This window comes from Schistocerca cancellata, chromosome 1, assembly GCF_023864275.1.
Source record: "Schistocerca cancellata isolate TAMUIC-IGC-003103 chromosome 1, iqSchCanc2.1, whole genome shotgun sequence".
NCBI lineage: Eukaryota > Metazoa > Arthropoda > Insecta > Orthoptera > Acrididae > Schistocerca > Schistocerca cancellata.
Genome location: NC_064626.1, coordinates 474048338 through 475096245, shown reverse-complemented (window position 1 = coordinate 475096245; position 1047908 = coordinate 474048338). Strand labels below are relative to the sequence as shown.

Here is a 1047908-nt window from a genome sequence, read left to right as displayed (position 1 = left end):
CTGGTACAGAGCTAAGTGAATGGTCTGAATCAGAGGCTCAGATGGTTCTGTGACTGTGAAAGCTGCAGATTCCTCAACTTGTGCTATAGGGTACGGGTTTTAGGTTCCGCTGAATAGGTCAGGAGTCCATTACACGCAGGAGGTGGCTACACAGGTAGCAGGGGCTGTGTGGAGTGGACTGGGCAGTTTTTTGAGTTAATGGGTCTCGGGGAAACACAAAAAGGGCTTCTTTCTCAAAGGGCTTCTTTCTCAGATTGAACACAGGAAGAATGAAGATCCAGGAACCATCGGTATAACACTTGTAAACTGTTGTAGCTGCATTGGGAAAGTACCAGAGCTCCAAGTGTTAATAGAAATCACTAATATTCAAATCATTATAGACACTGAAAGCTGGCTAAAGCCAGATACAAGTTCAGCCAAAATTTTTGTGAAGGACCTAATGGTGTTGAGAAAGGATATGCTAAACTCAGTTGGTGATGGATGTTTGTTGTTGTTAGAAATAGTTTCCCTTGTAATGAAATTGAAGTAGATAGTTCCTGTGAGTTAGTATGGGTCGAGATCATGCTTGGCAACTGGAATAAAATAATAATTGGATCCTTTTACTGACTTTCCAACTGAGGTGATACAATTGCTGAAAGGCTCAAAGAAAACTCGAGTACAATTTCAAACATGTACCAACCCATAGCTACAATTATAGTTGGTGGTGACTTCAATTTACCCTTGATATGTTAGCAAAAATACATGTTTAAATCCAGAGGAATGAACAAAACATTGTCTGAAATTGTGTGAAATGCATGCTCTAAAAATTATTTCGAACAATTAGTTCATGAGCCCACGTGAATAGTAAAACACACTTGACCTCTTAGCAACAGCATCAAAACAGATACAGGGATTAGTGAACACAGGGTTGTTGTAGCAAGACTGAATGCTGTATTTCCCAAATCCACCAAAAATCAATAAAAAGTTGAGAGGCACTCTCCACTCCTTCCAAATTAACAATGTACCTCTAAGTGTAGACCAGATCTTGCTTGAATTCAAAGAAATAGTATCAGCAGCAATTGAGAAATTTATACCAAATAAATGAACAAATGATGAAGCTGAACTCCCTTGGTACACAAAAGTAACAGAACACAATTGCAGAAACAACAAAAAAAGCATGCTAAATTCAAACGAACACAAAATCTTGAAGACTGGTGATCTTCTATAGAAACTTGAAACCTGGCATGGACTTCAAAGTGAGATGCTTATAACAGTCTCTGCAATAAAACTTTGTCTCAAAATCTGGCAGAAAATCCAAATCTGGTCATATGTGAAGTATGCTAGTGGCAAGAGAATCAATTCCTTCCCTGTGCAATAGCAATTGAAGTACCGAGGAGATTAGACCTCCTCGGGAAATACTATCGATGACAGTGCTACTAAAGCAGAGTTACTAAAGACAGCATTTCAAAATTCCTTTACCAAATAAGACAAATATTCCGGAATTTGAATGAAGAACAGCTGCCAACATGAGTAACTTAGAAGTAGATAACCTCAGAGTTGTCAAGCAATTTAAATCATTTAATAGAAGGTTGTTGTAGTTGTTGTGGTCTTCAGTCCTGAGACTGGTTTGATGCAGCTCTCCATGCTACTCTATCCTGTGCAAGCTTCTTCATCTCCCAGTACCTACTGCAACCTACATCCTTCTGAATCTGCTTAGTGTATTCATCTCTTGGTCTCCCTCTACGATTTTTACCCTCCACGCTGCCCTCCAATACTAAATTGGTGATCCCTTGATGCCTCAGAGCATGTCCTACCAACCGATCCCTTCTTCTGGTCAAGTTGTCCCACAGACTTCTCTTCTCCCCAATCCTATTCAATACCTACTCATTAGTTATGTGATCTACCCATCTAATCTTCAGCATTCTTCTGTAGCACCACATTTCGAAAGCTTCTATTCTCTTCTGGTCCAAACTATTTATCGTCCGTGTTTCACTTCCATACATGGCTACACTCCATACAAATACTTTCAGAAATGACTTCCTGACACTTAAATCTATACTCGATGTTAACAAATTTCTCTTCTTCAGAAATGCTTTCCTTGCCATTGCCAGTCTACATTTTATATCCTCTCTACTTCGACCATCATCAGTTATTTTGCTCCCCAAATAGCAAAACTCCTTTACTACTTTAAGTGTCTCATTTCCTAATCTAATTCCCTCAGCATCACCCGACTTAATTCGACTACATTCCATTATCCTCGTTTTGCTTTTGTTGATGTTCATCTTCTATCCTCCTTTCAAGACACTGTCCATTCCATTCAACTGCTCTTCCAAGTCCTTTGCTGTCTCTGACAGAATGACAATGTCATCGGCGAACCTTAAAGTTTTTATTTCTTCTCCATGGATTTTAATACGTACTCCGAATTTTTCTTTTGTTTCCTTTACTGCTTGCTCAATATACAGATTGAATAACATCAGGGAGAGGCTACAACCCTGTCTTACTCCCTTCCGAACCACTGCTTCCCTTTCATGTCCCTCGACTCTTATAACTGCCATCTGGTTTCTGTACAAATTGTAAATAGCCTTTCGCTCCCTGTATTTTACCCCTGCCACCTTTAGAATTTGAAAGAGAGTATTCTAGTCAACATTGTCAAAAGCTTTCTCTAAGTCTACAAATGCTAGAAACGTAGGTTTGCCTTTCCTTAATCTTTCTTCTAAGATAAGTTGTAAGGTCAGTATTGCCTCACGTGTTCCAGTGTTTCTACGGAATCCAAACTGATCTTCCCCGAGGTCGGCTTCTACTAGTTTTTCCATTCGTCTGTAAAGAATTCATGTTAGTATTTTGCAGCTGTGGCTTATTAAACTGATTGTTCGGTAATTTTCACATCTGTCAACACCTGCTTTCTTTGGGATTGGAATTATTATATTCTTCTTGAAGTCTGAGGGTATTTCGCCTGTTTCATACATCTTGCTCACCAGATGGTAGAGTTTTGACAGGACTGGCTCTCCCATAGCCGTCAGTAGTTCCAATGGAATGTTGTCTACTCTGGGGGCCTTGTTCTGACTCAGGTCTTTCAGTGCTCTGTCAAACTCTTCACGCAGTATCGTATCTCCCATTTCATCTTCATCTACATCCTCTTCCATTTCCATAATATTGTCCTGAAGTACATTGCCCTTGTATAGACCCTCTATATACTCCTTCCACCTTTCTGCTTTCCCTTCTTTGCTTAGAACTGGGTTTCCATCTGAGCACTTGATGTTCATACAAGTGGTTCTCTTATCTCCAAAGGTCTCTTTAATTTTCCCGTAGGCAGTATCTATCTTACCCCTAGTGAGATAAGGCTCTACATCCTTACATTTGCCCTCTAGCCATCCCTGCTTAGCCATTTTGCACTTCCTGTCGCTCTCATTTTTGAGACGTTTGTATTCCTTTTTGCCTGCTTCATTTACTGCATTTTTATATTTTTTCCTTTCATCAATTAAATTCAATATTTCTTCTGTTACCCAAGGATTTCTTCTAGCCCTCGCCTTTTTACCTACTTGATCCTCTGCTGCCTTCACTGCTTCATCCCTCAGAGCTACCCATTCTTTTTCTACTGTATTTCTTTCCCCCATTCCTGTCAATTGTTCCCTTATGCTCTCCCTGAAACTCTGTACAACCTCTGGTTCTTTCAGTTTATTCAGGTCCCATCTCCTTAAATTCCCACCTTTTTGCAGTTTCTTCAGTTTTAATCTACAGGTCATAACCAATAGATTGTGGTCAGAGTCCACATCTGCACCTGGAAATGTCTTACAATTTAAAACCAGGTTCCTAAATCTCTGTCTTACAATTATATAATCTATCTGCTACCTTTTAGTATCTCCAGGGTTCTTCCATGTATACAACCTTCTTTCATGATTCTTAAACCAAGTGTTAGCTATGATTATGTTGTGCTCTGTGCAAAATTCTACCAGGCAGCTTCCTCTTTCATTTCTTAGCCCCAATCCATATTCACCTACTATGTTTCCTTCTCTCCTTTTTCCTACACTCGAATTCCAGTCACCCATGACTATTAAATTTTCATCTCCCTTCACTATCTGAATAATTTTTATTATTTCATCATACATTTCTTCAATTTCTTCGTCATCTGCAGAGCTAGTTGGCATATAAACTTGTACTACTGTAGTAGGTGTGGGCTTTGTATCTGTCTTGGCCACAATAATGCGTTCACTGTGCTGTTTGTAGTAGCTTACCCGCATTCCTATTTTCCTATTCATTATTAAACCTACTCCTGCATTACCCCTACTTGATTTTGTGTTTATAACCCTGTAGTCACCTGACCAGAAGTCTTGTTCCTCCTGCCACCGAACTTCACTAATTCCCACTATATCTAACTTTAACCTATCCATTACCCTTTTTAAATTTTCTAACCTACCTGCCCGATTAAGGGATCTGACATTCCACACTCCGATCCGTAGAACGCCAGTTTTCTTTCTCCTGATAACGACATCCTCTTGAGTAGTCCCCGCCCGGAGATCCAAATGGGGGACTATTTTACCTCCGGAATATTTTACCCGAGAGGACGCCATCGTCATTTAACCATACAGTAAAGCTGCATGCCCTCGGGAAAACTTACGGCTGTAGTTTCCCCTTGCTTTCAGCCGTCCGCAGTACCAGCACAGCAAGGCCATTTTGGTTATTGTTACAAGGCCAGATCAGTCAATCATCCAGACTGTAGCCCCTGCAACTACGGAAAAGGCTGCTGCCCCTCTTCAGGAACCACACGTTTGTCTGGCCTCTCAACAGATACCCCTCCATTGTGGTTGTACCTACAGTACGGCTATCTGTATTGCTGAGGCACGCAAGCCTCCCCACCAACGGCAAGGTCCATGGTTCATGTGTGGGGGGGGGGGGGGGGGGTTAATAGAAGGATGAAATGATAATTAAATCAAGACCCTAAGCTGTTGACAGGCATTGATATATGTCAACGGGAACAGTTGAAAATGTGTGCCCCGACCTGGGATCTCCTGCTTACATGGTAGATGCTCTGTCCATCTGAGCCACCGAGGGCACAGAGGATAGTGTGACTGCAGGGATTTATCCCTTGCATGCTCCCGTGAGACCTATATTCCCACCTTAATGTTCACACACTGCCCAGCCCATTACACTCATTACTCGCAGCAGACAATCTTACCGAGTCCTGTAAGAATTCGGTCAATGTGCGAGCATCTAGCACAGAAGAAGGTCAATGGCCGGTTAGCCTTAACTATATGAAGATGAGCTATATGAAGATAATCAGATATAATAAAAGGAAGTCTTCTAGTTCAAACTGTAAACCAATTAGGTTCTTTTCAGAGTATGCTGATGCAATAGCTCCATACTTAACAATTATATAGAACTGCTCACTCTATAAAAGATCCATATCCAAAGACTGCAAAGTTGGACAGGTCACACAAATATTCTAGAAAGCCAATAGGAGCAATCCACTAAATTATAGGTCCACATCATCAACATTGATATGCATTAGGATTTTATAACATCTATTGTGTTCAAACATTATGATTACCTCAGAGAGAACAATCTATTCTCACACAGTCAGTATTGGTTTAGAAAACATCATTCTTGTGAAACACAACTAACTCTTTACTTGCATGAAGTGTTGAGTGTTATTGACATAAGATTTCAAACTGATTCCCTATTTCTAGATTTCCAGAAGGCTTTTGACACTACTTCACAAGGACCTTATAGTCAAAATCCGTGCTTACAGAATATAGTCTCAGTTATGTGATTGGATTCACAATTTCCTGTCAGAGAGGTCACAGTTTGTAGTAACTGACAGAAAGTTATCGAGCAAAACAGACGTGATTGCTGGCATGCACCAAAGTAGTGTTATAGGCCCTCTGCTGTCCCTTAATTTTATAAATGATTTAGGAGACAATCTGAGCATTCATCTTGGATTGTTTGCAGATGAGCCTATTGACATAGGATTTCAAATTGATTCCGTATTTCTAGATTGCCAGAAGGCTTTTGACAATGTACTTCACCTTATGGAATATCATCTCAGTTGTGTGATTAGATTCAATTTCCATCAGAGGTCACAGTTTGTACTAACTAACAGAAAGTCATCAAGTAAAATAGAAGTGATTCCTGGCATTTCCCAAAGTAGTGTTTTAGGCCCTCTGCTGTTCCTTATGTTTATAAACAATTTAGGACACAATCTGAGTTGCCGTCTTGGGTTGTTTGCAGATGATACTCTTGTTTGTTGTCTAGCAGAGTCATTAGAAGATCAAAACAAATTGCAAAACAATTTAGAAAGGAAATCTGTATGTTGTGAAAATTGGCAATTGACCCTAAATAATGAAAAGTGTAAAGTCAGCTGCATGACTGCTAAAAGGCATCCGTTAAACTTCGGTTACATGTAAATCAGTCAAACCTAAAGCATATAAATTCAAATAAATACCTAGGAATTAAAATTACAAACAACTTAGATTGGAAAGAACACACAGAAAATGTTATGGGGAAGGAGAACCAAAGACTGTGCTTTATTACAAGGTGTACAACTTTGCTTCCACCATTTTTCTCCAACATTTGAGGCTTTAATGAAAGAAATTGGTTACACATGTATCATTCAAAGCATTTTCCATCATTGGCCACTACTTTCTCCCATCTTTTGGGCAGTATACAATGAAAAAATTGTTCATCTTTTGAAGCGACCCACAAATCAATCCAATTTGTGACTTCTTCATGAGATAGGAAGTGTTGGTTAGCCAGACCATGCGCCACTGATCTAAACAGGTGATAATCAGAGGGAGCAATGTCTTGAGAATATGGCTGGTGGGGTAGGAATTCTCATTTTAATGTTTCTAAGTACATTTTGACCTCATTTGCAATGTGGAGTCAAGCATTGTCATGCTGCAAAATCATTTTATTGTGCCTCTTGCTGTATTGCAGCCATTTGTCTTTTAATGCTCTGCTCAAATGCATTAATTGCATTTGATAACGAGCACCTGTGATTGTTTCACTTGGTTTTAACATCTCATAGTACACGAGGCCAAGCTGGTCCCGCCAAATGCACAGTGGGATCTTGGAGCCGTGAATATTCAGTTTGGCCGCCGACATGAAAGCATGACCGGGATATCCCAATGATTTTTTGCACTTAGGGTTATCATAATGAACCCAATTTTTTGTTCCTGATCACAATGCAATGCAGAAATCCCTTCCGTTGTTGCCTCTGAAGCAACTGTTAACATACACAAAAACATCGTTCAGTCTCTTGGTTTCAGCTTGCATGGGACCCAAGTTCCTCCTTTCTGAATCATGCCCGTAGCCTTGGGACATTTTGAAATGGCTTGCTGTGTCACTGAAACTAATTGTGCCAATTCTACTTGAGTTTGACGTGAGTCTTTACTCAGCAATGTCCAATTCTGCATCTTTGAAAACATTCTCTCTTCCACCACTATGCCCATCTATGATGTTTAAATCACCGTTTTTGAAGCGTTGAAACCGCTCGCAACACGTTCTTTCGCTAATAGCATCCTTACCATACATACTTGAGGGCATTCAATGAGACTCAGCTGCTGTTTTCTTCATATTGAAACAAAACAATAACACCTCCTGCAAATGACGAGAATTAGGCTCGTAAACTGACATTTTCAATCAAGAACAACTTTGTGATGCAGACAAAAATCGACTAATGTTTGATAAGATTATGTTGACCAAGGTCCATGCTAACTGCATGAGGTCTGTGATCTGTGGAAGCAAAGTTGTACACCTTATAGCAGAACACTTAGCAGATGCAACAGATCTACTATAGGGACTGCATACCCTATGCTTGACCATCCTCTTTTGGAGTACTGCTGTGCGGTGTGGGAGCCTTGCCAGATAGGACTAACAGAGCACATTGAGAAAGGTCAAAGAAGAACAGCACATTTTGTGTTATTGAGAAACAGGGGAGCGAGTTTCACTGCTGTGATACAGGACTTGAGATGGACATAATTAAAACAAAGGCATTTTTCATTGCAGGGTAATCTTCTCAATTTCAATGACCAACTTTCTCCTTCAAATGCAAAAATATTTTGTCAATGACAACCTAAGTAGGCAGAAATGATCATCATAATAAAATAAGGGAAATCATAGCTCATCCAGAAAGGCATAGATTCCTAATTTTTTCCACGTGTTGTTCGAGATTGGAATAATAGAGAATTATTGTGCAGGTGGTTCAATGAAACCTCTGCCAGCCATTTAAGTGTGATTTGTAGAGTATCCATGTAGATTAATAAGTAGATGAGCTGATTTCATCAGTTTCTCCCGTGGGCCCTTTGCAAGTACCACAACCCAATATATTTATGATATAATCAAGACACATGAAATAGGACAGTGGAAAGGGGACAGACCCAGACATGGACATGGATGTTTTAATTTCAGTAAATGTTGAAAAGCTCAGTTCAAACAGTATGCAGTTGAAAATGATACCACAAATAACATGTTAACTGCCACCTGCTTATTGACAACCAAATGTATCCAAAGGCACTTTTGAAAAATTTTGATGGCAATATTCTGCCTGCTTTCAAATCTGCCTGTTCCCCTTTTAAGCCTAGCCCTAAATTATTTGGAAGATGTTTCAAATACATTAATGGATCACAAATCCAGTCAAAATCTTCACCATTCTCTCCAAAAATTTTTTTGAAATTCTGCTGCAAGAGTAGTCAATGTTAAGTCAAACAAATCTTATTATCATTAGTAAGGGGCCATACAGTTGGGTACATCTCACTCAATCCATTTTCAGTTGTCTGTACCCACAAATTTAACTTATTAATAAATCCTAGAATAATATCCATACTAGTCAGAATTTCTACTTTGCATTTTTCTGTTCATTTCATTAAAGTGTAGAAAAATGTTGGAAAGATATGCCAACTGAGATACTTATGCATCATTTGCAATAAATCTGCCTACTCATGCCTCTCAATAGCCAAAAAAATTGAAGTACGTACCTAAGTTCGAAAATTTTTGTTAACACTATACGTCAAGATATGTAGCAGAAGTGTAATATTCAATGATCCCATTTCTTGACACAAAAGATTAAGAATCTGCATATTTAGGAGCCATGGATGAAGTTCACGGCTTTTACTACTTCATCCATCATAATTTTAGAGGAAACGGCAAAAACTTATAAGGGAAATTCCCCATCAGCCCACCCCCCTCCCCAGATTTAGTAATAAGATGGCCCAGTGGATACCCATCAAAAACTGAACACAGATCAAGCATGAAAACAGGAAGAAAGTGTATTGAACTGTGAAAGAAGAAGCAAAATAGAAACAGTGAAGGACCAAGTTCAAGATATGCAACATTGAGCGAATTTATATAGCCAGGGCAGCATGGTTGTGTAGTCACGGTGTTGGTCTGTAGAGCAGGAGATCCCTGTTCAGATCTCCCTCATGCCCAGCTTTTTTTTCCTTTTTCTCTTTTCTTTTCTTCTTGTTCTCTCTCTCTCTCTCTCTCTCTCTCTCTCTCTCTCTCTCTCTAGAAACCGATGAACTGTTCATCTGGTTATTGATGTGTCTGTTTTCCTTCTGTAGTCTTGGAAATTGTGATATTATACACTGGTTACAGAATATGAGAAATGTGGTCAAAATATATTAACGTCGCAAGTAAATGTAATTAGTGAGAGTAGGTGACATGTCGCAGGGACCTCTCAAAGAAATCAAAATAACCAATAAATGGGCATGAATATGCTACAACAAAGGAATTCAAGAGCCAAAACTTTCAAATCAGAATGCAAGAGTCATAATATGTGATACTTGTTTAGAGCCAATAAGAGGTACATATGGCTGGAGGTTCCTTCCTTACACCTTTCTGTTGCAAACGGACATTACATGATGACACAGATACAAATTTGAATTTTCAGCCTTTATGATAAGTTAGGCTGCCTGTATTTTTTGCAAAATGTGTACTGGTATATTCATGGGCTTCACTTGTCTTTCATTTTACTCCAACTACTGACAAAAATAATTCACATCTTTACTTAACAACGGGGAATGTTTTATAGACAAATATCATTTCAGTAACCATAGCAGCATTACTGAGTTTTTTTACCACATACAACACACTTTGGGATTGGACATGTTTTGCCACCATACCAGAAAAACACTCAAAATCAGTGATTACCACTATATTGCTTTTGAAGTACCCTGTATTTCTTTTTTCGGGCTTGATGGTTTCACTACTCGTACTCGAGGATGGACCACTTTGTACAATGAGCTTATTTGTATAAAAATAATTTAATAACACTGTAACAGAAAATACTGGTGTAACAATCACAATATTCACAGTGCTGCAGAGCACAACTGTGATAAACTGAACTGAAATACGGTACTCAAACACTGGAAAGTCCAGGCTGGAATGTTAACAATATTGTTGAATTGAAATGCAGCATTCTTGTCTGACAAAATGTGGGTCTTTTGGCAGGGAATGAAAAGAGCAATAAAGTTTAAGAAGTGGCTATAAACTGGAACAAACATCAAACCAAGGCAATAAAAATAATAAAAGAGGGACATTTTTGCTAATCCCTGGAATTTTAAGGACAAGCATGTACATCCACCTCCACACAAAATGTGTGGTTTTACAGAGTACTCTCTCTCTCTAGCAGCATCACATTCTTACTTACAATAAAAAAAATAAATAAAAGCACAGTATGTCTAAAATCAAAATCCCTTAATTTCCTACAATAATATGTAAATGTTCATGTCAAACCCTTCACTCTGTGGCAGCACACCAGTATACCATGCCACACTTGTTGTGAAACACTGTAACACAATACTCTTGCAGATATTTCTGTGGGTGTTGGGCCAGACTTCGTAATGACACAAGTACTTAAGGCCAGCACCAAACAGCAACAGTTAGTTCATTGCTTTTGTAGATACTAAAACTTCAAAGTAAGCAGAACTAAGTTCGTTGTTTAACTTTTCCACATGCTTGTGTCATTTCGGTTTATGATCAATCTGGATAGTTAGAAACTACATGTGTGGAGCCTCATCTGACGTGCGCCCATTGATCTCTACTTCTGTTACCTGCAACAATACCAGAGAAGGAAAGTTGCTACTCACCATATAGCAGAGATGCTGAGTCTCGATAGGCACAACAAAAAGATTCTCACAATTATAGCTTTCAGCCACTAAGCCCTTTGTCAGCAGTAGGCACACATACACACATGCAAACACACACACACACACACACACACACACACACACACACACACAATGCAAACGCAACTTGCACACACGTCTGCAGTCTCTGCGTGTAGTTTCAGCTCTCTGAGACTGCAGACGTGTGTGCAAGTTGCATTTGTGGGAGTGTATGTGTGTGTGTGTGTGTGTGTATGTGTGTGTGTGTGTGTGTGTGTGTGTGTGTGTGTGTGTGTGTATGCGTGTGTGTATATGTGTGTCTACTGCTGACAAAGGCCTTAATCGCCGAAAGCTATAATTGTGTGAATCTTTTTACTGTGCCTATCGCGACTCAGCATCTCCGCTATATGGTGAGTAGCAACTTTCCTTCTCTGGTATTGTTACATCCCATCTGGGATTTTTCTTCTGTTACAAGCAAGTCATTTTTATTTCTTTGGAACTGCACAATATAAACTTTTGCAAGATGGTTAAGCTGCTTGCTTGAACCAGTCATAGACCTGTTCCATTATTCTCTTGGCTGTGTAGTGTACTAGTGTCATCAACAAAATTTGACTAGCAAATCTGCAAACATCACTGTTTTTGTATCCAGTACCCTGGTAAATTACTTATGTAGGTTAAGAACAGGAGTCGGCCAAGCACCAAATCTTGCTGGACACCACATTTAATATTTCTGTACTCTCAATGTGGTTTTATTCCTATGGTGTCATTTGTGGCTGTGACATTTTGCTTTCTGTGTTAAAAATGATCTCATCCATGCATGGGAATGCCATTAATGCCCCATATATTGAATTTCTCTGCATAATTTTATGATCTGCACACCTGAAGCCCTTGGCATGATCAAGTAATTTGCCAAGATGGTAATGTTTTCTTGTTTAGCTCCACCAGAACTGATTTTATGGGATCACATATTGTTTTCTACATAATCATGGTTCATAGCATTGCAGTCACCATTTCTGACATTTCTTTCAGTACAGGCAGGAAGAGGATTGGCAGTAATACATAAAGTGACTGAATTCATATAGTTAAAGTACTATATTGCTAAATATGTTGACCACCTTTATTATAGCAGCTGTACAGAGGAATATTATGGAAGTAACAATTCAGTGAATGCAGTAATCCTATTCAGTGGATGCAACAATCCTATCTCCTAGGTTTATGTGCATGTTTCATAGTCTACATCTACATCTACATCTACATCTACATCCATACTCTGCAAGCCACCTGACGGTGTGTGACGGAGGGTACCTTGAGTACCTCTATGGGTTCAGCTTTCTATTCCAGTCTCGTATTGTTCGTGGAAAGAAGGATTGTCGGTATGCCTCTGTGTGGGCTCTAATCTCTCTGATTTTATCCTCATGGTCTCTTCACGAGATATAAGTAGGAGGGAGCAATATACTGCTTGACTCCTTGGTGAAGGTACGTTCTCGAAACTTCAACAAAAGCCCATACCGAGCTACTGAGCGACTCTCCTGCAGTCTTCCACTGAAGTTTATATATCATCTCCGTAACACTTTCGCGATTACTAAATGATCCTGTAACCAAGCGCGCTGTTCTCCATTGGATCTTCTCTATCTCTTCTATCAACCCTATCTGGTATGGATCCCACACTGCTGAGCAGTATTCAAGCAGTGGGCGAACAAGCGTACTGTAACCTACTTCCTTTGTTTTTGGATTGCATTTCCTTAGGATTCTTCCAATGACTCTCAGTCTGGCATCTGCTTTACCGAGGATCGACTTTATATGACCATTCCATTTTAAATCACTCCTAATGCGTACTCCCAGATAATTTATGGCATTAACTGTTTCCAGTTGCTGACCTGCTATATTGTAGCTAAATGATAAGGGATCTTTCTTTCTATGTATTTGCAGCACATTACACTTGTCTACATTGAGATTCAATTGCCATTCCCTGCACTATGCGTCAATTCGCTGCAGATCCTCCTGCATTTCAATACAATTTTCCATTGTTACAACCTCCCGATATACCACAGCATCATCTGCAAAAATCCTCAGTGAACTTTTGGTGTCATCCACAAGGTCATTTATGTATATTGTGAATAGCAACAGTCCTACGACACTGCCCTGCGGCACACCTGAAATCACTCTTAATTCGGAAGACTTCTCTCCATTGAGAATGACATGCTGCATTCTGTTATCTAGGAACTCTTCAATCCAATCACACAATTGGTCTGATAGTCCATATGCTCTTACTTTGTTCATTAAATGACTGTGGGTAACTGTATCGAATGCCTTGCGGAAGTCAAGAAACATGGCATCTACCTGGGAACCCATGTCTATGGCCCTCTGAGTCTCATGGACGAATAGCTCGAGCTGGGTTTCACATGATTGTCTTTTTCGAAACCCATGCTGATTCCTACAGAGTAGATTTCTAGTCTCCAGAAAAGTCATTATACTCTAACATAATACGTGTTCCAAAATTCTACAACTGATCGACGTTAGAGATATAGGTCTATAGTTCTGCACATCTGTTTGACATCCTTTCTTGAAAATGGGGATGACCTATGCCCTTTTCCAATCCTTTGGAATACTATGCTCTTTTAGAGACCTACGGTACACCACTTCAAGAAGGGGGGCAAGTTCCTTCGCATACTCTGTGTAAAATCGAACTGGTATCCCACCAGGTCCAGCGGCCTTTCCTCTTTTGAGCGATTTTAATTGTTTCTCTATCCCTCTGTCATCTATTTCGATATCTTGTCTTGTAAACCAGGCTCTTCTCATGACCCCAGTGGGACAACAGCTTAAAATATCAAAGGGACACCTTGATCAATCCATTGTTGACCACTTTAAACTATATATTAAATAAATATAAATACTGTGAACAAAATTGTGAAAGAACTAAGCCAAATGTAAACCACATTAGCATAATAATTGTGAAAAGCACATCTCCCATGAGCTCTGGAAGAACTTATTTAATAATCTTGTAAGCATTTCAGTTCACATGTTTGGAAAATGTAATTATTCTAACAAGGTATTGTATACAAAATGTAGGGGAGGGAAAGGATCCACCTTGGTACAACAAACATTTTAGGAAGTTGCTGAGAAAGCAGAGAATTTTGCACAGTCATTTTAAACGTAGTCACTGCCCCACTGACAATCAGAAATTACATATAATGAAAGCAGCTGTCAAAAGGTCAATGAGAGATTACTTTAATGAATTTGAAAGCAATATTTTATCTGCAGATTCTAAAAATAACCCTCAAAAATTTTGGTCATACATAAAATCTATGAATGCTACAAATAATTCAGTACCTTCTTATGCTGACAGTACGGGTAATGTAATGGTTGATGATAAACAGAAGGCTGAAATTCTAAACCTAACTTTCAAAAACTTGTTTATGGTAGAGGACTGCAGCACCATTCCCCCTTTCAATTATCGAACAAACGTAAGGATGGCTGACATGGTGGTTAGTGTATCTGGGATTGTAAAACAGTTAAGATCCTTAGACGCCAGGAAGGCATCTGCCCCAGACGGTATCCCCATAAGATTATATGTTGACTATGCTACAAATATAGCACCATTCTTATCCATCATCTATCAGAGGTCGTTGGAACAGTGGAAAGTTCCACAGGACTGGAAGAAGGCCCAGGTCATAGCAATCTATAAAAAGGGTAGAAAATCGGATGCACATAATGACCAGTCAATTTCACTGACATCGATTTGTTGTAGAACATGGAACACATTTTGTGTTCAGACATAATGAGCTTTCTAGACTCTGAGAAGCTTATCTGCAGAAACCAGCATGGTTTTAGGAAACAGTGGTCAAGCGAGACACAGCTGGCCCTCTTTGTGCATGATATGCAACAGGCTCTAGATACCGGCTCTCAGGTTGATGCCATATTTCTCAACTTTCGAAAGGTGTTCGACTTAGTTCTGCACTGTCGCTTGCTCCAAAAACTGTGCACTTATGGTCTATCCAATATATGTGGTTGGATAGAAAGTTTTCTAACAGACAGAGAGCAGTATGTTGTCCTGAATGGGGTGACTTCAGCAGAAACAAGCGTTACATCAGGTGTGCCCCAGGGCAGTGTAATAGGTCTGTTGCTGTTTACGATTTACATAAATGATCTGGTTCAGGGTATTGACAGCAGCATTAGACTGTTTGCCAATGATACTGTAGTCTACAGGAAAGTAGTATCACATGAAAGTTGAGAACTAATCAATGAGGATTTGCAGAAAATAAACGTATGGTGTAATGACTGGCAGCTATCTCTCAATATTACTAAGTGTAACCTACTGTGTGTAACAAGGCAAAAATCCCCATTAATGTACGAGTACAAAATAAATGGCCCAGTCTTTAGAAGCAGTAACATCCGTCAAGCATATGGGTCTGACTATTCGAAATGATCTCAAATGGAAGAATGATCAGGTTACACAAGTAACGGGCAAGGCGAACTCTAGACTGTGGTTTATTGGTAGAATCCTGAAGTGATGCAGCCCTTCAACAATGGAAATTGCTTACAATATGTTAGTTTGTCCAGTCTTAGAGTACTGTTTGTCTGTATGGGACCCTTACCAGTTGGGTCTGATTCAAGAGATTGAGGAGGTCCAAAGAAGAGCAGCAAGATTCATGACTGGCACATTTAGCCATCGTGAGAGCATTACAAATCTCATAGAAAGTTTGAAGTGGGACACACTTGCAGACAGACAACGCGCTAAACGGAAGGGGCTGCTCACTAAATTCCGAAATCCGAACTTTGCCGAGGATGTAGAGCGTATATTATTACCACCAACTTTCAAATCATGCAATGATCACCATTCAAAGATAAGGGAAATTAGAGCTCATACTGAGGTGTTCAGACAGTCATTTTTTCCTCGCGCAATCTGTGAGTGGAACAGAGGGGGCAAAATATGACTTTTGGGTGAATTGTGCCCTCTGCCACACACCGCTTGGTGGCTAGCGGAGTATATATGTAGATGTAGATGTAGATATACCATAGTTTTCTGATATCAAACAAATTAGCAAAAATCTTGAACAACTTCAGAAAGCTTGTGTTTCATATTTGCTTTAGTTTAAGTAAAAGAGTGTCCTAGCTTTTGAACAGACTATCTTTTATTAGATATGAGGGCTGATTTATCAATATGGTAGTGATGATTTCTCATGTGCCATATGAAGAAAAGAAGGGAGATTAGGGTTTAACATTTCGTTGCAAACAAAATCATAAGAGACAGAGTGAAATTTTAGATTGGGGATGGATGGGAAAAGAAATAGCTGTGTCTTTTCAAAGGAACTGTCCTGGCATTTGCCTTAAATAATTTGTGGAAACCATGGAAACCTATGTTTGGATGGTTGCATGAGGGTGTGAACCAATGTCCTCCCGATTGCAAGTCCACTGAATTAACTACAGTACCACTTTGCTCTTTGTACCATATGAAGAAAGTTATGGAGAAGATAAAGGTTACTTCTCTGATAATTTGGAGTGAACATACAGAAGCATTAAGTGTAGGCTGCCCAGATTTGATGTGTCCAACAACCTTTTCCTTATGAACATAGTGCACATTTACACCTGGTTACAACCTGACAGGAACACAAGGAACTAATTAGATCATGTGATAGTTCAATGTAGGAAGTAGTACAGTGTGCACAAAATTAACACATGCACAGCTTTCTGTTCAAAACTAATTAAGTAGTGATAATTATTAGCACTTTGTATCTATATAAGTAAATGTTGTATATGTGTTTTTGTAAGCAGTGTGTTATAGTGACAAAGATCCATATACTAGTGTCAGTTACGGTCAGCAATAACATTACTGGACATTTGAAGTTTTATGGAACAGACATATAACACTACAAGACACCTACATTGTGCAGCAGTTACTTTCTATGCATTGCAAAGGGAATGTCAAGTCTGTAGGTAAATGAGAGCTTGGGAAACAGCGGCAGACTAGTAACAAGGAGAAATTCTGTACCATTCTAAACAGTTAAGTTCAAAGGCATGGAAATAACAGAGTAGCCATTGATTGAACAAAAATGAAAATAGTCATGTTGCCATAGGCACTGAGAATAAAGTCAAGAGAGAAAACACACTAAGGTCAAATAAAAGCAAAGTCTACTTCAACAGCTCCCATGGTGGAAGGTATGCCATACTGCAAAAACTAGTTATATTTTGTTGGTTGTAAGCTGACATTTATTGATTCACAGACATTGATACATTTCATGGCAAGAACCCTTCTGTAAGACCCATTTCTGTCGTGAGTGGGTAGTGATCCTGATCAACTAAATACTAAAGATTCTATGGAGAAAGCCAAAGTCTGAGAGCATTAAAACTTAAACTGCTTTATCCAAGCCCAGTCTTCATGCCTCCAGTGCCAGTGACAATGTGTATGAAAGAAGCTAACATTGCATATATTTTTCACAATTTTCTTAGTAAATGCTAGCGATGGGTAACATGATATCACTTGTGGAGCTCTAAGCAGTTTTTTAGATTACTGATGGTTACTCAGTGGGACTCAGGTACTTTGTATTGTTCCGTAGTGTCTGAAAGTTTGTAAGTGTGTGCTACATGGCGAGGAAACAGAACATATTCTCATGGAAACAGGTAATGAGAGAGTTTTCTCTTTCTTCACCTAAAACTGAGGATACTGCCTCTTGATTCTTGCCCTTTGACATCTCTGAGGCCAGAACCCTGCTTTTTTTCATTGCATACCTTGACAATGATAATGAAGATGAGGATGCTGTGGCCAGTGAAGAAAGGCAAGTTCATCCACAAGTTTTCATGGTACAGGGGGAAGGAGGTGATTCCCTGGGTTTATGATTTTGATACAACATATTCAGGTGTAACTCTTACACTTCCAGAAAACCTAGTGCATTACAAGTTTTTCTGACATTATTCATAGAGGAATTAGTATTAATTATTGTAGACATGAATAATAGTTACTATACTGTTCAGTGTTTGAAGACCTGGAAAGAAATGTGTGTAGCAGAAATGTATTTTTTCCTGACAGCGACTCTTCTCATGGCACGAACTAAAAGACTCACACAGTTCATGACAGGTGTGTGGAACATTGCCGTCATAGGTGACTACAACAACCAGAAAAACCGGCAGTAGCAGAACACTGCTTAAATGAGGGACACAGTATGAAATTTGATAAAACTGCAGTAATTGCCAACATTTCCAGTTTTTGGAACAGTGTCTATAAAGAGGCAATTGAAATTAGGTTGGAAGATAATTTAGTAAACAGAGACAATGGGTTTCCTCTTAGCAGGATGTGGAATCCTGTATTATCTCGCATTAAAATTGAACGTTCTTCGGTGAGGCCCTGAGTGTGATATGTCGTTGCTAGCAGTGTTCTACTAAGGGCGGCGCCACCTCCCTGTCTTGGAGGGCAGCAACCATAATGGGCAGTGCATGCACCGTGTACTGCACGATGACCTATATAGGACGTCGATTTGCAGCCTGGCATCAGTTCTCAGCGGGACTCATCAGCAGAAGCAGCATTCTCCTGAAGATGGCGACCAGCTCGATCGCCAAAATATCGAGTCAAGTTGATTTTAGGATCCGGCAGCAAACCCGAAGAGACTTTCAAAACTTATTACACTGGGAAAGCCTATGTAGTAACATAAAAGACTGAAATGTTTTGAATAATGGTCAAATGATTATCTCCTCAAAACTCTGATTACTGATCTCATTGAAGGTGGTTATTGTTACTCCAAATGCTGCATGTTTTAAGTAACAGTGTTCCTGTTGAGGAACAAGAACAGGCTGTACAAAGTAAGATTCGTTGTTTCCAAATGAAAGTGAAGTTCAGAACAGCACTCACTCCATTTTGAAAAGACTGTATTGTTGAAAGTTGTCTATTACTCATGAGACTCTTTGCTTTTCAAACAGTAAATTATATGTAAAATACATCATTTCAGCATAAAAATGTATGTTCTGTGCGACTGTGAAATGGTTTTTATAATTGACATTTTAGTTTATACTGGAGCAATTTGTGACACAGTAGTCAGTGAAGACTATTTGGGAATTACTGGAAATATTGTGCCAACACTTTTGGAACCTTATATGGAACGAGGCACATGCTATGCCATATGTGGACATTTGGTACACAAGTCCATCTCTCTTCCACAACTGGTACTTGCAATGAAGAGGAACAAATGCTGCAGTTACAATTCACATGAACAGGAAAGGTATGTCAAAACTTGAAACCAAACTGCAAAGGGGAGAGGTGAAATTTAGGTCAACAGACAGTGATTGTTCTTTAGTGGCATGACAAAAGTGATGCACATTATATATAAGGGGCAGTCAAATGAAAACCAAACGCCAACCACAACACAACCATGGAATAATTTTTTTCACAAGTAATCTCCACATACATTAGGATATTTATCCCACTGGGAGGTGAGGTGATCGATTCCTGTTTCATAGAATGTGGTTAGCCGCTGATGGATCCAACACCGTATGCAGTCTTGCACTTCCTCGTCTGACTGCAAGCGACGTCCGTGCATGTCTTTCTTCAGCTTGTCAAAGATTTGAAAATCATATGACAAAAAAATTGGGCTGTAAGAGGATGCTGCAGTGCTTCCCAACCAATTCGCTGAAGCAGAGTCTTTGTTCGATTGGATTGGTGGTGTGGTGGCGGACATTATGGTGCAACAGGATGACTCCATCAGACAGCATTCCTGGGTGTTTTGACTTTATTGCACGGTCCAGTTTCTGCAAAGTGTCTTGCAAGAACTGTGCATTGATAGTATCTCCACGCTTGAGGAACTCAATGAGTGGAGGGCACCTGAAGTTGAAGGAGGTCATCGTGACCTCACTGGATTTCTGTGGCAGGGAAGATTGGGATGTTTCCACCGTTGGTTTCGCCATTTGCCCTTATGCTGTCAGACGGAATCATCTTGTTGCATGACAACGCTCATCCTCATACTGCCGATCGGATGAAGGCAATATTCTCCTGGATCTTTCACTATGTGGTTTTCACACCTTTGCCAGCGTGAAAAAAGACGTGTGTGGACGTCAGTTTCAGTTGGTAGGGGAAGTGCAAGGATGGGTGCAGTGTTGGATCTGCCAGTGGCTGACCACACCCTAAAAAACAGGAACTGATCATCCTGCCTCCCATTGGGATATGTATCTTAACATGTGTGGTGATTGCTTTTGAATGGAACCATCGCATGGTCCTATTGTGGCGTTGTTCAGTTTTCATTTGACTGCCCCTCATATGCTGATGACGTGCAATATGGCTGAAATGAAATCAGCTGGGAAAATCGACCGCCAAGCTAATACTGAAAAATTCAAACCAACGTGTGTGTTGAATTACGAGTTTGTGGGTGCAGTGGACCAATGCAACATGGTACTTAGCTCAATGAAATGTGTTCGTAATATACCAAGGTAGTACAAAAAACTCTTTTCCCTACTTAGACATGTGCGTGCTGAATTCCCATGTTGGTTTCAAAATTCACACTGGACTATCCAATCACCGATTTGCTTCTCGGCGTCATTCGTGATATTTTACAGACGTGAGACAAGGAAAGCATCACGAGATCTTCCATCAGAAAAGGAAAATCCATTGCGGGTTCGAGAAAGGCACTTTCCTAGCACCGTTGAATCGTCAGTAAAAGAACACAGACCTTTTTGTAGATCCAGTAAAAACAAAAAAACCCTAAAGGAATCGATTACTGCTGTAAACAGTGTGATTGGGAACTGTGTATTGTGCCTTGTATCGAAAACTTCACACAGACATACACAAAAACTTTCTGAACTATTCTTCTTTGTAATGTCATCTACTTTTAGGAATTTCAACGATAAAGGGTATTATAGCCCACTTAATTTTGAATATTCATTGGTGTTAATAAATATGAAGAAGCCTGTGACGACACCTGCTTAGCGCAGCAGCACTGCAGTGCTCAAGACCTTATTGTGCCCAGCACGACGGCCGGCCAGAGTGGCCGAGCGGTTCTAGGCGCTTCAGTCTGGAACCGCGCGACCGCTACGGCCGCAGGTTCGAATCCTGCCTCGGGCATGGATGTGTGTGATGTCCTTACGTTAGTTAGGTTTAAGTAGTTCTAAGTTCTAGGGGACTGATGACCTCAGCTGTTAAGTCCTATAGTGCTCAGAGCCATTTTTGAACCAGCACGACGCGCTCTGCTGCGTAGTACGGCCCACACTGTTGCGGTGCACTCAGCAGTGAAAGGGTTATGTAGAATAACAGTCTATAGAATGTTTCAGGTGAAGTCCATGGTACAAACAAGTTGACAAGTCCATGGTACAAACAAGTTGACAGCAAGACAAGCACGCTGGTAAGTATCCAAAATACTAAACATCCACAACAGCAACTGCTATTCAGTCGTGGCCTTATATGATGATGTCTGAAAGGAACTCTGCTTAGCACATGCAGAGATGGCCGTGATAGTGGTGGTAGCATCATAGTCGGCCAAGGCTCCCTCTCAGTGGTATCTGTTTTGTAATGGTACAGATATTGATAATGCGACAGTGTACCAAATCGTACTTTTCACATCTCTGCTGGCACCTACCCATTGCCTTTGTGGACGCCAAGTAGGCCTACTTTGGATACTGTGAACGAACGGCATTAAAAAGGGCAATGGGTAACTCAAGCGAGAACGTGAATAGTGTGTGTGTTCATGTACACTGAGTGGACTTCAGATCAATCCAGCGACCATTTCATAAATTCAAGACGTATTAAGCCCGGTGTCAATCATAAACTTTTTAATTTAAAGATCCCTTTTAATTGTAGTGTATTGATTGAGTTAGTTACAGTGAAGAGTGGCAGTAGCAATTTGAGAGGAATCGTATCACATAGGCACACAATTATGAAGTTATAGAGATATGTGTGCCTCAGGAGTAAGTTATCTGTAATGCTATCTACAAATAGTCTGATGCTGAAACAATATGACAGCAAACAGCAGGTCAACAGTGTTACTGAACCAAAGAAAAGCTTAACAAAACTGTCATATGACCAGGCAATTTACAATCTTCACCTCTACCAGCATATCTGATTCAGTATGGTTATCAGTAATACTGTGAGACACTAAATCCCACGTCCTTACAAAAGGCACATACGGCCAGAAGTGTCCTGGATGGAGGTGGCTCTGGCAGGTGATAAGAGAAGGGAAGGAGGTAATGTTTTAATGTTCTGTCAGCGACAAGATCATTAAAGATTGAACAAAAGCTCGGATTGGGAAAAGATGATCAAAAAAATCAGTTGTATCTTATTCAAAAGAACCAACTCGGCATTTATCTTACATGATTTATGAGAATTGCAGCAATCCTACATTTGAATGGTCAAAAGGTAATCGGAAAGATCACAGTCCTGAATGCAAGTCCAGTGTCTTAACCATAGTGCCATCTTGCTCGATGGAATTAACAGAATCGATACATGGATGCCAATTACTGGAGCATTATCCTGATGTTTGGTGTCCATATTCATGGAAATGTTGGCAGGGTAGCAACATTGCTCTGCTGTCAGGCCCTGTAGGATGGAAATCCCAAAGAGTATGCCAGAAAGTCCTTCTGTGAAAGTCCAGTTATAAAAGCCTTCCATAGGATGCGGTGCCTGTGGTTGTGAAGCTCTTGGCCCAACATTGTTTATGATGCCTATTAGTGCCTCAGAGTTTTGTTCATGGTATTTTCCTTGGTGCTCTTGTTGTCCTGCAGCAGGTGATAGTGACCGTTGGTAGGACCACTGTGGCCAGATTTGGTCCTGGTGGTGCGCTTTCTGGCGGCTGCTAGTTGTCCTGTAGTTTTGTAGCAAGGTTGATCCTTGGTGCAGCCCTGGTTGATTGATAAGTTGCGATGGATGTCAGCGATTATCATGTGTGATTTATGATAAGGTTCACTTAGTTTCGCCTTGCGTGTTCTTGCTGAATCTACTGCTGAAATTTCAATTTGTTGTTGCAGGTGGCTATGTGGTGTGTTTTCTAACTCAGATGGGTGAGCTGATTTTATTACTCCTTCCAATCCGCCTGCTTAGCTGGGTGATAGAGTGCTTGCCTCCCATGCACTGGGCCCGGGTTCGATTTCCGGCCGGGTCGGAGATTTTCTCCACTCGTGGTCTGGTGTTGTGTTGTTCTCACCAGTTCATCCTCATCATCGGCCACAAGTCGCCCACTGTGGCGCCGAATGAAATAAGACTTGCACTTGGCGGCCGAACCCGAATAGGACATCCCGGCCAACAATGCCATACGATCATTTCATTTCATTACTCTTTTCAAATGATAGTTCTGTTAACTTTAACACCTCCTATTGTACTCCTTGCGGTTCCTATGGATGCAATACGTAGAGGGCTGCAATGAATTCCTATATCCCTTACTTAATACTGGTTCTTAAAGCTCTGCTGCAGTTATTAGGATTTCTCGCTATAGTTTGCACTCTTACAATTCATCTGGGCGGCTCCAGAAAGGGTGTAAGACAAGGGTGCAGGCTTTTGCTCCTACTGTTCAAGCTATACACCGAAGAAGCAATGAAAGAAGTAAAACAAATGTTCAAGAGTGGGACTACAATTCAGGGTGAGAGAACATCAGTAAGATTCGCTGATGACATTGCTATCCTCAGTAAAAGTAACAAGTAACGAAGAATTACAGGAGGTGTGGAATGAAATGAACGAATGAAAGAGTACAGAATTTGGACTGAGAATCAGCTGAAGAAAGACGAAAGTGATGAGAGGAAGAAATGAGATTAACATAAAAATTTGGCCATGAAGCTCATGAAAGTTAAGAATTTCTGATACCACGGAATCAAAATAGCACATGACGAACGAGGGTAGGAGGACGTAAAAAGCAGATTAGTAAGGGAAAAGCGCACTCGTCTCTCAAAAAGAATTCTATTAATATGAAGCGCATGCTTCAGTCTGAGGAATAAATTTTGTGAGAACGTACGTATCAAGTACAGCATTATATGGTAGTGAATCACGGACTGTGAGAAAATCAGAAAGAAGAGAATCGATGTGTTTGAGATGGGTATAGAAGGATGTTGAAAATTAGGTGGACTGATAAGATAAAGAATGAGGAGGTTCTCCACAAAATCAGCGTAGAAAGCAACACTGACTAAAAGGGACACAATAATAGGACAAATGTTAAGACATTAGGGAATTTGTTGGTATTAGAGGGATCTGTGGAAGGTGAAACCTCTGGCGGGAGGCAAAGATTGCAATATATCCAGCAACTACTTGAGGGCTTAGGGTAAAGAAAACCCCCAGAAAATTGCCTAAAATCTGACTCAAAGGAGTTGTCAATAGGCCCTACTGTACTCAGGAGTTCAAATTTGTTAAGGTAGCGCCTAACCATTCTAGACGACAATCTGTTTTGTGCATGTGATTATCACTCCCGCCCGGGCCATCTGAACATAAAACGTCAAAAAGGTTGCTCAGAAGAGATGTATCGTCTGGCAATCGTTTCAAAACAGTTTGTTAAGGAAACATTAAATCATAATCATGGAAAGTAATTGGGTATTTGAGAACGAGTACGGCTGGCGGCAAGTGTAAAGCTACGGTATTTCTATATGTATTGCACCCTACTTGTTTACAGTGAAACGCGACGTTGGCATTATTGTTCGAGATATTATTTCACATTCAAAACGCAGATCCGCATCAACATTTCTGGAACTGATATTTCGCTTGGTCCTTGAGCACGTTGCGTTGTTTGTTCATACATTTTGTTCTGAAATAAAAGTTCAGTTTCATTGTACGTTAGCTTGGTCAGATTATAAAAATGCACGTGTTGTCACATCCTGCTCGGATCAAGGAAAAAAGGCAGAATTACCAAGTGCAATCTGATCATTACGAACCCGTGAATTGACAAGCAGTGGAATATTTATGGTATAAAAATACGTTAATTTAAATGCCATGAGGTATGTCATTCTTGTATTTAAAATAAAAATCGTAACTGAAAATTAAGCTTGGTGAATAGCTGACAGAAGAATTTAGAAGAAACGGCGTCATCGACATCTATACAAACGCGACTGCAAACTGTAACATCATTCACCAAAGATAGACACCCTTCCCAAATCCTAAAAATATCAAACTACTTAAACTAAAACAAATGAAAATCACATAGTACTCATACAACGCGGTCTATTTCTTAATGCAGCGTTCGCATAGTAGAGTCTAAGTAAGATACTGTGAACTGTATCAACAGAACATGGAGACACAACCCGTTCGAGACATTACTTCGATATTAAGCAGAGAGAACTTAAACAAGGCTGTAAGTGATATATTGTTGCCCTGTAGCTTGCAAACAGCAGACGACAGTGCCATTAAAATGAAGGTCTCTGTTTCAGATTGCCAACATATTAGCTTTTATGGAGAAAGATCTGGAGGAGACGCTAGAGGACCTCGAGGATGACATTGACGAGTCATATACACTGACGAAGAACAGCATTATATGGACTGAAGTGAATCAAATATCGCGCAGCTACACCAAGCAGGAGAGGAAAATGAAATCCAAGTTCAAACTGTGAGTACCGTTTGGATCTTCTCACAATCGCCAAATAAATATTCCAATAGAGATCACAGTTACAGATGAAGTTTTGTAATATCTTTGGTTAAATCGTCTCCATTACAAAATGTCATATTCATACGATGGGTTTGGGACAGATATTTACCGGTACATACATTTTTCTCCATGGAACGGTGTGAGAGAATTTAGAGCTGCGGCCCAGGATGGTAAGTTACACGAAAAGAAAAGAACAAAATACAGCTGAAGGTGCAGCCTTAAGTTGGTAGTTGGTTTAAAGGGGGAGGGACCAAACTGCTTGGTCATCTGTCCCACAGAGTTCAGTCCAGGAATGATTGCAGATCAACAAAAATTTTAAATAAGCCTCCGAAAGTTAGCGAAACGTTGAATTAAACATTTCATCAAAGAAGATAAATTCGTTTTCACTTCTTTTGTACAGTTGGTTTAAGGTCCAAAATTTTGAATGTACATATAATTGTGCTGGAGTATCTCAAAGTGTTTGTGCGATGTTGTTGCTGTATTTTCATGATAAGCCCTGTATCAGCAGCAGAAAATGCTAGACATGTGAAAAACATTTGCATAGATGAGCTGTTTAGAGCTATGCATTCATACAAAGAGTACTAGGAAAGTTTTGCAATACAGCTTTCTTTATTTAATTTTTTCAAAGTAATTTTCGCTACATTGAATACACCTCTCCATCTTCTGAAACCGGTCCCTAAACCAGATCTTCCAAGTTTCTGTAGGGAGTAAGGCACACTCATAGTCCCAAGCCCCCCGCCCTTATCACTTGAAAACTGAACTCCTATCAGCTTCATTTTCACACGCAGGAACAGTGCAAAGTCACATGGAGCAAGGGCTGGACTGCACGGAGTGTGCTCAAAAAGTTTCAATCCTGTATGCCGCAAATATTCGGTGCATGCTTTGGTGTGGTGAACTGGAGCGTTGTCGTGATGGAGGAACCAAGTGTCCATTCTTGACTTTAGTAGCACATTCTTCAATGATTAGATGACTGTGGCCTGGCACTGCTCAGTGTACCACTTAGCTGTGACTGTCTCCTGTGTGTCCAAAGCAGCACGCTCCACAATTCCACTCGATTTAAAAAAAAAAAAAAAAAAAAAAAAAAAAAAAAAAAAAAAAAAAAAAACAGCTATTATTTTTTTCTTTGCTGATCGGGATTTTCTGGCAGTTACGCGTCTATCGTCATCTTCAAAGACGCAAAGGTTATTTTGAGTCTGGGTGGCGAGCACCAAAGTAGTATAAATTACTCTTGTAGTAACTTTCACCCCTTTAGTCTGAACTACTTCAGTAAATTACTTCTGTAGTAATATGCTCTTTTAGTAACTGTTGGAGAGCTCAATTTCTGTTTACTTCTTTAGTACTGATGCCTTTTTACTAAAGAAGTAAGCCATTCCTGCACACTGCTGGCACATGCGTTATGTTCTCTCTCGAAGAATAGTGCCTATTGATTGTCGGCAGACATTATTGCGTCACCTTTTGCGTAATTTATGTTCATTGATATAATTTTAGAAGCCAGAAAGGATTATTAAATTGAATTATTGTAATTGGAAAATCAAAATGCTATTGTACTAATTAATGACAAGATCTGTGTGTTATGAAAAAGAAACGTGCCATTAATGGATGCATCTATTGTTAACACCGCCATCTATAGCAAATAATACCCGTTGTTGGATGGTGAAACGTATTAATTTAAACGCCAGTTTGAGTTATAAGCTAGCAGCAACATGAAGGTAGCCAACAAACGTTCAAAAAACATACCAGAAAATGAAAAGGGCGGTTTGCTGAAATAATGAAAAAGTACATAACTACTTTTGAATCTAAAAAGCATGATGTCAACATGCTAAAAAGGAAAAAGGATGCTTGTAAAAAAATACACGTTGAATGCAACGCAGAAGCTCTTACATAAAGGTCACAAGAGCAACTAAAGGTAATTTGGAAGGACATGAAAGTAAAAACAAAGCAAATGCAAGCTAAGGGAAATCGAAAACAATTTCAAACTGGCGGTGGAGTAGGTGAGACCAAGATCGACGATATAAGCCAAATGGTTGTTGATATGATTCCACAAGTTTTCGAGAGGATAGCTGGGATTAACAACAACGACACACCTGAAGATAATGTGATACTTTCAATCAACTTCGATGATGATAACTGCTCTGAAGGTAGCAATGAAACTGCTGAAGGTGGAACTTTATCCCATAGTCATGAACCTCTGCTTGCTTTCTCTGGTCGGAGCTTGTCAGAAGATGCGCCCAGCAAAAGAGAAAGAGAACATAGGTTTGTAGTGAAGAACGGAGAGTTGTTGAAAAAAAGCAGACGAGCTTCATTCCTTAAAAATGCGTTTAATACGAGAGGAATACAATGCAAAAATATTATTAATAGGAAGACAAAGAGAAATCATGGAAGAAAACCATAACCTCAAAGTGGAAATCATGAGTAAGTTCAAGAACGTAATGGGACAAACTTCAGCTTCCAGTTCTTCAGCCAATCTGCTCGAGAAATATGGTGTTTTTGAATGAATAAGAAAATATTCATATGCATAAAACATCTTCTATTTCCTTGATATTTTTTGAAATGGTTAATATGTCCTTGTTTCTTGTATGGCATAATATTTGTGTTTATCATTTCAGCATTGGTACTAATTTTTGTTAATACCATATTTTAATATGTATCTGAATTTGTTATATTATAAAAGAAGTTGTTTTAGAAATAATCGAAACATTGTATGACTTTGCATACTTAATTAAGAAATAAAATCAGAATGGTAATTTCCTAGAAAAAACATAGCTATAAAATTACACATAAATAAAATAAGTAAATTTTCACTGCAGTAGTGAAAATCCGGTGGCTTTCATTTAAGAAGGATAGGTCTTTACACAAACTTCTAATTTTACTAGCAAACTAGGTACGGTTTCAATTAAAGTAACGAAGTATAATAGATGGTTGGTTGGTTGGTTGGTTGTTTGGGGAAGGAGACCAGACAGCGTGGTCATCGGTCTCATCGGATTAGGGAAGGATGGGGAAGGAAGTCGGCCGTGCCCTTTCAGAGGAACCATCCCGGCATTTGCCTGGAGTGATTTAGGGAAATCACGGAAAACCTAAATCAGGATGGCCGGACGCGGGATTGAACCGTCGTCCTCCCGAATGCGAGTCCAGTGTCTAACCACTGCGCCACCTCGCTCGGTGAAGTATAATAGATCTTCTGACAGCTTGACCTGCAACATATGCTTCTGGCTGAAATGCATATTGTTCGATGTCATTCACCTCCACCGCATCAGGGTGAAACACACCTCTAACTTCTATTCCAGAGTTTTCTAGACCTGTAGCAGCCAACTAATATTCCCACACTTGTTTGGTTTAAATGGCATTGCTTTCGTGAGAATTTGGAAACGTTTCTCCCAAACACAGAATGCTCACTCTATTACACATCTGGTAACAATATGGGCTACTGTAGCGCTGTTCGGCTTCTGTGTGAGCTCGGAACACAGGCATCATAAGATGTTTGAAGAGAGCATATCCACTATCTCCAACAAGCAACCCATCATATTGTCCATTTCAAAATTCTGCAGCAACTCTACTATTGTCCCAAATGCGTGTATCATGCATGGAACCCGACCAATGGCTTACCACGTTCAAAATCTTCATATTGGCATCACAGATCATTTGTGTATTGATAGAAAAGAAATTCTTGCGATTTCGTGTAGTTGTGCTTGTGCTCTGGTCGGACAAAGTACCGGTATATGTGCACAATCTATGGCCCCTATGACATTTTGGAATCCACCAGTTCGATAGAATTCCCTTTTGTTCTTTGACATATTTTCTTGGCTGTGACATGGACACATACAGTGGCTTTAGGGCAGTTAAACTGTTTATCATACCATTAAAAGCTTTTCAAGCACTAGTAGGATGGATATTAATGGGACCCCTGATACGATTTGATAGGTACCTGTGCGAAAGATTCGCAGTCCACAGAGAAGTTGCAGCCTAGGAGACTAAGCACAGTTCCTGACAGAATTATGGTGCAGTAATGGCTTGTTGTGACTGTAGAAACTTTTAATTTTTATTCTTGCTTTTGTGACCATAATAAGAGTCCAGGCTTCATAGGCAAACAGCCAGCCGACATTAAGAAATAGTCCTCCAGGACATAGGGACAAGATAAGCGGCGGAGGCTGCCAAGTATGGCTTGTTGATCAAATAACTTAGTGTTTGACTTCCTGCCAGAGGAAGCAGCACGAAACAAACTTGCGCAGTGGAAGACGCAAACACCAGGGCGATAATACAGCAAGAGAGAGTGTCAGTCACATGCAGAAAAGACTCGTGTGGAACCAAATTAAATTGTGTGCAGCTGGAAACGAAAGTGTCGTGTGGAACCGAAGGCATTCTTGCGCAAGCCGACCAATTAGAAACGAGAGTGTCGTGTGGAACCATAGGCATTCTTGTGCAATCCGATCACTTAGAAATGAAAGGGTCATGTAAAACAGTTTGGAGATTCCGCAGCGAGACGCCAGCGGGGCTGAGTAGGCCCGTAGCAGCCGATACAGCTGATCTACATCTACATCTACATTTATACTCCGCAAGCCACCCAACGGTGTGTGGCGGAGAGCACTTTACGTGCCACTGTCATTACCTCCCTTTCCTGTTCCAGTCGCGTATGGTTCGCGGGAAGAACGACTGTCTGAAAGCCTCTGTGCGCGCTCTAATCTCTCTAATTTTACATTCGTGATCTCCTCGGGAGGTATAAGTAGGGGGAAGCAATATATTCGATACCTCATCCAGAAACGCACCCTCTCGAAACCTGGCGAGCAAGCTACACCGCGAAGCAGAGCGCCTCTCTTGCAGAGTCCGCCACTTGAGTTTGTTAAACATCTGCGTAACGCTATCACGGTTACCAAATAAACCTGTGACGAAACGCGCCGCTCTTCTTTGAATCTTCTCTATCTCCTCCGTCAACCCGATCTGGTACGGATCCCACACTGATGAGCAATACTCAAGTATAGGTCGAACGAGTGTTTTGTAAGCCACCTCCTTTGTTGATGGACTACATTTTCTAAGGACTCTCCCAATGAATCTCAACCTGGTACCCGCCTTACCAACAATTAATTTTATATGATCATTCCACTTCAAATCGTTCCGCACGCATACTCCCAGATATTTTACAGAAGTAACTGCTACCAGTGTTTGTTCCGCTATCATATAATCATACAATAAAGGATCCTTCTTTCTATGTATTCGCAATACATTACATTTGTCTATGTTAAGGGTCAGTTGCCACTCCCTGCACCAAGTGCCTATCCGCTGCAGATCTTCCTGCATTTCGCTACAATTTTCTAATGCTGCAACTTCTCTGTATACTACAGCATCATCCGCGAAAAGCCGCATGGAACTTCCGACACTATCTACTAGGTCATTTATATATATTGTGAAAAGCAATGGTCCCATAACACTCCCCTGTGGCACACCAGAGGTTACTTTAACGTCTGTAGACGTCTCTCCGTTGATAACAACATGCTGCGTTCTGTTTGCTAAAAACTCTTCAATCCAGCCACACAGCTGGTCTGATATTCCGTAGGCTCTTACTTTGTTTATCAGGCGACAGTGCGGAACTGTATCGAACGCCTTCCGGAAGTCAAGAAAAATAGCATCTACCTGGGAGCCTGTATCTAATATTTTCTGGGTCTCATGTACAAATAAAGCGAGTTGGGTCTCACACGATCGCTGTTTCCGGAATCCATGTTGATTCCTACATAGTAGATTCTGAGTTTCCAAAAACGACATGATATTCGAGCAAAAAACATGTTCTAAAATTCTACAACAGATCGACGTCAGAGATATAGGTCTATAGTTTTGCGCATCTGCTCGACGACCCTTCTTGAAGACTGGGACTACCTGTGCTCTTTTCCAATCATTTGGAACCTTCCGTTCCTCTAGAGACTTGCGGTACACGGCTGTTAGAAGGGGGGCAAGTTCTTTCGCGTACTCTGTGTAGAATCGAATTGGTATCCCGTCAGGTCCAGTGGACTTTCCTCTGTTGAGTGATTCCAGTTGCTTTTCTATTCCTTGGACATTTATTTCGATGTCAGCCATTTTTTCGTTTGTGCGAGGATTTAGAGAAGGAACTGCAGTGCGGTCTTCCTCTGTGAAACAGCTTTGGAAAAAGGTGTTTAGTATTTCAGCTTTACGCTTGTCATCCTCTGTTTCAATGCCATCATCATCCCGGAGTGTCTGGATATGCTGTTTCGAGCCACTTACTGATTTAACGTAAGACCAGAACTTCCTAGGATTTTCTGTCAAGTCGGTACATAGAATTTTACTTTCGAATTCACCGAACGCTTCACGCATAGCCCTCCTTACGCTAACTTTGACATCGTTTAGCTTCTGTTTGTCTGAGAGGTTTTGGCTGCGTTTAAACTTGCAGTGAAGCTCTCTTTGCTTTCGCAGTAGCTTCCTAACTTTGTTGTTGTACCACGGTGGGTTTTTCCCGTCCCTCACAGTTTTACTCGGCACGTACCTGTCTAAAACGCATTTTACGATTGCCTTGAACTTTTTCCATAAACACTCAACATTGTCAGTGTCGGAACAGAAATTTTCGTTTTGATCTGTTAGGTAGTCTGAAATCTGCCTTCTATTACTCTTGCTAAACAGATAAACCTTCCGCCCTTTTTTTATATTCCTATTAACTTCCAAATTCAGGGATGCTGCAACGGCCTTATGATCACTGATTCCCTGTTCTGCACTTACAGAGTCGAAAAGTTCGGGTCTGTTTGTTACCAGTAGGTCCAAGATGTTATCTCCACGAGTCGGTTCTCTGTTTAATTGCTCGAGGTAATTTTCGGATAGTGCACTCAGTATAATGTCACTCGATGCTCTGTCCCTACCACCCGTCCTAAACATCTGAGTGTCCCAGTCTATATCTGGTAAATTGAAATCTCCACCTAAGACTATAACATGCTGAGAAAATTTATGTGAAATGTATTCCAAATTTTCTCTCAGTTGTTCTGCCACTAATGCTGCTGAGTCGGGGGGTCGGTAAAAGGAGCCAATTATTAACCTAGCTCGGTTGTTGAGTGTAACCTCCACCCATAATAATTCACAGGAACTATCCACTTCTACTTCACTACAGGATAAACTACTACTAACAGCGACGAACACTCCACCACCGGTTGCATGCAATCTATCCTTTCTAAACACCGTCTGTACCTTTGTAAAAATTTCGGCAGAATTTATCTCTGGCTTCAGCCAGCTTTCTGTACCTATAACGATTTCAGCTTCAGTGCTTTCTATCAGCGCTTGAAGTTCCGGTACTTTACCAACGCAGCTTCGACAGTTTACAACTACAATACCGATTGCTGCTTGGTCCCCGCATGTTCTGACTTTGCCCCGCACCCGTTGAGGCTGTTGCCCTTTCTGTACTTGCCCGAGGCCATCTAACCTAAAAAACCGCCCAGCCCACGCCACACAACCCCTGCTACCCGTGTAGCCGCTTGTTGCGTGTAGTGGACTCCTGACCTATCCAGCGGAACCCGAAACCCCACCACCCTATGGCGCAAGTCGAGGAATCTGCAGCCCACAAGGTCGCAGAACCGTCTCAGCCTCTGATTCAGACCCTCCACTCGGCTCTGTACCAAAGGTCCGCAGTCAGTCCTGTCGACGATGCTGCAGATGGTGAGCTCTGCTTTCATCCCGTTAGCGAGACTGGCAGTCTTCACCAAATCAGATAGCCGCCGGAAGCCAGAGAGGATTTCCTCCGATCCATAGCGACACACATCATTGGTGCCGACATGAGCGACCACCTGCAGATGGGTGCACCCTGTACCCTTCATGGCATCCGGAAGGACCCTTTCCACATCTGGAATGACTCCCCCCGGTATGCACACGGAGTGCACTTTGGTCTTCTTCCCCTCCCTTGCTGCCATATCCCTAAGGGGCCCCATTACGCGCCTGACGTTGGAGCTCCCAACTACCAGTAAGCCCACCCTCTGCGACCGCCCGGATCTTGCAGACTGAGGGGCAACCTCTGGAACAGGACAGGCAGCCATGTCAGGCCGAAGATCAGTATCAGCCTGAGTATCAGCCAGAGACAGAGCCTGAAACCGGTTCGTCAGACAAACTGGAGAGGCCTTCCGTTCAGCCCTCCGGAATGTCTTTCGCCCCCTGCCACACCTTGAGACGACCTCCCACTCTACCACAGGTGAGGGATCAGCCTCAATGCGGGCAGTATCCCGGGCAACCACAGTCGTAGCCCGATCGGGGGATGCGTGGGACGAGCTGGCCGTCCCCGACAAACTCCCATCCGGACCCCCACAGTGATGCCCATTGGCAACAGCCTCAAGCTGTGTGACCGAAGCCAACACTGCCTGAAGCTGGGAGCGAAGGGATGCCAACTCAGCCTGCATCCGAACACAGCAGTTGCAGTCCCTATCCATGCTAAAAACTTGTGCAAAGAACGTCTGAACTAATCTACACAGAGCGCAAACAAATCGACACAAAATTTAAACGGTTATTAAAATACGAGATTGCCTAGTAAATGGAGTAACTTGTGCACTGCTGACACACTGCTCGGCGGCGGAAGGAGACTACGCGAATTTACACTATTCAGGTACTAAAACGCGATGCTACAACTCTCAAATACTATAATACGCACGAAATTTATGAATTTAACAATGCAAGTACCAAAAACACGCAAATAAATTAAGAATTAAACTATGTAACAAATGAGTGAGCTAGGAGTATACGAGTTGCTGCTGCAGCTGCTTATCCAACGGCGGCAGGGAGCACACTGACTGTGACCAACCGACACTGGCCGTTCAAAACAAAAACATAAGACAGACGACTACGCGAATTTACACTATTCAGGTACTAAAACGCGATGCTACAACTCTCAAATACTATAATACGCACGAAATTTATGATTTAAACAATGCAAGTAACAAAAACACGCAAAGAAATTAAGAATTAAACTATGTAACAAATGAATGAGCTAGGAGTATACGAGTTGCTGCTGCAGCTGCTTATCCAACGGCGGCAGGGAGCACACTGACTTCAACTGTGAGAAGACTGTGATAGACTCTGGTGGACAATCAGGAACTGCAGGTCAAGTAGGATTTTTAGAGTTCCATTGGAATAGTGTTGAACAGAGGCTGTCAGTCTTTGTCTCAATTACTTAGAGAGATTTCAGTGCTAACCAAGAACAAGTGATTGCTTTGTACTTGTTTCTTATATGTATCGGCAATTAGCTTTGAAGTAGCAAGTCCGAATAAATAGACTGAGTCTTACTAAGGGGTTTATGGTCCAACACCTCACATAAGTATATGTGAGAATAAACTTGATAGAAACTAACCAATCTTTTCTGCCTATTGCAATTCTGTAACCTATTTTCAGGAAACTTATTTGCTTCAAACCAAGGAGATTCTCTCTCTCTCATCTCCGATATAAAGGTTGACAGCAACTAACCCACTGTCGTTAACGTCCCGATTGCACTACACAGTTCGCACGTACTTCATTCTGGTATAGTGACGCTGTGCCGGGACGCGACAGGCTCCAGCATACCGAGCAGCAACTCAAAAGATTCCTTACATATCCCAAACTGCTCTTTGAAATCACTGTCGCTATACATCACAAATGGATCTCTTCTCTCCATTACAACCCTCGTTTTTGGGATGTTCACCTCTTCATCCATCTCCATATATTCTTCGTAGTCCAGGTAATCCATAGAATTCGAAACACAAAACACAGAACTCAAAGATCGCACGTTTACTCTCTTACTTTACTCCTGCTACTGCCTAGGAATAAATTTTGGCCTTATTTCCCCCTTAAGTTACTAACGCAGTAGCGTACTCTTCAATGGTGCTCTCCACCAGTAATACTTCGGAAGAAAATGAAAACTTTACTCCCGGAGTAACGTACTCCTTTGGTTCAGTACTATTGACTGGAAGTCGCCGATTTCCTTCCCTCTTAGTAACTTACTGCTGTGAGTTAACGACCATTTCGCTCTCATTTAAGTATATGGTCGAAAGAGACAGCCTTCTAAGAATTGTGAAACGAATCCTGTCGTCCAGGATCATGTGTCGCAAAGAGCACAGATTCGCTACGAGATGGGGAAATTCACAGGCGTCTTTTGTGCTTAATGAGCCAGGCTGCCGCGCGGAGGGACGTGTGGTTTGGGGCGCCATGTCAGGGACTGCGCGGCCCCTCCCGCCGGAGGTTCAAGTCCTCTCTTGGGCATGGATGTGTGTGTTGTTCTTAGCATAAGTTACTTTAAGTTAGTTTAAGTAGTGTGTAAGTCTAGGGACCGATGACCTCAGCAATTTAGTCCCTTAGGAATTCACACACATTTGAGCATTTGAGGCCAGGCTGATCAGGCCTAAGCGCTGTAGTGTGCGAATGAGACAGACGAGAACCTACGTCGTAGGGAATCCTGTAGGAGCTGTTTGTGCCCAGGGAGGCGTAGCAGTGTTAAATATGGTGGACCGAAGATCTTCCATAAAGGGAAACACTTATGAAAACTATTTAATTCTGAAGGAATTCAGGGAGTGAAGCCACAGTAATTTTAATCTGCCATCTTTTTTAAATTTTCGTGGTGATCACAATAAAACCTGAATATTGATCATATCTATAATAGATTAGGATTTACTGTTAAAGTGAAATTAACAAGTTTTGTAACAAAGACCTGAACTCTTTGATCGATCTTAACGATCGACATTTCATATAAAAGTGCATCATTAAAATGACAAATGTCGTAAATATCAACTCTGTAACTTTATTTGTTTAAAAGATATAGTAAATTTAAATCATCAGTATTTTCAGTTAAGCATCAAATCATCATTTCTTCCACACAAAACACATTGAACGATGACAACTTGACACCTTATTGTATATCATTAGGTAATAGAATATTTGTTGCAAAGTTTATTGCATAATGGTTACTTTTGTTCTTTATTTATTTATCAGAAAGCACACTGATGCAAGGCTACTGGCCGTGACATTAAAAATTAAGAAGGAAATTGTATTGGTTTTATGTAAAAGAATTTATCGTTTATTATATAATGGATATTATTGTTAGTTTATTTAGAACGTGAAAGTGGTCAAGCCTTGATTATTTAAATACGTTGAAACGTAAAATAATGTAGAATAAGATGTAGTCAATCAGACGGATGGCTTCAGGGAAAGGAACTGCATTAGTCAGTTGAGCGATGAAGCTCGGCACGCGGGATACGCGGCCGGAGACGGTCAGAGGGACAGTGCTGGTGCAGACACGAAAGCGAACAGTTCGGCTTGAGTAGTGATGGCCTAAACTGCGATTTTTCAATATCAATTATTTCTGTGAATGCTACTTTTCAGTACCTGTTATTCTTAACTGTGTTCTGTCGCAGTTAATAATCGCAGTTAACGAATCCAGGTCTTGTACTCATCCGCACTCTACCGCTGCTATTTCTGCGATTCCTGCGACTTCTGCTACTTCTACGATTTCTGTGACTTCTGCGACTCCTGCGATTTATCCCCGTATGAAAAAGTTACACTTGTGCACACAGAAAATTGCATCTCAACAAAACTGTCATTAGTAAGTATGTTTTCCGTTGTTCTTGTTTAATTTTGTATTAAAGAAACAATTGTGAAAATAGTAATAGTGTAATTAATATGTAAGTATCCATACGGACCGTAATAGTTCGTGTTTAGAAAACGAATTCTAACGTATTGTTATGTTCACTGGTATCTGAACTACATTTCAGTCACTCAGTATAGCGATAATTCAAAATATCATTGTCAACATATCTGGATAAGTTGCCACTTTATCTTTAGACTGTCTTCGTCAGACGAGAGGTTAGTTTCTAAGTGTTTCAATGAATTTCATTACTTAAGTGAGATCGTTCTTGCAAATGTGAAACATCCCCCACTGAGTGGCTTTCATTAAAAGAAATATTAGCAATACTGCTCTGTCAATTACATTGCTTGTAATTAGTGACAACAAAAATGTTTAATAATCCTTGTGATTTTGCAGATGCTGTTCCAACTCTGATCACTGGTTGCTGTACGTATATATCCACATCAAGGCTCTTGAGAGAGAATCGTGAAGATTCAAGACAACTCTTACAGGATTTGCAGTTTAAAAGTACCATAATTATGAAATAAGTGTGCATAATGAGTGATTGAACTATGTTTAATTGAAGTTATACGATTTTAAAGGAATGATAAATAAATGTTAAATACAGTAAGTGAATAATGAAAATCTACCGCTGTTTCTGGCCAACCATAACTGGTGCTGAATGTGCATGTCATCATATAATATGCGCACACAGTACATCGATCTCGTGAGGCACAAGGTTCGTATAATGAAGTACAAACGTCGGCAAACAGATGGCACTAGGCAAAGAATGTTAACTGTGCTTTTTAGTTGCTACTAGCGACCTTTAGTCGCGACTTGTCACTGAATTCGCAGTTCGACTCAATAGCGAATAGCAGAGAAAGAGCGTTGTCCGAACTTTGGCCAACAGATGGCACTGTTGACTGCGCTTTTTAGTTGCTACTTGCGATATTAGTCGCGACTTGTCACAGAAATCTCAGTTGGACTTGATACCGAATCGCAGAGAAAGAGCATAGTACGAACTATGATGATGGCACTGTTATCTGCGCTTTTTAATTGCTACTTGCGACTTCTGGCCGCGACTTGTCACTGAAATCACAGTTAGACTAAATAGTGTGACACAGTGATAAAGTGTAGTACGAACGTTGGCCAACAGATGGCACTGTTAATTGCGCTGTTTAGTTGCAACTTGCGACCTCTAGCCGCAACTTGTCACTGAAATCGCAGTTTATTCCATAGCATGACACCAGGTTTACAGAAAGCAGTACGAGATTCGGCCGACAGTGGCAGATGGCGTTGAATGTGAAATGCTACTTGCGATTGAAATCACAATTAGATTCTGTAAAGTTGTTATTGTGATATCTGTGCCTTCTCAATCACAGTGATTTCTAACAGATATGCGATTTCCTGCCCACCACTAGGCTGAAAGACACTAAAGTGGACAGTTATGGTCTAGACACCAAAGGGTACAGTGCTGGTAGAGATGTGAAAGCGGACGGTCAGTCTTTAGGTAGCTAAGAAGTGAAACGACTTAGAAAATTTCGCGTTGTGTGGTATCGTGGAACTCAGTCTCTGAGTGGTGAGAGCTGCGCACCTAGTGTGAGCTCTAACTTTTCGCACAGATAACGAGGTGGAGTACTGGACTTGTATTTTGCAATGATATTGTGAACGATCGAACTCTGTCAAAGGGATATGCACTTGTGTATAACTAACTCTAAATACGACCACGTTCGCTATTAGTTTGCTTTGTGAATAAATATTATTCTACCCAAATCGCAACTGTGTGGCCTACATCATTTATGGGTCGTTAATTTAGCTCCCGATGATATTATTATTACTGTTATTATATGTTATATTAGCTTTGTATGTTTCATAGAATTTCGCAAATTTGTTATCAACCAGACAATTTAACCAAAAGATCACAAGTGTCTAATTTAGGGTATGTAATGTGACACGTGTGGTTCAACCCCTAGACAAGTTTTAGCCAAGACATGTCGCCGAAGAGGAACTGCATGTGAGCCCGAACATCCTTGGGATGTTGGCACGCATCTTCAATGCTGCTCTCTACTGCGGAAGTAAATGAAAAATTTACTCCTGGAGTAATTTACTCCTTTAGTTCAGTAATATTGACTGGAAGTTGCCGATTTCCTACTCTCTTAGTAACTTATTACTTTAGTTTCACTTACTCCTGGTTGGTGCTCGCCACCATTGGTCAGCATGTCATAATAGCACATCCAAGTCCCGTCACCTGTCACTATGTTATATACAGACTGAGACTGTCCCTTAGAAAACTTCCTTAAGATTTCCTGGCACCAAGTCAAACGTCATGTCATCTGCTCTTCCATCAGTCTATGCAGCAACCAGAGAAAACAAAGCCGGCCATTGTGGCACTTCAGTCCGGAACCGCGCTGCTGCTACGATCGCAGGTTCGAATCCTGCCGTGGACATGGATGAGTGTGATGTCCTTAGGTTAGTTAGGTTTAAGTAGTTCTAAGTCTGCGGGACTGATGACATTGGATGTAAAGTCCCATAGTGCTAAGAGCCATTTGAACCACTTGAGAAAACAAAGATTCTTTACTTGCAAATGATCATGCAGAATCGAGCGTATTGCTGGTGGATTTAGCCCTAAGGTATCCTCTATCTGCTTATACATCACTTGCCTGTCTTAGTCTAGTATTATCCTTACAGCATCAATGTTTTCCTCTGTAACTGATGATTGTGGCCTTTCCATCCTCTCGGCGTCCTCCAGAGTGAAATTTTCTCTTTGTAGTTCTCTGTACCACCTGAATGTAGGTGACCACGATGTCATAGTAAGCACTTTGAACTAAACCTCCTAGTGAACGACTGCGTCTACAGACATGGCGCAGCGGGTACAATGCTGCGTTCAGTGGCTAAAATGCAGGTATGAAGTATTCCCAGAATACAGCGACAATCAGCCTCTTGCGACTTACAGTTACGTCTTATTGCAAGACTTTCCTAGTAGTCTTTGCACATCGCGATAACGACGCACAGGCAAACAGCGTAATCGACACAGGGCTTAAATTGTGTGACGGTCAGGATTCACTCCTTGGAGTGCACTGCATGGAGTTGTAGGAGTATGCTTACGATTTATACTTTATGTAAGTGTAATTCTAGTAATCCGCCAAGATAAACCTCATGGCTATAAATATATGCTACTATGGCGCAAAGCATTTGCACTGTATCGGAATCTACACACCAACCAAAGTACGGTAATAGTAGTCAGATATGTATTTCTGCTTCCAAATTAATCTGAAGACAGAATTGGCCCAGTTTGACCCTTCTATATTGCTGACTTTGAACCGTCATGTAATGGAGCTGTGGCATTTCTTTTATTGGACGACGGGGATGAGTGTGTGTGTGTGTGTGGGGGGGGGGGGGGGGTTCTGTTTCGTGCATGTCATTGTTTTATTCCAATTTTTGGTTTATTCTTTTAAAGCTGATTGTTAGTTTTTTCGTTGGAAGATATTTTACAGTTTGTTTTTCTTTATGTTTGCGTCTCGGTCTCTCTTTCGTTGCATAATTTGTGTATGGTATGTCTGATATTCTGTTTTGTTAAACTCGATTTTATTGCGTAAGTCATTATTTTTATAGTTCGCAACAGGAGGTGATAGTGTCAGCTATATTTTTATGATTCCTGGGTTTTTGTTGTTTTGTGTTGTACAGGTATACGTAGTTAATGCTACGCTTAATAATTTCCGCGATTTTGTCTTTCTGTATTGGTATTGTGCGTTTCAGTTGAGCCTTTTAAATAACCTTGATTTGGGCTGCAGAGGTGAAGCCACGTTTTCGATGCCGTCATGTTTTGATTGGTGCTCCTCTTGGCTTTTTGTGTTTGTGGCGGTTTTGGACATTCTGTATTAATGGTATTGTCTTCTTCACTTGGGCTAAAGAGGTCAAGTGATGTTTTCAATATTGGTTCATTCCCTCGATTTTTGGATATCTGCATTGTACTTCTGCATTGGTATCGGTTTTTGGTATTCTTTATTGACATTGGGCTTTTCAGTTGAGCTTTAGGTCAAGTGAAGTTTTCGATGCTGTGTTTCGTGAGTTTTTACAATCTTTGGCTATCTGTATTGTCATTGGGCTTTGTCTTCGTTCTGGCTGATAATGTTTTAATGTGCACAAAACCTGCCCCATTAACGAGTAAATTCTTGTCGTTTGCCACGACTGCTGGCGAGATGAAAACTGACCTTGTGAAATTTAAAATCACTTGAGGCTTCGACATACTAACTGCTGCACAAGAGTCTATGTACCACCATTTGTTAGTTGTGACTGGCGTCGTTAAGAATGTCTTATATCTCATTGCTTTGGCGGCACAGATTGTTTGCTTGTGTTTTCTACTGCGCCGGTTCTTCGATATGAGTCTAATTAGTTGCAGTTGTAAAATATCGGTTGTTTTCTTTTTCATTTGCTTGAAAGGCTGCGTCATTAAAACGCGAATTGCATCACGTATCATCCTTTACTTCCCCTTTTGTATCAATCTTTTTATGCAATGTCCTATCATTAATGCTGGAGTTCTCTAAACTTATTATCATTGATCTGGAATCGTTAGGCAGTTTGCCCAAGAAAATACATTCTACCCACTCGTCTTTCACTTCGAAATTAACATTATCCAGTTACTGCGAGGTTGAAATCATTTTCGACAGATATACTTCCGAACGGTTCTTCATGGTAGTTATTAAGAGAGTTATCAGCGATTTTATTCTTCGTCTATGCACTTTATTAACTTCTCCCGTGCCTCCTTTGCAGTTGAAATATTCTGTAGATGCACATACATAGAAAGATCAAGCGGCAATATTATTTTACCTCCCGCACATTGGGAGTATCTTTGTCCCTTTGGCTGAAAGAATGAAGATGGAAAAAACAGACCCCTCGCCCGTCATGCATTGCCACAATTGTTCATGTTTCGAATAAGTTTTTATAGAAATCTGGTATATTGGCAATCTTCTCTTCCCATTAGTTTCTGGACTAATGGCAACGAATTAGCACTGAACGAAATCATAATGTTGGCATTCCATATTTGTGTCTTGGTGTGACCTTTCTGACGTAAGAGAGAAAGAGAAAGGAAGAGAGAGAGAGAGAGAGAGAGAAAGAGAGAGAGAGAGAGAGAGAGAGAGTTTTCTTTGTTTCAAATAAACCACTGTTTTGCATAATACTGTCGAACTATGTGTACTGGGCCCACAACCCGTACTTTATTCCTTCCATAAAATACAGTTACAAGAGAAATAAGATTGGAGGTTAACGTTCCATCTGCATTTTTTTAGAACACGCGCGCGAAGAATACGCAGCCGCGGCAATCACGCTTGCGCAATGATTTGCAATTGCGGAACACTATCTGAATACAGGACATCGCATGATTTACGAAAAACGGAAGTTTTATCCCTGGCATCATCTTTCTGGGATTGCGTCAATAAGGAAGCAATATATATCCGTACAACCGATAATCTCATCAACAGGGAGCATAGCCTGGAACGCTGCATTGGCTGCTGTTAAATCACGACGCGAAAATCAAGATTTTACAATAACAGACCCGTCATAACATTGTTCTAGTACGGTTTTTAGTAAGTAAAGTCTGGCCAGACTGTTAGTAAACACAGCGTACAGCACACGCGCACGATAGCTGCTCTGCGATTTTCGGCAGTGGGCGTTTGAATATGGTACCATCTATATGCAAATCATTGCGATTGCGTGATTTCTGCGTCCACGCATTCTTCGTGCGCGTGTTCTAGAAAGGGGGCCTCGACGTGCCAATATCGTCAGTCGTACCTAGCCACCAGCAAGGTTGAACCACCTAAAGATGTCGGACAGTTGCTCCGAGGAAATACTATGGACTGCACAAAGTGATCCGGCGGCAAACCCGTGAAGACTACTTACTATATATGAGCGAGGTTTCTACGGCTGCTGCCGCCTCTTGCATACCAATCTTCATCGTTCACGGTCATTCCAGACCCCTTCATTAAGACTTCTAAAGAAAATGGTTTATCTTCACACAGAACGAATGTTGCACGAAATATAAGTCAAATGATCTTTTCAATACTGCGTTTCCGTTAGTTACCGCTATTTTCGGTTATGTATATTGGTATCGCAATGGCAAAACCAGGATGGAATATTATGAAAAGGAAAGTTGCTACTTACGATATAGCGGAGATGCTGAGTCGCAGATAGGCATAACAATAAGACTGTCACAATCTAAGACTTCAGACGACAGGGCCTTTCTCTAAAGTAGACCACACACACACACACACACACACACACACACACACACACACACACACACACACATTAAAATTTGTTGGAAGTCACTCATTATGAAACACTCAATAGTAGTGGAACAAAGCTGCTAAGAGCCCAAATAATTTATTCAAAATGGTGGTGGTCCCCCCCCCAGCGCACATGACATCATGCACCCCTCTTCACCCTCTGAAAATATCGAGAAAAGGTCAATTGGGCTACCTCCACCAACCTAACTTCCCTTCCCCTTCCCCCACCCATCCACGACATCACCTTGGAAATGGTGGGAAAACATCAATAGTGCTAACCTAACTCGTGGAAATGTTGGGAAACGGTAATTCCATGAGCCTTTAAGGCAGGGTATTATGTTTGTTTATTTTTTATAGCTCAACTGGGGTACCTCCAGTAACCTAACTGGGAGACGTATTCGTTCACCTTGACCTGCAGGGACTGACTGAGCTAGTTCATGCAGCGTCCACCAGAGGGCGCTGTTTGTGTCCCCCCTCCTCCCTCACTCCCCACTCTCCTACCCCACTTCTACCGCCCCCCCCTCACTCTTCCACTTGTGTAGAAGCTTCAGGCTGTGCTGAACTCCACAATAACACAATATAAACCTTTGCGAGGTGTTTAATGGAAGATATGTTGTTGTCAGACAAGGAGGAGTTTAAAAGCTGTATCACCTGTAAACATGCAGTTGAGGACTATGCCCATGGCTCCCTGCATGTGGGTTAGAAGGCAAAGGTAATGGTGGAGTGTAAGAAGAACACGTTTCATCAAATAATGATAATGCAGCTGGATGGGTTAAAGTAGCATTTCGCAGTTCATGCTGATAGAAGCTTGCACTGGAACTGCTACCAAGAGTTAATTTATTGCCCCCCTTCGGATAATCCATTCTTCTGAGAAACCACCTCACCCCTTCCCCTACCCCTCCTCCTTCGCCATTCATCTCGAAAAAGAGATACTTATTCAGTTCAGAACCACTTTTCCCCCTGCTGGGAAATCCCTCAGCCCTCCCCTCCTCCACTTCACCCCTCCCCTTTCCCACCTGCAAATTGGCAGGAAAAAACTCGGTGCTGGAGAGGAAGGACCTCATGACACAAAATTCAAATCAGTGTCAACAATATATTGTTGCATATTCTTTATTTAATCAGTTTGTCGGAGACAAGGCTCCTCCCTGGTGGGAAATAACTCAATTGCAGTACCTCCACCCTAATGACAGCACCTCGCATTCTATCGGTGTGCAGCTAGGTCAAAATCCTTACTGCACTGATCCCATGATCTATCTATTGCCCGGGAATACTGAGGCACATCTGACTGATTACTTGCACATTTGGTGGGAAATATCTCATGACATTGATTGACTGTGCAGAATTTTGCAATTTGTGATAAAAATACTCGTCATATATCTGAGATCTTGTATACACTGATGTGATTACATAAGCACCCTGCTCCACCACCAAAAGCCATATCCAGTGAAAAAAACCTTCTGATGGCATGTTCACAACAACCGCCATGCCAGGAGCTGCATCCATGCTGGGCACCTCGTGTATTCCTGTGTGCGTAGCTCAGGAGAGAGACCTGCACACAGAACTGACGTACGTGGCATGCGGATTACAAGTTGCGCTAATCCCCGAACAAAGAGTCAGGTGAAGGCAACCCTTTTCGTTGTTGTGCTGACAGGTAAGATGAGGTAAGAAGCATTGGCTTTCTGTTGCCACAAACATCAGGTGTGATGTCGTTTAAGATGATAAAACTGCTACCTTTTACATCAAAGGAAAAAAGAGAATGTAGTTTTTTTGTGATGCATGCACTATGTAGCTTTCTGGAGGTGCATAGCACCCACTGTTCACATCTGATTTTCGTTAGGAAATTATGCTATGCTTGCATAAGTGGCAGGAATTTCGAGAGAATTAGGAGGGGTTCGTGACTTGCCTGGGAGTATTGGTTCTTCCAGCTCTGGCAAACGGCAACTATCGTGCAGAAAGGTATGTACCGTAAATATAAGACGTGAGGGCCTTTTAATTGTAATTATGCCCTTTATTCCTCAACGAATATGAGATAACAGCGACGTGGCGGGATGGTTTTGCTACTGGCAAGGTAGGCCCTGCGAAATGATACCCCTGTAGTGTGAGTGTGGACATACCGTAATTTTTCGGACGCTATAAACTATAAATAATAATCACGCTACTTATCGGGAATGTTACGCTGTTGGAACATAAAGTTACTGTGGTTAGTATTTCTACATATTATCAGATGTATGTGTGAAGTGATAAAAAAATATATATATTATTTCTAGCTGTAAGCTGGGAACAGATTTGACATGGTGAGTTGTGATTTCAAGGCATTGACGCATTGACGGGTATATCTGACCAGAGGGAGTGATAGATTCATTTCGTAAACAGCTGCTCAATATAGCAATGATAGGGTTCAGATGGATCTGCTACAGTTAAAAACAGGGCCTGCAATGCAACTGCCACGTCATGGATGTCCAGAACTTCCTCTCATCGGCTCCCCTAAGCTGATTCTCACATGTTCTTTGTCGCATTATCAACTGTGATGTCTTTCCAACCATTTAGTCTGTGGGAGCGCAGTTGATTATTACATAGTGTGCTTTACAACACATGACTGAGAGAATCTTGGCGGGATGCAGTTCTTTCCAGGATTGAAAATACCTGCAGTCTGTTCTCGAATCTGATTGGCTGGAAGACCTAAATGTCAAATAATTTCCTAGAGCTCAGGACAATCGAGACAGTAGCCGCTGTGAGCGTGGACATACATAAGTTTTTCGGATGCTCCACACATATCACACATATAAACGATAATTGCACTGCTTTTCTGAAATGTGTATGTACTGGAGTGTAAAGTTACTGTGGCCAGTTTCCTGACATGTACATGGAAAATTATGTGGGTGGGACTATGTCCAGTCATAAGGGAGGTATAGAGTTGTCATTGAAAATTGCTATTTCAATGCATCAGCAGCCGTAATGGGTATGATAAATTTTAAATAGAAAATCAAAAGGAGAATATAGATTTCCATGGGACATTGATATTTCCAGCGCCACAGTCATCATGCGGATGTATTTCTGATACTTTTCTCAGTGTCGATTGTCACCAGATTGGTGCTGCAGTCACAATATTTAGTTGTAATTAACCAGTAAATATGTTGCTGATTTCTTAGACCGACTCTGATTGATATCTGGGTGCAAGACAGAGGTAGTCAGTGGCTGAAATGAATGGATATTTCTGGCTTAAGGTGCGAGCCAACTCTGAGTCTCCTGAAGTGGGCATGGCGTGTTGACTTAACTGTGAGAGAGTGAATACCGAACTGTTACTCAGTATCTACTTCTATCTACAGCTACATCTATACTCCGCAAACCATTATGAGGTGCATGGCAGAGGGTACATTTCATTGTACCAGTTATAAGCGTTTCTTCCTGTACCATTCAGGTATAGAGTGTGGAAAGAATGATTCTTTGAAAGCTTCTGTGCTTGCAGTAATTGTTCTAATCTTATTCTCACAATTCCTATGTGAGCCATACATAGGAGGTTGTGACGTATTCCTACAATAAAAATTGAAAGCTGGTTCTTGAAACGTTGTTAATAGACTTTCTCAGGATAGTTTTCGTCCATCTTCGAGAGTCCGCCAATTCAGTTCCCTCAGTATGTCTGTGACACTCTCCCACGGATTAAACAAACCAGCGACAATTTGTGCTGCCTTTCTCTGTATACATTCAATATCCCCTGTTGGTCCTATCTGGTATGGGTCCCGCACACTTGAGCAATATTCTAGTACTGGTTGCACAAGTGATCTGTAAGCAATCTCCTTTGTAGACTGATTGCACTTCCGCAGTATTCTACCAATAAACCGAAGTCTGCCACCTCCTTTACCCACGGCTGAACCTATGTGATCATTCCATTTCATATCCCCACAAATTGTTACATCCAGTTATTTGTATGAGTTGGCCGATTCCATCAGCGTCTTACTGATATTGGAGTTATAGGATACTACGTTTTTTCGTTTGGCAAGTGCAAAATTCTACATTTGTGAACATTTAGAGCAAGTTTCGAATCTCTGCACCAAGTTGAATTCTGGGTTTTTCTGTGTAAAGGAACATTTGAAAAGAGAGTTAAGCAAATCAGTTTTTGCTTTGCTACCGTCATTTTCAGTTTCTGTCTCTTTCGCTACCGATTTGACACTAACTTTGGTGACATTAACACCTTTCACACACGACCAGAATTTCTTCGTGTTCTGTGAAAGACCAATTGACGATATTCTGCTACAGTAGTCACTGAAGGCATCATGCATTGCTCTCTAGACAGCCAAACGTGTTTCATTCAGTATCTCTGTATCTATAGCCCTACACTTTGTTTTACACATATGCAGTAATCTCTATTTCTTTAGAAGGTTCATTACAGTGATTGTACGCAATGTGTTGGGCATGCCTCGCGATCACGTGTGTTGCGAGTGTTGTCCGATTTTTGGGTGGAAATTTGAGAAGATTCAATACGGCGAGTGGTTGCACTGGATTACGCTGATTATTCCCCCTGTAAATTGACCGGTTGACTGCTCGGCGATCGCGGAAACAGCCTCCCCAGCCTCTGAGTATCTGGTACGGCTGGAAATGTGCACGCAAGTGCCGCCATTACAGATGCGTGTGCCCACCTCTCCCGACCAGCGTGTACGTGAAGACACGATGTCATAGCCAGCGGCGCTGCGGCTCTCTGGCAGTCGGTGGACGGTTCATGATTTTGCAGTCGTGAGTGGGCGCGTTTGGACGGTTCTTTTCCCTAGATATGTCTAGTGGGAAGGTGCTTGTGTTATATAACATCGGTGCATATAACACACACAGGCATATTTTGTGCAACGATCTATTTGTGGCGGAAAATCCACAGAACAAATCTACATTTGCATAACAACAGAAGCCCTATGTCAGTTGTACCGATTTCTTCTCTGAAGACTTCCATCAGCAATCACAACAGGGATGACAGCGGATGCAGTCAATACATCTGCAATTGCCAGTCTGCATATCATCTTAATATAACTCCAAAAATGATTAAGTAAATGAAAAATTACGATAGTGAATGCAAAATTACACTGAAAATTTAAATTTAAAACTTATAATTAAAACATTCTCGGAAGTCTTGTAATGCTCAAGCTCAATATCTCGCCAGTATCAATATTGATAACAGGTAAAATTGTCTAGATTCTCGGTTCCTGGGGAAGATGAACTATCTAAATACATTAAGTTTCTGCGGAAACATCACAGTCTGAGATCTACTAGTATTTGTCTGGGTTTTCTTTTTCTTTTTAAGATGGGTATTTTTTCGGTGTCTGTAATCGTCTGTACCTATGATTTAATTACTTTTAATGTCCACCCCCTTAGCTGAGCGATCGGCACATCTGACTGCTATGCAGCAGACCTGGATTTGATTCCCAGCTGTGTGGGAGATTTTCTCCACTCGGGAACTGGGTCTTGTGTTGTCCTCATCACCATCAACATGAAAGTCGCCCAGTGTGTCGTCAGCTGAAAAGACTTGCAACTCCGCACCTGAACTACTTCCTGTGGGGACTCAGGACCATCGAATCCACTGAACATTTCGTATGACTTTAAATTATTTCAGAGTACATTTAGTTTGGCTTTATTGTTTTGTTTCTTAACTACCAATTTTTAAGTTAATTATACATTTAGCACAGTTTCCCGATGGCAGTCAGTTGAGTACTTCTCGCAGATAATCCTTTTACCTAGTTTATTTTGAGCTCTTGTTAGCCAACAGTGATTAATTTCAAACAATGTTGCATGTATCAATTTTTGCAAATCTCTTTGTTCTCACTAACAATTCGACTGGTAATTATAATGGATCACAATCGCAGTCTTGCTCTTTCTCAAGCTAAAGTTATAAAACCCTCTTCACATATCTCCAACTGAACCCAAACAGAAGAGTTTCAGAGAGAGGACATCAGGCAATGAACACAAAACTTCTGTGCGTTCAAGTAGTGATTCATCACAAAGCAGTAATGATAATGGCCAACCAAAGCTTTCTTCCAACCACAACAATGCTGTAACTTGCGGCCCGCAATTATTGGTACTAGTCGTAAAAGGAGAGTAAGAAGCGAGTAAAATGTTACAATTAGTATAATTGAAAATATAAAATTTGTTTTTATATTATTTGCGATTATTTCTCGTCTAATCTACATTTATATAAAATTTATTTTTGTATTATTTATATCATTTTTTTCATAATTGTTTTGCAGATGCTACCGTACAAAATCTGAAAGAAGAGGTGATATTGGTCACCAAGAGAGTGTTGTTGTGGTCTTCAGTCCAGAGACTGATTTGCTGCAGCTCTCCATGCTACTCTATCCTGTGCAAGCCTCTTCATCTCCGATAACTACTGCAACCTAATCCTTCTGAATCTGCTTAGTGTATTCATCTCGTGGTCTCCCCCTACGATTTTTACACCCCATGCTTCCCTCCAGTACTAAACTGGTGATCCCTTGATGCCTTAGAATGTGTCCTACCAACCGATCCCTTCTTCTAGTCAAGTTGTGCACAAATTCTTCTTCTCCTCGTTTCTGTTCAGTATCTCCTCATTAGTTACTTGATCTACCCACCTAATCTTCAGCATTCTTCTGTAGCACCACATTTCGAAAGCTCCTGTTCTCTTCTTGTCCAAACTATTTATAGCCCATGTTTCACTTCCATACATGGCTGCACTCCATACAAATACTTTCAAAAAAGACTACCTGACACTTAAATCTATAGTTGATGTTAATTTCTCTTTTTCATAAACCTTTCCTTGCCATAGCCGGTCTACATTTTGTATCCTCCCTACTTCGACAATCAGTTATTTTGCTTCCCTAGTAGCGAAACTCATCTACTGCTTTAAGTGTCTCATTTCCTAATCTAATTCCTTCAGCATCACCTGATTTAATTCGACTTCATTCCATTATCCTCGGTTTGCTTTTGTTGATGTTCATCTCATGTCCTTCTTTCAAGACACTGTCCATTCCGTTCGACTACTTTCCCAGTTTGTTTGCTATCTCTGACAAAATTAGAATGTCACCGGCAAACAGACTTTTTATTTCTTCTCCCTGGACTTTAATCCCTATTCCAAATTTTTCTTTTGTTTCTTTTACCACTTACTAAATGTACGGATTGAATAACATCGGGAATAGGCAACAATCCTGTCTCACTCCCTTCTCTACCACAGCTTCCCTTTCCTGCCCCTCAATTCTTATAACTGCCATCTGGTTTCTCTACAAATTGTAACTATCCTTTCGCTCCCTGTGTTTTACCTCTGCCACCTCCAGAATTTGAAAGAGAGTATTCCAGTCAACATTATCGAAAGCTTTCTCTAAAAGTGCTAGAAACGTCGGTTTGCCCTTCCTTCACCTATCTTCTAAGATAAGTCGTAGGGTCAGTATTGCCTTGCGTGTTCCATTTCTACGGAATCCAAACTGCTGTTCCCCGAGGTCGGCTTCTACCAGTTTTTCCATGCGTCTGTAAAGAATTCGCGTTAATATTTTGCAGCCTTGACTTATTAAACTGATAGTTCGGTAATTTTCACACCTGTCAGCACTAGCTTTCTTTGGGATTGGAATTATTATACTCTTCTTGAGGGTATTTCGCCTGTGTCATACATCTTGCTCACCAGATGATAGAGTTTTGTCATGGCTGACTTTCCCAAGGCTCTTTGTAGTCTAATGGAATGTTGTCTTCTCCTGGGACCTTATGTCGACTTAGGTCTTTCAGTGCTCTGTCAAATTCTTTACGCTACCATATCTCCCATTTCAACTTCATCTACGTCCTGTTCCATTTCCATAACATTGCTCTCATGTACATCACCCTTGCACAGACCCTTAAACACTCCTTCCACGTTTTTGCTATCCCTTCTTTGCTCAGGACCTGTTTTCATCTGAGCTCTTGATATTCATACAAGTGGTTCTCTTTTGTCGAAAAGTCCTTTCAATTTTCCTGTAGGCAGTAACTATCTTATATGCGTCTACATCCTTATATTTTTCCTCTTGACATCCCTGCTTAGATATTTTGCACCTTCCGTTGACTTCATTTCTGAGACGTTTGTATTCCTTTTCACGCTTCATTTACGGCATTTTTATATTTTCTCCTTTCATCAGTTACATGCAATATCTCTTCTGTTACCCATTGATTTCTACTAGCCTTCGTCTTTTTACGTAGTTGATCCTTTGCTGCCTTCACTATTTCATATCTCAAAGTTACACATTCTTCTTTTACTTTATTTCTTTACCCCGTTCTTGTCAGTCGTTCTCTAATGCTTCTCTGAAGCTCTCTACAACCTCTTGTACTTAAAATTTATCCAGGTCCCATCTCCTGAAATTCCTACCTTTTTGCAGTTTCTTCAGTTTTAGTCTACAGTTTCTAACCGACAAATTGTGGTCAGAGTCTACATCTATCCCTGGAAATGTTTTACAATTTAAAACCTGGTTCCTAAACCTCTGTCTTACCATTATATAATCTGTCTGAAACCTTCCAGTGTTTCCAGGCCTCTTCCACGTTGTTAGTTACGATTAAGTTATGTTCTGTGCCAAATTCTACCATGCGGCTTCCTCTTTCATTCCTTACTCCCAGTCCATATTCACCTACTACTTTTCCTTCTCTTCCTTTTCCTACTATCGAATTCCAATCCCCTATGACTATTAAATTTTTGTCTCCCTTAACTATCCAAATAATTTCCTTTATTGCATCATATGTTTCTTCAATCTCTTCATCGTCTGCGGAGCTAGTTGGCATACAAACTTGTTCTACTGTGGTAGGTGTGGGCTTCATGTCTGTCTTGGCTACAATAATGCGTTCACTGTGCTGATTGTAATAGCTTATGCACGTTTCTACTTTTGATTAATTATTAAACCTACTCTTGGATTACCCCTATTGATTTCGTATTTATAAGCCTGTATTCACCTGATCAGAAGTCCATTATATCTAACTTTCACCTACTCATTTCCGTTTTTAAATTTTTTAACCTACCTGCCCGATTAAGGGATCTGACATTCCTCGCTCCGAACCGTAATAAGCCAGTTTTGTTTCTACTAATAGCTATGCCCTTCTGAATAGTCCCTGCACCATGATGTGAATGGTATATGTTATGACTATTTTACACAAGAGGAAGTCATTATCATCGAAGCATACAGTAGAGCCACATGCCCTCATGAAAAATTACGACTGTAGCATCCCCTTGCTTTCAGCCATTCACAGTACCAGCACAGCAAGGTTATTTTGGTTGATGTTACAAGTCCAGATCAATCAATCATCTAGACAGTTGCTCTTTCACTTCTGAAAAGGCTGCTGCCCCTCTTCAGGAACCACATATTTGTCTGAGCTGTCACCAAAGACCCCTGCATTGTGACTGTACCTATGGTACAGCTATCTCTATCGTGAGGCATGTTAGTCTCCCCACCAGCGGCAAGGTCCATGGTTCAGGGGGGGTGGGGGTGACAGGGGGAGGCACTAAGAATTTAGGACTGCTGAAACAGCATTGACACACATCGAACCTACAAACTTTCCAGGAAGGAAGAGTCAGCAAAATGTTATTTGAGAGACTGCTAAAGCTACTGGTCCTGCAGTGTATCATTAGGGGGCAACCTCCATTACTGCATTTCAACCATTGCTTAGTGAAAATACCTCGTACCTGGTGAGAAAATGCACTGAAACAGAAGCACATATTCTATTCGATGATAATTTGTGGAACTTGAGTTTTGAATTTGGACGAGCTGGAAGCGTTATTAGACATGAAAAAAGTAATATTAAAGATAGTAAATACACTACTGGCCATTAAAATTGGTAAACCATCAAGATGACGTGCTACAGACGCGAAATTTAACCGACAGGAAGATGATACTCCCATATGCAAATGATGAGCTTTTCAGAGCATTCACACAAGGTTGGCGCCGGTGGCGACAGTAGTGGGACAAGGTTCGCGTCACCCCACTCTCCATTCTTGCCAAATTTATTCAAGATGGCGGCGATGACGTCATCCAAGATGGCGGCATGTAGTCTTGGCAACATCGCATGACATCATCCAAGATGGCGGATTTTGGCGGGAGAATAGTCCAATTGTGCTACGTCCACTAACCTAACCTCAAGAAAAAATGGCGGGAATTTTGAATTTTGGTGGGAAAATAGTCCAATTGTGCTACGTCCACTAACCTACGCCTCCAGAAGAAAAAATGGCGGGAAGTTTGAATTCCAACATGCATGCAAAGACCGTACTTGTCTTTTTATTATTATTGATTATCATTCATTAACATTCATTATAATTTTTTATTATCATTCATTGTCATTTATTATTATTGTTATTATTATTTATTATAGGCCTACATCCACTAGAAAATTGCGCCAATAACAAATTCCAACACGATAATATCTCGAAAACTGTACTTCTATGTATTATTATCATTTATTATTTATTCAAGATGTACGATTTTCTCGGCGAGAAAGCCATTTTCCTTACATCCATAACAAAAATCTATCACAAGTTCAAATCTCAACACCATAATTGATCACACGTACGAACTTTCTCCCTCACTTATCTTTTTTCACTGGTAGCCTATCATAATCGCATGAAATAATAAACTGCTCTTATAGTAACGTAAGTCACGTCCTTTGATTTTGCAGGGGGGAAGGGACTGAAGACTTTATTTCAAGCAGTACGGTCATCACTTGTTCTCCAACACAGTCAGCACACACGTCTTTGATATCGCAGTGCAGTCACCATGACGTCCGCGCTCCAACTGAATTAGTTCAAATCCTCGCCACCCCCTGGCCAGCGTGCGGAGACACTGCCTATGCCTGTCACGTGAGGCGGCCGGCCACTAACGCGGGGGGCGAGCCCAGCGATCGCTCCCACGTCGTAAACATGTTTTCGCTGGACACGCTGGAACTTGTCGAGTTTGACGTCACAGAGACCCCTTGTCCGCTCACCACGTGTATTCGTCGCTCCGCACGTTTCCCGCCAAAATTGTCTGCCTCGGAACTGAATCTCACAACGGTCGACCGTTCGCTGCCACACTCTTGGCGCCACATTCAAACCTGTCGATGCCGACCGCTCATCGTACACCACGTGTCCCTGTTCGAGCGAGAACGCAGTGCTACTCTTTTGGCGGCAAAGTTTGCTCGACTGTGGAATCCGCCATGACTACATAACAGCACGTTTGGACCGCACTACAACGCCCGCTAATAGACTCACTCTCGCACGCACGTAATAACTGTACAATCGCTGCGCCGCCGCCCCGCTTACGTCACACACCAGCCATACACGCGACGGACACAGCTTTCTGTAAATACCAGGAAAATGTCTCTTTATTTCAGACATTACAGTCATGCAGGTGTGTCCCAACTGACTTCTCCATGCTCACACAGCGAAACTACAGAGCGCAGCTGACGTACGTGAGGCCGGCTGCACCCGGTCCATCGGCAGCTCCCTGGCCGGCTGACGTTAAGCGACCAGCGGTGCCCACGCACGCCCACGGGCAGCGCGCCAGGTAGGTGGCGAGTGGCGCCTAACGGTCCCGCCACAAACGGTCAACCGCGCTAGCCTCAGAGTCCGACTACGTAAACATCTTTCCGCGCCCGCGAGCACTTAACGCTGGACAGGAGGGAACCTGTCGACCGCGAGCCGGACAAAGGATACGTTTGGCGCCAGAGTTTGACCGACAGTGGAGTCCACCATGACCGTATATTAGCGCGTTTCCTCATCGCAAGAATGCTCGCTAATTCACTCTCACCACCCCACTATATTAAATAATTCAATTTACAATTTCATATACGTATGCAAACGTGTTCAACTCCCTAATTTCAACCACTTTTCGAGGACCAGACCGCCACGTCCTCCTCCTAGGAACCAGCGCCAAGTTTGAAATCTGCCAGTAAACAAAGCTCACTTGCGCTTCCGCCACCAACCTAAGAAAATTGTTTCAAACTAAGCCACATGCACTCAACCTCTTCCTACACGTTTCTGGTAAACGGACTCACCCTGCACTAGGTCCATGGACCGAGGAACGAATTTACTTTATTTAGGAATGGAGTATATGTATCACACCAACATGTCCCACATCATACAAACCTGCAAGACACTCCTACATAACTCATTTATAATTTTCTAGACACACGCTTGCTAATTGTAAACAGTTAAAAATAACTCATAGCACAGTCTACAGACATGTGAACCGCTCGTAAATAATGCAAAACATTTACCTCCAAATAGCCAAACAACTGCTAATTTTCGGAAATAACTTCGTGCATAGGCTGATGGAAGGAAGAACGAGTGTACTTTATTTATTTGCGACATATCTTTTTGAAACTTTTACTTCTCATATGTTTCGATATGTAAGGCTGACATAAGGCAGTTTCTGAACTCCAGTAGTGCACTACACTTGGCAACACAACTACACCCATCAAGATATTCATTCCAATCCAAACCTGTAACTCCTCTACAGATAAATTTGTCCAGTTATTTGTCTACTCACTCACATTCTGATCAGATTACCGTTATTGCGCAAAAACAGCTCCGACTGCGCTGTGCTGCTCGGGGAAGTAAGGAAGGGCTGCACTCTATTTATTTGGAGCCCTTTTATTTAGTCATGGAGTATATTTGTCACAAAACACCCGCACTGATCCGACTGTGGTCATCTGACACAGGCGACAAACACGTAAACAACTCCTAATTTCACCACACAATAGCAAACAGCTCTTAAATAATGCAGTACACAATATCAGCAGACGAGCTCTGTACACTTAAACTCTCCAAATAAAGCACCGCACAGTGCACAGACATGCTCGCAAAATAGTGCAACAGACGCGCCCTAACACCACCAGCTGCCAAACCGACGAAAAGTCTCTGCTCGGCCTCCCCCAAACATGACCTCAACACAGTCGCATTCGCACCTATCACCGGAGAAATTGATATCGCCTATGCGCCTTAGATTACTCTCCAAGGAAGGCCGCGCGCGAGTGCGGTCTGCGAGGAAGGGTATTCCAGAGTCTCCGGCCAAGTTCAGCTTCCGAGCGCTCGTGACAGCCGACACATTTCAAAGCTTCATGTTCTTCTCATGTATACCGCCGGCGTCTCAGGTCTGGACCTGCCTTCACGTCTATTGGCAGAATAGCTCATAGCTCGTTGACCCACTCGATTAACGCGGCCGGGAAAACATTTACTACTCGCATGCAACCGAGATGCTGACGGAAAACCAATCACTCTGATCTGCGCTGCAGGCGCGTGTAATCTTTGAGAACACTCTATTTATTTTTTCGAACAACTTATTTAACCATACAGTATATCTATCACGCTGTCACAAAACGCCAATCCCAGATGTGCCCTGGGTCATGTTGCACAGCCCACAGACACGCACCCAATCATAATTTCAGTACACACTATAGCAAACTGCTACTAAATAATACATCACACTGATGTGTAGATACGCTCAGTACTCGTAAACTATCCTAATAACGCAAAGCAGAGCCTGCAGATCCGCTCGCAAAATAACTCAGCAGACGTGCGCAGGTACCCCCACTCTGCACCCTGTCCACAGGATCGTGAAGTCACCCATCTGTCTGATTTCAGACCTCGCACAGCCCCTGCTCGGCTTCCGCAAGCGCGAGTTGGCGTGGTCAACGCACTCTTCAGCAGTCAAAGCACACACATACGTCCATCCAGGACCGCGATCCCGAGCCGCGATCACCGAACGCGGGTGAAAGTCAACTTTATATCAACGCAGCATAATTCCAAAGCGCAGCCTCCATACGCTAAACACATAGCAGCACATGTCTTTACCTCCTATGACACTGTAGCACACTGCGCATTGCTCCTCACAACACATTACACGGCCCTTTAACTAAACATAACTACACTACCCTGCTCTCGCCTCGTCACGTGACCAGCCATCAAAAAACCTTCTCAATATTATTCTTACTTTACATAATTTTTTTTTAATAATATCTAATTTACACCTCCCCCCACACCTAACCTCACACCCATCCCACCATCAACATACGCAAACAATGACCACAGTCGGATCAGTGCGGGTGTTTTGTGACAAATATACTCCATAACTAAATAAAAGGGCTCCAAATAAATAAGACAGCCCTTCCTTACTTCCCCGAGCAGCACAGCGCTGTCTGAGCTGTTTTTGCGCAATAACTGTAATCTGGTCAGAATGTGAGTGAGTAGACAAATAACAGGACAAATTTATCTGTAGAGGAGTTACGGGTCTGGATTGGAATGACTATCTTGATGGGTGTGGTTGTGTTGCCAAGTGTAGTGCACTACTGGAGTTCAGAAACTGCCTTATGCCAGCCTTACATATCGAAACATATGAGAAGTAAAAGTTTCAAAAAGATATGTCGCAAATAAAAAAAGTACACTCGTTCTTCCTTCCATCAGCCTATGCACGAAATTATTTCCGAAAATTAGCAGTTGTTTGGCTATTTGGAGGTAAATGTTTTGCATTATTTACGAGCGGTTCACATGTCTGTAGACTGTGCTATGAGTTATTTTTAACTGTTTACAATTAGCAAGCGTGTGTCTAGAAAATTATAAATGAGTTATGTAGGAGTGTCTTGCAGGTTTGTATGATGTGGGACATGTTGGTGTGATACATATACTCCATTCCTAAATAAAGTAAATTCGTTCCTCGGTCCATGGACCTAGTGCAGGGTGAGTCCGTTTACCAGAAACGTGTAGGAAGAGGTTGAGTGCATGTGGCTTAGTTTGAAACAATTTTCTTAGGTTGGTGGCGGAAGCGCAAGTGAGCTTTGTTTACTGGCAGATTTCAAACTTGGCGCTGGTTCCTAGGAGGAGGACGTGGGGATCTGGTCCTCGAAAAGTAGTTGAAATTAGGAAGTTGAATACGTTTGCATAGGTATATGAAATTGTAAATTGAATTATTTAATATAGCAGGATGGTGAGAGTGAATTAGCGAGCATTCTTGCGATGAGGAAACGCGCTAATATACGGTCATGGTGGATTCCACTGTCGGTCAAACTCTGGCGCCAAACGTATCCTTTGTCCGGCTCGCGGTCGACAGGTTCCCTCCTGTCCAGCGTTAAGTGCTCGCGGGCGCGGAAAGATGTTTACGAAGTCGGACTCTGAGGCTAGCGCGGTTGACCGTTTGTGGCGGGACCGTTAGGCGCCACTCGCCACCTACCTGGCGCGCTGCCCGTGGGCGTGCGTGGGCACCGCTGGTCGCTTAACGTCAGCCGGCCAGGGAGCTGCCGATGGACCGGGTGCAGCCGGCCTCACGTACGTCAGCTGCGCTCTGTAGTTTCGCTGTGTGAGCATGGAGAAGTCAGTTGGGACACACCTGCATGACTGTAATGTCTGAAATAAAGAGACATTTTCCTGGTATTTACAGAAAGCTGTGTCCGTCGCGTGTATGGCTGGTGTGTGACGTAAGCGGGGCGGCGGCGCAGCGATTGTACAGTTATTACGTGCGTGCGAGAGTGAGTCTATTAGCGGGCGTTGTAGTGCGGTCCAAACGTGCTGTTATGTAGTCATGGCGGATTCCACAGTCGAGCAAACTTTGCCGCCAAAAGAGTAGCACTGCGTTCTCGCTCGAACAGGGACACGTGGTGGACGGTGAGCGGTCGGTGTCGATAGGGTTGAATGTGGCGCCAAAAGTGTGACAGCGAACGGGCGATCGTTGTGTGATTCAGCTCCGAGGCAGACAATTTTGGCGGGAAACGTGCGGAGCGACGAATACACGTGGTGAGCGGACAAGGGGCCTCTGTGACGTCAAACTCGACAAGTTCCAGCGTGTCCAGCGAAAACATGTTTACGACGTGGGAGCGATCGCTGGGCTCGCCCCCCGCGTTAGTGGCCGGCCGCCTCACGTGACAGGCATAGGCAGTGTCTCCGCACGCTGGCCAGGGGGTGGCGAGGATTTGAACTAATTCAGTTGGAGCGCGGACGTCATGGTGACTGCACTGCGATATCAAATATGTGTGTGCTGACTGTGTTGGAGAACAAGTGATGACCGTACTGCTTGAAATAAAGTCTTCAGTCCCTTCCCCCCTGCAAAATCAAAGGACGTGACTTATGTTACTATAAGAGCAGATTATTTATTCACGCGATTATGATAGGCTACCAGTGAAAAAAGATAAGTGAGGGAGAAAGTTCGTACGTGTGATCAATTATGGTGTTGAGAGTTGAACTTGTGATAGATTTTTGTTATGGATGTAAAGAAAATGGCTTTCTCACCGAGAAAATCGGACATCTTGAATAAATAATAAATGATAATAATACATAGAAGTACAGTTTTCGAGATATTATCGTGTTGGAATTTGAAATTGCCGCAATTTTCTAGTGGATGTAGGCCTATAATAAATAATAATAACAATAATAATAAATGATAATAAATGATAATGAATGATAATAAATGACAATGAACGCTAATGAATGTTAATAAAGAATAATGAATAATAATAAACAAAAGTAAGGTTTTGCAGCCATTATCATGTTGGAATTTGAATTTGTAGGGAATTTTCTAGTGGAGGAAGGTCAATAATAGTAAATAATAATAAATGATAATAAATAATAATAAATTATAATGAATGTTAATGAATGATAATCAATAATAATAAAAAGACAAGTACGGTCTTTGCATGCATTATCCTGTTGGAATTCAAACTTCCCGCCATTTTTTCTTCTGGAGGTGTAGATTAGTGGACGTAACACAATTGGACTATTTTTCCACCAAAATTCAAAATTCCGGCCATTTTTTCTTGAGGTTAGGTTAGTGGACGTAGCACAATTGGACTATTCTCCCGCCAAAATCCGCCATCTTGGATGACGTCATGCGATGTTGCCAAGACTACATGCCGACATCTTGGATGACGTCATCGCCGCCATTTTGAATAAATTTGGCAACAATGGAGAGTGGGGTGACGCGAACTTTGTCCCACTACTGGCGACACTTGCAACGTGCTGACATGAGGAAAGTTTCCAACCGATTTCTCATACACAAACAGCAGTTGACTGGCGCTGCCTGATGAAACGTTGTTGTGATACCTCGTGTAAGGAGTAGAAATGCGTACCATCACGTTTCCGACTTTGATAAAGGCCGGATTGTAGCCTATCGCGATTGCAGTTTATCATATCGTGACATTGCTGCTCGCGCTGGTCGAGTTCCAATGACTGTTAGCAGAATATGGAATCGGTGGGTTCAGGAGGGTAATACGGAACGCCGTGCTGGATCCCAATGGCCTCATATCACTAGCAGTCGAGATGACAGGTATCTTATCGGCATCCGCATGGCTATAACGGATCGTGCAGCCACGTCTCGATCCCTGACTCAAGAGATGGGTACTTTTGCAAGACAACAACCATCTGCACAAACAGTTCGACGACGTTTGCAGCAACATGGACTATCAGCTTGGAGACCAATGGCTGCGGTTACCCTTGACGCTGTATCAAGGACAGGAGCACCTGCGATGGTGAACTCAACGACGAACCTGGGTGCACAATTGGCAAAACGTCAGTTTTTCGAATGAGTCCAGGTTCTGTTTACAGCATCATGATGGTCGCATCCGTGTTTGGCGACTCGGTGAACGCACGTTGGAAGCGTGTATTCATCATAGCCATACTGGGGTATCACCCAGCGTGATGGTATGGGGTGCCATTGTTTACACGTCTCGGTCACCTCTTGTTCACAATGACGGCACTTTGAACAGTGGACGTTACATTTCAGATGTGTTACGACCCTTGGCTCTACCCTTCATTAGATCCCTGCGAAACCCTACATTTCAGCAGGATAATGCACGACCGCACGTTGCAGGTCCTGTACGGGTCTTTCTGGATACAGAAAATGTTCGACTGCTGCCCTGGTCAGCACATTCTCCAGATCTCTCACCAATTGAAAACGTCTGGTCAATGGTGGCCGAGCAACTGGCTCGACACAATACGCCAGTCACTACTCTTGATGAAGTGTGGTATCGTGTTGAAGCTGCATGGGCAGCTGTACCTGTACACGCCATCCAACCTCAGTTTGACTCAATGCCCAGGTGTATCAAGGCCGTTATAACGGCCAGAGATGCTTGTTCTGGGTACTGATTTTTCGGGATCTATGCTCCCAAATTGCGTGAAAATGTAATCACATGTCAGTTGTAGTACAATATATTTGTCCAATGAATACCCGTTTATCATCTGTATTTCTTCTTGATGTAGCAATTTTAATGGCCAGTAGTGTACGAAGTATCTTAACGTTTTGTTAAAAAAGGAGTACAATGCAGTAAAATCTTCAGCAATTGATCTCCATTGGGTGTTATGGGGGAGGCACTGTCCATGGTTCATGGGTGATGAATTTGTAAAAATGTCACATAAAAAATACTTTTTTGCCATTACAAATTTAAATTGCATTCTCAGTCCGTAAATAAATCACAGGAACTACTACAGGGAATTTGATCTGATTTTCAGGAACAGGTAGAGGGACGCACGAGGAATGTTTGTGTATACAATTCATAAATATTTGTTGTTTACTGACTGAGCTGCAATGTAGTGAAGTAGCCTGCTGGTGTGAAAACGATGCCTTTGCCATCTAGCGGTCCTAGGTATAAGGCCACATGTCTATCACACCACACCAGCACTAGCATTGCACTTCCTTTACAAACTGCTCATTTGTTCTACACACAGACATTCCCTGGCAGTCTATTCTATGACATATCCAGCAGCTGTAATGTTTCACTGCAAAGTGATACTTGTAATTCACGCATTGTATGGGATGAGGTGCCGATATCCCATAAAATAATCATTCAAGCATTCCATAGAAAAATTTACATAACAACAGAAGCCCTTTGGCCAACTGTACCATCTGCTTCTCTGCAGACTTCCGACAGCAATCACAACAGGGATGACAGCAGGAGCAGCCAATAAATTGGCAAATGCCAATATGCATATCATGTTAATATAACTCCAAAAAAGATTAAATAAATGAAAAATCACAATACTGAATGCAAAACCACAATGAAATTTTAAACTTTAAACTTATAATTAAAGCATTGTTCGGAAGTGTTGGATTCTTGGGATAAATATCTCGCTAGTATCAATATCCATAACAGGCTAAAATTGTCGAGATTCTCGATTCTTGGGATAGATGAACTATCATTGTAATAGTCCGTACCTCTTATTTTATGATTTTTAATGTACACTCCCCTAGCTGAGCGGTCAGGACATCTGACTGCCATGGAGCAGGCCTGGGTTTGATTCCCGGCTGTGTGGGAGATTTTCTCCATTCGAGAACTGGGTGTTGTGTTGTGTTGTGTCATCATCAACAACATGAAATTCGCCCAATGTGGCGTCGACTGAAAGGACTTGTAACTCGGCGGCCGAACTTCCTCCAGATGAGGACTATTGCCCATCGATGCAATTGATCATTTCATATGACTTTTATTTGTTTCAGAGGAGATTTTGTGTGTGTTTATTGCTTTGTTACTTAACTTCAAATTATTAAGGTAATTATACATTTAGCACAGGTTCCCGATGGCAGTCAATTGACTATCTCTCACAGATAATCTTTTTACCTGGTTTATTTTGAGCTCTTGTTAGGCAACAATGATTAATCTAATACAATGTTACGTGTATGACTTTTGGCACGTCTCTTTGTTCTCACTAACAGTTCGACTGGTAATTATAATCGATTACAATCGCAGTTCCGCCCTTTCTCAAGCTGAAAATGTAGAACGTCTTCACATACCTCCAAACGAAGTAGAAGAGTTTCAGAGAGAGCACATCAGGCAATAGAGACAAAGCTCTTGTGCATTCAAGCAGTGCTTAATCAGAAATCAGTAATGCTAATGACTACCCAAGGCTTTCTTCCAACCACAATAATGCTGTAAATTGTTGCCTGCAAGTATTCGTACTAGTCGTAAACAGAGAGGAAGAAGTGAGTAAAATGTTACAGTTAGTGTATTTTAAAATATAAAATTTATTTTTATGTTGTTCGACTGTATAAAATGCTGAAAGGAGAGCTGATATTGGTCACCAAGAGTTTAGCAATGGTGAAACAGCGTTGACACACATAGCACCTACAAACTTTGCAGGAAAGAAGAGTCAGAAAAATGTTATTCGGGAGACTTCTGAACCTATTGGTCACGCAAGATGTATCGCAAGGGAGACAAGTCCAATGGTGCAATTCACCTGTTCGTTAGCGAAAATATGTTTTGCTGGGTGAGGTAATACATTGAAACAGAAGCACATATTCTATTTGATGATAATTTGTGGAACTTGAGTTTTGAATTTGGACGAGCTGGAAGCGTTATTACACACGAAAAAAGTAATAAAAGTAATATTCAAGACTGTAAATACGAAATATCTTTACGTTTTGTTGAAAAAGGCGTAAATTTCAGTAAAACCTTCGGCAATTGGCATCCATTGGGTGTTATGGGGGATAGTGAAAGCTGAGCGTTCTAGTGTTAAAGGTTCCAGGGTGTTGCGTTAGATGTTGTCGTTCCTACAATACCACTCCACCCAACACCTCAGAAAGTTCCAAGCATTCCGCAAAGTCTCGAACAACACAACTTTAAGCAGTCGACTCCCGATGACTCGAATAATTAAGTGTCGAGGCAGACTCAGAAAAAAGCCGAAGTAAGAGTATTCCCTACAAAAATAAATGTGATATATAGTACTGTAGTTTAAACAACACTCGTTTCTATTTCAGTTATAAAATAGTTCATTTTGTACTTTGTTTCAATTTTTATTTGATTTAACAATTGGCACTCACACTTTTTTGTTGAAGTGATAGGACAATGGAAATTATTGTATAATACTACTCAAACATCCATGGTTTGCATCATTCGGTATCAAAGGAGGTTTTTATTTCTGAGACCTAATCCAGGATCACTGCAAGCAACGGCGTTACTCTTTTTCATTATTACTTTTGTCGTCTTCAAAAGTTAACGTTGCGTCAGCAATACATTTGGAAAAACGGTCCCATATTCGTCAGTATCGAACAGGTCACGTGTATCACCATTTTTCAACAATCTTTTTAGTTCATTTTTCCATGCCGGTCGAAATGTGTCATCAGTGCTTGGACTCTCCCCAACGATTTTATAAATTTTTATAAATTTTTGCGCTCCCCAGAAGGGCCATAAATCCGCCCAATAACATCAGGGTGACGGCTCTGTAGGCTTTTCCTACGCACGAATCATATCGCAGTGATGTTTATCCTTCCTGGAATCTCTTCCCCCACTCGTGCAAACGCGTCAGAGACCTATAATGTTCACCATAAACAGCGGACATGTGACGATGATTTTCGCGTATTCTAGCACACTTAGCCACAAGAAAACAAACCACACCTCTCTGCTCGTCTTTATTTGCTTCCTTGCCCAACAACTGCGTCCACCTGTGCTGTGGCACTGCTCCATTCCCCCTCTACAGCGGTAACAGTATCGAAACGTAACAACACTGAGGTCACCTGTCTCTCAGACTTTGTGTTACTGCGGGTGTCCAGTTTTCATTTGACTGGCCCTTCTACACGTTTCCAGTCCTGGTTCATATTGACATACCAAGCCATATGGTATGCGATCGTTTTTTTTTTTTCAAATTGTCCTGTAGCTAACTAGAAAGAAGAACTGAAATGAAGTAGGAATAAATTAGTCTCCATAAACTAGTCTCCATCAGAAAATGAAACATGAATCAGTACAAGTTACACCCAATACTTAACTATATAAATTACATTTTTCTGTGTTGACTAGCATGTTCATCTCAATAAGAAACCACTTGGCTTTGGACAAGGTGACGCGCTGTTTTTAACAAGCCGTTTGTGATCGGGGGATGTGCCCTGTTTTTGGCGGAGTCCCAGAAGAACTGTTATTCTGGAAAGAACTGCAGAAAGTAAGGATTCGCAAAAAAAAAAAAAAAAAAAAAAATTATATATATATATATATATATATATATATATATATATATATATATATATATATATATATATATATATATGCAGGATGTTAAGATAACATCTTAGACGATGGAATGGAAACAGCAAGTTCAGGTCTCCTTTGAAGATCGTACGACACTGACGCTGCGCTTAGACCGACCAAAACCGAATGTTTAAGGCAATGTAAAAATGGATACCTTTGGTGAAGATAAACAATATAGAAGTGGGAATATGGAGTATGGCTGTGCTTACAGAGACGTAAATTGTTGGCCAACAACAAATACAGACAAAGAACACTTTTTGGAGTGTTAAGTCTAGCGTACTTTGTAACTGGTTAACCACCTCAGATATTAGTAGTTGAAGGAGACCAGTATCTTGTAAGGCAACGTCTTGCTGTTCAGCACTCACAATATTTATGATTCATACAGCGACGCCAGGAAAACGCAGAGAATAGAGTCGACCTCCTTGGATGTGTGTTGCAGAAAGTCACTTCTTACTTCAGTGTTCTGAAGGTCATTCTTCACTTCTAGACAACGTCTCAAGGCTCGTCGGGTAAAAGAGACTCTTATTCGGCTGAGTTGAACATAGACGCAATTTTTGGTACAGATCCATGACTGACTTTGCAGCCACTTCAGGAATCATTTGCAGTTGTGGGTATGGTGAGATCCAGCCACAATAGCGAGATTAACTGTAGAGAAAGTCGAATAATTTTTTATGATGTTGGGTACTACCTGTGTGCAGTCTGAGGACCTCTTTGTAGTCAGTGGTTCAACATGCTTTCAACTAAAGCAATAGATGCACATGCATATCCTTCTGAAGTTTTTCTATTTCTGTGACGTAACCTTCAGCAATCATGGTACGACTTCCGAAGTGTAATTGTTTTGTCCAGATACATGTTAATTTGAACCACATTCCAGATCCCTTCGCCAGGTTTGCCAAGGCATGTGGTTATTATTTTTAATTATTGTTAAATAATTTCTTTTGAGTTCGCATGGATTAAACTGCGTTGGATCCTTGGATAATTTTGTAGTCAGTACTCCTTTATCATTAATAAAATGGGGTATATCGCAGCTGCAGCATCAATCCATGCTGAGTTTGAGGAATTGTACAGCAATAATTGACGATCGTATGACACAGAAATTACATTGCGCAGATGCCTCCAGTAACGCAAGATAAGTGGATGCTTTGGTGTTCTAAGATCGGCCTATCACAATCGAAATGGTGGCGCAAAAAGTGGAAATTAGTCATGAATCGGTTTTCACATCTTGCATGACATGTGAACAAGGCTTGCCACCTCATCGCTTCTGAATCTGCTGACATCCAACAAAAAGCCTGCCTAACCGAGGCAGCAGCGGAAATGTTGCTTTTATCAAGTCAATCCAGATGACTTCTTTTACTTCTTTAGTCATCTCATCATCACGGGCGAGTGCTGGATCTAACGCAGTAACCATGAGAGACAAGAATACAGCAAGCAGCAGTAGTATGGATTCACCGTACACAAAAAAGATGAAGACATGTCACAGGGCAAGGTGATGCTGATTGTTTTTTGGACTGCCATTGTGTGGTCCTATCAGATTATGCTCCTTAGGGGCAAACCAACTGAAGGACGTACTATCTAAATCTTCTGAGTATGTTACAGGAGACTCTCAAGACGCAGCATCGTGGGAGGCCACGAAGGGGTTGTTTTTGCTCCACAAAACGACCCAGCTCGTTCTGCACAGGACACAATCATACATGTTGGTTCTTTGATGTGTAAAATTTTGTCTCACATACCCATATTCTCATGACATAGCAGTAAGGTGGCTCGACTTGGAAACGTGACACAATGGCAGGAAGGTGTTATTGTGTTTGGACGTGCTTATGGCCATACTACCAATGACGTTACCTCGACTTGTTGAACCAGTGAGGACTGTGAAACGTGTCTCAAGGAATGGTGTGCCTCTCACAGCTATGTAACAAAGTGTAAGAACAGTAGCTGTAAAAAGATCCGAACTGTAGGGACAGGAGAGGAATGTCACACCTATTCCATTACAATCGGTTTCAAACTCGACAGGAATTGCTACTGTTAGTGTCTGTAGGTCCATCTCAATTAATTTTCGACCGAACCTTGCAGGGAATTACATGTAGTGAACTTTTAAAGTCTGGTAGCTGCAAAAGGCCATTGCTCATAGCTGTACATAAAGCTGTATGTCTTCAATGGGAAAACATCTTCGAAACTGGACAGTAGTTGACTTGATGTTTTTGTAGTGATTTGACAAGTCGTTATTTTATTCTTTTATAATGATGCAAGGCGTCAAGTGCAGTAACAGCCCAATAGGACATTAACCCATAATGTGTGGAGGATGTAGTTGAGTGCTGAAGTGGGTCTGTTATGTTTTAGGGTGTTTCTCATACCGCGACTTGAGCCCACTTATTTAGGTTGCCAGGTAGATGAACCACGCACACTTATTTCAGTACTATCAGTGACAAAGAGTTGCCCTTTCTTCTACATTCCAGTCTTCCAAACTGATAACAGCTGTGTTCACAGGGATGCATACGAACATTCATATTTTGACAAACTCACGCAACCAGGAGGACCTTGACTGTCCTGCTGAAGCACCTAATCTCTTAGAAAACTTTTTAGATTACATGTCCTGACAAAAACCTGAACCACTAAAAGATGTGGTTGTATGGCAATGCAACTTCGTACAGATACACACTGTCGGTGGTTATGTAAATGATTAGAGTTGAAATTATCTGCACCAGAGTGCAGTAAGGTTGCTACCAGCTCTGGTAGGTTATATAAGTGGCGTTAACCGTATGAGATGTTGAGTCAGGTCAATCCTGCAATCGGCTCATCACGGAACTAGGCCACTGACCACACCAAAGGCTGACAACACATTGGTGTGACCTGCTGCGAGAATAATTTTCTCTGTAGCAACCTAAGGTAAACTCACTTCCACATCACAAGAGGCCAATCTTGCTGTGAGAAAAATTTTCTCTGCAGCAACATAAGGCTAATCACCTCCATAATTACCAGAGACCAATCCAGCAAATCAGGTAAAACAACACCAAACTGAGAGACTCAACATTAAAAACACTTTAATATTTAACCTGCACATATGCTGACCAAGGAATGTTCAAGAAATGAGTGACTAATGACTAGTGACTAGTCGGATGTTGAGTGGTCACTGTGAAGGAGATGGAGATGTCACATACTCACGTGAGACGGTGTTATCGACATCCGACAGAGTCTTAAAGTCTTGATGCAATAATTTACCAACAGCCGTATGTTTTGTAGAAGTTTATTTTATGAACTCCTATGTGCTACCAGTTTCGATATTACATTGATGCAATCTTCAGGCCCCACTCGTCATAGTCGTAAAATCGCTATACACGAAAGGAGCCATATAACTGGATCCGTGAATCAATCTAAAATACAAAACAGTGGGGTAAATAGTAGAGTTCCAAGAAGACGTCAACACACTATGTTTTATGCTCTACATACCAAGTCCTCTTTATGGGTCTCCATCTGGTCAGCTGGTCTAATCATGCAATATCCAGACTTGTGGGACATTCAAATGTGACAGTGCTCTGACGGATCCAGTGTTGGACTGCATAGGAATGTGAAGGCAGAACTATCCATTGCCAAAGTTCCATCGAACCATGTGTACCCACCATAAGGAAATGTGCACTAAGCGCATCGTAACCGCTTCACATCTTCATCTGCCATCAGAGAACAAGTAGCGGACTGCATGCAAGATTCTTTGTCGTCCCACACCATTGGTTGGAGGCTACCATCAGCTGGACTATGGAATTATCATGACCTGAGTAGGCTGCCGTTAATACCACTGCACAAATGGCTGCATTTGGAATGATGGTGTGATTGGGAAGGAAGGACTGCTGATGAATGGTGTCACATTGTGTTCAGAAATGAATGGCTGTTCTGCACGACCCTGGATGACCGTCGTTGGCGAGCATGGCAGTGACCTGGAGGGAGGTATCATTCTTTCAATGTTTTGGAGAGGCATAGCGATGTTAATCCTGGCGACCTGGTGTGGAGAGCTATCAGGTATGACTTTAGGTCACAACTGATAGTGACTGAGAGAAATCTGATGGCATAGCAGTACATCATAAACATCTTGCACATGTAACCTCTCAAGTGACAGTATCGTGATGCTATTTTTCAACAGGACATGATCGTCCATACATGGTATGTGTCTCTATAAACTGTCTGCATGACACTAAAATACTCTTGTAGCCAGAAAGAGCCCCAGATCTGTACCCCATAGAAGATCTAAGGGACCTGCTGGGATGTCGAATCCATCCCAGTGTCAGTATTCAGGATATCAAGTACTAGTTACAACAGTTGTGGGCCAAGTTGCCTCAGGAATGGATAGCATGGCATTATGACACCTTCCCCATCGAATTAGTGCATGCATCCAGGCCACATGGGTTGCAACGTTGTTCTGATAAATGGGCTGTTACTGGCAAGTTCTTTGTCACTTTAACTCGATTTTGTAATCACTGAAATAACATCATATACTCTTTCAGCCCCTAAAGTTTCATTTCGTTTCCTTCTCCCATTATGGGTGCTTCAGTTAATTTATCAGGCTATGTATTTGGAACAATGCGTGAAACATAGCAATCAACATCTCTCTCAATTTGGTAGCTCTAGAGAAGTGGCTCCAGCTGGATACGTGGAGAAACTCGTGGGACTTCCATACATGATCAGATCTGCAGGCATGTAACGACTTCTGGGGTATGACTAATTTTTTCTTCATTGTGCTTGTATAAAATATAGACCTGTTCTCACAAAAGCGAATGGTCACCAAGACTCAAGAAACAATGACCAGTGGGGTTATGCGATTTCATTAATCACCCAGATGCAGGTACAGAATTTTTGCCGCACCTCAGAGCTTCAACTGGTGAGCGGGAACCAGTAGTATTTCAGTTTAATTTATCAATAAGTGAAGTAAAGGGATCGGTCGAAAAGATGGTGAAATGGGTATGGTACAGAAAAGGGACAAGATAGTTGTTAGACGGCAGATGGTTTTGAATTTCAGAAAATTTATCTACGTTTAACTGCAAGACTGGAGAAAAACTCCGCCATGCTGAAGGTATGGATGAAGGTTGTTGAAAAGGCAAAGCACACACGGAAACGGCCAAGTCTGGTTTAATGCCAAGCAATGCCTTTCCAGAACCTCCCGGAACAAGGGAGCGGGCCTGCTACTGGAACAAGGGGACTCGACGACCTGCTGCCCCTGCAGTACATATAAGGGGCTCGGCGCCAAGTTCCGTACAAAGCAAAATTCCCCGTTCTTGAAGTTCAAATGACCACCAGAAAGCTAGGCTGGGTGTCTGCCGAAATCCTTCACATCGCCCCAAAGATAAGGAGCGTGGATACAGCAGAAACTCGGCCAGTTCGTGGAGAACCCAGCTCGGAGGCGAGCATGCTACCAAAGCGGGCATGCTGTGGTGGCACGCGTCGGTAACGTATGGGGTTGGTATGGAGTGGATCAAGGAAGCTGCGTTAGTCGTTCATATGATTTGCTGCACCTTGGCAAAGAAATGCATTGTTAACCGTTCCAAGTGGAAGACGTGCGCTTTTGTGCTCCATATTTTTACATTATTTTCGTGAGTGTTCATCTTTGGGAAACTGGTGGAAAAGGCGTCACGAAATCAGATAAGTGCAAAATCTGCGCAATTCCCACTTTTATTTACTTACATTTACGTATGTAAGTCGACTTCTGGTATTTCCTTTCTGCCGGCCGCGGTGGTCTAGCGGTTCTGGCGCTGCAGTCCGGAACCGCGCGACTGCTACGGTCGCAGGTTCGAGTCCTGCCTCGGGCATGGGTGTGTGTGATGTCCTTAGGTTAGTTAGGTTTAAGTAGTTCTTAGTTCTAGGGGACTTATGACCTAAGATGTTCAGTCCCATAGTTCTCAGAGCCATATTTCCTTTCTGTGCCCTGTTTCAGATAAAATAGCCTCAAACACATAGGTCCAAACACATGACGAAAAATTTGAGCACGTTTCTCATGTTGATTGTATCAAAACTCGTGCTTATGTCATGGTTAATTTATTATTCTTGTACGCTGTGTCGAGAAAAAAAACGTGCTATAGCATCAGTTATAATCAGTATTTGTGTTTTATACAATTTTAGCAGTAGTATCCCCGTTCCGAGAATTGTTCACGCCGAATTTCAGCGTATTCAATGTGAATAAACCTACATTTCGGAAATTACGAGTGGTGTTTTCCGACTCTTGCAAACGTATATTTTCGAGAATCTTTGTTACGTTACAAGTATCGTGCATAGCCTATTACGTAGTAAATCGGCCTTTATGATATACAGTTACTGTAAATAGCTATTAAGCTATGTCACATTAGTTTTTTTCTTTCGACTGGTGTGTATATTGTCTGCATTCTACGTAAATTAACGTCACTGTTGGGTTTGTTAGCGACCACAACATGAAAAACGTTTCAGAGAAACTATAAGATAAATACCAAGTTTTTCTGTTGCAATAGATATCTCTTTTTGGCTGTAAATCACTTTAGTTCTAAAATACTACTTGGAGCAATCAGTCCTGTAAATTTAAAGAGACTCAGCATGCTTAGTTTAAAGTTATATGTTTATTGTTCTGTGAAATATTGCACCAGGCACAAGGCTGCCGAACTGTGTATGCTGTTCACAGGATGAGTTAGTTACTGTTCGTAACCAGCTAGAATCACCATGACCACTGTCAAGCAATTTACAGCTGCTGCAAACGGATGTGTTGAGAGGGCTACCAGCAGTCATGTACTAGATATAGCAAAGGTGCCTCAAGTACTGTCCTCTCTTGTGCATACTTTATGTTCTGCAGGAAATAGAGAATAACCAGATACAAAATACGTTAGACTCAACACTCCAAAAAGTGTTCTATGCATCTTCTTTCACTGTCTATATTTGTTGTTGCCCAATAATTTAAGTCTCTGTAAGCACAGCCATACTCCATATTCCCACTTCTATGCTGTTTATGTTCGCCAAAAGTAGCCATTGTTACATTTCCTTAAACATTCGATTTTAGTGGATCTGAGCGAAGCGTCAATGTCGTACGATCTTCAAAGCAGCCCTGAACTTTCTGTTTCCATTCCACCGTCTAAGATATCATCTTAACATCCTGCATTTTTTTTTTGCGAATTCTGACTTTCTGCAGTTCTTTCCAGAATAGCAATTCTTCTGGGTCTCTGCCAAAAACAGCACACATCCCCAGTTCACACACGGCTAGCTAAAAACAGCCTGTGTTGTCTCCACACATCCTGGTGATGTAGTGTGTGTTGTGTGACATTGGCTGACGGGAGCCCAGGCGGCTCTTTTTCACAGCAGTGACTAGACTGACTCTAATGTGGGCCTTCACACGTGTGTAGGCGACAGTTCCATGAATACCACAGGGAGCTGATTCACTGCTGGTTTTATTGCCCTGCAGAACGTCACCTTGTCCACAGCCAAGTGCAACCTGCTTTCCAAGTGGTTTCTTATTGAGATGAACATGCTAGTCAACACAGAAAAAAGTAATGTATATAATTAAGTATTGGGTGTAACTGGTGCTGATTCATGTTTCATTTTCTGATGGATACTAGTTTATGGAGACTAATTTATTCCTACTTCATTTCAGTTCTTCTTTCTAGTTAGCTACAGGACAATTTAAAAAAAAAAAAAAACGATCGCATACCATATGGCTTGGTATGTCAATATGAACCAGGACTGGAAACGTGTAGAAGGGCCAGTCAAATGAAAACTGGACACCCGCAGTAACAAAGTCTGAGAGACAGGTGACCTCAGTGTTGTTACGTTTCGATACTGTTACCGCTGTAGAGGGGGAATGGAGCAGTGCCACAGCACAGGTGGACGCAGTTGTTGGGCAAGGAAGCAAATAAAGACGAGCAGAGAGGTGTGGTTTGTTTTCTTGTGGCTAAGTGTGCTAGAATACGCGAAATTCATCGTCACATGTCCGCTGTTTATGGTGAACATTATAGGTCTCTGACGCGTTTGCACGAGTGGGGGAAGAGATTCCAGGAAGGATAAACATCACTGCGATATGATTCGCGCCTAGGAAAAGCCTACGGAGCCGTTACCATTGATGTGATGGGACGGATTTATGGCCCTTCTGGGGAGCGCAAAGATAAGAAAATTTAGAAAATCTTTGGAGAGAGTCAAAACAGTGATGACACATTTCGATTGGCATGGGAAAATGAACTAAGAAGATTGTTGAAAAATGATGACACACGTGACCTGTTCGATACTGACGAAATGGGACCGTTTTTCCAAATGTGTTGCTGACGGAACATTAACTTTTGAAGTCGAAAAAAGTCATAATGAAAAAGAGTAACGCCGTTGCTTGCAGTGAACCTGGATGGTTCAAAATGGCTCTGAGCACTATGGGACTTAACATCTGAGGTCATCAGTCTCCTAAAACTTAGAACTACTTAAACCTAACTAACCTAAGGACATGACACACATCCATGTCCGAAGCAGGATTCGAACCTGCGACCGTAGCAGTCGCGCGGTTCCGGAGAACCTGAATGGGTCTCAGAAATAAAAACCTCTTTTGATACCGAAAGATGCAAACCATGGATGTTTGAGTAGTATTATATAATTTCCATTGTCCTATCACTTCAACAAAAAAGTGTGAGTGACAAAATGTTAAAACAAATAAAAACTGAAGCAAAGTACAAAATGAACTATTTTATAACTGAATTACTTGTTGTTATTTCCCACTTCCCTAAGGAAATAGAAACGAGTGTTGTTTAAACTACAGTACTATATATCACATTTATTTTTGCAGGGAATACTCTTACTTCGACTTTTTTCTGAGTCTGCCTTGACACTTAATTATTCGAGTCATTGGGAGTCGACTGCTTAAAGTTGTGTTGTTCGAGACTTTGCGGAATGCTTGAAACTTTCTGAGGTGTTGGGTGGAGTGATATAGTAGGAACGACAACGTCTAACGCAACACCCAGGAACGTTTAACACTAGAACGCTCAGCTTTCACTATCCCCCATAACACCCAATGGAGGCCAATTGCCGAAGGTTTTATTGAAATTTACGCCTTTTTCAACAAAACGTAAATATATTTCGTATTTACTATCTTTAATATTACTTTTATTACTTTTTTCATGTGCAATAACTCTTCCAGCTCGTCCAAATTCAAAACTCAAGCTCCACAAATTATCATCGAATAGAATATGACTTCTGTTTCAGTACATTTTCTCATCAGCTCAACATATTTCTACTAATGAATAGGTGAAGTTAACCATTGGAGTTGCCTCCCTAGCGGTACTTTTTGCATGACCAGTAGGTTCAGCAATCTCTCGAACAGCGTTTTTCTGACTCTTCTTTCCTGCAAAGATTGTAGGTGCGATATGTGTCGACGTTGTTTCAACACAGAAAAATTCTTGGTGACCAATATCAGCTCTCCTTACAGCTTTTTATACAGTAGCACAACATAAAATAAATTTTATATTTTCAGTTACACTAATTGTAGCATTTTACTCACTTCTTCCTCTCTGTTTACGACTAGTACGAATACTTGCAGGCCACAAGTTGCAGCATTACTGTGGCTGGAAGAAAGCCTTGGGTAGTCATTACGATTACTGCTTTTTGATGAATCATTGCTTGAATGCACAAGACCTTTGTGTTTATTGCCTGATGTGCTCTCTCTGAAACTCTTCTTCTCCGATTGGAGGTATGTGAGGAAGTTCTACAATTTTGGCTTGAGAAAGGGCACAACTGCGATTGTGATCCATTATAATTACCAGTCGAACAGTTAGTGAGAACAAAGAGACGTGCAAAATGTGATACACGCAACATTGTATGAGATTAATCATTGTTGGCTAACAAGAGCACAAAATAAATCAGGTAAAAAGATTATTTGTGAGAAATAGTCAATTGACTACCATTGGGAACATGAGCTAAATGTATAATTACCTTAATAATTTGTAGTTAAGAAAGAAAACAATAAACACAATCAAAATCTCCACTGAAACAAATGAAAGTCATATGAAATGATCAATGGCATCGATGGGCAATAATCGCCATCCGGAGGAAGTTCGGCCGCCGAGTTACAACTCTTTTCAGTCGACGCCGAATTGGGCGACTTTCATGATGATGACGAGGAAACACAACACCCAGTTCTCGAGTGGAGAAAATCTCCCACAGAGCCGGGAATAAAACCCAGGCCTGCTCCATGGCTGTCAGATGTCCTGACCGCTCAGCTAAGGGAGTGTACATTAAAAATCATTAAATTGATGGTATGGACTGTTACGATGATACTTCATCTATCCCAGGAATCGAGAATCTCGACTATTTTCGCCTGTTATGGATATTGATACTGGCTTCTGGTGTAATCCCTGTTGTGATTGCTGATGGTAATCTGCAGAGATCCAGATGTTACAGTTGGCCATATGGCTTCTGATGTTATAGAAATGTAGAACTGTTCTATGGAATACTTCAATGACTATTTTATAGTATATCGGCACCTCATCCCATACAATGTGTGAATTACAAGTATCACTTTGTACTGAAACATTACAGCTGCTGGATATGTCAGAATAAATGAGCTGCCCAGAATAGCACAGGGTGCATTGTTCCTAGTGATCCTTTCGCCAATGGTTTCTGCAGACGAGACTTTCAGCAGTAAAATTATTTTGCAGAGATAGCTAAATTGCACCGACAGTTAAACCCTGCAAAAGTTGTCTACAGATCATCAAATACATACAAGACTCACAATAATATTGGAAGACTGGAACATATTTACCAGTGTAGCTACAATTAATTATTATGATTGCTGCTACAGCCTGACACCAATCGATGTACAGGTAATGTCTCCTCTTGACCGCTGTGGTTCTGGAACGAATCTCAGTATCTATAGCAAACTCTCAGAAATTGCCTAGTGTCCTAGAAATACTTTACGTGCGCTTTTGTAGGAGTTTTCGTGACTTCTCGGCTTGTATGCACGGAAATTAATGCCCTAATAGAACCTGTTTACGAAAATAGCGCAGAATAACGTCGAATGCATTCTTCCTCACTCCGGTTACCCATCAAGAGTGGATGACTGCCTACCTCGTAGGGAAATATCTAGTGCCGTGAGTATATCTGTGGTCCTATCTGTCTTCGCAGTATATATATGAATGATGTAAAAGGGACGATTTTTGTATGGTGTAGGATACGAATTGTATGTTTACTACATCGACTCAGTAGGCAATGATATATTGCTGGGTTGGAGGTCGGTTTAATGTTCTAATATTCAAGATGCTGTCCTCAGTGGGAGATCAATGTAATTGACTAGGAGTCTTTCCATATTTGACGATCTGTAAGCCACTATGCAAGGTTTAATTGTCGGTGCAATATGACGATCTGTGTAAAATAGTTTTCCTTGCCTCTGAAAGTCTCATCAGCAGAAAGAGAAAGAAAAGGCGGATGGTGCTTCCACGCTGGCGACATCAGTAATCTGGCAGGTAAATTCGAAAAGAGCCAATCATAATGCCCAACTCATTCACGAGACATCCTTTGTGCTGGGGTATAGGAGTCTCTACAAAGGAGTGAGAACGTTTGCGTATGTTGAAAGCACGAAGGGTAACACATGATGGACAGGCTGTCATGTTAGGACCACGAGGAAGAATGCATTCGGCGTTATTCTGCGCTATTTTTGTAAACAGGTTCTGTTAGGACATGAATTTCCGTGCATACAAGCCGAAACATAACGAAAACTCCTACAAAAGCGCACGCTAAGTATTTCTGGGACACTATGCAATTTCCGAGACTTCGCTATAGATACTGAGATACGCCCCAGAACCACAGCTGTCAAGAGGAGACATTACCTGTACATCGATTGGTGTCAGGTTGTACCAGCAATCATAATATTTAATTGTAGTTACACTGGTAAATATATTCCAGGCTTCCAATATTTTTGTGAGTCTTGTATGTATTTGATGATCTGTAGACAACTTTTGCAGGGTTTAACTGTCGGTGCAATTTAGCGATCTGTGCAAAATAATTTTACCCCTGAAAGTCTCATCTGCAGAAACCAATGGCGCAAGGATCGCTAGGAACAATGCACCCTGTGCTATCTGAGAAGCACTGGAACATCTCCCTCGGCACTGAACCGTACCGTAGATGTGTGTCACCATGTCAGCAATAGTAAACATACATGCTGCCCAGAGACGTCTCACGTATGGGACCGGACTCTAACTGAATACCCGAAAATAGACCCATCTTTCTCACGCCGTCAGCAGTGGAGTGAAGGTGGCTCGCACTGGCATGAATCCGGCAGTGGCTCGTGGCGGCGCGCTGTCAAATAGGTCTTCGCTCCCATTCGGTCCCGTCAGCAATGGTGCTTAGTTGAACACGTATTTCGAGAGGAATTTCTCAGGTACAGGGTATGAAAGGGATGTCGCCGCCTATCTGAACAGATACCTGTGCGTCACTTAGTGGGGGCGTGCCGGTGCATCCCGACTTCTGGGAGCATGTGCGGTAGCCTGCTGTGCGTTCCAATGGACAGGAGGCGGCGTGTCTGTTGCATTATTTTGCGAGCAGGTCTGTAGGCTGTGCTATGCTTTATTTGGACAGTTAACAAGTTGATTTTGTGTCTGCAGATCAGTGTACATCATTATTTAGGAGGAGTATGCATGTCTGTACTGAAATTATTTGGGTAATTTAGGAGTTGTTTGAATGTCTGCAGAGCATTATTTAGGAGTAGTTTACAGGTCTATGTGCTGTGTGGCGTGACCCCAAGTATGACAGACCATGTGGTTTGTATCAGTGTGATAAATATACGATCTTTCAAAATCCCTCCCTAAATAAATTGTTCTAAAATAAATAAAGTACACTCCTTCCTCTCTCCAGCAGCCCAGCACAGGGAGAGTCATTTTCCCCTCCAGGCAGTCAAAAAGTTCAAATGGTTCTGAGCACTATGGGACTCAACTGCTGAGGTCATTAGTCCCCTAGAACTTAGAACTAGTTAAACCTAACTAACCTAAGGACATCACAAACAGCCATGCCCGAGGCAGGATTCGAACCTGTGACCGTAGCGGTCTTGCGGTTCCAGACTGCAGCGCCTTTAACCGCACGGCCACTTCGGCCGGCTCCAGGCAGTCATCTTCTGTTACATCACAGAAGGATGACAGTGCCCTCTGGTGACAGTATTGTGTACTAGGTCCAGACCTCGTGGTGAACACACAATTTCCCGCCGAAATCCGCCATCCTGGATAACGGTAGTTGCGTCATCGGCTGACATCATGGCTGTTGTTGTTGTTGTTGTTGTCTTCAGTCCTGAGACTGGTTTGATGCAGCTCTCCATGCTACTCTATCCTGTGCAAGCTTCTTCATCTCCCAGTACTTACTGCAACCTACATCCTTCTGAATCTGCTTAGTGTATTCATCTCTTGGTCTCCCTCTACTACACTCCTGGAAATGGAAAAAAGAACACATTGACACCGGTGTGTCAGACCAACCATACTTGCTCCGGACACTGCGAGAGGGCTGTACAAGCAATGATCACACGCACGGCACAGCGGACACACCAGGAACCGCGGTGTTGGCCGTCGAATGGCGCTAGCTGCGCAGCATTTGTGCACCGCCGCCGTCAGTGTCAGCCAGTTTGCCGTGGCATACGGAGCTCCATCGCAGTCTTTAACACTGGTAGCATGCCGCGACAGCGTGGACGTGAACCGTATGTGCAGTTGACGGACTTTGAGCGAGGGCGTATAGTGGGCATGCGGGAGGCCGGGTGGACGTACCGCCGAATTGCTCAACACCTGGGACGTGAGGTCTCCACAGTACATCGATGTTGTCGCCAGTGGTCGGCGGAAGGTGCACGTGCCCGTCGACCTGGGACCGGACCGCAGCGACACACGGATGCACGCCAAGACCGTAGGATCCTACGCAGTGCCGTAGGGGACCGCACCGCCACTTCCCAGCAAATTAGGGACACTGTTGCTCCTGGGGTATCGGCGAGGACCATTCGCAACCGTCTCCATGAAGCTGGGCTACGGTACCGCACACCGTTAGGCCGTCTTCCGCTCACGCCCCAACATCGTGCAGCCCGCCTCCAGTGGTGTCGCGACAGGCGTGAATGGAGGGACGAATGGAGACGTGTCGTCTTCAGCGATGAGAGTCGCTTCTGCCTTGGTGCCAATGATGGTCGTATGCGTGTTTGGCGCCGTGCAGGTGAGCGCCACAATCAGGACTGCATACGACCGAGGCACACAGGGCCAACACCCGGCATCATGGTGTGGGGAGCGATCTCCTACACTGGCCGTACACCACTGGTGATCGTCGAGGGGACACTGAATAGTGCACGGTACATCCAAACCGTCATCGAACCCATCGTTCTACCATTCCTAGACCGGCAAGGGAACTTGCTGTTCCAACAGGACAATGCACGTCCGCATGTATCCCGTGCCACCCAACGTGCTCTAGAAGGTGTAAGTCAACTACCCTGGCCAGCAAGATCTCCGGATCTGTCCCCCATTGAGCATGTTTGGGACTGGATGAAGCGTCGTCTCACGCGGTCTGCACGTCCAGCACGAACGCTGGTCCAACTGAGGCGCCAGGTGGAAATGGCATGGCAAGCCGTTCCACAGGACTACATCCAGCATCTCTACGATCGTCTCCATGGGAGAATAGCAGCCTGCATTGCTGCGAAAGGTGGATATATACTGTACTAGTGCCGACATTGTGCATGCTCTGTTGCCTGTGTCTATGTGCCTGTGGTTCTGTCAGTGTGATCATGTGATGTATCTGACCCCAGGAATGTGTCAATAAAGTTTCCCCTTCCTGGGACAATGAATTCACGGTGTTCTTATTTCAATTTCCAGGAGTGTATTTTTACTCTCCACACTGTCCTCCAACGCTAAATTTGTGATCCCTTGATGCCTCAGAACATGTCCTACCAACCGGCCCCTTCTTCTTGTCAAGTTGTGCCACAAACTCCTCTTCTCCCCAATTCTATTCAATACCTACTCATTAGTTATGTGATCTACCCATCTAATCTTCAGCATTCTTCTGTAGCACCACTTTTCGAAAGCTTCTAGTATTCTCTTCTTGTCTAAACTATTTATCGTCCTTGTTTCACTTCCATACATGGCTACACTCCATACAAATACTTTCAGAAACGACTTCCTGACACTTAAATCTATACTCGATGTTAACAAATTTCTCTTCTTCAGAAACGCTTTCCTTGCCATTGACAGTCTACATTTTATATCCTCTCTACTTCGACCATCATCAGTTATTTTGCTCCCCAAATAGCAAAATTCCTTTACTACTTTAAGTGTCTCATTTCCTAATCCAACTCCCTCAGCATCACCCGACTTAATTCGATTACATTCCATTATCCTTGTTTTGCTTTTCTTGATGTTCATCTTATATCCTCCTTTCAAGACACTGTCCATTCCGTTCAACTGCTCTTCCAAGTCCTTTGCTGTCTCTGACAGAATTACAATGTCATCGGCGAAACTCAACATTTTTATTTCTTCTCCATGGACTTTAATACCTACTCCGAATTTTTCTTTTGTTTCCTTTACTGCTTGCTCAGTATACAGATTGAATAACATTGGGGACAGGCTACAACCCTGTTTCACTCCCTTCCCAACCGCTGCTTCCCTTTCATGTCCCTCAACTCTTATAACTGTCATCTGGTTTCTGTGCAAATTGTAAATAGCCTTTCGCTCCCTGTATTTTACCCCTGCCACCTTTAGAATTTGAAAGAGAGTATTCCAGTCAACATTGTCCAAAGGTTTCTCTAAGTCTACAAATGCTAGAAATGTAGGTTTGCCTTTCCTTAATCTATTTTCTAATATAAGTCGTAGGGTCAGTATTGCCCCACATGTTCCAACATTTCTGCGGAACCCAAACTGATCTTCGCCGAGGTCAGCTTCTACCAGTTTTTCCATTTGTCTGTAAAGAGTTCCCGTTAGTATTTTGCAGCTGTGACTTATTAAACTGATAGTTCGGTAATTTTCACATCTGTCAACACCTGCTTTCTTTGGGATTGGAATTATTATATTCTTCTTGAAGTCTGAGGGTATTTCGCCTGTCTCATACATCTTGCTCACCAGATGGTAGAGATTTGTCAGGACTGGCTCTTCCAAGGCCGTCAGTAGTTCCAATGGAATGTTGTCTACTCCCAGGGCCTTGTTTCGACTCAGGTCTTTCAGTGCACTGTCAAACTCTTCACGCAGTATCATATCTCCCATTTCATCTTCACCTACATCCTCTTCCATTTCCATAATATTGTCCTCAAGTATATCGCCCTTGTATAGACCCTCTATATACTCCCTCCACCTTCTTGCTTTCCCTTCTTTGCTTAGAACTGGGTTTCCATCTGAGTTCTTGATATTCGTACAAGTGGCTCTCTTTTCTCCAAAGGCCTCTTTAATTTTCCTGTAGGCAGTATCTATCTTACCCCTAGTGACATAAGCCTCTACATCCTTACATTTGTCCTCTAGCCATCCCTGCTTAGCGATTTTGCACTTCCTGTCAATCTCATTTCCGAGACGTTTGTATTCCCTTTTGCCTGCTACAGTAACTGCGTTTTTATATTTTCTCCTTTCATCAATTAAATTCAATATTTCTTCTGTTACCCAAGGATTTCTAGTAGCCCTCGTCTTTTTACTTACTTGATCCTCTGCTGCCTTCACTACTTCATCCCTCAGAGCTACCCATTCTTCTTCTACTGCATTTCTTTCCCCAATTCCTATCAATTGTTCCCTTATGCTCTCCCTGAAGCTCTCTACAACCTCTGGTTTAGTCTGTTTGTCCAGGTCCCACCTCCTTAAATTCCCACCTTTTTGCAGTTTCTTCAGTTTTAATCTACAGGTCATAACCAATAGATTGTGGTCAGAGTCCACATCTGCCCCTGGAAATGTCTTACAATTTAAAACGTGGTTCCTAAATTTCTGCCTTACCATTATATTATCTATCTGATACCTGCTAGTATCTCCAGGATTCTTCCATGTACACAACCTTCTTTTATGATTCTTGAACCAAGTGTTAGCTGTGATTAAGTTATGTTCTCTGCAAAATTCTACCAGACGGCTTCCTCTTTCCTCTTTCCCCAATCCATATTCACCGACTATGTTTCCTTCTCTCCCTTTTCCTACTCTCGAATTCCAGTCACCCATGACTATTAAATTTTCGTCTCCCTTCACTACCTGAATAATTTCTTTTATCTCATCATACATTTCATCAATTTCTTCATCATCTGCAGAGCTAGTTGGCATATAAACTTGTACTACTGTAGTAGGCATGGGCTTCGTGTCTATCTTGGCCACAATAATGCGTTCACTATGCTGTTGGTAGTAGTTTACCCGCACTCCTATTTTTTTATTCATTATTAAACCTGCTCCTGTATTACCCCTGTTTGATTTTGTATTTATAACCCTGTATTCACCTGACCAGAAGTCTTGTTCCTCCTGCCACCGAACTTCGCTAATTCCCACTATATCTAACTTCAACCTATCCATTTCCCTTATTAAATTTTCTAACCTACCTGCCCGACTAAGGGCTCTGACATTCCACGCTCCGATCTGTAGAACGCCAGTTTTCTTTCTCCTGCATTACGTCCTCTTGAGTAGTCCCCGCCCAGAGATCTGAATGGGGGATTATTTTACCTCCGGAATATTTTACCCAAGAGGACACCATGATCATTTAACCATACAGTAAAGCTGCATGCCCTCGGGAAAAATTACGGCTGTAGTTTCCCCTTGCTTTCAGCCGTTCACAGTACCAGTACAGCAAGACCATTTTGGTTAGTGTTGCAAGGCCAGATCAGTCAATCATCCAGACTGTTGCCCCTGCAACTACTGAAAAGGCTGCTGCCCCTCTTCAGGAACCACACATTTCTCTGGCCTCTCAACAGTAACCCCTCCATTGTGGTTGCACCTGCAGTACGGCCATCTGTATCACTGAGGCACGCAAGCCTCCCCACCAATGGTAAGGTCCATAGTTCATGGGGGTAGGACATCATGACTGTCATCTCTAATTACATGATGGAATGGACGATAGTGCCCTCTGGTGGTGGTACTGTGTACTAGGTCAGTTGGACTCTGGACCTCGTGGCGAACACACCACATGGCTGTAGTGCTTCAGATTGTTTAAATAAAGACTGGTGCATAATTTCGACAGGTGACGATTACCAAGCATGTTTGCAGAGTCTTTTATATCGTTTATGGTTTTGACAATTTATGAGTTGATTGGCTCTCTGGACATAAATGTACTGCATTATTTACGAGTAATTTGCAGGTCTGTAGGCTGTGCAATGCATTATTTTGACAGTTTGCAATTAGCAAGCACATGTGCAGAGCATTATACATGAGTTATTTAGGAGTACTTTGCAGGTCTGTATTCTGTGTGGGGTGACCCCAAGCATGTCAGAGCTTGTGTTCTGTATCACTGTGATAAATATACTTCATCCCTAAAGAAATTGTTCCAAAATAAATAAAGTACACTCCTTCCTTTCTCCAGCACCCCGCCATTTTCCCGCCAATTCCTAGGAAGAGGTGGCGGTCGGATGAGTTAGGTTAGTGGAGGTAGCCCAACTGCCCTTTCTTTCCCACCATTTTCTTAGGTTAGTAGAGATAGCTCAAGTGGCCTTTCTTTACCACCAAAAATCATATTTCCCACCAATCCCTAGGAAGAGGTGGCGGTCGGGTGACTTAGGTTAGTGGATGTACCCCAATTGACCTATCTTCCCACCATTTGTCTTAGGTTAGTAGAGGCTGCTTTATCCTGATGGAATTTGAACTTCCCACCAGGGGGGCATGGTAGGGGGGGAGGTGTCAATTTCCCACCAAAAGCCACCATCCTGGATAATGGTACTTGTGTCATCAGCTGACGTCATGGTCGCCATCTCGGATGACATCATGCGCTGTTGCCAAGTCTACATGCTGCCATCTTAGATTACGTTATCGCTGCCATCTTGGATACATTAGCAACAATGGAGAGAGGAGTGGTAACAGCTTTGCCCCAATACTTACTTAGATTTAAGTGTTAGGAAGTCTTTTCTGAAAGTATTTGTCAGGAGCTTAGCAATGTATGGAAGTGAAACAAGGCGATAAACAGTTCAGACAAGAGGAGAATACGAGCTTTTGAAATGCGGTGCCACAGAAGAATGCTGAAGATTAGATGGGTAGACCACGCAACTAATGAGGAGGCACGGAATAGAATTGGGGAGAAGAGAAATTTGTTTCACAACCTGACTATAAGAAGGGATTGGTTGGTAGGACACATTCTGTGGCATCAGGGGATCGCAGTTTAGTACTGGGGGGAAGTGTGTGGGGTAAAAATCGTAGAGGGAGACCAAGAGATGAATACATTAAGCAGTTTCAGAAGGATGTAGGTTTCAGTAGTTACCTGGAGGTGAAGAGCCTTGCACAGAATAGAGTAGCATTTGGAGCTGCATCAAACCAGTTTTGGACTGAAGACCATGTCAAAAATTACAAATTAAGAATGTCCTGACTTTTTGTTTTATTTGTACTGTGACAGCTTGCTTCTTGGAAAATTTCACGACTCTAGATCGATGTGAAGTTTTTGACTAATGTGAAGTTTTTGAGAGTTAATTTCCATTGACCTAAAAGCCTAAAATTTTTACATCACCAAGAGATTATAGGACTTAGTACCTGACATAAATTTCAACTTGATACGTATACCCGTTCCTGAGAAAAAGGGATTTAGCTGTCAGACAGGCAGACGGATGAACAAAAAAAAAGTGTTCATATAAGCATTCCGGTTTTACCGATTGAGGTGCGGACGATTTGTTGACCTCTGCTGGTCGTTCTAGTGTCAAAGCGTTATTTGCAGTGAAAAGTTGATCACCGCAGCGTTTACTATAGTTCAATTCTTTTCTCTTGGCGGCTCGTGCACGCCCGCCCAGACAAGGGAGATTGCTGCGTTGCCAGTTGCAAATGACGCATGCACCAAGAGAAGCAGTGCCATAGTATAGTTCGCAAACTTACGCGCAGTTTATGAAGTAAAGCCACCACGGCCGCATTAACCCTTTCGCTGCTACAGAGACATGCTCCCCGCATTCTGCACTGTGCGCGATTTTGTCATCACTGCACTGCTTGCCTGTGCAGACACATGGTGTTCCGACTGCTTTGACACACTTATCATTCGATTTCACAAAAACTATTTGGCCCAAAAATTTGTTTTTTGCACATCTTCTTGACTGATACCTTCCCCCCATAAATGACTTAATTTTCTTTCGATGTTCAGCACAGTTATTGTGCAGCATTAAATGTAGTAAACCATTGCACAAAATTTTGAAGAGTTTGCAGAGGTAAAAGTCCATAGTGTATACTTTCCGTATGGTCGATTTTAGTGCCACAATATTGAGAATGAAATGTGGAAAAGATACCTAAGTTTCGTATAAAATTTACTGTATAACAATATCTCATTTACTTTAAGTACCAGATAGGTGCCGTATGTAATATTGAGAAATATTCCATCTTTCGCGACTGTAAAAAAACTTTGATTTATACCAGAGTCATTTCGCTTTTTTCTAAAACGTTCTAATTAAAACAAAGTTGGTGAAGTGCACAAAACTGAATTGTGGATGTAATAAAACATAGAAACTAAAACAATTTGTGTTTGTCACAACGGACAGCAAATACTTGCTAAAACATAGGTAGACGGAAACATTGAATATGATCCCAGAATGAGATTTTCACTCTGCAGCGGAGTGTGCGCTGATATGAAACTTCCTGGCAGATTAAAACTGTGTGCCCGACCGAGACTCGAACTCGGGACCTTTGCCTTTCGCGGGCAAGTGCTCTACCATCTGAGCTACCGAAGCACGACTCACACCCGGTACTCACAGCTTTACTTCTGCCAGTACCTCGTCTCCTACCTTCCAAACTTTACAGAAGCTCTCCTGCGAACATTGGTAGAGCACTTGCCCGCGAAAGGCAAAGGTCCCGAGTTCGAGTCTCGGTCGGGCACACAGTTTTAATCTGCCAGGAAGTTTCATATCAGCGCACACTCCGCTGCAGAGTGAAAATCTCATTCTGGAAACATCCCCCAGGCTGTGGCTAAGCCATGTCTCCGCAATATCCTTTCTTTCAGGAGTGCTAGTTCTGCAAGGTTCGCAGGAGAGCTTCTGTAAAGTTTGGAAGGTAGGAGACGAGGTACTGGCAGAAGTAAAGCTGTGAGTACCGGCCGTGAGTCGTGCTTCGGTAGCTCAGATGGTAGAGCACTTGCCCGCGAAAGGCAAAGGTCCCGAGTTCGAGTCTCGGTCGGGCACACAGTTTTAATCTGCCAGGAAGTTTCATATCAGCGCACACTCCGCTGCAGAGTGAAAATCTCATTTAATGTATGTGTGCCTTTTCATTGTTTTTAATTGCCATGAAAAGAAATATTGGAGGACAGAATTGGAAAAACTGAAAACTTACGATTATAAGTTTTTTTTTAATCTCATTTTGTTCGTTTTTGATCGTTGTATCTGCTCGGTGCGGACGTGGCAAGACACCCGTTTCAGTTCGTCATTGATCCATTAACTCAGTTTTTTTCATTACAGAGGGCAGCTAACCCTCAGACCGAACTCGCTTTTTTTTTTTAAAGACGGTACCTCTTTTTTTTTTGTTCTGTGTTGTTGGTTGTGTTTGTTCATGGCGGACGTCCGACGACATCTGTTCAGATTGTTCGTTGATCCGTTCACTCAGTTTTTTTTATTACAGAGGGTAGTGAAACCCTCTGACCAAACACGCTGAGCTACCGTGCCGGCTATACTTAAACCATTACGCTAACGCAACTCGTCGTTCAGCCGACGTCCTGGAGGAATATAAAAGATCACGCAAAATACCGACAAACGCTGTTGGTAGGACTACGAATTACTGACGTTCCGTCGAAGTACAATAGGAAATAACAATTATCGCTGTTCTTTATTGCCAAAAAGCGGTTCGTGAGAATGATACAAACACCTTTCCTTGCTATCGCCTGAATTAGGAGGCTTATTGCTTGTTTGGTTTAATTAATAGAATATGAAGCAAGTAGCATAAAGAATGCTTTTCCAAACTTTCTATAAAAGAAAGTCTGCTATCAAGACATTGCTTTTGTTCAATTACTTTATTTATGACTGAACGTTTCTAAAACTGAAGACGCTCGTCCGCGCTCCACACTGCAATCGATCTCTGGTAACGTCGTTCTCTGTTCATTTGCTGACTGTGTTTTGTGACGTCAGATGCGCAGAACGAACCTAAACTCGGCCGCCGTCGTAAATGACTCGCACTATAGCAGGAGTAGTGAGCGAGGGATGTGCGTGTTGCAGCGACGAGCAGGTGTGGCTGAACCAGGGCCGGCTGTCGCTGCTGCGCGCGCGCCACCAGATCGTGCAGCAGGTGCTGGAGGAGCCCCAGCGCCTGCTGAGGCGCGCCGTGCGCTGCGAGAGCCTGTACGGCGACCTGCTGCGCCGCCTGCTGCTGCAGGGCCTGTTGAGTGTGCGTCACTTGCCGAGAGACTGCGCGTAGCACCGGGGGGTGGGGCTGAGTCTTACTGCACGCTGGTAAGTCACGCGTGTAGTCATTATGACTGTATCACAGACGACAGGGGCCACGTATTGACTTTTGTGATCATTAGAGAGGCTAAGCTGCGGAACCGATTTTTGCAGGCGATTTAAAAGAACAGTTCATTGTATTTTCTAATGGTATATTCACAGCAATTCTGGAAGCTGTCGGTGTCTTTATTTTGTTTGCCAACTTTTGGAAAAAAGTGAGCTCTCAATGTGCTTTGTAATTGTAAATGTAGAAATTGAAGCACCATTTCACAGTGCTGCAGTCAATTGGCCAGACCGAAGTTCGTGAAACGAATGATGCAGTTTTGTTATTGTTTATGTAGTTGTTGGAGCACCACATGTGGGAATGTTTAGTATTTACTCGCATGAAACATGTACTGTCATTTCTTTGTGTGATTCAGTGGACCATAATGGAATCTTTCTGCCACAAAGGCTTGCTAAACATCAAGAATATCCCTCGGTTAGAATTTGTGAGGTATCGTAGAGGAAATTTCCAGAGGCCTGCTAAGTCACATTATGAGAAAGCAAAGGTCTTAGCGGTTGTGAACCGCGATACCCAAAATTTAATTATGGACTCAGCGCTGAAGTAACTTGCAGAAAACTGAATGAATTGAAATCGAAGAAAATCGAGGAAGAAAGTCCATATGAGCTGATAATGGAAAAAGAATGCTTGCGTTGGTTTAACTAGACAGAAATGGCTGCGTTTTTTCGTGCCAACCCAATAAATGGTGAAAACGAGTTCAGTGCGAGAGTCACGTTCCATAAACGCAAAGTGGCTATAAAACAGGAAGCACTAAATGTAATCAAGTATGCTTTGGAAATGTAGGATATACTGCAATGTTGCTGCTATTTGGATCAACAACAGCAGTAATATTCAGACCAGAGCAGCAGCTGGCGCAGCTTTTCAAGATTTCAAAACGTATCCCTCAGCTGATCCTTACGATTTGCATTGTTGAAGGCAGCCTTCTCCGTAGGAATGGAATTCTTGTGTATGGTAACATGCCAAAGTTGACAACGGCTCGAGCTGGCCTTGTTACGACACTGAATTCCGCTGCAAACCAAGTCTTGAGGAACGTCACAAACACCATAAGGAACACTTGTCAGCCCCTTCAGAAGCATGCAGAGCTGCTACAGAAACCAGAGGAAATCTGAGGAAGTTATGCAGATTCATTTGGACTGTAACTGCAGCTCTGTGTATTCTTCAAGCTGGCATGTGTGCAAGTGATCCATGTCAGTGAAGTATTTGTTATGAGTGGTGAAAGAAGAAAAATGTTGTTAAACACAGTTGTAAGACGTAGTGTATTGTTGTTATAGAAATTAACATACACGATCACTATCAAAACAATAACTGTAGTTTGTGTCACATCGTTAAACTCTGTTGTGCAATAGTGCAATTTTCTGTTTTATCATTTTGCTACAGAAAAGAGAAAGAAAGAAAGAGAGAGATAGAGAGAGAGAAATGGAATTAAATGCAGTTATACGGTGAAAGACATCTTCTGTTCGAAACTACAGAGAATCTGATTTTCGGTAAATGCGAAAATTACCACCAAGTAGCGGTGTGGTACGGAGTCCATGTTAAATTCGACCTCCAGAAATGATTCAGTTGTTAAAATTAAAGACAGAAATATCTAACGTCAAAGCACATCCTCCAAATTGTCGACCAGTTACACATTTCATATCAGTAAAACATGTAGTTTTGTTGACAATACTCATCAAAATCCTAAAAGCTTGTGGCATGACTAATGACAATGTCTGTAAGAAAAGTGATCCGCTCTAACGCATGAAACATAGATGTAGGAGGCTTAGCACCCCATGGATTATTTTTTCAGGTAGTTTAATATTTTCATCCCATTCTGCTCGAAAATAGAATTGTGTAATTCAGTATTCATTACCATTCGGAAGCTGCAATGAAAGTACTCCTGCAAATTTTAAAATGTGTTGAAAGTACTCGAATGTGTCTTTGGAGGTCAGATTCAATAATCCTTATTAATAAACTAACGTTTCTGGAACGAGTTCAGACACAATGGTGCAGTTCTTCAATGATATTTGTAATTGGCTGACAATAGGTTCAAAATGCTTCAAATGGCATGCAACTTAACTTCTGAGGTCATCAGTCGCCTAGAACTTAGAACTAATTAAACCTAATTAACCTAAGGACACCACACACATTCATGCCGGAGGCAGGATTCGAACCAGCGACAGTAGCGGTCGCTCAGCTCCAGACTGTTGCGCCTAGAACTGCACGGCCACTCCGGCCGGCGGCTGACAATAGGGAAGGTATGCTTTGGCGTTAGACATTTCAGTCTTTAGCTATAATAACTGAATCATTTCTGAAGATAATTCCTTACTTGTGTCGAGTTTAACGTGGACTCCGCATCGCGCTGCTACTTCGTGACAATTTTGGCATTAAAAAAAGTATGTAGAGTCTTAACAGGTTCTAAAACAGGGTCCCTAGATCGTATTACTGTATTGTCCGCCCCCGGGAGCTGAGTGGGGCCGGCACGGTAGCTCAGCGTGTTCGGTCAGAGCGCTGGTTGGCCTCTGTAATAAAAAAAAAAACTGAGTGAAACGATCAACAACGAACTTGAACGGATGTCATGTGACGTCCGCAACGACCAAACACAACTATCAACAACGAACAAAATGGAAAAAAAGATGGTCAGCGCGACAGAAAGTCAGTCCTAAGGGCCCGGGATCAGTTCCCAGCTGGGTCTGAGATTTCTTCCGCTCAGGGACTGGGTATTGTGTTGTCCTAATCATCATCACTTCATCCTCATCGACGCGTAAGTCACCGAAGTGGTGAAAAACCGAAACACTTGCACCCGGCGAATGGTCTACCCGAGAGGAAGCCCTAGTCACATGACATTAAAGTTTTATATCACTGTATTTAACTGACTGAGCCACTATGACGTGATCACTGACTTTCGAAATATATCATTTAAAAGGCACATTGGGAACTCGTTTTTTCCAAAAAGAAAATAAAGTCATCAATAGCTTCCAAAATTGCATTGAGTGTACCATCTGAAGATATAAACTGTTCCTTTAATTTGTTTGTAAAAAGGCTGCCGCAGGTTAGCCTCTCAAACGATCACGAAAGTCGATAAGCGGCTTTTGTCGTCTTAGATTCAGCGTGTTCACGTTATAATGACTTCACGCGTGACGGTACCGGCGTACAATAAGACCTTCGACCATAGATACTAGTAGACTGGCCTTGCTGTGCAGAAGCTATAGGGCTAGTGTGGCTCGAACATAAACCACGTGACTTTTGGCAAAGCGTGGCGGGATTTCAAATCAGCAGGCTGCCATCCTATGTTTGTATCGTATTTTCCCCACATTTCTCAATTGACTGCCAAACGCTTCCAACAAAAATTACTTTTTTATTTGCGAAAAATTATGCCAGAACTACATTTGACCTGGATTTGTTCACAGTACCATTTGTATAACCTAACAAATACATCGAACGCCACTGTGGTGGGCAGTGGGACGAAATTACTATAAACTATCAATTAAAGTAAAATGACGTTAAAATTCTTTTAAACAGTAAGAGTGGGCTCGTGTCAAAACTTTAAACATTGGATTCGCTGCGTTTTGAGCTCTAGTCACTTATAAAAGAAAATGGGATATGGGAATTATGCTAACTATAGGTGCCAAAATTGTCGACTTTAGGAGCTGGTCCATTTTAGAGTATCAATTTTAGGTGCACTTCAAAGATTCAGTTCCCACTATTTTTACAAAAGTTTAAACTATCAGTTTAAAATAAAACGTAACGTGCTACAGTTCTATTCTAATACAATATCTTACTAACTCGCAGTTATCACACACATTCTAACAACATTCGGACTTACAGGCATTGGAAGCACAGATTTCAGAAGACGAGGCATCATCTAACGAACGCCGTCTAGTGTGTGATTTACGGAGCTTAGGCCTCTTCGATTTCATATGCCCCGGAAAATCAAAAAGTGTCGGGATAGCATCACTACTTGGCCAGTTCCCTCCAGTCTTAGTCCTATAAAAACATCAGGATTAAAATTGACAGACACTGTAAATATAAATTATAAATATACATTGTAAATAATAACTAACCTATCCAAACACTTCTCCTCGAAGTGCTTCGAGCAAAGGCGCGTATGAGCAGATGGCTTAAAGTTGTTCCGTTTCAGGGCCTGTATCCACAGCTGCCTGCGGTTTTCATCCTTAGGGAAACTATGAGTAGGAACGAGAAACAGTAACCGAATTATCACAGATACTTTTCAAAATGTAATATGAGTCTGACTTTACAGGCATCACTTTCAGCACTTTAATTTGCGTGATACTCTATTTCAAGTGTAAAAAACATATAAAAGTCACTTCAGCAGATTTCAATAAACGCATCTGCACTATCATAGAAACACTTACACGTGAAATGTATTGCCATTTCCCCCGACAAAACGCTGAGTACAGCCATAAGCGCAACACGACACAACCATGTTTTGCCAACATTCACGTGACTTCAGCCCAGAGATGTTGGAGCCACGAAAATGACGTCAGGGCCAGTCTATTACGAGGGCTATCCACAAAGTACATTACGTTTCCATTTGCGTCCGTTAGGGGCGGGGCTAGCGCGGCCATCTTGGTGTCATGGCATTCCGCCGCTCAGTCGGCATCCTGCCGTGCTAGTGAGAGGTTCGTGCTGTACTCCGTTGAGTTACTGTGACAGTTTGAAATGTCAGCGTTAATTGAAAATGCCGCGAAGTGTGAAGTGCGTGCTGTAATAAGATTTCTGACTGCAAAAAACTGTACACCGATAGAAATTTATCGGCAGCTTTGTGAAGTGTATGGGGACAACATAATCACTGAAGGTGGAGTGCGTCAATGGGTCATAAAATTTAAAAATGGCCGAACTAACGTTCACAACGAAGAGCGAAGTGGAAGACCCAGCATAGTGACTGCTGAACTTGTCGAAAAAGTCGATGCCGCGGTCCGTGAAAACCGTAATTTCACAATAACGGAACTCTCTATGAGTTTTCCACAAATTTCACGAAGTTTGTTGCACGAAATCATTGCCGAAAAGCTTGGTTACCACAAGTTTTGTGCAAGATGGATACCAAAAATCTTGACAGAGATTCACAAAAATCAGCGAATGGCTGCAGCGTTAACGTTTTTGGACGCTTACGAGAAAGATGGCGACTCATTACTCGATCGCATCGTTACTGGTGACGAAACATGGTTTAAGCACGTGAACTGCGAGACAAAATTGCAGTCAATGCAGTGGGGGCACATAAATTCCCCCCAAAAACCCAAGAAATGCATGCAGGCAATGTCGGCAAGGAAGGTGATGGCGACTGTCTTTTGGGACAGAAAAGGTGTGATTTTTGTGGATTTCCTGGAAAGAGGCACTACAATAACTCTCAAAGGTATTGCCAAACTCTGCACAACCTCAGAAGAGCAGTACAAAACGAGCGCAGGGGAAGGTTGGGCTCAAAGATCTTGCTGATTCACGACAACGGCCGGGCCCATACGGCAAAAGCCACTCGTGAAGTTCTCGAATCTTTTAAGTGGGAGTTGTTTCCTCATCCGCCGTACAGTCCCGACCTGGCACCGAGCGACTTCCACTTATTCTCAGCAATGAAGAAGTGGTTGGCTATGCAGCGTTTTGATGACGACGCACAGGTTCAAGAAGAGGTAACCACGTGGTTGAAGGCGCAGGCGGCCGAATTTTACGACGAAGGAATTTCCAAGCTCGTCCATCGCTACGATAAGTGCCTTAATTTAAATGGCAACTATGTAGAAAAGTAGTATTTAAGTGTGGCTTTCATCTGTATATAATAAAAAAATTTTCCAATACTTTATTTATTTTTAATTCCAAAACGTAATGTACTTTGTGGGTAGCCCTCGTATATTTATGGTCGAAGAGTAAGACTCATCCTGTAGCACCGGAAGCAGACGGGAGCCGGCAGTAAGGAGGCATTGGTGCGCGTGCGCAGCTGCTGGAGCCCAGCGTGGTGGTGGTGGCGCGCCGGCGCGACACGCAGCTGGTGGTGGGCGCGCTGGGCCGCGTGCGCGGGCAGTACCGCGCCGCCACGGGAGCCGACGTCCAGCTGAGTGTTCGCCGTGGCATATATCTGCCCGACGACGCCATCGGCGGTGCCGTGCTCTTCGCCAGCTCCGAACTCGTCTACACGGACCTCACGCTCTCGTCGCGCCTCGCCAACGTCGTCAACTACATGCTGCCACAGGTGCGCCTTCACTTCTCTCCCGTACGGTACATTCCGATTTAAGGCCGGTTCACACTGGTCGTCAAGGTAACGGCTGGCGCCACCATCGTCGAGTAAAGATGTGTCTACACCGACGAGTTTAAATTTCGTAGAGTGGCTGACAAGGGAACCTCCCCATCGCACCCCCCTCAGATTTAGTTATAAGTTGGCACAGTGGATAGGCCTTGAAAAACTGAACACAGATCAATCGAGAAAACAGGAAGAAGTTGTGTGGAACTATAAAAAATAGCAAAATATACAAACTGAGTAGTCCATGCGCAAGATAGGCAACATCAAGGAGAATGTGAGCACAGGAAAGCCGTGGTCCCGTGGTTAGCGTGAGCAGCTGCGAAACGAGAGGTCCTTGCAAATCTTCCCTCGAGTGAAAAGTTTATTTTATTTATTTCCGCAAAGTTATGATCTGTCCGTTCATTCATTGACGTCTCTGTTCAGTGTAAAGTTTAGTGTCTGTGTTTTGCGACCGCACCGCAAAACCGTGCGATTGTTATTGAAGTCGCGAGCTATATTTGCCGGATTCATATCGCCCACGGAGTACATCTCACGTATTAATGCACTCTCGTCCAAAGTAGCGAACAGTCAACTGCCGGCCAGAGAGCCTCGTTAGCAGGAATACTCTATCTTCTATGCACTGTAGTCGACTGACGTCGTGTGTTTGATGTTTGTTTAGGTGTAGCGTCCCCATACTACGGCGCAGTTACCTCGCATCGGACGGACGAACGGACAGATAATAATTGTCTAAAAATAAAAAATTAATCTTTTCACTCGAAGGAAGACTCTGCTCACGCTAACCATGGGACCACGGCGCTCCTAAGCTCACACTATCCTTGGTGTTGCCTATCGTGCACATGGACTACTCAGTTTGTATATTTTGCTTATTTTTTCATAGTTCCACACAACTTCTTCCTGTTTTCTCGATTGATCTGTGTTCAGTTTTTCAAGGCCTATCCACTGTGCCAACTTATAACTAAATCTGAGGGGGGTGCGATGGGGAGGTTCCCTTGTGAGATACGAATTACAGCGCTCCTAGCGGCAATCGACGTTATCTCGGCCGCCCTGTTGACGGTGGTCAGCGAGTCCAGCGGCTGTCTGCGTGGAAGGCGAACTGCTTTATTTGATGAATCATTTAATTTCTCTCGGCAATTTGTTTAGCGAAATATAAATTAAATGTGTCTAAGTGTATTTAGCGTTCAGTTACACGGATCGAAGTGACAGGAGCTAACGAAGAGAAGGGCGGCAGATATGAAACAGGACAAATTGTTTCGAATTATATCGAGCTACGTTTGCTGAAATTAATTTGAAGAGAAGTACATACACGACACAAATGATCAGAGGTATCTTTTGTCCAAGGCAATCCCAACTGTCTTTCACACTCACAACCATGGCCCAGAAAGCGAACTTTCGACAATTTGGTCAGTAATAGTCTTAACGAGCCAAGTAGCACATAGTAAGTCTGTAGTTTAATAATTATACTCATTTTACATATTTTCAAACAAACAAAAGTACCGTTTTCTATTATCTACCCACAATGCATTTCGAAGTTTAGTCCATGATCTTCAGGTGGTGCCTGCTCATTTTGCATTGATTTACGTTCAGTTTGCGAGCTAGCAAGAAGTTATGGGGTGGGGGGAGGGGGGGGGGGGGGCGGGCGATGGGAAGTCAAAAATGTTGGTAGCCGTCTTGCAGTTCTATCTACTTCGAAATGTTTATCCATATTTGGACTAAAACTTTCTTATTTCTGCTAGTGTACACAGTAATCGCCGCTGCTATTGTTTTTTGAGTAAAAATAAAGCTAGCATGAACTATTTCAAGTTAGTCAATTTTAAAGGGGGGTGACACAGCATACGATGCCCTCGACTACAGATGAAACGGCGATTAGGTATTCACTTTGCCTCAAACGTGGCGGACATATAACCACTCTATCAAATTTAAACTCGCATCAACATAATATCACTTCGCTTAGTAAATGCAAGCATCCCTCATGCTTCCCAATCCCAGCAAGCCGAGAGTTCACAACTATAACTGAACGGCTTATTTCAATAGTGGTATAAGTCCACTTTTGTTCATTCTGAGATACAGAGTCCTAAAGTTAAATGAACGCTGAAAAATCTGCAGTTGAGATACCAGAAATATTCAAATATATGGCTTATTGCTAGAGATGAACCTTTCTTTCTGTTTGTTTGTGGAGCAGGAAATGACAGTTTGTGCGGACATTTGTGGTAAGCAATGTGTATCTGTTCTTGTATTGATGTAAACAGTGTAGCCAGACGAATTCATTGACGATGAAACTGCTGTAAAATCGCTGTAAACTATCAACTCTTATTCTTTGTGTGAACTTGCTGTGCACAGCTGCATGTTACTGACGACACCGAGCGACAAAAACGCGAGAAAGTATCTTTAATTTGTGAGCGACGTGGCGCAAAAACCTAGTTGGGCAGTGTACGTATGAATCTGGAGCATTACCTGTAGGCTGGGACAAAAATACATGTCACTAATGGTGATGAAATTTGCGTCTTCAGTCGCCTACGAGAAAGATATCGAAAGATGTAAGTCGCTCAACATCTACATATACATGGATACTTTGCAAATCACATTTAAGTGCCTGGCAGAGGGTTCACAATTCTCTGTCATTCCAATCTCGTATAGCGTAACACTCTCTCCCATATTTCGCGATAATACAAAACGTGCTACCTTTCTCTGAACTTTTTCGATGTCCTCCGTCAGTCCTACCTGGTAAGGATCCCACACCACGCAGCAGTATTCTAAAAGAGGACGGACAAGCGTAATGTAGGCAGCCTCCTTAGTAGGTCTGTTACATTTTCTAAGTGTCCTGCAAATAAATCGCTGTCTTTGGTTAGCCTTACCCACAACATTTTCTATGTGTTTCTTCCAATTTAAGTTGCTCGTAATTGTAATACCTAGGTATTTAGTTGAATTTACGGCTTTTAGATTAGACTGATTTATCGTGTAACCGAAGTTTAAAGAGTTCCTTTTAGCACTCATGTGGATGACGTCACACTTTTCGTTATTTAGGGTCAACTACCACTTTTCGCACTTTTCGTACACGTTCTTGTACTCAGTACAGAACAGTGAAAGTAAGGTTGTGAGATACATCCATATACAAAGAATCATAATATATTTTCAGAACTGAGAGTCTATCAATGATAGAGTTTATCAGTGGCCAAAATAAAGTTCAAAACGCTTATTCATTACAAAGTTTGTGTGATACTCTCCTGGAAAGTGAACCAACAAAGTAAATGTCGTCCAAACATTCCAAAACCATTTATTTGTTGGAGAGTATATGAGTACATACATACATACTGTATAATTTTTGCAAAGCAAGTACCAAATAACTTCTAAACCAATTGTATTTTCCTCCTTCAATAAAAGTGTCTCTTTCACTTTAAAAAAAAGTTATTCAGTGAAACTTGTTTCATCGATTTGTGTTCTGATTTCTATAAATTAAAGGCTTTTCCTTCATCTAGGCATTGTAAAACCTAAGTAATTTTTCGCTTGCTTTAGTGGAAAAAATGTCCAAGCCATCATCATGGAAAGTTTGCAACGAAAACTGAGCAAAAAAAAAAAAAAAAAAAAAAGACTAAGGAAACCCAAATGCATCAAATCCAATTAAGTTCAATAACATGAGTGTGCAGAGTGAGAGAAGGTTAACTTCTGATGTTAGCAGATAGTACCACTGTCACCCCACCAACGCCAACGTCAAGACTTCCTTCCCAAGAAATCCTGACACTAATGTGCCATTCAGTCTCATCTCATTCCCTTGCGTTGAGGGCCTGTGCGAACGCTATCATTTGAAATACATTGTAGAATGTTTTGAGCTGTTTTACGTTTGCGTCAAATGTAAATCGACCTTTAAAATACCCTGCTGACCGTAACAATCGCAGCGCCACTACTCAGTATGCAACAGACAGGGGCTATCAAACTGACATGAAGTGTACTACATGCCTGGATATTCCAATGGTTAGAATTTCACAGCACACAGTAGGAAGGTGCAGTCGTAAAGATGAGCGTGGGCCACCCAGACCCTCCAGAGTCATGACAGCTAAGCACACGGCACATACTGGTCGTCCCCTTAACGTGCACTTGGGTGCCTCAGCTGATGCTGGATGTCCCGATGCTGAGCAGCGATGTCGTAGTCAACCCTCTGAGATAGACCAGGATCTACTGTTGGCTGGATATCACCTCCCAGCATCAGCGAAACTCAATCAAGTCCCACAGCCGACACGCCACAGGTATGGCGCGCCTCATGCTAGAACTTGATGAGTTAAACAGTGGCAGGTTGCCAACCGATTTCCGTCACTATGGGTGTGTCTTGGTTTCTCTGAAACTCAAAACCCTGTCATTCTCTCTGCTTCAAGACACAAGTAGAATGGTGGCACAACTGAATGCTTTGAGCTTCTAAACCCGATTATTTGTACCTTTATAGTTATGCTTCTGACATAGTTCTACTGGATGGGGATGAAAAAGTTTGCTTAAATGCACTTTTACTGTCAGCTTTTCCTGTTAGGCCTTATTAGATCTGCAATGCATGAGTTTGTCGGTAGCATATAAGTTGCAAAATATTATCTTAATCTTGGTCACACTGTATTATCTGTTTCCTGCACTCTCCTGTTGATTAGTGTTAAAAACTCCCAGTTGCCCAAAGCGTTCTGTCATAATTTCAGCATTATGTCCAGTGACTTAATCGATTAGCATATTGGCTGGGCTGATCTCTACTACCTGGTCACACTAGAAATAAAAAAAAAATTCAATTTGCACAGTGAACTTTATATGGGTGTAGCACTACACAGGATCTCAATGGCTCCAGGCAGGAGCACCAAAGGACTGACATGTTCACATACCTTGAGTCAGGAAATGGGCTTTTTTGCTGCGAGACAAGAATACACACGCTGTGCTGCGACAGTTGGAGTAAAGCTGCGGTATGGCGGCCAATGTTGTGGCTTCCCTTGATGTGACAGCAGAAACAGGCATGACACACCCAAAAACAACACTGGACATACGAGTAGCACTGTGCTGTATTTGCTGATGGCACCCAGATCTGCAGACAGCGCCATTATGGACACATTAACTTGTAGAGGCTCTGAAGAGAAAGAATGTTGACAGATTGCATTTGTCATCATAATACAGGCCTTGGATCTGACATAATGGAATGAGATGCTGGTGGATTCTGGTTCCTTCTTCCAATATTTTGGCTAACAGCCATTACATCTCTCCGTAACATCTTTCAATGAGATTACGCTAGACTGCAAGTTGGCTATGCTGTCCTGACCTACCTAGTTACAGAGGGTGTTCGACTATTGTCCTGGCCAGCACATTTCCCAGATCTCTTACCCATTGAAAACCTCTGGTCATGGATTGCTGAGACTCTGACACACCAGCACTCTCCAGCCACTATGACTGATGAACTCTGGCTTAAAGTTGAAGCTGGATGCAATGTCATACACATATCTGTCATCAAAGTCCAATTCGACTGATTGTCAGGCCAGCTTAGGCCCATCGTTGATGACAGATGTTACAACTCTTTGTACTAAATTTCGCTCCTGTATGCCCACAAATTACCTACAAATTTAATCATATATGTTTCCTACTGTACTGTATTTCACAACCAAACTACACGAAATATTCATCCGCTCAAAACAGTTCAGAGTTTGAAATGATGTTTCATAAATTAACAGTTGCGATACGGAGAATGGGAACTTGTACTATGTCTATACACAGTTCTGCAATACAGGTGAAATAAGTTAGAGTCCTACTCTGGAGCACATGCAGATCTCTCAAAAGGTGATGTCCCTTCAGAAATTAAAGTATGGTAGCGGCCATTCACTGCCCAGACTCAATCATCCACTCATCTAAAACTACTTGATACCACAGGCGGCAGGTCTGCCTCCTTCCAGCACTCAAGCAAAAGTGCCCAGAATAGCTCCCTTGAGCTCTTCCCTCGAAAAAGTCCTAGTCTCCACTTGGCTCCCATAGTGTTCCACTACCGTCTGCTTTTCCAGTAGCTGAAGGCTATCCCCACCAAAAGCACATCATTTTACGCTCTACATACATGATCTGACACATTATGACCACTTTTCAGACTAAACTAATATGTTACAACAATACTGAAATAAAGAAATTTTATAAACATTCAATCACACTCAGACCATTCACAGTAAATATAGATATAGGTTTGTCCATATATACCTATGTTAGTATTATTGCGCAACAGTGCCCACGATAATTGACAACAAATTGTCGTTAAATTTTGTTTGAACAAGTGTTTATGCCTTCTTGACTGAAGCACCTTTTGGTTCTCTTTTCAATTGTGGTGTCTGCTAACACATGCGACTGACCACTTTTAAATTGGCACAGTTTTTTAATAGCACTTGCAATCAACATTTACATAAAATTACTGGCAAAATAGCTAACTGTTCATTAAATAAATAAACGAATATCACAACATTGAGGTGTTCAAACCGAATTCCTTTGCATTGTGTTGCTGTGGGGAATATGATGTTCTGACAAACATTTGTGTGACAAGAAAGTTATAAAAGATATCAAATTCAATATATAAATCAGAAACAGATGAGTGACTCGCAGGAATGATAGCTACTGTACAACGCTATCATCTGAGATATCACATATTGAAATTGCATGAAGTATTTAAAGCTATTAATTCAGAGATTCAATGTGTAAATGTTTATATACTATGAACTGTTAACTTCTGTAGTTTTAAAGATACTGATATACTGTTGTATCATTGGATGCACCTCATTTATCTGAGATCACCAATGTATTCAGATTTGCTTTAATACTAGACTGTGAATAATTATAGATTCTTTCAGAGCTATCGGAAGCCACCTTTCAGCATATCTGACTGCCATTTCTTGGAGCATTGTCTCCATCACAAAGGCCATGCAGCTTTGGGATTTACCCATTTGCAGCTATGCACACCTTGTCTCTGCACCTGAGCTTGCCGTGACGTCTCCTCCCACCAACTCGAACCCAGCCAAGCAAGCAAATTCTCGTCAATACCAGCCCTAAATGGACGAATAACTCGCCATATACTCACAACGTTACAGTGCAATAAGTAAAATCTCTTCACTTAGTATAATTCGTGATAAAGCCTTAATGGCCAACGATGTAGTTGGCATTTACATTGAGAGGGTACTTTCCCCCCAGCAGTATGCGAATTGTAGACGACCACTGGTGCAGTCAAGAAGAGATTTTAAGCACTTTACAGATGCATGCTGTTTCCATTTCAGGTTTCTGTAGGAGATAGAGACTTTGGAGCGGTTTTCTACAGTCATGGAGAGGGGACTTCTGTGGTGGCTGTCTGAAGACAATACTTGATGTAACAGTATCGCAACATTGAACCTTAAATGTCAGACGATAATTTACATGAGACGAGAGGTACCATGCAAAATGAAAGATTCTCGGCCAGTTATTGAAAAGACGTTGATATCAATCATATTTTTGTCTTTATTATAGTGTGCAGGTACAAGCTGCACAGCTGCATAAGATGTACGCAGAGTAAGCAGAATCTTGATGATGTGGCTGCTGGCAGAAACTGAATCTATAGAAACCGAAATATACTGATCCGTTTTGAATACTTGCAAGTTCTTACCAAATCTAGCTAGCAGGCAACAAACAACAGTTAAAGACCTTTATATTTTTACAATTTCAATATTTGAGTGCAATGTAATGTAGGTTTTATTTGTTCACAATTTGTTTATGTAATTCAGTGTGCTCGTGTTTATGCTTAGATTAAATGGTCACATTTTTTAGGAAACACATTGCCTGACAACGACGATGAAGCACCCAGAAGGAGAGGAGGAAATGAAATGAAATATAACTGGTTGAGAAGGTATCTGACTTTAATTCAATGATTGTAAAATCGGGTCAAATTTTTCAAGACCTAGGCAGCATAGGCCCACTTATCAGACTCTACAGACCCAATATTTCGATACGTTGATGGCTTTTACGTCTACTACAGGTCTTCAGATGTCAGTATTGCAGAACCCCCAACTGCAGGAAGCCATAAGGGTAACCAAACTTGCCCCTCACCAGTTCTTCCGCTTCACTGCTTGCAAAACATCCACTTCTGCCATTACCGAACAGTCCACCTACATCCAGAGTTTTATTTACGCAATGAGTTACTTAAGGCAGTAAAGACACGCCATTTTCTAATTATAGATTTCGGTGCGAAACTAACATGGCTACCTCTCATAACTAGCTTAATCAGAACTGGCAGGATAAACTAACTGCTCGTTGCTACCTCAGCAACACTTCCTGAGGCACCAATCGCTCCAACTTTCTGCGACCTTATAAAGCTCTCATACTATCCTCTATGATTATGGAAGCTTGGCCTACAGATAGGTATCCCCATTAACGCTACGACTTTTAGGCCCCGTCCATTACAGCCCCTGATACTATTAATTGAAAACATTCATTTTCAGCTCATAAACTCGTGAAGATCGACCGTATTTCATTCAGCTGGCGCCTTTCGGTCGGGTCCTGTAGACAGCCTCCTAACAGAGATGAAACTTCACACCTTACAGGTTCGATAACTCCCACTATTACTTAACTACACCGAGGTGACAAAAGTCATGGGATAGCGATTTCTACATATAGAGAGGGCGGTAGTGTCACGTACACAAGGTGTAAGAGGGCAGTGCACCATAGACAAGGTGTAAGAGGGCAGTGCATTGACGGAGCAGTCATTTGTACTCAGCTAATTTCTGTGAAAAGATTTCAGACGAGATTAACAGACTTCGAACGCGAAATGGTAGTCGGAACTTTCCATTTCGGAAATCGTCAGGCAATTAAATATTCCGAGGTCCACAGTGTCAAAGGTGTACCGAGAATACCGGATTCCAGGCGTTACCTGTCACTACGGACAACGCAGTGGCTGACGCTCGTCCAACCCAAACAACAATTGACCGGAAATGATTATAGGCGGCTACTTGGAGACAATTTAGAATCATTCATAGCCTTCATGCTCCCAAACAACAATAAAATTTTTATGGTTGGGAATGCGCCATATCACTGGACTACAACTGTTCGTGACTGGAGAACATTCTGGACAATTCGAGCTAATGATTTAGCCGCCCAGGTCACCCAGCATGAATCCCATCGAACATTCATGGGACATAATCGTGAAAATCCTTCACCGGCAACACTTTCGCAGTTATGGACGGCTATAGAGACAGCGTGGCTCATTATTTCTGCAGGGGACCTACAACGGCACTACACCGGGAAAAAACATGTCCTACGTGATATTGAGAAGTATCTCGCGAGTTTTGTCACCTCAGTATATCATCTCTGTGTATGTAGGCCCAAAGATATATTTCCCAGGTAAAAGAAGCAACCCCTACAAAACATCCTGGGTCTAGTGTCCTGATATCAGTCCATCTACAATCCATTCTCTCCGAACGGCCTGTGACCTCTTTGTAAACCTTCCACAACATATTTCTGACGGGCATCCTTTGGAGTGTACCTTGTCCTAAACATCATCTAGATCTATAGTTCAGACCGAAAGACATAACAGACCAATACATTTTGGGAAGAGTGTTTCGTTTGGTAGTGAGCACTTTTCTGAGCGTGGAAATTATCTACACAGGAGGATCAAGCACTGACGAGAAAATGGACTACAGCTTCACATACACACACAGGCGGCAACAAATAACATTCCATACTATAGAATTGTAGCCTCTTAATTGCAGAAATAGAAGCCTATATGCTGGCCCTTCGTTACATCTGCGCCTGCTCACATAGTACTTTAAAAATGTCCAGAATGTCTCAGCTGTTTGTAATCCATAGGGTACTGCTGTCCTGTACATCCGCGATACTGTGCATTCAAAACATTCATTTGCAGCACAAACAACCCATAAGGTCGATCATGTTTCTCTGGACCCCAATCAACGTCAGAAACAGAGACCAAGGAAGCTACCATAAAGGACGCCTTTTAATTAAAGACATTGGGTCCTGACTTTCAGACGACCCTATTTCAACGGCAGTTAGAGTCAACGAACACGAAGTGATGTGCTGTAGCTGCCACCAACAACCTTTGTATCATGAAAGATGTCATTACTTCCTGGATATCTTCATACACAACATAGCACTGAGAATCTACAATTCTTGGCCCACTCGGCTTTGACTATACTGGAATGACCCACAAACATATTCTTCAAGAAGGTAATCGCCTCATTGTGACTGTGGTACACTCCTAATAGGTGCGCACGTTTTAAGACAGGGCCTTGCTTTTACTGTTATAAGGCGAGTTCTAAAGATCACACATTAGTAGTAAGGTAAAGAGAAAAGGAGCAGAATTGGTTTGAGAGGGTTGCATACATTCAGGGGCAAACAAACCTACTGTTAAGTTAATTGATTTATGAAACCCTGGGTGTTGATTTATGACTCTGTCAGGATAATCTGTGCTACTGAGAAACCCCCCACCTCTCTCCCTTCCTCTTCTAGCCATTCCTCTGGGAAATATCCAACTCTCCCCCCCCCCCCCCCCTCACCGTCACTATTACAAGCGCACTTTTGATATCAAATTAATTGACTAATTAATTAAATGCATCACTTGATTACACCATCCCCTCTGGGAAATCTCCCAGGCCTCCCCTCTCATTCACCACACACCTATCTCCCCCATCAGTAAATTGGTGGGAAAAAGATTCGGTCTGTGCTGAGCTGCTGGAGAGAAAGGACATAGGGTAGTTTATTTTATTTATTTTGGGTGCCACTCTGTTGGAAAGCTCAGCGATCTAGCATATATAAATGTATTGCTGTACATCTGGTGGTCGTCCACATTTGGTGGTCGTCCACGCTAAACAATCCACTCCAGCTGTCTTACTGCTGTCCAGTAAAACTGACTGTTTCCGTGGTTTCTACTGCTTTCATGTTAACTTTATCTCCTATTCCTTTTGCTGTTATTTACTCGTTCCATGTCCGCAGCTCGTGGTCGTGCGGTAGCGTTCTCACTTCCCGCGCCCGGATTCCCGGGTTCGATTACCGGCGGGGTCAGGGATTTTCTCTGCCTCGTGATGACTGAGTGTTGTGTGTTGTCCTTAGGTTAGTTAGGTTTAAGTAGTTCTAAGTTCTAGGGGACTGATGACCATATATGTTAAGTCCCATAGTGATCAGAGCCATTTGAACCATACTCATTCCCATGTGCATGCACCTAGCAGACGTGTAAGTACTCCCTCATTCTCCCTCAATTTCTCCTCATTTTGGTGTATTTTCCCTCCATTTACACATATTTTCCTTCAATTTTCGTAATTTTACCGAGTTTATGTCACTTCTGATCATGTGATCATGACATCACTTTTCCCCACATATTTAGAAACTGCTTGTAAATGTAGCACAGTTGTCAATACCTAATGCAACTGTGCTATTTTTCTGTATGTGTATGTGTCTGTATTGGTTTCACATGGCGGGCCCCATGGCACAGGGCTGTTTCAGGAAAGGACCAGGATAGAGCTCGTAAATGGATCCACCACTTGTTATGACAGGGGTAGGGGTTAAGGGTGGATCCACCATGTATTATGGCTAGGATAGGGTTCAAAGGTGAATCCGCTTGCTATATGTCCAGGGAGGTGTCTGAAGATGGATTCATTACTGCTATGTTTGGAGTATTGTCTGGAGGCCACCAGGCGTGGATAACCACCAGATGTAGAGTAATAAATTTGAATATGCTGGATCACAAACCTGGGCATGATCCAAAACCACCATGATGGACAACCACATCGTAGATTTTTTAAGTGTCCTTAGGTGAAAAGCATTGTATTACAAGTGGCAGGGGGGAGGGGGCTGCTGTATACAGCTACAGAATTAATCGCATGTTTGGCCCTGTGCCAAACTGTTTGCCTGTTTTAAACTCTGACAAACAGTATTTACAATATGCTTCCCTGTATTCTCTATCAATCATAACCATGTGGTGTCAGCTAAGAAATACATTACAGAACAGTTGCTGCGTGGCTTTTAACAACATTCTGCTATATGTCCATTTGAGGTAACAGTGGTACTTAAAAGTAGGATGTTGGGATTGATGATTTCCTATAAAAGAGAACCATCTGCCTCGAAATTGACATAGATCTGCGTTGAAGGATGATAGAAAGTAGATGGAGAAATTGGTTGAGGGATTTTAACGAAGTATGATTTAATGGTAGACTGATGATGCATTCAAGAGATAGGGAGATTTTGCAACAGGTCATTTATGACACATTTAATCATTTTTTCCGTTGTTCTATTGGGGTGTATCAGTTATGTGGTACAGCCTATGTTTGACTTCCAGTGCCATCTCTATGTGATCAGTAACAGCGAACATCTCCATACCACAATCAGCTGCAGCTCCTCCTATCAGAGGTTCGAGTCCTCACTCAGGCATGTGTGTGTGTGTGTGTGTGTGTGTGTGTGTGTGTGTGTTGTCCCTAGCGTAAGTTAGTTTAAGTTAGGTTAAGTAGTGTGTAAGCGTAGGGACCAATGACCTTAGTAGTCTGGTCCCATAGGACCTTACCACAAATCTCCAAAATTTTCCTCAATCAGCTGAGAATTTCCAATCATGTGTGATGAATAATGTCTACCAAACAAATGGAAAACCTATTTTGGCACTGTCCTCTAGATGAACGAAGATGTATTTGAAGTATTCAATTCCCCTGCTACATCTTGGACATAAATCGAGTATTCATTTTCACAACTACAGTGATTCTAAGATAGCGACATGTGTTTGTGAGGTACTGCAATCGCTGTGTATACATTACCTTGACAGATGTTGCGTGTGGAGGAGACTGTGTTCTGTTCATGGAGTTAGAGAAGCATGACGTGTAATTTCAAATGTCACACGGCTGCTATGCATTTGTCTGTTTCCTCAAAAGATGTTGTTGTTGCATGCATTTTCCATTGATGATGATGTAGGACTAATGCGAGTGTAGATAGTTTCCAAACCATAATGGGATGTGAACAGTGGGCGCTATATACCTCTGGAAAGCTATACAGTGCATAGATCACAAATAATATTTGTTTTTTTTCCCTTTGCTGTAGAAGGCAGCAGTTTTATCATCTTAAAGTTTCTCACCATAGTGAGTGGCACAAAAACCTTGCAGGGTGAATGTATGTCATGTGCTGCAAATATATTTCCTGCATTGGAGTATTAACAGTGTTTCATTCCATGCAGCTAACATATTGGAAACAACACTGTTTCAAAATTACAATATGGTTAAATGCAGAACTGTATAGCCCTAGGAGTTTATGTTTATGTTCTAATGTGCTATGTTAATAGTTTGTTATCTCACCACAATAGTCTCAAATGTACCATGCTTGTATCTACTATACACCAATAAGAAGTGCGAAACTCCTCAGCATCCAAGCATCTAGAGAGATCATGTGTAATTGGACACGTGAGATGAATAAGTTTTGTATGGAACAGTCTTTGCAGAACGGCAATTATAGAATACTGATCTATAGCCCTTGCATCGGTCAGTTCAAGTTTGAAACATGTGTTCTATTCTTTTCGAAAGCAAAATATTGAAGTGTCTTGATCACGTGGGTGTCAGCTCGTTCTGTTCCTTCATGCGGCGTTGAATGTAGCAGGTAAAGTACCCTCCTACTTCTGCTCGATTCCAAATTAAATCGGAGACAATATTGCAGGGAGGGTTGGTGAAAGGTAGAGGAAGAGTTACGAGACGCCTAGAGAGAGGCCATCTAGAGTCTTTTCAGGGTTCTTAGCCAATAGTTTCAACGAAGGAGTAACTCATTTAGAAATACCGGGCAGAGTGCTAGATCTTTGAATTTCCGACTTTATCCTGTGAATGTGAGAATACTTTGTGACTCCCATCCACATAGGGGAGATGGCAAACCGGAATAAAATCTTACCGAATTTAAAAAAAAAAGTGTTTTGGCTAAAGAACACTAAGAGAAAGTATTCGTGTCATGTGGTATAGGCAGTGTAACAGGGTTCGCAATATGTCCACATTAATACTACCCTAGTAAAGTAATGGAGAGTGTGGATTATTAACGATTCAGAAAATGAGAACCACAGTGCACTGTTATTGGCTGACAGAGATCGACGCGATGAGACGTGTTGTTGATGTGACAATTCGTTGAGAGTGTTGTTTTGGACCTTGAGTAATTGAGTAAAATGTGTTGAAATTATGGAAAACCAGGTAAAGTTACGAAAATTGATGAAACATACATAAAATTGATGAAAATACGACGAAAAATGTGGAGTGATGAGAGTACTTACATACTCATGTGGCTGTATCAAAATCATTCCATTCTTCCAGCTGTGGGATTGACGACTGATGGTGCAAATTCTTGGCGCCCTACGGGTTCAAGTCCTGCAGAGTACCACCTTGTTCCACATTTGAATGTGCATTGTAAGTCATAATAATTAAAGACGCAGTACCCAAGGATTTGGAGGTAAGGCTGACTACCACCCAGGACACCGAAAGAGCAATCACACACTTGGGTGCAATATGCATCACCAATATGAGAAATCAATGCTCTGCGTTCTCTTCGAAAACAGAACACCGAGACATCTACCACCTCATCACTGTGGAAAAAAAAGATTAAATGCAGCTGTTTGGAAGTGATCCATAATGCCGAAAATTCTTCCAGGTTCCGTATTGAGATATCTTTCACGTTTTTGTCAATAAGAAACACCGTCCTTGTCTTTTATTTCGACTATCCTGTGTGTTGTGGGAGCTGTTTAACTTACACCACACGAAGTCCAGCTTCTTGCGAGAGCTGATGGATAGAAAGGTGTTAATGCCTGTTTAGCACTTGACACAGACCTCAAAATCATGGTAGAAAAGAAAATGTATGGCGGTGTACAAAACTATAGTTATGAAAGAACAACACAGGAGCCCTCTCTTGTGATTGATAGTCTGTAGGATATGGTCCTCCTACAGTATGTTCAACTAAACTGTACATTTGCTACAATGGATAAATACGTGTATATTTAATAGGATCACCATAAACGGTCGATGTCAACACCCAGACACTATTTGTTTTCCGTGTATCGGAAGAGAGATGCGGTCAGCAAAGTCTCTGACACAATTATACTGTCGTATTTCTAACATAGTAATCATAGGAATACGATCACGGAGATCAGAACATGTAGAGGGTGATATTTGTAGACCATCATTTGCTATAGGTGAATTGTAGGTCCTATGCTTCTGAATTTTTTGCGCAGTTCGCCTATACTATTATAGTTGTGAATTTCTTCCTATACAGTAGTGTAGATAGTTTTCTCGTTGTGATAGCTCTCTGCCTAGTCAGTGACTGGTGGAGAACTAGACGGCCTTCTAACTAACGGAACACTGATGTTGGAACAAGATGGAACTTTGAGAGAATTATCAGTGGTCTATGACTTGGCAAGGGTTATCTCCCAGTCGTGGAAATCATTAGATTCAAATGCTGTATACCGAAGAGTGGAAGATACGTGATAATACGTTACATGAGCAACACTTTGACCAAAGGGTTGTTTGTAACCTCCTCCTCACTTATCGACCTTAATGACAGTGAAAAATTAAACCGCGTGTACCTAATGGAAATTTGGGAAAAGCAATCGTCACTGAAGTTAATCTGTCGGTAAAGAGGAAGGAAAGGGTTACATCTAAATGAAAGGAAAAAGCAAATGAAACTGGTGGAAATTAATTTTGAAAAGTGGTAAAGTTAATAAAGAAAGTAAATGTGCGGCAGTTACGTTAACAATTAACTAGCGGTAATTAGATATTTGAGATTTGGGGGAAATTATGGTCGCTAGTTCTATGGACAATTACTATAGTAACTGAAAAAGAAAGGTTATTACACATACAATTAGCACTAGAAGCGTGGCAACTGAAGGTTGACACGTGTAGCGTGAAAACTGAAAGTTTGTCAGACGTAATAAATTTCGCTACACTCTGACTTAATTTAGCAAAAGAATTAATAAAACCGGAAAATTGAAAATTAATTTAGTGACTGAAATTAATAGTGAGCTTTGTTTCTGAAGCACATCGAAATTCAGTAAAATACGGTTAGTCTTGGGCTACCTCAACAATCATTTCAAATGCTACTTGAATCTACGCAATCTAGAAATAAGAGATTTAACTTTGAACTTGAATTAAATGATTCTGAACAATTAACAATAGTAAAATTTAGTACGTACCAAGCTGAGCTGCAGTCACAGGTAAGCTAAAATACGGTCACAAAACTCGCACTCTTAATTTGTGCTTGTGTAATCTAAATATTGTAGCCAGCTATGAATACCTTAAATGAACTTTGAATTTAAAGCAGTGAAATCGAATAATGTTACTTTAATGCTGGCGTTTGAATTTCAACGACACTCGGGTTCATTCCGGAAAAGGAAGGGACCCTGCTTGGTAATGCAATTGGGACAATGAGCAACAAATGTTCATGCTAAGTTGCTGTAATTATAGTTACGAAAATGGAAAAGTTTGAAAAGCTGAGGTCTGCCATACAGTTCTAAAACTTTACGTGCTACCAGTCTTCCTTGTTGGTTGATTGAAGGTTTGAAGTCGTCGATAGAGGAGGTAGCGACAGTCACTCATTGTCGGCTGTCGCTGTTGCAGAAGCTGGATGTTGGCGCGCCTTCTTCTCGACACGGTCTCCAGCCGAAACGGGCTCTTGATGTGTGCCAGCTAACGCTCCCGTCCACGACACCGAGTCAGAAACTATCATAGCAAATCGAGCGCAATTACACGCTGCCAAACCCCGAAAGCGCGGCAACTCGCGGGAGCGTCACACAACACACCTGCTCCACTGCCCTCCTCCAGCCAGACTCTCCTCTGCTTGCGCTCCATGCGGCAGAGTTCACACTACCAAAGATTCTAAACACTTTGGTTCTCCACACAACCTATCGATGTATTCGTTCGATAGCATAGTTTTCCCTAGGCAAGACCCAGCGTAAAAATACAAATAGTATTTACAAAACAAACCAATTATACATCGACATAAATGCATGTATATACAAATAGTAAAACAATTACAATATACAAAGACACAGAAACGTAATATATTCAGGTAACAAAATAAGGAAAAAAATTTATAGTACAATAGATGGAAATAGGAGGATATGCATTTCCGGCGTTACAAGGTGAAAGGTGAGCTCTGTGCTGTTTCTTGTAAGTGAGGTGACCAAACATCTTACAGCCTCTCACATATGTCTTGCGAAGTGACTGCAATGAGAAAGTTAGCACCTAATATGAAGAATTTTACCGAGAGACAATCGGCAGCAGAAGCTCCGTCGTTTTCCTCGATAAATCATAGGAATACGATAACGGAGATCAGAACATGTAGAGGGTGATATTTGTAGACCATCATTTGTTATAGATGAATTGTAGGTGTTATGCTTCACCCCGACATAGACTCACTTAGTTCAAAAAATCCTTTTTATCCAATCCAAGACAGGGATACTGCTAATCATACTCCTAGAATTTCACATGCGAAATGTAGATTTCTCCCTTTTACATGAGTTGCTATAGAAGTAAGAAGAAACTGGAGCATAAACGCATTTTCACATCGCTGAAGTAGCACTGATGAGTGTGCTAGTCTCTTCTGACCAGCGCCTGCGCGATGGTGCAATAGGCCCAGCCGGCGGGGTGGTTGCCGATCTCAGCAGTCGGCGGATGGTGAACTCTTTGCTATCATGATTGTGTATGATCCGTAGGATTTTTTTACCATATATTTTTAATGGGTACGTTGTGGTGGAGGAGTCTGCTTGTATTTTCAAACGTCAGTGCATATAAGGCCGTGAATATATTTAACCCTACGATCTATTTGTGGCGGAAATTTAATTACTTGATATGTAAAATGTTTGTGTTACTCTCAAGCGTTGGAAATACAACACCATGTTCAAACACATTTACATCTTGATAACCTGCCATTGTAACAGCTGTAACTGATCTAACGATTGCGCGAGACACTTGTTGGGTTATATATGCTTTGCTGACCGCAGTGCCGTTTTCTGCTGGTTTTCATATCTCTGTATTAGAATACGCGTGCCTATAACAGTTTCTTTGGATCTTCAGTATATTAACTCATGGGAAGTGCGGGTGGGAGGTGCAGACATGAGCTGTACCCAACTGGGGAGCTCTGTCTCCCACAAACTGATTAAATAAAGATTATGCAGCAGTATAGTATTGAGATTGATTTCAATATTATGTCGTGAGATCCGTTCAGTTCCTCAACTCAGCGATTTTTCCCACGAATTTTCTCTGGAAGGGGTAGGAAGGGAGGGGTCGACGGGTAGAGGGGGCATAGGTTTTCATGTGGCGGTGGCATTGTGCACTAGCTCAGTCGATCCCTGCATGTCTATGTGACGTTACACACAAAAATTTTCCATGACAACACCACCAATCTGCAACAGTGTAATAATGTTATTAGGACATGTAGTTGCTGGAGAAGATAATACCTGCACCTTGCAGTCCAATAGCTCAGCACATGCTAAGCATTTCGGCCAGTTCACCAGAGGGTGGGGGGGGGGGGGGGAGAGGGGAGGGGTGGGACTGAGCTTTCCAACAGAGTAGCACCCAAAATAAAGAAAATAAACTACTCTATGTCCTTCCTCTCCAGCAGCTCAGCACAGACCGAATCTTTTTCCCGCCAATTTCCTGATGGGGAACGTAGGTGTGTGGGGAATGAGAGGGGAGGCCTGGGAGATTTCCCATAGGGGATGGTGTAATCAAGTGATGCATTTAATTAATTAGTCAATTAATTTGATATCAAAAGTGCCCTTGTATTGGTGAGGGGGAAGGGTGGTGAGAGTTGGATAATACCCAGTGGATATGCCTATCTCTATGCCAAGCTTCCATAATCAATGAAGATAGTATGAGAGCTTTGTAATATCGCAGAAAGTTGGAGCGATTGGTGCCTCAGGAAGTGTTGCTGAGGTAGCAACGAGCAGGTTGTTTATCCTGACAGTTCTGATTAAGCTAGTTATGAGAGGTAGCCATGTTAGTTTCGCACCGAAGTCTATGATTAGAAAATGGCATGTCTTTACTGCCTTAAGTTACTCATTGCGTAAATAAAACTCTGGATGTAGGTGGGCTGTTCGGTAATGGTAGAAGTGGGTGTTTTGCAAGCAGTGAACCGGAAGAACTGGGTGAGGGGCAAGATTTGGTTACCCTTATGGCATCCTGCAGTTGGGGGTTCTGCAATACTGACGTCTGAAGACCTGTAGTAGACGTAAAATCCATCAACATATAGAGATTTTTGTCTGTACATCCCACGCTCTCTACAAGTCCGTTTATTGCTATTAGCGAAAGAGTTGAACTCTTAATCGATTCTTGTGGGTCTAGGTTCTCCTCTGTATGGAGAAGACTGTGAGAAGCGCATAGTTGACCACCGAAGGACCGATGGGATAAAAAACTCTGAATAGTAACGAGGAGGGCACCTCTAAAGATCCATCCTTGTAAAACAGTGAGAATATAATGCCGCCAAGCTCTATCATACGCTTTTGGGAGATCGAAAATCAGCAATGGCAATGCAGAATTGACTGTAGGTGACGGCCATTTTGATGGCGGATTCCAAGAGAAATTCGCATTTAACTTTGGTTGAAAGACTCTTGCCCTTGAGACTCTAATGAGTCGTTAGTGTATCATTCATTTAAATCACTTGCATAGAACATTTGTAGCGTAAATTGGATAGTAACTGTAGGGGCAGGCTGCGATAACACTTGCATGAAACATTTATAACATAATTGAGGTAAATGCTGCAGTTATGGGTTGGGATACCCATACTTATGGTAGGTGCGATTAGAAAAAGCATGAATGAGGCATTTTCATTCTAAGGGTAAATGATGTGACATTTCAAGTTTTGAGCAAAGAGTGGTGCTATTTGTTCAGCAATGGTGACAGGATTACATTGAATGACCCATCCTGATGGTTGGCCAGGATACTAAAGGACGACTGGTTTCCGTAAATTCCTTGTAAAAACTCCCAGCAGTTTCTTGATCTTCACTGTCCTTCTTAAGACAGGTTCTTATATTTGTTCGCTGCACTTTGTAAACTATAATTTTCTGCACTGATCACTTCGACAGGTAAGATTTATCAGACATGGTCTTTTATTTTAAAATGCATACCAGAGCACCTATATGAATTTTCTGCTTCTGTGGATCCATCATTTTAATAAAATTCTATACTGTGTTAAGAAACTCGTTACCATAGACATAGATTGGCCTAATTTTTAATGTACATTGTTTAGCTAGATTATATTACCCAATTAACTGTGGGAGACTGTCTAGTTATCTGCATGAAATTTGGTCAGATCACATTCACATAGGGTTATTCATTGTTCTGTTCAAGCGCTCTACAATATTCGTTTTAATGTAAGAGGATGTTAAGTTGTGGTTTATCCTGTACAGCTCAATTACTGTCATGAAATATCTACAATGATAAGTCAAAATATTACGACCACTACCCGTCGCAACATTGGATGCAGCTTGGTGGCGTTATGGCCACATGACGTGGTAACAAAAGTATGTAAGCAGAGCAGTCACAGACGGGGGATCACCCTAACGAAGATATGGACTCCAAATGGAAATCCGTTGACATAAGTGACTTTGACAAAGGACAGATTATTATTACGTGGAGCATGTGAACGAGTATCTAGAAAATGGTGAAGCTCGTCGAATGTTCAAATGATAATGTGTGACCATCTACGGAAAGATGTAGGACAGTGAAACTACCTAGACACTAAATGGTTGGACGTCCATGACTCATCACAAAGCGTGGGTTTCGGGGGCTTGTCTGCTCTATAAAATAGTGTAAATAGTGATGTGTGGCACCTCTGCCAAAAGAGCACAACTTTGGTGCACGCACAAGTGTTTCGGAGCACACCGTTCATTGTACATTGTTGAAAATGGAACTCCACAGCAGACCATCCCTATGTGTTCACATATTGACCCAATGACATCGTCAATTACGACTGTAGTTGGCATGGGGCCATTGGGATTCGATCATTGTTCAATGGAAACATGTTGACCCTACGGGTAAATCACATTTTTGCTACATTAGGTTGATGTTCGTCTCCATAAACGCCGCCGTCGAGGTGAATGGTGGCTGGAAATATGCAGGAGGCCACGAATGCAGGCCAGTGGGAGCAGTATTATGCTGTGGGAGACGTTCTCCACTTGCATGCCGCCTATGCTAGTAATCAAAGACACGCTGACAGCTATGAACCATCAGCACCCCTTCATGCTTGAAGTCTTCCAGAACGGCGATGGCATTTTTCAGCAGTATAAATGTCCGTGTCTCGGAGCCAGAACTGTGCTGCAGTAGTATGAGGAGTGAACTTACGTTGATGTGTCGGCGCCCAAATTCACGTGATGTAAATCCTATGGAGCCCATCTGTGTCTCTATTGGGAGCCATTATCACATACGCAAATCAGCAGCCGTTAGTGACGTGAATTACATGACATGTGAAGAGACACCTAATGCCACAAACCTCCACAAATCTGTCAACAAACTGTCGGATCCCTGATACACAGAACCAGTGATATATTTCGTTCCAAAGATGGACAGGCAAGTTATAAAGCCGGTGGTCATAATATTTTGGCTAATCATTGCATTGTAAAACTAGTCGCCATTGTCGGTTTGAAGGTTGTCAGGGCACTGATTCGTCCCTGTCTGCAGCAATTGTTCAAACAACTGCACAGCTTCCTTCCTAATTACATATAGGGCTCAGGGAAACTTGGAATACTTTACGTGTTTGCAACCATTAAAATATATTCGAAAACTTTATTCACTTGTCAGTATTTTCTCATATCAATGCAATCTGTCTGCCATAAATCATCCTGACCTTGTGTTAACACCTGTTTACGTGGAGATATTTGTCCATCAGCTTGTGGAATACTTAGACACTCTCTCTGTAATTATACGATAACGTGTCTTTCCTGAAGATCTGAAATGGTTGACAGTAAAGCATGTCATTCAAGTGAAATGTATACTGTTTGGCAGCTGTTGTCGTAGGCACTCATAGTCATTCTGTGACTTTTTTGGGGTCAACATAGTGTATATACTCCATATGTAGATTGTTCAGTCTTTTACGCTGAATATCAGTGGCGCCACCTGCACAATGTACACTGGGTAACACAGATCTAATAATATGAAACTACTGTTTGGGCCTTTTATTCGTCCATTTTGAGTATTGACTCACCTATGTGCAGCACTCATACCTAATATTTCAACATTCGTTTGTATCTTTGAACGGAATGGACAGTGTCTTTAAAGGAGGATATAAGATGAACATCAACAAAAGCAAAACGAGGATAATGGAATGTAGTCGAATTAAGTCGGGTGATGCTGAGGGAATTAGATTAGGAAATGAGACACTTAAAGCAGTAAAGGAGTTTTGCTATTTGGGGAGCAAAATAACTGATGATGGTCGAAGTAGAGAGGATATAAAATGTAGACTGGCAATGGCAAGGAAAGCGTTTCTGAAGAAGAGAAATTTGTTAACATCGGGTATAGATTTAAGTGTCAGGAAGTCGTTTCTGAAAGTATTTGTATGGAGTGTAGCCATGTATGGAAGTGAAACATGGACGATAACTACTTTGGACAAGAAGAGAATAGAAGCTTTCGAAATGTGGTGTTACAGAAGAATGCTGAAGATTAGATGGGTAGATCACATAACTAATGAGGAGGTACTGAATAGGATTGGGGAGAAGAGGAGTTTGTGGCACAACTTGACTAGAAGAAGGGATCGGTTGGTAGGACATGTTCTGAGGCATCAAGGGATCACAAATTTAGTATTGAAGGGCAGCGTGGAGGGTAAAAATTGTAGAGGGAGACCAAGAGATGAATACACTAAGCAGATTCAGAAGGATGTAGGTTGCAGTAGGTACTGTGAGATGAAGAAGCTTGCACAGTATAGAGTAGCGTGGAGAGCTGCATCAAACCAGTCTCAGGATTGAAGACCACAACAACAACAACAACAACGTTTGTATCTCTTTTGGCTTATGCTTTCTATGATTCGAAGTTTTAAGAATATTAGTTCCACTAAACCAAATATTTGTGCAAATTCCTTATCCGAAGCCTGTATTATATACTTGGTTAATGAGCAGGATGCTTTTCCAGACTTTATGGCTGATCCCATCTCACCCCCTAAGTTGCATCTATTTTGCTAACACTGTGATGGTTAATGTAATCGGTAACAATGTACCCTTCTTCTTCTCTTTATCTCCTGCCTCTGCCTGTCATGAGTGAGGGCTGCTTAATACATTCTCTTACTGTTCTAAACAAATCAGAGAGAGATTGATAGAATGATGTCTCTTGAACTCTTGCAATTTTAACAGGCGTAGTTCCCAACGAATAGTCTTACACGTCTCTATGACTTCACATTTTGTTGACATGCTGACGCATACTAAACCGACATTGTGATAGTATAGTATGCATCTTATATAGTCTTATGCACTGGTTTGTCAGTCACGTCAAACTTTGTATCTATTACACTGTTTAACCTCAGAAGAGTGTCATTGCTTTCTTCCCAAGCTTGTCTTTCTGAATTATTTACGGAGGCTTTTTTATATCTTTTAATTTTTAAAAAAATACTTGGACCTTCACATTTACCCTTTTCATAGCATGGCTCAAAACTTGCATTACTGTAGTATGGCATTTGCAAGTTCTGTTGATACTTTCAATAGAATTTTTAAGAGTTCCATTTATAGTCTCAAATGTTCCCTTAACAAATGGCTCACATGATTGGATTCTGTTAGCCAACTGTTCCACCTTAGATTTATATATCTCACCTTTCATAGTTGCTGCTTCGAAAATGCCTACTATTCCATTAATCTTGTGTTGATTGCTCCAATTTTTCTATCACTGTATAAAAGAAGATCTGGCCTGTGCAGTACTGCCTCGTGTGGATTTGTCCATTGTCCACAATATACTGACACAGTTAGTATTGATACATTATCTTTTAAATACTAACTCCTGGAAACTTCATCTGTCTCATCCATAATTCAGTTTTCTCGTTAAGCCGCACTGTATGTGATTCCAGAATCACCACATATGCAGATCGAATGTTATATCAGTTCCTACATGCACTTGGTAAATATGTTTTAAATAAATATTGTCCTGCTTGAAAGCGATAATAAGTTTTTCATTATCCCTTGTCAACTGCTTTAGCATCATGGAATATATATGGCTCAAATAAAATACAATCTTCATCTGATGACCAAAAGAAAAATACTTCCGTATTTGATCTCGGCTTTCGCTGCAATGTTGTCGAGTATTAATACACTGTTAGTTTTTACTTTTTCAGGTGCCAGGGTATCACTGCTTTTGCTGAGTAGGTTACTCCGTCAATGCCATGCACAGTCTTCTGTAATAGCCAGTATTTGTGCTGAAATAATGTTTTCGAAAATATACGCTGATAAGCCAAAACATTATGACGACTGCCCACTACGACGTTGGATACCGCCTGGTGGCGTTGCGGGCATTTGACGTGGTAACAAAAGTATGTGAGCAGAGCAGACATGGAAGGGGGATAGCCCTAGCGAAGATATGGGCTGAAAACGGGGAAATCTGTTGAACTAAACGACTTTGACAAAGGGCAGTTTATTATTACACAGATCCTGTTAACGAGTATCTCGAAAACGACGAAGCTACAGCTACAGATGAAGTTACAGAAGCTACAGCAAGAAGTAGGACAGTGAAACTACCACTAGGCGCTAAATGGTTGGACGTCCGTGACTCTTAGCAGAACGTGGGGTTTGGAGGCTTGTCTACTCTGTAAAGTAGGACCTGTGCCATCTGTGGCATCTCTGCCAAAAGAGCACAACTTTGGTGCACACACAAGTGTTTTGGAGCACACCATTCATTGTACATTGTTGAACATGAAATTCCACAGCAGACCATCCCTGTGTATTCACATGTTGACCCAATGACATCGTCAATTACGACTGTAGTTGGCATGGGGACATTGATTCGGCCATTGATCACTGGAAACATGTTGGTTCTACGGGTAAATCATATTTTTGATACATTTGGTTGATGTTCGTCTCCATAAACGCCGTCGTCGAGGTGAACGGCGGCTCGAAACATGCAGGACGCCACGGATGCAGTGGTTTGAGAAGTGAACTTACGTTGATATCTCGGTAACCAAATTCACGTGATGTAAATCCTATGGAACCTATCTGTGTCGCTATCGGGCACCACTACCACATATGCAAATCAGCAGTCGTTATTGACGTGAGGTACATGACCTGTGCATAGACACCTAATACCATAAACCTCCACAAATCTACCAACAAACTGTCGGATTCCTGAAACACAGAACCAGTGATGTATTTCGTTCCAAAGACGGAGAAACAAGCTATCAAGCAGGTGATCATAGTGTTTCGTCTGATATGCTCGAAGGATATGTTGCATGCTCAGGATGTGTTAAAAATGACATAACAACACTGGCCTTACTTCATTCAGATGGTTAAATCATTATAGCTCATATGTTACTGGGGAACAGTGATGCATTCTTCTGCTTCTGGTTTTTGGTGTCTACTATGAGGCCTTCGTAGCAGGGTGTTTCATCCACTCAGTCATGGTGAGGCCTATGTGTTTACATTAGCATACAGAGGATTTATTGGTAACATCCATGTAACTCTTACTGTTTTTTAATTAATAAACTCATATATAAAGCAGGACATGTATACATACTAACATACAAATGTAGTTCTTTGTCTACATCTGGCACAACTGGATCATACATTTCTATGTGTATTGATGCTCTGCAGAAATCGTAATGTTGTGTGCTGGTTTCTTCTAATGGATGCCGCGCGGGATCTGCCGAGCGGTCGCAGGCTCTGCAGTCATGGACTGTGCGGCTGGTCCCGGCGGAGGTTCGAGTCCTCACTCGGGCATGGGTGTATGTGTTTGTCCTTAGGATAATTTAGGTTAAGTAGTGTGTAAGCTTAGCTTATGATTATATGGTAGCGGAACAAACACTGGTGGCAGTTACTTCTGTAAAATATCTGGGAGTATGCGTGCAGAACGATTTGAAATGGAATGATCATATAAAATTAATTGTTGGTGAGGCGGGTACCAGGTTGAGATTCATTGGGAGAGTCCTTAGAAAATGTAGTCCATCAACAAAGGAGGTGGCTTACAAAACACTCGTTCGACCTATACTTGAGTAATGCTCATCAGTGTGGGATCCGTACCAGATCGGGTTGACGGAAGAGATAGAGAAGATCCAAAGAACAGCGACGCGTTTCGTCACAGTGTAATTTGGTAACCGTAATAGCGTTACGGAGATGTTTAGCAAACTCAAGTGGCAGACTCTGCAAGAGAGGCGCTCTGCATCGCGGTGTAGCTTGCTCGCCAGGTTTCGAGAGGGTGCGTTTCTGGATGTGGTATCGAATATATTGCTTCCCCCTACTTATACCTGCCGAGGAGATCACGAATGTAAAATTAGAGAGATTAGAGCGCGCACAGAGGCTTTCAGACAGTCGTTCTTCCCGCGAACCATACGCGACTGGAACAGAAAAGGGAGGTAATGACAGTGGCACGTAAAGTGCCCTCCGCCACACACCGTTGGGTGGCTTGCGGAGTATAAATGTAGATGTAGATGTAGATGTAGATGACCTTAGCAGTAAGTCCCATAAGATTTCACACACATTTGAACATTTTTTTCTAATGGATGGGGAGTTTTTCATGCTAACCCAACAAATTTCTCCACGTTTTCTCATAGAATGGGTAGACATGCAGCTGCCAACTTAGTCTACAACATAGAGCATGTTGGCCGGCTGGAGTGGCCCAGCTGTTCTAGGCGCTTCAGTCTGGAACCGCGCGACCGCTACGGTCGCAGGTTCGAATCCTGCCTCGGGCATGGATATATGTGCTGTCCTTAGGTTAGTTAGGTTTAAGTAGTTCTAAGTTGTAGGGGACTGATGGCCTCAGAAGTTAAGTCCCATAGTGTTCAGAGCCATTTGAGTCATTTGAACCATAGAGCATGTTGGATCTCGTAACTGGTGTACACTTGATTTTTAAATGTAAGTTCATGTAAATGAGTCCACTCAATCTCATTACACATTTTAATTGGTCGTCAGAAGTTCCCTGACGAAATATTATGATCACTCAGTATTTCTGAGGGTGTGCGAGTATTTCTAAGAACATGGCAGATATTTGCATTGACATGTCACATAAGTGAATCCATGCATCCAGGAATAATACGACTTTTGTATCAGTATATCTCAGAGTTTCTAAAACCCCCACCAAACAGAAGCCACAATCTGAGATATTTCCCACTCTGACCCATAGACTGCCATTGTTACTAGTCTGTAGGTCACATTAGACATTGTTAATTTCACACTGGGTGGCATCTCCTCACATGAGGGGTGTCTTGCAGCAGGTACTGGATCTATGCTTTTAGGCATGTTCACCCTTTGAGAGTTCTCATATGACTGGGTGAATTATTTATTGACCTCTGTAAATATATATAATATTAGCAGGCCGGCCGTGTTGGCCAAGCGGTTAAAGGCGCTACAGTCTGGAACCGCGCGGCCGCTACGGTCGCAGGTTCGAATCCTGCCTCGGGCATGGATGTGTGTGATGTCCTTAGGTTAGTTAGGTTTAAGTAGTTCTAAGTTCTAGGGGACTGATGACCTTAGAAGTTAAGTCCCATAGTGCTCAGAGCCATTTGAACCATTTTTATAATATTAGCAGTTGTGGACACAAGTTTAAGAAAATGTATTTTGTATCATCATCATTAAAGATGAATGCTTCAATTAAACTGAACTGTGAGGAATGACAATAAAAGGCTTCCTTTCTTAAAAAACATATGTGTGTGTAGTCATCACGTCTTAGCAATTTGATTGGATTAGTATCTGTTTATGCATCAAAAATCATACCCAATACACTATGCTGGCTACAAGTTTATGTCAACTCTTAATTCAAGTATTGGTAGTGACTACTACCACTGTTGGATGCAGTGCAACAGCAATCTCTCTTTCTCTAAGGTATGTGTTTGTGTAGATGACTGATAGCTCTTTGGGCCCATGTGTGACTGGGAGATGTGTAGGTGGGCACCTTATCTCTGCTGACTGCTAACTTTTACACATTTGGGTCATTATGGAGGTGGTTAGTTGTGGTAGTGCTTCTTATCTCTCTGTCAACAACTATCTGGGATGTATTAGCTTCTGGCAGAGATTGCCCATCAGGTTATGTACATACATGCAGTTTGCTGTAACACAACATGGCGATGACAGTGGCGATGGCGGCAGTGGTGGCACCCTGTGTGCTGGAGTGCATATGTATTAATGTGTGTCTTTGCTGTTCTCTCTCTCTCCCTCCAGTGGGCTGTGGCTATAAAACATTGAATGATAGAATGGGGAAATTAGGAACAATTTTATAGAAAGTATTATTTATTTATGTACATTTACATTGCAATCAGTCCATTCTACAATATCCTACAAATAATTGCTTTCTATAGGTCTTATGTTTGACCTGAATCATGTTCAACCCTGTATGTGTCATCACACACAAGCTATTCCGTTAGTATACTCAATTACTACAGATTTCATGCTGATGGGGTTGATAGGTGTCAACTTTGGCACTGATTGAATACATGCATTTATACATTGTTTTAAATGATTCATATTTACACCATGATTGCCTAAATAGTCTACAAAGTCATGGTATGCAGCCTTAATATGAGGACATCAGTGACGAAATCTGTCTGTCGTGATCGCTACTGCACAGTATAGTTCCCACAAATTCACAAATCTTAATTGTTTAAAGTAAATGCACGTCCCCCTTGGAGTACATTCCAGAACTACTTCTCCATCCATATTGATTGTAGATATGTTTCTTCCAGACATATGCAGTTCAGTTGGTGTGTGGGATGGATTGTACTCACTCAACTGTACTCTCAGTTCAGTCCATCATACTGCATCGGTTGTCCCATTCATATGTATACTGCACTCTAATACAAAGCTATTGCACATTCTTCACTTGAATTAATCTGGCAAAGGCGCTGTCAGGTGCCAGGCTTATGTTCACTCATTTTGATTCACGAGTGCCACATAATAGGTATTGCCAAATAGCAGAATTCTAGGAACACTTAACTAAGCTTGTTTCAACAACTGCTGTAACTGTCACGATACAAATTACTCAAACAGCACATGCGATAAATCTGATCGACTGCATGTGGGAAGTTGTGCTGCTGCAGACAGTAGTAAGTTGAACAGCTCTGTGTCCTGGTACAGCATTTCCCCTAGCACTGCATGAAGCACCCACTGAGTAGTTGAAAAGAATAACAATATGTAAGTGTAAAAACACAGAACGTTAATAATAATATTAATAATGGATGCACTATTACTTTCTCTTCTTCTTGTTCTGGTCAGATGCCAGTCTCTACTGTTGCGATTCTCTCACTATGGTGGACAGAACGTGGATGACCATGCTCAGGCAACTGAATTTATATTAACAAGGGGGCAAAGGAGGGGCAGCCTATTTCTTCTTGTCTCAGAGTGGTGCGACCTGGTCCTAGATCCATCTTTTGACTCATATTGGTACTGTGGGTGGGTGTCCTTGAATTTTAGGTCTGACCTTGACACATGCTCAGCAAGGAAGGTCTTATCCTGTCAGTGACCTTGAGACAAGAGAAATATATAGTCTCATATTGTTACTGATTCACAACTCCGAAGGTATTTTACAATTTGTACAGAAACCAGATTGCAGTGATAAGAGCAAAAGAACGCGAAAGGGGAAGCATTAATTTAGAAAGGAATGAGACAGGGTTGTAGCCTATCTTCAATGTTATTCAATCTGTACATTGAACAAGCAGTAAAGGAAAGCAAGCAGGAATTTGGAAATAGAATTAGAATTGTAACTCTTCAGGCTTTCCCGGCGAGATCTTGACATGTCGAACAATCGGGTCTACTGCCAGATGTTTGTTGCGCTCTGGCACAATATTTCGGCCACGTAACTCGTTGCCTTCTTCAGGTGCTACCTGAGACTGCCGTGTTGGACGATCTTGTCCAGCATTTATGCCCAGAGGGCGCTGGGTGCTCCCTTTGCCGTCCGCGCCCGCCTGGCGCTGCTTGTAATGTGTTGTCTCTTCCCCGGTGTTCCCTCGGACGTCCGCGCCCGACTTGGGCGCCATCTGTGGCAGCTCTCTGAGGCCTGTCCGGTGTCGGGCGTTCCGTTCGCGGTCCGCGCCCGCCAGGTGCTGCTCCTGAGGTTTTTACCCCTCCCTGGTGCTCCCACGGACGTCCGCGCCCGGCTCATGCACCATCTGTGGTCGTGGCAGTTGTCTGGGGCCGGACCCGCATGTGGCGTTCCGTTCGTGGTCCGCGCCCGCTTGGCGCTGCTCCCCAGGTGTTGGCACTTTCCTGGTGCTCCGACGGATGTCCGCGCCCGCCTAGTCCACCATCTGCAGTTGTGGCAGCTGTCTGAGGCCCGTCTCGCATCGGGGGCTTTGTTCGCGGTCCGCGCCCGCCTGGCGCTGCTTGTAAGGTGTTGTTTCTTCCCCGATGCTCCCTCGGACGTCCGCGCCCGACTTGGTCTCCATCTGTGGCAGCTCTCTGAGGTCTGTCCTTTGTGGGGCGCTCCATTCGCGGTCCGCGCCCGTCAGGCGCTGATCCTGCGGTGTTGGCACTTCCCTGGTGCTCCGACGGTCGTCCGTGCTCGGCTCGTCCATCATCTGCGGTCGTGACGGCTGTCAGAGGCCCGTCCTGCGTCGGGAGTTGCGTTGGCGGTCCGCACCCGCCTGGCACTACTCCTGCAGTGTTACTACTTCTTGAGGAGTTTGTTGGTTCATTTCGTTGAGCCCTGATAAGCTCCAGAGCCGGACTCCACGCCGAGCTGAGCTGGTAACCGCTATCTCGGTTTATTAGGTTGTCTGTGACCTTGATCTCGATGGCCTCCTTTATGACACTGTCCCAAAATCTTGGCGTCTGTGTCACAATTTTGGTGTTGTTATAGTCCATTGAGTGGCCGAGCTCCAGACAGTGCCCCGCTATGGCAGATTTTGTTGCCTGTCCGAGTCTGGTGTGCCTCTGGTGTTCTTTGCACTTGACGTCCACCGTCCTGGTTGTCTGGCCAATGTATGACTTTCCACACTGACACGGGATGTTGTAAATGCCTGGTTTACGTAGCCCCAGGTCGTCCTTCACACTCCCTAGCATGGTCCCAATTTTGGAGGGTGGACAGAAGATACTCTTTATATCATATTTTGAAAGAATTCTGCTGATCTTTGCAGAAATAGGACCAGCATATGGCAGGTATGCCACCTTCTTTGCCTCCTCTGGCTCCTCTTGTGTACCCTGTGGTTGACTGGTAGTGCGAAGTGCCCTTTGGATGTCTGTGGAGGAGTATCCATTTCTGCTGAACACCAGCTGTAGATGTTCTATCTCTGTGGCCAGACTCTCCGTATCTGACAGAGTTCGATCCCAGTGAACTAATGTTTTCAAGACTCCATTCTTCTGTGCCGGGTGGTGGCAGCTACTGGCTTGAAGGTATAAGTCAGTGTGGGTGAGCTTACGATACACACTGTGCCCCAAAGTGCCATCTGCCTTCCTCTTGACCAGGACATCCAGGAATGGGAGTTGTCCATCCTTCTCTAGCTCCATAGTAAATTTTATACTTGGGTGGCGTGAATTTAGATATTCCAAAAAGTCATCTAGCTTCTCCCTACCATGGGGCCAAATGACAAAAGTGTCCTCAACATACCTAAGAAAGCACTTTGGTTGGTAAGTGGCTGATGCAAGTGCCTCCTCTTCGTACCTTTCCATGAAAAGGTTGGCTACCACAGGTGATAAAGGGCTGCCCATTGCCACTCCTTCCGTTTGCTCATAAAATTGACCCCCATAAAGAAAATATGTTGAGGTCAGTACATGCTTGAACAGGTCGAGCAGGGCACCATCGAACTTCTCTCCAATAATATTGAGTGAATTGGTGAGGGGCACTTGTATGTTGTATGTTGGCTTAAAATGGACAGGGCCTGGAGTACAAAATACAAAGATTTAAATTAAAAAAGTATTTATTCGAATGGACTGACTAGCTGAGAAATTTTGTGAATGCATCAGATAGTGCTGTGGGCCTTAAACCATGTAAAATGAGGAGGGGTGGAGACAGTTGAAAGATCAACTCAGTATCCTAAGGTGTGTGAGCTCATGGTGCGGAAGGAGACAGATATTACAAAGTGTAAAAATTTTTCTACTACGATATACATACATCTACTGCTTCAACTAAATATTGAGTGGTATCGGTTCACGGAAGCAGGTCTCGTGCACCAGTGTACAAAATTCACCCCATGTCCTTCCAAGGTGAGTTTGGTTGACTGCTGAAAATCCAGTTTCCTGTAGGGCTCTATCAACTTTTGGATGGAATGCTATTAATTGTTTAAATTCTGTGCTCTGGTGGAAGTAGCTATTGGAATTCCGTTGGATAGTCGTTGGCTGATCAGTGAGTGTGTGTGTGGTGGGGAGGGGGGAGGGTATGAAAATGGCAAACATCACAGTTCAACATTACCCGACACTATCTTCTGGGTTCCTGTCAATCTGCGTAATTTCTATAGGTGACGTGATATACAGAGCTACACTCCTGGAAATGGAAAAAAGAACACATTGACACCGGTGTGTCAGACCCACCATACTTGCTCCGGACACTGCGAGAGGGCTGTACAAGCAATGATCACACGCACGGCACAGCGGACACACCAGGAACCGCGGTGTTGGCCGTCGAATGGCGCTAGCTGCGCAGCATTTGTGCACCGCCGCCGTCAGTGTCAGCCAGTTTGCCGTGGCATACGGAGCTCCATCGCAGTCTTTAACACTGGTAGCATGCCGCGACAGCGTGGACGTGAACCGTATGTGCAGTTGACGGACTTTGAGCGAGGGCGTATAGTGGGCATGCGGGAGGCCGGGTGGACGTACCGCCGAATTGCTCAACACGTGGGGCGTGAGGTCTCCACAGTACATCGATGTTGTCGCCAGTGGTCGGCGGAAGGTGCACGTGCCCGTCGACCTGGCACCGGACCGCAGCGACGCACGGATGCACGCCAAGACCGTAGGATCCTACGCAGTGCCGTAGGGGACCGCACCGCCACTTCCCAGCAAATTAGGGACACTGTTGCTCCTGGGGTATCGGCGAGGACCATTCGCAACCGTCTCCATGAAGCTGGGCTACGGTCCCGCACACCGTTAGGCCGTCTTCCGCTCACGCCCCAACATCGTGCAGCCCGCCTCCAGTGGTGTCGCGACAGGCGTGAAAGGAGGGACGAATGGAGACGTGTCGTCTTCAGCGATGAGAGTCGCTTCTGCCTTGGTGCCAATGATGGTCGTATGCGTGTTTGGCGCCGTGCAGGTGAGCGCCACAATCAGGACTGCATACGACCGAGGCACACAGGGCCAACACCCGGCATCATGGTGTGGGGAGCGATCTCCTACACTGGCCGTACACCACTGGTGATCGTCGAGGGGACACTGAATAGTGCACGGTACATCCAAACCGTCATCGAACCCATCGTTCTACCATTCCTAGACCGGCAAGGGAACTTGCTGTTCCAACAGGACAATGCACGTCCGCATGTATCCCGTGCCACCCAACGTGCTCTAGAAGGTGTAAGTCAACTACCCTGGCCAGCAAGATCTCCGGATCTGTCCCCCATTGAGCATGTTTGGGACTGGATGAAGCGTCGTCTCACGCGGTCTGCACGTCCAGCACGAACGCTGGTCCAACTGAGGCGCCAGGTGGAAATGGCATGGCAAGCCGTTCCACAGGACTACATCCAGCATCTCTACGATCGTCTCCATGGGAGAATAGCAGCCTGCATTGCTGCGAAAGGTGGATATACACTGTACTAGTGCCGACATTGTGCATGCTCTGTTGCCTGTGTCTATGTGCCTGTGGTTCTGTCAGTGTGATCATGTGATGTATCTGACCCCAGGAATGTGTCAATAAAGTTTCCCCTTCCTGGGACAATGAATTCACGGTGTTCTTATTTCAATTTCCAGGAGTGTATTTGAGTAAGCAGATCTGTCTTTATTTTTGGTTTCTTCTTTTCTTCCATTATATTCTCTTCTTTAAAGTGCCTTAGTTCGAACTGCGAATGTCTCGGCGTATTTCGAATCGACCATTTTTATGTCCCATTTCGAATGCTTTCATCAGCCACTTGCTGGTGTCAAGGCGTCAGGCAGTTGGTTGTTTGTGGGGTGAATATACAGTGAAAGGCAGCCTTCCTCCAAGAGTGATCTGTCGCAGAAGATACTGCTCTTCTCGGGGAAGGGAGGCTGTGGTCGTCAGGGTAGGTACAGGAGGGCGAGAACAGTTGCTTTTTCTTGATGGGACATAATTGGGAGACCATCTGAGTCTAGGTTGAGGGGAGGAAGTGAGCGATTTTTTCGTTACAGGTGGGACCCTTGTTGTTACTAGCGTGAATGCTTGCATCACCTGTACAGCATGAAACCATTCGCATTTTTTTCCGAGTATCGAAGTTCGTTACTCTATCGAAGAACTTGTACTCCTTTATCAGAGATATAGCAAGTTGTTAAGTGGCAAGAATGACCCTCGTTACATTTAGTGCAAAGTGGTAATTTTTTCAAATAATGTATTCTCGAATGTTGATCGACAACAATCTCCACAGACTGGAAAGTTCGTGTAGCGAGTCGCTTTGGTCAAAGTGCATGTATCTGAAACACCTTGTAGGAGGCAGTACGTATGGTTAGACGATCATTACTTTCATCTTTTCCAGGAGTGAGGCACCTTTGGAGGTAGGGATGATTGCTTCAATTTCCGTCCTTTTATTTTTTTGGGACTTAATTTACTCCCTGTCTTTCTAAATGGGCTCGTAATACTTAATCTGTTTGTGATGTAAGGCCACAATGAAAAAATATCCATTACACCGTGTTGAGGGTTCTCTGAGATGTAATTCTGTCTCATAGTCTACGGCACCAGGTTTGTTGTGTGAGAGTGGAGCCTGTTTGAGGATGGGGATGATGTCTTGATTAATAGAAATTTGCTTCTCATTTTATATTTTAAGATCTACTTTATCATATTTGTGTCTGAATTGCCCCACTAAGCATAATGGTTTTGATTTCAACTACGATTCGGAGTTTCTCCTGGTGTAGACCAAAAGTTGTGGTGCCATTGTTTCCCCTTCGTTCTTAAATTGATTTTCCTGCTGCAGCGTAGCCAGTCAGTCCGCCTGGGGGCTCTCCCCATGCGCAGCAGCCTGTCACAGAAATGTCTACCTGGTGTGGGTAACCATTGCACGAAATACCCGAGTCTCTGATTCTTAGGCATTCAGGGGCAACTGTCAGCTCAGATACCGACAGTGCAATGTCTGCATCGTGAAGGTACCCTAGCCCTGTGTGTATTTCACGACCTTCCACAACGTGTTGGATTCAGTATCGGAGTTAGGGCATATGCATCTTTCACAGTCACCAGATGCATCAGGTGGACCTACATATTTGGGTAGAAGCGGTCCTCATTATGTGACCTTCCCTGCACGTGCTGTACAAATAATGAAAAAATTTGATAAATGGAGGGTCAAACATGTAAAACGGACCATTTTAAATCGCTCAAACCACTGATTAGTTATTAGACATAAGCAATAGGGTAATAGGGCTCTAACACCCATTTTGATATAAAACTGATAAGCAAATTAATTAAATTGATCAATTTATTATGCCCTACCCCCTAGATGAAATCATGTCTTGTCTTCAGCTACCACATGGGTCCCAGCCCCTCCCCCTCCTCTTCCCCATCCCCAGCGGGAATATCGGATTATGGAGGGAATTTCGAATTTTTGGCGGGAATTTCAAATTTTGGTGGCCATTTCATTGTTCCAGAGCTGTGAAGACGTTCCACCGCAACCTCTCCCAAAGAAGTTGGCAGGCGGTGCCACTTCTGGGACATGAATCCTGATCCTTCTGGACAGAAAGCCCAAGTGTACTCCCCAAAAAATAGAAACTGTCCCGATGAAGGAGACGAAGGTTAGGTTAATGTAATTCATTTATTTTGATTGGGAAACTGAATTGAAGATTAAAACTTCCTGGCAGATTAAAACTGTGTGCCGAACCGAGACTCGAACTTGGGACCTTTGCCTTTCGAGGGCAAGTGCTCTACCATCGCTTCGCAGAAGCTTCTGTGAGGTTTGGAAGGTAGGAGACAAGGTACTGGCAGATGTAAAGCTGTGAGGACGAGGCGTGAGTCGTGCTTGGGTAGCTCATATGGTAGAGCACTCTGCCCGCAAAAGGCAAAGGTCCCGAGTTCGAGTGTCGGTCCGGCACACAGTTTTAATCTGCCAGGAAGTTTCATATCAGCACACACTGCAGAGTGAAAATCTCATTCTGAAGTGAAGATTGGTCCTAAGTAACTAATTAATCAGAAGATCGTTGCTAATACAACTACTATATGCATAGTGCTACACAAGGAGTGCCTAAAATTGCAATACAGCTCAAAAACTGACAATACCATACAACTGGTGTTATCCAGCCGGGAAAAAATTTCACAATACGACTTGAAACTAGTGGTAGACATACTCAAACTGGACCCTTCATCTACAAGTTGGTGGGAAAAAAGGGTGGTGTGGGAGGTACTATCTTTATTTGTTTGGTGGAATTGTGCTCAACTGATAAGATGCTCGCGCTGGACAGAGAGGAGTTTAATAAGTGTTTTACCTATAAGCAAATAGCTGAGGACTCTATCTCTAGTGAACTCATCGTGATGTCAACATCAACTCTGGCCAGCAAGATCAGCAGATTTCTCGTCAGTTGAACATGTATGGGACATGATAAAACTGGAACTCACTCGTTCTCGATTGTCGAATCACAACAAAAGGCGTAAGATACTTGGGATAATGTATCGCAGGGTGCTGTTCGGCATCCTTATGATCGTTTGCATGATAATAAACGCCTGCCTTGCCGCCAAAGGAAGGTACGCTGTGTGTTTGATGCGAGTGTTTGGGCACCCTTTCCTGTGATATGTGTGTATCATTTGGTCTGAATTTATCTTCATATACTCCTACAATAATGAACTACCTGTTATCTCGCTTGTCAATAAAATGACATTGCCCTGCAAAATTGATTCAAATGGCTCTGAACACTAAGGGACTTAACTGCTGTGGTCATCAGTCCCCTAGAACTTAGAACTACTTAAACCTAACCAACCTAAGGACATCACACACATCCATGCCCGAGGCAGGATTCGAACCTGCGACCGTAGCGGTCGCGCAGTTCCAGACTGTAGCGCGTAGAACCGCTCGGCCACTTCGGCCGGCCCATTGCCCTGTAAGGTGTTGTATATTTTTGCAGTGTTCTTCCATGCCAGCTTCCAACGATCACGTGTTTCAAGCGTGGAAAGAAATTTCTCAAGATGACGTTCGGAGGCAGTTTGCTTCCACGTCGTATCGAATAGAAACGTGTATTTGTGGCCTCATATTGATGTTGATGAGAGGATGAATTCCGACTGGAATGAAAGTTTAATCGTGTATCACTCGTTATGTAATGAATATATTCACAAGTTTTGATAAAAATCCGAACTTGTGCTTCATTTTCTAACCTTCGCCATCTGCATCGGTGTATAAACGAGCCGTAGTGTCGTCTAGATGACGTAACTGGATAGCTAAGATGCATCGAGCGCTAGGAGCACTGGCTGTTATCTCTGCCGCAGGCTACTCCGTATCAATAGCTCTTTCAGCACCCTGTATCCCAATGCAGTGTTCAGTCGGCTGTAACATGCAGCATGTGGCGTTGCTTAATTTTCTTAATGGAGGCTGCTTTGCAAATACTTGGTGTTGTTCGATGGCGCTAAAGTTGTTGCGGGTATTTCTGTGTGGACAGATCCGGAGCGAGCTGTTCGAGGCGTGGAACCTGCGGAGGCACCAGGACACGAGGGAGAGCGCTCCGCAGATCGCGTCTGTGATGCAGCTGCTCGTCCAGAACGACTCCTCAGAGTCGGAGCTCGACGACTGGCGCTGACGTCACCTGCCGCACGACGGCCACGGCGGCGCGCGTCGTCTCGACAAAGTGCGGAGCCGAGCGTGTTCAGCAACAATGCCGCTTCATCAGGCGTTAATAAATCACTTAAGATGTTTACCGAAGACAAAATTCGTCCTTAAACTACAAAAACAAATAACTTTTCGTTACGACTCCTTACGAACACTATAAAAATTGTTATGTATGCCTTGTTACAATGTGTTGCTTACAAATTGCATCAAGTATTTGGGAAAGAACGGAGATACTTTTATTTTGGTGCCAACTTTTGTACCATTTTGACGGATAGCGAAGAATTTTTGGGTACAGTGGTTTTGTACATTCGCTATGAGTGAAAGCACGCAACGGTTTACATTTGTATTTCCTTTATCCCTCGAACAGTTTTCTCATTGTGATATTGTATTGGTCACTGTACACAGAGCTTAAGCTATAAAAGATTTACTACAATTATCTAGGACCGTTCTCGCCGACTTGTACAGTTCCAAACAATCTCTTGATTCTTATCGCTATTTATACACTACTGGCCATCAAAATTGCTACACCAAGAAGAAATGCAGATGATAAACGGGTATTCATTGGACAAATATATTATACTAGAACTGACATTTGATTACATTTTCACGCAATTTGGGTGCATAGATCCTGAGAAATCAGTACCCAGAACAACCACCTCTGGCCGTAATAACGGCCTTGATACGCCTGGGCATTGAGTCAAACAGAGCTTGGATGGAGTCTACAGGTACAGCTGCCATGCACCTTCAACGCGGTACCACAGTGCATCAAGAGTAGTGACTGGCGTATTGTGACGAGCCAGTTGCTCGGCCACTATTGACGAAACGTTTTCAATTGGTGAGAGATCTGGAGAATGTGCTGGCCGGGAAGCAGTCGAGCATTTTCTGTATCCTGAAAGGCCCGTACAGGACCTGCAACATGCGGTCGTACATTATCCTGCTGAAATGTAGGATTTCGCAGGGATCGAATGAAGGGTAGAGCCACGGGTCGTAACACGTCTGAAATGTAAAGTCCACTGTTCAAAGTGCCATCAATGCGAACAAGAAGTGACCGAGAAGTGTAACCAATGGCACCACATACCATCGCGCCCGGTGATACGCCAGTATGGTGATGACGAATACACGCTTCCAATGAATGTTCACCGCTATGTCGCCAAACACGGATGCGACCATCATAATGCTGTAAACAGAACCTGGATTCATCCGAAAAAATGGCGTTTTACCATTCGTGCACCCAGGTTCGTCGTTGAGTACACGATCGCAGGCGCTCCGTCTGTGATGCAGCGTCAACGGTAACCGCAGCCATGGTCTCCGAGCTGATAGTCCATGCTGCTGCAAACGTCGTCGAACTGTTCGTGCAGATGGTTGTTGACTTGCAAACGTCCCCATCTGTTGACTCAGGGATCGAGACGTGGCTGCACGATCCGTTACAGCCATGGGGATAAGATGCCTGTCATCTCGACAGCTAGTGATTCGAGGCCTTTGGGAACCAGCACGGCGTTCCGTATTAGCCTCCTGAACCCACCGATTCCATATTCTGCTAACAGTCATTGGATCTCGACCAACGCAAGCAGCAATGTCGCGATACGATAAACCGCAATCGCGACAGCCTACAATCCGACCTTTATCAAAGTCGGAAACGTGATGGTACGTATTTCTCTTCCTTACACGAGGCATCACAGCAACGTTTCACCAGGTAATGCCCATCAACTGCTGTTTGTGTATGAGAAGTCGGTTGGAAACTTTCCTCATTTCAGTACGTTGTAGGTGTCGCCACCGGCGCCAACCTTGTGTGAATGCTGTGAAAAGCTAATCATTTGCATATCACAGCATCTTCTTCCTGTCGGTTAAATTTCGCGTCTGTAGCACGTCACCTTCGTGGTGTAGCAATTTTAATGACCAGTAGTGTAATATAAATGCGTATGATATCTGATACCATACCTCTTTGAGCACAACCTTGAAGATGTGATGAGTTTCAAGAACGTCAACAATACTCGCCCATTCTTTATTGTTCCTCAGAATTACGGTCCCTCATGAAAATTTCGTTGTGAATGTTTTACCCTTTGTCTACTTTCAAATTTATTAACGTCTCTAATAAGCTTGCGAGGTCCTTCCTTGCCAATTTCACACGTGCTTTTCGACTGCTTTAAAGACATGTTTATAAACTTTTGAACGAGATATGTCCGTTCAACAACAGAGCGTTATACAAATCGCATTAATATAATACTTTGTCCTGCGAAAGTACGGTCAGAATCTTCAGGGTCGTTCAGATAGTAATGAAAGGCTAGCGTTTTTATAGACACAAATGAATAGAAAATGAAATGCATTAGATTTATGCAAATACATGTTTTTTGTCCTTGGCATCAGCATCCAGAAGAAGCTTTTTATCGATAATAAAGAGTACCAAGGTGTTCTGGAATCATTCCAAAACTTAATCAAGGTACTCAAAAATAAATTAACAAAAAATGGTAACGAACTTTTAGAAATTTTTGACTGTGTGCGCTATGCAGATACATAATATACGAGGGTTGTCCAGAAATTAAGTTCTGATCTGTCTCGAAATGGAAATCACAGTGAAAATCAGAAACGTTTTATTTGCAACAATTAGGTACACCTTCCACCTACTTCTCTATATAGTCGCCGCTCCAGGTTTGAGTTTTGTCGTAATGTTGTATCAACTTTCCAATATCCTCGTCATAGAAAGCAGCCGTCTATGCTTTCGGCCAGTTATCTGCACTGTAGAAAACTTTTGTCTTCATAGCCAGCGATTCTTCTGAGCAGAGATGAGACTCAGGGGGAACCAATTACGGACTGTATTGTGGGTGATCAAACACTTCTCATCGGAAACGCTGCAGGAGCGTCTTCATTGCCCCTGCAGTGTGCGGCCGAGAATTGTCATGAAGAAGGAACTGCTCGACAGTTGTGTTATGTGGGCTGCATGACACAGGCGAAATCTCTAACCCGGCCCTCATACTTGGCGGGAGACGCTATTTAAGTGCTCACTGTTCACTCAAAACTAAAAAGAGCGACGCGACACGATCGATGGGTATACTAGAGACACTGCCCAACACATCTGTCCAATGCTTTATTGGATTTTCCCAGTGGCTTCCATTTCGCTACCGATCGGAACTTTCCTTCTGGACAACCCTCGTATACTAGTGTTAACGTGATTGTGATAGATACGTCTTTTCATCATTCTTGGAAATGTAATTTATGAGAAGGAAATAAATACTATTTTGGCGTTTTTAGCGACTTTAACGTTAAGGGTTTTAGAATGGTTTTCAACCCAAACTGCATTGCTTGTTAGGAACAGAGCATATTGATTTCGACGGTAGCCGAATAATAGAAAACTTACGACGGAGCTGCCCTAATGCTGTTCAAAATAGAGATCTCTCTGACGGCAGCGAACATTAGACACAGATGGTTGATGCACGGCTCTGTTTGGAATGTTGGCTCGCTAACGTCATAGATTCTAGTTGTGACATATCTGCTTTCAGCCCAGCAGCTGCAGTCTTTGACACTTTACTCAATTTTACCTAAGCGTTGAGAAGTAATGCAGATTCAAACATTACAGATTATAATGCAATAAGTAATAATAAAAAGATAAAAAGGTTGTGTTTATTCTATTTAACGAACATTAAAGGTTTTAGATTGTAATGAACTGATGATTTATTCAATAATTTCAACATGAAAATAACAAAACAGTTGCTGTAGAAACATAATTTAACCATGAAATAAAATTGCAGTAACAATAAAATGCAGTAAAGCTTGCGAGATTGCCTATTTAAAGCGGTAACTGACTAACCAATCGCTATTTTAACATCAGTGGTCTACAATAAAATAGAATACCATCCTGTTACCTAAACACAAAATTTCATCCTGGCAGAGAGCGAGGTCAATGAATGTTTCGTTATGAAACCACAAACACTCACACTCCACACACAACCTAAGATCCATAAGACCAGATAACCCATATGTCCTATAGTGAATTATATTGAGAGGTCTGCATACAGAAAAAATAAGGTATACGTACAACCAAATGATGTTGCAACGGGCAGTAGTGTTGCTAGCCCATTGGCAGATACTTTTATGAATCATATAGAGAACCAATTCTTTGAAAAATTTAACTGATACTAGTAGTAAGATTTTATATTAGAAGATGTGTGGAGACAAACTTTTGTTCTCTTCAACGACACAATAGCTGAAATTGAAAATGTGCTTTCACAATTTAACAGTGCATGTCCAAAAAACGTTTTTACGTTGGAGCTAGAAAAAACAACGATCCATTAATTTTTTAAATTTGATGACAAAGAATGATAATGGCGCCCTCAAATTCGGAATATTTCGGAAACCAACCTCCACTGACAGCATAATGCACAACAGTTCGTGCCTTCGGGAAATACATGAGAACGCCTTTTTCCACTGCATAATCAATAGAATCATTATCACAGAGTTCTGTATACTAAAGCATATTTGCAACAAACAACAGCTACAGTGCATTTAAGATAGACAAAATATATGCTACCAAATTACATAATAAAAGCAACAGAATAGACAAAAAATAACATTAACAAGAGAAGCTGATGCAGAAGAAAGGAAAGACATTGCTTCACCTTATTATGGAGCCATTTCAGACATAATAGCTGATAATTTTCGTAAAACCAATGGATCAGACATTCAACCCACAAAACAAAACCATTTACACAATGAGGTATTTATAAAATCAAGGGTGGTGAATGTGAAAATTTCTCCGTGGGGCAGACAAGAAGATATTTCTCCACCAGATTCAGAGAGAAAACGGCAAATCACCATTTACTGCACATCTAAGAAACTATAATCATAACATTAACAAAAGCGAGGAATTTTTGAAGGCCGATTGATGGACACACTAGAAGAAATTGAAATTTATAGCGCCTCAAAAGACTAACCACAATACATACTAAATGAACAAATAGACCTCAGAAATAAAAAATTTCTCAATTGTTGTAGACATTTATGCTAACGTATTATGAGTGTAAGGTTTTAGATGTGTGATGTATACAATCCGCTAAAAGTCAAAGTGTATAAAATGGAATATTAACAAGTACTGTTGATTAGTTGTTCTTTGATATGCGTATTACGTTGTTATCTCTGCCTGACGTAAACCTGTATATCAGACTCTTATAAGTATGGTATATGAATGTCTACAAACTACAAAATATGTCGTACCTACTATTAATCCCACTATAAATTGTTCTCGCTACGTCGTATTACGTTTAAAGATGACTGAAAATAGTTTATTGCCGAAATTACAATTGTAAAATAAAATTCTAACAGCTGAATGCAATATGAAATCATTTTAAAAAATTTATTGAAACTGTGGACACATATTACAAGAAAGCTGCCTTCATTTCAATTGTAATGAATACTGAGCAAGTGCTGTAACAAGATTTATCAATAAATCTAAGTTGCTGTCAGTTACGGAGTCTGTTGTATTGTTTAACGTTTTAGTATGTCGTTCAATCACTGCACTTCCCTTTGACTACACTACACAGTAGTGACGTTTTGTTATCGGCTACCAATATTGTTCATTTCCCATATGCGTCTGCCGATTTCCATGGTTCTAGCAACCATGTACTGGGTCCATATGCCGATTTGCAACCACTGTCAGGATGGGTGTGTTTTAGCTGTCGAAATGCGACTACGGCATAGTTTTCAGTAATAAGGTGCCATAGGTAATCGCAATAGACCAGGCTGTGAATGCCTTCCCCAGAGAGATCGATACTTATACAAAACAATATATTAAGTGAATTTTTACAAAAAAGACGCTTCATTAGTTGTGAGTTGGCTTCTTCATTTGTTCTACTTTATGTTGATCGTCCTTTTTTGGTGGTCCATTTAATCGAAGGTATGCTATAGTTCCAGGAGGTAGAATTGCCAATTCGACCAAGCGTACGATTACTATGGGCACACAGTTGCTCGTGCAGTGTTTCTAGGAATCTGTGTTCTTCTGACAGGTCGGATGGATTCCATTGCACCTCTTCCCGAGTAATTATCAAGTTTATTTACTTTATATTTCCTCTCGGCTTTCTCGTGTACGGGTTCGGAGTGGTGACTGAACGTTCTAACAGGGCTAATTACGCGGACACTCGTAGGTTGCAATTCCGCCACAGTTCACACTGTATGGTAGTGAAACACGGACTGTGGGAAAAACGGATCAGAAGAAAATCGAAGCATTTCAGACGTGGTGCTCTAGAAGAATGTTGAAAATTGGCTGGACTGATAAGGTATGGAATGCGGGGATTCTCGGCAGAACCGACGTGGAAAGGAATATATGGAGAAGACTGACGAGAAGAAGTGAAAATATGACAGGACATCTCTTAAGACATCACGGAATAACCAGCATGGTACTAGAGGCAACTGTAGAGGCTAAAACCCGTAGAGGAATACAGAGACTGCAATACGTCCAGCAAATAATTGAGGACATATGTTGCAAGTGGTACTCTGAGCTAAAGAAGTTGCCACAAGAGAGGAACTCGTGGCGGGCCGCATCAAACAAATCAGAAGACGGATGACTCACAAAACAAAAGACGCCCTGAAAATAGTGCACGACAGTGTATATGTCGACGGTATGCAGCATTTGTCTTTCAGCAACGATTATGTAACAACCCGCTTGTACTCAAATAAGCTACCGAGAAGGCTGCAGACAGGTCTCACTTGACCTCGCAAGTGGTTCCTAGCAACATTCCCGGAGTCTCGGGAAACAACATCTTTGCGAACAAGATTCAAAATAATATGTAATATCAAACACTTGACTTTACACAACAACAGTGAACTTTTTCACTTTAAACAACCCTTACCAAGTTCGTTTTTCAGCCAATACATCCTCGAGCTAGCTGTTAACATTAAAATCAAGCAAAAGGCTGCTGTCGAAGAATCACGTGCACTTCGGCCGATCACAACACTCGCCTCTGAAACTCGTAACTGCGGATAACAACTCTGCTTTGGCGAAAACGTTGGCTTTCAGCAGCAGCACGCGTGAGCAAAGCGAAAGCGTCGTAGGAGTAGTGACACTCTCCACAACTCAAACAGTTTAGGGCTGACTGGAAGTTATTCGTGCAGCGCCTCAAACAGCTCACCAACAGTTTATTCTGTAACTGTTCACATCTACGTTCCATTGACCCATTACAAATAATAGTGGCAGACATGTCAATTTTCCTGCAAAAATATATACGATTTTAATCAGAAGAAACAAGCATTAATAATGAGTCAAATAGTAAATGAGAAATACAAAAACTATTGTTTCTGCAGCTTTGTAACACAACAACGCAGTGTCTAACCTTGTTGTGATGTTGAGTACTGGAGTAACTTTTTATGTAATATATTTTTTCACTATTTCGTAAATAGTTTCTTATGAATGAATATGATTATGAAATTTAAATGCAATGTCTAGAAAAAATTGTATAACAACATGTAGTAAAGACGCCTTGTCTAGTCAAGGCGATTTGCTATTCTAAATAGTCAAAGAGTATATTTGTAGTAGGGAACGTTGTCGCAGGGCGCGGACGTGCGAAGTACAGTTGAGTCTGGTGCGCGCTCTTGTGGAGTAAGAGTCTGATAGGAGCGCTGGGGCCTAGTGGTTGCTAGCGGCATACAGTGCGGCGTATTGTAAGGTACCAAACTGGGAGAATCGTGTGCCATGGTCAGCAATGATGACGGTGTTAAGTGAGCACAGTGCACAGTGCAAAAAAGCATCAAGAGGAATTAATATAGAAGAAGAGCAGTGTGGATCCAGAATTATTTATTGAAAAGCAACGCTAAGAAGAGCGTGTAGCCATGCATTGTCGGCAATTATTACCTTATGCAGCACTAGCAGTCACTCACTGAAGTAAGACCGAGACCAGTTTTAATATTTAGAAGTACATCAAGGCTAGTCGGCGTAGTAGCTTAATTTTGTGAATAATCACCAACTTAACGTTAGCGCTGTGTTACAAGTGCTTAAACCTGAACAGTTATCAAGTAGGGTCCTATCTTGTCATTATAAATTAAAGCCGAGTGTTACTGTTGATGATAAAAAGACTGAAACTGCTGAGCTAATTTAATTTTGAAAGTTTGTTTAAAAAATTTAAAGTTACCAGAACATAAAAATAATAGACTGATCGTTAAAGATGATGGACTTTGTTGCTCAGCGAAATCTTCACTTAGAAACCAGTATTATATTCAGTGTTTATGAAAAAGTAATTTTAGTGAATTTTTAAGATTACTGTAGATCAGAATGTTTAATTTCTTTGTGTGATCAATAATTTCTACTCTCTTTTCCAAAATATTTAACAGTGTTATTCAAAAGTTAATCAGTAGTTAATTCATGAAAGTTATTCGCTAATAAAGATATATTGCTTAACGAAAAATATTTATTTATGAACAATAACGATAGGAGAAATATAGTAGGCATTATATTAGGCTGCGCGAAACTATTTATGATGCAAACTGAGTGCCAGACAATCAGCAATCAAGTGCATATGCTAAGCGAAATTTGCTTTGGTAATTTCACAGATTAATTTTTGAATCTGAGCTCGAGTCAGTGTTATTGTGTGCACTACCACGTGATTGTCTTGCATTCATTATTACGTAAATGATTTTCCGAATTGATTAACAACTATTCAGTATTGTTTGCTGACGCGTAAGCTGGCGGTCGTTTTCTATAACCAGTGTAATCTAAACTAAAAAATATTTAACTTTATTATCTGAAATTTCACTAACTAATTTGCAGTTTTTATCATTTTTCAAAAACGTCGCGCAATAACGATTGGGACTTTAGGAACACGCATAATACCTTATTTCAATTACCCGAAAATGTAGGTCCGTTAGAACTTGATTTGTGCAGAAATGAAACATCACATTGGCAGGATGAGGTACATTAATAAGATTTTAAATTCGCTCATGTGGATGACATTTTTCTTTTACCCCTTGTCGGTGTGTGATCACATTAAGAGAGGATCGAAATTTGCTTCTTGCGGGTGACATTTCTTGATGAGCTAACGAAATCCTCCTCCTTCCAAATTAAAATAAAACAACAAAATAATTAATTCTTTCTTGACATGTACTGAATTGCACCATCTTGTTGAGTTGTTTTAATCACTTTAATGAGTGGAAATTTTTTGGGAGAGTTTAATGTATTGCTCCTTTAATCTCTTTCGGAGCTTCGTGATGATCGGTTAGGTACAATTATAAGTCGTGTTTACACCGTGGCGTAGCCTTCCAGTTTTCAGACACCACTGTGAAGTTAGATTATTTTACTCGTTTCTTTTACGACTGCATGACCCGACACATTAAAATGAAACGAGTCAATATGCTGGTAAAATCACTGCAACAAAGTAACTTACAGACCAACTGAAACGAAACTCTATATGTCACAAGTGGTCTGCAGTAAATTTACACAAAATTCTTTCCCCATATCCACATTGCTGTTATCAGTGGAGTAGAACCTGACACTGCAACAGAGGGGGGAAGAGTCGAAACTCAGGTGCCCCCGAGACACTGAAGTTAGGAAAACGCTTCACATACACAGTGAGCCCGTATTTACCCAGTTGAATCTTCGAAGAAGCCCTGTCTTCATTAAGTCACTTAAGTAACCACTCATAGCGCCCTAATATACCAACGCAATTGTAACGTGAAACCCTTCTAATCTGGCCCCCATTGGTGTTGTTGCGAAAAACACCACATGTATAAAAATCACAAGATCATAAATTACAGAAATTCTGCTATCTGCCACTACCGTCGCTCTAACTGCTTCCGTAAACCCTGCCCAAATATCATCTCTCCTTCTAGATGCAACACTACCAACCTGCAAAATTCTGTACAATCCTCAACTGTAAGACAGAACTCCTGCAACTAAAACAGACATAACACTTTGCAAAATACCTACCAAAACTTTTTTCTTCCTCAACAACTTCCTCAACCCGCTTCCCATCACTGAAACTTCAAGTCACAAGATTCTTCAGAATTTATACTTAAATATATCGACTCATTTCAAAAGTGACTCACACTACAACAAATCTCGCTTACTGTATCTTGTGTATTCTATTTAAAATCCCAAACCACTTAATCCTGCAACCATGCTCATTTTCATGATTTCGCGGCGCAAAGACTCTTCCGTAAAATCTCGGGCGTGCAGCCGCATAAATTCAACTTCTTCTTCTAATATTTCGGCTGAATAGCCATCTTCAGAGTGATCCGAGGTGACTAACGCTCCAGCACTTGCTCCATCCTTTTAAACCCGAGAACCGAACCACTGCGTATGCGGCCAAAGATACACAAGGCGCCAGAGACGTTGATAGGCGGAAAAGAGGTGAATTTATGCGGCTGCACGCCCGAAATTTTATGGAACATGCTCATTTTATTTTCAACAGCTTCAGTATCTTAAGTACAAACCGTTTCCACGACTCCATGAATAACGCAGCATCCCTAACCTTATAACATGACTTGGTAACATTACATCATCATTTTACATAATTACCCACTTCTTATCAGGAAAAAAAATGAACCTTATTTACGCATACCCTTTCCCAGCAATAAGTCCTTATTTTTATGCAGAAAGAAACGTTCTTAAAAACTCATGGACTTACCGAACCCCTCGCTACACCGACAACACACTTTCTACGAACAGAGATCGAGTCACTGCCGCATACCGCACGAATGTCATTGTTCAGGCACAATCCGTCTACAACACTCCTACTAAGAAGCTTGTCTTTAGTTTTTCTTTTCCTCAGAAACCTTAATCGTAACCTGCGCTATATGATGTTTCAGAACGTTGTTGATAAACTTTTAAGAGGTGACAGGTCGCACACAGTGGATTATTTTTTGTTAAGGAACATGAACAACGTAACTGTGAGTAATTTCCAGGAGTGTGTGTGTTGGTAAGGGTACTCAACGCTCTGTGACCACCACGTAGCTAATTGTTCTTAGCCTTCGATGTGCATATGCGATTCTGGATCTAGCATGCACTGAGAACCAAATGAACGCACTGACATTATTATGCCTTGCCGTCAATAGGTGGGCGATAGAATAGACGATTCCTATCTCTGCGAGTACCGTTTTCCTAATAGAAGAGATCCACACCACAGAAACTTTACTGTATTTTATGACAACTTTGTCTTGAGTGTATTGAGAATGGAAGGTCTGATTTGAGAACACTGCATTTTAATGATGCCGTGATAGAAAGGTTTAGTCGTGCACCTTCAGTCAGTGCACGTTGTGTGGTACGTGTAGGCGACGTAACTGTTGCGGTAGAAATGAAATGAGCGTATGGCATCGTTGGCCGGGAGGCCCCTATTCGGGGAAGTTCGGCCGCCAAGTCCAAGTCTTATTTCAATCGACGCCACATTGGGCGACTTGAGCGCCGGTGATGAGGATGAAATGATGATGAGGACAACACAACACCCAGTCCCCGAGCGGAGAAAATCTCCAACCCAGCTGGGAATCGAACCCGGGCCCGCTTGCATGGGAGGCGAGCACGTTACCAACCAGCTAAGCAAGTGGACACTGTTGCGATACTATCCCATCAGACTGCGGAAGCACTAGGACTACCCGATACACAAGTCATCGGCCAGGACCCGTTGTATAGCCACTACATTTGTCCGAGTTAAGGGCCATTGATGTTTTCTTGCTGTATGTCAAGAGTTTAGTATGATATGGTCCCATTACCACGATGCGGCACTTTAAGTTTCCCGTGTGACATTACTCCCAAGGGCGGAAGAGCGCGACTTCTTGTGACTATTATGCAGTACCCGTCGTGTATCGCAGGTGGACATGTGCTTTTCAGGTACACACAGCAGATTTCTAATTAGCACTTAACTCGAAACTTCAGGCAATGTCTCTTGTCACTGTAGGCAATAGTGGTCGCCAATCGTTAATCATTCACCTTTAACGCTACGTTGATCGCTACAGATTATGTGCTAGATGGCAGATGGGAATGATTCAACTAAACGTAGAGTGCCAAAACATTTGTTATTGAGTTCCACTGCAAAATGAATAAACCTATTAGCAAAGGTGTTGTGACTATATACGAGTTGGACATGCACGTTCCACATTGTATACATCTGTGACACTCATTTGCCTTGTTCACAGATGAGCGACCGCTGTTGACGCGTCCTCACCCAGTCACCGCCAAACCTGGTCTTTCGTTTTCTGATTCATCATCATAGCATAGGCCCCTGTTCTCCCCCAGCCAATCAGAAGTCAGGAAAAGCAACGCTTCCTTATGAAGTGATGGACTGCGTCTGCTCTCGTGGTCCCAGATCCACCAGCGGGCGACAAGGAAATTTGATGTAACCTTATCAGGCAATATCACGTCTCTCAGCACTTTGCAATCGCTTAACTGCGAGTGCAAGCCGTTGTGCACGATACTGCCTCTTTTAGAAGCTTACTCTCAAGACAGCTAAACTGTTTTAGTACATGTATACGGGTAAGTATCCACATAAGTTACAAAGAGAACTGACCTTATTACCCGAATCAATGGCTTTCTCACGATAAGAAGCAAGACTGCGCCATACACGACAGACTTGGAAGCTCATTCCGGCGAAGGTATGAAGTATGAAACTCAGCCAATAGCAGAATATTTCAAAATCTCTTGTAAATTTATTCGTACATGGTTGTAATAAAATGTAATTTATGTAAAATTGTTGTTATCCTTGTTGTGAACTTACGGATCTCTGATGCCTTGATAGATTAAAAGTGACATCTTTCTTGACATTATTTGATACTATGAGTGAGCACCATTTCTCAGAGGTTGTTTGTGATTTCCTGGAGCACCCCAAGTAGACCAAATTTCACCATCCTATTTCTTAGAGCATCACACCTACATAGAATGATGTTACTTCACTGACTACAAAATCGATCCCAATTATCAAATAACTTGGTAGTATGAAGCCACTTATAGATATGACGTTGCACTTCCTCTGGCCTGGATGGCCTGCACTGTTTTGACTGGGATGGGTGTAGTAAAGCCATTGTATCCTCTCCTGAGATAGCCGGCCTGCAAACTGTTGTAACTAGTCCCTAATATCCTGGATACTGACACTGGGAGAGAGTTGACGTCTAAGCTGATTCCACACGTTCTATCGGTGACAGATCTGAGGATTTTCCTAGTCGCACATATAGTTTCTAGGGGCACGTGCCATGTGTGGACGAGCGTTGATTCTGCTGTTGGTAAATGCACCACGATACTCCACCAAGAGAGATAACGAAAAGGACACAGGATATCTTTGACGTACCACTGTGCCATAAGCCGTAACTTGAAGTAATCAGTCATAACCTGAAGTAATAGCCGATGGCTCTCCATACTATGACGCTTGGAGTGTTTCCAAAACAGAAAAGGAACGGGACCTCTCCCCAGGTCGCCGCTGAACTCGCCGATAGTCACGTGTGTAGTGGAGAGCCAAGGTTCATCACTCAACATAATGCGACGCTGTGCCTCCAGACCACGGCAACATTCCAAACGTAAGCCATTTGTGTTGTGTTAACAGTAGGCTGTGAACGGAACGGCAATTCCCTAGTCTGACAGCTGCTAGTCTTTGACCAATGGTGTGGGATGACGGAGAGGGTGTTGCAGGAAGTTCATTACCTGCTCTTGGATGGAAGGCTCAGATCTGAAAGGTTTACGATGTGCTTCGTGCACAACACTGCGATCCTCCATTGTGCTGGTCAGGTGTGGTCGACTGGAATATTGGCGACGTGTATGTCTATCCTTATATTTCCAAGCAATCCAACAATGGGTCACTGTCACATCCGAGTGCTCCCAAAATCTGGATATTGTACGATTCGACCAACTAGCCACATGGAGACGTACAATGAGGCCCCTTTCAAACTATGTCACATGCTGATAACGCTGTCTCACACGAGTACACAGTATCTCCGTGTTCTTCACAGTGATCAGAGGACACCAGACACTAGATACGTTTACACCCGCCACGTGATCCACACAGGTTCAGATTTTAGTGTGAGCTGTGTCAGTGTGAGTGGATCAGTGAAAAGGGGACGACAGTACTCACAGTGGAACAGTGAGAGTTCGTTATGGAAAGTTAGTTGACAACAAACTCGTGGAAACAATATGTTCAGTTATTTCCTGCGAAGCTTAATGGTATCAAAGTGCCAGCAAAGAGTGCCACGCAACGCTTACTCCGAAAATGGCGTCAGACATGATCTGTTTTGAACAAGTCAAAAAACATTCCGAAACGTGCCCGCACACCGCAAAATATGACTGTATTTCACCAGAAAATACTTCAGAGTCCAACCAAATCAAATCGACACTTGTCGCAAGAAACCAGCATATCATGTCAATCATGTGGACGAATTCCCCACCTGGACCTGCGCATGCGTCTCTACCGAGTATCTGTTGTTCACGCACTAAAACCCGCACATGCTCCTCAATACCTCCAGTTTTTGGCTATTCCGTAAGATAACAATGAATGGTTTGGACATGGATCTGTTCTTTATGCCTGATGAAGCACGGTTTCATCTGAGCAGCCAGTTTGGTCTCAGCCATAGGTGGCCATCCAGGTCACCTGACCTGTCAGCGTGCGATTACTTTGTGTGGGGAACCCTCAAGTCTAAGCTGAATCGCGATAACCCTCGTAATTTTCAAGAACTGCAGCGGATCATTTCGGCTGAGACTGCAGCATTTCAAGCAGTCCAGCTTCGATTTGCCTTCAGCAACGTGCCGACCAGGTTCCAAAAGTGCGAAGCGATGAATGGTAGTCACTTTTAACGTCTACTATAATCAGGTTACTACTGTGTTCTACAGACGATGAAGAACGGCGGTGAGCGGGAGGGGACGGAGCACCTCCCAAGTCCGACACAAGCGCTGCCTTCACTCACTGCCGAGGCCTGCAACGGGCATAGCAGCAGCAGCCAGCCAGGAACGGTCCGTGCCGTGTCAGCTGCCCTGAGCAGACTGAAGGCCGCTTACGACGTGAATCTTCGTCGGGTACGATGTCGACAGTGAGTCAAGACGACTTGTGGAAATAAGTAACAAATTCTCAACCTTCTTTCACTGCGCCTATCGGCGACATCAGGTCATCACCATCCTACCGAGGAAAACCGAGAGAGTGCCTCCCGACATAGCAATTGCCAATTCCGCCCTCCAACGGTCGCCCCTTGCAGTATGAAGTGACGATCACATTCGACATGCCTTCTAGGCGCTTCGCTGTTTTTGTCAGGCAATACAAGACATGAATCTCAGTAATATACATTGCTCTTAACAGAACGAAATCGACAGATGTAAACGTAATTTCTGCAGTAGCCAAAGGAAGTGTTAAGAGTGCCATTACTATTTACAATATGTATTTAAATGATGTAATGGATAGTGATGGAGGCTCCGATATGCTCTTCACGAACGATGCTATTGTCTACAGGAACGCCAGAAGACAATTTCGAACTGCAGAAATACCTGCAGAGACTCGATGATTGGTGCAGCGCCTGACAGTTGACCCTGAATTTAAGTAAATGCAATATTTTGCGCATAAATAGCCGAAAAAATCCATAGCTATTTCATTACGCAACTGGAGGTCAATTACTGGAAATAGTAGTAACAGTAAAATGACTGCACGAAACAAATTGTAGGAAAATCAGATCGTAGACTGATGTTCCGAGGAACAATCTGAAGGAAACGTAAGTCATTCACGGAAGGTCTAGGCTACAAAGCACTAGTTCTACTTCTAAATCTACATCTACATACATAGTCCGGAAGCCATTGTCCGACGCATGGTGGAGAGTACCTTTTACAACTACTTGTCATTTCCTTTCCTATTCTACTCGCTCATGAAGCGAGTCCTAATTTCTGAATGTGAAACTGAATTGTCTCTGTACGAGTCCTAATTTCTCTTATCTTGTCTTCGCAATCCTTATGCGAAATGTGAATTGTGGCAGTAGAATCATTCTACAGTCAGTCGCAAATGCATGTTCCTTAATTTTTCTCAACAATGTTACGAGAAAAGAATGTCGTCTTCTCTCTAGGGAATCCCATTCGAAAGCACGGAGCATTCCCATAATACTCGCGTGTTCATCGAACCTACCGGTAACAAATGTAGGAGCCCGCCTCTGAACTGCTTCGCCTTCTTCTTCTAAAAAGACCTGGTCAGGATCCCAAACACTGTAGCAGTACTCAAGAATAGATCACATTAGTATTGTATACGCGGTATTATTTATAGATGAGCTACATTTTCCTGGAATTCTCCCAGTAAACCGAATACAATTATTGGCTTTCCCTACTGCTGACCTTACGTGCTCTTTCCATTTCATACCGTTTTGCAATGTTACGCCCAGATATTTAAACGACTTGACCGTGTCAAGCAGGACACTAGTAATACTGTATCCGAACATTACAGGTTTGATATTCCTACTTTGCCGCATTAACTTACATTTTTTCACATTTAGGGCTAGCTGCCGTTCATCACACCAACTAGAATTTTTGCCTAAGTCATTTTGTTTCCTCCTACAGCCAACCATCAACGGCAATTTCCCGTACTCTGTAGCGTCAGCAGTCGCAGATTGCTGCTCAGCGTATCTCTTAGATTATCGGTGTAAATAAAGAATAACAGCCGTCCTATCTCACTTCCCTGGGGCACTCCTGACGGCAACCCTGTATCACATGATCACGCGCCGTCGAGGACAACATATAAGGATCTATTACTTAAGAAGTTTTCGTACCATTCAGATTGGGTTGATTTGGGGGAGGAGACGAAACTGCGAGGTCATCGGTCTCATCCGGTTAGGGAAGGATGGGGAAGAAAGTCGGCAGTGCCATTTCGAAGGAACCACCCTGGCATTTGCCTGAAGCGATTTAGGGAAAGCACGGAAAATCTAAATCAGGATGGCCGGACGCGGAATTCAACCGTCGTCCTCTCGAATGTCGTCCAGTGTGCTAGCCACTGCGCCACCTCGCTCGGTCCCGTTCAGATATCTGAGAGCCTATTCCGTATGCTCAGACCTTTGTTAACTGTCTGCAGTGCTTCACTGTGTCAAACTATTCCTGAATATCTATAAATAGGAATACGCAAGTCGCAAGTTGCGGCTGCCACGAATTCCTCTCCTGCACCAACCTCTTCATTTCAGAGTATCACTTGCAACCTATGTCGTCAGTTATTTCCTGAATGTGCTACAACCTTTGCCTTCCTCCACAGTGTTTGCCTTTTACAGTTCCCCATTGTACCATGTAAGTTATTGCCTGGAGTCTTCACAGGTGTTCTATCATCCTGACCCTCCTTCTTATCAGTGTTTTCCATAGATTCCTTTCCTCTGCGATTCCATACAGATCCTCCCCATTGCTTACTTTATCAGTCCACCTAATTTTCAACATTCGTCTGTAGCACCTAATCTCAAATGCTTCGATTCTCTATTGTTCCAGTTTTCCCAGTCCATGATTCACTGTGCTCCAAACGTACGTTCTCAGAAACTTCTTCCTTAAAGTAAGGCCTATGTTTGATAGTAGTAGAGTTCTCTTGGCCCGGAATGCCCCTTTTGGCAGTGCTAGTCTGCTTTTTATGTATTCCTTGTTCCGTCCGTCATGGTTATTTCGCTGTCTAGGCAGCCAAATTCCTTAACTTCATCTATTTCGTGACCATCAATCGTGGTGTTAAGTTTCTCGTTGCTCTCATTTCTGCTACTTCTCATAACTTTCGTCTTCCTTCGATTTACTCTCAGTCCATATTCTGTACTCATTAAACTGTTCATTCCATTGATTAGATCCTGTAAGTCGTCACTTTCACTGAGCATAGCCACGTCATCAAAGAATCTTATTATTCATAACCTTTCACCTTGAACTTTGATTCCACTCTTGAACCTTTTTTTATTTCCATCATTGTTTATTCGATGTATAGACTGAACAGTAGGGGCTAAAGACTACATCCCAATCACAAACCCTTGTAATTCGAGCGCTTCCTTCATGGTCTTCCACTCTTATTGTTCCCTCTTGGCTCTTGTACACGTTGTATATTACCGTCTCTTCCTATAGTTTACCCTATTTTCTTCAGAATTTCGAACATCTTGCACCGGGCAGAAAATAGTGTGAACATTTCTTGATTTTTCTTTAGTCTTGCTTACATTATCAATTGCAGCGTAAAACTTGCCTCTCTGGTGCATTTACCTTCCCTAAAGCCAAACTAATCGTCATCTAACACGTCATCAATTTTCTTTTCCTATCTTCTGTATATTATTCTTGTCAGCAGCTTGGGTGCATGAGCTGTTGACGTGATTGTGCGATAATTCTCGCACTCCTCAGCTCTTGCAGTCTTCGGAATTGTGCGGATGACATTTTCCGGAAAGTAAGATGGTACATCGCTCGGTTTATACATTCTACACAGCAATGGGAATAGTCATTTTGTTGCCACGTCCCCCAATGGTTTTAGAAATTCCAATGGAATGTTGTCTGTCCCTTCTGTATTAGTTAATTGTAAGTCTTCCAGGGCTGTTTTAAGTTCAGATTCTAATTTTAGATACTCTACCACTTCCCTGTTGGCTCCTCTTGTATCACATCATCAGATATGTCCTCCCCCTCATATTGGCCCTCAGCGTACTCTTTCCACCTATCCGCTCTCTGTTTTCCATTTAACTGTGGAATTCCCGTTGCACTCTTAATGTTATCACCCTTGCTTTAAGTTTCATTGAAGGTTGTTTTGACTTTTCTATATGCTGAGGCAGTCCTTCCGACACTCGTTACTTTTAAATTTCTTCACGTTTGTAATTCAGCCATTTCGCCTTAGCTTCTCTGCACTTCCTGTTTATTTTATTCCTAACTGACTTGTATTTCTCTGCCATTGAATGTCCTTGAACATTTTTGTACTGTCTTCTTTTATCGATCAACTGAACTATTTCTTCTGTTACCAACGGTTTCTTCGTAGTTACCTTCTTTGTGCCTACGTTTTTGTTTCCAGCTTCTGCGATTGTCCTTTTTAGAGATGTCTACTCCCCTTCAAAGGTACTGCCTACTGTGCTATTCTTTGTTGCTGTATCTATAACCTTAGAGAGCACTGCTGTACCCCGCTTTTTGCGCATTGTTTCTTCCTGACTACTCTTACACATAAGCCTACTTTTCAACACTACTAAATTGTGATCTGAGTCTATATCTGCTTCTGGGTACTCCTTACAGTTCAGTATCTGATTTAGAAATGTCTGTCTGACCATGATGAAATCTAACTGAAGTCTTCCGGAATCTCCTGGCCTTTACCAAGTATACCTTCTCCTCTTGTGAGTCTTGAATGGGGTGTTCCCTATTACCAGCTGAAATTAATTGCAAAACTCAGTTAGTCTTTCTCCTCTCTCATTCCTAGAATCAAGCCCATATTCTCCAGGAACCTTTTCTTGTACTCCTTTCTCTAGACCCGCATTACAGTCCTCATGACTATTAGATTTTCAGTATCCTCATATACTTTCTCTAGGTCTTCATCTTCAGCTTGCTACGTGGGCATGTATACCGTTGTCAGTGTTGATTTGCTGTGGATTCTGATGAGAACAACCCTATCTCTGGGTTGTTCACAGTAACATACCTTCTGTCCTACCTTTCTACTCCATAACAAATGACTACTCCCCTTATACCATTTTCTGCTGTTGTTGATATTACACTATACTCATCTGACCAGAAATCCTTGTCTTCTTTCCATTTCACTTCACTGGCTCCGCTATTTCTAGATTGAGCCTTAGCGTTTCCCTTTTCAGATTTTCTAGCTTCCCTCACACCTTCAAACTTCTGACATTCCACGCCACGACTCGTAGAAGGTTATTCTTTCGTCGGTTATTCCATCTTTTCCTCGTAGTCACCTCGCCCTTGGCAGTCCCTATAACGGAATGTTTTGCCAATGGAGAGATCATCATGATACTTTTCCAATTACACGCCACATGTTCTGTGGATACCCGTTATGTATCTTTAAGGCAGTGGTTTCCATTGCCTTCTGCATCCTCATGGCGTTGATCATTGTTGATTCGTCCACCTTTCCCACACCATGGGCAAGAGATTACTCTGAACCTCTGTCCGTTCCTTCACCCTCTTTGATAAGGCCGTTGATAGAATGAGGGTGACTTCTTGTGCCAGAAGTCTTCGGCCGCCAACGCTCATGATTTTTACTCAAAATTTAAGCAGTGGCGCGGTTCGAGTCCGCAACCGAGGACGTTTTGATTAATAATCAAAGACGCTACCTCTAGAACATGGGTGCAGGATACCTGGTGAGAAAAGGGCAAGCTGAATTTCGCACGAGCGATGTTTTCTAAAACCATGCTTATCTGTGGACAGGAGCATTTGTGTCCAAAGAAAATTTATTATTTTCGAACTCGAATATGCTCAAGAAAGTTGGTGATTGGAATTTCGTGAGAAGATTCCGTCGCAAAGAAAAACACCTTTCTTTTAATGATGTCCAGCCCAAATCCTGTATCATTTCTGTGACACTCTCTCCCATATTTCGCGATAATACAAAACGTGCTGTCTTTCTTTGAACTTTTTCGATGTACTCCGTCAGTCCTACCTGGTAAGGATCCACACCGCGCAGCAGTACTCTAAAAGAGGACGGACAGGCGTAATGTAGGCAGTCTACTTAGTAGGTCTGTTACATTTTCTAAATGTCCTGCCAATAAAACGCAGACTTTGGTTAGCCTTCACCACAAAATTTTCGAAGTTCCTTCCCATTTAAGTTGTTCGTAATTGGAATACCTAGGTATATAGTTGAATTTACGGCTTTTAGATTAGTTTGATTTATCGTGTAACCGAAGTTTAACCAGTTCCTTTTAGCACTCATGTGGATGACCTCACACTTTTCGTTATTTACGGCCAACCGCCACTTTTCGCACCATTCAGATATCTTTTCTAAATCGCTCTGCAGTTTGTTTTGATCTTCTAATGACTTTACTAGTCGATAAACGACATCGTTATCTACAAACAACGTAAGACGGCTGCTCTGATTGTCTCCAAAACCGTTTATATAGATAAGAAACAGCAAAGGGCCTATAACACTACCTTGGGGAACGCCAGAAATCACTTCTGTTTTACTCGATGACTTTCCGTCAATTACTACGAACTGTGACCTTTCTGACAGGAAATCACAGATCCAGTCATATAACTAAGACGATATTCCATAAGCATGCAATTTCACTACGAGCCGCTTGTGTGGTACAGTGTCAAAAGCATCCGGACATCCAGAAATACGGAATCGATCGGAAATCACTTGTCAATAGCACTCAACACTTCATGTGAATAAAGAGCTAGTTGTGTTAACGATGCCTTCTAAACCCATGTTGACTGTGTGTCACTAGACCGTTTTCTTCGAGGTAATTCATAATGTTCGAACACAACATATGTCCCAAAATCCTGCTGCACATCAACGTTAACGATATGGGCCTGCAATTTAATGGCTTACTCCTACTACCTTTCTTGAATATTGGTGTGACCTGTGCAACTTTCCAGTCTTTGGGTACGGATCTTTCATTGAGCGAGCGGTTGTATATGATTGTTAAGTATGAAGCTAATGCATCAGCATACTCCGAAAGAAACCTAATTGGTATACAGTCTGGACTAGAAGACCTGCTTTCATTAAGTTATTTAAGTTGATTCATTACTCCGAGGATATTTACTTCTACGTTACTCAGGTTGCCAGCTGTTTTGTTCGTCTTCTTTTGTGAAGGCATTTCGGAAGTCTGTGTTTAGTAACTCTGCTTTGGCAGCACTGTCTTCGATAGTATCTCCGTTGCTATCGCGCAGAGAAGGCATTGATTGTTTCTTGCCGCTGACATACTTCACATACGACCAGGATCTCTTTGGATTTTCTGCCAGGTTTCGAGACAAAGTTTCGTTGTGGAAACTGTTATACCCGTCTCGCATTGAAGTCCTTCTCTAAATTTCGAGCTTCTGTAAATGATCGCCAATCTCGGGAATTTTGCGTCTGTTTAAATTTGACATGTTTGTTTCGTTGTTTCTGCAACAGTGTTCTAACCCGTTTTGTGTATCAAGGAGGATCAGCTCCGTCGTTTGTTAATTTATTTGGTATAAATCTCTCAATTGCTGCCGATACTATTTCTCTGAATTTAAGCCACATCTGGTCTAAACTTATATTATTAATTTGGAATAAGTGGAGAGTGTCTCTTAGGAAGGCGTCAAGTGAATTTTTACCTGCTTTTCTGAATAGGTATATTTTTCGCTTATTTTTCGAGGATTTGGGGATTACAATATTCAATCTCGCTACGACAACCCTGTGTTCACTAATCCATGAATCGGTTTTGATGCTCGTTGTTAACTCAGGATTATTTGTTGCTAAGAGGTCAAGTGTGTTTTCACAACCGTTTACTATTCGCGTGGGCTCATGAACTAACTGCTCCAAATAATTTTCAGAGAATGCGTTTAGCACAATTTCGGATGATATTTTATGCGTACCTCCAGAATTAAACATGTATTTTCGCCAACATATCGAGGGTAAATTAAAGTCACCACCAGCTGTTATCGTATGAGTCGGGTACATGTTTGAAATCAAACTCAAGTTTTCTTTGAACCTTTCAGCAACTGTATCATCTCAATTGGGAGGTCGGTAAAAAGATTCCAATTATTATTTTATTCCGGTTGCCAACAATGACCTCTGCCCATACTAACTAACAGGAAGTATCTACTTCAATTTCGCGACAAGATAAACTACTTCTGACAGCAACAAAAACGCCACCGCCAACCGTGTTTAGCCTATTCTTTCGGAACACCGTTAGGTTCTTCGCAAAAATTTTGGCTGAGCTTATATCCGGCTATAGCCAGCTTTCAGTGCCTATAACGATTTGAGAATCAGTGCTTTCTATTAGCGCTTGGAGCTCTGGTACTTTCCAACACAACTGCGACAATTTACAACTGTTATACCAATGGTTCCTGTATCTAAGTTCTTCCTGTGTTCAGCCAGCACCCTTTGTGACTGAGGCCCTTCTTGTGGTTTTCCGAGACCCTATAACCAAAAAAACCGCCCAGTCCACGCCACACAGCCCCTTCTACCCGTGTAGCCAATGGACACCTGACCTATTCAGCGGAATCCTACGAACGTGCGCTCGAATGAGTTCTGGATAATATATTATTTTCACCACGTCGAAAAAATAAAAGGAATTAGAGCTCATACGGTAGCTTACTGATAGACATTCCCCCAACGCAGTATTCGCGAATGAAAGAATGAAGTGGGAAGACGGTAGTGGGACAAGAGGTGCCCACCACTACACACCGTAAGGCGGTTTGCCGAGTATACATGTAGATGTAGATGTTGATGCATTACCTCACAGCTACAGGACTACCATTGATATTTGTTCAAACACAATCAAATACTACTTAGGCAGCAACTATTATGTCTACCTAGAAGACGTATGTACTCAATGGGAAATCACCACTTCAATTTTCGACATACAACTGGTATTTTCTACTCTGCCACCGTGTGCCTATCCCGCATCTTGATCCTAGGATTCGGTATCTAGACAATACGTTACAGACTGTGCTTAACACACCAATTACAGTACACAAAATCCAGCAAGAATTTCATAAAAAATGCAACATGGACCCCATTCATAACTGGCGTCCCTGTCGATACTTGAAAGAATCCCTTCATTATTTACTACTAATCTTTATCGACCTGTGCAATGTGATACTTGTTAGGATAACATTATCGATGTTGTTGTTGTGGTCTTCAGTCCAGAGACTGGTTTGATGCAGCTCTCCATGCTACTCTATCTTGTGCAAGCTTCTTCATCTCCCAGTACCTATTGCAGCCTACATCCTTCTGAATCTGTTTAGTGTATTCATCTCTTGGTCTCCCTCTACGATTTTTACCCTCCACGCTGCCCTCCAATGTTAAATTGGTGATCCCTTGATGCCTCAGAATATGTCCTACCAAACGATCCCTTCTTCTAGTCAAGTTGTGCCACAAATTTCTCTTCTCCCCAATTCTATTCAATACCTCCTCATTAGTTATGTGATCTACCCATCTAATCTTCAGCATTCTTCTGTAGCACCACGTTTCGAAAGCTACTTTTCTCTTCTTGTCCAAACAATTTATCGTCCATATTTCACTTCCATACATGGCTACACTCCATAGAAATACTTTCGGAAAAGACTTCCTGACACTTACATCTGTACTCGATATTAACAAATTTTTCTTCTTCAGAAACGCTTTCCTTGCCATTGCCAGTCTACATTTTATATCCTCTCTACTTCGAACATCATCAGTTATTTTGCTCCCCAAATCGCAAAACTCATGTACTACTTTAAGCGTCTCATTTCCTAATCTAATTTCCTCAGCATTACCCGATTTAATTCGACTACATTCCATTATCTTCGTTTTGCTTTTGTTGATGTTCATCTTATATCCTCCTTTAAAGACAGTGTCCATTCCGTTCAGCTGCTTTTCCAGGTCCTTTTCTGTCTCTGACAGAATTACAGTGTCATCGGCGAACCTCAAGGTTTTTATTTCTTCTGCTTGGATTTTAATTTCTACTCCGAATTTTTCTTTTGTTCCCTTTACTGCTTGCTCAATATACAGATTGAATAACATCGGGGAGAGGCTACAACCCTGTCTCACTCCCTTCCCAACCACTGCTTCCCTCTCATGCCCCTCGATTCTTATAACTGCCATCTGGTTTCTGTACAGATTGTACGAGTAAATAGCCTTTCGCTCCCTGTATTTTACCCCTGCCACCTTCAGAATTTGAAAGAGTGTATTCCAGTCAGCATTGTCAAAAGCTTTCCCTAAGTCTACAAATGCTAGAAACGTAGGTTTGCATTCCCTTAATCTATTTTCTAAGATAAGTCGTAGGGTCAGTATTGCCTCACGTGTTCCAACATTTCTACGGAATCCAGACTGATCTTCGCCGAGGTCTGTTTCTACTAGTTTTTCCATTCGTCTGTAAAGAATTCGAGTTAGTATTTTGCAGCCGTGGCTTATTATACTGATAGTTCGGTAATTTTCACATCTGTCAACACCTGCTTTCTTTGGGATTGCAATTATTACATTCTTCTTGAAGTGTGAGAGTATTTCGCCTGTCTCACACATCTTGCTCACCAGATGGTGGGGTTTTGTCAGGGCTGGCTTTCCCAAGGCAATCAGTAGTTCTAATGGAATGTTGTCCATTCCCGGGGCCCTGTTTCGAATTAGGTTTTTCGATGCTCTGTCAAACTCTTCACGCAGTATCATATCTCCAACTTGATCTTCATCTACATCCTCTTCCCTTTCCATAATGTTGTCCTCAAGAACATCGTCCTTATCATAGTATGAAGGCTTTCACGACCGGATGACATATCTTCTGGTAAACCTTCCGGGATGTAAGGTCGTTGTCCATGAAACTCTTCAGCTCCTAACGTTTCGTCCAGAGCTGCGCTGGACATCTTCAGAGGGGTGTTTCTCCTCCGGTGAGTCCTTGTATAGACCCTCTATATACTCCTTCCACCTTTCTACGCCGAACGAAGTGGCCGAGCGGTTCTAGGCGCCACAGTCTGGAACCGCGCGACCGCTACTGTCGCAGGCTCGAATCCTGCCTCGGACATGGACGAATTTGATGTCCTTAGGTTAGTTAGGTTTAAGTAGTTCTAACTTATAGGGTACTAATGACCTCAGCATTTAAGTCCCATAGTGCTCAGAGCGAGCCTTTCTACTTTCCCCTCTTTGCTTAGAACTGGGTTTCCATCTGAGCTTTTGATATTCATGCAAGTGGTTCTCTTTTGTCCAAATGTCTCTTTAATTTTCCTATAGGCAGTATCTATGTACCCCTATTGACATACGCCTCTACATCCTTACATTTGTCCTCTAGCCAAACCTGCTTAGCCATTTTGCACTTCCTGCCGATCTCATTTTTGAGACGTTTGTATTTCTTTTTCCTGCTTCATTTACTGCGTTTTTGTATTTTCTCCTTTCATCAATTAAATTCAATATCTCTGCTGTTACCTAGGGATTTCTAGTAGCCCTCGTCTTTTTACCTACTTGATCCTCTGCTGCCTTCACTATTTCATCTCTCAGATCTACCCATTCTTCTTCTGCTTTATTTCTTTCCCCCATTATTGTCAGTCATTCCCTAATGCTCTCCCTGAAAATCTCTGCAACCTCTGGTTCTGTCAGTTTATCCAGGTCCCATCTCCTTAAATTCCCACATTTTTGCAGTTTCTTCAGTTTTAATCCACAGTTCATAACAATTTCAAACCTGGTTCCTAAACCTCTGTCTTACCATTATATAATCTATCTGGAACCTTCTAGTATCTCAGGTTTCTTCCATATATACAACCTTCTTTCATGATTCTTGAACCAAGTGTTAGCTGTGATTAAGTTATGCCTGTGCAAAATTCTACCAGGTAGCTTCCTTTTTCATTCCTTAGCCCCATTCCATATTCACCTTCTACGTTTCCTTCTCTTCCTTTTCCTGCTATCGAATTCCAGTCACCCATGACTATTAAATTTTCGTCTCCCTTCGCTATCTGAATAATTTCTTTTATGTCATCATACATTTCATCAATCTCTTCGTCATCTGCGGAGCTAGTTGGCGTATAAACTTGTCTACTGTGGTAGGCGTGGGCTTCGTATCTATCTTAGCAACAATAATGCATTCACTATCCTGTTTGTAGTAGCTTACCAGCATTCCTATTTTTTATTCTTTATTAAATCTACTCCTGCATTACCCTTATTTGATTTTGTATTTATAACCCTGTATTCACCTGGCCAGAAGTCTTGTTCCTCCTGCCACCGAACTTCACTAATTCCCACTGTATCTAACTTCAACCTATCCATTTCCATTTTTAAATTTTCTAACCTACCTGCCCGATTAAGGGATCTGACATTCCATGCTCCGATCCGTAGAACGCCAGTTTTCTTTCTCCTGATAATAACGTCCTCCTGAGTAGTCCCCGCCCGGAGGTTCGAATGGGGTACTATTTTACCTCCGGAATATTTTACCCACGAGGACGTCATCATCATTTAACCATACAGTAAAGCTGCATGCCCTCGGGAACAATTACGGCTGTAGTTTCCCCTTGCTTTCAGCAGTACCAGCACAGCAAGGCCGTTTTGGTTAGTGTTACAAGGCCAGATCAGTCAATAATCCAGACTGTTGTCCTTACAACTACTGAAAAGGCTACTGCCCCTCTTCAGGAACCACACGTTTCTGGCCTCTCAACAGATACCCCTCCGTTGTGGTTGCACCTACGGTATGGCTATCTGTATTGCTGTGGCGCGCAAGCCTCCCAACGAACGGCAAGGTCCGTGGTTCATGAGGATGTGCGGGACTAAGGACGCACTGTAACCATTTTGTAAATGCAACTTTTTATTTAGTAATGTCAAGAATATGTTTTGTTTCCCCTCTAAATTTTGATTTTAATGACTTTCTCACGTCAATGCGTCAGTTTATTAATCAGCATGATATGAAATCTAACTGGTATATAAGACATGGAATCATAGTGTGCAAAGATACACTCTCAATAAGGAAAGATACGAGTGATAATTCCCAAGATTCTCAAATTCATAGTGCTGAAAATGTTACATCAGTGCCACTAGGGCATAGTACGTTCGAAGCGCACTGCCAGACAGCATTGCTGCAAGAAAAATATGAAGAAGGACATAGAGGTGCTACTGGCTAAATGCACTTATGTCAGAAATACCGGTTATCTCCTCCCTGACTATATTTTCTCTAGTCGCAGAAATCTGAACCCTGGTCACGCATACTGTCAATTTACAGAACCATTTTAGGAAGCTGCTGGCTTATTGTCATCGATGCATTTTCTACATTTTGTTTTGTGACGTAAATGTCATCAATTGCGTCGATAAAAACGATTAAGCCTCTGTCAGGGACCTTCTCCGTTGAAGGGCTGCCGGAAGCAACTGTCAGGGACAAAGGCGCTCAGATTTCATGTCAGAAACTCATTTTTTTTTGTATACGGAATGGTATTTTACACAACAAAATCTTTCCATTTTATCCTGAAGCCAACGAACTTTCAGAAAGCTCGGTATGAACTTTCAAGCCTAGCATGAAAATGTTTGTTTAGCGGTACAATAAAGGCAGTGATTTATTGATGTTTCCTCTCAGTGCAGAGCTAGTCTGCATGATGCCAAATCTTCGGGTTAGAAACTACGTGGGAGACCGCAGCGCACTATGACGTCAGTTTTGAAACTACTCGTGCATCGGCAACCCGAGCTTCGACAACAGTCGATACAGAAATTTGAAAAAATAAATGATCCTTTACTTATTGCAATATATAAACCCGCCAAGGTAGCCGAGAGCGCTAATGCGCTGCTTCCTGGACTCGGGTAGGCGTGCCAGCCTCGGATCGAATCCGCCCCAGCGGCTTAACGACGAGGGATCGTATGATGGCCAGCCTGGATGTGGTTTTTAGGTGGTTTTCCACATCCTGCTAGGTGAATACCGGGCTAGTTCCCACATTCCACCTCAGTTACACAACTCGCAGACATTTGAAAACGTTCGCGCTATTTCATGGCTTACACTAAACGCAGACAGCTGGGGTACACTAATTCCGTCCCGTGGGGTTCAGGCACCACCATCTAGAGACTCACTCTAGGTGGTGGTCGTTCAGGGTGGCGGCAGGAAGGGAATCCGGCCACCCTCTGCAACTAACACTGCCAAATGCGTTGTAACACGGCCGACCTCGCATTGAAGCGGGAAAGAAGCTGACAGGAAAGAAAGACTTATTGTAATAAGAAAGACTTATATATGACGGTTGTATCTGTTCCCGAAAGAACAATTACCGTAGATGACGAAGCAGCTTTGCTAGAAATGAAATGATAATTAAATGGACACCCTAGCTGCAAACAGGCGATGACGTACTTCATTGCGGACATGTTGAAAGGTAAGCAAGAGATCCCGGGTTCGAGTCACGGTCGGGGCACACATCTTCAACATGTTCCCAATGAAGTACATCATCGCCTGTTTGCAGCTAGGGTGTCCATTTAATTATCATTTCAGAAAGACTTATTCCAATATATAAGTCTGGCAAGAAATCCTGGGTGTCTGGTACAGTTATACAGCAGCTTAGCAATGCAAAGTTTGGAGTAAAATATCAGGGTGTCTCAACACACAATAGGAATGAAATGTGGCTGCAATGTGCTCAGTCACGTAGAGGCAGAACTTCTTGCTTGTTCTCATTTTCAAACTCAGAACACTTCAGTGCAACCAGCTGTCTTGTGGCCCTCCAGGTACAACCAGCAGCGAGGTCGCAGCGAACCAGAGGCGCCCAGTTGGATGTGCAGGTCGAGCCCCATCCCAAAGACGAGCCTATGGAGCTAGACTGGTGCAGTGCTTAGCTGAGCTCCCGCTCACTGGGGTTTTGTGTGGGTTTTCCTCAGAAAGATGGGCAAACGCCAGGGGGAGCAATAGGTGTGCGCCCACCATATTCGCCTGTCAGCAAGCGACAAAGCATTAAACCAATGAAGCCAGTTTCATCATCCCAACCTGTGCCCCCTCCCCCGTGGCCACCCTCCCGAGACAGGGATGCTGTGTACTTAGTCACTGGTACACAGCAATATGCATCAGAGGGCGCCACCATGCAGCCATTCCAGTTGTGGTGCCATACAGAGTTCCAAAAACATGGTTCAAATGGCTTTGAGAACTATGGGACTTAACAGCTGCGGTCATCAGTCCTCTAGAACTTAGAACTACTTAAACCTAACTAACCTAAGGACATCACACACATCCATGCCCGAGGCAGGATTCGAACCTGCGAATGTAGCGGTTGCGCGGTTCCAGACTGTAGCGCCTAGAAAAGCCCGGCCACTCCGGCCGGCACAGAGTTCCAGTCTCTTGCTACACAGACGGCTCTTGTAATATGTGGCGGATTTCTACTCTCGCTGTAAGACTGCCCGCAAGTGTCATAATCATAAGCTGCTAGTGATATCAGTTGCCACTGGGGGCGCTGATATTCAGAATTACTTTCCTCTTCGCAGATGCAAGACTATTTCACCAATCGCGGGATAAATACTGACACATGACTACTCTCATCCAGTTTACACCTAGTTCCAGGTCACATTCAGCAGAGTTCATGCCGAGTCCACACGCGAGTGCCTACAGCTCTACAGTTCCAGTCGTCGACAGACAATGCCACCTTCATTCGCCACTGTAATAGTTAGCCACTACCTAAGAGTATATGTTGGACTGTTCAACACCAAGTATCCAGTGAAGTTATTAGTCTCAAACAGAACAGAGTACTGTCAAAGACAGCAGACCAGCTAAACATTTTTAGATTAAAAAGTTATTTTCAGTGTGCTAAGGTAGTCAACGTGATGGACTTTTAATACATTTCCACGCATCCATCATGCTGAAAGCTGAGTATTACTTTTGATCACAAACTTAATAAATGCTTATTATTTTACTCATTTTCTGTTGCCTATTTCATGTGTGCTTCAGAGCCCTTTAGTTGCGTAGTGTGCACAGCAGCCACCTTGCACATCACCTAAATATCTTTAGCTGGAAATTCACTTCCGGCCGGCCGGTGTGGCCGAGCGGTTCTAGGCGCTTCAGTCTGGAACCGCGCGACCGCTACGCTCGCAGGTTCGAATCCTGCCTCGGGCTTGGATGTGTGTGCTGTCCTTAGGTTAGTTAGGTTCTAAGTTCTAGGGGACTGATGACCTCAGCTGTTAAGTCCTATAGTGCTCAGAGCCATTTGAACCAGCCAATTCACTTCCTGTTATCTGTGTTGGTGGAAATTCTGGTGAATACAACAGTAAGTGCATGGGTGAAGACCCATAGATGTTAATTCATGAGGAGTGAGAGAAACAAAACTTTAAAGTAGCTACACTCAAGCTCATAAATTATGGATAATTGCAGAATGTGGTGCCACACAACGTGGAAGTACTCAAAACTGCTGCTAATAGCATAGGCACATAGGGAACACACACGAGACAGTTCTGTATGTCCACGGTTTTGGTGATAAGTTGAGAAAACCGTCCCTAAACACATGTGCTACAAAATGCCACTATTTCCTGCGCATGTACCCCGACATCAGTATGGGATATGATCACGATGCACACGTAAACAGGCCGCACAACGGGTTGGCATACTCTGAATCAGGTGGACAAGCAGCTGCTGGGGTATAGCCTCTCATTCTTGCACCAGTGCCTGTTAGAGCTCCTGAAGTGTCGTAGGGGTTTGAAGACGTGCAGCGATACGTCGACTGAGAGCATCCAAGAAATATTCGATCTCTTCTGTTTCAAGGTACTCCCCCATGATGGCAGGTCGGTGGGGCCGTGCGTTATCATCCATCAGGAGGAAGGTGGGACCTACTGCACCCCTGAAAAGGCGGACATACTGGTGCAAATTGACGTCCCGACACACCTTACCTGTTACAGTTCCTGTGTCAAAGACATGCAGGGGTGTACGTGCACCAATCGTAATCCCACTCTCCACCATCAAACCACGACCTCCATACAGGTCCCTTTCAAGGACATTAAGGGGTTGGTATCTGGTTCCTGGTTCACGGCAGATGAAAATCCGACTAGAATCACTGTTCAGACTATACCTGAACTCGTCTGTGAACATAACCTGGGACTACTGTTCCAATGACCAAGTATTGTGTTCTTGACACTCGGCTTTACGGGCTCTCCTGTGACCAAGAATCAGTGGAATGCACATTGCTTGTCTCTGGGCGAATAAACCATGTCTGTTCAGTCGTCTGTAGACTGTGTGTCTGGAGACAACTGTTCCAATGGCTGCGGTAAGGTCCCAAACAAGGCTACCTGCAGTACTCCGTGACCGTCTGCGGGCACTGATGGTGAGATATCGGTCTTCTTGTGGTGTTGTACACTGTGGACGTCCCGTGTTGTAGCGCCTGGACACGTTTCCTGTCTGCTGGAATAGTTGCCATAATCGTGAGTGTACACTTTGTGGCATACAGAGGGCCCGTGCTATGACGTGCTGTATTTGACCAGCCTCCAGTCACCCTAGTATTCTACCCCTCATAACGTTATCAATATGTGTTCTTTGAGCCATTTTCACACACAGTCACCATTAGCACGTCTGAAAACGTCTGCACACTTATTCGCTGCACCGTATTCTGACCTGCACCAACACACCTCTACGTATGTGGACTACTGCCAGCGCCACCGTGCTACGACCGCAGGTCAAATGCACTGCATGGTCGTACCCCGAGGTGATTTAAGCCCGCAAACGCTCACCAGAGCGTTGTTTCGCCATGTACCACCATTATGAGTGTAGAAGGATGCTGTGGGCGCCCACTTCATACATCGTAGCGCCTACTGGATCGGCATCCTACTTCACGTCCAATCGACACGGGATGCCTGCATCACATGGCGTATATGCACCAGGAGAACTTAGATCGTCTGTGTTGCCAACACAAATAGTTACTGACTTCCACAACACAACACCAGGTCTCCGCCAACGACCTCAAGGAACCGCACCCCGTTCGCAGAGCCTACAGAATAGCTTCACCAGAGGTCGCAGCTAGCCCAGGAACTACTTCGATATGCCAGGCACGTGATCGCAAATAGTTCCAGCAGATATATCCGCCAAACGGGCTTTATAGGGCGGCACACTTCAGGCAAAGGGCAGTACAACGCACCACTTGGAAGTATACAGAGCTGCTATCCCGACAGCCACGGCCAGACACCTCTTCTAGCTGGCTGATCTCTTGCAGATGGACTTGGTATAATCGACGAACATCTTGACATTGTAAAATTGTTATCGTGATCTCTCCCTGTGAAGAGTCGGATCTTTTCTATTATTAATTGTTATTTTGTATTTGTGACGATCCACAGTTGGGATCCAGTGTTGTTCTTTTGGGGACTGTATTATTGGTTCGTCCTGGTGAGTCCAACAAATTGTTTGCGGACTTGTGTTTTTCGTATCTCTATTCTGCTACAGCACGTACTTCAAAAGACTGAGAAATTAAGTTGTTGACCAGGTTGTTGAAGGGATATTTAATGATTTATTTATGGAAATAAAGAAATTGAGCATGTAAATTTTTGTAAAAATATGTACGTTATCGAAAGGGAAAGCAGGGAGGAGATTGGAGTCTATTTATTGTAGGAAACTCTGTTAAAGAGAGAACCTGTTGTTCAGCTGATTCTTACAGTGGGAGCAAGGGAAGTGAAAGACATTGCACTTTCACTGTTCAACGTTAACATGAATAAAACAGCAAAGGGCCCCCTAAGACCTACCCCCCTTACCTCCCCCAAGTTCAGGAAAACCCTCGTTGCCTCACACGCAAGTTTTTTGCGTACTTTAAAAATGTACCTGTCAGAAACTTCGACACACGCTCAGCTTCACAGCTGCTCTAGTGCCTGAATCAGATAACCCCATATAAGGGATGTCGAAGGGTTTGCCTAACCCTCAGGCGCTAGAGCAGCTACGAGGCTGAACGTTTGTCGAAGTTTCAGACAGGTATATTTTTAATATGTCCAATAAAGGTGCATGGGTGGCACCAAGGGTGTTGCCGAACTAGTGGGTCCTACAGGACAGACATCACACATATAATTATGTACATATACGCGCCTTGATGGCGGAATGATATCTTCTGTGAGATGCACTTACGTGTCCAAACCCTTGTGGGACTCAGCTGACCTGCTGTGAGTAGTAAATAGGGGATAATGGACTGGAGATAATACATCTGTATTATGTGGCGTATGGGAATTTGTGCTAGGCGGCAAGTATGCTCAGATGGCCAAGGTAGTGAACACAACCGTCTAGAGAAGCAGATTATCTGGGTTCGATCTGGCTCTGGAAAAAGTTTTCGTATGTCGCCCTTATGATTTATGCAATGCCCATATGCAACTAACATTTGTAAATTTATGTTTCCCTTAACCTGAGATCTGAAGACCTCTGCTGTGCAGTATGCATCAATACCCTGGAGAATCATCGGTCACATCGGCGGCGGTCTCCGGGGTAGTGCTGTTGTGTAAATGGCATTGTAATGGCGCAGACCACTAGTGTTTTGGCGAACCGGGTAGGTATCTAGCGGACGGGTGTCACCCAATGGATATTAGCAATGAGCACTAAGGAGAAAGCTGGGACTGTGTAGAACATGTGTGATTCCTTAAGTGGTGCCCTGTTCAGCTAAAATGGTCTCACGACGTGCTTGCAGGTCGCAGGCCAGATGCTGGTAGTAAAAAAAATCGTTTTACGGTGGTTGGAAAGGTGGATAAGATCTTATTTAACTCGTGAGAGTCTAAAAGTCGTCTTCGGGGAATGGAACTTTGGCTGTGTTATGTAAAGAGCCAGTCTGCTGACAATTTGTCACCAGGCTATGGAGTTTGTTGACCAGAGCACTGCAGAAGGCAGTGGGAAGAACGGTGATTGGACACTGCCAAAAGAAGAGTTTGAGTGGGGGACTGGACTCTGTTTTTTGAGGAAAGCAAGCACGCTGTTCACACTGGTTAGCATTGAAACTCTCTCCAAGAATGGAACATTGTTACTAAATTGCTAATATATTGCCAACTTGAAAAAATAAGGAGGTTGATAACAGTAAAACAAACTTTGAGGAGAGAGTGCACGTTCTGCTGAGAGGTTTCCTATTGGGAGAACAACTGACAAACTTTCTGACTGGTAGACGAATGTGTTTTGGCGGGTGTTCTGTGAACAACTGGGAGCAGAGAGTATTCTGGGAGATGACACTTGAAACAGGGTCTTGGAATCCAGACAGTTGACAGGGACACATTTGGAGACTGCAACCTACGGATGAGACTCGTATCCAGAATCTGATACGAGCTGTGAATGGCAAGACGACACAAACAGGTCACGTTGCTGTCCTAATGGTGATGGATTCGGTAAGCACCCTCCTTTGTCGGCTGAGGATTACAATGAGGTTGCAAGCATTCTGTCATCACACTTTTATGATGAAGCGTGGCGTGGCCTTCCTCATCAATGATTTACTGGAATGTGAATGTAAATATACATACTTATGTGTGTGTTCTGAGTAATTATTTACGTTTGTGGAAAATGTTTATAATGTGCTTTTTCTACCTTCTAGGTGATCTGAATACTACGTGTGAGCCGGATAATAGCATACTGTCACTGCTCTTTGACGATCAAACCACGGCTTTCCTAATGGATGATTTGTGGGATTTTTACGATCTGAATATTATATGTGAGCTGTCCCAACTATCAACCCATTGTTTTGTTCTAATTGTGGAGAATCAAATACATAAGTAGTATTATTTCTTCTTTTTCTAAAGATAATTTTACGCTTACATGCAATACTTACGAAGCGTGTTGTTTTTCTGATGCGCTTGACGAGAAAATAGCCGTTGCTCTGAAAGCTGAATTAGAAGAAACAGTATTAGAATGTATATAGACTACTGGCCATTAAAATTGCTAGACCAAAAAGAAATGCAGATGATAAACGGGTATTCATTTGACAAATATATTATACTAGAACTGACATTTGATTACATTTTCACGCAATGTGGGTGCATAGATCCTGAGAAATCAGTACCCAGAATAACCGCCTCTGGCGGTAGTAACGGCGTTGATACGCCTGGGCATTGAGTCAAACAGAGCTTTGATAGTTTGTACAGGTACAGCTGCCCATGCAGCTTCAACACGATACCACAGTTTATCAAGAGTAATGACTGGCGTATTGTGACGAGCCAGTTGCTCGGCCACCATTGACCAGACGTTTTCAAATGGTGAGAGATCTGGAGAATGTGCTAGCCAGGGCAGCAGCAGTCGAACATTTTCTGTATCCAGAAAGGCCCTTACAGGACCTGCAACATGCGGTCGTGCATTATCCTGCTGAAATGTAGGGTTTCAAAGGGATCGAATGAAGGGGAGAGCCAAGAGTCGTAACACATCTGAAATATAACGTCCACTGTTCAAAGTGCCATCAATGCGAACAAGAGGTTACCGAGACGTGTAACCAATGGCACCCCATACCATCACGCCGGGTGATACGTCAGTATGGCGATGCCGAATAAACTCTTCCAATGTGCATTCACCGCGATATTGCCAAACACGGATGCGACCACCATGATGCTGGAAACAGAACCTGGATTCATCCGAAAAAATGAAGTTTTGCCATTCGTGCACCCAGGGGTTCGTCGTTGAGTACACGATCGTAGGCGCTCCTGTATGTGATGCAGCGTCAAGGGTAACCGCAACCATGGTCTCCGAGCTGATAGTCCGTGCTGCTGCAAACGTCGTCGAACTGTTCGTGCAGATGGTTGTTGTCTTGAAAGCGTCCCCATCTGTTGACTCAGGGATCGAGACGTGGCTGCACGATCCGTTACAGCCATGCGGATAAGGTACCTGTCATCTCGACTGATAGTGATACGAGGCCGTTGGGATCCAGCACGGCGTTCCGTATTACCCTCCTGAACCCACCAATTCCATATTCTGCTCACAGTCATTGGATCTCGACCAACGCGAGCAGCAATGTCGCGATACGATAAACCGCAATCGCGACAGGCTACAATCCGACCTTTATCAAAATCGGAAATGTGATGGTACCCAGTTCTTCTCCTTACACGAGGCATCACAACATAGTTTCACCAGGCAACGCCGGTCAACTGCTGTTTGTGTATGAGAAATCGGTTTGAAACATTCCTCATGTGAGCACGTTGCAGGTGTCGCCACCGGCGCCAACCTTGTGTGAATGCTCTGAAATGCTAATCATTTGCATATCACAGCGTCTTCTTCCTGTTGGTTAAATTTCGCGTCTTTAGCACGTCATCTTCGCGGTGTAGCAATTTTAATGGCCAGTAGAGTAATATGCCGAAATATGAAGATGATCAGTTATTGGGCATACTAGCATACTGAATCTCAGCTTAAGTATCAGAAATTACTGTAACTGATGGATGCAAATGTATATTGTGTGTTGCACACACAAGATACTTATCAATCTTGCTTCTTCCTTTGCAGAAGTATTGGAACCTTAAGGACATGGGCTTGAAATCCTACGGTCAGACCTGAATATAATATCTTCACTGACTCCTCCTGCAAGTCCATTGACACCACAGCAGGATGCATCGATGATGCTTCCACTTTGGGGTGGCCCCATTGACGATGCATTCACTGATACCACACGCAGGTCCTTCCACACTGTGGCCCAGCTTGCCAACGGTGCATTCACTGTCAGTGCATCGCACAGAAATCGACAATGTTCTGGAACTAGCAGCAGAAATCCTACAGCCCGCTACGTTATCGATCATCAGCCAAATCACACAGGACTGCCTGTGCTTTTGGGGATAAGATCTTACAATCTCATACTGACTACAATAATGCAGGCTACTGAGAACGTGTGACTTTCCTCAATGTTTGACAAGCAGTTTTGAAAAGAGAGCTCCTCTAAATCATCAATGACCCACAGTATCCCGCTGTTAGGCGCAAGGTAGTTCTGTACTGTGAGCTGATGCACCCCACCAAAGAAGGCTATGATGCTGAGGAGTAAAACATCGTTAAAATTTGAAGGAAACATGGCGTGTTATCTCATGCTGTCAATTGCAGCGTGGTATTCCCAAGAGTGTCACAGTGGGCCATTTTTCCAAAGTGCAGGAAAGAGGATCAGGTATGGCACTCAGCCGTGTACTCCATCTCGATGTGTACTTGCATTTTTTTTGACACTGCTAATGGGGAGTCCAGTCTCGTCTCCCGAAAAGATATTGCTGCTAAAAAAGCATTTATTAATGTCCCGAATAGAGCTGAGGAAGATGAACACTGCTTTGCATGATCGCTTATGGTCTGAGATAGAAATTATCCGGATCATGGTCTGTATACAGATATATGTCGAGCGTCTAATGTCTGCAAGAATGATAACCTTGAAGGCATCTCATTCCCCATGAAAATCCAGGACCTATCAAAATTCAAAATCCAAATTAATCAGTTCACGTTTATGGCCTGGTTTTAGATAAGAGGAAGCCAGAAGATGAGGAAGAACACACTGCATGGAAATAAGAAAAGCATAAAGTAGTCAGATCCCACTATTTTTACAAAGTAGGCAGTCAGTATCCCAAACACGTTAATTTGCTGCTATTCTCCAAAGGTAAGTACTATCGCTATGTCTAGGTCGAGAACATGTCCTGCCCACTTTCCTCCCAGTTGTCGAACCATCATGGTATGAGGCATTTTTGCAGTAGATGCCTCAATTCTTTCACTAAGACTGAATGTCTAGGCAGGCATCTGATCAGCTGCTCAAGCGAGGAACAAGTATGTGTGGAATGCCCACTGAAGACAAAAAGTAATGAAAGTTCAAGAATTTCCTCCACCAGGAATGATGCCCTTTCATTGTACACACTGATTGTGAGTGCTCACTAGTTCCTGTGGCGCATTGTGAAGGTGATCTCACTGCCTCTCATACGACCTTCAATGAAAGAAGTGTACCATACACATGAGCATATGAAGTTTTATCTCATGAGACTGTAATCTCAATCCGATCGAATCATGTATCAGAGATAATCCTGTGAGATGGTAGCTCTCTGAACTTGAAAAATACGTTGGGAAGTTCATCGCATTTATCGCAACATCATTCTCATGACCGGCTTGCAGGAGAATGTGTCTTATTCAAGCAGGCAGTTGACTATCATAGTTGTGGGCTGCTGCTGGACAAGCAAGCGGAAATTCTACGTTGGTACCATTGACATCTAACAATACTAACTGCCATGACACACAGCCATCCTCTTTCGTAGTTTGAGGAGCTATGATGGTCATTTTCTTGCTGGGCATTTGGGCGATTTTGGCTTGAAGGATGATAAGGTCAGTGTCATACCCGACAAGGCAGTAAACTGCATTTCATTTTCCAAGCAAATCACGCCAAGGGTAACACTTTTCCTCGGTTCATTACACTTCATGCACGCGTCTCCTCAGAAACTTGCTGAGACAATGGGTCGTGGGGGCATGTGTATCACCAGAGCTGCATGTCCCGGTGATGCTAATTTCAGCTTGTGATGAAGCAGGGGCTACTTACTTAAAAATACCTGGATTCGAAGAAGAGACTTAATGAAACTAAGTTGCCCAACATAAGCACGTTCACCAGTAAAACACAGTCACCGCCATAATGGAAGCAGAGTATCAGCATGCGATAAACGTTTTACAGGAGTGCAACATCTATGATTTAGCAGAACGGACTCAATCACATGAACAATTATGTCCACCTACTTGCAGACATTCTTGAGAAATTCCAGAGTTTAGGCATGAACACGTACATTCTGAATCCTGTCTTCTATTACACTGTGTCAGGGATTTTGTGAAACACTCAAAAAGAACCCGTATCAATATTGAACTATTGACTGATATTGATATGTTGCTCCTTTTTGATCCTGGGATTCACGCAGGACTTTGCCAGTGTGTGTACATGTAAAAGGAGAGTAAAACAAGAATGAATGATTGAAGAGAAGTACATGACATCTGACGATTTGAATTACATCCTTTACTTGGATGCAAACAATCTCTACGGCACGCCACGCAAAAATCTCTCCCGTTTGGAGGGTTCTCATGTCTGTCCCAAGAGAAAATCGCCAGACTGAAGAAGCAGATTCAACATGTGGCCGCAGATTCTCGTGACGGATATGTCTTGGAGGCAGACCTGGCATATCACACACATTTGCATGGTGCTCATAGCGACATGCTGCTGTGTCCAGAGTGTCAAGTCCAACAAAAGGGTTCCGACCCCAAGCTGATGACAATGCTGGGGAATAAGCAGAGTTATATTCTGCACTACAGAGAACTCCAGTAATGTTTCAATTTGGGGATAACATTTATTGGAATCACCCACGTCATCTCCTTCAAGCTGCGTCCTTGATTGAAGGGGAAGACAAGGGCTCTTGCAATGTGTGATTTTGAAAAGGATTTTTATAAATTAATGAATAATTCTGTTTTCCGGAAAACCACGCAGCAAGTTGGTAACCACCACGAAATTATTTAGCTTACCATTGGGATAGGAGTTATGGTGCAAGAGATTACATCGACAGGCCAAATTTTAAGTGGGCTACAACTTCAATGAAGGACCAGTCACTGTGGGGATCGCTAAGGTTTCAGTGGACTTTACGAAACCTGTACATATGGGTAAATGTATTCAGAACCTCTCCGATATCACTATGAATTTGCAAAACCAAACATCAGTGATGCCAATTAACTTTATGTGTATACAGACAGTTCCATCTACTAGATACAGGCTGTGATCCAGATGAAGTAATTAGGTACAATCCTCAGGCATTCAACACGTCTGGATACACGGCTGATAATCCTTATGGCATGACACCCCAGAACTAGAAGGCTATTGGCCTGATGAAAGACGAGGTGAGAGGCTGGCGGATTGTGGAGTTTTTTGGGCTCAGATCTAATATGTGTGCATACCATATAGATGCATGAATCACCTAAAGACGGGCTAGGGGAGTGCATCATGATTCCTCGTAAGCTCTCATGATCGACGACTACAATGAGTGCCTCTGGAATGGTGCAAATGCATTTCTGCACATGATGCGTCAAGTAGTCTTTTGGTCGCAAGATCATGAGGTGCATAGTGCACTGCAGCTGAAAGCTGGCCTATCACGTCATGACAACAAATGATTCACCTGTGGAGGCGGGATCGGAATCCTCACTCTCTCACACTATTCGCTCGAGTGATTCAGTATATGGATCTGTAAACAGTTTGTGTGTGTGTGTGTGTGTGTGTGTGTGTGTGTGTGTGTGTGTGTGTGAGAGAGAGAGAGAGAGAGAGAGAGAGAGAGAGAGATTTCTTCACCTGCTGCTACTTCTGGCCCACCCGTTTCCCATATATTCATATGTTATATATACAACTGACCAAACCAACCACAAAAAATGGTTAAAAGTATAAATATTACGTAAACCATGATTAAATAAGAAACATTGTAATAAATTCTTTATTAGTTTTAGTATATATGTATCTGACAATATTAGTTTAACGGAAAAATAGATTATCTTTAAAGAACAAAAAGAATTTTCAGTGTAGTGTAAATGTCATCTTTTTAAAGTACAAAAATGATTGCACATAAAAAATTTAAGTTCGTTATTATGTTCAAGTCATCACAAAAAAATTCTCCAAACAAAACTATTTGTAGTGCTAATAAACCGTTATTTATTTTGTTACATCTTTGTAATTATTTACAAAAGAGCCTAATCCCTTCACAAACAAATACCTCTCATAGAGCTGCTGTGGCTGCATATCTTTATAACTGATGGGTAGCAGCAGACAATTTTGTACTAAAATACTATTATTTACTATATATTTGATAAACCAATAAAAAATTTGTACATTGTGTGTAGTAATTAACCATCTTTAAAATAAATCCACTGATTCTTTTTTTTCACCTGTGAACGATGATGTCAAGAACAGTCATTGTGCTGCTGTGCATCCTGGTCCTGTAGTTCTGCTGAATGCGTTGCGCTGCTGGAAGAAAACAATAACAATAACATAACTATAAACGAATATATTAATAATATTAATAATAATGGACAGAGAACTACTTACTTTTCAAATGTGTTTAGGAGCCGCTGTCTGAGTTGCCCAGTCAGGTGATGCATCTTCATGCTATACTATTGCGTTGGCGTTATTTGCTGAACAGTATTCCTGTGTATACATCTCTTGCAGGCTGGGTAACGCGAACAAACATCATACGCTCTTCCATTATCAAGTCTGTCCATTCTTGATGTAGAAAGCTGTGAAAATATTTCTCTGGTGGCTGCTTACAACATATATAGTTTGTTCAAGTCTTCTCTGCTCGATATGAGCGTCTCACCAATTGAGCGCGTGACACCCAGAGACCCGGTACTAAGAAGAAAGACCCTGATGGCTCTTCGCTGAAACGTATAGACCTCGAACGAGAGGCTCATTAATTTTCTAGCGTTTCCGTTGCGCGACAGCCTTCCATTACACATCTGAGTCTGTGGGGAGCCATCTGCACCTCGATAGGGCTCAGTCGATACAGGTCAGAGTGGCAGCCACTTACAGGCAACTTTCGCTGCTACCACTGGCATTCCAAACCTTGGCTTGTGCCTCGAGAGAAATGAAATAATAATGGAAAAATCATGTTATATTCGTACATCTAGTTCAAAGCCATTTTTCCCAACCTTTGTCTCAAATAACTGATTGATACCTTTTTCAATTCTGCTCCTCTTGCCAGGTAAATCAGCTAGTAGTCGAGGCATAAACATGTCCGCAATCCTTTAAAAATCCTTAAGGATGGTACAAGACACTGCAAAAATTGAATGATGTGGCTACGATAAACTTGGTCGTCATCATTCGCATCAAACCAACGACGTCATCAAATGTTTCCGGGTATTAAAAGCGTGTGTTGGCTTATAGCACGATACTTGAGCTGGTTTTATAAACAATCAGTGACTTAAGACATGGTCCCACACAGGCTTATACGCGGTAGGCCTGTGGCAACCCATCTAAGAATTAGAGCCAAAAAAGCACTTCTAGTTATGGACTAATTTAACCCTTTCTAGGACTCAAAAAATGTTAAAAATGTAGCGTACAACAGTATACAGGCTAAGGTTTTAGAGTAGAACTAGTCAACTGCTTCTTAGATTTGCTTTCGTAAAGGATGCTCTGTAAAGGAAGCCACACATAATCTCGTAAAAGATCTCAACAACAAAAAATTCTCTGCTGGTGTATTCTGTGGCCTCGCCAGGTGATTACTGGAAAACCGGACATATGTCACGCCGGACATTTGCCACACTTGCCCCTTCGCCAGGTATCTTGAGTAGCAATCCCTCAGGTAAGGGACGCCCTTCCTCGTACTACTTCTGTCCGCTTTCAAACCCTCGTCTCTACATCTTACTCGATACAACCAGTACGTAAGGGACCTTCTTCTTCGACATCTTGGCCAAGTACAGAGCTTCTTTTCCGAAATCGAAATATTTATAACTTTTGGGAAACAAAAGCAATACCGACGATTATGTCAGTATTGAATTAGTTCTGCCAAGTATAAATATAGATTCCTCTTTCTGTACGGTAGCTTCCTTTCACGTTTACTGACTGCGATAGAAACAGTCCATCGGCATGGGAGAAACAAGAAAGGAACGATGTAACCAGAATGTGAATGTACGCTAATCATTTCTTTTTGATCACTGCATTTGTGCCTATTTTAATTACTACAACTGCATACCCAAGCCGGCCAGAGTGGCCGAGCGGTTCTAGGCGCTACAGTCTGGAACCGCACGACCGCTACGGTCACAGGTTCGAATCCTGCCTCGGGAATGGATGTGTGTGATGTCCTTAGGTTAGTTAGGTTTAAGTAGTTCTAAGTTCTAGGGGACTGATGACCTCAGAAATTAAGTCCCATAGTGCTCAGAGCCATTTGAACCATTTTGCATACCAAAAAGACAATAGGGGAAGAATAAATGGGTATGTGAATGTTTGAAAAGAAGAACGACACACTCCATATTAATTTACTCTCTAAAAACATTAGTTAATAAAGTGTAGCGGGACAATGTTCAAAACATAACTGAAATACGTTCACTAAATAGAGATAAGAACATCTATGATTGACATGTCAGCTAAAGTCGTCTTACAATTTTAAAATGTTAGAAATAAGAAAATGAAGTAATACAGAATGCTACGCTTGTAACATACGTTGTTGTTCTACATTGTTTAGCTCTGGTATTTACAGGTTCACAGAGAAAGCATCTTAGGTTCTGGAGGGAAAAGCCGTAATTGTAATTATCTGCACTACAACAGAAACAAGAAGGACAACTTAAGGAAAAATAATGTAGGCTCACAATCGACTCTGAAGCAGATACTTCCTGTGACTTAGTATGGGCAGAGGTTATATTCGACAACCGGAATAAATTAATAACTGGCTCCTTTTACCGATCCCCTGTCCCAGATGAAACAGTTGCTGAACGGTTAAAAGAAAACTTGAGTCTCATCACAAATAGGTACCCTACTCATACAATTAAAGTTGGCAGTGACTTCAATCTACCTTCCGCATGTTGCCAAAATACATTTTCATACCCTATTGTAAATAGAAAACAACTTCCGTAATTGTTCTAAATGCTATTTTTAAAATTATTTTTAACAGTTAGTTGACGAGGCCATTCAAATTGGAAATGGTTACGAAAACACACTTGACCTCTTAGCCACAAATAATCCTGAGCATCACGACGGATACAGGGATTAGTGAACACGCAGTCGTAGCGAGGCTCACTTCCGTAACAAAGAAATTCACCAAAACTAAACGCGAAATATATCTATTTATAAAAGCAGCTAAAAATTCGGGTGACGTCTTTCTAAGAGATAGTCTCCAATCCTTCCACACTATGTAAATGAAGACCATATGTGGCGCAAGTTCAGATAAATAGTATCAACAGCACTCGAAATATTCATACCAAATAAATTAATAAGAGACGGAACTGATCCCCTATGGTACACAAGACACGACAGAAAGCTGTTGCAGGAGCACCGCAAAAGGCACGTGTAATTTAGACGAACGCAAAATCTCCAAGACTGGTGAAGTTTTACTGAGGCTCAAAATTTGGTGCGGATTTCAATGCGAGTTGCATTTAGTAGTTTCCACAACGAAACTCGCTCTGGAAATGTGGCGGAAAATCCAAAGAGATACTGGTTCCATGTTAAGTAAACCAGCGGAAAGGCTCAGTAAGTAACTTTACTGCGCGACAGCGACGGTAATGTTACTGATGACAGTGTCATTAATGTGGAGTTAGTAAATGCATTTTCCGAAATTCCTTCACCAAAGAAGACGAAGTAAATATTCCAGAATTCGAAATGAGAACAGCTGCAAACATAATTTAGAAGTAGATATCCCTGGTGTTGCAAAGCAACTGAAATTACACTGTCAGTGACCGAGGAAATGATCAAATATCTTTTCAAAAAGTCTATAATGTATAAGAAAAGTAGGTCTAATACATTTGTTTCTGATGTTCTTTAGAAACAATTAATTTTCAGTAGTAAGCTCCTTGCTTTTACTGACCTGTTTAAAGATAATCAACAATTTAGCAATAAATTTTAATTTTTAGAGGACTATATCTAAATGTACTTAAGTAGATTTACATCTACTATAAATGTTTGCAGCTAAACTTAAATAAAAAATATTTGAGGTGCCAAAATTGTCAACCTTAGGATAAGATCAATTTTGGGATGTCAATTTTAGGTGCAATTCAAAGGTTCAGTTCCCATTTTCTTTTACAAAAGCGTATACTATCAGTTTAACAAACCATGATATTTTACGTGATAGTTGCGATTCTGAAGCTTCAGAAAATAATTTTAGAACTCACAATTATGTAATAGTATGGCCATAATATTGGAAGGTAGAAAAAAGTTATCTTAACGTGACAACAATAGGGATACTTTTGTGAGGCTTGAAACACTTTTTAATTTTTACATTAACGGCTGATTCGCATCACACTTTGCACGGGCTTTGGAACGTCAAAATGGTAGATAACCATTTACCATTCTGGCTTGTGTAAAATCAGCCTAAACATGCTGAACTAATGTACACTCTATTTACAATTACAACTTAATATTAGCTCCGATAATGATGCTGCTTCAATGTTTTAATAATTTTATCTCAGTAATCTGCAAAGACTCAGTGGTTTTCATAATTTTTCATACATTATTTTTAACGTATTTTAGTCCAGTTTCTGAATATGGGCAATGGCTTTCAAGCAAGGCCTAATGTTACCAGTCTCTTCATAATTCTTTACGATTCTCTCTAGCCTGTCGTCCAGCTTCAAGTACTTCTTCTTCCTCTTCTTACCTTCAAGATTCATTTCCAGTTTCATGTGCATGCAGTTTGTGAGCTCTGCTTCCTTTTTTAAGCACTCCACCAAATAGTTGATTATAGGGTGAGGGTTTCCAATAATACTATTTATTTCGTTGTGCCAACCTTCAACAGCATTCGTCGTTCGGTGCCTTTTTCCGTAACAGTCCCACATTTCTATTGCGATATCCTCACTCTCTAGCCAGTTATCCACAAAGTAGTCAAAAAATTGAGAGAATCTTCCGTTATCAGGAGCTTCTGCTTGAATCTCAATCCATCCATTGCTTACGTCCTCCGGTTTTACAACTGCCAGCGCTGCACACATGCTGACGTGAAGTCTTAAATCCTCGTTCTAGCGGTACTCCTCAGTTAGACCTAGAACTCGAATTCTTCTCTATAAACTATTCTTCATATGGAAATAGAATCCATCTATTTCAATTGTGGGAGAAACTTGACGAATGGCCGATATCGCAGCTGCCTCAAAGTCCACCTTTACTTGTTTAGGACACCACTCAGAGACTGCTTGTTTTATCAGACGAAACAGTCGAACGTATGTGTCTTTCTTCTTATTAGGGAGCAGTGCAAATACAGTAGGAAGAATGTTTGTTTCTTTAATCGGGTCTCCTAAGTCTACGGGCACGGTGTAGATCTGTGCAAACTGCTTGCTGCATCTTTTAAATGTTCCATCCATAAAAAAATGGGAACATGTTTTTAAACTTTCTTTTCCTTTGCTTCCTCTAAAAATCATTGTTCTCACCTCCAAACTATCGTCTTCCAGAAGAAAACTACTGCCATCACCCATTTTAATAGATCTTCATGAAGATCAATTTCATAAGAGTTCTTAGGCTCTTGTTGTTTCCCCCGCTCTCGACTCCATCGACGACGCATGGTTCTCTTCATAGATTCTGAATTAGGCATCACTGCAACAAAGTCATAAACTTTATTATATAGATTTCCCATGTCATCCGCGTATATCCCCGATAACTATGTAGTTTCTTCTCGAGTCCTTCTCTTCGCCCTTTCCACTTGCTTTCTCACTTTCAGAGCCGCATCGTCAGGTGGTCCACCCCGATGTTCTAATACGTTCACCACTTCTCCGTTCCCCGAAAGCAGCTTTCCCTTGCAATGATCCGCTTTTTGGCGTAAGCATATCCACGTAACAACACGTTCTTTAGATTCTCTCTGTTTAAGATACGCGTAACCTTTGTAATGAGCAGGAGGCCTGTTCTTGCTTGTTGTAATAACGTCCAAACTGATAGTCACGTTAGGAACTTCGAAAGCAAACTGGGCGGGCGGGTGAGGAGGAGGAGGAGGAGGGGGGGGGGGGGGGCACAAGGGACCCAACCCGTCGGAGCAGGTAAAATCGTGGCAAATGTCCGGCGTGGCAACTGTCCGGACACCGATTACTGCGTGGGCCTTAAAATTCTTCTTGGAAAACTATAATGTTAAGGCATCCAGTTGCATGGGTGGAGTCTTATCTTCATTGCAGCAAGCAGACATTCATTTTGAGAAATTGCGCCACAGCAGTGAAACTAAACACAGAGTGAAGGTACATGATGATAGCAGTACAAGACGAATAGTAGCTTTTTAATATAACTGCGTAAGAAGCAGCTTTCGTTTTTTCGAAAGAACGGCTTTCCATCTAATTTTAGCAAGTTAAATTTTGGTGCTGTAAGCGCAAATAGTCTTTGATATAATGATACTTATTAATGCAGTTACTAAAATTTTCATCTGTTTGTCATTGTATAATTTGAAGCGATCGACGTTACTGAATATTCTTCTTCATGATAGAATGATTGGAACATGATGAATTGATAAATTACAAACAGATCTTTTACAGTGTCATATCAATGATGAGGTGCAACAAATTTCCCCGAAAGTACTATGACTCATTTTACATCTGGAGGAAAAGTCATAGTTGTAGCATATCAAAATAAGCAGTTCCACTCAGTTTCTCCAGTTAAGCATAACAACTCATATATTTGCCTTCGGTATTTGCCACTAGTTTTTTCATATATGTTTCAACGCTTAGTAAATGTTGTATATCCTTAAAGTACAGACATTTTTAAACACTCCGTTTTTATATTCAGTGCGGGCGAATTGTAATGTTACGGAACGCCTAATAATTTCTAATTACCCTATATTTCAAAACGAAGTGCTTAATATCGCAGTCGTACATTACAAATTGAATGATACCCTACAAGTATCAACCGAAGGTATAGTTCCCTTTGGAATTCAAGTAAAATACTGGTAAGGACTGATAACAAAAAACCGTGAAGGAATGAAAGGAAGCGTTGACATGAAAAGCGATCAGAAGCGCTCCTACCTGGTGTTGCAAACAGTGCACCACACTAGGACACCGTTTCCAGAGCCTGAGCGCATCACTAAACTAGTCTACTCATGCACGTTTCGCACTCTTAATTAAAGTCACACACCTTTCTTCTTTCAAAAGAGTGGGAAGATATGTTCAGAAGACAAACAGGATATGTTCAAATTTGCAAAATAAATTGAGCACTGGCTGTACTCTGATACTGATCAAAACGATATCTTGAGAAGAAGTTTAATTTTGCTGGGCAGGGAGGATTTCAATGTCATTTGCATGGTATGAGAACAGAGAAGCAGGTAAGAATGAGGAGAAATTTTGATAGTGGAAGTATTCTGAGTTGGGCAGCTTTTCTACACTCAAGGTAAACCATGAATTGCTTGGTTGAGTACTGGAACGTACTCTAACATGTACACTGAGATGCTAGACACAGAACTGATTAGAATGTATGAGGACCTAGGGGACGAAAGTCTAATGTTTCAACAAGATAATGCATCTGCGTATTGTCCTGCTAGAACCAAAACATGTTTTTAAGATAAAGATGTCGATGTCTTGCCCTGTTGCCCTGGTCTGTACGGAACCTGGATTTGAACTCCATAGAAAACCTTTGTGGGATATTTGGAAGGTGTGTTTATCGCAATGGAAGGCAATTTGAGGCAGTCTGTGAGCTGAAAAGCGTTATGAGAAGAGTGGGCGAAAATTTCACTGCAAGTACTACTAAACACTAGCAAAATCAACACCGAAGAGAATTTTTGAGGTAATTAGGAAGAACGGTGTTTGAACAAAGTACTAACAATGCAATAACACAACAGGAAACTGAACGCCTTTGTACACGTTTCCACCCAGGTAATGCAAAAGCCTTATTTTGTTTCTCGTGTTATGAAAGAAACTTTTTAATTCCGCCATGATTATTTAAGTCTTATATGTATCTTCTATTTTCATAGTAAATTTGATACATACATGCTTCAGACGTTGTTCTATTACTTTCCTGAAACCCTGCCTTTGTACTGATTTCACCACTGTACCGCTGAATACACCTGGAAAATCATATCATTTTACGACACACAGTTCAGGAAATGAAATGAAATGATCGTATGGCGATATAACGTAGTAGATACTGAACTGAGTGCAAACGAAACAGCAGGCCCAAGTTCACTAGAGATGCAGGTGAAATACATGTACAGATACATGAATAAATTATGCTAAATTTATGTGGAGCATAAGTGATGTGTGCATTTGTAGGAAAAGCTGTGAATGAAAAACTCCTCCCAAACCGCTGAATTCATTTCAACCAAATTTGGTACACAAATTACTTACTATCTGGAAAGAAATACTGTGTGGGTAAGAACCAACAACCTACAATTAGTGTGGGGTCATAACATGGAGAGAGAATGGGAGCAGGAAGAGACGGAAAGACAGAGAGGGGAAAGAGGAGATGACCAGAGATATGGGGGAGGAGGAAGTAGACAGAGAGAGTGGGGAGGAGGAGATGGACAGAGAGAAGGCCAGATGGCGATGGACAGATAACAGAGGGTGGAGGGGGTGGAGAGAGAGAGGTGGAGATTGGGATGGGCAGAGAGAGGGCGAGTGAGGAGATGGACTAAATGAAATGGAACAAATACATACCTGGGCGACGCTAAATACTCAGCTGGTGAAACTTAAACTGGTTGACCTACTTCACAACAGCTTCGGATCGCGTAACTTTTTTTTTTGTTATTTTTGAATGACGAAAAGATTTTTCATTGTGAGCTGCTGCACCCGGTACCGTGAGGTAAATTCTTAGTGCTGTTAATGAATTAGGAGTAAACTTCACTTGTTTCAAAATAAATTATTGAGTACGTCTTTTCCTAATTGTGCAATCGTTAAGGAAGATTGGAAACTTGAATACTTTGACTCTCAAGCACCTGGGAGGAACACACCATCTGTTTCTAAGTCGTCATTAACTCCAAGAACAGACGTACGGAGACCACCTGCAGGACTTACCTCGTGATTGCCGTTTTCATTACAACAACCTCAAGTGCAAGTAATTATACGCTGCTTTCTTGGACAGAAATATGATTATATTACACACCTAGGATGACGGTCATAAAACTGATTTCCTAAAACTTAAGAACCCGTTTCTATAAACCTGTCTTCCCTTCACGACGGTTCAAATGGCTCTGAACACTATGGAACTTAACGTCTGAGGTCATCAGTCCCCTAGAACTTAGAACTACTTAAACCTAACTAACCTAAGGACATCACACACATCCATGCCCGAGGCAAGATTCGAACCTGCGACCGAAGCAGCAGCGCGGTTCCGGACTGAAGCGCCTAGAACCGCTCGGCTATACGAAAATCACTCATTAACTGTCGATATCAGTTACGTGTCCATCTCCTTACATATAGATACATGGTCTTCCACGATCGTTATCGATTTGGAATCATATTATAGCATTAGGTAACCTCCCTTCCGACTCTTTGATACCCAAGTCCAAAGTTATACTAACAATATTATAAAAAGTAATGGACAATTCACTGCCCAAATTTATCAGACCTGTCAGTCTCTTAGGCTTGAACCTTTTCAGTGCACTTGTGTTAGAAATTCAAGACTCCGCTTCCACAATCCCTGGGTCTAAACCATATCTCAATTTTTTTTTTTCAAAATTCATATCCGTGGACACACATCTCCAGCTGCCTTTGGACAAGGAATACTAATGTATCCTAGTCATCAATAGTCCATCTTGTTCCAGTGCAACAGACTTCCCTTTGGTACAACCAGCGCATCAATAGTATTTCATCGGTATCTGGAATATCTAGATTCTTAGGCAAAATTCCCGTTGAAGGCAAAGATGCCCAAGACCTGCTAATAATTTGGATGCTCTGTTCGTAGTCCTCTAAGAAGCAACTAGAAGTACTATTGTTTCATTTCAAGAAGTGACATATTTTACGTTTTCTTTCAATTTGTGCTTGAGTAGATGTGTTGCTAATCTTTGATAAATAAACTAATTCAGTCATTGGTACCTGAATATTTTTGTGCCACTGTCAGCAGACACATCAATTTCGTTTTTGCCCACACAGCGATTCCTTCCAGACTGGAGGAGATATGTATGTCAGGTTTGGTTGAAACCTTTTCAGTGGTTTAGGAGATGTAGAACATACATACATTTTTATAGTATGTATGGATTAATACTGAACTGGATATGCGTACAACAAAAAACGTCTTGCATCACCTCGGTTCCGAGAGTTCCGGAACCTGTACAGAAAATTGGAAAAGAGATCAACATAAGATCATTTCAGTCGTTTTTATTGCTCATCAAAACCACACATTGCATGTTGTATCACCATACTGCGAGACCTTCAGAGGTAGTGGCCCAGATTGCTGTACACACCGCTATCTCTAATACCTAGTAGCACGTCCTCTTGCATTGATGCATGCCTGTATTCGTCTTAGCATACTCTCCCCAAGTTCCTCAAGGCACTGTTGGCCCAGATTGTCCCACTCCTCAACGGCGATTCGGCATAGTTCCCTCAGAGTGGTTGATGGGTCATGGCGTCCATAAACAGCACTTTTCAGTCTATCCTAGGCATGTTCGATAGGGTTCATGTCTGGAGAACATGCAGGCCAGTCTAGTTGAGCGATGTCATCATCCTGAAGGAAGTCATTCACAAGAGGTGCACGATGGGGGAGCGAATTGTCGTTCATGTAGACAAATTCCTCACCAATATGCTGCCGATATGGTTGCACTATCGGTCGGAGAATGGTATTCACGTATCGTACAGCCGTTACGGCGCCTTCCATGACCACCAGCGGCGTACGTTGGCCCCACATAATGCCAACCCATAACAGCAGGGAATCTCCACCTTGCTGCACTCGCTGGACAGACTGTCTAAGGCGTTCCGCCTGACGGGGTTGCCTCCAAACACGTCTCCGACGATTGTCTAGTTGAAGGCATATGCGACACTCATCGGTGAAGAGAACGTGATGCCAATCCTGAGCGGTCCATTCGGGATGTTGTTGGGTCGATCCGTACCATGCTGCGTGGTGTCGTGGTTGCAAAGATGGACCTCGCCATGGATGTTGGGAGTGGTAGATAGCAGTCGTCCGCTGCAGTAGTACCCATTGGGCAGCCTGACAGTTCATGTCTCTCTGTATCTCCTCCATGTCTGAACAACGTCGCTTTTGTTCACTCCGAGACGCCTGGACGCTTCCCTTGTTGAGAGCCGTTCCTGGCACAAACCTAACAATGCGGAAGCGATCGAACCACGGTATTGACCGTCTAGGCATGGTTGAACTACAGACAACACGAACCGTGTACCTCCTTCTTGATGGAATGACTGGAACTGATAGGATGTCGGATACCCCCCCCCCCCCCGGTCTAATAGTCGCTGCTCATTCATGGTTGTTTACATCTTTGGGCGGGTTTAGTGTAGTGACATCTCTGAACAGTCAAAGGGACTTGTCTGCACAATTATCCACAGTCAACGTCTATCTTCAGGAGTTCTGGGAACCAGGGTGATGCAAAACTTTTTTCATGTGTGTATAATGAAATTAGTGTCACTGACAAGAATTCTGCGAATATTAAAGCTCAGGAAGTAGATTTTTTGTACTTTTTTAAAAAAATTGCATGGCTAGTTATATTTTATAGTACTGTATATGTCACAAAAAAGAAGATTCTGTAAAATGTGCTTTTGTATAAATTGTACGACAAAACTGTTATTGCGATAAATTTTTGAATACTAGGGCTGGATTAGCTAGTGAACCATAGTTCATCATCAGCTACGAGCACCAGGATAGTGCTCGTATATAGGCGATGAAGAGGCTAGGGCCGTCTCTGCAAGTGATTCATTTAGTTTAGCTGTTAGCGGTTGCTAGGGACGGCTCGCAGTTGAGGCTGCTGCGGCTGAGCTTTGGAGGAGCAACCGGAGCGCCGCACCGCGGCAGCCGCCCTAACCACCAGCTCTTGAGCCGCCTCCGACTCGGAGGCCGCTGGCGGAGGCGGCGGAGGCGGTGGCGGTGGCGGCGGCGTCTGCGGACGGACGAGCTCCCGCCTAGGGGGCAGCCGGATAGGCGGTCGCCTGGCAGCTGCTGCAGCCACCGGCCGCTGCTGCGGGGAACACGACAGGAACGTACAAACAATCATCATATCTACTACACTCACAATGATGATGACAATGATGGTTTTCGATTTAGGGGGTTCTACAACAAGCGCCACTACTGGATATCAATAAAATTACCATGTTGAAGATTAGATGGGTAGATCATGTGACTAATGAGAAAGTAATGAATAGAACTGGGGAGAACACTTAGCCTTCTGCCGCCGAGCAGTGTGTCAGCGGTGCGCAAGTAGCAGCATTATTGTATTTACTAGGCAGTCTTGTATTTTAATAACCGTTTAAATTTTGTGTCGAATTGTTTGTGCTCTCTGTAGATTAGTTCAGACGTTCTTTGCACAACAGTATTTAGCATGGATAGGGACTGCGACTGCTGTGTTCGGATGCGACCTGAGTTGGCATCCCTTCGCTCCCAGCTTCAGGCAGTGTTGGCTTCGGTCACACAGCTTGAGGCTGTTGCCAATGGGCATCACTGTGGGGGTCCGGATGGGGGTTTGTCGGGGACGGCCAGCTCGTCCCACGCATCCCCCGATCGGACTACAGCTGTGGCTGCCCAGGATACTGCCCACATTGAGGCTGACCCCTCACACGTGGTAGAGTGGGAGGTCGTCTCGAGGTGTGGCAGGGGGCGAAAGACATTCCGGAGGGCTGAACGGAAGGCCTCTCCAGTTTGTCTGACGAATCGGTTTCAGGCTCTGTCTCCGGCTGATTCTGATCTTCGGCCGGACATGGCTGCTTGTCCTGTTCCAGAGGTTGCCCCTCAGTCTGCAAGATCCGGGCGGTCGCAGAGGGTGGGCTTACTGGTAGTTGGGAGCCCCAACGTCAGGCGCGTAATGGGGCCCCTTAGGGATATGGCTGCAAGGGAGGGGAAGAAAACCAATGTGCACTCCGTGTGCATACCAGTGGGAGTCATTCCAGATGTGGAAAGGGTTCTTCCGGATGCCATGAAAGGTACAGGGTGCAGCCATCTGCAAGTGGTCGCTCATGTCGGCACCAATGATGTGTGTCGCTATGGATCGGAGGAAATCCTCTCTGGCTTCCGGCGGCTTTCTGATTTGGTGAAGACTGGCAGTCACGCTAGCGGGATGACAGCAGAGCTCACCATCACCTCCTGAGACGCGGCAAGGTAGCAGTAGGCAAAATGCAACAGGGAATAACAATATTAATGAGGTAATAGTAAACTGCAGGAGTGTCTATAGAAAGGTCCCAGAACTGCTCTCATTAATAAACGGTCACAATGCACACATATTACTAGTGACAGAAAGTTGGCTGGAACCAGATATAAACAGTAATGAAATTCTAAACTCAGATTAGAATGTATGTCGCAGAGGCAGGCTGGACAGTGAAGGGGGAGGCGTGTTTATAGCGATAAGAAGTGCAATAGTATCGAAGGAAATTGACGGAGATCCGAAATGTGAAATAATTTTTTGTGAAGGTCACGGTTAAAGCAGGCTCTGACATGGTAATTGGATGTTTCTATAGGCCCCCTGGCTCAGCAGCTGTTGTGGCTGAGCACCTGAAGGATAATTTGGAAAATATTTCAAGTAGATTTCCCCACCATGTTACAGTTCTGGGTGGAGATTTTAATTTGCCAGATATAGACTGGGAGACTCAAACGTTCATAACGGGTGGCAGGGACAAAGAATCCAGTGAAATTTTTTTAAGTGCTTTATCTGAAAACTACCTTGAGCAGTTAAGCAGAGAACCGACTCCTGGTGATAACACATTAGAACTTCTGGTGACAAACAGATCCGAACTATTTCAAAAGGGTTGACGCGGAGCGGGGAATCAGCGTTCATAGAGCGGTTACTGCATCGATGATTTCAGCAGTAAATAGAAATATTAAAAAAGGTAGGAAGATATTTCTGTTTAGCAGAAGCGACAAAAAGCAGATTTCAGAGTACCTGACGGCTCAACACAAAAGTTTTGTCTCAAGTACAGATAGTGTTGAGGATCAGTGGACAAGGTTCAAAACCATCGTACAATATGCGTTAGATGAGTATGTGCCAAGCAAGATCATAAGAGATGGAAAAGAGCCACCATGGTACAACAACTGAGTTAGAAAACTGCTGCAGAAGCAAAGGGAACTTCACAGCAAACATAACATAGCCAAAGCCTTGCAGACAAACAAAAATTACATGAAGCGAAATGTAGTGTGATGAGGGCTATGTGAGAGGCGTTCAATGAATTCGAAAGTAAAGTTCTATGTACTGACTTGGCAGAAAATCCTAAGAAATTTTGGTCTTATGTCAAAGCGGTAGGTGGATCAAAAACAAAATGTCCAGACACTCTGTGACCAAAATGGTACTGAAACAGAGGATGACAGACTAAATGCCGAAATACTAAATGTCTTTTTCCAAAGCTGTTTCACAGAGGAAGATTGCACTGTAGTTCCTTCTCTAGATTGTCGCACAGATGACAAAATGGTAGATATCGAAATAGACGACAGAGGGATAGAGAAACAATTAAAATCGCTCAAAAGAGGAAAGGCCGCTGGACCTGATGGGATACCAGTTCGATTTTACACAGAGTACGCGAAGGAACTTGGCCCCCTTCTTGCAGCGGTGTACCGTAGGTCTCCAGAAGAGCGTAGCGTTCCAAAGGATTTGGAAAAGGGCACAGGTCATCCCCGTTTTCAGGAAGGGACTTCGAACAGATGTGCACAACTGTAGACCTATATCTCTAACGTCGATCAGTTGTAGAATTTTGGAACACGTATTATGTTCGAGTATAATGACTTTTCTGGAGACTAGAAATCTACTCCGTAGGAATCAGCATGGGTTTCGAAAAAGACGATCGTGTGAAACCCAGCTCGCGCTATTCGTCCACGAGACTCAGAGGGCCATAGACACGGGTTCCCAGGTAGATGCCGTGTTTCTTGACTTCCGCAAGGCGTTCGATACAATTCCCCACAGTCGTTTAATGAACAAAGTAAGAGCATATGGACTATCAGATCAATTGTGTGACTGGATTGAAGAGTTCCTAGATAACAGAACGCAGCATGTCATTCTCAATGGAGAGAAGTCTTCCGAAGTAAGAGTGATTTCAGGTGCGCTGCAGGGGAGTGTCGTAGGACCGTTGCTATTCACAATATACATAAATGACCTTGTGGATGACATCGGAAGTTCATTGAGGCTTTTTGCGGATGATGCTATGGTATATCGAGAGGTTGTAACAATGGAAAATTGTACTGAAATGCAGGAGGATCTGCAGCGAATTGACGCATGGTGCAGGGAATGGCAATTGAATCTCAATGTAGACAAGTGTAATGTGCTGCGAATACATAGAAAGAAAGATCCCTTACCATTTAGCTACAATATAACAGGTCAGCAACTGGAAGCAGTTAATTCCATAAATTATCTGGGAGTACGCATTAGGAGTTATTTAAAATGGAATGATCATATACAGTTGATCGTCGGTAAAGCAGATGCCAGACTGAGATTCATTGGAAGAATCCTAATGAATTGCAATCCGAAAACGAAGGAAGTAGGTTACAGTACGCTTGTTCGCCCACTGCTTGAATACTGCTCAGCAGTGTGGGATCCGTACCAGATAGGGTTGATAGAAGAGATAGAGAAGATCCAACGGAGAGCAGCGCGCTTCGTTACAGGATCATTTAGTAATCGCGAAGCGTTACGGAGATGATAGATAAACTCCAGTGGGAGACTCTGCAGGAGAGACGCTCAGTAGCTCGGCATCGGCTTTTGTTGAAGTTTCGAGAACATACCTTCACCGAGGAGTCAAGCAGTATACTGCTCCCTCCTACGTATATCTCGCGAAGAGACCATGAGGATAAAATCAGAGAGATTAGAGCCCACACAGAGGCATACCGACAATCCTTCTTTCCACGAACAATACGAGACTGGAATAGAAGGGAGAATCGATAGAGGTACTCAAGGTACCCTCCGCCACTCACCGTCAGGTGGCTTGCGGAGTATGGATGTAGATGTAGATGTAGATCGTCGACAGGAGTGACTGCGGACCTTTGGTACAGAGCCGAGTGGAGGGTCTGAATCAGAGGCTGAGACGATTCTGCGACCTTGTGGGCTCCAGATTCCTCGACTTGCGCCATAGGGTGGTGGGGTTTCGGGTTCCGCTGGATAGGCCAGGAGTTCACTACACACAGCAGGCAGCTACACGGGTAGCAGGGGTTGTGTGGCGTGGACTGGGCGGTTTTTTTAGGTTAGATGGCCTCGGGCAAGTACAGAAAGGGCAACACCCTCAAAGGGTGCGGGGCAAAGTCAGGACATGCGGCGACCAAGCAGCAATCGGTATTGTATTTGTAAACTGTCGAAGCTGCGTTGGTAAAGTACCAGAACTTCAAGCGCTGATAGAAAGCACCGAAGCTGAAATCGTTACAGGTACGGAAAGCTGGCTGAAGCCAGAGACAAATTCTGCCGAAATTTTTACAAAGGCACAGACAGTGTTTAGAAAGGATAGATTGCATGCAAACGGTGGTGGCGTGTTTGTCGCTGTTAGTAGTAGCTTATCCTGTAGTGAAGTAGAAGTGGATAGTTCCTGTGAATTATTATGGGTGGAGGTTATACTCAACAACCGAGGTAGGTTAATAATTGGCTCCTTTTACCGACTTCCCGACTCAGCAGCATTAGTGGCAGAACAACTGAGAGAAAATCTGGAATACATTTCACATAAATTTCCTCAGCATGTTATAGTCTTAGGTGGATATTTTAATTTACCAGATGTAGACTGGGACACTCAGATGTTTAGGACGAGTGGTAGGGACAGAGCATCGAGTGATATTATACTGAGTGCACTATCTGAAAATTACCTCGAGCAATTAAACAGAGAACCGACTCGTGGAGATAACATCTTGGACCTACTGATAACACACAGACCCGAACTTTTCGACTCTGTAAGCGCAGAACAGGGAATCAGTGATAATAAGGCCGTTGCAGCTTCCCTGAATATGGAAGTAAATAGGAATAGAAAAAAAGGGAGGAAGGTTTATCTGTTTAGCAAGTGTAATAGGAGGCATATTTCAGACTACCTAACAGATAAAAATGAAAATTTCTGTTCCGACACTGACAATGTTGAGCGTTTATGGAAAAAAGTTCAAGGCAATCGTAAAATGCGTTTTAGACAGTTACGTGCCGAGTAAAACTGTGAGGGACGGGAAAAACCCACCGTGGTTCAACAACAAAGTTAGGAAACTACTGCGAAAGCAAAGAGAGCTTCACTGCAAATTTCAACGCACCCAAATCCTCTCAGACAAACAGAAGCTAAACGATGTCAAAGTTAGCGTAAGGAGGGATATGCGTGAAGCTTTCAGTGAATTCGAAAGTAAAATTCTATCTACCGACTTGACAGAAAATCCTAGGAAGTTCTGGTCTTACGTTAAATCAGTAAGTGGATCGAAACAATATATCCAGACACTCTGGGATGATAATGTCATTGAAACAGAGGATGACACGCGTAAAGCTGAAATACTAAACACCTTTTTCCAAAGCTGTTTCACAGAGGAAGACCGCACTGCAGTTCCTTCTCTACATCCTCGCACGCAAGACAAAATGGCTGACATCGAAATAAGTGTCCAAGGAATAGAAAAGAAACTGAAATCACTCAACAGAGGAAAGTCCACTGGACCTGACGGGATACCAATTCGATTCTACACAGAGTACGCGAAAGAACTTGCCCCACTTCTAACAGCTATGTACCGCAAGTCTCCAGAGGAACGGAAGGTTCCAAATGATTGGAAAAGAGGACAGGTAGTTCCAGCTTTCAAGAAGGGTCGTCGAGCAGATGCGCAAAACTATAGGCCTATATCTCTGACATCGATCTGTTGTAGAATTTTAGAACATGTTTCTTGCTCGCGTATCATGTCATTTCTGGAAACCCAGAATCTACTCTGTAGGAATCAACATGGATTCCGGAAACAGCGATCGTGTGAGACCCAACTCGCTTTATTTGTTGATGAGACCCAGAAAATATTAGTTACAGGCTCCCAGGTAGATGCCATTTTCCTTGACTTCCGGAAGGCGTTCGATACAGTTCCGCACTATCGCCTGATGAACAAAGTAAGAGCCTACGGAATATCAGACCACCTGTGTGGCGGGATTGAAGAGTTTTTAGCAAACAGAACACAGCATGTTGTTATCAATGGAGAGACGTCTACAGACGTTAAAGTAACCTCTGGCGTGAAACAGGGGAGTGTATTGGGACCATTGCTTTTCACAATATATATAAATGACCTAGTAGATAGTGTCGGAAGTTCCATGCGGATTTTCGCGGATGATGCTGTAGTATACAGAGAAGTTGCAGCATTAGAAAATTGCAGCGAAATACAGGAAGATCTGCAGCGGATAGGCACTTGTTGCAGGGAGTGGCAACTGATCATTAACATAGACAAATGTAATGTATTGCGAATACATAGAAAGAAGGATCCTTTATTGTATGATTATATGATAGCGGAACAAACACTGGTAACAGTTACTTCTGTAACATATCTGGGAGTATGCGTACGGAACGATTTGAAGTGGAATGATCATATTAAATTAATTGTTGGTAAGGCGGGTGCTAGGTTGAGATTCATTGGGAGAGTCCTTAGAAAATGTAGTCCATCAACAAAGGAGGTTGCTTACAAAACACTTTTTCGACATATACTTGAGTACTGCTCATCAGTGTGGGATCCGTACCAGGTCGGGTTGACAGAGGAGATAGAGAAGATCCAAAGAAGAGCTGCGCGTTTCGTCACAGGGTTATTTGGTAAGCGTGATAGCGTTACGGCGATGTTTAGCAAACTCAAGTGGCAGACTCTGCAAGAGAGGCGCTCTGCATCGCGGTGTAGCTTGCTGTTCAGGTTTGGAGAGGGTGCGTTTCTGGATGAGGTATCGAATATGTTGCTTCCCCTACTTATACCTCCCGAGGAGATCACGAATGCTAAATTAGAGAGATTCGAGCGCGCACGTAGGCTTTCCGGTAGTCGTTCTTCACGCGTACCATAAGCGACTGGAACAGGAGAGGGAGGTAATGCAGTGGCACGTGAAGTGCCCTCCGCCACACACCGTTGGGTGGCTTGCGGAGTATAAATGTAGATGTAGGTGTTGTTACTCAGCCTCGTTAGAAGAAGAGATAGACACATTCTGAGACATCGAGGGATCAAGAATTTAGTACTGGAGAGGAAAGAGGGGTGGAGGGGCAAAATCAGAGAAGGAGACCAAGAGATGAATACAGTAAGGAGATTCAGAAGGATGTAGGTTGCAGTAGTTGTTTAGGGATGAAGTGGCCTGCACAGGATAGAGTAGCATGGAGAGCTGCAGCAAACCAGTCTTTGGACTGAAGACCACAGCCACAACAACAACAATGTACTGAAAGATAACAATTCTCACAAAGGAAATTCCGCAAGAACACGTTTATGCAGCATTATTCAGAATATTCAACTTTATATTATGGGCAGCCGTAGGCGTTGAAACTCATGGTAAGCTGAACTTGAATAAACCGCAGACATCTGTTGAGTGATGATTTATTAACGACTGGCTTCGCTGCGTTGGAGCAGCATCTTCAAGTTGTTCTACAGAGGAAAGGAAGAATCCTTGTAATCTATATATTAAAAAATTGTTTAAGGATGGCCAATAAAAGTAAACTTAGATAAAACTATTTACAGTAGAGTCACATAGGCAAGGACACGGAGACGCCACTAACGTTCATTGTCACATAATCCAACCCCACGAGGAGGGGAAGTCGTCAACAAATAATAAGCGACACAGCATCGGGGCGAATAGTGCAGAGGATGAGGCAGTACGCAAAAAGAACCGTAGTTAACGTAACACATATGGTTAAAGCGTAATACAAGGCGAATAAATGAGATACATAAGTGGAGCGTCTGTCTGAGAACTGTAACCCATTAGCCAGCCATGTCGCTATAATGGTAGAAATAAAAAAATCCTAGAAAGAGATAATTATGCAAGAATACAAATCAGGAAGCAGGACGTTAATCAAGCTGTTGAGCGTACGTGTGAATCCTTGTCCAAATTGGATGTAGATGAAGGGGTAACCATATTAAAAACGTTGAAAGGTTATAAACTTTATTTAAGACATTTACCAAAAGCTAATAAGAAATGAGAATAAACATCAGGTAACAGGGAACCCCATTCATAATGACAAATTTAGGAACCAAAAGAACAGATTAACTTGAATTTCTAAGTATACCAATACACGACATTTACATACGCTGTAGTCGTTTATCGCAAGGGCGAAGAACAGTAGGCGGTCAGCTGTATAGTAAACTGGTGGGGCATCGCCATACGACCGGAGGCGATAGTGTACGACGGAAAACCACAACAGATGAAAGGCGTGGTGGGATTTTGAATTCTGAAGGCTGGGGAGCGCCTTAACAGAACACTACATCTCTGCGAACCAAGGAATACACTGAAAACAAGATGTGACTATCATCACGATAGTTCAATGTACTAGTGGGAGTGGTACAAATACACATGCTGAGGAAATAACGTAACAAAGGTGAAGGAAAACTTCATGGGACGCAAGAAACTACTTTCCACTTTTTAAACAATCAAAATTACTTAGAATACAGCAGTGTCTTAGCGCCATTTGGTTGTTTAAAGTATACAATGGAAGTGTATTCTTACTGCAAACAACCTGAACCTCCTCGAGGAAGTTGAGAATCAGGCGTTTCTCCCGACGGTGGATAACAGACAAATTGAAGTCCAAGTTTGTGACTCTATGTTCCCTTTTTGCGAAGGCTGACTTCGAACTGGCCAAATTAATAAATCATCACTTAACAGCCGTTCATGATTTATTCAACTTCAGTTGACCATTTCTTCAGAATTTCTGTCTTTCTCGACACAAGTCTGACATTCTACACTCATTAAATCAACATATGCGTAATCTTGTTGTGTATTAAATTCCACAAACTGTTTGGAAAAACATTCTTATGACACAGTGACTCATATATGTGAATAAGTTAGCACTTAATAAAAAACAGTGACCGAGCCATTCGCTCAGACTTTAATGACTAACTCTCCCCAATATTTTAGGTAGGAGGCACGGATACTATACAAAATTTTTAACAGTTTGTGAAACTGTTGCGATTGTCAGATAGAGCGCTGGGTAGATCTCCACTAAAGATGAGGATTTTCTGTATCTCAGAACTCGAAACACATGTAGTCAAAAATTTGTTATAATAGAAGTGGTATTCCATATTGATGGATCGTACCGATGGGGGAGGAAACTGTGTGTCAGTGGGCAGTGTGCTATTAATAAAATGACGAGCATCACGTCCTTCCAGTGGCCTAGTTGGCTAGAGGTTCGTCACTGCTGAGTGAGCGCTTTTTATGTGAGCCGGCACGACATACTACTGTGGGAATTTCTGTGGTGTCGTAAGCACATCACGCACCACCAGGCAGCACCACAGGCGTCGAGAGGTCGACAACTCACTCCAGAGACGGAGTACAGCCCAGCGATTGCCGCACCAAGAAGTCACAGCTGTGGCGCCACCAGAGAGGTGATACGCGCCAGTGCGACAGCAGAAGGGCCAGTTCCTAAGTCAGCTCGACTTCCGAGAAGACCACCGTCTTCTTTTGTACTTGGCGCTACATTGTCTGCACCTAGCGAGTCCGCTACAGCACGTCTTCAGTGAACATTGTAATGGGACAAGAACTGTTTACTAACCAGTCTTAGCTTCTGGAACAGCAGCTGAACTTCAGGATCTGACGCATGAGCCGATTTGTACATCAGTAAATGTGTGTGTTCTTGTCACTAGTCATTATCAGTATTTCAATATTTTCCTCCCATAGTGTTTGCCTCAGCACACTATAAATAACTGAAGGTGGCGATGAGTAAAATCTCCTTCTGCGGTTGCATCAAAACTGCGATACAATTTCTTCTCAGACGACAGCGTCACCGGAGCACTGGCAGTCACTCTTAGTATGTTGACAGCTGTGCACCAACCCGACATGCAAGATGTCGACTCAGAGCTGCATCAACATCGATACGTGATACTACCACCAGTAGCAGCGAAATCATCACGCAAGGCGCTATACTCGTATATACACGTTCATTCAGCCGCCTGGGCAAAGACCCTGTGGCCACGGTAATTGAGGATCCATCACGTTCATTGTCTGATCGAACTTTTGTCCGCTGTTCTCGGACAGTCGCCGTTCATCGTGTGATCGAGCTGAAGACCGGGTGCTCCATGTGTTCAGGATCGTTTGGGTAACCTCTAATATGACATTTATCTATATCGTCTATTAAATATTTATTGCTTGAAATTTATTTAATCCGCTTTGGGACAATCTGGATGATGGATGTAACGCAGGCCTTGAACAATTAGGGGTATATTGCTATCAATGGTTACCTAAAGAAAAGTTGTAATAAAATCCTCGGATATTGCTATAAATATTTTATTTTGCATGCAACTTGAACCTTATCTTTTGCATTTAACTGTTATAGACACAGAAGTCATAAATATTCCTTGTTAATGAAATTTTTCAAATAAAAAACAAGGCGACTTCATTGGACCATGCAGTTTCCATTAACGCGTTCCAGTGTAATAGCTATTAAATACTACATACGAGTAAACAGGTGACAATACATTTCATTTTTTTTATTTTGCTATCAATGGTTACCTAAAGAAAAGTTGTAATAAAATCCTCGGATATTGCTATAAATATTTTATTTTGCATGCAACTTGAACCTTATCTTTTGCATTTAACTGTTATAGACACAGAAGTCATAAATATTCCTTGTTAATGAAATTTTTCAAATAAAAAACAAGGCGACTTCATTGGACCATGCAGTTTCCATTAACGCGTTCCAGTGTAATAGCTATTAAATACTACATACGAGTAAACAGGTGACAATACATTTCATTTTTTTTATTTTAGGTGTTTTTTTTGCATCTGAATCCGAGTAACATTTGCTCAAAACCAAGTTGGTCAAAAACAGAAATTCTGAGGTATAAAAAAATACATTTGACTGATTATCAAAACACTTACATGTTATTAGAAAACCTTTTTTATAAGAACTTTTTAACAATCATTCCATAACTGATACTGAAAAGATGGAGTTGTCAAGTTCTGTAGATGCTGCTATGGAATACCTCAGACCAGACATTTCAAGTAACTTCCATAATATGCATTTGACCCTCACTACCCAGCAGAAATAATGTCCATCATAAAATCTTTAAAATCAAAAACATCTCGTGGGTATGATGAAATATCAACAAAGGTAATTAAAGAATGTGATTCTGAGTTAAGTAGTACATAAAGCTATCTGTGTAACCAGTCGTTTATCAGTGGAATATTTCCTGAATGGTTAAAATATGCTGAAGTTAAGCCACTGTTTAAGAAGGGAGATAAAGAAATAGCATCAAATTTCCATCCAATTTCACTTTTGCCTGCATTCTCAAAAATTTTAGAAAAAGTAATGTACAATCGGCTTTATAACCATCTTATCTCAAATAACATACTGTCAAAGTCACAGTTCGGATTTCTAAAGGGTTCTGATATTGAGAAGGCTATCTACAGTTACAGTGTAAATGTGTTTAATTCATCAGATAAAAAAATTCCAGGCAACTGGTATATTTTGTGATCTGTCGAAGGCATTTGACTGTGTAAATCATAATATCCTTTTAAGTAAATTATAATATTATAGTGTAACAGGAAAATCTGCAACATGGTTCAAATCTTATATCTCTGGCAGGAAACAAAGGGTGTTCTTAGGAAAGAGACATGTATCAAACTATCAGGCATCATCCAACTGGGAACTAGTTACATGTGGGGTCCCACAAGGTTCCATTTTAGGGCCCTTACTTTTTCTTGTGGATATTAATGACCTTTCATCAGTAACATTACCAGATGCCAAGTTCGTTTTGTTTGCCGATGATTCAAACATTGCAATAAATAGCAAATCAAGTGTAGTCTTAGAAAGATCAGCTAATAAAATATTTGTGGACATTAATCACTGGTTCCTAGCCAATTCCTTGTCACTAAACTTTGAAAAAACACACTACATGCAGTTCAGAACTTGTAAGGGGTGTCCCACGAGTATATGCGTAACATATGATGACAAGCAGATAGATGAAGTGGACAGTGTTAAATTCTTGGGATTACAGCTTGATAATAAATTCAACTGGGAAAAGCACACCACAGAACTAATGAAGCGTCTTAACAAATCTCTATTTGCAGTGCGAATTGTGTCAGACGTAGGGAATATAAAAATGAAAAAGCTGGCATACTATGCTTACTTTCATTCCATAATGTCATATGGGATTATTTTTTGGGGTAATTCATCAAGCCAAGCTAAAGTTTTCCAGGCACAAAAACGTGCAGTAAGAGTTATATGCGATGTGAACTCAAGAACATCCTGCAGAAGCCTGTTTAGGGAACTAGGGATACTAGCTACTGCTTCCCATTATATTTATTCTTTAATAAAATTTGTCATTAAAATATATCACTTTTTCAAACCAACAGCTCAATTCATGGAATCAATACTAGAAATAAGAATAATCTTCACAAGGATTTAAAGTCACTTGGTCATGTTCAAAAAGGTGTGCATTATTCAGGAACACACATTTTCAATAACTTGCCAGCAGCCATAAAAAGCCTAACAACCAATGAAATTCAGTTTAAGAGAAGCCTAAAGGATTTATTGGTTGCCAACTTCTTCTAATCCATTGATGAATTTCTCAGTAGAACCAATTGATTTGTGTGTGTGTATATATAAGTACAATATATCTTCTGCACAATTTCAGTGCAGTAATGTGTTCATTATATATATATATATATATATATATATATATATATATATGTGTGTGTGTGTGTGTGTGTGTAAGTACAATCTAACTTCTGCACCATTTCAGTGCAGTAATGTGTTCATTGTAAATAAGTATGATAGTAGTTGTATTACACATTTATTACCTTATAAATAAATAAATAAATAAATACTTTTTTATTTTAAACTCAATGCATTAGTATTTGTAAAATTATTCTTTCATATACTGTTCATTAAAAAATGACGATCATTCCACTTGGGACCTGTGGAATGGTACATTAGCTTATTTGTTTGAGTTGTAAATATTTGTCATGTATTGTTGTTTTTCTGACATGTTCTGCATCCTGGAGGACCTCCTCACTATGGATAAATTGGAATGAAAGTAAATCTAATCTAATCTAATGGGAACCATTACTTAAATTTTGTTCATAGTGGCCTACTTAGGCCTAAGGTTAGAAAAAATTCGAATTGGTTCATTCAAACCAACTCACACTGCGTTGCTTAACAATACGTAGTCTCCCTCCATAGGACATACTTTCATGTTGTTAATGTGCCAAAACGGTGTGAATTTCTCGTACTTTCCAATGAGGGCTGTGGAAATTTAATCGCTATTACTATATTAGTACGACGCTTCTATCATTAACACTAGTCAATTGCAAGAACACGGTGCAAATCCTACCATTTTCCACTGTTGTTTTTGTGTCTTCGCGGAACAAAAGGTGACTGAGATGGCAAATCTTTGGCAAGATGGGGTACACTCAATGAGCCCGAGTATGCACCCATTGTCAATATCCGTAGAGAAATTGAGCTGGTCCATCGAAGGAGCTGGGCCTACATCAGTGGTGTCAAGGAGTTAAACGATCTGCTGCGCTGCATGTTGTAAAAAGCGAACATTTTAAGAGACCCGATCATGAAATTAACCAACAGGACCGTAAAGAGAAAGTCTGTCACTAGAAACCTAGGTGTCTTCCTGGGCGAGCGAGAAAATTATGGCGTCAAGAAATGCAGGAACATGACAAACAAAATTATTAGCCTAGTCATTTATGATTATAAACATCCAACACAAACAATAACAATGTATCGTAACGCTACGCTAACTGATATCGTGGGATACTGTGCTCGTAACACCAGCACGGGTAGTTAACAGAGCGCAGTGCGAAATACGGCGTGGTTATAATTAAACTTTTGCTGCTTGAGCCAGTGTAGACGTAAAACTATTTACCGTATGAGTGCCTAACTTACAGGAATGATGTTCAGTCTGTGTGCTGTAGGATTTGCGTTGTTATTAGTGTTAATGTCATGACCTGCCTTTAATCGCCGGTACTGGTACGGTGACACAAACATCAGTGCGTAATACAGTTGCAGACAGTCGACACTGCTCACAGCAACAGTGCTGTTGCTCTTCTCGAGTATCGAAGCATTAAAGGACTTTCCGCGCCGGTGTTGAAGAACATGATTGGGAAGTTCGAATTCCCTGGAGATTTGGTAATTGCTCCCGGGAGAGGCCGAGGGGCAATTGCGGTACAAATTGTTGAGGAAGTTGCTGTTCCCACGGCTGAGAATGCTGGACGCACTGTGCAAGCGCTTTGCAACGGCAACTGAATTTTCTATGGTCCACCATTCGGAAAGTGCTGAAAAAATTTCGTAAAATGGTAGCTGTACGAACTTCATATTTGCCACGTGAGACAGACATTCGTGTAGACTTTGCTCTTACGTTTCTCGCAAGGGCTGAAGTTGATGACATGTGGCCTTGCAACATTTTGTGGAGTGATGAAGCACACCTTACGCTCAAAGTTGTCGGGTTTGGGGGCATCACCGTCAAAGAACGTTCATGAAGTTTTGTTGCATAGTGAACGCATCACTTTGTGGGTCGCCTACACGGCATATTCATGATTCGTCCATACTGCTTTGAGGAATTGCGACCGTACGACCAAGTACATGCAGTGTGAACCATACACGATACAGTGATCTTCTTCGCCAGTATGTGATCTCTGCAGACTCGACTGTTTTGATACACGATGGAGCTTCTCCTCACACTGCTCGTGAGGTCATTCGGCTACTCCGTAACACAGTAACGGGCAATCGAATCATTGGCCCATGGTTCCAAACTGCGGGCCACCAAGACCACCAGATTTGAACCTATGTCAATTCTAGCTGCCAGATTACCTAAAGGACAGGGTTTATCAACGGGACACTGACACACTTTAGAGGTTGAAGATGAGCATACCGAGGCAGGTAGCTAATAGCCCACCTCAGATGTTTCGGGGGCAATAAAGCAATCTCTAGTGCGGTTCCAGGCTGTCGTGGCTGCTGATGGTCATCACAATGAGCAAAGTTTATAATCTGGAACGTAAACATGGTACGCAATAAGCAACAGTTACTTTCTCATGTCGAAATAAAAATGTGTTTCTTTCAATGGTCAATTCGTTAGTTCTCTTCCGAGTGTACTTAGAAATGTTTCCGCAAACTTTCATTGTCCTACGACACTCTCAAGTAGCGAAAGTTTCTCTACAGCTACTCTGTACTTCCTTGGATGACAGGAACTTTTGGCACTCTATCAGTTAAGGCGCTGTGCCCTCTCGATCTCCAGATAGCAAAAAAAAAGCGGCTGAACAAAGAACAGCATCACGAAATGAAGAATTTAATAAGAATACGCGCCACAAACAAGCAGCAAAGTCACAGTCAGATCTCCCATTTGTGGTAGAAACGGTGTGATGATGCCGAAACACCGAGGCACACCAAAGGTTTCCTCTCAAATATCAACCAGAGAATGGGAATGGGGGCACCTTAATCCTTCAAGAGGCCTGGCACACTCCTTGACTTCTCTGTCGGCACTAGCACACCTTCCTCGTTCTCACTGTCAGTAAAATTAATGATACTGACAGGGAGGTCTCGCAGCTTCCCATAAAGTCATTTTCCCCAGTCAGTCTTACCCGCTCCCTCTGCGAGGTAACAACGTGCCCTGCTTTGAACTGGAATGTGACTGTTGCTAGTAATGTGACTGAGTTAGTCCCCAGTACAGCCAGGTAATCGGTTCACTTTGGCGAGTAATACGAGCAAAAGATATTTATGTTGCAATAGCAGTCAGTGTCAACAGCGTTTTTAATGTAGTGTACTTGCCGTCTCTCCCCTGTATCAATCACGCCATTTCTCTGTCAGCATACAACAGTGTTTTCACTGTTCAGTGGTATAAAGATGGCCAGATGAGTTCCAAATTGTAAATATATGTAATAAGATTATAGGCAAAACAATTACACAGCTACAAATTTCTCATCTGGGTGGATTTTCGTTTGTCAGCTTGATGAGTAAAAATTACTGCCAAAATCTGAAAGCCTGGTTTTGATGAATATTAGGATGTATTTTCATTTGATTTTATTGAACATGTAAAACATATGAGCCTTACCCGCTGTCTGGCGGCGAGAGCGCATAGCACTGCCGAACGGAAGCCGCACGGTTGGCATGGGGAGGCTGCGGACAGAGCGGCGGTTGGCAGCCCTGCGCAGTCCAGATCGCGCACCTTTTGCAGCCACTGAGTCCGATCTGCCTCTGGTTGACTTCGGGCCTCAGGTACGCGTTGAACTGAGGGGAAGCGGCATGCTGGTCTTGTATCTGAAAGTGCCCGCAACGCTTCTGTCAATAACTCTGGGTCCAAAATTTCATTTCTTTCTTTCCGCGTATTAAAACTCACTGAATGAAAAAAAATATTAGTCACCCCATTAAAATAAGGCACGTGTCTCCTTGGAGCGCTGTAGATGAAGAACACCAATGAGGTGGCCGTGTGACTCACTAGCACTGTCATGTATTCACAGTTAAGTACTGTGTATGTACCAGTCAGCTGTGTGCATTCTGTAATGGCCTGACGTTAAACCAGCCGTAACATGTTAAAATGGAATGAAAAGATGGCAGCAGACAAAGTAACTACCAAAATACAGGGTTATTCTAAATAAACAACTTGATATAGTAATCTTTGTTAGCTGCTTGTTCTCGCTGAAGTTGAATGGACTATCTGTTTAGTATTAAGTTATCTGGCGATGGCCTAAGAAGCCAAAACCCAGTTCATAACGAACTATTAAATAAATATTATTGTGGAACATTAATACTGTGTTCTCAAGTTATTAATATGTCCATGTTCCTCCAAGAATCGACGCAATATTCCATTAATATTAGAGGAAGTGGTACAAATATGGAATACCATTTTGTTTTTCATTCATAAATTTCTCACTTTTTCACATTAAGCAAACAAAATAACTGCAGCGCCTACTTTGGGATATATTTTAATGCTTCCTATATTTTGGAATACATACTACATTAGGAACATTTCTAAATTGGGCTTAGTACAAAGGATGACATTTTTAGCACTTCAGCTTACAGGGTACAAATATGGAATACTCAATTCGTTACACGTTTGTTAAGGTTAAAACAAATAATGGAAAATCCAATAATTCATTGTCAACAAAAACACTATAAAACATAATAACACAATGGAAAAACACACGAAATATACCATTTGCAGTTATTAAAGTCCTTACTTTAAGTAATTTCACTTGCAGAAGTGACACATGTATCGTCTTTTAAGGGGTCATGCTCGTGAAAATGACCAAAAATTTGAAAACAATTTCTTGGTCTGTAGAAAAGAGCATTTCATGCTGATTTCAAAAATGTGTAGTTTATGGGCATTATCATTTTCCGTTCGTTCTAAAATTGAGGTTGAACATAATGCTGCACAAGGTCCACACCCATCTGTCAGTTTGAAGTGCGTCAGAATACGTGAAGCTTCTTCTTCTTTCTTCTTCACGGATGGATCACTTACGACCACGCGTAATCAACATTTGGTGGCCTTCCTTTTAGCCCAGTATTTCTTCATACGCAACGAATTGGCTAGTTTTCGTTGCGCTGACCATGTATGTCAGTTAGTTTTTCTCTCTCTTTCCTCAAAACCCCGTGTGTTTGTGATTTTTCTGATTTCATTTCTGTCATATATATTTGGAGACCCTAATTCTCTCAGGTCTTTTTCTATCTGTTTGTACCAGTTCGGTCTTGTAGTCTTTTTTTTTTAACAAATGTATGGATTTTGTGTGTTAACCTGTCTGAATCCATTCTTTCTAAATGCCCCATGAATTGTATTCTGCTCATGCGCATTGTGTCTGTTATTTTGGAGATATTTTTATATATTTCTGCATTGGATTTTGGATAATGCACACCATCTTTAGTTCTTGGTCCTAGGATTTCCCTCATTATTTTACTTTCATTCACTTCTAATTCCCCTTTTAGTGTTCTCTGTTGAAGATTTAGTGCCTCAGATCCATAGAGAGCATCGGGTTTAATTACTGTTGTGTTGTCGTATTTTGCAGTTCCACGAAAGACTCTTTTTGTTGTAAACGTTTTTTGTTAACTGAAACGCCATATCCATTTTCTGGACTCTTGATCTGAAAGATTTCTTTTCATTACAATTTTCTGCAATCCATTAACCTAAATATTTAAATTCTTTTACTCGAGATATGTAGTTATTACCAATTTTGTGACCAAAAGGAGCATCTTTAATGTCAGTCATAAATTTTGTTTTTTCAAATAAAATTTCTGCTCCTATTTTTCCTGCCTGCTCTTGTAATAATTCTAGCTGTTTTTGTGCATCAGTAATGTCTTGGGCGATCAGGGCCATGTCGTCAGCAAATCCTAAACAGTTTAATTCTATGCCCTTACGTTTTGGTCCCAGTTTGTGTGCTGGTGCACCTGCTTTTCTCCATTCTCGAACAACTTTTTCAAGAACGCAATTGAAGAGCACTGGGTCAGTCCATACCATCGTCGTACTCCTGTGTTTATTTCAAATTCTGCGCTCAATTCTCCCATAAATTTTACTTTGGATTTGGTCTCCGTGAGTGTTTCTTTTATGATGTTTGTTGTCTTTTGATCTAATCCAATATCTGCTAACACTTCAAAAAGGGATTCTCGGTCTACCGGTATATTGTCATATGCTTTTCTATAGTCGACAAACATGATTACATAGCTTTTGTTCGAAGTACTGTGCAAATATTTCATCGAGTTTTTCAAGTTAAGGATTTGTTCTACGTATGATCAACCTTTTCTGAATAAACTTTGGTATTCTCCTAGTTTTGAGGTTCTGCTCGGTTTAGTAGAGCTTTAGACAGAATTTTTTATGTTATTGACACTAAAGAGATTCCACAATAGTTGTTGGGGTCTGTTTACTTCCTTTTTTGTGTAGAGGATGTATGATTGCTGTCTTCCAATCTGTAGATATTTTTTCAGTTTTCCAGATTTCATCTACAATTTCTTTGGTTTTTGCTGTAAGATTTTCTCCTGCCTTTTTCCATAATTCTGCGATGATTTGGTCTTCTCCTGATGCTTTGTTATTTTTCAGTGACTGAATTATCTCTTTAAGCTCCTGTAAGTTTGGTGGCTTTGAGTCTGCAGGCTTTCCACAGTTCAGTAATTTAGAAAATTATTTTGTAAGAATTTCAGCGTTTTCGGTATGGTATGGGCAGTTTCCCCATGTTCATTTTTGAATTGGAGTGGTGGAGGAGAGTACTTTGTTAATTTTTGTTTGAATACTCTGTAGAAATTTCAGAAATTGTTTTTCTTGAAATTATCTTCAACGTCTTGCAATTTTTTGTCTTTGTGTTGTTTACGGACTGTTCGTGTTTGCTTTTATGACTAATTTCCTAGTATCTTTGAGATCTTCCAGAGTCTTTTGATTTTTGCTGCACAACCAATTTTGCCACGCCTGTTCTCTGAGATTTATCACTTGGTCACACTCATCTGTCCACCATGGGTGTTTATATGTTCTTGTTTTTGGTGCTACAGTTTCTGCTGCTTTTAAAAGTCCTGCTAGCAGTTGTTGCCAATTTAGTGGTTTTAAATTTTGTGTTTCTTCTGTAAATTGTTCATTACCATTATCTTTTGTACATCATATTTACGGTGTGGAGATTTCTTAGTAAATTTTCTTTTTCCGGTAATGACATCTAGGGAGAATTTTGTTGGGTAATTGTCAGAATGTAGGTCTAGTCCGTTAAGTACTTTACGTTTCATGATTTCTATTGTATTTATGCAGGAGATCATTACATGATGCAACTGATATTTACCTAGTGATGGATTAGGTGAAATCCAAGTTTTTTTTTTTTTGAGGCTCTTTTCTTGAAAAATGTCGATTTGAAAAATAGGGCATGGTTTTTTCAGATTTCAATGAGTCACATGCCATTCCGGTTGGTCTTTGTATGTCCTGACCACTTACCTACCCAATATCGATATTTCTTTTCTTTACCAATATGTACATTGAAATTGCCCATAAGGATTTTGACATGGTTATTTGGAATTTTTTGGAGAATGTTATCTAATTGGTTCCAGAATTCTTCTACTTTGTTTTTGTTAGTGATGTTAGTTGGTGCATGTCCATTGATTACAGTGTAAACCTTATTAGCTGATTTTATTGTCAGCGTGGAGAGCTGACCTGAGTAAGATTTGAAAGTCATGACTGAATCAAGTATTGATTTATCTACTAAAAATGCAGTTCCGAATTGTGGACAATTTGCCATGGCTCATTTTCCAGGATTTCCTTTGTATAACCTGCATCCTTCTAAATCAAAAGAATTTTCATCTGTATATCATGATTCCTGAAATATGATAATTTTGATTTTATGTTCTCTGGATTTGTCCAGAATGCTTTTTAGTTTTCCCATTTTTAAGACCATTATTTTGTTCTTCCGTTTTTTCCATCGTTAGTTACAGATCGTTAACACAGGTGTATTCTAGAAGGCACTGACTCCTGGAACCAAAGTACAGGCATGTCTAGAAGGCTATCGTTCGAATGTAAGCAAAGATCTGAGAATATACGCTTTCGGGATGTCAAACACGTGTGGTTTTGTAGTTATTGTGTGTTGTTTTGTTTCTGTGTGTGTGTGTGTGTTTCTAGTGGTACAATTGCCGAGCGTAAAAAAATTTAGCCCCAAACGAAAGTTTCGTGGCAACCAGTTCCAAACACAATCAAATAATACACATCAGTTGCTTTAAAAGTCGCCTGCAGAAACTGTGTCTACAGACAGTGCTTCTAGAAGTAAACTTTCGCTTTCTGAATGTAATAAGAACAAGGCTAGTAGTATTGTGAGCAGCAATAACGATGGAAATGTTATAGAGAACCTAAATATGCTGTCAAGACCTTTGAAGAATGCTGTGAAATGTATGTACTGCAATTGTGAAGATATTATTGACGTTTCTGAGGACATTTCAGCAAGGAAGGATCTTTCAAGTCGGTTAGTGATTGCTTGTAATTCGTGTAAGATGCACAGTGATACTAGGACATCGCCAGTAACTGATAGTCGACATTACAGTGTAAATATTCAGCTTGCTTATGCAATGCAATGTATTGGAAGGGGAAAGAGAACCACCCAGTCTTTTTGTGCAGTTGTGAATTTGCCTTCACCTCCACTGAGGTTTGACAGATACAAGAAATTGATACATAATGCTTTATGTGGTGTAAGTGAACATTCAATGAAAAGAGCAGCAGAAGAAGGAGTAGCATTGTCTGAGAATACAGACATTGAAGAAGCATTTGCTGGATCTTGGCAAAGAGAGGCCATTACTTCTCTGAACGGGGTTGTAACTGCCACATTTATTGAAACTGGTAACACACTAGATTATGAATGTCTAACAAAGCACTGCTAGGATTGTTCAAGTAAATTTATTGGCACCCATGTTTGTGTAAAGAACATTGATGGCCCACGTGGAAACATCGAAACGAAAGGAGTTCTAAACATTTTTAGAAGATCAGAGGTCAGTCGTAGTGTGAGGTAGGCAGGCTACCTTGTGGATGGAAACTGTAAAGGACACACTACTGTTGTTAATGACAGACCATATGGGGACACACTGATATAAAAGCTTGAATGTGTTGGGCATGTACAAAAAGAGTGGGAGCTCGGCTGAGAAAATTATGTGAAGACTTCAGTGGAAAAAAACTGTCAGATGGAAAACACATAGGTGGTCTAGGTTGTCTTACAAAAAGTGAAATTGATTCTTTGACTCAGTATTGTGTACCAGCAATAAGGAGAAATGTAGGAGATTTGGAGAACATGAGACGAGCTGTTTGGGCAGCATGGTTTCACAGAGTGTCAACAGATGAAACCCCACAGCATGGTTTGTGTCCAAAAAGATTCGTGGTGCAACTACTGGTTAAGCAATGCTACAGGCGTTCAATATATCCACAAGCATTCCTTACCACTTGGTGTGAAGGAGGCAATTACGTATAGGGATCTGGCAAATAAAAATCTATTTAAGAAATGTATGCATGGTATCTCTCAGAATGAAAATGAAAGCTTCAACAGCTGTATATGGGAGAGAATACCCAAAACTGTATTTGTTGGGCTGCAGTGCTGAAGTTTGGTGTAATGGCTGCAATAATAACATTCAATGATGGTGCAATTTCAAGGATCAATGTTATGAAGAAATTGAACATCCAGGCGGGAAGGAATATGGCTTCAGCTCTAACTGCTATTGATAAGCGGTGGGTAACTGAAGCAGAGACAGCTGCAGAAGCTGCTACCAAGGAGTCAAGGATAAAGAAAAGAATGAAGAGAAATCGTATGGAGGATAAGGAAACAGGAGGACAACTGGGGTATGCAGCTGGAATGTTCTATACGAGCATAGTGCTAAGTTAATAAATCTGTAAATCTTCTTTTGCGATTTACTGAAAACTTGAATTTTCATTATTCAGGTACACTGTTCTCCTCAATTACTGACGTTAAACTCACAAAAATTGGTAGAGATATTTATAATGACCTCTTCTACTTCCCTTGCCTACTATTTCCTGAAACATTTATAACATGATGATGATGTCAGTGATATTTTAGTTACATTTTTAAACATTTTTGTTGTAGTAAAATAAATTACTTGTCTTTTTCACAGATCAGCATCATGGAAGGAAATTGGAGGCATGAAACACTTATGTGAATGTTGACTATACTCTGTCTCTTTTTGCAAGCTGTGCAATCAGTGGTTCCAAAGAAAATGTTACCACAGTGAAATAGTGTTCCACAGTGAAATAGTGTTCCGTTTTTTATACTACACTCCTGGAAATGGAAAAAAGAACACATTGACACCGGTGTGTCAGACCCACCATAATTGCTCCGGACACTGCGAGAGGGCTGTACAAGCAATGATCACACGCACGGCACAGCGGACATACCAGGAACCGCGGTGTTGGCCTTCGAATGGCGCTAGCTGCGCAGCATTTGTGCATCGCCGCCGTCAGTGTCAGCCAGTTTGCCGTGGCATACGGAGCTCCATCGCAGTCTTTAACACTGGTAGCATGCCGCGACAGCGTGGACGTGAACCGTATGTGCAGTTGACAGACTTTGAGCGAGGGCGTATAGTGGGCATGCGGGAGGCCGGGTGGACGTACCGCCGAATTGCTCAACACGTGGGGCGTGAGGTCTCCACAGTACATCGATGTTGTCGCCAGTGGTCGGCGAGAGGTGCACGTGCCCGTCGACCTGGGACCGGACGGCAGCGACGCACGGATGCACGCCAAGACCGTAGGATCCTACGCAGTGCCGTAGGGGACCGCACCGCCACTTCCCAGCAAATTAGGGACACTGTTGCTCCTGGGGTATCGGCGAGGACCATTCGCAACCGTCTCCATGAAGCTGGGCTACGGTCCCGCACACCGTTAGGCCGTCTTCCGCTCACGCCCCAACATCGTGCAGCCCGCCTCCAGTGGTGTCGCGACAGGCGTGAATGGAGGGACGAATGGAGACGTGTCGTCTTCAGCGATGAGAGTCGCTTCTGCCTTGGTGGTCGTATGCGTGTTTGGCGCCGTGCAGGTGAGCGCCACAATCAGGACTGCATACGACCGAGGCAAACAGGGCCAACACCCGGCATCATGGTGTGGGGAGCGATCTCCTACACTGGCCGTACACCACTGGTGATCGTCGAGGGGACACTGAATAGTGCACGGTACATCCAAACCGTCATCGAACCCATCGTTCTACCATTCCTAGACCGGCAAGGGAACTTGCTGTTCCAACAGGACAATGCACGTCCGCATGTATCCCGTGCCACCCAACGTGCTCTGGAAGGTGTAAGTCAACTACCCTGGCCAGCAAGATCTCCGGATCTGTCCCCCATTGAGCATGTTTGGGACTGGATGAAGCGTCGTCTCACGCGGTCTGCATGTCCAGCACGAACGCTGGTCCAACTGAGGCGCCAGGTGGAAATGGCATGGCAAGCCGTTCCACAGGACTACATCCAGCATCTCTACGATCGTCTCCATGGGAGAATAGCAGCCTGCATTGCTGCGAAAGGTGGATATACACTGTACTAGTGCCGACATTGTGCATGCTCTGTTGCCTGTGTCTATGTGCCTGTGGTTCTGTCAGTGTGATCATGTGATGTATCTGACCCCAGGAATGTGTCAATAAAGTTTCCCCTTCCTGGGACAATGAATTCACGGTGTTCTTATTTCAATTTCCAGGAGTGTATTATAAATATTGTTGTCAGCACCAAAATATAATAAATAATTCAATGACTTTTTTGGAAATGCTTTGACTAATGACCCTAATTGTGTGTAAGGGTTTTGAGCTATCTCTCATTTATAGATCAGTTGCACTGTGAGACTGATGATAATGCTAAAAATGCAGCCCATTCAATGGCGTGTCCCCTTAACGTAATGTGCACATTCTGTGTGCGCCCACATTTAGCTCATCAGACACATTACTCATTCTTCTGCCTCGTTCTGCGAAAATATACCGAAGCAAAAGAGACAATTGCCATCTTCATTAGTTGGTACACTGTTGTCCAGAACGCTACTAATGGAGGACGAATCATTTCCATTCCATAACCATCATCCTCAGAATCAGATGATTCTTGGTTCCTACGCTTTTGTGGCCTCTGCTTCTTTATCTCTGGTTTTTTTGTTGCAGTCGTCCGTACTTCAAAAGATCTCTTGTATGGAGACAAGGTTAGGACTGCTAAAGGACCTACTTTTCTTCCCTTCATTCCTGCAATGGGCGATATTTGTCAAGGTGTAATTTCAGATGTAGCAGCAGATGTTCCTCCCTCGACTTCAACCTTAGCCTTTCCACTTTTACAATCCGCAACTCCTGCAGATGGTTCGTCGACTGTGTCATTAGGCAAATCCCTAGTTATTCCTCCGTTGCTGGCAATGAAATCTGCATCCGTGAAAATTGAGAGTTTAAGGGGTATATTCCTGTCACTGTAAACCCATTGACTGCTACCTCCCCTGTCTAGCACTTGAGGGTAGACCCTCCCATTCAGTTCGGCGATGTCCATGGAGACCCGACCCGCATTTTCCCTCGTCCACACGCGCATCAGCTTTCAAATGACTCACGAAAGTTCCACACAGCGCGTGCATCTTGTGGAAAGCGTGAAGGGGCAGACACAAGCTTTTGACATGGTTTCGCGTGCGAGATTTATAACATCCATATTTCTGGAGTGGCCCACTTTCTTTTCTCTAACATTTTTAATTGCTATTCACGTAGCGGACTCATCCCACTGCTTTCGAGATTGTGAAGTCATTTATTAAGCTATTCCTATATGTAAAACACGTTGTGAAAGTACGGTAGAAATATGGAATACTACGGTACAGATATGATCGGTTGGTTGATTTTGGAGGGAAGGGACCATCGGTCCCATCGTATCTGGGGAGGATGGGGAAGGAAATCGGCCGTGCCCTTTCAAAGAAACCATCCGGCCATTTGGCTGAAGCGATTTTAGGGAGAGCACAGAAAACCTAAATCAGGATGGCCGGACTCGGATTTGAACCGTCGACCTCCCGAATGCGAGTCCAATGTGCAAACCACTGCGCCACTTCGTTCGGTGGTACAAATAAGGAATACTAGCATCCATATTAGATACACAGCCCTCTTGAAATTCAGAAACGCAAATGAAAGAGAAAATTAAATTTAAATAGGCCATTTTACGGCTTAATCTATTAGCTAGACGTCTGTTAACAAAATTTGTTAACAGCTTATGTATTATGACAAGAGTGAAAATGAAAACCAGCATTCTGCAACAATTATGTCTCCTAGTAAATTCGTTAAAATGGCTTCACTCACTCGCAATGCCTGCCAACTGTAAGACGAATGCATCCCAAAGCAGTCTATAGTTGCTGAACGTAGTTTGTAAACATCTAACCAAAGCAGAGCACTTACAATGCGAGAAATCATAGTATTCCACATTAATAATGCTATTCTACATTTGCACCTCTTCCTCTACTCTCAATTAGGTACCTAATCGCGCAGAAGATTTAGTTACTTGATACAATTTATTCTCATTTCTGAAACTGAAAGAGCATCATGCATCTTTCTGCAAACGTTCCATGTGGCTTCCTCTTCTCGCACGCCAGGTATACCACCTGTGCGAGAGTTATTCGCACATGTGCCGGAGCCTGCTACCCGTGGCCGACCTTGGCCTTTCTCTCGACATGCTAGGCAACCTCTGACCACAAACTATGCTTTTATAGTATTTGCCTGTGGCGGAGCTTTGTGATACTCCGTTCCTAAGCGTCTTCTTATAACTGGCGACTGCGTTTTGTCGTACCGAAAGCAACTCTCAGCAGATCCCGCACCGCTGTATGTCTGCATTGGTAGTGCGATCACGCACTGCTTCCGCATAAAGAGCGAATGGAGTCACATCCGGAAGCGTAGGACTGAAACTTGAGGAAACGGCGAGAGGTTTGAAGAACTCCCGGATAATAATCAGTCAGCGGTTTTGAAATTATATACCATTTCATTCAGATTGCTAATTTAGAATAGCCCTGTAGTTTAAATCTCAGATGCTCCTGGTGAAGGCGGGGAGGGGGCTACATAGAAAGATTTATAGTATAAAAATCCTCTTCTGTTGCTGATAATTTTCTAAATTTATTCAACAAGTTTCACCAGATAATTATAGAAATGTAAATGTGTGGCAGTCGATCCAGTCAGTCATTGGGAATCTCACCCACGTGAAACAATTGCATGGGAGCGTAGGACCAGCAACCACAGTGCCCCCTGGTAAGCACTACAGTGAAATGACTAGTGCACACGGCCCAGAAACCAGCTGACCGCTGCGGCGGAAGCGACTGGCATAGGAGACGATGAGTTGCGGAAACGAAGTAATAGAGAGAGAAGGCCAACGGCACTGACCGATCGCCGTGTCATCCGAAAGGCGTCACTGGTTGCGGATAAGGAGTGGCATGTGGTCAGCACACCGCTCTCCCGGCCGTTGTCAGTTTTTGTAACCGGAGCCGCTACTTCTCAATCAAGTAGCTCCCAGTTTGCCTCACAAGGACTGAGTACACCCCATTTGCAAACAGCGCTCGGCAGCGCGGACGCTCCTCCACCCAAGCCCGGCAGCGCTTCCCTGAGTGATCTGATGGGAACCAGTGTTGCCACAGCGGCAAGGCCGTGGGCAGAAACAGAGAGAGGAAGGTGGGTTGTTAACCGGGCATGAAAGTGCTAGAGGTATGTTGCAGGGAACAGCATGCGCCATATAGCGCCTAACAGCTTAGCGACAGGATGTGGGTGCCCAGCAGGCGTGAATGGCCTCCGTACTGGTGTCTCTCGATTCCATATTCCTCTGACACGACGGAAGTAAAAGCCTGACCGGACTCTACACGTCTGACGCCAGGGTAATGGAGATCAGTTTGCTGGGACGATGTACACGTTAGCAGAGAACGAGTAAGCCACGGTAAATGAATGAGGAAAAGTGAGACACGGCTGAGCAAGAAATGAGAGGAATGAGGTGGAGTGCAATGTCTCCGGCCATTTTATAGCATGGGTAGTGTGTATCCACGGATAAAAGTATAATCCGCATTAAGAAGGAAGCTGCACCAACCCATTCCGGTTAGATGTCTGGGGTGGGGACGAGGATTTTCCTAACTTTAAGCTTTTCATTCCAACGTGGCGCCAATGCGAGGACAGCAGATACGCTCCTCGCTCCAGGACCGCAGTGGGCCATGAAGAAAATTTGAACAGAAACAGCTTCTCCTAACGGAGAACGAGTAGTTTTAATAAGATTGATTTTTAGTAAACACTTGATTATTCCGACATCACTATCAGATAGTCCTGTCCTTACAAAAGGCCGCCCGCTGGTGGCCGAGCGGTTCTAGGCGCTTCAGTCTGGAACCGCTCGACCGCTACGGTCGCAGTTTCGAATCCTGCCTCGGGCGTGGATATGTGTGATGTCCTTAGGCTAGTTAGGTTTAATTAGTTCTAAGTTCTAGGGGACTGATGAGCACAGATGTTAAGTCCCATAGTGCTCAGGGCCATTTTTGAACCTTACACAAGACATTGGCAGTTTCAGAATTTCGTGCATAATTAATTTACTGGGAGAGACTTGCATGCCAAGTTTATCTACAGACATACACCGCAAACCACCGTACAGTGCTTAGCAGAGGGTACCTTATGGTACTACTAGTCGTTTCCTTTCCTGTTCCACTCGCAAACAGGGCGACGGAAAAACGACTATCTATATGCCTCTGAACGAGCCCTAATCTCGCGCATCTTATATTCATGTTTCTCAGGCAAAATGTACGTTGGCGACAACAGAATCGTTCTACAGTCGGTCTCAATGCCGGTTCTCCAAATTTGGGCAATAGCGCCTTACAGAAATGGTTTCGTCTTCCCTCCAGGGATTCCCTTTTGATTTCACGAAGCATCTCCGTAGTACTTACGTGCTGATCGAACCCACCGGTAACAAAGCTAGCAGCACACCTCCGAATTGCTTCGATGTCTTCCCTTAGGCCGTGTCCTACGTGAGCGACAGCTTCAGACGACAAAACACAACCGCAGGTGTAGTTACGGAAGTGTCCTACGTGAGCGACATCTGTGTCGCTGCCTGTCTCCCGCTGCAACTGGCGACGTTTGAATCATGTCGCTGTAGCACGCGCGACACAGAGCGACAGACACGTGTCTTCTTGGCAAAGCAGCGGAGTGGACGCGACGGCAGCTATGAATTTGTTAACATCCGATTTTGAGAAAACTATTTGGTGAAAAAAATTCGATTCTTACGCAACCTATGGCTTCATATCCTTAAATGATAAAGGTCAGAATTTATTTTCATTATTCGTCATAGTTACAGTGCTGCACAAAATTGAGTACATGGCTGCACGAAATTTTTAAGAATTTGCAGAGGTAAAATCACATTATGTAGACTTTCCGTATAGTTCATTTAAGGCCATAAATTACTGCGTATGAAATGTAACCAATATATCTAAATTGTATTTAAAGTTGAGACTGGAATGATATCTCTTTTCATTCTTGAGATATTGGTTGTTATATCCACGGACGGGTCGCTCGTGGCGCGTTCGAACCTTTCCTGCGCTTCAGGAATCAAGTGGTCGTAAAAATCGTCGTATCTCATAAAAGGTTCAAGATAACGAAACGACGAATTTTGGAAATGACTATTTTAACATATGATTAACACTCGGTACGTTTTTGTAAACGCGTGCACAGAGAGAAAACAAGACTCCCTATAACTTACACCATGAGGTTCTGTCCAAATTTTCATAACCAAAGGGAGAGAAACAGGTAAATGGGGTATCAAAGTGACCCCATCATGAGGTCTAGTTTGGCATGAAAATATTAAAATGCTTGAAAGTAATGGCATGAAAATATTAAAATGCTTGAAAGTAATAAGGGTAATGAACGAAAACTTAATAAACTGAGGAACAATTGAAATATTTCACGAAAAGCTGCTGTAAATGTAGTGTCAAAAATGTCATCTGTTCAAGACCTAGCTATATTGCACATAAAAAGATACATTGGTGCGGTATTTAAATGTCAAGAAGGCCTCCTTCGAATCAAGTATATTAGGAAGGCAAACGAGGAGACAGTAAGATCTGAATAAAAGTTGAAATTAAAAATGAAAAAAATCGGTCAAATATTTCATGAAATGATTCGTGTAAAAGGAATAAGTAGATCAGAGAAATGTTCTACGTGCCTTTGAATGATGCTCGAAATCATGAACAGAAAATGGGATGCACCAAACGTTTCCCTAATATTTTTTATTTCATACTTTTAGACAAATCATTACACAAAACGTTTGACTTTCCTTTCAAAAATTTTGTAAGCTTTAATTTTACAGACTATTTAGAGTAACTGAAATGCTTGGTCTTAACACTGACTGCTGATGAATTACGTTCGCAACATCAAATATCTGTTAAATTTCATCGTTCATTGTAATTTATTAGGAATTAAATGTGTGTGATATACTGGGATAGGTGTGAAGATCAAGTTCTTTGGCAAGACCTTAAAAATATACTTAGCGATGCAGTGAAACAGTATACATAAAACTTACTGTACAGAATCGTAACTGAGTCAGCAAAAAATGTAAGAACGACTGGGAATCTAACCCAAGACCCTTTCCTCAGCCATACTTATGAACTGTATACGAAACCCCTCTACCACAGCTAACTATTGATAGTTGGTATTAATATGTGTGCTTATGTTCGTATCTAGCGTAGTTAGTCATGTAGTAGCCATTCTTCCGCATTTATTGGCTGTTAAAAATTCTTGATCATGTAAAAAAACATTCGTATTTAATTTATTGATGAGACAGACGAATGTTCCTCCGCTCATTCACGTATATTCGAAGAACTTGTCTGGTGATCTTCGTAGTTGACGATACTTATGAAATTCTCCATGGAGATTCCTCCCTTTGTAAATTTCATACACAGCATTCCTTTTCGCTTTATTTTCTTAAGTAAACCTAATTCTGTAGCTTTACTCTCCAGCCACAGTATTTTACAGGTTCAGGACGCCGTTTTATAGAAACAGCTGGTTGGCTCTAAGCAGCCATCTTGTAGCGCGACATGGTCGCTCGCACGCAGGACACCCAAGGTTTTCGCCCGATGTTGTCGCTTGTCGCTGGAGTGTCGCGTATCGAGAAGTCGCTCGCTTCTGTCGCTTACGTAGAACACGGCCTTAATCTGACGTGGTGGGGATTCCAAACACTCGAGCAGTATTCGAGAGTGGGACAGACTAGCGTTCTATACGCCGTCTCCTTAATGGATGAGCTACATTTTCCCAAAATTCTTGCAATAAAACGAAGCCGGGCGTTCGTCTTCCCTACTACAGTCCTGATGTGCTCATTCTATTTTATATTGCTGTGTAATATTCGGGCTACGTATTTAATCGAAGTGACTCTGTCAAGCTGCCACCTACTAATGCTGCATTCTAACATTACAGAACTGTCCTTCCTATACATCCGCATTAACTTGCATCTTTCCACATTTAGACCAAGCTGCCACTCATCACATCAACTAAAAATTTTGTCTAAGCCGTCTTGTATACTCCTACAATCACTCAACGATGGCAGCTTCCCGCACACCACAGCGTCATCAGCAGACAACCGTAAATTACTGCTCACTCTGTACATCAGGTCATTTATGTATACAGAGAACAAAAATGATCCCATCGCAGTTCCCTGGGGCACTCCTGACGGTACCCCTGTCTCTGACGAACACCCGCCGTCGAGGACCACGTACTGTGTCCTAGGTAGTTACTTAACATAGAGGGGTGGAAAAAATATATACAAACACCAAAACCACGACACTTTCCATGTGCAATATGGTGTAGAAAAACTGTTGGCATTCAAGGCAGCTTCCATTCGTCTCGGAATGGATAAATATAGGACCCGTATGGTTTTCAAGGGGATCTTATACCATTCTTCCGGCAAAAAGGTGGCGAAATGGAGGTGGATAGTGATCATGCACCATTCTCTCCAAAGTAGACCACAAAGTCTCAATAACGTTGAGATCTGGTGACTGTGGCGGCCACGGGACATCCGACAATTCATCCTCATGCACACGAAACCAGTCCCGGACGATGTGGGCTGTTTGAACCGGGACCCTCTCGTCTTGGAATACGGCTTCGCTATTCGAGAACCAACATTGTGCCATGGGATACAACTGATCGGCTGAAGTAGTCATATGATGCTTGGAAGTAAAGTGACCTCGCAAGTTACCACGGGGCGCATGGAATACCACTATATACCTGCGCGAATCAACACCGAACCCGCGCCCTGTTTCAATCTTGGGACATGAGCTCAAGCCAGAATCGGAAACAATGTGGAACAAGATTCATCCTACGAAATGAGTTTCCATTGCTCCATAGTCCATGTTTTAAGGCTCTGGCACCATGTTTTCCTGTTACGGGTATTCGCATCACTAATGAGTGGTTTTGGAATTTCAATCGCCCTGAAATTCCCTGCTTAAGGAGATCCCTTTGTGCTGTTTTGGTACTGACAGGATTCGCGAGTGCGACATACAGTTTTTCAGTGACTTTTGCTGCTTTCGCCCTCTTATTTTTCGCCACAATCCACTTTAGTACCACCTGCCACAATCACTCACCACACACTTTTATCCGCATTTTGACTTACATGTCTTTCCACTTTCCAGGCATACAGTGTAAGTGTTTGACACGATGCCTCTTGAAACACCATACACTTCGACTCCCTTGGTTACGGAAGCACCCACCATGCGAGCATCAACAATTTAGCCACGCTCGAATTCGCTTGGTTCCGACATAATGCACTCACAGTTACACAGAACACTGTTCTGTTCACGACGGGCACTTGCAACGTATCGAACAGGTACCGTTCGCGGTGAAATACAACAGCGCAACCTGCAGACTTGGTTAGCATCAACACATGTGCTCAAGCATGCATTTACAGTGGTATTCCCACATTTCTGTCAAACCCTTGTATGTACAATCGTCCCCTGGTTCCCGTCATTGGATTCGTGAATTCATCAGCCGTCCGAATCAGTGAGTACAGTTTAGTTATACTGATTTATAACATTCTCGACTTTGTGTGGACAGGATGGAATAGCTGAGCTGCCGTGAGAGTGAGTCACTCTGTAAAAGTCTGTAGATAAGATGTTGGCGAACTGAAAAAAATATACGGAGATACTCATTAGATTCTCATCTGATCACTGCAATTTCAAACCGAATAAAACTGTTATGGGCCCAGATGTTGTCAGCAATAATAACAATAATAATAATAATAAAATTCTGTTCGCAGTTGCATCCGCCATCAAAGAAGCAGGTCTGAAGACTGGGAGAAAGCGACAGCATATTTCATATCGCTATTCGTCTTTCTTACAAACTCCTAAGTTTCCGTTTCTATATTACACATCATAACGTTCTTGTTATGCCAGAAAAATTTAGAAGTTTCATCTGGAAACGTAATAATAGGCTTATTAGAAACCGAGCGTTCTGATTCTCGTAGTGAAAGCGAACGGGTGGCCCCTCAGCTTTTGACGTGCGAGTGGATGTACTACGAAGAAATTATCCGTGTGGGACGCAAACCAGTAGATGTGACGTTCGTCCAGAGACAAACAAATCATTGCAATTTCAGAAAAATTGCATGATCTATTCAAGAGAAACAGCTACACAAATTCAATAATTGAATAACGCATTGGTCGACCTCTGGCCCTTGTGCAAGCAGTTGTTCGGCTTGGCATTGACTGACAGAGTAGCTGGATGTGCTCCTGAGGGATAACGTGGCACGTCCTGTCCAATTGCCGCATTAGATCGTCAAAGTCCGCAGATGGTTGCAGAGCCCTGTGCATAATGCTCCAAACCTTTTCAACTGGGGAGAGATCTGGCGACCAAGGTATGGTTGTTATGGACGGGGCCCTCCAACTATCTCGAGATTTTGACGATCTAACGCGGCAACTGGACATAATTTGGCACGATCTCTCTCAGGTTGTCAATTCAAGAACAGTATCAATGAATGCAAAGCTGCATAACTGCTTGCGTAAGAGGTGGACCAACGCGTTATTGGCTCGCTCAATATGTGAAGCTCTTGCTCTTGAATAAATCCTCCAGCTTTTCTGGAATCGTAATACTTCGTTTGTCTTTACATGTGCATTACATCTAAATATTTTCGTTGCATTCGGATAATTTATTCGCGGCGGTTCTTTTTTAGTCTTAGAGTGTATTTAACTCAAATTATCTCTTGTTGGAGATGTGTGATAGAGTTCCAATTTGGAGGACATGGAAATATTATGCAGTCCTAAGATTTGCTTCGTTTAATCTATTCATTTAAACGGAGCGTCGAAAAAGTTTCTCTCTTGTCGAAAACTGGTAACGTCATCTTCATCTACATCTACATACATACTCCGCAATCCACCATACGGTGCTTGGCGGAGGGTACCTCGTACCACAATTAGCATCTTCTCTCCCTCTTCCACTCCCAAACAGAATGAGGGAAAAATGACTGCCTGTATGCCTCTGTACGAGCCCTAATGTCTCTTATCTTATCTTTGTGGTCTTTCCACGAAGTATAAGTTGGCGGCAGTAAAATCGTACAGCCTAAAATGCTAGTTCTCTAAATTTCCTCAGAAGCTGTTCACGAAAAGAACGCCTCCTTTCGTCTAGAGACTCCCACTCGAGTTCCTGAAGCATTTCCGTAACACTCGCGTGATGATCAAACCTACCAGTAACAAATCTAGCAGCCCGCCTCTGAATTGCTTCTACGTCCTCCCTCAATCCGACCTGATAGGGATCCCAAACGCTCGAGCAGTACTCAAGAATAGGTCGCACCAGCGTTCTATAAGCGGTCTCCTTTACAGATGAACCACATCTTCCCAAAATTCTACCAATGAACCGAAGACGACCATCCACCTTCCCCTGCGATTACATGCTTGTCCCACTTCATATCGCTCTGCAATGTTACGCCCAAATATTTAATCGACGTGACTGTGTCAAGCGCTACACTACTAATGGAGTATTCAAACATTACAGGATTCTTTTTCCCATTCATCTGCATTAATTTACATTTATCTATATTTAGAGTTAGCTGCCATTCTTTATACGAATCAAAAATCCTGTCCAAGTCATCTTGTATCCTCCTACGGTCACTCAACGACGCCACCTTCCCGTACACAGCAGCACCATCAGGAAACAGCCGCAAATTGCTATCCACTCTATCCAAAAGATCATTTATGTAGATAGAAAACAACAGCGGACCTACCACACTTCCCTGGGGCACTCCAGATGATACCCTCACCTCCGATAAACACTCACCATCGAGGACATCAAGAAATAGATTCTCGTGAACTTTTCGTACATCGTCACGAGAATTTGGTGACGTAACTAAAGATGAAACGAAGCATAGCACAGCTTTTCCCAAACTTTCTGATGGCACGTCCAACTCGATACGTGGAATAGTCGGAGACTCTGAGTGCGGCGAGCGGCCGCGTGCTGACCGGGCCTGGCGGCGGCCGGCGGGGGCAGCAGGTGCGGCGGCAGCCGGCAGAAGAGGCTGCAGCGCGCCGCGTCCGCGCCGCCCGCCTCGCGCCCGAAGTCCAGCAGCAGCGCCGTGCGCCGGCGCGCCCGCTCCTCCGGCGATGGCTCGTCGCACTCGTCGCTGTCGCTGCTCAGCCAGTCCTCGTCGTCCACCAGCTCCACTGGCTTCAGCCTCTGCAACCCGGACAGCCACAGGGATGTCGTCCACCGACTTGCTGACAGTATAAATATCGCGAGTGCGTCGTGGAATACACTGAGGTGAAAAAAGTCACGGGATACTTGCGAATATCGTGTCGGACCTCCGTGTGCCCGGCGTACTGCAGCGACTCGACGTGGTACGGACTCAAGTGGTTCAAATGGCTCTGAGCACTATGGGACTTAACAGCTGTCATCAGTCCCCTAGAACTTAGAAATACTTAAACCTAACTAACCTAAGGACATCACACACATCCATACCTTTCAATACCGGCTCCTTGACCAGTGTTCAAGGTTTACAGCTGAGCTTTTTGCTCTCTATCAGGATGTTCAGTATATCCGCCGCCATCGTCATTCTCCCTATGCCATCTGCTCTGATTCTTTGAGCGCCATTCAGAGCCTCCGTGACCCATATTCGGATCACCCTCTCGAGCAACGAATTCAACGGTCCCTTCAGTCGCTAGCTGATACTGCCGCTCGTGTCCTTTTTTGTGGATTCCTGGCCACGTTGGTGTGCCCGGGAACGAAGCTGCTGATGCTGTGGCCAAGGCTGCTGTCCTCCTGCCTCGGACAGCTTCCTTTTGTGTCCCATCAACTGATGTTCGTGGGGTTCTTTGTCGCTGCGTTTCATCATTGTGCGATGAGGCTTGGTCCTCTCTCCATGAAAATAAGCTTAGGCCATCAAACCGATCCCGACGGCTCGGACGACCTCCTCACGCCCTTCCCGGCGAGAGCAAGTCATTTTGGCCAGGTTGCGGATTGGGCATTGGCGATTTAGCCACCGCTACCTGTTGTCCGGTGACCCCGCCCCGCAGTGCCCCTGTGGTCATCCATTGACGGTGCACCATGTTTTATTGTCCTGTCCCCGTTTTATACACCCTCATGTTGTCCTGTGTCTACCTTCTACCTCACAGGACCTTTTAGCTGATGACGCTCGAGCAGCCGCTCGTGTCCTTCGTTTTATTACACTGACGGACTTGTCCAAAGAGATCTAACTCTTTTATTTTGTTTCTCTGCGTCCTTCTAAGTACTTTCTGATGTTGCCCTCTTGCGTTTTCCTACGCTATTAGTGCACTAACGTTTGTGACTGGGCGCTAATGACCTTAGTAGTTGAGCGCCCTAAACACAAATGAAAAAAAGAAAAAGAAGAGGAAAAAAAAGAAGGAAAGGACCTGCGACCGTAGCGGTAGCGCGGTTCCAGACTGTAGCGCCTAGAACCGCTCGGCCACCCCGGCCGGCGCATGGACTCAACGAGTCGCTGGAAGCCCCCTGCACAAATATTGAGCCGTGCTGCCTCTATAGCCGTCCGCAATAGCGAAGGTGTTGCCAGTGCAAGATTTTGTGCACGAACTGATCTCTCGATTATGACCCATAAATGTTCGATGGGATTCGTGTCGGGCGACCTGAGTGACCAAATCATTCGCTCGCATTGTCCAGAATCTTCTTCAAACCAATCACGAACAATTCTGGTCTGGTGACGTGGTGCATTGTCACCCACAAAAATTCCGTCGTCGCTTGGGAACGTCAAGTCCATGAACGGCTGTAAATTGTCTCAACGTAGCCTAACACAACCAGGACCCCGCCCATTCCACGTAAACACAACGCACACCATTACAGAACTACCACCAGCTTGCAAAATGCCTTGTTGACAACCTGGGTCCATGGCTTCGTGGGGCCTGCGTCACGCTCGAACCATTCCACCAGCCCTTACCAAATGAAATCAGGACGGTTTTCCAGAGACGCTGCAGCTGATATTGTGTTGTTACCGAGGGCACTCGTATCAGTCATCTGCTGCCGTATCTCATTAACGCTGAATTTAACTGCAATGTCCTAGTAACGGATACGTTCGTCGCACGTCCCGCATTCATTTCTACGGTTGTTTCACACAGTGTTGCTTGTCCGTTTGCGCTGACAACACTACGCAAATGCCGCTACTCTCCGTCATTACGTGAAGGCCATCGATCACTGCATTGCCATGGTGAGAGCTATTGCCGAAATTTGGTATTCTCGGTACACTCTTGCCACTTTGGATCTCGGAATATTTGAATTCCCTAACGAATTCCGAAACGGAATGTCCAATTCCAACTCGAACTACCATGCCGCTTTCAAAGTCTGTTAATTCCCATTGTGCGGCCATAATCACGTCGGAAACGCTTCACATGAATCACCTGAGTACAAATGACAGCTCCGCCAATGCACCGCCCTTTTATACCTCGTGTACGCGATACTACCGCCATCTGTATACGAGCATATCGCTATCCCATGATTTTTGTCGCCTCATTATATAAATAATGCAAGGCCACACACACAGTTACAGACAGATGTACGCTCTCACAGATATACTGTAGTGCCTGACTATTCTATGGGCACTACAGGCCGACTGAGTTGAAGGCTTATATCGGGTGAAATGGGCTACTGGATATATAAGGCAGGGAGTGTGAGGGAGGGCTGTAGAAAAAGTTGCTGACCTACGCGTGGGTATCAAGGAATTTCGAGACTAGCTCTGTAACACGCCAACTGGTGCAGCTTGTGCACGAGGATCGGCACAGGACAATCCAACCATCGCTGTCATTGCCAGTGTGTCATGTGGACCACGACAGGCATTCCTTATACGTGGTTTCAGCGAGCAGTGTGAAGCAGCCAAGTTCATCTACATCTACATCTACATGGATGCTCTGCGAATCACATTCAAGTGCCTGGCAGAGGGCTCACGGAACCACTTTCACAATTCTTTATTATTCCAATCTCGTATAACGCGCGGAAAGAATGAACACCTATATCTTTCCGTACCAGCTCTGATTTCCCTTATTTTATCGTGGTGATCGTTCCGCCCTATGTAGGTCGGTGTCAAAAAAATATTTTTGCATTCGGAGGAGAAAGTTGGTGATTGGAATTTCGTGAGAAGATTCCGTCGCAACGAAAAACGCCTTTCTTTTAATGATTTCCAACCCATATCCTGTATTATCTCTGTGACACTCTCTCCCATATTTCGCGATAATACAAAACGGGCTGCTTTTCTTTGAACTTTTTCGATGTACTCCGTCAGTCCTACCTGGTAAGGATCCCACACCGCGTACCAGTATTCTAAAAGAGGACGGACAAGCGTAGTGTAGGCAGTCTCCTTAGTAGGTCTGTTACATTTTCTAAGTGTCATTTCAATAAAACGCAGCCTTTGGTTAGCCTTCCCCACAACATTTTCTTTGTGTTCTTTCCAATTTAAGTTGTTCGTAATTGTAATACCTAGGAATTTAGTTGAATTTACGGCTTTTAGATTACACTGATTTATCGTGTAACCGAAGTTTGAGTTCCTTTTAGTAATTATATGGATGACCTCACACTTTTCGTTATTTAGGGTCAACTGCCACTTTTCGCACCATTCAGATATTTTTTCTAAATCGTTTTTCAGTTTGTTTTGATCTTCTGATGACTTTATTAGTCGACAAACGACAGCGTCATCTGCAAACAACCGAACACGGATGCTCATATTGTCTCCCAAATCGTTTATATAGATAAGGAACAGCAAAGGGCATATAACACTACCTTGGGGAACGCCTGAAATCACTTCTGTTTTACTCGATGACTTTCCGTCAATTACTACGAACTGTGACCTCTCTGACAGGAAATCGCATATACAGTCACATCACTGAGACAATATTTCATAAGCACGCAATTTCACTACGAGCCGCTTGTGTGGTACACTGTCAAAAGCCTTCCGGAAATCCAGAAACATGGAATCGATCTGAAATCCCCTATCAATAGCACTCAGCACTTCATGTGAATAAAGAGCTAGTTATGTTTCACAGGAATGATGTTTTCTAAACCCATGTTGACTGTGTGCCGATAGACCGTTTTCTTCGAGGTAATTCATTACGTTCGAACACAATATATGTCCTAAAATCCTGTAATTTAGTGGATTACTCCTACTACCTTTCTTGAATATTGGTGTGACCTGTGCAACTTTCCAGTCTTTGGGTACGGATCTTTCGTCGAGCGAACGGTTATGTATGATTGTTAAGATTGGAGCTAATGCATCAGCATACCTAATTAGTATATAGTCTGGACAAGAAGACTTTCTTTTATTAGGTGATTTAAGTTGCTTCACTACTCCGAGGATATTTACTTCTACGTTACTCATGTTGGCAGCTGTTCTCGATTCGAATTCTGGAATATTTACTTCGTCGTTTTCTGTGAAGGCATTTCGGAAGGCTGTGTTTAGTAACTCTGCTTTGGCAGCACTGTCTTCGATAGTATCTCCATTGTTATCGCGCAGAGAAGGCATTGATTGTTTCTTGCCGCTAACATACTTCACATACGACAATACTCTCTTTGGATTTTCTGCCAGGTTTCGAGACAAAGTTTCGTTGTGGAAACTGTTATAGCCGTCTCGCATTGAACACCTCGCTAAGTTTCGAGCTTCTGTAAAAGATCGCCAATAATGGGGATTTTGCGTCTGTTTAAATTTGGCATGTTTGTTTCTTGTTTCTGCAACAGTGTTCTAACCCGTTTTGTGTACCAAGGAGGATCAGCTCCGTCGTTTGTTAGTTTATTTGGTATAAACATCTTAATTGCTGCCGAAACTATTTTGTTTGAATTTAAGCCGCATCTAGTCTACACTTATATTATTAATTTGGAATAAGTGGAGATTGTCTCTCAGGAAGGCGTCAAGTGAATTTTTATCTGCTTTTCTGAATAGGTATATTTTTCGCTTATTTTTCGAGGATTTGGGGATTACAATATTCAATCTTGCTACGACAACCATGTGTTCACTAATCCCTATATCGGTTTTGATGCTGGTTATTAACTCAAGATTATTTGTTGCTAAGAGGTCAAGTGTGTTTTCACAACCGTTTACTATTCGCTTGGGCTCATGAACAAACTGCTCGAAATAATTTTCAGAGAATGCGTTTAGCACAATTTCGGATGATATTTTATGTGTACCTCCGGAATTACACATGTATTTCCGCTAACATATCGAGGGTAAATTAAAGTCACCACCAACTATTATCGTATGTGTCGGGTACGTGTTTGAAATGAAATTCAAGTTTTCTTTGAACCTTTCAGCAACTGTATCATCTGAACTGGGAGGTCGGTAAAAGGATCCAATTATTATTTTATTCCGGTTGCCAACAATGACCTCTGCCCATACTAACTAACAGGAAGTATCTGCTTCAATTTCGCGACAAGTTAAACTACTTCTAACAGCAACAAACACGCCACCGCCAACCGTGTTTAGCCATCTTTTCGGAACACCGTTAGGTTCTTCGCAAAAATTTCGGCTGAGCTTATATCCGGCTTTAGCCAGCTCTCAGTGCCTATAACGATTTGAGAATCAGTGCTTTTAGTTAGCGCTTGGAGCTCTGGTACTTTCCAACACAACTGCGACAATTTACAACTGTTATACCAATGGTTCCTGTATCTAAGTTCTTCCTGTGTTCAGCCAGCACCCTTTGTGACTGAAGCCCATCTTGTGTTTTCCCGAGATCCTCTAATTAAAAAACCGCCCAGTCCACGCCACACAGTCCCTGCTACCCGTGTAGCCGCCTCCTGCGTATAGTGGACACCTGATCTATTCAGTGGAACCCGAAACCCAACAACCCTTTGGCACAAGACGAGGAATCTGCACCCTACGCGGTCGCAGAACTGTCTGAGCCTCTGATTCAGACCCTCCACTCAACTCTGTACCAGAGGTCCGCAATCGGTCTTGTCGACTATGCTGCAAATGGTCAGCTCTGCTTTCATATTGCAACCAAGATTGGCAGCCTTTATCACTTCTGTTAGCCGCTCGAAACCAGAGAGAATCTCTTCTGATCCAAAGCAACACACATCATTGGTACCGACGTGAGCAACCACATGCAGCTGGCTGCACCCTGTGCTCTTCATGGCATCCGGGAAGACCCTTTCCACATCTGGAATAACTCCTCCCGGTATGCGCACGGAGTGCACATTCGTTCGTCCCAAAGATGGTGACCCAGGAGCAGCACCGCGTTGAAGTCTGCACAAACCTCCGTCAGAGTGCCATGGATGACACATTCTTTATCCCGGGAATCATTATGGGAGGCGAAACGTGGATGTACATGTCCGAACTAGAGACAAAACAATAGTCTTTCCAATGGAAGGTTTATCATCTCAACGGCTGAAATAGGCAAGGCAGGCCACAGGGCACCCGAATGCATGCATGCTCGTCGTATTGATCTATTTTCGTTGTGTTGTGCGTTAGGAATACTTTGCCATCTTCTCGAAGCTGAAGATTCAGCACAAAGACGTCTGTTTAGTCATCACTGCAGAGATCCAAAGCGAATCGCAGAAGGTGCTTGACACACTTCCAAAAGAAGACTTCCTGGACAGATTTCAGCAGCGGCAGAAGCACTAGGCAGGCTGCCTTGTTACTTTGAAGGTGACAGTGCCTAAACATAGATGATGTACACAAAGTTCTTTCTTCTAAAGAGAGGTAGTCTGAAAACCATTCTTTGTACTCACTTAAAGAAAATGTTCCTACCTGTTGCTAACTCTGGAGAATCAGGAATTATGACTATAAATAAAACTTTTGAGTTCTAACTGACTGATGTGTTCTTTAAAAGTTCACACACAGAAAATACAATATTATCCCTAGTAATGATAATAATAATAGAAACAACAACAACAACAATAATAATAATAATAATAATAATGATATATCCAGTGGAGGCCCTGGAAAAGAATAGGCCTTCGGTATGTTCTGCCAGTCGTAAAAGGCGACGAAAAGAACAAACCACTAATAGGGCTAACCCCCCTTTTAGTGTGATTAGTCGGTTCAGGACAGAACTAAAGAAGCCTCGGACAAGCGCCGTCATGGTCGGGGACGACGCTTGAACCCTATGCCCGCCCACAATGGTAACGACACTGCTAGCCAACTGGAAAATGATTTAAATCCAAATAGAGGTGTTTTGCAGGATATGCTACCTGCAACCACCCTAGAAGGAAAACAAAGACAGAGGATGAGATGGTCAGATGAAGTAAACCGACACCTCATGTTCTGTTATTACCGAGCAACAAACCTAGGAACCAACACAACTGGATACAGATCACAAGTATACACAACATTTATTACCAGATTACCAGAATTAAAATTTTTAAGAGAATAACGACTAGCTGATCAGATCCGTGTAATAATCAAAAATAACAGGATACTCCAGTCAGAATTAGAAAACATCAAACAACAAGTACAACAAATACTGGAACAAAATAATGTGCAATCAGAAGAAGAAGAAAATACAGTAATGGACTCAAACATCCCAGAGCAAACAAACAAACAACAACATGCATCAATTAAACAATCAGAGGAAAACGAAATCTTAAGACAGCCACCAGAACAAGCACAAATAGAACACGAAGTGACAAACATGTTAGATATAGAAGAAAAATTTCAGCTGACATATATAGAATACAAAGACACAAATACAGACATTAGACCATTCTTGCATAGACCACCAAATAACCCACAAGTCGAAACAACAATAACAACTATCAACACAATCATACACAACAAAATAAATGAAAATACAATTATGGAAGAGTTACAACTAATGGTTTATATAGGCGCACTCACTACACTAAATATACACACTAGGCAGAGATCAGAACCAACCAACACACAGAACAAACCCACAAAACCAGCATGGCAACACAGGCTACAGATCAGAATAGAAAAACTGAGAAAAGACATCGGACAGCTAACACAATTTATAAGAAATGAAATGTGAGGAAAAAAAACGAAAAAGGTTAGGTAAAATCTCACAACAAGAAGCGATAGAGAAATTAGATGAAAAGAAGCAGAAATTACAAGCATTGGCCAAACGACTTAGAAGATACAAAAAAAGTGAAAATAGAAGGAAACAAAACCAATCATTCAACACAAACCAAAAGAGATTTTACCAGACAATAGATAACATACACATTAAAATAGACAATCCACGAAACATAACAGACATGGAACACTTCTGGAGCAACATATGGTCAAACCCAGCACAACATAACAGACATGCACGGTGGATACAAGCAGAAAGAGACACATACAAGATGATACCACAAATGCCTGAAGTGGTAATTTTGCAACATGAAGTCACCAGAGCAATTAATTCTATGCACAATTGGAAAGCCCCTGGAAAAGATAAAATAGCAAATTTCTGGCTAAAGAAGTTCACCTCAACACATTCACATCTAACTAAATTATTTAACAGTTACATTGCAGACCCATACACATTCCCTGATACACTTACACATGGAATAACTTATCTGAAACCTAAAGATCAAGCAGACACAGCAAACCCAGCTAAATACCGCCCCATAACATGCCTACCAACAATATACAAAATATTAACTTCAGTCATTACACAGAAATTAATGACACATACAACACAGAACAAAATTATAAATGAAGAACAAAAAGGCTGTTGCAAAGGAGCATGAGGATGTAAAGAGCAACTGATAATAGATGCAGAGGTGAGATATCAAGCTAAAACTAAACAAAGGTCGCTACACTATGCATACATTGATTACCAAAAAGCTTTTGATAGTGTACCCCTCTCATAGTTACAACAAATATTGGAAATATACAAAGTAGATCCTAAATTGATACAGTTCCTAAACATAGTAATGAAAAACTGGAAAACCACACTTAATATCCAATCAAATTCAAATAATATCACATCACAGCCAATACAGATTAAGCGTGGAATATACCAAGGAGACTCATTACGTCCTTTCTTGTTCTGCCTTGCTCTGAACCCACTATCCAACATGCTAAATAATACAAATTATGGATACAATATTACTGGAACATACCCACACAAAATCACACATTTGCTATACATGGATGATCTAAAACTACTGGCAGCAACAAATCAACAACTCAACCAATTACTAAAGATAGCAGAAGTGTTCAGCAATGATATAAATATGGCTTTTGGAAGAGACAAATGTAAGAAAAATAGCATAGTCAAGGGAAAACACACTAAACAAGAAGATTACATATTGGATAACCACAGCGACTGCATAGAAGCGATGGAAAAAACAGATGCCTATAAATATAATGCCTATAAATATAATAGACAAAAAATAGGAATAGATAATACAAATATTAAAGAAGAACTAAAAGAAAAATATAGACAAAGACTAACAAAAATACTGAAAACAAAATTGACAGCAAGAAACAAGACAAAAGCTATAAATACTTATGTTATACCAATATTGACCTACTCATTTGGAGTAGTGAAATGGAGTAACACAGACCTAGAGGCACTCAATACACTTACACGATCACAATGCCACAAATATAGAAAACATCACATACATTCAGCAACAGAAAGATTCACATTAAGCAGAAAGGAAGGAGGAAGGGGATTTATCGACATAAAAAACCTACATTATGGACAGGTAGACAATTTAAGAAAATTCTTTCTAGAACGAGCAGAAATTAGCAAAATACACAAAGCAGTCACTCATATAAATACATCGGCTACACCATAGCAATTTCATAACCACTTCTACAACCCTTTAGATCACATAACATCAGCAGATACGAAGAAAGTAAATTGGAAAAAGAAAACACTACATGGCAAGCACCCGTATCATCTAACACAGCCTCACATCGATCAAGACGCATCCAACACATGGCTAAGAAAAGGCAATCTATACAGTGAGACGGAAGGTTGCATGATTGCAATACAGGATCAAACAATAAACACCAGATATTAAAGCAAGCATATTATTAAAGATCCCAATACCACAACAGATAAATGCAGACTTTGCAAACAACAAATAGAAGCAGTAGATCACATCACAAGTAGATGTACAATACTAGCAAATTCAGAATACCCCAGAAGACATGACAATGTAGCAAACATAATACATCAACAGCTTGCCTTATAACACAAAATTATAAAACAAACACGTTTGCACATACAAGTATGCACCACAAAATGTACTGGAGAATGATGAATAAAAATTATACTGGAACAGAACCATTATAACAGATAAAACAACACTACATAACAAACCTGACATCATACTCACCGATAAAAAGAAGAAATTAGCACACCTAATCGAAATATCCATACCCAATACAACAAATATACAAAAGAAAACAGGAGAACAAATTGAAAAATACATCCAACTGGCTGAGGAAGTCAAGGACCTGTGGCATCAGGATAAAGTAGACATTATACCAATTATACTATCAACTACAGGAGTCATACCACACAATATCCACCAGTACATCAACGCAATACAGCTACATCCAAACTTATATATACAACTACAGAAATCTGTAATTATTGATACATGTTCAATTGCCCGAAAGTTCCTAAATGCAATGTAACATATACCGTACAGTTAAAAGGAAGTCACGCTTGATCAAGGTCCGCGTCACTTTCCATTTTTGACCAGACATAACGTCTGAGAAAAGAAAGAATAATAATAATAATAATAATAATATCCCTATCAGAAACAACACCATTAACAGTTCAGAGGTGATCTCTACGGTAAATTTCAAATAGAAGGTTCTATCGCTCTGAGTTATAATAACCAAAAGTTAATTGCTCGCTACTCTCCACGCGAATTTGTATACAATTACTCTACATACGAACAGTTACTTCCGTGAAATCTAAGCGTTATAGGACGGTGTTCAGTCCTCGCGAGTTCACTTCCTGCTTTTACAGAAAACGCATTCAAGTCTGCCGAGCTCTGACGTCATCCGAGGCACACTGCACACAGGCGTTTGACTGACGCGCACAGTTTGATTCTCGGTGCGAAGTGTCTCTCTTACTGCCTCTCTGGCCGTATTTATATATGGGCGCAGCGGACTGCGAAACGAAATACTAGCTACCATCTACCCTAGGCACAGTCAGCAGCATCTAAATGGTCCCTTTCTCTTGCCCATATTCATTAACATCTCTGTTGTTTTACAATTTACAACCGTCTTAATTTTTATATAAATAAAGTTAAGTTTGCTTTAGTTACTGCAAAAGTTTTAGCTCGATTGCATTCAAACCTTGTCGGCTAGAATTTTTAGAACGAAACCGACATACACGACCTCTGAACTGCCTCTTTAAGATTCCTTGTAACCGTAGTTATTTATTATGCAGTCTGGAAACTTGATACATCTTTATTACAAAATGAACGTAATCGATTGTTGTAAGTAGAACTTTTATTACAAATACAAATGATACTTCATCTATTATGAATAAGGACGTTTTTGTTCCAATTTTGGTTTGTAGTAAGTAACTTGTAAACTAATAGAAATAGTTTATTGGTGTCACATACACAAGGTTTTTTTTCATGTAACTGAGGTTTCATACGAATTTTTATCTTTTGAGTCTAATACTTTGCGCCTTCAATGTTTCCTAATAACGCCGATTTTTCCTGTCAATATTCATTTGATCATTCTGGGACTTAACAATGTTGACATTAATATATTAAGGCATATTCTGGCCATGTTTGGAAAAGCTATTTTAATTTTACTCTTAGATTATGGTGCAATTGTTTGTATGTTTAGCAGTGACGCGTTAGTAGAAGTGAACTGCGGTAAGTCCCGGCACACACTCACTCACTTCTGTACCTCTTACAATGACAAAGCGCTTGTTTGTCCTCACTCTACTGGGATTCCTGCACAATCCTTTTTTACGTGGACATGGCGACAAACAAGACGTCCTCTCAAATGAATGGCCACTTGCAAAATGTGGCCTAGAGCGAAGTTGACTACCCAGTCTCAGAAAATTCTGCCGAGGACATGTTCGCCGTCACTAGCTGCTGCTTCACAGCGCATGGAAACCACGTTTCTCACTCCCCCCCCCCCCCCCTCTGCCCTCTCCCCACCCCACTGTCTCCACAATACCAACTTCTCTGATCTACATAAACAGAAAGAAGAAGAGAAACAGACAACGATCGTCATCAAAGAATATGCAACACATCATTCCATCCAAAAGTGCTCCTGGCCTCATTCTCCGCTAGCCCTAGTCTCACAGTCACCTCAGTGTTATGCATTGCACGAATTCTACACTTAACCCTCTTTTCCTTCTTCCCTTGTTCCAGCCATTCTCCAAGTCCACTCCCCCACGACACAGTGATCTGCCAGCAAGTTTACTAAGACCATTTTAAAATCTGATCCTAACATCTAAGACGTTCATGACACCTAAGCAGCTATAAGATTTTCCTCCAGACACCATTCCCAGCATCCTTTCTGGCTTCTGTACAACAGAATGAAATAAGAGTATTGCTCTGATTCAGTAACTCAAAAAGCATACATACAGCTCTTCCATACATTCTCATATTCCAGCGTTTCACTGTCAGGCCACAATTAAGCCATACTCCTAAAGTGGTAAGTCAGGTAAGCAAATCATTTTTAAATAACATGCTACCTCAAAAGATAATATCAGCATTGAAGTCACGCCATCTCACGCCAAATAATCCCACTATTGCGTCTGGTACATCACTGTACTATACCACGTGACTGAGGGCCTGTACTGCTCCGTTGGAGTGTCATGTCTGAGTACACTGCCGTACTATTCGATCTTGTTAACGCACTATCCTATCCCACCTGGGTATCACCTCCGGGTACAGCACTAAACCGCACCGTTCGGGTAATGTGCTGTATTGCACTGTATCTAAGACTGCAGCTAATGTGCTTTACACTCCTGTATATACGGCTGATACTCATGGGGACAATCTCCCTCCCACAGACATATTTTGTAGTTCACCTGTACATGCTTTTAATTCTAACGTGTTCAGATCTTATAATTCCAGTCGTGTATGACTGTATCTCATCTTGCCATATGGTACAGGGCACACACTAGGTGAATATAAAGGGCCTTTCAGCACATTGGTTACAAACTTTCAGGAGAGGTAGAGTACATCTAGACGATGGAAAATCACACAGCAAGATGTAAACACTTTCCTGGCGAAGTAGTGACGACACAAAACAAAAAAATGGCTCTGAGCACTATGGGACTTAACATCTATGGTCATCAGTCCCCTAGAACTTAGAACTACTTAAACCTAACTAACCTAAGGACAGCACACAACACCCAGTCATCACGAGGCAGAGAAAATCCCTGACCCCGCCGGGAATCGAACCCGGGAACCCGGGCGCGGGAAGCGAGAACGCTAGCGCACGACTACGAGCTGCGGACCACAAAACACAGTAAGGGGAATACACATACAGGGTGAGAAAACATGTGTATCATGCTTAGTACAGAAGAAACCAAGAAATAAGAAGAAAAGCAGACAACGGTCGTCATCAAAGAATGTGCTCCAAATTACGACCCAGGACCGTGATGCAGGCCCCACATCTCTGGAGCTTGGAGATCAACAGATCTCACTTGCCTTGACTATTTTCTCTGGGGACCTTTCAAGACACTGGTGTATGGGAACATTGTTAAGAGTGCTGAGGAACTCGTTGCACGCTTTAGTAGCAGCTGCAGGGTAAGTCCGGGACGGGCCTGGTATTTTCCAGAACATGAGGTCTTCCATGCGCTGTACATGTGAGGCCTGCATCAAGGTGTGGGGTCGTAATTTCGAGCACCTCCTTTGATGACGATCGTTGTCGTTTTTGATCTTATTTTTTGGTTTCTGCTGTACTAAGCGTGATACACACGTTTTCTCACCCTGCTCATGTCCTTCCTATCGTGTATGTTCTGCCGTTACTACCGTGCCAGGAAAGCGTTTCCGACTGTGCACTGTTATATAATTTTTCACCGTCTAGGTGTAATCAATCTCTCCTGAAAGTTTGTAACGGCTGAGCTGAAATACGCGGTGTATAGGATCAACCATCTATCACCGGAGGTGTTCCTATCTTGGATTCTGTTTCGTCCAATAATAAAAAGAAAGTGCCGTTCGCAGAAAAAAAAAAACTACTGAGTAAGTTCACAAGGTAATTGCTCGAGATTTTGCCTGTCGTGCCGCATGTGAACGGGAGCCTGTGATTGTAGTTGCTTCCATAGATGTATCGGAGACTTGTCCAAAATTTTGTCAACTTGACTGGATGAATACCATATAAGTCATACGTGGAGGAAATTTCATGAAAAATAATCTCTGAATAAAGACGTGTTAGGTGATGCAACTAATATTAAACTTCTGGAAACTGTGACAGTTTTCAATCTTAAAACATCAAGTGCAGCGGCATCAGAACAACTTTTGACTATGAGGGTTATCAACAACGTTCAAATGTGTAAAATTTGTTTCCTTGAAGAGACAAGTGCACTGTCTCTTCCCATGTAGATGTATTGCGGTAATCTCTTAGATTTTCCCGGAGATTCGTTGTCACGTCGTTGAGATCAGGTGTTCTACCAATAGCTCGCGTCTTTCCGACATGATATTTCGACGCCGTAACTCGACGTATTCATCAGATGTTCCCTGAGACCGGCTACGTGGCTTTTTCTCTCTTTTTCTCTTTTCATTTCCAATCCTTATGGGTATGGTCGGGCCACTCGAGAGGATCTCGCTCCGTTCGGTGTTAGGCTATGCAATTCTGTTTTGGCACTATTTATTTTGGTATGAGGAGGCCTTGTATCTCCCAATTGGGAATTTATTTGCAGGAAATTTGGGGTAGCTCCGGTATTCATCTTACGGCCTAAGGAAAACGTGCAAAACCGTGCCATAGCTGCTGGTGGTTTACCACTTTTTTGGTTGCACACTATTTTCGTGCATTATTGTCCGATCTCGTTATTCTTCTGCCTCCGAATTCTGCTCTCTTCTTGTATTGCCATAGGGACCCATTGGGTGGCCTCCTTGGGTATTCTTCTCGGTTCTAATTCTCTCCAAGAAGACTGCGTCGGAATGAAACTGCCATGTCGCTTTTTCTTCTTGAAATTTTTTTCTTCTGCAGGCGTTGTCCTCCAGCATCAGAAGCTTATTCGAGAAGTCGAGGACCTCTTCAGTCATGATGGTTTGGTCGACCATCACCAGCTGGGGTGCTCGTTTTTCAGATTCTTTGATGGTCTGGACGGCTCGGCTGGTAGCCATCCTCGGATGGAGTCTTGTTTCAGCCGTCTGGGTAGGCTGCATTTTCTGCTGGTGCGGCATAGCTTCCTCTGTTTGGGAGGATGTCGCCGTGCTGGTGTGCAGATTTCTCTGGGCTGCTCTAGATTCAGACTGAAGCCGACTTTTTTTCTTTTTGGGATTTTTGAAATTTATTTTTATTACATTTTTTCATTACAGTTATTTTATATTTCTTACTATATGGTCCACGTTTCTTTGAATATTGTTACAAGATTACAACTTACTTGGTGATTTTACAAAAATACATTAGTTTACATAAAATAATTAGAAGGTTGGTTGATTTGGGGGAAGGGGACCAAACAGCGATGTCATGTGTTCCATGGGATTAGGGAAGCATGGGGAAGGAAACCGGCTCCGCTCATTCAAATAAACCATCCCGGCGTTTGCCTGAAGAGATTTAAGGAAACCACGGAAAACCCTAATCAGGATGACCAGACGCGGGTTTGAACCGTCCTGCTCCCGAATGCGAGTCCGGTGTGCTAACCACGGCGCCACCTCGCTTGGTAACAATTAGAAAATGAAGATACACTATACAATGATATGGTTTCTTTTTACGTTTGTTGCATTTATGCACATACACATTAAAGCTATAACTTACGTTTACAATTATTCATTAAGGTTTATCAGAAATTTTGCGTTGGTAGCGAGCGAAGGGGGATGGGGGAGTGGAGCGGAGGTAGGATATTTCTGCGTGTGGGTTCAAATGGCTCTGAGCACTATGGGACTTAACTTCTGAGGTCATCAGTCCCCTAGAACTTAGAACTACTTAAACCTAATTAACCTAAGGACATCACACACATCCATGCCCGAGGCAGGATTCGAACCTGCGACCGTAGCGGTCGCGCAGTTCCCGACTGTAGCGGCTAGAGCCGCTCGGCCACTCCGGACGGCCTGGGTGTGGGATTCCCGAGTTCCTTGAGTGGGTCGTGTTCCTGTGGGATGGTAGATGTATTGTTAGTGTGTGTGTGTGTGTGTGTGTGTGTGTGTGTGTGTGTGTGTGTGGTAGCGCGCATGTGTTTGTGTGTGTGGTTGTAGATGTGGGAGTGTTTTATTCATTTGTTGTTTCATCTAGGCGTGGAGGAATGGTGGTTTTTGTCATGAGAGTGATTCCAGATTGAGAGCCAGATCTGGGTATATTTTGATGGTGTTATGGGCAACTGTGTGGGTAGGTGTCGAGCAATTGAATTCTAGCCTTCCGTTTGCTCTAAGATTTTTTGTAATTATGTCTTCCATATCTGGCCTTTTGTTTAGTATATGGCTGTCATATCTAGTTCTCAGGCTGAGTAGCCTGGTTTGGAGGGGTTCTGCTCTGGCTGTTTCACAGACTTCGCCATTGGATGTTACATATTGTAAGTTGTATATACTGTAGAGGAGTCCTCGTTCAGTGCTGAAAAGTCCTTTAGCTGTTGGTGCGTGTACGCCTCCCAGTGGGGCCGCTGCATATTCTAGGTGACGTCGTATGAAAGTTTTGTGTGTGTGTAGTGCAGTTTGTGTACCGCATCCGTCGATGCAACTTGCACCTGTCGTATTAGGACGGCGAATTTCACCATTTCCTACGAGAAGAAGCAATAGATGCCTGCTTGATGAGCGAACACACCTGAAGCCCGGAGTACGTGTGTGGGCTACCGCAGTGATCGCGACACAGCAGGAGGCGGCACTGCCGTCTGGTCAAAACAAGACTGAGATACTATTTAGTTCAGCTTCCTGAGCTGAAAGGTGTTGAATCAAGAGGTATGTCGATGGGTCAAGTAACGTTTATAGCGACATATCGTCCACCTAGATGGAACGTGATACCACGAATGTCGATAAGCTCCCCTCTATGCGCGGCAGAATACTCATAGGCGCTGAATTGAACGCGAAACTCGCCGAGTGGAACCCGCTCATTACCAGGCTTAGCCGACATCGTCTCTTGCGCGTAGCTGAGTCGCACGCTGCGATAATAGTGGGGCCTTACGACCCAACTATTTATCCACATCGAGGCCACCATGATGTCCTAGACATCGCCATCCTTTACCAGACATACGCATCCACTAGGTGTGCACTTTCGTCGGATGATGTGCCAGTTATCTTCGACCTTTACCTGGACGGAAATTCCCCAGTGAATGACCAACGACAGCCAAGGGAAATCGACTGGGATCACTTAAAAGTGCACCTGGCTGACACCTTGCTGCTATTCCTAACCGTGATGAAGCCGGCGTGGAGTAGGCGCCCACGGTATTCACGCACCTCTCGCTGTAAGCCGCTGCTGCAGCCACTGCACGGCACCCGCAACAACAGCCAGAACTCTCCCGACAGCTTCCGCCAAACATCTTGGAATTGATCATGGACAAAAACCGTAACACGGAAACCCTCGACGAATCGGCGATTAAATCGCCTTCGCCGTGAAATATAAATCGTTGTCGACCAGCACCGAAATCTGGACTGGGAAGGCAAAATAGCCAACCTTCGAATTGATGATAACGGCGCATGGCGCATCACCAGACAGTTTCTGCGGAAGAAACATCGCATTCTGCTGCTACATGTCGGGCGTGAGATTGTTTGCGACCCGGAAGCCAAGGCAATGCCTTGGCCTGCGCGTTCGCGGAGAATTTCGCACCTATCGACGACGTTGTTGATGCAACCAGATAAGGTTAGTGGAAGAGCGTTTACTTGTTTTGTTGGGAAACCTCTTTAACACTATCGCTCTCTTCGAAATATGATCGCAATCTGGTGCAGTAACAGAACCATATTGCACAATTAAAAATGACGAAACGTTAGATTTCATGCCTACATGCGAGAGACAGTGTTTTTGTTTCCCACACATAGATGAAATTAAATTTGGTTTGTTACATCATACAGCGGAATTTCTGTCGCCAACATACATCAGCTCCAGCAGTCACGTGACCACGGTGCGACGTTAGGTCCGCCCCAAGTGCTCTGCAGTTTTTTAATGTTAGTACGCAGTTGGTATAGATTGATCCCTTTCGAAAGTACTGTGGGTTTCTTACATGTGGTTCATCAGTATCTAAACAAGTTGCATTCGATATCTGAAATGAACTTAACTTAAACATTTAAAGAGATAAATGAAAGGGGATTTCACTGGTTTCCGACTAGCGTCACAACCCCGGTGCAGTGTTTTCTTTTTCTTGTTATACGAAAAGAAGGAATAGCCACCACTCTTTGATTTGTCTCTGTACTGCACCTAATCGTTTTCCGAATTTTTGTCTTAATAAATTATGCTGCGGCTTCCTGGTACGCCGATGTGAAAGTGTCCCGACAAACATCGAATTTGGAGCTACGGTATGCAGCAAACTAGCGATATACCTAACACTTTGAAATTTTTTAGGAACCAAATTCTGCCGATTCTGCTTTCTCGTTCAATGTTTTTAGTCTTTGTTCATCCTTAGGAGAACTAAGGTGTTAATCTCACACAGTTATTCACCATGTCGCAGGAACTTTATGACTACTGTAAAATAAGTACGGTTGTTTGAAAACTGTATAACATGGAGAAAGTTAGTCATATTGTCATATATAAATATTACCTGCATACAGACATTGCTCACAGTGTGTATACTTTCAGTTGATGGACTTGCGCCGCACTGACACACTACCGAATTTATTTGTCTCGTAAGAATATGGCGGTACAGTCATGATTTTATGTCTCCATTGCACTGTGTTTCTATACTTATCAAAGGTAAAGCGTCATTTACTAGTGTGATAACTACCAATACATCTTTGCGGTAATTACTTGCGAATTACTTAGTAACGTTTCCGCGTTTACTGATTTTAGATTTGTATCTGTATCAGCAACAATTCAACGACGATGTTATTACTAAATGCGTGAAAACAGAGAAAATGTGGGTAATATTAATGTTTCGCTCTTAGCGCAAAATATCAACAACAGCATCATATCAACGTCACGTGACCATTTCGGTTTGACTTTGGCAACATGCGAGTACGCTGTGCTTTATCCATAGATATTCCTACTCTGTGCTCTAAATCAACGAGAATATGACACCAGATAACACTATAACGAAATTCAATTCAAAATACCTTAGACCACAGATGGTATACACCACGCACCATGTTGTTATAGGTGTGGCTGAGTGGTCTGGAACCGCGCGACCGCTACGGTCGCAGGTTCGAATCCTGCCTCGGTAATGGATGTGTGTGATGTCCTCAGATTAGTTAGGTTTAAGTAGTTCTAAGTTCTAGGGGACTGATGACCTGAGGTGTTAAGTCCCATAGAGTTCAGAGCCATTAGAACCATTTGTTATTACACTGAAACCATCTTGATCAGGTGACGGAGTGGAATCCGTCTGCAGGCAACTTATTGAGTTCACGGTAATTTCTTTTTAGTAAGAGTTGAGTTGGTACTGGTTTTTTTTATTATTATGGTAAAGTGTTGTGGTGCAGTGATTGGGACGAAAACTATGTAAAAGGAAGTATTATTTCGTTGCACACATAAGTTTTTAAATACAGAAATTTTACTAAAACTGTTTTTAGTTCTGTGACCTATAGGCTGAAGCGAAGGAATGATGTCATTAGTGAACAGATAAGAATGATATTTTTTTCCGGATGTTTATGAATAAATGTTACGCATTTTAAGGCGGTGTTCGCTGTACTTCCGTCTCGTAAGAGTATGTGTGGAAATTTATAAAATATTAAGTACCTGGTTTTTCTTTTTCTATGTTCATGATACAAACTTCATTACTTCTTTTTACATTAAGTTCACATGTAGTAACAGTTTTCCCACTGATAAAGTATGAAAGAATGTTTATGCCCTTACCTTCAAAAGGGGAGTATTTTAAGCAAACCGACCACACAAAGTATTGCAGGAAACATTTTATACGCCTCGAAGATTTGTTTTCAGAAAGAACCCTTAACCACGTGCTGTGTCATTATCTTTTTTAGTTCTTTCTGTATTTGACACCCAAGGCAAAGAAAATAACTGGAAATCACTAATTCCAAGAAATACGCTACTAACGTCACTTGCTTCGGCACACGTAAGATCATTTATTCGTACCTTTATCGGTATGGCGTGATCAATAAAATCGAATGTCATTTGTTGAAACACGGTAACATTATACATTTCTCCTGTTTTTTATACAAATTAACTAATGCCAAACTAATGTTTTGCGTTCCAGTCCTGCGGAACGGGAGCCAAATCACGCACAGTAGAGCAAAAACTGCAATACACCGATGGACATGTAATTCCGAAGCTTGTTAAACTTATACCGAGGAATATTAGTGTTTTTAACTTTGGAACAAATTCACCTGTCGGAAACATCTCAATAATATTAAAAGATCTGCAGATATTACGTTAACTGTAGTGTAAAACATATAATACTATACAGCAGTTCACTCAGTTCTTAAAGTCAAATCTTGGTTTCAGTTAGTAATTAGAAAAACTTCGTCAGATCCACTTTGCATAGCGCGTAATGACAATGACAACTTTATTTCACCCCTCACATGAATTAATTATATACTGGTTTCAAACCGCAACACGACAGAGGTAGACGCGTAAGCAGTCTTAGCAAAATACGGGTAATTTCCAAGAATGATTGCCTATTGCAATCGCGGGATCGAAACGATACATATCGAACGTACGATCGTAAATCGATCATGCGACTCCGGTGGCGGGTGTTGTGACAAATACTTTGAGATCGTCATTTTTAACTGTAATCTGTCGTTCTCTTACTTGCTCTAAATTACATACCTCCGCGAATTGTTTGTGAGTTTCTAGGGAAACCGAGACAATTTATGTCGTTAGTGAGAGGGATGTCTTATGTTCTTGATGTTTCTTCGACGAATTCTCTCACATGAATAAATCTAATTCCATGTTTATCAAGCGTAGAAAATTGTTCGACTTTTTGTCGCAAATAAGGAGTACTACCCAAGTGAGGAAAGAAGGGACTGTGGTGGTGCGAAGTATGTAAAACTTCCTGAAAACAGTTTCGATGTTGAAATACCGTTAAAATTTCATTGCGTTGAGTGCGGAAAACGAACGAGTATCAGGATATCAGGAAGAATACATGGTTCGACTCTTCCAAATTATCCATCCAGACCACCGTAATGGACTTTCACATGACGACAACACCGACTACGAGCAATGTAAGTCGTCTCCTTTGCAATTACAAGTATTTTTTTAATACTCTTCTTTTGTCGTTGCTGCAGTGACCATTGTAAACATACTCCAACACCCGCCCTTCGAGTTGCATGATCGTTTTACGATCGCACGTTCGATATGTATCGTTTCGAACACGCGACTTCGATAGGCAATCATTCTTGGAAATTACCAAAATACGCATCAAGAAATGACGTCACAGCAGCCAACTGATATTATGGCAGTTGTCGAAGCGGACGGCTATAATCGCTAATCCGGCTTCGGCCGTACCACGTGAGCTGCATGCTCGGTTACCTCCACGTCAGTTACTCACGCCGCTGCGCGCCACTGATCCGCTGCTGACTGAGTCCAGCAACCAGGCAGATGGCGCTCGGACGCTGTAGAGGCGCGCTGCCTCCGCCACGCGCCGAGCAAAAGGCGCTATCACATCGCTCTTACGCGTGAGGTTCATCTTTTCGCCGCCTTCTCCCATCCGGAACCTGTTATATTGCAGTTCGTCGTTATTCCAAAGGGTTTACACGTAGAAATCAATCAGAGATCGTGTATGTAGTTTTCAAATGTTTCTTTAGGAAGAAAGCAGTCGACAAGTTACACCGCAGAACATACGATTTGTGAGGTGGTGGTCATGATGGTACCTAATGGCTGAGTTTAAATTACTGACAGTGAAACAAATACCAACTAATTTTATAGTATGGCGCATGATGAAGTGGTAACATTGTGAAAAATCGTTAATTTTTAATAATTATTATTGAACCTAGCGGTATTAGTACACAAGTAACGAAAATTCACAAAAAAATAGGGTCTAAAGAATACTGGAATCGGTAACTAGAATTACGCTATATAGGTCAATTCTAATTACCGATTCCACCCATTTCGTGGTACATTATGGTTCTTCCAGTAGGTGTGAGCACTGAAGTATAACAGAATTTCAGCATTTGTAATTGCTTTTTGAAGTTCTGTGGAAAAATGACTAATATTGGAATCGGTAACTAGAATTGATCTATATAGGTTAATTCTAGTTACCGATTCCAACTATTCCACGTGTCATTATTTAGACCGTTTCAACAACAAGTGTGTGCTCAACAGTGTTACAGGATCTCTACATTTGGTATTACTCTTTTCACTACTACGAAAAAAAAATTGGAGTATGTACCTACACTATGTAATAATACACTTTTTCGAAGAACTTCTGAGATCAATAAGAAATGCAGAAATCCTACAAAAACTTAGCCCACAGATTTACTGCAAAAATATCCAAAATCATAACCATCGAACAGTTGGATACAGTAACTAGAACTGTTCTCCTATATAGGTCAATTCTGGTTACCAGTTCAAACCATTCGATCGTTCACTAACTACATCGTTTTATCAGCATGTGTGTGCACTAAAATGTAGTCTAGTAGGATTTATGCACTTGTAACTGCTCTCTGAACTACTGCGAAAAAATTATTACTATTGGAATCGGTGACTAGAATTGACCTAAAAGAGCATTTCTGGTTACCGATTCCAATTTCTGTTATATCACCGCAATAGCTTTAGAGAGAAATAAAAAAATAAAGAAATACTATTACATTTCAGAGCATTCAACTCCTGCAAATATAATTTACATACGAATCATGGAACGGTTAGTTTGGTAACTGGAATTTACCTGTATAGGTTAATTCCAATTATCGATTCCAATATTCGTTCCTTTTTGTGGATTTTCGTTAGTTGTGTACTGGCTTTTCTTCTACAATTTAGCGTGTCGGTCGTTCCACATTTCATGCTGCTGTTACGTATTTATTGTCATTCATTTCATTCTCCTGTTGTTCTGTTACATTTTAGTTTCTCCCCGTCCAAAACCACAACTTTTCTGCGCTTCGCCCGCTGGAATCAATAATAAAAGTAAAATGAACTCTAGAATGAGATTTTCACTCTACAGCGGAGTGTGCGCTGATATGAAACTTCCTGGCAGATTAAAACTGTGTGCCGGACCGAGACTCGAACTCGGGACTTTTGCCTTTCGCGGGCAAGTGCTCTACCAACTGAGAGAACCTCGTCTCCTACCTTCCAAACTTTACAGAAGCTCACCTGCGAACCTTTTTAAAATGAACTCTATTTGATAATGGTATGACTTCACCATTTCGTTACTGTAATGCAATTTAAATGTTCTCTGTGCTTTTCTACACGCGGAAACTACGAGAATAATTCTTATCAGACATGAAAATCTGTTTTTAATTCTTCTTCTTATTTATTTTCGTTATCTGCAATTCGTTTAGATATAATTCATAATAAATAACTGTGTAAAATTTTGTGATTTTATCACATGCTAAATTCGTTTGATTACGAGTGTGATCCGCTGCATGCATTGACTGCCTATACGTAGCGTCTTTACCTTTGATATGACGTCATTGCTGTAAGCCGACGAATGGAATCGGACACTAGAATTTATCCCATTTTTTTCGCTGCCTTTATCCATCTGCAAGCTGTTACATCGCAGCTTGTTGTTATTTCAAAGAAATCAACCAGAGATCATGTGTAGAGTATTCAAGTGTTTATTCAGGAAGAAAGCCGTCGACAAATTACAGCTATTTTTCGCAATACATCACGACGTGTGAGATGGTGGTCATGATGGGACCTAATCGCTCAGTTTAAATTGCTGAGAGTGAAACAAATACCGTCTAATTTTATTTACGGAGCACAGGAAATTATGAACGAGCAACATGATTGGCTAATCACGCCCGACTCATGATTCGTCGTGTTTACTTCCCATCACTCATCACGCGGACCTTTGCCAACAGCATGGCGCAAAAGGAAAACCTTGACACCGTAAGTACACTTTTACCAAGAATTGCGCTAACATGACAAAAAACTGTGACTGATTATAATGTACTCATGTATCCAAGAACATATTCTTTCACCCTCTCATTATTCGTGCAAGTTAGCGAATGATATATGCACTACAGAAAAGACATAGGGCTGCGTTTTCTTGTAGTGATCGCGCAGTGTCGCCAAAACGTTCACGGAGAAAATGAAAGCCAGCAATTTGGTGTACGATCTTTAACGGGAGCGGCGCTCCAATTGTTACGCCGCGCTCCAATTGTTAGGCCGGTTCTTCCGCCTTCTTGGTGATGCGATGGAGTGAAGCTGCAATCCCTTCAAGCTGAAATGGGTTGAATCTTATAGTACTCATAGCGGGCTGCGAGACTCGTCGGCAGCCGTTTAGCTATAACGGCTCGATTCTGTAATGTTCAGATCCTCTCGACAGGCTTTTCAGCGGCGTTGTCCCATACGACCGCATTGTGTTCAAGTACGAGGCGGAGCAGCGCCTTGCACAGTATCACGCCGAGATGTGGGGCAATCTCGAGTTTGGATTTAGCACCGGGTATAAAGTGTTGAGTTTTCCATTAGCCTTTCTTTTGATGTCGCCAACATGCTGACGCGGTGTTATACACTCGTCCAACGTGCCTCCGTCGCGCTAGAAAAATGCACTGCCGACTAACATGATGGGCCAAAGGTCTCCCGGAAAGGTCGGTGAGTGAAAATGATGGACTGGGTTTTGGCAGAGTTGACTTAGCCTCCACTTGACGGCCCTGGCGGAGAGATAATCACAGCTGCTCTGTGGTCGGCGCTGGAGAAGTAATGAACCCATACTGGGAGCGAACACCGCCATATCACCTGTATACAGTGCCAACTGACCGCAGTCAATCCTGGGTGAGTCACCGCCGTTCAGCCTGTAAAGGAAAGAAACGAGAACTGATTCGTATGGTACACCTGCAAGATATGGCGTTTGGTGCACAAGCTATTTTATGCAAGATATCGTGACTTTGGAGTAGAAGAACTAGTGGTGCCAGGGCGCCATACAGAAGAAGTTGGTACACAAGTCTGTCATGCCACAGGCTGTCGAAGGCTTTGGAGATGTCCAGGAAGACGGTCCAAATGTATTCGTGCCGATCCATATCGTCAAAAACTTCCTCTAACAACCGTCGATTGATCTCATCGAAACCCGAACTGCTCTTCGGGTAGGTGGGCCTAGCTTTCGATGTGACGTCGAAGGCGATAGAGGCACATGAAAATTTCAGTAAAAATATCCGTCAGCTGGGCTATGGCTATAGTTAATGCTGCTACAAGGACAGTGTTAGAAATGCCACCCGGCTCTTCTGCCTTCTTGGTGATGAGACGATGGAGTGAAGCTGCAACCCCTTCAGCTGAAATGGGTTGAATCTCGTCGTCCTCATAGCGGGCTGCGAGACTCGCCGGCAGCCGTTTAGCTATCACGGCGATGGTACTGTCGTCCACAGAATCTTCAGTGGATCGAAAATTGGCTGGAAGTGTGTGCAGGGATGTTGACTCTCTCATCAGGATCACAAATAACTTACTGGCCATCTTGAAGTGGAGGAAGTCGTCACATGCTTCGTAGGAATCTTTTTGTTGTCTTCCAAACAGACTTATCTTCAAGTTGGATCCAGGCGACTTACTGGCCCAATCTCTGTGCTTCGAACGCCGCCTTTATTTAATTGGGAAACCGGATTAGCAGCCTCTTCATCTTAGATTGTCTCATGAGCTGTCATTGCCTGCAGGTACAGTTCTTCTCGCTAGTACTGCCAGGATGTCAGGTGGCAGCTTTGAAAGGGTTGTCTCTTGTTCTGCACGGCGGACATTGCGTGGCTGAGTTTTGCTCTCAGTGCTGCCACCGTGATGTGTTCAATGGCTGCTTCGACGCCTGCGTCAACTGGATGAGGTTCTCACGTCGCGGTTTCGGCAAGAATACTCTTGAACTGTTGTCAGTTGATGTTTTTAAGTTTTCTACCTCGGTTGGGCTCTGCAATGGTGTCTGTATCATTGCCGTAAACCGCAGTCAAGTAGTCAGGTGACAAAACCTTGCCCGTCGAAACATAAACACGCCCTCCTAAGCTCTTCATGACTACATCTTCCCCGATTTATGGATTATTGTCGTGTCATAGAGCCCCACAGTAATTGCCCCGTAGCATTCAGTTACGCAAGGTAGCCACCGGCTACTGTTGTTGCCCAGCCTGGAGTTCTAAGCGGAATGTTTGGGCTGAAATTTCCAACCAGAGAGTTTTACCGCAGTGTGATAGCAGAGCGACAATATCAGCAGCATCCAGTGCTGCCATTTGCCGCCTGTGGACTGTAGTCAAGTGTATGTGGCCCACTGAAGTACCTGCAGCAAGTCCAGTAGCATCCAGTGACGTTAACCCTGATAAGGCATCGGGAAGTGTGTGTTGATGTAGACATCAACAGTCAGTCTGTCTGTGTGGTATCGCGCGTAGTTTGGCGCCGTAACATATACGACTGGTTTGAGATGCGTTTCACACACCAGATAGTGCTGTCCTCTCTTATTGCGTGGTCCATGTCGTTTATTGAAAGTTAATGTGCGTTTTGCTGGAGCAGCAGTCTTCAGAGTAGCATTGCTTAGAGCTACAGGTCAGTGGTGAAACTAGAGATGCTGGTGAGTCGCTTCTCCTCAAGGGTCATCAAACTTGTTTCTTCGCTGACGATTCCACAGCTGGTGCCACTACAAGGCGTGGGTTTGAAACGCTGCATGTTGTTGTGTCTGTTGGTTCTTGAATGGCTCGCCTTTTAGCAGGATTTGGCGCTGGCTGCTCCATCGTATTACGCTGTCTCGCTTGCTTCAGGCAAGCTTTCTCTTCTTTGCAGGCGCCTAGGATGAGAGTCCAGCCGCGATGTTGCAGCATCCTGTGGTGCACGGTGTTTCGCTGATGGGGCTGCTACATTTGCTGGCGATGAGGCGGTGGTTGTTGTTGCCTCTGGTGCGACGGATGGGGAGCATGAGATCCCAGGACGTCTGGTGGTGGCAGGTTGCTGCTGTTGGCCTCCAGGCAGGCCGCGATTCTGAGACGATAGGCTGCTTAAATGTCGTACACCCTCGACTGCTAGCAACGAGCGGGCCGTTATAGTTAGCTTGTTCTCTTTCTTCAGTGGCCAGTCACGGCTGGGAAGGCTGTCGCTGCATTTTACGGATTTTTCAGGCATCGGGCAGCTTCTGGCGACGTGCCGAATCCCATGACAGAAAAAGCATTGTGGAGGGCCTCTTTTAGCCCTGAGATTTTCTGTAGGGGTCCTCATAGCGCCGAGTTTTGAGATATGGAAGAGCTCTCGGTCCTTCAGCATATCTTAGTAGGACATCCAGGACGGATTGCAAGTCTTGGTTAAAGCGTGGAACTTTCAGGCGAACTAGAGTTCGTGCGAAGAATTCAATCCCATCGAGGTCATCTTTAATAAAATCCGTGGGGAGGTTGTAAGGCGGTTTGCTCAGAACTATCTTCAGAAACTTCTCAGGCTGCGAAGCGTATGTGTGAAATGGCCAGTTGCTTCGCAGACGTTTCTTGTATCGCCCTGCGGAAGTCGGTGACGTTCTTCAGGTTTACTTTAGAGAGATCGTAACCATCATTTCTGACAGTGAAGTCGGCGGTCGTCCAACGCTTCAGTGAGTTGTACTGAAGCATTGGACGACTACCCTGCACTCATCTTTGAACTGTACCGTTTTGTGACGGGCTGTCTGTTTCTTGTTACGTGCTCGAGTTTCTCCTACCTAGCCGTCTGTAACGTCGCTAAGCGGTGTGAATGTGGTTTGTGTGACAGGGGGTAGACTGTACGAGAGTTTGGCTGCTCTTGTGGTGTTATTTGTCGCCAGTATAGTAAAATCATCACCCCCTATGAGAAGTCTGCGGGACCGGGAAGACTTTGTGGGTTTTCTTCTTGGTTTCTTCTTCGCATCTCTCGCTGGTGTATTACGCCCTTCATCAGTTCCCAATGTCTCATCTGTTTCTTTTTTGTTGTGTGAGATCACTTCACACTGCATCGTCTCGGTGGGTTCGATAGGAATTGGTGATAGAGCTGTAGAGGTTTCTGTCGAAAACTGAGTACCAATAAAGTCGCTGTGTTGGCTTCTTTCATCACGTGTACAACAGCAGGCGAAGGGATGATCCAGTCCGCCTCTGAGCACGCGAGCACTTTTACATGCGTGCGAGACCTCGCAGACAGATTGCGTGTTTCCGTAATCGTCTCGGAAACCCTGTTCAGAGCCTGTTGGAGCGGGAGGCCCGTCTGCTGACTCTGAAGCGGCGGAGGCGGCCGCCTCCCACTCCTTCTTCCTGCACATCACTCACTCGGATGACTATTACTATTGCGTCACCCTATCAATAGTTTCCGCTATATATTTGTTCCAAGTTGAGGAAGTGCAGGTGTTCAGATATGTAAACGATAAAAATAGTGTAGATAAAGACGTATACAATGATATTGCAATTTGAGATTACTGTTTGGCTATATTATAATTTTTCTTTAGACTGGATTGTCAGTGCTAAGTTTACTGTTTGGACACGTCTATGTCTGCCTCCATACTCTGGGAAACGTATGATAAAGGGCGCTTCCCACTGAGCCACATATTAGGGGATTCTACTCGTTCCAATGGCGTATGGAGCTCGGGAACAGTGACTGCTTAAACTTCTCTGTGCACGCTGTAATTACTGTTCTTTCACTCCGTCCAGAACCAGGGCACCAATGTTCTGGAACGGCAGAAATCGGGACAAATTGAGCTGCTAATGTTTTGTATTCGGCCACTTCCAACAATGGTGGTCTAATATTACACTACTGTAGTTGTTACAAAGTGATTGTCGAAAGTGACCTCAAAATGGCGTGTACGTGACCAGCACACGTTTTGAGCAAGTCGAACGTGACACTGACACCAGTTTCTCTGTAGGTGAGTGGACCCTCGCAAATCGCAACATCGACGTAACTTTACCACACCCTGGGTTTACAAAGTGCCAAGTTCACGCCCTGTGCTTCGAAATGTTCCATGAAGAAATTATCTACCAGTAGAGTAAGTGGACTACCGACGGCGACGCCTTGCAGCTATTCATAGAAGTCACCATTCCACGTGAAATAGCTCATGGCGAGACATGCATGCAGGAGTTCGGTGACGTCTTGTGAGAAAATGGAAGCTTTAAAAACTTGGACCAAACAACATCCTAGTCATTTTCGATGCCGTTTCTGTGTTTACCGAAGTGCCATTCAATGATTCTCTAGAATATACCAGTTCGATTGCAAGTAGGCTGTTTAGGTTTTTATGTTGGTAACGCCATGTAGCGCTTTATATGAAAATCACTGACTGTGCTGTGAGCAGTCTGTGGCTGGTTGGCGTTGTTGCAGTAGTCGCTATTGTAGTGTTGGGCAGTTGGCTGTTAACAGCGCGTAGCGTTGCGCAGTTGGAGGTGAGCCGCCAGCAGTGGTGGATGTGGGGAGAGAGATGGCGGAATTTTGAGAGCGGACGATCTGGACGTGTGTCCATCAGAAGAGTAAATTTGTAATATTGGATATCATGGACTGATATATATATTATGACTTTTGAACACTATTAAGGTAAATACATTGTTTGTTCTCTATCAAAATCTTTCATTTGCTAAGTATGCCTATCAGTAGTTAGTCCCTTCAGTAGTTATAATCTTTTATTTAGCTGGCAGTATTGGCGCTCGCTGTATTGCAGTAGTTCTAATAACGAAGATTTTTGTGAGGTAAGTGATTCATGAAAGGTATAAGTTATTGTTAGTCAGGGCCATTCTTTTGTAGGGATTTTTGAAAGTCAGATTGTGTTGCGCCAAAAAATATTGCGTGTCAGTTTAAGCACAGTCATTTATAATTTTTCTAAGGGGACGTTTCACCATTTTCCCAATTTTCCCACGAGACACCACCAACCTCTTTCATGCAAGTCTCACGACGAGCTATTGCATGTGGAATGGCAACATCTATGAACAGCTTGAATGCGTCGCCATCGTTAGTCACTTAGTCCTGTGGTGATCAGCTTCTTCATCTAACATTTCGAAGCACAGGCGCTGGACTTTGTGCCTTGTAAACCCAAGGTGTAGGACACATACGTCGACTATACCTTCGTTGTGCGGAGCTATGATGAGCAACAGCCGGCTGACTCCCTGAGACACCCGAACAGTTTCCGAGCAAAACATCAAATTTTTTCCTTGAGGTGGAAAAGGGCTAACAGCTACCCTTTCTATATGTGTTCGTTACAGCGTGTATCGAAAACAGACACACACGGACAATACCTGCACAAACTATCAAATTACTAGCCGAGCCAGAAAAGAGGCATGATTAAATACACTCGTAATGCGTGCAAGACGAACATGTGAACCACAGCACCTCAAAATTGCGACATGCAACACATGCACCGTAGCGTCAAAGAAACTGGTATAGGCATCCGTATTCAATAACAGAGATTTGTAAACAGGAATAATACGGCGCTGCGTTCGGCAACGCCTGTATAAGACAACAAGTGTCGGGTGCAGTTGTTAGATCGGTTGCAGCTGCTACAATGGCAGGTTATCAAGATTTAAGTGAGCTTGAACGTGGTGTTATAGTCGGCGCACGAACGATGGGACACAGCATTTCCGAGGTAGCGATGAAGTGGGGATTTTCCTGTTCGACCATTTCATAGTGTACCGTGAATATCAGGAATCCGGTAAACTATCAAATGTCCGACATCGCCGGAAAAAGAACCTGCAAGAACGGAACCAACGACGATCGAAGAGAATCGTTCAACACGACTGAACTGCAACTCTTCCGCAAATTGTTGCAGATTTCAATGCTGGGCCATCACCAAGTGTCAGCGTGCGAAACATTCAACGAAACATCATCGATTTGGGTTTTCGGAGCCGGAGGTCCACTCGTGTACCCTTGATGACTGCACGACACAAAGCTTTACGCTTCGCCTGGGTCCGTCAACACCGACGTTGGACTGTTGATGACTGGAAACATGTTACCTGGTCGGACGAGACTCGTTTCAAACTGTATCGAGCGGACACATGTGTAGACGTGTACAGGTATGGAGACAACCTCCTGTATCTCTGGACCCTGCATGTCAGCAGGGGACCGTTGAAGCTGGTGGAGGCTCTGTAATCGTGTGGGGCATGTGCAGTTTGAGTGATATGGGACTCCTGATACATATACATACGACTCTGACAGGTGACACGTACGTAAGTACCCTTTCTGATCATCTGCATCCATTCATGTCCATTGTGCATTCCGACGGAATGGACAATTTCAGCAGGACAATGCGACACCCCACACGTCCAGAATTCCTACAGAGTGGCTCCAGGAACACTCTTCTGAGTTTAAACTCTTCCGCTGCCCACCAAACTCCCCGGACGTGAACATTATTGACATATCTGGGATGTCTTGCAACGTGCTGTTTAGAAGAAAACTTCACGCCCCCCCCCCCCCCCCCCGTGCTCATACGGATTTATGGCCAGTCGTGGAGGATTCATGGAGTCAATTCCCTCCAACACTACTTCACACATTAGTCGAGTCCATACCACGTCGTGTTGCGGTACTTCAGCGTGTTCGCGAGGGCCCCACTCGATATTAGTCAGGGGTACCAGTTTCTTTGGCTCTTCAATGTAGAAAACGTTCTGCTGAGCAATGGGTACTTCACCAGTTACATAAATGTTACAGAAACAAACGCTCGGTGAAGTGACGTATCATAAGAATAATCGCATATTGCGCAAAGACGCAGTAAAGACTGGTTATAAACTGACAACCGGCCGGAGTGGCCGTGGGGGTCTAGGCGCTACGGTCGCAGGTTCGAATCCTGCCTCGGGCATGGATGTGTGTGATGTCCTTAGGTTAGTTAGGTTTAATTAGTTCTAAGTTCTAGGCGACTGATGACCTCAGAAGTTACGTCGCATAGAGTTATAGAGTTCCGAGCCTTTTTTTTTTTTTTTTTTCTTATAAACTGACAAAGAAGATCAAAGAATGTTTCAGATCGGCAAAGGAGGAAATGGATCCACTTGCAATGTCGGTAATATACGACATACTATGTACATGTGGAAAAGTCATGTTGGAATGATTGAACGATCAACCAACACCAAGATCACCAAACATAAACGGATTGCTCCGTGGCGGAGCAAGCGCTGTGTGAGACCGAACACATGATAAAATTCGCCGACACGGAAGTTCATGCTGAAGAGAAGAGCTACCACTAACGCTTGTTCAGGGAAACTATAGAAATCCACAGACATGACAGTAGCTTCAACAAAAAATAGGAAACCCTCATGGTGAACGGATCATGGATTCCTGTGCTGCAGCGAACGATCGTTGCAAGTAGTAGCGGTAATGACCACCGGAAAGCCCTCGGACGTTGACGCGCCTGGTACATATAATCTGCGGCAGCGAGCTCGACTCCAGTCCGTCACTAGCTATGGAGAGTGGAGCTATGACAATGCAGCCCCAGGTGCTGGCGAAACGTCAGAAAAATTATCAAACAAACATCGGCCGAAGAACCCGAGACAGAAGCCAACAGGCACTGTGTCAATATTATTATTCACTGCAGGAACTCCTGAACGCTATTGCAGCTGAAAAGTCATTAACTGACATTTATTTATAAGAAATGACATGTTTGTGATAAGCCTTTGATGCTTCATTGCCTTGAAACGGCATACTGTCATAATAAACAAGCTACACACACACACATACACACACACACACACACACACACACACACACACACACACACACACACAAAACGAAATACGACGAAATCAGTGTGGCGTCTCCAAAGCGGTAACATGAAATGATATGTTATTTTGGCATTAACTCCAAGTAAGCTGAGTGTATCACAAGCTTCTCCCTCGTCGTGTTGTGTAGTTCCAAACCAGTAAGAATCTGTGCTCATCCATTGACAAAGATGAATTAAAAAAGGGGGGGGGGGCTAGAGCGATCGCCCCTCTGAGATTTGAAACTAAATTAAAATCAAACGGTAATTCTTGTAATCTGCGCCAAAATTAAGCACGCGAATTTACAGTCTTGGTCAGTGGGTTTAGTGATTTAACTCAGTATTCCCCAAGCCACCTTACTTTGTGTGCCCGACGTAATGTACTACCTGTACCAGTGACTTGTGCTCCTCCTCCTGTTCCAACTGTGGGTACCAAATACACTCCTGGAAATGGAAAAAAGAACACATTGACACCGGTGTGTCAGACCCACCATACTTGCTCCGGACACTGCGAGAGGGCTGTACAAGCAATGATCACACGCACGGCACAGCGGACACACCAGGAACCGCGGTGTTGGCCGTCGAATGGCGCTAGCTGCGCAGCATTTGTGCACCGCCGCCGTCAGTGTCAGCCAGTTTGCCGTGGCATACGGAACTCCATCGCAGTCTTTAACACTGGTAGCATGCCGCGACAGCGTGGACGTGAACCGTATGTGCAGTTGACGGACTTTGAGCGAGGGCGTATAGTGGGCATGCGGGAGGCCGGGTGGACGTACCGCCGAATTGCTCAACACGTGGGGCGTGAGGTCTCCACAGTACATCGATGTTGTCGCCAGTGGTCGGCGGAAGGTGCACGTGCCCGTCGACCTGGGACCGGACCGCAGCGACGCACGGATGCACGCCAAGACCGTAGGATCCTACGCAGTGCCGTAGGGGACCGCACCGCCACTTCCCTGCAAATTAGGGGCACTGTTGCTCCTGGGGTATCGGCGAGGACCATTCGCAACCGTCTCCATGAAGCTGGGCTACGGTCCCGCACACCGTTAGGCCGTCTTCCGCTCACGCCCCAACATCGTGCAGCCCGCCTCCAGTGGTGTCGCGACAGGCGTGAATGGAGGGACGAATGGAGACGTGTCGTCTTCAGCGATGAGAGTCGCTTCTGCCTTGGTGCCAATGATGGTCGTATGCGTGTTTGGCGCCGTGCAGGTGAGCGCCACAATCAGGACTGCATACGACCAAGGCACACAGGGCCAACACCCGGCATCATGGTGTGGGGAGCGATCTCCTACACTGGCCGTACACCACTGGTGATCGTCGAGGGGACACTGAATAGTGCACGGTACATCCAAACCGTCATCGAACCCATCGTTCTACCATTCCTAGACCGGCAAGGGAACTTGCTGTTCCAACAGGACAATGCACGTCCGCATGTATCCCGTGCCACCCAACGTGCTCTAGAAGGTGTAAGTCAACTACCCTGGCCAGCAAGATCTCCGGATCTGTCCCCCATTGAGCATGTTTGGGACTGGATGAAGCGTCGTCTCACGCGGTCTGCACGTCCAGCACGAACGCTGGTCCAACTGAGGCGCCAGGTGGAAATGGCATGGCAAGCCGTTCCACAGGACTACATCCAGCATCTCTACGATCGTCTCCATGGGAGAATAGCAGCCTGCATTGCTGCGAAAGGTGGATATACACTGTACTAGTGCCGACATTGTGCATGCTCTGTTGCCTGTGTCTATGTGCCTGTGATTCTGTCAGTGTGATCATGTGATGTATCTGACCCCAGGAATGTGTCAATAAAGTTTCCCCTTCCTGGGACAATGAATTCACGGTGTTCTTATTTCAATTTCCAGGAGTGTATTAGCGGGGCTTCCTGATTTGCTTTACAATTATAATTTGGCAAAAACACAACTGTCAAAAAATGAAGAACTACAGTTTTAAAAGTATTTTATTCTAATTTCAGTTTATTTGTTTTTAATAAGCCTATTACCTCAGTTAATAAAAGGCTTATGAGCTTGTTGCCGTGTGTTAACAATTATATAAAAGAAGTTACTCAGGAAAATGTTGTGAATGCTACACATTTCAAGAAATTTAAGACTTTTTTGTCAAAAATAAAACACATTTTTGCTAATTTTTGATGTTTTTAAATATCAAAACAGCTTAAAACAGTAGTTTTTGAAGATTTTCTCCTTAACTTCAAGGACATACCCCTGGGTCTTCTTTCTCTTCTAGGTAATCGCCCCCACCTACTAAACTTCATTAATCCGCCTCTGTCCCTTGGCTGCTCATGTGGAAGTTGGTGCTTCCTCAGTTCTCCACTCCATCCTCCTTTTTCTCCTCCTTCTCCTACTCCTCCCCCCCTCCCCCCCGCCAACAAAATCCATGAGAATTCGTTCAGGATATTGTGAAATAACTGTACAACTGTAGTCTAATCTTGCTTTTGCGATCCCTAGGGGATCAATAAATAGGGTTAGGTTAGGTTAGTGTTGTTTAACGTCCCGTCGACAACGAGGTCATTACAGACGGAGCGCAAGCTCGGGTTAGGGAAGGATGGGGAAGGAAATCGACCGTGCCCTTTCAAAGGAACCATCCCGGCATTTGCCTGAAACGATTTAGGGAAATCACGGAAAACCTAAATCAGGATGGAATAAATAGGGAAATGAAGTATATTGCTAGATTGTTCACTTAATACTGGTTACTGAAACTTTGTAAGTGAGTCAAAAATGCCGGCCGCGGTGGCCGTTCGGTTCTGGCGCTGCAGTCCGGAACCGCGGGACTGCTACGGTCGCAGGTTCGAATCCTGCCTCGGGCGTGGGTGTATGTGATGTCCTTAGGTTAGTTAGGTTTAAGTAGTTCTAAGTTCTAGGGGACTTATGACCTAAGATGTTGAGTCCCATAGTGCTCAGAGCCATTTCAACCATTTGAGTCAAAAATGATTCAGATGGCCCTGAGCACTATGGTACTTAACATCGCAGGTCATCAGTCCCCTAGAACCTAGAACTACTTGTGGTGTCACCGCCAGACACCACACTTGCTAGGTGGTAGCCTTTAAATCGGCCGCGGTCCGCTAGTATACGTCGGACCCGCGTGTCGCCACTGTCAGTGATTGCAGACCGAGCGCCGCCACACGGCAGGTCTAGAGAGACGTCCTAGCACTCGCCCCAGTTGTACAGCCGACGTTGCTAGCTATGGTTCACTGACAAATTACGCTCTCATTTGCCGAGACGATAGTTAGCATAGCCTTCAGCTACGTCATTTGCTACGACCTAGCAAGGCGCCTTTATTCTTTGCCATTTATCTTGTGATACATGTACCGTCAAGAGAGATGTTCCCCAGTTGTGGATTAAAGTTAAGTATTCTACCAGCTACGTACCTTTTTTATTAGACTCAACTCCTACAACTGTTCCAGACCTCACGCCAGCCTGCGTGAGCTTAAACGCGTGCCTTTCGGCTACCAGTCATAGTGGATTGGCTGTCGGGCCAGTCCACTACACTACTTAAACCTAACTAAACTAAGGACATCACACACATCCATGCCCGAGGCAGGATTCGAACCTGCGACCGTAGCAGTCGCGCGGTTCCGGACTGAAGCGCCTAGAACAGCTCGACCACCGCGGCCGGCTGTGAGTGAGTCGACGTCTATTTTCAGGTACCTGCCAGTTCAGATTTTTTAGCATTTGCAGCTGCCAGAGAGCGTCAGAAAACAGGCGTTATTGTGCCTGCACGTCAATAAATATAATGTCTAGCTGCTGGAACTTTTCTCACTGCTCCAACGGTTCTCTTGAGTGCTTAGTTACTAGTCACCTGTAGAGCTAATTGTCGAACTTAAATTTATTTTTACTTCATGTTGAATTCCGTTCTTCCATACTTAAAATGCCATTTAGACAGATTTTGTATTACAGTTTTCGTACTAAGAAAACCTATGTAATAGATTTAAAATACCTCCAGAAAACCGTTAGAAAAAGTACACTCTTGTAGCAGAGCGGAACGGTGTTGCCTGTGTTGTATCTGTGTTGGCAAGTTTTACATTTGAATTCCTTGATGAAAGGGGCTATATTTGAAATGTCTGACAATTGCTAAGGAACGTAGACATTGACACATGAAACACCGTACATACAGTACATAACAGAGGTGAAGTAGTATATTTATAACAAAAAACTGTACAGATTTCACTACGTGGGAAAGCAGCATAACAGACATAGGTAACGTTCATGTTTGACACAGGTCAGACTCCCAACGTAAAGATCGATATCGCACTTTCAGCAAGGAATATGCACTCTTTGGGTACTAATGCACATTTTGCGTCTATTATTCGTGCTGGCTACCAGCCTGTTGAATAGTCCTTGGGGGATATTGTCCCATCCCTCTCTCAAGGTGGTTATCATTTCTTGCACGGTTCGGGAAGGGGTTGTTCATTGAGAAACGAAAGACATCTGGCAAGAGTATCGAAGGCATGTTCTGTAGGGTTTAGGTACACACGCCATTCCACACGTTCAATATCTTCACTTTCCTGTGTGTCCGACACCTCTGCTGTCCTGTGTGTGCAGGCACTACAGCCCATAAACAGAGAATCAGGACTTATCTCACTCCTAAAAAGACAGACGTGATCCAGAATAATCTCCCTGTATACCCCTGTGTTATAATGGTAACTCGCGCAAAGACATGCGACTGTGTTCAGTCATTGTGCATAATGCATGCCCACACCATAACGCCTAGGCCGTACCGATGACGTTCATCAACTTTCATCGGTGTGTAACGTGTTCCCCTCTCTCTCTCTCCACACTAAATGGTGGCTAGAATCACTTGACACTGAAGCAGCATTCGTCGGAAATCATCACTCTGGAGCGCTGTTGGTAACCCCAGTCAACATGTTCCGTACACCAAAGAACTCTTTATCGACGATGGCGTGGTAGAAGTGGTATGCATTTGACAGACTACCGAGCATGCAAACTAGCCAGATTTAATCGCCGCTAAATGGTTCTGGCAGAGAGACGTGTACCGCTAGTGGTTGCAAGATCTGTAGCGACATGCCTAGGAGTGAGAAGTCTGTTCCTAATGGCCACTGGGGCTACGTATCGATCCTTTTGCGATGTGGTGGTCCGTCTGAGACCAGGGGCACGCTTTCGCATAGCATTTCCACCGTCAGCGGCCTTCTATAATCGTGAGACGACACTTTTGGACACACGCATTACTGAGGCATTAGTAGTGACACTCTGACCGGCTTCGAGCCTTCCAACTGCTCGTCCAAATTGCAAGCAATCACGACATGTACAACGAGGTGACAAAAGTCATGGGATACCTCCTGATATCGTGTCGGACCTCCTTTTGCCTGGCTTAGTGCAGCAGCTCAATGTGGCATCAACTCAAGAAGTCGTTAAAGGTCCCCTACGGAATTATTGAGCCATCTGCCTCTACAGCCGTCCACAATTGTGAAAGTGTTGTCGGTGCAGGATTTTCTGCACAAACTAACAACTCGATTATGTTCCATAAATGTTCAGTGAGACTCATGTCGGACTATCTGGGTGGCCAAATCATGCGCTCGAATTGTGCAGAATGTTCTTCAAACCAATCGCGAACAATTGTAGCGTGGTGAACATGATACATTGTCATTCATAAAACTTCCTTTGTTCAATGGCTACAAATGGTCTCCAAGTAGCCGAACATAGCCTTCCAGTCAACGATCGGTTCAGTCTGACCAAAGGACCCAGTCCATTCCATGTAAACACAGCCTACACCGTAATGGAGCCACTAACAGCTTGCACAGTGACCAGTTGACGACCTGGGCCGATGGTTTCGTGGGCTCTGTGGCACACTCGAACCCTACAATCAATTCTTACCAACTGAAATCGGGACTCATCTTACCAGGCCACAGTCTTACAGTCGTGTAGGGTCCAACCGATACCGTCACGAGCCCGTGAGACCATTTGCAGTCAATGTCGCGCTGTTAGCAAAGACACTCGCGTCGTCTTCTGCTGCCATAGCCCATTAACGACAAATTTCCTAGTAACGGATACGTTCGTCGTACGTCCCACATTGATTTCTGCGGTTATTTCACACCGTGTTGCTTGCCTGTTAGCACTGACAACTCCGCGCAAACGCCGCTGCTCTCGGTCATTAAATGAAGGCAATCAGCCACTGCATTGTCAGTGGTGAGAGGTAACACTGAAATTTGGTATTCTCGGCACACTCTTGACGCTGTGGATATCGCAATACGGAATTACCTAACGATTTCCAAAATAGAATTTTCCATTCTAGCTCGAACTACCATTCCGCTTTCAAAGTCAAGTCCCCAGCTCACGTGCCGATCCAGGGTCAGGCCGACGTATTTCCCGGTTCGTGACCCTGGGATGAAGCCTCCCATGATGCGAAGCGGTACTAAATCTGTAGGAAGCATTTTTCTGGTAATGACCAGGGCTTGGCTTTCAGCCACATTCATCTTGAGTCGCCATTTGGTCTCTCAAGATCCAAGGTTATCCCATGCTTCATGCAGACGACGCCTCATTATGTGCGCACTGAGACTGCTCGAAAAGAGCGCTGTGTCGTCTGCGTGAAGCGCAAGCTCGACCCTGCAAATTTTTGGCACGTGAGACGAATATAGTGTGTACAGCAGGGGATGGAGAACAGACCCCTGCGGCACTCCCGCCCGGATTCTTCTTGCTGTGGATTTGAATCGGTCCGCTCGAACGTGGAAATTAGATAAGATTTGAGCAGTCAGACGTGTGACACCTGTGTCCCCTGTACAAGAAGCCTGTAGAGGAGGCCGTTATGCCACGCGCTGTGGAATGCCTTGGACACGTCAAGGAGTACCGCCCCAAGGTACGCTCTACGGTCCAGCGTTCTCAGTGCCTGCTCAACCAGCTTAAGGAGCTGTTGTTGGGTTGAGTGCCCCCTCCGGAAACCGAACCGCTCATCTGGAAGGAGGCGCTCATCCTTCACTTGTTTGGCGTAAAGCCTTTCGAAAGCCTTAGTAGGCTTATCGGCCTATAATTGTGCGCGAGTCTTGTATCCTTACCGGGTTTGGGAATGGCAACGACCTCTGCGTGTTTCTACACAGAAGGGAAGCTGCCAGTTCGTAAGATATTGTTAAGGATATCGCTCAGAATATGGACTGCGCTTTGCGGCATTTGGCGGATGATGGTGTTTTTCTCATCTGATCGGCATCGCCTGCTTTACGGTGGTTGAGGTGGAAGCGTTGTACTAGCAGTTCTTCCTCAGTTACTGCGTCAATGACGTCGTCCGCGTCCCAAGTTCCCAGGAGAACGCCCTTCCAACAATCTTGTCATCAGTTACGTCGTCGATAGGCGTAAAATCCTCCGCGAACGTGTCCGCCAATGCATTTTCCTTGTCTTCCGGCTCGCAAGCAATCTCATACCCGACTTGTAGCGGCAGAATGCGATGTTTCTTCCGCAGAAACTGTTTGGAACGGCTTCCTCGTGGGGAAAGGTCCACAAAATACGGTGTAGAGGCAGCGGAGGTTCCGAATCAGAGATTAAATGTCCTTTGTCATGTTGCTATGACGGATAGAAGAAAAAGGCGGTCGACAGTCCTCGCATCCTTTGCTGAAACAGCCAAATAACTCAGACGGCAAATATATATGAGAAAGTAAATGGTTAAAAAAAAGGACAATCGGTCAGGAAATCACGAACCGTCAAAGGTTGACGACAATGGCGAGGGATCACCACTTAACAAATAGCGATGGCTAAAACGACAAGGCCCAACACGCAACGTAGCTACAGTGGTCTCCTCACGGCGACAGGCCCGAAATGAGGTCGGCCAAGCCGCTGGGCGACGTTTAAGTGCCCAGAGCTTGTTCCCGTGAAGAGAAGAATATTGATGATGCCAAAGTGACACCACCTGCCGACAGAGGGCAACACGGAAATAATCCGAAGGATGGAAGAGCTAGCGGACGGAGGTAGGAGGACTATAGTCTTCGAAGCAGCGTCAGCAGCATCATTTCCCATCAGACCGACGTGACCAGGAATCTACATGAATATCACAGTGGCCAGATAGGAAAAAATCATCCTATTATTTCTTGTTTTGTACTCGTGTGAGACACTTTTCGTGATATAATTAGTTGCGTTCTACTTGTGTGAAACCATGTACCTTTTACAGCGCTGTGAGAAGTTCCTTTGGTTGCTTACCTTCAGGACGAAAAAGAACAAGGGATGAGTAGTTACGTATCACAGCCAGTCTGAATGTCTCAGTATTATTTAGTGAAAGTACAGCGAAGCGAATTAGAAGATAAAACAGAGAAACTTCATACCTCATATCGCCAAAAAACAGTACTGGCAGGAGAAAGAAGTTGGCATTGGGCGAGTTTACACAAGAGGAAAATTCATGAGATTGGTATGGAAAATCAGTTTCTAAGAGTAACGGTATTTAAAAATTTTAAAGACTGAAGTGGAAGAGTTTTCTGAGACGATCGATACAGCACTTTGGCATGCTACTCGTAAACTGGGATTCAGATACAAAAAGTTCAACAAGAAATCCGTGCTGATGGAAAACCGAATAACAGGAGAACGCAACGAGTATTTGCCGGAAATAAGGCACCCTGGATGGACTATTTATTACACAAATGATAGTTGGTATGATGCAAATCGTTCCAAAAAAAGTGTACATTGCAGGAATAAAATGCCTTATGCACTAGAAAATGTATACTACTATCGCAAAGGAGGTGTTCAAGAGTGGAAGACTGGAAGGGAAGGAGAGAGAGGTGGCGCAGTGGTTAGACACTGGACTCGCATTCGGGAGGACGACGGTTCAATCCCGCGTCTGGCCATCCTGATTTAGGTTTTCTGTGATTTCCCTAAATCGCTCCAGGTAAATGCCGGGATGGTTCCTTCGAAAAGGCACGGCCGACTTCCTTTCCAATCCATCCCTAATCCGATGAGACCGATGACCTCGCTGTCTGGTCTCCTTACCCAAACAATCCAATCCAATGCTGGAAGGGAAGGATTCAATCTCCACCCGTCTCAGGAAAAAAGGCTTATAATGTGACACATTCGGAATTGAGAAGGGTTCATGCAAAATGTCTGCTTGTGTTTTACAGAGAGAAAAGATGGGTTGAAAGCCAGACACTACGAAGATAGATTTAGGAGCATTCCTGAAAAATTACCGAAGAGATCTGCGATTGTTGTAGATCAGGTTTCGGGTTCTATTATTGAATGGAAGAAAAGCAATAACGTAGTGCTTCCATCTAGTGCCACGTCATGCAACGAAGTTGCTATAGTAGGTCTACTGTGACATGTGCGATCATACTCCTGGTCACAAGAATACCATTTGGAAAATATATTACACTCAACAGGCAAGGAAATTAAACTTCTGTGGTTGCCTGTGGCGGGCTGGAAATTCAACGCCATGGACTTATGTGGACCTGTATTAAGAATATGGATTTAAGAAAATTAAGAAAAATGATATTTTACGGTTGTGTCTCTCCACTCTGGAAAGTGCTCCCACAAGTGTCTGGAGAAATTCAGGGAGCCATGTGCACAAACTTGAAAACGGATATGCACAAAATGTCCACCATCTTGGCATTGCAATAGAACCATTGCCTGTCCAAGTAGACGACTGCAGTAGCAGTGCAGAAACCTCAGATAGCTGTGAAAGCGATGAAGGCAGGTTTTATTTCATTTATCATTCTTTTCTAAAAAATGTATTCGCGCTAGTCGATTTTCAATTCACTGTAAAAATTTATTATTTATGGTGAATCTGTAAAGGGGTACAACTAATGGGAGTGGTACTGGGGTAGACAGGGCAATTACTGCGCCGAGTTGTTAAATTATTTTTTGACTGTGTTTTATAATTACATTGGCTATCCAGTGGGGTGTCTGTTAGCCCTAGCCGCACAGGGAGAGGGACACTGTAGCGGACACTGTGGACTGTTGAAGATTGCCCTATGTTGGTAATGTTGAACGAGCAGTGAATCTAAACGCTGTTCAAGTACTGGATTTGTGGAGGCAACTTGTTGTAATTATCTTGGATTTATTTTGTATTTATAAATGTTTATCATTATACATATTCAGAGTTCTGGGCACAAATTATAATTTATTGCCGTTATTTTTGATCATTTCTTGGGCTTGAGTGTTGTAATCTTATTTAAGTGTATGTATTTAAAAAAAGAAAGAAAGGAAGAAAGAGGGATTAAATGTGCGGAACGTTCTAGTGGTGAATTATTCTTGTCCTTTGCGTAGTTACTAAGATGATCTAACACTTATAACAGTATTGGATGCTGACCCAGCTGCTGGTTGTCCGGTGTACCCCACCAGCCGGCAGCCTTTACGGTGAGAGAGGGAGCGGGAGTGGTTCAGGGCGGAGGGCAGTGCTGGCACCTCATTTGGACCGCTATTCCATGCCGGGTTGCCGTTGCGGGTCGTCCGTCACTTACGTTCTTATGCTTATTGTGACGATCTGTCCTGGGGATCTTCTGAATTTTCCATTCCTTGTTAAATTTGCCCTTGCCTGCCTTCCTCCCCCGAAATGAAGCCTCAAAATTGTGCAAATGGGAACGTTTCAAGCCATCAGACAGTTAAGTTACTAAATTTCACCCAAGTTAAATTCTATTGCAAGTTTATATATATAATGTTAACGGCCAAACTCGATTTTAGGATGAACTAGTTTCGCCTAGGTCTAACTCGTTCATCCTGTTACTGATTGGATAAAACAGTTTAGTCTAGGTCGAATCGGTTAGAATTTACATGCTTTAGGATAAACTGGTACGTCCTAGTATGAACTAATTTCACCATGTTTGTATCTTCTATCAGCTTTTCAAAGTAAACTGAATAAAGAAGTAGAAATAAAATAGTCAATATGATCCATTAAAGTTATTTATTAACTAATCAGTAATTTCACATCTATCACTAGATCAATTTACATCAGTCCATCCACAGAAATCACCTTATCTGCAATTTGCTTATTTACTTATTTTTGCAAGGTTTACTTCGGTGGCACTTAGAATTGCAGAGTACTTTGTTTTTCTTACAATTGCATTTGTTTGTTGTACAATTTTTCACGCAACTGCATTTCACGGAGCCCTGCCCTGAACCAACAGAATGATTTGTGGCTGCAGTCCTTAAAGATATTTCAATACCCTCGCCAATATTTCCCTCATCTAAAAACTTCTGAATGCAGACGTCGAAATCAGTTCTATAAAAATAAAAAAAGAAGTTAAAACAAATGTTTTTAAGAATTTATTACAAAAATTTATGGAAAATTTTAATAAAATTATAACTGAAATAATGTTTCTGAATTACGCCATGTTTGGTGCCAACTTTGTAGAGGTCCTCATCAGTCTTTTTAAGTATTACTCCAATTATGTTTCGAAGGTCACCTCTGCCTTTATCTACATCTGGAATAGGTGTAGTTACGTTGTCTCCAACGTTATCAGAGGAAGCTTTCATTATTTTAGCTTGTTTTTTTTAAATTTTCTGTCGCAATTTTTCTAACATTTTGAATGTCGCTTGTGTCAATTTTCACAATGTTATCATCACTGTCTTCGTAGTGTTCAGTATTGCTGTCATATTCGGTTGCCTTCTTTAGGTCATCTTCATCCTGAATATCATTTATGACTTCTTGAGGCAACGAGGAAGTGGAAAGTCCTACTCTAGGTTCGATTCCGAATAATGCTTTGTAAGGTGATTGTTTTATGCCAGAATTTTTCATGAATTGGACCATCTTAATCCTTCCGACCAGTTCGTCGAATTGTTGTCCTTTAACTAAGAACTTATATTTTTAATGTCTTGGCTGGCACGTTCAACAGAACCCTGACTTTGGCTGTGCCTTGGTCTTCCATGCACAATTTTCAGTTCTGACTAATGTTTTGCGAGTTCGCTTATAACATTATTGACAAATTCTCTGGCATTATCATACTGAAGAATGCACGGCGCCCCTACTGTTAGGAATATGTCACTCAAATGATAAGCCACTTCTTCAACTCTCTTTGATGTTAACACACGAAGGAGAACAAATGTTGTGAGACGGTTTTGGTAAACTAGAATGAATTTTAAATTCCTGTCCGGCTGTGTTTGGAAATCAATCAAATCGACTTGGCATCTGCTATTCATTTCCGAGTGGAGAATTGGCTTTGAAACTAGCCCTCTTTGCTTTTTTGTCTTATTTTGTTGACAAACATCACACATTGATAAATACAAGCATATTATTTCCTTCGTGATCTTGGCATGTTTTTTTGATGTCTCGGTTAACATCCTATCGCGACCACCATCACCCAAAGCTACTTGAGCTGCGTCAATCACATCATAAAGTTCATCAGCTGGAACAAAGTATTTTATATGCCCTTCATACTGTGCAATGAGGTTTATCACATCACCAATTTCCAACCAGCAAATCGTTTCAGTCTTCTTTTTTGTAATGATTTTTTTTTCAACTTTTCCGCGTCTTCTACTTGTTAAACCAAAGCCGCATATTCGTCTACCGTTAACACATTATAATGAGAAGACTTTTGTTTTCACTCTGCAAAATTTCCTCCAGAAACTTTTCTCTCCACAGCTTTTAATTGGCTTGTCTACTACAAGAAGGCTCATCCATGATGAAACGACTCACAATAATTATACTAGGATTATAATAAAATCTTTTAAACGCAACCAGTAACTTAACAAGCGCACTCGTCGATGCAAAGTACCGTTCGAAACAGAACGGTTGAAACGTCCGCTTTGAAAAATTATAAATGACTGCTTAAACTGACACACAATATTTTTAGCGCAACGCAATCTGACTTTCAATAATCGCTACAAAAGAATGGCCCTGACTAACAATAATCTGTGCCTTTCATGAATCACTTACCTCACAAATATCTTCTTTACTCGAACAACTACAATACAGCGAGCGCCAATACTGCCAGCTAAATAAAAGTTTCTAACAACTGAAGGCACTAACTACTGATAGGCATACTTAGCAAATGAAAGATTTTGTTAGAGATCAAACAATGTATTTTCCTTAATAGTGTTCAGAAGTCATCATATATATATCAGTTCATGATATCCAATAATACAAATTTACCCTTTCTGACGGACACACTTCCAGGTCGTCCGCTCTCAAAACTCAGCCATCTCTCTCCCCACATCCACCACTGCTGGCGGATCACCTCCAACTGCACAACGCTACGCACTGTTAACAGCCAACTGCCCAACACTACAATAGCAAATTCCAACAATGCAAACCAGCCACAGACTGCACACAGCACAGTCAGTGATTTTCATATAGAGCGCTACATGGCGTTACCAACATAAAAACGTAAACAGCCTACTTACATAGCCCCCATGCTCTCCACAAAAAATTTTACAAATTGTTTTGGACAGTGGCCAATAATGATTTGATAAGTTTTTTCATAATTACAATGACAAAGAAATCAAATTCACGCACTTATTGATACAATGTTGGTTAAAAGGAAAGATCTTCTCACAGTCCATAAAGACAGTCCTGATCATTCATCAAAGTAAAATTGCAGTGTTGTTTTTCTCAAAATCTGAGCAGTAAAAGAAAATGCACACGGAAGTAGTGGATTTCCATGCAGTCTTGAAGAAGTAGTGTTGTCCTTCCAATGGAAAGACAGTGCTGCCTCTTGACATGCAGACAGGTAATAGGCCACAACAGAGCAAACCCACAGCAGAGTCAGTGGAAGTTTTGAAGAATATTGGTAGGTAAGTCATCATAGAGCAGACCCACTGTAGTCCTGGTAGAGATTATGGTATTGGTGGGCCACCAGAGGTGCAGACCCACTGCAGTCCTTGTAGAGATGGTCAGCAGCCATCTGTTGCGACTGTGCAGGTGCACGATCACCATCGAAGGGTCTTGTGGACAATATAGCAAGTCCATGAACCACCACTTGTGCAATCACAAAATTTTTTTTTTGAAATGTCCTTAGAACCAGCAATGCTGTTAACCAGTCCCTTGCTGAATTATCAACACACGTGCGAGCACTAACAGTCCTCTTTTTTTAACATATTGTGCATATAGTATGACCAACAGAAACGTCTGCAGTGAAATGAAACTTAATTTGAAGAATTGGTGTCTATACAATTAAAATTTACGACATGAGAATACAATTACAAAAGTACAAAATACATCATTGAAGAACATAATAATACAGATAACATTTGTAGTAACACAGGCTTTACAAAAGAATAGAAATAATCACAAACATCAGTATTACAGGAATTATGACATAAGTAAATACATAAAAGATGAGAATAGCTTTCGAAAATAATGTCTAAACATCTTTACAAAGTAAATGACATATTATTAATGCAAATTATATTTGAGGATAACAGTATCCCTCATCATAGTGAATGTAGCTTAGTATTAGAAAAATTTTACAACATAAATCTTACTAGCTAAACACATAAAGACAGGAAAAACACAAATACACATTGCGGAATAACACAAAAGGAAAGGACAGGGTTTGTTTTACTGCAGTATTTTGCAAACAGAACTTCCTTTACTTCTTGGAGATCTCCCTTCGTTAATCATTATTCCCAAAAAGTCCTTTCTATACCTGCTTTCTATAATCTATTCATATCCTCTTCCAAAATAGTTAATGGTCACTGGTCACTACTTTTTTTTGGCCATACCATTTTCTTATAGCTTCTCAATGCATTTCTTCCAATTCATCACAACTCGTTCTCTCATACAGCCTACCCCATCTTAAGATAACTTAAATCTACTGAGCTCAGATGCATAAACTAAGGTGTGAGGCAATGCAGCAGCACAAAACAATTAACACAAACAGCAATGACAAAAAATGCAAATTGGCAAAGCAAGCAGCAGTATATCTAAATTAGCAAAGCAAATGCAACATTACAACTAATATGAGCTAATGTGCAGCAACAATAAAAATAAATCAGTAGTAAAACTGCCTTAACAGAGTAATACAAAGTGAAATTCAGTAGCATTATACCTGGCAAACAGCAGCAGCAAATGCTATAATTTATACCTAAACATGACAAAGCTCAAGCAGAAAAAATATTACAGTAAAGATAGAAAATGTCTAATAACTATGTCACATCTTGACACTAGAGTGATGCATCACCTTGACTTATTCTACGAAACAAGTTACCCAGTCATTGGCAAAAAGTATGTATGCAATTCCTGTGAAGGGAAATGTCTTTTTTTAAGTAGATCATAAAGTTATTACTTACATGGAAATCCACTACTTCCATGTGCATTTTCTTTTACTGCTCAGACTTTGAGAAAAACAACACTGCAGTTTTACTGTGATGAATTATCAGGACTGTCTTTATGGACTGTGAGAAAATCTTTCCTTTTGACCAACATTGTATCAATAAGTGTGTGCATTTGATTTCTTTGTTATTGTAATTATGAAAAAATTTATCAAATCATTATTGACCACTGCCCAAAACAATTTGCAAAATTTTTTGTGGAGAGCATGGGGGCTATATAAGTAGGCTGTTTAGGTTTTTATGTTGGTAACGCCATGTAGCGCTCTATATGAAAATCACTGACTGTGCTGTGTGCAGTCTGTGGCTGGTTTGCATTGTTGGAATTTGCTATTGTAGTGTTGGACAGTTAGCTGTGAACAGCGCATAGCGTTGCGCAGTTGGAGGTGAGCCGCCAGCAGTGGTGGATGTGGGGAGAGAGATGGCAGAATTTTAAGAACAGACGATCTGGACGTGTGTCCGCCAGAAAAAGTATATTTGTAATACTGGATATCATGAACTTTTATATATATATATATATATATATATATATATATATATATATATATATATATATATATAAAATTACTTTTGAACACTATTAAGGTAAATACATTGTTTGATCTCTATCAAAATCTTTCATTTGCTAACTATGCCTATCAGTAGTTAGTACCTTCAGTAGTTAGAATCTTTTATTTAGCTGGCAGTATTGGCGCTCGCTGTATTGCAGTAGTTTGAGTAACGAAGATTTTTGTGAGGTAAGTCAGGGCCATTCTTTTGCAGGGATTTTTGAAAGTCAGATTGCGTTGCGCTAAAAATATTGTGTGTCAGTTTAAGCACAGTCATTTACAATTTTTCTAAGGGGACGTTTCATATGTCAGTTGATCAGAATAAGTAAAGAGCGAAATGTCTGTGCACGTTCAGTTTCGTTCAGCTGTTTGGAAATCAAATAACGTAAGGGGTTTATCAGCACAGTAATTCATTAATTTTTCTAAGCGGACGTTTCATATGTTATCAGCACAGTAATTCACTAATTTTTCTAAGGGGACGTTTCACAGTGCGAGCGAAGAGCGGTTGAGAGGCACGAGAGGCGAGTCAGAGATGATTCGGGGATTCCCTGTTCGTACAGGCAGCGACATGCGTTCCAACTAGGCAAAATTAGTTAAGACCAGGACTTACCAGCTTTTTCTAAAGCGTGTAAATTCTAACTTGGATAAACTGATTCGACCTAGGCTAAACTGTTTTATCCTGTCGGTAACAGGATGAACGAATTTGACCTAGGAAAAACTAGTTTATCCTAAAGTCGGGTTTGGCCCGTAAAATCTAGGGATTGATTGATGAGAAGATACAACACAGAAAAGGTCTAATGAACTTATGTCGGGAAATGGTTGGTTTCCATGCTGGAGACCATGTATCCAATCATAAATTGTTACTGGCACTGCAGTCTAATAGGCCTACGTGCTGCATCATGCAGCCACAGTTACAGTATGTGTTGAAAATGGTTTTGGTTCAAATGGCTCACATGGCTCTGAGCACTATGGGACTTAACATCTGAGGTCATCAGTCCCCTAGAACTTAGAACTACTTAAACCTAACCAACCTAAGGACATCACACACACCCATGCCTGAAGCAGGATTCAAACCTGCGACCGTAGCGGTCGCGCGGTACCAGACTGAAGCACCTAGAACCGCTCGTGCACTCCGGCCTGCAAAATGGTTTTCCTGAGCCTCAATGCATGGGTGTATGCACCGTAGCATGTTCTGTCTCACCCGTTCACATCGGCCAGATTGCATCCGAACAGCGTCAAAGGCAGCATGAATACACTGCTCCAGAGTCTCCAAATCTGGAATGGGCTCTACATACACGAGATGGCTCCATAACCAGAAATCACATGGGTTGAGATCCGGTGAACGGGCAGGCCATGAAAATGGACCCACTTGTCAGGTCTGTCGATCAGGGAAGACACTATTGAGATGGGTGCGGACGTTAACAGCGAAGTGGGCTGGAGCACCATCATGTAGCAACCACATAGTCCTTCGAATCATCAGTGGCACTTCTTCCAGCAGGGGAGGCAAAGTTCCCTGCAAGAAATGATGATAGTTCCGGCCTGTTAGGCGACACAGAAGGAAGACCGGTCCCAAAGTTGGGTCGCCAATTATCTTGGCCCACACAACCTGGTTGCACCAAAGCTGATGAATCGTTGTCTCCATATCATGGGGGTTATGCATACTGTCCCACAGATGACTGTTACGAAAGATAAAGATACCACTCAGCATAAAGGTGGCCTCATCTGCGAATAGTATGGAATTGTGGTTGCCTGGTGAAGAAATCAGTGACAAAAGTGTTCGTGATGTGGAAAGTCTGTCGCTAATAAGCCCTGCACTCGCTGTAAGTTACAAGGGTAGTAAGAATTGTCATGGAGAATGTTCCACATGGTCCTCTGGCATACCCTGTACTGGCTCGGCATCTGCCTGGTTCTGACACAGCAATCGCCTTACAAAGTGTTGATCACATTTTCGTCCAAGTTGTAACCGCTCTTTAGAGAGTCGGTATTCAGAAACGAATGTTAGATTAAATTCTGTAATACGAAATGACCCAAGAGCCAAAAAACGGTAGTTGGTATTTCGAAGTAATAGTTAAAATTTTACAAAGAATAGATATTTGAAATAGAGTAACGCAAAGTAGTACAAATGGAATCCAATGAAGACATAACAGAGCTGCGTTTTGTTTTGAATATAATATATAAACCAATTCGCAGCATTGTTAGCTCTCTTGAGTGTTTGTTTTCAATGGTGCATGTTCGCAGTCTTCCGTGGTAGTCGGACGTTAGGGAAAATAAGCCTAATTAAATATCATTCTGATAACTGGATTAGACATCGGAGTGGTGGATAATAGATTATTTTGAGATATTGGGACAGAAAATAGTTGGACCTTATCATACTAATATCTTTTCCGATCGTTGTCAAGGCGATTTTGCTAATAAACGAGATGTGAGATATAGTGCCCGAGAAAAGACTAAATTCGTGCTGAACAGACATTGAAAGAACTAGAACTAATGATTAATACCGTGTCGTGAGAATTAAGAAGCTTAGACACTGTAAAACCAGAGACATATTTGTGATTTATCAGATATTAATGGTAAAGGAAAGTGTAATGGGAAATCATATCCTTGGTTATAGGAACGCGAAGGAATGTGGTACGGACTGACTGTTGTTATACCGAAACGATATACACTAGGATCAACTCCTCCTTCATTGATTCCCCAGCGCCATCTCTCATTAATTTAAGAAGTGAATTGTGTCAATAAAACACCATATATACGAGACTTTCATCGTGTTTTCTAAATCCCAAATATATATTCAAACTTGTGAGATCAGCTCCGCTGCCGAAGGGGGAGAACGTCGAAACGATATCTATGCAGTCGCGACGACGGTGGGTGTGCGGCCATTAAGTCTGGTGTCCAAACATTTCGGGCACGTCCTTCATGATTTCCTACTTCCTAAAACGACCCTGTCTCAGACAAACGGCGAAAGACTCTTGCAAACGTTGAATGCTGTGGTTGCTGTCGGCAGGATTGGGTCTCCTGATACAATCTTGCTGCCCGCCACCTGTTGCCATTTGCGTTTCCGTAAGTAAACACCATGTCGGCAACCAAGCATATTGTAACTGTGGCTGCATGGCACAGCGCGTCTTTAATTGTAGTCTCTGTAACAAACTATGATTGAATAAATGGTCTATAGCATGGAAACCATGCATTTCCAGAGATGAGTTCATTAGACCTTTTCTGTTCCGTATTCTCTCGTCGATCAATCCCTAGAGTTTGTACACGTTGGAAAAAAATCACTCTGTATATTTGAAATTGTTGTCACATTACAAAACGTTTAACTCTCTAAAGGCCTGCTTGCTGTCACTGTCTTTACGTTTGTTGTAGGGAGGAGGAGATTAGTGTTTAACGTCCCGTCGACAACGAGGTCATTAGAGACGGAGCACAAGCTCGGATTAGGAAAGGATGGGGAAGGAAATCAGCCGTGCCCTTTCAAAGGAACCATCCCGGCATTTGCCTGAAGTGATCTAGGGAAATCACGGAAAACCTAAATCAGGACGGCCGGACGCGGGATTGAACCGTCGTCCTCCCGAATGCGAGTCCAGTGTGCTAACCACTGCGCCACCTCGCTCGGTTTTACGTTTGTTGTATTGCTGGTAGCCACCACCGTGGCCTAGTTGTTTGAAGCGGGTCATTTACTCTCTTAAATTGTTTTGGAAGAATTGTAAAATATTATGACCTATTTCTGTTAAAGCGCTTTTCTTTACTTTTTTAAGGGAATATTTCTAAGCCTCCTGGGGCTCTGTATTGATCTTGACCTTGTTGCAATACTGAAAAATTTCAAGGAAATTTCTAAGCCTTCTGGCGCTTGGTGATTATCGATTTTTATCTTGTTGAAAAATTTTTTCAAGAGAGAATTTTAAAATGAATTCTAAAACTTCTGGCGCTCTGTGATTATTGATGTTAATCTTGTTCTAATTTTTTTAAAGCGATAAATTTCAAAACAAATTTTTAAGCCCTTCTTGTGCTCTGTGATTATAGGTTGTTGTTAACGCTTTCTGCTTCATTCCATTGTAAAGGAAAATTGTAAATGTTTTCACGAAATCAATCTAGATGTTGTCAACCACAAGTAGTGATGAAACGGGGTCTTTGCCCTTCCATGAATTCCTGCCACTGCCAATGAATGGCCATTTGAATGGTGGCTGCAGCGTGTGGCTGTTCCATTGTGTGAAAGGAGGGTGGGGAGAAAAGTTTGTCACTCACGGTTTCATTACTGAACTGTATTATTGGTTAATATTCTTATCTAATATTTGTTGTGGTTTTGTACGGGCGTATTATGGGAGATCCCAGATGCTGCCTTGGTCTGGCCTATTTAGAAAGGGACCAGCTTGGATATGAGCTTAAGTTATGGCAGTAAGAAACAAGTGACGGCGTTGCTGAGTTAACAGCAAGGTTGCGCAGGTCCTTGGACAGCCCAATTCACATTTCTTGTGACCTGTTTGGCGAGGCAGGTGCAGTGCTTTCTAGCTGTTCTACTGCTCCCAGTGAGCTTAGTCGCAGTATTGGATCAGCCGAGTCACAGGCAGATAGCGAGAGTTTAGGCTCAACTTTTGCACTGGGCAACCTTATCTCTGATTTGAGGCACCTCCCCCTTACTAAAGAGCAAGACGACACGATTACTCCATTGCGTACTCACATAAAGGATTTTCAAGTAACCGCTAGTGCGATGAGTTTAGAAAGAGACACAGAGAGGTGTGGCGACACCCAGCACTTGTCAGGTGAGGCGGGCCAGGATACTGATGTTTACCTTCCCCATAGATTGGCTGTAGAATCATTTCCTAAGTTGCCTAACCCAATTAGTAAGTTGCCTAACCCAATTAGGCATTTGTTTTCGGGCGTTTCCTATCTAGCCATTGATCAACTGTCCCAGGTTGAAGAGCTGCTACCACAGAGTTATATTCCGTTTATTATATACTTATATTGCGAGGTTCGCTGAGTATTGTACTTTCGTGTCTGGACCTTTTATTGTATTTGCTACATTGTTTTTCTTTGTTGCATGGATAATGGGATCATATCTGACGAGCCATTGCCACTGAATATTTGTAAAGACAAAACAAAAAGACGAACCATTGAAATGGTTGATGAAACCTACATTGCATACGTGGATCCAAGGTAAGACATCGCATTTTTACATTAGCAAGCTAGTCCAATCGCTTTCAGTAATTGTAGCTTGCTTAGTAGCTTTGTCAAAATTTTCCGTAACCGTAGCAGTCATTTTTGCGCAACATCGCGTATTCCAAATTATTTTTATTCATATAGTTTCTTACAACAATACAGTCATACCATTCCATAAAATGGCCGAACTGTGTCATGTGCAAACCAAAATGGCAAGCAGCCATGAATGTTAATTTTTTCACCATAAATTTTAATTCTTGCTCAGTTAAGCCAACATTGTTGATATACGAAATTAATTTCATGAATTCATTCTCAAATGATTTGAAAGATTTTTCGTGCAATATACATTAAGCGTAGTATGGTGACAACGCGTAAACAATTATCAAAATGGAACACGACAGACAACACACGCAAACCGAATGCAACTTGTACATTGGACATTACATTGACAGTGACTCCAGAGTTGATACCAATAGTAACGATCAATCAGCATTTAATTTGCCTAGTGACGGAAATTTCGTAAATAGACAGACCAATAGTCAAATAGCTAAATCCAGCTCAGAGCCCATTCTTGTCCGTGACGTCATGTCAAACAACGTAGCGGGGGCAGAGCAGTTTCAGTTGACAAACATTGCCAGCCTGTTTGACACTGTTATCAAGCAAATGACTGAAAACAAAAATCAGATGACTCAAAACAAAAAAGACACTCATTTTGCCCTTCTCTGAATAGTTGCTCTAGTATTATAAATTGACAACAACTGGCAATCATGATCAGAAAGACTGCTTAGTATTTGATTTCTCCATTATACTTGCTGAACATGATTTTATCTAAGACACTATTGTCTGTGCACCCGTCACAATTTTTTGTCACTGAAGTGCTGAAGTCAGCCACAGTCCTTAGATTTGAAGTGCTCATTACACATTAGAAATCTTTCTTATCAATCAGCTAAAAGTTTAATTCTAAAGCCACTTAGAACAATTACTGATTATTTATCTAATTTTATCAAGAGGCTTGTTTTTTTAAAAACGAAAATTAGCTTCACTGAAGAGGTGCCATGTAAATTAGTTGTTCACTTAAGGTAAGTTCCGTGACAGTTGCCTTAAAAATATGATCTACGCAATTTGTCATAACCCCTTACGTCATTGTCAGATTTAACAGCAGCTGCAAACGTCCATATATATATACACTCCTGGAAATTGAAATAAGAACACCGTGAATTCATTGTCCCAGGAAGGGGAAACTTTATTGACACATTCCTGGGGTCAGATACATCACATGATCACACTGACAGAACCACAGGCACATAGACACAGGCAACAGAGCATGCACAATGTCGGCACTAGTACAGTGTATATCCACCTTTCGCAGCAATGCAGGCTACTATTCTCCCATGGAGACGATCGTAGAGATGCTGGATGTAGTCCTGTGGAACGGCTTGCCATGCCATTTCCACCTGGCGCCTCAGTTGGACCAGCGTTCGTGCTGGACGTGCAAACCGCGTGAGACGACGCTTCATCCAGTCCCAAACATGCTCAATGGGGGACAGATCCGGAGATCTTGCTGGCCAGGGTAGTTGACTTACACCTTCTAGACCACGTTGGGTGGCACGGGATACATGCGGACGTGCATTGTCCTGTTGGAACAGCAAGTTCCCTTGCCGGTCTAGGAATGGTAGAACGATGGGTTCGATGACGGTTTGGATGTACCGTGCACTATTCAGTGTCCCCTCGACGATCACCAGTGGTGTACGGCCAGTGTAGGAGATCGCTCCCCACACCATGATGCCGGGTGTTGGCCCTGTGTACCTCGGTCGTATGCAGTCCTGATTGTGGCGCTCACCTGCACGGCGCCAAACACGCATACGACCATCATTGGCACCAAGGCAGAAGCGACTCTCATCACTGAAGACGACACGTCTCCATTCGTCCCTCCATTCACGCCTGTCGCGACACCACTGGAGGCGGGCTGCACGATGTTGGGGCGTGAGCGGAAGACGGCCTAACGGTGTGCGGGACCGTAGCCCAGCTTCATGGAGACGGTTGCGAATGGTCCTCGCCGATACCCCAGGAGCAACAGTGTCCCTAATTTGCTGGGAAGTGGCGGTGCGGTCCCCTACGGCACTGCGTAGGATCCTACGGTCTTGGCGTGCATCCGTGCGTCGCTGCGGTCCGGTCCCAGATCGACGGGCACGTGCACCTTCCGCCGACCACTGGCGACAACATCGATGTACTGTGGAGACCTCACGCCCCATGTGTTGAGCAATTCGGCGGTACGTCCACCCGGCCTCCCGCATGCCCACTATACGCCCTCGCTCAAAGTCCGTCAACTGCACATACGGTTCACATCCACGCTGTCGCGGCATGCTACCAGTGTTAAAGACTGCGATGGAGCTCCATATGCCACGGCAAACTGGCTGACACTGACGGCGGCGGTGCACAAATGCTGCGCAGCTAGCGCCATTCGACGGCCTACACCGCAGTTCCTGGTGTGTCCGCTGTGCCGTGCGTGTGATCATTGCTTGTACAGCCCTCTCGCAGTGTCCGGAGCAAGTATGGTGGGTCTGACACACCGGTGTCAATGTGTTCTTTTTTCCATTTCCAGGAGTGTATATATATATATATCATTAGCCAATTCAATCATTAGATGATGTGGCCTCTTCGAGTCGTGGATTCAGGTAGGCTTTCAGAAGTCTTCTCCAAGTGGGACGGTCTTGGGCAGTTCTCTGCCAGGTGTTACCAGCGATCTTCTTGATGTCTTTGTCCCATCTGTCTGGTGGTCTTCCTCTAGGCCTCCGGTGCTCTCTCGGACTCCACGCCAGTACTAGCTACGTCCATCTGTTGTCTTTTCTTCTTGCGACGTGGCCAGCCCACTGCCATGTCAAGGAACCTACTCTCTCTAAAATGTCATTAACCTTCGTCATAGACCGGATGTCATCTGCCCTTTTCCTGTCCTTTCTTGTATAGCCCAGCATTGATCTCTCCGTGGCTCTCTGTGCTGTCCTAAGTTTCCCTTTTGTGAATGAGTTCAGTGTCCATGTCTCGCATCCGTACGTCATCACAGGAAGAATGCATTGATCAAATACTGCTTTCTTCAGATTTACTGGCATTTTTGATCTGAATACTTTTGAATTATTTCCAAATGCTTGCCAATCAAGCTTGATGCGTCGATAGATTTCTGGTCTTATGTCTCCCATCATATTTATAATCTGTCCAAGGTAGACATATTCACTGACCTCTTCTAGTAGACTGTCCTTGACTTTCACATCTCCAGCCGGGACCCATTTGTTGGATATTACTTTTGTTTTGGAAGGGTTCATGTTCAAGCCAACCAGCTGACATTCCGATGCAAGATCTGTAACTAAGTTTTGGAGCTCTGCGAAGTCTTTGGCCAGTAAGGCAATATCATCAGCAAATCTCAAGTTGGTAAGCCTTCTTCCATTAATTCTAATTCCCTTACCTTCCCAGCTCAGCTTTGACATAGCCATTTCCAATACAGCAGAGAGATATATATATACAAAGATGATGTAACTTACCAAACGAAAGCATTGGTATGTTGATAGACACACAAACAAACACAAACACACACACAAAATTCAAGTTTTCGCAACCCACGGTTGCTTCATCAGGAAAGAGGGAAGGAGAGGGAAAGACGAAACGATGTGGGTTTTAAGGGAGAGGGTAAGGAGTCATTCCAATCCCGGGAGCATAAAAACTTACCTTGGGGGGAAAAAGGGACAGGTATACACTCGCACACACACACATATCCATCCGCACGTAACAGACACAACGTAAGTCTGGGTAAGGTTGCGAATATATGTGTGTGTGTGTGTGTGTGTGTGTGTGTGTTGAAATGCTTGCTCCTCTTGCTACCTTATTCTAGTGATGGTTGCACCTAGAGAGTGGGACAAAGCATGACTGACTGGTGGTCATGTACAGTTTGTTAGCAACATCCTAAATGACTTCTCAGGGAGTTGCAGGGAGTGGAGGAAGTGAGTTCTGCCTACTAACTCCTAGCACATTGGCAGCCATGATGGAAATTGTGGCGGGAACAAGCCATCCTTTCGGTATGCACGTGTGCTTACTGGTTTGATATGGCACATCACAACAATCACTTTATAACATCTATGGTACACATAAGCACTGTATTGTTAGCCAGATACAACACTTGTTGTGGCCTGAAGTTAACTGACTTCTAACAGCTTTAGTCAGTCAAGAACTAGATATGTTATGATCCAATAGTACTTGTTACATACATTCTTCTCAGTTTCCACACTAGAACAATGTACACTTTTCTACTGTATCTTGCAACCAATTTTCTATTATCGCATGTGATCTAAAAACTGACGCAAAATAATCACAAACACCATTATCAATTACTTTAAAGAATATGCAGCAAGCTCCAAATTTTATAACCATTATAGCCGGCTGGAATGGCCGAGCGGTTCTAGGCGCTACAGTTTGGAAACTTTCGACCACTACGGTCGCAGGTTCGAATCCTGCATCAGGCATGGATGTGTGTGATGTCCTTAAGTTAGTTAGGTTTAAGTAGTTTTAAGTTCTAGGGGACTGATGACCAAAGAAGTTAAGTCCCATAGTGCTCAGAGCCATTTTTTTTCGTAACCATTATATGAATTTGTCTTCATAAAATATTTTCTGATGAATGGTCTAGCTGTAGTAACATATACATTTTCCAAAAATTGCTTTACAATTAGATGAAATTCGGAAACTTCATCTGACTGTGTGCTATAGCCTCACTGCTTGGGATTAAAATAAGTTTTGATGGATATTGGACTTATGCAATTTTCTTCAACTATTACTAAATGATTATTATTATGCTATCATAAACTATATTAAGGAAGTAATAGCTTGACACACTACAGAAGAATGTGTCCACAGGGCAACTTACAGCTCAAGTTAAAATCTAATATGCTGAAAAGAAAAAGAGATTATATACATACTTAAATTTAATTGGAGATAGAACATTAATACTACATAATATTTTTATCTATTTGGAAGTATTGTTAATACAAACTTTTCTGTGGGGCTGTAATTTTTCTGTTCCTGGGTCCAGGCCAGCCTAAATCCAGCACTATCTATGACCTCAAATATTACATTTGTGGCACCGATGAGGTCGACACCAGTATCGATCTAAGTATCGTCCTTGAACTAAGCTAAACATTATCTTTGTGCAGTTCCGCCATCTATAGAGGTGGGCCAAACGGTTATTCTGGAGTAACCGTTATCACAGTTCCAGTTATTCTTTGATAACCGTTATCGTTAACCGTTATTAATAACTGCCAAGTTATTTTTCGCTAGCGAATACCGATAACTCCGACAGTTAAATAACGACATAGGTGGAATCCATCAGTTTAGTTATCAGTATAACTGCGAGTAGTGTGAAATAGCAGGAATGTCGTATGAATCGTGTCATAACCTTAGCTTATTAACTCCGGGTACATTTTAGTTGATGTTAGAACGATTATTGGTGTTTCATATTATATGTTTGTAGGTTATCGGTCGCTATTAGAAATATTATCTTCGCAGCTGCGACAGAAAGTACGCGGAACTTCGCCAAAGCACTGTTTAAGTAAAATGTTAACAACGTGCGTTTTTAAGTATGAAGTAATATGTAAACTGAGTACTGTAGGTTAAATTCGAAGCTTAATTTCTTGTGCTGCTCACATAATAGAATAAAGTGTACAGCCTTATATTACAACAAAAAATATACGTAATGTGACAGATTCGTTTACTCCTGTGCTGTAAAAGCTAGTCCTATTGGGGAAAGTGTGAGTACGCTAATCCAAGTTTTATGTCAGATTTGCAAACTGCTCGATTTCTCCAGCGACAGCATGTTAATAACATATGAAGACATGCAGATCGAAAAGGTTGACAGTGTTACATTTCTGGGACTACAACTCGATAATAAATTCAGTTGGGAAGGGCATACCACATTTTTTTCATTCTGTTATTTCATAAGGGAGCATATTCTGTGGTAACTTATCAAACGTAGCAAAAGTTTTTCGCATGTAAAAGCGTGTAATAAAAATCGTTTGTGGAATCAATTCAAGAACATCATGTAGGAACCTGTTCAAGGAACTTTGTATTCTAACCACTGCTTCCTAGTATATTTATTCCTTTATGAAATTTGTTACAAGTATTTCCAACCAATAGCTTAATACATAATATCAGTACTAGAAATGGGAACAGCAATCTACATAAAGACCTAAAATTACTTACCTTGGTCCAAAAGGGGTCCAATATTCAGGAACATGCATTTTCAATAAACTGCCAGCAAGTCAGCAACTATTAAAAACTTGGTTTCAGATAAGGCACGGTTTACAGTGTGTTTGAAAGACTATTTGATACAGAAGTGTCTGATTCCACCCGTCATCAATATGCCGGAAATGGCTATTTTAAGTGTGTCTATGACGTCACTACATACACATGGCAACAAACACGAAGATACATATAAATAACACAATAACATTTCCCACCAAAAATACAATCAAACCAATGGGACAACTGCGGGAAGTTGGGGGTTTTAGGGTGAGGACAAGCTAGTAAAAAAAACACACCATCATCCCAAAACACAAAATGAAGAACAAAAAGAAAAAAAAAATTACAGCATTCTGCTACACCAACAAAAATCTGCAGGAATCGGACACTTCCCTTGAACAATATAGGTCAACTATAGGTGACCATACCAAAACACCAATACCCACAACTAAAAGTACGAAAATTGGAATCAGACATTTCCCTTGACCTATATAGGTCAACCTCAGATGACGATACTAAAACTTCAACACACACAACTATGAAAATGGGAATCGGTCATTTCCGGTGACCTATATAGGTCCACCACAGCTACTGATGCCAAAAAACCAACACCTACAACTGCGAAAAATAAAACCACAATCCCAAAAGTCCACAAATCAATCATCCCTACATAAATTAAATCACATGCAATACATCATAAATACACAAAACATCACAGCTAGAAAAAAAAAATTTAATTACCACCAGTAAATTCCGGCACTGCAACCGAGATCGACAGCCCCCCCCCCCCCCACACACACAAACCAACTCATAAACACCGTGCCGTAATGACATTCACACACCACAACACCTTTACGTCGAAGCAGGCGGGTGGAATCAGACGCTTCCATCGACCCCTCCTTCCACTCTGTAGATGAATATCGTAACAGAGACTGATAGACCAGCTTAGGTAAAAATTCTGCTATATTTCAGTTTTGACAGCACTTGGTTGCAACAGTCAAGATCGGGTATTCTGTGTACGATAAATTTATTAAAAGTACGTAACTGTGTTTTATTCTGTCAGTGTACCAATTCTGTAAACATTAGTAGTTACTGTGATATATTCACATATTTTGACAATCTCCTGACAAATGATGAGGATAATAATTATTATATTCCACTGTATTATGTTATACTTTCTGACATGTTATTTATCATTCGCGATTGCCAGCGGCTATTTCCGTAGCAGTACGAAAATATTTGTTCGCTCCAGTAACTATCCTCTCTGGAAATATCACCTGGAACTACGACCTTTAACTGGAGTCACCGAGTCAGGAACGTCTAGACACACAGTTATTCCGTTACCAGCTTCCAGGTTATCTGTGGTGGTAGCCCGATAACTACCAGAGAACTAGAACTACGAGCCAATAACGATAACTGCCAGAGGAGAATACCGGTCTCTGACAGTTATTTCCATAGTCGCTCGAATTCCTAAGTAACTTTCCTTCTACTACCCGTCCAAGCTAAATTAACACGTAAGGCGGTGGCTTAAGGGAACGACCGTACTTGTTAATGCCTGTACTGCAGCTCCTATCAGCCACGGCTCGGACATTAACTTTATTTAATTGTTTATGCTAAAAGTAACGAAGGCCCACGAAATAGTACACAGTTCTTATCAACAGATGGCGCGCAGTCTCACAGTTATTCCCATGGTCTATAGAACGCCTTCCAAATGCGCAGTACGATCTTCGGTCAACAGATAGCGCGAGGCACTGTTGACACTAAACAGTTATTGAAATAACTGCCAGAATCAGAGGAACGGTTATCGCAGTAACCGTTACTTCTCAGTAACCGGTTATTTCTATCAGTTACGTTATTTTTTGCCACCTCTAGCCATCTAGTTCTTTGTAAGCCTTACTTGTGTAAAGAGGTGAATAAATGAACTCCTAATTATAAGGTGTTGTTTGGTGTAACTGACCCGAGCATCCACCTCACTGGTGACCTCGAGTTGTAACGTCTTCCGTTTTCGCCTTTTTACTGCGTCCGCGGCCTCGACGTCAGTTATTTTCGCGTGTATTACTTCAACACAACATTCGAACAATAGCTTTGGCCCAACGCCTAACGCCATGCATCGTGTTGCGGGCGATGTACACCTGCCAGGACTGCAATACGATGCCACTCGCTCGACGATTACGCCGATTTCGCCGGGCGTTTTCGAGCTTGCAACAATAAGTGAGGTTAGGAGTGTGCATGACTCTGGCTATCAGACGCCTTTGTTCCCACCACATGTGCCCTCCCTCATCGATGGTGCAGTTACCTCTTACGGATCTCTGTGCAGTGCGGGATCAATGCCAATTTCTGCAAATGCTTCGTTGGATAACCTACCACCGCCAGGACAACAGTTTGTCATGCCGCAATCTGTGCAGTACAAGGTGGATTCCTGCCACGTGGCTGGAACTGCTTTGTTCACAGGTCAACCTCCTCAGCATCTGACCACGCCCACACCTGCCTCGGTTCAGAATCAGCACATGCCTTCCTGCTTCAATACCTAGACCTGCAACAGGAACAATGGCTTGTTATCTGTGCCTGATCTCCATCTCCGTCCTATTGCTATGCCTCAGTGTTTTGTGCCACGACATTCACCTTATCCGTACACCGTTTAGAGTGGAGTGACTATGAACAGTGAACATTCACACATTCTGCCCGACGTTCGACATAATTTTCCTCACAGTGCTTCTGGACAGCCCGCACCTCTGCAGCCTCCCTGCAACACAGATGGCTCCGACTCTGATCGTTCGTCGAGTTTTCTGTGGACTGGCAAGCGTTTTCAAACTTTGAACTTTTTCTCACCTTTCGTCCCTGCGCCGGCTCCAGTCGATCTTCCGCTACTGTTCTCGGCACATCTCGGTGCCTCATCCGCATCGGTCGTCCATGACACGTCAATCCGAACACACCCGTAATGTGTCGAACTTCCGTAACCGCAATCGACACATTACGGTGTCTCACCCACGTCGGCCTTCTGCGTAGCGACGGATCGCGCTCAACTACAACGCGTCACCTTCACGCTACCACCTGACCAGCCGTCGTCGTCACATTCCCTGGAGACACACTCTCGTGGAATACTGCAGCAACAGCAGCTCGTTTCAGGCAGTGCCCCGACGAATTCAACTCAACCTGTTCTTCCAAACGTTCTACAATGCTTACCGATGCTACTGCCGTTCAATCCTGACAGGGCAACAACCTGGTTCAAAATTGTGGACGAAGTGTTCGACCATTTCAAACTCGACGAATCAACCAGATTTCTGTGACTTATCACCCACCTGCACGACCAGGAGGACTTGATTACTGACCTGTTCGACGCCCGAGACTCATCTACCCAGTACACTCTAGTCAAAAAGACAGTTCTACGTCAGCTTGCGTGCTCAACTGAGACAGCAATACGGCAAGTGCTCCACGTCGAGCAACTAGGCAATGACAAATCTTCACAACTCTGGAGACGTCTACAGGCCCTGGTCAGCGACAATCTACTCTCTGACACAGTTCTCCTCGCCATCTGGTCAGATAAACTACCTCCCCACATCCGCTTTGCTCTGGCTCAGAGATCTCCTGAACCTGTCGAGCAACGAATGACAATTACTGACAAACTACATGATGCATCACTGCTCTATTTCGCCAGCCACTGCCTACCTGGCAAGTCTCAGGTTCAGGGTCCTCCTCCCGCGGCCGGACGCGGCCAGGGCCGCACTGTACCGACTGTTCCACTCGCTCCGGGATGTAGTATACAAACAGCTGGGACGTCACCGGCTCCGCCCTCGGTCATGCCTCCTCCTGCAACCAAACCGGCTGCGGCCACTGAACCTCAACCACCGCCTCTGGCAACGAACTTTCCACAGGAAATGCAACCAAACTACCCATACTGTTACTTCTACACACGGTTTGGTGAGGCAGCACGGAACTGCAGACCACGCTGCTGCTTCCCAAACGCCAATCGCACGTAGGTCCGAGTGCTGCCTCCAGTGCACAACATGATAGGCACCCCCCAGTGCTCCATTCTGTCAGGGAATGACTGGTTAATTGTGGACGACTTTACATTAAAGACATTTCGTCAGGATACTTTTTCTAGTGGACACAGGCGCCGATGTTTCACTGCTGCCCATGTCCTTAGCATTGTCGAACATCTGCCCACATCATACTTCACAGCAAGCCGTGAATTCAACTAAACTACAATGCTTGGGTTCAACCTCACACGTCGTTTCACTCTCCGCAAACTGAAAACTCGAGTGGGCTATTTTGGTGTGCGACATTGACGAACCTATACTAGGCATTGACTTCTTGCGACACCACAAACTTTCACTGGACCTAGTGTGAAACACTGTGTTTCACCACCCATCCAAGACTCACTTCCCCTGTGCTCCGTCTAGCAGCCCATCCCGGGACACATCAGCCCGGGCTCATCTCATCCGTACATGCTTGTCTCTGTCGACGACGTTACAAGAAACCACACATAAGTGCCTTGTCGAGCTTGAATACGTCGCTCGCCTATGCAAGGAAAACTTCGAGCTCTCCCTCCGGCTCCACAAAACACAGCTCCAGCTCTCCGATTACAGACACTACAGCAAGGACAAAGCACTGTCAGTAAGTTCGCTGAATCTGCTTGCATTCCCAGCAATCAAGCTTCCGTGTGTTTACCTTCCGCTACCCCTCACAACTGTGCTATCAAGACTGCCGTAATGTGTACTCACAGATCCGCAGGGCCACACCCCCTTACGCGGTAGTGTTTGACACTCGGCGAGACACAAGTGTGCATGCGCGACGAGCGTCACGTGTTCCCGAACTGACGGCTCCTACCCCGCCCCTTGAGGGCAGCACCTCAAACAATCCGACTTCGGCTCCTGCACGCCGCCGTGCGACCGCCACTGATAACACAAACAATGCACTCGTGCCAAGCGTTTCACCCGCGACTGTGCTGCCACAGGCTGCGCCCTCGGACAATGGACTCACTAACGCTTCACGAGCTCTACTGAGCTCTCCCGAACATGGTGCCACTGCTTTGGGCCGGTGGCCATTTTGTCACGTTGACTCCTGGGACACTCCATTGCCTCGGCTCCCGACGGATCTATCGAGTGGCTCCGAACACCACGATCTCACCTTGCCTGACCCGCCCGCCACACTTTGTAAACAAACCACCTCCCGTGCCACCTGCAACATGGTCGTCACCAACGGCATGGTTCACAAACTTTGCCTCACGCCAGGCCCCCCGATCTCCAGTAAACCGCGTCGACTTTATCCCAAGCACCTCTCCGACCTTAAAAAGTAGATTTCTGAACTTCTAAGCTCTGGTGTCATTGAACCCTCTGCTAGTAGCTGGTCTACGCCCATTCATATGGCACCGAAGAAAGACGGGTCCTGGCGCATGTGCGAAGACTACCGTCGACTAAACACACGAACAATTATGGACACCTACCCTATACCCAACATTGCCGACTTTACCAGTTCCCTCGCAGGTGCGACCACGTTCTCTGTGATTGATTTCAAACGGGCCTACGACCAGATCTCCATGGCTCCTGAAGACATCGAGAAGACAACAATCACCTCCCCAATTGGGTTATTTCAGTTTCGATTCGTGCCCTTCGGTCTGAAAAACGCAACCCAGACCTGGCAACGCTTCATCAACGAAGTGCTATTCGAACTAAAATTCTGCTTTGCATATCTTGATGACATTCTTATGTTCAGCTCCTCCATCGAGGACAACATTCGTCATGTGCAAACTGTTATGAACACTCTCGCGGCCGCAGGCATCGAGACCAACCAGGAAAAATTGCAGCTACATCAACCTGCTGTCACTTTTCTTGGTTTTCAGGTTTCTGCTGACGACATTTCACCGCCCCCTGAGAAAGTACAAACAAAACTAAACCTACCCAGATCTTCGTCATTCAAAGAGCTCCAGTGCTTTCTGGGGACGGTTAATTATTATCGCCGTCATGTACCTCAGGCTGCGTAGATTCAGGCTCCACTGACGGATGCCTTGGCAGGCAGCAAGACTTCCGGAGTTTGGCCCGTTCCATGGACCCTGGCTATGACTGCCTCTTTCACTGCCCTCAAAAATCTTTTTGCCGAGGCCTGCACCATAGCGCATCCTCATCCCAATGTGCAACTTTTCATCACCACAGACGCGAGCGATACTGCCATCGGCGCTGTCCTTAGCCAGACAGTCGACGGCCAGACTTCACCTCTGCAGTTCTTCTCGCGCAAGCTCACCAATGCACAACAGAAATATTCCGCATTTGACAGGGAGTTGCTCGTGGTCTACGAAGCGATCAAGCATTTTAAGTATGACGTTTCTATGTTTTAACAGATCACAAACCCCTGGCTGCGGCCATTACAAACCCGCCAGCTGACCCGCCTCCTCGCTGCTTCAGATACATGGACTTCATATCTCAGTTCACCACCGATGTCAGACACATAAAGGGTGCTGACAATATAGTTGCTGATTTCCTTTCACGAGTCGACGCCGTTCATTCGCTGTTAGACCTCTCTGAACTGCCTAACCTCCAACCCGCCGATGAGGACACGCAGAACTTGATTTCAGAATCTACCTCTTCACTGCACTTCGTCCGCACCACCTTCCCTGGCATTTCTGGCGAGATCTGGTGCGACGACAGTATCGGCACGTTATGACCCTCATCCCAACCGTGCTCCGTCGAGCTGTCTTCAATGCACTGCATAATTTACCCCGCCCCAGTGTTCGTGCGTCTGCCTGCCTCGTAGCGGAGTCCTTTGTGTGGAGAAATGTCAACAAGGACCACTAGCAATGGGCACGCTCCTGCATCGCGTGCCAACGCTGCAAAGTACACAAGCACACTTCACCCACCCCCCCCCCCCCTGGCGCCTTTTCGATCCCTCCTGGGCGTTTCCAGCATATTCATATTGACATTGTCGGCCCTCTCACCCCCTCTAACAGCTGTAGTTATGTTCTCTCGTCTATCAACCGAACAACTTGCTGGACTGAGGCTGTCCCACCTTCCCAATATCACGGCAGAAACTGTTGCTTGAGCGTTTGTCGAGTCATGAGTATCGCGTTTCGGATGTCCAGCTATCATCACAACTGACCAGGGCAGACAATTTGAGTCGGCCCTGTTCAATGAGATTTGTAACATTTGCGGCATCCGGCGCATCCATACCACAGCATATCACACGCAAAGTAGTTGAGTGCTGGCACCACACTTTCAAGGCGGCTCCTCAGTGCCACGAATCTCTATGGACGGAGGCCCTTCCCCTTGTGCTACTCGGCATTTATGCGATCTATAAGGAAGACCTCAAAGGCACAACAGCCGAGTTCGTATACGGCCAGAACATTGTTCTCCCTGGCGAACTTGTGAGCCCTTCTGCTTCTCTCCATCAGTCTGACTTACCTTCCTTCGTGGACCGCGTCAGACACCACTTCATCATACTCCACATCCCTCTGCCCACCAGCCATTCCCACCCTAAGGTTCATGTCCCGAAATCTCTGAACAATTGTGAGTATGAAACTTCCTGGCAGATTAAAACTGTGTGCCCGACCGAGACTTGAACTTCGGACCTTTGCCCACGAAAAGCAAAGGTCCCGAGTTCGAGTCTCGGTCGGGTACACAGTTTTAATCTGCCAGGAAGTTTCATGTCAGCGCCCACTCCGCTGCAGAGTGAAAATCTCATTCTGGAAACATCCCCCAGGCTGTGGCTAAGCCATGTCTCTGCAATATCCTTTCTTTCAGGAGTGCTAGTTCTGCAAGGTTCGCAGGAGAGCTTCTGTAAAGTTTGGAAGGTAGGAGACAAGATACTGGCAGAAGTAAGGCTGTGAGACAGGGCGTGAGTCATGCTTCGGTAGCTCAGATGGTAGAGCACTTGCCCGCGAAAGGCAAAGGTCCCGATTTCGAGTCTCGGTCAGACACACAGTTTTAATCTGCCAGGAAGTTTCATCTCAGCGCCCACTCTGCTGCAGAGTGAAAATCTCATTCTGGAATTGTGAGTATGTCATGCTCCAAGATGACACTGTCTGTGCTCCCCTCCAACCTCCATATACCGGCCTGTACCGAGTTCTCCGGCGCTCAGCCAACACCTATGACATCCAGATAAAAGATTCAGCTGTTACAGTCTCTCTCAACAGACTTAAGCCTGCTCATGTCGAGCCCGCTTCTACCCCCCTTCAGGCCACGACCACGCCACTCACTGTCGTGGCTCACAACGCTCCAACCACTCCCTCCACATTGGACTTACACACTCGGTCGAGTGACTTCCGGCTCCAATCGCCGAGCTCCTCTCCGACCTCGCCCTCTGCTTTGGTCTCATGCACTCCGTCGAGTGATCATATGCTCCCCACGTTGAGCTTACCTACGATAACGCCCTCGCTGCCAGGCCCTTCTCCGGTCCCTTCGAACTCTCCCCCGTCACCTGCCTCGCCCTGTCGAGGTTTCTCACGCCCCCCCATCCTGAACGTGCCCTCTCTCGAGGTGTTTGTGCCTGTCCCCCCGCACATTATCCACGACATCTCTACAATACTACATGATGACACACTGTCCATCATGTGTTTCCCTTCATCCGGTGCTCATGAAACAACCTCCGCCATTCCCTGCCACCTGGTGAAATGTGTTGCCCTCTCGCCTGATGTCGACCTGGACATGCTTCATGTATTCGCCACGCCCACCGGAGACATCATTGTCATCGCTCCGTTCCTCCCACAAACCACCAGCCTACCTGTCGCCGCACGACCAGCACGCCCAGTACGATGCCCGGTGCGCTTCAGCGACTTCCAGGTTCGGTAGCCAGACCATCCTTCACAACATCTACCCACACAGCTCCCTGACGATGCTGTCCAAGCTGACCATGGTCCGGCTCCTTGCTGACACCATAGTCTACCCCCCCCCCCCCTGGCCTCTCAAGAGTACTCCGTAGTGCGGGGAGTGGGGGGGGGGGAGGCTATGTGGCGCCAATGAGGTCGACACCAGTATCGATCTCAGTATCGTCTTTGAACTAAGCTAAACATTATCTTTGTGCAGTTCCGCTATCCAGTTCTTTGTAAGCCTTACTTGTGTAAAGAGGTGAATAAATGAACTCCTGATTGAAAGGTGTTGTTTGGTGTAACTGAGCCGAGCATCCACCTCACATTATTTTTAACACGTCATGTTACACTGCTGGTCATTAAAATTTGAACAACAAGAAAAATAGTAAACAATTAATTTTACTTATTGTGATAATATATTACAGTACATAGCATACATGATTAAATTTGTAGGTGATCTGGGAGTATACAGGGTAGGGAACCTAGTATACAGAGCTGCCATCTCTGGAATCAACAATGGTCGAATTCTGCTGGGCACCAAGCTAAACTGATTTTGAGTGACAGATATGGGAATAATATTTCATACTGTTTTAATTCTATGCCAGATATCATTAATCATAATAGCTGGCAAATGGTGGAACACCAATCTTGTGGCAGGAGATATCTTGAACGTGTGAGAGGTCTGGAGAACATGCTGACCAGGCCAACAGTTAAACACTCTCTGCACCAAAGCATTGGAAACATGTGAGGCAACATATGATCTTGCATTATCTTCTTGAAAGATACCATTGAGAAGGGTTCAAAGATAAGGTACAGCCACTGGCCTTAACATGTCACAAATTGTACACCTGATGTCCAAGTTACTCACTATACAAATCAAAGATGATCTAGTTGTGTGTCCAGTGGCACCCCATTCTGTAATGCCATGTGTTGGGTCCATGTGACCGTGACAAATACACCAAAGAAACTGCTACATCTGCCTAATATCGTAGAGGTCTGCCCAAGTACACAGAAGTGCCACAACATGGTGTGACATGGACGTGACTAGTGTCTGAAGTAGCATTGGAGGGAATTGACACCATGAATCCTGCAAGGCTGCACATAAATTTGTAATAGTACGAGGGGGTGGAGATCTCTTCTGAACAGCACATTGCACCGCAAACCATATATGCTCAATAATGTTCATGCTTGGGGAGTCTGGTGGCTAGCAGAACTGTTTAATCTCAGAATAGTGTTCCTGGAGCCACTCTATAGCAGTTCTGGACCTGTGGGGTATCATATTGTCCTGCTGGAATTGCCCAAGTCTGTTTCAATGCACAATGGACATGAATGTATGTATGTGATCAGACAGGATGCTTACATACATGTCACCTATCAGAGTCATATCTATACATATCAGGTGATCCATATCACTCCAACTGCACCTGTCCCACACCATTGCAGAGTCTCCACCAGCTTGAACAGTCCCCTGCTGACATGGAGGATCCATGGATTCATGAGGTTGTCTCCATACCCGTACACATCCATCTGCTCGTTACAATTTGAAATGAGAGTCGTCCAACCAGGCAACATGTTTCCAGACATCAACAGTCCAATGTCAGTGTTGACAGGCCCAGGTGAGGCATAAAGCTCTGTGTTGTGCAGTCATCAAGGGTACATGAGTGGGCCTTCAGCTCTGAAAGCTGATATTGATGATGTTTCGTTGAATGGTCTGCACAGTGATACTTGTTGATGGCCCAGCATTGAAATCTGCAGCAATTTGCACAAGGTTTCCACTTCTGTCATGTGGAAAGATTCTCTTCAGTTGTAATTGGTCCTGTTCTTTCAGGATCTTTTTCTGGCCACAGTGATGTCAGAGATTTGATGTTTCAGCAAATTCCTGATATTCACAGTACATTCATGAAATGGGTTGTACGGGATAATCCCCACTTGATCACTATGTCGGAGATGCTGTGTCCCATCTCTCATGCACCAACTATAACACCACATTCAAACTCACTTAAATCTTGATAACCTGCCACTGTAGCAGTTGTAACCGATGTAAGAAATGTGCCAGACACTAGTTGTCTTATATAGGCATTGCCGACCGCAGCGCCGTACATATCTCTGTATTTGAATATGCATGCCTACACCAGTTTGTTTCATGCTTCAATGTATGATCTAGTAAAGATCATTATCATTGGAGCCTACAAACTTGAACATGTCCAATTTGATACTGTATACAGAAAAGTCACGGTGCCACTCACGTTTAGTGCTGTTATTGGGTGTAGCACAGTCACGCACCTCTTTACTGCCACATAGAGGGAAGAGGCAACAATGAGTGCTTTCCTGATGCCTGTGGTGTTCCAGACTCATTCACACTGTTCATGGGAATATTTGTCTTTCCACAAACAAGCCCATTTCCTGACTCTAGGTACATAATTGCCCACCACAACACCTACTTTGAGCCTGAGCATTTGATGACAGCTACTTTACAAGTTTCTTTCTTACATGCTTATTGTAGTGGCACAAATCTGAGGTTTAAATATTTGGCAGATAGTCATAACATAATGTAGCTGTAGTCACTGTATGTCCAATTTCCTTATCACAATTTTTAGTTAATACCATGTCTTTCAATTACTTTTGAAATGATGTATCAGGCATACATAACTGGTCACAATATGAGCCAAAATAGTTACATGATGGGAACTTTTCTTCATTCTTCGTACTTTCATTTAAGAAATTTTTGCCTGCATACTTGCGAACTGCTTTTGACACCATCTTGCAAATTTTCAAAAAACCAGTTTTAGAAATTACTTAATTTTGGATATGTTCTTTATATAAAAAGTCTTGAAAAGGTAATTGTTAAGTGCAGTTTCAAGTTCAGAGCTGAAATTTGTAAGACAGTGGAAAATTCTGGAATTTGATAAATCAGTGCCCTCCACCCCTTACATATTGAGAAGAGGAAGTGGAGGACCCTTACCCCCTCCTGGAACGGTGAATCCAGAATTTTTATTCACTGCAAAATTCTCATAAATTTCTTGAAATTATGTCTGTCATTCTCATAAACTGCACATTTAGTCTATTATGGCATTTCATTACCAAGCATGACCAGTAACACTGTGGTAATTGCAATCACTACAAAATATAGGTTTGTTTGCTTGCCAAGCTATCTGTAGCAAATGATGCCACTTTATTAAGCTCAGTAGTGATTCAGTGTCATCTTACAGTGGAGACTGATGTGAAAGTTTGCAGTATAATGCCAATCAGTCCCTAAATTTCTCTTTGTCTCTTTCTGATGCATGCCCTTATCAAGCCTCTCCACCTCTCCCCTCCTCCATCTTGCATAACTTAATCAGTACAGTACTAAATATTTCCTTTGTGAACAACAGAGAGCCTAGATCTGCTGTGGCTTACTGGAGCAGCATTACATTCTGTGTGGCAGAGTGATTGAAATAAGCACTGTAAGACAAGGCTGTGAGAATGTTAGCATTGCTGACCAGAGAAAATGGCTCATGGTCTTATCACTGATGGTTGATGGGAGCAGTGCAGTTTGCTCTGTGACTAGAGTATGTTACATCATGTATTCTTGTATGTTATTCTATTATTGTGTATATCGAGTTTCTATAAAATAAAGTGTGTTGTGTAATCTGTACCACTGTGTGTCTATCATTCGCTATTACTATTTGCTGGAGTCCATCATCAGTGACCCCCAATTACCATGTCATACCATATTTTATCAGTTTACTACTTAGACAGTTACTGTACAATAACAATGCAGCCATTATTGCTCTCTGTCGCTACGTATGTCATGCGAACTGACACTAATTTTCCTGCACCCTCATTTTACATGTCACACTATGACATGAAACGTTTGCGTGCAATACGTCAAACTCTGTTGGAATATGTAGAGTACTGACTGTCCAGTGCATCAAAGGTACTCTGCCCTCCATTGGTGCACGAGAAATGGCTCATTTTGGCATGGAAGATATAATTGCCATGTTTGGTGCTCCACAGTGTCACATCCGATGGTCGCCAATGGCCTACGCATGGACCTTCTCCCATTGCTGCCAGTTTTCTCCCTCCAAAACACAGGTTATTGAGGCAACCAAAGCCTAGATGTTGTAGCACAGTCCCATTGCTCGAGTCTTATGTTTGATAAAAAATGCTGCTACATATTCACCACCTGAAGACTATCTGAATGCAGAAGCTTAATGCTCTCTGCCTCCTGGCCCACACATCTTGGGGTGCAGACTGTGTGTGCTACTCTTCTCCATCTTTATCACGCTCTGGTTTTGTCCAGGCTAGATTATGGTTGTCAGGTTTATGGTTTGATGGCTTGGCAGCTCTTTTTACTCTGAAACTACTAGACCCTGTTCATAATTATGGGGTGTGTCTGACTATCAGCGCCTTTTGTACTAGTCCTATCAACAGTCTCCTCGCAGAAGGGAGGTATCCCTCTCTACAAATACGATGGAGCCAACTCTTGGTTTCTTATGCAACCACCATTTGATGGTTCCCTGACCACCATATGTAGCCCGTCCTCTTTGCAAACGAGGGAAGTCTCCATCCTGATACTATCCCTTGGGTGCCCATTTATTTCCTCCTACAGCATCCCCCCCCTCACCCCTGCCCCCCCCCCTCCCTTGCCGCCCCTCCATCCCTGCGCTTGGCTGATGCCTCAAAGATGATTAGGAATGACCTGTTCCAGGGTCCTAAGGTCTTTGTCGCTCCTATGATATTCCTGTGTCTTATACATTCCATTCTTGAAGTGTTCCAGGATGCTACAATCTTCCACACTGATGGCTTTAAAATGATAGATAAGGCGGGATGCTCTTTTACAGCCCCTACTGGAATGAAACGCCATTTACTGCTAGAATCATGTAATATGTTCACAGCAGAGTTGCTAGCCTTTAACAGGTCTCCCCATTTTGTTTCTTAGACCTCCTTCAACAGTGTTTTAATATGAACCAATTCAGTTAATAGTTTGCAGCTATAGTCCGATGCTACTCTTTTCACACTTTGGTCTCTGCTATCCATGACCTTGGCATGACCCCTGGCTGTGCCACCTGCTCTGTTGTCTTCCTCTGGGTCCCAAATAATGTAGGCATCCCAGGAAACGAACTGGTTGGCTGTTTGGCTACAGAAGCAGATACTTAGTCCCCATCCTCTTTCATGATTCCAGGTGCAGAATGTGGATACACATCAAACCTCTATTTGCTCAAAAGAGGAATTAAACCTGGTGGGCTACTGCTCTCAGTAATAAACTCTGCATAATCCAGGAGACTTTTGCATCTTGGCACTCTTTCTTACACTCCTCTTGGAAGGAGTCCCATGCCTTATACCGCCTATGCATTGGTCGCACTAGGTTCACCCATTGTTTCCTCTTGCATAACGAGCCACCCCCACAATGAGGCTGTAGAGCCAGACTGATGGTAGCCCATATATTGGTGCAATGTCCCCTTCTTTTGGCCTTTCATACTAAGTATAGCCTTCCAAATTCCCTGTCAACATTAACAGATGATTGACAGATAGTTGAACTGGTTCTCACTTTCCTACATGAAAGTGGTTTTTATTTTCAGTTATAAGGTTTTGCTTTGCTCTGGAGCAGGGGCAGGATGGTTGTAGTTGGTGCCTCACTTCATGTTTTCTAGGTCTGCGACCCATGACCAGTTCCCTGTGCAGAGACTGCTCTATTATCCCTCTGTTTTTCCAGTTTCAGGTTTTCAGGTTTGGCCTTTCCTTTTTGCCTTCTACTGTGCATTGTTTGATACTCTTACTTTATACTTTGACCCTTCTGACTGGATCCGCCCACTTTTTGTGGATCCTCTATCTCATCCAGGCAACTTTTGAATTGCAGGTCTGATGACCTCGCCATTTAGTCCCAGAACCCCTCTCAATCAATCAATCAATCAGTTATTTGCTTCACTGCTTATTGGAGTTCCACATGGCCATTTTCGGCAGTAGATTTGCCTTTCTAGGCTTCACCTTCAGATCCAGAAATAAAAAAAAGTCATTTCCAGTGCTAGAAATGGAAACTAAAACAGCATGAAATGTTGATCAATTACAAAAAAAGTGTCAGGCTCTAGAGATGACACCTTCTCTAGCATAAAATGGTGGTAACATGACAAAAAAGCATCACACCAAAAGAAGGAAATAATGGCCATAATGCTGTGTCAATTAATTCTGCATTTGTATATAATGAAGTAACATTTTTCAAAGTACAAGTTACAAATGCCCAAAATACCCTTTGCTTATGTATATAAATGCATGAACTCATCTGACTGTGGACTTAAACGCCAAATTTTCAACACTCCTCAGTTCTTTCAAATGCTTTGCAGGTTTCTACAAGACTCTGATGCAGTATTATTGTTGTATGTTGTATATACTAATTGTTTTAGGTGGTCCCAAAGGACTCAATTCGGGGGGAATGTTCAGAGCATGGAACTGGTTCTCCCCAATGTATAGACCTGTCATCAGTTCAATGCATCTCCAGCAGTGTGACTGAAGTATGCTTGTTTCCTCTTATTTTGAGGAACTAATCTTGTAACAAATCTGGATGAGTGCTCTGAAAAAAGTTCTTTGTGGGCAGCACCAATAAGACATGCTTTAGCTGATATTTCGTTGTTCTATATAAAACAAACAGTGCTAACTTTTCTGCTGCACAAGCAGCATGACTCTGCAATCTTTAGTGGCAGTCAGATGATGTCACAATTTCTCCATTGTGTAGTCTCCAGTAAAGAGGTTTGGCAGTTTCAGTTAGCTAAACAAGTTTTAACAACTAGGGAAATTCTTGGCTGGATTAATATACACAAGTGTACACACACAAACACACAGACACTCAAATTCACACACCCATGGTGACATTGACTGTTGATTATTGATAGCAGTTGCCTGGGGACAGTGAGGGGGTAGGTAAGGACACACAAGCTATGGAGGGGGTGGGAGGATAGTGTGAGGCAGGTGTATCAACAGATGATTCAGTGGGTGCACAACATGACTAAAGGAATTCAAAGGGTAGAGTGTAGAAGAGGTAGCGAGAGTGAGGGGGAAGGATAAGAGGCAGTGGAGGAGAGGAAGGGAAGGTGGAGATGAAGAGGAAAACAGTGAGAGAAGAGAGAAAGAGGGACGGGTGGAAAAAAGGGTGTGTGTGTGTGTGTGGAAGAGAGAGAGAGAGAAAGAGCGAGAGAGAGAGAGGGCAGTGGGGGGAGGGAGAAGAGAAAATGCCCATATGGGGGGAAGGGGAAAGAGTGGTGAGAGAAGGTAGTACACAATCTGGATGGAGAAGGAGAGGTCTCGACACAAGAGAGAAGGGAAAAGATAAGGCAGTAGGAAACAGGTTAGTTTAGGCCAGGGGGATTGCCAGGATGTAGAGATAATTCTTACCTGTTGAGTTCAGAGAAGGTAGTGCTCAAAGAAAATATCTGAATAGGTGTGATGCAGCAGTTAAGTCAATTTGTGTTGTGGTGCATAACATGTTTGACAACTGGATGGTCAAGTTTGAGGGTCATCACAGATTGGCAGTGGCCATTCATATGAACAGAAAGTTGGCTACTTGACATGTCCACATAGAATGCTGCACAGCAGTCGCAGCATAGCTGATACATAATATGGCTGCTTTTACAAATGGCCCTGCCTTTTATGGGTAGGAAATGCCAGTGACAGGAATGTGGTAGGAGATGGTGGGCGGGCATGTGAGACGGGTCTTGCACCTGGGTCAAGCACAAGAGAATGTCCTATGAGGTGCAGGATTGTGAACAGGATTGGAATAGGAATGGACAGAATATTCTGTAGGTTGGGTGGGCAACAGAACACAACTTTGGATGATGTGAGTTGGATTTTAGGTAAGATATCCCTCATTTCAGGACATGGCAAGACATAGTCAAAACTCTGGTGAAGGATGTGGTTGAGATTTTCAAGGCCAGGTTGATACAGAGTGATCAGAGGAGTGCTGGTCAGTGGCTAGTAAACAGCGTTACTGGTGTCAGAGGAGGAGACACCACAGGAGATCTTTTGATGGATGAGCTGGATAAGATACCATCTGTCAATAAATATTCTGTCAATGTCATTGGTATATTTTGACAACTCCCTCTTGCACTGCAGATGCAGCATCCATTGGGTGGTGAGGCTGTAAGAAAGAGACTTTTTGACATGGAACAAGTGACAGCTGTCAAGGTGGAGGTACTGTTGATGGTTAGTGCACTTGATATGAAAAGACATATTTATGGAGCCATCTGAGAAGTGGAGATCGGACATCTAGTTAGGTGGCTCATTGAGTTGAGATGGATAAAGTGAAGCAGATCCGGGAGTACGCAGTGAGGTTATGGAAGACAGAGGAAACCCTGTCCTTGCCATGAGTCCAGACCATAAAAATGACCTCAAGGACTCTAAACCACACAAGAGATTTTAAGTGGTGACTGGTTGGGAAGCAGTTTTCTAGATGGGTCATGAGTAAGTCATCAAAAGATGGTGCCATGTGAGTATCCATGGCAGTAGTGTGGATTTGTTTATAGATTTGACCTTAGAAAGTGAAATAATTGTGGCTCAGAATGTGGTTGGCTAGCAGAATTAGGAGGGAGTTGGTGGGCTTGGTACAAGGACATTGGGAAAGGAATTGTTCCAAGGCTGCAAGGCAAGTTTCAAGTCTGAAAATTAACCAGCTACATTATTCTAGTCTTTGAAGATGTTTCCTGCAGTACTAGATGAAGTGTTAGGTGCAGAAACATGCCCTTGACCACGCACACTGACATTGATAAAACGAATATCTTCAGTGATAGAATATCTGCATGCAGTATTGGTAACTTAACTGCAGCAAGTAAGAGATTTCTCTTGTCTGTCATTGCTGACTAGATTCTTGTTGTTTCAGTTTCAGAAAAATAATAGTGCAGATACGAATTAATTTAGAAGTATGCCATTGTGTCACATTGTCAGAAAGGGTGATCAAGGATGGGAGATCTCACTATAGTGAGGTTCATCAGAGTATGTGTAGTTAGTGAGTGGATGCACACTGGAACATTACTCCAATGCATAAAATAAGATAAATTTTCTGCCTCTGTTCCTTCCATCACACCTTCACAGTTGACTCAAATAAGTCTGAAGTGGACTACAGGAGTTGATAAATGATGTTTTTCTGCCTTGTATATGATGTTTTTTGTATATGAGGAGCAACCAATCAAGTCATATACTGTCCACCTGTGGACAAAATTGAGTTTGAAACAGTTTCCAGGAGTATTTTATGTGCTCTACATGACCCACCAATCAGATTGCATCTATCTGTATACTGTAACACCAAAAACTATGTTGAAAATGACTGTTTAAAACAAATTGCATATTGTCCGCATGACTGAATGAATCAGATGTATAATGTCCACCATTTACTTTTCAGTTTACTTTTGTTTCATTCTGGCAGTACTGTGAAGTTTAATTTTTGTCAATGCTTGCAGCTGTTCAAAGCCTTAGTCAGCATAGTTGCTTTCTGGTACTGTTTGACATTATTTTAGCAAAATCGCTACTTTTAGTACTGCACAGCAACAGTATTCTGTTATGTTTTTTGTGTACTGCATCCATTGGATGTAGAAGAGGAAAGTGTGACTGTAGGGGAGGAGCATAAAGATCATGGAACAAGAAAAAGAATGAAGAAGAAATCAAAAAGAGAAGTGGAAACTGAAATCAGGTAAATCTTCTGTTTATACCTCCTTATTAGAAAAATAGAATTTGTTTCTTTAGTATTCATCAGTAAATAATGTCACAATAAATAGCACTTTCTTATTCTTTTTGTCCTAGATATTGTGATAAAGATCCTCATTCAATGAATTTCGATCCTCCATGCCAACATAGAGAGGGTCGTTTTAATTGCTGCTCTATCCAATTAAATGTTCTGTGTAGAACCAAAAGAAATTGGTTATCTACACCAAATAAAAAACACAAAGATCAAAAAATGTTGCACCTTCTAGATGTAAGCAGTCCAAAGTGTTGGCACATTCACAAAGAAAGAGTCAAAGTAAAACCATCAGATATCACAGTGAAATATCACTTAATTTGGGGATATAATACACATTCACACTAATTTTAATTTTAATTTTTCTTCTCAATGAAATGTATCTTTGTACCAATTCTAAATAGGAAATGATCCAACAGTCTCTGTAACACTTGCAGTTATTGTTCCAACATACTAATCTAAATAAAGAACATTATTATTTCACAAAGTTAAGCAAGTAACTATCGCATGATAACATGGGTTTTTGTAAATTGCAGGGGAAATCAGGGATGAGAAAATTCCTGTACATGTTGCATTGTTTTGGAAACGCTTTGGTGTTGGATAAACAAGATAAAATACCATTGTGAAAGGAATTGTGTCTGGTAGAGGACTAAAAGATAAAAGATGGGTTGATCATAAGACTGCAATGTATGAAACTAAAAGAAAGCATGTGGTAGAATTCTTATCAAAATTGAAATCCACCGAAAGTCATTACAATAGGAACAAAATCTAAAGACTGCATCTCTCATGTGAATTAAACATAAACTAGCTTTTAGAATTATACAAAACCTCAGCAGCAACTGATCTCAAAGTTAAAAGATCATCCTTTACCATAATTTTCAACTCCTGCCAGTGGTAGATGTAATTATTGCCTCAGAACGTAGCATGAAATTCAAAGTGCTGTAGATATAAATCAAAAGAAGAAGTTAATGACTGAACTTTGTGCTCGTAGGCTGGAAGCTTGAGCTGTTCATAAATTAATGAAGCAGTCACCACATGGAAGTAAAACCTTTGCATTTGACTTGCAGCAAGTCCAGTCTCTGCCAAAACTGAGTATTGGAGAAGCATATTATGCCCAACAAATTGCATTTTATAGCTTCTATATTATGAAAAGGAAAGTTGCTACTCAACATCAAAAAGACTGTCACAATTAAAGCTTTTGGCAATGAAGGCCTTTGTTGCACACACACACACACACACACACACACACACACACACACACATGCAAATGCAACTCACACACACAACTGCACTTAGGCAACTGCAGTCATGTGCGAGAGTTTCGTTTGCATGTGTGTGTGTGTGTGTGTGTGTGTGTGTGTGTGTATGTGTGTGTGTGTGTATGTGCGTGTGGGTGTGTGTATTGTTGATGAAGGCCTTAATGGCCGAAAGCTTCAATTGTGAGCTACATGGTGAGTAACAACTTTCCTTCTCATAATATTGTTACATTCCATCCTGGATTTTCCATTTTTTGTTTTTATAGCTTCTGTGTAACAAATATTGGAACCACATACCCTGATTTCTATGTACAGAATGAAGCTGAAGCTGGAAGAGGGTCACAAGAAATTGCATCAGCCACCACAGATTTTCTTTCTGAAACATCCTTTGACTGGACTGCCACATCTGTCAGAGCCTTTTGCTGATGAGTGTGATGGCCAGAATACTATTGCATTCTGGCTACTGAAAAGTTATCCATTACATATGAAGGATTTGTGCCTGTATTTTCCAGTTTGAGGGCATTCCTTTTTACCTGCAGACAGGGTCTTTGGATGAGTTGAGAGAATACTGCACCAAATTCCAGAAATTTTGAATCCACTGGCGTATGTACACATATATAATGAAGTTGGGGAAACGGAGGTAACTTGAAAAGACTGGGAGCTAAAAGAACTGTAAAGAACTCACAAAGGAATGGAAAAAATAGATGGTATCAGTGAAGTAGAAAGAACAGTTTTGTAAAAGTCAAAACTGAAGAGTGTCAGTGATCAGGATATAACATTTGAAACAGAAATACATTATTACTTCAGTGGTCCTTCTAAATCATTCAACATTGGCAAAAAGTAGACATAAGATGTTCTCTGCTACTGAAAGACCTACACCAGCATTGCCAAACATTATAAAGGAAGAATAAAGGGAAGATGTGAAGAAACAGCTCACTTTAAGATTCAACACACAATGTAAAGAAGAAGAACAACTTAATTTTTTTTTTTCACAGGGTTTAGAGCTTCATGCAGCAGCTTCACTGCAGAATATATTGAATGTGATTGTTTACAAGAAAAACCAGGAATTGACAAAATTTAGGTAATTCTGCCTGTAGCAAATTATTGTGTTGCACAAATTTTTTTATGTAATTTAAGGCTTTGTATCATTCCTTCAAGTAAATATTAATGTTACATTGTTCTAATAATTATTTCAGGTATTAAAGTTTGTGTGAATTAATGAAGATTTAATACTAAAAATGTATCAAAATATGTAACATCATAGGTGACCGATCAAAACATAAATTCATTTTATAGCCATCCTAACCAAATTTTGATCTGTTGCAAAATGGGGTCAAATTCAATATCCCAACATGGAATTAACTGTGCAAACAGCATTATGTTCCATTGAATAGTTTAGCAAGTATCAGTTTGTAACTTTTCCTGAAAAATTTGAATCAATGGACATTATACATTTTGATTAGTTTCTCCTCAAATGATGTTGCATTAAATGGGCCTCACTACTAAACCTGAGAGTGGAGATTTGAGTGGTGTTCACTTAGACTACTAAAAACACAACAGGCATAAAGCATAGTAATAAACATATTATATATTCACAAGAGTGTTAGGAGACACCTATGATTAATGGGTATGGCTACATTATGATGTGTGAGATTCACACTTACAGCCCAGTTTACTTGCCATAGGGTCTCATATTATGTCAGAAGAAATAAAAGAAATTCTGAACAACATAAAGGTATACAGACAAATAACTGAAAATTACTTAGCTTTTCTGATAAAACCTTCTTCAGAGGAAGTATACGTTTGAATAAGGAACTGGGTAATAAAGGAAGGGGAAAAACTTAGGAGGATACATTTAAAATGAAGCAGTTTTTCATCTTTTCTAACTGCTGTCGGCCAACATCTCTTCTGTTGTGTGGGTAGGCAGCAATTCTCATTTACACATCATACATACATATCATGTATTTTTTACCATAACCTTGTGCCTTCTCTTATATTCTGTAAGCTAGCACCATTTATCCTTTGTTATATTATTTTGGTGTTTTATCTTCCTTTCTTGATATTCATCTGTACACTTCCTCTGCATCTTTTATTAGCATTATTGCCCATCTCTTTGTTCAAATAAAGCCTTTCTTTCAAATTTCTCATATCATCTATGTCTCTGTTTGGCTGGTCAGTGCCACTCTACTTTTTTTGACAAAGTGTTTGACAATACATAGACTTATTTTTCTTGCTCTTTGGAATGATATCTCTAAATACTGCAGACTGAGTAATTTTCATACTCATGAATAAAGTTTTTACAGAGCTAAACAGGAAACATAATATCATTTTTTGTGACCTGTCCAAGTACATATATGACAGGTTTGTATTTTTATGTCAGTGAAATATTTACATACAGTATTATGGAAAGAACAGATTTCTACTCATGATACAAAGGAGATACTGAGTCACAGACAGGCACAACAAAAAGACTGCTAGACATTTAAGCTTTCAGTCAAAATCTCTTCTTCCAAAGTAGAAAACACATGCATACGAACACAATCACAACTTGCACAGACATTAACATTGTGTCTAGCTGCTGTGGCCAGAGACAGTGGTCATGAGTGAGCTGTGCCTGTGTCAATGTGTGTGTGTTTTCTACTTCAGAAGAAGCCTTTTGGCCGACAGCTTGAATGCATAGCAGTCTTCTGATTGTGCCTGTCTGCAGCTGAGTGTCTCCTCTACATGATGAGTAGCAATCTATCCTTTTCATAATAATGTTGTTATTTGATCCTGAACCTTCCAGAATTGAAAAACAGCAACAAAGCAGATACAGGTGGAAATTTAAAAATGTGTTCTCTTTTCAAGCTTTTGAAATATTCTAACATTTTACCATCAGAGTAAAGGAAGCTGAATGTCCTGTGTGGTGAATCAGTTTCCCATGTTGATGTAAATGACTCAGGCAGTAAGATGGAGCTATCACAACTGTTCAAAATTGATCCATACTTGCCACCTGCACTGTAAATGGCACTGCAAGCTGTGAGAGGCCAGAACAAGCCAAATGCCCAAAAAAAGCAAGCCCCTCACAGTGATCACTGCATCACTTGGCAGGATCCTGTGGCTGACCTGCTTTGTATAAGCAGGTTGGTTGCTGGTGCTTGTTGATGCTCCATATGGTCTGCATAATACACCAGCTACTTTGTGATGACAACTGCACCTGAGACACAGACTTCTTTTGGACTGTGTAATTCTGTACTTGTTCACCATTTGTGTATCCAATAAACACAGGATAAAAAGTGCTGGCCGGCCGAAGTGGCCGTGCGGTTAAAGGCGCTGCAGTCTGGAACCGCAAGACCGCTACGGTCGCAGGTTCGAATCCTGCCTCGGGCATGGACGTTTGTGATGTCCTTAGGTTAGTTAGGTTTAACTAGTTCTAAGTTCTAGGGGACTAATGACCTCAGCAGTTGAGTCCCATAGTGCTCAGAGCCACCATAAAAAGTGTTGGTAAGTGGGAACCTCAAAACATGTCTTTGCTGTTTATTCCTCAAGATGCTCTTTGCAAAATTCTGGACACAACCTAACATATTTGCTGGAAGATCACAACTTACACTGTTCACACTCCCATTGATATAATATATTTCACCAGTGGTGGGGTTGACATGACTGATACTTACTGTGTGCATCATGAAAGTTTTATAAAGTGGCTACTCATGTCATCATATCATAGAACATGATATGTATATTATAGAAGTTGGGTGGAAGTAATTTAAGCAGTGTTTCCCTTGTTTTAGGTCATCATAACTTAAGAAAGCCATACTTTTGTAGTGGAAATCAATTTATAGATTTCAATTTCTGCATGAAAGCATGTGATAAATGGAAGATACTTTTCTTGCTTTGAAACAGTATCATTCTTTTTCATGTGTTACAAAAGCCTGATAAATTTGCATTTCATCAGACAGACCAAAATTTCTTATACACCCTCTGAGAGAGTCTGAATCAGAATGGATTTCACATTAAAGCCTAAGTTGTAAGGCAGGGAGAGAGAAAGAGAGAGAGAGAGAGAGAGAGAGAGAGAGAGAGAGAGTTAAGAAATGAAACTTTTTAGTCATGATGGTTGTTTATATTGATAATACACATATCACACCAAGTATATTCTGGTGACATTTTGGTTGTTACGTTTTGCATTATAAAGCTGAAACAATAAAGGGTTTTTTGTATATGAGCAATTTTACTTTACAAAATTAATACTTTCATAGCTAATACTGCTTAGCAAACGACAGAAATACAGTAACAGAAGTGAGTTCCACTTGTTAATTAACAAGAAATTATAATTATGCTATGTCTTGTCTTAATCACTGGAAGGATAAAATCACATTGCACTTTTGTTGTTCTTATCTCACATGCCTCTGCATAAAACTAATGTATCATGTGCACAAAAAATACTAAGTATATTAAAATACGATAAAAACTCAATTGTAAAATACACACAGAAATAAAAGATTTAAATTTGAAACAATAGAAGACTGCATGGTCCTATTTGAATAAAGGTATGTACATGCACACAGGGCAAGTTTATGGTTTTTCAACTTCTCACATTCTGAAAATTGTGCAATAGATAATGGGTGCAGTTTATCCACTATCAAACCCCTAGAACCCATGAAACACCAACTACAGGATACTTATATTTTTAAATACAGTTATAGCTCTCCAAAAATTTCTGTTGAGAAAATTTCAAACAATAACAAATTATTTATCATTATCATCTAAAAAGTCACTCATCAAGCTCTGTAGCAGTTCCACATCATAACTGCTTTGATGAAGACATTAGATGTCTCTTTTCTGTGAAACTTAACTTCAAGCATTGTGACCAAATCATTTTTCGAATGAGTATCAGATGCATATGGGATATGAGAATGAGAGTATGGAGGCTATCATTCAAACAATGGAAAACTATCTACATTGTGCTTTGTCTTTCTTTTTCCTGCAACTTGTGATGTCTGTTTGCACAAATCAGACAGATATATTGTGGAGTATGTACTAAACTGAACTCATACAGATACTTTCCTATCAGCTAGATGTAGCTAAACAAGATTTCTCACTGCTGTACAAAAATATTATTTTAAGCCCAATATAAATTTTCAGTTCCCTTTAAGTAAATTTAATAAACTGTATGAAAATGTTACTATTTCTGTGGATTCTTATATCATGGGGCAAATATTTCTGCCTGCAGAGACATATGACTTTGCAAGTGCCACTACCTATTGCATTTCTATGACCACATCACTTAAACAGTAAAATCACAGAAGAAAATAATACTGTGGTAGCACTCTCATTACTACCACTGACATCTGAAAGACAGCAAGTCTTGACACTCAATGTACATACAAAATTGGCACACAAAGGTGAAATATACATATATATTCAAACTCTATAATCTGCAAACATGTTTCAGTTACATTAGTTTCAGATGCAGGCTTGCAAAAGTCAGATGTCCTGTTACATTTGCCATTAAGTGCCACAAAACAAGTCACATTCATAATACATCTTTCATAACACACACACACGTGAGAACATGCATTATTATAACATTCAGATTACATATAATGTCTATTAATCTTATGAAGGAAAGATTTCTTGTTTTCTTGTTGAACACTTATTGTAGCTTAGAAGAACAGACAATGAGATAAATACATATTTTATTTTTAGGTGTGCAAAAATATATATACAATCATTCAGAAATACCCAATGTACTCAGCCTCATTCTATTAAATTACCTACACGCACAAACATAAATAAATATAGTCAAGAAAGGCTATACTCAAAAAAATACAATTTATTACTCTTCCAGCAGAACATAAAATTAGTTACTGAAAATTGTACATTCATGACTTCTTTTCATAACTAATGAGCAAAAAAGTGTAGAAAGACATTCACTGTGAGGAGCTTGTAGCAAAAACTGCAAGTAATCAAATAGATAAAAAGCAATTGCAAAGTAAATTACAAGAAACATTCAGTTGTTTACCGGTCAAAGAGCTCCAGTCTGTTGGCAGAGCAGAACATCAAAAGAAATTATGCATTATTTATTTGCACGCCGAACATTAAGTGTATCATTCCACTCATAAGTCCTGGTTATGAACTGACTACATCCATACAATATATATTGTTAACATGTGAATATAGAGACTGAAGATTTCTGCCAATCCACTGCCCCCCTCCCTCCCCCATCACCACCATCACTCCCCTTTTGCTGTGTCTGCCACAGTCCTTTCCCAATACATACATCCATTCCTCCTCTCACCTTCCAAGCCCCAAAGATGCTCGCAAATAAGTTTTTGATTCGAAAAACCTGTGGAGCTAACATTTACACGAGTTAACCAAAGACAGTAAGTAAAAAGTATAAATGACCAGTTCAGAATTATCTGAATCACAGTGAGTTAATTCTCAAAGGATAATAAATTTAGTAATGAAATGATACATTCAGATAATAGAGACTTATAGACACTCTCAATTATAGATGTTTATATATAAAATATAGATGCTTTTTTGCATAAAAATTGTAATTGGGTTTTAAATGCAAACCAAGTCACAGTTTTGTTGTGACATGATATTTAAATATATGATGTTCTCATGATTTTCTAAAATGTTCTCTGTTCTAGATGAAGCAACATATTCTTTCCATAACTTAGGTAAAATTTTGAGAATTATTCTTCATATGTAATCACCTTATGCAATAAATATGTATACCACAACTCCAGAGCAACAAATAAATGATTTGAATGGTTTATTATGAGGTAAGGGCACTAAAACCTTGGTGCAGAGGTTCTTTTGGTTCAATATTAGTTTCTATAACTAATGAGTACAGCCTCTCTTTAATGTGTATCTATTTATATTTGTAAGTATAAGTCACTTCGTTATTAACAGTTATAAAGTACCACTTCAGTTCAGATGATACAACTTCCATAGATACATGCATGCATCAAGTAGAAGCTCAGTAGCTAAATTAATGTGTACAATACCAACTTTGCTGGCAATAAAGTAAAGAAAAATATTTTTATTTCATAGAATGAAAATTCCAGGTGTCCATTACATTTATATACCAGTGACTATCACTGAAGACACAGAATCTTAGTTGCATGAATTTAAATATTTAATCTTAACAATTACAAGTAAAAAATTATGTTGTATACCTATTTACAATACCATTTGCTACACATGGATTAAAGTAGCAGATGAATATTACAAGTGAGAAAATATAGTTCAATGTATATTTCACATTATTCATCTCTAGTAATACTGAAATAGCTACAGAAGTGTTACAGTAAGTTCCAGAAGTTCTCAAACACTGTACACTTAAATGGGATTTGGACACATCTAAGATAAATAGAAATTAATGATAAATGATAGTGACAACGAAAAAAAATATTAAAGGAAATGATATATGGAGAAGGTGGAGGAATTTAAGTATTCTGGATGCCAAACATAAATTCCTCAAAATTTTTCTAGGCTTTCTATTACAATTAGTCTTTACTGACAGCATCAAAGTGCTATTCAGACAAAACTACTTAAAATTATACAGTTTTTCTATATACTATATGACATTCCAGAAATTTTAGTATTAAAGTATTGTTTTACTTCAAACATAGAACAAGAGGTCAAAATCATTCAATTTACTTTTTCATGATTTACAGTGACTCTGATGAGCTGCAATGGGCAGACCCTCATAATTCTCTGAAATGTTTATACAGTAAAATCAGGGTATCATCTAGAAAAACATCACTAACTCAGTGCAGTAACCTTAAAAAAATTCTTTCCCTGTACAACAGGGTATTCAATGCACATGTAGCCACAGATAACTGGAGTGGCTATGAGAACATGTTCTTCATGACAAAGAATTACACTTCTCATGTCAAAGTCCATGAATATTTTGTCAGTAACAACAAAGCTAAAACTTTGTGTTGGACAGTTGTTGATTATTCTAGCAGCAATATTTGTGATAATGACACACTAAAATACATCATTATTTCATACACTTTGAAATGTCTGTAAATCACATTGACTTCATAACCCAATAATTACCTTTCTATTCAAGTTATTTTCATTATTATACAAACTGAAACAGAGTGATGCTACATTTCATGAAATAAAATAAATATGGTAACTCATGATAGAAGATGTCGGGTGGTTCTGTTCAGAGCATTGCCTGTAAATTGGAAAACAAACTTACAGGGACTTTTGTGTATAGCATTGATACATTTTCCAAGTTCATGACTCAGCTACAATAAAAGCCATTACATAAATAGCATTAGATTTATCAAAGGGGTGTACTAGAGTAAGTATTATAATAAATTTTGGCAATTAGTGAGCAATTTATAAGTGAAACTTTGAAACCATATCAAACAATTATGGGAAAGGAAATATAATAGCATAAGTAATTAATGTCATGCAAAACTGTTTCAGATAACATACAAATGGCACACCCAAATCCTTATTTCTAAATTCCCACCAAATCAAGCCAAAAATCCTTATGAGGTAAAGCATAATAAGATACAACAGTTCAAAAAAGCCATATTGTTTGATTTCATTCAATGACATTGATTACTCACAGTGTGTCCCATGAGAAAAACTATAATTAAGATGAGATTAATATAACACAGAAGTATGAGATACTGTCAATGAGTTATACATATGTCTATAGCTTTACGTATTTGTTAGTAAGAAATTGTTATTCTTCAAGAATTTAATCCTCCCTCAGAACTCTGAACTATTTTCTCATTCTTCAAATAATAAAAGACATTTTATATAACACACTTCTTTGAACGAATGTAAACTGAATGCATTCTTTGATGATGTTGGCCTACTCAGTTGGATATAATGGGGATACACTGTAATTTGTAAACAACTTGTGGTTTATCAATATGCATTAGAGATCATGTGTCAAAAAGAAAGGTAACAAGAAACATCCAACCATACTACTTCTTCCGATTTTTTAAAAATCCAGAACCAGTCAAATTTCCTAAAAAAGGCATTTTTTAAATTATGCTGGACAAATATGGCATTTACTTCCCATAATCTAACAATTTCATGTGCAACATATTTCTTATCTGGTCCTCTACTTAGCAATTTAATTCTGTAAAAAACCTAAATCATGTTGTAGCTTAGTAATGCAAGAGGCCACAAGTAACATATGAGAGTCCAGGTATAGGCACCAAGATACTATTTCATTGCTTTAGAAACAAAAACCTTAAGTACTGAATAATAAATGTTTAAAAATGCAGCTATATAATTTAACTACAGTTAAATTATATGCTGTGATGAATTAAGCAGTCAGAACTAATAATAAAAACAGCTGAGCAACAGTGAAAATTATTAATCCCAACAGTTTTAAAACTTCCATTTAAATTCTGTTAATTTCTATGAGTGGGACTGTATCGTGAACCACAGTCATCAAGTGAAGACTGTGTGTTCTTAGTATTGTTTTTTGTAGTATTGTGTAACAGCTGTTTTGTTACTTCTGCAAAAGAATATTACAATTACATGACAATACTCAGTGAGAAGTAGTCATTGTTACTAAATGCACTTTCCCTGTGCACTTGTCACTTATTATTTTCTATCATGAGACTGCGACAGACAACATTATCAGCTCACAATCTGAAGTTTGACATGGGACTTAAAGCGTCTTTTGTGCCAGTTATAATCAGCATTAGAAAAGAAAAGTTCTGTGGTCCCCCTGTCTGAACAAACCATTCACATTATTATATTTAAATATTTGAATAATAGTCAAAAGAAATCATTATTGCATTGTAATGAATTAATACACTTCAGATGTGATATATAACTTGAGTCGAACTTTGATTTGAAAGAAAGATGTGTCATATTTCATGTTCATGGAAAAATAATTTTTCGAGCAAGAATATTATTCTTTTAGCATTCCTCTAAAAGATAAAATATCCTCAGATTAATCTGCATTAAGGTAGTTTTACACGCCAAATGATACAAGATTATTTTAATAACAGTCTATATAGTTTTGATATGTATGTTGTCCTTACTTTTCCATTTTTTTATTATACCTTTGCATATTGTTTCTGCACTTGTTACAGTGCTACCTACTGTAATACTTTGCATGTGCTTTGTAATCAATCATCATATAAAATTCATTTCATATACTCACAAAAAGCAGTAACTTCAGATACCCTAATGTACTGTACACAAGAAATGTTAAGTTCAGCCTACACTTCTTCCATAAATATATACTCAAAATGAAATGCATAAAACTTATACATATTTATTGTATATTTGCTTTCAATAATGATAATAAAACATTCAATGATGAACAGTTATGAAATAAAATTACTCTCTTCTTTACAAATTTGTCCAAAGAAATCTGGTAAGTCATACATTTTTCATGTAAAACGTAGTAAAGTGCAAAATGTACCAAAGACAAACAGGGTGCACAGACACAGAGAAAAAACGTCTGCCAGTAAAGAAAAAAAATATTTCAACGACTATGTGCTGCAAAACAAAGAAATGCATAAGCAAAATAAGTATCTACAAATTTTGCTGAATATATAACACCATATAAGGACCTGAAAATACTGCTTCACCCGTCTAAGCCTCAAAAATTGACAATATTTTGTGCATAATTTTGGTCATATGACCAGAATTTCTAGTATAAAAAATACATAGTTTCTTTTAACCAATACAAATCTGGTACATTGAGTCAAATGTCACATTGTGTAAAATATTACTTACACTGTGGTTAACATGGGGTTTAGATACTAAATTATGTGTTATATTAGCATGCTAATGCAATTCCATACAGTACAAAACACTTAGATACAATTTTTGGGAAATTCTTCACCACAATTACAAATATTACATTTCCAAATATAGGGAATGTCAATAGCAACAATGCTTAAAGTTTCTGATCTAGTCAGATACCTTCCTATCAACAAACAGGCCAGGCAAAAGGAACAAGAAAATGTGTGGAGACGCTGTCAGCCTCAGAAATGGGGAACAACCACAGATGTAATGTCATTTGAAATATAGAATAATCAAGGAGACAAACAGTGGTTAGACTGACTAATATAAAACTGCAGCAAGAAGTAAAAAGTTAACAAATTATGAGTTATAATGGGAATACATAAATTATGAAAACAAATGCTATTATTGAAAGAGCAGTCTTACATAAACTGGTATGGAGGACAAGTTCCCAGGTGACTGGCCAAGAAAAAAGATAATTGTACAAAAGGCAAGACAAAAAATGAGAAATCTTGCACCTGGGTTAAATGCCATATCCAGTTAAACAGCCATATGTAGGCATGAAAAATTCATCCATCCTGCTGCCTGAATCAATGACAGGACAAGCGCATTACCAATGTGCTACCAGCATTACTCCTGTCGAAGAACATTAATTTTATCATTAAACAAAGTTTACAAATGTTCAAAATTTTTTTTTCATTTGCTTGGAAACCTGACTGCTTGGGGCTGAGCCCAAGTGAAAATTTTAATGCATTCATCAAATTTCAGTCAGTCATATGATGATTAAGATTCAACAAGTACATGCCAACGACAGATCTGCTCTCCATGTACACCACGCATGTCATTCCAGTGAGCTAATTCCTCCTCTCCAGAGCTATTTAAACCCAAAGAAAACCATCCAATCATCTCCTTCCGCTTCATGCTGCGCTTGCTGTATACTGATACCATGAGTGTTACATCTGGCAACTGGAACAGTGCTACCTAAAAGAAGAAGAAGAGTTTTTCTGCTGCAAGGCGAACTTCCAGATAAAAGCCTTAACTTTATATACATACATTCATTTGTTTAATACAAGTAAAAGGAAAAATGCATCAATGCATTATACATTGATAAGCCTTAATGCAGACAGGCACTGTATAACAGCATTCAGTTTTGCTTAAGAGTAAACATTTCAGATTCTGATATAGATACACAGTAGCAACCAGTTGTATAGTAGAAAAGGAAATAAATTCACAGTTATACTTTATTTCCAATTTTATATATATTATCAGTTTTTAGACAGCAGTAACTTGTTCGTATGTACTTGTACGAAAACAAAATAAATGCTCTAAAGCGGAGCTTCTGCATATGGTCAGTGGAGGGCAGATCATATGATCATGCAAGCAAGTGGAGTTATTGAATGTTTTTAAATACCATTAAGTGTTTCAAGAGCCAATGGCCTTGCCGCAGTGGTAACCCCAGTTCCTGTCAGATCACCAAAGTTAAGCGCTGTCGGGCTGGCCTAGCACTTGGATGGGTGACCATCTGGTCTGGCGAGCGCTGTTGGCAATTGGCGTGCACTCAGCCCTTGTGAGGCGACAAACTGAGGATCTACTTGATCGAGAAGTAGTGGCTCCAGTCTCATAAACTGACATACAGCTGGGAGAGCTGACCACATGCCCCTCCATATCCTCATCCAGTGACGCCTATGGGCTGAGAATGACACGGCGGCGAGTAGGTAATATTGGTCCTTCTAAGGTCTGTTTGGATGGAGTTGAGTTAAGTGATACAAGAAGTATATGCCAGTTTGACTTGTCCTGATTTGTGCATCAGTCTCTGTGAGATCAACAATGGTGCTTGTCTTCAGATACATATCTGTATGCCCGTGCTGCTTGAAATCAGGATAAAAGGCATGTGAACATTCCTAGTATTAGTAGTATTAGCACTCATAACATCTGACATTTCTCTTCCAGCATGTTGGTCAGTCCTTTGGAAGAACCATCCTGTTTCCTACAGGCCCATAACACAGCCTTGTTGAATTGCAGTTAACTATATAAATTGTGATTGTTGGTGACATTCTGGCATGTTTACAATGATTACTAGCATGGTACAATGCTCATAACAACAGACAGCTCTTCCAGCAAATCAAAAACAGCTGTTACATTCTAAGCATCATGATACACAAATTTTGCTACATCTATAGCACAATGCTTTGAGTCAGTACTTTTACTAAGGGTAGATTAAAGGGAGGGAGGGGGGGGGGCAGAGGGAGCGGAGGCTAAGGGGGAGACGGCAGAGGCAGCAATTGCCCCCCCATCCCCCCAATGGGGGTTTGAACTAAACCAAGATCAAATAGTATTTGTTGTAATATGCACCAAAGTTAAGTATGCTAATCTAGTGTCTTGATCAGTGGATTTAGCCATTTCATTCAGTATTTCCCAAGTCCCCTTTCTCTATGTGCCTGAGAGAATGTACTACTTGTACCAGTAACTTGTGCTCCTATTCTGTTGTGGGGCAAATTGCTGAACAGGGCTTGTTTTTGTATGTCCACAGAGACATCATTACTAACAAAGAAAAAGTTGTAGATATGTATATTGAGGAGAGCAGAAAGAACAGAACAGATACTTTTTCTTATGTACAGATAATATTTAATATAATGACAGTCACTATTCTGTGATGTAAAAAGATTGAATAATTGGCATTTAAACACATAGATAACAATTTTGTATAAAGACTGAAAATGTGTGAATCAGATGCTAATATGCATGAAGCATGTCAAAAAGACACATCAAAAAAAGTTTTGCATCACCTCAGTTCTGAGAGTTCTGGAACCTGTACAGAAAATTGGAACATGAGATCAACATAAACATCATTTCTGCCCTTTTTATTGCTCACAAAAACCACACATTGCATGTTATACCAACATACAGCGAGACCTTCAGAGGTGGTGGTCCAGATTGCTGTACACATTGGTTCCTCTAATACCCAGTAGCACATCCTCTTGCGTTGATGCATGCCTGTATTTGTCCTGGCATACTATCCACAAGTTCATCAAGGTGCTGTTGGTCCAGATTGTCCCACTCTTCAATGGCGATTCGGTATAGATCCCTCAGAGTGGTTGGCGAATCACGTCGTCCATAAACAGCTCTTTTCAGTATATCCCAGGCATGATGAATAGGGTTCACGTCTGGAGAACATGCTGGCCACTCTAGTTGAGCAATGTCATTATCCTGAAGGAAGTCATTCAGAAGATCTGCATGATGGGGGCATGAATTGTCATCCATGAAGATGAATGCCTTGCCAATATGTTGCCGATAGGGTTGCACTATTCGTCAGAGGATGGCATTCACGTATTGTCCAGCCATTACAGCACCTTCCATGACCACCAGCACCATACGTCAGCCCCACATAATGCTACCCCAAAACAGGAAGGGAACCTCCACCTTGCTGCACTCACTGGACAGTGTGTCTAAGGCATTCAGTCTGACTGGGTTGCCTCCAAACACGTCTCTGACGATTGTCTGGTTGAACGAATATGCAACACTAATCGGTGAAGAGAATGTGATGCCAATCCTGAGTGGTCCATTCAGCATGTTGTTGGGTCCATCTGTAATGCACTGCATGGTGTCACGATTGCAAAGATGGACCTCGCCGTAACACGATGTCCTGTGGCTGCACGAAAAGCATTATTCAACATGGTGGCATTGCTGTCAGGGTTCCTACGAGTCACAATCCATACATAGTGGTCATCCACTTCAGTAGTAGCCCTTGGGCAGCCTGAGCGAGGCACATCATTGACATTTCATGTCTCTCTGTATGTCCTCCATGTCCGAACAGCATCTCTTTGGTTCACTTCGAGACGCCTGGACACTTCCCTTGTTGAGAACCCTTCCTGGCACAAAGTGACAATGTGGACATGACTGAAACACAGTATTGACCATCTAGGCATGGTTGAACTACAGACAACGTGAGCCGTATACCTCCTTCCTGGTGGAATGACTGAAACTGATTGGCTGTCGGACCCCCTCCATCAAATAGGTGCTGCTCATGCCTGGTTGTTTACATCTTTGGGTGGGTTTAGTGACATCTCTGAACCATCAAAGGGACTGTGTCTGTGATACAATGTTCACAGTCAACACCTATCTTCAGAAGCTCTGGGAACCGGGATGATGCAAAACTTTTTTGATGTGTGTATATACTGTATGTGTACAGAACTAAAATGAAAGCTATAAACATGATTGCTTTTTGTAAAAAGATCTTCTTTGTCAGATTTTAACCATCAGTGCACCAAAGAAAGACAATATTAAATTCAAAAATATGGCTTTATGTAACTGCAAGTAAGCTTTGAGCTACCGTAACAATGTAATGTCATTCTCACTGTTTACATTGTACATCTTTGGAGGTATTAGTCTCAAATACATTGTTTTGATAACCTAATGAATATGGATATTGCATTTTTGTTCCCACTACATTTGTTTGAAAACGAGTATCATTGTTGAATTGTATTGATAATAATAATAAAAAAATTGAATATCTTTCAAGACTGAAGAATTATTATTTTCAAAATGTAAGTATTTATATAATTATGAACTAAACTGGCAAAAATATAACTGTCAAGAAATTAAGAACTACGGTTTTAACAGTGTTATATCCTAATTTCAGTTTCTTTGTTTTTAATTTGCTTATTGTCTCTGTTAACAACAGGCCTATGAGGTTATTGCTGTGTGTTAGCAATTATACAAAAGACGTTACTTGGAAAAAGGTTGTGAATGCTACACAATTCAAGAAATTAAAAAAAACATTTTTTTAAATATAAAAACAAATTTTTGCAGTTGTTTGATATTGTAAGTACCAAAACAGCTTAAAACACTAGGTTTTGAAGGTTTTTCCCCCTAACTTTCAAGGGGAGGACCCCTGAGACTTCTTTCGCTTTTTGGTAGCCACCCCCGCCCATAAAATGTCATTAATCTGTTCTTGGCATTTACTGCTATCTAACAGTGCCCTATTGGAACATAGTGGTTCTCTCTTTCATCATTAGATGGGTTCATTTTTGTTTTGGACTTCTTTGTGTATTGCAAGTTTTTTGCTTCTGAAATACAAAAATATATTTTATAACACTGAAAATAATCAATTATTTATAATATAATAAAAACGGATAGATCAAAAAATCTACTCACCAAGTGGTGACAGGGTAACACACACACAAAAGAATTAAAATTTTTACAAGCTTTTCGAGCCAGTGGCTACTTCTTCTGGCAGAAGAGTTAAAGGGGAGGGAAGAGGGGTGAACCAAAAAGAACTGGAGAGGTTTAGGGAAAGGAGTACAGTTCAGAAAAGGCACCCAGAACCCCAGATCAGGGGAGATGAGAGGTGAAGAACAATCAGTCTTTCGTTCTCATCCAGTATAGTAAGTCTCCTCTGAACTGTGGTCTTGGGTGACTTTTCTCAAATGTACCCTGTTCCCTTAACCTATCCAGTCCTTTTCCTACACCCCTCTTCCTTCCTCTTCAACTCTTCTGCCAGAAGAAGGAGCCACTGGGTCTGAAAGCTTGTAAAAATTTAAATCCTTTTGTGTATGTGTGTTACTCTTCCTCTGCTTGGTGAGTAGATTTTTTATCTATCAATTTTTAAAATATATTTTATGATTGATTATATTGCTTATGGCAAATAAGGCCTGTAAAATGTGACAAAATTTTGAGAGGTGTAAGAAGCCTTATAAATTAGAAGAAAGTCTAATAAATATGGATCCGAAAGTGCATATTTCCTGAGATCCAAATACTTGTACATAGAAGGATTTCAACATTATGTCCATTCATGACACTTTTCTCATATGAGGTGCTCAGTATGTTATTCATCCATGATAATGCATCCCTATTCCCTCCAGCACAACAGATCATACATTTTTTGAAGCTGACCAAACTGGTGTTGTACATACTGATATGATTTTAAAACACAACATGGTCTTGCAGTGCTTGCATATCATTGACTGGAGTGGTGTGACCAATTCCTTAAAGTGCCCACATAACCAGAAGTCTAGGGAATTGACATCTGTGTAATGAGAATACAAAAGTATGGGACTTCACCAGCCATTGCAATATTCCTGATATGCCAGCTCAGATATTCACACCATTTACTGCTAAATTATTGGAAGTAATGATATCCGTCTTATCACTTGTGTAGCAGTAGGCTTCCATTGCTAACAACTGATTGAAAAGAGAAAAGAAAATGTACTTAACAGAACATACATACAAACAGCACAGTGTAATGGGAAACACAAGTTTTATGTAAATAGGGAAGATGCCATAATACATTTCCACAGTTGTGAGTAATTTACTACACAATAACGCACACTGACATTTGATTTGATTTATATTAATCCCAGAAATCTTGCAGTGTATTGTTCCACATGGATATGGGAAAAGTCACAATCACAATTTGTATAAATTTTATAAACCAGCTTAGTGGTTGCTTCTTCACTTGCGTACACTGTATGGCCCGCAGTGATTTTTTTTGTTTTTATTTAATCGAATTTTTATGTTGTTAGCCAACTGTGACACCATGTAAGCTTTACACACTAATTAAAGCCATATAAGCATGGTATTTACTGAACGTATTTCAGACCAAAAAGCAATTTGGAAGTTGGAGTCCAGAGTTTTTGTTAATCACGCCTTTCGCATTCTTGTGGAGTATTTCCATAGCAACTTTCATCCCCTGGCAAATATTTCTTTATATCTAACCAAGAAGGGAAATCCAATTTTCATAAATTTAACTGTAAAATTTTTTAGTGTAGGAAAATATTTTCTTAAAACTTTTCATCCGCTACTGCACTCCCTTGGGGGTTGAATTTCCAGAAACATCCAAACACGTATTTTTTTATTTCTTTTTTTTAATTTCCAACCAAGGAGTCAAATACCAACTGTCATAAATGTAGCTTTAAAAATCCTTCAGTAGTTCTTTAGCAATTATTTATTTTCAAAACATGGCTCAGTTTTTGAAAATGCTGGAACACATAATTTTATTTTCTGTCTGAGAAACCAAATACCAGTTTTTGTAGTTCTAGCTTCAAAATTCCCTTAATAGCAACATAACTTCAAAAAGCCTTTCATCCCCTATTTCAGCTTCTTATGAGTGGAATCTCAGATGATCCCTTGTCAAACAAAGTCTGCATTATATGATCTATACCCCCTCCAAACTTCAAGTTTCTATCCTCAGCAGTTTGGGTTGAGCAAATATGAGTCAGCGAATCAGTCTGACCCTATTTCACCCCCTTAGGGGCTGAATTTCCAAAAATAGTGGCGCACATGTCTTTCATCTCTAGCTGAGAAGCAAATTTTCAAAGATTTAGCTTTAAAAATGCTTTTGCAATGAAATATTTTTACAAAACGTTTCACCCCTTATGGGTTGAATTTCCAAAAACAGTCAGATGTGTGCATTATTTCTAACACAGAAGCCAAATACAAATTTTCATAGATTTAGTTTTTGACAATGCTTGCACAATGAAATATTTCCATAAGAATTTTCATCTCCCATTTCACCCCCATAGTGGCTAAATTTCCAAAAATAGTGAAACATGTATTTTTTATTTCTAACTGAGAAGCCAAATTAAAATTTTCATTGATTTAACTTTAAAAATTCTTTCATGACAAAAGATTTTATTAAAAAAATCTGATCCCCTATTTAACTCCCTTTGAGCTCAACCAAGATGTAACCATGAAGTCAAACACCAATGTTCGTACATGTAGATTACCAAGAAATTCCCTTCTTAAACAACACCTACAGGATAAGATCCACATCTTCTCCAAATTTCAAGTTTCTATACTTAGCGATTTGGGCTGGGTGATGATAAATCAATTAGTTAGTCAGCCAGCACATTTCCTTTTATACATACAGATACCTCATAATATGAGGAAACATTGGATATGAGGCAAGTTTCAATGACATTATAATAAACTCATGATAAGAAAAATAGTAGTTACGTCTGCAGAATGGAATAAATCAGCTAAAAACTGATGACATTTAAAATATTTAATTTGGTTATTCTAGTTTCATAATAAGAAAAATAACAGTAACATACCTAGAATGAACTTATCAGCTGCAGAGTTGTGATATAAAGACAATATTCAACTTGAAAATTTTAGACTGGCAGCCATAAATTCTTCTACTGTGTAGAAGCAGTTCTTCTGAAGTAATGGTTTTACTTTTGCTCTGAATCCTTCTCTATTTCCCTTTTGAACTTTGGACTAGCTTTTTGTATACAAGACTTTCCATGTGCCTTACACTCCTGTGTCCTTTGTATAGCCATGGACTAACTATAGATACATCTATCGAATGATGAGTCTGATCTTTTATGAAAGATAAAGATGGGAGGAAGGAGGTGGGGGGGGGGGGGGGTGGAAGACGTTCCTGTTGGTAAGTGCCCACTATGGTGTTGTGGATGCTTTGGAGAGCATCTAGGTACTACTGTGAGGGAGACTTTTCTTCTAGGGCAGAAAGTGAGACTCACAAAATTTTATAATTTAGAAATGCATCGTACAGTCCCCCTGTGCCCACCTTCCCCTACGAGAGGAAAATTTTAGGTTAACTGATTGCACCTTCAGGCCATCTAATGCTGGGGTGTGGATGCCTCAGCAATGAGATCATTGACAGTGGCAGAGTGTGGAGGTATCAGTCAAGTCGTGGGGGCAGGTGACAGGTGACATCCATGGTACGCGATAGCCACCATATTGGCAGTTGGGCATGGTGCCAAATTTTTGATGGGGGGAAATTAGCTGGCTGCTGCTGGTAGCCAGGGTGGTGCAGTGACAGTGGCAGTGTATGATAGCAGTGGGCAGGTAATGGGTGAGGTCCACAGCACATGCCTCCTGCTGTGTTGACAGCAGGGCAAACCGGTTCAGCGTGCATTGGAGGAAAACAAATTATCCCTGCCAGGGTGGTGAAGTGGTGATGGTAGCTTGTGACAGTGGTGGGCAGCTCCTGCATGTAATGGGTACCCTTCTCTAATATTACCTTTCTTTAACAGAATATATTGATACCAAAAATACTTTCTACCTTTTAAACAGGTTAATATTATCTCAGCTGTTTAATTAAATGAATTTCATATGATTTTGTATATGATGTATTATATTTCAGGCTAAAATGTACAAAAAATCACTTTATTACAATCGATATGTATTAACTCTGTATGTACAGTTAAAATTACTTTTCTTATGGAAATGTTTGAAATTATGAAACATCTGGCACACTTAAAACTCCTATTATTAATTGCACAATCTAATGCTAATTATTAAATTTATTTCTGGATTCATTTACAAAATAATGATATAATTTGGTGAAGATTCTTCCTTTGTCAAGGAAGTTTGTAAACTTTTTTATTTTGTAAAATCTTTGGAATATTGTTAGTACTGCAGAATGAGTTAGTAGTGGGCATGCCTTTGATGTGATTGGATGTGTTTTTTATGTTTGACAATAACAATGTAAATTTCTGTTTTAAAGTGAAGATTGTGAAGACAGTGTGACATAGAAAAATGAGATAAAATAAAAACATCATAGAAACAGAAATTACACAGCAGGCTTACTTAATCAGTTATCATGTCACATGGAACCTACAAAGTCAAAAATTTAGCCTCAAGAATCTACCCCTATATGTGCTGAACTGCAGCCAACAACGAGAAAATGAAGAGAAGCAAATAGTTATTTGTACATGTTACTCCTCTTGAAGCTTATGAAACGAATCAATTATTATGAAGAGAGTGAAAATCTACTGGTGATGTGTGGGAGGGTAAGATTACAACTGTGGATGTCATCCGGGATGATGTTTTGTCTTTTGCAGAAGAAGAAAGAACAGTGATTTGTGTCAATTGCAGTTTATATGAAATTCCAGTCACTCAAAGAAAGAAGACTGAGAGCTGCCCAACAAAGTCATATCAACAGTGACAAGATACTGCCTACATGATGGACTGGATCAATTAAGAGGATTTTACAACTATGACGAGGGATGTCACAAAGGAATGATAAGTACAAACTATTTGTGAAATTAATTATTTTTTGTGTGGACTCTTGTGATTGCTAGCAAAATGAATAGAGATGAGGATAGTAGTGATGCGGAAGTGAAAGCTGTGAGACCCAGTCAGGACATGTTTGAACTGAGTGAAAGCGTAGTCAGCAAAGAAACAGTAAAAACTAATATTTTGCAGTTAATTTTGGCAAAACTAGAGGAAGTAGCAAATTTAGTGCAGTTAACATACAGTTAACTGAAATATGGTTGGACAATGATAGCAAAGTTACTTCATTACCAGGAAAATTAAATGACCTAAAAACTTAAAACAATAGTAAAATGGACAGGGTACAGTACTAAATAGACCAGCTTAGTAATCAGGTTTCGGAGCTAAAAGTGGGTTGTCAGATGAATTAAAAAGTGTGAATGAAAAAAGTTGATACCTTGGAAAATAAATTTATTGTTTTGGAAAATGAGCTAGTAAGTGAATCGGTGAGACAATCAAAGAATGTTAATGATGTCATAGTTGATCAGAAGGCTGTAGTAGAAAAAATGGAACAGAACTTTGGTTTAGATCAAAAACTTTTAAATGCTGAAAACAATATGCAAACTAATGCAAATGTTCTACACAAAAAATTTCAACAGCTCAGGAAAATTATATTCAAAAAATCTGTATTCAAACAATGGTATTGTGTGGTACAACATTCTAATCAAAAGGTTTCCATCAGACAATTTACACCCAGTGGACTTTCTGCACCACTGTATACATAATTTTGTGTCAGGTATGAGTGATGATCAAAATATTAAACTTGTTTGGAGGTGAAGCTCTGTCTTGGGTAAATTTAAATTTAAGTCAATGGGAAACATATCAAAGTTTTGAAAAAAGTTTCTTAAATAAGTTTTGGTTAGAAGCTGACCAGGGGAGAATTAAAAGTGAATTTCTGAATGGGAATAGGGATGGTACTGTGAAAGAGTTTTGTAAGAATCAACTTAAGAAACTAACACATCTTGACAAACCATTTGACATTGATTGATGCACCAAAAAAGGAGATTACCAGAAAGGTTGCAGTGGGATTTAGTACACAGACCTGATGATGGCCTTGAAATTTTTTTACAATATGTTGACAGCCCGGATAGGGCACTAGAAAGAAGCATGTACCATAATAATTGAAATGACAGAGATCACAATGGTAATAACTACAGAAACAGAGATAACGGTAACTTCTATCAGGGTCAAAATGATAATAAGGACAGAAATTTTGAACATCAGCAAAATAGGAATAATGGGGATAACCATGGGTGATTTAATAGAAGAAACAATCATAGAGGTAATTACATGGGAAACAGCAGTCTGCCTCAGTGAAGGTCCACAGTTTTGTGGCGAGGAAATGCAACAAGCACAGGACCACCAATTTACACTTGCAATTAGACAATAATAATAGTCTTAATAATGTGGCACAGGTATCTAAAGTTGAACAGAAGGAATATCAGATTTCTCATTTATGTTTTGATCAAAAGTTTAGGGAAACTATGTTTAATAATAGTGTCGTAGGCGCTAATCACAAACCAGAATGTGAGAGTAATGCAAATTTTGATGTAGTGTGTACTAATCGTTTCTTCTCTTGGTCAGAAAACAGTGTTATTGATGTATGTAAATCAGGTGTTGACTTTATTGGATCTGAATTAGGTGGTATTTTTGATATAGATGTGAATGAGAGCTGTGAAATAAGTGAGGTTGGTAAGTCTGAGACTGATAGGTTATTGCAAATGATGTAGATGAAGTGTGTGACTATGATGAAGATGAGACCTGAGTTGTTAATGATGTTGATGAAGTACTTTTGGAAGAATAGTATGATGATGATGATGATGTTGAGTATCAGTTGTTTGTGGAGTTTAAGAGTAATGAAGTTTCACAGTTATTTGTGAATACAGGTAAGGTAAGTAATGTATGTGTTGATGTAAGTGAGAGTTATGGAATACCAGTCCAGTCAAAGCAGTTTTTCCTTAACGTCAAGCAGAGTGATGATACAAACAATAAAGGTGAGTTATCTGTAAGCCAAGTGAATAATAACAAAGATAAATGTGCATTCCGGAATAAGTTAGTTGTGGTTAGTCAAAATTTGTATCCGAATTAGTGGAATGAAGTGAAAGAAGATCTAACTAGGAAATGTAGTTTTTACAGTAATATATTTTGTGTTTCTTCTGTAATAAATGATGGAATCCATTCAGTGTGTTCAATCTTTACCTGTCAACATGAGTAAACAAAGCAATGCTATGATAACAGTAAAGTTGATAAAACCCTGTAAAAACAGTGTGGATGTAGCTTTTGACAAAATAGAAAGTGATGTTTTACATGAATTGCTAATAACAGAGATGATGACTCAGATTTTGGGTGTCCTTACATTAAGAATACGATGATCAGTGAGAAGGGAACTGTTTGATTGATACAGGTAGCCCAATTTGTGACATATTTAAACAATTTAGAGACAAGATACAGTATAGAAAGAATTTTATGGAAATGTCCATTGCACTTGTAAAGATAAGAAGAGCAACTGGTAAGCGAAGCAAGTATGTAAAATGTCTAATACTGTTAACATTTAGTACATAGGACAAGACCTATGAACATGGATACATAATGATACCTAGTCTAGAAGAAAATATACGCTACGTTTGTAGGTTTATAAGACTATAGAATTGTGTTTTTTGTTTGTCATGAATGAAGTATGTAAGATGATGTGGCTTCTAAAGTTTTGTCTTACCTATTGAGTGAGTTAAAATCTATGATATGCTATATAATTATGTTCTGTAACAGATCTGTGCTTTAGAATTTGATACATACATGTTATGAGACTAAATGAGTAGATCCTTTTGCAATTTTGAAATGGGACAATGTTCATAATTTGTACTGTAAAAAATAGGAATAGTATCTTAGTAAATCTGTGTGCATCACCTTGTTAGTTCATTTTTTTCATTGCATTTAGCTCTGATTATTAGTGTTTCATATGTGAACACTTTTTAATCGCACCTGACATAAATCCTAAATATCTATCTTTTGGCATCATTTTGTACACAACTTGGCAAACCTTATTGTTGTGACAGTGCCACGAGATTTAAAAGTGCCGCTACGTCAGTATGCGAACACGGCGATAGAGGCGCTCCGCAGCTCGGCTGAGCGCGGGAGCGCCATCTAGCTATGAACGGCGCCGGCCGCATGTCACGGCACAGCAGTTGAGTGACAGATACGGAGTTGGTAGCATGAAACCCACTATTGTTTCTACGTTTGTATATCCACGCAATTTATTAGTGATTTAAAGGTTATAACACTTTTTGGCGCCGAGGTCGGATATTTTTTTCCATCGTTGGGGAATTGTGCGTTCGTGTCTGGGCAGACATGGAACAGCTTCTGCAAGCGCTCATTGAACAACAAACACAGCTGTTGGGTGCTATTCAGGCATTGTCGATGTCGCTTACTCATCGTCTGTCTTCCTCTTCTCTGCCTCCGTTCTGTCCTTACGACGAGGCCGCTGAAGACTGGGGGATTATGAGAAGTGTTTGCGGCAACACTTCTTAGCTTTCGGCGTTGTCGACGCTCCTATGTGTAAGTCGTTATTTCTGTCATGGATTTCCCCATGGCTCTATCAGCTGCTATCTCAGTTAGCCCCTCTGCGGGAACCTGCCTCTCTGTCCTTCCAAGAAATGTGTGACTTATTGTCTAACTATTACCGAAAAAACACCCACGTCGTTGCCGCCCGCGTGGCGTTCTACCGGTGTCGTAAACAGCTCCATCAATCTTACCGGGCTTGGGCGGCGGAACTACACGGTCTGAGTAGGAAATGTCAGTTTGTCACGGACACTCATCATGAGTCTTATGCTGATTCAATGGTTAGGGATGCTATTCTATGGCTTGCTCCTGATAAAGAAGTTTGGCAACGTGCCTTACAACTGCCAAACCCGTCGTTATCGGAAGTTCTAAGCATCACTCAATCTTTTGAAGTGTCTCATGCTGCTGGTACGCAAATAGACACGTGGTGTGATGTAGGCGCTATATGGTCCACTTTCGACATGGACAATTTGCCTGTTTCCCAGGGGGCCGACGATGTGGCGGCGGTTCACTCACGTCAACAACGTCGCGTTGGGCTGCCACGCTCGCAGCGAAAACAGCAGCCACAGAAGCAGGTCCGTTCCGCACTTCCTTCTTGTCCATGTTGTTTCGTACAGCATGACAGGGCCGCGTGTCCAAAACGTTGGGCCACATGTAATTCATGTAGGAAAAAAGGCCACATTGCTTCGGTGTGTCAGTCCCCTAAAGTTCCTGTCGACGAGGACGAGGCATCGGACATGGATGTTAACTGTGTGCTTTCTCAAACAAATAAGTTGTTTGTTACTGTTCGTGTTCTGGATAAAGACATTCGCATGCAAGTGGACACTGGCTCTGCAGTAACTCTCATTAATTCTTGCACGTATTTGGAGTTGGGCTCCCCTCCCTTGTCTCCAGTTACGCAAAATCTGAGAACTTATAATAAACAGAAAATTCCTATCGTTGGCCAGTTTGATGCTTCCACTGCCTACAAGTCTGTTGTTCGGCCCCTCACGTTTTATGTGGTGGATCATGCAGGCACTGAAAATCTGTTCGGTTATGATGCTTTCCAGTTGTTTGGGTTCTCCATTGATGATGATGTGCACCTCATATCGGAAGACATTCCATATCAACAGCTGGATGCATTGTGTCCTGAATTCTCGTCCGTGTTCTCTGCTGGTCTGGGTCGTGCCAAGGATTTTGAAGCCCACATTACTCTTAAACCTACAGCTCGCCCTAAGTTTTTCCGGGCACGCCCTATTCCGATGGCGTTGTGTGCACCTGTCAAGGCTGAGATAGAGAGGTTAACAGCTTCAGGGATTCTCCTTCCTGTTACCTCCAGCGAATGGGCATCACCAATCGTGGTGGTTTCTAAACCAAACGGGAGTCTGCAATTGTGTGGCGATTTTAAAGCCACTGTCAACGCTCAGAGCGTCATTGACACTTATCCTCTTCCCCGTCCTGAGGAGTTATTTACCAAGCTCGCTGGGGGCCAGTTCTTTTCCAAACTTGACTTATCGGAGGCGTACCATCAGTTGCCATTGGATGCGTCTTCCAAGGAATTTCTCGTCATCAACACTCCTTGTGGGTTGTATCAGTATCAGTGGTTACCATTTGGTGTCACTAGCGCGCCGGCCATTTTTCAGCGGTTTTTGGAACAGCTCACGGCTTCCGTTCCTGGCTGCATCAACTACCTGGATGACATTGTTGTCACGGGGGCATCCACTGAGGGGCACCTTCGCAATTTGCGTTCATTATTTCGGGTTCTGCATTCGGCTGGGTTGAAGTGCAATCTGGACAAGTCACAGTTCTTCCAACCCTCCATTGTGTATCTTGGTTTCCATTTGTCCCGTGAGGGTATACGTCCTCTACGTCAGCACGTTGCGGCCATTACCGCTCTACCCCAGCCATCTACGGTCAAAGAACTTCAGGTGTTTCTAGGCAAGATTGCTTATTATCACAAATTCATTCCATCTGCAGCGGCGGTGGCTCATCCTCTGCATCAGCTGTTACGCAAAAACGTTCCTTTCTGTTGGTCCGACGAGTGTGAGCAGGCTTTTGTCCGCCTGAAGGCTCATTTGCAGTCGGCGCCTTGTCTTGCCACATTCCGTCCAGGTCAGCACTTGGTTCTGGCGACTGACGTGTCACAGTATGGCCTAGGGGCTGTTCTCGCCCATCGGTATGAGGAGGGGTCAGAACGACCCATCGCCTATGCTTCCAAGACTCTCAACGATGCCCAACGGTGTTACTCTCAAATCGAAAAGGAGGCGCTCGCTATCATTTATGCTCTAAAAAAGTTCAGCGTTTTTTTGTATGGTTCTAAGTTTCACCTCATCATCAACCACAAGCCGCTGGTCTCTCTGTTCAGTCCCTCGGCGTCGCTTCCAGATAAGGCAGCTCACCGCCTGCAACGTTGGGCCTTATACTTGTCTCGTTTTCACTATGAGATTCACTATCGCCCCACGGCCCAGCACGCCAACGCTGACGCATTGTCGCGTTTGCTGATGGGCCCCGACCCAGTATTCGATCGAGATGAACTACTCTGTTTTCACATTGATGAGGAAGAACGTCGTGCGGTTGAGGGTTTTCCACTTACAGGTTCGCAGGTCGCGTCGGCTACTGCATGGGACCCGGTCCTGCGTCAGGTGATCGGTTTTGTTCAACGGGGTTGGCCGGACAGGACCAAGGGCCGGGCATTGGATCCCCTTCGCAACTACCATGCCTTGCGCCTTCGTCTGTCTGTTCGTGAGGGTGTTGTTCTTCTGGCCACGGATGGCGCATCTCCACGGGTCATGGTGCCAGCTTCTCTTCGCAAATATGTTCTCAAACTATTGCATGAAGGCCATTGGGGGATTTCTCGGACTAAGTCCCTGGCCCGCAGGCATGTTTATTGGCCTGGTATCGATTCGGACATCACCCACATGGTCGCTGCTTGTGGTCTGTGTGCTCAACAACTGGCTGCACCCCGTACAATGCCCTCTCCGTGGCCTGATCCGGTGCAGCCATGGGAACGGGTGCACGCTGACTTTGCCGGCCCCTTCCTCGGCACTTATTGGCTGCTGTTGATTGACGCCTTCTCAAAGTTTCCGTTTGTTGTTCGATGTCCGTCGCCCACCACTGCGGTGACGACGCTGGCTTTGTCCAAAATCTTTGTGCTAGAAGGTCTTCCATCCACGATTGTCACGGACAACAGCCCTCAGTTCTCTTTGCAGGCCTTCCGTGATTTTTGTACTGGACAGAGGATCAAAAGCCCTTCCATCCCCAATCGAATGGGGAGGTCGAGCGCCTTGTCTGCACTTTCAAAAGCCAGATGAAAAAATTCCTTACTGACTTTTCTACCGATGACGTTCTGTTGCAATTTCTGAGTTCTTATCGCTTCACGCCTCTGGGTGATCGCAGCCCTGCTGAACTCTTGCATGGCCGCCAACCGCGCACTCTACTGCACCTGCTTCAACCTGTCAGGCCTAGTACTGTGTTCCCTAGTGCGGGAAAATACTCGGTGGGTGCTGACGTGTGGGCATGAGGGTATGGATCTCGCCCTAAATGGATTCCAGGGGTGGTCAAGGCTCTTCGCGGCCGCCGGCTTTGTGAAATATGTACGGACGACGGCATGGTGGTTCACCATTACGACCAGATGCGGCCACGAGTGGTGGCCATGCCGGTGCCACCGCCCCTTCTTTCGCCTCCACCAGCCCGAGAAGCCAGTCCTGTAGCTGCTGCCGATCTCCCGTGCGTGTCGCTGCAGCCAACGTCGCTGCCGCTTGCGAGTACGCCGGAACCGGCCCCAGTCGCGACGCCGCCTTCTCCGGGACCCATCTCGCTGGAGCACATCCCCAGGTCCATGACACCTATGGATGCTGCTCCGGAGTTTTCACCCATCATCTCGTCCAGGAGGCACATTCCACGCACAAGCTTCCGTCCTGGACATTTTCGACCATATTCTCGTGTTTCTCCGCGGGATCTTCTCGGGGTCTCCCAAGAGGCCATGGATGTCTCCGCACTGTCCGTGTCTCCAAGGAAGGGAGTGTGTTTTTTTTTTCAAGGGGGGAAAAGTGTTGTGACAGTGCCACGAGATTTAAAAGTGCCGCTACGTCAGTACGCGAACACGGCGATAGAGGCGCTCTGCAGCTCGGCTGAGCGCGGGAGCGCCACCTAGCTATGAACGGCGCCGGCCGCATGTCACGGCATGGCAGTTGAGTGATAGATACGGAGTTGGTAGCATGAAACCCACTATTGTTTCTACATTTGTATATCCACACAATTTATTAATGATCTAAAGGTTATAACACTTTTAGTCTGTTACAATATATTGTAAACACATTGTTTCCAAATTTTGTCTGGGGGATATTGTAATGGGACACCCTCTTCTAACATTACCTTTCTTTAACAGAAGTTACCAATACTAAAAATACTATCTGTCTTTTAAACAGATTAGTATTATCTCAGCTGTTAAACTAAATGAATTTTGTATGATTTTGTTTATGATGTATTACATTTCTGACTTAAATGTACAAAAAGAAATTACTTTATTACAGTCAATATGTATTAACTCTGTATGTACAGTTAAAACTACTTTCCTTTTGGAAACATTTGAAATTACTCTAATGCTAATTATTAAATTTATTTCTGTATTCATTCACAAAATAATGATACAATTTGGTGAAGATTCTTCTTTTGTCAAGAAAGTTTGTAAACTTTTTTATTTTGTAAAATCTTTGGAGTATTGTTAGTACTGCAGAATGAGTTAGTAGTGGGCATGCCTTTGATGTGATTGGATGTGTTTTTTATATTTGACAATAACAGTGTAAATTTCTGTTTTAAAGTGGAGATTGTAAAGACATGTGACATAGAAAAATGGACTAAAATAAAAAACTCATAGAAACAGAAAATACGCAGCAGGCTTACTTCCTTAGTTATCATGTCACCTGGAACCTACAAAGTAAAAAATTTCAGCCTTAAGAATCTATCCCTAGACGTGACAAACTGCAGCCAACAACGAGAAAATGAAGATAAGTAAAAATGTTATTTGTACATGTTACTTCTCTTGAAGCTTATGAAATGAATCAATTATTAAGAGAGTGAAAATCTACTGGTGATGTATGGGAGTGTAAGATCACATGCAGCACCTAGATGGGCAGGGTGTGGTGGATGATGAGCTAGGCAGTTTGCTGTGTGTGGTGGTGGGCAGTGGTTCAGGACATTCAATGCAGGATTGCATGCATCACCACACTGCTAAAAGTGCACCTGGTGAGGTATGATGTGGCTGCAGCTGCAACTCAGAAAAAAAGGTGCTGTGTGATAGAGCAGTGGGTATGGAGAGGTTTTTGGACTGCATGAGATGCTGTGATGTGACACAGTCTCACTGAATGCAGGATGTGGGGGTGGGCACTCAGGCAGGTGGGTCACAGATGTCTACACACTGTGTGGCTGGCATGTGTGAAGCAGCATGGGCCAGAGGGCACAGGGACTGGTGAGCACTACTGTTGTTGTTGCTGCCATATGCCAATGAGATGCTGGTGCAGCAGTGAGGAATGGTGTTGACTCCATGGTGTTGGAGACTATATTTACAGTTAGAAAGGGGGTTGTGGGGCTGCTGGAGGAGTGGTGTCTGTGACTCCAATGGTGGCAGCCATGAAGTGTCATGTGCTGTGTCCTTGATGTCTGACTCTGTGTGCGGAGAAGTGGGAGTAGGAAGAAAGGTGAAGGGAAGCGAGGTGAGTGTGTCTGGGCCCAGGCTTCAGCCAGTGGATCAGCAGTGTTGATGGGGGCAGTGTCAAGAGCAGCACTGTTGGTGTCAGGGGTGGCACCACTGCCGGCATCTGTGGCATCAGTGGTGGGCAGGGAGAGCTGAACTGTTGGCGGAGTACAGCTGTCATTGAGGGCAGGCATGTAAGTCAGCTCTAATCTGTAAATGGACGCAACTGAAGGGGCACCGTGGAGATGCTCAGTAAATGTTTTGTCACTAAATTGAAAAACGAGGTGAGGATATGAAAATTGTCGGCAGGCCAGGGGCTGATAGCTGCCAAAGCATAGCATCACATGAGTGTTCAACACAAGGTTGCGATACACAAAGCTCTTGTGCTTACCACGGCACTGTGGAGGTGTCAGTCATAGCCATAGAATTTAGAGAGGTGCCATTAACATTATTGCTTTCTTCATTCCTAAAGAGAGGAGCTACTTTTGGTGCCTTGAAAAGTTTAGGGAATCTGTTTTATAGCAAGGAACAGTTTATTATATCTATAAGACACATGATGGCAGATTTATTTGAGAAGATAATCAGATATGCCATCAAAATCAAACCCACATGCATGTCAGTTTGGTTTCTGTTTTATATGATCACAGATTTTGTGTGGTGTGAATGGATAAAGAAACAATCTTTTGGGAAATACCTTTAGGTCGGAACAGAAAGAGGGCACTGGAGCACCAATTTGAGGAGAAAATCTGTTGCCAGTGTTTATCAAGTCATTCTTGAATAGCTCATATATTTCTTTAGGGTCAGAGATAACACTAACCTCATTTTTTATGAATGCTATTGAGTGTGCCTTGTTTTTCTTCTCAACCATCTCACTGATAACTTCCTACCTGGCTTTAGATTTATTCTTAGAGTTGATTATAAACTGCCAGTTGTGCAGTTTCTCGGTTTCATGAATATTATGTAGATGAATAAATAGATTATTGCCCATAGTTCTGCTGTATAAAAGCAGTTGCTTTTCAGTTTTGCAAGATATTCATATTCTTAAACAGGAGAATTCTACTTACTTAATTTTTTTCAATCAGTATTGCATAGCTGTAAACCTGACTGAAAATGCTGTATCATAACAGCAGGCTACTGCAGAGTACTCATTAATTCAGCTACCTCACTGTCAACATCACAAGCACTATAAATAACTCCCACCTCTCCTCCAGTAATCTTTACGAAGCAAATGTATGAAAGTTGAAGCAAATGTATGAAAGTTGCCACAAAGTTGTTTTTGTCCACTGATGATTGCTTGTATACATGTTGATATGTTTCTGTATTGTTATCTGTTTATGGCACAGCTCTATATTCAGTATCAAACAGTCGTGTCTGGATATATCATTAACAATATAGTGTAATGTTGGTTTTGACAAGAAAGCTGTCAATAGGATAGGAACTAGTAGCTGTTTTCTTGTCAGTCTGTGATCCATGTTTTTCATATTTTAACACTTTAACACATTCACTAGTTTTTCACAAGCTGAGGACTCTTTTAAAACAACTATGTTAAGGTCACCACATAACAAAATATTAGGGCAATTTGAGATGTAGAGTTGTTTAGTTTTGTAATGAATTTTGATATGCTACCACTAGGCAGTCAGAGGAAGCATTTAAGTAAATTCATGAATATAATCTCTGCTGCTACATGTTCAAAATATTTTTTGACTTAAAACATTCAGTTTTAAGTAACAGATTACAGTTTGCACCGTTCTGGTAAGAAACAGCCAGCCATTCCCATTTTTGTCAGTTCTGCAAAAATGATTAATGCAGCGGTGCCTTGAAGGGAAATATTGACAACTTTATAATCTTTGAGACAATGCTGAGCTACACGAAGCAGATCTACAATTTATGAGTGATTTTCTAAGAGTATTTATAGGTCTAAACTTTTGTTTCTTATGCTTTGTAGATTTTGGAAGAAAACACAAAATTATAATTTCTTCATTTTGTATGAGTGCATTGCTGTTTGTTGATGTTTCTCCTGCCCACAAAACATGACAGCACAATACAACCTGAATCACACTACTAACTGTAGACTACCTAATATTCAGAACAATTGGCACCTTCTGTGACACAGAACAACTTCAAAACACTTTGTTCACTCTGTGTATTGAGTGCCAACACAATGACTGTGCTCATTTGAACAAGTGTTCAGACCTCAGAGTGTACGCATTTCTTGACCCATCTTTCTTGGATGTGTTTTTGTCATTAAATTATTACTTTCATTCCTTAAAATAATTTATGTTTTTTTTTTTCAACCTGCATATTTGGATGTAATAGCCACAGATATTTATGAAAGCTATTCCAATTTTTTCCTTAGAAGCACGGTGCTTTAGTAAGTTATGTTTCCTTGTAATTAAGTAATAATATCCAGAGATTCGTGTATTGTTATTGTTGTTAGTTTCCAAACGATGAAGTAGTTAGTAACAATATAATGTAACATCCATTCATAGTATGATCAAATTTTTCAATGAAATTAACAAAACTATTTTTACAAATCGAATCAAATTGTGATTCTGTATTATTATTTTGATGAATGTTAATATATGCACTACTTAACACATCTTTCTTCACTAACATAATACTATTTCAGACTTTTTCATTTATGTCATGTTCTGCAGTTGCTATCATAAAGTTGTTCTTTGAAATATTTGTATTCCATTATGAGGTTGTATTCTACAACCTGTCATAAAATAATAAATAAATAAATAAATCAGTAGTTTCAGCTAAGATAGCAAAAATTACTCATAGCATACATTCCTAACAATACTTAGATGTTAAGACAAACCTGGAACATGAATGTCTCTTTAAACAATGGATTAGGCTGGCCTCGTCGAATAGATGTCTTGCTCCTTGCCATCTCCTGACCAGTGCTGCTGACCAGACAAAGCTTCACAAAGGTATCAGGTGCACGTGTCATGGCCATATTTCGACAGTGACGTGGATAATTTAACAAACTGTAAAATGAAACAACATTTTTCTTATTCATCAGGAAGACTAGTAATAAAGCAAGAGTTAGATTTTATCTGCCTCTTTCAAGAGTGCCTCATGTAACTTACAAGCAACAACAGAATTAATATGTTTATGACATGCTGTACACACGACCATCATATGTAATATGATATTCAACTCCTGAAATTTTCATTTGCTGTGTATGTTGTGGATAGAAGTTTAATGCTATGACATTATTTGACTGTGACATCATCAGTGGGTTAGATAACAGCCATCTGTCAGCAAGTGTCTGTTAAAAGCCTTTTGCTGAAGTTCAGTAGCTAAGTGACAGCTCTGAACATCATGACAATTTCTTTACTGCAAATGCTCTGATTATTTTTGATCCAGTGACAGCCAATGAAGTTAATAATGAAAATCTTACAGGCTGCAATAATAATAATAATAACAAATCCTTTGACTACAGGCAGGAAATAAAGTCATTAAATGCTCATTACCTAATGGTGAAAGCATATGGAAGGCTGGAATATGCTCTCTGAAATCTTAAAGGTAGTAAGGAGGGAAAACAAGGAGTGCAGAGTTATCTGAACCAAAATGCAGTTCTAAGAGTTGAAGGACACGAAAAGGAAGCAATAGTTGAGAAGGGAACAAGACAGGGTTGTAACCTATCCCAAGTACTATCCAAAGTGTATGTTCAGGTATCAGATAACTCTAAAGGCTGCAACACTATTATGAAAAGTATGGATTACTAAACACCATACAGATGAGATGTTGAGTTCTAGAAAGGCACAATAACAAGACTGCTATACATTTAAGCTTTTGGCCAACAGGCCATCTTATGGAGTAGAAAACACACACACATTCATGCAAGCAGAACTCACACACATATGACCACTCTTCCTGGTCACTGAGGGCACTGCACCTGATGGAAGAAGCAATCCATCGGTAGTGGTGTTGAATGTTGAAGAGAAGGCTGGGGGCAGGGATGGTAGGGATTGCAAGGTAAGGGTAGTGGAGGGTGTAGGGAGCCTGCAGAGATATGTGTGTATGTGTGTGGGGGAGGGAGTGGGAGGCAGAAAAAGAGAGAAGTATAGGAGGGGAAAGTGTCTAGTGTGTGGGTTGGTGGAACTGGGGGCTGCATAGTTCTGGAATGGGAGCAGGGAAAGGGATAGGTGAATGAAGGACAAGGAATAGCGAAATTTAAGGCCAGGTGGGTTATGGGGATGTAGGCATAATTCAGAAAATCTGGTGTTGGCAGGAAAGAACCAGATGGCACAGTCTGTGAAGCAGCAAAACCATAATCTGAACCATTCAACTGCACCTAGCAGCCCTAACTTGTCCCCGCCACATCTCTGCATGCTCCTGCAAGCAGCACTACACCCTCCATTATCCCTATCCTGCCATCCCTCCCCCCTCCCTGGCCCCAGTCTCCTCCTTAACATCCCTGCCCATGGATTGCTTGTCCCATGAAGCCGGATTGCTCGCAGTCTAGAGTCAGTTGCCAGAGAGAGTGGTCATGTGTGTGTGAGTTGTGCTTCCATGAATGTATTTGTCTTTTCTATTCCAGAAGATGGTTTTTTGGCTGAAAGATTAAATGTATAGCTATCTTGTTGTTGTGTCTGCTTGTGATTCGACATTCTCCTCTGAATCTATCCTTTTCATAATACTGTCATTATTCCATCCTGGATTTTCCATTGCTTGATTAAATTTAAAGGCTATCCAGTAAAGAGACTACCTATACTATGTTTGTTCTCTGGTAGAGTTTTGTTGTGTGGTATGGGATCCTTACCAGGTGGGACTGACCCAGGACATGAAAAAAGTTCAAAGAATGGCAGCTCATTTTTTATTATCACAAAATAGGAAAGAGAATGTCACTGATATAATAAGTGAATCTGTGTGGTAATGACTGAAACAGAGGCATTCTTTGTTCTAGTGAGATCTTGTCATGAAATATCAATCTCCAACTTTCTCTCAAAATGAAAAAAAATATTTTGTTGACATCCACCAACATAGGGAGAAAGGATCATTGCAATAAAATAAGAGAAATCAGTGCTGGCAGGGAAAGATTTAAGTATTGCTTTTTCCTGCATTCTATTCGAAAGTGGAACAGTAGAGAAATAGCCTGACTATGGTTTGATGAACTTTCTGCCAGACATTTAAGTGTGAACTGAAGAGTAATCATGTAGATGTAGATGTAGAGTGTATATAAAATACAGGCTGACAGTGGCAAGAAAAGCATTTCCGAAAAAGAGAAGTTTTCTAACATCAAATATAAATTTAAGTTTTAGCAAGTCTTTCCAGAATATATTTTCCTGGAGTATAGCATTATATGACAGTGGAACCTTGATGACAACCAATTCAAACAGAAAGGGAACAGAGGCTCTTGAAAATCATGGTTACAGCGGTATGATGGAGATTAGATTGATATATCAGGCAACTAATGAGGAGATATGGAATCAAATTGGGAAAAAAGAAATTTATGACATAATTTGACTAAATGAAAGCATCAATTGATAAGGCACATCATGAAGCATAAAGGAATAGTCAGTTAGATAATGGAGGGGGTAAAAATTGTAGAGGGAGATCAAGGCTAGAGTACAGCATGCAGTTTCAAATGGATGCAGGTTGCAGTTGTTGGACAGAGCTAAGGAGGCTTGAACAAAATAGCCTAGCATCAAGCAGTGTTCCAAAGTAATCTCCAAAATGAAGCCCACTACAACAATAGGAAAGAAAACTCTCATTACAGAAATACCTGTAGAAGCAAATAAGGAAAAATTGGTATTTATTGAAGTTCATATAAGAACAGTTTAACCACAGAATCTGTAACAAAAGGAAACTAAAAGGAAGTTTTTAAGATAAACATCTGACAATACGTTCTGAAAGGAAGGATTTAACATCCCAACAATAAAGAAGTCGTTACAGACAAATGTTCAGAAACATCAAATTATCTGATTTTTTTGACTTAGTGAATGAGCAGTTGTCTAGAGGATAATTTTTTGTACACAGTAGGTTAAGCATTTACATTTTATTTCCAGATACTAATTAGTGTAAAAGGCATTCAAAGAGGTGTTTTCTGAAATCTCAAATGAGAAGAGAAATGAAAGTGGGAATTGATGAAAATAACAACAGTAGGTGGTGGGAGAAGACCATGAAAGTGTTAGCAAAATTAACATGAGATTCAGAATTAATGATTTGAATCAACCCTGTGTACATTATATCCTACATAAGAGATAATGTTTTATTACCTGGAATGAGTCATACTATATTTTACCACAGAAATGAAGCGAGAAAATCTAATAAGTTTTTCTGATATCATGTTAGGCTTCGCTAATCTACACTAACAAATGACAGTTATGATGTGATAGATGACTTCCTCATGTCCAACCTCTTGTCCACATGCTGTAGGGGATTACCTATAGGGGCAAAATACAGTGGGGACTGCCAGTGTGCCCTGAGACTGCCAAGGTAGCTATGAACATCTCACAGCATGTGAGCTAACATCCCAAAGGTGTTCAGGCTCACATGGGGCTCCTCTTCGTTGAAATGTCTTGGCTCAAACTTGTCTAGGGATTAAACTGCAAGTGTCAGAAATTAGAAATTTAAACCACAAAGTAAGAATACAAATAGTTTTGAGAGTGGAAATCATAACTACTGTCCAAGTAAATACTATGAAAGACATCCAGGAAGTTCTCAACAGAACACAAACAACAGTTTTGATAAGGGAATTGGTAAGAGGAACACATCCAATGATAAATTTCAAAGGGGTAATGGGAACGGATACTTCGTGACAGGGACACACACCAAGAACATAGATTTGAGGGACCAGCACCTGGCAAAATGAACCAGCATAAAGGGAGATCAATGAACCAAGTTTCACTGCATCTCAGGTCCGGAGATGGCAAAATAAACTGGCAATGAATAGGATGCGAGTAAACGGAAATGTGATGGGTGTTAATAAATTGGCAGAAAGGCATCAGAATATTGAACTGAAATTAGTAAGAGATGAGAATCAAACAGGTAAATTTCCAAATCATATCATAAATAAAAGGCATAATCCTAAGATAATGAAAGATAATGATAAAGATGATGATGACTATTTTTGGGCTAAATGATTTGTTTTATGAATAAGACAAAAGAATGTGTGAATGTTAATACAATGAAAGATTCTATGTGCCAAAAGGAGGCTGGGGTGGAGCTGAATTTGGTGGAGTTAGATGAGATAGAACATTCTAAAGAGGTACTAACCAGCAGTAATGATTATAGTGATGAAGGTGATGAAGTTTCAGGTGAAAGTTGTTAAGGAGGTTAATAAGTGCGGTGTAGCCTTAGTCTCATGAGCTGTTGATGAATTTGTGTATGTATTGGCAGATACTGGTGAATTATTTTTGAAGGGAGGTGGTAATGATGTTTTATGTGCTGAAGTTACGAAAGTTGAAGCTGCTGGTATTGATACTTCAGAGGAAGAAATCTGTGCATATCTTTCTACTAATGGAGGTGAACCCAAAATTCTGGATGGATCTCTGGATCTTGAATGTTTGTTTGAGAATGAATTTGGATCTGAATTTGATATGTGATCTGCAATTAATGTGGCACAGGAGCATGTAGGAGAGGATAAGGTATTATGCTCACGTTTAAATCAAAATGCAGCGGAATTTAATGGTACTGTTGATTCTGAAATTGCACAATGCTGTAGCTATAATTTATGTGATGTAATGGCAGAGGTTGGTGAAACTGTGAGTCATTTTTATATTGGTGATTTGTCAACAGAGGTAAATGAGGTTTTATGTAGTGAGTTGTATGATGTATCAGCGGCTGTTGAAAGTGCTGTTCATGAAGGTGTTTGTAATGATGTGGAAGTGAAAAGCAATGCATTATTTCATGATAATAATATTGTAGCTACTAATATCAATAATTTTAAAGGAGAATACAGTGAGTTTGATTGTAATATAAAAAGTGATATTTGGGCAGAATGGTATCTTAAGGAGAAATGTGATTTTACTGTAACTGATTTACGATGGTACAGTATAACATTATGATCATTGTTGCCTCATTTGTGGACTCGAGAGAAGTTTAAGATAGCAAGGGGTCTAGAAGGGAGAAAAATGAAATTGGGGTAAGAGAAGCATTTGATGAATAATTCTGGGACAAGTACAAAACTGAGGCATGTATCGAACAGGATTTGTGTACTCTAGACATGGAAGAGAAGGGGAAAATAGGTTAAGAAATAAGTGTATCTGTGTTTAGATTAAAAGATTATTTGGAGAGGTAATTTGCAATGTTTTATTTCAGGATTTGTTGTGGCTTGTTTGTTGTTTTGTCACATAATGATTTTTTTGGGCACAAGTTCTGTGGACTTATAAAGAGATAGTTTAGATGCACATTTGGGTGCGAGGAGGTCACAGAACTCAATTATTTGGTGAATGGTATCAAGTCAAAAATCATTGTACTATTCGCATATAAATTGAGTTTTTGGGGGTATATAAGGGATTTATTTATGTGTATGTATGTGTTAGACTTGAGTTTTTAGATGGTTTTATGTTTATTGTAATTTCAAAATTATAAATTATGGTAGAGCCAATTTGAGTGAATGGAGGTCAGAGAAATTTGGAAAATGAAAATTAATAATGCTTACCTAGGAAGACAAATGTATGTTTATCTACTTCACTGCACGAAATTAAACAAGGTCTGAGATTTGTTCATATTTGTCATTAATTTTGAGTTGAAGGGAGTTATTTAAATTAAAAGAAAATATTAATTTGCCAATGAAGTCGATTGGACATCTGTCATGAGATGCAAGTCTCTAGTGGCACTTGAATAATGTGTCAGAATCAGTGAAGAATTTATGAGTATCTTGCAAATGCTGTAAATCAATTGTTTACTGTGTAGTTTAGATCTGTTTGTATCGATTCCACTGGGGGAAATGTTCAGTGCAGATCTTGGGTGGTTTTGGAAAGTGTTTATTTTCTGGTATCTACACCCAATTCAAAACTCAAAAGATCTGTTTCCAAAAAATAATGGCAATGGAATGCAGAGCCATAAAGAAATTCACCAGTGTACTCAGCTCCAAACCTGTGGAGCGCTGCTGGAGACTTCATTGTGACAAGAAATTTCTATGAAAGTGAGTGCAGTGGTGCTGATATTTCTGTGACATTTCAGTAGACAGTCAATTTTGATAAATATATAGTTTTATTTGCCATTTAATTAATATGCCACAATTCATGATTTATGTTAGATATAAGTTTCTTTAAATATAAAGCATGCTGCATCAACACCACTGTAAATAATTACACTATTGATCAGGTGCTTAGGATAGTTATGTTATTGTATTAAGAATTTGTGTCTTTGGGTGCTACTTCATAACTTATGTGGCACAGCAACATGTTATGAAATGGAGTTGTGTGAGTTAACAAGCATTGCACTCTCATTTAAATATATGGCCGAAAGAGTCGGCCTACAGGAATTGTGAAATGAACCCTGTCATTCAGGACTGTGTGCCACAAAGGGGGCAGATTCACCACAGGGTGGGGTAACTCACAGGCAACTATTGTCTATTGAGGCCTAAGCGATGTAGTGCGCGAGTGAGACAGACGAGAACTTACAGCATTGGGAAACCTAATAGAAGGGCCAGGGAGACATATCAGTGTTAAAAAAGGCGGACCTAAGATCAGCCATAAAGGAAAACATTTATGAAAACTATTTAATTCTGTAATAATACAGAGAACAAAGCCACAGTAATTTTAATCTACCATCCTTCATAAATTTTCATAGTAATCCCAATAACACTTGAATGTTGTTCATATCTATAATAGTTTAGTATTTACTGTTAAAGTCAAATTAACAAGTTTTGTAACAAAGACCTGAATGCTTAGGTTGATTTTAATGATTGATATTTCATATACAAGCGCATGGTTAAAATGACAAATCTTGTAAATATCAACTCTGTAATGTTATTTGTCTAAAAGCTATAGTAAATTTAAATTATCAGTATTTTCAGATAAGTATCAGATCATAATTTCCTCCACACAAAACACATCGAATAATGACAGCATGACATCTCATTGAGTCATTAGGTAATAGAATATTTGTTGTAAAGTTTAGTGCATAATGGTTACTTTTGTACTTTATTTATTTATCAGAAAACACTTTGGTGCAAGGCTACTGGCCATGGCATTCAAAGCTAAGAAGGAAACTGTATTGGTTTTATGTAAAAGAATTTAACTTTTATTATGTAATGGATATTATTGTTACTTCATTTAGAATGTGAAAGTGGTCAAGCTTTGATTATTTAAATATGTTCAGCATCTGGGGAAACACGGCTGAGGGCAGGCAGAGGGACAGTTCTGGTCAAGACACCAAAGGGGACAGTTTGACTGGAGACACCAAAGGGTATAGTTTGGATTGAGACACAAAAGCAGACAGTCAGTTATTAGGCAGCTAGGTAGTGAAACGACAGAAAATTTCTAATTTTTCTATGAAGTCCAAAAATTTGTCTATTGAGTTGCCAGGACTGTGCACTAGACCCCACAGCAACTTTTCCGGTAACCACTATTTCAACATCGTAATTTCAGTAAGCACTCCCAATGGATGTTTCACATGCATTAATCTCACAAGTTCACATTTGCAAAATTCTCACATTGACCCAATCCCATATCTAAATGTAGGCCCATTCAGAAGCTCATTTTGAAGTCGCATTTGCTTCGTTTCATCTCAGAACTTGTTCAGAAAACTGCTTTCAAATATTTCATAGGTAGTGAACGTATCACTGTGTATATTTGCCCAGGATTGGGGCTCACCTTCTAAATGTCTATTCATGAATTTTATTTTTTGCCTCATTGGTCATTCCCCTTATAAAACCATTCCTGCATGCTGCTAGAAAATTTTCTGGGTGATATTTCCCATCGTCTCCAAATTTGACCATTCCTGAGTTCATCCATGCAATACTGATCACTGTAGAGGTTTGATGTACAGCTAAAGAATTCAACTCACTTTTTGTTTCATTGATTTGCTTTTTAACTTCATCATTTTCAATTTTAATGCCAGCTTCTACACTACTGGCCATTAAAATTGCTATACCAAGAAGAAATGAGATGATAAATGGGTATTCATTGGACAAATATATTATACTAGAACTGACATGTGATTACATTTTCATGCCAGTTGGGTGCATTGATCGTGAGAAATCAGTACCCAGAACAACCACCTCTGGCCCTAATAACGGCCTTGATATGCCTGGGCGAGTCAAACAGAGCTTAGAAGGTGTGTACAGGTACAGCGGCCCATGCAGCTTCAACACAATACCACAGTTCATCAAGAGTAGTGACTGGCGTATTGTGACGAGCCAGTTGCTTGTCCACCATTGATCAGACGTTTTCAATTGGTGAGAGATCTGGAGAATGTGCTGGCCAGGGCAGCAGTCAAACATTTTCTGTATCCAAGAAAGCCCTGTACAGGACCTGCAACATGTAATTGTGCATTATCCTGCTGAAATGTAGGGTTTCGCAAGGATCGAATGAAGGGTAGAGCCACGGGTCATAACACATCTGAAATGTAACATCAACTGTACAAAGTGCCATCAATGTGAACAAGAGTTGACCAAGACATGTAACCAATGGCACCCCATACCATCATGCCAGGTGATACGCTAGTATGGCGATGACAAATACATGCTTCCAATGTGCGTTCACTGCGATGTCACCAAACATGGATGCGACTATCATAATGCTGTAAACAGAACCTGGATTCATCCAAAAAAATGACGTTTTGCCATTCGTGCACCCAGGTTCATTGTTGAGTACACCACGCAGGCACTCCTGTCTGTGATGTAGCACCAAGGGTAACTGCAGCCATGGTCTCCGAGCTGATAGTCCATGCTGCTGCAAATGTTGTCAAACTGTTCGTGCAGATGGTTGTTGTCTTGCAAACATCCCCATCTGTTGACTCAGGAATCGAGACATGGCTGCACGATCTGTTACAGCCATTTGGATAAGATGCCTGTCATCTTGACTGCTAGTGATACAAGGCTGCTGGGATCCAGCACAGCGTTCCATATTACCCTCCTGAACCCACCAATTCCATGTTGGATCTCGACCAATGCAAGCAGCAATGTCGTGATACAATAAACTGCAATCACGATAGGCTACAATCTGACCTTTATCAAAGTCGGAAACTTGATGGTACATATTTCTCCTCCTTACACGAGGCATCACAACAATGTTTCACCAGGCAACGCCGGTCAACTGCTGTTTGTGTATGAGAAATTGGTTGGAAACTTTCCTTATGTCAGCACATTGTAGGTGTCGCCACTGGTGCCAACCTTGTGTGAATGCTCTGAAAAGCTAATCATTTGCATATCACAGCAGCTTGTTCCTGTCGGTTAAATTTCATGTCTGTAATATGTCATCTTCGTTGTGTAGCAATTTTAATGGCCAGTAGTGTACTTGTTCCTTTATTTTATCTACTTCTTTCCCCCTTCCCCTATTCAAATGGATAAGTTACTAATAGCCTCTGTCATTTCAGCCATTAGAGCATCTTGCCTACTCATACAATTTCTTACCTTGCCTCCCAGATCTATCTGCAACTTCTCCACCTTACCACTGAAATTCTTCTTGGCTTGATCTACCTTAGAGTCAAGTATTCCAACTTCATCAGTAATTTTTCCCATTTCATCCTGAATTGTTTTAAATTTTCCATCCTTCAATTACTCAATTCCACTAGCCATTTTACCTACTTCATCTTTCACAACCAAATCTATTTTGGATTGAAGCGAACAATTTTTTAAAATTTGCATCACCCATACCAGTTTTAACAGAATCAATTTTGGATCCCAATTCTCTTATCATTTGCATTAATTGCCACATTATGTCTCCCCTGAAGGCATCTCCCTTGCCTGATTTCGGACTGTTTGCCCTACAAAATTCACCACTGTTCACACTCTCCCGATCTGACTTCAGGCTAAGCAGCTTCCTAGTATTTTTGGACCCATGCGAACATATTAGTGACATCTATTATTGGCGACTGAACTACAGAATGATACATAATCTCACTATCAATGCAGGTATTTAGCTTTGTCGTGCTGGATCCTGCTGCCATGGTATTGCTGCCTATGTTGCAGTTGAAGCCAATGCTGAAGATCTCGTAGCCTCTGCTGTGATACTTCAACCACTGCTGCATGATGAATCGCCATTGAAGATGCCACTGCTGGCTAGAACCATATGCTTTCGATGTTGCTCTTCTTCCGCGTTACTTTTTTATCACTCCTAACCAATAATAAAACTCAGTGCACACAACTGTTGAAAAACTCGTAGCTCAGAGCCCCCACACAAACTGCCTAAACTGCCACAGACTTGGGACTCAGATCACAGAATATTGGTTACTGTGAAAATTACTATTGTAATTTCACAACTATTAAAGAAACCTAATATTCCGTCCTGAACCGATCTCACATTTAACTTTTGCTAGAGGTCCTGCCTATCGAAGTTCAGATAATACTTTTGTAAACATTTTGCAGAATTCAAATCCAATTCTAAACTTTCCAGAGTTCATATTCCACAACTAACACTTTCCAAAATACAGTCCTGTTCCAACACTTTGCAAGATTCTTATCCCTCAACAAACCCTTTTCAGATTCCTGTCCCAGGTGAGAATCCAATTGCAAGCTAACCTCCCAAAGATGTTCAGGCTCACATGTGGATCCTCTTCATCGAAATTTGCTTGGCTCAAACTCGTCTAGGGGTTGAACCGCACCTGTTACATTACACATCCTAAATTAGTTACTTGTGACCCTTTGGTTAAACTGTCTGGCTGATGGCAAGTTTGTGAGATACAAAGTTAACATAACATATAATAACAGTAATAATAATATCAGGAACTAATTAATGACCCATAAATGATATAGGCCAGACAGTTGCAATTTGGTTAGAATAATGTTTATTCAGAAAGCAAACTAACAGTGAAAGTGGTTGTATTTAGAGTTACTATTACACTCAAACACATATCCATTTGACACAGTTTGACCATTCACAATCTCATCGCAAATTATAAGTCCAATATTCCACACAATAATTTAGAGTTCACACCAAGCACACGGCTGCTCACCACTGAGAGACTATGTCCTGCGATACCAAACAATGTGTTGTTTCACTTCCTAGCTGCCTAATGACCTACTGTCCGATTTTGTGTCTCAATCCAAACTATACCCTTTGGTGTCTCCAGCTGCACTGTTCCCTTTGATGTCTCAACCAGAACTATCCCTCTGCCCATCCCCGGCCGGCTTTTCCCGCACGCCGAACATTGTTGCTCAACTGACTAGGGCAGTTCTGTTTTCCTGAAGCCATCCATCTGATAGGCTACAGTTTATGCTACATTATTTTACATTTTAACATATTTAAATAATCACAGCTTGACCACTTTCACATTCTAAATGAAGTAATAATAATATCCATTACATAATAAAAGTTAAATTCTTTTACATAAAACCAATACAGTTTCCTCCTTAGCTTTGAATGCCATGGCCAGTAGCCTTGCACCAAAGTACTTTCTGATAAATAAATAAAGTACAAAAGTAACCATTATGGGCTAAACTTTACAACAAATATCCTACTACCTAATGATTCAATGAGATGTCATGCTGTCATCATTCAATGTGTTTTGTGTTGAGGAAATGATGATCTGATGCTTACTGAAAATACTGATAATTTAAATTTGCTGCATCTGTTAAACAAATAATGTAACAGTGTTGATATTTACAAGATTTGTCATTTTAATGAAGCGCTTTTATAAGAAATGCCGATAATTAAGATTGACCTAAGTGTTCAGATTTTAGCATTCAGGTCTTTGTTACAAAACTTGTTAATTTGACTTTAACAGTAAATCCTAAACTATTATAGACACCATCAACATTCAAGTTTTATTGGGATCACCATGAAAATTTATGAAGGATGGTAGATTAAAATAAGTGTGGCTTCATTCCCTGTATTACTACAGAATTAAATAGTTTTCATAAATATTTCCCTTTATGGCCGATCTTAGGTCCCCCATATTTAACACTGCTATGTCTCCTTGACCAAAAATGCCTTCTACTGGGTTTCCCCATGACATAGGTTCTTGTCTGTCTCACTCGCACACTACATCACTTAGACCTCAATAGACATTAGACTCCTGTGAGTTTCCCCACCTCAAGGTGAATCTGCACCTTTTGCGGCACATTTTCCTGAATTACAGGGTTCATTTCACAATTCCTATAGGCTGACTCTTTCGGGCATATATTTAAATGAGAGCGCAATGCTCATTAAGTCACAAGGAACCCTGGAAACTGATAGCCAATGGGGCTATTTTGAAGTTATGAAGGGGCAGCAAGCCAGCTCATTTGCCTCCAACAATAAAAAAAGCCTCAGATCAAAACCAGTACCAGAAGTGACAAAGCCTTTTAGTAGATGTGTCGCATATGACAATTAACATGGCCCCAATGAATGACAGATTTGTCCAAACAAATATATAGGAATTGGGACTGTCAATGGTGTATCCCTAGAAAAGAATGGAACAATCCAGGAAATCACATGGACAGTGACAGAGAGGAACAATGACAGACTGTGGGAGAAAAGAGAAATTGGGAAGAGGCTCTGTTAATGACCTGCTTTGGCAGAAATGAAGAAGAAGAAAGAAGAGGGGGAGGAGAAGGAGGAGTAGGAAAAGAAGTACAGGCAGGTGGTACTCAAATCCTGCCACAGTTACACAACTCCCAAAATTTAGAAAATATTCATACACTATCATATGGTTAACAACACACATAGATAGTTTGGGGTAGAAGTATTCCTTCCTGGAAGGTAACAGAGCGGCTGCATGAAGGCATCCAGCCAGTCCTTAAATTAATCATGCCAAATCCAATAGTAACCACGCTGACTCCATGTTGTTGTGGGACAAAGTTACAAGGAAAAAAAAGAAGAAGCATTATTATGCTATGTATGAAAGGGGAGCTATTTAGACTACCAATTATTTCCTACTACATTAACAAGAATTTGAAACCACAGAATGTAATTAATAAGAACTGGTGAAACAGATACAATTATAATTTACTTGTGCTTTTCTGATGATCTCCAATTTCCAGTCTTAGTTTTGTAGAAATCCTGTCAATAATTACCATACAAATATAAAGAATCACACTGGGAACCCTAGAAAGGGATGAAAGTATTCATATAACAAATGTTGTCACAGTATATACTGTGTTTGGCTGCAGCAGAGTTACTAGAAGTGATGCAAAAAAAAAAATAGTATTACTGATGCCAAAGGAATCTCAGACAGAATGGCCAGACTTGTTTTAAAAATAAATGAAAGCTATTCCAAGTAAATCATGTAAATCAATACACCAAGAAGCTCATTTTCCAATGAGGAGGTATAAGACCTCTAGGAAGAGTCAAAAAGTTGATAAGTAACAGCAACTCTCAAAACAAGATGATAGTGAGAGGTCTGAATGCAACAGTAGGTCAAAAACTAAAGAATGAGGCATCAATGGAAACTTATATCTAATTCCATAAAAACAGAGAGCATGTGCTAACAGAATTTGGTGATAACAGTATATTTGTTCTTAATACATTATCCAGAAGAAAACAAATTAGAAAATGTATTTAGAAAGACCAAATGAAGCTAGACATGAAACTGACTACATTTTTAACACATAATTAAGGAATGATCCAGGATAAAATGCTCCTAAATGTTTTTCAAAATGAACATTAACTCATAAGATGAAGAGAAAAAATAGATGAAATGCTAAAACAGAAACAGACTTCTCTGTCATTAGGTCTGAAATGTAGAGTACGATAATTTATTTACAGTTTTGTGTTATACAAGATTTGGCTGAAAAAATCTGATTATTTAAATAGACAAACAGTATGGATTTCAGGGTCAACCACTAGACTGTTGATATCTGATCCTCCTCTCACCATTCCCACTACCCATTCATGGCTCCCAGACCTGCAGTTGGGCCGTGACCTATGTGTGTGAGACAATGTGTCTGCAGCCTGTCAAAAAAATTCGCAGTGTTTCAGAAGAGCAATAATTAATGTGAAATTTTTAGTGAAACTTGGGAAGTCCACCACACAGGTCCATTATTTATTAAGCACAGGTACAGTGATGAATGTCTTTCATTAACTCAAGTTTTTGAGAGGTTTAAGTGGTACAAAGAGGTCTGAGAAGACACACATGAGTCATGTCTAGAGCAACACTCAACATCAACAATAGATGAAGACAATGAGAATATGGAGGTTTAACCTGAAAAGACCATTGATTGAGTAATCATGTCATTGCTGATATTGTAAACATTGGCAGATTTTACATGAACATATTCAAATGAGGAAAGTGTGTTCAAAAATGGTGTGCAGGAAGCTAATGCCTGTCAAGTTTTAGTTGGCTAAACATAAGATCCACCTTACTCACCAGATCTCGCTCCATATGACTTTTTTTCTGTCCCTGAAAGCAAAATCTGCAAAAAGGAACAAGATTTGAGACAGTTGAAGGCATGGTAGAAAAATGCTGTGAACATGTTTTCAGGAGATAACTTCAAACATTGCTTTGAGCATTGGAAAATTTGCATGGAGCCATGTGGAGAGGACTATATTGAAGGTTATAAACTGAAAGTTCTGAAGAAGTAAAAATGTAGAATGTTATATCCTTAATATGGTTACTTTTTAGTCAAACATTGTATTAAAGGTGAAATTACGCAGTTAGATGAGATTTTAGAAAATAAAGGGAATGCCAGTACAAAAAAGAGCAGAGGTATTTGTGTCAACAGCAAAAAAATGTTGCAGGTATAAACATCTGCATCTGTACTCTGCAGACCATTGTGAAGTGCACAGTAGATGGTACTTCCTATTGCACTACATTATCAGGGTTTCTGCACAGTCCATTTGTGTTCTTTGTGCTACGTAATGTGAATGTAATCAACAGGACTGACACATAGAGCTAACTACTGCTCACTTGAAATAGAAATTAACTTATGTGGTTTTATATTTGTTGCTGATATTTAACAACAAAAGTTATTCCTGAAAATTGCATAAAGTAAAATTAGATGGATAAAAAATTTACTCATTGAGTGTTGGCTAGAGAAACACTGATTGTTGGCAGGCCCCAGAAATCAATCTGTCTTTGTTTGTCATTCCATCTGGTAACTTTCCCCTAACCTGGATTTCTTGGTGACTTTTTCATAACCTTTGCATTTCCTAAACTTTGCCAATTCTTTTCCTTCATCCCTCTTCCTTTCCCTTCAACCTTTCTACCAGAAGAAGGAGCCACTGACTCTGAAAGTTGACACATTTTCATAACTTTTGTGTGTGTTTTTTCATTTGTGTTTTTAGTGGATTATCCAATGCATGAAAGAAATTTTGATTGAATTTTTCTATCACTTAATTATATAGCATAGCTGTACTTACAGAAAAGCAAGGAGAGGATAGAAAAGAAAAAAAAGTTGATTTTTTGTATCTTCAAGCATATTGTGAATTACCTGAAATGACTTCCTTTGACAACTTCAACAGACAGCCGTCCAGTAGTCCCATTGTATGCTAGACCAAGGAGGAGCTCTGGGACTCCTCCATGCTGCATTGAATGTGTTGATCCTGTGCTGTCACTTCTAGCCAGGCTCAGGAGGTCTGAGGCTGACGAGTTTAGCTGTAACAAAAATGAGAAAAATTATAAATAATAAAAAAAATCAATGAGAAGCAATTGGACAGAACGTGTGAATAGTTCTGTACTCTTATAAAGTTTGTAGACAATGTAGAAAATTATCTGTTGGGAAAAAAAAACACCACACAGATCTTCTCAAGAAATGAAGTGAACACTGTTCACAGGAGAAAGCATGGCACAAGGTCCAGACAACATACAGTACCCAATATAATATTGCCTGGCAATGTAAATAAGGAAAACTCACTGCAGTTTTTTGAATAAAATATGGAACAACTGAACTGATATTTCTGATACAAGATAGTGAGAGTAGTTTTATTAAAAATAAGAAGTACAGACACCAAGTTCCAAATTGCTTTACAAAAACTCTGCTAGAAGTGCTCTTCCCTAGATCACTGACCATAAAAAAAGTCTGTGGTGGAGGTGAATGAGTAAACGTCCATAGTTCTGGCACTGGTGCAAAGGAACTGAAATGAAATACATAGTTCTACCTTCTTATGATCTAACATGTGACTATAGCAAATCATTAAAGAGAGGTGGAGACTCATGAATTTACGTTAAGGAAGGACTTCAATTCAAAGTCAGGAATTATATAATATGATTTATTTAAGTAAAGAAAAACATTGTAAATAATCACTGATAAAAATAAAAGAACAAAATCCATTAAAAAACTAATTACACTTTGTTTACTTAGGTCTCCAAAGGTAGTGTTGACATATTTTTCACAAAATTAATGGCAGTGCTAGATGAGATGTGTACTCCTAAATGATATAATTTTATTTAGAGAAACTTAAATATTAATATAATGAAAGTGGTTAAAGTCAGCAACAGGATATTCAATACACTGTACAGTTATGGTATATCACAACTGATGACTAATGAAACAAGATGAAACAAACACTTATCTTTCATTGTTGACCACATACTAACAAATGTTAACGAAAGTAATGGCTACAAACCTTGGGTTCAGACCATTTTGGTCACATTGAAAAAATTAAAATATCTGCAGCAAACCAAACAAAAGTAGTTAGTTACAGAAGCAGCAGCATATCAAAAGGTGTGAGTTTGCATTGTAAGATGGCCAACTGGACATTTTCTAAAATATTATATGGAGAAATCAGCTTTCAAGAACTGGGTAACAAAAAGTATCAGAAAATTCTCTGAAACATTCAACTTCCTCAGCTTTATCAAAGATAATGAGTGTGTGGCAGAACTGTGGTCACAGCAGACACAAATAGTACCCAGCATTCGCCAGCCCGTGTATGTAGATTTACTGTTACTCCAAATTTGGGCAATGGTGTGATGCACACTGGACCAAACGAAACAAAGCAAGTAGTCAGTGCAAGATGGATAATGCAATGCGACACACGCCTCTAATTTTTCTCACTGCAGACCATGTGGGTCGAGTTAACGTGACTCCCCACAAAAGTGTACAGAAATGCAGCCTGGGCTCTGGAAGGACTACCATGAATGGACATGCACTTGTACCACATGCCAGCAGGCCAAAGTACAGAAGCACATCCGTGCACGTGTAGGCGCCTTTACTGACGTGACACTTTCAATTTGCACATGTCCATGTGGACCTCGTTGGTCCACTCCCTCTCTTCCGAGGCAATTGGAATCTACTAACTATGATGGACCACTTCACACACCAGCCAGAGGCAATGCCCATCATGGACATCATTGCTAAGACCATTGCCATCCCCTTTGTCAACACCTGGCAACAGACTGTGGCCGCCAGTTTGAGTGTGTATTGTTCACACACATCGCCAGACTGTGTCACGTCTGATTACACAGAACCATGGCTACCACCCAGCATCAAATAGCATGGTCAAATGGCTCCTTGGGGCTCCAAAAGCCACCCTCACATGCCACAACACCACCTGGACAGACGCACTCCCACTGGTGCTGATGGTCCTGCGGGTAACGCTGAAGGAGGAGATCAACATGTTGTCTGTTGACTTCATTTATGAGCAACCTCTCGTAATCCCAGGTAGTTTTGTAGAGGAAGTACCAGCCTCCTGCTCTGTCAGAACATCTGTGCACTGACATGGACAGTCTCTGAGCCCACATAATGATGCGGCATGGCACCGGAAAAGTATTCATGCACTCCAATCTGCAGCACAGCATGCATGACATGTTGTATACCAATGTGGTACAGCCACATTTGTAGGCACCCTATTCCAGACCACACCACGTGATCACCTGTTGAGAAAAAACATTGGACACTGAGTGCAATGGGGAGCTGTTTACAGTCTCAGTTGACAATGCCAAGCTGGTCTGGGTCTTGCTGCTCCAGCAGCCAACCACTTCTTCAAAACGGTGGAAGATTTGAAAATACACTCCTGGAAATGGAAAAAAGAACACATTGACACCGGTGTGTCAGACCCACCATACTTGCTCCAGACACTGCGAGAGGGCTGTTCAAGCAATGATCACACGCACGGCACAGCGGACACACCAGGAACCGCGGTGTTGGCCGTCGAATGGCGCTAGCTGCGCAGCATTTGTGCACCGCCGCCGTCAGTGTCAGCCAGTTTGCCGTGGCATATGGAGCTCCATCGCAGTCTTTAACACTGGTAGCATGCCGTGACAGCGTGGACGTGAACCGTATGTGCAGTTGACGGACTTTGAGCGAGGGCGTATAGTGGGCATGCGGGAGGCCGGGTGGACATACCGCCGAATTGCTCAACACGTGGGGCGTGAGGTCTCCACAGTACATCGATGTTGTCGCCAGTGGTCGGCGGAATGTGCACGTGCCCGTCGACCTGGAACCGGACCGCAGCGACGCACGGATGCACGCCAAGACCGTAGGATCCTACGCAGTGCCGTAGGGGACCGCACCGCCACTTCCCAGCAAATTAGGGACACTGTTGCTCCTGGGGTATCGGCGAGGACCATTCGCAACCATCTCCATGAAGCTGGGCTACGGTCCCGCACACCGTTAGGCCGTCTTCCGTTCATGCCCCAACATCATGCAGCCCGCCTCCAGTGGTGTCGCGACAGGCGTGAATGGAGGGATGAATGGAGACGTGTCGTCTTCAGCGATGAGAGTCGCTTCTGCCTTGGTGCCAATGATGGTCGTATGCGTGTTTGGTGCCGTGCAGGTGAGCACCACAATCAGGACTGCATACGACCGAGGCACACAGGGCCAACACCCGGCATTATGATGTGGGGAGCGATCTCCTACACTGGCCGTACACCACTGGTGATCGTCGAGGGGACACTGAATAGTGCACGGTACATCCAAACTCTCATCGAACCCATCATTCTACCATTCCTAGACCGGCAAGGGAACTTGCTGTTCCAACAGGACAATGCACGTTCGCATGTATCCCGTGCCACCCAACGTGCTCTAGAAGGTGTAAGTCAACTACCCTGGCCAGCAAGATCTCCGGATCTGTCCCCCATTGAGCATGTTTGGGACTGGATGAAGCGTCGTCTCACGCAGTCTGCACGTCCAGCACGAACGCTGGTCCAACTGAGGCGCCAGGTGGAAATGGCATGGCAAGCCGTTCCACAGGACTACATCCAGCATCTCTACGATTGTCTCCATGGGAGAATAGCAGCCTGCATTGCTGCGAAAGGTGGATATACACTGTACTAGTGCCGACATTGTGTATGCTCTGTTGCCTGTGTCTATGTGCCTGTGGTTCTGTCAGTGTGATCATGTGATGTATCTGACCCCAGGAATGTGTCAATAAAGTTTCCCCTTCCTGGGACAATGAATTCACGGTGTTCTTATTTCAATTTCCAGGAGTGTAGATGGCACTCCATCCAACAGCAATAAGACAGAACCAGCACCTGTAGCCAACAAAGACACACACCTGCAGCCAGCTGTCATCGCACTGACACATACACCTCCCACCAACTTGCCCAGGAAGCTAGTACTGCCACCTGGACCATCCCCACCACAGGTCCATGGGTCTCCCCCCCCCCCCACCCACAGCTGCCAACACACTACCTCACACACACCAGCTGCCACATCTGCTTCAAACACCCGCGCTGCATCGTCAAAATGCCACATTGTTCAATACAGCAAGCATGTGCCACAGTCGCCACACATATTTAGAATCTGGTGCCCCTCTGCCTCAGTCTGCTGTAGAGACATTGTTTCCAGCTTGCTGTGCCTGTAGCCGGTATCTACAGTTACGTATGGGACACCATCTTCCATGTCAATGGCTACTTGTCTATCATAGCTCCTAGACTTGCATTCACATCCCTAGGCTTCCGCCTTGTTGGACATTGAGGCAGGATCGGAGTCCATGCCAGTTTTCATACTCAACATTCCTGTTGAGATCCAGGCATCACCCTCTGCGCCACCGGTCTTGTCTGTCACAGCTCCGGGACCGACATTCAAGTCACAGTGACACTGTACTCATGCACGTTTATACTTAAAGTGCAATATCTGTACCTCTACTGTCTCAAGCATTGAGACTGGATCAAGTGCAGCACTGTGCTTCCACAACTGAGTCCATTGGTGAACTTGTGGGGCAGTGCGACTCATGAACATTGGATTTGTCATTCTGGTTGTCATTCCGAATTATTAAAATAGTGAGCTTCATTCTACTGTAGTGCATTAGCTGTAATACAAGTGAATGCTCTGTGTCATTATTAAGCTATCAGTGGATCAGCCTTTGAAACGTCTTTCCAAGTGACTCACAGCCCCACTTCCACACTGCAAACTGCTACAGGCAATTCTTAGCCAGCACCGGTTGCCACTGCTGTCACTAGCCGACTGCGCGAGGACATGTCCACTGCATGGTCACCAGCCCCGCGTGTTTACGCCATGAGGTGCCGCCCTTCCACCACTGACTGACACCTCACTAGCATGCTCACACTGATGTCACCACACAGCATGTGAACTCTAAACACACACATGACACAGACTGATGACCACACTTTCTATTGAGCTATGGAAATCCCCTCTCCAAAGGGGGATCTGTGTGGTGGCCACTCCGCAGAAACATATGAATGGTGGAACAGCAGTCACAGCCACCAACACAAGCACACAGTGCCCAGCATTCAGCAGCCTGTGTGTGCAGATTTACCCTTAGCCAAATTTCGGCAATGGTGTGACACACACTGGCCCATATGGGACAAAGCAGGCAGTCAGTGTGAGCTGGACATGTCTCCGATCTTTCTAGCCATGGACCATGTGGGTCAATTTAATGCAACTCCCCACAAACGTGCATGTAAAGTTTTGCTCATTTGTTAATTTTGCCATGCTTTTCATACATTCGTGAAAGACATTATGCTCTATGGGTCACGTTAGAAACTGACCATTTGGAGATGCAACATTTATTTTGTGCAGTTGACATGATAGCACAAGACGCTTATCACCAGGATCAGTGATCCAGCCACACTACCAGAGCAACAGACCAGTATGGACATTAGAGATAAATGTTTGTTTGTAACATCTAGCGAAGTACGGCAAGAAAAAAGTATGTCACTGACAAAAAAACTCTTGTCAATTCCCCTCACAATCCCACCACCAAGCCTCTTCCTGACCATAGCACTTGAGTGTGGCAGTAAAGCAGGTTCACTGCACATCTATGACCATAAGTGGCAATAACACATGTTCACATGTCAAATGTGACCGAAACATATTACACTTTTTTCTCAGATACAAAAAAGCTGCAAGAACTTACTATAGAATGCAAAATGAATTCAAAGTGATAAGGCAATACAGAACCATGATGGTAACAACAAAGCAATTGTAAAGACAGTAAAACATGTAACTGGTAGCACAAAGCTGAAAAAGATAAAGAGAGAAGTTAGAAGCCGGCCGCGGTGGTCTAGCGGTTCTAGGCGCTCAGTCCGGAACCGCGGGACTGCTACGGTCGCAGGTTCGAATCCTGCCTCGGGCATGGATGTGTGTGATGTCCTTAGGTTAGTTAGGTTTAAGTAGTTCTACGTTCTAGGGGACTGATGACCTCAGATGTTAAGTCCCATAGTGTTCAGAGCCATTTTTAGAAGTTAGAAATAAGGATCGTTTAATTGAAAAGCATAAGGTTCTTCACAGCCTCATGGACAATTAATTAAGTCACATAGCAATGAAACTCAAAGCACAGTTTCCTACAATACACCATAGTTACAAATAACCATGTTGCTATCTGCTACTGAAAAGGAAATCAGTGAAAATGTGCATAGAGTTAAAACTAAAATGTTCATTTTGCCTACTAAAAGACTGCAGTATCAATACTAATGCACTTATAAAAGGAATTCTAAATGAGTCTTTCAGATCTCATTCATTCATTCATCGTGTTCTGTAGATCCCATCAGTTAGGAGGAACTTCAAGGGCATACAGTAAGATAACACAAAGATACAACAGAAATGTAAATTAACAATAATCTGTCATTGCACTGATTAATACTATTCATACTTACACCATCTATATTAAAATGAGTAAATTAGTAAGGCAGCTGCTACTCCTCAGTTTTCCTCTGTATCTGCTACTTGTAGCTTAATATTTACTTGATTAGAATGGTGTTTTTGAAAGGAAATATTTTTTACATCTATAAATGCTGAGTCCTATTTGTAATATACACTGATCAGCCAGAACATTGTGTTGACTGACCTACTATCAATATAAAACCATCCAGTGTCACCTGACAAAGAATGACTGCTAGTGATACACAGGCATGGAACCTGTAGTATCAGTGAGCACACTATCCTTGTGTGGAATGAGAAAGGTGCACAATCTATCTGCATTTGAGCGAGGGCAGATTGTGAGCATTTCCAAAACTGCACAACTTTTTGGGTGTTCAAATAGTGCTGGGGTGAGTGTCTTCAACACATGGAAAAACCAAGGTGAAACCATGTCCAGATGTCTTGAGTTTGGTGGCCACCCCCATCGGACTTCACAAGCTAGGCAGACTAGTAAAACAGGACAAGCAGTGAACTGTGGTGGAACTAACATCAGACTTTAATGCTGAGCAGAGCACAAGTGTATCTGAAAACACAGTGCACTAGACACTCTTAACTCCGCAGCCAACAACCCATGTATGTGCCAATGTTAACACCATGATATTGGCAACTCTGACTGAAATGGACACCTGACCACCAGCTCTGGACATTAGCATAGTGGTCTGATGAATTCTGATATCTTCTTCATCATTCTGATAGGAAGGTGCAAATCCATTGTCTTAAAGGGGAACAACTCCCTGACACCTGTACTGTGGGAAAGAGACAAGCTGGCAGTGGCTCCATTATGCTCTGGGGAACATTCTACATCTACATCTACATCTACATCTACATCTACATCTACATTTATACTCCGTAAGTGACCCAACGGTGTGTGGCGGAGGGCACTTTACGTGCCACTGTCATTACATCCCTTTCCTGTTGCAGTCGCGTATGGTTCGCGGGAAGAACAACTGTCTGAAAGCCTCCGTGCGCGCTCTAATCTCTCTAATTTTACATTCGTGATCTCCTCGGGAGGCATAAGTAGAGAGAAGCAATATATTCGATACCTCATCCAGAAACGCACCCTCTCGAAAACTGGCGAGCAAGCTACACCGCGATGCAGAGTGCCTCTCTTGCAGAGTCTGCCACTTGAGATTGTTAAACATCTCCGTAACGCTATCACGCTTACCAAATAACCCTGTGATGAAACGCGCTGCTCTTCTTTGGATCTTCTCTATCTCCTCCGTCAACCCGATCTGGTACGGATCCCACACTGATGAGCAATACACAAGAATAGGTCGAACGAGTGTTTTGTAAGCCACCTCCTTTGCTGATGGACTACATTTTCTAAGGACTCTCCCAATGAATCTCAACCTGGTACCTGCCTTACCGACAATTAATTTTATATGATCATTCCACTTCAAATCGTTCTGCACGCATACTCCCAGATATTTTACAGAAGTAACTGCTATCAGTGTTTGTTCCGCTATCATATAATAATAGGATAAAGGATCCTTCTTTCTATGTATTCGCAATATATTACATTTGTCTATTTTAAGGGTCAGTTGCCACTCCGTGAACCACGTGCCTATCCGCTGCAGATCTTCCTGCATTTCGCTACAATTTTCTAATGCTGCAACTTCTCTGTATACTACAGCATCATCCGTGAAAAGCCACATGGAACTTCTGACACTATCTACTAGGTCATTTATATATATTGTGAAAAGTAATGGTCCCATAACACTCCCCTGTAGCATGCCAGAGGTTACTTTAACATCTGTAGACGTCTCTCCATTGATAACAACATGCTGTGTTCTGTTTGCTAAAAACTCTTCAATCCAGCCACACAGCTGGTCTGATATTCCGTAGGCTCTTACTTTGTTTATCAGGCAACAGTGCGGAACTGTATCGAATGCCTTCCGGAAGTCAAGAAAAATAGCATCTACCTAAGAGCCTGTATCTAATATTTTCTGGGCCTCATGAACAAATAAAGTGAGTTGGGTCTCACACGATTGCTGTTTCCGGAATCCATGTTGATTCCTACATAGTAGATTCTGGGTTTCCAAAAACGACATGATACTCGAGCAAAAAACATGTTCTAAAATTCTACAACAGATCGACGTCAGAGATATAGGTCTATAGTTTTGCGCATCTGCTCGACGACCCTTCTTAAAGACTGGAACTACCTGTGCTCTTTTCCAATCATTTGGAACCTTCCGTTCCTCTAGAGACTTGCAGTACACGGCTGTTAGAAGGGAGGCAAGTTCTTTCGCGTACTCTGTGTAGAATCGAATTGGTATCCCGTCAGGTCCAGTGGACTTTCCTCTGTTGAGTGATTCCAGTTGCTTTTCTATTCCTTGGACACTTATTTCGATGTCAGCCATTTTTTCATTTGTGCGAGGATTTAGAGAAGGAACTGCAGTGCAGTCTTCCTCTGTGAAACAGCTTTGGAAAAAGGTGTTTAATATTTCAGCTTTACATGTGTCATCCTCTGTTTCAATGCCTTTATCATCCCGGAGTGTCTGGATATGCTGTTTTGAGCCACTTACTGATTTAACGTAAGACCAGAACTTCCTAGGATTTTCTGTCAAATCGGTACATAGAATTTTACTTTTGAATTCACTGAATGCTTCACACATAGCCCTCCTTACGCTAACTTTGACATCGTTTAGCTTCTGTTTGTCTGAGAGGTTTTGGCAGCGTTTAAACTTGGAGTGAAGCTCTCTTTGCTTTCGCAGTAGTTTCCTAACTTTGTTGTTGTACCACGGTGGGTTTTTCCTGTCCCTTACAGTTTTACTCGGCATGTACCTGTCTAAAACGCATTTTACGATTGCCTTGAACTTTTTCCATAAACACTCAACATTGTCAGTGTCGGAACAGAAATTTTCGTTTTGATCTGTTAGGTAGTCTGAAATCTGCCTTCTATTACTCTTGCTAAACAGATAAACCTTCCTCCCTTTTTTTATATTCCTATTAACTTCCATATTCAGGGTTGCTGCAACAGCCTTATGATCACTGATTCCCTGTTCTGCGCTTACAGAGTCGAAAAGTTCGGGTCTGTTTGTTATCAGTAGGTCCAAGATGTTATCTCCACGAGTCGGTTCTCTGTTTAATTGCTCGCGGTAATTTTCGGATAGTGCACTGGGTATAATGTCACTCGATGCTCTGTCCCTACCACCCATCCTAAACATCTGAATGTCCCAGTCTATATCTGGTAAATTGAAATCTCCACCTAAGACTATAACATGCTCAGAAAATTTATGTGAAATGTATTCCAAATTTTCTCTCAGTGCTTTTTGCCGATGACCTGATGTTATGGGGAAATTGCGAGAAGGAGGTGCAAGAGCAGTTAGATGCATGGGAGGCAACGGCAGCACAATATGGAATGCATTTCTCTGCAAAGAAAAGTGAAATAATTGTCACAACAAGGAAGACGAATAGGCCAAATGTGGATATAACTTGTGGCGGGGAAAAACTACAAGTGGTAGAGAACTTCAAGTACCTGGGAAGCGTGATTGAAAGTAAGGGGGGAAACGCAATGGAAATAAATGAAAGGTGCAGAAAAGCAGGGCAGTTCTACAAATGCATTAGGGGGCTTATTTGGAGCAAGGAGGTGCCACAGGAATCCAAGGGAATTATATACCGAACCTACTTTGTCCCCATATTGGCATACGGAAGTGAGACATGGGTAATGAACAAAAGCGACAAAAGTAGAATACAGGCAAGCGAAATGAAGTTCCAGAGGAGCAGGATGGGTGTAACAAGACGAGACAGATTGCGAAATGAGTATGTGAGGGAAAGACTAAAGGAGGAACCAGTACAGGACAGGATAGAAAAATCAAGACTGCAGTGGTATGGACACATGAAGAGAATGGATGAGGGAAGAATTCCTAAGAGGATGTTTGATCTGCAACTGGAGGGGAAGAGGCCCAGAGGAAGACCAAGAGATAGATGGGTGAAGGGAGTGAAGGAATGTGTGACGAGAAGAGGAGAGAACTGGACGAAGGTGGAAGAGGGGGAATGGTGGAAAGACAGAACATGATGGAGAGGCTTGTGTTCCCGACAGACCCAGCCAGTGGCTGGAAACTGTCCAAGATGATGATGATGTTCTGCCACTAATGCTGCTGAGTCGGGAGGTTGGTAAAAGTAGCCAATTATTAACCTAGCTCGGTTGTTGAGTGTAACCTCCACCCATAATAATTCACAGGAACTATCCACTTCTACTTCACTACAGGATAAACTACTACTAACAGCATGTGGGCATCCATGGGTCCAGTGGAGCTCGTGCAAGACACCATGAGAGCCGAGGTGTATCATACAATGGTTGCAGATTACTTACAACCCTTGATGATGATCATGCTTTCTGACAGCAGTAGCATTTTTCAACAAGATAATGTGACATGTCACAAGGCTAGAAGTGCGATGAAGTGGTTCAAGGAACACAGTGGTGAATTCCAGTTGATGTTCTGGTTCCCAGATCACCAGGTTTGAACCCAATCGAACACATCTGGTATGTGATTGACTGTGCATCAGAGCTTTCGGCCCTCCTCCCCAGGAGTTGGGGACTTCTGTGTGTAGCTGTAGTGACAACCCCCTCCAGTGACCTACCAAGGCCTGATTGCTTCCATGCCACAATATAGCACCACTTTTATTCTTCCAGAGGTGGACATACTGGCTATTGGGGGAGGGGTGGGGGGTGGGGGGTACAGTAATAATGTTCTGACTGCTCAGCATATTGTTATTTGTCATAGATCATGACAAACATTGCTACATGTCATGTAAGTAACAGAAGTTTTCATTCCCTGAATGGAGAGATGTTCAAATTATTCATAGAAAGATTTGCTAATGATGTACAGTTTTTGTCTTCTTTTGACTTGGTAGGGAATCCCAATTTATTGCTTTACATTAGATGGGAGCTTTTTGAGTTCAACGGCACCAAAACATGGGCTATCCCTATTTAGAGATGACCCATCCCACCTGGCTACCACAAAATCATGATATGTGGCACCATGGTGTCTGGGTTGTGGACTGCCAGGTATCTTGGGGTAAGGTAAGACAGGTGCCTAACCTAGCACCCACACATTGAAGAAACCTGAATGAAGGCAACTAACAGGTTGCGGGCACTCTATCCTGTGCTTAACTGGATGTCCATACTTCCACTGTGCCTAGGTGTCATCCTATACCTCACACTGGTGCGACCTGTGCTGGAACACGCCACAGTAGTGTTGTGTAACGTTGGAGCATCTAAAGAGTCTACAGGTTGTGCGGAACTGCTTGCTGAAGTTGCCCTGCTCCTGCTACTAAACAGAAGGACTAGCCACATGGCTAGTACCTCACAAGTCACCAAGAACAGCAACGAAGATGACGTCCTTTTCATGAACTGCAATGGTGTGTCAAAATGTAACAATCAACCAATCACGTGCAGTTTTATAAGTAGTACCAACATGTGATGCATGCGTATTTTTATGGCTATGGAACAATTAAATTAAGATAGTAGCGTCACAGGTTTTATACTCAAAATGTTATGTATTTTGTATAACTAATATCGACAATATTATTTTGAAATAAGATCGACTTTTCTTCATTCGTGATCAGAGATCTCTAATCACTCTTGCATTTTACTATAGGTAACCCGCATGTGTTTTGTACACATACTATTACTCTCCACCCCAAAACACCTACTTAGGGAGGAAATTTAGCTCTGTACATTTATTATTCTAGCATGTGTCACTATAATGTATGGCTGACTTTGATATCGGTTTTAGCAAAATAAGACGATTTTTTTGACAAAATAGTGCAGACAATTTCCTCTTAGATGCGGTAATAATATTGTTTACTCTGGTACAACGATCGAATGAATTTTTCTTTAGTGATTAGAGATCTGTAATCATAATCCTGTACTGTGATAGTCAACCTGCTTGTGTATAAATAACATCTGTACATACAGGATAGAGAGTGTCATGGGATACATTCTATAAAACGATGCGGCACTATCCTATATGAGGGGAAATGGTGATGAAAACAGAATAAGAGAAATCAATGCCTGTATGGAAAGATTTAGATGTTCTGTTTTTTCCATCCACACTGGTCTACATACCAGTCAGAGGACGATTTGCTTGATCGCACTGTGTTGTTTAGTTAAGAAATGTTTGGATGAGGATTATCGATAGGGTATGAAATATATGTTAGAAATTCTAATAAAAATCAGTGTATTTTGTGTCGAAATCGATGACTTTGCACCGAACGCAACACATTTTGAATAAAAATTCATTCATATAAAAGATTTTTTAATATTTCTGATAGTGTTTCAGTTACAGACAAACAAACAAAGTTTTGACGCCCACCTGGCTAGCCGCGCAGTCTAACGCGCTGCTTCCCGAGCGGGAAGGCGTGCCGGTCCACTGGGGGCCAAAACGCATGACCATGTGGAGCGGCTGCGAGGGGAGTGGACTGTTTTGACCTGCTGTGGGGTTGTGAACTACTGAGGGCTATGGCAGGACTAAGCATCTCCGTCGTTTCTAGGTCCCCGGTTCAATACTCAATACACACACAAGTTTTGACAGTTTGCTCCATACAGCGTATTACATACAACAAAACTGTAACAAACTACTCTACAGTTCTCATCCAAGTGCTTGGCATAGGTTTCAGAGATTACTTCTCGACCATTCCACTTTCGAATAGCACCTGGGGAAAAAATGTACGAAGCTTTTATTAGACACCCAAATTTTTGCATGTTAATTAATTACATCTGTTGACTTTTTCCACATATTGGAGTTCGATCTACTTGAAACCTGCTGGATACAGTCACAAATCTGACGCCAGAATCGAATTTTTTTGTTTGCTAAATGACTCAGTGTAATCAAACAAATCATTTGCTGAATAGTATACAGGTTCACATTGGGGAAAAATCTGAATCTTTCCATGTCAACTCTGGTTTTTCTTATTCTATTACACTGGTCATCTCTCTCTACATAGGAGGGCGTTCCCAAAATATTTTAGCATCTTTTACTGATTGCGATCCCATGGCAGTCTGTCCCCTGTATGTATAGATTTTATTTTTATGTGAATAGGTTGTTTATCATAATATGGAAGTATGATTACAGATTTCCGATCATAAGAAATTCATTTGATCTTTGTAACAAAGTAAACAATGACATTTCCAGGTCTAGCTTCCCTGTATTATTTTGTAAGAAAACTCGTCTTAGTTCTGCTAAAGCAATATCAGATTTATTCATACATTATAGTGACTCCTGCTAGGGTACCGTCCAACATTAACAGGTGGTTGGCTTTACCTTCTTCTTTACTTTGGTTGTTCTATACAGTTGCCTGAATGGGACGTAATGTTCACTTGGGAATGACATATCACATATAAAAATACTATGAGGCTGCTATTTTCATAAAATTTCCCACTTAAGTAACTGTTTTGGGGTGTGGAGTAACGTTGTGTGTATGAAAACACACCATGCTGCTTGTTGTAGTACACCTGTACAATTACACTGGAACCTTACAGTTTGTATGGCATTACCACAAAAGGATGCAAGCTAGCTGTCATGCGACAATGTAAGTGGGAGGGGGGCGGTAATGAACGCAGCTAAATTTCCTCCATAAGTAGGTGTTTTGGGGTGGAGAGTAGCGGTATGTGTACGACACACATGCAGGGTGCCTATTATATTATGCAAGTGTGATTACAGATCACTGAACATAAATCAAAAATTTGTTATTTATTAGTATTCAAAATGGCTCTAAGCACTATGGGACTTAACATCTAAGGTCATCAGTGCCCTATACTTAGAACTACTTAAATATAATTAACCTAAGGACATTACACACATCCACGCCCGAGGCAGGATTCGAACCTGCGACCGCAGCAGCCGCGTGTTTCCGGACTGAAGTGCCTAGAACCGCTCGGCCACCATGGCCGGCGTTTATTAGTATTAATTATTTATCAAAATACATAATATTTCAAGTACCAAATACATGTGACACTACAGTTGTAATTTACTTGTTCTATAGCCATCAAAAATACACATACGTAACATACTGGTACTACTGATAAAATCGTATTACATTATTGATTGGTCGTGGCATACCCATGAAGCAGCACCAATATAGATGATCCAGCGTTTAATGTCAGAAGTCCATGAGGCTGTTCACAGAAGATGCGGTTGCGAACAAGAAGACAGCAACAACAGAAAACGGTAGGAAATTGCAGGAAGACCTAAGATGATTGCTGATTGCTGCAGGTCCTGGGAGATGACTCCAAATGTAACCAAACATAATTTAGGGCGCAGAAATTGGCCTACAAATCCAATTCTGTACAATTACAATAGGCCTACTGATGTCAAATCACTACAAACAGAAACTAACGTAAAACACCTGAAAGCAACCATCCAGAGCAACCTAAAGTGGAATGACCACATAAAACAAAACATGAGAAATAGTAGGTGCCACGTTGAGATGCTTTGGAGAAATCCTAGGGAAACATAATCCATTTACAAAAGAAGTGGTTTACAAAACATTTGTAACTTTGGAATGTACTGTCGGAACTTGAACTTTTATCCTAGTACACTATAGTGCTTTGTGTAATAAAAAGTAGTAACATTTCATAGCAGTGTTTACTTTCGTGCTAGAGGCATTAAATAAATTATTTTTTATCACCAGCCTCTGGTCGCCGTAACTATTTAGTGGTTAACTTCAGGTTAGAACACTTTGTCTATTTACAATTATTAAGCACTCTGCCTCAGCTACTATTTTGTCTTGAAACCAGAAGGATTTATTTCGTCCATCACTATTTCAAGACTTGTTTCCAAGAAGGAATTTTAAGTTCCTTTAATTCAATAAAACTTTTTGACCACCTATGGCAGATACTTTAACTGGTAATGAAGTGTTTGTTGTTTTTCCAAATCAGTGCTTACATTTGCCCTTCTAGCCCAGGTGCATAGTGCTTTGCTTGTTCTTTCGTATCTTCCTGTGGCTTTTGTGGTTCCTGTGCCACCTTTGTACTTCTTGTCCCACAGCTGTTGGCATCATGATAGTTGTGGGTCTTTATTTTTCGCACGCAGTGAAAGTTTTGTTGTTTCTCTTCTCGCCTATGTGACTTTTGGTCTGCTTGGTACACACTAGTTTCTGTTACCAGTTTTCCGTGTTTGTGCCCAATTCATTTCCACTACATATTTTGAGATGGTGTATGTTGTGCCTGCTCCAGTGTCTAGTGCAGGGCTACCTTCTATCTACTCGTTACTGTGAGACTACTGGCAGATGCAACGCTGTCTTCTGGAACCTCTGGCGTGCATTCCATGACGTCAGAGTTGCCCTTTGGGGTTCCTGGCCTTCAGGCTGCGCCACAGTCTCAGGCACAGCATCCAATCCTGGAGTAAGCGTCTTCACAGCTCTGGAGGTACCTAGCCATTGCACGTCCATGCTCCCAGGTCCGGCATCTCTGGACACCACTGGTGCTGCACCATACTCCTGGCACACCAGACCCCATGGTCACCATTATCATGACACCACACGCCTCCTGCCTTCGTCCCCAGCGCTCCACAAGGGTCTACGACTGGACTACATCGCTACAGTTTCCTCCTCCAAACACAGCAGCTGCACAGTCTTCTACTTTGATCCTCCATGGTTCTTCCTCTGATGACTCCCAGAATGCTTCCATCATTGTGCCTCCTCTTCTCCGCCTGTTCTAGTCCGTTCCCACCTCATGAACGCACTTTCTGCTGCTTTTTGTACCTCATCCTTGCACATGTTTTAGACATTCCCTTCACATGCCTAATTCAAGCACGCAGCACCCTAATTTCTCCCAAGTGCATCTGTACACCAGAGATTTACCCCAACTGCATCCTCACACCAAACATTTGTCCCAACTGCTTCTGCACAGCAACTATTCATCCCAAGTACTTCTGCACAATACTTTGCCCTCCAAAGCGCTTCTGTACACCAAATTACTCTCCCTAGTGCTTCCACACAACACTTTCTTATCCTATGAGCTTCCATACAACATACTTTTTTCCCTGATGCTTTGGAACAACATTACATCCCTAGTGCTTTCATGTGGCCAGTTTTCCTCTCAGGTGCTCCTGCGTGGCACCTTTCGCTCCCCAGTACTTCTACACAACAATTTTTTATCCTACATAATCTCACACAACAACTTTGATTCTATGTGCTTTTGCACAAGGAAATCTCATCACTAGTGCTTCTGCACACTCAGTTTTCTACCTCATTTTCCATGTTTTTTGGCGCACTGTTTTCAGTCTATGACTTACATTATGTGGGCTCCTTACAGACTGGCTCCAGACAATCCGGTCGTTGGCAACTGCCAATGTTACCGACCACTCGAGGCCTGCCCACACCAGTCCCGCAGAAATGGGCGCTGGGTGTGCTGGTTGCTGCCAGCTAGGCTCAGCTCTCATTTACTGTCGACTACTGGGGAGGAGGGGGCGACCTCTCAGGGACTCCATGTACTGTCGACTGGGATTCTGCTTCTCTATGATCCCCGACATGGATCCCTGTCTTTCCTCCCTTTCCAGAGGGAAGGTGGTGCTGAATCACAGTACCTAGAGAGGTTTTCAAGAAGACACATCAGGACTGCCAGCTACAGTGCCCATGGAAGTGGATTTCGCAATCCCCACCTTCTTTGTAATCAGCTCGAACACAACACTGCTTGAGGTCGTTGCATGGGTGTCCAATCTCTCAGCCTGGTGACGAGGTGGGACTTTTTCAACTCTCTCTGCAACTCACACTACATCCAAGCTATGCAGGCAGCCTGCTTCCCCACAGATGAAACTCGAGGGGCTGCCGTGCTACACACGGCCATCAGCGAGCGCCCAATGCGTCAGCAGAGGTCACTGCTCGGGACCCACGGACCTCTTTTCTACGTCAGACATGTGACAAAGCAACACCGACTGTATCGTGGAGCCAAGTGCTGTACTTAGGTCGACGTGGGCGCATTAGGAGGCCAGTTCACTCTCAGTGTGCTTCCAAGCCAGACACTACATGTTCATGCATTTCTTCAATCAGGAACTCACTTTGGAGCCGCCGCGACGACAAAGCAAAGCTTCATGTTAGTGTTTCTGTGAGTGGGCTTGTATGAATTCTGGACTTTACTATGTTTTCGTCGTACTGGAAACTTAATAGTGGGCTATTCTTCGGTGACTAACTCGAACTTAGTCAGAGTTCTCAACATGTTAGCTTTGGACTGCTCTGTCGGGACGTGAATTTTTGCTAATGTGGTATTTTGTATAATAAATAGTTAGTAACATTTTGTAACAGTGTTTGCTTCCATTCTAGATGCAGTCTACCTTCGATTATATTTATCTTAATTCTTTCCTATTACTGGCCTTTGTCTGCCGTAATCATTTAGTAATTAACTTCAGTTTAGAGCACTTTATCTATTTGCAATTACTAGGTACTCTGACTCAAGTAGTGTTTTAAGTGTAACCAGAAGGATTTATTTCGTTCATGGCTACTTCAAGACTTGTTTTCAAGAAGGAAAATTAAGTTCCCTGAATTCAATAAAACTTATTCATGAGTCTTTACTTTTTGACCACTTTTGGTGGATACTTTAGTTTCAATGCCGAACGGCACGCAAATTATCATTTAGACAGTGCAAGAACTTTGAGGGGATGCTAAACAAACTCCAGTGGTAGATGCTACAAAAGAAATGTGGTGCATCACAGAGAGGTTTACTGTTCAAAAACAGAGAGAGAACGTTCTGCGACAGAGATGGGCAACATATTGCTAGCTCCCATGTACATCATGCGAAATCACCACAATGAGAAAAACTAAATAATTAGAGCTGGTATTGACGCTTTCCGAAATCATTCTTTCGACAGAGTTTCACAAATTGAATGGGGATTGGGTTAAAGGATGGATGTACCAGACAATCTGTATCGCATGCCATATGGTGGCTTGCCAGTGTTATGGATCTGATTTTCGGTACAGTCTTCACAAAGACAATATCATCATCTGGGCAAAGCTTTATGGAGTGTACAATGTTATCTATTGTAAACAGCAGAGGGTACACAAGTGCGGATTAGGTAAGGATGGGAAGCTAAATCGATTGTATCCTTCTCTAAAGAACCATCAGTCCTTTCTGGTAAGGATTTCAGAATACACAGCAATATTCTGGAGATGGTATAATGGCTCTGAGCACTATGGGACTTAACAGCTGAGGTCATCAGTCCCCTAGAACTTAGAACTACTTAAACCTAACTAACCTAAGGACATCACACACATCCATGCCCGAGGCAGGATTCGAAACTGCGACCGTAGCGGTCGCGCGGTACCAGACTGAAGCGCCTAGAACGGCTCGGCCACTCTGGCCGGCTCTGGAGACAGCTCGACACGCGCAGTGTATGCAGTCTCTTGGATTTGCTTCATCTTCAAAGTGTACTGGCAACGAAGTTCATTGTCTGACTCACCCTTCCACATGACCTAAACACTATTGTAGAGGATAATAAAAGTAGTCTGACCCACTTGTGTGCATGTACAATGTTACTTGGACCATGAAACCACTAAACAACGCATAATTGTAATTTAAACGCGAGAAGTTACTATATAATACACTGTTTAAAGGTTGTACTCCTAATGGAATGGAAGAAAACTGTGTTATGTGTACTGTACAATGATTCATTCGACCTTGGCTTCATCCTAGAGTGTCTAACCTACAATTCTTTAACCAGGGAGACATTGTCCCATCTTTGGAACGATATGTAAGTAATGAGTTTGTTTGTAAAAAAAAAAAAAAAACTGTTTCTCTATCACGAGTCACGATAATCTTTTTAAATATATTGTGTGTTCCGAATGATGGACACAGCTCATATAAATGTCAACTAGTTGGTGTCCGGTTAGTTTTTATCTGATATTCTATGCATGGTGTAGAGGACAAAGCACTCTACAAGCAACTAAGAAGGGGGGGGGGGGGAGCAATTTCATGCATGTGCACTGTCCAAGCGGCAGGAGGTACATACAACTCCTAACCGAAAACCGACATATACAGCTCCTAACCGAAAATCGACATTAAAGTAAACCATGTCGACTATCTAGTCTCAAATGGCAAGTGGAAAAAATGGAGGTCGCTTACATTAAACATCTAAACCTTCCATTACTCTTAAAGTAGCTCTGCAATGTGCTTTTGCCTCACAGGGCAATTGTTGGTCTAAGGTACGTGAGATGACAGAGGAAGGAAAGGCATCTCTGTTGTGGGGTGCTGGGTGAAATGGGTTATACTGAATGAGACAGGCATCTGTCGCGCCTGTCTTCTGTCCCACGCAAAGTGGCAGGCTAAACGCTGTATCTGGCGGCTCCAGCAGTCTCTGTGCTGTGTAGTGATAGATTCTGAAGTGTCGAAACACCCACGTAAGTGTTTTACCATTAAATAAAGCGTCCCTGCAACTCCCCTGGTCCCAATAATGTTACCTGCACACAATGTATTATCCTAATTGGATAATAAACATGAGTGACAAGGATCCTAAAGAAACATCCTTCTCCACCAACACAATAATAGTTTCCCCTAACCGGCTGATAAATTACAGTGACAAGGCAAAGGGCAAGTATCTCAGGGTAATAAATTCTAGTGATAAGGATAATAAATTGGGTAATAAACTGTGGCGATAAGAAAAAGGGTAAGAATCCTGGGATAGTAAATTATGGCTACAGGATAATAAATTTTATAGCGACAAAGATAATTAATTGGGCAAAAATTATCTGATAAAGCACTGGAAATCTGACAATGGAGGAAGCTGCATTTGTATTCCCTATCAGTAGGCTAACAGACACAATTTTATATATTACGTGTTTGATGTAGATGGGTGAGGGAGGAGTAGGTTAGGAGGGGCAAGGAGTGTGGGAGGGTGAGAGATCTGACAACAACGCAGTAGCGCTCGCACTGGCTTAGCCTTCATACTGACATCACATTACATGATTGGTTGCTTATTTCTCTCTTATAAAATACTGGCAGTTACTGAAGATTAAAGACTTCATGCACTTGCAAGATAACATGAATATTTGCTCACTACACTTTGAACCAAATCACTTTATGAGTGCCATCAAACTCGTTGCTGAAGAGAGAACTGCAACTCAGTCATGATAATAAAATAACAAAAGCAGTGAAACATAACACATAGAGGAACGAAGTTCCACAACTACTGCTGTATCAGAGCCAGAAACATCATACCAATAAACATCATAATTTTGAATGCAAACGTCTTCTGAAGATGAAGTGATTAAATACAATTATATTTGTATGGTGGAAAATCTAATGAAGTGTAAGAAAGCACAAATCATCAGACTCCGTGAAAAACTATTATGGAATGTGACAAAGTGCCTTTCATAATAGTAACATATAGTCATCGAAATATCATAGAAACAAAGGAAAAAACGCAAGCACGTATTAAAAGAATTGGATACAAAAAAGATGACCTTCGATGTATTGTGAAGACAGATCGGAATGCCATTGAAGTGAAAATGTGGGATAAGATGGAAAGATGAAAATGAGTTCGAAAATACCTATTCATGAATGAGTGGTAGTTCGCTTATTTTTATTTATGAGCTTTGGTTCTATTTGCCTTTATTACACGATCATTCACATCTCTTGGTATTTAAATAATTTTTCAGGTGTAATAATATAGTAAATATTTCATAAATGAAGTAGAAAAAGAAATAAAAACAAATATTATTCTTGCGGCGCATGCTATGTTAAGAAATGGCCGGCTTTCTCTGCTCTTGGAGCGTTAGTGTCACGCCAGCATGTCAGTGTCATGTATGTAGGACTGAGCTGCAGTCAAGATGCCCTGGTAGGGGATGGTGGCTCACCGTGAGGTTGGCACGAGGCTCCAGCGCCAGCCAGAGAACGGTTTCCAGCTCCAGGTTGACGGACGCGAAGCTGACGACGCACTCGCCGATCATGCGCTCGCGCCGCATGCGTTCGCAGCCGTACAGCCGGAAGCGTACGCCCATGCTGTTCACATCCTCTGCAAAACACACAATCAGCTGGCCACGCCTGTCTCACACTCAACCTATCAGTAATGGCGGCGAACGGGGAGCAGAAACGTGCATGAAACTACAGGCTGGCGCAAATTAAAGCAGCTGTAAGCGTAAAGGAAATGCAGTGAAACTACAGAAACGAAGAGCTGAAATGGACTCACCATTTATTTACAATGATAAATACAGTGAAAAATGCACTTATACAAAATGATGAAAGTGACCCCTTGCAACATCAATACATAGCTGTGCACATCTAAGCATATTCAGATATACACGGCATTATTCAAAAGCCACGTACAGTATTCTACACGCTCCTGTCATCCTCCCATAACTGCTGCGCAACGGTCACACAATATGGCTTAAAATCAAGACTTTTCAATCTCCGCTGGCAACTCCTCTTCCTTACATGTATCTGTTGGACCAATTTATGTGTAGACTTCTTTGGGCTCTGAATAATTCCTCGCCAAATGTCTCCGTTAACTTCTGCTGTGCGAACTGAAGGAATTCTCTGTCATTTCACATTTCACACAGATTCGTAGGTGCGCCAATTTTTATGCAGACTTTGTATTGCCCTCTTTGCTGGTAGTCCTCTGTCCGGATATTTGACTCCGAAAATTTTGTAAGTCTCCTTAATAAAACTGTTTTCACATATGCTACCATAATTTCAATTCTTTCTTCTATTGAGAAAGTCATTTTGCGGACCGCAAAGAAGAACGTATAACTGACGAAATACACTGAAATACTGATAGAAGAATGCAAACAATCAGTTATTGCAGAAAATTGTTCATTGTCGTAGCTGTTTATTTCAGAAGTCGAAATACTGCATTCGCATTCAAAGGGAAGGTGGGCTACTTCTAACTACGTCGCCCTGTTCATTGCTATCGCTGATCATACGTCATAAACTAAAAACTGTGACTCAAACGTTGACACCTTGCTATCATATGAGCTGCACTTCTTATAAGAGCCTCTGAACATGTCTTTCAGACTACCTGAAAAATTAACATTGAATGTAAAAGTCAAATGTTCAACTTCGAGGCCTTCCCCAGAAAACATTGAAACGTGTGATAACGACCAAGAGTTTCGTATTATTTGTCATAAAATAATATCTTCTTGATTTAAATAATAGAAATTGCGCCTTTTACCTATTTTTTGCTGCTTAGCACTACGCGTTTCGAGAATTTATTCTCATTTTGAAGTGAATTTGTGTGTTTGTTTACTTGAATATGTTTGGTGCTGTTGGCATGTGTAATTTTGTGCCTCTCTTGCGTCTTTTCGAAGTTACACTGCAATCGGAAAATCGGACAAAATTTTTCACAGTTTTTAAATGCTAACATTAGCGTTTGCTCTCTTCGCTGGTAGTCCTTTTCCGATTACAGTGTAACTTCGAAAAGACGCAAGACAGGCAGAAAATCATACATGCCAGCGTCACCAAACATATTCTTGTAAACTGCCTTGTGCGAGATCTCTAATTGCATTTGAAGCATGTAAATTTCCAGAAGCGCGGAGACTCATTTGTGTAGCGTCGATATGTTCTTTTCGAACCTTCACCGTCCTCCTTCGTTTAGACCGATCACTCAAATAGTTCCAGCTTGTGGGAGGAAGCCCCTGCGTGTCTGTCTCGCGGGGTAGACGCGCGGTCTAGGGCGTCATTTCACGGTTCGCGCGGCTCCCCCAGTCGGAGGTTCGAGTCCTCTCTCGGGCATGGGTGTGTGTGTGTTGTCCTTAGTGTATGTTAGTTTAAGTTAGATTAAGTAGTGTGTAAGCTTAGGGATCGATGTCTTCAGCTGTTTGGTCTCATTTGACCTTACCACAAATTTTCAAATATTGCGTGTCGATGGGAATGAAATGATGATGATAAGGACAACACAACACCCAGTCCCTAAGCACAGTAATTCTCCGACCCAGCTGGGAATCGAACCCGGGCCTTTAGGCACCACACCCGAGGCTATGGCCATGCGCTATGCAGAGTTGTGGCACGTTCTTTTTTATACGGTTTATGAAGTCAGTTGCAGTCACACGCAAGGTTAACATTGCATTAACAGTTATTTTCATTTCAAAGCCACAAACAGGTGATTACAGACGCAATGACAGTTAGCTATATGCTATAAGCATCCCTTAGAAGCACTTCCTTAAGCTTTCACCATGAAGAGAACTCAATATCGCGAATTGATGCTGTACCCAAATAAACCACATCTTTCTGTCTGAGAGTGTAAAGCTTCCAGGCAGCCCTAAAACGCTCTGACATTCGTATAATAGTTCCTTAAACCAACATAAGGATGCTTAGACCCAAATAACAGCGAAAAAATATTCCCTTATTTGCGGCTCAAAGGGCACGGCGACATTATAGCCTACGCCAAATGTGGAGGAAATATTTCGACTGCACTTCGAGCCTCCCTTAAGATCCAGCCTGTGGCTTTCAACAGGCTGTTCCAGTGCGTTTACTGCCTATAGTGTTTTATGTGCCAACATCTTGCTGGTAACTTTCAGTGTGTGGGGTCAGAAGCACTATGGACTTCTGTCCCCAAGAATATCGCTGCAAAAACAGTATCTCTGGGTCTTGGACAGCGTGTTCTGAGACGCTAAATGTTCAAGTTGTATCAGTCCAAGTAATGTGTATAAATAAACGTTGTGTATGTGAATTGGTAACGTTGACAGTCATTACACACCATGAACATCGTGTTCGTTACCCAGATCCTTCAAGCTCGTCAGACTACATAACGATGGGACAACGACAGTCGGCGCTAATGAACAATGGCGCTACCCTGCCGCCCCCGCCATTCTCGAGTGCAATATTCCAATTGATATGCATTCAGCTAGTACTAATGCTGCTCACAAGTTTCCCTATCAACGGGGTGACTCTACCGTTATTGAGGTGTCAGATATTGCCAGGTTAATTACAGGCACCAACCACAGTGACGCAACAAACGCCGAACATTCAGTGACAACAAACAAACATGCAGGTCAGTGTATTTGGTGGTCTCAGGGACAGATAGTGCCAGTTAACAGTAAATTGAACTGAATGGCATATTTCGGCAAACAGCTTGCGCTCTCATACGTCACGCGGGTGACGTCACGGCAGCCGCTCCGCGTACCACGGTACACCTCGGCCGTAACGTGACAGCCCCGCTGGCCGCAACACACCCCACACCCCAGCTCGCACCGGGTTACGCTGATGCCCGTCGCGTGCTGGTACGGACGCACGACTCGACCGTTTTACCACGACCACACAGGAACAGCTACCAGGATGCCACAACAGACGCATCGACAGCACAACGACCACAAGATGGATATAATAATTACAACCTGACTGCTACGCAGCCCGCACTGACAACGAAGGGCGTCAAGTTCGAGCCAGACATCACCGCTACGCCTACAGTGAACACCATGCCACGTGGGCCGACGATCTACCACGAATTTATCCAGCCGACGATGATTACGCGACACGCCGCCGATCCTGTGGGCACACCGCACGGATCTCCCACGCCGCGATGGCCTCCGACCGACCGTGAATTCACTCCACCTACCACGACGCGCGTTACGACCGAGGGGTGCTACACCACCCGCGCCGCGCGCTACGTTTCGTTCACCGACGCCACCACAGCAACCGCGATGGCCGCGACGCACAGTGTGCACGGTGGACACACGGACAAACACCGCCACAAAACTGTGATATCCGACAGGACTATATTTCTCCGCAGTCCACCGATGCCTCTATACGTCACTCGTGTGACGGCACAGAGATATTACACTCGCCGCGACACTCGCCACTCCACGAGCGTGACGTCACCGTCCGGTCGGCCGCGGCGCTCGCCGGACCACAGCTCCAACCGGAATAACTGACCACACCAGGTGCAACAAACAGTGGCCATACGTCATCAGGCCACCACAGTCGGTCCGAGCAACGCCATGCAACTGCTGCACGGCGACAACTCAGTGTGACTAACACAAAACGACCACACACCGTCTATGAAACTCCACCTGCCGCCCATTCACATAGACTCAGCAGATGTGTGGTTTTCTTTATGCGAGTGTATGATGAGGACAGCAGGGATTGAGGATAACCAGATCAAGTTGTTGTCCGCCGCTCGTGGTCTCGCGGTAGCGTTCTCGCTTCCCGAGCACGGGGTCCCGGGTTCGATTCCCGGCGGGGTCAGGGATTTTCACCTGCCTCGAGATGACTGGGTGTTTGTGTTGTCCTCATCATTTCATCATCATCCAGGAAAGTGGCGAAATTGGACTGAGCAAAGACTGGGTACTTGTACGGGCGCTGATAACCACGCAGTTGAGCGCCCCACAAACCAAACATCATCATCATCATCAAGTTGTTAACACTTCTCAACCATCTCGGTGAACAAGCGGATCTCGTCAGCGATCTGCTGCTAAATACTCCGACTGAGAGTCGTACGAGATGGTGTAGTCACTTAACATTACAACGTTTACCACGCACGCCGGAGCAACAACTGCACGTCGCCATAAACGAGACGACGCTGGGCAACGACACATCATCGGCGTTATGGCGCAAACTGCGCTTGAAAATTGGTAACGACCTACTACCAGACCGCGCCCTGTGGTCATTATGGTTACTCGAGCTCCCACAGCAAATACAGACAGCACTTCTAGTACATTGCGGACACGCCATTGGAAACGCGATTACAGCTGGCCGGTAGGACGGAGGCGCTCGCTCGCCACCGGACACTGATCAGTGCCAGGACACCTATCTACGGCCGCGACGCCAGCGACGGATACGGTGCACATCAGACGAGGACAGCAGCAGCGGCAGACACAGCGCAAACCCCGGGCAACCTCCTCCTTCCCCCTGCAACTACACCCCAGCCGCGACAGCTGCAGCGCCGCAACAATCACGGCGCACGGACCGAGCTCCTACAGGAAATAAACAAACAAGGGTGACGGCCAACGGCCGGGCAGCCACAACACAGCCCAGCCAAAACAAAGCGAGAAGCGGCTACTGCTGGTTTCACTCGCGATTCGGCACCAACGCACGCCGCTACCACAGCGGCAACCCAAACTACACCGGCGGAATGGCCAAGCGCACCAGCCCGCCTCCCTACAACAAGCCGGTTTTCTGCTGGAGATACCAAAGCACATAACACGCCACACACACGGACAGACGGCGCGCGACTGTTTATTTATGACCGCGGGCCACACCAGTTCCTATTGGTCGACACGGGAGCGGACATGAGCACGCTATCCCCACATCTCACCACAGGAGATTACAAGCCCTCAACCCTACAACTCCGAGAGGCAAATCATTCAATTGTACCGGTAATGCGGACAACCTCCGCGACGATCTGGCTAGATGACCACATATCACGTCCATGGACTTTATTTGTGACCGGAAAGGTGGAACCGGTGCTCGAAGCGAACTTCCTCCGTCATTACCGCCTCATCCCGGATCTCAGCAGGGCTCTGTTATTACAAGGTAATGGACTACATCCAACAGGGGGCGCCTGAGTGACAGTCCTCGGTCCACTGTAGACTCTCCCCCTCCACCGCTAGACATGGAGACCGCAGCCGCTCTGGCATTACTACGTACAAACACTGTGCGACGAACTCCACGGAATGATCACGGCCTTCGAGAACATCTGGAAAGAGAACAACAGAACATGTGAAACTTAATACTGACAAATGTCAACTGCGACAGCCTTGCGTCACGTTCGTTGGCCCCTTAGTCGACGCAACAGGCATATGGCCCAAACAGGACAAAATTGAGAAGGTTACTAACTGGTCCTCTCCCACAAATTATCAACAACTACGTAAATTTCTCGGCGTTGTCAATTTCTACCGACGACACCTACCCCATGCAGCTGAAACTCTACTTTTCATCACAGTAGCTCTACGGGGAAAAAATACATCGGGAAAGAGGAAGCTAACATGGGCAGCCGAGATGCAAACTGCATACGACAACGTTAAAGCTCAACTAGCCCACACCGTCACAGTCGTACTACCTTCACCGGATGCTATATTATCATTACATCAGACGCGAGCGACCGAATGATAGGCGCTGTATTACAGCAGGAAGTGGCAGGGATGGCAAAACCTCCCCGTTTTTTTCTTAAGGAAACTGACAGACTCTCAAAGGAAGTAGTCGACCTTTGACCGCGAACTACTGGCCATGTACGAAGTGGTACGCTACTTCCGCGACGATATTGAAGGGAAAACACTTATTATTTATACAGACCATCGACCACTATCTGACACAGTAAAGAATCCATCTGCCAACACCGCACCACGCAGCGCAGGTTTAGGTACTTGGGCCACAACAGACGTTGGCCACAGGCGCGGAGCGGTCAGTATGATTGCGGTCTACCTGTCCCGCCTAGCGGCCGTGGCCACTCAACTGGATTTCGATAACCTCGCGGACGCACATGCAACAGATACGGCCTTGGAACGATTCTTGTCAGGCGGCGACACGGGATTACACTACGACAATGCCCAGTGCCCGGAACCAACAAACTAGTTTGGTGCGACGAGTCAATGGGGAGGCAACGACCTTTCGTCCCTGCCAACTATCGCCGAACAATATTCGACTTGCTCCATAACTTAGCTCACCCCGGAGTGCGCCCCACGAGAAACTAGTTTCGGAGCGTTATGTGTGCCCGAATATGAAGAGGGATTGTGCCACATGGACACGAACGTGCATTCCTTGCCAGAAGGCGAAGACGGGACGAAACAACCAGCCGCCGTTACGGAGCTTCCCTGCCTCGAAGGGCCGTTTTTGCCACTCGCATATAGATTTAGTGGAGCCACTACCAGAATCTAACGGATTTCGTTATATCCTATCGGTCATCGACCGAACGACTCGGTGGGTGGAGGCCGCTCAGGGACATACCAGCAGAGACAACGACGAGTTCGTTCATCGACCTATGGATAGCGAGATTTGGCTGCCCTGAGTCATTAACAACCGATCAGGGCAGACAATTCGAATTGACTCTGTTCACGGAACTGTGCCGCCTCTGCAGCTGCCACCGATTGCATACCGCAGCCTACCATCCACAGTCAAACGGACTAGTGGAACGGTGGCACCGCATGTTGAAAACAGCACTGGTCTGCCACGATAACGAATGGTCAGAGGCCCTACCCTTGGTGCTTGCGGGTGTCAGAACGACCTACAAAGAGCACCTGGATGCTTCAGTAGTGGAGATCCTCCACGGCGAAGCGATTACCCGCCCGACGGAATTTGTCACACAGACAACGGACGAAGGCAACGATGATCTCCCAGACCTTGTACGACGGGTCAGAGGATGGATACGCAGCATCAGAACCCGACCGCCGTCGCACCTCACAACACCCACCGTATTTGTGCACAAAAACCTACAGACTTGCACTCACGTAATGCTGCGCTCTGACAACATCAAGCCAGCGCCGCACCCAGCCTACAGTGGACCGTACAAAGTACTAAGACGGGGATCCAACACATTCGAAATCATGCTAGCCGGAAAACCCACTACTGTGTCCGTCAATAGACTGAAGCCAGCACGGACTTTGACGGAGACACCGGAGAACAATACCGCCCCTTTGACCTCATGCCATGACACAACTCCATTTTCTGTCACAGTCAGTGTCAAGCACGTCCAGAAGATATCACAGTGTCTCTACACGACACGATGATCGTGGTACCTGCCACGTACCAAAATCGACAGGTCGGCAACAGCGCGGTGTCGCGATCATTGTACCACTCCACACCGATACAACAGTCGGTCGATACAACTGCATTGTTATCTACGCTATCCAGGGATGGCATCCTAAATGTGTCAGCCCCAGACCACAACACGGAAAACTGGACGCAGGATCAGCCTACACCCCCATCACAGGGTCACGTACAACCAACGGCGGACGATGTAATGATGACACCTCCAGCGCCACCAACACAGCCAGTACCGACGTCACGAGCAGGCAGACTGCTGCGCCGACCAAGACATCTAGACGAGAACGAGCTAGACAGCATAGCATCTCCAGAAACGACCTGCACTACACCGCAACACAACTTAAAGCACTCCATGCCCCTGGGGGGGGGGGAGGGGAGGGGGGAGGAGAGCCCTGTGGGGACACAAGCTCTTATGGACTTCCACCCCCAAGAATATCGCTGCAAAAACATTATCTCTGGACCTTGGACAGTGTGTTCTGAGACGCCAAGTGTCTAAGTTGCATCTGTCCAAATAATGTGTATAAATAAATATTGCGTATGTGAATTGGTAACGTTGACAGTCATTACACATCATGAACATTGTGTTCGTCACCCAAATCCTCCAAGCGTAAAGACTGTGCTAAGTCGCTGCAGGCACCTGGAAACAACAAAGAGTGATTCATAAAACATGCAACACATCACCAAGAGCATCCTAAACGTTGTTTCATGCGTCTCTTGCGTGGGCTGTTTATTCTATACATTTGTAGAACTGGTTTTTTTTCTTTTCTTTTCACTGCCTCCCTCTCCCTCATTCTTTCCATTTTTCCAGAAACGTGTAGATATTTCGTTGATGCGATTTTCCCTATTAAACGGCATATCAGAGAGAACTATTCGTGTTACACAATCTAACACAGGAAAAAAATATTGACTGATACATACCCGGGTTGACTCTGTGCAACAAGAAACTCTCCAGAAATTGTGGGTTTTCACCCTGGCGAATCTTGGTCTTGTGTTTTTGCTTCTTGCTAGGCAGCATGACTAGGCGAACCTGTGTGAGATAGAAGCAGTGAAACAATTAAAACGAAATGAGAATGGTTAATGCCTGAGTAATGTTTGTATCATTTTTTTACTTTGTTTACATTTTTTTATTACTCTGTGTTGCATAAGCAACGAAGCCGAGAAGTGTGTGAGATGACATCTATTTGTCCTGTTTTTACACATTTATTTTTTGATAGCTACGGATGCATCGAAGTACATGAAAGGTAGAAAAGTTACAGGAAGGTTCCACTAAGGTCTAATTATAGTTATTACACTAGTAAGAGGCACTTTATGTGTTGGTTAGTATCGAGACATAGTATTATAAAGGGTTAATATCGTAGGGATAATTTTGCAGACATGTGCTAGACGAATTGAGTAAAGTGGGAATGTGATGCGAATGAATCCGTTGAAGAAATACAAATTTCGAGCAGTTTTCACATGGAGACAAGATTTATGGACAGTATGTGTCATTACCTCCGGATCATTCACTTTTACAAACCATTCAGCTTATTTTAAAGCAGACATAACAGGAACTATAGTAGTTCACTAGTTCAGATATCCGGGAGAATTAGAGTGCCATTACTAATTAAGTCCTACAAAAAGAAACGAAGATTAAACATACGGCAACAGAAAGGAAGAACAGAAAACGAAAGAAATCGTCAGTAAAAATATTTCAGTGTGTGACATATCCGTAATTTACTGAATGTCATATCTCCAAATTACATGTTTTTTTCGGGATGCTTTCACTTTGGTGTACTAGTAAGCCATTTCGCCGTGCCGATGCACCACAATGCATTAGAACACAGATGCGGCAGTGCGAACAGGTGCATTACAAAACCTAAGAAACAGAATAATTTAAGCGCCAGACGTTTTTTGGAGGGTGGTAAGTCAGGAACTTTGTTACAAATGCTTCGGCAATTTACTGTTAAAATTGTAGTGTCGCGGAATAATAAAGAGTTGGAAACGTGGAATATTGTCAAAGTTTCGTTGCCTATGCCGAGAGCCAGAGGCAGTACGTTAGCCAAGAGGTAGGAGGGATTGCACATGTATGGAATGTGTCGTCACGCAGGAGCAATGGCCTGGTTACACACAACAGGCAAGAGAGAATTGCTTAGCACGCGGGTTTGTGTTAGACGGAGACTTTCGTAGAGTGCAAGACAAAGGTATAGCGTCAGCTGTACTGCATTTCACAACTTCGCGTAAGTCTGCCGCAACAACACGTAACTCTGTCGCAACAACACCTAAGGGGCGAGTACGACAGATGAATCAGCAGTATAAGTGGAACGAATGCGGTCATTACAAATGAGCATGACGTCAGGACGTCGCTCGTGCTTCCTGTAAGTACGCCAGCTTTGATAACAACAAGGCACTCGCAGTTAGACTTGCAGTTAGATGTGTACTGGGTCGCTGCATAGCGCTCAGCTCGGTGATCGACATGTTAATCTTTATTAAGGAGATGTTGCAGTAAGGGCGGCCCATCCAGCAACAGACGTGAGGGGACAGTCCCAGCTCTGGTCCTCTCTGCTGCCGCTGTCAATCATCAACCCAGGATTAGCAGACATCGTGGCAGACTCGCTCGCCGCCAATGCTGACAACATCAGTGAGCCGTCGTCGAGATGCGCGGGGCCTAGGCCCTGTGCATCCGCCGTCACAACCGGGTGAGCCGACGACGGTGGGGGACTGCAGCCCGTTCCGCCCGTCCACCGCGGGCGAGCCACCAGGAGGAGCAGGGAAGAAGACGGGGTGGGATAGAGTACACTCCGCACTACGAGAACGCTTCTGGTGCCGACAGCGCCGGGGACTCCAACCCGGAGCCTTCACGCGCAGCAGCTTGCTGTCCGTAGCCGAGCCGCCGCCCCGCCGGGCGCCGCCAGCCACGCGCGACCAATGTACGAGGTGCATTCAAGTTCTAAGGCCTCCGATTTTTTTTCTAATTAACTACTCACCCGAAATCGATTAAACTGGCGTGACTTCTCGACGTAATCGCCCTGCAGACGTACACATTTTTCACAACGCTGACGCCATGATTCCATGGCAGCGGCGAAGGCTTCTTTAGGAATCTGTTTTGACCACTGGAAAATCGCTGAGGCAATAGCAGCACGGCTGGTGAATGTGCGGCCACGGAGAGTGTCTTTCATTGTTGGGAAAAGCCAAAAGTAACTAGGAGCCAGGTCAGGTGAGTAGGGAGCATGAGGAATCACTTCAAAGTTGTTATCACGAAGAAACTGTTGCGTAACGTTAGCTCGATGTGCAGGTGCGTTGTCTTGGTGAAACAGCACACGCGCAGCCCTTCCCGGACGTTTTTGTTGCAGTGCAGGAAGGAATTTGTTCTTCAAAACATTTTCGTAGGATGCACCTGTTAGCGTAGTGCCCTTTGGAACGCAATGGGTAAGGATTACGCTCTCGCTGTCCCAGAACATGGACACCATCATTTTTTCAGCACTGGCGGTTACCCAAAATTTCTTTGATGGCGGTGAATCTGTGTGCTACCATTGAGCTGACTGGCGCTTTGTTTCTGGATTGAAAAATGGCATCCACGTCTCATCCATTGTCACAACCGACGAAAAGAAAGTCCCATTCATCCTGTCGTTGCGTGTCAACATTGCTTGGCAACATGCCACACGGGCAGTCATGTGGTCATCCGTCAGCATTCATGGCACCCACCTGGATGACACTTTCAGGTCGTCATGCAGGATTGTGTGCACAGAACCCACAGAAATGCCAACTCTGGAGGCGATCTGTTCAACAGTCATTCGGCGAGCCCCCAAAACAATTCTCTCCACTTTCTCAATCATGTCGTCAGACTGGCTTGTGTGAGCCCAAGGTTGTTTCGGTTTGTTTTCACACGATGTTCTGCCTTCATTAAACTGTCGCACCCATGAACGCACTTTCGACACATCCATAACTCCATCACCACATGTCTCCTTCAACTGTCGATGAATTTCAATTGGTTTCACACCACGCAAATTCAGAAAACGAATGATTGCACGCTGTTCAAGTAAGGAAAACGTCACCATTTTAAGTATTTAAAACAGTTCTCATTCTCGCCGCTGGCGGTAAAATTCCATCTGCCATACGGGGCTGCCATCTCTGGGACGTATTGACAATGAACGCGGCCTCATTTTAAAACAATGCACATGTTTCTATCTCTTTCCAGTCTGGAGAAAAAAAATCGGAGGCCTTAGAACTTGAATGCACCTCGTAAGGACATTCCTCCGCTACGTCACAGCACACGGCGCTGCGCTAGCAAGACTGCGCAGCCCGAATCTGGTGTCATCGCTACGAGTCAGCAAGGAGTCGGGGAAGGTCGTTGATATCACCAAGCCACATTGTACTCGGCAGGAATAAAGATGTTATGAGTTAATAACGTTTCTTTGGCGTTTCCGACGCTTCTACAGCCATTTCCTAGCATTCTGACAACTGGAGAGGTCACCGCTCGGCCATCCAGTCCACCGTAGGCGACCGGGACCACTGGGGTGCCTACAAAATTTTGGCAGCTATCTAATTTCGCTATCTGTGTATGGACTGGCGACCATTCGTCAGAGGTTGAAACTACTGCCTAGCCTAAAAAATCCACTTTCGCATTCCACTTGTGCACTCTGCAACTGGAGTAGCTGATTGCTCTGTGTAGTGCATCCATGACCTGTCACATGGAGTTGTACAATTCTCCACCTGATGGCGAAGGTCCAGGAATCTGCAGCCAAGACCATCACCAAACTGACGGATCCTCTGGTTGAGACCTTCCAATCGGCTCCATACCAAAGGATCTCCATCAATTACAGGTATGATACTGCAAATTGTGAGCTCTGCTTGCACCCAACGAGCCAGGCCAGCAGTTTTTACATCTCCCACCAGTGTGAACTGAGGATGGCTTCAGAACCCAAGAGACAGGCGTCATGGATGGCGACACGAGCCTCAACTTGAAGATGACAGCACCCTGCATCTTCGCTTGCTGCAGGCTGGGCCTCCTTCATATCTCAAATAAGGCCACCTGGCAGACATACTGAGCGCAAATTCGGCTTATTTCCACCCTGGGACGCTATTTCCCTAGGAGGCTAATAATGTGGCTAAAATTGGAGCTCCCATGACTAGTAAAACCCCTTGCCTCTTGCGCCTGGCTGGACTCTGCTGAAATAGCACACACTTGTCCACTCGCATGGTGAATGGGGCGAGGCCAGACGGCCAGTCCCCACATTGGCTCTCAGCCTCCAGCAATGCAGTGTTTTGACGTCCCACTAACAGTACACTGAGTGCGATGCCCATACGTCAGGTACGCTGGTAGGTTCCTCGGCAGAAGAGCCCATGGACGAAATAAGCGACACCTGAATTTGTCCCATGCAACACGCCAGTTTTTCCGCTACCTCTACACACCGAGGCAGTAGCCTCGAGATGACTGGCCGCAGTCAAGAGCGTCTCCAGCTGTTTGTGAACTGCGCCCGTCTCCTCCTATGTCTGGTCGCACACGTTTGCTATCCATCATACCACTAAAATTAGAGTGAAAACAATAGGTAAGAAACGATGAAAAGGAGCCCGCTTGTCATTTAGATAAGGATTCGCACTACCAAGACAAGCGCATGGTGCCAAAAGACACTGCCACTGCCTCTAGTTCACTCCATGCTGGCAGAAACAATCCAAAGATCTACTCTTCTGATGGTTCACGAACGGAGCCTGGCGCCTGAGTGAGCTGTCTACAACGGATGCTGACTTTCAAAACACAGCAAATGATACCGGCGATGCATACGCCGTAAATATGTACTACAAAGTTACGAAAACGCAAGACAATGCCTCTTAAATACATAAACATGCAAGAAATTTAATAATTAAACTACAGCTGAATTTGGTGTCCATAACATCAACGCGAGTTCTCTGCCATGCTCCTCACAAAACTGTGGTACGATTCTGGCCTTGTGACAGGGACAGTCTTCCAGCTGGAAGATGCCATAGTGGCCAGGGAAGACATTAAGCAGGAAGGAACGTATGTGGCTTGTAACAATGTTCAGTAGTCCACATTTGTCATGGTGCTCTTGATTTCTATCATAACTCCCATGCAATCCAAGGAGAATCTCCACCACAGCACAACACTGGTTCCACTGGCCCGCGTCCATGACTCGGTACATATTTTGAGCGTCCGTTTCGGTCCATTTCGATGTGCTGAGCCCACTGAAATCCAAACTGGGTCAATATGGCAACACGTAGCAGTCATTTGCTGAAGAGCCCTATATGTAACAATGAGCACTGAACGATGTGCTCCGAAAAAACCATTTACGCCTGCACCAGCATTGTACTCCGTCGTCATATCTCTCACACATCCCCGTCTATCCTGGTTTGAAGAGCGGGCATTTTTCTGACGTTCACGTGAACGTCCTTTTCCTGAGTGAACAATGATGGGCTCAACCCAAAGCAGCCTCTGCCCCCCGCCCAGAAGCTCACGCCGGCGTCATTCGTGGTTTACGAGAACAACCGCGAGGACTAGAGTACATATGCAGTCCGCTTGCAGCAACACCTGGCTGCAAACGACACCGAAGATGTGGACCAATGCCACGAATACTTCTTCACATGGTGTGAACCGGAAGTATAATGGTTACTTAAAAAAATCCTATTGCAACAGACCCAGTGGCACTTATTTTGTAAGAGCTAATGCACAAGTTTCTCCTTCTTCTTCGTCCTTGCCCTTTTCCCGTTTCTCTACAGGCTCGGCATTGTAGTGAATAATTTTAGCGTTGTTACTGACAGCTGGTGGCCGGATGCACTTCCTGACACAACCACTCCACCCGGGATGGAATCTGTCTGCTGTCTGCGTCTAGTGTGAATCTCATGCTTAAGTGTGAGAACGTTTTCTAAATGTTTGCTTAGCGTGTCTATGTAGCTACTAGCCCAGTATTTACCTAGCCAACAAAAGTTATTGGCCCACTGAGGATCTCCTGTTGAGAAACATCATTTGGTGTCTCATCAAAGCTGAAAACAGTCTTGTAGACTGGCATTCTGCTCCTCCTTGAATATCTTCTACGACGGTACGGCATGGCTGTGTGCTCCGTGCGGCTGCTTCGAGTCGACTGAGCATGCTGCTGCCTCAGAACAGGATGCGAACTTCCTGCCCCCACTCGCACGCCCATTCAGTAAGCGCTCCTTATCAGTGTTGCGCAACTTCCGCACATTTGATTATAGCCCCACACGGCCCTAGTAAAACTAGGGGCTGTGTGGCGCGGCCGCCTCGCTCAGCGGCTAAGTCCGCTTACCTGGTACAACTTCATTTGTTGTACAAGAGACATTAATTTTACAGCCAACAAAAGTTACTGGCCCACTGAGAATCTCCTGTTGAGAAACATCATTTGGTGTCTCATCAAAGCTGAAAACAGTCTTGTAGACTGGCATTCTGCTCCTCCTTGAATATCTTCTACGATGGTACGGCATGGCTGTGTGCTCCGTGCGGCTGCTTCGAGTCGACTGAGCATGCTGCTGCCTCAGAACAGGATGCAAACTTCCTGCCCCCACTCGCGCGCCCATTCAGTAAGCGCTCCTTATCAGTGTTGCGCAACTTCCGCACATTTGATTATAGCCCCACACGGCCCTAGTAAAACTAGGGGCCGTGTGGCGCGGCCGCCTCGTTCAGCGGCTAAGTCCGCTTCAAGGTCATGCACCTATAAGGCGACACACACACATGGCTGTGTGTGTCGCCTTATAGGTGCATGACCTTGAAGCGGACTTAGCCGCTGAGCGAGGCGGCCGCGCCACACGGCCCCTAGTTTTACTAGGGCCGTGTGGGGCTATAATCAAATGTGCGGAAGTTGCGCAACACTGATAAGGAGCGCTTACTGAATGGGCGCGCGAGTGGGGGCAGGAAGTTCGCATCCTGTTCTGAGGCAGTTACGACTGACTTAGCCGCTCGAGCGCGCCTATATATTTACTTAGACTCGTGTGGCGCTATAATCAAACACTTCCGGTGTTGCGCAATATTTTTGAATGAGATTGACGTCATAGATAAGGGACTTGTATTATTTCGTAGTTCGTCCTGCCACACAGAGTCTCTAGTATTACTAGAGACTCTGTGGCATTACATTCATTTTTAGGTTAAAGTAGGCAATTAGGGTAGATTATTATTTAACCTCAATAGATTAAAAACCTCAAACCCACCTAAAACCCCCATCGAGGGTTGCTGACTCACCAGCATTCGTTGTTCACCCGCGGATTCGATCCAGGACAAGCTTGTCCTGGATCCGCCTCCCCAAATCCAAAAAAGCGGCGCGTTAACGCTTTTTTTGTAGTTGGCAAGTGCTCTACCATCTTTCCATATCCTTAGTGCTTGAAATGAGGGGATTTTTTGTGCTTGCGGTTTGTTAGGGCCACAGTCAGCTATAGGTTGGAGGAGACAAGGTGGGCATCGGTCGAATCACGAAGCCTGGCCACGATGCTTCCACCTTCCCGCCACCATGCTGCCCTCTCACACTGCTCACAGTAATTTTACTTATTTATTTATTTCATTTTTGTGCACATATATACACAGGAAAACGAATTAAAATAAGCCCACCCATTCGGAACCATGGAAATCCCGCAAGGTAATACAGGATGGCAGGCGGGCCGAGTCCAAGGTGTAGGCGCGTCATATTTCAGTCCGAGTCGGGAGGGCACTTGCCACGCTGGGAACAGGTCAACTTAGTGGAGGCGTAGTAAAAACGCTGTTAAGATAATTGAAAAAATAAGCGCGATAAAGGGAACTGAGCGCAACTGCTGCATGTGCAGTCTGCAGGTATTGCCAAAATTCAAGGCGCGTGTGAGGAGCATATCTATATAGATATGACACACAGCAGGCGGCTACACGGGTAGCAGGGGTTGTGTGGCGTGGACTGGGCGGTTTTTTGAGGTTCGATGGCCTCGGGCAAGTACAGAAAGGGCAACAGCCTCAAAGGGTGTGGGGCAAAGTCAGGACATGCGGGGACCAAGGAGCAGTCGGTATTGTAATTGTAAACTGTCGAAGCTGCGTTGGTAAAGTACCAGAAATTCAAGCGCTGATAGAAAGCACCGAAGCTGAAATCGTTACAGGTACGGGAAGCTGGCTGAAGCCAGAGATAAATTCTGCCAAAATTTTTACAAAGGCACAGACGGTGTTTAGAAAGAATAGATTGCATGCACCCAGTGGTGGCGTCTTTGTCGCTGTTAGTAGTAGTTTATTCTGTAGTGAAGTAGAAGTGGGCCGGCCGGAGTGGCCGTGCGGTTCTAGGCGCTACAGTCTGGAGCCGAGCGACCGCTACCGTCGCAGGTTCGAATCCTGCCTCGGGCATGGATGTGTGTGATGTCCTTAGTTTAGTTAGGTTTAATTAGTTCTAAGTTCTAGGCGACTGATGACCTCAGAAGTTAAGTCGAATAGTGCTCAGAGCCATTTGAACCATTTTTGAAGTAGAAGTGAATAGTTCCTGTGAATCATTGTGGGTGGAGGTTATACTCAACAACCGAGCTAGGTTAATAATTGGCTCCTTTTACAGACCTCCCGACAGCATTAGTGGCAAAACAACTGAGAGAAAATCTGGAATACATTTCACATAAATTTCCTCAGCATGTTATAGTCTTAGGTGGAGATTTAAATTTACCAGATATAGACTGGGAGACTCAGATGTTTAGGACGGGCGGTAAGGACAGAGCATCGGGTGACATTAAACTGAGTGCACTATCCGAAAATTACCTTGAGCAATTAAAAGAGAACCGACTCGTGGAGATAACATCTTGGATCTACTGATAACAAACAGACCCGAACTTTTCGACTCTGTAAGCGCAGAACAGGGAATCAGTGATCATAAAGCTGTTGCAGCATCCCTGAATATGGAAGTAAATAGGATTATGAAAAAAACGGAGGAAGGTTTATCTGTTTAGCAAGAGTAATAGGAGGCAGATTTCAGACTACCTAACAGATCAAAACGAAAATTTCTGTTCCGACACTGACAATGATGAGTGTTTATGGAAAAAGTTCAAGGCAATCGTAAAATGCGTTTTAGACAGGTACGTGCCGAGTAAAACTGTGAGGGACGGGAAAAACCCACCGTGGTACAACAACAAAATTAGGGAACTACTGCGAAAGCAAAGAGAGCTTCACTGCAAGTTTAAACGCAGCCAAAACCTCTCAGACAAACAGAAACTAAACGATGTCAAAGTTAGCGTAAGGAGGGCTATGCGTGAAGCGTTCAGTGAATTCGAAAGTAAAATTCTATGTATCGACTAGGAAGTTCTGGTCTTACGTTAAATCAGTAAGTGGATCGAAACAGCATATCCAGACAATCTGGGATGATGATGGCATTGAAACAGAAGATGACACGCCTAAAGGTGAAATACTAAACACCTTTTTCCAAAGCTGTTTCACAGAGGAAGACCGCACTGCAGGTCCTTCTCTAAGTCACCGCACAAACGAAAAAATGGCTGACATTGAAATAAGTGTCCAAGGAATAGAAAAGCAGCTGAAATCACTCAACAGAGGAAAGTCCACTGGACCTGACGGGATACCAATTCGATTCTACACAGAGTACGCGAAACAACTTGCCCCCCTTCTAACAGCCGTGTACCGCAAGTCTCTAGAGGAACGGAAGGTTCCAAATGATTGGAAAAGAGGACAGGTAGTTCCAGTTTTCAAGAAGGGTCGTCGAGCAGATGCGCAAAACTATAGGCCTATATCTCTGACATCGAGCTGTTGTAGAATTTTAGAACATGTTTTTTGCTCCAGTATCATGTCATTTCTGGAAACCCAGAATCTACTCTGTAGGAATCAACATGGATTCAGGAAACAGCGATCGTGTGACACCCAACTCGCTTTATTTGTTCATGAGACCCAGAAAATATTAGATACAGGCTCCCAGGTAGATGCCATTTTCCTTGACTTCCGGAAGGCGTTCGATACAGTTCCGTACTGCCGCCTGATAAACAAAGTAAGAGCCTACGGAATATCAGACCAGCTGTGTGGCTGGATTGAAGAGTTTTTAGCAAACAGAACACAGCATGTTGTTCTCAATGGAGAGGCGTCTACAGACGTTAAAGTAACCTCTGGCGTGCCACAGGGGAGTGTTATGGGACCATTGCTTTTCACAATATATGTAAATGATCTAGTAGATAGTGTCGGAAGTTCCATGCGGCTTTTCGCGGATGATGCTGTAGTATACAGAGAAGGTTCAGCATTACAAAATTGCAGCGAAATGCAGGAAGATCTGGAGCGGATAGGCACGTGGTTCACGGAGTGGCAACTGACCCTTAAAATAGACAAATGTAATGTATTGCGAATACATAGAAAGAAGGATCCTTTATTGTATGACTATATGATAGCGGAACAAACACTGGTAGCAATTACTTCTGTAAAATATCTGGGAGTATGCGTACGGAACGATCTGAAGTGGAATGATCATATAAAATTAATTGTTAGTAAGGCGGGTGCCAGGTTGAGGTTCATTGGGAGAGTCCTTAGAAAATGTAGTCCATCAACAAAGGAAGTGGCTTACAAAACATTCGTTCGACCTAAACCTGAGTATTGCTCATCGGTGGGATCTGTACCAGGTCAGGTTGACAGAGGAGGTAGAGAAGACCCAAAGAAGAGCGGCTCGTTTCGTCACAGGGTTATTTGGTAAGCGTGATAGCGTTACGGAGATGTTTAGCAAACTCAAGTGGCAGACTCTGCAAGAGAGGCGCTCTGCATCGCCGTGTAGCTTGCTGTCCAGGTTTCGAGAGGGTGCGTTTCTGGATGAGGTATCGAATATGTTGCTTCCTCCTACTTATACCTCCCGAGGAGATCACGAATGTAAAATTAGAGAGATTCGAGCCCGCACGGAGGCTTTCCGGCAATCGTTCTTCCCGCAAACCATACGCGACTGGAACAGGGAAGGAAGATAATGATAGTGGCACGTAAAGTGCCCTCCGCCACACACCGTTGGGTGGCTTGCGGAGTATAAATGTAGAATGTAGATGTAGACGAAGTCCATCCTTTTATCCAGAAAACTGCCCGAGACTGTAGCAGGAAAACATTCCGCCATTGAGTAAACAAAAGACTCTGGATCAATAACATGCGGCATTTGTCGCCCTAGCAACCTGACATCCGCAACGACTACGCAGTTGAATCGGTGATCATCGTTGACATTACGACAGACGGCGCAGAAGGAAGAGTCCGCCAGTCCTATGGCATAATACCGTTTCGATCTGATGTGCGTCGGAAAGAAGTTGAGACGAATGTGCATCCAAATCACAGTGCACCCTCTACAATGGGAACTTGAGTTCTACGACGTAACAGGCGACGCCATGCCAGAAAAGGATGTAGAAATCCTTCGCCAGCAACAGGTTCGTTCGCGGGACTTCGGCGCGAGTAAACTGATTTCCACTATGAAGGTCGCGATGTGTGCAAACGCGGGTCTGATGCTACTGACCAGGACCGGCGGAGAGAGGGATACTGGCACAAGAACGGCAAGTAAATAGTGCGTAATGGAGGCCTCGACACTGCGCTATTGTTTGTGCATCGTGGCCATGTAAAGTGCTGCGCAGGGGGCGAGTGAGTGTGTGATAAGACACTTTGAAGATGGACCCATCGATATGAACCATTCTGGATGCTAGATAGGCATTCAGGTAGGCAACTCGCTGTAGAGGATTGAGGTGGCGTAGTGAGCCGTGACTGAACATCATGCGGGTTGACGAAAGTTGTCCGCCGCTGTACGGCACGTTGACGACGTAAAGGTGATCCCAAGATGGCGGACATGTTGCACACAGGGCAGGGGCGCCAGATCATCTGGGAGTAGCCCGCGACCAATAGTCAGCGCCGTGGGTTTGCGCACATTCATCACACTTCCAACCGCTCTCCCACAAACCGTGATGTCGTCGAGGATCCGTGTGACCTCCTCCCGGAAATGAACCGGCAGCAGGAGGTCAACTGCGTGTGCACGACATCTGAAGGTGTAACTGCGTAAGGAGAGTCCAGACAGCTGCGTCATCAGCAGGCTTATGAGAGGCTGCAGCGCCTGTGCACAAAGGTACATGGACAGCGGGCAACCTTGTCGGACCGACCGGTGAATCTGTATCGGGCCGGGCACACACCCATTGACCTGCACCGACGAACGTGCTCTGCTAAAGAGCAGCCGAAGAACACTGATGAACCGGGCAGGGAAGCCCATACTTTGTATAGGAAGACATGGCGCACCCTGTCAAACGCTCTGTCAAACTCTACAGCAACAATCGCCGCACGAAGTCAGCACCGCCCTGCCAGCGCAATCACGTCGTGACCGTTTTGCGTTGCTGTCTGGACGTTAGCAGTGCCACCTCGCTTAGTTTGCTCGATAGAGAGGACACGAGTTAAGAGGCGTCTACAACTCGCTGCCAACAGCCGCGCAAAGAACTTGTAATCAGTAATTAATTAGGTGAAGGTAGTGGCCGGTAGCAATTCTAGGCGTCGATTTATAGAAATTGGAAATTTGTGGTAAGGTCTTATGGGATCAAACTGCTGAGCTCATCGGTCCCTAAGGCTAGACACTACTTAATCTAACTTAAACTAACTTACGCTATGGACAACACACATGCCCATGCCCGAGGGAGGACTCGTACCTCCGACTGGAGGAGCCACACGCACCGTGAGAAGGCGCCTCAGACCGCACGGCTACCTCTCGCAGCTTCAGTTTATGAATGGGAACCATAATGCCCTCAACAAAAGCTGGAGGAATCGCAGCTGCAGACGCGATCAATTCCTTATACATCTCCACCCACCGTGTAGACATGAGACCACAAAACGTACGATAGAATTTCGTAGGGAGTCCGTCGACGCCTGGTGACTTGCACAGTGCACCACTGAAGATAGCGATAGTGACATCCTCGACGGTGAAAGGTTCCATTAACCCCCTCCTCAAGTGTGAGGGTACGTGGACCATCGACAGCGATAGGATCGTAATCCGGGATGTCCCCATCATCGGCACGGTAGTCCCGGCGATAATGTTCGACAGAGCTATCGGCTATGTCCGCTTGGCAGCTGACCCGCAACGCACGATGTCTACCAGTTCGGTGACTAAGTTTTTCCTGCGGTGTCTGCGATCGTGCACAATATGATGCATGGAGGGATCCTCCCGTCACACAACATCAGGTCTGCGGGCATGCACCACAGCCCCCTGTAGTTTCTAGCGAGTAATTGCTGGTAGCTAGGCATAATCATGCTGCGCTCGTACTTCCAGGGAACATGGCTGGCCATGAAGGTCGTGGAGGGCCCTGAAGTAGAAGTCTGTAGTGTGCCTGTGCCATGTGACCACCTCCCTCCTGGAAGTGATGAATGTGCGCCGAAGTATCGGTTTGGCGTATTTCAGCCACCAGTCCACGATGGATACGTAGGATCGGAGATGCTGTTCGCATTTTGTCCACGTCTCAGTGATACGTTGGTGACAATCAGGATCCTGCAGATGCTGGGTGTTGAGATTCCATGGTGCTCGACTCTTAAATACTTCCTACAGGGAAGGAGCAATGTACACGTGTACGCACAGTGCACAGAGAACACCAAAGGCCAGCACTCTACATCGAGCACTACATCACCAGCGTAGGGGAGACGTAAATGCGGTCTAACCGACTAGCCGAATGGCTCGTGTGAAACGTGAAGCCCTGGTCGTCTCCGAGCGATACCTACCATGCACCCCGTAGAGTTAGAACATGAACAATGAGACGCAGCTCCTGGCACGGTGTAAAATTCGGGTATTACTCTTTCCGGCCGAGTACGCAGATAAAGTCCTCTCCAAAGATAAGATGTTCATGCCGACCTAACAATAGTGGGGCAATCTCCTCCGCATAAAATCGTGCTCTTTCACGCCGATCGTCCACGACCACAAGGGGTGTAGACATTAATTACATGCGTGCATTGAATCTTAAAAGCCATACCTCTGCAGATGGGAGATACATGATGTCTTCAATCAGAATGTCTTCAAGTACAGCCGGCCGCGGTGGTCTCGCGGTTCTAGGCGCTCAGTCCGGAACCGCGCGACTGCTACGGTCGCAGGTTCGAATCCTGCCTCGGGCATGGATGTGTGTGATGTCCTTAGATTAGTTATGTTTAAGTATTTCTAAGTTCTAGGGGACTGATGACCTAAGATGTTAAGTCCCATAGTGCTCAGAGCCATTCGAACCATTTTTTTCTTCGATTACATAGACCACCACTCCACGGCCAAGGTGATCCCCATGAGAGGCATATAAGTCGTATTCTGCTATCCGGGACAGCGCTGCTAAATGCAACTCCTGTAACAGCGCAATGTCTAGTTCCGAAGCCCACATCATTTCTTTGAGAAGGTGGGTGCTGACCGGCGCTCGTACGCCGTTGACATTCAGTGTGGCGACACGTATACGTGGAGCTGTGCTCTACCACGGTGGCGGGCTGCAGGTCGCTGTTGTGAAATGCGTGGCACCCGGCAGCAGGAGCTGCTGGCGCCCCTCGCACGGGGCAGAAGCTGACATCTCTAATGGCGGAGACTCCTGTACGGGACCTGACTCCGTCGCCGTGGTATCCAGGGCTTAATTTCGGCCGGAACGCGCCGGAACGTACACGTGTATTAAATCCCAACGTAACTATAATTTGCTGCTGTGCCAGCACAAGTGAACGTGACAATGTGTCACCTACGTGATGTGACGGGCAGGAGGTACTGTGTGTGTGTGTGTGTGTGTGTGTGTACGCACGTACAGTATACCCAAGATAAGTTGAGTATCATTCCAAAGTTGTGATCGGTACATATCGCCTTTTGTTTACGACTGCCAACAATCTCAGCGATGCAGTAGCAAGGCGACGTCTCATGTTATGTGTGTCAATGAGAAATAAATAACGTACGCCGTGTTTGAATGTAAACGTCTGTATAATGTGCTTTCACGAAATCATTTTTTTCCGTCTCGTAATTTATGTCACAGCTACTAAGCAAATGTGCGTATGGAGAACGCATGACTAAAAGTTGGCAGCCTTTCGAGCCGACACTTCCCTTTGTCCACGGCACTCTTGACCTTTCAATCTTTATCTGCCCGCACCCTTGTTAGAACATGGTTGACGTTATACAGTAGAGGGGAGTCCCCACAGGGGGCAAATTTGAACTCCCAGTGGAAAACGGAGGTGTATGTGTTTGACCCGTAAGTCTGTCTGTCTGTCTGCCCCAACAGAGTTCTCAAACGAAAGTTTCAATTTTAAAGCCCTTTTTTTTTATTTGAAAGCTGGTTTAATCGGGACTGTTCTTAGCTATATTTCTGAAAGTCTGTTCAGTCGTTTCAATTTCACATGTTTCGTGAAGACCTGGGAAATCGGAATTGTACGAGACCGAGATGGAGCAGCTGTTGTTTATATTGGAACCTTGTGGTGTTATGTTCTTGATTATAAGATATTATGGTTTAAAAACCTGAATTTCAGAACAGTATTTTCTAAAAATGATTTCTCATTCTAAGTCTTATCACAAGTCTCTCTCTGTGGCCGGCGCGGTGGCGGGCGGTGGATGGGGGGGGGGGGGGGGGGGGGGGAGGGGAGAGTGGTAGAAGGGGCTGCGTTCCGGCATCTAAAAGTTTAGAAATTAAGCACTGGTGGTATCCACATGTTTAACGGCTGAGGACACCGCCAGATCGCCTGGTATCGTTCCTTCTTCGGTAGGGGCTGTGGCGTGAGAGCATGGCTGAAGTCACATCGTCAGTCACCTCGTACGCAACAGAACGAAGTAGGCTACCACTTCTCCAATTGGTAGCTGCGTTATCCGTCGCTGCAGTCATTCAGATCTGAAATGTCCCTATTTTCCACACCCAGAATAAGTACGCGGCTTCCGTCGTACATGGTTACAACCCGACATCCGCTGATGGTCAGGTAAGACGGAACACGTCTGCGCAGATCAATTGTGATCTGACGCACCCTGTTAAGAACAGGGCATGTGCGGAAGTGAGCTCAGCGTTCTGCCTTACGATCATCAACAGGGCCGTACGGCTGGAAAGCCACTATGATGTCCTCTGCAGGAACCTCGATGGCAGTTCTAAGCCTAATCCCGCATGTTCGACTTTGATCAAGCCGACGTTACCGTCAACGTGACGGAAACGATGTCCCCGTTTGGTCGCGTTCAAAATGCGCTCGCACGCAGCCTCATTGATAATTTTAACGCAAACGGTGTTGCTGAGAATAGAGAGATGAATACCCAGAAGTTCCGATGGTGGGACCTTCGCCTCCTCACGGAGGAAACGTTCCACATCTAAGGCTTTCGGTCGTGCAAATTCCGGCCGAAGGTTGAAACTTAAACTCGATTTCCTGAACTTATTTGCCGTGATATCAGTAAGTCGCAATGTAAACAAACACGAGCTCATATGCTCCGCAGACAGAAATACGGCACTACACTCCGGGCGGCCGCTAAAGCCAGACTGGCGCGTTCGACTATGCGGGTGGGTAACTAATTGCCAAGCTGAGGGGATGTTACAATCAACGTCTTCACGTGGTACTCAGTAGATTGCACTTCTTCAACCACGCCAAACAACCTGGTCAGTCTTATTTATCATGGGCTGTTGAACTTCAAGGTAACAGCGAGATTGCAAATTCAGTAAAAGTCGTACACAGGTGTTCTCATTTGGGAAGGGCTTGTACAAGAAGCACCTGACCACCAAGTCAGGTCAGAAGCAATGAAACTAGCCGTCGCTAGTTCAGATGGCACCCTAGCAACAGTACAATCCTTTGAACTGGCACAGGAGGCTAAACAGATGCAGAGTCTCACAACTGATATAGCGTTGCGAGCAAGACGCCCCAAGATCTTCATCCAACTCCACGGACTAGCGGACCATACGGGCACCAAAGGAGAGCTCTTTTTCTGCCCAGATTATTTCCAACGCCACTCTCGTAAGGAATGTCCCAACCGCCATACGTCAAGCACAAATTTCAGTTAGTGGGGCCACCTGGCATCTGTGTGTCATTTCACTAAGAGGCGAGTCCCGAGAGCTACATTGCTCATGTAAGTCGAAGCTGTTCATACAATGCAAGAGAATACGCAACAGAGGCGCCTGTGAATACATCTACAGAGATCTGTGAATCGAGTTCAAATCCAGATCGACACAGGTGCAGCAGTTACGCTGCTATCATCCGAAACCTAGGTCCAATTGAAGCCCCTCCGCTTCAATACCTTAGTGAGATTTGGCAGAACCCCATTTTCTCGCAACATACAAACAGCTCACTAGAATTCTGAGTAAGAAGACGTCCGAAAGATCTTCGGAATTGACGTTTTTATCACATTTGGGTTTGCCATAGTGGACTCAGCTCATGAGATTATCATGCCACGTCGGTAAATTGGTGAAGCCTGTGCCTTATTTCGCGACTATTTGAACAAGAATTGGGATGTGCAAAAGAAGTTTCAGCACACATGGCACTCAGAGCCGATGACCGTCCCTGATTTTTGAAAGCACAACCGATTTCATATGCACTCAGAGATCAAGTTCGACAATAACAGTTAGTAGACCGCGACGTGCTATATGGCATCCCAAACGGTTATAGTTCACAAACCAGATGAGTCCTATCGAATCTGTAGGGATTTCCAGGTTACGGTAAATGCCCAAGCCTTAAAAACCTTATAACCCAGGACGGAAGAGTTATTTCCGAGACTAACGGGGACCCATCACAATTCCAAGATCAGATTATCAGAAGCATATTTCTAGCTGCCTCTGGCTCAGGAATTACAGGAGTTCATGGCAACAAAGACGCCATTGGACTTGTACCGATACCAGAGGTCGCCATTTGGCGTGTCTAGTGCCTCAGCCAATTCAAAAGGTACGTAGAACAATTACCGTAACATTCCACAATGCTCCAGTTACCTTGATGGCATTACTGTGACAGGATCAAAGCAGTAACAGCACTTGGCAAATATGAAACGAATATACATTCGCTGCTGAAGCAAGAAGGCCAGCATTGCAATCTTCAAAAGTGTTCTTTCTTTCAGGAAGAAGTCGAGTATTTGGGCCATGTAATAGGCGAGGATGAAATGTGATCGACAGAAGCCTATCTCCAAGCCATTAGGTACCTTACAGACATAGGAATCTGAAAGAATTACAGGCAATACCGGGCAGACTTAAGTATTACAGATGCTTCATAACTCAGGCAGCAGCCACAGTAGTGCCATCTTCAAACCATCTCCGTAAGGCAGGTGTACCATTCGCTTGATCAGAAGAATGAGAAAAAGCTTCCACATACTTAAAAATGTGCCTTATGTGAGCAGCCCGCCTTGGACGTTAACTATTCTGAGACAACCCTTTGCAATGGACACATCTCAATAGGGAGTGGGTGCAGGTCTATCCCACCAAGCAGAAGATGGATCAGAATATCCAATCGCGTACAATCAAAAACATTATTGTCAGATAAATTGTAGTACTCAAAAATCGGAAAAGAGGCAGTGGCCATCATCTTCAGTGTCCAGAAGTTTCATGGGTATATATTTGGTGGTACTACCTTTGATCTTGTTGCTGACCACAAAGCACTGCTCGGTGTTTTTGCCCTAGATCAAAATATCCCCCATGAATAGCGTAGTATCTACAAATATGAGATTTTTTATTAAGCAGTTTTCGTTCTACAGCCTCCCATGTCAACGCAGACGTTCGTAACATGGATTCCAGAGTGACACGATGAGAAGTTTGATGCATCAAGACAAATCTGCTGTCAGTTGGAAGATGACAACCAGCCATGCTCACAGATTTCCCACAAACAGGGATTTCTTAGATTCCTTGAAGTTCCCGTAGTGAGGCGAGCAAGAAGAGAACAATAGCATTCCAGGAGAGAGAGAGAAACAACATTAAAACGAACTATTTAAGATGGCTTATGAGGAGGTGCCTACCTTTAGTTATCTCTGGGAAAAATCACGAAGTAGTGAAATCCATCCAATGTAAGTTGACCTAAAGGTAGATCTAATTGCCGAAGGAAACAAAATCGTTTCCGAAATTTTGCAACAGATTCTGCAGCAAAAGCGCCGGAGAGGTTTCGGACGTCTTCTCTAATCATTTACGACTCACAAAGCCCTTTCTGGATTCCACAGAATTGTCTTTATACGAATATATGGCTGCAGTGAATAAACTAACATTGCACCTCCCTCCCTACACGCTAAATATAAGTGTGATCAAAGTTGTTCTAAATAATATTAAAGGTCCATTATAAAGTGGCAGTCAAAGACGTGTACATACCTACTGAGATTCACAAGAAATGGAGCCCTTCACAAATTATGGGAAGGTGTAAATACGATCTGTCGAGTTGGTAAATCTTTTTATTGAAAATGTTTTAAGGTTCTTCTGGTACTCGTGAACAAGTAAAAAACATGGGAGTTTAACACACCACTGGCGCACAGGTCATTAGGGAGAGGACTTTAGTTGGACAAGTACGCGGAAGGCAACGAGTTGAGGCTTTTCTGGAGAAATCACGTCAGTATTCGCTTAAAGTAGCTTAGGAGAATCCAGGGAGAACTAAATCATGTTGGGGGGGGGGGGGTGTATACGAAGTAAGCTCATAAGGAATACAAGTCCATTCTTATTTTGGTCGGCTTTGGATCCGTCTGACTGAGTGGTTGACAGATGTTTATGAATTAGGCAATGCCTTCTCGCCAGTTACACTTTGTTTTAGTGGAATACACGCTTTCACTTATGATGCGGGTAACATGCCACTATGATGACTACAAAATCAGCGCTTTAGAATGCTGACTGTGTAGCTACAAGCAACTCAGTCACACAGATGATTAATGATGATACAAATAATCAATGTTTCAGACTGTTACAACTAATGAAAAAGAAGCGTTTGATACTTGTCTGCCGTATTCCTTGGGTTTGAGTCCGTAGTTACCGATACTGACCTTACTTCATACTTTCCGATCTACAAGAATACACTTTTTATCATGATGATAATGATGAGAATATAATTTATTTAGTTCTCTGCTATGGTTCGGAGAAACTACAAATTTGTCGAGATGAAGTGATAAAGTGTTATCGTGATGAAATGTAGCCCCTGGACTGGACGGTGCTGGTAGAAACGTGTGGCTCTTCAAGCTTCACTAAAGCAGCAGCTGATGCTTTGAACAGCCGCACCTCGTAGTGGACAGGATTATCAGAAATAAATGAGTCAGGCTGCATAATCATATCTGACATTCAGTGAACTCCAGAATGTTCACAATTAAGTATTCTCAGCACATCTTTCTTTGAGCCGCCGTAACCCTAGTCCACAACCAATTGCAAGATTTCTGAGCAGGTGTAGTGCGTTTTATCTACTGTGATCAAATAGTACTTAGCGCAGTGGTAGCCACTTCTTAGTTTTATTTCTTTGTGTACTTTGAACGTCTCAAAGTGTAATATGATATCAATATCTTTTTGAGGAACATTCAGGCGTTCGATTTGTTTCTGTGACACCTTTACCTTTGTAGTTTTCTGATACGAAGCACAAAGTGGTAGCAACATTAAACGTTTGATTATATACTATTTGAAATTTGGGGTAAAGGTTTCACTCTCCCATGATAATACCTTGATAACATTTCTATTATTGTGTTGTGTAGTGTAGTTAAACACAAAAATGAGGTTGCTAAGATGCTATGTATTCTCAAAATTACTATACGGAATGGAAGCGTGGACATTGAAAAAGAAGGACATGAACAGTTTAGAAGCTTTTGAAATGTGGGCATATAGAAGAATGCTTAGAATTAGTTGGGTGTCGAGGATTACTAATCAAGATGTCCTAAGAAGAATGGGAAAGGAAAAAGAATTAATTAAAACTATTAAAGTAAGGAAGCTACAATATTTAGGCCATGTTATTAGGGGAGTAAATTACAAAATATTGCAAATAATACTAGAAGGGAAAATTTGTGGGAAGAGAACGAGGGGTAGAAGACGGACATCCTGGATTGACAATTTAAAAAATTGGTACAACTGCTCAACGTCAGAACTCCTTAGATCAGCCAAATCAAGATCAGAAATTGCCATGATGACAGCCAACCTTCTTAGAGGAGACGGCACATGAAGAAGAAGACGTGTAGTTAAGATAAAGTCTTCTGTTTAAATGCAGTGCAAATAGTTTTTCATATATATACATTGTCGATTTCGACTTAGATTTTGATCTTAAAATGTGTTTCCTACTACATAGGACATAAAAGTCGCAATAATAATGGTTTTAACAAGTAACAATATGAAGATAATTAACCTAAGCCGAAACAGGTAAAGTTTATGCGGCAAAAATCATTTGAACTGTATTTAACGCAAATAAAACAATGCTGGCAGCTTATGTCTCTATGTATAGTTTTATTTTTTTTTCATCATTACGTCTGTACTTACTTGAAAGATTTTGTAGATGCTATGATGCCTCATTGTGCATCTTTTTATTTGTTGGTAGCCTTAAAAAAACTAAACGCCATTTTATTGTTGCAATACTATTATATAATTTTGTACGCGTTTCTCCTCTTCAATAAATTTTTAATAAATTTTCCTTTTCCTAACAGTGTCTATATTTTTTCTCAATTTTTTTCTCAATTTCACATAGGTTGAAAAACGCACTTCCACTTCACTTACGAAAATCTGATTTCGACACCTACTCATGTCTGTATTTTCGATTTGCTTGTTTTCCTTTTTTCTGCGCACTACTTTACTACTCCTACATAACATAAAACACTTAGCCACTCTGACAATCATTTAAGAATAATAAAATGAATCCTGTGATGATTTTGGTCGAAGTGTTTGTTTACTTGGCGTCTTTCAACCTATGCTCACATGAGAGGAAATGCAGAAACTGTCACGACGGATGAAAGAAAAACATTTATTATGCACTGAGGTGACAAACGTCATGGGATAACGACATGTACATGTACAGAGGGCGTCATTATCGCCCAAAGAAGGCATAAAGGGGCATTGGCGGAGCAGTCATTTGTACTCAAATAATTTATGTGAAACGTTTTCCCACGTGATTATAGCCGCTCGACGGGAATTAACGGAGTTTGAACGCGAATGGTAGTTGGAGCTAGACCCATTACCATGATACAATCCATCTCGGAAATCGTTAGGGAATTCAGTATTACGAGATGCACAGGATCAAGACTGTGCCGAGAGTATCAGATTGCAAAGCATTACCTCTCACCAAGGACAACGCAGTTTCCGACGGCCTTCAAACGACCAAGAGTAGCGGCGTTTGCGTGAAGTTGTGGTAAAAGACAAGTAACACTGTGTGAAATTACTACGGAAATCAATGTGGGACGTACGACGAATGTATCCGTTAGGACAGTGCTGCGAAATTTGACGTTAATGGGCTATAGCGGTAGACGACCGACGCGAGTGGCTTTGCTAACAGCACGACATCGCCTGCAGTGGCTCTCCTGGTCTCGTTACCACACCGGTTGGACGCTAGAAGACTGGAAGACCGTGACCTGGTCAGATGAGTCCCGATTTCAGCTGGTAAGGGCTGATGGAAAGTTTCTAGGGTGACGCAGATCCCACGAAGCCATGGAGTCAGGTTGTCAGCAAGACACTGTGCAATCTGGTGGTGGCTCCATAATGGTGTGGTCTGTGCTTACATAGAATGGACTATGTCCTCCGATCCAACTGGACCGATAACTGATTGGAAATGATTATGGCTAGCTACTTGGAGACCATTTGCAGTCATTCATGAACTTCATGTTTTCAAACAACGATGGAATTTTTATGGATGACAATGCGCCGTGTCACCGGACCATAATTGTTCGCGATTGGTTTGAAGAACACTCTGAACAATTCCAGCGAATTATTTGGCCAGTCAGACCTCCAGATGATTTATGGGGCATAATCGAGAGGTCAGTTCGTGCACAACACCCTGCACTGGCCTCACTTTCGCAATTATAGACGGTTATGGAGGCAGCATGGCTCAATATTTCTGCAGAGAACTTCGAACAACTTGTTGAGTCCATTCCACATGGAGTTGCTGCACTATGCAAAAGGAGATCCGACAAGATATTAGGAAGTATCGAATGCCTTATGTCACCTCAATGTATTTTCCGTTATTTCTGCTAGATACTGGCAGGAAGTCTTTCAACATATATGTGATCTTGAGGAGTAAGTTATAAGGTTAGTGTTTATGATTAAACCGTTTCATTTGGTTGCACGGCTAAAAATTTATTTGGTTATCAAAATGTACGTTGCAGTTATTTGTATTTGTGTACACTCTTTTACTCTTCGAATTTTGTTGCGGATTCGAAGCGGATAGGGGGGAAGGGTGAACAAAGAAAGTGGAATCTTTCTAAAATGACTAAATATTTTGATGTAATTCAGAACAAGATGATGCGTTGGAAGAAGGCCACAAAACAGTTTAACGTTCCCAAACAACACTTATGAGGTTGTGCAGCATGATATTTCATGCTTCCATGTACATACATCAGAGGATGCCGAAAAAATAGGCAGAGCTAGAATTTGGGATAAAAACCTGGAAGAGAACCCAGTTTGCTGTCGTCTCGCTACGGAAGCTTTTTTCTTTGCGCTTACTCGTCATGTCTTGGGAAAAACGGCCCTGTAATTAGCAGAGAGAAACAACAGTGAACACCTTTTGAAAGACGGAGTAGTTGGCGAAAAAATGGGTCACTGTTTGTCTTAAAAACCACAAAACCAAACTATCAGGAAGAAAACATGCAGGAGCATTCTACAGTAGTGCTCTTTGGCTCGGCAAAGGAAATAGCGAATCCCTATAATCTTCTGGGAGGTATTACATTATACCTGTTTTGACGCTAGGGTATATTGTCTGTGATTTAATACCTTTTTCTCATTTTCTTTAAAGCTATAGTAGCAACTACCTTTCAAATTCGCCAAGTTTTAGGTTTTTGAAAATAGTCATTTCATAGTTAGTTTGAATGGTATTTTCTAAGAGTAAAATAATGTTAATAATAACTGTTTATGGTATTTTCTAAGAGTAAAATGTAAATGGTGCGTGGTACTATGAAGTAAATATTGCAACCTCTTAAAATACAATTTTATTATTTTCTATTTTTTAAGATATGTAAAAAACTACATGGGGTCTGGTTTTGGGCACTTGTCTCTAATACTGCAGAAAGAAAAAGTCTTTACATTTTTGCAAATTGGAGTTTCCGTCGACCCCGTACTGTATAGGGGCGCAGCTGCGGCGAGACTGACCTGCGAGTGCGTGGGGCCGCCGCGGTCCCTGGCCGGGATGTCGCGCGCCTGCAGCACGCGCACCGTCATCTTGCGCATCGGCGCGTCGTACGCGAACGCCACCTCGAGGTGTCCGCACTTGGACACCAGCTGGCTCTGCTGCTCGGCCAGCGTCAGCTCCGACACGTCGAACACCTGGTCGTGGTCGTGCTCGTTCTCCTGCGGCAGCACCACGATACACTACCATCAGAAGTGCCACCTGTCCTCTGTTCACCGCCAATGTTGACCATGCAAGTCGCACAGTCTGTGGTCGTGTGGCTGAGAATGCAACACTTTTATGAAATGAGCATTCGCGAACACTGATAATTTGTGTATTGTGTCTTAAATCGGGGACCTAGAAACGACAGAGAGGCTTCGTCCCGCCGTAGCCCTCAGTGATTCACAACCTCACAGCAGGACACAGCAGTCCGCTCACCGCACCATCGCCCCACACTGAACCCAGGGTTACTGTGCATTCGGGCCCCATTGGACAGCCCCCTCCCCCCTTGGGAACGTCTCATCTCAGACGAGTGTAACCCCAAATGTTTGCTTCGTAGAGTAATAATGGTGTACGCGTACCTGGTGACAGAGTTTGTGCAGCAATCGCCAACATAGTGTAACTGAGGCAGAATAAGAGGAACCTGCCCGCATCCACCGAGGCAGATGGAAAACCACCTTAAAAACCATGCATGCACAGCGTAGCCAGCGCACCGGACTTCGACACTAACCCGCTGGGCGGATTCGTGCCAGGTAACGGTATGTCTTCCCGCTCGGCCACTGATAATTTACTCGAACATCTTCACATATTCTATATGTACAGGAAACTCGAAGATCAAAATCCTATTGTCTCTCAAATTCCATGGTGCTGCCCTGCCTGTACCAAAATGTCCCTCTCACCCCCCCCCCCCCCAAATTAAACACTCGCCATATCCTATGAAAAGGAAACTCCAACAGCCGGCCGGGGTGGCCGAGCGGTTCTAGGCGCTACAGTCTGGAACCGCGAGGCCCCTACGGTCGCAGGCTCGAATCCTGCCTCGGCCATAGATGTGTGTGATGTCCTTGGGTTAGTTAAGTTTAAGTACTTCTAAGTTCTAGGGGTCTGATGACCTCAGAAGTTAAGTCCCATAGTGCTCAGTGCCATTTTTTGAAACTTCAACAGGTTCTCTTCTTGATCAGAAATCTGCCCTGGCATCTACTTAACCTAACAGCTATAGCCCAAGTCCCGATATCCTTTTTTAGATCAAAGCCTCAATGCTCCTTCCAACGTCCTGATTGTTACAAATTCACGCCCAGTTTCCTTCTGTCGTACAGACAACTTCTCCTCATCCATCACACTCCACAGCCCAACATCACCATCCTCGTCCCTAGACGTAGCAGTCCCTTCATCCTCATTGCTCCTCACCGTTCCATAATCCTTTTCTACTATCAGTGCATTTATCGCGAGCTGATCTCGAAGGACCTGTTAGAAGCATCAACGACTAGATCTACCATCGTCATCTGAAGTCATGTAACTGTAATTTAATCTAATTATTTTAATCGTTTGAACTATCAAAAACTACATGGTTGTTTCAACGTAGTTTGAATGAAGAGCAGAAGTAAGGCTGCTACCAGTCCACCATCCACGTTGGGAAAATGAAGTGACCAATGACGAAAGAAAAGGCCATTTTGGAGAACCGTCAATAGCTCTGTTTCTTGAAACAATTAATGATTTGTTGATGAAGACATAGTCTATTAAGTTCATGGCAATGGGTTTGGAATTAGTTTAGGTTATCCAACTTCTTGAGAACTGCTGTGGAGTAGTGTCCGCCGGCACTAAGCAGCGAAATGCCCAGAGAGACAGAGGACACTGACGACCGTTCTGTCCCAGAGTTACACGTAGCAGCACTTTCAGCGCTCACAGTTCAGTGGGGAAAGACAGAGAGCCATCTGTTGAGCGGTTGTGAACCTGGATTGCTGTTTGGATTCCACTGGATAAAAGTATCACCACTGACGCTAACGAGAAACAAGTGTCAAAATGTGTGATCTCAAGTGAGTCCAAAGAATCGTCAGTGGTTACAAGGCTGCTTGTCACGCTCTGGAAGGAAACCTAAGGAGCAAGGACATTCTGCGCCAAGGGAAATTGCCAGTACGTTATGAAAGGAATTGTGACATCTGCAAGGGAGAACGCCTTTTGCCATTTGACTGTAAAATATTTGGAGGCGTATCCTAGCACGTGGTTGTTCCAGGAGAGGAAATAGCTTTACATTTCTGTGGACGCTACACAGAAACTCGGGAAAGGAGATGCACTCGTGATCTTGAAAGTGTAAGAGGTCTGGAGGAAAAAGTAGTCTTCATTTTCGTTGATGAAAAAGGTAATCTCAGACCTTGTCAAGCCAGACATGATGCTGAGGAAGTCAGGGACAAGGATGATGAAATGTGTGTTGTCCTTAGTGTACGTTAATTTAAGTTAGATTAAGTAGTGCGTAAGCTTAGGGACCAATGACCTCAGCAGTTTGGCCCCATAAAACCTTACCACAAATTTCCAATTTTTATCAGTCGACAAGCCCTGTCACAAAACACGAGAAGATGAGAAAGAACATGCACTCTCTAGGTAACCAAATATTACACGACGCTGTACATGCCGGGTATAAGCTCCGTTCCTTTTATGATCAGCTGCTTGGCCATTGGAATACGGAGACGTAACCTATTCTTCAGACTCTAGAGGAAGGTGCTGATATTTCGGCGACTGGCCGTCCCCAGTAGCAGTACCCAAAGGTGCAACACAAAACGACGGGAATAAGGGCGAAAACAGCCTTCAGTCGCTAGCAGGAAGTGTCAGGAGTATACGAGTCATTGACTGATTTCAGGAGAAGCGTGGCGGGGGAAGCAGAGGAGCCAGCGCTGCTCAGCTATTACCAGGAAGGGAACGGAAGGGCGGGACTGGCAGAAGCACAATAAATCTAAAGCTGAAAGCTTCCCCCAATGATGTTTCTTCTCATACTGCTCAACGACATGAATGAGGCGCTACACAGGGCGCGAATGGCGATAGCTTGTACAGGCTGTCATATAATTATGACAATAAATATGTGCTCAACTGAAAGTCTTATTTTTTTCATAGTTCCACACAACTTCTTCCTGTTTTCTCGATTGATCTGTGTTCAGTGTTTCAAGGCCTATCCACTGTTCCAACTTATAACTAAATCTGAAGGGGGTGCGATGGGGAGGTTCCCTTGTAAGTGACTTCTTCCTGTTACATAACTTGAAACTTCGGCTTGCTGGAAAGAAATTTTCACCAAATGAGGAGTGATAGTTGGAGTAAACGAGTATTTTGTCGATTTTGACAAAACCTATTTTTCCGATGGAACGAAAAAGCTGGAGGACAAAGTGTACATTCAAAAGAGACTATGTTGATATGCAAGGTGAGTTGTTTACGAAACAAGCATTTTTCTAAGTTTTCTTAGCACAATTATCAAGCCAATCTCGTATAAACTGAAGGAGAAAAAATCGCCACACCAAGCAAGAGTTGTTCGACATAAACGAAAGCTGCCAGGCATTTTTCCTACATCTGAAAGATGATGTCTATTCAGATTTCACGCCAGTCGCATAAGAGTGGCGCTATTGGTTGAAGTTAATCAAGAATGCCTTTAAGGCGACAAAGACGTCATCGTCGACACGCCGTTAGGATTGAACGAGTTCGTTTAACAAGGCTACGAGAATCTACATATTCCTTCTGCAGTATTGAAGAAAGACTTGGCAGGAAAGTAACCACTGTACATGATTGTTGGCAGCTGTTGTCACGAGAGTGTTTGGTCGCCAGAAGATCGGGCTCTGGACGTCCACATGACACTACCGAGAGAGAAGACCATCGTGTTCGGTGTGTGGCTCTGGCGCATCGTACTACATCTGAAGCAGCAGTTTGAGCGGCAGTTGGCATCACAGTGACACAACGAACTGTTATAAATCGGTTACTTCAAGGACAGCTCCGAGACAGAAGCCATGTAACGTGCATTCTACTGACCCCAAACCACCACCATTTGCGACTTCAGTGGTGTCAAGCGAGAGCTCGTTGGTTGGCAGGATGGAGGTCTGTTAAGTTTTCTGATAAAGCTGGAACTGCCTCAGTGCCAGTGATGGCCGTGTACTGGTTAGAAGGAGGCCAGTTGAGGGCCTGATCTGGGGTGCAATTTGGTATGACAGCAGGAGCACTCTCGTGGTTATCCCACGCGCACCCTGACTGCAAATTTGTACGCCAATCCGGTGATTCGATCTGTCGTGCTGCCACTGACAAACAGCATTCCAGGGGCTGGTTTTCAACAGGATAACACTCGCCCACATACCCTGTTGTAACCGAACATGCTCTACAGAGTGTCGATGGCCTGCTAGATCGCCAGATCTGTCTCGAATCGATCACATATGGGACATTCCCGGATGACAACACCAACTTCATCCACAAACAACTTTAACCGTCCCTGTACTGACCGTCCAAGTACAATATGCATGGAACTCCATCCCACGAATTGGCATCTGGCGTCTGTACAACACAGTGCACGCACGTTTGTATGTCTGCATTCGACATTCTGGCGGTTACACCGGCTATCGATGTACCAGGGTTTCAAATTTGCAATGATTTCTCTCGCGCTTATATTAACCTGTGGTCTTATAATGTTAATCACTTAAATATGTTACTCAGACAAATGTATTCCAGAAATGTTATTACTGTACATTAATTATCTTGTAGTGCTGCGATTTTTTTCCCGTCTGTGTATGTGTGATTTAAACAGCACAGCGTTCGGCTTAGTTGCAACACTGTGTCTGGAGGAAGCTGCCAGCGTGGGCTGCTGCCCGGGAGGCGACTCACGTCTTGGTTGACGGCGGGGTCGGGCTGCGGCTGCGGTAGGCGCCGGTAGCCGCCGTGGCGCGGGTCTCTGTGGCGCAGCTCCGCCGCGGCCGCCGCCGCCTCCTCCTCGGCGCTGGTGCTGCTGGAGGCGCTGCTGCTGACGCTGCCCGCCGGCGCGCCGCCCCCGCCGCTCCCGCCCCCGGCCGCGCCACTGCCGCTGCCGCCGGCTCCCGCGCGGCCCTTCTCCGCCAGCGACGCGGGGTCTCCGGAAGGCCCCGCACATGCCACCATCGCGCCGCCTCCGCCGCCTCCACCGCTGCCGCCAACGCCGACGCTCGAGCAACCCGCTGCCCAAAACACACACACACACACACACATATACCTATAGCGCTGTCAAGGCAATCTCTTCACTGGTACAGTGTGCTGACGTCAAGGTCAGGACGGTCCAAAAAATGCATCCCATCACACAACTATATCTTCTACATAGATGTAGGTAGAAACTTGGGTAAATTTGAGCTTGTGGACGGAAACCAAAAGTTTACCTTGGCAGTGGTTGACAGGTGCCCTTCGCGTGACTGCCAGCAGGAGTCTCCATGATCTAGTTACCTGGCTCGCTCGTTCGCTATTCATTGTGCGTCAGATGCAGATGTCTACAACACAGCAATAAAAGCCGTTTTACGTTCCCCTTTCCAACAGCTGCAATTCAGTTACAACTGTGCGGCGTTAATGTCGCTGAGAGTGCGGCGCTGTACCTCCTACAGCATGCGAAACTGACGTCTTCCAATAAACTTTACACTACCATCGTACGTCTGGTTAGTGGTCACTGTATCCGATTACGACAGTCCTTTTTTACTTCTGATTTATTGGTAGTAAAAAAAAATCAGTAAGACGCCACGGTTGCCTCATATTTTAGAGCAGACCACCACTGGCAGTATTTCTCTAACAAAAATTTTTACCCTTTGTAGTTTATTCTTCCTGTGTGCACTGATTATCAGTGTAACCGTTTCTCAGTTACGCCACCATCTACGTGCAGAAAGTAAACAATGATCCTCATTACACTGAGGTGACAGAAGTGATGGGATGACGATACGCACATATATGGATGGTGGTAGTATCGCGCGCCGGCCGGAGTGGCCGAGCGGTTCTGGGCGCTTCAGTCTGGAACCGCGCTGCTGCTACGGTCGCAGGTTCGAATCCTGCCTCGGGCATGGATGTGTGTGATCTCCTTACGTTAGTTAGGTTCAAGTAGTTTTAAGTTCTAGGGGACTGATGACCTCCGATGTTAAGTCCCATAGTGCTCAGAGCCATGTGAATCATTTTCTGGTAGTATCGCGTACACAACGTATAAGAGGCCAGTGCATTATCACTCAAGTCATTCATGTCAAAATGTACCCGACGTTATTATGGACGCACGAGAGGAATTAACAGTCTTTGAACGCCAAATGCTAGTTACAGCTAGACGCATGGGACATTCGTTCCGGAAATCGTTAGGAAATTCAATATTCCGATATCCACACTGTCAAAAATTCTCATACCAGATTTCAGGCCTTAGCTCTCATCACGGGCAGTGCAGTGGCCGACGGCCTTCACTTGAAGACCGAGAACAGCAGCGTTTGCGTAGAGTTGCCATGCTAACGACAAGCAACACTGTTTGAAATAATTGGAGAAATCTATGTGGGACGTGCGACGAACGTATCCCTTAGGACAGTGCGGCGAAATTTGGCGTAATGGGCTATTGTGGCAGACGGCTGACGCGAGTGCATTTGCTAACAGCACGGACATCGTCTGTGGCACCTGTCCCGGGCTCGTGAACATATCGGTTGGACCGTAGACGACTGGAAAACCCTGGCCTCGTCAGATGAGTCCTGACTTGAGCTAGTAAGAGCTGATGGTATGGTTCGAGTGTAGCGCAGATCCCACGAAGCCAAGGACCCATCTAGTCAATGAGACACTGTGCAAGCTGGTGGTGGCTCCATAATAGTATGGTCTGTCTCTACATTGAATGGACTGTGTCTTCTGATCCAGCTGAACCGATCATTAACTCGAAATGATTATGTTCGGCTGCCTGGAGGCCAATTGCAGCCGTTCCTGGACATCATAATCCTAAACAACGATGCGCCGTGTCACCGGGTCACAAGTATTCGTGATTGGTTTGAAGAATATTCTGGACAGTTCGAGCGAATGATTTGGCCACTCAGGTCACCCAAAATCAATCGCATCGAAGATTTATGGGACATAATCGAGATGTCAGTTCTTGCACAAAATCATGCACTCACAATACTTTCGCAGCTATAGACGGCTATAATTCCCCAGGGGACTTGCAACGACTTGTTGAATCCACGGTCCGTCAAGTTGCTGCACTACACCGGGCAAAATGAGGTCTCTCACGATATTAGGAGGTATCCCATGACCTTTCTGAGCTCAGTGTAAAAGCCAAATACCACCGACGTCGTCTCGCAGTGTGGTAGATTGTTTCAAAAAATGGTTCAAATGGCTCTGAACACTATGGGACTTAACTTCTTTGGTCATCAGTCCCCTAGAAATTAGAACTACTTAAACCTAACTAACCTAAGGACATCACACATATCCATGCCCGAGGCAGGATTCGAACCTGCGACCGTAGCGGTCGCGCGGTTCCAGACAGTAGCGCCTCGAACCGCTCGGCCACCGCGGCCGGAGATTGTTTCTTTCCGAGTAACATTAGGGATGAGGGAGTTCCTCCGTCAACGCAGTCAAACATTCTAGTGTGATTGTATCAACAAACTGGTCTCTCCTTTGGAGAAATATGTTATTCGCCAGGATGACTATGTTGACACATAAATACGTAGACATGAAAAATGAAGACGTAGATGTTAATTACGTTCGTTTTATTTAAAAAGCTTTATCCGCTTTCACATAAAAAATTCGGAGCCGTAGTTTTCCAGCACGAGCTCGTACATTTAGAATGGTTACCTGTTCTCCTAAAACAGTCACAAATTTACTGCCGAGACCAAAATTACAAGATTTGGGGCTTATGCAAGCTACGTGAGATCTGACTGCCTATCCAAGGCATTTAAACTCCTCAGTTGCTGATTCAGTTATTCAGTTAATATTACACCTATGCTACAAGCAGCTTCCCGGGAGTCTGTTTTTAATGTAGTACTCTGCAGCAGTTACTAATATCTCTAACTGGTTTTTAAATCTCCAGCAACTTTTCAAAACACCTTCGTACTTTGTTGAAAACGAGTATTCCTCCTGTGCTGTTCAGAAATTAGCGTAAGACTTGAAGATATATAAGAGGAAGTGCAACCATTGAAAGACGACGGATAGTCTCCACGCTTATCGGGCACGCAGCCATAATTGCCACTGGTAGGCAGGAGTGATATGGTTGAAATAGCATACAACGCATACGAATCGCACACAAGCATTCATCGCCAGTTCTAGTCTATTTGTATCAAACTTTGACATGGAATTATTTGGGGATGAAATTTGTGAAACTGAACATCTGACAGCATTATATGGAAGTGAAATGTAATAATGAGGAGAACACGCTGGTGCTGTGCATATTCAGGAATGAAGAGTTCGTCACGATATCTAAATCATTTATGTATTATGCAAAATATCAGAGAGCCGCCTCGCGAGGGGGAAAAAGCTTTACGAGCCCTTTTATTAACTCCTATAGAATATTTAACAAGTAGAAAGATATTAAAACCAATGTTTGAAGCATGTAATCGAATTTTCCCCCTACAGTCCACGTTCAGTTCGACTGCTTACGAATCTTGCATCCTTATTCTGAGCAATAACTTTCGAGAACCACATGAAAGTTCAGTAACGTTTAATAGACAGGCAGTGGGACGAAACCTCTTTAGCTTTATAATCAAGAACCTTTTACCGCGGCAAACTCCTGTGGAGCCGGAAAATATCAGTGGAGCCTTTCTGAAAGCGGGGACTATATTTAATAACGCCAATACGAAACTCGGTTGCGAACTTTAATGAGAATACGAAACCTCGATACCACATACATCCGATTCCTCTCGTTCCTAAACACAAGGAACCCTTTGTCGTCGCGGACTAGGTGGAAGGTCAAGAGTCAGCTGCATAGGCGACTGGCCTGTCAGTGACAGGTCGGAAATTACACGACTGACTGGCGGTCAGCGTTCGTTACATCTTGACAAAAGACTTTTTTGTGGGACCGCATCAACCGACTCGAACATTGCGTCATTATCTAGCGCACGGACGTCTTCATCAAAGTGTACCACACGCGATAGGAATTATCGTGGTGAAGACGAGCAAAATATGTGAAACCATTCACAGAAAAAAAAAGTTTTTTGAGAGGAAAACGCATGAAGTATACAATATTTACAATGGTTTTACAGAGAAATCTCGGATCTGTTAGAGCCGTTACGTATGAGCAGTATTTAGAAACGAAGGCTACCTCAAGCTGCTGGTATGAAAAGCAGCAGTGTGACTCGATACTGCAGACAAAAACTACTTTACGCCAACGAAGTAGTATGTGGAGGGAGAAGTAACTATAGAATTTCCGTACCAGTTTTGCATTATATCAGTTACATATTCCATTTTTTATAAAGTAATCGTAACTAATGATTAGACTCCAAGGGACAATTTAAAATATTGTGCTAGAAACATCATTTTGAAAACAGTCGTTAATAGGCGTTTGGTAACTGAAATCTGTCCTGATGGGTAATAATCCGCAATAAATATTTTATTTAGTAAATAACTGAAAATGTTTTGCTCCTTTATTTTTTACTATCATTGTAAATATGTAAAACGAAAAACTGTTAAACTAACGAGCGTTAACAATTCTTCATTCTTCAATATTTATTATTATTACTGTTATTATCTGTGCCATTAATACCTAAAAGGAAAAAAATGCTAAACTGTGGAGCGACGGATTATCATACAATTAGAAATAATTTCTCTATTTTTGGTCAAGTTCATAATATAATTTCTGAAAGTGATACAAGAGTAGGTCACTAAGACAAGTAACTACGGTAGGTATATCCTCAAAGCGCAAGGAATACATTGTAGCAGTAGGAAGTGTGAGGACCAAAAGGAGACGATACCGCACATTACACTCATACTTAAGATCCTGGCCTGGAATCCACAAAATATTTGAAAAGGCATCACGAGGTCGCCAAAATAAACCACCAGAAGTTTGGAAAGTGGTATCAGTTAATGAAAGACTATCCTCGATAGAACACATACATCCTCTTAGTATTGTACAGAACTTAAAAGATCAAAATCTACTGGAACTGCAGCTTCATAATCGATAAAACAATCGGTTGTAAGAGACCTGACATAATAGTGATCAATAAAGCTCAGCACGTCACTTTCACGACAGACACTGCTGTATCGTGCATCGAAACCTGGCAGATTAGGTGAAAGCCATGTGGAAATAGAAATCTGTATACATCGTCTCTGTGGTAATATCAGATGCTGTCGTTGTCCCAAAACGGACAGTGAACAGCCTACAGGACATGCAATGCATACTTCGCTATGTTGGCAGCAGTGTAAGGAAGCTGTACTGAACACTTCCAGAATACTTCGTCGGTTTCTAGGAGAACGCAGTTAACTTACTGACAGTTTGTCGTTAAAACCATTACCATTATATCAATACCTTGTAAAAAAGAGTGAGCCAATAAATAATAATAATAATTGTTATTATTATTATTATTATTATTATTTATTGTCTCACTCTTTTTACAAGGTACTGATATGATAACAGTTTGATAACGTATTGACATTAAGATAATTATGTATAATACTTTCACATTATTACTTATGTACACGCTGTGTAATTAAATGAGTTGTTCATCACATATTCACAACAGTAGCTACCACTGGAAAAGAAAGCATTGGAAATTTAGCTACAGAAATGAAAGAAACTATAATACTAATCAAATACAATAATTATTGAATTATATTACACAATTTTTAAATTTCAATTTTATTAATTAATGACTATTGAGAAACGCATCATTGGTATAGACGGTTCATGTAATTTGTACGTCTGTGCATTTTCGTTCATGAGATGAAAACAGTTTTTACAGGAACAGATATCACGCAAAGGACTGATTATTTTGACGTTTGCTAAGTAGTCTTAACTCTATCCATCGAGATCTTGATGTAAGTATGTTTTCTTAACCAAAGATGATACTTCATTATATGCACAGCGCTTTAAAAAGAAAATCAAAACTATAATGATCCTTAATGCTTGCATTGAATGTCTTTGGAAGAGTAAGTAGCAGATTTTGTATACATCAGGCCAACGATCACTTAGAGCTCGTTATGCTATGTTTATGTGTCAATGGAGATGAAATTCCACTGTTACAGAAGCTCTGCTCTTCAAATGTAGCACATGTTATACATACTTCTATGTGAAGTTTCGCTGCGAACATATCACGGATTACATCACTGTACTTCTCTTTTTACGATGTATCGAGTGAAATTAAAAGTACACCATTTCTTTAAGAAACACTTGGTTTAGTATCTTTCTGTCTGTAATTACGTGGTTATTGCAGATGGGACATTAACCCTAGTTCTCTTTGTGCCTTTTGCTTCAGTATCGCAGTGGAGGAAAAAATGACGCAAATAATAACTGCTCAGCTAAAAGTTCGTCTCTTTGTGAAAAAATTGGGGTGTTCTTGGTTACGTTTGGCACCACTAAATACAGGAATTCGTAATATTCTGAGATTAGCTAGGATTAGATCCATAGTTTGCTGCTTCCATTCATGAAGATAATCAGGAGAGTTACGGGCTTTCTTTATTGAACACTATTTGTACTCAGTGTTGGTCTCGCTTCACATTGTATAAACCAACAATGTGGTATCAAGGCGAGATGACCTATATGACAGCTTTGTAAGACCAAAAACGTTCTATCACATGTAACGTTGGCTGCCATAACTGATTCCTCGACTTGCGCCATTGAGTGGTTCGATTTCGGGTTCCAGCGAATAGGTCAGGTGTCCACTACACACAGGAGGTGGCTACACGGGTGGGTAGCAGGGGATGTGTGGCGTGGACTGGGCAGCTTTTTAGGTTAGAGGTTCTCGGGAAAACACCAAAAGGGCTTTACTCTCGAAGGGTGCAGGCCGAACACATGAATAACGTACGAGCACCAAGCGCTAATAGAAAGCATTGATCCTCAAATCATTACAGGCACTGAAAGCTGGCTAAGGCCGGAGGCAAGCTCAGCCGAAATTTTTCCGAAAAACCTAACGGTGTTCCGAAAGGATAGGCTAAACACAATTGGCGCTGGCGTGTTTGTTGCTGTTAGAAGTAGTTTATCAAGGTCGCGAAATTGAAATAGATAGTTCCCGTGGGTTAGTATATGGGCAGAGGTCACTTTTGGCAACCGGAATAAAATAATAATTGGATAATTTTACCGACCTTCCAATTCAGATGATACAACTGCCGAAAAATTCAAAGAAAACCTGAGTTCAATTTCAAACACGTTCCCGACTCATACAATTATAGTTGGTGGTGACTTTGATTTACCGTCGATATGTTGGCGAAAACACATGTTCAAATCCGGAGGTACGCATAAAACATCATTCGAAATTGTGTTAAATGGATTCTCTGAAAATTATTTCGAGCAGTTAGTTCATGAACCCAAGCGAATAGTAAATGGTTGCGAAAACACACTTGCCTTCTTAGCAAAAAATAATCCTGAGCTAATAATAAGCATCAAAACGGATACAGGGATTAGTGAACACAGGGTTGTCATAGCGAGATTGAATATTGTAAACCCCAAACCCTCCAAAAACAAATGAAAAATATACCTATTCAAAAAAGTAGACAAAAATTCACTTGACACCTTTCTGAGAGACAATCTCCACTCCTTCCAAATTAACAATATAACTGTAGACCAGATACGGCCTGAAATCAAAGAAATAGTATCGGCAGCAATTGGGAGATTTATACCACATAAATCAACAAATGACGGAGCTCACCCTCCTTGGTACACAAAAGGGTCAGAACAGTGTTGCAAAAACAACGAAAAAACATACAAAATTTAAACGGAACTCACAATCTCCAAGATTGACGATCTTTTACAAAAGCTCAAAATTTAGCAGGGACTTGAATGCGTGATGCTTATAACAGTTTCCTCAACGAATCTTTGTCTCGAAACCTGGCAGAAAAGCTAAAGAGATCTGGTCGTATGTGAAGTATGCTAGCAACAAGACACAATCAATGCCTTCTCTGCGCGATAGCAATGGAGATACTACCGAAGACAGCGCTGCCAAAGCAGAGTTACTAAACAAAGCCTTCCGAAATTCTTTCGCCAAAGAAGACGAAGTAAATATTTCAGAATTCGATTCTAGAACAGCTGCCAACGTGAATAACATATAAGTAGATATCCTCGGAATAGTGAAGCAACTTAAGTCACTTAACAAAAGTAAGTCTTCCCGTCCAGAGCGTATATTAATTAGGTTCCTTTCAGTACTCTGATACAATATCTCCGTACTTAACAATCATATATAACCGTTCGCTCGACGAAAGATCCCTGCCAAAACACTAGAAAGTTGCACAGGTCACACCAATATTCAAGAAAGGTAGTAGGAGTAATCCACAGGCCCATATCATTAACGTTGATAAGCAGCAGGATTTTGGGACATAAATTGTGTTCGAACATTATGAATTACTTCTAAGACAACGGTCTACTGATACAGAGTCAACACGGATTTAGAAAGCATCGTTCTTGGTGAACACAATTAGTTCTTTACTCACATGAAGTGTTAAGCGCTATTGACAGGGGATTTCAAATTGATTCCGTATTTCTAGATTTCCAGACTGCTTTTGACACTGTACCACACAAGCGGTTTATAGTGAAATTCCACGCTTATGGAATATCGTCTAAGTTATGTGACTGGATTCGTGATTTCCTGTCAGAGAGGTCACAGATCGTAGTAACTGACGGAAAGTGATCGAGTAAAACAGATGTGATTTCTAGCGTTCCCCAAGGTAGTGTTATAAGCCCTTTGCTGTTCCTTGTCTACGAGGGTCATTCAATAATTAAAGAGACAAATTACTCTGGAGAAAAAAGCGTTTATTTTTACAGAACAATTCTTTTTCTACTTTTCGACATAATCCCCTTGAACATTTATGCACTTGTTCCAACGGGCTACAAGCTTTTTTATTTCGGCTGCAAAGAAATATTTATCTTAATGTTTGAATCAATTTCCCCCAAAATTTTTCACGTCCTCGTTATCCTGGAACCTCTTCCCACGTAATGCCTCCTTCAGTGCACCAAACAAATGGAAATCATTAGGTGCTAAATCAGGACTGTAAGGGGGATGGGGCAGTACTTCCCAGCCAATTTTGTCGATGGTTTCACGGGTCGGTTGAGTAATATGAGGACGGACGTTGTCTTGCTGGAGAATCACACCTCTCTTTCTCTCTCTCATGGCTGGCTTCACCTTGTTTAAAAGCAAATCCAAGTAGTATTGACTGTAAATTGTACGCTGCTCTTCGAGATAATCACAAAAAAACTGGACCTTCAGCATCCCAAAACACCGTGAACATGACTTTTCCTGCTGATGCTTGGGTTTTGAATTTTTTCTTGAGAGGTGAGTTGCTGTGCTTCCACTCCACGCTTTGTCTTTTTAATTCTGGTTTATAATAGTGAACCCAAGTTCCATCACAAGTTAAAATTTTGTTGAGGAAGTATCTTCTCTTTCATAACGTTCCTTTAGCTCTGTGCACACTCTCAACCTTGTTTCCTTGGGTAGCTGCGTCAACTTCTTTGGGACCCAAGTTGCACATGTGTTGCGGTACTTCAGCTTGTTACAGATATTGTTGTGAACTGTACCAGTACTAACTTGATAAACATTAGGGTGACTCTGCACCTTCGATTAGAACAATATATAAGTGGTTTCAAAATTTTCGGAGTGTCCATATGGACACAAGTGATGCTGACGTTCTGGACGCCCTGTGGAGGTAACGACTCCAGAAATCATTGATAAAATACATGATATGGTGATGGATAACAGAAGAGTTAGTAGAGGACAGTTGCTAGTCCTCTGGGCATCTCCAATGAACGTGTACATAAAATTTTGCTTAAACATTTGGACATGAGAAAGCTATCGGGAAGATAGATTCCGTGATTGCCCATGCTTGACCAGAAACGGATTCGTGTGAAGTGTTGTAAGGATGGTTTGCAGTTGTTCAGGAAGAATCTACAGGACTTTAAGAATCGTTTCGTCACTGCGGATGAAACATGGATACATTACTATACTCCTGAGACCAAACAACAATCTGAACAATGGGTTACCAAGGGAGAATCTGTACCAAAAAAAGGCGAAGGCCATTCCTTCGGCAGGAAAGGTTATGGCAACCGTCTTTTGGGATTCGCGAAGGATAATCCGCATCGACTATCTGTAAAATGGTAAAACTATTACAGGTGCATATTATTCATCTTTATTGGACCGTTTGAAAACCGGGCTGCAAGAAAAACGCCGGCGACTGGACCGCAAAAACGTCATTTTCCATCACGACAACGCACCAGCACACACCTCTGCAGTTGTGGTCGCAAAATTAATGAAAATAGGATTCTAACTCGTTTCACATCCCCCTTATTCTCCAGACTTGGCTCCCCCGAACTACTATTTGTTCCCCAATTTGAAGAAATGGTTGGTGGGACAATGATTTTATTCAAACGAGGAGATGATTACAGGAACTGATAGCTGTTTTGCAGACTTGGACAATTCCTATTATTCGGAAGGGATCAACAAATTGGAACAGAGTTGGATGAAGTGTATAAGTCTAAAAGGAGACTATGTCGAAAAATAAAGAAAGGCTTACACCAAACACATAAGTAGTTTGTGTTTTTGCACGGACTTTTCAAACGCCCCTAATAGCACACCAGTTGCGTTAAAAATGATTTTTAACGCAACTATGTGCTACTTCTTCACATCGGCATTGTTCAGAAACAGTTGTCGGAACTGATGAACAAAAATCTAAATGACAAGATTGGTATTTTCGGTGGTCGGAGACATGTGAGGTTAAATGCTGACGTAAACTGCGCTCGGCGCTACCAACAGAGATTGCAACGTTCTTCACCACGAAATTTTGATATTACGACTGCTAGTTCGCTGGTGTTTGCAGAAATGAAAAGCAGGGAAGTCGACATGAAGTGTTCGAGACAAATCCGATACGCGACGAAACCGAACAACGGACCCATTGGACACCTTTTATTACGTCACTAACATACAGTCACCATTGAAACTTCCTGGCAGATTAAAACTGTGTGCCGGACCGAGACTCGAACTCGGGACCTTTGCCTTTCGCGGACAAGTGCTCTACCATCTGCTACCCAGGCACGACTCACGCTCCGTCCTCACAGCTTTACTTCCGGCAGTTCCTCGTCTCCTACCTTCCAAACTTCACAGAAGCTCTCCTGCGAAACTGTGAGCAATGTGGTTATCGCCAAGCGTGAACGTGCATCGTTTTCCTTTCAGTTCTTGCTCTAACGGAGATAAGCAGGCTGCTAGCTTGTTAGTGTATAAATATCTAATAACAAATCAATACTTATACATCTCTCAGACTGGAAGTTTATTTACAACGTACAGCCGATATTTCTTTTGGCCGGTACGTCGATATTTTCCCCTCGATATATCGATATAATGTTAATATTTTCAGATATATTGAGGGCCAATAATGGCATTTTTTTAAATATCGATATATTGTATTTATTTTTAAAAATATCGGCAGTGCGCTAGTAGGTAGGCCCGCAGCAGGAGGTGGGAGTGGGTGTACTCACGTGAGGAGGCGCCGTGCACCACGGAGTGGAGGCTGGCGGAGCGCTGCAGCCGCCGCAGCACGTCCTCCTCGCTGTCCGAGCTCGACTCCGGCTCCTCGTACGAGTACGCCTTCCCTGCAAAGCACAGAAACACGCACCAGCACTCTAAGTTCGCCGGACAAAATGTTAGACACCCTTCCAAAGAGCGCACTGGTCGCTTTGGAGCGCCATATTAATGACTTACCATTCTATATTCACGAAGATGCAAAGCTGCTACTTTTTGCCGATGATACAAGTATAGCTATCACACCCAACAGACAAGAATTAACTGATGGAATTGTAAACGATGTTTTTCAGAAAATCATGAAGTGATTCTCTGCAAATGGGCTCTCATTAAACTTTGACAAAACACTGTATATACTGTTCCACACAGTAAATGGAATGACCCCATTAATAAATATAGACTTCGATCAGAAATCGGTATCTAAGGTAGAATATTCAAAATTTCTAGGTGTATACATTGATGAGGGGTTGAACTGGAAAAAACACACTGAGGATCTGCTCAAACGTTTGAGTTCAGCTACTTATGCTATTAGGGTCATTGCAAATTTTGGCGATATACATCTGAGTAAATAGCTCACCACTCCAATTTTCATTCTCTGCTTTCTTATGGCGTCATATTCTGGTGTAACTCATCATTGAGTAAAAAAGTGATCATTGTACAAAAGCGTGTAATCAAAATAATTGCTGGAGCTCATCCAAGATCATCCTGCAGACACTTATTTAAAGAGCTAGAGATCTTCACTGTAGCCTCACAATATATATATGTATTCACTGATGAAATTTGTTATTAACAATCCGAACGAATTCAAAAGCAATAGCAGTGAACACGGCTACGACACTAGGAGAAAGGATGATCTCCACTGCTCAAGGTTAACTCTAACTTTGGCTCAGAAGGGGGTAAATTATGCTGCCGCAAAAGTGTTTGGTTACTTACTTAATAGCATCAAAAGTCTGACAGATAGCCATATAGCATTTAAAAGGAAATTAAAAGATTTTCTGAATGGCAACTCCTTCTACTCATTAGCTGAATTTTTTGATATAGTAAGGGGGTAATTTCTCCACCTCCCAACAAAAAAATTAAAAATATTAATTGTCATGTAGTATTTTGCGTAATGTAATATCTTGCATAGACACCTTTTATTAACCTGACACGTTCCACATCATTACGAAGTGTCGTTTTCATGATCTATGGAACAAGTACTAATCTAATCTAATCTAATCATAGATCGTGTAGAACTGGTACTACCACGCGATCACGTGACCCACCACCGATGGCGTAAGTCGCGGCAGTGAAGTGCTTTGTACACCATCCGATTTAATGTGCGTGCAAACCAGTAATTGGACATTAATATGGGGTGAGTCTGTATGCAGAAAAATTTAAGTTAATGCGGATGAGAAGGAGAAACAAACCCGTAATGTCGGCTACAGCATTAGTAGTGTCCTGCTTGACACATCACGTCGTTTTAATATCTGGGCGTAACGCATCAAAGCGATATTAAGTGGAATGAGCATGTGAGCATTGTGGTAGGAAAGGCAAATGATCGACTCCACTTTATCGGGTTAATTCTAGAAAAGTGTGCTTCATTTGTAAAGGAGACCGCATATAGGACGCTAATGCCACCTGTTCTTGAGTATGGCTCGAGTATTTGGGTACCGTACCAGGTCGGATTAAAGGAAGACATCGCAGCAATTGAGAGACACGTTGCTAGATTTGTTACAGGGAGGTTCGAACAACGCGCAAGTATTGCGCAGATGCTTCAGGAGCTCAAATCGGAATCCCTGGAGGGAAGGCGACGTTCTTTCCGAAGAACACTATTGAGAAAATTCCGAGATCCGTCACTTGAACTGATTGCAGAAACGTTCTGTTGTCTCCAGCCTACGTTGCGCGTAGGGACCACGAAGATAAGGTACGAGAAGTTAGGGCTCATACGGAGGCATGTAGATAGTCGTTTTCCCTCGTTCTGTTTGCGAGTGGAATAGGAGAGGAAATGGCTAGTAGTGGTACTGGGTACCCTCCGCCACACGCCGTGAAGTGGATTGCGGAGTATACAGGGTGGTCCATTGATCGTGACCGGGCCAAATATCTCACGAAATAAGCATCAAACGAAAAAACTACAAAGAACGGAATTCGTCTAGCTTGAAGGGGGAAACCAGATGGCGCTATGGGTGGCCCGCTAGATGGCGCCGCCGTAGGTCAAATGGATATCAACTGCGTTTTTTTTAAAAATAGGAACCCCCATTTTTATTACATATTCGTGTGGTACGTAAAGAAATATGAATGTTTTAGTTGGACCATTTTTTTCGCTTTGTGATAGATGGCGCTGTAATAGACACAAACATATGGTCTATATTATTAGACCAACAGTTGGTAACAGGTAGGTTTTTTAAATTAAAATACAGAACGTAGGTACGTTTGAACATTTTATTTCGGTTGTTCCAATGTAATACATATACCTTTGTGAACTTATCATTTCTGAGAAGGCGCATGCTATTACAGAGTGATTACCTGTAAATACCACATTAATGCAATAAATGCTCGAAATGACGTCCGTCAGCCTCAATGCATTTGGCAATACGTGTAACGACATTCCTCTCAACAGCGAGTAGTTCGCCTTCCGTAATGTTCGCATATGCATTGACAAAGCGCTGACGCATGTTGTCAGGCGTTGTCGGTGGACCACGATAGCAAATATCCTTCAACTTTCCCCACAGAAAGAAATCCGGGGACGTCAGATCCGGGAACGTGCGGGTAATGGTATGGTGCTTCGACGACCAATCCATCTGTCATGAAATACGCTATTCAATTCCGCTTCAACCGCACGCGAACTATGTGCCAGACATCCATCATGTTGGAAGTACATCGCCATTCTGTCATGCAGTGAAACATCTTGTAATAACATCGGTAGAACATTACGTAGGAAATCAGCATACATTGCACCATTTAGATTGCCATCGATAAAATCGGGGCCAATTATCCTTCCTCCCATAATGCCGCAATATACATTAACCCGCCAAGGTCGCTGATGTTCCACTTGTCGCAGCCATCGCGGATTTTCCGTTGCCCAATAGTGCATATTGTGCCGGTTTACGTTACCGCTGTTGGTGAATGACGCTTCATCGCTAACTAGCACGCGTGCAAAAAATCTGTCATTGTCCCGTAATTGCTCTTGTTCCCAGTGGCAGAACTGTACACGAGGTTCAAAGTCGTCGCCATGCAATTCCTGGTGCGTAGAAATACGGTACGGGTGCAATCGATGTTGATGTAGCATTCTCAACACCGGCGTTTTTGAGATTCTCGATTCTCGTGCAATTTGTCTGCTACTGATGTGCGGATTAGCCGCGACAGCAGCTAGAACACCTACTTGGGCATCATCATTTGTTGCAGGTCATGGTTGACATTTCACATGTGGCTGAACACTTCCTGTTTCCTTAAATAACCTAACTACCCGGCGAACAGTCCGGACACTTGGGTGATGACGTCCAGGATACCGAGCAGCATACATAGCACACGCCCGTTGGGCATTTTGATCACAATAGCCATACATCAACGCGATATCGACCTTTTCTGCAATTGGTAAACGGTCCATTTTAACACGGGTAATGTATCACGAAGCAAATACCGTCCGCACTGGCGGAATGTTACGTTATACCACGTGCTTATACGTTTGTGACTATTACAGCGCCATCTATCACAAAGCGAAAAAAGCGGTCCAACCAAAACATTCATATTTCTTTACGTACCACACGAATATGTAATAAAAAATGGGGGTTCTTATTTTAAAAAACGCAGTTGATTCCGTTTGACCTACGGCAGCGCCATCTAGCGGGCCAACCATAGCGCCATCTGGTTTCCCCCTTCAAGCTAGACGAATTTCGTTCTTTGTAATTTTTTCGTTTGATGCTTATTTCGTGAGATATTTGGCCCGGTGACTATCGATGGACCACCCTGTATATGTAGATGTAGGCGTAGACGTCTGAATGTCTGTAGAGGAATGGCAACCCATTCTTTCTCAGGAGTCTAACCCAGACAAGGCACTGATGTTGGACACTGGGATCCGGAGCGAAGTTGACATTTTAACTCATGTAAGATGTTCCACTGGGTTCGTGTCGGGATTCTGCGTTGGCCAGTCTTTTGCAGGAATCTTATTATCCACAAACCATTGCCTCACAGATGGTGCCTTATGACAGGGTGCACTGTTATGCTCATGCAAGCAATCCGAACTCTTCCTGTACTCTATGCAGCACACGATGTAGTAAAATGTGTTCATATCCCAATGCATTTACCGTTTTCTTAAGCGCAGTAAGAGAACCACACCCTAACCACGAAAAAACCCCGTACCAAGGTACCTCTGTACTTCACTGTAGGCGCTACGCATGACGGCAGGTAACGTTCTCCTGGTATACGCCAACCCAAAGCCTTCCATCGGATTGCCACAAGATATAGCGCGATTCATCATTCCAGACCACTCGTTTCGAGTAGCTTTGAGAAATGTGCCGCTTACGAAGAGCTGTTCAACGATTGTATCCCATTCTATTTACCTTCATACGCGCTGTGATTGTACCAGCTGGACTGCATGTAGCACTTTGGAACTCACAGGTGATTCCTTCCGCTAATTTCATGCGATTTTTTACAACCACCCTTCGCAATGGTCGATGGTCCTGTTCGTCAGTACGTGAGGTATCACTGGTCTTGGTTTAGATGTGGTTGTTCCTTTGCACTTGCACTCCTCGGTCACGTCAGCAACAAATGGTTGAAATGGCTCTAAGCACTATGGGACTTAACATCTGAGGTCATCAGTCCCCTAGACGTAGAACTACTTAAACCTAACTAACCTAAGGACATCACACACATCCATACCCGAGGCAGGATTCGAACCTGCGACCGTAGCAGCAGCGCGGGTCCGGATTGAAGCGCCTAGAACCGTTCGGCCACAGCGGCCGCCCGTCACCAACAGTTAACTTCGGTGGCCTTAGAAATGTAGAAATGTCCCTGATGGGTTTATTACTCAGGTGACATCCAATGACTAGTTCACATTCAAAGTCACTGACTGTGAGTTTCCTGACCAGTCTATTCTGCTTCTCTACTGACAACACAATGTGGCATCTTCCATGTATACTCGTGGGCTTGCCTCTCATGACAGCTGGAGGTCAGTCCCAGATTACATAAGGGTGTCCGGATACTTATGATCAGGTTGCATACAATTAGCGAAATGAGGTGGGTCGGCGAGGAAGCGCAACGGGTTGATATAAAGTAGCTACCGTGTTTGGACGTGCCTGCAACCGCACTGTGAATGCAGTTGGCCGATTTGTTCGTGTATCAGTGTCGACTACCCGACGTATCTACAGCGAATGGTGTATAACTCCCAGTTATGTAACAAGTCGTAAGAACAATACTAGTAAAAAAATCGTAAGCGACATGGATTAGAGACATCGGAGTATTAGGGTAAATGAGAACGTTGAAACGCTGAGGGCATCAACACAACATCTTCACGGCGTTAATGCTACTGTCATTTGTATCTGTGATCGATTTGACAAGAATGCTACAGTCGGTCTTTGGAATACAACCACACTGTATGATGTAAACTTTATTTTTTTAATATAAAAAAGGTTCCTTTGCGTATCTTGCCTGGTCCGACATAGCAGAATCTCGCTGGAGTTTTTTTGGTATTAGCTGTATCTTCAGATCTGAGTACACTACTACATGACCTAAGAAATGAAATGAAATGATCTTGTGGCATAGATGGCCGGGAGGCTCCAACCGCGAAAGTTCGGCCGCCAAGTTGCAAGTCTTATTTCAGTCGACGCCACATTGGGCGAGTTGGGCGCCAGTAATGGCGACGAAAGGATGAGGAGAACAACGTAAGACCCAGTCCTCCAGCGGAGAAAATCTACAACCCGGTCGCGAATCGAACCCGGGACCTCTGCATGGTAGGCAAACACGTTACCACTATTTAAAAAATGTCACTTTAGCTTATTTGTCACCACGGAGTACAAAATGGCGCCACGTATTACAAAACTTTTAGCAGTCCAAAACATTCAAATAAACTGTATCGTGGCCAGAATACAACTGATCAACATTAATATTCAGTTATTCATACATTACTCATTTTGTCTCAGCTACGCAGGCGAACACATAACATAGTTTATACTGTGATCGAAGACGGACAACCTTTCCTTTCAATACAACGAGGCCTCAACGCTCACTTTTCATTACTCACACACGATTTTGTGAGAAATGCTCGCCAGTCATCGAACTGGTTGTGTGATATGTACATTTTACCAATCTAATGACCTATCACGATTCTGTGTAATTTTTTTCCCTTGCAGATTCCTTGTAACTAATTTCGACGACAGTCACGCTGATACTACTGGACGGTTAAGGAAACAAATACAGCCAGACGAAGACGCCATTCTGCCCGCGATAACCCGTAGAGTCATAAATACTACAAATTGCGGCATTGGTTTTACAGTCTGGGGACGCTGTGACTGTTAAAGAAGAGAATTACTTGTACTTTTCCGACAGTCATAGCCGTCTCCAGATAGTTGCTGTGTTGAAGGACCACGTGTTGTCACCCCTGTGCGGCGACTGGATCTGAAGATAGCCATTTGAGACGGGCGAAAGCGGCCACGCGTAAAGATAACTGGGACTGTGTAGTAAAGAAAAATATTTTAAGTTTCGGGTAGCTCCTGTGAATGGCTTCAAAAGTGTGTGATCAATTATGGATGGTAATTGACCGATAATATTGTTCGAAGTGACCGTTAAAATAATTGTTTCTTTATAGACTAAGGTATATTTGCATTCCTTGTAATGTCTGATACTTATAATCTTCAGAAAGTGGGATTTTTTAGTGAACTCTCCTGTAATTTATGTTACGTACGCTGCGCAGAACTAAGGTTCTCATGTGTCTATGCACGCACCGGGAAGCGCTGTACTAAATGCCGAGTGTGCACAACGCTGCAGCATGAGGTTTGCTAGCGTGGCCACGAATGCCGCTGAGCGGGCGCGGGTCTCCACCCGTGCTGCCAACTTCGCATTGCCGCAAGCGCCTTCTCTGTACTTAGTCTTCGCTGCTGCCGAGGCTGTCGAAGCTGAAGGGTTCACGATGCCCTCGAACCTACGGCAAGTGAACGCCTGCTTTATTCGACGTTGCAGGGCCGCCTTTGTTGGAAGTACGCCTCATAAGTCTCTTACTTCGTATTCCAACACGAATAACACTTTTACTAACAAGGGAACCTCCCGTCAGATTAAAACTGTGTGCCCGACCGAGACTCGAACTCGGGAACTTTGCCTTTCGCGGGCAAGTGCTCTACCAACTGAGCTCAGTTGGTAGAGCACTTGCCCGCGAAAGGCAAAGTTCCCGAGTTCGAGTCTCGGTCGGGCACACAGTTTTAATCTGCCAGGAAGTTTCATATCAGCGCACACTCCGCTGCAGAGTGAAAATCTCATTCTGGAAACATCCCCCAGGCTGTGGCTAAGCCATGTCTCCGCAATATCCTTTCTTTCAGGAGTGCTAGTTCTGCAAGGTTCGCAGGAGAGCTTCTGTAAAGTTTGGAAGGTAGGAGACGAGGTACTGGCAGAAGTAAAAAGCTGTGAGTACCGGCCGTGAGTCGTGCTTCGGTAGCTCAGTTGGTAGAGCACTTGCCCGCGAAAGGCAAAGTTCCCGAGTTCGAGTCTCGGTCGGGCACACAGTTTTAATCTGCCAGGAAGTTTCATATCAGCGCACACTCCGCTGCAGAGTGAAAATCTCATTAAGGGAACCTCCCCATCGCACCTCCTTCAGATTTAGTTATAAGTTGGCACACTGGATAGGCCTTGAAAAACTGAACACAGGTAAATCGAGAAAACAGGAAGAAGTTGTGTGGAACTACGAAAAAATAAGTAAAATATACAAACTGAATAGTCCATGTGCAAGATAGGCAACATCAAGTATAGCGTAGGCTCTAGAGCGCCGTGGTGCCGTGGTTAGCGTGACCAGCTGCGGAACGAGAGGTCCTTGGTTCAAGTCTTCCCTCGAGTGGAAATTTTACTTTATTTATTTTCGCAAAGTTATGATCTGTACGCTCGTTCATTGACGTCTCTGTTCACTGTAATAAGTTTAGTGTCTGTGCTTTGCGACCGCACCGCAAAAGCGTGCGACCGTGCGATTAGTAGACTAAAGGACGTGTCCGCCGCTCGTGGTCTCGCGGTAGCGTTCTCGCTTCCCGAGCACGGGGTCCCGGGTTCGATTCCCGGCGGGGTCAGGGATTTTCACCTGCCTCGAGATGACTGGGTGTTTGTGTTGTCCTCATCATTTCATCATCATCCAGGAAAGTGGCGAAATTGGACTGAGCAAAGATTGGGTAATTGTACGGGCGCTGATAACCACGCAGTTGAGCGCCCCACAAACCAAACATCATCATCATCACTAAAGGACGTGCCTCTCCAATGGGAACCGAAAACATTTGATCGCAAGGTCATAGGTCAACCGATTCCTCCACAGGAAAGCACGTCTGATACATTCTATACGACACTGGTGACGGCATGTGCGTCACATGACAGGAATATGTTGTCGTCCCACCTAACTTGTACACTTGGCGAATGGGTAAAAAGATTCTTCTACCTTGGCCGATTTAGGTTTTCTTGTGGATGTGATAATCACTCCCAAAAAGTGATGAAAACATAAGAGTTTGTCACATAAACTGAAAATGAGGGATGAAACTTTTCACTCGAGGGAAGACTTGAACCAAGGACCTCTCGTTCCGCAGGTGCTCACGCTAACCACGTGACCACAGCGCTCCTTCGCTCACACTATCCTTGATGTTGCCTATCGTGCACATGGACTACTCAGTTTGTATATTTTGCTTATTTTTTCATAGTTCCGCACAACTTCTTCCTGTTTTCTCGATTGATCTGTGTTCAGTTTTTCAAGGCCTATCCACTGTGCCAACTTATAACTAAATCTGAGGGGGGTGCGATGGGGAGGTTCCCTTGTAAGCTTACTTCGTGATCTAGCTTGCTGGATTCTTTCTGTACCAAGACCGCTGATAAAACGTGGTCTGTTTCTCGCGTTTAAGCTGTCTTGCCAGACGACATTAACTCAGTACAAGTAAAACTGAAATATGTACATTTATCTGAACAACAAACAAGCTAACGTGGACCTCAGGGTGAAACTTAACGTAAACACTCTTTGACATAGCAAGACCCTAAGTATCCTGGAGGCACACTTGACCCCACCCTTTCACATAGAAAACATCTTCAAATTACTGCTGCCAATATAAAAAATCTTAACAATATTATTCAAAAATTGTGTGGAACGACATGGGGAGTTTCAGCAGCTATCTTGCGCACATCATCCATTGTGCTGGTCTTCTCAGCAGCCGAGCATTGTGCCCCGGTGTGGTTAAACAGCTGCCCTACCAAGTCGAACGACGCCCAGTTGAACCACACTATACTGTTAGTAACTGGGACAATCCGACCAATACCGAATTATTGACTTCCTCTACTGAGCAACATCTATCCGCTCGCAATCCGTAGAAGCTGGGCCTTGCTTAGGGAATACCTCAAGCTACAGGGGAATCTGCAATAATTACCCATACAGGAAGACGTACCAAGTCTACGACGAAATAGACTCCATTCAAGAAACCCACCATTATGGCAAGCAGAACAGCTGGATACCAGTAACATCGGGTTGAGAGAGCTGTGGGATCAGAACTGTCAACTTATTGAAAATCCTAAAGACCGTAAGTAGTTCCGAAAGTGTAACTGTGATACTGCTGGCACAGAACTAGACAGGAAACAATGGGTCAAACTGAACACAGCTCGCACGGGACATGGACGATGCGCCGACTGCCCCTACGAATGAGGTGCTACAGAGTTCCAGGAAGGTGACAGCGGGGCTCCGAACCAGACAGCCTAGCACATTAGGGATGAACGCCCCTAGCGTTCCTATCAGGGGAATTGGAACGACCTCATAAAAGCTGATGACACAGCTCTTATGTGGACTAGGAATTTATAAATTGACAATTAGCTTTGTATTTTCGCATTCTTGTTATGTACATATACTGTTATATACCGGTATTTTTAAAGTGAATGTGAGCCATACGAATAAATAAAATAGAAAACCTCACATATCAAAATCCTGCCCCTATTATACAGGGTGTAAATTTTAAGTTGTCAAACCAGAATAACTCGAAAAATAAGCTTCACACGAAAAAATGTTGACCAAAATAATAATTTTTTCCGCAAATTTCTACATTAGTAAAACTCTAATTCCTCTCTCTCAAAAATGTTTAAGACGTACGTAGTTTTTTATGTAGAATCTGATTCTGCAATAAAAAATGGGGGTTCCCACTTGAAATTTTAAAGTTGCCTCCCGCCCCACCCCCAGGAGGCTGGGGTGGCGGGCTACTTTTAACACCAGCAGATGTGCCCCTCTAAAATAATCAACTTTGGATTCTACACCTTTTTTCGTGTGAAGCTTATTTTTCCAGTTATTTTGGTTTGTCAACTTAAAATTTACACCCTGTACATCGCTTGGAACACAATATCTATCAGATATTATCGCACCATCACTCACCTATTCTTGCTGTATGTTGTTTGTCGACGGTCGTGTGGAAATCTCTTGACATCCCACAAGAAATGCGCTGATATCAAGAAATTATATTTTCATTGTGTTAGTACATCTTTCGCAATAGTGGAAGTCAAGTGTTGAATTGAATATTTTAACGCTTATTGGGTTTTAAAGCAGACATGTAATGTGAGTTTTGTTCAAATAGACCGACTCAAAGCATACCGTACCTGCATTTCAACAGTTATAGCCAGGTATCCACAAACATGAATTACTTATACGTGGATGTCCCCACCACCAGTTGCGCAAGTCAGCTGACGTAAGGAAACACGCAGCTTGCACACTGTCAAGCCAACCTACGTATAAGTAAGGAAAGTTAAAAGGATTTTAACTTTCTTGCACGAAACCACTGCCATTGCCTACGAACTTCAGCAACTATCGGTGGGTAGATCTGCTCTCATTCTGCATTTGTTCGTTCGAATGTACAGATGATGAATCATTTATTTACATACGTGAGCAGTTGACATGGGAAAATAATGGAATCATTCTTCGTCTAAATAAATGGAAACTTTGCAAAGTGCAATACGTATTATACTGTGAAACCAACATGTATTTTTCTGTGAAGGCAATATGTACCCAAATCATGCGACAGGTATCTCGTTCTATCATTATCAATTCCTTATAATCACTTATACGTAGCGAAGTAACACTGTATTATTTAAAGCCACGAAACGTATTAGAAAAGTGTTACACGTGAGAGCGTGGACTTGCTGAGATTCTTAGCACTGCAGAACAGTCAGTACTATAAAAGTAGTCTTTATTTCAGTGTAATGACAGTAACGTTTCCCTGTAGTCATTGAGTGTAAATGTTACAATGAAATGGAAACACAAAATTTATTTGTGCCTTTAGAAATTTAAAGCAGTTTTTTGCTCTAATTAGAAGTGTATGTGAGTAACCAACAGTGTTCGTATTGATGCAGTCACTTAGTAATGGCTTTTCTGCATACTAGTACAAAGTTTGGCTACAAAATTAAGTGCCGTTAATGAGCAAAGGAAATGTTATGTTTGCAGCATCTGTGACCTATGTAAACCTGGACTAACTTTAAAAATAAAACGAAACAGAATTATTGAGACAAAAATCTTACTTTCAGCGTGTTGTAGATAGCACCCAGTACTTCAAATAAAAATTTATTGTTATTGCTCTTTGGAATGCGTTACGTGTGTTGCATTGATGACAAAGTGTGTCTAGTAACCAGATATCGCATTGTTACTTTATTTTAGTGCCAGCTGACACTGCACCTCTCATATGAGTACGGGTAGAGGCAGAAAAGAGAATGCAAAATTTATTTTGGTCATTCGAAAATGATTTTTGAACGAAACTTCGTTCTCAGGAAATAGCTCCCTTATTATCGTGTTGCATGTTCCATAACAATTGCTAGCAGATATTCCTTTCCATAACCAACATGTATAGGACAGTTTTCTCTTCGTCAGCGTCACTATAATCTCTTTTGCTAAAAGCTCAGACCAAATTAAATTCTCAACGAATAAATTCACTTGGCGTCACCTTGAAATTCGTGGAAGTAGTTTTTCCAGCTTCGAGCAGTAGAAACGCTAACTTGCATGTGAAGATAGTGGTGCGAGGATGCACCTGTAAATATTTCATGCCATTGGTAACCCCTTTTGCTAAAAGCTCAGACCAAATTAAATTCTCAACGAATAAATTCACTTGTCGTCACCTTGAAATTCGTGGAAGTAGTTTTTCCAGCTTCGAGCAGTAGAAACGCTAACTTGCATGTGAAGATAGTGGTGCGAGGATGCACCTGTAAGTATTTCATGCCATTGGTAACCCGGCTTAAGAAATGGGTGGCTGAATTCAGCAGTATTATACTTCTCTTGAAGATTGTCCACGTTCCAGAATTGCAGTCACAGATGAAGATATCGAGAAAGTGCGAATTGTACACTACCGACCATTAAGACTGTAACGTCGTGAAAGGTGATATGCAACAAATCTTCAATTAGAATGAAGTGTACTACACGCAGTCAATAAAAAACAAAATACAGCAGTTTGGAGTTGAGTTCCAATCTTTGAATTGCACAGTAGTTTGCGTCACTGAATTTTATTATAGAGACACACAAATCCATCATTTAGTTTTATAGACGTATGAGAGAAAAAATACTTCCTGTAGAACTTCCTCAAAGGGTGGAAGACCACCTATACATGTCATAAATTAGCGTCGGTCGCTGCGTTTGTCTGTATGTGAAGGCCAATCTCGTGAACTGCTGTCGGGATTTTGATACGGTTTTCTCCAATAGGTAGACTGAGCCACGAGAAAGGTTTGTGTATAAAATTTACTACCGCTACGGCAGAGAACTCGTCTGACCGTAGACATACAGTATCACCCATGAAATAAGCGGGTGGGTCGCTAGTACAGTTGAAGTCGAGACATGACCTTAGCACGAAACACTTTGAAATATCAGTCATTGAATTACCAGGCTTTGACATCAACCATTTAGTGTACGTATCAATCACCTAGTGGTGGCATGGACACTTTTTTTAAATAAATCAACAGATGCTCCAGATAAAGCATTAATCACAAAATTTAACTTAATTTTGTGTAGAGACATAAACATACAAAATCGCAGATTCAACTATCAGTACCCTCACAGATGTCCTTAACAATTTCAGTATGTCACTGTTAATCAACAGTGCAACGGTGGCATCGGTAATTTATCATGTAACCCCAAACATGGACAGGGAAAAGTATAATGTGACTACAAAAGATCTTGGCCTCTTAGGCCACTTCTGCCAAATAATAACAGTAAAATCGGATGTGGGAGAAACACTTGAACTGTAGGACTACAAAAGACTTTTATCGTAACTCGAAATGCAGGAGTTTTCAAGAGAATTAGCTAACCAAAGTTGGACTGAAGTGTTAGAGAAACCTATACAAATACAAAATGTCCTGTATATTATTTAAACTGAACTTTGAGAAGGCATTTCTAAGGCTTGCCACGTCAGTAGGAATTCCTAATAAAAACAAAAGGACAGCAGGCATTAGACAGTCCTCCCGGAGCCTTAAGTTCCTAAGTTCCATGAAATAGAGCCACAACGAGCCAGATTTTTTGGATTACTACCGTGTTCAATAAAAGATGTATAGGAGGGTGCTGCAAAAAAAATATTTAATGACAAAATAATACGTAATGCAGAGAATAAAAGCAGAGAACTCTGGAAAAACAATAAACAGGAAATGGGGAGAAACAAACAAAAACATAACAACATACTGGTAAAGAACGGTGTAAATGTAAATAAATGATCCACATTAGCAAACTCTGTCAGTGATGATTTTTCAAATGTTTCAAAGAAATTAAATAAAAGTTCCAAAAAACAAATATACTATCTCCTTAACAAACATAATCACTGACTCATTCGAATAAGCGAACTTTCCAGATTATTAAAAGTAGGTAAGGTCTGTGCCGCGTGAGAGTGTACGTCAGGGATCTTCTCCAAAACCCCTGGATCGATTTCAACCAAATTTGGCACACAAACAATCAGTTCTCAGCTATATAAAGGTATATTCTTCGATTACTATAAGTTTTTTGATAGTACTGAGTATTAACCAAAAGATTCTATTGAATAAACTAGAATTGTTAGGAATAAGAGGCATAACTAATGACTGGTTCCAATCATACCTAGCCGATAGGGCACAAGGAGTAGAGATATTACAAACGTCAAATGAGGACAAAACCTTACTGATACGCTTGTCAAAACCAAAATACATTAATATAGGAGTTTCTCAGAGTAGCATGTTAAGACTAACACTGTTCCCCATTTACGTAAATGACTTTCCGAATAATGTTAATCATGGGGAAAAGTTTTCTTCCCTGATGACAGCAATAGAACAGTCAATGAGAAAACAGTAAATTTATACAGTGAAGAGCCAAAGAAACTGGTGCACCTGCCTAATATCGTGTAGGGCCCCCGCGAGCACGCACGACGTGCCATGTCTGAAGTGGTGCTGCAGGAAATGACACCATGAATCCTGCAGGACTGCCCATAAATCCGTAAGAGCACGAAGGGGAGAAGATGTGCTCAATAATGTTCATGTCTGATAAGTTTCGTGGCCAACGGAAGTGTTTAAACTCAGAAGAGTGTTCCTGGAGCCAGTCTGTAGCAATTCTGGTCGTTTGGGGTGTCGCATTGCCCTGTTGGAATTGCCCAAGTCCGTCGGAATGCACAATCGGCGTGAATGGATGGATACAGGTGATCATAAAGGATGCTTATATACATGTTGCCTGACAGAGTCGTATCTAGACGTATAGTGTTCCATATTACTCCAACTGCACACGCCCCACACCATTACAGAGACTCCACAGCTTGAACAGTTCATTGCTCACAGGCCATGAATTCATGAGGTTGTCTCCATGCGTGTACACGTACTCGATACGATTTGAAAGGAGACTCGTCCGACCAGGCAACATGATTCCAGTCATCAACAGTCCAATGTCGGTATTGACGGGCCCAAGGGATGCACAAGGCTTTGTGTCGTGCAGTCAACAAGGGTATACGTGTGGGCCTTCGGCTCCGAAAGCCCATATCGATAATGGTTCGCACGCTGACACTTGTTGATGGCCCGGCATTGAAATCTGCAGCAATTTGCGAAAGGCTTGTACTTCTGTCACGTTGAACGATTCGCTTCAGTCGTCGTTGGTCCCGTTCTTGCAGGATCTTTTTCCGGTTGCAGCGATGTCTGAGGTTTGATGTTTTACCGGCTTCCTGATATTCACGGTACACTCGTGAAATGGTCGTACGGCAAAATAACCGCTTCATCGCTATCTTGGGGATGCTGTGTCCCATCGCTTGTACGTCGACTGTAAAACGACCTTCAAATTCACTTAAATCTTAATAACCAACCATTGCAGCAGCAGTAATCGATCTAACAACTGCGCCAGATACTTGTTGTCTTATATACGCGTTGCCAACCGCAGTACCGTGTTCTTCCTGTTTACATATCTCTGTATTTTGATACGCATGCCTATACCAGTTTCTTTGACGCTTCAGTGTAATGAACATAAAGAAATCAACTGAGATAAATATCAGTTTCAAAAAGGAAGACGACAGTGTTAAATTAAATGCACATATTACAGATTGTATAACTAATACAAGTGGTGTGGACAAAAGTACTTGCAACAAAATGTTATCAGCATGATATTCCTTTAAAAACATCTCATTAGTGTTTAATAGCGAGTGTCTTTTACATATGTCTTTTCATATGTACACTCAGTTCTTAGCAGCAAAATTCTTTTCTGTGGAACTAATGTACAAAATATGAACACTGTTTTCAAACTTTGGTGATGGGTCATAAAACAATAGCGATAAATAGTAATAGGGCTCTTTGTAAATTTTTGTTCAAAACATTGATGATTTTAACTAAGCAATCTCATTATACTGTATATACCTATGTGTTACGTACATCAATAATAACCTTGACAGTTACTGCACAAACATTCGTTCGTGATGAGGAAACTAGATATAGACTAAACTTACATTGACAAATAGCGAATAGAAATGAAACTCAAAAGAGCATTTTCTATAAAGAAATTGTACAGTAATTTTCCCAGAGAGATTATAGGATTAGTAAACAACTTATTTAAAAAGGCAGTTAAAATATTAGTTAAGCAATACATTATATACCCTGAAGTATTACATAGACAATACATAGTAAGAGTTTGGCAGAAAATGTGCGTAAAGTAAATAATAACAATGAAACATCCCTGTCACTTGACAAAAGGCTTTTGCATTACACTCTTTTTCTTTCCTTTTTTTGGAAAAACGTTTCTTCCAAAGCTCTACAATGTATAATACTAACATCTTATCATTTGTGTGAGCTCAACAACTCACTTTTTGTAAAAGGATGCTGACTAAGTTCTTCATGCAAGCAAATGAAATCGAAACATCGTCGCTATAGTCCTGACGTCAGATGATAGCTTGCGTAATGCTGTGCAATACTGTGTGTGTACTGTGTGTAGTGTGTGCAGTGATTAGTAGTGAGAAATAATTGGAGAATGTAGCACTAGCTTCTTATATTATTAATTAACTAACTTGAAAAATGGTACTTTACATTCAGGAATGACGTAGCATTAGTTTAAACAGAGGCACCTTATGTTAGGCAGGATGCAGGCTACAGATATTCCTCTGGCCGTTCTCATTTAGATTTCCTGTGGTTCACTTAAATTACTTCAAGCAAATGCTATTATGGCTCCTATTGTAAGCTCACGACCGACTACCTGGCCCGTCTTTCTCAGACTAGATTTTTTAGTATGTAAATACGTGTATGTAACAGTTATGTCTTTATTTGTTTGTTATTAAACTATAATAATATGACATGTCCAGTGTCACAAGTGATCCACAGATGAATAAAACTAAGAGAGTTTCTCATTACGAAATCGGATTTGAAAGTTGATTGTTTGCGAGAAGACTGTGCTGTATCTAGTATAAAAAGGAGGAATGTCTCCCAGCTTATATTGGAAACCGACAATGGAAGAACCGTGGCCTATCGAGACTGTGGTTTATCGTTCCATGATCTTCCTGTTCGCGTTCGTCGAGATCCCATGAGAGTCAAGCAAATATGGAATCGATGGGTTCAGGAGAGCCACACTCAACACCATAAAGGATCTCAGCAGCCCCACATGACTTGCGCCTGAGAGGACAGACACTGTTCACTCTGTCATGCAAGATCATACAGCCAAGTCACGTATGTTAAGTGAGGAAATGAGTTTATCTGGAGCATGACAAGTATCTGCACGGATAATACGACGACGGCTCGAGCGTAAGGGACAGTCAGCAAGGCGACCATTGTGACGTCTTCCCTAGATGTAACAGCAAAGAGAGGCGTGCCGTCAATGGTGTGCCTGAAGACAACACTGTCGGGGTTATGCTTACAGCATGATAACGGTCTTCCCATGTGTGCAGGCCCCGAGGAGAGCAAACGTTACCAGATTGCATTCGTTATCGTCACACGGAACCAGCAGCTGGCGTGATGTGAGATCCCACTGGGGACAGAAGATGTTCACTTCTGGTTAGCATGGCCAGTAATTTAGACAGTAGACGTCACCTTTCTGACATGTTAAGGTCGATGATTGTGTCCTAACTTCGGGGTCTCGTGACGTTATCCTTCAACAAAATAACACAATGTCATACGTTGCTTAGGCTGTTCTGTTATGCTACTTTTACCGTGGCCAGCAAGATCTCAGATCTCTCAACCATTGAAAACGTTGAGTAATGGGTTGACCAGAGACTGAGCCACCATTCGATAGCCGCTATGACTGACGACCTCTAATGCAGAGATGAATTAATATTTAATGACATTCCCGTATCCAAGCTTAGTTCGATTCGATGCCCATCTGCATTAGTCCCCTAATTGCTTCTAGAGGTGGCAGCTTTATGTACTAAATTTCGCACCGTGAATACCCCTGAATAACCTACAAATTTCATCATGTATTTTTGCTAGTGTACTGTATACGCACAACAAGTAAAAATTCGTTATTTGCTATCCTTCTTGGTGGCACAGGTTTAATGGTCAGCATGATCAATAACAGTGGACAGAATAGCTGACTGCATAAGATATGAAGAATTAACTACGAGAATGCTATGTGTGAAGTGGGTGTCACTTTCATTGAATACTGAGGAGAACAAAATGCTACAACTAACTTCTCAATAATATTTGGTTCGTTTTAAGAAGAATGTAACTGATTTTGTGCTTCGATTTGTTACTGTGCCTGTGATATGAGCACAACTTCACGCCAAGAATGTTATCAAAGCAACTGGGGGGACCTGTAGTCCTGCATAAAAAAGGTGATGTCTGTTTAATCTTTTGGCTAAAATGTGACGATCGGTGTTTTTTTGAGCGGGTACAGAATTATTTTTGTTCATGATCTTGATACGGACAAAGCAAAAACTGTACAGTACTAAGTGAGTCATCTCGACCAAGTGGGAGAAAGAAATGCCGGGGAAGAGACCCAGATTGAAAAAAAAAAGGTCAATGGAATTAGAAAAACTGAAAGAAAATGGTTGTACGAGGGCAATCAAATCACTGAAAACGCAGTGATAAGAAAGAAGATATGAAAGCCCTCAGATACGTTGAATCCGAAATGTAATTAATATATCATGACCAATTAAACTTCGTGCTAGACCAGGATTCGAACCCGGATTTCCAGTTTTTCTGCGAACAGTCGCCTTAACCATTAGTTTGCCTGGCCTCCTGACCATGCCTAAGGGCACTCTGGGTGAACCCATCGCTTGAATCAGAAAAAGAAGAAGAAGATGATGATGACGCCAATGACAGTGTACTGAAAGTCTGTTGCTACTAAATGCTGCATGAAAGTAAACAGGGTGGGAAAAGCCTTTGAGATTGAAACTTTACAGATGGTAAGTTATTCTAAATTGAGTAGCTTTGGACAAGGAGCGAATGCCAGATATCAATATTTAATTATTTATTGACATAAACATTTTATACTCCATACCATCTTACGATAAAGTTGTAATTGCTGCCCCGTGAGGAGTCTGTTCTTGGATTCTTCAAATTGTATATTTCACACGAAAGTTGACGAATTGATGAATCTTCGTCCACACGATCGAATACAATCTCCTCAAATTATACTCTGCGAACAGTTCACTGTCGAGAACCTGGGGCAGCTTTCTGAGACTTGAACGACACAGTTTTTCATAATTATCTGCCGACGCCAATGAAGTTCTTTCAGTTACGGTGATGACTGTTGTGAAACTTTTCTGTGTTCATTCTTTCGACTTTTCAGGCAATACATTCTACTGTGCTATACATGAAGTAAGTCTATGGAAGTTCCTGCAACTAGTACTACTTCCTCTTCGAAAATAAATCATGAACTTTAAACAGTGGTGAACTCGGCCACGGATGCAACGCATTCGATAGTGTATTGTTTTCAAGGTGGCGCTGCAAACATCGATGCGGCAAGTTATCGCGTGTTGTCATACAAAAGCAATTGAAATGCTTCTGCTGTTCACATGGACTCGTTTTCTAAGCACGCATATTGTCACTCCACTGTTTTCCAAAGAGGCATATGCTTCCAGATACACTACTGTGCCTTGGCCAATTGTCGCTTCTCTCAAATAGGTGCAAGTGACATATCTTGCATGAATTAGCAACTTTGGGAAGCGTGAACCAATCATGCGAGTTGCCGCCGATTTTCGGTTGGTTGAAGAATGGTCAGATGGAAGTTGCACTCTGGCGCTGAATCTTGTTCTGTTAGGGACCACTACGAAGCCGAATTTTGTACTGAAAATTGATGGAGTGTGGCTGCGGTTTTCATCATACTGCATTACACTTGTTACGTGAGCTTACAATATGCTTTAAATTTAAGCAACGTTTATCAGTCGTATCTGACTACATTTACGTTGACGTGTTAGTTTTTCGAGATTAGCACAAAAAAACCTCTCGTGCAGTGTGCTTGTTCAAATTGCAATGGAACTTCGCCTTCCTTTGTGATCAGTTCAGAATCTCTCCAAAAGAACAGACACCATCTTCATATAGATAAGGGTTACTGACCAAAGATCTTCTTCAGTGCAGATGCACTCACATTGCCCGAACTCTTACAGGAATCGGAACACTGACTGCCGCGAGTAATGAGTATAGTGGGCAGGGGCACTACAAATGTAGTGTGTGGACAGAAAGTTGGAAGTGTGGGTCTCATAGGGAGCGTGCCAGAGATAAAACCCTGCAGTCGCACAATGCTGTGTGTCCTCGGTGGCTCAGTCGGATAGAGCGTCTGCCCATGTAAGCAGGAGATCCTAGGTTCGAGTCCTGGTAGAGGCACACATTTTCAACAGACCGCGTTGATATTTATCAACGCCTGTAAGCAGCTAAAGGTCTGAATTTCTCTGTAATTTCATTCTTTGGGAGCTGCAAGATCACCAATGGTATCTGTCCTTTCGAACATGTCCAAAAAAAAAAACATGCACCTTTTTCATATACATCTTCCGGTATGTTGAGGAAAGATATTAATATCAAGATTCACTCGAGAAATTATAAAAATCAGAAATGCAGAACACTAATGAAGGTAAAGCAAGTAAAAAATTTTTTAGAAGGAAAGAAAAAAAATAAGATTCCAAGACAGGTAGGCTTAGAGGGCCGGTGCTAAAAATGGACATAGAGAGAGGGGAAGTAGATATGGACATAGAGAGGTGAGAGGACGAGATGGACAGAGAGAAGGGGGAGAAGTATTGGATTGGATTGGACTGGATTGTTTGGAGGGGGGAGAGACCAAACAGTGAGGTCATCGGTCTCATCGGATTAGGGAAGGATGAGAAGGAAATCAGCCGTGCCCTATCAAAGGAACCATCCCGGCATTTGCCTGGAGCGATTTAGGGAAATCACAGAAAACCTAAATCAGGATGGCCGGATGCGGAATTGAACCGACGTACTCCCAAATGCGAGTCCAGTGTGCTAACCACTGCGCCACCGTTCTCGGTAAGGGGGAGAAGGTGATGGACTTAGAGAGAGGAGAGGAAGAGATAGAAACAGAGGGTGGAGGGGATGGAGGCATAGAAGGAGAAGAAATGGATGGATAGAGGAAGGGGAGGAGGAGAGTGGCAGAGGGCAGAGGAGTGGGACTGAGAGAAGGTTGAGGACGAGATGGAGAAGGGAAGTAAGGGAAGTAGGAGATACATAGAAAGAGTGGGAAGACAAGATGGATAGTGAGAGGGTGCAGGACGAGATGTAAAGAGAAATAGGAAGGTGAAGATTAACAGAGAAAGGCGAGAGGAGAAGATGGATACAGAGAGGGAGGAGGAGGAAATGGACAGAGAATCGGTAGAGGAGATGAAAAGAGAGAGGGGGTGGAGGAGATGTGTGTCTCACATAACACTGCCATCTCATTTATGTGAAAAATGTCATTGGCCAGGGATACACCTATGTGAGGGGCTCGCACAATGAGCAGGAATGTACAGTCCATAAACGTAAACATACATTACTTTCTACACAAGATTATGTTTTTTTAAACTGCACATATACGTTTTTTCTGCGGAAGACTCAGAATTAATGAAGGTAGACTTATTTTCACTGCTCTAAACTTTGTATCTACTGAAATACGTAGACTTTACATTTTACAGGAGGGCAAAAGTTCCACAGTTTCTGCCTTAATGTGCAGACCATAGGATGTCTACAGCAGGCTTCAGGATGGTGAAGGTGGCCCACATTACAACAATACAGCATTACTGCAGAAACTGTGACATCGTTTCCGTTATTTAAAGTTTAAATATTCGAAAAGGTATAAGGTTTCGAGCAGCGAAACCAAGTCTGCCATCAATAATTGTATCTCTGGTTTTCACTTCCATAGCAAAAATATACATGTGCCATTGCAAAAAACGTAACTATATGTTGAAATTGATGTTTGTTTAGCCGACCGTGGTCGCCACGCGGTTCTAGGCGCTGCAGTCCGGAACCGCGGGACTGATACGGTCGCAGGTTCGAATCCTGCCTCGGGCATGGATGTGTGTGATGTCCTTAGGTTAGTTAGGTTTAAGTGGTTCTACGTTCTAGGGGACTGATGACCTCAGCTGTTAAGTCCCATAGTGCTCAGAGCCATTTGCCATTTGATGTTTGTTTACTTTTATGGTCTGGGTCGTCCCGCCCGTTGTGTGGGTCCCTACACAGATACATCCCCGGTCTACTGCATTTTTCACTTTTCGTTTCTCTCGGAAATATGTGAGCTGGCAAAGATATGTGAGACACCCTGTTTATATTCCTTTTCGTTACGGCAAGTATGATGATCACACGAACTTCAATTCCTTTTATTGTTCTTTTCCTTCAGTTTCTTTGATCACCATTTCTCGTTTTTCTTTCCTGTTCTTTTCCCTTTCTCTCTGCTGATCTACTTCTGCCCCTCTCTCTGTCCACATCTTCCTATTCCCTCTTTCTGTTCACATCCTTCTCTCTGCTATCACTATCCATTTCCTCCTCCCATCTCTTTCTACTCAGTCCGGTCGCTCCACATCTATACTGTCTATAATGCATTCTGACTACACACACAACATGCTAGTCATGCAGGGCAGCCGAGTTGTCAGGCATTACCAACCCTTTTCAAGCCCATCCCCACACCTAAGGGTGCTGGGTGGACCTTTTTTAGAGACAGTTAGTGGCCTGTGTACCAACTTTGGTTGATACCTATCGAGTGGTTTACAAGGAGATATGGAACACACATACAAACACACATGTTTTTGTAATATATGAGATGTATATGTATTTTATGTCACACTTGTTTCCTTTTTTATTTGCAAGACTCGTTCTAATGATCTATGAAAACATTTCGGTAGTTTATAGTATTTTGTAATTTATTAGACCTTTTTTCATAAAACGCAGCGGTGTTGCATTGAATGAGTTTATGCAAGCGTAGGCTTTTGTAGTCATTGTCATAGTCAATCAAATTCTTCTGGATCTGTGACCACATGTGTAAACTTCCAACGTTTAGGCCACTAATGCAAGTGTATTTATTTATCTCCTTTTTTTGCTATCAGAAAACTTTTATTCACTACGAATGAATTTATCTTTAAAAGACAATCAGCAGGTGTAAGAGATTTATAAGCTGATTTTTCGGCTGTGTGTGTGTGTGTGTTACTCACCGAGGTGGTGGCTGGCACGTCCTGTGCGGGTGCCAAGCGGCTCGTCACAGCAAGGAAAGCCGCCCACGCCATAGAAGCACCACTTCTTGTTGAGGTACAGGAAGAACACCAGCAGCAGCACGACGAAGGCTGCCACGGCGCCCAGGAACGCCGTCGCCTCCACCGGAACTGCCGATAGAAACCGACACTACCTTTCAGAAACACTATCGTGGCGGTAGGCTAATAAGTCTACAATTGTGTGTAACTGTTTAACACAGCTACGTCAGTGAATAATCACGAGATTAAGAAATTATAGTAAGACTAAAAGTGAAACATTTAAATCAAATTTTAGTTCAATTGATCCTGGACATTTATAACCACAGTGCATGTGTTGTCATACAGCAGGTATATGGGCTGTGGCACATGTGAGCAACATTTATGGTAACAGTCAAACTCTCAATTCCCATGACCATAATAATTCAATGTGTGGTACAATCACAAGACATTATTTCATAAGTTATCACATATCAAAAAGTCTGTGCTGACGATATGTAATTATCTTCAACATAAGCAGACAAACTCCAAGCTCTGTTAATATAAATTATACTATTGACCATTAAAACTGCAACACAATGAAGCCAGTATGCAACGAACGTAAAATTGAGTTTCACTGAACTATAGCTTCGATATGAAAATGATCAGCACTGTAACACAGCTGCACAACGTAGGTGGGAGATAGCCTCGTGCACTTCGTATACAAGCAAAGATTATACGGCGGATTTCTCATTCCGAAATTGCATTTGAATGTTCGTTATTTGGGCGAAGATCATGTTATGCCTTATGTAAGAGAAACGTGGACTGTCAAGACTGCAGTTTAACGTTCTACAGTAATTACTGTGCAATGACGAGTCAAACAGAACCAATAAGCTGGGGAAGGGGGGGGGGATGCTCAAAGTCATCCAGGATGTCAATGACAAAACATGACTAGCATCCAAAACGACGGACATATTATTCACTCATCCATCCAGGATCGTACACCTACATCACGTACCTTGTCTGCAGCAAGGTAAGTAGCCACACAAACAATTCGAAACATCTGGAACCCAATGTGCTGGCAGCACAGTGACCAACGTTCCCATGACTTACCGAGCGAGGTGGCGCAGTGGTTAGCACACTGGACTCGCATTCGGGACGAAGACGGTTCAATCCCGTCTCCGGCCATCCAGATTTAGGTTTTCCGTGATTTCCCTAAATCGCTTCAGGCAAATGCCGGGATGGTTCCTTTGAAAGGGCACGGCCGATTTCCTTCCCCATCCTTCCCTCACCCGAGCTTGCGCTCCGTCTCTAATGACCTCGTTGTCGACGGGACGTTAAACACTAATATCCTCCTCCTCCCATGACTTGGCTGTGAAGAAAGCCTCGCTGAGAAAGGTATGCCCAACGACAGTGTTGGACACAAGAATGGCACCACGTTGTGCTTCCAGACGAGTTCTGTTTACAGCCTAATGACCGGCTTTCCACGAGCGAGGGCTCCGAGGAGAACGGACATTGCCATATTTGCATTCTTCATCATCATATGAGCCCAGCACATGGTGGTGTGATACAGTGTGGCACTATGAACACAACAGTATCACCTTTGGTTCCCATGGCTGGTAATTTAGATTGAAGCTGCCACATTTCTGTTGCACTAAGGCCGCTGGCTGTATTATACTTTCGAGGTCTCCAAGAAAAAATAGAAAAATAGGATAATGCAAGACTCCATTTTCCCTACTGTCGTAACAAACATGAATGCAGAGGGTTGCCAGCGCGCCCGCTGGATCTCTGATCCACTGAAAACATCTGGTCGTGGGATGCCAAGAGGTTGCCGCGCCACCAGCAGCCAGCCACTGCGACTGATGGGTATTGTTACAGAACTGAAGCAGCACTGAGTGACACACCCATATCTTTCATTAGAGGTCTGGTCGACTCGATGTCCCGCTTCGATAGAGCAATAGATGCTGCCAGACATTTTTAGCTGTCGTTAGTAATTTTGGCATGCATTATCAGGTACTTTTTGTACTGTTATGTGCACGGACAATAAGTAAAATTTCATTATTTGTCGAGATCGTATTTAATACCTGAAGTGACAGCAGTAATGTTCTTCGGACCGGCATTTGAATACATCTGGCTATTATCATCCTATTCATTATCTGGCGAAAGTACCCGGACACCCCTATATAATACGGAATTAACCTCTACACATCATTATAGGCAGACGCGCCAGTATAAAAGGCGGTACTGAATACTGTGTTGTCAGCAGCCAAACAGTAACGACACAATGGGTCGTTGAGGAGAGTTCAGTGACTTCCAATGGGGACTAGTCTTTGGATGCCATCAGTGTAAAAAATCCACGAGCGCCATTTCAACGTTTCTAAAGGCACCAAAGTTGACTGTTGGTGATGTGATTGTGAAGTGGAAACGCGAAGCAAGAAACAGTGCTAAACCAAGACCAGCAGACCTCACGTACAGATGGACAGAGACCATGAAGCAATTGGGGGGGGTGGGGGGTGGGGGGGATATCGCTTTAAACCAGTGAAGGAATCACTCGTGATTTCCAGAGTGTTGCCAGCGCTGCAACTAGCACAATGACTGTGAGTGGCGAGCTGAAAAGAATGGAGTGCCGTATAATGGTCGAGCAGCTCCTCATAAGACACACGTTTAAAAGTCAGTGCTAAGCGATTCTTGATGTGAGTTAAAGAACGACGCCACTGGACAGCGGACGATTGGAAACGAGTTATCTGGAGCGGTGAGGCACGCTATATTCTGTGGCAGTTCTATGGAACGTTATCTGCCACCATGTACAGAGCCAACGGTGAAATATGAGGAGGCGTTGTTACAGTATGGAGGTGTTTTACGGTGATTAGGGTGTGGTGTCCTTACTTCGCTCAAGAAAAGGATGAACGCGGAAAGGTATGAACACATCTTACAAAAATCGTGTACTGCGTATTGTAGAGAAAAAAAATCGGAGACGATGATTGTTTGAACCAGCACAAGAATGCGTCCTATCATAAAGCAGCATCTGTGAGGCAATTGTGGACAATAACATTCCAGAAGTGAACTTGCCTGCCCAGAGGGTCGACCTGTATCGAATGAAAAACTTTTGGGATGAGTCGATTTCGCCCCAGACCCCAGCGTTCAGCATTGCCACCCTCTCTGGTTTCAACTTTTCATGAATAATGGACTGCCATTACTCTGCAGACATTCAGACAAGTCACTGAAAGTGTCCCCAGCAGAGTTCAATTCGTCATAAACCAATGACTGGACACACGTTCTCTAATAGCTGTCCGGATGCTCCTGTTAAGACGTTAGAGTGAAATACAGATTAAATATCACTGATATACAGCGAGGAAAGTAGTGGACCCAGGGACATTGGACACACTTCACTGATTATCTTCTGTTACAACAGACGAAGGGCACTGTAATGTTCCCCAAGTGTTAGTGGATTTCGTGACTGCGTGTTTTCGAGCAGTAGCGCTGAGACGATTTTATCGCTGCTTAACAGACACTGCGATTACAATAAAACCTCTCTGTAATTTCATTATTTATGTTAAATGAACCAGGCCGGCAACTTTTTGTTCTCTCTCTGCTTGATCAGCCATTGTACGGTACGGTCGCAATAATATGTGTTACGTAGAGATTCTGTTTTCTTGTGTTCATTTTGCGTAATGACATTGTGTTTTTCATTACGACTAATCATACCTTTTTTCCTCAGCTTTTTTCATGAATTTGATAAGTAAATTTGGCTTACTTTGTCTGGGGGGTGTCTGTTGGTGAATGACCGCATATTAACGGCACCAATAAGTGTAATACGTTTGGTTTGCTTTCAAAATAGAACCTGCATCTAAAATTTCACTTATACCAAAACGAAATCCAATAGCTTTTAGGCGTAAATCACATCCCAAAATTATACTCGCCAACAGACAATACCGGTAGAGAAGCCTAGCTAAAAAATATGGTGGTAATTAAATTCGAAAATTTCAGTATTTAATTTAAAAAAATAATAATTCCAAAACAAAATAAAAATGACAAAATTTAAAAACCACCACAGCATGACGATCCCTAACTTCCTGATGTTGCAGTTTTAATGCCCAACAGTATATACATATTTAGAGAAATTAGGTGTACAGTGACAGCCATTCGGCTAAAAGTAATTCTCAGGAAATGAAACAGAAATCAGGAGTGGAGCAGGCAGAAGGTGCCTGGTGAACAGCGCTTGACTTGCCTGGCACAATGTGTGGCGTCCCGAACCGTCGGGAGTTCACCGGCGTCGCCTGCGCAGCCCCGGATACCGTACTCGCTACGCAAAACAGAACACAACCTGCATGCAAACAGAAAATAAGGGCAGCGAAACAGAACAAAAAGAAAACAAGGAGGGCCGAAACAAAAAGCCTGACGTCGGGAAGCCCGCAGTCTTTGTCACCACACAGCACTGAGCGAACGGGAACAACAAGCCCGGCTTCAGTTTTGTTTTAATCTGATATTTGGACAAAAAGTTAGTACCGATTTAAAAACGTGTGTAACAGATACGATAAATTACGAAAATCGTACAGTCAAAACTTAAATGGAAGTATGCCAGCATTGGAGTCTAACACCAGGGCAATGTTCAACAAACGTACACCATTCTTAGTTTACTCTTTCCTTAAATAAAAATAAAGTGTCAAGAATATTCGCTTTTGTATGCAAAATTAGCAGTATTCGACAGTTGGCCAGTAATAGATCAAGTAGAAAAAAAATTGCGGCTTGTTGTGTTAGCGTACATTGAATTTTCGAGATCAGAAAGTTGTTTTTCCGACTACAGCAGCACACGAATTCCATTGTTTTCCTGGTGTTTATGCGAGATGGTGGTCCCATTTTCCTGCACAATACTTCGATGACTCGTTGGCCTCCGGACAGTGAACACATCAGAAATATCGCTTTTATCCTGATGGAGACGCCAAAATATTGCTCAGATAAGTGGAACTGCCAATCCGGTGAACACCCTTAAACGTATATTTTGACGTTATATACAACAAAATCACTATAATTTAATGTACCTTTAAAAAAGTGGTATACATTCCACTCCAATCAAACTGGGAATGCCATACTAGTTTCTTTCGTTGCACGTAATTCAAATTTTAACTGTACATTATCGAATGCGAGAAATGACATCAATTGGATAAATAATATCTACTCAATTTATGTAACATCATTGAAAGATTGTTATAAGCGAAACCAGAATGATGTTTTACAATGTGTATGTCTATGCTTTTTTATCACCTTCGTCTTTCCCAATCAGTTCATCGAAATCTGTGAAAAGTTCTCGTACTAACTCTCATTCCACGTTTACGTAGAATAGAGTATATATTTTTTCGAATTCCCAATTTCTGAAAAGATAAGTATTAACGACGATTCGCTTTCCGCTCCGGTTTTTGTACAATGATCTATCCGGACGCAAGGATATGTTTCTGAAAGCCATAATCAAAAAAAGTAATAGTAAGATAAACTACCTCAAACAGACTTACCTTGCGATCAGAGGAAGCACAACCTTTCGCATAGTCTTCCATGTTTTTATTGATATCATTATTTGACAGACATGATTATAACCTTGCACATATATGATCAAGGAAAACAGAGGAACACGATGCTGACTGCGTTAAGTAACAAGTAAATGAGAAGAAAAGTTGTTTTAACGACTGCAAAGTCATTGAAGACGAAGCACAAGGTCGCCTTCGTCGAAAATGAGTCAAGAAACAACACGTGAGCTCTTCAGCCATGGATTTACTCTTTTTCCTACTGAATGCTCTCCAATATTTTAACACTGTATTCCTCACTTAACAGTTGCAATTGAGTGGGCCGAATAAAAAGTTAAATAAAAAACAATCTGATCTTTCGGCAAAGAAGCTTCTGTCCACAATGGCCATGTTCTCTAACACCTCCACATTTCTGAATATCAGCTGCTGAAGTTGAATACACTTGATTGTAGCAATATTTGCTGTTAACAATGTCAATTTTCTATGTACCGTTTCCAACCTTTAATAATTCGCTACCTTAATTTTGCTCTGCTTAGTGTGTGAATAAAGCAAATGTCAATCAGCGCAAAATAAACGCTATTTCTACCAGTCTGACACCAAAAATTGAATTACATTAAGAAAAAGGCCAACTGGCATAGAAAAGTGAATGACGACCTAGAAGAACTTGATATAAATAAACAAGAAGTTGAGGACAGAATAAAATGCTGAAAAAATTATGAAGTGGGAAAGTGTCTAAGACAAAACAGTACGAAGACGGCAGCGAAGAACACGCATAGCAGCCAAAAGGAACAAAACAGTGAAAAGATGAACATTACAATATACTTTCACATATTATTTAAAAAAGCAGTTTTATCGCATTTAGTGTATGAAATTTTTCTCCAGACGCACCAGACTCACACATAAATTAATCTAAAGATTTATTAATGTCTTAGAAACATCTAAAAATTTCGGAGGATATTTGATCCATCACAAATCATCAGATGCTACTTCAAAGGGCTTGATCGACATCTCCTAGTAAATTTGGTAAGAGATGTGAATTTAATAGCGCATTTAAATCTTAATTGTAAGAATTAAGCACCTTATCTCGACGAACCTATCGTTTCGATCTACTCTGAAATAAAATATTAAAATGTTAACTACGCTTATATGGGAGAGTGTAAAAGAAGGTGATTATGCTCTTTCTTTCTTTTTTCCCTCATAAACTGTTATTAGCCTATTAAGTTTAATAATGGCTGCGCTATTGCCAGTCTCCCATTGGAGGCTGCACAGAAGTTGAAGCAAGAACTTCATTCAACGGTTCTCCTGTCCGCCCCAGTAGCTGAGTGGTCAGCGTGACGGATTGCCGTCCTCCGGGCCCGGGTTCGATTCCCGGCTGGGTCGGAGATTTTCTCCGCTCAGGGACTGGGTGTTGTGTTGTGTTCATCTTCATTTCATCCCCATCCGGCGTGCAGGTCGCCCAATGTGGCGCCGAATGTAATAAGACCTGCGCCAAGGCGGCCGGACCTGCCCCGCGAGGGGCCTCCCGGCCAATGACGCCAAACGCTCATTTCCATTTCCAACGGTTCTCCTTGCCTTTTAGGCAAGTATAGACCATATGTTACGGCAGCTACTTCAATCACTATTTAAAATATACTGAAAACAAAAACAAAAAACATGCATTTTAGAAATAATGCTCTTGAGTTTTTGAAAGGCGAGCTGGGTAGCTCAGTATGTGTCAGACTATAAGTCGAGAGATCTGGGATCCAGTCCACATTGGTGAAAAAAAATTTCGGTCATTTACCACTCTTCTCGCCTCTGGCTATGATATTTGTGTAAGCGAATAATACTGAGTTCGACTGTGCTCCGGAATCCACATTATTACACAACTGGTCCTCCTATAACTAGCTGGGTAAGTCAGCTTAAAAGTTAGTGAAAGGCGAAGGCATACCATCTCCTTATGGCTATTCCAATGAAATGTTGCGGGGTTGAAACAAGTCTTCGGGTTGAGAACAGCTTTATCATTTCACCTTAGATTGATTTAAAAGACTTACACCTTGTAGCGTATTACACAGTACCTAATGAAACAATTTTAAAGGCACTCCGAAAGCAACAGTCTGTCAGAGATTAATACGGAAGGGGTCATGTTCCAGATGAGCAACACTCAAATCCACATCTGGCCATTCTGAAGCAGAAAAATTTAATGAATAGTATCATACAGCAACAAAAACTGGAGATCATAACAAAATATTTTCATTCGCCTTGAAAACAATATTTACTGGTCACAATACGTTTCTACGAGGTTAATAAAGCTGTTTAAACTACTATAAAGTCTTCTTTTCATTTTCTGTTAGATTGTTCTCATTTATTTCAGAATCCTCGTATGTTGGATATTTCTAGACAATACAACTGAAATGCATCATATTTACTGTATCGAATTTCATTAAACTTTCTGAAAGCGTTTCAATAGGCTTGAACTTCAACATGGGACAGTGAATAGTAGACGCGCCAGTTATTAGTTGTAAAGCACATTATCTGATTCTTAAATCGCAATGTAAATATTGTGAATGCTGTAAGTTTCGCCAACAACGAATTTAGCTGTTGATGTAATTGATTCCAGACATTCAGCCATTGTCACTGAATGAATATCTTTATTTTCCTGCAAGTCCACAAAATTTAACAGGCTTTCGGCATTGCCCACTCTTAAGCTTTGGGACATCTACATTGCAAGCTTGAAATGTGCGATGGCACTAGTGAAAAGAAACTTTTGAGAAGCTCTAAGACGTCAAAAGTAATTAAACAAAAACGTTGTACTAACTAAAATGGAACAACTAAACTTTATTTCGAAGAGGAAATAATTCAGATTCTTAATGTTTAAAAATTATGCCTGGTAGATGACACGTATTCATCCACACAATCGTCTGTTGATGTTCCCCATCATTCACTCCAACATTTTGGAGAGAGTTCTACGAAATTCATTTAAAATCCATTACTTTAATTCATCAGTTGTTCTTGGATGAATCTTTTATACAAGACTCTTCAGACATACATATTAAAACCAACGTCTGAAGAAGACTAATCGATGATCTAAAGCCGCGCGGGATTAGCCGAGCGGTCTAGGCGCTTCAGTCATGGACTGTGCGGCTGATACCGGCGGAGGTTCGAGTCCTCCTTCGGGCATGGGTGTGTGTGTGTTTGTCCTTCGGATAATTTAGGTTAAGTAGTGTGTAAGCTTAGGGACTGATGACCTTAGCAGTTAAGTCCCATAAGATTTCACACACATTTGAACATTTTTTGATGATCTAAAACAGGGAATGGGGAATGACACAGGATACTGAAACCAGGTAGCTGCTGGAACCCCCCTCCCCTTCCCCCCCCCCCCCCCCCCACACACACACAGAAAGAGAGAGAGAGAGAGAGAGAGAGAGAGAGAGGAGGGGGAGGGGGCGGGGGGAGCTATGTTGTATGCCTTGCAAGCGCTTCATTGCAATCTGAACGCTGACGATCCCGTTAAGACTACAATGCATACAGCTTCAATACTCCGTAGACTACTGACGCTTGCAGATCTTCCAGCTCGTCCTGATAGTTGCTTTTTCACAATAGACCCAGGTCGCTCACAATTTTTGAGGCGTTTATTCATCCGTTATCTCGAAGGCCATCGACCTTAACGCCCTAATTGGAAGAAACTTCGGAACTTCCTCTATGTGACTTCCAAACTGACACTGTTTTTGTTAAACGTGTTTATTGATACGCTGTTCCTTGACGAGGTTGAAGCTCAAGATCATTATTCCGCAGTGGAATCAACTAAACGAGTCAGGCACGATATATTTCAGAAATTCTCATTGTTTTGAGTGCATTTACTGCCAAATATACATCTATACTAGGGACATCGCTGTGAAGGGAGTAACAGTGGCTAATTCCAATCGCACTAATATATAATTAGGGATTCTTCCTGTTACATTCGCATATGGAGCGCAGGAAGAATGATTCTTAAAGACGTCTTTGAGTGCTGTAATTAGTCTAGCCTTCTCTTCACAGTCCGTGCAGGAAGCATACCTAGGGGGTTGTAGTACATTCCTATATTCCTCATTTAATACCGCTCCTTAAAACATTTCAAGCAACATTTCGCAACTGATGTATGTCGTTAAGTGTCTGGCAGTTCGTGTTTTTCAGCATCTCCATGGCTCTCTCCCGTAGGTCAAACAAACCTGAGACCATTCGTGCTGTCTTTCTTTGTATACGCTCAATATCCACTCTTAGTCTTGTTTGGCGTGGGTCCCATACTCTTGAGTATTACTTAAAATACGTTCAGCACAATAGTGTTTTGTAAGCAATATCGTTTCCAGACTGACTGCATTTTTCCAGTTTCTTACGAATGAAGTGAAGTTTCATTTAGACTTAGCTTACTTGATCAATCTATTTCATATTCCTAGAAATTGTTACTACCAAGTATTTGTATGAATTGAGTCATCCCAGTCGTGACATATAATATTGTCATAGTATACTACGGTTTTCATTATGTGAAGTGCACAGTTTTACTCTTCTAAACTTTTAAAGAACGTTTCCAATCTTTGCATCTCGTTGAAATCTTATCAAGATTTGACTGAATATTTGTTCAGAAGTTTTCAGACGGTATTTCATTATAGAGAGCTATACCATCTGCAAAAAAACTGAGGTTACTGTTAATAAATGTAGAAGAATAATCATTATTACAAATTACAGAATAGAGGGGGACCGTTAAAGTTGGTTCAGAATCTGGAATAAATATAATGAAGCAGTACTACATCGGAAATTTTGTCAGCTAAGGGATTGTGCACTGGTATGAATATTATCGACTCGATGCAGATTGGTGCCGATCCTAGAATCTAAATCAGGTCTCTTCCTTTCAATGGCACTGGTATACAAATGGAGCTATTTGCTCACACAACGTTGCCCGATATGAAGCTGCAGTCCGCTTCCGCTTCTCTCGGTGAGTGCTCAGTTTAGTCAGCACGAGGTATCAAGCACAGCTGGCACCTGTAGTCTTTTTTCTGATTTTTAACCTTTAATCTGTGACGTGTGATGTCCCACACCGATCGATAGTTCTAAAGTTTTACGTTGGCGCCTTGTTTTGCGTTTGCTGCCCCTCACTTCTGTCTGCCTTATGCACAAACGTCCTTGAGCATTGCTGAGGTTTCAATTTCTCTCCATCTGTTACCGAATGAGAACTGTAGCATTATTATCAGCACATGCGGTCTGCGTGACACCTGTGCGTAGCAGCGTTCGTCCAAGTGATCCAGGCTTCAATACTGTACTACAATCCTAGCTAAATGACGCAAGTGATGTTGACGAGTGTGAGGAATACTTCTGAATGGAGGTATATGATGGTAATTCAGATTCTAAAGTTTCTGGCGATGAAACGGATGAGTCTGTAGTAAGCCATGTGCATAGGAAGGTGTGTCCGCGGCTTGTGGTCTCGCGGTAGCGGTCTCGCTTCCCGCGCACCGGGGTCCCGGGTTCGATTCCCGGCGGGGTCAGGGATTTTCTCTGCCTCGATATGACTGGGTGTTATGTGTCTTTCGTCATCATTTTATCCTTATTCACTCGCAAGTCGTCGTAGTGGCGTTAAAGAACTTGTGGAGCGGCGGCCGAAGCGCCCCGCGAGGGGTCTCCCGGCCATTGATGCCATACGCTCATTATCATCATTATTTATAGTAAGGTGTAGTATGAAAAAAAAGTGTTCAAAAGGTCTTCTGATAAGTGAACTTTCGTGTTTTCTTTATAATATAATGATGCTGAGAGTATTAAATACGTGTTTTTCTTCTTCCTTACAAAACATTGCTGTTGTGGATCGTATGTAACAGATGCTTGCAATAGTGTAAAAAATGTAAAAAACGTAATACATTATCATGTATCCAGTTTTCAATGGTTCAGTTGCACCCATTCATCTTTCAGTTTGCAGTCAGTTACTTAATATTTATACTAATCCACCCAATACAAAGGTTGAAATCAATTCTCTCTTAATTTCTTTAAGTTGAATTAAAGCACGTTGTATAAAGCATACATACGCAGAGTTTCGTCAGCAAATAGTATTATTTCAGTTGCTGTTAGTCACCAAATACTGTTCTGTACGATCAGGATATCAGATATGAGATTTCTATAACTTTCAATAAATAAATAAATAAATAAATAAGTAAATAAATAAAGCAAAGAGGTCTGGCAGACCTCATGTCACAGGTTATGTCCCAATATAAATACCTCACAACTTATGGGTTAATGAACTGGAGGAATTGGAGGCAGCACTACAGAACATTGAAAAGGAAGAGTCTGTACATAGCCATAACCTAAAACTCCTCACTGATGAAGAGGGAGATCTGAATTTTAAGATTTTAGACATAACCAGTAAACTTAATGAGAAGAAGACGACTTCAGAGATGCGCAAAAATACGATAAATTTTTTGAGTAAAAAGCTAAAGTCATTAAAGCCGCAAGTTATCCCTGGTATAGAGGTCAAAGAGGGATTTAGCCTTCTTATGTCAGATGAATAATAAAGCAAAGAGGTCTGGCAGACCTCATGTCACAGGTTATGTACCAATATAAATACCTCACAAGTTACGGGTTAAGACGATTATGGTGCTTCAAATAGCTCTTTATTTTAAACAAGTTAACGTGAAACGCAATACTCTGTAGTCATTTACGAGTGGAAGAGCTCCCTCTGAGCTGGGTACTGAATGTAGACGAGGAAAAGTGCGAGAGCTGTGGAAGCCACGAGGGAGAGGCGGACGTGCGGGGCCTCCGGCGAGCAGTGGCGCCGCTGGCCGCTATCGACCGGCGCCAGCCACGCCTGCCCTGTTGCTAGGCAGCCGCTCCTCCGCCACAGCAGCCAGCAAACAACAGGCGGCAGCCGGCACATGTGCTCACACTTCCCGCTCGCACCCCTCACCAGGGACGGTGCTCTCGCGAAAGCAAAGTGCCTCTCGCGTTTGGACGTAGACCCTACAAATGCGAAGGCTTGCCTGTAAGATCTGTTGCATCTTTGAATAATAAATATTATTCATCAGTCAAGGGCCAAAATATTCGGTCGGTGCATAAATTAGCAGCGTTTTCGCCTAAGTCTAATAAACACAACAGATACACGTAAGAGACTTCAGTCGTCAATAATACACTAAAGCGCCAAAGAAACTGGTACAGGCATGCGTATTCGAATACAGAGATATGTAAACAGGCAGAATACGGCGCTGCGGTCGGCAACGCCTTTATAAGATAACAAGATTCTGGCGCAGTTGTTAGATCGGTTACTGCTGCTTCACTGGCAGGTTATCAAAATTTAAGTGCGTTTGAACGTAGTGTTACAGTCCGTGTACGGGCGATGGGACACAGCATCTCCGAGATATGAAGTGGGGATTTTCACGTATACTCATTTCACGAGTGTACCATGAATATCAGGAATCCGTTAAGACATCAAATCTCCGACCGCGCCGCGGTCGGAAAAAGATTCTGCAAGAACGGGACCAACGATGACTAAAGAGAATCGTTCAACGTGCTAGAAGTGCAATTCTTCCTCAAATTGCTGCAGATTTCAGTGCTGGGCCATCAACAAGTGTCAGCGTCCAAACCATTGAACGAAACGTCATCTATATGGGCTTTCAGACCCGAAGGCCCACTCGTGCACCCTTGATAACTGCGCGACACAAATATTTCGCCTCGCTTGGGCCCGTCAATACCGACATTGGACTGTTGATGACTGGAAATATGTTGCCTAGTCGGACGAGTCTTGTTTCCAATTGTATCGATGGATGATTGTATGATGGACGTTATGGGTATGGAGACAACCTCATGAATCCATGGACCCTGTATGTCAGCAGGGGACTGTTCAAGCTGGTGGAGACTCCGTAATGGTTTGGGACGTGTGCAGTTGGAGTGATATGGGACCCCTGATACGTCTAGATACGATTCTGACAGGTGACACGTACGTAAGCATCCTGTCTGATAATCGTGTCCATTTCGCATTCCGGGCGATTCCATCAGGACAACGCAACACCTCACACGTCTAGAATTGCCACAGAGTGGTTCCAGGAACACTCTTCAGAGTTTAAATACTTCCTCTGGCCACCAAACTCTCCAGACATGAACATTATTGAGTATATCTGGGATGACTTACAACGTGCTGTTCAGAAGAGGTCTCCATCCCCCCCCCTCCCGTTCTCATACGGATTTATGGACAGCCAGCAGCATTCATGGTGTCAATCCCCTCCAGCATTACTTCAGACATTAGTCGAGTCCATGCCAAGTCGTGTTGCGGCACTTCTGCGTGCTTACGGGGGCCCTGCATGATATTAGGCAGGTATACCGGTTTCTTTGGCTTTTCAGTGTATATTCTCCTTCACTGTTTACAACAGTCCGCCAACTCTGGAGGAACTTTTCGATTCGGCCTCTGTAGAAATTACGTACTTTTGGAGCAAAGAACTTGTCGAGCCACGTTCGGATCGCATTTTCATCTGGAAAGGAAGTCCCTTGAAGGTTGTTTGACAGAGAAGAAAAAGGTTAATGTCTGAGGACGCAAGATGAGGTAAATAAGGTGGGTGCGGAATTACTTCCCAACCTAACTCCTGTATATTTTTATTTTTATTTTTTGTCAGTCTAGCTGAATACGGACCGGTGTTATCGTGGAGTAGCATCACTTCAAGTAGCCTTCCTGGTCTTTTTTCTTGGACTGCGTCTACGTGATGTCTCAGTTGTTGACAACAAATGTCACCAGTGGTGGTTACACCTCGGGGAAATAGCTTGTAGTAAACCACGCCGTCGTTGTTCCACCAGATGCGTAGCATTGTCTTTTGTGACAGTGTACAGGTCTTTGTATGGGGAGTTGCTGCTTTGTTTGGGCTCAATCATTCATTTATTTTCATTATGTTAGCGTAAAAACACCATTTCTAGGCACCAATAACGATACAGGATAGGAATGCTCGGTGTTTTTTAAGAGCCAATTGATGACGAGTATACGGATATGCACATATACCCACCTGCTAATTATTATGATTTTGTCTTATAGAATGGGGCTCACGTACACCCGATTTTTGTACCTTTCCCAGTGCATGCAAATGTTGCACGATGATACAATGAACACAGTTCATCACATTTGCCAGTTCTCAAGTACACTGACGTGAATTATTGTGGATTAATGCGTTTAAACAACCTTCATCAAATGCCGAAAATCTTCCTGAAAGTGGCGAGTCACTAATTTCAAAACGACCCTCCTTAAAACGAGAAAACTCTTTTCTTGCAGGACTCTGTCCAATGGCGTTGTTCCCATACACGGCGCAAACGGCTGCCTCCACTGCTGTCACCCATATACTGAAATCAGTCGGTCCCCAAAATCAATATTTTAAATAAACTAACCCCTGAAATGATTAAAACAATAGTTACATGACGGAAAGGTTCCGATTTCACCACTTGGCACTCCATTTTCTAGTGTCCACAGTTACGCTCAGTATCTCCAAATGACAAAAGACAATATGTAAACTCAAGTAGCAACAGTGAACTACAAATAAAAAGTGACAATCGCTAAATAAACCTGTAGCAGCCCTAGTGCCAACATGCAAAACAAAATCGCTGCAACTTATGCACCAAGCTAATATTAGTCATCCCTTTCACTGCAGACGCCAGTTGCTTTGGAGCGTTCTAGATGGTATAGAACTCTAACTAGGAGGTCATGTGACCTCCACTGCTGACAAGGAAGTAGTGTGTATGTGCGAGTAGCTTTTATGTAGCCAGTACAGAAAGACGGGCAGGCGTCTAGACGTGACAGAATGGCCCATAACCAGTTCATGAGTGAAGCTGCCCAACAGTCTGTTAACACGGATAGTCCACTGTGTCTACAACGAACTGTGTACACCTACTATTGCAATCGTGCAACACAGACGAGCGTCTTGCCTTTTCAACGACAGTCGGTTTCAAAACATAAAGGAATGGCTGTTGCAAGTGGCTGTAGGTTCATCTCAACCAGTTTTCAAGAAAACATTATCAAGAAAACTGCACGCAATGGACTTTCCGAGTCAGATAAGTGTGTGGATAGCAACATGGGTGACTTAAGTGCGGTAGCATCTACCCTACTGGGTGGTAATGCGTGTTGTGTTGAAGCCAGAGAGTTCGGGGTCGGATGCAAAGAGAAGTGCATGTGCCGGTGATTTTTGCGTCGTGCCGAGTGAAGCTGCAGAGGATGTCGCTTTAGCTACAGGGAATGTGCGAGAAGTTCTTGATCGTTGTGTTGCAAATGCTGTGGCAGAAACGGTACAGGCACATATATCTCGACAGAAGCAGGGTGAACTGAGGAAAAGGAAGAGGAAACGAGTTCGCGGAATGGACGGTCAAGTCGACAGGGCTGTATATGTCGAAGAATGTACGCCAGAGGTTCGGAATGTAGCGCGAGCGAAAGTGGTGGGTCACAGCCTTGCAGGGCAAGCAGCTGACGTGCGCAGGGAGCTGTTTACAGCATAACCACACTCTGACGTACGCGACGAGTACGAAGTGCATGAAGTATGCAACGCGAGCTTGAATACGCACAGGAGTATTTCGCCACCAGTAACCAGCAAGTTGCTTCACTTAAGCAGGAGGACCAGGAAATCAAGCATTTCGGGGAGTATTCAGTCTAAATTGAGCGCTGCAGTGGGAGGAATAAGAGGGACTATTTGTCGAAGTGTTGTAAAAGATAGTTCCGTATGTGGTTCTCTCGTGAGCGTAGACAGTTTCGGGGATAGGTTTTCTGGGAAAGCGTAAGTCACAAGGTCAAAGTTCCGAAACTTGTTTCAAAACAAAGTGCTTAAAAAATGAGAGGAAAGACAGACAGGATGCCAAGAGGAAGAGTTTAACGGACCAGGCCTTGTATCGTTAAAGATGACATGTTAAGAATAAGTTATTAAGAAAGAAAGAATGTCATTTCTAATTTGTAAGTGTGTAACGGAGATTTGGAAGCCATATGTACATAAGCAAGGCAACAGGCCTAGCAGTGAAATATGTTTCGTATTATTTGAGATAATGAGCAAGGCAAGGGACCCTTGAGAGATGTTGTGAGATTAAGCAACACGAGGAGAGATTCCAAGATGATGATAACCATAGAAAGTGTACGAGAAATATTGTAGTATCAGAGAGAAATGTATATTTTAGACCTTACGAAGGTAAAATTGCCAGAAGCACAAAAAAGTGTTAAAGATAGACTTGTAAGCAAATAGCATATTAATGAAGGCTGGACTTAGTGTCTCCGCATGTGGGCAAGTCGCCAGTAGTCTTAGTTATAAAATTTTTACATATTTTGTACAAATATATAGCTTGGTACGCAGCTGGTTTTGAGGTTGACCAAAGGGACTGGGTCTTGCTCACAGAGAGTGTAACGCAGCGTAAGGACGATATATGGGCATATTAGAGTATGTCTCAGCTGTGTATTGCAGCAGCGCTAATAGCAGGCTAGCGCAACATGTTGTCACTGCAATAACTGAACAAGCCGAGAGGAGTATTGCTATGCCCGTTAGCTTCCTGAAATAGCGAACTCAGCAGTACTGAAGGGGATAGCGCAGCAAGCGGCATGGCCGATTTCCACGCTGACAGTGGCAGTAGTGTTTCAGTATACGTGACTGGTAGTGGCGCATAACAAGCACGATGCTGCCGCCTGTTAGAACTGATCATTTTTTTAGTGGAATTATTCTGAGTCTCGCAGCCCAACCAGGACGGCGGAGCTGTGCTGGACGAGGACACCAATTGGAGCTGCCAGTAGAAGTCGCCGGTTCGAGGTCATGGCAGGGCAACAGCTCTTCGCACTGAGTCCTTCCCTGTACTTAGTGCCACAGCGCAGCTTGATATCCCAGGTCATCTCCAGCAGCAGGGAGCGGCCGGTTGCTCCTCATGTACACCAACCGCCATTCGCCATCGCAGGAGGACGTGTGAGGGGTATCCCCTGCCGTGACACAGCCTGGTGGCGTCTGGGGCCTCAGCGGATGTAGCGTCACCGTGAAACGCCACTGCCGCGGGATCTGTACAGCTGGCTCACGTAATGAGGCCACCGGCGCGGTGGAGTACCACGTCAGCATCGTGGGGCGTGCAGACTGCCAGTCCAGCAGAATCTAACAGCCGGCCCGCCACTGGCTCGGTGTATCACGCAGCGCCGATGCGTCAATAAAAGAACTTATTACATTTTTAACTATCTTTCTCTGGAGCCTTCCGGGCTGCCACCTCGCCTCCAGTACCCACTCGCACCATTCTATCTCTTATCTGCCAAACCCTGCATTAGGGGACGCTATAATGTGATTAGGAAGATCGGAAACTGGAATGTTGAAAGAGGCCTCACCACGAGCGACCACAGCGTTATAATATTTATAGTTGACTCCTGCATAAATAAACCTAGAGATGACGTCACATCGAATAAGTTAAAGACACTGTTCGGAATAAGGAAAGGCGACTGGGATCGTCTTAGAAGTATTTTCCGCTGTCTGGACCCGTGGAAAAATTGGACAGTATGGGCACAAAAGCTGAAGAACTCGTCACCGCAGTACAAGGCTCATGTAAGGTGCAACACCAGCCCAACTGGCTAGCCGCGCGGTCTAACGCGCTGCTTCCCGAGCGGGCAGGCGTGCCGGTCCCCAGCACGAATCCACCCGGCGGAACAGTGTCGATGTCCGGAGTACCGGCCAGCCCGTAGATGGTTTTTAAAGTGGTTTTCCATCTGCCTTGGCGGGTATGGGCTGGTTCCCCTTATCCCGCCTCAGTTACACTTTGTTGGCGATTGCTGCGCATACACTGTGTCCATGTACACGCACACCTTAATTACTCAACCACGCAAACATTTGGGGTTACACTCGTCTGGCATGAGAAGTTCCTGGGGGAGGGGTCCGCTGGGGCCGAACTGCACAATAACCCTGGGTTTGGTGTGGGGCGGCGGTGGGGCAAGTGGACTGCTGTGACCTGTTGTGTGGTTGTGAACCACTGAGGGCGACAGTGGGACGAAGCCTCTCCATCGTTTCTAGGTCCCCAGTTCAATACACAATACACAAGGTGCAACACCAGTCATAAGGCAGACGGGCTAGGGCTGACAAGTACAGTGGAATGAATGCCTCCAAAGTTTGATAATAGAAGCCGGAAGGACAGGAAGATTCTACTAGGAAGGCCACACTGGAGACGAAAGATCTCACAGAGTGGACAGATACGGAGACTTAAGCAGCAGTTTAGAGACGATCTGCAGCAGGCAAGTATAGACAGTTGGAAACAATTTGTGAGATAGAACCGACATCTTGAGCCACGGGGTACGCTGTATCAAATCGTCTCTCAAAAGATAAAATCTCTGACAATGTTATCAACTCTAAAACGAGCAGACGGTCGATTAACGTTGGGGAATCTCCAAAATGAGTTGTGAAGTGAAGATTTAAAGCAAGTACATCGATATTTTGTCACACCAGTAGGCAATGTTTATGTCCTAGAATGTAACTAGTTTGAATTACAGACGTGTTTCCGTACAAGTGTAACCTCTCCGCTAAATAAAACTGGCAGTAAGACGAGCTGCTCCGAAATTTGAGTCTTATTCACTAATACATCTCGTTAATGTTAAGACCAGAGAGGGACGACAGTAGAAGTGTTGGGAAACTGATCGGTCAAGAAGGGGGGATAATATTAAGAAGTCAGCTTATTTATTTTATAGGTTAAAAGGAGGAAAGGAGAAATAGAAAAATCCAGCTAATGTAGCAGGGAGAAAGGGAATACAAACGTGTAAAAAATGATTTTGACAGGATCCGAAAAATGGCTAAACAGGAGTGGCTAGAAGACAAATGTAAAGATTTAGAAGAATATTTCACTAAGGGAAAGACAGATACCACCTTATGGAAAATTAAAGAGGCCTTTGGGGAAAAGAGAAGCAGATGTATGAATATCAAAAGCTCAGATGGAAAACCAGTACTAAGAAAAGGAGGGAAAGCTGAGAGGTTGAAGGAGTATATATAGGGTACATACAAGAGAAATGAACTTGAAGGCAATGCTATACAAATGGAAGAGGACAGAGATTAATATGAGATGGGAGACATGATACTGCGAGAAATTGACATAGCACTGAAAAACCTATTTCCAGTTCAAAAGAAAGCAGTTGCTGATAGGTGTGCAAATTACCGGACTATCAGTTTAATAAGTCGTGGCTGCAAAATACTAACACAAATTCCTCGCAGAAAAATGTAAAAGCTGGTACAAACCGACCTCGGGGAAGAGCAATTTGGATTTCGGAAAAACGTAGGAGCAAGAGAGGCAATACTGACCCTAAGACTTATCTTATAAGGTAGGTTAAGGAAGGGCAAACCTACGCTTATAGTATTTGTAGACTAAGTGGAAGCTTTTGACAATGATGACGGGAATACTATCTTTGAAATTCTGAAGGTAGCAGGGATAAAATAGGGGACCGAAAGGCTAGTTACAACTTCTAAGTAAACCAGATGGCTGTTGCAAGAGTCGAATGGCATTAAAGGGAAGCAGTGGTTGAGAAGGGATTGAGACAGGATTGTAGCCTATCCCTGATGTTATTCAGTCTGTATATTGAGCAAGCAGTAAAGGAAACAAAAGAAAAATTTGGAGTATGAATTAAAGTTCAGGGAGAAGAAATAAAAACTTTGAGGTTTGCCAATGACTTCGTAATTTTGTCAGAGCGTCCAAAGGACTTGAAAGAGCGGTTGAACGGAATGGACAGGTTCTTGAAAGGAGGACAATGGGATGTAGTCCAGTCAAATTTTTTTGGTTTCCTTTATTCCAATGCTCGACATACGAATTGAATAATCTCAGGAATAAGTTACAACCTTGTCTCAATCCATTCTCAGCCACCGTTTTTCTTTCATACCCCTCGACTATTATAATTACTGCCTGGGTTCTGTACAAGTTGTAGACAGCCTCTCTCTTCCTGTACTTCACCCTGCTTCCTTTATAGTTTCAAATAGTGTATTCCAGTCAACATTTTCAAAATCTTTCGCTTTGTCTAAAAATGCTATAAACGTAAGTTTGCTTTGCCCTAATTTATGTTCTATCAGTATTGCCTCGCGTGTTCCTAAATTTCTCCAAAGTGCAAACTGATGTTCCCCAATATCAACTTATACTAGTTTATCCATTCTTCTGTATAAAATTCGTGTTAGTACTTCGAACCCATGACTTATCAAACTGATTGTTCGGTAATATTCACACCTGTCAGTCCCTGCTTTCTTTGTAATTCTTACATTTCACTTGCCTCACACTTTTTGCATACCAGGTCATCAATTTTGTCATGGTTGGTTCTCATAAGAATATTAGTACTCCTGACTAAATGCCATCTACTCCAGGGGCCTTATTTCGGCTTAGTTCTTTCAGCATTGTGTCAAATTCTTCTAGCTGTGTAATATCTCCTGTTTGCTCTTCAACTGCGTCCTATTCTCTTTCTAAAATATTGCCTTGAAGTCCATTTTCCTTGTCCAGCCCCTCTATAAACTCCTTCCGCCATTCAGCTTCCCCTTATTTGTTTAGTACTGATTTTCTAGCTGAGTTCTTGATATTCATACAGCTGCTTCTCTTTTGTACAAAGACCTCTTTAATTTTTCCTGTAGGCGATATCTATCTTTTCTCTAGTTATGCATGTGTCTAAATTCTTTCATTTGTTCTCTAACTCTCCCTGATTATTTATTTTGCACTTCCCTTCAGTCTTACTTGTATATGTTTGTATTTCTTTTCACCTATTACATTTGCTGCGTTCTTGTATTTTCTCCTTTCATCAGTTAAATTCAGTATATCTTGACTTATGTACGGATTTCTACTAGGCCTTGTCTTTTTAGCTATTTGATCCTCTGCTGCCTTCACTATTTCACCTTTGAAAGCTACCTATTCGTCTTCTGCTATATTCCTTTCCTCCGTTTCAATCAATCATTGCCTAACTCTCTCTCTGAAACTCTCAATAGCTTCTCGTTCTTTCAATTTATGCAGGTCCCAGCTCCTTAATTTCCTATCGTTTTTCAAATTCTTAACTTTTAATTTACCATTCATAATCAATAAATTCAGGCCAGATTTCACATCTGCTGCTGGAAGTATCTTACAGTTTAAAATCTGGTTCAGAAATTTCTGCCTTACTGTTATATAATCAACATGAAACCTTCCTGTGTCTCCAAGTATCTTCCATGTATACAGCCTTCTTTCATGCTTCTTAACCAAGTGTTAGCAATGATAAAATTATCATCCATGCATAATTCTAGCAGGTATCTTCCTCTTTCATTCTTTTCCACCAGGCCATATACACCTGCTATTTTTCCTTTTCTTCCATTTCCTATTATTGAACTCCAGTTCTTCATCACAGTTCAGTTAAATTTTCCTCCCCTTTTACTATATAAATAATTTCATTTATATCATCATGCAGTTTCTCATTCTCTTCATCATTTGAGGAACTAAGCAGTATATAAACGTGTACAATTGTGGTGAGTGTCAGGTTCATTTTTATCTTGGTTACAATAATGCATTCGCTGTGCTGATCACAGTAGCTTACGTGCATTCCTATTTTCTTATTCATTATTAGACCTACTCTTGCAATACCCCTATTTTATTTTGTAATTGTAGCCATCCACTTACCTGACCAGAAGTCTTGTTCCTCCTGCCATCAAACTTCACTAACTGCCACTACATCTGACATCAACCTATCCATTTCCCTTTCTGAATTTTCTAAACTACCTGCCCGATGAAGGTATCTTACATTCCATGTGACGATCAGTAGAAAGCCAGATGTGTTTCGTCGTGAGTAGTCCCCGCCCATAGATATGAATGAAGGGCTCTTTTAACCCCAAAATATTTTACCCAAGATAATGCCATCGTTGTATAACCATACAGTAAAACTGCATCACCCCAGGAAAAATAATGGCTGTAATTTCCTCTCGCTTTCATCTGGTTGCAGTATCAGCACAGCAAGACAATTTTGATTGATATTACAAGGCCAGATCAGTCAATCATTCAGACTGTTGCTCCTGCAACTACGTAAAAGACTGCTGCCCTTCTTCAGGGATGACACATTTGTCTGGACTCTCAGAAAATACCCCTCCATTATAGTTGCATCTAAGGTTCAGATATCTATATTGCTAAGGCACTCGAAGCCAACCACAATGGCAAGATTCATGGTTCATTGGGTGTGGGGGACAAGGGGGGGGGGTAAAATTAGGTGTAATAATTGGGAATAATATTGCGTTGGATGTAATGATGTATATTGTACAATCAGTTGCCGACTGTAGAAAAAATTGTTGTTGATAGTAATACTTCGTACAAGAATGAATAACACCTGCATTTAAATTATAGGTTACAGACAATATTGGCTCTGAGCACTATGGGACCTAACATCTGAGGTCATCAGTCCCCTAGAACTTATAGAACTTAGAACTACTTAAACCTAACTAACCTAAGGACATCACACACATCCATGCCCGAGGCAGGATTCGAACCTGCGACCATAGCAGTCGCCCGGTTCCAGACTGAAGCGCCTAGAACCGCTCGGCCACTACGGCCGGCTACAGGCAATATTGTATTAAATAAATAAATAAATACTATATTTCTTAGAAGTCTTACATTCAATGTTGGAAAATCTTTTTGCTTTTGATAATTAAAGATATTCATTTCTCAGTCAATCAATAGGTTAATTTGTGTGTACCTACAGGAAACACCGCATGAGTTCACATATCTACGAGATGACTTCAAAAAGTAAGTTACACATTATTATGGCAGGCTCACTAATTTTGTTGAATACTGCGCTACAGTTAATAGTGACACAAATATGTAAATATTTTTCAGAATAGTAATCACGTCTCTCTATACAATGAGCGGCATGTTCTAGCAGTTATTCAGTTACTTGACGACATAAACCTGCTCCTTGATCACAGAGCCATTCAAGAACCATTGTCTGAATCTTCTTTGGTGGCAAATCTGTTACTGTTGGCAGTCAGTTCCTCGACTGCCTGGACACAGTCGTCTATGGTCCCTCTTGATGGCCTTCTTTGCTACTCAACATCACCCATGTCAGTTTGGCCTTGGTCAGTTGTGGGCATGATTTCACAATGGTTAGATGCAATATTGCATTTGGTCCATATATCGGCATAATTTAGCAGTGAATCACATGCAGTTTAGATGCACTACCCACAAGAATTATACTGTCCCACGTACTTCAACTGTGGAATTTGTTTCAAATTGTTGCACCATTTCATTCCCACAATTGATGCACCTGTCACCTGTACCGCAGCAGAACTGTCTCTATAGAAAACCCGTGACATGTAATCTCTTCTCACAACGCACCCCTCCTGTTGCACAACGGTATTAGGGTGTTTTTTGTGGCTGTCCCATCGCCTTTACACTGAGATGTGTAGTAGAAACGAAAATAGATTAACTGGCCACTCTATAAGTACTTCAGTCTCTCTCGTTTAGCTCTTGGGCTACTCCTGTTGTAATAATAGGAGACCAACGGAACATTACAGTTGAGTGTTGAGTACAGACCGTATTAGTGCTCAAACAGATATTGATTCCAACTCTATTCCACAGCTGGATGCATTATTTTATAAAGAAAATAGAGAAGAATGCTCTTCGAAAAACGATTTGTCTGATGCCTGTCTACTGCAGATTCTTAGATAGCCCAAACATAGAATGAAATTTTCACTCTACAGCGGAGTGTGTGCTGATATGAAACTTCCTGGCAGAATAGAACTGTGTGTCGGACCGAGACTCAAACTCAGGACCTTTGCCTTTCGCAGGCAAGTGCTCTACCAACTGAGCTACCCAAGCACGAGTCACGACCAGTCCTCACAGCCTTAATTCCGCCAGTACCTCGTCTCCTACCTTCCAAACTTCGCAGAAGCTCTCCTGCACACCTTGAAGAACTAGCACTCCTGGAAGAAAGGATACTGGCGAAATTAAAGCTGTGAGGATGGGGCGTGAGTCGTGCTTGGATAGCTCAGTTGGTAGAGCACTTGCTGGCGAAAGGCAAAGGTCCTGAGTTCGAGTCTCGGTCCGGCCCACAGTTTTAATCTGCCAGGAAGTTTCAAACCAAACATATTTTGGTATGTACTATACCAGTTTACATCTATCTGGCTCGAACATGTTATGAAAAGTATGATACCAGTTCGAAATTTTTCGAGATATCTAAACAATTATTTCTTGTGTTTCGTCACTATAGCTGTAAAAGTATGCTGTTTGGACTAGCTAGTACACCCGACATATCTGAGCGCATTTTACTGATAGAACAACCCACTCAACACAGCTGATACACACAATTTACTTAAATTGCATCACCACAGTAAGTCACACCAAGAATGGGGAATTTGGGATTGCTCCTCCCACGTCTTCCCTGCCGCTAAAAAACTTCAAAGTATTGGGTTGGTGCGTAAGTTCGTAGTGTTTACCACAGTTTTTCAAAAACAACAGATACACATAATGGAGACTTTGTTCATCAAAATGGACTTTACAACTTCGGAATGATATCGAAATTTATTGAGATAACATGCAGAATCGGCAGAGGTGTCATTTTATAGGAAATAACCTCAAGTTTCATATTAAAGTGTCAAGTGTAATTTCGGTTCGATTTAACGACCATTTTGATGCGCCAAACATCCCACCGGTAATCAATTTCTTCCCAGACTCGTTGTAGCAAATCTGGTGTAACTTGTGCAATGGCAGCGTAAATTCAGTTTTAAGGTCTGCTAAATTTGGAGTAGGGAAGGAACATTTGCACGGCCTTCAATGAAACGCTACAGAAAGAAATCCAGTTCTGTCACGTCTGAGGAGCGAAGTGGCGATGTGACTGGCCCTTCATGGCCAATCCACTGACCTGAGAAGTTATTATCGAGGAAACTTCGAACTTCCACGAGGAAATAAGGTGGTGTATCGTCTTGCTAGTAGTAAACCGTCCCGTCTTGGGCATCTTCATAGATCTGTGTAAGTAAAAAGTTTACAGGCGTATGCAGATACACAATACCAGTGACAGTTTTCTCCACGAAGAAGAAAGAGCAGTACACTTTCAATTTGATTAGGGCACAGAACACGTTAACCATGCGGCAGTCACGAACGTGATCCAGGGTTTCATTTGAATTTACACCGAACGGTTTTGCACGGTTCGTTTCATGAAACCAAAACACACAGCGAGTACGCTCCTCACTGGCGAAAGTTGCCATTTTAACTGTGGACTATGCTGGCGCTCCTGGTGACGGGATGAAGTACTGATGCACTAGATGAACGAAACTTGAGGTTTCTTACTACAAAATGGCACATCCACCGATTCTGAAAGTTATCTCAATAAATTTCTATATCATTCGAAAGTTGTAAAGTCCTTTTTGCACCACCCTGTATAATTTCCTTCACTACTTGTCAGAGACTGCTAGCTCTGGGTAACTGTTCTACTCCACGACTATAGAAATCGCGCGTTTTGAGGCGCGAGCAATGTTCGAAGCGCATTTTCATCCGGAAAGGAAGTGCCTTAAAGATTCTTCGATAGAGAGTGCAAAAGGTGAGAATCTGAGGCCGCAATATCAAGTGAATAAGGTGTGTGAGGAACGAATTCCCAACCCAACTCCTGTATAGTGTTTCTTGTCAGTCTAGCAGAATGCTCGGCAGGCGTTATCGTGGAGTAGCATCACTTCACACAGTCTTCCTGGTCGTTGTTCTTGGAATGCGTCTGCAAGACGTCTCAGTTGTTGACAATAAATGTCAGCAGTGGTGGTTACACCTTGGGGAAGTCATTTGTTGTTCACCACACCATCGTTGTTTCACCAGATGCATAACATTATCCCTTGTGGATGTGCACATGTATTTGTACAGGGAGTTGCTGCTTTGTTTGGGCTCAACCATTCCTTTCTTTTCCTTTTGTTAGCATAAGGACACCATTTCTTGTCACTAGTAACGATACAGGATAAGAATGGTTGATGTTGTTCATGAGCCAACTGATGATGAGCAAGCAGAGATGGACATATGGCCACAGCCCAGTTGTTATGGTTTTGGCTTATAGCATGTGGTACCATTACACCCGATTTTTGAACCTTCCCCATTACATGCAAATGTCGCACAATGGTGGAACGATTACAGTTTACCACTTCTGCCAGTTCTCGAGTTCACTGATGAGGTGCATTGTGGAGTAATACGTTTAAAGATCTCCACCATACTCCAAAGGTCTTACCGGATGTGTGAAGTCCCTAATGTCAAAGTGATCCTCCTTAGCGCGAGAAAATCATTTTCTTACTGTACTGTGTCCAATCGCATTATCCCCTTACACAGCACAAATGTTTCTGGCTGCCCCTGCTGCTGTCATCACTCTATTCAACACAGGAATAATTTCTCCACTTGGCACTCCATTTTCTAGTTTCCATGACACCACTCACTATCTCTAAATCACAATATGTAAACTCAGATAGCGACAATAACTACAAATGAAAAATATTGATCGTTAAATGAACCCACAACGACTGTAATACCAACACACAAAGCAAAACCACTATGGGCTTGTACATAAGCGTCATAGTTAAACCATTTTTACGAAAAAGGAGTTATTACATATAGTTTCTTGTGTGCGAAGTGGAAATCTCACAGTCCCTAAATTTGTTGCGTATGAAGGAGGTCTCATTAAATTAGACATATGCATGTTACTAGGGGTTTTGGTACAGAAAAACTAAGATTCCTACATTACTTGGCTAGATACACACCATGCAAACTTTTGCCCTTGCTTTTGGAGCCTTACATCTTGAAGTTGAGGCGCTACTGCTCCATGGAGATTCAACCTGAATCAAGGATCCGACTGCTAAAAAACCACAACGTCTGGCCCCTGCATATAAAAACTACATGCTGATAAAATGTGAGGCACTGGACATTATACATAGCCACAGAAGGAATACATTTTCTTTGTATGGAATGAAATATCATATTGTTACTAATTATAAATAAAACCTTATCGATATCAAAGCCCATTTGCCAGAAAAATCTCAAATTTGATAATGTTAAGAAGTACTTGTTAAGAAATGTAAATAAGGCAAATAATCTTGTAAACGATATTGTAGAAAGAGAAGGAGAAGTAAATGATGGTGGTATAGGAATTATGATATAGCGAGAAGTATGTGACACAACTCTGAAACACCTAAGTCAAAACAAGGCTCTTGGAGTGGATGACATTTCTTTAGAATTATTGAAAGTGGTGGAGAATGAACCACAACAAAACTATTTCATCTGTTATCCAAGGTATATGAACCATCAGTTTAGTGAGTCATGGTTCCAAAATACTGACTTGAATTCTAGAAGAACATTTTGGGTTCCAGAGAAATACCGGATGACTCTGTAATTGTGTTACAAACATTCAAAGATGATGCAGAAGGGTAAATGTATGAATCTGAGGTAAAGAATCCTAGCATGAATACGACTGACTCGAATGGTAAAATCGAAAATCTACTCAAGCGCAGCCTTAGCAGTATTCAAAATAAGGGCCTCAACTTCCAAACACTGATGATAACCTACCGAATTCCCAATAAATACTTCTTAAAAGCCTTTGATAATTTCCCCTGTTGATGGACCAGTAATGGCGCAAGTGACTTGATGTCAGAGAGACCAAAAATCCCAAGTCTACAGTGCAGCAATAATGATTTCCATGTACCTGCACAAGTTGCACAACCTGCAACATTTATTACAAGTGTTCAAAATTGCGTCCCCCACCATCTCCCTCAGTCGCATAAATCTCTGTCATAACCGATCTAGTAGATCAACAGTGTCGCAGGCAGTGAGCATTCTTGCCAGGAGATCCTCCTCAGTTTACACAGGTGTCTCATACACAAGACTTTTCATATGACCCTACAAGTGGTGGTGGTGATTAGTGGTTAACGTCCCGTCGACAACGAGGTCATTAGAGACGGAGTGCAAGCTCGGGTTACGGAAGGATGTGGAAGGAAATCGGCAGTGCCCTTTCAAAGGAACCATCTCGGCATTTGCCTGAAACGATTTAGGGAAATCACGGAAAACCTAATCAGGATGGCCGGAGACGGGATTGAACCGTCGTCCTCCCGAATGCGAGTCCAGTGAAGACCCTAGAAGAAGAAGTCAGTTATGATGAGATCAAGTGAATGTGCTGGCCATGAACCTGGACCTCCTTTGCCTATCCACTTTTCAGGGAAGGTCTGGTCCATGTGTTCACAAACCCTCAGTCCAAAGTGAGGTGGGTCTCCATCATGTTCAAACCACATAGGTATATGAATAACAGAGGGGTGTGTTCCAGGAACATGGGTACTTGTCTGTGATAAACATTGTGTACACTGATGCATTTAAGTGGGGAAGAAGAAGAAATTGGCCTAGTACTTAGCCAATGAATATGACTGCGACACATGTACTGATAATCTGTATCGATGACTCTTGACAATTGTAGCATACAGATTCTCATCAGCCCAAATATGACTATTGCGCCAAATTAGCATTCCGTCTCTGGTAAAACAGGCTGCATCCATGAAAAGCACATATTCAAGAAAGCGGGGATCGACTGTAAGGCACTGCAAGAACCATTGGCTGAAAACGACATTAGATCAGAAGTCAGCAGGAGTCAAAGCATGCACTTTCTGTGGGTGATAGAGGTGTAGCCATGATTCCATAAAACTCGCCTCGCAGTGATCTGCAAAACATTCATTTCACATGCAGCCGATCGCCTGCTGATTGTTGGAGCCTCATCCACGTGAGCAAGCACTGTGTCTTTCAATTCAGGAGACTGCATAGTTCATCATTCTTATTGGTTGTTGTACTGTAGTACCAAATGCCTTGTTTCATTTAATTGCTGGAACATTCTTGGAAATGTGATGAATGTTGGATCTGTTGTATGCAGGTATTTAGTTCCATACAACCTTTCCATTTCTCTACTGCTGCCATTTTCTTGTTGATACACAAAAATCATATCTGTGACCTCTATCACCGTGTGTGTTAGTACTTTAACTTGTAAACACAGAGTGCAGTCTGCTACAGTACAGACATTGTGCACCAGAATTACACATACCAGTACACAGTATGCCATCTGCATTGCATTAGTTGGGTTATTATCCCAACCTCTACACGTAAGTGCTCGTTGGGACTGCTAGCCTACAATCTTGGCAACAACAGTACCAGTACATGAATTCAAATGCCAGGGACATCAAAACAGCTTTCACCTTTCGAATTGCACTTTTCCTTTCTAGCGTTCCTTACTTCAGACTGATATATTTTCCATTCTCCATCATCCCTAACAGTTTGTAACTCCAACACAGAATCAACCAGTACAGTAACACTTGGTGCAATACTGACTCTATGGCTAGACTGAAGAACGACAAACCTACATTTATAGCACTTGTAGATTTAGACAAGGCTTTTGACAGTGTTGGCTGGAATACAGTCTTTGAAATTCTGAAGCTAATGGGGATAAAATACGGAGAGTGGAAGGTATCAGACTGCAATTATAAGAATTGAAGGTCATGAAACAGGAACAGTAGTTAGAAAAGTCTGACATAAAGTTTTAGCCTACCCTCATTGTTATGGTATGCAGTCTGAACATCGAGCAATCAGAAAATTAAATCAAGGAGACATTTGGAAAAGATAATTAAAGTACAGGGAGAATAAATAAAAACAATGAGGATTGATGATGAAATTAAAACTTTGTCAGAAATGCCAAAGAGCTAGGAAGATCAACTGAACAGAATGGATATCACTTTGAAAAGAGATTGTAAGATTAAGGCAAACAAAAGTAGAACAAGGGTAATTGAATGTAGTCGAATAAAATCAGGCATTGTTGAGGGAATTGGAGTAGAAAATTAAACACTAAGACTTTTGCTATTTGGGCAGCCACGTAACTGTTGATGACTGACAAAGGCAGGATATAAAATGCAGACTGGCAGTAGCAAGAAAAGCGTTTCTGAAAAACAGAAATTTGTTAACATGACTACAAATTTAAATGCTAGTAAGTCCTATATGAAGGTATTCACTCGAGTATGGCCTGATAAAGAAGTGAAATGCGGATGATAAACAGTTTAGGCATGAAGAAATTTGAAGCTTTTGAAATGTGTTGCTACAGAAGCATATTGAAGATTAGATGTATAGATCAATAAGTAATAAAATGGTACTTAACTGTACTGGAGAAAAAAAAGAAGGGATCAGTTGATAGGACACACCTTGAGGCATCAAGACATCATCAATTTTTTAATGGAAATAAGTGTGCAGGTAGAAATTGTAGAGACAGACTAGAAGGTTCATAATGGACATTGGTTGCTGTAGTTGCAGAGCAGTTAAAAGACTTGCACTGTATAAACTAGCATAAAGAGTGCTGCATCAAGTAAATCATTGAACTGAACACCACATCAACAACTACTACAGTTATAAGGTCTATATTATATCAATGTCTCAACAAATTATTGCAGGTAACAAATGTTTTAACACTGCTCCATTATGACCATTAGAAAACTCTGCAAATGAATGCCTTCACCTGCATTCTGGGAGTCCTTATTTACATACCATGGGGATCATTGCCGTGAATGCACCTTCCACATTTCCCATTTGTAGTCTGCTTTGAGTTCTCTACTACAGAAACAACAATGAAGCCTATGTAACAATTTTTTGCACTTGGAAGATTCCAACACGCATTTCCATAGACAATGATCTACAATTTATCTCTCAGCCATCTTCTGCATTTTGTATGAAGAAAATATAGATCTCTATACAAAGTTTCATTGATAGACCAATGAGAATGGTATGAGAATGATGTGAAACTCAAAAAACAACAGTGCTGTAATCGACAAGAAGGTCAACCTTTGGAGACTCCCATTACATTGTTCTTCACGTCAGACAGGTCAACACTGAGAAATTTTAATGGCAAAAATATTTCATGAATGGCCCTACATCATTACCTACATCTGATACAGTCAAGACTTCGAGCACAGGGTCATGCTCTTTATGACCCTGGTGTGTGTGTATGTGTGTGTGTGTGTGTGTGTGTGTGTGTGTGTGTGTGTGTGTTAACTTGCACAATTGGACAGACACTGAGGTACAATTCTTCATTTGTGTGGCCATATTGTCTGTAAAAGCTTTGTAATCATTGAAGGTATTTAAAAAAAACGTCTTTGTAGCTACAAATTACGAGTTTTCTTGTACACTGCCCAAAAAAGAAAAAAAAAATTAGTACACCTGGAAAGATGACATCAATTTTGATCTGATGATATCATATGCCACCTGGAGGATAGTAATTGTACTGATAATGTTTTCACAGTTCTGCCAGCAGATGCCATAGTTACCTGTGCGCCATCTGTGTCTACCATTTATTAGGGAATGCTCACAGCCAGAACATTCAGTGTGGTGTAAATTTGTCAAGCAAGCAGGCAACTATGCCCCAGAGAGGAACTTCTACAGCCAACTGAGTGAGTTTGAATGGATCAGATTGTGGCCCCACAGGTGGCGGAATGGTCATTTTGGAGAAATGCCACACCAGTTGGATGTGCTGTGTCTGACGTTCAATGATGCTGGAATCAGTGGTCACGTGAACATTCTCAAACACTTAGACAAGACTCTGGATGTCTGCACAGCACAGATGCCCACCATGATCGTCGTATTGTAAGGGTAGCAATGGTAGATCGTACAGCTACTACAGCATAGATAAGACAGCTTGTGAGCTCAGGCATGTCAACACAAACCTTTGTGAACTGGTTATTAGCAATGGGACTATGGGTTTACTCACCTCTAGCCTGTCTTATGGCACGGCATCAATATGCACTGTTCTACTGGTGCCATCAGAGGATCACTTGGAAGATAGAATGATGCACCATGGTAATCAGCAATGAAAGCAGATTCTACCTGCAAGCAAAATACGGTCGTTTGCACCTACGACGTGGACCTGGTGACATTTATCTTGTAGAGTTCATTCATCCAAGACAGACTGGCCTCACAGCATGCCTTAAATAGTCTGAGATGCAATAAGTTACAACTCTCATTCACCTTTGGTGTTTATGGAGGATATGTTAACCAGCGCTCAGTACATGCAGAATGTTATTAGACCCATTCTTTTGCCATTCTTGCAGCAGCAAAGTGATGTGTTGTTCCATCAGGATACTGTTCATCTACACTCAGCCTGTGCAACTCTGAGCCCTCTGCAACACCTACAACTACTTCCCTGGTCAGCACAATCCCCGAATTTGTCACTTATCGCGCACATGAGGGATATGATGGGACAAGAAGTAACTCATACGACTCTTCAGCCAATATTTCATACAGAAATAAGCGAACAGGTCTAGCAGGCATGGCATAAAGTATCCTAGGATATTATACATCATCTATTCAATCGAATGGATTCCAGAACCAGCGCCTGCAATGTCGCCTGTGGAGGGTATACCATGCACTAAAATGGATTTTTCAACATGGGCAACACCTGGTACCTTAGAATTGCTTATTCTACTGACCTGTAACAAATTATTTGATGTACTCCACATATACTGTTGCAACAATAAATTGTGAGTCAACTGGAAACCTCTAAAAGGGTGTATTAATAGCTTTCGGCAGTGTAGACGCGAAGACAAATTTCAAATACCTTCAAGAACAGAGATACAAGTCTGCAAACACTATTTGTCAGCTGTCATATTTCTCTCCTCAATAAAATTTCTTGTTGGCCTAGACAGTCGCTCGTTAATCGACGGCAGTTTTCACATGCTGACTGAGCTACTCAAGCACAACTCAGGACCCTTCCTCACTGCTTCCTTCTGCCACAGTGAGTCGTGCTTGGGTAGCTCAGGCGATAGAGCTCTTGCACGCGAAAGGCAAAGGTACCGAATTCAAGTCTCGGTATAGCACAGAGTTTTATCTGCCAGGAAGTTTCAGCAATTTTCTTGTTTATGGTGGGGTCAGCTGCTCTTGTATTCTCTATTAAAAAATAATAAGCAGCTGCTTTCTTATGTCGATAGCTGCAATCCTTGGTCTTAATTCTCCACAAACATGTGTGACTCCTTTACATTGCATTAAAAAAGAAAGATTAGATTAGATTAGATTAATACTAGTTCCATGGATCATGAATACGATATTTCGTAATGATGTGGAACGAGTCAAATTTTCCAAAACATGACATAATTAAGTTAATTTAACAACATACTTAAGTTAATATAACAACTCTTTCAGTTTTTTGTGTTTTTTATTTATTTATTTATTTATTTATTTATTTATTTTAATTTTTTTTAATTTATATCTAAAAATTCCTCTATGGAGTAGAAGGAGTTGTCATTCAGAAATTCTTTTAATTTCTTCTTAAATACTTGTTGGTTATCTGTCAGACTTTTGATACTATTTGGTAAGTGACCAAAGACTTTAGTGCCAGTATAATTCACCCCTTTCTGTGCCAAAGTTAGATTTAATCTTGAATAGTGAAGATCATCCTTTCTCCTAGTATTGTAGTTATGCACACTGCTATTACTTTTGAATTGGGTTTGGTTGTTGACAACAAATTTCATAAGAGAGTATATATACTGAGAAGCTACTGTGAATATCCCTAGATCCTTAAATAAATGTCTGCAGGATGATCTTGGGTGGACTCCAGCTATTATTCTGATTACACGCTTTTGTGCAATAAATACTTTATTCCTCAGTAATGAATTACCCCAAAATATGATGCCATATGAAAGCAACGAGTGAAAATAGGCGTAGTAAGCTAATTTACTAAGATGTTTATCACCAAAATTAGCAATGACCCTTATTGCATAAGTAGCTGAACTCAAACGTTTCAGCAGATCATCAATGTGTTTCTTCCAATTTAATCTCTCATCAATGGACACACCTAAAAATTTGGAATATTCTACCTTAGCTATATGCTTCTGATTAAGGTCTATATTTATTAATGGCATCATACCATTCACTGTACGGAACTGTATGTACTGTGTCTTATCAAAATTCAGTGAGAGTCCATTTACAAGGAACCACTTAGTAATTTTCTGAAAGACAGTATTGACAATTTCATCAGTTAATTCTTGTTTGTCAGGTGTGATTACTATACTTGTATCATCAGCAAAGAGAACTAACTTTGCCTCTTCATGAATATAGAATGGCAAGTCATTAATATATATTAAGAACAACAAAGGACCCAAGACTGACCCTTGTGGAACCCCGTTCTTGATAGTTCCCCAGTTTGAGGAATGTGCTGATCTTTGCATATTATGAGAACTACTTATTTCAACTTTCTGCACTCTTCCAGTTAGGTACGAATTAAACCATTTGTGCACTGTCCCACTCATGCCACAATACTTGAGCTTGTCTAGCAGAATTTCATGATTTACACAATCAAAAGCCTTTGAGAGATCACAAAAAATCCCAATGGGTGGTGTTCGGTTATTCAGATCATTCAAAATTTGATTGGTGAAAGCATATATGGCATTTTCTGTTGAAAAACCTTTCTGGAAACCAAACTGACATTTTGTTAGTACTTCATTGTTACAGATATGTGAAGCTACTCTTGAATACATTACTTTCTCAAAAATTTTGGATAAAGCTGTTAGAAGGGAGATTGGACGGTAATTGTTGACATCAGATCTATCCCCCTTTTTATGCAAAGGTATAACAATAGCATATTTCAGTCTATCAGGAAAAATGCCCTGTTCCAGAGAGCTATTACTCAGGTGGCTGAGAATCTTACTTATCTGTTGAGAACAAGCTTTTAGTATTTTGCTGGAAATGCCATCAATTCCATGTGAGTTTTTGTTTTTAAGCAAGTTTATTATTTTTCTAATTTCAGAGGGAGAAGTGGGTGAGATTTCAATTGTATCAAATTGCATAGGTATGGCCTCTTCCATTAACAGCCTAGCATCTTCTAATGAACACCTGGATCCTACTATATCCACAACATTTAGAAAATGATTATTAAAAATATTTTCAACTTCTGACTTTTTGTTCGTAAAGTTTTCATTCAATTTGATGGTAATACTGTCTTCCTGTGCTCATGGTTGACCTGTTTCTCTTTTAATAATATTCCAAATTGTTTTAATTTTATTATCAGAGTTGCTGATTTCAGACATGATACACATACTTCTGGATTTTTTAATAACTTTTCTTAATATAACACAGTAGTTTTTATAATGTTTGATAGTTTCTGGGTCACTACTCTTTCTTGCTGTCAGATACATTTCCCTTTTCCGGTTACAATATATTTTTATACCCTTAGTAAGCCATGGTTTGTTATGATGTTTCTTACGAGTATATTTAACTATTTTCTTGGGGAAGCAGTTTTCAAATGCATTTACAAAAATGTCATGAAATAAATTATATTTTAAATTTGCATCAGGTTCACGGTACACCTCATCCCAGTCTAACTGCTGTAGGCTTTCCCTGAAATTTGCAATTGTTGAATCGTTGACTGAACGTACTACTTTGGAGGACTGTTTCGTATTGCTGAATGGAGCTATGTCATATATTGTAACTAGCTGTGCACCATGATCAGAAAGACCATTCTCAACAGGCTGAGCATTTATCTGGTTAAACTTATCTTGGTCTATAAAGAAGTTATCTATCAGTGAGCTGCTATCCTTTACCACCCGAGTAGGAAAATCAATAACGGGTGTCAAATTGAAAGAACCGAGTAATACTTCAAGGTCATTTTTCCTATTACCCTCTTTCATAGAATCTACATTGAAGTCCCCACAAATAATAATTTGCTTCCCCCTGTCTGACAGATAGCACAACAAGGAGTCCAAATTTTTCAGAAATAGATGAAAATTTCTGAAAGTTACTCATGCGCAGGTCTCCCGTCCTTCCGCTACGATCTGTCTGCGCAGAAGTGTTTTGCGCAGACTATCGTGCAGACAGATCGTTGCATGTGGGCCTGCCTTCATGCATGCCGCAGCAAACATGATGTGTAGCCATCTTCGCAGTGTAACTTCCTTGGCGGCAGCGTTGAGTTTTATCTGCGCCAAAGTGATTATTATAGGTCGCTGCCCGCCGGTCGGTGAACGCGGCAAATTGTATTGAAATTAGAAGGAAGGGGGCGAAGCGCTTGGTATTGAAGAGGAGATAACTTCTGCCATGGCTTGCCAATTTTACTGTCCCAGACACTATGGCTTAACCATGAACGCAGTTAATGATTTTGTGCAACAACATTCGTTTGTGGATGTGAAACTTGTATGCAAGAACAAAAAGACTGTGTATTCCCACAAGTTAATACTGGCTTCAGCTAGCCCGTTTCTAAAGGCTGTTATTGAAGAAATGAACAATTCCGATGATATGGCTACCTTGTTTTTACCTGATTTCGATTATAATATTGTTACTCTGTTGCTGACGTTCCTCTGCGAAGGTATTATGAAACTTACATGGGAAGAACTAGGAGAATTCCGGGAGCTTTGTAATGGGCTAGGTATGAATTTCCCTGGTGCCGACGTGGTAAAGGTATTAAATGAGTCTCATTACTCGCAAACGTCGAAAGCAACTGACATCGAAGCAAACCCAATCGCAAATACAGAACGCGGAATACGTACTTCGTCTTCGCTCGTGTCTTCCAGAGAAGCTTTCCATAGTGAGTATTACCAATAATTCCATAATTACCGAACTGTCCTTTCACGACAGAAAATCAAACTTAGATGTTTTTGGCCATTTAACATTGGAGTGACACACACAATTAGCAATCATTTAAAAATGTGAGCTACTTAATTTATTAAAAAAAAATCGGAGCATAAAATGCCAACATCGCGCGCTGCAACATCTTTATAAGTCATGGACTTCAAATTCATTTTGAAAGCGCCGAAGTACTAAACTCTCGTGTATGTGTGTCTCAAGTATTTAACAAATGCTGCATGATTCGGTGATAAATTATAAGTTTGATGTGGATAACACATCGAACACAGCCTCGGTTTTCTACAGAAACACTTGTGATTTACATGTTGTATTTGGGGGTGTAGAGAATAGCACTATAGCGGCGTAAATTCTTTCCTTTTTTCATTTTCAAGGACTCTAGCTTCCCTACAACTCAACAACTGCAAATGTTTTTATTCATAGTTTGTGACAGCAATTGTTTTGATCGAGATACAGTTTTAACGTAAGCACATTTTGTTCTAATCTGTAACAGTACTATAGATAAGTACACTTTCGCTCATGAAGCAGAATGCAACAGAAAGTCTTTCATTTGTCTCGGTGGTCTTTATTTAATGGTAAGAAACCTCGAATGGGTTTCTTGTAATCTGCCAGGTTCATCTGTAGGGATGCATATGGTTTATATAATATTCCAACTGTATTGACTTGCAGTGTGTTGAAACAGCTCCAGAATAAATGCTGTGCACAGAGATATCTATGTTTATATTTAAGTGGAATTAAACCAAAGTTTCCCTGTCATTCGTATATCTTGGCCCAAATGTATATAAACAAACTTGGGGTCCAGTGATGACACATGGTTTCTAGTGCTCTATGTACTTGTTGCTACAGATTGTACTAAATAATCGTAAATTTTACTACTCTAATTTCATTCAGAGGCAGTGATAAATTATAGTTTATGCACTAGTTAATTACATTAAGAGGTCTTCAGTGTTATGTCACATACAAAACAAGAACAAAATGTCCTCTTTTTCACCCTATATTGGCAATACCAGGTTGGTACGAATCACAAATTGGTACTAACTGCAATAGTAAATTTTACAAGGGTCTATTAATCCAGAGTTATGGACCAAGCAACAAAAACATTAAAAAGTGGTGGAGTAACTATTTTATTCCTATATAAATGTATTAAACAGAGTTGAATTTCAGCTTTTTAGGGCTTGTAAATAGAACATTGAATGCAAGAAAAAAACTATACACCTGTACATTGCCAGACTGACTTTATTGGTTTTTATATTGAAAAGGGCATGCGAAGAAAAAATCGTAAAACATATTTCACTGTTGTAATATTTTTCCGTCTCGTAATGAATGATAATTTGGAGAATTCTGCTTGACATACATATTCCTACTCCATTTATAGGTGTTGCTTATAAAATCAGAGAATAATTTGACACACATGTGTAAGGTTATTTTCACTTTCATAGGTTGACTCTGTCGAGGTTAACAGGATTTCTTTTTTCTGGTAATTTTTAATGATTTACTTATGTAGTGATGGACTATATTTTTATTTATTATTCTAATATAGTTTAACATGACACAGCAACTGCAAATATTTGATCAACATTAATCTGAAAAAAAGCAATAGAAAGAAAACATATGGATAATGTTTCCTCTCTGTCTGTAGGTTTGTATTGCACTTTCCTAATTTTGACTCTGTGCTACTGCTTGAGAGACTGTTAAGTGAAATCTGTATGTTCCAGCACCAGCGAAGATACCTGATACAAGCAGTGCCTTTGCATCCATAGTACCAAAGATAGAAGACTGTGAAGACTGTCAAAATATTCAACTGACGCAGCCTGTACCTAGTAATGATATTCAAAACACAGTACAGAATCTGGATGTTAGGAATATACAGCATAGTCTTACTGACAGTGATTATTCTCAAACAGAGGAACATACACAGATGAGTTTGGAGACTAGTGAAAGTGTTATGTATTCTGATGCCACAAGTAGTGGTGGCTCTTGGAGAAAAGTGATGTGCTCACACAGTGATACTCATACAGATTTAAATGTGTGCCATGCTGAAAGTTCAGTGCGAAAATCATCACAAAGTAATGAAACATCTCGCATGCATTCCTTGCCTTCAGTGCCAATGTCTGTTGAACAAGATATTTTTCATAGCAGCAACTCTCACTTTGCTCATCAAAAATCAAGTACTCACCAAACTGTGAAACAGTCAAAAGCCACAGAACAAAGTGCATATCATCAAATAAAGAAACAGTCAAAAGCAAAAATGAAAAAACTCCATAGTGAGGCAGGTGTACAAAAGACGCATTTAACACAGATTTTGAATTCATCTTCTGTTCACAAGAAGCTGCCAGAACTACCAGGTGCCACTTCTCATAAAATAAAACTATCACCACATGTGAAAAGTAGCAGTAGACAGAGTAACTCAAAAGGCCATAGTAAAACACAATCAGTTCAAAAATCTGTACGTTCAAAGAAGAGAAAAAATAGTGAGGGAACTGGGAGGTAAGTTTTATTCAGGAGCGGATATGCACGAAAGTGTTACCTGTAACTTCCACAAAGTGAATTTTGTTAATCATGTTTTATCTCAATATTCATTGATAATTTCTTACCATTAGACATTAGCATTTTTACTTTCTACGAAATTTTGGTCATGTAGTAAAGCATGCACTCATTCAGTCAACCATTCTATTGGTTTGAGATGTACTGGATTTTTAATGCTAAAACTTATTTTATGTTGGTAATTATTCTTATCGATAGCCTTTTAATTATACTGGGATTGCAACTACAGGAATGTTGCATTGGGGACATACAGAGCACCTAATGATGGGTGTGTGTTTCGTGGCCAAAATTTCCTGTGTGTACACTCTTATGTCATTACTCGAGGTAGCCAGCTGTCTAAAATAAAGCATAGGGCACAAATACATTGCCCATTTCCATTTTGAAAAATCACATGTCCCTGAGCCTTTGCAGTGAATCTCAGATCTGATTTCCTTACTACTAGTTTTATGTGGTTATTCCACTCTTGCTGGGTATACTAGTTGTTGATTCTAAGAAGGCTTGGTGGAGGGTCAGAGTATATTTATAGCTGTTTTTGAGATACCCACAGCTTTATTAGTGAGCTAACTGACTCTGCCTTCGTTAACAGATAACACTATACTGTGTGTGGCTAAATACTTGAAAATGAAACTATATTATTAAAATTTAATACTGACAAGGGGATATCCTCTGTATGTGGCTGTAATCATAGTGCAAAGTTAACATGGAAACAGTTACGTTACAATGTCAATGTGCTAGCACGCAGTATTGAAATTTAACAACTGGAAACAAGTGAATATTGATCTGAAGTCCCAGACACAATCTTCTGACTTCTATTGAAATGGTTACGCCTATCAGCCGCCCCCACCTCCTCATCGAGTCATTTTAGAGTGAACAGTCAATATTGTGTTAAATTTTTTGTGGTTCTTACAGTTTCCAATGTTCTCCTGTCATGTAACTGAACAGTAATGTGTCTGTCTATGTTCAGCTTATTGCTTTTATTTATATAAACTTTAACTGCCAGTCCTTACAGTGTTTATCCTTTACAAGTTCACCTGCATTATGCTGTTTTTCTAACGTTGCAACATTCCTATACGCAAAAGAATTTTCTGCAAACAGCCTTATGGAGTTTCCGACACTGTACACTTTAAACTCTAGGTCTCCACATTAGTGATAGCTAATGTTCCAGTCAGAGGATGGTCATTATGTCCAGCAGTGCTGTGCCCAGTGAATCACTCTTGTCCTCATTGTCCATGTTATTGATGATTAGAATACATTTTATTTCAACACTGTAGACACGGATGTTTTTATCCACACATACAGTGCAGTGATTGTGCAGATAATGATTGTCATTATGGATATAAGGCTTAATCATCTTACTGGATTGCAGTTTCAACTTCTCTGTCTGTGCCTGGGTTTCTCAACTAGTGACAAATTGGTGCAAGAAGTTTGGTTTATCTGTTACTTTTAGCTCCTTGGTCTTGTGTTGTTATTTATGCTCACACATCTACATTGAAAATTGTTTAAGTCCTCATAACCCTTACAGTTTCCATTTCAAGCATGCATTAGTTGTAAACAGTGGATACTGACAGTGAAAGGAAACACTGGCTTTTTCCTTGTGCCCATAACTATGAAGTACATAATTTTCACCGTTTTTGTGCAACCTGAGGATTAAACAGACAGTCTCTCTGTTATTTATGAAATATGTATTGTGTGAGTATTTTCACATGTGAGATGTTTGATGGGGAAATCAAGTACTAACTAATGGATATTACCCATCCCCAGACAATGTAGCCGCATTCGCCAGTCTTATCCTTTACAGTCTAATGATTTTTTTTTTTTTCCTTCTTTTAAAGAGAAGTTGGCTGTCAACTTTTCATGTAATTTATTTTCATCAGGTCTTTTTTTTACCATTCTTGTTTTCATCTCTTATTGTTATTTTATTGTAGGCATTTTTGTTATTGTGTGTGTGTTTTAACCTTATTTGGCATGTGATCCCTGTTCATTATAAGAAAATACCACAATTTCTTTTTGTGAAAAATTATTTGGCACAAGACTCGTAAATAAATAGCAAAATATGTCCATAGGGAGACTTCATGTAGACCCTGTAACATACTGAGTCTGTAAAAATTAGGGAAGCATACAAAAGTGGATTTACATGTGATTAATTTTCAAGGGACAAAGGGAAATTTTATTAAGTGTTGGTAAGAGTGATCTTTGTGTTTTATTCAAACATAAAGATGTTTACTGGTAAATATTTTAAGTGACTGTAGTCATATATCTTGTAGCAAAGCAAGAAAGGTCTCTTGCAATGACAAAATATTTGTATTAAAAACTAAATTCCGCAAATTATAACCTGAGTTGAGGGCAGTTCCAGTATTTTTTTAAGTGTTAATTAGTGGCCACATTAATTTAAATTTGATAATGTAAACATTACTGATTTGCCAGTGACAATGGAACACTCACATTAAGATTCATGAATAGTTTAAAGCGTCTCAGATGCGTACATTCTGCATATGTAGCAGCAGAGTCTTAGGATGAATGTTATACTTGTTTCTGATAAAGGATTATTATGGAAATTTGGAAAGAAGTTTCTTTTCTTTGTGGATAAGGGAACAGGGTTCTTCACTAGATGAGATGCTCTGAACTCAGAGGACAGTGTGTTAATGAATAAATTGCAGTTATTGCAAAAGTTATTACTGCGTGTTTTACTTATCCTTTGATCCTCGGAAATTTTAAAATAGTTTTTTTTTCTCATTGACAATATGGTTGTTCATAGTACTTTCAGCAGAATATTTTTCCCCTTGTATTAAAATGTGGAGAGTATACTCATATACACCAAGCTGTTTGATGTATTACATTTAATTTCCTTACAGTGCCCCAGAGTAGGTGGAATAAATTGTAAAAAAAACTCGAGTTGATGACAATTTGTGTGAGAAGTGTGACAGTTTGTCTTGTGAAAGTTGTGTTGTATACTGTTGTGAAGAACTACAAACTATGGCGGAGGAGAAATTGTAAGAGAATAGTGTACATTCAGGTAAGAAAATTTGTCATGTGAGGTTATAGATTAGGCAACACAAATTAGTTTGGGATGAGGCAACTAATTGGAATTGGACATACATTTTTCACTACCTTAAATAAAATAAAATTAAAATTTGTAATTTTTCATGTCAATGGTTCACAACTGAAGGCTTATAGATAACAGGTATAAGTGGGTCTCCCATACAAAGCTTGTCATTTTATCACACTTTTTTTTTTCCCCCATCTTCCATGGATCATTTTTGCAACAACCCACAATAATGTGTGATGTCAGTAGATTGACAAATAATATACATTTTCTCTGGCTACATGTTTCCATTTACATTACTGATTTTTTTTTTTTTTTTTTGTTTTCAGTCTGCAACAAAATTTGCTAAATGTGCCACACTCACATTCGTAGTTGCTGTATTTACACGAGAGACAACTGCTGGAAGATGGAAACTGAACTTTGGAAATATTTTTGACTGACATGTTTAAATGTTAAGACCAGAAGCTGCTGTTCTAGGCCAGTCAAATATCGATTTCCTGATTCTTGTTTTTTTTTGACACCTGTGACCTCTGGAAATCACCTATTCTGGTTTTTATGTAGTCAGAACAGTAGGTTTTTTTTTTTACTTATATACCAAAGGTAAACATTCCCTGTCTATTATTTCTGTTTCACCTTCATTGCATAAAAATTAATTCTGTCTAAGTTATTTGAAAAATTTTAAAAACAGTATGTTACCTGACAGCCCAAGCACATTTCAAAAACATTTGTACATTTACAATGGAGCAAAAATTGATTGTAGCAAAGGAAATCCAGAATCTAGAACTACATGTCCAAGAGTCAATAATGGAGTGTTTACATGACCAACCAGATGTGGTATTGGGAAACTGGTTTATGAAATCAGGTTTGGGAACCCCCATGTTGATGTAGTGAGTATCTACTCAGAAAGTCATCAGTGGAGCAGGAGGAGTTGTCAAGTTTCGAATGTTTCGTATATTGCTCCTATTGTTGTTGCAGCTCTGTTGGGCTTAGCGTGCTTACACCAACAACACACAGCTCTGTTTGTGCTTTGAATGAGTGTAAGGTGGGACATATTAGAACATTAGCAAGCCAAGAATTTACCACTGTGAAAATCTGGAACTAATATGTCCACACTCGAAAGATTCAGCATCAGAGCTACTTGTGTTCGGCTAGTTGGTACCTTTATGTGTGTTCTTGGTGCTGGCAGCGTGAATGAGCGAGTCAGCTAGTGTGCTCATTTGTAATATGGTAAACTCTTTTTATATCACTGTCATACAAATTCAGTTGCTTGTACAGTTGTCAATTTTACTGTTACAGACATGGAAGTTTTAAGTGCTGTAAGCTAAATAAGTGTTGTTAGTGATTTAAAACTGGTTGGCATGGCCCCCTGGAGTAGTTAGTTTAGCCAGATTATGGAGATCCATAGTTTAAATCCCCATTCACTCAGTGTTAAGAATTTTGTTGCTTCCGTAGATCGCTGTGAAGGCATAGGTAGTTTCTTTAACAGGTCTTGAGTATTTGTCCATTTCAGCTGCTCTTGAAGTGAATCTCAACACTTTGTCCCTGATTTGTCATACATTTACTTGTCCTTCTGTATTGACATTTTCCCCATTCCGCTTGGAGAAGAGGTATGGAAAAATGATTGTTAGTTTCTCTTTTTGTAAGCTCCTTGTCTAATATATTCATGGATTCAATTTCAGAATCATGACAATATATTAAGATGTTGTTGCCAAATTTTACCTCACTCGATTGGTCAAGATTAGATTGATATTGGGTACAATTTTAATCAGAGGCCACCCTAAGCTGTAAGAGGTCTTTGATTGAAACTAACACAATATGTGTAGTTACTAGTGTACTGTTCTGTGCCACCAAGAAATTGTCAGTTCAGTTGCAAACCTGGCTACATACTGTTATACTAAGTCAATGATTTTTGATGGAATTAATTTTATATTTTGTAAGCCCAAAGGCACCTAATCCTGTCAACCTATGTTCCCCTGTGGCCTTTTAGGTTACTGTGTGTGAAGACCCATTTATTTTTAACATTACATGTGTGTTCAGAATCACAGTTGATTGTCACATATGATGATTGGTTCTCTGTAGGTCATTGTGTTGTTTGTGTTGTGCTCGTAGCACTGATGTACAGATTTTGCACATTCGGAATAATCATAATTTGCCTAGATGAACATAGCAAATTTTAGACATACTATTCATTATTTTTGCAGAGGAAAGCCATGTTTCCTGTAAATGAAATATTAATGATGCTCTTGAAAGTATCTGCTGTAGGAAATATGTTTCTCAGCTTTAAATGTAAGTGTGGAACAAAATAAGGAACCACACTGAAACAGTGTTCAAATCACAATCAGAGAAAGGGAAGGAATATCACCATTGAAGTAATTTTTAAGTGTAATACTCATATTGGAAGGAAGAACAATAGAAAATGAAGGTATCTTATTCGTATTTTCAGTCTTAGATAAAGGTATTGGTAATATGAGGTGCTAGAAGACATTCAAAGTACTGCACGGGTCACACGTCTACAGGCAGTGCACCTGAAATAATAATAATAATAATAATAATAAACTCCGTGGAGGCCCGGGAAAAGAATAGGCCTCCGGTATGTTCTGCCAGTCGTAAAAGGCGACTAAAAGAACGAACCACTAATAGGGCTAACCCCCCTTTTCGTGTGATTACTTGGTTCAGGACAGAACTAAAGAAGCCTCGGACAAGCGCCGTCAACAAGTGCCGTCATGGTCGGGGACTACGCTTGAACCCTATGCCCGCCTACAATGGTAACGACACTGCTAGCCAACTGGAAAATGATTTAAATCCAAATAGAGGTGTTTTGCAGGATATGCTTCCTGCAACCACTCTAGAAGGAAAACAAAGACAGAGGATGAGATGGTCAGATGAAGTTAATCGACACCTCATGTTCTGTTATTACCAAGCAACAAACCTAGGAACCAACACAACTGGATACAGATCACAAGTATACACAACATTTATTACCAGATACCCGGAATTAATTTTTTTAACAGAATGACTAGCTGATCAGATCCGTGTAATAATAAAAAATAACAGGATACCCCAGTCAGAATTAGAAAACATCAAACAAGTACAACAAATACTGGAACAAAATAATGTGCAATTAGAAGAAGAAGAAAATACAGTAATTGACTCAAACATCCCAGAGAAAACAAACAAAGAACAAAACGCGTCAATTAAACAATCAGAGGAAAACTAAATCTTAAGACAGCCACCCGAACAAGCACAAATAGAACATGAAGTGACACATATGTTAGATATAGAAGAAAAATTTCAGTTGACATATGAGGCACTGAGAGCACAAGCGGACTAACCCACACTTTTTGTGAATTTGAGGTATTGACATGTTGTGATAACAGTATACGAGTATTATGCAATGCATGTTGATCTGTTTGTTTATCTGAAGGTTTGTCTAATGTAGCAACGTAAACATTGCTGTTGCACTCAACCGCCGATAGATACCGTTGAGAGCAGGGGTGGACTATGCGTCATAGTCCATTTGTGCTCTATGCTCTCCGTCCACTGCCATTGCGCGTGACGCCGGCGAACGAAAGACTTGTGTATTTAGTGTGGAACAACGTATTGGACCAGTGACCACGTGGACATACAAACAATACTTTATGTATTGCTATTTTGTGTAATCAAGTAACGATCACTTGTAATGTTATGTGTACAACAATGTTTTACCGCCCGCCGAGTTGTGTTGAGCAATTGCTTCGCCTGTGGATACCAATGCACACGTTGACCATTACTGTAGTGTAGTTAATATTACATTGAGGGATGGATATTGTTATTACAGAGATGTCTGCGTCCGATGGGGACGTGCCGGGAGACGCGAGAGCGAGCACGGCTGCAGCAACAACTGTTCCAGAGGACGTGCCAGAGACGAACGACGATGCCGTGGTACGGAGCCGAGGAAAGAAGCGCCTTAGAAACGAAGATAAATGGCTTCGTAACGTTAGGAAAGAACGGAGAGCTCTAGGTCAAGAGTATGTAAACCGTAAGGGTAACCTTGTACCTCGAAAGGAATTGCGGAAAATCAGCGAGTGTACGTGCCGGTATGAGTGCCACAAACACATCAACGAAGAACAGCAGGAACAAGTGTTCAATGAGTTTTATAATTTAGGCAGCCACGATCTGCAGTCGGCTTTCCTGTTTACCATGATTAAAGTCGTTGATAAAGCACGGTCTTACGTAGGTCAGCAACATTCACGTAGGGAGAAGACGAGATTGTATTACTTGCTCAATTCAAATGGGTCTGAAACGAGGGTGTGCAAAAGATTCTTTCAGAATACTTTAGCCGTATCTGCTGGAAGAATCGATAGGGTACTCAAGAATAAAGGGGAAAAAGCCACCCCTCCTCGTGATGGTAGAGGTAAAGGTGAACCTGGTAATAAAACACCTCGCCACAAAGTTGATGTAGTAAAACGTTTCATAGAAAAATTCCCGGCGTATGAAAGCCATTATGCGTATCATAAAAATAACGGTAGAAAGTATTTAGGACCAGATTTAAATTTATCAGTCATGTATTCACTGTACTGTGCAGAGGAGCAAATGCCCGTTTCTCATTTTATTTTCCGCAAAATTTTTTACGAAAACTTCAATTTGTCATTTCATCCACCAGTGTCCGACTCTTGTCGAACATGTGATGCTTTGCAGGTAAAAATAACAGCTGCCGATAATGATAAGGAGAGGACGGAGTTAATTGCAGAACGTGAATTCCATCAGCAAAAAGCTGAGTATGCACGGGCAGGTTTACATAGTGATACATTGCTTAGCAAATCAGATGGTAACGTTACAGTGATAACATTTGATTTGATGAAAACTTTGCCTACACCGATCATCTCAACTGGAGTTTGCTATTACAAACGTCAGTTGTGGACATATTGCTTTGGCATCCACAATATGCACAATGATGATGTATACATGTTTCTGTGGCATGAATCCATTGCGTCGAGAGGGCCACAAGAAATTGGTTCTTGTTTGTTGTACTTCATACGCAATTTTGTCAGGACTGAAAAACTAATTATGTACTCTGATCAGTGCGGAGGCCAGAATAGAAACATAAAGGTTGCTGTACTGTGTCAATACATTGTCAACAGCTCAGAGTTCTCTGTGAAGGAAATAGACCATAAATTTTTAGTTAGCGGACACTCGTACCTGCCCTGTGATCAGGATTTTGGCTTAGTTCAGAAACGAAAAAAGTATTTTCCTACTATTTACCGTCCTAAACACTGGAATGATGTGGTAGTGAGTGCCAGAAAAAGGAATCCATTCAAGGTAATTAATATGAATGCGGAATGTTTCTTTTCAACAAAACAACTCGAAAGAAACATCACGAATCGAAAAATGTCTTCTGGCAATTGTAAAGTACAATGGTTGAACATACAGTGGCTGCGGTATGAAGCAACCAACAGATTCAAAATATTGTATAAATACTCGAACCAAAACCAAGAGCCATTTCAGGAAATTGATGTGGCCAAACGAACATCCACATGCATCAGCAATCTCGAACTGCTTTATCCTAATGGAAATGTAATTACAGAGGCAAAAAAGAAGGATCTGCTAAGTTTGCTTCCGTATGTACCTCCACTTCATCATGATTTCTACAAAACTTTACAAACGTCATCAAATGCTGTAGAAACATTGCCTGTGGGTGATTTTGAAATGTAACACAATGCGTAACATTACAGAAACCAATGTAAAATGGTACATGTAATGTGTACAATGTATACTAGTAATGAATACTATTGTCACATGCATCAGCGTACTAACGGACCTGTCATTGAGAATGTTCAACTACTTGGAGCGAAAATGGACTAAGCCACAACAAAACTGCTAATATTCTACTATATAGTACTTTTGTAATTTATCTATGTCAAAATATTGTTCAATAAAACCACAGTTACATCATATGCATGTTACAAGGCTGCAATGTATCACAAACATACATTATTTGTGGGCCCGTATTATGAGACCTGTTTCCTCCATATTGACTTCTCCGGGGTTAGTCCGCTTGTGCTCTCAGTGCCTCATATATAGAATACAAAGACACAAATACAGACATTAGACCATTCTTGCATAGACCACCAAATAACCCACAAGTCGAAACAACAACAACAACTACTATCAACACAATCATACACAACAAAATAAATGAAAATACAACTATGGAAGAGTTACAACTACTGGTTTATGTAGGAGCACTCACTACACTAAGTATACACACTAGGCAGAGATCAGAACCAACCAACACACAGAAGAAACCCACAAAACCAGCATGGCAACACAGGCTACAGATCAGAATAGAAAAACTGAGAAAAGACATCAGACAGCTAACACAATTTATAAGAAATGAAATATCAGACAAAAAACGAAAAAGGTTAGGTAAAATCTCACAACAGGAAGCAATAGAGCAATTAGATGAAAAGAAGCAGAAATTACAAGCATTGGCCAAACGACTTAGAAGATACAAAAAAAGTGAAAATAGAAGGAAACAAAACCAAACATTCAATACAAAGCAAAAGAAATTTTACCAGAGAATAGATAACACACACATTAAAATAGACAATCCACCAAACATAACAGACATGGAACACTTCTGGAGCAACATATGGTCAAACCGGGTACAACATAACAGGCATGCACGGTGGATACAAGCAGAAACAAACTCATACAAGATGATACCACAAATTCCTGAAGTGATAATTTTGCAACATGAAGTCACCCGAGCAATTAATTCTACGCACAATTGGAAAGCCCCTGGAAATGATAAAATAGCAAATTTCTGGCTAAAGAAGTTCACCTCAACACATTCACATCTAACTAAATTATTTAACAGTAACATTGCAGACCCATACACATTCCCTGATACACTTACATATGGAATAACTTATCTGAAACCTAAAGATCAAGCAGACACAGCAAACCCAGCAAAATATCGCCCCATAACATGCCTACCAACAATATACAAAATATTAACTTCAGTCATTACACAGAAATTAATGACACATACAACACAGAACAAAATTATAAATGAAGAACAAAAGGCTGTTGCAAAGGAGCACGAGGATGTAAAGACCAACTGATAACAGATGCAGAGGTGACATATCAAGCTAAAACTAAACAAAGGTCGCTACACTACGCATACATTGATTACCAAAAAGCTTTTGATAGTGTACCCCACTCATGGTTACTACAGATATTGGAAATATACAAAGTAGATCCTAAATTGATACAGTTCCTAAACATAGTAATGGAAAACCACACTTAATATCCAAACAAATTCAAATAATATCACATCACAGCCAATACAGATTAAGTGTGGAATATACCAAGGAGACTCATTACGTCCTTTCTGGTTCTGTCTTGCTCTGAACCCACTGTCCGACATGCTAAATAATACAAATTATGGATATAATATTACTGGAACATACCCACACAAAATCACACATTTGCTATACATGGATGATCTAAAACTACTGGCAGCAACCAATCAACAACTCAACCAATTACTAAAGATAACAGAAGTATTCAGCAATGATATAAATATGGCTTTTGGAACAAATGTAAGAAAAATAGCATAGTCAAGGGAAAACACACTAAACAAGAAGATTACATATTGAATAACCACAGTGACTCCATAGAAGCGATGGAAAAAACAGATGCTTATAAATATCTAGGATACAGACAAAAAATAGGAATAGATAATACAAATATTAAAGAAGAACTAAAAGAAAAATATAGACAAAGACTAACAAAAATACTGAAAACAGAATTGACAGCAAGAAACAAGACAAAAGCTATAAATACTTATGCTATACCAATATTGACCTACTCATTTTGAGTAGTGAAATGGAGTAACACAGACCTAGAAGCACTCAATATACTTACACATTCACAATGCCACAAATATAGAATACATCACATACATTCAGCAACAGAAAGATTCACATTAAGCAGAAAGGAAGGAGGAAGGGGATTCATCGACATAAAAAACCTACATTATGGACAGGTAGACAATTTAAGAAATTTCTTTCTAGAACGAGCAGAAACTAGCAAAATACACAAAGCAATCATTCATATAAATACATTGGCTACACCACTGCAATTGCATAACCACTTCTACAACCCTTTAGATCACATAACATCAACAGATATGAAGAAAGTAAATTGGAAAAAGAAAACACTACATGGTAAGCACCCGTATCATCTAACACAGCCACACATCGATCAAGACGCATCCAACACATGGCTAAGAAAGGGCAATATATACAGTGAGACGGAAGGATTCATGATTGCAATACAGGATCAAACAATAAACACCAGATATTACATGAAGCATATTATTTAAGATCCCAATACCACAACAGATAAATGCAGACTTTGCAAACAACAAATAGAAACAGTAGATCACATCACAAGTGGATGTACAATACTAACAAACACACAATACGGCAGAAGACATGACAATGTAGCAAATATAATACATCAACAACTTGCCATAAAACATAAACTAATAAAACAACACATTCCCACATACAAGTATGCACCACAAAATGTACTGGAGAATGATGAATACAAATTATACTGGAACAGAACCATTATAACAGATAAAACACCACCAGATAACAAACCTGACATCATAATCAACAATAAAAAGAAGAAATTAACACAACTAATCGAAATATCCATACCCAATACAACAAATATACAGAAGAAAACAGGAGAAAAAATTGAAAAATACATCCAACTGGCTGAGGAAGTCAAGGACATGTGGCATCAGGATAAAGTTGGCATTATACTGATTATACTATCAACTACAGGAGTCATACCAGACAATATCCACCAGTACATCAATGCAATACAGCTACATCCAAACGTATATATACAACTACAGAAATCCGTAATTATTGATACGTGTTCAATAATCCAAAAGTTCCTAAATACAATGTAACATATACCGTAAAGTTAAAAGGAAGTCACGCTTGATGAAGGTCCGCGTCACTTTCCATTTTTAACCAGACCTAAGGTCTGAGAAAAATAGAAATAATAATAATAATAATAATAATAAATCTACAATCTGATATTATTGACATCCACCTGTTGTAGAATCTTAGGACATTTCAGATGTAATGAGATGTATTGAACTAAAGATGTCCTCCATGCCATCCAGCACAGATTCCGAAAACATTGCTATGCAAAACCCGACTTGCACTTTTGTATCACGGTATCCCGAAAGCTATGGATGAAGGCAATCACCCGGAACAGTATTTCTTGACTTCTGAAAAGTGTTCGACTCATACATTGTTGCTTATTAATGAAAGTATGATCATATAGACTATGAAACAAAATTTGTGACTGGAATGAAGATTTTGTGGCAGGGAAGGCAAAACATTCTCTTTGAGGAATGTCATTGACAGGTGTAGAAATGCAGGCATGACCTGAGGAAGGATGTCCTTGCTTTTCATGTTGTATATTAATGATCCAGCACACAGTGTTAATGGTATGCTCAGAACTTTTGCAGATGCAGTTATCTGTAATGAAGTCCCGTCTGGAAAAATCTGCACAAATATGTAGTGAAATCTTGGTAGTATTTCAAAGTGGTGTGGAGATTTGCTGCTAGCTTTGAATTTTCAGAAATGTAAAATTGTGCACTTCACAAAATGCAGAAATGAAAAGTGAAAAGGATGGTTTGCTACTCACCATTTCAGTGAGATGTTAAGTGGCTGCATACCAAAAAGACTGCTAAACATGTGGGCTTTCGACCAAAAGGCTTACTTACACACACACACACACACACACACACACACACACTCTCTCTCTCTCTCTCTCTCTCTCTCTCTCTCTCTCTCTCTCTCTCTCTGCCTAATGCATGTATCTGCACCAGGAAGCCTGTGTTAGGTTTCTACCTGGACAGGAGTTACCAGAATGGCCTTTCTCACTCAGTGCTTAATATTTCTTGAATGCATTTAGAAATATTTAATTCTGATGCATAATATTTGTCATCCTCAGGGTGAACATTATTGGAGATGTAAAAATTTGTACCTGACTTTGAAGCTTCTTTGTGAATTTATGGTTGTTACGGATCTGCAGAGATATAAAGATCTTTCTTTCAATAATTCTTGATCAGATTTTTGTAACACATTCAGAAAATAACTATTGCTTTCAGATTTTTTATACTCTGAAGATCGATCAAATACATCTCTTGCTGAAACATAAAGACTGTACATCTAATGATGTAGAGGGCTTTTCAGAATCTGTGGAGAAGTTGTTACTTACTCTGACACTTAATAATTTGTCACTGGCACTCTTTAAGAGTATTATCATGCTCTCTTACTCAGCAGAACCACATTACCTTATCATTTTCTTTGTAGAATAAATAACTAGAAAAATGTGACATCACAAAAGGGAAAAGTCCTAAATACAACTTAGAGGTCAAAACAGTGAAAAACTAGTGAGTTTTGGGGGAAATACCCTAGCAAACCCTAAAATATGTCAACATCACTCAGATAACCAATGGCTGGCATATCTGTACTCGACACTAGTGCTCAGGGGTTGGCAAGGAGGCCTAAATTACGTTGTCAATACCATTGAAGGAAAATTCAGAGGCAGCACCTGGGGAGTGGCGGAGCAAGACAAATTAACTTGTTTGGCAATCAAAGGATTAACTTGTATGACAAATGAGTTACATGGAAAGTAATCACAAAATTACAGTACAGGAATAGATCTGCAAGTAGGGAAGAACAAATCTAAGATTTGAGTTTTATGGTCAATCTGGCTGAAGAAATTAAAACTTATGAGCATAGAGAAATGCAGTGGATGGCAGACTTAGCCCTTAGTTTCAATCAACAATTAGCAGAGCAAATTCCAGCCATGACTGGTTGAAAAGAGAATAGAGACTCGACAAAAAATAATAGTGATGATGACTCAGTTGTAGACATACTGGTGACATTATCTGCTGCATAGCTGGAGATGCTCAAAACCGATATCAGACGTAGACTGGTGCAAGAAAATTATACTATCTTCAACAAAAGCCCTGCCCTCTGAAAGTGTGTTTCTTAAGCACAGAATTTCATAGAAAAGGAATGTGGATTTTGGGGAAAAGAAGGCAATCAATGGTATGCAATTGGAATTTGGTTGTACAGAATTTTGTAAATATTTCAATGTACAAATACAGATTAAAATTAGTAGAAAAATAGATGATGATACAGGAATATGGAAGGGACGGTATGATAGGACACTAGCTAAGGCCAGGTGTGGATTTAAATGTTCTCTGAAGGGAAGAAAAGTCATCATTCTTTAATCTTTTTTGGCACTTGTTTCTTTCGATTAATGCATACTCTTTATGAGTGCATTCCCTAATAATAGGGTTTATTCTTGAGTTTGATTTAGTCTGACAGTTGAACTAATGCACAAGTTATGACAGTGTTGACTAACAGTACTCGAGAAACTATAATTGTATGAAATCTTCTGACTGAGCATTCTCTAACATATCTAAGTACAAAATTAATAGATTGTTCCATTCGTGCTTGGCAGAAATGTAAGGTATATCACTGAAGACGCAATGCAGTGCAGAAAATCCACTGTTTTTATTTTCAGTTGTAACACTATTTCTGTAGGTGCTTCACTAGTTACACTTTTTTTAGATTTATGTAGTTTTTCTCTGCACTAGACCAGATATCCTCCCAAAAGTTGTCATACATATTTTCTCCGGCATTTCAGCAGATATTTGCAATTTGGTTTCACAATGTATAGCTGGTGTCATCCGAGATAAATAGTGCTAGTCACATCTTTCATGCAATGCCCAGTGTTAGTGGAAAGAGTCAGTTTGTTTTCCACTACAAACAAAATTATTTTTAAAGTGAAATTTTACATGCTCTTTTGATAGAGCGGTCTCAGATTAGTATGATGTGATTCTTGTTTTATTGATGTGTATTAACAGTGACATTAAAACAGGAAGAAAAACCAGCACACCAGCATCAAATGAGCACCTCTTTAGCTTAGTGATAGCAGTCAGGACAGGCCAGTGCAATGCTATTGCTGCTGGAATACTGGCTCTTCTTCGTGTTATTAGATGTCCCTGATAATACATCTCAATAAAACAAAAATCACACTAGAGTAATTTGCGCCACTCTATTGATTGGTTACATAAAATTCCACTTTAAAAATAATGTTGTTTGTAATGAGAAGCAAACGAATGATTTCCACCAGCCATGGGCATTGCATGGAAGATGTGATGAGCTGTATTTGTTTGGGATGACTACAGCTACTCATTCCGCCGGCCATGGTGGCCGAGCGGTTCTAGGCGCTTCAGTCTGGAACCGTGTGACTGCTACGGTTGCAGGTTTGAATCCTGCCTCGGGCATGGATGTGTGTGATGTCCTTAGGTTAGTTAAGTTTAAGTAGTTCTAAGTTCTAGGGGACTTATGACCTCAGCTGTTGAGTCCCATAGTGCTCAGACCCATTTGAACCATTTTGAGCTACTCATTGCAAATATTTGCCGAAACACCAGAGAAAGTACACCTGATGACTTTTAAGCAGGACACCGTGTATAATTTGGAAATATAATAGAGTTTCATATGTTGCATCACACTAGAGTAAGGAAATACACACAGTGTTGTAATCACCATAATATCTAATGCAGAAGGCTGTAAAGCAGGGTGTCCAAACCACAGATTGCATGCAGCCCAAAGCAAGTGTTAGTGCAGCCCAATAAGTGAGCACCTATCACAAAATCAACAAAAAAGAAAAAATCCATGAAATCCCTGCTGTAAAGCATATGAAATGTATTTATCATCTCGGCTTGCTCTTCATGGTGTGGAGCAAAACACCAGAGGCATGTTTGATGGTAGGAGTATGCTTTGTTAGCTTTACTGCAAATTAGTTTCTTCACACAGAGAATTGTGCCCAAATATGTTTTGAGAACGATGAGTTTTATGAGTTCTCAGACATGTAATACTCAATGCACACAGAGTGGTACTCTGTAATACACGAATTAATGCTGTAGTATGGCAAGTGCAACATCTGAGGTACAACTGAATAACAATGCATCAGATATGAATTCCTTTCCACTACTGTCAATGTGTGCAGAACAAATAAATGTTCCTCAGTAACTATGCTGGATATGTTTATCAATCATGTATGTATCCACAAATAATCTGTCAAATGCCATAATGAAAACTTTTTCACAATGGTGCAGATGTGGAAGAGGAACATTTAATAGGCCAATAGATTCTGAATTCATCCTCTGTTCACAAGAAACTATCGAAAAAATACGTGCCTTTTTCACACAATGAAACAGTCATGTATTTTGAAAATTAACAGTACAACAAGCGAGAGACCATCAGTTCAGAAGTTTTAATCTGCGAAAAAAAAAAAAAAAAAATGCAAAAGAACAATCATATATGTTTCCTTCATAAATCAGAATGTACAAAAGTTTTCATGAAATTTCTGCAAAACAAATTGTACATAGTTACTTATCTTTTATGTGAATATACACTGATAAGGTCACTTTACCACCACATTGCAGCATTTTTCAAGTTCATTTTTATCACAGACATTAGTATTGTACATCATCGTTTCTTCCCTTTCTATTCATGTAGTTCAGTACATGAGCCTCCTTAAGATTAAAAGTTTTCTTCTCATTGCATGCTGTTTTTTCTTATAGTTGATAACGAGATTGGGGTTTCAGAACAAATGTAAATTAGTTGTACCGTTCAGTTTTTGCACTGAATAAAGATTTGCAGGGATGGGGAATGGCTAATTTTGAGATTGGTACAAATCATTAGAGACTCATTTTCAGTCCAGAAATTCCTTTTCATATAGTGTTCGGTATATTGGTGGATCCTTCAGATGTGGTGACTTGATACCTGACAGGGTGCACACCAAAACATTTTTCTTCCTTTTCCCCGTAGCCAAAACAGGGTTTTTCACAATTTTCAGTTAAAAGCGCATGGAATAGTCTGTCAGTGACTCATGGCCAGCACTTCCACTACTTTGTTAGAATGCACTGACACTACTCCGGTTTTTTTTAGCTATTTTTGACATTGGCCTTAAGTCAGCAGGCCTAAATAATTGTTTGGTAGTGTAATATTTTCTTCATGTATACTGTTACTTTGTCTGGCAGCCATATGAAGAAAATGATTGTAAACAAATTATAACCAACCCCATATTCTGAACTTTTATTTTTATGGCTCTTACGTATCTGTATGTCATTACCTTGTGGAAATTGAAGATCTGATGAATAACTGTTTAGTGCAAATATAAATGACTTAATGACTTTAATATTGATCAATGATTCCTCTTTTAACATTGTATAATTCTGCCATTATATTTGCAGTCAAATAAACTTTCTTCTTTTTATATAGTTTTATTTTTTAAAGTACATTTGTTAAGAGGACATGGACAAAGGGCATCTTCAGCAGTTTGTAAATTGTTTCAAAATCACAATTACAATATATGTGTGTACATAATAAATAGCTACCCATGCATGTGGATAATTTGAGCAGAAAATAAAAAATAGGTTGCTATAAAATTTAACATGTGCACCTAAAATCCAATTGTTCTTGAATTAAGGTCTATAGACATTATTTTGGCACCTGACCCGTACTTTTAGTAATACTTGTGAATGTAGTAAGTTATCAGCCACACTGTGGTTCATATTATTCCTTGCACTATACGTCCCCACATACGTGCTGTGAGTTTGTCAGAGGATGATTAGGACCATGCCTAATAAAACTTGGTGACTGAATTTACATCTTATCTCATTCACAATGTTGATATTTTACTTTTTTTCAAACACATGCACAACTGTGTAGCCTTTACAATGCTTAGCATTGCAAGAAGGAAAAGGGGTTCAGCAAATAGTTGCAAATCTAATCTGTATTTTTTTTTTTTTTTTTTTTAACTGTGGATCTAGATTTCAGCAACCAAATACACTCCTGGAAATTGAAATAAGAACACCGTGAATTCATTGTCCCAGGAAGGGGAAACTTTATTGACACATTCCTGGGGTCAGATACATCACATGATCACACTGACAGAACCACAGGCACATAGACACAGGCAACAGAGCATGCACAATGTCGGCACTAGTACAGTGTATATCCACCTTTTGCAGCAATGCAGGCTGCTATTCTCCCATGGAGACGATCGTAGAGATGCTGGATGTAGTCCTGTGGAACGGCTTGCCATGCCATTTCCACCTGGCGCCTCAGTTGGACCAGCGTTCGTGCTGGACGTGCAGACCGCGTGAGACGACGCTTCATCCGGTCCCAAACATGCTCAATGGGGGACAGATCCGGAGATCTTGCTGGCCAGGGTAGTTGACTTACACCTTCTAGAGCACGTTGGGTGGCACGGGATACATGCGGACGTGCATTGTCCTGTTGGAACAGCAAGTTCCCTTGCCGGTCTGGGAATGGTAGAACGATGGGTTCGATGACGGTTTGGATGTACCGTGCACTATTCAGTGTCCCCTCGACGATCACCAGTGGTGTACGGCCAGTGTAGGAGATCGCTCCCCACACCATGATGCCGGGTGTTGGCCCTGTGTGCCTCGGTCGTATGCAGTCCTGATTGTGGCGCTCACCTGCACGGCGCCAAACACGCATACGACCATCATTGGCACCAAGGCAGAAGCGACTCTTATCGCTGAAGACGACACGTCTCCATTCGTCCCTCCATTCACGCCTGTCACGACACCACTGGAGGCGGGCTGCACGATGTTGGGGCGTGAGCGGAAGACGGCCTAACGGTGTGCGGGACCGTAGCCCAGCTTCATGGAGACAGTTGCGAATGGTCCTCGCCGATACCCCAGGAGCAACAGTGTCCCTAATTTGCTGGGAAGTGACGGTGCGGTCCCCTACGGCACTGCGTAGGATCCTACGGTCTTGGCGTGCATCCGTGCGTCGCTGCGGTCCGGTCCCAGGTCGACGGGCACGTGCACCTTCTGCCGACCACTGGCGACAACATCGATGTACTGTGGAGACCTCACGCCCCACGTGTTGAGCAATTCGGCGGTACGTCCAACCGGCCTCCCGCATGCCCACTATACGCCCTCGCTCAAAGTCCGTCAACTGCACATACGGTTCACGTCCACGCTGTCGCGGCATGCTACCAGTGTTAAAGACTGCGATGGAGCTCCGTATGCCACGGCAAACTGGCTGACACTGACGGCGGTGGTGCACAAATGCTGCGCAGCTAGCGCCATTCGACGGCCAACACCGCGGTTCCTGGTGTGTCCGCTGTGCCGTGCGTGTGATCATTGCTTGTACAGCCCTCTCGCAGTGTCTGGAGCAAGTATGGTGGGTCTGACACACCGGTGTCAATGTGTTCTTTTTTCCATTTCCAGGAGTGTAGCTATCTTCATTGCAAAGAAAATAAAAAGCAATTATATGGAAATCAATACTTAAAATATGTAAATTAAAACTACATTGTACACTAGTATTGGTGAAGTTTGATAACATACCATTTAAATTGAGTCATATAGGCTTGTTAAGACTCTGACAACATTTTATTATATGACCTTAGGTCATACATGGCCAGATTCTGAGGCTGTTGTTTATAGAGAAGTACAAGCAGCCTTAGCTTACATCATACATGTAGAACAACCATCTGTTCCACTAACATGAACTCTTGTTACCAGTACAATGTGTTTTACATAAAATTGATAATAAACTTAAAAAATTAAAACCCAATAACCTTTATTAAAATTAAATAGTTTTGGCATAAAGCAAATATCGTGTTAAAAGTTTTGAGTCATTGAGTTTGTGGACAAGTGACCACATAATAAATGTGGAATAAAATTCAAAATATTGTAAGACTTTTTATAAAAATTATACATTGATAAAAGCCTAGAGTAACCGTTCATACTCGATAATTGTAATTACATTGCTTCCTATTAATGTAATATGCCCATCAATAGTAACGTAAAAACATCATTTGACTTGAAATGCATTAAAGTATATAAACTGCCTTATAGTTTAACTACCAGCATATCAATTTATACAGATTTTGATGCAATTGAAGCTAACAATGTTAATAAGCAAGATAAAAGTGAAAAATCGTAGTAACAAGATTTGTTCTCACACTGTGCATTGCCAAGTGTTGTCATATACAGAGGGGAAATTGTTAGACATGCTACGTCTCTCCTCAGTTGTGAACATCTTCTGTCCTGAAGTAGGTGGCCATTGAAAAGCTCCCAAAAAATGGTTGCTTTTCACCACCAAGGGCAGAATACTGTGTCCACTCTCAATTAGCTAGGCAGCGAAGTCAGATTTTTTTCAGCTATGTTGCGCTTATCCATGCCACATGTTCACCAAGCCCAGTTTCTAGTCTTCTTTGTGTCTGTCCCCACATAACAGGATTCACAGTGCGAACATTAATTTTATACACTCCTGATTGGTGACAAATACTCCTGTCAACACTTTTAGTTATACCCTAGGCTATTTGTAGTTGACAATGACACCATTACCTTATGTTTCCTAAAGACTGATGCTATTCTTGTACTAATCTTGCAGTAGTGTGGCAAATATATATACAGTATTTATTTTTGCTACCTTCCATCTTGTTGTATTGAGTAGTAGTTGTACAATAAATTTTATTTACATAATGTGGAGTATATTCTTTCTCTTTACCATTGTATTTAATGGTATCTAGCTCTTACTTCTTACCCAGCTTGTGAGAGTGGGTGGTGGAAAGATAGGCAACTTGCTGTAAATGTTCAGAAATGTAAAATTGTGCACTTCACAAAACAAAGAAATATCCTATCAGTGAGTCACTGCTGGAATCGGCCAAGTCATACAAATACCTGCGTGTAAAACTTTGTGGGAATATGTAATGTTATGATCACATAGCCTCTGTTGTGCGTAAAGCAGGTGATAGACATTGGTTTATTGGTAGAATACTGGGTAAGTGAAATCATTCTAAAAAAGAGATTGCTTGAAAATCACTTGTGTGACCAAGTTTAGAACATTGCTCAAGTGTGCAGGACTTATACCAAAGAGGACTAATAGGTGATAATGGGCATACACAGAGGGGGGCAGCAGGAATGGTCAGAGATGTATTTGGTCCATGTGGGGGTGTCACAGAGATACTGAAGAAACTGAAATGGCAGACTCTTGAAGGTTGACATAAACTGTCTTGAGAAAGTCCATTAACAAAGTTTCATGAACTGGCTTTAAATGAGGACTCAAGACTACAACTCCCTATGTATCGCTCATATAGGGATCATAAGGATAAGGTACAATAATTACAGCATACACCGAGGCATTGAATCAGTCATTCCTCCTGTCCTCCATACTTGAATGGAAAGGGAAGAAACCCTAATAACTGGTACAATGTGATGTACCCTCTCCCTTGCACTTCATGGTGGTTTGTGGATCATATATCTAGATATAGTGGGAGACTGAATAGGCAATTAATAGCAAAACTGAAAAAGCATTTTTATGTTGACTTGGATGGTTGGAATCATATTTTGCAATAGCATCAGTGCAAGTATTTTTCCTGAAAAATCCCTGAACTGTCTTTTTCCATTTTCATCTAAAAAAAAATAATGGAACCATTGATTTCCACTTCACATGTAAACTTGATTTTCTTATGTAAATCATTCATTAATAATGTGATTATTACTATTGACTAACAAAGCTTGTCATCACGTATCCAAAGTAGTGCAGCATCTTTTCTATTAAAGTGAGATTTTCAGTGAAAAACTTCTACAAGTTAGTTGACAAAAATATCAGCCAAAACAAGAAATAGAGCTTTCTATGTTAAGTTAATTGTTTTGAAGGTATATTTGGTAATTTAGATTTAAAATAATTAGACTTCAAGGTTAATGACAATACATGAATGAACTAATGAATTTCATATCTAGAAATCATTTCCTGACTGATTAGATTCTTCTTAAAAATTTCAATGGTGTTATTAACTGGTATATTAGTGTAAAGTTTACTAATGTTAGGACATAAATGTCATGTCTGCTGCTATTGGTATGTTGTAAATGTTACTTGCCAAATCACAACTATTTTTCTGTAAAAAACTGTGTCATTTCCTGGCATCTCTACTGAAAGGACCACCTGTTCCATCAGCAATCTGTCTTAGAATCATATGTTCTTATGGAACTTAAACTGTGCCCTAAGCATAGGTGTTTGTGGATTCATGGCCTTAAGCTGCTGTACTTCTGTTTGAAAATAGTTCTCTTTGTGTTTTTATCTTTTTATTCAGTTTTTTCCATGCTTCAGAGGCTAGGTCTGTATCGATCCTTTTAATATTATTTTCATAAAAAATATTATAGTCTTAGTTGCATATTCAGCATTTCCCACAACCACCACTGAGTTTACCATATCCACCTTCATAATGATGGCACCTTCAACAGTGATTCTGCTGCTCGTCCCATCCACAGTTGATTTTTCAATACTTCTATAATTGCAGAACATATTAGATTCATTCTTAACAATTTTGTTTACAGCTACTGCAGTCATACTTCACCCAGTCTTTGAAGTCTTTAAATAGTCAGTAGCATATTTCACATTCAAGGTAATGTATTTAATGGTTGTGCCACTAATTTTAGTATTCGCTTTATATTTCAAGTATCTGCTTAACATTACCTCCTTGTGTTCATTGAAGTTAATGTAATATAATGTGAGTACTATGATTAGTGATAGAGCTATTAAAGATGCTTTTTATATGTGAAATATACCATTGATGCTCTAGAAAGTTCAAAGATTGAGCAAAATAGGGTTGCAGTAGCTGTAAACAAAATCATTAATGTTGTTGATATTGCTGCAGTCTTCAGTCTGAAGACTGGTTTGGTGCAGCTCTCCATGCTGCTCTATCCTGGTCAAGCCTCATCATCTCCTAATAACTACTGTAACTTACATCCTTCTGAATCTGCTTACTGTATTCATCTCTTGGTCTCCCTCTATGATTTTTACCCCCCCCCCCCCCACACACACACACTCCCCTCCAATACTAAATTGGAGATCCTGTGATGTCTCAGAATGTGTCCTATCTAGCAATCCCTTCTTCTAGTCTGATTATGCCACAAATTTCTTTTCTCCCCATTCTATTCATTACTTCATCATTAATTACGTGTTCTTCCCCTTCTCCCATCTAATCTTCAGCATCCTTCTGTAGCACCACATTTCAAAAGTTTCTATTCTCTTCTTGACTAAACTGTTTGCTGTCCATGTTTCACTCCCATACATGGCTACACTCCATACAAATATGTTCGGAGAAGAATGGCCACCAACAAACTGTGACCAAGAAACAACACACCACCCTGTTGCTGACCACACTGCCCAATATGATGTCCTTCATTTCAGTGACTGCTTCACAGCCTGTGCCATCTGCATCCTTTCAACCAACACCAGTCTTTCTGTATCGTGCAGGAGGGAACTCTCCCTGCAATATATCCTACATTCCCCTAACCCTCCTGCTCTCAATCTTCATTAGCCATTGTCCTTACCCGTCTAGTCCCTTCCTACACAGCTCTCATTCCACCAAAGCAACTAATCTTTTTACTTCTCCCCATTTCCACTACCCCTCCTTTCTCCCCCACCCACCATCTAATCTCCTGATTGCACCTAGCTACCGTACTCTCCACCCCATCCCTGCAAGCTCTCAGCAGCACTTTACCATCCCCCACCCCTATGCTGCTATCCCTCGCCCTCCACATCCCAGCCCCCACCCCGTTCCCCCACCCAGTTGCCTCTCCTATAATGTGCACCTGTTCGCGGTCTGGCTCCAGCTGCCAGAGACTGTGACCATGTGCTTGTGAGACACATTTGTGTGTGTATGTGTGTGTGTGTGTGTGTGTGAGAGAGAGAGAGAGAGAGAGAGAGAGAGAGAGAGTGAGAGAGTGAGAGTGAGTGTGAGTGTGAGTTTGTGCATGCGTGCGTATATTTTTGACAGAGGGCTTGTTGACCGAAAGCTCAGAATCTCTGGTGTGTGGTGATTAGCAATGATCCTTTTCATTATATTGTTACATTCCATCCTGAATTCTGGATTTCCCTTTTTAAATTTTCGAGCCTACCTGCATGATTAAGGGATTTAACATTCCAAGCCCTGATCAGTAGAATGCCAGTTTGATTTCTCCTGATGACATCATCCTTCGGAGTTGTCTCATCCAGAGATCCGAACGGGGGACTAATTTACCTCTGAAATATTTTACCCAAGAGGATGCCGTCATTATTTAACCCTAAAGAAGAGCTGTATGCCCGTGGGAAAAATTATGGCTGTAGTTTTCCCTTGCTTTCATCTGTTTGCTGGCCATTTTGATGAATGTTACAAAGCTAGTTTGCTGTCCTGCAACTACTGAAAAGGCAACTGTCCCTCTTCAGGTACCAGAGATTTGTCAGGCCACTCAACAGATGCCCCTCCATTGTGGCTATCTTTATTGCACAGGCAGGCTAGCCGACCCACCAGTGCAAGGAATAGTGAACCTAAAATATCCTTTAATAATAACAATAATGAAGGATCTGTTGTGGATCGGATCAGCACCATGATTATGAAGGCGAACAAAGGAAACTCGGTGGTGATAGGGGGGAAAGCTGAATATATACCTATGATTAAAGCTTTATCAATGAAAATAATAATAAAAGGATCGATAGGGACCTAACCTCTGAACACAGAAAAATTGCGTGAAAAACTATTATATACCAGAGAAATTCAGCAGCTTAAGGACATGGATCCATGTACACCTACTATTAGGGCACAGGTTGTCCATAAGGAACATATGCCTGACAGTTGACAGCAGTGGTCCTTTCAGTAAAGATGCCAGGAAATATCTCACGTTTTTAAAGAAACATGTTTCACTACGATAGACAATATTCAGTCAAAAATAGTTGTGATTTGGCCAGTAACATTTATAACCTAACAGTAGCACAGACATGAAATTTGTGTCCTTAGATGTAGAAAAGTTATACCTCAATATATCAGTTAACAGAACCATTGAAATTATTAAGAAGAAACTAATCAATCTGAACAGGCTCTCTAGATATGAAATTAATTTGTTCATCAAAGTGGCTAAGCAGGAGTGACTTAGAGGAGAGATATAGGGATTTAGAAGCAAATTTCTCTAGGGGAAAGATAGTTGCCACCTACAGGAAAATTAAAGAGGCCTGTGGGAAAAAGAGAAGCCGTGTATGAACATCAAGAGCTCAGGTGGAAAACCAGACCAAGCAAAGAAGGGAAAGATGAGAGGTGGATGGAGTATATAGAGGGCCCATACGAGGGAGATGAACTTGAATGCAATATTATAGAAAGAGAAGTGTACTTAGATGAAGATGAGATCAGAGATACGATACTGCTTGAAGAAGTGTCCTGCAGCATCTGTAGTAAGCGTGTGTATCTTCGGTGTTCACGCACCTCTCAAGAACAGTCCGTGTTGACTGATCTATATATGACTTACCCCAATTTCCACAAAAAATCTGATATACATCCGCCGTACTAAGCAATAAATCATTCTTCACAGAACAGATTAAGGCTACAGTCTTCATAGGAAGCTGGTGTTTCTGAGGTACACATGTTGTGCTGTGGGACGATCGGTAAGATTGAAAAAGAACACACTTTATACGCAGACGCAGTCTAGACTCTTCTATTGCTCCCAGATGACCGGACTCTGCAGTCTTATGCTGCCATCATCTGATCTTCTGGAACTTATAAAATTGTCGTGTTACATTCACATGCAGTCAGAGCATACCAGGCACTCCCCACGTATACATGTCTTGATAAAAATGGTAAAATGCAAACAAATGATAAAAAGCACACAGTTAAAATTTTAGTGGTGCTGTGTGGCAAGCTTGTGAGAACAATGTTCGCCACCAGTTTACATGGACAATACGAAAAAGGTGAATGAGACTGGATATCATTCTTTTACCGTGTTACTCATTTGCATTTTGTGCAAGATTAATAGTATCGATACTCCTACAAAGACGCGTTTGGGTACTCTATCAAGTTTCTATGTAGATCAGCCGTTAACGCAGGCGTTGCTCAAAACATTATTTACATTTTAAAAGAAAGCGCTTCACAAAAACAGTCCAGTACACGCGACGATGGTTATTAGACGAATGTGGTGATAGTCTCATTAAATTTATTTGAATATCGGAGCGAGATGGAAAATAAATTTCGCTATTAGCCGCAACAGTTCCATTAAACGTTTGGCAGTATGTTTTTCTTGTTAAAACATCGTAGTTTACAGTTGGATATTTGCAGTTACTCTTAAACTACTGTAGCACACCACTAAGAAGCATGAAAATGTAAACGAAAAATTAATTCAATGGGCGACCGTTTACGCTATTCAATGCTCACTTCTGCGGTACTTCTAAATATTGAGAAAGTGGTCCTTCACCATTTGTTTAATGATTTGCTAGGCTAACTATACCTCGATTAGTTGGACTAAACACTACGCAGAAGCTTCACTGGTAAATGATCCACAGTTGTCCTTCGACGAAACAAAGTATCGAAGTCTTATTTGTCTGTTCACCGACGAATAGGCAGCATAATCTTGCATTTTTGCAGTATTGCTCCGAATCGTGTCTAGATACTTGCCTGGAATATACGATTGCCTGTGTTGGTGCACGTATCCATCAACTGAAAACTTACTTTGTTTAATAAACTAATGAAAAAGAATTATACAAGAAAAACGAATCGCATTTCCCTCACGCTAATGCATCTGCTCACAAAAATGCTTTGGCAGAGAGAAAACTGAAGAATCTGAAGCGTGAATTGCTGGAACGTCCACCTTATTCACTACGTCCGTGATCTTGCGGTACGAATTCGATCTCCTTACATTTCTGAAGAATTTGTGACTGGAAAATATTTTGAGCCTAATTAAGAGATTGTTGTTGTTGTGGCCTTCAGTCGTGAGACTGGTTTGATGCAGCTCTCCATGGTAATCTATCCTGTGCAAGCTCCTTCATCTCCCAGTACCTACTGCAACCTACATCCTTCTGAATCTGCTTAGTGTATTCATCTCTTGGTCTCCCTCTACGATTTTTACCCTCCACGCTGCCCTCCAATGCTAAATTTGTGATCCCTTGATGCCTCAGGACATGTCCTACCAGCCGATTCCTTATTCTAGTCAAGTTGTGCCACAAACTTCTCTTCTCCCCAATCCTATTCAACACCTCCTCATTAGTTACGTGATCTACCCACCTAATCTTCAACATTCTTCTGTAGCACCACATTTCGAAAGCTTCTAATCTCTTCTTGTCCAAACTATTTATTGTCCATGTTTCACTTCCATACATGGCTACACTCCACACAAATACTTTCAGAAACGACTTCCTGACACTTAAATCTATACTCGGTGTTAACAAATTTCTCTTGTTCAGAAATGCTTTCCTTCCCACTGCCAGTCTACATTTTATATCGTCTCTACTTCGACCATCATCAGTTATTTTGCTCCCCAAATAGCAAAACTCCTTTACCACTTTAAGTGTCTCATTTCCTAATCTAATTCCCTCAGCATCACCCGACTTAATTCGACTACATTCCATTATCTTTGTTTTGCTTTTGTTGATGTTCATCTTATGTCCTCCTTTCAAGACACTGTCCATTCCATTCAACTGCTCTTCCAAGTCCTTTGCTGTCTCTGACAGAATTACAATGTCATAGGCGAACCTCAAAGTTTTTATTTCTTCTCCCTGGATTTTAATACCTACTCCAAATTTTTCTTTTGTTTCCTTTACTGCTTGCTCAATATACAGATTGAATTACATCGGGGGAGGCTACAACCCTGTCTCACTCCCTTCCCAACCACTGCTTCCATTTCATGCCCCTCGACTCTTATAACTGCCATCTGGTTTCTGTACAAATTGTAAATAGCCTTTCGCTCCCTGTATTTTACCCCTGCCACCTTTAGAATTTGAAAGAGCATATTCCAGTCAACATTGTCAAAAGCTTTCTCTAAGTCCACAAATGCTAGAAACGTAGGTTTCCCTTTCCTTAATCTTTCTTCTAAGATAAGTCTTAAGATCAGTATTGCCTCACGTGTTCCAACATTTCTACGGAATCCAAACTGATCTTCCCCGAGGTCGGCTTCTATCAGTTTTTCCATTCCTCTGTAAATAATTCGCGTTAGTATTTTGCCGCTGTGACTTATTAAACTGATAGTTCGGTAATTTTCACATCTGTCAACACCTGCTTTCTTTGGGATTGGAATTATTGTATTCTTCTGGAAGTCTGAGGGTATTTCGCCTGTCTCGTACATCTTGCTCACCAGATGGTAGAGTTTTGTCAGGACTGGCTCTCCCAAGGCCGTCAATAGTTCTAATGGAATGTTGTCTACTCCCGGGGCCTTGTTTCGACTCAGGTCTTTCAGTGCTCTGTCAAACTCTTCACGCAGTATCGTATCTCTTTTCTTCTACATCCTCTTCTATTTCCATAATATTGTCCTCAAGTACATCGCCCTTGTATAGACCCTCTATACACTCCTTCCACCTTTCTGCTTTCCCCTCTTTGCTTAGAACTGAGTTTCCATCTGAGCTCTTGATATTCATGCAAGTGGCTCTCTTTTCTCCAAAGGTCTCTTTAATTTTCCTGTAGGCTGTATCTATCTTACCCCTAGTGAGATAAACCCCCACATCCTTACATTTGTCCTCTAGCCATGCCTACTTAGCCATTTTGCACTTCCTGTCGATCTCATTTTTGAGACGTTTGTATTCCTTTTTGCCTGCTTCATTTACTGCATTTTTATATTTTCTCCTTTCATCAATTAAATTCAATATTTCTTCTGTTACCCAAGGATTTCTACTAGCCCTCGTCTTTTTACCTACTTGATCCTCTGCTGCCTTCACTACTTCAACCCTCAGAGCTACCCATTCGTCTTCTACTGTATTTCTTTCCCCCATTCCTGTCAATTGTTCCTTTATGCTCTCCCTGAAACTCTGTACAACTTCTGGTTCTTTCAGTTTATCCAGATCCCATCTCCTTAAATTCCCACCTTTTTGCAATTTCTTCAGTTTTAATCTACAGTTCATAACCAATCATAGTAATAGATTGATGTTCCCCAGGCTTAGCAGCTTAGCAGTACAGGGATGGAATAGGCTGTCTAGAAATGCAGGAGACAAAGTAGCTCAAAAGGGCCGGGGACCACACCGACAGTAAGTACATGTCTCGACAAGACTAGAACGTTACGCCACTCCAACGGGTTCGTAGTTGCTTTAGTTTAAGACGACTGAAGAGTACGTGCGCAATGTTGCGCCATGTTCGTATTGTGACTGGTTGCGACGGTTTGCCCTGCGGGTATTCCTAGCAGCAGCTGCAGTATCTCTGTTGGGCCCAGCCCGTCGTTCTACCGCTGTCAGGCCGAGTGGCCTGCAGCAGCAGCAGCAGCGCAAGCAGAAGACACCCCTGCTAATTAGCCCTGCTTAATTGCGACACGTGCCGACTGCTTGCGACATCTACAGTCGAACACAGCACAAGTTCATCCTGTAAGGTAAATAAATCCACTCATGTACATACCGCAAAGGAACAGGAAGAAATAGTGTCTATAGCGTAGCTCGTTCACATTCGTGAAGGGGAAACGTCACGGAGCAAGCACAGGCAAACGTATCGCATGCGCGGAAGGGGTTGAAAGCATTCAACATCGCTAGCAGTCGCTGTCTTGAAAGAGTACACAACCAGAGGTTCCCTTTGCGCATAATTCCACGGGTTCCTTAGTGTGAATATGATTCTCGAAAAGGGAGTACTCTCGTCTGCTTACCTGTATACTGTTCTATTGTCTCGCTGTTATAATACCAAAACAATGAAGAGTGCAGTGCTATAATTATTTCACAGTAGTTTAGCGTCCCCTACTTCGCTTGCGCAGACTAATAGAATTTTTATGTTCAGAAATTGCAAGACATTCTAAACTTTTCACGCTAATTAAGGCCATAGAAGCATGGTCTTTTTCGAATGTACTTCTGACTAGAAAGCGCTTCTGGTAGCTGGAGTCCAAGGATTTTGTTAATCATACCTTTTGCTTTCGTGTGGAGATACTTCCGTAGAAACTTTAATTCCCTACCACGTATTTCTTTGTGTCTAACCGAGAAGTGAAAAACCAGTTTTCATTGAAATAGTTTTCAGAATTTTTTAATGTAACGAAAAATTTTCTTAAAAATTTTTCACCCCTTAGGGAACTGAATTTCCGAAAACGCTGAACACGTATTTTTTATTTCTAGACAATGAGTCAAAGACCAATTTTATACATGTAGTTTTAAAAATGCTTTAGTAGTTCTTTAATAGTGATTTATTTTCAAAAAATATTTCATCCAATATTTTAACCCCCTAGTGGTTGAATTTCCGAAAATGCTGAAAAATGTATTTTTTTATTTATGACTGAGGAACCAAATATGTTTTCGTAGTTCTAGCTTCAAAATTGCCTTAATAGCGACATATTTTCACAAATCCTCTCATCCCCTATTTTACTCCCTTAGGAGTGGAATTGCGAGCAATACCATCTTAAACGACACCTACAGTGTGACCTCCACACCCCCTCCAAATTTCAAGTTTCTGTTCTTAGCGGGGTGGTCTGAGCGATGATGAGTCAGTGAATCAGTTTGGTCCTTTTCCCGCTTAGAGGGTGAATGTCCGAAAGTGAAACATTTAAAGGGTTTAGCTTTAATAATGCTTTCACAATGAAATATTTTCGTAAAACCTTTAACACCCATGGGGATTGAATTCCCGAAAACTATGAAATGTGTATTTTTTATTGCTAACATAGAGGCCAAATACAAATTTTCAACGATTTAGCTTAAAAATGCTTGCCCAATGAAATATTTCCATAAAAACTTTCGTCCTCTATTGCATTCTCTTAGGAGTTGAATTTCCAAAAACAATGAAACAAACATTTTTTTAAATTTATAACCGAGAAGTCGAATACCAATTCATAGAGGCAGTTTTAAAAATCCTTTAGTAGTTCTTTACTAATTGTTTACATTCAAAAAACTTTCATCTATTATTTCACCCTCAGAAGAGTTAAACTTTCAAAAATGCTGAAACACACGTTTCTTTATTTCTGACCGAGAAACCAAATACCAGTTTTCGTGGGTCTGGATTTAAAATTGCCTTAATAGTGATATATTTTCAAAAACTTTTCATTCCGTATTTCACCCAATTAGAGGTGCAATTTGGAAAAATCCTTTCTTAAACGATGCCTACAGTATAAGATCAACACCCTCACCAGATTTCAAGTTCCCATTTTTGCGGCTTGGGCTGGGAAGCCAGTCAGGCATTGCCTTTTGTATACTATATAGATAAGCAGCTATCGAGTAATTGGCGCAGTAGGATTGGTCGACGTCGTTATGTGGGTGCATGGGACTATCGTATTTAGACTTCCTATGAACCATATTGTGAAAGAAGTTGCGTGATTTCTTAGTAGTTCAACACGCAACGTGTCTACACCGAATGTTGTACCATTCGCACCCATGCATCATGACGTGAGAACAGTGGCCGCAAAATAGTCCTACCTAACAGGCACTGGAGATGAGCATCACGCCTTGTCTACGACAGACAGGAATTTTTGCGGTCAGTGAATGTAAGTCAACCCCTTTCCGAGCGAGCACTGGAGGGAGCTACATACCACTGCCTCTTTTCAAATGATACAAGGCATCGAGTGCACTGACAGCCCAATGAGGTGCTTAATCTTCAGTGTGCGAGGGGTGCAATCCTTTCTAGAGTTGCTTCTGTAATGTTTTGGAGATGTTTTCCATACCCCGACTTGGTTCCATTCATTAACATTGTCCTGAATATGAACCAAATCGTTTATTTCAACATTCTCAGTAACCAAGTGCTGGTTTTTCTTCTGATCTTCATGACTACTATGCTGTGGTTTCTCCCGTATTCCGAGAAGACAACAGGTGTATTCACGGGGTTTCACTTACACGCTCCTGGTTTGACAAAGACTTATACACGCTGTCGCAGCTGATCTTAGTCCCATATGAAATGAGACTACTTCGAATAACGGGTGAATCGTAGCAATCAACATAATGGCAATTCTGTATCTGTGCGGAATGTCATCATCTATGAATGGCTTCAGCTGGCTGAAGGCGTGTACTGAAGCCTGTGTCAGGAAGGGCACTGGACTAGGATAGTCCATGCAGATGTGTTGGCTATTCTGCTGTGGTGCCGTAATGGCTAGCACACCTGCCTAGCACGCAAGAAGACTCAGTTTTAAGTCCTGGACATTACACAAATTTTAATTCATTTCTTCAGCTTCTAGAAGTGTTATTCGCTATTCCCCTGACGTCAAGTTTGATTGCGTGGCCATCCTCCGCAGGAAGCAGAAAAATCTTTGTTTTGTAAATAAAATTGCCTTTTCTTGCTGCAACTGTAATTTTTTTTCTCAGAGGCGTTTCGCTTTTTTCTTACTCAGGCATCTTCGGGGGGAGAGTTTGTTGGCATTTGTGTTTACTCTCAGCTGGTCTGGAGGTCGCACTACCACTTCATTCTCGAAACATAAGCACAATTTTTTATTCCTAACTTTTTCTTTCACACTGTTACCATGTTTCTCCTCCTCCATTGTGGCGCACTATTACTCTTTTTCCGCTGGTTACAGTTGTTTGTTCGAACTGAATTTTTAAAGACGTGACTGTTATGAGGAGGAAACACATAATGAACACACAATAGTTACGTCTTTAAAAGCAGTTTTCGAACAAATAGCTATAACTAGTGGCAAAAGAGTAATAATGCACCACGAAGAAGAAGGAGAAACATGGTGAAGAGTGTGAAAGAAAAAGTTCAGAATATAAAATTGTGCCTATGTTTCGGAAATGAAGTCGTAGTGCGACCTCCAAACCAGATGGGAGGAAACGCAGATGCCAAAATACTATCCCACTGAAGAAGCATTAGAGTAAGAAAAAGACGAAACGCGTCTGGGAAAAACAAATTACAGTTGCAGTAAGAAAAGCCGGTTTTATTTACAGAACAGATTTCCCTTTATGTCTTCTGAGGATGACTGTATATTGTCCGGTGTGTTTATTGTTGTTAAAGGAAAGAAGGACATTTCAGTTTTAAAATCCTGCCAAGGACGCAACATCTGCGACGGAACACAAGCATAGAAAGGGGCAGGAGATCGATCGTCCTTTTCCAAGCAAGAATTACCATTGATTCATTTAGGGACACGATGGAAGATTCAGACCAGGATGACTGGACAACTATTTGAAGTTTATTCTTTCCGAATGTGAGATCAGTGCCTTACCTACCGTGACATCGCTCTCAGCTCTACTGTTGTTCTAGACGCGGTTTGCTCGAAGCACCGTCCGGCTCTTAATGGTTCTCTCAAAAAGTTCCGCCATGAATGTAAATAATTTGTAAGATATGAATCGAAATATATTATTAGCTGTGTACTGTTCTCTGAAGAATTTAAATGAAATGCAGCAAAACTACTGTCTAGATAGAGCAACTTTGTTGCTGTGCCTATCTAAATTCATTTACCGATTTCCCTTCATAAAACCTTTACAGGGTGTATACGTTACAGATTAGTAACTACTTTTTAGGTGAAAAATGTATATTACAAACGCAGAATTAGTGGACATTATATCTTTTTTAGAAAACATCATTTAAATGTACAGAGATCAGTAGAAGTATACGCATATCGATTTCCCCTCACACACTGTCCGACTAACTATATCTGCATCAGTCCCCTCAAAGTGATTCGTGAGACTAGAACTTACTGGTGAAATATACGCATGTGAAATAATACTGTTTACAGTGCAGCAGTAATATTTCACGATTCTGGTGCCATAAAGCAGAAAGTGAAATAAGTATTATTGGTATTATTGTGTATTCGGCACAGAAACAAAATCAGTACTTCTATACCTGTCTGCAATATGAATAAGACGCAAGTGATTTTGAACTTCGTTTGAAGCACTGTCAATGGGTTCTCTAGCAAATCAGTTATTTCGGGGAGAACATACTGTATATAACTCTGGAATGCCTCACGACAGTCTTGATCTGCGTAGACAGCGATTCCATTGCAGTTCATTGGCGTATATAACAGTTCAAGTCTCTCATATCCCAGCTAGACATTTTTCCGTTGAGTGTCGCATCTTCCCTTAGATGCGTGATTCAGTTTGCTAGAAGAATTACAGAAGAAATCAATTTTAAATACGTTTTTACTTCATATTACCTGTCATCATTATGACACATTTCCAACGCCGAATTTATCCAATGAAGAACTGCTATATTCGTGGCAAGAAAGAGTATAGCTCCACTGACAAAAGTCGAGCTGATGCATTTATGTCATATATGCTAAAATACGTTGACCATCATTTTATGAACCAATTTCATCTACTCCAGGTGCCTTTGGTATTTCAGTGCTCTTTCAAATTCATTTCGCAATATGACATCACCCCTCTCGTCTTCATTCACCTAATCTTGTCTTACAATAATATTGTCATCACATTTCTTTCCTTTATATTGTTCTTTTATATATTCCATCTATCTTCTCATCTTGCCGTCGGAGCTCTTGACTAGGTATTCCTGCTTTGCGACTTCGCACTTCCTGTCAATCTCATTTTGCCTCGTTTATTTACTATGTTTGAATATTTTCGCCTATCATGCACAGCAACGAAAAAGTGACACGAGGGAATTTGAATTTATTTTATAAGTATCGCTTACAAAATGACCTCCTCCAAGTGAACAGCATGGATTCCGTAAACAATAGGAAACCCAGCTTGCACTTCTCAGACGACACACCTGAAAGCCATGGATCAAGGCAGTCAGTGAGATGCAGTGTTTCTTGGCTTCCGATAAGCGTTTGTCCGAGTATCATATAAACATTTATTAACGAAAGTACGATTATACGGCGTATCAAACAACAGTTGTGGCTGAACAGAGGATTTTTTGGTGGAATGTGTTATCTTGGATAGAGTGTCATCAACAGAAGTAGGAATAACATCAGGCGTGCCCAATTGGGTTGTAACAGGACAGTGTTCGTGTCGTGCTTTACTGACACTCTTAATACTGACTCGATAATGAAGTAGCAACTAATAAAGCTGCAAAAATATCCGACCAGATATTGATACGCTTTCGAAGTGATACAGAGATTGGCAACTTACTTTAAGTGTAAGAAAATATAAAATAGCGCATTTCATATGTAATCAGTCGAAACAAACAAATAACCGGGTTAAACAGTTTGCGGGGATATGAAATGTAATGATCACATAGGTCTACAAGAGGAAGGCCTTAGACACGGCTAACCGATTCGGTTCATGTCTGGCAAGTCGCTTACGTAAAACATAAAATGAAAGACTAAGATATTGCGGATCAACGCAACCCCGTTTTTAAGAAAACTACCCCCAAGTTCATGACGCGCAATCGTATCAGAGTTGGCGGGGACGATACGTAGTTGAAAATTGAGCATTTTTCATCAACATATGATTGGCTCCGTAAATATATTTTCCTAACAAACATTTGAGACTGTTATTTACATACCTATGACATACGCCTGTTAAACGAAGCGTCGCTGGTGTAACGACCAAGGCACCTGGCTGGGAAGCAGAGAAATTGTGTTCGTCTCCCAGTTGCGCTCTGCAGGTTTTTTTCATCTGTATTTTTTCTGCATCGAAACTGGGAGGAACAGAAGGGTTAATAAGGTAAGTATAGCAATGATAACAAAGTAGGCAAATAATTTCTCAAACGACTTGGATTAGTAAATAATTAAAATTTAAAGCCTCGTTCTATGAAAACAATTCCGAGTAAGATTGTTGCGAAGACGAGCTTTCGACGCACGTCATCGCATAAGGGAGAAGAACTAACCCTTTCTGTAGTTGGTAGTGTACACAAAATAGCGCATTCGCACACGGCGTAATATTCCATCAAAGTATCTGCAAAACTGTTGCCTAAAGTTTTCCCGTGCTTATAACAACCTAACGATTAATTTGGTCCTCAGGGTATATAAGAGGTCAGTCGTTTAACTGACTCGTTAAAAATGTTTACTTCACATGCTCCAAATACGGGAAGTAGAAGAATTCAATTTACAAAACCTATCTGTAAGCAATTTAAAACACTACGTTGCTGATAACAAGTCTTTTCTTCCTGGGGTGAACAAATTAACACCGTCATGTGTGATAGTATGCTTATATATGACGAGGCATGATCGACTAACACTGTAGAGGTAACACCGCTAAACTGCACATCTGTGTGCCACCTATGTGATGTTTATTTTTGTCGCCAAGGTTAAAACTTTTATTTCGAGGCTTCAAAATTACATCCCGCTTCTGGAAACCCAGCGGGAATTCCACAAGGAGCAGATGCAATAATGATTCACAGCATAATTCATGATCAGCTTTCAGCACCGATTTTTCTAGCGATGCATCGAAATTGAGACCCGAAAAAGAAATATTTTTAAATACAGTATACTGTAAACCAAGTTTATTTTCTTTCGAGTCTTCGTAAATTGTTTTTCTCCGAGTCTTCATAAGGAACGGTGTAGCTGCGCGAAGATTTCTTTAATTAGACATTTTTGGTGCCACAAGTATATTCGTTTCGAATGTTTGCATAACAAGTGTGATTCATCTATTTGTTCGAAGGAAACTGAGGACATTTAATGGAGTGAGTGAAAGAGACATTGTAAATGGACCAGGATTAAATTTTTAACTATTTACTAATACAAAATGTTTGAGAAATTTATTTGTCTAACTTGTTATTATTTCCTATTGACTTATTTATCTTGTTAACCCTCCCATACCTACTAACTTCGAAACGGTAGAAACAAAAACAAAAAACAACTGCAGAATGCAACTGGGATTTGAACACAGGTTCTCCGCTCTGCAACCAGACGACTTGGTAGTCACACCGGCGAAGCTTTCGTTAAACAGAGTGAGTACATAAGCGCCAGTAAAAAAATTTGTTTCCCCAATTTCTAGGAAAATATGCGTTTGCGGCCACCATATGTGTTAGTGAAAAATGCCCAGTTTCCAGTTATTTATCGATCTCGTCATTTGTGAGTCGATTGCGCGTCATGAACTTTAGGGATAGTTTTCTCAACAATGGGGGGTTGTTGATCCAAAATATCCTAGACTTTTTCATTTTATGTTGCACACAAGCGACTTGCCAAATGTGAGCCGAATCGGTTGGCCATGTCTGAGGCCTTCCCCTTTTCAGTCGTGCGGCAGCCGTGCTTTGTTGGCTCAAATGGCTCTGAGCACTATGCGACTTAACTTCTGAGGTCATCAGTCGCCTAGAACTTAGAACTAATTAAACCTAACTAACCTAAGGACATCACACACATCCATGCCCGAGGTAGGATTCGAACCTGCGTCCGTAGCGGTCTTTCGGCTCCAGACTGTAGCGCCTAGAATCACACGGCCACTCCGGCCGGCGCTTTGTTGGCGCTCCGCAATTGTTGCAATTTAGAATATGATAAACTGACGCTGCAGTGTTAATCTTTGGCTATCAATATAGAAGGAGCTTGAAAAAAGTAAAAAGAAAAAAATCCCTGTAATTTTACTTACATACACAAGCCAACTGACGAACTATCTCACATTAATCGTGTCAGTACTCTTTTTTTTTTTTTTTTCTTTATTGTGATTTCATTCCCCTATCCCATATGGGCAGGGGAGGGCTGTCAGCAGCACAATCCGCTGCTCTTCAGCCGAGTGATACGACAACTAAAACAAGAATAAAATAACACATTCATAAGGAGATAAAAAAGGGGAACACAAAACAGAGTAAGGGGAGAAAATGGAGGTAAAAATACACTGGCACGTGGACGTTCATTGGGGACAGTTAAAAAAGTCACCAGAAAGTTAAAAAAAACACAGTTGGCGATTCGTAAAACACAGAGAAGACACTGGATGCGCATGCACAGGTTAAAAGTTGGCCACAGTATTAAAAACACTCCGAAACAACACACTTAAAACACACTTGGAGCACACACAACGAAGAATAAAACTACCAGGTGGGACCTGCCGAGGGAAAGGTCAGAGAGGAAGGAAAAGGAGGGGAGAGCATGGGGCAGCTGGGGAAGCGGCGGGATGAAGAGAGGAGGGGCAACCGTGGGTTCACGAAGAGGCAGGAGACACATGGGGCGGGAGAGGAAAAGGGAAGACAGGGCAGGAGGGAGCGCAGAGACACTGAAAGAAGGCACAAGAGATGGAGGGGGAGTAGGAGGGAAAATCCGCTCAGAAGGAGGGAGGGGGGAGAGGGAGCCCTGAGGAGGAGGCAGGAATAGGGGGTTAGAGTTGGTAGGAAGGGTAGATGTCAGGGCGAAGCTCATCACCCGGGAGGGGTAGACGGTGGAAGTTGTGTTGGGAAAGGAGATGGAGGGTGTGGAGATGGAGAGAGGGAGGGACACAACGGTAAAGGCGCGGCAACTGGTTGGGAGTGGAGAGGAAGGGAGACACCAGGGGGTGAGGGGGATCAAGGCGGCAGACAATATATAGTGTGCGGATGTGTTCAAGGAAAAGGAGAAGGTGGGGGAAGGGGATGAGGTCATAGAGGATGCGCGTGGGGGACAGAAGGGGGATGCGGAAGGCGAGGCGGAGTGCATGGAATTCGAGGATTTGGAGGACTTTATAGAACCGGGGAGGGGCGGAAATCCAAGCGATGCTGGCATAACAAAGGATGGGGCGGATCATGGATTTGTAGGTGTGAAGGATGGTGGAAGCATGCAGACCCCACGTCCGGCCGGACAGGAGTTTCAGGAGGCGGAGGCGGTTGTGAGCTTTGTTTTGGATGGTAAGGTGAGGTGGCGGTCGAGTGTGAGGCCAAGGTATTTGAGGGTAGGAGTGAGGTGGATAGGACGGCCATAAATGGTGAGGTAGAAATCATGGAGGCAGAAGGAGCGGGTGGTGTGGCCTATGATGATCGCCTGGGTCTTGGAGGGATTAACACGGAGGAACCACTGGTTGCACCAAGCGGTGAATTGGTCAAGGTGGGTTTGGAGGGTACGTTGGGACCGTTGAAGGGTAGGATAAAGGGCTAGGAAGGCGGTGTCATCAGCAAACTGGAGAAGATGACCAGGAGGGGGAGGTTTGGGCATATCAGCAGTGTACAGGAGATAGAGGAGAGGGGAAAGGACAGAACCTTGGGGCACGCCGGCAGAGGGGTAGAAAGTACGGGAGTGGGAATTGTGGATAGTCACATAGGAGGGACGATGGGAGAGGAAGGAAGCAACGAGACGGACGAAGTTGATGGGGAGTGCATAGGTCTGGAGTTTGAAAAGGAGCCCGGGATGCCAGACACGGTCATAGGTGTTCTGGAGATCAAGGGAAACAAAGATAGCAGAGCGACGGGAGTTAAGTTGGAGGGAAAGAAGATGGGTAAGGTTAAGGAGCTGGTCGTCAGCAGAGAAGGAAGGCCGGAAGCCACATTGGGTAAGAGGAAGGAGGCGGTGCTGGTTAAGGTGGCGGTGGATATTTATTACATATTCGTGTAATACGTAAAGAAATATGAATGTTTAAGTTGTAACACTTTTTTCACTTTGTGATAAATGGCTCTGTAATAGTCACAAACGTATAAGTGCGTGGTATCACGTAACATTCCGCCTGTGCGGACGGTATTTGCTTCGTGATACATTACCCGTGTTAAAATGGACCGTTTACCAATTGCCGAAAAAGGTCGATATCGTGTTGATGTATGGCTGTTGTGATCAAAATGCCCAACGGGCGTGTGCTATGTATGCTGCACGGTATCTTGGACGACATCATCCAAGTGTCCGGACCGTTCGCCGGATAGTTCCGTCATTTAACGAAACAGGAAGTGTTCAGCCACATGTGAAACGACAGCCACGATCTGCAACAAATGATGATGCCCAAGTAGTTGTTTTAGCTGCTGTCGCGGCTAATCCGCACATCAGTAGCAGACAAATTGCGCGAGACTCGGGAATCTGAAAAACGTCGGTGTTGAGAATGCTACATCAACATCGATTGCACCCGTACCGTAGTTCTATGCACCAGGAATTGTATGGCGACGACTTTGAACGTCGTGTACAGTTCTGTCATTGGCCACAAGAGAAATTACGGGACGATGACAGATTTTTTGCACGCGTTCTATTTAGCGACGAAGCGTCATTCACCAACAGCGGTAACGTAAACCGGCACAATATGCACTGTTGGGCAACGGAAAATCCACGATGGCTGCGACAAGTGGAACATCAGCGACCTTGGCGGGTTGATGTATGGTGCGGCATTATGGGAGGAAGGATAATTGGCCCCCGTTTTATCGATGGCAATGTAAATGGTGCAATGTATGCTGATTTCCTACGTAATGTTCTACCGATGTTACTACAAGATGTTTCACTGCATGACAGAATGGCGATGAACTTCCAACATAATGGATGGTTCAAAATGGCTCTGAGCACTGTGGGACTGAACATCTGAGGTCATCACTCCCCTAGAACTTAAAACTACTTAAACCCAACTAACCTAAGGACATCACACACATCCATGCCCGAGGCAGGTTTCGAACCTGCTACCGTAGCGGTCGCGCGGCTCCCGACTGAAGCGCCTAGAACAGCTCGGCCACATCGGCCGGCCATGATGGATGTCCGTCACATAGCTCGCGTGCGGTTGAAGCGGTATTGAATAGCGTATTTCATGACAGGTGGATTGGTCGTCGAAGTATCATACCATTACCCGCACGTTCACCGGATCTGACGCCCCCGGATTTCTTTCTGTGGGGAAAGTTGAAGGATATTTGCTATCGTGATCCACCGACAACGCCCGACAACATGCGTCAGCGCTTTGTCAATGCATATGCGAACATTACGGAAGGCGAACTACTCGCTGTTGAGAGGAATGTCGTTACACGTATTGCCGAATGCATTGAGGTTGACGGACATAATTCTGATCATTTATTGCATTAATGAGGTTTTTACAGGTAATCACACTGTAACAGCATGCGTTCTCAGAAATAATAAGTTCACAAAGGTACATGTATCACATTGGAACAACCGAAATGAAATGTTCAAACGTACCTACGTTCTGTATTTTAATTAAAAAAAAACCATACCTTTTACCAGCTGTTCGTCTAAAATTGTGAGCCATATGTTTGTGACTATTACAGCGCCATCTATCACAAAGCAAAAAAGTGGTCCAACTAAAACATTCACATTTCTTTACGTACTACACGAATATGTAATAAAAATGGGGGGTTCCTATTTTAAAAAAACGAAGTTGATATCCGTTTGACCTACGGCAGCGCCATCTGGCGGGCCAACCATAGCGCCATCTGATTTCCCCCTTCAAGCTAGACAATTTTCGTTCTTTGTAGTTTTTTCGTTTGACGCTTATTTCGTGAGATATTTGGCCCGGTCACGATCAATGGACCACCATGTTTATGAGTGCGTACCTACATGAACAAACGTATACCGGTATTTTTGAGTATTTTCCTTAAGTTATGACGTTGTACATAAGGTATTCCGTTGTAAATCGGAGTTTGTGATTTTCAGTTACTGTAAATAACCAACATATCGTGTGACACTAGTTTTCTCTTTTAACAAGAGTGCTTATTGTTTGTATTTATCGTTAATTAACGTTATTGTCGCGAATTTGTTAGCAACAATAACCTCAAAAATCACATCAGTTCTTAAAGGCAACTTGTATTCTTGTAGCAAATCAGATCCATAAATTAAAAGAGAATCAGCAAGCTTAGATTAAACATATCTGTTTATTTTTTTGTTTCTTTTCGTTGTGGTTTCCCTGTATAGAGTGGGATCCAGTGTACTCAACTTCTGGAAAATATGTTTAATTTTGTTGATGCTACCCTAGGGAGAGAAGTAATCTGCTCCGCCTGTCTGAGAACCGTGTAAACTTTCTGCTCTGTTTGATCGTATTTTAACTGTTTGTGTATAGTAGAGAGGGACAGAAAGTGGGGACGAACTCAGCGTTTGCCTGAGCGCTGGTGGAAAACCGCCTAAACACCACACTTAGGCTGGTCGGGGCACCAGAGACGGCTTTGATTCGTGTCTAGATCACCTTATTGTCTCGAAAGTGCGCTGCGCCTTGCGCTACACCAAGAGGTTAAGATCAATTGTTTACTGTGTTGCAAAACATTGCATCAGCCACACTGCGTCCCACTGTGTATGCTGTTCCTGAGCACCAGGTTGTGACGCACGAGGAACAAACAGTGCCTATGGCCTGGGCTCTGAAGTCATATTTGAATCATTCCAGGTATTGTCAAAGGAGGTTGAGAATACTACCCTTGTTCATGGAGTTTTGACGAAGCTCACAATCTGCGGCGTTATCCCCAGAACAGGTCGTAGCCCCCCTGGTTCTGAGTTGAGTGGGAGGCTTGAGCCAGAGACTGCGAAAGTTCTGTGACAAGCTAGGCTATGATATCCTAGAATTGCGCACTAGTTTTGAGAACTGTAGGGTCCTCCTAAATGGACCAGATGTGCACTACGGCCGGCCAGCGTGGCCGAGCGGTTCTAGGCGCTTCAGTCTGGAACAGCGGGACTGCTACGGCCGCAGGTTCGAATCCTTCCTCGGGCATGGATGTGTGTGATGTCCTTAGGTTAGTTAGGCTTAAGTAGTTCTAAGTTCTAGGGGACTAATGACCTCAGATGTTGAGTCCCATAGCACTCAGAGCCATTTGAACCATTTTGTGCACTACGCATCAAAGCCTGCAACCAATGTAGCCGATTGTGTGTGGGATGCACACAAGGGCTTTCTAAAGCAGGCTACTCTCCATCCAGTCCAGAAAACGATAGCTGTAAGAGACCTGGAAGTAAGAGTATCAGAGTAAGATTCAAAGAAATACTCTTCACATGTGAGTGTATTGGGATCCTAATGGTTAACCACCGAAGCATTCGCAACAAAGTGCCAGAGATAGGAGTGGTCCTAAAAAGCATTCAAGCTCATATAATACTAGCAACAGAAAACTGTTTAAAACCCAAAACTAACAGCAATGAGATTTTTGGGAAAGATTTATGCTCATATTAAAAGGATAGCCTAATGGGAAATGGAGGTGGTGCATTCGTCGTGGTATACAAGAAACAGAAATCAACCTAGGTAGAAACTGAAGTTGCATGTGAGACTGTTTGGGCAAGAGTTAGTATGAATGAGGGCATAAAATTATAGTTGGATGTTTCTACCGACCACCTGACTTACCTCTTGATGTAACCGAAATCTTTAGAGGAAACCTAAGTTCGCTAGTACATAATTTCGCCGGTAATTCTGTTATCATCGTTGTATACTTTAAGAATTCAATAACAACTGTGATAATTATAATTTTGTTAGTGGTAGGCGCGACAAGACATCGTGTGAAACATTACTAAATACGTTCTCTGAGAACCATCTAGAACAGATAGTTCGGAATCCCACTCACAGTGAAAGTATATTGGATCAAATGGCATCTAATAGACCTGACCCCTTTGAAGATGTCCATGTTTGAAACTGGTGTCAGTGACCACGAGATAGTTGTAGTAACAAAGATTACCGAAGTATAAATGGCAGAGAAGACGAGGGAAAAAATTTATATGTTCACTAAATTAGGTAAAGAAGCAGAAGGGTCATACCTCAATGAGAATCTTGGAACCTCAAGCACAGGACAGGAGCACGCAGAGGAACTATGACTCAAGTTTGGAAGAACAGTTGACCATGAACTGGATAGCTATGTACCTAGCAGAACAGTTAATGATGGGAAGGACCGCTTATGGTCAACACTCACTGTAAGGAAACTTCTAAAGAAACAGACTAGAGCATAGTAGGAGCAAAACATAGCATATGGCTACACATGGAGATATACTGAATGAACCGCGTTTGGGAGTCAATAGGGAAATGCGCATGGCCTTCAGTGACTACCGTAACAGAATATTGTCGAAAGATATTTCACAAAATCCGAAGAAATTCTGGTGGTATGTAATGGATGTCAATGATATCAAAGTTAATGCCCAGACACTCATGGACGAAGCAGGAACTAAAAGTGAGCGTAGCAAGGCAAAAGCAGAAATGCTTAACCTCTGTTTCTTTTAAAAAGGAAAACCCAGGAGTAATGTTCCGATACAATTCCCGCACTACTGCAAAAATGAGTGAAATAGATATTAGTGTTCATGGCGTTGTGAAACATCTGAAGTCGTTAAAATTAAATAAAGCTCCAGGGCCTGATCGAAACTCTATCAAATTCAGTACAGCTTCCTGATGCCTTCATAAAAGAAGGTTCTCGGTTGAGCTGCGTGCCAGGAATGCACCGCTTCTTTCACTACTTCGTCCGAGGCATATCGACGGCCCCTTAATGGCTGTCTGAGTGTAACAAACAAGTGATAGTCAGAAGGGGGCAAGATCGGGACTATATGGAGGATGATCCAGCACTTCAAATTTGAGTTTTTGGAGCGTTTCAACAGTGTGGGCAGCAGTATGCGGACGGGCATTGTCGTGCAACAACACAACACCTTTTGACAGCATTCCTCGGCGTTTGCTTAGAATTACAGGCTTTAGCCTGGCAGTAAGCATCTCACTGTAACGTACACTGTTTATTGTTGTGCTCACTTCCCCATAATGTTCCAGTACTGGACCTTGTGCGTTTCAAAAAAATCATAAGCATCAGTTTTCCTGCGGACGTCCGGGTCTTGAACTTTTTCTTGCACGGCGAATTTGGATGTTTCCATTCCATACTCTGATGGTTACTCTCCGGCTCGTAATGATGGATCCATGTTTCGTCACCGGTAATGATCCTGTCTAAGAAGTTGTCCCCTTCGTTACCATGGCGATTCAAATGTTTCTTGCAGATGTCCAAGCGCGTTTGTTTATGCAGCTGTGTGAGTTGTTTTGGAATTCATCTTGCACAAACTTTATGAAACCCAAGGCTGCTGTGGATGATTTCGTAGGCAGAACCGTGACTAATTTGCAGACGATGTGCCACTTCGTCAATAGTTAATCGTCTGTCTAATAGAATCATTTCACGTGAACGCTCAATGGTTTCTTCATTTGTGGCGGTAAACGGTCGTCCAGCTCCTTCATCGTGCGTAACACTTGTGCGACCATTTCGGAATCATTGTAGCAAAACTCTGTTCCCGTACTGTACCGAAAGTCTTCGATGAATTTCGGCCCCTGATACGCCTACCGTCCACAAAAAACGGGCCATTGAACGTTGCTCTTCTTTGATGCAAATAGACAGCGGAGCAGCCATGATTAACAGAACGGCAGCGATAACGAAACTAAACTAGCAGCTTGAAAATTGCAAAGATAGAACAACAAATAAACAAAGAACGCATCATCAACGTAAAACGACAGTACTACCAAAATAAACAAAAATATAACTGAACTGCGGATAATAATTGACCCTGGTACATCTAACAGCAAACTGTGACCAATGGCTGAAGTAGAACACAGGTCACATCCATTAGGAGAACGGCAGCACAAGTGAACCAAAAGACTACTGTCCGATATGGTTCAAATGGTTCAAATGGCTCTGAGCACTATGGGACTCAACTGCTGTGGTCATAAGTCCCCTAGAACTTAGAACTACTTAAACCTAACTAACCTAAGGACATCACACACATCCATGCCCGAGGCAGGATTCGAACCTGCGACCGTAGCGGTCGTGCGGTTCCAGACTGTAGCGCCTTTAACCGCTCGGCCACTCCGGCCGGCCTACTGTCCGATATCTTTGACATCAATTTGTTGTAGAATATTAGAAATTATCCTGAGCTCAAATGTAATGATGTATCTCGAATAGAATGACCTCCTCCATACCAACCTACAAGATGTGAAACTCAACTCGCGCTTTTCGCACGTGACATCTTGGAAAGCCGTGGATAAAGGCCGCCAGATAGATGTGGTGTTCCTTGACTACATAAAACATTTTATTCGGTATCAAACGTACGCTTTGTATCGAAAGCAAGATCATATGGGGCATCAATCGAAATTTATGACTGGGTTGAGGATGTCTTGGTGGGGGCGGGTTGACACAGCACGTTGTCTTGGATGGAGAGTCACCGACAGATGTAGCACTAACCACGGGCGTTCCCCAGGGATGTCTTGGGACTCTTGTTCATGTTGTATACTGATGCCCTCGCAGACTATATTAAGGGTAATCTCCGATTTTTTACCGATGATACAAGTATTTCTAAAGAAGATATGTATGAAAAAAAGCAGCACAAATATTCAGTCACATCTTGATAAGATTTCAGAGTAGCTGAAAGATTGGCAGCTTGCTTTAAATGTTCGGAAATGTAAACTTTTGTACTTTACATAATGAAAAACAGTAGTGTATTATAACTGCAACATAACAGTCACAGTTGAGATCGGTCAACTCATCGAAGTACCTAAAGAAGTACCTAAAGAATTAGGGATGTGAAACGGATCGATCACCTAAGCTCAGTCATAGGGAAAGCAGATAGCAGAGTGCGGCTCACTGGTAGAATGCTAGGGACAGGCAGTCAGTCTACGAACGACTGCTTAAAAATCACTCGGGTATGACCTATCTTAAAACACTGTTCAGGTGTGTAGGACCCACACCAACTAGAACTAACGGGGGATATAGAATGTATACAAAAAATGGCAGCACGAATGTTCATCGGTTTGTCTGACCTTTGGGAGAGCGTCACGGATATGGGGAAAGGATCGCAGTGGCAGACGCTTGAAGATAGACGCAAACTATCCCGTCAAAGCCTACTTGCGTTGTTTCAAGAACCAACTTTGAGTAAAGAATCTAGGAATATACTACAGCCCCGGTAGGTATCGCCCCAATAGAGATTGTGAAGACAAAATTAAGTTTATTGCAACGAGCACAGAGGAAATTGAGCATTCATTGGCATCGTGCTCATTCATTGTCATCGTGCTCAGTACACGATTAAAGCGGGAAGGAACCTAATGTTTGGTACAGTGGGAAGTAAGAGTGTTGTTCAATGAGTAATACAATGCTTTTTTTCTCGGCGAATTTCCGCAGAAAAAAATGCAGAATTTGTTGTGGGAATTCGTGGAATATTTCCGCTTCAGCCCCTATAGTTTCATGACATTCAGACAAGGTAGCGGCGCGACACGTAGCCTTCAAAATGGCGTCTGTAACGAAGGCGCGTTCCGAGCACAGAGCCGTCATTGAGTTTCTTTGGGAGGAAAAGCAGAGCATTGCTGATATTCAGTGCCGCCTGCAGAGTGTCTGTAGAGACCCAGCAGTATACAAAAGCACCGTGAGTCGTTGGGCAAGGCGTCTCTCATCATCGCAACGAGGTCGCGCAAACCTGTGCGATCTCCTGCGTACCGCCCAGGCGCACACGGCTGTGACTCCTGCAACATTGGAACGTGCGACTTTAACGACGGATGAAAATTAACTCTTTCTCCATGGCAACACAAGGCCTCACGTAAGTCTGCTCATCCGAGAGGGGCTAACAAAACTTCATTGGACTGTTCCTCCTCATCCACTTTACAGTTCGGACTTCACAGCCTCTGACTTCCAGCTGTTTGGCCCAAATGAGGGATGCAGTCCAAGAGAAGTAGTACGTGGATTATGGAGAGGCTACTGATGCAGCAAGATGTTGGCTCCAACACTGATCGGTAGAGTGGTACCGTGCGGCCATACAGTCCCTCCCAGTAAGGTGGAGGAAGGCTGTTGCGTTGAACGGAGTTTACGTTAAAAAATAGGGTTTTGTAGCCAAAAGAGTGGGGAATAATATGATGTGTTGGAATCCTGAATACAACCAACCTGCTTTCACAAAAAAAATTCTTGCGTTACTAACTGAACGCCCCTCGTACTCTCTGTCATACTCTTCACAGTTATTATTATTTTATTTATCGTATGGTTTTACCAGTGCAAGTGCGGTATTGACATCGTAAATTTACATAACATAACATATAAATACAAATATACATATACACGCATACACAATAATATAAACAGAACAAACACCAGTTGTTATTAAATCTGAGCAGAGTTGAAATATAATCACAGCTACAATTCGTCAAAAAGTTATGTCCAAATGTGACAGCCATTTAATGGCAGCAGGGCTGGCCTCAACGAAGTCACTCCAGTCACCGCAGAATCTTCGCAGTGGGCAATCTTGCACTAGGTGTTGTAATGTTTGTTCATCAGTTTCACAGTCACACATTGGATTATCATTGGCACCCCATTTGTACAGCATGGATTTAGTTCTCGCGTGTCCAGTTCTCACACGGTTAAGCTGGCACCAGATTTTATGAGGAAGCTGCATTCCTGGGAGTTGTTGGCTGGGGTCCTCTATATTGTGTCGGTTAATGTCACTATTGTTCCACTTGGTTTTCTAGGATTTGTGGCAGTCATAGGTATTTCCTTGGCCAAGTGTTCTTTCTTCCCATATTGGCGCTCTTGATTTAAGGCGTTATCAACAGCGGTCATCTAGTACTTGGTGTATCGGTAGTACTCTTACGTTATCTGCATGATTTATTTTTTGCCATTCCTGAATTGTTGCCTGCTGTCTACAGATTTCAGGCGGAGTGATGTTTGAGAGGACATGAAGCCATTCTAGAGGTGTTGACTTTAGTGTCCCTGTTATTGTCCTCATGGCTTCATTGATCTGGGCGTCAATCTTCTTTACATGGGCACTCCCACTCCACACAGGGGCTCAGTACTCTGCCACGGAATAGACGTGTGATATTGCTGCAGCACGTTGTATATTTGCATCCGCTCCCCATGTGGTACCTGCAAATGGTTCAAATGGCTCTGAGCACTATGGGACTTAACATCTGAGGTCATCAGTCCCCTAGAACTTAGTACTTAAACCTAACTAACCTAAGGACATCACACACATCCATGCCCGAGGCAGGATTCGAACCTGCGACCGTAGCGGTCGATCGGTTCCAGACTGAAGCGCCTAGAACCGCTCGGTCATTCCGGCCGGCACCTGCTAATCTCTGGATGATGTTATTTCGGGTTTTCAATTTCTGGCTAGTTAGTTCCAGGTGTTTCTTGAAGGTAAGTGACCTGTCAAGAGTTATGCCTAAATATTTGGCAAATTTGCTATGTTTAATTCGTTTTCCGCAGAAAGTAATATTTAGTTCTCTGTCTGCTAGTCTGCAGACTATGGATGCAGGTGTAGACGACACGAACTTGTGGAGAAGCACAGACGTCGCGTGAAGCGTGTTGGGCAGCGCGAAGCGGCCTGTGACCATGGCAGTGGGTGTGGGTGTGGGCGTGGGTGGGTGCTGGCGTGGGTACGGGTGCGCGTCGCTGTGAGCCTGCGAGTGTGAGCTTCCGCGCCGGCGGTCACAGGAGAGGCGGAGGCGGCGCGGCGCGGCGGCACGTGTGCCCTTGCTCTCTGCGCCATTCACACCCGCTGCCGGGCTCTGCCGCTTTCACTGCCTCGACTGGCGCTGCCGAGGGACTCTGCGCACCCAATATTTACTCGTTACCATGGCTGTTACCACTGTGAACAATTATGGAGAAGTCTAGGCCGGCCGGAGTGGCCGAGTGGTTCTAGGCGCTACAGTCTGGAACCGCGCGACCGCTACGGTCGCAGGCTCGAATCCTGCCTCGGGCATGAATCTGTGTTACGTCCTTAGGTTAGTTAGGTTTAACTTCTAAGTTCTTGGGGACTGATGACCTCAGAAGTTAAGTCCCATAGTGGTCAGAGCCATTTGAACCACTTTTTTTTTTTTTTTTTTTTTTTTTTTTGAGAAGTCTATTCCTTGCTTCACATCTAGTGCACCAGCCATTTCTTGATGAAATTAAGGCAGACAGTAAGTCACCATTGCTTACTACGAGGTTTAGGCGTCCACAAGGGAGAGGCGAGAGGAGTGGATAGTGGGGTGGGGGAACTGCTACATCTCAGATTTTGGCATTCTTTATTACAAAATTATCGTGCATTTCCAGCAGTGACTGTCTGCAATGTTTCTAAATCGATTTAGCATTGCCGAACACACGGAGAAGTGCCGTGGTATCTTTTTTTTTAATTTTATTTCTGTTTTTTTAGTGTGATGACTATAATATTCGCGTTTTTCCGGATTATTTTGACGCAGCCGGCGGCACCTCTCACACCAGCCCAGCCAGCGCCTTGGTCAGCAGAGGGCGGCAGCCACCGACCGGCCAGCACACTTCAACGCCCACGCATCACCTTCTAGCCGCCGACACAAGAGCAGCTAACCAGAAACGCAGTATCACTGCGCTGCCCACTACTCGAGTCGTCGCCGTCGCTTTCGACGGCCAGTTACATCGCAGTCTACAACCGTGGAATCCTCACCACCATTACGCTGAGAAATCGTGGCTGCGACCTGCAGCTCGCCGGATGGGACTTCACTTCAGTGCACTGGGTGACACCCAGGACAGCATATTTTGTTTATTGTACCAATGTCCGTCAAAACTAGACTGTATCTAACTTAGAGTGTGGCCGCTTGCCGGACTTCGACTTTTTCCGGTTGTTTATCTAGTCGGACATTAGCTTTTCGCTGTCGACTTATGATATCTTCTTACTGTGCCCGTTCTGATACCGCCTAGCCGAGTCATACTGCGGAATGAAATTTTATTTCATCAAGTCGGGATATTAATACATTTTCTTCGATGAAGAAGTGACCGCTCATTTTGCCTAGTCATCATCAAGAACTTCTGCATGTATTGGCGTGTTCATTTTATTTTATTTTTTTATTTAATTGACTACGAACTGTGAACCGTTCACTGCGATGTCATTCCAACTATTCTGTGTATACTGACGCATGAATCGTTCAGTTATCAGTGCTTTATTATTAAATGTATTGAAGGCCAGCCTGTCTGACTCTGGTTACATCCGAGCCCGGATATGACAATTAAACAGGATTTTCTGCCAGTTCTATTCTTCTTTCTACTTCATACACTACTGGCCATTAAAATTGCTACACCACGAAGAACACGTGCTACAGACGCGAAATTTAACAGACAGGAAGAAGATGCTGTGATATGCAAATGATTAGCTTTTCAGAGCATTCACACAAGGTTGACGCCGGTGGCGAAACCTACAACGTGCTGGCATGAGGAAAGTTTCCAACCAATTTCTCATACACAAACAGCAGTTGACCGGCGTTGCCTGGTGAAACGTTGTTGTGATGCCTCGTGTAAGGAGGAGAAATGCGTACCACCACGTTTACGACTTTGATAAAGGTCGGATTGTAGCCTATCGCGATTGCGGTTTACCGTATCGCGACATTGCTGCTCGCGTTGGTCGAGATCCAATGACTGTTAGCAGAATATGGAATCGGTGGGTTCAGGAGGGTAATACGGAACGCCGTGCTGGATCCCAACGGCCTCGTATCACTAGCAGTCGAGATGACATTCATCATATACGCATGGCTGTAACAGATCGTGCAGCCACGTCTCGTTCCCCGAGTCAACAGATGGGGACGTTTGCGAGACAACAACCATCTGCACGAACAGTTCGACGACGTTTGCAGGCAGCATGGACTATCAGGGTCGGAGACCATGGCTGCGGTTACCCTTGACGCTGCATCACAGACAAGGCGCCTGCGATGGTGTACTCAACGACGAACCTGGGTGCACGAATAGCAAAACGTCATTTATTCGGAAGAATCCAGATTCTGTTTACAGCATCATGATGGTCGCATCCGTGTTTGGCGACATCGCGGTGAACGCACATTGGAAGCGTGTATTCGTCATCACCATACTGGCGTATCACCCGGCGTGATGGTATGGTGTGCCATTGGTTACACGTCTCGGTCACCTCTTGTTCGCATTGACGGCACTTTGAACAGTGGATGTTACATTTCAGATGTGTTACGACCCGTGGCTCTACCCGTCATTAGATCCCTGCGAAACCCTACGTTTCAGCAGGATAATGCACGACCGCACGTTGCAGGTCCTGTACGGGCCTTTCCGGATACAGGAAATGTTCGACTGCTACCCTGGCCAGCACATTCTCCAGATCTCTCACCAATTGAAAACGTCTGGTCAATGGTGGCCGAGCAACTGGCTCGTCACAATACGCCAGTCACTACTCTTGATGAACTGTGGTATCGTGTTGATGCTGCATGGGCAGCTGTACCTGTAGACGCCATCCAAGCTCTGTTTGACTCAATGTCCAGACGTATCAAGGCCGTTATTAACGGCTAGAGGTGGTTGTTCTGGGTACTGATTTCTCAGGATCTATGCACCCAAATTGGTGAAAATGTAAGCACATGTCAGTTCTAGTATAATATATTTGTCCAATGAATACCCGTTTATCATCTACATTTCTTCTTGGTGTAGCAATTTTAATGGCCAGTAGTGTATCTTCTTACTGTGGCCGTTGTGATACCGCCTAGCCGAGTGATACTGCGGAATGAAACTTTTTTTCATCAAATTGGGATATTAATCATTTTCTTCGATGAAGAAGTGACCGCTCATTTTGCCTAGTCATCATCAAGAACTTCTGCAATTATTCGCGTGTTCTTTTTAATTATTTTTTATTTAATTGACTTCGAACTGTGAACCGTTCACTGCGATGTCATTCCAACTATTCTGTGTATACTGACGCATGAATCGTTCAGTTATCAGTGCTTTATTAATAAATGTCTGACTCTGTTTACATCCGAGCCTGGATATGACAATTAAACAGGATTTTCTGCCAGTTCTATTCTTCTTTCTGCTTCATGTTTTTAGTTTCCAGTGACAACATTGATCTGCCCGGATATGCGCGCCCGTCAGCACGTCGTTTCCGAGATGCGGGGAGGTCCGGCCCCGGATCGAATCTGCCCGGCAGATTCCCGACGAGGACCTCTCTGCCGGACATCCTGGATGGGGTTTCAAGCAGTTTCCCACATTCGACTAGGTGAATACTGTGCTGGTATTCATGTCCAGCCTAAGATACAGGATTCGCAAGCATTTCGAAAACATTCTCGAACTTTCACAAGGTATAACACCAGACGCAGACTGATGGGGTACACAAATAGCGTCCCGGAGACGAGGAGCAGAAGGTGGAGGGGAGGCAGGGGTGGCGACGGGAAGGGTATCCAGCCGCCCCCATGCCGGATCCTCTGAAGATACGGGATTAGACCAAGAATAAGGAGTGAAAACCTATTGTTATTGATATATGAATAAAAAAAATCTTGAGAAAACCTGTTGAAAATTCTGGATTTGATCATAGGAAGATGTGGTTTCAGAACAGAATCAAAACTGTGTCATTCACACTCATATTAATTATATACACGTACATTTTGCATGTTGTTGTTGTGGTCTACAGTCCTGAGACCTGTGCAAACCTCTTCATCTCCTAGTACCTACTGCAGCCTACATCCTTCTGAATCTGCTTAGTGTATTCATCTCTTGGTCTCCCTCTGCGATTTTTACCCTCCACGCTGCCCTCCAATACTAAATTAGTGATCCCTTGATGCCTCAGAACATGTCCTACCAACCGATCCCTTCTTCTAGTCAAGTTGTGCCACAAACTCCTCTTCTCCCCAATTCTATTCAATACCTCCTCATTAGTTATGTGATCTACCCGTCTAATCTTCAGCATTCTTCTGTAGCACCACATTTCGATAGCTTCTATTCTCTTCTTGTCCAAACTATTTATCGTCCATGTTTCACTTCCATACATGGCTACACTCCATACAAATACATTTAGAAACGTATTCCTGACACTTAAATCTATACTCGATGTTAACAAATTTCTCTTCTTCAGAAACGCTTTCTTTGCCATTACCAGTCTACCTTTTTATATCCTCTCTACTTCGACCATCATCAGTTATTTTTCTCCCCAAATAGCAAAACTCCTTTACTACTTTAAGTGTCTCATTTTCTAATCTAATTCCCTCAGCATCACCCGACTTAATTCGACTACATTCCATTAACCTCGTTTTGCTTTTGTTGATGTTCATCTTATATCCTCCTTTCAAGACACTATCCATTCCGTTCAATTGCTCTTCCAAGTCCTTTGCTGTCTCTGACAGAATTACAATGTCATCGGCGAACCTTAAAGTTTATATTTCCTCTCCATGGATTTTAATACCTACTCCGAACTTTTCTTTTGTTTCCTTTACTGCTTGCTCAATGTACAGATTGAATAACATTGGGGAGAGGCTACAACCCTGTCTCACTCCCTTCCCAACCGCTGCTTCCCTTTCATGACCCTCGACTCTTACAACTGCCATCTGGTTTCTGTACAAATTGTAAATAGCCTTTCGCTCCCTGTATTTTACCCCTGCCACCTTCAGAATTTGAAAGAGAGTATTCCAGTCAACATTGTCAAAAGATTTCTCTAAATCTACAAATGCTAGAAACGTAGGTTTCTCTTTCCTTAATCTTTGTTCTAAGGTAAGTCGTAAGGTCAGTATTGCCTCACGTGTACCCATATTTCTACGGAATCCAAACTGATCATCCCCGAGGTCGGCTTCTACCAGTTTTTTCCATTCGTCTGTAAAGAATTCGTGTTAGTATTTTGCAGCCGCGGCTTATTAAACTCATAGTTCGGTAATTTTCACATCTGTCAACACCTGCTTTCTTTGGGATTGGAATTATTATATTCTTCTTGAAGTCTGAGGGTATTTCGCCTGTCTCATACATCTTGCTGACCAGATGGTAGAGTTTTGTCAGGACTGGCTCTCCCAAGGCCGTCAATAGTTCTAATGGAATGTTGTCTACTCCCGGGGCCTTGTTTCGACTCAGGTCTTTCAGTGCTCTGTCAAACTCTTCACTCACTATCATATCTCCCATTCCATCTTCATCTACATCCTCTTCCAATTGATTGGTACGGTACTTCACGCAATAGGTTAGTGTGCTCGGAGCTGTCACAGCGAGAAAGTCACGCTGTTGAGAGTTCGCCTACACTAGGCGTTGAAAATCAGCTCCAATTGAGAATTGAGTCAAATTTTAAATGCGTTCTGTTATATGGGATTTTAGTGGCAGAAACGTGAAAGCTGATAACATTTATCGGGAAATTTAGTTGTTTAACAAACGAATGTGATGAGTGAATGTGTTGCGGAATATTTTCATCTTTTTAAGAGTGTCAATGACAGAAGTGGCTTTCAGAGAAAGGAATTTGTACAGAAAACTGACGAAACAACTTCCCGTAGTTTTCTCGGAGTTTTTCGCGTAAAACCGTTCCTATAAAGGTGGAGTAAAATTCCTCAGCGTTTAGGTTTACAAATCTCCTTTCTGAGAACCACAAAACTCAACGCATGACTGTTCTGTAGATTGCTTTAGTTCTGATGGGGAATTCCACCCCCTGCCCTCCCCCCCCCCCCCCCCCACAGCATCAAATAAGGCGAGTGTGTGATGTTCCTCTCCACGAGATGTCGCGGCAGTCAGTCGACTCGAAGCGCTACACAAGCGCGTTTATAGGACTGGCGCTACGAAAATATTAAAAATAATAATAAAAAATTAGAATACTGCAGACCACATGGTTGCTGAAATGGCAAATAAGAATGCCGGGACTCGAACCCCCAAGCTTGTTACCAGAACCTTCTTCCTGGAACAACTCAGAGAGATGAGTGGACAGATGAGAAGGGGAGGCCATGGATCCTCTTGACTCAGACGTCGATGGCCTCTCAGCTGAGCTTCAGACGGGAGTCTTCCTGTACTGGCAGCGACCGCTTTGTTTGTAATAACAACTACGTTGTTAGAAGAAGCGTCAGCAGCCAATGAGAGATGAGGTCACCGTCGGAGGCTCCCTCACGCCATACAGGAGAAGCACCGTACTGTTGCTGCCAAGGTCTGTCTATTCAGAGGATGTTCTTGATACCTCTGTCTACCTCGAGACCAATACCATGTTCGGCTACGCGGTCTCCGATGGTACCGAGGCATGACGTGATCAGCTCGATCTCCCATCCCGAACTCTCTATCCCGCTTTCTATCGAGCTCATACACACGACCATTAAAAACATTACACATTTCTCTACCAGTTGTATTGTTGCAACTGGTAAACACTTCCGATACAGAAGTTTTTTTTCTATACCTAACTGAAACACCCATTGTGTAGCTTTCTAACATTTAATAGGTTAGGTAAAAATATGAATTCTTTGTTTGAAATGGCGTTAGGTATATTATTTCATCCTGTCACGTGTTACGCATCTGACAGATTCCACCACATTCAACTCAATTTCTGACATTGTTATTACTATGACGTCTCCTTATTTACGAATGAAGTGTACAAACTCTTCCACATTCTGTTGTTAATAATGGCCGGCCGCGGTGGCCGTGCGGTTCCAGGCCCTCCAGTCCGGACCCGCGCTGCTGTTACGGTCGCAGGTTCGAATCCTGCCTCGGGCATGGGTGTGTGTGATGTCCTTAGGTTAGTTAGGTTTAAGTAGCTCTAAGTTCTGGGGGACTGATGACCACAGCAGTTGAGTCCCATAGTGCTCAGAGCCATTTGTTAATGATGGAATGTCAGTTCATGCTGGCAGTTTCGTGTTGCTGCGGGTAAAATTATGTTGTGTTTTTGAGTCATGGAAAGTTCTGTGAACGTTTTGAAGCACAAACGCATGGCGTTAAATTTTATATCTTACGAACTTCCAACATCCTTGAATAGTTACAGGTCAGCAACTTCTGGTAATCTGTACACCGTAAAGCCAGCGAATTTCATTTCTTGCAATTACTCGAGGACTAGTTTCGGACCGGGTCCCCATTGTCAAATCAACCTCCAGGACAGAAAAACAAATTTAAAGTCGTGTACAACACAAGTATTACCATATTTTTAGATACTGTCAAATATGCAAAACCGATTCCATCTTACACAATACAGAAAAAATTCTTTCAATGCGGTTTTTGAAGTAGACACAGTGCAAACAGGATAAATCTCTCCAGACAACGACCCCTGGTAACTTGTCACTGTGTCAGCTTAGGTAAGAAGGTAAACGAATTTCTGCACTAAGACAGCTTCATAATTTGAAATATAAAAAAAAGTTTCGGAAAATGGAAATGGTCTTTCCCCAGTCGTAAGGGTTCCAAAATGTCATCTACACACTGTACAGTGCATGGTGGAGCGTAAATCGTTCCAGTCTTTCCTTTTCCATTCGTGTATTGAGCGAGGGAAATATGGCTGTCTGCAAGCCTCCGTATGCGCACCAACCTGGTCTTCTCTTACTCTCACCTGCAGCAGGATGAGCATGCAGTCTTTCCCAAATACAGGTTCGCTAAATTTACCCAACAGTGTTTCGTCAGAAATACGTCGCGTGTCTTCAAAGATTCCCATTCAAATTTCCCAAGCAGTTCTGTTACAATTTCATACACATCATACCAGGCTGTTACGATCCCAGCAGCGCGTCTCTGAATTTATTCGATATCTCATGAACGCATACTTGATAAGGACTAAACGCTGAAACAATACCTTTACAGATGAAGTGCACTTTCCCACCCTTCCAACAAATCCAAATTTTTCTATTCGTCTTTCCTAATTCTGATTGCAGGTGATCGTCCCATTTCATATCGCCTCTTACCATCACTTCTAAATATTTATATGATGTATCATGCTCAAAATATTCTGTATTAAGCTTGTAAGCGAATGCTATCGGGTTCTTTCTTCTTGTTACTAGGTGACAGAAACCGGAAAAATAATTATAACTCTCCAGAATCATTAATGTAACTGGTTTGTAAGTCCAGTCTTTTTAAAAATGCAAATTTTAGAAGAAAGGCGATTAGGGTTTTACCAGTAAACACCTACACCTGATTCTTTACAGACTCGAACTACCGTATATAAAAAGTAATATTTTCTGATCTATGTACCATAAAATAACAATTTTGTAGGTATTTTCACTGATAAAAGTGGATACTGCCAGCATAGTATGTTGCGAATAGAATTAGTAGTAAATAACTAATGAATTAAAACTTCGCGCCTGATGTTGCAGTTTTACTGCATGAACAGCGAAAATGTAGTAAGCGATAAACTTTTTTCTTTTGTTCATTTTGTGCATTAGTGTCAGAGAGAAAAGTTTCATGAAGGTTTGTTGGAAGTTGCTAAGCGCTGTCATTCTGAAATATTGGATGTATATAGCCTGCGTAATTTGCGCGTCGCTGGTTATGTTGCCTGAAGATATGTATAGAGTTTCCAATTGTAATACTTGACATGGTATGTTAAACCTTTAACATAAGATTATAGCCTTTAGTGAGTAGATTCTCCCTCTCCATAAACTGTGGACCTTGCCGTTGGTGGGAAGGCAGCATTACAGATACCCACACCGTATGTGCAACCACAACGAAGGGGCATCTGTTGAGAAACCAGACAAACGTGTGATGCTCGAAGAGCGGCAACGGTCTGGATGATTGGCTAATCTGATCTTGTAACATCAACCAAAACGTCCTTTCTGTGCTGGTGCTGCAAACGGCTGAAAGCAAGGGGGAAACTTCAGCCGTAATTTTTCCCCAGGCATTGCAGCTTTACTGTATGATTAAATGATGACGTTATCCTCTTGGGTAAGCTATTCCGGGGGGGGGGGGGGGCTACTCGGCAGGACGTCTTTATCAGGAGAAACAAAACTGGCGTTCTACGGATCGGAGCGTGGAATGTCATATCCCTTAATCGGGCAAGCAAGTTAGAAAATTTAAACTGGGAAATGGATGGGTTATATTTAGATATAGTGGGAGTTAGTGAAATTGGGTGGCAGGAGGAACAGACTTCTTGTCAGGAGAATACAGGATTATAACTACAAAATCAAATAGGGATGATTCACTAATAGAGTTAATAATGAATAAAAAATAAGAACGCGGATAAGCTATGAACAGCATAGTGAACGCGTTATTGTAGCCAAGATAGACACGAAACCCACATCCACCAAAGTAATTCAAGTTTATATGCCAACTAGGAATGTATAATGAGATAAAAGAAATTATTCAGATAGTTAAGGGAGACGAAAATTTCATTGTGGTGGGGACAGGAATTTGATAGTAGAAAAAGGAAGAGAAGGAAAAGCAGTAAGTGAATATTGATTGGGAAAAGGAATGAAAAAGGAGGCCGCTTGGTAGAATTTTGCAGAGAGCATAATTTAATCATCTCTAACACTTGGTTTAAGAGGAGGAGGAGGAGGAGATTAGTGTTTAACGTCCCGTCGACAACGAGGTCATTAGAGACGGAGCGCAAGCTCGGGTGAGGGATGGATGGGGAAGGAAATCGGCCGTGCCCTTTCAAAGGAACCATCCCGGCATTTGCCTGAAGCGATTTAGGGAAATCACGGAAAACCTAAATCAGGATGGCCGGAGACGGGATTGAACCGTCGTCCTCCCGAATGCGAGTCCAGTGTGCTAACCACTGCGCCACCTCGCTCGGTTTGGTTTAAGAATCATGAAAGAACGTTGTATACATGGAGGAGACCTGGAGACACCAGAAAGTTTCAAATTGGTTATATAATGGTAACACAAAGATTTCTTAACCAGTCTTTAAATTTTAAGACATTTCCAGGGACAGAGGCGGACTCTGACCACAATTTATTGGTTGTGAACTGTAGTTTAAAATTGAAGAAACTGCAAAAAGGTGGGAATATAAGGCAAATGGACCTGGATAAACTGAAAGAAAAAGGTGGTGTAGAGAGTTTCGGAGGGAACATTAGGGAACGACTGAAAAGAAAAGAGGAAAAGAATACAGTAGAAGAAGAATGGGTAGATTTGAGATATGAAACAAAGAAGGCAACAGAGGATCAAGTACGTAAAAAGACGAGGGCTAGTTTAAATCCTTGGGAGCACAAGATATATTGAATCTAATTGACGAAAGGAGAAAATATAAAAATGCAGTAAATGACGCAAACGCAAGGGAATACAAACGTCTAAAAAATTAGAGTGACATGAAGTGCAAATTGACCAAGCAGGAATGGCTAAGGACAAATGTAAGGATTTAGAACCACATATCACTAGGGGAAAGACAGATGCCGCCTATAGGAAAATGAAAGAGACTTTTGGAGAAAAGAGAACCACCTTTATAAATATCAAGAGGTCAGATGAAAAACCAATCCTAAGCAAAGAAGGGAAAGCAGAAAGGCGCAAGCAGTATGTAGAGGGTCTACACAAGGGAGAGGTACTTGAGAGTAATATTTTGGAAACAGAAGAAGACGCAGATGAAGATGAGATGGGAGATACGATACTGCATGAAGAATTTGACAGAGCACTGAAGACCTAACTCGAAACAAGGCCACGGGAGTAGACAGCAGTATGTTAGAACTACTAATAGCCTTGGGAGAGCCAGCCATGACAAAACTCTTCCATCTGCTGATCAAGATGTGTGAGAAAGACGAAATACTCTCAACTTCAAGAAGACTTTAATAATTCCAATTCCAAAGAATCAGGTGCGCTGCCAGGTTTGAAAATTACCGAACTGTCAGTTTAATAAATCACGGTTGCAAAATACTAACACGAGTTCTTTACAAAAGAACGGAAAATTCTGGCAGAAACCGAAATCGGGAAAGATTAATTTGGATTCCGGAGAAATGCAGGCACACGGGAAGCACTACCGTCCCTGCGACTTCTCATACAAGGAATGTTGAGGAAAGATAAACGCACGTTCAAAGCATTTGTAGACGTAGAGAAAACTTTTGGCGATTGGGACTGGAACACTCTCTTTCAGATTCTAAAGGTGGCTGGGGTAAAGAGAGCAAAAGACTTTACAATGTGTTTCGTAACCAGATGTCGGTTATGAGAGTCGAGGGGCATGAAAGGGAAGCAGTGGTTGAAAAGAGAGTTAGACAGTGCTATAGATATCCCCGATGTTATCCAGTCTGTAAACTGAACAAGCTGTGGTGTAAACCAAAGAAAAATTTGGATTAGGGATTAAAGTTCAGGGAGAAGAAAGAAAAACTTTGTGATTTACCGATGACATTGTAATTCTGCGAGAGACAGCAGAGGTCCTGGAAGGGCAACTGAACGGAATGGACAGCGTCTTGAAAGGAGGATATAAGATGAACACCAACAAAAGCAAAACGACGATAATGGAACGTGATCGCATCAAATCTGGTGATGTTTAGGGAATTAAATTAGGTAATTAGACACTTAAAGTAGTAAATGAGTTTTGCTACTTAGCCGGCAAAATAATTGATGGTCGAATTAAAAGGGATATAAAATGTAGACTGGCAATGGCAAGAAAAGCATTTCTGAAGAAGAGAAATTTGTTAACATCGAGTATAGATTTAAATATCAGGAAGTCTTTTCTGAAGGTATTTTTATGGGGTATAGCCATGTACGGAAATGAAACAGACGATGAACAGTTTAGACAAGAAGAAAATAGAAAGTTTTGAAATGTGGCAATACAGAAGAATGCTGGAGACTAGATGGGTAAATCACGTAACTGATGAGGTACTGAATAGAACTGGGAAGAAAAATTTGTGGCACACTCTGACTAGAAGAAGGGATCACTTGGTGGGACATTCTGAGACATCAAGGGATCACTAATTTGGTACTCGACGGAATTGTGGGGGGGAAAGAGCATAGAGGGAGACCAAGAGATGAATGCAGTAAGGAGATTCATAAGGATATAGGTTGCTGTAGTTATTCGGACATGAACAGAGTTGCACAGTATAGAGTAGCACGGACAGCTGCATCGAAATGGCTCTGAGTACTATGGGACTTAACTTCTGAGGTCATCAGTCCCCTAGAACTACTTAAATCTAACTAACCTAAGGACATCACACACATCCATGCCCGAGGCAGGATTCGAACCTGCGACCGTAGCGGTCGCGCAGTTCCAGACTGTAGCGCCTAGAACCGCTCGGCCACTCCGGCCGGCTGAATCAAACCAGTCTTCGGAATAAAGACCGCAACAACAAAAACAACAGTGAGTAGATTATCACAGCACTTTAAATTTTTAAATTCGGCCAGTAACTGTATGAAAAATTTTAAATCAAGTTTTTGTTGCCCCCTGGAAGCGGTTAGATAGACAACATGCTACTAAAATCGTGCCTCGAGTTCGCCGTATAGTAATACCGATTTCCCGTCGATGACAAGATTATTAGAGACGGAGAACAAGCTCAGATTGCCCGCATGTGGCGAAGGAAATAGGCTGTATCTTTTCAAGGAGACAGTCATGGCATTAGCTTTACGAGATGTAAGAAAATCAAGGAAACACTAAATCTGAATGGCTTAACTGTGTTCTGAACGACGTTCCTCGTGAATACAAATCCAGTATCGTAACTATAACAATCTTGTTGCTCACTGATTGTGTAAGATACCGAGTGCCATCCATCGTAAATGCGCCTCCCGGCAACAGCAGGGTGTCTGCAAGCACATTTCCAGAGAGAAATAGCAAGAGAGTCATACATTGTCTAACTGAAAGATCAACTCCAATATTCTATTCAGTAATTTAAGGACATACGGAAATTAAATCAGTTTAGCAGTGCAGGAAGTTGCATCAGACACCTTTTCAATATGGATTCTTATAAGACTTTATCATCCACTGTTTCGCTCAGCGACAATTCCGCTGTCATGTTTGCAGCTTAAGATTTATTTTTAACGTCACAACCATTTATATGGTCAAACTTGACGCTGTATAGTCATATTTTAAGCGCACTTCCAGTATATATAACATCAAGATCCACAATTAATTATCCCTTGATTCACAAGGCGACTTTACTTTTCAAAATAGACCCATGTTTCATTTCAGGACCACAATCGGCGTAATGACCAGGAGTGATTTGCATACTGATGAATACGAAATTAATTCGCATTCAACTAACGAAGACATTCCACGAGTGTGACCAAAACTTATTTTGCTGCATGTAGAAAAATGTGTTCTTTCACCACGAAATGTTATTAAATCGTGAATCATTAAAAGTCCGTAGATGCTGTTAGATGTACAGAGACTGTCAGAATGAGATAACGAAAATGTTTGATTCCACGTTGGAGAAGAGCCGGAAGTAAAATTCTTTACGTGCTTCGTTTATAGTTGTATTTGCTATTTATGCTTATACTACGTTTTGATTTTTGTGGACTTTGGTTGATTTAGAGTGTAGACTGTCACACAGATTACGGCGATGTTTATCTGAACCCAGAGGAAGTAAAATAATATACGTGTATTGGGCTTACATGAATCATCGGTATAAGCTGTGAGAAGCATAATCATGAATTTCTCACACTAGACGCAGACCAACAACACTCTTCGTTTTTCATTCTCCCTTCTCTCCTCTCAAGTTTGAAGCAATTATTTATTTTCCTTCCTTCCTGTTGTTAATTTTTTTTCACCTGACAGTATCTGTCTCCTGCGTAGCACATATTAAAATTTTATTTATTAAGTTCCCTCTCAAAAGCTTAGAAGCCTGTAATAGGAATTGTTAGACGTCCTGTGTAATTCACAAAATAACCAGTTTCGGCTTTCTGTCCACATAAGATCTGTTAAAACAGAAAAGGAAACAACTAAAGCTATAGTGACGAGGAAAGGTTTAGTTGGCCGAAGGCCAAGTCTAGAATAACATTTAAGAGTACGTAACAAGAATAACGATCCAGGAAAGATAGTAAACTCAAGCGTTTCTCCTTACAACTGAAGACATGGAAAACCAAAAACAAAAGAAAGTCTAATAACGAAAGCTGAACGATTAGCTCCCATAATCAAAGCTAAAAACATGCTTCAAAAGAATCGAAAAACCCAATGGTGTTTCAGAATACCGAAGACTTCATTAAAAACAACACAAGGCTCTTTTATAATACTTTTATGTAAAAAGTAATGAAAAATAGTGCCCAACCTAACAACTCCAAGGCAAAAACGACAATATTGCCCACAATAACATGGATATTTGCAAAATACTGCCAAAATATGTAAGAAAGCTCAACCGTGAAGGACTATATAAATGAAATTGACTTTTGCACTTCAGCAACAACCAACCTCAGCTCAGAACCACCCACCACTGAGGAACAGCAAACGTATTGGTTGGTTGGTTTGTGGGATTGAAGGGACCAGACTACTAGGGCCATCGGTCCCTTTTTCCATGAACTTGCAAACGTATTGAATCTCAAAAACTGTAAGGCCACGAGAAAATCGAATCGGAAGTGAAGTTTGGAAAACTGTAAAAATAAGTGGTATACAGACACTACAAAACATGGGAATATTGCTCACAACAGGGATATATGCAAAATACTTCATAAACCTCAACTGTGAAGAACTATAGGAAAATTGAATTAGCACCTCAATAACAACCAACCTCAACTCGGAAACTCCCACCACTGAGGGACCGGAAATAATCATATCGAAGCTCAAAAACTGTAACGCTTCCAGGGAAAATCAAATCACAGCTAACTTTGGAAAAAGTCAAGAAAATACCATACTGTCACTCCAAAACATCTTTGAAGAAATCTGAATAAATGAAAAAATCCCAGATGAACGGAAGACGGCCCTCATCCACGAACTCCATAAGACGGGGTCTGAAACAGCCCCCAACTACTACAGAGCGATCTCACTCCTAGACGTAACATGCAACATAGTCCCCAAAATCTTGCTAAACAAAGCAAATACCCAACTAGATCATCTACTTAGAGAATACCAAGCGGTTTTCAGGAAAGGAAGATCCTGCCATCAACGTAGCCTACACTTTAAGTTGCACATGACCTACGAAAAAGCAGGAGCAAAATCATATACGATCACTTTCATTGAATTCAAAAAGCATGCAATTCATTTGATCTGAAAGCCCTCATTTCTGTACTAAAGGAAGTAAATCTGGACGACAAAACCAGAAACCTAATCAGAGAAACCTTTACTACGCAGACTCCAAAGTTAAATTGATGGGAGAACTCTCCGACTCTTTTGAGATAAAAACTGGTGTACAGCAAGAAGACAGACACGAAGACAAATAGTGGATCCTTATTAGGAACAAAAAAGAAAGGCATCAAAGTCAGTTCCCTAAGTTGGGCAGGTTATATGACTCCATTAGTTGAGAACGGACTCTCGAACAACAAAAGTAAGCGTAAAAATTGGTCTCAAAATCTCCTTCAAAGGGAGCAAAATAATGACAAACTTAAAAAACACACGGAAACCTTTTAAACTTGGAGATCAAAAAACAGAAATCGTCAAGGAATTCAAATATTTTGGAGAATGGATCACCTGGAATGCTGTCGAAAAAAAACACCAGTGAAATCTAGAAGAAATAAAGCTGAACTGGCCTTCCAACTCATCAAAAACACATATAAGAAAATGTCCCTCTCATGGAATGGAAAAATGAGATGCTATTACATGGCAACCAAACTGGAAGACCCATACGCCGCCGAAACACTGTCCACCACCAGACATGGCCCAATTGAAATGCTGGAGATCAAAGAAAGGAAGGTACAGTATTAAGAAAAGTCTTAGGCAATCCAGTCCACGACAACAGATTAATCCACGTCAGAAGTGAGACACTTTACCAAATAACCGGAAAATGAGGAGAAGAAGAATAATTGATTTTTGTGGACATATCCTCAGAACGAATTCAAGTAGGCTAACCCAAAAAACTGTTGACTTCCTCCGCAACAACAAAACCGTACCAAATTGGTTAAATCACAGAAAATATGCTCGACGATAATAATAATAATAATAAAAGAAACCAAAGACAATACAGAAATGTTTCAAGTCAAAGTCATAATCAAACGAAATATTCAAATCCCTGAATAAGAAACGAAAAGAAGGTCAGAAAGAATGAAACAATACTGGACTAAATGAGAGGCACAAAACATTAAAAAGTTATTGATCTAACTTACTCCAAACTTGGGTGAATCAAAAGAAGAAGAAGAAGAGGAAGAAGGGGAATAATATGGCTGACGCCCGTAACACAGCATTAAGAGTATTCTGACACGAGGTGAAATCACGTCAAGACGTTGTGGGATTGGGCGGCTACCCCCTATTACATGTCGGCCGTCGTAGGCTGAGCAGAGTGGTAAAACAGGACAGGCGGAGAACTGTGGCGGAACCAGCAACAGACTTTAATCCTGGCCAGAGTGCAAGTGTATCTGAACACACAGTGCACCGAACTCTCCTAACGATGTACAGTCGTGGACAAAACTAGCGAGACCCTTCGCCTTTTCGTTATGCTGATCCGCACAGCTTTAAAGTCTGCTACACAGCATAACGGGCAAGACGACATACTATGCACAGGCGTGAAATTGACAAACTATCCGAACTTTGTCAGACTGTTTTCAATCATGTGTAAGACTATATTAATGCTGATTAGTGTGTTAAACACAACACGTAAATATAAGATATAAATGAAAGAAGAAACGCTAATTAGTATGAACTGCACTAATAAAAATGAATTTCGGCTTATCGAGATAACACAACTGTTCTAGTAAGACAATGTACCCCAGACCATTACGAATTAGCAAATTATTTTGCGCATTCGGCCGCGAAACGATTTGTGTCAACTTTCAGACCAATCATAGTGGATTACCGTTGCTGACCTACCATGAAAGTGTGCAAATTTAGCAATGCCCGAAGATTCAGAACGAAATTCAGTCAAAAATCATTCAGTGCCACACGTAAGTCAATTCCATTATTGACAGAAGCGGAAAAAGGAAGGCAGTAACAAGTATGAAATTCTATAAGAGTTTCATATTGACATCCATAGGGTGCCAGTACAGAATAAATGTAGCAATAAAACGTATTGGGGGCGCGAGAATTTCTTAAAATTGCTTTACTGATAGTCTATCTGCCTCCGTCGAGATTAGAACCGAAAACAAACCAGACATCCCTTGCAGTAGCAAACACCTTTCACTACGCTAGCAGACAACCCAGGCAAACAGCCCTCTATTATTACCTCAGACATGAATAAGCCAGCAATTTCGCAATGAAAATGGCAAAATGATTTGCAGTTTCTGTTGCATAGAGCTTTCTGGACTCTAAATATGTATTTTCTACCTTTATGTCACCGCTTATGTGACAATCATTCAGGATGTTTATCGAAATAACAAAATACTATTATTAGCGAGTAACGGCAACGGGTTCTACACAACGCTGGTGACTACTTTCAAGGACAGTAACAGGTGCAAACATGTAACTCTTTTGTATCGGTTGTGAATAGTTGCCAGTATTTAAGTTCCAACCCTCGTATAGTCTTACATATGATTTAAAACAGTCTGACAAAATTTGGATAGTTCGTCAATTTCACACCTGTGCATAGTATGTTGGTAGCACTTCGTCGCCTTGCCTGTTATGCTGTGTAGCAGACTTTAAAGCTGTGCGGATCAGCATAACGATAAGGCGAGGGGTCTCGTTCGTATTGTCCACGACTGTACCTCCACAGCCGAAGATCCATGCATGTGCCAATGTTAACATCACGACATCGGCAACTACGATTGAAATGGGCACGTGACGGTCGGCACTGGACCTTGGTGCAGTGGCAGAACCACGAGACCTTCTTTGTCATGACGATGGGAGGGCGCCAATCCGTCGTCTTCCAGAGGAACAGCTCCTCGACACCTGTACTGCGAGATGGAGACACGATGGCGGCGGTTCCATTTTGCTCTGGGGAACATTCACTTGGGCATCCATGGGTCCAGTGGAACTCGTGCAACGCACCACGATGGTCAAAGAGTATCGTACACTGGCTGCAGATCATGTACACCTCTTCGTGACGGTCATGTTTCCCGACGGCAACGTCGTTTTCAGCAAGATAACGCGCCTTGTTACAAGGCCTGGAGTGTGATGAAGTGGTTCGAAGAACACAGTGGCGAGTTCCAGTTGATGTGTTGGCCCCACAACTCGCCAGATCTGAGCCCAATCGAACACGCCTCGGATGTCATTGAACTTGGCGTCAGAGCTCATCGCCACTCTCTCCGGAATTTACGGGAATTAGGTGACTGTGTGTGCAGATGTGGTGCCATCTCCCTCCAGCTTCATTGCTTCCATGCCGCTACGCGTCGCCGCTGTTATCCGTGCCAAAGGTGGACGTATCCTCTGTTAGATAGGTGTTCACAATGTTCTGGCTGATCAGAGTACTATCTAATTATAGAAAACCGTTTAGCAGGACAAAATACATGGAAAAAAAGACGTCGAGTGAAAAGTAATTAAATGAAACAGTAACTGTTTAATTAAAAGTCTCGATGGTCGATGGCGCATTTAGAGAACAGAACAGTCCAGGCGACGCCGTCTCGCTGCCTGTCCTGCGACGGTGCTTTCGGGAGGAGACCCACGCTCGATGACGCCGGTGGCCCAGTGTAGGCGGCGGCAAGCCGAGCTGCCATGTTACCTCATCGCTTGCGCTCTCTACCCGGTACAACTCGTGTTTGCACTCGTATAAGACGCACTCTGGCCATCACTAACACTTGCCTATGTATCTGCGTGTACAAGCATTGCACACTGTCACTAGTGTGTTATAGCCGTCAGACAAGCTATCTTTCTTACGTACGCTTAGACTGCAGAATGTGACTTTCATTCTGCAGCCTAGTGTGCGCTGATATGAAACTTCCTGGCAGATTAAAACGAGGTAGTGGCAGAAGTAAAGCTGTGAGGACGGGGCGTGAGTCGTGCTTAAGTAGCTCGGATGGCAGACGCCGGTACGCTAGCTCAGCATGTTCGGTCAGAGGGTTAGCTACCCTCTGTAATAAAAAAACTGAGTGAATGGATCAACGAATAACCTGAACGGGTGTAATGAGACGTCCGCCCCGAACATATACAACGAACAAAATAGAACAAAATGCGATCAACAAAGAATTTTAAAAAAAAGGATGGCAGAGCACTTGCCCTCGAAAGGCAAAGTTCCCGAGTTCGAGTCTCGGTCCGGAACACAGTTTTAATCTGCCAGGAAGTTTCATATCAGCGCACACTACGCTGCAGAGTGAAAATCTTATTCTGGAAACATCCCCCAGGGTGTGGCTAAGCCACGTCTCCGCAATGTCCTTTCTTCCAGGGGTGCTAGTTCTGTAAGGTTCGCAGAAGAGCTTCTGTGAAGTTGGAAGGTAGGAGACGAGGTGTATATATATATATATATATATATATATATATATATATATATATATATATATATATATATATAAAATGGTTCAAATGGCTCTGAGCACTATGGGACTTAACTTCTGAGGTCATCAGTCCCCTATAGCTTAGAACTACTTAAACCTAACTAACTTAAGGACATCACACACATCCATGCCCGAGGCAGGATTCGAACCTGCGACCGTAGCGGTCGCGCGGCTCCAGACTGCAGCGCCTAGAGCCGCTCCGCCATCCCCGCCGGCAGGTATTTACGCTTAGATTGTTTGTGTAGTTTTGTTCTTCATCTAATTGAATCTATTATTGTTGCATTGGTGTTTCTTCTATTTTATTTTAAAATATCTGGTGATGATAGCAAGCCGAATCCGATCATATCTACATCTACATCTACATCAACGTCTACATCTACATTACTACTCTGCCATTCACATTTAAGTGCTTGGCAGAGGATTCGTCGAACCACAATCATACTATCTCTCTACCATTCCACTCCCGAACAGCGCGCGGGATAAACGAACACCTAAACCTTTCTGTTCGAGCTCTGATTTCTCTTATTTTATTTTGATGATCATTCCTAACTATGTAGGTTGGGCTTAACAAAATATTTTCGCATTCGGAAGAGAAAGTTGGTGACTGAAATTTCGTAAATAGATCTCGCCGCGACGAAAGACGTCTTCGCTGTAATGACTTCCATCCCAATTCGCGTATCATATCTGCCACACTCTCTCCCCTACTACGTGATAATACAAAACGAGCTGCCCTTTTTTGCACCCTTTATAAAAATGAATATTATGAATTATGTAATAATTTGCGATCAAGATATAAAATTATAAATGTGTTGGTCCTAGAATTTTTTACTTGAAACTTACCTCGACTTCCATCTCTGACAATTTTTTGTGGCTGTGAGAAATAACAAATCTTGCTTTTCGGTCTGCTCCCACTGTAATATCTACGGCACATGTAGACAACAGCGTGAGCAAACTTTCAGGACCGCCTGGGCGAAACGGCGCAACGATGAAACGCTGAACTCCTTTCGGGTATCGTTGGTTCAGATCGTCGTCCGGTCATAGGTTTACCATCGTTTCCATGATTCGCTTCTGCAGGGTGGCAGGGTGTGACGAACAAAATTGGTACATAGAAACACAACAGAGGAAAGGAAATACAGTACTAAACTGACTATAGAAGATGTTGAAAATGACCACCTTTTACCTCTTGGGACTTTTGGGCGTTGGTCTGCAAGTCGCTGAAGGCGGATGGAAGCTGGACTGCTAGAATTGCTGCAATCTCATCCGAAATGTTCTTCTGCAGCTCTTGAAGAATATGAGGGTAGTTGCGATACATCTTAGACTTGGTGGGTGTTGTGTTAGCAGAAGAGCCAACACCGTGTTACGAATGGAGGCCGAAATGCACGCGTTTTACCTCACGCAGGCTGGCGTGAGGAGGGAAGAACTATACTGACGTGAGGTTTGGAACATGACAAGGAATGCGAATTCAGAAAGCGGACGTAATTAGTTTGATACTTAACTTTAATCCATTAATGATGAACGTCGCTCTTGAAGGTACATGATTCACAATATTATCTGTTCAGAATACATTCATAGTAACTGAATACGGCGCCTTGCTAGGTCGTAGCAAATGACGTAGCTGAAGGCAATGCTAAACTGTTCTCTCTGCAAATGAGAGCATATGTAGACAGTGACCCATCGCTAGCAAAGTCGGCTGTACAACTGGGGCGAGTGCTAGGGAGTCTCTCTAGACTAGACCTGCCGTGTGGCGGCGCTCGGTCTGCAATCACTGATAGTGGCGACACGCGGGTCCGACGTATACTAACGGACCGCGACCGATTTAAAGGCTACCACCTAGCAAGTGTGGTGTCTGACGGTGACACACAGTGGGTACTCACACAAAGTAATCAGACATTGACAGATCATGTGACCTGGGTGGCCAGCTATGGCCACGACAAGACTGACCTCTGATAATAATTCTGTCAAGCGTGAAAATTGTACAATGTCCTCCAAGGTTCGGCTGACTCTATGGGCAGTTGTTACATACTGGTGGAAGTGACTGTAGTTCTTTTCCTTCTCTGTTAATGCTGCCACAAATGGTATTCACTCGTCCAGGCCACTTATATTTGCCCCACTCTGCACATATACATCTAAATACTACTTGGCAAGCCGCAGTATGGTGCATGGCGAGGGTTCCATGTGTCACTACTATCTGTTTCTTTTCCTGTCCCAATCGCGAATGCAGCGGGGTAAAAACAACTGTTTAGATGCCCCCGTGCGAGCCCTAACTTACCTTCGCGATCCTTAAGCGAAACCCACGTTAGCGGCAGTAGAATCGTTCTACAGTCAGCTTCAAATGCGGTTCTCTAAATTTTCTCAATAGTGTTTCGCAAAAATAACGTTGTCTTCCCTCCAGGGATTCGCATTTGAGTTCACTGAACATCTTCGTAGTACTCGCGAGTTTATCGGACCTACCAATAACAAATCTAGCAGCACGTCTCTGAATTGTCTCAATCTCTTCCTTTAATATGACATGGTAGGGATCCCAAACAGCCTAGCACTACTCAAGAACTCTTCTCTACACAGTTTCCTTTTTCGTGAACTACTCTTTCCTAAAATTCTTCCAATAAATCGACCATTCACCTTCCATACTATCGCCCTTAAGTGCTAGTTCGATTCCATTCTATCTTTAATTGGTTTGACTGTGTCAAGCAACACACTACTGCACTCGAACGTTGTAGCATGTTTTTACTACTCATCTACATTAACTTACATTTTCCTAGATTTGGAGCAAGCTGTCATTCATTACAGTAGACAGAAACTCATCCTGTAACCCTCTGAAGTCACTCAATGATGATACTTCCCTGTATACTACAGATTCATCAGCAAACACTCGCAGATTGCTGCTCACCATATCCGTCAAATCATTTATGTATATAGAGGACACGAGGGGTCCTATCACACTGTAGCGCTCCTGACGATAGCCTTGTTTCTGATCGTCGTCGAGGACAACGTACTGGTTTCTATTACTTAAGCAGTCTTCGAGTCACTCACACATCTGAGAACCTATTCTGTGTGGGCGGACCATCGATAACAGTCAGCGGTGGGGCACTGTGTCAAACGCTTTCCGGAAATCTAGGAACATGGAATCTGTCTACTACGCGTTAGCCACGGTTAGCAGGATATTGTGTGAGACAAGGGCAAGCTGAGTTTGGCACGAGCGATTTCTGGACGGAAGCTTTTCTCTCACAGGTAAACTTATTGTATTCGTACTTACAATATGTTCAAGAATTCTGCAGCAAACCGATGTTAAGGATACTGGCATGCTACAAGTGTAATCCTCCCTCCTTTCAGATCTGTAATTGTGCCAAGAAAATTTATACCCAGTGACGTTCATACCAAAATTCAAGTTGTTGACTACTTCAGTCTTTACTACAGTTAACGATCTTTGCAATGGTTCAAAATGGTTCAAATGGCTCTGAGCACTATGGGACTTAACTTCTGAGGTCATCAGTCCCCTAGAACTTAGTGTGGTGTCACCGCCAGACACCACACTTGCTAGGTGGTAGCCTTTAAATCGGCCGCGGTCCGTTAGTATATGTCGGACCCGCGTGTCGCCACTGTCAGTGATTGCAGACCGAGCGCCGCCACACGGCAGGTCTAGAGACACTTCCTAGCACTCGCCCAGTAGTACAACCGACTTTGCTAGCGATGGTTCACTGACAAATTACGCTCTCATTTGCCGAGACGATAGTTAGCATAGCCTTCAGCTACGTCATTTGCTACGATCTAGCAAGGCGCCATTATCATTTGCTATTTATCTTGTGATGCATGTACCGTCAGACCGATGTTCACCAATTATGGATTAAAGTTAAGCATTCCAGAAGCTACGTACTTTTCTTGTTACTATAAAGTCCTAGTCCTGTTCCAGACCTCACGCCAGCCTGCGTGAGCTTAAACGCGTGCCTTTCGGCTTCCTCATAGTGGCTTGGCTGTCTTGCCAAGTCACAACACTTAGAACTACTTAAACTTAACTAACCTAAGGACATCACACACACCAATGTCCGAGGCAGGATTCGAACCTGCGACCGTAGCGGTCGCGCGGTTCCTGACTGTGTCGCCTAGAACCGCTCGGCCACCCCGGCCGGCTATCTTTTCAATCAGGATATTGTTACATTAATAGAAACTACTGGCTACATTACTATTTAAAAGTATGATTAATTTATTCAGAGAGATCCACATCCACCAGTTTTCCAAATCTAAAATTCCAGGATAAACAAACACGTATTGATGATGTCAAAACTGTAGTGTAACATGTTTGGATCAGCACATGATCCCTCTTAATCATTATATTTTGAGCGAATCCTGGTATTGGAAACTGAGAGGAAACTGCAGTGTGATGGCTTACAGCGTTAAGTTTCTGTTTCCTTTTGTGTATTGAGACCGTACTAAAATATTATATCAAGAGCTATTTACTTTTTCTGCGTCTTTCTTAGACTTACTCGCCAGTATATTTTATTTAATTGCAATTGTACCTTCAGTTTCGCCAGCTCGAGTTCACTACAGGTTTCTGTGTTTGAAAAATTTGATCTGTGTCAAGCCACTGGTAGAATACGAAATTTGAGATGTAACTAACAGTGCACTATTGAGTTGAAGACCTTGAAGCAGCTCGTTCAAGTCTGGAAAGCTACCCAAATAGCTGCTCGTCTCTCCGCATACCAGAGAAGTGCATTAGCTCGGTGCTGCTGTTTCCGTACGGATACGTGCCTCAGTGGCCTGGGGAGTCCTGAGGCCGGCCATTCTGAGGTTACGAGCGTCGGAGGAGTCCCGCGGGGCGCCGGGCCGACCTCCTGCACTCACACAGCCTGCGTGCCATTCTGCTCAACGACCCTCCCAGCTTCTTGATAGCGGCAGGTCCTGCAACGGCCAGATTTCATTTGCAGCTATTTGCTCAGGCTGCCACTTCGATGGATCCTGGTTTATGCACTGCATTACCCCTTGGCATAGCCAACTAGAATAAAACACCTCTGTCTCAGGGAAGCCGCGTAGCCTTTTTTTTTGCTACGTAAGGTGATGACGACTATGCTATCACCTCGTATCGCTTTAGATTAACGTCTCGGTGGTGGTATAAAAATTTCAGCTTTGGGAGAAAAAGCAATGCGTTGTACGGGCGCCCATAAGGATTTGTAGATGAGCTGTTAAGCTCGACTGACGATTTTAGGACAATTAGCTGGATTTAGCGCTAATCACATAAGCGAATCATTGCAACATATTTTGCAAAAAATTGTCGGAGAAAAGTACTACCAGATTTCGAAGAGGGAAACGCCGTTGAACTCGTCTCTTTTTAAAACACGACAAAAGCAGCAAAAATTAGGCTACTATTGTTCCATCTGAAAAGCGAAAGTAATACCGACAGCTCTATAATCAATATGCCTACGAAAAGAGACTATAAACAATTTAGTGAGAACTTTTCCCAGTTCGTCTGGGCGGAAGTAGTATTACAGAATTATGATATCTTCAACGGTATAGGAAATATCTGAGGTGAACAGCTTTGCTGAATCACCATACACGATCATTAACCCGGCTCCATGGAGGGAGGGTCTCCATCCCTATTCCTCCACCGGGGTAATTCTTGTCTGGCGCGCCCACGTCGCGGGGGTGGGCATCCTACACTTCATTAGGCCGGAGTGACAGGATGGCTGAGTTCAGGCAGGGACCCAATCCCGTGGGGTATAACATGGAACCCATGCCCAGGGTTACGTGTGAAGACCTTAATGGCAGCGACGGCGGAGAAGGAAGACTAGGGAACGGCGTAGCTGGAAGATGAGGCAACCTTCCTTTCTTCCTTTCTGGGGATTAAATGAGAAGGGAACCACTGCCTTGTGGTGGAGGAGAAACTCCAAAGGCTAAGAGAGACAACCCCAACAGAAAATCCTTTCTTGCGTTAGGCCTAGCAAACCAGTAGGAAAGTCTTCTTATATTGCTTTCAAAACACACGCGAGCCTCGGAACGAACCACTCAGGATTTAACCCCACTGCTTTTTCAAGTATTGGTGTGAATGATGGGAGACCTGATGATATTCATCAGTACAAGAAGATGAAACCAACTGGACTAAAAGATAACCTAAATATTGGCACCCTTACTAAATTAACCCTCAATGGAAAAATGGAAGAAATGACAGATGTACTATATATATCATGGGATAGTGATATGCACTTATATAGATATTACTCAGGTGAATCACGTGAAAAGATTTCCGAATTGAAAATAGCCGTACGACGGGAATTAAGAGACTTTGAACGCAGAATGGTAGCTGGAGCAAGACGCATGGTACAATCCATTTCGGAAATCGTCAGGGAATTCGCTATTCCGAGGTCCACAGTGTCAAGAGTGTGCCGAGAACACCACATCTCAGGCATTACCTCTCACCACGGATAATGCACTTGCCGACGGCCTCTACTTAACGACCGAGTATAGCGACGTTTGCGCTGAGTTATCAGTGCTAACAGACAAGCAACACTGCGCGAACCAACCGCAAAAATCATTGTGGGACGTACGACGAAGGTATCCGTCAGGACATCGCGGCGAACTTTCGCGTTACATCTACATCTACATGACTACTCTGCAATTCACATTTAAATGCTTGGCAGAGGGTTCGTCGAACCACAATCATACTATCCCTCTACGATTCCACTCCCGAACAGCGCGCGGGATAAACGAACACCTAAACCTTTCTGTTCGAGCTCTGATTTCTCTTATTTCATTTTGATGATCATTCCTACCTATGTAGGTTGCGCTCAGCAAAATATTTTCGTATTTGGAAGAGAAAGTTGGTGACTGAAATTTCGTAAATAGATCTCGCCACGACGAAAAACGTCTTTGCTGTAATGACTTCCATCCCAATTCGCGTATCATATCTGCCACACTCTCTCCCCCACTACGTGATAATACAAAACGAGTTGCCCTTTTTTGCACCCTTTCGATGTCCTCCGTCAATCCTACCTGGTAAGGATCCCACACAGCGCAGCAATATTCTAACAGAGGACGAACGAGTGTAGTGTCAGCTGTCTCTTTAGTGGACTTGTTGCATCTTCTAAGTGTCCTGCCAATGAAACGCAACCTTTGGCTCGCCTTCCCCACAATATTATCTGTGTGGTCTTTCCAACTGAAGTTGTTCGCAATTTTAACATCCAGGTACTTAGTTGAATTGACAGCCTTGAGAATTGTACTATTTATCGAGTAATCGAATTCCAACGGATTTCTTTTGGAACTCATGTGGATCACCTCACACTTTTCGTTATTTGGCGTCAACTGCCACCTGCCACACCATACAGCAATCTTTTCTAAATCGCTTTGCAACTGATACTGGTCTTCGGATGACCTTACTAGACGGTAAATTACAGCATCATCTGCGAACAACCTAAGAGAACTGCTCAGATTGTCACCCAGGTCATTTATATAGATCAGCAACAGCAGAGGTCCGAGGACGTTTCCCTGGGGAACACCTGATATCACTTCAGTTTTACTCGATGATTTGCTGTCTATTACTACGAACTGCGACCTCCCTGACAGGAAATCGCGAATCCAGTCGCACAACTGAGACGATACCCCATAGGCCCACAGCTTGATTAGAAGTCGCTTGTGAGGAACGGTGTCAAAAGCTTACCGGAAATCTAGAAATACGGAATCAACTTGAGATCCTCTGTCGATAGCGGCCATTACTTCGTGCGAATAAAGAGCTAGCTGCGTTGCACAAGAATGATGTTTTCTGAAACCATGCTGATTACGTATCAATAGATCGTTCCCTTCGAGGTGATTCATAATGTTTGAATACAGTATATGCTCTAAAACCCTACTGCAATCCGACGTCAATGATATATGTCTGTAGTTCGATGGATTACTCCTACTACCCTTCTTAAACACTGGTGCGACCTGCGCAATTTTCCGATCTGTAGGTACAGATCTATCGGTGAGCGAGCGGTTGTATATGTTAGGGGGCTAAGGCAGAAGACGATCTACACTGGTGCCTCTGCTAACAGCAAGACATTGCCAGCAGTGCCTCTCCCGGGCTCGTGACCATACCGGTTGGACTCTAGAGAATGGAAAACCATGGCCTGGTCAGATGAGTCCCGGCTTCAGCTGGCAAGTGTTGACTGACTGTAGTGTTCGATTGTGGCGCAGACCCCACTCGTGTAAGTTGGTGATGACTCCATAATCGCGTGAGCTGTGTTTGCTTGCAGTGGACTGGGTCTTCTGGTCCCTCTGAACGAATCATTGTCTGGAAATGGTTCGTACGGCTACTTGGAGACCATCTGCAGCCATTTGCTATGGAATTTTTGTGGATGACAATGCACCATGTCATGGGGCCTCAGCTATTCGCGATTATTTGACGAACATTCTGGATAATTCGAGCGAATGGTCTGGACACACAGATCGCCTGACATGGATCCCATCGAACATTTATGGGACATAACTCAGAGGTCAGTTGGTGCACAAAATTCTGCACCGGCAACACTTTCGCAATTATGAACGCTTACAGAGGCAGCATGGCTCAGTATTTCTGCAGGGGACTTCCATCGACTTGGTGAGTCCATGCCATGACGAGCTGTTGCACTTCGCCGGGCAAAAGGATGTCAGACATGATATTAGAAGGTATCCCACATCATTTGTCACTTCAGTGTTCAAATGGCTCTGAGCACTATGGGATTTTACATCTGATGTCATCAGTCCCCTAGAACTCAGAACTACTTAAACCTAACTAACATAAGGGCATCACACATATCCATGCCCAAGGCAGGATTCGAACCTGCGTCCGTAGCAGTCGCGCTGTTCCGGACTGAAGGGCCTAGAACCGCTCAGCCACCGCGACCAGCTCGCTTCAATGTAGTTACGTTAAACACCACCAGGTACTCGCTACAGTTCGGAGCCCTCTAGCGGCAGAGGGCTGCAGATATGTAGACACGAAGAATGAAGATGCAAAATTTTAATAAAGTTTCTTTTATTTCAAAAGCATTAATAATTTTCACAGGAAATTCGGAGGGATTACTTTTCAGCACACACTAGCATTTTTGCTTTCGCTTCGGAGTCTAAGTGCAGACCCATATTGGTAGGGTAGATACAGAAAATCGTTCTTTTTATATTAGGCGGTGTACTACTTCTACATTTGCTCAGTTTTGCAATTTAGTAATACGTTACTTACGAGGTGTGATGCCACATTTTCAACGGATGGCAATATAAAGAAACAATTTATAGCCTCTTACATTTAGAAAATGAATTGCTTGACGCCAAAAATTAATTCAGAAATGTTGGTTACTAATGACTAAGCAAAGGTGCGTTATTTTATGTATAATGTGTGTGCCGCGTGGAGTGGCCGCGCGGTTTGAGGCGTCATGTCACGGACTGCGCGGCACCTCCCGCCGGAGGTTCGAGTCCTCCGTCTGGCATGGGTGTGTCTGTATTGTGCTTAGCATAAGTTAGTTTAAGTAGTGTGTAAGTCTAGGGACCGATGACCTCAGCAGTTTGATCCCTTAGGAATTCACACACATTTGAACATTTTTATGTATGATGTGGGGACAGGCCTGATGAACGGATGATGGTACATGAGTATAGAGGTATTTTTCCCTGATTTTTACGAGTCAATACCTAGCTGCTTGAAAAATTATTAGCCTAATTATCTCCGCGATGGTGGTTGCCGTTGAAAAAAAAGTCTGGTGTAGATTTCACTGCTGCCACGTTCAGAAATATACGTGCCACTCAAGTGGATCGTTAGAAGAGCGTATTGGCCGGTAACTTTAAGGTTCAGAGTGATCATTACACAACTAATGGAAAAGACACAGGTACTTTTGTACTGCAACTTTGGTCTGTCGACTGTTTTATTTCGGGCCAAAGCAACTAAGGCGGGCTCTCACTGTTTGCTCCGCTGTGGAGTAGTCAAGACACATTTCTGGGACAATCATTCAGCCTGCAGCCCACATGAATGAGTCATCAGTCGTCTGACAGAACCCTTCTCTTGCTCGCCAATATTTTCTGGTCTATTTCTGTAATTACTGAGTGTGATTTTCTCCTGTTTGCTGTCCGCCTGCTTAGCTGAGTAGAGCCGCCGATAAATATACAAAAAATAAGTTTTAAGCTGAAACACATTAGGGAGTATTATCTTGAACTAAGTTATCTCAGCAAAAAGATTTTAAACTCCAAAAACGTTACAGCAAAGGCGATTTTAGCTGAAAGACTGAAACATGAAAGGAAAAATAACATAGAAACGAAATATGCTGGAATAGCATGGAATGTGGTCTGGAAAAACATCAGTAGTGATGTTCTTTCGTCTGACGTGAGAACAGCGTGGTACAAGGTAGTCAATAACATCATCAGCACTAATGAGCGTCTCTTTGCCATCGGTTTAAGTGACACAAACCTCTGCAGCAAATGCAACCTCGTTGATAGTGTGCCTCATCGTTACACTTGTGGAGATCGGATTATCAACTGGAGGTGGACCAGGGAGAAAATTGCTCAAATAACAAGAACTTCAGCAAACAATGTACCGACTAACATTTTCTTCAGACCAGAGGAAAGTTACTACCCTCAGGCAAAAAATAACGCAGTGATTTGGTTAATGGGCAAATATACAAGTTATGTTTTTAACAATATTGGGAGCGATGAACATATTGAATACAAGATGTATATGGAAAATGAATTCGAGAAAATACTCAAATATCAGAATCACAATAAGAAATATGGTAACATGCTCCGAATTGTCTTCAACCGAATGGGTATAGGTTAGGAACTGGATTTCTAGTAGAGAGGGAATGGATTGGGTCACGTTCCCGACCCTAACCTCACCTGCAAGTCACACACGAAAAATAAATCAGCAGTACAGCAGATACAAGAATATGGCGAGAAACATCTGGTGTCTGATATAAAAGAAGATCTTGAACTCCCTATAGATGTGTTTAGAAGGCTGGAACTGACAAAAATAACAAGGCAGTGAAATATTTTGCGATGTCGCTGCTCCGGACTTCTCTTCTGTCCATGTAATTTACCCTGGAAGGAACACACATCAAGGATTTACTGAATGATTAATTTGGGTCTGGGAAATGATGACGAGGTACCGGCTGCAGAAGAAGAAAATGTGCATGCTGAACTGCCACCAGTTGAAGGTGACGGTAAAGGTGCTAAATTGTGCTACTGCTAAAGACTCATTTTTTGAATGCTGAAATTTATGACTGCAATTATCTGTCACCTTATTTATGTCATTTCACTGTAGCCATTTTTGTTACTGTTTTCGGTGAATAAAAAAAAAAGTGGTAACGTGCTTGCCTCCAATGCAGCGGGTCCGTGTTCGATTCCCAATCAGGTTGGAGATTTTTCTCCGCTCATGGACTGCGTGTTGTGTTGCTCTCATCATCATTTTAGCCTCATCACCGGCACGCAAGTCGCCCAATGTGGCGTCGACTGAAATAAGACTTGCACTCGGCGGCTGAACTTCCCCAGATGGGGCCTCCCGGTCAAGAATGCCATACGATCATTTCATTTCCTGTTTGCTGGCCCAAGATCCTATAAAAGTTGAGCAGTTTAAGCACACTTTGCCACTTAACTCAGTCCCATCACATTAAAAAATTCAGAGACATTAGCTTGAGAGTGGGCTGTCTTCTTTCATACTAATTCCTCGCTTAAGACCGATACGCTCACTTGGGAACTAATTAACTCGTACCTATGGTTAAAGGGATTCGCAGAGACCGATGAGTGGTTACGTGGGCCCTCTGCCGTTTCACTTCATCTCTTTCTTCAAACTGCCTTTAGACCAAGTGCGTATAGTGCATATTTTAAGTAACGTCACCTGCGTGCTAGGTTTGGAGACTCTATGCGAGCTCTGGGGATCAGTGGAAGGAGGAAGTCAGTCTCCAATTCCTTGGAAGCTGCGTTAAAGGTGAAGCTACAAACGCCCTGAGAGCCAGCGACCACGGCACGACAAGTACTGGGCGGCTGGCGTGTTGCCTGGTGTGAGAGCGAACGCTGTCGGCTGGACGCCCTGGTCATATACGGGTATTTCTGCGTCTGTGGAGATGGCGGACTCACCAGAAACGCAGAGGAGAATAATGACTGCCTGTTTAATGCTTTTCAGAGGTCAGGTTCCAGACCACAGACATGCGAAAGCAGTCATTTGCTAAGAGGGCTTAATCCTGGAGGAATGGCTGAAATACGACTTATTGGGATTACATATTTCTACGTTGCATGAAAACTCACTTTGGGTGATGCCTCGGTTTCTGCTCTGTGTGGGCTAAAAGCCTTCTCTGAAAATTATTTCGAGCAATTAGTTCATGAGCCCACTCGAATAGTAAGCGGCTGTGAAATCACACTTGACGTCTTAGCAATAAATAGGCCTGAGCTAATAACGAGCATCAACGCTCACAGGGATTAGTGAACACAGGGTTGTTCAAGGGAGACTGAATACCGTAACTGCCAAATCCACCAAAAATAAACGAAAAATATATCCATTCAAGAAAGCAGATGAAAATCCGCTTGGTGCCTTCATGAGATACAATCTCCAGTCCTTTCAAATTAATAGTGTAAGCGTAGATCAGATGTGGCATGAATTCAAACAAATAAAATCGACAGAAATTGAGAGATTTATACCAAATAAATTAACAACCGATGGAGCTGATACCCCATGGTACACAAAACAGGTCTGAAAACTGTTGCAAAAAATGGCTCTGAGCACTAGGGGACTTAACATCTGAGGTCATCAGTCCCCTAGAACTTAGAACTACTTAAACCTAACTAACCTAAGGACATCAAACATATCCATGCCTGAGGCAGGATTCGAACCACGTAGCGGTCGCGCGGTTCCAGACTGTAGCGCCTGGAACCGCTCGGCCACACCGGCTCTAAATGTAGCGCGGACTTCAATGCGAGATGCTTATAATACAATACTGGAAATGGAAAAAAGAACACATTGACACCGGTGTGTCAGACCCACCATACTTGCTCCGGACACTGCGAGAGGGCTGTACAAGCAATGATCACACGCACGGCACAGCGGACACACCAGGAACCGCGGTGTTGGCCGTCGAATGGCGCTAGCTGCGCAGCATTTGTGCACCGCCGCCGTCAGTGTCAGCCAGTTTGCCATGGCATACGGAGCTCCATCGCAGTCTTTAACACTGGTAGCATGCCGCGACAGCGTGGACGTGAACCGTATGTGCAGTTGACGGACTTTGAGCGAGGGCGTATAGTGGGCATGCGGGAGGCCGGGTGGACGTACCGGCGAATTGCTCAACACGTGGGGCGTGAGGTCTCCACAGTACATCGATGTTGTCGCCAGTGGTCGGCGGAAGGTGCACGTGCCCGTCGACCTGGGACCGGACCGCAGCGACGCACGGATGCACGCCAAGACCGTAGGATCCTACGCAGTGCCGTAGGGGACCGCACCGCCACTTCCCAGCAAATTAGGGACACTGTTGCTCCTGGGGTATCGGCGAGGACCATTCGCAACCGTCTCCATGAAGCTGGGCTACGGTCCCGCACACCGTTAGGCCGTCTTCCGCTCACGCCCCAACATCGTGCAGCCCGCCTCCAGTGGTGTCGCGACAGGCGTGAATGGAGGGACGAATGGAGACGTGTCGTCTTCAGCGATGAGAGTCGCTTCTGCCTTGGTGCCAATGATGGTCGTATGCGTGTTTGGCGCCGTGCAGGTGAGCGCCACAATCAGGACTGCATACGACCGAGGCACACAGGGCCAACACCCGGCATCATGGTGTGGGGAGCGATCTCCTACACTGGCCGTACACCACTGGTGATCGTCGAAGGGACACTGAATAGTGCACGGTACATCCAAACCGTCATCGAACCCATCGTTCTACCATTCCTAGACCGGCAAGGGAACTTGCTGTTCCAACAGGACAATGCACGTCCGCATGTATCCCGTGCCACCCAACGTGCTCTAGAAGGTGTAAGTCAACTACCCTGGCCAGCAAGATCTCCGGATCTGTCCCCCATTGAGCATGTTTGGGACTGGATGAAGCGTCGTCTCACGCGGTCTGCACGTCCAGCACGAACGCTGGTCCAACTGAGGCGCCAGGTGGAAATGGCATGGCAAGCCGTTCCACAGGACTACATCCAGCATCTCTACGATCGTCTCCATGGGAGAATAGCAGCCTGCATTGCTGCGAAAGGTGGATATACACTGTACTAGTGCCGACATTGTGCATGCTCTGTTGCCTGTGTCTATGTGCCTGTGGTTCTGTCAGTGTGATCATGTGATGTATCTGACCCCAGGAATGTGTCAATAAAGTTTCCCCTTCCTGGGACAATGAATTCACGGTGTTCTTATTTCAATTTCCAGGAGTGTAGTTTCCCAAGAAATCTTTGTCTCGAAACCTGGCAGAAAATCCAAAGAGAGTCAGGTCATAGGTAAATTAGATCAGCGGCAAGACACAGTCAATGCCTCCTATGCAGGATATCAATGAAAACACTATCTATGACACCGCTGCTAGAACGGAATTACAGAACACAGCGTTTCGAAATTCCTTTACCAAAGAAGACGAAGTAAATATCCCAGAATTCGAGTCATGAGCAGCAGCCAACATGGTTAGCTTAGAAGGAGATATCCTCGAAATAGTGAAGCAACTTAAATCACTTGCTAAAAACAATTATTCCGGTCCAGACTGTATAGCAATTAGGTTTCTTTCAGAGTATGCTGATGCAACAGCTCCATACTAAACAATCATGTAGAACCGCTCGCCAGACGGAAGATCCGAATCCAGAGACTGGAAAGTTGCACACGTCACGCCAATATTAAAGAAAGACAACGGAAGTAATCCACTAAACTACAGGCCCATATCATTAACGTCGATATGCTCGAAGGTAAGAGTCTATTAACACAGTGTCAACAAGGATTTAGAAAACATAGTTCTGTGAAACACGACTAGCTCTTTATTCACACGAAGTGGTTTGTGCTATCGGCAAAGAATTTCAAAGTGATTCCGTATTTCTAGATTTCCAGAAGGCTTTTGACACGGTACGTCACAAGCGACTTCTAATCATAATCCGTGCTTATGTTATATGACTGGATACGTGATTTCCTGTCAGAGACGTCACAGTTTGTACTAATTGACGGAAAGTCATTGAGTACAACAGAAATGAGTTCTGGCGTCCCCCATGGCCCTTTGCTGTTCCGTATCTATTTAAACGGTTTAGGAGACAATTTGAGCAGCCGTCTTAGGTTGTTTGCAAATGATGCTGTCGCTTATCATCTAGTTAAGTCATCAGAAAATTAAAAAAAAAATGTAGCTAAACTATTTAGAAGAGATATCTGTATGTTGCGAAAATACAGTCAGTAATGTAAATGTTCATTGCACATTTTTGACATCTTCGAAATTGCCATTTTCGGCTATGTTATGATGATTTGAAAAGGGATCTCGGCCCGAAACTAGTCATCGAATGAATAAAAAGTAAAAATTTTCAACTTTGGACTAGTTTTTCGAACTACCTTTTTTCTCTTGGTAGCTTGACCGTAACCGCAGTGATTAAGCGACAGGCTAAGATGAACTACGCCCAGTTCAGTAAGTACGGATATCAGTGGAAGGGAAGTTATTGCTGAGGTTAATTTCCTCTACAAGCAAGTGATGTCCGCAGCTAAGAAGAATGTGCACTTTAGGATTGCGTCAGAAGATCGTGTCGTATTCTATGGCTGAATATTACGTTCTAAAAATACCGTTAATGTAATGTCGAACAATTAGACACACCACAGCAAGGCTATTGAAGTCTGCCGATACAGAAATACTTTTCGGTCGCCCATTAGGTAGCAGGGGTGCAGAAGGGCGTGAGGCGAGGAACTGTGTACCCGCTCTCCGCCTCGTCCGCCACTTACGCACTGCACACGGATTACCAATTGCAGTGAGCATTTTACTGCGCAAAAATTTGGTTTTTAGCATTAGGAAAGTAACTGGTGAAAGTTTTGAAATGTTGTGTTTGTTTCTTTTTCTTTTTTTCTTTTTTATGTGCGTATCCACAACTGCTATAAACTTCTTAAAGAAAGTCCTTACGTAGGTTGTTCTTTCAGTATTAAATAAACACTTTATTTCATTATTGTGTCCATACTTACATGGCTGTGCGAATCCCTGTTAGGGTGCCACAACATGTTGCTTTCCCTGTGTCGAATGTATCATGCTGCGAGCGTACCAGTTTCTTGTGATGTAATTTGATAACCTACAAGGGGGTGAAATCAGTTGATTTCTAAATAATGTAATGACGTGTTTATTTCAAAATACAAGAACAGCGTACGCAGGGGAAATGACTTCCTTTAAGCCACTAACATATATTTGCAGATATAAAACTATAAGGGGCACTCTAATGAAAATGAGACAAACGGGAAAAAGTAAGTAAACTGTTTATTTTTCAAAAGTAATCGCCATAACTGTTATTGCATGTGTTGCACTGAGAGACGAGACGCTCAGTGTTTTCAAGGAAAAATGTTTGCGGTTGCCTGCGAAACCATGGTTGTACCTAGGCGTGCACCTCTTCGTCCGAATCAAGTCGACGGCCACGAACGTCTTTCTTCAGGGCTGCAAAAGTATGGCAGTCGCTTGGGGAGAAATTGGGACTATGTGGAGAATGTGTAAGGGCTTCCCAGCGGAAATTCTGTGGCGGCTTCACATGTTGTCACGTTTGATTCGAATACGCTGCTGAAGTTCCCCTGGGAAGTCCTTACAAGAGCTCCATACAGTTCCCATGCGATTTTCGTATTTTTGGAGCCTCGTAGAGAAACATTCGTGGTCGCCGATTTGCTTCGGACAAAGAGGTGAACACCTGGGTACAATCACGGTTCCATAGGCGACCGCAAACATTTTTTCCGCCATTCAGGCATTGATCGTCTAGTCTCGCAGGAGAATAAATATAGCAATGCTTCTTTTTATTTCTAAATAGGTAGACATTTACAGATCAGACACATTTACTTGTACAAAATAAATGAAAGACAGACAGTGCGTACAATATAACTTAAGGACGAAAGTACCTTTTGTATGATGTGTCAGTGCCAAGTAACATAGCTCGATGAAACTTGTAGCATACATAGAAAGATCTGCTACAGTACAGTATGGTAGTATAGTACTCAAAGTAACTGAAAGGTATAGCCCTGAGATATTCAAAGGCTATAATTACACTGAAGGCATCATGGTTTATGGTGGTCCTCTAGGTTTTACAAAAGGCGGGACATAATTTGTAGTAGGATGTATGATCACCACGAACATCAATGTGTGCACCTGCAACGTGCTCACATGCTGGCCACCAGGTTGGTAAGAAATTCTTGTGGTAGCTCGATGGGTTGTAAGCCGGGAGAACGGGTAGGTCACTCCGGTAGAGGGCCATCCTCTCGTTCCAAGAGCTCCTCTACCTATGTTTTCCCGTGCGGTCGCAGATTGTCTTCCATAACAATGAGGTCAAGGCCAATGAAAAGACGCACATGGGGAAGGAGAACAGTGTCATAATAAAGTTGACAGTACGCCCATCCAACATTAAGTCTCCGCACTTAGTAAAGCACACGGAAACCATGTTCGACATTTACAGGTGCGTTATGTGTTCGCACCTATCGCCACGTAAGGGTACGTTCAGAATTTAGCGTTGATGACATATTCCACTCTCGCAGGCACACGTTCAGTCAAATACTGGAAGATTTCTTGGGGAATGGCAGCCCATTCTTCACGGAGTGCTGCACTGAGGAGAGGTATCGATGTCGGTCAGTGAGGCCTAGCACGAAGTCGGCGTTCCGAAACATCCCAAAGGTGTTCTATAGGATTCATGTCACACTGAATTCCAGCATTACCGATGGAGAGCGCCACGAACTCGTAAGTCATTTTCAGCTAGATGTCGGGATATTTTTGATCACATAGTGTATACACAAAATTTGGTTGAAATTGGTGCAGAATTTCTCGAGTTATGTTCCTGTGTCACCGCCATTTGACCTCCACTCCTACAGGAAGTATTTGGTTCGTACCTCATTAGCAACTTTCGCGGGCGTGCACACAACAACTCAGCACAGTTTTATCGCAGTTGGATGAATGACAAAGTAACGCACAGAAACGAACAAACAGATATTCGTTTTTATATATTAGATTTTGGTGAACCGCTTTCCTGGAAGGAAAAGCGTCTCTACTAAATAACTATGGGAATTTTATACGAATATAAATCAGTGGCTATTGCTTTTCTATTGAAGTTATTACTTCAGGTATATTTTGAATTTTTTTTCGAAAAAATCTTTTTGTTGCGGACTTCAGTCCAAAAAATTGGTCCGGATGCAACTCCCCACGCTGAAAGCTTGAGGGTTCTGATCAACCATTTTGAAGATGATCGAAGGACTTCTTAGTTACTGTATGTACAAAGATTGTTAAAGCATCAGTGTGTTGGCCTCCAGTAGTAAAATGATACTAAATTCAAAGATAACTTGTTTACAGACTTTCATAGTGACATCTCGTCGTAAAATAGAAAAAAATGGTTCAAATGGCTCTGAGCACTATGGGTCTTAACATCTGAGGTCATCAGTCCCCTAGAACTTAAACTACTTAAACCTAACCAACCTAAGGACATCACACACATGCCAGAGGCAGGATTCGAACCTGCGACCGTAGCAGCCACGCGCTTCCCAACTGCAGCGCCTGGAACCGCTCTGCCACACCGGCCGGCGAAAAATAGAATAATTTTTCAGATTTAATTCATATATTGCTGCAAAACAATCTCGTATGGCGTTCAACAGTCGCCAGAGACATACTGTCGCAATGAACTGCTGTCGGCTACGCTCGCCATCCGGCGTGTTTTCGTTTTCTTTTTGTGTTTTGTTTCTTTTTTTGCTGATTTCGTGGGATAGTGACGCTGCCGAAAGAATTATTCCGAGAGGACGATTGATATGAACGTGCGTACAAGAGGAAAACGCATCCAAATTAGTATTGCTTCAAATTAAAAAAATGCTTAAATACTGTTTCTTTACCCTCCAGTTACATGTTACACTTAATGTATTACTTCCTTTCCTCCGTCGGCCCTTTTTAGACGATAACTTTATATAGTAAAAATGAATTAAATTTGAAATTGTCATTTGTGCATTGATAAAACGTGTATTTAACTTCACACTTGTGTTGATTACGGTACTGCTGCTATATACGGCGCATCATGCCTTGCATGAATTGTAATTACGTTAATACTCATTGCAGCATGTATCACAAATACATCTACAGTACCAGTCGCTTAAAAAAAAGCATTGGTGTCACATGACAAAATACTGTTTTTAAAGTTATTGCGAGAAAATAATTAATAACTCTGCTCTTCTGTTACTATGATAAGCAGCCACGCGGAACAGCTGAATTTTTGTAGATGGAATCTTTGAAGCGGATGCGATTCGAACACTTCCTTCTAAAGGATCCCCTCTTCCTGCGAATCATCAGCGTGGCCTTTTACGATTTGCAGAAACCCAGAATTTTTTATACGTATTGGCTTACCGAGAGAGGAAGTGCAATCGTTAAGACACTAGACTCGCATACTAGAGGTCTGCTCACCTAGCTAAAGTTTTCTGCTTATTCCAAAAAAATGACCGAGGGCGATACCAGGATGGCTGATTTGAAACCCACGCAGCTGACTAACTTCTCCACCCTTGTCCAGTGCTAGCTTCTCTTCCTTCTCTAACGACGGGATCCTTTTCCTTGCTTCCGTTTCCCTTCGTTTTCTGTACGCACGTACGTTTCCCATACACTACAACATTGCTGAACAGCATTAAAGGACTACGAAATCACTGAAACACTGTCTTGAGACGAGGACCTTACTGAAACGGAAGGGAAAAAAAGTAATGGAATAACGAAAGGCAAGCAAAATATTTTCCGCTTCTATTGCTTGTCGTATATCTGTTTTTCAGTTATGTGTTTCGCTAGTTCTCTCTCATCATCATGATTCTGCGTAAGTGTAATTGTTATCGTGACCTTTTCAGTTAGCCTTCTAAACTGCTGTGTTTTTTTGTGAACACATTCAGCGTATGAGTTAACTGAATAAGACGGGTCAGTTGTTAAGCTACAGGTCACATCTTTTAGAGAAACAGTGTTAAAACCCTTCTGACCGTTACGGTTTGAGTTCCATGGTTTTCCTAAACCATTTAATGGGAATGACAGGATGGTTCATACGCTATCCGTGCTCAATCGACGTTAACTCTCCAAACAGTAAAAAACCTCCTCAGCGACATTGCGATGATTCCTAATACTGTCGTCCTTTCTTTTCCTCTCAACACCAGCTGGAAATCCCATTGCCGTCGTCAGTTCCCACTTTATTACTAATTTGCAGTCTCAACATACGACTAAATGTGGTACAGATGGCGAACGAGATGCTGTAGTATCATTCGCATGTTGCGAAATTGTGAGCGAAACTTGTAAAAACAAAATATTTGTTCGAGAAAAATTTGTGGGAAAACATCCTCTAGCGCAGCGCTCAAAACAACAACGCGATATTTCTTCTTCTCCGTCTCGCTGCTCTCCTCCTACGCCGCTGCCGCTAGTTTTCCCTTCTCCAGCGCAACCACCGCTACCAGAGGGCGTTAATGCGCCAACCGCGACTACAGAACTCCATCGCCACTGAAGCGAGCCTCTCTGTCCGTCTGACCTTTCAGCAACAGGTGTGAATGCACCGCGGCGTTCCATCAAAGGCACGGCCAAGTATTTCTTTTTGTCGATAAATTCACGCTGCCCAGTTTATTCTCCCTGTAATCACATGGTAAATCGCAAAGCCGTGCGAGGAACACTGGTTTGAACCAAACCAGTAATGCATTATGCATTACTGAACATACGTAGTGCGATCAGAACGAGTGTCGTGGCGCAGTGGTTTGCCACTGGATGAGTGTTCGGAAATTATGGGATGAAAGCTCACTCCGCAGATAATGAAATCATATATATCACTGTAGAATGGTATCTTCAACAAAGCGGCACACACCCCCGACTATCCCTGCGATATGTTACATAGTGACAAAACTCGCTTACGACTGGCCGACAAGCTACAAAAAAGAAAGAAACATCTGTACATTTCCTCACGTGGTACATTAATCATGCTGGTGCTTTAGGTAAACTACCAACAGTGAAGGAGAAGGGTTCTCTTCCAGGCTTCGTAAGGAAAAACGAGGCTGACTTCTTCCTCAGAAAAGAAGAGAGTGATGGTGGTTGGTGTAGAAATGAAAGCTATTTACGGGAAGGTGACCCTAACGCCGAATCTCTGTCCAGTCTGACACTGCTGGAGGGCCGAGATAGACCAGCTCGATTTTCAATGGCAGTCTCGAATCTTTCTTTTCCTTTACGCTGGTGAAACTTATAAAAATTCTTCATTCAAGAGTAAACTTTCAGCACTGGTCGACTCACTGCCTTTCACATTTAGTATTCCAGAGGTGCTAGTTCCTTGCGAAGTTTGGAAGGGTGGGAGGAAACGGAATGAGCAGCTTCCAAGTACGGGGCCTGGCGTGGTGTGCTGCTCGTCGCCGAAGAGGAAAACTTTGTCAAGGGTCAGTGTTCCACGAGCCGGCGTCTGTGTGTGCTACGAGTGCGTGCTGACATGTTTGGTAACAACGCTACCGTTTGTGAAAATTAAAACTTTTCTAAACTATGGCTGGAATGAATACTAAATCGAAGAATAGAGTACCAGCAAAAATGATTAGTCTTGCACAGAAGCAGTAGAAACATACGCTTAATAGTGGCCGTTTCTTAAGGCTAGAAAAGTGAGTATTATGCAAATCCCATTCAGTGAAAAGTCGTCAAACGAAGAGTATCGTGAAAACAACGGCCTTGTCTACATCAAAAGGCGTAATACCAGTATGTGAGAGAGTGTGGAGGGATAAGATTTAACAGCTTTAGGAAAATAGGTCTGTCATACAGTGAAACTCCGCCTTGAGTTGCTATTCGTGTGGATTTTGCAGGACAAGAAGGGCGTTTTAACACGTCTGTTTATATCAGTAAATGCCTGGCATTTTATTACTGTCATATTTTGAGTGACTTGTAGAAATTCTATTTACAAAATCCCAATACGATTCTCTTCTCTCCACAGCTAAATGTCAAAGCGTTCGTTATATATCGATGATTAACGATTACGATTTATATGTTCGTCAGAGCGGTAGCCTTGTTGATAATCTATAGTTGTTAATGATGTCACGATTTCGCAACGGAAGTGGACCTTTGTTTTATTGGTTTTGATGGAACTTGGAAATAATTCATTCCAAGTGTGCGGTGGCGAAATACCTCGTGTATTTCATTTAATTATTAATAATAGATTAATAACAGAAAAGGAACAACTTATAAATGATCAGAAAAAAACTGGTAAGCCACACACATTTTAAACTAACAGACCACGCTGCACAATGTTAACACGTTAACCGCCGCGCGCATAGTCATGGATGTTTCACCGCCATCCATTATAAAACATTTAATAGAGAAAAGGCTCGAATTTATACAGAAAAGCGTATGGCTTTCATAGATCACGTAAAAGCCTTCGATCATGTAAATATGCTGGCGTGTGGCTCTGCTGTGGCCGTCGTGGTCTCGTGGCAGTCAACGTGTTAAATAATGAAATATCTACCTCCACTCTCCCCCTAAACTTAGCTAGCATTCATTCCACACCTCCTCCTACCAGTCGCTTTCCTTATGATCTCTGTTTATCCCCCGACAAATATAACTACCTGCCCCGACCGCCCCCTTCCTCACTGCACTTGCATCTCTGCTGAACATCTAACATCTCTAATTTACAGTCATTATAAAACAGATAATAGAGAAAAGGAGCGAATTTAATACGGAAACGCGTACAGCTTTTGTAGATTACGTAAAAGCATTCGATCGTGTAAACAGCCAAATATCGTGGAGCATACTAGAGAGGCGACGATATCCTAAACACATTAAGAGGATAAAGGATTTTAGCCACTAAGATCGAAGAAAGTTATCTGCAACAGAATAATTAAACATGTTAACAGTTTTAATTATAAAGGGAACCAAGTAAGTTACCATCTTATGAGGGTTGTGGCGCTATTAACAGAACTTTAAAGAGGGGAATTAGTAAGGAAACAAAAATAAAGTTTTACAAAACAATGGTTGTGACACTTCTGCCGTCAGGGACTGAAACTTGGCGAAACTTGGGTTTCTACAAAGAGGGATAAGAGGAAAATACAGGCACCTGAAATGAAATTTCTAAGAACAGTGACTTGTTGCATAAGCCAAGACCGGAATAGAAACTGAAAAGTTAGAGAAGAACTACATGTTGTCGGAATAATCAACACAATAGAGAAATATATAAACAGCACGTGAGTACAAACTGACGAAACAGGTGCGGAGATACGATCCGAGAGGACGGAGAAACCAAGAAAGGTCCAGTGAACATCGGCTGTGTAATGCATACTTTAAAACTTTAAGAACTATGAGCACTTCTTCATCTTCGATACTGTGACTCAGGTCTCTTTTACTGAGCAAATGCTCATAGCTCATAAGCTATATATTTTACAAGCGAATGATCCAATCTGACATATCTAAACCCGCCTTAAAAATTTTTATAGAGAAAAATACACAGAAAGAAACACGTTATCAAAAATGTAGCTGCTAAAACAAACTGCAAGTATTTAAAAAAATACTGAAAACTGCCAAATTCTTAGCTCGCTATGTGGCCTGCCGTAGTTGTAGCACACTACGCATGCGCAACATGGCAGGCGCATGTCCTTGGTCATTGGCAAATCGGACAACAGATAACACGGCACAACATCATCGTAATTTCTAAAGCGAATTTCAGTTTTCGTTGATAATTTGTCTGTCACAATTGTTTACAGTTACTATTCACTAGAATTCACAACTCACTCAATATCCATAGTAATTAACAGTTCCATTTGCAGTATCGCTAAGTGTTAACAATGGAGATGAAAATGAATTAATTTTCTTTTTGTTTTCTTCGTATATGCTTGCTAACAGCATCTGTCTCTGTGCAGGTTCCAGAGCTCCACAGAATGTGGAATCTAGCAGTGTTTTAAGCCTCGCAAAGATGAAATATGAAGAACGTGGTATGCAATCAAAATCGCCTACTTCTCCTGAAGACCTAAATATGTGTTATTTATTAGTTAATTTCTTGGAAATTCATTCGGATGATGTCGACATTTCGCTAGCAATTGTGGTAACTTTAAAAGAAATAGGGAATAACTCTGACGATTCTGTGAATTGTGGTTCGAACGATGATTGCTGTGCTAATTAAAGTACAGAACAAAAAAACTTCTATTGTACATGTTTTCTTTGGGCCTGGGAGGTATTCAGCCCAAAGAAAACATGTACAGTAGTAGCTTTAAGTGACAAAGAAAAGGCTGTAAGTTTTTTGGTTCAACGAAGGAGAGAGAAAGCTCTTAAGACCGAGCGAGGTGGCGCAGTGGCTAGCACACTGGACTCGCATTAGGGAGGACGACGGTTCAATCCCGCGTCCGGCCATCCTGATTTAGGTTTTCCGTGATTTCCCTAAATCGCTCCAGGCAAATGCCGGGATGGTTCCTTTGAAAGGACACGGCCGACTTCCTTCCCCGTCCTCCCCTAATCCGATGAGACCGATGACCTCGCTGTCTGGTCTCCTCCCCGAAAACAACCAAACGCAACCCAAAGCGCTTAAAATTAAACAGTGGCAAATCCGGTTTCGTTTCAGAAAACCTGTATAAATGGAAGAAAGATTTACACGAAGTACGAAGTATGCATTAAAATGAAATTTACAGAAGTGTGAAAGGAAAGCTGTTCGAAAGATTTAGAACTGCTCGTGATAGTCAGTGCACTGTTACCGAGGGGGATCTACGGGACCGTGCCCCACTGGTTACATATATTCAGGAAATTATATGGAAAAGAAAGTCGCGAAATTACAGCGGTATCGTTAGTAGGTAATGCTATAGAAAAATTCGTAGCTGAAATAAAGACGAAGCTTCTTGTAATCCCTTAACATGCTGTACATAAAGGCAATCACTCAGACTGTGCAAGATGTACAAGGAAATCTCTGGGAGGGAATAATTTTCAACATTATAGTCTAAATGTCTTCTTGCCAGTTGTAGAAATTAATTCAGTGTTTTTATTGGACTCTTGGGCTGGGCATAACGACATCCCCATCTTTAGGACGACGGCGAAAAGATTGTTAATATATTACAGATTCCACTCGGAACTAATAGTGTTATTCAGCCAGTTGATGAAGAAATATTTTTCCATTGTATAAGCAATTTTTAGAAAGTTGTTGTACAAATAAAATTTCCGATAGTATTGTTAAACCTGTCATTTGTGCATTATTAGTTTCCATCATCATGTTTCACGCATTTCATCATGTATATCTGGTTCGCAGAACTATATGCAGAATGGCCATGACCATTTCTTACTCCATCCCAGTTCTGTCTAAATAAAACTAATAATTACATTGAAGTGTCTCAATACACTAATTTTTCTTTTATCTAATGTGCCTGATGTAAGGAAATTATTTTTTTTTCGTCGTCCAATAGATACTTCGCATTTTTGTGAGACTACTACTAATAATCAATGAACTGTTTCATTGTTAGTAAAATATGCATTGTTCAAAAATTATCATAAGAATTGTGTTCGAAAATTATCATAGGAACTGGTCTACAGGAAATATAAAATACTTCACGTTACCAAACTAAAATCCTCATTGATGAAAATCGTCTGTAATGTAACATCATACACTGCCTTGATTTTCTAGTCGTTTTTGTAACTATTACATTTGCAATAGTTTAGCTGTCGATATGGACTGCAAGTTATTCAAAAAATTAATAATTGTGACATTTTTGGTATTATTTAAGTTCTTAAAATTCAGGTGTGTGCACACACAGTTTACTTACTTTATTTCCAAAGGTCTTGATTTCCTTTCACTGCTCCTTATATTTCTGTTCACATTTTAGAGCCCCCTAGACTTTTTTGCTTCGTATGATCGTTCCCGTCATATCTCTGAAAATTGACCATGATTGTCTCTAGGCGTGCACCTCTTAATCTGAAGCAAATCGACGGCAAGCGCGAACGTTTTCCATGAAGGCCTTTACCGCTTTGTCTCGCAGTGGGATAAATGTGTTAACAGTGATGGCGATTACTTTGAAATAATTAACAGTTTGCAATCCGTCGCTTCCTTCAATCACAAATATACCTCCGAGTGATGCTAAATGTTATTATCTATACAAAAAGAAAAGTATTATCTTATCAGTAATCTTCAATTCACGAGTTACATTTCTAATATTTTATTTATGAAATTAGAGAATTTACTCACGGCACTTTTGTTGCCTATGTTTACAGTCACGATCAGAACTCAAATAAATCACCAAATTAATTAATTTAATAAAATTAAACCTTGAATTGCTGATGTACCCAAGTATTACCACAAAAAAAGGAATAAAAATAAAAATGGTGAATAGTTGAGGGAGTATGAATGAGAACAATGGCGTATTTATGTTTACAAAGATAATGCCAAGATTTTATTTGTCCGTTTACAACTACAATGAGCTGAGAAAAAAAAGGTGACAAACATAAATCAGACAAGGGATAATGCTTGATTGGCAAAGCTTTCACTGGGGTGGAAAGTATACACATTCTCCCCTGAATTAATTGTTTTTACAATGCAATCTGACTTTGTTTACATGAATCCACTGTGAGGCCCAATTCTATTCAAATGGAATCAGCTACGACCAAGTACATTTCAAACTATGGTTCACTGGCGAACAGGGAGCTGTAAGTATCACTGAACAACCCTATACTGGTGCAGCAATACTTAAGTTTTTCATCTCCATTCAGGCGGCAGCAGAAACGGCGCGCTTGAATCTCCCCTCTTGACTGTTCTGTTGGCCTGGTAGCCAGTCCAGACACAGCACCGTGGTTTCCACGTAGGGGGAGCAAGCCTCTGCTTTCTATATCCTGAGAGGAGCCAATGACCGATTCAGAATCTCTTTTGTCTGAAAAAAGAAGATTTTAGACTAGAGAGGCGTCGTTCTCACGGCAAGCATGGCCATGTTACAGCTACCTGCATGGAACCCAGTCCCTCACTTACCAGGCCGACCATTTCCAATTTCTTAAAGAAGGTTGTTAAGCTTCCCAGACAGTCGTGCCCATAAAATATATGTTTTTGCCGCTCGAACTTGGCGACTTTCTGGAGCCAGGGGAGTTACATCTTGCTTCCACTAAACACGTGCACCAGCCGCTCTGTCCATATCGTTCGAGCCTCTAACACGAGAATGCTTGGAGTTTTATGACCGTCTCACCATTTTCACAAACGCTGAGATTACGACAGTCTGTCTTATTCGCTATGCGGCTGATACCGGTGGAGGTTCGAGTCCTCCCTCGGGCATGGGTGTGTGTGTTTGTCCTTAGGATAATTTAGGTTAAGTAGTGTGTAAGCTTAGGGACTGATGACCTTAGCAGTTAAGTCCCATAAGATTTGACACACGTTTGAACATTCTTAATCGCTTCCTCCTCCCGATTTGCGCCAACTGGCCGCCTTCGCGACTGTCTGTCGCCTGGCCCAGGTAAAATGTTTTGCGAACCGGCGCTCTCTAGCTTCGACCCTAAGTGGGAAGAGTGGAGTGCGGCAGCTGGAAGTCCATTTGCAGGTACAATCCGCAGAGCGCTGCTTCCCAGGATCACTCGCACGGCCACGTCATTGGACGCAGCATTTATGGTCCGCAATCCCCTGTTCTCCGTTGCCTCCACTACGGCCCCTTGGGTACAAGTTCTCTACAGGCTACACATAAAGTTATAAGATATATGAAGATTCTGCCCACAATTTCCTCACGTAAAAAGTCATGAAACACACATACCAAATGTAGTGCTGGGGAACACCGAGAGCCGGCCGGGGTGGCCGAGCGGTTCTAGGCGCTACTGTCTGGAACCGCGCGACCGCTACGGTCGTAGGTTCGAATCCTGCCTCGGGCATGGACGTGTCTGATGTAGTTCTCAGTTCTACGGGACTGATAACCTCAGAAGTTAAGTCCCATAGTGCTCAGAGCCATTTGAACCATTTGAACACCGAGATCATGACCTCGAATATCAATATTAATCTGATTGACAGTGTTCTTAAAGTGAGAGAGTGGCGCGCCACCTCTCAAGTGTACTTCATTTTTTTACGTCTGTTTCATTTTCATTTTACTGCCCCTTACAATTTACCAAAATTCAGTCCCTCTGTAATAATTCCGCGCGTTTTTGCCTGCTTTCAATGAGTAAATATAAGACGACAGTTTTCAAGACTTTTTTTCCTTCGTGCCTTTAGGAGAGTAATCTGCTGCCTCCTCTGTATGCACATTCCTGCTGGGTCTCCCTTTATATATCACGTTAACTTGGGACACTTACTTAAGAGTGGAAACCCGATTAGGTAATGGTCTCTGATGCTAGGTTCCGGACCAAAGTCGACGTTCTAATTCATCCTGAAGGCGTTGCATTGGGTTGAGGTCTGGCTTCTAGGCACAACAATCCACTTCAGGACTGATTTCGTCCACAAAACATTGCTTCACATACGCTACTTTATGACAGGATTCATAGTAATGCTGATAACAACAACCATCGCCTCCTAACTATTCCTCTAGTATACACAGCACACAGCGATGTAAAATGTGTTCATAAGCTTCTGCATGTAGCATTTCCTTTGGTATAATAAAGGGACCACAGCCTAGCCACGAGAAACATCCACGTACAGTAACACCTGCTCCTCCGTACTCCACTGTTATCGCTACACTTGATGACAAGTAAAGTTCTCCATGCATTTCTTAAACAGAAAGTCTTCCATCGGATTTCCGCAGGTTAAAACGTGATTCATCACCACAGATCACTCGCTGCCCAGTAGTCTTGCTCTTTACGTCTCCTCAAGAGTCGCTCAGCCCTGACTACAGAAATTTTTGGCTTAAGAGTTGCTGTTCGATAATTGTACTCCATTCTTTGTAACTCCTTAGGCAGCGTCATTGTTCTAGATGGACTGTCGGAAGCACTTCGGAAGTCACGAGTGAATCCTTCTGCTGATATCACGTAACGCCTGACAGTCCGTATCTGTCAGTACAAGAGGTCTGCGTGGTCTTGGTTTTGCTGTGATTGTTTCATCGCGTTTCCAGTTCACAGTCACTTAATCTACAGTCGACTTCGTCAGCTTTACGTGGGTTGAAATGTCCCTGACGGAGACGTTACTCAGATGGCGTTCAGTCACTAGTCCACGTTCGATGCCGCTGAGCTCTCCTGGCCGGCCCATTCTCTCGTTGCTTCTTCGCTGCTGACTACACAACACTCCCTGTCTCTTTTTATACTGGCGGGTCAGCCTCTTGTGACATTTAGTGGTCAGTTCTGCGTTACACAGAGGTATGCGGAAACTTTTGAGCAGGTAGTGAATTTTTGTAAAGCTGCTACGCAGAGTATCTGCTGTATTGGGTTACGAGGGTGGGCCACGAGACAGTATCAAATTGCAACTAAAGAATTATTTATTTTTATTAAGTCGCTGTGCCAAGTTATTGACTGCGGTTAACTTATTTTACTGATGTGCTTGCTTTCTTCTTCTCCCGTAAGCTCTACTCTGCTCACTGTTGTTTTTATTACGTTCTTCTGTTCTCTTAGATGTACCACTTGGTTTGCCTTAAACTGATACTGTAATTAAAGTTTTGAATTCAGGTTCGTCCCGTAGAATTTTGTTTGTAATGCCTGTTTCTTAAGATCTTTGTCAACTTCAAGTATCCAGTTTTTTTAAAACTTTCATTGAGAGGGGAAGGTAGAGAATCATTTTTGTCAGTCTTCATCGTTCATTCTGACATTGTGACCATTAAATTCCAATCTTATTTTTCGGAAAGTGTCCGTTATTTTCTCCGAAGTTTAATATGTTGTAAGACTTCTGTGTATCCACTTTCCTACAACACAAACCGGACCGAAAATTTTCCTTAGTATTTTGCTTCCTTCTTTTCTATGTCTTTAAAGATCTAACTCGAATGATTACAGTCTCAAACGCATCTAACGGTTTATTTTTGACTACTGTGATGTAATCTTTTAAATTTGCATTACGAGTATTGTTTTTTTGTTGCTTCTATTCCATGTATTTCCATAAGCTTTTCGTAATTTAGTGATACTGTCTTCGTTTGCTTCACGATCTAATCCAGAGGGATTTCTCCTAGGTCTTTAAACTTGGATACTTGATATATTTTTTCAAACACGGATTGTCGATCTACATCTCATTGAACACCTACATCTACACGACTATTCGGCAATTCACACTTAAGCGTCAACTATTTCTCTACCTTTCCTTTTTATCTTGCTACATATATGTTAGCGGCAGTATAATGTTTTCATATTCAGAGGAGAAAGCTGGTAACTGAAATTTCGTGAAAAGGAGTCTTTGTTTTAAGGATTGTCATCCCAACTAGCCTGTCACAGCGGTGACACCCTCTCCCTTATCTCCCGATACCTCGAAACGAGGTGCTCTTCTTTGAACTTTTTTATGTCCTCCGTCAATCCTGTCTGTAAGGACACCTACAGCACAGCAGTACTCTAGTAGAGGATGGACAAGCGTAGTGTAGGCAGTCACTTTAGTAAATCTGTTGCATCTTCTAAGTGTTCTGCCAATAAAACGCAGTCTTTGGTTTGCCTTCCCCAAAACATAATCTCGGTATTGGGGAGATCTATCCAAGAATTGGCGTTTTTCATAAGTAATTTTCAGTTCACGTTTAGCTACAGTTTAAAGAAGTTTTTGAAGGGAATTAATTACCTCTTCCCTCTTGTTAGAAACGATCGCCAGGTCGTCTACATAAGCCAAAGATCGTAAATGAATTTTGCTTTCACGTAGTGTGCAAATGATTAATATTTTCACTTATTTTTGCAATGTCCTACTTACTAGTTCTGGTATACGATTGAACAGCAGAGGCCTGCCGATGTAGCCGAGCGGTTCTAGGCACTTCAGTCCGGAACCGCGCTGGTGCTGCGGTCGCAGGTTCAAATCCTGCCTCGGACATGGATGTGTGTGATGTCCTTAGGTTAGTTAGGTTTAAGTAGTTCTAAGTCCAGGGGACTGATGACCTCAGATGTTAAGTCCCATAGCGCTTGGAGCCATTTAAATTTGAACAGTTACAGGGATAATTCGTATCCTTGTCGGATCCTCGTATTTATAACACAAGAATGAGACATTTCAACTTTGAATTTAAACTTTCAGGTGGTATCAGTTAATGTTTATTTAATCGTCAAGTTTTGGGATAGCGATATGCATACATGCATATGGCGGTCATACTGCGTACACAAGATACAGAAGCTCCGTGCATTGACGGAGCTGTCATTTGTACTCAGGTGATTCACGTGAAGAGGTTAACGACGTGATCGTAGAAGCACGACGGGAATTAATAGACTTTGAACGCGAAACGGTTGTTGGAGCTAGACGCATGGGACATTCCGTTTCGGAAATCGTTATGGAATTCAATATTCCGAGATCCACAGTGTCAAGAGTGTGGCGAGAATATTAAATTTCAGGTACTGCCTTTCACGACGGACAAAGTGCTGGCCGACGGCCTTCACTGAACGACCTGGAGCAGCGGCGTTTGCGTGCAGTTGCCAACAGAGGAGAAACATTGTGTGAAATAAAAGCAGAATGTGGAACGTACGACGAACGTATCTGTGAGGATAGTGCTGCGGAGTTTGGCGTTAATGGACTACAGCAGCAGGCGACCGACACGAGTGCCTTTACTAACAACACAACATCGTCTGCAGCATTTCCCGTGCGCTTGTGACCATATCGGTTGGACCCTAGATTAGTGGGAAACCGTGGCCTGGTCAGATGAAACCCGATTTCAATTGGTAAGAGTTGATGGAAGGACTCGATTGTGGCGCAGACCCTACGAAGCCATGGACCGAAGTTGTCAACAAAGCACTGTGCAAGCTGGCGGTGGCTCCGTAATAGTGTGGGCTCTGTTTACATGGAATGGAGTGTGTCCTCTGGTCCGAATGAACCGATCATTGAGTGTAAATGGTTACGTTCGCCTACTTGGAGACCGTTTCTAGCCATTCATTGGCTTGCTGTTCCAAACAGCGTCACCGGGCCAAAATTGTTCGCTATTGTTTTGAAGAACATTCTGGACAGTTGGAGGGAATTATTTGACCACCCACATCGGCCGACAAGAGTTCCATCGAACATTTATGGGACCTAGTCGAGAGGTCAGTTGGTGCACCAAATCCTGCACCGGCAACACTTTCGCAATTAGGAACACCTATAGAGGCAGCCTCAAATGGTTCAAATGGCTCTGAGCACTATGGGACTTAACATCTGAGGTCATCAGTCCCCTATAACTTAGAACTACTTAAACCTAACTAACCTAAAGACATCACACACATCCATGCCCGAAGCAGGATTCGAACCTGCGACCGTAGCGGTCGCGCAGCTCCAGACTGAAGCGCCTGGAACCGCTCGGCCACTCCGGCCGGCATAGAGGCAGGATTGTTCAGTATTTCTGCAAGGTATTTCCAACGACTTGTTGAGCCCATGCCACCTCGAGTTGCTGCACTACTCCGGGAAAAGGAGTTCCGACACGATATTAGGTGGTAGTCCATGACTTTTGTCACCCCAGTGTATTAAACAGTGTACAGCGATCTATTGAATCATATGCTATTTTGAAGTCTACAAAGGTGATCAACCCTCGTCTGCTGTTACGGATTTTTTGGCTGTTTTGAGAGTGAGAAATTTTTACACGCAGAATGTATTATTGTAAAAATTATTAATATTAAAATAGTGTTTATCTGTGGCGCACTTAACTTGGGGGTGACCGCGGTTTATGTTTGGTGAGGGGGCTAGGTGAGACGACAGTTAGAAATTCCGATCCTCCCCCTCCCCTCTAGAACGGAACCGTGGCTGAGAGCGGGCAGTGCTGTGGGTGCGGCCGTCCTCCGGAGCCTGCTGCCCGCTGCCCGCTTCCCTCCGAGAGGGACGAGTCCACGGCGCCGCATCAATACGGCCGGCGATGGCCGCCAGGCGCCGCCAGGCACTGCCAGCTCTCTCCGGCTCTTCGCTCTGCCGGCGCCGGCGCCGGCGCCACAGGTCGCGACGCACCAACACTGCACACCTCCCTGCTCACACTCTGCGCGCCGGTCACGAGAGCCGCCAATGACGTGTCACCCGAACGAGCGAACTGTGGCAGCTGCTGATTTCAGTAGGCGCTACCACCAAACAGGAAATCAATACGCCTAGATCTGCACCCCGCAACCCGTCTAGGCGCAGCGCACGCTGCACGCAGCAGAGGCAGAGCGGAGGCGGGCGGCGCAGTTCTGGTAAAGCGCGTTTTCCAGTCATCCACCGCGCACTGCACGCAGGGCACTGGCTGGCGCAGCCATCTGTCTCGCTGTCCGAGCCGCACTGTATGCCTCTACCTGCACCGACCTGCTTCGCCCACTTGTGTGTACGGCTAGAAAAAACCGGTACCGGTATTTTACACTCAAGAGCCAAAGCAACTGATACAACTGCCTAATATCGCGTGCGGCCCCGGGGAGCTCGCAGAAGTGAAGCAACATGACATGGCATGGACTCGACTAATGTCTGAAGTAGTGCTGGAGCGAACTGACAACATGAATCCTGCAGGGCTGTCCATAAATCCGTAAGAGCACGACGGGGTGGAGATCTCTTCTGAACAGCACGTTGCAAGGCATGCCAGATACGCTCAGTAAGATTCATGCTTGGGGAGTTTGGTGGCCAGCGGAAGTGTTTAAACACAGAAGAGTGTTCCTAGAGTCACTCTGTAGCAGCTCTGAACGTGTAGAGTGTTGCATTGTCCTGCTGGAAAACAGAGCCTCCACCAGCTTGAACAGTCCCCTGCTGACATGAAAGGTCCATTGATTCGTGAGATTGTCTCCATACCCATACACCTCGATCCGCTGGATACAATTTGAAACGAGACTCACCCGACCGGGCGACATGTTTCCAGTCATCAACAGTCCAATGTCGATGTTGACGCGCCCATGCGAGGCGTAAAGCTTTGTGTCGTCCAGTCATCAAGGGTACACGAGTCGCCCTTCGACTCCGAAAGGCCGGCCGAAGTGGCCGAGCGGTTCTAGGCGCTTCAGGCTGGAACCGCGCGACCGCTACGATCGCAGGTTCGAATCCTGCCTCGGGCATGGATGTGTGTGATCTCCTTAGGTTAGTTAGGTTTAAGTAGGTCTGAGTTCTAGGGGACTGATGACCTCAGAAGTTAAGTCCCATAGTGCTCAGAGCCATTTGAACCATTTTTTGACTCCGAAAGCCCATATCGATGATCTTCCGTTGAATGGTTCCCACAATGACACTTCTTGATAGTCCAGCATTGATATCTCCAGCAATTTTCAGAACGCTTGTACTTCTGTCACTTTCAACGATTCTCTTCAGTCGTCGTTGGTCCCGTTCTTGCAGGATCTTTTTCCGGCCGCAGCGATGTCGGAGATTTCATGTTTTAGTGGACTCCTGATATTCACGGTACACTCGTGAAATGGTCGTACGAGAAACTCCCCACTTCATCGCTACCTCGGAGATGCGGTCTCCCATCGCTCGTGCGCCGATTATAATACCACGTTCGGACTCATTTAAATCTTGATAACCTGCCATTGTAGCAGCAGTAACCGATCTAACAACGTGTTTCTTACATAGGCGTTGCCGACCTCAGCGCCGTATTCTGCCTGTTTACGTATCTCTGTATTTGAATACGAATGCCTATACCAGTTTCTTTGGAACTTTACTGTAGTTATAAATAACCGGTATTTTTCGGGATTTGTTTGGCCTGGATTATGACAGGTTATTTCCATTATTTACTTATAACCGTGTAAAACAACCGGTATATGAGTTTTCCAGAGCGCCAGTGCTAAATATTTAGTTTTCAAATAATTGGTTTTTAAAAAAAGATGAGTAATGTTTCCTCAAAAAATTTTCATTGATTTGAGATGTTGGGTTGTTGTAGAGAACGGGAAAAGTGAGAAGTGCTGTTTTAATAACAACGCCGACCGTTAGGTACTAGCAACAAACACATGAAAAAAGCGATACAGCGTTGCTCTATTGCCGTGTGGCATGATGTGGCGTATTAGATGGTATGCGAGTACCTGCACCGTGCGACACATGCTCCCACCTGGTCTATATATTAGTTGCTCGCTGTCACCCTCGGACATCGGTCAGCTAATGGCATCATCCCTAGTTTGTAAATAATTCACAAAGTTCGGTAGCAGTGAAGCACAGTGCTTTATTTGCTTTAAAAGACTAAGACGGGATGAGGTTCAAAAAACTTGCTACATCATACAACGAGAAAGCATCCACAGTATTCCTTGGAAAGGAGGTAAATTTGATTAATATGCCTATAATTTTATTGACGTGCACTTAACTTGGGATAACAACTGTACCCTTAATTTTGTGGTTGTTTCAGGGTGATAAATTGATACCATCCAAAACTGACGATGCAGGAAAGTCATCAGTTCTGATCTTTCGCTCTCGCCGTCAGCGCGCCCATCTCTTTCACCTTCGCCATCTTTGCTGGAGACAATGCGATGGAGTTCTGTAATTCTCTCAACCGCATTGCGGTCTCCTACTCCTTCACCTTCATCAGAATTTTTCAACCTTTCTTCGAAGTCTTCTTCGTTACAGGAAGTAATAGCAAATAAAAAACGAAAATCGTTTATTTCAGGAACCGGGTATTTTGAGCGGTTTTAACAGTCAGTCCAGTATAACCGGAAACCGTCATTTCAGCGATAACTTGAGACCCACTGATATGGCGCGGCTGTTGGCAGTCTCGCATCACTTAGTTGACGGCAAGAAGCGCAAGCCGGCTGCTCTGCACTCTTTCTCAAACGATTGTAAAGAAACTATTCGGTAAAAAAATTGATTCACTCAGCTTCACGACGAGCTGACTATCATTTCGTTAATGGTCATAATTACTGTGATATTTTGAAATTTGGTAAATTACTAGAAGAAATTTCTGAAGTTTACATTGATAAATGGCGCTCGCTAATTATTTGTGTTTGGTGCATGTTAGATAGTACGTTGTTGCATGTGAAATGTAGCCATCGTACTGAATGATTCTTTAAACTTAGAAATATATCACTATCTCTCTCCAGACTTGAGCAAAGGGATTGTATGTACAGAACTCCGTCCCGAGCGTTCGCACGAGCGAAATCGCCGGAATGATATATTCATAAATTCCTTGTATCTCATAAACAGTTTGAGCTATCAAAGCAAGATTTTAGCAAACGATAACACACAGAGAGGAGAGTATTTTGCCAAATGATTAATATGCGAAACTCCCATATCTACTTTCGGTATGTCCATTCTTGTGAAATATTAGAAGATGATCACATCCGACAGGAATATACGAGGGTTGTCCAGAAATTAAATTCCGATCGTTCGTGAAATGGAAATCACAGTGAAAAACAGAAACGTTTTATTTTCAACAGTTAGGTACACCTTCCACCTACTTATCTACATAGTCGCCGCTCCACGTTCGAGTTTTGTCGTAGTATTGTATCAACTTTCCAATATCCTCGTCATAGAAAGCAGCCGCCTGTGCTTTCGGCCAGTTATCAGCACTGGTCTGCAGCTCGTTATCTGCGGAAATATTTTGTCTTCATAGCCAGCGGTTCTTGTGAGCAGAGATGAGACTCATGGGGAGCCAATTACGGACTGTATTGTGGGTGATCAAACACTTCTCATCGGAAACTCTGCAGGAGCGTCTTCATTGCCCCTGCAGTGTGCGGCCGAGAATCGGCATGAAGAAGGAACTGCTCGACAGTTGTGTTATGTGGGCTGCATGACACAGGCGAAATCTCTAACCAGGCCCTCATACTTGGCGGGAGACGCTATTCCTTATGCATCTTTACGGGCTCACTGTTCACTAGAAACTGAAATGAGCGACGCGACACTATCGACGGGAATACTAGAGACACTGCCAACACATCTGTGCAAAGCATTACCGGATTTTCCCAGTGGTTTCCATTTCGCGACCGATCGGAACTTACTTTCTGGACAACCCTCGTATCAATTTTCAACACTGCCGTCGGCTGTAATTTCATTGCCAATGTTTTGGCAACCAGTTTCGACGATACACTCCGCAATCATCAGGTCCTCTAAATATACAGTGGCTGAATTTTCGCGAAAGACATGAGTCACGTGAAAATAACCGCTTTCTACATCTGCTCTTGTAAGGAAGTACACACGGTGAGACTACAGTCTGCGGCGTGCCTTATGGGATGTGGCAGATGGTACTTCGTGTACCACTGACATCTCTTGCAGGCGCGATCGTATCTCTCTACTTGCCTTTGTGATAGTTTCATGAAATGTACGTTCGACCAAAAAAAATTTTCAACAATGTAAACAGCTGCGAAATGTTCGAAATTCTCAGAAAAATAAAGATAAGCTATAGGAACGTGGGGAAACATACAATATCTGCAAGAACCAAGAACAAACAATAAGAATGAAAGAACAAGAGCGAGGCACTCTTCTTAAAAAAGGGTCCAACACAGGGACGCAATTTTTCTCCGCTGCCGTTCAGTCTGTACTTCGAAGCAACATTGACGGAAATAAAAGATATGTTCAGTAGTGGGATTAAAATTCAGGGTGATACAATATCGATGACCACATTCGTTGATGACATTGCTATCCTCAGTGAAAGCAAAGAAGAATTCCACGACATACTGAATCAAATGAACGCATACTGAGTTCAGAACATGGATTCAGAGCGAACAGAAAAAAGACAGAAGCTATTAAAAGTAGTGGAAACGAGATTAACAATAAACCTAAGGTCAAAATTTGGGGCCACGAAGTAGACAAAGATATCTGCTGACCTGCCGGCAAAGAAGCACATGAAGGACCAAGTAAGGACGACTGAAAAAACAGACTCGCACAGGCACACAGGACATTTCTGGTCAATAGGGGTCTACTACTATTACATAGGCTGTAATTTTAGGTAGAAATTTCTGATACTGTAAGTCTGCAGCGTAACATTGTATGGAAGTGAATCATGGGTAGCTTGGAAACCGGGAATCAAGGGAACTGAAATGTATGTGATCAAATGTAACACCTCTAGTTGCTGTTAAGATGTTATTTATTATGTGATTTGAAACTTCCTGGCAGATTAAAACTGTGTGCCAGACCGAGACACTAACTTAGGACCTTTGCCTTTCGCGGGCAAGCGCTCTACCATCTGAGCTACTCATGGTTCGACAATCTGTAACATCGTTGGATGGCGTTTCCGGACATGGGTTCCTACCCTCGGTTTTTTTCCAGACACCCTCCAACATTTCTAGGACACCCTGTAAACTGTACCATGCCTAGTAACAACACTAAACTAGTACATACTCGCTAACAGTTCGTATCTGTACGGAGGTAAGTTGATTTTTGGTCATGTGTTCTGAGTGCTTCACTTTTTATGTCACATAATTTATGTTGTTTGCAGTAATGGTCCTGTGACATGTTCTTGGGGTAACCTACAGCAGATTTACAAACAGGATTGGGAGAAGAGCCATAGATACTGAATGATTTACATCTTCCGGGATCATTTCAGGAACATGCCAGCATAGGTCTTTGAGAAATGCCAAGTCCGACTTCACGCCCAGTACTCGTAAAATTTGTATATTTAAATATAGGGCTATTGTATGTGCGTGTATATTACTGTGAGCTCTGCCTGACAAAAATCTGAAGCACCCAGAAGACATCGTCGGATTCCAATTAACTTCGTATTTGTACGTACCATCAGTACGCACGTAAATGCTTAGATTTTCAATTATCTGTAACAGGTAATACAACCACCAGAATACATGAGCGTTGTTCGTGATTAGTGTTGTTTCGAGGTCTGGTAGGTATTTACAAGGCGTAAACAGTGTCAGCTATGGACCGACCACTCTGGAGGACGTGGAGATACCGGCTAGCAGTGTATCAGAGCATTGTCAGCACCTGACGGAGTTTGAAAGCGGCCTCATTCTGTATCTCCATTTGGCCGGCCAGTCGAATCGTGCAATATACAGACTTCTGGGTCATTCGGATGTGACAGCTGCCCTATGGTGGGCTGCGTGGGAGTATCGGGGTCCGTATGCTCGATGTCAAGGTTCTGGTCGACCACGTTCCTCAATCACAGGGGAATAAAGCTGTGTCGTGCACCAAGCACGTCGTAACCCGTTTACATCTGCGCCTGCCATCCGAGAACCAGGAGTGGACTCCGTGCAACATTCGGTGTCATCCCGTACCACTGGACGGAGTGCTGCCGCGACCCCTTCTAGGGTATTACCATACAACGCATAGGCTGCCATTAATAGCACAACAAAAACGGCTGTGTTTGGAGTGGTGCCATGACTGGGAAGCACGGACTGCTGATCGATGGCGTCGCATTGAGTTCAGCAATGAATCACAGTCAACCATGGTCAGTAAGTACTGCAGCAACCTTGTGTGAAGTCCCATTCTTCCAATGATTTGGAGAGGCACCGCTTTGTTACGCCTGACGTCATGCTGAGAAGAACAGTTGGGTCACGACTAGTAGTAATTGGGGAAACTCTGACAGCACAACGGTAATACACGGACATCCTGTGTCTTCATGGGCTGCCTCCTACGCGACAGTATCTTGGTGGTGTCAAAAGGACGGTGCTCGTCCACACACGGTCTTGTCTCTATGAATTGTTTGCGTGATGATGAGGTACCACCTTTGCCAGCAAGATCCGAAGGTGTGTCCCCTATGGAAGATGTACGGGACCAACTCTAAGGTAGACTCTGGCACAGTTGCCAGTTACCAGTTACCAGTCGTGGGCCAGCTTGCCTCAGGAGAGGATGCAACGTCTTTACGGCATCCTCCAGGCCAGAGCAGGCGCAACATCATATTGATAAGTGGGTTCATGCTGCCAAGTTCTTTATAAATTTGAATCTATTTTGTAATCACTGAATTAACATCTCATACCCGTTCAACCTGTGGAGCTCTGTTTCGTGGTGGTGGTAAGTTCCTACGGGACCAAACTGTTGAGGTCATCGGTCCCTAGGCTTACACACTACTTAATCTAACTAAAACTAACATAAACTAACCTACGCTAAGGACAACACACACACCCATGCCCGAGCTCTATTTCGTTTCTTATATCATTGTGAGATAACCGCTGAGTGGATGGATGGGTAAATAAATGTAGAAGGTATACTCCAGACTCAATCTCTCAGAGTTGCTAAAGGATAAATGCCGTTGGATGTGAAGAAATAAAAGCTTTTTCCCAATTAGACGGCTGAGCCTACCGTAGGGGTGTCTTAGTCTGCTTATTTTTACTTGTACAGAAAGACTGCCCCTGCCACCTCTGGAGCGCGTCGCGTCGCGGCACTAGCCAGGGGCCGGGGGACCCGCGCGGAGTGGCGTCCTTTGGCAGCGCTCGCGGTGACCCGTGTCGCGTTTCCACTCCGGCGGTCAGACACGACCGCAGTTGCCGCCAGTACCGGCGTCGCACCGAGGGGTGCTGAAAATCCGCTGCAACTAGCTTGTACCACACCAGCCTACGTTATCGCATAGAGCTTGCGACGTGTTACAGGAAGTAGACTACAAAATTTTATACTTGCAGATTAACTGTGCATTCCGTTTCTTCCTCATCTGTCTTGACGTATTCCGTACATAATACAAGTTTGGTGTTCAACACACAAAAATACTAAACTCTACTTACTTTACTTTATGTGATATACAGCATTGGATTTCGGAAAAGGAAGCTTCGCTGAGTTTTACTTTTTTCTTTTTTAGTTTACTGACTACTTCCCAGCTTGCGCAGTACTGATTTTATTATTTATCCAGTTATAAAATACAAGCACCTTATGCGACATACCAGTGATGTACCTAACTACACTACTGGCCATTAAAATTGCTACACCACGAAGATGACGTGCTACAGACGCGAAATTTAACCGGCAGGAAGACGATGCTGTGATATGCAAATGATTAGCTTTTCAGAGCATTCACACAAGGATGGCGCCAGTGGCGACACGTAAAACGTGCTGACACGAGGAAAGTTTCCAAGAGATTTCTCATACACAAACAGCAGTTGACCGGCGTTGCGTGGTGAAACGTTGTTGTGATGCCTCGTGTAAGGAGTAAAAATGCGTACCACCACGTTTCCGACTTTGATAAAGGTCGGATTGTAGCCTAGCGCGATTACAGTTTATCGTATTGTGACATTGCAGCTCGCGTTGGTCGAGATCCAATGATGTTAGCAGCATATTGAATCGGTGGGTTCAGGAGGGTAATACGGAACGCCTTGCTGGATCCCAACGGCCTCGTATCATTAGCAGTCGAGATGACAGCCATCTTATCCACGGATCGTGCAGCCACGTCTCGATCCCTGAGTCAACAGATGGGGACGTTTGCAAGACAACAACCATCTGCACGAACAGTTCGACGACGTTTGCAGCAGCATGGACTATCAGCTAGGAGACCATGGCTGCAGTTACCCTTGATGCTGCATCACAGACACGAGCGCCTGCGATGTGTACTCAGCGGCGAACCTGGGTGCAAAAATGGCAAAACGTCATTTTTTCGGATGATTCCAGGTTCTGTTTACAGCATCATGATGGTCGCATCCGTGTTTGGCGACATCGTGATGAACGCACATTGGAAGCGTGTATTCGTCGTCGCCATACTGGCGTATCACAAAAATGGTTCAAATGGCTCCGAGCACTATGGGACTCAACATCTTAGGTAATAAGTCCCCTAGAACTTAGAAATAATTAAACCTAACTAGCCTAAGGACATCACACACACCCATGCCCGAGGCAGGATTCGAACCTGCGACCGTAGCAGTCCCGCGGTTCCGGACTGCAGCGCCAGAACCGCTAGACCACCGCGGCCGGCTGGCGTATCACCCGGCGTGATGGAATCGGGTGCATCGTTTACACGTCTCGGTCACCTCTTGTTCGCACTGACGGCACTCTGAACAGTGGACGTTACATTTCAGATGTGTTACGACCCATGCCTCTACCCTGCATTCGATACCTGCGAAACCCTACATTTCAGCAGGATAATGCACGACCGCATGTTGCAGGTACTGTACGGGCCTTTCTGGATACAGAAAATGTTCGACTGCTGCCCTGGCCAGCACATTCTCCAGATTTATCACCAATTGAAAACGTCTGGTCAATGGCGGCCGAGCAACTGGCTCGTCACAATACGCCAGTCACTACTCTTGATGAACCGTGGTATCGTGTTGAAGCTGCATGGGCAGCTGTACCTGTACACGCCATCCAAGCCCCGTTTGACTCAATGCCCAGGCGTATCAAGGCCGTTATTACGGCCAGAGGTGGTTGTTCTGGATACTGATTTCTTCACAAATTGCCTGAAAATGTAATCACATGTCAGTTCTTGTATAATATATGTGTCCATTGAATACCCTTTTATCATCTGCATTTCTTATTGGTGTAGCACTTTTAGTGTCCAGTAGTGTATCTTACAAATTGTAAATTTTGTAACCATCAAATAATGTCAAACATCTTGCATAAATTAATAAAATAAGTCTTAGTCTGTAAAATTATTCTAGATGTGTGACTCCATTGCAGTGTGTAAAACATCCGACGTTTTGGCCTTTATTGCAAATGGCCTTTCTCAGGGTGTTTTTAGCAAAACAAAAAGGCACCTTAAGGAAAACCATTTACAATAGAGGCCGAAACGTCGGTTACACACACCCAGAAAAATTTTATTGACTGTGATCATGGCCGCGGAAGCCTACGCTTACACAAACAAAAACTACCTTAATATCGGCGACCTATCACGCATATTCAGTGCGGGTTGCTGCCATGCAAAGAATCCGGGTTCGAGTCCCGGTACTGCCAAGGATTTTTCTTTGGGGGATGCGACAGAGTATTAGCGATTCCCGGTCACTATATCCGACAATGGTCGGAAGACTGGTACACTGACCTCGCGTCCCTCCATCCCGCATCTATTGACGCCACTCACAGAGGATGGCAAGGCGGTCGGTCAGTACCGATGGGCGAGCTGTTTTCTGTGAACGGAGTTTATGTTTATCAAGCGTATGTCCACATTTTCATTTCGTCTCGCAGTCCCACTCAAACGGTACCTTTCGAGAACCTTCGGAACTGATTGTAGAGCCGAATAGAAGAAATGAAATTCAGGTGGTAAACCTATCTGATGAGACGTTAGATATAGAAAATGAAACAAACAGGGCATAGTTCATAAGAAGTGCATAGGTCCGGTGTTTAGAAAGGAGGTCAGATTGCCACATACCTCACTACATCTCAAAAAGATTTACCCTGTATAAGACCTCAAGTCTCAGGTTCATTACATGTTATTCCCCAATTCCCACGAAACGAACATTTGTTCCCCCTCTTGCTCCTAGTTGTCAGTATCAGAGAACATACTACGAACTTAACATATCAATTACAGAACAACCTGTGTAACAAGTACTTCACAAAAAACGATACACCTGAAAGAATTCCTTTATTCCTTCCAATTAAACTTGCTAGCCTGTATACAGGCTACTATTCTGAGCCTTGCAAAACATTCTGTGTCCTACTCTTCCTTAAACCCAACAATCCTGGCAGTAAAACTTCCTCCTACCGGCCTATTTGCCTCACCTCATTGTTTAACAAGATCTGATAATATATCTTCTGCCAGCGCAAACTATACTTAAGTAAACTCGTACCATTTCCTGTTAACCATAAAGGCTTCAGTCCTAACTTCTCCTCCTGCGATCAGCTCCTCTGCTTTACCGTCCTCACAATCGACCAACTCAATAACCTTAAGTCTCCCACTGTATTCCTCGACTTTGACAAAGCATACGACCGTGTAAGAGAATCCAGTCTTCTTTTCAAATCTCCACACCTCTGCATTTCCGATAAAATATGCATGTGCGCCTTACTCCATCTATTCTAACTCACCACCCAAGTTATGTAAGAATAAACAACTTCAGTTCCTTACAATACACTTTAAGGTGCGCCACAATAGTTGACCTTTATCCACTTCTGCACAACTGAATCGTCAAGATCACCTCCTCCAAGACGAAAGCAGTAATTATTGCACGAACCATCTGCAACGTCTGCACCCCTCACCCTTTACAACCGCCCTATCCAGTTACCTAATATCCTAAACTGCCTTGGATTATCTCTTAACTATAAATTTAGAAACCTAGTCTACTAACCATACAGCAGAAAGCTCAACAGAGATTAAAACTACTGGTCTGCAGAGTGTGGTGATTACGCCCCTTCGTACTCAACGCTTAGAACGCCTGTAGCAATGTCTCGTGGATTTGCACTCCACAAAAGTTCTATTACCCTCTAACGTCGAGCATTCATTCTCGCCCTCCGTAGCTACCAACCCTCCACAATTTGAATCATGTATCAATTTATTAATTCCCCCATCCCCTCACCTCTACTGCACTGAATACCTTGGGATATCGCCTTTCCCAGAAAGCTTGACACCAATAACTCACTCATTTCATGCCTCGTTACCAGCTCTCGTACTCTGCCACCCTAATATCAACACATTCTTCAGCCTTATATCCACATAGTTTCACATCCTGTCCCAACGATAATGTTGAGAGATTCGAGCCTAGACGGAGGCTTGCCACAAGCCATTCGCGATTTGACGGAAGTGACGGTGATACACAATGTACCCTCCGCCACACACCATAAGGTTGTCTGTGTCCGCCAGTAGTCAAGTCGTTCTTCATTTCCTTATAATCATCTCTCGGTGATACATTTCTGCAGAGAACGTCATCGTCGGCTAAAGGTTTGATGGATACTTTTTACTTTGTCTAAAAATTCTCATGCAACTTAATAAACATAACGGTTATTTGGTTCAACACATTTTATAATGTTTGTGACTGCCACGTAGCGGATGTTGCAACGCATGCTGGCCGACGATAAAGTGCAGAGATGATCACAATCGATTAATCGTACTCGAAAAAATACAAAACTGGCTTAGTTCGTTTGAAATGAACACCATCCAGTTCCTTCCCCATTCCTCCTACGTCCGATATTTTGTTCCGTTTCTGTTAACCGTTTCGTCTAGTGGCCGTTTAAAAATACTCTTACATCCCCTTTTCGCTATCATAAATAAAAAATAATGTAGTTGTTGCTTAACTTAAGAAGTCAGTGGAACAGTTAGAATTTACATATGTTGTGTTCTTCTCTGAATGTAAGCTGCATGAACTGGTACTTTTTGTCCATTTCTACCTCTGTACGCCAAAGAAGTTGAAGGACGATACTTAGAAGTCCTCAACTGTCGCCGTTATCTGACTTTAGCAGGGAGTCAGTGGTTGTACGGTCAAGTCTCCCTTTCGCGGTCATCTAGAGTGCAGAGTGCAGAGTGTAGAGGTAGGTCACGTGTCGTCGCGCATGACCGCCACCCGACCGTAAAAGGACTCTGTAGAGATCGAGTCAAGGCCTGGATACATCGTGGATTAGTGTCTGCTTATTCACCGAGTCAAGTTTCATCGTGTGAATGCTTTACATTGTCCTTTCTCAGACACTTTAATTCTTGTGACAGTGCACATACTTGGTACCTACAATAACGACAAATACTTGCTGAGAACGTTCCGGTAAAAGGTTTACACGTTGATAAAAATAGCGCACTGTGACGAAGTTGTAAATCTAAAACTTTATTACACTGAATTCAGAAACGGGACTGCACAAACAGTCCTAGTACCGGTACACAGCTCGTGTATACAGTAAGCCTAGTGATCTCTGCAGCGCATTTGGCAAACTAGAAACTATTGTATTTCAAAAAACAGCAGCAGTAAGTAAGTGTGTCTGTTAACGTAATCAAATAAGAATAATTTGGTAAAAACAACGTTGAGTTAAGAAACAAATAATTGCTAACAGAAACAGTCAAAGAACAGTTAAAACTGGGTGTCATATATGAATAGTTTCATCGCGATCAAAGTTTCTGGACGCATAAGGGTAACAGCCGGCGTCTCTGGACACAAGGCAGTAGCGAGCCACAGCTGACACCTATACTGCTGCTGTGGTAAGTCACTGAACTCGACATAAAGTTTCGAACTGCTGGTCAGCATGAAAGTCCATGACGGTATTAACTAAGCCCCTGACTGACGAAAAAAGAACTGTCTTAAATGACAGGAGAGGAAAAAAGATAAATTAACACCAACTCTACATCCATAAATTCATTAACGTTTGTTGCTACTGGTTTTCAATGTTGCTAATGAGTTTTAGTAACCTGTGCAACTCATGTACAACAAGTCTAAATTTGGTGAATTCATCTCTGTCCGTTACAAATGCCGTACGAATTTTCATTGCCCTACGTTCCCATTCCTCTCTTGTTCGATTAAACACAATATTTAATATTCTGAGTTCAATTAGTTAAATTTACCTAGCAGCACGTTTCTAAATGACAGGAAGCAGGAAGCGTTGTAGTTTCACTGCTCGTAAGCAGCCTGATTTTGATAGTCCGTTCATAATTAAAGCTGACATGATATACAGCTCCGGGTAATTCATCTTTAGTAACATAAAAGTTCTCTGTGTCGATCGTAAAGTATTTCTATTAACACATCACCAGTTTCAGTGCTTTATACAACATCATCAGTTATAAAATTCTTGGGAACTGATAGCACACTAATGTAAACTGCAGTATCATAAGCAGCGGACCACTTGTTTATTGCTATGTAGTCACATGTACGTGAAGGTTATTGAATCAATTTGGTGATCTGGTCACGCAACTTAATGTGCAGTGTCACTGGCGTTTCTAAACTTGGCCCTTCTTTTTTAGATGTGACAATGGTGTTGTGAAGTCGGTGTCGTGATTACTGCATCACCGTTTTTGGTGCTTAGTTACGTCCCCAAGGATCATTTGCACGATTTTAATAAAAACTACGTGGTATTGGTTCAAATGGTTCAAATGGCTCTGAGCACTATGGGACTTAACTTCTGAGGTCATCAGTCCCCTAGAACTTAGAACTACTTAAACCTAACTAACTTAAGGACATCACACACATCCGTGCCCGAGGCAGGATTCGAACCTGCGACCGTAGCGGTCGCGCGGTTCCAGACTGTAGCGCCTAGAACCGCTCGGCCACCCTGGCCGGCTACGTGGTATTATTTGTTTTCTTGGTTACATATTGGTCATATATGTAGACTGTTAAGTAGTATACTGGCGTAAGTTTAACGAAAAGGGAAGTACTGATCTGTGATGCTACTCATGCGACTAGTAGCACACTTTTAAAGTAAACAAGCAACCAGTTGGTAAGAACTGAAGGTATGGTTGGAGTGTGGCCCAGACTCCCCGAGGCCATGGACCCAAGTTGTCAATAAGGCACTATGCGAGCGGGTGGCGGCTCCATAATGGTGTGGGCTGTGTTGACATGGAATGGATTGGGTTCTCTGGTCCAACTGAACCGATCATTGTTTGGAATTTGTTATATTCGGCTAAATGGAGATCGAACAACGAAGGAATATTAATTGATGATAATGCGCCATGTCACTGGGCCACAGTTGTTCGTGATTGATATGAAGAAAATTCTGGACAGTTGGAGCGATTGATTTGGCCACCCATATCGCCCGACATGAAGCCCATCGAACATTTATGGGACATAGTCGAGAGGTTAGTCCGTGCACAATATCCTGCTTCGCAACACTTCTGCAATTATGGAGGTATATAGAGACAACATGGCTCAATATTTCTTCAGGGGACTTCCAGGGACTTGTTAAGTCCATGCCACGTAGATCTGGTGCACTACGCCGGACAAAGGGAGGTCCGACACGATATTAGGAGGTCACCTCAGTGTATTACATGACACACGTTATTGGGCGATATTATTATGACGACCTTCTACTGCGCTTAGTTCACGAGTTACGACGCGTGTCACATTATTTATTGTGATGAAGAGTGTATCAAAAGGGACTAATACTCTGAAAGTTCGTAGCCTTCCATAGCCGGTATCAATTTGGACAAAATCAACAGTCGCAGTAGAGAGTACCGATGCAAAGACGATCGAAACGTCTGTCATACAGTTGTTTAAGTGTTTTCTAAAGACGTAGCCTAACATCCAAAATGATTTCATCCAAACGGGTTGATGCGCTGTCTGTACATATTTCGCTCACTCCTGTTCTGAGAAAATGTAGCAGTTTATTCGAGTGGCATGGAACCAGGATCGTCAGCTTCCAGGAGAAGAGTCCCATTGTTTCTGAAACGATGAAATTCGTTAACTCTTCGCTTGCCTACATGGCGAAAGTGTGTCGTCGATGGTGAGTGGAGTAATGACACTATTGTGTAAAACCTCCAAGGGAATTCCAGACTCACATATCCAAGTGAGGTCCGAGAAAAAACTGCAGACTGTCATGATGTTAGAAGGCCACCTCACAAACTGAAGTGAAACATACTACAAATAAACCAGGGAGTAAGCAGATTCGTATCTTCATTAACAATTTAGAGCTAACTACCACATTTGTGATACTTCGAACAGATAACTGTCTTTAGACTACCCACACTAAGAACGCTGCATCATCATGAAGGCATCGACAGGATAAAATGGCGGCGCAAATGGCTAATAGTGTTTCAAGTAAACTGTTAAGTTTCCACATCAGTACGATCCCTTTACTGTCACATAACTGGCATTTTGTGGAGTTTGTAATGAAAATGAGCAATGCTTCACGCTCATATCTTAATAAACAACTTAACATTACGTTCTGGTAATATTTCGTTATTACGTTAAGGTAATATTTCACATATGACGTATTGGGTTTGTGGTTTGTTGCTTATAATTTTCAAGTAATTTGTAGCAGATACGCATATGCATCAACACGAAATGTTTTTCTGATCTGCACCTGCACCCAAATCATACTGATGCAAGAATATTTCGTATACTTCGACATTCTTTTCATATATTTATGTAATTAATACACTACTGGCCATTAAAATTGCTACACCAAGAAGAAATGCAGAAGATAAACGGGTACTCATTGGACAAATATATCATACTAGAACTGAAATGTGAGTAAATTTTCACGCAATTTGGGTGCATAGATCCTAAGAAATCAGTACCCAGAACAACCACCTCTAGCCGTTAATAACGGCCTTGATACGTCTGGGCATTGAGTCAAACAGAGCTTGGATGGCGTCTACAGGTACAGCTGCCCATGCAGCTTCAACACGATACCACAGTTCATCAAGAGTAGTGACTGGAGTATTGTGACGAGTCAGTTGCTCGGCCACCATTGACCAGACGTTTTCAGTTGGTGAGAGATCTGGTGAATGTGCTGGCCAGGACAGCAGTCGAGCATTTTCTGTATCCAGGAAGGCCCGTACAGGACCTGCAACATTCGTTCGTGCATTATCCTGCTGAAATGTATGGTTTCGCAGGGGTCGAATGGAGGGTAGAACCAAGGGTCGTAACACATCAGAAATGCAACGTCCATTGTTCAAAGTGCCGTCAATGCGTATAAGAGGTGACCGACACTTGTAACCAATGGCACCCCATACCATCACGCCGGGTGATACACCAGTATGGCGATAACGAATACACGCTTCAATTGTGCGTTTACCGCAATGTCGCCAAACACGGATGCGACCATATGATGCTGTAAACAGAACCTGGATTCATCCGAAAAAATGACGTTTTGCCATTCGTGCACCCAGGTTCGTCGTTGAGTACACCATCGCAGGCGCTCCTGTCTGTGATGCAGCGTCAAGGGTAACAGCAGCCATGGTCTCCGAGCTGATAGTCCATGCTGCTGCAAACGTCGTCGAACTGTTCGTGCAGATTCCATATTCTGCTAACAGTCACTGGATCTCGACCAACGCGAGCAGCAATGTCGCGATACGATAAACAGCAATCGTGATAGGCTACAATCCGACCTTTATCAAAGTCGGAAACGTGATGGTACGCATTTCTCCTCCTTACACGACCCATCACAATAACGTTTCACCAGGCAACGCCAGTCAATTGCTGTTTGTATATGAGAAATCGGTTGGCAACTTTCCTCTTGTCAGCAAGTTGTCGGTGTCGCCACCGGCGCCAACCTTGTGTGAACGCTCTGAAAAGCTAATCATTTGCATATCACAGCATCTTCTTCCTGTCGGTTAAATTTTGCGTCTGTAGCACGTCATCTTCGTGGTGTAGCAATTTTAGTGGCCAGTAGTGTATTAATGACTATCGAAATTTATATAAAATATAATCACAAAAATATATAACGAAAGTGCAATTCCTTTATTTTTTTGTTAAAATTTTGATACTAAGAGTACTCGCATAACTTAACTAAAATCACTTTGGCGAAGACCTTATTGGTGGTGATTTGCAAGTTACATTCCGTGTCGTTAGGATGGGTTAATAAAGAATTGTGAAGATTTGAAAGGATGCAAAATAATGAGTCAAAAATGGAAATTCAAATTAAAAGCCTGTGACGTTTAATTTAGTAATGTGTCTGAAATTAATCGGAACCCAGAAATCCAGCTTGGAAGCAGGAATTATTAAATAGAGAACTGTGTCAACAATGAGAATGATCCGAGACGGGTAATCAACTCTAGATAAGTAGAAGGAATGTTCATTTCTAATAATTTCAGTATACTGATAATCTAACTTTTCCTCTCATTTCGTCTCAAGACGTGAGAAAATGTGCTGCAAATAAAGTGGTTCAACAGTATTAAATTTCACGTTCAAGAAATCGTTCACACAGGAGAATCGTACAAACATACCGTTGTTGCCCATCCATATAGACGACATACTAATTAAGGATCCCTGGCACAGAGAAACAGCTGAATGAGTTGAAAACAAATAAGTCACCAGATCTGAATGGAATACCAATTCGATTTTTCGAAGAGTACTGTACGGCATTGGCCCCTTACTTAGCTTGCACTTATCACGAATCTCTTGCCCAGCGCAAAGACCCATGCGACTGGAAAAAAGCGCTCCTGCGTATACGAAGGGTAAAAGATGGGACCTGCAAAATTACAAAGCCAATATCACTAACATCGGTTTGCAGGAGAATCCTTGAACGGATTCTCAGTTCGAATCTAATAAATTTTCTTGAGACCGAGAAGCCCACGTCCACGAATCGGCATGGTTTTATAAAGCATCGCTCGTGTGAATCTGAGTTTGCCCTTTTCTCACATGATATACCGCGAACTATGGATGAGGGGCAACGTGCCCCATTGTAGGCTGTTAAAGAAGATACGAGCACAAAGAATAGCTTCACAGTGGCTCGAAGGCTTCTTAAGTTTCAGAACCCTGTATGCTTTCCTTGACCGCGAATGTTCATCAGAGACAAGGGTATCGTCAGGAGGCCCGCAGGGAAGTGCCTTAGAACCGCTGTTATTCCCTACGTACATCAATGATTGGGCGGACAGGTGTGCAGCAGTCTGCCGTCCTTTGATGCTGATGCTGTGGAAAATGGTAAGGTGTCGTCGTTGAGTGACTGCAGGAGGATATGAGATGACTCAGGAAAAAAAAATGTTGGTGTGATGAGTGGCAGTGGCTGGAGGAGGATACAAGATGACTCAGACAAAATTTTTATTTGGTGTGATGAATGACAGCTAGTTCTAAATGTAGAACAATGTAAGTGAATGCAGATGAGTAGGAAAAACAGCCACTATTGTTCTGAAACAGTATCAGTAGTAGCCTCGTCGTTTAAATATCTGGTGTAATGTTGTAAAGCGACGTGAAATGGAACGAATATGTGAGGATTGTAGTAGGAAAGGTGAATGGTTGACGTCGGTTATTGGGAGAATTCTAGGAAAGTGGGGTTCATCTGTAAAGCAGATCGCATATAGGACGCTAGGACGACCTATACTTGAGTATTGCTCGAGTGTTTGGGATCCGTACCAGCGAAGCAATTCAGAGACGCGCTGCTATATTTTTTTTCTGGTGGGTTCTGGTAGGTTCTTCCTGGAAGGAAGATCACATTCATGTCGAGGAACACAGTTATGAAAATTTAGAAGACCAGCATTTGAAGCTGACTGCAGAACGATTCTGGTGTTCCCAACGTACATTTCACGTAAGGATCACGAAAATAAGATAGGAGAAATTGGGGCTCGTACGGAGACATAAGGACAGTCGTTTTTCTCTTGTTCTGTTTGCGAGTGCAACAGGAAAGGAAAAGACTAGTAGTGGTACGGGGCACCCTCCGCCACGAACTGTAAGGTGGATTGCGTAGTATCTATGTAGATGTAGAAGACGCAGCAGATAATTATGCGGTTTGTGATTTTAATTAGGCTATATTAAACAATTATTCAACGTAACTGTGTAGGGAGGAGGTTAGAAGCTGAAGTAAAAGCCCTTATGCGAGAAGACTTACTCAAAGGCACATGCTGCATGCGTCTTGCTTCGCGTTGTCAGCACTAATGAAATGAACAGCAGGTACAGGTCGAAGTGCCCATATTTGCAAAAAGAATGTCTGCGCCATCAGATTTTGTACTTACTCATTCTAGTAACGTGATGTAAACTTTTTGAAACAATTTTTAAAAACTTATAAAAAGTATTGTTGACTGTACAACCAAAGATACTTGTAGAATATCCTTTTGGATATGATTCTGAGACATGAAGATACTTACTTGTATATAGCACTCCATCTTCAGGCCACAAGTGGCCCATCGGGACCATCCGACCGCCGTGTCATCCACAGTGGGATGTGGATAGGCGGGGCGTGTGGCCAGCACACCGCTCTCCCGGTCATAATGATGGTTTTCTTTGACCGGAACCGCTACTATTCGGTCGAGTAGCTCCTCAATTGGCATCACGAGGCTGAGTGCATACCGAAAAATGTCAACAGCGCAAGGCCGCCCGGATGGTTACCCATACAAGTACCGGCACGCCCGACAGCACTTAACTTCGGTGATCTCACGGGAACTGGTGTATCCACTGCGGCTAGGCCGTTGCCCAAAATAGTTACTGGGTAAATTCCAAAGATTCTGTAATGACTCTGGGTTTCCTCTTTTTATCTCTTGACTGTCTGAAGGGGACCACTGACTAGTCAAAACTGGTTACAGCGTTGTGAAATGAAATGTTCGTGTGACTGTTACGGATAAGTATTAAAAAGTAAAGGAACAAAAATCAACTAATTAGAGAGAAATCTTGATAATGGGAGACATTGGTAGCGTGAATCATTTTTGCGTTCTGTCCCAGGAGGTAAGACGTTCGGAGCTGATCCACACAAATTTAACACTTCTGCAATGTCACACATCGCTAGTTCTTTTAAATACACTTTTCATTAGTTGGACAAAAATACAATGGGAGCTGTTCAGACTATTTTAGAATTCGGCTCTTTTGTGCCAAAATCTCAGTGATTTAGGAACAAGACAATGGATTCTAATTCGGGTTTCTTTGTTGTGGGGGACGGGAAGAGGGTCAGCATCAGTCTTCTTACTGGTTTGATGTGACCCACGACTGTTTTCTCTTCTGTGTCAATCTCCTAATCTCAGCGAAGCACCTACGCCGTACGTCCTCAATTATTATACGGCATCTGATCAAAAATATCCGTAAAGCGATATACGAGGGCTATTCGAAAAGTAAGGTCCGATCGCTCGCGAAATGGAAACCACTGTAAAAATCAAAGATGTTTTATTTGCAACAGTTTGTTACAACTTCCAGCTACTTATCTACGTAGTCGTGGTTCCGACTTAGACGTTCGTGCACCGACTTTCCAATACCATCGTCATAGATGGCAGCCGCCTGTACTTCCCGCCAATTCTCTACGCTGGTCTACAGGTCGCTATCTGTGCCAAAAGGCTGTCGTCGTAGCCAGCGGTTCATGTGAGCAGAGATGAATCTCAGGGAGAGTCAATTATGAGCTGTTTTGTGAGTGATCAAACACTTCCCATCTAAAATGCTGCAGGAACATCTTCACTGCCCCTGCAGAGTGCGGCCGAGAATTGTAGTGTAGAACGAAATGGATGACAGTTATATTATGTGGGTTGCATACCTTCAGGCGAAATCTTTCGCCAGGCCTCATACTTGGCGGGAGACATTACTTTCTAGCCATCTTTAAGTTCTCATTGTGAGCTCAGAAGTGAAAAGAGTGATGTGCTGTGATCGACAGGTCTACTAGAGACACTGCTCAACACATCTGTGCAAAGCTTCATCAGATTTCCACTGTGGTCTTTATTTCGCGCCCGATCGGACCGCGAGTGGTCTAAGGCGCTGCAGTCATGGACTGTGCGGCTGGTCCTAGCGGAGGTTCGAGTCCTCCCTCGGGCCTGGGTGTGTGTGTTTGTCCTTAGGATAATTTAGGTTAAGTAGAGTGTAAGCTTAGGGACTGATGACCTTAGCAGTTAAGTCCCATAAGATATGACACACACACACTTACTATTTTTTCTACGGTTCCCTCTATAGAATTTACTCGCTGATGTGTTTATATATGTTCCATCACCCCATGGCTTCTTTGCAAAGAGAAAAAAAGTGGTTCAAATGGCTCTAAGCACTATGGGACTTCACATCTGAGGTAATCAGTCCCCTAGACTTAGAACTACTTAAACTTAACTAACCTAAGGACATCACACATATCCATGCCCGAGGCAGGAATCGAACCTGCGACCGTAGCAGCAGCGCGGTTCCGGACTGAAGCGCCTAGAACCGCTCAGCCACAGAGGCCTCGCTTCTTTTATTTAAAGTGTTGCCCGGGAATGTATGGGATGGTGTTACAATTCCGGCAGTCGCCTTGCATCCCATAGTACCCTCCCAGTATAAAGAAATAAAATTCCGTGGAGACTACGTCATATTTCGTTGATATTTGGTAGAGTTTCCAGTCCATCGTCGTATCGGAATACAACGGACACTAAAGTGAAGGAGAAATGGTTGTACGATTACATTTACGTGCGAGGCTCGCTTTGATAGTGGCGAGTTGTTTGTGTTTGGGATCGTGTCGGCGGTGGGCGGTGGGCAGTGTTTGACAGCCGTTTCCTTCGGGTGCGGAGCCGGTGAAGCGCGATGCGGGTCACGCCGCCCCGCCCCGCCCCGCCTCTCCTGCAGTCGATAGGCTGCTCTGCTCCGCTCCGCTCTGCTGTGCTGCGCGCGGCGGCCGCTTTGTGCCGAGCCCACAGCCCAGAGGCGGCCGGCGCTGAAATGGAGGCGAGACCGCGCAGCCAGGCCACTCGCCTGCACTTTGGCTCTCCAACGCTAAAACACGAATCAAACTCACGCGAGGCAACCTACTCTCGTCAGTTTCATAACAGCAGAAAATGTATCCAGTTCCGTCAGCAGCGCGCACCCTCAAGCGGATATGACGGTATTACCTTATATGGAGAAGAATTCCTGAAGTTTTCGTAATGCGTTTTTACGAGGTCGTTCAATAAGTAATGCAACACTCTTTTTCCGCGACAGTTTCGGCTGAACGAATGCAGAATCTGTTGTGGGACATCGTCGAATATTCCAGCTTCAGCGTCTATAAAAAATGTTCAAATGTGTGTGAAATCTTATGGGACTTAACTGCTAAGATCATCAGTCCCTAAGCTTACACACTATTTAACCTAAATTATCCTAAGGACAAACACACACACCCATGCCCGAGGGATGACTCGAACCTCCGCCGGGACCAGCCGCACAGTCCATGACTGCAGCGCCTGAGACCGCTCGGCTAATCCCGCGCGGCCCAGCTTCTATAGTTTCATAAAGTTACGACTGGTGTCAGTGCTATACGGAGCCTTCAAAATGGCGTCTGTAACGGAGGTGTGTTCAAAGCAGAGAGCTGTCATTGCGTTTCTTTTGGCGGAAAACCCGGACATCGCATATATTCATAGACGCCTGCAAAGTGTCTACAGAGGCCTGGTAGTGAACGTAAGGACGATGAGTCGTTGGGCGACGCAGCTGTCATCATCTCAACAAGGTCGCGCAAACACGTCCGATTTACCGCGTGCAGGCTCACCGCGCACAGATGTGAGTCCAGCAACGTTGGAACGTGCGGACGCTCTCATTCGAGGTGATCACAATCATACTCCTCGCTATTCAACTGGACGTATCTGTTGGGAGTGCTGACACACTCGTCCATCAATTCGGGTACTCATGGCGTGTGCCTGCTGGGTTCCTCCCAGCCTAATAGTAGACCACAAAGAGCAACGAAGGACCATCTGTGCGGAACTGCTTGTGCTTTACGACGATGACTGTGACAGCTGTTTGTAGAACATCGTCACAAACCACAGAGTAGCGCCGCACTATCAGCCAGTAAAGTCAAGGCGACGGTCTTCTGGGACTGTGATGAGGTTACCCAGTTTGATGTCCTTCACGGTGCAACGATCAGCTCTGAAGTGTATTGTGCTAGGCTCAGGAAATTGAAGAAACGACTTCATTATGTTCTCCGCCAAAAAGATGCAAACGGACTTCTGCTTCTCCAAGAGAACGCAAGGCCTCACACAAGTCCGTCCACCCGACAAGAGCTCACAAAACTCCATTGGGCTGTCCCTTCTTGTCCACACTGTACCTTTGGTCTCGCACCTTCCGACTTCCACCTGTTGGCTCCAATGAAGCATGTACTCTGCGAGAAGCGGTACTCGGATGACGGGGAGGTTATTGATGCAGCAAAAAGTTAGCTGCCACGTCATCCAGTGGAGTGGTGCTATGAGGGCATACAGTTTCTCCCACTTAAGCAGGCGTAACGGTGTCGCATTGAACGAGAATTATGTTAAAATATTGTTCTGTAGCCAAAAGACTAGAGAATAATATGGTGACCTCGAATCCCGAAAAAATAACCTGCTTTTAGAAAATATGGCTCTACGCACTAAGGGACTTAACATCTGAGGTCATCAGTCCCCTAGACTTAGAACTACTTGAACCTGCGACCGTAGCAGTCGCGTGGTTCCGGACTGAAGCGCCTAGAACATCTCGACCACAGCGGCCGGCAAAATGGAAATCACTAGGTGCTAAATCAGGACTGTCAGGGGGCTGAGGCAGTACCTCCCAGCCCATTTTGTCGATGGTTTTACGGGTTAGTTGAGCAATATGAGGACATGCATTGTCTTGCTGGAGAATCAAACCTCTCCTCTGAGATATATGACGACTCTATCTCATGGCTGCCATTGCCTGGTTTAAAAGCAAATCCGAGCAGTATTGGATGTTCATTGCGCGCTGCTCTTCGAGATAATCACAAAAAATCGGACCTTAAGCATCCAACACCGTCAACATGACTTTTCCTGATGATGTTTGGGTTTTGAATTTTTTCTTGAAAGACGAGTTGGTGTGTTTCCACGCCATGCTTTATCTTTTTGATTCTGGCTCATAATAGTGAACCCGAGTTTCATCACAAGTTAAAATTTTGTTGAGGAAGTGCTCACCTTCTCTTTCACAACGTTCCTTTAGCTCTGTGCGCTCTCTCAACCTTGTTTCCTTGTGCAGCCACGTCAACTCCTTTAGGACCCCTCTCGCACATGTTTTGCGGTACTTCAGCTTTTTACAGGTAATGTTATGGACTGTACCAGTACTATCTTGAACTTTATCAGCTATCATGTCGACAGTCGCTCGGCGGTCGGCACGAATGATGTCATCAATTCGACTTTCAAGTGAGGGAACTGCAACTGCGACTGGTCGGCCAGGACGGTCTTCCTCAGTCACTGAGTCGCGACAGTTTTTGAACTGCTCTACCCACTTGTAAAAATTTGCACGATTCGTACAACCTTCACCATAAGCTTAAGACATTCTACAGTATATATTCACTGGTCTCTCGCTTTCAGCAAGTAAAAAACGAATAAGAGAACGTTTTCCAACTAATGTGAACGTTTCACGCGGACTCACCATCTTGAAATCTATTTTTGTGGTTATAAACTAAACAATGTTGATACACCAGCTGATCAGAGCTCATCCCAGGATACCAACTTAAAGCCATCAAAGTACCAAACTTGCCCTACTAACAGTTTTTTCGCCAGACCAATTTGTCTCTTTAATTATTGAATGACCCTCGTACATCGCTCTCATGGAGAGACGAGCGAAACTTTATTAAACATGAATAACTTTGTTATTTTTCGTACGATACGGATTTCATAATATTTTTGTAAACATCAGTACTGGTATCAATTCTGTCACTAATAAAGTAAGAAGGACTAGTCCTCGGCTGAAAAAGAAATTTTTGTAAGTAAAACAACCACACAAAGATACATACTAATCATCTGACGCCTGAATATTTTGTCCCTGAGGCCTATGCTGTCGCAGGAAAACTAGTCAACTGACATCCAATCAATTTTTTTCCTCCGCATTTACCAGCAAATGGAAAAATTAGAAAGCAGGGAAGCATTCAAAGCAAATACACAAGAAGTGTCATCCGCATCGGACCGTGAGATCTAACAGCATTCTACCCGTAATATTATCGCTATTATTGTAAAAAATTGTTGTGCACAACGAATACGTCACGGTTTCCGAAAGTATTCTTACGCAGGAACCTAAGAGCATAATTTAACTGTCGAGAGTGAAACGAGCAGACTTTTTCCGTAAAAGTGCGCATACGAAGTCGCACACTATTATGCCTCGAAAAAGCCGTTCGCACTCCACGTGTACTTTCACCACTGCCGAAAATGAATCTCGATTCCTCGTATTAATTCGTTGGCCTTAGATACTGTTGGCCATCACTTTCAGACCTGTAGGATTTTTGACGTTTTAGTTACGATGCATATTGAAAATATCAAAACTTAAATTCCTACGAGAGAAATAAAATATCAATTTCCTTTATTTACGAAGCGAAACAAATGAAGAACGGCATTCTTATTGGCTATTAACATCTCACTCATGATTGATCGACTTGATTTCCCGTCAGTCATCGCGCCGTTACCAACAGCTGCAAGTCACGTGAAAACTGCCGACACCGTTAATGGGAATTGACGAGTGTTGTTGAATTAGAGCAGGTGTTTGTTATCAGAGCATTAATAATCAGAATGCTGACGTGAGTACATCTGCATATGTTAGCAGCAAAATCTTTTCAGTTTCTATACAGAGTCAGTGCAGATGCCTGGAATTTATTTTGAATCTCACAATCAGGTTCATGAATCGATGAAACGAAAAGACTATCTGAAAAATTATAATAGTTTTCTTAATAATCAATGTTTTACGATTAATTCTGTTGGTTTCTTAATATTGTTTCAATACCTCCACTGCCGTCAGAGACGGTCATAACACGTAAACGCCTATTTTGGATAACAACATAATGAGATGGGTAAAAGTATTTATTATTTATGATAACAGCGCAGAAAACATTATATTTAGTTTTTGAGCTATGATCTGAAATCAAAATAATTCCTGCCAAAATGATAACGTTGTCTTCCAGTCATGTGTGAAAGGTGAACCTCATTATCCACGGCGTAGCAGAAAATGGGAATTTACTGAGTAAGAGGTAATTCCGGCGCTTCTAAAAGTATGTATATAAAGAACTGTGAGCACAATGTTTCAGACTTTGTTAGACTTTTATCTGACTGATAGTTAAATGATAATGATCACAATAATCTTAAGAATTTCGCGAAAATTGCTTTAATTGCAATGCTAAATATGTATTGCTACAATTGTGGATCGCTCATATATTAAATTCTGTGCTTGATGTCAGCTGTGCTGTTAGTTCTATTATTCTGTACTTTTCAGTTCGAATAAAAACGTGTTGTATTATAAATTAATATTTAAATAACGATTTGCCTTTTAATCTTCTGTGTTGAAATTTTTCAGTCGATTCCAAACAGCTTAATGAGATTATACCAGAGACACGTCGTAAATTTCAGGATTATTTCACATTCTCTTCACGTGAGTCAACCAGTATTTGCTTGCCCCTTCGTATCTGTCGTGAAAAGACCTTGAAGGTAAAAATTAGAGAGATTCGATCTCACATCGAGGATTACCAGCAACTGTTCTTCCTGTGAAGTACTAGCGCCTGGAACAGGAAAACGGAGAAATGACAGTGGCATACAAAGCACCCTCCGCCACCCACCAAACAAGAAAGCGAGCGAATATTGTATTATCGTTCATATTTGAGTTATATTGAAAATTTCATGTCTCTGGCTCATCTGGAAGTTAGTTAATAATCAATTGCAAAATTTGTCCCCAACAAACAGAGCACAGCACTAATTAATAGAAATGTAGTAAAATGCATTATGTATGTACCAAATTTGACTGAAGTTCCTCCAAATGCCCATGAGTTACGTTTCTATGAGGGCCGTTCAATAAATAATGCAACACATTCTCTTCTCAGCCAATTTCGGTTGAAAAAATGCGGAATTTGTTATTGGAGATGGTGCATCCCGCTTCAGCCCCTGTATTTTGATGGAGTTCCGATATGTGGCAAGCTATGCGTAGCCTTCAAAATGGCGTCTCCAACGGAGGTGCTTTCCAAGCAGAGAGCTGTCGTTGAGTTTCTTTTGGTGGAAAACCAGAGCATCGTAGATATTCGTGGACGCTTGCAGAACTTCTGCAGAGACCTGACAGTGAACAAAAGCACGGTGAGTCGTTGAGCGAGGCGAGGCGTCGCGCAAACCTGTCCGACCTGCCGCGTGGCGGTCGGCTGCAAGCAGCCGTAACTCCTGAGATCTTAGAACGTGCGGACACTCTCATTGGAAGTGATCGGCGGACCACCATCAAATACCTCGTTGCTCAGTCGGACGTCCCTGGTGGTAGTACTGGCACACTCGAGAGTAGCTCACAAAACTTCATTGGATTGTTCTTCCTCATCCACCCTACAGCTCGGACATCACAACTTCCGGCTTCCATCATTTGACACAGTGAAGTACGCACTTCGCAGGAAGCATTACGTGGATGATGGGGAGGTAATTGATGCAGCACGACGTTAGCTACGATGTCGACCAGTAGAGCAGAACCATGCGGGCATACAGGATCTCCAAACGACGTGGGGCAAGGTCGTTGCATTGAACGGGGATTATGTTGAAACACAGGAATTTGTAGCCAAAAGAGTGGACAATAACACGGTGTATTGCAACCATGAATAAAACCAACCTGCTTTCGGGAAAAAAATGGTTCCCTTACTTACTGAACGCCCATGGTGTAGCACTCCTTTTCATCCCCACCCTGAGCCGTAGGGGTGCTGGGGGAAGGGTTGTCTTACAGATAAAGTAATATGTGATATGTTTGCCCAGTGTCCCACAGACTGCTTCAGGCGTTACACTGGAATAAGGCTGTCGAGCAAACTCTTCCCGCAGCAGGTCATTGCGCACGTTACGCCTGTAGTGTCTTTGACGCAATCTGCTGTGCATAGCCATTCTGAAGGAACTCCAATTGGACAAGCGGTGATTTGTCTTACGCTTCTTTGTCACCTCATTTTCACCACCAGCCGCTCGCCTGTAGTCTGAGAAAGGTGTTCATACACACTACAATATTGCACTGTCATGCAGCTCTGAGCAATGCTTAAAATTTAAAATCTGCAGCTCATCAAGAAGGTAGATGAAAATCAGTTGAGAAATTTGTACCACACACACACAGACAAGAAAGCGGCCTAACGCGAGGGGCGTTGAATAAGTAATGCAAACAAATTTCTTCTTTCGAAAGCAGAAGCCGGTCGCTGTGGCCGAGCGTTCTAGGCGCTTCAGTCGGGAACCACGCTGCTGCTACGGTCGCAGTTTCGAATCTTGTCTCGGGCATGGGTGTGTGTGATGTCCTTAGGTTAGTTAGGTTCAAGTAGTTCTAAGTCTAGGGGACTCATGACCTCAGGTGTTAAGTCCCTTAGTGCGTAGAGCCATATTTTCTAAAAGCAGGTTATTTTTTCGGGATTCGAGGTCACCATATTATTCTCTTGTCTTTTGGCTACACAACAATATTTTTAACATAATTTTCGTTCAATGCGACACCCTTACGCCTGTTTAACTGGGAGAAACTGTATGCCCTCATAGCACCACTCCACTGGTTGACGTGGCACCCAAATTCTTGCTGCATCAATAACCTCCCCGTCATCCGAGTACCGCTTCTCGCAGAGTACATGCTTCATTGGAGCCAACAGGTGGAAGTCGGAAGGTGCGAGACCAAAGGTACAGGGTGGACAAGAAGGAACAGTCCAATGGAGTTTCGTGAGCTCTTGAGTTTTGAGCCATTTAAACCATTTTTGATTTCCATTTGTTTGGTGCACTGAAGGAGGCATTACGTGTGAAGAGGTTCCAGGACGAGGACGTAAAAAAATTTGTGGAAAGTGGTTGAAACATCAAGATAAAGAGCTCTTTGAGGCCGGAATAAAAAAGCTTGTAGCCCTTTGGTACAAGTGCATAAATGTTCAAGGGAATTACGTTGAAAAGTGGAAAAAGTATTGTTTTGTAAAAATAAACTTCTTTTTTCTCCACACCAATTTGTCTGCTAAATTATTAAATGACCCTCGTATAATGACGTGTCGATAAATTCGAAACCTCAGTAAACAAATATAAGCCGGCCGCTGTGGCCGAGCGGTTCTAGGCGCTTCAGTCTGGAACCGAGCGACCGCTACGGCCGCAGGTTCGAATCTTGCCTCGTAAATGGATTTGTGTGATGTCCTTAGGTTAGTTAGGTTTAAGTAGTTCTAAGTTCTAGGGAATTGATGACCTCAGATGTTAAGTTCCATAGGGCTCAGAGCCATTTGAACCAGTTTGAAACAAATATATATATCGTAAACAGGGCATCATTTACATATTCTAGGTAAAGATATCACCCTCTGCTTTCGTATTGTAATTTAATTAGACGGTTCTGACACCATATTGTAAGCTAGGTATCGTAATCGATAGCCGCGTCAGCGCCCTTAACGTTGAAGTTGCTGCCCTCGGTGCAAGCGGTGACTGTTGGCGTGCAAAGAGAGTGTGTTGTGATTCACAGAGACAGCGTAGCAATAGCTGGATCGTCCGTTGGAGCATGAAGAGCGGGATGTGAATGCAGTAAACTTGATTTATATGGTACGTGTACGAATGTGTGCCGTGTAGTAATGTCGATGACACGTTTAGTGCAAAAGTTAAGCCAAATCGTTCGCGATACGAACTTATGTCCATGTACAACTGCCGCGCCACTGAACCAGGAAGATGATAATTCTGATCAAGAGTAGACTTAGTATAGCTACAGCGACAGTGCTACAGAGGAGAGAATAACCATGGTTCTTTAGAGATTACAGGAGCAAGGAACAGATGAGGTTCGTTGACAGAGAATTCTGAATTTAATTTTATTCTACATCTGATTTCAAATGGTAAAAGTAATACGTAACTTTGATTCCTGTAGTTGCAGCGTCAGTAGCTAACAGTAGATTTTTTAAATTGAAATACATACAGATACAAAGGTTTATAGTGCATTCAGCCTTCAGTACAATGACTATCCGTAATGACGACCTACAATGACTATTCCGTAGATGGCGATCCCTGACCACTATGAAATTGAAAATTTATGAAATGAGAAAGACACGAAAATGAGGCTCTGTGCGTCGATGTTCTAATTTAAGTACACCCTCCGCTGGAGCTTTCACATAATTGGCAGCGACGTAAACGTTCGTGGCAGCCCTCATGCGACTGGACTCTCGCGTACGGCGGCCCGAGCGGCGGCCGATAATGCATGTTGCAGCCGCAGGTAGGTGGTATAGGCCACGGTTGAAAGGGGTATAAACTCTTTTGATCCCCACCGACATTATTACAGCCGGACCGCTTACAATGTGGCATATGCCTATGGAGCTTCGCAACTGAAAATGATTGTTCGATCGAAATTGGCTAAAAGTGGTTTAAATAAATAGAAAGACATAGTTTTGGCGATAATACTGCCGTCTTTCTTTAATTAATTTGGTATTTTGAAAACACGTTTACTTGTAGAAAGAAATATTTATTCCTCTTTCATATTTTTGAGTGTAAAGAATCGCTGCTTGAGGCACCACTATTCCTGTTTTTTTATTATTTTTTTTTAATCGAGACCGAAAATGGTACAAAATGTAGTAGAAATGAAACGAGACACATGAAAAAAATTAAGTACTGTTTATTTTTATGACAGAGCAATCGCCACAACTGTTAATACATTTATCCCACTCTGAGACAAGATTGTCCACTCCTCCCGCACAGGCCATGAAGGCCCAAAGGTACTGACCGGCCGCCGTGTCATCCTCAGCCCGCAGGCGTCACAGGATGCGGATATGGAGGGGTATGTGGTCAGCATACCCCTCTCCCGGCCGTATGTCAGTTTTCGAGACCGGAGCCGCTACTTCTCAATCAGGTAGTTCCTCAGTTTGCCTCACAAGGGCTGAGTGCACCCCGCTTGCCAACAGCGCTCGGCAGACAGGATGGTCACCCATCCAAGTGCTAGCCCATCCCGACAGCGCTTAACTTCGGTGATCTAACGCGTACCGGTGTTACCACTTCAGCAAGGCCGTTGGCCTCAAAGCCTTCATAGAAAAATGTTTACGGTTGCCTACGTAACCATGATGGTACCCAGGCGTGCATCTGTTCGTCCGAAGCAGTTCGACAGCCACGAATGTCTTTCTTCAGGGCTCCAAAATTACGGCGGTTGCATGGGGAGGAATCGGGACTGTATGGAATATTTGTAACAGTTTCCCAGCGAAACTCCAGCAGCGTTGTCGACCCAACTTTGGAGCATGTGGACGGGAATTGTTCTGCAGTAAATGATGCCATTTCTACTAGGCTACAGTAGTTTCGTTGGGAAGATCTTACACATTTTCCATTCTCGACCTCTCTGCATGCGATTTACATATTTTCAGAACCCTGAAGAGAAACATTCGTGGTCTTCGATTTGTTTCGGACGAAGAGGTGCACGGCTGGATGCAATGGTATTTCCATGAAGGCATTAACCGTCTTGTCTCAAAGTGCGATAAATGCATTAACAGTTATGACAATACCAGTTTACTCACTGTTTTCCCATGTGCCTCGTTTTCATTGGCTTGTCCCGTCTACAATACAGAAAAAATGGAAATGCCGTGTGGCTAGGGCCTCCCGTCGGGTAGACCGTTCGCCTGGTGTAAGTCTTTCGAGTTGACGCCACTTCGGCGACTTGCGTGTCAATGGGGATGAAATGATGATGATAAGGACAACACAACACCCAGTCCCTGAGCGGAGAAAATCTCCGACCCAGCCGGGAATCGAGCCCTGGCCGTTAGGTATGACATTCCGTCGCGCTGACCACTCAGCTACCAGGGGCGGACACAGAAAAAGATTACTGGCCGCAGCACGGTGGCTGGCTAGTGCGAGAATCTTCGGCCGGCCCGCCTCAGGCAGCTACAGTTTAGGTGGATATCAGTGACCAGTCGGTTACGTGCGGAGTTCTCCGACCGACTGAGGCCGGCTTCTGTGGGGCGGCGACCAGTCAGCCGGCCAGCCGGCCGTGCTGCGAGGCGGCGCCGACCCTGGCCCTGGGCAATTTATAGCCCCGCGCGCACCGCGCCGTGTTTTAATCCGGAGGGCGGAGACCCAAGTGGCGGCGCGGTCCAGCGCTCCTCTCCATTCACCCCGTCCACTCCACGGCAACGGCTGCCCACGTCTACATCTACCGGGTGTAACAGCGAAAACATGCGGGTGAAAGTACAACAGAAGCAAAAACATTTCAGTAAACACTGGTCTGCAAAAGTTAACTTTGCGAGGTAGCTGTGAACGTGTTGTAGCGAACTGGCACTAACTTCAGTATGAAACATTATCCTACTTAGTGCAAATGTATTTGAGATGTAAACTTTTCGATCAGATCCTCATCTATCTAGGTTCAAATTTCATTCATGGGCTACCCTAACACGAAATACAGTATAATACACATTACTATTGTTGTAGTTGTGGCCTTCAGTCCAGAGACTGGTTTGATGCAGCTCTCAATGCTACACTATCCTGTGGAAACCTCTTCATCTCCCAGTACCTACTGCAATCTACATCCTTCTGAATCTATTTAGTGTATTCATCTCTTGGTCTCCCTCTACGATTTTTACCCTCCACGCTGCCCTCCAACACTAAATTGGTGATCCCTTGATGCCTCAGAATATGCCCTACCAACCGATCCCTTCTTCTAGTCAAGTTGTGCCACAAACTTCTCTTCTCCTCAATTCTATTCAATACCTCCTCATTAGTTACTCATTAGTTACGGATAATCTAATCTCCAGAATTCTTCTGTAGCACAACATTTCGAAAGCTTCTATTCTCTTCTTGTCTAAACTATTTATCGTCCACGTTTCACTTCCACACATGGCTACACTCCATTCAAATACTTTCAGAAACGACTTCCTAACACTTAAATCAATACTCGATGTTAACAAATTTCTCTTCTTCAGAAACGCTTTCCTTGCCATTGCCATTCTACATTTTATAGACCATCATCAGTTATTTTTCTCCCCAAATAGCAAAACTCATTTACTACTTATGTGTCTCATTTCCTAATCTAATTCCCGTAGCACCACCCGATTTAATTCGACTACCTTCTATTATCTTCGTTTTGCTTTTGTTGATGTTCACCTTATATCCTCCTTTCAAGATACTGTCCGTTCCGTTCAGCTGCTCTTCCAGGTCCTTTGCTGTCTCTGACAGAATTACAATGTCATCGGCGAACCTCAAAGTTTTTATTTCTTCTTCATGGATTTTAATTCCTACTCCGAATTTTTCTTTTGCTTCTGTTTACTGTAAAGTCTACCTATCGTCGTCGTATTTGGATGCAATACTACATTTGTCTCTGCAGTTCGTTACAAATTCTTTCAAATGTCCCCATATCATCTCGTGAAGTTTGACAAGACTGTAAAATTCGCTGCTCCATTTGTTTAACCACATCAACAGGACTCCTGTACAATTATCTTTTCAGATCACCGCAGAAAGATAAATCTAGAGTACTGATGCTAGGTGATCTTGCAGGTCAAGGTATCCACGCATTTTGGAATATACTAGATCGTTAGATGTCCCCCTCCGACAGAAGATAAATGTGCGCAACCACACCTAGTGTAGGCTCCATACATCATAGGACGCCGAAACATTGTACATATGTTAATTAATCGGCACGCCCCCTGAGTATCCTGAAAAAATAATAGTTTCGCTTTCTGCCACCAGGTGAAGATATAGCTCTGTAAGCAGTCAGAATGCGGTGTCACTGTAGTAAAACGGCAGGAACGATCAAAACATGATATGGTGTTCTGGCACGTTTATTAGGATAGGTTAACAAACTACAACATGTATTGTGTGTGATCTCCCGATTCAGCAACATGTAGCATCCGAAACACGGCATGGTGGACAGTTGCCGACAGTATATCCGGTGTAATTAGAGGCATATGCCGTCTGCTATCCTTCAATCAGTAACAGCCCAAATAAATCCGTGACAGACACGATCTTTCTCATATTCCCAAAACCCGAAGTCACATGGATTTAGGTCGGAGGTTCAAAAAATGGTTCAAATGGCTCTGAGCGCTCTGGAACTTAACATCTGAGATCATCAGTCCCCTAGAACTTAGAACTAGTTAAACATAACTAAGCTAAGGACTTCACACACATCCATGCCCGAGGCAGCATTTGAACCTGCGGCCGTAGCGGTCGCGCGGTTCCAGACTGAAGCGCCTAGAAGCGCTGGCCACAGCGGCCGGCTAGGTCGGACGATCTGGAAGGCCACACATCTTGAAATTCACTAAAAGTGATTTAATCATCCCGAAAGCTTTCTCGAACAAATCTTTCACCTGAAAAGCGACACGTGATACCGCCCCACCTTGCATGGAAATAGTAGTGTGGACACAGCTGCATTCTTGCAAAGCTTGAATTACGTGTTGCACAAGGACGTCCTTATGATCTGCAGATAGACTTGTACACCGAAAGGCCCGCGAGGTGTTATCTCCTCGAGGAAAAACGGATCGAGAATGAAGGAGCTTGTGAAATCACATCACAAAGTCACATAAGCTGAGTGGAGTGGATGTTCCTGCACAACATGTGGCTGGTTGGAACCTTATATGAGAAATTTCTGTGCATTCACGGCACCGTGCAGAGTAAAGTGTGTCTCGTCCTTCCAAAGAATACTCCCCGGTCACATGTCACTATTTCAACGCATACCAAAAAGGAAGGGCAAAGTCACGGCGTTGTAGCCTATCTTGGGGTTTCAGTTCATGCAAATTCTGAATATTGTTGTGGTACCTGTGTAAAATTCGCCATAAAATCTTTTGAACTGTTGACCGTGACAAACAGTTCCCGTGACACAGCTCGAGCACTGGCTGCAGAATTTTGGTCGTGTGCTGTACGGTCGGCTGTAGCTACGGTAACTTGAACAACTGCCATGGGAATGGGACACCTCCCTCTCCCTGCTGCACCACCCAATTCTCTCGTTTCTTCAGATTTGTTGATCATGTTCTTTAGCCCACTTACTGACATGCGGCCTCCCCGCCGCTGTTTCTGTAGGCGATATTCCCGCAATACAGCGCTACTATTGCTGCCGTTCCGAGAAAACAACTTTATCGGCAGTGCACCCTTTTTCTTCTCAATAGCCGCTGCCTTTTGTACGGAAAACTTCAATCTTCTTAATCTTTTACACCAATAGTCACTTCACAAAAGAAATCGACACCCCTCCCTTTTCATTCATGGCTACAGTGGCGGAAGAATGACCACTTGTGCACCTCTGTGAGCGTTGTTGTTTGTCTAATCTTTTCTGGGCGATTTCAAAGTGTAGACACATAGGGGCCAAAGAATATCCCTAAATTCTGTCCTGAGAGACGATTAATGCTATTTTATAGGGATGTTCTTGCGAGATGTCCTCATTCCTCCAGTACCCGCCAGCTAAAGTATTTCTACATTTCTGTGACACTCCGTCGCCAGTCAATCAAGCCATCGGCCGTTCGCACAGCACTTCTTTTTAGTCGCTAGATCTTCCTGTCAGTCGGACCTGCTTTGGGTGCCATTTCCTTAGGTAATACTGAAGCAGAGGCCGCACAAGTGTTTCCAGTTAACCTAACAATCAATCGTAGCCTGTCACTTTCTTGACCTTCTACATCATTGTTCCATTTCATGACTCTACACAATGTTAAGGCCAGATACCTGTATGTTCTTACTACGAATATCATCTTGGAGGTACGACACGTCTGTGCAACTAAATAAATATCTGTATGTTTCTGTTATACGTGTTTCACTTCTTTTTATTTTTAAATGGCCTGCAATACACATTTATTGAATGCGTACAATAAATGTCCGAGGCAATTTTGTATTACGTAAAAAAGAGGTTTTTTTTTTTTACAGAATTGGTTTGTTAGCCCAATGCCCAACCCTCCTTCTTTATCCGGGCTTGGTACCGGCAGTGGCTGTTGCAAGGCAACTGACCCCAGTCCTAGTTCAAATACTTGGGATCTTGGTTTACCACAGACAACAACATTAAAACGGATATCATTGAAAGAATAGCAGTGGGAATGAAATGCATGCATTTCCTCAGAGAGACGCTCGGCTCTAAATCGATCTCAGTGAATACTAAGATGAAAGTCTGCAACACAGTGATATGCCCGGCAGTAATGTACGGTTCAGAAACATGGAGCATGACTAAGCGAGAAAGTGAAAAACTGCTAATATTTGAAAGAAGAGTAATGAGGAAGATATGGGGACCAGTTTTAGATAACGGAGAATGGAGAAGGAGGAAAAATGAGGAAATCTACCTTCTGATGCGACAACCAACTATCCTACAGAAGATAAAGAGCAAAAGAATACAATGGGTGGGCCATGTAGTCCGTATGCCAGATGGAAGACAGGCGAAGATGGCACTGGAGGGGAAGCCAAACACCAAACGCCCCGTTGGACGACCAAGGCAGCCCTGGATGGACGACCTGGCGAAGGACCTAGCAGCCTTGGGAATCGAAGACACCTGGAGGAACGGGGTACAAAACAGGAAGGAATGGAGGCAGTTTGTGGAAGGAGCGCGTGGTCTGCAGGGCCTGTGATCGCTGAATATCTATCTATCTATCTATCTACACAATAAATGTGATCCAGACATATTACTAAACTGTCTGAAAAGAAGTGGAACATCCAGAACACATTGTCGGCTGTCAATGTAACTTCGTACACGTCCACACCATCGGTGATGGTTAGAATTGCTGTTATTTGTGGCAGGAAGGACGGCAGAGTGCGTAAGTGTTGCTCCTAGCCGAGAACAAAGTCGGATGTTGAGCGATCTCTGTCAAGGACACGCAGATGCTGCATAATTCTATGAGACAGCGTTATCAGCACCTGACCGAGTTTTGAAGGGTTTCATTGTGGATCTCCATTAGCCGACTGGTGGAATCGTGCAATTTCCACATTTTTTGGGGGAATCGGATATGACAGTGGTCCCCCAACTACATATGGTCATACAAGCGAGGATCGGCGTATTCGGCACGAAGCAGGTCGTAGCCCCTTCTCGTATGCGCCTACAATCTGAGAACAAGTAATGGACTCAAGATTCTATGTAACCCTGCACCGCTTGTAGAAGACTGCTACCAGACGGACGAGGAAATTGCCGTCTCATGTGTAAGCTGCCGCTAACACCGCTAGACAAACTGTCTTCATGAGGAGCCATGGACTGCTGATGAACGTCCTTCTGCTCTACCCATCGTCAGCGAGTGTGGTGGCGGTGGGCTGGGGTCTCCCAACAATGTGTTGGAGAGGCACGGCGGTGTTACACTTGGCGTCATCGGGTCACGGTTGCCGGTAACTGAGGACACTCTGACAACACAATGGTGCGCCATCGACATCATGCGCCCTCGTGTTTAATCTCGCACGAGACAGTATTATGGTGCCAGTTTTAAAATAGGTAAATACTCGTCCGCAAGTGGGACGTATATCTATGAATTTTCCCGGTGACGCTGATGCACTCAGTGGGCCAGCAAGCTCTCCAGATATGTCCCCGATAGAACATGTGTGGGACCAGTTCGTATGTCATCTCCGTCGCAGTGCCAGTATGCGGGATATCAAGGACCAGTCCCAGCAGTTGTGGCTCAGCCTGCCTCAGAAGAGAATACTATGGCTTTATGACATCCTTCCCAACTGAATTAGTGCACGCATCCAGGCCAGACGGGAGAATGTCAAACTGATAACTGATTGATTGGTTGGCTGATTTGGCGGAGGGGACCAAACAGCGAGGTCATCGGTCCAATCGAATTAGAAAAGCGTGGAGAACGAAGTCGGCTGTGCCCTTTCAAATGAACCATTTCGGCATTTGCCTGAAGCGCTTTAGAGAAATAACGGAAAACCAAAATCAGGATGTCCGGACGCGGGTTTGAACCGTCGTCCTCCCGAATGCGAGTCTAGTTGAGCTGACCATGATAACTGCACTCATACAGTTAAGTTCCTTATAAATTCGACTCTATATTGTAATCACTGAAATAACATGACATACTCTCTCATACCGTGACGTTTCATTTCGCTTCCTGCTCCCCTGGCGGGTGCTTAACTTTTTTCTGTCAGGCAATATATATTATAGTTCTAGCATCACTTTCTTGTTGATAAGTAAGAAAACTGTTTGGAGCCCAGGTTTCATAATGCTACATTATTGTCTGATTCTACTTACAATTTCCTGGGATGTCGTTATCACATACGTGTCTCCCTGGAATAGTATCTCGCTGTCTCAGTGCACTAGGATGCACAATTTTCGCCGTTTGTGAGCATGTTTCGTCTAAACATTTCACTTTCACAGCGCGTACTTTTTGAAAACTTCGTTGGTAGTGTTTGTTTACTGTTAATAGCAGCCGCGCGAAGTGCCCGCGCGGTTAGAGGCGCCATATCACTGATTGCGCGGTCCCTCCCGCCGGAGGCTTGAGTCCTCCCTAGGGCATGGGTGTGTGTGTGTGTGTGTGTGTGTGTGTGTGTGTGTGTGTGTGTGTGTTTTGTTCCTAGCATAAGTTAGTTTAAGTAGTGTGTAAGTGTAGGGACCGACGACCTAAGCAGTTTGGTCCCTCAGAAATTCACGAACATTTGTTAATAACGTTGCGGATTGTCGCTGTGCGTTTTCGGTGTCTTATGTTCGTGTTGTGATGTCTGTACGCATGTCGACAATCTTTGTAGGTAGGTCGTATGTTATTGTATGTGGTCGGGGATGTTCTGGGAAAAGGACAGAAAATGATTGGTGGGAGATCGAGTAAGCTTTTATTTAATCTGGTTACATTCTACATCGCGATTGTTATTGTATTTGTGCATAACATGATCAGTGAGCTGTTACTGTTGCTAACGAGATCATTTATTATTTTCTTATTCAGATATTAGTATTACATGATCCACTATTTTATGACACATTAGTCGAAGGATACACCAGTTTTAAGTCTCGTGATGTACACAAAATTACAGTTTCCTACATTAAGAGCTAGTTTCCAGTCTTTTCAGCAGACTAATAATTTTTTCTAGGTCTACCTGGATATTAGGGCGTTTGTTAACGAGTAGGATTTTCTTCTAGATAACTGCATCAACTGCAAAAATTGAGATACGTCTCAAAAGCAAGAATCGGTTGATTACAAAATATCAAGTCCACTGTGATCAGTTAGATAATACCAAATAAACAATAGAAAATGACGTATTGTAATTCATCGTCGACGGTGTGACATTAATGCGCATTGAGCAATCGGTGAAGGACAGATAGGGCGATAGATTCTTGTATTTAGAATGGGCAATATGAATATGCGGGGAGAAGAGTCAGGATTTGATTGCAGATGATTACTTTGCTAAAGGCATGGATGAAAAAAATCTCGAAAATTGTCGGCTTACATTTACTCAGTGGAAGGCGATAACACACCGAATTATTACAGAAGAACTGAATTTTTGCAAACTATAAGTGACAGTCAAATGAAAACTAGACAAATTGAAAAAAGCACTCAAACTGTTTATTATTTCGAAATGAATCGTTATAACTGTTAATACATTTATGCCAATATGAGACAAGATGGTCATTTCCTTCATGGGAAAATTTTTGCTGCTGCATAATCGTGCCCAGGCGTGCATCTCTTCGTGCGAAGCATATCGACGGCCACGAATGTCCTTCTGAGCTACGAAAATATAAAAATCGCATGAGAAGAGATCGGGACTGTATGGAGTATGTGTGCGGGCCCACATGTTGCCAAGGTTATTCAGACTAGGCTGCAGAAGTTTTGCTGGGAAGCCCTTACACCTCCTCCTTACAGTCCTGATCTGTCCCCTTGCGATTTCCACATTTCTGGATCCTGAAGAAAGACATTCGTGCCGCTGATTTGCTTCCGACGAAGAGATGCACTACGGGTAAGGCCATGTTTCCGTACGCAACTGCAAACGTTTTTCCATGAAGGCACTAACCATCTTGTCTCACAGTGGGTTAAGTATGTTAACAGTTATGGCGATTACTTTTTAAATAATATACAGTTTATTGACTTTTCTTTCATATGTTTCGTTTTCATTTGAGTGTCCCTCATATGTGCAAGAAGAGTACTATAAATGTTGACAGGCATCTTCATACGCATTTTCGAACTTGAATCGGAGGTATGAAGAGTAAATTTTGTTACATGGTGATGAACAGGTAGGTTTCTCACGCCAGTGAGGAGTCAAAGCAGCAAGGTATGCAATAACGTCATTCAGAGCCATCAATGCCGAAAACGTTCAAATAACCGAATTCTGAATTGAAATTAATGGCAGCTGTTTTTTGGGAGCAAAAAGACGAGATGCGCTCTTGATAGGTTTCTTAGAGCTGGAAACAACAGATTTTGAAGAGTGTTATCTAACATCCCCCCCATGAACCATGGACCTTGCCGTTGGTGGGGAGGCTTGCGTGCCTCAGCGATACAGATGGCCGTACCGTAGGTGCAACCACAGCGGAGGGGTATCTGTTGAGAGGCCAGACAAACATGTGGTTCCTGAAGAGGGGCAGCAGCCTTTTCAGTAGTTGCAGGGGCAACAGTCTGGATGATTGACTGATCTGGCCTTGTAACATTAACCAAAACGGCCTTGCTGTGCTGGTACTGCGAACGGCTGAAAGCAAGGGGAAACTACAGCCGTAATTTTTCCCGAGGACATGCAGCTCTACTGTATGATTAAATGATGATGGCGTCCTCTTGGGTAAAATATTCCGGAGGTAAAATAGTTCCCCATTCGGATCTCCGGGCGGGGACTACTCAGGAGGACGTCGTTATCAGGAGAAAGAAAACTGGCGTTCTACGGATCGGAGCGTGGAATGTCAGATCCCTTAATCGATATACTGGAGATACTAAAAGGTATCAGATAGATTATATAATGGTAAGACAGAGATTTAGGAACCAGGTTTTAAATTGTAAGACATTTCCTGGGGCAGATGTGGATTCTGGCCACAATCTATTGGTTATGAACTGCCGATTGAAACTGAAGAAACTGCAAAAAGGTGGGAATTTAAGGAGATGGGACCTGGATAAACTGAAAGAACTAGAGGTTGTAGAGAGTTTCAGGGAGAGCATAAGGGAACAATTGACAGGAATGGGGGAAAGAAATACAGTAGAAGAAGAATGGGTAGCTCTGAGGGATGAAGTAGTGAAGGCAGCAGAGGATCAAGTAGGTAAAAAGACGAGGGCTAATAGAAATCCTTGGGTAACAGAAGAAATATTGAATTTAATTGATAAAGGAGGAAATATAAAAATGCAGTAAATGAAGCAGGCAAAAAGGAATACAAACGTCTCAAAAATGATATCGACAGGAAGTGCAAAATGGCTAAGCAGGGATGGCTAGAGGACAAATGTAAGGATGTAGAGGCTTGTCTCACTAGGGGTAAGATAGATACTGCCTACAGGAAAATTAAAGAAACCTTTGGAGAGAAGAGAACCACTTGTATGAATATCAAGAGCTCAGATGGCAACCCAGTTGTAAGCAAAGAAGGGAAGGCAGAAAGGTGGAAGGAGTATATAGAGGGTTTATACAAGGGCGATGTACTTGAGGACAATATTATGGAAATGGAACAGGATGTAGATGAAGACGAAATGGGAGATAAGATACTGCGTGAAGAGTTTGACGGAGCACTGAAAGACCTGAGTCGAAACAAGGCCCCGGGAGTAGACAACATTCCATTTGAACTACTGATGGCCTCGGGAGAGCCAGTCATGACAAAACTCTACCATCTGGTGAGCACGATGTATGAGACAGGCGAAATACCCTCAGACTTCAGGAAGAATATAATAATTCCAATCCCAAAGAAAGCAGGTGTTGACAGATGTGAAAATTATCGAACTATCAGTTTAATAAGTCACAGCTGCAAAATACTAACGCGAATTCTTTACAGACGAATGGAAAAACTGGTAGAAGCTGACCTCGGGGAAGATAAGTTTGGATTCCGTAGAAATGTTGGAACACGTGAGGCAATACTGACCTTACGACTTATCTTAGAAGAAAGATTAAGGAAAGGCAAACCTACATTTCTAGCATTTGTAGACTTAGAGAAAGCTTTTGACAATGTTAACTGGAATACTCTCTTTCAAATTCTGAAGGTGGCAGGAGTAAAATACAGGGAGCGAAAGGTTATTTACAACTTGTACATAAACCAGATGGCAGTTATAAGAGTCGAGGGGCATGAAAGGGAAGCAGTGGTTGGGAAAGGAGTAAGACAGGGTTGTAGCCTCTCCCCGATGTTATTCAATCTGTATATTGAGCAAGCAGTAAAGGAAACACAAGAAAAATTCGGAGTAGGTATTAAAATTCATGGAGAAGAAGTAAAAACTTTGAGGTTCGCCGATGACATTGTAATTCTGTCAGAGACAGCAAAGGACTTGGAAGAGCAGTTGAACGGAATGGACAGTATCTTGAAAGGAGGATATAAGATGAACATCAACAAAAGCAAAACGAGGATAATGGAATGTAGTCAGATTAAGTCAGGTGATGCTGAGGGAATTAGATTAGGAAATGAGACACTTAAAGTAGTAAAGGAGTTTTGCTATTTAGGGAGTAAAATAACCGATGATGGTCGAAGTAGAGAGGATATAAAATGTAGACTGGCAATGGCAAGGAAAGCGTTTCTCAAGAAGAGGAATTTGTTAACATCGAGTATAGATTTAAGTGTCAGGAAGTCCTTTCTGAAAGTATTTGTATGGAGTGTAGCCATGTATGGAAGTGAATCATGGACGATAACTAGTTTAGACAAGAAGAGAATAGAAGCTTTGGAAATGTGGTGCTACAGAAGAATGCTGAAGATAAAGTGGGTAGATCACGTAACTAATGAGGTGGTATTGAATAGGATTGGGGAGAAGAGAAGTTTGTGGCACAACTTGACTAGAAGAAGGGATCGGTTGGTAGGACATATTTTGAGGCATCAAAGGATCACAAATTTAGCATTGGAGGGCAGTGTGGAGGGTATAAATCGTAGAGGGAGACCAAGAGATGAATACACTAAGCAGATTCAGAAGGATGTAGGTTGCAGTAGATACTGGGAGATGAAGAAGCTTGCACAGGATAGAGTAGCATGGAGAGCTGCATCAAACCAGTCTCAGGACTGAAGACCACAACAACAACATATCTAACATGTTCGATACTGCGGCGTACCGTTAAGATCCGACTACTTGGAAAACTTACATCTTAGTTGTCTTTATTCACAACGATTCTAAACCTCCAAGGCAACTTCCCGGACACCCAACTCACAGACTTGATCTCGCGAACAGTGGCAATTATCGTTGCATATTCCTCATAAAATGGCTTACCTCTCAACGTTTTGAAGAGAGTGAAGAACTATAATCTTGAATCGAAGGCTGGCTGAAACACCATGCGTCAGACTTACAAGCAGGCATGGCTTACAGCAATAAATGTGTTCGAAAAAAAAAAAAGATAAAATAAATGAGCACACAGTGTAAGTATGTAAACTCGCAGCGGATCTTAAATCTGTGATATTTTCTACACAAAATTTCACTGATTTTTGGACTTGCTTCACAGTAAGAACATATCATTTTTCTTCACTGCAACTGTAAAAATCTTCATTTAACACTAAAAGCGTCACTTAAACGCCAGTTACAATCTGTCATCATCTGCGTCGCTAAAGTAAAGTACAGGGAGATCGCGAGGTTCGTGCCTGAGGAAGAGGAGGAATTATCGTTTCTCAGTAGTCATTACAACGATTCCATTCAATGATTTTGAGACATGACAAACTTTATTTTGGAATTGTTAACATTTACTGAGAACAATCTTTTGTGATTAAAAAGAATTCTTAGTAATCGTTATTTTAAATAAGGTAGGACGGAAATGTACTTCATAGACATCAATAAATTATATACGAATTTCCTCACGAATTTTCCTTCTTTATCATAAACAGAAATTTAATTATTTGAAATGTTTTGAAAATTTATAAGTTTTACACTCGGGATACAGTTGTCACTATTTTATCATTTGTCCCGTAATAGCAAATGCCAAATACAATTATGTCTGAGAGGTATAATATAAATAGTTATTTAGTCTTAAGTTAGGTCAGCGAATGAATGACATTAATAATCATTATATGCATGCAATTTTTCAATTATGTCTTTAATTCAGTAACATGAGCATGTACACAAAAATAATATGATATTGTTCAATCATTCATTGTGTTCTTCAGTTTTTCGAGGTATTTAGCAGTGCTTAATTAGACTAATTAGAGTTTCAGCAGATCGTATTTTTTGTAATGCCTTTTGTAACATAGGCATGATTGCAAGCCCCAACTGTACGCGTATCATTAACACACTTTTACTACTTCGGTAGAGTTTCTCATAGAATTTCGTCAGGCTTTCTCAGAGTTTCTCGCGAAATAAAACTTCTGCAGCAGTATTGCCAATAAAAAAAAGCAACGTCACAGTAGTTGTGTTTTAGCTCCGTCCTTCCACAGTTGTCGAAACCAGTAACGTGAAAACTTACAAACTCAACTTCATGTTTAAAAATCCGACAAAAATTCGTAATATTTCATGTGGTCACTCATAGAATGCGTCTCAGCCGACCTAAACTGTCACTTCTTTGCTGTGTTGACGGTGGTGACGATAATTCAGGCATAGAAAGAACGCCTCGGTGGCTGAGTTATTTCCGATACTCCCATTTCAGAGACGTGTTACCGCTGGAGGTGGCTTATGCTAGACACGTAATACGAAGAAGCTGGGTTCAGGTCATTCGTCATTCAGCGTCGAATTATTTCGCAGTTTCTTTAAACTGTCGGAAACAAATGTCAGATCGGTGCTTCGATTAGGCGGTGGCAGACACTATTAGAACCGATAACTGAGTACATTTTCATGAAGCTATCATGGCTGACGGGAGTTTAGAGAAAAACAGGGGCGGCGCACTTTTATTACTTCCCAGCATCAGCTATTTCGTGTCTGTGGTTGCTATAATGCTTGTGTGGAGAGCCCACAATACATAAATTGGTATGTTTAGAACACTGGCATGTTCTGAACATGAACGGATAAATAAATCATAGTAGTATCACGTTTGATGACGATGTGTATTCCTTGTTGCACGTGCCAGTAATAAAAGTACAACATAGAAAAGTCGTGATTAATCTATTTTAGTGCTGTAAATGCCGTATAGCAACATTCCGACTAAAATTTTCGTCTAGCATTGATACAAATGAGGTAACATTCATGGTAAACTTTATTTTCTTAAAACAAGCCTTAAAAACTTTGAATTGATTTTTTTCTAATGAATAGTGATACTTTTTCCAGGGGCGTGAGCAGTCACCCATGAATGACAGTAAATTGATGGTTTGTTAACAACGTTTCTCTTTTTGTTCTTGTTAAAGAGATGGAACGGTAGCTAATGGAAGACGCATAATTGTAGACAAGACCGGTCGCACCTTGGTTTAATTTGCAGAGCCATTAGATAACCCCGCAGGTTGCTTATGCCCTTAGGAGAGGTTGTAGTTGATATTAGGATTCTGTCTGTAGCGCTGTGGGCTTATATAATTGTTGTAATATATCGTACGTTGCCTTTGCAAAACGACGGTTGATTTCTTGCCCAGTCCTTGTCCAACGCGGGCGTAAGCTCCGTCTCTAAAGACTTCCATGATGAGGAAACAGTAACTCGGATAAGGACAGACAAACTTTTGTGAATCGTGGCTCGACTTTAAAAATCCAAATTTAACAAGTATGAGTCGATTTTTAAAAATACCAGGGGCTTCCATTTCAACACATAATTTCCCGCGGCTCTGTTGGCTGTGAAAAAAGAGGCAAAACGTCTTTTGCCTTTTTTAGGTAGAAAACGTAATTTGGCACATGGAATACTTCTCATATTTGGCGTCATGTTTTGTATTCGCTGCAAAAACCAGCTTTGTTTTTACTTCACCAGAAGATGACGCATTAAAAAAGTAGCATGCTGAAGGCTCCCGAGCAGAGGTCGTGCGAATATTGGTTCAGTTTGTAAGAGATCCTTTCCGGGTTGAGTGCGAGGGCTGCATACGTGGTTACTGTGAACTCTAGAGCCCGTTCGCAGTATTCGGGGAGGGGGGGGGGAAGAGGCTTTGTTCAGGCTACAGGTGATGGGTCGGTCTTTCTGTAGTCCTCCTAAATGCTTCGGGCCTACTATGCTGATTCCTGGGGCAACTGATTTTTCCTTGGTTGCAAATGTTTCCCAGCACTTTATTGGAAATAAACTTTTGAAAATCCCTACAGGAAGCAGTACTGTACAAAGTAGGGTCAACAGCGCGAGCCGTAAGTGATCAATGAAACTGCCTGCATTCTGCTCCGGAAGCTGCCTGATTGAAAGGCCTGCATTAAAATAGTTTCGAGAAGCTGCTTAGAGTTCGCGAAATGCAGAAGGTGGGCAGGAATCAAGTCGGTACAGGTGTAGCAAGTGAGTAGAGCATCCTGTGGGGTGGGGGTGGTATTTTAAGTGTTGCGTGTGTGACGTCTATAGTAAGTGACCATTTAAGTTATTCTGCTGGTAAGAAAGCCCACAGGGATTTGAAAGTACTCTCCCAGAGATGGGACTAGTCACTTTCCGGTGTTCTCGTTGAGTGTTGCGGTTTAGTTAGTGAGCACGTGCTCGATAAACACAAGTGTCACATTAGAATGTGGCTTAATGAAGGTGCATTTGATTAAAGCGACAGACTTAGCGAAGGCTTCCTGGATTGAATTTGCTCCAGTGGAGAGTTCAAGAAGAGGGCTTTCATCCGTCTTTTTCAGTTTTTGTTTACAGATGCAATCACCGGTGGGAATTGCTAGAAACCAGATGGAGACGGAGCAGTGACTTTGCGCTGTATGTTTTTTAATCCGATAGTCGGCTCTGAGAGTCTTTTTAGAAATAATAGGATTGCCACAGGGCACTTAGTAGGGATACTGGAGTAGTGGCAATGCTAACCCCGCCTTGCGGTTCAAAGCAAGGCTGGCGACCGTTATAGTGATTTATGGTTCGGCAACGGAGAGGATCAATCCGGGTCTGCCAGTGAATGTTTCTGAGTAAATCTGCTGTGCCGTAAGTCGCATAATTTGTCTCGCACTCTGACCTCCGCTAAGAGTTCATGCATTCTGGTTCCGTCGCCAGCGGCACTTGCGCGACGCCATGGAAGCTCCGAAACTCCGAAGAAGAGACGGCAGAATGTTACGCATTCACCACATAAAAAAAGACCAGCAACCCGCCTATAAATTTGAACACTTCATTGCTTCCGTAGGCATCGTTATACTGAATGTACTACGCCGTTATTTTTCTATGACTGAAGAACCGGCTCATCCAAGTAGTTAATAGGGGACCTGCAGTCTAACCATAGACCAACAAAAATTTGATGTGAAAACGTTTATTTGCTCGTCGGTCGAACTTCTCTGCGAGAGAAAATACCGTCAGAACTGAGACACTAATAACTGTTGCACCAATAACGCATAAACAACGGTTGTGCCCACAACGGATAGACGATATTATGTGTTTTCGAGCAGTATTTGTTTCGCCTTCGACGTCACCGTATCAGCGTAGATGCGTGTTCATGGTTGTTACGAATTACCTTTGTGTAAAGCTATAAGCTTGTGTATGGTGGAAACGTTTTTAGCGGGGTCAATGCTTCGGGTGTCATCGTGATGAGTTTGCGGAACACTACTAGGACCGAGGAAATAAAAATAGTCAGTGAAAATCGGTATTAAATTCAAAATTACAAAATAATGAAAGATTTCATCTTATATAACTCGTGAACATGCAAGTCGAAAAGATTCTAAAAAGCCTAGAAAGTCCAGTGCCGAGTGAATGCGAGAGGTACGGCAGCGTCGAAAAGGAAATGAAGAAACGGCGCAAAGTGATTACGTAGCTGGCACATCGGGCACACAGAAAAAAAAAAACTAAACTCCTCCCGAACAGGCCATGAAGGCCCAAAGGTACCGACCTGCCACCGTGTCATCCTCAGCCCACAGGCGTTACAGGATGCGGATATGGAGGGGCATGTGGTCAGCACACCGCTCTCCTAGCCGTATGTCAGTTTCCGAGATCGGAGCCGCTACTTCTCCATCAAGTAGCTCCTCAGATTGCCTCACAAGGGGTGAGTGCAGCCCGCTTGTCAACAGCGCTCGGCAGACTGGATGGTCACCCATCCAAGTGCTAGCCCAGCCCGACAGCGATTAACTTCGGTGATCTGACGGGAACCCATGTTACCGATGCGGCACGGCCGTTGGCATACAGTCAAAACTTGTGTTTTATGTGTTCTCTAACCATTACACTAATTCTTTATAATCATTGTTTTAAAGGAATTGATAACTAGGTTACGTATTAATACGAAACACTTATTACGATTTCATCCCGAAGTTTTTACGAAAAATCTAAGTCACTTATCCGAACTGTGCATACAGATTTTTTTCTCACATGCACAGAAATTTTCCAGTGATGAAAGTAACAAAAGAAGTTCAGGCTTTAACATTTCGTCGAGGATGCGATACGTAGAAAGAATGCATGAGCCTGTATTTAAAAGGATGGAGTAGGTAATCAGCTGTCTTTCTTTGAAAATACGAACAATTTGATTATGTGGCGGCCGACCGTTGTGGCCGAGCGGTTCTAGGCGCTACAGTCTGGAACCGCGCGACCACTACGGTCGTAGGTTCGAATCCTGCCTCGGGCATGGATGTGTGTGTTGTCCTTAGGTTAGTTAGGTTTAAGTAGTTCTAAGTTCTAGGGGACTGATGACCTCAGATGTTAAGTCTCATAGTGCTCAGAGCCTTTTTTTTTTATTCTGTGACGCTTTTTTTTAGAATTTTTCAGTTCAAGCGGCAACGTGATTTGACTTTGTAATCATCGAAATTCCTTATTCTTATCCTGCGTATTATTGTGACCCTGCTTGTAGGACTCTACTTGCGAACATTTGATCTACTTATCCTATGTCTATATTACAGAAAGCATTATATTTTTTATCCACGCCTGATGTTTTGTGTAGTCGTTTGCAGTTTATATTTCGCAATTACACTTAGAAGTCCTCAATTCCGTCATAGTTATGGCTGCAGCATTTAACGTCGTCTCGTAATTCCTTACATTTAATTAACTTACATTTGACTTCTAATGCAGACTGGTTTTTGGCCTGAGTAACTGAGATAAATGATTCGCAGGTCCTTACCTCTTACTGATGTACAAAATCAACTTTGTTTCAACAACTGGAAAGAGTTCATTTGATTGACCTATTGTAATTATTTTTTTCTTTTTGTTTCAACTGTAATTAACTTTTCTTTTTGTACACCAGAGACCACTCATACCGGTGGGCGGGGGGTGGGGGTGGGGGACACCAGCGGCAGTGTCGTGCTTGCCTCGGCCTAGTTACGCCCTTGAATATACTGTATATACACTGAAGAGCCAAAGAAACTGGTACACCTGCCTAATATCGCGTAGGGCACCCGCGAGCACGCAGCAATGCCGCAACACAGTGTGGCATGGACTCAATTAATATCTGAAATAGTGCTGGAGGGAATAGACACCTTGAATCCTGTAGGGCTGTTCATAAATCCGTAAGAGTACGACGGGGTGGAGATATCTTCTGAACAGCACGTTGCAGGGCATCCCAGATATGCTCAACAACGTTTATGTCTGGGGAGGTTGGTGCCAGCGGAAGCGTTTAAACTCAGAGGAGTGTTCCCGGAGCCACTCTGTAGCAATTCTGGACGTGTAGGGTGGCGCACTGTACTGCTGGAATAGCCCAAGTCTGTTGGAATGAACGATGGACATAAATGGATGCAGGTGGTCGAATGGGATGCTTACGTACGTGTCACCTGTCACAGTCGTATCCCTCCAGCTACACACGCTCCACACCATTACAGAGCCTCCACGAGCTTGAAGAGTTTCCTGCTGTCATGCAGGGTCCATGGATTCGTGAGATTGTCTCCATACCCGCACACGTCCATCCGCTCCATACAATTTGAAACGAGACTCACCCGACCAAACAACATTTTTCCCGACATCAACAGTCCAATGTCGGTGTTGACGGGCCCAGGCAAGGCGTAAATCTTAGTGTCGTGCAGTCATCAAGGTTACGCGAGTGGACCTTCGGCTCCAAAAGCCCATATCGATGTTGTTTCGCTGAATGGTTCGTACGCTGACATTTTTTGATGTCCCAGCATTGAAATCTGCAGTAATTTGCGGAAGGGTTGTACTTCTGTCGCGTTGAACGATTCTCTTCAGTCGTCGTTGGTCTAGTTCTTGCAGGATCTTTTTCCGGCCGCAGCGATATCGGAGATTTGATGTTTTAAAGGATTCCTGATATTCATGGTACACTCGTGAAATGGTCGTACGAGAAAATCCCCACTTCATTGCTGCCTCGGAGATGCTGTGTCACATCGCTCGTGCGCCTACTATAATACCACGATTACACTCATTGAAATCTTGATAACCTGCCATTGTAGCTGCAGTAATCGATCTAATAAATGCGCCGGACACTTGATGTCTTATATAGCAGCGCCGTATTCTGCCTGTTTACATATCTCTGTAATTGAATACGCATGCTTATTCCAGTTTCTTTGGCGCTTCCATGTATATCTCCAGAAATATTGCAGCTAAAATAATAAACTGTGCGATACTATGTACAACGTAATGCTTGATATTCTGTGCAATTTTTATTTGAAAATACATTTTATAAGGATCTGAATTTTTAATTGCCATTGTTACTATAATGTACCTTTTCTCGTGAAGGAATCAAACAATAAAACTGGAATTTCGAAGCTTACATCTGCATAAGAGATTAATAAAACGTGTGGAACAGATTTTTATTTAAAGTAATAGTTTCTTTGAAGCTAATTTTCCAGTTTTGTACTACCCGGGACTGCTACCGAGCGAGGTGGCGCAGTGGCTAACACACTGACTCGCATTCGGGAGGACGACGGTTCAGTCCCGCGTCCGGCCATCCTGATTTAGGTTTTCCGTGATTTCCCTAAATCACTCCAGGCAAATGCCGGGATGGTTCCTTTGAAACGACACGGCCGACTTCCTTCCCCATCCTTCCGTAATCCCATGAGACCGATGACCTCGCTGTTTGGTCTCTTCCCCCCAAAGAACTCCCCAACCCCCTTCCCGGGACTGCTCTATTTTTCTAAAATTTTAAAGGAAATCTTTTCTCAGAGAAAAGATAGTGGAAAAGTGCTGCATAGGTTTATTCAGTAAGTAATTCTTAAAAACGATGCCAAACTTGCGGATGTTAGCTTTGATAGTTCTTGAGAACAGATAGCTCAGAAACGTAAATTTATGGCAATTCACAATATTGCTATACCTATAGTGACTAATGCTGTCCATATCCGTAATCTTTATTCTCTTCCTCGGCTTCCTGGATTAATATCTTCCCATGGCTCCTTTGCCTAACCGACTTCTGCATTTTTTTCTCCTGCGGTCTGCGCTTCGTCGAGTCACGCTTCATGAAAGCTTCTGAGTATCTTCCGCGTTAATGTACCGGGATGGTAGCCCAGTCGCTGCTACCTACATTTCCACTACTGAACACTCGACAGGCATCGCATGCAGCTGTCTATACAACAACTGAGAACACAAATTCTGTTTTTCGACAATGCAGCCATATAAGGTGACTGTAGCTCTCATTTGTATTCTGTGAAGCAAAATACCACAGAGCAGGTAAAGAAATGAGGAAATACAAAGCAGAACAGCACAAGCAAAGAAGGTATTAAATCTATTGGAAAACTCGTCTTTGGCGCTGTAAACAGCGCAATTAATTCCTTCACTAATTTTCTTCTTTAGTGGACGCAATTACTTTGTCGAAAATTGTTCTTCACTCTTAGGAGCAGCATCTGTAGCACTGTGATTTAAGTTTACTGTTCTTTTACACGTGAAATTCGACATTTCCTCGCTCTTTTGAAAATACGTCCAATTTTATGATCCATTTTTAGCAAAAGAGATTGATATGTGCAAAACTAGAAACAGAAATAAGTTTGTAGTCTGTTCCATTAAAAAAAAGAAACCATGTTGTAAACAAAGGAAGAAGCGAAGGTAATCTTTTCTCACAGCCTTCTAGACTCATCTGCAGTGTGAACGAAAAATGTGGGAGTAAAAAATTTCTAGCGTAGAGAAAGTGTGGATCACAGCATTGGAGGAAGGCACCCAAATAAACTTTTTTAAAACATATTTCTAACCAGAATTCGATTATGAAACATCGTCTAATAATTCTTAAAGGATCAATCTAATAAATTACACAATAATAATTTTTGAATATTTCGCAATTTTGCCCTATATCTGCCCGTAAATTGTATTTTTTTTTTTTTTTTTTTTTTTTTTTTTTTTGCTCCAGTGCTTTTACCATTTATGTGACGTAAAAGGAAAAAGGTGCAATATTCAGTCGAAAAAATATATATGGATAGTAAGGGCATCAGGGTCGAATTTTCCGTGACAATAGTGTTGGCGTCCAGTTACAGGTTCGTTATACGATACGTGGGTCGTATTTCGTCATCAGAGTGAAAGCCGTTATATAAATGGGGAAATAAATCGATAGCAACGGTACGCGAGAGCAGCGCCCAGGCGGACTCTGTGCTCTGGGAAAAAGCAGGGTGGAGGGGGAGGGGCGATTCCAAGCGTAGAGTAGGAGGAGGCGGCGGGGGTGGCGGTGGCGGCGGCGCGGGGCGGCGCCCACCCCCGCAACGCGGGCGGTTCCAAAGAGGCGGCGGCGCCACGCCCCGCGCTGTCGTAGCCGGCCTCGAGCGTATCTCTGCACACACGTCCGTGCTCTGCAAACCACCGTGACGTGCGTGACAGGGGGTGCTTGCTACTGCACCACCTAATAAGGGCTCCGTTTCCATCCATTCACATAAGGAGCGAGGGATGAATGATTCATTAAATGCCTCTGGGTATCCTGCCACTCCGCTCAAATTGTCTTCTTAGGTTCCTCACTTAACACTGATTCTTGAAACTTTGTACACTATCTGATATGTATCCAGACATCACTACACGTTTACAGAGAAATACTGAGACTGAATTTCGCCCATCAAATCTTTTGGGTAGCTTTGATCTTTTTCTTTCCCTCTGCACTGCTTCTCTCGTGAACCATTGAGCAAACTGGATGCAGTTAGACACCTTAGCTCGAGTAGCCCACTTAATATAATTGACGTACAGAATATAATGATGTATTATCAGGAGAAGTAGCAGATGCTGATATAAATTTTGTACTTTCAAGGAAATTAATAATAAAAAGGTTAAAGAATCATGTATTGCTTGAAAGTAATCCTATCTTACTCTTTGTAACCTTGATCATTGTCTAAGCTCTCATTCACGTTTTATTCTTGCAAAAATGTTCTTTAAAGTATGTTATGTAGCAGCGTGTACTCATACTGAGGCAGAGTATGACATCTGTTAAGAAAGCACGCCTCTCAGCAAAGGTAACGCCATTTAGATATTGTTCGAGAGGACCTGCAGTTAATTTTTACACCAAGTCCTCTACACGGATCAGAAACTTAAAAGATCAATGTTTCAGCTGATATATTTAATTAATCATATGATTATATTTTTATTTCTCTCTTTGCACACTGTATGCTTCACCGACACTCTTAATGCGATAGTGTAGGTCGGCTTTTCGGGATAGTTGGCGTCGATCTGACACTTCAGGTGTCGAAGATTCTTCGTCCATCCTCTCTACCGAGAAACCCTCACACCAATCACAAAAGTTTTTTTATAGTGCATGTACCTCTATTAATGTACGTTGGTGTGGTATCGAGTCGCATGCTTTGTGGAGGTCAGGAAGGACTGCAGCTACCTTGATGCCTCGATCTGAGGCTCTAAGGATGACAAGTCAGAAAAACGTCAGTTTGCTTTCTCAAGACTGATGTTTTCGATATGTATGCTGACTGGCATGGAGGAGCTTATTCGGTTGGAGGACAGTATGTCTGCTAAGATTTTACGATATATTAATGTCAGCGAGACTGGAGGGTAGTCTCGGGGATCACTTCTGCTACCCTTCTTGTATACGTATGTGACCTGTGCTTCCTTACTATCACTAATCACGGTTCTTTGTTCGAGAGATTTACGATATCTTATGGTTAAAAGAGGGACTAACTCAGCAGCAAATTCTGTGCAGGCTCTTTTAGGGATTCTGCAGGAACCTGGAGCACTGTTCAGTTTTAGCGATTTCAACCGCCACTCGACCCCGCGCCTACCTATATCATTCATCTCTGCAGTGGTCTGAGGATTAAACTGGGACAGCACTCATAGATTTTCCTTTTTAAAGAAACATTTGTAAACTGTGTTCAGTATTTCTACTTTTGCTTTGGTGCCCTGAACTTCAGTTGGCGTTTCATCCATGAGTGTGTGGACATTATCTCTGGTGCCAATAACAGGCTGTACTTATGAACAGAAGTTTTTTAGGTTTTGTTAGAACTCTTCCGCTTTTGTTAAAGAAGTCGTTGAAGGCTTCACACTGTCCACTTTGCCCGCATCTCGTGGTCGTGCGGTAGCGTTCTCGCTTCCCACGCCCGGGTTCCCGGGTTCGATTCCCGGCGGGGTCAGGGATTTTCTCTGCCTCGTGATGGCTGGGTGTTGTGTGCTGTCCTTAGGTTAGTTAGGTTTAAGTAGTTCTAAGTTCTAGGGGACTTATGACCACAGCAGTTGAGTCCCATAGTGCTCAGAACCATTTTTTTTGTCCACTTTGACAGGCAAACACATTGCATTTATCACTTTTCTAGCTGTAGCTCTGTACTTTGTTTTGCATATACTGTCCAGTGGTCACTCTTTCTTTAGAAATTTCCTTTCAGAGCCTATGTACCATGAAGAGTACCTCCCGTTATGAACTTTTCTATTAGATATTTACTCTCCGATATCTGTCTTTACTAAGCAGTTACAGTGTTCCAATAACTGAACCGTTAATGCTGTTCAGCTGGTCGAGCATATGGATGACATTTCGTAGAAAGATATTCAGCTTTCTTTTATTCCAAGAAATGTTTATTCTTACACACTCAGTTGCATATGTCGTTCACTGATCATCTTCAAATTCATAATTGTAAATAAAATCACTATACATATCTATCTAAGTAGATAGTTAAAAGGAGAAACATTTGAAGACATTTAAAATTGTAATTTTACCTAAATCGTGATTAAATATGATCAGTGGAAATTTTTGTAAATAAAAAAAGCCAAAAGCTCTAATTAAAAGAAAAATTCACGTCAGATGCCATCTAGAGAAGGAACAGAGACTCAGATGTTCAAGAATAATTTTCTAATTTATTTGAGTAGCGGGCAGCACGATCACAAGAGCACTGTGGGAAGAGATACGTGAGATCCTAGAATGGAAAAGCATCATAGACGGTAGAAGGTACAGTGTATTTACATGGAGGTACGCAAATAAAGTTCTGCACCCTTAAGCGGATCTTTCGTAGGTATAATTGTTTGAGAGTACTTCTTCATAGACAATAACGTATAGAGTTGCTACTGTGAAAGAATTTCACTCAGGTGAAGATATCCACCAAGTACACAGGCCAGAGAGGTCTGCGGATCTGATCCGAAGATTATATTCGTGACGTAGTGGGACGACAAACTACAGTCGCTTTCTCAGGGCAGGCACTTACTGTCAATAGAACTCTTGGACACTCCATAGAGAGCACATCATGTTGCGCCAACTCTATGTGGCTGTTAACGGCAGTCACTAACTGTGTTGGTGTTGTGGAATAAATACTCCGTTTTTGTAACTCTTTCCCGCAGTGAATATCCACGGTTCCAGAATTTTTCTAATCACGTATGTTTGGGGCTAATGCAAGATGAATGTCTCATTTTTACGTTTTATCTAGTGCTCTAAGCCTTCCTGCAACCCGTTCAGGAAATATGCTACCATTTTTTGATAGGGGCATCTTTGGGATATTACTCGTAATGTACAATTTCTTGTTCCCGATTTGAACTGAACTTTGTTACGAATGTACGTAAGCACCACAGTCTACGAGTCTCCATGACAAATATGAAAAAATAGCGACAACCAAACGAAGCGAAGAAGAGAATAAGGTGGAGGGACAATAGAGAGAAAAGAGTTTTTGACATGTTTTACTTGCTAGGAAAACAGACACAACAGAAACGGACTCAAGTTATATAACTTGATTCAAGAAATGTAGATACGTGGGAATAAGTGGAAAGAACGTGAAAAAAGATTGGCGATGCCACCTCTAACTACAAACTAAAACAAGCACCAAAGAGGACAGGGATGACCCTGTAAGTGTTTGTGAGACGATTTGATGCTCAACGATGGTGAGCATTCACTTAAGGACAGAGACGATGAAGAAGATAAAGGAAGAACGTAATTAATACTTTTATGTGAGTGACAGAAGATCTCCAGGAAATTGGAGCTCATAATAACGGTTAAATACGCTGAAAAGCCATAACATTACGATCACCTGCTTAACAGTGCGTGACCCACATTTTGGAAAGAAACACAGTAAAGATTCTGCGTAACATGAATTTGACAAGTGCTTGATAGGTATCTGGAGGTCCAGTATGAGCCCTGGATGTTTACGTAAAGGTTACACTGTTCCCGTACATTACAGACCGATTATTTGTAGGAGCGGAGCTGGAGCCCGACTGCATCTTTGATGTGCTCCGTCAGAATTCCGATCAGGCGAATTTGATGATCATCATATAAAAATGAGTTCACCATCATGCTCCTCATGCTCCTCAACCACTGAAGCTCGGTCCTGGCCTTGTGACACGGACGGTCATCGTCGTCATCGGAGTATACGTCAAGCATATGCTGCGATTATGTTCACGTAATCCACAGCGGTTTGCTTCCTTCCGTTACTAACGCAAGTTCCAAAGAAGTCCAGTTGAGTGTCAGCCATAGCGTAACATTTCTCCCAAAGACCATAGCGTAGTTCATATTTCGAAGAGCTATCTGCCTGGATGACGGTGCATTTGGACACGACCATCAACCTGGTGCAACAAGAAACGTGACTCACCGACCAGGAGACACGCTTCCAATGATCCACAGTCCAATCTCGACGATCCCGTGCCCACTGCAATAGTAACTGACAATATTGTTTGGTCGTCATGGGAACACGTAGGGCACGTCTGCAGCGGAGCCCAGTGTTCACCATTGTGCACTAAACGGTTTGCTCTGGAGCATTTGTGCCTATACCTGGATTGTACTCCGCTACATATCGTCGGCTACCCGACTTTACAGATCGCGAAAGCTTCGGAGCTACAAATTCTGTGATGAGGTGTCGACGACCAACATCACATCGCCTGCTCGTGCTTTCACTGTCCTTCAACATAAATCCATAGACATACACAATAGGAGGACAGGAACAGCCAACAAGCTTTGCCATTTAAGAAATGTTCGTTCCCTGGTGCAAGGCCATAACAATCTGCCCTGTGTCTAAGTCGCTTATGTCAGTAGATTTCACCACCTGCAGCAGGTATCGCTGCCAATGTGATTCTCCTTTCTTTTTTTTCCCTTTATTGTAATTTCATGCCGTACGAGGCGGGCCAGCAGCGGCCTACATACGCCGCTCTTCGGGCAAAAGAAAAACAGATAGTAAACATGGAGATAGAAAAACATACCTACATGAATGATAAAAACAGGAAACATAAATAAGAAATGAAATGAAGGCGTTCGCGGAAGGCACTGGTTTTACAAGCAAGTTCATCAGTGCACAAAAACACAGACAAACAGTTTTACACGCAAACGAAGGAGTACACCGAAGAAAACACTGATGCACATTGACGAAGAGAACACTGTAGCACATTGGTGACGATCTTCGGCACACTGAATACACTAATAAGATTCTAAAATGAAATGCTTTATATTGTGCTAAACAAATCTTCGTATCAGAACTGTAGAGAGTCAGACCGAGCGGGGTAGCTCATTGGTTAAGACAATGGAATTATCTTCGAAGGAACTGACCGCAAATTCCGCTCCGTCCATCCTAACTTATCAAATAACAGGTACGAAGTCTTTTTATAAGTCAGTGACCATAACTAAGCACGAACACAGAAACTTTTTTTCTGTCTTGGCTACATTTTATTATTTCTTATTTTGATTACGCGATTTGGGCAGGGGGGAAGGAGGGTGGGAGGAAGAGGCCACTGGGAGAAAGGAAGGGTGAGGGAGGAAGAGGGTAGGGACGGGTGTGGAAGCCTGGGAATGGAGTGGGAGAACTGGGAGAGAGTAGAGGGGAGGGAGAAAGGAAGGTGAGGAAGGAGAGAGGGAGCCCTGGAGGAAAAGAGGGAAAGAAGGAAAGGAGGGGGAGGATTAGAGCTGATAGGAGGGGTATATGGAAGGAACTAGGACATCATCAGGAAGGGGGAGTTCGTGGAAGCCACCTTGGGAAAGGGTGTGGAGGGTGTGAAGATGGAGAGCAAGTGGGATTCAAGAGTATAGGTGCAGCAGCAGGATGGAGTGGGAGAGGACGAGAGAGACAAGCAGGTGGAGAGGATCGAGCTTGCAGGAGATGTAGAGGATCTATATCTGTTCGAGGAAAAAGAGAAGTTGCGGGAAAGGGATCAAGTTGCGGGAAAGGGATCAAGCCGTAAAGGATCCGCGTGGGGGATGGGAGATGAATGCGATAGGTGGGGAGGAGCCCATGGTGTTCAAGGATTTGAAGGGATTTATAATAGGTGGGAGGTGCGGATATCCAGGCAGGGTGGGCATAACAAAGGATGGGGCGGATGTGGAGGGGTCCAGACCCCACGTTTGGCCAGAGAGGTGTCTCAGGAGGCGGAGAGGGGTTTGTGTCTTAGCTTGGACTGTCCAGAGATGGGGGGTCGAGGAAAGGCGGCGGTCGAGGGTGACGCCGAGGTAATTGAGGGTGGGGATGAGGTTAATTGGGCGGCTATAGATGGTAAGGTAGAAATCCATGGGGTTGGAAGGAAGGGGCGGTGTTGCCAATGATGATTGCCTGGGTTTTGGAAGGATTGACCTTGAGCAGCCACTGGTTGCACCAAGCAGTGAACAGGTCAAGATGGGATTGGAGAAGGCGTTGGGGGCGTTGAAGGGTGGGGGCGAGGGCAAGGAAGGCGGTGTCATCGGCATATTGGAGGAGAATGATGGGAAGTTGGGGCGACGGCATGTCCTCCGTATACAAAAAGAGAAGAGGGGAGAGGACGGAACTTTGTGGCACACTGGCGGAGGGGTAGAAGGTGTAGGAATCGATGTTGTGGGTGGTAACGTAGGAAGGGCGATGAGAGAGCAAGGAGACGATCAGATGGACGTAATTAATTGGAAGGACGAAGCTTTGGAGATTGAAGAGGAGACCGGAATTCTCCTTTCGTCTCCGTTTCGTTTATATACTTTTCTTACTGTGTCACATGCCCGCAACGCTACCTGGTGACGTTCCATCTCGCTGTAGATAGCAGTCATAGTGGTTTGGTCCTTCAGTGTATACAGTATTACCATGTCGTAAAGTGGAAACAATTTCGAACTGCATAGAGTGTTAAATATTTATCTTATAGCTGTAGCAGAGAGACAGTGAGAATAACTCCCCAAAACTTCTTGGCAGTATGACAACAAATACTGTAAGTGGTGACATACCGGATGATAGGAGCACCACCGTACTTCATGAACCATGCCACTGTTAGAGATAGCATGCCACTGTATTACTGCAGCAGATTAACTAGCGCATTCAGAGAGTTGTAAGGGAACCTAACGTTCTACATGTAATTCCAATTACTATGCAGCTTGCATCTGTCACATACATCACACAGTCCCAGAGGTGAAGTCGAGTTGTGTCATTAATGATTATAGGACGGACTGGGATCTAACTACGAGCATTTGAATTCGTACTCTGCCACCCATTATTTGTCCATGCTCTCTTTTCGTGAACTGTCTGAAAACAGATGATATCCGGTAACGTATTTGGCAGCGCAAATAATCTAAAGTAACGAGCGCACTGTTTTCCCGGTTACAAGTTTAGCAGTGAGACAGCCTGTGTTTGTGGCTTCGTTGCTAACTAGGTATTTCACCAGGGTAGATGACGTCATTGGGGCATTGCAAAATATACACTGAAGCGCCAAAGGAACTGGTATACGTATGCTTATTACATATCTCTGTAATGTAAATAGACAGAATACGGCGCTGCAGTCGGCGACGCGTATATAAGGCACAAAGTGTCCGGCGCAGTTGTTAGCTCGGTTACTGCTGCTACAACGACAGTTTATCAAGATTTAAGAGAGTTTGAACGTGGTGTCACAGTCGGCACACGAGAGATGCAGCACAGCATCTCCGAGGCAGCGATGAAGTGGTTATTTTCCCGTACGACAATTTCACTAGTGTAACGTGAATATCAGGAATCCGCTAAAATATCAAGTCGCCGACATCGCTGCAGCCGGAAAAACATCCTGCAACAACGGGACCAACGACGACTGAAGAGAATCGTTCAACGTGGCAGATTGCTGCAGATTTCAACGCTGTGCCACCACCAAGTGTCAGCGTGCGAAACATTTAACAAAACATCATCAATATGGGCTTTCGAAGCCGAAGACCCACTCGTGTACCGTTGATGACTGTATGTCACAAAGCTTTACGCCTTGCCTGGGTCCGTCAACACCGGCATTGGGCTTTTGAAGACTGGAAACATGTTGCCTGTTCGGATGAGTCTCCAAATTGTATCGAGCGATGGGCGTGTACGGGTATGGGGACAACTTCATGAATCCACGGAACCTGCATGTCAGCAGTGGACTGTTCAAGCTGATGGAGGCTCTGTAATAGTGTGGGGCGTATGCAGATGGAATGATATGGAACCTCTGACACGTCTAGATACGACTCTGAGAGGTGACGGACTGGGGCAATTCCAGCAGGACAATGCGATACCCCACACGTCGAGAATTGCTACAGAGTGACTCCATGAACACTCTTCTGCGTTTAAACACTTGCAGTGGCCACCAAATTCCCCATACATGAACATACTGAGCATATCTGGAATGCCTTCAACCTGCTATTCAGAAGAGATCTCCGCACCCTCGTACGCTTGCGGATTTATGGACAGCCCTACAGGATTCATGGTGTCAGTTCCCTCCAGCACTACTTCAGATATTAGTCGAGTCCATGCCACGTAGTGTTGCGGTGCTTCTGCGTGTTCGCGGGAGCCCTACACGATATTAGGCAGGTGTACCAGTTTCTTTGGCTCTTCATTGTAGAAGGACCTCGATACGTTGCAATTGTGTAAACGGTGGGAAGTGAATGAGCATGATTGAGTGCCAAATTTAACTTAAAACCTGCAGAATGGGCATACGTTTCCCTCAGTTGTAAAAATGAATTATTGTTTTAAGTAGTTTGCTGTATTTTTTAACGCCCAGACCATAAATACCGATTCTTACACTTTTTCTTTACGGAGTTACATTTTATGTCAGACATGTAATGGTATACAGAACGCGCTAACAGCGAGACACACTTTGAACAGCACGAAAAAATCTCAGTCGGATAAGCTTTGAGCTGCATACAACGCCAGTACGACAAAGAGAGTTTTAGTGAGAACGAGGCAAGTTATAAGCGCTGTTGAGTATTACGCCGTACAACAGTGTAATGATTGTTACTGGTAGGTCTCTGGAAGAAGTTCTGCTACTTCTTTGTTACAAGACAAAATAGTCCATGGCCTTCCAGGATAACGCTGTGGGCCTGTGGGGGTCACTGAGGATAAGACATACTCAACGTTGTAATCCATTCTACAGGCGCATGATGAGATGGCAACAGGATTTCGAACAAATTTTCTTACAGATTGATCCACTGAATTGCGTAACTAAGTACAGATTCAGATCTGTGGATGATGTGCTGTGTTTACGGCCGGTACCACTAGATACCCATACAACCATAATCATGCAGCTTGCTATTCGATGATACATCGCTTCATATCTATTCCATTATCGGGATCTGCCTTTCAGACAGAACTACAGAACATCAGACATACCGCTTCTAGCAACGGCTTATAGCCCTGCTTGATAAAATCCCACGTAAAAAGAAAATGCGTAAAATTACACCACTTCTATAGTATAGCCAGTAGGAACCAGCAAGCAGTTACAAAAACCGGTGCGTCATCCAATATATTGGTAAAAAAAGTTAAAGCCTAGGAACTACAGATCTGCGTTTTACAGTATCAACCGCATATAAAATTTTTATTCAATAGGAAAGACAAACTACTACCCTTCGCACAAAGTAATGTGAATAAAATCACGTACAAACAAGACGGGAAAGTATACATTGGTCACTTAGGTAAAGCTGTGACAATTATGTTATCTGAATATGAGAGAATATGAGAGATTATGGAGATTAAGAAAGAAACATTTATCCTTTGCCTCAACTTTTAACAGAAAATTACTCATATGGTACAGCATGCGAAATTTTACATTCTGTTAGGAAAATCGGGAAGATGACTCTACTAGAAATATCAACAAACGTATGACACAGAGTGCCAGCTTAATGTTAAATGATCAAACTCAATTTCTTTTTCCCCTCTGTCAAAATTAAGTTTCACTTACAAATAATAGATTACAGCTGTATGTTCAACTTTATTTTTTATCGCTTGTTAAGTATATCACCACGCAAAAGACTTTATGTTTCGTTTTTAAGTTGATATAATATTTCTGTCTGACAAAAATGTAATGCTTTCCTATGTAAGCGCTCTATGTGTCATCATTTGTATATCTTTTGTATCTTCTGTATAAATAATATCTGTGAAAGACGCATGTCATTTTATTTGTGTCCACCCCATTCAGTTATTACCTGAAGATCGCCTAACAAGCCGAAAGACGGTTCGTAACCAAATAAATATAATTTTGCAGACCATTAGGAAGTGCTTCCTATTTAATATTATTATCGTGTCCTGTCAAGCACCGATGGAAAATTCCGCTAATGTCACTGTAGTTTAGTTTACTGTTCACTGCACTAATACTATCGGTTTCATTTAAAAGTTATTTAGTCTTCTTAAGCACGATTATGTAAATATTTTATCCTGTACTCAATATCACCAGTTAAATATTTTATGTGCCATTTGCATATTTCATTGTCTCTTGTTCCTATATGCCTGAGCGTTAATTATGTTTTGCATACAATATCGCTAATTAATACTTTGCGTATCATTTGATTCTTTCCAGGCCCATGAAACGTTTCATTGCTTTTTTTATATTACTTGAGTTTTGTCTTGATTTCGAAGTTGCAGTGATTACTAACAATACCTTAATAACTCGGTGGCTTCTGAAGATGTTGAACTTCGGCGCTCATGCAGTGGGCGATTTTGCTGTGTATTTAAACCACTGTAAACCGACACCTTATATTCATGAGGAAACATACAGTTAACAAGGTGGCTGATTATTGTCACGTACTTAATCGTGTTCAAAAAATGGCTCTAAGCACTACGGGACTTAACATCTAAGGTCATCAGTCCCCTAGACTTAGAAACTACTTAAACCTAACCAACCTAAGGACATCACACACATCCATGCCCGAGGCAGGATTCGAACCTGCGGCCGTAGCAGCCGCGCGGTTCCGGACTGAAGCGCCTTTACCCGCTCGGCTACCATGGCCGGCACTTAATCGTGTTGAGAAAATTTAAAATCCAATTTTTTGCAAATATGTTACGCCGTGGTCGAAGTGGTGGTGTTGTCCAGTTGCCGAAATGTGGTATCCTAATGGATAAAACTTACTGTGGAAGAAGTCACAGTCTGTCGTCTGAAATATTTTGTGTAGTGGAAGCAAGAACAATCCCCATGCATAGTATCGTATATAATTTTATCAGAGGCATATTGTAAAAATAAAGATAAGTATTACTGTGTAGTGCAAGATGACGTTCGTAGCCCATCATTTTATCATGTATTATTCAACAGATGACAGACCCTACTGGCATGTTTCATGACTTTGCATAGTAATGATTCGAACATCTTACATTTATGTAGATAGTAAAACTCATTACGAGAAAACCAGGCACGTTGGAAGGCATTGAAGTGGCAGTCCCACTTTCCAACTATATGTGCGCAGCCCCCGGTATGGCGGCCAGGCGAAATAAAAAGGTACTGGCAAGCTACACAGGGAAAACCGGACGAAAAACCATACGACGAACAGGAAAAGGAAAAAGGTTAAAGATTTTAGTATAGCGGAACGTGTAAACTTAATAACATGGAACGTAAGAGGGATATCGACATAAAATATTAGAAGAGAGGAGTTGTGATATAGCATTTATCACAGAAACTAAAATGAAAATGAAAGGAACTTAAGATATAGGAAATTATACTATGATATACAGTGGAGTAGAACAAAGCAAAAGAGCACAAACTGAGGTTGCCATAATAATAAATAAAAAATGGACACACAGATTGATAAGCTATGCATGGATACACGAGCGGATATGCAGCATAAGCTGTAAGATTTCTAGAGGATATCTAACCTGTATAGCAGTGTATGCCGCAGAGGCAGGGAGAACGAAGGAAAGGGGGGCGTTCTATGAAGATCTACAGGAAACACTAGATAGGATAAATAAGAATGACTATATTGTAATTGGCGGAGACTATAATACAAGAATAGGAAGGGAAAGAATAGATAACATAGTTGGCTATGCTGAAGAGACTACAGTCAACAGCAATGGAACCACGTTAAGAGGTTTTGCCACTTTCAACAACTTCAGAATATTTAACTCTTTCTTTAAACACATGGTCCGCCAGAGGATTTAGAACCACAATTGACTACTTCGTAGCAAACCAAAAAACAGCTGATCTGTTTCAGGATGTTCGTGTGTATAGAGGGTACGACATTAACACAGACCACTTCCTGCTACAAGCAAAAGTTGCCCTAAAGCAGAGATGGCATAAAACACTTAAAAAATACCCAGAGCAACCAAGGGAGGTATATAAAGTATACTTACTAGGACAAGAGTCAGTCAAGAATCTTTATCAAAGACGCTTAGACACAATAATGGGCACAGTTCCAGAGTGAGAGAGTATTGAAAATGAGTGGGAACAGATTAAGAACATATTAAGTACTACAGCCAGTGAAGCTATAGGTAAAACGAAACACAGGAAGAAGAAAAAAGGCCACGTGATTTGCACAAAAGAAATGGAAGAGGCTGTTAAAATACAGAGAAAATTATATAAAAAATATCACCCAACTCAGGAGAATAATGAAGCATACAAGAAGCAGACAGCGGAAGTGAAAAAACTAAGCAAGGAGCTTCATCAAGACGATTGGAATAACGTTGTTTCCAGGATCAAAAACGATGTGCATGGGAGACAAACACTTGCATATAAAATGGTAAGACACTTGAATAACAGCGACAAGGATGTGGCAGATATCAAAGTTATAAAGAACGAAGAGTGGCAGCATTATTACAAGGAAATGTATACTGATGAAATGAACACAGAAAGATCTTGAAACAAATCCAGATCATCTTGAATTCCAAGGGTTAGAACATACTCTCAGATATACAAAGAACCGAAAGGCAGTAGGAAGTGATTGGCATTAACAGCGAACTAACAAAACATTCTTCAGTAACATTTAAAAAAAGGTTCCTCAGATTTTTGAGTCTTTTCTGGATAACAAAGGAAATACCAACAGAATGGAAGATCTCACTTATAAAACCAATATTTAAAAAAGTAGACAGATCAAAACCCGAAAATTATAGAGGCATATTGCTATTAAATACGGCGTATAGGATCTATGCTAGAATAATAACCGAAAGACTAAAACCCATAATGGAGTGCCTGCTGTCAGAAGAACAAAATTGATTCATAAAGGAGAGAAGCTGTACAGACAACATATTTATGCTACAGAAAATTATAGAAAAACATAAGGAATTCAATAAAGAAACACGCATCCTTATCGTCGATTATGTAAAGGATTTTGATAAAGTAAATAGACAGCTATCGTGGGAAATTTTAATAAGAAGAGGTATACGAATACACATTGTACAGCTAGTTCAAAAGATCTGTGCCAATACAAGAATCCAAATAATTGGGAATAATGGTGAAACAACAAAGGTTATTAATTTAGGGGTTCGACAAGGTTGCAGCCTCTCTCCACTGATTTTTAATATATACATTGACGGCATTATACGGCAATAGAGAATGAAACTGAAGAACTATGTATATAACTTCAACCAAAAATATTACATTATATCTTTGTTATTCGCAGAAGACCAAGTGTTAATTTCTAATAATGATGATGGACTGCAGAGATCTGCCTACGAACTATACCAAACATGCCAGATATATAATACGTCAATATCAATACAAAAAACAAAAGCCATGGCTTTCTGTGGAAAAAATCCAGTAAGAACAAAAATAATTATAGACAACAAGATTATAGAGCAAGCAGATAGATTCAAATTTCTAAGAACCGTGCTGACGTACAGGGGAGACCTAGATCAAAAAAATAAAATTGAGAAATTTAACTACTTAAATGGCACTATCCGAAGAGCCCTCCAGCGTAAAGTAAGAACAGAAACATATCTAAAATTTTATAAAGTCATGTCAGTACCAACATTACTATATGGAAGTGAGTCTTGGGTAATGAAAAAGAAAGATAAAATAAGATTACAATCCAATGAAATGAAATTCCTCAGGTACACAGCAGGATACACCAAGCTAGACTACAAAAGTAATACAGATATCAAGAAGTAATTAAATATTTTCGATATAAACAGTAAGGTTGACGAATACCGGCAAAAATGGATATCCCATGTGTTACGAATGATCAAATCAAGAATACCGCTACATTTTTGGCGATATACTCCGCAAAGTAAAAGATGCAGTCGGAGAACTGCAAAACGATGGAAGGACCAGGTGAAGCTACAACAGGCTGAGGGAAATCGTAGCACATGGCGAAAGAAGAAGAAGAAGAAGAAGAAGTAAAAACATCATTAAGTGCGAAAACACGGACGTTACGCTGGGGGGATTCGAAGTAAAACGAAACTTTTCCGTTGCCTAAACAAGATGAGGAAAATGTTGAGCACATTCACCCACCAAAGATCCACACATTTGAAATTCTGTTTCTTTCCAAAACTGATATGCTAGGTTTCGAATATTCTCACTAACGAGGTATATTGAATACGCACCCAAGCAATAGTATTAGCGTTTGAAAACATAATTATTCAGTGCAACATTAATGTCATTTAGGAAACAAAAAGAAAGTCACATCTGTTTCTTTATCAGAGTAATCCACTTGTGACTTGTCGGAAAGTTTCGATTTTCTGTTTAATTTGACGTAGGAACATAATATTCTGCGACGCCATGGAAGATACGAGAGCTATTCGGAAAATAAGGTCCGGTCGGGCGCGAAATGGAAGCCACAGTGAAAATCCGATAGATCTTGCCACAGATGTATTGGGCAGTGCCTCTAGTACGTCTGTTAATAGGGACACGTTGCTCGTTTCAGCTCTGACCGCACAGTCAGCACATAAAGATGCCTAGCTAAACAGTGTCTCCTGCAAAGTATGAGGGCCAAGTGAGAAATTTCTCCTGATGTCATGCGGTCCAAGTAAAACAACTGTCGTGCGGTTCCTCCTTCATGACAATTCTCGGCCGAACTCTGCAGGGCCGCAGCACGTGGTCTAGTGACTAGCGTTGCTGCCTCTGAATCACGGGGTCCCAGCTTCGGTTCCCGGGCGGGTTGGGGATTTTCTCTGTCCATGGACTGGGTGTTTGTGCTGCTGCTGCTGCTGCCTTCTATGTCGAGGGTACTGGGAAGGTGGTACAATCCTGGGACAAATGAGTTGATGACGTTTGGCGTAGTTCTTCTTACAGATGCACACATTAATATTTCTGTCCCGCCACATTTCCTATTACGGCAAATAACTCAACTTTCTTCGAATTTTGTTATTTACGAGGATGACTCACCACCATTTTTCAATCCCCTTACGTTGAACCAGATCACGATACCTTTCTGGAAACATCCCCCAGGCTGTGGCTAAGCCATGTCTCCGCAATATCCTTTCTTTCAGGAATGCTAGTTCTGCATGGTTCGCAGGAGAGCTTCTGTTAAGTTTGGAAGGTAGGAGACGAGGTACTGGCAGAAGTAAAGCTGTGAGGACGGGGCGTGAGTCGTGCTTGGGTAGCTCAGTTGCCAGAGCACTTGCCCACGGAAGGCAAAGGTCCCGAGTTCGAGTCTCGGTCCGGCACACAGTTTTAATCTGCCAGGAAGTTTCAGATCACGAAAGACAATTAAGTTAAACTACTGCCATAAGTTCAAATGGTTCAAATGGTTCTGAGCACTATGGGACTTGACATCTGTGGTCATCAGTCCCCTAGAACTTAGAACTACTTAAACCTAACTAACCTAAGGACATCACACACATCCATGCCCGAGGCAGGATTCGAACCTGCGACCATAGCAGTCGGGCGGTTCCGGACTGCGCGCCTGAACCGCTAGACCACCGCGGCCAGCTTACTGCCATAAGTCTTGTCATTTCGAGCAAAATGTTGTCATTTTGTTTTGCAGATCGGATGCTAGAGATAGTCTGTTGTTCCAAACATGAAAACTGTAAGTTTTGATAATTTTTTAGATTTACTAATCCTTTTGTTATGGTAGCATTATGGTTGGTAATTCTTGTCTCGGTAGTACAACTATAGAATTTCTTGTTGCCAAGAAAATGCTCTACGGAGTTATTTGTTGCAGCGAAAGAAAAAAAAAAGAACATTTACGTAAGGGAGAGCTCTGGAAAGCATTGTTCTATTTACTTGTAACACAATGTATTTATTTTAGTACTATTAGGGCATCGGCGTGATAGTTGCCATTCGTAAAAGTCAATGGCAAAATGAATTGGCGTAATTAAACAACAAGTGACAAATTCTAGTTATTAATCATGCAGGACGAGGAGTCGTCCATGCATATAATGGACGGCTACATGTCTAACAATGCGTAACGAAGAGCGCGTTACTAAGGACGTCTTTCAGAACCTCAACGACCATGCCTTTATGGCTGTTAGTGGCGTGTTTCTGTCCGAATGTTACAACCTCGTGCTCGACAGAATGCTTACGTGACTTTACTGTAGTGTCGCCTACTGCTACTGCTACAACAGCGCGCGGCAGTAGTTTGGGATGCCTACTATCAGGGGTCCGATATACACATTGCTAGTGACACCCCTCTCGGCAAGAGCCAGAGGTGTACAAATTCTCGTTCAGCCTGCCTGCACCTATCTCGGCCGCTGCCATCAAAGCAGCTCAGACACAAGAGTACATGTGTACTGAAGCACAGCTGTTAAAGCAGGCCAGCTAGCCTGACAAATTTCGCGGGACCCGTCCAGCCTGCTGCACCTGGCAACAGGTCGCGCTGTCGATCCAACGTGGATAGCCAAGTATACGTTTGCATAGGTAGCTTAACTGCAGCTCATTTATCATATCGGTGGGAGCATCAAAATGAACAAATCAAACTTAAAGGAGACTGAGGAGAAATTAAGAATTGGGGAACATATACCAGTCATGAAACAGAGCCCAAGACTAGCAGCGGAAAAGTTGTCGCGTCTATATTTGACAGCTTCATACAAATTGGTAGGTGTCCGGCAATGCAAATTGTCTGATAAGTTACTAAACACTTATTCCAGAACCTCGGGGATGTCATGAAATGTCTGAAAATTTAACCAGCCGTTTCCTCACTCCATAAACATTTTGAAAGAGGACAAAGACTGAGTGGCTGATAACTTAGTGGAAATGTGTGCTTGAGGCTTTTTAGCAGTACACGGGCTTATAAATTTAGGGCAAAGATTGGTTGAAGCCGGAAAAAAATGTGCCTCAGTGGATATCAAAAACTACATTCTGGTGGTATGCAACGTAGAGCGAAGAAAGCTTAGTATGAAAGAAAAGTTTCTTGTTTCAGACGTGTACTTTTAGATCAATATAGTATGAAAAACGAACTTCATGTTTGCTAAAATACATTTCGGGAATTTAGAATGATCTACATTGGTGACTTAGAATAAATTCAGCAAACTCTCAATACAAATGCTGGAAACAGTAATTAAAATTGCTTTATCTGGGCTCATATACTGTTGGAACACACTAAGGTTACACAAACTGTACTTCCAAAACCTTACCACAGTCGGCGTTGCAGTATAATAGACATCTTCAGGTGCAAAGGATCTCGATTTTCAGAGATGGTTCTCATCACCTCAGAAAACATGTATTAGAGGTGATCTGACGATGGTTTGAATTGAGAATAGCCAGTACTAGTCGCAAGAGGATGGAGTTGCAGAGAAAACCGTTCATATCTAAATAAATACATGAGCCCGAAATACGCCGAACAGGAAAAAAGGGCAAAGAAAATCTGGCCTACAATGACCTAAACTGAATATATATGACAGTGAGCCTAGTCTAGTGTTTTTCAGGTATTTTCATCAACGTCCGAACACTACTCACAACACTACAATGAAAGCGCGCGGAGTAAACTGCTGCGTAGCGTTGCACAGCCAGAAGACGGGTAGGCAAGCAAGACTCCCTAACCTGCTTGGATTGGGCATAGCTTGGTTTTGATGGGAGTAAAGCAGCCTACCCGTTCTGCTGATAACGTGCGCAGCTGGCTTGCCTGGCTAACAGGCAAACGTGGACAGGTTAAAAGCGGAATGTGTAGAACTCTGGCAAGAGCGCACTCAGAACCTGAGCTAGTTTCGAGGGAAAGGAGTGGGTGGAGTAATATAAGCACGATTGATTAAAAAATAAAACACATATTTGTTGAAAACTTTGCTATTTTACTACACACATAAAGAAGTTTTGCATCACCCTGGTTCCAAGAACTCCTGAAGATCGACGTGGACTGTGGATACTGTAGCACAGACACAGTCCCTTTGCCTGTTCGGAGATGTCACTAAACCTGCCCAAAGATGTAAACAACCATGCATGAACAGCGCCTATTAGACGGAGGGGGTCCGACAGCCGATCAGTTCCTATCATTCCACCAGGAAGGAGATACACGGCTCGTGTTGTCTGTAGTTCAACCATGCCTAGACGGTCAATACCGCGGTTTGATCGCGACCGCATTATTACTTTTTGCCAAGAAGGGCTCTCAACAAGGGAAATGTCCAGGCGTCTCGGAGTGAACCAAAGGGATGTTGATCAGACATGGAGGAGATGATATGCCTCACTCAGGCCGCCCGAGACCTACTACTACAGTGGATGACAGCTACCTATGGATTGTGGCTCGAGGGAACCCTGACAGCAACGCCACCATGTTGAATAATGCTTTTCGTGCAGCCACAGGACGTAGTGTTACGACTCAAACTGTGCGCAACAGGCTATATGATACGCAACTTCACTCCCGAAGTCCATGGCGAGGTCCATCTTTGCAACCACGACACCATGCAGCGCGGTACAGACGGGCCCAACAACGTGCCGAATGGACCGCTCAGGATTGGCATCACGTTCTCTTCACCGATGAGTGTCGCATATGCCTTTAATCAGACAATCGTCGGAGACGTGTTTGGAGGCAACTCGATCAGGCTGAACGCCTTGGACACACTGTTCAGCGAGTGCAGCCAGGTGGAGGTTCCCTGATGTTTTGGGGTGGCACTATGTGGGGCCGAAGTACGCCGCTAGTGGTCATGGAAGGTGCCGTAACGACTGTACGATACGTGAATGCCATCCTCCCACCGATAGCGCAACCATATCGGCAGCATATTGGCGAGGCATTCGTCTTCAAGGACGACAAATCGCACCCCCATCGTGCACATTATGTGAATGACTTCCTTCATGATAATGACATCGCTCGACTAGTGTGGCTAGCATGTCCTCCAGACATGAACCCTATCGAACATGCCTGGCATGGATTGAAATGAGCTGTTTATGGACAACGTGATCCACCAACCACTCTGAGGGATCTACGCCGAATCACCGTTGAGGAATGGGACAATCTGGACCAACAGTGCCTTGATGAACTTGTGGATAGTATGCCACGACGAATACAGGCATGCATCAATGCAAAATTATGTGCTACTGGGTATTAGAGGATCGGTGTGTACAGCAATCTGGACCACTACCACTGAAGGTCTGGCTGTATGGTGGTAGAACATGCAATGTGTGGTTTTCATGAGCAATAAAAAGGGCGGAAACGATGTTTATGTTGATCTCTGTTCCAGTTTTCTGTACAGGTTCCGGAACGCTCGGAACCGAGGTGATGCAAAACTTTTTTTGAAGTGTGTAATACTACCAATTTACAACAGACAAAGAGGGTGGAGAAAAATATGAAAACAGCAAAAACAGAACACATTATCACGCGAAATAAGATTTAGGAAACCCGCTGGCATTCAAAACAACTTCCAGTCGTCTCGGATTGGATAAATAAAGGTACTGTATGGTTTTCAAGGCAATCTTATACTATTCTTCCTGCAAAATATTTGTAAGTTCAGGCAACGATCATTGAATTGGATAGTGATAACTCACACTTCTCTCCAAAGCAGACCGCAATAGCTCAATGATACTGAGGTCCGGTGAATTTGGTAGCCAGAGAAGACACTACAATTCATCCTCGCTAACAAAATAAGTCCTGGACGACGCGAGCTCTGTGAAGAGGGGCCTTGTCGTCTTCCAAACACAGCATCACCACTGGGCAACAAACATTGTGTCATGGGATGGACCTGATCAGCCAAAATGGTCACAATATCCCACAGTGCAGTATTACGGCTTCGAAATCGCGTTTTCCTGCTAGGGTCATTTGCATCTCTGTTGAGTGGTTTTGAAATTCCAGCTTTCCTTGGAATTCCCAGCTTACGGTGTTCCCTTCGTGTTATTTTGATGCTGACAGAGTTCGAGAGTAAGAAGTTCGGTTCTCGAGTTTTTCAGCTTTCGTTCCTTATCTTTCGTCACAATCCTCTTCAATGACTTCCTGTCACGATCACTCAACACACTATCCTCTGCGTGGTGACTTAGTGGATGATGTTTTTTTCACTTTCCCTGTATGTGGTATAAATCTCCGATATGGTAACCCGTGAAACACCAAACACTTCGGCCACCTTGGTTACGGAAGCACCCACCGTACGGAGTCCAACAATTATCCCGCGTTCGAAGTCACTTTGCTCCGATATTATCCACTGACAACTACACAGAACACTGTTCTTACCATGACTGACACTTGTAACGTGCTGAGAAAGTTGCACACCTGTCGTTCGCCGTCAAATCCAACAGCGCAACGTGCTGGCTTGCCTTGAGCTTGAGTAGCATGTGCATGAATGTTCAAGCTTGTATTTCCCTCTAAATTTCCATATTTTTGTCCACCACTTGTATCTACTACCTATAAAGTAGTTAGCAGAAACAGATCAGTTTGTATGACATTTCTACATATTATTGTACTGGCAGGCAGGTAAGTTCACGATATAAGGGTATACTTTCTATATTCAGATTTTGTTGGTTTCTAATATTGGCTTTATTATGAGAAGAAGCATCGCGGTTTGATGGATAAAGACGCTGCTGGAAGCTTTTAGGACCGTGCACCGTTTGGAGTTTTCATTTGCAAACAGAGCAGTGGAGAATGGTGAAATAAATGTTACGACGAATGACTCTGGATAGACGTGCTACTAATCACTGTTCATTACGTGGTATGGCTTTCTGCAAGCTGTTAATGAGCTGACAGCTCTGTCTAGGTGGCAGGGCAATATGCTATTTCGGTTTGCGACGATCATGATCACTTTTTGCTCCAACGACTGCAGCTGCCCCCACCTTTGGCTCTCACCATCAGCTACTACTCAACCTGCTAAAAGCGCAGTAATTCCAAAACATTTATTTCGAATCTTCTGCTTTCTTAATGTTGTCAGTGCGCCTCAACCTGCACTGGACACACAAAAAATAGTCATATCCCTCTATGGAATATAGCTCGTTACTGCACTCGGAAAGAACAGCAATTTTGACTTAATATGAACTACAGCGTGTGTGTAAAGGTGAGACATGTTGACGAATTTACTTTACCGTCTACGCCTGCCCTTCTATTCATAAGTGAGCGAGAAACCGCTCCCATAAACAATTAAATAATTTCTCTCGGAAATAATGGTAAACACTTTCATGTGTTACATAAGTCGAAGGACCTAGGCGGAATTGAATCGAGTAAATTACTATCAATCAGCCTTTCATTTTCATGTTCATTTCCTCTAATGTGGATTTATTGATAGATTAACCGCTTCATGTCTACACCTCTTTATTACCTTTTTTCCATGTGAAAATCAAATTACTAATTTCATCTGGAAACATATTTGGTGCAACAGACAACTGTCATTGTCTTGGATTTGGTATTAAAGGGCTATGTTCTTTCGTGAAAATATCGATAAATTTGATTGCATGTAACTGAGACGTCTGATCTGACAAAAGACAAGCTTCATACGCAGCGGGAAGAGGAGAAATCCCTTAGTAATGTGCCCATTCCTACTGACAAGAAGCCGGCCGGAGTGGTCGTGTGGTTCTAGGCGCTAAAGTCTGGAGCCGAGCGACCGCTATGGTCGCAGGTTCGAATCGTGCCTCGGGCATGGATGTGTGTGATGTCCTTAGGTTAGTTAGGTTTAATTAGTTCTACGTTCTAGGCAACTGATGACCTCAGAAGTTAAGTCGCATAGTGCTAAGAGCATTTGAACCATTTGAACCTACTGACAAGTAGAGTACTACTAACGACTAGCCTTGGAAAGTAAAAATTACTTCTTCGCGAGCCAATATCGACGGTCAGATACTGTCTAATTAAGAAACCTTACTAGAACACTTCCGGCAGACTTGTCATTCGCTACACGCTCTGCCAGAACATTACTTCAGTATGAGCATTGTATTGCCCATGATAATGTACAGATGTAAAGGCAATAAAATGAAGTTCCCCAGTGGATATTAGTAGGTCTTTACGAAATCTTTTATGATTCGTAAGAATTCTGTTACATAAGCTCATTGTTTGCACTTACCATTACACGGCAACCAAACTCAATTGTAATTGCAGAATTACCCAGACAGCAGAATGAGCGGTCTGTTTTGTTGCGAAATAAAGAGGCATGAACGACCCTTCCAGACATAGGGAAGTTATTTATAAAGATGCTTATGTAAACAGCAAAAAATGTTGCATTATGAAGAAAACAAAAGTAACAATATCTCTAACTAAACGAAGCAGCTATTCAAGTGAAGGCGAAATTTTCAAATAAAGGATACAAGGAAACTTTGGTAAAGCAAACGACTGAAAACAGTAAAAGTCTCAAGAAAACAAAAACAGAACCTTATAATGAGCAGACATCGCGTTTCTTCGGATAAGATCGCACAGTAACCATAGAGTGCGTCACATCTAAAGGCGGCTGAACCGCTCTGAACGTCCCCCACTCCACCCCTTTCCCACCCTACTCACTCTAAAACCCCCTCCACCCTGTCGCATTTTCTGCCTCCGAAAGCATTATCCTGAATAGCACACATACTGCTTCAACCTATTTTCTAATATTATATGCTCATCTTCCATTACGTCGTGTGTACCTTTTCTCATCTCTCGAAATCCAGCAACGATCCTCTTTGGTCCAATTAATACCCGTTTGCCAAGCTATATGTCATGTCCTCATCTATTTCATTTTAATTGCGCTTAAAATTGCGTCTTCAATTGTACTCTGTCATTGAGCCGTTTGTCTGTTTTCCTCTGTCTCCTACTAATGTCTTAGGGCCATAAAAAAATGGTTCAAATGGCTCTGAGCACTATGCGACTTAACTTCGGAGGTCAGCAGTCGCCTAGAACTTAGAACTAATTAAACCTAACTAACCTAAGGACATCACACACATCCATGCCCGAGGCAGGATTCGAACCTGCGACCGTAGCGGTCGCTCGGTTCCAGACTGTAGCGCCTAGAACCGCACGACCACTCCGGCCGGCTCTTAGGGCCATAACTCAAAACTAATCAAAATTTATTGTATTGTGATTATGGGCATTCTTTTTAAACGTAAGCTATAATTTACAATAAATATCTTGAAACAATGTACAGTTTACTCTTACTGCTCTCATTTGTGGAATGCAATGAGAACATTATTTCCCGCTTGCAAGCAGTATTAAAGATATCGACCTTAAACACAGACGATCTACGCTATGTGTTATTTGTTACGCTCTCATGGACGTCTTTGTGGGACGTTGCAGGAAAGTGAATCATGAAATAAACCCAAGTGTTCGCAGGCTCCACTGCATTTTGATCTTCGAAACTAATTTTTATGTCCATACGTGATCGTCTTTGATTCCAAAATACCCGCTTCGTGAGTCTCAAGTGGTCGTCTGGAACTCACTGCGTTGGTTCTCCTGTGCTGTACAGTGGCATGAAGATGGCCGTTTCAGACTGTCGAAAACAAAGGGAATTTTGTATGGAAATAGAAAATACTTAAGAAATACAGCAATCACGATCGTTTTGAAACAACAGAAATTTGGGTCTCAGAATATCTTAGTTTAGACATAAACAGTTTTAGCAGACTGTTTACGTGATTGTGTGTTTAAAATTCGGATAAAAACTCAATGTAACCCGTGATTAAATTTTTTAAGGTTTTTATTTGCGAAGTGTTTCGCAGATGTTGCTCCATCATCAGGTAGTAGCTCCGGTTTTGTGCTCAGTGCTTTGCTCCGGGAAGCCCACGATGGCAAAATATCGAGAATCTCTTAAGTTCATCATTTGACTGCAGAATGTCCGCCCCCGGTAGCTGAGTGGTCAGCGCGACGGAATGTCAATCCTAAGGGCCCAGGGTCGATTCCCGGCTGTGTCGGAGATTTTCTCCGCTCAGGGTCTGGGTGGTGTGTTCTCCTAATCATAATCGTTTCATCCCCATTGACGCGCAAGTCGCCGAAGTGGCGCGCGAACCGTGGCAAGGCGCCTTAGCGCCTAAGACAGCGGGGCGTAGATGCAGATGAAGGTGTTGTAAATTAAAAACTTAAAAATTTAGTAACTTACTTCGGTTACATTGTTTGAACATATTACCATTTTGACTCTAAAGCTGTCGTGATATCTTAAAAAGAGCAACTACGCTAAGACGCATGGTTGTATATATTTACGAACGTCCCTCCGGTGTTCTTTTTAAGATCTCGTAATGCCTGTGAAGCTGGAACCGGTATTCCAATTGAGTAAATCAAAATATAACCAACACCGTGAATTCTTGAGTTTGTTTCCATACGAATGTCACAAAAACCCAAGTGACCTCACAAAACGAACATACTGTGGCGTCTTTTTTCTAAATATAAGTTATTTTTCGTATTTTTATTCATGTTTCCTTTCTTGCGATTAATAAGTCGTAATTCATGAAGATGCAGGGTGCCTAAGATAATAGAGCAAAGAACTATAAGTTAACCAGAGAAATGACGGAGAATATGTCATATTGTGCTAATTTCTTTTGTAAAAGTATAAATGTGAGTAAATGTAAATGGTTCATGTCTTCTCTAGCGATTTCTATCGAAAATGCTGTTCCTACTGTTCGTTGTTGATTCATGTAAGTGTATTCAAGTTGAAAATATAATATCAAAGCAAAGTATTAATTAGAATCGCGTGCATTATTTAGATATTTTGAATCATATTCCACTTTCAAATAAGTAGTATAAGTGGCTTTAAGCATTGTAATTACTGAAGCTATCGTGGGAGAAATTTTTGATGGGCTTCACGGACAATTAGTTAGTCAAATTTATCTGCAAAACGGAATCTGCATCTTTTCCTAACTACAGGCGGCACGGCGATTACTCGTTTCGTAATTTCAAAAGTAATCCCACAAGCCGAGGTTAGTCGAACTTCGGCTTGGAGTGAACCTGTTAGGCGCAAAAGACAATAACTTTCAAAATGCAGTTTAATAAAGTACACTAATGAGCCAAACATTATTAGTACTGATTAATATCTTGTTTGTCCGTCTCTGGAACGAAATACGTCACTGATTCAGTGTATCAGGGATCCGACAGTTTGTTGGTACTTGTGTGGAGGTATGTGACATAAGGTGTCTACGCACAGGCCATGTAATTCGCGTAAATAAAGGGCCACTGAGTTGCGTACGCGGTGATGGCACCCGATAGCGACCTAGATTAAATCCGTAGGATTTACGTCAGGCGTTTTTGGTCGCCGAGACACGAGCGTAAGTTTACTGTAATGCTTCTCAAACCACTGCGGCACGTTTCTGGTTCCGAGACACGGCCATCGCAGAAGGCATCAAGCATGAAGCGACGCAGGTAGTCCGGAGCTGTCAGCGTGTCTTCGATTATTACCACAGGAGAACGTCTCACATAGAACAACACTGCTCCCACCAACCTGCGACCATAGCTCGCTGCACGTTTCGAGATGTCGTTCATCTCGATGACGGCGTTTACGGAGACGACCAGCGACCTAGTGGTGCAAAAATGTGATTCACTAGAAGATCCCACACGTTTCCATTGACCGACGGTCGAATCCCGATGTTCCAGTGACCACTACAGCCGTAACTGATGATGTGAACACGTAGGTGTGGTCTGCTGCGCAGCTCCGTGTTCAATAGTGTACGATGAACGGTGTGCTCCCAAACACTTGTGCGTGCTCCAGCACTGTGCTCTTTCGGCAGAGATGCCACAGATCAGCACCGACCCTACTTTACAGAGCAGACAAGCCTACGAACCCCACGTTCTGTGAAGAATCGTGGACAATCGACCGTTCAGCGCCTAGTGGTAGTTTCACTCTCCTCCTACCTCTTCCCGTAGATGCTCACGACAGTAGCACGTGAACATTCGACCAGTTTCGCTGTTTTTGAGACACTCATTCACTGGCTCTGGGTAATAATTACTGCCCTTTGCCAAAGACGCTTATCTCAATGAATTTCCCCGTTTGCAGCCCGTATCTTCGCTGAGGTGATGCCCTGTCCGTGTCTGCTCCGTTTGCATACTTTCATTACCGCGTTACGTGCCTGTAACGCTACCAGGCCGGAGCCAGTGGCCATGACTTTTTGGCTTATCAGTGTACAGCGTGAAAGTGTTTAATAGTATTCAGACTTGAGAAACATTTTTACTTCATCGACTCTTACAATATCCAGAGATCATAGTTACACGTAAAACAGCTGCGCGCTTCACACAGGAAATTGAATGACTAAATAAAATACCTACAGTCTCCCACCACGTGAAATACTTAAGTACCGATAGTTCCATTTAAGTACCAATAGTACCACATTTGTTGTTTTAATTTCATTTAGTTATAATACTCGTTTAATTAATTAAAATTGCTACGCCAAGAAGAAATGCAAATGATAAACGGGTATTCATTGGACAAATATATTATACTAGAACTGACACGTGATTATATTTTCACGCAATTTGGGTGCATAGATCCTGAGAAATCAGTGCCCAGAACAACGACCTCTGGCCGAAATAACGGCATTGATACGCCTGGGCATTGAGTCAAACAGAGCTTGGATGGCGTGTACAGGTACAGCTGCCCATGCAGCTTCAAAACGATACCACTGTTCATCAAGGGTAGTGACTGGAGTATTGTGACGAGCCAGTTGCTCGGCCACCATTGACCAGACGTTTTCAATTGGTGAGAGATCTGGAGAATGTGCTGGCCAGGGCAGCAGTCGAACATTTTCTGTACCCAGAAAGGCCCGTACAGGACCTGCAACATGCAGTCGTGCATTATCCAGCTGAAACGTAGGGTTTCGCAGGGATCGAATGAAGGGTAGAGCCAATGGTCGTAACACATCTGAAATATAACGTCCACTGTTTAAAGTGCCCTCAATGCGAACAAGAGGTGACCGAGACGTGTAACCACCGTCATGCCGGGTGATACCCCAGTATGGCGATGACGAATACACGCTTCCAATGTGCGTTCACCGTGAAGTCGCCAAACACGGATGCGACCACATGATGCTGTAAACAGAACCTGTATTCATCCGAGAAAATGACCTTTTGCCATTCATGCACCGAGGTTCGTCGTTGAGTACACCATCGCACTCGCTCCTGCCTGTGGTTCAAAAATGGCTCTGAGCACTATGGGACTTAACATCTACGGTCATCAGTCCCCTAGAACTTACAACTACTTAAACCTAACTAACTTAAGGACATCACACAACACTCAGTCATCACGAGGCAGAGAAAATCCCTGACCCTGCCGGGAACCGAACCCGGGAACCCGGGCGCGGGAAGCGAGAACGCTACCGCACGACCACGAGCTGCGGACTCCTGTCTGTGATGCAGCGTGAAGGGTAACCACAGCCATAGTCTCCGAGCTGATAGTCCATGCTGCTGCAAACGTCGTCAAACTGTTCGTGCAGATGGTTGTTGGCTTGCAAACGTCCCCATCTGTTGACTCAGGGATCGAGACGTGGCTGCACAATCCATTACAGCCATGCGGATAAGATGCCTGTCATCTCGACTGCTAGTGATACGAGGCCGTTGGGATCCAGCACGGCGTTCCGTATTACCCTCCTGAACCCACCGATTCCATATTCTGCTAACACTCATTGGATCTCGACCAACGCGAGCAGCAATGTCGTGATACGATAAACCGCAATCGCAATAGGCTACAATCCGACCTTTATAAAAGTCGGAAACGTGATGGCACGCATTTCTCCTCCTTACACGAGGCATCACAACAACGTTTCACCAGGCAACGCCGGTCAACTGCTGTTCGTGTATGACAAATCGGTTGTAAACTTTGCTCATGTCGCTCACGATGTAGGTGTCGCCACCGGCGCCAGCCTTGTGTGAATGTTCTGAAAAGCTAATCATTTGCATATCACAGCATCTTCTTCCTGTCGGTTAAATATCACGTCTGTAGCACGTCATCTACGTGGTGTAGCAATTTTAATGGCCAGTAGTGTATGAAACGCCACTGAAGTCAGCAGAAAAAGAAGTTAAATGGATCCTCCAGGAGGCAAGAAATGGCGGAGAGCGTGTACGGCTTTCCTGGACGTGTCCGGAATACCGCGCCCTGTTGTATCCATGTCTGGCAGCGGCAGCGCACACCGTGGCTTGGACCCTTCCGGCGCGGTGTGGCGCGCCTCTGCGCTCTCCGTCGTAATGTGAACCATTCCTGGCAGCAGCAGCAGCGGCAGCAGCCGATTTATTGATTGACTGGCTACTCGATAGCGGCCGCTGCGTGCACTCGTGGCCCTACGAACAGCGTCTTTACCCGCCCATCAGTTGTCACGTCGCTAGATACCTCCAGCGTCGCGCTGAAAGTGACAATACGGGAACGGGAATCCGTGACAAAAGAAGAAACAGAATGAGTAATGGGTGGAGGAACTGAACTTTTTTCGATACATGGAATTTTTCTCGGGTCGTGTTTTCTTGCGGAATGGTTCCATGAATGACTTAGGTTCTTTTTTTCTTTTCAGCAGCCAACCCTTGCTTTTGCTTGTTAGCTTTTTATGTGTATGCTTTCCCCCATAGTGGCGTCATTAGACCAACACCAGTAACTTGACAAGGTGACGAGGATAAGGCGGGAGGAAGCAGAGAAGAGACGGGAAGGAATCTTGATGCAGCAATTTTCAGAGAAGTGTCAGAAGCACCATGGTTTAACAGAAAACTTGCCAAGTTCAATAAGAAAAATTCAAGCAAATTCTCTTAATTTCCCGACATTATCTATTGGAGATTCCTTATTCACGGACCGATGTCCAGAGATCGACAAAGAGCACAGGGTACCTACATTAAAACAAACAGAAAAAAACACGGCAGAGATGATTCACATAACAAGTGTCTTGCATCACTTATTAGTTTTGTTGCAGGTTTCCAGAACATATGCATAGTTCAGAAATAATGATCCATCTGCTGCAGTATGGACTAGTACGGTTTTCCTTCGGTGACCCATGGAGTCGAAATGTAGAATGTACAATATCCAGAACACGAAATGCATTTCGTGCCCTTCACAGGTATCCTAGCCAAGGACGGATTTAGCAACATTGTTTTAGTGTTTCTAGAGTTTCAAAAGGTCCTTTTTGAAAAATGAAAAATCTCTCTGTAGAAATCAGGATGATTTCTGCTAATAGACATCTTGTAAACGCAGAGAGCGCCTGAAACAACGGCTCCTAGGAAGGTGCTACGTTCCTTGACTTTCTGAAGTATTCGACAGAGTTCCACACTGTCACTTTGTGAACAAAATGCGAAATTCTCAAATATCGCACCCGATTTGGAATAGATCCAGGAGTTACTACGATAAAGAACTCTACATGTTGTCTTAACTGGATAAAATCAACTGAGGCGAAAGTAATTTCCGGAATACCTCATGAGAATATACAGAGTATAGCGCGTAAAAATGTAGATGTTTCTATTACTGACTGAAGACGGTGTACTAAACGGTATTAACGCCATCTGCAGTGTAATAGTTATAACTATTACAAGTAATATATTTTTAGGTTGGGTAGTACCCCCAACCAGATGTGGCAAGAGCAAGCCATTAATGCTTATTTTGCCCTGAGCATCAGGTCAGGTGCTGATTTGTGGAGACGTGGACGCAAAATCGTGAGTCTGTACTGACAGGCGCACTCCACTTACTGGTGCAGTGACGGCCGTGCAGTTTGTGACGTGTTTGTGGGAAGATTGCTCGACGTAGGGGGAACACAACCAACACGCCAATGTTTGAGTATATTAAGATACCACAAATAGAAGTATCTGCTCTTATACCAGTTACAGTTTGTAAAAATGATCTGATGGATATGTGAGAAAAAAAGTCTTCCATAATTCTGCAACAGCTTATCCTCAGCGACATACACCGTTCTTCCAAAATTCCAAGACTGATTTTATTCATGGCGCATGAGCGACGTCAACACAGCAACTGCGGTAGCAGCTTGAACTAACAACTATAAACAACAAATGTGCATTCGACCAATCAGTTGTGAGCAGGCATTGTTAAGCAGAGGACGTGCGACCACATGGAGTTACATGTTCCTGACATAGAGCCCGCTGCGACCAACACACTCAGAAAATTAATTCTTTGCTTTAGTCTAGTCACACATGTATTTTATCGAATGACTATCTGTTTAGGTACCAAGTAACATACGTCTGGGGTGAACCTCTGTTTGAACAGCACCAGGAGCATATAACGATTGTTTGTGCATTATATTATGAGCTTCTCAGTAAAATCGAGTTCTTTCTTTAGTTTTTACTGGGTGCTTTTGAAGGTCAATGTTAATTTTTTTGCGAGTAGTTGTATTTACGAGGCACATGTTCGCATTTTAGTAACTGTGAGTGCAGATTTAGACCGTCTGTAGCAGCGCTGTATTTTGTTTTGAACAGGCCATCGACTACCGTAGACAACTCAGTCAGGTGCCAACCTCCCACGAATGTTAGCCGTTTGTCTGTGCGTTGCATTACGAGCTTCTATGCAGAAGTGCGTTACTTATTTAGCTTTGACTGTGTACTTTTGCAGTTTACCCTTAATGGGAACCGCTATGGGGGGGCCGAACGTGGCGATCCAAGGAACGTCCAGCACGTTCCTCTTGTGTACCCCCTCGCCCCCCCCCCCTCCTCCCCATCTCCCCATCAGTTCTCTGCTCTGTTCGGCTCAGATACTGCCCACACTGCAGTTGACCCTCACCTGCGGTCGAGTGGTGGGTCATTTCAAGGTTTTCCAGGCAGCAAAGGACTTTCCAGGGGACTGACCTATAGGCCTCCTCTGTTCGTATGACAGACATATTTCATGTGCTATCTGTGGCTGATAAAGATCCTAAGATGCCTGCAGTCGTTTGCAGAAGTTTCTCGACCAGCGAGATCCGGACATTCGCAGAGGGTGGGATTGTTGGTAGTTGGCAGCTCCAATGTTAGGAACATGATGGAGCCCTTTAGGGATATGGCTCTCAAGAAGGGGAGAAAACGGGTGTGCACTCTGTGTGCTTACCGAAAGCTTTGTTTCCAGATGTGGAACGAATCCACTTTTGTATGCCATGAAGAGCACAGGATGCAACCAAGTGCAACGGGTGGCACATGTCGGTACTAATGACGTGCGTCGTTTTGGTGGAAACAGATGCTCTCTGCTTTCCGGTGGCTATCTGAAGTAATGATTACTGCCAGTCTTGCTTTCGAGATGAAAGCCTGAATTCACCATCTCTGGCATCGTTGAAAAGAACCGACTGCGGCCTTTTGGTATAGAGCCAAGCGGAGGGACTGAATCAGTGGCTCATATAGTTCTGCGAACATACAGGTTGTGCCATGTGGTGGAAAGGTTTTGATGTTCGCTTTGTTTTGGACAGCACTTTTCTTCTATATTTTACATTTTACTGAGACCCTGCAGCTGGTAGAGTATGTTAGCACTAAGTGAGAAGCTGGTTCTCGCGTAAGCATTGGTGATAAATGAACCATATGGTGCAGTAGTGATTCATTGGAATGGGTACACGTGCGCGAAATGATGCTCAACGATAGTACTTAACGGAACTACAAGATTTCCAGCGCGAAACTGAAAATTTTCTTTATTACATATTAATCACCAAAGTTCATTTTTGGCGCAGCAAATTCTACAAGGAGCCTACAGGTCATCAGAGCTTTAATACAACAATACCATTATGCAGTAAACCAGTTAAATCCATAGACAAATGACAGCTGAATGTTGTTAAGCTACCAGTGATGTACCAATAACTACGAAGTTTTACGAAGCTTCAGGTGAGTTCGGCTGTGCGCCAGTCTCGCCATTCGGCGATAGCATGTACTCAGAGTCTGCTCTTTTGTGACGGTCGCTCTTACCATCTGCTAATTTTCATTTAGTTTTTGAAATGAAGCGTTTCAGGCGACTTAATTGTAGCTGTTATAATGTATCGTAATGTTATCCAGGGAATAATTTCATGTAAGTTAGCTATCAGAACATCGACTTACAATAACAGGTTCCCTGATAGCTTCCTCTACAGAATCCAATGCGCTACGAGAGTTGCTTTGCGGGACAACATCAACGAGACGCCCACAGGAAACGGGTAGAAGGAAATCCTACACGTTGCTTCATTAAGACAATCCAGAGAAGATCTAGCTTAATTAGCGCAGTCTCGGGCAGAAGCCTTGACCCGTTATTCTGTACGTCACCTATACCACTTTCAACGGACTCGTGACTAAACTGAGAAACATTCGTGGAGGTGTCATACCGAGAGGGAATCTTGCAAGGGGTCAGGATCCGCTTAATAGATCAGAGGTCGATTACTTACACAACGCACCTATACTGCTGCCAGAGGCTGCATGGAGTCGACTGGGCTATTTTTGAGGTTAGAGGTTTCAGAAAAGTACAAATAAAGGTTAAGTTTCAAATGCTGCAGGTTAAACATAGGACTATGGCAGACTTAGGAAACATCGGTATTACGCATAGCTGTAAACTGTCGTAGCTGTATTGGGAAAGAACCCGATCTGCAAGTGCTCACGGAGAGCACTGAAGCAGAAATCTTTATAGGCACTGAAATCTGGCTAAAGCAGGAAATATGTTCAGTCGAAATTTTACCAAGGATCTAGCGTTCTCCAGAAAGATAGATTAGATTCAGTTGACCGTAGCGCGTTTGTTGCTGTTAGAAGCGGTTTATCTCATAGTGAAACTAAAGCAGGTAGTTGCTGTGAGCTAGTATGGGTAGAAGTTATACTCAACAATAGGAGATAATAATTTATTCCTTTTACCAGCTATGTGATTCAGATGATGTGGTTGGTGAAAGGTTCAAAGAAAAACTGAGCATCATTTCGCATAGTTACCTGACTTATACACTTATAATTGGCCACCTTCGATATGTCGGTGAAAATATATGTTTAAATTGAGTGTTAGGCATAAAAGGTCGTCGAAAACTATGCTAAATGATATGTCTGAAAACTTTTTGAGCAATTAGTTCGTGAACCCACGCGAATTGTAAATGGTTGCGATAACACACTAGACTTCTCAGTAACAAACAAGACTGAGCGGGAGCGTCGTGTCGGATGCAGGAATTAATAACTACAAGATCGCTGTTGCAAGGCTGTACACCATAACATCCTAAACCGCAAAATAAATATATTTAAAAAACGGATAAAAGTACGCTTAATCCCTTCCTAAGAGACTGTTTTCTTCCTTCCATACTATGTAAGCGTAGACCAGATGCGGCTTAGATTCGAAGAAATAGTATCCCAGGCAACTGAAAGGTAAATATCAAATAAATTATTAAGAGACGATTGAGATCCCACATGCTACACAAAACAGATCAGAACACCGTTGCTGGAGGAACGAAGATAGCACAATAGATATAAGACAAGGCAAAATCTCCAAGATTGGCGAAGTTTTACAAAATTCTAAACAGTACGGACTTCAGTGCGAGATGCTTTTAACAGTTCCACAACGAAACTCTGTCTCGAAATCTGGCAGAAAATCTAAAAAGATTCTCGTCATATTTAAAGTATACCATCGGCCAGCTAAAAACAGAAACAATCAATACTCTCACTGCGTGATAGCAATGATAATGTTACCGGCGACAGTAAGGCGGAGTTACTAAACACGATTTTCCGAAATTCCTTCACCAAAGAAGATGCAGTAAATGTTTCATAATACTAATCTCGAACAACTGGCAACATACGTAATTCAGAAGTAGCGAACCATCTTAATTTACCCAATGAAAGCAAGTCTCCTGGAGTAGATTGTATAATAAACAGGTTCCTTTTGGACTATGCTGTTGAAATAGCCCCGTGTTTAACAATAATATATAACAGCTCCTCGAAAAATCCGTATCTAAGGACTGGAAGATTGCACAGGTCACACGCATACATAAAAAATAGAATAGAAGTAATCTGCTGAACTGTAGACCCATATCACTCACATAGGATTTTGGAATATATATTGTGTTCGAAGATCATGAAACCCTACAATAATACGATCGGTTGTGAGATAACCAACACGGATTCAGAAAATATCGTTCTTGTGAAACACACCTAACTCTTCATTCGCGGAACCGGGAAATTAGAACTAATGCAATTTATTTTTGGGACATTGTTATCAATTGTTCTAGACAAAAGATAAAGTTTATTTCATGTGTGTGTGTGTGTGTGTGTGTAGCCGATAATAACGAAACACAGTGTATATAAATCTAATTTGGTGGTTCACCCTCAATCCATCAAAAATACAACTGAAAACAACCCAACTGTGAAATGAGCAAACTCTACGAAACTAAACATTATCTTAAATATATTCATATTACCAAATGCACATGCATCACCTTAATTAGGTATCATCTTCGATAGATCCATGGCATTCCAAAATCACTTTGAGAAACTGAAGCATAATATCCAATAGTGAAAAAATTTAACTCATAAATTTCTCAATTCCTCATGGTCAGCAAGGCCCACAAACTTGTAGACTTGACATTATGCTTGCCTCGAGTGGGCTCGTTCGGTCTACGTGAAGAAGGTTGACATTGCAGTAAATGACATAAGGTCAAGGATGGGCTTTGTGAATAGTGGATAAGAATTTGTCTGATCACCAGAGAAAGCTCTTATGGATCAACGGAGTGCAATTTTCAACAACATGAAGTACAGGGTTATTAGAAATGATTGAAGCGATTTCACATCTATACAATAACTTAATTATTTGAGATACCGAGCGAGGTGGCGCAGTGGTTAGCACACTGGACTCGCATTCGGGAGGACGACGGTTCAATCCCGTCTCCAGCCATCCTGATTTAGGTTTTCCGTGATTTCCCTAAATCGTTTCAGGCAAATGCCGGGATGGTTCCTTTGAAAGGGCACGGCTGATTTCCTTCCCCATCCTTCCCTAACCCGAGCTTGCGCTCCGTCTCTAATGACCTCGTTGTCGACGGGACGTTAAACAACACTAACCTAACCTAACCTAATTATTTGAGATATTTTCACAATGCTTTGCACACACATACAAAAACTCAAAAAGTTTTTTAGGCATTCACAAATGTTCGATATGTGCCCCTTTAGTGATTCGGCAGACATCAAGCCGATAATCAAGTTCCTCCCACACTCGGCGCAGCATGTCCCCATCAATGAGTTCGAAAGCATCGTTGATGCGAGCTCGCAGTTCTGGCACGTTTCTTGGTAAAAGGAGGTTTAAACACTGAATCTTTCACATAACCCCACAGAAAGAAATCGCATGGGATTAAGTCGGGAGAGCGTGGAGGCCATGACACGAATTGCTGATCATGATCTCCACCACGACCGATCCATCGGTTTTCCAATCTCCTGTTTATGAAATGCCGAACATCATGATGGAAGTGCGATGGAGGACCATCCTGTTGAAAGATGAAGTCGGCGCTGTCGGTCTCCAGTTGTGGCATGAGCCAATTTTCCGCGGGCTACGCGTGAAACTTGCCCGCACTCGTTCAACCGTTTCTTCGCTCACTGCAGGCCGACCCGTTGATTTACCCTTACAGAGGCATCCAGAAGCTTTAAACTGCGCATACCATCGCCGAATGTAGTTAGCAGTTGGTGGAACTTTGTTGAAATTCGTCCTGAAGTGTCGTTGCACTGTTATGACTGACTGATGTGAGTGCATTTCAAGCACGACATACGATTTCTCGGCTCCTGTCGCCATTTTGTCTCACTGCGCTCTCGAGCGCTCTGGCGGCAGAAACCTGAAGTGCGGCTTCAGCCGAACAAAACTTTATGGGTTTTTCTACGTATCTGTAGTGTGTCGTGACCATATGTCAATGAATGGAGCTACAGTGAATTTATGAAATCGCTTCAATCATTTGTAATAGCCCTGTAGATGAAACCTGCTCACTAAATTGCTCCAGAACACCAGTACGGTTGCATGGTCTGGAGAAACCCAAACAGACTGAGGACTGAAATGGGCAGATTCGACATTTCAATTAAATAAGGTATACGAGAAAATGAGGATTATTTGTGAGAGACGCAATCAAGGCCCTATATTTTGAGTTGCCCTCAGAATCCAAGATAGTGCGTCATAACGGACTTAATGCAAGTAAGGGACAGGGCACTAAAACTGTCAGTACACCACTGTTATGAAACTATTAGCTGCTCTTAAAAATATCTTAAGCGGCTCCGGAAAGCCCTATAGGGGTTAGGCAAAATAATTTGAACACCTGCACTTACTTGGGAATGGTTTATTTATTAGGGGTTGGACCCCCATTTACCCGTAATACAGCTGTGGTTCTTCTTGGAATACTGCCATACAATGATTATATAGTCTCCAGTGGAATGTTATGCCACTCTTAGATCAGAACTCCTTCTAACTCCTGTAGTGACGATGGAGGCGGAAATCTGCTCCGAAGTCTGCGTTCCAGTACCACCCACAAGGGTTTGATAACGTTCAAATTCGGGGACTGTGCTGGCCAGGGAAGACGCTGCAGTTCAGTAGCATGCTTCTCATACTACGATTGTACTATCCTGGTTGAGTCAATTGGTGCATTATCGCCCTGAAACTTGGCATCATTTTTGGAGAAAAACATTTGAATCATGGAGTGCACTTGATCACCTAAAATGTTCACATAATCGTTGGCTGTAACACGGGGGACCTGAAGAATACCATGAGATGGCTGCCCATACTGTCACACTTCCACCTCCATGCTTAACCGTTGGAATCAAGCAATCAAGATTGGAGGCTTCTTTTGGCGTTCTCCAGACGTAAACCCGGCCCCATGTTGGAAATAAAGAAAACGTTCACTCGTCGGACCATACGTGTTTCCACTGATCAGCCGTCCAGGATTTATGCTCCTGACACCACGTTTTACGCTTCTTAGCGCTGGTTGTCGTCACTAATGGTTTCGGTATAGCAGCTCGTCCATGAATATTCGCTTTATGGATTTCTCGGCGGACAGTGTCGATAGATAACCGGTCTCGAAGATAGCTATTGAGCTCTGCAGACACTTTAGCCGCCGTAGTTTTGTGTTGTTTTTACACAATTCGTGTGAGCGTACGACGATCTGTGACATTTAGTTTTGATTTGCGCCCACTGTTGCTTTTACACAATGATGTCTTTCCATGTTTTGTGTAGACTGTCACGAGTGTTGAAACAATTGCTTTTGAAACATTCACTAAGTTGGCTGTCTTGGTTACTGATGCTCCAGCTAATCGGGCCTCCACAATCTGCCCTCTTTGGAACTCTGTTAGGTTTCTCATTGCACGTCGACCTCGGCCTTTGAATGCAAATACGCACTACTCGTCAACAATGTGCACTGATGCGTAGTCCGTACGGAACATGTACAGTCCAGCGCGGCACCTGCCTTACCTGCGTAGTTGACCGTCAGATATAACCATCCCATTACTACTACTGTTCACATTATTTCGCCTATTGCCTGTATATTTCCAGAGTTAAAATAGCGCTTATAAAAAATGGCTCTGAGCTCTATGGGACTTAACATCTATGGTCATCAGTCCCCTAGAACTTAGAACTACTTAAACCTAACTAACCTAAGGACAGCACACAACACCCAGCCATCACGAGGCAGAGAAAATCCCTGACCCCGCCGGGAATCGAACCCGGGAACCCGGGCGTGGGAAGCGAGAACGCTACCGCACGACCACGAGATGCGGGCATAGCGCTTATAAATTACATGTTTTCTGAGAAAGTATTTGAGCTAAGAAGTTGACATTTTAGGGTTGTTTATTGGAGTACTGGCTACAACTTAAAACAGGGATTTAAAAAAAATTGAATTCAGTTGTTAGAGATTTGTATTTTCTTTTGTAATGAAAACTTACTACTTTTTTGTGCCATTTTTTGTTCATAAATTCAACAACATACATATTTTTGGAGAAAGACAGAAGAGATTTTGTAACATTCCCTGAAAATTTGAAGCAAATTGATTTGGTAGATCCTGAGGAAACATGTAACTTGTACGAAAAAATAATAATTTTGGGAATCGAACGATAAAATTTGGATAACCTTTCTCGTGCATTCCAGGTCCATAGGATGAATTATTTTCATCCTCTGCTAATTTCTCCTCCAGCTTCCTCTTTGTCCTCCTCGTGTTAACTCTGGCTTGTATTTCTAGGCTGTTTACAGCCCTGTCAGCAGTCCAAATACGTTCCTTGTCTAAAGCAAGCATAGTTCGAACCTATCCTCATATTTAGAAATACGTTGCATCTTACACATTACCATCACTGAAAGTAGCAACAGCATCGTACACACCAAAATGAAGTGCTTCTATTCCAACAAACACAGTCCTATCGATTCTTGACCATATAACACTACTTACACTCTCATTGGGGTTTTGAGTTTTTCCATGAACAAACTTTTTCAACAGTTCAGCTGCTGCTAAGTCTCTGAAAATAGGTTTTATCACATATTTAACCGCAACAGACAGACTGTGTTTATGAGTGTTCACTTCACCAGTTAGCAATCCCTTGTTGCACTTACAATAACTGTTCTCTCCTGTCGGACTCAAGTAATGATGGAGACTTTCATCGGCTGAAAAAGTATGAAAAAAAGAGCCCAAACAGCCTTCTTCATTTCATCGACACTGTGTGTATTTTGCGTAATAGCCATTCCATAATAGTTCTGTATTTTGTTAATTACACTGTCAGTTAACCTTCCCTTCCCATCCAATCCTTTACCATCACTGAGTTTTTGCTTTTTGTACGAAGTTTGCAGTCGCCGAAGTCTTGATCCCATTCGTTTCTGTACGAGAACAATACTCTCAAATTTCTGCACTACAACATCATCACCAATAGAGCTTCAGTTCTTGAATGTGTTTGAATCTTTTAGAACCACCATCACTATCACACGCAACAGAACGTTGAAATATATAGTAACACCAGCCACTCCCATTCTTCCACTACTGCCACTATGGTTAGCTGTGCATTTATTTTCATGTCTACCTTTATTTCTCTGTGGACACCTATAATATTTAGATATTACTGCTGCATCGAAAACTTTCCCTGTATACATACTAGTGGCAGGTACTACACCATGAAGAGATGTGTGTCCCCGTTCATGCAAGGTACCATCAAATGCTGCAGTTAAGTCTCTGTTACCACTGTTTTCTATTACTGCTTCTTCCAAAAGCTTTCTTCATAGATTCTGTACAGACATCTTCTACTTTAGACCCTATAAATCTATTATAGTTCGTAAATTTGGTTGGGGGATTTGGAAGATAATTCTGCCACATAAAACTGCACCTGCAATAGCAGCCTTACCAATTGTACCCAAGGGATAAACAAATCTAATGTTGTGTTCATAGATTTTGCTACCATTTTCTTCATTTGGAGTTCCCGCAACACTGTTCCAAAAGGCGTTCATGTATCAACACTTAGCACACTTCAGTTCCATTTTACTGGCAAGTCCAACGTGACATTTTATAGGCAGTTCCAGACCGCCTCCACTACACTGAACACATCTTACACAGTTTGAAAAAATTCCGTTGAGAACTGACACATCAAATATTTCACTCACATCCGATTCGCTCATAGAACATTAATACTTTTTACTAACTGAGCCAAACTTCTTCTGCGAAGTACTTTCTTTCTCTCTTTTATTGCAATGGGCAGGTGTACCTGCAAGGTTAGGTTCACACACTTGGTTATCGTCTTTATTGTTTACGGTAATAGCACCTATCTTTGCCTTTCCAACATTTCTCCTTTTCTTAAAAGCCTTCAGACGATTTCTAGTCACTTTACTTTTATCCATGATTATCCCTCAACAAAAAAGATACTTCAATGAACAGAATCCCCTACGAATATTTTTCAGGATTACAAAAGAGTAAATAAACATGAAACACACGACAATCGAGGGAGCGAAACATATCGAACTATCACAGGTTAGCCACAACACTTATTTTCTCTCACATTACTAAAATGTACGTGATGTACATGTAGATTCATGAGTACAACATTTGAAAGCAGTTTAACAGCGTCACACTGGATCATGCCCATGCAGAACATACTCCAAAAATACTTTTAAAAAGTTGTTGTCTTCTGAACTGAAAAAATTATATATCATCTGAAATGGGAAAGTCTGCAAAAAAGTAAAAATTGAACCTTTCATGATTTTGAACCTTTCTCGAGCCCCTTAAATGTATTGCAATGCCAGTGACAAACAAGTAAGTAATACAGTCAGAACATTACCAAAAAAACAGCAGAGGACATCGAAATATTTTTCAGTGATGTTGAAGAAACTAGAAAATATACGCCATAAGAATTTCAGAGGAACAGTAACATTTACCGTAGTTGATGTTGCTGGAGAAAATTAACTAGATTCAGTATGTGGTCATTTTTAGCTGGATCCTATAGTAAAATCCTCTCTATTGAAAACAAAACTGGAAATACTTATAGAAGACAAAAACGGAGTGGAATCAGAAGTATGGTTTTAAGAGATACGAGTGGCTATACAGTTTCCGCTGAAAGATTTCGTATGGAAGGGATTATTTGAATGGATGTATTAAATAAGTTGTCTTCTTCATTTATCAAGCACAGGGATCACATTACTTTTCATTCTAAAAGTTATTCAGAGGTAGTGACAGCTTGTAGCAAGTGGCTCAGTAACTGGTGGATTGGTGGCTCATTAATACACTGCTAATTGAGCTAGCAGATACAGTGCTCATTGTGCACGAAACAAAAAGAAATCAACTGCCTTTATTTTGCAAACAGCTCCTCACAGAGGAACAAACGGTAATACTTAGACTGTAGAGCACGGTACAAAAGGTAATTGCATATTTGAAGTATCATTAATAAGCACTAACCAGTTTGTCTTGCCCTTGGATTATAATCGTCGCAATTCACGTTCCTTTTTCATGTGACCCGCTTTGCTGCATTTCAAACACCTCAGTTTCGAGACTTCCTTTCCCAGCTGACCTCGTTTCCCATTACTTCCTGGTTGCCCCCCTCTGTGAAACCTTCTCCCATCCATGCTCTGCTATCAAAGTGTTGCAGCGTACTGGGTTATCAGAGTTAAGAGGGTGGAGTGATTGATTAAGCTTGCGTCGTAAATTTTTGTACCTAAAACATTTATTGACACTTTCATTAAATTTATCTTTAACTCAGTTCGACATACCAGAGCAAACATGGACTCGCAGCTCAAAGAAATGTTAAATTAAGAACAAGCCAAAATTACTTAGAAGACTAAAGCCTTTACGTATACGAATAACTTAGCAAAACAGTTCAACAAATACCCTCTCATCAAGGCAGCTTTAACCAAAATGCCTTTTAATTATTTAAACAGGTTTGACAGTAAGAGTAATTTCAGAAAACAATATTAGAGAAAGAGAGGCCGGCACGTAACGCAGCAGACAAAAACTCTTATCTGAAGAAATAATTAATGCTTTAGTTATTAACAAATAACAATTAATAGCAAACTGTGCCGTTTGAAACGCAATGTCCTTGAGGAAAATATACTTCAGTGAAGACGGGCCGGTAAGTGAGGCTTAAATGTAAAAGATTACAATCAAACCCAGGCTGTACACACATACATCCATAACTACCAAAGGAAAAATTTCGTCATATGGTTCTATTAGGCATAGTATTACACAAAAATAGGAAATGAAACTGCATAGAGACTGTTACGTCAATCATAGGGAGAACTATCTCTCAACACATCCAACTAATATTAGAAAATGGTATTATACCAGATACAGTACATTCATGGTAATACACTGAAGAGCCAAAGAAACTGGTATACCTGCCTAATGTCGTGTAGGGCACACGCGAGCACGTAGAAGTGCCGCAACACGACATGGCATGGACTCGACTAATGTCTGAACTAGTGCTGGAGGGAACTGGCACCATGAATCCTGTAAGGATGTCCACCAAGGCATCACACCTATGTATGCTCAATAATGTTCGTGTCTGGGGAGTCTGGTGGCCAGCGGAAGTTTTTAAATTCAGGACAGTGTTCCTGGAGCCACTCTGTAGCAATTCTGGAAGTGTCGAGTGTCGCATGTCCTGCTGGAATTGCCCAAGTCCGTCGGAATGTACAATGGACATTAATGGATGTAGGTGATCAGAAAGGACGCTTACGTACATGTCATCTGCCAGACTCGTATCTAGACTTATCAGGGGTCCCATATCACTCCAACTGCACACAACCCACATCATTACAGTGCCTCTATCATCTGTTGAGCTGTGTCGTGCAGTCATCAAGGGTTCACGAGTGGGCCTTCGGCTCCGAAAGCCCATATCGATGATATTTCGTTGAATGGTTCGCATTCTGACACTTGTTGATGGTCGAGCACTGAAATCTGCGGCAATTTGCGGAAAGGTTGCACTTCTGTCACGTTGAACGATTCTTTTCAGTCGTCGTTGGTCCCGTTCTTGCTGGATCTTTTTCCTGTTGCAGTGATGTCGCCGACTTGATATTTTAGCGGATTCATGATTTTCATGGTACACTCGTGAAGTGGTCGTAGGAGAAAATCCCCACTTCATCGCTACCTCGGAGAATCTGTGTACCATTGCTCGGGCGCCGACTAAAACACCACGTTCAAACTCATTTCAATCATGAAAACGTGCCACTGTAGCGGCAGTAACCGATCTAACAACTGCGCCAGATACGTATTTCTTATATGGGCGTTGCCGACAGCAGCGCCGTATTCTGTCTGTATTTGAATACGCATGTCTATACCGGTTTCAGCGTCTAGGGCATAAACAACGTTAATTTTCATTGTTCACTGCTTGCTGCAGTGGTGTCACTCTCCTTCCACATGTATTGGGTACTTAGTGCATCGATTTTTTAAGTCATCATCATCATCATCATCATCATCATCATTTAAGACTGATTATGCCTTTCAGCGTTCAGTCTGGAGCATAGCCCCCATTATACAGTTCCTCCATGATCCCCTACTCAGTGCTAACATTGGTGCCTCTTCTGATGTTAAACCTATTACTTCAAAATCATTCTTACCGAATCCAGGTACCTTCTCCTCGGTCCGCCCCGACTCCTCCTACCCTCTACTGCTGAATCCATGAGTCTCTTGGGTAACCTTGCTTCTCCCATGCGTGTAACATGACCCCACCATCTAAGCCTGTTCGCCCTGACTGCTACATCTATAGAGTTCATTCCCAGTTTTTCTTTGATTTCCTCATTGTGGACACCCTCCTGCCATTGTTCCCATCTACTAGTACCTGCAATCATCCTAGCTACTTTCATATCCGTAACCTCAACCTTGTTGATAAGGTAACCTGAATCCACCCAGCTTTCGCTCCCATACAACAAAGGTGGTCGAAAGACTGAACGGTGCACAGATAACTTAGTCTTGGTACTGACTTCCTTCTTGCAGAAGAGAGTAGATCGTAGCTGAGCGCTCACTGCATTAGCTTTGCTACACCTCGCTTCCAGTTATTTCACTATGTTGCCATCCTGTGAGAATAGGCATCCTAAGTACTTGAAATCGTCCACCTGTTCTAACTTTGTTCCTCCTATTTGGCACTCAATCCGTTTATATTTCTTTCCCACTGACATTACTTTCGTTTTGGAGATGCTAATCTTCATACCATAGTCCTTACATTTCTGATCTAGCTCTGAAATATTACTTTGCAAACTTTCAATCGAATCTGCCATCACAACTAAGTCATCCGCATATGCAAGACTGCTTATTTTGTGTTCACATATCTTAATCTCACCCAGCCAGTCTATTGTTTTCAACATATGATCCATAAATAATATGAACAACAGTGGAGACAGGTTGCAGCCTTGTCTTACCCCTGAAACTACTCTGAACCATGAACTCAATTTACCGTCAACTCTAACTGCTGCCTGACTATCCATGTAAAGACCTTTAATTGCTTGCAAAAGTTTGCCTCCTATTCCATAATCTTGTAGAACAGACAATAACTTCCTCCTAGGAACCCGGTCATATGCCTTTTCTAGATCTATAAAGCATAGATACAATTCCCTGTTCCACTCATAACACTTCTCCATTATTTGCCGTAAGCTAAAATCTGGTCCTGACAACCTCTAAGAGGCCTAAACCCACACTGATTTTCATCCAATTGGTCCTCAACTAATACTCGCACTTTCCTTTCAACAATACCTGCGAAGATTTTACCCACAACGCTGATTAAAGAGATACCTCTGTAGTTGTTACAATCTTTTCTGTTTTCATGTTTAAAGATTGGTGTGATTACTGCTTTTGTCCAGTCTGATGGAACCTGTCCCGACTCCCAGGCCATTTCAATTATCCTATGTAGCCATTTAAGACCTGACATTCCACTGTATTTGATGAGTTCCGACTTAATTTCATCCACCCCAGCCGCTTTATTGCACTGCAATCTATTGACCATTTTTTCCACTTCCTCAAATGTGATCCTATTACCATCATCATTCCTATCTCATTCTACCTCGAAATCTGAAACATTACTGATCGCATTTTCACCTACATTGAGCAACTCTTCAAAATATTCCCTCCATCTGCCCAAGGCATCCACAGGATTCACCAGCAGTTTTCCTGACCTGTCCAAAATACTTATCATTTCCTTCTTACCTCCCTTTCGAAGACTGCTAATTACACTCCAGAATGGTTTTCCAGCAGCTTGACCCATAGTCTCCAACCTGTTTCCAAAGTCTTCCCACGATTTCTTCTTGGATGCTGCAATTATCTGTTTGGCTTTGTTTCTTTCTTCAACATAACTTTCTCTGTCTACCTGGGTTCTGGTATGTAGACATTTTTGATACGCCTTCTTTTTCCTTTTACAGGCTGCCTTGACTGTATCATTCCACCAAGCTGTTTGCTTCATCCTACTTTTACACACTACTGTTCCAAGACATTCCTTAGCCACTTCTAGTACTGTGTCCCTGTACCTTGTCCATTTCTTTTCCAATGACTGTAATTGACTACATTCAACTAACTGGTACCTTTCTGAGATCGCTGTTATGTACTTGTGCCTGATTTCCTTATCCTGAAGTTTCTCCACTCTTATCCTCCTACATATGGACCTGACCTCCTGCACTTTCGGCCTCACAATCCCAATTTCACTGCAGATTAAATAATGATCAATGTCATCAAAGAATCCCCTGAATACACGTGTGTCCCTCACAGCCTTCCTGAATTCCTGATCTGTTATTATATAGTCAATGACAGATCTGCTTTCCCTGCCTTCCCAAGTATACCGGTGAATGTTCTTATGTTTAAAAAAGGAGTTTGTGATTACTAAGCCCATACTGGCACAGAAATCCAAGAGTTGTTTCCCGTTCCTGTTGGCCTCCATATCCTCTCCAAATTTACCCATAACCTTTTCATACCCTTCTGTTCGATTTCCAATCCTGGCGTTAAAATCACCCATGAGCAGAACACTGTCCTTGTCCTTTACTCTAACAAGTACATCACTGAGTGCCTCATAAAAACTATCCATCTTATCTTGATCTGTCCCTTCACAATGCGAATATACTGACACAATCCTAATTTTCTTGCTAGACACTGTCAAATCTATCCACATCAGTCGTTCGTTTACATACCTTATTGCAACTACGCTGGGTTCCATTTCTTTCCTGATGTAAAGCCCTACACCCCATTGTGCTATTCCTGCTTTGACTCCTGACAGGTAGACCTTGTATTCTCCCACTTCCTCTTCTTTCTCACCCCTTACCCGAATGTCACTAACAGCTAAAACGTCCAGCCCCATCTTACTTGCAGCCTCTGCCAGCTCTACCTTCTTCCAAGAGTAGCCCCCATTGATATTAATAGCTCCCCATCTCATTACCATTTGTTTGCCAAGTCGTATCTTAGGAGTCCCTGGTTTGTCAGTTAGAGGTGGGACTGCGTCACCTCCAAAGGTCCGAGGCATTTTGCTCTGATTATTGCCAGCATCATATTTAAAGTACCAGGGAAGCAGGTTGCTAGCCTTACTTGCCCCGAGTCCCATTGGGTTTTACCCCTAACGGCTGAGGGACTAACCGGTGGATTTGGTAGTCTTTGCCGTATGAGCACAAAGGTGACCACGACTCAGAATATGTCCGAGATGCCCAGCCTTATTCCAAAGTAACTGGTATCCCGACTGTAGGGACCACTTACTTGGCCACTCATACGTTGCCCGTGGTTCATGAACTAGGACATGACTACAGGAACCCACACCATGAACCACAGATTTTTAAGTGATGTGTGTAAATGTAATCGAACCTCCAACAGACTATAATTAATAACCAGTAATCACTTTTCTTAAAATCAAGGCAGTTCAAAACTTCTTCCTTTCACTACAACTGCTCGCGAGTAAACTTCCCAGTGACTAACAATGAATGACGTGGGTGAAACTCGAATTCAGAAAAAGACAATCAGAAATGTCAGTGCCTCAAGGAATACTCTGTGTGCTTAGTGCCGGAACACAGTCTGTCGGTGGACTGAGTACATCTGACAATTATCTAAGACGGAACTCAGCAAATATGACAATCTTTAAGCACGAGTAGGTGCAGCCCAGGCTCGCTTCACGCACCACGAATGCACACTCTTCCGTCGACAAGCCCGGTAGAGTACAGATGTCCGACATACAATCTTTCGGAACATAAACTTAGGGACTCACGCCAGAGGAGCTGTGGCCGTGTATTGACGAGGAAAGCGGTCACAACTGTCCCCATTCTCCGCTCGCTCCGTACTGTCATTCAGCACTTCCTCCTTGCTCACCCATAGATACCCTTTCTGGCAATGATCTCGTAAATCGCAGAAGGTGGACGTTTTGCCGACATAGGTCATACACTATGTGATCAAAACTGTCCGGACACCCCAAAAAACGTATGTTCGTCATATTAGGTGAATTGTGCTGCCACCTACTGCCAGGTAGTCCATATCAGCGACCTCAGTACTCATTAGACATCGTGAGAGAGCAGAATGGGGCGCTCCGGGGAACTCACAGACTTCGAACGTGATCAGGTGATTGGGTGTCTGTACGTGAGATTTACACACTCCTAAACATCCCTAGGTCCACTGTTTCCGATGTGATAGTGAAGTGGAAAGGTGAAGGAACACATACAGCCGACCTCATCCGCTGACTGACAGAGACCACCGGCAGGCGGGAGATGAGAAAACTTGGATTTCATCGTCGAGCGGCTGCTCATAAGCCACACATCACGTCGGTAAACGCCAAAAGATGCCTAGGTTGGTGTAAGGAGCGTAGACGTTGGACGATTGAACAGTGAAAAAACGTTGTGTGGAGTGACGAATCACGGTACACAACGTGGCGATACGATGGCAGGGTATGGGTATGGCGAATGACCGGTGAACGTCATCTGCCAGCGTGTGTAGTGTCAACAGTAAAATTCGGAGGCGGTGGTGTTATGGTGTGATCGTGTTTTTCATGGAGAGAGATTGCACCGCTTGTTGTTTTGCGTGGCACTATCACAGCACAGGGCTACACTGATGTTTTAAGCGCCTTATTGCTTCCCACTGTTGACGAGAAATTCGGGAATGCCGATTGCATCTTTCAACACCATCAAGCACCTGTTCGTAATGTACGGCCTGTGGAGGAGTGGTTTCACGACAGTATCATCCCTGTAATGGACCGGCCTGCACAGAGTCCTGAAATGAATCCTGTAGAACACCTTTGGGATGTTTTGTAACGCCGACTTCGTACCAGGCCTCACCGATAGACATCGATACATCTCCTCAGTGCAGCACTCCGTGAAGAATGGGCTGCCATTCCCCAAGAAATCTTCCAGCATCTGACTGAACGTATGCCTGCGAGAGTGGAAGCTGTCATCAAGGGTAAGGGTGGACCAACACCATACCGAATTCCAGCATTACCAATGATGGGCGCCACGAACTTGTAAGCCATTTTCAGCCATGTGTCCGCATACTTTTGATCACATAGTGTATGTTGAAACAGGTCTATCCACGGCACAATCTCCGCGCATATGCGCAAATGTTTGATAATTGGGAATGTATAAGTCTCTTGAGCTGAGAAACATAATTTATTTAAACGTGTGGACCGTGTAAAGTGCGGTGCATAGCCAAAGCAGAGTGTTCAATGCGTTGTCAGATATGTCTCGTCCACTCAGTGGATGAGAGTTGTGGAAAATAGGAAGCTGAACAGAGATGCCCCTTCAGCTTTTAGTCCTGGTTGTAATGCTGTTGTCGTAGTGCTGGCACGGAAACTGCGCAGCCTGTTGTGTGCTACGGTAGTAATACGGCGGAGACCTCGTCAGCGGCGCACACCCCCTGCACGCGCAGCACGCTGGGCTGCGGCGGCCACTCCCCTGCGGACAATGGCCACCTTGTGGCGCCGACACTCTGCTCGCAGACGGCGGGCGCGGCTGCTCCCAATCTGCGGCTCGCTGCAACCTCCGTCTGCCACCGCCAAAAGAGACGAGTCTGTTCCCTCAGTCCTGAAAGTGTATCGAATTATGTGCTGGCATTTAACCTCTGAGCAAACTCAATACTCGGGATGTAAATGGAAAACTGCCGCTACGAGCTGTTAACTGTTTAGATAAAACACATAATATACGAGTAAAAATTGGAACAGAGGAAAAATGCTCCTATCGAACCTCAAAGAATGCGAATATGCTCCTGTTTATTTAAAAGATTCTGCCTGAAAAGTGAGGTACTAGCTACCTCATTATACCTTCCTCAGCACCTTTGAAAATTTTCCCAAAAATTTTGTCACGCGAACATATTCGCGCTTTTTTATACATGCAGTTCACCTCAAACTCTCTCAGGCTCCCCTGAAAAAAAAAAATGATCGTATGGCGTCAGTGGCCGGGAGTTCCCAGGCGGGAAGTTCGGCAGCCAAGTGCAGGTCTTATTGAATGCGACGCCACATTGGGTGACTTGAGCGTCGACAATGGCGATGAAATGATGATGAGGACAGCACAACACCCAGTCCCTGAGGGAAGAAAATCTCCCACCCCAGCAGGGAATTGAACCGGGGCCCCCGTGCGTACCAATCAAACGCGCTGACCGTTCAGCTATTTTTTTATCTATTGAGGCGAACTCAAGCTCCCCCAACTATAACTGACTCACACCCACTTGTCCATCGCCATAAGTCGCTCGTACACATCCACTGCCAGTTGTCCTTTCTCACTCACTCATTCAGTCCAAGTCATTGCCATTATCCCTTTGTGTCTCTTTGTCAATGTCTCCTGTGTCACAGCCACAGTCTCCTTCGTCCTGTCCTACTATTACTCTCCTCTCATTGTCACTGTCTTCCTCTTGCTCTCTCTCTCTCTCTGCTGATATCTCATTCCTTCCTTCCTTCCTACAACTGCTGTCTCTTCTCGTGTCCCTATCTCTCTCCTCCTCATTATCACTGTCATATACGGACGGCCTTGGGAGAGCCAGTCCTGACAAAACTCTACCATCTCGTGAGCAAGATGTATGAGAAAGGCGAAATACCCTCAGACTTCAAGAAGAACACAATAATTCCAATCCCAAAGAAAGCAGGTGTTGACAGATGTGAAAATTACCGAACTATCAGTTTAATAAGTCACAGCTGCAAAATACTAACACAGATTCTTTACAGACGAATGGAAAAACTGGTGGAAGCCGACCTCAGGGAAGATCAGTTTGGATTCGATAGAAATATTGGAACACGTGAGGCAATACTGACCTTACGATTTATCTTAGAAGAAAGATTAAGGAAAGGCAAACCTACGTTTCTTGCATTTGTAGACTTAGAGAAAGCTTTTGAAAATGTTGACTGGAATACTCTCTTTCAAATTCTGAAGGTGGCAGGGGTCAAATACAGGGAGCGAAAGGCTATTTACAATTCGTACAGAAAGCAGATGGCAGTTATAAGAGTCGAGGGACATGAAAGGGAAGCAGTGGTTGGGAAGGGAGTGAGACAGGGTTGTAGCCTCTCCCCCATGCTATTCAATCTGTATATTGAGCAAGCAGTAAAGGACACAAAAGAAAAGTTCGGAGTAGGTATTAAAATCCATGGAGAAGAAATAAAAACTTTGAGGTTCGCAGATGACATTGTAATTCTGTCAGAGACAGCAAGGGCTTGGAAGATCAGTTGAACGGAATGGACAGTGTCTTGAAAGGAGGATATAAGATGAACATCAACAAACGCAAAACGAGGATAATGGAATGTAGTCGAATTAAGTCGGGTGATGCTGAGGGAATTAGATTAGGAAATGAGACACTTAAAGAAGTAAAGGAGTTTTGCTATTTGGGCAGCAAAATAACTGATGATGGTCGAAGTAGAGAGGATATAAAACGTAGATTGGCAATGGCAAGGTAAGCGTTTCTGAAGAAGAGAAATTTGTTAACATCGAGTATAGATTTTAAGTGTCAGGAAGTCATTTCTGAAAGTATTTGTATGGAGTGTAGCGATGTATGGAAGTGAAACATGGACGATAAATAATTTGCACAAGAAAGGAATAGAAGCTTTTGAAATGTGGTGCTACAGAAGAATGCTGAAGATTAGATGGGTAGATCACATAACTAATGAGGAGGTATTGAACAGAATTGGGGAGAAGAGGAGTTTGTGGCACAACTTGAGAAGAAGAAGGGACAGGTTGGTAGGACATGTTCTGAGGCGTCAGGGGATCACAAATTTAGCATTGGAGGGCAGCGTGGAGGGTAAAAATCGTAGACGGAGACCAAAAGATGAATACACTAAGCAGATTCCTAAGGATGTAGGTTGCAGTAAGTACTGGGAGATGAAGAAGCTTGCACAGGATAGAGTAGCATGGAGGGCTGCATCAAACCAGTCTCAGGACTGAAGACCACAATAACAACAACATACTCTGTTCCTCATCATCACTGGCTCTCACCCTCTTCTACTTTATTCCCCGCCCCCTGGTAGTGTGTCCTTCACTCTTTTCCTAGCACTGCTCTGTCACTGTCAACTATGTTTCGCTGCCACTGTGTCCCTCTCTTTCTCTCACAGCGACATTCTCTCCTTCACTCTTTCTATAACACTACCACCGTTTACTATCTTCCAGTGTTTATTAGCTTTCAGTCTCCTTTTAAGTGTCACTGTCTTCTTTTCTCTCAGCATAAAAAAGCTCGAATATTTTTGCATGCCCAAAGTTTTGGGAAAATTTTTAAAGGTGCCGAGGAAGGTAGAATGAGGCAGCTGATACCCCACTTTTCAGTCATATTCTTTAAAATAAAGAGGAACATATTCACATTTTTTGTGATCCGCTTTGGAGCATTTTTCCACTGGGTATGTAACTCATATGAAAAGAAATGGTCAGTAAGATTGAGATAGTGTACTTATGTGAGACCGAAATCACGCAAAGATAATTTTACACTTCAGTCCCCATTTTATGTGCAAAAAAAAGAAAGAAAAGAAAAATCTGCATCTGTTTCAGTACTACTGGGTTCCCAGATGAAAACGGAGAAACTTTAAAGCGTATTTGTCTGTGCTACGCCACTTTTTGGACAACGTTTTCGTCTGTCAGCGGATTTTATGTGCATATTTTACGTGTGAAAACAGGGTAATTTGAACCTTTGTATCTCTGAAACGGATGAAAATATGAATAAAACTTCCAAATTTCTTCGAGATCTGGATGTTATGAATACATCTTTAAAATTACGGCCATTTGCAGTGCATAGCCCTCCCGGAATCCATGGTTGGTTTTGGTACGTAAGAAAGAAGTTTTTGGGTTGTTTCTCGATGACGAATAAAGATTTTTGAAAACGAAGAGAATATACTATTATAATTTGAGCAATTTGCTCCTGTTATCTATTATTTACATTTTGTCTCATACCGGATTTTACATGTAGAAGTAGGCTAACTTTGAACCCCTATATCTTGGAAACAGAGAAAGATATCAAGAAAAGTTTCAAGTTTATTCGAGATCGGGATCCTAGGAACATGTCGCAAAAATTTCAGCCGTATGCTATGTATAGCCGTCTTGGAATCCTTGGCTTTGGTCTGCTGATGACAGAGACAATATAGTAAACAGCCATTTCTGTGGGGTTTTCCGAGAAACCGCCCATGAACTAATGGTGTCTCTACAAGTCCCATCAAAACGACCGTAGACCACATCAACCGCAAAAAGGACGAACCGATTTTCTCCATTTGCCTAAGCAGGGAGAAGTGTGTAATACTCGTACTTTGAACCTTTACTGTAGGATAGTGACACTAAGACGATGCTTCCGTTGGGCAAACAAATGGCCCCTAGCCGAAGAGCTCCGGAAACAGTTGACCTTACCTTTTTATCACCAATAGTTATGAGCACCGGAAAATCCCGTTTTTATGTGCGGCCTTTTGGAACATACTGGTAAGCATGCTGTACCATGCGTACCGATATTGCGATAGTAACAAACTTTACACCACTGGATTCGAAATAGCTCTGCGTGCAGCCTCAAACCATGTGTGCCTTGTAGGAAACCTAGATTAATTTCTCATATGACATTGTCAACCTTTACAGGTTGTTATCCCGCCTCCGCAGCCAAGAACGCTGACACACGCTTCCACGGTGATAGGTTCGGAGGTAGGCGAATAGAATCCCGATGTTTGAAGAAATTTTCATCATCAGTACGAAGGAAACTCCAAGAAAATGCACAATATTTTTTCCAAACACCCAATTTATTTTCCATACCTCTGACGTTTTTACCGTGTGCTGAAACGTCCTTGAGAGGCAAAATGTCATTTTTTTCATATAATCTCGTTGATTGTTATCCGTTTGTCAACCAAAACCAGGTTGTGATTACACTTCAAATGGTTCAAATGGCTCTGAGCACTATGGGACTTAACATCAGAGGTCATCAGTCCCCTAGAACTTAGAACTGCTTAAACCTAACTAACCTAAGGACTTCACACACATCTATGCCCGAGGCAGGATTCGAACCTGCGACCGTAGAGGTCGCGCGGTTCCAGACTGTAGCGCCTAGAACCGCTCGGCCATTCTGGCCGGCGATTACACTTCACATTGTCGTGTTCTTGAACTGTTCGGTTTGCCGCTGCGTGGGAGGTCCCGAGTATAAGCGTGCCCATTTTCACCATTTAACAGCGTCATTTCCTTACACCTTCTTCAATCTCTTTTCTAAGTTTGTTACTGTCTCATTCTTACAACACAGGAACTTTACAGCAACATGTTGACTCAGATGACGAAGGGCAGCCAACGCGATTTGCGAAAACACGTTCAATTAAATTTGAATTCAAGTTGGAATATTTTTTCTATGACCTCAGTGAATAGCTAAGATGCAGAACGGAAGATGGGTTTTTGAAATAATGTTGCTCATTTGTTTTAGAGTGACCCTCGTATTTAGCTGGCAACAGGAGGAGCGGTTTCAGCGTACAGTTCTTCAACGAATAGTTTCCATCTTCTTGTGTATACTCCAATTCTCTATGCAATGTTTCGTGGAGTGAGAGCATGTGGCCCTGCTGAGGTTATCCGTTAGTCGGATGGAGGTGTTACGCATGGCGCCCCCTTGGTGCCACATGAAGGGAGTAGGCTTTGTGCCAGCACCGGGTTTCCCCTCTCCCTTCTCTGTCATTCTCATCAGCAACACTGACATAACACTAAAAGTTGCACACACTCATCAGTCATCACACAACAGTGGCATAGGGTCACCTAATACATAACATTCTCAATTTATCATCTGCTGTGTAATACAACAACAGTATTTAACTGACTCCCGGGTAATTATTTCTTATATTACGAACTAATGAAAGGTGATGGTGGTCTAAATGTCTTTAGTGCGATAAAGACGTGTAGCAGCATAAAATAGGGGGTGTTTCGAAAAAAAAAATACGTATTACAAAGTATTATTTTGTCAAAACTATGGATCGCTGCGCCACAGCTCGGGTATTAGAGGAACGGACAAGTGTCTAGTTTGTATTCATTGCCATTAGATGTCAGTTGTCTTCTGCTTGCTTGGTTACCGTAACATGCTGAAAAATGACTTCTCCCCAACGAAAACCGATTTGCGTTCTCGAGGTTGCAAAGCAAATCCGGCGATTACAGTGCAAAGACGTTTCAGGTTGAGGTTCCAAATTGATCCTCCGAATAGATGGAAAATTCGCGGATGGTATCGATAGTTTGTAGAGGCAGGATGTGTATGTAAAGGAAAGTGTTCTGGCCGCCGTCATGTTTCCGACGAACCGCTTTCTAACGTAGCCCATCAAAATCAACTAGACGTGCCAGTCGGGGGTTACAACTGCCTACAACAATTTGGCGTGTTTTGAGGCGTCGGTTGATTATCAAGCCATAAAAATTGCAGATGTTACAGGCTGTACGTCATGTCAAAAAACACAAACGTGTGGAGTTTTCTGACGAGCTTAGTAATGCTATTGACAACAATAACACTTGCGGATAAGGCATCGTGTCCGCAGCTCGTGGTCCAGTGGCAAGCGGACCTGCCTATGGATCACGGGCTCCCGGGTTCGATTCCCGGCCGTTTTGGGGATTTTTTTCTGCCCGGAGACTGGGTGTTTCCGTTGTCCTTATCATCATCATCATCATCATTATCATCATCATCATCATTCGTGACAGTGGCTAGATTCGATTGGGTAAAGAAATTGGACTATGTAAAAATTGTGACTTTGTACGGGCGCTGATGTCCGCGTAGTTGAGCGCTCCACTAACCAAACATCATCATCACAATGCATCGTACACAATGACGAAGCAACTTTCCACCTTAGTGGAAGAGTAAACAAACATAGTGTTTGAATTTGGGGCCTACAGAACCCACATGCACACATTCAACCTGTACGATATTACTCAAAGTCAATGTGTTTTATGCGATATCCCACTCATCTGTATATGGCCCATTCTTCTTTGATGAGAACACGGTTGACGGCCAGCAGTATATTGCTATATTAGAAAACTGGTTGTTTTCGAGGCTCAACGAGAACAACTTCGTTTTTCAACAAGACTGGAGTCCCGTGAATATCCGTATGAAACTCTATCCAGTAGTTGGATAGATCGTCAAACAGTTGGCGACTTAGCTCTTCTCAGTTGGCCTCCGCTGTCACCGGATTTGGCACCCTGTGACATATTGCTGTGGGGTTTAATTAAGGACAATGTTCATAAAGCAACACTACTATAGAACCTAGAAGAATTGAAGAACAGAATTCGGACTGCCATAACATCAGTGACGATGGACATGGTTACCCGAGTATGGCAGGAATTCGATTATCGATGTGATATTGTTCGTATCGCCGTTGGAGGACATACTGAACGCTATAATCCAAACTAGAGAGATTCGTTAATATATGTCCCATCTTTCATAGTTGTATGTCTTACAGTTTAATGAATATATGTAAACGTATGTTCTTTTTAAAACACCTTGTATTATTCAGCACACTTCATCTGTGTAACATTGATCTTGTAGAAGGAAGGAATGGTAGAGACGAGTTCTGAGTCCTTACAGTGTCTATTGTGTACCGCAGTTGTAGCAACCGAATGGTATATAGCCCATCAGTGGTAGAAGAGACACCGAATGTGAGATGGTACCGTGTCACGTGAATATTGTGGGTTTCGTGCGGTTTTTAACATTGGAGGCCGGCCGCGGTGGCCGTGCGGTTCTAGGCGCTGCAGTCCGGAACCGCGGGACTGCTACGGTCGCAGGTTCGAATCCTGCCTCGGGCATGGATGTGAGTCATGTCCTTAGGTTAGTTAGGTTTAAGTAGTTCTAAGTTCTAGGGGACTGATGACCTAAGATGTTAAGTCCCATAGTGCTCAGAGCCATTTGAACCATTTTTTAACATTGGACACAGTTGCTCCAGTGTTTATTTTGTTACAGTTGTAATGCAATAGTTTACAAGTATGCTATTGTGGCACGGAAATCTTCGAGCATAGATTCCCATTCAAACCTTTATCTACCAGCACCGTTTATTCACCCTATGAATGTACAGGGAGAATTTTGAAATTCTATGTATGATGTTTAGTGTACTGCAGCAAGTAGTACTCTGTCGATTTTATTATTCTTGTACCTTATTTGGTTATGAATGAGACTGATTACGTGAACTTAATAAGACAGAGAGGCACCTTTTCGGTACAGTATTTTTCGAGTGAATGGCAGGAATGTGTAGAATCTATGGGAAGGGAAGCAGCTACTGTCTAGTATTCCAGCTGAGGACAAGGAAAGTCTGCGCAGAATGATGTTCAACTATTGACATCATTATGTACAATACACTAGGCGTGAATTTTCTGTAGCAGTCGACGAATAGAAAATTATTGTAGGCAGTTTTTCAAAGCAAGCATCGAAAACAGAAGACTATCTGGTAGTGTCCTGACAGTAGCCTACATTTCTTTAATCTGGTGCCATACTATTCTTCAGTACAATTATCAGTGTAACTTTGACCTTGTAGAAGGGAGCTACGAATGTTAAAGTTGAGGCTAACGTCTCGCCTAGTTCGAAGTCCTTACAAACGAAACGCAGGCTCTGACTGGGCAAAAATGGAGAAAGAAACGGGGTGTGACCTGGTTTAAAGAACTATGACAGCGTTTTTCTCCTGTGATTTAGGGAAACAGCTGAAAACCTAAATTTAGATGGTTGCACCGAGCTTTGGAGAACGCTTCCTCCGAAATAGAAGCCGAGTGTTTAGCAGCTGTGAAATCTCGCTCAGGTGTCACCCAACAGAAGATAATTATGGGACGTATTATCTTATTAGTGTCGTTGATTTGCTGACTTTACCGTCACTGACAGCAAAGATGCTCATAAGTAAATGTGTTTCTCAGCGACTGTCGATGCACCACAAATATTCAAACCTTTTGTTACTCCAACTGGTCCTCTGATTTTACTGCAAGACAGCATCATAGAAAAATCCCTAATACATTTTGCACTCAGCCTTCACCGTCTTGAGTACTTGTACTGTGTATAACACAGTAAGTCACTGTGCTACTACTAACACGGCCGTCCGCAGCTCGTGGTCGTGCGGTAGCGTTCTCGCTTCCCGCGCCCGGGTTCGACGGGGTCAGGGATTTTCTCTGCCTCGTGATGACTGGGTGTTGTGTGATGTCCTTAGGTTATTTAGGTTTAAGTAGTTCTAAGTTCTAGGGGACTGATGACCATAGCTGTTAAGTCCCATAGTGCTCAGAGCCATTTTGAACTAACACGGCCGTTTTCGAGGGCTGAATTAATTAAAAAGCCATAGCATAACAGAACCAAGCTACAAGTGACAGAAAAGATGTAAATTTCTATTCACCACTGTGCTTGATTATAGAAATGATAGAGATTATATAAATAAGAAAGAAATGAAAGCGAAGTGGCTCTGAGCACTATGGGACTTAACATCTATGGTCATCAGTCCCCTAGAACTTACAACTACTTAAACCTAACTGACCTAAGGACATCACACAACACCCAGTCATCACGAGGCAGAGGAAATCCCTGACCCCGCCGGGAATCGAACCCGGGAAGAAAGCGAAGTGAAGAAGACAGTTTAAGAGGGATCGCGGTTATGCGGCAGTGGGAGTTTAAGTTTCAGAAGACAGACATACCAAGATTCAGCTGGCCGAATTCACAATTAATCATTGATAAGAAACAATTTAAACTTTCTCAGCAATTAATAACATTCCATCTGTTATAAGAAGGAGTACATTCACTCAATGATGGACGTAGGCTAGCATACAATGGTGTCCAGTAGACTTCACACAGTACAATAATGGCAACGCGGTGCAGACAACTGTATTAGGTTGGGGTTTATATAAGCAGATTCCCAAAAAATAAAATACATAATAGGCTGCAATTACAAAAAGTGCACATAACCAAGAAGAACACATTTCTTTTAATTCAAATTATGTATTGTGAAATGACAAAAAAAATTGATTAGGTGAGTTTGTGTGTGTTTCAGGTCATAGGTGCAAATCATTAATTCCGGTCACATATGAGGCTTCAGAAAACACTGCGATATACTGGCATGACAAGACTACATGTTATTATTTCAAGGCACCTAAGATGTACACCAAGATTATCGTTGAATCATTTTTAAATAAAATTCTTAGCTAATTCGTGATTCAACTTAAAAATTTGCAAATACAAGTGTGTGGTGTTGAACACAAATATTACTTTTAAGAATATTTATTTTTCCAACGGCAAATGGGGTCAGCTGGCATTCTCTTTATCACTCTCTTAAACATAACTCACAGGGTTAGCACATTAGGTAGTCATTCAGTGATAGGCCGGCCGGAATGGCCGAGCGGTTCTAGGCGCTACAGTCTGGAACCGCGCGACCGCTACGGTCGCAGGTTCGAATCCTGCCTCGGGCATGGATGTGTGTGACGTCCTTAGGTTAGTCAGGTTTAAGTAGTTCTAAGTTCTAGGGGACTGATGACCTCAGCAGTTAAGTCCCATAATGCTCAGAGCCATTTGAACCATTTGACCCACTCAGTGATAATGGCTTCGAATTTTACCTCCGAAGTACATGCCGTGTGCAACACTGTTGCTCTACGTTTAGATCTCTTGTTAAGTAATGACAAGAACGTTGTCTAGTAGCAGACTTTTTTTTTTCAGAAGATGTTAAGATCGATTCCGTGAAGGCCCCGTCTACGGCGGAACCGTGGCGCCCACTGTGGCTTCGACCATCAATCAGGCGGTAGCCGCTTGCTATCGGATGGCGTTAGATTAAGAGTTCGCCCCACCTGTCCGCAGATTTCCGCCTTGCCGACCTGACACCTTCATAGCAGCATCAGCCACCGCTCGTCTTCTCGCGAAAAACCATCAGTTCTTGCCGTTCGATACCCTGAGTTAGACAGCTGTTCATTTTCATTTTTGAGATTCAGCCCCGTCACCCAATTCTTCTTTATTCTCATGTTTTCCAACTTGGTAGGATTTACTATTTCGTACCTTGGTATGTCGCTTTTCCCAGTGTGTTGTCTTCTCTCGACAGACCGAGCGTGGTGTCACGGTGACTGGGGTGCTGTAATCTGTATTCAAATCCCTGTCCCGCTATCCGGAATTTAGGTTTCCGGTGATTTTTTCTGAATCGCTTTAGACGAATGGTGGGATGGTTCCTTTCAAAAGGACGTTGCCGAATTCCTCATTCATCTTTATCTTATTCGAGCCTGCTCTCTTGTCTCTAATGATCTCGCCGTCAATAGCACGTTAACTCTGATCTTCCTTTCTTCTTGGCGGAGACCAAAGTTCTTCATGCCGTGCAAGCGCACGCTCTCGCAGCCAATATTACGTTCAATAAAAGAGTTCAGGTATGTCACACATTCACCTTGTTAATAAAACTAATGTTTCAATGATGATGGCTTCTTACAAAAGTCACTGGAACGTTGGTTTTATAAACAATAGTAGCTAACAGTACCAACATTTCCCGGGTATTTATTTTGTCAATTTTCGATTAGAAACGAAAACAAGAAATGAACTGCTTTTGTAGTGAAGTATAGAAAAAATTTCCTTCCATGTATTTGTGAACACCCCTTTGCAATTATGAGACAGTCCTGGAAAGAAGTACGGATAATGTACAACTGTATAAGTACAGTATCCAAATTAAGAAACATGATTCCGGACAGTTTCTGCACGCTGAGCGTAACTTTTTCGTGTGTCTATAGCTCGATTTTGTAAACGTCTCCATAGTAACTCCTTTTCATGACTCTGTTTGTTGTTGTTGTCTTCAGTCCTGAGACTGGTTTGATGCAGCTCTCCACGCTACTCTATCCTGTGCAAGCTTCTTCATCTCCCAGTACCTACTGCAACCTACATCCTTCTGAATCTGCTTAGTATATTCATCTCTTGGTCTCCCCCTGCGATTTTTACCCTCCACGCTGCCTTCCAATACTAAATTGGTGATCCCTTGATGCCTCAGAACATGTCCTACCAACCGATCCCTTCTTCTGGTCAAGTTGTGCCACAAACTTCTCTTCTCCCCAATCCTATTCAATACTTCCTCATTAGTTATGTGATCTACCCATCTAATCTTCAGCATTCTTCTGTAGCACCACATTTCAAAAGCTTCTATTCTCTTCTTGTCCAAACTATTTACCGTCCATGTTTCACTTCCATACATGGCTACACTCCATACAAATACTTTCAGAAATGACTTCCTGACACTTAAATCTATACTCGATGTTAACAAATTTCTCTTCTTCAGAAACGCTTTCCTTGCCATTGCCAGTCTACATTTTATATCCTCTCTACTTCGACCATCATCAGTTATTTTGCTCCCCAAATAGCAAAACTCCTTTACTACTTTAAGTGTCTCATTTCCTAATCTAATACCCTCAACATCACCCGACTTAATTCGACTACATTCCATTATCCTCGTTTTGCTTTTGTTGATGTTCATCTTATATCCTCCCTTCAAGACACCATCCATTCCGTTCAATTGCTCTTCCAAGTCCTTTGCTGTCTCTGACAGAATTACAATGTCATCGGCGAACCTCAAAGTTTTTATTTCTTCTCCATGGATTTTAATACCTACTCCAAATTTTTCTTTTGTTTCCTTTACTGCTTGCTCAATATACAGATTGAATAACATTGGGGAGAGGCTACAACCCTGTCTCACTCCCTTCCCAACCGCTGCTTCCCTCTCATGCCCCTCGACTCTTATAACTGCCATCTGGTTTCTGTACAAATTGTAAATAGCCTTTCGCTCCCTGTATTTTACCCCTGCCACCTTCAGAATTTGAAAGAGAGTATTCCAATCAACATTGTCAAAAGCTTTCTCTAAGTCTACAAATGCAAGAAACGTAGGTTTGCCTTTCCTTAATCTTTCTTCTAAGATAAGTCGTAAGGTCAGTATTGCCTCACGTGTTCCAGTATTTCTACGGAATCCAAACTGATCTTCCCCGAGGTCGGCTTCTACTAGTTTTTCCATTCGTCTGTAAAGAATTCGTGTTAGTATTTTGCAGCTGTGGCTTATTAAACTGATTGTTCGGTAATTTTCACATCTGTCAACACCTGCTTTCTTTGGGATTGGAATTATTATATTCTTCTTGAAGTCTGAGGGTATTTCGCCTGTTTCATACATCTTGCTCACCAGATGGTACAGTTTTGTCAGGACTGGCTCTCCCAAGGCCGTCAGTAGTTCCAATGGAATGTTGTCTACTCCGGGGGCCTTGTTTCGACTCAGGTCTTTCAGTGGTCTGTCAAACTCTTCACGCAGTATCGTATCTCCCATTTCATCTTCATCTACATCCTCTTCCATTTCCATAATATTGTCCTCAAGTACATCGCCCTTGTATAGACCCTCTATATACTCCTTCCACCTTTCTGCTTTCCCTTCTTTGCTTAGAACTGGGTTTCCATCTGAGCTCTTGATGTTCATACAAGTGGTTCTCTTATCTCCAAAGGTCTCTTTAATTTTCCTGTAGGCAGTATCTATCTTACCCCTAGTGAGATAAGCCTCTACATCCTTACATTTGTCCTCTAGCCATCCCTGCTTAGCCATTCTGCACTTCCTGTCGATCTCATTTTTGAGACGTTTGTATTCCTTTTTGCCTGCTTCATTTACTGCATTTTTATATTTTCTCCTTTCATCAATTAAATTCAATATTTCTTCTGTTACCCAAGGATTTCTACTAGCCCTCGTCTTTTTACCTACTTGATCCTCTGCTGCCTTCACTATTTCATCCCTCAAAGCTACCCATTCTTCTTCTACTGTATTTCTTTCCCCCATTCCTGTCAATTGTTCCCTTATGCTCTCCCTTAAACTCTGTACAACCTCTGGTTCTTTCAGTTTATCCAGGTCCCATCTCCTTAAATTCCCACCTTTTTGCAGTTTCTTCAGTTTTAATCTACAGGTCATAACCAATAGATTGTGGTCAGAGTCCACATCTGCCCCTGGAAATGTCTTACAATTTAAAACCTGGTTCCTAAATCTCTGTCTTACCATTATATAATCTATCTGATACCTTTTAGTAACTCCAGGGTTCTTCCATGTATACAACCTTCTATCATGATTCTTAAACCAAGTGTTAGCTATGATTAAGTTGTGCTCTGTGCAAAATTCTACCAGGCGGCTTCCTCTCTCATTTCTTAGCCCCAATCCATATTCACCTACTACGTTTCCTTCTCTCCCTTTTCCTACACTCGAATTCCAGTCACCCATGACTATTAAATTTTCGTCTCCCTTCACTATCTGAATAATTTCTTTTATTTCATCATACATTTCTTCAATTTCTTCGTCATCTGCAGAGGTAGTTGGCATATAAACTTGTACTACTGTAGTAGGTGTGGGCTTCGTACCTATCTTGGCCACAATAATGCGTTCACTATGCTGTTTGTAGTAGCTTACCCGCATTCCTATTTTCCTATTCATTATTAAACCTACTCCTGCATTACCCCTATTTGACTTTGTGTTTATAACCCTGTAGTCACCTGACCAGAAGTCTTGTTCCTCCTGCCACCGAACTTCACTAATTCCCACTATATCTAACTTTAACCTATCCATTTCCCTTTTTAAATTTTCTAACATACCTGCCCGATTAAGGGATCTGACATTCCACGCTCCGATCCGTAGAACGCCAGTTTTCTTTCTCCTGATAACGACATCCTCTTGAGTAGTCCCCGCCCGGAGATCCGAATGGGGGACTATTTTACCTCCGGAATATTTTACCCAAGAAGACGCCATTATCATTTAATCATACAGTAAAGCTGCATGCCCTCGGGAAAAATTACGGCCGTAGTTTCCCCTTGCTTTCAGCCGTTCGCAGTACCAGCACAGCAAGGCCGTTTTGGTTATTGTTACAAGGGCAGATCAGTCAATCATCCAGACTGTTGCCCCTGCAACTACTGAAAAGGCTGCTGCCCCTCTTCAGGAACCACACGTTTGTCTGGCCTCTCAACAGATACCCCTCCGTTGTGGTTGTACCTACGGTACGGCTATCTGTATCGCTGAGGCACGCAAGCCTCCCCACCAACGGCAAGGTCCATGGTTCATGGCGGGAGGTTCATGACTCTATAAACGGCTATTGTTTTTGTCTACAACTGTTTGCACTTCGCATTTGAAAGCTGTCGAAAGCGCTGCCAAGAGTCAGAGATTTCCTTGAGTTGACCAAATTAGTTGATATTTGCTGTGACACTGTGGAACTCACTCAGCCAGGATATCACTTAATGCCCAAGTACTTCAAGTTCCAAATATCCAAGGATATGTAATCAAGTTCAAGCACCTTCAAGTTCTTAATGCTGTTTAACTTACTAAATATTTCTGTACTACTGGTGGATGGGAAACTTAACAAATTCTTTTACTGAAACTTCCTCGCAGATAAAAACTGTGTGCCGGACCGAGACTCGAACTCGAGACCTTTGCCTTTTGCGGGCAAGTGCTCTTGGTAGCTTCAATCTGCCAGGAAGTTTCATATCAGCGCACACTCCGCTGCAGAGTGAAAAACTCATTTCCAAGTTCTTTTACAGCTGCTCGAATCTCTTGCCACCCAATTCCCTGATGCACGTATAATTTTCGACTTCATGTCTAATATATATTGATAGTCAGTTGACCTCTTTCATCCTGATAACATTGATTAATTGTAGGATATAATTGTCAAACACACACGCAACGCTATGGCATATCAGCCGTCCGCAATTTTCTCAGCCTGGGTGGATCACGTTTTAAGACGTGCTCATACATCTCGACAGTGTGCCACGTACAACAGGACCGGAAGCAAATAGCGACTATATCGAGCATGGTATTGCTGATAATACAGGTAAAATGGGACGCTGCTGGCGAATAACAAAGTGCTCGTCATTTACCAATAGTTCCACGTAACACCTATATGTGAAGGACTATGACAGATATACCAAGTTTCTTAACTGTTCCCATGTAAATCTTCGACAGGAGGCGTCAACTGTACTCGCTGCTAAGAGCGATTCTTATTTCCTTCAACGCATTCATACAACAATGAATGCGACTTACCAGTATGGGTGGCCTTGTCCCATATTCCTGGCATCCAAATCCATTGTCCCAAGACCATTCTAATTTCTGTGGCCATAACATTTAGTTAATAGACTGGCACGGATGGGACGACGACCTCTGTCTCCCGGGTCTGGATTATGTGGCCGCTCAAAGACTGTTGCTTACAAACGGAAATGAAAGAACGTGTGATATGCTGCAATGCTCTCCCGAGGCGGCAGCACCGAACTTCTGGTCAATACTGATGCCGACATCTTCATGAAGATGTCAGTTCACATCCTTTGTAAATGGCAATAAATTGTTCAACCATGCTATCCCACATAAAAAAGTAAAATAAATTTGAATATATAATATCCCTTACAATTTTCACAGCCTTTCTTTGTGAGGTATGCTTTTGCTCGGAACTTGTTGGTCTTGGTACATTAAGGTACAAATGAAAAGCTCTAATAAAGAACCTGTGCTGTGGCACTGTCAAGCATACAAATAAAAATCAGTACTAAAGCATACACAACAGTCATTTTATGCTGGGACTGAACAAAGGCTTAATAAATTATAACATAGGGACCTCCGACAGCGACCTAAATCAGACAATTGATACATTTAAATATGTTCAGCACAGTATGCGCTTTTGTTTTTAGTCCATTGACGAAGTACATACATGCAAATTTTTTACTATGTTTAAAGATAAGATACTCATCAAGGCTAAAAGACATTACTTCATCACGTAAGATGAGCTGTAATCAAATGTAGACTAAATATTTTTTTAGGAATTATTAAAATCAGTATTATAAGAAAAACAGAAAAATGACACATTATGAAGGAATTGTCGGAATGAGAGGGAAATAGGTAGATGTAATGTACATACACAAACAAATAACTGTTTCAGTTTCAGAAAAATTTGATGATTTATTTAAGAGAAAGAGATTCACAAACTGAGCAATTCAATAGCTGGTTGGTACACCTCTGGCCCTTATGCAAGCAGTTATTTAGTCTGGCACTGGTTGACAGAGCTGTTGTATGTCCTTCTGGGAAATATCGAGCCAAGCTCTGTCCAATTAGCGCGTCAGATTGTCTAAATCTCGAGCTGGTTGGAGAGCCATGCCCATAAAGTTACAAAGGTTTTCAGTTGGGGAGAGATCCGGCGACCTTTCTGGCTACGATAAGGTTTGTCAAGCACGGAGACAAGCAGTTGATACTTAACGCCGTGTACGGAGGGGCATTATCTTACTGAAATGTAAACCAAGGATGGCTTCCCTTGAAGGGCAACAAAACGAGGCGTAGAATATCATCGACGTACCTGTGTGCTGTAAGGGTGGCGCGGATGACAACCAAAGGGATCCTGCTATGAACAGAAATTTCACCCCAGACTACTTATTGTCGGGGAGTATGGCGTGCGACAGACAGGCTGGTATCTCACAGGTGTCTGGGGCCTCTCCAATTATGTCTTCGGCCTGGAACCTCATTGACTGGAGCGGAATTATCTTCAGTGATGAGTTGTGCTTTGAACTGAGCCCCAATGACCAGTGAAACTGTGCCTAGAGACGCCCCAGACAGCTGTGGGATACCAACCTGTCTGTCGCCCGCGATACGGCCCGATGGCCGAAAGTGGTTGTCCGGGGTGACATTTATTTTCATAAAAGGACCTCTTTGCTTGTCATCCGTGGCACCATTACAGCACAGCGGTACGTCGTCGGTGTTCTGCACTCCGTTTTGTTGCACTTCATGACAAACCATACTGGGCTTATATTTCAGCAAGATAATGCCCACCCGCACGCGGTGGAAGCTTGTACTGCTTATCTTCTTGCTTGACAAACCCCCGCCTTGGCCAGCAAAGTTGCCGAATCTCTCACCACTTGAGAACGTTTGGAGCATTATAGACAAGGCCCACCAACCAGCTCGGAGTCTGGCCTATCTAACGGGCCAATCAGAGAGAATTTGGCACGATCTCCCTCAGGAAAACATCCAACAACTCTAACAATCAACGCCAAGCCGACTAACTGCCTGCGTAAGGGCCAGATGTGGAGCAACGCATTACTTACTTGCTCAGTTTGTGAAAATCTTTCTCCTGAGTAACTCCCCCTTTCTTACTGAAGTTGTAGTTATTCGTTTGTCTATACATGAACATCACATCTATCGAGTTCCGTCTCATTCGAATAGCTCCTTCTTGGTGCGCCACTTCTTTTTCCTTTATTTGTCGTAGACTGTATTTTCCCGTTCATCCAACAATAGTGTCATCTTTTAATTGTGCAGCTGGGTGATGAGTAAAGTTTGTAATAAGTGTCCAAAAAAAAAAAAAAAAAAAAAAAAAAAGAGAATAATCGGAATCAAGAATCTATAATACCTAGTCATCATTTAAAATGTTAAAAGCATTATGAATAGTACATATTAATATAGTAGCATGACGAAGAATACACCTGCAGTACACTGATGAGCCAAAACTTTATAACCACTACCGATCCCGAGGTTGAATGCAGGCACTTGACACTATAAGTTAAGTATGTAAGAGGAGTAGAGACTAATGGGGAATCGTTCTTGAGAGGACGTAGGGCGCAGACGGGTAAATTCATTGACATAAGTGATTTTGATAAGGCCCGGCGCCCGTGAAAGAGCATATCGGAAACGGCGATGCTGGTCGGCATTTCGCGTACTGCTGTCGTGAACGGCTGGAGAACTGAAACCGCGAGTAGGCAACAAGATGTTGGGTGTCCACATCTTATCGCAGAACGTCTGTCGAAGGCCTGCCTGATCTGTACAGAAACGTAGGCGGCGATGTATGGCATATTTGAGAACGGAATACAATTCTGTCGCAGGCCTGTTTCCTTGTAAATCGTTCAGCGTTACGTAGTTGGATATGAGGCTCTGCAGCAGACGGTCCCTACGTATTCCCATGGCGCACAACATCGTCAACAATTACAATTGCAGTGGGCACGGGACCTTCTAGCTTAGACCGTGGTTCAATGGAAACGTGTCACCTGGTTGGATGATTCTCGTTTCTTGGTGCATCAGGTCGATGGCCGTGTCCGGATACGCGAACGGCTGCTCGAAACTGCGCAACGCACACAGACTGATATGGGCGGTATTATTCTTCGCGGAAGGGGATCTGGGATTCCATGAGACTTGTGGTAATCGAAGTCACCATGAGACAGATGTCGACTATCCGACTATTATTGCGCACCACCTGCATCTCTTCATGCTTGTTGTTCTCCTCCGACGGCGATGGCTTCTTCGAACAGGATAGGATAACTGTGTCATAAGGCCAGAATCGTACTTCAGCGGTTTGGATTGCATAACAGGGAATTCACGTTGACGTCTTGGCCACCACATTCGCGTTATCTGCACCCGATGGAACGCATCTTGGGCGCTATCGGGTGCTAGCTGCCCGCCCACAAACCAATGGCCCGTAATTTGCGGGAGTCGCGTGATATATGCGTAGACATGTGATGCCACATACCTCTGAAAACCTACAAACGACTAGTCGAATTTATATCACGCAGATCGCTGCTGTACTGCTTTCCAAACGTGAGTCAACACGTTATTAACCAGATCGTCATAAATTTTTGGCTTCATAATGTAAATATACACGCGTCAAAAAAGTTTTCTATCACCTCGGTTCCGAGAGTTCCGTAACCTGTACAGAAAATTGAAATAGAGATCAACATAAAGACAGCCGCTGTGGCCAAGCGGTTCTAGGCACTTCAGTCCGGAACCTCGCAGCTGCTACGGTCGCAGGTTCGAATCCTGCCTCGGGCATGGATGTGTGTGATGTCCTTAGGTTAGTTAGGTTTAAGTAGTTCTAAGTATAGGGTACTGATGACCTCAGATGTTAAGTCCCATAGTGCTTAGAGCAATTTGAACCATTTGAAGATCAACATAAACATCATTTCCGCCTTTTTTACTCCTTATGAAAACCACCCATTGCATCTTGTACCACCATACAGCGAGACCTTCAGAAGTGGTGTTCCAGATTGCTGTACACACCGGTACCTCTAATACCCAGTAGCACGTCCTCTTGCATTGATGCATCCCTGCATTCGTCGTGGCATACTATCCACAAGTTCATAAAGGCACTGTTGGTCCAGATTGTCTCACTCCTCAATGGCGATTCGGCGTATGTCCCTCAGAGTGGTTGGTGGGTCACGTCGTGCATAAACAGCCCTTTTCAATATATCCCAGGCATGGTCTATAGGGCTCATGTCCGAGGCATTCGCCTTCATGGACGACAATTCGCGCCCCCATCCTGCACATCTTGTGGATGACTTCTTTCGCGATAACGAAATTACTCAACTAGAGTAGCCAGAAGGGGGCGCGAATTGTCGACCATGAAGACGAATCTCTCGCCAATATGCTGCCGATATGATTGCACTATCGGTCGGAGGATGGCATTCACGTATCGTGCAGCCGTTACGACGCCTTCCATGACCACCAGTGGCGTACGTCGGCCCCACATAATGCCACCCCAAAACAGCAGGAAACCTCCACCTCGCTGAACTCGCTGGACAGTGTGTCTAAGGCGTTCAGCCTGACCGCGTTACCTCCAAACACGTCTCCGGAGATTGCGTGGTTGAAGGTATATGCGACATTCATCGGTGAAAAGAACATGATGCCAAACCTGAGCGGTCCATTCGGCATGTTGTTGGGCCCATCTGTACCGCGCTCCATGGCGTCGTGGTTGCAAATATTGACCTCGTCTGGACATCAGGAGTGATGTTGCGCATCATGCAGCCTATTGCACCCAGTTTGAATCTTAACACGACGTCCTGTGGCTGCACGAAAAGCAGTATTCAACATGGTGGCGTTGCTGTCAGGGTTCCTCCGAGCCATATTTCGTAGGTAGCGGTCATCCACTGCAGTAGTAGCCTTGGGCGGCCTCAGCATGGCATGTCATCGACAGTTCCCGTCTGTGTGTATCTCGTCCATGTCCGACTGTAACGCCGGAAATGCATATCCTCCTATTTCCATCTATTCTACTATAGATTTTTCCTTATTTTGTTACCTGAAGATATAACATTTCTGTGTCTTTGTACATTGTAATTGTTTTACTATTTGTATATATATATGCATTTATGTCGATGTATAATTGGTTTGTTTTTTGAATATTATTTGTATTTTTACGCTGGGTCTGGCCTAGCGAAAACTATGTTATCGAACGAATACATCGATAGGTCGTGTGAAGAACCAAAGTGTTTAGGATCTTTGGTAGTGTTAACTCTGCTGCATGGAGCGCGGGCAGGGGGAGTCTGGCTGGAGTAGTGCAGTGGAGCAGGTGTGTTGTGTGACGCTCCCGCCAGTTGCCGCGCTTTCGGGGTTGGGCAGCATGTAATTGCGCTTGACTTGCTATGGCAGTTTCTGACATGGTGTCGCGGACGGGAAGCATTAGCTGGCGCACATCAAGAGCCCGTTTCGCCTGGTAACCGTTTAGAGAAGAAGGCGCGCCAACTCCAGCTTCTGCAACAGTGACGGCCGACAATGAGTGACTGTCGCCACCTCCTCGATCGACGGCTTCAAACCTTCAATCAACCAACAAGGAAGACTGGAAGCACGTAAAGTTTTAGAACTGTATGGCAGACCTCAGCTTTTCAAACTGTTCCATTTTCGTAACTATAATTACAGCAACTTAGCATGAACATTTGTTGCTCATTGTCCCAATTGCATTACCAAGCAGGGTCCCTTCCTTTTCCGGAATGAACCCGAGTGTCGTTGAAATTCAAACGCCAGCATTAAAGTAATATTATTCCATTTCACTGCTTTAATTTCAAAGTTCAGTTAAAGTATTCATAGCTGGCTACAATATTTAGATTACACAAGCACAAATTATGAGTGCGAGTTTTGTTACCATATTTTAGCTTACCTGTGACTACAGCTCAGCTTGGTACGTACTAAATTTTACTATTGTTAATTGTTCAGAATCATTTAATTCAAGTTCAAAGTTAAATCTCTTATTTCTAAATTGCGTAGATTCAAGTAGCTTTTGAAATGATTGTTGAGGTAGCCCAAGACTAACCGTATTTTACTGAATTTCGATGTGCTTCAGAAACAAAGCTCCCTCTTTACCGACAGATTAACTTTGGTCACGATTGATTTTCCGAAGTTTCCATTAGGTACACGCGGTTTAATTTTTCACTGTCATTAAGGTCGATAAGTGAGGGGGAGGTTACACGTGGCGACCTGGTGACAGGACAATCTTCAGATTTGAGGTTGTTCTGGACACGAATTTTGTATTGTGCAAATCTCATAACAAAGTACTGGTTACGAACAGGCCGTTACGTCAGCGAGAATAAGTAGTGGGAGTAATCCTAATTATATTTGAGATTTGGCATTTATATTGAAAATTATTAAAATGAGTGAAGGCAACAATTACCAAAATTTGGTAGACTTGGATACGGAACAATTGGTCGAACAGTGGGAAACGCGCACCGCGGAACCCATTGTTAAGGGCAGGCGGCTAGCATGAAAGACGCGACCTCCGAAACGCAACAAAGAGGAGAAATGGAATTCCAAACTTTAGAAAATGTTTCGGAATCGGAAGCGAAAATCAAATCTGTACCCCTTGATGACGAATACGGAGGAACATATATAGAGGAACCAGCTACGGAAGTAAAACTGGTAGTTTCCGGGAATTTAACTGATTTATTGAATGTTTTGATTAATGAAATCAAGAGTCAATCGGCAGAAATTAAAGCTCAGGCTGCCAAGCAAGAAGCTCAGTCTGCCAAGCAAGAAGCTCAGTCTGAAAAAATTGAACGGAAGCTAGACAATGAGAACAAAGCTATTAATGTTGTTAACAACAATGTTGGAGTTGTTAACACAAAGGTTGATAAAATCAAGGAAGATATTGTTGAAATTAATACCGAAATCGGTAATCTTAGACAGGAAATGATGGGCGTTCAGGCGGAAATTGCGAGCATAAATACTCGTTTTGATTCCGAAATTAGCAGAATCGAGAAAAGTGTAGGAGGAGCAGTTGCTCCGATCATCGAGAATAAGGTGACGGAACAAATTCAATTAGTGAAAAAAGAGGATCAACAGAAAGTGAAAACTTTAAAGGCTTTAGTGTCCGAAGTAGATACTAAAGTGAAGAAGCAGGCTAATACCTGCAAAGAGAAAAAGAGGGAAGTGGAAACGCTTGCGACAACCACTTGCCAAGTAATTACGAGAGTGTCGGAATTAGAAAATAAACTTGACGAAAAACAGAGCTGCGTGCCAATCTGTGCACATAGTTAGGAATTGTTGACGAAAGAGGAGCGGTTCGAACCCTTGAAAAAAGGCGGTATACACGCGACGGATTTCATTAAAAATTGTCTAAGAGTTTTACCCAGATCATGGACTAATGAGAGAAAAATTAATGCGGTTATTGACGTGTTGGCTGGTGATGCCAAGCGTTGGGGCTTAAACCTCAACATTACGAACCTGACTTTTGACGAGTTTAAAAATTTGTTTCTGTCTGAATACTGGTCAGAGCAAAAACAACAAAGTGCCTGGCGCGAATTTGTCGTATCGAGGCCTTTCGAAGCGAATTCGCGCGGCTCGATGAAGGAGTTTTGTGAGGGCTGGATCCGCAAGTTGGAATATTTGCGTGATCGCCGCACGGAATCCGAAATAGTCTGGGAACTCTACAGGAAGCTTCCAGATGATACAAAACGCTACGTAGGAATCAATTACAAGACAATCAATGATTTCCTGGAAAGAGTTGAGGACGAGGACAATTGGCGCAATAATCGCGACAGTGGTAGAGGCCGTGGTAACAACAACGGGAATCACAACAACGATAACCATGGGAATAATGCATACCGCAATCTTCGCAGCAATAACAATAGTGGTTCAGACCGTAATGACAATCGGTACAAGGCAAATAATAACAGGAATGACGGAAACCAGTATCATACTAACGTGATACGGGCTTCACAGAATAGTAATAACGCCAGAGGGTGTGATAAGCCGCCTCAGCAGCATCCGGGGAGTAGATCTGTTGGGACGAGACAGGAAAACCATTAGCCGCGCCGGTGAGGGGCCGACCGGGCTTGGAGAAATTTTGGCGGCCCAATAATAGGAGAAAATCCAGGTGTCGTCTTTATGAAAATTTCGTATGGAATAATCAACGGCGGGAGAGTGTGCCAGTGTTAGGAGAAAGGAGTGCGCCCACAAGCAGTAGATCAGCTGTAGACACGGCAGTAGAAAATATATTCACTGTCAGTGAGAACAATTTAAGTAGTGTTCCGGAAATCGATTATAAAGTGGCAGCTGTAACACCCACAGCGGAAATGGAGATTGAGTTTAAGAATGATTCGCAATTGTTGAGAGAAGATCAGATGTCGGATAACACGTCCGTCATCGAGCGAGGGAATGCAGAGGGGGATGAGGTCTGGTTAAGGCAGTTCGGTCGCTTATACGACGAACTAAGAGATTATAGGGGCCTGTGCGGGATAAGTGTTTATAGGGAGCGTGAGCAGGATTTGCCGCGTCTCGTCCCGCAGGAAGATAGTGTTTGTGAAGTGATAGAAAGTTCTGATCCTAACCGGCAGACTTTACCAGAAATAGTTGATGTTAGTGGGGAGCACGAGCAAGATTCGTCGTGTTTCGTACCGCAAGAGTTGGATGTTGAAGTAGTAACGGAAAGTTCTGACCCTGACCGGCAGACTTTACCGAAAGTTATAGTGTTAGAAGTGGCCGATCCATCCGACGCAAAACTCCAGTTTAAACATTGCGAAAGTATTGAGGAGAAAGATTACGAGAATTTTAGTGATAGCGTGACTCGATTGGTAGAAAAGCACGTAGATTACAGCGTGTATGAGGTTAGAGCTGACGTTATACGGTCAGACGGTAGCAGTGTGGGTTGCGCAGATCCAGAGGAAGTAATTGCAGATACTACTGGGCACATTCCTCCAAGTAGATTGGCAGATGAGATCAATCTGACCAAAGAGGAATCAACGAAGGTGACAATTAGTGAACTGATAGCAAAGCAACACTCACTAGTTGACGAGTTACAGGAAGAGGTTTCGGTATTGGAGGCGAAGCTACAGACTAAGCCTCAGGACAAACGTGTTGAAATTAAAACGGTATGTGAACAGAGGCTGAAAAAGCCGCCAGATAAGCCGGATTTAGGATCAAAGCCGGATGGGTTTCTCGGGAATGACCTAGATATAGACGAGGATTTATTGCGGGAAAATAAAGAAACAGTCGAGGACAAGTGTAGACAAGTGTCTGTTAATATGCACGACCTACAACTAAACGTGTTGATTGACACCGGTGCAGAATTGAGTGCTGTATCTGGGAAAATATTTGAGTTACTGAAAGACAGACCTGGTATCGTAGTTATGCCAGTAACAGGAGTGAAAATTATTGGTGCTATTGGGAAGGCCAGTAAACCGGTCACAAAACAGATTTTTGTCAACTTCGAGATATGTGGGGCACGATTTGAACAAGAGTTTGTCGTCGTGCCAGACTTAACTACGGAAGTAATTATGGGGTTCGATTGGCTATTAAAGTACCGTGCAGTGATTAATCGCGAAAGCAAAACTTTGACATGTACGTCACAAGATAAAACAATAGTAGTTAGTTTTGACGAGGCAGGAGATGGTATGCATAGGCAATACCAGCCTATACACGTTGTTAACTGGTCGGATGCCATAGACGTAGGCATGAATTTGAACTACTGTAATTTGAGGAATTTCGGCATTGACAATAGTGTAGAAAGTGAATTGGAAGCTATTGTACACGGTGTGTAAAACGTGAAGCTAAAAACCGATGGTCGCATACGTCGTCATGACGCTAAAGCGCGTTTTGCTAAGTTTGCAATCGGAGACTTAGTACTTGTAAAAGCTCATCAGGAATCGAGCGAGATAGACAATGAAATCTCTAAATTTAAGTTTGTTTATAATGGACCATATAAAGTCATTGGTATACCTCACACAAATGCTTATTGCTCAGAGTATCCAAGCTCTGGAAAACTGTTAGGTGTACGGAACATTGTAGACTTGAAATTGTACCAACCTAGGATTGATTAATACCACAGAATGGGTAATTTGTACATTATGTAAATATAGAGTGTAAGATTTAAGAATCTGATAGATTGCCATGCGTTTGCCTGACCAAGAGGACATTAAAGAAGTTGTAATTAATAAGTAATTAATGTTGACTAAATGATTTAAGAGAAACTGATTATTAATCTACTGAAAAATCCAAGCTGCTAGTTTAAGTTTTCAGCTGAGTCACAGTAGATTAAGGAATGGAAATATTATTTTGTAACTAGCTGTAAAATTTCATGAATATGTGTTTTACTAGTCATTGCCGATGTACTTAGACGATGTTTTAAGTTTCAGTCTTGTACATGTGTGATGATGGACAGTGTTGAGTTATCCACTGTGATAGTGTTAATGGACTCCTTGAGATTACTCGGGAGTGAGTTTTTCTGAAAGAATTCAGTGAAACGGACGTTCTGGAAATGCCGTTACACAACCGAGTGAGATCAAGCTTGCCGAACAGGCGGGCGCAACAGTACTGCCGAGGCGGAGCCGTTGTCGGCTCTTGTGCCGGTCGGCATTCTTTGTACTTGCGGGTACGGAAGGCGGAATTCTTTTTCTTCCTGGACAGCTGATGTGAAAGAATTCTGCTGTCACTATTTATGTTTTTTTCGATCTGCTGTGTATTATTTTCTTGTTTAGCGTTAAGTGGACTCTCATGACAAGAATATTAATTATGAAAGGGCTATATAAAAATGTGTATTCTATGTAATTAATTATTAATGTGCGTATTTTGATCTACCTGTTTTTATGACCATATACTCTGGTTAATTTTGTAAATAGTATTCCATTTCTTGATACTATTAGGAAATTTTTTGATTTAGAATAGCTGAACCATTTTCTATGTTTTCTATGAATTTTAATATTTTGTCAACCTGTTTTCTTTTGTGTATGATGACAGACTGGAATAAGGTTAGGAGTGTCTCCACTCAATTATTATGGTCTAAAAATTGGTTTACGTTTAATTAGACGAATGCTAAATTTTGTTGATGTTTTGAGCATATGCATTTCTGCTGTTTCTTTTTTGGGACATTTATTTTATGAGTCTGTTTAGGTTACACGAACATCCTCAGACAATGTGGGGCACGTATAACGCCGGAAATGCATATCCTCCTATTTCCATCTATTGTACTATAGATTTTTCCTTATTTTGTTACCTGAAGATATAACATTTTTGTGTCTTTGTATTTTGTAATTGTTTTACTATTTCTATATAAATGCATTTATGTCGATGTATAATTGGTTTATTTTTGTGAATATTATTTGTATTTATACGCTGGGTCTGGCCTAGGGAAAACTATGTTATCGAACGAATACATCGATAGGTCGTGTGGAGAACCAAAGTGTTTAGGATCTTTGGTAGTGTTAACTCTGCCGCATGCAGCGCGGGCAGGGGGAGTCTGGCTGGAGTAGTGCAGTGGAGCAGGTGTGTTGTGTGACGCTCCCGCCAGTTGCCGCGCTTTCGGGGTTGGGCAGCATGTAATTGCGCTTGACTTGCTATGGTAGTTTCTGACATGGTGTCGCGGATGGGAAGCATTAGCTGGCGCACATCAAGAGCCCGTTTCGCCTGGTAACCGTTTAGAGAAGAAGGCGCGCCAACTCCAGCTTCTGCAACAGTGATGGCCGACAATGAGTGACTGTCGCCACCTCCTCGATCGACGGCTTCAAACCTTCAATCAACCAACAAGGAAGACTGGAAGCACGTAAAGTTTTAGAACTGTATGGCAGACCTCAGCTTTTCAAACTGTTCCATTTTCGTAACTATAATTACAGCAACTTAGCATGAACATTTGTTGCTCATTGTCCCAATTGCATTACCAAGCAGGGTCCCTTCCTTCAAACGCCAGCATTAAAGTAATATTATTCCATTTCACTGCTTTAATTTCAAAGTTCAGTTAAAGTATTCATAGCTGGCTACAATATTTAGATTACACAAGCACAAATTATGAGTGCGAGTTTTGTTACCATATTTTAGCTTACCTGTGACTACAGCTCAGCTTGGTACGTACTAAATTTTACTATTGTTAATTGTTCAGAATCATTTAATTCAAGTTCAAAGTTAAATCTCTTATTTCTAAATTGCGTAGATTCAAGTAGCTTTTGAAATGATTGTTGAGGTAGCCCAAGACTAACCGTATTTTACTGAATTTCGATGTGCTTCAGAAACAAAGCTCACTATTAATTTCAGTCACTAAATTAACTTTCAATTTTTCCGGTTTTATTCATTCTTTTGCTAAATTAAGTCAGAGTGTAACGAAATTTATTACTTCTGACAAACTTTCAGTTTTCACACGACACGTGTCAACCTTCAGGTGCCACGCTTCTAGTGCTAATTATATGTGCAATAACCTTTCTTTTTCAGTTACTATAGTAATTGTCCATAGGACTGGCGACCGTAATTTTCCCAAAATCTCAAAAATCTAATTACCGCTAGTTAATTGTTAACGTAACGACCGCACATTTACTTTCTTTATTAACTTTACCCTTTTTCAAAAATAATTTCCACCAGTTTTATTTGCATTTTTCCTCTCATTTAGATGTAACCCTCTTTACCGACAGATTAACTTCGGAGACGATTGCTTTTCCCAAATTTCCATTAGGTACACGCGGTTTAATTTTTCACTGTCATTAAGGTCGATAAGTGAGGGGGAGGTTACATGAAGATATCGCTTTAGTTCACTCCGAGACTCCTGGACACTTCCCTTGTTGAGAGCCCTTCGTGGCACAGAGTAACAATGTGGACGCGACCGGACCGTGGCATTGCCCGTCTAGGCATGGTTGAATACAGACAACACGAGCCGTGTACCTTCTTCCTGGTGGAATGACTGGAAGTGATCGGCTGTCGGATACCCACCATGTGGCTCTCTGAGCACTATGGGACTTAACTGCTGAGGTCATCAGTCCCCTAGAACTTAGAACTACTTAAACCTAACTAACCTAAGGACATCACACACATCCATGCCCGAGGCAGGATTCGAACCTGCGACGGTAGCGGTCGCGCGGTTCCAGACCGTAGCGCCTAGAACCGCTCGGCCAACGCGGCCGGCTCCCCACCATTTAATAGGCGCTGTTCGTGCATGGTTGTTAACATCTTTGGGCGGGTTTACTGACATCTCCGAACAGTCAAAGGGACTGTGCCTGTGATACAATATCCACAGTTAACGTCTATCTTCAGGAGTCTGGGATCTGGGGTGAGGCAAAACTCTTTATGAAGTGTGTATTAGGAACTAATAGACTATTAGTACGGTGTCTACCGTACAATCATTTTATGTTATAAAACTGTTTGTCTGGTTCTTGTTTACAGATTTTAATTCTTAAAAATTTTAATGGAATCATATGAGCAGAGTGGGATAATTTTTCAAAGATCCTCAGGGATATGCAGTTGTCGCCAGACAGTGATTATGGATAATTCAGTTCCTCGTAGCCATAGTGTGATTATGGTTATTTATAGGCTGACAAATACAATATTATTTTTCATAGTATGGTGTATATTGTTACAAATTTAATTACTAAGAGGTTTGCGAAGGAAGAAATAATAAAGGAGATCGTAGTGTTGCTCGACTGGCTCTGGCGAAAATACCGATAAAAACAGCTGAAACTGAGGCAGAGGTTAAAGACAGAGTGTCAACACGAGCCGTCGGAAACATTACTGGGGGCTGGGTTCTGATCTCGAGTTGCCATGATTCGTTTTCCACTGTCTCCACATCACAGGCAACAGAGATTTATATAGTGTAGAGCAAGAGTCAACTGGGAGTCTGAGTGGCGTTCTGTTGCGTACAGTAAAGAGCCTTATTTCTGTTTTTTGCTATCAGAGCTGTAGACGATATTTTGGAAGATCACAGGACGTAACGTTTCTCCAGAGCATTACTTTTCCAATTCTTGGAGTCATGGCAGAGGGAGCTATTGAATGTGACAACACGACTGACTTGTTAACTGTCGAAGCGAGGCTGAATACGTGTCATATGTAACGAGAGTGAAGCCTGTTGCCATACCCTTCACGGCCGGAGCACAAAATAGCTTATTCTAGCAGGATAGCGTAAGACCCCACGCTGAATTTCATGCAGCTAACGCCTCGAGAAATGTACAGACCCTTGACTGGTCTGCCTGCTCCCTTGTTTTGTCATCCATAGATCGCGCCTGGAATACCAGCCTCGAACCAGCAATCTTCGTGAAACAACACTGCACGTATTTCATGTAGGCCTATAGCAAGAAATTGCTCAACATGACATTCAGCAACTGTTTGCTTCCATCGCACGACGTATACAAGAGTATATCCATAGAATGGGTGTCACGTCTCATACTGATATTGGTAATAGAGACCAGTTCCAATTGCAATGAAAGCCTAATCATTTAATACCCGTTATGAGACGATCATTTTCGCACAAAGTTTGATAAATATCGGATTGGTGCACCATGGTATAACAATTTGCATTTCCGCCAGTACATTAGCGACCTGGAGGACAATATTAGTAGAAAGCTGGGACTTGCTGCAGACCATGCAGCTGTCTACAATTGAGGTCTGTATATAAGTAAAAGTTCTGAAGAAATATCATGGCAGATCGTGACAAAATTTGAAACTAGCAAAGTTTTGTGAAGTTTGCACTTCACAAAAACCAATAACGTAATATACTATGACTAAAATAGCGATGAGTCACTGTTGGAATCGGTCAACTCATACATATACCTGAGTGTAACAATTTGTATGGGTACGAAATGACGTAATCGACCTGCTCGTATGGAGGAAGGCGCAGGGCGCTAGCTTGCTACACAAGGAGATGAGCTATGTCAGGCTCGAATCCGCGCGGCGATTTAACGACCGTGGCTGGTGCACAGTTTAGCCTGATGGTTGTTTCTAGGCGGTTTGTCACCCACGTTTAGGCGAGCGCTGGCTCGTCCCCGATTTCTGTCTCAGAGAATAAGATAAACATACAGTTGAAGTACTCTAACACAGATAACAAAGTTTACACGGCTCAGTCATGGGAAGACAAGTGGCTTAGTCCGTTTCAGTGGTAGGATACTGCTAAAATATGGTCAGTCTACAACGGAGACTGCTTACGAATCACTTGTACGTCCCATGTTAGAATATTGCTGAAATGTGTGTGAATCCTAGCAAATAGGACTAACAGAGGACAGTGACCGTATACTAAGAGAAGCGGAAGGAATTCTCAAGGCTCCTTAACTCACGGGAGATAGTCGCGGAAATACTGAAAAACTGGAATTTGCAGACGTTGGAAGACGGATCCTAAATAACCCGCGAGAACCTACTTACAGTCAAGAACCAGTATTAAGTGAAGGATCTAGGAATTTACTTCACCACCCTACGTATCGCTTCCGTAAGGACGTCGAAACGTGATTAGACTAATTACATCACGCACAGAGGGGTTCTGTCAGTCATTTCTTCCGTGCTGCACACGCGAATAAAAGTGGAAACTAACATGTTACACAGTTCTAAGTACTCTTTACTATGCACTTCATAGTGATTTTCAGACTATTTATTTAGATGCAGAAGAGGTATATGAGGATACTGTGCTCGTGCTATTGCTCCACATAATTAACAGTTTTTTGTGTGTTACCGAATTCCATGTGGATTAAACTGCATTCATCCGTTATCACTCATAAATAGTGTTACAATTTACACAAACAGTAGTGTATGTTAGTTAAGTACACGAGTATGCAGCATATACACTGAGGCGCCAAAGAAACTGGTATAGCCATGCGTATTCAAATACAGAGATACGTAAACAGGCAGTATACGGCGCTGCGATCAGCACCATCTATACAAGACAGCATGTGTCTGGCGCAATTATTAGATCGGTTACTGCTGCCACAATGGCAGGTTATCAAGATTTAAGTGAGTTTGAACGTGGTGCTATAGTCGGGGCACGAGCGATGAGATACAGCATCTCCGAGGTAGCGATGAAGTGGGGACTTTCTCGTATGACCATTTCACGAGTGTGCCATGAATATCAGGAATCCGATAAAGCATAAAATCTTCGACTTCGCTGCGGCCGGAAAAAGATCCTGCAAGGACGGGATCAACGACGACTGAGGAGAATCGTTCAACGTGACAGAAGTGCAACCCTTCCGCAAATTGCTGCAGATTTCGATGTTCAGCCATCAACAAGTGTCAGCGTGCGAAGCATTAAACGAAATAACATCGGTATTGGCTTTCGGAGCTGAAGCCCCATTCATTTGCCCTTGATAACTGCACGACACAAAGCTTTACGCTAGGCCTGGGCCTGTCAACACCGACATTGGACTGTTGATGACTGGAAACATGTTTCCTGGTAAGACGAGTCTTCTTTCAAATTGTGTCGAGCAGATATACGTGTACGGGTATGTAGACAACCTTATGAATTCACTGATACTGCATGTCAGCAAGGAATTGTTCAAGCTGGTGGACGCTATGTAGTGGTGTGGAGCGTGTGCAGTTGGAGTGATGTGGGACTCCTGATACATCTAGATACGACTCTGACAGCTGACACGTACGTAACCATCCTGTCTGATCACTTGCATCCATTCACGACCACTGTGCATTCCGACGGACTTGGGAACTCCAGCAGGACAATGCGACACCGCACACGCCCAAAATTGCTACAGAGTGGCTCCAGGAACACTCTTCTGAGTCTAAATACTTCAGCTGTCCACCAAACTCCCCAGACATGAACATTATGGGCATATCTGGGATGCCTTGCAACGAGCTGTTCAGAAGAGATCTCCAAACCCTCGTACTCTTACTGATTTATGGACAGCTCAGCAGGATTCATGGTGTCAGTTCCCTCCAGCACTACATTAGACATTAATCAAGTCCACGCCTCGTCGTGTCGCGGCAATCCTGCGTGCTCACGGGTGCCCTATACGATATTATGCAGGTGTACCAGTCTCTTTGGCTCTTCAGTTCATAACCATATGGTTTGTACTGAAAGGTGTGTTTTTTTGTTACTCTGGTACTGTAAGTCAGGCTGTTCATTGCTGTGAAGAATAACTTCAAGCGACAGCGCAGGCGTACCCTAAAAACATTTGCCATTTTTTCCCTTCAATTTTGCCGAAATGACGTCTACCTCAGTACTGAGTATAGCAAGAAAATTCCAATAAGATCCATTATAAACCTCAACTGAGATCCGTAACTCTACGATCATCTCTGTTTGAATCAATGTCTTAAAAGATGTTTAGGCTCCTTCTTTTGAAACATCTGGCGAATTTAACTATATGTCACGAAATATTTTACTCGTCGCGCTATAGATTACATGATTCTATCACTGTATTGGTTTGAAAAGTAGTTGTCCACAACAACTACAATAAAATACGCTTTTTTGTATAATAATGCTTGAAATTCCAAATGTTATAAACAAGAAAAGTCGTCCTGGATAGGCAGTTCTTAATCTCGTCTGTACGTAGTCCATTTGCCCTGCATGACTGCAAGACTGCAGGCTGAGCTCATTATTGATGAGCAGTAAATATAAAGGGCAGTCAAGTGAAATGGAAAAATTAAGTAAACTGTTGATTTTTTTCAAAAGTAATAGCCATAACTGTTAACACAGATATGCCACTGCCATACAAGACGGTCAATACATTCACGCAAAAATGTTGTCGATTACCTACGGAACCAGGCATGCACCTCTTCGACCTAAGCAAATCGACAGAGGCGAATGTCTTTTTTTCTGGGCTCACACGTTGCCAAGGCTGTTACGAGTACGCTGCAGAAGTTTCGCTAGGAAGCCCTTACACATTCTCCACACAGTTCCGATCTCTCTCAGTGTGGTTTCCATATTTTTGGAGCCCTGAAGTAAGACATTCGCTGCCGTTAATTTGTTTCGGATCATGAGGGGCACGTCTAGGTACAATCATGGTTCCATAGGCAGCCAGAAACATTTTTAGTCTTGTCTCCTAGTGGGATAAATTTATTTCGATTAATTTTGAAATGATAAGCAGTTTATTTACTTTTTTCCATCTGTCTTACATTAGATGAATGTTTCATTGTTAGTAAGACGAATTCCGTATTAATCAAAATTTCCAGAGCCGGATTTGTCCACATTCCAGTTGATATCCGAGGGAAGAAGGTCCTGATCGCAGCCCCCATTAAGGGAGCTTTTCTGGCTCAAATTGGTTCCCGACGTTTGCCATTTGTAGTTTATCTGAATCATCGACATGTGGAGGGAGCTTTTCCAGATTTGAGTCTTCCATGCGCAGGCCGATATCCAACAGTAGGTCGGTAATATTCAAATTTACATTTGTCCTCATAAATCTAGCAGCTGGCTCACGTTTTATAAATGAAAATTTAATAGCAGCCACACTCCTCTTTTACGCCATTGTTGTCTGGATTTCCGCTCCACTCAAGTTCTATCACTCCTTCCAAATCATTGAGCGCCATGCACTACGTCTTGCTTTCATCGTCGTTTTACCTTCCCCCACTTGGACTCTCTATCCTGTTATCATCTTCCTACCCCTCCTCACAGTCACTGGACACCTCTGCATATCCTACTCTAACCGCAAACTAGATTTCAGTAGCCCCATTTTTCCTCTCTGATCACCAGTCACGGTTTGCTACCGCGGCTACACCAGCACGTCCCATCGTCCTACACCTACATACGTTCCATATCATATACCAACGTAACTTCAACCGAATCTCACTTCCAGACAATGAAATTCGCCTCGATCCTGCCAGCTATAACTCCACCCTTCTTATCCGACTTCGTATCAAGATTCCGCTTTCCCTCTCCACCTCTCCCATCCCTTCTCCTCTTGACGCCGTGGCCCTGTCGACACGCTGGATTTCTATTCACTTACTGTCTTCCCACTACCTACCTCAATACTTACATTCGTCTCTATAGGTACTATATAAGGACCACTATACCCACATTATTCAACCCTACAGTACACTTTTTCGCCTACCAAAATCTTTTTTTTTTTTTAGTGCAAGTTCTTTAGTTACTTAATGAAAGTGCAATGTTCCTTTTAAATTAAACTACACCGTTTCCGCAATGTGTTTTAAACATACAGGGTGAGCAAGGAGGAAAGCTACGTGCTTTTAGGGGTGATAATATTAGTGATTCTGAAGAAAAAAAAATTCACATGGACATATGACATGGTTTCCACGATAAAACATATTTAATGTATTTTCTTATTAATTTTCTGTATTACTGATACATTGTCATTGTTTACAATGCACCACAGTAGTGTAGAGGTAGTTGAGATGAACAATTTGATACGGGACACAAGTGGCCTAATAAGTTGTGAAACTACCTCAGATTAGCCTCCAAAAACTACCTAAGCAACGGCGCAAGCTCGTTGCACGAGGTTTCCAGTACGCTCGCCTTCAGTTCGCGCCAACTATTAGCCCGAGAGAAGAAATGAATTGGACGTTTTTTGCAGGAAATTTAATGTAGATTATTTTTATTGGAACACGTTTTTTCTGGAGGATATGGTTTTCGAGCCATTCAAGAAAAATGTGCCAAAGTGATGCTGAATGTATTCTGCCTCGGAAACCATTTGGAATAGTGCATGTCTTCATGTGAACTTTTCGTCCAAAATCACTGATATTATCATCCCTCAAATCATGTACCTTTCGTTCTGAGTCATCCTGTATATGTTTCTGTCCTTATCTTTGAGTCCTTCGTATTTAATTTAATAACGAAGAGAATATAACAAAGAGAATCAATAGCTTAATGTTATGTAAACGCCAAGAAAATCGTATTTCTATTTATTGTAGAACCATCTGTGAAATTTTTTACCTTGTAATCATATTTGTTTCATATTTATTAATATTTTTAAAGCTTTGGTTGAAGAACGGAATATGGTACCGTGTGTGGTCCTTATGGAGCGAGGAGCGATGAACAACAATAAAAAAGAAAAAAAAAAACAACTACACAGTAAAGGTTTTAGATGAGTGTGCGTTCAGGCACCTGGTAACAACTGCGTACGTTACGTTAGCGGCTGTGCCAGACAGTATTTATGGTTCGGATCGAACCACACAAGGCTCTAACAACCTTCCACAGAGAAATAGAGCAATTATGAGATTCTTAACACATCTGTATGTACATCCTTACTCTGCAAACCAAGAAGTGGATAGCAGAGGGTATCTGAACTCGTATCGTATATTACGGCTTCTTCTGATACTGTCTTGGTATAGAGTGAGGGGCAGCTTAAAAGCCTCTGCGCGTGCTGTAATTAGTATGATGTTGTGTTTGCAACCCTACGGGAGTGATACGTAGGGGGCAGAGCAGGCTCTCCACTTGCTAGAGATGAGATTCCTGGAACATTGCGAGCTGTGACAATCTGTCCGATGTTGATGTGACTTTCTCGTGCAGCCGAATCCAAGCGCTCAAACTAGTTGCCAGAAGAAAAAGACGCTACAAATGAAAAAATAAATAAATAAATAAAATAAAAAATAAAATAATTTGTGGGACACTCACAACTATACAGCAACATGTTCACGGTAAACAAATCCGCTACAGCTGTAAATCGCTTTTATTGACCGAAGTGTTACACAACAGAGGTAGCTACAAATTAGCACCGTTTCGGAGTCTTAGCCCTATCATCAGGTATATGTGAAATCTAGGAGTAGTATGACTTCATGTCCATGCCCAGGTAACTGTTAGGCAAACATGTAACGTTGCTGGAGCGTCATAATAGCAGCCACAATTTCGGATGCTATTATGAGAGCCCACCTACAATAGATGTTTACCTGCTAGTTGTTTGGGCATGGACATGACGTCCTGGGATTTCAATTACATGTGATGATGGGGCCAACACCTCGAAACCGAGGTAGTGTATAGAGACTTCTGTCGTGTAACACGTCGGTCCATAAAGGCAATTTACATCCTAGAGGATTTTTTTGCCAGGAAGATGCAAAGAAATAACTCTTACCGGGAATAGAGTCCGAAACTTCATTTTACAAATATCGAAATTCTTCCAGTCCATATGTGGCGTAAGAGCAAACCAGTGCTTAACAGTATCGGTTAAAAACAGTCTTAGTTGCAATTTTATTTTTTTTTATTTTTCAACGACGCGTTTCGCCTTATTTAGGCATCTTCAGGTTATCTCTTCTAGATGGACGCGAGAGGCACCAATATCTGCATAACGCGTTCCCGTTCACAGGAGCGAGTAACAGTAAGGTAGGCAGATCTTGGTGCCTCTCGCGTCCATCTAGAAAAGATAACCTGAAGATGCCTAAATAAGGCGAAACGCGTCGTTGAAAAATCAAAAAAAGTAAAATTGCAACCAAGACTGTTTTTAACCAATACTATTTACAAATATCTGTAACTGGAACCCACTTAGTCAGCTTAGAATACAAGTATTAAATATAGCACGCGCCAAAATCGTCAGTAACAACTGATGTTTTAAGCTATGTATAGTTTTGAAGAATCGAGGGGCAGCGTTTATCTGCGCCCTGTCTCGTCACTATAGAGACTGTGTGTGGAAATTTCCCAGTGTCCCCATTCCCACTGCTGCCGCTTCTTTACCTGTTTACGAGCTACTTTGATAGAGGAGAACAACAGTGGTGGGGCGCTAAAGCTAATAACGACACGAGGACGGCGCGTCCGATGTACGAGCAGTGGCGGCCGCTTCGGGCCGAGGAAAGTCAATACGGCGTGCAGCGTGCGGCGTGCGCGGCGGCGAGTCACGGCAAAGCACGGCGGGCCTCGGCGGGACTCGTCAGCCGCCGCCTGCCCAGACACACCTGCGCGCCGGCCGGCTCAGTCGGCGTCGGCGCTACTGTGGCGTCCCGTGACCCACGATACGCAGATGCGCTGTATCTGCGATAGAGTGGCGAAACACGCCCGTATTCAGCCCCAAACGAATTTGTTCGTGTTTCGACGAGCACTTGTTAAAAACGCAACGCAGCTTGCTCAATGTTATTGTAGAAACAGTATTCAAAAAATGGCTCTGAGCACTATGGGACTCAACATCTTAGGTTATAAGTCCCCTAGAACTTAGAACTACTTAAACCTAACTAACCTAAGGACACCACACACACACATGCCCGAGGCAGGATTCGAACCTGCGACCGTAGCAGTCCCGCGGTTCCGGACTGCAGCGCCAGAACCGCACGGCCACCGCGGCCGGCAAACAGTATTCGGAGAAGACGATTTTCCTAGTACATGAACTGGACAACCCAATCCCAGTATTCCGTATACCAAACCCAGTTTCCCTGCCACGTCATTGACACCTTCCGAGCACCGTTATTCCTCGTCTACCCTCTCCTGCCCTAACTTCAATCAACTAATATTCCCTGATGTCAATATTGTAACGGAATGTTGTTATTAATTCAGCCAAACATCCATAGCAGCAGAAAACTGCTACAGCTCATTAAAAGACGCAGCTGTATGTGATAATTACTAGGTGAACACTTGCTTTGACAGGGCAGCACCGTCACAGAAATCTGGCAGCACAATACGAAATAACCAATAGCATCTATTTAGAGTATGTTACAAATGGTACTTAACCTCGATACAGTTTGCTGCATTGTACTTGATGTCTTAGACCCAATGAAATTAAAATAACTTTGCTGTCGTAAATAGTCTTCACGGGTTTGCCGCAGAATGACGTTGTGCAAATTCTACAAGATTTCCTCGGAGTTAACTGTCCGACATTTTCAGGTGGTTCAACATTGCTGGTGGCTAGGTACGACTGACGGTATCGGCACGTCGACGCCTCGTATACAGAACACGCGCGCGAAGAATACGCAGGAGTGGAAATCACGCATGCACAATGATTTGCAGATAGAAGGCTCCGTACTCAAACGTCCTCTACCGAAAATCGCAGAGCGGCCTTCCCGAGCGTGCATTGTACGCTGCGTTTACTAACAGTGCCGCCAGACGTTACTCATTAAAAAAAAAAAAAAAAGACGTACTAGACCAATGTCTTGACGGGTCTCTTATCGAAAAATCTTGATTTTCTCGTCGTGATTGAATGGCAGCCAATGCAGGGTTCCAGGCTGTGCTCAGTTGAAATCCCGCGTGCCTGTTGACGAGATTTATCACCTGTAATTGGAAATTTTGGAAATTTGTGGTAAGTTCTATGAGACCAAACTGCTGAGTCCATCGGTCCATAAGCTTACACACTACTTTAATGTAACTTAAACTAACTTACGCTAAGGACAACACAAACACACACCCATGCCCGAGGGAGGACTCGAACCTCCGACGGGGGAAACCGCGCGGACCGTGGCAAGGCGCCTCAAACCGCGCGGCTATCCCGCGTGGCTATCACCTGTACAGATATGTATTACTTCCTTAGTGACGCAATCCCAAGAAGATGACGCCTGGGGTAAAACTTCCGTCTTTTCATAAATCATGCGATGTCCTGTACTCAGACGTCTTCTGCAATTGCCGACTTCTCCAGTTGGCGTAGACGTGTATGACGCTGATGTGCAAAGCAGCACTCTTGTACTGGGCGATATGTTTGGCCTATATATGCCGCCCCACACTGACGAGGAATCCTATATACACACCACTTTTCCTCAGGCCAAGATCATCCTTAAGGAAACCCAACAGGTTCCACAGTTTTGCAGATGGTCGAAAAACACATTGAATGTCGTATCCTCTGAGAACTCATCCGATTATTGACGACATGACACCAGAATACGGCAAAAAGCGTTTTTCGACCATCTGCGAAATTCAGGAACCTGTTGGGTTCCGTTAAGGATGATCTTCGCCTGAGGAAACGTGGTGTATATATGATTCCTTGTAGGTGCGGGGCGGCATATATAGGCCAGACATGTCGGACCGTATAAGAACGCTGCGATGAACGTCAGCGTCATACGAGCCTACGCCAACCGGAGAAGTCGGCAATAGCAGAACACTGTCTGAATACAGGACATCACATGATGTATGAAAAAACGGAAGTTTTATTCCCGGAATCATCTCCCTGGGATTGCGTCATTAAGGAACCAGTAAATATCCGTACAGCTGATAATCTGTTCAGCAGGGATGCGGGATTTCAACTGTGCACAGTCTGGGACACTGGATTGGTTGCTATTCAACCACGATGAGAAAATCAAGATTTTTCATTGCGCATGCATAATTTCCACGCCTGCGTATTCTTCGCGCGCGTATTCTATATACGAGACGCCGATGTACGGATACCGTCAGCAAGATCCAACCACCTGAAGATGTCGGACAGTTGCTCCGAGGAAATATTGTGAAACTTGCGCAACTTCATTTGGCGGCAAACCCATGAAGACTATTTGCAACATGTCCTCCGGGAAAGCTTGAAAAGTCAAAACTTTGCTGTCCCTTGGCAACCTATTATATTGTGTCACTACAACTGATAGTAGGCTAACAATTACAGATATTCTTGATAGTCCAATTACACCGTAAATAACGACTGTTAAATCGGAAGTTAGTCTTCCGAATACTGTACTGAGTTTAAAGCGGGCACTGAACTGAACTGCGTAACTACTGGTTCGGAATAGTCTGCAGTGTGTAGAGTTTTGAGCCTGTCGGCGGGGGGCTCTCCCTGTCCACCAGTACGAGGTGCATTCAAGTTCTAAGGCCTCCGATTTTTTTTCTGATTAACTACTCACCCGAAATCGATGAAACTGGCGTGACTTCTCGACGTAATCGCCCTGCAGACGTACACATTTTTCACAACGCTGACGCCATGATTCCATGGCAGCGGCGAAGGCTTCTTTAGGAGTCTGTTTTGACCACTGGAAAATCGCTGAGGCAATAGCAGCACGGCTGGTGAATGTGTGGCCACGGAGAGTGTCTTTCATTGTTGGAAAAAGCCAAAAGTCACTAGGAGCCAGGTCAGGTGAGTAGGGAGCATGAGGAATCACTTCAAAGTTGTTATCACGAAGAAACTGTTGCGTAACGTTAGCTCGATGTGCGGGTGCGTTGTCTTGGTGAAGCAGCACACGCGCAGCCCTTCCCGGACGTTTTTGTTGCAGTGCAGGAAGGAATTTGTTCTTCAAAACATTTTCGTAGGATGCACCTGTTACTGTAGTGCCCTTTGGAACGCAATGGGTAAGTATTACGCCCTCGCCGTCCCAGAACATGGACACCATCATTTTTTCAGCACTGGCGGTTACCCGAAATGTTTTTGGTGGCGGTGAATCTGTGTGCTTCCATTGAGCCGACTGGCGCTTTGTTTCTGGATTGAAAAATGGCATCCACGTCTCATCCATTGTCACAACCGACGAAAATAAAGTCCCATTCATGCTGTCGTTGCACGTCAACATTGCTTGGCAACATGCCACACGGGCAGCCATGTGGTCGTCCGTCAGCATTCGTGGCACCCACCTGGATGACACTTTTCGCATTTTCAGGTCGTCATGCAGGATTGTGTGCACAGAACCCACAGAAATGCCAACTCTGGAGGCGATCTGTTAAACAGTCATTCGGCGATTCCCCAAAACAATTCTCTCCACTTTCTCGATCCTGTCGTCAGACCAGCTTGTGCGAGCCCGAGGTTGTTTCGGTTTGTTGTCACATGATGTTCTGCCTTCATTAAACTGTCGCACCCATCAACGCACTTTCGACACATCCATAACTCCATCACCACATGTCTCCTTCAACTGTCAATGAATTTCAATTGGTTTCACGCCACGCAAATTCAGAAAACGAATGATTGCACTCTGTTCAAGTAAGGAAAACGTCGCCATTTTAAGTATTTAAAACAGTTCTCATTCTCGCCGCTGGCGGTAAAATTGCATCTGCAGTACGGTGCTGCCATCTCTGGGACGTATTGACAACGAACGCGGCCTCATTTTAAAACAATGCGCATGTTTCTATCTCTTTCCAGTCCGGAGAAAAAAAATCGGAGGTCTTAGAACTTGAATGCACCTCATACAAGCCGGAAGCAATGCAGTCCACAGCTGACAGCATTCTTTTTGGCTGCGTCCACACTGTTGGCGGACGTATACGACACTGCAGGAAATGGCGCAGAAGCAGAAGAGGTGGGCGCCATCTGGAGGCTGCTTCATGGTACTGGGAAGTGTCAGGCGAGTAGTTGTGCCTGTGTGGTGACGACCCTTCGCTGTATTTGTTGTGTACCTCTTAGTACACAACACTCCCCAACAGTCAAATCCCACCTGACAGACACCCGTCCGACAAACCACAGCCTGTAACAGTACATCTCACCCGTGTTATAACGTTTCATATTATTTCACTTTCGTTCTCCCTACTGCTCATTCAGTATTACAGACCACTATCAGTTCCTCATGCTTTCATTACTGTAAACATCTTTCCATCTCCATCGTGTACATACATGTTTCCACTCACCATAAGGGCAACCATTACATCATAGAATCACTGACCTCACCTTACCTATGGCAGTCAAATGAAAACCAGACAGGCAGACAAAAAAAGTAAAGTGTTAATTATTTCAAAAGTAATCGCCATAAGTATTAGTACATTTATCCCACAGTGAGACAAAATGGTCAATATCTTCACGGAAAAATGTTAGCGGATGCTTACGAACCACAGGCCCGACCACATGTTGACAAAGCTGTTTCGACTACGCTGCAGAAGTTCGGCTGGTAACTTGTTACACATTCTCCGTGCAATCGTAATCTCCCCCCCCTACCCTCCCCCCCTCCACCCCACTCCATGTGATTTCCATATATTTGGAGCCCTGATGGATGAGATTCGTGACCATCGATTTGCTTCGGATGAAGAGGTGCACGCCTGGGTACAATCATGGCTAAGTAGGCAACTGCAAACAGTTTTCCACGAAGACACAGACCGTCTTGGCCCACAGTGGGATAAACGTATTAACAGTTACGGCAATTACTTTGGAAGTAATAAACAGTTTACTCACTTTATTTCCATCTGTCTCATTTTCATTTGATTGCCCTCATATTTTAAGTGAGACAGAAATCGTTTGGCTACAATGAAACTCGTCAAAATATCATCTATGTGTAGTTTTTACAAACAAAATTGTGTGTTATTTGTTTTGTATTACGCACCTGTGTAAAATTTATTACCGGATTTATCCGCTGCCAAGTCGCCGTTTCGTGGACAACTAAATAAAAAAAAAAGGTTTTCTCAGAGTAGATTTCCTTTAACTCATTTCAATTTAAGCACACATCCATGCCCGTGGTAGGATTCGAACCTGCGACCGTAGCGGTCGCGCGGTTCCAGACTATAGCGCCTAGAACCGCTCGGCCACTCCGCCTGGCACTTTTATTTCAGTTAGTACCTATAGCAATCACAGTGTTGTCATTTGAAGTTGAACTGAGAATTACGTACTGCTGTGTGAATATGGGGGTTCCTTGCTCTTTGTTTCCGGTGTGAAGAAGACGCCTGTCCCGGCGGGCGCCAGTTTGCAGCGAGCCGCTGTGCCCGGCAGGCAGCTCTGATCTGGCGCGTATATTGGATAGTAGAGCCTATAGTTTGCAGTGGTAAGACCGGTTCCCGTCAGATAACCGAAGTTAAGCGCTGTCGGGCTGGGCTAGCACTTGGATGGGTGAACATCCGGTCTGCCGTGCGCTGTTGCAAGCGGGATGCACTCAGCCCTTGTGAGGCAAACTGAGAAGCTACTTGATTGAGAAGTAGCGGCTCTGGTCTCGTAAACTGACATACAGCCGAGAGACCGGTGTGCTGACCACATACTCCTCCATATCCGCATCCAGTGACACCTGGGGTCTGAGGATGACACGGCGGCCGGTCGATACCTTTGGGTCTTCATGGCCTATTCGGACGGAGTTTAGTTTAAGGGGCATATGGTTTACGAGCAGGGGCTGCTTGTACGGTAGAAACTATTAACTGTCTTCGTAGATATTTTGTGGAACCGATAAAATAAACACAAGCTTTGTTCCGTATTTGATGATTTATGAGTTAACTTGAAACCGTCAGAAATATTTCCTAACCCCGGTAGCACACTATCCTACCAACAAAATTTGTAAGCTCGCTAGGTATGCGCCGCGCGGAGTGGCCGCGGGGTTTGAGGCGCCATGTCACGGATTGCGCGGCCTCTCCCGCCGGAGGTTCGAGTCCTCCCTCGGACATGGGTGTGTGCGTGTGTGTCGTTCTTAGCATAAGTTAGTTTAAGTTACTTTAAGTAGTATGTAAGTCCAGGAACCGATGACCTCTGCAGTTTGGTCCCTTAGGAATTCACACACATTTGAACATATCGCTAGGTATGCAGCCTGCACTTCAGGACGAGGACTAAAATAATCCCTAGCGAGTGGCTAATAGCTACATCGCCTTTGTTCAGGGGAGCTACTGCTGTTATCTATGAGACGTTGCCCATAACCTACTTTTTTTTCGAAAACACGAATGGCAGCTTTTGAGAGGTGGGACATTGAGTTCCATGATCCTGCACCCACCACATCGTCCAAATTATTTTTTATAGTATATGTCCCACATGTAATTGGCTTTCCTGGGGCGCTCGAATTGCATATTGCAATATTTCATGCTATCGAGGGTGGATCTCATGTTGAGTCAATAATGAAACAGAAAAAAAACTAACTGGGTCCCGTATGGATTGATTTAAAATGATGAAACATTTGAGTCAGTTGCAGTCTTTCCCCAACATCCGATCCACACCGTGGATAATGAAGCACCGCGCGGGATTAGCCGAGCGGTCTAGTGCGTTGCAGTCATGGACTGCGCGGCTGGTCCCGGCGGAGGTTCGAGTCCTCCCTCGGGCATGTGTGTGTGTGTGTGTGTGTGTGTGTGTGTGTGTGTGTGTTTGTCCTTAGGATAATTTAGATTAAGTAGTGTGTAAGCTTAGGGACTGATGACCTTAGCAGTTACGTCCCATAACATTTCGCGCACATTTGAACATTTTGATAACGAAGTGAAATCGGTTCATAGGCAGAATCGATTTTGAAGAGGTGGAAAATTTGGATGTAGGCAGATAATAAATGTATTGCAATAGTAGAATAAGGGAACACTGTAGTCTTCCACAGACACAGTGCCAAGTATTACGGACAAAAGCAGCTAACACTCTCCATAAGCGAAGGGCGTATACGTCATCCCCATCTTTAGATTAATGTCGTGTTTCGGTTTTCAGGAGAGTACAAGGCCATGGAAACAAAAGCCAAGTATACGACGTGCAAAGACACGACTGAGTGGATCTTGAAAACGAAAAATTGTCTTTGCTCATTTCGGAGAACTGGAAATGTGCTGCCTGAGAAAGCAAGATACTCAGTTTAGGAACTGCTGCGATAGAACGGAAGTGGGGAGGAAGGTCATCTAGCACAGACGGCATAGTTCCCGCTATCACAGTAATCACCCGTTGCGGTCGAACACCACGAGATAAGGAGCGTACAATGGCCCCCGGCGAGCAGGTTTGATTGTGATGGGGCGAGAACCTGAGCTGGTGATCCCTTTTGCGCGATATCCCTCGGAAGCGGCCGCCTCGGAAAGAACTCTAGGCGCGGCCGCGGCTGCGCCAAGGGCGGGGTGGGGGCTGGCCGGCCGTGGTGGGGGTGGGCGCGTGTCCGCCAGGTATCGACCCGCCCACGCTGCTGTGCCGGGTCACGGCCTGCGCCGCCGCCGCCGCCGCCGACGACGCCGACGCCGACGACGACGTCGCGACGCCCGGGTTCGCCTCCCGACGCCCGCCAAAGTCTCTGCTTCAGTGAGACGCCGTGGCCGACAAGCCGCGACGAGGACTCTCCCTGAAATCAGTCCTCGTACAAGTAAGGTGTTACTAGGTCAGTTCGTGTCTCTGAAACACTTCGTTAACTTCTCTGCAGGAGCGACAGCGATGGCTTGCCGTTACGTATTTTAAAGCGCTTCTCGCCACAAGATCCGCAATGAAGAAATACACAGTGAATAAAATCTCCTCCATTTGATAAATGAATATATGATTTTCCACCAGATTATCAGAACCCCTTACTTTCTGTTTCTCTAAAGAAAAATTTTATCGTTTTGAATTAACGTGAATTATGGGAGAGAGTGGCACGAAAGTGATACGCGAGTTGAGGTGGCATTCGCTACAACACTGGCGTTTTTGTTGCGGCGAGATTTTTTTCATAAAACTGCAGTCAGTAACTTTCTCCTCCTAGTGTGAAAATACACTCTAAGACAGAAAAGCCGACGCACGATGAAGGAATTATCCGAATGGGACGGAAGCTGGTAGATGTGATGGACATGTACAGCCAAACAAATTATTAGACTTTCAGAAAAATTTAATTCGGTTTGGCATTGATTGACAGGATTATTAGAAGTCGTCCTAAGGGATATTGTGCCAAATTCTGTCCGGTTGGCGCTTTAGACTGTCAAAATCCCACTCCATACGTCCTAAATTGGGGAAATATCCGGTGACCTCGCTGGCCAACGTAGGGTTTGGCAAGCGCGAAGACAAATAGTAGAAACAATGGACATTACCTTGCCGAAATTTAATCGCTGAATGACTTTCCATGGAGGGCACCAAAACGGGAACTGGAATATCGTCGACGTACCACTGTGCTGTAAGGGTGCCGCGCGTGACGGCCACAGTGGTCCTGCTCTTACAAGAAACGGCATCCCAGACAATCACTCCTGGCTGTCGCGCCATATGGCGGGCGACAGTCAGGTTGTTATCCCACTGTTGCCCAGGGCGTCTCCAGACACCTCTTCTCTGGTCATCGGGGCCAATTTCAAAACTGGACTCACCACTGAAGACAATTGTAATTCAGTCAACGAGATTCCAGGCCGAACACGTGTCTGGAGACTCCCAAGACCGTAATGGGATACCAACGTGGTTGTTGCCAGCCATACGGCCTGGCAACTAGGAGTGATGGTCTGGGTGTCATTTCATTTCATACCAGGACCTCTTTAGTTGTCATCCACAGCACCTTTTCAGCACAGCGGTACGTCGACGATATTCTACGCTCCGTTTTGTTGACCTTCATGGCAAACCATCCTGGGCTTAAATTTCTGCAAGATAACAACCGCCCACACACGGCAAGAGTTTCTACTGTGTCGCTGGTTCTCTTCACAACTGAGGACATTCGGAGCATTATGGGCAGGGCCCTCGAACCAACTCGAGATTTTGTTGAACTAAAGCGCCAATCGCACAGAATCTGGCACGATATACCTCAGGAGGACATCCAACTAGTCTATCAATCAATTCCAAACCTAATAACTGCCTGCATATCAGCCAGAGGTGGACCAACGCATTATTGATTTTCTCAAAATGGTAAGCTCTTTCTCCTGAGTAAATCATCCAGTTTTTCTGAAACTAATCATTTTCAACGGTTACGGTATTACGGTATTACGGTATACTGATAATTTTTACTTTATGGATCGTCTGACGTCATTTGTTTGTCTGTACATGTACATCAGATCTACCGATTTCTGTCCCATTTGAATAATTTTTTAGGTGTGTGTCGCTTTTTTTTGTTTTTTGTTTTTTGTTTTCTTAGAGTGTGTTTTGATTAATCTCACCTACATAAAGAGAAATGACGCTCGTAATAAAATATGGGACATCAGTACTTTGTCAAGTTGAAGAGGGGGAGGAAACGAAATGTAACTTGGCTGGTTGAGAGGGTATGTAATGATAGTTTAGTGATTACAAAATACAGTATCATAGACCAAAAATTGGGCAGTTTGAGCCCATTTACCAATATGATGTTACACTCCCTCTGGCCTGGATGCATGCATCGATTCGTTTGATAAGTGTATCATAGAGTCGTTCTGTCCTCTGATAAGTGAAGCTAGCCTACAACTGTTGCAACCAGTCGTTAATATCCTGGATACTAACACTGGGACAGATTCGGCGTTCGAGCTGGTTCCGCACATGTTCTGTCGTGAAGAGATTTGCAGATCTTCGTGGCTATGGAAGTACCTCAACAACAAGTGGAAAGTTCACAGATACACGTGCCATGTGTAGACGAACATTGTCCACTTGAAGGATGGCACCATGATACTGTCGAGTGAGAGGATGGGGACACAGGATGTTAACGACATACCGTCTGAGTTTCTTCAATTACTAGCAACCGTGGCCTTGTGTATTATGTGAGTACTCCCACACCGTGACACCAGGAGTAACACCTCTGTGCCTCTCCAGAGGATTGGAAGAATGGGACTTCTTCCCTGATCGCCACGTTACTCTCCGACGATGGTCATTCTGTGTAGTGGCGAACCGTGATTCATCGCTGAACACAATGTGATGCCACCCATCAGCAGTCCATGTTTTCAGGTCACGGCAACACTCTAAATGCAGGCGTTTATGTTGTGGTGTTAACAGCGCCCTACACGTGAATGCCCATCTGGTTGCTGCTAGTCTCTGGCCAGTGGTGCGAGATGACAGAGAGTATTGTAGAGAGTCCAAAACGTGTCCTCGAATATCAGGCGCAGATGTGAGGGGGTTAAGAAGTGGTTGGTGCAACATCGAGCCACTGTCACATCCGAATCCCCGACAGATCTAGATATTGTACGATTCGACAAGCAGGCCTTAACAGGTGCTGATAACGCTGTCTCATACAAATACGTCACATCTTCGTGTCTTTCACGGTGATCACTCAATAGCTGACTCTGTTCATGGAACTTTTTATACTCAGCGATGTTTGGTAACAACACCAAACACGAACAAAACTAATACACACTGGTGACAGTAGTTCTTTCAGTTACAGAGAACTGCAGTTCTAAACATTTACACACGCCTATACTACGTATTTGTATTTAGTTACATTGTCTGTTGGGTGCCTTTTTTGTCAAGTAGTGTAGAAACGGGAAGAAACGTATTGTAGTACAGCATTCTCAGTCTGGTTTTGGATCGGTGCTGATGTAGGTCGTATGTTTGGTAGAGAAGACACCACTGGAGAGTAAAGAAATGATGGAACAAGGAGGTACACATGTGGAATAGTAGTAATATGCAGTTACAGGAAAGGACTCAGCAGAACGAATTAGAGAATTCGTTAGAAGAAAATGTTCAAATGTGTGTGAAATCTTATGGGACTTAACTGCGAAGGTCTCGAGTCCATAAGCTTACACACTACTTAACCTAAATTATCCTAAGGACGAACACACATACCCATGCCCGAGGGAGGACTCGAACCTCCGCCGGGATCACCCGCACAGTCCATGATTGCAGCGCCTTAGACCGCTTCTTTTCTTTTTTTTTCGTTCGTTGCATCTGATCGGGGCGGACGTCGCAAGACACCCTTTTAAGTTCGTTGTTGATCTATTAACTCAGTTTTTTTATTACAGAGGGCAGCTGTCCCTCTGACCGAACACGCTGAGCTACCGTGCCGGCTACCCGCTCGGCTAATCCCACGCGGCAGAATTCGTTTGAAGCTACACTGGCTATACTCAGCAGAACGAATTAGAGAATCCGTTAGAAGCTATACTTGCTATATTGGCTATGGATTAAGTGTAATAATGCGATCAGACGAAACTATTAATGAACTCACCAGTCAGATGAACTCCGCCTTCGTTAAATACGTCATTATGTTAATCCTAAAGCGAAACATTCTGGTCGTTTGCTGCCTACATCTAATCCAGTGAAACGAGCCACTCAGAAAACTTTGAGGACGTTCATTTTCCCAGGAAATCGCGATAGTGCAGATGTATTAATGAAGGTTGTTTAGAGATTAGTTGTGAGAATTTGCTACAACTGTCAGTCTTCAAAAGAATTTTGCATATGAAAAGGAGCACGTACACAGGACTTTGCCACGTCACTAGCCGCATTCTTGCGTCAGCATGAAGTAGGGAGTTATTTAACAGTCAGAACTTGATAGCCACCTCACTGCTGCCGGAATAAGGGCGCCCACCGGGCTCGCAGAATACACGGGATAATACTGAAGGTATGCAATAGGTTCGTAAGCTACAAAGGAATCAACCCGTCGACACTGCCACAGCTAGATCGGAGGGCTGCTAATTTCGTGAGTTTTGCCAAAAGAGGATTGTTTCATCATCTTCGACTAGGTGTGCCACAAAAGGCAGAGCTTATCGAATGTTTACGTAGCGTATCTGTCGAAAGTGAACGAATGAAAAAGCGTTGGACGTCCATACCAGGTCCAATAATGTGGACGTTGGAGGGCAGATCGTTCTGTGAAGTAAAATAAGTGTAATGGCATAACTGACAGAAAAATACAATTCTAGGAGAAGCACAAGTGTTTTGGAGCATACTACGCGCGAATGGCATTGCCGCAGTGGTAACGTCGGTTCTCGTCATATCATCAAAGTTAAGCGCTCTCGTGCTTGGTTTAAACACTTGGTTGGATGACCGTTCGGGTCTGCCGAGTGCTGTTGGCAAGCGGGGTGTACTCAGTCCCCGTGAGGCCAAGTGAGGAGCTACTTGACTGAGAAGTAGCGGCACCGGTCATGTAAACTGACAACGTTCGGAAGAGCGGTGTGCTGACCACATTCCCCTCGGTATCCGCCAGCATCCGGGGACGCCTAAGGGCTGAGGATGACACGGCCGTTCGGTACCCTCGGTCCTTCAAGGCCTGTTCTTCGGAAGGTGTTCCTTTCCTTTTCTTTTCTTTTTTTTTTTACTAATCATTCATTGTTGTAATTGGGATTCCGCATTAAACAACCTGCACGCAAGTCCTTACTGGCCCAACTATGACAATTTTATTTCTGATCACTTACGTTTAGTCAAGGCTGAAGTCTTTCCCAGGAGCAGGAACAAAGACATTTTCCAGCAGGACACAACTCTGGCTAATCCGCTCATCTCCTTATAAGATACGCTTTACGAATTTTCAGGTAATCGTGAGTAAACAAGCATCATCAGCAGTTGGTTGCAGCGATGAAGTGATCAGCATTTCTACGCACGAACAGCAAATGTTTGCGTGCTCCTCCGCACTCTCAACTTTCAACGTGTTTGCTGGGTTTTTGATTGCTTACCAGGCCTGAGTATCTGGCTAATACGTTGTCAAATGTCACAACATCAATACCACGTATCAAATCGAAGATGACATCGAGCGACACCTGCGAGTTCACGACGCAGGACGTGGTAATGAACAAGTAGTGTGTGATTTACGGATCGGTGTCTGTGCCATCATGTTATTAAAGAGGCTAGAGGGGAGGAGTTTGTGGAGTCATAATATTCAGTCTATACACAATCCGACTTCGTGGCTGCAGCCACTTGACACGCACTTGGATGTGGCGCTCGTCAGGGAGGTAACCGATTCAAGTCATGGATAATATCTCCAGTTCCACTACTTGGCTGTATAGAGAAGGAGTGTTAGTTGCCTAAGGTTCCTAGTCCTGGAATTCGCCCAGTGTCTAGGGTCGAATTCCAAACTTATCCACAGAGTCTCATGGCTTGAAGGCACACTTACGTTTTTGGTGGGTCATTAGAATTGGAACGTAAAGGTCCGTGACTCTCCCTTGCGGCTATTCGAAAGGCGTACTTTTTGTAGCGGTACCCTAAATAGAAGATAGCAGCGCTCGCAAAGCGTACAAATTATCGAGAATCACACCCAAAATTTCGAGTCAAATGTTCATCATCGAATAAAGAAAGCTTTTCAGGTTCACCCACCTATATACTACAAAATGTTTGAAGAGGACTCCTCTGGTCACAAAACCATTAAAGCTACAGTAAATCTAGTGTGTCATCCATCACCTTATCTCCGTTCTGCAGTGAAATGGCGATGATGAATATATCTGCTACCTCTCCAGATTCCAACTAGAGAAGAAATGTGTCTGACGCCTCACTTTCGTTAACTTGGCGCGGTTGTGTGAAAATTGATGTACAAACATTTCGTTGAGGACTAATCAGCTCACTCATTTTTTGCTGCTTTTTTAATAGAAAAATACCAAACTTTCAACACATTTATAAAGCAAAATTTGTGTTAAATATGACAAGAGCACATGATAAAATCGTCTCAGGTTGACAGCCGAGTCAATGAGTCGTTCTCCGGCAACGTTTCAGCAAGTTCCTTACTTGCCATCTTCAAGCGAAGTGTCGGGTTTGCTATCGCTGTCGCTCTACTGGTGAGTTTTCCTTGCTCGGCAGTTGAGGAATGTAGGCATAAAATGCTGTTCCTGTGGCGAAGAAAAGAAAAGAACCATATCTATACGAATTGTCCTTGGGTGATGTGGTGTTGATATCCTGTGTCTGCTGCGAGAAAATTATCCTCGCAGCAGGTCAGGCCAACTTGATTTCCTGTGGCGGGGTTGGCGGCCGAGGTCACGGACGAGCCGGTGAGGGGATAACGCTGCCTTCTCATAGAAGGATTTCGCCATGCTCCTGAATCTGTCCGTCACGAGCGGAATGCTTGTGTCTTCGTGCAGCAGGCGAGTGGAATATTCCCTCGGAAGACGAAGACCCACCTGCAGGGCTCGATTTTGGATCCTTTGCAGGGTTGCGATAAGCGAATCTGCGGCGTTTCCCCACAACACAGCTGCGTATTCTAACGCTGGTCGGACCAATGGATACAACGTGATGCCGTGTTGCGGCGGCAGTATCGACTGCGTGTTCAGCAGCGGGTAGAGAGCGCGAAGGCGCCCTAGGGCTCAGTTTCTGATCTCTCGGATATGAGGTGCCCCAAGAGATTCAATGGCAAACATGCTTCGCCGTCTTGCTCCATGGGATAGGTGCTCCCAGGATTTCGAAGCGCACGAGGTCTGGCGGCAGCAGTCTTCGGGTGAAGATCACAGCCTGGCTCTTCGCTGCGTTGAATTTCAGCCGCCGTTTCATTGACCACGAATCCAGGGTGCCGTACCCGCGTTGGAGACGGCGTTGCATTGTCTGCGCACTCATGCTGCGGGTGTACAGGGCTATATCATCGGCATAGGGAGCCAATTCGACGCGCGATATTTCGCCAGTGTAGAGGCAGTACAGAAAGGGGCCGAGCACTGACCCCTTCGGCACCCCGGCACGTATCTGTCAGTCTGTGCACGTACCATCGTCTGCCCTGACGTGTAACATCGCTCCACTAGGTAGGATCAGAGGAGGGCTGCGTGTGATGTTGTATCCCGAGTACAAGGAGTTTGTACACGTGACCGTCGTGCCATTTGCAATCGAACGCTCTGTACATGTCGAGGAACACTGCCCCAAGGTGTTCTCTTGTTTCCAGCGCTCTCATCACCGACTCTACCAGTCTCAGAAGCTGGTAAGAGGTAGAATAACCGCTACGAAAACCAAACTGCTCATCTGGAATAACAACCTCCTGGATGACGTGTTCCATCAGCCTTTTCGCGTACAGCCTCTCGAAAACTTTTGAGAGGGACGGGAGGAGGCTGATGGGTCGGTAGCTGGTTCATTGTTGGTCTTCGGCATGGCCATAACGTCAGCATGTTTCCACGCTGCCGGGAAGCTGCCTGTGCGGAGTATCTCGTTGAACACGTCAGCTAAATGCTGGTGTGCTGCTGGTGGGAGATTCGTGAGCAGTTGGATGTTTATCGTATATCGGTCCCTCCTGCTTTCCGGGTGTCCAGGGAGGGCCACCGTTGCTGCTGCAACGAGTGCTGGAATTTGGCGCATAAGGTGGCTCAGTGTTCGCAGGAGCGTATTGAGTTAGCTGGAGTCCGTTCCGGTGGCTGCGACGTTCTTCGTCGCTGGGGAGCTGTCCGCTGGCTGCTGCGTGTGCTGTACACTGTGCGGGTTGGCGCGTTGATGTTCGCAGCCCCCTCCCTGTGGTCTGTGGCGCAGTTGGCGGCGCAGACGTGTCATTCGCGGGTGGCGCTTTCCCCCTGGCGTCTGCAAAACCGCGTCCTGTTGGACAAGTCTGGCGGCTGCCTCGCGGTGGAAGGCATTGCAACCCCAGTAGCTTGCCACATTTGGCTCGCCACAGTTGCAGCAAGTCGGCGGGTCTTCCTTTTTCTTGCCGCACTCCCTGGTCTGGTGTGCAGTGGGCTGGAATGTGTCAGTAACGACCCGCATGGCCCATGCCTAGGCAGGAGTAGCCCTGGGTTTTCCTGCCTTTTGCACGAAGGGGCTCAACCTTCACTGAAATGCCCGCGACCTTTTCCACCTCTTAAAATTTTTCGATGTTGTCGGCCAGGACAACTACGAACAGAGGCACGTACCTGTGTGTCCTAAGCGTCTTCATCAGGCGTGCGGAGCGGACTGGAAAACCCTGAGCAGCGAGCTGCTGCTTCACGAGCTCCGGTTCCATCTTCATTGGAAGGTACCGGAAGACCACCTTCAGCTGCTTCTGCTGCTCGGCATTGTGTGTAAAACAACGCCACTTTTCTTCTCCCACAAGCTACATGAGCTTGCAGTAGTCAACAATACACTCCAGTTGGACCCTGTACTGGTCGGAGCCTCCCCTGCAAACACCACGGGGTTTGGCGACGGAGTGTATCTTCTTGTGGAAGAGCACGTAGCCTCCTAACCACCAGATGGCGATCGCTGGTGGGCGAGGCGGTTTCTTCAGCTGGGGCAGCGGCGTCCCGTTCTCTTCTGCTGCCTCCAGCATGTTACCATACCGGTTCGCAGTCTCCACACCAGTAACTCGCACTTACTGAAGCTCAATGGCTCTGGCAGCGTGCTTCCGATCGGGAACGATGAAGTCGTCTTCATCAGGTTGACGCGGGCATACGCAGCCTATCCTCTTCGCGCTCTTCTTCTGCTGCTTCGGCCTGCTGGGCTGGGTGGGGGAGGATTGCTCTATGGCTGCGGCATTGCGTTTCCGCGACGTTTGGAACACCTGCATGTCCTCACCCGGAACTGGCGGATACGTCCCACCTTCCATCTGCGCGGCTGCCTCTGCCGCATCGGTCGCGGTAAGTTTCCGTTAAGCGCCGATCCCCCACACCCCTATGTGGCAAACGCGACGTTCTGCTTCTGGCATCTCAGGCGCGGGTTCGGGTCATCTCTCGAACATCACACCTTGCTTTCCTTGAAAGCACAGCACTTCTACTCTTTTGTGAAAAGGAACTACATGCCCACGTCGTTCAAACTTTCGGCGTTCATGATCCCCATGAACTCTCTAAATGGTTCAAATGGCTCTGAACACTATGGAACTTAACATTTGAGGTCATCAGTCCCCTAGACTTAGAACTACTTAAACCTAACTAACCTAAGGACATCACACACATCCATGCCCGACGCAGGATTCGAACCTGCGACCGTAGCGGTAGCGCGGTTACAGACTGAAGCGCCTAGAACCGCTCGGCCACACCGGCCGGCGCACTATCTACACACAGAGGTGATAGCCAGGACGAGGTGTCTTCTTCCTGCAAAGAGAGAAAAAAGCGGCGGCTGCCTACACTCGGGGAGTTTTCGGGGGAAACAGCAGCAAGTACTCGCGAGCGCGTCCAGATATTACCCCTTTCGCGGCGCAGCGCTATACGAATCACAGCTTATTCGCGACTATCGCAGAGCGAATATCTTCTGGGAGCTACCCTGATAAGATCCGCAGCGCTAATGAGCTCGCCCATTTTTTGCTGATTTTTTTAATTGAAAAATACCCAACTTGCAACGTATTTATAAATCAAAATTTGTGTTAAATATTACAAGAGCTTATGATGATCTCCTCGGGTTGACAGCCGAGTCAATGCATCGTCCTCCGGCAACGTTTCGGCAAGTTTCTTACTCGCCATCTTCAGGCGAAGTGTCAGGTTCACGTTTCGTCCGGGTCTCTATAGCCGCTGGGCCACGAGCTTCTCTGCATCCTCGGTGCTAGTCGGGTCAATCAGACGGGAGCGGAATCAGCGCGGCGATGCGCGGCGGGGGAGGTGGAGGGGAGGAGGTGTAACAGAGGGGGGTCCCGGCATGTCGTCTCGGCGCAGCCTGTTTATTCCATCAGCTACCACCGTCCAGCCTCACTCTGTGCGCTCTCGTCGTATTCTTGCTAATGTTGTGATCCTGCAGCTCCTCCTTCTTCTTCTCTCCCATCTTGAGAGCGCTCTGAGCATTTGATAGGCGTTTCAGTGTAGGCATTCTTCTGGAAGGTTTTCTTCAGGTGCTGCATTTCAGTAGGTAGACTATCCTTGTTGCATACGTCATGAGCTTTGCGGACAAGGGTAGTGAGCACGGATTTCCATTGTGACGGGTGATGGCAGCTGCTGGCGTCGAGGTATAGGTCCGTGTGTGTTTTCCTTCGGTAGATCGAGTATCCCAGTGTGCCGCCCGTTTTCGTCTTTATTAGAATCTCGAGGAAGGGTAGGCAACCATTTCCTTCTAGTTCCGTTGTGAACTAGATGTTCTCGTACATGCTGTTCAAACGGTTGAGATTTTCTTTTAGGGTGTCCTCGCCGTGCAGCCAGACCGCGAAAGTATCGTCCACGTACCGATAAAAAACCTTGGGTTTAAGGCGTGCTGTTTCCAAGGCGATATTCTTGAAGCATTCCATGTACACACTGACGATGCATGGTGCCAGTGGGGATCCCATTTTGACTCCATCCACTTGCTGATGAAGCTTGCCCACACACTGGAAATACGTAGTTGTGAGCGCATGGCGGAATAATTGCACTGCGTCTCCGTCGAAAGGATTCTGAAGTATTTTCAAGGAGTCCTCTAGCGGTACCCTCGTGAAGAGGGATGTGACGTCAAAACTGACCATAACATCATTTTTGTCAAGACGCCGCTCTTTCAGTGTCTCAACAAACTCTGTGGAATTCTTGATGTGGTGGGGACATTTACCCACGAGAGGCTTCAGGAGTTGTGCCAGATGTTTGGCTGTACCATAGGTAGGAGAATTAATTGTGTTTACTATATAGGGGTAGTGATACCCTCCTCTTGTGTATCTTGGGGAGCCCATATAACCGTGGAGGAACCGGAGCTCCGGCGTTAAGTCTTTTTACCGGTTCCTGGTCCAGACCTGAGTTGTTGAGAAGACCGATGCTCTTTGGCCTGTGCTGGCCTGTTACAAGAAAAGAGATTAGATGATGGACAAGCAAAGTGAACTGCACCGTACGCTGCTCTAAAAGGAAATTATTGTCCGTCATCCATAAGGTTTACGTCCATGTCGCTACAATTCATTTATGTAAATTCATTTGCCTTATGAAATGCTATGTTACGTCGCCCCTTTGAAAACCTTTCAATTGAATATCTCATTGCAAGGCTGAAGATAGCGCCATAAAATAAGATAGCATGCAATCAAAGCGGCTTAAGCATGTCAGTGATGTATAGGAACGCGAACCTACATATTACCACCATGCTTTCAACTGCGGGAAGGCCTAGAATAACTGTCAGACAGAGGTGGTATGAAGTGATATCCCACGTGATATCTGTAATATAATACTAGTGTATGCTGTGGGTGACAACACTGAGCCTGGCATGGAAATGTATCGCAAACAAAGGTAATTCTTAAAATTTCGATTCTGCATTTTACGGCTTCCTGTAGTTTATGCAAGCTTCTTTTCGTGAGAGGAATGGCAGAGTTCGTGATCGTGCAGTTGTTAAAATTTCGATCTCTTTAAGTACGCGCAGTTAGACCTAATACGTTCTTTCCTGCCGGGAAACAGACTTTAACAGATATATGTGCTGGGAAAAAGACTCATAACAACAGGTATTTGCTAAGCGATGTCAACGTCATTTACTTACAGCGCCTATTCAATTCCGAATTATTTCAATTACAGCTAGAAGTTAATAAGTAAAGGCAAGAAATGTGCATTACGAATTCAATTAATGCAAGCCAAGCAAGTGATTTTACATGTATTCCCACTTTTTTTAATTACTTTACTACTGGTGAACTAATCAAAGCTACAACAAACATAGACAAATGATGTTGTTGTTGTGGTCTTCAGTCCCGAGACTGGTATGATTCATCTCTCCATGCCACTTTATCCTGTGCAAGCTTCTTCATCTCCCAGTACCTACTACAACCTACATCCTTCTCAATCTGATTAGTGTATTCATCTCTTGGTCTCCCTCTACGATTTTTACCCCCCGCGCTGCCCTCCAATACTAAATTGGTGATCCCTTGATGCCTCAGAACATGTCCTGCCAACCAATCCCTTCTTCTAGTCAAGTTGTGCCACAAATTTCTCTTCTCCCCAATTCTATTCAATACCTCCTCATTAGTTATGTGATCTATCCGTCTAATCTTCAGCATTCTTCTGTAGCACCACATTTCGAAAGCTTCTATTCTCTTTTTGTCTAAACAATTTATCGTCCACGTTTCACTTCCAAACATGGCTACACTCCATACAAATACTTCAGAAAAGACTTCCTGAGACTTAAATCTATACTCGATGTTAACAAATTTTTCTTCTTCAAAAATATGATAAAGGGAACTTTTCGTCCATGTTAACTGTCATGCTTATTTTGGTACTGCACGTCAACTAATATATCTCAAATACGACAACAACTACATCGTTCAGATACGTCGCGCAATTGAGCAAATGTATAAATAAGGATGACTTGTAAGCAATGCCTATAATATACCAGTTGTGGCACTGTAATCTTTATCATACTTAATTGTTAAATATTAATAGATGTATTTAGAGGGATTGGGTTGTTTTGTAGTTGTTCTTGGTGTTACAGTCAGACTTGTTCAAAAAAAGCGTGAGGAACTCACGGCTTTGTTACAGAGAAGTTACAGATAATTTTAAAACTGGAGCAACCACAGCTAAAATAGTTCTACATAATTGATTCAAAATTCATAAATTCCAGCAGGTGTTTAAATACAGGTGTTAAAAATATTAACATATAAAACTGAATGAAAAGTCCAATAGTCCGTTGTGGCTGTATTTATTTAAGTTGGTTAAAGATCCGCACAACCGGTTTCGTAATTTGAAGTTGCATATAAATGTTATCTCATATGGTACAGAGAGTTTTTACAGAATGCCGCAGGGTAACAGCTGGCGTGGCTAAGCAAGTTCCTCAGTCCTCCTCAATTGGTAAAAGCCATCATCTATGATGAATGCCCAGTCTGTGTTAAAATCACGAACTGTCATCATATTACCGATTACGATATGTTCCTCCCGACCTGTGTCAAGCAACAGACAGTACCACTCGTGAATGTTATCCAGGGAAGTATTCGGTTCGATTCAATGGAATGGAATTTTCATTCAGGTTTATGTTTTAATAGTTTTAACATCTTTGCTTAAACACCTGTTGTACTTTGGGAATGATCAGTCAGTTGTGTGTTACAGTGAAGTACCTGTAACGTGCGTCGTTCTCCGGCAACGTTTCAGCAAGTTTCTTACTTGTCATCTTGAAGCGAAGTGTCAGGGTTCACGTGTCTCTCTCTCTTTCATCTAGTACTTTCCCCTCTTTGGAGAAGTGTGTAGCGGCGTGTGTAGCATGTTGGCTTTTATTCCACTTGTTTACTTGTGTGTGGGTTTTTTCCGTTATTTTAGGATGTCTGTGTATTGTCATGAATGTCTGGTACTTGCCTGAGGTTGGCGAGGTGTTCATTTTTTAAGGATGAAGGGACAGAATTAGGGACTGGAGATCGGAATGTTTCCCTTCGGCTTAGTCATCGAAAATCGTCATCGGGCATTTGTGCTTGTCGCGGGCCATGTCGTACCGACCTAGGGAGTGGATGTGGTCGTTTCCAGATCTGGATGAGCTCTCATAGAAGCCCTTGCCAGATCTTGGAGACGCTCTTTAAGGAATGGGATTTCAGCAGCCTCGTGCAGATCGTCTGTGGGAAATCCAAAAGTCAGATGCAGAGCCCTCCCGAGGGCATGGTTCTGCAGCCTCTGGAGTTTGTCTAGATGCTGCTTGGCCATGTATCCCCAAACAGGGCACGCATATTCCATTATTGGTCGTATAAGTGCCTGGTAGACGTTCACCCCTAAAGAGCAGGGAAGGGAACTGTTTGAGTTGAAGAAAGGGTAGAGGATGGATGTTCTGGCACAGACCTCCCTGTGGACTCGTCTATGTGGGGCTTCCACTTAAGACGAGAATACAAGGTTACGCCAAAGTACTTGGCGGCTCTGCGCCTGAGGAGTTGGGTTCGGTGCAGGTGAAGGTGGAGATCGTTAGGGGCGTGGATTTTAGGGGGTACGCATCTCCTGAGCCTTCAGGTGATCAGCATAGTCTGTACCTTTTCAGAATTGATGGTGATACATCAGCGACGGGCCCAAGTTTCCGTGTCATCTGAAACCCTTTGTAGCCTACGGATGACCAGGGCCTTGTTTGCATTACGTGTGTAGAAGTCTGTGTCATTGGCATACTGTACGATGTGCTCCAGTGGAGCCCTGGGGGTGTCCACAAAGTATGAACTATACAATACAGGTCCCAGAACTGATCCCTGTGGCACCCCAGCACTGATACCCCTTTTGGTGGAGTTGGTTATTTCTACTTCAACAGAAAAAGGTTCAGTTTGTGAGATAGCTTTGGATTAACTAACTATGCTCCTGGGATACTCCGGGTTCTCGCTGATGCTGACGCTAAAATGACGGGCCTTATCCTTGGCTCGAGTTGTAGGAGTTTAACCTGTGAGAAGCTGGTCCTCCTCTATTCCTAGCTGGTTGGGTTGTTTTTCCTCTGGTTCTGGTTGGGCCTCTAGGCTATCTGGAACAGAGAATTAATGGCCAGATGTCTCTGGTGGCTTCTTCTTCTTCTTCTTGTTTCCTGGCTGTCCAAACTCTGTTTTGGTCAGACGGGAGTAGGCCACTGGCAGCGAGTTCTGTTTGATGTACAGGACGACTTGTTCCGTCAGGTACTTCCAGTCCGCATCGGTGAAGATCAGGTATCAGTTTATTAGCTCCATATCCGCACGCCGGACGAGTTCCCATTGATCTTCTGGTTTAGGGTTTTGCACCCCCAGTGGAATGAATAGGGTTTGTGTGGGAGGGAGGGGAGGGATATCAGTTACCGTGAAGGGTTACGGATATCCATGGTGGGTATAGCTGCCATCGCGTAGGGAGTCTGCAATCTTAGTGAGTACCTCCCTCGCACAATTCTTGTTGGGGAGGGTCAGTCACTCAAACGACTCGTCTTCTTCACCCTCAGTGTCCATGGGCGTCTCTTTCGCCATCTGCGTATCTGCAGACGCAGGACCAGGCCTACAAACAAGTGAAGAAGGACCCTGTAACAGCCGTGACTACAAATCGGTCTCCTCAACAACTCAGGTCTGGACCAGGAACCGGTAAAAAGTCTTAAACCCAGAGCTGTGGTTCCACCATGGTTATATGGGCTCCCCAAGATACACAAGAGGAAGGGACCACTATGCCCAATAGTAAACACAATCTAGTAGCTGTCATTGATCGACAGCACTAACCTAACAAAGCCACAACTCTCACAATTAAATTTCACTTACAGCAAGGGAAATGATCGGATAAAATATCTCAGAGGGACTGAAAAGCAATTAACGAAAAAAACAAGAATAGCATTCGATCGTTTGCTCCCCAAACAATACACCTCCAACCTCTCCTATTTTGCCGCTGAAGCAAATGCAAATACAATATAAATTATATAGTCTAAATGATAAGGAGACAGGGCGTTAGTTCTTGTTAAATAATGAACTCGACTAATTATAGTGAAATAGATAATTACTAAGCCAGAAAATTACAATCGAATCGACTCAGATGTTATCAATACAAGGTCTCATTACACAAAGACAGAACGGTTGGCAGAAGACAAGTGATGCAGCCCCAATCATTTTTTCTCAGCGACTTTACGTCAACTTCCTCCACAGATATAGAGGTTTCTCTAAACATAAATGTTCATTGGGCTTACGAAAGTGTTCGCTGGCTTATTGACAACTTCATATTTTATCCAAAATTTTGTACATGGCTGCACGTTCAGAGACCGTGAATAGTTACAATTGAAAGAAAACAGCCTTCGGTCACTATTTTTAACGAATTAACCGGGTTGCAACACTGCTAGGAGTGTCTGCCGCAGAATTTAAATCAAAGAATGATATAAAATGTAAGTACGGAATCATCGTGAAAGACTGGCAGTACTTATATGTCATTTATAAAATAATAAATATTCCAAAAGGGCATTAGTGACAAAGCTATTTAAGATAAAGAAAACTGTGATGGCGAGCCACTAAGGGCTGTTCGTTACTTGCGTGGTGGAGGTTGCAAAACGGAGAAAGACACTCTTAGCATTGTTGAAACCCGGTTAATTCGTTAAAAATAGTGACCGAGGGCTGTTTTCTTTCAATTGGCATATTTTATCAGACTTATTTAGGACTGCACTGCCTTTTTTTTCTCATAATGGATAATTTCAAACAAACAATAATACGAAACGCTTCCTCTGGCATATTTTGTTCGCTATTAACTGATTTTGTGTTGGAGACTATTGTCTGGCCGTCGTACCCTCGGCACCTTTGTTACTCTCTAGGCTAATGGCCAGCCAGCAACGTGAAGCTATTGTGCCAGCCGAACGAGATAGTCATAATGCACCCATTCCCGCTAACGACATCATAATCAATACAGGCTTTCACATTGTACAAGAATTACCATAGCGAATAAAGATTACTTTTGCCCTTCGTATGTAGGCTTCTGTCGATACATTAGTGCACGTAAAAACAGTAAGTTTTTCAGATTATACACTCCTGGAAATTGAAATAAGAACACCGTGAATTCATTGTCCCAGGAAGGGGAAACTTTATTGACACATTCCTGGGGTCAGATACATCACATGATCACACTGACAGAACCACAGGCACATAGACACAGGCAACAGAGCATGCACAATGTCGGCACTAGTACAGTGTATATCCACCTTTCGCAGCAATGCAGGCTGCTATTCTCCCATGGAGACGATCGTAGAGATGCTAGATGTAGTCCTGTGGAACGGCTTGCCATGCCATTTCCACCTGGCGCCTCAGTTGGACCAGCGTTCGTGCTGGACGTGCAGACCGCGTGAGACGACGCTTCATCCAGTCCCAAACATGCTCAATGGGGGACAGATCCGGAGATCTTGCTGGCCAGGGTAGTTGACTTACACCTTCTAGAGCACGTTGGGTGGCACGGGATACATGCGGACGTGCATTGTCCTGTTGGAACAGCAAGTTCCCTTGCCGGTCTAGGAATGGTAGAACGATGGGTTCGATGACGGTTTGGATGTACCGTGCACTATTCAGTGTCCCCTCGACGATCACCAGTGGTGTACGGCCAGTGTAGGAGATCGCTCCCCACACCACGATGCCGGGTGTTGGCCCTGTGTGCCTCGGTCGTATGCAGTCCTGATTGTGGCGCTCACCTGCACGGCGCCAAACACGCATACGACCATCATTGGCACCAAGGCAGAAGCGACTCTCATCGCTGAAGACGACACGTCTCCATTCGTCCCTCCATTCACGCCTGTCGCGACACCACTGGAGGCGGGCTGCACGATGTTGGGGCGTGAGCGGAAGACGGCCTAACGGTGTGCGGAACCGTAGCCCAGCTTCATGGAGACGGTTGCGAATGGTCCTCGCCGATACCCCAGGAGCAACAGTGTCCCTAATTTGCTGGGAAGTGGCGGTGCGGTCCCCTACGGCACTGCGTAGGATCCTACGGTCTTGGCGTGCATCCGTGCGTCGCTGCGGTCCGGTCCCAGGTTGACGGGCACGTGCACCTTCCGCCGACCACTGGCGACAACATCGATGTACTGTGGAGACCTCACGCCCCACGTGTTGAGCAATTCGGCGGTACGTCCACCCGGCCTCCCGCATGCCCACTATACGCCCTCGCTCAAAGTCCGTCATCTGCACATACGGTTCACGTCCACGCTGTCGCGGCATGCTGCCAGTGTTAAAGACTGCGATGGAGCTCCGTATGCCACGGCAAACTGGCTGACACTGACGGCGGCGGTGCACAAATGCTGCGCAGCTAGCGCCATTCGACGGCCAACACCGTGGTTCCTGGCGTGTCCGCTGTGTCGTGGGTGTGATCATTGCTTGTACAGCCCTCTCGCAGTGTTCGGAGCAAGTATGGTGGGTCTGACACACCGGTGTCAATGTGTTCTTTTTTCCATTTCCAGGAGTGTATGTTTGAAATAGTCGACAGCAAGGTATTGTCACAAGTCTCTTAACACTATTTCCTTTATTGTACGTTATTAATACGTAGTTTCTATAATTTTCAAGCAAAACGAAGCTGTTTTCAATTACATTACATACATTGTTTACGATTATGGGTGGTTAAAACCATCTGCCGGCCACTAGAATTTGCAGCAGGATCTCTGCCTTTCGTGGATAGGATTCTACCAGATGACCCACTTCATCGCAACTTTGAATAATGCGGGAGATAATCAACAGCCTTGTTTCAATATTTTATTTATTTTAAACTATATAGAGATGATATATCCTACACTCTTTCTTCCGTGCACATCTTTATATACGTTATATGTACTTCTTATACATAATGGCTCAAAGCCATATAGTTCCAGTGCTTCGAACAGTTTGGTTGTGGGACTTTGTCAAATGCTTTTTCGAGATCTATGAACACTAAATGTGTTTCCAAATTTCTCTCAGATCTTACGTTCTATCAATTAGCGTTGGTATAATACATTATCAGCACACGATCTGCCTGCTCTAAATGCACTCCGTTCTTCGATATGTACAATTCCTGCTTGGATTTTGTTTCTCAAAATCCGACCACACAACATTCCTATCGATCTGGTTATACTGATACCGCTGTAATTATTACTACCCTAACTGTTTCCTTTTTCGTAAATGGAACTTATTACAGAAACATTAAAATCCTGTGATATCTCTTTACCTTGAAGGTACCTGGTTGATACTGCAAACAGGAAGAAATCAGGGAAAAAACGTTTCATCCTCATTACAGCAATAAAGAGGAGGTTTTAAACACATCCCTAGTTCCACAAAGTTTCTGCCTTTTCAAACCACTAATTCGAAAGTGCCAAGAAGCGTTTGCAAGTTTTATCTATCGACGCAACAAACCGAAAAAGCTTCTATGGAGGAAGAAGGTAAACAACCTTCCAGTTCCGAACTTGTGGAGCTACATCCGTTTTCTAGGGGTAATTTGAGATTAATCACTCAGTTCGTCTTCAGAAATATGTCCTAAACTCTTCTAACCCGAGAAAACATAGACAAAATGTTCTTAAGACCTGTGCGAAGATTTGGCGGCCGTTGGTCTTATACTCTGGCTAGTCTGAGTGTGTGTTATAGGCGGTTTTCCACGTACGATTAGCCAAATGCTTCACTGACACCCAATCTCCTCCTCAGAACATACGGTACCGAAACAGTTAAAATATGATAAACCGCGGAATAAAATTTTACTTAACCGGCACGGATTCAGAAAACATTGTTCTTGCGAAAAGCAACTGCTTCTTTATTCAACGAATTAATGAGTACTCTGAGCAGGGGCTCTCAAGTTGATTCCATAGTAACAGGTTTTCAGGCCTTTGACACCGTTTCTCACAAGTGGCTTCTAATCTGATTGAATGCATATGGACACAGTCTCTGGGGTTCGACTGTCAAAAGGGCACAGTTCGTTGTTTCTAAACGATTTAGGAGACAATATAAGCAGCTCTCTTAGATTTTTTCCGGTTGATGTTATCGTTTACCGTCCAGTAAAGTCATCAGAAAATTAAACCGAATTGAAAAATGATTGAGAAAAGTGTCAACTGACCCACAACAATAAGGAATGCGAGGTTCTGGACATGAGTGCAAAAAAAGGTTAAATTTTGATTACATAATAGATGACACAAATTAAAGGCTGCCGATTCAGCCAAATATATAGTGATTACAATTACGAATAACTTAAACTGATATCATTACACAGAAAATGTCGAGGGGAAGGCGAACCATAGACTGCGTTTTCTTGACAGAACAGTTAGCAGAAGCAAGAAATCTACTAAGAGAGTGGTTACATAATGCTTCTCCGTCCTCTTCTACAGTAATGCTGCGCAGTATGATTCAAATGGCTCTGAGCACAATGGGGCTTAAATGCTGAGGTCATCAGTCCCCTAGAACTTAGAACTACTTAACCTAACTAACCTAAGGACATCACACACATCCATGCCCGAGGCAGGATTCGAACGTGCGACCGTAGCGGTCGCGCGGTTCAAAACTGAAGCGCCTAGAACCGCTCGGCCACTCTGTCCGGCGCTGCGCATTATTGGTTCCTTTCCAAACAGCAATGGTGAAGAACTCTGAAAAAGTTGTAAGGAGTGTAGTTCGTTTTGTACGGTCATGAAATGGGGAGAGAAAATTGGAAATTTGTGGTAAGGACTATTGGACTAAACTGCCGAGGTCATCGGGCCCTAGGCTTACACACTAATTATTGTAACCTAAACTAACGTACGCTAGGGACAACACACACACACACCCATACCCGAGGGAGAACTCGAACCTCCGACGGGGGCAGCCACGCGAACCGTGACATGGCGCCCCAGACTGCACGGGTACCCCGTGCGGCGAAATGGGGATAGAGTCATGGATATTATACGAGAAGCGGGTGGGCGGGAATCATTAAAACAGAGGCGTTTTATTGTTAAGGCGAGATCTTTTCACGAAATTTTAAACTCCACCTTTCTCCTCCGAACTGCGAAAATATATTGTTTAGACTTGCATCTACTTAGGGAGAAATGAGCGTAGTAGTAATATAATGAGAGAAATCAGACCTCACATAGAAATATTTAGGCGTTCGTTTTTCCCAGGTGTTATTCGAGAGTGTAAAGGCCGAGAAATAGTCTGAAAGTGGATATACCGACCCTCTGTCAACCACTTAATGTGTCATATAAATGCAGATGTAGTTTCACAGGCAAATGGCGCACAGAATTTCCCTTCCTCAGGTTAATTGACGGCTGCAGATACAGAAAGGGATTCCGCTCAAAAAGTTAAATTCTTTTTTTTTTTTTTTTTTTTTTTTTTAAGACTGAGGGGAAGAGACCCAATGGAAAGTACAAGCGAAATTGTAATATGAACCTGGCACAACTGAATCTGTGATGCGGTGAGAGAGCCACAAAGAGCAGTAAGGCCGCCTAACAAATAACAGGAAAAATTGCTTTTTACTTTCAGTACGTACAGGAACTCAGTTTTTAAGTAAAGTTTGAGAAATTTAACAATAGAAATTCTTTTATACCTTGTTAACACATACTGTGGTTTCTTTAGCTTTCTGTTTTTTGCTATATATCTATTACTCTTGTACAGTTTTTCATCTGCAACCATGGATAATTTAATGTGCAAAACCTATTCAAACATAAAATTACAGCTAGAATGTTAGACTTTTGTGGTTTATATTATTTTATTCTATGTGGAATGCTGTGTGTGTGTGTGTGTATGTGTGTGTGTGTGTGTGTGTGTGTTTCTGTTTGTAATATCTTTCGCTTACTTTTACACGCTTCCACATTGTCTTCAATAGGAAACTGCACTTGTAACTTGCGCTGTCTTAATGCCTGCGAGATACGAAAACAAAGTTGCGAACTTATGGCGTTTTCAATCTAGTTTTGGAATTATGCTTTGAGAGGTCTCTCTCTCTCTCTCTGTCTGTATGTATGTATGTGTGTGTGTGTGTGTGTGTGTGTGTGTGTGTGTGTGTGTGTGGTTTGAGGTTTTCGGGCGCTAAACAGCGTGGTCATCAACGCCCAAACGCATAGAAACAGGAACACATGCAGTGAAGGGACGAAGACGGACACCGAACAAGGAGTGTGTGTGTGTGGTTTGAGGTTTTCGGGCGCTAAACACCGAACAAGGAGAACGGCTAAAAGACACAGACCTGACGCAGTTCCAAATCCTCACATACAGAGGCAAAACAAGAGGAGAAGAAACGCACTAAAAGAGGAAAGGAAACACAAGGAAAAGAGAACAGAAATCGAAGTGAAACAAGTAGGTAATCGTGACTGGCGGACCTCTTACCTAAAGCCTGGGTGAGCCAGTCACCCAGCAGCACATTAAAATCCTCTCCCTAAAATCAGAGGCAACAAATTGGACAGGACACAAAACCGTAAGACCTTAACCACCGTCGTTGCGTCGTCTTGCAAAATAGAGGGCAAATCCGGTGGCAAGGAAACCACCGCCCTCTGGTCAGAGAATAAAGGACAGTCAAGGAAATGTGGCGGACCGTAATCTGGACGCCACAAGCACTGCAGATTGGGGGGTCCTCCCGCCGGAGTAAAAAAACCGTGCGTTAAGGGACTGTGCCTGATGCGGAGGCGAGTGAGGAGAACCTCATCCCGCCTGCATGACTGGTAGGACGTACGCCATGGCCGCGTGGTGGCCTTGACCAGACGCAGCTTATTTCCACCGACTGCCAGCCACTCCTCTTCCCATTGACGCATAACACGAAAACGCAAAAGGGAGGTAACAGCATGGAGGGGGACGGCACACTCAACAATGTGAGGGAGGGAACATGCATCTTTGGCAGCCACATCCGCCAGTTCGTTTCCCCTAATACCCACGTGCCCCGTCACCCAGCAGAAAGAAACCTCCTTTCCCTGCCGTTGCAGGTGGAGTAGGGCATCATGGATGTTCTGGACGACCGTATCCGCTGGGTACAAGTGTTGCATGGTCTGAAGTGCACTCAGGGAGTCAGAACAGATGAGAAACTTAAGACTGGGAACACATCTCATCTGCTCCAATGCACGCAAGATCGCAAACAATTCGGCATCAAAGATGGTAAACGCTGCAGGAAGCCGTAACTTGACGACTCTATCAGGGAAAACAACAGCACAACCAACAGAGTCCCCCTGTTTAGAGCCATCCGTAAATACTGGTACACGGTCGGGATGCTGGTTTAAAATATCATAAAATAAAGAGGTAAAAACAAACGCAGGAGTGCAGCTCCTCCGGTACACCGACAAGTCTAAAAGGACGCTGGGCCTCTGGAGCAACCAGGGAGGCAGGCGAGTAAAACCTTGTCTTTGGGGGGCCACACGCTCCACACCAAGGGATTCAAGCAAATGCTTGGCACGAATCCCAAATGGTCTCGTTGCCCTGGGACGACTGGAAAAGAGACGTTCCAACGGCGGTCGGGCAACGGTAGGGTACGCAGGGGAGGTAGGACAGGCAAGGAATTGATACACCTGTCGCACCATGAGGAGTTTCCGCCGGATGGCGAGCGGCGGTTCCCCTGCCTCAGCACACAGGCTGGGGATGGGACTGGTACGGAAGGCACCAGTGGCCAGCCTGATACCCTCATGGTGTACTGCGTCAAGAATCTTCAGATACGAAGGCCTTGCTGACCCATACACGGTACAACCATAGTCAAGACGCGATCGGACGAAAGCCCTATAAAACTGCAGCAGACGCGCCCGATCTGCTCCCCAGGACCGATGGCTCAGACACTTCAAAATATTCAGTGCGTTCAGGGCCCGCACCTTGAGGTCTTTAAGGTGAGGCAACCACGACAACTTGGAATCAAAAGTGAGGCCCAGGAACCGCACAGTGTCTCTAAAAGGAAGAATGCTGCCCCTCAGACGCAATTCAGGGGAGGTAAAAGCACGTCGAGAACGATTAAAATGAACACACACACATTTGTCTGCAGAAAACGTAAAACCCGTCTTCGCAGTCCATGCCTCTAATCGCTTTATCGTAAGCTGCAGCTGCCGACTAGCAGTGACAAGACTGGAGGAAGAACAGAAAATAGCAAAATCGTCCACAAACAAGGAGCACTGGGCAGGACTCCGGATAGTGGACGTGATACTATTAATGGCGACGGCAAAGAGGGTGACACTTAAAACGCTTCCCTGAGGAACACCATTCTCCTGCACGTACAAATCAGATAACACATTACCAACCCGGTATCGAAAGAGGCGGCGGGAAATAAAGGACCGAATGAAGATGGGGAGATGGCCACGAAAGCCCCACTGATGGAGTTGATTGAGGATAAGGCTGCGCCAAGTAGTGTCATACGCCTTATTGATGTCAAAGAATACACCTAGACAATGCTGGTTACGTAGGAAGGCCTGCTGGATGGCCGCCTCAAGCAGGGTCAAGTTGTCTATAGTTGAACGACATCTCCGAAAGCCACACTAAGAGTGGCTAAGGAGCTGCCTGGTCTCGAGCAGCCAAACCAGGCGACGGTTGACCATGCGTTCCAATGTCTTCCCGACACAGCTCGTCAAAGCAATACTCCGATAACTACTGGGATGCATTCGGTCTTTTCCCGGTTTGAGGAGGGGAATCAAAATCGCCTCCCTCCACGAGTCAGGGAACGTGCCGGATGACCATATCATATTAAAACAATTCAGGAGAACTTCCTTGGATGGCAGCAACAAGTGCTGCAGCATGCTGTACAGGATTTGATCATCACCTGGCGCAGTATCATGAGCCACAGACAGCGCCGAATCCAGTTCCCACATTGTGAAGGGGCAGTTGTAGGGTTCAGAATTTGGAGACCGGAAGTCCAAGTGATCCCTCTTGATGGCAGTGCGGTAGCGGCAGAAATCTGGATCACAGTTAATAGTGGCAGTAGATCCGGCAAAATACATGGCCAGTGTCTGGGCAATGTCTCTCGGCGCCGTGAGTAGACAACCCTGATGCAGCAATGCCGTGACAGATAGTTGGCTGCGTTTCCCGGAAATCCTCCTGATGGCTTCCAATACTTTTGTAGAACTAGTGGAGCGGGAGATGGAGTTCAGGAACGATTGCCATGACCGTCGTTTACTCTCTTTAATCACTCGCCGCGCTTTGGCTCTTGCCACCCGAAAGGCCGCAAGATTGTCAGCTGAGGGACGGCACTTGAAGCGGCGCAGAGCTGCACGGCGGGCTCGGATGGCTGAGCGGCACTCAGTGGTCCACCAAGGGACAGGACGCCTCTTGGGATGACTTGAGGACCGTGGGATCGACAATTCAGCAGCATGGGAGATCACAGCTGTAACATGGTCGACCCATTCGTGGACGCTGGCACGGTGTTCCAAAACAGCTAAATGGCTGAAAAGTGTCCAGTCAGCTCTGCAGAGGTGCCACCTGGGTGGCACTGGTAATGCCACAGTCTCATCCAGGAGGCGAATCCAAAGGGGGAAGTGGTCACTAGAATGGAGGTCAGCGGCAACCTCCCACAGAGCAGAATCCGCGAGTGCTGGAGAGCAAAAGGAAAGGTCAATAGCTGACGACGAACCAGAAGCAGTACAGAAATGAGTGGGAGCACCAGAGTTGAGGATGCACGGTTCTTCGGATGCCATGAGGCTTTCCAGAATGCGACCCCTGGGGCAAGTAGTCGTAGAGCCCCATTATGAGCGTTGAAGTCCCCCAGAAGGAGAAATGGGCGGGGGAGTTGGGTAATAAGGTCTGTGAGAGCCTCAGAGTCTATTGCATCCTGAGGTGGTAAGTAAACAGAACAGATTGTGAGCCTCCGCCCCACAAGAAGGTCAACTGCAACTGCTTGCAAGTCCGTAACGAGAGGGAGCTCAGATGAGTGGTGCATGTCATGGACAAAAACTGCAACACCACCCTTTGCGCTTTCCCCCATCAGATCATCTTTTCGATACACGGTATAGCCCCGTAAAGAAGGAGCATCAGTGGCCCGGAAATGTGTCTCTTGGAGACATAAGCACAAGGGGCGCTCTTGTACAAGGAGTTGTAATTCGGCCACATGCTTCCTGAACCCATTCAGGTTCCACTGTAATATGGGAGCCAGTGATCAGGGTGGCTGAATTTTCACACTGCCCCTGTGCTTTGGAGGAGAGCCCGTACTGGCCGGAGATTTATTCCTGGGGCGAGAATATCGCCCCCGGTCGACATCAATGTCCATCAGCTCTGATGGCGACCCAAGGGAGATGTCAGATAGTACGATGGCATCGTCATCGGACTGACCCTGACTAGTCTCCTCAGGTGGCAAAACCTTCACCTTCGGCGTCTTCGTCTTGGGGGGCTTAGAATGCAGAACCTTGTCAACAGTTGGAGCTTTACTCGCCTGGGCAGAAGGTGCCGCATAGGGAGGGGCAGGAAGTACCCCAATGTCAGCAACCACGGCCTTGTCCGACGTTGTGGGGAGAGCTGCAGGTTGCAAAACAACCGCAGCAGCACAAGTGCACTGGCAAACGCAGGTATTAGTGCTGACACTAGCAACCTCCGTTTGTGTAGCAACAGTGGCCAACTGTACCGGTTTCTGCAGAGTGGAAGCGAAAGATGTTGTAAACACAGGAGGTTGCATGGCCTTAAAGAGCTTCTTGGCCTCACCATAGGGGATGCGCTTAGTTGTTTTGATCTCCTGTATCTTCCGTTCCTCGAGATAGATGGGGCAGACCCGGCTCCAGACAGGGTGACTCCCAGAGCAATTCATGCACTTCACAGGCGATGAACAATCGGCTCCTTCATGGGCAGGCTGACCACATTTACCACAAGTGGCTATCCCACTGCACCCCAACGTAGTGTGCCCGAAGCGCTGACATTTAAAACAGCGCATTGGGTAGAGGAAATATGGCCGTACTGGCAAACGTAAGAAACCCGCTTTAACATGCTCTGGGAGTCTCGGGCAATTGAACGTGAGAATAAACGAGTCGGATTTGACTAGGTCCCCATCGACTCGTTTCATAATATGCTGCACGTCGACAATACCTTCGTCAGCCCACTCAGATTTCAACTCGTCCTTGGGAATATCCACCAAGTCCCTACATGTCACAACACCCTTACTATAGTTCAAAGTGGAGTGGAGCTCGGTCTCGATAGCGTACTCTCCGAGACAGGTTGCTTTCCTAAGACAAGTGACTTGACGGGAACTAGAAGTTTCAACTAACAGAGTCCCATTGCGCAGTCGCTTCACAGATTTCAGTGTTCCTGCAATTCCCTCAAGACCCTTGTGGATGTAAAAGGGAGAAACCCTCTCAAAGCTACCTTCCTTCCGTTTGACAATCAAAAACACATTCTGATTATCAGCATGTGCTCTGTTACGACAGTCTGATAAATGTCTAGTAACACCAGGCGCTGGAGGACTCCCAGCACGAAGTCGCTTTTTCGATTGGGTGTGTTTTCCTACCAGTGGCCCACCCAATCCACTTGTAGGGGGAAACGTAGAGGTCGAAGGGTCCATTGCGGTCCCACGAGCAGCTAGGGAACTAAAGGTCCGCTCAGACAGAGTCCCGCGTGCCTGAGTAAGCCTTATACAACTGGGGTGCGGCAGGTGCCCCAGAGGTTGCCCGCTTGCGACTGTTCCACCCCAACAGCCATGCATCTCATAGGCGCGCAGCACACCGTAAGATTGAGGGGTTTTTATAGAGGTTTACCTTCCTCGCAATCCAGGCGGTCAAGCCAAGATTACCATTCCCCGCAGCACACAACATTCCACCGCCGCGCCATGCGGTGGTCGCTGAAGTATGTCCGGGGTTTACGGTGACAGGAGACTGGCGGCGCTGACCAGTCCCCAGCTCAGGACCCCGGGGTCGCCAAGCCCGTACTCAGCAAATGAATGCTGAGCCCCTGAGTGTGTGTGTGTGTGTGTGTGTGTGTGTGTGTGTGTGTGTGTGTGTAGATTTAGCACGTTTGACAGTACTATGACAACAGAGTTCCACTGCAGAGATCTGTCTATTTGTTTATTACTTCTTTGCCTTGTACTATATCTTTCTGTATTTGGTAGCCATAGTCGAAGAAAAAGAAAAACTAAATCACAGATCTCGGCAATGGAACACTGTTGTCTGTCCTCAAAGAACTCTCAGACGACCAAAAAATCTCTCTCTCCTTGTGTCACATACGCGTGCACACAAACACACACACACACACACACACACACACACACACAAAACACTATCACCCATTTCTCTCCCTGTCTCTCTCTCGCCCCCCCCCCCCCTTTTCTCACCAAACAGTCATTCTCATGTAATACACGCAGACTACAAACTGTAATCAACAGCAGCACTCCAAAGTACAGAAAGCTACAGAAACCTCAGCATGTGTTAACAAGGTACTCGTATAAAAGAATTCTGCTTTTCAGTTTGTAAAAACTTTAATTAAGAACTGAAATGATGTACGTTCAGACAGCAAAAAGCAGTTTTTCCTTTTGTTTGACGGAAAGCAAATATAAGATGTCCCACTAAGGACTGTGTAACTTCAGGTCAACGGGTCTGGGTAAGAAACAAGAAAAGGTTGTAATTGCTCAAGAAGAAACCTATCCAAAAAAAACACGAATTTATTTGTAAACAAACACAAACAGAAAATGAATTCCAGCCTCAAGACGAACAGCAGGAAAGGTAGTTGTTTCGTGAATGCGGTGTTGTCCTTGTGCGGTATGAATATTTCTGTCATACGGGCTCTATGCTTGCTCGCTGTTTCTCAGCTACCGTGCTCCGTACCAGTTTCAGTGGTCGCTCTCCATGTCTCTCTCTTTCCGTTGACTGGCACAGTGTGTGCCCGCCTGCTTGTGGCCCGGTGGGACGGAAGGAGACGGCTGTGTTGTTTTGGTAGGTACGGACGTTTCGCGGTTTGGTTCGCAACCGCAGAGGAGATCACGGGCCGAGAGGTGCGCCGGACGTGGCCCGATAGGCGGCGGACGATATGCGGCTGGCAGCGTAGGCCTACAGCCAGCCACTTCCGGCGCCTCGTATCAGGCAGCGCGAGCCGGGCTGGGCTTCCCACTCCTCACGGCTGGTGCTGGCTGCAGACTCGGCTGAATACCGCACGAACTCACTCAAGTCTGCAGTTTTCCCTGACTGCCTGCAACCCATCTACGCTGTCTTATCTTTTCCCCTTGTGTCACGGTACCTCGGGAAATGTTCCAAATACCAGTTACTTCCGTACTGTTCTACTTTGATGTCGGATCTTACAAAAGTCATCGGATAGCGATGTGCACATATTCAGATGGCGCTAGAATCGCATACACGAGGTATAAAAGACAGCGCATTGGCGGAGCTGTCACTTGAACGACGAACGACGGACGTAACTGACGGGACAGTGCGGTGAAATTTGGCGTTAATGGACTGTGGCAGTAGACGACTGACGCAAGTGGCTTTGCTATCGGCACGACATCGCCTGCAGAGCGTCTCCTGTGCTTGTGGCCCTATCGGTGAGACCTAAACGACTGGAAAATCGAGGCCTGGTTCGATGAGTCCAAATATCAGCTGGAAAGAGCTCGTAATAAGGTTCGAATGCGTCGCAGACCCACGAAGCCGCGTATCCGGGCTGTCAGCAATGCACTATGCCATTGGTGGTGGCTCGATAACGGTGTTGGCCGTCTTTACATGGAACGTACTGGGTCCTCTGGTCCAGCTGAACCGTTCATTGACTGGAAACGGTTATGTTCGTCTACTTGCAGTACCGATTTGCAACCATTCATGTATTGATGACAATGCGTCATTTCACTAGGCCACAATTGCTCGCGACTGGTTTGAAGAACGTTCTGGACATTTCAAGCGAATAATTTTACCACCAGATCGCCCGACGTGAATCCCATAGTACATTTCTGGGAATAATCGAGAGATCAGTTCGTGCACAAAATCCTGCACCTGTAACTTTTTCGCAATTACGGACGGCCATAGAGGCAGGGTGGCTCATTACTTCTGTTGAGTCCGTGACACGTCGAGATAATGCACTATGCCGAGCAAGAAGAGGTCCGACACGATACTAGGAGGTATCCCATCACTTTTGTCACCTCTCTGCACCTCACAATAGGCGCGGTGCCCTGATATTATACAGGGTGTCCCAGGAGAAATGGTAAATATTCATGGATATGACAGGAATCATCACTCGAAAGATAAAATTCTAGGGCTCTAAAATGTATACCTCCAAAACTATGGCCACTTGTCGGTAGAAGAGAAGCTTTTCACAACAGTGAGTGTGAGCAAGTGCACTTAAATAGGTACAAATTTTAGAGCCAATGTTTTCATGACTTTTTTTCTTGTTTTGGATTACCACCTCCGAAAAAATGGAAACCAAGGAGCTTGCAGTAAAAGGGATTTGTTTCACAGTGAAAAAGATGAAGAAGTGGTCCTAGCTAATAAGGTATGCATTTTTGAGCCCATGTTTACTACACGTTTTCGCTTAGAATGATCGGTCCTGTCATATTCGTGAATACAGACCATTCCTCCATTCCTCCTGAAACACCGTGTATAGAACTCTCAAGAGATACTCCCCCCCCCCTTTTTTGTCACAGTCATCAGATGTCTAACCCTTCCCGCTGAAATATCCTCTCCTGTGTCGTGTCTCTATCTCGGAGCTTCACTTATTCAGTCATTGTACATATTTCAAATAAAAAGCCTCTGCGCAGAATCGGCGAACATAGACATGATTGGAATTGACAAAACTGACGGTCAGAGTGATTGAATGTATGTTAATCTCCGTCCTCCCCTGCAGTTTTTGCTCTCGATGGCTCTCTTTATCACCAAGGAATCTATTTCCATATGTCTCGACACGGGAGCGGCGACCTCCGACCGTTTAGCTGGTGAGCATTTTACACATATTGATTTTGTCACCTATTCTTTAGGAACCTCCTGATTTCTTGTTTTACCGGCCCACATAATTTTCAGTATAATTCTGTGACCCCGCTTCCCAAACCCTTCGATTCTCTTCTTTTCGATTTTCCCATAGAGGATTGGGCGATGACAAGACACCAAAACAAAACTTAACTTATTTATAACAACCGCAGGGGATATCAAACAGTACTGCTATCTCTAATCTGAAGACCACTGCCATGAAAGCGTCTACAGAGCTTAATATATAAAGTCTGACAAACAAGAGAAAAGAGACTGTTAGCGTTGGTAAGGAGCTATATGACGAAGCGTAATAGAGCGGAACTGTTGTCCGACCTTCAGCTGTGAAGAGTTTCAGCACTCAGTGGCAGTGGCCGAGAAGTTCACTACAAACGCGTCCTTCCCCTGCAATGGAAAATGTGGAGGGCGAGGTCAGAAAGAAAATAAAATAATCGAGACTAATTCTCAAAATCTGTTTGCTTACCAACTAAGTTCAATTATGATAATTATCTTCAAAGTCACTCACGTCTGCATTCGTAACATCCGTTGCTCAAAACATTTCTGCATGTCGTTTCCCGGGAGGCTCCGCAGTATTTGCATCTTTTCATTTTCCGGTCGAGCGCTACAACAAGCCTCTAACAATGTGCTCGTAGGATGCCACTGAGTACTTCGATTTAGATGAACTTTGTCAGTGAGTAAGCATACGGTTCAGTTTCCAAAAACGGTCGCACACATATATGCCATGAAGTTCTTCAAAATTCGATCAATCTTGATTTCTTCTTGCTAGCCCTGACACACTTAGAAAATACAGAGTCGTCGATAAACGGCCCAGCAGAAACTACGTTCATGGTGTGAAAGGTATATCTCCAGATTTCGATTACAGATGCTCCCAAAGATTCTTTAATTTATCACGAAAGTAGAACAGAGTGCAGAGTGAAGTGAGTCTCGTGAGGACAATTAAGGAAATATTTGAAACAATGCTAGTCGTCCAGTGTTCGAGAGCTTTCATTAATGGCCTGAGAGCAGCTGTTTTTACCATGTTTTTATAAGATCACTTTCTAGTCTGTCTGTTTATTCAGTACAGTTTTTGAAATTGATTTTAAACTAAATTCCTGATGAGCTAGAGACTTGGAATAGCTCAGAACTTGTCTAATGTGTGGCAAAGTGTATTTTGTGTGCAGCTGCCATTACCTCCTTTTCCTGTTGCAATGGTGAATGGTTTGGGGGAGGGACGGTTGCTCGAACCCTCCAAATTTTCATTTCACTGTGTTTTCACGAGATATCCGTGTGAGAAAGCGATATAATGGTTTAGTCGGGTGAGGAAAAACTGAAATAAATCTGAAATTTCCCTCATGTTTCTGCTGTAACCTCATCAAAATATTTGAAATCGATCGAAAAATTTCACACACAAAGGACGAAAAAATACAAAAATAATTATATAAATAAAAGTTTATTTTTAATGTACCACTTTTTTAAATCAGCGTAAATTATTTAAAATAATATCGCCTAGCCCCACATAAATTCTTAACCCCTTTTACAGACAGTCATGACAATTTGTGAGTGGGAATTTTTAATATCTTTGAAAATACTTCTAAGATTTAAAACGAAAAACGTGATACGAATGAAGTGTGTAATTCATCCATGAATAGTTCACCTCCTTGTTATTCTCTACTGCACGTGTCACACTTTTTCGTTTTAAATCTTATAAGTATTTTCATAACTGTTAAAAATTCACAGTCATAAATTTTCAGGAGTAAAGCAATACTCCTTTTTCTCGGTCAATTTCGGTTGAAAAAATATGCTGAATGTGTTGGATCTCGTGGAATATTCTCGCTTCAACCCCTTATAGTTTTATGAATCTCCCATAGGCGGCAGCACTACACGTTGCCTTCCGTCTGTACCGGAGGTGCGTTCCAAGCAGAGAGTTTCTTTTGGCGGAAAACCGGAGCATCGAAGATATTCATAGGCGCTTGCCGAATGTCTACGTAAAAGTGGCGGTGAACAAAAGCAAGGTGAATCGTTGAACGAGGCATGTCACCATCGTAAAAAAGGTCGTGCAAACCTATCCGATCTCCGGCGTGCCGGCCAGCCGCACGCAGCTGCGGTTCCTGCAGTGTTGAGAAGTGCGGACTCTCCAATTTGAGGTGCTCACGCCTAACACCTCCATGCACAACTGTACTTCTCTGTTGGTAGTGCTGACACAGTTGAGATACTCGAAGGTGTGGGCCCACTAGATTCCTCACCACCTAACGGAAGACGATAAGGAGCAATAACGGATTCTCTCTGCCGAGCTGTTTGCGCCTTACGAGGCTGATCGTGACAATTTTTCGTAGAACATCGCCACAGACGACAAAACATGAGTTCATCACTTCGAACCGAAAAAATCGCAATCCACAGAGTGACGACACAGCACCTCTCCTACGAAGAAAAAGTTCAAAGCCGCATCCTCAGGCATTAAAGTCATGGCGACGGCCTTCTGGGACTCTGAAAGGGTTACTCTGTTTGATGTATTCTCTCAAAGCGCAGCGATCGACTGGGAAGTGTGTTGTGTTTCCTTAGGAAATTGAAAAAACGATTTCATTGTGTTCGTCACCACAAAAGAGCAAACGGACTTCTGCTTCTCCATAAAAATGCAAGGCCTCACACAAGTCGGCGCTCCCAAGAAGAGCTCACAGAGCTCCACTGGACTGTTCTTCCTCGTCCACCATGCAGCTCGGATCTCGCACCTTCCGACTTCCGTTTGTCTGGCTCAATGAAGGGTGCACTTCAAGGGAAGCAGTACTTGTATTATGTGGAGGTTCAAATGGTTCAAATGGCTCTGAGTACTATGGGGCTTAAAATCTGACGTCATCAGTCCCCTAGAACTTAGAACTACTTAAACCTAACTAACCTAAGGACACTTCGGCCGGCTGTGTCGCTGATGCAGCAAGATGTTGGCTCCGACATCGACCAGTGGAGTGGTACCATGTCGGGGTACAACCCTTCCCAATAAGGTGGGTGTAAGGCCGTCGCATGTAACCGCTCATGTTGAAAAATAGGGTTTTGTAGCCAAAAGAGTGGGGAATAATATAGTGTACTGGAATCCTGAATAAAACCAACGTGCTTTCAGAAAAAAGTGTTACGTTACTTATTTAACGCCCCTCATACATTTTTAGTCTGATGTGAAAACCTTGATATTTTAAACAGTTTGTGGCCGTGCGCTCAGCAACCGTGTATGCAATTATATAAAATGTATTAGTTAGCAACCTGTTGCACACAATTTTTTTAAAAAACACATCAACCAGGTTTCGATAGCTCTAAGACTATCTTCATCAAAATGGTAAAAGTTACCTAGAATAAGGTTCAGGTAATATACATCAAATAATTATATATGTGAAAATTCTCAAATAAAAACCAAAAAACTGTACTTACATGAAGCCACATAACATTTAAATTTTCAGCAACAGTGCTATCGTCAAATGACACGATTTTATTCATGAGTCAAAAATATAGATCAAAATAAAAAACAGACAGTGATCACAGAGTAATAGAATCATAGTTGCTTGCGGCAACACAAGTTAACTGCAGTAGCCGGCTAAGACCAGCACATACACACCGCAAGAGGCATCGGACTGAACGGCACGTAAGCCGATGCTGCCGTGAGATGGACAAGAGGATTCGTAGTGCCATCTACGAGGGTTGAATGAAAAGTAATGCCTCCACCTTCGTTAATTGGGTTTGGATGGGAATATTTTAATAAATCAAACGCAGAAATAATCCTTAGAATGTGATCTTTAAATTACCAATATTCACTTTTCCATATAATCACCAGCCAATTGGATACATTTCTACCAACGATGAACAAGCTTTCTGAAGCCGTCACGGAAGAAATCGACACTCTGTTCCCGCAACCACAGTCTCAAAGTTCTCTCAACGTCTTCATCAGAAGCATAATGATGTCCCCGCAGATCGTCTTTCATTACTGGGAACAGATGGAAGTCAGACGGTGCTAAATCTGAACTGTATGGAGGATGCCGTACGGTGGCGAGATTCGGTCTCTGAAGTTCTGCTGTGGTGGCACGTTAAGTGTGTGGTTTGTCATTGTCATGCTGTAGGAAAACATTTGCCTTTTCCTTTCGGACCATTGTTAGCCGTCGTTCACAGTTTTCAGCGTTGTGTCGTAATGCTCTGAATTTATTGTTGTTCCACGATCAAGGAAACTTGGTGGTTGGTGTCACAGGACGTCCAACTCTTTGTGTCACAGGTCAGATGTTCCCCCTCAACATCTTTCAACGTACTAGCCCAACGACGCACAGTATTCACATCTACACAATCACCGTAAACTGCTTTCATTCTCTGGCGGATCTCCTTTGGGTCACACCTTCTGCTGTCAAGAATTCAATGACTGCACGTTGCTTAAATCGCATTGTCGTTCCGTCTGCGCAGGGTTCCACGCTTTACACTGCAGGAACACAACCGTTCAATACCAAGGCTTCCCGCCAACTGGAGCTGTAGAGAAGAGGCTACGGAACAAGCCAGTACCTGCCGCATACCAGTGCTGCCAACTGTTGAAGAGTTACGAAGGTGGAGGCATTATTTTTCAGTCAATCCTCGTAGTAACGAAACGGCAAGCTTATAAACATCTACGTTAAGAGCGAAATTACATAGCTGTAGGTACACATTAGTAATACATAGTATCCGGAAATTAGGCAATATGAAAATTTGCAAAAATAGTAAATAAGCATTTTTACACGTAGTTTTATATTAAGTAGAAGACTGACAATGACGGCTGAATAAAGGAAACCGACATTCCCGAAGCCACTGTGAAGAAAATTCCAAAAATCAGAATGTTCTAAGTAACGGCGCTAAACCTTGAAAGAATTTTTTATTACGCAACTGCAATTGTTCGTTAAGAATAAAACCGTCTTTAAACGACAGGTGTTTGAAGATTTCTAGTTCTTCAAGGATACTGAGTGGCAGACCTTTTTTTTCCGGAGTGTAGGATACTGACATCTTGCACTTCATTGGGTTTGTGCCCTGTGATTAACAAGTTGTTGGCAAAGGATGAATTATGAGTATTTGTACCCATTTTTCCTAGAAGATGTTCTATAAATCTTACAGATATGGCTCGCCCTGTTTGTCCTATGTAATAGGTCGGACAAGAGTCACAGACGATTTTATGAACTCCTGAGTTTTGCAAATGAAACCGTGTTGAATCCAGATTATGAATAACATTATTTTTTAAAGAATTATTGGTGGGAAAAACTACTTTGCAATCATATTTGTTTTGCAAAAGACGCTGTCTTCTTTAAGAGACAGGTCCAAGAAATGGTATAGAAATAAAATTTTTCTTTTCATTTCGGTCAGTAATGGTAACGCCCAGAGTGGTGGTCCTGTTCTTCGTTTTATTATTAAAAATGTTACTTACTATGTTGAGTTCATAGCCATTATTAACTGAAATAGTTTTGATCAAATTTATTTCTACTTCAAGATTTTCATTGAATAAGGGAATGGAAGTAGCTCTATGGACAGCTGAATGAAAAAGGGCTTTTTTATGAGACTGTGGGTGTGTTGAAGTAAAAGGTACTGTGTTATCAGTGCAAGTTTGTTTGCGGAAGATATTAAAGGAAATTTTGTCATCTACTATTGTCAGAGTGAGTTCTAAGTTGTGTGCAGCCGGTTGGCTGACTGTTATATTTTATATGCTGTAAAAACGTGGTACATTAAAAATTCATTTTTATTTAAATAATGTTTGTTGTTTAGGACGAAGCTGCAGGACAGCGTAGTGTAGACGTTAATGCTCTTACGATACGGGTTACAGTGAATGTGAACTGGGATGTTCACTTCAATATCATCAGTAGTCTTTCTTCTACGTCATCATGATAAGCGTTCTGCGGACACTCCAATCTTGCTAGAGGATAATAACCTGCTATGCCACACTATTGTCGTCGTATTAGACTTAGGTTACAACAGTAATATGGAAAGAAAGGTGTGACAGGTTCCGAAAAGGAAACGAGAGAGAAAATCCGATGAAGCTTTGCACGCATGTGTTGCGCAGTGTGCCTAGCACGCCTAGCGCTCGCCTCATGTTACTCTTTACAGTTAGGAGCACACAGTAAGCACTTAAAGACGCCTAGAACAGCAGTGTCTCCCACCAAGTATTGGTGCCCGCTGCGAGGATTCGCCTGATTTGTTGCAACCCCACATAAACTAGCTGTCATACATTTCGTTTTTCATGTCAGTTCTCGGTCGCACACTGCAGGGGCAATGAGGACGTCCCTGCAGCCTTTGCGATGCGAAGTGTTTGCTCAACCACCATACAATCCGGACTTGAGTTCCTCTGATGTCCATCTCTGTCACGTGAAGCGCTGGTTATCAAGACAACATTTTGGAACAGACAACGAGCTGCAGACCAGCGTAGAGAATTAGCGGAAAGCACAGGCGGGTGCCTTCTATGATGAGGGTCTTGTAAAGTTGGTACAAGGCTACGACAAATGTCTAAGTCGGAGCGGCGACCATGTAGAGAAGTAGCTGGATGGTGTAGCAAACTGCTGCCAATAAAATATTTGTGATTTGCCATAGTGGGTTCCATTTCGCGACCGATCGAGCCTTACTTTTCGAACAGCCCTCGTAATTAGACGTTAACAAGCCTTCGAGTGTAGGAATGATATTCCTTCATGAAGTAATTAATTTTGACTATAATTTGATTAGTGATTTCATGTGTGTTGCAAAGGCGGACGAGAGAGCTCAAATATACAGATAATGGGCTTGTCTATAACTTTTGCTGGCCGTAATTGCAATTAATTCAGAATGGTGTTTTATTTCTAAGGGGGACTTTTGTGCTACGTTTGAAAGATCCCCCACGCATGTTTGCACCAGAGAGTGTCAGAGAAGCAGTTGTGGGCAGTAGCGGAAGGAAGCCAGGGCCTGAAAACCTAATGTAACCGAGAGGTTACGCAAAACTGGCAAATGTGCACAGTCAGGTTGGCTAAGAAAAGTAAAGCCCTCCGAGAAGTCGGCCGTTTTTTTCGATATGCGTAAAAAAGGACACACACACACACACACACACACACACACACACACACACACACACACACGCACATTAAAAACTCGACCTCACTTGGATCCACGTTCTTCTACGGTCAAGTCGCGTTTCCTATGCAGGTTCAGCCAGTTTGAGACAGATTGACTGAGCGCTACAGTCAGCAGAGGGTCGATAACAGATTACCGGTTAGTCGGGGAAATAGTTAGGTGAGACACTCAAAGGATCCGAAATTACGATGACAACGTGTAATTACGATGGCGCCCGGACCACCTACACTTCTATGCCGCCGTTAATATAATATGCCATGTTCTACTGTCATTTGCTATCATTTGACAGTATCTCTGTCGCACGTCCTAAATTATGTGTTTCGTGTTTTCAACTTTTGTGTGCCCTTTGGTTAGTTACGTGTGTGATTCTTCTAGACTCCCGGCCGAGTAATAACTACCTTGTATCAGGATACTTTTGCTACGTATTTCAGCGCCTTTTTATCTTGTTTCTATAGAAGGGCTTTATTATTAACGTATTTGTGAGTCTTGTATCAAAATGTACATATTTAATTCAGTCTATTGTCGACTCTTATTTAAGTAGAGTTGTGCTTCCACCCTTCTGTTCTGAATGTATCTTCTCACCTGATATACTTCACTGTGATTATGAAGATGCGGTCGAATTCCTCCTGTACTAGGATATTATGTTCCTTGTGCACAGTCAAGGCAGGGAGTAGGGCAGTGGGTGCCAGTTTGCAAATCACACACGTGGGGAAGCACTTCGCTCTCTCACGTCACTGCGCGCCCGCGTTCCTGACTTGACGGACACTCACAAGGAAACCTCCCCATCCCACCCCCCTCAGATTTAGTTATAAGTTAGCACAGTGGATAGGCCTTGAAAAACTGAATACAGATCAGTGGAGAAAACAGGAAGAAGTTATGTGGAACTATGAAAAAATAAGCAAAATACACAAACTGAGTAGGCCATGCGCAAGATAGGCAACGTCAAGGATAATTTGAGCTGAAGAGCGCCGTAGTCCCGTGGTTAGCGTGAGCAGCTGCGGAACGAGAGGTCCTTGGTTCAAGTCTTCCCTCGAGTGAAAAGTTTGATTTTTTATTTTCAGACAATTATCAAAGTTCAGGCACTCACACATAATCAACTTCGCTCTCCAAAATTCCAGGACATGTTCAGATTTGCTTGCACATATGCAGGATTTGACGGTCTACACACGGAAAAATTTGAAAACGTTAAAAACATATGTTTTGACAGAGCACAGGGAAAACTGTGCGACTGTGAAACTGTTGCATTCATTTGTTGCAGTTTATGTGACAAACTCTTATGTTTTCATCACTTTTTTGGGAGTGATTATCACATCCACAAGAAAACCTAAATCGGGCAAGGTAGAAGAATCTTTTTACCCATTCGCCAAGTGTACAAATTAGGTGCGTTGACAACATATCTCTGTCATTTGACGCACATTCCGTCCCCAGTGTCATATAGAATATATCAGACGTGTTTTCCTGTGGAGGAATCGGTTGACCTATGACCTTGCGATCAAATGTTTTCGGTTCCCATTGGAGAGGCACGTCCTTTCGTCTACTAATCGCACGGTTTTGCGCTGCGGTCGCAAAACACAGACACTAAACTTATTACAGTGAACAGAGACGTCAATAAACGAACGGACAGATCATAACTTTGCGAAAATAAAGAAAGTAAACTTTTCACTCGAGGGAAGACTTGAACCAAGTGCCTCTCGTTCCGCAGCTGCTCACGCTAACCACGGGACCACGGCGCTCCTGAGCTCACATTATCTTTGATGTTGCCTATCTTGCGCATGGACTACTCAGTTTGTACATTTTGCTTATTTTTTTCATAGTTCCACACAACTTCTTCCTGTTTTCTCGATTGATCTGTGTTCAGTTTTTCAAGGCCTATCCACTGTGCTAACTTATAACTAAATCTGAGGGGGGTGGGATGGGGAGGTTCTCTTGTCAGAAGATACCGTGTCGCATCTCGAGCAATCTGTTAAATCACTCAGTGCCGAGGAACATGTCTAAAACTACATACATCAAAAAAAAGTTTTGCGTCACCTCGGTTCCGAGAGTTTAGGAACGTGTACAGAAAATTTTAACAGAGATCAACATAACCATCATCTTTTCTATGCTTACATGATCAGATCGGAAGGCTTTAAGAGTATTTTTCTCAACTCTTTTAAAATATTACTTTGCGTTTGTGACGGGTAGTTAAGTAAATGTTTTGATCATCATACAGCAGGAGAGAAGAGTATAATAATTCCAATCCCAAAGAAAGCAGGTGTTGACAGATGTGAAAATGACCGAACTATCAGTTTAATAAGTCACAGCTGCAAAATACTAACGCGAATTCTTTACAGACGAATGGAAAAACTAGTAGAAGCCGACCTCGGGGGAGATCAGTTTGGGTTCCGTAGAAATGTTGGGAAGCGTGAGGCAATACTGGCCCTACGACTTATCTTAGAAGCTAGATTAAGGAAAGGCAAACCTACGTTTCTAGCATTTGTAGACTTAGAGAAAGCTTTTGACAATGTTAACTGGAATACTCTCTTTCAAATTCTGAAGGTGGCAGGGGTAAAGTACAGGGAGCGAAAGGCTATTTACAATTTGTACAGAAACCAGATGGCAGTTATAAGAGTCGAGGGACACGAAAGGGAAGCAGTGGTTGGGAAGGGAGTGAGACAGGGTTGTAGCCTCTCCTCGATGTTATTCAATCTGTATATTGAGCAAGCAGTGAAGAAAACAAAAGAAAAATTTGGAGTAGGTATAAAAATCCATGGAGAAGAAATAAAAACTTTGAGGTTCGCCGATGACATTGTAATTCTGTCAGAGACAGCAAAGTACTTGGAAGAGCAGTTGAACGGAATGGATAGTGTCTTGAAAGGAGGATATAAGATGAACATCAACAAAAGCAAAACAAGGATAATGTAATGTAGTCGAATTAAGTCGGGTGACGCTGAGTGAATTAGATTAGGAAATGAGACACTTAAAGTAGTAAAGGAGTTTTGCTATTTGGGGAGCAAAATAACTGATGATGGCCGAAGTAGAGAGGATATAATATGTAGACTGGCGATGGCAAGGAAAACATTTCTGAAGAAGAGAAATTTGTTAACGTTGAGTATAGATTTAAATGTCAGGAAGTCGTTTCTGAAAGTATTTGTGTGGAGTGTAGCCATGCATGAAAGTGAATCATGGACGATAAATAGTTTGGACAAGAAGAGAATAGAAGCTTTCGAAATGTGGTGCTACAGAAGAATGCTGAAGATTAGGTGGGTAAATCATATAGCTCATGAGGAAGTATTGAATAGGATTGGGGAGAAGAGAAGTTTGTGGCACAACTTGAAGAAGGGATCGGTTGGTAGGACATGTTTTGAGGCATCAAGGGATCACCAATTTAGTATTGGAGGGGAGCGTGGAGGGTAAAAATCGTAGAGGGAGACCAAGAGATGAATACACTAAGCAGACTCAGAAGGATGTAGGTTGCAGTAGGTACTGGGTGATGAAGAAGGTTGCACAGGATAGAGCAGCACGGAGAGCTGCATCAAACCAGTCTGAGGACTGAAGACCAAAACAACAACAACAACTGCAGGAGACAGCTAGAGCGTGGATGTTCAGGAATGTATGCAGTGTGTAGAATAGAAAGGAGAGGGTAGCATCCGTGTCGTCCTGCTGGACACAGATTTCCTTCGTAGCGACACGTGTGCGAGTCTGTATGCAAAACGAAGGCGTGAGACAAGGAGGGGATGCCACCGGAGGCAGCGGCCAGCTGTGGGGGCGCTCGATGTTGGCGCTGTGTGGGTCGCGCTTGCAAAAACTGGGCCAGGGGCGGCGGGGGCGGCAGCGGGTGGTGGCCGGCTTTTGTGCCGCCCTGCCTCCGCCTCCGCCTCCGCCTCCGCCTCCACCTGTCGGCTGCTGCCGGCGTCTCCGGCGAGGTCAAGCGGCCGGCCTTCGCCGCTCCCGCAAATTCACGGGGGACAGGCGAGAGAGGGCCTGCACTTAAGCACCGAGCACAGCAGCTGCGAGGGAAAATGCTTTCCTCTTTCCATCTCCATACGTCTCTGCTTGCGTCCGTGAACTCTCGGGAGCGTTATGGAGGAATAACACAACACAAATATACCACCTATCAGAGTTGGGACTTCCTATTTACTTTCCTTTTATCTTTTTTCATTAGTTGGCAATACATCACATTAGAATCTAAAATAGGATGTTCTTTACTGAATATCTTCATTTACAGGGCCGCGCGGGGGCCTTGTTACGGTTCGCGCGACTCCCCCGTAGGAGGTTCGAGTCCTCCCTCGGGCATGGGTGTGTGTGTGTTGTCCTTAGCGTACGTTAGTTCAAGTAGTGCGTAAGCCTAGGGACCGATGACCTCAGCACTTTGGTCCCGTAGTCCTTACCACAATTTTCCAGTCTTTTGCATTTACAGGGTGGCCCACGCGAAACCGTACGTTTTCAGTTGGCTAAACTGCTAAGATGCAGATGCGCTCGCGTAATCTACCGCATTTAATATGACGCACATACACTACCGGAAAAAAATGCAAAAACTTCAAAGTCAAGGTCACTTTATTAAGGAGTGAAGTCACAAGTAATTCATCATTGTAGGAGTGTATGATAACAAATCCAGACCAAATGAAACACACATGTCACAGTAAAGATTACTCAAACATTCGCATCAACACACAGTGTAACCACCTCTGGCGGCAACACAGGCATGTACTCTCACATGTAGCCGATCGTAAACGTGCCGAATTTCATCCTGCAATAGATTGTCCCCAGCACCTTTCACACTTTATTGCAACATGGGAATGATTCTTTAGGCTCTCGAGAATGAGTAAGTTCTTGCTTCACCGCGACCAATACGTGTTCAATTGGCGACGCATATGGCGATCTTGCTAGCCAGGGCAGTTTTTGTACAGCATGTAGAGCGTGTTCCGTCGGAGGAGGCTATGTGGACATGGATTGTCTTGCTGAAACAGCACATCAGCTTGCTTTCGAAGTAATGGCAATAACACGTGGTAAGAACCTGTGCAATACAGTGGAAAATGTTCAAATGTGTGTGAAATCTTATGAGACTTAACTGCTAAGGTCATCAGTCTCTAAGCTTACACTCTACTTAACCTAAATTATCCCAAGGACAAACACACACACCCATGCCCGAGGGAGGACTCGAACCTCCGCCGGGACCAGCCGCACAGTCCACGACTGCAGCGCCTCAGACAGCTCGGCTAATCCCGCGCGGCAATGCAGTGGACACGCTGGTTGCTATAACCCGAAGAAATAGCACATGTGACCGTGAGTTGTAAAATATGGCCTCCCAGACCACGAACTCGGGAGTAGGACCTGTGTGTCGTGAGCGAATGTACTCCGGAACAGGCAGCTCGCCAGGACCATGCAAGTATACATCCTTCATTCGCAGATAGACTGGACCTTCTGTCATCACTGACGACAGCAGAGCCAACAGAGTTCCATTGCATTCTCCAGTCGACGATTTCACGACACTAGAGCATTGACGGTGTCGTGTTGTAGGTGTTAACCTAGCAAGAGGCGCACAAAATCTTAGTCCTACTGCAAGCGGACGGTTCCTGGTTTTTCTTTGGTGACGTATCAAGTGTAACATGTGCCAAGATTTGTCCACTTCATGGTGTTCGATCGACCACTCCCCCTCTCACAAAGCATCGATCTTGATGTCCGTACTACGGTGACGTCCAGAATCGGGTCTACGGTTTTGAGAGTGTTCCACAGACCATTGATGACACACTACCAAACACTGTGCCAAACATGTGCAGAAATCCGCCGAAACGACCATCCAGATTACCGCAGGTACAAATGGTTCAAATGGCTCTAAGCACTTTGGGACTTAACATCTGAGGTCATCAATCCTCTAGACTTAGAACTACGTAAGCCTAACTTAACCTAAGGACAGCACACACATCCACGCCCGAGGCAGGATTCGAACCTGCGACTGTAGCAGCAAAGCGGTTCCGGACTGAAGCGCCTAGAACCGCTCGGTCACAGTGGCCGGCCTCCCGCAGGTACATAATGGACCCTGTTCAAATGGCTGTAGTTGTTCAACAGAGTACGAACGCGTCGGCGTCGCGTGGTTGCACCCTGTAATGACTATTACATACATCCTTCACCGCTTAACTCTAGACAGTTACTGCATGCATAGTCAAAACACAGGGCGCCCGGACAAGCCTCTAGAGCGCCATCTGATCGTCAATGACCGCTACAAATTACTCACTAAACACGACAACCATAATGCCACTGGACACAGTCCTTGAGACTGCCGCTGTCGGCAGTGTAATACGCCATTCTTTTTAGTATGGGACGTTGGGAAGTGCAATGGAGGAGCTCTGTCGTGTGTAGACCGTTGCGGCCGTCGACGCGCAACGCTCCTTGGAAGAGACCGCCATTCCCTCTTTCCGGACAGAAGGAAAATGTCCAAGTGGATAAGACAGTGGCGTCAGATGGGTTCTGTAACCAACGCCAAGCGCAAGTGGCAGCTCGAACGCCGGAAAATGTCCGACGAATTGGTGCAGCTCTGCAACGAAGCCCACAGCCATCTGTTCATCGCCATTCCAGAACATTAAAAATCGCTCGCACGTCTTTCCAGAGGACTGTGAAACATGGTTTAAAGTTTCATACTTATAAGCTGCAAGTAGGCCAATGTTATGGCCGGGAAATATAGTTCAAATGGTTCAAATGGCTCTGAGCACTATGCGACTTAATTTCTGAGGTCATCAGTCGCCTAGAACTTAGAACTAATTAAACCTAACTAACCTAAGGACATCACACACATCCATGCCAGAGGCAGGATTCGAACCTGCGATCGTAGTGGTCGCTCGGCTCCAGACTGTAGCGCCTAGAACCACGCGTCCACTCAGGCCGGCGGAAATATAGTGATTAGGCACAATTTCTCCACAACATTACTGGACTGAATTGATCAGGATGACGTATTTCTGACAAATCTTGATATCTGATGAGGCAAAGTTCCATCTGAATGGGTTTGCTAATGAACTAAACTTACGATATTACTCGGAGACAAACCCGCAACTCACTCATGAAAAGGTGGATGGACTTCACGATGGCCGTTACAAGTACTGTTGTACAGTCAATTTCATCTTTGGCGGTGACGATGCCGATGTCATCGTTTATCACTGTACTTAAAGTGTAGTTTAAAGCACAAGTGTAAGTACTATAGTACTGCCAGATTAATCTTTAGAGCTGTCAGCCCACTTTTAAAGGCAATCTTTAATGCTGTCAACCAACATTAAACATAAGTCACCATACTCGAAGTAGAATATGTATTTTACATAATGTCAATGTAGGTTTCCTGTAGTGTCTCAATTTGTATCTTTTACAGTGTATATTCTTACATGATCTTGTTCATTTGAAGAACGAAAGAGGTCAATAAAAAATACAAAGTGACTTGTAGCTGTTCCCGAAAACTTAGCTTTAACAGTCGCTCCCCCCGCTGGCAACGCCTGCTCTTGGCAATAGTTAAAGACATCGCATTTAACATGAGAGACGTTTCAAATAAGAAATGTGTTTGTTTAATGAAACGAGAATCTGAAATACTATTTAAAAGATGGAGAGAGCGAGATTTAAAAAGATGAAAATGCGCAACTGCATGGCATGCGTGTTGTTCGGTCTCAGAAATGAATTACGACTGTACTGCTTCATAAATAAGACTGTTTCAACGGAGTATTCGTTTTAACAAAACAACGAAATACACTACTGGCCATTAAAATTGCTACACCACGAAAGTAACGTGCTACAGACGCGAAATTTAACCGACAGGAAGAAGATGCTGTGATATGCAAATGATTAGCTTTTCAGAGCATTCACACAAGGTTGGCGTCGGTGGCGACACCTACAACGTGCTGACATGAGGAAAGTTTCCAACCGATTTCTCATACACAAACAGCAGTTGACCGGCGTTGCCTGGTGAAACGTTGTTGTGATGCCACGTGTAAGGATGAGAAATGCGTACCAGGACGTTTCCGACTTTGATAAAGGTCAGATTGTAGCCTGTCGCGATTCGTCATCGCCATGCTGGCGTATCACCCGGCGTGATGGTATGGGGTGCAAATGGTTACACGTCTCGGTCACCTCTTGTTCGCAATGATGGCACTCTGAAGAGTGGACGTTACATTTCAGATGTGTTACGACCCGTGGCTCTACCCTTCATTCAGCCGGCCGGAGTGGACGAGCGGTTCTAGGCGCTACAGTCTGGAACCACGCGACCGTTACGGTCGCAGGTTCGAATCCTGCCTCGGGCATGGATGTGTGTGATGTCCTTAGTAGTTCTAAGTTCTAGGGGACTGATGACCTCAGCAGTTAAGTCCCATAGTGCTCAGAGCCATCTACCCTTCATTCGATCCCTATGGAACCCTACATTTGAGCAGGATAATGCACGACCGCATGTTGCAGGTCCTGTACGGGCCTTTCTGGATACAGACAATGTTCGACTGCTGCCCTGGCCAGCACATTCTCCAGATCTCTCACCGACCAGAGGTGGTTGTTCTGGGTACTGATTTCTCAGGATCTATGCACCCAAATTGTGTGAAAATGTAATCACATGTCAGTTCTAGTATAATATATTTGTCCAATGAATGCCCGTTTATCATCTGCATTTCTTCTTGGTGTAGCAATTTTAATGGCCAGTAGTGTATTAACTTAAGTCTGATGTTCAATAACTACAGTGAATTATAATAACAACCAAATCTCACTAAGTTTTATGAATGCGATGACTGATAATTATTGAGAACTTCAACATCTTTTCCCCAAATTCAGCTTTAGAAATAGTTACAAGGAATCCTATATGCGGTTGAACACTTGACCCAAAAGCACAATAATGAAGGGAGAAGAAACAAATATGATTAGGACTTCGTTATTTCGTTAACGCCGAGGCCTTACAGACAAAGACCAAAACCAAGGTCCAGAAATCATCTGTGGCTCCTCTGTAGCAACCATCCTATCAATCGTGTGACGCAACTGGGCTTGAACAAGGACCAAACTGTGTAAGTAGGCTCTTTATGTTTTCTTTATGTATGTAGGCTGTTTATGTTTTCTTATTGGCAACGTTACGTAGCGCTCTGTATGAAAATCACTGGCTGTGCTGTCTGCAGTCTGTTTGCATTGTTGTCTGCCATTGTAGTGTTGGGCAGCGGCAGCTGGATGTGAACAGCGCGTAGCGTTGCGCAGTTGGAGGTGAGCCGCCAGCAGTGGTGGATGTGGGGAGAGAGATGGCGGAGTTTTGAAATTTGTTATACTGGATGGCATGAACTGATATATACACTCCTGGAAATGGAAAAAAGAACACATTGACACCGGTGTGTCAGACCCACCATACTTGCTCCGGACACTGCGAGAGGGCTGTACAAGCAATGATCACACGCACGGCACAGCGGACACACCAGGAACCGCGGTGTTGGCCGTCGAATGGCGCTAGCTGCGCAGCATTTGTGCACCGCCGCCGTCAGTGTCAGCCACTTTGCCGTGGCATACGGAGCTCCATCGCAGTCTTTAACACTGGTAGCATGCCGCGACAGCGTGGACGTGAACCGTATGTGCAGTTGACGGACTTTGAGCGAGGGCGTATAGTGGGCATGCGGGAGGCCGGGTGGACGTACCGCCGAATTGCTCAACACGTGGGGCGTGAGGTCTCCACAGTACATCGATGTTGTCGCCAGTGGTCGGCGGAAGGTGCACGTGCCCGTCGACCTGGGACCGGACCGCAGCGACGCACGGATGCACGCCAAGACCGTAGGATCCTACGCAGTGCCGTAGGGGACCGCACCGCCACTTCCCAGCAAATTAGGGACACTGTTGCTCCTGGGGTATCGGCGAGGACCATTCGCAACCGTCTCCATGAAGCTGGGCTACGGTCCCGCACACCGTTAGGCCGTCTTCCGCTCACGCCCCAACATCGTGCAGCCCGCCTCCAGTGGTGTCGCGACAGGCGTGAATGGAGGGACGAATGGAGACGTGTCGTCTTCAGCGATGAGAGTCGCTTCTGCCTTGGTGCCAATGATGGTCGTATGCGTGTTTGGCGCCGTGCAGGTGAGCGCCACAATCAGGACTGCATACGACCGAGGCACACAGGGCCAACACCCGGCATCATGGTGTGGGGAGCGATCTCCTACACGGGCCGTACACCACTGGTGATCGTCGAGGGGACACTGAATAGTGCACGGTACATCCAAACCGTCATCGAACCCATCGTTCTACCATTCCTAGACCGGCAAGGGAACTTGCTGTTCCAACAGGACAATGCACGTCCGCATGTATCCCGTGCCACCCAACGTGCTCTAGAAGGTGTAAGTCAACTACCCTGGCCAGCAAGATCTCCGGATCTGTCCCCCATTGAGCATGTTTGGGACTGGATGAAGCGTCGTCTCACGCGGTCTGCACGTCCAGCACGAACGCTGGTCCAACTGAGGCGCCAGGTGGAAATGGCATGGCAAGCCGTTCCACAGGACTACATCCAGCATCTCTACGATCGTCTCCATGGGAGAATAGCAGCCTGCATTGCTGCGAAAGGTGGATATGCACTGTACTAGTGCCGACATTGTGCATGCTCTGTTGCCTGTGTCTATGTGCCTGTGGTTCTGTCAGTGTGATCATGTGATGTATCTGACCCCAGGAATGTGTCAATAAAGTTTCCCCTTCCTGGGACAATGAATTCACGGTGTTCTTATTTCAATTTCCAGGAGTGTATATTATGACTATTAAGGTAAATACATTGTTTGTTCTCTATTAAAATCTTTCATTTGCTAACTATCCCTATCAGTAGTTAGTGCCTTCAGTAGTTTGAATCTTTTATTTAGCTGGCAGTAGTGACGCTCGCTGTATTGCAGTAGCTTGAGTAACGAAGATTTTTGTGAGGTAAGTGATTTGTGAAAGGTACAGGTTAATGTTAGTCAGGGCCATTCCTTTGTAGGGATATCTGAAAGTCAGATTGCGTTGCGCTAAAAAAATATTGTGTGTCAGTTTAAGCACAGTCATGAATAATTGTTGAAAGGGGAAGTTTCATTTGTCGACCCTTAGCCTAGGATACCTCACTGGAATCTTCTGATTTTTTTCTTGTAGTTTGTGTAATTAGTGTAGCTTTTGTTTATTGCTAGCGCGTAATTATAGAGAGAATTTCCTTTGTAGTTGCAGTCTTTCATTGTTGTACAGTAAAACAGGTGTGGCACGCATGTAGATTTGCACCAAGTATTTCGGAGCTGCAATTAACTAGATATTATTTTCAGTGCTATGTTAATGTGTTCTCTTATTTTTGCTCTTCAAATTGTGCTTTTCTGTGTTCTTGTGTGAAATGTTGTGACAATAATGGCGTGTGAAAAGCGTAATACTAGGCTCCAAAGTAAACTGAGAAATGACAGTGAAGACGAAAGTAGTGTGTTAGCGCCACCGTGTAATGAATTAACTAATGTTCAACATAGTAATTTGGTAATTGTGCATAGAGAAATGGAGCGGGCGGCAAACAATGGCGTAGGCAGTGAAACAATTAGTGAACAGGGAAGCATTATCGATCGATCGCTCGGCAACAGCTCGCCTCAGGAATCCGAAATGACAGGACACAATTTTACAAATACTGTAGATTCAGGTTTTGCGTCCTCACCGTTTTCTCAAATAAGTCAAGACACATTTTCTGCTTGTCAAAATGTGAATGTTCCTGGTGCAAATGCACTGCCGAAAAGCGTAGAGGAACAGATTCCAGACACTAATGCATTGTTATTACAATTAATCCAACAAATGGGACAAAATCTTCAAAAGTTAGACACAATGGAACAAAATCAGAGACAAACACAGCAAAAGCTTCAAAAGTTAGACACAATGGAACAAAATCTTCAAAAGTTAGACACAATGGAACAAAATCTTCGGAAGTTAGACATGACACTTGAACAAACACGTGAAGATTTAACTACTGAGTTACATAACATTGAATCGAAATGTCAAAAAGTCTATAATGACGAGAAAACACAAATTTGTGAGCATTTCCAACCTATTTTTTCGCGATATGAAAATGCATTACAGAATCATGAAGCAGCCATAAAAGAACTGCAAACTATTGTTCATGAAAATCATGAGACCTTGCAAGCTAAAATGGACTCAGTTGCATCTACCGATTCGGTTACGCAACTTGCAAAAACTCAGGAAAACTTAAAGGACACAGTAGAAAGACACATGGAGGAAATTAGTTCATTATCAGAGAAAGTAATTGAACTTTCGGATCAGCTAAATAATTTATTTACGAAGGTAGATGATAATCTGAATGACACAAAACCGGTAGTCTTTAATGACACAGAAGAGTGCGAACAAATTGGGAAACTGAAACAAAATCTGAATCAAATTAATACGCAACACCAAAGTGAAATCTGGGAAATACAAGATCAGCTGACACAGGTAATACAAGAATTACGTATTTCAGAGGAAACTCGCGCTCCAATACGGGAAGAGGGACATAGAAATACGGAACAGCCACAAAATAATAACACAGGGCATTTCGGAAATTATGAAAGAAATTGGCAGGGTGCACCGATTTTTGAGATGGAACCGCCGACACGACGTAACAATGACCGATATGCTACTCGCTGACACGATGATTTTGACTATAAGCTGTTCATTACTACACGTAAATTCAAAACGTTTAAGAATTCTGCCAACGACATTCATCCACAAGCGTGGCTCCATCAATTCTCTCATTGTTTTCCTCCCAACTGGTCATTGGAGCACAGGTTAGAATTTATGTGTGGGTACTTGGAGAATGAACCAGCTGTAAGAATGTGATCGGTCATTCACGATTGTCACAGTGAAGGAGAATTTTACCATGCGTTCCTCTCAGCATATTGGTCTCAAGCTACACAAGACCGAGTAAAACATAGCATCATAATGATGAAACATTTCGAACAATCTGAATTTTCCAGTCTTGTGTAATATTTTGAAGACATGTTGCACAAGAATCAGTACCTGTCAAACCCTTACAGCCATTCAGAACTCATCCGCATTTGCTTAATGAAATTGCCTGAACATTTAAGAAATATTATTTTGGCAGGGCGTTGCAAAGAAGACATTGAAGCTTTTCAGGGACTGTTACAAGAACTGGAAATTGACACTGACAATCGCGGAACGCGAAAACAGGAGCACAACAATTACAGATCACATCCGTCACAATTCCGCGATGACAGAAATAATATACGACAAGGCTATTCTTTCAATGTAAATCGTGACCGAAACAGACACCACCCGTATGACAACCATTGGCAGAGTAGTAATAATTACAGGGAAAGATCACCTCGCCGCGGTAATGACTATCACAGAGACAATCAGAGAAACAGACAATATGGGAACCAAAATAATTATTATCAAGGGAGACAGAATAACTTTAGACGCAACGGTCCAGCACGCAGTTACGACTCAGGGAGAAATTCTCCACCACGTGACCGACAAGAAAGAAACTATGGAATCTACCGACATGACGACAGACGATATGATCGTAACGACAGACCTGGCGGGATTTATACAGGGCAGGGCCCTCTCATCACGGTGAATTTGTAGCAGTTAGTTCTCCAAATCCCAATAACGACGCACGCCAACAAAGAGATAATAGGCAATGACACACCGCTGGCAGCCACAAAACGTACTTATGAAACTGACAACGCAGCTGCCGTAGCTAGTAACTATGTAAAAATGGAAGACATTAGGGACATCTTACTCCAGGAACACGACGTAAAACATAACAACATTGCATATCCTGTGATTCACATTACTGTAAATGACATAAAATTTACGGCAGTACTTGACTCTGACAGTCCTATTTCAGTAATTAGTGAAACAGCTTTTAGCAAGTGCAACAAATCGAACGATTGCCCCACACTTCCGTTACGTAAGATTAAATTACAAGGTGCAATCTTTGGAAAAAGTGTAGATGTACGCCAACAAACCAATTTAGAATTCTTTTGCCAAAGCCACAGCTTCTCTATGAACTTTCTTATTGTTCCATTATTGTCGACAGAAATTATACTGGGAGTAGACTTTTTGAATGAATACAAAGCAATCTTAAGCTTTCTCGATGCTGAAATAAGTTTAGAGAAAGAAGGTAAGTCAATAGCTTTGAAATTTGAAGACTGGCTCTCAAACCATGATGAGGAAATTAATCGGCTTTACCTTCTGTTAGACAACAGTTCGGAATTTTCTACGGAACTAGACACTAACAATCACTCTGCAAGTACTGACAGGGATAATATCGACGGCATATTTGAAACTAATGAGTTAATTCAGAATAAAATTCAAACAATTGAGAATTGTAATGACACTGATAGGCAGGACCTTTTTGAGATTTTACAAGCACATTCCACAGTTTTTACTCACAAAACAGGAACAATCAAGGGATTTCAATACCAATTTCGTGTTCGCGAGCATACTAAATTTTGTGTTAGACCATATGTAATTCCAGCACATTATAGGGACCGTGTTAGAACAGAAATACAATCTATGCTTGACGAGGGCATTATTGAGCCTGCAGTAAGCTCATACAACAATCCATTACATGTTACTGAGAACAAAAATGGGTCGGTCAGACTTGTCTTAGATTCGAGACAAATTAATACTATCATCATTCCTGAAACAGACAGGCCGCAAACGATGGTAGAACTTCTTCAAAATTTTAATGGGGTAAAAGTGTTGTCTTCTATTGATCTCAGATCCAGCTTTTATCAGATCGAACTTCATCCAGAATGTAGAAAATACACAGCTTTCCTTTGTTTCGGCGTTTGTTATCAGTTTCGGAAACTTCCTTTTGGTTTGAACATTTCTTCAGCAGCATTCATTCGCGGGCTAAATTCCATATTACCTGAGTTCTTAAAACGTCACATCACCTTATATGTGGACGATATTCAGATAGCAGAAGCCTCTTAAGAACAACACAATCGCATCCTCAACAGCGTGTTACATATTTTTGCAGAATCTGGAATTACAGTTAACTTGGAAAAGTCTGAATTCGGTAGGTCAAAGGTGAGGTTTTTGGGACATATTATTTCTTCTGAAGGCATTCAGCTGGATCCTGAAACGTTAGAAGCAATCAGAGCCATTCCAGTTCCATCCACAAAAAAAAAACAAGTTCGCAGTTTTTTAGGTCTCGTAAATTTTTACCGCCGATTTCTGAATATACAAATTCTTGTTACACCAAAACTTTGTTCTCTCACTGGAAAAAATACTATTTGGAACTGGGACGAACAATCACAGTTGGAATTCAATTCTTTGAAAGAAGCGTTACTTCACGCGCCAATACTAGCTCATCCAGATCTGTCACAAGATTTCTGCCTTGGCACGGATTCTTCTAAAGTCGGTCTTGGTGCCCATTTATTTCAAGAAGCCATAGAAAATGACATTACTGTTCAGAAAACCATTGCTTTTGCTAGCCGAGTGCTAACAAAATCTGAAAAAAATTATTCCGTTACTGAATTAGAAGCTTTAGCTATCGTTTGGGCATTTAACAAATTCCGTTTCTTTCTTTCTGGTAAGCACGTAAAAGTATACAGTGATCATCGTACATTACAATTTCTTATGTCTTCAAAATTAAATCATGACAGGTTAAAACGTTGGGCATTGTTTCTGCAAGAATTCCACTTCACAATAGTCTACATTCCCGGCAAGGAGAACATTGTTGCGGACGCACTGTCACGCGCACCGGCTGGGCTTGAGAAAAGTAACACAGAAGGCAACCTCGAGAAAAAATTTCAGTATTCTTTACATTCAGAAAGTCGCCTTTGAAGACTTTATCACCACATCTTTAAAGGACATTGCTCATGAACAAGATAAAGATCCGATTTGGAAAGACATCAAAAGTAAATGGCATGAAAAGACACACACACAGATTCGGCATTATTATCTGGTGAGAAACAACATACTCTTCAAACGCTGCACTGTTGATGACAAGCTATGGGTACTTTGCATTCCAGACGATTTTGTTAATAAGCTCATTTGGTACATTCATTTCAGCTACGCACATTTTGGCCCACGAAAATGTTATCATATTCTTCGAACGACTTGTTATTTTAACAATATGGAAAAGCGAATTCGAAGAGTCTTGTCTATTTGTAAACTTTGTCAAAAGGCGAAACCATCTACTATCTCACATCGTACTCCGTTGTTTCCTATTATTCCTTCTAAATTAAAAGAATTTGCTGCTGTTGATCTCTTGGCACCGCTTGTCAGAACATCTAATGGATTTTCGTACGTTCTAGTCGCTGTTGAACTTACTTCAAAATTTGTTTCTTTCACACCGTTACGTAATGCCACTGGACGGTCTGTATCCAACGCCTTTGTTAAAAATTTCTTACGTGAAGTTGGACACGTCAGTAAAGTCATTTCAGATAACGGACCGCAATTCAGATCTGCTGTTTGGTCACGCATGCTTCGGAACCATAAAATCAAACCTGTTTTTATTTCATTGTACTCACCACATTGTAACCCCTCCGAACGGATTATGAAAGAAATCAATAAGCTTTGCAGACTTTATTGTCACAGAAAGCATCAGCATTGGGACAGATATTTACACTTATTTCAAAATGTGCTGAATGAAATGCCTCATGATTCCACTGCTTTACCACCTACTCTTGTACTGAAGAATGAAGAACCACCGAACAGAATCATAGAGCTTGTACCTTTCCCGAATACACGTAAACTTCGACACAAAGACATAATTGATTTGGCTCTTAAAAATATCAAATCCGCAGCAAACAAAAGGAGAAAATTACACGGTAAAGCAAATGCAAAGAAATTATATATTGGTCAGAAAGTTCTCATTAAAGCTCATTCATTGTCACATAAGAAGAAACACTTGAGTCACAAATTCTTTCTAGTTTACAATGGACCTTACAGAATCCGACATATACCACATGATAATTGCGTTGAAGTTGAAACTCTGCGTACTAGGAAGAGTAAAGGTTTACACCACATTTCACATGTAAAACCGTTTATTGAAAGATAATCTGCTTTTTAACTTTGTCTTTGCCATAAAACGTTTCACTTCACGTTACTAGTATGCTTTAGAAACTGTTACCATGCAACAATGTTTGAAGTTAAATATCCAGTCAAGAACCAAGAGAACTTATTTAAACAAAAATTACTAATGCATTGTTATTGCGAACAGACGACACAGTGTTATTGTGTGTGTACATTCTTGCTTGTTAGTTGCACGATTACGTAATGACTATAAGGCTCACATACTTAGAACATTTACCAGTACTGCTAATGAGATTTTAATGCAACATTTTGGTTTACTTGAAAATACATTCTGAATTAAAGTACTTTCTGAGATATACCAGATGACACAGTGGTTAGTTTATGTAACAGCTACACGATTATATCACGACGTTACTAATGAGTGACAATTTACAATGTTGCTTTTGCGGTGTATCTGTTTTATATCTGCACAGTTTTTCTGAATTATTCTGGAAAGTAAAACATGTTTTAGTAGTAACTTTTGTGGTATAGCTACAAGGAGACAGCCTTTTCCGTAGCACACCAATACGTTACAGCACAGTACTTTCTTCATCACGGCAATAAGCGTAATAAGTAAGATATCTATACGCAAAGCATCTTACTTTTGTTTATCATGAGGTAAGTACATTGGCTTCTGCAGAACTTAGCTTTCGGAGGACGATAACTACGACACTTCCACAGAGATTATCTTACAACAAGACGCACAGTTTGGCGCTACAGTACACGTATTTGAGTGATTAATTTTGTACTTGAAACATTTATTTTTAAAGATTTTTGAATTACTATGGTACAAAGGTTTTCCGTGATACATTTCATTCCATTGCTGTAATCTGTAACACCTGAGGGTATAATTACATTAATCCTCAGGGGGGTACACGCTTACTTTGTGTACCATGTGTTTGGCAAGCACAAGGAGCCCTAGCTAATATGGTATTTGCTTATACAACTTTACACATCGGTACCATATTCCTCTAAAACAGAATTACACAGCTATCTGATCATTTAACTGAGAGAGACAAACTTTTTTTCTACGTCTGTGACACATGTTTACGCAATTACAGAGTTGGATTACTTCACACTTATTAAATTGTATTTTGTCTGTACTGTGTGAACCCTTCATATTTTTCGGAACCATTGTGATACTATGAGAGCTTTGAAAGATGTATTTGGTAAGGGAGCATGATTTAAAAGTACGTTTGAGGTAGATGACTCTATTTAAATGAGCAGAGAATTTTTTTAGGTTTTGAAATTATTGCAGGAAGCTACAACGTTTTTGAGATTTGACTGAGGTGTTATGATGTTATTATTACGACGACGATGTGTATTCTGCTGTTGAGGAATGTTTATTATGATATGTATTTATTATGATGAATTGTTGAAGATGTGTTGATGAATATGTATATGTGTAATAAGGTAAGGAATAAGGAGTAGTGGTTGGGGACTCTGACTTGTGAAAAAGGATGTTGGAAACCAAGAAAATCGTACTTTAAGAGTTATGAAATGTATGTAAATGCGTGAACGTATTACAATGCCGACGAAAGTTTTTTGGACTCTGTTATATCAATAGCATTTTGTCTCTACAGATTTGTAACGCAAATTCTTGACCTGTGAAATATTTTTATATGAGACTGTCACTGTAGCGGAAACTGCTGTCGTAAATATTTCCATAAGAAAGTTAAGTGACCACCTGCACGTAATGCATCGTGGGCACCCAGCTGTGTCAGACGCCTGGAGAAAAAGCCATTAGGGTGTGCCTTTCCAGAGGCACAGGTAGAAAAAAAAAGGGAGGCCATTATCCTCGCTGTTGACATTCCTTTGTAGAAAGCATCGTAAATACGACATCCTCAAACTTGAAAACATGATAACACTGTGGAGCTCTTAATTTATGATATTTACTGCAATGCCTAATGAAATGACGAGAAATATTTTTATGTCTATACACCTGATTATGACTACTGTCTTTCTAGTTTAGAGAAATGCCATATGGCTTGCTTTATGTATTTATTTGCTCATTTTCTTTAATATCTAGTTTCTAGCTGCACTGCAGCATTGTTTAAAATAAAATTTTATGAATGTACTAATATAGATATTTTATGCCTACAGATCCAGTAAACAATAACATAAAAAAAAAACGAAGGAGCACAAAAAGACATTTCCCTTCACAGGACTTGCATATATAATTTTCTTTTCAACTACTTGGTAATATTTTTCGTAGAATAAGTTGTGGTGCACCACTTTAATTACATGGACATTAAGATGTGAATATACATTTCCCTTGTCTGCATTATTGTCTTTAGTGTAATGTTTTTTTTTTGCTTGAGCTATGTCATGTTTAGATATAAGTTATTTCATTTGCTGCGGCTGTTTGCCAGGCATAGTGTTACTGAATTTGATTTTGTGTTACTCTGCTAAGCCAGTTTATTACTGATTTATTTTTCTTGTTTGCTGCTCATTGCATATTAGTTGTAATGATGTTGCTTACTTTGCCAATTTGAATTTTTTGTCATTGCTGTTTGCGTTAATTGTTCTGTGCTGCTGCATTGCCTCGTCCCTTAGTTTAGCATCTGAGCTCAGTAGATTTAAGTTAGTTTAAGAAGGGGTAGACTATAAGAGAATGAGTTGCAATGAATTTGAAGAAATGCACTGAGAGGTTATATGAGAAAAATACAGAAAGCATGTTTGGATAGGATTTTTTTTTGGTGGAAACAAAGGTTGAAATAAGACGAAAGATCTATGGAATGAAGTTTTGGGTTGGACTGTAGTACCAAATGTTACACTGAAAACGAACCCTGTCCTTTCCTTTTGTGTTATCCCACTATGTGTTTGTGTACCCTTGTGTATTTGTTTTCTTCCTGTCTCTGTGTAGTTTCATAGAATTTTTTCTTCTTCTAATACTAAGCTACATTCACTATGATGAGGAATACTGTTATCCTCAAATATAATTGGCATTAATAATATGTTATTTACCTTGTATATATGCTTAGACATTATTTATTCTGTTTTGTTTTAATACTCATGTGTGAAGTTGATGTTTCAATAATTATTCTGATCTTTTATGTATTTACTTATGTCATAATTCCTGTAACACTGATGTATATGTTTATTTCTATTCTGTTGTAAAGCCTGTACTACAAATGTTATCTGTATTGTTATGTTCTTTAATGATGTATTTTGTACCTTTGTAATTGTATTCTTATGTTATAAAATTGTAATTGATACCAGTTCATCATATTATTAACTTGTTAGTTACATTTCACTGCACACTTTTCTGTTGGTCATAGTATATGGACAATATGTGAGAAGTAGGGACTGTTAGTGTTTGCACGTGTGTTAATAATTCAGCAAGGGACTGGATAACAGCATTGCTGGTTCTAAGGACAATTCCAAAAACTTTGTGAGTGCACAAGTGGTGGTTATGGACTTGCTATATTAACTGCAAGAGTCTTCAATGGTGATTGTGCACCCGCACAGTCACAACAGATGGCTGCTGGCCATCTCTACAAGGACTACAGTGGGTCTGCATCTCTGATGACCCACCAATACCATTATTTCTACAAGGACTACAGTGGGTCTGCACCTCTGGTGGCCCACCAATACCACAATCTCTACCAGGACTACAGTGGGCCTGTCCACAATTTCTATAAGGACTGCAGTGGGTCTGCACCTCTGGTGTCCCGCCAATACCGTAATCTCTACCAGGACTACAGTGGGTCTGCTCTGGGGTGACCTACCTACCAATATTCTTCAAAACGTCGAATGACTCTGCTGTGGGTTTGCTCTGTTGTGGCCCATTACCTGTCTGCATGTCAAGAGTCAGCACTGTCTTTCCGTTGGAAGGACAACACTACTTCTTCAAGACTGCATGGAAATCCACTACTTATGTGTGCAATTTCTTTTACTAATGAGACTTTGTGAAAAAAAACTGTAATTACTATTATGATGAATGATCAGGACTATCTTTATGGACTGTGAGACAATTTTAGCTTTTGACCAACATTGTACACTCCTGGAAATTGAAATAAGAACACCGTGAATTCATTGTCCCAGGAAGGGGAAACTTTATTGACACATTCCTGGGGTCAGATACATCACATGATCACACTGACAGAACCACAGGCACATAGACACAGGCAACAGAGCATGCACAATGTCGGCACTAGTACAGTGTATATCCACCTTTCGCAGCAATGCAGGCTGCTATTCTCCAATGGAGACGATCGTAGAGATGCTGGATGTAGTCCTGTGGAACGGCTTGCCATGCCATTTCCACCTGGCGCCTCAGTTGGACCAGCGTTCGTGCTGGACGTGCAGACCGCGTGAGACGACACTTCATCCAGTCCCAAACATGCTCAATGGGGGACAGATCCGGAGATCTTGCTGGCCAGGGTAGTTGACTTACACCTTCTAGAGCACGTTGGGTGGCACGGGATACATGCGGACGTGCATTGTCCTGTTGGAACAGCAAGTTCCCTTGCCGGTCTAGGAATGGTAGAACGATGGATTCGATGACGGTTTGGATGTACCGTGCACTATTCAGTGGTGTACGGCCAGTGTAGGAGATCGCTGCCCACACCATGATGCCGGGTGTTGGCCCTGTGTGCCTCGGTCGTATGCAGTCCTGATTGTGGCGCTCACCTGCACGGCGCCAAACACGCATACGACCATCATTGGCACCAAGGCAGAAGCGACTCTCATCGCTGAAGACGACACGTCTCCATTCGTCCCTCCATTCACGCCTGTCGCGACACCACTGGAGGCGGGCTGCACGATGTTGGGGCGTGAGCGGAAGACGGCCTAACGGTGTGCGGGACCGTAGCCCAGCTTCATGGAGACGGTTGCGAATGGTCCTCGCCGATACCCCAGGAGCAACAGTGTCCCTAATTTGCTGGGAAGTGGCGGTGCGGTCCCCTACGGCACTGCGTAGGATCCTACGGTCGTGGCGTGCATCTGTGCATTCGCTGCGATCCGGTCCCAGGTCGACGGGCACGTGCACCTTCCGCCGACCACTGGCGACAACATCGATGTACTGTGGAGACCTCACGCCCCACGTGTTGAGCAATTCGGCGGTACGTCCACCCGGCCTCCCGCATGCCCAATATATGCCCTCGCTCAAAGTCCGTCAACTGCACATACGGTTCACGTCCACGCTGTCGCGGCATGCTACCAGTGTTAAAGACTGCGATGGAGCTCCGTATGCCACGGCAAAGTGGCTGACACTGACGGCGGCGGTGCGCAAATGCTGCGCAGCTAGCGCCATTCGACGGCCAACACCGCGGTTCCTGGTGTGTCCGCTGTGCCGTGCGTGTGATCATTGCTTGTACAGCCCTCTCGCAGTGTCCGGAGCAAGTATGGTGGGTCTGACACACCGGTGTCAATGTGTTCTTTTTTCCATTTCCAGGAGTGTATAAATAAGTGTGTGCATTTGATATCTTTGTTATTGTAATTACGAAAAATTTTTTCAAATCATTATTGGCCACTGCCCAAAACAATTTGTAAAATTTTTTGTGGGGAGCATGGGAGCTATGTAAGTAGGCTGTTTATGTTTTCTTTATGTAAGTAGGCTGTTTATGTTTTCTTATTGGCAACGTTACGTAGCGCTCTGTATGAAAATCACTGGCTGTGCTGTGTGCAGTCTGTGGCTAGTTTGCATTGTTGTCTGCCATTGTAGTGTTGGGCAGCGGCAGCTGGATGTGAACAGCGCGTAGCGTTGCGCGGTTGGAGGTGAGCCGCCAGCAGTGGTGGATGTGGGGAGAGAGATGGCGGAGTTTTAAATTTGTTATGCTGGATGGCATGAACTGATATATATATTATGACTATTAAGGTAAATACATTGTTTGTTCTCTATTAAAATCTTTCATTTGCTAACTATCCCTATCAGTAGTTAGTGCCTTCAGTAGTTTGGATCTTTTATTTAGCTGGCAGTAGTGGCGCTCGCTGTATTGCAGTAGTTTGAGTAACGAAGATTTTTGTGAGGTAAGTGATTTGTGAAAGGTACAGGTTAATGTTAGTCAGGGCCATTCCTTTGTAGGGATATCTGAAAGATTGCGTTGCGCTAAAAAAATATTGTGTGTCAGTTTAAGCACAGTCATGAATAATTGTTGAAAGGGGAAGTTTCAACTGGCTGGTCTCAGTATTTGTAAAATCGTTCTGAGCCGCCCTCATGTGGTCTCAAGCCAGAAGAACATGGATGGGCACAAGTGCCACCAAAATGGTTTACAATGTCAGAATAATGAAAGGGCTACACATCGCTGCTTGAAGAGCGAACATATAACAATGTAAAACGAAAGAAATGTTAAAATTATGATTCTACAGGGTCATTCAGATTAATGACACCACACGTCGAAACTGCATTAAACCAACCGTCGATACCGCAATCACAGATTATTAATGACTGGCTTCTACTGGCAGGCAGGCGTTGCTCATTTTCTGAAGATGACTTCTATATGAAATAGAAGCCGGTCATTAATAAAATATAATTGTGATCTAGACTGTTGTTTTAATCCAGTTGTATCACCCGGTCGCTGTAACTCGTCTGGTCCATGTTGTCCAAATTTATCACTTTCAGAAGTCCGTCCCCGGTAGCTGAGTGATCAGCGCGACAGAATGTCAATCCTAACGGTCCGGGTTCGATTCTCGGCAGGGTCGGAGATTTTCTCCGCTCAGGAACTGGGTGTTGTGTTGTCCTAATCAACATCATTTTCATCCCCATCTACGCGCAAGTTGCCGAAGTGGCGTCCAATCGAAAGACTTGCAACCGGGAAACGGTCTACCCGACGGGAGGCCATAGTCACACGACATTTACATTTACTTGTCAGAAACCTGAATAACTACATTTTGAGCATAGACGTAGAAGGAGAGAGTGAATGAGGTTCTGAGGTACTGACGGGAATGTGGAGCCATGATGACTCCAGTGCAGAGGCCAGTTGCGCTGTAGTTTCTCGACTGAGGACCTGTAGCACGAAAAGTCCGATCGGGGTGGTCCCGCAGATTGGGTTTAAATCCGGGGAGTTTGGTCGTTAGGGGAGTACTGTAAATTCATCCTGGTTCTGTTCAAACCACGCACATACAATGCGAGCTGCGTCACACGTTGAATTGTCCTGGTGGCAGAGGCCGTCGTACCGAGAGGAAAACAAACTGCACATAAGGGTAGACATGGACGCCAACGGTAGATGCTTACTTGTGCTGATCCATTGCGCCGTCCATAACGGCGAGATCACCTAGAGAATGCCACGAAAACTTACTCCAGATGATAACGCTTCCTTCTGCGGGCTGGACCCTTCCGAAAATTGTTGCAAGGCCGTACACGCCAATGGCCATCTGTCCGATGGAGCATAAAACGTGATTCATCTGAAATGACCACCTTTCTCTACTCAGTGGACGTCCAGTTGCGATATAGGCGAGCAAATTCCAGGCCTCATCGACGATGAGTAGCAGTTGGCGTGGGGCAGAACCAGGCGCTTGCTGCGGAGGCCCATGCGCAGTAACATACGCTGAACGGTCGTTGAGAAGACGCTATTGGTAAGTCTCTTGGTTCATCTGAGCGGTCGGTTGCTCAACTGTCGTACGTCTGTTCGCCCACACACATCTCCGGAGCCGTCGTTCGCCCCTTTCATCTATGGCCGGCTTTGGGTAGTATCATTTTGCCATGCGCGATGCACTTTAACCACGTCGGCATACAAATATTTTACAGACTTAGACGCTTCTGAAATGCTTCCACACCTGGCCCAAAAGCCAATGATCATCACCTTTCGAACTTCATATAAATTGCTCTGTTTCCGCATTACGACAACGACTGTACTGTTTTCAGCGTCCCCCGACAAGCTTTACATACCACTGCTAATGCCGCCATCTGCCATCTGTGAGTGCTTAATGCACGTTGACGTCGACTACAGGCGGTTGTCACATTAATGTGACTGGAACGTGCCATGAAAAATTGCCATCTTAGATGGTATGTCAATAATTTTACGGGACGGCTAAAATATAAATGACCCCAAGCAAGCTATTCTGGCACTAAGTACGCCTGCAACTCTTATTCAAAAATCTCTTTGGCACCGCACGTGTGCTCATGTTGTTCTCACGCTAAAAACTCTGTCTTACCAGATTCCTCATGAGCTCGTTACTATTTCGACTGCATTGTAACAAAATGCGGAAATTCTTTTTTTGGCTAGTTATATTTGTCATCCTGTACTAATAGATATGGCATTACCGGTAGTAGAAGTAACAATGGCGGTAGTATTGGTGGTGGTGGTTAGTGTTTAACGTCCCGTCGACAACGAGGTCATTAGAGACGGAGCGCAAGCTCGGGTTAGGGAAGGATTGGGAAGGAAATCGGCCGTGCCCTTTTCAAAGGAACCATACCGGCATTTGCCTGAAACGATTTGGGGAAATCACGGAAAACCTAAATCAGAATGGCTGGAGACGGGATTGAACCGTCGTCCTCCCGAATGCGTGTCCAGTGTGCTAACGGAGGTAGTATTGCTCAGTTTTATTAGTAGCAGACGTTAATCAGTGACTGGACAATAAGCTGCAGCACACAGCCAGCAGCTTGCCTTAATGCGGATAGGTAACAATGTGAAAACAAAACAACAAGCTAAATTATTGTACTAATTAATAAATGTTATCTATGATGATGCGACATTATCGAGCTCAGCGTAAGACGCAATCCAACCGACTGGCCGCCCCCGTCGGTTGTCATCTACTTTGAAGAAGAAGCACTTTCACTACCAACAGCTCAGTTGTTGCACCATAAAATTTTATTGCACCTTCCCCCACTCTTACCCCACTCCCTCTCCAATTGCACTTCAGATGCCGTGACTGGCAAGTATACCTGGGAACGGATATGGGCGACGATCTGTTGAACATTCCTCCCACGTGACCACGTTCAACCTGGTTTGACTTCGCCATGGAGACAAACACCAAACTTTTTGAAAAAAAAATTGCAGCTGACTTGCTAATCAAAAGATAGCATCACATGGAAACGCTAGCACATAAGTTCGTAAGCTGGGAGCAAAATTAGCTCTGAACATGGCTTCGGAAGAACTGGCAATAATCGACTGAACCAGCTACGGCTTTATTACTGTAAAAGACATCTTATACCGCCAAAGGATTTTATACCTAGCGACCAAACACGACCCCTGTACTTGATCGCTGCAAACCTGTTCTACTCCCGCGACATCTCTCCCGAACCTTCAAGACTTCTGCAATAATACAAAGTTACAGTTTACAATTCAGTAAATAAACCAGGATCATTAGGAATAAGAGGTATTCCCTAATGACTGGATCTGATCACACAAGAGCAGAGATAACAAAAATCTCAACTAAGTCTAAAACCTCAGTGAATCACTTAACATGTCCAAAATAAAATAATATCGGAGTTTCTCAGTGTACCGTTCTAGGACCAATACAGTTCCTGATAGACATAAATTGCCTTTTCAGTAGCGTTATCATGAGAAAAAAAAATTTTCGCTGATCATAGCAATATTATAGTTCATGAGGAAACCATAGTTACATTGAACATAAGCAAAACTAGCGTCATGTACTTCAGTTTGAAGAGGGAAAATGACACCACTGAAGTAAACATAGATTATAGATTGCGTACCAAACACAGAATATGCAGGAATGAATACTGATTCTCAGTTGAAATGGTGTGAACGCACAAAAATGTTTGTAAACAAAATGCAATCCGTATAACGTGCTCTTAAAGTCCTGTCGCCTATGTGAAACAGCCAGGCTCTTTTAGAAAGGATAAGCCTGGCAGAGTTCGACCACTTTTTTCTTCAGCATAAAATTTGTGTGTTTTTCAGCTTTATTGACTTCTCGCAGCAGATTCGTATAGAGAGTCAAATAAAGTTAAGTACGATGAATTATAGAGGCACTACCACTTAAAATACAAAAGATATGATAAAATGAAAATGTACATGAGTGGTCCATCTCATCCATAGGTGTACGGGTGATGTGGATCAGTGAACTGGGAGTGATGGGTCATATAAAATGGCAACACATGACGAAAAGAGTTAATTAAAATTTCATATTTTTATTTGGAATATGGTGTATTGAATATGGTACTATATTATTAAATACTCCATAGTCAAAACCAATTTTATCGATTTATTACAAATCTTGATTAAACATTGGCTTTTTTAATGAGGTGTTCGTTTTGTTCAAGTATTAGACTGAATTTCTCTTACCACAACAATTACATTTAGTTCCTGGGCAACATTCATATGACCATCTTGAACAGGAAATATATTGAATCCATCTCATTAAGGCGGTGAGCTATTTGTAGTATTTTTCTTGTTTAGCTCCCTTAGTCTGTTTCTATTTTCCCTAGTATTTCCTTTTGGTGATCTTTTTTGCCTTTTGTGTGTTTCCTTTCTTTTCTTATCCCTCTTTTTCTTTAGAGTTTCAATATTTTCAGTAGAGTTTAACCATTTGGATACAGTTACTGCATTCCTATTAAAATTCATGGTCTTACCAACAGCAGGAATAAGTAATATTTCTGCTAAAAGTTTTGTCTTTGTTGGCTTAGAAGTAGACAGTTTTGAGGTCATAATGTTGGAATTTTTATGTTTAATAGAAGCAGAATCCGAAGTTGTATCATTGAAGGAATTTGACTTGTGCGGATAATCCTGCTCCTTTGATGTTCTTGGCATCAGTAGGCCTTTCTATGTGCTTTGAAGTGGTTCGTTGGCCTGTATGTAAGGTTCTGCTCTTCCACTTGTTCGCACACAAGTATCTTCCAACAATTAAGCATAGTCTGAGACTGCGGTCATCCGGGGATTATACAACAATCTTGTAGATAAGTTTAATCGTGCTCCAACTATCTCTCATTAAAACAAGTGGCCCATCACTCCCAAATAACAATGGTCCATCTGTTACAATTATCAGGGAGAGATGGATCACCACAGCTCTTATCTGTAGGTAGCGAATGGTTCAAACGGCTCTGAGTACTATGGGACTTAACATCTGAGGTCATCAGTCCCCTAGAACTTAGAACTACTTAAACCTAACTAACCTAAGGACATCACACACATTCATGCCCGAGGCAGGATTCGAACCTGCGACCGTAGCAGTCGCGCGGTTCCGGACTGAGCGCCTAGAACCCCTCGGCCACCGTGGCCGGCCTCCGTAGGTAGCGAATTCGGTAGTCATTTTGTTAGTTTCATGCCTACACATTTGTCAAGTTCGCAGTGAAGAAGCTACAACGATATTGTAAAAACTAAGTCTTAATACTAAAATTGTGTAACTACCCGAAAAAACGCTTCGCTTTCCAGAACAGAAAAAAATGTGATTTTTCTCCAGAACTATCTCGAAAATGACAGCAATATTTTTTCAACATGTTTGTTGACAAAACAGCTTCCTCGGAAGGAGTGGAAGCTGCTCTCATGTGGCGCGTTTGTAAATATGTCCCACTGGTCTTTCTCACCCAGTGGTCGAACTTTCCCAGATATACCCTCCATATTATTCATATGTACTTTCAGTGCATAACTATGGAATTCTTTTCTGCTTAGCAAATACAAGAAATTAGAACACAGTTCCCAAACTATGGAAAAGTGACGTTACAAAAATAACAAAAAATACCAACACGACTCATTTTAAAGATATGTTCAAAACACTGGGTATTTTGGTTGTACCATGTGATTATTACCTGCGCAACACCATTAAAGGGTCACGTTTTCGAAACCCCGTAATTATCTTCTACTGCCACGCAGATGTTTGAAATTTGAGTCAAAGACGCCTGCTACCTTCTTCCACACCGGTGCAAACGTCCGGCGGCCTGCGACGTCACACTTCAGCTCGGCGAAGCTTCAAACAGCAAGCTGTCCACACGCGCGAATAAAGGCCAGAGCTCAGAAATTCGTGTGAAGTGTAACGTGCTTTAATATTGTCACATTCGCACGAAATTTCATCAAAATTCTTCCCAACGTCACAGTTGACAAGTCATATGATGAGAAGGTCGTCACATATCTCCTTACCCACATCTCACCCATTATCTTGAGGCGTCTGCTATGGAGGTCAGAATAACGGCGCCCACCGTTGAAATCACGCGGTTTTCTTATGTGTGGTTAAGGCATGCACCGCCGCTCAGAATCGACACGAAAATACCTTAGGAGGAGGGTTAAAAGCTGTCAATAAAACAAGTCTTTTCCTTCGAGCGTTCATTTACGCAAATTTCGCGGTCTAAAACGGCAGTTTGCAATCCTATGTGCCACAGAAAGACGTACTCGACAACGTTCAACACTGCTGACAGCCTCCAGACGACTCAGCCCTTCCCTAAGAATATAGTGGGCTGCAATCGAATTGACCGTGATCTGAGACCCCTTTGTAGCGTAGCGCGACCACAATCTACGTCCTGGTACACGGGGCGGGACCACTAGGGACCGTTCAAAACCATTCGACGAAATCTGAACGTTATCCGAAACAGCAAAGGGTGCTTAAGCTTTTTCAGCCCTCCTGTTTCGCTCCCTCCATTGGCGTGATCGTGGAGGAGTCCACCATTGACGTATACGTGACTAAAATGGTAAAGAATCCTTCTACCAATCCCCCCCCAACCTCTCCCACTTCGGCAACACCCTCTTTGCAACTCGCGCACACTTTTTGAGCACTTTTAAATTGTACCTATACAGAGAAACGTGTTCACCGATGACTATGTATCGCTGGGATAGGAAACTTTAAGGACACAGCCTCATCTGAATGTCGATTTATATAACTGCATTAGCGCCTGCTGGCTGAATGCCAAATCTTAGGAATGTCGGAAGTGTTGCCTATCCTGCTGACACATAGTTATCGGTGAATGCATGTTTCTCGATAGGTACATTTTTAAAGTGCTCGACAAAAGTGTATGGGTGGCACTGAGAGTATTACTGAACTGGGGTTTCTTAGAGGCACTCTTTACTGTTTCATTCAAGCACGAGTCAATGTCGCACTCCCCTGTGATCATGCCACAGGAGGGCGGGAAACAGGAGGGCTGAAGAAGCATAAACACCCTTTGCTGTTTCGCATGACGTTTAAATTTCGTCGAATGAGATTGCATCACAAGGACTGAATCGTTCGGGGTGGGGGGGGGGGGGTGGGGGGAGGTTGTCAGCAGTGTCGAAAGTTGTCAAGGAAGTCGTTCGCTACGGTCACAGGTTCGAATCCTGCCTCAGGCATGTATATATGTGATGTTCTTAGGTTAGTTACGTTTAAGTAGTTCTAAGTCTACGGGACTGATGACCTTAGATGTTCAGTCGACTTCCAACATGAACTAATCATTCGATGTCGAACAAGTATCAAATCCATCAGTAACATTTCAACCTTTCTAAAGCTGTCCAAGTCGATTGTGGTGATTTGACAGTGAAGTGGGAGCACTAAGGACCAAGTCCAGGCATAATTATTGTACTGATGGACAAAGGCTGTCGAACATTGCCGAAGGTAATTGTAAAATATCGAATGAAATCAGCGGAAGGAATCACACGTGAGTTCCAAGGTGCTACCTGCAGTCCAGTTCGCACAGTGACTGTGCGTGTGGAGTTAAAAAGGATGGGGTACAATGGTCGAACAGCTACTCACTAGCAACACCTTGCTGTACTCAATGTTAAGCGACGCTTGAAGTGGTTAAAGATCGGCGCAGCTGGACAGTGGAACAGTTGACCTGGAGTGATGAGTCGCGCTGTTCACTGTAACAGTCCGATGGAAGGGTTTGGATTAAACGAGTGCCTGGAGAACGTTACGTGTCATTATGTGTAATTCCAACAGTGAAATAAGTATGAGGTAATGTTATGGTACGGGAGTAATTTTCGTTCAAATGGTTCTGAGCACTATAGGACTTAACATCTGAGGTCATCAGTCCCCTAGAACTTAGAACCACCTAAACCTAACTAACCTAAGGACATTACACACATCCATACCGGAGGCAGGATTCGAACCTGCGACCGTATCGGTCGCGCGGTTCCAGACTGAAGCGCCTAGAACCTCTCGGCCTCACCGGCCGGCAGAAATTTTCGTGGTTAGGTTGCAGTTTCCATACTGCTCTTAAGAAAACCCTAAATGTAGAAGAATACTAACTCGTTTTACGGTATTGTGGACCGCGCACATTAGAGGAACAGTTCGAAGTCGATGACGTTTGTATCACTGTGACAACGCACGCTGTCATGAAGCAGCATCCGAGATGCAACAGTTTGTGGACAATAACGTTTCTGAAATGGACCGGCTTGCACAGAGTTCCTACATGACATCAACAGAATAACTCTGGGTTGAGTTAGAAAGTCGACTTCGCTCCAGACGCAAGCGACCAACATTTTTACCTTCTCTGGTTTGGCTCTTGAGCAAGATTGGGTTGTGTTTTCCTCACAGACATTCAGACACTTCGTCGAAAATGTCCCCAGTACATTTCAGGCCGTCACGAAGATGAAGAGTGGACACTCCCAATATTAATGCCCACTTATAGATGTTATGTACATTTGATGAGCTATTGCACAAGAGACACTCTCTTCAACCTTAAAGGGGAGATATAACAAGTGTTACGGAAGTGTATCTGATAGAATACTGCTACTACTACTAGTACTACTACCACTACTACTACTAATAATAATAATAATAACAATAATATATAACATATAATAATAATAAAACTGCAGAAATAATGATAATGGGTGTAATACCACAGTATGAAATAAGTAAAAATTAATATTGTGAGACGACAGCAAGTAGCACCAGTTTGTCGTAGATCGCAGGAGCAATGAAGGTTACCTAGCGACTGGAAAGAAGCGCAGGTCATCCCCGTTTTCAAGAAGAGTCGTAGGACAATTGCACATAACTATAAGGCGTATATCGTTGAGGTCAATCAGTTGTAGAACTACGGAACATGTTTTACGCTCACGTATTATGTCGTTTGGGGGAACGAAGATCTCCTCCATGAAAATCGATATAGATTCTGCAAATAGCGATCTTGCGAAACTCAACTCGCTCTGTTCCTTCATGAGATCCATGGTGCTGTAGACACCAGCACTCCGGCTGATGTTGTGTTCTTGTACTTCAGAAAGGCATTTGACACCGTCTCGCACTGGCGTTTAGTGAAAAAATGTCTTTAGCGAATAGCGTAGCGGATTTTCGACTGTATTCAAGTCATCCTTGCATAGCGAACTCAAAGCGTCGCTCTTAACGGAATAAAATTGACAGACTTTAAGATAATTTTCGGAGTACTCCAAGGAGGTGTAATAAGACCGTTACTGTTTATTATATGTATAGGAGATCTAGAAAAATGTGGCCCAAACTCTTTAAAGCTGTTCGCAGGTAACGCGGTTGTTTACACTTAACACCGAACGACAGCAACGATTTGCAAAGGACTTAGAGGGGATTGATGAATGGTGCACCGATTGGCACTTGACCCTGAACGTAAATACGAGTAAATGTAACATATTGCGCATACGTAGGAAAAGAAATGCACCACTGTACAACTACACTATTGATGACGAATTTCTGGAAACAGTACCTACCGTAAACTCTCTAGATGTAACCATTCGGAGCGATCTTAAGTGGGATGACCACGTAAAACAAGTAATAGCAAAAACAGATCTAGACTGAAATTCAGACGAAATGTAACTCATCCACTTAAGAACTGGCTTACTGAACGCCTGTTCGACCAATTCCTGAGTACTGCTCATTGCTCTGGAAGTCTTATAGGGTATGAATAATACAAGAGGTAGAAAAGGTCCAACGAATGGCAGTGTGTTTCGTCGCGGGGTCATTTAGTCGGCGCGAGAGTGTTACGGAAATGCTCAACAAACTCCAGTGGTAGGCGCTACACGATAGACGTTATGCATCGCGAAGTGGTTTACTGTTGAAATTCAGAGAGAGTACGTTCCGGGAAGAGCCGGACAACATATTGTTTCCTCCCACATACATTTCGCGAAATGACCACAACGAGAAAATTCGAGAAATTAGAGTGACAGTGGTAGCAGAAATAGCTTTCCTCATACCGCGCTAGCTGACTTGGGGAGTACTTATGTAGATGTATACCACCGGTCAAGTTTTCGATCACCTGTCACAACTATGGGTTTGTGGTTAAAACAGGGATTTCATTTTGAATATTCTATCATATACCCATTCTGATAATAAAATAAGTATAAACACTCAAAGATTAAGTACCTCTGTTGTGTCTGTGGTCGCTCACCTAGAGGGGCGCTGATGAGTATCCAAAACAACACTGACGTGCCTCTACCTGAGTCGGTTCCATTCAAATAGGCATCATTCCTTCGGCTGTCTGCGTAGCAATGAGTTAGTGTTAGATTACAGTACATTGCGTGGCTCTAGCAATGTGATTGTATAGCTGATCAGATTCGTAACGTATTACCTGGGACGGAATCAGGAGACTGGAATTGAAAAAAGTACTGTTATTGTAGGTCTGTATCAGGAAGACTATTCTAGTAAAACGATAACAACAAAATCTGGCGTAGTCCAGTATACAGTGGTGTATACACTGCAGTGATTCAAGCAAACTGGTGCCAATGCAAGTGTTTCCGGACCTGAAAGGACCCTAGTAACATCATACAGGGCAGATCAGCTCATACACTATGTGATTAAAAGTATCCAGACACTTCCAAAAACATGCGTTTTTCATATTAATTGCATTATGCTGCCAAATACTGCCAGGTACTTCATATCGTGACCTCAGTAGTCATTAGACAACGTCAGAGAGCAGAATGGGGTGCTCCGCGGAACTCACGGACTTCGAACGTGGTCAGGTGATTGGATGTCACTTGTATCATACATCTGTACGTGAGATTTCCACACAGCTAAACATCCCTAGGTCCACTGTTTCCGATGTGATAGTGAAGTGGGAACATGAAGGGACACGTACAGCACAAGAGCGTACAGGCCGACCTCGTCTGTTGACTGACAGAGACTGCCGATAGTTGAGAGTGTCGTAATGTGTAATAAGCGGGCATCTACCCAGACCATCACACAGGAATTCCAAACTGCATCAGGATTCACTGCAAGTACTATGACACTTTGGCGTGAGGAGAGAAAACTTGGATTTCATGGTCGAGCGGCTGCTCATAAGGGTTGGGTTGTTTGGGGGAAGAGACCAGACAGCAAGGTCATCGGTCTCATCGGATTTGGGAAGGACGGCGAAGGAAGTTGGCCGTGCCCTTCCAAAGGAACCATCCCGGCATTTGCCTGGAGCGATTTAGGTAAATCACAGAAAACCTAAATCAGGATGGCCGGACACGGGACTAAACCGTCGTCCTCCCGAATGTGAGTCCAGCGTGCTAGCCATTGCGCCACTTCGCTCGGTAAGGCTGCTCATAAGCCACACATCACGCCGGTAAATGCTAAACGACGCCTCGCTTGGTGTAAGGGGTGTTAACACTGGACGATTGAACAGTGGAAAAACGTTATGTGGGGTGACGAATCACGCTACACAACGTGCCGATCCGGTGGCAGGGTGTGGGTATGGCTAATGCCCTGGGAACGTCATCTGCCAGCGTGTGTAGTGCCAACAGTAAAATTTGGAGGCGGTGGTGTTATGGTGCGGTCGTGTTTTTCATGGAGGGTGTTTGCAGCCCTTGTTGTTTTGCCTGGCACTATCACAGCACAGGCCTACAGTGACGTTTTAAGCACCTTCTTGCTTCCCACTGTTAAAGAGCAATTCGGGATGGCGATTGCATCTTTCAGCACGATTGAGCACCTGTTCATAATGTACGGCGGCGGAGTGGTTACACGACGATAACATCCCTGTAATGGACTGGCCTGCACAGAGTCCTGACCTGAATTCTATAGAACACCTTTGGGATGATTTGGAACCCTGACTTTGTGCCAGGCCTCACCGACCGACATCGATACCTCACCTCAGTGCAGCACTCCGTGAAGAATAGGCTGCCATTCCCCAGGAAACCTTCCAGCACCAGATTGAACGTCTGCCTGCGAGAGTGGAAGCTGTCATCAAGGCTAAGGGCGGGCCAATACCATATTGAATTCCAGCATTACCGATGGAGGGCGCTACGAACTTGTAAAACATTCTCAGCCAGATGTCCGGATAGTTTTGATCACATAGTGTATGTGCACAGATAAACGCCAGAGTAAACATACTGCACCCGAAATTCGAAGGAAGTAAATAATATGCGAGCAGCTCAAATCTATGTCTCAACAATGCAACCTCGTATCAGTGAACGAGCTTCAAAAAGTTTTTAAGAGGTGTATAGCGGCCAGAAGACCTACAAAAATGCATTGATCGACATGGTCAGTATGTGGAAAAATAGGAAAATGTTCATGCTTCAAAATTATGTTCAATTTATTGTAATCAAACGTGTTTTTATATTTAAAAAATGTAGATCTTACTTTTGGGATCACCCTCGTATAATACGCAAACAAAAGAAGGTGAAGGGATTGCAATGGTCACAACAACATAAAAACTGGAGCGTGCAGCAATAATCATGACGAATCTAAGTTTGAAGTACCTGGAATCCATCACCGAATTTTTGTTCATCGACGTCTTGGAGAACGAATGAAGCGTCAGTGTGAGACGCCAACGATGAAGCATGGTAGAGAATCGGTTATGGTGAGAAGATGTTTTGTGAATGATAAAGTTATTGATCTAATGAGAATTGATGGAACATTAGAGAAGGAAGGATACCACAGGATACTGATAAACAAAGCAACTGTTTGTGGCAAGAGACTTATTAGTCGTGGGTTTGTTTTGCAGGAGGACAATGAACCGAAATATGCTTCTACCTAAACTGTGCAGAGAGTATATGAATAGAAAAGAGAAGTGTGGGGAATTGAGAATGTGACTGTGCCAAGTCAGTCACGTGACTTAAAACTCGTTGAACTCTTAGGGGATGAACTTGACAGGGAGGCTAGAAAACTGAGGCCACCTAATGTTGAGGATAATTTACAGTAGTGTTGGATTGCGATATCTAAAAAATACTACAAAAACTTATCTTCAGAATGCCAAGAGTTTGTGCAGGTGTTTTGAGGGAAAAAGATGGATAATTTTAAGAGGCTAAAATCTGAACGATCATGTATTGTACATAATGATAGAGAGAGAGAAAATATTTATTTTGTTGGTCTATTAGTTTGTACGGTGTGTTTGTACACCGAAATAAAATACATAACTTTCTTCATGGGCGACCAAAAACTTTTGATCGGTAGTTTATATGTTATAATAAAAAATCACTCCGTCTTCAGGCCACAAGCGGCCCATCGGGACCATCCGACCGCCGTGTCATCCTCAATGAGGATGCGGATAGGAGGGGTGTGTGGTCAGCACACCGCTCTCCCGATCGTTATGATGGTTTTCTTTGACCGGAGCCGCTACTATTCGGTCGAGTAGCTCCTCAATTGGCATAACGAGGCTGCGTGCACCCCGAAAAATAGCAACAGCGCAGGGCGGCCCTGATGGTCACCCATCCAAGTGCCGGCCACGCCCGACAGCACTTAACTTCGGTGATCTGACGGGAACCGGTGTATCCACTACGGCAAGGCCGTTGGCTATATGTCATAATACTGTTCAGAAATTGATACTAGTTGCTTAAGACAGTATAAGTAATATATGTTGATAAAGTCACGTTATCCACAGAAATATATACAGCACCTCACACATGAATAACTCGTAGTTAAAAGATGAAAATTATGTAATGTAATCTGCAGTCGAAAGAGAGGAGAAAAACTAGGTCTTTTAGAGAACAAGCACTGACTTGTTAAGGATTGAGAAAGAAATCGACTTTATCTTCTTCGAACGAAGCAACTTAAGGGGCTCCGGAAAGGCTCAAAATCATGAAAAGTTCAATTTTAACTTTTTTGCGTTTTCTGAATCTGCAGACTATTACCTTTTAATAGATATATAATTTATTCAATTCCGAAGACTACAACTATTTTTAAATTTTTTTTTAAATGTGTTCTACATGGGCGTGACCCACTGTGGCGCTGTTAAACTGCTGTCAAATGGTCTTATTATTAACGTCCGTGTTCATCAGGTACATTTTAGTGATGTGAGATAAAGTATGTGTTGTGGCTAACCTGTGATGGTTCAATATATATCGCTGGTGTGATTGTCGATTGTTTCATGTTTATTTACTCTGTCGTTATCTCGAAAATATTCGTAATTAATTCTGTTTCTTGAGTCTCTGTTTTGTTGAAGTATAATAATGAGTAAAAGTAAAGTTGCTGTTGCGACTTTAAATGATGGCAACATTGTAAGGTGCAAGGTATTTAGAAATATGGGAATGAAGATAGGTTCTAACATGGTACGAGCGATGCTTGCTTTAGACAAGGAACGACTTCGGGCTGCAGACAGGGCTGTAAAGAGTCTAGAAATACAAGCAAGAGTAAACAGGAGGAGGAACAAGAGGAAGCTGGAGGAGGAGTTTGCAGAGGATGAAGATAATCCATCCTATGGACCTGGAATGCACTAAAAAGTTAATCCAATCTTTGTCGCTCGATTCCCAAAACTTTTATTTTCTCATACTAATTACATGTTTTCTAAGGATCTTCCAAACATATTTGTTTCAAACTTTCAGTAAATGTTACACAGTACCTTCTGCATAATTTAACACAGCCTTTTTCCAAAATACTGTATATTTTTGAATATATAAATAAAAAATTGCAAAAAAATGTTGTGAATTTTCATTACAATTGAAAAAAAAATCATCTTTAATAACTGAACTAAAATTTTGTAAAATCCCTGTGTTAAGTTGTAGCCCAAATTCCAATAAATAATCTGTAAAAAGTTCAACTTCCTACCTCAAATACTTTCTGAGGAAAGATGTAATTTATAAGCGTTATTTTAACAGTGCAAGTATAGGGCGTTCTGGAGCCTCTTAAGTGGTTTACGGGTACCGTGGGAACGACGAGAGTAGGGTAGGGCAGTGCAGAGCAGAGTTGATGGCACAGATTCGAAACAGATGAGTGCGACGTCACTATAGAGACGTAACCGTGTACGTCAGCATTGGCGGAGCTGCGTGGTGTAAAGGTCGACGTTAAAAAAGGGAGCGTCCTGGTGGTGAAGGCCAGGCCAGGCGGCGGGCCACCTGTTGCGAGGCGAGAGCGCGGGCTGCGTGGGCGGCGCCGCTCTGCGCCCGCTCCCGCTGCGGTCCGGCGCCTCTGCGGCTGCGGACAGCTCCGGGCCCGTCCCCGCCCCCGCCGCCTGCCCCACCCCCGCCCGCAGCAATCCATTCAGGGCGTCTCCGGCTGATACCGAGGGCTCTCTTGCACCCATCCTAACCGACTTCTTATCACCAAACTAAAAGAAATTCTGTCATGAAACCAGCGCTTTACAAGGAGTGGATTTCTACAATTAAACAATGACGGAAAAAACCGCAACACCAACAAATAATGTGGAGTAATGAAATTTCGGGAATACATTTGTCTAGGTAACATATTTAAGTGATTAACATTCCAAGATCACAGGTTAATGTAAGAGCCAGATAAGCCATTGCAAATGCGAAATCCTGGTACATTAGTAACAACGGGAGTAATCGCCAGGATGCCGACGTGCACGCATTGTGTCGTACCGGTGTCAGATGTCAGATCTGGGATGATTTCCGTGCCTATCGCACGTGGTCAGTCAGTACAGGGACGGCTAATGCTGTTTGTGGATGACACGGGCGTCGTCGTCTTGTGATATCCCATATGTACTTGATTGGAGACATATCTGGTGATGGGGCAGGCCGAGGCAATATGTCGACACTCTGTAGAGCATGTTGGGTTACAAGGAGACGTATATGGTCGAGCGTTATCCTGTTAGAAAACACACCATGGAATGTTGTTCACGAGATTGACATACAAATTTGCAATCAGAGTGAGTGGGATAGCCACGAGAGTGCTCCTGCTGTCTTACGAAATATCACCCCAGACCATAACTCAAGGTGCCTACATGCAGACAGGTTGGGTACAGGACTTCAAGTGGCCTCCTGCTAGCCAACACACAGTTGTCACTGGCACCGAGGCAGAACCGGCTTTCATCAGAGAACACAACAGATCTTCAGTCCGCCCTGCAATGAGCTGTCACTTGGCACCATCGAAGTTGCAAACGGTGGTGGTTTGGGGTAAGTGGAATATACACTTCAGATCGTCTGGCTCGGAACTTCCCTTGAAATTACCGATTTGTAGCATTTCATTGTGACACTGTGGTGCCAGCTGCTGCTCAAATTACTGCTGCAGACGCAAGACGATAAACGAGACCCACATGTCTAACAGGATGGTGTTCCCTCTCAGAGGTTTCAGGTGGCAGTCCGGAGCGCGGTCTTTTTGCGACGGTATATTCTCGTGTCCACTGCTGCCAGCAGTCATGTACAGAGACTACGTTCCTGTCACGTCTTTCTGAAACATGGTAGGAGGAGCAGTCAGCTTCTCGTAGCCCCATTACACGACTGCGTTCAAACTCAGTGCGCTGTTGATAATGGCGTCTTCGTCGTCTTAAAGACATTCTTGACTGACGTCAACTCAGTGCGTAACTAACCTTCACGACCATTACAGCGCGCCTTTAAAGCATAACTGATTTGCGTCCTCATAGTTGCGCTTCTAGCGTCTTTTAAGCGACGGGCTTGAAATCTGAATAGACGTTATCTTTCAGATGCAGAAACACGCCTGCCAATTTTCGTTTATCTCGTATAACTTGTTCTTGGTGTTGTGATTCTTTTCCGTCCATGTAACTCCTATCTATCAAGTACCTAAAGATCATAGTGTGAAGCAAATGATGAAGTTTGCAGCTTTGTATTATCGTACGGATATATCTACAGTGAGAGACGGTCTGCAACTCTTGCGCGTAATGGCGGCCAAAATACTATACTGACGGAATGGGAACTCTGGCACGTCTCTTAGAGGGTGAAAATTGCTTCGCTACAATAGACTAGTTTAATGAAGGGGCCGGGAGGAAGAAAAAAATGGCTCTGAGCACTATGGGACTTAACATCTGTGGTCATCAGTCCCCTAGAACTTAGAACTACTTAAACCTAACTAACCTAAGGACATCACGCACATCCATGCCCGAGGCAGGATTCGAACCTGCGACCGCTAGACCACCGTGGCCGGCCCGGGAGGAAGACGTAGTATCTGTACTAGGAGTACTGTTTTGAGGCAAGAACCCTTGCTCGCTCCTCCTGATGGAGTACTCGACATGTAGTGGTGGACAGACGTCAACGTGGACCGTCAAGACGGGGAACATTCTCTGCTCAGATGAATCTCGTGTATACCAGTGTCTGAATGGTGCACGCTCGAGCGTTTATTGACACTTCAGGTGTGTCTCTGGGATGAAGTGTAAAATGTGTAATTATTTTATTGATATCTGTTATTTTTCAGCAACTGTTGCATATATTTCAGAGTAAAATTCAGTCGTCGTTGCAAATATATTTTTATTTCGGTATTCCGATTTCAACAGATTGTAATTTTCAGAAGCCTACAAATTTAGAGGTATTAGAAATCTTGAAACCTTGGCTATAATTTATGAAAAGTGTAAGAAGTCTATTACAGAAACTTACTTTGTATTGGTTTAGTAGATGTCAGTACCTTCGTCATAGAAACGTAATGTCATGATATGTCCAAAACGTACATATTGTGTGTGGTTACAGTAACAGAATCACATCTATGTGCATGTAAAGCTCTTGTATCAGCAGCAAGGAACATGTATAAAAGCATATAAAAAGTATAACTAAGGTATACAAAGAAGTTTTATGTAATACATTTGAAAAAAACATGACACATGGTTCTAATATGTAAGAGCTGCAATGGAATCCAAATAGTGTGTATTGGTTAACGCAAGTTGATCATTCAACAAATCTTTTTAATTTAATTGAGGCTGTTTATGTATTTAAATTTATTCTAAAAGATTCATTTTGAACCCGTTGCCAACTATATGCAAAATTTCCACTTTAAGCTTGACATGTACATAGATGTGATTTAGTTGCCGTAAATTAGCAATCTGTCAATCTGCGTTTACAGTAATCACACAATATTACAATTTTGGACATAACATGGCATTATGTTTCTATGAAGAAGATACTGGCCCAGCTAAACGTAAGTTTCCGTAATACATTTCTTATCCTTTACGCAAATGAACAGCCGCAGTCTAAAGATTTATATTATCCCTAATTTTATAGGCTTCTGAAGATTTCAAATTAATTTATCCAAACCGTTAAAGCGAAATAAACGTGTATTTGCAGCTGACGATTGAAATTTATTCTGAAAAATGAGGAATTCTAACTCGAGGAGGTTCCTTGATATTGCGGCGAAATTTTAAATACGTTGCAATCGATTATTTCGTCCTCAGCAGTGGCTTTTTCACATTTCTGAGTTTCATTAATGAGGAAGGCATTATATATCAAGTTTTACCAAAAGACAGTTCTCAAACTGGCAATTGTGATGTTCGGCATAAGAAATATTCAGAAGCAGACATGCGGCTGGAGTGGTCAGCTAAGCCCACAAGTGAAAAACTCACTTGTGAGCTACTGAATGAGAGGACCTGCCCAGTAGAGCAGGGTCGGCCACTGTGTTCAGGATTCTACGCGTGACGTCCGAGGCCCGGCCTTTTTTCAGCACCACTTGGTACAGCTCGGCTTTGCTCGATCGTTCTCGGTACAGCGCGACATTTCAAATAGCAGTGCGATGCGAAACTTTCTTCCGACATTGTTGTGGCTTATTTCGCTCGGCACGACTTCCTTCAGGTCAGCAGGATCGTCGCTTAAGCCCTGTTTATCCTTCCGTATTTGTTCGTGGTATAAAAGAAGTTCATAGGTCCGATGGCTGCGGCAAAAGAGGCAGTCCAAAGATCTATCGTCGCTATCCTTTAAAAATAAGTGGGAATCACAGAGGAGAAGGATATGAACTCTCAAAATCTATTAAGCAGTCCTATAACCGACGGGCATCGCAAATTTGCTTTGAGGCGGTATTACAACGCCACGCAGAAAGAATTTAAAGATTTGGTTGACGACGAAAGAACTAAAAATTATAACGATCGGTAGACTGTTTCTACGGGATTCATTTTTCTGTACGTCAAGAAGCACTCCCTGTAAACAAAAAATCACGCGTGGAACACCTGAGACAATTGGTGGTGCGAATAGTAAATTTTCTGAAGTCACAGGCATTATTACTTCATTAGTCGCAACGGCTTTTGATGGTATTGAACGAAAGTAATGAGACGTTATATATTACCGCATAGTACGTACATTGGTTCACTCAAAGAATACGCGTGAAACGAATTTTCGATTTAAGACCCGCTATTGTTGAAGTCCTGAAGGAAAAAGGAAAGAAAGAACGAAAATTAGAAGATCTGGAATGAATTGCAGACTCGGATCCTAAAGAGATTTGACTGCAGCTTGCCTTCAGTAAGACATTGCAAGGTGAGAAGCAAATTATTTCTGATTTTATGGGGAAATGGTTGCATTTCAAAAGAAAATCGTGTAGTGGTTCACAAATGGTTCAAATGGCCCTGAGCACTATGGGACTTAACTTCTGAGGTCATCAGTGGCCTAGAACTTAGAACTACTTAAACCTAACTAACCTAAGGACATCACACACATCCATGCCCGAGGCAGGATTTGAAACTGCGACCGTAGCGGTCGCGCGGTTCCAGACTGTAGCGCCCAGAACCGCTCGGCTACTCCGGCCGGCTCGTGTAGTGGAAGGGACAAATTCTCACAAAGAAACTGAGAAACTGTCCATTTTCGTAAGCTCACTGGCGTTAAAGAAAACGCGAATTTTGACAATACCAGGAATGGCTTTCTAAACCGTCTGTCTTTGCGATGTCTTCGAGACCGTTTGCCACTTCAGTTGAAAGTGCCCCATGTGCATCTGTAGATGGAATCGGTCGACCTGAAATGTAACACTTGTTAAAGACACAAAGTCTTTTACGTTAAAACTCTCCAGAAGTTATTACTTATTTTTCTTGGAAGGTTTCAATTTCTCCATAATAAGATTGCAAATGTGATATCAATCTGTCGATCAACACATGTGCGATTATGAAAATAAGTAAGTCACCCTTACGTGGCGATCAGAGCGGCGAAAACCTGTGAAACTGTGTGCGTCTGTCTACATGCTGTCAGTCTGCGCCAAATATAAATTTTATTATATCTCCAACGCACCAAAATTAATTAAATAATACTAAAAGTTTGTTTTGTTTGTCATGTGTGTTGGTGATAAATATGAAATACAGCCGCATCCCGCATATGGCGCTTTTGCGTTTTTCCGCTCTGCCCGCTCAGACAGCGTGGCGTCGTAGAGGGGAGTCGTGCACCCGGGGCAGTGAGACTGGCACGTGTGCAAGAGCACCACAGGCAAGCAGAGTTCTCAGCCATGTCTATAGTAGAGGGCTACACGAAAATCACGGAATTTTGTCTCACTCTCCATTCACACACATTCTAAACAATACTCAGGTCATGAGGTCACGTGATCTGAGCAAGGGAGAATGTGGGTGCATGTCAAAATAGCCTTCTGTTATCAGTTAGTGCATTGCCTTACTGAAGGTACAAGCCACTTGAGGGATGTGAGACCTTAACTTTTCCGGCGAACTGAATGTTCAAACAACTTACGGGTTTGCTGCCGGGTAACATCGTCGACCACCGCCGAATCCCTTGCACATTGCTTCCTCCTTGTAGTTGTGCCTAGACAATGGCAGGGTGTGCTCCTGTCGAAATACCGGCGGTGGTCGACGACGTTACCCTGCAGCAAACCCGTAAGTTATTTGAACACTTGAGGGATGCTGCAAATGAAGAAATGGCTGCACACGATTGATCAACAGTGTCCCATATTATTCGCTGGTGTTGGACAGTGGTAGATTTATCAGGGTCCTATGTCATTTCGTGTAAGCGTTGCCCACCTGAGAGTAGAATAAATGCAAAATAACTTGGCCCATACCTGGGCAAATGGCGGGGTGGGGGAGGGGATAACGGTAGTGGTAAGCCTGTAAGGGACTCTAATGTAAATGGCTACAGCGAGGTATGGCAGGTGAATTTCAACAGCTTAATTCTATGCATAAATGCCTATCTTGCACACCACGAGTGCTACAGCTGATGTACAGGTTATATCAGTGTGAGCAGCAATGCGACGAACATAGAGAACATACAGAACCGAAACGAAATTATCACATAAACAAAGCATTAACCAAACCAAAATAAATCCGACTGTGCTTAGCCAGAAAGAAACATTTGAAATGTATGTCAGTCTCCTGACAACTTATTCGCAAATATTATACAAGTATAGAATTTTCTTCTCTTTCTTCCACATCTTTCTTGAAGTAGTGAACTCTTGGGAGGTACTTGTAGCTATGTTTTGCCTCTTGTTGTTTATTCCTTTTATTATGTGATTGGGAAAGCTAACAGTTCCTCAAAATCACATAAGTAAAGTTTTTACTGAGGTGTTTGCTTCCTCGTTTGCGTGATGGTATTGCATATAATCACACATTCTGATTATAAGGAACTTTTCCTGCAGCTATATTGTGTTAACACATTTCTGGATTGCCTCTTCTGGCATACGTTTAATGGCACTCCGTATAATCGCGCATGCCTGATTATGATAAAGTTTTCCTGCGCCTACTATGTGTGAAGGCTGCTATGCAACGCTGTGTGGTACAGAGACAGTAGCGAGAACACTCAAAGTGCGCCTGTCGGCAGCTGCCAGTCAATGACCCCTTCGCAACAGAGGGATGCATTCCCGCAATGCTCATGACGAGAGTGCGTAGCCTCATGTGATTATCGACGCACCCGCATCATTGCCTCAGCCTCCACCAATGTGTAAAACGACTCATCAGTCCTGATGGCCCTTCTCTGCAATTCGCTTGTCTACTGGTGATGTTCTTGCAGCCGTAAAGATCCCAGTGCCCTATGACGTGTGCACGTGTGGCGCGATTCGTTCTACACTCCATAGTGAGAAGATGGTTCTGGATGCTATGTTCGCTAACCAGTAGTTGTTGGCTATCGGTGAATTTAGAAGTGATTATCTGCACCGCATCCCTACCGTTCACTGTTAGTCGACGGCAGCCCCATTCATTAATACGAGGTTATCCGAGCAATTGACCGGCGGTGATCGTTTCCCGCTAACCGAAGTACAAACAGTACGTTTAGTAAAAGTGTAATGAGTATAATCGTCCAAATCCAGTGGCAGACACTGCAGGAGAGGCTTTATGCACCACGATTTGGTTTGCTGTTGTGGTACAGTAAAAATGGAACTTGCAAGAAGAAAGGGGTAAAGACGCCACTGTTAATACTTTATTAATCACACAAATATCAAAATATAGACTGGATATTATCTAACTCTGCTCTTGCTTTCATAGTAGATGTTATTCAACAGAAAACTAAATTTTATTTGTGTACCTACAAAATTTATAAAATTACAAAAATACTTTTAATAAACAATTTTTATAATTTAACGTGAAATGTTTGCTGCATTTACGAGTGAGCTAAGAATTTTTAGCATATTGCAGCCCCGGCAGCAACTGTGATAGACTAAGATATTGCAAGATCCGCCTCAGTTGCGCAAATTTTCTGGTCTTTACCCAGGATTCGGCTAGAATAATCTAGCCTTCTTCAGAAGCATAAAATTTCCATAACATGCCAGAGTAAGGCACAGTCAACATTAAAAATTAAAACCTGTAGTACCGTGGTACCGTGTCGAATTAAAACTACTTAACTGAAGTCCAGCCCCGGCATCGCTTCACCAGTGTCAATGCCGCGTGCAACGGTCAGTGCCAACGTAGTAGCTGCTGCCAACCGACCGCGTGGTGAAGCGATGCCGGGGCTGGACTTCAGTTAAGTAGTTTTAATTCGACATGGTACCACGGTACTACAGGTTTTAATTTTTAATGTTGACTGTGCCTTACTCTGGCATGTTATAGTAACTTTATGCTTCTGAAGAAGGCTAGATTATTCTAGCCGAAACCTGGGTGAAGACCAGAAAATTTGCGCAACTGAGGCGGATCTTGCAATATCTTATTTTATGATGGACTTTCAATAAGTAATGAACCAATTTTTTTCGGAAAGCAGGTTAGCTTTACTAACGATTCCCATTCACCATATTATTCTCAACTCTTTTGGTTACGAAACCTTATTTTTCAACATAATCTCCTTTCAATGCGACGGCCTTAGGCCACCTTGCAGGGAGGGCCTGTATACCCGCATGGTACCACTCTATTGGTCGACATCGGAGTGAACGTCTTACTGCATTAGTAACCTCAATATCATCTACGTTCTACTTCTCCCGGAGTTCATCCTTCAACGGGCCAAACAGACTGAAGTCGGAAGATGCGAGTTCCAGGCTGTAGGGTAGATTTATTTATTTATTTATACGTGTCCAGAACACAACATATTAAATATAATTTATCATACATAGCATATCATACATATACATTACAAGTATTACAGAGAATATGTGCATATTTATATTCCATGTGCTGCCCAGAATTCCGCTGTACAGCCTCCCTTATTATTGGCGATAATCAGAACGTCCGTGGACACACGTTTCTACAGTTTCCTGCAGTTGAGTAGGTGCTGATGGTCTTGGGGTTCAGCACACTCACATAGTTCGTCCCCTGAGATGTATCCCCATTTCTTCATGTTCTCCGTGCACCGAGATACTCCAGTTTTCAGTCAACTGAGTATCTTCCACGTCGTGTATGGGAGATGATGACTATAGCAAGTTCTTCCTTGGGGTTGTGCCAATATTTCTCTGATTATGAGCTACGCCAGAGTTGTATCCTATGGTCTGCAGGTGATTGGTTGCGTTGTCCGGAAAAAACTTTTTCTCGACTTGAGTCTTGGTGTTTGATGTTCGCATCCAAACAGGGGCTGTCTCTGATCCGTCTCCTGCTTCTTTCTTTCCACTTCAGCTGCTGTTCTCCTTCGGATGTCTGGAGGTGCTACACCCATGAGGTGGTAGATTTTGTCAACAGGGGTTCCTGGCAAGCAACCGGTTACAATTCATCCTGTTTCATTTAGGGCAATATTTGCCTGTTTGCATGGCTGGAGTTCTGCCATACAGGTGGTGCATATTCAGCAGCGGAGAAACTGATGAGGGTAGATGAGGAAGGACAGTACAATGAAGTTTTGTGACTTCCTCTCGGGTGCGTGGACTTATGTGAGGTGTAGCGTTGTCATGGAGAAGGAGAACTTCGTTTGCATTTTTGTGGCACGAACACGCTGAAGTCAATTCTTCAGTTTCTTGAGGGACGCACAATGCAATTCCCAGTTGATCGTTGCAGCATGAGGGAGGACATCAAACAGAATAATCCCTTGAGAGTGCCAGAAGGTCATCGCTAAGACTTTACCGGCTGAGGCTGCGGCTCTGAACTTTTTATTCGGAGGAGAGGTGGTGTGGCACCACTCCATGACCAGCCGTTTTTTTCCGGTTCGAAGTGATGAACCCATTTCTCATCCTCCATGACAATATTCGACGAAAATTGTCACGATCAGCCTCATATCGCGCTAGCAGTTCCGCATAAATGATTCTCCGTTGCTCTCTATGGTTAGGCGGCGAGAGACCCAGAGGACACACATATTTGATTACCCCAACTGGCACTACCAACAGTTTAGCATCGAGGTGTTTGTTTTCTGTCGATGACCTCGAATGAGAGTGTCCGACATTCAAACCTTACAGGAGTCACAGCTGTGTGCGGCCGGGCGGCGCACGGGAGATCGAATAGGTTTGCGCGACCTTGTTGGGATGTGATACGCGCCTCGCCCAACGGCTTATCGTGCTTTTGTTCACTGCCATAGACATCGTGCAAGTGACTATGAGTATCTGTGACGCTCTGGTTTTCCGCCAAAAGGAACTCATTGACAGCTTCCTGCTTGGAACGCATCTCCTTTACGGAGTGACGCCACCTATCGGAACTTCATGAAACTGTAGGGGCTGAAGCAGGAATATTCTCCGATGTCCCATAGGAAATTCATTCCTTTTTCAACCGAAATTGGCAGAGAAAAACAAATATGTTGCTTTACTTATTGAACGCCCGTCGTGCTTCACACAAATAAGCAAACCATAACAAACAAGATTTGAATAAATAAGATTATGTCGAACAGCGCTCAGGCCAAGAGTCTTGTACAAGCGGCCACTGAATACTTCTATACATTTAAGTGTATTGACAACAATATCTATAAAAACAGTGCCTACTAAGCCTTATTTTACGCTCAGAGCGATACCCTAAACCGTGTTACTGGCGTGGAAAACTGCTTACGAAAACGGGAAAACATGCAGTGTTCTAAGAAGAAATATTATGCAAGTTGCAAACAGAGTAATGGACGTGCGGCCACGTCCAGCAGCAAGGCCATGTTATATTGTCTGAAATTCCGCCTGCCTGCTCTCCAAAAAAGCCTCTGCAATCAGTTTTGCAATTCGCGACCAGATGACGACCTTCCTACAGCAGTCTGCTGTGTCACAGCGGAGAAATACATGTTACGACTGGACTGATGCCCAAGCGGAGGCGCTATTCCGGAACCACGAAATTGGCGCGGGGCTACATTGCTTAAAACGCCCTGCTGCAGTCAGCTGAATGTCCTTAGCATCCAACTGAACAATTAACGTGCAATAAATGTCTGTGAGGTGGTATTGCTAATGCTACTCAATTCTAGTCCACAATTTCACTACAGTTAGACACGTTACTGACGGCGGGACAAAGATAGTGAAGCCTCTAGTATCATTAGAGAACGACAAACACACTGGACGTTTGCCAGACACACAGTCATTACTGGCAATAGGCATGCTGTTACGTGCAACTGTATTTCCCGCTTTGGTGCACGTTGTAGGCTGCCGAGAGACACTCGACGGCCATAATATGCAACTGCCAACTGAAGTATCCTCGTAATGAGGAGTGATCGAAAGCCGCGCGGAATGGCCGCGTGGTTAGAGGCGCCATGAGGCGCCATGTCACAGATTGCGCGGCCCCTCCCGCCGGAGATTCGACTCCTCCCTCGGGCATGTGTGTGTGTGTGTGTTGTTCCTGCCATAAGTTAGTTTAAGTAGTGTGTACGTCTAGGCACCGATGACCTCAGCAGTTTGGTCTCTTACGAATTCACACACATTTGAACATTTCTGAGTGATCGAAGAATCTTTAAAAGAGTAAATGTTTATTAAGGAAATCAAAACTCAGTCCATGGATGAATATCCCCACAACTACATACATCAGAAATGTCTCTCCTATGACGTTTTCTGTGTTGTGCCTACAAGACGAATCCTAGACTAGTGGTAGGCGGTGGCATGAAGAGCTGGGACGCAAAGGAGACGGTGCTGCCAGTGCGAGACGGCTGAGGTGCTGCTTGTGACCGGGTCCGCTGGTGTGCAGCGCTGAGACGAAACTGCAGCTGCTGCCTACTCGTAGCTCTGGGACCAGACTACTGGTGCGGCTGGGCGGAACTACTGGTACTGCCGTCTCGGGCTGTACGGCGTAACTGACTTTGCACGGTCCGCCTGTGGCCAAAATAGTCGGGGGCAGACGGATATCTGCGTGGCGCTGCGAGGGCACGTGACTTGGCGCACCAAAACAGTACCCGCCAACAGCGCTCTCTACTGTGACAGACACGCTTCCTGTCGGCGATGTTGCCACCTCCAGATGCTGTGTGGGTCCAAGATAGTGAACTGAAGGCAAATTTTGTGTCCTTGAACCATTCCTGGAGTCCCCACGTAGAGAATACAAGCTGGATAGATATACAATGATACGGCTTTTTGCTAGGATACCTCTTTGGAAGGGAGAGATCATTTTATGTCTAGAAATGCTGGTACATATTTGTTTTAATTAGCATGAGCTCGTTTTGGACAATAAAGTGTTTGTTGCACTGCAAAAGATCATCTCCATTAGGAACAGATTATGTATCCCTATATCTGGAAACGGGATGATCTTGGCAGAAAGAACCTTCGGTATCTACCTCTTCAGCCTGTATCTTGTACACGGGGTCTCCAGGTGACCTTCAGGGACTCTAAACTCGCCTTCAAATCACTTTGTTGATCCTTCGTTCACCTGACCTTTCCTACGATGTTTGAACTTGGTCAATAAAAACACGTATGAACGTCTCCACATAATCCACAAAGTTGCAATTGAAATTTACAGTAGACCTTATATTTTAATGATTTATTTGGAAATTAAAAATATTAAAAATTTGATTAAACACGCTGCTGCTAGATTACACACTAGGGACTAATGAGGCCTCCCACATGCAGACGGGGTGAGAACAAACCAGAGTTGGAGCCTATCGCAGTTGCTGACTTCACTACGAACGTGTGATAAACTGCTTTCGCGCTCGTTTACCTTACAGATCAAGTTTCACATAGTAACTTGACACCTGCGTTACTAAAATAATGGGCCCTGAAATTCGTGTGTAAGTGGGAGTGCTCAGGTGAAGGCAAGAATTTCTTACTTATAGTTTCTGACGTAATTTCAACTAAATCAGAGTGACAGCTACTTAATGAAAGGACGCCCTGACGAAGGCGTATAACTCTCTTTCCGAACCAGATTTGCATGAGTTCTCTTTGCAATAACGTTAGTATTCGTACTTAAAAGGCTACAGTGAAGCTCTTTGCCGCAGTACCATACTTTTAAGAAGTCATATCTGGAGATTGTACGAGTTTTGTTTTAAGGTATGACTAGTACCGGCAAACGCGGTGTCCATTGCGATCCACCGCCGGTGCATGATAGGTCAAGAACGGTAAGCTGGGAGTCGAGACGAAACGCAGTAGAAGCAATACTGCCTCACTTGCAGCGATCTACTGACTCAGCAGCAATCTGATACACGTCCCCAGAGATTTGCAGGCTGACCAGTACTTCGTAGTCTAAAGGAAATTTTCACAACACACTTCCTAAAAAACAAGTGAAGCACACGTAAGACATGGTCATATGTCAATGTAACTTCGTACACGTGCTCAACATCGGCGAATATGTAAGTTATTACAGTTCCAATTCTCTGTGACATGTAGAGCGACCACCGTTAGTATGGTTCGTGTTTAGTGTTGTTACGAGGCCTGTTGAGATACACAGGTGGCGAGAAAAAGACTGCAATGTTTGTAAAAGTGTTGCATGGTAGATTGAGCTTAGACGTAATTGTTAAGATAAAAATTCTATACGTTGCGCCGTTTCCGAGTTAATCAGGTCTGAAGTTAACCTGTGAGGCCGTTGCGATCGCAAATTCAAGCAAGCCGCCAGAGATAGTATCTCCAGATGTGGTCTTCGTTTGGATTCCTAAAAACGAACAAGAGTGCGACACAAAAATTGGACATGAGTCGGTTGTACGGATCAAACGCGAGCCGAAGGTTGAGCAGTCTCTTGTGCTATCTTCTACGTTATGACAACAACTGACGCTTGAATTTGCGGGCGCACCGTCAATACTAATTAACCCGGAAAAGGCTCAACATATAGATTTCTTTCTTAACAATTATTTCTCGGCACATCCTATCCTGCAACATTCTTACAAGCTTTTCAGACTGTTTCTGAGCATCTTTATAACGGGCATGAACAAAGTCATATGTTGATTGATCACTGTGGAGGAGACAAGGGGCCGGCCGGAGTGGCCGTGCGGTTCTAGGCGCTACAGTCTGGAACCGAGCGACCGCTACGGTCGCAGGCTCGAATCCTGCCTCGGACATGGATGTGTGTGATGTCCTTAGGTTAGTTAGGTTTAATTAGTTCTACGTTCTAGGCGACTGATGATCTCAGAAGTTAAGTCGCATAGTGCTCAGAGCCATTTGAACCATTTTTGAGGAGACAAGGATGCTGCTTACTCGTGTGAGACGGCTTATCAGCACCTGACAGATTATGAAAGGGGGTCATTGTTGGTCTCCATTACGTCAGCTGGTTGAATCATAGGATATCCAGGCTTGTGAAGCGTTTCTATTTGATGGCGGTCCGATGTTGGACTTCGTGTGAATGTGAGGGCCGGCATACTCTTCGGAAAAATTCCTGTCGACCCCATCTGACCCTCACAAAGAGGGATCGCGGTATGTGAACCAAGCTCGTCGTAAACCCTTCACTTTTGCGCCTGCCAACCGTTAACAAGTGATGGACTTCCTACACTTCGTTTGGGTCCCCTGGGCTTTTGTGGAGGCATGCTTCAGTAAAATTAACTCGGTTCACAAGCTGCGTCACTTCGAATAAAACACTTCTGATGATGAAGGCGGAGACAGCTGTCGAAAGCTTGAGTGCATTATTCAATGTGGCGCGGCTTGTAAACCGAGAAGGTAATTCTGAAACATTTTGCTTCATCCCACTCCATTGGTCAGAGACTAGCAGCAACAGGACTAGGAAATTGCCGTCCTATGCACAGGCTGCCATTAACACTATAAGACAAACGGCTGCGCCTGGAGTGATGTTGTAACCAGGAAGCACGGATTGCTGATCAGTGGTGTCGCACTGTATTCAGCAATCAATCGCGATTCTCCAATACCCTGGATGACCATCGTCGGCGAGAATGGCGGCGACCTGGTGAGAGGCCGCATTCTTCCAGTGTTGTGGAGAGTCACAGCGATGCTACTCCCAGCGTCATGTTGTGGAGGGAATCATCAGGTATGACTTCGGGCTACGGCTGGTAGTGGTTGCGGCAACTCTGATGGTAAAACGGTACGTCACGGACACCCTGCGTCCCCTCGTGCTACCTCTCATGCGACGGTATCGTGGTGCCATTTGTCAACAGACAATTCTTGTCTATGTGTGGCAAGTGTCTGTGGGATGTTGAGATACTCCCGTGGCTGACAACATCCCCAAATCTGTCCCTGATAGAACGTGTGTGGGACCAGCTCAGACGTCAGCTCCGTCCCAGTGGCTGAGTCCAGGATATCGAGGACCTTTTAACAACAGTTGTGGGAACATCTTGCCTCAGACGAGGATACAACGACTTTATAACACCCTTAGCCAGCCGGTGTGGCCGTGCGGTTCTAGGCGCTTCAGTCTGGAACCGCGTGATCGCTACGGTCGCAGGTTAGACTCCTGCCTCGGGCATGGATGTGTGTGATGTCGTTAGGTCAGTTAGGTTTAAATAGTTCTAAGTTCTAGGGGACTGATGACCACAGATGTTAAGTCCCATAGTACTTAGAGCCATTTGAACCATATAACACCCTTCGTAACCAAATCAGTGGATACATGCAGGCCAGAGGGGGTGCAACATGGTAGTGGTAAGTGTGCTCATACAGCCGCCCTCTCTGTGCTTTTCTACTCAGTAAAGTAGCATCTCATAGGCTCACCAACCCTGTAGTTTCGTTTCGTTTCCTCCTTGCCTTCTGATGGTTGGTTGGTTGGTTGGTTTGGGGATGGAGACCAGACAGCGAGGTCATCGGTCTTATCGGATTAGGAAAGGATGGGGAAGGAAGTCGGCCGTGCCCTTTCAGAGGAACCATCCCGGCATTGGCCTGGAGTGATTTAGGGAAATCACGGAAAACCTAAAACAGGATGGCCGGACGCGGGATTGAACCGTCGTCCTCCCGAATGCGAGTCCAGTGTCTAACCACTGCGCCACCTCGCTCGGTGTGCCTTCTGATGTTTTAATTTTTCTTTTCAGTTAGAGTAACTCGGCCTACCATTCATGCTTTCCTCCAGAGAGCCCAAGCAATGAGCGAAGGCGCAGGTACGTGCCGGCGCTGGCCTGACCTCTGCACGTGCGGGCCACGTTGAGGGCCACGCGTGGACAGGTCAGTGACCCCGCGGCCCGCTCGATACACGCACCGCGTGACGCCGGGACGCACCCCCGCCCGCCCTGACACACTTACCGCCGCCTCGCTCCACTTGTCCCATTTTCCCACACGTGGCCTCGCATCTCCCTCCTACAGGTCGCAGTTTCACACAGTATCAGGCGGAAATTAAATACGGTATTTCATGCATGATTAGCTTTGGAACAAAAAAGGAAATCTATGAGAGAGAGTCATAAATTTTCAATTCTCGCCTCAAAAAACCGTCCTGTGACTTGTCTAATGGTGATATTGGCCCTTCTCTACATGGTCACCTTATAATGTGGCACATTTTTCCGAATGACGGTGTAATATCTCTTCATATTCTACTAATTATCCCTGCACAATTCTATGAGTCAATTACGTTTCCTACTTAACAATCTATATACTCGCAGAATCGATGCACAAAGTAGTACAGTACTATTACTATTCCATGAGCGCATAATTACTCTCTGTAATCCTGCGTTCGATTCCCGGCAGGGTCAGGGGTTTTCTCTGCCTCGTGATGACTTGGGGTTGTGTGATGTCCTTAGGTTAGTTAGGTTTAAGTAGTTCTAAGTTCTAGGGGACTGATGACCATAAATGTTAAGTCCCATAGTGCTCAGAGCCAGCCACTCTTTGTAATATTCTCTCTGGTGTGTGTTGCGAGGGCTTCCAGGATTTTCTCCGTGCCGAATAGCCGCACTGAATAATTGTAATTTTGCTATCGAGATTACTGGAAGAAAGAGATTGGAAATATATTGTATGCTAATCAAGAGAATATATACTGAGCATTTACATCAAAGGTCTGTAACGAATTTCATTATATATGTATTCTCTAATTGGAAATTTGCACGGAGGTGTCGTTTCGTTGGTAATCAGAAGGGAACTTCCGATGAATTGGAAACGAACCTGCAATTATTAGATCCAAGAGCTCCATTATATCATCGGATAATTAAACTCTATCAAAGCAAACTTTCCGCTTGATCTGAGGTTTCCCGACTGACTACGCGACGTAAGAAAACCAAGACATTTCATTTACACAGGGTTGCAGATCGCTTCGAATCATCGAGACTGCGGACAAGGAGAGTCATCGTCCGATTCTGCTTAAACAAGTAAAGCTTAATTATAACTTTCTTGAGCGACTGTGATGACTGTGATATGGCTGCTTATGAATGAGATCATTAATAAAATACTAATAACTAAATTTCCTCCTCACCAGCAACCAGTATAAACACAATATTAATTAAAATTATAACAGCTTATTTGACATTCGTTGTAGAAGTCCGCATTTTTAACGTTTCGTACTTCACTCGGTGATAACGGGAAACTTATAGGATCAGGTTGTTCCCCTCCGTCTGTCTTTCTGTCTGTCAGTCCATCTCTTAAAAGCCCTTTTTCTCATGGACAGTTATATGTATCAAGTTGACATTTAGGTCAGATGCTGAGGTCTATGGCCCCCAAAAAATGGCTATAAGCACTATGGGACTTAGCATCTGAGGTCATCAGTCTCCTAGACTTAGAACTACTTAAACCTAACCAACCTAAGGACATCACACACATCCATGCCCGAGACAGGATTCGAACCTGCGACCGTAGCAGCAGCGCGGTTCCGGACTGAAGCGCCTAGAACCGCTCGGCCACAACGGCCGGCTCTATGACCCCCTGATGGTGTGAAAAATTGAAGCTGGTAAGTCAACGCAGTCAAGAGATAACGCCAATTGCGTCACATATATTGATACTCGCAAATTAACTCATCAAAACCTACAGGGTACTTCCGTTGTTCTAGAACCATGAAATTTGGCAAAAAGCATTAGAAGTAAAAGAAAAAATATTCCATAATTCTTTATTTCTAATTATACCATACTTACAAAATATTTCTTTTGTCATTTGTTATCTGACGTCAAACTTGGAATTAAAACAATCGGCAGTTCTACATTCAGGCTGACTGGGTCGCAATGTAACAGTCAAACATCAGGTAAGGAATGACTTCAATGCTCAAAATGCGTTCACTCCTGGATACTGATGATGGACAAATTCCTAAACGCGTCATAAGAGCAATAAAGTCATTCGTTGCTGACTTTTACCATAGCGACCCACTCAGCCTCCATTAAGAACTACTGATTACTACACTCCTGGAAATTGAAATAAGAACACCGTGAATTCATTGTCCCAGGAAGGGGAAACTTTATTGACACATTCCTGGGGTCAGATACATCACATGATCACACTGACAGAACCACAGGCACATAGACACAGGCAACAGAGCATGCACAATGTCGGCACTAGTACAGTGTATATCCACCTTTCGCCGCAATGCAGGCTGCTATTCTCCCATGGAGACGATCGTAGAGATGCTGGATGTAGTCCTGTGGAACGGCTTGCCATGCCATTTCCACCTGGCGCCTCAGTTGGACCAGCGTTCGTGCTGGACGTGCAGACCGCGTGAGACGACGCTTCATCCAGTCCCAAACATGCTCAATGGGGGACAGATCCGGAGATCTTGCTGGCCAGGGTAGTTGACTTACACCTTCTAGAGCACGTTGGGTGGCACGGGATACATGCGGACGTGCATTGTCCTGTTGGAACAGCAAGTTCCCTTGCCGGTCTAGGAATGGTAGAACGATGGGTTCGATGACGGTTTGGATGTACCGTGCACTATTCAGTGTCCCCTCGACGATCACCAGTGGTGTACGGCCAGTGTAGGAGATCGCTCCCCACACCATGATGCCGGGTGTTGGCCCTGTGTGCCTCGGTCGTATGCAGTCCTGATTGTGGCGCTCACCTGCACGGCGCCAAACACGCATACGACCATCATTGGCACCAAGGCAGAAGCAACTCTCATCGCTGAAGACGACACGTCTCCATTCGTCCCTCCATTCACGCCTGTCGCGACACCACTGGAGGCGGGCTGCACGATGTTGGGGCGTGAGCGGAAGACGGCCTAACGGTGTGCGGGACCGTAGCCCAGCTTCATGGAGACGGTTGCGAATGGTCCTCGCCGATACCCCAGGAGCAACAGTGTCCCTAATTTGCTGGGAAGTGGCGGTGCGGTCCCCTACGGCACTGCGTAGGATCCTACGGTCTTGGCGTGCATCCGTGCGTCGCTGCGGTCCGGTCCCAGGTCGACGGACACGTGCACCTTCCGCCGACCACTGGCGACAACATCGATGTACTGTGGAGACCTCACGCCCCACGTGTTGAGCAATTCGGCGGTACGTCCACCCGGCCTCCCGCATGCCCACTATACGCCCTCGCTCAAAGTCCGTCAACTGCACATACGGTTCACGTCCACGCTGTCGCGGCATGCTACCAGTGTTAAAGACTGCGATGGAGCTCCGTATGCCACGGCAAACTGGCTGACACTGACGGCGGCGGTGCACAAATGCTGCGCAGCTAGCGCCATTCGACGGCCAACACCGCGGTTCCTGGTGTGTCCGCTGTGCCGTGCGTGTGATCATTGCTTGTACAGCCCTCTCGCAGTGTCCGGAGCAAGTATGGTGGGTCTGACACACCGGTGTCAATGTGTTCTATTTTCCATTTCCAGGAGTGTATAATAATAGTCGTCTGCCTCGGGTTATTAATGTACCAGGACCCCACATTTGCAATGGCTTATCTCGCGCTCACATTAATATGTGATCTTGTAGTGTTACTCACATAGATACGTTACCTATATAAATGTATTCCCGAAATTTCATTATTACAAATTAATTATTTTTAGTGATTTTTTCTGTCAGTGTATATTATTGAAATTAAAACATTCTCGAAACTCTTGGAATCCCTAGGACCGATAGCTTTCCAGTATGAATGTCGATAACAGGCAAAAATGTTCGACATTCTCCATCCTCGGAACGGTTGAACTGTCTACAAGGAACCCTGAGTGCGCGAGTCCTACTCGCATTCGTCCAATTTCTGCTGTTTAGGAAACGTCCCACCTCGTCAATCACCTTTTCGCGATTATGAAAATATCAGAGATTCAATGGTTTCCTCACTCGAGGGAGTCACTTGGTATTATGACAGCAGACTACCGGTGCTGTGGCAATATTTGGTAATTTCAAGCCATATTGACCACTAATCGACCGTGACTGTTTCAAAAATATGAAAAGATTTGAAAATATCGCTACCAGCCATAAAATTTGTTGACAACTAAATTATTTATTTAGCGACATGTTTCGGGTATTACACCTCATCATCAGGCTGTATTGGCATTACAAAAACATTAACAGATGTTTATACAGATATGAAAGCTTCTTTAAATGTTTGCTGTGTCCACCCTGTGGAGAGAGAAAAGGATAACCCAGTAAGAGAGGATGTCACTTTGTGTATTGGTCTTGTGTTCACATGAAAATTTGTAAAACAATCACTCACTTTGTTCTTGTGGTAACTGCCACACCACAACAATAAAGTGAGTGATAGTTTGACAAATTTTAATGTGAACAGAAGACCAATACGCAAAGTGACATCGTCTCTTACTGGGTTATCCTTTTCTCTCTCCACAGGATGATCCCAGTAGTCATTTCAAGAAGCTTTAATATCTGTGTTAATGTTTTTGTAATATCAGTACAGTCTGATGACGAGGTATGATTCCCGAAACATGTTGCTAAATAAATAATTTAATTGTCAACAAATTTCGTGAATGGTGGCGGTATTTGAAAACATTTTCATATTAATATTTGATAGCCCAAAGAAGCAGCATATCTCATTGTGTCTTGTGTGGAATTACCTGGGGCGTTAGCGTGGAGCAAGCTTTGTCTTGACTGGACTCGCATTCGAGAGAATGTCGGATCAAACCCGCGTCCGACCACCTCGATTTAGGTTTTGCATTATCTCTAAATCGCTCCAGCCAAATACCAGGATGGTTCATTTGAAAGGGCACTGCCAATTTTCTTCCCAACCCTTCAAATAATGCGAGCTTCCGATCCGTCTCCGATGACCTCGTTGTTAACAGGATATTAAACCTTAATCTTCCTTCCTTCATCCATTCACAGCCTCCCGGAATCTCGTCAGGAGGTTTCGGTAGTATACTCCTGCGACGGTATGTCTCTTATGATCAGAATCTTTTAGTACCACACTATAGCAATCCTAAAATACAATCAGCATCATCCATCCCGACGATGGTTGGGTCTCCACTGCTTGTTTTTTTTTCTTTTGCCTCGGTGTTGTAGTGACCAATGGTGAACAAATTCCTTCAAATGTTCAAATCTGTGTGAATTTCTAACTGCTAAGGTCATCGGTCCCTAGGCCTACACACAACTTAAACTAACTTATACTAAGAACAACACACACACACCCATGCCCGAGGGAGGACTCGAACCTCCGGCGGGAGGGGCCGCGCAATCCGTGACATGGCGCACTAAACCGCACGGCCACTCCACGTGGCAACAAATTTCTTCCCAGCCTGCCTGACACTCTCTCCTTCGCAATCATTAAAGCTGCTCAAACAGCCGCAACAAAGGCATAAGAGTGCATTTGTAGTGAAGTATGCTGGTTCCAGACGGCCAACCTGGATTTCCGTAAGCCAGGCAAGCTTCACAAGACCCGTTCAGCCTGCTACACCTGACAACAGGTTGCACCTTCAGTTCATCGTGACCAGCCAGGTATACGTTTGTATAGGTAGTTTCACTGCAGCTTATTTGCCATAACGATGGGAGCAGTAAAATGAACGAACGAAACCTAAAAAAAATTGAGGAGCCCAAGTCCAGCAGGGGAATAGTTTTAGTATTTTTATGAGGCATCTACAAATATATTGGAAGATGTCTCGCAACGCAGATTGTGTAAAAAGTTACTAAACATCCATTCAGGAACCTCGAGTGTGTTACATGTTTGTAAATTTGACCAGTAGTTTCACCACTCCATTCATATTTTAAAGGAGGACATAGCGTGTGAATATGTGTGCTATGGACTTGACCATTTAATGGCATGTGGGCTTTCTAAATTTAGGGCAAACGTTGATTGAAATAGGGAAAAATGGCTCGGTGGATATTAGTAACCACATTCTTGTGTTCTTGTAATGTAGTGCGAAGTGAGCTCATTATGAAAGAAAAGCTTCTTCTTTCAAATATGTATTTTTAGATTAACATAATATGAAAAACGAACTTAGTGTTCGCGAAAATGCATTTGGGGAATTCAGAATGAACTGTTTTGGCCATTTAGAATGAATTCAGCGAACCTAACATATATCCTGGAAAAAAGTAATTAAGCACATGAAGGTTACAGAAACTAGATCTCGAAAACTTTGCTTTAGTTGGCGTTGCAGTATAATATACCGTATATCTTCAGGTTATATAGTGGAAAGCATATCAACTTTCAGATATGATACTGTTTACGACAGAAAAAATGTAATAGAGGTGAACTGATGATGGTTCGAACTGAGATTAGCCGCTACTAGTCGAAAGATGGATGAATTTGCAAAGAAAGTAAATAAATAATCCCGAAATACGCCGAGAAGGAAATAAAGGACAAATAAAATTCACAATTTTCTGGCCCACAATGACCCAAAAGAAATATGTATTTCTTTGAGTCTGGTTATATGAAATTAGCGTAAAAGAAGGACTTTTCGTCAATTTCCGAACTCTATTTAACACTACAGTGAAAGCCTACAGAAATAGCTGCCGCATAGGATAGCGCAGCGGGATAACGTGCAGGCAAGCAGGAATCCTTTAGCCTGCTTGGGGTGGGCATAGCTTGGCTTGGATGGGAGTGAAGCAGCCTACCCGTTCTGCTGATAACATGCAGCAGTTTGCCTGCCTGACTAACAGGCAAACGTGGGCAGGTTAAAAGCGGAATGTATACACTTCTTGCAGTGACACAGCCAACAGCCGTCCATCGCTATGAGTCGGCCAAAGAGGTCATCCTGAATGGCCTGACGCAGCTGCAAACATTCCTGGTGCTGCCAAGGTTAGGCATGAGTTTTGAATAGGTGTGAGCGGTTGCGGAAATCAGTAGGTGGTGGTGATATTTGTAGTGTTTAAAATGTCGTTCAAGATAGTGAAAAGTGATCCATGATAATCGCCTCGACTCTGATGTGCTGATCTTCGAGCACCACTTTGCTTGCGATTCATCTTTCTTCAGAGAAAGGTGGTCTGCTCTTCATGGTCTTTTCGCGAGATATACGTAGGAGGAAGCAATATATTTGTTGATTTTTGTAGGGTCGTACGTTCTCGGAACATTAACAATAAACCATACAGTGATACAGAAAGCCTCTATTGCAGCCTTTGCCACCGGAATTTCTCTGACGCTTTCGTGTTTACTAAATGAACTTGTAACGAAACGCGCCGCTCTTCTTTGGACCTTCTCCGTTTCTCTGTCAGTCCTGTATGGTACGGACCCCATACTGACGAGCAATATCAATGTATTCGTCCAACGACTGTTTTGTAACTTATTTCCCTTTTTGATAGGCTACATATCCTGAAATGAAACGATCGTATGGCACTGATGCCCGGGAGTCCCCCCACCTGGGAAGCTCGGCCATCAAGTTGCATGTCTTTTCAGTTGACGCCACACTGGGCGACTTACGTGTCAACGATAATGAAATAATGATGAGGTCAACATAACACCCAGCCCCCGAGAGGAGAAAATCTCCGGCCCGGCCCCGAATCGAACCTGGGCCCGCTGTATGGCAGTCAGATGCCCTGACCACTCAACTAAGAGGACAGACTACGTATCCTGAGGATTATTCCACTGAATCTCAGTCTGGCATATTCCTTACTCTCCATTAGTTTTACGTAGTCGTTCCATTTCAAATTAATTCGTATGCATACTCTACGAATTTTATAAAGGTAACTGCTTCCAGTGATGTGCTGCGGTCGAGTAATCACACGATAGATGGCCTTTTTGCCTATGTATAAGCAATACGTTACATTTGTTTATGTTAGTGGTGAATTATCTATCCCTGCACAAAGAGCCGATCCTCCGCAGCTCTTCCTGCACTTCGCCAGAATTTTAAAACCTTGATTAGATATATATATACACTCCTGGAAATGGAAAATAGAACACATTGACACCGGTGTGTCAGACCCACCATACTTGCTCCGGACACTGCGAGAGGGCTGTACAAGCAATGATCACACGCACGGCACAGCGGACACACCAGGAACCGCGGTGTTGGCCGTCGAATGGCGCTAGCTGCGCAGCATTTGTGCACCGCCGCCGTCAGTGTCAGCCAGTTTGCCGTGGCATACGGAGCTCCATCGCAGTCTTTAACGCTGGTAGCATGCCGCGACAGCGTGGACGTGAACCGTATGTGCAGTTGACGGACTTTGAGCGAGGGCGTATAGTGGGCATGCGGGAGGCTGGGTGGACGTACCGCCGAATTGCTCAACACGTGGGGCGTGAGGTCTCCACAGTACATCGATGTTGTCGCCAGTGGTCGGCGGAAGGTGCACGTGCCCGTCGACCTGGGGCCGGACCGCAGCGACGCACGGATGCACGCCAAGACCGTAGGATCCTACGCAGTGCCGTAGGGGACCGCACCGCCACTTCCCAGCAAATTAGGGACACTGTTGCCTCTGGGGTATCGGCGAGGACCATTCGCAACCGTCTCCATGAAGCTGGGCTACGGTCCCGCACACCGTTAGGCCGTCTTCCGCTCACGCCCCAACATCGTGCAGCCCGCCTCCAGTGGTGTCGCGACAGGCGTGAATGGAGGGACGAATGGAGACGTGTCGTCTTCAGCGATGAGAGTCGCTTCTGCCTTGGTGCCAATGATGGTCGTATGCGTGTTTGGCGCCGTGCAGGTGAGCGCCACAATCAGGACTGCATACGACCGAGGCACACAGGGCCAACACCCGGCATCATGGTGTGGGGAGCGATCTCCTACACTGGCCGTACACCACTGGTGATCGTCGAGGGGACACTAAATAGTGCACGGTACATCCAAACCGTCATCGAACCCATCGTTCTACCATTCCTAGACCGGCAAGGGAACTTGCTGTTCCAACAGGACAATGCACGTCCGCATGTATCCCGTGCCACCCAACGTGCTCTAGAAGGTGTAAGTCAACTACCCTGGCCAGCAAGATCTCCGGATCTGTCCCCCATTGAGCATGTTTGGGACTGGATGAAGCGTCGTCTCACGTGGTCTGCACGTCCAGCACGAAGGCTGGTCCAACTGAGGCGCCAGGTGGAAATGGCATGGCAAGCCGTTCCACAGGACTACATCCAGCATCTCTACGATCGTCTCCATGGGAGAATAGCAGCCTGCATTGCTGCGAAAGGTGGATATACACTGTACTAGTGCCGACATTGTGCATGCTCTGTTGCCTGTGTCTATGTGCCTGTGGTTCTGTCAGTGTGATCATGTGATGTATCTGACCCCAGGAATGTGTCAATAAAGTTTCCCCTTCCTGGGACAATGAATTCACGGTGTTCTTATTTCAATTTCCAGGAGTGTATATTGTGAAAAGTAATGAACCTATAATACTCCCTTGGGATATGGCTGAAGTTAGTTTTATGTCTGAAAATTACTCTCCATTGAGAATGACATGATGTGTTCTATTTGCTAGAAACTCTTCAGTCGAAACACACAGCTGGTCTGATATTCCGTACGCTCGTATTTAATCAATAGGTGGCAGTACGGAACTATATCCAATGCCTGCCGGAAGTCAAGGAAAACCGCATATACCTGTGCGTCTGTATCTACCGCCTTTTGGCTCTCGCGGACGAACCAATGAAGCTGGATTTCACACACCCGTTGCTTTCGGAAACCATTTTGAGTCTTACAAAGGAGATTTTCGGTCTCCAATTATATCAAAATGAGCGAGCATAAAACATGTTCCAAAATTCTACAGCAGACCGACGTCAGAGAGGTCTATAGTTTTGCGCGTCTGTTCGGCGACCCTTCTTGAACACGGAAATGACCTGTGGTTTTCTCCAACCATCAGGAGCACTTCGCTCCTTCGGAGACCTACGGTACACTGCTGGTAGAAGAGGACCAAGTTCTTTCGCATACTCTACCAAGGATGGAACTGGAGTGTAGTAGGATCGTTGCTATTCACAATATATATAAATGACCTTGTGGATGACATCGGAAGTTGACTGAGGCTTTTTGCGGATGATGCTGTAGTATATCGAGAGGTTGTAACAATGGAAAATTGTACTGAAATGCAGGAGTATCTGCAACGAACTGACGCATGGTGCAGGGAATGGCAATTGAATCTCAATGTAGACCACTGTAATGTGCTGCGAATACATAGAAAGAAAGATCCTTTATCATTTAACTACAATATAGCAGGTCAACAATTGGAAGCAGTTAATTCCATAAATTATCTAGGAGTACGCATTAGGAGTGATTTAAAATGGAATGACCATATCAAAGTAATCGTCGGTAAATCAGATGCCAGACTGAGATTCATTGGAAGAATCCCAAGGAAATGCAGTCCGAAAACAAAGGAAGTAGGTTACAGTACACTTGTTCGCTCACTGCTTGAATATTGCTCACCCGTGTGGGATCCGTACCAGATGGAGTTGATGAAGGAGATAGAGAAGATCCAACGGAGAGCAGCGCGCTTCGTTACAGGATCATTTAGTAATCGCGAAAGCGTTACGGAGATGATAGATAAACTCCAGTGGAAGACTCTGCAGGAGAGACGCTCAGTAGGTCGGTAAGGACTTTTGTTGAAGTTTCGAGAACATACCTTGACCGTGGAGTCAAGCAGTATATTGCTCCCTCCTACGTATATCTCGCGAAGAGACCGTGAGGATAAAATCAGAGAGATTAGAGCCCACACAGAGGCATACCGACAGTCTTTCTTTCCACGAATAATACGAGACTGGAATAGAAGGGAGAACCGATAGAGGTACTCAAGGTACCCTCCGCCACACACCGTCAGGTGGCTTGCGGAGTATGGATGTAGATGTAGATATCCCGTCAGACCAGCGGCCTTTCGCCTAGACAGCGATTTGAATTCTATTTCTATCCCATGTTCGCTTACTTCGATATTAGCCATTTTGTCATCTGTGTGAAAGTTTAAGTGAGAAACAACAGTGCGGTCTTCTTCTGTGAAATAGTTTTGAAAACATACATTCAGTATTTCGGCCTTTTCTGTGTCATACTCCGTTTCAGTGCCATTATTGCCACAGAGTGTCTGGAAAGATGGCTTCGATCCGTTCATTCATTTAAGATAAGACAAAAACATCTCAGGACTTTCTGTCAAGTGAATAGATGGAATTTTACTTTCCAGTTCTTTGAACGCTTCACTTATGGCTCTTTTTACGCGAATTTTGGCTCCGTTTGGTTTTTGTTTGTTGGTGAGGCTTTGGCTACGTTAAAATTTGCAGTGAAGCTCTCCTTGCTTTCGTGGTAGCTTTCTGACACTACTGTCGAACCACTGCGAATCTTTTCCATCCCTCAAAAGTTTCCTCGGTATATACTAATCTAAAGCTTATTGTATTATACACTTGAACTTTGTGTATTGTTAATGCTGGAGGTGCAATTTCCATGCAGACAGCTCAGGTGATCTAAAATTTCTTTCTTGTCGCTTTTGCTAAGTAAAACGATCTTGCTACCTTTCTTTGGATTCCTATTTACAGCCATTTTCAGCGACGCTGTAACGGCCATTTGATCACTGATTCTGTATTCTAAGCTGAAGTTCGGGCCCGTTTTTCATCAGCAGATCTAAGATCTCACCTTCGCTAGTCGCTTCTCTGGTTAACTGCTAAAGGTGATTTTGAGACAAGGCATGTAGAACAATCTCACATGGTTCCCTGTCCACGCTACCAACCATCATCATTTGATTCTCCTACCCTACATTTGGTAATTTAAATTTCCATTAATACTACAACATGATCAGGAAATCTACGTGAAATATTCCCAAATGTTTCGCCATTACTGTTCCTGAGGCAGGTGGTCTGTAAAACTCTCAGACAACCATGTTTGATCTACCCGTAACACTTTTCTTCACCCAAATTACTTCACGTTGGAACCTATACTAACCTCACCAGGTATTATCCTCTTTTTTTATGACTATAAACACGTCTCCATCAACAGCGTTGAACCTCTCCTTGCGATGTACGTTCTAATCGGAATTTAGAGTTTAGTTGCTGTTAACACCTGGAACATTCTGTCCCTAGTATTATGTGGGCGCCGGCCGGAGTGGCCGAGCGGTTAAAGGCGCTACAGTCTGGAACCGCACGACCGCTACGGTCGCAGGTTCGAATCCTGCCTCGGGCATGAATGTGTGTGATGTCCTTAGGTTAGTTAGGTTTAAGTAGTTCTAAGTTTTAGGGGACTTAGACCACAGCAGTTGAGTCCCATAGTGCTCAGAGCCATTTTTTATTATGTGGGCATTGTTATTGTTTGAAAGAGAGACTAGTTCCGGGACGTTTGCATATACTTTCCTGCAGTTAATTAATACTATAAAAACATTTTCTTTTTTAGAACTGCTATGACGAATACAAGCCTATCTAAAATCAGATCGCATCTCAAGGGGCAGTGGATGGATTCATCCCTCCTAAGAAACCCACATGTGCAAGCCACTCGTTCTCCGCTACCCAACTAATCGATCCCTCGGTGAAGTGCAAGCGTGACCCATTAAGGGTGGCTCTACAAATCACAACTCGATAGCGGAGATCGAGAAATCCGCATCCACGGTCGTCACAGAATCGTTTGTGCCTCTAATTTAACACTCTGTTCTCTATTGCATGACTTTTTTTTAGGAAATCAGTTTCAGTGAAAAAACATCTGGGGATAGAGTCTGATCACAAACTACTGTGTAAAAAGTTGAACCTAGCAATTTCGATACCGAAAATAATTATTAATCGTCCGGTTATAGGGACATGCAAACATACTCTGTGCTATAATTAAGTATCATTTTATATACCTTAAAAATCTAACGACATATGATCTAAGGGGCAGAAATAATTCACTCTTTCAGCTGTTTTCGCGTGTGTTTGAGTGCACCCTACCTTCAGAATAGATTATCGATTTTCAACTGTTTATGACAACATAGTGACGCTAAACTCAATCTATCTCGGCACAGCCAGACTTTTTGTGTTGCTAGACGTCAACATAATGTATACTGTGGTTATACCTAAATTTACGGTTTGTTGCCAAATGAAAACACCATGCTGTAGAGGGTTAAGCCTTCCACTAGTCTCCAGGTTAGAGGATGGCGATTGTTTCTGGGAATAATGTTGCAAAATCATAGCTCTGCTTTCACCCCGCAAATGAGGCCAACTGTCTTTACTAAACCGGCCAGCCGCCTGTAGGAACCGAGAATCACTTCTGACCCCAGGCGTCATTCGTATCTACGTGAGCCACGATTTTCAGCCGGGTGCTCCAGTCACTACTGGCAGAACCTCCCCACATATCAGACGAGACCCTCCGGAAACAGAGAGAGTCAACACTGGTCTTCTTTTCCGATCTACCCAATGTTTCCCTAAGCGGCTCCATCACCTGTCTAACATTGGAGCTCCCAATCACAAGCAATCTCACCCTCTACACTCATCTTGACCTCTTAGGAAAATCTGCCACAGTCCCAACAGACAAGGTGTCCCATGCCAGCTCAGGTGAACTTTCACTTGTATGCAACACCTTAGACCTGTTTTTAAGACAAAAGGTTGCAGACGAGCAGCCTGTTCCAGTTTTCACCTTCCAGAGATTCACGACCACGCCACTGTTCGCCAGTCACCGTCAGGTAAGTGTCGATCGGCTAGATCGAGGGACTCGGAAGGTGCAGTGGCATGAGGGATCACAGAGGACAGTGCAGATCCAATAGATGGCAAAGCATTCACTTCAGGAGCCCCAACACCAACACCACCACAGCTCAGGGCGGGAGCCTCAGGTCTGTCGACCTTGGCCAACAAAGCTTCCAGCTATTTACGGACAGTAGCCAGTTCCCCCTGCATCAGTACACAATATGCGCAGTTCTACATTGAGAACACCTCACGTTTCTCACATGTGAACAGTCATGTCTGCTGCCTGCTGACCGGCTACACTTCGTTACTGACATTTGTTTGATCACAGTAGAAGTGTCTACGGCACCTAACCACTGTGCCAAATGGTGGTGCATTGCTGCAATACATTTTCACCAGCTGAGCGTGGATTACGTAAGTGTGCAGATTTTCGCGGCCGCTGTCAAAGATCTTAGCGAGTTGCTTCTGATTGAAACAAAGTCACATATCTACGCCATGCCTGTTGCTGAGACTAGGAGATGGGGATCCACTAATCGTGGCCTGCACCTTAATAGGAGGTGGAAGGAAAGATTAGCTGAGCACCTTGCAGAAAGTGTAAGCGGCACCACAAGCACAAATGACAAAATCCCTGTGATTACTGATATCGTAGGGGCATATTTTTTAGGTTAAAGTAAGGTTAAAACAGAGAGTATTGAAACAATTTGGAGCAGTACTAGGCAAAATATGTGTAACAGTTTCCAGAAAAATGCAATTAATTTGTTTCATCAGAACATTAGAGGGTCCAAAAACAAGATCGATGAGCTTATTGTATGGCTAGAAGATGTGGAAAGCTCGGAATGGATAGATGTTCTGTGCCTCTCCGAACAGAACGTAACCACAGGGTTGGAGAAGTTAAATATAAAGGATTGTAGACTTGCATCATTTTCATGTAAAGCTAACATGGAAAACGGAGGAGTTGCAAATTATGTAAAAGTTGGACACAAAGTCAAAAATATTCAAACGAACAGTTTTTCTGTTGATCAGAATCTAGAAGCATGTGCTCGTGAGTTACTGTTACTGCAGAATACTTCTCTGTTAACTGTAACAGTCTACAGCTCCCCTCCAGGAAACTTTCAGCTATTTATGAGAAACCTAGATGCATTATTGAGCTACATGTCGGAGGAGACGAAACAGTTATCAGTTGTCGGAGATTCCAATGTTTGTTTCCTAAAAAGACAGAAAAAATGAATTAGGATTATTATTTGGGTTTTTAATCTAATTTCAGGAGTCAATTTTCCAACTTGTGTGCAGCAAAATGGTAGGCCACTGATTGGCAACATTTTTATAGAAACTGCTCATGCTGACGTAATTAATGTGTATCAAATTGCTAATGATGCACAATTCATGGAAATAAACATAATGATACCTTACAACCTAAGGCAAGTTCACACAAAGCAATGAGGCTTGTTTGTGAGAAAAGGATGGAGTGTTTTAAGAGTAATCTAAAAGGGGTTGTATGGGATAAAGTATACGTATAAAGAGATGATAATGTCATGTTCAATTTATTCCACAGTAAATTTGTGTCAGTATTTGAAAACTGATTTCCTAAAAAATTATACAAAAGGTCGATTAAAAAAATTAAGCTATGGATAACTAAGGGAACTCTCATGTAAGAGGAAAAGGGAAATTTATGAAAAGGCTGGAGTAAGTCAAGATCCGACATTACTTAAATACATACAAAAATACTGTGATACTTTAAGGAAAGTCATTAAAATTCCAGAAATATGCATATCCTGATGGAAATAAATAATGCAGATAATAAGATCAAAACTATATGAGAAATTGTCATATGGGAGACAGGACAGTCATAAAGTGTACCGAATTTCACAACAATTAAATTAATGACAGTGTTGTGACTGATAACTCACAAGTTGCAAAATCCTTTAACGGTCAATTTCTAAACGTAGCAGAAAATAAAGGATTAAATGGTGCAGTTCAAGAAGCAAGAGAATATATTAAATATATCATTTCACAAAACGTTAAGCAACTAGAGGTAGCAACAGTATTCTTCACTGAAGTAAATACAGATATAAAAATTCTAGGAACAGAAGCTCTTCTGAGGTTGATGGAATTTCAAACATAATTCTGAAAAGTTGTTCCGACCCAATAAACAACGCCCTTAGTGATATATGCAATGCATCACTGGCACAGGGAATTTTTCCAGACAAGTTGAAATATGTAGTTTTTAACTGCCTCATAAGAAAGGTGACAAGACAGACCTTTAACAATTGTTCAGTTTCCTTACTGACATCTTTTTCTAAAATATTCAAAAAGTAATGTAGTCAACAGTAGACGCACTCCTACGTGGACACAGTTTTCTTATCATATCACAGTTTGGATTCCAGAAAGTCTGCTCGACTCAGAATGCTACAAGGCCTAAATAATAATTTGTCAGCAGGTGATATCTTTCGTGATCTCTCCAAGGCCTTCGATTGTGTAGATCATGCAATTTTCCCAGAAAAACTCAAGTTTTATGTAACTGGTGGATTTTCACAGAGTTGGTTTGAATCATACTTGACAAACAGAATGAGAAAGGTTATGCTGAATAATTCAGACAACGTCAGAAAGATAGAAAATTTTAGGTACTGTGGTAAAACCACAAAGGGAGTCCCTCAGGATTCGACCACTCGTATACCTTATTACCTTATATATGTGAATGACCTTCCACTTAACATTCAACAGGAAAGATTGGTACTTTTTGTAGATAATAACTGCGTTATTATAAATACCATCAGAGAGATAGCAACAGAAGAGTTAGTAAATGATATTTCCCAACGAACTGTTGTGGTTCTCTGAAAATGGACTCTCCCTAAATTTTGAAAAACATGGTGTGTTCAGTTCTCTGCAAACAGAGTCATACCAACAATTTATGTAGCACATGAGTAGGAGTCAGTAAGTAGAGTAGCACGCTCCAAATTTTTGGATGCGTATATTGACGTAAGCTTGAACTGGAAGAAGCATATTACTGAGCTGCTGAAACAGTTAAGCTAAGCTGCGTTTGCCCATCGTATAATTGCTAATACTGGAAACAAATGTATCAACCACTTGACATATATTGTATATTTCCACTCAATAATGTGGTACGGAATAATTTGCTTGGTAACTTATCATTTAGAAGGTATTAACTGCACAAAAGCGAGAGTGAGAATAATATTGTGTTCACTCATGAACGTCTTGTAGATACCCCTTCCAGGAGCTAGGCATTTAAACTATGCTGTCACAGTACGAATGTTCGCTAATGAAAGTGGTCGTAAATAATCCATCACATTCTGAGAAGAACAGTGACGTACATACCTACAACGCTAGAGGGAAAAATGACCTTTTTTACCCATTGTTAAAGCTGTCAGTGGCTCAGAGAGGAGATCAATATGCAGCAATAAAATTTTCTGATCGTTTGCCAAATTACATAAAATGTCTGACAGGCAGTGAAACAAGTTTTAATCCACAACATTGTTAAGGCTTTCGTGGCCACTTGTTGACAAACTGCCTATTGGCTTCTGTCTCGGGTTCTTCGGCCGACGTTCATCTAATGATTTTTCTGACGTTTCGCCAGCACGAGTGGCTGGCATTGTCAAAGCTTCACCCTCCATTGCCGGTGGTGAAATGGAGGCGAGCTCGCGGCCGCAGACTACATGTACCTGGCGCGCCAACGTCCGAGGGCTTCTCCGCGGTCATTTCCGGTGCGGTTCTCCTCTTGCTACCTGCGACGGTCGTTCGCTGCAGGACGGGAAGCCAGGATCCGTTTACCTTACGGCTTTCCTCTTTCTTGTTGAAACTGTTCGCGTGTTTTTGGATTTCTACAGCTTCTCTGAACAAGCGCGTGTGATAATGCTTCTCTACAGCCGGAACTTCCGTGTCGGCGAATTTTATTACGTGGTCGGTCTCATACAGTGCGTGCTCTGCCACGGCCGATTTCTCCACCTGCCCCAACCTGCAATGTCGCTTATGCTCTTTGATCCTGGTGTTAATTGATCGTCCAGTCATTCCGACATAAACTTTTCCGCATGTGCACGGTATACGGTATATTCCCGACATTACAAGTGGGTCTCTTTTCTCCTTCGCCGATCTAAGACACTCTTTGATCTTCCTTGTCGGTTTGAAAATCGTCTTTACGCCGTGTTTGCGCAATATACGGCCGATTCTGTCCGTAACTCTGCCAACATAACATTTACCATGGAAGTAGAAAAAGACAAGAAACTGCCATTTCTAGATGTGCTGGTCACAAGGGACGGCGAAAACCTGGGACACAGCGTGTATCGAAAACCGACACACACGGACCGATACTTGTACAAACTGTCAAACCACCACCCGAGCCAGAAAAGAGGCATGATTAGTACGCTCGTAACGAGAGCAGGACGAATATGTGAGCCTCAACACCCCAAACGAGAAATGCAACACCTGGAAACTGTTCTGAGGAGCAATGGGTACTCCACAAATTACATTAGAAGTGTAACAGAGCCAAACACTCGGCGAAGTAAGAAACCAGAAAAAGAAATGTCGGGTACGGCCTTTCTGCCATACATTCCCAGAGTTACGGACAGAATCGGCCGTATATTGCGCAAACACGGCGTAAAGACGATTTTCAAACCGACAAGGAAGATCAAAGAGTGTCTTAGATCGGCGAAGGAGAAAAGAGACCCACTTGCAATGTCGGGAATATACCGTATACCGTGCACATGCGGAAAAGTTTATGTCGGAATGACTGGACGATCAATTAACACCAGGATCAAAGAGCATAAGCGACATTGCAGGTTGGGGCAGGTGGAGAAATCGGCCGTGGCAGAGCACGCACTGAATGAGACCGACCACGTAATAAAATTCGCCGACACGGAAGTTCCGGCTGTAGAGAAGCATTATCACACGCGTTTGTTCAGAGAAGCTGTAGAAATCCAAAAACACGCGAACAGTTTCAACAAGAAAGAGGAAAGCCTTAAGGTAAACGGATCCTGGCTTCCCGTCCTGCAGCGAACGACTGTCGCAGGTAGCAAGAGGAGAACCGCACCGGAAATGACCGCGGAGAAGCCCTCGGACGTTGGCGCACCAGGTACATATAGTCTGCGGCCGCGAGCTCGCCTCCAGTTCACCACCGGCAATGGAGGGTGAAGCTTTGACAATGCCAGCCACTCGTGCTGGCGAAACGTCAGAAAAATCATTAGATGAACGTCGGCCGAAGAACCCGAGACAGAAGCCAATAGGCAGTTTGTCAAGTTTTAATCTACAGTAATTTAAAATCGTTTCTACTAGACAACGCCTCCTACTCCATTGACCAGTTTCCATTTAAAAACTGATAGCCAGTGAAAACAGAAACATTGCTCTTAAGTGGCGTTGCATGAGTAAGAATAAAATGATCGTGTTCACTAATATTAACACTAATCATGTGTACGTATCCTGTAAAATGACTTCTTCCACGTCCTTTCGATTAACGAATCGTGCAAATGAACTATGGAACACGTAACTAACTAACTAACTACCTAACTAACCACTGAAGGTAAAATCTTGGAGGATGCTAGTCGGCGCCTCGTTCCTCTTCATATTTCTGCTTACACAAGCGCCGCTGAAGAATCTATGAAGCTTGGTCCTTTTAAGGTATGTTACCATTGAAATAAGGAACCAGAGCATGCTACATAGAGAACACTTCTTATTCCTCAGGTCTGAACAGCCTTGTCTGCTGCCTGCTGACCGGCTACACTTCGTCACTGAGACTTGTTTGACCACACTGTAGGTGTCTGTCGCACTCAACCACTGTGCCAAATTGTGGTGCACTGCTGCTGTACACTTCTAGCAGCTGAGCGCGGGTTATGTAAGTCTGCAGGACTCCGTCACCGTTGCCGCTGAAGGTAAAATCTTCGAGGCTGTTAGTCGGCGCCACATACCTCTTTAAATTTCTTCTTACACAAGCGACGTATAGACTCTGGTAGAGCGATCTTCATCAACTTCTTGCGATCCGAGCTCAGAAGAGCAGTTTATGTTCATTTACTGCGCTCCAAAGTTCGGATGCCAGAAGATGCAGAAGAATTTATGAAGCGTGATAACCACTGAAATAATGAAAAAGAGCACCCTATACTGAGAACACCACACATTCCACAGGTATGAACAGGGTTGTCTGCTGCCAGCTGACCGCCTATAATTTCTCACTGAGACTTGTTTGACTACACTGAAAGCTGAAAGTGTCTGCACAATCTCAGCTGTCTCTGAGTCATTCTTGAGCTTGCTCCAAAGTAACAATTTCAGCTCAGCCAGTGTACGATTATTGCTTTCACCATGGGGGGGGGGGGAGGGGGTTACCCTAGTGGGTTGTGTACAGTGTCTCTCCTAAGAGTCTTCAGATGCATTTTTTTCTGGTGTTTTGTCACATATTTCCAATTTCGTTTTAGCAGTTTATGGTTGTTGTCCGGAGAGTGGGGTGCCCAAGCAAGGTTGGTACCTCGCAATGAAATCACAGAAAAGTACCCAGATATGATAAAAGTCGTGGGAAAGCGATATGTACGTATACAGAGGGCGGTATTATCACGTACACAAGGTACAAAAGGGCAGTGTGTTGGCAGAGCATTCATTTGTACTTAGGTGCTTAAGTGAAGAGGTTTCTGAGGTGATTATGGCCGCGCAACGGGAATTAACAGACTTTGAACGCAGAATAGTAGTTGGAGCTAGCTGCTGGGAGATTACACTTAGGAAATCGTAAAGGGAATTTAATATTCCGAGATCGACAGTGTCAAGAGTGTGCCGAGAATACCAAATTTCAGGTATCGCTTCTCACTACGGACAACGCACTGGCAAACGGCCTTCGGTTAATGACTGACAACATCGCATTTATGCACAGTTGTCCGTGCTAATAGGCAAGCAGCACTGAGTGAAATAACCACAGAAATTAATGTGGGACATACGCTGAACGAATCAGTTAGGACAATGTAGCGAAATTTTGCGTTAATGGGCTACTGAAGCAGGCAACTGACGCGAGTGTCTTTGCTAACGGCACGAAATTACATGCAGCGCCTCTCTCGGCTCCTGATCCTAGACGACTGGTAAATCGTGACCTGGCCAGTGAGTCCCGATTTCATTTGGTAAGAGCTGATGGTAGGGTTCGACTGTGGCGTAGACCCCCTGAAACCGTGGACCCAATTTGCAACAAGGCAATGTGTAAGCTGGTGGTGGTTACAAAATGATGTGTGTTGTATTGACATAGAATGGTCTGGGTGCTCTGGGCCAACTAAACTGATCACTGATGGAAATGGTTATTCTCGGATACTTGGACATCATTTGCAGTCGCTAATGGTCCTCATGTTCGCAAGCAACGATGGTATTTTTATGGATAAGAATGCTACAGGCCGCAACTGTTCGTGATTGGTTTGAAGGACATTCAGGACAGTTCGAGTGAATGATTCTGCCAGCCAGATGAGTCGACATAAATCCCATCAAACATATAAGGGACACAATCTAGAGGTCAGTTCTCGCACGAAATCCTGCACTGGCAATACTTTCGTAATTGTGGATGGCCGTAGGGACAGCACGGTTGAATACTTCTGCAGGTGAATTCCAATGACTTCTGCAGTCCACACCACGTCTAAGGCACAGGAATGGGCATCGTTTTCGTTGTAAATATCTATTACCATCGTGTCATACCGTCCATTACCTTGAATATTTGCTACACGGTATTGATGTACTTGCATTTTGTCATACGATTTAATATTTGAATTACCCACCCTGATAGCAGCGTGTGTTAAAGCACCGCTTTCGGGAGGGGGAGTTGCGCCGATAACGGACCGAATGCGAGGGTCGGTGTGCCGGCCAGCCTGGACGTGGTTTTTAGGCGGTTCCACATCCAAATAGATGAAGACCTGGCTGGCACCCAAGTCCCGCAAACATTTAGTAAACTTTCGCCCACTCTCACATGACGCTGAGGAGGGATCAGTACACGTGACCCAGAGTTTCCCAGGACATCTTCGGTGTGTGCTTCTTTATGGTTTTTCTGTCCATCTATAGAGGGTTCATAATCGTTCTGTACCAGGTGGGCAGTGGAGCGTGTTCTCAAAAGGCAGACTAACACTATTAAATATTTATTAAAACAAAACATTAATTATGTTTTTCCAAATTTGTACGTCCAAGCGGACGAATTAAGAAACCAAAAAATTAAAATCTTTCACAAGAACTGTTACATTCAGTTTAAAAATACAACATTAAAAATCATTCATAAGAACCATATATTTACACGACAATAACTTCTTGTCACGACAGTAACTTCTTGTAAAATTTCTAAATTCTTGCCATACTCTGGTGAAGACACCGCCTTCTTCTCTGAATCAAAATCAAATCATTTACAGTCCGCAGCTCGTGGTCGTGTGGTAGTGTTCTCGCTTCCCGCGCCCGGGTTCCCGGGTTCGATTCCCGGCGGGGTCAGGGATTTTCTCTGCCTCGTGATGACTGGGTGTTGTGTGATGTCCTTAGGTTAGTTATGTTTAAGTAGTTCTAAGTTCTATGGGACTGATGACCATAGATGTTAAGTCCCATAGTGCTCAGAGCCATTTGAACCATTTGAAATCATTTAAATAGACTCCATGAGTAATACATAAATATTGAACAATTAATTTTTAAGAGACCATTTAGGCCCTACGATCCTTGACAGCAAGTAAATTTTCAAAACTTATGAGACATTGAAATGCAATGACGATGGTTTAAACTATTATAAAATGCTAGGTTCCACCAAAGTAAGATTTTTCCTACGGCCGAACCTCGGTCCACACAATTAATCATCCCCAGTCCGCTGCGGACCCGGTATTGCTAACAGCCGTGGCATTTCAAAACCAAACATTTGCTGGACCTCCAATGCCCATCCAACACCTCGCAAGTCAGTTTCTTTACACATCCTGCAGAAAACAATAGTTAACGCTTGAAAAGCAGAAGGCTGACAACTGATAGCCCCTGCGAGTCCCAAGTTACAAAATAATTACAGTGACAGCGTTAACAACGATTTCCTCATTCTCGATTTCACTCATCACAGTAATCACACAACGGTGTTCATGATCAGTTAAACACACAATATTAGCACATTTAAATAAGCCTGTACTTACATAATATGCAGTATTAAATCAAACCCCTCAGCTGCTAGTAGCAATCATTTACAAATTTCTGTGTGCAAGTTTTCGGAATCACAATAGCTTTTCCCCCCGCAATAGCACATGTCGTACCAGACCAACAAACGTAGGTAACAGTGTAAAATTCAGAAAGGCTGTGGCGAGATGAGAACAGTATTAGGCGTCACAGAATAACATCACTTACTGTCAGTTACTTGATACCACCACGCCCCTCGGCACTTCTGAAATTCGTGTGGCTAGGGCCTCCTGTCGGGTACACCAGTCGCCTGGTGCAGGTCTTTTTAGTTGACGCCACTTCGGCGGCTTGCGTGTCGATGGGGATGAGATGATGATGAAGTAAACACCACACCCAGTCCCTGAGCGGTGAAAATCTATGGCCCAGACGGGAATCGAACCCGGGCCCCTATGCATGGCATTCTGCCGAGCTGACCACTCAGCTATCGAGGCGGACATCGGTACTTTTAATACACCAGCAAATCAAGTCATCCAATTCTGGACGTATTGGATGTACGAGTGTTCAAGTTAACGTACCAAATCGTATTACTGCTGTAAGGAAACTCAATAATCTTCACCGTCTCAGTTTCAAAAGCATAAGACATTTCCACACGCAGATTAAGCCACCAATGCAAGTAAGGTCTGATGTAGTCCGAAACCGAAACCAGCGCTATTCGCCGCACAATTACTTTAACAAGCCAGCATTGCTGGTATACCGGTACATCTCTGTGTTGCCGCACCGACCTCCTTCACTCGACTTCGCAATGCTGCGCACTCCTTCCCTCTACGACTCCCGATGGCAGCACCAGCAAGGATCAAGGAAGGGATAATTCGTAGATGTGCCATTCATCGTCACACGCCGTACTCCTACCATATAGGTACAGCTCTGCACGCAGACAGCTGTGGTACACATACATCGTCCTGGGGGCTAGGGTAGGGGCAATGGCATGGCGACAGGAAGAGCATCCGACCACTCCTTAAACAAACCATGCTAAATCCGTTCTTATCCATGTCGACCCTGCACCGATACGGGACAAAGACACAAGAAAAAAAAAGAAGTTGTAACTTCTGAAGTCGAAATATAACAGTGTTACATTACAATTACAATCGACGGCAGGAGTATGAACAGTGTTAGTGATTCACTGCTGGCCATTAAATTAACAACACCAGGAAACGTAGATAACAACGTGACGAAACATTTATTGCGTGTGTACAATATAGAAGGGAGAATACATTATTAGATTTTTAGGTCAAATGGTGGTATACTACAGGGCGCAGAATTTCCTACATTTAGGTGCCACCGTTGGTGAAAACAATGGCACTAGTTCGGCTGAGCATTCAGTCGAATTGAGCTTGGATGAAAGGTACGGCTACGTCATACAAAGGTGGTTCAACACTGTACCAGAGTTCATCAATCATACTGAGTGCAACTGTTGGTTTTCCAGTCTCTCGGCAACCCAAGATCAGATATTTTTAATGAGTAAGACATCTCTGGAACGTGCTAGCCAGACCAACAGTCGGAGACACTGTTTTGAGGTAGATCGGAACAACAACGGAAACATGCGGTCATGCATTATTTTGTCGAAAGATGACGTCACTAAGACCTCGAAGATAGGGCACATACGCCGATCTTACAACGTCAACAATGAAAAGGCTGCGGTCCAAATTACCGGCTATGGGAACAAAACGGGGCCGTGTTGTCCATCCAGTGGCATCCCATACGATCACTCCAGGCGTTGGATCCGTATGACGAGGAATACAGTCCAGTAACCTTCGTTCTCCTTGGAGCCTCCACGCATCGGTACGTCCTTCGCGCTGCCTGACGCAGCATGGGGAGTCGTCTGGAACGACGACTTGGTGCCGCTCCTATGTCCTGTGTTTTCGGTGGACGTAGCACTGTCGGCGCGTCTCTCTCTGCTGCTGCAATAATAGTCGCCGTGCTGGAAGTCCCCGTTTCTGCAGACGTCGTCACACCGTCCACGTGGGTAACTTTCTTGCTGCAAACAAATCCATTCCCCGTACGTGGTAGGTTACGTGGGTATACACTGAGGTGACAAAAGTCTCAGGATAGCAACGTGCATGTATATAGATGGCGGTAGTATTGCGTACAGAAGGTATAAAAGGGCAGTGCATTGGCAGAGCTGTCATTTGCACTCGGATATTTCATGTGAAAAGCTTTCCGATGTGATTATGACCGCACGATAGGAATAAACGGACTTTGATCGGGCAATAGTGCTGAAGGTACAGGCATGGGACATTCTATTTCGGAAATCATTTGGGAATTAATATTCTGAGATCCGCAGTGTCAAGAGTGTACCGAGAATACCAAATTTCAGGCAGTACCCCTCACCACGGACAAGACACTGGCCGATGGCCTTCGCTTAACGATCGAGAGAAGTGACGTTTGCGAGAGTTGACAGTGCTAACCAAAATTGCATGAAGTGGCCTCAAAAATCAATGTGTGACGTACGACGAACATATCTGTTAAGCCAGTGCGGCTAAATTTGGCGTAATGGGCTATAGTAGCAGACGTCCCACGCTAGTGCCTTTGCTAACAGCACGACATCGCTTTCAGCGTCCCTCCTAGGCTCGTGACAATATCGGTTGGACCCTAGAAGACTGGAAAACCGTAGCCTAATTAGATGAGTCTCATTTCAGTTGGTAAGAGCTGATGACTTCATGTTGGCAAACGACGTTGGAATTTTTATGGATGACAATGTGGCACATACTGGGCCGCAGCTGTTCGCGATTGGTCTGATGAACATCCTAGACAATTCGAGCGAACGGTCTGGCCCTCGGGACCGCCCGACATGAATACCATCGAACATTTATGAGACATAATCGAGAGGTCAGTTCGTGCACAAAATCCTGCACCGGCAACGCATTTGCAATTGTGGACGGCTCTAGAGGCAGCGTGGCTCAGTATTTCTGCAGGGGACTTGCAACGTCTTGTTGAGTCCCTGACACGGCGTTAGGAGGTATCCTATGATTTTTGTACGATCAACTATATACCCGAGTGAATGTTGTTTCTGTACTCTCGGAAGCCGTAGAGTCCCTGCATGGCAATGTGTACGATCCTCCAGAACCCATCGATTCCATATTCACACTACTGTTGTGGAATCCCGAGGAATGTGAGCAGTAACATCGCAGAACGACAAGCCACAGTCTCGACAGGCCACGATCCTGACGCTATCGCACTCAGACACGTGTTGGCTGACAATTCTCATCGAAACATAACACAATCCTCTCTCAAACAACCAATTCACACAACAGCGTAATATTTCATTATATACTGAATGTAGATGACGTTGCTCCTATCTGCTTTGTACGGTTACGCTGAAGTACTAATCATTTGCGTATCTAAACATGTACTACGTTTCATAGCAATTTAACGTTTGTTTAGGGCTGCCAGGTCCGAAACCAGAAAATCCGGATTTGGTATTAAATTTAACCGGATATTTTGCCGTGAAAGCCCGACTACGTATTTTAAATAGAAATAAAATCAGTTGAGTATTTTCAGCAGTTTATTACAATCAGCTACAATCGTTTTTTGCAAGATCAACTTTACACGTTCTTAAACAGAAAGGATTGGAGAACATCCGTATAATTTGGTAGTTACGATAGCATCTAAGTGGTCAGTCCTCTTAATCGTTCAGTCGTCTTTCTAAGATAATCTTATGCCAACATGAACACGACCGTGGTCGGTCGGGGTGGGTCGGGTTGGCATCGGCTGGTCGCCACAGTCTACTTTGTCTCGCTTGCTGTGCGTATAACGCTGTATGTCCTAAATTATACGCTGTATGTATCCCAACCTCTGTCTTTCTCTGCAGTTTCTACCGTCTCTAGTACCACAAAAGTTATTTCCTGATGTTCTAACGCGTGTCTTATCACGCTGACCCTTCTGCTTGTCAGTGTTTTCCTGTTTTCATATATTCCTTTCCTCTCCGAATCTTACCTTATAAGTTCACCTAATTTGCAACATTCGTCTGTAGCACTACATCTGAAATGCTTCGATTCTCCTCTCTTCCTGTATTCCCACAGTCCATGTCTCACTGCCATACAATGCTGTGCTCCAAATACACATTTCAGAAATTTCTTCCTCAAATTAAGATCTACGTTTGATACTAACAGACTTCTCTTGGCGAGGAATCTCCTTTTTGTCAGTGCTAAATTGCTTTTTTATGTCCTTGCCCCGTCCGTCAGTGTTATTTTACTGCCTAGGTAGCAGAATTCCTTAACATCATCTACTTCATGATGACCAGTCTTGATGACAAGTTTCTTGCTGTTCTGATTTCTGCTACATCTCATTACTTTCGTCTTTCTTCGATTTTCCATATTCTATATTCATTAGACTATTCATTCCATTCAATAGATTCTGTAATTCTTCTTCTTTTTTACAGAGGATAGCAACGTCATCAGCGGGTCTTAACAATGATATCCATTCAGCTTTAATTTTAATCACTCTTTTTATTTCCATCATTACTTCTTCGATGTCTAGATTGAACAGCAGGGGCAAAAGAATACATCTCTGTGTTACACACATTTTAATCGGTGCACTTTGTTGTTGGTCTTCTGCTCTTTGTGTTCCCTCTTGGCTCTTGTACACATTGAACATTGCCCCTCTTTCTCTATAGCTTACCCCTATTTTTCTCAGAATTTCGAACATGTTGCACCATTTAGATTGTCGAACGTTTTTCGTAAGTCGACATCAAATCCTATGAACGTGTCTTGATTTTCTTCAGTCTTCTTCCATTATCAACCGCAGCGTGAGAACTGCCTCTCTTATGCCTCTACCTTTCTTACAGCCAAACCGATCGTCACCAAACACACCCTTAATTTTCTTTTCCATTCTTCTGTATACGAGGCGTGTTTTTTAAGTAAGTACCGTTTTGAAATTTAAAAAAAAAGACGTGCTAAGATATCTCAATAATTTTACTTTTACATGAAAGCCTGTACCTTAATCTACTTTTCTACATAATTTCCGTCAATATTGAGGCACTTGTCATGACGTTGTACCACTTTTTGAATACCCTCCTCATAGAAGTCTGCCATCTGACTTGTTAACCACTGCATCACCACTGATTTGACTTCGTCATCGTCTTGAAGATGCTGACCGCTCAGGTGTTTCTTCAAGTGCAGGAACAGATGGTAGTCACTGGGTGCAAGATCGGGGCTGTACGGAGGATGATCTAGAGTTTCCCATCGAAAAGATGTGATGAGATCTTTGGTCTGATTCACCACATGCGGGTGGGTATTGTCTTGCAGCAAAACGATGCCCTTGCTCAACTTGCCACGGCGCAGATTGTGCAATGTCTTACAGTAAGCTGCTGCATTGATTGTCTCATTACGAGGCAGACATTCCACAAGCAATGCTCTTTTTCTGTCCCAAAAAACTGTGCACGTGATTTTCCGGGCAGAAATTGTTTGCTTAAACTTCACTTTTCTGGGTGAATCTGAATGCCCCCATTCCACGGACTGTTGCTTTGATTCTGGTGTGACGTAGGCCACCCATGTTTCATCGCCCGTAACAATTTGGTTTAAGAAATGATCACCATCGTTGTGGTACCGCTCAAGGAAAGTCAATGCACTGTCTAAACGTTTGGTTTTGTGCACATCCGTCAACATTTTCGGTACACAACGTGCGCACAAATTTCGATAATTCAAGTGCTCGGTCACAATGCCATACAAAACACTACGAGAAACATTAGGAAATTCATCCCGCAAGGAGGAAATCGTAAAGCGTCTGTTTTCTCTCACCTTATTGTCCACTTCCTGCACCAATCTTTCATTAACGACCGAAGGACGCCCATTCCGTTGTTCATCATGCACATTTGTGCGACCATCTTTAAATGCTCTCACCTACTTTCTTACATTCCATCACTCATAATGTTTTCTCCGTAAACTGCACAGATCTCACGATGAATATCGATCGCTTTTAGGCCTTTAGCGCTAAGAAATCTTATAACAGCCCGTACTTCACAGTCCGCGGGACTCACGATTATCGGAGGCATCTTAAACACTCAGTACACAACGTAAACAAGGAAGAATCAGACTGTAATGGCGTCAGTGCGTAGACAACAGATGTAGGTACCCAGTGTGCATGCACAGAACGCCGACCGCAGCGCTGCGGCCGCGATGTGGCAAAGCGGTACTTACTTTAAAAAAACACGCCTCGTATTATTCTTATCAGCAACTAGGATGCATGAGCTGTTAAGCACTGCATAATTCTAGCACTTGTAGGCTCTCATAATGTTGGTAATTGTATGGACGATGTTTTTCCAAAAGTCCGGTGGTATATCATCAGTTTCTTACGTTCTACACGCACTTATTACTCGTTTTTATCTTGGAACGGGCCTTAGTTCTGCGTTCTCTACTTCACCCCTAAGAAACCTAACAAAAGCCAGACAGGCCGGACTTGTATATATCTGGCCGAACACGACCGTGAAAACCCGGACTTGTCCGGCTAAAGCCGCACACCTGGCAACCATATATTTGCTCCATGCTGTCTCTATGGTGCTGCAGTTTTGAAGTCCAGCAGTGAAATTATAATAAGCGCTCGAATGCCGGTGTTTATACCCTTTTGTTCGTTTATTTATAAGCTCGAGTTCACGTAAAACAGATTCGGCATTCCATGAGACGTCTACATTACTATTAATTTTAGGTCACCTAGAACAATTTCTGGACGGCAGCTAAACAAGCTCACAGTTGGTCCTCTTTTCAAACACTGAACGCTGGCGGAGCACCCTGTAGCAAGTTGAGCTGTCGGAGGGCTCAGTTAATGCTGGGAGCATGGCGCGGCTAACCGCACTGGTTACGCGAGAGCGACCAGATGCTACCCGAGGACCCAGCTGGTGCCACCGCGCTCAATACTCACTGCCTTCTGTTCTGTCTCCTCCCGTCGCCAGTGTAAGTCCCAACGATATTCCGTGCACAGATGTTAGTGTGTCCCGTGAACTGTAGTGACAGAAACAAGCTCGGAATATTCATTAACGGAAAGATGTTAGGTGGCAATAATGACCCATTTATAGCAAGACAAGACTATTTATGCAAGCAGCTGAGATTGACAGTGAAATTCCAACATTGTAATTGGAAAATTGGAAATTGCGACCAAACTGCTGAGGTCATCGGTCCCTAAGCTTATACACTACTTAATCTAACTTAAACTAACTTAAGCTAAGGACAACACACACACACACCCATGCCCCAGGAAGGACTCGAACCTCCGACGGGAGCAGCCGCGCGAACCGTGACAATGCGCCCCAGACCACACGGCTACCACGCGCGGCCACACTGTAATCAAGTGACATATGAAAAACAGGTGAAAACGGTTAAGGCAAAATACAATATGTTCAAAAAGTAACGTAACCTCAAAGGTTTTAAGTGTCCTCTACTATGCGATTCGCATAATAGAGTATGGCGTTGTGTTTTGTTAAACAGGTGTTGTAATGTTTATTAGTGAATTTCAGCAATATTTGGCTCAATTTCCTTTTGAAATTCAGGAGAAGTGTGTAGGCTTGTGAGCAACAGTGAGAAGCCTAGAGGACCACAACCGCTTTTTTAATTAGTTAGTTACTTGTTCCACAGATCTTTTGAACTATTCTTTTATTGAAATGATGTGGAACGTGTCAGTTTAGAGGACAGGTTTATATGAGTAGTGTTGACATAAATGGACACATTATTATTTTTAGTGTTAGTACTGCAACGTCGTGGAGTCGTTTGCTGCAAAGCCACAGCATTCTCCTGCTTAAAACAAGTGCACAGCTATCAGCCTTCTGGTATAATGTTTACAAATTTGGCAATCTGTATGCACTGCTCACTGCTCTCTGAACCACGAAAGAATTTGGTGAAGATTCGTCAACCCGACACTACACATCAAACACCCTCTTTTTTTGCGTAAGCGGAGACGTCTTCTGCAACTGATTGATATTTCGCGCAATCCAAAATGCATGAGTTCTGGTCATTCAAAATACCGTAAAGGTGGAACCAAGTTTCGTCAGACCAAATGAGTCATCGAGTTCTTCCCATCTGGCAATTCAGATGTCATGAACAGCCGACAGAAACAGCGGGAGTTCTGTACAGATGCGACTTTAAACACTTGGGCAATGGCGTATGGACACTACCAATGGAGAGACCAGGTAGTGCAGCGGCTTGATGGTAGATTTGTTTGATGCGTCCTTACCATACGTTTTTGTGAAGGAATTCTGAGTCACAGCGTAACTATATAGAACACCTAATGCTCTCAAAATGAAATTTTCACTCTGCAGCGGAGTGTGCGCTGATGTGAAACTTCCTGGTAGATTAAAACTATGTGCCGGACCGAGACTCGAACTCGGGACCTTTGCCTTTGGCGGACAAGTGCTCTACCAACTGAGGAAAGCTTCTGCGAAGTTTGGAAGGTAGGAGACGAGGTACTGGTGGAATTAAAGCTGTGAGGACGGGTCGTGAGTCGTGCTTGGGTAGCTCAGTTGGTAGAGCACATGCCCACGAAAGGCAAAGGTCCCGAGTTCGAGTCTCGGTCCGGCACACAGTTTTAATCTGCGAAGTTTCACCTAATGCTCTGAGTGACGATAAATACTCTGTGCTACAATGCTCAAACCATTTCCTTCTCGATTAAAGAAGGATCATAATTGCACTAAACAGAAATTTCTTCCACAAAAGTACGTCATTTTTTAATACGCGCCTTCCTTTTTCCCTTTGGGGGAACGATTTCACCTTTATAGTATTAATTTGTTCGTAACAAGATGTAGGACAATTGTGATATTTTTTTATCTTATTCTTACAGATCATTCACAAGAGTCTGCAAAATGGTCCATCTCATGCTTCAACCTGACTACGCAGTAGATGTCACCAGTGTTGGAATTCGGCGCTGAGGCAATCTCTTGGAATAAAGGATGGAGTCAGTGCAGGAGTCACTGTTGATGGCGATCTGTGCGTCATTTGGAGATATTAAGCTTGTTTACTTCCATGGAGTTATTGCAAAAGAGAGTGTCACCCAGCATCAGATTTCACTCTGTTCCTTCGCCATCAACGACCACCACACTAGACGAGCGATCAACACTGCCATCTTCTTGAAACAGAGCCGGCCGAAGTGGCCGTGCGGTTAAAGGCGCTGCAGTCTGGAACCGCAAGATCGCTACGGTCGCAGGTTCGAATCCTGCCTCGGGCATGGATGTTTGTGATGTCCTTAGGTTAGTTAGGTTTAACTAGTTCTAAGTTCTAGGGGACTAATGACCTCAGCAGTTGAGTCCCATAGTGCTCAGAGCCATTTGAACCATCATGAAACAGATGCAACACTTGATTTTTCTATGTAGCGGTACCAATGTGCGCGAAAAACAGGACATTTTCAATTAGACGGCTGTAACAACCCTTCGCTGTCTTCCAGATGACAATGTCATGCGAATCTGATTTCTCATGTTGATAACTGCTTCACGCCTTAGAGAAGTTATCAATCGTTACCTGTCTCTCATTCTTCATCGATTGGTGACTATATATCCTGTTACAATTTGATTTCATTAGTTCACCGAAATCAAATGTCAACAGGTTGCAGTGAAGTAACGACTTCTAAAATTGTTCGAGGATGATAGTTACGATTTATTAGGTTGGCTTCAGCATTCTTCATATGCCACGGGATGACAGAAAAGTGAGTGTTACGAATCATATAGACTAAGGCACTACCAACCAGCCTGCTCAATTGGTAAGGGACGTTGTCAAATAAATTACCGTATATACTGCCGTGCCACGGTGAGGTTTAAACAATAATTAACAAAAAGGAACACACATAAATTATGACAGTATATGCGATAGCTGGTCTCCACGAATTATGTCAAGAAAAGAACCATTATAACTTAAATTTGTGATAATCTTTCTATTATGAAACTTGTTTGAAGATGGAGTAAGGGATCCAGAAAGTGAAATGAAAGGATTATGGACATTTTGCAAAAGTGCTCTACACAGTCCACTGAAGGCACTGAGAAATGGACGAGTATCTTCTCAGAAAATGAGATGGTGTCATAAAGATTAAACTAGGACGTCCCTCCGAAGAGTCGCCAGACACATTTCTCTGATGTTTCAGCAAATACTAGTAATTTGGTTTTTCCATTATGTAGCTGGAATTTTACGCTCCCATTCGATAGAGCGATCCAAAACTTGTATAGAGCGATTTTTGTTTTGTAGACGTAAATGAACAGGGAGAGTAAAATAAGGGACTGAGCAACGTTACTGAATGGTGGTAGCAGTCGGTGTGGCCCAGGGCGATGCTGTCACTGCTGGGTACCGGCTATCCTTCATGTTTTAGTGTCCCTTTCAACACACATCGTCAAAACGAATACCGCAGAAGATTGGATTGGATTGTTTGGGGGAAGAGACCAAACAGCGAGTCATCGGTCTCATCGGATTGGGGAAGGACGGGGAAGATAATCGGCCGTGCCCTTTCAAAGGAACCATTCCGGCATTTGCCTGGAGCGATTTAGGGAAATCACGGAAAACCCAAATCGGGGTGGCCGGATGCGGGATTGAACCGTCGTCCTCCCGAATGCGAGTCCAGTGTGCTAACCACTGCGCCACCTCGCTCGGTTCGCAGAAGACTGTGTGGTACCGTTCTATCGAACAGGCTTAAAAAATAATTTTATTTGTGACAGATAACTAACCGATAGTTTTTGTTGACACAGGGGTGTCACATGAAAGACGTGATGAACAGTATTTCTTTTGGGCAAACTCCAGCTACACACCGCAAAAATGAAATTGCAGCTATCTGCCGAAACACAAGAGAAAGTGCGCCTGGTGACTCATAGGAGAGGCACGCTATATACAGGGTTAACACTAACAAAACCGAAAAACTGGAGGGGCAGATTCCTGACAGGAAATAAAGGAGAAAAGGTCCTATGAACATGTGTCCGGAAATGCATCATTGTCACGACAGACGTCGCTAACGGATGACGGTTTCTATGACTGCGTGCCGTGTGTTCCCTGTGCGTTGCAGATGATAGCGGTTGTCATACAGGACACACATAATCGTACTTTGGCATACTTGGTGGGCCACTTGCCTGGAGCTTGTACTAGAGTTCGTCTCAATATCCTGTAGAAACGGATCCTCCAAACCTGGTGTACGCTCAGCCCGTCGCCTCCCTGCACGTTCGACTGTGTGCAAGGACCCATAGTCACACAAACGCCCAAAAAGGGCTTGAAATATTGTGTAATGTGGTTGGTGTCTGTGAGGGTACTTATTTTGGTATAGCTGTGCTACCTCTCGACAATTTCCATCTGCTTGGCCGTACACAAACACCCGACATGAGTACCGGAGCATTCTGCTGCTTACAGTACGCTGCGTCGATCATACAGCCTGAAACACACGAGGAACATATGGCACGTCATTTGTCAGTGCCGTCTACCGTGAAAACGATGCATTTCTGGACGCAGGTGCACACGATCCTTTCTCCTCCATTTCCAGTCAGGAATCCGTCCCTGCAGTTTGTCGGTTTTATTAACGTTCACTCTCTAGTGAGACGAGAAAAGTCATGGGATAGCGATATGCATATACACTCCTGGAAATGGAAAAAAGAACACATTGACACCGGTGTGTCAGACCCACCATACTTGCTCCGGACACTGCGAGAGGGCTGTACAAGCAATGATCACACGCACGGCACAGCGGACACACCAGGAACCGCGGTGTTGGCCGTCGAATGGCGCTAGCTGCGCAGCATTTGTGCACCGCCGCCGTCAGTGTCAGCCAGTTTGCCGTGGCATACGGAGCTCCATCGTAGTCTTTAACACTGGTAGCATGCCGCGACAGCGTGGACGTGAACAGTATGTGCAGTTGACGGACTTTGAGCGAGGGCGTATAGTGGGCATGCGGGAGGCCGGGTGGACGTACCGCCGAATTGCTCAACACGTGGGGCGTGAGGTCTCCACAGTACATCGATGTTGTCGCCAGTGGTCGGCGGAAGGTGCACGTGCCCGTCGACCTGGGACCGGACCGCAGCGACGCACGGATGCACGCCAAGACCGTAGGATCCTACGCAGTGCCGTAGGGGACCGCACCGCCACTTCCCAGCAAATTAGGGACACTGTTGCTCCTGGGGTATCGGCGAGGACCATTCGCAACCGTCTCCATGAAGCTGGGCTACGGTCCCGCACACCGTTAGGCCGTCTTCCGCTCACGCCCCAACATCGTGCAGCCCGCCTCCAGTGGTGTCGCGACAGGCGTGAATGGAGGGACGAATGGAGACGTGTCGTCTTCAGCGATGAGAGTCGCTTCTGCCTTGGTGCCAATGATGGTCGTATGCGTGTTTGGCGCCGTGCAGGTAAGCGCCACAATCAGGACTGCATACGACCGAGGCACACAGGGCCAACACCCGGCATCATGGTGTGGGGAGCGATCTCCTACACTGGCCGTACACCACTGGTGATCGTCGAGGGGACACTGAATAGTGCACGGTACATCCAAACCGTCATCGAACCCATCGTTTTACCATTCCTAGACCGGCAAGGGAACTTGCTGTTCCAACAGGACAATGCACGTCCGCATGTATCCCGTGCCACCCAACGTACTCTAGAAGGTGTAAGTCAACTACCCTGGCCAGCAAGATCTCCGGATCTGTCCCCCATTGAGCATGTTTGGGACTGGATGAAGCGTCGTCTCACGCGGTCTGCACGTCCAGCACGAACGCTGGTCCAACTGAGGCGCCAGGTGGAAATGGCATGGCAAGCCGTTCCACAGGACTACATCCAGCATCTCTACGATCGTCTCCATGGGAGAATAGCAGCCTGCATTGCTGCGAAAGGTGGATATACACTGTACTAGTGCCGACATTGTGCATGCTCTGTTGCCTGTGTCTATGTGCTTGTGGTTCTGTCAGTGTGATCATGTGATGTATCTGACCCCAGGAATGTGTCAATAAAGTTTCCCCTTCCTGGGACAATGAATTCACGGTGTTCTTATTTCAATTTCCAGGAGTGTATATGGATGGCGTGGTGCGGGTACACAAAGTGTAAAAGTGCTGTGCGTTGGCTCAGGTGATTCATGTGAACAGCTTTCCGACGTGATTATGGCTGCACGACGGGAATTAACAGACTTTGAAATTTTGTTAGGTGGAGGTGGACGCATGGGACCTTCTATTTCGGAAAACGGTATGAAATCCAATAATCCGAGATTCGCAGTGTGAAGAGTGTACCGAGAATAGCACATTTCAGACATTACCTCTCAACACAGACAACTCATTGGCCGACGGCCTTCACTTGACGAACGATAGCAAGGACTTTAAAGTAAGTACCGCCATTAGACTGTTGTTTATTTACAGTGCTACATTTACACTTACACAATCATGATACCGGCTTCGAAGTTCCATTATCAAGTGTTTTCTGAAAGCAGGTTAGACAATAAAAGTGAAATACATAACAAGATGTATAAACGTATAACAATCCATATTTGTAACGCTTACTTACAGCCGGCCGCGGTGGTCTAGCGGTTCTAGGCGCGCAGTCCGGAGCCGCGCGACTGCTACGGTCGCAGGTTCGAATCCTGCCTCGGGCATGGGTGTGTGTGATGTCCTTAGGTTAGTTAGGTTTAAGTAGTTCTAAGTTCTAGGGGACTGATGACCACAGATGTTAAGTCCCATAGTGCTCAGAGCCATTTGAACCAAGCTTACTTACAAGGTTTATACATTGCCTAAGATGGCATACTGTCGCATCCATTAATATAAAAAATATATTAATGGATACAGCGAATGTTATCGAGAGGTTCGTTGCTGTTTATGTTTATGAGTAGGCAACTTCATTGTATACTAAGATAAACAGGTACTGCAAAGATGTAATAACTACCAAAGAAAATAAATTGCTCCTAACCTTTCCTATCCTACCGGACACTGAGTCCAAAGACTAAAAAAGGTCACCTGTTGGTAACAGGAATTTCTTTGACCAAGACAATTTGATACTTAGCCAACTGTCATTCAGTCAAAATGGTGTACTCAGTAATGAAACAAAGCAGTAGGCTCTGCCAGAAATATCGACTCTTAGACAATGTGTCTAACAGCGTATTTTAATGCGACAGTATGCCATCTTAGGCAATTTATAACCCTTGTAAGTAAGCATTACAAATATGGATTGTTATACGTTGTCATGTATTTCACTGTTATTGTCTAACCTGCTTTCAGAAAACAGTTGACAATGACACTTTGAAGCCGATATCATGATTGCGTAAGCGTAAATGTAACACTGTAAATAAACAACAGTCTAATGGCGGTACTGACTTTAAAGAAATGTATTACGACTGTGGCCCCGCATTATGAAAAAAATTATTAGATAGCAGCGAAGTTTGTGTAGAGTTGACACTGTTAACAGACAAGCAACACTGCGTGAAATAACCACAGAAATCAATGTAGGACGTATGACAAATGTATCCATTAGGACAGTGTGGCGATTTCAGGCGTTTATGGGCTATGGCAGCAGAAACCCGACGCGAGTGCCTTTGGTAACAGCACGACATGGCCTGCAGCGCCCCTCCTCAGCTCGTGATCATTCGACTGGACCGTAGACGAACGGAAAACCGTGGCCTAGTACGATGAGTCTCGATTTCAGCTGGTAAGAGCTGATTGTAGAGTTCGAGTGTAGCGCAGACCCCACGAAGTCATGGACCCAAGAAGTCATCAAGGCGCTGTGCAAGCTGGTGGTGACTCCGAAATGTTGTGTGCTGTGTTTATGTAGAAGGACTGGGTCCTCTGGTCCAACTGAACCGATCGTTGAGCCCTTCATGGACTTCATCTTCCGATAAGATACGCCTTGTCACAGCGTCACAACTGTTCGAGATTGGTTTGAAGAACATTCTGGACAGTTCGAGCGAATGATTTGGCCAAGCAGATCGCCCGACAATAATCCCCTCGGATATTTATGGGGCACAGTCGAGAGGTCAGATTTGTAGAAAATACTGCGCCGGCAACACTTTCGCAATCATGGACGGCTATAGAGGCAGCATGTCTCAATATTTCTGCAGAGGTCTTCCAACGACTGTGTGTATCCCACGGCGAGCTGCTGCACTGCGACGTGCAGTAGGAAGACCGAGGCGATATTAGGAGGTGTCCCATGACTGTTGCTACCACGAAAGTTCCATGAGTTTGTTCGCATGTAATGATGCTCAATACAGAGTAATACAACGCTAGACAACTGTATCGAAATGCAGGAACATCTGCAAGGGATCGACGTTTGGGGAAGAAATTGGCAGTTGATCCTCAAAATAAACAAATAATATTGTTTGATTACGCGATTTCAGAAAAATCACTGGACACAGTCACAACCATAAAACATCTGTAAGTACGGAGAGGGGGCGATTTATAGTGGCGTGACCATACAAAGGTTAATCGTAGGAACGACAGATTCCTGACTGAGATTAATCAGAGGAATCCTTAGGAAGTGTAGTCCACTGGGGAAAGATACGGCTAAAAGAACCCTTGTTAGACCGATAATTGAGTACTAATCCTCAGTCTGGGCCCCTTACCAAGTACAACTGCTAACAGAAACAGAGGAAGTCCAAAGAAGAACGGTGCGGTTCGTCGCGGGAAAGTGCGAAAGTATCACATCCGACTCCAGCGGCAGACCCTTCGGGAGAGGTTTACTACATTTGATAGATGTACTATTAAAATTCCGAGAGCGTACATTCCTCGAGGAGTTAGTGTATACAGAATGTAAACAATAATTGTTTACAACGTACCATAGTGGTATCGGGGCAGTTGAGACGAACAATGTGGTGTAAGATACTTTGTCCAGCCGGGAGACAGACAAACTACAGTGCATGCGTGCCGTGAAAGGTTTTTAATATCCTTCCTCCCTCGTACGTAACCGGATTAGTCGTGCACCTAAAACTTGTAAAACTGACTTTAGTGTGAGTTTTAACTCACAATTTTGCCACATTAATAGCTTAAAATTGACAGTTAAATTGGTTTGTTTCTCTGCTCTTCTTAGTACCAGACAATCAAACTTAATTAGTTATCGCGTAGCTAGCTTAAAAGCCTTTTCCTTCGTTACCCTCACATAAAAGCTTAACTTACTAACGGTAATGAAAGCCGATAGAATAAGAGGGCGAGAAGGTATTAAACATAACGCGTAGTGCTCATGCGCTGCAGCTTAAGTGGCTTTTGTAGGCCAATCTGAGGCTGTCTCCCTGCTTGAAAGACCACAAGTATCTTTTAGATAATTGTTCGTTTCGACTTCCCGTATACTAGTGCGGTACGTTGTAAACGTTCATCGTTTACACCCTGTATGCAGGTATGCCAAGAGGAACGGTCGGTGTTCAAGAACATGACATGGACGCTCATTCGAAGCAGAATGCGTCACAGGGACGTGTACGCTTTTCCGAATGGTTTCCGGGAAAGGGCAATTTTAATGTATATTTGTTTGTGGCCTAGTGGCGCGCACTTGTTTGTCTTACCCACTCAACCTCTTTGATATTTTATTTTATCCCAACCTGTCTCGTTGCTTTCAATTACTTTGGTCTGGATGTTTTTTCTGGCATTAAGCTAGCGCGTCTAACGCCATAGTTGTCAATGTCATGTCGCGAGTAAAGTAGAGCGAGGACTTGAGAGCGTATCAGAGAGAAGAATCGGTTAACTGTGCTTGCCTCGTACACGTGCTGGCTAAAGTACGGCGTATCTACAATAATTAAGAATATGCAAACATGGTGTACGTTTACGGATCTGCGACGGTAGTTCTCCCGGTGCTGTCGAAGAATACCGTCGACGCTTTCCCAAACGTCGAATTCCTGGGTGTAGAGTGTTCCCAGAGTTTTCAACACATTGTGCGAAACAGATATTCTTCCAGGTTCATATTCTTTTTTTCTGAACGTGTAGTTCAACAACCTGTGTAGGAACAGCTACACATGGTGTACGTAGTTCTATCTCCAGCATACTGCGATTTTCAGCGCGTATCAGTGTCCCACGAACACGTTTATGGCGAACGTTACATGCAGAAAACTTGTACCCATTTCGCAGTGTGTCCACAATATTTACCTTGGCGACAATGCTACAGGACTTGAATTTTGTCACTGGTTAAATGACAGTCGTCATTTGCTCCTATTAATACTATTCACTATTGATTCCACGTTTACACGGAATGTAATCACAAGACACGTAATAATCGTTGATGGTCGGAGGAAAATTTATGTGCTACGGTGGAAACCCAAGTTCGTTTATCAGTCAATATTTGGTGCAGCATGATCGGTAACATGTTGATAAGTCCAGTAATTTAGGACTGCGAATGATGGGACAAAATTACATGTCTTTTTTAGGAAAATTTGTTTCGTGAACTCCTTAGGACATTCCTTTGGGCGCACAGAATGCAATTTACTTCCAGTATGACAGAGAGCTCCTCCACATTTTGCCAACCGTACTCAACCAAACTGCTGGATTGGTCGTGGTAGTACCACTGGTCACCAAGATCGCCAGCCCTTACGCCATTACATGTTTGCTTATGGTTTAGCCTGCTTAGCTGGGTGGTTACGTGCTTGCCTCCCATACAGGGGGCCCGGGTTCGATTCCCGGCCGGGTTGTGGATTTTCTCCGCTCCTGGACTGGGTGTTGTGTTGACCTCATCATCATTTCATTCATCCTCATCACCGGCACGCAAGTCACCCAATGTGGCGTCAACTGAAATAAGACTTGCACTCGGCGGCCGAACTTTCCCGGATGGTGTCTCCCGGCCAATAACGCCATACGCTGATTTCATTTCATTTTGCGTATGGCGTTGGATGATGGCTGAGGTGTACAAACGAAAAGTGAATACGCCAGATGAAGTGCTTGGTTGCATCATAGACTCTGCTGCCCTCATTTGGCAACGGACAAGCAACACTATATGTTCTTCCAAGATTGTACAAATGCACTTAAGTTGATGGTGGAATATTCGAACACTTATTGTGAATGTATAACAGCTGTAATGTGGAGCGTATGATAACGCTCAAAAGTAAATGTGATAAAAATACGTATTTTTCAATTGACACATTGTAAAATGAATCTTGTTTGTGTGTAAAAGCGACAATGTACTGAATAATACAGAAGATAAATAACAATGTAAGTAAAATGTGTTCCGTCTCGGAAACAGTTCGGAAAAGGGAATAAGTTGAAGTACTGTTTTTGCTTCAAACGTTGCTGTCATATTTTGAATATTGATCATTCCTCCTGGGACACTCCAGATCGCTTCCTCCTACGTATATCTCACGAAAAGTCCATGAAGATTAAATTAGAGAGATTCGAGAACATACGGAAGCCTGCTAACAGTGATGCTACTATAACAGGAATGGGGTAAAGTATGATACTACATGAGGAATCCTCCGCTACGCACGGTTAGGTGGTCTGTGCAGTATAAGTGCAGACGTAGGAGAGGCGAGCCCACGTGTGCCGCATCTCGGATGGGGAGCCTAGCCGGCTTCAGTTGTGCTGCGGGTCGCCGTACCTCGCTCTGACGCAGGGGCCTTCACAAGTCCTCAGTGAGGTGCGGCGGAAAGATAAACTTAACCTCCACTCCCTTCCGACAAAACACCCCTAATTCGTGTCTGTTTTGAAGGATCAAACTGCAACAGAAGGTTCAGAATCGCTTGCATCAATCAACAACATTAGTATATTCTCCAACACGCAACAAAAAAACCTTACACTTTTGCCGAATATTGTTAGAAATACGGGGTCCAACGGGGGTAATTGCAGGTATTTCCATTGGTGAGTGAGGACGCTGTACTGAACAACATTACATCAGTATTCACGTAATTTTGAAACTAATAATTGTGACCTTTACAAGTCGTATGACTTTTAGTTGGCTAGTATCTCAAAGTATATGTGATAAGTTCAAGCCATTAATATTTATTTTCCCCTGGCAGTAGGTCAGGTATCGAAGTTTGGATGTCTGGACGCAAAACCGTTGGTCTGTACTGCCAGACGTAGTCCACTTAACTTTTGTTCTTTGGGGCCCACAGTACAAAATATGTCATTTAACGACATGATTATTTATGAGTAATAGCCAGCTACGCTGCTGTGTAAGTTGTTTACGTTTTATCTCATTCATTTCGGGAAATTTCCGTCGTCAGATTCTTTGTAAATACATAGATAAGCGATGGTCTTAATATAATGCTTTTGTAACTATGACTGGAAATTTATATCATTAGGTGTTTTACCTTACACGTAACATCGTTGCTGTCATGTCCTATCTGTTTTGGAATTATTACTTACTCCCAGGTGTACAGTGGAGCTGTATATCGGATGTTACTTGGTTTCCATATATGCTACGTTTCTGGCAGCTTGGATATAAGTAGTCCACTTAATGGTGCAGTACAAACGATCCGAAAACACCAGGTCGTAATGTTTGTAACGTGTTGACATGTTTCTGGGAAGACTGTTAGACGCAGAGAAAAAACTACCAACACACTCAGGTGTGTACTTATAAAGGTACCACATGCAAAATTATCTGCACTACTATTTTTACATCATCCTGTATTTCATGGGGAACAGATTAAAAGTGAAACCTCTTTCGCAGACCGCAGTGAAGTACACAGAGGGAATTAACGACTGAAAGAAAAGTGCACCTTGTCAAAAATCTCTGGAAATTCGCCAGGTTCTCTTAACTGCGTATTTTCACCGTGGGAGAAAACTGGGCAAACCAGCGCAGGTGACTTATGTGGAATTACTCATTCTGTACACTGCACTTACCAATTTCACGTAAGAATTTCCAGTCTTGATAGTCTAGTTAGCCTTGTTTCTTAGAATGATACTAACCATAGCGACAAACGTCATTTACCCACTACTGCGTAATGAATTAACTCATAGAAAAACCTCATGACTTAGTCACTTATGAGGAAATCGTCTTCTTGTTATTGTTATGGTATTCAGTCCGAAAACTTGTTTGAGGCAGCTCTCCATTCTAGACAGTCCTGTACTAGTTGTAGCCAAGCCTTGATCACCTGTTACAATTCCCCCACTTTCCTAAACTACCCTATTAACTACCTCTTGAAGTCTTAGGAAGTGTCCTGTCAATCAAACCCAAGTTTTATCAAGTTGTGCCATAAATTTTGTTTTGTCCAGGATTCTATTCAGTACTTCTTCATTACTTATCCAGTATAATTACCTAATCTTCTAACCGAGCGAGGTGGTGCAGTGGTTAGCAGAGTAGACCCACAGTCGGGAGAACGTCGTTCAAATCCCCATCCCATCAAACAGATTGAGGTTTTCTGTGATTTGTCTTAATCTCTCCAGGAAAATGCCGGAATGGTTCCTTTGGAAAGCCTTTCGTAATGCGAGACTGTTCTCCATCTCTAATGACTGCAGTTTCGACAGGACATTAAGGTTATTCTTCCGTCCTTTCTTCTTCTCGATTTCAGCGCTTTGGTGTAGTACTGCAGTTGAAAAGCTTCTATTCACTTCTTGTCTATATTGCTTACGCCCACGTTTCCCTTGCATATAACGCTACACTTTAGAAAAGAGTTACTAGCTCTTAAACTTATATAAGCCTAGAGACCCGTCCCGCGGTTTTGCATGGATAGTGGTCTAAGTACCTACGGCAGGCAGTAATAAATTATGTACATAAATCTTCCTCGAGTATCAGCCTATCCGTTAGTTAAAACCGTATCAAAATGCCTTCAGTAATTCATGAGATTAGCCTTCACATACAGACAGAATAAAGGCGGTGACGGACTTTGTAATATATATATAAAAGAAGAAGATATGCTTAGACGTGGTATTAACAATTTCGTGTTTGTTAAAGGATTGTTTTTCAACTCGACGCCACTTCGGCGACTTGTGGGTTCCTAGCATACCCTAGTTATCCAATTGGTGAAAGAGTACCTATGGCTTCACGTGGCATCTGAAGCACGTTTCGTTTCTGACGATATCCACATCACTGATAGGTGAATGCTAGGTTAAAAGATGGACTGAAAAATTCGTGGTCTCGCTGGGGTTCGATTCTACGACCTTCCACTTTACAAACATGCGCTTTACCGCTAGACTATCTTTTTTCAGGCCTCCTGTCAACCCCTTCAGCCCGTCCTTATGTTCCCCAGTATTCTGGCTTTATTGCCTTTAATGTTCACCTCTAGAACTGTGAAATAATAGGCAAAATCTTCCAATCTTGAAATTGAAAATAAATAAATAAAACAATCTTCTCTCTCAATAAAGAATACAATACCTTTAAGGCAAAACAAATCGAACACTTTTTTTAAAAAGGTTTGTTTCTCATCGTTTTTATTCTTTCATGTTGTGGCTTCTGCCGAAATTAGAGTTCTACTGTGGCACCATGACTTGTCAGTAACATAAATGTTTGTGTCAGATTAATAAAAATTATGCACACTTTGTAGGAACTCTCTTATCTGAAGTGCGCCAACCGAGGTCCACCTATAGTCTTTTCAAGCATCGTTGCTTTCTGGAGTTGTGGCGGCTATGGAACAGAAAACAATATGCGTATTGCACACTCATCACTACTTACCAGTGATAAATTTTATACACAGCGATTCGACGTGAATCAGTCAACCTAGCAGTGAAAACGGTAATAAAAAATCTATAGTAGTTTCTAAGATTAGCCTGAACGTACTGAGAGAAATAGTAGTGCCGAACATTATAATATGTAAAAATAATTAACAAATTCCTCGATTTCTTAAAAGTTTTCCGTGCTGTTGCAAGTTTACATTTTATATCATCAGTTATTTTTCCCCCAGAATATCAAAATTAGTCTACTACTTTGTGTGCTTCGTTTCCTAATGCAATTCGCACAGCATCATCTGACATTCAATTGTCGTTATTTTACTTTTGTTGTTGTTTATCTTATAACCTCTTTTCAAAACACTGTACAGTCGGTTTAACAGATCTCCGAATTCCTTTGCTTTCTCTGACAGAAATCAAATTTAACTGTCAAAGCTTAAAGTTTTTACTTCTCTGAACATCATGTCTCTTCCCAAATTTATCACTTACTGCTTGCTCACTTATCAGATTTAGTTACGTGAAGCGTAGGACAAACTTGATTCACTCTCTTCTAAACATTTCCCTTTCATCTTCTTCGACTGTTATAATTACAGTCCTGTTTCAGTGCAATTAGTGTATAGCCTTTCATTCCCTGTGTTTTGTGCTTGTTATCTTCAGAATTACAATGGGTGCATTTCAGTCAGCATTGTCAAAAGATTTATCTAAATCTACGAATGCCATTAATGTATGAGTAAGTTAATTTTTGTCTAATCTTATACCATCAGTTATCGCGTCCCTCACGAACCGTGGACGTTACGGAGGCGGAGTGGCATGTGTGCCTCAACTAAAAATCTTGCAGTACGTATGTGCAATCACAATAGATCTGCTGAGAGGCCAGACTAGCGCCTTCTTAGTAAATGCAGGGGCAGCATCTGGGTGACTGACTGATCTGGCCTTCGGATATAGCCAACATGGCCTTGCTGTGCTCGTACTACGAACAGCTGAAATCAAGACGAAATTACAGTCGAATTTGTTTCTCGATAGCATGCAGCTCCGTGGTATGGAAATAGTCCCCCATTCGGACCTCCAGGGAGGAACTACTCAGAAGGATGTTGTCATCAGAAAAACCAAAAGTGGCACTTTACGGGTTGGAGCGTGTTATGTTAGATTCTTTAACTGCGTAGGTAGGTTAAAGAATTTCAAAGGCGATATCGACAGGTTAATGACAGATATAGTGGGAGTTAGTGAAGCACGGTGACAGAAAGAACAGAACTTCTGATCCGGTCAGTACAAGATTATGAACACAAACACAGCTAATGCAGCAGTAGGTTTAATAATAAATAAAAAATAGGTATACCTATAAGCTACTAAGACCAGAAAAATTAACACATTATCGCAACAAAGATAGAACACACACCAAATTAGTACAAGTTCCTATGCCAACTAGCTCCGCAAATGATGAATAGATTAAAACACAATTAAGAGAGATGAATATTTCGTTGTGATGAGGGACTTTAACTCGGTAGCAGGAAAGGTAAGAGAAGAAAAAAAATGTAAAGGCACATGGACTGAGGGAAAGGAACGAGAGAGGAAGCTGCCTGACAGAAAGTTTGCAAAGAGCATAATTTAACTATCGCTAACATTTGGTTTAAGCATTATGAAAGGGAAGTGTACACTCAGAAGAGACCTGGGAACACTCGAAGGTCTCAGATTGATTATAAAATGGTAAGACATTGATTGTGAAGCCAGATTTTACAACGTTTTCAGGGGCAGATGTGGACTCTGTCCATAGTTCGTTGGTTATAAACTGTAGAAAATACAAAAAGCGAGGAAATTAAGGAGATGAGACCTAGATCAATTGAAAGAACCAGATGTTCTTGAGCGTTCCATATGGATCGTTAGGCAACTTTGGACAGGAACAGGGGAAATGAAAACGATGGAAGACGGATGGATAGCTTTGAGGAGTGAAATTTGGAAGGCAGCAGAGGGTCCCATGGGTTTAAAACACAAAGGCAAGTAGGTATCCCTGGGTAACACAGGAGATATTGAATTTATTTGATAAAAAGAGAAAATATAAAAATACAGCAAATGAAGCACGATAGAAAAGAGAATACTGAAGAGAATAGATGTAGATAATACAGGTATAGATGCGGACAAGTTACAGTCTTCGTAACACCCAGTTCGGGGACAATGACAGCTCCTTATGGCCTGCTAGTTGGAAACTTGTATCTATAGTACAGGCCTGAGAAACCTGCACATGGTCATTGTGATAAGCGACAATTGTGTGCAGTTTTCCTCATATATATGTTGAGAGGTAGAAAACTATGCAGAGGTCATGAGGGGAGCACAAAATTGACACTAAATATAATCATTAAATTTTAATATCAATTCAGTCAGATCACTCGCACAGAATAAGTATTTTGGGGAGTCACCATGTGCTAAAAATAACACTTCCTTAGTTGGCGACAAGAAATCGGCATGCTTCTAAGCGCAATGCAGATGAATTTGTTTATTCGTAAACATTATTCTGTCGTTGTGCTTGTCGTCCTAGAACTGGTGTGTACAGAAACTTGTACAACATGGGAGGACTATATCGCAAATACGACGGCTATTCGCAGCACTGATTAGCTTTTGCGCCGTCGTTGGCCGCGTCCGTATTTTAAGGGAATTATTGCGTAATTGCATCCGCTAAGTAAATAGGGCATGTCAGCACAATTTCAACCTTAAAGTGGATATGGGGGCCAACTGAGTTGTTCAGTTTCATACTACTACATCACAATGAACGACATTTTTACTAGCGGTGGATAGGATGTGCAGGAGACTGAAACAGAAATACTTAATAATATCGGGGCGTAAAGCAGTCCACAAAAATAAAGAAACGATAACATTCTACAAAATACTTCTTTCATGTGAGAGGCTTATTAGTCTGTGAAAGAATTAAACCACACTAATAAGAGGCTGGACAAAAAAAATTAATCACACCAAGGACGAATTGTGCATACACCGATTAACATCACCTCCAGCCTTGATAACGGCGTTAATTCGGCGAGGGAGACTGTCCACAGGCTTCTTCAAGTACGCCGTATCCAGCTGAAGATACTTATTAGTGCTTATTAAGAATTAAATCCCATACAGTTATCAAATTGCGGGAATGAGATGCCTACGCTGCAGCTGCTGCTCCAAGTAGCTCCGGACACTTTCTTTGGTATTCAGATAGGGTGATTTACCGGGCCGGTCTTTCAGGGGGAATAACTTACGGACTGCACTGACCAGATCAGTTTTCTTCATACTGATAAGGTTTGAGGTCAGCAGTAAAACAACATAAGTCGAAAATGGTGCAGATTGGAAGACTTCCAAGCGCTACTAACTACAAAACATTTTTGATGTTATTAACTTAAACACTGGTAGCTGTGTGCGAAACGTACAAGTCGCTCCAGAATGAACTTTTCACTCTGCTGCGGAATGTGCGCTAGTATGAAACTCCCCAGCAGATTAAAACTGTGCATCGGACGAGCCTAGAACACGGGACTTCGGCCTTTCGCGGGAAAATACTGTAATATACCGCTGCAGAGTGATAAATTCATTCTGCAAACATCCCCCGGACTGTGGCTAAGCCATGTCTCCGCAACATCCTTTCTTCCAAGAGTGCTAGTCCTGCAAGTATAACACGAGAACATGTGTGAAGTTTGGAAGATAGGAGATGGGCCGTCATTCTCCATCGGGTAGCTCAGTTGGTAGAGCACTTGCCTGTGAAAGACAAAGGTCCTGAAATCGAGTCACGGTCCAGCACACTGTTTTAATCTACCAGCAAGTTTCATGATGTCGCTCGGTCGACTCTCCTTAACAAGAACTTGTTTCGTAAGTTTTATTAAAACTATATATTTATTATCAAATGCAAATGTTAACTAACAATTATTGAATCACATTTTAAATAATAATGTTATATTTTATTTCTAACTACAGATCGTATAAGAGCAGAGTAAAATTTGATACAGTCAGGCGAAATGCACTATTGTTAAATGAGGGAGAAAATTAATTTGTTGTAAATTACAAGAAAAACTCTTTTGCATGCTGCACATTTTTTGCTTTATGTATGCACCCTGTCGAGTTTCGCCTTTTTAAGAAAGCATCTTCAATAGGTGTCCTGGAAAATTAAGTTACATAACTTTTTCTCTGCCACGTACTAGTTGTAGATTTGAAACAGTTCATTGAAGTATTTATAATAAAATGGAAATTTACTTACAGTAAGGCCTCTAGTTCCTCATGTAAAAATTATATTCATATGGAAAACCGGTCAAGAGCCTCCACTTTTCCGTGTAGTCATTATGGTTTCGTAATATAATATTTCAACTGCCGATTCCGGTGTTCAGAGTGTCATTTTTCTTAGGTCGTACTTAGGAGAGGAACTGGATATCTGATTATTTATTGGGATGTTTGTCTACTACGATTTAGTGTGAACAGTGAGTGTTTGTCATATTTGCTTGGTCGTTTAGTAATAGTTTGCTTTCTGCCTTTTTTGTATATGCGATAATTACGATAATTTTCTTGTAAAGTTACCAATTGTCTTTCATTATTTCTTCTGCCTACTCTCATTTCTTCCTCTATTGAAGTAGGTTTGTGATCCATTGCTCTTAAATGTTCTGCAAAAGTTGAGTTATTGATTTGAAGTTTGATGTGTGATTATGTCAGTTGTTGGAAGTTTACAGCCAACTTCAAAGTTATGCTGTTTTTTTTTTAACCGTTTCATCTGAGAAATTTATTTGATTGTCACGTTCGTTTTCAATTTTTTTGTTTTCCTGTAAATTATTTCAATTTATGTACACCAGGTATGAAAAATGGCCAACACAAGGAACTTAAAAAAAAAAAGTATACGTCTTACTAATGATCTTGAACCTCTAGATTTTTATTTTCTATTTGATATTTCACACTATTGTACCAAAGTGTAATTTATTGTGAATACTAGCACTTGCATGCAATTAGTAATTAAAAATAAAAGATTTATCTTCTAGAAAAATTATGGTTCAATATCTGTTAGTTAATATTTCTTTTTGTTAGTAAATATGGAAACTAAATTAAAGGAGAAATATCTGCCAGTGAAAATCGAAACAGCAGCTTTCCCATCGCAAGACTGTTACGATATGAACTAACGCACCGGCAACTACGTTAGTGAGCAACAAATGTATTGATATCTGGATACTGACTTGCAAATGTTATAAATACGAAGAAAATCAAAGAGAGCTATCCAACAGAGCTTCAATCTGTCCGTGACAGGACGCTCTAAATTCACCAATTGTTTATTTGACTAATATGAACCACAGAAGGCACTATTTGTGCTATCAATACGAAACTGAATTTAGTTTGAGTTCGATGCCAGATTGCACACACTAGAAAAAAATTGTTGTAATCGCAGTGTGTAAAGGAATATCGTACGCCGCCACGATGTGCTACCTACTGCTCAGTAGTTGACAAAGGGTGCGCGTCGAGGCACTCGAGGACGACCCTGTAAGAGCAGACAGGGGGCTCAGATGGGCGCACGGCGGCGCATCAGACAGGCTAACGACGCGAGACAAGGCTGCCCTCATACGTAAATGGGCCGAGCCACGGCAGCAAAGGCGGCCGACCTGCAGCTTCTAACGTTCTCTCCGAGCACAGGAAAGACCACGCGCTGTTCTGCACCTGCTGCAATCTACACTACTGGCCATTAAAATTCCTACACCACGAAGATGACGTGCTACACACGCGAAATTTAACCAAAAGGAAGAAGATGCTGTGATATGCAAATGATCAGCTTTTCAGAGCATTCACACAAGGTTCGCGTCGGTGGCGACACCTACAACGTGGTGACATGAGGAAAGTTTCCAATCGATTTCTCATACAAACAGCAGTTCACCGGCGTTGCCTGGTGAAACGTTGTTGTGATGCCTCGTGTAAGGAGGAGAAATGCGTATCATCACGTTTCCGACTTTGATAAAGGACGTATTGTAGCCTATCGCGATTGCGATTTATCATATCGCGACAATGCTGCTCGCGTTGGTCGAGATCCAATGACTGTTAGCAGAATATGGAATCGGTGGGTTCAGGAGGGTGATACGGAACGCCGTGCTAGATCCCAACGGCCTCGTATCACTAGCAGTCGAGATGACAGGCATCTTATACGCATGGCTGTAACGGATCGGGCAGCCACGTCTAGATCCTTGAGTCAATATCTGGGGACGTTTGCAGGAGAACAACCATCTGCACGAACAGTTCGACGGCGTTTGCAGCATCATGGACTATCAGAGACCATGGCTGCGGTTGCTCTTGACGCTGCATCACAGACAGGAGCGCATCCGATGGTGTACCCAACGACGAACCTGGGTGCACGAATGGCAAAACGTCATTTTTTCGGATGAATCACGGTTCTGTTTCCAGCATGATGATAGTCGCATCCGTGTTTGGCGACATCGCGGTGGACGCACGTTGGAAGTGTGTATTCGTCATCGCCATGCTGGCGTATCACCCGGCGTGATGGTATGGGCTGCCACTGGTTACACGTCTCGGTCACCTCTTGTTCGTATTGATGGCACTTTGAACAGTGGACGTTACATTTCAGATGTGTTACGACCCGTGGCTCTACCCTTCAAAAATGGTTCAAATGGCCCTGAGCACTATGGGACTCAACTGCTGTGGTCATAAGTCCCCTAGAACTTAGAACTACTTAAACCTAACTAACCCAAGAACATCACACACATCTATGCCCGAGGCAGGATTCGAACCTGCGACCGGCTCTACCCTTCATTCGATTACTGCGAAACCCTACATTTCAGCAGGATAATGCACGAGCGCATGTTGCAGGTCCCGTACGGGGCTTTCTGGATACAGAAAATGTTCTACTGCTGTCCCGTTCAGCTCTTTCTCCAGATCTCTCACCAATTGATAACGTCTGGTCAATGCTGGTCAGGCAACTGGCTCGTCACAATACGCCAGTCACTACTCTTGATGAACTGTGGTATCGTGTTGAAGCTGCATGGGCAGCTGTACCTGTACACGCCATCCAAGCTCTGTTTGACTCAATGCCCAGGCGTATCAAGACCGTTATTACGGCCAGAGGTGGTTGTTCTGGGTACTGATTTCTGAGGATCTATGCACCCAAATTGCGTGAAAATGTAATCACATGTCAGTTCTAGTATAATATATTTGTCCAATGAATACCCGTTTATCATCTGCATTGCTTCTTGGTGTAGCAATTTTAATGTCCAGTAGTGTAGTAGTTCCCAATTGCTTCTGTTCCTCTGTGGTGTTTGTCCCGCAGTGGCGCGGTTCACTAACGACAGGCCAACGTTGCTCTCGCTGCCGTCACTGCAGTCAGGAAGGAAAGGTACGGTGTATCCATCTGTGAATGGTGTAAGCTGTGTTTTGTTAGTATTTGTATTTAAACTTCGCGTTACGCATTCCTAAGTCGGGTACCAGAAACAATGCTTTGAAGTATGTGAAAAGTGCTTATAGACCGGAGACTGGCTGACTGGTATTTGGCACTAACTGTCGTTAACCTGGTGTGCAGATACAATAACGGTCTGGATACTTTGTCAAGCAAATATAAGTTCATGCTAAGAATGTTTGAAAACAGGAATAACAGTGTAAGATAGTGGAAAGTTTAGAAATCTCTCGCTACAGTTAAAAAGCAAATGGTACAAGACCTGCTGAATGGATTATTGCGTATGTTTCAACAGTATCTGAATAATATTTTAAATTGTGGTTTCATGTATCGATAGCACCCCACGGGCGTCGTCGCGTTGGTAACTCGCTCGACGGCGATAGCGGTCGCGCAGGATCTGCCGGACCCAATGGTGCATGCCCACTGAACCACACCTCCGGCGGCTCCATACTGCAAGCGCCCTCTGCCGCTGCAACACGGGACGGCTGACTGCAGCCGCTCCGCCCACTCGCCTGGAGCCTCATCGCACTGGCACTGTAGTTCATGCCTAGTACAGTGTGTTTCGTCCTTGTTGACGTGGTGATAGCTGGACTCTATTTCTTGCTGCATTATTTTGTAATGAGTCTTCATGCATTTGGAGAAATACAAGTTATGTAAATCTTGTGTTTATTGTGTTAACTTGTTCGCTAATCATTTCTGCTCCTGTCCAGCTTTCCTACGACGACATTTACCACACCACTCTGAATCTCAACTCTCCTTGTCGTTGTGTATGAAGTCCTACACAACAAAAATGATGTACGATATCTAACTGAATGGTAAACATGTTGCATTAAGCTTTAAAGAAAACGTCTGCAGACGATTTAGAAACAGTTCCATTACTTGAAAGCTCCTGTATGGGTTGTGTTCTAAATTAAAACTGTAGTAATTTATCAGTCAAGTGGGCCAGAAGTCTGTACGGAAGATAATTTTCTTAAAGCACATTTTTATTCATTATTGGGAGTAACTAATTTTCTTGTGAGCTGTGGCAGTATGTGTGGTGGCTGGCACCGGATAGCAACCGGGTCCCAGCACCAACCCATGGCCTGTTCACACGCCGCTGGGCAAACTCCACTCTCATGGTCAGCAGTGCTGACAAGGTGACGCTTTGACTCGGCTTTGCTGGCGACGTAACGCTTCCAGAACTGCGTCGGTGGAAGCATATCGCCAATCAAGGGGCTGGAGATGGTCACGTGACAGCCGACTGCGCACTGGGGAGTGCGGTGGCGCAAAGAGCTCTACCTCCCCCGCCTGCTAGCTCTCGATCCGAGCAGACATACCTTTCCCATGCTCTTGGACACCATGTCCACTCTGCCGGTGGCCTCCCCAGCCACTCACGTATCCTTTAGTCTTTAGCAATAAAGCTGGAGAATCGGCCAGTTTTACAGCATAAAAGCTTTCGTTCTTATTCCAGGCAGCCTTTTAAATGGATTCCCTCTCATTCATGAACGCATTTCAACAGCCAACATGCAGATTTTGTTAAATTAAGTTCTCGTTCTTCATCTCCATCGTTTCTTGACGTGGATGATTTTTTGTTCTTGGAAAATCCGTTGAGAAAACTGTGGGACTATAGGACGAGTCGGCATAGCGTAAACCCGCTATCGGAAGGCATGGAAGCGACCTGCAGCATACATGTTACAGGTTCACTGCTGGTCTCCAACTATTGACACTTCAGTTTCCAGCAATTCGCATCAACCTCTGTGGTTATCCTAAGTGTATTATGCACTTGATTAACAGAAAATATAATGATACTAAACGGATAATGCAGCCAACTCATAGATTTTCACGTAAGAGACCACAACGTGGACAGGATGACATTTATTTTTAAATTATTAATTTTCTTTTCATAATTTCCGTTTGTGTATGTGTTACTTCTGTCACAAAACTCCATAGTCAACATGCATATTGTACTCAGCAAATCAAACTTTGGTCGGTGTAAAAGTTGGTGACACTGTCACGGCATCCCATCCTATTAAAACGCCTTCTTCGTCTAATATCAAACTGAGATGAACTTCAGCAGTTCTGGTATCGCACCTTCCAGAAATAAGTAGTACTGGTGTCCAGCATTTATGTATGCCTAGGACAACGGTGAGCATGAAACGACGGCGATCGGTTCTTGATGATCGTGCGTCAGTGTACCTCTTGAAGTACAACCTGCTGCAACGTGCCCTTTGTGTACGCAACCCTCCTTGAGACGACCCGCCTAGCCAGCACAGCGGCAAAGTGATACAGGTACGTCGCCACCGAAGCTGACATCAGCGAACACAAGCAAACGAGCCAGAAGATTATGGACACCCGTTTAATAGCATATTGGAACGCAGTAGAGCAGCAGTTATGTGTGGCATGAGTTCGACAAGCCTTTGGTATGTTTCCGGAGGTATGCGGTGCCAGATGTCTACGCACAGGTCACGCAACTACCGTAAATTACGCGTTGGTGATTTGTGGGCTAGAAGCTGGCGCCCAATAGGGTCCATTTCTGTTCCACCAGGTTCATATCAAACAAATTTGGCGCTCGATACATAAACGTGAGTTCACTACCATGTTCTTCAAACCATTGTAGCAGCGTTCTAGTCTCGTGACTCAGGATGTTATCCTGTTGTCAGTTGCCAATATTGTCGGAGATGACATGAAGCATGAAGGGATGCAGCTGTCCGGAATAACGTTCACGTTTTACCAAGACTCACCAGACAATCGTATGTTTTCAGAAATTGTTTTATTTAGACGACCAGTTTCTGCATCTCATTAATGCTACCTTCAGGTCCCTGCATGTTAAAAACAAGTGTACGTGTAGTGTACATCAAGGTATGCCTGACGATGGCAACAAGGTCGATTGCCGAAATATTGTGACCTTTGTACACTCACACCAGGCTGTTCACAATAGTGTGAATATCTGTCACCTAAATTGTCACCCCAAGTGATATATCAGAATTAGTTTCCACAACTTCAAAAAACGTGACCAGACGCAACACCCAAAGACCGACAAATTATTAAGTTAATAACGGCAAGCAAAGAACTTACGAAGAATACTGATAATACACTTATATGGCATACTCCCCAAAACTCTCACTGACATGTAATTTTTATTTCCTTGTGGATATGAGGTATCATACAATCGACCTATTTACAAAGTGACAAAACCCATCCACATAGCAACCGACACACAGAAAGCTGTGTTGCAGTAGATAGTGTGGGGATGGAACAGGTTAAAAGTAATGTGGGTGTGCGAAAACCAACAAAACACCAAAGTATTAGCCTACTAATTAAGGAATATACAGGCACAAAATGGGGCAACATTTGTGAGCGAAAAAGGAGTTGTTAAACAGCCTCATACTATAAGCCAGTCATGGAATGGAACAGTACTAAACAAAGCCTCCTAAAAACTGAGGAAAACCAAGTCGATATAAGAACTAATTTGATAGTGAAGCCTACATATGCCAGGAGTCTCAAGCCACACAGCAAAACTTGTGATCCACAACAGTAGCGCATAACATACTCGAAACCTACAGCTATCATCAGATCAACATCAATCCAGAATCCTTAATAATCGTAAAATTCGGGTATGTGATAAGAACATCAAGAATTCCCCATTAGGTGTATGATGAAATAAAGTCACAAAGCTATTAAACCAACAAAAACACAACTCATGAGATTTACTCAAGAAACACCGAACATCCAACATGTGACTCAGGGATATGTCAATTTGAGTCTAAAAATGTAGCCAGCTAAAAATGGTATGCAAACTAATTGTTTAAAACAAATCAAATCATAGCGTAACAGCAAAAACCTCATCGTCCAAAATAACAAGCAGACATCACCATCATCAGGAAAATCCCATCTTAGAGGGGTATAAGCTTACAAAATATGAAAACATGGTAAACAATAAAAACGTGCTGAGTACCAATAGTATGGGGCGTTATAAAGTGAGATTCGGGGAGTTGCAGAATCATCAAAGTACTCATAAAAAGGGGCCTCTCATACGTCACAGCCAGACAAACAAATGCATAAGAGTAACATTGCGTATGCATACTAAGAATCGAAGTCAAATAGACTACAGATAAAGTGTAGAACATCGAAAACACAATGGTCAAAAACATAAGAAGTTGCGTTAATAAAAAAGTACACAAATATAGGTAAACCAAGATAAACTATGAGCCAAAGAAATACAACAAAGTAAAATATACTAGAATAAAACCCATAAATGACCCACAGTGTCCAGACACTAAAGATCCCCATATCAGTGTAAAAAACTGAACCTAAAGATGCTGTGTGCCAAATTCAGATGGATTATTATAGCCAGATGAAATAGGTAGTATAATGTCAAGGACAAAGATCACTCCAGGTGAATCCTTTTGGACAGGTGTCAATATTTTCGAAGTAGGTCAATAGTATGTTACCTTACACTCCCAATGGAGGGAATAAATTACATGTCAACTGAGATTTTCAGAGAACTCTCCTTGGTTAGTATGGTATCTGGAGTCCACCCTAGTATTTTCCCGCCGATTAATTGATGTCTAAGGGACACTAAGTCATATCTTTTTATTTTTGGATTTGCTAGACAACATTAAGCCCTCTAAATATCTTATGAGAACTCTTCGCAAGTTCTTTGCTCGCCGTGATTAACTTAATAATTTGGCCTTCTTTTGTGTTTTGTGCCTCTGGTTGCGTTTTTCGACGCTGTGGCAACTAATCCTGACATATCACTGGGGATGATAATATTTAGACGACAGATACGCACACTATTCTGTACTCCAAATATTACATTGTCACATTTTAGTTTGAATGAGGATAGGTTTTCCAAAGAACAAGGCTGTTCATCACTTGTAAGAATTTTCAAGGTTGTATACAAAACTTGAAATAAAAAAATAAATACGTAAAAATAATAAATAAAAATAATAAACATGAAACTGGAAAGAAAGAGGGAACACAAAAAAGTCCCATAGTGCTTAGAACCATTTGAACCATTTGAATTTGAAAGTCAGAAAGGAGAACATGTCGCCATTGTTAGCCGTTGCAGATGTCAATGAAACATGTGTTCTCTCTACGACACTGCTTATTCTAGTCAGTACAGTGGAAATGCATCAGACGGAAATCAAGGCAAAACAAATTTTAACTATTTCTTTAAAGTCAGTATCGCCATTAGACTTTTGTTTATTTACAGTGTTACATTGACACTTACACAATCATGATTTCGGCTTCAAAGTGCCATCATCAAGTGTTTTAAGTATTATAAATTGCCTAAGATGGCATACTGTTGTATTAAAATACACTATTAGACCCACTGGCTAAGAGTCGATATTTCTGGCAGAGCCTAATGCTTTGTTTCATTTCTGAGTACACCATCTTGAGTCAAGATGGTGTACTCAAACAAAGCAGTAGGCTCTGCCAGAAATATCGACTCTTATTTAGACAATGGGTCTAATAGTGTATTTTAATCGCCGGCCGGAGTGGCCGTGCGGTTCTAGACGCTACAGTCTGGAGCCGAGCGACCGCTACGGTCGCAGGTTCGAATCCTGCCTCGGGCATGGATGTGTGTGATGTCCTTAGGTTAGTTAAGTTTAAGTAGTTCTAAGTTCTAGGGGACTGATGACCTCAGAAGTCCCATAGTTCTCAGAGCCATGGTGATGGTACACACTGAATTCATGGCTAGAAGAAAGGTTTTCGGTATTTGAAGCTGAACAACGCTGTAGCAATCCATGCTGAGTAATTTGAAGCGTACGGTAGACATGCATTACCATACACTGAGGTGACAAAAGTCATGGGATAGGATACGCACATATACATATCACGTAAACAAGGTATAAAAGGCAGTGAGTTGACGGAGCTGTCATTTTTATTTAGGTCATTCATATGAAATGGTTTCCAACCTGATTATAGAAGCACGATGGGAATTAACACACTTTAAACGCGGGATGGTAGTTGGAGCTAGGCGCATGGGACATTCCATTTCGGAAACCGTTAGGGAAGTCAATATCCGAGATCTACATTGTCAAGAGTGGCCGAGAATACCAGATTTCAGGCATTACCTCTCACCACGGACTACGCAGTGAACGGTGGCTTTCACGTAATAACCGAAAGCAGCGGCATTTGCGTGAGTTGCCGGTGCTAATACACAAAAAACTCTTTGCGTAAAGTAACCGTGGAAATCAGTGGGGGACGTGTCCGTTTGGTGTTAATGTGCTATGGCAGCAGACAACCGACGCAAGTGCCTTTGCTAACAGCACGACAGCGTCTGCAGCGGCTCTCCTGGGCTCGTGACCATATCGGTTGTACCCTAGACGAATGAAAAACGGTGGCCTGGTCAGGTGACTCTCGATTTCAGTTGGTAAGAGCTGATGGTAGGGTTCAAGTGTGGCGCAGACACCACGAAGCCATGGACACAAGTTGTTCGCAGTAAAAATATTTCTGTTACTGATAAATCAGATATATGTACAGTTATTTAACAATCATTTTCTTTGCATTGCTGGGGAATTAAATAAAAATTTGGTTTCTACAGGAACTCATATAACGTTCCTGGCAAATGCCTTCCCGAGATTGATGTCTGAAATACTCCTCTGTGATGTAGACAAGGGGTCCGCAGCTCGTGGTCGTGGGGTAGCGTTCTCGCTTCCCGCGCCCGGATCCCCGGGTTCGATTCCCGGTGGGGTCAGGGATTTTCTCTGCCTCGTGATGACCGGGTGTTGTGTGATGTCTTAGGTTAGTTAGGTTTAAGTAGTTCTAAGTTCTAGGGGACTGATGACCATAGATGTTAAGTCCCATACTGCTCAGAGCCATTTTTTGTAGACAAGGGGGAGACTGAGTCAATAATTAAATCACTGAAGACTAAGGACTCTCATGGTTATGAGGGAGTGGCTAGCAGAATATTAAAGTACTGTGCTCCACATGTTAGCCCTGCATTTAGCCATATTTGTAATTTTTCTTGAGAAATGGTCAGTTTCCTGAACGATTAAAGTACTCTGTAGTAAAGCCGCTTGATAAAAAGGGAGAAAGGGATAATGTAGACAATGTTAGACCTATTTCTATGCCATAAGTCTTTGCTAAAGTTATTGAAAAAGCTGTATATGTAAGGATAATTGATCATTTTGTTGTGGATTGGCAAGAGAACCAACCCTGCATGAGAGGAAGCCGAAAGGCACGCATTTTAGCTCACGCAGGCTGGCGTGAGGTCTGGAACAGGTCAAGGAAATTAGACTAGCAAAAAAGGACGTAGCTGTGGAATACTTAACTTTAATCCATAAATGGTGAACATCGCTCTTGACGGTACATGTTTTACAGCATCAATAGTAACTGGTAATGGCGCCTTGCTAGTCGTAGCAAATGACGTGACTGAAGGCTATGCTAACTATCGTCTTGGCAAACGAGAGCGTATTTTGTCAGTGAACCATCGCTAGCAAAGTCGGCTGTACCACTGGGGCGAGTGCTAGGAAGTCTCTCTAGACCTGCCGTGTGGCGGCGCTCGGTCTGCAATCACTGATAGTGGCGACACGCGGGTCCGACGTATACTAACGGACCGCGGCCGATTTAAAGGCTACCACCTAGCAAGTGTGGTGTCTGGCGGTGACACCACACATTTTGTACCACACTATTTGCTATCAAATGTACATTCCGGCTTTAGAAGTTGTTCAAGAACTGAAAATGCTATATCCTCAATTCTCTGTGAGGTACTGGATGGGTTAAACAAAAGGTTTCGAACTCTAGGCTTTTTTTTTTATTTAACTAAGGCGTTTGATTGTGTCGATCACAAAACATTGCTCCAGAAGTTGGACCATTACGGAATACGGGGAGTAGTTCACAATTGGTTCACCTCTTAGTGTATCAACAGACAGCAAAAGGTCATTATTCACTATGTAGAGAATGGTTATGATGGGGGTCTGAGCGGGGTACGGCCAAGTGGGGGTTGCCTCAGTGATCAGTGGTGGGGCCACTCCTGTTCCTTATTTATATAAGTGACATGCCCTCTAGTATTATGGGTAACTAAAATATTTCTGTTTGCTGATGATACTGCTTGGTAGTAAAGGATGTTGTGTGCAACATTGACTCCGTTTCATATAGTGCAGTTCATGACCTAAGTTCATGGCCTGTAGAAAATAAACTAACGCTAGATCACAGTAAGACTCAGTTTTTACAGTTTCTAACATACAATTCAACAAAACCTGACGTTTTAATTTCACAGAATGTGCACATGATTAGTGAAACTGAACAGCTCAAATTTCTAGGTGTTCAGATAGATAGTAAACTGACATGGAAAGTCCAAGTTCAGGATCTTGTTCAAAGACTTAATGCTGCCTGTTTTGCTATTCGAACTGTATCTTAAGTGAATGATCGTTCGACACGAAAATTAGTCTACTTTGCTTATTTTCATTCGCTTATATCGTATGGTATTATATTTTGGGGTAACTCTTCCCATTCTGAAAGGATATTTTTGGCTCAGAAATGGGCGGTTCGGGCAATAAGTGGTGTAAGTTCACGAACGTTTTGCCGACTCCTGTTCACGAGTCTAGATATTTTGACATTGGCCTCTCAAAATATATATTCCTATATTCCTTACTGTTATCTCTTGGCAACAATATTAGCTTATTCACAAAAATAAGCGGCTTTCACTCAGTTAATACTCGGCAGAAATCAAACCTGCATTTGGATCGGACGTCCTTCACTCTTGTGCAGAAAGCTGTGCAGTATACTGCTGCATCCATTTTCAATAAGTTACCACTCGAATTCAAATATCTTGCAGTAATCCACGCGCTTTCAAATCTAAACTGAAATGATTGGAAAAGAGCACAGGTAGTCCCAGTCTTCAAGAAGGGTCGTCGAGCAGGTGCGCAAAACTATAGACCTATATCTCTGACGTCGATCTGTTGTAGAATTTTAGAACATGTTTTTTGCTCGCGTATCATGTCGTTTTTGGAAACCCAGAATCTACTCTGTAGGAATCAACATGGATTCCGGAAACAGCGATCGTGTGAGACCAACTCGCTTTATTTGTTCATAAGATCCAGAAAATATTAGATACAGGCTCCCAGGTGGATGCCATTTTCCTTGACTTCCGGAAGGCGTTCGATACAGTTCCGCACTATCACCTGATAAACAAAGTAAGAGCCTACGGAATATCAGACCAGCTGTGTGGCTGGATTGAAGAGTTTTTAGCAAACAGAACACAACATGTTGTTATCAATGGAGAAACGTCTACAGACGTTAAAGTAAACTCTGGCGTGCCACAGGGGAGTGTTATGGGACCATTGCTTTTCACAATATATATAAATGACCTAGTGGATAGTGTCAGAAGTTCCATGCGGCTTTTCGCGGATGATGCTGTAGTATACAGAGAAGTTGCAGCATTAGAAAATTGTAGCGAAATGCAGGAAGATCTGCAGCGGATAGGCACTTGGTGCAGGGGTGGCAACTGACACTTAACATAGACATCTACATCTACATCTACATCCATACTCCGCAAGCCACCTGACGGTGTGTGGCGGAGGGTACCTTCAGTACCTCTATCGGTTCTCCCTTCTATTCCAGTCTCGTATTGCTCGTGGAAAGAAGGATTGTCGGTATGCCTCTGTGTGGGCTCTAATCTCTCTGATTTTATCCTCATGGTCTCTTCGCGAGATATACGTAGGAGGGAGCAATATACTGCTTGACTCTTCGGTGAAGGTATGTTCTCGAAACTTTGACAAAAGCCCGTACCGAGCTACTGAGCGTCTCTCCTGCAGAGTCTTCCACTGGAGTTTATCTATCATCTCCGTAACGCTTTCGCGATTACTAAATGATCCTGTAACGAAGCGCGCTGCTCTCCGTTGGATCTTCTCTATGTCTTGTATCAACCCTATCTGGTACGGATCCCACACTGCTGAGCAGTATTCAAGCAGTGGGCGAACAAGCGTACTGTAACCTGCTTCCTTTGTTTTCGGATTGCATTTCCTTAGGATGTAATGTATTGCGAATACATAGAAAGAAGGATCCTTTATTGTATGATTATATGATAGCGGAACAAACACTGGTAGCAGTTACTTCCGTAAAATATCTGGGAGTATGCGTGCGGAACGATTTGAAGTGGAATGATCATATAAAATTAATTTTTGGTAAGGCGGGTACCAGGTTGAGATTCACTGGGTGAGTCCTTAGAAAATGTAGTCCATCAACAAAGGAGGTGGCTTACAAAACACTCGTTATACCTATAATTGAGTATTGCTCATCAGTGTGGGGTCCGTACCAGATCGGGTTGACGGAGGAGATAGAGAAGATCCAAAGAAGAACGGCGCGTTTCGTCACAGGGTTATTTGGTAAGCGTGATAGCGTTACGGAGATGTTTAGCAAACTCAAGTGGCAGACTCTGCAAGAGAGGCGCTCTGCATCGCGGTGTAGCTTGCTCGCCAGGTTTCGAGAGCGTGCGTTTCTGGATGAGGTATCGAATATATTGCTTCTCCCTACTTATACCTCCCGAGGAGATCACGAATGTAAAATTAGAGAGATTCGAGCGCGCACGGAGGCTTTCAGACAGTCGTTCTTTCCGCCGCGAATCATACGCGACTGGAATAGAAAAGGGAGGTAATGACAGTGGCACGTAAAGTGCCCTCCGCCACACACCGTTGGGTGGCTTGCGGAGTATAAATGTAGATGTAGATGTAGAATAGTTTTCTTATGGGTCACTCCTCCTATTCTGCCTAAGAGTTCCTTGACAAATTAAGCTGATTCTTGTTGTATTATTGATTGATTTCACTTAAACTTATTGATTGACTTTTTTCGGGTTCATAAACATTTTATTTTTATCTGTTATTACTTTTATGTTGTAATTTCATGAACTGACACGTTCCATTACCTTGGAGAATTGAATCTTAATTTTGTCCTACGGAACTTGACCTGTAAATAAATAAATAAAACAAGCCACTATGCAAGCTGGTGGTGGCTCCATGATGGTGTGGGCTGTTTTTATATGGAATGGATTGGGTCCTCTGTTCAAATGAACCGATCGTAGACCGGAATTGGTTATGTTCGGCTGCTTGGAGACCATTTGGAGCCATTCATGGACTTCATATTCCCAAACAACCAAGTCATGTAACCAAAACACAATTGTTCGCGATTAGTTTGAAGACATTCTGGACAGTTCGAGCGAATGATCTGGCCACTCAAATCACCTGGCATGAATCCCACCGAACATTTATAGTACATAATCGAGACTTCAGTTCGTTCACAAAACCGTGCACCGGCAACGCTTTCACAGTTACGGACAGCATGTCTCAGTATTTCTGAAGAGGACTTCCAATGACGTGTTGAGTCCAGGCCACGTCGAAGTGCTGCACTACGCCGGGCGAAACGAGGTCTGGCACTATATTTAGAGGTATCCGGTGACTTTTGTCACCTCACATGTAACACAGTGTTTAGACGGCGTAGACGAAAGAACGAAGTGACAGACTATCCTTCTGTGAAGAATTGGCATCGCAAGAAAAGTGGAGGCCCTGTGCTCGGATATCGGCGTATCACAAGCAAAGGGATAATATAAAAAGTGAAAATAAATCGTGAATTAGTTTTCAACGTGTTCCAGCCGCCTGCTGGGATCCGCGATTGGTCACTGACATTCAAAAAGCCTTCCAAACAGATGCAGCAGCAACGTCACAGCTGTTTAGGTATTCAATCAGAATGTATCGCTGTGATCCCGAAACACTGGAGCAAAGAAATTTGTGGAAACATGTGGATTCACCGCAACGAAAATGGCCAACGCAAGGTGATGTGGAGTGTTGCTTGGGACTGCCATGCCGTGGTCCTAACAGACTAGGACTGTGAGGGGCAAACCTTCACAGCAATATAATACTTAAATCTCCTGAAGAGATTATGGGAGTATGTCAAGACGAAGCATGTCGGAGACGAACTTTCTCGGAAATCTGTCCAAGAGGGATGTTTCCACTGCAGCAGAACGCCCCAGCTCACTCTGCACAGCACACAATCGCACATGCTACTTTCCATGCCCCGTATTCTCATGACATGGCACTCATTCTATCTCATAATTACTGTCAATCGCATGTAATGCAAAAGACAAAAGTCGTAATAGTGACACTGTCGTTTAACTTTTAACCAAAAAGTAATTGTTATTGCGAATATCTGCAGATGCATCCGCGGGAATTCGCAGTGCTGCAGGTTTTTATCCGCAAAATAAATATAATTGCAGACTTCTGTGACAGAGTGTCACCACCATGAAGATATACTCGCAGTTTTGCCTATCCAGGCACGCAGCTTTTTTCTGCACCGAAAATACTGGTAATGAGCTTCCATATGGATGAAGCTTTAATCAGCATTTTGCGCAGTAGGCAACTGTTTAAAAAAAATGGACTGACTAACAACAGTATCACAATACATTGACTCACTAATGAGTTCTGTTGCGAAAAATCAAGAAAATTAGGGCAACGGTCATAAATGTAACACCAGGAATAAAAAAGTAGCCTCCACTGTCCGCAGCGTAACCTTGCTCTTGCGCAGAAAACACCATAGTATGCAACGATAAAAATGTTTAGCCACCTTTCTTGTGAATTAAAGATGCTGAGAGATAGTAGAAGTTTTAAAACCAATTTAAATCCTTTCTACTTGATCAAATGGTTCAAATGGCTCTAAACACTATGGGACTTACACCTGAGGTCATCAGTCCCCTATACTTAGAACTACTTAAAACTAACTAACCTAAGGACATCACATACATCCATGCCCGAGGCAGGATTCGAACCTGCGACCGTAGCAGCTGCGTGGTTCCGGACTGAAGCGCCTAGAACCGCTCGGCCACAGCGGCCGGCCTCTACTTGATCACGGCTTCTACTCCATAGATAAATTTTTGAATAGATAATATATAGGTGGTTACTTAAATGAATTTCTGAACAGAAAGTATATAGGTGGTTATTTTAGATTCATCAAATTTTGTTCTAGGTTAAGATAAAAACAAAAACTCAAATTACCTAATTGCCAGCATGTACCCATGTATCTAATTCGTAAATCTACTTACTCATTCCACATCATGGTGACTTGTCATGAATATTACTCGATGCAAGGCTCAACCCACAGTATCCAATGACACCCGACAGCTTACATGTACAAACAGAAACAATGCCGACAGCATAGGTATTACTCGACAAAGCGAACCGTGAAGCTGCCCGTAGTGGGAAATACCTCGGCCACCTCACTATAGACGTCGCTTTCCACTTCATAGTAGTGCGCCATGCTATCTCGGAGTGCAAAAAAGCAAAGTGAAGGCATAAAATGTCCTCGGGGGAAGGCGAAATCTTTCTGCTGACGTGATTAAATTTATTGACAATGATAACTAGAAAGGAGTGACGTTGTTGACGGAACTGGTGACGGAATGTGCCAGCAAAATGTTATAAGTTAATTCGGTTGTACGCAAATTACGGCGGGAGAGACATGATGCTGCGTAGTGTGAGTTTCAAGATTGTACATTTAGAATAAGAAGCCAAGCACACACAGTACATATACCATTGATGGTATGGGTAAATTTGTTATTAGACAGCACTCAAATGGTTCAAATGGCTCTGAGCGCTATGGGACTCAACATCTTAGGTCATAAGTCCCCTAGAACTTAGAACTACTTAAACCTAACTAACCTAAGGACATCACACACACCCATGCCCGAGGCAGGATTCGAACCTGCGACCGTAGCTAGACAGCACTGTCTGTGGTGTTAGGAATAACGCAACTAAATACTAAGCTAGCAAAAGCTTCACAATATTTGTCACACAGAACTGGACTTCAAGGCTAGCAAGAAAAATTGCTCTACCTTTGGGATTTGGTCTTAAAATTTGTCATAATATATGCGTAAACCCAAGTGCAAATGTGATAACATATTTTCATAATTTTTCCTAATTTTTTTACTAAAAAATGAAACATCAAAATGAAAGTAGCCAACAGTTTATTCATAACCAAACATAGCTTAATACTCACTGAAGTATGAAACATCGTTGGGATAGTGAGAATGCGGTAAGAGGATTGTCAAACTAAAGTGAAGGTCAATGATGGATCGTTGATCTACGCTGGTCAATGGAGTATAGAAGTGTAGCGTATAGCAGCACTCCACTTTTTAAAAAACTGGAGCGCTCGCTATTACTTCCTACCCTCCATGTTCCTCGCGCGTAAACACGGCAGTGCTGCGATGCTGGCCAGGGCTTTGGTTTGTGAATTTGAGACTTTCCCCCGATGTATCGCTCACGATTGGAGGAGCCTCAGCAGTTGCACAACCCAGTCACATAAAAATAAAGGGTATTTCATTTTATCCATATTTTGCAGCTTCAAACGTGACTGTATTCGATACACTGGAAGTATCAATTAAAAAATGCCTCCAGTCACAAATTTTCGCATTTTATTAAATAAACGATGCATTTCGGACTCTGTGGGTCCATCATCAGGTGTACCTTATCTTAATACATGATTTTTTTTTTCGTTAAATAAACAAACAGATTTCGCAAGCCACAGTTATTTCTGTAATTTGAAAGACCAACTCTAAAGTTATTCCCTGCATGTATCATTTGTTTAATAATTAGATCTCTGGCACTACGAATAAATTCATCTTGGTGACACCATGTACAAGAATATCAGTGAAGTGTTTGCAAACATGTGTATGCAAATGTGGTTCAGATGGCTCTGAGCACTATGGGACTTAACATCTTAGGTCATCAGCCCCCTAGAACTTAGAACTACTTAAACCTAACTAACCTAAGCACATCACACACATCCATGCCCGAAGCAGGATTCGAACCTGCGACCGCAGCAGTCACGCGGTTCCGGACTGAAGCGCCTAGAACCGCACGACCACCGCGGCCGGCAATGCAAATGTGCATCTTGAGTGAAGTGATATATATGAACAGGATGGAGAAACGAATGTATGATTGTGTTAAAAAGTTAAAATTGCTTTTCTTGGATTATCTCATAAGTTTACAATGTTCATTTTTACCACTATTTCGCACACATTTTCCGCGTTTGACTTACGAAATTCATAACCTAGCATCATATCTTTTCATGACAGAAATATCCATTTCACCTCATTCAATAGCTAAAATAAATCATGTATTACGACAAGTTACACCCGATGATGGACCCACGGGTCTGAAATTCATCGGGTATTTATTAAAACACGAAAATTTGTAACTGAAGGCGCTTTTTAATTCATACTTCCAGGATAAATAAAAAGAGTTTAATTACGAAACAATCACGTTTCCAATCACAGCTTAGTACAGTATACTCAATTATGATTCCAGTGACAGTAATTACAGGCCTAAAACTTAGTTAGCTGACAAGTCAATAAACTAATGACGAAATTTATACAGTGACATCAGTTTTCTTCAGCCATCTGGATCCAGTGATGTGTTGTCCCGGTACAGGAAAATGGGATGGTCATTTTTAATAGTTGTCGATCAGACACGTTAAGAAAAACACAAGATGGCGTAAAACGGTACGGTTCGGAACCTCTGCATCCTAATTTGAACCGAGAGAGACGCATTTCTAGCGCGGTTGTCCTCCTGGGGCTAGCACAAGTTAGCCAACCTCAACGCCACGCGCCTTGCCACGCCGCTGGCCAAAGGCGTCTTCGCTGCCCCGCTCCTTTAAAAAAATTTTTTTTTTTAAATTGTTCAAATGGCTCTAAGCACTATGGGACTTAACATCTGAGGATACTTAAAACTACTTAAACCTAACTAACCTAAGGACATCACGCACATCCATACCCGAGGCAGGATTCGAACCTGCGACCGTAGCAGCAGCGCGGTTCCGGACTGAAGCTCCTAGAACCTCTCGGCCACAGTGGCCGGCCCCGCTCCTTCTCCGGCAGAGTTGGCTGTACGAACTACGTTCTCTCTGAGTGGGCATACCACTGTGCTGACTCCGTGTCCGTAATACCACAGCGGGATGCCATCCGAGCGTCATTGCGCTGCGGATTTGTGACGGTCACCCCACTTCTTTGCAGACCTCAGAAAGTATCAATTCGTCACAGCTCTAACCACGATAGCACAGAAGTTTCCCCCAATTTTATAACTGGCTTTCATAATCATTGAATCACTGCAGTAAAAACTGAGATTAGTAGCAGGTACGACGTGTCGCGATAGTATGATCACGTCTACTCCCGCCCTTATTATGGGAGTAGACAGCTTGCGGTTTGAGCTGCCGGTACCGCGCACTCACCAATGCCGATTTGGTAGCAACTGTCGCGCTTGTCGCCGGATCCTCTACTTCTCATGGTCAGCCTCGACCTCTCTTGTTAATTACTCCCAGTAGATCACCTTCTTTCACTGAATAAACTCTATAGGGATTCGACGTCGTATTTTTCCTACTGGGGAGCCGGTTACTGATGAGTAATCAAGCATTGTGTCGTTCCAGAGTATAACAAGGCTACTTCGCATTTGTTGTTGATCAATATACATTAGAAGCACCGCGGCCGTAAGTCGCGGTTTGATGCCGAAGTCTTGCTGCGAGCTTAGCAATGGGCGATCAATTCGACGGCACTTGGCAGACAGCGTACGTAACCTCAGCAACAACACGACCTCCCTTGTCTTCCATCAAAAGTGGACCTTCTAGCCAGGCTGATCATGTGGAGACAGGCAGGTGTGTCTGCTGTGTGTTGGCAGCCGCCATGAGCCCTCCAAAATTCGCCCTGCTGCCGCCGAGGGTCGAACCAACGCCTCCCCAGTCACCGATCCGAGAGCGCCAGCGAGCGGCCGACATGCGCTTCAGGTGGATGGAACACGGCCCGCCCGCCAGAAACTTAATAACAACATAAACGCACCACGTCTGACGCAGCACTGCCGAGGTACGCCGATCAAGCGAGGCCTTGGCACTATTGCGGCAGCTGCTACAGTCGTCCTCGTGACACCGCTTCTCAACACCGTGGGCTGCGAGATCGAACCTGACCATAAGATGAGAACGTACAACTGTTGGAGTTAACATGCACACAGTCTGTCTTACTACAGGTATGTTAGCTTCCAAAGGACTCCCGTAGGCCTCCAAAACCCTTCGAACTCACAGTTCCCAGCTGGGAGAGCTGTCGCCGGCCTGATTGTTGAGTACGACTTCACACACAATGGTAAGGAGAAGTGGGCTACAGAGACGTACGGCAACTGTCGTTTTTGGAAATCTGTATAGGAGCAGAAACGATCAGCGAACAAGAAAACACAATAAGCAGAAGATTTACTTAACTTGCACACCACTGGCCATTAAAATTGCCACACCACGAAGATGACGTACTACATACGCGAAATTTAACCGACAGGAAGAAGATGCTGTGATATGTAAATGATTACCTTTTCAGAGCATTCACACAGGCTTGGCGCCGGTGGCGACACCTGCAACGTGCTGACATGAGGAAAGTTTCCAATCGATTTCTCATATTCAAACAGCAGTTGACCGACGTTGCCTGGTGAAACGTTGTTGTGATGCCTCGTGTACGGAGGAGAAATGCGTACCACCACGTTTCCGACTTTGATAAAGGTCCGATTGTAGCCAAACGCGATTGCGGTTTATCGTATCGCGACATTGCTGCTCGCTTTGGTCGAGATCCAATGACTGTTAGCAGAATATGGAATCGGTGGGTTCAAGAGGATAATACGGAACGCCGTGCTGGATCCCGACGGCTTCGTATCACTAGCAGTCGAGTTGACAGGCATATTATCCGCATGGCTGTAACGGATCGTGCAGCCACGTCTCGATCCCTGAGTCAACAGATGGGGACGTTTTTCAAGAGGACACCCATCTGCACGAACAGTTCGACGATGTTTGCAGCAGCATGGACTCTCAGCTCGGAGACTGTGGCTGCGCTGCATCACAGACAGCAGCGCCTGGGATGGTGTACCCAACGACGAACCTGGGTGCACGAATGGCAAAACATTTTTTCGGATGAATCCAGGTTCCGTTTACAGCATCATGATGGTCGCATCCGTGTTTGGCGACATCGCGGTGAAAGCACATTGGAAGCGTGTATCTGTCATGGCGATACTAGCGTATCACCCGGTGTGATGGTATGGGGTGTCATTGGTTACACGTCTCGGACACCTCTTGTTCGCATTGATGGCACTTTGAATAGTCGACATTACATTTCAGATGTGTTACAACCCGTGGCTCTACCCTTCATTCGATCCCTGCGAAACCTTACATTTCAGCAGGATAATTCACGACCGGTCTTTCTGGATACAGAAAATGTTCGACTGCTGCCCTAGCCAGCACATTCTCCAGATGTCTCACCAACTGAAAACGTCTGGTCAATGGTGGCCGAGCAACTTGCTCGTCACAATGCGCCAGTCACTACCCTTGATGAACTGTGGTATAGTGTTGAAGCTGCATGGGCAGCTGTACCTGTACACTCCATGCAAGCTCTGTTTTACTCAATCCCCAGGCGTATCATTGCCGTTATAACGGCCAGAGGTGGTTCTTCTGGGTACTGATTTCTCAGGATCTATGCACCCAAATTGCGTGACAGGTAATCACATGTCAGTTCTAGTATAATATATTTGTCCAATGAATACCCGTTTATCGTCTGCATTTATTCTTGGTGTAGCAATTTCAATGGCCAGTAGTGCATTTCTCAGAGCGTACAAAGACCTATTATAAATAAAGCAGCAGTTAGTTCAATGTCAACAACGATGAGGCTCGCTGTGCTAAGCCTAAACGATGGTGCGTACTGAGGAGGCTCCGAGTGCCAGTGGGCTGAGTGGCTGCGCCCGGGCGTCCTGTAATGCGGCGGCAGAGGTCGATCGTAGTCCAGAGTTGGCGGAGACTTGGCTCAGGGCGCGCTCCGTTGGGTCCGCCAGGCTCACGTGACTACTGTCGGCTTCGGACGGAAATTTGCTGTGACGCCCTTGGGGTGGTATCGATACGTGACACCACACTGACCACTAGAAGAACAGTTCTACCACCCCTCCACAGTGGACACTGAACCTCCGATCCGTTAAATTTTGGCCTCCAACTTGCGGCACAGGTGACGACCGGTGACACGCACGCGACCGTCTATCTTGCTACACATAATTTATTCTGGCAACAGAAAAACCTGTAGTCGAAAAATTAGTCCGGTGTCTCCAAGTCAGCGGGTAGGATATCTTTAACCTGCTAACAGGGCAGTTGTAACAGTCAGGACAGATGGTTCACTAACGCCACTAGTTCGCTTTGTCGGGTGAAGGCGTACGACGTCACACTTCAATTAATACACAGATGGCTGGCATAAGCCAGAGCCTAGCGTGTTACCAGAGACCGGCGGTCAGCGGCCATCGGCGCGCGGCTGATGTATCGGTCGGTCGGCGGCCGCACGCGAGCGCAGGCGGGCCCCGCTTCCGGCCGGCTGGTCGGCGGCGAGGCGCGCGGCTCGCCCACCGAATGCAGCGGCGCCTGTCATCCGCTTACTTCCGGGCCCACAGCCGCGACCGTGGCCGGTCGATCAGTCAGTTGCCTCGCTGCACTTCTAGCTAGGAATAGACTGCAAATTTGATGGCACTGGCCGTAACTCTGCATCTCTCGTCGCAACTTCGATTTTGCCGGTTATTTCTTCGAAGTGAGACCCTCCCAAAATCTACACCTCTAACAGGCCTCGAACTTCTCTTTTGCAAAATGTTTTTCCGTAATTAAAAAAAAGTTATAAATGGAATTATAATTTTATTTGACAGCCACATACACTACTGACCATTAAAATTGCTGCACCAAGAAGAAAAGCAGATGATAAACGGGTATTTATTGGACAAATATATTCTACTAGGACTGACATGTTTTGCCATTCGTGCACCCAGGTTCGTCGTTAAGTACACCATCGCAGGCGCTCCTGTCTGGGATGTAGCGTCAAGGGTAACCGCAGCCATGGTCTCCGAGCTGATAGTCCATGTTGCTGCAAACGTCGTCGAACTGTTCGCGCAGATGGTTGTTGTCTTGCAAACGTCCCCATCTGTTGACTCAGGGATCGAGACGTGGCTGCACGATCCTTTACAGCTATGCGGATAAGATGCCTGTCATCTCGACTGCTAGTGATACGAGGCTGTTGGAATCCAGCACGGCGTTCCGTATTACCCTCCTGAACCCACCGATTCCATATTCTGCTAACAGTCAAGGATCTCGACCAACGCGAGCAGCAATGTCGCGATACGATAAACTGCAATCGCGATAGGCTACAATCCGACCTTTATAAAAGTCGGAAACGTGATGGTACGCATTTCTCCTCCTTACACGAGGCATCACAACAACGTTTCACCAGGCAACACCGGTAAAGTGCTGTTTGTGTGTGAAAAATCGGTTGGAAACTTTCCTCATGTCAGTACGTTGTAGGTGTCGCTTCCGGCGCCAACCTTGTGTGAATGCTGTGGAAAGCTAATCATTTGCATATCACAGCATCTTCTTCCTGTCGGTTAAATTTCACGTCTGTAGCACGTCATCTTCATGGTGTAGCAATTTTAATGGCCAATAGCGTAATATTGCTGCCTCGCAGAACATAAATGTGATGTTAACTCGGTCTTACCTGTGTTTTAAAGAAATCCGAATAGTTATATAAATCATCATACACCTTCTATCTTGCTGAGAGAAACTGAGAACAGCTCATACACGCTTGTTGCGGAGATTATTGATGTATTTATTCTATTACAACAGGCACTTCACACAGAAGCATTTAATGTTCTTTACTAACCGCTATCGATTTCGAAGCGGTCATGGCTTCGTGATCTGGCACTTAGGATTTAAAAAAAAGATATAGTATATGGCGCAAGCCTCTGATCGGAACACTGGCCTAAATGTAGCTACAGTACAGCCATTTTTCGCTGCGGCTCTGGGAGGGGCGAAGGTTGGTGGCCCATCGCTCCAGCCGCCGTTTAGAAAAAAGAAAGATCCACTGTGCTCATTTCATAGGAAGCTCAATGGACTGTGGTCCTTCCTGGTGGTAATGGAATGAACGAAAATCCCCGTCATAACCGGCATTGAACCCGGGACCACCAAAACAGGAGTGTAGTGCATTACTCGCTAGACTGCTACCGCCACTGGCACGTACGCTATTAACACAAAATATGTATAGTATTGTTACCGGTCAGAATGGTCCTACCCTTCTCGATCCCGCAACATGGCAAGATTATCTGGGAGTAGGCATTTGGAGTGATCTAAAATGGAATGATCATATAAAGTTGATCGCCGGTAAAGCAGATGCTAGACTGAGATTCATTGGAAGAACCCTAAGGAAATGCAATCCGAAAACAAAGGAAGTCAATTACAGTACACTTGTTCGCCCACTGCTTGAATATTGCTCCCCAGTGTGGGGAGAGATAGAGAAGGTCAATCGGAGAGCAACGCGCTTCGTTACAGGACCCACAGAGGCATGCCGACAATCTTTCTTTCGACGAACAATACGAGACTGGAATAGAAGGGAGAACCGATAGAGGTACTCAAAGTACCCTCCTCCACACACCATCAGGTTACGTGCGCTGTATGGATGTAGATGTAGACGGCGTTCCGGGATGGCTGTCTGGGCAGCAGGTACAAAAAATAAATTCTGTGGTCTACTCGGAATCACAAATGCAGTAGTAACAAGAACATGTTCATTCAGCAGAATCCATACACTCGATGCAGTCAGTATCCCAGATGAGCCTGTGTGCCCTTGCCCAGCGAAGCATGAGACGACAACAAGAACGCCAGGCTAGAGAGGCGGCCACGGGTGAAGAGCGGCGTCAGCGCCTCGGCGCCCGCGCAGCTACGTCACGCCTGCAGACGTTAGGCGTGCAGCGGCAGCCGAACTGCATGTGGACCGGACTGTTAGCGATAAATGCAGTGACCAACCACCACACTGCAGTGGCTATACTCTGAATTCTATAATTACCATTATTATATTCTTTCAGTGAACGTATTCCATTCTGGTGACAGATTAGAATCAGAAAATCTAAATAAAGTGTCAGCTGCGCCACTGTTTGTGAGTGCAGGGCTTTAACTACCGGGTTATTACTGCTAATAGGCTGATTCTGCCACACCTGCAATTTGGTAGACAGCAAGGCGCCTCGTCTGTGCTATTGGTTTTTCCAGGAATAACACTGCAGCACTTTTCGTACGTAGTGCATCTAAAAGTAGGCTCTTCATTCGGAAAGTGGAAGATGGCTGGTTTTTATTTCGTGACAGTAGATCTAAGAAAAAGCTCCTACAGACGGGGCGTTAGCGCAGGAATTATAAATTAACAATAGTTGCAAATATAACACATATGTAGCCAAAACTGAGTCCTATCCTTCAACCATATAACAGCCAAATTACTGTAGACACTATTTGCGGGAACTTAGGAGTAATGCCCGATGAGAAAGAAACTATTCAGCACTCTTAGACACACAGATACAATATGACTGAAGGCAGCTAAATTAAAAACTGCCAACGCTGGCACTGTCAGCTACAAGTAATCACTGTAAACGGTGAAACTACACCAAACAGCATTCGTGATTTGCAGCAAATGCGTCGCTTCACCTGCCATATCATATAGCCACCTTAAAACGACTGCAGCGAGGAGTTTTCCTAAGGTTATAACTGAATACAAATTATTTGAAAATACGAAAATCTGGTAGTTATACCTCCTACCAGTATCATTTTCTATAACACTCTGCATTTGTTTACAATCGATGTCTGTCTACAGAAGTACAATCATATCGCTGAAAAAAGAAAAGCGTGTAACAGACAATTATGATCAGAAAATTCACAAGAATCACCAAGGAAACTGAGTAATTGGGACAGTACACAGCAGAATCAACACTTGACGAGGGCAACACATGGACATTGTTTTCGGTGCATCCGTACTGAGCGGTCCTCTATTAGAAATCACAGCGATCACATTATTCAGATCGTTGCCAAGAGCTTTATTTAATCACCTCACTGAAACTCATATTTGAACTTCGACTACGAAAGGGGAACAACGTAGGCCAGAGCCCCAACTTGTGTTACTCTGTGAGTACTGTACGTGTTAAGGTAAACTGTTTCCAACAGATGTTAGCTTTATGGTAAATAATACCTCATTTAAGACTCTTGTAAATCTGCTGATCACAATTCTTTGTTATACGGTATTCTTTCCTCAATGCTTTCGTGGTCTTCACATTGTTGTTCATCATCATCATCTTCATCCTCTTCTTCTTCTTCTTCTGCAGTCATCAATCCAGGGGTTGGTTGGCAACAGTTAAGATCGCAACAACTCTCCACTCTTCACGTCCTTCTGACTTCCTCTTCATTTCTCCGTGGGTCTTACATTCCAAATCCTTGAAAATCTTGTCTATGTATCTTTATCGAGGTCTCTTACCATTACTATACCCCTCTATTATTGTGTCTAGGTGTCCGTCATATCTCATTAGATGACCAGTAAGTTGCAATCTTATTTTTACAACTGATTTCCACAGACTTCTCTTTGTAACTACGTCTACATCTGCGTCCATACCCCGAAAGCCTCCTTGCGGTGAGTGGCGGAGGGTGCTTTATGTACCATTGTCCTTTACCCCCTTTCCCGTTCCAGATGCGAATGATTCGCAGGAAGAATGAGTATTTCTAAGCATCCGTGCGACCTCCAATCTCCCTAATATTACCTTCATGACCTTTCCACGAGGTATACGGAGGAAGAAGAAATATATTGTTCGAGTCTCCTAGGAACGTACGCTCTCGGAACTTTAGCTATAAATCCCAACAGTGGCAGCGTCTACCGCTGGAATCGGCCAACCATCTCCGTAACGCGTTCGAGCTATGTAAATGAACCCGTAACGAAACGTGCTGCTCTTCTTTCGATTCTCTCTTTTAAGGACTTTTCCGTTTGTAACTTAAATTATGCTTAAATGACGAGTTCTATCGATAAATGACCTTGATGGATGTTGAACAGGCAAATCTCTGGGTGTTAAAATACTTTTTTTCATCTTTTACGTGTTCGAAATGGAGTGCCCCCTTCGTAAAAATGACGGGAATCTTGAGTGTTGCACACAGGCTTTCCTCGTCCTTTTAGGATAGACCCCACTGCCATCACAGTAACATACGTTGCCGCCGCGTCGTTACTGGTTCCTCCAAGATAACTTATATGAAGTACGAAAGATTACTGGTTTCAGAAAAAATTAAAGTCATAGTGAATGCCAGATGGGTTGGGACAGAGAAAATAAATATAAAAAAGAACCCCCCTTCACAACGTCAGAAAGAGACAAAAAACGAGTCGCATCAACCCCATTGAGGAGCGTAGCCCATTTTATGACAGGATGATTTTATGAAAGAACTCTGCCAATACTCCCAACAATTAAATAAAATAGGAAAGATATCCTCAGCGTCTGCTTTTCAGATGCCCATCACCAAGTGGAAGAATCCAAGAATCCTCGAAGGATGAGACAAAGGAATACCTTTGCATTGCTCATCCTTGCAACAACAAACTTATCTGGGAATGAACAAAACTACTTTTCAGCAAATATGAACAACAGTGACAGTCATATCTTACAGATGTTAGCGAAAGTGACGTGGTGACTGATAACGTAAATGAGAGTGGCTGGAAGGGAGTGAGTGTGTGATGACTTAAAGTAGTAAGAAAAATACAAGTGACAACCGATAGTGAAGATATCAAGGTGGCACAGCAATTAGTGTGATGTGACAAGAGACGATGGCTACATATAGGTAACCAGCTTTAATAACAGCGGAAGACTCTGTAAAACGAAATCATCACTAAGTTTTTGGTGAGCTTATGGCTCTTGCAAGAGAAGTCGTCTTTAAACTCATTATCACTTTGTAAGACAACGGCTCATGAAAATAAATTCATTATTATTTGAAGGGGAGATGATGGCTCTGTATAACACTGTATTTACTATATTTGAGTTATTATATTTTTAGACGAGCTAATAGCTCGTTTTGCGTGAACAGATGTGGTGCAAACAAGACATGAGCATTACGTGATCAGTGAAGTGTTTTGTGTGTGTCATTCAAATTACCTTCAGCATACATAATCGTAATTTAATGCGACATAAATATATTTCTCACGAGTCACAGAACAGTGTATTTAACCTGCTTGGAGTTGTGGCCGAGGTTTTGCCGAGTCACACAGTAACTGGAAGATTAATTACAACTTCATATTACATGTAACACAGATTATCGGTTTAACATCCAACATTGGATTAGACTTTCCGCCCAGCCCGAGTATCGATATGTAGGGAAGGTCACTGACACTCGGGATTGAGACAGTTTGGCCGCAGCTCGCTCGCGCGGAGGGCCTGTCCACTGTGGCGAGGGCACGCGTCAGCTCCGCGACCCCGCGCTCGCCCGGCCGCTGCCGCTGTCCTCTAAAGCCTTCGCTGCAAGCCACTTAAGTACAAAGACAAATGTTCTCGAGTGTGTTGACAAAGTTCGCTAAATGTCCAGCACGTTCCTCCTCCTGCAGCCTTATTGTGTCCGAGATCCTTTCCACGTTGCTGGTAAGCCCGTCTATGAATAGATAGTTTCTATCTACTTACTAAACTGCGTTCATAACTTTACCGTATGTTCTGCGTTCCAGGGCTTCAAGGTTCTCCTTGTTCTGACTGACCACCATGTCGAAATTCTTTGTTCCTGTGTTCCTGGGAATTTCATTTCTTAATGCAGACGTTCCTTTTTTTTGTAAACGTCTTCTGTCACCATTTCTGCGATTCAGTCCTAAATTGTAACTTTTTCCAACCTTTTCTCCTATATGTTGATACAGACTTACCATGGTACGCGAATGACTTCACCCTTTCAGTGCGTCCTTTTTGCTGAGTAATTTTTGTTCCTATTTTTTACTATCGGTTTGTCCCTTCTATCGAGATGCTGAGCCCTGTTTAGTTGGAAATCTTTGCGAGGAGGTTCCTCTTTCTGTCGTTATTTCCTTCCACACTTCGCTATAGTACTACATCTCGAAGTCATTCCCAAATGCTAAAATCTAATTTAAGTCCACATTTTTTTGTGTATTTTAATTTAGATTTCTTACGATCTTCTCTAGAACACAGTTGAGTTAGAATAACAACAGTTCGACTGTCTTTCTTCTTTTCTCACGACTGACTTGAAATCAAACGAGTCACTGCCAAAGAAACGACATACAAATTAAAACTGCACAAGATAGTGTGGCATGATTATTGTGAAAGGCATTAGCCTACCGACATTGAACTGTCGCTGCTTTTGTTTATAAACAGAGTCGGTGAGACTTGGGTCACGTTGCCATTTGCATGAATTGGCGGTGAGAATCAATCAAACAAACACAAATAAAATGCAACGCGGAAAGACGTTTTCGTAAGGCGCTTTTAATAAATATGACTACATTTGTTGCCGACCTGTTAGCACAACTCAGAAGTGCTTTTCGTAAATTAAATAGGGTACTAAAGATAAGTTTACGGTGCGTCTTGAAAGGAAAGCTTACAGTCAATATGTTTTACCAGTTTCGACTTACGACTATAACACATTCATTTTTAGAGCAAGAACCATTTAATAAGTGAGGGTTTCTTAGTGAGCAATGGAAAGATGTGCGCCGACAATTACTGCTGGACTCAGGAAATTATGCCAACAGGTCAGGTGACATAATTACGGCTGTAATAAAAGTGAAGTGGAGGATGGCAGGAAATGTAGCCAAGTGGATGGCTGGTAGGCAGGCGAAAGAAGTTTTTTTACTGAGTTCAAGTAAATAAGAAAAGATCGAGACAACGCATTAATGGGAGGTAGATAGGCGACATCAGGACGTATGCTGAGGCGCAACCTGAAGCCCATAATGCCCAGAGGGGACCTTCATCCCCCAGTACGTGTCGAAGAGCTGATAATATTTAATGTAAATGAAAGATAAAATCTTCTTAAAATTGAAGGTTTACAACTTTCATAAAAAAACGTTTTGCTGCAAATAACCGCCGCAAACTGGTTATGGCTTTTTAATTTTTTTTCAACTAGTTTCAGCCTTGACGCCATCAACTGGCGGAGCCTGGATAAAATGCAGAACAAGAGCATACATTTTTTACTAGCAGAAGAAACATATTCCATTACAATATTCAGTTAAAACATGTGATTACTTACTTTTAAATTTTTTCTTCGTGAGTAGCCCACGTCTACGAATTTAAAATGTAATCCACAAGTACTTATGATAGTGCTAATATGTATATACCAGACCTGTATTTGATCATACAATGTATGCTTTCACGGCAGGTATTGTCTTCACTTAAAACTTCCTGACTAAAAGGCCGTGGTCGATGTATAAAACTCTCCCCCTGACGTTTCTCCCGCAGTCAGAGGAGAGTTTTATACATCGACCACGGCCTATTTGCCCGGAAATTTTAAGTGAAGACCTGTATTTGTAGCCACATGCACTCACTTCCTCAGGAAGTGTAGTCCTTTGACGAAAGAGGTATCTTACGAAACCTTCCTCCGACCAGTACTTGAATATTGTTCTTCAGGCCGCTATCCACATCAGGTAGGGTACCATTACCCAACATAATTAAAATATGGTTTTTTGAAATCCTGTAACTGTCCCCCACAGCGACGTCTAAGTGTGAAATTTGGTTCAAAGATGCGTACAATCTTCCGCTGCAACGGTGCAAAATCGTGGCGCCCTGCCAAGTACCCTCGAGCTCGGCGTCACTTCAAACAGCAAGGTGTCGACACATGGGGAAAAGACCAGAGCTAAGAAGTTGGTGTGAGGTGGATGGTGGGTTAATGATGTCACATTGGCACGGCATTTCAGAACAGTTTCGTCCAACCAGGTCTGTTGCTCATCGCACTGCAAACTGTCCTTTTCTACCGCGAGATGTGTGGGAATCAATGCCCCGATGAAAGGGGAGGTTTCGTTGATGCACTTTATGTCATCTCCTGAGGGCTTGTCGTATCGACTCTGACCCGAGGTGTATCTGGAATGTCTTACTTGTCCAGCCATAGAGGCTTTAAAAAAGCAGACGGAGTATGGATAAGAGGGGGCGTAAGGATTTTCCCATCGTGTGACGCATCCACTGTGGCGTTGTATAGAAACATAGTGAAATTTGTCTCAATGTGACATCACTAACCTTCCTTACACCTTACATGAACTTCTTAGTTCTAACTCTTTTATTTCCTTTTTTTCTTTTTTTCCGAATGTGTCGACACCTTGCTGCACGTTCTAGGTACCTGTCAGCCAAAATTCAAACTTATACTCTGCAATGAAGGACAATTACGGGGTTTAGAAAAACTGATCCTTTAATTATGTTGCACAGTGCAGATAAACAAATTAGGGAAGATCCGAAGAAGAACAGCGCGTTTCGTTACAGGTTCAGTTCATTTATTAAGCGCGAAAGCATGAGATGCTCAGTCTAGGCCGGTGGCAGACCCTGCAAGATAGGCGTTCTGTTTTACGGTGTGGTTTCCTTTTACAGTTCCGAGAATGTACGTTAATAGGAGAGCCAACCAATACATATTTCTTCCTTCTCCGCACATCTCGCGAGAAGACCGTGAACATAAAATTAGAGAGATTCGAGGTAGTTCGTACGGAGGCTTACCAGAAATAGTTCTTCCCGACAACTATTCATGACTGGATCGGGAAACGTGAGAAATTGCAGTGGTACACAAGTCCCCTTCTGAGGATCCTACATACTCCAACGTCAATACATTTGCCATCTTTGTAACATTCGATCGCAAACTTGTCGATATGCTTCGTCGCAGGGTGTATATTATGTTGCTATAGCCGCCACTGAAGAGAGATTCGAACTCACAAGGAAACATACCAACAATCGTTTGTACCACGAACCATTCACGACTGGAACAGGAAAAGGGGGCAAGCTACAATGGTACACAAACTCCTCCTCCCCCCCCCCGCCCCCTCCCCTCCGCCACCCATCGTAAAATCGTAAAGTGGCTTGTGGAATATAGATGTAGAATCATAACAGGCCACCATCATGCCGATGTCGAATACCACTAATTTCTGGTAGGGGTTTCCTCTAGGCATAACACAATCATCTCATAAACAAACGACATTTAAATGCGATTACTGAATGAAAAAAGCGCTACGTAATCTATTTCGATAGAGAAAATGTATATATAATATTACTGCTACCTATTTTGTGTAGTTGCTTTGCAATAACTAATTATCTGCCTATCCAGGCTTACAGTACAGATCATGTCAATATGACATTAGTGCATACGACTTTCATAGAGCTGAAATTGTAACGGTTAGCGGTGTGCGAAGTAAAAAAGTATTATTAGACGCGCATGGTACAAGTGCATGAGCGTGAAATTCAGCATTCAGTATACCGATCTGATTGTGGAACTTTCTTACATTCTCAGTGATGAATGTCCCTAATTGCAGCGACGTCTCGTATAGGCTTTTAGCAAAATCGGCTAGTGACGTTAAGTTTCCAAAGGCAATAACTTCGAAGAAGAGATTATTACCGGCGAAGAAGCCTCCATGTCTTCGATGTAGATACCTCTGCAGCTCATTAGTAGCAATCCCTGCTTGCAGTAATCTTAAGCAACAAATGATTTACGCGTTCTTCGCAGCCCTCTTCCGCCCGACACTTCTTGTTTCGGAGTGTAAATGATGCGCCGGCCTCCTGAACGCTGTGATTGCTGACGGAAGACAGACGCATTTAGAAGCTATGGCGCCACTCTGGTCACAACTTCTCCTTTTTTTAGAAAATGTCCACAAATAGCCGTGGGCTGCTTCTCAGGAAGCGGCCCCGTAACTATTGATCACGCCGCCCGACAAGTTGGACTCTTCCTGGGTAGGCCGCGCTTTCGCCAAACCCAATAGCGGTCACCACATCCGCCGACGCTCCGGGAAATGTGAGCTGTCAGACCTCGGGGGAGCACCGTAAAACTAGCTAAACGACCACACACCGCAGCCACGCACTGGTTCCATTGGCAAGCGAGTCAGCGCCTACACCACTTGTACGTGTAAGAGCGCTTCCACATTTCCTTCTTCATATTTAATACGTTAAGAACAAAATGCTCGATGAAACAGGATTTAAAATTCCATACATTCTTTCGTAGAATATGGAAGACGTGTAAAATAATGGCCGATAACAAGGAGCCGTTGAACAGCAGTTCGAACTAACGCAGTGTGTCCTGTCAATCACTTTTTTTCTTTTTTTACTAGGCTTTTACGTAACTGCCATGTAATTGGGCAAGTTACGCGTTAGAAAAAAAGAGTTCCGGTGCCTTGTTGGCACCATCTACAGGCTCCTATACACGAAACTAGGCAACTCATCTAGTTGTTTGTGCTATTATAAGGACCACTATATTTCGTAGACTTGCAAAAACTTCTCGGTCGATGTGGACCCTTCAAGCCTCTAACGACAACTGTCGACTTGAAGTATGTTTAGTTTAATTACTTAGAGTATCAAGTATGTTTACTTTAGTTTCATTATTTATGTCTTCCAAGAGCCATTTCTACAGTACATCGTAATGGCGCAGAAGGAGACGGTTTACGGTCAGCTTAATATGATCTGAATCTAAATATGTGCGCATGCTGGTGATTTGCTGCTGACTTTATATAACAATAAAAATAGCGTAATAACAAAAGTAAAAGTGGGTTTAGGAAAGGATACTATTTTTAACATCAAGGAAATTTTAGAAAAACGTCATTTTAGAAACACAAGTCGATTTCACTGACTTCGAAAAAGCCTTTCACTCGGTCATTAGAAATAGCCTACTGGCAGTAATGAGCAAGCAAGAATATTCCACGCAACTTATGCGGGTAATCACAAGCATATGTGAAGACATCATGACAGTTGTAAATACTGGTACTTCAGAAACAGGTACGATAGTAATAAATTTTTCATACAGGGCTGTAGCACGTCCCCGACTGTTTTTAACATCTGTATTGAAGACATCAGAAGAGACTGGAAGAGAGAAGTCCAGGTAGGTATACAGTTGAAAAGGCACTACCACCTAGATGCTGTGCTTTATGCAGATTATGTAGATGTATTACAGAATTTAGCCGTAGACTTACGTGTCAGCAGACACGAGATTTTTAAGAACTGTCAAAGCCTGCTCAAGGAAAGGCCACATAAAAATGATGATATCCGGGCAAAATTAGGATTTTATAATTTAAACGAGAAGATTGAAGAATACAGGAAAGAATGGCGACATCATCCCAAGCGGATGTATGAAGACAGAATTCCAGTCGTTGTAAACAAGTACAAACCCTCAGGATGAAGAGTTGTGCGACGACCGAGAACGAGACGAAATTAATTATTTGAAGTCGGAACAGGCATGCTGCCTAAGCCTTGAAGTGCAGAATAAGAAGTGGACAAAAAAGTAATTGGCTAATTCGTTGTGTTACGGAAAACATGAATTTCGGAATAAAAACTCTTCTCTGAATTACAATCACTTTTTTGGCTTGCTTTCAAATTTAGCTTTCCTATCTGTCATTAGGTAAACAATGATTCAGTTATCATCCCTCTCCGAGCTCAGGTCAGTTTTAATGAATATTCAAAAAATGGTTCAAATGGCTCTGAGCACTATGGGACTTAACATCTGAGGTCATCAGTCCCCTAGAACTTAGAACTACTTAAACCTAACTAACCTAAGGACATTACACACATCCATGGCCGAGGCAGGATTCGAACCTGCGACCGTAGCGGTATCGCGGTTCTAGACTGAAGCACCTAGAACCGCTCGGCCACAACGGCCGGCAATGAATATTAGGTGACCATTTCTCTTCTAGTATTGTAATCGTTGACGTTATAGTCCTTTCTAATGAGCAATGGATTAATTGCAACACATTTCTTGAGAGAATACAGTACTTTGAAACTCTTCCATACATCGACTCAAATCATTCACAGATACGGTTTTGAGTCTCTGGAAGCTGCACCTTCCCAGGAGGATGAGTAAGCGGTTAGAAGGGAAAATAGGAAGGAAAATTAACTTTTAATACCCTGTCGACAACGTAAACGTTTAATGTCCTGCCGACAACGTGATCCTTAGAGGTGGAGCACAATCTCGGATCAGCAAATCGGCCAAGCCCTTTCATTTGATGGGCGGACGATTTGAAACATCGTCCTCCAGAGTCTTAATAGTACGCCACCTCTCTCGGTTTCTTGGTCCTGCAACGAAAATTAGCTGTGGTGGTTACCCTTACAAATGATGACTCTCGTAGATAATATTTGACTGAGTCTTTCCTTCTGTTTCTGCAGGATATGTCTCTTAGAAAGCGTACAATTGAAAGAGAAGAACAATTGAAACAAACATTCCACTTACATATTACGAAAGAGTATCCATGGATAACCGTTATATAGGCAAGAATAAGTTATGTATATATGGTTTTTCGTTTGAATTTATTTTCATCATCTTTTAGCCTCTTCCTACCATTGGGAAAATGGTCGAAGATTTTTGTGGCCGACTAATTCACACAGTACCACAATATGCCTCACAAACTACACCTCATGTTTTAAGAAGAAAAAAACTACACTAGGAAGATATCAGCCTCATAAATCGATCACACGCGAAATACTGGGTCATAATTCTGTTAGTACGCAGTTATGACCTTCTGAATGTACAGCTTTTAAATTTTCGACCGCACAGTTTATTTGTCATTCGTTCCGCACTACTGCAGCCGCCTAACGCCCGAGCGCGAAGTTGTGTACAGCGGCAGAGCGAGTGACAAACAACTAGTACGCGCGAAAGTTTAAAAGCTGTACATTCAGCAGGTCGTAACTGAATACTAATAGAATTATGGTCCAGATTTTACGCAAGATCGACTGCAGCGGCTGACATTGTTACCGTGTTAGTAATGCACAGTGTAAGTAATTTCTGCAGTAGTCCACGCACCCCTGTTTGAAGAGGTTAACAGAGCGGACAGCACTTATAGTACCTCGCTCCATATAGTGGCAACGAGAGAGGGGATGAAGGAAAAGGAAATATGATTAAGCTATAACGCTCCGTCGTCGATGAGATCAGTAGAGACGGAGCACGCTCTCATAATGGGGAGGGATGGGATATGAAATCGGCCGTGACCTGTCAGTAAACCATACCAGCGTTTGTCTTTCACTATTAAGGGAAATCACTGAAAACCAGAACTGAGCTGCAGTCTTCGCGGAAATGAGTCGACTGCCTTTCCGTTGCGCCATCTCTCACATTGGGAGTGACGAGTGTTGGGGTGAGTGTAGATGTGTGTGTATTAAACTGGGGACCTAGAAGCGACGGAGAGGCTTCGTCCCACCATAGCCCTCAGTGGATCACAACCCCACAACAGGCCACAGCAGTCCACCTACCCCACCGCCGCCCCACACTGAACCCAGGGCTATTATGCGGTTCGGCCCCCAGTGAACCCACCCCCCTTCCTCCTCCGGGGAAAGTCTCATAGCAGACGAGTGCAGCCCCAAATGTTTGCGTAGTAGAATAATTATGGTTTGCGCGTACATGGAGACAGTGTTAACGCAGCAATCGCGCCGGCCGTTGTGGCCGAGCGCTTCTAGGCGCTTCAATCTGGAACCGCGCTGCTGCTAAGGTTTAAATAGTTCAAATGGCTCTGAGCACTATGGGACTTAACATCTGAGGTCATCAGTCCCCTATAACTTAGAACTATTTAAACCTAACTAACCTAAGGACATCACACACATCCATGCCCCAGGCAGGATTCGAACCTGCGACCGTAGCGGTCACGCGGTTCCAGACTGAAGCGCCTAGAACCGCACGGCCACACCGGCCGGCGTTTAAGTAGTTCTAAGTTCTAGGGGACTGATGACCTCAGATGTTAAGTCCCATAGTGCTCAGAGCCATTTGAACCGTTTTTGAGCAGAAATCGCCGACATAGTGTATCTGACGCGGAATAAGGGGAACCAGCCCGCATTCACCGAGGTAGATGGAAAACTGCCTTGAAAACCATCCACAGGACTGGACACCGACACTAATCCGCCGGGCGAATTCGTGCCGTGGTCCCGCACGCCTTCCGCTCGGGAAGCAGCGCATTAGACCGTGCGGCTAGCCAGGCGGGCAGTGTTGGGGTGGTTCGGCCTTGCACAAGGCATATCGAGGAATAGAAAAACCGAAATCAAGGAGGAGGGCCGAGATCTGAAGCCATTTAGACCCCAATATAAGTCCTAGTGCTTCAGCGAATTTTCAATTTCTACTCTTCACAGTTGTTTTCCTCTGATAAACAAGTAAGCTCGTATGGTATTTGATCTTTAACAGAAGAGGTCAGCAACGCAACGCACTACTTCCAATATAACATGTGCGTGTTGAAATCTCTTCCAAAATATTTTCCTTAAATTTTATGTAGACTCACGGTAGTCGGAGAACAATGGGATCGAGTCCCGACGCAGAAACCTTTTTTAATTCCATTTTTTATGTTACTTACACTGGAAATAAACCGATAAAATACTGAGTGTATTGTATTTACTAATATTTTCGTAAAAGGCATGAAAAGGATGCACAGGAAAATTCGGGATTGTAGATAAATTTAGAGGAAGGGATGGGTTATAAGTCACACAACTTCGTATTTAAAAATGGATAGTTTTAGAGTTGATGATTTACACGTGTGAGGGTGGTATTCATAGTAAAAACAGGGGAAGCAGTATTTTCTCGGCATTTTGCACACGTTACAAACGTGGTATTTTTTTATTTACATGGTTGTTTTAAGCTTCCTGTCGAAAAACATTCTTTGTTTACACTCATAAAAGGTTCTTTCTCGTCGTACAGTTTGGCAGCTAACCACGCATAAGAATCATTTCGCTAAATATTGGTGACGGTAGCTGGTGATGTACAGTGGAATGTGTTTCGATTCATTCTTCTAGAGGTGCGACTTCTTTTCTGTCTCAATGAGCTAAGATAGTTTTGACGCTTTACGATCAAATTCTTTACCCGACGATAAAAATAGACATCTCAGGGATGCAGTAGAAGATTGCATTTGGGGTCAATCTTTTCGATACTGCAAGAGGCATTTCAACAAAAATAATAAGAGAATTTAATTTTATACAAAGTTTTTGTTACGCCTTATAATCCCTTCCTAGAAATTTGTTTACAATCCCAAATTTTCTTTTGCCTTTCCTTGTCATGCCTTTTACGAAAGTATTAATAAATGCAACATTCTGAGCATTACTTCGTTTTATCTGCAGTTTAAATAACAAAACTGAAAATAAAAACAGTTTTCGCACAGGGACTCTACCCCACGACCATCGGTTATCTTTCTGGAGTCTTTCCGCACAGTCAGCTGCTGCCAATTGGCTTGTGTATCGATGACCTGCGTCAAAACTGCTATTTTTTTCTAAACTCTTCGTCATCTGAAGCCCCCATTCGTGTCACTTTCATTTCTGGCCAAGTCCTGCGTACACCGTAAAAATCGGTGATGACGAGTGGGCGTGGTTGCTTCGTAACCTAGATTCTTACAAATAATGACAGCGCGCAGATCGACAGAGTTATAACATACACAAAGTAATGTTTTGTTTCAAAAACCAACCTTTTTGAAAACGCCGGTCTGTGATCTAATGGAAAAGATGTTCGAAGTTCTTGATACAACCCCACAAGCGAAGCTGAAATTAGCATTAATGGAAAATTAGAGTTACACGTGACCAAAATTACAGCATGACACTGCAAGAAAGGGCTCAATAGTAACAAAAGGAAGTCAGTTTAATGTTTAATGACTCGTCGGTGATGAGGTCATTAGAGACGGAGTTTAAGCTCGATACAACAGGAATGGAGCAGGAAATCTATCGTGTCATTTTCAAAAGTAATAATGTCGGTATTCACCTTAAGCGATTTAGGGAAATCACAGAAGATGAACGAACAGGGATTTGAAGTCCTCTTCTACTAAATACAACTGCAGAATGTGCAATGCCTCTTGGATGGTAAACCTGCCCAGCGCTTTATTAGGGACGATCCTACTCGAGGTGTTACGCCTTTGCTTTCCTCCGACTTCTGAATTGAATTACCCAGCCAGTTAGAGCGGAACAGACAGTTTAACACGGTGTCGTAACCACGGTGCAACTCGGCGTTTTTCACACACAGAGTGAACGTCAATAAGACCGACAAACTTCAGAGACCGATTCCTGACTGACAATAGAGGAAAAAGGTCCTATGAGCATGTGTCTGGAAATGGACGGGGTGCGTGCAATGACAACAAATTGTCCCGGAACGTGACAGAGAGCTGCATCGTATCCGTGTCACAACAGATGTCCAAAGTGGTCTACAGAAGAAGCAATGCACGCATTCACTCATATCTGCCACGCGAGATACACATAATCGTTCTTTGACTTACACCACTTGACTAGAGCTTGTACTATGGTTTGTCTCAATATCCTACAGAACCCGGTCCTCCTAATCTGGTGTACGTCCAGTCCGTCGCCTCCCTGCACTTTCGTCTGTCTGAAAGGACCCACAGTCACACGAACGCCCAAAGAGGACTTGAATTGCTGTGTGATGTGGTTGGTGTCTGTGAGGGTACTTGCTTTGGTATAGCTGTGCTACCTCTCGACAGTTTTCGTCTGCTTGGTCGCACACAAACACCATCTCGACTTGTTGCCGACAGGAATACTGTACGATTCCGCTGCTTACAGTACGCTGCGCCAGTCACACAGACCACAACTCGCAAGGAACACACGGCACGTGGCCAGAGGAACTTTCATTCGTCAGCAACATCTATTCATTTGCGGACACGTGTTCATGGGACCATTTTTCCTTCATTTTCAGTCAGGAATCCGTCCATTCAGTTTGTCAGTTCTATTTATGTTCACTCTGTATAAAAGGGGGTGGAACAGAAAAACTTTCGATCCTTAGTCTGGCACTTAAGTACTGAGCCACTGAGTGCGGCATTTCCTTGTGACGAACGTCTAGGGGTGGTAGGTCACTTCATGGGGAACAACTTTTGTTCGAGACAAAATTTTCGCTGACGCTTTCCGGTCATGCTAGGATTTGTTTAAGATTTGTGTCCGTGAGAGACGGCAGAGTTCGTATGCAGAGTGCGTTACGTATCATCCACTCATCTGCTTCTTGAGGAAGGGGATAGGCCAAGTTCCTTCTCCGTATGTCGGCACTCTGACAACAATTGTTGTGGTTTTCTTGTTGAAAATTATTCTATCAGTTTTCTGGAGTAGGCAGTGCTGCAAACAAAATGCGCCATGTGGCTGAGTACCAGATTCTAAATTACGAGAAAGGTTCAGCATTTGCGAATGTGGTTTACCATATTTTGAAATAATTCTCTGTACAGGGCATAAAGGTAGATGGCGATGCTTCTTTGCAGAACGTGCGCTAAGAGAATGAAAGAAGGCATTAACCTGACAACCGAACACAAAATCTAACGTTAATAAGGGACTATACACCGACGTGACCAAAGTCACGGATAGCGACGTGCACTTATACAGATAGCGGTATATCACGTACACAAGGTATTAAAGAGCAGTGTATTGGGAGAGCTGTCATTTCCTATCAGGTGATTCATGTGGAAAGGTTTCCGACGTGATTGTGGCCGCACAACGGGAATGAACATACTTTGAACGCAGAATGGGAGTTAGAGCTATATGCATAGGACATTATATTTCAGAAATCGTCAGGGAATTCAATATACCAAGATACACAGTGTCAACAGTGTGCAGAAAATACAAAATTTCAGGTATTACCTCTCACCACAGACAACACAGTGGCCTTCATTTAACAATCGAGAGCAACAGCGTTTGCGTAGAATTGTCAGTGCTAACAGACAACCAACACTCCTTGAAAAACAGCAGGAACCGTGTAGAGCGTACGACGAACGTAACCGTCAGGGCAGTGCTGCGAAATCTGGCGTTAACTGGCTAAGCAGAAGATGGCCGACACGAGTACCTTTAGTAACAGCACGACATCGCCTCCAGCGCCTCTCCTGGGCTTGTGTCCGTATCTGTTGAACCCTATACGACTGGAAAACAGTGGCCTGGTCAGATGAGTCCTGATCTGAGTTGGTAAAAGCTGATGGTAGAGCTCCAATGTCGTGCTGATCCCAGAACCCGCAGACCCACGAGGCACTGTGCAAGCTGGTGGTGGACTCATAATGGAGTGGGCTGTGTTTACATGGAACGGACTGGATCCTCTGCTCCATCTGAACCGATCATTGTCTGTATATGATTATGTTCCGCTACTTGGAGACCATTTGCAGGTATTGATGGGCGTCATGTTCCCAAACAACGACGGAATTTTTATGGATGCCGATGCGCCATGTGCCTGGCCACAATTGTTCCTAATTGGTTCAAAATGTTCAAAGGTGTGTGAAATCTTATGGGACTTAACTGCTAAGGTCATCAGTCCCTAAGCTTAGACACTACTTAAACTAAACTATGCGAAGGACAAACACACACACCCATGCCCGAGGGAGGACTCGAACCTCCGCCGGGACCAGCCGCACAGTCCATGACTGCAGCGCCTCAGACCGCTCGGCCTAATTGGTTCGATAAAACGGTTTGGCCACCCAGATCGTCCGACAAGAGTCCTATAGAACATTTATGGGACATAATCGAGAGGTCGATTTGTGCACTAAATCCTGCACCAGTAACAGTTTCGCAATTATGGACGGCTACAGAGGCAGCATGGCTCGACATTTCTGCAGGAGACTTCGAGCGACTTGTTGAGTCCATGACATGTCGAGCTGGTGCACAATGCCAGGCAAAAGGAGGTCCAGTACGACAGTAGGAGATATCCCATGACTTCTTTCACCTCAGTGTAAACTCCTCGTTTTCGCGACAGTGGGGGACCGCAGAGTTGTGTCTCGCGTCTTAGCATAATGCTGTGACAATGCTGTTGCTATAACACTATTTCTTACCCCCACAATCAGTAATCATCCGTCGTGGAGTGTCGCGCATACTCGTTTGTGCAAGTTGAAACAGCTACAGTGGAACTGCAACTCCTGCGTGGCAATTTTCATCAAATCACACCTGTTTCGTTTCATTATAATCGGCACTGGAAGCCCAGTGAACAGGAGGAATAAGCAGGACTACGGGACTTAACATCTGAGGTCATCAGTCCCCTAGATTTAGTTACCCTTTGCACTATACTGTAGCGGTTCTTTCTACATACGCGCCAATTTTCATGGAGCTACGTTACTTGACAGTGACACACAATCCGAAAGTTACTTTGCGTCCTTAAGTTCAGCATACCACTGTATGATTATACAGGGTGTATAACAATTAGTAGCGAAAACTGACACGGGTAAAGTATACGACAGTAAAAGGCAATACGTTACAGGAAACATTAAAGTATGTCTCTGCTTATTTTACGAAAGGAGTGGGTAAGTGAAATACTGCGTCCGTCTTACCTGGTGTTGACAGTAAATGTTCAACAGTACTACGACCGTGGCTAAGGGACTATAATCAGAAAGAAACAAGTGAGTTCAACTATGTCACTAATTATTACGTACAATAGAGTTCAATACTGGGATTCACGCCTGACAAAGTGGTAAACAGTACATACTTTAATATTTATCTGTCACAGAGAGAGACAGTTTCACTCTTTAACACACATAGTAATTAAAATTACTATTTCTCACAAATAATTTATCATCATCGTATCAAAGGATGCTTGACGTTCTACTCGAATGAAAGCAGAAATTACGTAATACTCACTTTATTACAGAGATCAGACTACAATATAAGTTTCATAACGAGCATCAGAACAAGAGTATGCATTGATAGGACAAATCATTATCTTATATCTTACGACAACCACCCAAAAAAATTTTTGATAGGAGTTAATTCAGGGTCACAGCCATGCGTTCCATGACAGTTCGTCGTATGCGACAAAAATCATAATTACTGCGCACAGCGCGGCAGTGTGAGAAATATTGAATTTTCTTACAGTATGGCAAAAGTTACTACAAAACGTGGAGAGTCCACGAGTTTCTTCATGTACGCTTTATCCAGCTGAAGCCACTGATTGAAGACTGTAAGGGACAGTCGAATGAAAACCAAGCACGCGCCACAACGTTGCAAGATAATGCCTACCCCATAATGCCAAATGGACGAAGTCTACGCTTCAGCGATTTCGTTCGGAAACACTGGAGCATCCTCCGTACGGCCAGGATCGTTCATCACGTGATTTCCACATCTTTGGCGACCTGAAGAAAGACATGTGTGGATGTCAGTTTCAGTCAGACGAGGAAGTGAAAGAGTGGGTGCGATTGTGGGTCCGTCAACGGCCGATCGCTTTCTACGAAACAGGGATTGATCGTCTCTCTCCCAGTGGGATAAATGCCTTGGCATATGTGGTGATTACTTTCGTATGGAACCGCTCCATGGTCCCGTTGTGGCAGGCGTTCGGTTTTTATTTGACTGCCCCTCATACATCCCGTAGAGCATCCAAATTGCGGGAATGTTGATTGTTACGTTTTCCTCGCTGTTCCAAACGGTCCTAGACATTTTATTTGAAGTTAAGATCGACTAATTTAGCAAGACAGACGAGGTGCGATATGTCACGAGTTCGAATCTGGGTCCGGCACACAGTTTTAATCTGCCAGGAAGTTTCATGTTCTTATGTCATCCTCAGACCAGAAACGAATCCATGCGACTCCCTGAAAACGGGAATGTCCACAGCATAATCTTCGTGAAGATGTAGAAAGAGAGCAACACTTGGGCCACCGAGAATGTTGCAATAAACATCCTAGTTCTTGTTCATGGTCATCTGAATGGTTGGGACCAAGTCATACTACGAAACACATCCCAAAAACATCACAGAATCACCTCCGACCTGAACTACAGCCTCCATACATTGAAGGTTGAATGTCGCATTGATACACCAACAAATCGGGCAACTTCACTCACAGTGTGGTCACGGACACTTCTACACATGATGCCGTATTTCTTTAATTCTGTCACGTCATCATAAGACGCTGATTCCACACAGCCAACTGGTATATACAGATCACTTCATCACGGTGACTAACGCCAGCTGTGGCCGGTCACACTACTTCCACATCACGTACAGCGCCCCAAAGCAACCAGTGTGCTCTTGAAGGGGGCGACTAATTTTGTTGGTGAGCTTATTTCTAGTATGTTTTCAACCTGATTAGCGTCTTCCACATGACGAATCATATTAACGCTGAAACAAAACTGATATTCCTTTTCGCACTGAATAATTTAGTTTCTAGTAAATCTGGTAATCACTGAAGTGATGTAATTAAATATATTTTGCTGATGTAAAAAACGAATAAGATGAAAAATAGAAGTAGTGTGTCGTTAGCAGACAACTTGCAGATAGCTACCAACAGTACGGAGGAGAAAGTTGACAAACTTCACGATGGGTTTCGTACATTAAATTTGCACCACACATTAAGGACCAAATAAGACAAGCACGGAAGAATCTGACCGGCAATCCTCCCCATAGTGCTTCAAGCGCTTTTCAATCTTCCCAATGTTTCCTCAGATTTGACTGAGCTTTCAGTACCTCTTCGCTACCTAACATCGCGAGTACTTTACAGATCCATTTTGAACTTGATCCATTTTCTCATTTGCCTTCGAAGTAACTGCACTATTTATGGTCACTCGGCTATCCCCGAGTTGGTATTTACCTATTTGCATTCCTGACAACTAATGGAAGAATTCGTATGGGCAATCTGTGTATTGTGCAAACTATTTGTGTGACCTCTCAGGAATTCTCGGCGTGACTGATTAATGGTGTACTTCCGGTTGTTCAGCCAAATGGCTGTTTTACATTTTATGTACAATATTTCGACAATCAACCCAGCTGCTTTCTTCAGGTCTGCGAGTTTTGCTGATATGCCTACTCACTGCCTGGACTCCAATCAGACTGTGAGCTATTGTTAGTGGGCGCCACTATTTAGAGCTGATTTTGAGTTCGACTCCAAACGCCCATTACACCACTTGATACTTTCTTGTGTTTCAGACGGAGCGGTGACATTCTGTGAAACGCACATTTTCTCAACATTTCAAAGCTCTGGTGAATGTGGTTGCCGATGAGATCCTAACACGAAAAGCGTTCGATAAGCAAGCGTTTTTTCGGCCAGTCTCGGTTGAAAAAATGCGGAATTTGTTATGGGACATCGTGGAATATCCCGCCTCAGCCTTTGTAGTTTCATCCTATTAGGATGAATCACGTTTCTTATTACTCTAGGTCGATGTTCGTGTCCAGTTACATCATCCAAGTTCGAAACATTCTTGTCTGGGCTACCGTGGAACTTTGGTAGTAGTTGAAGTCACCATGTGAACTGTGGACTACGTGAACACTATTGGCGGGTCATCTGCATACCTTCATCCTTGATATCATACTAGCTGGTTTGAGGAGCATAATGGTGAACTCGCGTTGATATCTTGGCCACTAAATTCGCCCAATCTGAAGCCAATGGCACATATCTGGGACGCTATCTGGCTCCAGCTGCGCGCCCACAGTCCACCGCCACGTAACTATCGGGAATTGTGTGACCTGCATATACCCACCGAAAGTTACCAAGGAGTTGTAGAATCTGTACCACGCGCGATACCTGCTGCATTGCGTTCCAAATGTGGGCCATCAAGCTGTTTAGCAGGTGGTCATAATGTTTTGGCTCATCAGAGTTCGTTTCGTTTCTTTTACACTGTATCTTGTCATTTTGTTTTCCATTTGCTATCTGTATTTTGTATTATGAGAATTGTAATGAGAGTAATAATAAGTCCGTTTTGATTCCCGTAGATACCTGAGGGTGAGGCAACTTAGACTTGCATTCTGTTGTTGTTGTGGTCTTCAGTTCTGAGACTGGTTTGATGCAGCTCTCCATGCTACTCTATCCTGTGCAAGCTTCTTCATCTCCCAGTACCTACTGCAACCTACATACTTCTGAATCTGCTTAGTGTATTCATCTCTTGGTCTCCCTCTGCGATTTTTACCCTCCACGTTGCCCTCCAATACTAAATTGGTGATCCCTTGATGCCTCAGAACATGTCCTACCAACCGATCCCTTCTTCTAGTCAAGGTGTGCAACAAATTTCTCTTCTTCATAATTCTGTTCAATACCTCCTCATTAGTTATGTGATCCACCCATCTAATCTTCAGCAAAAGACCCATCTGGCTTTCCTACCAACAACAGATTTTTCATCGTCATCTAGACAGATGGGGCAGCTTGATGCCATGGGTGATTACCTATCGGAAGAGCAAATAATAGGCTCATAATGCGGTCCCATCTTGGACGTTGGGCCTTCCTTAATATTTAATGCAAAGCTTTGCGTTTCGGAAATCGATGGCGAGTCTTAATTCGGATTTCATAATGAACGATGGTACAGCAGCCCGCCGTTTCCAATGTGTAACACACGTAACGCATACGGTATTCTATAGACTCTGTACCATACTGCTAGACGCGCAGAGAGATTTTATGTGTTAAAAATGCCTATTGCTGAAAGAACATGTTGCTCCAGGAAGAGAAAAGCATACATTAGATGGAAAACTCTGTTGATATTATTATGAAGTACATGTGGCAAAATCTGTACAAAAATCAATAACAATTCACAATGCGCGTACATGTATCTGTGTAAGGATGCAGTTAGCTTATCTTACAGTACACGAACGACAGTAAAAGCTGTAAGTCAGATGTTAAACATGATTTTCGAAGTATGAAACTATCAATTTCTTTCACCAACAGCAAAACTAAAACTGAATGTGCCATTGAAACTGTGTGTTCGGGACTGGACGCGTATCCGTATCCTCGACTTCCGTACGGGTTCGAGTCACGGACCAGCACACAGTTCACCTTCTACGAAAAATTCATTTATTGCAGACACTATGTCGCAAAATGAAACAGAGTTTCGGAACGTTGTTGCTGCTGTGCTCCAGTTCCGAAGACTGGTATATTGTGGCTCTGCACGAAAGTCTCTCCTCTAAAGGTTCTTCACCTCCGCATAAAATGTAGATGTAAATAAGCTGTAAATGTAGATGTAGATGTAAATAAGGTGTAAATGTAGATAATTACCGCTTCCTTCACACGCTTGACAGTGCTTGCTGCACTCACGCCTTGATGTACGTCTACAATTTTCACCTCTCACACTTCCCTCCATTGCAAAATAAACTGTTCCTAGCTGCCTCAGAATGCGTTTAATCATCATATCCCTTCTTTTAGTCATGTTGCGCCATAAAGAGAAGATTACAATTTTCCATTCAGAAAATTCTGCACAGGTTCTGCTCAGGTTCTTCTAACCCCTTAGCAAAAGCCGCAAACTATCTCAAAGAAAAGTAGGGAAATAAATGCCATTGGTGAGAGTCTCTAATGACTCAGTTTCTGAGCGAGTACTAAATACGAAAGTGAAGAAGTAGACGCAAATCCTTTTCGGTCGTGTTACGAATAAAGGGAATAATGCAGTGGGTGTTCCCTTCAGTTGCCTTTCACAATGTTTTACACATACTAATATCAGTCACCTTTAAGGATAAGAAGCCTAATCGAAATGAGACGTTGTTGACAAATTTGCTGACAATGTTACGCCGGAATATTCAAAACATATTGCATCGACTATCACGAGGATAAATATTTATTAACGTTTGAATACAAAGATATTACCTAAACTTTACACAATGAAATGTGTGCTCGCACTTCTGTACGCAATCACGAATACATCCAACATGCTTTGGGTCATTGCCATTTGACAGTGCCACCAATTACACGCGGGATCAGTTTACGAGAAGCATACCGTCAGTTTTGGTGCGCAACAAGTCGATTATCAAGCAACGTGTCGCGCTGTTTTCAAATTATAGAAAGTTCTATATGGACAGACACTTTAGTCGTATGTTGTTCATGTCGCTATTCAGACGTCCGGTGGATTGCACTCCATATGAGCTTGTCCTGAGAACGTTAAATAGCAACTGTGTAATTCAACATATTATGATAAAGTTTGAGACTTTGTAATGTCTGCCCAAGAAGTTTCACCTCTGTGTGTACAGTTTATTATTAGAGGGGTGCAATATTATCACAACGAAAATGGAGTAACGTTATAACCCTTAACACATGCACCGTTTTGTAGGCACAATGCTATTGGCAAAATTATTTGGCTCTGCTGCAGAGAAACTTTATACTCACCTTATATACATCATGCGCACTATAATATATTTTCTTTCCACGGTTTTGGTTTCTGCTGCGCTGCTTGCTGCTTTTACTAAGCTTTTAACAGATGCAGAACTTCGAGGTGGGTCCTTTAAATGATGTAGGCAGTCCAAATATGATGAAACTCACCATATATGCTTCAAGACCCTGTACAATTAAGAATGCACCTTTAGATTTGCTTCCGCTCTAGAAGACTGCCATGGAATCTGGGAGACTGTCCTATTAATCTTTCGCTTCTTTTTTTTATATCAACTTTCGTGGGTGCCAAGTGAAAATTTCTCAGCAGCAGAGATGTATTTTGGGCGTGTAAGTGTGGGCGCCTAATCGAATACAAAAAATATGAAACGAAAAAAAGTATGGAGCTACTTTAAAGCAAGAAGCTGAATGGGGGAAACGTGTGATGTGACACCCTACAAGAATTATGTGATCGTCAGCAAAGGTGTAGACCAGGCTTCATTACGCAAAATATGTCGTTCGTTTTAACAGTTAAGTACGAATTTGAGCCTCCACCCGCACACACCATAATAGAGTTTAGCTATTTTTAATGCCTGCTTACAGATGTTAACAAGTAGTCGATATCACGTGCCCGACCCGCAGGCCGCGCCGCGCTCTGCGAATGACAACAAGCTCGATGGTGGGGGTAGGGGTAGGGGGTAGGGTGGGGCGGGGAGCAGCGAACACTCACCGTTCATGAGGCTGTCCGACCCGGCGATCATCGCGGCTGGTGCAGGTGCGTGCGCCTATCCCATGAGCGAGCGTCCGCCGCGGTAGCGACTGCCTTGCGCTGCTGCTTCTGTTGCTGCTGCTGCTGTTCGTATCGCCGGTTCCGACTCGCGGTCGCACATGTGCCCCTGACGGCGTCGCACTGTAGACTGCCCGCAACAACAGGCTGCCCTGCCAGCGCCGCGCCGCCAGTGCGCATGCGTCGTCGCTGCGCGGAGCCAACAAGACGCGCCGCCGCCACACGACTCGCTCTATTATTTACGCTCGCGTTACAACACCAGGTCCAAAGGCGTATAACTTCCCGGTGTCATCGCTCTTCCGGCACGCATAGAGTGCAGAGGGGCGTTGTTCCCAGAGTGCACTATGTCTTGTTGCCTTGTACGGGGTGAAATCTGTAACAATCACCAATTGCTCCTGCATAAATTGAGATACCAAATCTTAAAACATTTCGTATGCAAACATAAAGGTGCCGATGACAACCCAAGCATCTTGCGCCTTTTGTCGCAGGCCCTGGAGAACGAGTAAGTTCCTGCTTCATCATGTCCCATATGTGTCCAATTGGCGAGAGATATAGTGATCTTGGTGGCCAGGGCAGTTGTTGTACACTACGAAGAGCAGAGCAGAAGCCGTATGTAGACAACACTGTCTTACTGAGTGAGCGCATTAGCTTACTATCGAAGAAATTGTAGTGTTACGGGGATAACAGCTGGTACAATGTAGTGCCACTGGTTACTTTACCCTGCAGAAACACCAAATGCAACCGCAACTTGTAACTGATGCCCACCCCACCCCTCCATGAAGCTTGGAATGGCAGCTGGGCAGCTGACCAGGTCCGTGCCATACACGTGTCACGTGTACGTCCATCACTCGCAAACAGGCAGAACCTACTGTCGTCACTGAAGACAACACTCCACTCTCCAGACAACTCTTCACCAGAGCAGCCATGCTTGGTGTTGTCAGTGGCAGCTTGACGAGAGGCACATGCGATCTTAAGTCCTGCTACAAGCAAACGGTTCCCAGGGTCCGTTACGACACAGGAAGTGCAACAAGACCCCGGCCTTTGTCCCTGGATGATATTCAATTGGCCACTGCTGCTCGCATAATACGTCGATCTTGACGCACACCTCTACTGCGAGGACGTCCAGAACCTGTTCTACGAGTGCAGGAATGTTTCACAGACCACTGCTGAAAGCTGCGCACACCAACGATAAATTGTGCCCAACATGTGTAGCAGTCCGTAAATAAGTCCATCCAATTTCCCGCAGGCCCACAATGTAACCCCATTCAAATGGCTGAAGCTGTTCAAAAGGAACAAGTACCCTTCGGTGGGGCATGGTTGTCACTGAAATCAATGTTGCAAACACTGTTCACCTCTAAACTCGGCACAGTTACTGTGTACAGTGTCAAAACCAGGGGCGCACAGACAGCCCTACGGGGCGCATCTAGTGACAATTGGACCAATAACACTACAACCCCTCAGTATGCACATATTATACCCTGGTATAACCCTGGTATAACTGACGGTATTACATTTTTCCAGCTGTGTAGGATACAAGGTATACTGAAAATGTATATTCAGTTTTATAGTCAATACCTTTCCGATCAAATGAAAATTTAACTCGCGTTCCCGATTTTCACCGTTACATGTAGACTGCACTCGTCGAGTCTCTCGTAGACTTCACTTGGCTACACAAACAACCATTAGGCCTCCTTATTTAAGGCTGGAACGCATGTTGTTGTTGTTGAGGTCTTCAGTCCTGAGATTGGTTTGATGCAGCTCTCCATGCTATTCTATCCTGTGCAAGCTTCTTTATCTCCCAGTACCTGTTGCAACCTACATCCATCTGAATCTGTTTAGTGTATTCATTTCTTGGTCTCCCTCTACGATTTTTACCCTCCACGCTGCCCTCCACTACTAAATTGGTGATCCCTCGATGTCTCAGAACATGTCCTACCAACCGATCCCTTCTTCTAGTCAAGTTGTGCCACAAGCTCCTCTTCTCCCCAATACCTCAATACCTCCTCGTTAGTTATGTGATCAACCCATCTAATCTTCAGCATTCTTCTGTAGCAACACATTTCGAAAGCTTCTATTCTCTTCTTGTCTAAGCTATCTATCGTCCACGTTTCACTTCCATACATGGCTACACTCCATACAAATACTTTCAGAAACGACTTCCTGACACTTAAATCTATACTCGATGTTAACAAATTTCTCTTCTTAAGAAACGCTTTCCTTGCCATTGGCAGTCTACATTTTATATCGTCTCTACTTCGACTATCATCAGTTATTTTGCACCCCAAATAGCAAAACTCCTTTACTACTTTAAGTGTCTCATTTCCTAATCTAATACCCTCAGCATCACCCGACTTAATTCGACTACATTCCATTATCCTCGTTTTGCTTTTGTTGATGTTCATCTTATACCCTCCTTTCAAGACACTGTCCATTCCGTTCAACTGCTCTTCCAAGTCCTTTGCTGTCTCTGACAGAATTACAATGTCATCGGTGAACCTCAAAGTTTTTATTTCTTCTCCATGGATTTTAATACCTACTCCGAATTTTTCTTTTGTTTCCTTTACTGCTTGCTCAATATACAGATTGAATAACATCGGGGAGAGGCTACAACCCTGTCTCACTCCCTTCCCAACCACTGCTTCCCTTTCATGTCCCTCGACTCTTATAACTGCCATCTGCTTTCTGTACAAATTGTAAATAGCCTTTCGCTCTCTGTATTTTATCCCTGCCATCTTCAGAATTTGAAAGACAGTATTCCAATCAACATTGTCAAAAGCTTTCTCTAAGTCTACAAATGCTAGAAACGTAGGTTTGCCTTTCCTTAAACTAGCTTCCACGATAAGCCGTAGGGTCAGTATTGCCTCACGTGTTCCAACATTTCTACGGAATCCAAACTGATCTTTCCCGAGGTTGGCTTCTATCAGTTTTTCCATTCGTCTGCAAATAATTCGCGTTAGTATTTTGCAGCTGTGACTTATTAAACTGATAGTTTGGTCATTTTCACATCTGTCAACACCTGCTTTCTTTGGGATTGGAATTATTATATTCTTCTTGAAGTCTGAGGGTATTTCACCTGTCTCATACATCTTGTTCACCAGATGGTAGAGTTTTGTCAGGACTGGCTATCCCAAGGTTGTCAGTAGTTCTAATGGAATGTTGTCTACTCCGGGAGCCTTGTTTCGACTCAGGTCTTTCAGTGCTCTGTCAAACTCTTCACGCAGTATCATATCTCCCATTTCATCTTCATCTACATCCTCTTCCATTTCCATAATATTGTCCTCAAGTACATCGCACTTGTATAGGCCCTCTATATACTCCTTCCACCTTTCTGCTTTCTTTTCTTTTCTTAGAACTGGGTTTCCATCAAAGCTCTTGATATTTATGCAAGTGGTTCTCCTTTCTCCAAAGGTCTCTTTAATTTTCCTGTAGGCAGTATCTATCTTACCCCTAGTGAGATAAGCCTCTACATCCTTACATTTGTCCTCTAGCCATCCCTACTTAGCCATTTTGCACTTTCTGTCAATATCATTTTTGAGATGTTTGTATTCCTTTTTGCCTGCTTCACTTACTGCATTTTTATATTTTCTCCTTTCATCAATTAAATTCAATATTTCTTCTGTTACCCAAGGGTTTCTACTAGCCCTCGTCTTTTTACCTATTTGATCCTCTGCTGCCTTCACTATTTCATCCCTCAAAGCTACCCATTCTTCTTCTACTGTATTTCTTTCCCCCATTCCTGTCAATTGTTCCCTTATGCTCTCCCTGAAACTCTGTACAATCGCTGGTTCTTTCAGTTTATCCATGTCCCATCTCCTTAAATTCCCACCTTTTTGCAGTTTCTTCAGTTTTAATCTACAGTTCATAACCAATAGATTGTGGTCAGAGTCCACATCTGCCCCTGGAAATGTCTTACAATTTAAAACCTGGTTCCTAAATCTCTGTCTTACCATTATATAATCTCTCTGATACCTTTTAGTATCTCCAGGGTTCTTCCATGTATACAGCCTTCTTTTATGATTCTTAAACCAAGTATTAGCTATGATTAAGTTATGCTCTGCGCAAAATTCTACCAGGCGGCTTCCTGTTTCATTTCTTAGCACCAATCCATATTCACCTACTATGTTTCCTTCTCTCCCTTTTCCTACTGATGAATTCCAGTCACCCATGACTATTAAATTTTCGTCTCCCTTCACTACCTGAATAATTTCTTTTATTTCATCATACATTTCCTCAATTTCTTCGTCATCTGCAGAGCTAGTTGGCATATAAACTTGTACTACTGTAGTAGGTGTGGGCTTCGTATCTATCTTGGCCACAATAATGCGTTCACTATGCTGTTTGTAGTAGCTTACCCGTACACCTATTTTTTTATTCATTATTAAACCTACTCCTGCATTACCCCTATTTGATTTTGTATTTATAACCTGTACTCACCTGACCAGAAGTCCTGTTCCTCCTGCCACCGAACTTCACTAATTCCCACTATACCTAACTTTAACCTATCCATTTCCCTTTTCTAAATTTTCTAACCTACCTGCCCGATTAAGGGATCTGACATTCCACGCTCGGATCCGTAGAACGCCAGTTTTCTTTCTCCTGATAACAACGTCCTCTTGAGTAGTCCCCGCCCGGAGATCCGAATGGGGGACTATTTTACCTCCGGAATATTTTACCCAAGAGGACGCCATCATCATTTAATCATACAGTAAAGCTGTATGCCCTCGGGAAATATTACGGCTGTAGTTTCCCCTTGCTTTCAGCCGTTCCCAGTACCAGAACAGCAAGGCCATTTTGGTTAATGTTACAAGGCCAGATCAGTCAATCATCCAGACTGTTGCCCCTGCAACTATTATACTCTCGTCCTCTTATGCCACGTGCTTTCGTTAATATTGGTAAGTTGAACTCTTCTGTGAGAGTATTGAGAAGGAAACCTTTGAAAAAGTTAGAGAAAAACTAATTATTTTTACGACTCGATCTAAACCTTACATGTGCAGTTGTCTCGCAGTAAGAAGATCAGAGAATCAAAACTATTTAATTATTAGTTTTACACTATTAAAATGCACAAAAGTATGGGATAAAATTTATACAAACGTCAGTTTTATTATTTGTTTAAGTACACGAATGAGCCGGTGATGCCACACGGAGTGGCCGAGCAGTTTGAGGCGCCATGTCACGGATTGCGCGGCCCCTCCAGCCGGAGGTTCGAGTCCACCCTCGGGCATGGGTGTGTGTGTGTGTTGTTCCTAGTATAAGTTAGTTTAAGTAGTGTGCAAGTCTATGGACCAATGACCTCAGCAGTTTGGTCCCTTAGGAAATCCCACATTTGATCCGACGGTTTAAGAGCGCGTGGGGATATTAAAGAAACTCTGGTGGTGCGCTTGCGCTGTAGCTTAGATGGCTTTTGTAGACCAATTCTAAGTTATTTCCCGACTTGACAGACCACAAGCGTCGTGTCAAATTGTTCTTACAGCCGTCCGCTGTGGCCGAGCGCTTCAGTCCGGAACCGCGCTGCTCCTACGGTCGCAGGTTCTAATCCTGCCTTGGGCATGGATGTGTGTGATGTCCTTAGGTTAGGTAAGTTTAAGTAGTTCTAATTTCAAGGGGACTGATGACCTCAGATGTTAAGACCCATAGTGCTTAGAGCCATCTGAACCATTTGTTCTTACACCACGGTGGTACAATGTAAATTGTTACACCTTAACCCTGTAGAATGATAAGTGTATAACAAAAGTTCTTCAGTCAACAGCTTAACAATAACTGCCCTTCACAACATACTTCTTTGTAAATATCACTACATCCTGTCCCACATAGCGCCACCTGAATGGACAAATTACACTTATCGTCATAAAAAGAGCTGCAACCAGAAGGACAAGGTGGACTGCGATCATTGTTGACGGGTAGGAAGATGGTACCAAACATTTGGTAGATACCATAAATATGAAACGATTACGAGGTCTGGGATGTAGTCCTATGATACTCCATCTGATGCCGCTTGCACCTGAGCGCGCAGATTTCACAGATTGGTGGGTGGAGCGTAGAGATGGCGGTTATGGCTGAAACAGTCGGTTTTCAGTTATATCGGTTTTCTTCCACTCGGAGTTTAACCTGACTGTTAAAACCCTTTAGAATAACGGGTTTCTGAAATATACGATTTTCAGTCCCCTATTCCTGTTATTTCCGGCAAAAACGTAGAAATCGGACAAAAAATTGAAAATTTTTGGTCTCTCGATTTCAAGATACATATAAAAACACGAAATATTAAAATATAAAATATTAATTAAGCATGCAAATAAAAGAAAAGTTAGTCTGTCCACTGCTCGCTGCTCTCCTCGAAAAGCGGTAAGTGGTTGAATACTACTAAAATCACCAGTATTCTCCTATTGATCCTAATTTTTTTTTTTTTGAAACTCTGCTCAGAAATCATGTTTTAATTTGGGATCATACCATTATTTGGGCATTACGAATAGGCAGTACCAAAGGGTGAAAACTGAAGTTCAAGAACTCTATTTTTCGTGATAATTTGGTCGTTTCAAGGGCTATTAGCCGATAAAGTCATATTACGTAGTCACAGCCCAGCTACTTTCTATTTTTATTGGATACTACGAATGAATTGTTAAGTTTTTAATTTATCACTGTTACCATAATTTCATTCCTTTGTTATTATTTTGTAGAAATGGCAGACAAATCTTAAACCTTGTGAAGCAGATGATGCATTGTACCTCATTTCTAGGTCTCTTGGTAAACATATTTTCAGACTAGGGTTGGTAGCATTCTGCAGCACACAGGATGTCTGGCGACGACAGCGAGGAACTAGAGTGTAGACGTGGCGGGGGCAGGCCTTGCACGCTGCACGTACAGGCGTGCCTTAAGCCACGACACACGTTATTGTCTCAACAGTGCTGTACCAATTCTTGCGACTTGTATCTGCAGCGCGTTTGTGTCGGCATTGTTGTTAAAATATCACTGGCCGGTTTTCCCCATATTCAACAATGACGCAAAATTTCAAACCAATGCAAATTTTACAAATAAGAATTACTCCTTCTTTAAAAATCGGTTTACTTAAAAACGAAAAATTTTTGCACTACCCCATGGCAAACTGGTAATTCGAGTTTTTTTTTTCGTCTATTAGTAAAAAAAAATTATGACCAAGATCAAATACATAGCGAAAAATATAGTTTATTCAGTAATAAAATACCGGTATCGGTTTTTACAGATCAGTTTTTCCCATTCGTGGGTGGAGGTGAAGTGCTGATGACACGTTTTCGTGGCACCCAACGCATCCTCGGTCGCGGTGAGATCAGACGGTGGGGTGGCCGTGGCAGAGCAGCCACAGCTGCAGGCCACGCTCGGGAAGTGGCAGTGGTAAGAGGACGGGAGCAGTCCTCTAGAAATAGGACATGGGTTGGAGAGTTACTGTACCGTACACTAACGCTGAACGGGCACCACGAGACACTGCTCCCCACGCACACCGACCTACATAGGGAAAAACCATCACCACGATAAAATAAGGGAAATCAGAGCTCGTACGGAACGATATAGGTGTTCGTTCTTTCCGTGCGCTATACGAGATTGGAATAATAGAGAATTGTGAAAGTGGTTCGATGAACCCTCTGACAGGCACTTACATGTGATTTGCACAGTATCCATGTAGATGTAGATGTAGACAATACCAGGCTGGCGGCACGTGTGATGTGAGCCCACGGCAGCTCTTGGTGGCACTCTCCACTGCGCCTACAGACACGACCCGGTGACTGTCGCCTCGTCCGAAATACGACGCGCTGCAAGCCTGCCAGTCTGCGGAGTCCCATATCCGTCGTTTGGTGATACCAGGTGAGTCGGGCGCGGCGCTGCGGGGGTGTGAGTGGTAGTCGTCGTAAGGGTCGGCGTGCGGCTAGCCCTGCGTCACGCAGCCACCTGCCAGTGGTAGTGGCACTCACGGGATATCGCGTAGAAGCCAGGACAGCCAACTGAAAGACTCCTATCGTTGCCGTCGGACCTGTTCGCTTGTGGCGAACAGCCCGTCGCTGCTCCCTCCTTGTGGTGTATGTCGAATGTCCTGATCCTACACGTCTTGCATGCGTCCCATCCTATACCTGCAGGGTGTTTCTGTAAGAGAACGCAAAAATTTAGCAGGACGTAGGGGATGCTCAACTAAATAATTTGAGGTAGTGAACGTGGGGTCGGAAAAGCCAGCTTATGGAGCTATGGAAGAGAACTTGTCTACCGCTTTGTCTAGCATTACTATTTTCCATCTTATTTACAACTAACATGCCTACAAGTTTACACGTACTGTGTTATTTACTTACGTGTAATTCCTTTATATCCTGCTAGGAAACAAGGAGGACAAGCCATATCTTCTACCTAGCCGTCTGAATGGCCATATCTATTTGAGATTCGTACAAAGAGTTCTACACAAGTTGTTGGAGAACGTAGTCCAGTGTTCGTGAGAGCATTGGATACAACATGACAGTGCACCGCCTCGCTTCAGTGTGGATGTCCGCAGCGATCTCATTACTGTATTTCCTGGTCGATAAATTGGAAGGGGAGATTGTATATCATGGCCTGCGAGGTCACTTCACCTGAATCCCCTTGATTATTTCCTGTGGGGATATCTAAAGTCGCTTGTGTATGAGATCCCAGTGGATACAGCGATGGAATTAGTAGCCACAATCGTAGCCGCCTGTGATGTGATTCGAAATACACCAAGGATATTTGTCAGGGTGGGTCAGAATCTTATACGCCGATATCATGCTGGCATTCAGTTTGATGGCCGTCAGTTTAGGCTCATATTGTAAGATAAAGTACAGATGGTACGTTCATTGTCTCTGTGACGAAATTTGCAGTTAACTGTAACTAATGAAACTAAAAAGTATACAGTAATGTGATTTTATTCCTATTACCTCCTAAGTTGGCACCTCCGACCCCAGGTTCAAAAATGTGTGTGAAATCTTATGGGACTTAACTGCTGAGGTCATCAGTCCCTAAGCCTACCCACTACTTAACCTAAATTATCCTAAGGACGAACACACACACCCATGCCCGAGGGAGGACTCGAACCTCCGGCGGGACCAGCCGCACAATCCACGACTGCAGCGCCTGAGACCGCTCGGCTAATCCCGTGCGGCTGACCCCAGGTTCCCTACCTCGAACTTTTTAGTGAAGCATTCTCTATCTCCTGTTCGATTTTTGCAGCTTTGGAAATGCCCTGTATAGCCGACAACAACGGGTAATGGCGGTGTCCATACGAACGGTGTGGCGCGCAGTACGACGACAGCAGCGACCAGCCTCCCGCAGTCCCACGATGCGGCCACTCTCGACTCGCCCATGTGGTGAAACTACTGTCGAACGTATCGCCCGGTCATAGTGCTCGTTCAGCTGATACTCCAGTGATACCACCCGCTGTCGTACTGGCAGGCAAGGCCGTTTGAGGCCCTGCTATGTCAACCGCTGGCCACGAGGTAACGGCCCCACTCCCGCTATGCGAGTGAGCAGCCGAAACAGGAAAAGTAATCACTGGCATAGCTGATAGTGTGCAGTGGGTCAATAAGGTACTTTTGTGTGCAGCTCTTCTTACGACTGCCAGGGTACTTTTGGCCAGTAACTTCCTCTCCACATTCCGTCAGAATCACCTACACTCCTTTACCCAGTTTCACTCACCCAGATGAGTAGGAACTGTTCATTTGCTAACGGTGACGCTTCGTGCACGACAGCATCGACCAGAGTACCAGCAGCAGCACTATTAGAATCACTAATACGACAATAACAACACATATTTGTGCCGATAGTAACCTACTTTTAAAATGCCCCTGAGCACTATGGGACTTAACATCTAAGGTCATTAGTCCCCTAGAACTTCGAACTACTTGAACCTAAGCAACCTAAGGACATCACACACATCCATGCCCGAGGCAGGATTCGAACCTGCGACCGTAGCAGTCGCGCGGTTCCGGACTGAAGCGTCTAGCACAACTCCACCACTGCGGCCGGCTCCTACTTTTAAAAAGCATTATCAGATCTATTTACTGTAAACATGGAATTTGTGCAGTATAGTCTGCAACTTCAAATGATCAATGTATAATGCAACAGTAAGTTGAGCAATTCCGTTAACTTAGAACATGTCGTTGACCCCCACTCCACATGAGTTCATGAAGCTTAGAAAGCGCAACTTGCATTTGCGTGGAATGAACTCTTATTTACCCTCGGCTCTTCGAGCTGCCTAATTTTGAATCGTGAGCTAACTTAAATAGCACACTGAATTCTGTAAGAGAGCACCATCATTTCCTCTCGGTTTGCCCCTCCTCTCTTTCCCCCCCCCCCCTCCCCCGTTCCTCTCCAACTTCTTCAAAGCTAGCTGCAGCTTTCATAAAAGCCAAAATTTGAGTTTTCAAGAACTACCTTAATAAGAAATAGGAGTCTTCAACCACAGCTGTTATCTCTATGCACTTTCCCCTCTCTCCCTAGATGGCTTATGAAATTATTGAATTTTGACCGTGGTGGTTGTGTATGAATATTTAATTCGGGACCATAATGAAGTAACATTTAATGACTTGAGAGCTGGAAGAACTCGTTTCGATATCGAAGTTATAGTAGAAGTTACGGTAGCAATCAGTAAAAAAAAAAAAAAAAGAATCACAAAAATATAAAATGTGAAAATACCGTCAATACCTTTCTGAAGCAGCCAAACAAACTGTAACATTGCCCAAATCATAGCTGCAAAAGTAAGCTTAGTCACCACTCCGTGTATGTCGCAATATGACGAGTTCCAGAATGTAAACATGAATTTGTTTCTTCGTACAGCTCTAGGTCGGAGCTAGAAACATAATGGGGTAGCCGCGCGGGATTAGCCGAGCGGTCTGGGGCGCTGGAGTCATGGACTGTGCGGCTGGTCCCGGCAGAAGTTCGAGTTCTCCCTCGGGCCTGGGTGTGTCTGTTTGTTCTTAGGATAATTTGGGTTAAATAGTGTGTAAGCTTAGGGACTGATGACCTTAGCAGTTAAGTTCCATAAGATTTCACACATTTTTAACATAATGGGGTAGCCCACAGCTCGCACGTAGTTTACAAAACAGAACAGTTGACTGCGCATCTACATCTACATGGATACTCTGCAAATCACATTTAAGTGCCTGGCAGAGGGTTCATCGAACCACCTTCACCATTCTCCATTATTCCAATCTCGTATAGCGCGCGGAAAGAACGAATACCTATATCTTTCCGTACGAGCTCTGATTTCCATTATTTTGTCGTGGTGATGGTTTCTCCCTATGTAGGTCAGTGTCAAAAAAATATATTCGCATTCCGATGAGAAAGTTGGTGATTGTAATTTCGTGAGAAGATTCTGTCGCAACGAAAAACGCCTTTTTTTAATTAGGCTATGTCCAGCCCAAATCCTGTATCATTTCAGTGACACTCTCTCACATATTTCGTGAAAATACAAAACGTGCTGCCCTTCTTTGAACTTTTTCGATGTACTCCGTCAGTCCTATCTGGTAAGGGTTGGGTTGTTTGGGGAAGGAGACCAGACAGCGAGGTCATCGGTCTCATCGGATTAAGGAAGGATGGGGAAGGATGTCGGCCGTGCCCTTTAAAGGGAACCCCGGCATTTGCCTGGAGCGATTTAGGGAAATCACGAAAGACCTAAATCAGGATAGCCGGACGCGGGATTGAACCGTCGTCCTCCCCAGTGCGAGTCCAATGTATCTGGTAAGGATCCCACTTCGCGCAGCAGTATTCTAAAAGAGGACGACCAAGCGTAGTGTAGACAGTCTCCTTAGTTGATCTGTTACATTTTCTAGGTGTCCTGCCAATGAAACGCAGTCTTTGGTTAGCCTTCCCCACAACATTTTCTATGTGTTCCTCCCAATTTAAGTTGTTCGTAATTGTAATTCATAGGTATTTAGTTGAATTTACGGCCTTTAGATTTGACTGATTTATCGTGTAACCGAAGTTTAACGGAATCCTTTTAGCACTTAAGTGGATGACCTCACACGTTTCGTTATTTAGGGCTAGCTGTCAATTTTCGCACCATTCAGATATCTGTTCTAAATCGTTTTGCAATTTGTTTTGATCTTCTGACGACTTTATTAGTCGATAAACAACAGCGCCCTCTGGAAACAACCTAAGACGGCTGCTCAGATTCTCTCCCAAATCGTTTATGTAGATAAGGAAGAGCAAAAGGCCTATAACACTGCCTTGGGGAACGCCAGAACTCACTTCCCTGACAACCTGACTCAGCAACACACATATGCCGAAGCACATCCTCCAGTTGAAACATGCAGGGTGGTCAGAAACAGTCTGAAAAGCTTGTAAGGGCTTGCAAGGTAGGTTGCGCTGAGAAATAATTGTTAAGAAAAAAATTCGATACATTTCGCCGTTTCCGTGTTAATTAGCATTGAAGTTAGCTAATCAGGCCGTTGCGTGTGAAAATGCCACTGGCCGGCCAAACCTAATAAATTAGTGTAAGTTGTTCGTGTAGTGTAGATGATAGAGCGCGAAGCCGCTCACCCTTGGCTCCAGTTCAATCCTTACTACTGGCCCATGTCCAATTTTTGTATCGCTCTCTTGTTTTATATTAGGAAACCAACCGAATAACACGTTCGGCAACACGGTATCTGACACAGCACTTCAATAGGCGCACAACAGGCTGGTTGGCTACCTTAAATGCTAATTAATTAGGAAGCGACGCAACGTATTAGAATTTTTCCGAGCAGTTACTTCTCAGCACAGATTATCCTGCGACACCCCTACAAGCTTTCCTCTCTGTTTCTGACCACCTTCTACAACAGCAAACAAAAGCAAAAAAAAAAGGCAAAGTCGGGAAACAGTAGTGGGTGGAAATAATACTGCTCTCATTGAGCATATATATACCTAAATTCAGTTGCTATAGAGCTACATGTATTGAAAAAGAAACAAGTATTTGATAAAGCCAAGTAAAAATTTAGTTACGTTAGAAATTTTTTGGACTGCTTTCAGAGTCTTTACAGAGAGATGCGGAATTCTAAATTGCGTACCTGTGCGTGAGGGATGACTTTCGATGTCATCAGCAGCTATAGTAGAGTCAGCGAAGGAAGCTTCCTGACAGCTGACAGCGCAGTTACGACTCCAGATGCGAAGCGCAAACTGCTGCAGGCGAAAACAGTAGGTGTCGCAGAGCCGCTGCAGCACTGAGGTGTTGCCACAGAGGCGTGTACAAAATCGCGTCACGTGACTGGTTGTCGAGCACACGCGAAGCAGCCGCGACAAGCCCACTGCAACTGTCACAGGGGCCTCTTTCCGCTGACTATACTAAAGGCGAGAGCGGCGGCGAAATTGTAGCACGTCCGTCAATATTAAAATGCAGCTGTTAGATTCTCTCGCCGTGTGCGTCAAATTTGGCGACGATATAAAAATTTTCTGTCGACTTCCACTGCATATGGGCTGGTGAGGGAGAACTAATATTGTATTACTGACGTTCTTATATACACGATGATAGCGTTTCTACCACGTAATACAGTGATTATTGCTGTCAAGCTCGCAGTTATTAAAATGTTCAAAATCACGTCAGCTCACGGAACGTATACTGCAGCAATGCAAAGAGAGAATAGAAGAGAAAAAGTGATACTACTCAGAATCAGCGATGTCTTTGCATACCTTCGAAGCCATAACCTCCAGTTTCTTACCCTGCCCGTCTACAGTGTAGATCCCAGGTATTCCGTCCTGGCACAGAGAAACAGAAACTACCACGTGGTATGAAACGACACATAGCGGACCTAGGTCTAGGGATACATAATAGAGCATCGTGTAATATGTGTTTAACTTTGCGTTACGTTAACTAGGAAAACATTATTTTTTGTTTGCTATAATGTGTGTCATTTTCTTTCGAGAAACACTTTGATCCTAAGGAGGGAGGATATTCGTTACATTTCCATTCTGTTAGGTGGAGTCGACTATTCAAAAACATGTTTATATACGTTTCTGCTCAGGCCACCATAGAGGGAATGCTAGCGGACATATGGAATAAATAACAGGAATTGAAGCTTTGCTATAAGAAACTAGGGGTTCAGTTCCAATAAGTGATAGACGAAATTCCGGAGTGACTAGTGTAAAAGAAGAGAGGTAGATTAGAAGCTGTGGATTGTGTATTAAGCCGGGGACCTAGAAACGACGGAGAGGCTTCGTCCCGCCTTAGCCCTCAGTGGTTCACAACCCCACAACAGGCCATAGCAAAAAAATGGTTCAAATGGCTCTGAGCACTATGGGACTCAACATCTTGGGTCATAAGTCCCCTAGAACTTAGAACTACTTAAACCTAACTATCCTAAGGACATCACACACACCCATGCCCGAGGCAGGATTCGAACCTGCGACCGTAGCAGTCCCGCGGTTCCGGACTGCAGCGCCAGAACCGCTAGACCACCGCGGCCGGCAGGCCATAGCAGTCCACCTACCCTACCGCCGCCCCACACCGAACCCAGGATTATTGAGGTTAGACGCTGGTGGAAAGCTGCTTAAAACAGCGTTTGGGATGCTAGATAACGAGGACATCACGAAATTAGATAATACAATAGGAATGGTACAAGAAACAGCCTTGAACACAGAAACAACTATTAGCTTTTAACAGGTAATATTGAACAATACTAAAACAATGCATAAAGTAACAACGGAATTACAGCAGTATACAACAGAAACTATGGATACGCTAAGCAAAGATCTGAAGGAGATAGGAAATCACTTGAGTATACTAATTGAGAGATTAGTAATAGCCACATTGCTCCGAGAACTAACTAATAACTTGAGAAATCCCATAACAGATATCGAGAGGATACATGATGCAGTTCCCCATGCCACACATGGACAGCTAACTATAACGGTGTTAACTCCACAACGATTTCTATTAGGACTACTCCAAAAGGAAAAAGAATTTCCAATATTGTTACGACATGTCGTACCTCTAACAAAAAGTAATACTGCATTTTTCCATCAAAGTTCCACAGTTAAGATCTATACACGTCAGGCTAGGACAAATAATGATATACAATTTTCAGTAGCAGGTTTAAAAGCTTGATACCAGTATTTTACCACCCGTTCGTCTCCTGTCAAATGGCAACTTCTAGTAAATGGGGACAGGCTCAAACTCACAAGGTGGTACTGGTTTCAGAGCAAAGGTATACTCACGTTGTAATGTCAACAGGAGATCTCAGCAATTGTAGCAAGGACTTAGTCGCCATTTGTCCAGTTCATATACTTGGACTGACAAGCGTTCGTGGAAATCCAGCTATTGCAAAAAAAAAAAAAAAAAAAAAAAAAAGGAAGTACCAGAATGTCGATGCCAAACCACACTTTCAGTGCATTGGTAATCATTGGATTTATTTCATTTGCTTACGAGAAACGGTATTAGTTAATTGCTGTTATAATAAAACATTTACAACCTAAGCTAGATTAAAGCCCAAACAGGCCTCGGAAAGCTCAATGGTATCGACCGACTGCCGTGTCATCCTCAGCTGACAGGCGTCACTGGATGGAGATATGGAGGGGCATGTGGTTAGCACGCCGCTCTCCCGGTCGTTGAGAGCTTTAGTGACTACTTCCCAACCAAGCAACTCCGCAATTGGCCTCACAAGGACTGAGCGCATCCCAGTTGAAAATGGTGCTTGGCAGATCCGGTGTTACCATGGCGGTAAGGCCGCTGGCAGGATATTTACAGGTATGATGAAATTAGAACTGCCACACAGTGGATTATTGATTAATGGAACCAAGTGTGGCATAGCCGGAACGCAGTTTTGTCTTCCCGTTACGAGTACAGGAACCACTACAGTTACAGGCACTTGACCAATCATGTATCGCCTGAAGAAACCTCTAAGCGCTGCACCCGTGCAAAACCAAGCCTTCCTGAACAGCACCTTGGAACAATAGATAAAAAGGTCAAATTTCGGTACATAAAATTCTACAGCATGTACAGAAATATCAAGGGAAACGTAGACGGAACATCGCTATTGGCTTTATGGTGAAATTGGCACTCATTTGTGCAGTTTACCTTTGTCTAAAAAGGAAAATCACTCAGCTGAATGAAGCAACCGTTCATGAAACACCCAAGGAAGTAAGAAATTCTACAAAAAATGTATTAAGAAACAGACTACGAAAATAATGTAAAATTAGATTAAGGTTTTATCCTTGGGTTAAGGAATCAGTATCCAGACTAAATGAAATTGTAAATATGTAAGATATTAAACTAGTAAACTAAGGAAAAAGTAAAATTAGGGATGAGTTTTATTGAAGAAGTGTTACGCACCTAGATAGTAAGAAAACAGAACAGTAAGGATATTCTAAGTCCCCACAGTCCAGCAGCATTGGTTCAATGCAGGGATGTGTCAACACAGGCCACCTGCAAGGCGTAAACATTTCGACACAGTCAGTTACCAAGTGTACGACATTAACACTTACGTTTGTGAATGCAAGAGAGCTCAGCAGAAAAGTGTAAGACAAGCACACATTGAACTGCCTTTGTTGCTCTCGCAACATTACGTAACTTGCACTAGTTAGGACGCAACAACGGCTATCAGGGATCTAACGGACCAGAGGTTCTACCTACAGGCGGCTCAGGTTCATCTTGCATTGTGACATCAGACTTCGTGGCACCCAAAACTGCGGTCCAACTGATAGGACGATGTGGGCAGTGACCAGAGAGGGAGCAAGCGCTCTCAGGGTGGCGTGTGCATCAATTACACAGACGCACCACGGTCACGCCTTCTTCATAGCGGGAAGCGCCTAAAGATAGGTGTGCCGGCAACCCGCCAGACCCCGAGGCGCCGGCCGACGCTTCGGCTGACGCTGACCTCCGGCACCTCGAATCTGCCGCTGATAACAGCAGATTCCGCTACAGCGTACAGAGCAGCCGGCTGTCCCTGAGGCTACAGCTACGAGGCTTGTGGTGAACAATAAATTGAGTAATAATTAATCTTGTTTTATTGGCTTCTAGTGACACACAACAGCTCCTTAGGCCCACAAAACAGGAGTTCCAGTCCAGGAGTGGATGAAACCTACAGAACATTTTCAAAAAATTGTTGATATGCGTAATTTCGAGATATTTCTGGGCAAAACTTTTATTATGGTAGATATTATTGCAAACTGTATTTTTTTAAACATTAAAAGTTTGTAAACTTCTGCATTCGCAAAGGAACTGTTGTTTTTGTTGAAAATTCATCTTGCAGAATTTTATAGAGAGATGAGGTGTGTATTCTCTCGTATCGCAGGCCTAACTGATGGAGAAAATGATTGCAGTTGCCTAAGTGCCTCCTCTAGTGATACTAATCATGATTATAATTATGTGCCAACATAAAGGGGCGCTGTATCATGCAGTTTTGAAACTGGTAAGGTTTCGGCTTTTGTCTCTCGGTTGCACTGCATCGTTATTTATAACAGCTTTTACACTAAAATGCTTCAAAATGTTACAAGCTGTTGACCTTTTCTGTCACTATCAGTGCCGGGACGATGTAGGACGTTTGCTGTTTGTGTCTGGGAAGAGAGGCGGATGCAAAACGGTGAATTCAAGGTAAGTCCATCAACCATCTGCGAAAAGCATAATGTTCTTTTGTGCAAAGAGAAAAAAAAACTGTTCTCTGGACTTCCACAAAGAATAAGAACCGTGTAGAACAGCCAGTCGGAATGGCCGAGCGGTTCTAGGCGCTACAGGCTGGAACCGCGAGACCGCTACGGTCGCAGGTTCGAATCCTACCTCGGGCATGGATGTGTGTGATGTCCTTAGGTTAGTTAGGTTTAAGTAGTTCTGAGTTCTAGGGGACTGATGACCTCAGAAGTTAAGTCCCATAGTGCTCAGAGCCATTTGAACCATTTATATAGATCAAAAGTATCAAACTGTCATGTAATTATTCAGAAGCCAACATTTAATTCATCTCTATTTTTTCTGTACAACTGCTAGTATAAGAGATATTTAATGCTACCAAACAGTTACGTAAACGTGACTTATATATATTTTTTTATCAAAACGTGTTTATTGCATCTCTCAAGTAATACTTATATACAGTACTTACAATTGATTATCTTTATTGATGAGAATTCACTTTATCAATTATTATCACAAACGGTTAGGGTCGAATAAATGTTTTGCCTCTTTGTTTAGCGTCTGATTGGCTGATAAGGGCTGCATTCGCGTACAAATGAAAACTGGCACTCAAGGCTGCAGTGGTGCAACCGTTGTAGATAGGGGGAGGCGCTGCTCAGGCATCCGGTCTTAAAGCATCTTCTCACCGAGCGAGGTGGCGCAGTGGGTAGACACTGGACTCGCATTCGGGAGGACGACGGTTCAATCCCGCGTCCGGCCATCCTGATTTAGGCTTTCCTTGATTTCCCTAAATCGCTCCAGGCAAATGCCGGGATGGTTCCTTTCAAAGGGCACGGCCGACTTCCTTCCCCGTCCTTCCCTACTCCGATGAGACCGATGACCTCGCTGTCTGGTCTTCTTCGCCAAAAACAACCCAACAACTTAAAGCATCTTCTCAGGCGAGTCGGCACGAGACGAGGTGTTCAGGTAGCCGCCAAGGTGTCTGCGTCCGCACCTTGTCAGTCTACAGGAAGGCAGAAATATTTCCGTAGGTTGTTAAATATCCACACTGAAAGCTGCACACCACGGTATTGAATACAGTTGTCTCTCTTAACAGTCGTCAAGCGCATTTTCTCTTACGTTTCAGCAGATATTTGCAATTTCGTTTTTACGACGCTGCTTATCACGGCTTTTATGCGATACGCAGCGCCGATGGAAAGCAGCGGTTTGTTTCTCGTTAGAAACAAAACGACTTTAACAGTGGAATTTTACGTGCTCATTCAACAGAGCGGTCCGAAATTAGTCTAGTGCGATATTCGTTTATCCCGTATGTATTAACAATGCCGGCCGGAGTGACCGAGCGGTTCTAGCCGCTTCAGTCTGGAACCGCGCGACCGCTACGGTCGCAGGTTCGAATCCTGCCTCGGGCATGAATGTGTGTGATGTCCGTAGGTTAGTTAGGTTTAAGTAATTCTAAGTCCTAGAGGACTGATGAACTCAGAAGTTAACTCCCATAGTGCTCAGAGCCATTTGAACCATTTTTTTGTATTAACAATGGCAGTGAAACGCGAAGAATAACAAGTACTCCGGCAGTGTCAGCATTACCCTGGGCCGTGCTGACTGCTACCGCCATGCACAAGCGCACTGCTGCAGTACTCGTTATTCTTCGTGTTTCAGTGTCCCTGCTGATACACATCGGGATACGTATCGCACTACAGTGTAATATGGGACCGCTCAATCGAACACACAAGTAAAATTACAATTTAAAAATAATTTTGTTTGGTATGGGATATAAATCGACGCTGACCCTTGACACTGGATTTCATATGTGGGACTTCAGGGGAAGGCTTTAATTCGACTGACTCGAGCTACACGTCTCATAAACGAAATGCCAAATGTCTGCTGAAACACCAGAGAAAATGTGCCCGACGACCCATAGAAGAGAGACTCTGTATATACAGCGTGGTCAGAAACAATCTAAAAAGCTTGTAAGGGTGTCAGAGGATAGGTTGTGCTGAGAAATAATTGTTGTGAAAAAAGTTCGATGCGGTAAACCATTTCCGAGTTAATTAAGATTTAAGTTAGCCAAGCAGGCCATTGCGAGCGCAAATTCAAGCTGTCCGCCGGCTACAATATGTGTTAGTTGTTCTCATTACGTAGATTTAAAGAAAAACGTCGTGTGACTAGGGCCTCCCGTCGGGTAGACCGTTCGCCGGGTGCAAGTCTTTCGATTTGACGCCACTTCGGCGACTTGCGCGTCGATGGGAGTAAAATGATGATGATTAGAACAACACAACACCCAGTCCCTCAGCGAAGAAAATCTCCGACCCAGCCGGGAATCGAACCCGGGCCCTTAGGATTAACATTCTGTCGCGCTGACCACTCAGCTACCGGGAGCGGACATTACGTAGATGATAGCGCACCAGTCTGTTCAGCCTTTGGCTGAGTTTTGCAGAAGTTCTAAATATAGCGCGTTCTTCAATGCCAGCTGCTTTTAATAATTTCCACGACGAAACTCCGTCTCGGAATCTGGCAAAAAATCCAAAAAGATTCTCGTCATACACATCAGTGGCAAGACGCAATCAATACCTTCACTGCACGATAACTATGGTAAAGTCACTGATGACAGTGCCACTAAAGCAAAGTTATTAAACACGGTTTTCCGAAACTCCATCTCCAAAGAAGACGAAGCAAATATTCCTGAACTCCAATCAAGAACAACTGCGAAGATGAGAAACATAGAAGTAGATATCCTCGGTGCAGCAAAGCAGCTTAAATCACTTAATAAAGGCAAGGTCTCCGGTCCACATTGTATACCAGTCAGTTTCCTTTCAGAGTATGCTGATGTGATAGCTCCATATTTAGCAATTATATACAACCGCTCGCTCACAGAAAGTTTCGTACCTAAAGACTGGAAAATTGCTCAGTTCACACCAACACCTAAAACGGGAAATATGATGGCAAATGGCTCTGAGCATTATGCGACTTAACTTCTGAGGTCATCAGTCGCCTAGAACTTAGAACTAATTAAACCTAACTAACCTAAGGACATCACACACATCCATGCCCGAGGCAGGATTCGAACCTGCGACCGTAGCGGTCGCTCGGCTCCAGACTGTAGTGCCTAGAACCGCACGGCCACTGATGAATTACAGGCCCATATCAATAACGTCGATTTGCAGTAGGGTTTTAGAACATGTACTGTATTCGAACATTATGAATTACCTCGAAGAAAATGATTTATTGACGCATAGTCAGCACGGATTCAGGAAACATCGTTCTCGTGAAACACAACTAGCTCTTTGTACTCATGAAATAATGAGTGCTATCGACAGGGGATGTCGAACTGATACCATATTTTTAGATTTCCAGAAGGCTTTCGACACCGTTCCTCACAAGCGTCTTCTAAACAAACTGCGTGCATATGGAATATCGCCTCAGTTGTGCCACTGAATTCGTGATATCCTGTCAGAAAGGTCACAGTTCGTAGTAATAGACGGAAAGTCATTGAGTAGAACGTAAGTATATTCCGGCGTTCCCCAAGGAAGAGTGCTAGGCCCTCGATTGTTCCTGATCTATATTAACGACATAGGAGGAAATCTGAGTAGCCGTCTTAGATTGTTTGCAGATGATGGTGTCATGTTCCGTGTTGCAAAGTCATTAGATGACTCAAACGAATTGCAAAATGATTTAGATAAGATATCTGTATGGTGCGAAAAGTGGCAATTGACCCTGAATAAAGAAAAATGTGAAGTTATTCACATGAGTACTAAAAGAAATACGCTAAACTTCGATACGCGATACGTCACACAGATCAAAAGACTATAAATTCAACTAGATACTTAGAGAATAAAATTACAGTAAGCTAAACTGGCACGATCACATAGATAATGTTGTGGGTAGAGCAAATCAAAGGCTGCGATTCATTGGCAGAACAATTAGAAGGTGTAACAGAGCTACTAAAGAGATTGCTTACACCACACTTGTCCGCCCTATTCTGGAGTACTGCTGTGCGGTGTGGGATCCTCATCAGGTGAGACTGACGGACGACATCGGAAAAGTTCAAAGAAGGGCAGCTCGTTTTGTATTATCGCTAAATAGGGGAGATAGTGCCATAGACATGATACGTGAATTGGAGTGGCAGTCATTAAAACAAAGGAGATTTTCGTTGCGACGGGCTCTTCTCATGAAATTTGAATCACCAGTTTTCTCCTCCGAATGCGAAAACATTCTGTTGGCACCCACCTGCATAGGCAGAAATGATCATCACGATAAAATAAGAGAAATCAGTGCTCCCACAGAAAAATTTAATAGCTCGTTTTTCCCGCGCTTCTTTTGGGAGTGGAACGCTAGCAACAGCTTGAAGGTAGTTCATTGAATCCTCTGCTTAATTGTGAATCGAGGACTAATCACGTAGATGTAGATGGCTCGGATTCGATCCTTACTACCGTTCTATGTCCAATTTTTGTATCGCTTTCTTGTTCGGCTTTAGGAAACCAAGCGAAGAACACGTTAGGCGACGCTGTCTGTGGCGTGTCGCTTGGATTTGCGCGATAAACGGCCTGACTCGCTAACTTCAATGATAATTAACTCGGAAACGGTGCAACGTTTGAGAATTTTCTCCTGAACAATTGTTCTTCAGCACAACCTGCCCTGCAGTACCCCAGGCTGTTTCTGACCACCCAGCATTTATAATTCTTTAACAGTACACGCGACTAACCAGCTGTGGTTTAAATTAGTTAAGAAGAAATTAGTTAAGAAGGAATACTCAGATCTGCCTACCCAAGCGTTCAACTATACAAACACACACACGCACACACAGGAGGTTTGATTATTCGATGTATGGACGAAGGCTTCCATTGATTGCCTGTACGAAACAGAAGACTTCTAGTAATGAGTGCAAACGATAGTTGTACACGATGCAAAAATCTTTATAAGAATCACATAAAAACATTATTGGAAAAGGTTATTTCTCAGCTGTTAGGTGTAGACATCATCCAAGTGTGTTAGTGCACTTGCCCGCGAGAGGCAAAGGTCCCGAGTTAGCCGGCCGGAGTGGCCGTGCGGTTCTAGGTGCTACAGTCTGGAACTGCGTGACCGCTACGGTCGCAGGTTCGAATCCTGCCTCGGCCGTGGATGTGTGTGATGTCCTTAGGTTAGTTAAGTTTAAGTAGTTCTAAGTTCTAGGGGACTGATGACCTCAGATGTTAAGTCTCATAGTGCTCAGAGCCAATTTGGTCCCGAGTTCGAGTCTCGGTCCGGCACACAGTTTTAATCTGCCAGGAAGTTTCATATCAGCGCACATTCCACTGCGGAGTGAAAATCTCATTCTGGAAACATCCCCCAGGCTGTGGCTAAGCCATGTCTCCACAATATCCTTTCTTTCAGGAGTGCTAGTTCTGCAAGGTTCGCAGGAGAGCTTCTGCAAAGTTTGGAAGGTAGGAGACGAGGTACTGGCAGAAGTAAAGCTGTGAGGACGGAGCGTGAGTCGTGCTTGGGTAGCTCAGTTGGTAGAGCGCTTCCCCCCTAAAGGGAAAGGTCCCGAGTTCGAGTCTCGGTCTGGCACACAGTTTTAATCTGCCAGGAATTTTCATATCGGCGCACACTCCGCTGCAGAGTGAATATCTCATTCTGGATCATTCAGGTGTATTGTCTGTGTTGGAAGAGCATTTTAGACACGCCTATTTTCTTCATTGTCAAGCCCATTCGCTGAATCTGGCCCAAGTAACAAGTTAATACACGGACTTAAGCTTTTTTAATGTCCGTAGAGAGATTCCTACTTCCTTTTGTAATTCTTCCCAGCGAACAGCAATGATGGTGAGAAATTTCCTTGTGATTTCACTCGTGACGAAACTTTTTAATCGATAACTATGCAAGTCGTAAACGGAAATGAAGAGTCGCTTGTAGAATGTCTGGAGAGAATTCAGCTCCATCTCGGCAAAGTACTACAATTATGCAAGCAAAAGGGCTCCGTCTGACGTTAGAGCACCCGGCATTTCCACTCTGACTGTCTGTATTTCATCATATGATGTCACAAGTTAACGTATTGTACAGTCGATCACAAAAACGAGGGATTGGTCCACTGACTGCACAACAAGGAGTAGAACATTTCAAAATTACCATGCAGAGATTCCGAGGTAGCATCACTGACAGAGAGATGCGGCATCCTGGAAGGAGATAAAGACAGGTTTCTGAATGTGGATTTCTGAAAGAGAGTATACCGCATGCCATTCTTTGTTGTTGTACATTTTCACAGTTCTTGGGTAGCCCTCTTTACATATTGTACGACAAACTAGTAACACTGTGAGAATTTGAGAGTTGAATATTGTAGTTCCAAAAATCGATAATTCAGTTTTGAGAGTTCTCTATGCATAACTATACAACATTTATGTAAACTGAGAGGCATTTTGTTATAATTTGAATGAAACATGATGGCAAGCTGGTACAAGTATGCTGTAACGTGGAGCCCTTTTTAAAATTCTATTGTATGGTGTTGTGTTTTGTTACAACTTTGCTGTAACATGAAGCGTTCTGTTACATTTTTTGCTGAGGCAAGGGGTAATTTGTTAAATTTGGCAGGCAGTTTTCTAGAAACACGCTGTAACATGTTTATGTATAGTATGATGCATCATGTAGTCTCCACAGTACAAAAGCATTCTTAATCCACAACATTTATTAGTTCCATAAGACGCTCACACAATGCAAGTTTAACTATACCGAAACATGTCACAACCTAGCAACTTGTAGAAGTTCTCAGAGGCGGATGTGTCGTTGTTTTGCACATCTCCCAACACTCATGCTACAGTGGTTTAAGTACCACTCATGCTTGTGTCCTCGGCATCAAATTCGTCTGATTTGAACGCATCTGGGACGCTACTGAACGTCACCTCTGCACCCTCAATTTATGGGAATTGTGTAAACATGTGATGCCACGTATGCCAGATACCTGGAAGAATCTGCTGTAGCATTGCTTCGCTATCGTGCGTGATCCGCCAACAATCCTACGCCACCATGTGGAGTGCAGTGTAAGTGATAACAGCAGACGTTCTCTATCATGACCATCCACATTATTGATCAGTAAACGACTTCCCTTACCATTTCCCCGTAGTAGGAACTGCATTTATCAGAGCTGGTACTGATTCTTGTGCAAACATGCTATGTCTATGCCTGATAATTAACTAACTGCATATCTTCTGCAACGCTTCCAAATGGGCGTACGTCATCATCATTTATCTTCGCTCATAAACATGTGATAATTATCATCGTATGTCAGACTTCTCCCAATCAAAAGGGCTATTCTGCCATATTTAGAGCTATTTGTATCACTTGTAGGTAAAAGGCTTTCACGCTACTTCTATCATTCTAAAAACTATTACTGGAAAATACTATTCAATACAGGATGGATTCTATGTTTTCTGACATAATCGAACTGTGCAGAAAGATGGATCAATATGCTCTTAGTAATCATCTCCATTTTCGTGCACTGGCAACGAGATGATGCACACAACTACAGGCTCTCAGGTATTGTTTGAATGGTTTAAAAGTGATAGAAAAACTACATTTGATTCTTCCGTGTGTAGCTCAACCATAGAGGAGTAGGTTTGACACAACATTCCTCGAGTTATGTACAAAATTCAGTGATTTCAGTTCAATATTCACTGATTTCGGCATAAAATTACAAATCAATTGATTTCGATGTAAATATTGAAACAAATTTGTACCTTTCCCGTTGATATTAGGGTCTGTCAAACAAAGAACTGAAATACATCATTTCTGTGTTGCATCTGGTATATTTGCAAGGAGCTTGGAGAGAAACATAATCATTCATCACAGTTTATGTGGGGAATCACTTAAAAATGTAGTGTTCTCTCAAATACTAGATTGCCTTCTGTTTATAGGAGCGAAGATTGGAGATCAACCTATGTGTACTTTGAGACCATTAGAGACAAAGCACTAACTCACACTAAAGAGGGTATAAATCAGTAGTGACCTTACTAAACGAAACACACATGCATTTGTCAGAAATGACTTAGAAAGCCTCTGGGAGCGTTCGAGATGACATACTTCCCCTGGAAGTACAAATTTGAGTTCTCAGAACAACTCTGTTACACTTTCATATGTGCATATTGACCAGTTATGATCCTAGTACCCACTCTCTAAATTCGTTTGATAAATGCTATTATATCTACTTGATAATGACACCAAACCAGTGGGTGAGCCTCTAGAACTGAGTGTGCCGCAATGACCACACGCCCTTATAAACCTTTATGAACATGTTTTCAGTATGTGACTACTGTACTGTGTAATGGTCGCCTGGTCGTAGATATTGCTAATTGCTATAATCGCACTATTTCACTCCCATTTACGGAGCTTGTTAGCACTTGATGTTAGGTTGGCGCCATTAAAATGCATTGTGTTGTGGTAATCGCTGCTACTTGCTGGATCGCTGCTGTGTCTCGATGCTGATGCTGGCTCTAAATCTGGTTGTCTAGGGTTAAAAACATGAGGTCCCGTGTTTTTTATGTGCTTTTGATGATAAAGAACGAGTGAAACCAACAAACATGTAAACTTCAAATATTTATTACTCTGGTGGCCATCTTAATTCCACTGTCCACCAAAGACCGTGACACAACACAAAGTAGTATTTCCGTTACATGTTCTTTGCATTGTTTCTCCACCTCAAACAATAACACACAAACACACTTTACCAAAGTGACATTCCGACTGCTTTTCGACCCTTCTTGCTGCTCGTATTTATAACATTGTCAAAGAACTACTAAAAAGAGATATAGTTTATAAGTCACATGTACATCTGTTACCATAATTTGTGCAGAAAAGTTATTAATTTGCATCGAGTGACATAATTTAACATGTTATTAAAATGACAGACAGATTTGTTGACTTGACAGAATAATTCTTTGTTACAAAAAGGCCGTTTTTTAGAAGTTTGTCAATTGACTTCTCTAATTTGCATAAATAAGTAATTAACATGAATTATTAAGAATTACATTGGTTTTCGTCTAAAACAGGATTGATTTCGTGAATACTGAGTGAAACCGCTCCTAGTGAACAAATAGGTTTCACTGGGTGATTTTTATTTAAGGAGATCCAAAATACCTAAGTTGTCCACTATTTTTCGTACTTCATATTAATTATTTAAGATGAACTTAGTGTTTTTAAATGATGACATTTGCTGTATCAGTGATCAAGTGATATAAACTTTTGTGTGGGTCAGTTATTCAGTATAATTTAATGGGTTGACTGTTTATGCAGACATGTTATGCAATCATTGTTAACATACACAATAACTTTTCTATAATCATAAATACTCATTAAACTGGTTGAATTTGGAGGGTATCGCATACTTTGGTACAGTAAAGCCTTTAATATGTTCCGTTACAATACCCCCCTCGGGTAATATCATTTACAGAACGTTAATGATATTAGCCGACTAGGACAAATGTGTCAAATTGTTAAAATTTGGAAACGTACTACTTTAATATTTTTTTTTGTTTTACTATGCATAATGTGTATGTATACAAGGACTGTTACAACGTTTCAAAATGACTTTTTCCTGCAAATATTTTAGTTGTGTTGTTTCAAATGCACTTTGTGTTATGTCATTCAGTATGACAGCATAATAAAAATATTTAATAATATATGAAAGTAAAAAAAAATGTTAATCTTTGCTCCCAGTGAGCCACATGGAAAGTGATCAAAAACAGACACACATATATCACATGCGATTTTAAGATATTTAAAAAATATATGTAAATTATTTCAAAGTCAGTTCTCATTGAGTCACAGATTAATCAAGATAATAGAAGGAACATAAATATATTGCATAGATGGACATGTCATATGTCCATAGGAAAATATTGCAACTGTCTGCTCTTTTTGAGCCACATGAAAGAAATGAAAACAAAGAACATAATTATAAGTATGGACATGATATATAAACACAAACACTAGAGAAGTCACATGATGAATATAGTATGCATTTGAAAAAAAAGGAAGAGTTTTTTAAATATTGTCTCCCATTGCGACACATAGTCAAGACAGTACAAGCACATATGAATACCAAAATTGGACACTTAAATTGGTCACAACATAACACAAATATCAAACTTGGTGAACATCTGATTAGCTGTAGAAAATTGTACACAAATCTTATGCCTAAGAACACAATAGTAACAAAATGATGGGTCTTGCACAACAATTTTACATTGTCTTTTATTTGGTGCAAGTATGTCCCATATTCAACAATACAAAAGGAAAGTAATAAATGTTTGTCACCTTCTTGCCCGTTGCAAGTAAAGAAGATGTCTCAAAATTTAATATTCAATAGTGACAATAAAAATATTAAAACATTCTCTCAGAGATCTGGAACTTTTCCAGTGTCTGTAGGATGAGTGGTAGTTGCTATTTGACACACCCAGTAAAAATCTTTGCTGATAACACGCTTTATGGAAAATGGGTAAGTAACTGTATTCAAACAGGGAAATGTGTTTAATCATGTTTATATGGTTTCAATTCAGTGATGTTTCTTAATCCAAATAACCTTCTTGATATGGGAAAGATAAGTCTATACGCATTAGGATGTGGGCTTTCTTTTATTTCAAATGGACAAATGTCAATGTTTACTTTAACATATGGACAACCTAGCTCAACATCTTTGTCTATTTCAGTATTTTCAAACAATAGATCATTTTCAATTTCTTTAGTTCCTAAGTCTAATGTCCCTTTCCTACACTTAGACACATCCTTCTCTGTTTGCAAAGCATTGACATTTAAACATAAACCTTTGTTTTCATCTGTTCCTTTTAACACTATGTTGTCACTTAACAAACTGCTGTTTTCACCCCCTTTTTTATAAAGTCCACTACGGATTCTTGTCCACCATGTAGGATACAAGGTTGCACTTACCTTTGCTAATTCTTTCCAAAAGGCATCTTTGTTTATACAGTTTCCATAGCTGTTCCACAAAACATCTAAAAACTTTTCCCCTTTTTCTTGAAAACACACATTTACATTCCATCCCTTTATATTTTCTTTAATATTATTATTATTACCATTCTCATAGATTAGTGTTTCATAGTTCCCAATAGGCAATAGCTTGTCCTCAGATACACATTCCCTAGTCTGCATTTCACTTAAATTAACCTCATTATTACCCATGTTTGTCACATCACTTACCTTTACCACATAATCACTTTTCAATTCTACAAATACTTTTATTTCTTCCTCCACACTCTCATCAATAACATCACTTGATTTAGGATCATTATTTAAATGTCCCTCTATTACTTCTTCCTCCTCCTCCACAACAACCCCATCTTCAGTTTCCCCCCTATGTATCTGAATCTCAGCAATTGAGTCTTTGGCTCCATTAAACACTTTGTCATCCCCCTTCTTATCAAATAAACCCCCCAAAATAGATTCTATTTGTGGTGTGTCTGACTTGTTATTAACACCAGTATCTTTTTCATCCCAACTATGGAACTCTGCAATATCTTCAACTTCTGCACTTTCACTAACTACCTGTGCTTGAACACTGTTTTTATTAACTGTATCACTTTTACTCATAGTATCCCAAAACCTTTTATTGAATTCTAATTTATTCATTCTAACATCAGTATTTTCATGGTACTTACTCTTTACATTGTGTCTTCTCCTTCTCCAGTTTCGGTTATGTGTTGTCCTGTCATAATATTGTCTAGCCCCAAAACTACGGACACCTAGTGGGACTGTCCACCGTTTCCCGGCTGGTTCCCTCGGTCTGTCCGTTTGTAGTGTCGTTTTGTTCACTAGTTTCAACAAACCCCCTTCTATCTTGTTCTCTTCCCCAATACCTATTTCTATCATTCCTGTTATCTCTCCTCCATCCTCCCTCCTGTGTATAGTTTCTGAAATCATTTTCATATCTCCTATCTCCCCTATTTGGAGCATTATTTCCAGAATTTTCAAAGTCTCTCCTCCCATAATAATCTCTATTTACATTCCTGTTCCACCCCCCCATACTGGTTGTTGCCAGAGCCAAAACTTTGGTTATTTTCTCTTTCCAAGGCCCTATCTAATCTATCTACAAATTTCAGGAACTCTTCCATTGAATCGTCTGGTCCATGGACCAATTCCCACTGCAGTCTCTCTGGTAACCTTCTTTTTAAAACATCAATTTGTGTCATAATATCAAAAGAGTTATTCAAGTGAGCAACTTTTTTCAATTGATCTCTGCAAAATTTTTGCATTCCCCCTACTTTCCCTCTATACACTGGTCCATTTAGAAATTCTGACTTTAATCTGGCTTGTATGGATTGTGACCAAAATTTGCAAATAAACTTAGCTTCAAACTCTTCAAAAGTATTCCAAGAATCATTATTCTCATTTGCCCAGGATAGGGCCTCCCCTTCTAGAAACCGTTTTACTAACTTAATTTTTATGTTATCTGACATTCCTACAACAAACATATCCTTACATTGGTGAATAAAGTCAATAGGGTGCAGATTTTCACCAGGAAAGCATTTCACTTGGATGTGCCCATACATTGTATTTTCATTGTAAATCGTTTGTTTGGACATCAATGCGTCCTCCAATTGTGTACATTTAGTGTGTATATTTTCTACTTTTGTATCTACATTAGTGGTATACAGGTTGTATTCTTGTTTAAGGTTTTCTGATGTTTTGTCTATTCTCTGATCTAATCTTTTAGCTTCAGTATCTACTCTGTTATAGATGACAGCAATGCTGTCTGTGTTAGCTTGTATGTTTTCATTTAAACTTTCAACTTTAACTTGAAATTCTTTTCTGAAGTGTATCAACTGTTCTGTAGTGTCCTTACTGAGGGTAGTTTTAATTTCCTCACACTTCTCATTGAGATGAGTATTTAATAGATCAAAATTTGAACTTACTTGTTCACTCGATTGTTTAAGTTGCGAGCTTATTTGAGTTGCAAAGGCTGCTAGCCACTCTGTTAAGTTTAATTGTTCACCATCCCCTGGTTCAATTTTTACATTTCCTACAATCTCATCCCTCTCAGGTAGAGACATGTTAACTATTAATTATTTTAAATGACAACAACAACAACAAAATACCTTGCTATATGTAGCAATGATGTCGTGATCGGTGTTCCTGTTGGCTTTCTTCACTTCTATTCGGTTTTGTCGAAGCTGAAGTCTTGATTGATGAATTCCATTGATATAATCCAGACGTTAATCTTCCGAGCGCTGTGATGATTGTTTTTTGTAGTCGCACATACACACGTTTTTTCCGTTTGACATATTTTCACTGCTGCCACACTGCACAAATAAACTAGTTTGGACTGCTAAGCACTTACGAATTTTATCGCTGCACTATTATCATCGATGCACTTAACGATCCCGGACGAGCCCCCACTTTTGTAATGGTCGCCTGGTCGTAGATATTGCTAATTGCTATAATCGCACTATTTCACTCCCATTTACGGAGCTTGTTAGCACTTGATGTTAGGTTGGCGCCATTAAAATGCATTGTGTTGTGGTAATCGCTGCTACTTGCTGGATCGCTGCTGTGTCTCGATGCTGATGCTGGCTCTAAATCTGGTTGTCTAGGGTTAAAAACATGAGGTCCCGTGTTTTTTATGTGCTTTTGATGATAAAGAACGAGTGAAACCAACAAACATGTAAACTTCAAATATTTATTACTCTGGTGGCCATCTTAATTCCACTGTCCACCAAAGACCGTGACACAACACAAAGTAGTATTTCCGTTACATGTTCTTTGCATTGTTTCTCCACCTCAAACAATAACACACAAACACACTTTACCAAAGTGACATTCCGACTCCTTTTCGACCCTTCTTGCTGCTCGTATTTATAACATTGTCAAAGAACTACTAAAAAGAGATATAGTTTATAAGTCACATGTACATCTGTTACCATAATTTGTGCAGAAAAGTTATTAATTTGCATCGAGTGACATAATTTAACATGTTATTAAAATGACAGACAGATTTGTTGACTTGACAGAATAATTCTTTGTTACAAAAAGGCCGTTTTTTAGAAGTTTGTCAATTGACTTCTCTAATTTGCATAAATAAGTAATTAACATGAATTATTAAGAATTACATTGGTTTTCGTCTAAAACAGGATTGATTTCGTGAATACTGAGTGAAACCGCTCCTAGTGAACAAATAGGTTTCACTGGGTGATTTTTATTTAAGGAGATCCAAAATACCTAAGTTGTCCACTATTTTTCGTACTTCATATTAATTATTTAAGATGAACTTAGTGTTTTTAAATGATGACATTTGCTGTATCAGTGATCAAGTGATATAAACTTTTGTGTGGGTCAGTTATTCAGTATAATTTAATGGGTTGACTGTTTATGCAGACACGTTATGCAATCATTGTTAACATACACAATAACTTTTCTATAATCATAAATACTCGTTAAACTGGTTGAATTTGGAGGGTATCGCATACTTTGGTACAGTAAAGCCTTTAATATGTTCCGTTACAACTGGAAATTCATCCCTCTAAAGTTTCCTTCTGTTCTGCTACTTGTGTTGCTCTCCAAGAAACACATTTCACAACGATCATTTTCCGACTTTCCAAATTTACTGTGCGTTCTGTCGGAAGGGTGGGTAATCGCAACTGCCAAACCGAAATCTGGAAGGAACATTTGACGCCATGTACTTCAAGGCTTGTGTCACAAAGAAACGTCAGTGTATCTGCAGGAAGTATACACAAATGCTATTAACTCCTCAGTTGCAGGCAATACACGTATGTGCATTCAGCTCTTTACATAAAATTCTACGCGGTTATCGCACGGGATATAATTTCTGGGTTGTTTGTACGTCTAAAGTTGCTATTCTCCCATCAAACCTAAACTGTTTTTCTGTGACATTGGAAGTCTCTATTTTCACGTAGAACTTTTTCTGTTGTTCTGGAACATGGAGATTCGCATTTTACACATTCTCAAATCTCACCCACACATTAATACGTATACCTTCTCATGCCAACAGTTTCGTAACCATTTCCGCGAGCTTGTGTTTGGAGCCCCTTCAAGGTGTACCACATTCAGAAAAATTATCAATAATATTCTCCTGTGTTTATAGCGTTGAATGCGAGTTTCGCATTTCTGGAATTGTAAATCACTTCTGAATTCAGTTTCTGTTTTTTTGCCATATTTCTTTAATACAATCTTTGTAACTGTTCTAATTATCAGAACAAAACTGGCGCACTATTTTATGCAGAAAATCACCTGCAGTTGGAGGGTTAAATATGTCTTCATCTGCTCTTCTCATACTGTGCAATTAGATCTCTGCTTGGATATGACGTCTTCATTTGCGCTACTAATACTGTGCAATTAGAACCCTGCTCGTTTTGACTATTGGCAAATTTCTGTCACATCAGAGCATACCTACAGGTACATCAATTTTATTTAAGGAATAATATTGTTACCTACCAAAGAAGTGCGTGGTGGTTTTAGTCCCTATGCGATTATTCCACAGGAGTTTCATCGTCTTAGAGTTTCAGTCAGCTGTGCGATCTGTATTGCTCTCCAGGAAACAAATTTAACTGATGATCATTCCGCAGCTGTTTGAGGATACATTGCATTCTGTCGGAATAATAGAAAATCGCAATTGTCGAACTGGAACTTGTCTCTGGCTTTACCTGTAACAATTTTTAACCAGACGCTTTGGAAAGTTCACAAATGGTGCTAGAATATAAGCTAGAGATGACAAATAACATTCGTTAAGATTGGACTCGAGAAAAGCTATGATGCTGCATATATGAAATACTTCACATCTGAGAGGATCGACAGCAGTCTGCAGAAACGTTGTGCCTGGGTATAAATAACACAGCTTTCCCCCATTCCTGACAGAACCACTAACAGTTAGTCAGAGGAGCCCTGGTGTCAGTTTGGTGGTGTGTATTGCTGTGAACAGCAGTGCTGTGTTTCTCCACAAAGTTGAATGTTTGTACTTTGTGAGGATAGCTTGAAGCTGCATGTTGCGGGAAATATCTCCTATGGCCACTATAGACAGACGCTGTCGCATAATGCACGTCTGCATTGCTGTATTCATGACTAATGAAAATGACTTCATATCCAGATCTAACAGAGAGATGTACACTCTCGAGAAGTGTTGGTAGGCGTGCATCTTATGACATAGCTGTTGTCAGTTCTAAAATTGGAATGTGATTAAGGCCTTAGGACTAAGTCTGTGTAAGTGCCTATTAAGTTGGTCCCTAAGATGGAATGTTGTGCATGTCCCTACATTCCACAGATAGACACTGCACTGTACTGGGTGAACTCAGGCAGAGACGGGACGAAATGGTGTCATGTGAAACACAGACTTCCTTCACGCCATTAGAGTAACACCATGCTAGCCGATCGAGTATGTAGGATGTGATGGTAAAGGCATACAGCTCTTAGGACGTCCAGCAAACTGCCTGTCAGCAGTCTGCTGTTAGCATTGAGCCCACATTATACCACATTCCAAACTAGATGACATCTAAATAGTCTGTTGGTGCATTAAATGACTACACTCTGAAGTGGGCAGTGGCAGAGCTGGTTGACAGTTAGTGACCACAATGGACCGAGGAGTGTGCACTGTACGTCAGCTGGTAGCTGGTGACAACTGTGACTTGACCAGGCAGCAGCATTGGGAGGCAAGTGGCTAGCTGCATAGCAGTGGAGTCGATGCTGTGTGAGTGGATAACTGATGTGTGACTCATAGTGTTTAAACAAATTAAACACAAGTATACAGCTCCCCTATTCCTATCCTTCTACACATGGCAGTGGCAGTTGTTTGACAGCCATGCAGGCTGCATCAGTGAACTATGCAGTTTTAAATTTAGGACCAGTGGCCTAGTTCTGACAACTGTTTAGGTCGGACCAGAGCGATTCTCGTCGTTTTAAACTTAGGATATGTGGATTTTAGAATTTCTCGCCATTTTGAACTTATGACAAGTGAATTTTTTGAATTTCCCTTCATTTTAAACTTAGGTCACGTGTTTCTTTAATATCTTCCAATTTCAAACTTGGTGCATGTAGCTCTTAGTACTAGTGAACTGTAATACCAGTGGGAAACCAACGACTTTGAGTTTCCTAAAATTTTAACCTTATCACAAGCGATTTGATAACTATGCAAGCTGACCCAGTATCCACAAAATCCGCCATCTTAGATTCTGACCTCATAGGGCTGGGGAAATCTGAATCTCATGCGGGCTGTTGCAGCAGCTGCTGGTCAGCCATCTTGGAATCTATACGTAGCATGAGTGACCTACTTGGATTTCCCAGCAGCAGGATAATTTGCCATCTTTGAATTTCCTGTCAATTCACACTTAGGACAACTGGGCCCTGGGTCTCAGAGACAGGGGTGGGGGGGGCAGAAATCTGGCAGCAGCGTATGGTGGCATCATCGATGATATCACTGGAAATTTTGCAAAAATGCAAGCTTCCCTGAAATGCACCCAGCCCCACTACTCAGTATCCGTGCACCTGTTTCCCTGAGCACATTCCCTGAGTGTGTGACTCCTCTGACTTTTGACTCTGAAACAGCTCTCTGTTTTCTAGTTGATTTATGCACTGTGACGCAAATCTCACAGCATCTTCAACTGTACCTATGACTGATCTGAAACGAAAATGTGCATCGATGAATATTTTCTTCTCCTGAAAGCAATCCGCAATTTGTTTGTTCAGAGCGGCTCCTTGTACTTAACATCAGTTCATTTGCAAACATTTAACCTGGATTATTGTCTTGATGCTGCTATCACCCCCCCCCCCCTAGTACAATGCACCAGCCAAGGTAGACGCAGCAGAGACTCAAACTCCATGTTTACATGCGACAAAACTTCTGGATGACAACAACCGAATTTCGGAACCCGTATTTCGATGTTGTGTTTACATGTAAAGGCCTGTAACAGTTTTGCTAGAGCGGTCAAACATCGATTTTCTGACCGTCAGTTATTTCACACAAATGGCGCCTGGAAAGCAGATGTTCTGGTTTCTTATTCAGCCAGCACAATGGCTGTTTCTCTTCAGTCAAATACTAGAGGTAGGTTCATTCTCAGTCTTCACTTCTCTTCTCCTTTACTGCACAAAATGTCAGTCCTTTCAAATAATGTAAAAAATTACTTTTTTGAAACAAGACATTACCTGATAACCCAAGCATGTTTCAAAAACGTTTGTGTGTTTACAGGATAGCGAAAATCGACTGTGGAAGTAGAAATGTGGCAGCTATAATCGCATATCCAGAATCGATTTTCAGGTATTTACACGACCCACCGGTATTAGAAGGAAATCAGTTTAAAAATTTTATTTGGAAATCCCATGTAAATATGTTAATTAGAACCAGCTTTTCTCTGCCCATCCTTTATGCTCCTGCCATTCACAGTTGCAGCGTACCAAGAAAATTTCATTCTGACTAAATCTGTTCTCCTGGTCCACTCCGGTTAAGTAATGGCCGATCTCTCGGAAAAAAGTAAGTTTTTATGTCCGATTAACAATCAGGTCATTGGAGATAGAGGGTAAGCTCAGTTTGGACAAGGATGGGAAGCTAATTACGGATTTAGAATTTAGAAAAATTATGGACAACTTAAATCTGTATCGACATATACATGGCCACTTTAAGACCCAAACAACACAAGCTCAGTTTGGACAAGGATGGGAACCTAATTACGGATTTAGAATTTAGAAAAATTATGGGCAACTTAAATCTGTATCGACATATACATGGCCACTTTAAGACCCAAGCAACACAAGCGTCTGCATGGGGCTACAAGCTGAGAAGCACGCCCGGAGCCCCATATTGCAAAATTTGTATACAGCTTGAATCATAATTAGTAGTGAAATCTGACACAGGCGATATTATATAATAATAGAAGCAAAAACATTCCCGTAAACATGAATTCACAAACGGGTTGTTTGCAAAATACTTGCGAATGTGTTTTTACGAATAGCCAATGACTTCATATCACACATTGTCCCATTTATAGTATAAGTATATTTGAAATGTAAACTTTCCAATTAAGTCCCTAAATAACTGGCCTCAAAATTCTTTCAGACAACCCCAGTTCATCTGCTAAATCTCGACAAGACTATACAATTTGCTGAACCTGTTCTTACAATGAGTCAACAGGTGTTTTGTGCACTTATGACATAAGCAGAGACAAAAAAGTCCAGATGGCCCCCAAGGCCCCCAAGGCTGTGTTCGACCAATCCAGCGGTGCATTAGATGTCGTCTTTTACTGGCAGCAAAATCTATCTGTGTCCCATCATGCATGTACCACATTCTCCTATGCTGCACAAGGTAAAGTAGACCATGGGTGAATTTTGACCTCATTTAGAAAGTTAATCGAAAAGTATACATCTGATATATATTTGTACTATACAGCCGATATACGAATATATGACCCACACATTTAAATGCATTTTCAGTAACGTTTTCCTTCACATTTTTCTCAATCCTGACAATGGAAGTCAACGAGACTGTTGACGATACTCTGTTTCTAAGAAACTAACCTGCAGGGAGGACGACCAGGTAGTCATGATTGATTTTAAATAAGTAATACGAGTATTTAATGGTACAGATGAAACAAGAAGCGACCAATTACAGAACTTCCATATATTCTAACTTTTTTTATTCAGCCTGCCTTTCTGCCAAATCGTCGAAAGTCCACTCTGCACTGTTTTTGAATCATAAAAAATGTTTTTTGCTTGTAGTAGTATTTATCATTTCTGAAGTATAGTTAATAGTGTTACTAGCTGATTACCTGGCACTGCCCATTGATGTATTTATTCTGATTCCATTAGTCCATCTCCTCCTTCCCTCTTCTCTCCATCCATCTCCTCCCCCCCCCACTGTCTGTCTCCTCTTGTCCCTCCTCTCTAGCCATCTCCTCCTCCCCTTCTGTCTCCTCCTCACTCTCTTTGCCTCATCTTCCCCCTCTCTGTCTATCTCCTCCTCTCCCTCTCTCTGTCGATCTTCTCGTCACCCTCTCTCTGTCTGTCTCTTCCTTCCCACTCTCTCTGTCAATCTCCTCCTCTCCATCTCCTCTTCCCTTTCTCTGTCCATTCCCTCCTCCCTGTCTCTCTCTGTCCATCTCCTCCTCTCCTCTCTCTCTGCCCATCTCCTCTTCCCTCTATCTGTCACATTTGTGTCCATCTCCTCTTTCCTCTTCTCTGTCTGACTATCCCTTTCTGCCACCCTTTCTCTTCCCATGTTAACACTCATCCTAACAAGAGGTTTCTGGTTCGAACTCCCACAGTATATGGTAAATACGTGTATCTAGTTTGGATTAAATATATGCAGGCATTTATGTGGAGTTTCTGCAAGCAGCTTTACCTGCATATGCACATGTTGCATGTATTTCCCATATATTAAGTGTATTTCATCCATATTTGTATACGTATTTCACCTGCATTTCTAGCGAATTTCGCCCTGCAGTATCGTTCTCCAAAAGCTCAATGTTTATGAGGTCATACATCCTGAACTATGTGTCGTAAAGTGATACAATTTTCTATGTATGTTTAGTGGCATATGTGGATACTGTCTGCTAAATGTGTTTGGAATAGAGTTAGTAGCAAAGAAGCAATAAATTGAAACGTCACGAACCATGCGGCGGTTTTTCATGCATCTCAGTGTTTATCATATCATATCTCCCGATTATGTGCTGTATAATGACATAATTCGGCAGGAATATTCAGTGGTATATGTTGGTATATGTGACTACTATCTGCAAATACTGTCAGTACTAAAGAAGTAATAAATTAAGCCCGCATGCCAGTAGTTAGTTAGTTACGTGTTCCATTAATCATCTCATAATGGCCGTTATGATGCGGAACTTGTCAGGTGTATAAGAAACGCACACATGAATCAAGCTTTTATTTAAAAAAAGCTTAAAATTTTTATTACCTACCCCATTCCCTTAAATACTACAAAATGCATAAATTATACCTATAAATTCATTTATTCTTATTCGAGAATTCATCTATGGTATAGGAGGAGTTGTGAAGCACACACGATTTCAATTTATTTTTGAAACTATCACTGTTGTCTGTCAGATATTTTATTTCATCTGGTAATTTATCGATAAGTTTTACAGCGGCATATTTTACTCTTTCTGTGACAAAGACAGGATAAGTAGAGGATAGTGCAAGTCTTTCTTTCTTCTGATATTGTAACCATGAATTTCACTGTTATTTTTAGACTGGTCCATGTTGTTAAGAACAAATTTCATTACTGAGTAAATGTGCTGTGAGGCTGTTGTAAAAATTCATACCCTTTTAAACAGATGTCTACAAGATGTGTGACTATGAGCCTCACACATTATGCTAACCACTTTCTTTTGAGCCGAGAATACTTTTTGTCTAAGTGTTAAGTTACCCCAAAAACATCATTCCATATGACATTATACAGTGAAACTATACAAATATGTTAGCTTACTAATTTCTGTTTCCTCAGAATTGGCAATTATTCTGATTGCAAAAGTCGCTGACCCTAGTCACTTTAGGAGACCCAAAATTTTAATTTTCCAATTAAGATTCTCCTCTACATGTACACCCAAAAAACTTAAAATGTTCTACCCTAGCTACTGACTTCCGTTGATATGTTGTATTTATTGCAGGAACTGTACTCCTTGCAGTAGAAAATTGGGTGCATTGTGTTGTTTCAAAGTTCGTGGCAAGCCCATTCGCAGAAAACCAATCAACAACTTTCCCGAAGACATTATCTGTAACATTTTCTATTGAAGTTTCTTTTACTGGATTAATAATGATACTTGTATCATCAGCAAACAGTGTCAGTTTAGTATCTTGTTTCATATAAGAAGGGAGCTCATTCCCATATATCAAGAACAGAAGGCAATCCATGACCAAACCCTGTGGAATAGCTAATGTTATTTCACTCCAGCCCTTAAATCACTTAAACAATATAAAGAAACGTTTTGCTTCCCTTCTGCAGATATGACTTAAACCACTCATTTGCTGGTCCTTTTATACCATAGAATTATAATTTCTGTGACATAATGTCATGGTTCACACAATCAAATGCTTTGGATAAGTCACAGAAGGTATCTATAGGTGACACTGTCCTATTTAAAACCACTATTATGTGGGCAGTGAAACTATATATTGCTGCCTCAGTGGAACAGCATTTTTGAAATCTGTACTGTGATTTACTAAGTATCCAACTACGGTTGAGATGGCTGACTACTCTTGAGTACGCTACTTTCTCGAAGATTTTTGAAAATTTGGTAAGCAAGGATACTGGGTGGGAATTATTGACATCTGTGGTGTCCCCTTTTTTTGTAGAGATTCTTTGCAATGGCATATTTTAACCTGTTAGTTAGTGATACATTATATATGTGACTCAGAATATCATCTGTAACTACTCCACATTGTTTTAATATCTTGTTAGAGATGTCATCTACTCCAACAGAACATTTATTTTTCAAAGATTCAATGATTCTCCTTATTTTGCAAGAGGTTGTTAAATGAATATTAATCTGACTAGGATTTCTCAAAACGGACTCTTCCATATACTGCTTGGCTTTTCCTTTTGAACTACTCTCTCCAATTTTTTCACCTATGCTTAAGAAATGGTTGTTACATACATTAGCTAGTTATGTACTATTGGTTAATATGGCTCATTCTCTTTAATAGTAATACTACCTATCCCAGTACTTACTTTTTCCTATCGCCCTTTCTAACAACATTTATCCAGTTTGATTTTATTGCCCAAGCTGTTAATTTCATCTGTAATATACATAATTCTTGATTTTCTCGCAACTTTTCTCAGTATATTACAATAATTTTTATAGTGTAAAATTACTTCTGGGCCTTTACTAATTATTGCTGTGTCATACAGCTTTCTTTTCTTTCTGAAGACACTTTAATACCTGTAGTAATCCAAGGTGTCATTGAAAACTGTTTGGTATTACATTTAGTATCTTTTAGGAAACAATGTTAAACAAGGGATATTAATTTATCGAGAAATATGTTGCATTTAACATAAGCATTGTCTCATTATCTACATCTCCCCCAATTAACATTTCTTAAACTTACTCTGAAGTGCTCTATAGATCCCAGGTTGAGCAACCTTACACTTTTACTTAATGGTTTCTGAACTGCACACTCTACTACATTTTGTAAGTTAATCAATTGTGCATCATGGTCTGATAATCCATTTATCACAGGGAAAGCATGTATTAGTTTTACATCCTATTGCTCTACAAATAAATTATCTATTGGAGTGCTGCTGTCTTGAGCTATATGTGTAGGGAAATTGAGCACTGATTCTAAATTATATGTCATTAGTAACACTTTTAGTGCGCTTTTACTATCACAATTGCTTAGAAAGTTTACATTGAAATCATTGCAGATTAATAACTTCTTTTTTGTTTGACAGACAGCATAATAGGGACTCAAACTTTTTTATACATAGCTCCCAATCTCCTTATAGGAACATGTACATTGTTTACAATAACAACTCTACATTATTCACATTTAGTTAACATGCTCAAACTTCAAAGTGCTAATTGACATACAATTTGCTTACTTCTACAGTTTTGAATTTATACCTTTGTTTTGTGGAAATGGCAACTCCTCCTTTATTGATGCTAGATTAACAAGTGTAAGATCCTAATTTATACCCATTTATACTGACACTTTTCAACTCCACACTTACATGGCTTTCAGACAGACAAAATATATCGATCTCATTCTTATTTTTGAGATCATCTAAACACATTAACAGTTCATCTACTTTATTTTTTATTCCACTTATATTTTGATGAAGTAAATTGATACTACCATTAGCTTTATTCCTATTTACTGTACATGAAGTTTCTTCCATTCTATTTTTCTTTATTGTTGTCTTTCTGTACTGTGGCTTTAACCTTAACCTGTCTGCCTCTTCTCATCAACCACAGGGATCATCGCTTGCTTGACTGTGGCCCCTCTTACAATATCTGCTAATAGAGAAGCTAACTTATCTGTCCTCTTCCTATTTAGGTGCAGGCCATGTATAGTGTATCCCCACCTACCAATATCATCAACGGGAACAACACTTATGAGAGATTTTGCTGGTACCTGGAGCATTCTGTTCAGCTCAGTGTTAACATGCCTTTCAGCAGTGTTTACCCATGGCCCATCATAGCGCTGGAAGACCTCCACAAACGCCACATTTGTGTGCCCAGTTTCTGCTCCTACTTTATCCAGATCACTCCTAATACTATATCTTGGATTAATACCCACGCTGTGTCCTGCTCCCTCAATTATAATTGCCTGATCTTCCTTCTGAGCGTCCCTGCAAAGCTGGCCTAAGTTTTCTGTAACCTGGGTATGGCTAGCACTTGATTTCATAAAACTTTTTATCTGGTACCCTGCACCTAATTTCTCCTAAAGCTGCTGACCTACATCCCTCCCATGACCGCTACCTAGAAGCTGAATTTTTTTTTCGTATTCTGATTTGATCCAGACCTGTCTTTTTTATTTATGCTAATATTCTGCTTCAACCTACATTCAACTACATCTGTATGATGATCTGTGTCCACTCCTTCACATAGCAAGCCAAACTGATTTACCAACTGAATTTCAACAGTTCCCCTTTTTCGCCCTTTGCTTGCTACCTTTTCCCAGCACCCCATCTCTCTTTCCTCCCTTAACCTACATAATTCCAAATTCGCGTTTTCTGATACAGCCTTGAGGACACTAATTTTTTCCTCCTGTTCAGCGATTTTTGTGTCCTTTCTACATAACCTACATTGCCATGGGAGAGCCTCATTATCTATCACCAGTTTCGTCGCCCCAGTGAAACCATAGCCTACAGTCTTCACAGAACACCTCGTCCTTCAGATTTCTATGGCAACCACCACGTTTGTCACACATGGTTTAATAGAAAAAATTACACAAAAGCAGAGAATAATTTGGGACAAGAGCACTGAATTATCATAACCTGTAGAAATACGTAACTAAACGCTAATGTAAACAAACTTTTAAACTAACTTTCGAAAGTTTTAATTAACCACCCTAAACTCCATATGACAGAAATGAATTAATTTAACTTTGAACCTCTAAGTCTAGTCGAAAAATAAAGATCTACACCCACATGAAATTTACGCACAAAATGTAAACAAAATTGTCGGCTACAGGCCTTTACGAAATACTTCCTTTTCGATCTAAATACGCTCAGAAATGCGAAACCTTCAATAGATAGCCTAGCGAAGAAATAAGAGCACTAATGTAAAATGCAATATTAACTAAATTAGCTCTTATTTCAATATTAATTACTTAACTTAGCGAGAGCTTAGTAGTGGACGCGAGTGTCTTTTTCGGCGTCCCACGTCACTGTAGTTGCAGTTTTACTGCTTGAACAACGTTAATGTTGTAAGAAATAAAAGTTTTTCCTTTCATCGTTTAGTGGAAGTTGTCAGCAGAAAACGTTTCGTAAAAGTTTGAATTATGTGTAGAGTTTGTTATAAGTCACTAAGTGTTCTCATTCTCAAATACTGGATGAGTAAAGTCTGGCTGTTGAAGAGTCATGGGCTCGGATACACCCCTTTGATAGGTAGGCGATTCTTATCCTCACAGCGACTCTTTCCAGACAGTAAGTGATATGTGTATTAAATTTGGTTCAAATCGATCCCGTGATTTACGAGGAGGTATGGAACATCCATATGTGCATGCATATATACTTAAGCAAATACAGCCTTTATTTTTATAATTGTATGGTTATACATCAGTTTCATACGAAAAACATGATACAATTAATTAGTTTTTTTTTATTCTGATCACTTGGTATCGCGTCACCATATGTCATGTTTGAAACAATGTAGCAAGCTTTTTTCAGGAATCTGTCTGGCTCAGCAGTGTACGAACATACGGGCCAGCACAGCTGCATCTCATGAGCTATAACACCATATCACACAGTGGATGCAGATGATGTTTAGGAAGAAAGTCTATGGGAATCATTCAAACGTTTTCTTTGGTTTTGACAAACGAAGTTTCTGTAGCGTAAATTGACCTAAGAAATTATATCCACACTAGTGACCCACCCCGACTTTACACAGGTAAAACTAAGTACACACAGTCAGATGACTTGTAGGGCCTAACACTAATAAATTATTTACGTACACTTTTCTTGTGAATCAGTCTGAGAGTGAAAATTGCATCAAAATCCCTACAGTAGTTCCTGAGATTAGACTTCATAAATAGACAGAAAACCTGATGGGGAACTTTAATTTAAAATATATAGTGATGCATCTAGATTCTAGACAAGCTTCGCTGCTCTCTCGAGTTAGGGCGGATGTTTACTTAACTGCTTTTCTCGGAAGATACCACCTGCTATGTAGCTGACCAAGTCGTTGCTCCCATCATTATCACGAGATGTCAGTACAGGCGCCAGTTATATATGGAACAGATAACAATACATATGTTACAAACTCATAGTTACTATATATAAATTACATACACAAACCTACTTCATGAATCCATCTATCTACTAGTGAAAACGTATCAAAATCCCTACAGTAGTGCCTGAGATTAACCTTCACATGCAGACAGAAACATGAGCCCAGATACTTTAGTTTACAGTATGTGTCGATTAAAGGGAAAAAAATTAACATAGCTTTGACAGGTGGTACTAGCAAGCACCTTTCTTATTAGGCTGTTGCATACATGGCACTGCGGTGACTCAGTTGTCACAAGGCAGCACAGTACATCACCTTATTGTCAGTTTCCAGTTTTAACTGTCACCATTATGAGTGATTATTCGTACATATGTTCTGCTGTCTTGATAGAGATGCATGATGAATTACCTCTCATCACACTTGCTCTGGACACTAGACCAAGATACATATGAGTGCTCATGTCCTATGGAGAATAGCTGGAGCTGCCAGCAATACATTCTCTACAAACCATCTACAAACCATCAATGTCACTTTAACCTCTTGAGAGATTTAGCAAACAACGTGCAAGTGTACAATCTGAGGATGACAAACATTACTTCATTTAGGGAAAAGGTCTCTTCATGCTGTGCCTTTGTATTACCCTGACTTTCTTTTATTTTGTTGAAAAGTGAAAATATCTACTAATATAAACAATGTATTTCTTGAATTGGCTCCAGCGTTGTGTATAAGGAATCGAATATTAACATGTTGGTCCCACCCAACGAATGGTTAAAATTAAAGGCTGAAAGCCTGCAGAAAACGCATTACACTTTTGGGGTCAGGAGGCGACCCCAACAGTGTCGGTGGAAATGACTGTATGAAGGTCAGGATGAGCACAACTTCCTTTTTTCTGGACATGGGTTGAGACTGGAATTGAATGTCCCACCCTGAGTAAGACGCCCCTGAATAAATCAGACTTTTATTCACGTTACGTACAAAGGTGTAGTCACCACTGCAGCAGAGACTGTTGGTTCCACATGATGTAATGAGCTGCAGAAGCTCAGCAAACTGCCGTCAGCAAGACCACCAGGGGCAGTGGCATACATGGAAAGCTTCAGCCACTGATGTCACCAGGACAGCAGTAGCTGGTAGACACCACACGCTAGTGCCAATGAATGGCAGCCACCTCCAGGGTGCCTGCTCACTTTGAGGTGCAGAATACAGTATGGAAATGACAGTACTCAAACTGTAGCCCCCTGCATGATCAATGTCGACGATGTGTACCTGCACTGGGTGGTGAACAGCAACAAAACAGTCCACAAGGACCAGAGTGCACCAACAAGATAGCCACACAGCCAGACTCGAATACACTTTTCACCAGGAAGCTGAAATTCTCAAAGACTTTAGGCCCTGGCATCAACATGTCCTCTGTTTACTATCCTTGCAAGCTGCACAGTGAAATTGCCGTTCAGCATTACAAGTTCACCCATCAGCCGCCAAGTTTACCATTTTCTGTTGATACTAGTATGAATATCAGTTTGTGACCAGTTTTCTTAACTCTTTCGTGGTGTGCCTTTTCTTTATCTTAGAGTATATTTTTAAAAAATGATCACCATAACTGTTAATATATTTACCCACTGTGAGACAAAATGGTCTATGCTTTCATTTATTAACAATTATGGCAATTGCTTTTGACGTAATGAATAGTTTACTCACTTTTCGCCCATCTGTCTCGTTTTCATTTGATTGCCCTTTATACTACTCTATACGGTTCCCTCTAAAACTCAAAAAGTCTGCAGGTCCCTTTGGTTTCTCAAACTACATCCATAAATTCATATCCACCTCAGTCCTATCCATCAAGGCCACACCCAAGAACAACACAAAAAGGCCACCAAATTCATACCTCTGAAATCACAAGCCAGAGCTGGCAGCGACATTGCAGCTGGGGCGTTCTCTTGACGGATGACAGCAGCTGACTTTGCAATAGACGCTTCCAGTACCAGATTCTTGGGGTTGAAGGTGATCCCTCCAGCGGTCGAGGAATCAACAGTGCAAAAGTCAGGATGACACACCACTTCCTTTGTTTGGACATGAGATAGGAACAGTGTTGGTAACTGGAACTGAGCGATAGTCTAATAGTAAACATCCCTCAGTAATTTCTACTTTTATTCGAGTTAGGTGCAGAGATGTCGCAGCCGCTGCAGTGGGGGCTGTTTGCCTTGTGATGACATACTGAGCTGCAGAATCTCACTGAGTCACTGCCAGCGGAATCCCAGCAGCAGCGTGCATGGGCAGCATCTCCCTCTAATGTCATCAAGGTGACAGTAGCTGACAGGAACTGTACACCGTGCCTCGTGAATGGCAGCCATGTCCAGGTTGCTAGCCCATCTCAGACAACAAAATAGAATACAGTGAAAGATGGTTCCTAAACCATACCTCCCAGCACCCTGGGTGGTGGTCAGTGACAAGGTGGTCCACAAGGACCATATTGCAGCGACAGTGTAGCCATGCAGCAACCATTCTGGACTCAAACACATGTCCCAGTATGGAGATAGATGCTCTTAGGAAGGAATCACTCAGTAGGTGACTTGGTAGCGTGAAGGCGCCAGGGAGTCCATTTACAATCGTCTGCTCAGGCGGATACCCATAGCTTCTGTAGCCAAATTTCGGAGTACGTGACTGGTTGCATCACTGCATACTCCAAATGGCCTTCATCTTGAAGTTAGAGGCAAGCACTGATGGCATATAAGGGCATCACATACGCATCTTGTTACTGTCTGAGAACTTCTGAGCTTACTGAGGGAGAGGGTCTGATTCAAATATTATTTATGTGTACCAGATTGACTAATGTTTTCCTCTCGCCCCCACTTTAGCTCAGAAACAGAAAAAAGTTAGCTCACTCACTCACACTGTGAAGCTCTAATTGCTTTACTTCACCTGCTTTTCTCATCCACTAAGCTCTTCTGGACGCCCTGTCACAGCTGAAAGATGTCTCAACTTTCTTTTCAGAAGTGATGCGGACACATGTAGCAACCTCAGCATGCTGAATAGGTACTCTTGTACTCTGAACATGTTTTCTTTCTTCCTAGTGTGTTGTCGCCATAATGGGAGCACCTCTCTTCCTATAAATCGTATTCCTGCATTGGCACCAGGCAGTTCAATGCTCCACACTAGCTCATAGTGCAGCATTCCTCTCTCCTTTGAAGACATCCAACACCCAGATTTCGAGCAGTTCAGATACTAGACAGAAAACGTCTGAACACATGTTTTACTAGTTGACATAATAAACAGTCCACACACTCTAATGTGATCACCATCAATGTTCGACGTCAGTGTGCAATAATCATTCACAGAGTAGCAGCACTAGCAGTGGAGGGAATGGAAAGTATGCCAGGGAAATGCGGGAAACGTTGTAGTCTTTGTCGTAAGTCACAAACGGAGCGATTTCTACGGCGTCCAAAATAATCGTTATTCCCTTTCCCACAAGGCATATCATTGACTAATAGTCCATTATCTTGTAATTCCGACCTGATCATTCCTACTTCGTAACAATACACTACCACTACCTCCAAAGTAAACCAATGCATCCCCACCCTCTGAAGTTTTAGCTGTGGTTTCAGAATATATCTTTGGCATCCTGCTGCTGCTTCTTTACCCAAGAATAACTGCATTTCACCTGCTCATATGCCAGTTTGAACCAGCTGTGCCAGTTGCACCCCAACTTAATCTGGATCAGTGAAATGGCAACCACCAAAGCAGCAAAACGGCGTCATTATGATGACCAAACACTATGAAGTAAGAACACATACTCAGAGCTCAAGAGTACTTATTCAGTTTGCCAATTCTGCAAAATGCGCCCCCCACCACTTTTGAAAATCGAAGATGAGGCACTTTTCAGATATGACAGGGTGTCCAGCAAAGCTGACCAGACGAGAAAAGCAGGTCAAGTGAAATCACCATTGCTCTAAGATGGTGAGCAAACTTGCTTTGAATTCCAGGCTAAAGAATTGGTGACAGGAAAACACTAGGTTCATATAAATAGTACTTGAATCAGACCCTCTCCCGCATTCTGCATGGATGTTCTCAGACGGTATATAAAGGTCAACTATGCCAACCAGCACCAGCCTCTAACTTTGAGATGAAGAACATTTGCAGTACATGGCGATGCAGCCAGTCACCTACTGTGGGCTTCTGCTCCAAAAACTACAGGGATCAACCTGAGAAAAAGATTGTTGCCGGCTATTAGGCGTCTTCACACTCCTGAGACACCTACTGGGTATCTCGTGAGGGCGTCCACCTCCCTAGTGGGACACATGCTCGTGTCCAGACTGGTAGCTGCCAGGCTACCCAGTCCCTGCATTTTGGTCCTTGTGTACCACCTTGTCACTGATCACTTTGATCACCAATGCCTTTGACATCGATCATGCTGCATCTGCTGTCTGAGTAGCACCTTTCCCTGCACTGTATTTCATGGCCTGAGGTGGGTGGACAGCCTCGACATCACTTCCATTCCTGGCGCCTGGTGCTCATTACCTGTCAAATATTGCCTTCCTGCTGGCAGCAGCGTGTGATGCTGACCCTGCATGCTGCTACCCAGGCAGTCCCACTGACGACAGGGCTGACTAATCTTTTTGTTGCTCACTATGTCATCCCCAGGCCAACAGTCTCCAATGTGCTGCCGACCATGTGTCTGCCCCTAACATGAATAAAATAATTTCTGCAGAGATATCTTACTAACAGTCCACTGCTCAAACACAGCTATACAAGTATCAGGATGTCCGTCACCAGCTCTGGCTGATGGTTTCAATAATATGAGTTTGGTGAGTGGGCTTTACATTTTTGGTGTTCTGTTTGTGTTGTTCTTGTATATGGTCATGGTGGATAGGACTGAGGTGCATAGGAATTTGTCGGCACAGTTTGAGAAACCAGAGGGAACCGTGGACTTGTCACAGTTTAGAGGGAGTAGTAGAGAGTTTTATTAATGGGCAGCGAGGTCTCAATATTGTCATTGCATAGATCACAAGTTTCCATGTATGCAGGCAGTACAAGCCAAATGTGAGATCTGCCAACTTTAAACGCATAAGGCACAGAAAAGTATGGATGCAGAATCCAAATGATTTGGCTACTGTCACTAAGGATGCTATGCAATTAGAGGAAGTAGAGATAGCGACTTGGGTGCAGGGTCAGTGGAGTGTATTTTCCTCAGAAATGAAGTGCTGTAAGTGTGGATGTGATGTCCACATTCAGAAACAATGCTACGAATGTTGCATGATGGGGCATCAGGTATAAAATTCTCAATATAGAAAGCAAAGTGTAAAGCATCATGGTAAGGATTAGTTAAAACACCAATGGGAATTCATCAACCACTGGATGGCATTCCCAGTGAGCTGTAATGCTAAAAAAGGTGTATGCAGAGGCAGAGTACTCATTGATGGGCTTGGTAAACAGAACAGAGAAAAGGTTTTTAGTGGACATATGGTTCATGTGACAGCAACTAGTCTGAGCTTCCTGGGTAGCAAGAGACTGAAAAGAGACTGAATTTGCTGCGATATCGATTAGGGATCTAAAAACATTTTAGCTGAAAAGCTACACTGACCCTTCTGCTAGTCCCAAGGACCAACACCTAACTAGAGTCTCTCTAAGTTTTCTTGAGGCTTGATACCCTAGTACTGTTCGGAACTCTTTGATACAATTCAAAAGTTTTAGTGATGCTTACCATCTCTGCCAATCCTTACGAACTGACACAGAATGGAACTACAGTAGTCATTATGCAGTGAGCTATTTTTTGTTTGACCTTGAACTGTGGCCTTAATTTCATTTCACATACATTGCTACAAATAAATACTGCTCATGAAGGTCTCTGTAACGTGCTTTTACTAAACCTTGTTACTACCGTGCCTCATGTGGCAGGCGGTCAGAATGTAGCACAAGCTGCTTACGGTATCAGCATGTGGGATATCTTCCCATCGCAATATTTCTCGCCATGCAGCGGCAATAGTAGTTACCTCTTCGTTTCCCACAGTCACTGCTGGCATAGCTCAAGAAAAGTTGGACAGACTATAGTTCATCATACCAACATAGTGTAAAGTTGAATTAGGCGCCAATTTTCGTTTCAGGACTGGACGGTGACTAGATATCTATAGCATACGGAGTGGAGGAGGATTCCACCCTGCAATTTCTTTTGGCACTTAAACAGGCAAGTGTCCAGGCCATTTCAGTGCCATGATGATAGCCAATGCACGTGTGTTGCTTTACATATTTTTATGACTACTTCTGACAATGCTAACTCTGTAGTAGTGACGTCTTCCAGAGAGTAGAGAAGTTAAGTACAGCATTATCATATGGGTAGGGGCAACGTGTACGATCTGAAAAGCAAAATATAGTGGGACTAGTGTGTTTTGTGACTACAGTTTCTTTGTGAAGATACAGCGTGTTTAACAGTGAGTATTTAATTTAATTAAAATTGCCTTAAACATAAACTGGCAGCAGTTCTTTACTCAGCACCTTTGCTCTTAATACTATTAATTGGCATCATTTTGATTTACAGCGACGTCCTTTTGGTGTGAATTTGTGTAAGTATGGAAAATAAACCGAAGATCGAGAGCGAGTACAAGCATTTTGAAGAGCAGTGTGGACGCCAATGCTTCGTGGCTGTGTCAAGTAATAAGCCAATGTGTATAATTTGCAATAAAATTATATCAGTGATCAAAGAATACAATATAGAACGTTATTATGTCGCTAAACCTTATCTGAGTTATCCCAAATTTACCAGACGCCAATGATTGGAAATATATGCGTCTTTGAAATGCGGTTTGAAATCTCAGCAAACGCTGTTTCAGAAAGTAAATGCTGGTTTCCACATGGCTTACTCAATAGCAAAACCTGGAAACCACTCACTGACAGCGAATTAATAAAGCATTGCATGATTGCAGTAGTTGAAGAAATATGTCCAGAAAAAGCTTATTCAAGACCTTGAGTTTATCAGCAAATCCTATGGCTCAATGAGTAAATGATATTGCTGAAACTATATTAACTCACTTGTCTGAGAAACTCGACACTTAGGGTGGTACTCTTTGGCAGTGGATGGGTCAACAGAATTTTCAGTTACTGCTTAGGTGTTAATTATTACATATATGAAGAGTTTCTTGACATTCATTCACAAAAAGGCCTTGGGAGACAATATTTTTGAAGGAGTAGAAAATGTTATTCAGAGATAAATCTTCAATGGGAAAACTTAAGGTGTATCACAACTGATGGTGGTAAAAGCATGAGTGGAAAAAATAAGTGTCATTGCTCGTACGTCAAAGGCAGTAGAAAATGATGGTGGATCGAAATCATTAATTGTGCATTTCACCATCCATCAACAGTCTTTGTGCAGTAAATACTTGGGCATGTCTGCAGTTTTAAGGCCAGTCATATGAACTGTTAATTATATAAGATCACATGCTTTCAGTCATTGTCAGTTCTGTGACTTTCTTAAGAAACTTAAGGGAGTGACTTTATCTATTATACAGCAGTACACTGGCTTAGCAGTTGAAAAATTCTGACGCAACCAAAAAGCAATCAAAATTTTATTGAATAAAAGAGATTGTCCTCTGGCTGAGTTACAAAACAGTGAGTGGTTATGGAAGTTATCACTTTACAGAGATTTAACTGAACATATGAACCACCTTAACTCAAAATTATAAGGAGAAAACCAGCTACTGCCTGATTTACACACATATCAAATCCATTGAGAAACACGTTTTCGTTTCAATCTCATCTGAACAAAAAATGTTTCATATATTTTAATACATGCCAAACATTCAGTCAGCAATCAGAGACTATATTTCCAGTAGACTTCACAATTGTTACTTTGAGTGCTATAAAAATAAATGTTGAGTTTCTTTTTTTACATTTTGATGAAACTTAAAATGATATTGAGATTTTTAAAAAAATCCTTTTAATGCCAGTACACAAACTCTTGCCTCAGAATTCCAAATCGAAATGATTGATTCGCAAGTAGTGATTTTTATACAAATAAATATTTAAATTTAGTGCTTGGTCTCTAAAGAAAAAGTTCCAGTAAGTGGTCTTTGGGGGGGGGGTTGAAAATTAGACCTATTAAAACGTAATTATAATGCTTTTCTGCACATTTTAAAAGTGTGAATACAAAATTTTAATGATAAAAAAGTTCTATCACACCACATCTAAAAATTTTCGGTTCTGAAATCAAGCATTGTTTAAACTCATTATTGCAAAAATTTTATAAAAGTCGTCCACTCAGTTGCATAAGTTTGCTTATGGCTTTTTTCCCACTTTTGTCACTACTTATCTCTGTGAGAACTTTCTCTAAAATGAAAGACACAAAAAAACGCTTACACATCTAAACTAACTGATAAGCATCTGAAGTCACTGCTGATAATTTTCAATGGTAAACAGTTATAAGTGGGAAGTTAAAGCTACATAAATTTCATTCATCATAATTACAGTGCTCAATTTCATTATGTGAATTACCTACATATATCACTTAGGTATGCTAAATTTTCAGGAAGTCTCATATAATTAATGACAGTTAAAATGTTCAATTACATTATTTTTCAGTTACTGCAGCATTAGTTGGTCACAGTGTAAGAAACAACAACTTATTGTACATATGTTGTATGGTTTATTTGCATTGTAAATTTTACACTGTACATGTTACTTCAGTTAATGAGCATGATTCCTTCCTGAACCTTACTTGTAATTTACACTCATTAAGTGAAACACTTTTTTCCAGAGGAATCTTTATAGAATAGGTCAATGTGTTCCATTCTGACAAAATAGAGGCACAAACAGAGTTATGATACGAGATTGTATTTTTTTATTCATAGTACAGTACATCATATTTTAGAAGAAAGTTATCTGAATATAATTATTTATGTCTGTACTTCAAACTTTGTCGAAAAAGAGACATAGCATTATCGTTAATTAAATTCCTAGTACGCTTACCCACTGCCTTACATGCATCTTTAATGAATTTGTGTCGTTTAACAACAACAAATCAGAATTGGATTGAGAAACAGACTGCAAGGGCAAGGATTACAATGGACCAGCGAAAAAAAAGATCTTGCAACATCCCTGCAGAGAATTTTCAACATGGTTGCAGAAGCACGAGCAGCTGTATGAATAGAGCAATTGTGGCACAAGGTGCACTGCGATCAGTACAACTGCTGAATATAGCAGTGTCAGAGCTTCTACTAAACACACAGGTAGTTTATAGAACATATGACTTATTATTCGTTTATGATGGCCAAAGAGATCGATACAGTGGAGAAGGTGATTTTTCAAACGGTTTTTAAAGACTGAAAAAAACACTAAACAGACTTCTTAAGCAAAACATCATTCGTTAAGTGAGTCAGTTTGTTACATTTTCTTCCACTCATTGTGTCAGTCACTTGTTTTGAGAGGTGCTCAAAATCAGGGTTTGATGTAATAAAAAAAAAATATTGTAGCCCAAATACCATCCATGTCTGACCCATTGCCATGGACCACATTGATGTTGTTCACGGGCTAGTGTTGGCCCACATGCCATAATTTGTAGATCCTGATATAGATTATGTGGAGCAGGGGACAGTGATGTTTCATCTTTGGTATCAATACTGCTCATTTTCTGTTTTGGAGCAAGAAATTTTCGGGAATATATAGAAATATTGCCCATGTCATTGAGGGGTATTGTGTGATTGTAGAGAACGATTTTCTTAATAATTGTCACAAAGAAACTAATCTTTCACAGCAGACTATTCAACTTGTGGGGACATAGCTTCCGCTATGAATGACCATTGTAAATAATATATTGTCACAAGATTCGCCAGTCATGAAGGTGGAGTTGAATAAACTGCAGACACACTCATTACAGTTCAGTCCGAGTGGTGTGGGAAAGTTACAGTGGATAAGTGGGGATTACAGGGTTCCAGTGAGTGTGAATGATTTTGGTTCTGACAAAGTGGAGGCACTCAATAGATTATTATTTGTCAATTTGGCTGCCCTATATGAGGATGACTTAGATAGGCTAAATGGAAGCCTTCACTGCAAGCAAGCCATTGATGCTTCTGCATCATGTGAGAAAGAACAGCATTTAAAAGGAAACAGTGGGCAGTTAGGGATTTCTCTTCATATGATTTGCGGATTTATTCAGTCCTAGTGGACCAGTGACAAGTATAAAACTGACGGGCAATAACTCTCTGGTCAACAGAAAGCCATTTACCATTCAGACACCTTAGTAGTTGCAACCAGTAATGGAGGAGTTTATCAATCAGTAGTTGAAGAATCTTATTAAGGAGAGCAATAGTCCATCAGAAGCACCCATTGTCACTGTCCCAAGGAAATCAACAGATTGAATGAAGCAGTACAGGTGTTGTGATAACTGATATGTGAATGGTGATAGATGCCTACTATATACCGAATCTAACAGAAATGCTGGACAACCTAGGTCACTGTAAATACTTCTCTGTGATGAATTTGAAGAGTGGGTATCACTGGTTAGAAGTGGTTCCAGAAGATCAGCCAAAAACAGAATTCATTCCATGGAGACACTACCAATATTGACAGATGCTGTTTGGACTTCACAATGCATCAGCCACAGTTCATAAGTTATTGGATCCAGTGCTATGGGGATTAAAATCACGTCAGCATATGGTCTATTTAGACAATATCATTGTGTTTTCTTAAGATCTAGAGGAGCATGTGAAGTAAGTGTTTAAACTGTTTCATTTGTGACATAAAACGTTATGTATTGAAAAGTGTCATTTTAGCCCACAGGGGTAAAATATCTAGGTCATGCAATTAGCCAAGACAGTGTGAAGATTGACCCAAGATAGACATGTGCTGTCTGTGATGACTTACTATCAAAAACGATGAAACAGCTTCAGCCATTTTAGGCCTACATAATTATTGCACAAAATTTGTCAAGGGGTTTGCTGAAAGCTTCAAACCAGTAATTCATTTGTTTAAAAACAGGTGAGAAATTCCTGTGGACAATCGACTGCCAAACTACATTCGAGAATTTGAAAGAAGCTCTAACAACTAGTCCAGTATTAATACATGGATCGGCAAATGTTGAGGACAAAAGTAACTTTCCCACTATGGGTCAATTCCAAGTAACACAGCTTTATGAAACTTCGACTATACATAGGAAAAACTGCTACAGTATAGTACAGAAAACAAATGAAATAAACAGAAGTGATATTTTTCTTTAAAGACAATAATTACGCTGAAGGCATCACAATTTATGAAGGTCGCCCAGACATTACAAATAGTGGGACATGGCTCTTAATAGGATGTGTGATCACCATGGACAGCAATGCATGCTTTACAACATGCACCCATGCTGCCCACAATGATGGGAAATGGTTCTTATGGTAGGACATTCCATCCCCTCACCATCGCTGCTGACAGCTGCTGGATGGTCATTGATGCATTTTATGTGCTGCAATACATATCCCCAATGCAGCGCACATATACTTAATGAAATTTAAATTATGAGAATGGGCAGGTCAGTCCATTAGTTAAATATCTTCTCATTCCAAAAGCTCCTCCACCTGCACTGTTCGATGCAATCGCACATTTTCATCCATAAAAATGAAGTCAGGGCCAAAGGTATCCCTGAAAAGACGCATGCGATGTGAATGTACTTTCAATGATTAGGAAGTCTGTACAACCATACAGCATTATGCCTGCTCACATCATAACACCTCAACCACCAAGATGATCATGTCTGGCAATGTTCCTGGGTGTGTTACATTTTCCACCTCTCACTGTATGAGGTTATGTCAATATTCACTAGTGAGACTGAATTTTCTAATCCGAGAAGAGCAAGAGACCCTGTTCTTCGTTGCTCCAGTTTCTATACCCTTGGCATAATCACAAGTAGTGTTACCAAAGCACAGGCATCAATGGAACACAACATACAGATTGTGGGCAAAGATAGCCCTCAAATGTAGCCGCCGTGCCATTGTGGAACTTGAGATTGCGTGCCTTGTAGTTCAGTTAAATATGGTTGCAATTGCAGCTACTGTTTGATGCAGGTCGTTTCTTGCCTTTTGCACAATGAAGCAGTCATCTGCTGTTGTAGTTGAGCATGGCCGACCACTTCCTCTCCTTCGGGCAGTAGTGCTTGTAGTTCAGAAAGATCCCCATGCACGTGAGACAATGCTGTGAGCAATACCAAATACTTCATCCTTCTTCCAGTTTCCCAATGATCCTTCTCCATGTGAAATCATCCATATGCTATATCTGGGCCACGTTGTAATGAAGAGCACTACCACATTGCACTGTAACTGTTCGCTGATTGATGCACACTGTCTTTTCCCGCCCATTCAAGTGCCTTGTGTTGTCGGTCCAGCGCCATGTGGCGCTATAGTCACGCTGATCTCACGCCATATACAGCGTCCAGATTGCTGTGCAGGACTGGAAGACCTCTGGCATCATATTCCCACAAACATTCATTTCCAACTAGTTGCTATTTTTTGTTACTATTTCTATCTTGTTCTTAAAATTTTCATACCACGGAAATGAATTTGTCCTATCTTGTGACGCAGGTAATCAGACGATTGGATAAATTCTGAGTCAGCATATAAATGGCACAGAACATCCACTAGCTGAATAAACCTGAACAGAATTATTCAACCATAAAGAAAGAGACGTTGTGTTTCGTATGTGGTGTTACCAATTTCCATTGTGAAATGTACAGTAGAAAATTCAAAGCTGTAATGGACCATGTGGCGTTAAAGTGGTCATTAGAATTGAAGGATCGTTTGAGCAGATCAACTCGTTGGAAATAAAGGTTGGCTGAATTCGATTACGAGGTAGTACCAAAACCTGTCAGGAATGGTAATACCGTTGGCTTCAGCAGAAAGACTGGGAAAGTGTGAGAGCTTGTTAGAAGCCTTGCAGAGTGGCAAGAGATGCATACCACTAACGCAGTTTGCCGGCAGGAGTGGCCGTGCGGTTCTAGGTGCTACAGTCTGGAACCGCGAGACCGCTATGGTTGCAGGTTCAAATCCTGCCTCGGGCATAGATGTGTGTGATGTCCTTAGGTTAGTTAGGTTTAAGTAGTTGTAAGTTCTAGGGGACTGATGACCTCAGAAGTTGAGTCCCATAGTGCTCAGAGCCATTTGAACCAATAATGCAGTTTGCGATGCACTTAATGATGCACGATGACTGTTGTATAGGATGACGAAGTTCCAGCCACTCTTTTTGGTATTGGGAGCGCCAGCAACATCAATTGTAATGGCCTTCAGGCTTCTGTAAACAGGAAAAAAAGGTCCATGTCTTCTGTGGGGGTGTGCTGAAAAGTAATGCCTCCGAATTTTTTTTGTGAAAACGCTTATTATTTTTTAAGTATGACAAACTTTATTAACATTCTACATATTTATTCTTCATGTCTACATATCTGCTTCTCAAAATAGTCGTCCTGGTGACGAACACATTTCTCCCAACAAAAGGCCAGTTTTTTTGATACCATCACTGCAGAATGTTTGCCTTTGTTGACAGAGCTGCAAACTCACTTCTGCTTGCACAACTGCATACTATCAAAATGCCTGTCTACAAACATATTATTAGCCTCGAGAATAAACTTGGAGGAAATGGGACAGCCCAAAAATATACAAAAATTTATTTCTATTCTGTGACAACCATAGTGTATGAATTTGTAGAAAGACAGGAAGTACTGACTTTTTGATTACCTTGTTCTCAAACATTAAGTTGTGTGTAGACTACTAATTTTTCACTTGTTTGATGAGGGTATGAGCTATGTATCGTTTTATTTAACATTTTCAAAATGCATTTTTAATTTACTGACTGTGGGCAATGGCTATGTAAAATAACTGGTGGCATACAGAGTCGCCCAGAATGAGGACCTCTTCAAGCACCTGATGTTAGCTTTCCTGCTGATAGGAGAGATAGAAGCTTTACTCCTGCAAACCACAAAAGAAAATTGTCTAATGGATAAGGCTTCTGTTTTAAGCAACAACAGATAATCTCTTCAAAGGAAACAAAAGAAATTTCTTGAAATGTATAGAACACACTGCCAAATTTGAAGTTGTGTTGAAAGAGCATTTACAAAGAATAAGTTCTCATAAAACAAATTTCCACTATTTCAGCAAAGATATACAAACCCAATTAATTTATCACTCTGGTAACAACATGTAGTCAAGAGTAATTTTAAATGAAATTGAAAATGGTTGTCCGTTCCATTTGCACAGAGCATGTTGAAGAAAAGCTGTGGTTTGTTCACAATGTCCTGAGCATAGGCCTCTTAGATCTGGGTTGGCTGAAGCTGGTAGATGTTCTGCTGCTACCAACATTGCTATCTAATGATACAGTATCCATGTGTGTACTTGACTGTCGTGCCATGTCATGCCAAGCCAGTAAGAATATGTGTAGCGCCAGCGCTGTCAGATAAAAGCCTAAATTGTTCCTTCCACACTGCCACTCTCCCTGCGACTATCAAAGTGTTGGTCTTCAGTGGACAGAGCTTGCTCCCCCTTCACCCCACACACCACGAAAACTCTTGCAGTGTAGTGAACAGATTATTTTAAGAACATTTGCTTAGGATCATCTCAGTTACAGACACTATTGGTGAATGTCTACTTATGTGCTCTTAAACAGGTTGGTAAGCTGATAGATTACTCTGAAAAGCATGTGAGGGCAAGGATATTACAACAGTGTGAATATGAAAGAGAAAAATATAGTTCAAGGACGAATTAAAGACGTTAATCCTGAAGCACTTTTGTTCCATGTTGACCTCATTCAGTAAACCTTGTGAACAATGTAATACTATCACACCATGTTGCTGTCAGTTTTTTCAGTACAGTAGAAAAGGTTTTAATTTCTTTTCTCTGTCTACCTATAGATGGTGTTTTTTGAAGAAGCATCTAGTTAATCTGGCTGTAAAAGGGTGAAGTAATAATTTGCCTTTGAGTTGTCTGACAAAACTACTGATAAAGATGAAGCAGAATGCACCTATATTCATGCTATACAGAAGTGAAATGTTGGAAACTGAAAGCCACGTGCATGGCACTTGAGCATGTGTTAAGCCATGGTGATGAATGTAACATCAGTAGAAAGGAACTAAACAATGAACTATTGATCTCATTGATCATTCTACTTGCTGAAAGTTCATCACAATGTTCATTACCTCATAATACAAAATATAATCTTCATTGGCATATTTACCAATGCTTTTGCAAGGCAACGAACACTCTTGACTTTATATATATCTGTAGCTAGTGGTGAAAGGAGTTTCTCAGAACTCCAAGCTGATAAAGACACACTTTACTTCAACACTTCCTCTAGAATATGCATGTAAACTGTCCACTTCGGTCATTGAATGTGATACCTCAAAGCCAAAAGATGTGCATTTTATTTTCAAAGATTTTGCTGAGTAAAGACTAGAAAAATTTCAATGCAATGTTTTTATCCAATAGATAATTGTCAGTACATGTAACAAACAAATGTATGAGTTATACCTGACTTTAATGACAGATATTTTTCTTTCATATCACACACAAATGTGTGTTTCCTCTTTAGTTGCATATATAAACATTTTGATTATCTTTTTGAATTTCAACTATTTTAATGGCAAATTTTCTAGAATTGAGCTGTTTACTGGTGGCCTTTCTTCACATACAAGAAACAACTTCTATAGCTAAACTGTTTACGGTCATGTCAATATAAAATTACAGTATATTTGTATACATCTGTCCTGCTTCTCTGATGGAGAGTGAAAAAATTTATAAATCACAGAAATAAAAAAAATTGCAGTATTAAACTTCTTTCAATATTTAACTTTGGAATGAGATTCAGAAATTTCCTTCCATTACAGATGAATATGTAGTACATATGTTAAAAGAAAGAACAATCCATTTTCATGATCACTAGATTTACATTTATGCTTAAGGATTTCACAAAGAACCCAAGGAAAGGTAAGTACACATCTCACGGAAGGGAAGGGGGCTGTCAAATAATATGTCAGGTGTGAAAAAATATTCTCAAACCTGCCATAATTAGATGCAGATGCGAACTATTAACCTTCTAAACGTGAGTGCAATATCTTACAACTGTTCTGCCTCTATCAGTCTGCACACTCAAGGAAATAAAAAAAAGTAATAGAAATTTTGCTGTGACATTCTGTCTGTAGCAGCTTGATTAGAAAAGATGGGACAATCCGTGGAGGTGAAAGAGTCGAGAAAGAGAAAGTGGAATCACAAGAGATATGGAATGTAACAGAATGCAGCACGAAGACAGAAATTGTATAAGAACTTGCCATGAAAGAAACTAAAAGTAATAACATCTCAAGAAAGAAAGAGGAATGAGCAGCAGCAACAAGAAATTTCTGGAACAGAAGATAAGATTGCAGCTGTACACTTACTCTGAATATCTGTTGAACAAATATTGTCTGTAAAAATTTATTGCAACTGGAAAAAATCGTTGAGTTCTAACAAACAAAATCTATAGAGAGTTGAAAAATTCATAAACGTACTACTATCTTCCATGAAGTAATGGCAAAATTGATTATAATGCTGACACGCTTTAAACTGTAGACTGTAAGAACTATTATCTACTTATCAAAAATGCTGGAATGGTCCCATTGCGGTCCTCACTTGCGTGTAATCTTTCGAACTTGCGTCTATATCAGGCCCCCACAACCGCACGAGTGGTCGACTGTGAAGAGCGGACAAATTGAATAGCTGGCCGGCGGCCATTAGAGTGGTAAACTGACGCGCGGATTTCGAATGTTTAAACATCGCTTTTGGTCATAAAATGCCTTCCCTAGAGTTAGGTCACAAATATAATGCCTCATTTAAATACGTTACTACACTATAGTTTTTAATTTATGAACAAACAGCAACTAGTCACTGTTTATGAATTTATGTTACGTAGTACATGGAATCTGCCGTAGCTAAAAGTTATGCACTGGACCCCTAGCATTTTTCGTAGTTCATTTACGATAGATGTACGCAAAACGCTTCAAAATACTCGAAGATTTGCCCACTATGTTAATAGATACTTTCTGACTCTACCTTGCTTTAGATTTGATGACGAAAAGTGCGTTATATATGGCGTAGTGCTTTGGCAACTCACGACCAAATTATCAAGTTTCAACCTAACCTAGACCATGAAAACACTACCGATCAGCCAGCTACAACAAACAAGACTTCAGGCAGGCATCCAGTATCGCATTATTCACAATATTTACTTTCGAAGATGTACACTTCAGTTTATATGTATAGTTTTTTCATATAATAAATAAAACTCAACAACTGTTCCATCGAGAGAAGTTCTGAAATCATATTACAATTACACACATTCAGTTGCATTTTATAACGATAAAAAGCCTGCTAATTCAAATTTCGTGTTGCTTGCAACTCAACTTAATGTAAAATAAAATGTGGTTCGCAAAGAAAAATTTATCTTCTGCTGTATATGGTCTGGAAAACGAAAGATGAATGGAACAGCATCATCTTTCAGCTTTTTGCGATTTACGTAATTTTCAAGGAAACAACTTCCTTCAAAATGATCGGAACATATAAAATGGTATTCTGTCGGTCGGAAATCTTGCCTCCTGACAGCGTGTAACCATTTTTGTAACAGCTGTGGTTTTGAGAAAGAAAACCTGCAAATATATGCACAGACATTATGCTAATACCGTGTTACAAAAACATTTACTAAGCAAGTGCACTGACATACAAACCAACTTAAAATATCCACATACTGTGAAATGTAATATTCGTTCCTTTCTCGAATTTATTTGTACAATTAATCGCTGCACAACTCTTCGCCATTGTACTTCTTTTGATTGGAACGTAGAGACAGTAGAATTACGAGTAACAAATACTGTATGTACGCCCCAACAAATATACAACGTTGAATCATGGTCTTCATAAACAACAGTACTACACAACACATCAGACTACAACCACTATAATGGCGTCCAGCCGAAGGTTCAAATTATCCCGCGACTTCAGCGCCATCAGTGAGTCTAGTTATTTTTTACAAGGTCTTTGGTCTATATTTCGATTTATGAATGATGGTGGTTCAAGCTAGTCGAGGCAGAGACGGAGTTGCATTGTTATCACTTTGAAGCGACTGTCATGGTATTCACAAACATGTGCTTTGTGTTTAAAGAAAGCAACTAACATGAAAATTACGTTTATCGCTTGCTTACATAGAATTTGTTGCTTACCACCCCCATCAGTGATGACAACTCGCAAGAAGTTTGATAAAAGTTCCCTAAATAACCTGTCACCATCACATTTAATGTTTGGACTGTCTACGACTTTCACAGTAGAGTGCTCAGAACACGACTGCATGCTCATTGGCTGTCAGAGAATGCGTGACGTCAAGTGCATAGAGTGAACTTAAACTCGCCGGTCGCAGTCGTGACTCCAATTACAGCTCTTGACGGTAAACAATGGAATCGCTGATCAGATCTCTCAAGGGAAGAGTCGAAGCTTTACATGATAACAGACGAAGGATATGCACATTTACACGCTATGTTGCCTGGCGCTTTTTAGTACGCAGAGTCTGTTGAGTAACTCTGTGTGTAATTTTTTATAATGTCGAGTGTGATTAAAGTGTACACACTAAATGAAAACGCAAAGGAGTAGCAAACAGCAGGCGTCTGTCCTGCCAATATTGAAGTTAACTGAAGCTAGAGATAGTAGCTGCAAAACCAAATATGTAGCTATCCACATGGATTTTTACGTCATTTAAACTTGACAGATTCAGAAAGAAACATGTTAGCTGTTGACAGTGAATACCATTCTATGCAACACTCGACAAAATAAGAGACACTTTAGTGTTCCCACGTTAGAGTGAATACGTCAGGTCACAAAAAAATACTGAGAAATACAGTCATTTGCATTCAGGTTGTAGAAGACATAATAAGGATGGAATCAGTGAAGAGGCGTTGATCATCGAAATTAATACTTCTGATAACCCCTTGGTGTTGTTCCCAAATGCCACATGATTTCATGTGCCAGAGGCATCCCAATTCTGCAAGAGATCGTCTTTGTTCCCAATATTATGAGAAGTGCACTAGGCGAAATGCTGAAAAACGATGGCAGCGACTATATTTGCATCGATGGAACCAATGGTCAATGTTTTTAATTAATTATATTTCTTGTGCCCAATGATATGAGACAAGGTATACCTTGTGTCTAACTCCTTTTGAGAAAAAAAGAAAGAAAGAAAAAGAAGACTGAATTAGGAGAAATATGTGATCAGTTGTTTATGCCAAATTAAGCTGAATCGTTTACAATGCTTTGTGACTTTCACAAATCGAAGAACAGGCGAGAGGACTTTGCTGTCCATGAGACACTGATGGCGCAGTGAGAGAATATATGTTCGAAAGTTAAATTGGGGAAAGGCAATTTGAATTAAATAAAGTAGAAGTCTGATGCAAGAAGGAGAAGTTACTACCTCCACCTTTGAGCATGTGTTTCCTTTAGCACTGGAGCTACTGATTGCAGATCATGTTACACCTGAGTTTGATTTTTATATCCAAGAACATTCTTCTCAAATCATCAAGTTTTGTGCATTCTGTGACAGAGCAACTAAAGAAATTAAGATAAAATGTATATAGAAAGGTTCTAACAAACAATAAAATGCATATACGTGTGCAGTAGAAAAGTGAATTGTATCAGCAGAGCAGTTCATGCATTAAGTGGCATTGTCAGAGACAAATTGCTTGATAGTATCATTATTCTGACAAAGGAAAAACTCACAAGCATACTGAAAATGTTTCAAATGGCTCTAAGCACTGTGGGACTTTACATCTGAAGTCATCAGTCCCCTAGACTTTGAACTACTTAAAACCAACCTAAGGAAATCACACACAACCATGCCCGAGGCAGGATTCGAACCTGCGACCATAGCAGCAGCATGGTTCCGGACTGAAGCACCTAGAACCACTCGGCCACTGCGGCCGGCCGAACATACTCTGGGAAGTGCAGCTCAGATACAGTGGTGGATAATGAACTCACCGTTAAAAGAGAGAGATGGCTTGCACCATCTACTTCTGAACTGACTTTTACTTATTTTATTAAATGTTATGTGGTTATGATGAAAGGTATCGAGTTAGGAAGTTTCAAATTGTAGAATTCAAGTCAGTCTTTGATAGCAAGAATTGTTTAGATATTATTTGATTTCTGATTTCGAACAGTCATCATCATCTTTAGATCTGTTTGTGTTGATTAAAATGATACAAAAACATAAAATATTTACTCAAAAGTAGCAGCAACATAAAACATAATGAAACTGAAAGGAGAGTAATTGTGTGTAATGCATACAATGGGCCCAACATTGGCATGCCACCATATTCATGTGGTTTGTGCTACTTTTTTATCACAGACCAATCTGAAGATGATCATAATTGACCACGAGTAGTGATAAATACTGATACAAATTCCACAGTTATTCAATTTGTTTAAAAAAATTTACTTAACTGTAGCCACTAATTGATTTTCATTGCATGTCAAGCCTATATCCATCAAATCATGTCTCATGTGCATTTGCATCTAGAGGAGTTCTTCCAATAAGGGGCAAATTACCAGAGTTGATGCAACTGATTAGGTGAGTTCGAAAACATAACACACCCCAAAAACTTAATTTGGCAAGAAACACAAAACGTAATGTACCTCAACAGGTAGATAGTTACGTACTTAGCATTTTAAAGGAGATTACATTAGTATCTAGACGGTAGCCTAAGCATATTTCAATTGTACGCTGAATAGTGTCAGAGGAAGGGGGGAGGGCTATAAAATGTAATATACAGTATAATGGAAACTGATAAAAAATTGCTACTTAAATAATTAAAACGGAAATTTTGAAAGAATAATTGAAAGAAATTCGAAGGTACACATATCCTGAGTGAACTTTAATTGACATTAATATCAACAGACCTTCAATATTCAATATATATATTCAGCATTTAAATTTACGTACTTCCTTTCTCGTTAGCGCCATTGTGCATAGAGCTTGTTATGACAATACTGGTTCTGGATCGCCCCTCTTCTGCTCATGTAAATTAATCTCATTTGCATTGATCCTCCTGATGCAGGTTTCTCAGCGCATCACGGAATGATGAAGAGTCGGGTATGGTTGTCCTGAAGGTACAATTAAACTTTTCTATCTCGATCAGTTTCTATTACACCTTTTAATGCACCATTGTAATACATATTTTTTTAACAATATTAACTCGGTGGAACTCGTCATACGTCCACCTGCTACCACTTATAGACACAGACAAATGACTAATAAGAAATTTTAAAAAAATGTCCCCCACTGTGCACTGACGTCAGACGGAGGTGCACAGTGTCTGAGCTTATTTCTCTTTTTGTGGGCTGATAACCATGGCTGGTATGGGCATAGTCTTCAATTTTCGGCCATTGGAGTTATCCTATAAGGTTACCATTTATATAGGTATGTTATCTCCCATAACACATATATACATAGGTTTTCCTTCATAACAAATTGCTTGCTGTAAGTGCATAGTCCCATTATTGTCAGTCAGTATCTGACTAGTGTTTAGCTTGCAAAGCATGTGCGTGCAGATCGAGATCCATTCCCATCCCTGATCGCTTTCACATGTTTAATATATAGTCAGAGTGCCCTTGTTGTGCTTTCACATAGCGTTTACTGCACAAATTCGTGAAGCTCGTGTTAAGCGGCATGATCCTTTATGAAATCTTCAGTGTGGTGAAAACTGGTTTCCATATGAGCGGCCCAAGAATGTATTTCAACTCGTCGCTCGCACTAAATCAGTTGGGACACCAGCTGTACATTCGTCGTCCGCCGACAATAAGTTTCTTGACGCTTCTACGACGTTGTCGTGCACAGAAAATTCATGTTACACGAAGTATTGTCATTTTTAGCTCATTGCATGCACACCCACATATCTCACACACACACTTAATACTCGTACTTTGCAGGCAGCTTTCGTATGTTTGTGTGCTTTGTTTTTGAGCGTCTGGGTGTTATTCAGCATATGTATGTTACTTTTCTGGTCGAATTCCGCTGTCTATGGGTTATTCGGTTGTCTGTTAGTGTTTTGCGTTTGCCAAGCGAGCGGCTGATTATTGCCGGTAGCTTGTGTCTGCCCACATTGTACGGGCTGGCCATATGCTACTCGCCCATTGTATCGGTTGCACTTGTCTCTCTTCGTGTATTAAATCTATTGACTCCAGTACAGATAGAAAGTATTCAGTGTCGTGTTCCGGGATGGTAATGACTTTCTCCCTAATGTTGGTAGGAAGACGGCTCTTCAAAATTTTCAGCACATCTATTTGAGATACTGGGTTCGTCCAGTATCTGGTATTGTTCAAATATTTTTCAAAATAACCCCTTAAGCTTCCATACTTGATATTGAAAGGAGCTGGGTTCAATACTTCATGTCTGAGCCTCTCTTGTACGGCCTCAGGCTAATACTCATCCAGAAATGCTCTCTCAAACTGTTCATAGTGGTGGCAATGTTCCGCCATGTCTGTAGCCCATAGCAGAAAGTCACCCTACGTGTATCCAACAAGAAATCTAATTATCTGGGATTTGGTCCAGGTACAAGGTGAAACATTTCCAAATGCTGTGATAAAGACCACAGGGTGTGTTCTTTTCCTTTCGTAAGTAAATATTGGGAATTGTCGATGCCTAAGTAATCCCTCATCTACAAGTAATGTTGACAACCATGGCGCACTGTCAGTGACAGACGTGTTTATGTTCGCTCATGGGGTGGCGCATGGCAACTGCGCTTGCTCGACAGGTGTAACTGCTGGCAAGTATTGTTGCATTGTGTAGCCTTCGCTATTGTCCTTCGACAGGCTAGCCCCACACTGTGGGTAACCCGTGAAGGTATTTAACTTCTCTAAAAGCATATGTTGTTTTGCAATGTCAGTAGTTTTAGCAACACTGCCTCGTAAGCTTTCCTCTGCTTCCTTAAAACCTGAGTCTACTTTAGCTAGAAGTTAATGTTCTTTCTCTTTTAGAGCTTCTTCTACAGTATCTATATAAATTTTGCATTTTGACACTACCTTTTCAGCAAGGATGCTGCCCTTATCCAGCATCCCTGCTACAGCGTTTTCAGTTATTTCCTTTACATCTGCACACAGCTTACCTCTCTTTTTTTGGGTAAATTCTGACTCTAAACCTAACTGATCTACTCTTAGACTCAACTTGTGTATTTCTGTAGGTAGCTTTTTGCATACGTTTTGCAGCTCACTGACTGCATTCGTCACATTTTTTACTGACACATCCACTTGGGATTGCGTATCCTGAATTTGAGAATATGCTTCACTGAGGTTTCGCAATTTACATGCAAGTTGTTCCTGTTTGCAATCTACATATGTTACCTTTTCCATAAATGCATTTATATTGCAGGACATGTCTGTAATTATTTCTTGTTTCAGTTGTTTACAGAGCTCTGTCAACTTCCCGGATAGTTCGTCTGATAATTCAGCGCTTTATATTGCGGGACATGTCTGTAATTATTTCTTGTTTTAGTTGTTTACAGAGCTCTGTCAACTTCCTGGATAGTTCGTCTGATAATTCAGCGCGTATATTTTGCTCACCTCACTGAACTGTTGACTAACACTTTTCTTGAAATCGTGAAATGCTTGATTTTGCTGTGTAAGCTGTTGCCTATATTTTCCTGATGTCTTGTGAACTGCTGTGTTACATTCTTAAGCTGTTGTGTTACATTTTCTTGAAATTCCTGTTGTCTTGTAATCTGTTGTGTTATTAGTTGCATGAGTTGAGTCAAATTGTGGGTGTCAATAGTATTTACATTGCTTTTTCCAACTGTTTCCTGCTCTTGCGTTCGCGACATCGTGAGCGAATGATCAAAGGAATTTTTGCTGTCGTGAGCTTGAGTTTCACTACTGGAAAAAATGTTTCCTGGTGAGAACTGAGAAATTGTCTCATCGATCGTCATAAAAGTGACATAATGGATTAGTTATGTCATGAGTGCCATCATTTTTTAATAATGGGACGCCAACCTGGTTGTCTTGATAGGCATCGGAGAGTTCACGAGTTGGCACATTACTTTCAACTGTTATAAAGCTCGGATTTCCGACGTTGTGGCACATTGCATTTTGTAATGAGTTTTCAGCAATGGCCATTTCCTTTGATTCCAATGCAAACAGTGTTTAACAAAATTATGAAAACAAAAAAATTTGATTTTCAAAAACGAAATTTTGTTTGTGTTGGTACTTTTCAATTAAAGCAGTTTTATATGCATATTCATTATTCACGTGATATTCTCTGAAACAGTCTTACAAAATTTGAATGAATTCTATTGCACTTTCATGTTGACTTCATACAAATTTTCGTCTTTGCTATAGTAACACACTTTCCATAAAGGATATTAATTGTAAAGAAAGAGATTATTTACTGTGAGAGAGATGGCGCCAAGTGCGGCCATATAACCATACAGCGTAGCAGCTCCTACTTGAACTGCTGAAATCTGCATTCCTGGCTCATGTCGTTTGTAGGCAGAATTTAATTTTAAATTGCTCCTTCAAGTTTTAATTAGTCCCAATCTCACGGACATGTAACAAATGCAGCAAAGGCCTAATTCGTTTCTTGTAACGTTAAAATGGATCATTTATCTCAAAAAAATTTTATCTCAACAATTGAAAGGTCTGTTCATATTTTGCTCATCGCTGTCTTGTCACATTCGCCAATGAATAGAGGAGGGGGGAATAAAATGTAATATATAATGGCAACTGATGAAAACTGATGCTTAAATAATTAAAAGAGAAATTTTGAAAGAATGATTGAAAGAAATTGGGAGGTACACATGTCTTGAGTGAACTTTAACTGGTATTAACATCAACAGACCCTCAATATTCAAAACATAAATTCAGCATTTAGATTTACATACTTCTTTTTGTTGTTACCACCATTGTTCATGACAATACTGGTTCTGGATCACCCCTCTTCTGCTCATGTAAATTATTCTTGTTTGCTTTGATGCTTTTGATGAAGGATTTTCGGCGCGGCGCAGAATGATGAGCAATTGGATATGGTCGTCATGAATGTACCAATTAACTTTTCTGTCTGGATCAGTTTCTATTACACCTTTTAATGCACAATTGGAATACACATTTTTCAACAATATTAACTTGGTGGAACTCGTCATATGTCCACCCGCTACCACTTATAGACACAGACAAGGTGAGCATTAAGAAATTAAAACATTGAAGAGTGTATCTCTACTTGTTTTGTTTGTTACCAGTAGTATCGCTGGAATAAAATAATTTATTATTATAAAATATATATCTTATACGTATAAAAAGAAAAGTACGAGGGAGAAAAGAAAAGAAAAAGAAAAATAATAATAAAAATAACATGTTATATTACAATTTACAAAGCACATCCTTTATTAATATGAATATGGATGCTGCCTTCTTGTTTGAATGATTTGAAATAACACCCACAAATGATTAAATCCATTGTACCCAACGAGTTATGGAATAAAGCTAGGAAATATTCACAAAAAATTATCTCCATTCCGATAATGTTAGGTTGAAACTAAAAAAAAACATCAACACGATTGTGAAATGCCACATTGTCGATGAAAGACTTAACAGATTTCACAACTGATCATGTTAATTTATTTATGACATTACTTTCACCCTTTATAATTTTTATTGTAAGAATCATAACTAAAGTTGAACAGAATATATTTTACAAGCCAGTATACAAGACGATGAATGTGGAAATCTTGCAAAACCACCCTTGAACTGCCATCCAAAATCTACTTTCAGCAGTCTAGGACTGAACCAACACAATCCTCCTCTCTCATGTTCGTCCCATTATTGTGCAACCATACAAACTGGAATGTAGAATTGATTGGTCACTGGCTGCATTTGGTGCTGTTTTGCAGACATAAACTTCGAGAAAGTACCAATCCTGGAGAGGGCATCTTTTTGACATTAAAATTTTTACAATTTTACCATTGTGAAGACAATGGTATTTTATTTTTTCGACTGATATACACTGCCAGAAAAAATTAGTAGACCTGTAAAGACGACATCGATTTTCATCCAGTGACAGCATATGCCAGTTGGAGTATAGTAGATCTACTGGTAATATTTGAACATCGTACGCCAACAGATAGCATAGTGAAATAGCATTCAGAGCGCCATCTGTGTCTAACTTTTTCTAGGGTATGCTCACAGCCAGAAGGCTTAGAGTGGTGCAAATGTGTGAAGCAAGTGGGCAACCATGCCATAGAGACCACGCATGCCTCCTGCAGCCAACTGAGCTAGTCTGACTGGGGTCAAATTGTGGCTTTCTGAAGGTAGAAGGATGGTGTTTTCAGAGAATTACCACGCAAATTGGATGTGCTACGTCGGCTGTGCAACAATGCTGGTATCAGTGGTCACATTCTCACATCCATAGATGAGGTTATGTACATCCATGCAGATCCATGCGGCACAGACGCCCGCCACAATTGTCATACTTCAAGGGCAGCAGTGGCACACCATACAACTACTGCAGCACAGATAAGGAGGCTTTTGAGCTCAGACAATGAAAATCACAGTACATTGACTGAACCCAGCAGAGAATATAATCATTGACTGCTAAGGTTAAATTCTGCAAAATGAGAAAATGAAGTTAGGAAATTGTTGACCTGATCGACATAGATCTTCTACATGGCAACTGAATGTTTTAAAACGCCAAATGTCAGTCATGAAAGCGAGATTAGCTGATGTTAACTCGAGTACAGATCATGAACAGATTGGCCCCTACATTCCTGAAAAGGAAGAGGAGAAAATTAGTGTAGCATAAACACTTTGATAACTCATGTACAGTTGAGGTACAAGTCATTACTGTATCTTATTACAAGACAATAGATACATCGACTTTCACACAATACATACCAGTTTTCCTACTATTCTGTAACGTTTCGTAATGTTTTGCACTTTATATTGTGAATCTACACTTGCTGTTATACATCACTCTCTGAAACAATAGGTTAATTTTGCCTTTGATGAGTTAGGGGGATGGGGGCAAAAACATGGGAACCTACAAAAACCAAGTTTCATGACAACTGAGCTTTTCTTGCACTGAAATGTATATTACATATTGTAAGTTGGAAAATTCAGAGATATTGTACTTCAATGTAGAGAAGCAGTTTATCAAATCAGAATAATCTCTTTTAATATTTTCTAACCATTTCGTGCTGCCTACGAAGTTTTCCTTGGGAAAATTCATCTAAAATGTTGGTTATCATGCTTTTTTTAATACTAATAATTACTGTATATAATTTCAGTATAAAGACTCATTTCTATTTATTATTTAATCCCTGAGAAAACTGTACTCTGTCATAATATGTAACACATAGCTGTATTATTCAAACAGACTTATAGAAATCTTCTTATAATGGAAAGCTGTTTCTAATAATGTGGAAAGCTATTTCTAATAATGTAGAACCATTTGCTTATTATTCAGTAAACACCAACTGAAAACAAAATTATCTCATACAAACGGATACACATATGATGATAATCTTAATAGCAGGCAAATGATTGTATGTTTAACATCATATAGCTCAAATAACAACTGTTTAAAACATTATAACATAACACAAACAATAGACTTATGACAATGTACGAGGTGTGATTGGAAAGTTTTAAGAATGGGCTTGTAATTGTACAATGGTGGAGCTTACATCCTACTGTGATGCATCTCCTTCAAAATAGTCCCCTTCTGACTGAACACACCGACTCCAACGGTGTTTCCACTTTGGGAAACATTCCTCGAAATTTTTTTCCTGAAGTGTGTTGAGGATGCTCTCCATATTTGCCTGGATGTCTTCAATCGAAGCAAATCGCTTCCCTTCCAGTGAAAATTTCAGTTTAGGAAATAGGTAGAAGACCGCAGGAGCCAAATCAGGGGAATATGGCGGTTGTGGAAGCACAGGAATTTTGAATTTGGTCAAAAATTCAACCATGGAGAAGGCAAGATGAGTTGTAGCATTGTCATGGTGTAGCACCCAACTCATGTCTTTCCACAATGCAGGCCTTTTCTTCCACAACTTTTCGCACAAACGCTCAAGGACACATTTGTAGTATCTCTGGTTACTTGTCTGTCCTCCAGCGGTAAATTCATGATGCACAATACCGGTAGAATCGAAAAAAAAACCACCAACATTGTCTTCACCTTAGACTGACTTTGCTGTGCTTTTTTCGGTCGTGGTGAATTTGGTGTCTTCCACTGTGAAGACTACATTTTGGTTTCAGGATCGTATCCATATACCCTCGATTTGTCGCCTGTAATTACCTTATTTAACGAATCTGGGTCATTTTTAGCCCGATTAGTCAGTTCATGGAACACTTCAACTCGGTATTGTCTCTAGTCACTTGACAACACTTTTGGAATGAATTTTGCAGACACTCGACACATGTTCGGATCTTCAGTTAAAATTGACTGAACTGCATAGAAACTTAAATTAAGTTCATCAGTCATCTCCCTAATTGTAGGTCTACGATCAGAGCGCACTAAGTCGCTAACTTTCACAACATCTTCATTCGTTTTTGAGCTGAAAGGATGATCAGACAGTGGTTCATCTTCAGATGATTCATGGCCATTTTTAAATCTGTTGAACCAGATAAAAACATTTGACTGGCTCATACAATTATCTCCAAAAGCTGTTTTTAATAGTTTGTAAGTCTCAGATGTAGATGAAGATGAAATGGGAGATATGATACTGTGTGAAGAGTTTGACAGAGCACTGAAAGACCTAAGTCGAAACAAGGCCCTGGGAGTAGACAACCTTCCATTAGAACTACTGATAGCCTTGGGAGAGCCAGCCCTGACAAAACTCTACCATCTGGTGAGCAAGATGTATGGGACAGGTGAAATACCCTCAGACTTCAAGAAGAATATAATAATTCTAATCCCAAGGAAAGCAGGTGTCGACAAATATGAAAATTACCAAACTATCAGTTTACTAAGTCATGGGTGCAAAATACTAAGACGTATTCTTTACAGACGAATGGAAAAACTAGTAGAAGCCGACCTCAGGAAGATCAGTTTGGATTCCATAGAAATGTTGGAACACGTGAGGTAGTACTGATCCTACAACTTATCTTAGAAAATAGATCAAGGACAGGCAAACCTACGTTTCTAGCATTTCTAGATTTAGAGAAAGCTTTTGGCAATGTTGACTGGAATACTCTCTTTCAAATTCTGAAGGTGACAGGGGTAAAATACTGGGGGCAAAAGGCTGTTTACAATTTGTACACAAACCAGATGGCAGTTATGAGAGTCGAGGGGCATGAAAGGGAAGCAGTGTTTGTGAAGGGAGTGAGACAGGGTTTTAGCCTATCCCTGATGTTATTCAATCTGTATATTGAGCAAGCAGTAAAGGAAACAAAAGAAAAATTCGGATTAGGAAATAAAATCTATGGAGAAGAAATAAAAACTTTGAGGTTCGCTGATGACATTGTAATTCTGTCAGAGACAGCAAAGGACCTGGAAGAGCAGCTGAACGGAACGGACAGTGTCTTGAAAAGAGGATATAAGATGAACATTAACAAAAGCAAAACGATAATAATACAATGTAGTGGAATTAAATCGGGTGATGCTGAAGGAATTAGATTAGGAATTGAGATGCTTAAAGTAGTAAAGAAGCTTTGCTATTTGGGGAGCAAAATAACTGATGATGTTCGAAGTAGAGAGGATATAAAATGGCAAGGAAAGCGTTTCTGAAGAAAAGAAATTTGTTAATACCTAGTATAGATTTAAGTGTCATGGAGTCGATTCTGAAAGTATTTGTATGGAGTGTAGCGATGTATGGAAGTGAAACGTGGACAATAAATAGTTTAGACAAGAAGAGAATAGAAGCATTCGAAATGTGGTGCTACAGAAGAATACTGAATATTAGATGGGTAGATCACATAACTAATGAGGAGGTATTGAATATAATTGGGGAGAAGTTAAATCTGTGGCACAACTTAAGTAGAAGAAGGGATCGGTTGGTAGGACATATTCTGAGGCATCAAGGGATCACCAATATAGTATTGGAGGGCAGCTTGGAGGGTAACAATTGTAGTGGGAGACCAAGAAATTATTACACTAAACAGACTCAGAAGGATGTAGGTTGCAGTAGGTACAGGGAGATGAAGACACTTGCACAGGATAGAGTAGCATGGAGAGCTGCATCAAACCAGTCTTTGGACTGAAGACCACAGCAACAACAATAAGTCTGAGAATTTGGTTTACCAGTTTTTAAAAAAAAATTCACACAAATTCGTTGCTCCGCTTTTATGTCCATTTTCACACAGACAGAATACGGGAACAAGCCCTAACAGACCCATACTCAACCAGCTGCCACAATGAACTGAATAAAGGAAACGCATTTTCCTGTCAGAGGGCATTCAAGGACAAGGCAATGACTCACTCCCCACCCTTAGTGTACCTGCCCACCAAACCAGTAAGCAGTAGCGAATCCATTCTTAAAACTTTCCATTCACAGCTTGTATTAAAACAGGTATGAAAGATATGCTGAATATTTAAGAGTGTATGTATTTTTCTCTTCTAAGAACTTATTGATACAAGATATGAACCTTAATTAATGCAAATAAATATATTTAGTCTAATAATGTTTCGTGCATTTGAGTTCATAACGCAGTGTGACATTTTTCATGCCCTTTTACATTGAAAAATATAGTGAGCATTGCTACAGAGATTTTCTGTATTTATGTATCTTGAAGAACAGTTCTCTTTGTGCAGCACTTCTGCACTGTGCCCTATCTTCACTTTATTGTAATATTGAAAAGGAATAATTTGTGATGTAATCTTTCAGGAATAAAATGTCTTTCGTTTTTAATGGAGCTACTCTTCTTGGTCCATTGCACTTTAATGGAAAGGCTGTAACTGATGGTTATCCAACTTGACCTATCAGACAAAGATTTACTGTTCTTCCAGGCTATTATATTGGTACTTAATCTGTAAATTCATTAGGTCATCCATTGAACATGAGAAGGTAACTTCATCTTTGAATTTGATGGTCAGGCTTTGTTCCGAAGGTAAAAATATTTCCTGAAGTTCTCCAGACTTACAAAATCCTTCTGCAACATTCTCATTACTATGAACTTCTTTCTTTGCAAAGATTTTTCTATAGTTTCTACCGATTGTTGTGGAACATACACAACCTGTGCATGCCTTCTTACATAGCTTTCTACATGGCCAAAATCTTGGTCTAAAGGAAGCATCGTATGGTTTGAAATAGGGAAATCATGTTCTACATGTTCAAAGCGACCATAGGCAATGAAATATGATAAAAAAACTACCACAGACAAATGTTTGTTTTGGCAGCCACAGTTATCACTTATCAAAACAAGTTCCTTTCCTCTCACATTAAATTTCTAGATATGCTTCTTTAAACAGCTTATGATCTCCTCTGATCCACAGCCAGCAGTTGGTTTATCTCAAACTTAGAAGTAACATAGTTCAGACTTGCAGTCATCTACAGTTTCCTGAAATAAAACGCTGGGCCAGTACTCAGATTAGGAAGAGGCAGTGCTTGTTGAAGGTCAAATGTGAACGTATAAGTATCTTCTTCAGCTTTGGCTAAATCTATGTTTTTATTTTTGTAAATCCAGCTTGTGCTCTTCTATAGTGCAATTCTTGTTGAACTTCTAACTCATGGAGTAACTCAGTATCATTTTTTAATTTGTAGTCTTTAATTTTCAGGGAAGGTGTGTCATGTGTTTTACTTGCGTCACTCTTTGGATACTTGAAATGTGTAATCAGTGTTCTGAAGATTTTTCTGTACTTGTCGAAGGAAACAGGCTTTAGTACATTTTCTTTGCAGAAATTATTGTCTTAATCTAAAAGTAATCCATTCACTTTCAAATCGAAACTGAAGAGTTTTCTCATGGGTCACTCTTTCTATTCTGTTGAGGAGTTAGTTGAAAAATTAATCTGATTCTTATTTTATATTGTTGACTGCATCTATTTAAACTTATAGCTTGACTTTTTTGGGTTCATAAACATTTTATTTTATTTGTTATTACTTTCATTTTGTAGTTTCATGTGCTGACATGTTCCATTACCCTGGAGATTTGCTCCTCAATTTGGTCCTACATAACTAGATGAGCAAAGAAATAAATACTTCTAATTGAGTGTTCACGTCCAATACAAACCCTTTGTGGGTTATCTCTCCAGCTGTAATGACTTCTGTATTTCGGAATTTTGTTGATGTGGTCAATTACATACTTTCTCTCATCGTCACTAAAAGCATTATTTTTAGTACCATGAAGGCCTCTCTGGTTCAAAGAATGGATGTTCTGACCTAGAGCTAGTTTTTTAACCATAATATCAACCCTTCTCCTCGATTTTTGAAGTCCACATATGTTTAGAAATGCTACTTTACGAACTACTGCTTCAAAATCATATACACCACACTATTAGATCTTCTATTTCCATCACTATTCTTCGTGTATCTACCTTTAATTGGGATGACTTTGGTTCATCCAAGAAAATACGAGTTTTGGAGATCATAGTTTTTCGTGGCCCAGAATTCTGAAAATATTTTTGCCAAGTTCTCGTGGAAGCTTTACAAAACACTGTTTCTTGCACTCGCAGTCGTGACCTATTTCCCATAATTATTCCTTTGTTAACCATTGTGTATTCAAGGCCAGTGTTCCTCTTAGGTTTCCTTCCTTTGGTTAATTTTATTTTTTTAAAAGGAACATTTTCGTTTCCACTCTCCTGCATCTCAAATGGTTTTGTCATGGTTTGTGTACTTTCAAGATTCGCCTGTTTTTTCCTTCTTTTTCCAGCGAACTGAAAATATCAACAATAACATTGCAGTTAGCGTATTAGCTTCAGAACTGTAACTTTTGCAAGTGTTCATTTCAGAAGTGCAAAAGATGGTAAGCCAAATAAATACGTGCAGACGATTGCAGAAAGTAGTTCTATTAGAAGTGATGACCTCATTTTTTGGTCCCTTCCCCCCCCCCCCCCCCCCCCTCCAAATCAACCAACCAAAGTAGCTCAACAACTTATAATGCATAGAAGGTAGTCTAATAATGTTTTAAATTATACCTGTTTATTCATAATATGCACAAAGAAATGTGATTAGTTTTCCAAGATCAAAACATGTTAACCAACATAATCTAAATGTATGCTGAGCCAAGTACTTACATTGGTGATATTATGATGTTCATCGCTTTCTTCATCACTGGATTAATTTTTACTCACTGCCAGATTCTTCAAACAATATAGTACTATCATTAAGATCTTCAGAATTCAATTACACTCTGGGTTTCCTTTGCCTTTTACAGGAACAAATCCCATTAGACCCTCCCATTGCGTCTGTGAGATGCCAACGTTGAACGTATGAATTTTAGATGCTGCGATTGTGGCTCAGCAAAATATGTATTACTCTGCCATCTGTTGGATTTTTGCTGGAACTACTAGGTATCCTGGTGGCTTATCACATGGACAGTCTCAGAGTTATCATAGCTCAATTTTTAACAAAGTGTGGGGTACCATGTTTTTTCTTCCAGCTCTTCGATTTGAAGAAGTTGAATTTGTACTTTGAACTCTGTTACAGCGTTGTATTTTATTCTGTTTCTTATAAGTTGTATTTTCTGTTAACTCATAATTAAAACGGTTACAAATTATGTCAAGCGGCATCAGTGCGAGTGATGTGCAACAAGAAGCGACTTGCCATATCGCGATTTTGGAATCAGTTAAGTACGAATATATGTCATGCTGTAGGTGCACTTTAGAAATTGCAATTAATTTCACCTTTTTCATGTATTTTTCAATGATAATACGATATAGTGGGCGACTATACAGATCAGACTGTCTTCATGTTGAACTGCACGTAAAATCAGGAAAATTCGAAAGTCCCGCCAAAACTGCTCGCTTCGTAGCCGTAGCTGCACTTTAGGGACTTTGCACATCTTCCTTAAGTTTCAGTTGGGTTGGCGGGCCTGGGGGCTAGTATGCCGAAGTGAACTTGTACGCGTAGAAATGGTAGTGGGTGCTTTTCCAATAGCCAAACTCGGCTCTTTACTGTTGCGACAAATAAGTAAACCAATAGCAAATGCTGTCAAAGAGCGAGCTAAGGCTAGCCCTTTTTTTCGCACTTACATATGTATGCCACCAGCACAGTGTAAGTAAATTAGTTTCCTAATTGGAATGTAAACACAGCAGATTACACATCCTTAGTTGTCACTAATAAACAGAAAATTGCAATTTGTGTTTATGGACAGTTGTAAGGTACCTAAATGCGAAGTTCCACCAGCCATAAAAAAATATTGTTTTCACAGCTTTGTCAAAATTTTATTCCCATTTAAGTGTGTGTTTTTATTCCATGGTTTACTAAGGCTGGCATTTTTGTTCATTTTCACGGAGAAGATGTGTGTAACTGTGTAATTAAACCACAAACAATTTTCTTGAGTATCCATGTAAATACTGCCTTGTTTAGAAGCCGTGAAAAACCCCAAACCTTCTCTTATAGTGTGCAAATAATATAAACATTTTGTCCATTCTAATAGCCATCTCTGTACCTGACCTGCAGTCTACAATTGGTGCGAGGTGAAAGCAAAGATGTGGATAATGAACCTGGGTAAACCTGTGAACATTCCAAGCCTGAATGAAGCAATGGCCATAGAGCTAGGTGCAAACCTGCTGGGAGAAGGAATTATATTTGGAGTTGCTGCTGGAATACTGTACATAGAGTATAATAGACAGACGAGAAAGGAAACTGCAAAGGAACAAGCTCGTAAAGAGGAGCTTGATACACTTCACTATACAATACAGGTGGTGTACATTTTTTTTAATCTATCATGTAACAATTAAGTTTAAATTAAGGCATCATATAAATGTTATTGATTGCAATGAATCTTGTATTAATTTTGTGCCCATAAAGAAAACCATTTTGTGAAATATATTCATGCTTGATACTTCAGCAAACCAAATGTGTCTACATAACTAAAATAAACTTGTCTGGTATATTATGCGTGCAATGCCAAACATGATTACCAATCCTGCTGCAAGCTTTTCATTTGTTGATTTCAGTATACAGTGCACTAATTTTGACTGGTGCCAAATTTCTAATAAATTAGACAGCAAAACAAATACACACACGCAAGAGAGAGAGACACTTCTGTGTGCTAGTTATAAAAAAAATGCTAATACTTTAATTATGAAAACTCCTGACAGTAATAACAAATGGGTAGGATACTATTTTTCAATCAAGACAATCACTCTTTCAATGATGTTTATTGGCTTACAAAAAAGTGAAGCACACAGAAGGCATGGTCGAATGTCACTTTGTACACGGGTACACCATCAGATGATACATAAGTGATTATAGTTTTGATTGTCTATGATAGGTGAAATGGCTACCATGTTGCATTAGTGTTGTTCATATTTAATGTTGTTACTATGCTTCCTAGTGTGTACAAAGGGCGTGGGCAGTGTCAGTAGTTGAATGTTCATTATGAGGAACATGGAGGTGCAGTGTACTCACACGAGACAACATTTTCAGCAACTGACAGTTTGAAAGGAGCCAATTGCAGGTCTCTGTTTGACTGACTGGTTGAATCATACAATATGCAGATTTGTGACAGTGGGTCCTATGTTGGACTGTATTGAAACCTGAGGACAGGTTCTGGTTGACCACATCTGACCACAAGTAAGGACCATCATATTGTGCACTAAGCAAATCATCAGCCTTTCAACTTTGCACCTGCCACTGAAGAACAAGTAATGGACTCCTTGCAATATTCTGTGCCCTCTTGCACCATTGGTCGGAGACAAGTAGCAGCCAAGTCAGGAAATTGCTGTGCCATGCATAGACTACCATTGACACCACAACACAAATGGTTCTTTTTTTATTTATTTATTTATTTATTTATTTCGTATTCCATTAATCCGTATTGTGATAAATCACAAGGATGTGGAATGAGTCATGATTACATACAACAGATATAATACACATATATAAAATGACAAAAATGTACCATAAGATTATGAATAAGTTTGTAGGTTAAAATCAAATCAAAGGTATAGCTCAAGTAATATAAAACAATACCTAAAAAGGAAATATAGTACATTTTCCAAATTAAACAAATAATACACATATATAAAATGACAAAAATGTACCATAAGATTATGAATAAGTTTGTAGGTTAAAATCAAATCAAAGGTATAGCTCAAGTAATATAAAACAATACCTAAAAAGGAAATATAGTACATTTTCCAAATTAAACAGTTAATGTGATCTATAGCAAACAAATTTTTATCAGTATAAAAAATCATTGCTTTATCTGTAGATACTCATCAAGAGAATAGAAGGAATTTACCATTGGGTATTCTCTCAATTTACATTTAAAAGTAGGTAAGACATTAATGTGATCTTTAATACCTGATGGAAGGGAGTTGAAAATTTTTGTGGCTGAATAATGAACACCTTTCTGAACAAGACTTAAATGTTTCAGATCCCTGTGTAGATCATTTTTAGACCTAGTATTATGATCATGACATTCACTATTAGTTTTAAAAAGAGATAGGTTGTTAGAAACAAAAATCATCAAAGAAAATATGAATTGAGAGGTAAGTGTTAATATTTGTAACTTATGAAACAGACTTCTGCAAGAATATCTTGGATGAACACCACTCATGATTCTAACAGCTCTCTTCTGTGCAGTAAATATTTTTTTGGCTAAAGGCTTGTTGCCCCAAAATATTATGCCATACGACATGATAGAATGAAAATAACCAAAGTAGGCAGCTTTAGTAGCGTCCTCATCACCAATGGGGGTGATTACACGCAGAGCATAAGTTGCCACACTGAGCCTTCTATGTAGGTCTAAGATATGCTCAGACCAGTTCAGCTTGCCATCAATTAGAATGCCCAAGAACTTAGATGATTCACAGTGTAGTATATTTTGGTTACCACAGTTTAAGTGGCATACTTCATTTTCTTGTTGAGATGTGTGAAATTGCATATACTGAGTTTTCTGAATGTTTAGAGTTAGTCCGTTGCACTTAAACCAGTGTAGGATGTCAACGAGTACAGCATTACATTTATTTTCTAGGTCACTGTTAGTTCGACTTTCAAGCAGAATAGTGGTGTCATCGGCAAAAAGAGTAAATTTACACTCGGTGTCTGTGCAAAGTGGGAGATCATTGATGAAGATAAGGAAAAGCAAAGGTCCTAGGATGGACCCCTGAGGCACACCACACTTTAATGTGCCCCAATCAGAAGAAATGGGACTATCATTGGCACCATTAATTATCACCTTCTGTTTTCTGTTTTGCAGATATGATTCTATCCATCTACCAATGCTACCTCGCAAGCCATAAAAATTAGCCTTATGTAAGAGAATGTTGTGGTCCACACAGTCAAAGGCCTTAGACAAGTCACATAGTGGTGCTACTGTGATGATGAGGAAGCATGGTTTACAGTTGAATGGTGTCACATTGTGTTCAGTGATTAATCACTCTTTTGGGCTACACTGGGTGATCCCTGTCAGTGAGTATGGCAATAGTATGTGGAGGTCTCATTATTCCAGTGTTTTGGAGAGGCACTGTGGTGTTACTGCTGGTGTCAGGGTGTGGGGAGCCATTGGGTATGACTTAAGGTCACAGCTAGTAAGGACTGAGGGAAGAGCATGTCATGAACATCCTGCCCCTCGTATGTAATCACTTATGTGACAGTATCTTGGTGACATTTTTCAACGGGACAATGCTGGTCCACACGACAGGTGTCTCCATGAACTGTGTTTGTGATGTTGAGGTACTCCCATAGTCAGTGTGTTCTCCAGGTCTGTCCCAATAGAATGTGTGGACCGGCTCAGACATCAACTCCATCCCAGTGCCAGTATCCAGGATATCAAGGGCCCATTGTAACAGTTGTGGTCAGTTTGCCTCAGGAGTGAATACAACAGCTTTATGACACCCTTCCCAACTGGAGCATACATCCAATCCAAAGGGGGTGCAATACCATAATGATAACTGGGTACATAACACAGAGTCCTTTGTAAATCTGACTTTATTTTATAATCACAGAAATAACGTAACACATCCTCTCAACTTGTGAAGGTTCATTTTGTTTCCTCCTCCCCTTGTGGGTGCTTTAGTTTTTTAGTCAAACAGTGTAAGCATTTTTGTGTAGTATACTACCTTGTTAATACCTTTTTTGTATAACCATTCTGGACAGAAAAATTCTGAAAGACCATTACACCATACATACCCACTTCTGTAGCTGAGGTCATTAACTCATGCCTGTGCAATGGTGGTCTCAGCTCAGTTCAAATCCTGGTGGTGAATGCGATTTTCACCACCAGTATTTGACCTGCCAGTAGAGGAGAGATGGCGGTGTACATTGTCTGATCATCAGTCTTTGTGCCAATGTCCTGGTTTAAATTTCAAATCTCTGATGAACATCTCACACTGTTGAAGTTGACCTGTCACTGAGATGGGGATGTCAAGCTTCCCACATGGACCTGTACTGAATGCCACATCCTCAGTAATTGCAGTGAGTGATGTTGTAACCATTGTGGGTCCTACTGTTTCATCACCATTACAAATGGATGACTTTTGTGTATATTACCTTAGCTCTCCGTCACACTATGCTGCAGAATGCCATCTTGAGAATGCTATAAGGAGGATACAAGATTAGGCCAAGGAACATGGGTACTGTTTTTCACCTATGAAATATCATGTCCTGCATTTTTGCAGACGTCAGTACATCCGTATCTGGAACTGTACTTACACCATCTACTATAAGTAGATATATATATTAATGACTTGCCATTCTATATTCATGAAGAGGCAAAGTTAGTTCTCTTTGCTGGTGATACAAGTATAGTAATCACACCTGACAAACAAGAATTAACTGATGAAATTGTCAATACTGTCTTTCAGAAAATTACTAAGTGGTTCCTTGTAAATGGACTCTCTCTGAATTTTGATAAGACACAGTACATACAGTTCCGTACAGTGAATGGTATGACGCCATTAATAAATATAGACCTTAATCAGAAGCATATAGCTAAGGTAGAATATTCCAAATTTTTAGGTGTGGCCATTGATGAGAGATTAAATTGGAAGAAACACATTGATGATCTGCTGAAACGTTTGAGTTCAGCTACTTATGCAATAAGGGTCATTGCAAATTTTGGTGATAAACATCTTAGTAAATTAGCTTACTACGCCTATTTTCACTCGTTGCTTTCATATGGCATCATATTTTGGGGTAATTCATCACTGAGGAATAAAGTATTTATTGCACAAAAGCGTGTAATCAGAATAATAGCTGGAGTCCACCCAAGATCATCCTGCAGACATTTATTTAAGGATCTAGGGATATTCACAGTAGCTTCTCAGTATATATATTCTCTTATGAAATTTGTTATTAACAACCAAACCCAATTCAAAAGTAATAGCAGTGTGCATAACTACAACACTAGGAGAAAGGATGATCTTCACTATTCAAGATTAAATCTAACTTTTGCACAGAAAGGGGTGAATTATACTGGCACTAAAGTCTTTGGTCACTTACCAAATAGTATCAAAAGTCTGACAGATAACCAACAAGTATTTAAGAAGAAATTAAAAGAATTTCTGAATGACAACTCCTTCTACTCCATAGAGGAATTTGTAGATATAAATTTTAAAAAATATATAAAAATATTAAAAAAATGAAAAATAAAAACACAAAAAAGAAAAAGTTGTTATATTAACTTAAATATGTCGTTAATTTAACTTAATTATGTCACGTATTGGAAAATTTGACTCGTTCCACATCATTACGAAATATCGTATTCATGATCCATGGAACTAGTATTAATCTAATCTCCAATGTTGATTTTTTAGGATTATCATTGTGTAGTAAAGTAATATTGTCATCAGACATACAAGTCAAGGATAATGGCTTGAGATAACTAAAATGCTTTGTTTCTGCAGTGACACCTTGTGGGGAACAGATTGAATGGATTTATTAAGTTTTTATCAGACAATAATTTTATCTCACTTAGACTATGGATGTGTTCCTTGTTGTTCAGCAGTGCCACTTGTACTCTGTTTATTAGGCCCTGTCCACCATAACAGAGTAAGACTAGCAACTGGAGCCTTTCATATGAACCTTGTAGTTAGCCTTTTTGTGGAACCTGTTATCCCATCTTTGAAAGTATGACACCAGCTGCTCCTGATCTACTATGCAATCACTATCAACTAGACCACGGTTATTCCAGTCTTTTCCATAATGAAAGAATCTAGCTGCTTATGAATTGTCTGCCGACAGGCAGACCAGCTGAGGTATGACTTGAGGACGTATGTGGAGAATTCAGATTCCCCCATTTCCTTGTATCCAAAAAACCATGTGTTGGACTTCTCCATGGTATGTCACTAGGCCACAGAAATATGGATGGACTGCACTGTAGCAATGAGGGAACTCTTCAGGTTCCACTACTTACAAACAGATATTTAACTCTTGTATACCAAGATTATCCACTTAACATAATTGTTTATACAGATGATTTTAAAGTCAGTAACTTTTTTGTATTTTTCCTTTTTATCAGTTCAGTCCCCAATTGGTGTTTTCAGTCATGTACTAAATATGTTAGAATGCAGCTTTCCTTTTTCAGATTAAATCCTTCTGGAGTTGTTCATCTAGTATAATGTCCTTAACGATTATGCAACTATTCTTTTTACTATATAAGACTTAAAATTTTTAGACATGTTACAATGGATACTTCTTAACAGATAATATTCTTTCTTCACAATACTAATAGGAATTTGTAAATGTGGAGTTTGTCTTCAGTTACTTTGTAGCATGGATAATAGAAAAAACTTTCAATTTGGCTGTCTTTAAAGATTGCATTTCCTACTGACATTAGAATACTGAGGGGGAGAGCTCAGTGGTCATGACTCTGGACTCTGTTCAAGAGGACTATTCTTGAAGAAGACACGGACTTAAATTCCTGTTCTGCTGCCTAGATTTAAATTTTCTATGGTTTCACTAAATATTCAGCCCTTGGGATATCCCATGTAAAGTAGGACACATGATATTTAAAAGTTTAAAATTAGGTACTTTCATATAGTTTTTTTGAAATGGCTGGACTTACTACTGTATGGCAAGAATGATTTGAGAACATTATTGCTTTCCCTCCATAATTTGTAGCCATTTATATAATGCCATATGTTTTTCATATGATGCGAGTGGGAGTTACTGGAGATTTTGGACCTTCATTTCAACTAATTGGCAGGTAGGAGTTAGCATATCATAATTTATATTACTGTTACATACCCTAATGTACTGCATAAACAGTAGAAAACTGAAGAACATAAATTATATGTTAGGGTAAATAATATAATACAACAGCATGAACTTTCATGTAACATGAGTCACTTTCATGTAATAAAGTTTTTATACCAAGAGAGATATGAGAGAGAAATATATCTTGTTCAGTAATTTACTTTTTAGTGTAAAAACAGTTGTATTTCTTTTTAGGTTAGAAGAAGAGGATACCTGCAGCAGCAGAAACACAGAGTAGGAGGGGGGGGGGGGGGGAGGGGGGCGAGTTGAAGAGTAAAGGAAAATGTGAAGAATTTAAGAAGCAGCATCTGGAAGAAGATCGAAAAACATAGCAAGTCAACATAAGCAAGAACTGTTAGTAGAAGAAAGAAGAGCCAAAAATAGGGAGAGGGTTAGAAAACATAGGCAACATAAAAGATCAGCCAGCTAGTAAAGCAAGTTTGTCACCATATAAGTCACATAGTGCTCCGGATAAAGCCATGGCTAGAGTGCTGCAGTTGCTTACATTAGCAAGTTACTGTCAAATATACCTGAAAATGTGAAGGTAGTTTCAATCTGGTCAGATGGACCTGCCTTGCTGTTTAAAAACAAGTATATTAATGCTGCTGTACCTTAATTTCAATCATTTCATAATGTGGAACTCTATTGGAACTTGTTTGCTACATGGCATGGTAAAGGAGCCATAGATGGAATTGATGCAGTCGCGGAATGGCTAGTGAGGAAAGCTGCAAAAAAAGCAAAAATTCATTGTAGGTGATGCATCAGCTTCCACTCAGGTGGCTGCAAGTACCACAACTATGCAGGTTTTTCATGTGCCTGCTGATGAAATTCAAGGAATCAGTGTGAAACTCAATCTGGCTCAGATATTTTTTTCGGTACCATCAGTACCAAACATAAAAAGCATTCACTGCTTTCACTACAAGAAAGGAGTACTACAAACATATCTGCAGTCTCCAAAGAATTTTGCTGCTGCAGATCATCATATTGGAGAAACGATAGAAAGTGTGAAAATTGGAGACTGGTACAAAGTGGAATACGACAGTAAATACAGTGCTGGAGAAATACATGCAGTTTCTGGAAATTCTTACATAATCAGTGTGATGGAGTGTGCTGGCCTCTATTGGAAATGGCCAGTAAAACCTGATGAAATTGTAAAGAATATTAATCCACATGATGTCAGTGCAAGAGGATATTTTCAGTTCTGGCTTTTAATTGAATTTACAGTTCATTTCCCAGATGTCATGCTCTTATTATTTTTCATAGTGTTTGAAAAGTGAAATGTTAAGCATATTTTGGCATATAATGTCATATTTTCATTTTTCTGGTTGCAGCAAAAAAGTTTTTCAAACAAGACGTAGCAAGTAACATGAGTCATGTAACATTGTCACATGCCTTTTTCAGTATATTACAATATTTCATATGGTATAAATATTTTTAGAAATCTGTAACTCTCTCTCGTTTGAATGCCAACCTAATATGCATTTTCTGTGATAAAAACCAGATCCATACTAATAGTTTGAGGACAGTTTTGACATAAAGTGCACATTAGGAGTAAGATGTCCCAAATTTATAACATGAGTCACAACATGAATTACATTCTTGTTTTTTAATTTTAATGCTCTTCCCTGCATAAATAACACTTCAAGATTTTTGCGTGAATAACACAATTTATAATGATGATTTACAAAAGAAAATGTGGGTTTATAGATTGATATCAAGTGAACATAATAAAACACTGATTTCAAAATGTAACATGAGTCACCATGGAATCTCCCCCTTTGAAATGGGCACAGCTGCTTTCCTGCCTCATCCTTATCCAATTCAAACTTGCGTCTGTCTCGAATAAGCTCAATGTCAAGCCATGTGCATCACAGTTCCTTTGTAATCGCAGTTCACTTGTGACTGGTTTTTATTTCCCATGAATAGCATTAATCTGAACATGGACTGCCACTTATATATTAAGATTTTTAACCCTTATATATTAAGATTTTTACTGAACTTGCTGTCAGAGTAGTGGACAGATTAAACATGTATACAGGCATAATACCAATTTATTGTGGCTACATAGTGTAGCTGAAACTGATAACAGGTGAAGTACACATTTATGGTTATGTGTCTGATAATTTTTACATGTTCGTTAATTCCCCTTGCATGGTACACTGGTGGGAAAGTTTTTGTGGTTTTCCATTTATATAGACATTGCCTTTTTTGTATGGTTTTTGTATCCAAGTTGGGATAGGAAAATTCCATGTTTCTTCCCCATTACCTGTGTTGTATTTGTAGAGAGTTTGCAGTTCTGAATTACTGTTGAATTGATTGTTCTTCATGTATTAGTAACATTTCCATTTTACAGGAACTCTACTTTACTACAGAGCGTCAGGATGCACAGATACGTGAGCTGACACGCATGATTGTGGACTTGGAATGTGAAGTAAGCCACAAATCTTGGCTTGGACGGATTAAGCATCCAAAGCATGCACATCACCCTGCTCCGGATACTGAGATGCATATAGTACCTGACCGACATCATCATAGTAGTGAGACCAACCATGGAAGTTCAGGAAAAATGGCAGAGAAAGACAATGAAAGTGAAACCAGTTTTGTTATGCGTGCACTTGAAATGCTTCGTGCTGATATGGAAGGTCGTCGATAGTGTATAAATCATTTATGTTAAACATGCCATGAATGGCAGATGTAGCAAATATGTAAAAAGAAAAGACTGTCTTTTGACAACTGTTGCATTACTCATATGAAATTATTTAAGAAGTAAATGGGATGCTGCTGTATTTGGCCAGTTGTTCCATAAATAACAATTTTCTGTATAGTGAGAATTAAGAGAATCAATGTTGTGTTTGCTGCACATTTACAGTGCAATACGTTGTAGTAATCTGCTGTACGGTGCCTTCTTTAAGTTGACATTTTATGTGATAGGCAAACAAGTGTGGGAACAAGTCTTCTTAGACATTTAAACTAAAACATAAACAAGCTTCAATTAATATTTGATGTCCCACATACCTCATTTATTCATTCTTTTGGGGGTACTGTAAATATTCCACTCATAGCTGGCAGTGAGGATCAAATTAGTTTTGCATGTTTATATTGATTAGGTGGGAGTTTTGATCTAAATTGGTGTGTGGCTTGTTACCTTTGTGATAAGGAAGGTCTGGTGGGAATATATACCATATGTAGTTCTTGTGCAGTGAGAGAGAAAAAAGAAATTAAAAATCAATGTGGTTAAAAGACTGTTATGCACCAATAGAGACCAGAACTCTCCTCCGTCTGCTGCAAAATGTCAGATCACACACCAGAGTCCAGATTTGCAATGCCATCACACACAAAACATGAAAATGCATTCTGGATAAATTTACCTATGTAATTTGTAGAGGTTGAAAAGGAAGTAGTGTCAGGATCCGTTAAGTGTCCGAGCCAATAATGAAGCTTGTAACATTGTTTGTGAAATAAAATCCCCATAAACGCCATGTATTGATATGAGCAAAACCTGTCTTTAGTGTTTTTGGGTGGTATGTGGCTTCAAGGACAGAGAGAAACAGTTCCAATTTATGGAGATATAGCTTGGTCCAAAAGGAGAGCAGCTGGTATCTGCTAGTCCCAGAAGAGCGGGGCTGACACTGGCAGAGTGCCAGGTAATTCCGCCAGGTAATTCCTTTTTTATATTGAGTTATTTAAGATCTGTTGCTGTTGTATGATATCTAAAGTAATTTTGTTCACTACACAAAAATACTGATCAGAAAGAAGCACACAAGTGAGGCATATATTACCGTCATTTATTTTTTTAGAATTTTTCTAGCAGTTTGGATAAATATTGTGGACTGTGTATCTTTTACACTGTAATGTTGAAAGTGCTGTTCTGTTTTATTTTAGTTCATCTATGTTCTCATTTTCCATTTCTTGTTTGTTTTGATATTAAAATTTAAATAGTGGAAAAAATGGCAGTTTGTGCTAAGTGTTGGGAAGTTACAGCTTTTCCTTCTCTAATATTTGTCATCAGATCAATTATAGGACCTGGAGTTCGTGACATAATTTATTATGTTGTTGACTTTGTCATGCAATGAAATTCAGTTAATTCTACGATTTACTTGTATGAAAAAGAAACTTCCATTTTATTCTTCAAATGGCAAAATTCTCATTTGTTTGAAGCACTTTACTAAATAAATGTTATTGATAGATTGGGTAACAAATTGTTCTTATGATCAGTATGCATTAAAAATTAAAGCAATCAGTCTTGTAATTTTTATGTTTGTAATGAATACATTTCTCAATGGATTTCCCTATGTTAACAGATGAAATCAAACAAAAAAAGTGAACAATCTTGAAATCAGGGAACTTTATATTTTTACAATTTATTTAATTCATGCTATAAGTTGATTGGTTTCATATGTAGCATACAAATGTTAACTTTCCAAATTGTTGTGGAGACAAACTATCAGGCTTGCATGTATCTCAAAAATATTTATTAAAAATATATTTTATTAAATCTTCAGCTTGTTTAATGAACAGACATTATAAATTTACATCTAATCATGCAGAGGGCAGTGTGTTTCGTAAATGTCTAATGTAAGTGCAAACAAATGCTGTTGACAAGTGATGTACCCTAATGACCCTTGAATTTACAGCTATCTCTTGTCCTGATGCTGAGTTCATGGATGAATATCATTGAAGATCAACTACATTAAAGATCCTTAATGATATCTTCACTTCTGTAGACAGAAAAAAGAAAAGAAATAGATTCAATGATATTGAGAATTGGAGCCCAGATTCCAACAGAGGAAGGACTATATTTTACTAGATTCTTCTCTTTGTCATTCAGCAAAATCATTGTAAAAAGCAATGGAACTATGGGATAAGATAAAAGCTCAAATAATTAAACAAAATCACAAAACAAGCAGAAGTGAATGTTGAAAACTAGATGAGCAGAAGAGACTTTTGCTAGGAAAGCAGTATCTGGATCAAATGGGGTGATAATACTTTTAAGCAGAAAATGGAAGAATAGTGTGATTAATAACCACCACTTACCATCAGTACAATAGAATAATGAATAAATTAAAGGCTCCTTCAGTAGATGGGTGCATAATAGACTTACTTCCCAGTGACAAATAGTAAAATTGAAGAAATCAAAGTTACTGGAATTTTCTGAGAATTAGGGATTTGTCTTAAGGTGCGAGCGCTATGATGCAGCAGCAGTTGTCGCAATTTAAGTGATGTTCACGGGAGATGTAATGAGTCTCACACAGCAGCTGCTTATCTCGGAGCACAAAGACAAATATGATCCTTTTTATTAAGACACTGAGCAGCATGGTAACAGCTGACTCCTCCTACCTTCCTCAGCATCTTTAAAAATTTTGTCACACAAACATATTAACACTTGTTTTAATGGGCAACTCGCTTCCACAAACTCCTTTAACTATAACTCTCTTGCACCCACTAGTCCATTGCTGTGTTGCTCATACCCATCCACTACCACTTGCCCATTCTCACTCACTCATTCAGCCCACCTAATTGTCATTAACTATTTGTGTGTCTGTGGCACTGTTCCCACTCTCATAGCCACAGTCTCATTTGTTCTGTCCTGGTAAATACTGTCTCTTCCTCCTGTCACCATCTCCCTCTTACTCTCCCCTACAGCTAGTATCTCATTCATTCCTTCCCACTGTCATTACTCCCCTTTCCTCATTGTTGTTGTCATAGACCCCCTCTCTCATTATCACAGGCACTCACCCACTTCCACTTTCTTCTTCTCTTTTATTCCTCTCCCTCTGGCACTGCCTCCTTCACTCTCAGCAAGAAAAAACAGAAATATGTTCGCATGCCAAAATTTTTGGGGAAATTTTTAAAGGTGCTGGGGGAAGCAGAACAAGTCAGCTGGTAACCCACATTTCAGTCAGTCTTTTAATAAGCCGGGGTAGACTCACCTTTTTTTGTGATCTGATAGGAGCATTTTTTCCCTGGTTACCTCCTTTTTCCTGCTACATCGGGGTATGCCATATAAAAAGAACTTTAAGGGTCAGTAAAATTTTGACAGTTTACTTATTTGAAATGGAAATAGTGCAAAACTAATTTTACACCTCTGACCAGATTTTAGGCACATAAAAATTTTGCATGTGCTTTAATACTACAACAGGGGTTATCACAACTCTTCTGATGATAAGAGACTCTTTACATCATATTTCTCCATCCTACATTGCTTTATAAACCTTTTTTCTCCCACTGGATTTTACATGCATATGTCACATGTACACTTTGAACCTCTGTATCTTGGGTACATATAAAAAAAATTTCAAGGTGGTTTGGGATTTGCATCTTTGGAATCTTTCATAAAAATTTCAGCCGTTGTGGAATCCACAACTCAGTTTTGATACCCAAAAAACATGTTTTTCATCTTTTCCTAGGACTATCCATAAACTAGATGGTGCCCCCATAATCCCCTTAAGTTGCACCATAAACTACATCTAATGCAAAAATAACCAAGCAATTTGCCTAAGCTACAGGAAGTGTGTAATATTCACATACAGTAAGATGACCCTTCTGTTGAGTATACAGATGGCCCTAGCCCTATGGCTGTCCAAAACACACAACCCTACCTTTCTGTTACCAACAGAACCCAAGGTACGAGTCCTGGAAAAGTCACATTTTTTATACGTGGCATTCTGGAACAATTGCGTTGTGAAGGCTATCGCATGCGTACTGATAGGCAACCTGACTTACATCATCTGCACATCGAACAATGATGTAAGTTGGGTTGTCTATTTTAAGGTGCATGAAATATTTTCCAAGCCAGTTTCATTTTGCAGATCCCATAAATGAAGAAACTCCTGGAGTTTCTTTTTTTTAGGTGTTCTATTTCCTTTAAAAAAAATTCACATTTCCAGATTTTTTTCCTTCACTATAAATACATTTTATACGATGTTGAGGAAACTGATGACATACAAAACATTTTTTTTTTTGTTTCTTATAGTTTCACATCACTATTTTTTTCATTATTTATTGTGATACTTGGAAACTCAGTAACCCATCACATAAAATTTGAAGGGTTTGCAACAAAATATAATTAACATGTCAAAGCGTTCTTAAAAATGGTATGAAAGCCAACCTACCCCCATGAACCATGGACCTTGCCGTTGGAAGGTATGCTTGCGTGCCTCAACGATACAGACAGCCGTACCGTAGGTGCAACCACAACGGAGGGCTATCTGTTGAGAGGCCAGACAAACGTGTGGTTCCTGAAGAGGGGCAGCAGCCTTTTCAGTAGTTGCAGGGGCAACAGTCTGGATGATTGACTGATTGTAACACTAACCAAAACGGCCTTGCTGTGCTGGTACTGCGAACGGCTGAAAGCAAGGGGAAACTACAGCCGTAATTTTTCCCGAGGGCATGCAGCTTTACTGTATGGTTAAATAATGATGGCGTCCTCTTGGGTAAAATATTCCGGAGGTAAAATAGTCCCCCATTCGGATCTCCGGGCGGGGACTACTCAAGAGGACGTCATTATCAGGAGAAAGAAAACTGGTGTTCTACGGATCGGAGCATGGAATATCAGATCCCTTAATCGGGCAGGTAGGTTAGAAAATTTAAAAAGGGAAATGGATAGGTTAAAGTTAGATATAGTGGGAATTAGTGAAGTTCGGTGGCAGGAGGAACAAGACTTTTGGTCAGGTGAATACAGGGTTATAAATACAAAATCAAATAGGGGTAATGCAAGAGTAGGTTTAATAATGAATAAAAAACTAGGAGTGCGGGTAAGCTACTACAAACAGCATAGTGAATGCATTATTGTGGCCAAGATAGACACAAAGCCCATGCCTACTACGGTAGTTCAAGTTTATATGCCAACTGCCTCTGCAGATGATGAAGAAATTGATGAAATGTATGATGAGATAAAAGAAATTATTCAGTTAGTGAAGGGAGATGAAAATTTAATAGTCATGGGTGACTGGAATTAGAGAGTAGGAAAAGGGAGAGAAGGAACCATATGGGTGAATATGGATTGGGGGAGAGAAATGAAAGAGGAAACCGTCTGATAGAATTTTGCACAGAGCATAACTTAATCATAGTTAACACTTGTTTCAAGAACCATGAAAGAAGGTTGTATACATGGAAGAACCCTGGAGATACTAGAAGGTTTCAGACAGATTATATAATGGTAAGACAGAGATTTAGGAACCAGGTTTTTAATCGTTGACAGGAATGGGGGAAAGAAATACAGTAGAAGAACAGTGGGTAGCTCTGAGGGATGAAGTAGTGAAGGCAGCAGAAGATCAAGTAGGTAAAATGACAAGTGCTAGTAGAAATCCTTGGGTAACGGAAGAAATATTGAATTTAATTGATGAAAGGAGAAAATATAATAACACAGTAAATAAAGCAGGCAAAAAGGAATACAAACATCTCAAAAATGAGATCGATAGGAAGTGCAAAATGGCTAAGCTGGGATGGCTAGAGGACAAATGTAAGGATGTAGAGGCTTATCTCACTAGGGGTAAGATAGATACTGCCTACAGGAAAATTAACGAGACCTTTGGAGAAAAGAGAACCACTTGTATGAATATCAGGAGCTCAGATGGAAACACAGTTCTAAGCAAAGAAGGGAAAGCAGAAAGGTGGAAGGAGTATATAGAGGGTCTATACAAAGGCGATGTACTTGACAATATTATGGAAAAGGAAGAGGATGTAGATGATGATGAAATGGGAGATATGATACTGCGTGAAGAGTTTGACAGAGCACTGAAAGACCCGAGTCGAAGCAAGGCCCCGGGAGTAGACAACATTCCATTGGAACTACTGACGGCCTTGGGAGAGCCAGTCCTGACAAAACTCTACCATCTGGTGAGCAAGATGTATGAGACAGGTGATATACCCTCAGACTTCAAGAAGAATATAATAATTCCAATCCCAAAGAAAGCAGATGTTGACAGATGTGAAAATTACCGAACTATCAGTTTACTAAGTCACGGCTGCAAAATACTAACGCGAATTCTTTACACACAAATGGAAAAAGTGGTAGAAGCCGATCTCGGGGAAGATCAGTTTGGATTCCGCAGAAATGTTGGAACACGTGGGACAACACTGACCCTACGACTTATCTTAGAAAATAGATTAAGGAAAGGCAAACCTACGTTTCTTGCATTTGTAGACGTAGAGAAAGCTTTTGACAATGCTGACTGGAATACTCTCTTTCAAATTCTAAAGATGGCAGCGGTAAAATACAGGGAGCAAAAGGCTATTTACAATTTGTACAGAAACCAGATGGCAGTTACAAGAGTCGGGGGACATGAAAGGGAAGCAGCGGTTGGTAAGGGAGTGAGACAGGGTTGTAGCCTACCCCGATGTTATTCAATCTGTATATTGAGCAAGCAGTAAAGGAAACAAAAGAAAAGTTCGGAGTAGGTATTAAAATCCATGGAGAAGAAATAAAAACGTTGAGGTTCGCCGATGGCATTGTAATTCTGTCAGAGACAGCAAAGGACTTGGAAGAGCAGTTGAACGGACTGGACAATGTCTTGAAAGGAGGATATAAGATGAACATAAAAAAAGCAAAACGAGGATAATGGAATGTAGTCGAATTAAGTCGGGTAATGCTGAGGGAATTAGATTAGGAAATGAGACACTTAAAGTAGTACATGAGTTTTGCGATTTGGGGAACAAAATAACTGATGATGTTCGAAGTAGAGACAATATGAAATGTAGACTGGCAAAGGCAAGGAAAGTGTTTCTGAAGAAGAGAAATTTGTTAACATCGAGTATACATTTAAGTGTCAGGAAGTCGTTTCTGAAAGTATTTGTATGGAGTGTAGCCATGTATGGAAGTGAAACATGGACGATAAATAGTTTGGACAAGAAAAGAATAGAAGCTTTTGAAATGTGGTGCTACAGAAGAATGCTGAAGATTAGATGGGTAGATCACATAACTAATGAGGAGGTTTTGAATAGAATTGGGGAGAAGAGGAGTTTGTGGCACAACTTGACAAGAAGGAGGGACCGGTTGGTAGGACGTGTTCTGAGGCATGAAGGGATCACAAATTTAGCATTGGAGGGCAGCGTGGAGGGTAAAAATCGTAGAGGGAGACCAACAGATGAATACAGTAAGCAGATTCAGAAGGATGTAGGTTGCAGTAAGTACTGGGAGATGAAGAAGCTTGCACAGGATAGAGTAGCATGGAGAGCTTCATCAAACAGTCTCAGGACTGAAGACAACAACAACAACATGAAAGCCAAAGCTCACTACAGTATGGACGAAATAGAAGTTAAAATATTTCATTTGAAGACACTGCAGTGAAGTGCAGTGCCTGTTCATGCCACACACAAGTTGCCTTCTGCTCAGTTTTGTGATTCAGTTCAGTCATGAGCAGTTCATGGAAGTAGGCACTTGTATGTTAAAATGAGTGCTCACAATTTATTACTGTACTTACTGCTGGAAGAATTGAAGAAGATGTCCTACTCCAACAGTTACATAACGGAAAAGCTGAAACACATCCCATCCTTAGCACAATAGTTTCTTCATGAAACTCATCAACTGCTATTTATTAAAGGACAGCTAAAAGTTCTTTTAGGGAGAGGGTCCAAATACTCCTTTCCACAGAGCTATGAATGGCAGTTGTTAGTTGTAATGAATATGGGATTATGCTTTGCCTGATGAACACTTACAGTAGCTGTTAGATTGCAAAGTTTGCAGCAGCAAGAAGTGGCACAATATCTATAAGTTGAGCTTTGGCCCCCTACTTGTTGCCAGTCCATGTTGGTACATTTTGTGTCAACTGTCTTATGTTTATGACTGCTCGCAACTTCACAGATGTAACAGCGACAGCAGTGTAGTAACATGGTGAAGTTTTATTGTGAGCATGAATTGAAAAATAAATAGCATAATGGGTGTGTCTGAACATGAAAAGCTGTACATTATTGTTTCACATAACCTTGTTACTTCCATGTGTAATTTACACCGTGGCTGCTGATTATCAGTGCATAAAGTGGCATCAGTGTGTAGCAGACAGGTAACATGCTCCCTCTTTCGTCCCTGCTCAACACAGTGTCAAAGTTCTCCTTCCTGCTGTCTCTGCACCTCACATTCCACTGTGACCAAAGGTTAATGTAGCACCGAAAACTTATATCAGTATCTATGGAGTGGAAGTATGGTGTCTGAGATCACTAAAACTTGAAGTAAGAGAATCATGGCTTAAACAGTATAGTCATTGCCAAAAACTTGAATGCTTTTAAAACTGTAGACTGTCTCAATTTCATTTGTACTGATGTAACAATAGTATGTAGTAGTAGTAGTAGTAGTAGTTGTTGTTGTTGTTGTTGTTGTTGTTGTTGTTGTTGTTGTCTTCTTCAGTCGTGAGACTGGTTTAATTCAGCTCTCCATGCTACTCTATGTGCAAGCTACTTCATCTCTGAGAAACTACTGCAATCTACATCCTTTTGAATCTGTGCCGTGTATTTATGCCTTGGTCTCCTTCTACAATTGTTACCATCTGTGCGTCCCTCCAGTACTAAATTGATTCCTTGATGCTTCAGAATGTGTCCCACCAACTGATTTTTTCTAGTCAAGTTGTGACACAAATTTATCTTCTCTCCAATTCTATTCAGTACCTCCTCATTATTTATGTGATCTACCCATCTAACCTTCACCATTCTTCTGTAGCACCACATTTCGAAAGCTTCTATTCTCTTTTTGTCTAAACTATTTATTGTCCATGTTTCACTTCCATACGTGGCTACACTCCATACAAATACTTTCAGAAATGACTTCCTGCCGCCCTTCTAACAGCCGTGTACCGCAAGTCTCTAGAGGAACGGAAGGTTCCAAATGATTGGAAAAGAGCACAGGTAGTCCCAGTCTTCAAGAAGGGTCATTGAGCAGATGCACAAAACTATAGACCTATATCTCTGACGTTGATCTGTTGTAGAATTTTAGAACACGTTTTTTGCTCGAGTATCATGTCGTTTTTGGAAACCCAGAATCTACTCTGTAGGAATCAACATGGATTCCAGAAACAGCGATCGTGTGAGACCCAACTCGCTTTATTTGTTCATGAGACCCAGAAAATATTAGATACAGGCTCCCAGGTAGATGCTATTTTCCTTGACTTCCGGAAGGCATTTGATACAGTTCCGCACTGTCGCCTGATAAACAAAGTAAGAGCCTACGGAATATTAGGCCAGCTGTGTGGCTGGATTGAAGAGTTTTTAGCAAACAGAGCACAGCATGTTGTTCTCAATGGAGAGAGGTCTACAGGTGTTAAAAAGTACCCTCTGGCATGTAACAGGGGAGTGTTATGGGACCATTGCTTTTCACAATATATATAAATGACCTAGTAGATAGTGTCAGAAGTTCCATGTGGCTTTTCGCGGATGATGCTGTAGTATACAGAAAAGTTGCAGGATTAGAAAATTGTAGCGAAATGCAGGAAGATCTGCAGTGGATAGGCACTTGGTGAGGGAGTGGCAACTGACCCTTAACATAGACAAATGTAATGTATTGCGAATACATAGAAAGAAGGATCCTTTATTGTATGATTATATGATAGCGGAACAAACACTGGTTGCAGTTACTTCTGTAAAATATCTGGGAGTATGCGTGCAGAACGATTTGAAGTGGAATAGTCATATAAAATTAATTTTTGGTAAGGCGGGTACCAGGTTGAGATTCATTGGGAGAGTCCTTAGAAAATGTAGTCCATCAACAAAGGAGGTGGCTTACAAAACACTTGTTCGACCTATACTTGAGTATTGCTCATCAGTGTGGGATCCGTACCAGATCGGGTTGATGGAGGAGATAGAGAAGATCCAAAGAAGAGCGGTGCATTTCGTCACAGGGTTATTTGGTCACCGTGATAGCATTACGGAGATGTTTAACAAACTCAAGTGGCAGACTCTGCAAGACAGGCGCCCTGCATCGTGGTGTAGCTTGCTCGCCAGGTTTTGAGAGGGTGCGTTTCTGGATGAGGTATCAAATATATTGCTTCCCCCTACTTATACCTCCAGAGGAGATCACGAATGCAAAATTAGAGAGATTCGAGCGCGCACGGAGGCTTTCAGACAGTCGTTCTTCCCACAAACCATACACAACTGGAACAGAAAATGGAGGTAATGACAGTGGCACGTAAAGTGCCCTCCGCCACACACCGTTGGGTGGCTTGCGGAGTCCAAATGTAGATGTAGAAATCTATACTCGTTGTTAACAAATTTCTCTTCTTCTGAAACGCTTTTCTTGCCATTGCCAATCTACATTTTATATCCCCTCTGCTTCAACCATCATCAGTTATATTGCTCCCCAAATAGCAAAACTCATTTACTACTTTAAGTGTCTCATTTCCTAATCAAATTCCCCCAGCATCACCCAATGTAATTCGATTACATTCCATTATCCTCGTTTTGCTTTTTTTATGTTCATCTTATATCCTCCTTTCAAGACACTGTCTGTTCCATTCAGCTGCTCTTCCAGGTCGTTTGCTGTCTCTGACAGAATTACAATGTCCTCGGTGAACCCCAAAGTTTTTATTTCTTCTCCATGGATTCTAATTCCTACTACGAATTTTTCTTTTGTTTCCTTTACTGTTTGCTCAATATACAGATTGAATAACATTGGGGATAGGCTACAGCTCTGTCTCACTCCTTTCCCAACCACTGCTTCCCTTTCATGCCCCTCGACTCTTATAACTGCCATCTGGTTTCTGTACAAATAGTAAATAGCCTTTTGCTCCCTGTATTTTACCCCTGCCATCTCCATGTACATTCATCTGGATAACAGCAAAAGCTGAGAACATGATGAAAAAAAAAAGTGAAAACTGTTCAATACAGCGAAATCACATAGATCCATTATGCTGGATCTTAATTTTTCTGTCATAAGCCAACAGCAGAGAGCTTGTTCAATTTTTCTTGCATCATTTCAGCAGAGGGTGTGGGGAACAAACTAGCAAGCACCATGGGCCATCGCAGTGAGACGAATGCTACGGATAGAAATCTCCCAAAGTGTTGACAACATTTGTAGCTTGCACTGCACTCTGGCTAACAGCTGTGATGGAGATGATGCAAGAAAGTAACCAGGTCACAAAAATGTGCATCACAGTGCTGTTCATGTTCACATGTGGCCTTTGGTTGTGGCTATGAATGTGAAATGCAATTAAATAAATGACGTAACACAAGGTCAAGCAGTACACTGTTTAACAGCTAGTGCAGTGCCAGCTCATACAGATTGGCAAGCACCATGCTAACCATCAAGAAAACTTCCATAGTATATCAACAAATACCAAGCAGTAGTAGGGATAGCATCTTCGACCAATAGTTAAAACATTCTAGGTCCCATGGTCAAGCCAGCCACTGCTGAGATTTAACTCTCTTGCCCTTCAGGTGAGATACAGCCCTTAAGAGGTGGAAGAATCAGCAGTGAGCATGAGTATGCAGAAGGTGATGGAACTCAATGCATTAAAGACACATAATGTACAGGGTGATTATAATTAAACTTTCAAACCATTGCAAAAATAACACCACTGGTCAGAATGATATCAAATTGCAACGGAATATTATTAGAGAAGGGAAAGACATATGGCAAAAGAAAAATAAATAGTTACAAAATGTAGCAATAGATGGCACTGTAAGCATCATAATTTAATACTGGTCGACTACAAATGACAAATGAATCATACAACAATGCCTAAGGTGTATGTTTGATGTTAAACAAACTGTTCTACTCAATGTGCATGGGTGTACAGGTGTGATACCGTTAGTTATGTAAGCCCTTCCACCACAGCAAGGTCATATCACATCGGATGGGAAAAATTGGTTTTTAATTGTCCTGAGGCCAAAAACCGCATAAAAAGCATCAGTCAAAATCAAATTGGAATATTAATTTCCGTGTGACAAGTGAAAACATGTTCAATATGGTGTCCACCATTTTCTGCAACAAGTTGAAACTGAGAAACAGCATGTTTCACAACTGATTGAAGTGTTTCCGGGGTCACATTCAGAATGTGTTGTGAAATGCATGCCTTGAATGCAGCTAGGTTTGCAATAGGAACACTGAAAACAACATCTTTCAGATAGCCCTAGAGCCAGAAGTCACACAGATTAAGATCAGGGAAATGGTGGCTGGTATTTCTAGCTATGGTACTTCAGCAGCTGCATAACTGGATTTGCAATGTGCAGAGGTGCGCCATCTTGCATAAAAATGAATCCATCCATACTGTTGGAGAGCAGGAATGATGTGGTTGCGAAAAAGACACTCATAGCACTTACCAGTGACAGTACAGTTAACAGAACCAGAAGCACCTGTCTCTTTAAAAAAATTTGGCCCTGTGATAAGTGACTGTTTCAGGATGAAGTGGTACTGGTTGATTTGCATGTGGATTTTCTGTTGCCCATATTCAACAATTCTGTGTATTGATATATCCTGTCAGATGGAAGTGGGCTTGATCTGTCCACAAAATCTTCCTTGGGCAATCATTGTCCACTTCCACACAAGCAAGAAATTCTAAAGCAAAGGTCTCTCTTCCTGGCAGGTCAACAGGAAGCAACTCGTGCACATGGGTAATTTTGAATGGATAGCAAAGGAGGATGTTTTGTAGGATTTTATGTGCTCACAGGTATGTCCAATGTTCGGGCAATTCTCCATGTACTACATGCTTGCACACCACCATTCGTCTCCTCCTACATTGCTGTGGCCACTGCTTCCACTGATATTGAATCAATTTATTTTCTCCCTCTAGCAGGTTGCACACCAAAAGGACCTGTCTTTCCAAATTTCCGAATCATTTTCATCAGACTTACGGCAGTCATCGGACTAATGCCTTTTTTCAAGTCCTTCAGAGTCCAGAACTTCTGCAGAGTGACGTGTGCACAGTCATCATTCTTGTAACACGGCTTTACAAGCAGAGCACGATCCTGCACTGAGACAGTCATGGCGAATGTTGCAGATGTGAAAGAAGGAAAAGCTGCGTACCCAGCATGTTTATACGACTTCAATGGGTCGTGCACATGATAGGTGTTTTAATTTACTTATTGTGACACATACAGTGCCATCTATTGATCGATTTTCATAGTATTTTTTTCTTTTGCCATACATTTCCCCCCTGCTCTGATAATATTCCATTACAATTTGATGTCATTCTGTCCAGTGGTGTTATTTCTACAGTGTTTTGAAAGTTTAATTATAATCACCCTGTATATCCACAGGACACATGGCCTGTCAACTGAAAAAGTGTCATGATGATCCTTCCATTGGCAAAAGATTCCAGATCAGTGCCCCATTCAGATCTCCAGGAGGAGCCTGCCAAGAGGGAGGTGACCATGAGAAAAAGATGGAATAGCCAATAATGGGATGGAACGTCAGAAGTTTCAACACTGTGTGAAAGCTAGAAAATCTGAAAAGGGAATTACAAAGGCTCAATCTAGATGTAGTAAAGTGCAGTGGAGTGAAATGGAAAGAAAATAATGATTTCTGGTCAGACAAATATAGGGTGATATCAGCAGCTGCAAAAAATGGTATAACAGAAGTGGATTTGTTATGAATAGGAAAGTACAGCAGAGAGTGAGCTACTGTGAACAGTTCATTGACAGGCTTGTTCTCATCAGATTCAACAGAAAACCAAATCTGACAACTACAGTTCAGGTATACATACTGATGTTGCAAGCAACATATGAAGACAGAGACAATATATGAGGATACTGAACAGGTAATTCAATATGTAACAGAAAATGAAAATACGAGGTGCATTCAAGTTCTAAGGCCTCCGATTTTTTTTCTCGAGACTGGAAAGAGATAGAAACATGTGCATTGTTTTAAAATGAGGCTGCATTCATTGTCAATATGTCCCAAAGATGGCAGCACCGTACGGCAGATGGAATTTTACCGCCAGCAGCGAGAATGAGAACTGTTTTAAATATTTAAAATGGTGACGTTTTTCTTACTTAAACAGAGTGCAATCATTCGTTTTCTGAATTTGCGTGGTGTGAAACCAATTGAAATTCATCGACAGTTGAAGGAGACATGTGGTGATGGAGTTATGGATGTGTCGAAAGTGCGTTCATGGGTGTGACAGTTTAATGAAGGCAGAACATCATGTGACAACAAACCGAAACAACCTCGGGCTCGCACAAGCCGGTATGACGACATGATCGAGAAAGTGGAGAGAATTGTTTTGGAGGATCGCCTCCAGAGTTGGCATTTCTGTGGGTTCTGTGCACACAATCCTGCATGACGACCTGAAAATACGAAAAGTGTCATCCAGGTGGGTGCCACGAATGCTGACGGACGACCACATGGCTGCCCTTGTGGCATGTTGCCAAGCAATGTTGACGCGCAATGACAGCATGAATGGGACTTTATTTTCATCGGTTGTGACAATGGATGAGATGTGGATGCCATTTTTTAATCCAGTAACAAAGCGCCAGTCGGCTCAATGGAAGCACACAGATTCACCGCCACCAAAAACATTTCGGGTAACCGCCAGTGCTGAAAAAATGATGGTGTCCATGTTCTGGAACAGCAAGGGAGTAATCCTTACCCATTGCATTCCAAAGGGCACTACGGTAACAGGTGCATCCTACGAAAATGTTTTGAAGAACAAATTCCTTCCTGCACTGCAACAAAAACGTCCGGGAAGGGCTGCGCGTGTGCTGTTTCACCAAGACAATGCACCCGCACATCGAGCTAACGTTACACAACAGTTTCTTCGTGATAACAACTTTGAAGTGATTCCTCATGCTCCCTACTCACCTGATCTGGCTCCTAGTGACTTTTGGCTTTTTCCAACAATGAAAGACACTCTCCATGGCCGCACATTCACCAGCCGTGCTGCTATTGCCTCAGCGATTTTCCAGTGGTGAAAACAGACTCCTAAAGAAGCCTTTGCCGCTGCCATGGAATCATGGCGTCAGCGTTGTGAAAAATGTGTACGTCTGCAGGGCAATTACGTCGAGAAGTAACGCCAGTTTCATCGATTTCAGGTGAGTAGTTAATTAGAAAAAAAATCGGAGGCCTTAGAACTTGAATGCACCTCGTAGTCATGGGGGATTGGAATGCAGTTCTGGGGAAGGAGAAGAAGAAGAGGCTATGGGAGAATATGGGCGTGGCACTAGGAATGAGAGAGTTCTGCAATAAATATCAGATAGTACTAGCAAATACTCTGTTCAGGAATCACAGGAGGATGAGGAATACTTGTAAACAGTCACTGGACACGGGAAGTTTCCAGCTGGATTACATCATGGTCAGAGATTCAGGAATCAGATACTGGATTGTAAGGCATACTCAGGTGCAGATATAGATTCAGACCACAATTTAGTAATGATGAAGAGCAGACTGAAGTTTAAGACAATTGTCCAGGAGAATCAGTGTGGAAGGAAGTGTAAAACAGAAGTACTGAGGAATGATGAGACCCATTTGAAGCATGCCAAGGATCTGGATGCTGCAATAAGGAATACCGGAGTAGACAGTTCAGTTGGGGACATCTCTAAAAAGGGCAATCAGAGATGATGGAGAGACAAACATTAAGTACAAGGAGGGTAACTGTGAAGAAATCTTGGGTAACAGATGAAATACATCACCTGATCAACAAAAGGAGGACAAAAATGTTCAGGGAAATACAGGAATACAGCAATATGAATCCATTAGGAATGAAATAAATAGCAAGTGCAGAGCAGCCAAGGTATAATGGCTGTGGGGAAGATGTGAAGAAATCAAAGAAGGAATTATTGTTGAAAGGAATGAATTAGCATATACAAAAGACTAAACACACACTGGTGGAATTAAGAACAAGTATGGTATCATTAAAAGTGCAGTGGGAATACCACTGTTAGAGGCAGAAGAGAAAGCAGGTAGGTGCAAAGACTACATTGACAGCCTCTATGAGGGGGAGGATTTGTCTGATGATGTGAAAGAAAAAGAAACCGAATTGATAGAGATGACATAGAGGATCCAGTGCTAGAATCAGGATATAAAAGAGCTCTGGAACACCTGACATCAAACAAAGCACAAATAATAAGTAACATGTCATCAAAATTTCTAAAATAATCGGGAGAAGTGGTAACCAACCAGGTTGTTGTGTAGAATCTACCAGATAGGCAACATTCCATCAGACTTTTGGAAAAAAACATCATCCCCACAATTACAAAGACAGCAAGGGCAGATATGTGCTAAAAACAATTGCACAATCAGCTTAACAGCTCATTCATCCCAGTTCTGACAAGACTAATACACAGAAGAATGGAAAAGAAAATTGAGCAACTATTAATTTGGCTTTAGGAATGGTAAAGGCACCAGAGATGTGGTCCTGACTTTGGGTTTGATAATGGAAGCATGGTTGAAGAAAAGTTTACACACACTCATATGATTCACTGACCTAGAAAAAGGGTTTGGCAATGTAAAATGGTGCAAGAGATGTTAAAAAAAGAGGATTAAGCTATAAAGAAATACAGGTAATATACACTATGTGATCAAAATTATCCAGAAACACCCAAAAACATGCATTTTTCATGTTAGGTGGATTGTGCTGCCACCTACTGCTAGGTACTCCATATCAGCTACCTCAGTAGTCATTAGACATCGTGACAGAGCAGAATGGGGTGCTCCAAGGAACTCACGGACTTTGAATGTGATCAGTTGATTGGGTGTCACTTGGGTCATACGTCTTTGTTGTTGTTGTTGTTGTTGTTGTGGTCTTCAGTCCTGAGACTGGTTTGATGCAGCTCTCCATGCTACTCTATCCTGTGCAAGCTTCTTCATCTCCCAGTATCTACTGCAACCTACATCCTTCTGAACCTGCTTAGTGTATTCATCTCTTGGTCTCCATCTACGATTTTTACCCTCCACACTGCCCTCCAATGCTAAATTTGTGATCCCTTGATGCCTCAAAACATGTCCTACCAACCGATCCCTTCTTCTAGTCAAGTTGTGCCACAAACTTCTCTTCTCCCCAATCCTATTCAATACCTCATCATTAGTTACGTGATCTACCCACCTTATCTTCAGCATTCTTCCGTAGCACCACATTTCGAAAGCTTCTATTCTCTTCTCATCCAAACTAGTTATCGTCCATGTTTCACTTCCATACATGGCTACACTCCATACAAATACTTTCAGAAACGACTTCCTGACACTTAAATCTATACTCGATGTTAATAAATTCCTCTTCTTGAGAAACGCTTTCCTTGCCATTGCCAGTCTACATTTTATATCCTCTCTACTTCGACCATCATCGGTTATTTTACTCCCTAAATAGCAAAACTCCTTTACTACTTTAAGTGTCTCATTTCCTAATCTAATTCCCTCAGCATCACCCGATTTAATTTGACTACATTCCATTATCCTCGTTTTGCTTTTGTTGATGTTCATCTTATATCCTCCTTTCAAGACACTGTCCATTCCGTTCAACTGCTCTTCCAAGTCCTTTGCTGTCTCTGACAGAATTATAATGTCATCGGCGAACCTCAAAGTTTTTACTTCTTCTCCATGAATTTTAATACCTACTCCGAATTTTTCTTTTGTTTCCTTTACTGCTTGCTCAATATACAGATTGAATAACATCGGGGAGAGGCTACAACCCTGTCTTACTCCTTTCCCAACCACTGCTTCCCTTTCATGCCCCTCGACTCTTATAATTGCCATCTGGTTTCTGTACAAACTGTAAATAGCCTTTCGCTCCCTGTATTTTACCCCTGCCACCTTCAGAATTTGAAAGAGATTATTCCAGTTAACATTGTCAAAAGCTTTCTCTAAGTCTACAAATGCTAGAAACGTAGGTTTGCCTTTTCTTAATCTTTCTTCTAAGATAAGTCGTAAGGTCAGTATTGCCTCACGTGTTCCAACATTTCTACGGAATCCAAACTGATCTTCCCCGAGGTCGGCTTCTACCAGTTTTTCCATTTGTCTTTCCATACGTCTTGTATGAGAGATTTCCACACTCCTAAACATCCCTAGGTCCACTGTTTCTGATGTGATAGTGAAATGGAAATGTGAAGGGACACATACAGCACAAAAGCATACAGGTTAACCCCGTCTGTTGACTGACAGAGACTGATGATGGTTGAAGGGAGTCGCAGACATCTATTCAGGACATCACACAGGAATTCCAAACTGCATCAGGATCCACTGCAAGTACTATGACAGGCAGGATCAAGCGGGTGCTCATAAGCCACACATCACATCGGTAAATGCCAAACGATGCCTCGCTTGTCGCAAGGAGTGTAAATATTGGACGACTGAACAGTGGTAAAATGTTGTGTCGAGTGATGAATCATGGTTTACAATGTGGGCAATCCGATGGCAGGATGTGAGTAAGCTGAATGCTCGGTGAACCTCATCTGCCAGCATACATAGTGCCAACAGTAAAATTTGGAGGCGGTAGTGTTATGGTGTGGTCATGTTTTTCAGGGAGGCTGCTTGCACCCCTTGTTGTTTTGCGTGGCACTATCACAGCACAGGTCTACAGTGATGTTTTAAGCACCTTCTTGCTTCCCACTGTTGAAGAGCAATTTGGGGGTGGTGACTGCATCTTTCAACATGATTGAGCACCTGTTCATAATGCACAGCCTGTGGCAGAATTGTTACATGACAATAACATCCCTGTAATGGACTGGCCTGCACGGAGTCCTGACTTTAATCCTATAAAACACCTTTCAGATGTTTTGGAATGCTGACTTCATGCCAGGCCTCACTGTTCAACATCAATACCTCTCCTCAGTGCAGCACTCTGTGAAGAATGGGCTGCCATTCCATAAGAAACCTTCCAGCACCTGATTGAACGTATGCCTGTGAGAGTGGAAGCTGTCATCAAGGCTAAGGGTAGGCCAACACCATACTGAATTCCAGCATTACCGATGGAGGGCGCCATGAACTTGTAAGTCATTTTCAGCCAAGTGTCCGGATACTTTTGATCACATATTGTGCAGTATGTACAACAACCAAGAGGGAACAATAAGGCTAGAAGGTCAAAAACAAAGAGTTTGGATTAAAAAGGGTGTAAGACAGGGATGCAATCTTTTGCCCTTACTGTTCAGTCTGTACATTGAAAAAGCAAAGACAGAAACCAGAAAGGCTTAAGAGGGGGATTAAAATTCAGGGTGAAAGGATATCAATGGTAAGATTCACGATGACATTGCTATCCTCAGCAAATGTGAAGAAAAAATTACAGGATCTGTTGAATGGAACGGACAGTCTAATGAGTACAAAATAAGGATTGAGAGTAAACAAGAAAAAGACAAATATAATGAAAAGTAGCAGAAATGGGAATAGTGAGAAACACAAAAAGTTGGTGATCACAAAGTTGACAAAATTAAGGAATTCTGCTACATTGGCAGCAAAGTAACCCATTGCGGTTGAAGCAAGGAGAGCTTGAAAAGCAGACTAGCACAGGTGGGGAAGTCTGCTGGTATCAAACATAGTCCTTAATTTGAGGAAGAAATTCCTGAGAATGTGCATTTGGAGCACAGCATTGTATAATAGTGAATCATGGACTGTGGGAAAACTAGAACAGAAAAGAATCGAAGTGTTTGAGAGGTGGTGCCACATAAGAATGTTGAAAATCAAACAAAGAAATTCCACACTGGAATGTCAATCGTATAAGGAAGAGGACAGATTGCAACTCACTGTAAAGCTGACACTCTGGGTTGCAGAAAGGCACAGCAAAAAGACTCCTGAAACGTCTGAGTTCAGCTACGTATGCTATTAGGGTTATTGCAAATTTTGGTGATAAGAATCTCAGTAAATTAGCTTACTATGCCTACTTTCATTCACTGCTTTTGTATGGCATCATATTCTGGGGTAATTCATCATTGAGTAGAAAAGTATTCATTGCTCAAAAACGTGTAATCAGAACAATTGCTGGAGCCCACCCACGGTCATCCTGCAGACATCTATTTAAGGATCTAGGGATCCTCACAGTATATATATTCACTTATGAAATGTGTTGTTAATAATCCAACCCAGTTCAAAAAGTAATAGCGGTGTGCATAGCTATAACACCAGGAGAAAGGATGATCTTCACTATGCAGGGTTAAATCTGACTTTGGCACAGAAAGTGGTAAATTATGCTGCCACAAAAGTCTTTGGTCACCTACCAAACAGCATCAAAAGCCTGACAGATAGCCAACTAAATTTAAAAATAAATTAAAAGAATTTCTAGATGACAACTCCTTCTGCTCATTGGCTGAATTTTTAGATATAAATTAAGGGGAAAAAAACTTAAACATTAGTGTCATGCAATATTTTGTGTAATGTAATATCTTGTACAGACATCTTTTATTAACCTGACACGTTCCACATCATTACAAAGTGTCGTATTCATGATCTATGGAACAAGTGTGAATCTAATCTAATCTGACCAAAGCCTTTTTCAAAAAGCAAAACGCGCCCTCATTCATTCACACAAGGAAGCTCAGCTTGTGAGTGCATGACAGCCATTTCTGGTCTGAGCTGCCAGAGATGGCAGTCTTGTCAGCATAAGGTGTGCTTGCTTGTGTGAATGAATGTGTGTGTTTTCTTTTCTAAAGCAGATTTTATCCAAAGGTGAAATTGTAATAGTCTTTTCAGTGTACCTGTTTGCAACTCAAATTGTCATCTTCATGGTGAGTAGCAAACTATCATTTTCCTTAGATTGTTAATGTTGAAAATTAAGTGGACCAGTAAGATAAGGAATGTGGAGGTTCTATGCAGAATCAGCAAACATAGGAACATACGGAAGGAAATGCTGACAAGAGGAAGCGACAGGGTGACATGACATTTTACACCAGAGAATAGCCTCACTCATACTAGAGGGAGTTGTAAAAGGTTAAAACTGTAGGGGAAGACAGTGATTAGAATAAATCTAATATGTAATTACGGATGGAGAGGGTGCAAGTGCTACTCTCAGATGAAGAGGTTACTGCAGGAGAGGAATTCCTGGCAGGCCGCATCAAACCAGTCAGAATAATGATGACTCAAAAAAAGAAATCTACAGGACATTGTTCAATGAAAGTTGGACAAGCTATATATCCTCTTTTCCTCTGTCCTCCTGTTCCACTTACCCACTAACCCCATACACCTTCCAACTGCATCCTGCATCCCCTCCCTTCTCTATGCATTTCCTCCCCTCTCCAGGTGCATCTCCAACTCCTATCTCAGTCTATCCCCTCCGCACCCCTCTCTCTGTCTATCTGCTCCATCCTCCTCTCTCTGTTCAATTCATCCCCCTCTACATTCTCTCTGTCTATATCCTCCTCCTCCCCCCCCCCCCCTCAGTTGATGCCCTTTCCCCCTCTCTTTTCATCACCTCATCCCACTCTCTGTCTATCTCCTCTTCCCCCCCTACCCTTCTCTGTCCACCTCATCCTTGCTCCTCTCTAAAAATCTATCTCCCCCTCCCCACTATGCCCAACTGTGCTTACCCACACATGTAGACCGTGCAAGGCATACTGATACTACCCACACAACATACCTGTTGTGGAGGGCAGCCAGCATGTCAGAGATGGACAACACCTCTTTTAGCCCATATCTTCGCTCCTGTAGCAACTTGGAGATTCTAAACCCTACAGTGCTATTTCTCTTATAACTAGTAGTATATGTATCATTTGGTTTAAAACGATACAATGGTTTAGGTCCATATACTAATCATTTACCACCGCTTCACCCTCAAATGCTTTTGACACATACATAGCACACACTTCCTCCTTCTACTTCTCTGTGTTAACCTCACTCTCCCAACTCTGTTTGTATATCTGCTCCTCCATACTCACTCTGTCTCTTCAGTTGTTTCTAATCCCTATATTTCTCCACTTCCTCTGCCCCCTATCACTGACCACACACTGCCCCCCCCCCCATCTCTGTTCATCATCTCCTGTCTCCCTCTTCCTTTCTCATTTGCTCTCTACTGCACTACATCTTCCCCTCCTCCTCCCCTTTGCTCAGAGCGTTTCCTCCTCATCCTCTCTCAGACCATCCCCTCCTTGCACCTCTGTATGTATCCTCTTTCTCCTGCTATGTCCATCTCCTTGTCCTCCACACTCTCTTTATCCATCTCCTATTCCACCTCTCTCTGTCCCTCCTATCCTCCCCCACTATCTCTATCCATCTCCTCCTGACCCCCTCTATCTCCCTACTACTTTCTGCCCCCCCTCTCTCTATCCATCCACTCCTGTCCCCCCCCCCCCCTCTCTCTCTCTGTCCAACCCTTACTCTATCTATATCACTCTTCTTCCAGCCTTGCCCAACTGCCCGTACAGTCCCTGCAAAACAGCTCGATAAAGCAGGCCATTACTACTCTCACAACAACACTGTCAGGGCAGCCTACACATCAGGAGCTTGAAACCTGTTCATCCCCTGATGTATAGCCTGCCATACAAAGCAAGTCAATAAAGCATGCCGATACTACTGCAATACAACACACTTGTTATGCTACGCTGCCGAAACATCAGGGACTGGAAAGCCATTTCTTGTTACTGATGTGTAGGATGCCCTGAAGACCAGTTTGATAAGGCAGGCCAATACCATAGCCTCACTACTCAGCTGTCATACAGGACAGCAGGGGTGAAAAAAAACTCATTTTTGCAATTATCTTTGCCCCTACTTGAGTTAGGTGGTTAAAGACCTCATGGTGCTGATATTCACAAAATTTGCTGTCTGTGTACCGAATTTGGTTGAAATCAATTCATGGGCTTTGAAAGAGATTCCAAACATACAAATTAATCAGTAGGACAATATGCTTGGTACGAATGTCACAAAAATACTTCATACACTGCTTCTTATATTTAGCTCTAAAACACTTCAACCTTTTCAGAAACAGAAGTTCTCTGCCTGACTAATGATTTGTCCATTTCTTCAGATTTGTGCCGACTTTTGTAAAGTGCTTTCTTTCCAGATCTGCTATGCTGAGAAAGAGAGCATCTGAAACTGATAGCCACATAACATGCAATTTATAGACACTAAATACTCGCAATTCAGGAAGCGATTCATGTCAACATCAATACATGTCACATTTTTTCTACTCCAGTGCTTTAATTTCCATTCACTTGTATTATAATTTTCACTAGATGCAATCGGTATTCCAATTCTAAATGCTGAAACAGTTTATGACAGTTCAGTTGTTAATATCTTTAGATACTGATCTGAATGAAAATCTTGTATTTAAACAAAAGCAAATCCTCCCCTCCCATAAGCCCCCTCCCCCTAAGAAGCAAAAATCATCAATCCTCCTGTTCCAGGTCTTTAGACTGATTATTGGCCAATATAACTGTGTCTTAGATCTGGTCAAAGAAGATATCAGGAAGGATTCAGTAGAAACTTTCAAATGCCAAGAACACTAGTAAAGCATTTATTAGATTTAGATAACTGGTATCAGCAAGACTGTTGCCATCTTCAGACATTACATCATCTTTTTCATCAGTATTCTAAGTGGTGTTACAAGATGTATATACATTGAGGTGACAAAAGTCATGAGACACCCTGTAATATCATGTTGGACCTCCTTTTGCCTGGAGTAGTGCAGCATGTGGCATGGACTCAAGCCACTGGAAGTCCCTTGCAAAATATTGAGTCATGCTGCCTATATAGCAGTCCATAATTGCAAAAGTGCTGCTGGTGCAGGATTTTGTGCACAAACTGATCTCTCAGTTATATCCCATAAATGTTCAATGGAATTCATGTCAGGCGATCTGGGTGGCGAAATAATTTGCTCAAATTGTCCAGAATGTTCTTCAAATAAATCACAGACATTTGCGGCCCGGTGACATGGTGCATTGACATCCATAATAATTCTATCATTGTTTGCTGCAAATGGTCTCAAAGTACCCGAACATGATCATTTACAGTCAATGATCAGTTCAATTGAGCCAGAGAACTCAGTTCATTCTTTGTGAACAAAACCCAACACCATCACCTTGCTGAAAACTTGAATCCAAGGCTTTGCGGGGTCTGCACCACACTTGAAACCTACCATCAGCTTCTACCAACAGAAATTAGGACTCATGTGACCAGGCCACAGTTTTCCATCTGATATGGTAATGAGCCCAGGAGAGGCACTGCATGTGATGTCATGATATTAGCAAAGGCACTTGGGCCAGTTGTCTGCTGCCACAGCCCCTCAATGCCTGATTCTTCCACACTGTCCTAATGGATACAATCATCATACGTTCCATATTGATTTCTATGATTATTTCTTGCAGTGTTGCTTGTCTGTTAGCAATGACAACTCTACACAAATGCTGCTGCTCTTGGTCATTAAGTGAAGGCCATTGGCCAATGCATCGTCCATGTGAGAGGTAATTGTGGATCTTGGACTACTGAATTTCCTACAGATTTCTGAAATGGAATGTCCCATGCATATAGCTCCAACTGCCAATGCACATTCAAGGTCTGTTAATTCCTATCATACAGCCATAATCATATTGGAAACCTTTTCACATGAATCACCTGAGTACAAATGACAGCTCTGTCAATGCACTGCCCTTTTTATACGTTGTGTAAGCAGTACCTCTGCTTTTGCTATCCCACGATTTTTGTCACCACAGTGTATAGGTCAGTGCTGTGAAATTCGCTGGAAATAGGCATGTCAAACATAAAAGAAATACTATGTACAGACATATACTAACGCACCGACTATGAGTGCTCACACTCATTAACATTGACTGCTGTCTGAATTTGTCAATGTGTTGAGTACAACTGAAAATGGAGAAAACAAAGTCTCACACTGTTATTAAACATTTTCATTTGAAAGGTTTAACTGCTGCACAAATCCAAACAGAATTGGATGAAGTTTATATGGGCTCTGCACCATTATTTAAGACCTTTACTTTTGGATCAATGAATTTAAACATTGTTGGACAAGGACCAAAGATGAAGTGCACACAGGTCATCCAATGTCCCGAGAGGAAACCATTGACAAAATCCATGATAGTGTAATGCAAGACCACTGAACAAAAATTTCGTGGGATTTTTGAAACTGCAGGCATCTCATCTGAGTGAGCGCATAATATCCTGCAAGAAGAATTGGCTATGAAGATGACTTATGCGAGGTGGGTGCCGCAACTGCTCAACAGCTGGCCAAAGGCACATCTGGTACAGCATTTCAACACAATATCTGGAGATATTTAATCACAATCTGCAAGACTTTTTGCAACAGTTTGTGACTGTTGATGAAACATGGATCCATCATTATGCAACATTCAAAAGAATGGGAAAAGGCTGGTGAAGGTGCACTGAAGAAGGAAAAGGCTATTATGTCGGCTGGTAAGGCGATGGCCACTACTAGTATGGATTCCCAAGGAACCATCCTCATAAGTAATGTCATAAAGTATAAGACCTGAAGATGGCAACATAGTCTTGTGAAAACCAGTTATTTAAATGTAGCGATCTTGGCACTTGAAAGTTTCTTCAGAGTCTGCATTACTGCAGATCAACCCCCTGATGATACAATGTCTGGAATATGTCTCAGTAAGGGTTCATCAAATCGCTATTTGTCTCCAATAATACCTGACAAAAATTAACTATAGCGCTATCGTAAGGTAAGAAACGTCTAAATGCTACGTAGACTAGAGTGCTTTATTTAACATTTCTTTTGTTGTGGAACAATGAACACCATTAACAACAATATTAAATTTGTTATTCTATCCAATTGTGCATGATCAGTTATCTTCAGCTGCATTGTTGTTAATAAAGTTCGCATTCAATAGCGATGAAGATGTGTCAATATTTATAGTTGGGTATGCCAGACATGGTAATTGATAATGCTGAAATTTGTTAGACTTTCCCAGATCGAAAATATCAGCAATTACATCAAGTTTGCGTATTTGATAAAGTCTGGTACCAGTTTTTTGGATAGAATGGAATACAATATTATTCTTAGTTGATATCTGGACAAAGTCTCCCATCTCCTTTCTTGCAAGCTGTTATCTTAATTCACAGAATCAACTGCATCAAAAATGCACAGAAACTTCCACACTATTTCCCCATTAGATTTTTCATCATCTCCAGCCATACATAAAAGATATTTTTGTAGTAGACATTGCCAGTAACTAGCTCAATAATACACCATACTGTTCGCCAAGCGGCAAGGTCATATGGCTAACTTGGCTCACCTGTTGTTACAGCATGCAGACACTGCTAAAAAACTGCTCACGACACTTTCCAACAGAGCGAAAGGCTGGTCAGCTGCCACAAACACCAGCTGCATGATAGGAACTGCACTTTTAACAAGCGCTTTGTTCAAATGTCTTAGCAGGTGTACCCTGAAAGCACCGGTAGGTTGTAGTCAAGTGCAGTATTAGATTTGAGTACAATTGAGAGTAAGTGGTGAGTCCAAAAACTAAAAACTGAGTTTAGAGCTCACACATAAGCCAGGAAACTGTAGGCTGGGAGGGGAAAACAAAGTGTTATTTGATCATTTCATCCATTCATTCACTGTGTTTCACAGAGGCCATGAAAAATAACTAGGAACAAGGAAACTTAAACAAAGGTCCCAAAAGTATGACGCAAAAAAGGATGGTGTAGAAAGAGATGATTCAAAGTAATTGAAAACCAAATAACCCAACAGTTTTGCATAAAAGATGTGACAAATTGCTGAGACAGAACCTGTTTAAGAAAAGGAAAATCACAATTATATTCAAAATTAAATCACAACAATTCAAATATAGGACTCATGGCAACATATTTAGATATGAAAAAAAAGGCAGTGTTCACTTTCAATCTCTCAGTGAACAGAATGCATTAAACTACATAATGCAGAAGATATCAGAAATGTTGCAAATTACGTAATTGTGGTACAAATTGTAATGAATTTATGGGACCACCAATTACTGATTAGTTTTCCGTAATGCCTTATACAATTTAAATACCAACGAAGTGACTAGTACAGACAATAACACTGCTTAGTCAATAAGAATGTGGACAACAAAGTGAATGAATAGTACAATGTTCTCTCTATGCTATGAGAAAGACCACTACAATTGTAATTTACAAAAAGTAAAACAATTACCATACAGAAGAAAAGAAATATCTATGAGAGTATTCAAATCTAGTAACTTGGTCTTGCAATCCCATGCTTTAATAATGTTACTATATACTGAAGATAGGTTAAAAGCTAGAATTGGTCAGTATTTAAGAGAGGATCAGTTGTCACTTAGGAAAGTAAAATGATTAAGAGAAGCTATGTTGGGATTATGAGTTATTTTAGGAAGAATTCAGATAAAGAAGAAAATATATACAGCATTTGTTGACTTAGTAAAGATGTTTGGCAAAGTGAACAGGGTTACTGTTGGATAAGTTGGAAAAAAAATAGGGCCATGGTTGGAGGAGGAGGGGAGGAAGGAGGAGGAGAACGATTTTAAATAAAAATAACATCCATGACATTCAAAAAATATTAGAATGAAAGCAGTGGGTGAGAAATCTGTCTTCTCCCTACTTATTTGATTTGCTAATTGAAAGTGCAATGAGCACAATGAAAAATTGGTGGTGAATAAATGTATTGGATCAGATTTCCAGGTGATATAGTAAACTAGAAGATTCAAAGGCAAACACGAGTCAGTGTTAAGAGTTTTAGCTGAGGCTCTTGATAATGAAGAACTAAAGACAAAAACAAACAAAACTGTACCATAGAGAAAGTGGAACAATGAGATTACTTGCCACAGTGGCTGCAATTGTTAAGATTAAATCATTCTTTCGTTTTATAGTGTTGATTACTATGTAGTTTTGGCTGTGTAGCCATTTCAGAGTATAAACCATTAAACCATATACCTGTGTTACAACCAATGTATTTGTCTGTGTCACATAAGTACTTCCATGTGTAAAATTATGTTCTGCTCCCATCCACATTCCCTGATGCATGGAAAATACTTACCGGTGACTTTTGTGCTTCCCTTTTCTTTTTACACTGAAGCATTCACTTTGGTTTTATTCTTTTACTTTTTTGAGTTTTGTATCAATTCTATGAAAATGAACCACATTAAATTTCCAGTAATGAGGATGGAATAATAAATGAACACAGCAGCTAGCAAACTTTGTGAATGAGTTTTTCAAGTACTGCACAGACATTACTCCAAAAATAGTAAAACCATTTATAACACCTTTAAATAATGATGCACGAAGTACAAAGATGTTATTGTAAAACACCATGGAGATATAATAAGGGGAGTTGTCATGATGTCACAAACTTGAAACTGAAGTCCACCATGTTAGTGGGGCCAAACATTAGTTTTTGGTGAAAGTGTTTTGCTAAAATATGTGAGCTTTCACCATTTGCAGGTGTGCTAGGTGATGTGATTACACTCCAAAGTGTAAAGGAAACACATTTCATTCATAGGTTGACTTGTTCGTGTGGAATTTATTTTCCTGTACATGAATTTTAGTTGTGCAGGTTACTTTTACTGTAGCAGTTTTATTTCTGTCCTTTGACTTTAGATTTCCTATCTGTACAACTCAAAGAGCGCTCATGTTGAATGCTGTGAGAAGGAAATATTGCAAACTGTTTTCATGTAGCAAAATATGTTCTCAGCATTTTCGGGAAGAGGACATAGACACAACAGCAGTTTTCCAAATTAGGGTAACACAGGATTATGAAAGCAGCATTTTCATATCACATACTTTGCTTCTTGGTTATTCAAAACATGTAACAAAAAAAGAGTTGCATCAGCAAGGCCAAATGTGTCATATTACTAGATCAAATATGCCTTTAAGACCAGAAAAAAAACTTCTGAAAATACCTTTCTGACACTGTTATTCATAAAAGCATGCTGTGTGGTTTGAGGCATCATGTCATGGACTGTGCGGCTCCTCCCGCCGGAGATTCGAGTCCTCCCTCGGGCATGGGTATGTGTGTTGTTCTTAGTATAAGTTAGTTTAAGTGGTGTGTAAGTCTAGGGACCGATGACCTAAGCACTTTGCTCCCTTAGGAATTCACACACATTTGAACTTGAAAGCACTGTAATATTTACTGCTTAAAACAACTGTGACGTGGACAGGACAGAAATTAAGAACTGGAAGCAATTGTAAATAGTCGTCTTCTAATGTTTGGCCCTACTAACATGGTGGCACCAGCTTCAAAGCAAAATACAGAATAAGATTGTAGTGCCCCCTCCCCTTCTTATCTCTCGATGTAAACCACAAAGCATGAAGGCAATAAAAATGTTGTGGCTCTCTTCAGTCCAAAGACTTGTGCAATGCAGCACTCCATGTCTGTCTATCCCGTGCAAGACTCGCCATCTTTGAATGACTACAAGTTTCACTCATTTGAACCTGATTATTGTATTCGAGCTTTGACCTTCCTCTACAATTTTTCCCCTCTACACCTCCCTTCATTGAAAAATTAACAGTTCCTTGATGCCACAGGATGTGTTATATACCATGTCTGTTCTTTTGATAAAGTTATGTCGTTATAAATTTCTTACAGAACCTAAAAATAAAAAGTTTACAGGCGTACATGAAGAACCAATCTGTGTGTTGAAACAATGCATTTGGAATTAACAAGCTGCCTTAACAAACATTACCGAGTTATTCACATCATGGAACTTTCCAGAGTTTTCAGGCAAGTGTTGTGGCTCTACTAAAGGAAGACAATGCAGAAAACACAGAAAACAGCAAGCCCATTTCACTTTCATCACGCTCAAAAATAGCAGAATCAATTACCAAAGACACATTAAGAAATAACTGAATATACTGGGTGGTAAAAACATTCTGAAAACCTTTTAAGTATTTTGAAGAGGAGGTTGTGTTGAGAAATAATGGTTAAGGAAAGAACTTAAATGTTGTTGTTGTTGTGGTCTTCAGTCCTGAGACTGGTTTGATGCAGCTCTCCATGCTACTCTATCCTGTGCAAGCTTCTTCATCTCCCAGTACCTACTGCAATCTACATCCTTCTGAATCTGCTTAATGTATTCATCTCTTGGTCTCCCCCTACGATTTTTACCCTCCACGCTGCCCTCCAATACTAAATTGGTGATCCCTTGATGCCACAGAACATGTCCTACTAACCGATCCCTTCTTCTGGTCAAGTTGTGCCACAAACTTCTCTTCTCCCCAATCCTATTCAATACTTCCTCATTAGTTATGTGATCTACCCATCTAATCTTCAGCATTCTTCTGTGGCACCACATTTCGAAAGCTTCTATTCTCTTCTTGTCCAAACTATTTACCGTCCATGTTTCACTTCCATACATGGCTACATTCCATACAAATACTTTCAGAAATGACTTCCTGACACTTAAATGTATACTCGATGTTAACAAATTTCTCTTCTTCAGAAACACTTTCCTTGCCATTGCCAGTCTACATTTTATATCCTCTCTACTTCGACCATCATCAGTTATTTTGCTCCCCAAATAGCAAAACTCCTTTACTACTTTAAGTGTCTCATTTCCTAATCTAATTCCCTCAGCATCACCCAACTTAATTCGACTACATTCCATTATCCTCGTTTTGCTTTTGTTGATGTTCATCTTATATCCTCCTTTCAAGACACTGTCCATTCCGTTCAACTGCACTTCCAGGTCCTTTGCTGTCTCTGACAGAATTACAATGTCATCAGCAAACCTCAAGGTTTTTATTTCTTCTCCATGGATTTTAATACCTACTCCGAATTTCTCTTTTGTTTCCTTTACTGCTTGCTCGATATACAGATTGAATAACATCGGGGAGAGGCTACAACCCTGTCTTACTCCTTTCCCAACCACTGCTTCCCTTTCATGCCCCTCGACTCTTATAATTGCCATCTGGTTTCTGTACAAACTGTAAATAGCCTTTCGCTCCCTGTATTTTACCCCTGCCACCTTCAGAATTTGAAAGAGATTATTCCAGTTAACATTGTCAAAAGCTTTCTCTAAGTCTACAAATGCTAGAAACGTAGGTTTGCCTTTTCTTAATCTTTCTTCTAAGATAAGTCGTAAGGTCAGTATTGCCTCACGTGTTCCAGTATTTCTACGGAATCCAAACTGATCTTCCCAGAGGTCGGCTTCTACTAGTTTTTCCATTCGTCTGTAAAGAATTCGTGTTAAGTATTTTGCAGCTGTGACTTATTAAACTGATTGTTTGGTAATTTTCACATGTGTCAACACCTGCTTTCTTTATACTTAAATACACTGTCCATTTCCCATTTATTTAGCACTGAGGTTAGCCAATCAGTTCATTGCGCATGTAGATTCAAACAACCTGCTAGAGACAGTCTCACAGAACTTATTTGCATGTGGTTTCCTCAAATCACACTAATGTAGATTTTGCTCACCTAGCTCATTTGTGAAAAACGCATATTTTAATTGGTAATGAGCATTGGAACAGGTGGTAACCCATAGACTTGTAGATGTATGTGCATTGCCATATTTTAGCAAATGTGAGTGTGTGAATTTGCATGCACAGCTACCTTATTGGCTAACTTCAATGCTCCATAACTCGGAAATGGCATAATGTATCAGATTTTCTTCTTAACAGTTATTTATCAGCACAGCCTTCTCTGCAACACCCTTACAAGCTTTTCAGATTGTTTCTGACCACCCTGTATACAGTGCTCCAAGAGCATCACAGTTTGGGTTCCAAAGTGTATAAGTACAACAAAGCAGACGAAGAGGTTTCACAAAAATTGTACTCTATGCTCTCAACAAAGCTTCTAAGGCTTTTGGTACTGCTGAATGTAAATTTATACTAAATAAGTTACAAGGTTAAGAGTATGGAGTGTGGTTGATGTCAGTTTCTGATCACACTTAACTGTAATGAAAAATGATCAGAGATAATCCAAACTAAGGCTAAACTTTTACTGAGACACTTCTCAGGACAAAAATTCATTGATACAAGAATTCCTCATATTAGAACCAACACTGTACCTCATACTCCTCAAAGGCTTTTCCAGTAGTTAACCATGGGGAAAACATTCTCTTTGCTGATCACAGCAACATTAAATCTGCTCGGAAAAAAGTTGCAATGAAATTACACTGAACATAAAGAAAAGTGTCATGAATTTCAGTTCAAAAAAGGAATACAACAAAGTGAAATTAAATGTAGATGGTACATCTACAGAACTGTGTAACAAATACAGAAAGTCTAGGAACTGATTCGCAGTTGAAGTAGTATATACATACTATGATACTATCATTAGTGTTTAACACCCAGTTCCCTTTAATTACACACATTTCATAAAAACACTCAGTTCTTACCCATGGGACTCTATTCTGAGGAACAACTGCACCAAATGTGAACTATAGTAATGTACCATAACACTTACAACAAAAAATAGTAAGCGGGCTCATTGTAAAGTTCTGTTCAAAATTTTGGGGATTGTAACTGCTCCAAGTGAGTACATTTACCAACCAGCTATGAACATTAAAAGTAATCTTTTAAGTTACTACACTAACAACTCTGTCCATTACCATGGAACAAAATCTGGACAGAATTTACGTCTACTAAGAGAGAACAAACATGAAGCTAAAAACAGCATTCCCAACCAAAGAATAATTGTACAACAAATTGCCCACGGAAATTAGAGATTGTTAAAATAAACTTACTTAAAAAGATAGTTAAACAGGCACATTTAGCAATACAGTCTGTATGGTGGAGGATTAATTAGGTAACACAGATTAGAGATTCACTAAAACTGTAACACTGTAAGTCATAATAAAATGGTCCAGTTATTTCACCACCCACACGCTACAAGCAGTTCTGCTGACAACGACCCCTACCTACCCCCCCCCCCCCCCCTCCTCCTCCTCCTTTTGAAAATCTTCCACCATAGCTCTCCACTAAATAACAACAACATATTGACATATTTCTGAGCACAACATGCTATTAATTATGAAGGGTAACTGAACCAATTTATCAGGCAAGGAAATGGGAAGTTGCAGTATATGAAAAGGAAACCAGACATTTTCATGGTTCCAGTGTCAGCTGACGGTGTGTGCAGTTTTACTGTCACAAATTCAGGTATGCAGTGATTGGTGGAACTGAGAAATGCAAGTTGTAGCACTAACTTTTTATATCATTTAAGAACTTCTTTTCAAGAATGTGAGAACAGAACACTATTGTGATATTTTATGTTTCCCATTATTCCTTAGTTCACTTTATATTCTTGGAAAACCAATGAGGTTTTTCTGCTTTAAACGGACTACCCTTGAACTAGGATGGAGGCTCTAATACCCATCCAGCCATCCTGATTTAGTTTTCGTGAGGTTCCCTAAATTACTTCAAGCAAATGATGGGATGGCTCCTACTATGCGGCCACGGCCAACTGTTTGTCCCATCCTAATCAAACTAGGCTCATAATTAGGTAAACATATACAACTTCTTTTGCTATTACACTGTAGTAATACGTGTCCAATATTCTTAAAAGATCAGATCCTACATAAGCGAAAGAAGTGACCAACAGTGTGCAACAGTTTCAGGGAATGTAAAATTACTGCAGGTATAGCTACGGAGGTGTCCTAACTTGGTGATATCCATGCCATAGATGGGTGAAGCTTGAATTCAAACATGTCTGACTCCTGTCACCGTAGCATGCGCAACAGTAACCATGATGGCTGAGTCTTCTTGGTGAAATGCTGGAGCACATGCACTGGCTGCTATGAAATACTTATCATCCGATTTTAAGAAAACTATTTGGTGAAAAAATTTGATAATTTTTCATCTTACAGCTTGATATCTTTGGTAGATAAAGGACTGAATTTCTTTTTGTTATTTGCTATAGTTAATGTGCTACAGGAAACAAAGTAAATGACTGCACAAAAATTTTGAGAGTTTACAGAGGTAAAAATGCATTGCCTAGATTTTGCATATAATTCATTTTAGGTTATACATTTCTACGTATGAAATGTTGCCAATATATCAAAATTATCTTTAAGTTGAGAACAGAATGTTGTGTGTTCTTAGTTTCAGGTTTTGGATTGTATGAGGTGTGTTAAAAAAGAAACCCAACATTTGAAATAGTATGCCAACCAGCAGAGAATGAACACTACGGCTGCCAAGTACACCTAGTGGCAGGTTTAGACAACAAACTGCCGTTTGCCTCATGTTGATTGGACAATTAGCAAGCGAACCTCAGACACTGAATTAATCACACGTACATCCTGCTCGTCAGATTAGTGCAATGAAGAAACTTGAACAACAGCGTGTGTGTGTGTGATTTTGCTACAAAGTTGGCAAAACTTTCACAGAGACATTTCAAATGCTTAGCCAAGCATTCGGGGAGGACTGTATGAATCGCACGCAGTGCTACAGTGGGTTAACATTCTCAACTGGGCAGAATGTCAGTCTGTGACAATTCTCAGTCTGGGCATCCTTCAACATCAACAGATGATGGTCATGGAAATCATCGTTTAACTGTCCGGGAAGATGCCGAGGAGATGGGCATCAACGTACGATCATGCCATCAAATTTTGAGTGAAAAACTTGAGATGTGTTGTGTCAGTGCAGAATTCGTACTGGTCGACAGACACACAAACGAACACAAACATACACACAAAATTCAAGCTTTCGCAACAAACTGTTGCCTCATCAGGAAAGAGGGCAGGAGAGGGAAAGACGAAAGGATGTGGGTTTTAAGGGAGAGGGTAAGGAGTCATTCCAGTCCCGGGAGCGGAAAGACTTACCTTAGGGGGAAAAAGGGACGGGTATACACTTGCACACATACACACACATATCCATCCACACATATACAGACACAAGCAGACTAAATCAGCATCAGCAATTATGTAGTCATCAGCAATTATGTAGTCATAAAAACAGTCATATTTTATACATGGTTCAAGACACTAAAGTATTTTGATATATGACTGACACTGAAAACATTTTGGTCAAATTTTTGAGCAAAGTAGAAACAAGACTTCCTATAAATTACACAATGGTTTTTGCCCAGTTTTCAAAGCTAAACGAAGAGTGGGAAATGGACAAATGAGGTATCAAACTGACCAGCATGCAATCTAGTTTAAAAGAAAAAAAAATTACTTGAATTTAGTCAGGGTTATTAAGAAAAATTTAGTTAATTGAGAGAAAACTGAAATATTTCACAAACAGCTGCTGCTAGCTATGTAAAAGGAGGGTCAAAAAGTTCACCTCCTCAAGATCCAACTACTTCATGCATAAAAAGGTACATTGATGTGATACTTAACTGTCAAAACGGCTTCCTTCAAATATGAAATTCAGGTAATTTAGAGAACAGAAGATACTAGGAAGGCAAGTCACATATCAATAAGACGACGCTTTCTGAATTTAAAAAAACTGAGTCAATCTTTTGTCTAAAGGTAATAAATGAAACAGATTACAGAAACATTTGACATGTCTTTGAATGACGCTCAAAATCATGATTATTTTATTTCTTAATTCAAACAAATCATTTCACATGAATTTTGATCTCTTTTTTTTTATATTAAGAAATTATGCTTTATTTATGGATATTAAATAGATTTAGTGAAAACTTGTAATTAACATTGACTGCAGTTGAATTATGTTCTCAACAATCAAATAACAGTAAAATTTCCAGGTTTTTCAATGTGTTTTGTTAGGAATTTCCTAACACGTGTGTGGTACCTTAGGGTAGGTGAGTACACACTTAAAGTAGGGTAAGCCCTAAAAAACATTCTTCAGAGTTAGTAGTATATATAAAACTTAGTACACACAATAAATGGTAGGATTGTAGTGGAGTCAGGATCCATCACAATTCAGATTATTGGTCAAAGAACCACAGACACCTCAGTACTAGACCCCCATCACTCTTCTGTACTTGCGATAGTCAGTCATTCTCCCTTGGTTATCAGCTGCCGAAAGTTTGTGCCCAAATAACAAAACTTTGTCTTTAATTCATTGATGAGGTAGTCACTCATATCTGTGCTCATTGTCGTATTTTCAAAGAATTTGGTTGGTGATCTTTGTAGTTGATGATACAAATGATGAAATTCTCTGTGAAGATTCCTCCCTTTGTAAATTTCCTACATACCACTCCTTTTTTGCCTTATTTTCTTAAGTAAATCTAATTATGTTGCCTTATTCTTGATCTACAACATTGAATGGTTTATAGGCACAATTTTTTAGAACAGCTGGTCTGTTCTTGGAGCCATCTTGTAGAGAGAGTTTTTTTGCTCAATATGCATGACATTCGAGGGATATAGCCCCAATACTGCTCTTTGTAGAAGGATTGTAATGCATGCAGGTGTTGCACACTGTCAGTCACTTCTGTCGCTCCTGGAGGACGTGGCCTAAGAAAGATCCATGGACTCATACCACCATTACTGCTCTACTACTAAGAAATGTAAATGAAGATGGCTTAGTGGTCTGATTTTCTCACTTCAGAATTTAAAGAAGTTGAAGTTTCTACAACAGTTCATTATTTTTAAAAAAATTCACAAATTGGTTATAGCCGCATGTTGCATTTCATGCACAATGATTCTTAAAGATATTTCTGAAAAATTATCTTCACGTTTAAACACAACTTGGTATTTACATTTTAATCTCTTGACTTGCATGATTTTAGAACATGAAATTTAATAAAAAAGTGAAAGTCGCAAACAATTATGTTAAAGTTGTTGGGATACTGACACACAAGCTGAAGGAAATCACCTTCCATTTTATTTGTTAAGGTTCAGGTACAATTTATTTTTAGACAAAACTTGTGTAACAAAAATAAATAAATGCTTTATGAGCAGATACAACACATACATGAAACTTACAAGAAATTACAGCTTTTATATAAGATTACAGCAATTAGATCCAGTTTGCGTGAAGCATGAAAGACTGGAGAAGTACATAAATTATGATTGACATTTGAAATTAATTCAATTGCTGGCACTGTTACAACAATGTAGAAAAATTTGTAAAGACATCATAGTACCTTTACAGGCAATATATGTATTTGAACATTTCATGAAAGATCATAATTGAAAACTGCAGTAGAAAATTTTACAGTTTACAAAGTTCATCAATTAAAAACTACAATACTTTTAACAAAATTACAACTCTTTCTTTTTTCACATAATGCACAATATTAGTTAAGTAGCACTTATACTCCTTCGAATAGGAAGACCTGCAAAAATATAAAAGTGGTGATAAAGGCACACTATACTCCACTGTTAATTGAATGTTGGCCAATTATATAAGTATTGTTGACAGTAATTGTACTTGTAAGTTACTGGTGTTCTAATTATTGTTTGCAGTACAGTACTCAGTATTCTGATGTCATTACCATACACCTACCGTTACACACTTACGAAAAAAGAGCATGGGACAATCAATCACTCAGTTCAATACTGATCTTTCCTTCCTCACAATTCTATTCATTAAACTAGTGCACAGACAAAGATATGTACTGACCAGGAAAAGTACAAAGATATGTGCTGACTGTGAAAAGGAGAGCTCAAGGAGCAGGTTTTATATTAGGTACACCACATCAACAAACTGGGGAAAATCTCAAATAATTTGTTAGCACTTTACTACAAGATAACAAGTATTTCAATGATTGTAGCAGAATATTGGAAGATTCCTGTAAAGCACGAAAGTATTACAAAAAAGGTAATACATATCTAAGAATTACATCACAGCACAACATATAGTGCAACATACAGTACAGGCATAGGCTTGTGAAAAAGACAGTAAAACAGAGGAGTGTGAAATGACTTTGACTGGCAGAAAGAAAAGGCTGGTATGATCGAATAATATAAAGAAATATGTTTGTCTAGACACGTTCAAAGAAACAGAGATATAATACAAAATCAATGTTTAGTTGGAGGTAACAAGAAGGGGGGGGAACCACATTTGTGTGAAAGAAGAGTTTTATGACAATTTGGTGTGTCTGTTTAAGTGAGTTGTCTGACGTTTTCCTATGATTTATGCAGTACTGTAATAGTAAAATACAACTACTATTTCACTTATATATTGATGATATACGATCTTTTAGACAACATAAGCTGAGGTAATCAACTGTAGAGGAAAAATTCGAAACTGTGACACTGGTATTGGGTTTTCACCGAAGGCATTAACTCATAGAATGAACTGAGCTGAACACCCTGGAACAAGGTTTTGTTCCAGTCTACCATTATACACCTTGGTTTTCAATTGAGTGAAGTGGCGCAAGTGTAAGTGTACTTGACACGATATTCTTTGGCTATCAACCGTACACTGCAGCTCACTGTTGAGAAAAGTGACATATTACTCAGTACTTCTGTCCACCATTAGATCGAAGCTATCTCTACATTCATCTTAACAGATATTTCATTATCTATGACAGAACTGTGAAAGCTTTAATTTAGAGAGTACGGTATGTTTTTGAACTCTGATTACGAAGGAATCTGCTATCATATTATGATTATATTGTTTACAGCATTATTCATCATCATTCCTAATCTGAAGGAGCCAAATGATTATTCTTTTGTATGATTTAGTCTCATTAGTTTCATGGCAAACACCCCATGATTATTTCTTACTGGGGTAGTGCATCCTGTGTGTTCTGGGGGAAAAGCATACCATAATGCACACTTATCCTGGTCCTATTCTGTCTTTGAAAAACAAACTACAACTATGGTCCATTTATAACACAGTAAAAGTAAAGAAAAGGTAGAGCATATTTCAAGGAATTATTACAAGTTATTATAAGAAGCACTTTCAGATGCTCAAGACTGTAAAGAGGACACTGATAGATTTTCATCTAAAAAGACAAAAAAATTTCTTAGTGGACAGAATTTTGGCTGAAGTAAAGAGGAATACTGAAACAATGAAATCTGCAAGAAAAATTCAAAATTGTTCTCCTTCATCTATACATGATCAGAGGACAATGATATTTGTTATATGGAATGGGAAGATGGGTAAATGTGTTTACCTTTTCCAGAAATTTGAAGCCATGGATATATTGAAGGGTTTGCTACAAAATGTAGATAGCTTAACCCTTAACCCTGATTGAGTTTGGAGTTACTTGCAAAAACTTTGTGGGAGGGGGGGGGGGGGGGGGGGGAGTGAATGGAGAGAGATAGAAAAGGCATTTCGTTGTATCCAAGAAGGGTGTAGCTCCAGCCCTTTGTTCCCAATTAATCAAGACGGGGGAGGGGGAGGGGAGGGATGACTGCCAGTCTTGCTAGCTTGTTTTCTTTGTTGCATTAGGCAACAAATGTGATCTGTTTACAAAAATGGTGTTATCACAAGCTGAATGTTTTTCAGTTGTGTCTCACAGTAGTAGTTCTAATAAATTAAATACTGCATATTATTGTAAGAAAAATGAGTAATTCCCAAGAGATGAGTGTGTATTTCTGGTTGTAATAATTTATACGAACCTGCTAATGAAGAAGAAATCACTTCTAACAAAGCTAGTGTAAATACTAATTGTATTCCTGTTTAGAAAAAGGTGAATTTTTTGAAACTTTTTGAATGGATATGAAATGTAAGGAAATGATAGATGACTGGAGTTACTTGCAAAAACTTTGTGGGAGGGGGTAAATGGAGAGAGATAGAAAAGGCCTTTCGTTGTATCCAAGGGTGTAGCTCCAGCCCTTTGTTCCCAATTAATCAAGACGGGGGAGGGGGATGTAGAGAAGATAAATTACTTCAAATTGCTGGCTATGATTGTGTGGGCATACAAAAATGTATGCAGAAAAAATAAATTACATTGAGTTACTGACTATGATTGTGTGTTTCAGTAAACCTACTACTCATGGAAAAGTGTGCCTACTAGATTCTTTTAATAAGATACGTAAAAAGTGAGCACAAGATGCTAATTATGAGGACTCATAAGAATCAAGTGAGTTTAACAAAGAAGAGTGAAAATGGGCATTCTGTTCCCCTTGGAGATAAAAAGGAACAAATTTGTAAAACAGCATTTCCATAGTGCCATGGCATATAAAATTTACTTTTTTGAAATCTATTTCCTAACAGTTGACTGAAGATCTATTTTGTGACAAGAAAGAGAAAGCTCCAACGATGAGATACATCACATGATCTGAGAAATATATTTTACAGTGAATAGGCTGTCATAACAGGTTAGAAGCATTATAGAACTTTATCTGAAAGAATATTTTTCACACAATAAGAATTCTGATTTTTAAAAACTTTTCTTTCAATACATCAAAAATTTGGAAAACTGGAGCTACCTCCTTTTCTTGTAGCAAACCTTTGAATTATCTTTTCACATCATTCATTAGTTACAATACTGAGTTAACAATGTATTAATGTACATAAACTGATTGTCTGCAATAAAATTCATTCTTGCAATGTTGTACTTTTAGATAATGAGTGACAATTTTCCATTAACAATTCAATTTCATTTATCACTCTTTTAACAAAATATTCATAACAAATACCTAATAATGATACTGGACAGATTCCAGAACCATGGTATTAAAAATGAGGGGCCCTTGCACTTCACCCCTGTTTCCCATAAATGCATATACTTAGCATTAACATGGAACTTGGAAAGGAATATCAAGAGCCCAGTATTTTTGATGCCTTTTTAAGTCAGCTAAGAAAAAAATTCTTTCTTCTGTAAACTGGTAATATAATTGACAAAAGTAAAAGATTTGTTATTGTTTAAGTCTAACCAGTGCAGCAATTTATGGTCTCACTTGCCCTGTTTCACCTTAAATAAGATGGACCGATAATAAAAACAGTCATTTACTTTCAATGTAGTTACATAAATTGTAGTGCCATATGGAGTCCACCCAGTTTTAGTGTACAAACATACACACACACACACGCTCTCTCTCTCTCTCTCTCTCTCTCTCTCTCTCTCTCTCTCTCTCTCTCTCTCTCCACAATTTTGTTTCAATGAGATCATCTTTTTTCATCCAAAACAGGCATGTAATGCATAAAATTGGTAAGGATGCAAGTCAGTCAGTGTTTAACAGATGACACAAGTTGCGCTAGAGCAGCAGAGGGCGTACATCACTGGTGAAGCGAGTTACCTGTGCTTGGCCAGGAGAAGAGCTGTGAAGCTGTGCTTGGACAGTGGTGTGACGCTAAGCAAATTGTTGTGCGTCATTATTATGACACAGCAAAATAATTGTGTCTTTGCGTCACAGAATGGGCAGAAGAAGAAGGCAGACACAGAGAAGAAGCCTTTGACACTGCAACCCACCAGGAATGCAGAACAGACGTGCGACAAATGTCATACACCTGTCCCTTCCTCCTCTGTACATTTGGTGCAGTATTAGGGTCATGGGCAGTGATTTATGATATCACAGCCAACTGCTGCAGGGAAGAAGTAGGGGTAGAGTTCCTGGACTCAGACGCCACTGGCCAGCTGTAGGCAGCGAGCGTGGCCGACCAATGCGCACTGAAGAGTGCTGTGGCCGCCCACATTGTTCATCCACACTACTGTGGAGAAGAGGACTGCACTGAAACAGCATGAGAAGCACTGCAAGGCACTGACTGGGGAATGCCTTGGATATGTGATGAGAAGACGGTCCAAGAGAATGTCATGTGCTGGATTCCAGGGTGCAACTACTAAGCTGCACAACCGGACAAATAAGGAGATGCTGCCTGTGTACATCGTCGTGGTGGAAAATGTGACGGATGGCAGTGGGGCCAAGCTGAAGGGCCTGTGGCTAAATACTGCTGCAACTCGCCACACTGTGTAAAGTGCACCGGCGGAGGAGGTGATTGCGCCCTTCAAAGCCACCACGGACGCAGACAGGGCAGCTTTTAAGGCCACCCTGTCTGCAGAGATGGAGGAGGCTTACAGCCAGCTGCGGCAATTGTGCTCGCAGCTGGTGCACAACATCTGTGCAGACACCACAGGTGAAGA

The 1047908-nt window shown here is 42.5% G+C and overlaps 3 protein-coding genes across 3 annotated transcripts; 2 read left to right on the top strand and 1 right to left on the bottom strand.

Annotated features, from left to right (window-relative positions):
* Positions 1-303964: 303964 nt before the first annotated feature.
* On the bottom strand, positions 303965-918156 carry LOC126183625 (synaptotagmin-14). Its single transcript, XM_049925785.1, has 11 exons — positions 917988-918156; positions 442471-442638; positions 419233-419346; positions 407724-407818; positions 407493-407591; positions 402638-402856; positions 378473-378581; positions 369718-369875; positions 348319-348482; positions 332668-332836; positions 303965-311581 (listed from the first exon to the last, which is right to left on the bottom strand). The coding sequence occupies exons 1-11, from the start codon at positions 918016-918018 to the stop codon at positions 311384-311386; spliced, it is 1524 nt and encodes a 507-aa protein (XP_049781742.1). The 5' UTR covers positions 918019-918156; the 3' UTR covers positions 303965-311383.
* LOC126177169 (transcription factor Ken-like) lies at positions 478849-484726 on the top strand. The gene is made up of 2 exons (XM_049924435.1): positions 478849-479454; positions 481226-484726. Exons 1-2 carry the CDS (start codon positions 478968-478970, stop codon positions 481999-482001), a joined length of 1263 nt encoding a protein of 420 aa, XP_049780392.1. The 5' UTR covers positions 478849-478967; the 3' UTR covers positions 482002-484726.
* Positions 918157-995911: 77755 nt separating the features above from the next.
* Positions 995912-1007752, top strand: LOC126177155 (putative OPA3-like protein CG13603). The gene is made up of 3 exons (XM_049924434.1): positions 995912-996102; positions 996511-996752; positions 1005611-1007752. Exons 1-3 carry the CDS (start codon positions 995961-995963, stop codon positions 1005908-1005910), a joined length of 684 nt encoding a protein of 227 aa, XP_049780391.1. The 5' UTR covers positions 995912-995960; the 3' UTR covers positions 1005911-1007752.
* Positions 1007753-1047908: the final 40156 nt, after the last annotated feature.

What these genes read in the sequence shown, in the direction of transcription:
- LOC126177169 (XM_049924435.1), top strand. Translation starts at nt 478,968, where the DNA reads ATGGCTTGCCAATTTTACTGTCCCAGACACTATGGCTTAACCATGAAC. An exon ending in TTCCAGAGAAGCTTTCCATA is followed by an intron (nt 479,455 to 481,225) that starts GTGAGTATTACC and finishes TGTATGTTCCAG; the next exon opens with CACCAGCGAAGATACCTGAT.
- LOC126183625 (XM_049925785.1), bottom strand. Translation starts at nt 918,018, where the DNA reads ATGATCGCCGGGTCGGACAGCCTCATGAACG. An exon ending in GTTGCACAGAGTCAACCCGG is followed by an intron (nt 369,876 to 378,472) that starts GTATGTATCAGT and finishes TGTGTTTTGCAG; the next exon opens with AGGATGTGAACAGCATGGGC. An exon ending in AAGAGACATTCATGTTCCAG is followed by an intron (nt 311,582 to 332,667) that starts GTTTGTCTTAAC and finishes TTCTTCTTTTAG; the next exon opens with GTAGCACTGTTCCAGTTGCC.
- LOC126177155 (XM_049924434.1), top strand. Translation starts at nt 995,961, where the DNA reads ATGGTAGTGGGTGCTTTTCCAATAGCCAAACTCGGCTCTTTACTGTTG. An exon ending in ATGTATGCCACCAGCACAGT is followed by an intron (nt 996,103 to 996,510) that starts GTAAGTAAATTA and finishes CCTGACCTGCAG; the next exon opens with TCTACAATTGGTGCGAGGTG. An exon ending in CACTTCACTATACAATACAG is followed by an intron (nt 996,753 to 1,005,610) that starts GTGGTGTACATT and finishes TCCATTTTACAG; the next exon opens with GAACTCTACTTTACTACAGA.